The sequence below is a fragment of the Grus americana genome, chromosome 1 (genome assembly GCF_028858705.1).
Source record: "Grus americana isolate bGruAme1 chromosome 1, bGruAme1.mat, whole genome shotgun sequence".
NCBI lineage: Eukaryota > Metazoa > Chordata > Aves > Gruiformes > Gruidae > Grus > Grus americana.
In genome coordinates, this window is record NC_072852.1 from 73,944,127 (window position 1) to 75,089,318 (window position 1,145,192).

The 1,145,192-nt window shown below is 40.3% G+C and overlaps 4 protein-coding genes across 52 annotated transcripts; 2 read left to right on the forward strand and 2 right to left on the reverse strand.

Annotated features, from left to right (window-relative positions):
- Positions 1 to 82,996: 82,996 nt before the first annotated feature.
- LOC129197154 (translation initiation factor IF-2-like) lies at positions 82,997 to 85,369 on the reverse strand. The gene is made up of 4 exons (XM_054805245.1): positions 85,125 to 85,369; positions 84,641 to 85,004; positions 83,370 to 83,537; positions 82,997 to 83,282 (listed from the first exon to the last, which is right to left on the reverse strand). Exons 2-4 carry the CDS (start codon positions 84,874 to 84,876, stop codon positions 83,267 to 83,269), a joined length of 420 nt encoding a protein of 139 aa, XP_054661220.1. The 5' UTR covers positions 84,877 to 85,004; positions 85,125 to 85,369; the 3' UTR covers positions 82,997 to 83,266.
- On the forward strand, positions 83,720 to 739,113 carry SOX5 (SRY-box transcription factor 5). 19 transcript variants are annotated; one of them, XM_054804269.1, is made up of 20 exons: positions 83,720 to 83,984; positions 133,847 to 134,010; positions 249,502 to 249,588; positions 282,509 to 282,571; positions 397,849 to 398,006; positions 480,289 to 480,520; positions 514,835 to 515,045; positions 553,579 to 553,668; positions 575,402 to 575,488; positions 589,294 to 589,466; positions 591,963 to 592,031; positions 636,529 to 636,652; positions 649,664 to 649,749; positions 679,757 to 679,903; positions 703,137 to 703,314; positions 708,178 to 708,350; positions 723,751 to 723,859; positions 724,766 to 724,939; positions 731,414 to 731,630; positions 735,010 to 739,113. In XM_054804269.1, exons 6-20 carry the CDS (start codon positions 480,290 to 480,292, stop codon positions 735,311 to 735,313), a joined length of 2,373 nt encoding a protein of 790 aa, XP_054660244.1. In that variant the 5' UTR covers positions 83,720 to 83,984; positions 133,847 to 134,010; positions 249,502 to 249,588; positions 282,509 to 282,571; positions 397,849 to 398,006; position 480,289; the 3' UTR covers positions 735,314 to 739,113. The 19 variants fall into 19 exon arrangements, with proteins under 19 accessions (XP_054660244.1, XP_054660501.1, XP_054660583.1 ...); XM_054804526.1 differs by lacking the exon at positions 133,847 to 134,010 and adding an exon at positions 245,502 to 245,564; XM_054804608.1 differs by lacking the exon at positions 133,847 to 134,010 and adding an exon at positions 453,688 to 453,753.
- A 260,766-nt stretch (positions 739,114 to 999,879) lies between these two features.
- ETNK1 (ethanolamine kinase 1) lies at positions 999,880 to 1,033,951 on the reverse strand. Of its 3 annotated transcripts, XM_054826238.1 has the most exons (9): positions 1,033,800 to 1,033,951; positions 1,033,318 to 1,033,603; positions 1,021,397 to 1,021,656; positions 1,020,426 to 1,020,566; positions 1,018,665 to 1,018,807; positions 1,012,167 to 1,012,250; positions 1,010,252 to 1,010,412; positions 1,007,621 to 1,007,694; positions 999,880 to 1,006,449 (listed from the first exon to the last, which is right to left on the reverse strand). In XM_054826238.1, the coding sequence occupies exons 2-9, from the start codon at positions 1,033,471 to 1,033,473 to the stop codon at positions 1,006,377 to 1,006,379; spliced, it is 1,092 nt and encodes a 363-aa protein (XP_054682213.1). In that variant the 5' UTR covers positions 1,033,474 to 1,033,603; positions 1,033,800 to 1,033,951; the 3' UTR covers positions 999,880 to 1,006,376. The 3 variants fall into 3 exon arrangements, with proteins under 3 accessions (XP_054682213.1, XP_054682223.1, XP_054682206.1); XM_054826248.1 differs by lacking the exon at positions 1,033,800 to 1,033,951 and having other exon boundaries at positions 1,021,397 to 1,021,509; positions 1,033,318 to 1,033,675; XM_054826231.1 differs by lacking the exon at positions 1,033,800 to 1,033,951 and having other exon boundaries at positions 1,033,318 to 1,033,673.
- Positions 1,033,952 to 1,034,584: 633 nt separating this feature from the next.
- C2CD5 (C2 calcium dependent domain containing 5) lies at positions 1,034,585 to 1,123,852 on the forward strand. 29 transcript variants are annotated; one of them, XM_054826273.1, is made up of 30 exons: positions 1,048,589 to 1,057,301; positions 1,057,531 to 1,057,655; positions 1,061,724 to 1,061,810; positions 1,063,738 to 1,063,909; positions 1,066,129 to 1,066,224; positions 1,066,765 to 1,066,920; positions 1,069,309 to 1,069,507; positions 1,072,161 to 1,072,312; positions 1,075,152 to 1,075,346; positions 1,077,720 to 1,077,805; positions 1,084,390 to 1,084,498; positions 1,086,309 to 1,086,374; positions 1,098,140 to 1,098,254; positions 1,100,745 to 1,100,933; positions 1,102,636 to 1,102,827; positions 1,104,632 to 1,104,818; positions 1,105,810 to 1,105,974; positions 1,106,297 to 1,106,437; positions 1,109,404 to 1,109,467; positions 1,112,199 to 1,112,260; positions 1,113,573 to 1,113,671; positions 1,114,094 to 1,114,183; positions 1,114,939 to 1,115,026; positions 1,116,048 to 1,116,134; positions 1,117,625 to 1,117,675; positions 1,118,456 to 1,118,509; positions 1,118,697 to 1,118,798; positions 1,119,638 to 1,119,828; positions 1,121,429 to 1,121,575; positions 1,122,283 to 1,123,852. In XM_054826273.1, the coding sequence occupies exons 2-30, from the start codon at positions 1,057,566 to 1,057,568 to the stop codon at positions 1,122,412 to 1,122,414; spliced, it is 3,564 nt and encodes a 1,187-aa protein (XP_054682248.1). In that variant the 5' UTR covers positions 1,048,589 to 1,057,301; positions 1,057,531 to 1,057,565; the 3' UTR covers positions 1,122,415 to 1,123,852. The 29 variants fall into 29 exon arrangements, with proteins under 29 accessions (XP_054682300.1, XP_054682248.1, XP_054682378.1 ...); XM_054826325.1 differs by lacking the exons at positions 1,048,589 to 1,057,301; positions 1,057,531 to 1,057,655 and adding an exon at positions 1,034,585 to 1,034,605; XM_054826264.1 differs by lacking the exon at positions 1,048,589 to 1,057,301 and having other exon boundaries at positions 1,057,371 to 1,057,655.
- The last annotated feature ends 21,340 nt before the right edge of the window (positions 1,123,853 to 1,145,192 follow it).

Below are 1,145,192 nucleotides of genomic sequence, written 5' to 3' on the forward strand. Positions count from 1 at the left end.
CTAAAAGGAACGAGCCATTAACTTTTTCCGCCATTGAAAACTTCTTCACCTTTTCCCCTTGGAATAGTATTGGGTTTTTTGGATCCACCTGTAGCAAAGAAGGTAGATTGTCACTATACAGATCAAGAAACAAGATACTAGACTTTGGAAAGGGGCTTCTGTCAGCTTTGAAAGAGTGTATTAGCTTGCTATTATACTGTTTCAATTGTTGTCTCTGAAGTAGAGCTGGTTGAAATTTGGATGGTTTTCCCACATTTATTTCTTTGTCATTTTTTATCACTTTTTAAAACAAACAAACGAAACATATTTGTCAATTTTAACTGACAAATAAGCGTCCCCCAGCATCTCCCTACATTCTTCTTTTTCAGTACAAAAATGAAAAAAATAAAATGTGAAGAAAATAAAAAAGGGAGGAAATCAAACAGTCAACTGCTTTAAACTGAAAACCTGAAGAATCTTTAAAAAAGGAAAACAGTTATTTGAAAAATACTCATGTTTTTAAATGAAAAAAAAAAAAAAAGTGTTTTTTAAAAATACCAAAACAGCCTTCAGGAAAAATAACATTGCAACCAGCTTTACAACACTGCTATCTACGTTGGTGCTGGTTTCCCTGACCTGGCTCTGCATTACTTGCCATAATAAACTATAAAACTGTCTTTGGTGAATGCAGAGTCCTCTCACATGGCTGGCTGCATTCTTGACCTGACATTTGGTCTGATTAAAGATGAGGCAGCTGAAAATAATGACTGTCACAAATTGACAGTAACCCCTTTCTGATCTGATGCTGTCCCTCACCTCTCCTGGGCAGAAAAGTCCATCCTCAAAAACCAAGAGGCTGAGTATTTCAAAGGCCTCTTCTGGTCAATTGTGTCAACGGATCAGTCTTCAAAATAATCTCTGATCTACCTGTAGCAATGAAGAGGGCCCTCTTGAATAGCCCAGTAATAGAGCAATCCCTGATCTCCAGTTTGACCAGCCCAGGTCACTGTTGTCTATGTGCAGCCTCTGTCTGGTAAGGAAGCTTACTATGCCAACAGCTGTAGAAGCCAAAGGAAAACAATTGCATCACACAGGGGTTTTTTCCTCCTGTGAAGGAAAGGAGAGGCTATGTAGTAGTCATCAAGCAGCAATCTGTAAGGTTTTGGTTTGGTTTTCAGTGCTGGTCAGTCATCTGCACTTAGCAACTGAACTCGGTGTGTCCTGGTGCCAGCTGCTTGTGGCCTCTGTGTCTGTCTATTGATCACTCGTTTGAGACCATGTGCTTTATCACTCTCCAGAAAATCTAGATTTTTAACAAGTCTCCTTTGGGGCTCTTCCCCTGACAGTTTCAAACATCTCCCTCACAGGCTGGAGGTGTGAGCTCCTCCAGCCCTTACCCTACGCCCTTGTGGCACCTATAGCAGCGCAGAGACAGAAGCCATCTCCCGCTGTTGCTCTCCCTAGTACCAAAGAGCATCCTGGCAATGTGAGCCTTCCTTGTGGCAGGGAGGGAGGAAGGGAAAGCAGAAGGAAATCCATCTATGATTTCCAATAAACAGACAAATTTTGCTGGGGAAATGGCTCATACATGGCTTGCTGGCTGAACTCAGCAGCAGGGGAGCCCACAGTTAATCAGCTCTGTCTTCACCACTGGGTTGCACAGCAGCTGGAGCATGTCCCAGAGGAGGCACAGATGATTCAGCTGCTGGACAAACAAGGAATTAACACAATAATATTAAGCAAGAAATATCACCACAAGCTCCTATTTCTTTGCCCTCTCCCCTTCCTCCCCTTATGTAAGGCCGTATTGAAAAACCAGACCTTGGCTGGTGGTTTAGAGAGGAATGTTTGTCATGGTAAAATGGATAGTTGGGGCTAGCGTTGGGGCCACCTTTGGCCAGGGCACAGCTGGGAAGGAGGCAGTGGAGCCCCCTCAGCTGTGCTGGGTGCTCGTGCATGGCCAGAAGCTCTGCCCACCTCTGGCTTTTTGGCATGCCTGGCTGGGGAGAGCTTACTGTGTGTAGCCGTAGCAGGGTTTTGGGGCAGGCTGGGAGTAGCCTGAGGAGGAGTGTACATCTGCTCCTTGCCTGCTCTGAAAGATGAAGAGAACAGGTGGGGGCATGGGAGGCGGTTCAGGATGGTCACTTGTGCCACAGCATCTCCTCGTCCCGGGGTGAGAAAGCCTTCCTGAGCCTGGGGGAGAGCCCTGCAGGAAGTGGCTCCTTCCCTCTGCCGCCCCAGCCCTCGCCCCTTCGCAAGCAATGGCTGAAATCTGCTCCAGGCTGAAACAGCATTAGTGGGAAGCTGAAAAACATGCCAATACACTGTCCCCTTGCTGGCTTTCGCAATCTCAGTGCACCGGGGATCCATGCTGCTCTTTGAATTGAGCTGACCCTGAAAAACTTCTTTGGCTGGTAAATAAAGTGAAGAATATCTCAACCTGTCTACTTAGAAAAAAGGCACAAGAGGAACATCTGGCATTACTGCACTTTCCCGCTCAGTTCTCAGTCCTAACAAGTAAACGACTGATGAAGTACCTGAAGACCGTCTTCCTTTATGTGATTCAACAGGATCTGCTTTTCAACTGAATTATGAAACGGCCGCCCAAGGGAGAGATTTTATTGAGGGAGCAACCTAAGATGGGGATCCCACTGACACAGACTGGGGAGCACCCCCGGCATCAGTCCCGTTACATTCGGGTCAGATGCGAAGCACCTGCTCTGGGCTGAAGTCCTTCCCCATTCAGCTGATACTGACAATTTTTAAAATATGTATATACCACCCCAGATTGGAGAAATGTGCAGGATATTTGTACAAACATAAGCTACAGAAAAATGGATCTCCAAAACAATCAAGCTATTCCTTCTACCAACCAAGGTGGTAAAAAGAGAAGAGGATTGCTGTTGTCATTCAATTAAAAATGCCTAGGCAGCACTCTGACACAGTCCTATGCTGGATATAATTGATATTTACATAGATAAACCCATCATGTCACTCAAGAGTGAGACGTTGGGCACTTGAGGGGCATGCGTTGCCCTCATAGTTGGAAGGAAATTATATGTGATCGTAGTTGCCCTTCACTATTGCTTAGTATTATTTAATGCTCCTATTTCAATAAAGCCCTGAGGCTTTGATTAAGAACTGGCAATGAACTAGAGTGCGTTCAAACTGCTCTTGCTGTTACTGCATTTATACCCTGTCACTGGAGAAAACACCTTTCCCTTGAATACTCTCCTTCTGCAGGTCTTCCTCTGCTTTTGCTAGTCAGTGTGCAGGCGTGTCAGCAGCTTGCCCTCTGAGCAGTGAGATGTGCTTACTGGGCGTGTATCCATCGCCTCTTAGAGATCAGCCACAGTATTTAATTTTGATTTGCATGTGCTTTTGGAGATGCCAAATGCTGAGCGGTTGGTGGGGGCTATTGCTGTTATCGTTTGATTTCAGATTCAAGTTTGTGTCCCCAGCACCTAGTTGTGGTTCTGGAAGTTCCTTTGCAAGTCACTTTCCTATCTGCTTCTTCAGTCATGTGCTGACTGGTATGAGTGGCATAAAGCACATGGGGAAAATAATATTGTTCTTTATAGAGAATTTCACAAATATTAAAAACTTCAATATATTATTTACATTTTACTCTTGTTTGGTAATACCATTAACAACAGATATGTATGTTCTATATCTTGGGACTTAATACATTTCTTTGGTTTATTATCCTTGTCACATCCACTTTGTTTATTATGTTTTATAGTTGTCATGTCCATTGGTTCTGCCCAGACACTGATCTTGAGGTGAAATGTCCCAAACCTTGATGCTTACTGTTTACCCAGTAAAGGCCCTGGTAGAATGTGGGTAGCAACAGTCCAAGTGAACTCATGCAATTTCCATAAGAAAAAACGTTGCTTAATCCAGCTAGTAAAAAACCTAACAAAATCCATATAATTAATCAAATGGTATTTTAAAAGAAAAGCTTGACACAGCTTACCTGAGCTTGACCACCTGCATGAGAGAGGGGATCGCTGAGTATCAATCTTTTCCTCATGGAAAATTATCAAGCAATTGCTCCTCTTCAGATGCAAAGAAATTGAAAAACTATTTTTGTTCATTTGGTCATCTGGACTCCAGGACTGGCAAAATTGGCAGTATAACTTCCCTGAGCCAAGAAATCAAGATAGATTCAGTTCCACCCAGAGCACTCACTGGTTTTTCTCTGAAGCTGTCAACTTGTCCTTTGTCCTCCACAGCCAACTGTTAAACTAAAGCAGGCTGAAAGAAATACACCAATACCTGTATCCTATCAACTAGTGAACATTAGTCTAGTGCAACCCTCTGGTCTTCACACTTAAATATCCAAAGCGATTGATCTTTCTACTACTAAAGATAAATATGTGATATTCGGTGTCCCTAGGGAGGCACAGGTCATCTGTAACAAATGACATTAAAAATCTGAAGAAAGGAAAGCTGTTACAAAACTATCTGGTTTAAAGAAGTTATGAAATATGATGAGAAGTACAAGGTAAAGAGTTTGAACTGGAAAACAAATATGGAGACTGGGAGTATCAGTTGTAAAGTTTGCATTTATTCTAAGAAAGAATTAATGGGGGGGTATTATTGTTCACTCACTCCTATCAAAAGTAACTATTGTGCAGAAGCCCACTTGATGTGTAAAAATGGCTTAATTTACAAGGCATTTGTGAAGTATATGATCACTATGGAATTATAATGCTTACAAACACCACCTGTTGAGGAAACTAAGTTTTAATATTTCCTAATTTCACAGGGAGAAATGGAGAATGAGGATGTTAGACTGGAGATTGAAAACCAAGAATTTCTGCTTCCTGTTTCTTTTTCTGCAGGTGTTAGAATGAAGATGTCCTTTCCTCTACAGAAAATATAGGCTGCATAAAGAGTTCCAGAGAAGTCATTGATGACAGCTCAAGGAAAAAACATGCAGATGCTGTAAGCAGTAAGTAGTTACAAATCCAGTATTTTCTGTATTTTGCTTTGCTCATAAATATCGATCCAATCCCATGAGAGTATGTAATGTTTCAATACACTATGATGTCTATTTTTACTTTCTTGACTCAGGAGAAAAGTTTGGGATCTTGGTAACCCAGGTACTTGTCAACCCAAAACCTCTTTTTCTTTATTTTTCCTCTCATGTAATACACTAAGGCTAACTAAATTGTTGAAAACATTTTTGAAACTCGAAGTCAAATGGTTAATTGAATTATGCAGGTTAAGGGGTTTCCTTCTCCCTTACTTTGCATCTTAGTTAGCAACTTACAACTGCTATGAGTACATGAACAGCTCTGATCCAGTAACATTTAGATGCTGACTTTGTTCTAAGTGATTGTTCAGTGTGGTGAAAAATCTGGTCTTCTGTCTTCTCCTAGCATTGCTAGGATGGGTGCTGTATGGTCATCCTCCCCCATGGTAATAATATATTATTGTATATAGAGTGACCAGTTTAGCTGAGTACATTCTAATCAAAGCTAGCGTAAAAATAACTGTCTCAAGTTAGATGAGTTAGATGTTCATGAGATTTTTTTTCTTTTTTTTTTTTTGGCAAATGTTGGAACAAATAGTATCCCATATTGGTTCTGTAATTAAGATATGCATATGTTGGTTCCAAAGATCCCTAATTACATCTGCTTTAGGGATGCTGTTAGAGAGAAAATAATTGTATACAGTTGCTGCAGAGATGGTAGAGGAGTTTAATATGAAGTATAGGGAAAGCTTAGAATAGCAGCTTTGGACAACCATTTATCTTGTGAATTCTTATCCACAGATATTACTGCAAGTGTGCATTGTCCTACGTATTTTATTAAAAAATGATAGATATTTACATTTTGGATGTAGCTTTTCAAGTATGGGCTTCCTCTTCTTGATTACATCAGTGACAAAACTCCCAAGGATTTTAATGGTGCAGTCTTAAATCCCCGAATAATAGATGCTGCTCCTGCTGAAAATGGCTCTCATTATGTAGTTTCTTTCATCCAAAGATTCCTGAAATGTCCCAGACTTCATGAGCCAAGTTCAGCACCATAAGCAATTCTTAAGGTGAAGTGTACCACTTTGTCAAAAAAGATAGGTGGGTGTGTCCAATGCACGGTAGAAGTCTCCCATAGAAATTCTTCCTTTGTGTTGGTAAGTCAGAACAAAAGGACTGAGAAGCACATGGTATGAGGATAAAAAAGCACGATGCCATGGAGCTTCAAGTTGCAGCGTACTAGAGGCTTACGCAGAAGAAGAGCAGTGGTGAACTGGATTACAGGTACCAAGACAAAATGGCCACAGCCTGCCAGTGACTAAAAAGTAATTGTAAAATTATCTGTTGATGGATGCTGTCTGATGATGTAGGCAGAATTTGAAGTGATGCTTCCCATCTGGGCACTGGCAACCTTGCAAACACCAAGAGTTAAAAATTAACAATCTGAAGACAAGACAAAATACACTCCCTGTCTGTAAATCAAAAAGTACTGCTTCAAACTCTGCCAAATCTGGCTGGTCCCTTATCCCCCACAACCACCATCATAATTACAGCAGCTGATTTTCCTCACACCCACCTCAGAGATTTCTGGGGGTTTTGGCCAGGTTTGCATCCCCATATGATTCAGCCTACTTTTACTTATGTTTAGCACATTGTGTAATAAGTAAAGCTTACATAAGCTAGGGACTGTGGCTCCGGCTTCAAAAACCTTCATCAAAAATAGGAGATCAGAAGCAGGATGGCAACTCATGTAGGTTTATTTTTTTTTTTTTTTTCTTAAGCATGGATAGAGAATTAACTGTCTTTGGGCTAAATGCTCAGCTGTTTCAAATCTGTGTAGAATCATTAATTCCTACTCAACTAAGCTAATTTACACCTTGCTGAAGGTCTGGTTCTCATCAATAAGTATCCCAGTGTTGAAACCTTGACAGTAACTAGTCAAAAAGAACCAGGATGAAATTTTGACGCATTAAATTCAGGGAATTTTCTCATTACCACCAGATAAGCCTGTACCTTACCCCAGAACAACCAGCTATTCAAAGTAAAAAACAGACTCTGCTGTGTATCTCTGTTCCTGTCCTGAAACTGTTCCCACTAGAACAGCCAGCAGTCCCCGCTCCAACTCATTTTATCTGGAAAAGGTATATAGAAACTGCCAGTTCCTCACAAGAAGATGTTTGATTGTCTTATTGAACTGATACAAACTGGAATCAGTGAGCTACAGATGCATGGAACATTTTCACATGGTCCAGACCATAATAAAATTAACTGTATTACCCTAGCACCTTAACAGCTAAAGATGTGGGTTTCCTTGCAATAATATAGAGTAAGAAATCTTATGGAGAAGTGAATATTATCTACCTGGTATCTACTAGCCTGAATGATGTGATGGTTTCTAAAGGTTAAATTAATTCCACTGGCATCTGTTGGGGTGAAATTGCTTCTAAAGAAAATATACTTTCAGTTGTTGGGTACGTCTGTGATCACTGTTACATTGATGTAGATCCAGAATTGTGCTGCTGAAGTTAACAGAGCTATTGCAAAGTTTTGCTGTAGTGGAGATCAGTCTCTGATCTTGTATTTTAAAACATCTGAGTTCTTATAAATCTAGTGTTTCCCACTTTATGCAAAATAAATTGATAGAGGTATTGCTAGTAATGAAGGAATTAAAAATACTGCCCTACAAAGGGCTGAACTACAACCCAGGCAGTTTTGGTATTTAAGGATTTATTTTTTTTAGTGTCTCTGCACCTTCAAGTTTTTTGTTGGGTTTTGTGTTTTGTTTTTTTTTTTTTCTTTTACAATTTAATCTTTCACATAATGGGACAGACACAAAGCCTTGGTTAGAAATCTCCCCCTAGCCTGTTGCAATATTTATAAAGCTGTGCTTTTTAAACATGCTGCAAGATGGGTTTAGTAAAACAAAAGGCATTATAATTTATTGTTCCAAGATTATTGATTCAATAAATTAACAATAATTTCCATGGAGAGTAGGAGCCCTGGCACTATAAAAGTTTATTTATCTGCGCTTTAACTAGCATTGATTAGAGTATTCAAATTGTCCCAGTGCTATATAATTGCTCTTTATAGGTGGAATGCCCTCTGCTGTGCAGGAGACAGTAAAATAAACATTCAGCCAGAAGTGACAATGGCTCTTTTAAAAGCCAGGAGATTTTTTTTTTAATTTTTTTTTTTTTTTTTTAAGAGGGAAGAAAGTGTTTGTGTAATGCTTTAAAAACACAGCCAGCTTTGGCCAAACTACCCTGTAACTCTGCAAGGACAGACAAGCAAAAAGTTGCTATTGCTGCTATTCTGAGAGGCATAAGACATAAATATAATAGTTATATCTTTATATTTGACTATATCCAAATGAGAAAGCCTTTTTCTTTTGTTGTTTAAAGTGCCATTCTGTGTTGCACTGAAGTGCCAGGTGGAAATTTGTGTTGCACATGCTTTTACCTTTCTCCCTTTTGCTTCTGAAGCGCCTGCTGAACCTGTTCAAGGTAACTATGAAGCTGTTGTAGATATGTCAATAATTCAAGCAGAACAAGCCATACTTCCAGATTCACGTTCACCATGCAGGGTTGCTCAGAAAGGAACGCTTTGCCTCCATGGAGAACAATAGCAGATGTAGTTCACAAGCAATTGTATTCCTCTTACATAGAATACTTAGGACAGTTACATTTTTTTGACATAGAGTTATGATAGGTCTGTCTTCCGATACGTACGATAACACTGCTTTTATTTTACAACTCTGTTGATGTAAAAGATTAACAGTACCTTTTCCCTCTTTTGGTTTTAATAAAATATCCAACTGCTAGAAATGTCACTTAGAACCACGAGTTTGCAATAATTAAAACAAATTATGCACCTTAGTAACCCAAGGTGGATGATTAATGCAGGCTTTAAATGATTGTTTGTGTTAAATTGTTTCTCCAAATGCAATTCAGGAATTTGAAGTTGTCAGATTAACTGCTGTATTTACTGGTCTGTTTGATTAGGTGAGCATAGTTTTATATTCCCTCTTGGAGACCTAAATAGCAACCATTTCCTACCAAAACAGCACGCAAAACAAAGGCCCCATTCAGAGGACTATTCAGAGTGGGCAATTCTCTGTAGCCCTTTGTATCCTGAAACAACATGGTTACTGAAGTGCCTCTAAAAGGTACAACAAATTTTTAAAAGAAAATAATAATAACCATTATAATAATAGTTGGAATATTATATTTTTGTCTAAAGGTAAACACTTTCCATCATCAATTAATGGATTAATTTTCCTATTGAACTTGAAGACATCTCTCAGAGGCCTTTAGGATTAAAACTGCAAAATAGGGTTTAAAGAATGCTGTTACAAGGACAGCTAATATTCGTTTGAAACTGTAATCTGCACTGCCAGAGTTTGTCCACTCTGTACTCTTTTCATGAACATCCATGGAGTTGAATTTTAATAAGCATTCATAGGAAATGAATTCTAGGCTTGGATGTGTGAATTTTTAACCAAAGTGAATTTTCGTTTTTTATTCTTTGGGCCTTTTGCATCAGAAACTTGGTCATCAGAGCCAAACAGGGAATGGAAATAATGCCATGTGTCTTCCTTCTCTTTTTCCAGTCAAGAAGTGCGTAACAAGCATAGCTTGAACTTTGATCATCACAGTTCAAATATCAAGACAAATGAATTGTTTACAGTAGATTTTGATGAAAATTGTACAGTGCTTTTCTAAGTCCAGATTAGATACTAAGCATTTTTCTCTTAGTTTGATAAGTTTTTTTATATATGCACTTTTCAAGAGCAGCTAACTAGCAGCTTTGCTGGGACAGTGGAAAAACACTGAGGAATAATAAATATTATTAATAACTTCTTGGTATTTCTGGGCAAAGCTAACCTGATTGCCACATCATTCCTGAGAAGGGAGGGAAATTGGAGGACACAACATCCTTCACCTTCTCTTGATGCAGTTTCTTTCATTCCTTTTGAAGAATGACTTATGGTAGGAACAACTACAAACAGCAGTGGAGGTGGGAGGGCTCTGCCTTTCAGCGTCTCATGCTAATATTCGGTAGTGTGGCTGGAGGAAAGCCAGCTGTGTACGGAAAGACTTTGGTAGGGGCACGCTTACATGTAGTCCCACTTGATTGCTTTGAGAACTGGAAGGGCCAAACTGTTAGGCTGAGTGCTGGTTTTACACTGTGCAGAGAGGACAGACAGTTTGGGGTTTTTGGAAGAGGGGACATGGTTTCACTGGAGCAGGAAGTTTCGGAGTAAGAAATTGTTGGAAGCCGAGAGAGTATATTTGAGAAATATCCCTTTCTTGCTCTATTTTTATACACTTTCCCAGGCATCCACTTATGGCCACAGTTGGAGACAGGAGAGTAAGCCAGACATTCTGACCCACTACAGGTTTTGTGCTTGTACTTTCTTGGGATTATCCTTTCTAGAAAAATGCGTTCCCTTTGTCATTCATGTGGACATAGGTGGAGTAAAGCAACACGCCCAACATGGGATTTAGAGAGATCAGAAAATATCTACCTTCGCGATTTCTTCTTTTGCTGGTTTGAGGGAGTCAAACATCATATGGGATGAATGCCAATGAAATTCAAAGAGATTGTTATGGTTTTCCAGCTCAGGAAGCTATAGTCTTCAGCAGCACTGAATCCAAAGCATCCTGGGTGAGAAGACTTGGCTATTGTTTTTTTCTCATCCTCATGGAGAGATACATGATGATCTGCCTAGCTAGCAGGAAAAATGTACCTCTGGGAAGTATTTGTGGCTCCATGCTCTGGATTGCTAAAACCATACTAAAGCAGCAGACTACTGGAAAAATCTAATGAATGTGTTCTCAGCTATGAGGACGCATGCTCCTTCTCCATAGATATTTAAGTTATAGAGTTAGAGATCTTCAGGTGATGCCTCTGCAGTCTCCTGTCTAGGATGCCAGATGAACTACAATGGATGGCTGTCAAAAATGGGCATACTACTTCCCAACCTGCATCCCAGGTATTAGCAGTAAAGGGGACATAGCTGGGATGTTGGCTGCATCATCACCTCAGGGAGTGAGACAAGATGGTGTAACAAGGGGTAGCTGTAAGGGTTGGGAAACTGCTTTTTGGAGAACATCGACAGGGTTCTCAAAGATGTCCTGGACACTGGAGGAAATGGGGCACTCAAAGAGAAACTCTCATACTGAAAACAGAAATGTGATTTGACACAGTGCTGCTGTAACTGTCTTGAGGACTAGATGGCTAATTGCAAAAGTATAAGCAAAGGGAGGACTCTTCTTCATCAAGCAGGAATGTTAGAGCCCTGGGGAAAAAACAGGAAATCTATTCATTAAATTTGTTAAATTTCAATTAGGAATTTACAGCTCATAAGGGTTCATATTCCTAATGAAGAGATGAGTATATTTCAGCTAGTGGTGAATTATTCCTCCTCCTTTTCTGCAGCGCTCAGGGGAAGCCACTTATACCAGCCACATACAGAAAAGCAGCCTAGGAAGCTGGACTGTGATTTTAGTTTGAAGGAAATATAGATCATAGGAAACTGCTCTGGTGATGCCTTCTGCTTGTCTACATTTACATTTCAAGTACTTCAGCTCAGGTGTGTTGCTAGAAGTGCTTCCAGCTGAGCAGCTGGGCATCAGTTTTGAGGAAAGCCTGGTTTGGTCCCTTGGAGTTGGGTGCTCTGGGGGTCAGATGCTTACTATACACCCACTCACTCTCTGACTGGGCTTGCGAAGTCTGCCTGAACTTATCTTTAAAGATGACCCTTACCGACTTTTTTTTTTTTTTACTTAGCAGTTTATCAGTTAGTACATATGTTTCCCCTTCCTTCTGAGTGCCAGTGAAAATGTCCTTTTCCTTGACTGATTATTACATGTAAAATATGGTCCCTGAGCAGGGACCAGATCCTAACTCTCCTCTTTGTTAAGGAACTGCCTAGTTGCAAAGCTTCAACTTACTGAAAATGGTTTTCTCTACCAGAGCAAAACAAATCCAGTCACACTGAACGCACTCAAACAATTTCTGAATGCTGTTCCACAAGAGCAACCACCTCAGAATAAAGCACTCAAACATAGTGTTCGAAGACTAGTGGAATGACTCAGCAAATATGAAGCAGAAGTTGCACAGCCACTGTGTATTATGATATTTTGATTGTGTTAGGTGATTTTTATTTTATATTGAAGCATCCAAAGATGACATAAGGACTTTTGATTGAAAAAACCTAGAGAGATGTGTGTTATATACTGCAGTTTTTCCATTTTCCAGTGGACATTCATTTCTTTCGCGCTACCACCTATCTCTGACAGGACTAAATGCCACAAAAGATGTCAGTCTCTAGGTCACAGATGACACGTATCTTTTCAGTATTGGAGCTAGAGCCTGAGTGCTCAGTGAGACCTGAGAAGTTAGGCACACAGCTTCTGCTGCCGAGTGCCATCATATTCTGGAAGCTAATTTCCTTTGAAAATCCCAGCACAAAGGAACATCAAAGAGCAATGACTGAACATCATATTATTGTGAAATGAAAGAAGGAGGGAATATGTAGTGAAGAGTTTGGGGTTTTTTGCTGCAAAACTCCATTAGCAGTAGAAAACGTAGGGAAAAGTGGAGACTAGTAGAGGTAACCTCAAAATATTTGTGGCTAAAATACTCAAAACCTTTTTGTTTCAACAAAGTTCAGATTCTTTTTAAGGAAAGAGCATGCTATTAAAAATGATGGCTAGCAAAAAATCAGTCTTCTAACATAGAAGTATCAACAGAAATCTTTTGGCTAGCTAAAGATGTACAACTGTATTGAGGCAGGGACAGGGGACTGAGCTGATTCTAACATTAAAATAGAAGAGGTGATGTCTTTCTCTGAAGATGTTATTTGCGCTGTCAGCTAGAAGAGAAGATCCTACAACTGGATATTGTGCCCCTTGCAAAAGATCATAAGTTAAGGCAGTTTATTTGTCCCTTTCACTGTGCTGGTGACAGAGCCTCGAGGAGCCCTGCCCCGACTCCCTCCCCTCCACCCATGGCCCAGGACCCCATTTGCACTCCCCAGGGCCATCAGTTGCTGCCCCAGGGATGCTGCAGCAGGTTTGGTCTCCAGCTGCCCACAGCTCTGCCCTGCGTGGCCATGGGTCCACACCACACTGGAAAAGGCTGCTGCTGGTAGCCACATACAGCACAGAAATGACTCAGCTACCAGTACACGGCTGCCTTTTGCAGGGCTTATATTTTTTTTAAAAAAACTATTCTTGAGATTTATAAAAATCAATATTTCCATTGTCTTTAGTCTGCTTTCACTGCCTGCAGTGAGAAATTCTTTTCCCCCCTCAATTTTCATAGGATCAAAGGCAGGTCTGTATTGAGCATTCCGAGGTCTTGTCCAGTATTGTTGTGAGTTGAAAGCATTTGATACAGAAATCACTAAAGGTCTTTTTTCACTGAACAAGGGTATTGCCCCTAACATGAATCTTACTGACATAAAAACCACCTTAACTATTAATATGAGTTGTCTGGCTTGTTGTGGAAAAGAGGGGGAATTTGCTGTACTTCACACACCTCATCTGTTGCTAACCCCGCAGCAACTCAAGTACTATTTTTCAGCATGGCTATTCTTACTTAAGCTTCCCTAGCTCTAGAGGTGAGTAGGCAAGTTGAGCTGATTCTGTAGCAAATGTATAGCACGCGATGGTTACCTTTGCTGAATTATTTTACAGCGCATCGTGCTGAATTACAGCTCATGCTGTACGAACCTGGCTTTATATGCATTTACTTAAAAGTCTAGAGTAAGACGACACCTCTGCACAGAACTATGTTAGAGTTTGCAAGGGACATGGAATTCCCTAGAATAAAGAAATGGTATCTGTAATTGGTGACTTTATGGTAAGAGGGGCAGAGTTTGCATGACTACTGGAATTTTTGTAGATAACTATAAGCAATGACAGTTGACTGGATTAACATGCTGCCTTGCCTTCTGCTGATCTGTTCCTCATGACCAAAAATGGTTTGCAATTGTGGAGTGCTTGCACTATATACAGTCCTGGGGCTCAGAAGCATTAGATTCACTGGTAACGATTGAATCAGTTGGTTAATGAGTCTGTGAGATCTGGCATTGGCATCCCTTAGTTCACAGCAGTCAGTAATATATAGACTCTGTGTGTATACATGCCGAAGCCTAATTTGCAATCCTATTTAGAGTGGAAAAAAATGCTACACTTAAAAAAAAAAAAAAAGTGCAAACAGGGTTCTTTTCACAGTGGACAGAGAATACTGTTAAACAGAGGAAGCACAATATCCCTTTTCATAGCAAGAGATCAAATGTCTGCAGAAGAGTTTAATTTATACTTCTTCATGTGCCAGAGCTGTGTCTGAGACATTGCAGCATTTCAGTACTTTCAATCAGGTCATAGTTTCCAGCACAGATGACTTCATCCCTTTTAAAATAGAACAAATAGAATAAATGGAATTCCACATAATCATGGTAGGAGCTGGGATTATAGGAAATTAAAACACATATTTAAAAGCAGAGGTCTGTGTGGTAAATAATTGTGACACAGAGCTTGGAAAGTAGTGCTTGGTCTCTTCTCGGTAGTTAATGGGCAACGAGGGTCTTTGGCTCTGCAGCTTTCTGTAGCATGGGGATGTGGGTGTATCCTCGAGGAAGATGACGAGAGTGATGGTGAATAATACGCAGTGTCAAATTTAATGAAGTTGCTACCTTTCCAGAAGAAATATTAAAATAACACCATTTGACTCAAATGCAACCTAGACGACCGCTGGCTGATGCGAATCGCGCATGGGCTTTATAGTCTGCGCACCGCCACGCAGTTTTGATTGCTTTCCCCAGTTAGGTCTTCTGTTCCCTAGCTGCTACAGAATATTTCACATCTCCCAGCCACGGCTCTGCGTTGGCAGTCGGAGGAAAGGTGTTGATGAATTCTGTCTCAAATTTCTGCATGTCTGAAGAAAGCCCTTATAAAATACCAGCATATATTATACTGATATCCCCCAAACAGAAAAGTAGCTCACTGCAACCTGGAATGTTTTGAACTAGTACTGTAAGACAAGTGTTTGCAGTATTTATTACAACAGGAGAAAATGAAACTAGAAACGTGTTGCTGCTTAATATAGTATTTGCCCAACACTGCCCTTGTTGTGATCCATTTTTTGGCATTTAAAAAAAAGAACTATCAATAACTTACTTGTGACGTGACAAAATTCCAACTCACATCAGAGTTATTTCATTAGGCAATGCACAAGCATGCAGTGAAGACAGCCCTTGCCCCCAAAGGACTGTTTAGTCTCCATAAGTGAATGAGAGACTAAGATATTACATGTGTTACCTCAAGTCACAGAAGAATTCTGTAGCAAGGCTGGGAACTGAATTCTGTTTTCCTGTGTCATTAAAGATAAGCTCACTCAGATCATGTGTGGTTTATGTATGTATATATTTGCGTGAATACAATCACATTTGTCTAGTTTGACATGCAGGCTGGACTGTGGGGCTGTAACTTGCATATTTGTATCCTTTTTTTTTTTTTTTTTGCACCATGTCTAACTATGGTAAAGATTACACTGACAGACTAATTCTGTTTGGGAAGGTTTCTGTTTAAAAGCAAGTAAAACTCTGGAAGAGAAGGCAAATTCATCACTGGTGAGTTGGCTGAATCCAGTCACATGCTGTGTAATATAACTTATCCTTAGGAATTCATGCCTCCGTTGGGTCTGCCTACCAGATAAGCTACACCGAGATGAAAGTGAGTTGCATCAGATTCTGGTGCCCAGAGCACACAGTTGAGGCTCTGTTCCTCCTTTGTGCAACTGGATGCTACATAAGAAACAGCATTCTCTCTCTCAGAAAAAGAAGTTAATCGAGGGGGAGATATACAGGTAAAAGTTTTATGCATGGCACTCTGTTAATATTTCTGAACGTTTCGAAAGAGTACGTCAAAGTTACTTGCGCTGACTCGGCTTCTTTACAAGTTTAACCTGGATTGCTTTAATTGTAGAAAACAGAACTCTCGTGCTTGATTTTGGTAAATGCAGTCTCCTACTGACATCAAAGATTAGAGCAACTGCAAGGCACTAGTTTGCCTTTGTAGTTCCAAGTTGCTCAAAAAACTTCTAATGTATTCTTGTAGGTGTAACCATGTGTCATAAATATACCCGCCAACAAGAGATAAACCCTAACTTGAAAACAACTGTTAATCGATTACTGCAGAAAAACTGACAAGTTCGAAGTGAATAATGCTAAAAGGTGTGAATTTGTGGATTTCTGTAGGCTTTAAAAAGCAAAATTAAATCTATATGGGATTGTGGATGTGTAACATAAACTGTGGGCCATGTGCCCCACTTGTATAAATCAGCATCATTGCACTGAGAGCCAGGAGAGCTCTGCTGCGCTCCAGCTGAGAAAGTGGCCCATGACCCTGAATGCATGGTGATCAACATCAGTTTTTGCTTGGTTTCATTTATTTGCGGAGGGAGGGAAAAGAATCTGATGGGGATTTGTTAGACTGTTACTCAAGCCCATAAACTTTTTTCCTTTTCTGCATGAACATTGCTGCTACTGACTGGTGCAAACTGAGTATCAACAATATTTCATGCTTGCACCGAGCTCTAGACCCCCAAGCCTTGGGGATCCTGGCAATGATGCTAGGAGATTATATGATCCACGGCAAAACGATTACAGGCAGGCAGCAGACAGTAGCCAGCATTGGCAATCAAGAGGGGCAGCACTGGCAGCTCTAGGCATTGTCCTAGCTTGCTAAATGGCTCCTTTTTCCATGCAAAAATGCAGGCACACAAAAACACTTCTCTTCAGAGCTAGGCAGAGTTTTTGCAGTGAAATTTCTTACCAGCACTGTATATTTAGCTCCAGAAGAAACAAATTCACAAATCTGTCAAAAAAAAAAAAAAAAAAGAAATTTTGAATTTCAAAAAGAATTGTTTTGACATTTTCATTTGAAGTGAATTGCTTTGTTGTCTTAAATTTTACTTACATTCATAATTTTAAAAATAATTATCTCAACAAAATGAAGGAAGGGTTTATTCAGGTAGAATAAAATTAGAGGAAAAATGGAATGTCAAATTAGAGGGAAAAAAATGGTTTTGGTTTGGTCAGCAAAGATCACTTCAGTCAAAAACTTCACTGCTTGTTTTCCTTTGCTTCATCCTGCTCTGCATGATTTTGCAATGTGTACAGGAACATTTAATGAGGAACAAATTCAGACAAAAGGCCATTAGAATATTTGTTGAGACGGATGCCAGATGACATCTGACTCTAGTTTACTGGCAATCTCATGGTAACGTGGAAAGACAGGTGAACCATACCTTTGCCTTTGTGGTAGAATTGATGTAGGGAAAGGCAAAGGAGGGAATAAATAAGGGAAAGTGAGACCCAAGTTGTATGTACGTATGTACATGTATATTATTTTTTTTTTAGTACTTCAAGCTAGAATTGGGAAATCTCCTTCGGCTTCCTTTTGGATTATACTTGCAAAGCTTTACATAGCTTTTCACTTTGAGTTGATAGAGAAGAAGGGAATGTAGAGATATCATCATGGATCCCCATGATCAGCTGTTGCAGTTAATGCTGGATATGCAATTTAGCATGCTATAAATGTCAACTAACTGAAGCTCCCCCACTTGCTCTTGGTGCTGTGAAGGGATAATGCAACCAAAAAAGCTTAAATATCCTTAACCAACCTTTTGTCCTACAGCATCGTGAGTTAACCAGGCCTTGGCAGCTCAGGGATTGCAGAGCTCTCGTGGATGGTGGGATGAGGCTGATGGCAGGCTGTGCTGGAAAAGGGTGGCTTTGCTGGCACGCACCGCACTTGGTCCTATGGCTTAGGGACACTCAGCCTCACAGAAGGGCTGTAGGCAACCTAGCACTGCCGCTGCGCTTGGCTCACATTAAAGTGAGAGAGAGAGAAGCTACCTGTCATGGTTTAACCCCAGCCCACAGCTAAGCCCCACACAGCCGCTCGCTCACTCCGCCCCAGTTGGGATGGGGGAGAGAATCGGAAGAGTAAAAGTGAGAAAACTCGTGGGTTAAGATAAAGACAGTTTAATAAGTAAAGCAAAAGCCGCGCATGCAAGCAAAGCAAAATCAAGAATTCATTCACCACTTCCCATGGGCAGGCAGGTGTTCAGCCATCTCCAGGAAAGCAGGGCTCCGTCATGCGTAACAGTTACTTGGGAAGACAAACGCCATCACTCCCAACGTCGCCCCCTGCCTACTCCTCCTCCCCTCAGCTTTATATGCTGAGCATGGTGTCATATGGTATGGAACATCCCTTTGGTCACTTGGGGTCAGCTGTCTGGCTGTTCCCGTCTCAACTCCTTGTGCACCCCCAGCCCACCCGCTGGTGGGGCGGTGAGAGAAGCAGAAAAGGCCTTGGCTCTGTGTAAGCCCTGCTCAGCAACAACAGAAACATCTCTCTAACAAAAACATCCCTATGTTATCAACGTGGTTTCCAGCACAAATCCAAACCATAGCCCCATACTAGCTACTGTGAAGAAAATTGAGTCTATCCCAGCCAAAGCCAGCACAGTGCCCCAGGCGGGGAGGACCTCGCTGAGCCTTGCTGACTTCCCGCTGGCTCAGTTTTGTGCCGTGGAGTGGGACTTGGAGCTGGCAGAGAAACATTTTGCGAATTTGATGTATTTTGAAACTTGGTCAGGTTATCCTGGGTGCAAGTAGTTGTACTGCTTTAATTTTAGCCCTGGTAAGAGTTTAGGGTGGTTGGCATTTAGATTAGTAATATAAAGAAAAAGTGGAGGGTGGGCATGAAAAGCCCATGCCTCAAGCACTTCCAACACTATCTATGCTGCTTTAGCTTGCTCTGGGTAAATGGGGGCATCACCTGGAGCAACATAAAGCACCTCCACACCAAAGCACTTGTGCCTTCTGTAAGGGTTGCGGTCATTTCTGGAGTGGGAGAAAACTACTTAATTTTGCAGCTGAAATTACTCCACAGTTACACAAACTACTGAGGTAGCTATCCTGGTATGCAGGCAGTGCCTGACCCTTGTCTGATTAATTGGTTTTTCAAAACAACAACAAACAAAGCAGCCCAGCCCCACTCATCCTGCACTTTTCATTTCATTATTATTTGCCTAGTTTTCAGCCTCACTGGCCATGGGCATTTTCTTCCCAGCAGGGCCTGAAGTTGCCATACGAGGGAAAAAAGGCTCCTATTGCAACCGTTAGCTGATCTTGAGGTGCATTGCAAATTCAACCTTTGCAACCCAGGGCCTGTTTGGGCCCATTGTACCGAATCTCTCTTTGTCTATAGTGACATCAGTGAGACCTTTTTTCACCATCCTGCACGATCGGGACTCAGTGTTGCAAACAGTAAATTTACTTTCCGCAAATTGATGTAAAAGAAAAGGTATGCGCAATGTGACTGAGTTAATTGTGCAGGAGAAACATGGGGCCAGATGCACAGCGATTATCGATTGAACTGAAGCCAGAGACTCAGCCCCTTAACTTTTCAAATCTCTGACTCCCTGATGTTGCCTCTCCCTCTATCGCACTGCATTAACTCACAGCGTAGCTGGAACGTTCCACAGTTACTTACAAAAAAGGATCTGTGTGGGAAGGTGAAGGAGGATGGTGGGGGCGACAGGCAATTCATGGGGAGGAAAAAAAAGGAGCTGGAAAAATCAAGAAATAGAAAGAACATAAGGGGGAATTGCATCTTTCCCTATATTTGAGTGGGATACTCTTGGCATTTCTGCCACTATGAAGTGCTGTATGAAGTTATATATTGGCTCACCTCTTATTCAAACAATTTAAGATGGCATTTCAGAGCAGTCGAGCGTTTCGTTATCCTGTCCCTAATTATGCATTGCTCCATCAAAAAACAGTGGTGAAATAGGTCCATTAAACTCCCTTGCAATGTTGTCTGAGAGTCCTGAAATATTCTGGAATGTGGATGGCATAGTTTTTTTTATAATCGGCATCTGCAAATGTGGTCATTCAAAAACCCCTTGGCCAATTTGCCTCAGACTTTGTTTTTTCAACAGAGGCTATAAAACCTGAAGGAAACTGTGTTTGAAGTGTCTAATTTTGGCCATTTTTTTTTAAAAAAAGACATTTGAAACCTACAGCAAAAGTGTTTTCCATCCTACTCTCGTAACATAAAATGTCTAAGCAGACTTTCTCTCAAACTTTCTGTAATATGTTACCTTCCATTGAGACCACACATGGAAAATTTCAGTGCAGAATTTATTTCATAAAACTCATAGTAACGAGAGATTAGAGTGGGATCTCAGGATATTTAACTACAGTGCCTGCTCTTCTCCAAAGTTATGTCCCTCTGACACACACACGTGTGCACAGACGCACAAAGAACTGCTACAGCAATGCAAAAACCACAATTTGCCAACAGACAGGGCAAGTAATTGCATTTATTTCCTGTTCAAAGCAATTGAGAGGAACCAGTGGTCTATCAGACCCTACTGTGTGATAAATAATGGCTGGCGAATGGACATCTAATTTTTAAAATGATGAGTGTATGTGCATATACTCAGAGAGGTGGTGTGCAGTTGCATCGGCGGTATGAATGCGGAAGCTGTTGGTGTGCACAGACAATATACCCATAGATACAGCCGGGAAGGCGGGTACTTCCCAGAATGTGTGTGGTAGGGGGGGGAATGGCTTCAGAGAGAACTGCTTTGACATCCACTGTGGGTTTGCATAATAGGTGGCCACTGAGAGTAGAGGCGCAGCAAGAACTGAGAATTCCCAGATTTCTCTTTATGATCTCCCGAGCAGCACACAGCAAAGGATCTGCCTTAGCATGTATTCCTCTTCTGTAAAATGGCTGGTTTTCTTCCTCACCAGAAACCTGTGGGTCTTAACCAATGCCTGTAAAACATAGCATGCTGGGATGGCGTGTGCTGCGGAAATGCAAAAAATATAATTAGCGTTGCTGTCCAGTGGTAGAGTTTGAACCAAAGCCAGCTGACTTCCCTAGACCTTGGCTCAGGTCAAATAATTTGTAAGTACTACAGTTGTACTGCAATACTACCTTGCCTCGCTGGTGTTTTGATCCTCAGTTACACAAGGGAGATAAGGAGGAGAGGGGAGAAGAAATGCTTCAGGTTTGCTGCTGAACATCTCGTAGGAAAAATTGGTATTTGGACGGGGGCAGCCTGCTATGCAGATCTCCACTGAGACACTTCTGACTAGGATGAAAACCTAAGCTATATCGCAAGGAACCTGTGTACGAAAATAGATTTGAACATAACTGTTTTGAAAGAGAGTCTTGCAAGTGAGGGAGCCAGTGTAGCACAACACGCAGGACACGGTATTTTTTAAAGAAGCAATTCAAATAAGAGTATTTTCCTGAAGCAAAGAGACAGGGGGGCTACTGCTGCATCAAACCTGCGAAAGCACCGGTCAGCGGAGCACAGGCTCTCCACTTTCTTTTAACATTTCCCATCTCGTTCTCTACTTAACACGGGCTCTAATGCTCCGTGACAGCACCTGAGAACAAGGGCCAGCCACGAGCCGCTCTGCCGAGCTCCTCGGAGCCCCTCGCAGCCAAGGCAGCCGTGGCTCCAGCAGAGCTTGCCAACCGCAGGCAGCACCGGCTGGCTGCAGGGCGCCCGCGCCTGCCAGGGGCAACCTCTTTGAAGTGCAGCCACTCTTCCCGGCCCCGTTCCCTCCCTTCTGCTAGGTGTTAACGCAAACATCTCCCCGTCCAAAAGAGTTCCATTATTTATTGGAGGCTACTTTTCTGCCAGCTGAGTCCCAGACTTCAGTAGCTTTGCAGGAGCCAAACTGGATATGCGTCTCCAAAGATATCATAAAAACCTGGGTAAAATGGGTATTGAATGTGCATACGGAGCACCTTATGAAAGTAATCTCTTGTGAGTGTCAGAGCGCCGTGTGCCAAGAGAAACAGCGAGCGAGCCCTCTCTGGAAGAGGTGCTGACAGTGACAGGTATTAGTGCGCTGATTACAAAGGAAACATTTGTATATTAATTGCAAACCACTCAGACTTACCCCCCTCCCTGGTTTGCCTCTAAAAAAAAAAAGAAAAGAAAAGAAAAGAAAAAAGGTGGAGGAGGGAGGTTTTTATTATTGCTGATCAGGGAGTATTACTTGCATCTCTCTCATGGCATATGTTCATACGCCTGTGGGCTCACACACACAGCATTCTCCTTTCAAAGCTGAACAGCTCTCTTAGCTATTTTTCTTTTCCCTTCTTCAGGACTTCAAGGAGTGAGTAGGATGTAATCTCAGAGTGAGGAGGCTTGGTTCTGTGCCAGGCACTACTGACTTACCACGTTGTCCCTGAGTAAGTCACCTCACCTCTCTTCTCCTTCATCTTGCCACCTGTAAAAAAGGGAGTGTGATATTTTCCTTCCTTTGTTTAATTAACTAGCGGCGCTTTAAAAATTCATAGACTGAAAGCCTTCACGTCACTTTTTTTTTTTTTTTTAATTAAAACCTAATTGACTTCAGGGCATTGTAGAAACCTCCAGAAACATGCAGTTTGAGTCTTATCTTACACGATTACTGTAGCCTCGTTACTTTAAATAACTTCCATCATTTTAAATGCTAGTCTGCCTGTTGCAGGGGATGCAATAAGGCGGCAGTCCTCATCCAGCAGGACTCATCAGTGGGACGACGCTTATATAGGCCTCTGCTGAGCATTAGGGGGGAAATGTTGCTTCACTGAGGGCTATGGGAAAGAGATTTCGCCCTAAGTAGCAAGAAATTGGGTAGCAATAAGTAGCAGAGCAGGGATTGAATTTCTACCGTATTGTAAAAGAACCCAGGTTGCAGGGAATAGGTGAGGGGAAAACCATACTGCTGTCACCTGACCCAGTTTTTCTGCTTGTTGCCTGTCTTATGCTTTTTAATTTGTCTGTACTTATACCACTGAAGCTTAAAAATTAGAGATGGAAAAGGACACTGGGGTCGCCTAAATTGTTTTCGTGCGCTGCAAAGTTGCCTCCTACAACGTATCTCCTGCTTTATGTATCGGCACGTAGGGCAGAAGGGAGCAGATAGGTGATCAAAATAAGGGCAATTGCCCACCCCAGGGACCCCCATTCACACTTTTCCTGTGAAAAGCCCTTCTTTCAGGTGGCAGCTGGGATCTGATTCTGTGATTCCTGCTAATTTGAATATAAGCCATTTCTGTATGCAAAGGATTGCTGACACCAGCAAGTTTCACTGTAATGATTACTATGGAAACGTTTATCTATAAATATAAAATTCTTTAAAGCTTAGCCTTTTATCTTTATAGAAAAAGGCCTGTTTATGTCACTTCTAAGCTTCCAGCTTTAATGTAGACATGAGCTGTTCTCATGCCAAACAAGATAACCTCAGTGTTAGAGCTGTGTGAGCTTTGAAACATGGGAATTTGAGCTAAAACTATTATTTTTAATACAATATTAATAGCTGAATGGAAAATATTTTAAAATGCCTTTCTAAGCCCAAAGCTCTACTTCACTTGCAGTCGTCTTTTCTGTAGGTTTTATTGTAATGTTGCTTGTATGGAATAGCTGCTTTCAGCTGCCAGTCAGTCCTTAAACGTGTGTGTGTGTGCGTGCACGCACGTGTGCGCACGCATGTGTGTGCGCACTTGTGCGTATACACGGTGGTGAGGCTTGTGGAAGCAGAGCAAAAATGGAGAATTTACTTATTCATTAACCTTTTTCCTTCTGAATGTTTGTAGATGTTGCTTTTCTAAGCCTATGTAAAAATATGGTTTCTAAGTTTAAGCCCCCAAAAGACGTTTTGGGTTGGTTTTTTTTTTGCTAAATGTCAAAAAGGAGATGTGATTTTAAGTTAATAAGATTCAGGGTTTTGTTACTTAAAACCTATGGTGAAAAGGATGCATTAACAAAGAGGAGGACTAGTATTTTTTCTTTGCATTTCTATCTAAGAATTTTTTTAAAACATTTTTCCTTAACTTCAACATTTACACTTGAGAAATATCTGTATTAACATAGATTTTTTTCAAACATACACACTAATGCCACAAACACCCACATTTGCAGATTCTCTAAAGCTACTCCATTAAAGTTATTCTCAAATAAGATGGAATCATGGGGGTTAAGTAATATATTTTTAGGGTCAAAACTTAAAGTGTTCCAAAATGTTTGCAGGATCAGGTCCCTACTGACTTTGGGAACAGAATTCGTGACATACGCAGAGTAAAATCATAGCTGATGACGATCAGAAGGTTAATTCGTTATTCATTGCCAGGGAGCAATTGATAGCAGCAACCTTGTCTACAAGGGCACAATTCATATATATGTATTAAACTTCCTCTTTGTGTAGGTTTTGATTATTAATACTGATGAGTTTTTCCTTCCACTTTTGGGTGGAATGAGAAAATGGACAATTAAGTGTTTCATTTAAAATTCAGCACTAGCCTGATGAGCTAAAACTAAGAAGTTCAGTTCAAGGATAGAGGGGGCTTTAAGTCGCCTTTTGTTCTTCCAGTTTTATAGGAGGAGTAGAGGTCCTTGGCATCGTAATTTAGACACTGGGGAGAGTCAGTTTTTGCGTTAAAATGCCTTTCCTGGATTGTTCTAGGCACTACGGTCCCTTCCATAGTGCTTCCCGCGTGGGTGTTTGAGAGGGAATCCCGTGTTACAGGAGTGAAGAGGGTGCTGGCGGTGAGACGTGGTCTCATCTTCCTGTTTGATTCTCCCTCTGGTCATTTCCCTTCCTTGTTTTTTCTCACCAGTGGACTGGGTATTCAAGTTCTCTGAAATCTTAAATGGAAGTGCAGCTGAAGTATAGACAAACCATCCCAGACTTCACTGGGTGGTACATACCTCTGCCTGCCCTCTCTCTGCTCTTCCAAGTTCACTTACGGTTTCATGCTCCGAGAATAGCGGCAGTCAGAGGAGTCAATTGGACACTGTTAGTAATTGAACAGATTGCCTGGAAATAAAAGATCTAAGAGCCAGCATTAAACCCTTAAATAGGATGTGCAATAAAAGCACAACAATATACTGTGGCTCCCATAGGGCTGAGGGAAATTCAAATTGTAAAGATCTCATATTGGATTCAGAGAGATACTCCCAAATTTAGAAGCTTATTTGAATCCTATCCCAATAATTCAAACTTGTTAGATCTGTAAAATTAGTCTGTAAATCTCACAGGAAAGGCTGTGGGGTATTTCGGCACTTTCATTTGTGCTCCTGGCAGGAGCATGAGTATTAGTATCAAAACATAAAAATGACCATGAAAGTAACTTTTAAAGCAGTAGCAGCTTTTTATTCTCTTTCAAATCCTACAGAAAGGATTAGAGTTGTGGGAAAAGATTTAGCTTACTTTCTATTCAGTCCTAATTGGCTTGCCCAGCCTTGATATATTAAACCATTCGTTGTTAATGTCTTTATCACGTCTTTATTTCCTGTCCCATTTCAAGGTTCAGATCACAGTCATCAATCCTCACCAGAAAACAGTCTCGTTTCCTAGAGCGTTGCATTGTAAACGTGGCAGCGATTAAACCGGGAGGACTGAGGGTAGGGGGTTACCATCACAACTGGTACCTGGAAGGAGGGGTCCAGATGAAGTTCCCTGAAGTAAAGACAGGAATGTCACTGAGAGGGACTTGCATCTATGGCATTCTGCTCAGCCTAACACTGTGGGATATTCCTCTATTCTCCTTCTCACAAGCTGTGCTCACTGCAGTTCTCCGGGAGCTCCATAACCAGGACTAATCTGGTTGTGTCTTTGGGATGTGTTTTCTACTGGGCGCCTCTGTGGCATCTCACACGAGGGGGCAGAGCTCCAGCAGGCAGTGGGAAAACACGTGGGTATGAGCAGAACCGTAGCAGTACAGTCAGCATCTTCTTTCCTTTGGTAAACTGGAACCAGACTCTTCCCTGCTCTGCCCAGTGACAGAGCAAGAGTCATTGGGCACAAAATGCGACACAGGAAATTTCACTTAAACATAAGAAAGCCCTTTTTTACTGTGAGGGTGATTGAACACGAGAAGGGGGTGCCCAGAGAGGCTGTCAAGTCTCCACCCTTGGAGATATTCAAAATCTGGCTAGACATGGTCCTGTACAACGTGCTGTAGGTGACCCTGCTTGAGCAAGGGGGTTTGGCGAGGTGACGTTCAGAGGTGCCTTCCCACCTCAGCCCTTCTGTGAGCCCGTTACTGTGCTGTGGCTAACTGTGGAATGGACAAGTGAGACACTGCACAGGAGGGACAGTTGTGTGGGGACTACGCAGAGCAATTTGCATAGCTTTGCATGTGATAAAGCCTGCCAGACCTCCTTTGAGAGTGCAAGCATTCACTGTGACCCACAGAAATAGCCCTACTTTGTTTGGCCTGAGGACTGGCTAGCAGTTTGGGAGGATAAGTAAATGACAATAACTTCTACTACTCACAGATACACTGGTGCAAGTGGGATGCCTCCTCCCGGAGATGAAGACTGTGACAGCGCCTTCCCTGGCAGAAATATGTAATATTGCAAGGCAGTAGTAGTACTGCAAAAGGTAAAATTGCAAGGCAGGTCTGCCCTGTTTGGTCACACTGGGATATTCTGGTTTTGCATTCTAAGAAGGTTCGTGTGTTTTCTTTGCACGCTGGAGATGTTCACCCCATCTCTCCGGCACAACTGTAAATTTTATGCAGAACAAGGCATACATGTATTACATGAATATTTGGTCTGAGGGTTTGGTGGAGAAATAGGTCACAGCTCAGTCACTCAGTTTGGTCAACACCTTCTTTGCTGGGAGATATTGCTGTTACATGATAACAAGCATTAACCTTTCTGATGTGTACAAAGCTGGAGGCTTTTAGCCCCTTCACACCATAGAAGTGATGATTTATCTGAGGAACTAACCCATCAGGGCAGCCAGTTTTAATAACCAAGAGCTAGAAAGTGCTCTTTCCAAATTAAACACATTGTTTTGTTTCTTTGGGTTCTGTTCCCATATAGTTTGTGATGGAAGTACCTGTTTCCATTCACAAATGGATAAACACAAGTATACATTTGCTCTTCCGACTCTGGGAAAAAGCTTGCTAGCAGGCTGACATGGAGGGGGCCCAATGTACCTGGAATAATATGAAACACCTTTTTTGTATGTATTAGTTTACATACTGTGTTCAGGAAACAGGGTACAGAAACTTCCTTCAAACTCCAGGAACAATAGCTATTGTTGGTTGTTGATGTGGCATGAGCTCATATCCAGGATACTGAGAAAGGAACTCCTGACTACAATAAATAATATACTTCTTAACTCCTGGTGTGAAAGAATGTATTTATTGTTTTTGCAGAGAGAGATGGAGAAATAGGGCTTTAAAAAGAGAGGGTTTGCATGGCAGGACAAAGGCTCTGTTTTTCTTTTCTCCTTTTCTTCTCTTTTCTTCTCTTTTCTTCTCTTTTCTTCTCTTTTCTTCTCTTTTCTTCTCTTTTCTTCTCTTTTCTTCTCTTTTCTTCTCTTTTCTTCTCTTTTCTTCTCTTTTCTTCTCTTTTCTTCGCTTTTCTTCGCTTTTCTTCTCTTTTCTTCTCTTTTCTTCTCTTTTCTTCTCTTTTCTCTTTTCTCTTTTCTTTTCTTTTCTTTTCCTCTTAAAAATTCAATTAAGGAATTTCTTATGGAAGAAAAAAAGTTTTATAGTTGGGTTCCCAACAGTCTGTGTTGAAATCTATTTTGAATTTGACTGCATTGTATGAAAATGATAAGATTAGTGTGACAGGTCTATAAAGCTATTCTTTCTAACTGTTATTTTCTTGCCTACATCTGCAGTGGGGGTGGGAAACTATTCATCACACAGAGCTCAAAGCTCTTGGTCAAAGTTACGCAGGAATATGTTTCTCTGGATTTTTACAAAGTTGATTAGGTTAGAGGAGCTTCTTTAATGCTACAGTCTGTCAGTCCTTTAGGAGCGCAGCCTTAAGTTGTTTGAAAAAGAAATTTGCAGAACCCTGGCTGTTTTATCTCAAACTGACACTTACACTAGATTTAGTGGATACTCATGACCAAATTGTGCACTACAAAAGGAAAGGCCTTGAAGGGAGCCTAATCTTTAAATGGTATGCGCCAGTTAAAACACAGGAGTGGGAGTTAGGGGGGCTCTGCAGCATTTCTGATACTGTGGCACCAGTCACGTCACTTAGTAGAGGAACAGGGAAAAGGCTCCTATCTGTCCCGTGGATCCTCCACCTCCTAGGAGCATTACCTCTTTTCATCCCTTTAATGCTTCCCAAGAGAGCCATCTGGAGTACTTTTGTGAAGCAAAACTTTGTCACATACATCATTTTATTGAAATGTTAGCCTCTGCAAAGCTTTGCTCGGATGGCTTTCGGGTTCAGAGGGAGTGCTTGCTTGCCTTGCTGGAGGTCTGGACTGTGTAACACTGAAGCCGAATCCCCACTCCCTGCTCAGCCGCTTGGAGCGGATACTCATACCTCTGTACTCCCAGTCTTGCCATAAGCACCCAGCTAATGCCTGTGAGGTAGACTCCCCTGGCAAATGGAATTATCTTTCCATGTTCCTAAGATAAAAGCAATGGACACTCGGAACTATTATCATTTTTTTTAAAATGTCTCCTGCCCTGAAGTCTAATTTTTAACTACCCAAATGGCTATTTTAGATGTTCTGTGTGTTAATGTTGCTATGCAGGTGTCTTGTAAGGGCCAGTATTAAGCCTTGCAGTGACACTTCTTAAATGAAACGGTAATTTTTTTTTTTAAGATAAGCTCAATCAATATTAAAAACAGAATAAATTCTAAGCACCAATGCCCAGCAGTGTTTTGGGGTATTTTTATGCTATATGTGGTCTGAGGTACCAGTTTCCTGTAGAATTATGTATTATTGGCCACTACGCTATATAGGTGTCACAGAAATAAAAATACAGGGTGACAGGCTCCAATCTAGAGGTGAAAAATGGAGAGTGACATTTGATGGGTTATTTTTTCTTGATTTCTTTTAGTCATTTGCCCCTACTAAACTGAACAATTCTTGGAATATCAGTCTTTTGCTAACTTTTTCAGTAATAATTCTCAGTTAGAGACAACTCAGAATATTTTTTTAAATATGTGCACTTTACGTGTGCTTCGAAGAGAACATGGCATTCTTTTGGTTCCTTCGTTGCAAAGCTTTAAAAATAAACTCAGTGCAACATTGCAAATGAGATAAGATGCATACTTTGACATTTACTTTTGTTTCTCCAAATTTTAATGAGAAATTTAAATAACTTACTACGAAACATGCCTAGGAAGTGGTAAAGCTGTGCAGCATGTGGCTTCAAGGCAAAAAGGGTCCAGTTCAAGTTGGTCTCTACAAACAGGCCAGTATTTCCTCAGCCTGGAGTTGCTGGCACGCTTAGGTCTAGGTCTTGATTTTCCAGGTGAAAAGCAAGGAATCTTGAATAAGGTCTGTTCTGTGTTTTTTAGACTTTCTCATTTTAAGTGCGTATAGTAAAAGACTGAAAAGCAAACCTAAATCCTTGCAGGGTAAAGTTGTGAAACTGCTTCATAGCCCTTCGATCCCCAGGCTGCGATCCTGCAGGGATGCTGGGCAGATGCTCTGTACCTGTTCAAAGCCCTCTGCACGCACAGAGTGGCCAGCTTCCACTCTGTCAGTAGCAAGGTCAAATCCTTACAAGCCACATTAAAATTTGATCCCAAACGAACCCCAGCCAGCACTCACCCTGTAAAAATTTACCCATATAGGGTTAAAACCATTTACCAGAGGAGCAACATCCCCTTCAAACTTCCCCAAATGTGCTGGCAGAGATGCATAAAACCCATAAGCTGTCAGAAATGGGGCCATGTTCTGATATCTGAAAGACAGGCACTTTTAAAATTATCTTGGGTTTAATGTGAGTGCTACCATATTTAAAGAATAAGAATAGCTTTCTTCTATTGGCTAATCAATAGCCAATTCCCTATGGGATTTTCTTCTAGAAAATTAGGACCAGTTTGTCCTTAGGTGATTAAAAATCACGCCACTTAGTGCTGAAATGATGAAGACTTTGTATCTAGTTTTACAACATTCTTCAACATTAGTGTTGATTCCTTATACCAATGTTTGTAACTCATGTATGACGGTGAGAAAAGTTGTCTAGTTTGGGGAAAAAAAAGCATCTCACTTGACAGATAAAATGAAATTAAAGAATCTTCAAGTATGCAGAGACTTTGCTTATAATTGAGAACCCTTTTCTGAATGTTCGTATTCCAAGGCAGCCAACTGGACAGGTCAGCGAGTATAAATCTGAGCAAGGGGAGAAGCAGGTTTAGAACTAGTTTTGTAGGATGATTTTTGTTACCTTGGGAAACTACAGGGACGTTAGTTTAGGAAGTTGCAGCTTTGACTAGAAGGTTATATGCTCTACACTTTCCGCTGTATAATCCAGCTACAAAAGCTGCTATAAAGGCTGCCTTTTAAATGCCCAAGTGCAACCTTGCCAAATTAGAATGACAAAAAATTCCTTCCTAATGGGATAAGCCTTGTTCTCATACCTTCTGATGTGTCTGTATCTCCTCTGACTATTTTACAACAAAAACCAGAAGTTGCTGCATGAAAAGTACTGAAAATACTTAATCCTCCCATGCCAGCTTTTCCCTGTTGATCCTATTGCCAGTTCTGTATCGATGTTTATAGACGTTCTTCTTCTGCCCCCTCTCCTGCTTAGATTCCCATTAAAGAAGCACAGGGAGTGTCGTCGTTCAAGTACTGAAAAGCTGGCTGTTGTGGGATGACACTGAGACAAATAGCTTACAGATTTTATTTTCTTTGTTAAACAAATAGATTAAGCACCTGTGCTAGTGCAAATAGCATCACAGTAACCGGGACTGAGAGAAGGACTCCAGTCATTATGCTTCTCTGCAGGGAACTTGGACATCTGGGGCTGTGACTCAGTCTCTTCAGTATTAGGATGAAGGTGCTATGAAGTGCACCATGAGAAGCTTTTTTCTTCTTCTGATGTACCAAACAGGAACTTTTGTTACCAGCATGACACTAGTGATATATGGTACTTACCCATCCTGTGTTCGCAAGTCTGAAAATAATTGTTATCCTCATGATCTAGCAACTTTCAGACCAGAAGGAAAAAACATTTTCCTTATTTTTACCCTCACCCCTTATCTAATTTTGTAAGTTTAAATGAGGTGGTTGAAAATTATTTCACACTGATTCTGTAGTAGAAACAGCAGTCTAGACTCTGGTACAGTTTTGTAAAGTTCAGAGGAAAAAGAAAGATAGGAAAGATACGCATAAAAAGCTAAGTAATGTTTTGTTTTCCGGGTTCTGGTCCAAAGATAGGACTTAAGGAGTCCTCCCAAAAGAAATTAAGGCAGTCATGAAAGGTGCTGTGATATTAAAACACACGCATACAGGTTGCCCAGAGTTCCCAGTCCCCCTTCACCATGCCACCTAAATTAGGACTTGCAGAAAAATGGCCACATATAGCCCTTTATGTTTGTTCTAGTCTGTCTTGTACGATTAGGGGCCATATACCACAGTTGTCATGTGAAGAAGCTAGAACCGGCCCCTCTGATTCTAGTTAGAATAGCTGCCTTTTTAGGCACGTGTTTAGGATGTGTGTTGGAGAAATATATTTGTTTTTTCAGAGATCATTTTGAAAAGTGTTCTAAGTGTCCTGGAGTAGTGAAAACATCCCCCTCTACCCACAAAGGGACAGACCCTTTTTAATTCAGTTTCCCTTATGGTCATCTGGTGGCTTCATTCTTGTGACTACCAAGATTCTTTTAATAGACCTTGGATCTCTACTTGGATGAGCAATTTTTTTATGCCAGTGTAATTCAGCTTTTCAGACTATCTGAAGGCAAATTTATCTGTGCTACACTGCAGAATTCGGAGTCTGTTTTGGTTTACCTTTCTTTACTTTTTCAAAAAAAATACAATAATTCAGGTCAGGAAGAATCCCTCTGGTCAACCTGGTGTACTCCAGCATAATTCAGTTGCTATGGTTATGAGCTTCAGCCTATATAAAGACAGAAAACATATAGTAAGAAGATAAGCATCAACATAAGATATCTCTGTTATGTGGTTTACAAGAGCATCACCATTACGATGGCATAATCATGATGGAATTGCAGGACACTGCAGAAAGTATTTGGATAGCAGATAATAAGGCAACATATAATCCAAAACTTGTCACAGCCAATATAGATAAGGAAATGGAAAACTGATACTAGAGGGGAGGCCTCTTCCCTCTTGTTCTGTTTCTTTTTAGTGTCTAACATTCAGAGTCATCACCAAAAGTAATTCAGTGGCTTCGCTTTCATCCAAGCAGTGCCATTCCTCCACAAAGTTGATGTAGACAATCCCGCAAGGGGAGGTGGATCCACAGAGCTTCTTAGAGGCCACTGAAACCAGATCCATTTGTGGCGGTTGCCCTTCTCAAAGCCTCCCACAAAAAAAGGCATGATCTTGCGAGGACTGACCTATCCAGTTTCCTCCAGTACTCTTAGCTTTTAGCTTTATAGTTGCAAGAAACTTTGAAAATAATTGTATTTCTGACTTATAGAGAGGAGGCTTTATACTGCTGTGCCATGTGGCTTTTTCTTTCTTTTTTAATGCCAAGAATTTGGAAGCTCTCCAGTATTTCCAATATTTGCACTCTCTGCATCCCTCTCTACTGCTGCTATTTGGAGCGTTTCAATCCATTAAATTATAACCCCTTTTCTCAGAGAGTAACTGACTACATTTCAGCAATTGGGTGCACTTTGGACATGTGAGACTGAGTCTCCAGTGTTATGAATGACTTTTTAATTATAGGAAAAAATGTAACAATTGCAAATGGAAAACCAAGTATCCCTTTCCTCAACTTTGCTCCCACCTGTAGTTCTGCATCCATATGCCACAACAGATACGACCATGGTCTATTAGGAGCTAGCTTTTTAAAATACCCCTCTAGAATGGGAGAGATTCAAATTAAAATGCCTGGATTTAATTATACAGAGGAAGGAGGAACTCTTCAAATCCCAGTTGACCACTCAAATTGGGAAGCTCCTGGCCATTTCATCCAGCTGAGTTTATTTCTGGTTTTCAGAAGGAAGTCAAGGTTTGGAATTAGTTGAAAACTTTCAAGTTTGTCTTGGTGAAGAGGCAGAGTCTGTATTCTCTGTAACTTTACTGTGAGATTTAGTAAGGAATCTGCTTCAGCGTGATTCCACCGATAATCTCCAGCCTTCGTTTCCATTTTATACGGTAGACAACTCTTACAAAAAAAGGACTAGACAAGAACAGAACAGGCAATAAGATGTTAGTGAGGTGAGAGGGAGCTCCCTGATTTCTGGTGGTAGATTTGGGCATGCCCAGATGGAGGAGGGCAACTGCTCTTCTAACTATGGGTCATGGCTTAGCTTTATTGCTGGGCACCCAGGAGGAAGCTGTGGCCAGTGCTTTTTTCATTAGTGTTTGTCAAGGCCCTTCTTTTCTCAAATGCAGCTTACCCAAAGGAAGCAAAGACATTCAGTGGAGAAATAAAACACTAGCTCAAAGGCAGAAATCAATCCAAACTGTTTCCTTTGCAGTGCTTTGCACTAGGAGCATGTCAGAGCAACGATCTCAAGTGTGGTGAATGCTTGTGTCCATGTGAGTGGCTGTGTGTGTTGGGTGTGGGACACGGCCAGCTGTTACAGAGGCAGAAAGGTGTTCAAAAAGAGTATAGAATAAAGACTTAATGGGCAATATCTGGCTTTTTTGCATCCAGCTGGTGTTTTTACCCTTTAAGCTAAAAGTGTCTCAGGTGGGGCTGCTCCTTTTAGGGTGAACAGCTGAGCATGGGAGGGGGGAGAAGTTTTCAGCTGACAGTGGGCAGGTGGAAGTAAGGGGTGTGTGAGGAGCAGGAGCTTGAGACTGATGTTCACTGAGCAAAGAAGTTGCTGTAGAGAACAGGGTGTAAAACCCACTGCCAGGTCTCTGGTGATGGGAATGAGTGGTTCCTAGGCACCGGAGAGTACTCTAGTACCTGTGCAGTTTGCTGCAAAGCAGAGCCATTTGTTTGAATCCATGCTTTGGAAGCAGTGACCTACTTGCAAAAATGTAGCTAACAGGGGAAGACTTGGGTATAAACCTTTTTTATTTCTGCTCTGCTTTACCTACCCTCTTTTGAGTTTTCTTCATTTAGAGCCAGTTAATTAGTTTATAATCTAATTAAATTTGGATTTTTTTTTTTTTAGTTGGGTCATCTTTAGGGAGATCACTGTAAGAAAGAGCTATGCGAAGATGTAGTTCAAAGCTCTGACTGATGAGGAATCCCATCAGGCTTTCCCCTGTATCATGCAGGGGAGACCCAGCCTGTGTGTCTTGCTGCCAGTTAACATTTGGGCAACGGTGCAGTCCCCTCCCTACCCCAATTCAGAGAAAAGAAGGAGCTGATCGAGGCCAGAACCTCCAAGCCTGCTGAGTCCAGCCATGCTTCTGTTTCTACCCTGAGCACAAATGGTGGTCCCTGCAGTTAGGTCTGCAACTCACTTTGTTTGTTCTCATGGGTGGAATGTTTTTGTGGCAAAATTGAAGAATCATAGTCTTGCCTTTTCTGATATGTGATTGTTGCGTATAATGCCATTACTGAACTAACTATAACCTTCAGATTAATTGATAATTGTAAAAGAATAACCAAGCCATCTGCAATGCAGCTGGGCATAGGAGTGCCTGGCTGACATCTTAGAAAATGAAAAGGGGATTTTTGAGAAACTTTTCCTATTAATTCATGCTGTCAGTTGGTCCTGGAATTCCTGTGGATATTACTAGGAGTCAGTCATCTAATTATGAAAGGTCTTCAGTGGCCCATTTGATTCTCTTACACAATGATGGTTAGTCACAAGTTTTAAGAGCATTATTTTTTAGTATTACCTTCCTGAAAACTAACTGCTGTCCACCCACCTAAACAAAGACATTCATGCAGGTCTTATTGTTGGGCTTGCTGTTGTCTATTTATTTCTACAGTAAACTCAAGGTTAGTACTGACTGCAGGCATTAAAGTGGTGGTTTCTTACAATAACTGGTATCCATGCTAAAAATCTCATTTTCATCTGCTTTTGAAAAATCTTGGCCTTCAGATTTTATAGTGAAGTTCTTACTAGGTCATCCAATTAATAGATTGACCTATATTTATTTTATTTCTCTTGCTACAGGTTAATTTTGACCTCTGGAACTCAGCAGAGAAATAAAGCACGAAATAATGCTGCATCAGATAAAAGAAACTATTGCAACGTAAGTTGAAAAGCCAAAACTGAAGGGCAAAGGTTACAGGAAAGGAGGCACAGTACGTAATTTCTGATGGCGATATTCATGGCATCTCACAGTAAGTGCATTCAAAGCCTTTTCTAGCGACTAACAGTTGCTTCTTTTGGATTGGGAGGATTAGCAGTAAGAGGAGGTAGGACTTTAAATTGAAAACATATTAAAATAGTCTACTTACAAAAGACCATGGCTCCTATGATCTTCTTTTCAAGGCTTGCATCTTCATTGCTATGTACTGTGTTTGCATCAATACAGCAATTTGTCTTTGCAGCTTGTAGAAATTTAACTTGGCAACTGCTACCACCTTATTTAGAGGATTGTATGTTTTGTTGTCGTTTGCTTGTCTTTTTAAAAAACTAGGTGCAGCTCTTTAGCACATTTCCTGTCTAGTCTCCAGAAATGAAACTCTAGGTCTTAGGCTGATACCTTACAGAGAGGAATCACCTGCCTTTGCTTAGTCCACAAACAGGACTAGTTAGGTATGCGGGCTAGCTTGTGTTGGAGCTCGTTTGAGCACCACAGGATTTAGAACTGTAGCCATTCAGCGCACATTAGCATTTTGAAAGGTTTAACCAACAAAAGCACACTTGTGGCTTGGGGAATACAGATGCTGAGAAAATGTTTAAATTCATGTAATGATTTGGATCTTCAGGACCGCTTGATTCACCCTTACAACCTTGTCTCCAGACAGTGCCACAGGCTTAACTCACCTGCCAAGAAGTGTGAGCATTCCTTCGAGTCTCTGTAAAATGCATCTGTGTGCAACTTTGATAGCTTTTACAAGGCATAAAATTACTGTTCAGAGTAACTCCCTTCAGCTACTTTTAAGTCAAGTGAAGTAAGAGTAAATATTTCTCAGCAGGTTGGAATTCCAAATGCCACTTCTCTTTCTGTCTTTGGAGTCTCTTTATATTTTTGTATGCATATATTTCATGCAGGTTCAAGCTGAGACATTTAGGGGTCAAGGGAAAAGGAGTCTGTAAAAATTACAGAACATTCTTGATAAATATTCACCAGTATGGTAAATTTCATGCAAGTGTGGGGTTTTGTTAAAGAAATATGAATGCACGAAGTGCTAAATCCATATGTAGAACGTTGTGTGCAATGATAAAATGAGAAAAATTAACATTTACCTTGAGAATTTGTTGGTACTCTTAGTATATAAAATTTCAATTAAACATATCGATTACTATTTTCTATGTTGATGAATATGAGCTTTTCTGAAAAGGAAATTATATGCTGTTGTGACAGGCATTGCACCAACGTGGAGTCTTATTATTAACGTGATGAGGGCTGGGGAAACTATGTATGGTGAAATCAGCCTTGTAGGGAGTCATGTCTCTGGAGTGGAGCTCCTGTGTCATTGCTCAGTAGCAAGGGTTGGCTCATGAAAGCATGCCAACGGGTGGTGGAGAGGGCTCCCGCTGTGCTGTGCTGCTCCAAATGTTCAAAAGAGAACCCCACAGCGTACCGTGAATGAATTCTTGTCCTGACCAGGACTAGATGCAGCCTTGATCTAAATGGTGCATAGGTTTTGCCGTGTTGCACAGGACTCTGTGCTATGCTGACTAGTGCTGGAGCCCCAGTACCTCTGTGATGAGTACACACTTCAAGTACTCGGGTATGGCTATGTATGTCTGCTTTGGCAAAAACTTGAGTTTAAGCCTCCTCTAACTTCTGGGGCCAACCTCTTCAATGTGTAAAAATTTACACCTCCTTTTCTTGCTGCTTCTTCCTCATGTTAACAGGTTCGGTTCCATGCTTCTGATAAATAGTGGTTAGTTGCTGTTCGTTCACTTTTGTGGAACAGATTTTAATAGTGGCTAGTCCTGTTTACCTCAGTTCTGCATGTGTGCTGCTCTGGTCCGCTCCCACAATGAGTAAGCAAGACTTGCTCTTTTTCTGGTCCAGTGGTGTTCGTTCGCAGCCCTGAAAGACTATGATTAGCTCAAAGCATGTTTCTTACTTTTTCAGCCCAAATCTACCTTCCAGTAAGGCAGACAGGACATTCTGCTCTGAGTCCATTAGTTAGACCATGAAACCAGTGGTTTAATTTCCCATTTTCAGTCCCAGGGCTGAATCCTTCTTCCAAGCGACAGGATCAAAGGGTTGAGCCTGTGCCCTCCCGACTCTAAATAGGCTCTTTCACAGTGACTATGACCATGCTGCAGGTAAGATATCTGAAGTTGTCCTGAAAGTTGGCTTAGGTTTCTTGCGTGTCCCCAGAAAATGCCTTCTCATTTGGAATCGACGTGATCAAGGTCATGAAAGATGAATTTGTTGTTCTTTGTTCAGAAGGTGTACTGGCTTTGCCTCTTTACCCCTGTCTTAAAAGGAATCTTCATTATCTCATTATGCATGCTCTATTCTGGTTCACATTTCAGATTCTGCTTACTTCCTTGCAGTTCCTTAGGTTTTATTTTCATTTTTTCTAAAGTCATGTTATCACCTTGTGTTAGCTGATTAACGCAGAAAAGGGCTGGATGAATAATTCATTATGTATGATTTAATCAAAGAATTTACGTTTCCTTTTGTTTCATAAAATGTCTGCAAATATATCAAAGCTTTCTTTCAGCTATTTGTTTTTGCAAAGTTATTTCACCAAATAATTGCAATAAATATTCCTTTGTGCTGAAAGTGAAGCATTCTTTGTACAGGAATTTGACATGGGTATCTAACACCGTTACAATGCCAGTAGCGACAAAGGGAAAAGTTGTTATGAGTTCATTTGATTGGGTTTTTTGAGCTCCGCTCCCATAATTTTTGCCCACACCTCACAAGAAGAACCAGAGGAGGATAGGTCTGCTCTGGAAGTAGGTAGCGAGCCAGATTGCTTCCTCTCTATTCTGTGTCTGAAGATGTAGGCAGATGATCCTGTACTAATTACACTTCAATTGCTTCTTTAGAGCTAAAACGACTAGAAATGAGATATTGTACACATATCTTCAATATTTACCTTCCTAAATTCTGATGCTCGTCTGTCTGGGAGTCAGGTTATTAGGCATGCACCAATAACGTGTATGGAGCAGCACAGACAGCTTCTCCCCAGGAAGATAGTTCTGTTATCTGTTTTGTCCTGTCATGAATCCCTTGCATTTTGTCTAACAAAGTTAGAAAAGGAGATGGCATTTGTTATATGCAATGTTTTGATCACTCTTTGAAATCCACAGACAAGTACTTCAGCTAGAAGTAGATTTAAAATGGCAGAAGCTTGCTTGGTGGAGGAAAGATTTACTAGGTGTGCAGAAAAGGCCTGGAATCCAGGGGCAGTGGATGGGCTCCGAGACCTTCTTTCTCTGTAAATGGCTAAACTGATAAGAAAGTATTGGCATCTGGTGGTGCCTTTTTAGCTGGAGACCAAAGTGTCTTTACCAACAATTTCCCACTGCAGATTTTGGGTCTTACGGACAGTCTTTTTATATATATATATATATATGTATATAAAATCATTCATTTTTCTTTTTCGGGTTGTATGCACATATATATATGTGTGTTTTATTTTCATAACCATTCCTAAGGAGATGAGGGAAGATTTGCCCTCTTAAAATAATGGCAAAGATAGCAAATCAGATGGCAGTGGGGGGAGGAACAGCCTTGAGGAGACTGTTTATGAAGGCTTTCATTCCATCATGTACCTTGGACATAGCTCAAGTGAGGGAGAATCTGCTATGCCAAATCTAAACTTGGCCCTGGTAGAGGCAGATAAGGACCTGTGCCTAGTGCAAGCCATGGGAAGAATCCTATTTGGAGACAGGCACAGCTGATTGAATCAAAGATAGTGATAACCTGTGGATCAGACTATGCATCTTTTTGACAAGCATCAGCTGTTCGTTCCCAGCCTCTGGGTGACTCCTTTATACCAGATGCAGTATTTCAAAAAACAATTGCTAGTGATGTGGATTTGGGGGGAAAGGGAGGGGGGGGGAATGTAAATTGGAAGCGACCCAAGTTCCGACTATGCATGGGTGTCCCATGGGTCAGATGAGAGAGACTGTTTCCCAGGAATCACAGGCCAGATGACATTTGCAGAAAATGTGGAGGCAAAGGCTATTAGAAATGGAATTGTCTGAATAGGGGGAGGCCACATAAGAGGAATTAAAATTTGCTAATGCAGTAAGGTCACCATTAGCAACAATTAGTATCCTTAGTGTGGGCAGCTACCCCTAAACCAATGCTATTATGTGTCTGGAGACATCAACAGATAAAAGGTTACAGTGGACAAAGGATCCAAATTTGGTGATCCCCGGAAAATGACATGTGTGGAGGACAAGCACATTTTTGACTGCAGGAGTTAAATAGGTGGCTGCTGCTTGTCAGCTACTGCGTACAGCAGGAGAAATGCAGCTGTTTTTCTGATCAAGGCTGCTGCAAAGTTACATGCTGTTTCAAGCTGGATGAAGGAAAAGTAAAAGCAAATGCTATTACTTACTGTGAGGTGCAGTCAGTGGAAAAATCGCATGTCTAGGAAAGAGTTTCAAAGCCTCTCACAAGAGAAAGAAGATGTCAACAGCTTTGGGCAGGACTTGCCAGAAGCTTCTACTGATGGCAGCTAACAGAAATATACAAGTAGTTGCTTTTACATTTTTTTCCAGGAGCGAGGTCTTTGTAAGACTGTGCTCAAATAAGGGAGTGTTCAGAGAGACAGTTTTCATGTCCTGTTCCTCAAGAATGTCAGGTACCAGGGAGAGCCCAGGTGTCTACCCTGATTCTCAGGTGGGTTTTACAACCTCTGATGTGCTCTGTGCTTCTGCATCCATATTGCCAACAACATCTGTTCAACAAGTTCAGAGAAAGCCTGAGTATATTTCTGTGCTCCACAAAACATATTTACCAAAGTCCAGCAAGATTTATTCTTTCTCCTATTCGCTTCCTCCTGCTCAAATTGATATTTATCTACCCGTGACTTTCCCTACAAGATGACTTCTGAGAAGTGTCAGTTCCACAGGAGTTAGTGCAGGGGCAGTGGCAAGAGCCTCCTACAGCCAGCTATAAAGACATATGACAGAGCTGCACATCAGGTCTATGACCCAAGGACCCTTTTCTAGAAGGATGAGGGAAAAACTATGACATTAAAAGCAGGGAAAAGGTGGGGAATGATGTGTCATGCGAGAAGAAGAGAAAGCATAGCAATGATCTGGAGAAAAAGATTTAGAATACTTGTTCCTTTCTTGTGGGACATCATAACCAGTTACTTAGAAGCAAGACCTCTTCACATCGCGATGTTTCAGGAAGTGAGGAGAGCACACCCTGGCAATAGCTGAGAAGGGATCCCAGAGGTCTGCACGCAAGGAATTGAACAGCTCCAGCAGGTGCCTCCAGCTCACAGTGTGAGCTCAGCTGTAGAGAAGGAATTGCTGATGTGTCCTCAGGGCACGGTAGTCTTTCACAAATTTACCAGTGTTAAAGCACACAAATACCCTCCTACTAATCTAGAGCCAACTTTGAACGATGCCCTATGTACACGACTCACGCAGTCCAAGCAGCAGAGGAACCTGTGGTGGACTGTGATTACCTGGGTTTGGAGGGGGTGCAGCAGTATCTGAGCTGCTCATTGTAGCCATTTCACACTGGAAACTTGTGCTGTCCTGTCTTTTTTTTTTTTGTCCCTGAGAGGGAGAGAGGGGAAAGAAGAAAATTAAGCCCCTATGTGCCAGAACAGAACTGGTAAAACAGTTCAAATCAACTGGACTTTTTTTTCCCTGGGGAAAAAAAAAAAAAAAGAGGTTTATGCTTTAATCTGCCCAGAATTATGTATGGTTGGATTTCACTTTTGGCATTGTGCTGTTTATTATAAACCCTTATGGAGACCTTGACATTAATCAACCTCAACCTCAACCACAGCCAAGCACAACTCCTACTATAATAGCATAGGCACAAGATTGCTGTTGCCAGACCCACTGACAAGTCACAAATCCTTTCCCTTTGTATTCAGTTTGGAAGGACAATAAGCAAGTTGTAAGATGACAAAGATTCAAAATCATATGGGAACACTAACAGATTACTTTTTCTCCCTAATATTCTGAGCAAATCTACTACATCTTTTTAAGTATATTAAAAAGGAGAAGAGGAAAGGCTAGTTTTAACATAACACAGCCAACTGATGAGAGTCACTGCTCTGGAATAACTACGAGCCCTGAATTTTAATGGTTTTGAAAAAAGAGAAGTGGGCATATTTAAAGGGATGGGAAGATTAAAAGATTTAAAACAGAACCACGGAGAGTTGCACTCAGCATTGTGAAGATAAAATCTAAGCACAAATTGACAGAAACAGGCAGATGTTTCTTTTTTGGGTGAATCTTTCTGTAATTGTCCACAAGGGTTTGCTTGCCTTTTCGTCTGAAGCTTTAAAGTATGACTGCTGTCAAAGACAGCGGAAGTAGTACTGGTGTAAGCTCTGCTATGAAGCTAAAAACCCTGCAGAATGGCTTAATGCTTGAAAATAGCAGCTTGTAATGCAAGCATTAGAAAACAAAAGTTCCTGGCCATGAAGGGTAAGTAGTGGTAGATGTTTAAAGAGTAAAGTAAACCGGTTTTATCCAAAGGGCCTACTTAAGGCTTCCATTAGAAGGATTAGGTCTTTTTCTTCTCCATCAGGGCTTATTCTCAGCTTGTACATCAGTCTGCCAGCAACATAAGACTAAAATTGTTGGTCTGAGTCAACTGAATTCACTTTGGTGTGGGAGGCGAGGGCTTACTGTTTGGAGGAATGGTTTTCGAACTCTAGCACCTTGACCCAGAATACTTTAAGGTAACGAGAAGTGCACTACTCTTTAAGAGGAGGGATTAGCAAGAACCAAGTAAAGACACTTCCCAGAGTGCCAAGTGTTTCATGTCAGAACTATGACAAGGCAAATGAATAAAGTTGCAAACTTTGATCATGTGAGGGTGTGTGTATACACATATGTGTATATATACATCTATGTATAAGTGAACTGAAATGTAGACAAGTTCTGAAGATGCCAGGCTAAATAACTCCATGAAGTACCAGGTTCAAAGCCAAATAATACAGACTCTTTTCTTTCAATTTGTTTTCTTAGCATAGGAATAACTGGTTTGAAACCCGCAAGCAGTTTTATGTCCATAAGAGTATTAAGCGAGAAGTTTTGATATGAAATCATTATCTTTCCTCTTCTAAATCCAAATACTAATTGCAACCTTGCTGTGAGCCTACAATATTAAGGCTATCATAGCCATGGCAACCGAAAGCAACATTAAATGGAATACATATCCTCTGCACAAGATTGTTTTTTTGTTTTGTTTGGGCAGTAGGCACACATTTCTTTTCAGCAGCCATGATATACAGGTCAAAATAACTTCCAGTTCTTTAAACCTCTGAGCTATTTCGCTGCATATACTCTGCTATCACTTAATATTTTGTGTATCTGTATAATTAATTTCAGTGCAAGATGGTTTGTTAATCCACAGACACAAATAAAAACACAAATTAAAATTTCAGCATGGATTTTACAATGGCCCATTTACATTTCAGGATTAAATCGATAATAAAAACTTTTGTGTAGTTATAATTGGGCTGATTTTTCTTAAAACCAGGAGATAAACATCTATGTAAATAGCTTCAAAAAGATATTGTGTTTAAGAAAAGAGCACTTCAAATGAGCTACTTAAAGTCACCTTCTATGCTTTGCATGATAATTGTAATGCAAAATAGTAAACAGCACAGGGCACCAAGCACAGCACTTCAAGGATGATATTGTGCCATTTATATAAAGATAATTAGGCATTTAAAAACAACCAATATCACTTTAAAACCTTCCAATTAAAATTAAAAAAAAAAAGGAGGGGTGTCTATGCAAGGTAAGATTATTGAAATAAGTTTCCATTTGCTTGATTTTCCTGAGGGTATGTGTCCGTAATGATCTGTCTGACTCCAAAGCATCTGAGTACATAGTGAAATTAATTGCTGAGGACGTTGCAGTGCACCATAGTTCTGTAGGCCACAGGTGGTGTTTCAGACGTGGATATACCGTACCTCTTTGGGGGTATGTATGAAGGTTAGTTTTACCTGGCAAAGATGCTGTTGTATCTAGGTTGTTGTGTAGCATAGAGGAGAACTTATATTAGCTAAAGAACTTATTGTCTGGACCGCTTATTCCAGTTTTCAGGGAGAAAATGTGAGAGAGAAAGCTGTATCAACACAACTGTCTTTATGCAGGTATAATTGTATCCATGCTAACGAGATCTCTCTACCAGAAAAAGCTCTAAAACATTGCACCTTAATTCAACATTACTCTGTCAGCAAAAATTTGTATTCTGTAATGTAATATTTATGTATGTTTATAAATGGTTAAGAAAGGGCTAATATAGTCAGACATCATTAGCATGGGCAGAAACTACTGGGAGGTGCTAGAGATTGGCTCTTTATGCCTATGATTTACAGCAATTGTCCTGCTAGAACCGGTAATTATCTAGCAATTGATTATTAAAACATCCTTTAGCAAATTATTTATAAGGATGCTTTTCATGTAAATTACACCAAAAGTTGTTCAGAGGAGAGCTTTACATTGATAAATAAATATTTTAATACAGGCTATTGAAAAAGAATTTTCACCAAGTCTTGAAGCGTTATTTCTAATGGTAGAAATGTGTTCAGGTAGTTCATGTATGTAACAAGAAGAACAATGTGAGTCTGATCTGAAGGAATCTCTCGTGTCCCGCCGCTCTGTGGCTGTAGTCGCAGAGGGCAGTGGTGGAGGAAGAGCCAGTTGGTTGTGGCCGCTCAGCTCCGCACCGTGGGCGCAGTGCTGCCGGCTGAACCCAGCCGCCCCCGGGTGCGAGCAGGTCTCGCCTGAGGGACTCCTGCAGGGCACCTGAAATCGTAACCCTTTTCCCAGAATGGGATGAATCATGAATCGCTCTAGATTCTGTCACACAGGCAACTCGTGTGGTTCTTGGGTGTAAACCACAATGTCACTTCAAGCCTCCATTTCCTGCCTGTAGACAGAAGAAATAGTCCTCTGTCCCTCAGTGGACATTGTGGGGTTGAAGGCACTGAGGATGCTCCTGCAGTGACATGGCATAAATTCCAGTGGCAATTTTGGAAAAGACTATTTGCTCTGCTGGTGAGATAATCTAAAGTAGAAATCTTTGCAGTCCTCAGTGTACCCTTAGCCACTAGCAAAGAGCTTAGATGGAAGTTAAACAGTATCCCTGAGCTTTGCATGGGTTCTTGAGTCTACGATTCTTTGTATGGGAGGGAATAGTCAACTTTTCAGCTCTGCACAGACTTTTCTTTTTTTTTTTTTTGGTGCAAAAATCCAAAAAAGAATTCTCGCCGTGAGCCTGAACTGTGTTGTACGCTAAAGGCTTGTAGACTTGACAGTGCTATTAGTTGATCTAAAAAGACACGTTAGCTCATCCTGCAAACTGTGTCTGCTTGGGTGCCTGGACTGTCATGGTTACAACTGCATCATAGTTAATACTCGGAGATCAGCTTGTTTAGGGAGGGAGGTAGCATTTTAATTAACTCCTCAAGGGCTCAGTGTAGTGGTCAACTAAGTTGCCCAGGATAAACAAAATACCTGTGGTATGCTGAGAACCTTAACACAAGTTTTGTGTAGTTACTCATTGCTCTTCTCATGCCGTCTCGGTCATTTTTTCCCATGGTAATAGTGTGACACCTGACTTTGTGTCGTTGTAGGAGGAAGAGTAAAGGTAACCCTTATAAATTCAAATATGCTTAAACCATTTTGACACAACTTGTAAAAAGCTGATTGCACTTTTTATAGCAATCTTGTCAGTAATATTCAAAGTGATAAGTCTCTAGTATTCTGAAGGCACAGATTACCCTAAGTGACTGAAAGAGACTTCAAAGAATCTATAATTAAAATCAGTAATATGTACCGTACATTTTAAAATCCGGAACTCTATTTGAGAGATTATTTTCTTTATATAGTACCTAAGAACATATTCAGATATATTGATACCACTATTGTCTTATTTAATGACCATTCCTGCTGAAGACTAGCCTCTGAGTCTGTAGACCGCGTCCTGCATGTGGGACGATATGCCTTTGTACTGTCCCGGGAGGCATGCTGACAAAGAAACGTGTCTCAGTCACAATGCCATCCCATTCTCCTCTCTCGATCCAGAGAAAACATAAAAAAGGTGCAGTTTACTTCTCCCTGCCTGCCTATGGTTCCCCTGGCAAGCATGGTGTGAGCAAATTCCTCTTAGCCTCCATTCATGTGCAAAAGGCACAAAAGGAGAGAACAATATCCGCGTTTTCCACTGTAACCCATACAATATCTGGGTAGGCAGTGTGGCTAAACAGGGATTTGGGGAATTGTTCTCCTGCTTGGGACTGAATGACAAACTGTTCTTGCAAGAGCAGAGTCTGCTGGTGTCATTATACTGAACTATCACTGACACACCTGGAGCTGCTGTGAATGAAAGGCACTTATAACCAAAATTTGTGCCTTCAGCAGGATTTACCAACTGTTTGTACAACAGTGTAAATTTAACAGTGCTGCTAAAAAGCTTTTGGTGATTTCACTGTGAGATATATGCAGAAGAACTGAGGTTTAAGCTCTCCTTAAAGGTTTTGAGGTTTAGAAAATGGAAAGAGGCAAGGGGCTGGCCTTTTTCAACCACCTGGGACACCCTTTCTTCACATCCTCCACAATCTCTCTAAGGTAGACACTACCGTAGTAAGATCCTGAGGTGTGTCACAGCAAACTTCACCTGAAGAACTGGCTTAAATACCTCTAACTTAGTTAAATGTTCTTTAACTCTTTCTTCCCTAGCCTGATCTTTACCCTTATTATTAATGTTAATTTTGTGGGCGCATCTTGTCATAACTAATATTTTCTGTGAAGATGGGAGCAAGAAAAGACATAAGAATGTGTCAGCCTTTTGTCATCTACTGTTTGTTATCCTCCCTCATTAAATAATGGAATTATTCTTTTCTTTGCCTTCCCCTTGTATTGTTGCATACAGGAGTAGTAGGGAGAAATATATGACTTTCTTCTTTCCTGGGAAGTTAACTTGTTAAAAGTTGAATGATAGTGTTCATTGTGGAGACAGATTTTTTGATTTTAATTTTTTTTTAATCTGAATAAAACTAATTTTCAGACCTCATCATCATCGTCTGTTCTCAGTGAGCTTTTAGAAGCCCCCCTTTAGTATGGCTTTGAATATGAAAGGTCTGAAAGCAAAATGGGTTCTCTCTTAAACTGTTATCACTGGGTTGTTTGAAATACAGATTAGACTAGAGACAAAATAGTTTTGTTGGCCTGCTAGCCATTTATTTAAAGAATGAATTCTTCCTTTCTCCTGAGTATTAAAGTCCAGAGCTGGAACCAGCAGGTCTGTTAGAAATAAGGAGTAAAGGAGTAAAGCTGAATCCTCTCTTTTTTTCTTTTATTGTGAGCAATGGGAGGATAATTCCTTATTGCTAGAATTGTTAGCTGGAGGTAGAAGGAAAGACTATGTAAAGGGAGTGGTAAGAAAGAAGATTTGGATTTAAATATTCATGTTTTAGGGGCTATTCAATGATATTAGGAATAAATTACCAGCTAAGGACACACTTGATTGATTCTGTCTGAATTTGTTTTATAATATTTTCACATAATTTCATTTATTCTTTCCTTTAACATCCATTAGAGGAAAAGAGAAAAAATCTACAGCATATGAAAAGAACACGGGGAAGTTTTTAATATAATGTTAATAATAGTTGATATTTAATTGAGATTGTATCTTTAATCTTTTCTTCTTTTCCCCTGCCAGTGTTTCATCTCTATTCTTATTATCTTGTTTTCAGTACAGAATTATCACCCACTGGTTTTCAATTACAGCGATGCCCATATTGATTCTCCCCTTGATTTTAACTTGAAGCTGAAAAATTACTCACTTAAGCCAATAAAAGTAGATGATGTGGTTAATTTTGGATTCCTTTTTTAAAATAGTAAACGAATAAAGAAGAGGAATGATAAGCTTATGATGATTCTGAGTTACAACAAACTGGTATGGAAATGTATTTTAAATCATTAGAACTCAGAACAGTGTTATAAATTTATATTTATCTCTTCACATTGAGGTAAGTGGTCCCTAAGGACACAAAACCTATGTCTATAATTCTGAGTTGCATTTGTCTGCTAATACTTGGGCACTGGGACCACCTGGCAGATAATGGATGCTGTCTATGCTTCTCTTAGCTTCCAAAACCAGGGTGTCTGTATGCAAAGTACCTATTGGGAATGGTCCATGGTCCATGCTAGCTCCCAAACTGCGGCCAGGAATTGTCTGGGGGAGTGCCAGCTGGCATGGGCCGAAATCACTGCTCTTTGGGTTTAATAGCAGAGATGATCACATTCCTGGGCTTGGGAAAGTTCCCAGACACTGCTAAATTTACTAACACAGATGTAGCCAGAGAACATTGTCCCATCTAGAAGAGGTTACATCGCTTCTCCAAACACTTCTGTGCATACCTATCTTCTTAACACACAAATAGTCCCATGATGCAATGATAACAAATTACAAGTTTAAAACCAAGATTTGGTGCAAAGTTTGACCTTACACAGAGGCGAATGTCAAGAGTTGTCACGGTAGGGTTTTGGTGGCCATGTGCAATTCAGAATCAGTCTTTAATGATGCTTAGAAAGTATGATCCAAATTAATTCGGGAACAGAAGCTGAACAGAAGCTTTCCTGAATGGTCCGCAAAAGGATTTGATTCTGCACCCATTGAAGTTGATGGAAAACCTTCTTACTAGCTTCTCTTAGAGCAGAATGAGAGCTAGCTATAGGGAAAAATCACTTAAAGCCATCAATTTCACACACACAATCCAAAATATAGATAGCAAAGGGTCAAAGTTATCTAACGACAAAGATGAAGATCTTTCATAACCTTTATGATAAATATCACAAGTAAGTCAACTCAAAATCTGACAGAATGAGTGGTTTGTAAGGGAATCCACACAGATGCGCACATTAAAGTACTGGTAGGTATGTGTGTAGGTGGGATTTCTCCGCAGAGGAAAGAAGGAAAGGTATTTTGTCTCAACTTCAGGAAACTGCTGAATATCTATAGAAGAAAATTGCATTAACTAAATGCAACCATAGTGATTGGGGTTTGATATTCCAGCTGCATCCAACACCTCCTATGTTGACATAGTATAAAACCAAGACTTATTAGTCTGACCAGGAAACACTGAGAGGTCAAAACACCTATGCTTTTGTTCTGTTGCTTAGATTGCTATATGCAATCTCTCCTTTTCTTTGAGTGTGTTCAGTACTCTTGCCCACGGTTTATCGTGAATCTAACTCTTAAACCCAAGACTACTAATCCACAATGATACGTACAAATATTTGAGTTGAGATTTTCAGACGTGTTCTTGTAGTCCTGGAAACTCCAGAGGACCTCTTGCCCAAGAGGCCTTTTTTGAAGAGCAGAGCCATATGAAACGTTTGGTGCCATCCAGCTGCTAGACGTCTGTCCTGCCTTAGTCTCTGGTTGTCCTCTCCTTACTTCAGACAGACAGTCCTACTTTCTTAGGGGCCCAGGTGTATTTGCCCCATTTCAACATCCATCTTTCATGCTTAAAATCAAATATTTGCTTTGAAAAAGGCAAAGTTTTTCCTAGACTTAGCAATGCACAGGGTTCTTTTTCCATGTCTAATTTCTTCACTTTTTATGCATTGTAGCAGCCTTCCCCTCTTTGGAAATGTTCCAGAAAGCACCTGTACACACTTGCTCATTTGTGAAATGCCAGTATGGTAGTTGTAATTTGCCAGTCCATTTCTTCTCCAAGAGTAAATTAATCGAGTTGATAGCAGCAGAATTTATAGTTTTATACAGGCTACATATACATGCTATGGTAATATTTTAACATTAGGATGGGGTAAAGGAGTCATAACTGATTATGGAGCAATTCCTGTCTACGTAGCGATAGGAAACAGTCTTCTCTTTCCATTCTTTCTGGGACACCTGCCTTGTGAGTAAGGTACCTTAAACAGTTGCCTATCTCCCCTCCCTTTTCTTTTGCACTTAGTGTCACACAGTCTTAGGGCTGGGACCTTTAAAGGGTTTGTGAAACTGCAGAAGACAGAAATTTTTTGGGGTGGCTCACCATTACGTGGCATTCTTTTACTGCCTTTTGTATTTGGGGCAGGCATGTCGATGAGGGCTTCATCTTACTGGGTGCTCCTGTGCATCATACATATTCTAATCTTTATCCTTCATCCGCCAATTCTTTACATGGAATTTGTTTTTCTTTCTTTAGGGTTAGGCCAGCAGCTCTGTGGCTCTTTCTGAACCTGCACAGAGGTTCTTCTAGCACAGCCACTCCTCCCTCCCCTGCCCCCATCATACTAAAACATTTATGTAGAGTATAGTACCCTCTATACCATCAAAAACTTGTTGTCGTTTCCTGTGAAACACCTCAGGTGCCAAACACAACCCCAGTGCAGCCTGCGGAAATGGAGTCTCCCAAAGGGGATGCTGAGTGTGCATAAAAGTGGGCTCTGTTTTTCCAAGGCACCTGCCAGAACCTTGCTGACATTTTCAGCATAGGAAAATATTTGGCACTGGACAGCTGTTCAGAAACTTTCCCCCTTGTAGGTAGTAGAAAATGTTCCCTTTTTAAACATATTTATATAATTCCTTTTGGGGCTATACGTATGTGAAAGGCTTCATTTTTTCCCCACTGTGATCTTCAGGGAATTTACCTCCTCATTTCTTCCTATTTGCTCTATCATTCCTCACAGTGAACGCATCCAGCTCTTCTTTTTAGTCTCTGTCTTTCCCAACAACCTGACCTGCAGGATGGTCAATTGCTTTTACTCTGTCTTCTAACAAGTTACGTTAGAAGTCTGACTCCAGCATCTATTTATTAGTTTTAGGTTCCTCTAATAAGTGCACCTTGTTGAATGCTTAACGTGTTTATTTTTAACACCTCCTCCCCCAGTAGTATTGCAAATTGTTTCTCTTCCAGCTTATCCACTCATAAAATTCATGGGAATAAAATTGTACCTGCAAACACCAAGGTTTACCACTTTCTACTTTTCTGTCAGTCGCCTTTTCCAGATCATGATTTGCAATCAGCTTGTGTTCCTGTATTCAGTGTAAAATTACCGAGCATCCCATTTGCTTGTAGGTTGAAATTTTAGCTAAGAGTAAGTTGATGTTTTAACTATTCCTTATATAAAGAATTCGTAAGAGCTAGTGGCCCTGTGTTTGTCACCTTTGCATCCTGCACAGTTTGCTGCCTTTGGCAAAGAGACAGTCCAGTGCAGTTGCAAATGCCCGGCAGTGTCTTAACTTGTGGTGGTAGCTCTGAAGTGTTTAGCCGTATGCTGTGTTGTCCTTCCCCACTCCTCACCTTGCTTTCCTTTTCTTCTAAATCCCAGCTAAGTGCTTTGCGTGTTTTCCTACCCAGGTCTCTCTTCTTTCAGTATTTTGGATTTTCAATAAAGTCTACTGAATAGGTCATATAAATGTCTGCGAGACTATGTTGATGGCAGCTAGATCATTTTCTATAAACCTTGCCATTAACCTTGTTCCACATGCTGCAAAGTCTAATTGTTCTGTTATGGTTTTCTTTACTTAATCATTTCTCTGAAGTGAGTTGAAATTTTTATCTGTCTCACAGCTTAGACTTGGTCACAATAAGCCACCTTCTTCCCTTCTTGACATCACCCCATTGCAGTTGGGAAGGGAAAAAAAAAGCGCACACCGTAAACCTACTCTTCAGCCTTGGATCATTTACAGACTCATCTGTTACTTCTCCTGTTTTATACCTTGTTCCAAGACATTTCTAGGTAGAAGTAGAATGCAATATTCAAATGCCTCTAATGCACTGTTTTTCAGAATTAGAAATTGTCAGATGTAAGGTAGTCTTGGAAGTCAGTTCTTTTAGTTTTTTCTTGCAACGTGCTTGCTTGGTGAATACAATAGATACTGTGCAGGGAGAAACTGATATAGACCTTCATCACCCTTCATTTTTCTGGACAGTTTCAACATATATAAATAATTTAAGATAGTGTGTTTTTAAATGTGTGTGGGAACAGTGTTGAATAAATAAATGCACAAACCACACACCCCCCAAAACTCTAAAGATTTTGTTGTGCATTCTCAAATATTATGGACTGAAGGAACAACAAAAAAGTAAGCTTCAGTCATAACTGTTTCTTCTGCATTCACGTTCACTAATTCTGCAACTTACGCTTTCTGCAGTCAGGAAGTAACTGTGTCTCTAGTTTGATAAAACTGTACAAGATAATGTAAAATTGAACTGCACAGTTTCCCTACTATTTATCAAAACAGGACTCAAAACGTCTGCAAGTGGTGAGCAGTGCAATGCACGCCGCCAGGGCCAGTTTCAACCTGCTGTCCTTAGGAAAGGAACAAATAACTAGATGGTGATAGATGGTTTTTAAAGGGTTTAGGCATTTGTCTAGAAAACACAAATTGGAAATGAAATCTGAAGTAAAATTGATACAGTCATCAGGCAACATGAAATTTCCTTTTGAAGAGGGAGCTGGAAAATGGGCACACAAAGGGGTTATTTATAAAGTCCCTCCCCATAGACTAGATTAGTGATAGGCTGTGGTTTAAATATGTGAGAAGAACTGGCTGTAAATATCAATCCCTTGCTCCTCAAAGTTTTAAATTATTAGTCCTCTGTTTTACAAACTCGCCCTTTTTTTGGGGGGGGCGAGGGAGGGGGAAGGGGGCAGGGACAGGAGGGGAAGCTGTTCTGTTAAAATGGGGCAGGGCAGAGTGTGTGGGAGCAAGAATTACTGAATAAAGGTTTCTTTTAATTTATTCACTAAAGATTCCTGGCAGGTAACACTCGTTTAAAGGAAACACATTTTTTTCATGATCTTCTCAATTCCCATCTGTACTCAGACAGTTGTATTTACACTGTTACATTCTTCAGGAGCAAAAATTCTCTGATGTGAAACGCTGAAGGAGTTGTGCATGAATGTTGCTGAAAAATGTCTATGTGTGGAGTATTTCTTGAAAATGACAGTGGTGTTCACCATGACAGCCTCATGTAATCAAACTCCCAGGGTACCATATGTACCGATCTAGTAAGTTGTTGCAGCCCTAGCTAAGGAGACAGGGCTCTTTTCATTAAGTTGTAACAGCTCTTGGTTTTAATTCAGAAGGTCCTCAGCTTGTTCCCTGACTTGTCAAGCTCGTGGTAGCTCAGATAACTGTGCTAAAGATATTTTATGTCCGGGATACTTAAATACGAGTATACCAAAAAACAAAGCAAGCAAGGAGGGGAACTGACAGGAAGAGAGATGTTCAGTAAGTGCAATCAATAGAAATGATTTGAAATTGCTCAAGTCGCTTTAAAAAACCCAAAAAACAAACCCTAGCTCCCACTCTTCTATTTGCTGGCACTTTTATACTGAAGTGCCTCACAGATGTCTTGTCCAAATCCTGGGAAAGTGCAAACAATTTTGGATTTGCCACGTTTAAACTTGTATTTACTGTTCATCCATCTCGAACCTGACAAACCTTTTCTGTCCATGATCTCTGCCATGGCCTGGATTTTGCAGCGCATTAGGCATTGACTTCAATGCTGCAGTAAAGTTTCCCTCTTCGAAGTCTCCAATCGCCTTCACAGGCCAACAAATCTAGGTGGTATTTGATATCTGGAGTCCAAAGGAAGAAACTATTTTGAAATATCAATAAAAGAGCAGTAAACTTTCATGATGATGCAAACAGCAGTAGCATTACAGCAAAGGAATCTGCTTACAGCAGTTAATTTTGTGATATTTTCTACAAGACACTAAAATTGTGCGGGAATAGAAAAACTATATAACAGTTTTCCAGGCATGGATTTTGATTTCTTGAATGGTACCGAATGCAGGTTGTCAACATTTCAAAGTCTGTGTGTTGTCAGTATCTTTGTGTTGCAATTTCTGAAATACCAGAAAATAAGAAGTTGTAACTGTTCATAGTACCTGCAGAGTGTAAGGCGGTGACTTCGCCATCCCTTGCTTGAAATTGTCAGTGTATGCTGGGACATGTTCTTCTGGTAGATTAATAAATCCTAAGCATCCTTAGTAGATTAACAAATTAGGTTTTCTTCGTGGGAAATCTATAACAGTGTGGGGAATCCCTGGACTTCAAACACATAAAATAGGGTATCTACAAATGAATGAAGGGTTAAAATATGTGCACAACAATTTGGTAGTGGAGAGCGGATAGCATGATGGCACTCTGTAGGAAGCATCAAAATACTTTCAAAGCAAATGCAGGAACCATTCTGGTGATGGATGTTTAAGCAAAGCTTTCTGTTTAGACATACAGTAGCAATGTAGTATAAGGGTTCACAATCACAAGCCTAGGAAATTTCTGCCATAAATTCCCAGCCAGGCAACAAAGGACAGACATGCTACATAGGCTGCCTCGCTGTCCTTGAGTCAAGTTAGGTATTCGCTTGTTTACGAGCACTGACAAGAAACCGCGTGGTGTCTGAATCCTGTTTGGGTGACTGGGAAACAGATCCCTCACATGCAACAGCAGCCACTCTCATTGAGAGCTCATTTGCCTGGCATGGAATTCCAGAGACTGTAATTACAGATAATGTAACTCAATTTTCCTGTCAGGAATCTGCTATTTGTAGTACCAGCAGAACCAGAGTGTGTCACATCCCTGCCACACTCCAGCCAAAGCAGAAGCAGCTGTCGGGGTTGCCAAGCATACTGGGGTAAGAGGGATGCAGAGGAAGTATTTTTGTACGTTATTTGGTGATTAGCAAGCCTACAGGATCATCCTGTGCCCCGCCATGCATTGATACTGTCATGCACAAATGCTGCAACTCAGTTGAGGTAGAAAAGCACTTCATTTGCTGTGGTGTAATCTGTAAAATAAGACTGTAAAAACAAAAACAGGCCCCCTTGTGTGAGAAGCTCTGTTATGCTTAATATGGTATATCCCATACAGCAGCAGAATAAGAGGACTTATTTGAATAAGAATAGACATAATTTATAGTCAGGCTCTCTGAATCAAAGCTACACACAAACTCAAAACCAAGGCCGCTACATTTAAGGATGTTGTATTTGTTCTAATTCATGCATTTAGCAAACTAGGCCTCTGGTTTTTTCCTCTGTTTGCAGTAAAATATTGCCTTCTTACCATTAGGGCCCATAAGAAGAGACGCACAGTATGAAATTCTGGGGAGGTAATGAACTTTCATTGCCTCGGACTAAAGGCCGAAGCTTAGAAGTAAAATGTCATCATTAAAGCAAGTGGAAATGACAATAGGATTTCTGTTTTAAAAGCTAGCATCAAGACTCCTGCTGTTAGTGAATAACAGGTATTGGAGATTTTTTCACCAAACAAAGGTCATCCTTTCTCTTTAGCTGACTTTTTCTATTTGTAAAAGTAAAATCGACTTGACTCAATCAAGAGTGGCTTTTCTCCCTCTATGCATAAAGGAATTTAACTTACATGAGAAAATGAAGGACGTTTCCTCCAGTTCCGGAAATCCAATGGCTGTTTGTGACTCCCTTTTAGTTTGATTCAGGTTAGAATAACTAGTCACTGAATCTACCCCTCATGCTTATACATTTTGACTATCCATCCTACAGTTATTTAAAGCAGAGACATATTCACCTGCAGTCACCTGGAAAGAGAATCTCCACTCTCCTATTCTTGTCTTCCATCTCACCCAGTAATTTTATTCTGAATGAAGATTAAAATCAACTTAGAGGAACATGGGAGTTACGTTTCAACGCACGCAGATGCAGTGGCTCCGAAATAACACTAATAATGCTGTGACAAGTACCTTGTAATTTCTGGAGATGTCATTCATATGCCATGTACTGCTAAGTCAGAAAGAAGCAGTGCTTAGCGTGTAGAAACGGTTGCACGCTGGTGGGGTGGAAATTGGAACAGATTTTCTTGGGGCAGATCAAAGAATCTCACCAATTCAGGTCATAAGGACCTCTGGAGGTCATTTAGTCTAACCTCCTGCTCAACTCAGGGCCAGCTCGATCAGGATTTCAGGGCTGTCTTTAAGTTTTGAAAATCTCCAAAGATGAAGCTCCTTCAGCCCCTCTGCACTTTTTCCAGTTCTGTACCACCCTTGGAAGGGACATTTTTTTTTTCCCCCCATTTAATCCAGTCAGAGTTTCCTTTACTGCAACTTCTCATCCATTGTTTCTAGTTCCTTTTCTGTGCATCTCTGGGACAAGTCTGGCTCAATCATCTTTGTAACCTGCCTGTAGGACCGGGCAGGCTGCTATTAGGACCCCCAAAGCCATCTCTTCCCCAGGCCAAACCAGCCTGGCTCCCTCAGCCTCTCCTCACAGGGCAGGTGCTCCAGGCCCCAGCCCTCATGGTGTCCCTCTGCTGATTCTCTCCAGTTTGTTGCTATCCAAAACTAGATAAACCACACTCCAGCAGTCTCACAAATACGAAGCAGAAGGGAATAACCACTTCCTTCAACCTCCTGGCCGCAGTCTCGCTAATGCAGCTCATGATGCAGTTAACCTGTGTTGTCAGTTGGTTCATTTTGCCCTCTTACTGGGCCGTGAAGCATGTGAGAACAACGTGAATAGATACCGGGTTTATGGAGGCAAGAAGGCAAAAAGAATTGGTCTTATGGCAAACTATGAGTAGCATATCTCTTCCAGCAAGTTGACCATTATGCAGGACTTTGAGGATAAAAAAGGAAGAAAAGGGAAGTGATAGAAACAGAAAAAATGAGTGAGGACCGAAGAGAGCTCTTAGGGAAAACACACAAAAAGGCTTACAAACAACAGCCTCTTGTTCCCAAATATATCCAGACAGGGACCTGAATGTTTCTAGAGATGTTTAAGAGCTGTGTATTGCAGGTTTGCAAAAAATACCTGCGGATTCTGGTTGAGTTTGCTTGGGTTTTTTTGGTTTTGGTTTTTTTTTAACTTCCCACCTCAAACCCACATATGACTTGTCTATAATGATGGGTTTATATTCCTAATCCATGAGTACAATTCACTTTCACAAACTATGCATCAAGCGTACAGTAGGTCAGTCATGCTTTGGCCACTGGCCATGCACATTAATTGTCTAGGATAACTAATTGCCCAGCAATCCTAGCTTAGCGTGTAGAAAACTGGTACATCACCACTCAAAACTGTAGTCTCCTTAAATCAGGAGAACGGGGATTGCAGCTTTTACTAGCACGATAGATTAAAGCCAGTCCCCCAGCTAAGGGACCACTCCAAAATACGTACAAATGTGGTTTTAGATGCTGGTGTCTACCTCATTTGAAAAGTTTTCATTTTTCCAAGAAGATGCCGTAAGTAGAGTTATATAGAAAGGTTATATGGGAAAGGCAAGCTTATTCACAGTGATATCGTACTATAAAACATGAATATCACTGTATCTTTTTTTTTTCCTCTTTAGCAATGTCTGTCTCTATTTTGCAGTATTTATGCCACAGAATTAATGCCATAAGTAAAATAATTAGGTAAGATATTAGTAGACATACTTCACGCTTCAATTTATGACTATAAAAACCAGTCGGGCTTGTTAGGAAAATGTTCATATTTTTAGATTTGTGTCCCTTGGAAGTAAGTACTGGCATGGAGAATAAACACATTGAGAATATATAGCAGCATTGAGTTAAACGTGAGGACTTCTCAATGGAAGGAAGTAGGGAAAAATTTGTAATCTTTAGTCACACCAGTTAATTTTTAAAAATTGAAAATGCAAGGGCATTGCCATCACAATGTATTTATTTTTAAAGACAGTCTTCCTTACTTTGTATGGTGATGTTGCTTGGAGCCTTTGCCAGGGATAAAGGCTTATTCCTTTAGATGCTGTGCAAATGCAGTCGGAAGACAGCAGTTTTCCCAGCACACCACATCTGAATTTATTAACAGTTGTGCCTGGATGCACCTGCAAGATCTGACACTAGAAAATTAAAAGTGAGTGATCCTAGCTCTGCCTTTGAGTTTGGGTGAATGAAACAAGAAAGCTTGTTCACTGAAACAGCGAAGGCTGGTGTAAATACTGCTGGTGTGCAAGGGGAGCGAGGGCTCGACCAGAGGGATGCACGTGAGGGGAGGTTGGTGCCATGCAGAGCCCTGGTGCAGCAGCATCGACGTGGTGTTACGCCAGCCTCTCCCCCAGCGCCGCATGCCTCACTTGGGAATCTGTGTACCACAGTTGCTCGTCTCATGTGTGTCTGTCGTGTTTCAAACAATGACTGCATCCATTTTCCAACTTTTTAAAACAGGACTATCATTGCACGTGTAATGCACTGTTTGCGTCTGAGATTAACAGCCTGAATTAGCAGGGGAAGACAAGAAAAGACAGAAGGGTAGTTCTCTCTGTTTTGTCACAACTTCTATTTATGTGAGGAAAATGTTAGCGTTCTTTATGTCCTTGGCGTACCTGTCAGTGCCCCAGTTCCAGCATTTGCTATATTGCTCCTTCGGGAAACCCTTGAAACCACATGGTCCTGTACGTCTGTGTGCCTAAGGAGTTGTTGGTAGTAGTGGTCCCTATTCTTTCTGCTACTTTGCTCCATGTCTTATTTGCTTTTTATGCTTTTTCCAAATGAAAAAGTGGCTGTTGCACTCTCTGGCTTTCCTGTAGCTTGACACTAACAGCATATAAATATGCTTCTGCCAACGCATGTGTTCCTTTTCCCATATTAGAGCAGCCATAGAGATACAATTTTTCTGTTTAGTGTGAAGGTATTAGAAAAATCAAGATTATTCATCTTTTAGGTATAGTTGATCCTCTCTTAGGTAAGTTGATGGACTAGATTTTGCTTCCAGTACAGTCTCACATATCTCTCCAGGCCTTTTTCTCTGGGACTCTAACCCCACGGGGAGAGAAATCTGTTCTTGTGTTTTACAAAGGCCAAAACCAAAGAGTTTGCTTTAGGAGTGTGCACGCATGCATGTGTGCAGCATGACATAGCTGGCAAATAATTTCTGAAGAGACTGTTACAGGAAAGGCCTTCTGATGGTGTCTACAGTGAAAGAGACTACACTATGATATATGAAAACACCACGTAAGTGTTTTCACCAGGTAGGGATCCCCAGTGTGTTCGCAAGGGATGTGTTAGCCTCAAGTGACAAAGATTTGAAGGTTGCGTAACGGCCAATTTTATCCTGTTGTTAGAGCTTGCTGGGGCTCATGCTTAGATACAATGAATGAAGAAATTCCACTTACGTGTCTGTGGACTACCGCTATGCTTATTTTAAAATACATAAGATTAGGTGCAAAGGTTGCGTGACATTTAGTCTCCACGGGCATGATCAGTGAAAAAAATAACATGAAATGCACTATCAGCAACAATTTTCCATAGCTACCCGTAAAAGAATTACATACAAATGCCACAGTAAGCACTAGATGATGTGAAGGTTAGTGTTGCATGCTAGAACCGTGGTTCTGTCCTCCAGGATGCAGCAATTGCTTTTATTCAAAGCACTGCATGTTCAGCAGAAGCACGGGAACTCATGGGGTTATTGCAGGACAGAATATTGTCCAAAGTGTTTGTCAGCAGCTCTCAAAACCGGAGCTAGCAGAAAGAGCTGGCAGAGTACTCACGGGAGTCTGCTTCAGCCTGAACCAGTGAACCAGTTCACACCTTTTCCAAGCGATTCAGTCCATGACAAGAGCTTAAAAGAACCTTCCGAAGGCTAACAATTACACCGAACCTGAAGAATTAGCACTTTCAGAGGCATTAAAAAGAACAAAGTGATTCATGTACCCAGAGACTTGACCATGTCTCTCTCATGAGGAAAGTATTCATGACAGTGTGGTGTCTTTGCAGCCAAGAACAGAATGGTAATTGACACCCTGAAAAAAAAAAAAAAAGAGAGTGAGGTGCATTTGTCTTCTGTAATGCGTTATTTTGGACATGTACATCTGAAATCTGCTTTTCTATGAATATACCTTTCTCCAAGTTTAGACTCGTACTTTAAAATTTTACTACTTATTAACAGTAAAACAATTTAAATTTTTTTTTAATTTAATTTTACTTAAGTTATTTGGGAGAAAAAGATGCAGATGTAAACAGAGCAGTGCATCTGTTCTTGAACGTACTCATCAGTAATCCCTATCCTAGGAGAACTGATGGATACTAAGACACCATATCCAATATTTCAGGGACTTGGGCACGTTATACAGCATATCTGAAAAATGGCTGTGTCATTATTTGCATTGTACAGAACAAAGGAGTGTTTCAGAAAATGTCCTGGATGATTAAAGTGGGAAAAAATGGATTCTATTCTCCATACTGCCACTAATTTTCTCTGTGTCCTCATACAAGTTTCATCTTGCAAGCTGTTAAGCACATGCTTTCTGGATGACCCAACTCACTTCAGTGAGAGTAGTCTAACACATACAAATATTATATATTCCATACATGCAAGTGTTTTCAGAAGGAAAGGCAGCCTTCAATTTTGCATGCCTCATTTCCCATATCCTTAACATCAGGAGGATATATTTATTAATTTTGTGGGACTGTGAGGACATATTCTTGTTTGAGATGTCAAAGGGAAGGTTTTACCAAATAAGATAAAGATAGAGATAGCAAAAAATGCCAGTACACGTGGTACAAGTGCAGCTGAAATGAATATGTACCCTTTTCAGGGATGTAATATATCCACTACCCTAGAATTTTATCTAAATTTTTCACCATCAAATGATTTTAAGCTCTGAAACAAAAGAGTGCTTTAAATAAGACTGCCTGCTAGAAGAAAAAGGATATCAGAAGAGAAATAGTTATACAACTTGGAATTATCACGTTTTAAGCTATTTAGGTCAGCATTTACTTAAAAGGTAGCCCATCCTTAAGCGTATCTGTAGATAAAAATGAATTATTTAGTGTGACACTTTGGTATCATTCAGAATTCTTATTTGATTTGATTCTCAGTGTTAGGTGGATACACAACTATGATGGTTATAGGCTGGCTCTTACAGAGACATCCTTGGTCACATAAAATAGGTACAAGCTGAATGTAAAGCAAATAGCAGGTTCTCTCCACCCTGGTCCTTAAAAGGAAATTTAGTCTTTTGAATGTTATGGTGTTTGGGTTTTTTTCTTTTTTTGTGACTTATCTTTTCTGTGAGGTGTCAGCCTAACAATCCTCCAGATAGACATCATGGTATGGGTAACAGTACAGTACGATCGGAGCAAAGAGAGTAGAAATTTTACTGGGAGGCGGACACTACTGAAAACTGTGTTTTGATGGTTTAAAGGACTGGGATTTTGCTTGTTACTTTGCTTACCTTACCTCGTTGTTCTGTACATTACTGCTTCCACAAAAAAAACAACCCTCAAAACTCCCTCAAAACATTTTTAGATGCAATAACCTATGACATTACATTTGTTGTTTCTCTGCAAAAAGGAAAACAAAATTTTCAAGCAGTGGAGATAAAGTTTACACATATACTGAAAAGTAAAATACCTGTCTGTCCATAAATGTGAAAAATAATTTTCCTCCTATCTGTAGATTTCTTTTCGTTGTAGCATTTGTGATATGTCTTGAGACCCAGAATGAAATCCTTAAATTTACTTCATGTTGCCCAGAAGAGAACTGTTGGGCAGGTACAATTTGGTCACTTGGGCCCACTTCTAACTTTTCATTGAAATTGGTGGAAGTTAATGCCTAAATGCTTTTAAGGATGTGGGCCACATTTTCGAGTCCAGATGACTAACAGAAATGCAAGAAACTCTGTATCTTGCTACTGCTTTAACTGTGTTGCTCTCCAAAAATGTTCTATTTAGACCTATTTTACTGTGAAAAGTGATGTCCACCAATCACCTTGCAGTCAGATGCACAGTGGCACGCAGTAGGAACGTCCTGATGTCCCTCTCCGTTATTGAACTGCTGAAATATGCAGTGCCATCAGTATTTGGGGATTCCAAAAAGCTTCAAAATAATTTTGCCTCTGAGATATATGAGGATATTATTATCCATCTAGGCCTTAATTCCAAGGAAATATGAAGCAGATACTACTAGATACCTGCTGGAGGGCATTTTATTCATCACTAGGAGTCCTCTACTAGAAGCATCTCCTTTTCTGGCTGTCAGGTTGTATTCATTTTAGATCTAATTTCACCAAACAGAAGCAGGCGTGAGGTGAGAGGTTTACCAGCTTTGGTTAATAGGTCAGAGCCCTGTTGCATGAGGACCCCACACCTTTTATAAAGAAGAGGTGCCAGTCCATGGAAGCAAAACAAAGGCGTGAGCCACCTTCTTTCTGTCTTTCCTGAGGCACTAAAACTTCTCCCTTAAGCTGTGGTTTTCTTCTACGTGGTCCCTTTTATTTTTATAAGGAAGAAGAATGAGAAGAGTATAAAACCTTTCAATTTACGTACTACTTACCATACTGTGGCGAAATTATTCCCTGTGAATAGACCCTTTGAAGGTCTCTGAAATGAGTGTTGCACTAGGGTGAACTCAGTCCTCTACCTGAAGGCTTTGGGAAGTTTCTTCCTTCTTGGTGCCCCATGGCAGTTTTCAAAATAATATTGTTTGTATAACCTTTAGCTATACTGTTAAAATACACCTGAAAATCCCAGGCCTTTTGAAAATTTTAGCTTTGTTTATAGATTTCATTTTCTTTAACTTATCAACCCCAAATGGGTACCTCATACATGTTTATTGCTCCTGGCCATGCATAAAATCTACAAGAATAAATGGAAAAAGGCAGAATCCCTACCATTTTTATGTACACAGACTTGGAGTCTGGCACTTGCCCATTTGCACGGTTACCTGTCTGAAGGCAGGCAGGTTTTTGGACGGGATAAAATGAATAACCTGGCACTTGTACCACTGTGTCACGCAGCAGGCGCAGCAGCTCCAAATTCTGCTGTTTGCTGGCTAGGACCTCCTTCTAGATAAGCTAATCAGTCCTGAGTGCAGAACTACGGGTTAAGGGGTAAGTGGGTCAGTTCTGTGAAGGTAGACTCTGTTTTGGGGAAAAGAAGTAGAATTAGTCAGGGATACCTCTTCTTCAGTATACAGTTCCTAGAGATTAAATGCTCTGTGTTATAGCTATAGATAGGGTGGGATTTGAGGCATGTCACAGCACAGAGCCAGGAGCAGCTGCTGTCATTTTTAGTGGCAATTCCAGAGCAAACTGAATTCGAAACCCCTTATGTTAAGGGCATCTTTATGAATTTCATCCTTACGAAATTATGGGCTACATAGATAAGACAATGGGTGAGAGGAATGTATATGAAATGCATGAACTGAATAAAACACAACTCATAAATGTAATATATATAAATAATATAGGTGATATAGTTATATAAATATAATGGAACGCATGAACAAAAATTGTGCTTTGCCTAAAGCAGGTGGGAAATTGGTGGTAAAGCGAGAAATTGTATACCCCCTCATGTGTTAGGCAGAAGATCATTCTTCTGTAACTGCTGCAAAAAGCTGAAGGAAGGTTTATTCCTACATTAACTTTCATTTTTCAGGTAGCATTGCCCTTCTAAAGCTATCCCTTCAAAAGATGGACCTTTTAAGAATGTCTGCAGATCTGGACTCCCTCAGATTAACTGGGGGCACACATTTCAAAGGGAAGTGGTGTTCATGGGGAATTCTCTGCCAGCCGCCCAGATCTCAGCCACAGAAGTAAAGGATAAGTAGTAAAGGAGTTTAAATTTCCTCAAGCTGCCTTCTGTTGTGCTTCGGCTTTGATCTGCCAGGATTACCTCGAGAGGTGGGAAAAGTAGTTAATTTTCCACTTCTACTTGACACTTCCCCTTTCTCTAGGGGCTGCTGAGTTAGTGCCCACTACTAGGTGAGCTGAATGCAATACCAGAGCTTGCACTTTCCTGGCATTGACTGACTTCACAGGCTGTCATATCAGGGAGGCATTTGATGATTTTCACTCGTTTCAGTGTAGTTGCCAACAACCAGCAAGGTGGACTTTCTACTCTGGTTAGCCAATGATGCCACCGTCTTTACCTTGTCTTTTGCCATGTTCCCCTTTTGGTCCCACAGAGCCTTAGTCCCCAGGGAACATCTGCTAAATATTCTTGTAATTATTCCTTTATCTTTCTCCAGCTCCAGATTAAAACCATTCTTTGTGGTCATGCCTACAAATAGACTTGTCTGTGCTTAGGTGACTTCTGCTATGCTGTAAAGTTAAATATGTTGTCTTATTGTGTTAATTTACTCTCTCATCTTTTGTATTTGTAGTTATAGTTAGGCTTGTTGTTTTATTATTAATTAGACACCATCCTTTTGTTCTGCTCTTGTAGCACCTCAAACAATGGGTTCTCAGCCGTGGCCAAGGCTCCTGACTTCTTCAGTAATACAAATATTTGGCAACAGAGTACAGTGTGTGTTTGTTTTTAAACAACCGTCACATGGAAGCTCTCATGTCCTTGCACTGTTGTCAGCTGTTGCAAAGGACGGAACAGCAGATGGTAAAATGGACTAGAAAAAAATGACTAACCATGACTTGAGCTCTACTTCTGCACTAGAAGTAAGGAGGATCAGAAATAATGCTGTCCTCGCCTCCAGGAGGAGAGGTGGTGGTGGAACGTGGTGGCCAGGGTGCATGTCACCTGGTGGCACCTCACTCTCAGAGGTGCCTTGCTCTGAGGTATGTTCCTTAACTGCTGTGTGCTGTGACAGCCTTTCAGGTACCATGTGCATGTATCATGTACTGTGTATCTATAGCCCATCATATAGCTCAGATGTGTATTGCAGACTCTGCTCCACACAGCAAAAACAATAAAATCTGAGATATACTTTTTATTTGCTCTGTGGCAGGAAGCACAGGAGACCTCTGTCATGTAAACACTCTGAGCCAAGCCACTCGGATGATCGCAACTATCCTGGAACCGATATAGGTATTAGTGGTAACCTCCAGGACTTTCAATATGCCTTAGCTGTCACGGTAATATGTGTTCAGATCAAGGACAAATTTCAATCAGGTATGCAAAAAGCCAAATACAGCTTCACTGGAACTTCATTGTGTTATAAAGGACCAGCCAGGCCTGCCACCATGGTCTGTACTTGGGGTCAGCCTCTTCTGGCCTTAGCTCTGCTCCCAAGAGACAAAAGGCAGATAAAATAGTATCATGGCAATTTCTAACAAATGCAATGAGTCAGTTCCTGTTAATGATGAGACCCCTGTGAGTCAGATCATTAGCACTGATTTCCATTTCCATTGCTGGTTTGTTTTTTTTTTTCTTTTTTTTCTTTTAATAAAGGGAGATATTTTCATTTTACAACTGTGTTTCAAGCTGCTTTCCTAAGGAAATAGGTCTTACGTGGTGATGACCTCTGTTTGCCCATCCTTCTTTCCCCTCTCAGGAACTTTTGTGCCCATCAACAAGAATCGGTAGAAAGATAGCAGTTTCAAAGTTGCTAAGTCCCTGTAATCTTCATGAAAATAGCTGGATAGAAGAAAAAGACCCTGTTAGTGCTGTGGTGAGAGAGACGCCACAAAGGCAACTCACTCTGTTAGCCACCAGAGAATCCACACCTCTAGATGGCAGGAAAAGCTTCAGCGTTTGCATGTTATTACACCTCAAACAGAGCCACATCTTTTAGAAACTAAAAATAATCTTCGCTCCTACTCCCAGAAAAACTGATTTTTAATTGTATAAAATCCATCCTGTAAAAGAAGCATCTGTATTTTGCTCTGTAGATTCATATGCTTCCCTCTCTCCATTCGCATTAAGATTTAAGGTACTCATCAGTGGGAAATATGTATAATCTCCCACAGGACTGCAGTTTCTCCTTCACTACTAACATATTAAAACTAGACTTCTTAAACATTCATATTAATTAGTCTGTAAGGAACCATTATCAAAATACGGTGTGAATACATAATTATGAGGGTGTGTTGTCTGGCAGGAAAATGAGGGTCTGATCCTGCCTCCTCCAAAGTAAATGGCAGCCTCGCTGCTAATTTTTGTATAAGCAATAGTGAGCCCTAAGGCAGCAGGAACAGGAGACAATTTTCCCCTTCCTGCCTCACTGGAAGCACTGTCCCACCCTTGCTGAGAAAGCACTTCACCCCTCCTGGGAGGGGAGATAGAAAGAAGAGCGTTTGGCAGCTATTATCAATATTCATGTACAGCTGCAATTCACGGGCCTTATTCCCTGCTGAAATGTGCCATTAGCTTCGGCAGGGCTCGACCCGCAAAGAGTGGGACCCCTGTTAGAGGCCATCAGGCGTGCCCGGCCAGACCACAGCCGGTCATGCTCTAGGTGCATCTGCTGTCCTGCTGCAGGAGATGACAGCCTGATTCTTCTCCAGTGTCGGGGCTGCCTTTGTCACCTGGTCCTGGGGCTTGTGAGACGGGGCAGCAAATGGCTCTGCGTGTGATAATGCTTCAGCATAGACCGGAGGCTTCAGGCAGTTGCAGAAGTTCAAATTCTGCCATTTCACTGGGCTTAGAACCAGGCAAAACCTTTGTTTGCCCCAGATAAATGCAGTGCCGCAGCCTAAAAGATACAGTAAACTATGTGTTAATCAAACCTGCAGTTCATCTCAGAGTAGGATATCTGTTTGTTTGTTTGTTTTCCCTTAAATAAAAAATAGCATGGTCTAGGAAATGCAGAACAGGACTGGAAAACTAGAAAGAGATCTTAGATCTTATTTTTCTGTCACTGATTTGTTTGCAGGCTTGGGACAACAGGAGGATATTATTTCTCCAGCCCTAATTACTGTCTTGTTTATAATTTGGTGGAAGAGCTTTCCCTGCTGTTTCCCATCCCCAAGTTTCCCTTCCTGGCTTAGCCGTATGCAAGAGCAGCGTTTTCTCGCTAGCACTAGAACGTTTCCCCCTCTTAGCCAGCATTTCTCTCTCTCCTGCAGTTCCTGTCTCTCTCTCTCTCCGCAGTTAAGTTGCACAGCATTGGGAAGAGCAAGGGTGGAATATGCGCTTGTTCCCAGCTGCCATCTCGCTGTGCTCCCCACCTGAGTGCTGGGGGGGGCAGCTGTCCTGACAGAGTCCTCAACGTGTCCAAAGTCTGGGTGCTCCATCACCCAGCATAGCTGCACTGCTGTTTTAGGGAATGATGCTCTGGCAAGACGTCTGCAAAGGGATTCCATTTCACTTGCACCCTGTGCTGGTGTAACCGGACAGGCCTGCTTAAAAACACCATCATGAGGTTTTCAGTCTTGAGGTTTTACTGACTCTTATTGCAAGACAGGGAGCCTTAGAGATGGAAATCTAATTACGCACATAACCTTGACAGTGGCAGTACGGACCTCCCCTTAGTGTCTTACTGTAACAAGTTCCCAGCCGAGTCAACATCGCTGACCCTGGTGGTGGTTGGACACTAAAGGCTGGATTGAAATCCCTACTTTATGTTTACTAAGCAACCATTGCATATCAGTAATGGTGAAGGTCAGTTATTGTTTTGATGTATAACAGGGTTTTCAAAAGGGCAGGCATTCAGTGGGATTTTCTCTGTATGTGCAATGTAGAATTTCAGCAGTCCCTTCTAGGTGTGTAGCTGTTATCTTTTTTTCATCCTGTTACCTCTAAAAATCTGGCCTTTGGTCACCCATCGCTTGAACTGAACTGTTGTGAGCAAGTGGAGAGGAAGAGAGAACCTATATCAAGTTAGCAGCCTCTTAATACCTGAATATCACCAGGTTTTATTAGAATTTCCCCCATTTGAACATTCTGTTGGCTTGTAGGAGAATGAGAAGTTGAAATAGGTCAGGAGCTGAGACAAAAGCTTATTCTCACCCTCTGTCTAAACATTATATATCCTTGGGATTTCAGAAGTGCCCTGAGACTCCCAGTGCCAAAAGTTTGAGTTTGGTTGAGATATACTTAGCCAGAAACAAATTCCCAAGCCTTGGCTATTTTCACCAACTTTCACTTCTTTCTAAGCAATATTCTTTCTGTAAAATTAAACAGCTAACAATCCCTGCAAAATGAACATTTGCTAATTGGATTTAGTGAAGTCAGGACTGCATGTCGATGATGTACTCAATAAAGTGCTTAAACCTGGGACCTTTAGCACAGAATTTGACTAGAGCGGTGATTGTTTAACTAGAAAATGCCATCAAAACTGCACGTAAAGCAGGCTGCTATACTGACTGTACCTAGCCACTAGAGAGAGACATTATCCCATGTAGTAAACTGAAATGTTTCACTTGTGAATGTCCAGGGACCTCTCCTCAGAGCAAAGTATCCTGTTCATCTGGAGCAGAGGATACAGTCGCCTCACTGACTAAACCTTGGGGAGCTGTGGCCGTGAGCACGTCACGCGCTGGGTGTACAAGGTTGCCATTCCAAAACAACGACATGGGGAAGGTGTTAAATTTACATTTATATATTTTCAGTCAAATCAGTGCATCTGTGGTTAGACAAGGGAAGCAGCAAGTTACCTGTTGCTCTTCCACGGAGCAGGGCAGATGCTAATCCAGCCCGTGCAGCTAGTTTCTTGCAGCGTGACACTCAGGCGTACACAGACTTCTCGGGTTTTACAAACAGACCAAGAGCCAGACCTTATAAAACATGTGCTGAGCTGCACAAACCTATATATTTTTGTACATATTGTTGCAGAGCCTCAGCACCAGAGGTCCTCTATGGTGTTTGCTGAAAATAAGTAATGCTGGCCTTGTTTTGTCCGGATATGTTACAATCCCTGTTTGCTCTGAAGTGCTCCTCGCAGGTGTTACCTGCTCCCTTTCAGATGCAAGCGGGGCGGTTGGCGGCTGGCTGCACGCAGTGCCTTTTGCATTTGCCGACCTGTTTTTCCTCGGTTTTTCAGTGCTGATACAAGCCTTGTGTGACTACCGGATCTGTAACAGGAACACGAGAGTGGTAAGGTGCGCTGTGCTGTCCGTGGCGATCTCGGAGGCTGCGCTGGTGTGTGAATGGTTAATGTGGGCTGCCCAGTCCTGAGACTAACAGGTGCTCCTCTGAGCAGAAAGGAGAACTGGGCAGGCTAGAAACTTTCATGAATCGATAGCGGAAATGTCCATAAAACTAACACTACATCCAGGCTGATAAATTTGTGGTGCGGACTTGGATAATGCCCGGAGGTCAAAAGCTGCACTTCTATTTGTAAAGCCTGCCAAAACATTCAAGCTTCCAAGCACAGGAAAATCTAGTTAAAGTAACAGCGGTGGGAAACGTAGGAAGTCTGATCATGCTAAAAATGCATCCTGATACAAAACCGGCTTGTCCTGTGAATAAGCAGGATAGCGCCTGATGCGTAAGTGGGGCTGGGTATTTAACCTCGGTGATTTTCTGCAGTCAGGTGCCGGGTTTAAGTCCCAGAAGGAATTCCTTGAGAGGGGAGTAAGCACTGCCTTGCCATTTTGATCTTTGACAGAGTACTGAGCAGGGATCTGCTGTTAGGATCAAGTGGTCATTTCCTACATGATTAGTTTTCTTTTAATGCAGGCAACGAAAGACACTAGCATGGCATGAGTTCTTGTGTGTGCTGCTTAAGTTATTTAGGAAGTCATACAATTCTCCTTTTTGCTAACACGTAAATGCTAGATGACAAGCATTTGATTTATGACTTCTAATCAATTATTTCATATTCGTTCTTTAATTTCAAGTTAGAATTTATTGGTGTCTGTCTTTGCACCTGCACCTACTCTCAATTTCTCAAAATAGAGTAGAGACTTGCATGTGAAAATCCCACTAAATTTCACAGGCTGCTTTAAAAATCTCAGTAGTAGCACTGTAAGGCTCTGAAGGTACGGGTTCAGCTGTATGCAAACATGCAAAGAGACATCTCAGCCATGGGTTTCCACTAGGACTTAACTAGGTGCGCGTTGAAAGTGAGCATTCATTTTTTGTCTTGCAAATTAGCAAGCACTCAACTCAGGGGAGTCCTCAATCATTATGCAAATAACAAATGGGTAAAATCCCCTTTTCTCTTCTTTTTATATAACAGCACACCCTTTAGCGCATCCTCGGAATTAATCAGTTTTAAGGATCTATTACTGTAAGGCACCGCAATCTGCTGTGACATTAAAACATTAAAACGAAACCTCTTAAAACCCCCTTTTTGAAAAACTAACCAAACGTGGGTTGCAGGCAGGGGTATTTCCTGGCCAGCTGTGTTGATTCCGAGAAGCTTTTCTAGAATCTGGCACGACACTTTCTAGCATCTTACAACTGTTTCACACTTCTACTTTTACCACATTTTCTGAATACTGGAAAATTACCTGTAAACATGAACGTTTAAATGAAAAAAACGCATGTAGTACATACTCATGTATCACAGGATGGTGCAAACAGCACTTGAAAAGTCTGTAAGCCAATAAAGAGTTTTGAGGTTATACACTGAGTGAAGAATGTGGAATTATATATACACAACTACCATTCTGATGGCTGACATTAATCTTCTGAGATGAGAAAACCATTTAAAAAAATGTAAAAGAAAATGCTTCCTTCAGTTTCCATGAGAATAAAAACAAAAAAAAAGTGCAAGAGAGATTCACAGAAAGGAGAATCGTTTTCTGTTTCTCCTCAGCTTTCAAAAAATGAAGAAGGACAGGGCTTTCTGTTCCTCCCACCTACCCCAAGCCACCTCCAGTCCAGCTCCAGGCCCCCATGGCATACTGTCGTTTGCATTTGCAATATGGATCCATTACCTTAATCTAAAATTCAGTAAATCCACACTGCTGTGCAGAGGGAACAGGAAGGGGTTCAGGAACTTTCTGGAGACTTGAGCTCGGTTGGGAGGGGGCTTCACTTTTCTCCCTCTGAAAGAAACCTGCTGTGACAAGCTTGCGGCGTTCCCTGTGTACCAGAAAATCTACATCTACCGTACAAATCTAACTTCATTAGAGTTGTACGTAGGCACAACATGATATAACCTAACTTTGCAGAGAATGGTTTATTAAAGCTTTTCTTTCACAATTACCATGTTGCCTAATAAAAAAAAAAAAAAAAGTATTTTCATGCTCTCACAAATGACCTTTTCTTCAGGTTCAGAGACCCTTTTGTAGTGTGTCTGAAAAGTTATCGCCTGTTTTCATTTAGATATGGAGGTGACATAGTGTTGCAAGAGTGGCTATTTTTGCAATACGAGAATTCCTGACCAGGACAAGGAGCGCACAACTGAGATGCCGTTGCTTAGTGTACCCAGGCCATTGTACCGCAGGCAAAAGTGGGGGCTCTGGGAACCCAGGTGGCCAGCGCTGTGTGCATACACACTCGTGCTGTGTATATATACTTAATAACTTTCCTTTGCTGCTGAGTATACACTTCACCTTTGGGGAACTCCGAGGGTAAGTATTTTCACTAGTTTGAAGATGGAGAAACTGCGATGGGAGAAAGCCAATGGCTTGTATAAGGACGGAAGTCCTGGCTAGCTCAGGGCTGTGAGGCTTATAGTTCTGTGTTCACACCGTGCGGCCACAGCACTGTGCAATAACAACATGTTTCAGTTCATTCCCATTTGTGGAGGGAAATGAGACCATTCAAATAACTAAATAGGCCCCTTCCCTGGAATGGGAATGTGTCCCATTAAAACGTGTCATAAGAAATAAAGGTAGGCTAAGTTTGTACCTGTCGGGTTTGGTTGTTGGTTTTTTTTCTCCGTTAATTGCATTGTTCCAGCGTCCACGTTCTAAAGGACTTTGTAATTGAAGTGGCTGTTTATTAAAAGGAAACTTCTCGGGGTGGCTCAGCTTAATTGTGTTCTCGTTGGAGTGAAACAGGATGCTTGGCCCAAACCTTATTTCCTTCATTTCACTCTGTTCTCTTACAAGCACTTTTCTGCATCCTGCAGCAAAATATTGGCGACGTTGCATCTTTTCGAGTGCGGGGCATTTGAAGGGATGCACGACCACGGACATTTTCATTTATCAATGGCAGAGGCAGTGGGGATGCCCGCGTCTTACCGTGGGCAACTCTTTAGAGCCGCTTTTCCGCTTTTCCCTTTTTCCACTAGAGGGGGTTACATGTTCTAGTTCCGAGCGCTACAACGGCCCGAGAGAAGATGGAGCTGCCTCTTGTCCACCTGTATTTTTAACTGCTACACAGTTAACTCATAAGCACAATAATGAGCTGACGGTACTAGGACTCGAGGCCTTAATAACCATTACAAAAATCATTAATTACCAGGAAATTAGAGAGGTGTCTGTTAAGTGCTTAAATTTGCAACCTTCTGTCCACGAAAAAGAAATCCAAACGCTTGCCTGAATCACAGCTAACTTCCCACACGTTGGTTATAAGCTGTATCTTGTTTATTTCTGCATATATTACTCTCAGTAAATGATTAGATTTGTCACCCATGACCCAGTATGCTGTTTGCAATTATTTCTTATATTAAATTAATCACTACATATTTACTTTGAGAAATTATGTATGATATATCGATGCATGCATGTGTATAAGTGTATGTGAGCACACGAACTTTCCTGATTGCCTTTCCTCTTGTATGGCAAATTAGAAATAATGGCATTCAAGCCAGCGGACTTGTGCCGATGGGGACGCTAGCACAGAGGGGGAAAATTGCTATGCAAACTTACCTTTCTTTCATACTTTAAGTATTTCTACTTATTTACTGAATTCTAAGGATACGAACAGTCTAATCTCCATTAGCAGATACATGCAACACTTGCGGCTTTAAATTTGAGGGCTGCTGGTGTGGACGGCACTCGGCCTCGCTTTTTCCACCTCCCACGTCTTGTGGTTGCGCCTGGGTGGGGTGATCTGCATACATATGGACTCTCACCGTATCTTTGGCACTTTGTGTAGCAGTAATACTACCCAGATATAACTACCTTGCAGAATTGGATCCTTTGCGAATTACTTACTGGGTGAAAGTAATTCACATGGCTTGTGACTTTTTCCTGGGTAAAGACTCTCCTTTATACAATGATAATTAATTTGTAGTAGCTCATTTTCTAGGACAACTAAACTTTATGTTATGTACAGAAGCAGGACTTCCAGCAGTTTAGGTTCCTGTAATGTCATGTATTTTTTATTTTATTAAAAGCGTTCTCTCTCTTTTTAGTTTCCGTCTAATCTTTTAGATTTTTCAATCTCACAGAGTTCTATTCCGTATTGTGTTTTATTTTTCTTTGCAATGCTTTCTCTGTCTACTCTGAACGTAAATTCTTTTCAGCAGAATTCACCCCCAACAGCTTCCAAGTCTGAGCTAAATTTGCAGATCCATTGTGTTTGAGTGGGTTCAAAATGAGACAGAAATATTTACTTTTATTCTGTTATATTTCTGAGGTGCTGATTACTTTGCCATCTCTTATTTGCCACTCGGTTCAAACTGGCGACCCGAATGCTAGAAGAAAATCTTTTAATAATCTTTTAAGGAAATCATATGGAGCAATTTATTTCTGCAACAAGTAACTTGCTTCAGGAAGGGGGTTGCTGGGACCCAGACAGTTGTGATAACGTGGATTTCAAGTCATAAACACTTCAGCTTGAAAAGAAACCAGAATTATACCTATTAAGACCCAAGGTCTAAATAACCTTGTAGGTTTGACTACTTTTGTCTGTAAACATGCAGTGTTCTTTAGCCCCATGCAAAGGGTGGACTGGAGCCTCCAGTATGTATACATACAAAGTCCTTTCTTGACTTTTTGACTCTGTTCCTTGCTTAACTGACGCTATTAATGAATTCAGGGACACTGGGTTTTGCATCACCTCAGCGGATGATCTTCTCAGTTACACCTTGTTGCACAGCAGCTAGGCAGAGATGGGACGGAAGCGATATTGCTTTGAAAGAAATAGCCTCGTACCTTCGCAGAGTGAGTGTGTGCGTGAACCCTTATTGACACACAAATGAACTGTGTTTTTTGAAGTATTACATTGTTTTGTCTTCTGCGCTGCCTGGAGTTCTTCCAAGCGCAACTAACAAAGGCTTGAAGAAAAGATTCAAAACATCACCGAGGGGGGAAAAAATATCTTTGCTAAAGACAAAAATGGTTTTTTGGTCTGTTGCCAGGTACCCAGGGGAGGGTGCACCGAGCTCACATGGTGGCAGCGAGCCCCGGGCAGGTACCCAGCTGCCCACACAGATGCCAAGCAGCTGCCACTTCTCAAACTGTGGGGCTATGAGGGGAGGATGAGCAGGGTCGGGCAGAGCAACAGGTTTGGGGAGGAGGAAGGGGCATCCCTGCTGGGAAATGCTTTCGTACGTGCCAGCTGAGATTTTCTCTTAGGCTTTTTCTTGGTTGCCTGCTTGCCTCTCTCCCCTTTGCTCCCAACCAAAAATATGGTTCCTCACAAATGAAAGAAACATTGGTCCAGTTAGATATAAGCAAACCGTATGGATTATAGACAGACAGAAAGATGTACTGAGTAAAAATTATTTTTCTCTATATAACCAGAAGAACCTCTAGTAGGGAACTGGCTTGCCTTCAGAAACGAAACTAATGAATGGTAGTAAATGAAGAACAGTGCTAGCCATAGAGCCGTACCCAGGTTTGCTGTTCAACTCAAATATTCAGTTCAAATTCTGTAAGAGTTTTCTTTCCCTTTTGGACTTAATGGAGGCTGCTATGGGCAGTTCTGATAATAGGTTTCATTGTACAAATTGAAATACCCAGTGTCTGCTCACACAGAGAAACATACAGATTCAAGGAAAATTATTTTACCAGTACCTGAACATTAAAGCCCCTTAGCTGTTCGTATATAGACAATGTATATTTCAGCTGGTTTTGTCAAAAAGAGTGTGTTAATGGCAAAGCAAAATATCAAATGGCTATGTGTACACTTACTTACTTTGTAACCCTGAAACTTATGAACCTTTCATTAAAAAAGAAATCCCAAACCAAATAGCTGTACTTTGGCCCTCAGTCTGCAATACAAGGATTTGGCCTGTGGGTTCGGTTTATAGTGGGTACAATTTATCTGTGTCCTGTGTCACCAGAAGATGCTGTCCTAGCTGTCTAGAAGTCTCCCAGTTGCCCAAAGCACATGTAATAAGTTATTAGATGCAGAAGCGCGTGGAAACTCCAGCGGTCACCCTGCCAGGTAGCCCCAATGCTAGCTGTGGAAATGCAGCTCTTAAAAATGCCCACAGCACCTTCGCACTGGGGCATCTCTGGAGAACTCCTCCCCTTGTAGAATGAAAGCCACCAGTGGCTAGCAGTACACCTGAGGAAGGCCCAGTTAGTGCCTTTTAGCCGCTTTGCCTGTGCGAACGCACGTCCCGTTGAACACAGCTGCCAAGATGCTAATCACTTTCAGCCAGTGACAATTTTCATGAATGCTACAGTTTGAGAGGAGCATATTTTTTGATCTGCTATCCTTCCCTCCCCTATCTGTCAGAAGTTGGTTATAATCAATTGGCACTCGTACAACACGTCTTCTAACCAGCCAAGGATCTTTAAAATAGCTTCACCTACTTCTGTTCTCATTTTTCAGCGAAGGGATTTTGAAGCCAGAGGAGCTGACGTGCCTCACTCCAGGTCACGCAGGAATCAGCGACAGAGACGCACCCGGAACTGGGCATGAATCCTGTTACTTTCCTACGCTGGGTTTTCCTCTGTGCTTACCTTAAGCATTTTTTCTCCTCCCATTTCTGTCTGACATCCTTTACTAGAAATTTGCTAATCTCAGGATTATGCAAGGGAGCATATTTTCAGTCATAGGATGCTCACATGCTTCACGACCAGGGTGAACTCGAGCTCTCTATTGCACACTTGTTGCCTGATACGCACACGTGCATTCAGAAGCACGGGCTGGGCATTGATCATCAAGGAATTGATTAGGCCAAGAGGAGCGAAGAAGTGAGCTTGTGAATTACAGTAGCAAGCAGGATCACACTTACCACCTCTGTTGAGTAAATCTGTCCAAAAAATGTCTTTCCTCTTGCTACAAAAATAGCGTTCGTCTGTGTGCATTCTTCTCTGATGAGCTGTGTCACCGCACCGCTTATCACCAAGCTGGTTTTTAGGAAAACAGCGGGTGAGGAGGGTAAACAGGTTGTAGAGAAAGGTAACACGGAGAGTAGGATGGTGATTCATTTTCAATGTCATTCCAACTATTCAGCCACTAAATAGATTGTAACTCTGAACAAAGGAAGCTGAAATAGGAAAAGATAGCTTTTCCAGCTCCTGGGTGCTTCAAGAGATGCTAACCCTTCCTGAGTAAAACAGTGTTACCTGCTATAAACTAAATACTAATTATTTAATTATCCTGAAACTGGTGAGCCTTTCAAAGCCCCAAAAGGCCGGGAGCAGTGTAACTACCATAAGCTGTGTGAAAGCTCGCTGCTTCATGACTGATACTGTTTAGGGCTCCTGTGAGTCTTCCTTGGTGCCTCTTCCTCCTGTCCCAGGCCTGTTGTTAACCCTTTTTTCCTCCATTAAAATTCAGTCTCTGCTTCCTTATGGCTGCTAGTTATCTTGCAGTCACTTTTGTCTTTGCAAATCTCCTTACCTGAAAAGGGAAATTTAATTAATCAGCTGCATGAAGGCCTTTGCTATTAAAGAATCAGTAAGAATTGAAGACAGAGAAAATTCCAGATATAAACAGCTGGTGTCTGGGTGAGAAGAACTTCAGGAATATTATAGTTGAAGAGTCCTTGCTGTGAACTCTTGGATTTTTTCTTTGTCTGCAAGCCTGGCTTCTAATCCCTCCTCTGGGTTTACAAATACCAGCCCTGCTTCTGGCTTGGAGGATGAATACAATAGAGTTTTATTGTAGGGGTTTTTTTCTGAACAAAAGTCCATACTAGAGGCCTTCTGTTTTTCCCAAACTTTTTTATTTTGTTTTGAAATCAGCTAAAAGATAAAAAAACAAAACAAAAAAACCCAACCCAACCAACACAGAGCACCCTAATCAGTCTGACAAGAGTTCTGTATGAGTTTCTTTTATATGCCTAATACCTCCATTTCTGCAGCTTCTAGAAAGCCGCTGGATTTTTTTGTTTGTTTGTTTCTATCCTAATTTCATCCTTATGGCCTGCCTTCTTCCCTTCCGGCCTCCTTTCCTGCTTGGACTCTTCTGCACAATGACCTGAAGCGGGTGCCCGCGGGTGGCTGCCCCTTGGGTTTCCCTGCCCAGGAGCGCTGCCCAGGGACTCGCCTTTTACTCCAGCAAACGCTGGGACAGTCCCGTGCCCAGCCGCGCTGCAGGCCCTGGGCTTCTTCACCTACAGCAGATCATCACACACCATCAGGTGTTTCAATTACATGGTCAGAAGAGAAAATAAGCCCATTTAAACCAATCCGAAACAAAAGCTATGGGTTTTATTAGTGAAATCTTATCCATAACACTTCTTCCCATAAACATTTTCAGAAACCGATCATTTGTTTACTCATCTCTTTATTACATTTTGTCTGGAGAGAAGTAGTTCTGTGGGAATCAAAAAAAGGATTAAAAAAGACCTCCCTGAATGACCTTTATTTTTTTGGCAAAAGATTTGCAATCAAGTCTTACGTGTCATAATGACTAAAAGTGAGTGGATGGTGGGACACGGGTTCTCCTTGAAAGCTTTTCTGTGCTGTGATGTGAACTGGGGAAGCCGGATCACCAGTCATAGGGCGTATGTTTAAAAATATTGTTGAAATGAAACTCTTCTAAAAAATAGTATAAAACTCAGAGGGGGTTTTGTGACGGTATGCACGTACATTTTCTTTGTGTCTTTTTTTCTGGTGACTGAAACTGAGCTCCAGAGAAGCTATTTAGAGACACGTATAAGTGCCATTGACTTTCAGTCAGATAGGTATATAATTGCTTTTGAATAGTCGCATCAGTTATGTGACAATTAGGATCGATGTATTTAATGTGCACTGAAAGTTTTGCTCTTCTACAGAGAGAGGGCTTTGGATTTTTTGGATGCTGAAATCACCACACCGAAATGTTTTAGGAATACATATGCCTTTGACTTGATTAGCTGTGATCTGATTCTCACTGAGGTTCAGCATATGAAACCTCTGAAAGATTTAGACAGCTTTGTGTGTTTATGTATTTTTGCTACTTCATGTTGCTGCTATCTGGCATGTCCTATAGCTAGACGATATTTGCATATTGTATATAATTATTGTTTATGTAATATTAAGGTACATTTCTGACTTAAATGGATCATTATATAAAGCTGTAAAGTTCCACAAAATAGCTCTGCAGTGTAAAATACCGTGATGTAAATTATGCCATACTCATTATGTCTTTCTTATATTGTGGACTATTTTCTTGTACCACAGAAGCATGTGAAAATAGCGAGAAAGTAATGTGTTTGGGTTTGTTGGGGGGTTTTTTCCCCTCATGCTGTTATTTATATTCCCTCATGCTATTATTTATAATTTCTAGTGCCGTGTCTTTTACAACAAGAGCCGGATACTCTTGCTTAACCAGTAAGGAAGTCTGAACAATTTGATCACAAATGAGGACAGTTCTGATTAGAAACACTAAGAAAATAAGAGACAAACCCCAGTCTCCTCTCCTGGATGCAACCTGACTGCCAGAGTAGTTCCCACAGTACTGCACAGATAGCTAGGTTCATTTTGGAGCATCCAGCTGTGAGGTGACACACTTAATGCACCAGTGATCTGATCCAGTATAGAAAATCTTTGGGGCCTGATTCTCCAGTGCCTCTCACCTTGTGCAGTCATTTGTAGTGAACAGCCTGAATGCCTACACACTGTAAAAGCAGAATATAAAATATTGTGCACTGCTTATCCTTCGCTGCGTACCTGTAACCACACGAGCAGGTGTATGAGGTGAAACAGGCTTTACGTTCCTAAGAGAATTTTATTTGCATGGAATTGTAAGATTTTTTTTTCCCTTTAAACTTCAAATATAAAGATGTATAAACCTTCTAGACAGTGATCTTATGAACACTACTATAGGATACTCGCAGAGCAACAGAACGTGCACACATTTTAAAAATGCACAGGTGTAATAGTCAAAACACAGACTAGGACAAGTGCTAAACGTGAGCCTTTCTTCAGAAATTCAGATGTTGCTAGTTGGTTTAAAGTGTTGTTTTCCTAACCTAGCAATCATTTCAGAAAAGGAGCTCCAATGCCAATTTTAAATCAATGATTGCCGTTACAAATACAAACGACATCTCATTGCATTGCAACCTCCTCTCCTCTTTGTTTTTATGATAGTAATTTAGTGATAGTAGGAGCTGTGTTACTCCATGAAAGATAGTGCAAGAAAACAGCTTTACATGAAAAATGTTGCAGCAAAAACTGGACAGGCTCTATGATTTTTCAAACAAAGATCGCAAATTAACAGAACAAACTCTCTTCTAAGGAACAGTAACTTTGGCTGGGGATTTGGCCACTTCTTCACTTCATTTTTGTTTGGTTTTGTTATGTTTGTTTGCTTTTCTTGAGCGTACTATTTACTGTGTACATGCTGGATAATAAACCTACAGCAACTGTGCTAAATTTTAAATGGATTCACACCATATTTTTTTTTCAGATTTCTTTTAATATTAATTACTGCACCTAAATATATTAAAAAATACTCTATCTTGTGGCACAAAGGTTGATTATATTAAAAATCAGAGACTTTTTGGCAATGATGGGAAATTGAGTCATCGTTTCTGTCCTTTTACAGCATTTTTTTTGTTTTGTTTTCATTTAAGGAGCACTGTAGAGATACTAATCTTAATAAAACAGTATATACAAATCCCTGTTCCTGTGCTACTGATAAGACACTAAGTGCTCAGTCCTGCTAAAACTTACTCACAGGAACTGGCCTCTATTTTCAGAAGTCACAGATGATTTTGATTACTTACCTTTTTCAGTCAATCACCAATTTTAGAAAATGGGGCTAGATTTAAAAAAATGAAAGACACCCGCTTTTGGAAAATTCTGTGCCACCTGAGGCACCACAATTTCTTCAACTCGTAGAGCACCCAAAACTCCTAATCGTTTTGAAAACTTTACGTTGCAGCCTTTGCTTGAATTTAATGTGCACGCTGTGCACAATGCTGCGTCGTGCTGACGTACCTGGATCACTTGAGGGTCTGGAAGTACCACACTTACACTGTCCTAATGGTCTGTCCTGACTAATTAGTCCTAAGCGACCCCCACTGAGCCATGCAAGACACATTCCTAGTGGTCTCCGTACGTAAGTAAGCATCACCACATGGTTTCTCATCCCGCAAGTGCTTCCTCCACCTCCAGTGGAGGCTCTACGGAAAACACTATTAATTAACCTGGTGGTGGGGTAAACAGCCAAGAAAGAAAGGGGACAGCCAGAATATATGCATGAGACTGCCAGCTGTGATCCTTGACTGGTTCTCTAGCTTTTGGTAGGCACGTAAGTGAAGCTAGGGTTTGGGGGGGGGTGTCTCTGCCTTAGGCTACAGTATTTCTTCTCCCTCTGTGTTACGGCATAGAAGTTGTGGTCTTGAGATGACGTCACTTGATCGGGTATTCTGGTATCAAGAAAGGTATGCTCTCCTATTAGGGTAGAGTTGGGGGAGGCATGAAATGTCTTCACGGCCTTTGAGCACCATGGGCTCATGGATAGGCTGAAAAGTTGGATTTGGAAATGGAATATAGGAGAAGAGATTTATTTATTCATCTCTTGGAATATATGGAAAATCTAAGATGATGTCCAGTGTGGACTAAGGCTGAAATGTAAATGAGATCTGGAACTTTGCAATTGGATTTGTGCCTAGGAACATAAATGAAATGTTTTGGGGTTTAGGTCCTCCTTCCTTTTCTTAGGGAAGGATTGAGGGCTGGGCTTCAGACATGAGCTCATTGCAACAGAGAGATTAGGGAGGATCTGCCCTGAATTGTAGCTTTGTAATCCCTGCACTGGGCCCACTTAACTGCTTGACATGTGAAAATATTGTGTTAATGAAGTTCCAGCCTGCTCCTTAAATCCATCCTTGTGACTGTCTTTATTCATCTGTGTGTCCTGATAGATTATGCTTATTTTTATATATGTGAGTAATCTCATTGAAATCTAAGAGTTACTAATGGTAGCATGATAGATGAGTGTTGCTTGGGCCTTTAATCCATTATAGAAACTGAAAGCTGTTTATACATTCTTGTAATATTTAATATTTGCTCAGCATGGAAAACTAAAAGCAAGTATCTCAACTTTTCAGCTGGCTTCCTTTTTTTTTTAATCGTTCTGTGTGCCTGCAATAGTTTAAATTATAGAACACCTAATCAACATTTAATTTAATCAACATTTCCTGTTTCTTTCAGATTTTGTACCCACCTTCTACTAAAAATAAATACATTCCCTATTTAGTTAATAGGACCTAAATGTGGGATCCAAACTGCATTTAAGACCATCAGTTACTCTGCTGAAACACCACTGTAGCGTTTAGTTTGAGGAAAAAACTAGAAACCGGGCAAAGTGCCCGATTCAGGGACCCAACAGCACCACGCTTTATGTTCCCTAGGAAGTTATTTGGATATCTTTCTGAAATATCGTAGCTGCGATTCTCTATTGCCTCGGGGGGAAAGGAGACAGGACTTGCATAGGAGCAGATTGCTTCAATTTAAGTAACAGAGGCTTTTCCTGCTAACAGAAATCAGCGCAAGCATCACCCTGATTTTATTATGGAGAAGCAGATAAGCCATGCTGAATGTAAAAGACGAGAGCAATACTTTGACTGATTAGGACCACATAAGGGTGTTCTTGTGCTGATGCACTCTGATACGAAAACAGATGTTTGTAAGTTCCTAAGTGGTTTCTTCATTTTGATATGGCTCTAAGGTTATCACAGTAGCTCAATAATTGGATTACTTTGGCACAAAGATAATGTTGTTTTACAGGACTCGGGCTTTGTTCTTCAATGCCATCATTTATACCTCTGAAAGGTGGTAATAAACCATTTCCATATGAGAAAGGTATCATTTTACACCGGCTCCTGTGAAAATGAGTGCACTGAGACTCAATGTACTAGAAACATGGAGTTCTCTGCATTTTCCAGGAGGATGAAGCAAGAAGGTGCACGCAGTAGCTCGTGAAGAGTGTAGTGAAGGGACGAAGTCAGGGAGAAATGAAGACAGATCAGCTCTGCACAAGCAGAGAGATCTACCTGTATGTTTTTTCCATATGGACTCATGCCTAAAAACGTAGCTGTTGAACTTACAGGTACAGGGGTGGGGGCAATTTAGTGAAAGCAGCCCTATGTATAAACTACCTTCACCAAGTATGCACAAATTGATTTCTAGGTGCACGCTGCTCACTGTAAAGATGGGTGTTACCTTTCATTTACACACAGTCGCATTCCATGGCCTCAGCTAGAACAGTACCAGACTCAAGCCATGATTCCCTGATGTTGGGGGAACTGAAAATGAGCCAGAGTGTTGAAAATTTCAAATTTAAAATAGGTAGAAATCTTTGCACAGTAGCCTACCTTTCATTGGTTAAGTTACATTTTCTTTTGTGCTTTCTTTAGTTATTCAGGGTGGAAAAGTGGCTCGAAGCTGTGCTCCCAGCTGTGTCCAGCCCGTGTGTACTAACATTCAACATCCTGTGCTCTCAAATATGCGCAGCTAAATAAGGAGATGTCTTTAGGTTCTACTGAAAAGCATTTGGTTGACTGAAAATTTTGAAATGAGTCAATGCAGAAATGGTAACATTCTTCCTCTAAATAAATTAAAAAAAAAAAAAGCGCAGAATGAATCCTCGGCAATACATAGTAAAAATTAAATTATTATTGGCATTCACAATTATTGTTTTAAAAAGTGTTTAGAAATAGGCTGATAGAGTCCTTGAGGGACGAAATGTCCTCATTATTTAAGAAAACCTCAAATGCAGCTAGTACCAGTCCAATGGGGCTTTTTTTTTTTTTAATTCTCTTTTCCACTGAACACCTTAATCCTATTGTAGAAGTAGAAAAATACAGCTCCTGTGGAGAGCATAATACAATCTCACACCATTGTGCTTTTGATCTTAAATAAAATGTGCCCGCATTTGGCTTTTTCTCTTTGCTCCAGATTAGTTTTGGACCCAACCACCCTAATTCCTTTCTTGTGTTGAACTGCAAGGAACTTGTATGATTGTAAGGAGGAGTTGGCACAAAGCAAGAAGTGAGGGGGGGGTCAGTGCTTAACAAAAAAAAAAGGGGGGGGCGGGAATTGTATCAACATAATAGAGCTCTGAAAGATGTGGGGAGGACACGCATAGCCCTGCCAGCCTAACCCAAAGTCTGGCTGCAGGTCCCTAGGCTTGAGATTACCCGAGATAGAGCAGAGCTACATTCCCAACATATTTCATTATCCATGCCAGTTGGCGGGGGGGGTGCCAGCCAGCAGAAGTGGGGTTTGCATGAGTGGGTGGGGACTGAGGACTTGTGACTCTGATGACCAGTATGAGAACTTGTGCAGAATTTGGTGACTGGGGCAGGGTAGGGTAAAACTTTGCCATACAGTGTATGGGCAGCTTTCTCAAATGTCTGAATTGGATCCAGATGAACAAAGTTTAGGTGGTTTGGTTCAGGGTTTTTTTGATACAGCTGGGCCATAGGCCATTACCCATCCAGCCTGCTTGGCTCACTGCAGCCAGGCAGCAAAAGGGTCCTGAAAGCCACCCTGGCTCCCTGGCACCTCAAGCTCACGCCAGGTCAGAAACGCTGCTGCAGAGTTCAGGAGTCCCATCCTTCTCCCAGTCTGGGTTTTTCTCCGATAAGAGGGGTTACCTCTGGGGCTGGCGCTTGCATCTAGGCAGTGCCGGCCAGCCTCGTGCCAGGCAGTGGTGTGTTAGATCTGCGCTGCTCCCATCCCACCCACGGGACTCCTGTGGGAGTTCCTGCCGCAGAGGTAGGGAGAAAGCCAAGAAAGAAACATTCCTCCATCTCTTTTTTTTTTTTTTTTCCCTTCCTTTTCCCATCAGGGTTACCACCCTCTTTCCCCGCTCCTATGAAGAGGTCTGAAGTCTCACTGAATCAGCAGTTGGATTATCTGTGCTGTTAACGGCTTGCATCTTTTTGCATGAAAGGGTAAAATCACTTATGGACACACACACACTGAAAAGATCATATACAGTAATGCATCCAAGCAAGAAAAAAAAAAAAAAGTTGTAATGCTCATGAATTCCAGATGATGACTTTTTAAATCCCCGAGAAGGCAGTGAAATTGTTTGATTGTTCTTGTTAATTATTGGACTTGTCCCAGTATCAAATATTTGTAGAAGATAAGACTTCCCTCGTGGAGATGAATAATAACTGAACTTGCTCTTCTTTGAACAATTTGGCTCAGGGTGCGTAGTTCTGCGTTTCCCACTCGGGCTCAAACCCCGTCTAGCCGGCTTCACCGCTTCATAAAAGCACGTGTACAAAACGCTCAATTAAAAATAAAAGACCCCGTAAGTAAACAAGAGATGGAGAGCGAGAGACCTCTTACTTGCAGAGCGTGACTTTATTAGCAGCGGAGGCGGTCACCTCCCTCCTCCTCCCCCGGCCCCGGGCTGCGGCCGCGGGTCGCGCCGCTTCTTCCTCCCGCGTCCGGGCTCCGCGGGTGCGCACCGGGGCGCGTCGCACCCCGCCGGCATAAGGACTTGCTCCCAAACAGCTGTATTAAGTAGAGGCAGAACAAACGGCTGCTGAGAGGAAAACACAACCCCACACGCGTTACCCCCACCCACGCGCGAAGCCCCGGGAGCGGCCGGCCGGGTCCCCGCGGTCGGGCGCGGGTCCCCGCGGGGTGGCGGTGGCCGGGCCGCGGGGCCAGCCCGGGACACGGTTGCGCTCACCCGAGGAGCGGCGGGAGGGTGCTGGCGGAGAAGAGGAGGAGGAGGAGGTAACCGGGGGGTCCGGGGCAGAGGCGGGCTGCGGAGCCAGGCGCAACGCTCGCTCCTCGCCTGCCTGGGGGAGCGGTGACACGGAGGGGCTCCCCCGGCCCCTCCGCCCTGGGGACGGGTTTCAGGCCGCCGGGCGGAGAGCAGAGAGCCGCAGCCTTCCCGGCCCCGCGGCGGCCACCCCGGGCGGGCGGGGAGCCCGCAGGCCGCCCGCCGCTGAGGTAACCCCGCTGCTGCGCGCCCCACTCGCGGGACCCCGCTCGCGGCGCGGGCCGCGGGGATGACAGCGGTGATCTTCAAACCCGCCGCGGCTTTCTGAGGAACGCGGGGCGGCGTCTCGTCGCCGGCCCCTGGGGAGAGCGCGGAGGGGAAGGGCGCGGGGGGGCCCCAAAGTTCTGCTTCCCATTGGGGTTCCTGCGCACGCGTGGGGGCTGCTCCCGGACGGGGGTCCCGGAAATTAAGAGAGGGAGCTGAGGAGAGGGGCTGCTGAAGGGACTCTGGCGGGCGTCCCCACGGGCGGCTGTGCGTGTATGCGATCGCACCGGTGTGACAGGGGCTGCCGGTGCAGGAGGTACCAGCGGACACCCACACGCCCACGGACACGCAACTCTCGGGTGTTTACTCTTAGCAAAGAGCGGGGGGGGGGGGGACCTGCTCCTCCGGAAGGGACCCGCGACAGCCCCGCTCGGTGAAGAAGTTCCCGGGCGGGAGGGGGGCAAAAGGCGGGAAGGGCTCGGCGGCCCCCCGCCGCTTTGAACGGCTCGTTCAACCGGCGGACAGCCGCCCCCCCCCGCCCCGAGGGACGGTGATGATGATGATGGTGGCGGCGGCGATGGCCGTTAGCGAGCTCCGCGGGGGCGGCGGGCGCGTCACTTACCGTTGGCCGCCCCGCCGCCGCGCAGGGCCGCCCCGGTGCGCGGCGGGGCGGGCGGCGGCAGCCGGCGAGGAGGTCGGGGTTGGTCTGAGGGTGCCCCGGCGCGCCGGGGGGACTCCCCGCGCAGCCCCCTCCCCGCTGCCGCCACCTCGCCTTCCTCCTCCGCCTCCTCCTCCTGACTGCCGGGGTGCCGGCGGCGGCCAGGCGCGGCGCGGCAAGGCGAGCCTCTCCTCCCCCATTGTTCCCGGTCTCCCTCTCCTGTTGTGGTTTTTTTTTTTTTTTTTTTGTGCCTTTTGTTATTTGCACTCGCATTGTGTTGTTTGTCTCTGAAGCCGCCTCATGACCAGCAAAGGGATTTCACCTCGTCCTTGAGAGACAGAAGGGGGAAGGGGGGAAGGAGGGGGGAGAGAAAGGAAGAGATCACCAAACACCCATCTCCCGGTCCCTCCCCGCACCTCTGCCTCTCCCCACCCCGCCAGTGTCTCACTTAGCACCCCGCGCCCGGAGGAGACATTACAGACAGCGGGTAGGTGCGCGACCGCCACCGTTTTAACTTTCTTCCTCGCTGCGGCCGCCGGCGGCTGCTCCCCGGCGGGCGCTCAGCGCTCCGCGGAGCTCCCGGGGCGGCGGGAGCGGGCGGGCCCCGGCGAGGGGCTGCGCGGAGGGTGGGCGCCGCTGGCGGGGCGGGGGAGGCGGCGGGGCCGGCTGTCAGCGTGGCCGGCCGCCTCCCGGGCGCTCGCACACCTCCCGAAGTTTGGCACAACTTGTCACGCCCCCCCCCTTCCTCCTCCTCCTCCTCCTCCTGCTGCTGCTGGGGCTGGGGCTGGGGGCGGGCGGGGGCGGGCCGGCCGCGGTGCCCGCGCGCGTGTGTGGCGGGGGAGCCGCTGCTCCGCGCCCTGCCCGGGCATGGCTCAGCCCTCGGGATCCCGGCGGAGCTGGCGGACAGGAAGCTTTAAATTATTGTAATTGCCTCTCCGTGCGTGCGTGCGTGAGTGCAAAGCGGCGGCGGCCGCCGCGCCGCTGCCGGGGAGGCGCGCAGGGGCGAGCCGGGGCGCTGCGCTGCGGCCGCGGGGCGCGGGGGGCACCGGCGGGCACCGGCACCGGGGGAGGCGGGCAGCGGGACGAGGCTGTTTACATATTTCTGCGAGACATGTTCCTCGCTTGTGCCGGAGTAGGAGGGTGACTCCGTGGAAGGGGCTGAAGGCTCTCGGTTCACTCGTTTCGGCTGCTTTCCCCTCAGAAAGAGAACGGGTCACGGGGAAAAACGATCTCCCGGTCAGGGTGCGGAGAGCGACCGCGCTCGTCCCCGCCGCCCCCCGGTCGGGCTGGCCCGGGCACTGGCGATGGGAGCGAGTTCTGCCCTTCTCAGAAAAGTTAAGGGACTTTATTCCAGCCCGGCTGCGATCCCAGAATAACCGGAGCCGCTTGCCGGGAGGAACGTGATCGGCTTTTCCCTGGGGATGGCATGCTGCCTCGGCCCTGTACTTTGGTCAAGGGTAGAACCAATAGCGAGCTGTGGGATTTTGGGTAATAAGTGTGGGAATCTGCAAGAGAAGTAGGTCTAAGAGTGATGTGTTTTCTTACTGCTCGTGAATAATGGCCTCTAGCATTTTTATTTTTTTTTTAACCAGCAGGCCAACGAAATAGGCACGTGGGAGATTTGTAGGCGTTCAACATCGCGATCATCAACAACAACAGCAATACAGTAGGGGCGTCCAGGAGGACCGTGTCTGATGATAATTGTTTTCTTTGAGAGGCTAGTATCACATGCTGGTACAGGTAGCTTTTGTTATCTTTGCTACCGCTTAACTCTTGTAAAAAGGAAAGCTGTATCCTAAAATCGGAGAGGATTTTTTTTTGTGTTGTTTGTTTGGTTTTTTTTAATAGAGATGCCTTTTGCTCCATCTTTCTCAGAAAATGGAATATTAGCTTTAGTTCAAATGAGAAAAGCAAGTTTGATTCCCGCTGTAGAACTGTGAGATAATGTGTCCTGGCTTTCTTCCTCCCAGTTTAAATACAGCTAGCTGTCTGCAGCCTTGCTGAAGTGAGCCACTCAGATTAAAAAGCAACTTCTTATAAATGACGAGCTAATACAGAGTTCTTCATCAAAATATTTTATCACCTGAAACGTACCTGAATCTAGCTACTTGTACCTGCTGCTATTTTTATATCCTCTTAATCCTTCCCAGTGCTGGAAAATACATTATTGCCTCAGAAACAAATTCTTCATCCTGCAAAGTGCACTATTTACAACTACTAAACTGGCACTGCAAGGGGAGATTTTTTTAAAAATTTTTTATTTTTAATTTAGCTATAATATCTAGCCAGGTTATAGCCAGCTTTGTTTTAACGAGGTTTCTCCAGCTGAAGAGGGAGAGGCTGGCATCGATGTGTTGCATTTTGCGAATGGATAGCATGTCTATTCTGACATGATTTGAACACGAGAACCCAATAAACACATGGCCATTATGCATGGAAATCTCACAGCAGAGCTTTCTGGTTGAACTTCAGCTGTTTTGGTTGAGAGTTACACTATAAGGAGTACAAGACTTGAAAGCTGCAAGTGTCTTATGTAAACAGATGGACATTTGAGATGTATTGACTGTTTCAAGTTAATTCAGTTAACATGTGGGTGCACATGTATTTAATTTAGCCTAGTATAAGTTTTTGTAAGTGCTGGAAGCTAATACATGCTTTTTAGAAATAAAATAAAAGCCTGTGAATTTTGTCTGTACATGCTGGAGCTCCAGCTGTAGAGGTTCTTAGGGACTGTGATGGTCCTGGTGTCGTGATCTCGTAGTACCAGGGGAGAGTTAACAGAGAGCTTACCATTTTTCACTGAAGTATGCGGGTAGCTTGCTAATGAATTTTGAAATGGTAAGGTACCCTTCTGAGGTCTCTGTGCTGAGAAAAAATGAAAGTGCTTAAATGTACATCTTGCTGCACCTTTATCTTAGGTGCTGCTTGCCAAAACCAGTTAGGTTGAGCAATATCATTAAACCGTCAGATGTATTGTTTTCAACGGGATAGTTCCTCAGTGTTCAGGATGAAGAAACAGCAGTTTTCTGTTACTCATCGTAAAAACGTACCTCTGCGTTCCAAGAAGGTTTGTAAGTGGCGTAGCTAACTATCGCTGCATAAAGCATAGGAGAAGATTGAGGCTTGGCATCTCTGACAGTGCTGCTGTAATGCAACGTGTGTACAGGAGCTTTGTTTCTGCCTGCAGTTCGTACTTACCCTGATATAAAACACTGTGATGTTGGCATATGGATACACCAAAAAATAGAGCGTTTGTTGAAAAATAAGAATTCCGGCATTTAGGAGAAAGTAAATGAACAGTCCTTCTAAAAATACAACAGTATGCTAAAATATTGCCAAAGCACTGCTGTGACGCTGTTGTAAGCTGTCATATTTTTTGACCATTATAAATAGATTAGTATTATTATAAGGATTTTTTTCCTATTAGCAAAGAAGTTTTCTTTCCCGTTTTCTACTTAAGGATCCTCGCACGTCCCCTGAACAGGCAGAGCCGTGCTCCCGCTGAAGGCAAGGGGAGTGTTGCTGGTGAGGAAGTGGGCAACTGGGCCCTACACCTTGGCAATGGCCTTTGTAAAGCCTTAAACTCTCCTGTACTGTAAACTCATTTTTGTAATAATTTGTTTTGCTTATATTCTCCATTTCTTGAAGACATTAGAGGTGGTCCAGTTCATCACTCATGATACATTATTACGTAGTCAAGTTCAGATCCAAATTTGGTTTAGTCAGAGTATGAAGCCTGAAACAAGAATGAGCTCCTCTTTGGTGGCACTGAAGCATTAGGGGCTTTGGGGAGTTTTCTTCCCTTTTTCATGGTAGTGCTGAGACCCCATTTGGAAAATTTCCTTTCAGATTTGTGACCAACTGTAGGACTAGGGGAATTTGAAGCCAGATCTGTTTCCCTTGGTGAAATTTATTAACAGATAAGACGACTCAGGTCAAGACCAAAACATTAGATTCACATCCTACTGCCAGTTATGCTGCAGTTACACCTTCGTTGGACATTCAGTGGAGGGGGGAGGCTACAGGTAAAGAGGATTTCAGGTGACTTGTGTACAGTCTGTTAGAGCAGCTCGAGTCCACGTGCTGCTTGCTCCACTGATGGTCATCCTAGGAAAGTGTAAGATGATCATTCTTGCAGTACCTTTCCCCATGTCTCAAGCCTCTTCAAGCACATGGTGAACACGCAGAGGCACAGGCGCATACACTGTACATTCTGTATACGTAAAGTGCATTATCTGAACAAGTTTTTGTTGCTTACAGAGTGCACAGCCTTTCTAGTTGTGCACGTTTCTAGGTGAGGAGACTATATGCTTCATGACAGCTTGAGGAGGGTCTCTAATATTTCTGACAGCTTTATTTTCTGTCTTCTCCAGCCTCTCTCTTTTCCTTTATGCTGCAAGCGTAGATTGAAACTCAGGTAATACATAAGAGGATCCTTTAATATTGGCTATTTTCAGAGGCACAAAGGACAATTACTTTCTCTTCCTACTAACCTCCTGCTGGCTTACTAGCTGCTTGGGAGGCTGGTGATTTTAAGAATGCCACTTTTCCCGGTGCATCAAATACAGAGCAAATCTTTGCTCACCAAGATCCCAGTTCCTACACCCCGTGGTAACACCAAAAATTGAACTTGAGTGGCCCAGAGCGCCAGCTCCTACTGTGATGACTCATACAACCATCAGCACTTTTTAGAGTTAAATTTGATCCATTGGCCCTGAGCAGTGCTGACAATTGCCAGCTAAAAGACCCTTCAGTGAATTGTCCTTTAACAGAAGTCTTTTTTTTTTTTTTACCATTTCCTGTTGTTCTTTTAAATAAAAAGAAATCCTGGTGACAAAGCTTAAGTGTATTCTGTGATTATTGTTTAAAGAACGAGTATTTACCTATATTTCAAGGAAATGAATTGCCTGAAAATTGCAGGTCAAAGTAATTTTTCTAAGGATAGTATTCTTCCCTACTGCCAAATCTTCTCAAGGAAAAAATCTCACACTATTTAAATTATACATTTATGTACGAGTATTTAATCCTTTGAATGGTTACAGTTAAAATACATGGGAGAGTCTGTACTGTATTAATACTGCACTGGTCTGATAAGGGACACAGAACACTTAAACCCATCTTTTTTGTTTGTGAGCATGTCCTGAGAGAAACTGAGCAGGCTCAACTGGCCGGTGCGATTTGATGACATTTTGTACCTTCTGCAAGGAGCATAGTTTTACAGAACACGATCCAAATAAAAGCACATCCTGTAGAGGAATGATTTCCATTGTAGTTCCCTGGTCCCTGGCAGAGTGGTCCGGGTTTTACTTGAAATGAGTCTAAAAAGTCTTGGTAAAGCCAACATCTTGTTCAGTAGGCTTAGATTTGCTACATACAGTACTTGCCTTTGCTAGTCAAAGCCTAGGGAGATGCTTAAGGTATACTGGAGTATTAATAAAATTGTCTTTAAGGTCTTGCCCTTAGTGGCAGTGATTTGAATGTATTTAATTTAATTTCAACCCAAATTTTCAGCACTGGCTTTTGGTGTAGGCACAGTAGGTGGTTGGCTAGGACAGCAAAGAACTGGTGGGATAGGGTGAAGTTGCCCGCTCATAACAGGGCAATAATGGCTCCTCCTGCTCGGAGAAGTTGCTTTGCCCACGTTTTTGAGGAGAGGGGACAAAATTCAGTTAAGCTTGCTCTGCTCAGAAGCGTTGAGCTGGCTCTGAAGCAGATGTAAATATGGTTTGCAGTATCTTCAGTTTCTACAGGGGATATGTGAATACAGTAGGTTTAAATTCAACTGAGTGCCATGCTGTGTTTTGTAGCAGTCAGTCTAAAGATGTGTTTAATTAAACTGGTTCAATTCCTAAACTAGCATTATAGAGTCTACCTTATACACTGCTATGAAGTCCTTGCGTACGAGTAAGCTTTCAGTGTAATGAAAAGAGCTGGGGGACACAGTTGTAATCCTCAGCTAACCAATTAAGTATTTGCTTAATAAGGATCTAAAAGTTAATTTTACAGTCTGTTTTAAAAAAGAAAGCAAAATACTTGTTATATGGCTAAGTCAATGCTTTTGGTCAGTGAATGGAAGAGTTGCTTTTTTTAGCTGGGAACACCATTTTAATGTCACAGCTGACCTTCTAGCGGGAGATTAGTCCTAATGGACCAGGTTTATACTGAGAAAAATTCAGAAACCATTAGAGAAGAGAAGAAAATTAGAAAATGAATGGTTTTCAAGTGATTTCAGAGCAGACTGAATTAAGGGCAGATACTGACTTCTGTATTAAAGAATTCTTTACAAACACAGAGAAAATACCTATTCTATAACAGTGCTTCATCCACCAAATCACAGTATGTGGAGTCTCTCCTTCTCCACTGACTCTGGAAGGAGCCTGGGGACGTTGAGGTTCCCATGGAAAGGCAGCCGTGGTGGTTCTTCATTTGCTGTCCTTACGTGTGCATCCAGGAACACAACTGTGTTTTCACTGAAATGAGATTGCTCCTTATGCAATGGTATTAAAGATCACACTTCTCACGCCAGAATATAGGCAAATGCATAAATAATAACAAGAAATGCAATATATGTGTCAATTATACTTCCGTTTAATAATAAATTGAATGCATCTACTATGAAGCATATGCAAATTATATAAAGAAATGTATGTAGTCACAGAAAAATGAATGTGCTAATGTAATACTCTGCTTTACGAATTCAAATCTGGGAGGAGAGTGTGTTTAGTAGGAGATACTGTGCTCTTTGCTGTGCTTCAGCCTGTATGCTGAACACATAGCAGGACAGTCTGATTCCGAGAAAACACAATGATTTGTTCCAATTCCTGGGAATGCAAGTTTGTTTAGCGGCACCATGGTGTATTAAGCATGTTGTGGTTGAGATTAACAAATGTAGGACAATTAATTAGTTCAGGTTTTCAAGTCACGCATAGATACCCGATCAGTACGCGCACACGTAGGGTGAGCTTTTTAGTTCTCGCTGAAACTTGTTGCCGAGATCGGTTTTGTGCCTCCTGCCATTAGTCGGAAAAGACAGAGCTGGAGAAGGAATATTGAAGTACTTGTCACTTCAGTAAAACAGTTTCCATTTGAAACCTGAAATTATATATAATGAGGCATTCCTATAAACAGGGTTGCCGTAGGTGCGTAGCAGTTTGCATGGGATGATGGAAGTTTTGCGACTGTAGAGGAATAATATTAATTCTCATGAGAGATTACAAATGAGTAAATGCTGATGAATATGTACAAATATGTATGTGTGGATTTAGTGCTTCTGAAAGACAATTGACAGTTCTGGAAACTGCAGGCCTCTCTCTGCCAGAGTGCCGTAGAGGAATGCAGCACCGTAAAACTCTGCGCAGTGCATCCGCGGTGTGACCTGGGGTGTGTTCTGCGGGCAGCCCCTCCCCCGCTGAGCAGCGGAGTCGGGTCCGCGCGCGTTCGAGGCCCGCTCAGTAAAGCAGTTGCAGGTGTGATTCTGTAAGCACGCATGCAGTAGGTCACTAACACCTTTAAAATGCACGCTTGGGAACTTTACGTGGATGCTTACCTCCTTCTCCAGTCGCAAAATGCTGTTAGACCAATGTCTCGCTTTATATAAAGATGTTATCTTTGAATGATAGAGATATGTGTGGTTTTATGAGGAGTAATGGGGGGAGGGAAGTAAGGCAGAGTTTTGCACCTTCTGCTACATGTCCCGCTGTTCTTTTCATAACTAATGCATTGTGTTGGTACGGAAAGTGGTTCCTAGTGAGAAGTAACAAACTGAAATGGGGTAGAAAATGGAGAAACCAAGAGATTCTAATCCTTGAAAGTATATTGGAGGTGAAGGTGTGGGTGCGGCGGCATGGATAGCAGCAGCAGTTCTATATCCAAGCACCTCTGCAATGCGCACGAATACAGCATAAAGAAGTAGCAAGAACAGGCTAGAAGGAACAAAAATGTTGTTGCACAATAGTGTAAAGTTTTAAGAATGCGAGATTTTTCTTCTTGCTTTGCTTAGTTTTAAATTCTGTGTTTTTATATGTGAGAAAAAGGAAAATATTTACTTGTATAACTATACAGCTTTATATAATTATTTTTATCTCAGCAGTGTAAGTTTTGCTCCTTCTAAGCCTAAAGTGCTTAGAATTGTTTCTGTGTTTTTGCTATCCATGTGTAATTAACTCAGAACATGGCACGTGAGTTGTAGAGGTGTGGTTTATAGCCCCGGTTAAGAACAATGTTTCAGCGTAGGCTTAACATTAGGAATGTGGCTTAGTTCCTTGACATTCAGCAAAAAGCGAGTGTTTGCTTATGTGCAGTGTTCAGTTAGAAAAGTGAGATTTCAATGCAGCCCAAGTCCCATTTTTGAAGGTAGTGCAGACGGTGCCCTGTTGACCTTCAGGGTGATTTAGGTGCCTAAGTCATTCTAATGAAGGGAAAAAAGAAAAAAGAGGTTGGTTTCCTAAGTTACCTGTGTTGTTAAACATTATGTGTCTGTTCCAAAAGCCTTTGGGGACTGTGACAAATGAGCATGAGAGGTGTCTTCCAGGAGCTCCAGATACTGCAGGATTTATGTGGATTCCAGTTTTAAGGAATGATATTGAGGGCATTTTAAATGGTTAATAGTAGCAGAGGTTAGCTTCTCTAAGTCCTTGTACAGTTTTATTTTCTTTCATAGCACCAGGGATGTTGGTCAGGTTGGACCTCAGGTTGTCATCTGGTGAGGCCACCTGCATGGGGCAGGACCGGTGCTAGCAGCAGATCAGGTCAGCTCTGGTTTTGTCTAGTTGAGGCTTGAAAACCTTCATGGATGGAGGCGCCGAAACCTCTCCAGGCAGCCTTTGGTTTGTTTTGGTGTATTGTCTTTCTCTGATTATATTTCAGTTTGTGTTATGTTGCTGTTAAGTACATCTGTGTTCATTTTATGATATTTGCTGGTCCTTTTTTCCTGGTTGATACTAGGTCAATAATGTGGATGTATATAGGATCTTTGTTTATGGTTTACATCCAAAGGCTAGCTTTAACCTAGTGAAGCTGATCCCTCTTGGCTCCCTCTGTTGACACAGAGAGAGAGGTTTCTGTAGGAAGTATTGCAGAGCAAGAACTTCCGTATCACTGTTGACTCTAATAGGGATGACTCATCTCACTAGACCAAAGTTGCCCATGCCAGAGCGGAGCTTAAGACATGGGAGGTAAGCATTATGGGCCTGGTTTTGTACCCGCTACTGTCAGGGCAGACTGCTATTTCTTTTAGTCTGTTGATGCTAAAACCACTGAGGTGATGAGCTTTTGGAAGCTATAGCCACTTGAGTGGGCATCCACATGGGATTTCCAAAATTGCAGAAGTTCAGTAGTCCGTGTTCACTGGTGTTCAGTGGGCTTGGGAACACAGCTGTGTCCAAAAAAACCCAACACCCCACTTTCAAAAAAATTGAGTGAAACGTTGAGAGTTCTGCTATTAATTTCCTTTATTTAGTGAGACAAGATTTTGCCCTCTTTTTGCTGTTCAGAAAGTGTGGAGTCTTTTCAGTGTCTTAATAGGTTTTGGTTCAGCCCCTTGTACAGTTTCCCATGTAGAGCTTTTGTTTGTTTGTTTGTTACAGCTCCAGCTTTGGAGAGCAACGAGTGGGGTGTTTCTGTGGAGCTATGGACTTCTTTTTATTGCCTCAAACACACAGTTTAAAGAAAATGGGGATGTGTGTGTGGGGGCAAATGAAAGTATATTGGTTTTTATAAAGTATCACCTGCAAAGCATTTTTAAATAAACCCCTGTATAACCATGTATGTTTTCTTTCACTTGAAAGACACTATCTCCTTCTTCTAAACATTTGCACAGCAAAGTAATGCATTATTGCATTTTCATAAATAATTGAAAAGCAACTTAAAAGAAAGTAGGCCAACAGGAAAAAAAAAGAAGAAAGTGTCGGTTTCAAATTTGAGAGAAGAAAAATATGTTTCCTTCTTGATAGCGAGTCAGTTAAATGTTATTAAATCCCATTCTCCCACCCCGACATGACCAAAGACAAATCTAACAATTGACAGTTTCATTTAAAAGAGAGAAATGAAGAAAAAAGGTTTTGGAACGCCGAGTCTGGTTTGTTTTGCTTCTTTTTTTTCTTTTTCTAAAATTTTTTTCCCCTTGGTAAGAAAGGCAATTGTGACCCCTTATTGGTTTGCAAGTGACTGAGGAGCAAATCTCTGGAGGTCTGCGTGTTGGCTTTTCAGTGCCGTTCTCCGTGCTGGGTTGTAATAATGCAAGCTATTTTAGAACTGTGCATACGTTAGTGTTCTGGCGCGGCATGATACAATAATGTGTGAAAAAGCATAAGATCACACCTTGGTGAAACTTGCAGATTTCCTGCATAATCCGACAGTGAGCTCTTGTCAGGTTTTGACTATATGTAAAGTGAGAATAAAGTTTCCAGAAGCAAAGCGCAAGCCTTGGATGCATTTTGAATGGCTGTGCAGGGATTTTGGCCCTGACGCGGTTATGAATGTGCCTGACTTTTTAAGCACTTTACTCCCACCGTAGCCAGCGGGCCTCCTTCAGCGCTTAAAATTTGGCGCACACCATAAGCCCTTTGCCAAATCGGAGCTTTATTTTTGCTACTGCTGAGAAAGATCAAAGAGCGAGTGTAAATAATTTCCTAAAAAACAATCAGTAACATGAACAGTTTTCATAGGACACACTGCGTGACGTATCCGGTGACAGAACCCAGGTGTCATCGGTGGGAATGGTTTATGGCCATGGGTCTCTCCACCGGGCTGCTGGCACGTCGGTGCTGAGCTGGTGTGGCTGAGAGAGGACGGGCAGGCTGGAAGAGAAAACGTATTTGGTTACAAATGCTCTCAATCCAAGATGAGGACCAGGGCCTTTATTCCAGCAGGGGCTGCGTGTGAGCTCTGGCCATCATCCATTTGTGCTGTACCAGAAGTTACAGGGACGTTGTGGGAATTGCTGGGTGAGGTTCTTGTGCTGGGCAGGAGGCCTGACTGCCAGGTCCTAACAGTCCTTTCTGGCCTGGAGATCAAGACATTGGTGAATGCCGGTATTAATGTGTTACTAACGTGGTGGTTTAACATCAGAGCTACTCAAAGAGTGGACCCTGTTTAGGTGAGCTCCACCGGGTGGAAGCTTCATGCAACTGGTCTGTCCTCCAGAGGAAAAAATGTCAGCGTGTGCATTCTCCTCCACTTTCCTCCCAGATTTATTCCATCTCCTTTTTTTTTTTTTTTTTATAACCAGTGTGTGGCTATATTTTAAGTCACTGCCCACCATTTCCAAAATGTGTGATGCATTTGTTAAGGATTTGGAATTTGGGATACTTTGATATAGCTTCATGTAGGATTTATAGAAACACCTGACGTGTATGTTTAGTTCCTAAACACCTTCTGTGCTTGATTTATCCTCACAGGTTGTCAAGGTATTCAGATGACCTGAAACTGAGGAAGTGAGAGGGAGCTCAGCTGGCAAAAGTCTGACATCGAGTCTGACTGCGGCTCAAATTTGTTCTGCAGAGTTGAGCCCAGGCTGCGTAGGCGGTGAAGAAAGCCTTCTTCACCTGCACCATTGTATCCAAAAAGCTCTGAGCAGCATAATTTTTTTGCAGGTGATGAATAACCTAGTTAGCTCACATTGCTTCGATCCGGTGACAGTTCTCTGAGAAGGCCCGGTGGTAGTTTGTAATAGCGTACTGATGTTAAGGCTCAACGGTGGTGATGGTGGTTCTGTGGTAGGTTTTCTCAGCCGGAGAAACCACGCTGTCAGCCATCTACCGTGGACCACCATGCACTAGTTACTTCTTTATATTAGGCACTACTGTTTAATACGGCTCAGCAGGCTGGCTTCTAGTGAAGTAGGCTCACAACTTTTAACCTAGCTGGATATTTTCAAGGTCCTGTGGCAACTGTGATCCCCAGAGGCATGCAGATGTTGAGATTGAATAAGTGGAGGATGCTCATAAAGCGGTGTCATTTTCTGTTGTCACAGAAATTCCTTTTGGTGTCTCTTAGGGTGTGAGGCCAGGCCTGTCTGTATTGGGAGGTTTCTTGTATAGGTTGAAGGAGGGCTTTCTGGGCAGAAGACGGAATCATTTTGTTGACACAGAACAGTGTGCATCGTTATTTGTATTATTACTGTTTTACATTTTTTGTATTTGTAAGAACAGCATATTGATGACTGCGTGTTAAAACTCTGTCTTTTTGTGGCTCATTTTCTTTCCGAAAAAAGGAAGAAAGCTACATTCTTTGTAAGAAAACCCCAGAGTTATGTTGGAGCAAGTGCTAGTGCTTGTGTTCATACATGATCAAATTCAGGAAGATTAGGGCATTGTGTATAAATTGCCTTCGTGTTCATTGGGTTAGCAGCTGTCAAATAAGTGATTATAGACGTTGGCAAAGCTTTTCTTTCCATAATCGCTGTGAAACAGGGATGGAAATGTAACAGATGCCATTTAATATGGACCAGCACCTAGGTTCTGTTTCTGGGTCTGGCTCTTTATTGCCTCGTGGCCAAAGTTTCTTAGCATTTTTTTTGCTTTAATTCTTCACTACCTATAAATGGAGGTAATAGTACTCTCACTTTGCTCTCAGATTTCCGAGGCTGTTTTTTAAATTGAGATCCTTTGATGAAAGATATGAAATATATGCAATAGCATTAATGATAAGATTAACTAGAATAATACTGTTGAGATTGAGGAAAATTATTGCTCCTAGATGAGCTTTGCTTTGCTGGGCAGCGTTAACCTTCTGCAGAAAATAATTTGCAGAAAATAATTTGGTCCGAGGCCATGTTGGGGTTTCATTTCCTGGGATTTTTTAATTTGTTATCTGACAAGGCTTTTTGATACCAGGCACTACACTTGAAGTCCTGTTGAAGAGCAAATGAAGCGTTGTGATGCTATTTTTTGCAGCATAGGAGTCTATGGTGACTCATTTAGTGTTCATAATGCCTGTGACAGATTAAAAAAAATAAAATCAGTTACTCCCAGTGAGACGGATACACTCAGCCAGACCCTATTTGAGAATTATTTGCTGCACTGTTAAGACCAAAGTAGACATCTTCCCCCTCCCCCCCCCGAAAGAATCCAGCTTATCATGAAATGTTTATCAGAGCCATATAAACATTTCTTGACTGCTGAATTTTGAAGGGAAATTCTTTCGGTCTAACATATGTATTGCAAGCAAAACTCTTCACAGATTAAAAAAAAAATACATAATTAGCTTGGTTACAGCCCTACTTACTACCAAGCATGCCAGCATCTGGCAAGGGTACGGCGATCTGGGAATTCACTGCTTGAAGCCATGGAACAAAGTGTTCTGATCCGACCCCAGGCAGCGAGTCCAGGACTTGAACTGGAATCTTCAGGAGCAGAGAAGTCTTAAGTGTCTGGAAAATTGGCCTGTTGAGTCACCACGCAGGCACTAAAACAAAACTAATTTTAAGCAGGTCAGAGTTCAGTGATTCCCTCTGGAATCTAATTTTTTTTCCCTTAAAAAAAGAAGTCTCATGTTTTAAGTGAAAAGGGTCAAAGTTGATGCACTGCTACAATTTTTGAATGCTTTCCCTTAAGAACAGCCACCCAGGCTAGGATTAGCATGAAGGGCTGCTAGGCTGGCACTTCAGTGTCTGGGTTAAAAATATTTTAAAGCAGTAAATGCAGTCAGAACAGAGAGAGAGATCCCTGGGAGCCTTCCTATTCAAAAATGTGCGAGCTCAGGGCAGCAACTGCAATGTAATTTAGGGCAGTATATGCTTCATAGCTTTGGAGAATATTGCCTCTTGTTAATGTTACATTGGAGGACAGTGGGATAGTAGTAATTTTAGAAAGGTGGTATTCCTGTTTGTTTTACATTGGAAACTTCAGAATAAATAAAAAGAAGCATCAATTGAGGAAGAAATGTAACTGCCGAAAACCAGCAATGAATCCGCCTCTGAGCAGACTATAGAAACGACAGGGGAAAGCGGGTATAGAAACATTTTCGTGGGAATGCAGCTGCAAAAGGAACTTAGCAGACAAAGGCAAAATCAGGTACGTACTTTAAAAGGCATGTGGGCAAACTTTTGTCTGAGAGCCCAGTGAGGAGCCTGCTCACATTAAACTGCAAAATGTTTGGGGGGATCAAATGACAAAATGCTTGTATTGCTTTTCCACTGCTGAAGAAGTGGAGCTGTCTATAAGCAGGGATGATTCAAGTAGCTGTTTTGGGGGGGGAAGCAAAACGCGAGAGTAAGGGAGATTTTTCGTTCCCATTCCTTTATTAAGATGATTTCCTTCTTTTTCCCTTTGGATCTTGCAGAGTTCTCTTTAGATTTGCGAGTGAAAAGGATGGGGTCTAGGCTACCTAGGAAAGCTTGAATCTGAACTCTGTGTCAGGCATTGTGAGCTTGGTGAGCTCTGTTTATCTCTTAGGAAATAGGCTTGCACAACAGGGCAAATGCAATGCGCAGATGTCAAAACAGCTAAAACAAAGAGGGCTGTCTAGGAAAAGCCATGCCAAACCTAATGGCTAGAGTGGAGAAGTAGCAGCTAGGACTTCTGCCTTCTTTTCTCTCCCGTGCCTCTGCGTGCTGTAGGCAGATCTCTAGGCCAAACGGAAGGCTCCTTATTCTTGGTAGTGAGTTGTAGCTCACGCGAACTGTACTGTCGATAGGAGGATGTTTGCGGGAACGGTTGCTCACATACGGGTGCAAGGGTTTGTGCTCTGGTCATCAGTGCAATAGCCAGACTGGTCTGCGAAATAAAACTTATTCCACGGGACTTCCCCTTTGATGTGTAGTGATTGCTAAGTATGCGGCTTCTTGAGGGAAGGAGCTATAAAACTTAAAATTTATTAGGAGAACCTCAGTCTGCCTTGCTGGTACACAGAGTTGTTGGAATGCTTCTCCTTTAAATTCCCGCAGGTATACAATGCGCGAGCATTTGAATGGGGGGATGCCTGAGGCTCTGAGATCCAATTTGTCTTCCAGGTTATGGCAAGGCTCCATTTTCCTCAGGCTTAACAAGTAGCGACCATAGTTTACTAAAATATTTATTTAAATTTAGGAAAAACTTACTGCCATGCAGTTGCTTTTGCATTTAATATCACAGTTTATAGCCCTTTGAAGTCTACATGTTTGAAGGAAGAAGTGCTTAGGATAATCTGAACTTGAATTAAATCGTGTGGGCAGATAACAGATTGAATTTGCGGTATGGCTCGTTTTGCTAAGGAAGTCAGTCAAGCTATGAGTAATGCTGGGCCAACTTGTATCACAACAGGAGGTGGTGTAGCTTCAGTGCAAGGTAGTGTGGTTCACTGAATCTGAATTGTGGACCAGTTCTTCTGACTTCAGGGATGATGATGGTTCTGAAGAAAAAAGTTCATTTATGATACACATAACTTTATGATTCACATTGCAAAGCCGGATAAGTCACACAGATTTCCAGCCCTGATACTTTCATTTGCAGTGATTTGAAACTTGAAAACTACAAATTGTTTAAAGGCTTGGATTTTTTCTTTTCTTTTTGAACAATGTATTTCTTTTCACTAATATGTGACCTAGTGGAAACTTTGCATAAGGAATAATTTTAGGGAGCTAAGAGGCAGAATGTGTTTCGGGTAGTTCCCAAATATAGTACTTATTTTTCTGTTTGATTTCTGCATTAGTAATTCCACAGTTGTTCTTGTATCCAGCCCCTTTTAAATCTTCTTTTAGCGCAACAGGGTTGCAGCATGTGCTTGCTGTGCTGATCCTTTTTGTTTAACTGGCGATGCTTTGGCACTCAAACTAGCTATCAGAATATGATGGGTCAACAGGATCGTTCTCGTTATCATGAAGCGCACCTGAAATATCTGCTTAGGTAGCGCCTGTGATTTCTCAGCAAATATTCAACCCAGTGGGGAGCTGCAGGACTCACCTCCATCTCCCAAGGGTTAACAGTAACCTATAATAATAATCTTGTGGCACAAAAATGCTTCTTTTTATGCATTACCTATTTCCAGAGGCCTAATTTAGGTTTTGTATCAAAATGGATATCACAAACGCTTGAGCTTCCTGCTGAGAAGGAAAGTGCTACCGAGAGACTTCGTTCTCTGTTATTCTCATGGTGTCCGGGAGGGGTGAGGAGGCAAGGGAACAATTGCTGATGTCTGTAGCAGTAAGTATAAATAGTAGCAGAATGGGTTGCAAAAGTAAAATAGTTTGACAGTATTGTTCCTGTGAATACCTGGCCTTTGCTCTTGGTTAGAATATATATGTGTATGTGTGTGTAAATATATGTGTCTTTGTATACAGGGCAGATGTACACATCAACAAGAAAAAAAAGTTATATTTTGTAACTGCACAACAATTTCACCTGACATTAAAAGAAAAGATTATTGTCATGGAGTAAAATGAGATTGTGTATTGCCTAAATACACAGACAACTACGCTCAAAGATCGGCACGCGTGTGTCCCTGCTCTCTCTGTGTACGTTTCATGCCAGATTCTGCTGTAGATCCAGTTGAACTGTTTTCATCAGTTACTTTCCTCAAGGATCTGTTTGTTGAATGTTTTCACATATAAAAAATCATGTTTGGATTTTTTGTTGTTGTTGTTGTAAGAAGTAGAAACAAGGAAAACAGAAGCTGGATTTTAAAAAAGATTTGTTTTCTTAGATCAGAAATGCTTACTGAACACCCAGATAGTTTCTTCCTCCCTGATACTGATTTTCCATTGGAAGCACATGTGGGAGGAGAAGGAAGATTTTAACAAAACCTAAAAAATGCTTGCTTTTCTGAATTTGCAGTTGCTTCCCCCTCCCCAGCTCTTTTGTACAAAACTTGATTATACCAAATTCATCCGAAACCTGTCCTCCTCCTCCTGCCCGCGCAGATGCCCTCAGGGATGAAGGAGCTCTTGCCTTGCAGCCTGCCTCCTGCCCAGCTTGCGAGCACGTGCCCTCTTCTCCTGTACCAGGGGAAGCCGTTGTCTTTGCTCGGTCTCTGGAAATAAGGGGTTCCCGGGGTTCCCTGTTGCTCTAGTCTGGCAGGTTCAGGTGCTGAAATGTGGATGGGGTGAGAAGTGCTCATCTGGTCTGCCAGCTCCAGTGTGTGTAGGCACAATATTTCACACGTGAGGTCAAACGAGGCACAGTGGTGGGGTCGGGTGGGAGGAGGAGAAGAGTCCTGCCCAGTCCCTGATGCAGGTCTGCCTCGGCATGCTGGCCAGTCAGTAGGCCATCTACGTTGGAGGTATGGTGGTTGAGTTTGGGGCTGCGTGTGAGTACAGGCTTACGTGCTGTGGGAATCGAGAGGGCAGAGCCAGGCCAGGTCTGGTGGCATTCATTTGGTTGGTTTCAGCCCTGCACACTTAGGGTTGCCTTGGCTTTGGCCCGCAGTCATCTGGTTGAGCAGAAAAGTGGTCCTTAAACAGACTGGCATTCGCCATCCCAAGTGCAGTGAATGAGTGCATGGTGGAGAGCATGGAGAGCATGAGCTGTGGCCCCACTCTGCTGCTGAAGTGCTCTGGCATGCTGGGTTAGTCTCTTGACCTTTTGTTCCTCAGTTTTCTTGTGTTTAAGGACGTACAGACTTACCATCGCACATGGGGGTTGCAAGAATTAATTAATTACCATTGGTACGGTTTTGAAGACTTATAACCCTAAAAAACCAAGACCCCAATCGGTTATTTTTCTTCATATAGTATATAGGAAAAATCTACTAATTTATTTCCAAGCGCATGACATACAAAAAGTATCTTCACACTTCTAAGTGGAGCTGGGATTCGATGCCAAGACTTTTTTTTTCCTAGTGAATATGGTATACTTGTACACTCAGATAGAATGGTACAACCTTACGGTTTCACTCAGGAGGTGGAAATTTTGTTCTTACTGTGGTTTTGTACTTACAAGCTCTAAATACCAGGCACATCTCTTTGGTCAAGTTCTTGTCCTCATGACTGCACCCATTGCCAATGTCCTTTAGCATGTGAACTTACTCCTTTGGAGTAGCTTTGACTAACTAGTAAACTAAACGTGGTTTTTTCCCCATATGTTCTGCAGTGTCCTTATATATTAATTATTGCCCTTAAAGAATCTGGGAATTAGGGAAGGAGAAAGGAAACAGAATATAATAGGGATGCTTGTCACCTCTTATCCTCTTGCTTCTGTATGTGGAGAAGCCCCTTAGTATATTGCTTTGGGAAGGAGGAGTAACTCCTGTCCCACACCTGATGCAACACTACAGAGATGCCATACAGCGCCCTGGTTTAACGTAGAACGGCCAGGCACAGTGGGGTGAAGGAAGTTGGACTTTGTGACTGTCTCTGCATTTGCAGTCGTAAGGGAGTTAAATCAGAGCTAAGGGTTTTCTTCTTTTGTGTTTTAATTTCCTTTGTTTTAAGAAAGTATTTTTTTAAATGAAGTGGGGGAGGAGAGGTAATATACCACTGACATGCTTTGGGATCTGAGGCTCCTGTGGACCCCATAGGATGTCAATGGACTCATTAAGATTTAGCCAAGTTTTATGCATTATTCATAATATACATTCACAGCATGCACCCTAAAGACTGTCTCCTGTGAATGCTTAGTCAGAATCATTTGCATTCTGTATTATGGATCCATAATATAGAATACATTTAGCTACATTTTGTGTATTATCCTTTACACATATTTCTAGCCTTTACTGTTCTGGCATATGCAGCAAATGTGTTTAAACAATAGCAAGCAGTTGTGTTTTGTTGCTCCGTAAAAACTAATGCATAATAAGGACCCTGATGAAAATTAATTATTGCATAAGAGCAACGGACAAGCTTTTTCCTCTTTCTAGCTTCGGTGACACTTTAAATGTACTTTTCTAACATGTTTAAGAAGTGTTTTAAATTCTGGGCTGATATTTTGTAAATTTTTTGTTTCAAATACACACAAAAATCATTTTTGATGTGGAAGGTTGGCAGGTGATGAAACATCAAATTGAAGCTGAGATGCTTAATAATCACAAGAGTCATTTGCTGTGAGTTTACTCTAATCCTATGAACATTATTTCTGCTGTACATGACAAGACAAAAGAGTCAACAAAACACCACATCAGAAAATTAATTCTCTTCCTGTCATCTGAAGCGTTGAAGCTCCTCTGTTTTCTCTTTTCCTCGGCTGCCATTACATCATGGTGATTGGTCTGATCTCGGCTTTGCCACTGACCCACAGAGTGGCCCAGATGTGTTCCTTAGCACACCTCTGCCTTAGTTTCCCCATCTATTACACAGAAAGAGCAGAAATGGTGCTCCTTGAAATCCTCTGTGGTAGCTGTCTACTTAGTTTTACTGCTTCAGTACCCTGTCACTGCCGATAGAGTACATTCCTGTGCGAAATACTGCTCTCGCGAGAAAATGGGATTTTTTGGGGGGCCAAATTGGAGTAAAGTCAGGGAGGTATAAGGATTCCTTGTGCAGAATCTCCTAAGGGATCATTTTTATGAAGTATCTTCCAATTTGGGGACCATAAAAATATTTCTAGTTGCCAGTCCCTGCGCACGAAAACAGCAGACAGGCAAAATCCAGGATCTTGTGGCACCTTTTGCAGATCCAGTTCCTTTGGGGAGCAGCCCCCGTATATCTTCAGGAAGTCGTAGGGAATGTCAGCCTTTCATCCCTTCCCTTGTTCAGGGAAGCGCTACAAGGTTGTACAGGTTACCAAAAAGCTGTTAGTGTGGTGATGTCTGTGTCTCAGGAGCCTGGCTCACGGTGGGCAACAGTTGTTCCTTGAGCCTGAATATACGCAATATATACGAAGGATATCAAGTGACTTACTATGTCAAGTTTTTTTGCAAATGTTGTAACACTTGATGAAAAGCCAATGCTTATCAAAATACTTAAAAAAACCCTCTTGCTATCACATAAGATTAAAATGTTTTTTCCCATCATAGGCTTAACATAGCATAACGTTTTAGCAAGGTACAGTCAGGAGGCAAATAGTTGGTATAAAATGAGTTCAAAATCCTAAGGATTATTTATATTTACTTTTTTCCACAAGTTCTTCACGTTTATCTTAGACAGCATTCCTGCATTCATGCCCCGAAGATACAATAGAGAGTTAGGAAGGATTTTGCTGTGGCCTAAGCGAAGTGTAAACGTGCTATCTTTTGGTCCAAAACTGTTGAGCTCTCAGTAGAGTAACATCTAAAATATAAACAGTTTATTGTCTTTCTGTTCAAAAGAGATGACCAGTTTTTCATGAGAATTTTTCACAAGTGAATTGAGAATTGTGAATTTCCTTATAAATACATGTATTTTGCAGCACGCCATTGCTATTACTTCTTCCTTTTGCTTACATAGCAGTTGACAGTTCATGATGTTTAAGTCTGATGCATAGAAGCAAAATATTTCTTTTTGCTCTCATATAAGATATAGTGCAGTGGAGTTCTCAATGTACAGTGTAGTAATAGTCTATGTAGAGCGTGGTAAAGTAAGAGTATCATTGTAGAGGGAGTATTGGCTTTGAGAGCAAACATTATTGGATGTGCCGCGTGGTGGCTTCACGTCCAGTGAGTAAAGCTACCTTTCTGTCTTAGTTGCTTGGGTTACTGTTGCATACATGGGACAGGGGGCAGGAAAGAAAGACAGCAGGTAGGAGGCTGAGATCCAGGCTTCCCCTCAGCTTTGTGCTGAAGTTTTTTCTTATTATCTCCCTGGAATCTTGAGCTTGCCTTACTTGTTCTCTCCTGTTCCCTCTCCGCCCCAGCTCTTGCTGCAGCCCTGGCACTTCTCTGCTGTACCCTGAAAGCTCCAGCATAAAGCCCAAACTAATTTATGCATCAAAGATCAATAGCTGGGTCTCTGCTGCATGCTTATGGCATTTACGTTGTTGGTCCACCTCACTAGTTGACTTCAGCCTCTGAGACGTGTGAGAATGTTTTTTTTCCCATTGCAAATCAACGGAACAGGAGCATAATGCTCAAAAAACCCAAGACATCAAAATACCCCTTTCAGATTAACGAATATGCTAGATACAAGCCCAGCTTCTGAGATTTTCTTTTATTTTCGTGAATACCATATACATTTGCGCAAATGCAAATTAATTTCCACTTTTGATACTCTGGAAGCTGCTTTTGGAAAGTGAGTAGAAGGTGCCCTTTAGTCCATCCTAGTTCCGGCCCCAGCTCTGCGTATACACCGCCTGGTTCTCCAGAGCCTTCGGCAGTTCTGCTCCGTCTGTTTTTCTCTTCAGCAATCTAAATTCAAATTGTAAAATGTGCAGTAGTGCAATGAGCATGGTTTTTGTTAGTGCTATTAGGCTTATGATGTCGAAAATAAAGAACTTGCTTCCTACTGTTTAGCAAAATTTCTAGGAAATTCCTAGCAGTTTTATTTAATATTTGCAATAGGTAGCTTTATCTTTCTAAATGATTTTAAACAGTCTTTTTTCAATGAACAGCTGTTTAAATAGGAACTAGGGTACACAGAAAATGAGCATTGTACATTAGCTGGGCTCACAAGGCATGGTAAAAGAAGGAGAGTTTTCTTTTCCTGTACTAATCTCTGTGCCTCCATGATAGTATCTGGCCTAACAGAGTACCTCTACACCAAGCTTCAATTCAAGACTCCTCAGGTACTGTGTTACCATTTATTAATAATTATACTATAGAAGCAGTGGTTTGAATGGGTAGATTTTAAAGGATTTCACTGGGTTGCCTACTGTATTGTTATTCCATTTTACAGGTGGAAAGGTTGTGGTGTTTTACTTCTGACTCCGTTCATCAGAGGAAAGCCAGACTTTCCAGTTAGCTGATAGTGTTCCACACTTGGTTCTTTTGGTGTTCTCTCTGCCCTTTGTCCAAAATCATCTGCATAGTATTTCTGTCCATCCACGGTGTTTAAAAGTATACTGTCAGAACCCTCATGCATCATGGTGTTTTAAAAGTAATAGATTCTGATTTCCTTTTTATTAGTCTTGGTTCTCAGCCTTTATAGTTCAGGGTCTTTAATTTTACAACAGTAAAATTCAGCACTTTAAAAACAGAAGCTGAGATTTTCATATGATCACAAGCATTGAGGCTTTAAGGAAAGCACCAGGTATTCCAAGACAATAGAAAAAGTTCATGGGTCTGCAAGCCTGGAGCTTCCTGGAATACACGATTAAAGGGGGCCACAAAGACTCTCAGGTTGTGTTTTGCTCCCACACAGAAGGTCTTTCACCTTACACTGTTTCATGGGGAGTATAATATCCAAAGAAAAAAGGTGAGACTGTGGCTCTCATATCCCTGTTCTCCGTACAGTAGAGTTGGGAGAGGAGGAATACTGAGAATGATGAGGTGCATTTAAGGAAGATAACACCATCAGATTGTTGTTTCTGCTTAGGTACAATAATCAGAGGAATAATTTTCCCCAAAACTTAATTGAAAGAGAATTGCAAATTTGCACAAATTTCTGAACTGGGCATTGCTCAGCTTCTTTGACAGACTCTGAAGACCTGTGCCTTTGAAAGGAGTATTCCTCATGAGTGCTCTAAATCTGGCTTTTCCATTGGCCTTTGTTTTGTTGCTTGTGTCATGAGGAGGGCAGGGAGCAGAGACCCTTCTCTCCTGCTTCCCTGTCTCCTTCCTTTCGACAGCCCCAGAAATCAGCCGTGCTCAGCCAGCAGGACTCTTCACCTCCCAGTGTGGACAAGGCATTGTCTGTATTCTGGCTTTTGTTACCTAGCTAAAATACTCAGGTCTCTGATATGAGTCTGTTCAGAAATAGTATTCTCTGGTGTTGTTCTGTAACATTTTCTGTGTGCATACAAGTTTCTCCTAGGAATAGCACCAAAATGTCCTCCACCCTTTTTCTGGTGATTGTTGGTAAAGCTTGAAGTCATGTTGGGTCTCGCTGTCCTTGCGAGGCTGTTCCTTTACCTCTGTTGCGTCTCGTCCTCAGCCCAATTAACAAGATGTACAGTAGCCTGCCTTGTTATTTGTTCCCTAGTTTAAAAACCTAAACTTGCTTTTCACCGTTTTCTCACTTTTGCCAGTTTTGCAACAGTGGCACTGCTCTGATCTTACTAATTTGTCTTAGTGCTGAAACTGTTTTGTAGCGAGAGGAAAAAGCAAAGACAGGGGTTTAGAGCTACATTAATTCTTCGCTGTGTTATTTTAACGCTAAATCTCGATGATAAATATTAGTGTTACATTACTATTGATTAAAACATGCAAGAGAAAAAGTCCTGCTTTGAAGATCAGCCTGCTTTACTGAGTAGAAGGGATGAGAGCCCTGTTGAAAAGCGTAAAAACTGAGGAGCCTGGTAGGTATCTCCATTTTAAATGTCTGCCATGTGTGCTGAGGGTGACTTGGTTCACACAGAATATCTGCAGTCAAGTCAAAAATAGAACTCATAACTTGCATGCTTGTGCTTCCTCAGTCCAGTCCCTTCAGAAACAAATCTCAATATTACTTAAAAAGAACAGAACTGAAACATGACCACTGGAGTTTGCATCGATTGCCTGGTGAGCTAGAGTGAGAGTTGGGAGAAAAGCAAGGGACAAAAATGGGGACAACATATTGGGAGGCTTATTTAGATGTTATGCAGGGCTATACGTGCCCTCTTGTACTTTGGTCTTCATGGGTGTCAGCCCAGCATCTCCTTTAAATACTGGATTAATACAAATATTTCAAAACCAATGCTAGTACAGTGATGATGCATTACCGTAGTTCATCAGGACTAGGGATTATATGTAGTAAATAAACTGCAGACAATTGCAGTCTTGGTTGCAGCTGGCATGTTTCCTAAATATTAATACTAATACTACACTGAAAAAGTAAAACAATTTAAAAGAACTGGTTGGAAAATCTGTACAGGTGTAAAAGTTAAGCATATGGCAGAGTGGAGATTGCCAATGAAAATGACAGATGATTAACATTCATTAAAACTTTCAATTAACACCTTGAAAAAATCCATAAAATAATACTACATGTAAATAATGTGTGATCTCTCCAAGCATTCTTCTACCTATTTTTAAGGGAAGGGAAGAGAGAGAGAGAAGAGGGGAAATGTATTCCAAAAGTACTTACTACAAAGATTTTTTTAGCCCTTGGTTTGCTTTGGAGTTCAGTGGTCGAGTGATGAATAAATCAAGTCTGAGCTGTCAGTATGGGAAAAGATTTGGCCTGGATAAAAGTCAGTCCTTTATGTTCCCAAAAATGACCGAAGATTTTCTTATCCATATTTTTATTGTGAGCATGAGAGAGAACCTGTGAGAAACTGTAGGGCAATGTGAAAGATGCTTTGATCACTTAGCTAATTGCAGAGCTTCGTACATGACAGTCGTTGCAGTCCTGCTTGTGTCATTCCACATTGCTCTCAGCTTCAGCGGGATCTCTCCGTGTTATGGAGAATTCAAGGTCTGTGCCTTTTCTTGTCGGTGCATGAACACACAAACTAAGGAAGAAAGATTTGTCTCATCTAAGTAAGCTTTGTGACAGTTAATTAAAAAGTCAACATTAAGAGCTGACTTAAGATGTCAGTGCTTAATGTCAGCTGTTAATTACACTGAAAAAAGCTTCCAGAATCAGGCATGCCCTGGCTGCTTTGACCCAAAGAATTGTGTTTCTGGAGGGAAAGAAGCATCTCGGTCTTGTAAAAGCAGGTGTGTGGTTTAAACAATGCAAGTAAATGCATATGAATATTACGTATAGATTCTTCGACATGTGGGATTTGACTTGTTTATTTTGGAAAGTGTCCATTGACACTGGCACTTGCAATCTTTTTTCTCTTTTTCATTACTGAGCACTTCTGTGGTCCTCGCTAGACTCAAGTGTCACAGAACTCTGGGATTCAGGGGATCCAGACTTCACGCTTAATTTCCTCTACTCCACTCCTGTTTGAAGTTACTGCATTCATTCCTTTATCATCTTTATCTCCTCTTCATAACTGGGTCCAATCAAGGCACGAGTGTGGCATTTTAAAATATAAACCCCCTTTTACTTCCTTTTTAACATGCTATTTTGTAGGTTTAGACTGTGTGTCTATATGTCATCCTGTTTTCACACTGTGAGTGTCTTAGAGTGTCCTGGTTTTTGGCTGGGATAGAGTTAATTTTTACAAGAAGCTGGGAGGGGACAGCCAGGACAGCTGACTCTAACTAGCCAAAGGGATATTTATTCCATACCATGACATCATGCTCAGTATATAAGGAGAGGTGCTGGCTGGGGAGGAGGGATCGCTGCTCATGCATTGGGTTCCAGGTGGTGAGCAAATTGTATTGTGTATCACCTGTTTTTTATGTTCTTTTATAAGTATCATTGTTATTATTTTCCTCTGCTGTGGTAGTAAACTGTCCTTATCCCAACCTAAGAGTTTTACCTTTTTCCTCTGATTTTCCTCCCCATCGCACCTGGGGGAGGGAAGGAGCGAGCGAGCAGCCACGTGGTGCTCAGCTGCTGGCTGGGGCTAAATCAGGACAGTCCTTTTTGGCGCCCAACGTGGGGCACTAAGGGTTGAGAGAATGACAGATCTGACCAGAGCGTGTTAAAGTTGTTATACACATTTATTATACTAGTTTAACAGTTGCTGGTCACAACGGTGTTTTGTTTGTTCACACGGCTGTGTTACGTAAACCCGTAGTTGCTGTGTGTATTCCCTGCGGTGCTGTTTATCACCTCTGAGAGGGGTCAGGATTCTCATTTTGCTGTACTGTGTAAGATCGACATGCTATGATAACATCACTGGTCATGAGGTTAAGGCAGTGTTTGTATGTGGCATTGCTGTTGTGCCCATACTTCGGACAACATCTCTCTGAATTTATTAATAATTGCACCCAATCTATGGGGAAGATGGGGGGGTGGGGGTGGGGGAATTCTATATCCTCCTCTTTCACCTCCCCTTTTCCTTCAGGCTAGTTACAACAGCTTTTGAGAATTTTGAATACCCTTGGGATGTTCAAGCCAGCATGCTCCTATTGCTATGTCTCCTGAATGTGTTTCAGGTTTTGTTTAGGATTACAAAAAATTGTTTTAAGAATACCACCCAGAGATCTCCCCGAGGCTGGATAGTTATTGGTGGCATGGCATGTGGGAGAACACAGGCATGTATCTAGAGAACTTCTCACCTCCAGTGTTTTGGAACTTCAGTCCCAAACAAATTAATCAGTTCATGCAGTAGCCCTTGGGCCAGTCCAGGCAGGACCGGATGTAAGAAATGTGCTCTACACCACAGCCAAGGAGCATGGCCCTACCTGGAGTGTCTGGCAGAAAGCACGAGGGGAGACTCGAGGTCGACCCCTGGGGTTTTGGAGTCGGGGATACAGAGGATCCAAGGCCCGCTACACTCCAACTGAAAAAGAGATACTGGCAGCATATGAAGGGGTTCGATCTGCTTCAGAAGTGATTGGTACTGAAGCACAGCTCCTCCCGGCACCCCGACTGCCAGTGCTGGGCTGGGTGTTCAAAGGGAGGGTCCTCTCTACACATCATGCAACTGATGCTATGTGGAGTAAGTGGGTCGCACTGATCACACAGCGGGCTCAAGTAGGAAACCCCAATCGCCCAGGAATTCTGGAAGTGACCACGGACTGGCCAGAAGGCAAAGATTTTGGAATATCACCAGAGAAGGAGGTGACACATGCTGAAGAGGCTCCACTGTATAATAAACTGCCAGAAAATGAGAAGCCATTTGCCCTGTTCACTGATGGGTCCAGTCACATTGTGGAAAGCATCGGAGGTGGAAGGCTGCTGTATGGAGTCCTATATGAGGAGTCGCAGAAACTGCTGAAAGAGAAGGTGAATTGAGTCAGTTTGCAGAGGTGAAAGCCATCCAGCAGGCTTTAGACATTGCTGAGTGAGAAAAATAGCCAGTGCTCTACCTCTATACTGACTCATGGATGGTGACAAATGCCCTGTGGGGGTGGTTACAGCAATGGGACCAGAGCAACTGGCAGTGCAGAGGAAAACCCATCTGGGCTGTCCCATTGTGGCAAGATATTGCTGCCTGGCTAGAGAAGATGGTTGTAAAAGTAGATGCCCACATACCCAAGAATCAGGCCACTGAAGAACATCAGAACAACCGTCAGGTGGATCAGGCTGCTAAGATTCAAGTGGCTTAGGTGGATCTGGACTGGCAACATAAGGGTGAATTATTTATACCTCGGTGGGCCCATGACACCTCAGGCCATCAAGGAAGAGATGCAACATATAAATGGGCTTGTGATCGAGGGGTGGACTTGACCATGGACACTATTGCACAGGTTATCCATGAATGTGAAACATGCGCTGTGATCAAGCAAGCTGAGTGGTTAAAGCCTCTGTGGTATGGAGGATGATGGTTGAAATATAAATATCGGGAGGCCTGGCAGATTGATTATATCACACTCCTACAAACCCGCCAAGGCAAGTGCCATGCGCTTACAATGGTGGAAGCAACCACTGGATGGCTGGAAACATAGCCTGTGTCCCATGCCACCACCCAGATTATCCTGGGCCTTGAAAAGCAAGTCTTGTGGCGACATGGCATCCCAGAAAGAATTGAGTCAGACAACAGGACTCGTTTCCAGAACAACCTCTTAGACAGCTGGGCCAAAGAGCACAGCATGGAGTGGGTGTATCACATCCCCTACCATGCATCAGCCTCTGGGAAAATCTAATGATACAGTGGACTGCTAAAGGGAGCAATGGGTGGTGAGATCCTCAAACATTGGGATACCCGTTTAGCAAATGCCACCTGGTTAGTCAACACTATGGGGTCTACCAATCGAGCTGGCCCTGCCCAGTCAAAACTTCCACATACTGTAGAAGGGGATAAAGTCCCCGCAGTGCACATGAAGAATATGTTAGGGAAGCCAGTCTGGGTTAGCCCTGCTTCAGGCAAAGGCAAACCCATCCACGGGACCGCTTTTCAAGGACCTGGGTGCACTTGGTGGGTGATACGGCAGGATGGGGAAGTCCCGTATGTACCTCAAGGGGATTTGACTTTGGGTGAGAGTAGTCAATAAATTAAACTGTACGACGTTAATTGCTAAATAACCCTGCCATTGTATGTCATCACTGCTACAATTGCTATATGTTGTATCAATGGTATTACAGTAAGAATCACCCAAATTAACAAAGGATGAACTTTGATGAAACCAAGCAGCGATGATGGAACCAGAACTGACTTCAGCAGCTGGCACCCAACAACTTCCTTGAAATCAGCGTCTTCAACCTGCAGACTGTGAGCGTGGACTGCACCAGATACATCAGCTACAAGCTCCAGATGCAGCATGCAACAATCCCACATCACACACCATCTCTCCCACCCTAAGAGACTGTTAAGACAGATGGACCCCGAAGTCATGGACTAAATTAACTCAATGAACATTGTAGAGGGATGGCCCATAGACTAAGGGAATGATATCTGCCTGTGTGTGTATATATATATAAAAGGCAGGAAGAGTGGTGGTGAGTAATTGGAAAGTATAGGATCTGGGTATGATGTAGATGTTATAGAATAAAGGGTGTATAATGTCCTAGTTTTCAGCTGGGATAGAGCTAATTTTCACAAGTAGCTGGGAGGGAACACAGCCAGGACAGCTGACCCAAACTAGCCAAAGGGACAGTCCATACCATATGATGTCATGCTCAGTATATAAGGTGGGGGAGCTGGCTGGGGAGGAGGGGTTGCTACTTGGGGACGGGCTGGGCATCGGGTTCCAGGCAGTGAGCAAATTGCATTGTGTATCACCCACTTTGTATATTCTTTTGTAACTATTGTTGTTATTTTCCTCTTCCTTTGCTATCCCAGTAAACTGTCCTGAGCCCAATCCATGAGTTTTACCTTTTTCTTCTGATTGTCCTCCCCACCCCACCGGGGCAGGGAGGAGCGAGTCAGCAGCCACATGGTACTTGGTTGCCGTCTGGGGCTAAATCATGACATAGAGCTAACATTTGAGGTTGCTGAGGAGTCATGAAGAGGATGCGATGGCTAGTTAAAGATACTACGAAATAACTTCATATCTAAAGGTATCTGCCTTTGGGGTTGTGGGAGGGATGGAGGGGTAAATAAGAAGTCCTCTGTCTAAAATACCAATTTAAATGCTCAGTACGTGCTTGTACCACTATTTTATACATGTGGTTAAGAACTATTTTTTCCTGTTTTAAACTTGGCTCTCACTGTGTTCCTCTTACCACCAGCTGTGATTATTGACTAAACTTTGCCATATCAAGACTTGCTCCTTTCCCACCCCACTGCACCTGCACTCCAATGTGGGCTGTACCAGGCAGAGAGCCCAGCTTCGTGGGTTGGTGTCAGGTCCGTTATACTTAGGGCTAATGCTCTGTGCATTGAACTAGCCACCTAGTAATGCAAAGCTCTGGGTCTGTATTTTTTCTTGGTCTTTGTGGTATCCCTGGGATGGTTTTGTGGCACATTTTGAATTCTAGCAATTCAAAATGCCAGAAATACTGAGCAGATAGCATGGCAGAGTAGTGGCGGGGGGTGATTTTTCTATAACATACCACTGGGTTGTGTGTTTCACATTCTGGGTTGTTGTTTTGTGGGTGTTAGAGGATGAGGGGTCTGCCAGAAAGGTTGAAGGAGCCGAAATTGGCATTACACATTGGCATACTCTGTGTGTAGCATGCATGCTGGGATGAACTCTCCCATCAGACTGTTTCCCCTTGGAGGGTCCTCACAGTTTGTTCCAGAAGGGAACCAGGGAGAAAGTAGGGGTTTCTGCAGTGTGGATGATCAGGGCACCTCAGTACAGGAGTAAAATAGGAAGTGAACTAAATAAACCATGTGCACACACTCACCCTTCCAGTTGAACACTAAGTAAGAAAGGTAAGAAAGCTGGGTTGGAGAGACAGCATCAATTTAAGCATACTTGCAAAAGGCCTTGATTTCTCCATTCGGTCCTGGAGACCCCCTCCCTGAAATTGGATGCAGATGATGGGGTACAGTTAAATAAACCTATAATTAGAAGGAACAGGAAGGAAAAAAAAAATCTGTGAGTCTGCTGTCTTTTTGCATTTGACTGTTCTTGGACTGCTGTTTTCGAAAGTGATCTGCAGTGGCATCTCTTGGCTTCCAGGAAGGCAATGGGAATTTTGTAGCTGACGTCAATGGGAGCAGAATGAGACTGATGTTCAGTGCTTTTTTTATAACCCCATCCCTAGTGTACAGTCAGTTTCATTGTTTTCCCTGATATTTTAGTGGGTGTTACATATATCAAGAAGGAGAAAATAGTACTTAAGAAAGACAAGTTGTGATTGTGAAACCACAAAACTGGCAAGAGAGGCTCTGGGGGGCAGCTGTGGGGCTTGGGACTGCTGTTAATGAATGTTACAGATTTGACTAGATTTTAGTATGACACTATTACCTTGAGGACCTTTCCTTCCCAGAGGACATCATCAGTAAAGTTTGCCCTCTCCGATAGAAGAAATTCCAGAGCAGTTCTTCTGATGAGCTCATGATTTGCTGCAAATGAGAAGAGACTGGCCCTTTGGATTCTAGTTTGTGTTGTCCACCTGAAGCCTGACACCCCTCCTAAGTTCATGTGTTTGGCATGGGATGTAGAAAGAATACATATTTTCCTACAGCATTTTGACAGGCTGATCCATGGTGAGACCTTTACACTGTGATGTCTACTCTCCCTTGATCCGTGTCTGACATTCACTAACATGAATGGCCGATGCATGTGTATGTAGAAGGGCTATTTAAGACTTGCTTATCCTAGCACTGAAGCTAATCTCTTTCACTGTGCTAAGGTCAAGGTTGAAAGATGACTCCAAAGAGCAAAGAAAGGGAAGACAGGTTTGAAAATGGATACAGGGGAGAATGCACAAAATATGCCGCTGTAAATGCTGATTTGTAATCTCTCCTTTCCTCTCTGGCCATCCTTTTTTCTTTCCCTGTCGCAGGTTATTCATTAAGTATTTATTGAAATACATGGTAAAAAGAATTTGTCTAACAGTCGAAGTGCTGATTTTGGATTAGGCAATAGGTGGTGGATTTAAATTTGGACAATTCATATTTAGACAGATGCCTGAGAGTGGGATCGGAAGTTACCTCTGCAAAGTTTGTCTGCTTGACAGTACGTATTCTTACATACTGCAATAGAGTGGTGTTCTCGTGGTACATGGGGAAAAAATTGTGGTATGTGGGACAAAAAGATGATTAGGCCGTTCAGCCTTTGCCCCATCTCCAGGGGACTGCTTTTTAGGTCAATCAGGAGAAATCTGTGTGGAATGTAATGGCATTTGTTGAGCAATCAAAAACTTACCCTTGAGCCTACAAACTGCTCTTGTGGTATTTAACAGGGGGAAAAAAAAGGGAAAAAAAAAAAGATAACCTGTGTTGTTTTTTTCTCTCTCTTTAAGCAAGGAGTAATAGATGTTTGACACTGGCAGGAGTCTGTCGTATTGTAGTTACGTTACTGTTTTTAACTGAGTGGTTTTAAAAAAATCATGTGAGGGGTAGACTTAGTACAGATAAGTTAGAGGATGCAGTAAGCCTATGTTTTGGTAGTCATGTATCATCGTACATACTACAGTATTTTTTTGAAATTATAAATGCAGTGTAACCTACGGAAAGAAGCCAAGCCTTGCACTGAAAGCATTGATTTCATTGATCTATGTTCTGTGTATTTCTTTGGGTTTTATTCTTTTAACAATACTAGCCAAAACAGAATCTCTCTTTGCCTCAGTTTCTTCTTCTGGTAGAAAGAAATAATGTTTCCCTGTATAGGTTTATCACCTTTGTGTCTACTCTGAAAACCTTACATGAAAAGAGCACTAAAATTATGATTAAGTGCAGTAGATTTGTAAAAGTGGACTCTTTAAGATAGCATTTAAGTGCATAAGATGAGATAACTTCCTGCTCCAGAGCTCATTTAATCATACATACGAACTCCTGACATAAGAACAGTGCCAGAAGTCTGACTGCTGTACTGCGAAGATGGTAGTCATTTCAAACCTCTGCAGCCCCTCAGATGAGCGTTTCTGTCTGCCTGCAGTGGGGTTTTCTTCAAAGTGAAATATGTGTTCATTAAAGCCCCAGTCATACAAGTTGTTTTGCAAGAGGAGGACCTTTACCAATACTCTCGTAGCAGCGTGGAGGTTGATGAGGCTTTGCATGCAACGGCCTCCGCATATGTCTGGCAGGACTTTGGCCTAAGTTCTCTGGCTCATGATCTGAGAAGAAAGAGTTCACCCTTCAGTTGTGAAGAGGCTGGCTTTTTCTGCTGTTGTATATATAAAGCTTGAGATTGTCTTTGTTCAAAAATAATTTTGGTATTTCTTTTGTTTGGAGCACACCATGTCATAGCATCATCTGAGTTTAGCGCAGCATTTACTTCCAATGTTGGAAAGCCAAAGCTCTCGTAAAGATTGTAAATTGTCTGATAATATTTAATCAGTTCATAGAATGTGCGTGCTTGAATGGTAAGCACTCCTGAAGAGCTTGCACCTTTAAAAAAAAAAGTGAAGTACACTGATAATATTGCAGAGTGTAGAGAGGTTTAAAATTATTGGAGCACTTAATTTTTTCTATAATTGCTTCAATTTGAAGGGAACTAGGCAAAATACCAAGCTGAAAATGAGTTGCATTAATCGAAAAATTCATCAGTCAGAAAGTAGGATTTAAACCAAAATGCCCAATTAAAACAAAAAACACACTAAAAATGTTGATGCTAAAGCCTTAAAGTGATGGGGCTCATATTCCTCTGTGTTGGCTGTTGACTTTGGAGGATATTAGAATAGCTTCACATATTCATTTCGCTAAAAACAGCAGAGGAGCTAAGGTGGAGTCTGAGGCGTGTTGCTTAGAAAGGAAAGCAGCGCACAGGGAAACCCAGGCTCCTTGCTGTGGATAACAATCAAATGTGAGGATAGATCAGCTAAAGGTTAAAATCTTTTTATAGTAAGCTGACAATAAGATAAAATATTTAACACCACTGTGGATACCTTATGGTGGGTATGGAGCTTTTTGGTACTATGTAATTATATTTCATAATGATTTAATGAGCCTTATTTAAAAAAAGTTACATCCCTTGAAAGGTACCACACAAACCAAAGCAAAGTATGGCATGTTGCTGCAGTTCAAGGCTCTTTTTAAATTTTCAAGTCAATAAGTTTACCATTAAAAGTAAAAGTTGGCTAATAGTCTGTTTTTTTGTGGTCTGATTAAATTTAGCATAAGCACTGATTGTTACTAAACGAAGGAGAGCTAAAAAGAATTTATTTTCAAAAGAGGATGAAATAGTAAGTGTGCATACTATACATCACTGGAACTTAGTAGGTCCTAGTGAGTCTTGCCCACGTATAGCTCCATTACATCACATGGTAGATTTTCATATACCAGGCAGATTTCACTGGGTTGTCGGCACTGATACAATCAAGCAGAGATAGACACCCGATTTCCAGTATGTAAGTAGTCATCTTTGGGACAGTTAATGGACTGGAACTTTGTTATGGATTTGCATGTCTTTCTGAACCTCGTTCACCCTTTCTTTGTCATCATGCAGAAAATTTCATGATACTGTACTTTGGTAGAACGTGGACAACTGCTGTAATTTCCTATTTTACTTTGCACCATGTAGATGGTTGCGATATGCAGAGGCATAGCAAGTGAATAGAGGTGAATGTCCGGGGGAAGGCACTCGTCGCACACTCAGTTCTGTGTGGATCCTGAGAGCGTCTGGTGTGCAAACCAAACCCACCACTGGGTTGCTGTGAAAGTGACAGTGCTTGCATTTTGTCCGACATGTCAGTGGTGGCAGCTGGCTTCACAGTAACGCCGGCAACAACGATTTGCTTGTCTCAGATCACCACCTGTGTAGCTGCAGGTTTGCGTTCAGTTGTTCCTAAACCGCACGTCAAGAAAGGTCACGGGGAAGGTCTGATGATGATGATCTTTTCGTCAGCTCTCACACAAAAATGTGTTTGGGCCAGAATGCATCACCAATGGGCAAGTGGTCTTCAAATTCATTTTTTAGTAAATCATGAATGGAGAAAAACAACGCATTTCCTTTTTATTTAAAATCTAATAATTTAATGACTACTTTCAAAGGTTTGTACTCCTTTTTTTCATACAGGAAAATGGTGTGTTTTGTGTGTGGCCCCGTTGACAGGACTCGGCTGGACCCACAGCCCTGTCCAAAGTGGCAAAAAGGTTTGAGGCAAGGAAACCTGCATCCAAGTCTTGTGTTTCTTAGCTGGGAAACAATAATCTGACCTGAAGTAAAAGTTCCGTTACTTGGCTTGAAAGCAAAGTGATGTCTGCCTCAGCATTTAATATTGGGGAAAAAATATTTATAGCCATGGCCTCCACAGTTATCTCACTTGGAGGTGCCAGGGGATGCCCAGCGTTGGCTGTGGTGGTAGCAAGAGCTGTGGGGCTGGAAGCAAGTAGTGTGTGTGGGACTCATGTCAGAGCAGCAGGTGAAGGGAACTTCTCTTGGTTGGTAAAACCATGGGGCCTGGAAGAGCTGTAGCCTTCTCCTCACAGCTTCTTTGCTCCTCATCCTTGTAGTCATGGGAGGACTTGAGCTGTGTGGAGCTGGAGTAAGGCGAGTAGGTTGGAGGTGGGCAATGATGGAGCCTGTGGGGAAGACAAATGCTCAATTTTTTGGCCAGTTTTTACTTCTGCTCTTCCAAAAGCACGTGTTGCTTTACAGTTGATGCCGCTATGTTCAGATGAGGTCAATATGGGCTCTCAGACCAAAGGCGCAATTTGTGAGGCAAATTAAAGGAAAACACTTGTAGCTGTGAAAACAGTGTGTGGTCAGGCCTAGTATTATTTTTGAAATATCTGGCCTTTGATACTGAGAGATGATGACAGAAAATTCGGTTTGTAGCATTTCTGCAAAGAAGGGAATGAAGGATCAGATTTCTGAAGGAACTTGAGCGTTACTCTGGTCAGGGCTGGAAAAATGTCCCCGGACATTTCATGTGAGTTTCTATTGCACCCTTTGTGATGTATCAGCCTCCTCACCTAACCAGCCCACACCTCACTGTGTCTTCTTCTGTGGTGTCCCCTTCTTGTGCCACATATACCTCAAGTTTTCCTCATTCTGATTTTTCAGCTGAGATCCAGCCTGCTACAGATATTATGCAACTATTGATCTGAGCTAATACTCTGAGGAATTATTTTTACTATTTTTATGTGCTTTTTCCCCCAGAAATGTGCACAATAAATACTAGTAATTTCAAATTCTAAAGTACTTGATTACCACTTCAGATGACCCAATTGCATGCCAGATTTTTATTTCTGATACTCTGCTTTCATTCTTTTCTTGCCCCTTCTTTTTCATCCCCTCTCTTGCTGGTAGTAATAGAAATCATCCTCAGGAGCACAGATATTTTGCAAGTTGCTGTGCTGGAAGTTAATACTTTAAACAGTCACAGGTTTGGGGTTTTTTCCCCTTTCTCACCTGCACTTAATCCTATCTTCAGTGCAGAATGAAAAGAAGTGAGAGGAACAGCAGTGATGGTTAGCTATATTGCAATTCCACTGCATTTTGATTAGCCTTGGGCTCAGTTTGCTTGGGTTTGTAATCCACTCATCAAGGTGGATACAAACTCAGAGAAATGAAACCCCAACTGTGTTTTTTGAAGGGATTTTGCTCTTCTCTTTTTATACCAGAAACCAAATTCACACCATTAAGCAGTGGTGAGGGGAGAGGGGAGAAGAGAAGCTGCTCCCTTTTGAAACTGTGTGCATATTTTTAATTTAATTTTTATCCTTCCACTACTCTGTCTGGTGGTATTGAAAAGAACTGTTGTACAATATTCTTATTTAAACAATAAAGGTTTTTCTTATTTATTTCTCAGTGAACGTTACTTGCTTTTAAGAGCTACAAAGCTGGCTTGTGTGATCTCTTATCGTCCCTCCGGTATTATATCTGTGTAACATATCTGTGAATACCTGTGAACTTTCCCTAAGATTATACATCTTCTGGAAATAAGTATTTTGGAGCAAACACAATAGCAGGTCCCAAACATTTCAATCATTAATCCTCTATTACTGTGCATTAGCATGTACAGCTCATTCTGTTTCTTGGTTTTAATAATCCTTTTTTTGTTGGCTTCTTGATGCTCATAGAATCACAGAATATTTTAGGGACCTGTGAAGGGCTTGTGGCTCAACCCCACACTAAAAACAAGGCCAGCTTTGAAGTTAGATCCTATTTTAAAGTTAAATCAGGTTGCTTGGGTCACCAATCATGCCAAGCACCGCTGAGGATTAGGCACCAAACAGGTAACGGAATGGTTGTACAGATTTTCTCCACACAGCCTGGCTGTGTGAACTCCAGCACCCACAGCTCAGATGGGCACCCTGAAGGAGAGCTCCTCGGTCGCCGGAGACACGCTGGCACGCTCGCTCTCTGCTCCCTGCAAGGGCTCAAGGGCTTCCTGCATCTGGTCTCACCAGCGCGCTGCTGCGGCTGATGGCCAGCGGTACCAGCGACTCTGTGGCGTAGAGCCTCCACAGCTGAGATGTACGGTCTGGCTTACTTGTAGGAGGAGACTTTGTTTTGAACGCAAGTATGAATGTTTTCATCCACACACGCATTAATCTTTTCGAGTCCTGCCAAGCTCTTTTAGCTAGTTTCTCAAGTTAATTATATGTTACAGAGTGTCTGGATCTTTTTATATTTCTTGAAAAAGTGTTTTAATTTTAAATATATTGTATGCCATTTAACTGTGTGTCTCGTGTTACAGAAGGAAGTAAATATGAGCAAATGATCTCTGCACCATTTAGCCTTTTGCATTAACGCCCTCTGTGAACCGCACTGTATTTTTTCAGGATGTCATGTAAACGTATCTGACACTTCTGAGTATGGGAGTAAGAGGAAAGACATTCTTTCCATTTTAAGACAGAAGAATCAGAACTAGTACCACTGGCAAACATGTTTTTTAAAATAGGAGGCTCAGCGCACAGAATATTTGATGGCAAGTTCTACCGATTCTTTTATTTCAGCAAGGTACAATCTTGTTACAGGAGTCCTTTTTCCAGCTTTTTCAACAAATGCTGAATGATTGCGGACTACTTCAAAGTGCCTGTGAACGGTAGCTGGGAAAAGCAAGTCGTTCTCAATAGGCTTGAATTTGTTGTCCAGGGGCCTGAGTTTTTACTGGGAAGTTGTAAGGTTTCTACAGAGTAATGAAGGCCATAACATATTTTACTAACTGCTAATCTGTCTTAGAATCAATGGACTGAAAGCGAAAGACTCAAACAGTACCTGTATAACCATTTTAAAGTGGCACCAGAATGGGATGTCGCTGTATAGGGTGGTCATGCATCCTTTCTAGTGCTTGGCAGTTGTGTGGGGAGCCAGAGCAAGGGACTGATGGAGCCACAAGCTAATGTTTAGTTTGTTTCTAAATTACATACTCTCTCACATAAGCATCAGCAACTTCCCTAATGATGTAGCAGGAACATGGGGCTGAGGGGCAAGGGGAGAAAACTCTCTTTTAGCGGACACTGGCTTTTGCATTGGCTCCTGGCTGGCCCTGCTTTGATAACAGCTGACCTTGCTTTGAGCAGGTTAGACCAGAGAACTGCTGAGGTCCCTGTGAACCTGAATTTTTCTATGATCTTACGGAAGTGATGGTGGAACCGCAGCATCTCTTAAATACCTCCGTTGGGTGGGGATTTTTTTCAACTGCAACGTCAAAAGTAGCTGGAGGAGGGAATTTTCTGTTTGATAGTCAGTTGCATAAAAATGTGGATTTTGCTTGTAGAATTTGGAACTTGGAGAAGGCAGCTGTTCTGCGTACGTGAACTGGCTTCATGTGTGCTGCATCACTGCAACTTAGTGGTATATGGGGAATATACCCGAGACCGTAGCTACTGGTGGTGGTTGAAGCTGCCCAGCAGGAATCGTGAATGCCTGCTTTGCTTTGGCATACAAGGTAAAGACACTGGGCAAACCCCATTGTGGGGGTTTATTCTGTCTCAAATGGCACAGGTATAGTTGTATCTGCTTTGGGACCAAGCATGGACTGGTTTTTTTTATACAACTGTGAAACTCTGCCCCACAGGAGGTTATGGATAGTCTAAAGTATAACTGTGTTAGAAAGTCATCAGACAAGTGGATGGAAGAAAAGTCCATCAGGGCTGTTGAACACAAAGATGTAGATACAGCTGGAGGCTCTATCTTGGGGTACTTTTTGAAGTCTATGAGCTATAGGTTGCAAGGAGTTGGAAAGATATGCTGGAGGAAGAATCACTCTATATCTGACTCTCTCTGGGTATATTTTCCTGATAACTGCCAGAGAAGGAAATGGATGGACCTTTTTTCCTGACTGCGTGTGACTCTGTACAACCCCTTGAAGTCCTTTTGCAATCGTTTTTATATGGTTGTGTGAATTGGGGACTGGAGCTGAACTGCTGATGCTCTTCATGGTGAGAGTTTGCTACTTGGAGTTGAAATAGCTTTGAACTACTTGATCACTTGTACTGCCATTTAGAAAAAAACCCCAATATATTATTGGTATCTTTTATTATTAGACTTCTGCTTGCAGAACCAGCTGTCATTGTAAAGCAAATCGAGATCTTGACTGCTTAAGTTAAAGCCCATTAAAATGGGCTAAAGACTGAATATCCTACCTCAGGCTGCTTGCTGTTGTACCGAAGTATGCTTGGGTATGAGTACTTTTCCTCACAGACCTTAACAGAAATCTAGGTGAGACTTTATAAGACTCTCCTACTGTGTAAAATTAATCCACAAAACTGACTCTGCAGGATGGAAATACTGATAAGGGATTAATGACTGTGCATTTAGATGCTATTTGTAAACAACAGAGGAAAAAAAGCTAAACAATATTTTGATAAATTCTCCTTTATGATCCCCATTTTAAAATACTCTTACAGTATTTCTTAGGAAGTTAGGGTCCAAATCAGTTAGGTCTCTGTGCTTTTGTAGGACTAAATTCAGCAGGGCTCCACAGCAGCACGGGGGTTTGTCCACTAGGATCCAGCTGCAAGCCTGGAAGCCGACTTTGTTTGTGTGTTGGTCTTAGTTGCTCTGGACTGGAGCCAGAGTTTCGCCTCTGCTTAAGGCCAAAATTGTACTCTGACAGGCCTTCTGCTGGTGCAAAGAGCTGCTGGGCTGTATGCTGCTTAAATATATAGTGCAAATTAAATTAGTATCTGTAACTTACTGTCAGCGCTTTGACTTTTCCTCCCAAAGCCTGGTCATACTCATATATAAGTTCATACTCAGATTGAAGTTAGTGACAAAGCCCTTCTTCACTGCGAGCAAGACCTGGGTGTAAGAGGCATCATTAGGATTGTGTGTGCCTGTGTGCTTCTTTATGGGCTGTAGGATTTGCATAGCCTCGTTTGTTTAATCTTGTAGACTAGTTATGGGCTTACATTCTTTTTCAATGTCTGTCTGGTTTGACTTCTCAAAGTGATGGGCAGGCCTTTCCCAAACAACTCTGATCCTCTAATTGATCTGGTTTTGGAGCTCCCATTGAATTCAATAGATGTTCTGAGCATGGAACAATTACAGGATCAGGACAATGTCTATTTAAGTTCGGTTAAGTCATATAAAAGTGTCTTTTTTCCCTCCCTTCCAGCAGGAAATCGATTTCATGCTTTTCAATCTCCCAGCATATTTATTAAACCATTATTTATTCATTTAGTTACTTTATTATTTATTTTTATGCCAAAATGTGGGTTTAGCCTCTAGAAGGAAGACTGGGAAACATTTTGACTTTTTTTTTTTTTCCTCAAAAAGTACTTATGTTCTTGCCTCTTTTTTAAGGTACAACACTACTGTGCACCTTGGAACAACAGTGGCTAACAGCTCTTAACAAAAGGAGCAGGAATAACGGCAGGGGTAGCACAGACATGAAGAATTTTGAAAAGCAATATTCTTCAATGTTGGGAAAGTAATAAAAGGTCAGAACGAAGCTCAGTAGAAAAGCCATTATGAAGGCAATGGCCAGAATTCTGGTTTTATGTTGCTGTCAAGGCTTTGGATTTGTTTTCTTTCCATTCTGACAATTTTTATTTAGTTTAATTCAGATTATTATTATTATTTGCGTTAACTCATGCAGTTTTACTAGGTGTGATTTTAACGACACACAACTGTAAATGGCTATGTTTTAGAAAATTCTTTCTCTTTCCCTTTTTTATTTGGAACCTTCTATATAATGAATTCTTAACCAAGAATTACTGTTTAGTATTATTTACTTAGGGCCAGGCTGTGCTACCGAAATACAGACTGAGTAGCACCACGCTCTGCTGTTAGCTCTGCTGACTGCTGTAGGACTGCTTATGAAGGAGGGTGGGTGCTATCGAATGTATTTTCATGTACTGTCCTTGTCATTAATTGAATTCCGCTGTGTCTGCAGTCGGTGTTGAAATCTCCATTGACTTCCATGCCAGCAAAACTAAATCAGATGTGACTGCTTTTGATAACATCATCCTAGAATTTACTTGCTTACCCCTAATTAATTAAAAAAGACATTCTGCCCCCATTAGCTATGGCAAAAGTATGTTTTGAAAATAGGACTGATAAAATATGTATGGCTGAAAAAGATATATAGTGGGTATCGATGCTGGAATCTATCCTCATTCCCTTTTGGTTGTGACCTAAGAAAACAATTCTGTATGATGAGGTGCTCATGTAAAGCACTGTCCTCTTCTTCCCTTTGCCTTTCCCTATATGTAAGAGCAGCAAAGTTGGCCAATATGATTTAAAATCAGCATCCTTCAGATAAATCTTTCTTCTAGATATCTCATTGGTTGTTCAGCAGATGCTCCATCAATATGTCCAGATAGCCAATAATTTGGTCTATTTCAGACCTAAATAATATGTAGTGACTACGTGGGGAGAGCCCGCATAACTCACATTTATTTCCTCTCTATTGCATTTCATATTTTTTCATCATTTTCATTTCTCCCAGCAATATCTGATAATAAGATCCCACTGTAGATAGTGCTGGAAGTCTGGAATGTCTGAAGAAATGTCCTCACAGAGCTGTTAGAGACAGATTAGACATCCATTTCAGCAAAGAAATAGCCCGAACCCTGGCCCAGTCCCTCTGGGTAGTTTTATGCAGACATCTTTTTTCTGCAATTTTTTAGAGCAGTTATCAGAGGCTGTTTCTGGTCTTGTTTTGAAGTAGGCAGTGGTGATTTAAAAGCACTTAGGATTTCTCTCTGCTGCTATGGAATTAAATACTAAAGCTCTCATTTACCTTGGAGGCAGATGAACTGTGCCGCAGGCTGAATGCCTGGAAATCCCCAGCCTAGAAGTCTCATGATGAGCCCCATATGCAATCCACCACAGTAGAGGTTAGTCTGAAAGATAAGCAGTGAGTACAACAGCTGCCAGATTGCTGCTCAAAACATGCAGGTCCCCAAATAAACAACTTATTCCTTCACCACTTCCTCTTCCATTATGCACTGGGAGGAGTTTTCTGTTTTCTTTTACGTGTCTTCATTTGGTTTTGCCAAGTGCACTTAGCAGATGCGAGAGTAGCCTTCCTTGCCTTCGCTGGATATCAGCATTCTGAAAAATGAACACAAAATGCATTCGGACTCTCTTTCAGGTCCAGAGGTTAGATTTTCAAATAATTGTAACTGAAAATCTTGCTTACATTTTGAGTTGTTTACCTTTTTCCTCTTCCCATTTTTTAATTCAAAATTGTTAGACTAACATGTTTCTTGAAAATTGTTTTGTCACTGGGAAAAGGAAATGTTTTCAATATTTAAATCTAATTGAAGCCTTTCCTTTTTTAACCTCTCCAAACATGTACTTTTCAGATTCTTTCTTAGCTGTCTAAATTTCCCCTATGCCCTTTCTGGTGGACTTTGTTAGCGTGGTACATTCCTTTTATGGAGTTCTACATTTTTCATTTTTTTTCCTTCACTGGATTCTTCAGATGGGAGTCTCGGCCACCTACATCTGTCTCATGCTGCGTACCAGTGTGTATTATCATCTCTTTCATGGGAAATTGGGCTTGCATCCTTCTTCCCTTAGGGAGTCAGCATGGAGAATCAAGGGACAAAGTTGTCCCTTGCCTTAGCTGGGGCTGCTGATGAAAGCATGCCAGAGGAAACTTCTTCAGATGTTGTGGTACTTGATTGCACTGGGGATTTGTCCGAATTTCTCAGCTGAGTGGGTGATGTACTGAGTTCCTGGGATTCTACTTGTCGCGTTCTTCAGGCTCTCAAAAGTTCTGTCTGCAGTGGTTCTTCTGTATGCGTTTCTTACCTTTAAGGGAAGTGAAAGTATCCAAATTATCAGGTTGACCAACATTTGCTTTAAATTCTGGATGAGGTTTACAGGAAGAACACGTCCATTTAATCTACTGGAGCAATGAGTAATGTTCTTGATTACGAAACAGGAAACCAAGCTACTAGCCAAAAGGGTGGAACAATAAAGTACACCTCTAGAATGTATCCACAGCCTGCTCTTTTGTTGCAATAGTGCCCATTGCTGAGGTGAGGACTGACAGCCTAAACCCCACCTGTACTGCTAGCCCTGAAAAAATTCTCTTGTACCACATCTTTGCTCTGCCTTCACATCAGGTGGGACCGCCTTTCACCGGTCTTTCTGCAGAGGGCTCTGCATGGGTCCTGCTGCCGTTGAGCGCAGTCGAAGCGAGTGGGATCTCTGCTTTCCCCGTCCTGCAGGCTGCTTTGAGTTTACGGTCCCTCTGTGGTCTTTAACCAGCACGCTGATCCCAGCTGGAAGAGTTTACTTGCTGTTTACAGCATGTTCCAGAAGAAGGATTCTTTGCACATACATGTTAGGTCTTCACAGGGATCGTGTATTTCCTAATAAGATACAAATGATAGACTTGGTACCCATAGTGTTTTGCCCCTCTGTCTTTCTTCAACCCATCCTCCTTCTGCATGTCTTTTTTCCTTTCATTTCATTGCTTTCGTGTCAACTGCATACTGTAGCCACTGCTGTCTGTAGTGCATTATTTCAAAGCAATTAATTTGTTATGGAGAGTAGGATAAAAAACAATAAACAAATTCCAAGCATGTGGCCGCTTGCTTGGTCAGATCTGAATGCAGTCCTTCAATATCATGAAAGGGCAGGTCCCACAAAATAACACAACAGAAGAGCGTGCTTTGCCACAGGGAAACCCTTGCAAGCAAAACCAATCTACATGAAATATTTTTGATAGCTGTTTGTATGGTTTAGATTAAATAATTAGGCCAAGGTTGGAAACCTAATTCCATGTTGCAAACATTTTTCATTGCAACATTGATTGTGTATCGTGCTTTCTAATCCAGTCATGACCATTTTTCATGTATCAATACAATGATTCACTACAATTTACATAGAAGCCCAAAACATAGATGAAACCTTAGAGCCATCACTGAAAGCTAGGATTATTTCTTTAATTTGTGGGTTTGGGGTTTTTTCCCCTGAGCTTATTCTATTTTCTGTCTTTCTCTCTCTCTCTCTTACGGGTTTACTTTTACATTTCAGTAAATTATTATTCTGCTCTGCCTACTTCAGGCATTACAGGAAAACTTAGCTTGGGTTTTAATACATTGAAATGTCTGATTCTTAATCTAATTGCAATTTGTTTAACTTTATGTCCAGTTTAGAGCTTTGAACTTCTTGTAAAACACCATATAAAGTACTGGGTGTTCTTGTACTTCCTAATTCTGTCTGTCATTTACAACAATTCTTTCACTATCTGTGAGGGTATGGCTGCTGGCTCTGCCAAGACGGGCTTAGAGTCTGATCCACTCCGTCGCTATGAATAGGAGTCTGTCCGCAGACTTCAGGGGGAGTTGATTCAGACTCTTTATTGCTTCACCTTTACAAACTGAATTCCAGGCTATTCTCCATGGTAAAAATCTTGGCCGTATTGAAGCGAATGGGATATTTGCTGTGGTATTCAAAGGAACCAGGATTTCAGCTAGAATATTTAATATCTCACAATTTAAAATAACTTATTTTCAGCTCTTGGATTTGACTTGGACATTCTGCTTTGAAACAGACACGGAAGATTAAGGTGAAATAAAATTTCCATACTGAAGCTTGACTAAGGTCAGAGTTACTATTAGATACTTGGTGTTAACTACAGCTGTGTAGGACAGAATTTACTAAACTCTGTAATTTGCCCATTAAAGGAAATCCTGCAACATGTCTGAGTCAAGGGGATACCACCCAAGTGGTAACTCTGACTTTAAACCTTGTTGTGTGTCAATACTTGCTTTTGACTAACAAAAGTGCATAGACATATTGCAAAAAGGAAACAAACAGTGTGTGTGGGGGTAAATCTAATTGTAGGTTTGTTTATTTATATGTATTTTACGGGGCAATATTTCATACATTTGTGAGCTAGCCAGTGAACCCTGAAAAGTCTGATGATGACTGCTCTTGTAGATGCTTCATGGGGGCCCTGGGAGATTTTCCATCTGTGAGCTGAGTATTTCTCTTGTAACATTAATACTCACCACCAAATGCAAAATCAAAACAGGAATTCAGCTATATAGGACTCGATGCAGATATGGTATCCTGCTTAAATCTCCCAGCCCCAGCCATAACACCTTTTTTTTTTACCTTTTTTTTTTTTCCAGTGTATGGCTAATATTAAAGTTGAATTTCCCATGGCCTTCCAAGAGGACATATTAGATAGCCAGGTAACTAGTATGCTCTTTGATCTTTACATTAAGGAAAATAAATATTAAATTTCGTAGGAGCCATAATCAGGAACCGTAACCTTATCTGTATTGTTACTATATTTTTCTTTACAAATCTTTCCAATCAACTGAAAAAAAAAGAGGTATCCAGGAACTCTTTAGTGTAGTTCATGCATCTAATATGGAAACACACCCATAAGACCTGTGTATAAAAATAAATATTAAAATATATGCCTGTGCATATTTCTATTTATTATATTAGTCTACACCTATGAAAGTCTGCACTAAGAATTTTAGAAAGACCAAGGTTGCTCTATATTTTATAATGCTTTAATTTTTAATTTTAAAATCCTTTTAACAATTACCAAGTAACTAAACTCTTAAACTGTTTCTGTCTGCCCCAAGGGTTTTTTCTCTTCCTCTATGTGTTGAAGAGAAATCTGAGCCTAAGAACACTAAAGAGGAAAAACATGTCTCATCTACTTGTCACGGCATCTATACTTTGCCATTTTTTTGCCACCCAAATGTGACAGGGCAGCACATAAATGTGTGAAGTCTGTCACAAATGGCAGCCAGAGCTGGGAATTCAGGAAAATGAGCTTTGCCTTTTTGAGGCTTTTGCATTTAAATCCTGCAAAGTGCTGAGTGCCTTCTGAAAGGTTATGCTAAGCGTGCTCAGCGTTAGTTCACGGGAGGTGTTCACCTTGCAGGATTCAGCCTGGAAAAGACATGTCTTCTACATGGAGCCCTGTGGGGGATGCGTGGGGTAGGAGAACATGACATGTTCCCTGTACTCTCAAACGTCTCATGTATGTGATGTATCGTGCGTCAGAAATCACAGGTGTGGCTCAGAAGCGTGGGAATGACGGCTGTGGAGACACAAAGTCACTCTTCACCCACAGAAGAGAGCGGCACCAACGCAGGCAGCAGCGGTGCGGCCTCACCCAGCGCCGCAGGATTGTCTCCTTGGAAGTGAAAAGTTGTTTACAGTTCCACGATACGTGTGTCATAGTTCCTTCTTCTAAAGTGCTGTTTAGTGTCTTTTTTTCGTGTCCCACATCTGCAGGAGCTCACAATATGCTCAGGCTAAAAGAGGCTTGAGGATAATGTGACAACACCGAGCAGGAGGATGAGGCCACCATGTTGATCTTACACTAACAGTTAAGAGAGAGCATCTGTACACTAGGAAGGGCGGGCTGTGTTTTAAATTATCACATGAGGCTCCAGGTGTTTTGCCAGTCGGCAACCATTCAGAACCTTAAACTTCATATTCACATCCATCTATATATCTGTCTATCATATGTGTGAGTAGTTTTTGATTTCGTAGGCGGCACCTTAGCAACACCAATCCTCCCCCTGTTACGGCCAGGCCCTTCTGAGAGAAGCAGCTCAGTGTGACCCCAAGAAGCTCTGTTTAGGCAGGAAAACAGCATCGTTGTGGGTTTTTGAAGCAAGACCTGACCACGTCACCATGTCCTGCACGTGCTCCTTTTCTTCTGGGAGGCGAGGGTGCGTCTGATACCTTCCCCACCCTTTTCTCTCTCTCACAAATGCGTTGCCTTTCTCTTGGTTAGAGGGCGGTTTGGGAACCGGGCACACCAGCAAGCTGCTCGTCTTGGGCAGAGCGAGGGATGAGCTGTGCGAGGCATGGAGGGGGCACGCTAACTTTGCAGTCTGTGCTGTCTTCTGCGGTGAGGTATTTCATGTGAAAGGGGGAATGGGTAGAAAGAGAAGGGAGGGGGAGAGAGTGAAATGCAAACATCACCACTGTCCTCAGTAAGAGATTTAGATCTCTGTGTTGGCATAAAAAGGTCATTTTGGGCCTGAGGGTTTTGACATTGTTCCTTTAAGTTAGACCCACAACATAAACTATTTTCAACACTTGCCATGAAGAACAAATGACCTTTAGTAACTTGCCCAGAAGACAAATGGTACATTAACACAATAAATATACTTTGCTAGTATCGTGATTCTTGCTTTAATTTTCAATTAGAAATGTTACCTTTCCTTCTCCCTTTTACACAAAGGACTGCACTTTCATGCTTTGATTTTGTAACACAGATTTCTTTGCCCTCTGCGGGATCGGTAATATTCACTGATAATTACTGGCTATACAGTAAATTTCCTTCTGTTCAGGGACAGCATTTTATACTCGTCTGCTCTAAGTGGGCTGGATGGAGGGTATCTGTGAAGGAAGGAGGGGATAGTTAATGAGCACCACCAGACAGGTCTGCTGCAAGAGCAGAGCAAAGGGAGTCAAAGGGACAAACAGTTAAGAGCTGGTGCTGGGAAGTATGCCTTTTGTTTGACTGAGCATTGGCAGCATGTAAAGTAAGAAATGAGACTGGAAATTAAAGGTGAAATTATTTCAATTTACATCAGTAAAGGTAGGAGGTATGGACGTTGGGATGTTGCCTTCTGTTCAGGAAAATGAAAGGCCGGCGCTCTTCTCTCTGCTCATTTTCATTTCATTTAAGGTTTCCAGGCTGGGTTGTTACGAAGCTAACTGCCAAAGCACAAACTCGTTGAAGGACCTGAACGTGCATCACCAAGTTGTATGAGGGTGGGAACACCAGGGTTTCTGCTGGGGATGCTCAGGCCGTGGCTCGGCCAGCTGCCGATCTCAGCCCCGCGCTCAGGCAGCGCGGTGGAAGAAAGGGAAGCCTACAGTGTGCTGGTGTGGGAGGGGAGAACACCAGAGGGAGGAGAGGAGAAAAATGATGAGTAGGGATGCACCAGCTCTCCTCCACGCAGTGCTGTGGCATCCCTAAAAGGGTGGAGAAAGGAGGTGGGCATTAGGAGATGCTTCCAGAGAGCTGGATAAAGTTTTGTCAAGGGGATGACGGAAAAGATGTCACTGTCACAAAAGCAATGAACACCTGGAAGAAGGGAGAAGGTGGTGGTGGTGGTAAGATGGTAGATCAAGGGATGGCACAGTGGCAAGGAAATATTTAGAAAAAGGAGAGTGTTTTGTCATCCATTGGAGTCACAGATACAGTTCCCTTAACATTAATAGTGCTTGGAAGGTAGGAAGATCTAGTGCATAATGCAGAGGCTCATTTGGTGTTCCTTAAATATTGGTTAATTATTTCTAGGGCTTATACAAGGCTGTTCATCACAAAGGGATCCAGAAAACTTTACACAAAAGTCAATTTTTCAGTTTGCTGATTGGTTTGAGGATTACAGTTATTTCACATAAAATCAAAACATTTCGGAGAAGGTTTTTGTTTTGGTTTTTTTTTTTGGGCGGGGTGAAGATCTTTTGTTTCAGCTGAGCAGAAGTTATTTTACAGAACCAAAAATGCAAGCTTTCTTTTGTGCTTAGAATTGTAAATCCTTCGGAACCTTACTGAGGGTGTGTTTAAGTAAAGAATTTTTAAGCAAGGCCTCTGGAAATGAAAAATTGGAATATTTTAAGTTGAAATAGCCTTTTACATCTCCAGAAATGTTTGTTTCTTCTTGTGCATCAGACTGCCAACTAAGTCTGACCTTATTTTATACATAAATTAGTCACCCAATTTTATTTTTTTTTATCAGCTGCAATAGTATCAATTTTTTTTTCCCCAGCTATATGTCTGTGCCCTTTTATGATCATTGAAGTGGGACTTAAATAGAGCTGGAGAAGTGTGCTGCTCTGAGGCAGTTTTATTATGGAAAAGCTGAGCTGGGGAGAAGAAGCTTGAAGTGGAAGGAAGCAAGGGATGAATGAACTGAAAATGAGGGAAAACTGAAAAGAGTGGGACAATGTGAGTAATGGTGACACTTACTCCCCAGAGTAAAAATAGGAGCTAGGAAATGAGAATTCGGGATATGAAGATGAAAAGGGGAGTCAAGAGGGAAAAAAAAGCTGACTAAAAAGGCAAAAATAGGACACTTCACCTTCATTTTAGGGAATGCTTTAATTCTCCATTTTCCTGAGAAATGCCATATATTTCTAAATTTGGAAAGGAGGATAGGATGGCTATTTTTAGGAATTACTAATGTTTGTGGCTGCTTGCGATTCTGTAGTTAACCAGAGAAAAAAGAAAAATACAACAATGTAAAAGTTAGTGGAACTAAAGAAAGTACTTTTGAAAAACAGGACCTTAGTAATACCTAAACTTTCAGGTCATTGTACTTCTGAAGGGACAACACAAGGCCCATTACTTAAATGTCGTATGAACGTTACAGCTGTAATCCTGCAAACACTCACAGGTCACTGGCAATTTTTTTTTCTTTTTGTGGAAACTGATACTCCTATGCAATCAGGTGGCTCCAGAAACTAAGGACTTGAGAAAAGGACTCCATCTTGCTAGACTTGTGATAAGAAATCACAAAAGTGGGGTGTGCTTTTTTATGCTGGTTTGTAGACCCCGGAGGGAATTCACCCTTAAAAGGTTTTTTTAGTGATTTTTCTTCAGGGATTAGAACTGTGTGTGCCTAGTTCCCAGTTTAGGGAGCCCAGCTTGCGTTTATTTAGTGGACAAGACTACTGGAAACTGAAGCTCTCTTCTGGTGATTCCTCAATCTCACTTTTTCTTTTTTTCTTTTTATTCTTTTAAATTTTACTCAAAATTAATCAGTTAAAAAGGGAGTACTCATCTTACTGGCCCTCCCAGAACCCTTGAGACGGGTTTCGCTGATCTCTCTCTTTCGATTGTTCATCCTTTTATAGATCAACACTAGGAGCCTTGAGGATATGTTTGACTAGCAGCCACAGTCAAGCACTCACGATGTGAGAAGGGGGAAGGAGAAAAAAAAAAAAAAGACCTGGGTCAGCAGTACAAACGGGGAAATGACACCAGCATGGTGGTGAGACTGAGGATTTCTGCTTCGCTGGTAATTTCTAACTTTCTTTTTAAATGGGTTTTAGATGTGGATTTTCAAATGAGCTCTTTGAAGTAGAGACAAGGCTATGCAAATTTTTTTTTTTACAAGAAAAAAATATGAGGGAAAATTAAAATGGTCCTTACTCTCACTCCCCTCCGTTCTCCCTCTCTTTTTGCCCACCATGGTGTATACACAGAGGGACATGTCATTGATTAGTATGTCCATGGTCCAAGTACATCCAAGCTACAGGGAAGGTATACTGCAGTTACCCGGGCAGGGAACACCGTTTCAATGCTCTTACTGTCACCCCACTACCACATTAGGTCAGTGCTTCTATGTTGGTCTGTTGTTTTTTAATGACATACTGGGTCAGGATCCTTATCCCGTGTTGCTGATGTCAACGGGTATTTTGTTACTTACTGAAATTGGGATTGGTGTCAGATATTTCATGGGTTAGTCTATGTTTCTGTTCTTGCTTGGACAACACAAGGCACATAAATGGTCATGAGCCTGTTAGCGCTTTCTGAGTCATGAGTTCTTGTTCTTAGGAATTGGGTTTTATACAGCACACATTATTTTTGCATTTGAATGTCTTCATTAAATTCAGCTTTCCATCTCTATAATTTTACTTCAAAATCTGAAACTCCTGCTTTTCTTATAGGTCACTATTGAGTTATTTTAAGCCCTCAGTTTTAGATGGTAATGCTGGGTACCAATAACTTACGTAAAAACAATTTTAACTTTGTTCTATGAAAAGTTTATGGAAGTTTTAAACAGAGCTAGTGTCGCGTATTAAAATCAAATTTCCTTCATGAGTAAGAAATTAAGAAACCTTGGGTGCAAGCATAATAGAAACATTTAGAAATTTGATTTATAGATGAAAATTCAGAGGAAAAGATGTCCGCTTTTGCTCATCAGCTTGGGGAGCAGGTATCTCTTTAAAGTACTGCAGGCAGTGGAAGGTTGGCAGCTCCACCTCTGAACCGACCTAGAGGAGCAGGATCCACTGAAGTCAAAACTGAAGAAAGCTGACACAAGACAGAGCATTGCCAGTGGAAGAAGAAGTTTTTCTCAGACATATCTGAGTGACTGAGTGTGTAAAACCAAGTAGAGATATCAAGAAGACTAAGGAAAAAGAAAAACTATGTGAGTATGGGCAGTGCCCGTGAATCAGGCAAAAACCCAATGAAACAGCCTCAGCAGTGGAGTCTTAAGAGTTGTCTGAGCTCTAACGATGCAATGAGCATATGCGAAGCTGAAAGAGAGGGCAGGAGGGAGGCAGGTCTCCTTCGCTGGGGGAAACAGATCACCCACTTGTGTGGGTGAAACTTTATAAACAGGCTCCTGGGGAGACCTGATTCTCCACTGCTTCTGCACATTGCAGTCATTCAGAGCGATGCAAAATGTATATGCAAGAACAGCTTGTAAATTTACTGGAGTCCCAACACGCGTTGGCACGTGTGTGGGGGGGTTGATGTGCCCTTGCTCTTGGTTGTCTGGCAGCAGTCTCCCTCTTGTGCCTCCTACCACCAGAAGCCATGTAACTGCCTTGGCGCGGCACTGTGCCCTGCTCAGTGGCCGTGCTCACAGCCCGCGTTGCTGTGAATGGGAGACAGCATGCATGCCCTTATTTTCTTATTTAAAGAGACTGAATACTTCATGTAAGAAAAATATAAAGAGTATATTAATGCAAGTGACCTTTCTCTTCATTTATTCACCTAAGATGGCTACAAAAGAAGGGAACCAAAAGTGTACTGTATGTAAACCAGAAAGGGTAGTTGGACGCCATAATCTCCCATGACCTACAGAGATTTACCACCTCATTTGGCATACTGGGAGTTAAGCCAGTGTTTGGGGATAGCAGCAGCAAGAGGGTACGTTGGAAGCTTGTAGGTCAACAGGAGATTTAGATTAGTTGAGAGGTTTCAGGGCGTTTGTTGATGATGGGAAGAAGCTGAAAGCTGGTGATAGTTGTTTAGTAGAAATACTGGAAGTGTATTAAAATTTTGAGTTTCAGGAAAGGGAAGTTGGTGGCAGGAAAGCGTATCCAGTACAGACACTTGGGAGAAGTTGGAGCTCTGTTCTCTGGCATGAGTTGACCTTCCGAGGAAAATGGGGCAAATCCAGTCCCCACAGGTCCAGTTTGGTTGTGCCAGCAGAGAAGAAGAGAACAGAATAAGGGTAAAAAATGGGACTGCCACCTTGACTATAAAGGTTCAAAAGTGAGACTGCTTTTCTGAGAAGAGCTGAATCAAAATGTTAGTCGGCCTAATATGTTTCCCAAGTTCTGTATTTTGCATAAATTCGATAGAAAAGATTGGGTTTTTAGGGGCTAAATTGGAAATAAATAATGTGACAGTAATATTACTTAGTCTCATTACACTGAAGTGTAAGTGTGGTGTCAAATCATAAAAGTAGTCAACAACAGCATGGAGATAAGCATTAAGGACCCCAAAAAGACAGAAGTGTATGGCAGGAACTGCAAAGCCATCAAAGTCACCTTTCAGTGTAGCAGAGTGTTGTCTTAGGGAGTGTATATCAGTTTAAGTAGAGTCACAGTAGAAAATCTGTACTATCAAAATTAACTGTTGCTCTGCAGAAGCATTTTACTACATTTTGGTTTTAATTAGTCATTGCCCAAATGTCATTAAGATACCAGTTCAGTAAACATTTGAAATTCCTCTGAAATGGAAACAACTTCAATTATTTTTCAGATGTGTTTGAAAATTTGTTCTCCCATCCGTCTGATTCTCCTTAGTGTGTTAATAATTAAGTTGTGTGGTCTGGTGTTTGGGGTTTTTTTTTTGATGGCTTCTTTAGCTTTAATTCTTTCCTTTCGCTTGATTTTCTAAACGGAGGAGTTGGCTGGTGTGGTTCTTCAGCCCAGCTAGGCAAAAAGCTGTCATTGTCAATATTGCTGGAAGATTAAGCACACACAGAAACTGGGTTGCTCTCATCCAGGTAAAGAGGAGTCTTAAACGTGATCTGGTGCTGTGAGCTAACAGCTGCTTTGCCTGCAAAAACACCTTCCCCCACTAAAACTTTATTAACAGTTGTGTAGCTTCATCAGTGGGAGTAATGGTAGGAGGAGGCCTAATGTAAACAAAGCACAGGTGGCTGTGGCGGGGATTTTATCGCAAGGGCATCTGGACCTGTTCTGAACAAAGATAGATAGATAGATAGATGTATGTATGTATGTATGTGTGTGTATATATATATATATGTAAGCCACTGAGGGAACAGAACTGTTTTTAATAATAGTGAGAAATAATAGGGAAAAGGAGTTAGTGGCACATGAGGGAGCAGTGGCTTCTGGTCCTCTCCGTGTGTCTCTGTAGACCTCTCTTGGCCTCGGTTTTCCAGCTGGTGAGATCAGGATATTCCTTACAGGGGTACAGGATGAGGCTAACAGGTAGTTAATATTTTTGAACTTGAAACATGCAAAAATGATGAAAGTAGTAGGGATTGTCACTATTCCCCATTTAGCACAAAGTTGAAATACTGACAGGCTAAAGCCCTCTCAACCAGCCAGCCTCAAGCCCCAGTTTGACTGCAGAGGAAATCTATTACTCATTTCCTGCCTTTACTTAAAATAAAGAACACCCTGCTGCCCAGTACCGTGTCTAAGAAGACACATCATCACTAATTTTTTGCCAGAATAATAAAAGTGACAGAAGGGGATTCCCCCGAATGTTTGATGCTTTTCTGCTGCACAGCTCTGGCAGTCCCAGAATAGCCACGCAGAATCTGCCCCAAAACGGGAAGTCAAAGAGGCTCACACGTGCCTCTTCTCTGCTTTGGCCTTACTGGAAATGCATGCCCTTGTTTCAAGAAGTAACTGAAGGGGCATGGTGGGAGAAGACCGATGGACGTAAATCCGGAAAAAGGTGTCATTAAAGAATGGAAGAGAAACCACCTCTTTTCAAAGAAGAACTTGAGGGGAAGGCACTGAAATGGCCTGGGTACAAATTCACTCTGATTCCTTACCTGTAACACAATCTTACTCTCTGAGATGCTGAAGGCATATGTCCTTCTTGTATTGTATCACAGTTCTGGATATGGATTGGACATCTCACTGGTGGAGTTATGTAGCGCAAGTCCTAAGGAAAGCGTTGTCATCATGGACTCTGGGCATGTGTACCTGTGGTGCTATGGAGAGTTGCACATACAGAGCTTGCAGAAATGGTACACTGGTTTGAAGACAGTTGTGTGAGTAGAGCCATGTCTGTACTTGTAAAGAGGTGAGCAATAGATGAGTGGGCATACTGGAATGGATCTATGTGGGTTTAACTCTGTTGATGCAGATAAATTGGTACAATGTTTATGTGATGACAAGATAGGAACTTTGTTAGCGTGTGCTAACAGCATTATGAATTGAAGGTGTTCGGCTCTCCTTGGCTGATACTTGCAGTTCTTAGGTTTGGCCTCTTTGGAAAGAATCTGGCATCTGCAGTGAGGCTAGATTTGAAAACCAGATTTTCACGTGTGGAGATTTCAGGATCCCAGGTAGGTAGGCACATGTGCACTATGGAAGCTCTTAAGCACAGAGAGGACTTGAAAATCTGTGCCATAAGTACCTGTGCAGACCTCTCCAAGAACCTTGTTTAAAATATGGATGTTGAGCACCAAAAACTCTGGGCCCAATGTCAATTTTTGCAGCTTTCTAACCTTTGGGTTTGAGTTACTAGAACTTTCCAATGGGGATTACATGTCAGAGAAATGCAGTGCTGAGGCTGGCGATCAGGACCATGCCTCTAATAGGGGCCCTCCTAAGCAGCTGCTGACAGAGAAATAAATCTACTGATTACCTGGTGTAAGTGGAAAGCCTTTAAAATTCATTTAAAACTTTCAGTATGCTCCAAAAGGGTGTTAATTCTACATACTCATGCTAATTTACAGACAACAGGCCACCACTTAGTCAATTCTAAGTAGAGTATATTAGCATTACTGTTACCGTCATGCTGACAACTCGAACATCATTTTCTAATAATTGAAATTCAAAAAGCCAGACCCATAGCCAGCATAAATCATATTAATTCCAGAGACTTCAATGAAGCTCCAGTGCCATTCAGTAACTGCACATCATACACCCTGTGGTGATCTATGGTTTGTGTTTGAAGAGAAGTAACGTGGTGATCCTAGACTTACGCAGCATCTGCAAGCCACAGCAGTATTTAGTAGTACCTGTGAGCATCTGGTGCCGTACTCTCCGAATACCTTGATTTAACAATATCCGAAAGAATCCCAAAGCGTCCCCTTCAGCAGCACCGCTCCACACAGGAGAAAGGTGGCTTTGCAGGGGAGCAGTTGCCACATGAGGTCACTGGGCAGACACGTACCATACACCTCTTCCCGCATTCCCCAGCGCTGAGCCGAGGGGGTGCGCACAGAGGAAAGCCCCATCTGCAGAGTTTTGTGTCAGTGAAGATGGGGCTTTGCTAGGGCATCCCCTTTCTGGGTGCAGCGCAGTGCTGTGGCCTCCTGCCTGTTGCCTCTTCCAGGTTCACAGGCAGGAAGGGCTGCAGGTGGCTTCCCGGAGAGGGAGAGATCGGGTCTGTCCTGGTTTAACGCGGCAGGCAGCTAAACCAACCAGGGGGATGGGGGGGAGAATCAGAAAGAAAAAAAAAAAGTAAAGCTCGTGGGTTGAGATAAAGACAGTTTAATAGGACAGAAAAGGAAGAGAATAATAATAATAATAATGATAATAAAAGAATGTACAAAACACGTGATGTACTGCACAATTACTCACCACCCAAAATCAATGCTCAGCTAGTTCTCAAGCCAAAACACCTGCTGGCCCACCCCCCCAGTTATATACTGAGCATGACATCATATGGTATGGAATATCCCTTTGGCCAGTTTGGGTCAGCTGTCCTGGCCGTGTCCCCTCCCAGCTTCTGGGCACCCCCCGCCCTCTCGTTGGCAGGCCGGTATGAGAAGCTGAAGAATCTTTGGCTGCTTGGCAACAACTAAAACATCAGTGTGTTATCAATATTATTCTCATCCTAAATCCACAACACAGCACTCCACCAGCTGCTGGGAAGAAAATTATCTCAGCTGAAACCAGGACAGTGGCCCAGTGCTTCAAAGCTGCGAGATACGGGCTGGAGATGGGGGAGCATAAGGAGGGAGCCAGTTGCGCATCTTATCTCCACCAAATAAAACGTAACACTCCTGTCTCCTGTGGGCTAAAATACCCTCACATGAGGGTATTGCAACATCTGTTTTCTGTACCTGATTTGCCCTGCAGTTTTTGTTTAACTTTAGGTGAGTCATAAGAGGTTAGCATCCCATTTGGTTTAACTACAAAAGCAAAAAATAAACAAATACAATAAATAAATAAATACAGTGAGAAAGAGAAGCCAGAAGAAAGATCTTTAGCTCTTCACTAGTATTTTTAATGAGAAGAGGAAAAAAGCTGCTCTTCTTACAAACCACAAATTTTAATATTGCCTACAATAAATGGTGCTTGAAAGCGTAAAGGGTCTGAGGTAGCTGGTGACTGTCAGTAATTCCAGAGTTGAGACTTTGACTACATCTGCAATACAGCCTCTCCCACTCAGAAAAATACACCCATGCATACATATATATTTATGTATTCATATATAAAGGCGCAGCACTACATATGATACTTTGTGAGTATGAACTGCATGAGCGTAGCACCTTCCCTTTGATTTTTCTTTCTCGCAGAAGCACCACTAAAATGACTAAAACGTGAGTTTTGCACTTTTTGTTGGGGAGTCTCTCTCTTTCTGGGGAGGAACACTTTCTTGGGTGGTTTCAAGACTTGCTGAGTTTTCAAAAGAGCTGACTTCATCTCTGTGATAATGAGCAGTACATAAGGTTGAATTCTGCCCTCAGCTGTACAGACGCAGCTGCCATTGGCTTCAGTGGGAGCTGCATGTACACATTCAAGGGCAGAACGTGGCCCAGAATTGTTAGGTGCATGTAAATACCGTTGGAGGCTAAACAGAGGTCACGTAGAGTTGCTGGCGTAGAGCCACGTATGATAAAGTAAACTAGGCTTTATCTTCCTTAGGATGCTTACTTTTAAAGCCTCTTGTGTTTTTTAGCGATGAGGACATAGAGTCTCTTCAGTTAGTTGGTGAATTTTTTTTTTAATTATATCTAATGTGTTAATTTCTTGCTGTGGACTGTGCTGTAACAGTGTTGTGTGCTGTTGATCAGCTCCTGGATTCCTCTCTAGAAGTGGCTGCATTTTCAGTGATGAGACACCATGAAAATTCTGCAACCTGGAAGATGAATATATAAGTCTAATCAATATTTTTGTTAGGTTAAAATATTTAAGCTTTTTTAATACGAGGATGGGATGAGATCAGGAGAAGGAGGAGTATGTACAGTTTCACTGTTTAGTATTAGAAATGTTTCCATGTGACCAGAAGTACGTGAAGGAAACAATGCTTATGCTTATGTGGCATGCCACCAGAAGATATGCGTCTTTTCTATTGCTTCATATACGCTGAAAGTATGGAAACTAAATTAAGGTCCACACTGACTTCACATGCTGTGAAGTCCTCCTATGTTACATGCTCAGGTTCTTTTGAAAAAGAGAGTTTGAGACCCGTAGAAAGATCTCTCCTGAGACCTTTGAGATTGTGCTGAAGGGTTTAAGAATGAATTTCCAATCTGCTTATTTAAGTGCTGTTTAGGTGAGCTTTAGATCACTGCGATTAAAGCCTATTTTAAGAAATCTTTAAAATGCAAACCAGCTTCTGAAGTTTGTGAACATCTCATGGAAGAATGTGCAAGAAATCTGTGTATAGTACATACATGTATGTAGAGTGCCTATATATATATGTATCTACACATACTGATGGAGACATATATTATTTTGGTATTTGTAATATCACTGAAGTTATTCTCTGTGAGGCAGAGATCCTGCAAATCTGTGAAACCTAATTCTGTTGCATGATGGTGTGGTCTAAGGATACGAATCTTCTCACATGTTCCTGTTTAAGTTTTTTTAGTCCATATGAAGGATATCTGAAGTGCCAAAATGTTTAGGCAATCTAATCCAAATGATATGAGTAAGAAGGAGAAGTATTCTTCATTTGAGAAAAGATTATATAGTTGCAATGAACAAAAAAAACCAAAACCAAAACAAACCACCAAAGCTTAATCTGTTACTCTTTACAAAAAATTGTTTTGCTTCCAAAGTATCTCCTGAAGCCACCTGTGATGCTTGCCCAGCCACCTAGAAGAGGCCCCAAAGATGTATTCCTGACAAAAAGCACTTCCTTGATCACACTCCTTGATTTCTTTTTTCTGTGTGTGTGTCTGTTTTCCTTCAGAAAAGAATGGCTTACAGGGGAAATTATGTTTTCAGATTCTTTTTTTTTTTCTTCACTTGGTTGAGCGATGAGAGCAAAAATTCCATACTGGATTGGATTTACCAGGAGCTGTGTCTCCAGAAAAGCAGGAGGCCAATCAGGGTATATATTTCAGTAATTCAAACTGCTGGAGAGAACCACACAGTAGAAAGGACACTGTGAGCAAAAGTGGCTATAGTGATGCTTTATTTTTTTTGCAAGCTGAATGCAGAGGAACTACTGGAGGGCAATTCAGTTAGTGTCTTTACTAGAAATTCTGAACACTAAAGGCTAAAGAGGGATTGCTAGTGATTAAACTTATTTTAAAGTGTGGAGTTGGGGCTTGATTCAGCAATATACTTTCTGAATCCAGCTATCAGGAATGGCATGTGTTTTTCCTTTTCTTTACATACCGCGTGTGAGCTTATGAATGAGGTTTTGATAGGACACTGCTCCAAAGGGGTTCACTGAAGACTCGCTTTTGAATTGTTCCTTCCTAAAAAAAGCCTGCTCACTAAGCAATAGTTGTGAGCTGAAATACAACTCCAGTAGACGATTTACATTAAAATTCCCTCTTCCATAACTCGCTTATCTGAATGTCTTGGTTTGCAAACGAAACCTGCTGCTTCTGTTGCTGATCCTGCCACTGTTGTCATGAAGGAGTTTAGTATGTACACTTGAAGCTCGCTGCTTCTTTTCTTTTGTCCTATGCCAAAAGCTCATGTTCAGTAGAAAATACAGCCTGAATGGTGTATCTGAAGGAAACATGTTTATGATAGCAAATACCACTGGTACAATAATGTAAACCTCCACTAATGCAAGTGGCAATGCAGTCCTGCAGTATTTGTATTTGTAAGAAGATAATCAGAGCTATGGAAAAGTCCCCTTTGGCTGGACCTATGTGTGATACCACGGTGTAGTGCTTACACGGTCCAACAATGATGACTTGGCTTTTTTTTTTTTAATCTGGGCAGGGTTGTGTTCTGCTGTAAAGCTGTAACTAGCAACAGCTCATGGCTTGGCTTTATGCCATACTATTACTCAGGTATTTTCTCTTAATGAATTCAGAATACAAGATATGCAAGCTGGATAGATGAGGGTTATTCTTCCTTCACTTGTCTCTCTGCGCTAACAATTTACATGTTATAGATCATGGCTCAGTAAGTATCCAGCCGTAGTTCTGATATGAAAATAGATTTTCCTCATGACAGAAATCAGTGCACTAATTTAGTTTTATTCCACTTTTTGAAACTGTACTATGATTGGTGTGTCACCCAGATGGATTTATTCAAGCACAGTATGAAAATGGCCATTACAGAAATAGGTACAGTCTCACCAGTCACGATGTAAAACTTGACAGAGATAATACTGTGGTTTAATCTAACTTCATAAAATCACATTTACTGTTCTGCATTCAGTAAAGTCCTCTTATTTAGGTATTGGAATGAAAACATGATTTACTACTTTTGGATTTGGATAAAAACTAAACCCAGAGGTTATTCCAATGCAAAACATTAAATATGAAAGATTCAGTGATACTCCATAGGACTTCCAAATTTCAGCATACAAAATTTCTGCAGAGTTCCAAACATATGGTATATCTTCTTTTTTTTTTTCTCTCTTTTTTTTAATGTAACCATACAGTGTTCTATGGGAAGAATTCTTTGAAAATCTTTTGGATACAAAAACCCCACCACATTGTGGTATAAATTATTGTTTGTTGATTGCCTCTATTTTGCTTTACTCTTGTTCTACTTGTGATTATGTTCCTAGTTATTGCCATACTTTTTAGTAAGGTAAATTATTTAATTTTAACAAGAATTCCTAACGCAGAATTACAGTAAAGTGTACTACTTACTTACTTAAGACTTCAATTCTAAATTCTTCAAATGAAAATATATTTTTTCCCCCCAATTATTTTAATGCCTAGAATCGCCGTACTTTTTTTTCAGAACTTAATTTTGAGGAACTGTCTTGGTATGATGGGTTATTTATATGTTTCCTTTGGAAGAAGTATGATAGTTAACAAGGGTAGTCGGATCTTTGGAGGCAAATTGTTTATGTCATTTGTTGTGCTGTGTCAAATTGCTGCTGAAAGCCTTATTACCAATGCAGCCGATAGTAGTAGTAGGTAGTTAGAATTTAACACCTGATTTTAATGCAGAGGTGTCCCTTAAAACATCTCCTGGAAGACAGAAGAGTTGGGGGACACACACACATAGAGGAGAGAATGTGCAAGGTTGTGTGCTTAGTTTGTGTTTACTTTATGGACTTCGGTTATGTTTGCTAAAATTGCCCTTTTAGGTAAGATGAAATACTGTGTTGTTTTGCAGAGCTAACACTTGATGGATTTTTTTTTTTTTTTACTAATGTGACTTAGGCAGGAGGAACTAAAGTCAAACTGAAAAGTTAATAGGTTCTAGATTCAAAAGTCAAATAGCTACTTTGAGAATTAAGAGCTGTGGTTGTAATTTTAGCTGTTTGAAACAATTTTCATACAGACGAGAAGCAAGCCAAATTATTGTTTCCTTGTGTGGGTAATCTTTTGGTACAAAAATATGGACTGAATTTAAAAGTATCACTTTGGCCATGGTGAGCTGATGAACCAGCTGCACGTATATATCACTCATTGCTCTCCATTGCTGATGTGATGCTAGTGGTAGGATAACGCTAGTATCCAGCTTGTTTTTTGGCTTACTTTCCTTTTTATGTCTTATTTCCCACAGCGTAATTCTTGTAGGCCTATTTTGGCAACCTTGGTTTGTGCTTCTTGGAAAGCTGCTGCATCTTTCTGCCTGTCCTTTTTCAGGCAACACCGCCATTGCCGTTTTACAACTGTATGGGGTTTTAATGTTTGAAAAGCAACAACATGGCCTCCTCTAAATTGAATTAGCCCAGCTGCAGTCTGTTCTGGTTGCTGATCTGAAAGCTGAAATCATTCAGTCTGAGGTTCCCAGCCAGCGGTACAATACATCGTACTGTTTCAGTAGCAATGAAATTCCCCTACAGTATATACTGATGCTTGGTTTCGATAGGGAATATGTCTGATGTTCAGAGTTATATTAACAAAATATTTGAAGGCCAGGGAGATTGTTCTTGTGATGAAGTTCTTCTCTGATGTTGTTATCGTTAAAGCTGACTGAAAATGTGCCGTTTAAAACTGGTTTTGGAAAGCTGAGTTCTGAGAAATTTATGTAGGATAACTTTTACTTTGCAGTTTCTGCTGAAAACAGAAGAATCTTTGTATGTGAATGCTGCTGTGGTGCCTCATGGGAATTTTAGGTCAACTGCACCCTGCAGATCCGTGTGTGGCATCCCAGGGTGCCCAGAGTCTCTTACTCCTGTAGTCCCAGCAAGAAGAGGGACTGAGAACGTTTGAGGAGATGTAATCTGTGCTGTCAGCTCTGTGCCACTTTTCTCACTGTGGTATCTAAATTTCTTGCAGCAGCTCGCTCATTAATGTCCCTGACAACCTGTAACAGTCTTTTTTCTCTCTCTCTGTTTCATCCGAGGGAAAATTGCGTGTCCAGTGCAAGTCTTCAGATCCTTTTCGAGTGGGGCTTCTTTTGTTGTTTTAACGATACAAACTGTGGTGCGTAGCATTAGGCAAAAGCAAGTAGAAGTAGTTCGTCCATCAGGTGCAATGGGAAATGATGAGGTTTTTTCACAGACCTTTATTCCAATGAGAGCTGCTGCCACGTTTTTGACCAGTTCCTGCAAAAATTCTGCCTCCTGCTGTACCATTACCATGATGGCATAGAAGCCTGCAGTGCCTAAGTGGAGCAATTCACTGTGATTTTGGAACTTTAAATGGTGTTTTGAATATGCTGAAAACATGTGGTCCGTGCAGCGTCCTGAAAATAAAGACCTTGTTCTTATGTCTGAAGTACTGTGGAAGCCTGTGTGGATGAGTCAGAATGAATTTGTGATGCTGAGGAAGTATGCTGCAAGTTGCCGTACCAGGGTACTTCATACTGAGAGGAGTGCGGGGACGTCGCAAGCTTGAAGTGCAGGGAAGCATTTTTGAATGATGATAGCCTAAAACATATTAGGCTGTGTGGGCTGTTTTTTTTTTTTGGGGGGGTGGTGGTGGTGATATGAATTTCATTAGTGGGGAAAAAGGTAACTAGAACAATGGTTTTGCTTCGTTGCCTTTGTCTTCAATGTCACATGTTTTAATGCACTTAAAAGGTATGTTTGAAAAGTGATAAATGGAATTTATCTAACAGAAGTAACCAACATTGATGCAAAAAATGAAAACCTGAAACCTCTTGTCTTCACTGCAACTCCAGGCTGCATTTCAGACTCACTGAAGTTAGCCAGAAAACTGGATTATGTCCTAGCACTTGCCCTGCACGTTACTTACCAGGACCTTCCAGGGACCTGAATGGTCTTTCCGTAAATCCTAGAAGCTGGCAGACTGAGCAGCAGAGCGCTGTCCGGCCCCTCTTCTGGTGCCAGGGTTAAGTGCAAGCTCACAGAGATCAGAACGCCTTTTTCTTGGTTTTTTTGCCTTTTCTACGGCATTTTATTTTCTTGTCAGATTCTGTATCAAGATGCTAACCAGGCTTCTTGTGTCATCTGAAGATTTCACAAAACCGGATGCTGCTGATGCATACTTGGCCCTGCAGAGGATGGAACTCCTTGTGGGCAGGTGCTCAGAAGACAGGGAGACTAGAGCAAATAGAGATCTCAAGTACAACATTTTCCCCCTGGAAGGAACTGTGGCCGTGCCTTGCCACCTTTGGAAACCATTCGTCCTCTTGTTTTGCTGTCTCCCTGCTGTCAATCCAGAGTGTGTCTCAAACTTCATTTGTGCTCATTTCACACAGAGTTTGCTTATCAGTCTGAAAGGCGACTGTCTGATCTTTCCTTTTGCAGGCTTTCACTTTTAAGATCTTCCCTTTCTTATGTAAAAAAGGCAATTAGAGTCGTATCTGTTTATTTTAAACAAAATGGCTGTTAATTAGCGTGATCAAAAACCCTGCCATTGTAGACTATGGGTTTCACTTTGTAGTTGCACTAAATTGCGTACAGTTTGGTGCCAGCTGACATGATAGCAACACAAAGTCTAGCTTTTTTTAACTTAATGAACAAACAGATTTATGAGGCTTTGTTATCTTCTGGTTTAGATCTATAGGTTCTGAATGCATTATTTAGAGTTCTTGTTTCTTAATGACTAATGTCATGTTGTTACTTATTAAGAGTGCTTTAACTTGCTGAAAAAGTTTCCCTCTCTTTTGTATCCCCTTTTTTCCATTTTTCTTCTTTCTTTTTTTTTTTTTGATAGCTTAATTAAACAATACGTCTGTGCTACCCAAAACAGTTGAGATGCACTTGTCTAGTCGCATTCAGGTGTTTCAGCACTAACTCTCTAATGCTGTTGTCCTCATGAGGAGCCTGGATATTCTCTCATCCCTTAAGATGAGAATAAGGGCAGATCCTTAATTTTTTTCCTTGCCTCCATCACTGCCTGGTATTCATTTATAATGTCTGGGCAAAAGATGCCCACAACAATCCGTCAGTGGAGTCTTGCTTTGTTTTAGAAAGAAGATTAAGAATATTGGTGGTAAGCTGTGATAGCTTGACTCCCAACCATCTCAACTCACGCATGTAGACCTGCTGTCTTAATGTGAATGGCAGCTTCTCCTTGTAAATGAAAAAACATTTTTAAAATAAAGGCATTTTAACTAAGAAGTGAGATTTCTGGGTGCCTTCTTTTTTATTACTGTCACTATTACTTTTGGAGGGAAGGTGCTCATTTAAGACTTTTTAATGATAACTTCTAATTGCCATTGAAACAGCGATTAGAACTGGCGAAAATTTAGAGTTGAACATTGCTCAGAAGATCATCTACTCTTTTCACCACTGGAGAGCTGGGAACTGCAATGTAGTTTCCAGAATTTAGTTTCCCTTGAATGCACATATCCCCATCACTGAAATTTCCTCTGCGTCCCTAACTGGCCATTTTGATGTTAACTTCTTCTGTATGCTGATGCAAGGCTTAATTGACCCAATATTTCTAAAAGTAGCTGATTATTCAGGTATGTCATTTTTTCTCTGCCTTTTTATCTGTTGGTCATTATTGAAGGATTCAAGTGAAATCCTTATTTGCATAGAGAAAATCAAAATTGAAGTCAAGTCATAAGCAAAGTCAGTGAGCTGGCATAAATTTGATTAAAAGAAGGTATGATCAGACCATTTTATGGGTTGTGCTTTCATTTAAAACTTTGCATCGAGTGTGACTCTTGGTTATAATTCTCCAAGAACGTTTAATTTAAATACATAAGACAATTAGTACTTTTTCACATTGTTATATTGGAGTATTAAACCATACAGAACTTCATGTAAAAATATTGAAGAAAATGTACGTGCTATTATGGAAGACTAAGGTAATAATATTCTGTTTGTTCCACGGGACAAAGTCTTTGTGGACTCATGGTGAGGAAGGAAAAAAAAAAAAAAGAACCGGAGAAAGTGAATATGAGAAGAAATTGAAAGTACTACAAGTTTTAGTGATGCTCTGATAGATTCACATCTTTGTAACTGTTGCACTTGTAATTTCCAAATTAAAGAGAAATGACAGAAATTTGAAATTCCCCACAGAGAAGCATTTTTAGAAAATTTTTTGTTTTGATCTGTCACAACATTGTATTGAAATAAAATAAAGGTTCCTTTTCTGTTTTAACACCATAAAATGAAAAAAGAAGCATCAGGTAAAAGGAATTTTCAGATGATGATTTGTCTTTCCATATCAAATAGAGCTTGTTAGGGCTAAGAAAATGGAAAATTTTCAACCTTATCTAGAGGTCTTCTCTATGTTTTTCAAAATGAAATGTCATAAACACTGGTGTATTTGTTGAAAATGTTCAATACAGATGAAACAGCAATTTACAGTAGAAATATTATTTGCAAGTTTTTGGAGTAGATCTGCATTTTTAATAGAGAACAAAAGAATAAGAAACGGTATGCAGTTAAACAAAATCAGTAATTCTGGAGAGAATGGAAGTCAAGCACTGTGGTCCATTTAATCCTTAATTCAAGAACAAGGTATTGTCAATGAAAGTAGCAAGGAAGGAATTTTGATAAAATAAGCTTATTAGGCACTAACTGCAAGTAACTTCTGAATCTTATTAATAAAACTAAACTGATTTGAATAAAAATGAAAGTTAACAAACCAAGCTTTTACATGAATGATTGAAGTCTGAAGAGAAATAAGATGTGCTTTCTGTCTCTTTGTTTTCTCCTTTATGCCTTGGAACGTTAACTACTTAGTCAAGAGATGGTTTATGAAGGGAACTCTCTTATGGCAAGTTATTTCGTAATTGTTCAGTTCCAGGGATTTTTCACCTTTTGATGAAATGGCTGATATTAGCAGTTGTTCTTCATATTAGTTAACTGGAATATTCTATTATTACAAATTGTATAGGGGTATAAAAATTTATGCAAGTGCTATTTTTCATGTGCTAGTTAATTTACATATATTTTACGTTTAATTAACATATATAACATTTTTTATGTAGATGTAATAGAAATGGGGCTTTGATCCATCCGAGTCCTTCAGCAGATGCTTAACCTTAAGCACATAAATAATCCCATTGTTTTCAGTGTCTTTAATCTGTGCCCTTAAGTGCTTTGTTGGATTGTGGCCTAGTATAATTATATGTTTGCAATAATAGTTGCTTATTAAAAGCAGTTGTTAGATCTCAAAAATAATATAAAAGAAATAACATGAAAAAATATGTATCAAACAGTATTGCAAAAATACATAAAAATTGTTTCAGAATCCTTATTTGCTTGTCATTGCCCATCACATTGCAGATTCTGCCTTTTGAAATGTTCCTTTAATTTGTGAGGTCAAACCCAAGGTGTTTTAAGTAAGATCCTAGAGATATTTATGTAAAAATGCAGGAATTTTTTATAAAGTTTTATTTGCTATTAATAGTGAATTCTGTGACAAAGGTGAGATTTTATTAATTTTTTTTTCCACATATCATTCTGAAGCCCTTAGAAGGACAGTCATTAGCTGTTACTTCCTACAGAACTTTGGTTCTCTCTTTAATAAGAGCAACAGTAGAAGTAGTGTCCGTATGTTAGACATACTGGTCTCTGTTTCCAGTGTTTCATCTCTTTATGTAGTTGGTGCCTTTCACATTTCCTTCTTTTTGTTCCTGGGTCTGTTCTGTAATGTTCCATCCAGTGTCAAACCCACTTTATTTCATTTAACCCAAAGCAAAGATTAAAGACCTAAGGGTTAAATATTGTATTATACTGTAATAAAATATTACGGTGCGATGTGAGTGACGTTGTTCACCTGACTGCCACCCCAGCTGCATTTCACAGATCCTTGCTATGAGAGGGAGTAGATTTCTACATTATAAATCCTCTGAAACTTAGGGTTGATATTAACAGAGGCACATGAGGTTCCATTGACAAGTTTAAGAAACCTCCTGCGGGGGTAAAACACTCGTCTTACTGGCCCGTGCTTGTGCCTGCAGCTTTGTGCTGGTATCTCCCCTCACAGTAAATTAATTTACTGCCTCCCTGATCTACCTGGTCCTCTGAAATATTTTTTTAGCTTATTTTTCCATAGAAGTTCAAGAAAGACCACAATAGTGGTAATTTAAAGGCAATTTTCCTTGGCCTTTTGTGTTTCTGAGTCAGAGCTTAAGTGTATTTTACAATGAACTGGCCCTTCAACTCTTCCAGCACAACGTCTTGCCTGGACTGCCAGCCAAATTTTTTGAGTGCATTTTCAACTAATGGGAGCGTGAGTGAGCGAGCGCAAGCATACAGCGGCATTTGAAGGGTAAAAGAAATGTGAAATGATCTGTAAATATCACTGTTGTGTTTGATAAAAAGGAGGACATGGCTATCCTAAGTTAGAATATCCAGCAGTTTTTAGTGGATATAGTAGTTACCCAAATAAATTCAGACTAAATTTATTTCCTTATGTATAACAGAGGTTCTCCTATGGGTGCGATGGGGTATACGCATACTCTGAGTTGTTCCTTTGCAGAGGAACGTATAGCCCGGCGTGCTGCCCTGTGGTCTCATGTACATATGATGGGATGCATCACACAGAGCTCCCAACTAGATGGCCTTGTCTGAAGATGCCGTGTATGGCTATGGGAAGTAGTGCTGTTTGGAAAAGGTGAAAATGCAGCAAAAGATCGCAAGAAAACCAGAATCCCTTCTGGTTGAAGTGGCAGAGTTGTCTCCTCCCCCACCCACTTGGGAAGTAACAATTTCCCCCCCAGAATTTAGTTCATTAGTGTGTATTGCTATTCATGCAGGAAGGTGTGTGATGTCCTGCGGCTGTATGTATTTGAGTAGAAAATGTCACCTCATATCAGATTTGCAATACTCCCAGCCCGTGCTGGCCCAGGGCATATAATCTCTTGAGATCTGTAATGCACAGTGACTGCATCACTACAGCTGAATCAAAACTTCACCGTGTTCAAGGAGAGGATAATGGTTGCCACCTTATGCAGCTCAGATAAGTGACAAGTTTGGGGAAGGTCACAGCTCAGTATGTAAAGTCTTCCACAAGAAAAAGAAAAATCCCACATCCCGCTTGGTGCCTCCCCCCCATCTGTCTGCTTACACGGGTGGAAATGTTGAGATGAAATAGGCACTCGGCAGAGTGAGCGTGAGCGTGCGGCTGTTGTATTTTGATGTGGTTCTTAAATTGCCCTTCATTGTCAGAAGCTGTTAGGCTGAGGAGTGAAATGCGCTCCATGAGCGGCGGTAGGAATTGGTAATTATCTTTAATTCTCTACAGGGGCAGGCGGAGGTGGGGCGTTTGCCCAGGTGTTGGTCGGAGCTGATGCAGAGGGAATAGGGGCGAGGGCCGCCTGTGACACCGGAGCGTGTGGAGGGTGAAATGGGTCGATGCTGTCCCCTTTCTTGGCAGCCCCCGTGCGCAGGGAGTGCCGTGGGTAGGTCGCGGGGGGGGGCAGCTGGGTGGGGGCTTTTTGCCGGGGCTCCCACCCTGCTTCAGCCCCGTTGCAAAGGGAGCCTTGGGCGACATGCACAGAGGTGGGAGCATCCCTTATTTTTTTAGCAGGTCGGATCAGCCCTTCGCCATCCAAAGCCCTCTAAGAAAGCAGCCTTCTCACCCCAGGAGAAGGCAGAAGGGCGAGGGAGGTACGTGCTGCGGCTGGGTGGGATGATCGGAGCCGTGGGCAATCTGCACTACGAATTGCTCTCGGCCACGGTTAAATGCATTTGCGATGATACAAGGAAGTTTTTGCAGTCACCAGCCCTCCAGTTGAAGCAAGACTGAAAAATGTAACACACCATGCCCTAATCCACTTAATATAGTCTCTGTCCATAGCTACCCACTCGCTGTCTTACAGTAAAGCTGTTCGGTTTCTCCATGGCCAAGCAGAAGAGAGAGATTAAGTATGCTGCTGCGCCGCGTACTTTCTGGCAGAACTTCTCTTCTGCTACACGGACTGTAAGATACGTTTTGTTTTATTTTCTCCCTTTCTTTTGAAAGGTACAAAGTACAGTGACAGGAACTATCATATTCAATTGGACATGCTTTCTACGGATTTGTTAAGGATTTACTCTACACATTTGTAGCATTTAGTTGCCATGGCAATGACCTCGGTGCAAGAGGGAACAGCCTTTAGGTTGGACCTCAGATTTTCCTTTCATTTCCATTTAATTTGATTTGACTGCGAAATGTCACTTCCATTGCATTGATTAAGCTTCATTGCGGCCACCAGCTCTGTTAGAAAGGTTAAAGGGCACGCCAGTGGCTGTCATTTTTCTTTCCCCGCCCTTTTCTGATACCAATACAGATGGAGGTTTTTTTTCAGAGGAAGAATAAGGTTTTACCCCATGGTGTTCCACAGTAAAAGCAAAACTAATGCAGCAACAGTTTGAGGCTGCGCTAACCTGCAGCTTCCTCATACGATTTTTTGTTTCTCTGTTTTTTTCCTGATATATGCTCCCCCCCACCGCCCCAATAAATAAAAGTGAATGTACCCTCCAACAATAGCAACCATATTGAGAGGAGGACGGCCGTCTCTTTTTCAAAATCTCTGTTATCCCCAGGGTGTATAATAACTGCCTGCCGGCTTCCGCGAGGCTGGTAATTACAGCGAGCTGGGTGCAGAGAGTTCCCCTTTGGCCAGACTCTTTCTAGTTCATTTGGTATTTGCTGATTATGCAACAAGTGTAAAATACAGAATAGCAGCGGGTTGGGATGGGAGGCTCCAAAGAAGACCCGGGCAAAGGCGAGGATCGCTTAAGTAATTTTATTAATGGCAAACAAAAAAAACCCCACAATTGTGGTATTCTTCAGTAATAGTCAAAAGCGTTCTAACTTTGAAAGTGATACTGCCCATCTGCAGAACACAAAGGTACAAAAATTGTGGTGTATTTATAAAGACTTCCCCCTCTTGGTGCCCTAAGACCTCTGCTTTGTATTGTGTGGGCTGTCAAGGACTTAGATAAATTAGGTCTGTTCATTTAGGTATTGCAGAACCTAGGATACCTCTTCCATCTACATCTCTGTGAGAGCAGGCACACAAGCCTTACCGGCAAGCTGGCTTTTTGCTGTAAGCCAGGTTTTCTGCCACATGCTTCAACATCAGCTAAAATATCATCTTGAAATTTGCATATCGCAGGATAACTGAAGTTAAGATTTCTCCTGTGTAGTTTGGTCAAAACTCAAGGTAAGAGTCTTATAGTTACGATTTGTTTGTGGTTTTTTTTAAATAGATCAGATGTTCATTTTGAAAACACTGAGAAACTTTGTTTTTATCTTACTGGAACTGAAAATAGTTCTGTCATTGGATTTCTAAGTTTGTGTAGTTGGATTGAAATTAAAAAATGAATAAACCAGAAATATTAAACCAGCTTGGTATGAAGGGAAGAATATAACGAAGGCTCATTAAAGCAGGCATGAGAGTACGAGCAAGTGGGTTGGTGAGGCAGAGGCCCGCAAAGGTCAAGCGAGAGAAAATGGTTGTCCAGCCACAGGGTAAACGATGCAAGGAAAAACTGAAAACCCAAAGTACGACATATGGCTTGAAAGACTTTGCAGTTGAAGGACTCTCTTTCTTTCCTGACTGAACTGAGCTTCAAATTAAGCCTCTTTCTTTTTGGAAAGGAGGACTGAAGTAATGTGAAGCAAACTAGTTCTGGAGCCTGTATATTGGCTGGCGTAGTGGAATAACTCACACATATGTGAGAAAGGGGGAATGTATTTAATTTCTTTTTTCTTATTTCTGCTCTCTTCTCTCTGACATGCAGCATCTAATATCAGGGCCACCCTCTCACAGAGACACCTTCGCATGGGTGGTGGTCAGGGCCAGGCGTGGAAGGGTGCAAATGCCTGGGGATGCACATCTTCGCGTCCACAGCGCGGTTCGCAGGCAGAGAGGTCTTGAACTGGAGAAAGGGCTTCAGAGGGAGAATGCTTTCTCATGTGTCCCTGTGTGTCACGGAAGAGGGGTACGACTTGACCTGGCAGCCTTGAAGCTCAGAGCTTCCTTGGCAGTTCAGGCGAAGGACCAAGGCACCTGGCCATGATCAGTGACTCTGTTGCCCGAGTTTCATGCTGCTGGTGGGCTGACGCCGGAGGGGGGACACAGCCCACACCGTGGGTGCATCACCCGCTTGCCCTTCCTGCGAGCACCAGCTACGCTGGCTCCCTTTTCTGTTTGCCTCCAAAAGTTAGATGAGTAACTGAGGGGAGAAAGAAGGAAAGGAGGGAGAGGAGGAAGCAACTTCCTACGTCAAAGAGTAAGATGAAAAAAATAACTTAAAGCTGCAATAACTCGGAGCGGTCCAGCTGGTGGCCTGTGGGATGATGCTGTCTGACCTGCTTGCTTTTCTGTTGTGGCCTTGCCTTGGGACTGGGGGAGAAGTGGAAAAGTTGGATGTGAAATCCAGCAGCTGTTGAGTACTTTTGCTTAGCCGTGCCCATGGAGGGGGAGGAGGAGTTTGGCACTGCTTGAGCCTGGACACTGGCCCGTGGAGGTGCCCCAAAAATCAGGATCCTGCTCATGGCTTCAGAAGTACTGTATTGTCTTGGCCTGGGTTTGTAAGAGAAAATGTTAGTACTCAGTTGTGTGTGTGCTTGTTTCTGACAAGGTATTACTATAACTTTTTCGGCTTTCCATTGTTTGGAAAGGATACCAATTTTAGAGGAAGGTGATCAGTTTTCCTTTTGAACAGAACAATGTTAATATTCTCAGAGTATAAATGCAGATGCTGTGGACTTCCACAGAAGGTAAGTTCTTCTGCAGTAATGTTTCAAAAGCTCCAAAACTCAAAATTACTTAAACTCTGAGTCAGTATTTGGAGATAAAGAAAGTGTGGGACCGTGGATAAAAGAAAAGGTTAAGAGAAAAGACCTGGCTTCTCCTCTGTGCACTTTACGTTTTAGTTCTTTTAATACAGATCATGGTGTTTGATTTCCTGTGCAAAAAGAATTTAAGGCTTAGAGGTTTGTAGATTGTCGGTGTTGGTATTACTAGTTTTTGTTGTGATTTATGAAGTGGTTTTTGAGGAAAATAGTGTTTAAGACTAAATAGTGAATTTGGTGCTTGCTCCTCTTGGCAGTTTTGTCACGTGGTAGGAACACCAGGTTTCTGAACTCTCAGCCACACTCTCTGACTGAGACAGGAGAACAACAAATAGCTTCCTTCAGATGTCTCCAGTGTCATCCTCTCAGTTATACACAGTGTATAAAAAAACCTGAAGCAGGTGCAGAAAGTTAAAAGCCAAATTCTAAAAATCCCATTTTATACAGTATCCCAAATCTCTGCTCAAACATGAGACAAAAGGGATTTATTTAGGTTATTCCTTAGAGTGCTTTTTTTGTTGTTGGTTGTTTGGAGTTTTTTGTTGGGGGTTTTTTTGGGTGCAAAACCAGTTGCCCCTTTTGTCACCAAAAACTTGTCTGAGCAGTTGAGATGCTCCTCCATGGAGGAGCTGCTGCAGCCCCTTGCCCCCCTGAGGCAGGTGTGGAGGGGCTCACCACCTTGCACAGCGCAATTCCCATCTCCCTTGGATGCTTCCAGTGGCAGCAGTGGAGTTGAGTTGACGCATCCTTTTCTACCTCAAACCCACGTCATTTTATTTTGAGTATTTACGTTACACCATCAGTGAAATACACTATCCCGCCCAGGTAAACCAAATCCATCCCATTTAGTCAGTGAAGGGAGATGCTGTTTAATTCCATTGCACAAAGTGAGCAGGATTCAGCAGCTCCAGCTCCGACGCTTTTTTTTTTTTCTCTTCTCAGCAGGAGCTGAGTATTGGCGTTTCTCCCACAGCATCATTCCTTGTTGTTTTCTCTCAAGCAAAAACAACAAAAAAGGAAGATTAAAAGGAAAAAGTAGACAGATTTGAAAGAGGATCGTTAGCTCCAAGGTCTGATGGGACCCCCTTGAAAGTCTTCATAACCCTGTGTCACCCATGCCAAAGTCATACTGCAGTCTTCAGAACCTTTTATAGTCCCCAGCATATAAACACTGCCTTTGTCTTTTCCTTTTTCTGTTTGCTGTTTAACAGAAACCGTTCATAGTAGATTTTGTCTATTTACCTCTTCTTTTTAGAATGTAATAATTACTTTGTGATATTCATGTGTTCGTGTCATGGTACGCTATTAATATCTTTGTTTTGTATTAGCCTTCTCAAAGCATTTGTATGCAGGCATAAAAGGAGAGGAGTCTCCCCTGGTTTTAAGTTGAATTACCAATTTGAATGTCAGTCCAGGTTCACAAAAATTTCCAAAATAGGTGAGAGTTATAAATAAAACCGAATGTGTTACTGTTTGGGGGGAAAGCTGTGGAACTCAGGTTTTTTCTTCCAGCTCAGCCCCAGAATAGATACATGCTGTTAGTTTTTCACTTTGAGCTTTTAGATTCCAGCAGACCTAAAACTTAGCAAAAAGATTAGAAGAATTTTATGAACTGAAGAGTGAGTTTCATGCAGATATGAATCAGCACTGATATCTTGGCTACGGTCATCATGTGAGTATGCTGTCATTGCAGCATATATGATAAATTTGGGAATCTTAAACTGAGCGCACTTGTCCACTGTGCCTGTGAGGCAAAGCAGGGAAAATAATTTTTTTCAAATGCAGAAATAGTATTTTTAGAGAAAAAAATATTTTACCTGTAGTCTCTTAATTCAGTCTATAAGCTCCATTCAGATTTTAAGATGCAGGAGGACTTACTGGGGGTTTTGGGCACCAAGCCAATATAAATATTAAAAATAAGAGGAAATCATAGAGCTGTTTTCTTATTGTTAATAGCATAATGCATCTTTTGTTGGGTTTCCTCTCTGCAGGACTCTCCCTGCTGCAGTAGGGCTGTTTACCTCTGTCTCCTTTTATAAATATAGTTCCAAAGGCCCTGTTCTGCAGAGCTGCTTCCACAAACTGTACTAAAGGCTGCAAAATCTTGCAGAGAACTGCACAGATGTGAGTGACCAAGTAAACTTAATTCCCAGTGACAACAGAAAAATTAATTCAAGCATTTAGAGAGATGAGATTTGGGGGAGTTTATAGTGTTAGTCTATAATATGAGTCTTTATTGTCTGAAGGCTTTGAGTCCATGTTTATAAAAAACCCTTTTCACTTTGCCCCCATTTTGAAGAACTTATTTTCCTCTCTGCTTGCAAAGATCTTATAAAGATCTCAAGTCTTTGTCCCTGAGGTTGCTTTTGTTCGGAGTTGTCCAGTGTTTTCTCCCCTTTCCTGTTTTTTGCCCTGTTTTCTTTGCTGTGTGTGAATGTGCAGCCTGGGCTGTGTGCACATTGTGGGTTTTAATGTAAAATTCTGGTGGGTGAAATTGTGCATGTCTCCTCCCGGTTTGCCCTTTCCTTTTACTACGTGAAGAAACCAGCAAAAGGGAAAATGCTGTTACTAAACATATAAATAAATCATAGAGTGGTAGTTTCATAATCAGTTTATCAGGTTTTATTCTAGTTGATATATAATATTGCATGTTTGTATGTGAAAACGAAGAGAAAGTAAAAACAAAATTATATTTATCATCAATTTTGTTAATTACGAGAAACTAGTTCACAAATACACAGGAGTACTATCTTCAGCAAATCCTTTGTCTTCTTGTTTGTTTAATAAATTAGATGGATGTACCAAATAGCATGCTGCTGGGGCAACATTAATTTTATTATAGAATAAAAAGTAGAACTATTAGTCTCTGTTTCTGGCATGTTTGTAAGCTATCTGACCTATTTTCTTCTCCCGCCCCCTTCACAGTGCTTACCAAATTCCCCTCTCCTATGCCTAGTGTAAAACTGTCTTACAATTAAACCAGCTGATAGTCAGCCCTGGAGACATTACCCAGTATCCTGGCAAATAGATAAGATATATTGTTTTATATATTTGTGCAACAGGGAGAGACAGCTTCATCACTTTAAGCAAGGGAATAATCTGTTTACACTAGAGGAATAGGCTCACTTGCTTTTCTTCCCTTCAGTTGTGGGGATATTTTCAGGGGGGCAATACTTACCTCATTTTTACCAATAGAAATATCTGGATGGCTTGTCTTAAATTTATTTCATTGTAAGAGAAGAGTAAGCTAGGAGACTACAGTTCCCAGAATCCTCAAGAAATGCATAACGCCTAATATGATGGACTTTTAAAATTGAAGCACTCTGTACGCAATTAGTTTTTTCCTGCCACTTGTCTTCAGGAGTTGGAAATATCTGGACTGTTTGTAAATGACGTTCCTTGCAAAAAAACCAAACCAACCAGAAAAGATCTACCACTTAGTTTTGTGTTGTCACTGAAGATGAAAAACTGGCCTTTAAGATCAAAAAAATGTTTAATTAACAGCATAGTCATTCCAGGTCTTCAGAAATCATGACTCTGATGTAAAAAGTCTTTCTTGACTTAAAAATCGTAGACACGTTGAAAGTCACAAGTTGTCTTTCCTGCTCTTTGTTTTGGGTAGTTGGTGATGACTTTCAGGTTTTTGGTACATTGAAAGAGGTATACATTACTTCAGGTTTTATGTGTGGAAAATAAAAGTTACCAAATAATATAGCACTTAATACAACAAAACTTGGAATTTCTGGTATGACCTTGACCTGTTATTTTTTAGCAAGGGGCGCATCTCCAGGGAAGGGCATGGTCGGACTAGTTTGGAAGTCAAGAAACTGAGTCATGTATCCCAGCACTGCAGGTGGGCAGAGCATCATGCTAAGGTGGCCGTATGGGCCAGGATGGATTCCAGTCGGACAGATCAGAGTGCAGGTCGATGTCTCTGCCCGCACCTGGAACTGCACGAGCGTTTGTATAGTCGTCAGCTTGGCCCGACTGACTGCATGCTTCGCCCAAGGAAAAGAAGTGTCTCAATAGCGGAGCTAGTAATGCAGCCCCATGTGGCGTGATACCCAGTTCAATGCCTTAACCAGTAGACTGTGCTGTTTCCTCATTTCAGTCATCACCAACCCCTATTTCTCTATTTTGGCCAGAGTTTTGAGCCTTTTGTCATACATTAGCAAGGCCAGTGTGAAAGATTTGGATATTGAGGAACGCAAGCTCTCAGGGATGATTATGTTTTATTACTGGACACAATTGTAATAATATTTTTCCATGTCCTCTATAATTTTCCTGTTGAAAGCACATTGTAAACTTCATCTTATTAATAGTCAGTAATGCAAGTCTAGTGGGTTTTTAATGGTAGTGGAGGGAACCGCCATTTGAGAAACAACACAATGTGTTGAGATCCTAAAATACGACATTGTCTCCTTCTCCACCATCCCTTTGGTTCATGCGTTCTTTCAAGATGTGCCAAAGCAAGTCTTAATCTCTGTCTTCAAGATACTGTATTGTAGTGTGTGTTTCAGCCTAGCTAAGCTATCTGGGATGAATTTTATTACAGCGCAAGGTACTATTATTGCTCATGTACAATAATAGCAAAAATACTGATTTTTCGTTTGTATTCTTTGAGCTTTGTATATACCCCAGAGGTAGATAAAGAGTTTATGAAGAAAGGTTATATTTAAGAGAAATGGGTATCAGTGCTATGAGATTATACCCATGACAGATGGTTGTAACTAAAGCTTCATCTTGCTGCTGAAAAGCTGAATGAAACAGTATTCAGATTTTGAAGTAATGTTGGCTCCATTTCAATGGGACTTTTGCCTGAGTAAGAACAGACTAAAAACTCACTAATGACTCTAATTTTTTGTGTCAGCTTTGAGTAAATTTTAAAAACTGAATTTTCTTTTTTCTTATTTTGGATTGATAAAATTCCAACAGAAAACGTGGAGGGGTTGTTTGTTTGTTTGTTAAGGAAATGTGTGCAACATTATGCCTTTGTTCGCTGGTATGACAAGATATAAACCAACTTTGTTTTATTCACACCGCAAAGCAAAACATCTTACTTCGGAGTCATGAAAGAGTTATTAAAGTAATTTCTTTTGCTCTTAGTTTCAGAGTTGGTTGTGAACCTCAAAATTTCTTGAGGTTCAGTCTGAATACTTATGTAAAAGTTCAGATGTTAACCTTAAGCAAATCCAAATATCTTGAGGCTGGAAATCTCTACAAGAACATATTTCCCCTTGACTTGTCTAATACAATGAGTTCAGCGAGGCTACACCCTGGGGAGTTTTGGCCCACCATGCAGTGTGTATGCTTTAAGTGCTTACGCTCAGCCATGAGGGTATTTTTAATTTCATCTTGAGAAACTAAACTGAGGGACTTCACAAATGAAACCATCAGGAAGACAAGGTTAATTCTGGCCGCTGTTTGTGGGAGTATGGTGCCTTCAAATACCAACACATTTTTTTTTCAGTGGTGGCATTTGGAAGAATAAATGAAGTGTGACTCCCGGCATCTCTTTAGTTGCCCTGAAAATGGAATGTCAAACAGCATATAATCATCTTCCTTGTTTAAAGAAAGAGGAGCAAGTGAGAGACCTAGTTTTCTATTTGTGTCAGTTTTTGGATGTCTTAATATTCTATCTTGTCTAATTTTCCAGAGAGTGATAATAGAGTTCCTGTCAAATTAGAGGTTACAGACTTTTTAACCTATGTCACAAAAAAACCCCTACATTATTTGTTATTACCATGAATATAATCCAAATAAAAATTTAGTTTTTAATGCTGTTATGCTGAAGGTTGCATTCCAAGCATATAATTTTATTCATTATAAATATTAAAAATATTCAGCCTGACATTAGCCTGCTTGCTCCCCCCATCACTTCAAAAAAAGGCTGAATTTGATGTGGAGCAAACGTGTCGCCGCTTGGTCTGGGGAGCAGAAGTTCGGCCTCAGCTCCCTGCACCGTCCGGACTGAGCAGGTGATGCCGCTGTGCTGTGAAGTGCAGTTCTCGGGTTTAATTGATGTAGCAGAGATGCTATTTTCAGATGGGCCAGCCTGACATGACCATCTTCTAGGAGGGAGAGGGGATGAGGCAGGAGAGTGAATTAAATGAAGTGTACGTGCCCTGTGTTGGGGCTTTGCTATGAGAGAAGCCCGATGTGGCAACGCTAGATTTGTATCTAGCATTGCGCTAAGGCGGCTCTTCCCTTTTAGCGCTTAAGGGGCTGCCGTTGAAGCACACTGAATTGCAGAGAGTAGAGCAGAGGCTAAAGTGTCTTTAAAATTAAAAAGCCCCAGCCCTCTCCAGTGTAAGTAGAGCTGTGGCAAGTACGACCTACTGTTTGGTCAAGTTTTATTCTCTTTTACATGAATTCCAACAAATTTAGACCTGCCATAAAAAAGTCCTACTTTCAAGCTTATAACAAATTAGTAATGAATAAAAGTATCTCATTATTACCTATCTTTGGTTCAAAATACGAATTCCCCGGGACTTCTTCACTGAAGTCTGTGGTGCCCAGTGTTCACAAAGATGCAAATCCAAGACTGCGGTTTTTGGTTTTGTTTTAAATCAGGTGAGTGTCACATGCTTCGGTTTTGTAATGAGTGTTTTTGTACTGTCCTAATTAATACAGTGTGCCTGTCCTGGACCTTTGAAGTAAGTGGGAGTTCTGCCACCAGTTTAAATAGGAGAAGGATTTGAGCCAATTTGAACAGAAGTTTTCACTTATCTTAGTGCCTAATCTTCTTTTTAAAGGGATGTGGGAGTATCAGCACCTCCTACGTAACGCTCAGCAGCGTGCAGAAGTAGACTAGTCTGGTCACTTATGGAGGCCCATTTAAAACCAGTAGGATTACTCAGGTGAGTGACAAGGCTTTCAGAACAGATTTTAGGGAAGCTAATTCAGAGTGCAAAATGACATTTAACCCATCTGTGTGAATATTGCCAGTTGAAGCAGGCCACAAAATCATTTAGATTGTAAGATAAAAAAACCCCAAAGCCTCTCTATATTTTGCTTGCTTTTGAGTTGTCAGGGCTCACACTTTGAAGGGTGGGGTTTTTTAAGCATCAGAGCTAGTAGCTCTATTTCTTTGTTAAATTGGAGCTGATATTCTCCAATAAGTAGAGCAGATCTTTAAGAGAAATGAATCTCATGATAAAAATCACAATATTTGACACCACTAGGTCTGTGTAAATACACATGTATCTTTGCAGTGCTTTGTCCCTGGAGAAACATGGTTGTCTAGCCCTCTTCTACTGTCTCCCTGAATTGCAATGTATAGCTCCAGAGTGGCTGACCAAGTATGGCTGATTTATCGGGAAACTGGCAGGCTCTGACTGTTGTCTTAGGAGGGTATTGCAAAAACTAAGGCAAATTTGCTGTAAGGTTTCTGCACTTTGCTGGAATACTTCAAGTATCTGTAAATTGAAGAAGGTGGAAAACTGATGTTCCTTTCATACCCTCTTTTTCATCACTGAGTGCAGGAGGAGCCCATAAATACTGACCTCCTCTAGTCTGCCCCATGGTCTTTTTAGATTAACCCTGATTTTTCCCAAACCCCCAGTAAAATGATGTGTTGGAGTTTGTGTACTACAGGCATGTCTCTTCAATCTCTGTACAATATTCACCTAACTAAAGCCTTGCAGACAGCAGCATTAAAAACGGCATATTGTGTTAGCTTTATGGAAGGACTTTCTGTCCTCCATTCCAAATAGCCTGTTGCATCATATATTTGACAAAGTTTTATTTGGTTTTAATCTAAAGGGAATCTCTTTCCCTTAGATGTTCATTTTCAGACTAGTAAGAATAAGGTAGCCACAATTGTGCTATATGAGGACAGAACTGGGAAAAAACCCCATTTCCTCTGTTGCATCTCTGGCTGCCACTTACAATTGGTCTGCATTTTGGAAAGTGACGGTATAGCTTTATTTATAGGTTTTAAAATAAAATTTAAAAGATTATTTTATTCGTTCCTTGAAGCAAGTGCAGTAAGATTTTTTTTGCCTAAAGTTTTTGTTTTGCTCTGTTGCATAGAGGCCAGCTGGTTTGCTAGCTTGAGTGACCTCACATTCCTTAAATGTACTCATAAATCACGCCAAGGCCATGCATTAAAAGCTCAGCTCTGACATTAATTCAAAGGAGGGAAAGTTTGATACATTGTGGGAGAAGTACATAGCTGGACACCTAAGGCCAGATTTTTCAGTTCTTATGTTTAGCAAACCGATACCGTGCTGAGAGTCTCAGAGAAGACATGGAAGTCAACTGGACCCTGTATTACTGAAGGTGAATACAGGTTGAAAAAGCATCCCCTGAAGAGCCAATAACTATTTTAAGTAGTGCAAACAAGCTGATTAAAAAAAAAAAAAAGACGATAGTGGGATGATTATTTAAGATTTCATTTCTTGAAAGTGTCATTCTTGTGAATGTCTCTAATAAAGGAAGTTTGGCACCTTGTTCAATGAGATTGTCACAATGGAACATTTCAGTGTGATTTAGTGAAAAGGATGTAAAGCATCAGGTTTGCATTAATAGGTTAGCATGTCATTATATTTTTGGAAAGTAGTGATGTTTCTGGGTCACACAAGGATTTTGGTCTCTGCAAAGATTTTATTCTGAGAACCCAAGAAATGTTGAGCAAAACTGGTTTGATTTTAGAAGCAGAAAGACAATGATGATTAGAAACATGAAAGTTAAAGACTAGGTTTTTTAATTCCTCTGCTTTTTAAGACTTCTTGGGTCCCTAGGAGATTAATAGTGTTTAATTTAATATCCACTTTAAATATGATAATTTATTCTTATTTACAAAAGGAACTCAATATGAAAACTGAAACAAACTAAAAAATAATATTTCCAAGAATTGAAGGCATTGTATTACTGTCTGCTTGTCACTGTGCTTGCTGAGTGATCCCCATTAGCACAGAGCCACTCATCTTTTGACTTGGTATGAATGAAAGCAGACTCAGGCTTAGCACTGCCACAGCTGCAAAGACTCTGTAGTGGCTTGCATGTGACTTGTGTTAGGGAGCACAAGGTAAGAACATGCAGAGACAGCTCTGGACCAGAAGCATCTCTTCATCAATTAGGAGGACATAGACAGATTTGGTCTAACTTGGAAGAGGGAAGGACTACATGAATTCTTGATGCTCCTACTGGCCACAGTAGCTAGAATTCGGTGATAGGTGAATGTGTTTTGGTATGTGGCCTCATCAGTTTGTACACGACGCCGTACAGTCATCGCTGAATGCTCCTTGTGATGCTCCCTGCCCTATTTGCACCATGCAGTATCCATCTATATCTTGAATTTTTGCACAGTGCTCACACCATGAGTATCTCTAAGATTTTACTGTTGTTTATATCTGCCTTTAAGGTATAAGGTATTAGAACAGTATTTACCTAGGGCATTAGAACTTTTTTAAGGTATTAGATCATTAACCATAAACTTGTTATGTGGATGCCTATCCACAGGGGCTAACTACAAGGTAATAACAGCAAAGTAGCGCTGAAATCTGGTTGTAGTAACTTCAGGTCAATTCTGATTTACCTTAAGTATGTATGAGAACATGAACTGAATATCAGTAGCAAGAGTCCACAAGAATATCGATAAATCATATTATTCTGCAAGTGGATCCAAATTAATACCTCTCGAAGCTGAAATACTTCTACTTTGAAGAGTTACTGAAGCATTTTTAATGGTAAGTCCAGATGAAATGTTAAAATTTGGGACTATTTCAGTGGGATTTAGCTGGCAAAATCAAAGCACTTGCAGTTCAAAATAAAACTGTATTTTAAACACTGATTAAAGAGACAAAGTATACGGAAATGGTGTTCACAAACGGGTTATTCAGAAAGGCTAACTTAAGGCTAGCTTTCATCTGTTCCTCTCTCAGTGGGGAAGGATGTGGGGAGAAGGTGGTTGAGAGACAATGGTTAGCTTAGGTGCTCTGAATTATTCTTTGAATAAGCTTTTATCTCTTCACTAGTTATGAGTAACCAAAGAAGATTAGCTTCCTGGTGCTTGAAGTAACTTTTTTGAGTATACTTCTCATTATTGTTGATTCCTGACTGATTTCTCCAGAAGAGTAGGAGTCTCCACCTCTTGCAGTTAAAAACAAGCAACAACAAAATGGATATGTTGCTGTTTAAAATATTGTTTGGCCTATATCAAGATGTTATCCTTTTTCTGTACTTACTAAACACTCTCAACACTGTCCTTATCAAATGTCTTTTATAGTCACTCTCCAAGTAATTGTTTCATTTACAAAACAGATCATAGGTAAGTGTACTCTAAACAGTTATATATATTATCTGTTCCTTCAACAGATAGGATAAACCCTGCCACAGGGTTTGTATCGGTAGGTAAAATGTCCTTTCAGATGGATAATAAGTTGGAACATAAAACATGCCAGCAAAAAGAATAAGACAAATAATTACAGTAATATTTAAATACATTATTGTTGAGAAAATTAATTTTTTAGTACAGAAGCCGACCCAAATAATTATTCAACATAGTGTTACTGTATGACTAAAGATACTGTGATAGGAACCCTATCATGGAGTAAATCCTGACTGCATTAAGTACCGTCTTAGACCATTCCACACTACAGTGGGGAAAATGGTTTAAAATATCTAGCACCAGATGTTTCTTTCTGCCTTCACACCTCAATGCGAGTCCATGTAAACTGCAGCCAGGAGCAGTCTTCATAGAGTGGCTTCACCACCAAAATCTTACATGGTGTAAAACTTTAAAATGTCTTGAAGATTAAAAAAACCCCCAAACAACAGGATATGGATAAAGAGATAGAGGGAATGCATAAAGAAAAATTATACTATTCAGCATTGGTTACACCTGTCTTAGCATTTCAGTTTGGAGTACTGGTGTGGTTTTGAGGCAAATCTCCCTGGTCGTTTTTATTTAGCATATGTCAGCTTGAAGAATGGTTTTGGTTTATGTTGAACTAGATTCCTCTGGAGGAAAATAAAGCAGAAGCTCCTTTCCAGAAACACACCACAGGTACTCTGAGCACTGAGGAAAATACAAGGATCTAAACCAAGGGTTGGTCCCCTGAAACAAATGTGAACTACAAGCAGGATTCAGTGCAGAGGACAAGGCTGAATCTAGTCGCTAGTAAACCTGAGCCCCAGATAATATAGATGTAGGTGCCCCAGTATCAACTTCTACGATCTACTGCGCTGCCTCTATTGCACCAAATTGCTTGTTAATGTAGACGTACTTATAATAGCCAGATATCTTAATATACCAGCTGCCCAGCAGTCAAGATATCCTTTGTAGACATCGAGGCAAGGAAGGAGTCTTGACAGATTTGCAGGAGGACAGTGAGGTAGCCTTAATTATTATAATTTAGTTAATTCATCTTGATAGCACGCTCAAGAGGAAAATACTATCGCCCCATTAGACATGAAGGGAACTGGTCTAGGAGATGGTATGGCTTAACCAATTTGACATAGGCAGTCTGGAATTAGAGCCAGGAGTTCTGAGTGCCCAGCTCTCTACTTACTTTTCATTTTCTTACCACCTTTCCTAAATGCTGGGCAGAGACCTTCTCTATTTATTTGCAACTGAGTTCTTAAATGGATTTTAAAGTAACTGTAAATAGATTAGCCATGTCCGTGTAAGACATCACTTCTCTCACTTCTTTTAGCTGCCTTCTTCAGAGTTTTTGTTTCTGCCTGTGCCCAATTTTTCACACCTTGTTTAGGCTTGCGTTTACTGTAACTCTACTGTTTCAAGTTTCCTACCTCCTTAAGACCACAAAGCACTTCAAGAAAGGATTTCCATGTATTATATTTTTGTTCTGAAAGCCTTATCTCATACAGACATATTTGCCATTTTCTTTTTTTTCTATATATATAAAAAAATTATGTTTCAAAACCATTATATATGCAGCATTCTGCTTCCATAGCCTGGGTTAAGATCTCTTTCTGAAACTGTGGACAATAAAGCATTTTTCCTAAGAAAAGTTAACAATGTGATAAATACTGATGCAGTGTTTCAACACATTTAATTATTTCTTTTTTCATTGTTTATCATCATTTTGTCAACTTTCCATATCATTCCCCACAATGCTTTGTGCTAGATTGTCTTTGAAAATTCCTTTCCTCTGAACTTACCATGAACTTGTCTGTAAAATATGGCCATAAAATGCCACCAACAAAACAAAACAAAATCCTCTATTCACTAATAAAAGAACATGCCGTCTCCCTCTCATCCCTCAATAACAAAAAAAAAAAAGAAAAAGAAAAGACGGAATTTGTATAGAAAAGTAATTTTGCAGTTGGAGGTATGAAGCAGAACGTGAAGGCTGAGTAGAAAACAGAAACAGTTGCAAGGATGTGGTGTAAGCCATGTGTAGAGTTTGTGCTTCATTCCCTTTGTTCTCACTGTACTGATGGCTATTTAGCGGGTAATGTCAGAAGTGTTGGGATTAGGCTTGGTGTGATTGAGGGGGAGGAGGAGGATTGTGTTTCCTGAGATGCTCTGTGGGAGGAGAAGGATTATGCATGTGCCTTATGTAATGAGGAAGAGGCTGAAGAACTTGCATGTCTACGAGGAGGAGGTAGGAAGATTAGCTTTTGATGTAAAGGCAAGGGAACGGCCCTGGTCCTGATCTCTGGAGAAGGAAATCAGAAATACATTACCTTCCTGTACATCCCATTTTGTATATTAGAAGAAGGGGGTTTGGTTTTTTTTTTTCTGAGATGGAAAACAGCTGGATTCTGAGAGAGTTGGGAAGGCAGGGGGTGGTGTGGGCAGCCTAGGTGGTGCATTAGGTGAAGGTTTACAACAGAGACCTGGGAGAGGGCTGGACTTGTGACTTGAGCTACCTGGAATACTAATCTCTAAGGATTGGATGTCCTCATGGTCCTCCAGAGCACCAGAGAGGGGGTAGGGAAGTCCCAAACTCTTGGTTTATCTGAGGTTCGGCTCCTGTAGTGATGCCTTCTGATGAGGGGTGGCCTCAGCTGGTGGTGCCGGGAGAAGAGGTTTCTGCAGGAGCCCCTGCATGCCCTGCCGCGTCCCAGGCCCTGCACATAACTGCTTCTGGTCCGTGGGCTGCAGGGTTCTCTGCGGGGCTCAGAAAATGCAGTTCACTGCCCTTGGAGAGGAAGGCATGGGGGGGTGATGGGGATTGAGGAAAGAAGGGTCATAGGGGTGACCCCGCTGTGATCTGAGACACATTCCTGGGCCCCTGCATGCTGTTGTCCGTGCTTTCACCTTGTTGGAACAAGGCATGGTGGCCTGGTTTTGGCCCAGCCCAAACAGCCTTTACACCAACAGGGCTCAGAGACAGTTTAGGAGTTAGCTCACGCCAGTTTGGGTGTTTACTATGGGCGCGAGCAGTGCTGTGCCCAGGTTTTAGGGCCTGTTTGGTTAAATAATGCCGATGTAGCCCCAGTGGCTGGGCCTGTCCTAAGAAAGTGGGCAGGACAAGGGCAGGGAGTCGGCACTAACAGCCTGTGGTTTGTGGTGGGTGGTGGTGTGCACTCTGGCGTGGCTGTGGCCCGCGGCAGTGGCCACCCTCCCAGCCAGTCTCTGGGCCTCATTTGGAGGACAGCAGCAACGAGAGACATCCCGTGAGGCATCGTGGGCAAGTCTGTCCTGTGTAGGGGGAGGAAGGAGCATTGAGCCATAGGGCTGCAAGCCATTTTGTGTGGAAGAGCAGGCCCTGCTCATGTTTGCCAGTCCAGGTGTAGCCGGTGATGCTGGTACTCAGGCTGCAAATGTCTCCTCCAGCTTCCCTCGGAGAGCCTGTCCCTGGGGGGCTTTCATCCTCCCTCTTTGGGGCTCCTACTGGTTGGAAGAGCTGTTTGGGGGAGCACTGGGGCAAGGGGTCACTTGTACCACCTGCGGCCTTTGAGCAGACCTCAAATGCACTGTGCGGTGGTGTTGTGGTTTTACCCCAGCTGGCAGCTGAGCACCACGCAGCCGCTCACTCACTCCCCCTCATTGGGATGGGGGAGAGAACTGGAAAAGTTAAAGTGAGAAAACTCGTGGGTTGAGATAAAGACAGTTTCACAGGTAAAGCAAAAGCCGTATGCACAAGCAAAGCAAGGAATTCATTCCCCACTTCCCATGGGCAGGCAGGTGTTCAGCCTTCTCCAGGAAAGCAGGGCTCTGTCATGCGTAACGGTTACTTGGAAAGAAACGCCATCACTCCAAACGCCACCCCGCCACTCCCCACAGTCCCTCCTCTTCCCCAAACCTCTTATAAAGTGAGCATGACGTTAAATGGTATGGAATATCCCTTTGGTCAGTTTGGGTCACCTGTCCTGTCTGTGTTTCCTCCCAACTTCTTGTGCACCCCCCAGCCATCCCACTGGCAGGGCAGTGTGAGAAGCAGAAAAGGCCTTGGGTCTGTGTAAGCACTGCTCAAAAATAGATCCATATAACAAAAACATTTCTGTATTATCAACACTGCTTCCAGCACAAATCCAAAACATAGCCCCATACTAGCTACTGTGAAGAAAATTAACCCTCTCAGCTGAAACCAGGACAGGTGGCAGTGGCTGTCCTTCCCCCTGCTGATGGCTGCTGACTTTTCTGACCCTGGGAAATCCCGTCTCAAGCAAACATGAGAAGAGTCTTGGGAAGCAGCATGAGGAAACTGGGTAGGATTTTTGTTTTTAACTCTGCCCGTTTCACCAACCAACAATAAGTCTGTCATTTCAAAGTACAAGTAAGGGCTGAAGCACATCCATCCCAGCAGAACTATGAATTAAGACTGCACAGTCACTAAGGATGCTAGCTTTGAAAACTTGGGCAGCAGCTACTTTTTCGAAGTGGTTGAGTTATCACAGTTTAAAAGATTTTCAGAGGCAGTTGCAACAGCATAAGAGCATCAACACAGGAAGTTATGGCTCAGCTGACATGTGGTAACCCGTTACACAGTGGTAAGTGTGTCTCACCATTATGTCTGCAAATGCTTCATAGATGTATTTGTCCCGAATATGTTAACATGCATTCTCTGTAATGTAGAGTTTATGCTTCGTACAGCTGAGTGAAGAAGGCAAAGATAGTCTGAAAGACTACCCCCAGGAACTAAGTAACAGTAAATCAGAGCCTGGATGCTTTTATATTCTCTTTATTTTTGTCAAATGCTACTTAGGCTATAATAACACCTAATCATGAAATTCAGCTGTTTCATAGTGCTTTTTACTCAGAGATTTCAAAATACTTTATCAAAGAGGTAAGTTACTATTATTCCTATTATTCCTATTTTATGGGTGGAAAAATGACAACAGAAGTGGTTAAGATCACCCACCCAAACAAGAATCAAGCTGGAAATAATACATGTGTATGTTTTTACTCTGGGTCCAGTATGTTACCCATTGAATCCTGATATTGTTTTCATAAATGACAAATTTTGAAGAGTTCTGAGGAAAGGACTGGGTTCAGGATTTGCTGATTGTTTGGGGGATCAGAACTGAACCTAAAGATCTCCAAGAGTCAGTGCTGACTTGCAGAGGAGATGATTAATAGGCCTATCACCTTGTCAAGTCTGCCCTGTCCTCTCCCCTGCATCAGTAAACATGCCTGTGGAAGCACATGCAATGTGTGGTTGAACAATTTCTCCCTTTCTCTTACACTGGGCCCTGCTTTTGGTATGAGAAAAGGAGAAAAGGGATTTCAGGTTAGGCTCACTCCCACTTCCTGACTTGGTCTAGATTATTCAGAAAATCTCCGCAAGACTCTATATTGGTGTTTGTGGAAGCCAAACAAAGCCCTAAGAGATGTGTACATTACAAAAAGGAAGTGTTTTCAGTGCTTTCAAGTGTCTGATTTTTGTGTTTGGACCCAGGTTTGGAAGTATTTTTATTTTCTGCATAAAACCAGCAATAACTTATGGTTGACAAGTTGTGGAAGATACCTATTTAGAGACTGGGAGAATTTACCCCATCAACTTAGTGAAGCAGCAATGATATTTTCTTTAATGAAATGGAATTTTTTGTGGAGAACTATGAAAAATAAATCAGACTTTATTGCATCATTTATGTAACTCAGAGAAGGTGTCATAAGTAGTTGGGTCCAAGGTGAGGTCAGTGATGGAACAAAGAGATGACAAAGCCTGCCACACACCTTTTAATGCCTGTGGATTTACAGTAGCTTTTGTTTTCCCGTACCATTGTTTTTTTCCAGCATGATCATTTCTCTTTCTTCACGCACTATTGAAAAAAATGAACAAAAAAATTACAAAAGGTTTCAATATACAGTAGTTAATTACTATATTACAAGCTCTAATTAAATTCTTGGAGACTCTGCACAGTATGATGTCCATGCCAAGAGGGACATATCCCGTTCTTAAGTGAATACATGTTCTTGTCAAGTTAACTTATCCACATTTTACTCACATGAAATATTCCTCATCTCTTGCTTCTTGACACACGTGACTGATAAATGTTTTAAAGGCACATTTAACATTGATATTTTTGACATATGAAATGACAATGGCTTCAATAATTCCCAGATTTTATTTTATAGAAAGTGACACATTATGTGATGGCAGACTCCCCAGACCATAATGTAAGCCACACACTGGCAGGAATATATATTGCATCAAAGCTTGGTCTTTGTGTGATTCAAACCTAGACTTCTAATGTTTCAGCCACATGTGAGTAGTTAAATCTAAAGAGTTAATATTACAACATATCTTACAAATACCATGGACATTCAGAATAGTCAGAGCTCAGGTTCCTCTACCAGCTATTCTGTTTTCTTTGAGACATTTAATGAAGAGGGATTTTTTTTTTTTTACTCTTTTGCAATCAGCTCATCTGAGAGGGGAGATATAGTAGAAAGATAGCCAGATTTTTATCAACTAATTTGCAGATTTAAGTGTTATGTAGCATTTTATTAATTCTTTTACACTTTTTTTTCACACATCTGTCAGGGTCATAGGTAAATTTTTTGTTCAGATTTTTATATAAACACTTAAGTCGTTGTTGTATCTGTGGACAAGTCTGTCTCAAACAGCTTTACTTGAGAGAACTTTTGTATTCACAAACCAATAATTTTGTTTTCACATTGAAATAGATGGAAACAATCATTCTGCTTGACCTTAGAGTCCCATTAGTTCAGATGTCTCCAGGAATTATGTGTGTGTGTAGCTTAATGACAGTGAAATTCAGCTTTGTGTTGGCCTCATTATTAATTCGATATTAAGCCTTTATATTATACCATGTCAGCACTTATTCTGACTTTGGGCCTGATTCTGTTTAGTACTTAAACACTTGGCTAACTTTAAGGAGTTTAGTAAGCACTTATTCAAATGTTTAAAGCTAGGCACTTGCTGAATATGGGCCTGTTTATGCCACAATTAAATACTAATGCAATATTTAACAAGTATCTTATATTGGCAGCAAGCAGATGGACTCACATGTATGGAATTTACATCTATATCATAATATGCATCTTCATTTGGAAGCGCTACAAAGTACCGCAGAGCCGCCAAATATCGAGTCTTGATGATGGCCATGATAAGCAGGAAGAAATAGTTCATGTGGTTGGAATAGCGTATCCCAGGCTTGGTTAAAAATGTAGTAATGTGCTTTGATGCTTCAGTTTGACTTTTTACATGAATTGTAAGTAAGCTTTGGACTTAAATTGCTGTTCAAATCTGCCAGAAATTGCTTTGTGGAGTTTATGATGGAACATAGTGCTGACCAAAGCATCAGCGAGAACTGTGTACAATGGTTTGAGAGTTTGTTTATTTATTTTACTAAGTCTGTCTGTCTTTTCCTGTACTGTTAGCTGTGCATTTTATTTTTGTTTATTTTGTATTTTCCTATATGGGTCAGTTAGACAAGTTCTACCTCTGAAGTTAATATTGATGAGAATGTCAGTGTAAAATACATTGCCTTCCAAGCTGATGACATGAGGCCAAATAGGCTTACCTTACTGCTTTGAGTGAACTAGTGACAATTCTGTCATGAGCAAGTGAAGCAGTTTGGCCTGGTTTTACGTATGCAGTATTTATGCAGTGAAATGTCCTCGTAGTTGAGGAAAATCTATCACAGACATCTCTCAGGAGCCGGTGAGAATTTAGCTAAGGACATGGGACTTGGTTCTGTAGCTTTTCATGGACAAATTTTTTAAAGAATTGAATGTGGGGGATTTTTTGGTTTTTGCCTTTTTCTTATCTTAGGCAAGAATTTTGGAGAAATTAATTGCTGTCTTTTGCTGGTCAACTTCACTTCTTGTTTTTCGTTGAACATAAAAAGCCTACATCATTTCTGTTTCTGTTTGATCAAGCTGAAAGCTAGTTAAGTCAAGAGAGTTGCACTGATGTAAATGCCACTGTGTTGATTTGTGAAAGATGAAGTGCTGGCCTATTGTAGTTTTCAATAACCTTTCAAAAAAAATCAGTTCTTGTCTTTTTCTGAATCAGAATGAAAAAGAAAAATTCCAGGAATTTTCACTTTAAAAAAAAAAAACAAACCCACTCTCCCAGAAGTCAAATCTAACCTGGAGAGAAAGACACCGCTTCGGAGTGGTTCATAGCCCAGAGGTTAACATGCTTCTGCAAGACATGTGGAACCGTGGTTCAGAGCTCTCAAATGAAGCAGAGGTTTGAACTTGCAGCTTGGGTGATGTCTGTCCTGCTGGCCTGTGGGGTGGTTTTAGGGTGGGGTTTTTTTCTGTTTTCATCAGCTCAGTTATTCTGGGTTTGAGTGTTTTGCTATTGAAACTAGCCAGTTTCCATTAAAATCCATTTTAAATTAAAATGCATTTAATTGAAAAAGTCGAAGTAGTATTGTTGGGTAAATTCTGGTTAGTGTACCCAATGCAGTGCTGAGCTGGGAGATAAAAAAGTTGCAGAAACTGAACAAGTAAATCATTTTAGCCTGTGAGGAGAGGACTCCTACCCCTATTGGGAATCCCTTGGACTCCAGTAGAAGGGGAATGGATCTGCGCTAGCAAACTGCCTTGCAGGGCTGTTATCTGTAAATTGAATTTTTGCTGTAGGGAAGAATCACCACTAGAAACATATGTAACTGGTGACCTTTGATTTTATTATTTCTTGTTACACTTCCATAGATCTTTTTGTTACTGATTTTATTTGGAAGAAAGTACTTTCCCTGGTTTTCCACTTCAAATGATATGTAACTTCACTGCAAATGTTGTATTGTTTCCTAGTCATGTAATTAATAGTTTTTTCCTTCCTTAAAATTGAAGCTATTTGCCCTGGCAGAATGAAATGCCACAGTCTGCATTTTGTTGTACCAAAGCATGAAAAGAGATCAATTCTCTTTGCTCAGAGTCATCTGTGTTGAAGAACTGTCCCACAGAGCAAGGTGAGATGGTTCAGGGGTTTCAGTAGAAGAGAACTGCTTATTTTTTTCAGGAGCAATCTGTGGCTTTGCTTCTGCCATGAGTCGAAGCACACTGAAAGAAGGGAAAGATTTCCACTGACTTCTGTACTCCTTGTATCAAATTCTCGGTCCTGTGCTGCTGGCCTTTACAGGTGATGGTAATCCTGACTTACAGCTGTATGTTGTGAATTGTCTGGGGGTGGTAAAGGTGTTTCTTTACTGTTTGTGCAGAGTCTCACGTGGTCAGGCCCTGGTTTTGGTTGAGGAGTCTTAAGAAGTAATGAAATACAAATGATGTCCAGGAGTAGTGATTTACCCTCCTGTTATAATACCTGTGAAATTGCTGGACCAAACTGGGAGCTTTGGCATAGCTGCCTTAAGTTATGACTGAATCAGAAGCTTTTCCTTTCCTTTTTCATTTATCCTTCCTTTTTCCTTTCCCCGTTCACTTTCAATATTTCTCTGTTGAAATAAGTGATTGCCACACTCAACCTTTTTTAGTGTTGCTTTTCAAACCCATTGTTCCTTGTTTCAAGAGGAGCATTTCACATGAGGTCCCTATTCAAAGTGAATATATATGATAAGACAAATTGTTTCAACACTTGCTTGCAAGGCCAATAAAAAGAGATGCTGTAGTGCAAATTACCCTTGCTAATGCTCTCTAAAAAGCTAATAACATTTTTCCCCCCAAAGGATAGTTCCCAGTCATAAGGAGAGTTTCTCTTTCATGTTCATTTGCCACACAGATTTATAAAATGATCCCAAATCCTTGCATAGGCTGTGAGGGATTGTGGCTTTGAACTGCTGAATTGGAAAAGCTATTAATGGAAGAGGAAAAGTTTTCAATTTCAGTCAGATTGGGTCAGGATGGTATAAACTCAGCCCTCCAAGTTTTGGTGTAAGATGGAAGGCTGTTTCTTCTTTGTTGATAATTTTCAGAGTAAGATTCACAAGGTTTTCTGTTTAAAGGCATGAAATGAGATGATAAGAATGTAAGGAAAAATCATTAGCATATTCACTGCTTTATTTTATTTTTTTTTCAAGTAAAGCCCGTCATTTTAATTTGCTTTCTGTGGAACATGGTATAATTGGAAACTTTTCAAAACCAGAACTATTAGGCAAGAGGTCAAAATCTTCAGAGAAAAGGTCCAAATGTTCTGCACTGGAGCTTGTCCTCCATGCGGGCCTGCAGGCAGCACCAGGGATGGTTGTTTCCCTGTCAGCTCTGTGCGCTGGCACATGATATTTTCCTCTTCTGTAAAACCCAGGGCAGTGCAAAGAGGCAGCCCTGCAGTTCTCACTTGTGATTAGCCCCATAGTGATTGGCGGTGGGAGGTGGGCTGCCTGACCCCAAGATCAGCAGGCTGTGTTCCCAACCCTGCAGAAACCCTGGAATTCTTCCACCCAGGGACGGTTTCCAGCTACACACGCTTTTCCTTTTTAATCGGACCTGTGGTGGCTCAGTGACTGTAAAGGACTTTGAAAATCGGAACTTGGCCAAATTACTTCTTCTTCATGCCATTTTGACAGAAGGCTTTCACAAAAATTAAACAGTAAATAACTCCTGTGAAATTGCATTTTGTATTTACTGCTTTTAGCGATGGTGGGATAAGCGATCAACTGAAAGCCAAGCGAGCTGAATTTGTGTGTTTATGCGAAGAACAGCTTCCACCAACTTTTCCCGCAGCGCCACTCTACATGCCCTAGCTAGGTTGGGAGGGGGACTCTGTCCGTAAGTAGAGTCACTGTACGCAGTCCCTTTTCCTCCCAGCCTCTGTAAGTGACTGCGAAATGCAGTGGCCGCCAAGCACAGGTGACTGATTTTGTACGGGCTCCTGCCAGATACCCAGTGGTACCAACTCTTGGTTGTTTCCAGCCTCTCTTGGATTTGAAGGAGCGGTACAGAAGATTTGCCTGTAAAAGGCTCCCTAGCCTTACCGTGCATACACTGAGATAAATGGGACTGGTGAAGTAGCAGCTGCTGTTTCCACTCTTGTAACTGTTCATGACATCCTTTTGAAGCGTAACATGTGCGGTGCTGTGTTCTTCTGATGGAGCCAGCCCTGTCTCCTTCCCCCATTTCCTTTCTTCTTTTAATCTGGTAACTGACCACTTATCGCATTTATTATCTTTGTAATTGAAACTGAGAAAGCCTGTGGCAGGTAAACCCTGTGCCTCTGTGCGCGTGCTCAGATTTCTCCTCCCGCAGCCCTAAAACCACAACCCTTCCCCCTCTCCCTGTAACAGCGAGCCCTAAACACAAATAACTCTCAGAAGCCTGATGCTACTATATATTTGATTTTGTTTGCAAGCTTGTCTTATGACCAGCTCTCAGCGTGGGAAGAAGCAGGGAGTATGGAGATGGAGAGCGAGAGTTGTTGCAACATATTTTAACATATGTGCTTTAGGCCTCTTGGTGGACTCCCTCTTGGGAAGAGGGGAGGGAGCGTGCCCCTAAGCAGTTGGTTGGCTTTGCTTGTTTCTATAGCAGCCTGAACGAGGAGAATCATGTTTTAACACTAATATATTCAACCAAAAAACCCTAACAATTACAGGAAGAGTCTTTTTTATTATTATTAAAGAAATTGCATTAAAGATGAATGAGCATATATTGGAATAATTATGTTTTAAGGTGTGTAACATTAAAAGGTACTGAATGGAATATCGACTGTTTTGTAGGAACAGTAATAATGAGATTTCTGTCACCTAATCTTACAATAATTGGGTTATTACTATGCAAATTAAGGTATTACTTAAAAAAAAAGAGGAGGTAAGACAGATCCTTGAGGCAGCCATTTATCTATCCTATGCTGTCGATTCTCTTTAGGCTGAAGATCCTTTTTTAAACAATTTGGAGATGCTAATTTCATTATTTTTTCACCTATGTTTCCAACTAGAATGTTTTTTCTTCTCCCCAGGTAGCAAATCAGGGGTGGTGGGTTTTATATATTTTCTAGTCTCTTACGGATTCCTTTAGGAATAATTAGATCAAATAACTATGATTATTACCTTTTTGTCTCCTCTTTCTTCTAAATAAAATAATGATTTGTGTATTTTCCTTAAGATTTTTGTAGCAGGATCACAGAGAATATGCATAAATTATTTTTAACCTTCTTTCCCTTTAGCAAAGAATTATTGAGCAGCTTGTTATAGTTTTCTTGATTTCCATTTGTTATTAAAGTTTACTTACTGGCCAGTTACTGGCCTTGAAGAGGAATCGAGAAGAGCTCAGCATTTGCATTTTTGAGTTTTACTGGATCCACCAGAGGCCTGGTGGCATTTGCTCTGTCCCTGATAGGTAATATTTAAGATTGGGCTGCCAATGGGAGTTTCCTTGTTTCAGTGTCAGTCTTAGTTCCTTTGTAATGCATAATAGTTGTAGAAATTTTGTTTATGGGAGAAAAGGTGCTCATAAAAGCTTTCCGAAGCCTCGATCTCTGCGCTGTGAACACCGTTGTCATCTGAGGTAGTTCAATTCGAACTTGCGTGGTTATGCCCAGACATGCTGCGGTCACACTTCTGATTGCAGAATACACATCCCCTAGGAGGTGCCGAGCACTTGTAACTCCCACTGACTTCTGCATTCCCAGTTTTATGTTTGTATCCAGCGTACCGATGTGACACTGCACTGATCCAGAATTTGACTTCCTGTGTCAGCAATTTTCTCTGGAAAGCAAAGCAAGATTTAGCGGTTGGATTTCAAGTAATTATAGTGTGTTACTCCATCTCAAACCATCTTTTAGTGCCTCCCTTGGTTTTCTTTCTAGTGAGTTCACTGTGACTCTTGCTTTCTCCCTTTTTGGTTCACTGCTCTCCCACTCTGTATTGAAGACTAGTTTTGATTACACCTAGTTTTAACACTTTCAGATCTTTCTTTTTTTTTTTTAATGCCTGACTCCCAAGAGAAGTGGACGACTAGTCAGCCGAAATGGGCACAAATTACCTCTTGAGGTCTTATCCCATCACAGGCAGCAGCTTCCTCTGTGACCTTCTGCAAGCAGCTTAATCTCTCCTCATTTTCTGTCTTGTGGGATGTAAGTATATCTAAGTATATCTAAAATTCACCTACCCTATGGGTAGTTAAAGGAAGTGATATTACCTCACTATTTACCTACTTATTGGGTGAATAACAGCCTACTGAGAACACATTTATTGATTAAAACCCATACATGAATCAGAGCTTTTAAGGTGATTTGTTTCATGAATTAATAACAAGTTTAGTACTGACGCTGAGGAATTTTACAAAAATGTACTTTGATAACGCTCTAGATTTTGCAGCACTGAAGTATTTTGTAGTACTTGTGGCAGCAGTTGTGAGGTGCTGCCTGTGAAAAGGGGAGGGCATTTATGCGATATGAGTTACTACCACTCCATACCTCATGCCGCCATAACTCCCCCGTATGCTGCCGGTATCATTTGTAAAGGAGAAAGCATGGTGAAAGCTGTGAACTTCCACAGTGTCCTTGAACATAAAAACAACTAACTACACATTAACAGTGATGTGGGGTCACACTTACATGTTTCATGGTACCTGCCATCCATCCAAGAGAAAGCTGTTAAGCTATTAGAGATTCACAAAGAGATGAAGTCCTTTTATTGACTCTTAACTGACAATTTCTCCTATGCTCAGTGTATTAATTCTTCCTTGATTAACAGCTCTGGAACAAACTGAGCCATTGACCTCGTGGACCCCAGGTTGTTTGACTTAATAATCAGGAAGAGTCTGTCTGTTTAGCTGGGTGTGCCTGAAAAAATGAGTTGTGATCTTGGTTTAGATTTGAATCACAACAGCATAAGGTGAAAGAAAAGTCACCATAATAGAAATAACAAGATGTCCAGAAAAAAAAGACCTGTGCAGTTTCTTCCTAGAAGGGCCACATGAAACACCCACTCGGTAACCCCTAAGCTTTTGCTGCACCATTGTTCCTAAGGTGGGGGGCATGGTTGAACTAGCTGCAGTGAAATAAGATACTACTAAACTATTTTCCAGAATTCACAGTTAAAAAGAAGAAAAAAAGATGTTTGAAGCTCAAAAAGATGATTTTGTTTAAGATTTCAGTTTAACACATATGCATCCTGCCCTGGTGATTGCTGGTGGTTGCCAGGAAGTTCTCCAAGAAATCTGCAAAATGTCTAGTCTGTGTAACAGACGGGAAAGCTGGAAAAATTGTGTGAAAGTCCAGAGAGTTTTAGATTTCTTTCTCTTTTCTCCAGAAGGAGTTTTGGGCCATTTAGATAAGATGTGTGAAGCTTAAATTCTCTCTTCATACCCATTTGAACAAAACCTCTGAGCCTGTATTGAGTCTGTTCTTCCCTGGCAGTTACAGGTTGAGAACATGGTGAACATGCTGTGCATGGCAGAATTGATGAGCGAACAAAATAAGCATTCCTTAGGCAGGAACTGAAATTTGAGCAGCTACTTAGCACATTTTGGTTAGTACCACTACTATATTCCGCAATGTGGATGACCTATGGGGTAACTAGCTAGGCAGGAACATCTCCTGACTCTGCCATGTCATGTGTAACACATCCTCAAGTGCTGACACACCTAACAGAGTGATGGGGATCCCACAGTGGCACTAATTAATTGATGAAATAAAAACTACACCAAGGTTGCATTTCCTCTTTACTGAGTGACCATTACTCCTCTGGCTGGGGCCATGATTTCCCATGCTAGCAACAGATCAGTGAGAGAGAGAGGGGAAATGAGACCCAGGTCGATTTTACATCTGCCTTGGGTTCCTCCAGCTTTACATGCCTTAACAGCTGCTTGTACCTTCACCACTTTTAACTGCACCTCTTCCAAGCATCCTTTGGCAAAACACCAACCCTCCTCTACGTGGCCCTAGGCTACCTCTGCAAGTCTGGGGGAAATCAGAGCAGTGAGGACTGCAGTTACAAATAACTGATTTAGCTAAATGCCAACACCTGAGCTGAGGGGTCACTAAAAGCTGCCTCTGCCGCAGGTGAACTTTTTCCATGGCTGTATGCACTGGAAGCATGGAGGGGGCTGCTGATGGCAGCAGAGAAGGGGGCTGCAGGACCTATGCAGGTACTTAAGTTTATTGCTATTTTTCTTGGTTTAATTTATTGTTGGTCTTTTAAAGCTGTTATATGCTATTTGACAACCATTACTAGGTAGGAGGTGTAAATTTGGTGTTGGTCTATAATGAACTGAACTTGTTGGTAGGTAGTTTTACTGGCCAAATAGGAGTGGTGTTTCATTGAGGTTTTTTTTCTGTTAAAACCCATAATGACTTTTCTAAATCACTTGTTGAGGAGTTTACATACTGAGCACAGAAGCACTCTGTGATCTTTTTCTAATGCCTTTGACTTTAACTGTAGATATCAGCAATTTCATTATTTTATCTGATTTTTGTCTCTTTTTAAAGGCAAGTAAAAAAAAAAAGTGCTGTCCCATCAGCATGTTTGAAGTCACTGCTGTTGAGTCTTCAGTAACAGACGGAAAAAGGTTTTAACAGTTGTAAGATGAAGCAAAACTGGTTGAAATGTGTCTTTAGATAGAACAAGATTGGTTGGGAATGAGATGTGGGAGTCATCAGCACAGAGGTGATGAATTGAAGCCATCATTCCTCAATGATGTGAAAATACGGAACTATAATGCATATAATTGCTTGGATACTACAGGGACATTAAAAATATGCAGTGTTGTATGTAACATAGCAATTTATAAGAATATAGTAGCAGTTAGTGTGAGGGTAGTGGGGAAACCCTATAATTATTTGGGATATGATGTTAATAGATCCAATAGTAAGCTGAGATGCAGCTCTAGATAATTAATTTTTGTTCTACTCTGCTGGTATTGCAGGCTTTCCTTTTCTCTCTCCCTTTATATTTCTCATTTTAAACTCTGTCATCTCTTTCCTTTTCTCTCTTACTGGTAGGTGATTTCACCCTCCTATGTGATGGCAGGCAGATGGCTCTCTCTGCAAATAATATTTAATGCTGTTCTGTCACTTGGCCACTGAGGAGTGTTGTAGCAGTAGGGCAGTTGAACTCGCTGTGTGAAAAGTATTAACGCACTTGGCCTCTTCTGGTGTAAGCCCTGCGATTCCAGGCTTGCTCATGAACGTGCTTTTTCCCAGGAGACCGTGCAAAACACTTGCTGAGGCACCAGGTCAGCTGTTAAAAGCTAATTCTCAAATGGGTTCAGCTCTCAGTCCATATGTGGATAACCTATAAGTGGGAGTAATTTAGACATTTAACCAGACAAAAATCCATGCCGCAAACCAAATGAGGATGTTATTTTAGATTCATGATGCATTGTTTTTGTGTGTAGTCCAGGATGATGATGTTGGGTACATCTCAAAATGTATGTGAAGGTATAAGTGTCAATAGGTTTAAACCTGAATAAATAAAATGCTGTTATTTTAGTTTTAGCACCTGACTGACTATATTAATGGACGATATGGGGCAATGTCCTTCCAACTAAAAATCTGGAAGGCTTCATGAATGACAAGTAATTTCTCTTGACCTCAAATTTCTGAGTCTGGTGAAGTATGAGGAATGACTCTTCAGAGATAGCAATAGTGAAGATCAGAATTAGTATTATATGTATGAGGAATTTTAAGCCCCAGGTCAGTTCGTTGGTCGGGGCTTTTACCCTTTTCCCCACTTCATGAAACAGACTCCTTCTTTTCAGTGTTCATGCAAAACTTATTTCAGTTTTGTGTTGCATGGTTTCACGTCCCTTTAGTTTCCCTTAGAGTTCAGGCTTTGAATAAAACTCAAACCCCAGAACGAAACTCAGCTGAAACCAACACATTTTGCATAGTTTCCACCAAAAACCATAAATTGACCCAGGTTGACTCTGTATTTGAACTGGATACGCTAAAGTGTTATTGAACCCTTACTGAAATTTTCTGTGAAACTGGATTCCTTAGATTTCTTTATATCCTGATACACTGCTGTCAGGCTTGAGTGTAGTCACAAAATTTTGGAAATTCTCTTTGGGGTCTCTGATGAATTTGGGAGCATCGGCTTTTGGTTTTGACCTATGAAATGGCTTGAGCTGGGCTGAAGCATCTATCTGAAGTGCCTCTATCTTTCTTGCATGGTTTGCTAGAAATACAATAAGCAGAAAAACACACCCTGCTATGTTCCTGTGACAGGAAGGGTGCTAAGTGCAGGCTCTTCTCAAATGTCCCTCTGAATCATCCCAGATTTGGGCATGGGTATGCTAGTTTTTTGTAGGTTTTTCTCTTAACAGAGGGGGACTGTTGAGGGGGTTAATAGCATGAACAGTAGTATAATCTCCTGAGAGTTCATTTTTACATTAACAGAACTATAATCTTCTGGGAATTAATTTTTAAAATTTGATGTGAGGTTCACGTGTATGGTATTTGATTTTTGACACCTTCCCCCTCCCTTACTCCACCCCCTAAAGTCAGTTGTAACCAGACTGCTGGTATTTTTGGGTCACCATTCCATGAGAAGCATGAACAAAAATGCAGTCCCTGTTTGTATAACCAGTTACTGCTTTATTTCTTACAAGCTATGTGAAATGCTTTGAATCCATAAAGAGCCAAACCTTTACCTTTAAACAGCTTCCAGAGTTTTTCCCTATTGACCTTGCTTCTGGGCGCAGGAGTCACACTTCTGTTTGAGCTCAGCTCCTCTGATTTAATTTTGGTTAGGCTTGTGACCCCAATTGTCAAGGCCTCCACCTCTGAATTGGGAGCCGTTGGCTCAGGCAATTTGTGTTGTGTTCTGGCAAATTGCCATTTGGGTAATTACATACTGTTTACTTTTGATATCTTCTCTGACTTCAAATCTGGGAGCAATTCCACTTCATTTCTTGTTGTGAAGTGGTGCCATTGCTTGGTTGTTATGGTCTATTTTAGAAGAGGGCTGCCTCTTGAGTAGCTGGGGAGGGAAAGGGGAAGCGATGCCTGCTCATAATCTGTAAATGATTGCTGGGTATTTTGAATCGAAGGGAAGTTGGTGTCTGTGGATGCATATGTTCATGTATGTATGTTTATATAGAGTTTTTGAACTTGGCCGAGGAACAGTTGTAATGAAGCTAATAACATCAGGGTGTAACAGCTATGATCTTTGTTTGAGATCAGTGAATTCAGATAGTGAGCTTGTCCTTCTGTATCCCCATGTATGACAGTGGGATGCTCTGTAGGGACACAAGATCTCTGATTGGGTTATAATGAAAAAGTTCATTTGTGATGAGTGTTTCAGGTTGCTTTTATTCATTTGTTTTCTTTCAGAAAATGTTAGTTTAATTTATATCTCTACAGCATCTTTCTGAGCAATAGGGATACCGCACATTCCCAGGTGCCTTTTTCTCTTTGCTTTGGAAAAATTTGCTTTACAAATGTTGCTGGGGGATTTCTTTGGCAGTAATTCAGTAGATTACAATATTACAGTCCAAACTCAAATCTTTGAACCCAGACTGTACCTAATGTAAGGAATTAGTACCATTTTGCCATTCTGATTTGAAGTTTCTTAAAAGGGTTTGTTCCAAGATTTTCTTCAAACCAGAAAAACAACTTACAATTCTGATTGGATTTGCAGTTTTAAAAAAGATGAATATTATATTTATTCTTGCAAGAAATCGGTAGCCAAACCTGGGCCGATATTTAACTTTGGATAGAAACAACAGCCTAAATCAGTACTGAAATCTTCCTCCTGACCCATTTGCCACTATTATATTAATAACTGTCATTTATGTAACATCTTTCATCGTGCTGAATATCCAAGCAATTTACAAACATGTGCCTTGATTCCTCAGAGAAATCTGCAGTTAGTCAGGTTTAAATTTGTCTGGGGTCACGGAGGTTAATAACTCGATTCCTTCAAAAGGTGCCGCAGTTTTAATGACCACAGCCCTCAGGACCTCTGAGACTCTCATGCAGAACCCAACACCTCTGTCTGCAGGGTGCCCACAGCACCGTGCTGACATGGTGACTGACTCGTGCAGCCCAGTGGGGAAGAGTGCTAACTCTTGAATTAGCCGTGTTTTCTGCAGGACCTTTGGTTTTGGGGGCAGTGGCTTTATTTCCTCCCCTCTTCAGAGGCCGTCCATCTCCATACTTGCCCATCCTGAGATATGGGTCTTTAGGAGATGCAGGTGGGTGAGATATCAGGGTAATAGGATATGTTTATGAGTGTGTTTATTATTTGCTTAATTAAAAATTGGAGAGAGAGGAGAAAATATGGAACTGTAATGCTTCCAAAACTGATTTTTGGGGGGGTAGCTTACCTGTTGGGCTTTATCCTAATATTTCAAAGGAGTGATGATTTTAAATTACCAGAAAGCTGGGGGTGTTTGAGCCCTGGAGATTCTCAAAATAGATATTTATGCAGATGAGCGCAATGTGTGTGTGCTGCAATTCACCACTGTCTAACTCCAGATGTCAAGCACTTCACTGTTCCCAGTGCATAGGTCTAAAATACGTTTGTGCATAACATAAACTTGATTTTACAACCACTCGCACTTAGACTGATTATAGGAGCTGAGCTACATCTGTGTACTTCTTGTTCAGGAAAGTATCAAAAAAGATTACTAAAAGGAGTGTTTAGTTCATTGCTTCTGAGGTTTAAGAGGTTAGTCTTTAAAGAAATGGATCTCGTCATAACATGTAGGACTTCTTTGTTTCGTTATGACAGATGTATATTTTATATGGAGGTATTAAGACCCTTATGTATTTAAACAGCATTCAAGGATCTTCTTGAATTGGGCCTTAAATTTTAAGCAGACACATAGAATATTGGGGTCAGGTAAGTATATTCTCCAAGATACCAAATGGGGGAAAAAAAGTGCTAGTAATTAAACTGCGCGTACAATGATTACATCCAAGATACTATGTTTAATGTTGACATTCTCCTGTTAACTTACTATTATCTGCATTCACGAGCCATTCATAGATAGCTGCATATTTATCCAGAGAACTAGTAAGGCAAACATGCAATTGATGAGACTTTGACTCTGTTGAAATCATTACAATGAAGCTAGAATTTTATCTTATATACGCAAGTAGAGAGTATTAGTATAAGTGCTCTTACAGAATATTCTCATATGAACTATGCTGTAAAATGTCACAGTAAAATGTAGCTGCAAGGCTATTTGAAATTAGTCATTTAGGTAATATAAATATTATTTTAAAGGGTTTATCCATTTATCAGTACTTCCCAATTCTGTTGTATCCTAGAGAAGTGCCTTAGCAGTAGATAGACAAATATATATGTACAATTCAGTCTTTTGGTGGGGGGGAAGTTATGATTTCCACTGCTTCGGAGCAGAGTTACTTCGGTGCCTGTCTTTTGTCAGTATGACTGTAGTTTGTGTAACTACTGATATTTTTAATAGATTTACTTTTTCTTTTGGCAATTTAGTACAAAATACAGATCAAAGGGAGAAATTGGTACAGTACTTGTCACTGTGACTATAAGAACTTGTCATCTGTGCTTGAGCTGTTTTAAAATACCAAAGAATATCTCATTAAAAATAAAATGCTATTACCCTCAATATTGCAGTTTATAACAGTATTACTCTACGGCATTTGGGGCTGTTACTAACACTTTTGCTAGTATTTTCTGTGACTTGTTTCTAATTCTGTCTTGGGGTAAGGAACCCCAGCCCTGTGGTGGGAGCTGGTACTGCTGAGCTCTCTAAAGCATCAAGCCCTTCAGTGTAAGGCAGTACATGATACGGCGCTTGATGTTGGCACAAGTGGAGCTTGATTTGAAAGTGCATGTCATGAAACAGCCTTTCTGTAAATAGAAGCTTTGCAATATGTTAAGCCACAGGAAGACCAGTTCATGATGCCCTTCTCTAGTTTGGGGACATTGGGCATTGCATACTTGAGCATTCACTGGTTCTCATGCAACAACTGTTCACCTTAAAAAAAAAAAACAAAAACAAAAAAAAAACCCCAAAAAACAAACCTGCTTATTATTGGTCCCTGAGAGGAAAGACTGTGCTTGGTCCAGTGCAGTGGTAATGCTGCAGCCAAGGCATTTACAAAATAGGTTTTGGAATAGCTGTAGGTGACCAGCCCTGTGGCAGCAGTGGTTGAAGCCTTGGGCTGCAGTGCTCTAGACAGCCATAGACTGTCTACACACATCAGCGACAGCCAAACACTTAACAGTATTAGCTGTTGCTTTCTATTACCTAGGCTGTACCTTTATTTTGAGATATTATTTACTATCAGCAGTTTCTGGAAAAAAAAAAAAAAGTCTGTAATTGTCCATGAGCAGGAGTTCATAAAATGCTTGGGGTTAACTTAAGGTTAGCAGGACTTTCACAGGTGCGAGGAATCAGGTGCCAAACTATGGTTAATGGGAGCTGTGTTCTTGCCTGCATTAAGAATGGAGAATATGCTTGACCCTTGCTCAGTATTGTTTTGTTTCTCTTCTCTACGAAGTGATGGGAGCCTGAAGGGTTAATTTTCATTTGTCTTAAAGTTCACTAATTGGAAAAAAATTGGCATATCTCATCTTGCTGACCTTTGTAATCTGCCTGATGTTCGGGGCCTTGGTTTTGCACGGGAGCAGAGGGACAGAGTGAGCAGTTGTTGTGGCAGCACCAGCAAGGGTTAATCAGCCTTGCCAGCCTGAACAATGGGGAGGGGGGCAGCTTTAAACGAAATGAGCTGAATATTTCATTCGGCCACTCAGCTGCCTGCTCCAATTGCCTCCTTTGCTAAAACGAGAGCTTAATCTAAAGTGACAACAACATCAGTTTCTATGTGCTCCAGTCACACAGAACATGACTTCCTTAACATAAACACTATTTACATGGACCGTCTGGATATAGCAGGGAATCGGGAGCGTGCCCGGCTAAGACAGAGGCTACAATGAAGGACGAATAACAGGCAGCTGAGAATTAACATCGGCAAATGAAAGCCTGACCCTCAGAGGGCATGTCTCTGTTACATTTTAAAGCTAGAAAGCCTTGCACCGGTAACCTTACTTCCAGTAAAGACTATATAATTTAAAAGAAAATAGTACCTTTTCAGCTTAGATACTTAACCAAATGCATTATGTCTGACCCATTTTCCTACTCTGTATGACATGAGATGAAGGGCCCCCAGCTGCAGTTACCAGTCATTCAAACAGCTGTAACCGATAAGCCTCCCCCTTCCTTGTGCTCCCATCTTGAAGCAGCTCCTGCTTTTTGGCATGAAAGGGGGGATGCTGCTGCATGGAGGCAGAGGTCCCAGTGCCTACCCTGTGGCCCCAGCTCCCAACACCACTGGGGTGAAACCTCTGCACCACATGCCGTTGTCTGAAGAACCCGTTGCTGGACAGAGTTGCAGCTCTGGAAGAGCAGACTGTGCTCTGGCTTGCCTTGAAAAGAGACAAACAAGGGGTGTCTGCAGTCTGACTTCTTCCCCCAGCTCTGGGGGGACTGGCTCTCTGCAGGAGTTGATGCTTAAGCCCCCCCTGCTACACTGGGGTGCTCTGCCCAGAGGAGGGGTCTGCAGAGGACAGGACTGGCCTCTTCCTCCTCTCTCCCTGCTGTAACTATAAGGCTACTTTGCTTATTCCAGCTGTATCCCAGGCTTGCCATCTCTTGGTTTTTTGGTTTTGTTTGGTTTTTTTTTTGGGGGGGGGGAGTATGTATGTATTTATTTTTTTCCTAGGCTACAGGCTTCTAGGCCACTGGAAGATTTAGGCATTCATACTCCTGTGTGTTGTCAAATGTCTAAAAGGGGAAGGCCTCCTTATTGGGAAAATTCCGGATAATCACTGTGGGGGGGAAAGCAGAGTGGGAGGGAGTTTGAGGTAGTGTGCTGCCTACCACAGGTAAGCCCAGGAGAGGTTAATGCAATTTCTTTCAGCCCTGGTGTGGGCGCTGCAAGGGCCTGACCTCATTCCAAAACATAACTGTGCTTTTCTCATCTCCCTTGTTATGGATGCTGGGGCTGCCCAGGCAGCAGCATAGGCACAGCCATGAGCACCTCCTCTCCCAGCCACTTTGGCAGCCCTGTTATTTCTTCCCTCCTTCCTTTCCCCCTTCCCCTAGGCTTGCTGTTAGTGCAGAGTCACTTGTTCAGCTGAGCGGGCAGGGCACTGTGCAGCAGCAGGTCTGGGTATCAATTCCCCTTTGGGTAGTATTGGGAAATTCACTTTTGACAGCTGTGTTAAGCTGACAGCTGCTCAAGCAGGCATTACTCACTAGTTATTTTATAGGATTTTTTTTGCCAATTTTGCCAGCTTCGAATTAGAAGTTTAACTTAAAAAATAAGAAAGTAAGTGCGGGATAACTCAGCGGCGTGTTGAGCAGCATGACATAGTGTACCTAGATCTTAATCAGATCCTGCAGTTAGCCTTGAGAAACAGGGCAAGACTGTGTGTTTCTATGTAATTTTGTTCTCCATCATATAGAGAAATATGTCCTCCTTTTGCATTAAGGAAGGGCAATAGTTCTGTCTGACTGAAGAAGAAACAGTTTCTTTCCAGTCATTGGGCTAACAGCAGAATTTACAAAAAGATACTGATCCTGAAACGATTTTTTTAATCTTGTTGGAACATTTGCTATTCTGAAAATTCAGAACATGCTGGTAGTTATAGCATCATTTAATATTTACTGTCATTTACTACTGAATGTTAAACTATTAAAATTTAGGAGGTTTGTGAAGTGGAGAAAATGAATATTTGCATCAAAATATGAGAGGTCCAGTGATTATAATCCTGTAGCTGAAATCCTGAGCAGTTCTTTTTTCATATTAAAGAGTAATTACTGTTGCCAAGTTAAGTGGACTTTTGTGACACTTTTTTTTAAACATACTGCAGTTAACTTTGAGCTGCTGTAGCTTCGCTTTAAAGAAGGAACACAGATCACTTATGGTGTCAATACAAGACTTAAAATAGTAGCCAAAATCTGTGCTTTTTGATTCTGTCTGACTACCATCTTTCCTTTTTCCTCACTTTCAGTTCCAGAAGGGAGTGTAAGCAGTCACAGATTTACAGAATTACAGATGTATTCCTTACACCATCAGAAAACAAGGTCTACTGTTCTTGAGATGCAATGCACTGGCATTGGTTCAAGAACTAACACCTCTTCAAAGGGAGCAGTCACTAAAATCAGCTCATCATTGAAGTGCAAGGGAAAAAGACAAGACAGAAACGGGGCTATATGGTTTTTTAAGGGTCATCCAAAACACCTTCTTGCAAGTCACCTTTGTTAGGTAATGATCCTGACTACCAGCTGGGGGTGACAGATTTCCAGAGGTGCAGGACGTAAGTTTATATTCTTAGTGTTTCATGAAATAGCCCTTAGAGCTTCAACTGAGGGATTGGTGATCATTTTATTAAGCTTATTTCCTAAAAAGGCCACTCAGTGCTACTTATCCTATAAATAGCTCCCATAGTTCCAGTCCTAGAAACAGGCTTCATGCCTATCTGCCTCTGGCTCGTGCCTAACGGGAGTTAGGTACCAGATGAATAACAGGATATGCCTGTCTCCTGACAGCCTTTGGTTGGTTGGTTGGTTTTTTTGAAGGAGGTACCAAAAGAATTCATGAGAAATGAAATAGCAAGAAGTGCATATCTGTACAGCTGGATATGCATTTAGCCTTATTCCAAGGAACTGGGAGCTCCAGTGAGTTCTTTGTTTTTAGAGAGATTTATCTTGCTGGATCTGCTTATCCCTTCCAGACGAAGTCCTCTGTCTTGAAAACAAGACTGTGGTTTGGCCATATCACACAGCTGATGTTAGGAAAGGCTGGGCTCCTTTCTGGAGAGGTGTGATCTCAGATGCTTCAAGGGAATATAAAAGTTCTAGGTAGGTGAACTTCTTCAGGCTCCCCTGTCCTCATCCTGGGGCCCAAAAAGGGTGCAGATCAGGGAGCCTTAACCCTTTCTTGGCCTGCATTTCTGTAGGCATGGAAGATGTAACGTACTGGCCTTCATGTTGGAGAGTAGCTCTTGGATGCTAATACAAATGATTATTAAAAAAAAAAAAAAAATCTCCTTTTCTGAGGATTACTAATCTGTCTATTAGATGTATGCTTATTACATAGTTATTAAACGTAATGAATGTATTTTTAATATGCAATAATTATCTAATTAAATATAAAGCATTAGATTAAGTAGGCTAGCTCTCATGCTAAAATGCTGTCTATTACAAGTAGATTTATTGAGGATTAACAACTACATAATAGAACTGTATCTATTTCATGATTGTTAATCCTCAATGAATGTTTTTAATAATTAATTGGCACTTAACTAAAGGATTATGTTCATTGTGATGGAGTTTATGAAGCAATAGAACGTTTTTTGTGGACGATTAAGTGCCAAAGGGAATATTCCTATGAAATGGCTAAATAACTGGGATATACCCCCCCCCCCCCCAAAAAAAAAACAACAACAAAAAGCCACCATACAAAACCCAAGAAACCTGGGGGGGAATGAGCAAATCACATGTAGTAGCGAAATTTTTATTTCTGTTGTTACCTGATAAGAGTTTGAAAGTTTTCTTTGGTCTCTTACATATTATGTAGGAGAAGTAGTAACCGACTACTTAGCAAGATATTTAATGCTGGAAAATAGTTAAATGGGAGTCTTGTGGCTAAAGATGGTGAAGTATTTCAGTGTGGCTGATGAAGAACCTTCAGTATTTAAGTTTCATTTTTGAAATCTTTATTATGCATATGAATTAGTTAACTAGAACATAAATGCAACATACATTTTGACTAAATAAGTTCCAGGAACGTGCCCCTGTGCCAGCTGTTAGAGGATACAGAAGAAAGTTGCATGTTTTACTTGAGCACAAAGAAGCCCTGTGAATTTTTCATAGAGTCAATTATGGAAGCAAACAAGAAAAAACACATATTCTGTTGGTTTAGCTGACCCCAAGAGAAGACAGTGGTCCTGACATCCAGTTAAGATTTCAGCTGTTAACAACTAGAAAGCCTAAGTCAGTCATTACTCTGAACACCTTAAGATTTTTTTGTAGATGGAAAAATTCTAACGCAACCATGAAGCTTTCTAGTGAGTACTTGGTGAATTCCTTTAAGTAAGGTATGTATGCTAATCCATATACAGATATACACAGTGGGATGCTTCAGAAAGAAGTTGTTTCATACATTGCATATTTTCAAGTAGAAACTGATAAAATTAAATAAATGGCAAATATTTTATCTAATAACCAAGGATATTGATAAGTAAATATACTGTTGACATTAGCAAACTTAACCAGCTTTACTGTTTGAAGACCTTTAAGAAAAATTGTTAGACTTAATGAAAAAATACAACACCTTTTAAGGTGAATTGAGTGAGAGGAAAGGGAGAGCGAGTTTGTTTGTGCATGTGAACATATATGCATATATATTTTTCTATTTGCATAGCATAAATTAAATTTTCCTTCTTTTTAAGTGAAGTCATACTTATTAAAATTTGCTGTAGTTATTTGGGGAGGTTGCTTTGTAATCCAGTCTTACAACAAATGATTTGCTGTGATTTGTGTTGAGTGCTGTTGAAATTTGATCTTTCTGGATAGGCATGTGTTTGAATCAGGTCATTTCTGTGATGGCTTTTGGAAGTGAAGGTAATGATGCTCTCTCTTCTTGGCAGTGTTGGAAGTGCCAGACCTATATGGGACTCAGAACTGTTTGGGGATGGGGAGGAAGCAAGATGTGTTAGATATCAAAAAATCACTCTTTATTTTTGAAAATCGTGGTTTGTAGTCACTTTAAAAGAGAAACTTTAGGAGTAATGAGAAAAGTGGAGTGTAGAGCCAGGTGCCATTCCGAGGAAAAGTCCTGATGTCATCTTCAAGCTTAAGGTCTTTGAACTCAGACTTTAATTGGAGAGACCCTGACAGCTGGGAAGGCCCTGAAGGTGCCAGTTTTGCAGATTCCTAGGACTTCAGAGTGTGCCATGCAGGTGACCATTGCCTTCATACACAGCTCTGCAGGCTTTTTAAAATACAAGATTTTTGCTTGTTTGTTTTTAATTTTTATTGGGTTAATTGTATTTTCCAAAGGGTAGCAACCCTGACTGCCCACAGGATTTGGCAAACTGCAAGACAAAGCCAGGCTTTCCCCCTAAAGCTTAACAGCAGTCATGTTGCAGCAGCAGCTGCTGCAGAAGGTGAATGTAGTGACGATATTGATGAGATTACTAATTTGTTTAGTAGACAGGGAATGAGGATTCGTCTGTTGGCTGTCATCATCCATCAGCCGTATGTTGCCCTAGGCAGTGGGTATATGCTGTTAGCCTGTTACTAATTTTACTTTGTTTTTTCTCAGCTTAGTTCTCTTCTTTGGTTCATTTCATTCATTTGTTGTGACTGAAAACTAAACAAGAAGGAGGAAAAAAAGCCCGTTGCTACCTCTCTTTGTTTGTCAGAGCAGGTACCCTACAGCTCCTGCCTGCAGCCTCTTCCGTTTGATTTGGCTGAAAGCTGTCAGCGAGAGATGCGGTGGCCTATAAGGGAAATGCCTTTCAGGGCATAAGAAGTTTTCTCTAGAAACTGAGGTCTTAGCCATATTTACCCTTCAAAATCAGTAGGTGATAGCTACTTCATAATTACGTAGTATTGCACCAGCCTGCAAATGATTTGGTGATATCTTGACGTTGCTGTACCTGTGTTGATACACTGCGTTGTTGCATGTGCCATGACTGCTTTGTTTGTTTTTTAATTTCTGAGACATTTTAGATTGTGCTAATAAAACTTCAAGTTCTGCAAAGGGCAGGAAGTTTGTTCAAAGGAATTATAGGGGTCAGCAGTATTAATTGGAAGCTCATAGAGGGTTTTATCTCATACTGATTATAATTTCCCATTAGGCCAGTTCTAAAGGGGAGGTCTAATTTGTAGCTGCAGATTATTTGACTTGGATTAAGCTTTCCAAATTGAGCATCCCTGTCAGAAATGAAGTTTAATATTGTACATAAGGGGGTCAGTTCCCACTGTTGTCATTAAATCTGTACCATAATGTTGTCACACTCATTTAAAATGTGCTTGTATTGTGTTTATGAATGTTTTCAAGATCTTTTCCAGGTGGAGGTAAGAGGCATGCAGAGCTGTAAGGCAGTCTGAATTTCCAGGCTTCATTGCAATGTCTTATTTTTTTCATCCTTATACTTCTAGTGGTGATTTTTAGTGGCACTGACCATAGCTTTAGGTATTTGAGCTTTGCAGCAACTTTGAAAAGTACTAAGAAGCCATCCACAGGGAAGTAAAGTTGGTGGTACTATTGTTATGGAAGATATAATGTATGAATTTGGAAAAAATGTAGTTAAAAACAGGGGGTAGATGTTGGTAGGTAGTGGGGGAAAATGTATTGTTTTGTGGCTATGTTATTTTTTCCTCTGTCTTCTCTCCTATTTCCTCTCCTGGTAAAAAGTAATTTATGACCCTCCTCCTTCAGTCTTCACACACTCAGAGTGAGCACATTTTAATGATGACTATACTGTTAAATAGGATTAGTCTTGTGGTCAGCATGGAGTACTGTTGTGGTTTAGCCCCAGCCAGCAACTAAGCATCATGTGGCTGCTTGCTCACTCCTCCCTTCCTTCTCCCCCTCCCCCTCGGGATGAGGAGGAGAATTGGAAGGAAAAAGGTAAAAGTCATGGGTTGGGATAAGGACAGTTTAATAGGACAGCAAAGGAAGAGGAAAATAACAAAAACAATACTTAAAAAAGAATATACAAAGCAGGTGATACACAATGCGATTTGCTCACCGCCTGGAACCAGATGCCCAGCCTGTCCCCAGGCAGTGACCCCTCCTCCCTGGCCAGCCCTCCACTTTATATACGGAGCATGATGTCATATGGCATGGAATATTGCTTTGGCTAGTTTGGGTCAGCTGTCCTGACTGTGTCCCCTTCCAGATTCTTGTAAAAATTAACTCTATCCCAGGTGAAAACCAGGACAAGTACACAACTGCTTCCTACCTAAGTGGATGGTGGTGGTGGGAAGCCTGTAGAGCCTACTGTTGGGTGGCTTTGCTGGGCCCTGTTGAACTTCCAAGTCTGAGGTCTGATTCTTTTCTGCTTGCTTCCTCCAGTGCTGGCAGGACTTGCCAGCCCACTGCAGGGCCTTGAGCAATAGCTTCCCACCTGTTGCTGTGCCCCAGGAGAGGTGAGGTGTCCCTCAGACCAGGTCTTGGAAGAGTTCGCAAATGAGATGTTGGATGTGGGTGGCTTTCAGTAGTGCCTCCTGGGTACAGTGGCTAATGAGGAGTCTTAAGTATCAGTGCAGACATGTCTTTTCCTTACAACCCCTGCCCTCCTCCAGAAACATTTGAGGTTATTTACAGTACAGACATCACGCAGGGCAAGCTCTCAGTATGATTTTGTGCTTGTAACTTCTTTATGAAGTTATATGTTGCATAGGCAGAGTAGGATTGGACAAGCTCAAGGTTATTTCGGGGAATAGCCAAGCAGATCTCGATGAGGTAACACTTTTTAAAAAGATGTGATAATATGCCTGCAAAATGAAGGAATTTACACTTTTGTGAGAAGATTAGTCAGTTTTTGAACCAGATCTTTGTATCAGGCTGGTGGCTTGGTAAGCCATGAGTTGAGTAGAGGGGTGACTTTGGGCAGACTTGAGAATCCCGAGATCCCAACTTTGAAAGCTTGTTAGTTTTATCAGCTATCCAAGTGTAAACAATTTCAGCATGCTTTCTGGGTGGCTTTTAAAATTTATTTTTAATTTTTAAATAAAATTGTTGATGCATATCTAGCATAGTTTTATTTTGCTATTTTTAACCACTTTCTTTTCTTGCATGAGCATTGCTAGATGCTCTATTCTAGCTTATATTGAACCCCAGAAAGGGGGAAAATAGCTGCAGAAAATGTTTCTGGTAGCAGTGAAGTAGCAAATCCTCTCAGGGATCAGTGGGGTACAGAAGAGCATAGAGGGAGAGCAGAGGATGGCCAGAAGAACTAGGTTACAGCTCGTAGGTTAGCATTGGTAGTCACTGAAACTTCCCTCCCTGTTGAAGCTGTTAGTAGCAAGTTAGTGGGATGAGACATGCAATGTGGTCTTCCTTGAGCAAAGAGTTTCCTGGTATGTCCCTTGGCCCTACATTTGGAAAGCTGGATGCAGTTTTCAAGTTCACTGGAACCATTGCAATGCCTCGATATATATTTTTTTTTTAAATGTATAGCAGAAGTCTTACACACTTGCATGTTACATGTGCCTGTGTTTATAACATTGGAATTAGAGATGGAGAAGCACTTTGATAGAATCATTTAGGTTGGAAAAGACCTTTAAGATCATGGATTCCAACTGTAAAAGTTTTCAACATGCCACAAGGATAAACAGCATTCTTGGACTCTAGGGGTGAAATTGCTGGCTGTTGGGTTTGCCCTTATCTTTTTATAGTCATGAAAGTGTCCAGGTGCATTGTGATTTTCTTGTCTAAAGCTTCAAATGGGAGCTTTTTCAGCTGAATGTGTGGTGATGATTATGATGAGATCCTTTGTGGTATCTCATAATTTCCTGAGGTGAAAAGAGGTTTGCTGTCTAGGAACTCATCAGGATAGTTTGTTTTTAAGTAGGCAGGAGTAAAGTTGGTGTGTTTTCCTTCTTTCTTTTCAACTGACTTCTGTGGGGGGGAAAAAAAACTATGAAGAAGAAATGTAAGAGCCCTTCCTGTAAAATACCACTGTTAAAAGATGGCAATATTTTGAATACTTCCAGCTAGTTACAAGTCTTTTATCAAAGTGTTGGGTTTTTTCAAATTGTCTCTATGCTCTGCATGTGTGTCTGTGTACTTAAACAGAGCAAATTAAACCAGTGAGGGAAGAAGGGCATCCTTCAGTAGGTAGCAGCACAGGGCTGGCTGTGCATACACACTGGGGACTGCGGGGTCACATCCTGCGCCGCTTGGGGAGGCGAGGGGAAAGGACGGCAAGGGGGGAAATCAGTAGGAGGAAAAAAGTAAAAACAAAGGAAGGGAAGCTATGGGCGTGTGTGTGGGGGTTGCTTCTGTTAGTGATGCCTGGAACAGCAGTGCTTGTACCCAGAGGATCCTGTGTAGGGGCAGTGTCTCTTTAAAAGCAGTAGGGGGTTGGAGCTGGGGGAGTGCTCACAGCAGTAAGTATAACACAGCTGTGCTCTGTTTATGCTTAGGCTACAATAAAAAAGCTATAAAATGTGAGATGTCATAGCTCCACTTTGCTTTATTTATACTATTTCCTCTGAGCTCTGTCACACTGCACATTCATCTGCTAAGTTGCAGCAAGAATGGAGATTAAAATATCACAGCTCAAAATAGGAGTCAAGCGGAAGGAGATTCATCATAGCCCTATTAAAAAATATGTAAATATGGGAATGAAGTCATTTTAAAGCTGTATGGCTCTCCTCCTCAGTGGGCTGGGGAAAGCTGTGAGTGATGCGCTATGCAAGTGACAGATTTATGGGACTTGTTCTTCTTTCTATTTTTCACTCCATTCCACCAAAATACTTTTAAGATTAAAAATATCAATTTGAATTGCAAATTTTCTCTATGCTATATATATTTTTTTTAAAAAAAAAGGTTTTCTTCTTAACCATTGCCTAAACTAATAACAGAAAGAAATATCATTCCTGATTAAAAGGGGTTGGAAGCATGGTCTGATGTTGAACTTGCAGTAGATGAGATTTGTCCTTCTAAAGCGCTTTTCATCCAGGGTCCTCAGAGCACTCAGCAGACATTATGTCAAGCTTCTCATGCCCTCGGAGATACAGGCCTGCCTTACCTTCTGTACACAAAAGTACACTGAATGCTTGCAGCTGCAGTTCTCAGAAATGCCCTGTGGCACCCAAACCACAGCATTTCTAATGGAAGTTTGCTCCTTTTCTCCCCTGCAGCTATTTTGAAAATGGAGCTGGGATAAGAACTCTGAAGTCCCAATTTCTGATGGCTTTCCATAAATGCTGTGCAAAGACAGCTGCCTCCACTAGCAGGAGCAATGCTCTTTTGAACTTTGCAGTGATTCTGTGGTCTTTGATGTGGTCAAATTTGGGTACAAGTTTTCCCCTGGAAGAACAAAGCACAGATGTTACAAGATATTTGAGGAATGAGGGGTTTTAATTAATACCCTGAAGATATGAAAAAGCCACCAAGATATATCACCCATGTTCCGTTCTGAAGCCTAGTTTTGAATAAAGGAGGTGAAATGTGCTGCCACTAAATGGAGCTGTGTTTTGTAGGTCAGTGTAGGTAGAGTGCAAGGAGAGGAGAGCCAAGGGAGAGGGAGGGCTGCCCTGCCAATGCTGTTTCCTGAAATTGCAGTGTGAGCTGAGGGGCTGTAAGAAAAGCTGTGGAAAGCCCTTGATGCAAAGTGACCGAGGCGAAGCAGTGCTTGTGTCTGCACGACCTTTGCGGCCATTGAGTTGGCCTACCCTTGAAGAATTTTATACGTCCGTCCATCCAAGTAGGATCGCTGTTCAGCTTTTGATCAGCAACTAAACAGTGTAGAGAAATTTCATCCGCAGGAGGGATTAAAATTTATCATTAAAGGTGATTGAGAAATACTAGCTTTCTTGTTCCTCTTCCTTAAATGACGGTATAAAACCTCCAGAAGTTAATCAAACTTTGACTGACATCCTTAAAGTTGATGCTTTGTGGATAAACAAAGATTCAGCTGAGCAGGACCAGGTCACCTATCTGTCCAGTAACTGTGTCAAGTGCAACACTGAGAACTGAAGGAGTTGGACCGCGATTTAGTCTCCAATGATCTTATTCCTGGGACTGCCAACATGCTTCATAGCTTGTGTGAACTGAAGTGCTAGTGCAAGTGGAACATTGCCCACTAAGAATGGGGCTAAACCAACCTACTCCTCATGGCACTTGGTTTATTTCCTGGGATGGTGATTTTCCTGATTGTGACTTTCACCCTGTCTTCTGTATCAGTGTGTTGCCATTGGGTTTGGGTGTCTGGTTTTTGGTTTTCTTTTTCCTTTGATGCTATGAAATTCAGGAAAAGTCAGCAATTTTTATGACGTCAGTATGTGATTCTGCAGTAGTCCTGGGATATATTGATTTATTCATTAAGCTCTTACTGCCAGCAGAAAAGATAGACTTCCTAGATAAGTTACTTCTGTGCCATGCATGGTTGAGCATTGGTGCTTCTGGCCGAGGGCAGCGGCCTTGGTACTTCTGAGTTGTTTAACCTGAGAAGAGCTGTGGATACAGGTTGCTAATGCCCTTCAAGCAGAAGAATAATTGCTTGTCCTTTTAAGAAGGTGCTGTACTCAATCACAGCTTATGGTATGAGAATCCAGGAAATGTTTGGCATTTATGAACATGTAGTCTTCTCTCTCCTGGTTGCATTGGTACCCTGTTCTGTTCATCAGTGTGGTGTTTATCCCAGAGCAACTTGCTTTGTAGGGGATGAGAGTAGCATGGGCTTGTGCAGGGTATTTTTTGGTTTATGTGCTGTTTTGGCATGTCAGTATAAGCTTATTTGGCCTAATAACATTAACGTGTGTTTTCTTAATGCAGCTACAGTTCTGCAAGCTAAAGAAAGCTATAAAAATGTAATTGAGCTTGACATATTCACAGTTCTTTGAAGCACCTGTAGGTTGTAGTGTACTCACAAACAGTGATCCTCCTCCTCCCAGGTCACTTGTCTTTTTTTTTTTTTTTTTTTTTCTTCAGTTTTGCTTCAATCAAATGATGAATTGTTTGGCAGAGGAACTAAGAATGTCATTTTTTAAGACGCAGTATTATTTATAAGCCAAAATGCTGTTTTAAAAATGACTTGGGAATGATTTAGGAACCTAAGGCTTGTTGGAAAACAATGGATTTGGACAAAAAAGTGCTTTGTAATCTCTTTTTTGTAAAAAAAAATTGATTGCTTAAGCTGCAAATGTTCAAGATGTATGTGTTATTTCATTTAGCTAACGTTTTACTTGATCTGTGTTTCTTGAAAGAAAGGTATTGATATACCATGAGAAAAAGTAGTAATTTCAATATTATGACACCTTGTCAGCAATGGGTCTGCTGGTGGGGACCTAAGTCCTGTTGTATTTCAAGGTCCAGACAGGTTTAGAAAAACATTTGTCTTTTCATTAAGATGGTGGTGGGGAGAAAAATCATGAACTGAAGTTGCATTTCAGAGGGATTCTCAGCACTCTCTGAAAACCAGACTCAACTCATGCTTTCTCAAGTTAGTCAAATTCTTAGTTCCTTCCAAAATCTTATCCCTTTCCTTTCTAAAGTACATGTCTGACTAGGTATGTAACCTGAAGTATTGTCCTTGTTCTGTATGCAGTGCTGTAAAGTTTAATGTTTGAGGACTGTAACTTTTTTCTTGTAATAAATTAATTTCTTTTATATCTGTGACAAACTTTTAAGAATTAAATACTGGTGTTACATTACCATAGCTAATAATTTTATTGCAAAATTCGAAGAATAAAAGTCTTAATCTTAACAGATTGAGATTATGAATATACATTATAAATATCAGTGAGTTCTGACTTCTAGATTGTCATATACTTGTACATACATATATAGCTTCATAGGGCTGTCTTATTGATTGGATTTACATATGAAATCATCAAAGTATTATGCAAAGTTTAAGAAGTGCAGCTATGATACATTTGGTTAAAATTGGAAATTAACTTTGGAATTAGTTCCTAAATTTGAACATCTTAGCCCAGGCAAGAATGTGATTTAATTATTTAGGAGTCTTTTAAGAAAGTCTTAGAACTGTGAATTCAGTTGATTATGAGAACCTAATTTGAGACTAAGCTATATAGACAGTTTTTGATATAACTGAGTTCTTGGTTGCCCACAGTAATCTGTCCAGCTGATATGACCTGCAGCTGTTTTCTTCTTTGTTTGAATCCAAGCAAGGAAATATTAGGTAAGAAGTCAGCATTGCTACATGTCTCTTCCTTGCTAGCAATGTCAATTTTCAGCCAAATGCAGTACAGCTGGGCTATGCTGAATAATAAAATACAGGTAATCCAGTGAATCCACTAAAGGATTAATATTTACAAAACATAAGGCTCTCCCAGGCGTACTATATCACTTTGGCTAAATATGGAAGACTATTAAAGCTTGACAATACAACAGGGTAAGTCATTTGCTATCAGTTACATTTTAATGAGAGTGTTTCCTAATGCCAGTTGGTTGACACTGATGCTTCACAGCCTTTATAACATTTATTCAGTTTATTTAGTAACAGTCTTAATACTTGCTAGACTGAATATCAAAATTGCTACTAATGCTGCTCCAATTAATTTTTTAAAAAAGCAAACAAGAAGAATACTTTTTTTAGATATTTTTACAGTAAATTTTAAATTGTTTTCCAAAGCAGCACATTCATACAGTACTGTCGATCCCATGGATGTTTTTAAATGGACAAGTTACAATGTTTTTACCCATTTGAGTGCTTTTTCTCTTAAAAGGAATAAGCCTTTAAAACTATCTAAACTATCATGAAGATAATGATTCTCAAAATGGCTGTGCTGTTAAAATGTGTATACAAGTTAAAACCACAGAAATAAAATTATGAAACTTTCACTCTTTATAGACTTTTCTGAGACAATTGCTAAATATGATTTTTTCCCTGTAAATACAGTTGTATGAAAAGGTGTAGAAGAAATTAATGAAATGGGCTTTATGATCATTTTGCAACAGGTACATTATCAATTAAAAAGGTCAAAATTTGGGTTTGACTTTCCCAAATTAAGTGTCAATTATGCCTGCAATGTTGCTGTGTTTTGACAGCACCAGAAAATCTGATTCCCTCCTCTATTCTGTTTTGAAGGCTGTGAGATTTCTTATTACTGTCCTGTTAACCATGCATGACTTTTTCTCTGAATCAGTTGTATAAAGCATAAGGCTGTTCTGACTCTGGACATACATCTTGCTTGGAAGAACTAGAATACCCAGGTTAGCATTTTATTCTTGCTGCTGAATTAAGTGTAAAGTTGAAGTGATCTGTTTTCCTTTGGTTCACAAGCACTTGCTACTCCTTGGGGGGGGAAGGAGGGTTGTCTTTTGTCATTCTCTGTTGCAAGGAATACAAGTACTTTTGGTTTTGTGGATTGTGTATTTGGCTGGTCAAGAGGTGGAGACCATGCTCTGTCTTCAGTTAATCTCCATCTCTTGCATGGCAGGTTGCAGGTCAGCAAGTCTTTGTTCCTTCCTGAAGTCTGCTGTGGTATCAAAGGTGGCCTCCTCTACTTAGTCATTAGCTCAGTCTTTCACAGAATGACAGGTTCTTGCAACCTTTTCTCTTTGGTTCACCTCTGGTTGTATTAATTAGTAGCTTACATCTGTATTCATGTTTGCTTAGTTGCACTGGGATCTCTTCCCTCTTCTGTTCTGCTAACCTGCATAGAAATGAGCAGCACTTAATGCGCAACTTCTGCTTCCTCCCAGCTCTCTTTTGTGAGGCATAGATGTGGACGGGTCAGATGAGGGACTGTAAGTTCTTCCCAAGCCACTAGACATGATCCAGCCCTGTATGTTTCTGCATCTTGTGTTCTAATGCCATAATTACTTCCATATTATATGTTTTAATGTGGGTCTCTGCTGGCTACCCACAAAAATTAATTGAATAATAAGAGCAAGCAAAGAAGCTGAATTGGAAGCTTCAGGCTTAACGTAGAGTTGGGATCTGAGTCAATAAAAGGGTCAATTTTCTTTTTTTGATGTATTTGCAGCTCCCATAAGCAGGAAAGAACATGCCTCCCTTGTTAGCTTTTGAGGTAGGCTTGCTAGCCATAATTGAGGAACTGCAGGCAGTGGTGGAGCAACCGGTAATAAAAGTGCATGGAATAAATTCCCCTGGTGCCTGAAGCTGCCTGGCTGCTGTGCCACCACTGCCCAGGAGCACCCTCGTTTAAATTATGAGATCCTGTAGTGGCCACACACCATTTTGGGGACCACACAGATGTGGATTCCTTGAAAGCAGCAAGTGATCTTTCTGGCCAAACCAGAGGGGTGACAGAGCAGATCCAATCACTTAGCAGTTAGTGAGGATGATTTGGGGGGAGGAGAATCTTTTAAAAATACAATTCTACAAAATTCAGTAGAGAAAATGGAGTAAATGACATTACACGCTACTCACCTGCAACCCCTGCAGAGACAATGAGTTTACACTTAAATTTACAGCTTCCAAGGATAATGAGGAGCAGTAACTACATGACTGTGCCCTGGAGAAAGAAAGAAAACCAAAGATAATGTACTACTTACTAGCTAGCCTAATGATGGCCATGAGACAGTACACTATTAGTCCTACCATGTGCAACAGTTTATTGGGGGGGGGGGGCTCTTTGCCTCTCTTGCTCTCGCTGTCAATGGAGTCACATTTTCTCATTAACTAAAACAGGATAGATAAGAATATAGATCCTTCCTTTGGCTATGGTGGGGGGGTTTTTTTGTTGTCCAGCAAACATTATAGTTCTGTTTCAGGGAATAAATAGAGTGAGAGTAAATCTCAACTGAATTTATTTATCTGGAGAAGTTTTCACTAGCAACGTGGGAACACAATGTCAGACTGTAAAAATAAGCAAATAAATAAAAATAAAGCAGCTATTCTAGTTCAACAATCATATTTTTTAAAAAAAGTGGTGACTGTTTAAACTTTTAATATTTTATTGACTTTTTTCTACTGCAAATTTTCTGGTATAAAATGATGAATAGGAAAATATTATGTAAGTAACTGGGACAACTTTCTAGTGTTGCAGAAGATTATTGACAGAATATCATGATGCCAGACTACCATGTTACTGCATTTCTTAAAACCAAGTAACAAGTGTAATCTAATACCTCTATTCAAAGAATCCTTAATGCACTTAACCATATTATTATTATTAGTAACAACAATGATAAAATATTTTTTTGAATTGCAGTAATTACTTTAAGTCATTGTCTCTTATTAATAAAAGTCCAAAGACTTAACATCAATGGGAATCTTTTCATCTACTTCAAAGATTTGGACCCTGCCCTATGAGAATATTCAGATATATTCTTAATGCTGTTGGTTATGCTACTGTTCACTCTGATAATCATCATAATTTATAGATTCATCACACTTGCCTATAATTAAACTTTATTTTCAGAAGTATGATGATAATTGGATTTCTCAGTCAAGACAACTGCTGACATCAGTGCAAGAGTAACAGCACAGAGTAAGGATCCTTAAAGTCAGATAACACAGATAAGTTAGGAGCTAAATTCCAAAAAAGTTTGAAATGTGGCAAGTGCAGTGGTACCCAGAACCCCGTGTGAAGGGAGTAGATTACCTTGAAGAGGAGCTGCAAGAGACCTGCTGAGCAGGGAGCAGTCTGCAGAAAATTAACATTGAGGGTGTGGGGCATTACTGCCCCTCGGTTGGGTGCTGTTCTCTTTTATGGGGGGAAAAGCCATGATTCACTGTGACAGAAAAATACAAAGCAGTACTAGGGTTTAATGGAAATAGTGATATTTCAAGGGTGGTGTACTACATAGTATTTTTCTTCCCCAAATTACAGGTTAAACACCCAAAGGACAACAACTAAGCGCGTTGTGAAAGTACCTGGGTGCTGGGGGTCATTGCCTCTTGCAGAAGCCAGATGCAATTCATCAGCTGCTTAGTGGTGCTTTGCTTTTTGTGTGATGGTGGCTCACAGAGTCTTGGCTCTGTGGCTCCTGGCGGGAGGGTGCCCAGTGTCCCTTCTCAGTCTCCTGGCTCTGGACTGGGCCTCTGGACAGCTGTTCAAAGGGGGTTAGATAGGTTTGCTAAAGGATGCTGGTATTTTGCAAATATTTTGCAGTCACTTGAGAAAGTAGCTCAGGATTTGGATGTTTTATTGTGCTTGTTCTGGTTCTTTTTCATGAACTGTCCAGATTGCTTGCATGAGTGGGCTACAGGTGGAGTTATGGCCTCAATACTGATCACTGCTGCGTTTGTGAGGAAACAGGTGGCACCAAATCTTCCTTTTCTTACTGGAACCATCAAATGTAGGGGACAGTAAACTGCATTTGCTCAGAACTGCAGTAAACGTCTTCCTCAGCAAGGGGTGAAAAGCAGGGAAGAACTCAAAATATGTGAGTCAGGATACCCCCTTCTTGGGTTTGCTGGGGTGAGGCAACTTTGTGCACCCATAAAGACTAAAAATTCAGTGTAAAGGCATTGCTAAATGGGGAGGTACTCTCTGCTTAGTCCACTGGAAAGAGTGGAATGACTGAATGAAATTATTTTTTATTGATTAAAGGAAATATATTGAAACTAATGCTGTAGTAACTGCTTAACAAATACTATTTTAAATAGCAATTTCATTACTAAGGGGTAAAATACAGTTGTCACCTTTTCTGTACTACATATATATGAAAAAAATTGCGTGTCCTGTACCAGTTTTGTCATTGGCACAATAAGCACCTCAGGCAGTAGTATATTTATGATGTTGCCACATCATCCAAAGTCTAGTTGAGCATTTGGCACACTTCCTATTTTATAATAATAAGAAAGACATTTTCCCAGCCCTTCTTGATATATGTGTAGATATAAAACACTTTAATAAAATGAGGTTCATGTAGACAAATACTGTATTTTTAGGGGTAGATCAGATTAAGAGAGGATTAAACATTCACATATATCATGTTAGATACAGATTTATAAGGTGTGTGTTTCATGGTGTATGCCAGCCACTAGGTGCCTACGGTTGGGAAGAAGTTTCCTGTATGAAAGGCTGCGACATGACTGCGGTATACCTGGTACCTTACACTTCTGAGCCGTGGGGTTCTGGCTGCTGTTAGGATACTGAACTGGGAGCTACTTGGTCTCGTGAGCATAGCACTTCTTTACTTTTTCTTTCAATTTCCTCAATAACAACATTGTTTCATGAGTTCACATACAAATCTTTATTAGCATTAGTTACCAAAGATATAACAGCATTACTATCACTAGCAGGTTTTTTTTTATCCTGGTTTTTTGTTTGTCTCTGCATCCATTTGCTATCAATCTCATACTAAAATACAAACAATGATAGTGTCAAGTCCTTGCATGTATCGATGTGCCAAATAAGTACTGAGGATCAGTGCTTGTGCATGTGCTTTTCTTGTATTGTCTCATTAGGTAGTATCTGGGATGACATGAACTTTTCTTCAGTCTCCACATTCTAATCACTTCCTTGTTTCAAAAGAAGGATGAATATTACAGGCTGAGAAAGTAAAAGCTGTCCTGAGACAGTGGCATCTAAGCACGTTATGTCTGACTGTAAGCAACTAATCTGAGCTCCTAATTCTCTCTGGCTCTTTCTGAAAATCGTACCACTAACTCTTTATAAAATACAAAGCCTAAAAATGGTAGCTGTGTAATAGCAGTGGTTATTCAGCTTCCAGATAGTAGTCCACTACAGTTTACAGTAGTCCTCAGGATGTCCTTGTCTTCTGATTACGTCCACTGTTAAGTGTACAGAGGTACCAGCTAGGCTGCATTTTCGGCTACTCCCTGGGCAAGCTAAGTCAGCAGTGTGCATTAATGACAAATTATGTGATAGGGAGGGGAAGTGACAGAGAAATATCTTCGCTAAAAATGCTGAGGGGCCAGTTCTGCATGTCGGGGCTCAGTCACTGGAGAAGTGGTAGCCAGAGTCCAGCTTGTATTTCCCAGCCCCTGGTCCTTCTCAAAACTTGCCTCTTGTGCATTGCCATTTGCCCTATTCCTCAGCAGGAACATAAGCGTTATCTGATACATGTTTGGTCTTAGAGGATGCACATACTACCGTTGCAACACTTTGCCTTCACTGATGCAGTACATATTTCTCTGCTACAGAGAAGTACAGTGTAAAATCAGAAGTGGGTAAACTTGTTTGGTTGAAGCAGCATCTTGAATCTGGTCAAAATGTAGATGAGGTTAAGAACAAAACTCAGAACCCTTCACTTAAACATATATTGCTCCATTTTCAGGAACAGAAGAAAAGGTGCCAATGTTAAAACTGATTAATATGTTAACTAATACAACCTGGGGCAAGTGTATGTTGTAAGTCCCACCCTCTGTGCTGATCAGGGAAGATAGGAGCTGTTACAGCCTCCAAGCAAGGGAGTCTCTGTTCTTTGCTCTAAGCTGTAGCTGCTCATGCTTTAGGTTTGAGATCCCTGGTCCAGTCCCCAGCGTGTTGGCCAAGAGAGCAGCTGTCATACTAACATGAGGCAAGAACAGCCTCTCTTGCAATGTTTCTGGCCTGGAAACAGAGAGAGGATATTTAAAAATCTCATGAGAGAGAGCTTGTCCTGATAAGCTCTCCTCTGTTAAGATGATGTGATGGTCGAGCGAGCTGTGGGAATGGATGGGTGGTTTTCTTCAGGAAGTCTTGGAACAGAAAAACGTCCATGCTCCGCAGTGAATTTGAGTTTCTAAGCAAAGTGGTGCTTACATAAGACCTGAATTGCTCAGGAGAACAGAACCAGACCCTTAAAAAAGATGTACTAAGATTGTGTAATGAGAAAATACCAGGAAACAGCCATAGCGGAGACAAATATCTTTGTGACTACAGCCACTAGTAATCAGGAGGGATGCTGCCATTAAGACCCCAAAGCATTTTGTCCTGGCCGGTGTTGCTGCCAGACCATCGCTTCTCTGGGAACAATCTCCCAGGAGGACCAACTTTCCAAAATACTGACCTGGTACTGATTAGATCAGTGCCATTGCATGCTGAGTTCCAATAACTTGTATTTGGACCAAATGCTGAGATTACTTATTATTTTTAAAACATGCTTTACACTATAGCTGTGTATTTGCTAAAGTGGAGGTGAGTTGGTACTTCTGGATGCATTTCTGGGGAACAGAAGTGGAGGCAGCTGATTTGTACGAATTTGGTGAAAGCAGAAGCTGTTTGTGTGTAACAGTATCCACGTACTCCAGACAGCATGGAGACAAACTGCGTGTTTGGGTATGCAGTCATCTTGCTGTACTCATTTCCCAAGACTTTTTTTTTTTTCCCCAAACTATTTATCCAGGGTGACAGATAAGGACGAGTACATGTTCTTTACCACTTGACCTACCTTTTCTGTCAGTAGAGTGAAAGGCAGGCAAGAAGTTGTTTGCAGTGGGATTCCACCTAGCATGGGATACTTCCCCCCACTATTAGTTTTTCTCAAATTAATAAAGTGTAATCTTAAAAATGGTAACATTCCTGGATAGGTGCCATGCTTTCAGGTTAATTTAAGAATAACTTATTATGAGGAAAGAATAAATTTTGTAAAAATTTGCTGCAGTCACCAGTATCCAACATCAGTAAATAGCTAAATTCAGAGGAGCCTTCTCTTGGGACTGCTTTTCCTTTAAAAGCATGTTAAGCTCAGTATGCAAAATATTGTGGGAAAGTTGGTTTTCATCCATTGACACTGTTTAATGTTCAGGATTTATGATAGTTTCTTGTCTGTAAACACAACAGGCATTTTATAAATTAGATTTGTTCGTAGAGTAATATAAGACATAAATGATATTGTTCCTACTGGTTACATTAGATAAAATATATAACCAGCTGCTCAATTTGTAGCACAGAGGCCTGCCATACTATCTTTCTTTTGTATAGCGTAGGCTAGGTGCAGCCCTTATGTAACTTCATTTACTCCAACAGCTCACTTTTGGAAATATTATTGCATATAGTGGCTATGAAAAGGAGTGCCTACATTTTGCAGTACAAAAGGCTGTAATGGCAATTTTCCAGAAGCCTTGAGATCTGCATGTGATTTGCATAAATATAGCATGTTTACATGTGTTTTTATCTCAGATAAATGTATGCTAATAAGGTATGTATTAACTAGATGAATGTGTATTAATATTATTTGTTTCATCAATACTCATTCTGGGACTTGTGCTTACTGTCCAGTGGGCTAGTATTTGTAACTATCATACAATGTTTAATTCAGAATTATTTTTTTTGGGGGGGGAGAGGCTAGTGCTGTTGAGTTTTTCTCAGGTATTTTAAAAAGTGAGTAGCAAATAGGTATTTGACCAAGATAAATCTGATCTGCAGCATTCCACTGTGTGTGAGGAGCACATTAGTAAAAAGATGATGAGGTTGTAGCTGACACAAGTATATGTGAGAGAATCTCTTTCCTGTAGTACAAACCAGAAATGGCATTATCTGGCCTTTCTAAAGGGCATTTTAGCACTATCCCTGTGTTTCAAATCCTGGCTGAAGAGTGGATCAGCAAACAGTAATCAGCAGACGTGGATTCCAGGGAATGGGCAAAATGTCTAATGACTAAATGCAATGATTAGTGAAGGTAGGATCAAGACAGGACCGTAATCCCCAGAACAACCAATATAACTTTTTTATTTCCAAAGCTAGTTAATACCTTGCCCTTTTAATTATCCTAGCATCAGAGGAAAGTGCCATCTTCTACCTAGTTCTCATTACTCCATCAGACACATTAATTTAAATACTTCTGAACATATAAAACAGGCTTCTGAGCAAGAGGCTTCTTTATATTTTTTTATACACATTTTTATATCTCTCTGGGTCTTTATATTCAGTTCTAAAATGTGCAGCTTTCTTCAGCTGTGCAGCATGCAGAGGTGTGGTCTGCTCAGGATGTCCAGGGTGGATTTGGCAGCTCTTGTGACACTGGGGCTAACAGCCCTGCCCCAGGTAGCAGATCCGTAGAGGCACTGACCTGCAAGCAGATCCTCATTGCTGGCTTCTGTGGTCTCCAAGGTCTGGCAGAGAAAACTCGGTGGTTTCACCTCGGAGAAGGTTTGTGTCTTGCCTCTATCCAAAACTGTTACCGTGTGAAGGAAGTAGGAAGGAGCTGACTGGTTCTACCTTACTTTTCCAGTCCTAACCAGTAATTTGAGCAGCAGTGGGATAAAAAGAAGGGAAGGAAAAGAGGAGTAGAGAAGCAGCATGGGTAAACTGTGGAAAGAGGGAGTGAAAGTAGTTGAGACAAGTCCTAGGAAATCAGTGAAAGAAATGCATACACTTGTTAGGCTCCTGCAGTTTCAGAGACTTTGTCATATAAGACTTATCGTACCTTTGAGCACTGATTTTATTTTACTTTTTTTTTATTCCACACACCCCTCCCCCCAACCGTATGGGTTTTGTCCTCCCAGGTCTTTTGAGGATGGTGGTAGTTGTGATTAATACTGTGAATTGCTGGTGTTTGCTGCAAAAAGTAGTGTTGATTTCAATGTGGATTGTAAAGCCCTGTTTCATTTCACTTACCATTTTGATTTTGAAAATTAATTTGGCATTGATAATGTGAGCAGAGCATTTTTGCAGGAGTGAGAGAATACTGACCTTTTTTACATTACTGACTGTGAGGAATGGTTCTTTCTGAATTTAATATTTGATTTGTCAACATGACCTGTCACTAAAGTTTACTCATAGGTCTTGCTATTCAAATCTTAAATGGATAACTATCATGGTTTTAGTTATTTTTGATGTCCTGTCTTTTGTTTTTATTGATGTAAGAAGGTAAAACTGGAAAAGAAAATGAAATGGAGCTCTTCTAAAAACCATGAAAAATACAAACATAACAGTTAATTGAGGCTCAAGATGTCGATGCCTTATGGAAGGCCTAGCCTATCTAGGGATCCCAGCCCCTGAGGGAAATGGAAGGCGTGAGGCACACAAGTGACAGTTTTGCTGAGACACTATGTGGAAGTGTTTTCAGGTTTAAATTTGTTTGGTTTTCTGCTTCTTGGGGGATGGGAAAGGCAGTAACGTGTGTGTCTAAGGCTTTTTCTTTGTAAAGAACCCTTTGTTTCTAGCATACAGGGAAATACCTGACTAGTTTTTCTTGTAACATCTTTCCATAAATAGTAGGAACTTCCTTTGCAATGGGGGCTGGTACACTCGGAGGAGGCCCACCACTGCACGCTTATCTTGACTGATGGAAGATAGCTGTTAACCACATCATGTTTCAGGTTAAAACGCATTGGTATAAAGCTGACCTTTGTATGGAATGAGACTGTTGCTTTTTAATAAATGCCCTTTTTGATAAGGTTTCCTTTTTTCAGACAGTGGTTATATTTTAAATAGTTACTTATGTAGGGATTGAAATAAGCTAAGACAGCCAGTAAACAGTCTTACCTATTCTACGTGTGCATTTTTTGTGATCCTCTACATACTGATACAGATGCAGTGTGAAAATACTTCCTTGACCACAAGATCAAATGGGGAGAAGTCAGTTTTAGGCTTTTTCTGAGCGTGTGCTGTAAATGTGGTGTGCTTAAGGGAACAACTGTGCAAGAGCTTTTGATGTGCAGTGCCTGTCTGGTGGCACTGAATTATGGCGATAGGTGACCTTGTGCATGCAAGATCACTTATTATGGTCAGCTGTAATCCCTGTCCCATTTGTGACACCGCTCTGAGCCATAGTCTACCCTCCTGATGGGAAGAGCTCTCTGCTACTTTCCACCTTCTTGTGCTCACCTTTATTTTACATTTCTGCATTGCCTTTGAAACACAGGGACAGCAATTGTTCATCCTTGAGCTCAGGTTCATTAATTTGCAGGTGACTGAAGAGCTGCTGTACCTGATTTGTTTGCCTTTGAAGATACTTTCCTAAAATAGGAATGTGAAAAGCATGTGTATTTTTCCTTTGTGGTTTACACAATGTCTGGTGTTTTTCTCTGTTTATGTCTTAATATTTCCTTGCATTTCCACTTAAGATAATCATATGTTGATATATAGTATGTAAATTGAATTTGAACAATGGAGGACTTGATATCATTTTTAGAAGCCATGTGTGCACCTCACACTCTGACTCTCAAAGTTTTTATACCAGTAGGTATGACACTTGAGAAATCTTGGGAAAAAATGAATGTCAGGCTAAAAATCTAAGGTCACTAATTTTATGATGTCTTGCAGAAACATGTAAGAATTTCAGTTATTTTTTAAATCTTGCTACAAGGAGGTGGAAGAATCCTGGTAACCATAATCAGATGCAGTACCTACTACAAAGGTAGCAACTTGCAATTTCTTTTACATGCTGACAGCCAACTATATTTCTAAGAAAGCAACGTGCTTGCATGTGCAAACTCGCACACAGGAGTTCTCACACAAACTTTGGAGAGGAAATTCTGCCCTACTAATAAAAATGTTTTAATATCCATAGAAAGCAACAAAGTTGTGTAGAAGTCCCACAGAAGAGCCTCCTTGCAGTGTATGTACAGGCCTTGCTTTCTATATGGTGAAGGGTGTACTGTCCTGGAAGTCTGGATGGTGAAGTCTGAAGGTGGCAGCAAGGCACGTGACCTTCTGCAAAACAGTATGGCTAGCTTCAGGCCCAACCCGCATCCCCAGCAGGTAATGCTGCTGTTATTGCTTCACACCCCAAAACTTAGCAGTGGTTGCCATTTATTTTTGAAGCCTTACAGCACTGTTTCCAAACCTTCCTGGAGGACCTTTCTTGTTAGCAGAAAAGTCACGTTTGTTAATTGGAAAGGAGCACGAGGTACGTGCAGAGGAATAGCGGAGCTGCAGGACACCCCTATGAGTGCTGCCTCACCCACGATGTAAATGCACTGCTTGGATAAGGTAGATAATAGTTCTTTAAAAGTTCAGGATTTTCTGCTGTGGATGCTAGTTAGATGACTGTGATAACTACACATTTGTGGCTTCCAGCTTAGGCAAAAGTCCACAGTTTCAAACAAATGCTGTCCTATGGTATACAGATTTTAAAATAGAAGTGTTTTCCAGGTTCAGTGATAGTAGCAGGCTTTCTTTTTATAAGAAGGGTGCAAAGAGCAAACCTTAGGGGATGATGACAAGTTAGTTCAGGAAAATGAAATAATAATATTCTCCTACTATTCCCCAATACGAAAGAAAAAAAAATATGCTGAGGAAAATTAACAATAGTAGTTGTTCCTATAAAAACTGTGGAAGGAAATGAAATTCCTTTACTGACACTTCAATGTTGTTTTTTTCCACTTCCTATGTATTTTTTGGTTAATTTGATTTTAATGTAATAGATTTCATTTGTGGGTTAGCTTCATCTTTTCACTTTTTAAGTTTTCTTTACTGAGAGTAAGAAGAGACCATATAATGAAAAAGGAAGAGTAAAATGGCTAGTAAGAAAAATAAAAATTGAATACTATGTGAAAATTTGAAAAACTTAACCAAACATAGAAAAATTTCATACAATCTGAAAAACTACACTTACAAAAGCAACCTTGTTTTACCCTTTTCCACCCCTTACTCTCCTTGATTTTTTTTAAATCTAGCAGTAAACAGAAACATAGGAGCGTTGATAGAATAAGTGAGTCTGCACTAAGAACTGTGGGATGCTAATGAATACGTCTGTGAAAAGAAAGAGGAGATTTCATAGTAGCACCTAGGTGAACTGAGACTTCACCAATATACAATAATCAGTAGCTGATACACTTGAAAAAGCTCATGGGACTTGCATCAACCTCAAGTGGGTGGGATCTCTCTTCTCCAGCAGTATGAAATAATGATGGAGGAAATAGATTGTTGCTCTCTCACAGCATGCTGGGAGCTCTTTGTGATTTCCCATGATAAAAACAAAGTCAATCTTAGAAATTTTTAGGAAGTTCTGTGCATATTGTCAGTAAAGAGTTAACAGTAGTTTTTGGTTGACTGCCTCTTTTATATGCTTGTGTGGAGGAAGTAGTAAGGAACTTGTGTTTCCTCTTGCTTTATTGATGTTTTCTTTAGTTTTCATTCATGAAATTCAAAACTTCTCGATTAAATAACCGCACATAACAAGCTGCTGCTTTTATTAATATGTCTTTGGAGGATAACGAAAGGAATGGGTGTAACCAGTTGAAATACTGCTCTTGGACAGTCAATATTGGAAGGCAGTAGCAGAGCCCTTGCCATCTTTAGAGGAGCAAGTGGATTACTTTTCCACTCAGGCTCTGCTAGCTCTTTAGGGTGATTGAATTTGAATCTTTGCTCCTGCTTAATAGAAACCCTTACAAACAGGGGAAAAATATGTTTAGAGGGAGAATGAAATCTCAGCAACATCACTTAAATGGACTTTTCCTTGTGGATATTGATGTTGTTAGGTTTGGGGTTTTTTTATCCTACCTCCAATTAAATCTACATGTCAGTGGAATTACACAGTTAATTCAAACACTGTTTCTTTGGATGATGATTAGAGATCTGAAATAATGAGAAAGTGGGAGGCAAGAAGAGAGTAACTTCTGCAATGATATATAACATTGAAGTGTGAAGAGGGTTCTTTCTTCATTTGTTTCAAGGGTCCAAAGTGTGCCACCTACTTCTGCTGTGTCTCCACCTGCTAGTTGAAACCTGAGCAAACCTTCCCCATCAGCCAGGGAAAAAAGTGACAGTATATTCCAGGCTATTGATATGTTTTTGTTTGTTATACTCAAAACTTTTCAAGAGAGAATGTCATGAATCGGATTTCAATGCCCTGTTTGTCACAACTCCTCAGCTGTTTTGGTGAAGATGTAAGGTTGCTCTGCTCTGCGATGGATATTGGCTGTCAGGCATCCCTGAGAGGCTGCTGCTATGGTACTGTGCATAGACCTCAGGAGTTACTGACATTACAAAAAGACGACTTGGCTCCATTGCAGCCTTATGTCAGCACAGTGGACAAAGTACAAAATGCTTGTGTTTATCTAATTGGTGTGGAAGGCAGTTGTAAATGGCAAAGTACAACAATTATTTAGTTTCTGAGCAAGCTTTTATTTCTTTCTGGCCGTATGGATCAGGCAAACTTTCTGGACGTGGGGTGTGTTTATGAGCTTCTGTAATACTTTTTTCTTTTCTTTTTTCCTCTTTTCCCTGTATTTTTCCCATAGGCTTGTTCACAGCAACACCCACTGGAGGTAATGAGCAGTGACAGTATCACTGCAGCTTTCCCCCGGGGGAGCTGAACAACGTTGGCTCCTGTAAGCCAATGCTTTAAGCAGTGGGTTTTTATATAAAGGGTGGGATGCCTCTAGTCTCCAGCAGCATGTTTTCTGTCAACCAGAAGAAAATGCTTAAATAAAAAAGTCTAATAAACCTGGTCAAAGCAAAGCAGGGTTTTGGTTTACTCAGCTGCTGTAATGGGTTATGAGAATGACACAAAGCTTAATGCGATCTAGTTTATTTTATTCCTGAAGTAGTTTTGTCATAATCCAAGCAAGAAGTGAAGCTGTCATGATAATGTGAGCTTGTTCAGTAGAAGCAGCATGCGAGTCTGTTTTTAACAGTAATTCAACCCTAGGTGTATGAAAATGTGGTATTAAGAGTATAAATATAAGAAGCTCCTGCTAAAGACATGGAAATGGCCCTTGTGTGGCCTCCTGATAGGAAGACAGATCAAGTGAACATACAAGACCTGAGAGTTTCGTTGCTGTGAGAGCTGGGCTATAATTTAGCAAGCTGACAGGAGGAGTGAAGTATCTCCTCAATATCTGTGTTTGGCAGAGGAGATGAATGCATACATCAGGAAACAATGTTTAAGTGTTTTATTTCCTTATTTCAGCCTGTCAAACTGTCAGCGTAGTTAATGGCCACCAAGAGAGAGTGAGGGGAAGGGAGGGAGGGGAGGAGGAGAATAAATGGAAGGAAACAAAGGTGCTGTGGAGTCTGGAAGAAAGGAAAACTGGGAAGGATTAGCAGGGCGCTTGAAGCATAATGGTCCCCTGGACACAAATGTCCAAACTCCCTCCATTGGCTCGAACCTCCTCTTCTCTCCAGCCTTCCAAGGAAACATGTAGAGATAATGAATGTCCCAGCATGCCATGCACGGTAACTTTATTTTACTATATTAATTTTGCTACGGTAGTACTTAGGCCCACAGTCAGCAAGGCACTTCAGCAGGACCTTGCACCATATTTAAGTCAGGTGTTTTGCTGAAGTGGGAATCCAAACAGAACAAAACTCAATTGGCTTGTCTGGATTTTGAGATCTTGGGATTCAGGCAATTTCTTTGTGTTGTTTTACAAATTGTCTGTAGCTGGGCTTTTTCTTTTAAACAAACAAGATTTGAATTGTTACTTAATAAAGTTTACAGGGAAATATAAGTGTCTTGGGACTTAATCTTTCTTTCTGACCCGCCCCCACACCTTCCACTAAAGTCAGTACAAATGGAATGCTTTTCTAAGAGAAGTATTTTTAAGGCGAAGCCAATATTATGTATTATTTTCATTGCATGGAAACAGAATGAGAGTAAAAAAATTTTACATCAAAGACTGTTTGGTTCAGTAACCGCAGAGAGGAGGATAATGCAAACTATTCCTGTACTTTAGTCAAAGATGACACTGTTTTCACTGCCTTGTTAATTGTGAGGGTTGGCAGCAAAAGGGGTTATGGTTCTGCCATGGGAGGTGGAGTTCGCTTGCACACGGCCAGATGAAGCACCTTCCAAACTGTGTTTCAGAGGTGCGGAGCCCAGAGAGACACGTGTCTCGAACTGGATAAATAACAAAGCTGAAGCTTTCCAGGTCCGTGGGGAACATGTGGTTCAGTTTTGGCTTGACTCATGCAACAAAAAGCCCTCCCCTCACGCATCAAAGGCAGAGAGCAGGGCCTATATGGGGAAGGGGAGTGACCATGGGGATTAAACTTTAGGATGCGTAGTGTTTATTTGGAGGAAGGCTTTGGGCGTTGCCTGTTCATGTCAGTAGTGTTATGGGGCCACAACCCCCTTTCCACGTGAAGCCGCCATCATATCATGCAACATCATGAGGTACGAGTTTGAACTGGGCACAGTAAAAATGGGTTTTCCTTTGGCACAGCATTGTTAGTGTTGTGTGCATTCTATCCAAATACACAGCTCTTATAAATTATTCCAGTGAAAGCTACTTGAATCCTGTAGTTCTTGAGTTTGCCTGTTACTTCTTTAAGAATTTCCTTAAGTTGAACAAACAAATGGGTAAAATAAGGAAACACCGATACAATGGTATTCGGCATGGTTCAGTGCTTTTATTATGCTAATAGCCAAAAAGTTGTCAGTTTTTCTCAGTGGAGGAGAGTTTTAAGAGGAGTTTTGAAAGAGTAAATTACTAACTTTGTAAAGTCTTACAGGACTATTTTGGTTATGAGGAGAACTGTGAGGAATATCTGGTGTACCTTTTTGAAAATGTGATTAATGGGTGCTGGAGGGCGGTGCTGCCGGCTGCCTTGAGTGGGGATTCGGCCTAGCTGTCCAGAATTGAAGAGAATAAAGATGGCATTAGTCTGGGAGGAGCCTTGAAAGTCAGGACAACAACAGATAGCTGCTGTGGTGGCAAAGGGAAGCCAAAGGAAAATTGCAAAGGTGGGTATGAGGAAAGCAAGGGATGAGAAGGATGATTTTTGCTGTGGCAAGTGGTAAGAGGGGGACGGGACTGTTTTTGTGGACGCTGCAGCAGCCATGTCCTTAGAACAAGTTTTTAATGGCTTTATAGCAGGACTAAAGCTGAACACTTCATGGTATTAGAAGCCCTCTGGCTTGGCACCCTTAGAAAGAAGTGTTACTTTTTTGTCTCTGTTGCTGTATGGGTAACTGAAAGGATAAAGCTGGAACCCAATCCACAAACTTCAGAAACATTATGTCAGTAGACTACAGTAATGTTTTTTTTTAATGCAAATTTAATCAAACCCATGGACGCTACAATCATGTCCCCAGGCTCTGTGATCATGGGAGATGCAGCAGGTTAAGAGGACAGTATCTGCTCAAAACCCGACAGGGATTTCCAGTGACTCAGGGCAGGCTAAGCTGGTGACTGAGTGATATGTGAACTGAATGGGTCAGCCATTGCTGTGCTGGGGAGAACTGAGCTGCCAGCGAGCCTTTGTTTCCAGTAAGATGTGAAATCCATGGTTCATTGAGAAAGCACATGCTTCATTTCAGGCCTGTAGCAGCATTGCTAATGTCTATCTGAATATGGAGACAAGTAACTGTATCTGCATATTTAAATTTTTACCTATGATCCTGATGCAGATTTGAGTTACCTTACTATGCTAAGCTATCGTAGGAGCTCAGTATTAAATAACTGTGTTTCATCCCTGAATTGAGGCTCTTTGCTAGAGTGGACAAATGAGCCCAATGTGCAGGCTTGCATGGCTGGAAGGACTGAAGAACTGAAGCAGAACTCTAAAAGGAAGTGACTTTGTTAGCCAGTTTTTCAAAAGGAAAAAGAGTTTACGTGAATCACTGGAAACGACTTCATATTGTTCTCATTCAGGAATATACATAGGAGACACTTTTTGCCAATAAAAGCATTAATTCATGGGTAATGAGGAGTCCTTGCCATTCCCATGTGAAAGCTCTGCCAGATTGGGTCAGATGACTCCACCTACTAAAACTATGTATGCTTATGACATGCATTGCTTTAAGCCATAAATAAATCTGTGGCATTGTGCCTGTAATAATCTTTCTACATAGCTGTGCAGCCTACTACTCATTAGCTGATGCATTTATCATGCTTACTGTTCTTTTCCATTATTTCTGTACTATGAGTATGATGGTATCTGGTAAAGTAATTCTAAAAGTATTGTTAAAAGTACAAAATACAGATCATATGAAGTTCCCCTGAAGGTAATGGAGCTTTGTGTGGGCACAGAGTGATTACTGTGGATCAGCTTGTTGCTCATATAACTGAAGTTCTTCATACACACACACGCGCAGTGTGTGTGTATATATATGCGCACAAATACATTTATTTGTGATATATTTAAACTCTTGTGCTTGTGCATACTTGACTATTACAAAAGCAAAATGAATATAAATATATAAGATTCTACATGTGGAGATGTTCCTAGGGAGATGCTATTTTGGTATGTAGGAGGAGGTGATCTTGTAATTAAAAGACTCTGTTACAGTGTTCAGAAAGGGTCAGATGTAATCTTTATACCTACATAATGTTAGACATTCAGAAGTAAGGAAATACCAACTGTGCAAGATTGATGTTCCATTGTTCTTAATTTTTTGCTTTTTGTAGAAGTAAAAGAATAATTCTGCCATAAAAGCCTTTTGTAATTAAGATTTTCATAATAAAATATGATGTTTACCAGTTACTTGAAAAAGAGGGGGTTCCTTGTTAAACACAAGTGACTGCCATCAGTGCAAGACTGATATCACAAACCCCAATTTTCTTAACTGTGGCTGTTTACAGGGTTTTTTTCTGGCATTTCTACTGGTTCCTAGGATAAAAAAAGTTGTAACAACTAACTCTCCCTTCAAATTCAAAATTATGTTGAAGCCTTACAGTTTTACAAAACCTATTAATTCTGATTTTTAATTGGGAGCTGGAACCTTCTGTGTCACTTTCATGGTGTTATATCCTGCTAAGGCAGAATTTTCTTTTTCAGTTTTGAGTCGGAGATTTTTATGATGATATCACTCACTTCAAAAGCAAATATTCTGTAAATTGTGATTAAAATTGTTAAATTTATCAATAGACATTGTAAGTACATATCACCATGATTGGGCTGGGAAATGCAGGCTGAATATTTTGTTTCTCATTCAACTAAGTTAACTGAGGAGTTATTTGTATGAGTGTCGACATATTTAGAAAAAGACAATTTTTAGGAGTGTTCATGAAAAGGCAGCAAACAAAGAGCTGTGAGCTGAGGATGTATGTTAACCTGCACTGGATGTACATAACTGCTGAGATATCATTAACAGTTGGTGGGTTTCTGAACGGCTCCATAGTCTTCCTAGAAGTAAGCATTGGCCTGTGTCATAATACTCAATTATACGGTCTCAAAGCAGAAGAAACAAGAGCATTGCTGTATCTAAGTACTTAGAGTGTCCATGCAGAGTGTGGCATTTTGGTGTTTCCCTTCTGTCAGCAGTTGAATACCATTAATTCCAACATAAAGAAAGGTTTCAGAGCTCGCATGGGACTTCCCTGGAGGCAGAGCAGTTCATCAATATAGTAAGGAAACTCAGGAGGGCTTTGGAGAGGTCTGCTGTCAGCTGCCTAATACTGCTCTCCATAGTCGCAGTTCTTGACAAATATTGTGATGCTGTTTCTACATCCCACAGTTTCTAATGTAGAAGATTTACAAGTTTGCCAAGAAAATAACTTCTGTTGTTTGGAGACGTTCTTTTATGGATTTAAGAAAAAGGCACAGTTGATGGAAACCTTTTAGCGTTTCTGATACAGATACATCTGGGCATAACTTTGTGCAATAGGAAAATACTACAGTATCAATCTTCTGTGAAATGCTGTCTTTACATTTAGGCTAAATCCTCGGTCTTCTGTAAGTACTTTACGTTTATAAAAACATCGTACACTCACATGTTAAGAAGTCAGTGGTCATTTTAAAGTACTCACTTTCTCCTGAAATGCCAAGCAAGAGAACAACATACAGATTAGAGCAGGTTTTTGGCAGTGAGTTTCCATCCTGGAATTTATTTCTTCATGCTCCACACAGAAAGCCAATCTTCATCTTACTTGTTCTTTTTGTTGACTGTTGCAGTTGCTGGGGCATAAATTATCTCCTGACCCTGCTACTGCTAAGTATTTTGCCACTTGGCCTACAAATGTGTGTGCTGGGTTCTCGGGAAATCTCCAGCGCAAGAAGCGGGAGCTGGCAGGAGCCGGGACTTTCTGGGGGTGTCTCAGCAAACCCAGGGGTGCCATCAGCGACAAGTTTTCACATACGAGCCAGAGCTCCTCAGTCTCCATGCTGGACCCCACAACCAGACTAGAACAAAAATATTAAAAAGCGTATGTATGATATATATACACATGCACAAATGTCACCTATATGTAAGTTAGTAATTACAAGCATGTTTTGATCAGGTCTTTACTCCAACTTACTTCAGTTAGAGTGATTGGCTCAGTGTTTTTAGTGTTGAAAGGTGCAGAACAGAAGTGTCAGGGAATAGATCATGAAATTCATCACAAGGTGATGCTAACAAATTTTCAGGGTAATTTGGGAATTAAAGCTATATCTTTCATGTGTATTTTTATCTGTAAGATATTGGTTACATCAGGTGATAAATTCAGGAGACATGATACTTTCTGTGGGATCGCAAGTATGAAAGATAACATTCAAATTAAAGGCTAGTTTTTCTTCCACCAAAAGCAATGAACATATTCCACTGGACTTAAAGAAGGACTATATGCTTTATACTGTACTGTCTATCCTGCAGGTGTTTCAGAATCATAGAATTGTTTAGGTTGGAAAAGACCCTTAAGATCATTGAGTCCAACTGTAAACCTAACACTGCCAAGTCCACCACTAAAGCCACGTTCCTAAACGCCACGTCAGGATAAGAAATGGCTATCTGTAAGGCTTTTTTTAAAGAGGCGTAGGGGGTACCAATGCAAGAAATCCTAAAAGAATTTCAAACAAACTTAACCCTGATTTCATTTTATTTGGATTTTCAGTTTTTGTTTGTTGCCTTAAAAGTTAAGTTTGCCAGTTGTGCTTCAAACAGCGTTTTATATCCAAAAAGGGAAATATATCACATACAGGGAAACAAACACCCTCTTTTATTGTTGCACTGACTAAAACGTCTTATTTCTTGGGAACTTTTGTATTTGTTGTCTGTCATTCTGAGATCTTAACACCATTTTACTTTTGCAGTTTACCATATTACTTTATAGGTCAAAATTTGGGAGGGGGAGGGAAGTATCAGAGTATATTCAGAGAACAGTAATTCTTACAACTGCCATCCTTTCTGGAAAGACTGTGATGCTAGATTTCAACTGTGCCCATGGTTTTTTAGCCTATTCTGCACTCTCCCTCTTCTCTCATGGGTATTGCTGAACAAGTTAAGCAGCAGCTGCAAGAGCTCTTTCAGTCAAGCAGGAGTCCAGATTCCTGGTTTCTAGTGCTGATTCTGCTGTAGTATCACCATGTTAGTTATTTGCCCCTTGATTTACCTATCTGTAAAATGGTGATATTTTATCTTGAAATTTGCTGGAGACTTACAGCCTGATCCAAACTCTACTCAAGTCGATGGGAGCTTTCTACCTCTGTGTACATTTCTGAACCAGACCTTTAGTTCGCTGGTGTTTGAGTCCTATGAGATTCTTAGATGAAACTAGCGATGAGATGTGAAAAATTACTGCTATTTGCACAGTGTTAGGGTGATAAGATAAATGCAGATGAGGTGTCCTTGATGCTGTCTGTGAACAATCTAAATTAGATGTAACACAGCGAGAATGTGGGTTTATTTTTTCTAAGTGTGGGTGGGGAATCACAATATATGCATTGTTTCTTACGTCTTCTGAAAGTGCAGCAATAGGATGCTTCTCAGTCTCTACCTTGTTCATCATTTTACAACATTCTGGTCACTTCTGAGACTGAAAACCCCTCAAAGATCAGAAGATCTCTTAATAGCCCTGTCTGGTGCTCTGCTGTGTTGGGATGACTGTGAGCACTGATTGGACTTCTGCACCGGAGGCTAGGCACTGTGACCCTGCCGCTGGTATTTATCCAGTAAAAATTTATCAGTAGCACAGGGGTTCCCACTCACTAGCTTTGGATTTGGCCTCAAATACAGCATTTAAAAGAAAGGGGGGGGGGAAGGCAAGAAAAGAAAAAAGAACTACTAGGAGGAGCTTCCTTTTTGATCATTATGACAACAACAACAAATTATCCCTGTTTAGTATACATTTTGAGATTGCTTTGGTGCCAGGAGCTCTGCCACCTGTTCCCAGCAGGACAATGTGGAGATAAGAAGAAAAGTAGTAATCTTTGAGAAATATACATGTGCACTTACAAAGTGAACTTTGATAATCTTTTTAGTGAAGGAGATAAACCTTTACAGCATTACAAATCACTCAGAGGATGAGCTGCTTTAGTGCAGCCCAGACAGCCGGGGACTATGTGTTTTCATTTATTTAAAGGAACTTTACCAGCCAGTTTCGAACAAAGTCTGGAGCGATTTTTTTGTTTGTTGTTTGTTTTGTGGTTTTTTTTTTTTTTTAAAAAAAGGCAAACAAATAAAAAACCTACCATGGTAAAAGGCCTGTATAGTATTCTCTCCTTCTGCATTTTTTGTACTCTGCTTTTCCTAATGCTTGCAAATGAGAGAATAAAATTCATTCTAAACCAGAAGTGATGCTGCTTGGTGTAAAACAAGAAGTTAGAGTAGAAGTCATACAGGTTGGATGCTCGTGCAAATCAGCATAACTCCATGCACCTCAGTGGCCTGGAGGATCTGACCTCTGTTAGGTGGTGTGGAGGCATAGCCAAATATTTATAACCATTAATAAATTAGAACGTGCCCTAAGCAAAACTGAATGCAAGAAAAAAATACCTTTCTGGGCTGGGGTTGGGCTGGGTCCTCAGCAGGAAGGCCTACTTTCCCAAAGGCATATTCCCATCCTTGCTTCACCCAGCAGCTGTTCAGACAGACCCTCTCTCCAGCAAGAGAAGGGACAAGAGAAAGCAGGGAATTAACTCTTTGCTTATGAGAGACTAGGCTCCTTCTTGTATTTGGCAAATAACAATCAGAAGATACTATCAGTAAAAAAAATAAAAAATAATCAAAAAAAATCTGCATTTGCTGTATTTAGAGGGGTCAAAGGTAACAGATAAGAATATCCTGTTGTTGAAAAAAGATATTTTAAAATATCTCCCACTAGGTGGACACTGTTAAAATGGTGACAGTGGGATCTTGGATTGTGGTAGCAATGAAGGGGTTAAATAATTTTTGGCAGCCCGTTGATCATGTAAAACCATAAAGCAGTTCCAGTAGAAAGAGATGTGTAGAGGTAGAAAATATCGGACCGAGTGCATGCTCTCTGTGGATAATAAAAATTACCCACTTTCTCACAGATGTTGAATCTGGCAGTTTTCCACTAAAAATTTGGATTGCATATCAACTATCCAAATTATTTTAGTGTCTGTTGAAGAGTGTGTTTGGCAGGGTTTCCAGTAGGAAAATAGGAAGTCGATTTGAAAACATTAATACTATTTGAATACAACTGCTTAAGCTGATTGTTCCTTAGATGAACTCCAGTGGAAACACATTCTGCCCTGCAAGTCCCCAGCAAGTCTCCAGGTGGAGAAAGTGGAGATGTGAAATTGGTGCCTGAGAGGGCAGGGAGAGGTGTGTTACCTTCCTTCTCTTTTTCTTTTTTTTTTTTTCCTTCTCCTACTTTTCTCAATTATATATAGCCTGGTTAAATAAGAAGAGCATGTAATAGTTGGACAAGCATTTGAGAGGAACAAGAACCAAAAAGGAATGGGTACAGTCACTGAAGAGAGCAAATATGCAAAGTGCCTGTACAGCTTTTAGGGTTCTAAATGACCTTCATGATGTGGGAAAGGGAGGTGAAATCATTGAGGTCTCAGCTAAGATACATGTGCAATAGGCAGATGCCATCAAAAAATCAACGGAGGGATTAGATGCACGAAAACTGGGAAAAGAGGACAGCGTAGAAAGCAGTCAGATGCTTTATTGTCCTTATTTAAAATAGTGCATATGGCACTATTTTAGTGCATATGGCTCCTCCTAGAATAATATAGGACTTTGGGGTTACAACTGGACCTTCTAAGAGGATGGATGAACACTCGGGTGTTTAGCATAGGGCTTCTTGCATCTTTCTTTGAAGCAGTCAGGATAATAAATCAGAGGAGTGGCAGTACTGCTATTCTTAGGCTATAATTGAGACACAGTAGGATGAAGTCAAGAGAGGAAAGTATCAGAAGAATAAACTGAAAAATTCCTGATGCTGAGTTTGGCTAGAAATGAGCTTATAACTGTAGGTCATGGACACTATAAAATACTTCAAAACTAAATAACAGGACACTGATGCACTTCTGAAAGGAAGTGATGGAAGTGATGTTCTGGCAGGCACTTCCACTGGCTTTGACAAACTATTTTAATGCCAGTAGAAGTTAGTATTTCTAACTAGGGATATAATCAGAGTAATGTTTCACTGAGTTTTTCACAGAACAAAAATTAATAGGAAAAAAAATTCACTCTGATTGTCCTGGTGTTCTAGACACCTTCCGTCAGATCTTGAAAATACCTTGTTCCACTGAATGTCATGAAGGATGCGGGTTTCATGGCTTGGGCCAGGAGAAGTGCTAGAATAGGGCTGTTGCACTCATGTGACTTACTAAAGCTGCATCATTTTAAGGCCAGTGCAGTGTTAATAGGGTTGCAGACAGAGTAGCAGAGTATTTCTTTGTAAATCCTGTGGCTCTTCTGTTTTCCTTTCCTACCTTTGTCCCCTTACTAGACTCAAATATGCTTTTGCAGTAAATTTCAGTCCTGCCTCCCTATTTATTGTTGTTACTCCACTGCCAGGAAGATTGGCGTACTGCTGTAGTATGAAGTGTCCACATGAGAGAGGGAGTTTCTGCTCCAGAGAGCTTGTGCTCTGCAGAGGTCAGAGTCAAGTGCTTCTCCTGTCTCTGATCTGTCAGTATGCTGATGCACTTCTAAAAACATTCTTCATAAAAATTCTCAGCTTTACTACATTTAATCTGGTGCTTGGAGAATTATTGTCAAGCCCTACTGGGTATCTGAAAGATAACAATGGAAATCAGATAGGGTTTTTTGGTCTGGTGAAATTCTTTACGTAGTGAAATTGTTAGAAATTTATTACTTGGATTTCAGAGAGGAAATCAGAATTTCATTTTTCAGAGGACTTTCAGGACTCTTCCAATAGGTGGTCTGGTCCAGTGTTCTGTTTGCCTCATGTCAAATTAGATTCCCAGAGGTTGTGTCCAACCGATGTATTGTCTCCTGGGCAGCGTTGCGCACTGTGGGAGATGAAGTCTGCTGGCATTTACTCTGGGGGTGGAGAACACAACAGGGTCCTTCCACTGGAGTTGGAGCATAGGGTAAGTCGTAGAGGATAGTAAATACACTTGAACTATTAGTCTGGATTAGTCAAGAGGAGAAAAAAAGAGAGAAGATGTTTGAAAAAGTTATTTGGTTTTGTTCGAAGGGAAAAGTGTACCCATCAGGTCATGATTAGATTTTTTTTTTCCTAATATCTGTTGTTCATACTTCATCTTTTAAGTCAGGAAATGTGTTCCCAGATACTTAAATGGCTTACTGGAAGTGCTGAATTGATCTGTGGAGTATTTCAAAGATTTTGACATGTCTTGTAGAAAGATGATGACTGTACCTTTGTGAATAGGTACTTTCTTGCATATATGTGTTGGAGCATTGTCTATCTTCAGCCATTGTAGTGGCACACAAGATACTGATTGTAGGATCCTTCTGTGTGCAACTGTGTGAAGAAGTGTTCAGTTTTTACTGTGCTGTCCCTGGCAGGGAATGCCACCAACCAAAATGTTAAGTTCCAGTGGGGGAGTTTTCCCTTCTTCTTTTTGCCAGGGCATAATGCAGAGAGAATAGGTGAGATAATTCAGTATGTGTATGTGAGACCTGTCAACTTGCTGAAACACTCTCTTATCCGTTTTGATACTTTAGTAAGACTTAAGAGAAATTTAGGTCAAACTAAAAGCAAAGCTATGCTTGACCATCCAACCTTCGAACAGGAAAAGATTTATTTTTATTGTCAAGGAGGAAATCTGACAAAATAGCTTTTGGGTCTCCTAATCTGTGTCCACAGTCTCTAACGCTCACAAATCTCAGTTCTGCCTTATGTAATAAAGCTTGTTCATGCATAAACTCAGACTTGTATGTATCCTATGTTGTTTGTCCATCCTATTTGAATAAAACAAGTCTCTTTCTACTTCTTCTCAATCTTTAGTGTCAAACTAGGATGCCAACTCTGCAATAGGCCTTTCTATCTAGATGGTTTGCTTGGATCTGCCCATGTGATTGGGCTTATTATTAAAGGCCTATGTATTACTTTTTTTTGTTAGATCCAAGAGAAGGCATTCAATATTTCACTGCTTTCTAAGATGTCTACAACTGGGACTTGAAAAAGTAAGAAAGAGAGTCAAATCCTGATGCTGTGGTGAAGTCTAGGTCCAAATCTAATCTTTGTGGCTTCAGCCCAGCTCTCCCTCAAAGATTATATGGGAAGCTGTTTTTGTCATTCCTGTCACACAAAAAGCAGGAAGTTCTAGGAGTTTCATGAGAGAGTCATTTTTTTGTAATATTACTGTCCCAGTTACAGTAATTGTTTTTAATAGTTTACTTAAAATTATACTGAGACTTTGATTTTTTTATTTTATTTTACTTTCCCGGTGATTTAACAGATCCAGATTTAGCATTTTGCTCACACTGCCAACTCTCCAGTGCTCAAATTTATACAGTCCTTTAACTTTTGGGCATACTTCTATATGTAAAATAGGATGATTTGAGTACAGAGGCTTCCCCAAAGCCAGAGGCGCTTTCTCTTCCTGTTCTTTGGACATGTATATTTCTTCTGGTGTGATAGGTATAAATGTCCTTGATCTTCACAAACATATAGCTGGTGGGTGTTATAACAAGTCTCAGCTTGCTGGGAGAAGTCTGTAAAACTAAGAATGTTTTCCGATGTGGATAATAAAATACTTTCCTGCTCCTTTATATAGTTTTAACAGACATTCAGGGTTCCAGTTCCTCTTAACCTGCTTTCCAGATTTCTTTGGAAATCAAACTTAGTTGTGAGAGCACAACTGACTTACAGGAGTCCAGATTCCACAGGTTATAAGTGATCAAAGCTGGTCAGGACTTGTGGTTGTTCGCAAAGTTAAAGTATATAGAAGCCTATTATTTGAGATAGTTTTGCCATCAAAGCTTGGATTCATGTCTGTAGTCCTAGTAATAGAAATTTCATGAAATCTTCCCTTTTGATCTCTCTCTGTAAGATCTGTGGCTCGGCCAGAGATCCAGTTGTCAGGATTTTCAGTTTGTTTCATTTTTCATTTTAAAATGGGTTGGTGTATTTTTTTTTTTTTGTTTGTTTGTTAACCCCCAGTTGAAAACCTTAGCACTTGCTAGCAGATAAAGTTAACACTGGTCAATCCTAACGTAAGAAAATAACGACCTTAAGTGAAGCATTGACAAGTGCATAAACACAGTATGTAATTTTCTGGTTCTCCTCCTCTCACTCCCCATCCTTCATCCAGCTGTAGGTGGAGGTGATAATAAGACATGGACTTACCTGAAACTAAGGCTTTCTGTCTTGTTATGTCTTCCTGTAGTTGTTTAATTTTTCTGTGTTTGGATAGACTGTAGTCTCAGCTAGAATGTTTGTCTTGGTGGCTATCTGATATTTTAGCAGGAATTTCTGCTTTCTTTTGTCACTTAAGCATTATTTGGAATACTTCTGTGGGTCAGTGCTTTTTCAGGCTTTTCCTAGTTTTTGTAGCTTGGAGGATTTTAAAAATATCTTCCACGCAGTTCTACCTTTAATGATGACTTGTAGGACCACAAGGTACCAGTTTTGCATGTATCTTTAGTGACTAGGAGATGAAGCCCGCCTGTAATTCATTAGGAGTGGTTTTGGCCACCTCTTCATTTGCAACTTGGAATTTGAAAAGCTGACATCTCCAACCATTCTGCATTTGAAAATTAATTAGCAATTATAGCATTGGTGAATCAATCAATTTGGTAGCCTTAATGCAGGAAAAGGGCTTTGCAGGAGTCAAAAGAATAAAATACAGGGAAAGATTTGTGGTCACTGAGTCTGAAAACTGGCACTCGCAGGATCGCGCTGTACGCCAGAGGGGCAGTGTGGAGGGATGGGTGCAGGGGCAAGCATCGTTCAGATATAGGTAGGCTTGTAGCTTGGGCTCACTCAGGCAATAATCTGATGGAGATGTATGGGTGGATGGTTGCCTCTATATGAAGTAAAAGTGAAGACAAATCTGCTTCGACTCTCAGACCTGTTTATGCAGTTAGATGGTGAAACCAGATCTGTGTCAGTCTGGTGAGCAGCTGCCTAGATCTGTGGAGCTTTCTGGAGCCTGTTGGTTGACTTAGTGTATCATTTTTACATATGTACTCTTAAAAACTAAACTTTTTTTTAAAAAAAACAGTATCCCACTTAAGTGAAATCAACGTAAGGATGATCTCTACAACTCCCCAGCTACCTTTAAAACAAAGAGAAATGTTTGCCAGCTCCTTTTCGCTTGTTCCTTGTAACTGGAAAGTATAACTAAATTTTCATTTATGACTTCTCCCTTTTTTGCAGGTAATTTTTAGGAGTTTACTTAAAAACCTATTGGAAAAGGAGCTTTATCCTTTTAGTCCTTTCTTAGGCAGGGCGATTCCTACTAGCTTTTGAACAAGACTTGTCCAAGAATGTTAAGCAACTTAGCAAAAGCAAATAAATAAAGCAGCACATTTAAAATGAACTACATTCTAAACAAAAATGTTTTTTTACCCACACCACCCACATGTATGTTAACATACAGAATTAGTCCTAACCTGCCAAAAGAAGAAAATATACAACACCTTTCAAAGATGCAAATTGACAATTAACAAAACAATAGAGTTCTAGCCCTCCTTTGCTGAGGTGCAAATTGATAATCAGATTGCAATGAAAAGCTGGTGGCTTCTATTTAAAATTTAGTTTGAGATGAAGGCTCCCTACTGAAGAAGGGGAGGGAAAGGGACAAAGTAATGCAACCAGTTCTACACTGGGAAAAACCAGCATAAGGAGCACTGGGATACCAGGCTGATGTCAACTGTGTAGTTTGTATGTTGTTAATTGTGACAACAGTAATGAGAAGGAAATGGTAAAATGTGGTTATGTTACAGAGTTGCGGAGGGCAAAATCTGAAGGGTAACCTCTTTTTCTTCCTGTACATATCCTATGCCCTACAGCGATGTTGATGAGAGAAACTGCAAACCCTGTGTGATAATTTTTTTCACTTATCTTTGGCAGTTTCACCCTCACTCTACCCATTAAACTCCATCTCTTGTATTTATCCTAATGTTTCACATACCCCTGAGCTGCTGCAGGTAACTACCAGTTTATTTTATCCTGACTTGCCTCAGATATCTTTTATCCTTTTCAAATATGAAGTTTTACGTAATGATTTCTACTTGAGTTTAAGACCAATAAATAATGAGAACCACCATTGGCTCTTCTAATAGTAAGTTTTAGTGCCCAGTACTTGGAAGATGGCAAAAGAGGCTTTTGTACAGTGGGAAGTTTCCGTGTTATGAATTAGAGAGGATGTGAGGAATTGGAGATTTGTTTGGAAGTTGTAATTTGGATGCAAATTTTGAAGAAATGGTTGTAAACTTTGTTTTGTGTTTGCCTACCATCCGACTTGTGTTCTGTGCTTTTGGCCACACATATTTACGAGCGTTGCTGGATTTAATGAGATTTTCACTTATTTTGGTTTACCAATGAGCGGTTCCCAATACTATTTACTTTTTAACATTTAATCTCTCTTGAAAAATCTACATTGTAGCATATGCATTCACTTTATTTTTGTTCTTCTGAATTCTTTTGACTGGAAGTTTTGTTACTATGGGAGCTGAATTTTAAAAGTAGAAGAGTAATTTAAGGATAAGACCTTTTTAATAATCTGAATAATTTGTGGCATTTGACAAATATATAGATGTATAGTCTGGGATTTTTAAGACTGGTTGGAGTATTTGAGACTTTGTTAATTTGAATCCAAGCTGTATGATTAAATGTCCTAGATATCTTGGAAAGTTTCAGCCATAATTATACAATTTTAATGAATTTGTTGCTCTTGAAAATGTTGAGTTGACAGCTGCTTAAGATGAAGTCCTGGATAGTTGCAGCACATGATAGGTAGGGGTTTGCAGAGCTCCGAGTGTGCTGCGCATTACTCAGTGCTCTCTCAAAACGAAGTTGAAGATCGATCTGTGAGTGAGTGGCTGAGCTTTCCCTTCCCATCAACAGAGCAACTAAATTTTACTTTGTGGACAGCTGGCTGGTAGCAATTACTTGACATCTTCCTCTTATTTGTGGTCAGCGTGTGTCAGTGCACGTCAGTCCACCAGGATGAGTGGTCTGTGGTCAGACCTTGTCGTGTGAGTAGGTATGGAGAAATTTTGGATGGTCAGCAGTCACTGGCACTGACAGTATGCTTGAGCCTGTATTCAGGGAATGTATTAATCCCTCTTTCAGGTGTCAAGATTTAGCACCTCTTATATATTTTGATTAGCACTGAATAAGAGATTTTTATCCTTAGTGGTATAGTGGCTTGTTGCATTTAGATACCATTTATTATGAACTAGATCCTGACATTGAATATTATCCAACTTCTCTGAAAGCCAACCCCTCTTGAGTGAATGTGGTGTTTGACAAGTAAATAATAGTGTATGGTGCCCTATGAACGTGTGTTAACCTGCTCCGCATAAGTTTTCTTAGCCTTGACGCATGTATTTAAAGAGTGTAGTATGCAAGACGTGTAAGGATGGAAAAGTTTGTTTATGCATTCAATGATTTCTTCTTGGGCAAGATTCATGTTGATATCACTCAACGCAGCATTTTATTATCCTGCCTCTGGTACAAAGGGGTATGTAATCTGAAGTTTGGGAGGTGGACTTATTTTTCAAATAAAAGCCACTAAGGCCAGCACTTTTGTCCCCTTTCATGTCTTGTGAAGTCTGTGTGATTTCTAACCCTTTATTTCTTTTTTCCAGGCTATTCATGTTTGCTGTCGGGCAGGGCAAATCAATCTTTTCTAAGTACTCTTTAATCATAAATCTAGACGTATTAAGCTTGCTATTACCCAGCCAGTGGTAGTCAGAAACAGAAAAAGGCAGGGGGGAATATCTAGTCAGTATGGCTGAACTGTGATTGGGATCACGGGGCTTCTTGCTCTGTGCACCTTGAGTCTTGACTGCAGTGATGCTTTTGGTTTTGTTTGGTGAGCTGCCTTTTTTTTTGCTTTTTATTTTTTTTAATAAAGGCTACTTTAGTATTCTGTCTAATTAACGTTCTTTGCAATGTCTGTTTTGTGTATTCTGAATGTTCATTTCCCTTAGCTTACATTTCCCCTCTGGTTTTCAATAAATCTTGGTGCACCTTTGTATCCTGCCGTCTTCTCTGCTCTTTTTCCCTAGAGTGTTAATTCCCACCCCCTGAATATCTGTAAAATCAGCATTTTATTTTTTCCCTCCTGAGCAGCTATTGCCATCAGCTGTTATAAAATAATGGCTTTAGATGTGTCCCTTATAGTACATTGACCCCTCTGTCTGATTTATCATTAATTTCCAGAGATTTGTTCCAGGCTTGAACTAATTCCTTCCCCCCAGGGTCCTGAGTTAAAAACCATGCTGAAACCCACTTCCTTGTTCTTTTGTACCTCGGATGTTAATCATATTGCCACCAGCATCCCTGGCACGTGGAGGCATCCCACCATGGTTAAAGATATTCTGAATGTCCTCCATTGGCTTCTGTTACAACAACATTCAAGCTTCTTAAACTTATTTCTGAGTTTGTATCATATCTTGCTACTGTTTATATCTTGCATTTTCCCCCAAACTCCCACGCTCTTACTTAGTGAAAAAGTAGTATTTGTCTCCCCCAGTTTCCTGCTCGATCACTTCTTTCTACTGCTGCTTCGTGCACTTAAAAGGGAATGTGCTGACAGTCTGGGTAGAAAATATGGCCATATACAGTAGAACTTGGGCTCTACTGAACAGTGTAGGAATATCTATAGGTTAAGGTTTTAAGGCTTGTAAGAGTTTCTGTGTGTAATTAAGTACACCGAAAGACGATAATATGAGGAGTGCTGCAACATGATCAGCTAGCGGAAAGTATTGTATTTTGAGTTGTTAGTTTTCTTCATTTGAACGTACTGGTCTTTGTGGGATGTTTTTGGAACTAGCAGGGAGAAGACATGTTTTTGGAACTAGCAGGGAGAAGACATGTCCCCAGCAAGGCAGTGGACAATATCTGCTTGGCCCTGCTAAGCGTAGGTCACAAATATTGGTGTGCTCACCGCAGGATTGTTGGGAATGGAGGGAAAAGAATGTTGTGACCCATCAGTGACGACATCTCCCTAAGTTAATCTTTTCTAGGCACTGTGAAAGCTATGTTGCCTCTTGAAACTTAAAATCATAAAGATCAACTAGTCCTTTGGAGATAATTCCCATGCCAGGGTGCACTCATAATGTCCCGTTCCATCTTAAAATTGCAATTGGCTCTTTCTAGGAAAAGGACTGGAAAGGTTGCTGTGCAGGAACATGTTCCTTTGTAGCTAAGGCTCATCCATGCCCTCTATTTTAATATTTTCCTGTTGCTGCAGTGCAGCCTGGCAAGCAGTTACAAACTGCTGCTTAGGATACAATTGCCAATGTGGTGTATCCATCTATCTCCCTCTGAAGACAAAAGGAGCTGTTAGTGCTTGCTACTTCTGAAAATTAACACCTCAGAAAGCTAAATCCACCCTGACCTGTTATGAATTTTAGCCCTCCTGATATTAAAAAAGAAAAAAAAATATTTTGACAATGCGAATATCTTAATGCTGAATTGCTTGATTCAGAATTGCTTTGTACAGCTACTGGAGTGGTTTAGTAACCTTTGATCACATAAATAAAGCGTGTGAACATCTATGCATATGAAGCAAAGAATAATGAAATGTATGCTCTGTGTTGCTTCTTGCTTGCAAACCTGATGGTAACTAAATTCAGTTGTAATCTACGAGGATCCACAGGCACATTAGCCAGCAGAGCTAATATGTAACAACAATACAGACAAATAAACATTTTGAAAGGAAAACATCCAGTCCTTATTCATTGCAATGTTTATTGAATTAGAGACTTCAAACACTGGGGCTGTAGCAGAGCGTACAGCTTGTTCCCTGCCTCTGCCTGGTGTCAGAGGAACATGCTGCTTCTGATGTCTGGAGTAAATTTGTCCAAGACCAAAGTATGTCTTAAAAGTTTTGTTTCTTGCAGGAATCTGTGTATAAAGACTCCATTTATGAGGCAGAAGAAGCTACAAATAGTATGTTATAGTATGGTTAACAAATGATATCAAGAGCCGTGGAAAAGTTGTACTGCCACATTTTCAGGTCTGCTTGCCAGATTGGGGGCATATGTGGGGGTAAGACACTGCTAATCATCCCTTTGCATACCCATGCCTGGTGTCCTTGGGTGGTTATGCCTGAAATCTCAAATACCTGCAGACATTTTCTAGTAATATTAGGACAGATTTTTTTTTTAAAATGCCTAGCCTAAAATAATTCTAAGATTGATTTATGAATGTTAGGATGAAAACAAAATACATCCTCAAGTTTTTGTTTTACTTCAGGCCTTAAGTCAGAAGAAGCGCTTATACCACCTTTCCCTAGAAACATGAGGGATAGAGACCTAATAAAAATGTAATGCAACCTGAATTGTCTGTATTCACAGATGTCTAGGAGTTAGAGCTTTAAGGGAAGTGCAGATGCAGTGGCTTGTGTGTTTAATGACATCAGCAACAGTCTTGTGGTTACCAACAACTGGTGCGTGATAAAGTTGCCAAAGTGGCGGCAGCCGCTTAGCCGTATACTGGCTGCCCTGAAGTATCACTAATAGCTTGGCTGTTCCTACTTGGGCGAATTTACCCTCTGTTGCTGAGCTCCAAGTTGTGGAGCATCTTTTGGCTACAGGGCAGATGGACCTGTTTTGGTGTCTGTATGGCTTTTTGGTTTTTTTGTTTTTTAAACACATCTGGCAGGTTTTTGTGCCACTTACCAACTCCTGCCTTTGGCTTGTGGCTGATGATACCAAGTGATTGAGCAGAATCTTGCACTGTTGTCTCTGTGGGCCAGGAGGGTCACTGCTGGTGGTGAAGCGTGGTTGCTGTCGGTGATCTCAGGTTTGTTTCACCGATGACATCTTGACTTCAGCTCTCCAGTTGGGGATGACTGCATTGAAGCTATGACAAGGTGTGTGATGGTAGTATGGAAACCAGATGGTCTGGTGACAGTGTTTCTGACAAGGGGTCAGCTTTCAATTGCTGCTAGCGGGGGTGTGTGTGTGGTGTGATGGGCAGCAGCCATATAGCGATGGAAGAGCACACACAATATTTTTTTACTACAGGACAGTATCCCAAGATGCTCTATTAGTACCAAATCTTCTAGACAAAAGGATAACTTGATGGTTTGGAGGGCTGGCTAGCTGTTTCCTCTCTTCCTCTGTGTGTTAACTGCTTCCCATTTGATCTGAGCTTGTGGGAGCACCTGTGGTCAGGCATTGGAGCCTCTGAGTTCTCTCGTTCCTCATCATGGTTGCCCATTTTCTCTCCTGGAAACTTCACCCATCACATTTCTGCTTTGAAACGGTCATTTCCTGGGAAGACGAAGAAGCGCAGTGCTGCTGGCTTGCTTGTTGCCCCTCCTGCCCATCCGTGCTGTTGCAGACACCTCGCAGAGCGTGGGGAGAGGTGTGGGTGGCACAGTGCCAAGCTGGGCCAGCTCCGAGGCTGGGTGCCTGAAGCAGGACCGGGCTGTGTTGGGCAGAATGGCTCAGGGCTTGCTGTGGGAACGGTATTTTGGGTCCTGTGGTGGTACCTAATGATTTTGGCATTGTTTGGGACTGTGTACGTTTAGAATCAGTCTTACTGCAGGGTCTGTGCTGCAAAGAGGAATTTACAAATAACTTCAAGGAGGGGAAGACTACTGGAAAGCTGCAGTTTCTGCCTATTTTGGTTAACTGATTCAGCCTTTCGAGGTCATTTAGGGTGGATTGATATGTTCTCATTCTCCGTATGTGCGGCAGTGCAAGGATCCTGCAGATTGCAATAAACGGGGAAAGGGAAGGAGCAGATTGTCCTACCAGAAAGTAAAAGACTCTTTCAGGATTGTGTAGGTTGTGTAATTTGAAGATCAACATTGCTTATGGCGAACAGATGGAGAGGATGATTAGAAGCTACAAGTGCCCTCCTGTGCTATAGGCCCAATGTCAGATAAACTACCTCTACAGAAAATTATCACTTTCTGAAATTCTAGGACAACTGTAGGTTGCATTCTATGAAATTGAGAGAGAAAACTGGTGTGAGGAGGAGGAAAGGATCTAGACTGTTAACTGTGTGAGACTGCAAACTGCCTCTTGGGAAGCTTAGATTCAAGGTGGTTTTAGTGTCTACGAGTGCTCAGCATTGTTTTTATGAAACTGTGCAAGAGGAAATTCCCATTATTTCAGTCCCGGAGTTCACTGTGGCTATCATTAGTACAAACCAGGATGATTTTTTTTCCTCCTCAGTGAGGGCATGCTCACCTGCCTCTGAGGTCTAACAGTGCAGTATTTATTGTATGCCAGAGCGCACACGTTAAAATGTGACCAAATGATGCATCTTGCCACATAAGGCTGTAGTGAAAGCTGTAGACCAGTGCATGTATATTATAACAGAGTTAGCATTGCGTGGCGTTTTTTTCTTGAAATATGTATTTAAGGTATCTAGTGAATGACAATGTTGTAAAGCAATAGACAGTGATTGGGGCATAAATGGTGGATATGCACTGGGCTGACGCACCTTCTCCCAGCTGCGAGTGAAACATCTGACCAAACTACCTGTATGTCACAAGGATCCCAGTTACAATTGATACTCTGAGAACTAGGAGGGCATACAATGGCAAACTGGAAAATCCCATAACCAGGTAAGTACATGCTAGTGTCTGACCAGAGCTTTGCAGGCAAAACAGTCGGTGTCGGAGCAAGAAAGCACAGCAAAGTGTTTTAATGGAGCTTTTCTGCCAGTTCTTTAAGGGCTAGGATGAAAGTTCTGCTCAGAAAGTAGAAAAAACATTGAAATAAGAAGAGAGGGAGAAAAAAAGTGTATTTTCCCAAGGATAAACCAAACTGAACCACAACATGTAAACATGAAGAATTTGGTCATACTCCTGGTTAAGTCAATGGGAGTTATGCCGGTGAGTTAGAAGCGAAAATGGTCAATCTGTTCACCTCTCTAGCCCCAATGGAGAGCAGTCCTTTCTCCAGCCCTAGAAGTCAAAGTCTTCTCAGGTACCCACAGCAGGCTGAAGAGCTATGTGTAGCACGGGGCCAAAAGCAATGTCTGCCCTAATCCCACCTTCTTAAAACGCCAAGGAGTGGTCACCTCCGCAGGCTGTTCTTAACAGGAGAGTCTCTGTTCAGCGCCCAGGGCGAGAACTCCACATATTTGTGCACGTGTGCTCTGATCCACAAATGGCTCATACACAGTAGGTGCTATTTAAAATGTTTTTTAGCAGTGCGTAAGAAGCTGGAAGTGTTAACATACATTCCGTGTGCTTAAAAGTAAAAGGTAAAGGAACATTTTAACTGCTGACACCCCTGAGCAGCTTATTCTTGGTGGTGGTGGTAAACATAATGGCGAGAATATGCTATACAGGGGGGAAACGGCAATGGCCAGGATATGACTGTGTATTGTTCTGCTTTTGCAGTTTGGGTATGTGTGTTCATGTGTGTAAACATACCTTACAGAATCAGAATATGCAGCAATATGGAAGATGTTACTGACACGTGTATATAATGTATGGTATTACATACAGAAACTGTTTTTTAAATGAACGCTAAGATTGTGAAGTCAGGCACTCAAAGCATAGGAAATGCCAGAATTAGATTTGTCTGCACAACCTTAATTCAGTCCCTTTGTGCATATGCATTATGATACAGTCTTTAATTACATGATGATGACATATCAGACCACTGAAATGATGGTGCTGACAGAATGAGAAGATATTCAATATTATTTTTTAATCCTTATTGTTTGTGTGGCCCTGTGGCAAGCCTATTCTGCACACATTCAAACACTATCTTAAAAACAGCAATTCCATAATATTATTGGTGTATAATAAATACATGTGAAAATTAGTAACTTCCTATGGACTTTTCTGTGATGTTTATCATTAAATTATCTCTTTACTGTAAAGATGTTAATTGATTCTAACAACATCCATCTTGTTGGTATTGTATTCATTTTACAGATGGGCGAAAAGTTTTTTTTGAAGGTGAAGAAAACAGCCCAATTCACTCAAATCTTACCTGTGTAGCTATAGTTGACCTAAGTCCTGGAAGCAATCCAGTTTGTTTAAGTCTGCCTAATTCTATATATTTATTGTCTGGGGGTGGGGGCTGGTCCTAGACTACCCGAAGGTGTTTGAACCCACGTGCTCCAGAGAAGTGCCCTTGCCACCTGGCTTGGGGGGAATGGGAACCATGAGGAAAAGCATTTTCTACCCTTCTTCCAAAGTGAAGCTACTGTGCATCCAGGAGGCGAGCACCACGTGGCAAGCCAGGCACCAAGCTGGCCTGGCCATAGGCTAGTAGAGGGACTGAGCTTTCAGTGGAGTGGTTGATCCTAGGTAGATACAGGCACTTAAAGTTTTCTGTTAGTTTCCCATGATGATAACTGAAGAGAAGGTATCTAGCTTAAGCAGAAATGATCCTCTCTGAAGGCCTCTGTTCACTGAGTGGCGAGAGGGAAATGCAGAGTTCTGTTGGACTAGACTTCTCCCTGCAAGTCTTCAGAGGTACCCCTGTCTCCATTTGATGTGCAGGGAAGCTAAGTGCTGTGATAGGTTTCTAAATGCATCTGGGTCAGATCTGACTTTTCAAAGTGTTATCTTCACTTTATTATAACTGTTAGTATCTTTAAAATATAGCATCAGTTGACTGCAAAATATGGCATCAACAAGTATGTGTTCAGGTGTATTGGGTCAGAAAGTGGGGCATGTAGGACTAAGGGCTTCCTGCAAAGATTTTTTGATTCCTGAAAAACTGTCCCCCTTTTTGGCTTGCACATCTCTTCTGCCTTCAGTTCTCATGTTCCAGTACCTAAAACAAATGAGTTAATGATCCAGTAGGCAACTTTAAATATGCAACTCGTTCATTCCCAGAGCTGGCTGCTCTTGGGTGATATCCTTCTAGAAAAAATTGGAATGTGATCATCTAATTAGAGTATCACAATGCATATGCACAAAGACTGAATCTTAGCTTGTGCTTTCAATGGCTAAATTAGGAATGATTGTACAATCTTAAGTATAGTATTTTGTAATTAAGTATAGTATTTTGTTGAATGCTCACTCTTATTCAGACTTTTTTAACCAGATAATTTTTATAATGTAAAACTGAAAAATAAGAATATTCTGTGGAGCTCCACTGCCCTTTTCCTCTCACTTAAGTCATCAGAGAGCTGTTACTTACAGGTACTCAGTAGACAGCAGTGCCACCTGAGCTGGTGGAGTAATTGCTGGTGGTAGGCTATTACTGCTGCACACACTGGCAGCTAAAAGGTGTTTCTGCTAGTAGTTGTGGACAGCAGAAGATGGCTTGAGTTGTTCAGAAGCCTAGCAGTTACTCCAGGTTGTGGGGGTAGCGTCCTCTGATGCGTTCTGCTGGGTACTCTGACTTATTTTGGTCTCTTTCATCTTTACCCATGCTTCATGCTCCTCTGCTCCTGCCAGCCCCTGTTGCTTCTTTTTTCTCAGTACTGCTTTTCTGTGCTTTAAGTCTCTTTACTGAGTTAGGTTACTTCATCTGTCTTTCCAACTTGGAAGCAAGCAGAGGGGCATGAGGTTTCACTGTCTTGCTGGGGTTTTCCAGTGCTAACACCTGGAAACTTTCTGATGACTCAAAAGAGGTGCTGGAGGAGAGGCCTTTGGAGTGAAGCAGGTTGGCACGATAGGGGTGGCATGCAGAGCTGTGTAGGATGGGGCATGCCCAGCGTCCCAGGCCATTCAGTCTGTTATGCTTATTTTCAGCAGGTCTGTTCTGCGTATGTGCAAACTGAGAGCCCCCTCTTCCCCGGGCTTGGACTACGTTCAGGTGGATGGTAGCAAAGGGCAAGTCACAATGGTCGCATTCTCCCCGGCACATTTCAGGGTCATCCAAGCATGGTTTAAGCAGAGTCACTTGACAGCCAGGGTGACCTCAGAAAAGACCTGTGGCTCGAGTCATGAATGGTAACGCATTTAGCCACAGCAGTTCAGTTTTTCAATTTTTATACTCACTGTTTTGGTGGTATTGGCTGCTGCATTTATCTTCTTATAGATAATATATATATTATACTAGGCCAACCACTGTTAAGAGTGTGGTGTTTCTGATGAAATGGTGGTAAAGGTTTGACCAGCAGTGGTGAGCTTCCTGATAATACTTATAGCAGATATTTGGGGAGAAATGCAAACTACGTAACAGAGGTTTTACAGCATAGCTTGGCAAGAATTCTGTCCTTTGAAGAGGACTAGTGCAGAGACTCAGTGAATTACTCAAAATTTCTACTTTGCCTTTTACTGTGGGGTTGCTTGCGCTGACTGGTTGCATGTACTGCAGTTGCCAAAGAAAGAAATGCTGCTTTGCGTTCAAGGAAGCAAATTTTCATGGTTGCACCTGAAAAAATTGTCATAGCTGAAATAAGCAACATTATCAGCAATATCAATTTTGAAAAATAATCTGTATTAAATGATCACAATTCAGGTTTGGGGTATGTAAGATGCAGCCATATTTGGAGGTTCTAGTCAGCCTGTTGTATTGGTGATTATATACTGTGAGGAGGGATGGGAATTTGCTGCTTTGCCAGTTTTAATAGAGGCAAGGTAACTAATTTGATTCTGGATACTCTCATCATGAGTTGCTTGAAGGTGTTCAAATTTGCTTATGAAATAGTCCCTTCTGAGCTAAGGAGATGGAAATGAGACACTAAAAGGCTTTCTTGAAGTGCTTCCATGTTTCTCAGCTCAGAACATCGCATTTGATATTAAGATTAGGTACTGAGGCAAAGTCATCAGGTAGAAAAGGGAGGAAATGTAGAAATAGTCATTTTCTTGTGTGTTTCCTCAGGATGCTATTTTGAGGCTTTAAAAAAAATTCATGCTTTGCTGATGAGGCTGCTGTAAACCGGGGAAGTGGCAGATGTAATTTAAGTCCCAGGGCCCTGCCCTAGAAGAGGTCCAATACTGGCAGCATACATATTGCTTATATGAAAGCGAACAGATGGATACATTTGGTCAATTCTGCTGGGTTCATATGGAAACCTTCAGAATTTTTCTTACTATTTTGAGTGGAATACTTAAATCTGTTATCTGCTGAAAGGCTGTACTTGCCTGGGATGGGTGCTTTTGTAGCTTTGAGCAGGGAGCATTGCCTTACTGTGGATGTCTTCAGATCAGAAATGTTTATCTGACTGATGGAAGTCTTCCCCCATCCCCCTCATACTCCAGGACCAATTCAGCTACTGGAGGAGTAAGCTGGATTTTTTTTTTTTTTTCAGCTTCTGTGGCATGAGAACTGTCAGCTGAGTCTTAATCATGGAGTTATTACTGGTAGTGAAAATGCAGGAGAAAAGAAATCCAGCTCGCTTTTCAGATGGTAGATTGATTGCAGAGGCACGTTTTGGTTATTGTTGGGGTGGGGAGGGGAGAGGAAGGAGGAGATGGGGAGAACAAAAACATCATATTTTCTTTAATTAAGAAAAACACTAATTTCCTGATACTAATTCATGCTAAACTCTTGCTGACAGTTTTTGATGTTTCCCAATTCAAAACAACTGAAAGCAATCAAGCGAAGGGAGAAGAATAGAGAATCAAAGAGGAGGAGTGCAGCTGTATTAGAAGAAAATAGCTTGAAGTGTTAATATTTAGTCTGGGGGGGAAAGGTGGGATTAATCTGTAACATCTGAAATTAGTCTGTTTTGAGTGTCCTCTTAGGTTAGTGTGTGCATGTGTGTAATGATCTAATAAGGTATGTTACCTATCGTGTTAAGGAAAGAATTGACGTATGACTAAATAATTCTAAAAGCCTATCATATAGATGTGCCAGCATCTGTATTGTCATCTAGCTAACTTTTTCAAGAATATAGATAAAAATATATACATCATGTATTTAGACACTATCAATGACAGCTCTGTTCAGTATTAAAGTTCTTAAAGAAACTTGCTGTTGCATTTGGAATCACGTAAGAAATAGGATACTTTTATCAGAAAGTTTTAGCTTTAAAGCTTTCCAGGAAAGCTATAAACAAAGCAGAAAGAAAAATGAAAACTCTGATATAAAGAGCATGCTTCTATGAAGATTGCAGTTGTGTGAGTGCTCATTTCTTTTTCTTTTTTCAAGAAAAAAATTTCTTTGAACCATTAGCGACAATAACTTTCATTGAAAATGGGGTTTAGAAAAAAGTAGAAGCCAAGCTCATTGGAAGAGAAAGAGGGCTTGAATTTGACAAAATAATTTCTTCTCTATTCCTGTCTCATCCCCTTGAGCTGCATACCTCTCACAAAAACAACTGTACCTGCTGTTGTAGAAAATGGCCGTCTCTTGGTATCTTCTCTGGGAGTTTTGTTTTGATAGTGCTAGTGATAGTTTCGGGGATTAACATGAATAGCCTCATCAAAGTTTAAGATGTGGTACCAATACAGAAAGATCCATGTATACTATTTAAGATACACTTGTTAACAGAGATTTACCAGTCATTTCATTCTCCACTGTTCATCACATTCACACATGTGGGATGGGCATTAACAGATTGAGCTACATCTTTTCATTTCAATTCTGCAGCAGCATCTCTTTGCAGGAATATTTTATGTGGTAATAATTTTCTTCCTATTACAGATTTTCTAACTATGTTAATGGCAGTAGACCGGCAACAGAGACATTCGTGAGAACTACCTTTGCAGTGACATTTAAACAATTTATTTGATCTTGCTTTAGCATACCTGCTCATGCATTTTTTTTACTCTGCTGACCTTAGGAGAACTTTGTGTATAATCATGGGTCTTTCAATCACATTTAACTTAACAAAACGGTATGCAAATTTTGGTGATATGTCATTTCTGAACTCTTTGGGATTTGCAGTGTGTATGCTGCCAGGTAGATACCCCTTGACTGGATGGGCATGTTTGAGTGGCAGCTGCCCACAGCAGCTCTGAGGCCAGTTGCAGAAGGCAGCGTGTCTTAGCTGAGGATGCTCTCTTATGGGTGTGCAATTGTCGGATGTGCCTTGACTTACCCAAAGAAGGAGGTGCTATCAATATCCATTTTTTTGTGTATAATAATGGAAAAAGCAGAGCAGAGAAAGGCTGATGGCAAGGGGGGAGTTCTATGTATCTTACCACGTTGCATTGATTGTCGTCTTGTCATTTAGAGAAATTGAAAGTTGTGGATTTGTGGCTTGAAATGTGTTACTCGTGTGGGAGTGTTCTTGGCTAAAAGCCTAAAATAAGGATTTGTGCTTTGTGAGGGCATATCTTGTCCTATACTTGATGTAGCTTCTCCCATACTGGACTATGTGTAAGAGTGCTTTTAGGATGAGAATGATTAAAACCAGTTATCACTGGCACTATAGTTGTTAACACTTGTATCAGTTTCTATCTGAATCAAAAGTCCTAGTGTAAAGTGGTGTTATAAAACATCCAAGCCAAAACCAGGGAAATTGGAAGGCAAGAAATTAACTAAATTAATTGACATAAAATATATTTATCAGCTTGTTGATTTTTTTTTTTTTTTTTAGTATAATTCATGGAAATGAATTCTGTGAAATTTTCATTCTGTGACAGCTGATTGGGTGGGAAAAATGCAGGATCACTGCCGAATGTTTACATTGACAGGAACATTCCTATTCGTTAAAAATAACCTTGTACACTAACATTATAGAAAAGTGTGTATATGGGTTACCTGCTTTATTAAGTTCCCTATTTGGGAAACACTTGAAGCACATGATTAATCTCGTCAATTTCTGTTGAAATAATAATTATTTTTTTAAACCAAAAGATAAGCCCACATGTTTTAAGTTTGGCTTTTTCATAAACATTTGTAGAATGAGGTGCAGCTTACTCTGCTGGCTATATTTCATGCCTTTCCATTTCCTAATCCTGGTTATGAAAACAGAGTTACTGCCTCAAAGTTATGTGAAAAGAAAGCTGGTTGCTCGGATGGGTCGTACAGCTGGCCCGAGCATGTATTTGTGCACAATATGTTGTTACTGCGTTACTGAACTGGATTCTTTGTCCACACGTAATAGCCTGCCTACAAACGATAATAATCACGGTACGTGTCATGCTCGGTTCTCTATAGCACTGAAGCTCCTCTGTTGAAGGGGAAAATTCAAAGCAATCATCAGTTCTCCTAAAATTGTCAGTTTTGGTTTCCATGTTCATACCAATTTAGTGTCTGGGTCTGATTTTTCCATTATCCTGCATCTCGTGAACAACTAGGGTTTGCTGTCGGAAATGAATAGTCCAAGGATAAGACAAGGGAAAATCAAGCTTTCTGTCCCTGGGGTAAAGGAAATTATATGTAGTTCAAGTTTCTCAAGTGACAACATTCATTAGTCTGTTACTACAGACATCTGTATGTAGGCACAAATAAGTTGGTATTTTTTGGGCACTTCCAGTAATAAAATCCTAAATCAATGTTTACAGAAGATGTTTAAGCTTTTTTTCTGCAATTCATTCCTTCACATGTAGCTTTTCTTTAAAAATCTTTGATGGAAATGTGCAATCACAGAAAGCTAAACCAAAGGTCCACTGTGAATTTCCTCAGACATCCTTCTTTTGACACCTCTTTTGGACGTGGGTGTGGGTCCTGCTTAACGTGTACTCAACCCACGTGTACGTTCTGGGTGCTCCCGTCTGGGTCAGCATTAGTAGCAGCTCCATGCTGCCATGCGAAGAGCACCTTAGCTATCTCTCTACTGAAAAGAATAAAACCCCGAGTTGAAGATGTGAGTGTGGGGAAGGGATAGTCTCTTCCATTTATTTATTTATTTCCTGGCATGATTTTTGTTTTGCTTTTTTGGTTTAGTTTTATTTGTTTGGGCGAGTTGCTTGCCATTTACCTTTGCATTTGCATTTCCTATTGATTGGCAATTTTTAAACTGTTTATTGTGCTCTTTTGTTTAGCTGTTCAAGAGCTAAAACAAAAGCCACCAGGCCCTGTGAGGGACACATTTGCATGCGGCGAGCGTTGCCCGAGGAAAAAGTAATTGCTAATGCATATTTATGTGGCACAAATTTGCCATTTGTTTATGCATAAAATTATCAATAGTGCAGGGCGGCCCAGCCGTAGAAAATGGTGACCTTTTTAGCTTAATAAATAGAAATCAGCTGTTATTGTGAAGAGATCAGCCATTTATTCTGTGTTGAGGGACACTGTCAGGAAAATGTAGATTCGTGCTGGCAATATCATTAAATGGAAGGCCAGTGACCCTTTCGGTATAGTCTATTATACTTTATCTAATACGGGATAAATGATTCTGGTTGGCAAATGGATTAAGAAAAAAAAAAAAAACCCACCCAAAACCCACGAAACCAAAAACCCCCCCTCCACACGCCTGTTATTCCTCAGCCGTATGAACAGGTAGATACTGAGGAAGTAATCTTGCACAAGCTGGCTGGTATTTTTCTAGCAGAAATGTGACTTTAAAAACAAACAACAACAAAAAACCCAACCCCAAACCAACCCTGTTTGTGGGTTAGCCGCTCTGTTTAGACTAATTTTGACTGGTTTGGAGTGGGAAAAACAACCAGAGCCAGCCTGTGATTCTTTTTAGTTCATGCCATCAAAAGCAATGTTCTTTAAAGGCCTGTACATGGGTTGGATTTTGGCTTGTGAAATAAGAACTTAGTTTGAAAGTAGGAGGTAGGGTCTTTTCTGAAGACAACAGGTTTTCAGACAGTTATGTTTTTTCTTATATGCATTCAATTTTTTGAGTGGATAAAAATTTGTGAGTTTATACCCCAAAACACTGCAGACATCATTGAAAGATGTAGCAACACAGTTTTCTTTATGCTGCTTCACTAATTCACCTCTACCTTAATGGGCAGACTTAAGACTTGAAGAGTTAAAAACTAATAGCCGTAAGCTTCAGGAAGTTCTTGTGAAAATGAAAGTATGTGCAGAAAACCTCATGTTTCTGTGTTTCTCTCATTCTGTTCTCTACAGTGCACTGCACCGTGCATAACTGGAAGCAGCTTTAACCACCCCACAGGTGAAATGCGAAAAGATGTGAGTCACAGTGACTGTAAATGGTTGCGTTTTCTGTGCACGCTGTGTGGTGGGCTGGGCCTTTGATTTTTATCCCTGAGAAAGATCCAGCAGATGTTTGTGATGGCAGTATTTTACTTTGCAAAGGCTGTGTTAGATGATGAGATAGCCTTATCTGCATACCCAGCCTGGTGAGGTGAGATGAGATCCCACTCATGACCACTGTGGAACTGCTCACCTGCAGAAGATGGAGGCTGGCCCCTGCCCACACTTCTCCCTATGCCTTCAGAAAGTCCTGCTGTTATCCTGTGCTGGAAGAGGGCTGGTCAGTCATTTGGGGGCTTTGCTCTGTTTGCTTCCTAAAAACCCTATCACAAGCTAATGTCATCATCACAGAAAAGCCACCACAACATTTGTCATGGAGTGATATCTTCCTGGTGGCCTCAGCAAAGAGGCAAGGGGTTGAACAGGAAGAAGGAACTTGCAGACTGCATCAGTGGAAGCCTCTTTGAGGCAGGGTTGTCTGGGGATGATGGTGTGGAGGTTGTGGTCAGAGGCAGGATTTCTGTCTTGAAGGCTGTTGATCTGTTGTTTTTCCTACTATTCAGGGAAAGTTAAAAAAAAAAAAAAACATTTTAGTAAGATGTAAGACAGTACATAAAACATAGTATAGGATATAATATACAGTATATGATGTAGTACTCTCCATAATAATGTTGCAGAAGTTTTTGTTAAAATGTGTGCTATGGTTTGAGACTACTTCATACTTAAATTTTTCTCTCACGTTGGGACAGTTTTTTGGAATGAGTATCTTGAGTCTCCTGTTTGTGCTTTTCCATCCATTTAACTCCTGTGCACAGAGCTCTTGCCTTCTTCTGGAATGCTGCCCTTGTAGTCCTCCCAAATAATGGTCCCCAAACCATGTTGCTGTAGAAACAAAAACATTGTAGGACATGTTATGGAAATAGAAAGTCAAAGAAATAGCAAGCAGTGTAAATTTTCTATGATCCATCCTATGGAAACCACAGTTAAAGTGAAATTGCATTTAATTGCAGAGTAGGGTCTAGGCTTCTTCACATGGCAACAGATCCTTTTTTTTTTGTGGGTTCTGTCACTCCACTCATGACGGCAGCTAAGAACCACAATTTCTGAAGTCTTTATTAATACTTGGACATTGTCTCATCTTCTTGTTAAAAAACAATTGTAATTAGGTGGTATTTTACATTTATAAACACATTTTTATTGTTACTTCAACACATTAACTAAAGCTTTGCTTATTCCATGTAGATTTGATTTTTCCAAAGAGTCCTTTCCCAACAGACATCCCCAGCTCTGGTCCTGGGGAAAAAATCTCCCTCTACATGTCAAAGCTCACAGGCAGTCGTTAGTCTCAATTTTGCTTTTTCTAACTCATAAAACAACCCTTTTGACATATGCTGTTTGATAGCAACTAGAAAGTTTTATGTAGGTAAAATTAACACTTAAGAAATGATTAAGCCTTCTGTGTGGGAATAAACTGGGTGCCACGCAGTTGTAAACTAACCTGGATCCAGCTGAGATTCTAGCTCAAGATATTATTATTATTTTTATAGCTACTGTTGTTACTATGTTTTGTTGTTGCATCTGTACCTGTTTAGATTCCCAGGCCTGGTTGTGGAAGACATTGTGCTGAGAAATAGAAAATGAGAGTTCTTCAAAAAAAATCTAGAAATATCTAGATTTATAGAAAAATCACAAAAGTTTTCTGAAGAGAAGTTGGTAAAGGGAGGAGATAGGTCAGAAACAAAACAAGGGTAAGCAATTATTACTGGTCAAAGCTCGTAGCAGAAAACACAAGAATGAGTAAGAGAGTGTTACTTTTCCTTTGTATTCTGCTTATATGAAGAGGACAGGGGGTAGCACTCTGCCTTGGTTCCAGGTTGCTGGGAAAGCCAAAAACTTTGGAGGGGGGAGTATTTGTTTACTGTAAACAAGTGTTACAGGTCTGATTCATCCTCTGACCTGCCTTCATCTTCTGGGGATCTCATCCTAAACAGGAGTGAGTGGAATGGGGCTTGTTCTTGCCTCAGCTCCTAGTGTGTGTCTGCTGTATTAATAACGTGTTGGTTAGGGAAGGAAGATAAAGGACAAATTTTACATTGTGCTAATTAGTTGATGAATGTTTAATAAGATAACTGGTCTGACACAAGAGTTAAGCAATTTATATTTTCTGGTTCTTTGAGATGCTGTAACCAGGTAGACTGATAGGTCTTGCAGATCTTGACTTTTTTTTTTTTAAAAAGTTTTGATGACTTATCTTCACTGAAGACTGACCTTTTTTTTTTTTCCCCCCCTTCAACATAGTTTTACTTGAGAAGCCCACAGAGACATTAATCTTGCTAAGAGCAGAATCTCACATTTGAGGAAATGTCTAGAAACTTCTAGAAATTTCTCTAGAGAGAACACATTTCTGTTTGCTCATCTGATTGATCAATAATATAGGAAGAAGAGGTTTATATCTGCACAAAGTTTGCTGGCATGTAGAGCTCAGTATGAACCAAGGATGGTTGTCTCTTAACCTCATGCACTGACCTGCTCTTGGTGGTCGTGGAGCGCTCTCAGAGCTTGTAGGGCTGGCAAAGTTATTCCATCAAATTAAACCCGTAGAAAATTGCCTGGTTTTATATATTGAGGTTACTGATTTCAGAATTCGTGTGTGTGTGTTTTGCAGATTAAAAATCCTATTTATTTTTATTTGTACATATGTTTCATACTAAAAATGATTTTGGTTTGGTTGGACTAGATTGATAATTAAGAGATTGTAACAGGGGTTAGGGCTGCAACACCTGACTGAAAGGGCAGCCACTTCGCCTGAGATGGTGCGGACTTTGGCTTGTGTGAACTCAATGTGTCATGTCACAAGTATGGTCTCAGACTTGTTTATGCAACTGTGGTCATATGATCTAGCTAAACAACTGAGTATTTTATGTTTTCAAGCAACTGCTTTGATGTACTCTTGGGAGTTACATAAAACTTATTTTCCCAGTTTTGCAACCAGGTAAACCAAGGTACAAAGCTGGTAATGGGGAGCCTATGGCTAGGCAGGGCAACCTGGGTCAGACAGCTCAGTTGCGTTCTTCCATGTAACAGTATCATGGGCCTCTGCACAGGGGTCTCAGCTCCTACTTCATGTGTCCATCACATTCACACCTTGCGTCACAAAACACTTCTGCCCCCTCTGCCAGCAGGCTGAAGACTTTGGGATTAAACGCCAGCAGCCACAGCTCTTGAACTGTGCAGGATGAGGTGGGGATTGGGAGGTTTGAGGAGGGGATGCTGTTGGTCGCTGAACTTCTGGGCTTTGTCATACCTGGGGGAGATGCCACTCCATCACCTGTGCAGGAAGCTCAGGTGCAGCTTGGATAACCTTGAAGCAGGGATCTAAGTCATGGAGTAAGCGTGTGAGTAACTCTCCTACTCCCAGGGTGACGGCTGAGAGCAGAGGCAAATGCAGAGGACCTCTTGCTCCCAGTGTCACGCTTGCACTGCTAACCATGCTAAACGGGCTAATTGCGCAAGCATGTTGGGCTGGGGATATAAAACCAGAATTGGTGAGTGTAGGTTAGCTATTGAAATGTTCAAGAGAAACAGGAATATATAGTCATATCTTTCTCCTAGTTCAATCTTTGTATTGATTTATCATGATAAGAGGGGCCGCTTTAGTTCTAATAATGTCTACTTTTATTTTCTTTCCTTCCTTTTTTTATTACATATTTCTGTGGCAGCTTTTCCATGTGATATGTTTTGGGTCACACATTAATTTACACCAGCCTCTGTTCTGCAAAAAAGAGTTCATGAGCTAAATGAAAAGGAATGGGGAGGGGGATGTCTAGCAGAGCCCAGGCTTTTGTTTCATGTTTTGGATGTATTTTCTTCTTAAAATAAAATTGTTGATATGTGTTTGCTTTTATTTTTCTAGCGTTCCTCTTGCTGATGACCGTGTTCCTGTTTGATCCTGTTTACAAGCTTCCGAAGATTGAAAATAATCCCAACTCCTCTGCACTGGGTAGGAAAACAAAACTATATAAAGACATACGGCAATTACTCTGGAGGGCTAGCAATATGGAAGAGTGTGGTATGAAGGAAGAGCTGGTGGAGAGAAAGGAGAAGGTTACTAGGTGACCACAAAAGACATTAGTGAACACAATTTTTCTCACCCACTCTTTTGGACTGGGGAGGAGGGGGAGGAGTGGGCGTATCAGCAAGTAAATAAGGATTTTCTCCAGCATGTGTATTCCCAGTGTAAATGTTTTAAGTTTATCTATACTTTATTACTTATTCAAGTTACTCTGCAGTTCTGTTTCAATCTATTCAAAAGTCCCAAAAAGATAATTTTAAAAGATTTTTGGGTTTGGGTTTTTTCCTCTTTAAAACTTAATGCAAGATAAAGAATTTTCCCTGAATTACTACAAACTTGTGGATATACATGCAATATTTTAGCAGTATTGATGTGTAAGTGTGTACATCCCAAGGACTAAACTTGTCAAATAATAAAATAACATTTTTTTGCCGTTAGGGAGAGAGGATGGGGAGCATTCCAGTTAAATGTTGTTGTTGGCCTGATAGGAGATTCAGGTACAGGTAATCCCAGAGTTAACACATCTACTGGATCCTGTAATAGTCTTTGTGCTTGACTTGACTGCCATGAATAGTAAATGTTTGCAGAATTAAGGTTTCAAAGCCAAGCACCTCCTTTAGGTACTGTGGCTTTTTATCTTGTATTTATGGACTTCTAGGGTTAGTCTTCAGCTAGCTTGACCAGGTTGCTGTCATAGTCATGCATTCTGGTATAATTAGCACCTTTGCCAGGAGAGTGTCAGTTGCTACCACATCAGCATTAGAAATGCAGCCACAGTGAGAGATAACACTTAAGTCCAGTTTTCATGGGTGAAATGAGGAAACGGTGTGGAAGGCAGTAGAGAGCCAGAGCTGGTGTAACTGAAGATTTAGGGCCAAGTCTCAGCTGAAACCCTAGGACAGCCTTCTCACTTTCAGTATAATTTTGTCCACATGCAGAGGGCTATGCCACTGTTCTTGTTGGGACACAATGTCTAATTAACCTTGAATGCAGGATTATGTGATAATATTCTGGTGTAAATCAGTGCTTTTCTGCTTTGTAGTGAGGCCTTAAACACGCATATGAGATGACAGTATAAGTCGTGCTATTTTAAAATGATTGATTCAGATACAAAGAAGTTTTATGATTCACTTTTCTAACTGCAAGAAGTCAGTTGTGACATTCTTGTATTTTTTTCCTTTTCTAAGTAAGCTTATCAAAGAAGAAATCACTAATTTACCAACCAGTGCCTAATAATCAAGGAAGTGAAACTTCTACTTCAGAGAAAAAAAGAAATCCTTTGCTGAGTTGCTGAATGATCTTTAAATAATAAAAAGCTTACCATGTACTAGGCAACTGATTTTTTTAATTACTATTATTTTTAAGGCTTTCATTCTGAGAGGGGTCACTAGCCTTTGAGAATTGAGCCACTTTGTTGACAAATCCGTCCTCTAAATTGAACAGCATTAATTGGAACTTTATGCTGCAGATTCTTACTTTTTTAATGTGGGTGGTGGTATCAACAAAAATGTCTAATGAATTTGATTGAAGATGAATTTAAAAGGTCTGCCACCTGTAGATAAAAATGTGCATTACTACACATGGTAATTATCAAGACTGAAGGCTGTGACATGATCCATTGACCTTTTGAAATCAAAACACTTACTGTAAAGAAAAAAGGCACATATTTCTCCATCTATGTTAAACATAGGACATATCTGTACATTCAACTATTTCAATACACTGTAGTATTTAGGGGAAAAAGAGATTTTTGGATTATGTTAGACCCAAGTTTCACGTCATCTTCTCTACAAGCTTGTAAAGCTCTTGCTATTTTTGTATGTGTTGAGGGATCTTTTTATGATCTAATGAAATAGATTGCTAAAAATATTCAGGTGTCTGAGACAGCAGCAAACATCTCTGAGCAACCCTACAAAAATAAACTAGTTTTGTGCATGCAGGATGAAAAAGAAAGTGTACAGGAACAGATTTCAGCTTCAGGCTTTCTACAGGGGCATTTGCAATAAGGGAGGGGAGCAATAACCGAGCAACTATCATTGTAAAAATTATGAAAAGCACTTTGATGGTCCTTTTTAAAGTCGGTTCACTAAACAGGGGCCAAAGCAAAAGCCTGAAAGGCAACTCGTAGTTTGCCATTAACAACCTCAGCCCCTCGCTGCTATTTGCAGTTGAGAATGAGTGCTTCTGCATACGGTAATGGTGAGAAAAACTAAAAGGAAATAAAGGATGCGAATAAAAGACTTTCTGTTTTCATATGAGTACTTGGAACACCAAGCAAGCGAAGAAGCAGCAATTTTAGCTAAGCTAATATAATAGAAGACCATTGCACCCAAACTGTCTCAGCAGAACTTCCTGCATAATTAGATTGTAAATCTTCTCAACTGAGGAAGTTTTGCCCAGGGTCAGATTGTCTAAGTAATAATCCATTCTACATAAATTAGAAGATTTGAACTGCTGGGATACATTATTACATTAGTTTTGTTTTTTATTCCTAATATAACTAAGGAGAACAAATGCAACAATTCTTTTTCTTTTCTTCTTTTTAATTATGTTATGTCTCTTTAGCTTTCGATTACCTCAGAAGGCCTTTCCTGTAGGTTTTTGGATTTTTCCTGAGCAATGATGAAGAAGTTGCCATCTAAGCAAATTAATACATTTTTAATATACTTTAGAAAGTGATACCACAGAATCCTTTGGCCACCGGATTCTGTGATATCACTTCCTCAGTGAAGCATTTAGTCAGAGATGCTGCTGCTCTTTCTTTGTGCTGCAGTTTTTGTGATGCTGAAGTTTTACCTCCCACTGACCCCCTTGTTCTGCAAAGAACAGAATTGCCATCTTCAGGGTAAGAATTGATGGACAAAAATTTACTAATAACTAGTTTACAGCAAGTAGGCTTCTGAGTTTTTAATTTAGGTTGGGCTTTTTTGAGAAAAAGAAGATTGTGTGCATATACAGCTATATGTAAAAGTGATGGGGTAAATCCTGAGGTCATTATTTGGACAAAAATTGCCATTGAAATTTCAGTATTTGATCTGCTTGAAGGAAGTAAAGTTTGCAAAGTAGCACAGATTAGTTTATATGGATTTGTTGTCAGTGATTTCCCCCCCACACGCACACTTGACTTTCACTATGAAATGAGGAGTGGCCAACTTTTCAGGAGAACTGTTTGGACTTATGGCTTTTGGACTGGACTCTCAGGGTGTCTGTGTATACTCCACTGGTGCTAAAAACCAGAGAGGAGATGTGGAGGGGCTTGTAGAAGTGTTCACGTTGCTGCGGGCTCCCAGTTCCTGGGACTACTTGGGGCATGCGCCAACTCTGCGGTCTCTGTTAGATGCACCCATTAGAGATTGACTCACACAGTGGTAGTAACTGGTGGCAGGATTGCAAAACCAACATGATCTAGCTCTATGATGGGTTGTCTTGTTGTTGTTGTATGTGCAAGCATTGAGGAAAAAAATAACATGAGGAAAAAGTTGGCTTCTGTCATTAATGATGTTTTTAAAAATCTGTCTGTTCTTACTGAAAATTCATACGTTACGTAATGGTAATTTTTTTGGAAAGAGGAGGAGGAAACTATCTGGGGTGGGGGAGGTACTGAACTCCCTATTTCCCATATACTTTCTGTGATCAAGGGCAGAAAAATAAATTGAATAGATAATTCTGTATTTTCAAATACAGGAGTATTTTGATTACCTGACGCCGGTTCTATGAGCTCAGCTGACTGGTGAGTCAGTGGTCAGCCTACTCCGCAGAGCACTGGCAGCTGAAGGCAAAGCATAAGTTTTGGTGGAAACACAAGTGCTCTCAAAAGTCCTGGAAATGAGGATACTCCTAGACTCAAGGATGTGTGGTCACCCTTCTCTCAACTGCTACGTAAGGAGCAGACTTCAAGATCCTTTTTTATTTTTCTCTATTGCTGTGAGATGCCAGTGGATGTGGAAAAGAAATAACGCTTTAGAAGACATGAGGAGGGGAAAAAAAGATCTGTGAAAGCTCCCTGAAACTGCCTTTTTGGGGAAACACCAAAGTATTCGGGTGCCCTTGGAAACATTCAAGAACACTGGAAGTCAGGAGATAAAACATTATTTTTTACTTCCATTTAAAATTCAAACTTGCTGTCATTACTGCTATTATGATCCTTATAAAATTACTTTTACGTATTGAAATTTAGTATTTATTTATTTAACAGCAAGTAGCTGTGTCTTTTCTCAGGAACTCAGATATAAAGAAAATCAGAAATCAGACCTCAAGACTACTTTTGAGGCAGAAATAATCCAACCATTATTTCTGGTGTAAAAGGTTTGTGAATAGCATCATTTGCCTAGAAGCTGTTTTCCAACCTAATAACTCCCAGAATAATGACCTAAAACTGTTTCCAAGAGGATTAAGGCCCATATAACTATTAGGAAGTATAAGTTTTTGAAAAAAGTTCTTTCTGATTGGCAGAGAGGTGAGTTCTGATTCAGGTTAAAGCTGCTTGCTTAGGAGAATGAGTTTCAATCTCTCTGAAGTCAAAAGTGTTGAAGTAATCCTCTGGAGAAGGATTGTCTGAGGGTTTTTTCTTTCTTTATATATAAATATATAATATATATGTGTATATATAGATGTTACTTATTGCTGTAATGACCTCAAAGATGGTCATTTAACTGGGTTTTTAATCCATTTGGGAGGATTTTTTTTTTTAATCTTCTGCTTTAGTTTGCCTTGGGCAAAAACCCTTCCAAATGGGCTGAGATCGCAGCTGAACACTTAGCTTGTTGGTTAATCATCACTTGAACACTCTTCATTGGAGAGACTGCGGAACAGGGAATTTATTATCTCTAATGATATTGGTGTGTTTTTTAAGGTTGTGTACACGTTGTACGTGCTTAACTCTCGTTCATTGCTTTTTTAACTAGTGCAATCTGTAAGAGGGAGGGAGAAGAAAATGTGGGCTCAGGATGACTTGGGAATATCCATGTACAGGGGTCAGGCATTAAGGTTAGAGGAATACATGGATTTGCAGCTGAATCCATTTGATAAAGAGCTGCTCACTGAGTTGCACTTTTAAATTGGCAAAATTTCCCAACTGTGCATTAAAACATTGGTGACAGAAGTTCACTGCAGAAAGCATGTGAATTCACACTGAAATAGCTGTTAACCACCTATTGTTTTTTCACCTTCTTGAAATAACTGGAGCCAATGCTGTAGCTTCTGGCTGAATCCCAGAAATGTCTCAGCAGATCATACTGAAGACCTGAAATCATCAGTGATTTCAGCCAGCTTTATCCTAGGGTGCTTTCATTGACAGCAATCAGGATTGGTTTATATCTGTCCCAAGAGCATACTCATGTAAGAAGGTGAATTAAACATCTGGCATTAGCAAAGTAGAATAGAATTATTTTTTTATTTACCTGAGGAACTAGTATCACCAGCCATTCAAGAACTTGTAATAATATGCGTATACTGTATTAAAGCTGACCTTTAAATAAGTTTTGCCTTGTGTGCAATTTAAAGGTGGTTTAGCAGACCTTGTCACTAATAAGGTAACAGTAAGATCTGGCTGTCAACTGAATTGTTATAAAAGACAGGGCCAGTTTTGTGGGACACTGAAATCTATCTTTAAAAAAAAAAGCAGAAGGGATTTAATCAGTGATGCTACTTAACATGCAGCTGAGCTGGGCCCTGTTTTGAAAAAATCGCTCTAATTTTTGCAGTGGTTGACTAGAGCCACAATAGGGAAAGGCAAAGGGGGGTTTGCTGATCAGATCTATGGCCAAATTCTTATTTCTGATGCAGGGTGCACAGTGCCAAAAATCTGATGCATATGCTTATGAAAGATTTTTCTGGTTCTATATGCACTATAAATATCTTCCACATGCCTTTATACAAAGCTCTCTGGTATTTCAGTAAATCATAAGCTACTAAGCCAGATCCAAAGAAGGTGAAGCACTGAGTAAAATTCTTCAACATTTTATGACTTTGAAACCCTGTTTTAGAGTATATTTGCTTCATTAATTTGTGGCTTTGATGGTCTCAGTTGGGTAAGCGTTAAAGACAGGCAAAATTTAATGGGGGAAAAGAAGTCCTATCACAGTATTCCCTTGCAGTTAAACTAGCAGGCAGAAGAAAGTTCTTTTTTATTTTCAGTATTCTAGGTTTTGATTTTAAACAAGAATATATAGGTTTAAACAAAATTGTTTCAGGAATACTGTTGCTGAAGATGTTATTTGATGTGACCAGGTTTGGCAAAACCACTTGCCTAATGTGAATAACAGCGTTTTCTGAGATTTTAGAAGAAAAAGGGAAAAAAAAAAAAAAAATCTGTGCTCCCTCCACTCCCAGATGTGGGACAGACTGCGATTATGTAGTTTTGTCTTCCTCAGGCAGGTCTGGAACTTCTTGGAGTGTCCCCAAGCAGCAGTAAATTGAAGTCTGACTATTGCCTAGTTGGTTTCCCTTTTTTTTTATATAACAACTTTGAATTTCAGCATTATAATTAAAAAGATGAGAGAGTGGGTTAGCTGCAGAGGTAAACCTAAGCAGTAAACTAAGTAGAACTGCAGAGATTTTCCCTGTTGCAGCAACAAGTTGCTCTAGTTCCTCCCCATTTATTTTTTCTTTTTTGTTAAACCACCATTATGTAGTCAGGCACCAGAGTAAAATGAAGTTAAGAGTGAACACTTCTCTGTCCCTCCTCCCCAGCACCAGCTTAATGTTTCCAGTGGAAAGTGCAGTTTTGGTCTCAAGACCGGTGACACAAATACAGTATCGTCCCACTTAGTTGCTTTGTCCCTTGCACCTAGACTCATAATTATGCCTTCTTATTGTACCTATTCCACATACGTGAGCTTTTATGCTTTCTAGCGTTGCAAATTAAGCAGAGTCCTAGTCCTTGCCGTGCACCGTCTGTGCAGCCGCCAAGTAAACGCCAAGCGTTAGGCAGACTGGTTGTTGCTTATACCTGTGTAACAGTGGTGGAGGTGGCTGGGTTTGGGAGTTGAGAGTTTCAGTACAGCTGTAGTGCATGATATGGTCAGGGGAAGTGTGTGTGTGGGGGGGTCATCTCATGTGGAGGACTAGGATGGGTGCAGTGATAGCGAAGCTGGGCTTTGGAGTCTTGCACCAGCAGTCGCAGTCAGAATAAGGACTCTGCATCCCTTTCCTCAGGTAAGGGTGGGGAAGTGAACGTCAGAGAACACTGACATCCTGCAGCTGCTTTTTGGTGAACCTCTGTGAACTTAGATGAAAGAGGTAAAATGTGAAGATTATAATTTTATTGAAGATGATAAACAGTCCAGTCTTTTGTGCCTACCTCTTCAGAGTCGGGCACAAGATAATGTCTTGACTGACAGCTGGGGAGTGCTGAGTCCCCACCCTTGGAAAATTAGGCCTTCTTGCAGCATCTCAGATGGGGTGCCCCGGGCTGAAGCACCTGAAGCCTCCAGCTGTTCCTGAGTCATGGGATGAGAGCCCTCATAAGGAAAAGGGAAATGGGGCTCCAGCAACTGGAAATTGTGAGCTGTGAGAGCCGATGGCTTCTGATTTCTGCACCTTCGAAAGGGTTAATGCTGAGGTGCTCTATTGTATTAATGATGGTTGTCTCTTCTCAGAGCCCGTTGGGCTCTTTCAGGGGCCTCTCAAAACAATGAGTGCAGTGAGGCTGTTCTGTCTAATTACTCGAAGACAGGGATGCTAAAGAGGAATTAATGACAGTTGACAAGTGCAATTAATAATTATAGCAAAGCTGGGAGTCATGCAGCAGGCAGATGACAATAACAGGGTAACTGTACATGACAGCTTTCATCCGTTCCTCCCCCCCCCCCGCTTCTTCTTTCTTTTACCCTTTAATGTGAGCTGCTGCATGCAGCCGGGCCGCACCGTGTGTGGATGAGGAATGAGAAGGTGCTGAAATCCAGTTGCTTAGGTTTGGCCAATTTCTAACCTGCCCCCTGCTGTCTCACCCTCCCCTAAAAAATAAAATAAAATTTAAAAAAAAAAAAGCAACAGCACCAACTTAGCAGCACAGGCTTCTGTTAGCTTTCACGGTCAGGTGTTGACAAGGCTACTTAAAATTCATGTTGGGAGATTGGAAGGAGAAGGGGACAGGGAAAGGCAGCAGCAAGCTGGAGTTGAAGTGGGATTTCCATATCAAAGGCCAGGCCTTTGGCTCTGAATGGTAATTAAAGTACCCAGATTTCATCTCCTTGGTCAGCTCATGAAAAGGAAAAAAAAATTAGAGAGAGGATTTTTTCACTCCCTTTAGACTACAGTACAGCAAGCAGTAAATTAAATGAAAGTTGAGCTAAAAGGTGCCTAACGCTTCAATCTTTTGCATCTAATAGAATCTATGATGTTTTTAAAGCATTTATTCAGTTCACATCTTCATCTTGCTGTGATTATAAAGGATATCATGTCTGCTTACATTTATTGGGCACACATCTTGGCCTTCCCAGGGTTGTAAAAGGATTTCACTTTGCATTATGTTGCTGTTGTGTTACAGCCTTTTGGTTTGAAAAAAAAAAAGGGGGGGGGGGGAGAGAGAGTGTGAAAAGGAAGAAAAAAGGCACATTTCTGTGTAATTTCTAGCTGGTCATTGTAGGAACCACTAACAGTGAGAACCAAATAAATGCAAATTTAATGAGGCATGGGGAACTAGTAATGAGATACAACAGCCCCTCACCTTGAGGTTGCCGGTTCAAATGTAGACCATGGCACTATTGAAAGTGGCCACAAACCAGCAGTCACATGGCAGTAACATGCAATGTTTTGTCACCTTGGTCCAGTTCCTAGTGGATACGTAGTGATGAAACGAAAGCCCTGCTTGCATTTGCTGTTAGTCGCTCTTCAGGGACAAGGACTGCACGCTCTCTGGATTTCCTGCTCTTGGTGTGGGTCATGTTCAAGTCAGAGTTACACTGCAATGTGTGGTATCTTGCCCCAAGCTCCTCCTTGGCTGTCCTGGTTTCAGGTCTCCTGTAGATGTGCTGAGGTCTCCAGTCTCTAGACCTATTGGTCTGGCCTTTTGCTGACAGTGGGTGAACACCTAAAGTCTGAGATATTACCACCCTGTTGGTGTCCTGATGTACCTTTCAGTTTCTTTTTAGATCTGGGCTTGCCAAGCAGTTTCTTGACACCTTGGGCTCCGGCCTTTGGGTTTGCACCTCAGTAAATCCATGGTTGCACTCTCTTTGGCTGAATGCCCTGAGGGAAAAAGCAGTTTTGCTCTTTTCATTTCTGCTCCATAAATAGAGAAGACTGAGATGTTAAGTTTCAGGGCACATGTTTATAATTAAAGGTGACCAGGCTGGGTCTCGTTTACTTTGGGGCTGAGTCAGAACCTGCTACAGGTCACTGAAAATATGTCTCCTGACCCCACTGGATGCTGGATTAGTTCCCTGAGCTGAGGCCCTGAAGTCTAGATGTAACTATAGGAAAATGCAGCAAAACACCTCCATGTCTGTCTTTTGACATAACCGTTTTGGTGCAAGACATTATAGATGTGGGCAGCACTGGTGGTGTCCTGTTTGTGTGAGTATAGCTGCTGTGATGGAAAGGGTGAGAAGAGCTCCTCAGAAGAAAACATGGAATAGTTAGGATCCAAATTTAAAAAGGTGGGGGGGGGAGCAAATTATTGTTGCTGTAACAAATAGCAAGAACTTAGAAATGAGCCAAACTAAATGCTCACTGGACACAAAGCCACTCTGAACTTCAGACATTTTAAAATCTAAACTTGTGTTATAAATGCTGAGCTTGTTTTTCTTCTTCCCCTTCTCTTTCTTTCTCTTCCTTTCTTGCTCTTTTCCTTCACTCGTCTTGTCTAAGGCACTCTCTGGTTTTTCTCCCCTCAGCTCAAGTGCATCATTTTCTGCTATTGTGTTTAAAAAACTCTGCTGCAGGGGCTCTGAAATGAATAAAAATGTAATCCTCAATGTGCCCATTGTGCGCTCTCATTTGTTTTTGCTGTATCGATTTATCAGCGGAGGGAAATTACTCGCTGGAAGAGAGGATGCCAGTCAGAATGACATTTATTTCATAGTACAAGGAGGCTCTCCAGCGTGTTTCCATGTAACCCAGATATTGGAGCTGTAAAAGGGCTTGTAACAAGGTTTAGTGCTATGATTAGATCGTGTGGAGCACCTTGCTTTCATAACAACAGGCACTTGGCTGGAGCCAAGGCCTCAGGTTATGGTCAACTTTTTTTTAATTCCTTTTTCCTTAACCCAGAGTATTTGGCTTGCACCCCAGAATACTTCTCCGTTCAAAGCTCAGCCATGCAAGCTTGTGAAATCTCATTTGGTATTTATAAGGGTCTTGAGCTTTCATGTCACTGAGTTAAAAAGAGAAAAAAAGAGAAAATATTTACTTGTTAATCTTTTTAGCTTTGTGCTTCTTTGCGTTTCTGGTGAAATAACCCCATGATTTTAATTCACCAAAGCAAATCTTTTCCTCCAGGGACTGTAAGCTACGCTTGCTAAAGGCAAACAATTACCTGTAAAAATGAAGCGTTTTCTTTACCCAACACCTGTAATAGGGATACACATGTTGCAAATAAAGGTGGGATTCAGGAGGCTGAATCCTGGCCCTGGGGTTCACGTTTGGCTGCTGTTGCTGGGTAGTTTGTGCTGAGGGCTTTGCCCTACTGACTTGTGTCCGATGTCTGTCGAGCTCAGCAGCCCCTTTTCAACAGTGTCCAAGGTCAGGTGGTTCAAAGGAAGTTCCCCAAACCCCAGAATCAGTGTTACTCCATGGGACTCCTCTTTACCAGATGGATGTTGGCTTATTCTCCGCAGCATTTTAGGTACCTTTGTAAATGTCCTGTTAGGAGGTATTCTTAAAACTCTTGACATATTAATGGCTATTTAAGAACTTGTGTCTGGAAATAACCTTCTGGATTGTCAGGCTTTTCCTCCTAGCATGGATATTGATAGCATATAACCTTCATTAATTCCCTGTGATTTTATTTATTGTCATAGATGTGAAGTTGTTGCTAACTTCTGTACATCTATAGTTATCTCTTTGACTTACCTGGTCATGAGCTTCAGTGGCATCCTACAGGAGGGAGCTCTGGGGGTGAAGCCTGCCCCATAAGCTGGGGACTGCTCCTGCCCTGTGCAGGACCACAAGTGTTGGTGGGGAGTCCACTGCTCCTGACCATTGCAGGAACGTGAGGAAATAGGCAGTAGGAGGTATGGGAAGTTATGTCTGTGTTAAAAATTGCTTGATGCTTTCTGTCCTAAAACTCTTTTCAGCTGTTTATATCTTTGCCAAATGATTTCAGCTTTGGCTGATATTTTCCATTTTGGGTGTTTGCCTCAGACATTTAAAAAAAAATAAATTTAAAAGAATTTTTCAGCCAAAATGGCTCAGCTGTCCCCAAGCTGAGAGAAAAAAAAAGTTGTTTTGCTTTTATTAAAAATGTTCTTCCCGCTATCTCAATGCAAAGCTCAGCTCCCAAGTTACAAGCCTCTGAAATACTAAATTTCTTGTATCCAGTAGTAACTTTCTTGAGTGACAAAATTAACCAGGTTTAACTGACCTGTGGAGTTCTTTGCTAGACTGTGAACCCACTGGCTCATGTGTCTCTGCTGCCTTTCTCTTTGGGGTGGTGGCTAGGGAGTAATGGTTAGGGTGAGCTTAGCTAGAACTAGTTAGCACATCTGCCTACATCACTCTTCCTGTTTTAAACAGGATAATGCTGTTGCTGCGACTGTATCTAGCTGATCTATAGCTCAGGCTGCATTTGAACCACAGAGCTAGCTGAGAGTCTTGCTAGCTAAGCTTGACCTAAACTGAACTGTTCTTTTTTAGTCTAGATGAGATGTGTTATTTTCCTCCTAAAGTTCAGGTCAGAAATACAGAGAGCGCAAAAGAGAAAGAGTAGTACCGAACTGTGGAGGAGAAATAAAAATGAATAAGTGCCTGACAGAAGCAGCGGACAACGCTGTTGCTTTTGGTAAAGTTGGGAGTGTGCATACAAATTAGGTCTGATGGAACTTGTCGCGGCAGCAGGAGTGTGGCCCTTCCCTGCGGTGACAGGTGCCTATTATTTGCTCCAGACATCCTCTTCTGTGGGCAGGCATTGAACCTTTCAGGAGAGAATAAATTACAGATTTCCTCTATCTGCCTTACTGAGGTAGCAAATGGCTGGTGTGAGGAAATAGGAATACTCCTTTGGGGAGTAGGAAATGGCATCTGTGAATATGTGAACTTGAATAAAGCAGGTCTCGGCACAGTAAAGACTATGAGGAAGATGTGAGGTGGATTGGAGTAGCCAGAAAATCATCTAGGCAGTTATGATGGCCTGCATTCTTGAAGCCTTGTATGGTTTAGGAATTATCTGTTTTGCCAGTATGTTGGATGATGGGAAGATTGATTTTTTTTTCCCCCCCCCCTTCTTTGTTTTCTGCATACTCAACCAGCTATATTTGGAATGAAATATGGATTCTGATAACAAGAAGATAAATGGAAAAAACGAAGTTTAAACCACGTTGTTATCTTAAAATAAATGCTTCGGTAACATACAGTCTAAAGCTATTTAAGCATATGGAAATGTATGTAAAATCAATATACTACTATGTCATTTTTTGCGTCAGAATCAGCGTGTGTCTGTGCTGACAAAATGGCATGCATTACCTTTCCCCATCTGTTCAAAGCACATTTAGTAGTGCCTTGAAAAGCTTTTGCAAGTCATGACATAAATACACAACTGGATGGTGCAGTATAGATAGAGCGGCAACCTAGTGAAACCTCCTTTAAAGGGAAATTATTTTAATCCTTTTCAGGCAAGAAATTAATTTTCAACCCAAAAAAATTGGTTTTAGTATAAAAGTGTAGTAGCATTTACCAGTCATACCCATGTTAAACATTTCTCCCCACCACTATATCAGAAAATAGATTCCAACATGGATAAAATCCAAAATCAATTAGTTCAGTTTAAGTTATTTCAAATTTCATTGTTAAAGAACATCTTCCAGATTGTCTCTAAACTTTGCGTAAAAATTAATTTAGTTGGAAGTTTCTTCGTACTTGCATATTCCAGCCTAGAGGAGCTGAAGTTTTGCAGAGATCACCAGTAAAAATAGTATCATTAACTCCCACACAGCAGTACCTGAGTAGTTCTTCAAATGTCACTTTCTTTGTAATTATTGACTTTTTATTGGCTGTTTAGCAGAGCTTCTTGTACTGTGATGTACAAGATGTAGCAAAACCACACCACTCTCCCTTACCTGATGATTGTTAGGTGGTCATCTACATGACGTCATTGATGATTTTACATTTATGTAAACAAAATTTTTTTTTTTAAGGAGTTTCTTTTGCTCATAGCTAGGCAGAAGGCTGAGAGGTAGTTCACTGTCTGTATGTTATCCTAAAATATATGACTCTACGTGCCCTGGGTGATTGCCATTTCTAGGGCAGAGTAGCCTCGATCTTTTAGGCAACCTGGAGGACCACACGATTTTGAGCTTCTTATCTGTGTTTTTCTCCACATCTCTGTAACCTGGGTGTAATTCTATTCATCAACTCGTAGTTTTCCTCTAGCAAAACTCCTGGTAAATCTTGATGTACAAGAGCTGGTGGAATGTGATTGTCACATCCATCTATGTAATCAGAAGGAACTATAGATATGCAGACATGAATGCCTGAAGTGAGAGCTGGCCAGAGAGATTAAAATGACCATTCATTTCTGGATTGTTCGTTTGTTTTGATAGACTCCAAGGCTGTAGTAGTTCTGTGGAGCAAAAAGCTCAGGTACTAGATAGACAAATGCTTGTGGAATAATTGTTCCATTGTCTATGGCACCTGGTGAAGGACTAGGAAAAAATGATGGAAGCATGAACAAGTAAATTATTTTGGAAGGTGTCTTTTTAAAATCACAACGTAGTTTGAGAACCTCCAAAGTATCGATGGAGTTGGGGCCAAAGGGAATCAGAGGAGTGTGCATCTATCTGGTTCCTCCTACAGCCTTTGAATAGACCTCACTCTTTTTCTGTATCAAAACTAATGAAATGAAAAGTTTTATACAGGTGCAAATTGGTGGTAGCTATTATTGTGACTTTTATCTTATTTTTTTAATATTATAATGTTATATTTGGAAAGTATTTGGAACAAGAGCCAAAAGCAATGGAAATACCTTCCTTTAGAAGCAAAATTAGAACCATTAGTTGGAAAATCTCGCACTGTGATGTTTGTTCATCTCTTAGCCATCACTGAATTTTGCTTTCACTTGCAAGTGTGAACCAGCAGATTAGACACTTCCAAGGGCTCATTCACTGTGAGGTTTTGCCGGTGATTTCAGTTTAATGCAACCAGATAATTGTAGCCCTGGGGCTTGGCTAGGTTATAAAGCTGCTAATCCAGACAATATTATCCGATCACATGTTGTGCTTATATGAGAGACCTCTGCCTTTAATAGTCTCTCCCCGTGCTTGTAAGTGTTTCTTTGGTTGGTTGTTTTTTGGTTGGGTTTTTTTTTTAAGTTTCAGCAGCCCTATAAAAATGAGACACAGGCTAAGATCAAGCTCCTGAACAAGTCACTAGAGTTAGGCAGTACTCTGTTATATGTACCCCATACACATAATACCCATATAGCATATATTAGGTGGTTCATGATGCTAATATCTATGTTCAGCTCTGCATTTAAGAGAGGGCAAGGTGGTGGGCATTGACAACTCTGAAGACTGAAGTCTGTATTTAGCTCAAGGCCTGCGTATAGTGGAAGCAAATGTATGGCAATGCTTTATAAGCAGAATTGTCAATTAGTGTGGTCAGGAAAAAAATATTTTTGTTAAAAAGTATAGTTGTCAAAACAGAAACTTTTAATGGCAATACACTGGTTTGAAAGAAGCTTTTTGAGGGAGAGAAAGGAGCGTGAAATTGTGTGTCAGCCTGAAATCTGGACCATTTCTCTCATTTGGCGATGTTTGCTCACCTCCATTAAAATTTGCCTTATTTTGTTTCAAGAGGGACAGCTCTTCTAAGTTTCTCATCCAGCTTTTTGAAACCCAAGAGGTTGATATAGGTCATGTAAAAACTAAGATGAAAGCTCAGGCTTATCCGTCTATGCTACGGGAAAATGCAGCACACCGTCCTGATATTAGTACCTTTATAGCATGACTTTGGCTCAAGGTGTAAAGTGGAAGGAGGGGCTGTCTTCTGAGCCAGCCAGCAAAACATGCTCCGTGGGTTTGAGTGAAATAATTGAGTAAGAAATAACTTGGAAACAGCAGCATTGGTAAGACTTGCATTTCAGTCATTTGGCCTGTTACAGATGAAAAGAGATCTCTATACTGTCAATTTTATAAAGTGCAGTTGCTTCCAATTACTCTTTTGCATGCTGCTCATTTCTCTGTACGTTGCTCAAGCAAACACATAGCCTGGCTGTGCAGGTCCATACACTGAGGAACAAGGCAGAGTCCTAAGCTTCATAGAGGATGTCATCTGGCTGAAGTGCATGCCAATAAAAATAGGAGTGCTGGGCTTTTCCCTGGAAAAGTTGGTTGTATCAGTTTTCTCTTCTGTCTTGTATTACTAGGCATTACATGATTATATAACTAATTTCAACTCTTTATCAACAAGTATTTGTAAGAGGCAAACTATCAGAGTAAAGGGAATTGATCAGCATTAATCCATTTATACTTGTTCTGCTTGAGGAAAAAAGTAACTGTCAGCTAGAGCTGTGCCTCTCGATTGAACTTGCTTTGGTGCCTCTTTGACCGTACTCTGAGCACGCTCAAGTTGCTGAACTTCAGCCCTTGACGTAATGTTGAGTGTTCTCCCTGCTCCTGCTTCCAGAATAAACTGGAGCAGAGAGTGCCTGTTTTAAAATGTGCTGTATCGGGATGCTGTTGTCTCAAGAAATCATGATGGCAGTAGAGAGGTACTGGGGTCTGGAAGTCAAGTCACTCCACTTTTTTTTTTGGAGTACTTGTGGGCTTGAATTAACTTCAAGGAAGGAGGAGATATGTAAACCTGGATGGGTTGTGCTGTACTACAGTCTTTAGATATCTGTTTGGATTATCTTATAGAGAAGATAAGAGTGTCAATGATTTCCCCATAAAATTTCTGTTAAATGTATTTCTGTAAAAATTAATTTAATTTTAGGCAGTTGTGACAAGTTCTGTAGTGTTCACTGTGATACAGTGTGCGGCTCTGATTTTGCAAAGTTCACAAGTTAGTTTATGCATCTGAATAGTCCGTCTAACTTCAGCAAGGCTATCGATGTGTACAGAGTTACAGGCTCGCTGAAGTCTCTCTAAGATGCAAGCCTAACAACGCCAATTTTACACTGGGGAACACTAATGTCACATATGTAATTAAAAATCTTCAGGACAGGCAAATTTCTGAGCATGTGCCGTATCCTTTTTGTGAACCTCGGGATCTCAGCTGGTTTTGGTGAAAAACACAGAAAGCAATTAGCTTGCATCTTAGAGGCTAATAATAACTGAACCTTTTGGCAGATTTTGTGATGGGATGATTTCCTCTCAGTGATATAAGCCAAATGAATTAATAAAACAGATTTTTAAAAATCACTTATTCTAACGCAGTCATTTTGCTGTCAGAGGTGCATAAAAGCAAAGAATTTGAAACCTGGGCTCTGCTACGTTGCACTTCAGACCTTTTTGTAAGGCTCAATCTCATATATTTCCTCCATGTTAAAGCAGTTTTCCCTCTGGAGCTACAATCTTGTGTGTTCTGTTTGAGTTTTGAACAAATTTTGTAAACTGAGCTCCCTTTATTCTCTTTCTCTTTATAAAATTTGAAGATATTTCTTCCATTTCAAAAGTAAAGGTCCACACAGATCTGCCTGGATAAACAAGATGAGCGAGATTAGGTTCTAAGTCGGGCAGCAGGGGTGGTGGTGCTTGCTCTTGAAATCAATGATGTCTGTTTTCCCCAAAAACACAACAGTTGTAAGCAGGTTTACCGCTAACTGCGTTCTTAATGTGCTTCAGCTCTGACCCAAAGCGACCTCCTTGCTGCTGCGCCAGCTCGTTCAATCCCTGTGATTGCTTGGTTTTTGTGGTCTCTGAGCATCACCGGAGATTCAGCAGTGCAATGAGAATGGAGAAAATGGTGCCTGCATGCACGCAAATGTTACAGTCACCTGCATGGACAAGTCCAGTGGCTTTAAAAAAGGGAAACACGAGTTGCTAAAATATAGGCACGGGAACTCTGTTTGTGAAGAGGAATACAGATGCTCCAGTAAGACTAAACTGGAGCTGAGGCTTGGTTCCCAGCTTTGCCACAAGCTTTTCCAGCTGACCAAAGGCAAGGCGGATCGTGTGTGTTCTAACTGCTAAATGTAAATAGCAGCATTACTTAAAAGGAGAGCAGTGAGGATGGGTGCGCTAGGTGGCAATGCGCCACTGGAGTGCTGCAGTGATGTGGGACGCATCGAGGCCTGACACACAAATAATACAGTCATCCCTGGGGTGCCAGGTGGGTATCTGGGCCTCATTGGTAGAGGACAATGTAATCACAGAAGTCATGACAGCAGTGCTTTGCAAATAGTGAGAAGCATTCCTGGGAGAAGAAGCAAGAGCTGCTGGAAGAGAGGAGAGTGGAAGAGCAAAGAGATGTACTCCTAGTATTTTAGTTGAATTTAGTTAGGATTGAGCGATACGTAGGCAACACTAGAGAATGGTGTCAGTTACATGAAAACTCAACTATCAGGTACTGGAATCAGATGTTTCTGGAAAAGGCGACATCACTTTCATCTTTGAAAGTGTAGCTGGCTTTGTTATGCATCCAAACTGGATATCAAGTCCTCCAACCTTCTGTTCACCGTATGTCTATTTTCCCATCTCTGGAGTTAGCTAATGTAGGACAGTGCTGAGACACTAGTAATGGTATCAAAGGATGTTTCCTCACTATCCCTGACCATCATCCTGTGGTGAGTCAAGCTTGGTGCCCTGGACCGAATGTCAGGGAAGTTTTCTGTGCTTCTCTCCGGTGTAGCCAAGCATGCCTGATGTGCAGTGGGCTTTTTAACTGTTGTTTTGGTCTTGTTAACTGTAAGCCTAGAAGGTTTTGTCTCTTGCTGATCTGTGAAACACATGCTGACTCTTCTGAACAGGTAGCCTAGAAACTGAATGTTTATGCCTCTTAGTTTTAAAACGTATAAATGGTATCGTTTGATCTTACCTTTGGAAAAGACTGACGCCCCCGCCACCATTCTTCTGAGCAACTAGAAAATACTGTAAATACTTCATCCTCACCTGGGGCTCCTGTCCAGCCTTAAGACTTCTTAGCCTCTGTTCCTGTTCCCACTCCCTATCAAAAGCAGTGATGTGCAAAATACGGACTGAAACTGTTGCTGCCTAAGGTCACTGTCTTAGGCTGATCAGCTGCAGACTTGTATTTTTCAGCAGAGCCTCTGTTTATTCTGTTCCTTTTCCAAGGGAGACAAAAGCCCAAGCAAACACGCAGAGTGCCCACCAGGAGAATTACTCTGTTCCCTTCAGCTCCTCATGCTGCACCCATCGCTGTGCTCTCTGCGGTGTGGTGATTTTGTAGGTGGAGCTGTGAAGTCTTAATGCAGAGCTCTTCTCAAATGGTGTGACTTCTCTCTGCCTTTTCCTCTAGGCTTGCAATGAAAATGCAATATGCTGCTTTGCATCCTGGGGTTTAGGCGGCATGAAAATAACTATCTGACAAAGCTTTTTTTGGATGAAAGGTAAAATGAAGCAAATTATCATTTGGTGCTCAAGTCAGTCTCTCAAACATAGGCTTACAGTGCCAGCTTAGGTGTTTTAGGGTATCCTCTCTTGCATCCAGTTGCCTTTCCAGTAAGGTCCCAGTCTGGTGCCATGCCCTTGTGTCTGAGGGGTTGGCACAGTTTAGTCATAGCTGGATTTTCAGCTCAGTGAAGTTGAGGGCAGCGTTTATCTATGGAACCGCTGAAGAAGCGAGCTACTAGTGCCGTTGTTGCCATGCAGTGCTCTGCCTGGCCCAGTTAGCCTTGCTGCGAGGCCAGCCCTATTAGCGCAGAACGAGTGCTTTGGAAACACAGCGAATTGCGGCTGGGTGTCTCCACAGAGCGCTGTGTTGGCTGCGGGTCTCCACCCTGAGATCTCCTCCCTTGATCTGAGGGCACTGAAGGAGCCTTGTTAAACCTGGCCCTTTGTTGTTTGTTGAGCTGTTGGTGTAGCGCTGGCTGTCACCTCACCTGGGTGTCCCTGTCCTAGTGCCGTCCTTCTTCATTTCAGTACCCAGTGCAAGTCTTGCCCACAGTGATCTACCCTACCTGAAGCTCTTTTAAAGAATAATAGTAGCCCGTGTGGAAGCAGGTTCATGTTAGAGACCAGCGTAAACTTTTGCTCCTCTCTGCCCATCTCTTTCAAGCAGCTGGGAAGAGGGAAGATCTCCTCTCCTCCTTCCCTACTGCCCCTCTGCCCCAGCTCCTTCTCCTTCCTGCCTGGGAGTAAACAGTAGATGTTACATGTATTAACACCATGCTCTAACACAATGCTCCTGGGCGTGCTCTGTGTGCAAGTCCCTGGCAGCCGTAAATTAATTAAAAGTAGACAGAAACCCTAGAAAAAAAGCAAGTTCCCCTCCCCCTTTCCCCCGCCTCCCTTTTCCTTTCTCTCTCTGTGGGTAAATAGCTAATTCCTTTGTTCCTTGCTGCACTATTTCATTTCTGCCATCATTGTCCTCATTGTTCTCCGAAACAGGAGGGGTCTGGGCCAGGAGCAGCCAAGGTCTTGGCTAATGACGGGAAGTCTTTAAAGTTTGCGCTGCATTTCATCTTCTCTGTGGGAGTTTTAGGACGCATCCAGTGTTTGATCCCCACCGTGCAACTTTGCTTCTAGTTAATTAACAGATCCCCATTACACTCTCTCATCTGCAAGCACATGGGAGGCCTATCAGGAGGTAATTCAAGGCCAATCTGAGTGATGGCAGAAATTAGAGAAAATGGTTGTTTTAGGGTTCTAACGTTCAGGAATAAAGCTCTTCCTTTGCAGAGGTGCCCTGTAAATTTGGGCTTGTTTCGTTGTATCATTTTAAGGTTTTAATTGATCTCCTTTGCAATCAGGTCTCTTTTGGGGGTTCAGGTTTTTAGGAAGGGTAGACGGAAAGGCAGTTGATTTGTTTTGCTGCTGCTTTGCTGTGCTGGCAGCCTGCATGGTGTACGGTTTTGAGGGCCAGTTGAAATGAAACCGCAGTGTTATTAGCAAGATGTTTTCACCTTCCTTTCATTCTCAGCTTCCCTGTTCCCACCAAGCCTATTATACAGGTTACAAGTGTCTTATGGCAACTTTTTTAGTGTCGAGTAAAACCACCACAGGCCTCCCAGCTGCAGAGCTTTGTCAGGCTTTCAGCTAAATACTGCATCTCTCAGGAGTGCAACCTTCTGTCGACTTTTGAATGTTTAGAGTTGTCTGATATTCCCCCCCCCTTCTTTCCTCTTCCCCTCCCTCTTCCCCACCCTATGAGCAATGACCCCCTTTAACTAATGAATTAGGAACTGCTCCTGCAGTTGCAATTCTCAGTTCAGCACTTGGCAATGAGAATCAAACCAGGGCTATTTAGTGCAGCGTTAAATGGCCCACCACATTAGCCCCCTGGCATGCTAAGCTATTAGGTTGTTTTACTGTTGTTAAAGTTACATTTGTTAGGTGGAGTTGCTGCTCCAACAGAAACTTGTAATGTGGGAAGAGGCAGACAGCCCGGTGTCTTGTGGATGTATTGTGCGGCTACCAGAGACTGAAGTTTCCCCCTCTCTCCATGAGGCAATTAACAGAGGAAAGTTTTTAGCTTTGTTGTGCTAGAGCAGTCTCAATTGACCATTATGCTGTGGCAGGGAGTAATCAAATCATTAGTTGTTGCTTACCTGTTCCTCGGTCAGCTCTCAGCTGGGCCGTGGCAAGGTGGTGTACCCTGGCAGGGAGCCGCCAGCACCTTGGGAGCTCCAGGTAGTGTCAAACTTTGCAGGCTGTCTCCTCAGCATGACGGGCTACTGCTGGTACGCTCACCTGGCCCTCTGGGCTCCTCGCAGTGTCTCGGGGAAGAGCAGTGTGTGGGCTCGTTCTCTGTTCACGGGTGTTGGGCTGCTGTGAGAACCTCTGAATGACTGTGGCCGCACAGCATCCTCCCAGAGTCTCCTCTAGCCTGTACATTGCAACGCAATGCAGCCCAAGAAATGGCTCTTTCTCAGAAATGCTCCAAAACTCCCTTGAAAGAGGCTGTCACAGAAAAGGGATTCACCATTTTCTGCTATGAGTGAAAAAGGGGTATTATTTTGATCTTGCGCTCAAGGTTGTCTTGAAGATCCTGAATGCAGTTTCTGTAGCTGCAGAGGATGCATATCACACTGGGAGGCAGGATTCACCCCTGGCCATGAACTTAATGTACAAGAGTAGAAAAGGGATATGCACCTTTGGTTTGGTACAGCTTGCTTGACTTTCCAATGCTCATTCTGGGTCTTTGTCTAAAAAGAGTATTACTTGTCTGCTTATTTAAGAAGCCTGCTGTCTTATACTCTGAATATCTAACTAAAATATTCAAAAATTGCACCATGGGTTAGTGACATGCATAGGGAAAAAAAAACCCCACAACAACAAAACAGAAGGACAACAAAGGAAATTATTTAGAATTTGAGCCTCAAATACCAGTTTGAATCCTGACAGGGTCAGCAAGGCTTTCCATGTTCCTGATTTCTCTCCAGCTCACTGAAGGTTTTATGGACAAGAGGTGAAGGAGTGATGTCCTTTTGTTCCACTTCGGCATCTGTGTTCTGTGGAGCCAACTGTAGGTGCAGGAGTTTGCTCAGCTCACCTGAGTGATGTCTTTTGTTTTGTTCTTACTCATGTTGCAGCGATTTGCATCCTCTCTTTCCACAGCAGCAATATTTCTCCATTACTGGATACAAAGATACTACAAGGCACTGACCGATTCTTTGGGGCAGGAGAGGGAATCAATGCGCTGATGTGAAGTGTCATCGTTTTACTTGATTTAAGCATAACGAAATGGGCAGTGCATTCACAATCAAGGCACCCTGTTGCTGACGTGACTGGGATAGACAGGGTCCTCAGCTGCTAAGCAGGCATGCTTGGATGTGCCACAGGGTTTCAGAGAGAATCCCCCTGCAAAAGGAAGCATGTGCCAGTATTGTAGAGTGCTTGTGCCAGCCAGCTTGCAGGGTTGATTTGGCATTTGGCATATTGGTAGCGGCTGCCAGTGTGTGTGGTGGAAGAGAAGGGAATAGACAAGAAAAACACATAGAGGTTTAAAATAAAAATGTAAAATTATTTGCTTTGTGCCATATGGACTCCAATATTTTGACAAAACTAAGGCCAAAATTAATCATGCCAGGTTAGAGTTTTAGTTCAAAAACATATGTATAACTGTCCCCCTGAGTGTGTATTTGAGTTACCGTTTTCACGCAGAAAAACTTTAACCTTTTCAGTTTCTTGTTCTCTGCTCCATTACCAATTGCTCCACCCAGATGAACTTTTCCTATTGTGTGAAAGTTCAAAATAGCTTTTGCTTTTTTTGGGTAGTTTCTTTGTTAAATGTCAAAGATATTGTTGATGTGCTTTTTAAAAAAATTGTTTGGAGGAGCTTATTTTACTTTTCATGGCACTAAATGGATTTTAACAAAAGTTGTCTTGTGTCCAGGCTGGACTGTTTGCTCAAAAAGAAAGGGGGAAGGGATGAGAGGATGAGGGAGAAAGAGTAACCAGGACCACTAGTGATGGTTGGAGGGCTGTTATACGAAAAATGGAAATCCATCAGGCCAATTCCTGCTGCATAGGGATTTTCAAATCTGGGATTTAACTTTAGAAATACCCAGTGTGGCCAACCTGTGGATTTTAATTTATAAAGGAACTATTCTGAATATTTACGGTAACATGACCTTCTGCACAATGTAAACCATCAAAGTTTTAACTACAATTTTTTCATCTAGCAGCCAGCATCATGTTATACCCGAGCATATTATTCAGACTTACCCTGTATTAGGTCATTATTGAACAAACTTGGCTAGGTATTGAAGCATAATACTGTTCTGCACTAGTTCCTGTTGTGGGCACTTTGCTTCACCACTAAAAATGCCATATGGAGTCTAGCTTAATCCACTTCAAAAGCAAAGCTGAACCATACAAAGGCACTCCTGAAAAGGAAATAAGAATGAGTGTAAAGTGGAGCTGTTCTGTGTTCATTTTTTTCAGGGCCAGTTTGTTATGTACACAAGCCCACAGGATGACATCAAATCTTGAAAGATCCAGTTTTTATAGAGTTCAGCTGTGATTGAATTGGGTATTTTTGTTCAACCCGGTATAGAGATATGAGATGGATATGAAATTCAAATATAGATCTCTATCTTTTTAAAGTTTGGAAATGTTCAGAGGACAGGATTTAGGCAATCTTTAATTCATGTGAATGTAAGCAATACTATGACTATCTGAAGGCAGTAAATATATCTTTATCTGTGATTGATCTGAAGATCAGCCTATCTATTATCATAAAGCCCCTCCTTTGAGAGCAAGAGCAAGTGGGTGGAAATTTGAAAGAACAAATTTAAGCAACTAGTTTCCTTTCACTTTTTAAACCAAGTAGTGAGAGAGGCATAAAAGAGCCCCAGTTTGGATGATAACGAAACATTGCTTTGAAGTTCTAACTAAATTGCAATTCTTGTTCTCTGCTGTTGCCTGTAAGACTCGAGAAAAATAAAATTGGACAAGCAATGATTAGTATATAATAACGTATGTTCAAATAGCTTATGGTATTATGAAAACAAAAATTCAAAAGGCCAGTATACTGACAGTTAAAATCGAAGGGGCAATAGGGGGGAACCTTCACAAAAACAATATGCTGATTGCATGCAGCAACCCTGCTGAGTCAAATCTTAAATAAATTATACATACATAGCTGTACTGGAGTTGAGAAATGAAGCAGTTTAAAATGTTGCTGGTTCTGTGCTTTAGGCAAAGCCTATATCCACTCTGTGTCCTTAATGCATCAGACATTTGGTCTGTTGGTTTGAGTACCCTGCCACAGTAACTGGGCAGTACCTGGTACTTTAGAGGCCAGCGGAAAAATCCAGCTTTGTGCCAGATCAGACATAGGGAGAAGTCTGGGTGATAAACAATCTTGATTCTTTGATAAGGAATCCCTTTCTCTCAACTGCACCTCACCCCCCCCAATCTCCTCCACCCACTTGTAAGAAATCCTGATGAGGTACTGAAATGTCACATTTTTGGGTAGAGTTTTTTTTCCACAGAAACAAATTTATGCATCAAAAAATTCAGTTTCTAAGCAGCTGAAGTTCTTCAGAAATTTGGGTCAAATCTGATAAGTAACTTCAGCCAAAATAGAGACGAAAATAAAATTCTGAACATCAAAATGATTCATTTCAGTACATATGAAACAAAATGTTTTGATTTCTTGGGATTTCCAAGAAGACTCAGTAACTATACAGCCTAGTGATGAGGACTGCTCACAAGCACATAGGAGATCCATGTTCTTAGCCTCCTTCTTCCTAAATTGAACAAAGGTCTTGAATATAGTTTTTCCTCATCTCACATTCCACTCGTCTATATATACCTACACTTACACCTACATGTTCACGGAGGGAAAAATAGAATAATTCTGTAGGTTTGTGAGCAGGCTGATCCCTGTGAAAACAGGTAACCGGAGTCTGCTCCCTATGCCAAGGAATATTTAAGTGCTCATGCAGAGCTTCAACTAGAAAGACTGGTAAGTAGATCTTGATGTACCACTGGTTAGGGCAGATATTAGGATATGGTGTGCACACAGATCCTTGTTCCAGATCATGTTTAATTTAAATTCAGGTCCTCCTGATATTGGCAAATACTTTAATCCCTAAGACACAGTGGTCTGGCAGCAGCATCTTGTTCACAGGATCTACTTTGAAACTGCTGGCAGCACCTTCTTTTGCCCAGCAGAACTATCTTTAAGCCACAGTTACTGGTACAACTCCACTTTCAACAGTGGAAACTAAGGTTTGGACCTAAGCTAGCAGAAATAACTCAGAAACATTTAGTTGAACATTAACAGACTTTGCTTAGGTTTTGTGAGTTTCTTGGGATCAAATCATACTTCCTAAATGTGAACCATCCAAAACCCCCATTAAACAAGTAAACAAAAAAATTTTATATACTACTCGGGAGCTAATGCAGGCTTGGTCTTTGGCTAACAGAATCAATCAAATCACTAATTGTAAACCTAGCACAAGAGGACATAAGCAAAGAGCACTGCTGCTCTAAGTGTACTGTCATGAAGCGCTTGCTGTTCTACTGAAATCCCCTTCCAAAGTTTCAGAGTTAAATCACAGCTAATAAGAGCAAAATTTGACCCTCACTTTTGGCATAGTATTGGTTGCCTGCTGTCTTTTTATCGTTTTTATTTGCTAGAATTGATACTGTTTGAACTTATTTTTAAAAGTATATTTCAGTATTACTTAGACACAAACAGAGGCTAATGTGTCTAGCTTTCAGATAGCTTATTACCATTCAAATACTCTGTAGATAAATTATATTAAAAGAAAAAAAAAAAACCTGTTTCAGCTTCTGACTCATTCTAAATGGAGACTTAGCTCTAAGTAATCAAAATTGCTTTGGTTGTGCATAGCAGCATTAAAAGCCTTGTCCACTAATTGAGTGAAGCGGCTCCAGTGAAGCAGCCTTGCCCCCTCATTATGTGATCTTCCAAGTGCTGTTTGTCATCGTCGCTTGCCGGTCTCAATCTAACTGTACTGCTGGTGCAAATTAACGGTAATTCGTTATGACATGCTGTGTCCTTCCAGTGAAAAAACAATATGGATCTCATACCACCCCCGCCCTTATCTCCTTTCCTCCCCACACCTCCCAGATCCTTTTCCCACCTCAATATATCACCCCTGACTTAGCCTTCCAATTCCTTTCGACTAACTGGTGTGTCAGGATGTATTGTGGCTTGACTGATGGATAGCACCCCATGCTCTTCTGCTCACACGTTATGGAGCGACATGTGTCAAACAAAAGGCAGCACTTACTGGCGGCTCAGGCAGTCTCAGTGCTGATGGAGGACTTGTGCTTCAGGGAAAAGCTGTGCATGCGCATTGGTATGATCATCCACCACCTTCTGCAGCTGAAGAACCCTACTGCCAGCATGCTCCAGCAAGCAGAAGGGATCAGTGGGTAACACTTTAAAATCAAAATTAGCTAACATATGTGGAGTTTTGATGCATGACTGCTGTACTTAAACACTACTCGTTATTATTAATTTATTAAATTTTTACTTCCAAGCTGACTGCAAGAAATGGCCTTAAGAAAGGAAGCATTAGTTGGGAGCTTAGAACTCAAGAAATCATTGTCTTGCTTTTTCCCAGATTTCTTTGTCACTTTGCAACAGGTGCTTCTACTCCCTTAATAATAATCTCTACTTCTCATCTTTTGGTTACGCTTTTTAAATTACAAACTGTATTGTGAAGGCTGTCTCTTGTTTTGTTTGTATAGAGACATTCCTACAAGGAAGCCCTGATTTCAGCTGGGGCTTCTGTCCCAGATTCTCAGCTGGTGGAAGTTGGCTGAGCGCCACTGAAGTCCTTAAGTGTATGTGAAAGGTCTGTGGCGTATCGTTGTTGTCATTTGCATTGCTGGAGAGAGGGATCTTCACCTAGTGTGATCTTAGCCCACATCTTAGAGAGCTGATGTCCAGTTCTCAAAGATATGCAGTCTTTTCTCAATTCAGTTATTTTCATTTAAAATGAAAGTGAACAATTTTTACATGAAAACTGAACATGTTTGTTTTGAAGTATCATATTTGAAACAAAACATACTTCTGGTGGGGAAATGTTGAAGTTATTTTCTGAAAGTAATGTTTTTAGTAGATTTTTCATATAAAAATCAACCCACCGTAACTTCTTAATTTTAAAAAAAATTTTGGGGAAGAAGCAAGAAAAGGAGGGAAGTTCAGATTAAAACTTTTTTTTCTCCCCCCCCCCCCCCCCACCCCGAAAATTTCAGAAGAATCCAGAACTGATTAAAATCAAGGTTGTGGCTCCAGGTTCATCCTAACTAACATTAGGCACTTATCTGAGGTCACTAGGTTTTGAACATTGTCTTCTGAGCCTGTCTTTGTAGTCAGCACAGAGAGATGCTTTTCAGCAAAAACGTTTCAGCCCCCATTAGGCTTTTATGACCTGTGGGGCAGTCTGTCCATCTCTGCTGGAGGGATCCTGGGCTGTGTTCTTAACCCGTGCAGTTGAATTTAAGTTGGGTTAGTCATCGCTTGCCAACAGGTCATTGACTCTGGAATGAATTTTTTTTTTATTGATACTAAAAGGTCCACAAGATGATCTATTATCACTGAAATATAATGTAGACCCATCTACAGCGCTATTCATCAGTAACGAGGTTAATGTCATTACCCCCATTCCACAGATGAGAAACCTGAAGCAAGGGAAATGACTTGGCAGAGGTCAGCTAGAAAAGACGTGTTTCCACCCACCCCCCACCCCCCAGTCTCATGGTATTTATTAGGAGAGAGCAAAAGCAAGGTTTTCTCTAACCTTAAGTCCTGGAGTCATGTTTTTATATGTTAGGCTTCCAGCTAAATTAGTTCTTTCTCCAGCCGATTCAAAGCTTGAAGATGTGATTTTTAACAGTTTAAAGACAAGTAAATAATCTCCTACAAGAGTCTGTGTATAAAATGTCACTGTACCTTATTGCTGATTGCATGATTTTGAGCTTTTGAAGTATGCCTGACAACAGCACTTCCGGAGTCTACTGCATCCTAAAATATCTCTCATGGTTGCAAGGAATATTTCATGTGCAAGACTGAGGGTAAATATTTTGGACTCTGTGTCCCTGTGGATATATCATAGAAGAGGAGGAGGTTGGGACTTCTGACTACAGAGAGGAACTTGCCTTCTTCATGTTCCACACTGAGCCCAACTGACAGCACCAACACCAAGTTAACTGGTTTAGTGTAAGCTCGGGGATCTCTATGCTCTGTTGAAATAATTTCTCAGACATACAGCGTGTATATACAACTGGTGATAGAGCCAAAATGACTGTTACAGATGCTTCAGGATCAATACTAGAGGTAAGGATGAATAATCTATGAAATGCTTTTGGGAAACAAATCTTAATTTTGCTGCTTCATAAGGGTAGAATTGTCAAGATATTTAACCTTTTGCTGAGCATCTTATCACTTCTCCGTTGAAAGCAACAGCAGAAGTCCTAACTGATTTCATTACTGCAGGATCAAGCTCCAGGTGTTGCAGGGCACTTGCATACTCAATGCAAAGAACTTTGGGTTCTTTGAACAGGGGAAAAATATCTTTAATTTATATTATATATAATCATTTTTTATTAGAGCTTTAACTTGGTTAAGTATAATCAGGTAGCTATTGTGTAATTTAAATGGCCGGTGATTGTTATTTGATAATAACAACTTACATTTATATAGTACTGTATATCCCAAAGGGATCCCAGAGGACTTTAAAGACTCGACGATAAAATACACGACAAAGTAAACATTAATTACAATTACACTATTACTAGAAAATATGAGGATATTAAAAATCTGGCAGTCTGTGGCTTGCTTCTGCTCTCATTTGAATTCATTAGCCAAGCTCACCCAGAGTGCAAATGGATTATTAGTGGTTCTGCCATATCTGATTTAAGAAATTTTCTGTACAAGTATTGCAGTGAGAGCAGAGGAGGGTGGGAAAAGGGTGTAAATACCCTTCTGAGGTTGCCTACAAATTCAGCTCCACTCATGCAGTTGCTTAAGTGGGATTTCTGAACTCTGTTGAGCCACTTAAATTCATCTCTCTTGTTTAGGTCATTGTTGTACTGTGTTAGGCTCTGTGAGGCTGGTTCCTTGCTAGATGGGAGGAGGCTAAGCAGGTTCTCTCTCAAATGCCACATGCCCACAACATCAGAGTGGGAAGTCATGTAGTACTTTGTACAACCTGTTCTTTTTTTTCATATAGAAGCCTTGAAATAGTTTAAACTTCAACCATGTCATTGTCGTTCTTGGATTATCAGTGTTAACACCTCACTGAGATGAACAGAGCAATTTATTCCTCTCAAGCTGCTCTCGCAGTGTTTTGTAGGTTCAAGTTCAAGTTTTTTCACTGAAAGGAACAGGCTGTCCAGGGAAGTGGTTGAGTCACCATCCCTGGAGCTGTTTAAAAGACTTATAGACAGGGTGCTTAGGTACATGGTTTAGTGGTGGACTTGGTAGTGTTAGATCATTGAGTCCAACCATTAACCTTAAGGGACTTTTCCAACCTAAATGGTTCCATGATTCTAAGTGTCTAGCTTTGTACTTTCTTTCCTTAAATGTGTATTGTCAATGTTGAAGAAAAAGATGAAAGCTTGAGGGATGTTAACGTGTTCTACTGTAGCATCTCAGATAACAGTACCCTAAAACTGCAGGTGGGAACCAGAAACACCGCTGCAGCAGGCACTTCATGGACAAGTTGGATGAAGACAGTCCCTGCCTTTGAGAGGTCACTACCTAGGACTCAAAAAACATAAAACCGACAATCTCAGAACTCTTTGAGAGGGGTATTGTTGAAGTGATGAGACTACTTTCAGAGTAAATTCACAAAAATAGAGCCAGGAAGCCAGATGCTGTTTTAGTGGATGGTTAATATAGGTGGTTTGCTTTGTGTCGTTTCTTTTCTAATGTATAACAAATTCTAGCCTAATTCTGAAAGATTTCCAGAACCCCCTGAAATCATCTTGAATTATAAAGTTTTTTCAACCGTTGAAAGAAGTTGTTTGCAACTGAAGATAAAGATACACTGCTAGTAAACATAAATTTGGGGATGTCAGGGTATGTAAATTACTTTTTTTTTTTTTAGTCTTTGCAAGAGTTCTGCCCATAAAGATGGTTTTCAGTTTCTGAAAGTAATGATTTTCTTTGGCTTTTGGCCACACCATATGAAAACACTCTATTTCAAATAATTTCTTCTTAAAATCATAATACATTCTCAATCTCAGAGCTTTTCTTTTTTTTAACACTCTTAATCATTGTGTGAAAGTTGTTTGCCGATACTGTCTTGTTTTTCAGATTTGTAATGAAGCATGAGGCATTTTTACATTTTGTGGTGAAAGTTTTGCATGGGTCTTACTGTAAACCTTTCACAATGTCTTTAATTTGTTTATTTTTGGGAGATGGAAGAAAGGGAAATGGTGACTTACAGACAAATTTTCTGCTCAGTTTCCTCTATGCAGCAGCTGATAACTCTCAAGTACAATACTGTTATGCCCAAGATGCTCAGCTCTAATTTTTGATTGTAGGTACATGCACTAGTGGCCTATTTACTAACCTGTAACCTATAATAAATTTGTTATAATACTGTTAAGAGCCTAATCTCTTAGTAAAGTTGAGCAAACATGTTCAAATAAATATCCAGGTGGAACCTTCTGAAGTTCCCTCTGTGTTTTGGATCATCTCTTTCTGATCCTGCTGCAGCCAGCCGAGTGTTGGGAATCAAAATGCATGTGACTCCCAGGGAAGTGCTGTAAAAATGTTGTTTCTCTCTGAAACTGTATTTAAGAATAGGTTGACATATAATAATAATAATGGCACTTGTCATCATTAGACCTTGGAATAGGACCCAGTGATCTGCTCATCAGTGATATACAAACTAATAGAAGAATGTTAAGTTAGTCAGTGTTTTGTGTGTCATGCTATGTTCTACACAACCCTGTTATAAACGCACATATATGAAACACAAATTCATCTTCCGTATGGGAAGGTGTAGCTTTCCGCTTACTGCTCCACAGCATTGTAGGAAATGTTCCCTCCTGTTCTGGTTAAAGTTGCCTTATGGTTTTGAAAAGTCTGGGTGAATCCTATGAGAAAATAATCTAGCCAAGGACATCATGTTCTCTGAAGGGAAATCAGTATTCTCCATTAAAAGACATTTGTAATTTTTTTTATAAACTTACTTAAAAATTAAACCTGTCTTTTTCTTTAAATAGTCTGATTGCAAGTTGGAATACAGGGACTGAACTTGTAATTATTAATTAAAGTCTACCTGTGGGAGCAGGAACTAGATAGAACCTCGTGTTTCACTTATTTAAACATAAAACTCTACAATTTGAGATTAAATAGATTTCCCTGTGTTACTAGTAGTAGCCTTCTCTGTGCCTGTAGGCCAGCTACTAAAAAGTGAAAAAATGCATGCATGTGTATGTGACAGAGATGTCTCAAAAAGTAACTAGCTTTGTTGCAGATATCCATTAGAAATGGGTGGATTTTGTGAACTAAACATGGAAATGAAAGGGAGACTAGATGGAATAAATTTTACTTGTAATAAAACCAGATGATGTTCAAGTCATTTGAAATCCCAGTAGTAAGGACTTAAGTACAATGTGATAATTGCAGTGATTTTAGAAGGAAATAAGAAGTAAATAAAAGATAAGAAAGATTAGCTCAAACCAGGGCTTTACTTTTTATTAGGGTTTTTGTTTTTAGAACAGAAGCAGTGTGTACATGACATAAGGAATGGCAATGCATTAGTGAAAGTAGGTGTCTGAAAGAAACTAGTCTGTGTTTGTGGGAGCATGAAACCGTTGAAAAGAAACTGCTACTTTCACACTGTCATATACAAAACTCACGATGTGCCTAGCAATGAAGTGCACAGAAAATCTCAGTCGTTCATCCAAGAAAAATAGTGTGTGTCTCCTAGTACCAATGGCTCTGGGTTTAGTTTTTGTAGTTTTTGGTATCAGTCTGTAAGACTCAAAGAAGGAGATGATCTAAATAAGAATGTGAAAGTCTTGGGATTTTGTTATGAAAGCTTTTTTCAAAATACTTTTACAAAACACCTTTAAAATATGTTAGAACTAATCTCAAGAGTGGGAAATAATTGGAAATTATTATTACTGCAAATTCTATAAAGCATCTCCTTTGTATGTTTATAGTGTGCAGAAAATATAAATGATAGCTGATTAGTAGTCTTGACTTAAAGCTCTGTTTCTTCCCCATATTGGATAAATCTCCTACTGATGGATCAATCATTTAATCAATCTACTAACGTGGCCTTCAGCACTATAGTATCTGAGTGCCTCCCAGTGTTGGAACGCTCAATAATGCTTGTTTTTTCTCCACTTACTCTGTACTCCTTAATTTGATTTTGTTCTTAGTTACACTGATGTAAATCTAAAACTGCTCCATTGATTTTGATGGAGAAAGCCAGGGTTTATGAGTCTAAAGAGCAGAATCTAACCCTCTTCTTGCAATTCCCCAGCTATTCTTAAGTTGTACTAATAATATTTCTTGGAGTTATTAATCTGCTTTCTCATTTATTCTCCCTGTTCCTGCTGCATCTTTTTTTTTTTTTTTTTCTTCTGCCGCTTTGGGTATGATCCAAAGTCCATTGAAATTGCTGTCAATCTTTCTATCGATTTCAGCTGAGTGCGGCTCAGTTTCCCACTTGCCCCTCGCTCTCCTTCCTCCCCCCCCTCCCCGACCCTGAAGGTTCCTGTGTGAGTTTGTGTCCATCTGAGTAGAGACTTGTAATTAATTAAAGTTACATGTATTCCTACAGTTCTGTGAATAAGCACCTCGCTGTACTGGGATCCTAATGACCATCTCTTCCTTAATATCCGTTGCTTCCCTCAATGTAGTTTTCCTTTAACGAGATCCCCCTCTCCTGATGCTGCAGGTCTTGCTTTCAGGTTCAGCACCTCATATTTTAGGGAGAGCTTTGCTAAAGGCCTGACCTGAGGTCTGTGGAAAATGAATGGAGAAACCCCACTTTATTTCCCTGAGATTTTTGCTCAAGATAAAACATTATAGTGAATATGAAAAAGGTTTTGAATGAGAGTTGTGGCTCTTTCTTTGATATAGTTTTTTTTCTTTTCTTTCCCCTGCCTGCCTTCAGTGTTGGAAGCAGAAGAAAATAAAAAGAAGAGGAGTTGAAAATTTAAGCTGGGAGACTTGGCAGGTAAGAGGTGTGTTTTCTTACTTGCTGGCGAGGCATTTCTGGAAGTGCTGATGTGAATTGGCAGCAGGTTGGCTCAGCTGTAGGAGACAAGGCTGGCCCAGGACCTGCACAGTCAGGTTGAGTTCCCTGTTCCTTTGCAGCCTTTCTGCGTAACCACGGGCAAATGCTTCACTTTGCTGGTTCCTCACCTGCGATAGGGCAGAACCGCTCCCCTGCCGCGGGAGGGCGGCTTGAAGAGAAATGCAATAAAGGCTGGGAAATAATGAGCCGGTATAATAGCTGGCAGTGCCTGTGAGCTACTTGAACAAAGTTGCCCGGTTCAAGGGTGACAGCTGTGTTGTGTGGACAGCTGGGCTGGTGTTTGCATTATTTCAAGAAATGTTTTACTAAGGTACTTGTGTGATATCTGTAAGTTCACAGTGTTCTCTTCTTTGAAGACTCATTTGATTACTTTAGTCTCATTTCCTGTTCTACATGGTTTTTAAATGGGGTGGAGGTGAAATACAGTATAATCAAGATGCAACACTTGCTTTCATATAAAAACTGTGCTGAAAGCACAATAACAACTTTGGAAAACCAAGCATTTGTCATTAAGAACTGTCTTTGTGAACTGCAATTCTCTGAGGGCTTACTTGGGGCGCATCTGAGGACAAAAGGCTTTTCTCGGGGACAAAAGCCACAGCCAGGCTGCCAGATTTCAAACCTTCCTCCCAAGCTTGAAGCGCTGGATTTCTTTTCAGAGGAAGAGCTCAAGGAATTTTAAGCGTAATATTACTTAACCTTGTTCTTGGAAAAAGTTGTACCGTTTCCAAAATGCTCAGCCTGAGGCAGTCATGCATCATAGATAAATCAGCTGAAATGGCAAAATATTGGTGGGGTATGAACAACTGCAGGTAGTTGTTTAATCGCTTGTGTCAAGTAATCTTAATAACAGGTGTAGCTACTGATCCAATCAATTATATTAAATTGTCCTGCAGTCTTTCCTGGGCTCTTACTGAGGCAAAGCTATTGATACATAAGATGTGCCTGAGTGAGAGGGCAGTACTTGGCCCTAGGATTCTGTCTTAGAGCTTACCCAAACCAGGAGTGACTGACTGATGCATTTCTGCTTCTCTGCCTTTTCTTCATAACACGCTGTAGCAAGAATCCTTGATTTTTCCTTCCCCTCTTACAAATTTGTGAGAATACATTTAAATTTTAATATTCGGAGCTCCAGAAGATGTAAATAACACCAAAATGAGTATTGCTCTGTTTGAAATTCCCTGCTGGATCCACCTGTCGTGCTTTGTCTGACGTAGGGATAATTAGCTCTGTGGGGCAGCGAGTGCCTCCCTTGCTCCTCCGCACAGCCATCAGTGTAGTGGCTTTTTGGAGGGGACTTCTAGCAACACATAACATGAGAAATACCTAACTCCTGTGACTGAGAGTTTGCAAGCACATAGAGTAAGCTTGGCTCAAACTCAGAGGTCAAAAGAAGTTCATGGCTGATAAAAGAATAAATCATTTTCTAATCTGTAATAATTTGGTCCCTGGCACTTAGGAGAACTCATCAATACAAACTAAATGGCAGCACTGTAAAAACAGGTTTTTAGTTGCAAAATGTTTCTGAGAATGAAGGGTTTGCGTCTTCACTGGGTATGTCACTAATAGACCTCTAACAAGCTGTACATAGAGATGATTAGGGATGTGCTGTTTTGGTTTGGAAGAATTTATCTTTTGAGTTTCTTTGGGTTTTTTTTAATTTGCAAGTGCTTTCTTGAAATTTTCAAAACCGTATATTGGCATCTGTTTTTTGCTGTGAAGTTACATCCAAGCAAACCAGTGTAATGCATCAGGCTGTCTCCCTATGTGTGCTGGGTCATATGTTTAGTATTAAAGCTCAGTTTCTGTGCTTTTTCATAACATTTTAGTTGACTGCTAGGAACTGGTAGTTAAAGTATGGCAGACTTAAGATAATTCTTCAGGCTCAACCTCCGTTTCCACTGCCTTTGATCAGGATACGTTCAACTCTTAAATATTTATAAATTATCTTTTCACATGCTCCTTTTGATTTTCATAGATGTGCTCTTCCACACAATAGGAATAGTGAGTGGTTTCTTATTATAGTTCCTTAGCGTATAAACATTATGTTACTATAAACTCTAATCAAATTTGGACTGTGAGTAAGACTAGAAAGACATGGATTCTGCTACAAAGACTTTGCAGTTAAAGTGGAAACAAGTGAAATGGAAAGGGTGGAGAAGACGACTGTCAAATACATCATGTTCATGTATATAAAGTGTATCTATAGACATACATACCTTTGTTTATCCCTACAGTTTAAATTTAATATCCTTTTTTTAAAAAAAAGACAGTAGAAAGATTAATCTATAAAAAATTTGAACCATGTGGCAGAACTTGTCTTACTGATGAAAATGAAAAGCAGCCAGAGGCTGAAAGCGGGTGGTGGTGGTGGGTGTTGGTATTTTTTTTATAGGTTGTCTAAAAGTCATTAAAAACAAATTATTCAACCTTTTCCCAAATAAAGTATAAATTTTTATGACTTTTCCCTCTATGATTTTTGATGAGAAAGAGTGGGTATTGGTACAGTTGCAGAAACTTCCTCCATGCAGTTGTGGTAAAGCACGTTAAATCTGCAGTCTGCAATTTGGACACCTATTGTAGGCTGGAGAGCGTAGCTCTATGAAACAATGAAAAGGAGTTTGAGGTTGTATGCTTGCCTCAGATTTTGCTTCTAGTTTGGTAAATAACGTGAATGTTCTCAGGCAAATTCTCATTATAATCGCATTTTCTGTTGCAGATATGGTTTTGGTCAACCTGAGAATTTGAGTCTGTGTGGCGACAGTGGGAAGTGGGGTGGGAGGAATTGCTGTTACTGTATTACTTCCCCTCCAAAAAGGTCTCAAAGTGAAACCAACTGCTAAATTGGTAATCTGAAAGCTCACAGTATTTGCATGCATTTCTGAGGGTGGCTGTGAGAGGGAGGAAGCCCCTGTTCTTGCACACCATTTGTTTTCTCTGTCATCCTGAACTTTAAGATCTAAATCTTTTATTTGCATGGATGGGTTTAGTTTTGGTGTGTTTTGTGCTAGTTTTTGTAAAAACTGATGACTGAGGCTTGCTTGCAAGAGTGGCTTGTGAGTGGGTACCTCTGATCAGTTAACCCATCAGGTCTAAAGAGTATCACAGTTATGTGAAAGGATCAAGTCCAAATCATATTGTGATGTTTTATTGGAGTCTTCATATGCAAGAGTTCTTACTGCTATGTCTTTGTGGATTTCAACTGCAAGAACTGTTGCTTAAGAAGGAATTAGGGTGACTTTATGGCACTGAATAAACTTTATCCTGAGTTTGTTCTTGTCCCTTTATTTTGCACCCAGCAGTTGCTCAGGTAACTGAGAATCAGTGGATGACTATTCCTAGATGACACAAATTAAATTTATGCACATCTTCCACTGATATGTCTATGAGAATGGGACCAAACGGGAAATAACTAAAGAAGCTGAGTGTACCAGCAAACACAAGTGAAATGTCCTTTCACCTGTCCTGTTCTTACAAACAGAAGCTATTGATTTGTGTCTTTTTTAAAAAAGTTTCAATACAACCAAGAGCAGATTTTTTTTAAAGCAATCTTGATGGGTTTGGGTATTACATTAGTGCTGTGGTTTAACCCCAGCCAGCAGCTAAGCCCCACGCAGCTGCTTGCTCACTCCCCCCGCCCCTACAGGATGGAGGAGAGAATCAGAAGAGTGAAAGTGAGAAAACTTGTGGGTTGCGATGAAGACAGGTTAATAGGTAAAGCAAAAGCTGTGCATGCAAGTGAAGCAAAGCAAGGAATTCATTCACCATTTCCCATGGGCAGGCAAGTGGGAAAGCAGGGCTCCATCATGTGTAACAGTTACTTGGGAAGACAAATGCCATCACTCCAAACGGCCCCCCCTTTTTTCTTCCCCCAGCTTTATATGCTGAGCATGACGTCATATGGTATGGAATATCCCTTTGGTCAGTTGGGGTCAGCTGTCCCGGCTGTGTCCCCTCCCAGCTCCTTGTACACCCCCAGCCTCCTCGCTGGTGGGGTGGTGTGAGAGGCAGCAAAGGCCTCGGCTCTGCGTAAGCACTGCTCAGTGGTAATGAAAACATCCCTGTGTTACCAACACTGTTTCCAGCACAAATCCAAACCACAGCCCCATACTAGCTACTGTGAAGAAAATTCACTCTATCCCAGTCAGAACCAGCACAATTAGGTAGGATGGGTGGTGATCTCTTGCCTACATATTATAAGCAGTGAATATCACGTGGTTCTAAGAAACAGCAGAGTAGATGACAGATCAAATGTGACCTCTTCTAAAAGCAATGTTGCTAAGGCAGCTGAGATGAGATTGGGAGTGAGAAGGTGGCACTAGAGTTTTGGAGAAATGTCATCAATGTAGAAACGCTTTGGATCAATCTGCTCGGGATCTGAAATTGTGATCTGGTGTCTTACAGGCTTGTTTTTGATTTCTTCTTACTAGTGAGCTAATTTTATATATGCATAGCTGGATTCTTTTTACCTCTTTAGTTTAGGTCAGAGTGCTCCTGGTAACTTTTTGGCTAATGATTTTGCTTGCTTTTTAGAAACACTTTTAAATGTAAAACAAAAAATTCCCATAATTATAAGGCATTGGTAATTTGCCCCGAAGATAAGTGATTCCTCTGCCTTCCTCCTCTGAACAAGTTGGTTTTATGTGTCCTGCACATGGGTACACTTTGTGGTAAGTGTCTGATTTTCTTTCTGAAAACCGGATAACGGGAATAAGTGAATCAGTAGTTAAAAGTCCGAGTATTTCATTCAAGCTTACCTGTGGGAAGTCCTGTTGCTGTTTCCAGTCTGTGGGATCTAACCAGCCCTGGTGTAGCTGGGCAAGCTGAGGGGCAGGGTTTCTGAAAAGGTTTGCCTTTCTTTGTCTTTGAGGTTTATGGGTGGGTGTTAACTTCTTGTTCATTTTTTTCTGAAAAGGGAAATGCTCTTTATTTAGGGGGAAAAAAAAAAAGTCAAGAGCTTTATCTGGCTTTCCTGCTTTCTGTGTGTGTTTAGTAATGTTGCTTTCTACTGGAAGGTGTTGGTCCGGCTTACCTGGAAGCAGTGTGCATCTGGGCTGTTTTTCAGAGGTGATGAGTAGGTCTCCTTCTGAAGCTGACATGGTGTGTGGGCACCTCAGAACCTGTGAAAATCAGCTAGTGAACATTTTTCATGGTTTTCCTTAAATGTCACTTAAAAGTTAGTTAAAATTTCAGCAAATGTTAGCTCTATGGAGCTGTTAAGCTTCACCAAAATACAGGGTCACTGCAGTGGACAAATCCTGCTTTCTCTCTTAGGCCAATATCATGATCATTTACAAAACTTCAGGAAGCTTTTGTTGTCTTTTCTGCTTATAGTCAGATATCTCTTCAATGAAGGAAAGAAACCACCTTATTTACCAATTTCAGTTCTGAAGTGTAAGTAGCAGTGTGGTGTTTGCTCATGTGAAAAATCATAAGTTTTGATTTCTAGAGTTTTAATCACTTTAAAGAAAAAGATGCTAAACGGATTAATTTAACCGTAAGAATAAGTAATCGCATATAAATGTATAATGATTTAATCAAGCAAATCAACTTGCTCAATGTAAGGATGTGAGAATGTAGATGCGCACACTTTTCACGTGAAAGGCTTGGTGATGATGGAAAGGAGTGACCAAACTGAGGAGCTGGACCCCCCCGTTCCTGTGGGGCAGTCAAGACCCGTGCCCAGGGTTTGTAGCTGCAGCCACAGGCGCAGGTGTGTGTTTGCTCCATGGCTCCTCCGGAAGGAGGACTTCAGGTTTCAGTGCCCGTGCTTCATGGATCAAAGCGCTTTTTGACTGTGGCTTCCTCTGAGAGGAAACAAGATCTACCAGAAAGTTATCTGCCACATAAACTCACCACAGAGCAGCTCACAGTTGTTAATGCCATTTCCTGATGTGACACAGGGAACATCCAAAGTTGAGCATGAGAGAAAGAGAATGGAGAAATATTGGGCAAGAGCTTACAAAATAATTTCCAGTCAGGAGACTTGATACCAAGTGAAACGTCGGTAAAAGGGATTTCAGAATTGGTTTTTGTTGTTGCTGTAAGCACAATTATAAGCTTTCCAGTTTGTCTGACCCATCATCCCGAAATGCTGTTGCCAGTATCATTAGCAAGCCAAGTGTTGCTAACTTACTCAAATGCACAGCAGAGTTCTGGCTCTTCACTGTCTGGACTGACTCCCAATATTAAGAACAGAAGTCAAACGGCCATCCTTTCTCCTTGTGCTAACACACACCCTGCCATTAGTAATCTGAAGGCAATTTTAATAAAATACATAGCCCTGCTGAGCTGGTCTCAGAAGATAAATAACTGATGTAGAAAAGAAGCTTTTGTTTAAAAGTAATTATTTAAACTATGCATTACAGGTAATTTTCCTTTACCAGTAAAGCAAATGCTATCAGAATTTCAATAATAGCTTTGTGTTACTTATCTAGATAACATGATACTGTCATTTCCAGGAGCTTAAAATGCTGTTTTATTTTCATTTGTGTCAAATATAAGGGTAAATGAGACCTGAAGATAGATAGATACATATATATAAAAAACCCATGGGTTTTCTATAATTTTCTGAGAGCGGTATTTTGTTTTCCAACCTCTTATAGTAATATAAAACTCTAATAATAGTTTCATAAAGTGTGGACTTAAAACAGTAGGGTGAGGAACATCATGTTATTTTCTGTCTTGTGTAAACATGCTGCATTTCACAGTTGACAGAAAACACTGTTCTTTGAAGAGGTTTGTCAATGATAACCATAACAGCATGATAACTTCATAATGTATGTGCAGACGTGGCCAAACGCTAAGTACTTCTACTGACATGTAGCTCAGAAAAAGCAGAGGTGTCATTTTTACCCAAGAGATTTTTCACTTTCAAAAATTAAATTAAGAACTTAGCCTCTATGTTTCTTTCGGCATTATTTCTACAGTGTGAACCTCTCTAATGATCGCAAAATAGTTTATTACAAGGAAGACGAAGCAACTAAGGGAAGAAAGCAACTTTTTTTTTCTTTTTTTCTTGAAGGAGTAACTTCTCTGTTATCAGGTCTTTAACTGAGAAGGCGGGCATTTTGTTTTAATGAAAACTTTGTTGTGCAATATCCATAATAATAATATTTTTCTATTTCAGTTTTGGGCGAAGGAAGGGCTGCTGCTTTGAGAGCTGGCAGCCTGAAGCCCTGATTGCGCAGCTGAGTCCCTGTGGGCTTGTGCCCCGTGATGCTCGGCTGCAGCCTCGGCTTCTAGCTGCCAGCCCTGTGGTGTGCTTTGGCTGCAAGGAGGTACGGCAGGAAAGATACCTGAGTGCATTAAGGGCAGTTTTCAACCCAAATTTAGGCCTAAATTCTGCCTAATCCCTAACCTAGTGGTTTTTTTTACTGGATGTCTCTAGGCCTATAGAAATGCCTAGCCAGTCGAAAGTGGAGGCCCAGGGATTAGGTGGATTTTTAGATCGTTTACATCTGGCCATAGTCTGTCTGCACTGGAGTTTCCAATTACCCAAAATGGAGAAAATAGTATTTCCCTACTTCAGAGAAGATTTGTGAGGATCAATGTGTTTGAGATTGTGACAGTAGGATATATCTGTAACTTACATAGGTAATAGATCAACTTAAATACTTTTAATAAAAGTGGGCACAATAATTCATTGCTCTGTCACAGGAATATTGTGACGCTTAGTGTTTGTGATCTATGTGAAAGAGGTTGAGATCTTTTGATTAAAATGTGATATTGATATAACCCTGTGAATTATGAGCACGCCTGCTTCCACACTGAATTTACTTTTTGAGCTAGCCAGGCTGGAGTTTTAATCTGTCGTGAGTGAAAATTGTTGTCCCCCCTCCGGAAAGTTTTTTGTCCGTTTTGAGTCGTGCTGACCCTTGCTCGGCTTTCTCGCACTTCTGCTGTTTGGCGAGAAGGATGGTGCCAAGGTGGAGGGCAGAGCAGGCGGCCGATGCCAGACGGGGGTCTGGCTGCTGAAGAGCCCGGCCGATAGCAAGGTAGTGCTGCGACTTGGAGCTGGCAGGCAGAAATCAAAATGCCACCCCTTGGCTGCGGAGAGAGCTAAAGATTTGTCTCCAGCAAATGACAGGCGCCAAGGTACTGTCGCCCGTTTTCTAATTTTAGCGGGAAGGCTGGCAGGAATCTTACCTAGACAGACAAGCGTTGTTTCTGCCCGGGCCGATCTGCTGCTGCAGGTCCTGTTCCAAGTTGCTCGGCTCGGTGCCTCCCCGGCTTTTGGGAGGTGGTGTGCTGGCGGGAGGGAGAGGGGAAACCCCTACCCTTTTCTCAGAAGGCTTGTGAAACTTCTGAGCCTGTTTCAAGACAGTAAAGCTCATTCCTTATACTAGCTGTCTGAAAAGAAGTGTTTGTAGGAATGTTGTTGGTAACGCAGCGATTGCTTTACGTAGCCTGTTTGAAGTGCCTGTGATGGTACATGTGGTTGCACGCATATGAGAAGCTCCTGCATGTCCTCTCGCCTGGTGACTTGGGTGCGGTTCCAGCACAGAAGCAGAAGTGGTTAGAGGAGCCCACTGAAGGGGAAAGAGAGTGGGTCTTCCCCCCTCCAAAGTGACTGGGGCTTGTGTGATCATTACACAGCATTTTCTGTCAAATTGCTCTGGTTTTTACTTTTGATTTTTGGAAATAAGTGTGTAGGGAGATGTATAAAGGAGTCTGATAGTGTGGGGTTTTTTTTTTTATCTCCTCCTTTCCTTGATTCACAAGTCATCTTTGCTGCTTAGAGGCTGTGCTCTGTGATGCATCCACCCAGGCATGCATCCACCTCTCTGAGTGGCCTGATATTCAAGGTGTTGCTAGAAATGTCTACAGTAGGGACCTGCTCAGCCAGTTCCAGGATGGGCTTTATTGGTACTTTAACTAGTTGTTTCAACGGTCTCAGAGTACTTTAGAAAGGTACGTGTGGTTCAATATACCTATTTTGCCCTTGGAGAAATCAAGGCGTGAGGGAGAGACTGCAGAAGGTTTCAGCAGCGGAGCCAGAGGCGACTCAAAGTCCCTTTCTGGGATGTGGTTTGGTCACACACTTGGCCACCCCTACTGCTGGCAGAAAGGGGCAGCCCTGCCCCGCCGGCCTTCTGCCCCAGCCACGCACTCCTGCAGCTCCCCTTTGCCCGGAACTGGGCTTTGCTGCCCCACCACGAGCCCAGCCAGAAAGTTAAGCTGGCAGATAAGTGACTTTGGGAAAGAGCAAAGCATTTTCCGCTGGTTTAGCTCACCGAACTGGTTCGTTGTGAGCTCAGACAAATGCCAACGAGGCACTGGTTTTGTACAGTCATAAACAGCAAACGTGAAGTGATCTGTTACGTTTTCAAAATATCTGTAAGGACGCTGCATCTAGTAGTGTAGCTGTACTTTTCTTCAAATAGCCCGTATTCAGATATAATCTTAAATTGAGGTGAGCCTATTGGCAGATATTATTACCGTACTATTAACAGTAGCTTTTATTAATGTGTCTGTCATTCTTGTAATAATGACATGGCCAGTATTTAGCTATTCTGGGCATTACGTAAATAATAATTGGGAGTATCCTTTTGTCAAATGTGGCTAGAGATAGACAATACAGAAGAGTTGATATTTATCCTATATTTCAAAGGTCATTTTCACCATCCTCCACTAAAAGCTATGCTCTGAGCACATCTTGCTTGATAGAGGATAAGTTCTGCCATTTTGAGAGGGGTAGTTTTTATTTATAATTGTGAATGTGTTTAGCCACATGAGGCTGTCAATCAGTGAGACGAAAGCCCAGTAGGATTATTTCTGTAAGTGGCCAATTTCCCCCACCCTTTCCCTCCAAATCAAGGACAGATGAAAGGTCATGATTAAAACAGTGATTTTTTCCTAAATTCTAAGTAACAGTTTGCAACTGTTTTTTACCAAGATGTCAAAACTGTATTTTATCTTGGGGAAAGGGGGGAGGAAGAAAATTATAAGTTCTTGAAAATGTTGGCAATTTTCCAAATGGTTGTGTTGAGATTTATTTTAATTATTGTACTTGTGTCAGTTCCTAGCGGCGTAAAGTGGGGGGAGGGGGGAGGGATAATTCAGTACAGTATTATGCAGCTATGGATTAAACAATTAATGGTGAACCTCTGTATCCTATTAGTATATTTGAATTCATTATTTCAACAAATTGTTTTATGAGCCAGTGACTAGTGGATTTAACCATTTATTTTGTAGTCAAAACAGAACAGAAGAATAATTGTCTTGCTGGAGCACATCTTCATGTGTGTGAATCTATCCAAGGAATTAACCTGAGACAGTCAAATAATACAGAATGTCATTAGGAAGTTATTTTGTCCCGAGAGTTTGGTTTTCTTATGTATGGTCAAGGAACTTGCTGTCTGGGAGGGTTTTGGCAGCAGTCTGGTGATCATTGCAACAGCTACCATCCCTAAAAGTGAGGACTTTGGCACAATCAGCATTTTCCTGGAAAACGTCTCGGTTGGCATCGTATGTGGTGTTCTCTTGAATATTTGCTAACTACTCATGAGTCAGAAATAACATTTCTTGACTGATCGTGGTCTGTAGATAATCGCCAAATCACCATCTTCCATGAGTAATCTGTGGGCTCAATTTTGTATGTAAGATCTATTAACAATGACCAAATAAAAAGACATTCTCAAGACGTACCACAGGGCAAATTATCCAGGCATGTGAGGACGTCGCTGGTGTTTCTCTTTGCAGTTCACATCAGAAGTATGCTAAGACCCTTATGGAATTTGGGCCAGATGGATCTTCAGAAATACTATTTATATTAAATGTTTTCTTCTCAAATTAGACATGAAACCAAGATGCTGTCTTTTCTGTGTTGTTAGGTAACATATTTATCTTCACAAAGAAGGTAAAATGGGTAATATTCTAATCTCGGTTGCTTCTGGTTTTCCATTTAGTGTTTTTTCTGCGATGGTATGATTCCCTTTTTGCCTTGAAGAATCCTGTGCCTTTGAAATGTGTGAAAAAATGTGTGTCATCTTCCATCACCATAAGGGATGTGAAATCAGATACTTTATCACTGATGATGTGAGTGGTACAAGTAATACTGGGCGTCTTCAGTCATCTTTGCACTACTACACAGTTAATCCACAAATTTGGTAATGCACAGGACCCATGAATCAGGTAGAGTTGACTACTTAAAGGACAGACAGTGAAGTGAGTAATTTCTGGGTGTATTTTATAACTGCCAAAGTTCTCTCAAAGAAGGGTCCTGTGTTTGATATGTATGTGGTTTTTATGACCAGGTTTTGCCTTTTTCTTTTTTTTTTCTTCTATGCTGAGCTATTGTGAGCTTTAAATTTAAGGGAAGAGCTTAATTCTTTTTTTCTTTTTTTTTTCTCCATGTGAGCAGATGAGCAGAAGATGATGGTGCTATCCTCCTTACAAACATTTAGATTGGCTACGAAAATTGACTATTGTTTTTGGTTGTGGTTTGGCTTTTTTGTTAGTTTGTTGGGCTTTTTTTAAGTATGCAAATGCTTCTTTGGTAGTCAGTTTAAATTATAGGCAGGATGCTGAAGCAACCTCCTAAGTGTCAGTAGTGGTCGGTGGAACTGACAGTGTATTCTGCTGCGCTTCTGCTGTATACTGTTCTCTTGCTTTCCACTTCTGGGTGAGTCACATAAATATCTAGTGCCAAGCTGTAGGACTAAGAGCGTAGCGTGAGATAACTATTCTGAGGATTTCTCCAAAACATCAAGGGTGTTGATGTTGCATAGATGTGTTGCTGTGAGCTCTTTATCACTGGGTGCATTGCTGGGGAGGAGGGGTAGAAGCAGAGGTGTTGCCCAGGCTGGTTATGAAGAAGGGTGCTCTGTCATTTTCTTCTCCTACTTTGGTAGCCTGGATTCACTAAAAACAAGGCATTTCTTGGCTTAGCTCTCTTAAACTTGTTCTATTTGTCGACCTTTTTTCAAATGGCAGAATGAAATTAAGGGGATGCGGAAAGGGAGAAGGTTTGGGTGCCAGCTGAGAAGAATATTTCAGGGGTCCTAGTTTCCCATTGTACGCAGATAGTGCAAGCTAAAGGTCAGCAAGACAATCGTTATGAAGAAAAACATACAAATATGGTGTTGGGAATGCTTGCAGTGCGTGCCTATATAAAAATATAAACAGTAGGCCATTTAAAGGGATGAAAAGAAGTGGAAAAAAGTAAATTTTTACATGCACAACCCTTTCCTTCCCTTTTGCTACAGGAAAGAAAAAAAGATGATTTGTTTCAGAACCCTTTTTGGTTCATTTTGTGAAATGATTTATAGGTGAGGTGTGCTGTATACAAGAGCTTTTACTGGCTGCCTTGCCAATGAATTAGGGCCCTATTCTATAAAAAAAAAAAAAAAAAAAAGTTAGCACTTTCTTTGCAGCCATCCTAGGCTTCCGTGGTGCGGAAGTCAAATGTAAATTCTAACTGAATTGGACCCTTATGGAGGTGGTGTTCAAACAGCCTGTGAGGAGAAGAGAAACCATTCAAGTCGTGGGCCTCTGCATGCTTCAGAGTCCTTCGATCACTGCTATAATTCTCTGAAAGCAAACTAATAAAACTTCCTATTGACTTGCACTTGTGTGTGCTTTGAGCAGTTATTTACAGTCTACCATCAGCAGATTAAAAATCAATTAAAATCCATAGAAACAGCCAAAGTTACATACTCCTCTTTGCTGGTAAAGATTTTTTAAAAGATTTTACATTAATACTTGCTGCTTGGTATTACTGAAGATAATGAATCAGATTTTGGCAAAGTTTATGAGTCTTTAGCTCTACAGATCTGTGTGTCTTTAACTTTACAGAAGCCCTGCTAAGAACCCCTCATCCTCTGTGCCTCTCGTCCTCTGTAGAAATAGGAGAATTTATGCAATTCATTTAACTGAAATGGAGATGTTGAAAGCTCTCCAGTACTATCATGATGGATGCTATTGCAAATGTGCAGGGAAAACAATAATCTTAATGATAAAATGATAAGTTTAATACCAGTACATTAGAATAGAAAGTGAATTTCAGTACCGCTAATACATTAAAATAAAGGAGACTTTGATTTGTATTCCTGATTTTCCACAGAAGCCCCGCAGATTAATTTGGTTCCATCCTGCGATTCGGGGGGAGGCTGTGTGGTCTCAGGGAGGCGGCGCTGGGCTGGGACTGCAGAGACCCTGTTCTGCCAGTGACCTGCTCTGGGGGATTTTGGAGTGTGTGGGGGGGGGGTTTGAGTTTCCTTTCCATCTGGTAGCCTCCCATTCTTTGCGAGTCTGATCTGTTTATACCATTAAACTCTCAAACACAGTGCTTCTTTTTCATTTCTTTATAGGTATGTGCTCCAAAGACTATTATGCCATTGAATAGTCGTGATACTTGTTCTAATATGTTATTCATGTGTAGATTGGAAGGATATAATCTACATTTCTAATTACTGTTTTTATTCATCCTTTCTGTTTCATATCCTCATGCAACTTTTATTTTAAACTAAATTTACAGTAACTAAAGAAGCCATGACTTCAGTGCATTGCAGTGATACTAAAGGTATCAACCACAAAAGCTAATGCTGATTACACTAGTAAGACAGAAAGCCCAAGCACTGAGAAAATGGGGGAGTGAGGGGGGGAGAAAGGGCAGGCATAATTAAGGTAACTTCTGCGACCTTAATTTAGTTCTCTTGTGGGTATGCACGTTGGTAGACTGCTGCATTTGATACAGCATAAAGAGTCTGTTGGTGGGAAACTGCAGAAAAGCCAAAAAGGAGTTGCTTTATCAGAGAGGAATCTGAATAACACAGAGTAAATAAGGCCAGGCTTTTACAACAAATGCTGAAAATAAACAAAATATGAAATGACTGTTTGTTAAGCAAGCATAATCTATCCCGTGGGTGACATTTTACGTAAAAAAGACTGGCATGATATATTTATAGACTACCATGATACATATGCACAAGACAACTGAATTAAGATTACACAGTGAACTTAAATCCTGCAGTTCTCTCTTTTAATTCTTTACTTTGTAGCCCGAACAGCGTTTATGTACGTGTATGGGGGAAAAAACCCCAGAAATGTCACCCATCCATCATACTGACTCCTTGTTGTCCTTGTGAGAGTCCCGCCTCTGTAAGGAACATAGCTATAGGTTGTTGTTCTCTTATCACCCTGGAGAGAGGGAGAATTGTCAGGGTGCTGGGGAGGGAGGGCGGGCATTTTTTTTCCTAAGCTGTTTTCCCTATTTACCCATCTCCACTGGTCTGGCTTGTCTGTAGTGTTAATGGTCATCTTGCCTTAGTGCCATTTCTACCACTAAATTTGGTTCTTGTCTCCACTTTTCAGTGGATGCTGGCACTCTCTGCTTATCTTCATCGTGCTCTTCCAGACTATCAGTTCAAGTTTTTCATAATCTCTGCTTGTCCTATAACAGCCCCCAGTTACCTTCTCACATTACTCATTCTCCCCTAGCTCCAGATGTTAGAAATCCTCCTCTCCTGGTTCCGCGGTCGTCTTGCTTTCCTGATGGTATCCCCCAGCACGTCGTTCCACTGTTGTTTTTAGTAATCTAGTGGTGGGTGAGAGAAACAAGAGAGTTACGTGTAGCGGCTCAGAAAGCCACGTTCCCGCTCTGCCTCAGCGTGGGCACTGACTGCAAAGGGGAGCCCACCTCCCCTTGGGTGCCTGTGATGCTCAGGGCTCTGTGCAAGCACAGCCTGGTCGGCCCTGGGCATCAGGAACCGCAGGCGTCTGCCCACTGAAGGTGGGATCTTAAAATTAAGTAATTTTTTTCAACTGAGAATATTTTTTGAGTCTTGTCTGACTCTATAAAGATTCAGACATTTTCTGATATGCTTGCCTAACTCCATCTCCAGGTTTGTATTGTTAGCACTAACAAATTAATTTGCTAAAGTTATTATATTAAGATACTGAAGTTCTTCTGCTTTCCTCTTTGTTACTATGTATACCTCCTAAAATCTGTCAAAAAATATGTCTTTTTGAAGTGTACAAAAATACCATTGCTTTCAATAGTGCTACCATTTCATTCTTGGAACATCATATTGCTTTACTGCTTTCAGGATTGATTCGGCTACCTTTTTCGATGCTGAGCCCTGACTCATAACAATTAGCATTACATATGTGCTAACTTGATTTCTCAAATGGAGATGCTTTTCTGAGAGGGATTTTACTTCCCAAGCATTCTCACCAACTGAGACTGCTTATGTGCTGGGGTATTAGATAACAGAGGGGCAGAGTCTATCCTCCAATCCCATTCAAAAAGAAACAAAACCAAACTGATGAGGTTTTTCAGTATTTTACTTGAATCCAAAGAGTTGTATTTCCAGATAAAGTTAAGGTTCCTACATTTCTGAGTTATTGTAACATAAAATATTAACTGCCCTCCTAGAGCTATACAGTCTTTAAGTTCTTTCTCAGCATATCATTTCTCTTTTTAGATATCTGACCTTTCTGTAATTCTCCTAATCTATGGAATAGTGCAATTTATCTTTTCTTTACATATCATCTTACTTAGGGTGGCTGAGTGGAGGGATGGAGGGGATGCATATATCTTCTTGCTACTTTTTTCTGACTCAGTGTTTAGTCATTATTTTCAGTATCATTTAATCTGTGGAAAGTTTCCCCATATGTCAGGCGTATTTTAAACATGCAGCTGAGATCTATACTACAGTAAGCCCTTTTCAGATACAATGCTTAGCAAAGGGCAGAGTTCAATCTATGGCATTTATGGAAGTGAAGCTTTTTCAAATGCTGTTATTTAAACAAATACCAAAATTGTGCATTCTTATTTTGTTAAATATGTAAATCAGGTTTCCCTATGTACCTGGTTTCCCTTAGACAACACAGAAAATGGACTTCTACAGAACCACGTAGAAGTATTAGGTGAACATACCTAAACTGTGGTACCCTTTGTTACAAGATATTGTAAGTATTAAAAGTTCTTGCAAGAATCTTTTACGTACCATTAAGCATAGAGATGCAACCTGTGGCTGAGGAAGTTCGCATGTCAGTTATCTCTCCATGCTTGTCGATGGTATATTATTACTGTATGTTTGTCCTCTCCGACCATCCCCTATCCAACACTGTTTGAGGCAGGCCTTTGAGCTCACCCAGTAGGCTTGTAATGAGCCCAGTAGGCTCATTACAGTTGGATATGTCTACAATTATCAGATGGTTGTAAATCGATAATGTTGTTTTGTACCCACCTCTTGTTCTTCTGATGTATTTGTAATAAATACTTTGGGTCTGTTGTCCTGATTCCATGTTTGTACGTGTATGCGTACATATAAGAATGTGTTTCTATGAATGACTAATACATTACAAGCCTATGAGGTCCAGCACAGTTCATAGCAGTCTTCCCCTCGATTTCAGTGCATGTTGAATCTCAAACTTAGCAATAATTGTTTTAAAGATGTGATCTCAATGTCAAAGAGTTTACAGGAGGAGCATAAAAAAAAATACACAAGCGACTGTAAGAATAATCTTGAAATGATACTACAGAAACTCTGATAAAGTTTTTTTCCTGCAGAAATCTTCTATTAGTTTGTTGAGAATGTTGGACCTAAGAGTATTTAGTTTTCTTTAGCAAATATGTTTGGATGCTTAATTGAATGTAGCGGGGTTTGTATGCTAATAGGATAGAGATGATGGGAAAATAGGTATTCCTTAACTTCTTCTTTCCTGTAATTACTGAATAATGCTATTTATGGTAGGGTTGTGTATGTGTGCCTGTCTTGGGAGAAGGATATGGGATTACTCTTTAACAAAGAAATGGAATTCCTTTTCACAGGGAATTAGAATTGTGACTCTAGCCTTGCTAATTTAAATAACTTGTGACTAAACAGACTTTTATAAAGCATTAAATGCTATTACGTTTTGTGAACATTAAACGCATTTTCTGAAAACGTTAATTTCCCATTGGTTTTCTTGCCACCTCCTTGTTTTTATTTGAGACTGGGTGATAATCCATCCTCCGCACCCCAGAGGTCAGGAATTTCTGAGATTGTGTTCTGGTGCCTGGTTTTAGCAGTGATGTTCCCCTCTCCTATGGCTTTTACCTCTGTTCTCGTGAACAGTAGATGTTCACCATGTGGACTGATTCAGGGTGAGGGAGCCAACAGGTAATGACTTTGCAGCAACCTGATATCCTTGGTGATAATGTAAACCCTGAGCATGGTACCCTAGCAGCTGTGAGCCTAGGTCTTCCTGAATTTCAAAAAAAAAAAAAAAACAAACCCTGATAGCTAGCTCTTTCTAAACCCTGAAGACCAGTACAGAAAGATGATGAGAGAACAACATATAATCTTGGATTTTTAAGGAAAAATTAGTAACATGTTCAGCTCTGGAGACTGATACGCATCAGTCTGACTTGTATTTTCTAGACTAGTTGCCCACACAAGGTGTTGATCTTTTTTTATAAGCATTTTTTGAGGAGGAGATGGAAGGGGCTGGAATAAGTTGAAATTCTCTTTTTATAACTACATCTCCAACACCTACAAGCTTGAAAAGTTTGATTCTGACCTTAACTGTTAGTGTGTGTGGAGGTTTTATGACTGCCATTTTTCACAGAATCACAGAACAGCCCAAGTTGGAACGGACCTTGAAAAATCATCTGGTCCAGCCTTTCTCATTAGAGAGTTTTAAGCTGAGACATTTCTTGGGCAGTCCACTATGGCAAGCAGTTTTGCATATGAAGAAAAATACGCTTCAAAATTGGACGCTACAACTAGTGCTTATCTTTAAGTCAAACAGTACTATAGGCCATGCTCCATCCTGACAGGTTGTAGGAAGTTTGAATGAAATATGAGTGTAATCTTGGACATTGGTTATATAGCTCCTATTAGCTCGTATTGGCTACTGATTATGCAATTTCTGTGCTGGTCACTTCGATTAGCCTTGATCATTTGGGAAAAAAAAAATCAATTCACTCTCCTAGTTTTAATTTTGATAATTCAAATTCACGGTGTTCTTCATCTGCTTTGTTTGATGTTATATATAAATCAAAGTTATAGACAAAACCAATTCGTGAATGAAAAGTTTCAATTTTCTTTTCTTTTTGGCTACAACTGCGCAAAGAAATCATCATTTGGGCAACTAATATGCCTAAGTATCCTTCAAAAGGAACTGTGATATATTAGAGCTGTTCAAACGTCCTCACAAATCATTTTGCCTTAGAGCTTTGATCCTGAAATATGTGAAATGATGTCTGATTTATGCCACTGATCCTTCTTTTAGATAGTTAAGTGTTCTTGCTTAATGTTATTAAATAAGTTCAAAGCAGCAAATAGGCCATCCTGGGCTGAGGACATTTGAAAAATAGCATTCTCAGCAGGCTGCATATACAATATATGTTCTTTAGTTATTTCCTTTGCTTTTTTGTGTACAGAAAGCTACTGGAACTTTCTTCTGCTGACATCTTTGGTTACAGTGGCTTTGGTTTTGCCTTTGGGTTTGTGGTGGTTTTTTGGTGATGCGCTGGGTTTTGGGTTTTTCTTTTTCGTCCCCACTTGATATCTTTCTCCTGGGTTTTGTTTTCATTGGAGTATTTTTGGGGCAGGGATTGGGCAGAAACAATCTTGGGACAATATGGAAAAATAGGAGATATGTCACAGTCTCCCCTGAGAGACTGGTAAGGTGCTAGCAATGGTATAAAACAAGCTGTGTGACCCAACTGAAGCAGTATGGAGAAAAAAGAAAAAAGAAAAAAAAAAACCCACCAAAAAAAAAAAACCCAAAACCCAAAAAACCCACCTCCAAAGTTGTAAATAAGTCGGTCAAATTCACACTATAAAGAGCAGAGTAAGTTTGACTACTTTTAATGCAAACCTATCAATATGTTGTGATTTCTGTTTTAACAGGCAAAAGCAAAGAGAAAGATGAGAAAACTCTTGATTCTAAAATATCTATCAGTAGAAATATTCCAAACTTGCATCAAAATACTAAAGTGCAAATCTCTCCAGGCATAAGGGTTTCATTGGAATCACATCAGCTCTAAATGTAATAAACCTTTTAATGGAAATGTCACACAGTTCAGACACAAGATTTAGGGATTTCAATATGTTATATGAGCTTTATAACCAATATTATTCTTGTGAAATTTCAGTAGGAAATATTAAATCAGCATTTCCAGTCTGGTATGATCCTTGTTGAAGCAATGAGAGCCATCTCAGTCACCTGCTGCTGAAGAGCTATTACCCAGAGAGATCTTCTTCCAACACTAAGTCTTCAGCAATACCAGCCCCTAAACATCAGCCTTTTAGATGTAAGACTGAAAACAAAGATTAAGTTTGAACAGGAAACATCATCCCAGTACCTCTCTAGTTGTGTTGACTTTCATGTCTAGACTTGGGAGTTAAAAGTTGACAACATGATCTTGTCCTCACTTGCATGCCTCCCTGGCTTCTGAACTGGTTTTATGTCTATCTCTCCTCACTTATATACTCCTGGAGTATAAATGTAAATGTATACTGTGGCTTTTCTGGACTCAACCCTCTTTGATAGATGATGGTGGGGTTTGTTGTTTACAACTCACTGTACATGGATGGCATTAAATGATGTAAGTGGCTGTTTCTGGAGCTGGCTCCATTGGACACATCATGGTTATTTCCACCGAGACCGTAGCAGACTCGCTGACTGTTCCAATCCTAAATTGCTTTCTAGAGGTTCCTGACAGGTTTTTGTAAAGTATTATTCTGGACGTTGGTTAGACACACATTTATTTAAGCTTCTGGTTCCCATTATCCTACAAGCTTTTCAGTGACCACTGATGGCCAGCCAGTAATACAAATCAGACTGTTTCAGACCTCGTGAAAATTGCCATCAGATTTAGATAACAGCTGCTGCTGGTGGCATAGATAAAAAAACACATATGCTTCTTGGTAAGGAGGTTAGCCACTGCTGAGTTCTGGTACTTCAGTTAGTCCATCTACACCTAGTTTGGCCATCTCAGCATAATGCTACTATGCTCCTCAGTAAAATGTAACTTGAACGATCCTGTGTTGCTTGGTATTAGCTGTTAGGTCCATCTCCTTTTTCTTAGGAAATTGGGACCTTCCAAAAGTTGATGTCAATATAGGTTTTGAGGCTTTGCTTTGTTTTATAAGGTTACACTGCTAGCCCTTTTCCTTGTCAAGACAGGTGTGAAAAACAGTGACAGAAATCTCTAGGAACGGGTTTTTTTCTGTGCTTTTCTGAGGTCCAGTCCTCAAAAATACGGCCATTGGATTGCTTTGGAAAGAAGGCCAGATGGGTTGCTGCTAGGTGTGGTGTTAAACCCCCTGTTTCTTAATGCTGACCTAATACCAGGATCAAGTGCCCAGATGCGGTAACATTGTGCTCGTGAATAAGGTTTTCTGTCGTGAGCACTGCTTATAAAGTTCTCAGTCTTCAAATTATTTGTGTAGTAAGCTTGCATAAAAAAAAAAAAAGTGGGACAATGGAAACAAAAGTAATAATACAAATACTTAAATGAGTACAAAAATATTTTTAATGAATATGTATATTTCTATTTGCTCTTGCTATATTTTAGTATAGCATCCTGAAGAAATCTGCATGAGCAGGATAGCAGGCAGAGGCTCACCTGTTGGTTGTTTTGGTGGCTGTATCTGCTCTTCTTCATGCCAACCACTTCATTTTCCTTTCACTTGTTTCAGAGAAGTTACTACCCTGGGATTTAGGATGTCTGGATTGATAGGCATTCTCTGCTCTGAAAAAGCATAATCATTGTTAACTCATTTGATGTCTTCGTTAGTTGGGATCATGGGGTATGTGTATGCTGAAATCAGTTCAAACTTTTGTGCTTGTACCCCCGTTAAAGGGTAGGAGCAGTTCAGGTACTACTGTGGCTTTAAAGAGCAGTGGAAGGTAGAGGTGCTTCAGAGGGATTAAAACAAATGCTCCTATCTCTGCCTTAGTGCAAAATACTACAGTATTCTAGTTATGTTCCCAAAGGGTGCAATTTGCAATCATGTTTTCACAAGGTTTTAGACCATTACGTTCATGGGGAGATGGGTTGTATTGTTTTTCATGTTTGCTTATTATATTTCTTTTAAGGGAAGAAATTCTTAAATAATAAATGAGAACACAAAAGACAGAGAAGTGGTTTTTGTGGTGAGGGTTGGGGGTTTTTTTGATGTTGTTGGGAAGCTGCATTTCTGACACCCAAATGACTCTGAGCATTGGACTTTTGCCGTATATGGACAGACAGATCTAATCATTAGTGAACACCAGAAAGCAGGAGAGCTGGGAGAGAGAGTGTGCGAGAGGGAGCTTAGTTTATTTCTGCGGTGTCACATCAATCTGCCCGGTTAAGTGATTGAAGGGGAGAAACGCAGGCTGCAAAAGAAACTGGGCCCTGATTTGTTCAGGGTCACCAGCAGTGGTTTGAAACCATCTTGTTTGCAGATACCTCTTTCATGTTATTAGGCTGTCAGTTGAGTGACTTTGTAAGATTTATGGCTCGAAGCTGGAGCCGCGTGCGTGTGTGTGGCGATGGCAGTGATGGGCAGCGGGCGGGGGGGAACAGAGATGTTATTGAGAAGACAGTGATCCATGCGTGCCTTGATTGAGCTTTGCAGCCTTTTGTCTAGTCCTAGTTAACCTCCTCACGTATTTTTTTCACATGCCGCGTAAGTAGCTCAAGCAGAAGGTGGAGCGACAAGTGGTAAAAGGTTGCTCGTAACAACGTAGAACCGCAGTGGACTTGGTGTGGACTTATTGACTGTGTAATGATGGAATAAAGCCGTTTATTGGGCAGGTCCTAGGTTTAACTTATTAACGTCTTTCAAATAGTTTTATTTACAGTAATGTCAAAGCCACTAGCTGAGTGTTCCCTTGTCACTGGTAACCTCATTAGGGAAATGTTATCTTTGAGAGAGAATTTAGAGACAACAGTGGCTTATACTGAGAGTGAAAATTTTTGTTTAAAACAAATAAACAACGAAAACCTCCAAAACAAAATTTAAAAAACCCAACCCCCCAAAAAACAAATTAAAAAAAGGAGGGGAGATGACTTGATCGAAACAACATATAATTTAAATTAATTCTATCTTTGTGTTTAGTAATAGGAGATTTTAGTTTACATAAGTTTGAAACTTAAAATACTGGATTTTGAGAAACTTGAATTAATTTTTTGGTTATAATTCAGAAAAAAATGCTTCCTACTCTTCTGTTTATACAGTTCTTAGTTGTGCCAAGATCAAGGCATGTATTATTTTAAAATATGAGTGTGAAAACTTTCAGTGTCAACTAGATTTGGTTTCAATTGTGGTGATTTAAAGACAACAGAGTCCAACAGTATAGGAGCTCGAGAACTTTTTTGAAACAAATTGTCATAGCGTTCTGCCCTTTGAGGTTTATAACAGAAGGAATTTATTTCTAATTAGTTATCCATAGCTTAAAGTAAATAGAAATTGCTGTTCTGTTATCATTCACTTAAAAAGCAAGCTATATTACCGATCTGGTGTAATTTGTATGCTGGCTGTTTTCAGCCTAGTCAAGTTAATTAACTTAGAAAAATAGACTCGGTCATAAATGCTTCGTAAGGATCTGCCAACGCCTTTCGTATCATTGGTAGGTTTCACGTACTTGACTGTGAAATGCGAGTGCTCCTTTATGAAGGCGTTCTACCACACTATTGTTTGCTAATTTGATATAGTGTGAAAATAGTTCTGCAGAATTAAAAAGGGAGCTAATATTCATCTATGAGATTTGTTTCTTTCCTTCCAAGTTTGAAAATGAGCCCCTTAGTGGCGCAGCCTTCCTGGGCAATAGTTGTTCCCATATTGAAATGTCCATCAGGAAGGATGCAGCGTGAGTCTTGCAGGGAAAAAAGTACAGCTGCCTGCTTTCCCCTCTCCATATTGCAGTAAGAATTGCTTACTGCATTGCTTTTACAGACTTTCAAAATTTTGTATTAGAGTGTCTAATTTTCACTTTATATTTTAAAATTTCTCAGAAATTAAGTTCTGTTTTTTTAAAAAACCAAACCCTAAATTCCTTACCTAGTTCCCTTTCTTAAAAGTCACCAAGAAAACACCTGTTCTTTCACCTGTGATAACTGTGCACATTTTGACCCTGTAGTAATCCGATACATTTTAGTATAAATGGGATCTTGGTTGTACAGACACAAAGATGCCATTCTTTATTTATGGAAGGATATTGATGAGAATCTGAGGTTATTAAGCTGAATAAAATACTGCTTTCAGTAGAAAATTCTATAACAAAATCCTGCCATAATCCCTGGAAAAAAAGATGAGACTGTCTTTAAGTCACAGACCTGGGTCTTGGCAGACCGTCACCTTGCCCCGTGCCTGGCATGGCTGCAGCCATGCTGTGTGACCTTGCGCCAGACCCACGCTCCCATCTGCTCTCTGTACTCCTGCTGCAAAATGCATGATGCGTTGGTTGGAAAACGCCCGAGACCCTTGAATAGAAAACATTCTGTAGTATAACTGCACTATGAATTACACCACAAAGTTAGTAGCTAAATTGATTGATAGAATATCTAGCTAATAGCTCAGATTCTACCTCCTCCTTCATTTTTTAATCAAAAGGCAGATGAGATTTTGGGGAGTTTTTGACCAAAATGTTATTTACCATGAAGATAGTTTCATTACATCCTGAATTCCACCAAAAAGATTACTTTAGGTACTTTTAAAAGAATGAAGTAATTCTGATCAACCACAGTTAAAGACAATTTCGGGAATTACAAAGGAGGAGCTTAAGAGACATTGCCTGGACGCACAAGGGATGGTGTCAGGAACACCAAAGCTCAGCTAGAGCTTGTCTTGGAAGGAGCGTCAAGAGGTGCAAGGGCAGCCTGGTGGGCACCAAACTGGGCGTGAGCCATCAGGGCCAGCAGCCTCCTGGACTGTATCAACAGGGACCCAGCCAGTAGCTTGCAGCAAGCGAGGGATCATCTTCTCTACTCAGCATGCGTTAGATCATACCCAGAATGCCATGTCCAGTTTTGGCCCCCCAATACAAGAAAGTCATTGACAAACTGCACGAGTTCAGCGGAGGGCCACGGTGATGGTTGCGTGCTACAGTACCTGCCCTGTGAGGAGAGGCTGGGGGAACTGCGCGGGTTCAGCCTGGAGATGAGATGGCTTTGGGGGTCCTAACAGCAGCCTGCCTGGTCCTGTGGGGAGGGGATTGAGAAGACAGAGCCAGGGTCTTCAGGGTGGTGCATGGGGGGGGGGGGGGGGGGGGGGGGGGGGGAAAGGCAGTGGACAGAGATGGAAACCAGAGGGGTTCAGACTGGCCATGAGGGAAAATGTCTTCATACAGGACAGTGAGGTGGTGGGGCAGGTTACCCAGAGAGGCTGTGCAGTCTCTGTCCTCGGGGGCTTTCAGGGCCCGACAGAATAAAGCTCTGAGCAGCATGGTCTGAGCTGACCCTGCTTTGTGCAGGAAGCTAGACTAGAGACCACCTGAGGTGCCTTCCAGCCCAAATTATTCAGAGGGGGATTCTGTGATCTATTCACAGGAATTGGTACAGATTTGTTATTCTGTATCTCACATCTGTAACATTAAGAAATTCTTCAGAGAAACTTATTGATGTAGTTGGTGGTTGTGCTGACTAGCAAGTGTGATTCCTGGAATAAATAATATTCTGCCTGTTAAGAAACATTAAATGTAGAGTTTGCTAGCATTTGGGAATATTCACTATGTTTCTTAAACAGTGAAAACCATTTTAAAGGCAAAGTGTTTGGAAAAGGAAAAGGAACTGTATACCACGTGATTATTTTGGGCATTCTTGTTTTGCTTTTTCACTTGATTCAGTCAACTCTTGAAAGCTGTCCTGTCTTCTTTAAATCCACGGTGGCAGCTATGGTATTGCTTCGCTCCTAATTTTAAATGCTTTTCTGCCTCTACTTTTCAGTGGCTCACACTTAGGTGAAATTAAGAAATCTAACTGTTGGGTATTACCTTTTAGACCTGCTGAAATAGCTCTTCCTGCTTGCATCCTTATGGTCTCATTAAGACGATGCTCACAGCATGCCTGACTCTAGTGAATATTTGCAAACCTCATTTGCCTACATTAGAGACAAAAAGCTTTAAAAAAATCCTTCTTGAGCAATAAACGGTTGAGTTTGTCAGAATCCGTGATCACAGAGCTGGTGTCACCCAAGGCAAGGGCTGAATGCTGTCCTTGTAGTTGAGTAACTGCTGAAACGCTTCAGCCAAGCCCTTTCCGCTGCTGTGATAATACACTTGGTCCACGGCTTTGAGTAGTGGTTTTAAAGTGTGAGGACTGCTAAAATCAGTGAGTAGGGAAGGTTATGTGCCACTGTTACAGCAAGCCCTGTATGTCAAGGACTTATGTAGACAATATTATCATTCCCACTCCTACTTTTTTATACCAGTTACAGAGTTTAGGAAATTTTTTATTATTATGTAAATGAATTCCATTTTGTTGAGTCAAGTTATGGTAGCTCATCATAAAGCAAGATCTAAGGTCTTTGGAACAAAACCCAGATTCCAACAAGTGTGAGTCATCTTTGTAGTTTACCTTTACAATTGTGACTCAACTGTTTTGTTTTCTCTGTGCTTAGACTTTCAGGCTGAGACTTCAGTTCTCTGGGGATTTAAAAAATCCTTGACCTATTCTCTAAGATAGAAGTCATGCTTTAATGCCAGCCAAAATTTCCATTATCTCTCCACTTCATTTATGCATTGTGTTGTGCTTCAGCTGTTCACCTGCCCACCACAGGTGGCTCATTTCATTGTTGAGTTGATAACGATATATAATGGATATATTTTTTTAAAGCATGTTAGAATCACTTTGCAATGAAAGATGTCATATAAATCTAAAGTAATACTGATGTTACATTTTTATTCAACAAAATGAAACTAGAATTAATTGCAAAAGTATTAATCACAGGTGATGTAACTGTCATGTTAATGAGAAGTGCTTAAAGATTTCTGAGTTCTACTATAGATAAATAGTAATCTCATGGATTTCCAACCCTTATTTACTCTGTTTATATCTCGTGGTCCTGAAGAACTGGGCCAGAAAACTGAAGATGGGAATGTTTCCCTTGGAGATATTGAATTTTCCTGACAAAACAGTTTTTGGAGAACTTTCACAATTTACCATCAAAATAACCTTTTTCATTAAATATGAACAACTTTGCTACTCTTGTTGCTCTTGTGAATATAGAAATGAGAAGCCATTAAAAATGGCAGTCTTCATCAGAGGGATAGTTTTCTTGTTGAAATGTCAAAATAGAATCATCAAATTTTTAGAGAAAATTTGAATTTTCTGATGGAATCACTAATGGAAGTGAAGAAAGGAAGGTAAATAGGATTTTCTTCACCTAAAGATGGGTAAAGTGCCTTTTTTGTTTGTTTTTAGCTGTTCGTATTATAAAGCTCTGAATGGTAGGAATCAAAATAATTTATAAATTTGTGCAAAACTGTTACTTCTCTACCTCAATTTTGGTTTGATGGGGTTTTTAACTTGTGAAAAGTCCATCCTAGACATTGTGCAGAGGGAGGGCTACAGAAAAATAATTTGATTGTCTACGTCCAATTTTGGAAAGTTTTTGTTTCTTTGGATAATTGTCATCCTTACCTTTTGAAGCAGTAATGTGAAATGTTATAGTTGTGAGTCTTTGGATATGTGGCTTCTATATCAGCAATGTTCCTTCTTCTGTTCCTACAACCATGTAATTAATTTTTAACTCATATTTAATCAGCCTATAACAATCAATTTGCAAATGTTCATTAGAGTTTTCCCAATTTTTGCAGATCAACCTCCAGCGCATCCACTCTTACAAAGCTTGCTAAAGTCTTGCACAGGGCACAGCCGTGATACTCTTATCTCCTCAGTCTCCCAGGGCAATAGGTCATAAGCCATTTCACTCTTAGTTTGAGTAGGTAACCAAACGTCGGACATGTCATTCCCAGCTGGTGGTAGTTAAAAATACTCATATTATTTAGTTTCCACTTTGTCCTGGACAATACACCATCCATACAGTAGGAAATGCAGTTGCACAGAGAACAGTATTTCCTAGTTTTTGAGAGGTTAACTTTGCAATTCTCATTGTTAACTTTTCTGTTGCTCTCTTCAGCTTTAGCCTTTAGTTTTTATGTGTAACCAATGCTGCCGATGTCCTTTTTTGTTTATTGCCATTAGCTGGAAATGTTACTGAAGATAACCGGATGATGATGCGCTTCTCAAGTTATCCTTTTAGTAGATATTGGACTAATTACAAGGTTTGCGTAACAAACCTCTTCCACTTTTGACCAGGGTGCCTTGTTCAAAGAACACGTGTCTGGTACTGCCAGAGGGGACCAAATGAGAGAGCACTGGCCAATATTTTTTGTGGTTTGTTGCTTGAATTACCAGTAATGCCATAAGCATTGGCACCATTCAGATTAGAATGGGAGCAATGCATGTTCATGCTATGCACAGGTGTTGCAAAAGAAATTAGAGAAAGTTTTACCTAGAATGTCCCCCTAATAGTGTGTATGGGCATTTCCCAAACTATTCACATGATAGAAGAGCTGTTACTACATGCATTGTTCCTGAAGACATCAGTGAGCATTGTAAAACGTGGTTTTCCTCTGTCTGTAGCAGAGTTAACCAGTCTTACAGTCTGTGGGGCACGTGCAGCCTGCCAGGGCAATTTATCTGACCCATGGTCCTCTGTTGTGTCCGCTGAGCCCATTTCAGGGGTGGGCTGAAGGCTGGGTGACTTTACGGTGGTGGTGGTGGTAGGTGTCACGCAGCAGAAGACACGTGTTTGTTAGAAAAGGCTCAGTTGCTTACACAGCTGCAAGATTGGACTGTGCTGTTTTAAAATATAGCAGAAGACTTTCTAGCTGGCCATTGTCATGAGAATCCCTTTTCGTACATGATCTTCTGTCTCCTATCAGGTGATTTTTTTTCTTTTTTTTTCTTTTTTTACATGAACTGAGGCATTTAACCAAAGAGAGTACTTCACCTTAGGTTTCCTGTTTCTAGTCCATAATCATGAATTTGAATAATACTTCTGGAATTTGCTCACTGAAAATGCCAATTCATCTCTTCCCCACCTTCATTTCAGCTAGCTAATAGCAAGTTATGAAAGACTGCTTGCATACTCTCTTAACAATTTTCACTTCCACTTCATTCTGTGTATCAGTGCAGATATAATCACTGCAGTGTCCATATCTACCACAGTTTAAGGTTAAAGTTTAGAGCCAGTCACAATTTTTTTTCATCTATAAAACTTATTTTCCTCTGGAATTTTTCTAATGAAACCATACGTTTTTGTTAGAATATGTCAAATTCAATGAAACTTTTGTGGAGAAAGGTTTCTTATCTCCAGGTTCTATTTTCTCATCAAAACCAGATGAGAAAATCTATAAGTTATTAGAATAATTTATAGATATGGGGAACTCACTTGTGACTTTACTGATCTGGTTAAATTCTTACCCTACCTGATTCAAACTTTAGACTTGCTTCTCAGTTTCCTTTATAACAGATGAAAGCCTTTGCCTCTCACTTGTTTGGCTGTCTGGCTGTAACAGGAGGGACCGAGAGACCCAGCACACGCTCCCAGTAGCCTGTTGGGAAGCACGCTTACACAGTGTGTGAGAGGCTGTGATAAAGTCCTTCATCTGAACCGATTACGGTAGGAATTTGAAGGTTGTGTCGTATGTTCAAAGTGAATGCTCTAACCATTGGTGTCAATGCAATTGATTTATCTGTTTGCTCAGGTATGTCATACTTTTAATGGTGCTGGCATTGTCCCATTTTGGAACTAGAAAATAGTTTGAAATCGCACAATTTTTCTCAAGAATGGGAAAACTATTCACTGCTTGGGTAAACTTGAGAATTTTGAGAAAAATTGTGTGCAGGTCTCGTGCTGTAATAATACATGTACTTACTAAACAAGAGAAATAATTTTTTTCATTTGTTGCCAGCATAAACAGGTGTTTTGTCTATGGAGGATTGTGATAAGAGAGCTGGCTGCTCTAAAGCTTTCAGGTTGTGCTATTTTATGTGGAATCAGTAGTGGTCTTGTCTTTTCTGTTAGGATTTTTGGTAACAGTAGTAGTGAGCAAGTCATCTAAAGGTCTCTTGCTGTCCCCCAAGAGTTGAGAGTTTAGAAATGTTGCAAATCTTAAAGTATTTCTTTTGGATGTGTTAGTGTTTTTATAATAATACCAAGCCTTTATATATGGCACCTTTCATTCCATAGCACCCCAAAGCACTGTATAGAATTATTGGAGAGAAAAAGCCTTGCCCCTCATCCCTTCCTGCACAGCCCCTCAAAAGAGAGGCAAACCCCAAACCTATGAGCAGTGATTGTTTCCTTCAGTGAATTTATTCTGTTTGTTTCAATTCCCTTCTGTCGTGTTCCCCTCTGTCAGACTGCCTGGAAGGTGGCAAGGAGGAGGAAGGGCTCAAAGTCCCAGAAAGGAAGCAGAAATTAATGTGGTGAACTCCCATGTGCTCTCAGTTTCCAGACACCTTCCTATCCCATTTGCATAAAGCTTTGTGGATTTGCAGGGACCATGAAGGGAAAAGCCAGAAGCACTCACTCCAGCAAATATTCTTCTCAAAACCATCCATATATCTAAACAGGATTTAATGCTTGTAAAAAGCAAAAATCTCTCCTATGATGTTTAAGGGCTTTCAGAAAAGGAAGCATGTTGGGAGGGGGGAGGGAGGGAGGAGTGAAGCTTTGGTGAGCTGCCAATTTTTAGGCACAGACTCCTAAAGAAAGATTTTTGGTATATAACCTGCATGGCCAACACATGGAGGAAAAGCAAGCAACAGTAAATTAGTTTGAAGTGCTGGGATGGTATACAGGTTTATGTTAGCCCATTTTGAACAAGGTGTTTGGTGTACAGCACGAGTACAAGGCATGTAGCATATGAGTAAATAATCAGATGGTCTACCCTTTATTAGAAATAGAAGTAAAAATACACCAAGTAAATCACTCAATGTTGGAGCTATTAGGAACTGTGCAAAGAACCCAAACCAACTCAATTAAGTATGGAATATTTCCGTGTTCTCTTTAAGTGGCAGGAGACCAATCTGATTCACATTTCATGTGACTGTAAAAATTACAGAATAATTTAGGTTGCAAGGGACCTCTGGAGATGTTGTTCAGGGCTGTGTCCAGTTGGGGTTTGAATGTTTGCAAGGATGCCACTCTTCAACCTCTCTGGTCAGATGCTGGCATAGGTGACCATCCTCCTGGTAAAAAAATCTTTTTCTTATACCTGACTGGCATTCCCATTGCCTCCTGTCCTATTGCTTTGTGGTTCTGAGAAAACTCTGGCTTTGCCTTCTCTCCCCTCCTCACGCTGGCAGCAACTCTGCCTCCAGGCTTCCCTTTGCTTTCTCTTCTTAGTGCTGAACAGACCCCGGTTTCCAGAGCCTCTCCCCTCACGCTGTGTGCTCCAGGGCCCGACCATCTTGGCAGCCCTTCACTGGACTCCCTCCAGCATATCAATGTTTTGTGCTGGGAAACCTGAAGCTGGACACTGTGCTCCAGGTGGGGTCCCACAAGCGCCTGCTGGTGACACTCCTGTTTGCACAGCCCAGGAGGCTGGTGGCTGGCTTTGCTGCCAGGGCTGTGCTGGCTCATGCTGAACTTGCCATCTACCTCCCCCAGTTGCCCTGACCCTTCAGAGATGATACAGTGGGACTTTGCTGTAATATCAACCAGCTCCCTCAGATGGAGCTTGTCTGGTCCTACTATACATGTCCCATTGGCTTAAGTGATCCTGAGCGTGGCTTTTGTCTGCTGTGGGCACTGCTTTACGCTCACAGACTGCAAGTAGGCTTGGAGGCCTGGCAGGTCTGAGGGCAAACCTTACCAGTGAAAATAAGGCAAAAAATGGGGTGAGTACCTCTGTCTCTTCTATGTCCTGTGTCACTCGCTCCTCTACCCCTCTGAGCAGTGGGACCATACTTTCCTTACTCTTCCTTTTGCTGCTAAGGTACTTAGAGAAGCTCTTCTTACTGCTTTTTGCATCCTTTGCTAGTTCCACCTCCAGCCGAGCTCTTACATTTCTAACTCCCTCCCTGTATCCTCAGGCAGTGTCTCTATTTGTCCTGTGTATCTTCTTCCATTATCTATGGATGACTACTTCTGTTTGAGCTAGCCGAGGAGTTCTCTGTTCACCCATGTTGGCCTTCTGCCACCCTTGACCTTCTGCACATAGGAATAGTGTTTTGAGGAGGTTGTGGTTTGGAAACCAAGCAGCTCTTCTTGAGCCCCTTTGCCTTCCAGGGCAGTCTCCCCGGGATCCTGACAAGCAAATCCCAGAACAAGCTGAAATCTGCTCCTCTGAGGTCCAAGGCAGTGGTTCTACTATGTCATCCTTATTCCTCTGTGAAGCTTAAAATCCTGAATGTCATGGTCACTGTGGCCAAGGTTCCCCTTGACTTTCACATCCCTGCCCATTTCTTGCTGCTTCTTGAGTAACAGGCTCAGCAGAGCATCTTCCTTAGTTGGCTTGTCCATTTCTTAATTAGTTCTTTGGATGTTTGGCAGAAAATTTCACAATGTGTCTCTAACGGTATATACATTCCTGAGAGAATCAAGGACTTCAGTTCTGTTTAAATGATTTAATATTTATATTGCGTTAGTTGTAAAGTGAATCAATAAAATAATGCACAACCTCCATGCATGGCAGTGTTAGAATGACCTACAGATTAATTAAGTTTAGGAGAACAGTGTGAAAGGTTTTGGTTGTTGGAATGGGATGGAGAGTTTTGCTTGTTTTGTTTACTCTTACAGGGGAAAAAGTGACCTTGGTAGGCAGACCCTTTTTGTCTTTCTTTGACAAGTGTTCTCACTTGAGTTTTCAAACCTCTCTCTTTAAGCATATAAAAGTAAAATAATACCAAATATATATTATGTACACATAGAAATAAATGCAAAAAGCGTCCTTTGTCATGTGGGAGTCAGCACCTTGGTGCTACAAAAGCTGGTACACAATAGCCACACGTTTAGGCCCTCTACTAGTAATTCTGCTATTGCAGATTATCTTCTCTAGAGCATAGCTGCTTCTCATGGAGTGTCTTTGATGCGCTTGTGCTCTGTTGGTCAACCACCTTATCTGTATGGCGTGTGGGAGCTGTAACATTATTGAATACGCCAAGGTTTGAGATCACTGCTATTGTAGTACTGTTTGCTTCGGTTTTTTCTGCATAATCTTTTTTTTTTGCATCCATTGCCCACTGATCTGATTAACACCTGTGTGCTAATAGAATTACAGAGTTAGTGATTAGCAAAGGTGTCTTTGTTTTACACCCTCTTCTCTCTTTATGCTTTATTAAAGAGGATTTTAGTACAGATGCTGTGACTTTTTTCCTCTGCTTCCTCCCACGCCATAACAGAATTTCAGCCTGTGAAGTCTTGCTTTGTTATTACATGAATATGGACAAGGGCATTCCTCCTCTAGATATTAAATGAAAAAATAATCGTGTAAGGAATCATCTTTCTCCCAGAGGTTTAGCTGAGAGTATGCACTTTCAAGGATACTAACTCAAGCTGTGCAAATAGTTAAAGGTTCTAAATGCAGGTATAGTTCAAGGAAGCAATCAGGATTTTTATCCAGCTCCCTAGAGTTTGAAGTATGCTGATAGAAATCTTATGCCAACATTTTCTGTCACGTGAAACTTCTTGTTCTAGTTTCTGGAAACTGAGACCAAAAAATAATTTAACAAAACATTTCAGGGTTTAAAAACTAACACTGACTGTAAAAAGTTATTAACTTATTTTGCTAATCTGAACCAATTAATGCATCTTCACTGTCAGTGTTCCTGAGCAAAAGTAATATTTAACTCAGTCCTTATGCAGCCAAAATTCCAAATTACGCTAGTAACTTTTACTTGTTTCTAGCTTGCTGGACAATGCTCATTCTAGTTATGCATTTCTAGTCATTTTGACCCAGTGTGTTAATGAGGGGTTAAACTAGCAGCAAATTTCCCATCATCTGGTCATCCCTGTTTTTAAAGGGATGTAAACTGTATTGTGAAGTAAACCTGTCTACAGTTGGCACGCAGCAAGAGAATAACACTGCTTGTAAGGCAAAGTGTTGGTGCACCACAACATTTGAACAGGAACTCAGAAGAAATAGGGAAGTTTTAGATATTTTAACATTTTGACCTTTTTCAGAAAATGAACATATTCTCCAAAGCACAGAATATGTTGAATCAGCAGCAGGCGATGTGAAACCAGATTGTGATGTAATCTTCAAGAAAACCATATTTGTAATAAGGTTAATTAAATTTGCTGCAAGCTTGTGACAAGCATGCTGTAAGTTTGCCAGTAAATCTGGTCTTGCTTTATCAAACTGAAGGGCAAGAATTAAAAAAAAAAAAAAAAAGATAGAAAGACGGGGGGGGAAGAAAAAGCTTCCCTCCTCCAGAACAAGTAGTGTGTTGCCAGAGGACATGCAGACTGGCAACAATAACTAATACGTTATGAGAGGTTGAACAAGTTTAAATGGGATTTGTCTCTGAACTGAAAGGCATATTGTAAGAAATTTCTTTGTCTCCTTGTGATGCTGTTAAATTGAAAGCGCGATGGGAGGCTTCAGTAGAGGCAACAAAGGTTGAAATGATAGCCTGCTGTTTGCAGCAAGCATCATGGTTCCACTGATGGTCCAGACATCTGGTAACAACAGCCACTCCTTGTCAGGTTTTGCCCCACACTGGGCGCCTGAGCACTTTGCACTGTTTAACTCATCAGACTCTTCTAGCTCAGTATGCTCTGCATCAAGAATGTTTATGTAATAAAACAGAGCTAATTAAACATTTCAAAGGGAAACATTATTTTAACTCTAATTAGATATGATTACGGTTTCCTTACGCCTGCACTGGATTGGTACTGAAGCTTTCTCGTTTCACCTCCTTACTGAATTCTGCAGCATTGTTGTTTCAAAATAATTTTTGCATCTGCTTAAATAGGCTTTGTATTCCCCTTGCCCGGAAACAAACTCAAAATTTTTGTTCCAAGATGCGTGTATTTTGCAGTAACAGCATATGATCCTGAGGCACATGGGGTAAGCTGATACCCCAGGCAGACAGGGAAACAGGAGAAGTCCCCTCCCTCACTTGAGGGTATTCCAGCCACCCACGAGTGCTGGCAGGTGGGGGCAAGCAATGTACGCAACATCTACTTTCCAGCTAGTTGTGCTGTGATTCAAACTTTTAATGATTAGTAAATCTAGCATGAGTGGAGACGGTCAGGTACCACAGAGCTGTTACTGTATGCACAGATGGAGGCAGGTTCTGTGACCTTCTTGGAAGTCCACCGTTAAACAAGGCACTTGTCACGGGCAAATATAAAGCGTATCCTTCTGTATGTATTTAATCTAGAAAGATAGCATCTGACAAAGCTTTGGAGACACATCATGTCAGGATACTAAACATCCAAATACTGAGAAACAAATACATAGGGAAATCAAAAAGAACAGGCTAATGGCAGTAATAATCAGTGAATATTTTGTCAGTTAAGCAAATGCTGTATAACTTGTTTAGTGTTTTCTAGCTTTCATGACAGAGCCAGTCTGCAGATCATATGGGAGAAGCAGACTGAATATAAGAACCCATCCTTTCTTTGTCATCCCTAAATCCAAGTTCTTATGGGGAATTTCTTCAGCTAAAGGACCTTCAAATGCAAGTTTACTTCAGCTTTTCACTTGGTTTTCACCCCTACCCAAGAATTTTTTACACTCTAGCTTGGGTTTCAAAAAGAAAAAAAAAAGGGGGGGGGGGGGGTTAAGGCAGGCTTTCATTCAAACTGGTTCTCTGCAGTCCTAATTAAAATAGGCTTCAATGAGAAGTTTTCTTTTCCTCTTCCAACTGAAGCTTAAGGGCATAGTTCTAGCTGGAGAGTATATTGTGTTCATTTTACTGTTTGAGTGGTTTGGTAGAGAAGCTGTCTTTCAAACGCAGAGCGACTACTACGATGCCTCAGGACTCAGCTGTCACATCAAGGCTGTTTTCCACATATATGTATTATATAATGTGCATATATCATCACCATCAGGTAGCTGAAGTTTGTACATCTTACATGGAAGCAACTTTTTCTCACCTTTAAGAAGTTCTCTCTACAGTGGGATTAGAGGTAAACGTATCGTATATTTTAAAGGGAATAATGGCATGGGTTGTCCCTTTAAAGAGAAAAGAATGATGCAAATTGAAAGACATGTATAAATCTCTTTTTCTACATAAATTGAGCTGCAGTACTGGGGCAGTATTCTTTCCTTTGTGCTAGGAAAACCGAACGGGGAATTATTTCCTTTAAATGTTACAGTCAACTTAAGTGACTGCAAGAGCTAGTAGACTGAGAGCAGCACTGGAAAAAGAAACCTCCCATTTAGCCACAGAGGAAATCTTCCATTTAGCCGTTTAATTAAATAGGAAATGGCAGTGCATAGCCCAGTCATTGTCTCAGCCCTCGTGGAGAGGATCAGAAGAAGGTCAGGAGCTTGTTCATTTTCTGTGCCCACGGCCTCTGTCCTGAGACCACCAGCAAGGATGGCCAATTAATACCAAGTGCTTCAGGGGGTTTTTGGGTTGTGTAGTGTGGGTTTTTTTTGTCTACTAGGATCTAGACTGAGGTTGCAAATTCATTTCAGAGAAGCTGCTACACAGTCGGTGACAAGGATTTCAATCACTGCATCTCTGAGTAAGAATGAGATTAGTCAATGAAAAGTGAAAAATCTGTGCCTCATGGTTTTTTTTTTGGTTTTTTGGTTTTTTTGTAACTAGCACTGCCACACCACCAAAAGACACTTTCTTGAAAGCTCCTGCAAAGTTTTGGTTTCAGAATTCAATCTCCTGCCCAATGCACTGAAAAGACAAACAATGTCAAAATGCAACACAGAAAAAACCCAAATATTCTCAGCTTCAAAGAGCTATTTTTAAATTTTATCGTCATACTCATTTTCTGAATTACCTCTACCTCTGAGGAGTCTGTATAAAGCTATCACTGCTTACTGGTGAACTTCTTAAACCTTACTGAAACAGAATTACTGCTGCTGGGCTCTCCTTTGCTCTATCCCATTATCTCTAATTATTAAAGATTCAACTTGGCGCAGTGAAATTCTGACAAATTTGAGCACTGGGAGCATCCGCAAGCCAGGCAGTGCAACGTCATTGACAGTGTGAGCATCACCTGCAGCAGTCTGCTTGGGATAGTATTTATGGTGATATGTCGTAGAAATTAGACTAACTCCAATTTGTGTTGCCTGCTGTAAGTCACCCACCAGATTTCAAAATGCAATATTATTTTTTTTTTTTTGCTTATAGTTGACCTCAGCTGGATTCACTCTGTCTGAGAAGTGAAAGTCTGAGTGACATTACTGGGGAAGGATGCCTGCATTTTGCTGGCTGCTGGTTTCTTCTTGCCCGATCCAGGCGTGAGTGCTGGTGCTCACGTTGCCTCCCCGCTGTGGTCGTGGCAGCCAGGTTTGATGCTGCGATCCAGGGCTGGCTCATCCCTGAGTGAGTTGCACAGACTTGAATGCTCTGGGCTGGAGGTTTGAAAATCATTGAAGTATCGGGCAGATAACTGAGAATTTAGGAAGCCATCCAACTCCTACAACAGCCACTGACAGTCTTCTGTTTCTTCTGGTGACTTCAGCAGTAGATGGGTTTTCAGTGCTGTTTTCAAAATGTTGTATGGTTTCAGTTGGTAAGTGCTTAGCTATCCGTGGCACTCTCTTTTGCTGTGTGTAAAGATCTGGGTACTACATACTTCATATACTCATTTGTAAAAAATACGTGATTGTAAAGATAATACTGACTTTGGCATGTATTGTCTGTCCTGGTGGGAAAGAAAATACTGTGAAGACTTGTAATGCACTCGGGTTTGGGGTTTGGGGTTTGTTTTGGGTTTTTTTGAGGAGCCGGATTGCCTTCCACCCTGCAGTCTGATTCATTGGTGGTGTGCGGCTGTGCACATATACGTACTGCACACACACACAATGCATACATATGTTCCCAGTTTTGGTGGTGGTGAGCAGAGGTTTGGAGATAGCTGGGTGTTGTCTTTTTAAAAAAAGTAATTAAGATTTCAAAGAACCATCTGACTGTACGTGTAAGAAAGGCAGAGACAGTGTGTGGTAGTTTAATCTGAGCAGAGCATAAGGTTAGCTGTTATCTTTCATTGCCCATATTTAAAAACCAGTTCCAGGAGCCCATCTTTGCAGCTAACCTTTATATTGCATTTAAATTCCCTGTTGGGAAACTCAGATTCACTTATGAATGTATCTAAATGATAAATCAATAGAAATATAGAAAGGAGGGAGCACTGGCGAGACAGCCTGCTTGCTTGCGCTTGTGTAACTCAAAGGCAGTCTTGGCTGAGGGAGCGAGTACGTAGGGTGGTTTTGTACAGGTCTAGCCTGCAGTGGGGTCTGGGGTCAGTCGATGGGCTTACACTGAGATTGTCTTGGTGAGATGAAAGGAGATGGTGGGCCGTGGCTTGCTGCCGGGCTCTGCCCAGCATCCTGAAGGGTGTGCGACTGACTGCCATCTACCCTACCCACATGTTTTATTTCAACATCTGCTGGCATTGGCCAAAAGCAGTTTGTGGCCCTGCAGTTCAGCCCTGGGGAGCAGTGTGGCCATGTCCAGGCCCTTTGCATCCCCCCACGGCAGGGTCCGGGGTGCTGTGCCACTGGCCAGTGGGAGCTGGGGGAGAGGACACTAGGACAAGCTTTCTCCTGTCTGTGTGCTTGCAGAATGGAAATGCAGCCTGAGAAGTCTAAAGTTGTATATAGAAAGAGATAGATAAACTCTGTTAACCACAGAAGCAGGTTTTAAATACATTAAAATATTTTATCCCATTATTTGTTTTGACCAATTGACCACAATATTAAAAATTCAATCATGGAGCAGCTGACAAGTGCAGTTGCCTAATTTTATTTAAGGGTTCTTCCCCCCCCTTCCATTTTTCCATCCTGTTAACGCTGCTGCCTGTGCCCAGACAGTAATGGGCTTCTTGTATGCCCACGACTGTTATGATCATGTAAATTTATTGGTGCTTAGAAGAAGCGAGCTATTAAAACATTACAACAACCATTACAGCCAGGCTCGTGTTGGCTTTCGCTCCCAATGAACATATGCTTCCGAGTGAATGCCTAAACTCTTATTTATGGATTTAATTTAATATGCGGAAAGAATTCAAAATTAAATTTTGTGTCTGCCTCCAGAGAGTGTCAGTGTATAATAACATGGTAATTTTTACACATCTTTATGAGAAATGGGAAAATTAATTCTTTCTGACAAGTTGTAATTATTCGACTTGGAACAGTTGCAGCTGAGCAGTTTGCATGCCTGTTGTCTGTTGTTGCACAGTGTAAGGGGAAAACGTGGGGATGGAGATATATTGTGTGTCTGAGAGTTTCTAATAGCTTCTGACATTTTAGCCCTGCATATTATCAGGGTGCTCTTTAAAGGAGTGGGGAGTGTAATCTGCTGCCTAGCTGGGGGCCCACATGCAGCAGTGGACCCAGTGTCAGGAGATGCGCTGGGAATTCTTTTGGTCTGTCTGAGGATGAGGAAGGGGGGCTCTCTCCATTTCTTTGCAAATGGTTAAAGCCGAAAGTGAGGTAACATTATTTGTACTCTTTGGCCTCACTTATATTTACCCTTTAATGAAGATACAGGTGGAGGAAAAGTGTTGATTTTAGCTGCACACAAGCAGAGCTATCCTGTTTAAGTGTGTTTTCTTTCTCACCAAAATGAATGACAGTTGAAGGCACTTAGCACCTCAACCTGCAGGGACTGGCTCCCCAGAAAGTTAGTGGTCTCTTACAATGAGAATATTTTAAAATAAAACGCACCTCTTGTTGAAACGTGAGCTTTCATGACAAATATTTTCATGAGGGTGACTTTGTTCTTAGCTAACTTAACTTCTGTTTTGGAGTTTCTGCTGAAAGGTAGGACATGTTCATCAAGCACAAGCCTGAAGCATCACTGGATGTATTAGATAAGAAGAAAATTTATTCAAGTGAATGAAGTGTGTATTCATGGCTTTGAAGGCAAACCTGGCAGTAGTGGGTGCTGCATTTTTTGTCCTCCTGGAATGGTCCCTTTGGGATAAACACATACTAAAGGCAATGCTTAGAAAACATTTTATCAGACACACATTAAAGGAAATAGGACTGCCACAAATAAAACAGCACTGTGCTTACTTTTATTCCCAGTGTCTTATCATAGTTCCACTAGCTTGAAGGGTGCTAATGGTTTAGAAGGTGCTACACTTTCCAGTAAGACACTGAAGAGGTTTTGTTGATGCGGGTACTTGGCATATGAAGATACTGTGGTTTAGGAATATTTATTTCTCCAGAATGTAGTGTGCTAGCTCTGATATATGACCTGGTTACAATCTGGATTATTGCTGAAGTTAAGTGGTGCAAAACCTGTGAGTTCACGACTGCTTGGTTTTTGTAGGTGTTTACCTTGAACCAAAGAATAACTCAACTTCCAAGGTCTCAGGATTCCCTTTGTCTGGTGGACACCTTGGTCTGGTAAGACCCCAGCAGCTCTGTGGGAGGATGTGAACAGCCACTGTAGGTCAGTGGGGCTCAGCTGGGACCTGGAACCTGCTGGGAGAGGGTGGAAAATGCTGCTGGTTTCATCTCAGCAAATGTCTTTAAGAAATCTAGGGCTTTGAAGTACTGTGTGGATGAGTGAGTCCAGGGAGTTCTTGTACCAGGTAATACGCTCATAAGAGGACTGGTGTAACTCAGATTTCATTGGGAACAATTCATGTCCAGAGATGCCAAACACTTTGGATATCATTTATTTCATTTAGACCTGCACAGTGAACTCATCCACAAAGCTTAAAGTTAGGGATGGTAATGAAGCAAATGCTTCCCAGCTGGCACAGCGAGAGCACAGGGTGCTTGCCCAGCAAGCTGCCCCACTCCCTGCTGGGCTCACCCGTGAGCCTGGGAGAACAACCTTGGCAGCACACCCTGGCCTCACCTGCCCTGGACTCCTGGTGCCTTTCTTCCAAACTCAACAGCGTGAACCTCTACTCTGAGATGGTTGTCGGGACTCCCTGTTAATCAATGGGGAGAGCAGGCAGTTTGCAAGTTCCTGTTATCAATGCTGGATGCTGAAAGACCCCAGGTGAATCATACCCAAAATGGCTTATTTCTCTACCTTTTAGCTCCCCAGGGTGTTAGAAATGTACAAATCAGATGGATCCTCTCTTGAGGGACCAGAAAGAACAGAAAAACTTGAATCCTTCCCATGAAGATGTCCCCTCTTTTCTCTTTTTCTTTTCTTTTTTTTTTTTTTTTCAAACCAGTGAAGGTTTTATTTCCAGTAGCAGTGAGTTGAGTATTGCAGGGAGAGTGTCTCTTTCACCAGCGTAATAAATAACCTCCAAAAAATCTAAGTTGTTATGAGAATTACTCCTTGGCAAGAACACATGCAACTCTTGGGTTATGCCTTCAGGTCTTCATTTTTCTTTCCTTCTAGGAAAGGCTGCGTTTTATTTCTGCTCTGGAGAAACCTCTTCTAATGTCTGTCACCTGGCACTCTGAGCCCTTTTATTCACCCTTTGCTGCTTTTAAGGAAACACTGCTCAGACCTTTTTCTTCCTGAGAACGTATTCTTCTTATGCCACACTGAGCTGCTGCGTTCAGGAATACAAGACTACAGAGAGATTGTCAGTTTTCTTTCAGTTCATTTTGAACCACAACAGGAGACAAATTTAATAGTAAGGCAAAGTCTGGGCTTATTTAGCAGACTTGTAATTACAAATTGGAAACAGAAAATCATTTAAAAAAAAGGCAAATAAATGTTGCAATTCTATCATAACAGCTGGATATATTTATATATTGGCTAGGTAGAATATATACAGCATATATATGCATACATTTCTGTAGCTGGTTAACTTCTTACCTTACCTAGAGTCGCCTAGAGAGGTTCCAAGTTGGTGAGAACTCAAGCTTCAGTAATATCCCATGACCTGTCAATGTTTCCTTCGGTTTTCACTTCCTTAATCTTTCATTTTCTCCTTTCCCTCTTACTCCTCTTTGGAATGAAATGTTTGCTACCACTTGTGGGGCTTGTGTTTAACAGTTTGAAGTACTTGACACAGATTTCCCCTGGTTCACATGGACTAGCCAAGGATATCTGTGATTGCAAAAACACTGTGACCACATTTAGCTTGGAGCTGACAGCTGCTTTCCGCCTGCTCCTACCTGTTCCCCTTATAGGTTTATAAATGCATTCATGTTAAGGATGAGCCTAACAAAACATGCTGGTGGTCAAATTTTACAGTTTTTGTATGAGATGAAACTGCTGGCTAGTGAGCCCTCTAGCTGGTCATGTCTGAAAACGAGTGTGCAGTCTCACTGCGCTGCTGTGGCAGCTCAGCCCTGTTTCTAGTAGTCCTTCCACATTTTTGCTGTGAATGAGGGGGCTGAGGTTGAGGTCTGTGAATTCCCTTTGGCTGATGGTTATGTTAAAGGTGCCTGAGGAGGATGGTTGGGCTGTGCCCTTGTTTTCTGGGAGGTGTTGGGAGCCCAGGGAGTGTTTGCTGTGCCATCCTGTTGACTAGCATTCGTAGGTGATGCTAGTCATGTCCTAGGCATGGTGGAGTGGGAATGATTTTTGGGAAGAACTGGTGAAAGAGGGGTCTGTCTCATGGGCATTGAATTCAGGAGGATACACTTTGTACTGGTTTTGGTCTTGCAGTGCACTGAGTTGTATCTAGAAGCATATGGAGAAATCTACCTCAAAGCATTGTGAGTTTTATCAAATGGCTTCACCTAATAAAAACTTGGTCAGCATAGATTTCAACTTAGTACCACTACTCTCATTGGGCTTGTGCTGGACGATATTTTCAACCCCTTTACCCCAACCCCCAATCTCTCAACTAAAAAGCTTGCCAAAAAAAAAAAAAAACCCACCACCAACCAACCCAACCAGAAAAAAAAAACAACCCCGTCTTTCATCACTGAACTCCTGTTAAGTAGCAGCTTGAATGATGGCCTTGTTTCATTAAGACAAATGCAGCTTCTGGAGAGGTCAGTGCTCACTAGTAACATACATTTTTCTTAAAGTAGGGGAGCTTGCCCTTCCCATCTGAGCATGGGTGAAGAGGAACACTTTGAGAGGTCGTCAGGCTGTTCTGCAAAGCTCATTCTAGAAAATACTCTCACATTTGTAATCTCCAGCCTGAGTATAAATGATAGAGAAGTAAGCAAAGGCAAATCACCAAATGTGCTTAGTTTTATTTATCTCTTTACTTAATTTGCAATTATCACCAAACCCATTTTGAAATGTATTTTCATGCATAATGTCAAATATACCTATTTTCTACTTATGAAAAAGAAACAACTATTTTGTGATGCTTCTTAAGGAAAAGAGGGGAGAAGAGGAGGGACTATTTTTCTTTTATTCTCGTAGCTTACCAAACTATCGGCCACACAGGGCAATTATGCTGTTCCTGATATTAACATGGTGCTGTTTGGTGCGTAATGTCCGGGGAGTTTTCAAATGTTATTTGTTTTCTTATCCAGAACCATATCTCACAAGAGCAAGTTTTGCAAAATGGTCCTGGTTGCAGTATTTCTTCTTTTAATTTGTTTAAATTATTTAGGGAACAGACGGAGGTTTAGAACGAGATGTGGGGGTTTCATAACTTCCCATAGTTCATGAAACATAGAAATTGCTATTTAACCATAAGTGAGCTTTTATCTGTAATAATGCCTCCCTTCTGTGGGGCATTTTCCACAAACCCAGTTTCTCTGCACCACTTCTCTCTTTTACAGATGGCAAAATGAGACTCAGAGAGCTTAATTACTCCAGGACTCACAGAAAGATAGCAGCAGATTAAGGAATAAATCATGTTTCTTGAATTGCAGTCCAGTGTTTGAAAATAACAGCATCTTTCTTTACTGTGCTAGATCAAGCTTAGTGATGAGTGAATACAATAATCACCAATACAATAAATGGATCTGGTTCCAATATACATTCAGAAATTTGGATAAATTTTGCTAAGCTTATGCTTATCTGAGATTCTTATACCTCCAAAGCCAGGCTTGCACTTTTCTGGCGTTATCCCCTTCGGAGACTTCCCTATACTAACGAGATCCAAGAAAATATTATTCATATTGCAAGATCTGACTGTCTTCTAGTGGTTTTTGCTGACTGAACAGCAAACTTGCTGAAGAAGTTGGGTACACGGCCAATCATTGCTACTGATTCTTCTGTGGCTTATGGCTGCTAAATTGATCTCTCTATTGGTTTTCCTTCTGTAAAACAGAAATAACACCTACTTCTTTGGTGTGTGAGGTTTAATGAGTTGTATTGTGTTTGATGAGGTAAAGCACTGTAAAAGTTTTATCACGGTGCATCTGCTTCCAGTTTCAGCACAATTCAGGCATGCTACAGAGGAGCTTCGCTGTGCGATAGCAGTTACGGGAAGGCATTGAGAAACTTTTGAGCACGCTGCTAATATTTGGTCCAGGTTTGGAGGAGCAGATCTGTATATCCTCATCGATTCATACATGGGACCAAGCACCATCCTGGCTCCTTCCTAATCTGAAACTCATAACTTGACCTGAATTTTTATCCAGTCACAAACCTTGAAATTCAGGCCTGCTTAGGATTTCGGTGCACCAAACCCACCCCGCTCTTCCTTGGCGATAGGTAGCGTTTCCACCAGCCTCCCAGCGCTGCCCCGATCGCGTTTCCCTTCTCTATCTTTTTTTGGTTCTGCATACCAGAACGTGATTAAAATCATTATATCCCTATCTATATCTTGCTGTCTGTTTTCCTTTTAATTAGGTTGTAAAACAATTAGTTACCACCGTGTCTCTCTCTCCCCCTCTCTGTCTCTTTTTTTTGCGACTCCCCCAGTGCGCCCAGAGCTGTTTGTTCTCCCCGGGCAGGGAGGAGGGGGCCCTACCGTCTTGCTTTATTTACAGCAGGGTGAAGGTCAGATATAAACAGTTTTTGTTCTTGTGCTGTTGCTTTCTTTTGTGACCTATCCTGCATTGTTTGGCTTTTTTCCTCCCCTATGCTTTGAAGTGCCGCACACCAGGTGTTCCTGTTCTGAATTACACATGAAAGGACCACATCCCTGGACTAATTAACTAGTAAACTGCACCCGCCTCCCCTGGGTTTAATTGATGCTGCTCTTAAAAGGGGAAGCCAGTTTCTTATTCCTCCTGATTTCACACTGTAGTCATCTCCTCTTTATCTCCCTAAATACAGGAGATACTCTTGAATTTCTCACTCCCGGCCACGCGGTGCTTAATATGTCTTCTCATTTCACAATTAATAAAACAATTATCCGGTACGAAATTTTTGAAAGAAATCCTCCACCTTGTGTGTTGTGTGGGTTTTTTTTTTTTTTTCTTGGCTCCTAATTTCTTTGTGCCTGACGGTTGCAGCCTCTCTGGGGAGCACAACGTGCAGAACCGCACTGCTTCCCGAGAGCTGGAAGATCCAGTATCTTGCTGCTAATTATTTTACTTGATTGTCTTGACCCAACAAAAGCATTGGTGTATACCGACATCTTCCATGGCTCACGGTTTCTTTCCTGGGGCAGCATTTCTTGCAGTGTAATGAGCAGGAGCTTTCCTGATTTCTTTGTTAGGCCCGGTGGTAGCACACCGATACGCATCTAGCGGTGCTTTGTGGCGGGGTGGGCCTTGTTGATGGCAGAAAACTGCGTGATCAAAATCGGTTCAAAATCGGGAAGGTTGAATCAAATACAGCTTCTTTCTGTGGGCTCTCCAAAACTGCTCAGTGCAGATTTATTTTAAGTTGATAAAGCCCTGTCTTTGGCTAAACTGGGGGAAAAGCACCTGGGGAAATGGCGAAGATTGTCATGTGGTGGTCACTGTGCTGTTTATATGCATTGGTGTATGTATATTTATATTACACTTCTTGCACTCCAGCTGTCTCCTGCACCAGCTAAAGGACATTTTGTGCTGCGGCACAGCAGACGCCCCTCGTGAGTCCAGGGGGTGCTCTCTGCATGCCCAGACTTCTGGTCGGCTTCCCCGTGCTGGGCAGACACGCAGGGGGAGCTGTGGTGGTCCCTGGGGCAGCAGCCCTGCCAGCAACTCGGCACCTTGCCAATGAGATGTGGTATTGCAGAGCTGCGCAAAACCAAGTGTTGTGTTCAGGCTGGAGGACCTGGCGTGCCGTTGGGGCTGCCCTGGTGCTGGGGTGTGGGGAGTCGGGGAACCGCCACACACAAACATTTGTATAATGGTTTATTAATGTTAGACTTTCTTGTCCTTGAATGCGGTGTTTGTGTCTTGCCAGTGCTCTGAAGTTTTGAGGTGCTGGGGATGATTTCATTCCCAGATTTTCTTTACCCAGATAGGTAATTTCATCAAAGGGTACTGGTTTGGGTTTACGGTCAGGTTATGCTTGTCTGTCTGTCTTGCGTACTTATTCACTCCCCATGAGCATCCTGTATCCTCTTTTAATTGAAGTCCATGTTAAGTCCAGTGAAGTCTTTACACTAACTTCAGTGGGGTCGGTCCCTATTCATTTGATTAAAATTGTTTTCGACTTGAAATGGAATTTCAAACTTAACAGTCTTATGAAATAGAGGGGAAGGATTCAGGATATTACCAGAAAGTGAGTGGGATGCAGCAACATTTCTACTTCCTTAAAAGACATTTTTCTCTCTGGGTAGATGCCACAGTGTAGGTATTAGTGTATCACATACCTGCTTCTTTCTTGGATACCTGGCAGAGGGAAAACTGGAACACTTTGCTGTATGTGAGCATTTGGTTTCAGAGGTGGGACCTGAATATTAATCAGATGTGTATTTCTTCAAGGCAAAAGATACTTCTTGAAGACGATGTTTACTTAGTAACAGCTTGGGGCCAGATTCAGGGTGGCCAAGAGTAATGGGAGCTTTGCTGTTAATGCCACAGAGTTTTGGATTAGGGATTTGGTGGTGTTGACATAAAATGTGGAAAGGAGAACAAGCTGCTTTCCTTCGAAGTCACGGCTGTTCAGTGCTGATGTGAATTAGGACTGCAGTGGGGCTGCCATTGGGTTTTGTTGTTGAAGATCTGTCAAGATTCCCTGCTCTTCCTCCCCACCATGCAGAAGTTCCCTACTCTTGGTGGGGAAGAAAAAAAAATTATCTTTTTTTTTTTTCTTTTCTGGCAACAGCCAGCAAAATCATCACTCTGTTCTCCCTGAGGAGGGTAAATTTTGTACTTCTATAGGGTACAAAGTGACTTTTGGGGATCATGCCATTTTACAGAGCACGATGGGACCTTAGGCTTTGGAGTAAGCCAGCTAGCTGACACTGGAGAACAGACCTCAGAGCAGTTAATTGTAAAGTGGCTGAAGCTTATATGTCAAAGACAGACTGAATGCTAATTAACGTGCAGCTTAAGACAGGCATTTTTATACTCTAAAGCAGCTATTTTAAAACACACAAAAAAAACAGTGAACTCACTGAATTTTAGCAGAAGGTAAAGGTAGAACTTTGGCCTTTATAAGCTTCATAGCTCAATTGAAATCTATGCCTTGCTGTCTTGATTTAAATAGCTTAAAATCTGGACCTCTTTTGCATTATATTTGATTGTTTAGATTTAGTATTTCCTGAAGTCTTAAATTTATTTTAATCATTTTTTGCTAACATTTGCAATAAATTCCTTTTTAGGGAAATTTTGCTTTAAAAATACCTTCAACCTGGTTTTGCTTATTTCCTATCTTATTTTCTAGCAAAGATGTTTTCAGCTTAGGGCAGATACAAATGAAAACTCGAAAAAAGACATTTTATTGCCAAAAAGCACTGGTATAATTCAAAAGCACCTCTTGCTAAATCATTTGTGAGTGTCTCATCAAAAGCATAGGATATGGTTTTGTTAGCGCACATCAGGTCTTTGAGAATGGTTGTCATGCACTTTCTTAATCTTAGTCATTTTAACCCTTTTACAATTCTTTCTACCTTTCCCTCTAAGCTCTGATGTTTTGTAATTTTTTTGCTGCCTTCCCCTTCAAAGGGAAGTTTGCCAGTGTTTTTGTGATTAACTTTTATATGTCTGAGTTTTTCAAAACACTATCAGGTTATAACATACTGTTTAAAAGCCCATACTCATCTTTTTTTATTAATCCTACCTTTCTCTATCAAAACTGAAAGTCTTGTCATATTCTGTTTACATTTCAGCTTTTATTTTATTTCATCCTTCAGAAAAAGGAGAAAGATACTGGGTCAGAATCAGAAGTTTAAGAGAAAATTTGCAGTGGCCCCTGTTGTTCTTGCAGCCTGGCAACTAGCTGGGTTACCCCATTTCCTTCCAAAGAAATAGCAGTCACGGCTAACTTATGTTTCGAACTGTTTTACATTTCCTTATCTCTTAATTATAATATCTAGAGATACAACATGATAGCATTAAAAACTTAAAGGAAAAGGATATATGGATTGTTCTCTTGTTTAAAGAAGAGTCTGGCAATGTTTCTGCTCATAAAGCATATATAAGATTTTATTTTAAAAGCTTCCCTTGGTCCATAGGTTTAGATGTTGGGCTTAAAAATGTTTGGCATTACCATTTTTATGATTGTTGCAGAACAGGAAAAGGCTAGTATAACTTACTGTGTAGAAAAGCAAGGCATAGTTATTGTTGTGCTGGTAGATTTAAATGAATAAGAGTTAATATTTTATATGTTATTGTATTTCAGCACTTTACTCTTTCCAGCTGGTCTTTCTCCCTGAATGTGTCCTATCTCCTCCTCACCTTTGCTCTCTGCCAGCGCCTGCCCTCCGAATATCCAGGCTGTGGGATATCATGGGGAGAATGCACTGAGCTCTCACTTGCACTTGAGCGAAAGAACTAATTTATTAATTTGATCTCTCTTTAAAAATAAGACCTAAATTAAGTATTATCTTAATCAGCAATAAAATACATTCTTTCAATTACTTGTTTCTCTGACTTATTAAGAGAACTCTAAATAGTTTCAGCGAGTATTGTTGTAATTGTTTCCTCCTTTGATTTTCATTTCCTTAGTTGTCATCATCTCCTGGCAGCGGCAGCAGCTGTAAAGCAGATCTTTCAACAGCCTTGTTAATTGTGTAGAAATTAATCTGATTTTAAAAACCTTATTGATATACGGATTCGTGTGCCTTAATGTGCATGTGCATATGCTTATGCTTGCTCACCTCTTTTACCCAGTGTATTCTTCTGCATCTCACCTCGTCCTCATGCGCAGGTTGGGTGATTATGTCTGCTTGCCCGTGAGGACTTGCATGTTCCTGTGGGGTCAGATTTCTTTTCGGTGTTCCTATCGAGTGCACTGGAATCCTCCGTGGAAATACAGAAGCTTACCTGAAATACACTCATGGCTTTTATGTCTGTAAGAAATGTTCCTTTTCAGCCAATCTATCTTCCTTTTGTTTACTTCCCTTCTGTGCATGCAAGGGGAGATAATGTAAGTTATATATGTACAACTTCATCGAAGTGTGTTATGGTCTTGTCCAGTCACCTATTGCCAGAAATCAGGAGATATACTTGGAAGGCACTAGAAGCCCCAGACCCACATCCTCGGAAATACTGACCAGCTAGTGGCCAAAGGATGTTACCAAATAGATATGAGATTTCTCGAGAGGCGTTCGGATGAGCTGAAAGTACGCAATGCCCAAAATTTATGTTGTGCAGGCAACCATCTGTGTTTTCCTGAGAGGAAAGATAAGGTTCCTTTATGGAATAAAAAATTATAAAAAAAAATTAACATATTAAACAATCTTTTTTAATAAGGAAAAAAAATATAGTTTTCCATAACTCTGCAAGGAATACTGAAAAAACTTTTCCTGTAGTTTTTACTTAACAGCATATGTCACTAAGCAAATGAGAAGGTTCTTGTTAAATAATGTGTTAATATAAGTTGTATACAATTGAACAGTAGATTCTCTTCATGATCCTATTTGTGGTCATTACAGCTTTTGTGGTACTGATTATTAATTTTAGCATTCTATCTTAATTTCCGGACTGTAATCTGTATACCTTAATTGTGCTGCCTACAGTAAAAGGTTACCTCTTTCTTCCTGTCTTATATATCAGTGCTCTGGTAAAGAGCAGCATCCTCTCAGCACGCTGGTGAAATGATAACTTATACATCATTATGTAAAGTGCCGCAAAGTGCTTTGCGTTTCTTTTGGATAAGCAGTGGCATAGAAGGATAAAATTTTATCATTTTAAAGATGGTAAAACAACAGGTTCTCTATGCCAATACAAGTGGCAGAGGCAGGCGTAGAGCTTTTTCAACTTCAGTGAGATTTGGGTCAAGTTCTTAAAAGAAATTCAAATTGAAGCTGTCCTTTCTACACATGTATCTGTCAGTGAAATGAGCAGCAATTCTGTTGTGTAGAGGAACTTTAGGTGTGGAGCCCCTGCACTCACTGCCTGATGACTAGAGCTAGATCAGTGTTTTTGTTCTTTAAAGCTGCTATTCAGTGGCTGTTAGCCCAATGGGAGATGAAGGCTGAGTGTGTTCTTCCTCTCGTGCTGTCACCTAAAGTCAGGAATCTGGGGAAGAAACTTCACGTGCATTTCAGGCTTGTGAATACCTAAAAAGAAGTTATAACAATGGTTTTGTTTGTAGAGTTGTTCTTTATCTCATTGCTTGCAATGCCAAACAACAACATAAGAAAAAATTACAAAAAATGTAGTGAAAATGCTATTCGGGAGTCATAAATAAACTCTCCATGAAAATCCTTGGCTCAAATCCCAGCAGAATAGGCTTAGCCTTTCATCCCTACGAGACAGATAAATTGAGTATCATGCAGCTTACAACTAGTGTTTCTTCTGGATGACAGTTATAAAATCAGTGTCCTATCTTTCACGTATTGACATCAGACTGCTTGATATTTTATTTTAACAATGATGATTTTTATTTGGGAGACTAACAGTTCTCCTTCCTTATACTAGCTGAGAGTTTTATTTCAGTGGTTATATATGTGCTGTATATATTTGCAAAAGACTTTGCATTTGTTCAGATGAAAAGATATGCCATAGTATTAAATTACATATATAAAACATGAGACCAATTGAAAATTCATTCTTATTGTGAAGTGCAGTCTTTTGCCAGTGACTAGTCATTTAAGCTCTGCACATCTGACTTGAACAGAAACACAGAAATGGAGAACAACCCTGCGCTAAGACACATCTTCAGTCACTGTGCTGAAGCGGCGTATGCATTTGAGCAAGCCTTGAATTCATTAGTTCAGCGCTGGTAGCGAGGTAGGTGTGGCAGCAGTCCGATGCGTACAGAGGCAACTTTCTTTTAGAAGTGATAAAGGAATAAAGGACAATTCTGGAGTACTAAACTTGCAGCCATGAGTGAGACTACATTATGTACATGTGTATGTACACATTGGCTTAAGGTTGCTTTCTAAGAGTAGATGCCTTGGGCTGTAGGAATTTTTTTCCGTAAAGTGTTTGGGGTAGATGAAAACGCTACAAGGCAGTCTTACTGAGAATGATAAACCTCTCTTCCTCAGCTTCCAGCGACTGGAATGTCCTGTATGAACAGAAAATATTATTGGTCACGCGTTTATGGTGTTGTAAGGTGATAGAAATGCGGAGATGTTCCAGGGTGTCACCTATGTGTTGGTGATCGCTCGTCAAGTGGGATTCATCTCTCATCGATCCAGCAACTTCTCTTTTAGGTGCTTGAGCTAAAGCTAATCATTTAAACGTGGCTTATTGTGAATAGATACAGATACGTACATGAAGTGAACAGTTTTTCCCGCCTTAGATGCCCATCTTCTTGGTGGCACACTCTCTCCATTCATCAAAGGGATAATTGAAACTGGGCACTAACCTTCAGATTATCAGTTAGGTAGAACCAGAAAAGTCCTTCAAATTCTTCATCTTGAGTCTTATATATATAAGATAATACAGATATCTGTATTTATACTAACTCATAGCTGCCACTTATGTATTACATGGCAAAGAGTCTAAAACTGGTTTAAAATTGTTTTGTTTTTCAGATAGGAAAATGGGTATTTTATTTTGGCCACTCTTTTTATAAAACATATCTCAAAACTGGAGTTGGACAACCACACACAGCAAGTCCACTCAGGCAACATCCTTGTGGAAAGACAAGGTGCTATTCTGAGACTAACCCACCCTCTGTAGGGTTTGGGAAAAAGTAAGAGTCAAAATCCTCAGATAATTTGAAGCTCCTTCAAGATATGAATAGTTTGAAAGTCTCTTATAAGATGGGTTTATCCACGATGGCCTGTGTTAATACATTGCCTCTTCCTCGCAAATGTCTGCTTAGTGTCTCTGTGGAACACTTGGAAAATACAAAATATCTTTGAAGGGATCATGAGGGCTGCCAGATGATATCAGATGAGTCAGAGGTCTGTTACTTAAAAGGAATCCTGCAGGACTCTTGTTTCACTGGTTTCCATTCTCCTCTGGTCTCCACTGGAGACTAATGGACTAATTGGGCTAAAATATTACTCAAATGAAGCTGCTGCCCTTTCCTAAACTAAAAGGGGTTACTGAGCCACTGTTGTAATTTAGTTATTCAACACAGAAGAAATGAAGAATAAATTAGTTATAAATATGCGTGGGATGGCTTTTTAATATACAGTCTGCTCAGTGTTATTTTGCAGTAGGTGCTCTGTTGAAAAAGGAGGAACTTTGTGAAATAGAGCTAGTACAAAGTACCGAGCTGGGATCTGCATGACAAAACCTGCAGGGTTTTAAGCTTTTCCAGCCAGTGTCGGTATCTTTTGCACAAGTCAGGCATGCCGTATGCAAGATGAGTAATTTTCAGATTTGAATTTTATGTCTAGTCTTAGATTTTTGAGCACCCAGATTTGGTTTTGTCTGTATTGGGGAGGGTCTTGTATGTTTATCTAAGTGTGTGTGGGATGCACCAGATGAGTCTATACAGAATGATCATATGAACACAAATCTGCTTGTACTGCTGACAGAAAATACTCTGGATGTTGCATGCCAGAACCATTCTTTACTGGGAAAATGACGGATGAAGGAATGTGTCACAGGATCTGACTTAACATCCAGTGTTAGTAGGAACAGACAGAATAAAACAACAAAATGTGGCGTATCAAATTGCCAGGACCAGACAGTATTCACCTACAAGCTCTAAAGGATTTCAGATGGGAAAGACTCTGTAACAGACCATTTGGAAGAAACAGCAGCAAAGAATAGGGTTTAGGAAACACAAAGATAAATACGTTATATTGCAGAAGAGTTAATGTGGTTTCTGTTAACAGAAGTTGTGTTTCACAGATTACTGCAGTTCTGTAGAGGAGTCGGGGAGAGATCCTGGTGTTATCATCTACTTTGATTTGAAAAGGCATTCAACAGGTCCCTTGCTGAAGGCTCCTGGAAAAACTTAGCTGTCATGAGATAAGGAGTAGGAGTCTCTATGGATAAGTAATTGGCTAAAGGGTAGGAAACAAAGGGCAGGAATAAACAGACAGTTTTGACAGTGTAAGGAAGCCGGTGGTGTAGTCTCATAGGATGTCTGTGCTGCTGGGATATCTGTTGCTCAACATATCGTAAATGATCTGGGAAAGGAAAATTGAAAAAAAGAGGTTGCAGCTGCTAATAGGTTATTCAAAGAGTTGAAACCAAAAAAAGATTGCAGAGAAGGATCTCATGTTAATGAGCAAGTGGTTAGTAAAATTAATGGCAGGTAAAAATCCATGTATATAAATTATGAAGTAGTGCATATGGCAGAAATATTTCTAATTTTGCATACAAAGTGGTGAACTATAAACTAGCTTACCACTCCAGAGTGCCAGCTATTGGTTAGTACAAACGAATCAAACAAGTAGTATGCTAAGAGTTATTAGGAAAGGAACAGAGAACAGTATTATGCCACTGTATTTATATTATTATTATGTTATTAGTGTTGTATCCATGGTTCAACAGCATATGGAAAACACTGTTCCTTTCTGGTTGTTCTCTGTCCTCCCCTCCATCTCCAAAGTAGAAAAGATGTAAAAAAGCATGGCAACTAAAATCAACAAAGTGACTTCCACATGAGGAAAAGAGGTGGGTGTTGATCTCTTTTCCCAAGTTACAAGCAATAGGAAGTGGCCTCAAGTTGCACTAGGGGAGGTTTAGATTGGATATTAGGAAAAATTTCTTCACCAAAAGGGTTGTCAAGCATTGGAACAGGCTGCCCAGGGAAGTGGTTGAGTCACCATCCCTGGAGGTATTTAAAAGACATGTAAATGTGGTGCTTGGGGATGTGGCTTAGTGGTGGACTTGGCAGTGCTAGGTGAACGGTTGGAGTCAGTCTTAAAGGTCTTTTCCAATGCAAACGATTCTATGATTCTATGAAGAATAGATTGAGATCCTTAAGCCTGCAGGAGAGAAATGATAGCAGTCTGTAAAATTGTTAGTGGCTCCAGGGAAAGTGAATAGGAAATGCTTATTCACGCTTTCTTCCAGTACAGAACTAGAGGACAGCAAAAGGATCCAGCACATCACGGACTCAGAACTGCTTTTATTTGCAACGTGTAGTTAAACTGTCGATCTGATTGCAATGAGGTGTCATGGGCACCAAGCACTAGCAAGGGTCAAAAAAAAGTTAGACAAATTCATGGAAGAAAAATCCATCGAGGACACCACCAGCATACCACCAGCAAGTTGCTGGAGGGGTAGGAGAAAGTACTGAGGAAATGCTGCCCTGTGATGGCCCTATTTTTGTATTCTCCCCCACCATCATCTTGTGGCACTGTGTAAGGCAGAAGACAGAGCTGAACTGAGCAAATCTGTGGTCTGGTCTGGTACAGTCATTCCTCTGTTATAATTTTATGTAAGGTGTCAGTGGTTTAGGGTGCATGTGTGTATTCAAAGTCTTTTTAATTACCAGTTTGTAGATGGGAAAGTATTAATGATTTGTAATTTGGGGGGCTTGACAGGAAAGGAACTGTAAAAACATTGGTATGTGTGAAAAGGTATGAGAGTTCATTGGTGACCTCCTGATAACAGAACTCTTTCGCGATCATCCTGTACTTGCCCGCTCAGTCATTTCAAGCAGTATTTGTGAGGAGATAAAACTGCCGAAATTTGTGGTACAAACTTGTCTTTTTTCCATCAACTTCATAGATCATAGAGCCCCAGCAGCTGGATGGCCACAGGGGCAGAGCACTATGTTATAAAGAGGGTCAACCCTACCGATATGTAATGCCAGAGCTACTGACAGGGTCACTGGATTTCCATTTACCATGCTCTAGATAATTTCTCAGTAGAAATACTAGACTCCTAGTCTTGCTGAAAACCATGACCTTTTTCCAGTTGATGTCAATGGAGCTAGATTCTCTCTTTTTTTTCTTTCTTTTAGCTTGAGTGTCATCTGATTTGTTCAAACAGATGTTATGTTGTATATTTTCCCCTACATTTTCTCCTATTTCCCTAAGCAATGGCCGGGACTCTTGAAGGACCTGAAATGTAAGAGTGATCTGTTTCAGCAGGACTGTGTATTTAGCTCCATCGAGATCCTTTGCTAAGTCCTTGCCAATGGATTACAATTATCAGATTGCTTAGCTTAGTGTTATTAATGTACCTGCATGTGCATAGTCAGAAAAGTACCTATAGTTTATAGCTAGCACAGCTCTTTAGATAAAAATAATTTTATTAGACTAAATTATGTTTCAGCTTTTGATGCACCTTTATTTGTTTGGAAGGTTAGATGTTTCAAGTGTAATGTGACACATGCAGACTAAAAGTTAAATGATATATTTTGGTGACTGGATGTGTTATAATAGCTACAGCCAAGAAATGTGAACTAATCAAGGATTAGATCCAAGAGGTTGTTAGAGCACTAGCAATAAATGACCACGAGATCTAAAAGAGATCTAAGCTGAGGGAGGCCAGGTACAAGTTAAAATAGCTTATTAAAAACATCTATGTTAATAGGACATTTCATTGCCTAACTGAAAATCTCTTATATTTTACATAGTCATTAACTCAATTGTTCATGATTCTGCTCCTTGTGTAATGGGGGCTTTTAATGGGTCTTTTTTTTTTGAAGGGAATATAATTTGTACTTTGTTCACATAATAATATAGGATAATATACATCCCCATAATCTTGTTAATATATTGTCATGCTTAAAAGACAAGATGTTGAAACTGTGTATGAAAATACAAGAATGGAAGGATCTTTGCTGGGTTGGCATACAGTGAATCTTATTTCCTATTCCATGAGTACCTAGACTCTAAATAGCGAGGGCTCCAAAGACTTTTGGATACATACGTGTGGCGTAGCTGATTCTGGTACAGACAGATCTCAAGCTGAGAGAAGAAATGATGTTCAGAAAGAGTTTTCAAGGAATAAAATACCTAGACATTTTTAATTCTAAGGTAAAATATATGATGGGGTCTCAACTGCAGGACCGTATGTTAATTTGCAAAATTTATTAGACATTTTTTACTCTAATTGCACTGATATTATATTATTTTTGTCTGCTATCATTTGTGTGTTGTTATTTTAGCACTGCAGTTTGAAGAAGATGCAAGTAATCACACAAATAATTACTGAAACCACTGAAAAAAAAGACCTGCATATCTGTGAACAAAACTCTTGTCAGTGCTGATAATGCAAGAAGTACTTCAAGAGGAAGCAGAAAAAGCAGGGAGTGCAGCTGTCTGTAATTAATTGAAGGAATAATATAATAACTATTATTAGAACAAACCAAACAATAGTTTTGGCAAATATTTTTGTAATGACTTAAATGAGCAACAAAGATAAGCAACTGTCGTGGGGGCAGCATTAATGTACTAACGATGATCAAAGGCAGCAGTCGGCAGAGGGTGACTGGCACGCAACCACAGCGGAAATCTGCCGAAATCCCTCCTCACGCTTGCCTCCCCTCATCCTCATCCTCCCCTCTCCCGACGTGACATTTCTGGTCTTTCATCCTGGGAAGGCTCCCCTTGCTATCTGCCAGCCAAAGCGATGCGGGGTACATAACATGTGCCCGTACACATGTGCTCAACACTTTGCGCTGGCTGAGGAGTTCTCTGGAGTCTTGGAGCAGCCGCCAAAGGGCTTTGCCCGCCCTTTGGTGGACCCGTACCTGTTCTGCTCTCCGCTGATCCAGCTCCGCAGCGAGCGGGCAGCCAGTTCCAGCTGTGTGGCATTTAAGTGTTACCATAGCGATGAGCAGTGGACACTGCCACCTTTCTCTTTTTAATTAAAGAAGAGATGCAGGGAAAGCTGATCTCTTGGCGACCCTCTTTAAGCTGACATCAACACGCTAATTGTTTTCAATTCTTTTCTTCCCTCAGCAGTCGCAGTTCTGTCCTTCATTCCTATCAAGGTCTTGCCACCGTTTAGGTTAAAGAAGCAGTAGCTGTTCTCAGAGGCTCCCTTTGGGGACTGGTTCAAGCGGTGGCTACTTCAGAGCAACTAAACTCTCTCCTCTGCTCTCCATTAGTGAGGCAGGTACAGAAGAACAAATGCCTCCTGCCTGTGATGGGAAACTTCTGACTTTTCCTCTGCTAAAAGCAATCCTAGCAACAGTGCTAAGCAGAGATTCACTCCGGGTATCCAGAAAACTTTATGATTATGAAACGTAGACGCGCATCCTTTCAAACCCCCCCCTCACCTTGCACCATTTCAGTACGATGCAATTGTTGCCAAACAAACGCAGTTGTGACATTGTTGAATTTGACTCAGGAAGAAGTCTCCTGTCTTTTAACCTCACTTCAGCCCTTGACTCGCAAAGCAGCCTCAGCTTTCTGCCTTAGTTTCCTCTTTTAGAAAATAGCAGTAGAATTGCCATTCACCTGTTGTAGAAAATACACCTCTGTCCAGGTGTTTTAATGCATGAAATATTTTATAAAGAAGAACTGCTGCTAGACTAATCAGTCTTCATCAGCAATTGCTGTATGCCAATGTCAGAGATTGTTATGGCTTTTCTTTAGGGATTGAAATTGCACATGGTATTCATGTTAATGATAGGCAAAAAATACATTATTTAATGGCTTCTGCTGTATTATCTGCCCTTTTTGCTTAGCTTCAGGCTAGAGTCAATAGGCAATTTAGCTCAAGAAAAACAGTCACCAAACAAGAAAAGGGATATTATTCATCCCATGCAGGTGTAAGTAAAACAAAAATAGTCTCAGATATCAAATCCAGACTTGCAGAAAGAGCTCGTATCACGTAAGTTAACTGGTGATTGCCACTGGATGTCCTCATTGCTGAAGTGTAGAGTTCAGCTACAAGATCCTAAAGATCATCAGTGACAAGAACCCTTGAAATGCAGGAGGCTATTCAAACTGTTTATACAGCGAGATGGAAGGGCTGATACTCTTTGTTGTTGTTGTCTCCTTTATCTCTGGGCTTGCTTGAGTTGGAGCAAGATCTCATTTTTGTGATAACCTTACAAGGCAGGAGGTAATTTATACATATGAAATACATCATTCTAACACATTCACAACACTCAAAAAAAAATAATTGCTTTAACTGTAGAGCCAAGCTATCTGATGAAGCAAGATTTACATTTGGGGTCATGAATTGCTTTGTATATAGCGCACATGGCTTCTTTCCTTAGCATTTTGTCTATTGAAATGTAAAACAGAAACACAGAATTTGTCAGTTGGTCTGTGAAGTTCAGATCACTTTGTCCATCATGTAAATACTCCTTTTCTGGCAGTTCTTGGTGTTTGTTGTCTAAGAGGAAGACAAAACCATCTAAAATACTGCTAAATATTTTGTTGTTCCTGGAAGGAAAGACAGGAAATTTTCTTTCTGCTATGATCAAGCTCAACTGAGAATTGAGAGTTGAAGAATAAAAGACCGACCAACCCTATCATAATCCACCAGCCACTGTTCTATTACAGTCATGGTCCTTTTCAAAATACACCAGCAGTATGGCCTCAATAAGCGTTTAAAACAAATGCTTCTCTACACACAGATTTCCTTCATATCAAACAGGCAGAAATTACATAGCAGTGTTGAGGTGCACAGTACAAGCCCTAGTGAGCTTCCCCGGAGTTTGCTGAGTTTTAGGACGTAGGACTGTATTTTGCTGCGTCGTGAGGATAAAGTGAAGGTGTGAAGTTCATATCTTGAATGTCAACATCCCACAAGTAATCTTTTAATGCATTATGCTCCCACTTTAATTTGTCTGTAGGCATTTGAATTTTCTGTATCAAGTCAGGGAAAACTGACAGGCGCAGCCAAAAATGCGTGTTGGCCTTCTATTCAAGTGAGACAGTGTGGGGTTTCCTTTCCCAGCAGAATTTGGAGTCTCATTTATTTGAGTGTAGCTGAAAAATGGCAGACTATTCATTTAAACCAAAATGTGCTAATAATAATACTGATGTAGAAAGACCTTTAATAATTTTAAACAATGGTGATTTGTGACTTCACGTATGCCAAGAACACAACCACAGAGAGAAGTGCTGTGTGCTGTAATAAAGTGCAGAACGTAAGACCCAGTTTAAGCTGGGACTAAATGCTCAGTAAGTTGGTACATTCTGTCTTAATTTGAGCTCATCCACAGTAGGCCTTTTTTGCAGGATATGTAGCTGAAAGGGCAAGGCTTCTTACCCCTCTTCTAGGGAGAGCATCTGTGTGCTTCTGGGGTTTTATTGGAAGCTATATGATGCTAGATGTTTGCTCCATTATGACAATGATTTTAACAATGTTTTGGAATGAAAATGATTTGAGCAAATTAGTAATTGGACCACCCATTTTCTCAAGATCAGGAGGCCAATTTCCCTTGGAGAACTGTCAACTGTGAAGCCACAATGCTTGAAAACTTAGGATAAGTTACATATTTGGTTGTATTTATTTCCTTTGCCTCCAAATACTGTTTTGATATTCCCTCTTTTGTTGACAAGTTGTTGAGAACATGCCAAGGAAATAGGGCTGCAGCTTATATGAGGGCCCCAGGTTTTTTTACGTGTTCTTTAAGATCATTCCTGTTAAGCATCTGATTTTTGTCACAAAGGTCCTGAAGTCAGATTCTTTAATATAATACACTCCAATATTCAAAGACCACAAAGAATCTGTTTGGCACCTTAGCAATGATGCAAGGGGTCTTACTGGTGGATTTCGGAGGCTGTTTGCCACTCTGTAGTTAATCTAGAAGTGACTCTGTATTTAAGCAGAAAGTTCTTGTGAACACAATGCATGCTTTAAACACTTGAATTTGGGTTTATATAATTCTTGCCCCATATAATATGAATTTCTAACGAAAGCACATAGAGCTTAAACTGTACATCCAGTTTTTGTAATGTATTGAGCATCGGGTCTGTAATCAGCTCCTGCCTCCTGCTCACCTCCAGCTGCAGTTCTGTTTTGACCTGATTTGCTGTGTATCAGTATGGCCAGTAGACCATACAGGGTCAACAGACCAGCTGCATCCAGTGTTTTGACTCCTGGGGTCCATAGTCCTGCCCCATTTTACCACCAACATAGTCAGCTTTGTTTCCTGGCACACCTTCAATGCACACGATGCGCATCCATCGTGGTACCCTGATGCTCTAAAGGCCCTCCATGTTGTGTGCAGGGTCTTGTTCACAGAGAGGAAGGAAACTTGGGAGATGCGCTGTTGCTTTTTCCAACTGAAAATATTTTTTTTTTTTAATTGCTGGACAAATAGGTCCTCAAATCCATACACAGCTGTTCAAATTGGTGCTATGACTTCCTGGGAAGTTGTTGGACACTTTGGAGTCTTGAGAATTACACTGGAGCATGGGACTGGGAACCCAACTTTGCGTCATGCCTTTGAAAATACCGTGCCTATGTGCAGTCAGTCTAGCTCCCTTTTGTGGTCTAAAAGGGAGTCTACAAAGTGGAGCAGGAGGAACATACTCTCCTTGTCTATCATAAAGTATTATCCTGTTCCTTGTCAGTATGGAAGCAGTACAGTACAGATCCCCTGCCAAAAATAGGATAAGTTGGCATGACGGAAGGACGCTGTTCAGAATAACTGCTGGAGATTGTCTGCGTAAGGTTGATGTGCTGTGGGATGTATAGAGGGATTTACTGTCATCCACAGCTATCTGGAATAGGAATCCCGGTTAGGAAGCAGACATTACACAAGTATGTGGTGAAAAGACAGAAACTCATAAAGCTGCAAGGGTCCTTTTGTAAAATGTGTGTGAGTAGCCAAGTGGGACAATAGTAACACTGCTAATTCATTTAATTAATATGTAATTTACTTGGAGTAGTGTTCATTCTAGTCTGTCTGTCTTCAGAAAGATGTTTTCTGCTGTGGTGAAGCTGTGATTCATTTCCATTTCACTATTTTCATTTTCATGGTCTCTCTGTTAATTGTCACAGGCCTGTTTGATGATTACAGTGGCTAGTAAATGCATTGCTAAATTATGGTCATAAACAACATGGAAAAAAAGACCCATTCATTTAGTTTTGTGTTGTTGGTTTTTTTTTCTTTTTATTGTCCCAAGCAAAAGACTGTGTTCTGGACTCTAGCAAAAACATACAGTGTAGTATTTCTCCTATCCCGTTCACTTTGCAGATTCTTTGTTGTTTTTTTGCTTTCACATGCTTTTCCATGGGGTTACGTATATTTGCTGCATGACAACCTAGAATGTATGAGATGCAGTAGAGCAGGAGTCTGAGTACATTGAGAGCCCAAGGATGCAAGGGGCATACAGGTATCTTGGCACCCCTTGGAGAGAACTGCAAATCCCTGAAGAATCCCATCACTCCTGGTGCGTGCTCCTCAAAGGAGGTGCCCCTGAGGAGGGCTTCCAGCTAGGCTTCAAAGATGCTAGCAGATTAGCAGAAAGGAAGGACATCGCTCACTGGGCCAGAAGTTAGGGCACAAAAATTTGGGGGGAATGTAAGCACCGTCCTTGTTGGGTTTGTTCTCTGTGTGCATGTGTGGTTGTACAAAGTTAAACTGTGCAAAAGGAAATACAGCTTGAGACTTTTGCCAAGTTGGTGTCAAACTAGGCATTACCACAGGCACTTTAGTAAAAACTCTCCACAGAGGATGATATTTGTATGCAAGCCTTTAAATTTTTTCCTTGGTTTTGCTTTTGATGTTTTGCTCCTGCTCAACAACAGCAAGTATGAAAATAACTCACTTCAGCCTGGCTCTAATTTCAGTCCTCCTCCTTTTTCTGCAGAATTGTGGCATTTTGAGCTTAAAACCATCTTCAGAATATATGAAAACTTTTTGCTCAGCCAAAGATGAAAGATGATTATTTTTTTGGCACACAGTCAATATATGGCTTGATCTCTAACCCATGAGACTAGTTTGATCAGTTTAACTGTTACGTAGGTAGCTTTCCCAACACCATAACTTTTCTTCTTATAGATAGAATCTGAATTGGTTTCAGTGTAATGGAATATTTATTTTGCCTGTTTTGGAAATGTTGTCATTTGAGAATACATGTCTTTGTAGCAGGGCTTATATAATTTATAAGCAGCCCAGTATTGGATAAATTTTAGATGTTACAGTTAAGGAGTTGCGTTTGTAAATGAAATCTTTTGTGCTTTCTATTAAACGCAGTTCTGATTGACTCAACCAAAGTGATTAGTGCCCAACCTGTGTTATCCAGACGTTTGTCAGATATTTTATTTCATTTCATTTCATACATCTCGAACTACCAAGGCAACCTTGTCATTGCAATTTTCACACCCTTTCTTTTTCTTTGTTCTATATGTCAGTGAAATCTTATCTCTGCAGTCTTCTGTCATAGGTTAATAGCCTGGAACAAACTTCATTTAAAACTCTTACATACGAAAAACAGGGAGAGATTATAGAGAAGAAAGTTGGTGGCCACAACCACTGTTAGATAGATGGTATCTCACAGACTCTGATAGTTTTGAAATACCAACCAAAAGTCTGGGAGAGGCAGAGAAGAGCCGACCTCAAAAGATTGACTCACTCGGTTCAGGTGTCTGACTGAACCCCTGGGACCTCCTTTAATGTCACAAAGTTCAATTTTTGTATTTGCAAAACTGGAAGTTGTTCATGTCTTGCGTAGCTTTGCTTTTAAGGATGGGACAAAACCACAAAGGTCAGGCCTGGATTTGTATTTCTTCAGTGTTGTTGTACATATAAATCTGCAGAAGTATGCAGAGGCTCCTGGAAAATCTGTGAGAGAAAGTTTTCTTATTTCACAGTCTTACAAAAAGAGCTGCACTTGTTTTTCTTCAGTACATCCTTCATTGACAGGTCCAGGTACCTCTTTTAAACAAGGAACTGTCTTGTTTACATGTTCCTCTATTTCTCCCATTTCCAACTGCAGTTTCTGTTTAAAGTGGCTCAGAACAGCTTTTTAAAAGCAAAGCATTATTTTTGCACAGAAAGGTAAACCGCAAGCAGGCAAAAATGTTAAAACAAAAAGGGAAGGCCTGGGATAAAACCCCTGTTGACCCCTGCTTTTTGTCTGAGAGAAGCAGAGAGCCCCTGAGTAGCGTTTTCATCTGTCCCCTTCCAATATCTGCTCAACTGCCCTCTCTGTTAAGGCTGTGGACTTCTACTATCCCCTTTTGATCCTGGGTTCAGCCCTGGAAAGAATAAACGTTACCAGCCTAGATTCAGACAGTGAGGAAGCATTCTCCAATTAATAACTCTTCTACTGTTTCCTCCAGGACATTGTTATTGTTTTTGACGAATAATATTTACTCTCGCTTCATTTCATGTTTGTCTCCCTGTCCCTTCCCTTTGGTTTAATTGTTTGCGGTTAGCCAGCATAATAATAATGACATTGTGATTGACATCAGGTTCATAAAATGCAACATGAACTTTTTTTCCTTTTTCATGAGATGCATTGCAGACCACAGCCTCAAAACTAGAGTCTCTAGAGACCTTCATTCAGATTCTGGTAGAAGAGCCTTACATTTTGCCTGCTCTAAAAAAAATGCAACACAAGTTGCTATTGAGACTTTGCTTGGGTAAGACCTTATAAAACGGGGCCGCTCAGCTGCTCACATGGGTGGATGTTTACAGATACAACTTGATAAGGAAGTCAGTGGTGTTATGCTGGCGACTGGATTGGTTTCCTGAAATGAGGGCCGACATTTCCCATTGCACAGAGAACAACTCAGGAACCTCTGGTAGCTACAAAGCTCAGATTTTTGAGCTGACCCTCACTTGCTAATACTTGTAATTGTCCTTAATCTGTACCCACAGCAGTCCTTGGCTGGGCAGCCAGCTCTGGTGTGACGGGGGAAGAACTGCGGCTGCTCCCTGAGGGCCCGAACCCTGTGGAAAGCAAAACCCCAGGACTTTATACCAGCAGGCCCCTGGGTGAGACCCTGGGGGGGGAAGCATAAATCTGCTTTTCCATGGGACGTTTCTCACCTTTTCTTTATAAGGCTGGCCACAGTCTTCATAAAGCACCGAGTCTACAGTGAAAGAGATGCTGGGAGACTTACTCGTCTTTCACACGTCTGCTCCTTGCCCTGCTTACCCTCTCCTCCTCTCTCTCCAAGTATTTCCAACCCGTCTCTCCTTTGAAGGCGCAGAACAGCGTGGTGCTGCTGGCCAGCACGGTATCAAACGCCAGCGTGCTGCCGCTGTGACACATCTCGCAAAGGTCAGGCGCTTTACGTGAGTGGCTGCGGAGGAGCAGCCGCCGGGGAGCAAGTCCACAGCGCTGCTGAGACTTCAGGTGCTTTGTTTTTCTTCTGACCACTCTGGGTTTATTTACATATATATATATATATGTATATATGTATAGTTTCTCCCCCCTCCTTTTTGCTGTGTTTCCTCCCCAGTTCTTGCATCTCTACCTTTGATTTATTTTAAAAAAGATGCAGTAGTTCATAGGGTTTGCTGGGCGGGCCAGGGTGAGTCAGAAATCACTCTAGGTTTAACCAAGAACCTGGGGCCTTTGGGAACTACCTAATAGCGATTGTAGCTCAGCTTTGCAATCACAACGCTTTACGCAGGTGTGTGAGTTTGCATAAGTTTCAACATAAGAACACATACTACAAAACCACAAGAAGGCCTCTTTCTCGGGCAAATAGGCCTTTTTCTTTAAAATCAGGTCTGCATGAATTGTACGGGAATAGAAAGATGAGGTGGAAGATTGTGTATCTTGGGGAGGGAGAATATAAGTTTTGATAAAAGTAAACTTTTTGCCAGCGTCTTTTACACAAGCAGAAAAAATGACAGTCTGGAAGGGTAGGTGATGTACCAGAAGTGTTATTGCTCATATTCCTTGAGGAACTGTCTGTTTTCTCCTATTATATGTTATTATCTGGTCTCAGCAATTACGGTCTCCAGTGGAATTTTGTGAATGTAACTAAGATTTATAGGGTGCTACAGAAGAAAAATATTTTTGAAGTTGTCAAACGCTTCCTGTTATAAGACTGTAAAGTGTTGAATATCTGCCTCAGGCAGATTTATTGATTTATTTAAATTTGCTGTTCCCTAGACATCTGCTTTGGTCACTCTCATAGAGAAGATGCTGGGCAAGATGGACCTTTGGTCTGACTTCATGCTCTCATTCTTGTTTGTTTACTGTTCTTATATTGAATGATATGAGAGTAAATACTTGGTTTACCCATTAAAAAAAAAAAAAGAGAGAAACTAGTAGGCTTTTATTCAAATAGTCTTAATATTCCACAGCAATGAAGCAAAGACAGAATTTCCGAAGTGGTTGTCTCTGAGTCAGGGATGTGCCTTTGCCATGCCCTTGAGTATGTGCCCATACATGTTTACTTTATGTGCATTTGAGATATGCTGAGCTAGAGAGGTGGAAGTAAAGGGAAAGATTTGGTCTTGGATAGTGAACATTCTGAGTTTATACTGATAGACTTCTTGACTAGGACCAAACTGAAAGAGGAGTGGGGAAAAGATCAAGTTAGATAAATTAGGGAGGCTTTAGAGAAGAGGGCAGAACAAGTACCCTTTATCAGGAACCTGAGATGGATCCTCTTCTTTTGCTAACCTCAAGTGTCTCTGACTCTTCCACTGAAGTTTCACTGTGTAAGAGCTACACAGGTATGAGTTTATTTTTACTCTGGGTTACTGCCATTAGCAGAAGAGCAGAGGTGCAAGAGGTGGACTGGAGGTCCTGAGCCAGATGAATATGTCACTGGCAGCGTGATAAATACGGTGAAACCGCTGTTTTCTCTGTTTGTCTTTTTTACAGAACATAGGAAATTATGCGCACAAAAGCTGTGTTAAAATAACATTGCTTGCAAAGTCAAGCACTCATAATTATATTGCTCAACACTGTGTTGTCTGTGTAATTTCATTTCAGGATTCTTCTATCTGTATATATGATACAGTCTACAATTATATGATCATGTACAATTTTTCTTCTACACAGAGCCTCATTGACCACATAGAATGAAGATGGTCAATTAATGAGCAACTGTTCAACCTTGCATTATTCCTTATTGTACAGCGTGTAGTGCTATCCCTACCATTCAATTATATATCATTCTTGCTCTGAAGACAGAATTATTTATTTTTTTCACACTCTTCTGTATGGCACTGTTCAAGAGTATCTAAGTACATCAGAAACTTTTAATTTATCTTCACAATAGGTGTGTTGGAAACCTGAGGAAGGGGGGGTATCTCTATTTTACAGATGAGGAAACTAGGGAGTGGAAATTTTGCTAATGTGGTGCATTCAAGACAATTTAAGAAACTAAAAATCATCTGGTTTTGTGTGTTCCTTTTCAACAGTAAACCTTATTTAGTACTTCTTATGTTCAGAGTAGTGCATCAAATGACTCGGGTTGCAGCTGTGAGTGCTCACTAGTTCAGTATCAGTTTCAAGTCCCACACCCCGAAAATGAGGAAGCCAGAGTTAGGGATAGCTGGGAAAGTTCAGTTACACAGGTGACCTCACACAGGCCGTGGCGGGAAGGGGATCCAGCCCTCCCGAGCAGGATCCACCTGTCTGTCTGCTAACGTGAGCTTTTGTTTCCTTCCTTCCATCCCTCGCCTCAGTCACAACACACCTTCACAACCTGCAACGAATGAATCAAACCCCCCAAACCCTATCCTTACTGACAAGCCATGCTTGACTTGTTCTGCAAGAAGATTCGTCCTGTGCAAATGGTACAGGGATCTTGCAGAAAAATAATCTGTGATTGTGCAATTATCGTATTGCAAATCATCTACATGATGGGACCAAACAAAGGTTGTATAGGCAGTTGTAATTCTGCATGTCCTAACTTTTGAGCACCAGATTTTGAAGCCTTTGTAGCATTTTGCATGAATATTATTTTGTCTTTTCAGACTAGGTATGTTGTGTAAGATGAAACTTCTCCCTTTCATCTCCCTCTTCCCTTCTCTTGTCTCCTCCACCATATCAGGTGATTTTTTTTTACTTTGTTTTTTTGCTACTTTTTACAGCTCTAGTACAGATATTTCAATGTCCTGTAATTTATTCTCTCTCTAAATGTCAATTTCCGTGCTGCTGCTGATTTGCTTTCAGATATAATGCCTAAAGCAGGCTGTCAGCCATTCTGAAAGTATATGATTCTTCTCTCTCAATATCACACAAGCCAAGTCTGGCTGGAAGGATAGGGGAAAACTAAATTGTTCTCATAAAAAAGAAAACATAGCACTAATATATCTTTATACTTACATTCAGGTATCCCCTTTGTGTTATTAAGGGGACTCATGATCTTGTGTGTTTTCTCTACAGGGGATCACATTAATTTATATTTATAAGATCTCCAGTAATAGATGCTTTCCAGAAACATAAAAGTGAGTCCAAAAGTTCTTTGGATGTTATCAAATCAGAAATGAGCACTGCATTGTATTATCCAGCAGCAAAACAAGAGCTCCTCAGGATTAAAAAAAAAAAAAAAAAGGATAAAGTTGTATATATTAACTAAAGGCTGATCCTGCCGCCCTTCTGGAGCGCCAGTGATTTCAGTGCAAGGGAGCATTGAAATCAAGCATCTTTGTGAAAGCTTGGTTTTCCCTGAGACAGAGAGGCTTGAAGACATCAGGTGTGTGGATATATTTGTGTATACACAAATATTTAAGTCCTCGTATACAAATGATTTGTTGCATCTCAAGAGGCTGCCAGGCTGAGCCAATGCCTAGTGAAGGTGGTTGTTGGTCCCTGTCTGGGTGTGGCAGCCTGTTCCAACTGCAAGGTAATGAAATTTAGTGGAGTAAAACCAGTTTAAACTAAGTTTCGTTACCTTCTGATTGTGGAGGGTTGCAAGTCATGTTGTTGTAGCTTACATAGCCAGAAGCCCTTCTAAGTTTGCACTTTAGCACTCATAATTTCACTTCAGAAAACATGTTTTTTTTTTTTTAATTTAAAGTATACCTGTCTTCATTTATCACTCTGTATTGTGCATGTGTGATTTTAAAGGTGTCTCAGTGTTCCATGCTATACTAAAGTCGTGGGTATAGACAGTTTGAAAAAAATCCATCAGTCATTTTGTCTGCCTATCTATCTTTCTTGGTGGTGCTTGACATCCTTTTAGATTTTGCTGACTGTGTTTTAAGCAAAACAGTGGGTTATTTTGCTTTGGTTTTTGTTGGATTTTTTTCACTCCATAAAGGGCATGTCAGAAAGATAGGTGCCTGGATCCCATAATAATAAAGGCGTAACTCTTGGGTCTAATCCAAGTTTAAAAGGGCAATAAAAATTGACTCCATTTCAATGGTTTCCAAGGTGTCGCTAAGTACATTATTATGAACAACTTAAAGGAAAATATAGTTCAGTCACTGTTATCCTCCCCTACATGTTCATACTTCTGGAACAGGCAACGTTTTTCAAGCATTATTGGCTGTTCTCCTATTGAGGCTGCTCTTCTTGCCGATGGGCATCGTGCTTTTGCCCTCCTAGGAGAGATCCCTACTGCAAACCCAACAACTGGCCTACAGTAGTTTCATCAAGCAATGCTGAAATACTAAATAGCACTCACTCCAACGCTATTATAGATCAACCAGGTGCCTATATGTTTTACCTGGTAGAAGAGCATCAGAGTTCACTTCTGTTTGTGGCCACTGGCAAGTCTGTAACGCTCCCACATTGGCCCTGTCTGCTGGGACACAAGTTGCTGCTGTGGGCAGGGAGCAACCATGTTATCACACAGCCCTCTCATTGCAGCGCCCAGCCTTGCCTGGCATCCATCCTCTCATGGGACTGTGACTCAGCTAGAGCTTGGGGGAGGACTTGACTTTAGTGAGCTTTCCAGAGGGATAGAAAAGGTTTTTAAATTCTGCATCCAGGTTTTTCTTAAAGAAACAAAGACTTTCTTTTTTGTGTGTGTGTGTGTATTTAAGAAAAAAAAATAGAAAATACTCAGAAGAATTAGGTTAAGTGGTACAGAAAACCAGATTTATGAATATCTGTCTCCTGTCTAATGGTTCCTTGTAGTTTAGGCTCTCCCCTTCAGTCTTGCTTTAAGCCTTAATGCTGTGACTCCTCTTGTAGCAAACTGTCCACAGTCCAGTCTGAGACCCCCAGAAAAGTCTCTCCATCACCCAAGGGACTTGGCTGAGCATCATCTCCTTGCTCAATCAGGGTGCTGCTTCTGATGAAGACTCCCCAGGAGCTGCACAGGCAATACTCAGTCCGGGCTCTTCTCTCTTGCCCCCTCTGCCTGCCCCCCTGCAGTGTGCCCTTAGAAAGAGGGTGCTATTTCCCTCCAGGACAGGGCAAGAAGGACAGAGAAGCAACTTTCCTTGCTGCCACCTGGCCCCAGCCTTTTCAAAGCAACATAACCACACAAGCACCCAGCCTGCAGTCCTTCAGATACCTGTAGGATATGAGCTGTAAAGGATGGAGGAATTTTTCCAGCAATGCTCTAATTAGCCTGCATATGTGTAGCTACAGAAAGGCATGATAAATTTTGGCCTAAAATCATCAGTGCCCTGTGTCCTCACATCAGACGTTCGTTCAAGCAGCCGGTTGTGTTGCTGAGTTAATGATGTGCGCTTCAGGTGGTGAAAAAAATTGAGGATAAAGGGAGACCTCCTACCAGAAGCAAAGCTGGACTTTTCCCTCCTGCCTCCTCCCCCTTCTTAAGTGCTGTCATATAATGGAAAGAAGAGTAGGGCCTGAAACAAGAGAATTTAAATCTGAGATCTAAAAACAGTTACAGTCTTGATGAGGGGCTGTATACTTTATTTAGTTCACTCATAATTAATTTTAATTTGTTGCATCTTTTTTAAAAAACACATGTGATTTGAATATGAATGTGGTTCATATTAGCTTTTGATTATAAAAATAAATAATAACAGATTCAGTAGATTCAGCAGTTTCTTTGAGAGTGGTACTTCCTCAGCCCACCCAACAGTGGCTTCTTCCAGAATGAAGCATTTCAGCTTATCAAGCTGTAACTAGGAGGCCGTCACTTGGAGGGCTGCAGTCATCTTCAGGACTGAGCATGCACAGCACCAGCAGTGGCTAAGAAAATAAGCACCTCTTCTCTGGGGTGCCAGCTTATCTTCCACTTGATCATTGCTACTAACAAGGAGGGATAGCTTGCGCTGTGAGCCAGGGCTCAGTATAAAAGGATTGGTTGCGTACTTTTAGTAAGTACTTTCAGATTCTTCCTGTGATATTTTAGATCAGTGTCCGAAAAACAAATACGCATTTATAGGCGGCTCAGAGTTGTGCTTCATCTATTGCTGCGTTTTCCTTCCTTTGTGCCTGTGTTTTTTGATTGCTAGATGAACTGTTAGCTGCAAAAGTTTCTCCTAGGACACAGATTAACTGACTGGAGTTGAACAGATCTTTTTCTATAAGTATGTCAGATTTATTAAAAGCACAGATCACAAAGAGTAGGGCTAAGTAATTATGGTTTTGCCACGTGTTTTGGGCATTCAGTAGAGATTTCAAAGTCAACTTATCCGCTAGGTAGCAAACAAAAGCCCTTAGTGTGGCTTAAAAGACCTAATATAGAAGCTCCAGAACTGAAGCTTCCAAAGAGTATATGGTCCATCTCTTGAAGGTATTGTCTTATTTTTTTATTATGAAAAGTGAGCAATCAGAAGTAAAACATGTTGAGAAAACACCTAAGCATATATTTACCTAGCTGAGCAATTTTCAAGGCAGGTTCGATACAGTACTTGCATGATAAATGCTGTGTTATCACATGTTTTCGAAGTAGATTTTTGATTCTTGTATTCTTTCATTGGAGAGGCTTTCTTTTTAAATGCACTTCCTTAAGTATTTTTTTTAATTTATTTTCTTTAGAACACACAAACAAATGCTATGGACAGCAAACTTTCAAGAAGTCTTTTTCCTGGCCTCTTAATTTCTTTCTGCAGCTTGACATAGGTTGCCAGTTGTAGGCAGAAACCCTTGGCTATCAGCCTATAGATGATGCTCACATGTACGATCAGAGAGTTAAGTTTTACTCTGTCAAATAAGAATGCGCTAGTGGTACTGACTCACTCATTTCTGGGTCTGCGTACAATCAAAATGTGGGGAGCAAATTTGGAAGTAACTTACTGGTATTAAAAAATTGGCTGTCTTTTCCATGTCTGGAACCCATGAGTCAGTACTCCAACACATACATTTTGCTGTTTAAATAGAATATGCTATAGTTATTTTTTTTATATTAACAATATGGTTTATCATTCTATAGAACTTTCCATCCATAGATTTCATGTAGGTTTACCAGTTAAGTGAGTAAGTCATTCCTGATGGATCCCAAGATTCTCCTAGACATTAATACACCATTGGTTTCAGTGTGAATTAGATGTTTAGCCTCTGATTCAGATGAACATTCATACAGGGCAAGATTCTCAAAATTAAGCCCATACGGGATTTCCTAAAGTGGTTTGGGATTAAGTACTTGTTTGTTTTCCTTGTGAGTGAAAGCAGAATTTGGTCCCTAGCATCACGCTAGTTCCTTGAGATAACTGTTTCAGGGAGACTTAGTATCGTAATTCAGTTAAAGTATATTTGATCCTGGTGGAAAAAAAACTATACAGCCATCTAGTTGAAGCCCTTGTTCTGTAATTCTTTGCTGTTCCGAGTGATCATACGTTGTAGGTATGGCTGACCGTGCCCTTTGCATGCTGGACCTTTTGAGACCGGGTAGATGCAGCTTTCAGGTTTGCTTGCCATGGCTGTCTCCCAGCGGCGTGAGAGGTGGAGAGGGGAAAGCAAAGCGCTTTCTGGGGCAGGAGCAGCTCCTAGCACTAGCAGGATTTGTGTCGTGAGGCTGGGGGTCATTTTTGGGGGAAGGAGCGTGCAGCAGTTTAATGTCACGAAAACAGCACGGTGCAAAATGGAGGGAAAAATTTGCCATAAGGGTCAGAAATAGAAATGAAGAAAACCCGTCATCTCGTCATAGGGTGAATAGTCTGAAATTATTCTCTAACGATGAGTTTAATGGCATTTGACTGTCTGCAGGTTAGGTTGCTGTGCTCCCTGTTGTCAGGCGGGAGGAGGGGGGGGTTCAAGATTTCTGATTAACTAAAAAAAGATGTGTGTGTTTTGGAGGTGCGTGGGTGAGGCAGTGCAAATGTCAAGTTAAGTACTGGTTATAAACAGTCTTTTTAAACAGCAGCACATTTTCATTCAGATCTTTTTAGGTTGTGAAGAATACTGTATCTCTAGCGCATATTTAAAATAAAAATCTTTTTGGCAGCAAGCTCGCCGTATCTAGTGCAACGTTCTCACTCTGTCTCTCTCTCATCCTCATCTGTTGAAGGAGGAAAACTTCTGAGGTACATCTTCAGAAATAGCAGCAGTAGCCAGCGCAAATGTGCAGTAATTGATTTGCTGCTGTTGTTATTTGCAATTGAAGCAGTTAAACCTTTCCAAGCAAAACCAAATCGTGCATGCAAGCTTCTGCATTGTTATTCAAACAGTGAGTTTTCTAATGCGGCTAATGGCAAACGATACGATGAAAAATAATATCTTCTGGTTTATCCCTCGTTTCCATTTTGCACTAAACTGTATACTCAGCCACGCATATGCAGTCTATAATGCAGCATATTTAATCTTCCACTTCATCTCTGCAGCTTCTCCCTATATACCAAAATAGCAAGGACTGGAGTAGCTACTCTCTCATACAGCACTTACTGTTCTTAGACGGGCTTTTTGTTGTTCTTGGAGTTTTCTTTTTTTAATCTGAGCTAAGTTTGAACAACTGTAATGGTGGGAAAATCTATCCAGGGTTCATTCTTTTTTACCGCAGAATTGGCAAACCAGGAAGAATAGACTTTGTCATGTGCAAATATGGTGACCATAAATGGTGCTGGAGGCTTTCTCCATTGTCCTGTGACTTTGCCACGAGAGAAAGCGCGCACGAGAAAGAAAGACACGTTTGATAGAGTTGTGAAGAACGCCTGAATGGCTATTGGGTGTTGGGCATTGTCTGGCGGTGACCTCAATTCGGTACAGTAGAGACCCTTGAAAGCACTGTCTGAAGTCACAATACCACTATTCTCCTCCGCTCCCCAAAAGGGATTAGTTAAAAGGGTGACGTTCCGTGCAGAGAGTTCCAAGTATTCCCTGAAACAAAGGGCCCTGAAATGTTTTTGAAGTTATTTTTAATTGAGTTGAACTAATTTAATAAAGGTCCTAAGAAGGGGGGGGGGGGGGGGGGGCGAGGGGAAAAAAAATATAAAGGAATGTGATTGTTTTATGATTCCTCGCAGATGGAATGGACATTTATAGCATACTTCTTCTTTAGTCTTCCAGAGAACAGTAGCCCCATTTACAGCTACTGTTAGCAATTTAAAACTGCTCCAAAATGAAGTCTTTCAAGAAGTTGACAGCTTATAAATAAATCTGTCTGATAAAATTGAACATAAACTGCATCTGTGGTTAGTTTGCCAAAATTAATTCTACATTTAATTAGAGATAGCAGTCAAACATATTTAATAAAAAACAGTCTTGGAGAGTAAATCAAATGAAGTCAGATTTTAGCAGACGCTTTGCTTTTTTTCCCCCTTTTTTCTTTTCTTTTTTTTTTTCTTTTCCCTTTCCTCCCAAGGAGTGATGAAATGACCTCACCTCTATGATCTTCAGATATTTAGAAGAGGAGGCAGAGGGGAGGCCTGGGCAACCCAACGAGATTGTGGAGGACAAGCCATGAATGACTTGGCTCAGACGGGGGGGGGCAATTGTTGTGCTGCAATTTTTATTGATTCTGTAATTAAGATTTTCAGCAATGCTGCTGTGTTTGCTGTAAATGTTAAAATGAATTAATAGGCTAATTATTAACCAAACGGCAAAATTTGGGTTCGGTCTGGACTTAAACCCTCTGCAGCACCAAAGCTGAGGCGCGTTGGCACAGATAGACTGGAAGTTAGCTGCGCTGTAATTATTAATTATGGGCATTGTGAGTAAAGTTTTATTGTTGCATCTTCAAATCAAGGAACCAGGCCCCCGCACGCAAAATTCACATTCACTACTTCACATTCTTTTTCATGTGCAGCTCATTCATGTCTCTTCAAAAATATTATTAGATAAACTCCTCAGCTGGTGTAAATAGGTACAGCTCCCACTGTGTAAAGGGAGCCTGGCTCTTGGCAACAACTTAAAAAGTACGAGATAATAAAATAATTCCGTGTCCCAGTTCACCAAATGAAGGCAGACAAGCTATATAAAAAACACTTGATCCATTACATCTTAAAATTAAGCAGAACGTTTTTCTTTTATAATCCTCCCTCTCAATGCAGCTAGATCACTACCACCAAAACCAACCCAAACTTTATTTAAAGCTCAGACCTCGTATAGGAGATTTAAGCCCACGCTGTAAAGACATTCAAAACTTGTTAAGGTTACTAGAGAAATCCTGTCTGCTTGGCTTGTTTTTTATGACGTAGAAAACAACATGATTTTGGGGCATAAGGTTGAGTGCATGAGCTGATAATAGACTATTCTTTCTTCAGGAGTTTAGATTGCTTTTGTATATTTTGCATCCCAAAATAAATATTGTAGCAACTGACTGTTTCCCATGTGGAAGGTATTGATTAACCATAACTACAGCAGTCTTCCTTCTCCTCCTCCACCTTTTTTTTTCTTTTTTTTTCTTTTAATCTAGTCATTATTTCAGAACAGTTTTAAGTTTGTGGAAATAAAAAAAAAGAACACATACAGGAAACCCTGATAGGTAGCGTGGCTTAGACATCCCTGGAGATCACAATTAAAACCTTATTTAGTTAACCCTGTTAAAGTTCTACCGTTACCAAAACCCCAAATGACCCAACTATACATAGGACCCCCTAACTGAGAAATGTGGAACCTTTTTTGTTACACTTTTTTGTCACATGCTTTTGTGGCAGCACAGTAGCTTGTGGACTGAAATAAATATTTGTTTCTGCTTTGAACTGCAACAGAAAGGGATCTCTCTGCTTTCCTTTTCACCCTTAAATTATGAATGGTAACGTTGTTCAGCAGGGACTGTTTTTTAATCCAGTTTATGAGGATATCATGCATGTACATCTCATTTTATGGAGGCTGCAACTTGCAAGTCTAACAAATTACAGTGCACCCAGTGCCTTAAAATAAACCATAGCAGTGTTGACTTCAACTTTCTAGCAATTGTGGCTGAAATTTCCGGTCACCTAAGGAATTTTAAGTCACTGTCCTTTTTTAAATTACATAGAAATTTTGATATAAAAATCTACAGGCAGCTCTGAAATACTCAGCTCTTCATATTCAAGCAGTGAAGAACTATTTTCTCATGTCCAAAACGCTTTGTATTAGCCAGGTCCTCAATCTTTAGAGCTAACATGTTAAAACTTATATTGATTAAAAAAAAATGGATTTGACCCCACTGACATCTGTTTATGGCATATGTGTAGTTATTTTCGAGAGCACTCCTTGAGTGAGACAGTTGACTTAAGCAGGACTTGATATGGTTAATTATGCCGAAACAAAAGCGCTTTGCTGAATCAGAGGCTTTAACATTACTGTTTTGTGAATATTATGCTTATAGGAGTTTTAGGAATGATATATATGCATATGCTCGTTACCTGCAGCACACGTTCATACAAATACGGGTCTTTTTAAGAACAACTGATTCTCCAAGATCTAATGTATTTCTCTGAATATGGTCTAGTGATGATATATATAATTCTTCTTTTTAACCTTCATAATTATTCATTCAAATATTTCCTACTTACCCACATTTTAAAGTTTTCAAAGGCTTATCTTTTTAATGTGATGTTCAAAAGTAGTATGTGAAGGTCATTAAGACTTAAAATTGCGATTTTGAAGCCAAGCAGAGATTTTACTCTTCACTTAACACACAGTTACAGTTTGAATGTGGGGGAAAAAAAATCACATAAAGATTTCTTTAAAAGTAGAGCACCTCCTTACAGAAATTAGCTCTTTCTTTTAATTGCATATCAGTGCTTGAATCTAGTGTGGATTTCTGAAGTAATAGGAGGCTTTGATGTTTTATTAAATATTTTTTAAAAGGTGGGATTTTCTGAGTATTGAGCATGCGTATTGTATTTTGTGTACCAGGAATGTGATAATTTCTTTCCTGTTACCAGTACTCAAGGAGTCTAATTTGTGGCTTTTTTTCCAATTTTTATGATTTAAACACCTGATGTGTAATTGCTTTTTCTCAAGGGGATTAACTTAATGTAAGTAAAAGGTAAGTAGATTGTTTCTGTAAAAGAAAGCAAGGATACGCTTTCCTTTCTTTCCCCGCAAAATGAGAAAGTCCATCCTACAGTGAAGAACGCTTTCTGCACAGGTTACAATTTTAGGCAGAATGGAAAAATCTCTCAAATTTTCAGTCATTCCTCTGCAAAGAAGTACACAGCAGAATCTGTCAACATGTCAACATCTTCTGATCTTCTGCCATTGGATTATGACAGAAAAATTCAGGAGGGCTTTGTTTGCTGTGACTGGTGGTTTTTTTGTTGTTGAGTGGCGTTTTGGTTTTGTTTGGTTTGCTTTTTTATAATTTGCTACTTGTTAATCATATCCAGTATAAAAATAATGTAGATCACTTAGGCTTTCCATTGCAAGAAGAGGGCTGAGGATTATGAACGGCCACTTTCCCACCTTGTAGTTGTCTTGCGACACCTTTGGAGGATGTGCTCCATTACTCCTTCATCTGCCTCATTCTCGCTTTTTATACAGTGGGAATAACTGTTGGTTATCTGCAAGTAGAGAGATACTTGCTGTTTTCCTTTTATGGCTGTGGTTGAAAAGAAAGGAAGAGGTTCTTCATTATGCTGTTCATGGTGGGTACAGCTTGGAGTAGCAATAAGAATCCATCCAAAGACTGGGATTCAAATTTTGGATGAATCTTTGGGTTAAGTGCATCTGCATCTCTCCAATACATGGGTGGAGGAGACTATTACATTGAGAAATTAAATGGAATTGGAAGTGTGTGAGGCTGCCCATAAAATTTTTCTCCATGTAGAGTTTACTGTGATGAAGGCAAAGTAGGATAATGGCTTGTTCTGCAAGAAGCAAACAAATTGTGAATAAAAGCAGGAGGTGTTATCGCTGTACCTAGAGCCCGGTTTGGATAGTTTGATAACAGTCTGAGTGGAGTTGGTGAAATTATTTTAGGGGCAGATGATGCTGAACTTGAAAACAAGGGTCTCTAATCTGCCAAGCTTTTCAGTCAGCTGCACTTCAAGAACATGTGCCTGCAGGTGCAACAGAACTTGAACCTGATTACTGTGTTATTCTTTCCAGAAAACTGCTTTGAGTATTTTTACTGTCTTACTAGCTTTCCTTAATTATTGGCGTAATCTAAGAAAGTAGCCAGAAGGGTAAAAGGAGTTTTGGGGGGGGCAGGGTGGGAAGGAAAACATGCTCTCATGCCGTTTTAGCCACCCCACCAATCTTTATCACACTGTAAGTACTTGTAACTTAAAACAAACACCATTGCACCACCCTCCCAAAAAAAAACCCCAAACAAAAAAAACCCACCAACAAAAAACCCCCAACCAAACAAAAAGCAAGCAAACAAACAAAAAGCAAGGGTTGAGTGGTTTGGGTGAAGATGCTCAAGGAGCATCAGCAAATGGATTGACTCAGATGAGTTTGTTCCTCCTACCAGAAGATAAGGGTTGTCATGAACAGAGAGGAATTACAGGAGGAGGCAGAGTAATATATTAAAGATCTGTGCGTGTGCTGCTTATGCTGCGTTTTTTTTGTCATTTACCCTGTAGTTTGCAGAAAAATAAATGCTTCGAGCGGAGGATGGTATTCTTTTACTCTTTCTAACTTACTGGCTGGTCAGAGTTTCTCAGGCTGAGAAACCCTGCAGGCATCAAAATGAAGTGGTCCTGCCATATAAACACAGCCAGGGAACCGCAGAGTAATGCCCAGATGCTCGATATGATATTCAGCGAGACGTGATTTGCACCACTCGGAGGACTGGGAAGGCCAGTCTGTGCCCCATGGGGTCTGCGCAGGTGTAATTAGAGAGGCAGAAAGCACAGTTTGTTACTGAGGAGCTGGAGGCCACCTCTAACTGAGATTTGGTTGGGTTTTTTTCCTCTCCATGGCATGTCCGAGACTATAAAAGATGATTCAAAATTGGAAGGGAAAAAAAGTCTTGAAAGCTTTACAGATTTTTGTACAAAATTTTGGTCGCACTTAGAATTTCTGGAACATTTCAGTTCCTGTATGTGGGACACAAAAAACCAAGGAAAAACATTCCTCTGTTTGAGGGAATACGATGTTTACCACCTCTGGTGATTGTTGCCTACCTTGGATGAAAGGGAAGGCAAAAAAAGCAGTGGCTGCGGAGTTCAGCATGCTCTATCTTCTTGTCATTATAGACAGGTCACTAGTGGCAAGTATTTGCAGGATATTATTGCCTAACGTCTCTAAGTCAAACAAGGCTGTGTCACAGAAATGAGCTAAAAGGACAATTTCAAATCCGAGTAAAGCTGAAAGTTTGGATTAGATAAGAGGCTGATACCGCCACAAACACAGAACTGGTTTGGAGCTGAAAAATGCAGAATTTTTGACTCTGACTGAAGGTTTTCAGGACTGCAGGACTAACAATTTTAATTAAATTTCTACTGTTTCAGGAAGAGATTTAACGAGAGGAACTTTTTTTTTTTCTTCATCTGTACCAGTGGTGGAAAATGAACGCATTCTGGTCTCAGATATAGTCTGCATTCAGTAGGCTAATAAGGAGTTCATATCATGGGACCTCAGTGTAAACCCACAATTTAATTCTGTGCAGTCTGGACTGTGGAAGAGAGAAGTTTTCAGCAGTTTCGTTTCAAAAACCTGCCAGGCACCATTTCATGTAAAGTGTCTTATGTACCACTGGGCTTGATTTGTCCATTGGAGCCATCAGAGGTGCCTCCGAGAATGAAACCAACCAGCAGCCACTTTTCATCAAGTCGCTGCAGGTTTCTGGTGTATTGCAGCTTAGCTTACCTTGCGTTTAGCTGAGGAGAGCTTAAGCCTTAAGGCAGAGCAAGTACCAGCCCCAGTGCAAATGTCCACAGCCAAAATGAACATCCGTTCAGCCACTGAATCCCTTTTTGGGCTTGTACCCCAAGGAAAAAAAAAAAGTTTTGGTTATTGTGACAAACTTAACTGTGGTATTGCCGATTTGCCCACGATGGAAAATACCGAAGAAGAATTTTGTGGTTTTTTTTTTTTTTTAAAAAAAAAGCACTGTATCCCTGAAGAAAAGCTTGTTTCTGAGCGATCCCCAGGTCTGAATCTTTTTGAAGATTCAAAAGGTTTATACGATTTGACTAAAGTTCACCTAAGAACCCACATTTTGAGCTTCATTCTTTGAACTGACAAGAGCCTTCTGAGGATTGCTCATCGCACCTGGAAACCAGACAAATTTCCCTCCTCTGCGCTGGAAACTCCTATACTTTTGGCTTCCCTCCCATTCTGCATTTAATTATTTTGAATTCCAGCATGCCAAGCCAAGTTTAACTGCTACTTTCCTGCAAGTACGCTTTATTCTCCGGCTCTCGTGCTGCCTAGCCTGTCGTGGTCTGCAAGTGAGCAGCAGCAGTGTGACAGGGAAGAAGGTTTGTTAAATTAAGACCCTCTTAGTCCCAAAGGAAAAGGGTTACTCGCTCTTCCATAGATGAAAAATGACCTCTTCCTCTCCCCTTGCCCCCGAGGGATATTTTCCTGATATAACAACATGAAAACTTGGCAGGCTCCATGTGTTAGATGACACTGTATGTTGATGAAGAACATTTCTGCGATATCTCAGCAGGGGCAGACAAGATGGTATTTGGAGAGCAAGAAGAAAAGAAATCGGATGGGGGTAGAATTGGGTTTGCGTGGGTCACGCAGGCTGCTGGTTATAACTTGTAACCTGCCAAGACCTGCATGTGTGACACAGGCCTTTCAAAAATGTGTGACAAATACCTCAGATGAGGGACAGGACACCCTCAAAGCACAGGGGAGGCAAAAAGCTTAGAATGAACGTGGAATTTGCACCCTCAGTGTATATATATATGAATTGTAACCTCGGCCTGCAAAATTTGTTCTTTCCGATGTCCTTAAGTTTACAGGATTAAAAAGTGAGAGTGCCAGCGTGAGGGGGACGGATGTAAATTGTTATTCTGAATTATTTGTTAAGAAATGATGCTTGGGTACAATCAAGGATCAAATCCATTTGCGCAGAGCAATATACATTCACAGGCAAAGGAGAAAAAAATGCAGCAGTTGCCGCTGCAGAGACATGGTAATCAAAACACAGCTAAACAGAATTGGATGTAAAGTTAGGGGTATACTTCATAGTGAAGGAGTAGAGAGCTGTGTGGCTCTCCTACTAGTAGAGAATAGTGCTGCTGACAGCAAATACTATTGAGATAATGGAATTTCTTTCTTCCTTTTTTGTGGAGGGATGAATGAGAGATTGAAAGAGATACTCAGATTTTAATATGTATTTAACCAGCTAGATTCGTTCCTGGCACAAGCCCATTTACGTCAGATTTCACCCAGCAATTTTTTCCTTCTTTTTTTCCCCCAGGTTTGTATCTCTACACATCTTTTTGTCAGTCAGATCTGATATACTGCATCAGTCTGATCGCTGATAAAATGTGTGATTATGTATGTGGGGAGAAAACATTAATCCCCCATGATCTGGAGCACAGGTGTCACCTGTTAGTTAGTCACCTAACTGCAACTTTGGGTTACGCATCCCTTTTAAGTCTCTTCCATTGTATTTTTAAAGGAAATTGTCAGAGCAAGCGGCAACGAAATAAGCTGGTGGCTCTGCTTTCAATGTGGCACCGTCAGCATTGGTTTGCTGTGCAGCATGCTGATGCAGGCTGGGCTGGGGAAGTGCTGCCCTCCAACCCGCGGTGCCGGCGGGGAGCTCCGCTCGTCCCCTGGCGCGGGCGGAGCGGCAGCTGGAGGTGGCACAGCTGGAAGGTGGGCTTGTGTCAGTGCTCATTTTATTTATGAAAATACCCCTCTCCGGTTGTTATAAAGCAATCGCCACAAAACGCTGCCAATGCAGCTCCAGCACCCATCTCGCTTGTGGTTGCGCAGGGGTACGTCCCTGGCCAGAGCAGCTTGTGGTGGCGGGTTGAGGAGTCTCATCACTGAAGGAAAGGAGGGGGAATCACAGATGGAGTTCATGTGAATTTCACAAGTTGAGGAAACCGCTTTTTGCTAATAGTTGCTTTAACAGATGTTGATAAAGGATTTTGTCCTGTGAGGCCCTTCTAACCTGGGTAAGCAATTGGAAGTTGAGGTTTAGATACTAGGATTTCCCCAAAATTCCTGACATTTATCAAGTGCTTTTGACATGATAATGGCAAATTGAGTTTTATTTCAAGTGTGGTTGAAAACCAGATGAACTCTTGCTATCCAACTACATCTGTTGTTTGCTCCTTCCAGAATAAATATTGCAGTTCCTGATGCTGAAACAGCTGGAAATCTTGCATTCATTTGTTTTCCTTGAGATGAAGTGTGTCCTGTGGGTTTACCTGGTGACACTGCTTATGTACTATTTATTTAAGATGGCTAGCTATGAAAAAGACATAGTGCAAGTCTTCTAATGCTAGTATTTGCTAGCCTGGAGATCTAGAGTAATGTGCCTTGATCACTTTTATCTAAATGTCTCCAGGCGGATTCAATTTTTGGAGGTGGTGAATATTCCTAATGCCAGTGGCTTTCTACAGGAGACAAATGAGAGCGCTCTAACCAAACCAGCTCATCCTGACACGAAGTAGCGCAATGGGAGCTTGATCTAGGTGCCACTTCAGAGTAAGTAACTGAAATAATTTGCAGCTGAGGAAGAATAAAATCTGCAGTGCCTTTCTACCCCAAACCTACAAAGTTTTTGTGTGATAAGGTTGTTTTAGGTGATTTGTTTGTTGTTTTTTTTTTTCTCCCTCTAACATGACAAACACTGGTATAACTTGCTGTTGCAAATAATATAATGTGTTCATTCCAGTTGTGCGGTGGGGGAACAGAGGTGGAGTGGCATAAACATTTAACCAGTACACAGCAGTGAAGAAAGGCATCTTTTGTCTGCCTGGTTCCAGCAGAAGTTCTTGCTTGTGCTGCTGAAGATAGCCTGAGAAGATTAGAAGAGGCTCAGCTGGGGCAAGACAAAGGGAGACTGTGTAAAGCAGGATCAAGCCTGTTTGCTTAGCGGAGCTCTCCGTCTTCTTGTTGACAGATGTAGCTGGTGCAGTATCAGACCTTGCAGGCTCCTCCTCTGGATTGTCAAGTGACAATCGTTGCAGTAGTAAATGACAGGGTAAAGTACTCCGTGAATCCTTTATTTGTTTGGCAGTTGTAGCCTGGGATGGGGGATTTAATATTCAATGGACTCCAGATTGTCTAAATTGCAGTCGCAGTGTTTGTTTAAGCAGTCTGTGGGGACTGCTAAAGCATGTTAACTTTTGCTTCCATCCTTTTCATGTTGCAAAGTATTGAGGTAGGAAAAAAGGATGAAGGGGATAGGAAAGGAAAAGTTGGCACTGTAAAAACACGAGGATGCTAGCAGTTCTCCTTAGCTGCTAAGGAATCATCAAGAGTTTCAGGTCACTGAATTAACATGTAATATGATGGACAAAAGCCTGCTGTGTTACCTAAATAAGAGCTTTTCCTTTTGCCAGTGCACTAATCTGTCACGGAGTACATGCCACTATCTCAGCTCAGTTAAGTTGCTTTCAATGCCAGATCGCAGCCTGTAATGTCAGCAAATAGCATGTACAGCAATTTGTACTTTGATAGCATTGTGGCACCTAAAAAAACCCAGACCGAGTCCACAAAGCAAAGCAAGGGTCTGTGTACTGAAGTCATCAAAAATTGCCAAAAATAGTCTGCTTTCATTGATTCCTATTTCAAAATATAAAGGAAAACTTGATCCCCTTTAGGAGTCAAAAGTACCCTGTATGTAGCCTTGCAACTAAGCGAGCCAGAAAGGTTAGGAAAAAACCAGCCAGATGTAATGAATCCTAACTATAGAAAAAAGTGTTATTACAAATTCTGGGACAGAGAAGGGTTTTCTTTAGCAGAAAGGGCCCTTTATTTCATATCGTGGCTCAAGACACACGATCACATTGGAAGTGCTAACAAACACGTTCAGTAACAGGTCGCCGCTTGTTCAGTCAATAAAGACCCTTTCTTGCTCCGTGTTTTGCAGGATCCTAAGCCTCAGGTATCTTTGACAGAGTTGTAAACAATTATATGTATCTATGTGTTTGCACAATCTGATAAAGAGGACTTTAATAACCTTGATGCCACATCTGGAGCACAATCCATCTTTACTGCATCAGGATCCTCTGCAGCTCCTCTCTAATCTAACTATCCAATTCAGCTGCTTTTCCCCAACTACACGCAGATCTGCAGCTTCTGTCTCCTCAAAACCCTTCCAATTCACTACACTGAGCATAGTTCCTTATCTGACCCATCTGGGGGCAGGACAAAGGTGTGAAAATAACTTCCCCCCCCACACCCCAAATACGTGGTTGTTGAGACATAAGTCCTGGCCAAGAGAGCATGCGTGCAGCTTGTCTGAAGGCAGTTGTCTGAGCCCTCCCCAGTGAGCTGGGGGTTTTGCAGGAGCATCCTCTTGCTTGCAGAGGTGCGGGCATACAACACTGGTCTGTTTTCACCGCCAGCAAGGAGAGAATGCTCTCGTTTTCAGGAGGGTTTCTTTCTCTGAGCACTCTGTTTTCCCTTAAAGCAATCATCCTTTTCAAAGCTAATGGAGTTTTTCAGTGGGGGAAGAGGTTAGTAGTAATGACTTGATGTCTCAAGTGGGATAAGGACCTTAATGTTTTCCAAGGAAATCTTGGCTATATGAGTTTTGCTGATCCTGTGCACTTTGTGTGGAAAACACAAAAGCACCCGGAGATGATTTTGTGTAAAGTTCTCTCTTTTATTTAAAACCAAGGAATGTTTTGACTCTTAGTTGTTTCAGAATTCTTTTTCATTTATTACGCACAAATTTAAAGCGTCTGTTACTGTACTTCTCTGTGTACTTAAATATATAATAAAAACTGGTCAGGTGACAATTTTTTTAAAGGTTTGGTATTCATAAATCACTATTCACATCATCCAGGCTTGTACTGGAAGCCCAGTTTTTAGTAGGCTACGGTAGCATCAGTTCCAAGAAACCGAGACCCCAGTTCAGAGAAATACCCCTTTGTGTGAGTACACATTTAAGTACTTTCCTAGATACAGATACATTTAAGCATGTCCTGAAGTGCCCTCTCCATTCAGGGACTAAGAGGAGGTAATCAGTCTTAGTAGGTGGATGTAAAATCTTGAAATATAACATAGGCTCCACCTGAAGTTTGGTGGCTGATGTTACCGCAACAACGTTGGTACCCTTAATTCCCGAGTTGCCATCTTTTAAAATTCTGAAATAGCTCAATTTAATGACAGACCACAGCTTTTATTTATAATCACATTGTACATGCTTTCAGAGTCATGTGTCTCCAGTACTTAAGCAAGGATTAAGTTAACTCTAATGTCTGATTATTTGTTTTTATAATTACTATTTCCATTGTATATATGGAAAGCTGACAACCGGTATGAAGTATTTTTGAGGTCTGCACCCTCCCTGCTCTGACATCCAAATTAGTCCTCCTTTTTTCCTTTTTCCCTTTCTTTTTTTTCTTTTTCTCCCCTGTGATGTCGTTTTCTCAAATGAATGGGAAGAACAAATCCTCATGTCCTCCAGCATAGATCTTCTTTATCCTCAGACACATGGTGTTCAAGGATAGAAACAGCAAGCCCCTGTCATTCATTCCTTCAATCCCACAGCAATTCTTGTGAGCAGGAAAAAAAATTTCCCTACCAACCCAGCAATAATTTTTCATCCTCAAAAATAACTGATGTAAATGTGTTTTTAAGAGGTCACTTGGACATGATGGGAAAAGGTTGCTTCTCTGTGGGGTTGTCACTGCATGCAGCGTTTGCACTCAGATAGTAGCTCTCTGCTTCCAACTCTTCCCTGATTGCTGCAGGGCCTCGAGCCGTCCCTCACCCAGCAGCTGGGCAGCAGCGACAGCAAAGCCATCAAAGAAAGCAGCGGTGTATGGGACAGCAGCTCTGCTTCATCCTCTCCCCCAGCCCACCCAAGGGCAATGCGGGTGCTGGGACTTAGGGTAGCTGTCAGACCTGGCAGTCCAGCTGCAGTCTGAATTTTGGTAATTGCTTGATGGACACCTCAGTTCTGCTCAAGAGTCCAGTTGTGCGCATTGTGGTCACATTGGCTGGACAGGCTGCCCTTCGGTATCTGCTCATCTACGTTTTGCTACCAACTGTTTGCACAAATGTGAGGAACAAACTGCTTTTAGGGTGTGTATGTAACAAATTACATGGGGTTCTCTCCGAAAAAGGTATGCTGTTGCAATATATGAAAGTGCATCTTGCTCAGTATGTGGGGATGATATTACTCCATTATTGCCAATAGTGGGATACGTGGTATCATATCAATTTCAGATTAAGAATGTACCTAGTGCATTCAGCAGCGGAGCAATTTTAGGTAATGTTCGGTGCTAAGATCCTGACTCAGCAAAAGACGTAAGCCCCGTCTTCACTTGTGCTGGAGTCAAGCTAAGCGTATATTTATGCGCTTTGTTGGTCACAAGTAACTAAATTACTCTGACTTTTGTGTGGCTTTGGTGTGTTCCTTTTATTTTTCCTTTTTAACTGATATTTTTTAAGTGTTGTGCCAAAGAGATAGTAGTGCCAGCTATGACTCTTTAATGTACAGATGATTGACTCGGTAGACCACAAACGCTTCTTTGGAGCTGTTACAATCCAGTGCATTAAAGCCTGCTCAGGGATGGAGGGATGCTATATTTCCCACATTTCTGATACAGTGGCTCTGTTGTGTTGGAGTGGCTGGTGCGCATGTGTATCATTTCCATCTGTCTGCTGAAACTCCTTAGGAAACTTGTGATGAGAACTAGTTACTGGGCTTGTGCAGCAGCCGGATCTGAAATACTTGCTTCAGAAGACCGTGGAAGAGCATCAATCACGAGACTGTGAAAAAGACCATCTCTAATACACAAGTCAGCCCCATCCCTTCCCTTCCCTTCCCATCCCATCCCTACGCACACACACTTTTATTGAAATATTAGTAAAAAAATATCTGATCCATTTTTAAACTATCCCAATGTTCAGAACATTTTTAATAATGGTAGTAGTGTTTCAAATATTGTTTAATCTGTTTTGGATAATGCATTTGTCTTTGTTATAATCAGTGAATGTGAGGAGCTGTAGAGATCAGTGCAGAGCCAGAAAGAACCATCATCTGGGCTGTACATTCTTCCTGCCCGATCTCCTCCTTACAACAGGCCATAAAATTTCAGATTATAATTCTATCATCAAACCTAGAACCATTCTGTCAGTTCCAGTATATATTTGAGGAGTCCATTACGTAGAAAAGAGTATGTTTTATAGCACTACAAAAAGCATCAGCATAGTAGAACATGAATAGTATCTTGCATGTTATTTAGAGACAAAATAACATATGTTTTAATACTGTGAACTCTAGTACAGAGCTGACCTTTGGCAAAGCCTATTGCCTGATTGGGAACTGCAATTTTCAGTTTTTCGGGGATGGGGGGGGTGGGGGTTTTGGTTTTTTTTTCTTTTTTTTTCCCCTCCCTTGCAATGTTAGCTTTGAAAATGTTCAATCAATATAAACCTATCACAGGGAGGTGAAAAGGAATAAACAACCTACCAGTCTTTCAGCAGCGAGAGGGTTGGGTCATGACAGTTATAGAATTAATGACTCAAAACTTCATATGGTTGGCTTCTGTTTAAAAAAAAAAATATCGTGATTTACACCATTATTTTCATAGTTCATATGTCTAAATAAAAGGGAAAAAGATGACCAATAAAGAACTTTAATTGCTCTTACAGTTGTGTTTTAAACAGAAACCAACCATAGAAATTTGAGGTACTGTCATTTTAGGGGAGGATCAGAATGCCATAATGAAAAATTAGACGATTTTGAGGAACAGGGGATTAATAGTCAGATAAAACTTTACAGCATAAACAGCAAGGTCATTTGGTTAAGGACTAACGACAAGAATGTTTGCTATACCTTGTCATCTCCTTCCTTCCTCAGAGTGAGGGGAAAAGACCTGGGCATTTAGGTGATCATAGGATTGCTCTGAAACATTAAACGTGACAATGCGGAAAAGGCAACGTGAGTGTAGGATGTATCAGGTTTGGTATTTCTATCAAAAGAGGGAAGAAAGCCTTTGTACAAAGCATGTAGAATGTTGTATACAGCTGCATTTACGTCTGTTTAAAGAGATTAATTTGAAACGGAACCCGTTGAAGAATAGCTACAAAAATTATCTGGGCAAGAGAGTCTGTTTAATGAAAAAGAATAAAGGGTTTGATTTGTTTAACCTGGCAAGATCAAGTAGTTACATGATTTATCTGGTGTTAATACACCAAGAAAGAGAAGAACAATTTAAGTTAAGGGGTAAGAAAAAACATGTTCATACATACAGTGGTCATTAAATTTAGGGTGGAAATTAGAAAGCATCTACAGGTAGATCACTTCTCTTTTCAAGAAGAGAAGTGATCTACCTGTAGGTGCTTTCTAATTTCAAGAGAAGTGCCCGGAAATAATTCCCTACAGAGGTCTTACCAGTGATGAACAGAGTGAAAGATTTTCTTCATGTACCTTCATGTATCATATGATGATATGTATCCCAGTGTGATGCTGGCCTTTTTCACAATATCATCATGTTGTTGGCTTGCAATTGACTGTAACATCCAGATCCTTTCCCAAAGAAGTGCTCCCTAGTCAGTTGCTCCCAATCCTGCTTTTATGCAGTTAACTGTTCTACCTAATTATAGTTACATCTTCTTGTCTCGATTGCATCCTTTTCAGGCTGCTCCTCCGATTTTCAAGATAATTTTGAATTCCGATTCTGTCTTCTTTCTTGCCGTCTCTGCCAGTTTGATGCTATCTGCGGATTTCGTAAGAACACTCTTTAATCCATCGTCCAAGTTGTTAGTGAAAATATTGAGTAGCACCAGATTTAGGGCAGATCCTTGCAGAATACCGCTCTATGCATTCTTCCGTTTTAGTAATGAACCATTAATAATGTTTTCTTTGTAATAGTGTATTATTTTCCTATCCACCCTATGATAGTTCCAGCAAGACCATCTCTCTTGAAGATCATAGGATATCCTGAGTTGGAAAGAACCCATAAGGATCATTGAGTCCAACTCCTGGCTCCACACAGGACTAGCCGAATCAGAGCACGTGACTGAGAGCGTTATCCAGATGCTTCTTGAACTCAGTCAAGCTCGGTGCTGTGACCACTTCCCTGGGGAGCCTGTTCCAGTGCCTGACCACCCTCTCAGTGAAGAACCTTTTCCTAATAGCGAATCTAAACCTCCCCCATCGCAGCTTCATTCCATTCCCATGGGTTCTATCACTGGTCACCAGAGGGAGGAGATCAGCGCCTGCCCCCTCACTCCCCCTTGTGAGGAAGCTGTAGGCTGTGATGAGGTCTCCCCTCAGTCTCCTCTAGGCTGAACAAACCAAGTGACTTCAGCCTCTCCTGATACGTCTTCCCCTCTAGACCCTTCACCATCTTTGTTGCCCTCCTTTGGACACTCTCCAATAGTTTTATATCCTTTCTGTACTGTGGTGCCCAAAACTGCATGCAGTACTCGAGGTGAGGCTGCACCAGCGCAGAGTGGGACAATCACTTCCCTAGACCAGCTAGCAATGCTGTGCTTGATGCACTCCAGATCATATAGTTTACTTATGTGAAGGGTGTGTCAGACAGTTTCAAAAACTGAATCGCAATCCAAGTACGGCAACTGCTACTTCTTCACAGAACTATAACTAACAGAAAGAAATGGGATTCATGTAACAAGATATTTGCTTTACAGATCAATACTGATGTGTATTATTTATCTCCTTGTTACTACTCGTGTGCTTAAAAAAGTTTGTTTATTTTTTCAGATTTTCTGGGAATTGAAGGTAAACTGAAGGTTGTAATTTCCCTAATTTTAATATCTTTTAAACCAGGTACTATTTTGTTCTATTCTACCCATACTTTCCCTGCGCTTCGTAAGTTTTATGCGAACTGCTCTGAAATTGCTTCAGTTGCTTGCACAAATGCCTTAGGATAAATGCCGTCAGGTAAAGCTGTTTGCAGGTAGCTTAAAGATACAGAAATGATTCAAATTGCATTGATCTTGCCCCAAAATATTGAATTGCATTAGAGTATTTTGGCACAATCAAAACTTTCTTATAGAAAAGTTCGATTTAGTGAAGACTCTTTCTGTCAATAAAGCATAACAGGCAGTTCCTGAACATCCCTAAGAAACATGGAGCCTATGGTAATTTCAGCTTCTGAGCAACTAATATTTTAGCTCTATAAAAATTATTTCTGATATTAATGCAAGTATTAAACTCTCCTAGTAAAACATATTTAGTAGACATGTGCTGGAATATTGAACAATATACTGTTCAGCATCGGGATCTTTTCATGTTCTTCCTAACAGTGCTGTCTAATTAGTGCTGCCACAAACCTTATCTGGTGAAACACCTTCTAGGAGTAAGTCCATTTCCTGTATTTGGTCTCTGAGCTGAGACTTTCAGAGTTAGGATCAACTAATATTAATCATAAAGGTGACTTTTGCAGTGCTAGTTCAGTTCCTAGTGGATTTGTGTTACAAACATCAGCTCCTGTCCCATTATTTGGTCTGTTTTGACCTTCAGTATGTTCAAACAGTTGGTCAAAGTAATGCACATTCTATAATCAATCCTCGTAGATGCTCATCCTCAATCTTTTTGTTTCAAAAATAAAGTCAGAGTTGGGATTTAAAAATAGGTAGATAAAAGAATGGCTTCCTGTAGAATGGTTTTGAGGCCTTTTTACTGTTGCTGCCATTCTTACCAGACCATAAACTCCCAGCAAAGGAGACTATAACTGGTCCTTGAAAGTTTAGAGCCAAGATGATCGACGTTTTGGATTGCAGAGCTCAGGGAGGCTGAATATCATTCTGGCTGGCAGTTGTGAGGTGATAGTATTGATTTCTGTTCAAAGTACACATGGATGCCTACAGACGTATTCTGCGTCCATTAGGTTCTGAATGTGAAGCTTTTAATTCGTGGTAAGTAGCAGCACGGTGCGTAGGCAGGCTTTGCCCTGGTTTGTTTGTTTTAAGCGTAAGTAGAAATAATACTGTGTGCGTCCATTTCAAATGAATTGACCTTTTGTTAGAGCGAGGGTTGTGCGCTACTTGTTATGGAGTGACTCCATTTGTCCATGCAAATAGGTGCAAAACGAGGATTATATCAGACTACTGCAACACTGAGAGGTAGGTCAGATTTAATGGAAACATCAGTCGTTAACCCTTTTAAAGCAGCTGCCTAGGGAAATCCTTGCGGATGAAAGTTGCATTATGTTATCTTACCTAGTTCTGCTGAGCCACGAAAAAAACGGTGAGCCTAATGCACGTACTCTGTCTAGCAGAGTTTACTTAGGAGCTCTGCGAGGAGACAAACATAGACCTTTTCTTTTTCTTTTCACAGAATATGAATCAATTAAGGCTGTTAAGTTCCAGGCTTTTACCATTACTCATGGTCCTGCTGCTTTTCCACTGCTGTGCCAAGACAGTGGGGATTAGGTACTGGGTGGGCAAAGGCACAGAACAGGAATCACTATGTTAAAGTACATTCCCTTTTCTGAATATAAAAATGAACAGTTTCTTGAACTTGCAGTTATAACAGAAAAGGGACTACATATTTTGCAAACTGTTGGGATTTCCATGCTTCCATGTGATTTGCACACCAGTGATAGTAAGTCTGGGTGGTTACGAGGACATGAATAAGATTAATTTAAAAAGCAAAACGATTGTTCATTTCAAAATGACAGTAGCTCTTAAAAACAGATAGTTGCAAATAAATAATAGCTAAAGTGAATACTATCTGCGTGATGATTTTTCTACAGCACAGAGGCAGGCATGATCTCCGTCCCAAAAAGCCTGCATATTTTACACAATGGAATGAAACCGTTTCTTAGGGTTAGGTCAGAGCTGAGGGCTTGACCGAGGAAGATTTTAAGATGCTAAAATTAGAAGCCTGAACTATATCCTTTCTTGAGTGGGAAAGCATGTCCTGTTCAATCCCTAAATTTTGGTGCAAAGTTGGTTTCACGTTTCTTTGTTCTGCTGTGCTTGTCGTGTTAAGTGGCAACGTTACGATACGTGGAAACTAAAAGCATTGATTGTAAGTTGTAGGAAAATAGAGGGGTTTTGTAAGCACTCCCACCCATCTGGAACTTGCTGCTCCCTTATAATCAGTCACAGATTGTTAAATAAAGTAGACTTTACTTCACCCTGAACTCTTGCTTTATTCTTCTGTGAGTAGTCCAAAATAAGTATTGGATCCCTTAATTAGAACTGAATAACCAATTGGCTTGCATTACCTGCTGGCCTTCAGAGGTCTGTAGCCACTTTTCTATTTCCTTCTGATCATATTGTATCTAATGAAGGGGTTTGCTGGCCAGCTTCCACATAGGGTGCTTGCATTCTTGGTGACTGCAGTTAGTGTTTTTATTTATAATTTGTGCAGTGCTGCTTTAAATATTTTATTATCCAAAATGCAAATGATCTCCTTTAGCTTCCCTTTGTGGACGAACCTGTTTGCTTGACTTTCTGTATGTGTGTCATCTTTCCAACTGACATGTAGCAGTGTGGGATCTCACATTTGGATACTTCTCACTTGGCGCCGTGCTCATCCTTCCACTTGCATTTTGAAGAGTAATTTCATATTTTCTTCTCTATCATTTTGTTTGCCAGCATGGATGAGAGCCATTCCTGGAAGGGGGTGTGCATCGGAGCTGGCACCGAGCGAACCACTGGCATAGGGAAGAGAAGCTGTTCCTGTGTCAAGAAGGCTTGGGCATGTCTAGGTTGTGCCGCCTATTCCACTTTCAGCTCGTTGCCAAAATTCTGTGTGCTCCCTTATGCCAAGACCTATTGAGAGAGAGACTGTCTGAGAGTGTGTGAATTTATAGATATTTAATAATCGAGCAGATAATTTCCATAGTAATTGCCTTACCTAGGGTGAGGGAAGAAAGGGAAGGTACGCGTACGTGTTGCATACTTTACACTCGACTATAACCATGAGTTGACTTCCAACCTGAGCGTGACAGGTGAGGGATTTTTTGGTTTGTTTGTTTGTGCTCTGGTTTTTGTTTGGGGGAAAATTTGTGAGGAGTGGTTTGTTTGGCTTAATTGATGCAACACAGGGTTCTTCCAAACCAGCCTCCTCATCAGAAATCTTTGTGATGAGAAGCTTACTGTAATAAGGGTTTATTGCGCACAGCTCTGTTAATGTAGCATGTTGGTGAGAGTGTGCCACAGACACTCCTCTACGTTTGAGCTGAACATGAATCTTTCAGTCCTAGCTGGTGAGCCATGACTGTTTAGTTTGAGCTAAAGCAGTTTGTGTTTTTAGCTGTAGCTCTTGGTTAGTCATTACAGTGGCTAAAACTAGACTCTCTTTTTTTGGCCCTGCTACGAGAAGGTGAGTTGGGGTAAGACGTTAGGTATAGGTACGTGGGCTGTGACAAGGATAAATATTTACTGCAAAGTTACTGAAATAGTTTATAGTGGCATTTGTTAGATGAATTTGCTGAAGCTGCTGATTTTTTCCGAAATGTCAACAGGAGATGATGCTGGCTCCAGCCTTGGTGAGCTGGGCAGGTACCGCACAGCCTCCTCCCAGCTGCGACCTGCGGCAATGAGCTGTGGTCCCTCCGAAGAAGACCCAGAGACGTGGGATCTAGGAGGGGAGCTTAAGAGGCATCGCGTAGCTGACACCTGAGCGCGTTTCCAGATGAAGTTAACGTACCATCTGGATCGCTGGAGGAGCAGTGATCTACTGGCTGCTTTGTCCACTGTCCTCAGTTGTCCTTTCGCCATTCAGAAGTTGCTGTTCTTTCCTGGGGGATTTTTAGGTAAACTTCAAAATAGTTTTATAGTTTTGATGTCATCATTATCCTTTTGGTTATTTAGGCACTTCTCCTCTGGAAGACTCAATCTCCATCTTGTCACAACAATTTTTGCCATTTTGGCAGCCCTGAAGTCTAGGGAAACAAGGAGAGACTCTTCTGTCATTCTTGGTACAAAGCTGCTGTAACTCTGATTTCTGTGCAAGACTTAGCTGCTGTGCTAACACCATGTCAGCTGCCTGTAATTACTGGTGAGGCAGCATATGACTATCGTTCCATCACCCTAGAGCTCACCAGAGCTACATGGACAAGGCAGAGAGGCAAGCATGGCCATTTTACCCAGTACTGTGTGCATGTTTAGCAGTGCGTTCACCTGTCAGCTGGGAGCACTGGGCAAAGCACTGGAAAGGAGGACTCCCAAAAACCCCATCCAGACCTCAAGGCCAAGTGAACAAACAGCAGATAAGAGGTGGACTGTGAAACAACTGCGTTTTGCAGAACTTCAAAATGATTTTGAACAGTTGTAGTCTAGTCACTGACTCATCCCTTCCTCCCCCTTTTCACTTTTCCTGCCACTCCATGAACAGCATGTGAAAGCACTGAAAGAAAATAAGAATCTTAAACTCATAAACATACCTGCCTCCCATCTGGCACTCATCCCAGCAGCCTGGTGATCTCCTTAGTTGTCCAGCAGATAGTTGAAAAACAAGAGTCCTGTGAAGATTCGCATGTCACCATATCCCTGCCAGATGGCGGTTAGTAAAACATGGGCAAATTGCATTGGCTCTGCTTCCATCATGACAATCACAACAGAAACACTACAGTATTGCAACATCGCTATTTTTTAAGCTAGGAAAATGAAGGGACTGTAAAGTAGGGCAATTGTGGAATGCTAAACACCACTTAAACCTAATTGCAATGAAGTAAGTAGACTCTGAAGGGTACAAAGCACTGCTGAAGGCGACCCACAGGTTTTAGCCTCTCGCTCTAGGAGTACGGGGGTGAGCTTCAGGAAGACGGCAGTGGGCATATTTGCCTCACCACTCTGTTGAAAAGCTCTTGCCAACTTTAATTCCATTTTTAATCCCATTTTTACTGAATGGCCATTCTTAATTTGATAAGCTTTTCAGTCTTCAGACTCCATCAAAAAGGGAACAGAACTGGACCATAAGGCTTGAGCAAGTGTTTCTAAACCAGGACACCAAGAGACTCCCTATTTCATAAGCATAAGCGATTTGTGGTAATAATGGCGTAGAAAAGAGAGAAACTTCAGGATGCAGTAGGAAGTCAGGCTGCTGCTAGTATCATGTGCTACAGTAAAATGCCTTGACAACTCAGCTAGAGATTTGTACCCCATTTAATTAACTATACCCAAAATGCAAAGGACAATCTGCTTGCAGCCACTTGGTCCCATGCTCTTTCTGACATTTTTCAGACCTACCTTTGAACCGTGACTTAGTAAATAAGATACTTGAATCAGTGTGTGCACGATCCTCGTGTTTCAGGGATAGGGAGCAACAACCATCTCCCCAGACACCTACTTCCAGCCGGTACAGAAAACCATTTTCCCTTAGGTGGGAGGAAGCTGGCCACTGCATGTGGGAGCCTGATGTGATGCTCTGGGCTGTTGCTCAGGATCTCGTCTGTGCAGATCAGAACATCGTGGGGCAGAGCACTGGCTTTCTGCACCACAGGGAGCCAGCCAGTGCTTGGTGCAGGGATGCGGTACTGACCCAGTAATGTGCCTTAGTGTTTGAGGTAGCAAAAGGCTACCGTGAGGGAGCATGGACAGCTTTTGCTATTGACTTGCAGTCCTGTTAATGCCCATTCTGACTGAAGAGCCATCCTTCCTTTCTCCTCCCAGGCCCCCGGCTCCATCCTGAACAATTTGTCTTGGCTGGTATCGGTAAAAAGTCACAAAACTGTCAGAACTTGTGGAGTTATCCAAAGACCTTTGAGCCTCCATAGTCTTGCTGGTTAGTAGCTAATTTGTGACTGCAGGCTTTCAGCAGGCATTTGAGTTCCTTCTGAACCATCCACAGGTAAAAACACTGTGGGGAATGACTTTGGCAGAAGTGTTGTACAACCCAAAATTCGAGATCAGCCTAAGATAAAGAATTCAATCTGACAAAGGTACTTATTCTAGTGTTTGGGTCTGTTTTAGGAAAAAGTTCCCATTACCCTTGTGCTTATTTGAAGCTGTGAACAACTCCCTTCAGTCCAATTTCAAGGATAAAAGCAAGTAAGCGGGTAGGCTGAAGTGCATTCCCTGCTCAGAGTAAATGCATGGCAGACGGGGAAGCTGGCAAGGTGTGTGCCTCTGCTGGCTGGAGAATTGGCTTTGTTGCTTTGGATTCATTTTAGGTCAGGTATATGGGGAGAGGGTTGGGTTTTTTAGCCCTTTGATGAGTCAGAAAGAAGTCAGGCAGCTGCAAGGCTGTTCTGCTCTCAGGTAGCTTGAGTGCCATGGGTTTCAGGAGAGCTGCAATGCCCAGCGCAGACCCTGCCCCAACTTTTACAAGTTTATTTACTATATACTTGGTGACACCAGCCAAAGATTTACAAAGCCTTCTACAAGCACCACAGGAACTCAAATGTAATTAATTTAAAACCTGATGTTTGGTTTACAGCATTTATATGTTTGCTTGCATTCAACTTGCTGTCCTCTTAACCACAGATGCATTTCACATTTCTGCACTGCTTGTTCTGCTGAGCGACCAGAGAAAGACCAAAAATCTTTAGCAACATTTTTTAAATTATTGTACCAATTTTTGGTAACTGTTTTTCTCCTTGAATTTATGATCTAAGTTACCTGGCACTGTCCCGCTTCAGTTGGTAATGTTGGGGTTAGTAGCTGGGCTTCAATCAGTATCCAAGAGTTATTCTGTAGCAGCAGTTCAGCTTATTGCTGGCTGGAGGAAAATGGGGGATCTCCTCCAAACCAAAACTTTTTACATCACGTCTTAATTTCTTTCCATTTCTTCCCCTCTGCCTTTTATTCTTTTTTCTTGCCCTCAAGCCTTATCCCCTTCTCTCACCGTTGCTCTTAAATACGCCTGTTCCCCTCAGGTTTTGACCTCGCGCAGGCAGTAAGCGCAAAGCCGTGTTATTTGGAGTGAAGTAACACCAGTAGTCAGGAAGGAACAATGTAGTTCAGGCCAGATAAAATAAATCTTGCATTTCCTGTCAAGAAACTGGGCCAAAAGCAATGATGAGAGACAGAGGGGGCAAACCACGCGGCTCAAAACTAGAGACATATGGGTTAGAAACAACCGCAACCCTCGCTTAAAAACAGAAAACAAAAAGCAAAGGCATTGGATGAAAGAGAAACAATACCAGCTCCTCAGCAATAAAAACCGCACGACGTGGGGTCTAGCCAGCTTCCAAACCCATCACATGTGCGGCACAAGTGGGGTCTGAATTTCCTGCTACTGTACAAGATATTAATTGTCCTTTGATTAATTTATTTAATTGATGCTTCATGTTGTAAATTAGAGAGCTGATCTTACTCCGACCGACTTGTTTCTTTACCAAACTCTCTTCCAGACCCAAGGAGACGTGCTGATTAGAAGTTGTTGCTACTTTTGTTGTGTTTTAGTAACTCTCCAGCTGGTTTGCATAGTAGTGAAAATTACAAAATCATGTAGGTTTTGTAACTGCGACTCCCTTATCCCAACAGTCAGCTGGTCCTCCAGCACTGCTGGTGCAAGTGGATATCAATGAGTGTATGGGTAAAGGGTTCAGGATCGGTCCCCAAACCAGTGAGAGTTTTGAGCGTGTCTGTATAGAAAAAGGTCTGTAGTACACCACCAAACTACAGAGTTAAGATTTGGAGGATTTTTTTTTATTTTCTTCCTGGAAAGGATATTGATGTGTGTGTGGAGAGTGATGTCATCTGAGGAGCATCCCAACAAGGCAGAAAGTGAGGCTGGCGGCTGGGGCTTTTTTGGATGGTTCCCATGGGGGGCCAGTGTTGGATCCTGATCACTTTGGGAGACTGAACCGCAAGCAACACACCAGGTGGTGTAAGAATGTTTAAATAGACATAGCACTTTTCATCTTTAAAGTACTGTGCAAAGATTAACTAATTAGATTGTTTTTCCTCCTCCTTAGGAAGAGTTGGCAAAATAGTGGTCAAGGAACAACTGGGGATATGATTTATTTAAGTGCTGAAATGCTTTGTAGAAAGTCCCTCACAGGAGGCCATTAGGAAAATGCGGTTACTTTAGGATGTGATGAAAAGTCCTTTGTGGTGAAGAGGCGGGAAGCAAAGAACAATCAGTTTTATTGTGGACAAAGGTAATATCTGAGCACCTCAGTTATGAGAGTTCAAAATAGGTCTTGACAACTTCTTGGAGATGCAGAATTTTCTATTGTGAAATGTGTTTGGATGAATTAAGTACAAAGGGGGGAGATTTGTGAAGTGCTCTGGGAGAATTTGTCTGTTTTCAGAAGTCAAGTTGAGTGGGGGCAGAGGAGACTGGAAGGATGGAGCTCCTTCTTCTGTCCTCCTAGAAGAAGGTTAGGTATTGACTTGAGGAGGGCATATTATGCACCTGTCTTCTGACTTAAAAAAAAAAAAAAATTAAAAATTAAAGCCCTCAGAAGGTGGCATGAAAGGACACAAAAGGAGGGGGGGCTGTTTGGAGCAGGAGTAACTTAAGCTAGAAATAAGCAGCAGCAGCATGTGAATGTGTAGCGGACAAGTCTCTGTGCCCCGTTCTCCTCTGCAGAGGCAGTGAGAGTGCCCCACGGGGTGCAGAGTGCTCCCAGGGGTGCCGAGGGAGCTGCCCCTTGCCCAGGTAGCCCAGGAAGGGGGATCGCAGCAGGGCTTGTGCGCAGTACAGTCCCACCGCGGCCTGCCGTGTGGGCTTGCCTGCGCAGACAAGCCCAGGGTTTGATCATCGCCAAAGTGAACATCCTGACGGAAAGCTTAACTGATCTGACACACAACTCCAGCCACAGAGTTGTCTAGCAGGATATCAAATAGCAATATATTCAACCAGTGAACCACTGTGTTAGAACAACACATCTTCAAAACAAACTGAGCACGCCCTGCAGGTATCCTTGTTTCTAGGTATTTCTGAAAGCTCTCCTCACTTTCTTAACCCTTTAAGGTGCCATACATCCAGCACAGATGGAGAACTTGCACGGAGGCATGCCCTTTGCCTGGTTCAACGTGATAACTGCATTGTGCTGGTGGGATTTTCTTTGCAGTTTTAACAGGACATAGTTGCCCGCTCGTTTCCCACCGCTGTGTGTTGTGAGCTGGTGGGGGTAAAAGGAAGGGAGGTAACACTTTAATGGGGAGTGATATGCAAATGCCAGGCGTGGTATTTATACTTCTGTAAAGTTCTCTGCCACTTATGAAGTATAACATAAAAATGGTTCAGTAATGATAACTGAATGCTCAAAAATTGGGATGTTAACATTACTGTATCATTGGAATAAAATAAATAAGGCACCTTTGGACAATGGGTTTATAGCTTCTTTTCAGAAAAGAATAACGCCAGATTTCTAGCTGAAGCTCTAGGTAGGTCAGAGAAATTTGCATCTAGAATAGGATCTTTGATTCTTAGAGCTTGAGGGCATCTAGATCTGCAGTTACTTAGGCCCATTTTTAGCTAAAACCTGAATTTAACTCAGACTCATTTCGGATTGAGTTAGCTTGTAGCTGACTAGCATGTGTATATGTGTGCTACAGCAGGGCTTGAGGATTAAATTATCACACCACGTGACCTCATCTGTATTAGGTGCCTAAATCAGGAGCCAAAGCCACCTGTACAGTATAGAGACGGGCAGGCTCACCCAAAGGGGCTTCAGAGCAGCTATGCTAGGAACCTCTGTTGACTCTGAACAGTTAGATGCCTGAAGTTAGGTGGTGTGATGACCCTTTTGGGTGCCTGGTGAGTGACCTTTGTCTTTCGAGTTCAGTTTTCAAAGGACCAAAACAACATGAGAAACTCTAGGCTTGCACTGGAACCAGGAATTGAAGAACCTGAAGCACAAGATTTCCTCTGATTTAAAGAACAAGAAGGATCTTGGATAATGATTTTGAATTTCAGTGTTGCCTATAGCAGAGTTCAACATGCATTCCTGATCAAATTCAGGATTAAATTCTCATTTTGAATGTGCACATCTGTTAAAATATTAACTCGTTATATATTAGAATTTTCCAGGTTTCCTGGCAAGTCATGCTCAGGATGAAGTCTTTCCAACTGTATGTATTCAAGGACATGTTTATATATATATGGGTTTATACAAACACACACACTCTAGACTGTGTGTAGGTGAGAATGTTTTTACAAAGAAAGATTCTTCCAAATTATTTATTGCAAGTGACAGTAGCAGTCCCCTGCATTTAGATTGCCTCAGTGAATTTTTAAAAGATCCTGTTGGACCAAAAAGCGTTAATGTTTGCTCTGTCTTTGGCATTCTTTAAAATTTACTAGTGAAAAAAGTTCCAGGTTCCAGAAGTAAAATTTCATCATGCCATGAGGCTCGGTTCAAACCTGGTGGTGATACAAGCCTATGAAAGTCACCATTTCACTTCCATTGCCGTTGTCTAGGAAGCATGTCACAGCGTCACAACGTCAACCAAACAGGGGCGTTACAAGGAGCTGAGCCCAGCAGGTAACCAAACCACCTCCGCTCCTGCAGCGCATACCAAACTAGGACTTGCCAGAGCAGCTCTAACAGGATGGGGGAGCATGTGCTCTCTCACCCTCCTCCCTGAACATCCCATTTCACCTTCCTGTCCCTGCCTAGGCTGGCATTGGCCGAAGTTTCCCCAGCAATGTAGCTGGGAAATGGGAAAAAGTGGTGAGGTCTCCTGGCTACAGACCAGACCGTACCTTATTTTCTGCAGACTCCAGCTCGTACTCTGAAGCTCAAATGGTAGACTTCTGTGCGGAGGGGCAGAGGCTAAACCTTGCCAGGGAGGTGTGATTTGGAAAGCTTCAGCAGTTGTATGTAATATATTTAGCTTTTATCTTCTTTTTTTTTTCCCTTTAGAAAAGGAGGAAAGTTCATGCAAAAACAATGTTTAAAGCAAATTGCAAAGCCAAACATTGACAATTAAGGCCAAATTCAGGTTGCCCCTCCAATCACACTTCTGCCCTTTTGTGTGAATGCCCTGTGATACACTTTGGAACTGCAAGAACCTGGGCTAGTTTTCCCTCTTCAGTGCAGAAGATCGGCACACAACAGGACAGAATTAATGGGCGAGTTGAATAGCAGTATTTCCTAACTTCGAAATGCTTGACTTTAACCTTTTCTTTCCAACGTTTTTTGAATGTATGCTCTGTTGTTATTGATTTCAGAATAAACACTTCACTAGATCCAAAGAGAGATATTTGTCTCGTACAGCTTCTCTGAAGTTACTGGTTTCATCAGGGCTGAATTTGGCCCATTACATCTAATGAATTGTATATTCCAAAATCAATATTAATAAAGCCGGGTGCTCTTTTTAAATAGATTGTAGACATTCATATAGTCTGTGTAAAGTTCATATGAAATGATACTTGCCTATTCTTTATTCATCCTTTTGGTTAATAAATAATCCTTTAGCTTTTCAGTAGTTGGTTTCTGGGATCCTGTTGGACGTCTGTATTTATCATTTAGGAAGCCATCACCAGTAAATCTTTCTCTCGTCAGTTTTTTGACAGAAAGCCCAGGGTTTTCAGGATTATTGGCTACTTCTCATTGTGTTTGGGGTTTGTTGTTTTTTAAAAAATATATTTATAACCTATTCTATTGGTGAGTTGCAGTTTGTCAGTTGCGAAGTTGTTTAGCAAAACATACGGCATCAGTGAGGCACTGAAAAGGAAAATCAACCATCCACTTGCTGAATCTCTGCATTTGCTGTGAGGCACCGTTTCATCTGGGGGATATGAGTGACTCACAGAGGTTGGAGGGACTCATAATTTCCATACTACAGCACAATTTGCTAGGATTTTCTGACTTTTGTATTTATCATTAGAGGCAACATTACACAATGTCAAAGAAAAAAACCTAGCCTTCATAATGTGCTTTCCTGATTGTAAATGGGGCTGGATATCCTGTACTGAAATGTCAGGTTAGATCCTTTGTAAACTCTGAAGCCTGCTCTCAGAATAGAACACTTCTGGAGTGTATTAAATTGGTGTTAATTGAGAAACACATATGCCAATGACATTTTAAGCTACGCTAAATAAAACCAAACCTTTAGCAGGTCCCTATCACAGAGAGATCCTGAGATTTCACTGAACCTGCTGCTGCCGTCATCTTTTTTCCATCTATGCATATGTTGCTTGCAATGATATATGGTAACTCCTGATGCAAATACCACTCATGCTGTTACAGCTTAAAAGGCCCAGAAATAGAACGCAAACACAATGTCTCGTTTTTTCTGCTCCACGTTATAAAAACCTATGACCAACAGCCTAAAGTTTGATTCCTTTTCCCTGCAGTTTTCACACCAGCTGACTTCAAAACATACGTTTAGCACTGCAAGTCATAAAAAATTCATCGTCTCTTTCTTTTTTTAGGGGGACTAATTCTGCAAGTGTCTCAGGGTTCTCTGGCTCCTGTTGCAGCTGAGCCACAGGTCAGCACTTCAGGAGGGGCCCCCGTCCTCAGGCGACTCAGTGCCCAGTATATTCACTGACTCCACTTCCCCGACATGGCTGGCCCCTGGATCAGGCCCTAAGCATATTGGTAAAGTACATGCGCTTTATCTTAAGATAAATAAAGCCATTTGAAAAATGCAAAGCAAAATTGGGGTTGAAGTCCCAATTGTGTCAATATACTCATGGGATGTGGCAATATTTTGTTGCACGTTTGATTTGTTACAGAAAAGAAAGGGCAGCCTGGAAGTTACCTAGGGCTGGGTCTTGGCAGTGCTGGCCACACGGCAGCTGAGCAGAGTGGTGGCGAAACCCTGCTCTAGTGCAACCACACAAACTCTCCCAAGCTGGCTTTGCAGGGCTGCTCTTGTTAGAGCATCTGCCTTCTGCTGTGCGTTAGGGCAAGAGGTCAAGAGCCGTTCATGAAGAGTCTGGTACCATTAAGCTGGTGTGATACAGCTATGAGTAAAACTCTCACTGGCAGCTCATTGATTTCCAAGTGATAAAGCCCACTACTGCTATGTCACTCTGTAACTTTTTGCCTTTGAACCAAAAAAAAAAAAACCCAGATTTTTTCCTCTAATAGCTCATGCTTTTTTTTTTTTTTTTTTTTTGACAAGTAGAAGTACTTTTGAAGGTGCCTTGTATCACTACTGTGCAGTGCACTGTAGGACCTCTCTGGGTGAGGAGATGACTTGCGGCTATCTCCTGACTATGTCCTGAAGGTGCTTAGGTTTATTTCTGACTCACTGCCTTTATGACCATAACGTAATAGGCAATAAACCCTTGAAAAGAATTTGGTGTCTATAAAACCCAGACTTGTAGGTGCCTGGCTCCTAAGTGGAGGGGAACAGGGGTCTCTTTCCAATTGCTGCCCCCAGGCGTAGTCATGGGGAGTACCCGGCACCTGCCTGATGCACAGCTTGAAGGAGCAGCGAGGGGGATGCTCCACTCGGGATGGGTGCTAAGCTGTTGCGATGTCCCTCTTATCTTCCTGTGGCCCCCAATAAAACTTGATTTCTTTACTGTTCAGTTTCAGAAGTTCGTCATGCATGCTAGCAATCTTCTTCCCAACTTACCCTTATTTCTGGTGTTTCAGATGGGGCCTTTGGTTGTGGGAAATCTGGTGGAATTGCATCAGTGGGAGTGTGTCATCACCTGGGACATGGTGAACCGGTAGCTGTGCTCCAGGTCCCAGTAAGCTGGATGTTGGCCTGTGGTGTCTGTCAGGAACAAGGACTGGGGTTTATATTTCTAGTTATCTGATAAATGCAAACAAATGAAGCCATTTATTTTTTGAAGAAATACCTTCCTTCCAAGCCTTCTCTTCTATGAGAAGTATTAGAGTGAGTGTTCGGTAGTTTCTAATTCAGGACTTGTATTTTTCAGGTCAGTCAGGTTTTCCTGTTCTTATTTGTTACGTACAGTACAACACCTGGGATTCAAGTGATCCTGCAAAGACAGTAACATCTTTATTTGCATCTCACAGATGAGAAAACAGAGAGTGATCGAGTGCTTTGCTAAGGCCAGATAGGACAACGGTGGTAGGAGGAGGGAGGACTCTCCTACTGCCCATTTTGGGCATTGCCTGTCCAACCTGTCTGTCTGTCCATCCTTCCTCCTCATGGCGCAGTGTGCCACCACTGTCCGTTGGAGCAGCTCAGGAGCGCAGGAGACTGGCACACTGTAGTAACTAGCCAACTGTTTGCCGCACGGTCTTTCATAGGGTAGCTGCATGCAGAATTTGATTATAACTCACTGAATGTCCACTTCCTTGTAATTGTTCTTGCTGCCAAGTCTCCCGTTAATGGTGCCATCATGTTGGCAGGACCAGGAGGGCTATGCTGTGCTATCCCAGAGGATCCCTCTTTCCTCCTTTTGCAGGCGGCATCTCTCAGATGCCTTGCAGCCAGAGGGCGACTATGGCGTTACACGCTCAAAGGTGCTCTTATTAACCCCAGACTGGAGACTCCCTTGGGGATGACACTGTAGATGCAGTACTTGGGCTGGTGCAGATTTTAACACAAAATATTATGATCTCTCTGTCTGCTTGCCCATCTGTGTCTCTCTGTCCATCTATCTAATGGACCTATGCGCGTGCTGGAATAGCTTGGGGAGAGTTGAGGGAGTTCAAGATGACAGAAAAAAAGGTCAATTTTTGTGTGCGTGCACGCATTACTCCAGCTGACTGATGAGGTGTCTTGGCAGGGTGTTTCAACTTAGAGACACCCCCATCCGTGCAGAGGACATGACCGCTCTTCTTGTGAAACGTGCGTGAGAGTTATTCACCAGAGGTGACTTTTTTACGACTTTCCCGATGATTTGCCTCGCAAATATCTCTAGTTATTCCGCTGGACTTGTTGGAGATAAGTGTGGTATGCGTGACGGGGCCGAGATTTGGTTTGTGTTTAATTGGGACATCTGTACATTCGCACACGTTGTAAAATAGAGAAGCTAACTGTGTGCAGTGGGAGGCTAAGGGGGCTTGAGCATCTTGGGGTGGGTGCACACGTGTAGTGGGGTTGGTTAGATGTACAGTGTGATGAAACAGCTTGGAGATGTTCCGCCTAGCGACTTTTTCGGTGCCAAGTACTCTTTTTTGATTTCAAGCAAGTTTTCATAGGTGAGCTGGAGATTAATTCCCCACCACCACCCCTGGCCACTAAGTTGAGGATTTGATGGCCAGAATGGCGCTGGGGTCTGGAGCTGCTGGTGGGAAGGGAGCAGCCTGGCTTCCAGCAGCAGCCCTGGCTCACAGAGCGACTATTAGGTGGGTGGAAGCCCCTGGTAGGGTTACGGGCCAGACAGGCTATACCAGGGCAGGTCAAGGGGTGAGCTTACTGTTTACTGAATCGGTAAATAGCTAATTATTCAGCCCAGCATCAGGGTGAAACCCCATATGGGATGTAAATCCTCAGCAATTCAATGTTATCTAGCGGGGAACATATTTGAGATCTGTGGATCCCTTGCGGTAGCGAAGGGGAGCTCTCTGCACTTTAAAACCTTTTAGGGTCATTGTACGATACCGCGGAGCCATTAAGGAGCCCTCACGTGCCAGAAGCATTTTAACAGGCCCAGTGTTGGGCACTTAATTGTGTCAATAATTATTCACGCATTAACACCAGCTCCTCCTTAAAGTGTGTACTGCAGTGACTCATTAAGTTATTACTGGTATTCATTACCAGTAAAATTAGCCTTTTTTTTCAAAGTGTAAAACTTATGTTTTATAGAAAAATATTGCTAGGAGTGCAACAGCTTTGCGCTACTCCCCACTTGGTGCGCAGGAAGATGAAGCAATAATTTTTTTGTTCAAAAAGAGGCCCTCAAATTAGAAAGAATCTTGTGTGCTTTTTTCCTCTCCCCCCCCCCCCTTCTCTCTTTGGTGGGTTTTACGTACTTAAAACTGGGGTAAGGGAGAAACTACATTCCTGCCTGGCTTTGACTGTCAGTCCTGTGTGTGTCCATGCTCTTTTCTGGTATCACAAGTGAGAAAGATACCCGATGTCTTTTGATTAATAAAGTGTTAATGTATATGCAGCTGTCTTTATGTTAAATGCTTCATGGTGCACTTTGTTTCTTAAAATGCTGATCATTTACAGTGAGCGTGTACAGTATATATGCCTGGAGGGAGAGCAATTGTTATACAACTCTTTAATCCAAACCATGATTAAAACCCCTTTTGTTCCTCCCTCCCTGCATTACTCCAGCCTATCATCTTCTCTGAGAAATCATTTGGCAAGTAGATACGTGTGTATTTTAAGAGAATAACTCCTTTTAAAGAATCCGTTTTGCTTTTGTTCTGCTTTTAGAACTTAGTTTTTTGCATTTCAATATACAGCGCTGTTCAAAAGGCGTAGGAGGGTCATACCCATTTTTTGCGTGAATAAGGTATAATTGAAATACGATGTATGCAGATATCATGACTTCTACAGCAATTATCCAGATTGTTTGTTTAGTGGGAACATACTTTCAAGTAGGGGTTGGTCAGTGGCAATCATGTTGCATGACACAGCTGAGGGAAATGACAAAGAACATGTAAAGTCTCGCACTGTGAGATTTTACGTTGCGCCGAGAGCGTCTACTAGGGAGAATCATTAGGAATTTCGAAGGTGAGGGCCGCGGCGGTTTCAGAGAGAAATGTAAAGGAGGAGGGGGAGGCTGGTGCTTAGATCTTGGGGAGAGGCTGGGGTTTGGCATTCAGTTTCATGTGGAGACCAGCAGTTAATGTGGCCCTTGTTGAAACTTGAAACAGCTCTATTAGTAGCTTGATTGGGGAGAGGAGAAGAGACCAAGAGTAAACAAAATTGTGCGGTCTGGAGATGGGCTTAATTGTGCACAATACATCTTGCCTCTGTGCGGCTTATTCTAATCACTCCAAATGGCAACACACACGCTCGCGCGCGCGCACACACACACACACACACACACACAAATTTGATCTGCTCAAGCAGATAAAACTGCTATGTGTATAATATTGCCAGGCTAGAAGGAAAAAAAAAATGGACATCTGTTTAACAATTCTCTATTGTAGACAGGATCATAGAAACACTGTTGCCTGCCTGTCGTGTTCAATCAAAATGAATAAAATGCTGATATATTAAAAAAAAAAATCAGGCAGAAGAGAGCCTTAAAGTATTTGCTTACACTTTTTTTGTTTTCATTTCAGCAGCATGATGAGGAGAGGGAATCCCAGGGGCAGGAAGAGGTTACAGGAACAGTGAAGGGAAGGTTTTGTTTTGTTTTGTGTTGGTTTTTATTCTCCGTACAGCCGAGAGAGGAGAACAGCAGTCGGAACTAATTGTAGCTCGCTCAGGAAAGTCTTCATTAGCACTTGCCACACATGGTTACCAGATGTGCCGAAGAAGGGGTGGGAGGAGGGGGGAAAGGGTATGTGGAGAATGGGCTACATACTTAAACCTAATAATCTGTCTTTTGTTTTCAGGTCTATTGTGTTGGGGAGGGGAAGAAAGGGGAGAGGGAGAAATCCCGGCTGCTTTTGGATGCAGCCAGTCCCTATTAGCTGAATGGCATTCCTTGTCTTGCAGCCTCCTCAAAGGAGGGAAAAACCCCTCAATCATGGCCAAGTAAAGAGGGATTTATTTATTTTTGTAGTTGTTCGGTTTGGGGTTTTTTTTTAAGGCTATCAGTGCAGTGAACATTGAACCCAACTGAAAGTATTTGGATAATCAAACTGGTAAACCACTGGCTGGCCAGCTCATGAATTTAAGCTGGGGTTTTTTGTGAGCTTGTGGGTTCCCAGAGTATCAGTGGGGCTGTCAGTTCAATAGCAGCAGCATCTCCTTAGTTTGCGTGTACTTGGCCAGTGAGTGTGAGATGCAGTCAGTGAAGCTAAGTCCAGCAGGAAGGTGAGAAGAGCTCTGTGGTCCTGTCACTCAGCCCTGAGGTTGTCATCTTGGTCAGATGTTTAACCTTCTGCCTGGTGCTGTTTAAAAAAAAACATAAACAGATCTTCCGTACATAGTGGCCGTCACTGCTGTAGACCAAATCGTGGTCTCACTGCCCACATAGATGATTCTCACAGGAACCAGCATTAATTTTACTGCAGACGTTACCACAAACATCGCTAGTTGCTCCTTAGGAAAAAAGAGCCCCCCCTTCCTCTTCCTTTGAACTGGTCATCTCCAGGGGGATCCTGCATGGCCATCCCCACCGCCTCACCCTGCTTCAGCTTCTTTCCCCTTTCCATCTCTGAAGTCTTCCCACAAAGTGTGTGTTTTTCGTACTGACTTCACCTGTGCTGGGACATCCTCTTTCTTCCCGGAATCCCCTCTTCCAGTGGTAAGAGAACATCACCATGTCCAGATGACAAGGCTTAGATGGCTCTGCGAGCTCTGAATAATCAGCGATGAAGGTTTAATTATGGCACTGCACATGATATCCACAAGATTTGGCACTCTGGTCATGTGAGAGAACAGCACCAGATTAACTTTTTACTAATTAAGCACTCTGTTTCTCTTCCTTCTGGAAACTGCAAGGAGGTATAAACTTGGGAAATCACTTATGTTAAAGCGAAATAAAGACAATCTTAAATAATCTGAGTTGAAGCTAAATCTTGTGGCTCCAGCTTTGTTTTATCCAGCTCAGTTTGCCAGTCTGTAATCTCATTCTGCTTTGGAGCCTGGAAATGTTCTTGCTCACAATCTCAAAGCAGAGCAGATGTTGCATAAATAGAAAATAGGTTGTGTGCACAGCCTAATCTAAGCACAGAAGAAGGTTTGGATGAATGTAAGCTAATCAGGGCACAGATCTGCTGTATGTTGGGACTTAGGACCAAATTTTTTTTTCGGATATATCCTGCCTACCAGATCCCAAATTTGCTGTTTGCTTTTTCCCACTGCATGGCAACTCCCACTTGGAGCTTTTTTAATTTTTTGAGAATAGGATAATGTCTGTCAGCTCAAGCTCACCAAAGCAAATGGCTGATAAGAATTAGTGTATTCCATTCTTTCTTCCATGTTTCACTGACTTCTCCATCCAATGATCTTGTTTTTCCAGGTCCAAATTAAGCAAAGTCTAGGAATTCTCCTTTCAGATTCCCTCAAAGGAAATCATAAAGCCAAATCACTTAGCTGACTTAGTAGTATCCGCCTTTCCTACTGCAGGATTGTAGAGTCTCTTTCGACCCTGTTGAAATTGGTTGGATCAACATAACTAGCATAGGCAGAGTCACTGAGTGTATGGCTTCCATAAAGTATCTTTATTAACTGTCAGAAAGACCCAAGGAAAAGTTTGATAAAAATTAACCTATTTACCATCCCAATTTTGCTGTAGCTGCTATTGCATCAGTTGTTTTCTTTAATAAAATGAAGTGCCATATTTGTAATTTGTATAATGCTATCCCAAATTATTTACACAAGAATGAACTGTGATTGTGCCAACATGCAGTATGCAGAGATAATATCTCCACTTACAATAATTCATGTTTAGAAAAAACTAACACTGCAAACTTGATGTTTCTGTCAAGTTTTCTTACTTCTGGAGATGCATATACGTTTGTTTATTTTTCCAAGTGTTACACACAGAATGAGTTTCACGTGTAAGTGCTATTGCCTTCATGGTGAAATCACAGCCGTGCACAACATGTATCATCATAGCTGATTTTTCTTGTCCTGTATTCCACAGAGATATTAAGTAAAATTTGAAATGGCTATTGATGGCTCAGCTACCTGTGCTCTCCACTCAACAGGTGTTCAGTTACTTGGGGCTTCAGCAGCATTTAGAAGTGCTTTCAGAAATTTGACACACTGAACGTAATTTTAAGACATTCTTCATATTATTAACTTCATTTTTAATTAAGTTAATTATTTGAACATTTTATTAAATTGGAGATGGAAAGCAGAATGATCAGATTTATTTCCTGCTTTTTGTGCATTTCCGCATTGAAGTCAAGGTTTCAGGCAACAAGGCAAATATTTTTATGCAGATGCAAAACTAATCAACCAAACATGAAAATACTCCTGTGGGGTTTCCTGGAGGCCTTGCTGGGGATACTGCAATGCAAATAATATATAATGCAAATAATAAATAATACAGCATAAGTATTATAAGACAGTAGGATTCAGTCAGGGACCGAACGTAATGGGTGATCCACGTGAGCTGGTACTACCATCCTTTTTATGATGCTCAAATTCACATGGTTTTTGCTGCTTGGATCTCCTATCATGCTTTTTTTTACCCTCACAATGTTCTTCTATAATGTACTCCATCAAAATGCATGTTTCCTCACAGATGATGTCATTTAAGCGGAAAAGAATTGTAAATCCTTCTTTGGCCTCCCGTAGTTTTTCCTGGGTAGCTGGCTGAGCTCAAACTACTTCTCTTTCCAGTATCATATATAAGTAATACGATTTTTTTTTTATGTGCATGTCAGTAGTACTCTATGTAATTAGAGAATATCCAGCGCTATTCTAATGCTATGCAGTAATTATGTATGGCAGCATTTTTCTCCCCGTGATTTGCAATTTTTCCAATACAAAACAAGCGCCCGACACGACAGGCAGGAAAGTTTCATTGTAATGTTAGGAAAATCGAGAAAAGCAAGTTTACTGGGGAGAGTACAAATAGCTTTTCTCTTTACCAGGGTAATGACTTGAAGATAGATACGCAGTGCAGCAACATGAGGTCTATCTTTTTGTCACCTCAAAATGACGTTCCCGTGGTGTGCCGTCCGGGAGGAACCTGCGGGCTGCTCAGGGACAGACGCTGGCGCGGGAGATTGCAGCCTGGTTGGTTTGCAGGACCGCGCCATGGGAACAGAGCAGCCTGTTGCTCCCAGCCTGCGCTGACTTCCAATAAGTTTCTGATACTTACAGTGGATTTGCAAGTGGTGGCTCTAACCTGTAGTTTCCAGAAAGGTTTGGGACCCAGTTACCTTCTCTTGTTGGTAATATTGCTACAGCTGAGAGCAGAGCAAGGCTAGATGGAAAGTTAGGTGCAAAGGAAGATGCTGATAAGGTATAAAGTATCTTGGCATAAATACTTGCCCTGATGTAAATACTCCCGCCCCCCCCCCTTTTTTTTTCTTTCTCCATCCCTAAATCTGCTGAGAAAGATATGGGGTCAGATTGATATATTTACGGGTGATCCTTATCTTTTTAATTTTTAATGATTGGGCATTTACAGTTTCATCATACGCACTGGAAGAAACATAACGATGAAATGAGAAGCTTTCCTGACTGAATAAGTTTATTTTTATTTTGTGTTACTTGATTCTGTTTCAGTGACAAAACAGATTAGTTTCCCAACACCATGCCTGCAATTTTATCATCAAGCTTACAATATGTAATGTGTCTTGTAAAGCCCTGTTCTGAGATTGTATGAATGTGTGAGAATCTCTATCTCCACTTATGTAAAAAATTAAATTTTTACTCCAATGAATTGCAATGAAAAACTTGAAAGCATGACATGGGGCCACCCTAAAGAAGTAAGAGAAAGATAAACCAAAAGGATCTCAAATGCACTGGAAGGCATTTGTGTATGTGTTAGAGTCTTTTTTTGTTTCTAAGCATCACTATTTATGGCAAATCTTACGACTTTAAATCGTGGTATGATGACTTTTGGGTTGCTGGGAGGGGCAATACCTAAAATATCCTTCAGACTGTCGGTCCTCTCCAAATGGTTTGGTTTCTCCTATCCCTGAGCTCTGTGCTTCATCCCGCTTGGCCTTTCCCCTTCCCCATGCTCAGGTCCTGGGTCCTGGTAGCGCTCCCTTACCGTGGCTGCAGAGGTCTTGGCTTCTCTCTGGTCCCAGTGAAGCCAAGGTGGCTGGGAGAGTGCAGCACTTCTAGTCCTGCCTTCCCTTCTCCCCTGGGCTCAGCCTCCGTCGTTTCCCTGTGTGTGGAGCATCTTCACTTAGATTTGGCCCTGGGATCAGTGAGTTGTGCTGCAGAGCCAGCCGTCTTTTGCATTAAATTTTAAGGAGAACAAAAAGCAAATGACATAGAGTATAAAATAAGTACTTAAGTAAACAGTTTAATCTCACTTGGGGAAGTTTGACAAAATAATGAAAACATACCACGTGCATATATGTCTGCACATAATCATTGTCGTTGTCGTCGTTTGCTTTTGTTGTCAGCAAAATTAAGCAGCAGAGCGTTTTAGGGAAGCCTCGGCTCGTGGCAGGGACACCTGGCCTTTGCTAAGGCAACCTGCAGCGTATGAGCTGAGCCATGTTGCTCTGCAGAGCGCATTAGTTTTAAGAACAGCCTCTGCATGCGAGCAAGTACCTGTTTTTACGCAACATGAGGATCAAAGTCTCAAATATTCGTTCTTCGGTTTCACCTGAAGGTGTATGGCTTGCCAAATTTCTGCCTGTTTCTGGTCCATGATGGAGCAATGAGAGCACTAGTGCTTTCTAGAGGTAAGGTCATACTGTCATCTGAATAAGAAAAAGAAATTGCGTCCCAACTTGGCTTGTATTAATTTCAAATTCTGTGCAGATGTTTTAGTAGGTTTTTTTCACCAAACAGTGCAACTATGATCTCTTTTCATCAAAAGAAAAGAAGCAGCAGCAACAAAACTTCACATCGGTGCATTATCAATCCTTTGTACCATTAGTGAATTTGAAACAAAATTAAAATTGCTAAAAAAAAGATAACTATTTGACTGTAGGGACAGCTGTTTGTGGGTAATTTCTTGACTTCGGTGAGCAAATTTCTTCCAGTTTAGGAAATTCAGGATTATTTTCATTTTGATAAAAATGGAACATCCATTCAACAGGCAATAAAAGCTGTTTTAAACCTGTTAAATACTATGAAATAGATGTGTACAGCTAATTAAGGTATGTGTTGAATAGTAATTATGTCATCCTGAGGGATTTACAAATAGAGTCTAGTTAAAATTTGATTCAATCTTCTATCATTCACAGAAGGTGCAAATTATTATTCATTTAGCATGCTCTGATTTCAGTTCTAAAGGTAATCCAGAAAAAAGGGAGAGGGATTTCTGTTTTATCAGCATTGTTTAAGAACTAAGATCCCTTAATTATCGCACTGTACCAATAGTCTGCTACCAACTTACTGAAGCAGTCATTCAGCTTTGAAACTAACAATTTACCCTCCAAGCAAAGAAAGATATAAGAAAAAGTGTTTAGTCAGCAAGCAAATGTACCAAATTGTATGTTTTGGCTTTTGTTGGTGCTTATGTTTCTGAGCTGCGCAAATGTGAGTCACTTACACAATACCTTTCAATCAAAGGCATCAAAGCAAAGGAGACAGATTTCACAAGAAAAAGAAGGGGAAAAAAAAAAAGGCAAGAGTGAAATAAGGCTCCATGGGATCCAGTTCTGTCAAGCTTCTGGAACCTCCTTCCAGACTCTTTCTTTTTAGGTAATATGGGTAGACTCTTGGCCTTACTCCTTTGTGTAATTTCTCATCATAGAAACGAAGAATTAGGTAAGATTCCTGATCACCTTGTGAAAGTATTATAGATTCTTTTACAAGGAAGTTACTTTTAATGACTTTAAAACAAAAACTTTACTGTGTTTCTGGATTTATAACAGTAATTGGCAATCCCCATAGTTACCATTAAAGCTGACTAAAATGGAAAAAAAAAATTATAATTGTTTCATGAAATATTTTTATGTCCTGGAATGAAAACTGTATTTTTCAAAGAAATTGTGAAAATTCCTAAGAAGCCAGAAGACCCCAGAAGCTACAGTGGTTGTGGTGGCGTGGTAGAAACAGGTTAAGTTTCTATTCTGCCTGACTCAGAGGTCCAGCCTCTCTAGCTGCTGGGACTTCTCTTCTGCACGTCTGAGCTCTCATGGAAATTTTATTCAAGACTGAGATATTTTCTTGATTTTTTTTTTTTTGTTTGTTTCATTTTAATTATTTAAGTAGGAAAAACCTTTCCCACAAATTATTTTCACTAAACCTATTTCTTCCATTAAAAGAAAAAATCAGACAATAGTCATATTACCAAAGATACAAGACATTACTCCATTTTTTCCATAAACTAAGAACACGTAATCCACGTGGTTACGTTGGCAGTTATTGTTTGGGCTTCTTGGAAAGTAACTTCTAGTGTGCTTAGACTGGATGTATTTGTTGTGTGCTTTTATTGCAGAGAAGTAAATGTTCTCCTGCACTACTTTTCTTTAAAAGTACATGTTTTCCTATTGATATCAGTGGGACTAATTATGTATATTGAACAGCTTTATGGGAATAAGGATCATGTATCCTGCCCTACCTAATGCCAGCCAGTATTGAAGAGGAGCCACCGCTGTGACAGAGCACAGCAGCTGCCCAGCAGCTCTCAGAAATGATGTGCAATTCTTTAAGTCAAGCTTAAGCAAAGGTGCTGGACTTCTTTGGAAGAATTATCCAGAAGTAAAACCTCATTTGCTGTGTTCTGATTTTATCTTTCTAACTGAAGTGGCATTTTGGGTACGGTGAATAGAAGAACCCACGTTATCTTTGGTTGGTTGGGTTGGTTTTTTTTAGAGAGAGACAAATGCGCTTGACATAACTGGTTTTCTCTGCGTGTCCCGTCATATTTAATCTTTTGACACAGCTGCTCACTTACAGTGTGGTTTGGAGTACTACCCACTGAAAAAATGTAGTCCTAATTGTCACTAGGAATTTGGCAGAAAACTATCATATTTATGCTTTTTTTTTTTCCTCTTAGACTGCTTTATAGAAGTGGGTAATATTGTAATAGAAGTGCAAAGTGTTCCCAGTTCTTAGCAAGATAAGAAAATGTTGTTTCTTATCTGTGATTTGAAAAGAGATGAAGGGTCGGTGAGGTAGAGATACATGAAAGCTATTGTGCACTTGGTTGGAGATGCAGAGGAGGAATATCTCTCACCGGCGGCTTGTTTGAGTGGAAGGGAAGAGAAAGGGGCAGCTTCTAAGTGAAGAGAGAGGATTGGAAAAAATGTCAAGTAAAATCAGAGAAAATTGTTGGTTTATTTGTTTAAAGAAATAGGTGCGCAGCTTTGAGGTGGTTACTGAAAAGAAGAGAGCATGTCAAGTTGAGAGTAGCTTAAATGCTTGCCTGCTGTTGATGCTTTGGGATTTATAAAAATTCATAGGCCCCTTCGATCTTTGGAGGTAGCTGAGCGAAGCAAGGAGAATGGGACGGGCTCTAAGCCACCTGCAATTTGGAGGGATTGCATGGAGATACAGGGCAGTCTGCTGGTCCCCAGGTGTAGCTTAGCTGCGTCTTGCCTTGTCTTCCCACCTGCCCCAGCGTAGATGCATCGGAGAGGGAGGCAGTTGTGCTGGCAGTGGTGTGGGGAAGGTTTTAGGCTATGCCTGTCCTCAGCCAAGAGTTAGCTGCTTGGAGGTTGTTTATCTCAGCAGCATATGCAGGAGCTGTGAAGATGGACAAAGTTTGATTTCAGGATGCAGAACGCATGTGCCAGACTTGGTGGTAAGAGCTGATTGGGTGTGCAGCCTGGCCATCCTCAGCAGATTTGTTAGCTGATTTTCATCTGACGTAAGCTACAGGAGCTGCTGGCTACCTGGCCTGTGCTGGCATTTAGGTTGGGAGTGGAGCATTCTCTTGGGTGCCTTGTTTGTATTACAATAGCAGTGGATGATACTGAGCTATTTTTTCTTGACATAACAGTTTTCATCTTGCGTTTATTTGTACACCATTCTCCGATCAGCAAGAGGTGCATGTGTCCTCTGTTGAGAGGAGTAATGACGTCTCATGGGCTTGGAGACAAATGCTATGAAATTAGACCCTAAAATTCACACGTGTGCTAACTGTTGGAGAAAATCTTGTATTTGTTCCTGAATAATTAGAATATGTTGGAAATGTGTGTCAGTCTTTCCTCTCTTAAACTGAAGGCTACAAGCTTAACTAGCTTTAAACATGAAAGTTGAAATTCTTCTATATTCAACTGACACAAGAAATTGAAGCTTTATGTAAAACGGTATTGCAGGATTCTGGTGTGCAGCCGGAGAGGAAAGTCCATTTGGATTTTATGGAAGTGAGCCCTTTGCTTGCCATAAAGAAATAACGTGAATGAACACCAACACCGGGCAGTCGCTTTCCCAAAAGGTGTTGCAGAGTGTTTTCCAGCGAAGATTTTTACAATGGAGTCAAGCATTATAAAGTCTTTGACTCTATTCAAAGGCTACTGTCATTTATCTATATGTGATCAATTATTGTTTCATATCACAGAATAGTAATAATAACTTCAGATTCAGAATTCATTATAAAGCAGGAGGATTTTTCCAAGAGGGTGGTGTCTCTTTGGGACAAGGAGATGAAGAACCGCTCCATAGAACTTGTAATAGGAATAATGGAAAAGGACAAACTTGTCTTCCCATTTCTTTTTACTGGGATGTGCACACAGGTTGCCTTCTTTTACAGGCTAGTAAGTGGTTTAAAGTTTCGGAGCTGCACATTTAAAGTTTAGATCTTACTTTTGCACTGAAGAGTGGAAGTAGCTACAATAACTGGTAGTGGACATAAAGTCATTTGTTTCTGAGCTTCTAATAGTAACAGATTTCAAAAATTACACTTACATTTTGGAGCTGGTGGAACATTTGAGGGATTTATGTCTAACGGAATTTGCATTCCATGTAATTTGGATTTAATGACTCGGTGTAACACAGGCAAAAGGGTTTCTGAGTATGTGACTCTCCTTTTCCATGGCACAGTAGGTATTTCATCTTAATTTTTGGTTGCATGCTAAGAAATCAGTATATAAAGCAAAAGTGAACAGATACTTAAAAGGAAAGTATCAGAGAAGTTGAATAGTCATTTACTGGGTTAGTATTTAAAGCTGGCATATATTTTTGAGTGGGAAAGGGCTTCAGAATGGGGCAATTCACAAACCACTTCTTCCCCTTCAACAGCTAATTCAGAGACAGCAGGTGCATAAGCAGCCCCTTGGAAAGAGGACCAAGTGTAGTTTGTGACAGAATTGAGTGGAGATGATCCCAAGCTGAAAGTCAAAAGAGGATCTTCTAAGTTCACCGAGTTACCTGTCATTTTGTTCCAGCGCCTAACACAGGTAAGAGGCTTCTACAGAATCTGCATTTCCCAAGCTGTTTTAATATGTGAATCCTAACCCTTATTCGTCGATGCCTTCAGGTTTTCAAACCAGTGATGCAGTGCCAGGTACCAGTATCAAGGTCGTGGTATTTTTAATGGGCTTTAAAGTATCTCTTTTGGCAAAATCAAGTCAGAGAGCCATTGCATTTGTCAGCAATCTTACAGTAATGAATGCATATGCAGAATATGTTTGGGACCAGAATTTGAGAGTAAGAGAGGACTGTTTCTTAAATCTTTGTATCTCATTTCCATGTAAATCAGGAGAAATTTGAGTTAAGCAAGAGGTCTACATCAAGGTGGGAAGTGGTGTTGGCTATTGGCCCCTTGCTGAAGCTAATTCCTGAAGAAAGTACATTTGGTCCTGAACTGTGTTGCTGCTACAGAATATATACACAAAAAAACCCCCAAACAACACAAAAAACCCAAAACCAAACAAAAAAAACCCCTGAGAAATTCCAGCGTGCCTTTTGAAGTGTTGTGTATAAACACTAGGGATCAGGCTAGAGAGACTACCTGCACCATGCAGACTGGGCCAGCTGCAGGCAGCTGTGCGGCAAACTGCTGTCACTGGGCTGATGCGCAGAACCCTTCAAGAAGGCGACGAGGGTGGGAATGAACTCCGTGATGCAGATCCCCACCCTGAAGTTTCTTCCTTGCTCCTTTTCAGTTTCACAAGGTGCCAGGTTCCTAGGCAGACCCGGGCTTTCCTTTTTTCTTTATATAGGGTGAACCGTGCAGTCCATATAAAATGCCCTGCCATGCGACTTGAGAAGTCATGTTTGGTGGGACTGGGGGATACGCCCTGTGTCTGCTCACTGGATGGACAATGCATTTTACATCATGAAAACTGAGGCTTGCTTTGCTCCATCATCATTTCGTGGGGGTTGAACAGCAAGAAAATATGCGATTCTATTCTCTGTGGCTTAATTTCAGTCAGAGATAGGTCTTTAGGGCAGTAATATCCTTCTTCCTCAGCTAACATACCCACAAGAGCTCTATATTAAGATGTAGGCAGCACACTGAATGTGTGCAATGCGTCCTATTCCGACCCCCCCACCCCACCGAGTGCTGCTTCCTGTGAGTGACTGCATGATGCCGAAGCACAGCAGTACGTGGCTTTTGCTGTCGGAGAAGACCCCCCTCAAAATGAGGAGCTGTCTCTGCAGCTGCATGGGCAGAGAGAGACGGGGTGCTTCCACGGGGCAGCAGCCACAAAAGCCGCTTTCTGACAGTGTCCTTATTCCTTTATCATTAGCCCTAATGAAGGGGTTTTGTCATATTTTTTTAAAAAAAAAAAAAAAAGGAAAAAGAAAAAAGAAACTGAGAAAGAAAAGAAAAAGAGAAAAGAAACAGCCAAGAAGGAGAAAAGATGGGGAATAGTTGGGATTATCTCTGTGCTGTCTCTCAGGTCCAGTGACAACACGACTACAATGGGTAGCTTTCAGGACTGCATATGGTCTTCCTTCCGAGGGAGTTGATTAAGCGACTCCGGATGAAATTGAAATCCTGTGATTTGACCTTTGTCTGGCCTGGGAGGGCTGCAATTCGCATAACAATTTCCTTTTGTTCTTTGTTTGGAGTTATTAATCCAACATGAGCCTCGAATTAATCAGGGGTAGTGCGTTGTTACATTTCTAATTCACAGCTCCACTGCTTGTGTCTTTTTTAATTAAGGCCGAATGATAGCAGGCCTTAGCCCCTGATTGCAACACTTACTAACCACACATTGAGGGATGAAGAGGCTAAATAGGCAGAATGAGATTACTTCAAGGTTTCACTTAATTGTTTTCTTCCTTTAAGTAAAGAGCACTGAATGAACATTGTTAATGCCAGGCTGGGAGTATTTCTTTTATATGTGTGTTATGCGCACGCGTGTATGTGTGCGTGCAGGGGTGGGGGAGGTTATGACGGGTGCACCGAGGACTCGGAGCTCTAATGGCTCAAGGGTTTGTAAAATTGAAGCCTTTGGTTATTGATTTAAACCATTCCTCCCACCTCCCCTGGGGGGCAGGGGCAAGGGTAGAGGAAGGAGGAAAAGAGTTGAAGAACATTCAACTTAAGTTAGCTGCATGGATTTTCTTGTATCCTGTGTGAACCCACGTGTTTATGTAGTTTTTCTTGCTGTTTGCTAGTCGTTCCAAGGTAGAAAATGCAGGAAGATGCTGAAGAGACGTATTGGAGAGACACAGCTAGCCAAATCCTGAGAGTGGTAATAATGATAAAATAAAGACGAGGCAGTTGTGTTACACACCAGATTTTGCTCATACTGAAGGATGTTTGAGTCATGTTTCAAAAGCTGTTTGTAAATTTGTAATGTCGGAGCGGTTCAGGGCCACAAAGGCGCAGGTGCTATTCCAGGGGAACAGTGCAGATGATCTCAGTTAGATTCATGCTGGATAACTCAGCCTGTGCCAGCCACTCAGAATGCTAGAAAAGAAAATGCACTGAGCGCCCAGCCTTGCAACATTTAGTTGCACAAATAATTCTGTTAGTTTAAAAAAAAAAAAAAAAAAAAAAAAAAGATGATGGGATTCATATTGCAGGATCAGGCCCAGTGTTTTGGCCTCCTATGGTGTAGTACTTTGGATATGAATGTTATGGAAAAAGGTTAATGTTTAAGGTCTCAAACCTTCAGTTGCTGAATATACAGAAATCCCATTGAATTCAATTTGTGTTGTGCGCCTGAGATATCAGACAGAGCTCTGTAATTGCGGGAAACTAACTCTTCCTGAGTTTTTTCATCCATCCAAGGAGCTGGATGGATGGGGGAAGTGCTTGCTTGGAAGAGTTACTGTTTCTGTGTAAAATGGCAAGTCGGTGTTAATCATACCAGGCTGCACAGATACAGAGCTGCCGTTCTGACTCTGGCACGGGATATACAGGGCAGCAATACCCTTCCTGCTTTTCTGAATTCTCAGTGCGCGGTGGCTGTTCCACGCAGGATTGTCTAAGAATGCAATGATAAAACCTCTAGATAGATTAAGCAAAAGTAGCGTATAAGCTCCAAAGGAACAGGCTGTATATTCAGTCTTCCACAGAAATGTATATTGTATCTGGAAACGAAAACAAACTAACACACAAATCATTAGGTCTGGCCTTTAGTTGCTGCAGAGAAGCATCAGTGACTCCATTTCTTTCCATGCTCAGTCATGTCAACACAGGATTTACACTGAATTGGGTTCACAGGTTCAAAGCCGTTTTGGTTACTTTCCTGTTCTGTTCTTAGGTGCTGCCTGATCCTGTGTGTCAGGAGACTTCTGGTAGATCACCAGCTCCCGTGCAGGGAGAGGTCAGTGGGATAAGATGATGCTCGGCATCTGTTGGAATAGGGCTGCATTAACTGGTAGTTCAAGTACCTTACACATAATTTTGTTTTTCAGAACCAGTTTTGATGCTCTTGCACTGAGTAACACCTTATTCTGCAAGTGCTCCTATTGAATCAGACTTTGCATGGAGAGAATAGTATTAGGTATGAGTAAGCACATTAGAATCTGACCATCAATCACTTACCATTGTTTATTTCCATTTAAAGACTGAATGTTTCACATTCGTCCACCTTGTTCTCTTTTTTCTTTGGAATCTCTGCAGACCAGGGCATGTTTGTTTGTAGTAGACACATTTCCAGAATCGAAGCCTACTTTCAGTGTCATTCTGTGTCTTAAATTTGCGTGCTGCTTTTTTTAATTATTGTTTGAAGGTTCACTGTCATTGATTTAAAGGTGTCACATTACACTTCCAAAGGGGCTTGGGATGAATGGGTACCCCCGTGTGTTTTTTGTGTGAGTGTTTTGAATAACATCTTAAAACCCAAAGTCCGGTCTGTTCTGTCTCCTGTTTAAAATCTCATGGCAGCACTCATTAGAATGGGCATATTTGGAGTACTTCGGAAATCTGCTTCTTTTCCTTATCCTTGAATAGCATAATGTTCATCATTAACGTATTCAGTAGCTCTCCTCAGCAAACTTATAATAGCATTTAAGTGCTTTGAGATCCTTAAAGATGAAAGAAGTTGTATAAACAGATGGCAGCAGTGTTACAATGCAGCTTTGGATGGTTAACCCTCATTGTAAACGGTCTTGCAGGACCTTGCTGTACAGCTAGAACCAGGTACCCTGTCAGTGGTTTTCAGCAGTTGGTTTGCTCTCTCTGTAATACGACATTTCTAATTCAATTAGTCTGTGAAGGAAGTTAGGCTTCTTGTCATACTCGGGAACCAAAGGACCGGGTCAGGGTGTGTGATAATGCGTTCCTGTCCTTGCCCAAAGAGGCTGTAGTTGCACTTATTTAAGGGACGATCCATTGATCAGTAGTCTTGAACATTTGCAGCTGCAAGTCAACAGTGACAAGTCCACAAATAAATAAGGAATGACTTTTGTTGCGGCTGCTGCTGTTATTCCTGACAATTTTAGACAATCTGTTGCTACTTATGAAACATTTCTGTTGAGATCAAAACTGCCCTGAACTCCTCTCCTCTCTGCTCCGCTCCTCTCAGCTCCAGCGGGGATGTGCTCACCCTCACAAGGGTGACTTGTGATCGCAGACGTGAGGAGCACATCCCACGCTGGAGCTGGATGGAGAGGAGAGTCTGCGTGACAAGTCACCCTTGTGCAGCAAGATGCCGAGTTTCGGCGGCAGCACACCGGCCGTGCGGCTTCTCCACCGCGCGTGGAGGTGCTGACACTCCTCCTCCTTGAAATCAGTGGCAGGTCGGCCCCGGCCCGTTAGACTTCTCTGCTCTCCCCTTTCGGACATAAGGTAGAGATTACGATTAATGGTCCTTTGAGTTGCTCGGCGCTCCTCCCTCTGCGCTGTCTCCCCGTGATCCCCCTTCCCGCGCCCTCCCTCTCCCCCCATCAATGGGAGCCTTTGATGTCGCACAAGAGAAGACTGTTGGCTAACAGTCTGGAGGCTGCTTCGTTTGAGCTAACCACCACATGAAAACAAATGCGATCCATCATATTTCATTAACTAGCTGCCCCCTGTTCGGGTGCCCTTTTTTGATGTCAGAGCGCATCCTGACAGAAATCAGAAAGATATGTGTGATTAAGACCAGTAATAATAGTTAGTGCATTGTATTGTAAATTACCTTTCTGGGCCCCGGTACTTTATCAGCCCCACTGGCCTTGGCTTGGGTACATTTTTGACTACTCTGTATATACAGTGTATTAGCGCAATGGAGATCATTATGTGGCCTGTATTTGAGTCATTTTTATTTAAGATGCCAAACAATAAGCTGTTGATTGGGGGAACAAGAGGCGAACAATAATGTTCTGTGTCACATAATACACCACCATTTTCCAGCTTTGCTTTAGAAGGGCCCTCTTTATTGTTTTTGTATAAAAATGGTTCTTAGGAGGAGGAATATTTTGCTGAGGTATGTCATTATTTTGCAAATTTCTATTATCTCATCATGTTGTCTTCATTGTAAATTGCAGCTAATTAGGAACCTAGTTAGAGCCCCAGCTTTGAGGCTGGCTTTTTTGTGAAAAGAGCCCACCGATTACCGCACTACAAGAGAGGAAGGGAGAGAAAAAGGAGATTAATCTGGTTACCTAGGCGACACTCGCTTCCATCTGGGAGGAACAATACATTTTTGTTTCCTTGGCTCAGTTCAGATCTGTTTTGTTTAGGGGGAAAAAAAGAGAGCGAGAGGGAGAGGGAGGGAGAGAGAGAGAAGGGGAGAGAGGGAGAGGGAGAGGAGGCAGCCCCACAACAATGCCGGACTCTGTCTGGCCCCGGCTTACCCGCTTCCATCCCTCCGCAAGTTCGGGGTCTCGGGGGAGTGGGAAGATGAAAGAGATAAGCTCCAAAGTTGTCAAAGGTCATAACCTTGCCACACAAAGCCAGCAGTTTTACTTCTAAATCCCCTTCTCCCGAAAAGCACTTAATGAAATAATATACTGTGCTTCTCAACACCCCATAGTCTTTATTAAGCAGCAAGGCCCCCGAGATGGTGAATTTAAGGAGTCGGTTGAAACTTCTGACTAAACAGTCGCTGACTCGGAGCGTCTACAGTAGATGTGCTGGGGTTTTTCTGAGCGAGAGAGACAACTTTTCTTCCACTGTCTCTCCTTAGCAGCATTGTGGCTTCCCTGACACGTGTTTTATAGCTGCCTTCATACAAAAGGCAGAGGTCTGTGAAGGCAGGGCAGTCTGATTTTTATTTTATTTTTTTAAAATTTCTTTTCAGTTACCTTCACAAGGTCACGGTTGAACAGGCGACAGCAACCTGTATCCTTCCTGTTGTGCATCAAACTATTAAACCCTTGTACGGCTTTTGCATAGGGTAGACAATGCACCACGTTATTTGCTGCTTATTTTGGAGCAGCTCGCCAGAAAAAGGACAGAGGTAATAACCAGAGCTGATAGAGCCTGGCTAAAAACTCAGAAATGCTCACAAGCTCTTGAACTGAATTGGCTAAACCCATAGCCTTTTGATAAGCATAATGCTTTCTCCAGGTGTTATGTCATCATGTATAATGTTTTGCTATCTGGTAGCATTATGGATGATGACATAAAGTCACAAAAATATCGAAGTTACCAATTTTAGCTTATCTGAGCTTTCCAAACCAAGACTGTGCTGATAAAATCAGAACAAGTATGAGGTTAACAACCCTAAACCTCCTGTTCTGCATTGCTCTGAAGTACTTGTTCTTATATTTTTTTCCTCTAAAGAAGCTTCTAAGAGCTGCTTCAGTGATGGTGTGTTGCTCCCTCCGACTGGAAATGACAGTCATCATGTTAAAAAAATTGCAAATATTCAGGAGGAAAGAATGAATGAAGATACGACAGCTTTTTCACGTGGGTAGCGTGAGGAGTCTTGTAATCGAAGTAATTTCAATTTCCAGTTCTGCCACGTGCTTTCTGTGGGATCTTGGCCAATTCATTTGGCCTATTTCTGCCTCAGACCTTGACCTATAGAGTAGGCAAAGCTATATTTCTCTACCACAGAGGATAACTTGAGTCTTAATTAATTAAGGACTTACAAAGCGTTTGAGATGCTTGGATGCAGGGCTCTGTGTAAATGCAGAATATTTAATCCTTACCTATTCTGTTTCAATAAATGCCTTGTTGGGTACACCTGAACCAGTTCTTCTGAGAAGAACTCTCAAGTGAAAATTAAATCAATCATACTTGACTCTGTTAATTGAAGAGACTTGCTGAGATGTTTTGCAGACATTTGGATGGAGCAGTTGTCACCTCACAGACAATTAGCCCAGTGTTAGCTGTCATTTTATAAGCTCTGAGGAGAGTGTCCTCAGTTGTTCCGCAACACGTTAAGATGAGGCGGGGGAGGAAAGATGGGTATACATTATCTGTGTGCAAAAAAGAGAAGGGACAGTACTCCTCAGTACACAATTGGTACTGTTTGAAGGAGAGATTTGAGTAGAGACTGTTAGCAGTATAAAAAAAGGAAGAGAAATATTTTAAAAGTTTGTTTAAATAGCATTTTTGTATTTTAGTAGCAATGTTCATTCTGATGGAATCATTAGAACCCTCCAAAATTGTGTGTGCGGGAATCTTCACCCGTTGTTAGAGAGAACCAGCATGACTCCACATGACAAGTTAGAGAAGGATGTTGCTTTGAACTATTCTAATTTGGAGAGACTGTAGGGTTACCCTTCCTATTCTTTGAGATGGGTGAGGAGGGGGCATTTAATCACTTTTGTTGACCGACACTGTTCTTACATCTTGTGGAAAAGGTTGACAGTGATGGAGTGTGGACAGAGCCCATTACTTGTTAAACAGACATCATAATTTGAAAAAACAAAGTCATATTACTCGTACTGGGATGTGCTGCATATACATTTAGTCACCAAAGAGCATTTTCTCCAGCTAGGAATTATCAAGGAAAGAGAAATATAAAGAAAATGCAATGTCACTTTAAGTGACAGCTAGGGAGAAACAAGAGTACGTTTCAGTCTGATAAGGTTTCACTTGAGCTGAGAAGATCAGGAATCAAGAATCAAAAAAGAAGTTTTTCAGAAAAAATTTCCAGGGTGGCCCTGGCATGAGGAGTTTTTCAGAGTCCTGAAGCTACAGAGATGGAAGGATCCTCCTGGAGAATTGTTAAAGTTTCCAGAAAGATCAATGTCTGCTTCAGCCCCCATATAAAAGCTGAGCATTTATTGGCAAGCCTGTACCACTGTCATCCTAACAAAGAATTCTGTTTCTATGCATGCAGTTCTAAGTAATGCTTAGATCCGTTTCATTGTCTTCAAATGGAGGAGATCTGTTATTCCAAGGGAGGGAACTGCAAAAGACCCCGTTTCCTCTCATGTCCTGGCACTGTTGCTAAGGCCTGCAGTACTATATATTTGTCTAGATAGATCCAGTTTACAGTTGAGACAGTTCTTACTGCCCCAACTAGCTAGTGTTTTTGGGATGGTCAAGGTGAGACACTCCTCACTGCAGGCTGCAGTCTCACAAGCTGTGGTAGCAGTGGCCTGCTGCCCACCCGACACCAGCCTGGAGCATGGGATGGGGACAGATTTCCAAGAGGAGGGCCAGGACCTTCTCCTGGAGACTCTGATGCTTCCCTGGAAGATCTTTCTGTCTTTATTGCTAATTGGTGTAAAGTCTGCTTGGCTCCATCGAATCTGACAAAATAAAACCCAGAGGGGAATATTGCTACAGCCGCACATTACAACTTTCATGTTGCATTTTGGAGCAACACAGAGTGTCATCTTGAGCTGTTAGTCTGAAAGTTCCTCAAAGGGTTTCTGTTCAGGCCAGTCCCTTATCAAAGCCAGTTTAAGAAATTTAGCTCTTAAATTTCATGTCTTTTGAAACTCTTTTTCTGTGTTGTGTAATGGTTTCCCTGCATTTCCGGTCCATTACTTGTCAGTTCTTTTTGGGAATGTCAGATTGCATAAAAGTTGCTATAAACATTCAGCAGAGCTTGAAGCAGCCCCTGAATGAATTCTGTCTTGGCAAACCTACTCCTTTACCAATACAATCTCTGAATAATCATTGCAAGGACCAAGATCTGTGTTATTTCTATGTTATTCTGTAGTAAAGAATTGGTAATTATTTTGCATATAGAAGTTTGAGGAGATCTGAAGAACTCAGAGGGACAAGATATAATAGCTTATGTTTCTTGGTCTAGCACTTTTTTAGACAATTTTACCTTCTCTTTCAACTTAATGAGAAATTTCCCCGGGAGAATAGGATGTGTTGCAAGCATGCGACCGGTCTGCCACACAAGCAACCCCTCAGCTAGCCACTAGCAGTGGACAGTTCGGCTGTTTAAATTGTAGTTAGAGTCAGAATTAGGTTGGAAAGAACCTCTGAAAGCCATCTGGTCCAACTCTTTAGTCAGAGGGCCAACTTGGGAAATTAGTTCATGTTGTTCAAGGTCTGTCTTAGTTTCTGGGCACCTGGTCCAATGCTATACCACCCTCACTGTCAATGGTTTTTTTTTTTTCTATATATCTAATTGTTATTTTCCTTGTTATTATTGTTCTACTTAACAATATAGGCTGGATCTAAAAACATTTTAGTCAAGTTTCAGGGTAATGTTAAATCTTCTATCTGTTTGGTAGAGGGAATTTACATGGTACGGGATTGAGTGTTAGTGCAATTATTGGCAAACATGGAAGATGCACACTGTGGCTGGGTCCCCTGAGGTGACAAAATTATTGGTGCATGTTGGCTATCAGAGAATGTGGTGCTAATGAGTAACCACCTCTCTGCCTCTGTCTCACTAATACAGCTATCTCTATCCTGACAAAAGAGAACAAAGGAGGGGAGGAAAAGAGAGCAAGAAAATCCTTCTTCTGTTATTAGGTAGCAAACAGAGTATAAGAGACCAGTGTGCTACATGCACGTGACCAGTAGATAGTCATGTGGTTTATCCCTTTCTAGGCCACACCACATCAGTGGCTTGACTGGGGGCAATTGAAAAGGAGTTAAAGGAAACAGTCACTGATCACTTGTACTTCTTCCTTACTTTATTTTTATCCGTGCTTACCCAGTGCTAAAATTAGAGGACTTCCTTTGTGTGTAATTTTTATTTTCTCTGTGAACAGGGAGCCTAGATTCTCGTGACTGAATAAATTTCCTACAGATAAGAGCTTTCTTTAAGACAGGCCCTATCATGTGGGCACTCTGTGAGACTGTTTCTCTGTTCTGCTTCAACCCCTTTCTGCTCCTTCAAAAGTGAAAAAGACCAGTAGAAACAGATTTTGAGGAAATACTCTTGGTATAAAGGGTTTCCCAGGTTAATATGGAACCAGCAGAATAACTCTGCTTTCCTCTGCAAATGAAATTGTTCTCTATTAGCTCTTGAGAGAAGCTCACAGATACACCCTCTATTTCTTCACAAAACATATGTTAGAGATCTTTGAAGAGGACTTCAATACAGTGCACAGAGATTTTATTGGCTTCTTCGTTAATATGCTTTGGTTCAACTGTCCGTAGAATAAAATAGAAGTGTTGCCAGCAAAGACAATTCAAAAATCGTAAGTCCCAAAATGCAAACTTGGGATAATAGTCCTGGTATTATAAACCAATACATCATGCTTCCCTTTGCCTTTGTGTTTCTGAACTTAAGTGCATTCAGCTGATGCATTCTGGGCATTAAAACTAAATCTCAAATTTTAAAAAGTGAAGCCCAGTGTGATCTAATGTGATCACTTCATTAGAGGAGTTGCAACTTTGAGAAAAGCACAGGCACTGGAAGGTTTGTGAATAATGGTCAATCTCAGAAGACTCAAAAGTCAGTTGAGTTTGGATCAACTCCTGAAATCTTGAGCAGCTGCCTGTACAATTCAGGCAATTAAATGGATTTTCCAATGAACTTGCTAGGATTTTGTCTCCTGCTTATTGTTTACCAACGTGCACATACTTCCTGTGATAGATGATGACAAGAGAAGGGGTACATTTTCATGGAAGTACTATGAACTTAACAAAAAAAAAGAGAAAGAAAAAATATTGGTAACAGAAAAGTAGCAGTCAATTGAGGGTTTTTACAGTAGATATTTCATGGTGCTCTGTCAAGTCCCCTCCCACAGTGGTTCTCCTTCAGCAAGTTTATTAGAGCCATCATCTAGTTGCAAGTCTTTTTTTTTTTTTTTTTCCCCTGTCTCAGAATGTTGTACCTGCTATAATTCATGTACAATGAATGACTGAGCAGGGAAAAAATAATAGTTTTTCTGTTCATTCCTATCTCTGTTGCATACACTTTTGAGAGATTTTATTCTCCTCCTGATCCTGCTAATATTTTGTTGTGTGCTTGACTGTATGTAGGTCAATAGTTTGCAGGTCTGGGGTACTAGTTAATGTCATTCTTGCTGAAAAGACCCTTCTAGACAACAAAAGGGGAGTGCAAAAGTAACAAAAAAGAATGTAAAACATAGGCATTTAAAGTATATACAACATTTACCAGGCACTCAATTTGAAACATTTTATATATGTATTTATTTTTAATTGAGCCATTTAAAAACGTCAAGTTGATTGGCTTCCTTTCAGAAGATTGTTCGGTAGCATTTTCTTTACTAGTGCCCCCTGTGGACCTGCATACATTGATTACTCTTTCTTCAAGCTTTCAGTCTGGAACTTTTCATCACATTGATGAACAGTAATTAAAAAAAAACAAACAAAGGGAAATGGAAGGATTGATGGTCTTCCACACTTTGAGGAGTGAAATTGTAAGCGAGATTTAAACAGAAAAAGACAAGGAAATTAAGATTTCTCAAGACTTTTTCTTTCTTAACTGTGCCTGTATTTGGTGTTACAAAATTCCCCAAACTAGGCTGATTGCATACATTGGATTGACTGAAGGCTTTGATAATTTAGTGTAAAAATCAAGTACGCAGTGCAGTATTCTCCATACTTTCTGCCGTCTCATGTATATTCTGGCCTTTAAGGACAGTCTTTCTATAGACAGTGCTTTGTAGTATGTAAATGTTTCAGCAGCTCAATGATGTCTTTGGCCAGCAAGTCAATAAAACTTGCTGCGAATCTGCACATTTTCTATTGCATTCAACTTTTATGCTTCCAGAGTGAAGATGATTAAGTTTTAAAAAGTTTGGAGAACTTGACTTTAAACGTTGTTGACAGTTTCAGGAATCATTGGGCAGCCTGACATAATGTTATTCATGATGAGAGAGCTGTCAGCACAGATCAGGAGTGGTACCAGAGAGAAACGTAAGGCGATATTTTCACTATAGTATGTGGGGATTTAGCTGTGCAACTTCTATTAATAATGGGAGTTTTGCAGTTAAATCCCCAAGCATCATCCTGGAAAAAAGTGCTGAAAACATGCCCTGTAGTGTAGCTTGAATGAATTTTTTTGTTGGCTGTTGTTTGGACATTGAAGATCATCATGTCTGAGCAGTGGCTCTGGTTCCAGTTTCCTTCAGGTGCTGCTGAAGAGTAGGGGACTGCAATAGTGGATGGATAGAGACAAACTGCATGACCAATTTGTGATCTCTGTCTCTTTTTGTGCATTTAAGCATCAGCAGATACATCTGTCTTCCAACAAATATGCCATCTTTGGGCAGATCTGATCTATCAGTATTTATATGCGTTATGACCGGTCCATCAGGATTCTGTTCAGCGCATCATAGTTGCACGGTAATGCCTATAGTCACGTTTGTCAGAATTTCTGAGTGAGTTTCTGTTTGGACCTTTCCTTTCCTGGGCTATATTCTTGCTGAGTTTCCAGCATACTGCATAGTACCTTGCTCCAGATGATGCAAATGAAATTAGTAACTGGCCTGGAAAAGTCAACATGAGCAAAGGGATGAGATCTTCTCTGTAATCATTTTCTCTCTCTCTCTTCCCCTCTCAACTGACCAAGATTACGCAAGGCTTGGGACATCAAACAAGGGGAGGGCAGTCCGTATGAGGAGTACCTCAGCTTGCGAAGGCAGCTTGTTCTGTTATTTATGGTTCTGCCCTTGCGTTCAGGGTGGGAGTGGAAGGCTGCTGGGAATGACCAGCAAGCCTCAGTAATGAAGGCAATCCATAGACTAAAATGTCTGAATTTGCTTTTAAATTAGTTTATTTCTATTAAAGAAGAAACATGGAAAGCAAACCAGTTCAAAAATATTTTGTAACTGGCACTGCATATATATTTCCATGGCAGAAACAACCATGCCATAAAACTGTGGCTGCATACCATTAGAAAGCTCACTTGTTTGGCAGGACAACTGACCAGTGAATTCAAGCCATAGGTGTTGACTGGAAACCCAGCCCAACAAGATGCATCTTGCAAGGAGGTACGGGTCCTCATTCTCATTGTCTTTTTTTTTTTTTTTAGGACAGAGACTATATCTCTATGTGTATAAAGCGTGCATTATATTTTGAGTGCTATTGTAATGTAAATAGTAATAGTGACAATTTCAGGAGTTTTTTATGGCCACTAAAGCTTTGTTGTCTAAATGATTCCATAGCTATTTTTCCTTTTCCTTACATTTTCTTGCTCGTTAAATTCTGATGCAACTCTATGGGGTGAAAAAAAAAAAAAAAAGAGGAGGAAACATAATGTATTAATCCATCAAAAGCTGAAAATGTTTGCATGCTTCTACTGAAAGGTCTCCCACCTCAATTTTGAGCCATAGCCTCAACCCACTCTTGTTTCTGTTTACCTTTAAATTATTTTCAGTCATTGTATACTTATAAAATAATTAGCATACTTCAAAAACCACTATTTTTGTAAAGCCAAGGTTTCTATGGTATGAATTCTTCCCAGCTGTGATAAAACACTCTTGAAATTAACAGTAGCTTGATGAGATCTATATAGGACTTGGTAAACAGGAGCAACCTTTGTGTCGCTGCCGCTGAAGTTACCTCAGCACTTCCAACTGCAACCTGAGTTTTCATGTGATTGTTTCAGCTGTCCACGCATCCTCTGCAATGATGTTTATTGTAGAAAATTTCAGGTTTTGAGTACATATTGTCTATCAGATTTAAATATAAAACATTTGGCTGTTTCTTTTCTAATTATCCCCCCTTAGAAGCTCATTTTTCTCTTTATATCATTACAAAGATTTCCTTTCTTTTAAAGTAGTTGGTTAGACTCCCTGGTTATTCCTGATGTCAGTTACCTTTGTTTTTGTATGCATGTCTCTTAAATATTTCATTGAGGCTTGATCTTGCAAGGTCCAGAGTACTTACATGATTAAATATGAGTAAGTGCTTTGTAGGATCTTCAGCAAGAGTGCTGGGGCAGAAGCAAGCCCTATAGCGAAGCCAGGGTGAGCTTTTGGCTGAGGACCGGCACTCATTACTCCTCACAGTCTGGGACCCAGAGATTCACTCGTTGTCGGGGTTTTACTTCACTTTACTCCACTACAGAGTGGATATGGGAACATTCGTGTCCATTTCCGTGATTTTCTTTGGTTAATCAACCAATGCTTGAAAAATTCTCTGAGTTCTTACAGACAAGTACGCAGTGTGCATATTTGTACTTTGTGTATGTGTGTTACAAGCATGCAAAATATGTATTTATTCCAATTTGGTGTAGTGATAGTCCCAGCTTGAAAGTAGTCTCCTGCAGATGCGCTGCGAAAGGAGTAAAAAAAACCCCAACCTTATTAATGCATCAGACACTGTAATGTGCCACCTCCCATCCTCTAAGCTGTTACGATGCTGAAACTTGGAACGACTGCAGAAATGCCAGGTAAAAATCATCTTTGTCCCATGTGTAAGGGTTTAAGGCAGTTATACATGTTTATGTTGTTTATGAACAGTTCTAGTCTCTATGGCAAATGTTTTAATTTAAAAACCTTTTGTGACGGACTTGGAGTGTTTTAGAAATGTAAATATAAAGGAACTTAGTGTACCCCAAATGCTATGCTGCTCTACAGAATAAGGCTGGGTAACCACTGATTCTTGAAAAATTGAAGCGTGGCTTCCATGCCTGAACCGTGTCGTGAGATCAGCCACAAATGCACGCTATCACAAGGCCTGAAAGCAATCTAAATCTGGCATTACCAGGTGTCTTCGGGATTATAACACATGCTCAACCCTGTACTGACATAGGGTAGAGTGCTGGGATTCCTGGGGGAACTTTGCCATCTCCTGCCTGTGAGTTTCTCCTCTCTTTGGCTCTCAAGCTATGTGATATAAGCACTGAGAATCCTGGCCAGAGAAAGATTTTGTTGTATGATTCTTGGGGGGCAAGGTACCAGCCACCCCAGCAATAATGCATCTCACAAGCAGAGTAACTCACTTTGAATTTCCCTTTTATTTTCAAGGAGAGCTGGGATTCTGACTCTTTAAAGACTAGAGGAGCAGATGTATTTCTCTTGAGTACTTAGTTGCGGACTGTTTAGCTGATCTGTTTTCTGGGGTATATGAGAAAAAAACCAGGATGATAGAGATATTCTGATTGCACGGAGGCCCTGGGCTACGGTGTTCAGCTTGTTACACAGCTTCTCATATCACGGTTTCACTCCTGTGTGATGAACAGACTGCCAAGACAGCCTCAAGTGTCGGGAGACGTTCAGATTTCATGTACCTGGTTTTAATCCTATTAGTCAGCAGCGTACGAAAATTCCTGACTTTATTTTGGTTAGTGTCCAGGGGAACAAGGAGGGTGATTCTTCCATCTACATCATGCTGGGCTACATGACAAAATTTGCGTTCTGTACGTTTTTCTTCCCTCCAGCAGAACTCTGCTTTTGAACATCTTTGGCTTGGAGGGGTTATATGGGTCTGGGTGGCGATGTGACGTTTGAAGGCATTTCTGCATGCTTAGTACACTTGCAATTTTTTCACTTGGACTAGATGCATCTTCCTTTGTCGAAGGAGATACAATAACTCTCTTCTGTTTTCCCCAGAGACCAAACGACTGTCTGAAAAAAGTGATGATATTAATTCCAGATGAACATAAGGATCTTTCTAGTAATTTGAAGTTACAATGCATTAAGCAACGAGGGTTTTCTGTTGTCTATTATCCCCTTTCTGCTGCCATCCTGATTACCAAATTTATTCAGATATTGACTGGAGTTTGTCCAGGTAGACCAAGCACTGGGGTGAGAAGGCTTGTATTGTGGAGTGACTTGCTTAGCATCTCAGTCACTGAGGACTTGGTGATATAGATTCTTTGTACCTTATATGTTCATTTCCTTCATGCCCTGCTTGTAGCCCAACTTGTATCCAGCTAATAATTCAATAGACATTAATTGTTATAATCTAGCTAAGAAAAGCACACACACAAGGCGAGTTTTTAGTATTCAGTTCATATTGGTGTACATGAAAGATAACCCCCACAGGGGTTCTGTTTACAAGCACTAGGGACTTCTCAGAGGAAAACGTACTGACAGATCTCAGGTCAATACCATAATCATCCCTCACAGAGATTGATTCTGGACATACTGTAGGTAATGGATATATTTTTGTTCTGTTGGGATTTATGTCACTTTGTGGTCCAATTGTTCTAGACATTTTGTCCATCAAAGTAGGAGCATCTACACAGAGCAATAAAATAACAGCTTGTCTCCTTGGATCTAACAAACAAAAAACCAAAAATGCTTTCTGATCACTCAGGCTTTTCCATATCTGTAGCACTTAAAAAAATTTATCGCAGTAGCTTTTATTGGCAAGAGTTGGCTGCTAGGGGCTTTCTTGACTAGGAATGCATGCAGTTACCTAGTGTTGTATCTCTAAATGTGCATCTGGAAAAAGGTAGCAGATTTACCTGACTCCGTTCTGGCATAGTCCCCCTGCCGTACCACGTACAGCCTGTAGCAGCCGGCGTGTTACTCCAGAGCTGCTGCAGGAATCTAATAGCGTGACAAAAAAGGCAAACCCTGCCAGGCCCAGTATGAAAGGAAACTGCTCAAAGAGGGTTACGTCTGCAGCAAAAGATCATGGGTGACCTCAGTGCCTCTGGAAGCAGTGTAGGGGATCTCTTGGGGAAGAGTCAGTCCTGCCAGGCAGCAGAATGGCAGAGCGAGCTGCATGTATTTACGAGTCTGAATAAAAGAGGAGACATTGAAAATTTGAGGGGTTTAGGTATAAACGCAGTCACTCGCAGCTCAAATACTTGTCCTGTCCTCCCTTGCTATCTACACATCCTGTCGTTTTCTTTAACCTCTTTTTTTCTGCATCTCCTTTTTTCTTCTTTCCAGCATCCCCCTCGGCATGTCCATTCTTCTTCCTCTTTCACTGGTTCTTTCAGTCTTCCTTATTTTCTCTAAGAAATGGCTTGCTTTTTTTTTGTTGCTATTCTTATCTAGCCATCAGGAAGAGCTGCTTCTCGTGCTGAAAGTTATTGTGGCTCTGGGGTCATTGAATCTGGCCCATCGAGGTATCTAGGAGAAACACTTGGTATGTTGACATACTAAGATGAAGTTGTCATTATGGCTGTTTGGAACACTGTCTGATTCGACAGTATTTACTTTCTCTGCAGTTTTGATTGAGAAGAAAAACAATGCATCTAGGGACTAAAGCTGCAACTTGTAGCCTGGATCTGGCGCTCTTAAGAACAGCCTTATTTTATAAACAGATAGTGAAATGGTTAGCCGTCGTAGAAGATAAGATATTATTGATCTGTAATAATTTTCCGAGGCTATTAAACTTCCAGGCATTGTGAAAACAGTCTTCACTTGTGAAGCCAGAACTTTTTTAGGTGATGATAATGTATTTTTAATCATAAATGTTGCCTGTCAATAGCCAGATATCTCCAACTAAAATATATGCATGTAGTGTGTTCTATTATATTGTACATGTATATGGAGCCAATAATACTTGTGAAATAGTCCAATTCTTCCTCTGTTTCAAAGAAATAATATTAAGGCTTGTGCAGGCTAATGAATTGAGCTCTAGGGACTGAAATTCTCTGTTCATTCACAGAGCTGCTGTACCACAGTCAGCAGCAAAGTTCAGCCACATTGTATTACAGAAATGCCCTGGGTTTACGACGGATCGCTACTATAGTCAAATAGGTAGTTCTCCATATGATTCATTCCTTGACCCATTTAGTTCCTTGGAGAAAATCAGGATTATCAGTCCCAATCCTGAATATAATTTGCCTAATGTTGCAAACAAGCAAAAGTCCTATTGAAATCACTACTCAGAATTAGTAACCAGAGTGTGATATATTGCTTTGGTACATTTCCCTGGTCTAGGAGTATTCTTAGCTGGGCTTTCTCCCAGTCCTGTCATTTGTGCTAGGTAGTGTCAAGAAAAGAGCAAAAGCTGCAGCTGAAGGCTGGGTCAGATCCTAATTTCCAGTACAAGTCGTGTTTCTTTTCTCTGTCCTGAAAAATATTTGAATCAATTGAACAGGAGGAATATCTGTTTAATGTAATATCAATAGATAATACTAATCCTTAAATGGTGCCAACTACAAATTCCTACCTCTTTTGATGTGTTCCTTAGGCGTAATTTCATTTGAGCTGGAAAAAAGAAAGGAAAGGGTCAAATTGTGCCCTTACAGGCCAATCCAAAGAAAACATTTACATCTAAATATACATTTAGGTCATAACAAATCACTTGATCAGGCAGTGAGCTGTCTGATCTTTTCTGCCTGGCAACCAAAGGGCAGATTCTGGTACACTTTTGGGAAGTAGCCAAATTGGTTCCATTTACATAAACAGATTTGCAAGAACTTTAATTTGAAGAAACTTCTTAACTCACATTTCGTACCTGCATGAAAGCCTGTGGCTCCCTCGTAATGTGAGTTCTCAGATCTGAGTATTGAAATGGTGCTCAAGTCCTGGCAGCCCACAGAGTTTCATGTGGACATGAAAAGTAACCGGGACTGTAGCCCTGAGCAGTAACACCTTACATCATAAAAAAAAGATGTAAAAAATTTCTCCCCCAAATTCCCACAGTTAGCTTGAACAGCTCTGAGCGATCCTGATTCCAGCTGCACTTCCAGAGGTTTTCCAGAGCTCTGTTGATTCTTCTGTCAGTTGCTAACTCTCCAGCTGTTGACAGCGACTTTCTCCTCTAGTACTTATTCAAACCAGAGCCCAATAATACATTTTAAAAACATTATAATTGTTCTTTCGTGCTACTCTGACATTGAAATCCACAGAGAGCAATCAGAAAACTGGTGACTTCTTGTCCTCATAAACCTCCAGGAGTGCCTGCTACTAGTTTGCTATGTGTTGTTCTAAACTTTATTACATTTTATCATCTGTTCAGCTGCATGGTCTCTTGTGATCTGCAAACATGAAATATTTACGTTAAAAATCTAATGCATATCACAGGAATAGGAAAGAAAGGCATTTTAAAACTTCTCAGAACTAATTACGTGAAGCGGTTAGGAAACCTCAGAGAGTGTAATAACCACGGAGACTTTCTTCCTACCTTTTCACTAAGACCAAGTGGATCGGCCAGATTAGTAAAGCGCTGTGCATGTCTAGTAGGTACAAAATATTAGCTATGTAAAAAGTACACCTGCTGTGTACATGGGCTTATCCTGTGCTATTAGGATGTACATGAATTTAGCTTGAAAGCTGGATGGTTTGCCTGTACTCTTTGAGGTCATTGGGACTGCTTTTCGTGAGTAATGCTGTCTTTTTTTTTTTTAATTGAAAGGGTCAACTTCTAGAGCGCCGTATTTATTCAAATAAGCAAATATTGCTTTAAAGCAAGTGCTCTAAAGAATAGCAGAAGTATACCCCATCCTCAATTTCCTACCTTTTCTTTCCCAGTGCAATCCATGGTATAATATTGCACACTTCAACTGGGTGAGCACACTGGCTAGTATTTCCACCTTTTAATAGTATTAACCATCTCTCTGGTTGAGATCAGCTTCATATAATGCTTTTGGAATGTGATGCTCTTAATTTGCTACATTTTATATCTAAACTATTGTGCATTGGCCACTGACCTGCCATCAATCAACTCAAATGCCTCAGTGCCCTTTCCATCCATTTGTGTTTTCTCTGTGTGTGCTGAGAATTAGATTTAAAGCAACGTGCCAGTGATTAAACAATTACTCTGTCCTCTCTCTTACATATCAATAATTTGAAAGAGAAAAAAGCCAGCTATTCTTTTGTGTGTTAGACTGTGGCCTCTAGCTTTGAATCTAGTATATGATGACAAAGTGGTGTCTGCTTAAAAAAAAAATAATAATTGTAACACATGTGGCCTTTTCAATTCCATTTGGGGACCTCTAACCATCATAAAACAAAGAGAGCAATTTAATGCAGGCTTTGATAATGTCATTTTCGGTCACCTTTTAATTAATAAACATGAAAAGCCTGAAATTGGATAGATCTTCTGAACTAACAATGGCAGCAATGTGAACTCATTTTCAAAGACAATTTTAAGGGTATTTGAAGGTGGGCATTACTATTTAGAAGGGCTGAGATGACAAGCTACCAATTAACAGCCACTAAGATGTATTTGGGCTGAAACTGCAGGACACTGATATTATACTGCTCTTCATGTGAGCAACTATTTTATGCTGTGTAAGAACTAAACAGTAGGAGAAGGTTATTACTGTGAACTGAAGGAAAGCACAGGGCAGCTGACTTCCCTACCAAGTTGGAGGAGGGATTGGATGTGAGCCTGAGACATGTCTGACGCACGTCTTCTCTTTGTCTCCACAGACCTTACTGAAGCGTACCGCTTCTCCATGTGCTTGCTGTGGAGGCAAAGGCATAATCCCTGCTACTGTAGCCCATAACGTAGTATATACGTTAACCTTTTGGATGCTGTTAAAATAATCATTCTAAGTGGATAAAAGTCCACGGAGACTGCATGTTGTTTATTAGACCTCAGGGCTTCTGTTTTGTTTCCCAGTATTTCTGGACTCCATAGCAGCACTGCTTCTTGAGGAGGCCTGTTCCCAGATTTCCCCTTTCCAGGAGCTCATAAAATAGGGAAGGAAGACATGAGGAGAGGCAGAATGGCTCTGACACTGGAAGTGGCTCTGCTTCCTGACTTCCCATTGCTTTTCCACTTCTCTCGCACGCACACGTGTGATTACGCGTGCAATGTGTAACCTGCAGCCAGAGCTTAACTCCTGGTATTTTGACAAATAGAAGTTCAGTCCAGATTCCTGCTTTGAGCTAAAATACACAAATGAGCAGTAAAGCGATTAGGAAAAGTAAAAGTACAGTTTCAATTTACATACTCCTGAAGAAATGTTCAGTAGTGTTAATTGGAACATCAAGTGCTGATTATGATTATCAGGGGAACTTGTCTCTCAACAATGGCACGATTGGAACAAGAAGACTTGTTCTTTTCCTGAAGGATCAATCTATTACTGGTAATCGGTGTTTTGTCATGTGGCAAAATGATGGCATTTTAAGTTGTGCGTATCATACAAAAATGGGCAAAAGAGTATTTTTAGGTATTTTTAAATGCTTCAAAATTCTATACATTCATAAAATTGAATTCCTCAAATTACACAACAGAAAATCCATCATAGTCCATCTAATTGGCCAGATAGTAACCTAAAGGGTGATCTCTGTATCACAATGCTCCTTTTGATCTCAAATGGGAAGAACTGGTGCCCTTTGTTATCGTGACCCAAAGGGATATAATTCCATGCACTGACATAAGCTATTAGGGAAGCAGATAAAGGGCTCCTGAATACACATACAACTGTGAGGTTTGCACGTGGGGAAGGTGTCTGCCTGCCGTGTGTCGAGCCGTTCACTGTAAGTGTATAGATGATGTTGCTAAGCCATTGGTGATTCACCAACCCTAGATAAAATGTAGAATATGTGAGGCCCTGTTTGTAAAGCAAGCAGGAATATTCTCTGGTGACTGTATTTGCCAGTATAATACCTTTAGAATTTGTTATATTAGACTAAATCCCCAATCCTTAAAGAGATTTAAATTCCTGAATTCCGTTGATTTTGGTGGAAGTTAACACCTAACACAGTAGGAGCGTAGGTTTCTAAGTGACTACAGTTGTTGATATTTATAGTACAGGTTTCATTTGAAATGGAAGGTTGTACTCTGCCTGGGAAGAATGAAAAATAAATACCACTGAGGAAACCCAAAGGATGTGCTTCTGTAAGCGCATCATCAGTTCCCACTAAAAGAAGGATGCTCCATATCCCACAGCCTTGAGTTGAAAATGCTTCAGAGATATTCAGGAGTGGGATTTGGCTCAGTCACTAATGAAATACAGAAGTGAAGACATCCTTGAACTGAATGGAAAGGCCATTGAACTGAAGGAAAGGCACAACGAACTGAAGGGAAAGGCCGTATCAGTTTGAAGTAGCGGGGACAATTTAAAACCTACAGCTATCTAGATTTTTCCCAGCAGTGTTCCATCCTGATACTACCTGCACTCACACTCGTGAATTTGCAGGAACACATCCAGAGTAATCCATTTGCAAGCATCTTTTCTGAACTAAAAAAAAAGAGCAGTTAATACATATGCAGAAAGGAAAATATTCTTATCTCATTAACAGACTTTCTTTAAGCTTGCTAAGATTAGAATACTTAGTTATTTCAAATTGGTAAAACATGCATTCATTATAAACATGATTATAATGATAACTTTGTAGATAATAATCAATTATTTAAATATGAATTATTTCCCTACATTAGAGTCATGTTTTCAGCTATAATCACCTCGGGTGCTCAATTCCTCCCTCCTTTACAGCACCTCTGGCTGTGTGTGGAGCATTAACCATTTGCTTCCAGATGCAGATTGGGAGAGTGCCAAGTCCAGAAACAAATTTTTCTGTGTTGTCCTGGCTAACAACTTAAACATGTGTCTCCTTTGGACTTTCTTAGGTGGGAAAAGGGGGGGGGGGGGAATTCCATGCAAACGGCCATCTCAACCCTCAGTTATTTCCCCTTTCATTTTTATAAGAAGTTTGCAAAAAATGCACTGGGAGCAATGCTCGTGGGCTTAGTAAATAAAAAACTGATGCCCTGGCTGTTTAGAAGTACATGCAATCATCCATTTTTAATAAGAATTCTGAGAAGATTAGCACCCTGCAACAAGAGCTTCATTTACGCCATTGCAAGGCTTAGCAGCCCAATAAACTCTCCTAGCTTGCCTGTGCTCCGTAACTCTAGATGACAATTTAACCAAGTTCTTTGCTTCTCCTCATGGTGTGGAGAAAATCCACCTTGAAATATTAGATCTCTTGAGCATGTGCAACATGCTAAACACTTGCAAGATAGACTATTCACAACGTTTATATGCAGCGAGTGGAATTTAATCTCTTTTATTCCTTGCTCCAAGTCTTGTCAGTTGTTTTCCCAGTTCTTTAGTAGTCTCTTTAATATGGTTTGCACATATTTAATATATTCCCTCTGAGGTTCTCAACACGCTTTCAAGAGCTAGTTTTGCCTTGCTATGACTCCGCAGCATATCTAGAATGTAATGGCACTATAATATACCTTTTTTTATAGATACGTAAACTGAAACATTGCGAAGTTAAATGATTTGCTGGTGGTTATGTTTGGAGTCAATGACAGAAAGGAAGGAATTCATAAAACTGGACTATCAACATCCTGGTTTAACCTCCAGACACAGTGATGCAATTCATCTCACCTAACTTCAGATGTCTTCAAGGCACATACTATGCTGAAGTTAGTTATCTGTTCTTCCTTTCTGGTCACAGCAGAGAGAGGGGCACTTCTGAGATGCAACTCACCAAATTCTTTAGTAGTTATTTAGAATGGGTCACATGAATTTTGTCCTATGAGACCCTATTTCTCTCTGCTAACTGCAAATGGAGCCTAGCTCAGATATTAACAGCTATGCTGAAGACGTGTAATGTTAGGTGAGACAAATCTCATTCGAGTTTTCTTTCCCATAAATTTTAATTCTGAGTGCTAAGTGGCTCTTTATCAAGGTTTCAAGAAGAATACTTCGGCAATAAGATTAATTAAATACTTAAAGGGAAAACTTGGCTGCTGCCAGATTTAACCCAGGAAGAAAGGGTTTATTATTGTCTCAGAGCACTGAGCTGTGTATGGGAAGAGGAGGAAGCTTTAAGCTAATGTAATTTTTTAGCATGATGGGTCAGTGCCTGAGATATTTAGGCACTGGAAAGTTAATCAAAGTGTCAGCTGGGATTTTAAAAGGTGCTTTAGCACTATTTCTGTAAGCAGTTTCGAACACTACAGAGGGGTCTTATAGTTACATTTTAAGGCACTTTTGAGAATCTAGCCCTAGGTACTTAAGAAAAAAATCTACCGATATCATAAGGGAGGTTGAGCAAGAGAAATTCGTATTTCGGAGAGGGAGTAAAATATACTAGAGAAACTGTACCACATTTGGGCATGGTGATTTATATGCTTGTAGGGATTAATAACTTCTGTACTTCATAACTGCTTCATAGCACAGCTGTGTCTTTCAGTCTGTACTCTCAGCTTTCAAAGTAGCAGTGAGAGCCCTGGATGGGAGTCCATTACTGCAGAAGCTGAAATGGGACAGTTGAGCCATTCCATAGCAGTAAACCACAAAACAATGGTGGATGGTCTGCAAAGCTTGAGAATGAGCTGTATGAAGTTGTTGAAACTGTGGCTGGACTGATCGTTTGTCTTAATATCTAAAAAAGCTTGATAGGTTTCTGTGAGACCAGTACATAATAATCTTGAGCAAATGTATTTCATTGCTTCCATACCACTCCAGTCTAACTGCGGCCTCTTGTTTCATAACTTGCAAAATGCCTGGGGCAGGAACTACGATTTTCTCTGTGTTTATGTAGCAACTACCATCCACTGGTGGCTGAGGTTCCTAGGCGCTTGCTCAAAATTTCATATGTTGTTAGATGGCTCACTGAATTAGGGGAACATAGAGTAAAAGAGAAGAGGAAAAAACAAACAAAACAAAAAAGTGAAGAGTGTTCTTGTCTGTGTCATTTTTTAAACAAAATTAATTCCTAAAAATATACACTAATGTTTAGAAGTTTTTAGACTTGTGTAGAGCATGGAAAGATCTTATGCTGAAGTCTGAAAATATTTCTAATGGAATTTGGCTTGCTTCAACAGAATACAATGATAGGTGTGTTTTATGTTGGACTGGGAAAAGAAGGTAAGAATTTCATTATGAATATCTTTGTAAATAGACCATTAATCATTATGATGGATATAAAGTCTAAAACATGGCATAGCTGGCAAGTGCATTCCTTAAGTGAATCTAACCTGAACTTAATAAAGAAATGCCAAACTAACTGCAAAACACTGTTCTGCCAAGATTCAGACTCTAGTCAATCATCCTGCCAGGTGACAGTGTGTTTAATGGTAGGACAATATATCACTAACAATCTCAGCTGCTACAAACTCAGCAGAATTAGACTATTTACTGAACAAAGCCAGTGAAGTACTGCCAGTGGCAGAGAAGTTAGAGCCACTGCTATTCTTAGAGGAAGATTGTGAACTATGGGGAAGAGGAAGATGGGAAGTAGCCAGCACTGCTCTTAAATGCCCCAAAGAGGAGACAATGGCAGCTCTATCAATTGCATCGCTACTCAGCGTGGCTGGAAAGTGTAGAGTCGAGGGGAGCATGATTCCGTGCTTGTATCCCGTCACTGTGGCAATGCCGCTGGTTACACACACAATTTGTATGCCTTCAAAACAGGATAGCAACTCACTCAAAAGCTGAAACAGGTGGGAAAACTCTTGTCCCCTTTTACAGTTTTTGAAAGAAAAAGTAGAGATGATAGTCTTCGTGTCTCAGTTAAGCTCAGATGACTGTCTTGCCAAAAAACTCAGAAAAATACTGTTTGTTTTCTCAAGTGTGCAGAGTTGCTGGCAGATATCTATTCTACCCTAACCGGTTTGTTGCATTTATATGTATTTACTCTCTGACTAATTGAAAATGTCTGTCAAGTCTTGAAAGTGAGAGAGGTATGTGAATTTGAAGCAAGTGCAAGGGCACATGTAATTATTTTAAGTGAATTTTTCTTGAAGTGTGTGTTTGGGCACTGGAATCACCCACATGTCCCTGAACAGAAACTCCGAGGTTTAAACTTGCACGACTGAGGAAGTCTGTATTATTTCCCATGACTTTGCAAGCTTCAGAGAGTGTTAAATGCTATTTTCTTTCAGTCCTTGCTAGAATCGGTGCCCAAGCTGGGATATGGCTTTGAATTCTGGACAGATTTTTAGGGTAGATGCTAGGAGCTGGCCACTTGCAGCATCAATGCCATAGGGCAGATTTAGAGTGGCACATAGGAAGGCCATTGCAGGAGGTATCTCTGAGAGGCACTGGCTCCTACCGAGAGCCTCGCTCCCTGGGAGCCCAGAGCCCCTGCCTCACACAGAGGCAAGATACTGCCAATCAGCTGATTGGCAGCATGTTGCCTCTTTGAGAGGCAGCGTCTGTTGGCTCCTGCAAAGTTCCTGCCAGCATTCTTAAACTCTAATTTGGGAAAGAAAATTACAATCTGGCACATCACCGTTGGAAGGTTGCCGACCCCTGCTCCACACTGTACGAGCGGCAGCTTCAGAGAACAGTGGTATGAAACTTCCTTTGTTCCGTGCATCAGGAGCAGGCGTCTGAATGTGGCTCCTCCGCAAGGCTGCCTAAGCTGCACAGCCCCACTGAAGGCAATGAAGGCAATGGAGTTGTCCACGTGTTGACAGTGAACAAATTGTCTATTCCTATTGTTGCTGGATGAGCCACTAGGTAACCAGATTGATTTTATGATCCCTTACTGAGTGTTCAGGACTGGTGCTTGAAAAAGACATCTTTTATCTGTCAGCCAGTAAATCTCACATTGAGTTGCAAACATACTGGAGAGCTAGAATTCAGCAAGACCGTTTTTATGAATAGAAACATTTTCAGAATAGACACTCTCCTGAACACACAGTTGTTTTACAGGAATTAAAGAAGTCCTTATGGTGGATGGATAAGCCAACTCAGGATAAAATAAGAACCAGACTATACTTTGAACTGCTGTTTGAACAGAACCTTTTTGAAGAACTTAAAAAGTTACTAGTTTTGTTGGTCTTTCTTGCCTTCTTCCCCGCTTTTCTCTTTTCAGGCTTAATTGGAAGCAAATAGTATACAACGTGAGATAAGAGGCTTGTTTGCAGCATTATTGACATGGAATATATCAGATTTGCAAGAAAGGTTTCTCTGGTTTATCAACGTTACAAAATCCTCTGTTGACCAAAATGCAAATACCACACCAAACGGCATATCAGCTACAAAGGCCACCACTGTTAGCTTCATCTCCTCAGAACAGCCATAAATCCAAAAGAATGCAAACTAAGTATGAGAAAACATTGAGTTTTCCTCAAATGAACAATCATGACACTTCCAGGTCATCCAGTAAGTAGTATTCCATCCCTTGCACCATCTCTGCCTTCTTAGTAACAGATGATTGATGAGAAGACTCCAGAGGAAGCTGCAGAATATAGCCCCACTGAGATCCACCTCTGTTCTGAACTTTTGTCTTGGTTTCCACAAATCCTTGCCAATTACAGAAGTTAGTAACATACTAGCAGTGATTCAAAGAAAATAGAGTCTCTCGATGAGAGAAATCACGGCTGTTGAGACAACCATTTCACCAAAGGAAAATTCCAGATCCATTGTCAGTTCTTTCAGCAATTCTGTGCACTTATGCAGTACTCTATATTTGAAAGCACTGTCAAAAAACCCATGAACTAGCTAATTCTCTCGGAAGCCCCACAAAATAGATAGTAACTTTTTTTAGAGTTGGGATACTTAGTGCTAGAGTTGACAAGACCTTAAAGATTTGAAAGAAGCTGGACCAGTACTGGCATTATAAATTGGGGAATTCCTACCCTACAGTCACCTGTTCAAACTTTTAGGCAGCTCATCTATACCTTAGTTACGTTTTCTGTACCTAGAGATTGCATGATACGTATTTTTTGGTGATGCATGTTGAAATCAAAAAAGGGTTAATTTTACAGTCAAAATTGCTCAGAAATTACTAAGTGTCTTTAGAGCGTTCATTTGAGAGAGTGTCCTGATGATATAATAGTACTTAGCTCATACCGTAGCGCTGCTATCTTATGTTGTCTTGGCTGAGTGTGTTGTTTAACTGTACTGAAAGAACCATGTGATGAGTTCTGTCAAACTGCACTAGGATATATGCAGTAATACTTCACAAAAATTAACTGTTGCCACTCCTTGAACATTTGAATGGCTTTGAGCTGATATTAAAGTTGTAGCAAACATGTATTTTTTAGGAAACAAAGATACTAATTCCAAGGGATTGCTAAATACTGGGTTCAAATTCTTGAGTTTACATGTATTTCCAGCCTGTTTCCTGTCTGAGAGCTTTATTCCAACCACATCCATTTTCTTTACGTCGGGAATATCTTGTTCTCTTTAATTGGTGCTGCACTTAGGTTCAGATCTGCAAGTGTTTAAAGTGCACAGTGACAGAGCCTAAGTGCCTAAATGAGATCTTGTGATCCCAAGAACCTCTTCTTAGCTTCTGTCTACTCTGATTGTGCTGAAACTTCCCAATTGCATGAGATCCTTAACTTAAAGTGGACTCAGAAGTGCCACTGTCTCGGTAGAAATGAATGGTGTAGCACCTATCTTCCTCAGAGATCTGTCCGGATCCACAAATTAAATGCTGCTCCATGGGGGTTTGTGTCTCCTCTTCCCGAAGGGGGTGGTCAGATGTGTGTTTTCCGCTTTTGAGGAGTGTTGCCCAACCACCAGAATTGGAGAATCTGGGATTGGCCGAGATCTGCAATATTCTTAATGAAATTGTTCAAACTGGCCAGAAGGAATAAAAGACTAATTTGGCTGCAGAAAGAGATTTCTCTCCTAGCTTAATGAGTTGGGTAATAAAACAATTTTAATACTTCATCCACGGCCATTTAATGTAAAATGAAGAGGCCATAGAAGAGAGTCTGGAAGCTGGAAGGACATCTTCTCAGTTGCATACCTTACCTGCTGTGTTAGCAGGTCTTCATCGTGCTGCTTTCCCATCAAAGTGAGTTTTCTGCATCTTGTAGCAGCTTCTAGAGAGACTTACTGCATTTGTCTGGTTAGGAGTTGCAGTTTTAATGCCTGGTGGTTGGAGCAAGTTTTTAGGAATAGCAGGGCGTGAGTTTGTAGCCTTCAGGCAGAGGAGGGCTGGCCCCAGCTTCTCCATTTCCCCGGTGAAGTCAGTCATTCTTAATCATTGAACTGTTAGGTGTGTGGGGCATGGAGAGCCATAGGCACTGCGCTCCCTCCTTCCTCCTCCAGCAGTGTTCAGAAGAGCTAGGTGGTCCCTTCTCTCCTCCTGAGAGCAACGGCCTGGGAAGATCCACAGGTAGAAGATACTGCTGAATTGTGGGTCCCAAGGGGAAGGAGCGGCTCCTCGATAGTGGTGAATTCAAACACCACTGGGGGATGTTATTTAAATACTGTCTCTGCTACTTTCTTATTGACTGCCACGGATCAGTCTCTGCCTAGTGCTTAAGGCATCTAATTCTATGCACTATGTAGACAGCTTATGTGTGTAACTGAGAGGAGTGCGTTCATGTATGAGCGGTGTGTTCCCACTCTTGTCTCCGTGGGGAAGATGCTTGTGATGTTCATTTTTATTTGGTTTAGGTGTCAGAGGTTATCATATAGGTTTTGTTACTGGCATTCAGTTGTTGGTTGTGTTATGGGTGGGTTATGTTGTAGGCCCTATTGTCAGGGTGCCAACAGGGGCCGGTGGCTCCCTGGGGGCTGGGAGCTATGAGGGTCCCCCCAGGCTGGCCGGGCAGCGCCTGGGAAGCCAGGGCCTGGTCCCACCGCCCCAGCCAGGGGCACGGCAGCTGGTGACACGGGCAGCTCCAGCCCCAGGCATGGGGCACCTCCATGGCGTCAGGCTAAGGCCAGGCCCAGATGTGGGCCCATGGGTGGGCCTGGCTCAGAAGGCTGATGGCCAGGCAGGGCTGTGGGGAGCTGGAGACAGGCCCTGCTGCAGCCTCACTGGGGCAGGGGATGGCGGCCTGGGGGGAGCTGACATGGGGCCGTGGGCAGGGTGGGGGGAGTCCTGGGCAGGGCTGTCAGTGCCCCCTGGGCCCTGGCACCCGTCACTAGTCAGTAAGATAGACCTGCTGTGTAGCAGCTCTGCCAGATGAAAATGGTTCATTTCTTCTTGCTTTACATTTTCAGAATAGTCTAACGATAGGTTTACTTTCACATCCTTTGAGATTAGTCTTTATTTCAGACAATACTTTCAACACTAAAAGGGTCATAAAAATAAACAGTTCCTCAGAGCTTAGAAAGAAAAACTGCTCGTCTTCCATCCTTTTCCCTCCCCCAAATTATTTGATAACAGAATGGGAAGCTTTCCCATAATCTTTTGCTTGATTTTTGCTAATATGAACCTGTCAAAGATCATGGCATTCCCTTACTGTGTGATGCGGAGCCAGCTGGAACCAAATAATCCACCCACATTTTCCATCATCCTTGTGTTCTGATAGGAGCTTCTCCTTAGCATACATGACAAAATACCTGTTATTTCTTCCTTGCTGTCATGGTGGCCCTGCCGAGGCAGTTTCCTACTTGGCTGAAGTCTGGCTAGATCTGAATAAATGTGACCAGACCAACAATAATGGGTTTTCTGCCTGGAACCCACACCCTACTCTTATGGCAGTTCAAGAGGAAAGTAATTTAAGAAATGACACTTTCCTTTCCACTTACTGCCCCAAAGAAATACTTTCAAGGATGAAGTAGGAACATTCTTCCTTTGGCTTAAAGATGCAGAGATTTGGGTCTGTAAAAATACCTTCTTTCATCCTCAACCTTATTCCTACAGAAAGGAGAAATACCACTTTCATGTGAGCACATGGACCTGCTTACCAGAGAACACAAGTAACTTCTGTTATAATTTGAATTGTACTCTTCCTTCCAGTGCAAAATACAGCCCCTCAACCCTTTGGTTTTGAGGCCTGATGACTCTGCAGCTGTGGGAAAGAATCTGTCCCACTTAGCTTTCCTATTTCCAGACTCTCTTTTGGTCTGTATTGCATCTGTTTTAAGCATTAGTGTTTAGCATGTAACGTCTCTCAAAGTCTAATCCATTGCTATGGACCCACCTAGTGACGACTTTATAGATTCTTTATATTCATAAAGGCACTACATGCTTATCTTTTCATGATTTTTATGAAGTTTGGGTTGGTTTTTTTTTTTTGATGTTTGAAATGGATCACAGTACCCAAACTGAATGCTTTCTGTGAATATTTTCTTCATTCAGCTCTGTGTATTTAAATACCAAGAAAATAATGATACTTACATGGTTACCTGTGAATAAAGGCATAAGGACAGGGGGTGTGGTCACACTGTTAGGGAGATGATCTCAAATATTATAGATGTATTTTAGATCACCAGAAGTAAGAGTTGTCTGTAGTCTAAATGCGAGGAAACTTACTTACTGGTATGGGAATGGAAATGGTCAGTGTCAGCTTCTAGTTTAGAGTGATGCCACGAGACCTGCACATGCTGCTTACAGGGATCCTCGTCTGTATCATAACTGACTCAGTGAACGTCGTAAGTCGGAAAGCTGCTACAGACATGCAAACTGTAAAGAACTGGGCAATATGCTATGGCTTTCAGCAATAATCTACTGCCTTGTTGCTTTGTGCAGTGATCTATGAGATTTTTGGATGGCCAGAAGCAGCGCAGCAACATCTGACTCTTCAGCAACAGATGCTGAGTATCTGAAAATCCTAGACAGGTGCTCCTGGTTTATGCAGAAAGACTATGTGCAGTCAGGCTAATGCAACAAAGTTGCATGGGATTCACTGCCCCCATGAAGTGGAATCCAGTTCAGCACAAGTAATGGGTCTGCTGCCTTTGTACTGCCCATGTAGGTGGGGGTGAGCCTCCTTTCTGTTATTCCTGGTGTTTGTTAACCTGCGGATCTGGATAGTCCAACAGGCTATTTCTAAGAGGTTTGCTTGCTCTAGTCCTCCCCATGTAGTGTACTCACAGTGTTATATGAATAACTGAATATTCACATGTGAACAACCATTGTGGTACACAGATTTTGTGTGTAGCAACCTTTAAAAAATACAATACCTAGAATTTTTCATTGACTATCCTGTATGTTAGGAATAGGTCCCATTACAGGTCCTGCATAGGTATTGGAAAGAGTGGTAGGGAGACTACGTATACTTAGCAATAATGAAAGCAGTGTTCACAGCTAAAATTCTAATGCAAGCAAATACTTGGTAAATTTTATAAGAAGTATGTAGTTTTTTAGAAGAAAAAAAGACCTGTCAGGTTGGTTAACGTTGAAAGTTTTCCATCCTGGTTTCACGTGCTTTCTCTCCCGCCTACGAAAATAGTGCAAGCTTTGCAGTGTAGTCAGACGAAACTCTGCAATCCAATTTGTAAATGCAGGTTACTGGATCATTACTAAAAAATACTGTATTTCTCCTTTTATGGGCTAGTCCAACCATGTGCAGACGCTACCAAAACTCTTACATGGTGGCTTAATCTCACAAAATCGCTGGCCCAGCTGCCTGACACAGGAAGCTATAGTTCCCTCTCAGCTTTAGAGAACTGATGCCATTTCACACCTCCCTTGACAAAGAGAAACTCTGATTTTGTAGGTTTTCTTAGTAAATCAACATATAGTGAAAGCTTATCAAGCCCTGAGGGCTTACCAAGTCTAGGGGATGGTCTTGGTTCCAACTTGTTTGGTTTGCATCACCCAGCATACAGTATTAGAGAAGGAAGTGTCCTATTCAAGTAGGTGTGGCTTAACATTGGAGAATGTAATGATTATTGCTAGCTAAAAATGCAAGAGAACCCCATCCAAAACAACTGTAGTGTCTTGAGGATGTGTTGGTCTGCTGAACTTACAAGGAGCAAATTCAGATATTGTCTAAAAGGCTGTCCGCATCAAGTTTGTAAATAATTTTTCCCTCTGTACCATAACACCAAATAATAGTTAATGATTTCTTACGTTAGTATTGTAACACAGAATAATAGGTAATGAGGATAATGGGTTTGCTGAGAAATTAAATTATTTCCTTGTCATATTCTATCGAAGAATATTTAAGAGGGAAATCTAACCTGTAGCCATTCTTTTGCAATATTAAGGATTAGATACTGTCAAAGAAAAAAAGTGAAGAAAAACTACCTGCTAAAACCTATCAAATGAAGAGCAACAGAGTACCAGGTAAAGTTAGACATATCCAGATGTGCTACTGGAAATTGATGGTGAGCTCAAATAGGGCTGCTAACTTAATAGGTAGTCTTTCCTTTAATATTGGCTTCTAACCTGTGAGGCTGGAGAAAGCAATTTTTCTGCTTCTCTTTAATTGAACAGTAGAATTGATGCTGAGAATTAGTCTAATGAATTTTCTTTCCTTAATTGATAAATTGGTTGAAATAGTAATAAAAAAAATAGGAGACATATAGATGAGTATTGTGATACTATAGCTATCCATCAGCATAGCTTTTGTAAAGAAAAATTATTTCTAATGGTAGTTCCTTGAGCTTGACAACAAATAGTAAAAGACAATCATTAGATTTTATTTTTTTTTCCTTTAAAGAAAGGTTTTGAAAAAGAACTTCACAAATGGCTATTAGAAAAGCAATAGGAGTACTTTCAAGAATTAGATAGTCCTCTGGGACAGCAGACAAAACCAAAAGTATATTATCAATGTTTGGTGTAAGAAAACTACAACAGGGGTATCCAAAGTCTGAGTGTCGTAGGTGGTGTTTCACACATATATATGTGTGTGTATAAATGAATTGAAAATGTCCATGACCAGTGGTACAGAAACATGTGTGTCTGAGGCAGAATCATTCAAGTCAGGGTAGGAGAAGGTAGTAGAGGACTCCGGGCAGGATGGCTACACAGGCATGGTGTTGACAAACACGGAGTATTGTATGTTGGGCAGAAAAGTCGATGTGACAACGCTAGCTAACATAACTCTGATCACTTGGGAGTGGAAAGGAAGATAACCTATGTTTCTTTATGAAACACTTAAAGGAGATAGTCATCCAAAGACAAGATTCATTTGTTCAAAATGGAATAAGAAATAATGCTGAAAATAGTAGTGTGGCATGTGTCAATAGTAAGCCCTTTCCTGCAATGCTGAGTTCTTTATGGGTTAGGCTACCTGAAGTATGTATATAACAGAAACAGATGAAATTGAAAGAGAAGCAGTGCAAATTTTAATCCTGAGTTCTGTATGAGGAAAAAACTAAGAAATTGTTTAGAAAAAAGATTAATAATAAAACCAGAAGTTTATGACATAAAAGAAAGGAAGATTGGTTACTTCTTTTTACTTTTTCAGTTATTACAAGAACAAGAAGTCATGCAGTCAAATGCAAAGTAACAAATACAAAATAAGAAACAGTCTTTTAAGCAACTTGTATTTCACTTTTGGTCCAGATTCCCAGAGTACTTTCATATCAAAGAAATAAAAGACACATGTTTATCTCTGCATAATGTGTCCAAACACAAGATTTCGGAGTTAGCCATGAAAAAAGTTGCTCTCCCCCCATCTTTGCAGACCACCCCTCTAACAGGTGAGGTTCTGTAACACACGCCAGGCTCTGTCCATCCAGTGTGGCATGTGTAGCCGTGAGCTCCAACTGGGAGTGCCTGGGCACCAGTCAGCTGTGGTCCTCAGAGGGATGTTGTGGGGTCAAGGTTGGTGCTTCATGGTATCAAACTTGGTAGTGTGCTTGCTGGTTTCTTCTTCATGAGTTGATTCTTTTTCTGTCTTATAAAATTTGGTTTATTTTATATTTGAAACCACTTTACACTTGAGCCAATGTGGTAGGAAGTAATGTGTATGCCAGAGTTACAGCAACCAATAGGAGATGAGGGACTGTAATAAACTTCGCTCTCTTGTTACAGAACACTTGTCTGATCTGAGTCCACCTTGCCTTGAAACATCTAGGACATCATACAGTCTCTTGTTTTGAAGCAAGCTGTAGTTTCTGTGGTTCTGGAGGTAGAGTTCTTGCTTAAATTCTGTGGTGACTTTTCAAACTATCATAAGAAAATTTGCTTTTATTAAATGATGTACATCTTTTTCATGCAATTAAACACAAATCCCTGGTAGTGTTGGGCATTCTTCAGTGGCCCTACGTGTCATGGCTCACAAATCACTCAAAAAACTGTGAGCTTTTTAGAGATTGTAGTCACAAAGCTCTGTGTATTTGCTTTTGTGCCAAAGGCCTGTCCTGACTGCATACAGCAGGTTTTAACTTTGGCTAAAGTATTGGGACCCCTCGGAGAAATTTATGGCAAGTTGGAAGAAAAAGAAAAGAAAGGAAAGGAAAGGCCAGTTTTAAAAAAAAAAAAAAGTAGGGGTGTCTGTCTCCTTTTATTTCCCACTCAATTTGCACTTCTGGAGACACCTGCTGCCATTCTATTGCTAGCTCAGAATTCATTAGAAAGCAAGTTTCACCTGTGACATTCTCACATGTGAAATCTTTGCCCAGATTTTGAACCACATTGCTCTCAAGAAAGGGCAGTGGCTACATGCAAATACCAGGAGAGATGGTTGACAGGATTGATCATGTGGGGTCAAATGCTAAAAAGGTATGTAAAAATGTGATTGTGTTTCTTGGAAAAAGTGTCAAAAGAGTATTCCTGATATCAGATGTGGTGACATTCACTGTTTCCGCGTTTTGACATTTTTCTGCATATGCCTCAGGCTGTTAACATGCCGAAGTTATCTAATTTATTTTATTTTATTTATTGGACAGGGGTCAGGCACTTTGTAAATTATGGACTGCATTCTCAGGGAATCAAAATATTTAGGTTGCTTGTGAGGTTTAGTCCTTGGCATTGTGTCACTAATTACTTTTACACAACTCTGAAATAATGACAAAAGGAAAATGCATCAACAAAGAAAGAGAAATTAAACTTTGTAAAGCAAAACAAAAGCCACATCAGAAATAGAAAGTGTTATTTAAGGGGAAAAGCGGGTGACCAAATGTGCAGTCTGGATTCAGTACAATGTTACATGGCAAGAGAAGAGACACTCAGCTTTGGATCTTCTCCAGGCAGAGGAAAATTTATGACATAAATTTTCTTTGATAAACATTCCTGAGAAACTTCTTTGTGTTTTAATCTTGATGACTGTCTCAATCCAGTGGTGTCTCTTTTTTTTTTTTTTTTTGTTCTTGTTGTTGGCTGTGGGTTTGGTTTTTTTTTAATCTCCTAATTTTTTTAATATTCTGAATATACCTGAGCGGCAACTGTTGAAGGTCTGTCTTGCTTACAGACTAATTTGTAGTAGAAGGTAGTCAACCCTGTACCTGGATTGCATTAGGACCTTTGAAGAGTGTCCCCAGATATTCTGATTTTCCCAAACTTATGCTTCAGAATACTGTAGCAGTATTTTCTCAGTTTGTTTCCCTGTACAAGGTGCAGAAGCATTCCCAGAGGCCTTCAGCATGCTACCCCAGCAATGTTTCTAGCCTCTAGTTGTCCCATGTAATAAGCCATAAGAAGCAAGAGTTAAGCCTCCATAGAAACAGCAATAACCAGAAGCCATTGGTCTGTTTTATACCGTACTTACGTATTTATTTCTCTATAATAGTGGCTGAATTGGAGTCTGTGTGTTTGGAAGTAGGAGTTCAGCTTTTTGCTTTGACAGAAGCAAATGGCATTAGCTTTGCTTTTACTCAGAAGTGGAAAATCACTCATAAAACTGCATCAGAGCACCATGAAAATAAATGCAGGGGTATGGTTATGCTTTTGTAACTTTATAAATGAAACAAAACTCTACATACTCATTGATTGCTGTTTCAGTGTGCAAGGTACAAGATAGCAGCATGTTTTATAACTCCTTCCCTTGCAGAGATGCATTTAACGTCATTAGAATCATTGCTTAATTTACAGTTTGATCTTCCTAGTGACATGTATAACAAGTTAAATATCAGTAGAGTGCATTTAATAAACACTAATTTGTATTAATCTTATCATAGACTGTATATGTCATGCAGGGAACTTGTGTGGTACAGTAGAGAGGGAATATATTTACAAATTTGTTCTGATTTTACAAACCATACATTTCAGGATCTGTATTTTTTTACTAGGTAGCAGTTACATGAATTCTTATGATTATACAGACTAAAAAGGAATAAAATACATACGTGATTTACAGAATGTAAGAATATTACCTCTTTGCGTTCTTTGTCTAATTACAATTGCAGTCTCTAAACTGATTTAGATAGAGGATGTTTCTTACAAAAGACCTAATTCTTCACTGCTCTTCCAGTAAAAAGTGACTAGAAAATGGTAATATTATTTGGAAGTATTTTATATTCTCACTTTTCCTCTAATCCAATGGAGTATATAAAATGGAGGACAACCATGAATTGAGCTTCACATGTTTGTCTCATGCCCACTGCAAAAGAGCTTAAGCTGTTGAGCTGAAGGTGGCTGCTAGCCCTATGCTAAAAAGCATAATAAATGATCGTAAAGGCACTAAAAGACGACCGCTTCCCGTGATGAGACGCAGACAGTAGCTGTACCTGTGGGCGTGGAGAATTTTGATTGCAAACACCAGAGCAAACCTCATGACCACAAGGGGAAGGCTGGAACGCTTCCATAGGACTAGGTGGTGTGGATTATTCCAAAACACTCTTACGCTTTTAATTGCATGATGCTTGTTTTACATCAGACAGTCAATGGAAGGCAATCTGTTTTGTTTTAAACCCAGCATCCTTGGTGCGCAGGTTAGAAAGACCAGAGCAGAGAGGAAAAAGCAGTCGGATTAGAAATACAGAGACAAAATGTGATCACTCATCCTTTTCAGTGGACGAGTTTGAAAAAGAGACAGTTGTTATTGGGGAAGTGACAAGAATAGAGTGACAAAACCTGCAAGAATTATATTGAGAGCCACACAGAAAGACCCACTGGGTTAAGCAGAAAGATCTCAATTTCAGAGCACTTGGAATCACACTCAGCGATTATTATCTGCTTTTACAAATAGCTCAAAGTTGCGTTATTAGGATACTTAAGCTCAAAAGCTTATGTTTGGCTATAAAACTTAGGTTGCCTGTTCAAAAGAGACTCGATTTCTCCCAACCACTCCTCTGCACGCGCACTAGGGGAAAAGGGAGTAATTTCCATTTGATGGGAGTTGGTTGTCTGTATGAAATGAGTTTGGTTCATTGTTGGATATATTGTGGCAGGCATTTACATGTTTGTAACAGTCATTGGAAATGACATGGAGGAGGAACGTTCCTGCTGGCATTGTCATCCAAGAGGCTGGATGGGCACTGACAGGAAACAGGCCTGTCACTCAGTAATCATCCCGATCGGGATGGAGGCAGACGAGGGTAAGGTGAGGCTGTGGGCTTCAGTCGGGACGGTATGTTCTGTGCAAAATGACTGTGCTGAAAAAAGAACATAGGAAAAAGAAAAAAAAAAAAGACTTAGAGCAACAGGTTCCTATTTTAGTAACGTTTATGTTCAGAACCTTAACGAGAAACTGTGAATTTGAAATCCAGTTAGCTGCTTAAATGCTTAAATCGTTTCAAGCACAGTTCCTATCCATGGATATGCTCTCTATTTTTGTGATTTTTTTTTTTTTTTAAACTGTCTTGTTTTTATTTAGGTTTTTTTTTCAAGCTGCTTCTCTGCAGACCAAGGCTACTAAGACAAACAGTAAAGAGACCCTGTAGCTAACTGACAGTATAGAGAAATAATAAAACAAACTGTACCCAAAATAAAGGTACTGGGGCCTGGGAGGGGCATGAGACAAAATCAGAAATGTGTCCTCTTTCTAATTTTTCTTGTTTTCACAGTTAGAAGTTACTTTTTGCCACAACATATATGTAATTTAATTTTAAATGTGTTTACGTATACTGTTTTTATTTCTTAAAAGAAAAATTATATTATAGTTTACATCTATATTAATTTTGAGGTTCCTGTACCCTGGCTGATGCAGAGTGGACAGGATCAAAGAATGCTGCCTGGCCTCTTTTAAAAAAAATGATTAGGAACTTTATTGTCCTATTTAGTGACCCTGAGGGAAGTTTGAATCCAAATTTTACATAAAGGTTCAGATTTCTTCTTTGGGGTAGTGTCAGCTGTCTTTTACAGGAAGGGTCGCATGCAGATGGTAGGCCCCTGCTGAAATTGCAAGTAAATAGCTGATAAATGAGGGCTTCCCACTTGCAAATGAGATGGTTTTACTTTTTTCCTTGAAGAAATTCAGTAAATTGAAAAAACTCTAAATAGCACAGAAATTTCAGTCCTCCAGACCGCCTTCTCCTTCTCAGATTTTGCTATACTATATTCAGCACTCAGTTTTGCCAACACCGAACATGCCTGATGTGGCATTTACATTCTTTAAAAAAAGCATAGATTAGTTATATTTCTAAGAGTTAACTTCTCCTCTTGACACATGTACTTAATTCCCATTAATGGAAATGGCAGCTAGGCATGCACACTGAAAGGAAAAATCTGTTCCTAAGCATATGATCCAAACTGCATTGTAGCTAAACATTTCCATACTCTGAAGTAAGCACTCATTATTTGCAAGATATTCTTCATAGTAAATGCATCAACCCTGCTGTATTCTCCCTCCACTCTCTCATAACCTGTTCCAAAACACCCTTTCTTAGAAATCTTACAGATTCGTTCTTAATGCTGCAGTTGTTTTGGATGTGTGCCTAAAATAGAAAATCCATTTAGGATCTTCAGAGTTTTGCATATTTTCTGTGAGAATTTTCCAGTAAATCATTCTGTGGAACATCTTACATTTCCTTGGACTTTGTAGGTCTCTATTATTAAAACCTACAGTGGAAACAACAAAACCCAAAAAGCTCTTTTTTTTTTTCCAGCACTTCCTTTACTTACTGTATTGCAGTATCTGCCAGAGGCACTGAGCTGAAGTGCTATCATTTGGTGATTTAAAAAAATAAATTAATGTTTTGTTCTAAGTTTTCCTTCTGCCAGTATGCTTATGTAAAGACCTGTGGATTCTGTCTATGCAATATTCCAGAGTTACGGTATTTCTAACTTGAGCTGGGTGGATAATTGATTTTTTGGTTCACCTCTTGAACTGGAGAACCACAATAGTGACAAAAAAATGAGTTAAGCACAAAAATTCAGATAGGAGTTTATGATGTGAGTTGTTTCCCTTCACCCAAATGAAAATCAGAGCTTTTTTTCCTTTAGTTCAACCCAAATTGTCCTCTTTTACCTGGACTTGTTTGCTTTGAGCACCCCTTAAAGGAAGCAAAGCAGGAGAAATGCAGGTTCATTGAACTGCTGGGGGGAGGTTTCATTTTTCTCATTGCATGAAGATACTTGAACTTATGTTCTGAATTCTCAGTTTGAGAAGAGAATTGAGAGAACTGAACATGGATCTCTCAGGTTGCAATGGGGTTTTGTAACTATGACCCTCTTGGTAAAAAGGGGCATCAGGGCTTGTTATTACTAGTCAAAAGTTTCAGGACAAGATAAAACTTCATATGTTAAAAACTGGACAGTTGCATATTAGGTACATTTTTTTCTTTCTTGGTCAGAGAAAGCCAAATTTAGCCAAATTCCTTGGTTTTTCCCCTTTCTGATATGATGGAGCCTTTGTGATATGTCCTGGCAATTTCTAAAAAGCAAGCCTTAAAGTTAATAGGATACGATTTGTAGAAAGGTTTCGGAGATTCCCTGAAACCATTTGTTTAACTTGCTTTTTCTCCCTCTTGCAATAGCAGTAGAACTTTCTTTGAAGAACACAATTTTATTGATGAGCCTATATAATGGATTGTTAAGAATCCAATAATAACAATACAATGATACAGTAACACAATACAATATAAATACTACAATACAATATTAATACAATAGTAACAGTAACTTTTTTTTTTCCCTTTTTTTGGACCCAACTCTGTTTCCCCCCCATTCAGCTGGGAGGGGGAGCTCAGTAGTTGCAGAAAATATAAGATGAAGGAAACCAGGAGGAAGGGGTAGGTACCTGAGCACAAAATGCATTGGGGCAAGAGTAACTGTAAACTAGGGTAAGGAAAAAGAAGGGTTCATGACAGAAGCATTCAGGGAAATGATCTCTGCTTCCTTCCTTTATTTCATTTCCTTTCCCCTTCTCAGCTCACTCTCCTTCTTGCTCAGTTATCTTTGTTTTCTCGCCTGAACATTTCGTTGCTTCCCCCCCCCCCTTTATTATGGTTCTTTGTACTTCTTCCTAATCTAGCCAACGTCCTCTTCCATAATTCCTGATGGTGATTGCTCTGGTTCCTAATCATATTAGCTGAAAGCCAGCAACCAAGGAGCCCCATTGTGCTAGGCATAATACCAGCTTGGAAGAGTATGTGATCATTGCCCTGAAAAAGCTCAAATAAGAAATTATATAGGAAGGGGTAAATATATGTGAACAGGCAAGGGAAGGACGTGGTAGAAGGGCAGTTGTGGAGTAGACCTGAGTTGAAAAAAGGATATGAGGATAGAGAGCTGAGCGGAGCTAATGTGCAGTCAAAATATGGTAGTCCTGTCAAAACTGTTGACTTTTTTTTTTAAATAAAAGGTGGTCTTAATTTTCCTGCAGATGGGCCTTCTGAGTGGCTTCTCTGCAAAATTCTCCCAGGGTCAAGTGTGAGGAAATAGGGGAAGCAAAGCAAGAAGTGGCAGAGAAGGAACCATTTATGGATGGGCAATGGTGCATCAAAGGAAAATGAAACCAAGAAAAGGAGACTCACAAACGTGAATACAGCAATGATGTATGTGTTAACCAAATAGTAGATGTAACAGTAATGCCTCTGTGGGGAAAAAAGCTAAAATCTACGACATGTTTCAGCAGCATAGGGACTGTTGTCAACTGTGAGGCACACGGGATCTTTGTTTCTCATCTTTTTGCTGGAGTTGGCTAACTGTGTCAACTTGGGCAAGCTACTAAGCCTGCCTGCATCTCAGTTTCCTTATTTGAGGCCAAATTCTCCTACTAAGTAGCCTCCTACTCCACACAGAGATTTGCTGATTTGAATGGAGCCCCTGCAGAGTGAGATACTTTTCAATACAAATAAAGTTTTGGAATCAGCCCTAATTATATTTATTACCTGCAGAGGAGTAATGTGAGACTTAACATGGTTTGAGACCCTCAGATGAAAGAGAAAGTATGTGGAATTGTTCTTTTTAATCATCTGCTGCCTTTTCAATGTCTACTTCATAGCTGTCCTAAAAGGGCTAGCTACTAAATAACAAATGAAAAATCCTTGTACATATTAACTAGGTTTGTCAGACTCCTCTGAATGGACCTCTGTGGAAAATATTATTTGCTAGGGGCTACTGAAGGAAGTCAGTTTACCCTGCCCCACAGTGAGGAGCCATTAGATCTACCTCATGCCAGAAGTTGACAGATTGTACGCGACTCCGCTCCGAGCGCTGTGGTGGTGTAAGGCAGACTGGAGACAGCCTTTGCAGATCCTCTCTTACGAACTGCAATGAAGGCGCCTTTGCAAACTTAGCTCGGCGTTTTGTTTCCTGAATGGTGTAATGCTCTTTGGGGATGATGTGCGTAAGTTACAAGTGGGTTCGCTACTCGTGGTTTAAATGATCATCCCAGACTTCTAGCTGATGATGCGTTTATGCCAACACCGGACTGACTGGCCCCTGTGTGAGCCTGCTGGTTTATAACATACGTATTGAGAGGGAAAAGGAGCGAATTAAACAGTGTAGCTGTTGGATATTAATAAAAATAATAAGCTTTTCTATTTGGAATTTTTTTAAGCCAGTGGGCATGAAAATGTTGAACATTTTATGGCCGCTTTGTGCGAATATGTTTATGTATTTCAAAAAGTAAACTTGCTTTCTCCGTGTCACTGGGAGGTAGGGATAAGAGGGGAAGGGGGGGGCAGTGGACCTAATCAAACTGTTGTGGGGTCAAAACCTCATGGTTTTTGAAGGCCCTTAATGTTGTCCAGCTGCAAATTAAAGGAGGGGAAAAAAAAAAAGAGAGAGAAAGGAATTAGGGCTGGGGAACTGGAAAGAATGGAGTATAGATATGTGGTTGTGTGTGGGGGTGTGTGCATGTGTGTGCTAAAGAACAGGGAGACCAGTTTTTTTTTTCTCTTTTTTTTTTCTATCCCCCCTTACTGCGAGCTCAGTGCCAGGCTGGACACGGGCCGCGCAGACTATTGAGGCATTGTGCGCTCCGCTTCCAGAGTAGCCCCCGGCTAATCCCCGGGGCTTGGACGGGAATTTCCCCGCGGCGTTCTCCCGGCCGCTGCCCCCCTCTCCCCGCCGGGGCGGGCTCGGGCGGTGCAGCCCTCCCTGCCGGAGCGGGTGGCGGGCGGCGGGTGTCCCCGGGCCGGGATGCGGGGCGCGGGATGCGGGGCTGGCCCCGCGTGTCAGAGGTCCGTTACCTGATTGCCTTCCTCGCCTGCCAGATTTTTATCTAGATAATTGGAAGTGCCGCGGAGGCTGCGCTCGGCCAGCCGAGGGGCTCTGCAGCCGCGCTTCGTCCACCTTGTTATCTGGGGAAATTAGAGATCCACAGCGGAGGGACTCCCCTTGCTCGCCCGGGTCGGGGGGGGGGGGAAGAGGGAGGGGTAAAAAAAAAAACAAAACAAGAAAAGCCCCAGGGGAGGAACGGAAAGTTTATTTTTTGTTGTTGTTTGTGAGTGTGTGTGCGCGTGTGTGTGCGCGCCCGCTGTTTTGGCATGTGGCTACCTTTTCCCTTGCACACAACAGGGCTGTTTGATGGAGTTTGGAGCTGAGGAAACTTTGGGTTTGTTGCCAGGACGGTTCGCAGCACTTTGTGGAAAGCAGGAGCTAACAGTGAGACCGACAGAGTGAGTGACAAGTTGTTTACAGGTTTCCTTGAAGGGGCCTCTGCTATATTTCAATCTGTCAAAGTTGCTTTTCTTCCCTCAGAACAATGCCTGATTGTTGTGCGGTTTTTTTTTTTTTCTTTCCCCTCCCCAAAGAGAGAGAAAGAGGGAGAGAGAAAGCGAGAGAGCGGAGAGGGAGGGGGGAGAGAAAGGAATGAAAATTCTTCGGAGCACAAATGCCTTTGGTAACATTTTTATGTGTCTAATCTTTTCTCCCCTATTTCAACTCCGAGAGAGTTGATAACTGTTTCAATTTAATCAGTCTGCTCTTGTTTTATCTTCTTTCTCCACTGATCTTCCTCAGCGCAGGGGATTTGTTCCCGGTTTGCCGGTTTAGGTGGATTGTCGGGCTTTTTTTTTTTTTTTTTCTTCCCCCCCCCCCCCCCCCCCCCCCCCCCCCCCCCCCCCCCCCCCCCCGCCGATTTTTAGGACATGGAACGACTTGACTTTTCCCGTTTCGCGGCGGCGGGCGAGCAGAATTAAAAGGAAAGGACAGGCACCCTGAGGTTGCCCAGTGCCTCGCAGCCGCGGCGCGCCGCGCCGCTGTGGGGGGAGCTGTGCGAGCAGCCTGCTGCGAGGCGCGCTGCCCCTTTAAGAGACTGGTCAAGGAGTCCTAGCTCAGAGCGAGCGAGCGAGCCGGGAGGGAGAGGGAGGGAGGGAGGGAGGGAGAGAGAGAGAGAGAAAATCAATCGGTTTAGAAGGTTTGGACTCACTTGACAGGTTCAGTTGGAGGCGACCATAGGTGGCTGCTGTGACAAAGGGAAATTGTGCTTTTCCAGCATGCTAACTGACCCTGATTTACCTCAGGAGTTTGAAAGGTGAGTCGAGTTGTTGGGGCGGGGGGGGCGCTGCCTTTTGCGTTGGGGGGGGGGCTGTCTTCTCCCCCCTCCCTTTTTTTTTTGTTCTGTTTTGTGGTTTGTTTGTTGTTGTATTTCTATTTTTTTTTTCAAATTTATACGAGCACGCGTGTTTGCGCGCGTGTGCGCGGATCGGCTGCCCGCGGTGCAGGCTCACACACAGACACACGGGGACGGGCGCGCAACTCCGGCGCTTGGCGGCAGGCCGGGGAGATGCTCCCCCCTCCGCCCACCCCCCCCAGCCCCGAGCGTTACCTTGGCTATTCAAACGGCGTGTCAGATAGCCGGGCGGCGGGTGGGGGCGGGGCGGGGAGCCCCGAGCCCGCGGCGGCCGCCGCCGAGCCCCGGAGCCCGGCCGCCCCGGCGGTGCACCCGCGGCGCGCAGCTTTGTTCCGCTGGCTCGGAGGCTGCCCTCCCCAGCCCGCCCTCCCCTGCCCCAGCCGGCCCGCCGAGGCGCACCGGGAGAGGTGCCTTCCTCGGCAGCACCTCCCCGCCCCTGCCCGGGGACACAGAGGATGCCCGGTACCGGGCGAGGCGGGGGCTTCAACTTCCAACCTCACCCTCCCGTCAAACTTGGGAAGGCGCTGCGCGGAGCACATGACCTTTTGTTGATCTAGCAGGAGCGATTATTTTTAGGCAAGTTAACATCCCGGCCCTCTGTCAGGAGAACATCCTTCTGCCTGAGGGGGGGGGGAGAGAAAAAGAAGAAAAGTGAAACTCTTGCCTCCAAGTTTTGGCCATCGCCTCTCTCGCAGAGCATGAAGAGCGGGGTTTGGGTATGACGAGCGGGGTTTGGGTATGACGTAGATGCACCCGTCTCCCCCTGCCCGAAGCAGGAGCCTTCCCTGCCTGGAATTAAGTTTTTGCTGTCACTGGCGACGGCTTGTGACCTCTGAGAGTTTAGTCCTTATTTCATATGTTCCGGCGCTCCTAAGAGGTTTTGAAGCGTTTTCTCAGGCGCTTGTACACACGTCCATTGATGATCCGGCATCCCTTCCCTCCGGCTTCATTTTTAAAGATTATTAATAGTCCCTTGTGCGGCTGCAGTAAACAAGCCAAACTTTCATTTCTAAGCAGTAAATAAAAGAACTCCAGGATGCGCGTTACTTAGGTTTTTCTCATCTTTGTGAAAGCTACCTCCTGTATAAACATTTGGTTGTATCTGACTATGCAATACAAGCTAGGTGCTAGACCAGCTGGTTAAAAATATGCTAAGTCAAGCTGTTCATCGTTCAAACCTACTGAATTTGATAGTAAAGGCATAGAAAAGAAGGCAAGATAAAAACATTTTAAGTGGGCTGAGGAACATGCATGCAGAGAAAGGACAGGAAAGAATGCTTGAATTAAAAGATAGGAGAAAAATGAAATTGGGAAATGCAGAAAAGAAGTATTGTAACGCTTTCAATCCTCGTTCTGCAACTAGAACGCTTCCTTACTAGAAAGTGGAATTGGCATGGTTGCACTGCTCCAAGGTCATCTTTAAGACAATTAATTTTCCAGACTAACTTGGAATACTTGGCGTTTGTCTTTGGTTTGTTATCATTATAATCATAGAACAAAATTGGGTTTGTTCACGTGCATTGTATTAACTTAGTTCAACTACCTGAGGAAACCGTTACTGTTTCGGGTGTTGAATCTGATCTGGCATCACGATCATGCATTTGCCTTGTTCGTACCATTAGTAGATTCAAGTATTTAAGTATTTCATATGCTTCACTAAGATTATACATAGAAATTTATACGCAAGTGATTTCGATTATTCTTTGAACTTCGTGATCAACAGAATACTTGTAAACTCTGTGAAGCAGAATGAAGTCCTTTCATTTTCCTGTTGGGGGACCTTTTTTTTTTTTTTTTTTTTAAGCTGAAGTGTCTCTGCATTCTAGATATGTATTTATATAAATTTTATATATAAACAAATAATTTGGGACAAAACATATTCCTTAGAAATAGAATGAGCTTCTCTACTCTTCCCCCCCCCCCCCCCGCCCTCCCTTGGCGTATGTTTCATTTTCAGAGATCCCAGCTTTGCTCTTGTAAACATTCTAGTTAAATAATCAATACGCTGCTCTCCTTTTGCTATGCAGATAATAGCAAGCAGTAGAAATGGGAAGCAATAAAAATGAACCTCGGGACATATAATTTTTTTTGTTTTTTATTTTTTTTACCATTTTCCCTCTGCAGTTGAAATTGGCAATACAAACCAATATCTCTGTTAATCATTACCATTTGTTTACATTGTGTGTGTTTGACTATAGTTACACACACAGAGTAGATACTGTCCATGTAATATATGTGTGTTTATCAGAAAACAGCCATGAGGACACACTTTCTCTCACATGGAGATGCACAGACCCTCAGACACACATGCTCACTGAGTTCACGTGTGTATATATGCACGACACGCAGTTGATTGTTTTTTAGACATTTATGGCAGGTTATTTTCTCAGATTCTCAGTAAACACGGTTCTTGGAGCACATTTCTGCAGTCGCTGGGGTCCAGCATGTCGTATGTGCATGATCGACTTCAGGTTTGTTATTACTATCCGTCTCCCACTATTCCCTTTTAAACTTGAATAGCAAATTACAAGGAGGTAAAGATTTATCAAGCGAATCTGTTTGCAGTTCAGATCTCTGAGTGTCTGTATATATCTCAGGAGGTTATTATTCTCTCCCTGTCATCTTTCCCGTGATGTTTCAGTGTATCCCAGTAAATTGCAAACAGTTCAGAAACTTTCAGTCACTGCAACTGAAGGGATCTGAATCAAGGGGACTTCTCTTGTGTATCCGTGGCCGTTATCGGGGGGGCACTTGCGATACGCACTTGGAATGAAAATGATCCTCAGTGTCAGACAAATAAACATTCATTAATTCATTCAGCATCACCAGTAAATTGCAGTAGGTTTTGTGAATTAGCATGTATAATTAATTACCATACAAAAAATGTGAGGGTTTTCGTCCTTTCCTGAGAAGTTACTTGCAGGTCTTTATTTCTGTTTGTGGCGGTTCAGCTGCTTGATTGAGAAGAGCATCAGAATGCGTACGCTGAGGGGGATGATGTTTGTGGAAACATTGTCGTAGGAAGAAATTATAACTGGAATCTGCTCCATTTGTTACACAGGGAAAGGAGAACTTCTGGGATGTACTTTGCGATGTACCTGTGGCACTCTGAATTGGCTTTCAAGGTCTCAAAAAGAATAACTCTTTTGTTGTTTGGGTTTTCTTTTTTTTTTTTTTTTTTTTAAAAGACAGGTCATGATACTGAAATATGACAAGTATGGCCACAATAGAAAGAAAGTTTACTTCAGTGAGGGAAAGGTAGAGATAATGTGGCCAGAACCGTCGTGGACAGCTGTGAAATTTACAGAATTATAAAATCTCAGAAAAGCCGAACATAAAGTTTTAATGTCTTAATAAAAATCTGATAAATGAAAAATAGATAAAGTGACTGCTTAACAATGTCCCTAGTGTATGGAATGTTCTTAAACCCAAATTAATTACTGCATATTTACATTTCTCTGTAGACTGAGAGAGAGGCTACGCCGGGCATCCAGACAGAGTGAAATCCTTTCTCTTTCCCTTTTTCATTCTTTTCTTTTTCCTTTTTTTTTTTCTTATTTTTAACATGTCAGTTTAAGGTACAGAGGTATGCTGTGTTTGTGGAAGAAAGGATAGGTTAGTGCATCCATAGGAAAAAAGGAAGAGCTAGAAAAGACAAAAGGCGTGGATGGGAGCATGGGGATGGGGACAGTAGAACAAGTTTAACATTTACAGTCACTAGTTCTATGCACTCGAAACGTTCCCTGTGCTAGTGACTGGCTTGTAGAAAGGAAAGGCTCAAGGATGTAAAGCAAGCCTCTGCTGGGAGGAAAAAAATATACGTAGCTGCTTCACTGCTGCACTGCACGAGTCATTTCAGACTCCCACTGAATTTATTTTGGGGTTGTACCAACACTGTCAAATGGAGAAATCATTTTCCTAAAAGGAAACTTTGCGTATTCCTAAGTGCTTTTCTTAGCTAAAGTTACCCTAAAAGCTTTCTTCTTCTTCTTCTTCTGTGTTTGCCGAGAATTTTGGAGAAAGAATAATACCTTTCTATTAACCGGCTTGCTCAGAATGACGGTCCCACTCTCCTAAAATCTACCTGTAGAAGTAAGAGTGATTATTCCTTCATTTAAAAGAAAACAATGAGATTTCTTTAATATCGGGCTGAATAGCTTTTACCTTCCACTGAGATCTTTTGAGAAAAGGACTTTATTGCTTACATTTGTGGGTCTAGGGGTCTGGGATCTGAAGAATAAATACAGTGCCAGTTAAAAGTTTGAGATAGTGATTTTTCACAGTGACGAAAATTAACATGATTTTATTTCTCTGAGATAAGGCTGAAGGAATTAATGCGTTTGCAGACTACTCATTAATGTCCTGTGTGCGCTAATTTCATTTGTTGTGCTTATGCTTAGTGAAGAAGAAGTTGACTGTTACAGATTACGGATTTTAATGAACATCTCAATAATTTACCAGTTGCTGAAATTGTGAACTAGACTTGGAAGGCAAATGCCCAAACGAGAGAGCTGATGAGTGACACACCAGCCCGCACAATTCGACTGTTGTATTCCTTGCATTTGAATCAAATCGGGAGTTTGGCATTACTAATTCTGGGTGGCTGGCTCATCATATGCATTCAAGGAGTTAATTAAAACACACACAAACACATACACACACTCTCCCACCAAGCATCTTGCGATGTTTATGTGCATAGTGTGTTTGATTGGTACCTTTAGATAGGAGAGGAATTGTTTTTCCTTCTCTTGCTGTCCAGAGATCTTAAATATATAACTAGTTTACAAAATATTTACTACTTCTCAGGGAGCTCTTAACGAGCATTTATGGCTTTATCATTTAGGAGGCATATAGTATCTGGTTGAGTTACTTAAATGTGAAGCTCCCTGATAGGGTAGGCATACGTGTCTGTGTAATGTGATATATCTGTAGCTGTATGAAATACACTTTTACAATATTTATACAGGAAAAAGAGTATCTCCTCCCAAGGTAGATTTATAGGAGTTTTTGCATGCTTTTCATACTACACTTTAAAAAAAAATCTCTTAACGTTGAATAGGATACCTGCATGTTTGCGTGTCAGATACCTCTGCTTTCACAACTCTTGCAGAAGTCAGTTTGACATCCTCTTGGCTTTCTATTTTTTTTTAATTAATTTCTAGCTCAGGCCTGGTTATAGCATAATTAACTCATAAGTGGAGGGGGAAAAACATGTTGTCATGTTGTACCTATACACACTGGAAATATTCAATGCCTGTAAATTCTGCTACTGTGGTCAAGAGAAGAGCTAGCTCACAGCAATTAATCAATAGGTGTAGTACGTCTCTGCTGATGGCAAGGAGTTTGTTTAACAAGTAGCATCCTTAGAAGCAAAGCGCTTTTCCTTTTTAAAACTATCTGTGGATTTTTATCTAACTTGGAAAATGTGTGAAGTCTCCCGTGCTTCCTACAAAAGATAAAATGATGTTGTATTTGAGTATGTTAAAAACTCTGCTGCATATTAAGCAAATCCTCGTCACTTTATTGTATTACCTGGACCAGAACTTACTTCTCGAACTTTTGAAATGGGCTGCATTTTTCTCTTGAGTTTTCAGCTTTGGGCAGCGGGCGAGGGCGAGCAATTGCACGCGCTGTACCTGACGAGGATTTACGGCATTTGTACCTTTCACATCTCCTCCCGGAGACCCCCTGGCGAAAACCTCGCCGCCGTCAGCGGCCGTAAAGTTTTCACCCACGCCTTTGCTGAGGGTTATGATGCTAGCCTGCGGTCTGCCACACGTCCCACCTCTCCCACACCCTACAGAGGGGCTGACTTGGTCCAAGTGACTTGTGCCTCGCCTGGGGCCGGGGCCAGGCTCAGCCTTTGGCCAGCGGCTGCCAGGGGGGCAGTCGGGAGCCCTACGTGCTGCAGCCTCCGCTCGAGAGACGCCGCTTGTCACCTCCGTGCCGAGCCCAGTCTTTGCCAGTCTGAGAAGCCAGGAGTCTCTAAAAGTTGTTCCTGAGCCCACATGTCCTTCTGACAGTGTGAAGTTCTGTGCGCGGTAGTTGTGGGGAGAGAGCAAATTTAGACAAGATTTTGGAAGAATTTTGGTGAGCGCTGCTTGCAGGGGCCATGGTACTTGAAAAGAATGTAAGGAGTGAATGGAAATTGTGAGTTGTGCAGTGGTAATTCAGAGAAGCTGTCTTTTTTTTTTTTAGAATAGATGCAATCTTTTATTTTTTTAAACAGAAAAAGAAAGAAGGAAAACAGTAAGACACAGGTTGCTGGGATTATCAGATTAACATGAAGTTCAGGGGTGTTAGAGGTGCTGCCCATGGTATTGGGGGGGGTGGTGTTTGTTTATTTTGAAAGACATTTGAAAACATTTTCCTACCTCTTATTTTTGATCTGGCGTGGCACTTCAACTTGTCCTTTTGTCACTTTGTTTAAGAAAAAAAAAATTCAGCATGATGATATTATTTTTGACTTGTAGAATTCTGAGAGTTGAAGTGAAAATGAGGAAAAGCTTGGGACTCATTTTGAAAGTTTGAAATGGATTTGACCTTGTTTCCTCTAAAAGTATTGTGGGATTAATCAGGTAACGTTTCTCAATTCTCAAACTGTAATTATAGAAAATACAATAGAAAATATTTTTTAATTTATGTTTGGTATTCCAGATTTCCTTTTTATACTTTTTTCTGAAAGATCAAGTATGGAAATTCATATCAGTAACTGCTCTTTGAGATCTATAATAATTTTATTTTGTTTTGTTTTACCATGTACTTCTGCTTTTGTGTTTTCTCAAGTTCATACAGACTGTCTTCATTGTGTTTTGTTTTAGGTTTTTTTCCTAGGATGTGGGTGTCTGCATGCTATTTGATCTAAATATACCATAAAATGTTACCTTAGTGCTAATTTTTCTGTGTGACTGTATTATAGTCTTATTACTATGTATTTGTTTCTGTCTTACTAATCTTAACATAATTCTATTACTTTTGGAGGTAAAAGTATAAGCAGAGTGAATACGAATTTAATTTTCTTGTCTGAATAATCAGGTTCTTTTTAGTGCGGAGGAACTCTGTGGGTATGGGGCACTTGTTATTCTTGCGTAGTTAAGACCATTGTCTACATCTGATGTTCTTCATGAACCTTTGTAGCTCTAGAGAAAAAAGGCCTAGGAATGTAGTTTATGTAAAGAGAAGCCCATGCAGTTTGTCATCCTCTTGGTTTCTTTGGTGCTGAGCTTGTAATTTTTGTGATTTTTTTTTTTTATTTTTTAAGAATGTGAGAGTGAAAAAATGCCCCATGTTTCATTCATTCTTCTCACAGGTTGTGGGTATGGGCAAAGATAATGTATCTGACAGTGAGCTGGAGTTACTTGCCATTGCCAACTCAATAGATAGCATAAGACCAAGAGTAAGGAAAACGTTAGTGGTTAGGAACAATTTTTAATTTTGTTATTCCTTTTTTACCATAGTTACATGAAAATATTTCACCAGACTTTTTTTTGTCAATTTAAACAGCCTAAAAAAATATCAAGAGTATGTGTACCCATACATACAGACGCATTCATGTTTGTTCTCTATAGTTTGGTATGTCCGTTTACTGGGTAGCATTGAGTTGCGTTATCGTCAGTTTGTTGGGAATCCTAAAGAGACTGTACTTTATTAGAGGGTGATGTGACTAAAATTCATCACCGTCAGAAAGACCAAAGTGTGTCTCTGCATACAGTTTTTATAATTCTGAGGTATTCCTTGTGTCAAGAGAGAGAACGTTTAATGAAGGACGGGAAAGTGTGCAGTGTCCTCTCCCCTTTTGGGGTGGATTGCCTGAGTCAGGGTTGAGGCACTTCAGCAGACCTTTGTGCTGGGAGGGAGTTTGAGCTTGCTGTAGTGTTGCCCAGGCTGTGTTTGACTGTAGAGAAGTCTTCTGTTTTCAGAGAAATTCCCTTAGCGGCCTCATTACATTCACTTTGTAAAACAGGACTGAAAACATTTTCTCCAAAGGTTTAGTCAAGTTTCTATTCATAGGGTTTTCTCCCTAAATTTCGATGCTGTGGCCTCACTGGGGCAGAGACTTTTTTGGATAGAAATGAGATGTGTGGGAAGGTGATGGTTGGTAAGGGCGGAGGGAAGGATGTTCTTACCCGTTTGGCATGTCTATTAACAAACTGGGTCATTTTGTTGTGTTGTATTTACATGACTTGTTCCTGTGCTGGTGTGAAATGTGAATCACCAAAACATGATGATTATTTAAAAAAAAGAAAATAGGCTAAATGAAACAAAACTGAAATAGAACTGAAAGGCTAAATGAAATCAAATGAAAACAGAACATGCAACATTATTCTTTTGGTACAGTTTCCTTCTGCAGTTGCCGAGTAAAGCCAAATAGGTTTCTTTTCCATATCTGTTAAAAATATTCAGGCTTTTGAGTTTGAAAATCACGAGGACGCAGAAAATAGATCTCTCTCTTCAGGTTCATCCTTTGGTTTGGCATTTGCTCATGGGTTTTGGAGATTTAAGTAGCTATTTATGATCAGTGTGTTGTAAAGAAGGCTATTGATTCTCATCTTTGTTGAAACCATCGAGTTGATTCTGGTTTTCCAGCTGAGATTAGAATTTGGTGGAATTTCTCAGTGGAAGGCTCTCATCCTTTGCTTATGTTTTCTAAGCTCTGCTCACTTTTGCTGTTCTTGCCTAAACTCTGAAATTAATTGTGTGACTCGGGAAACCGTATTAGGCTATGCCGTTTTGCATGAAATACCATGCAAAGTATGGGAAAAATACTGCACCACTCAAGTGTGCCATGCATCTCTTTCATAGATAATCTGCATGTGTATTAGTGTCATTGATTTAGTGTGTTTTTGTAGAGTGCAAGCATCCTGAATCAGGACCCCATTATGCTCGTCACTGTACAAACACAAAAAAGAAGGTTTCTTTCCATTCCACAGAGCAGCCTTTGTGCTTACAGCTTAGAGTAATATCAATGTGTCTTTGTATGGGGAAAATTCAGAAACAGAGAGTAGGTAAGAGATCCCTAGCATGGTTTGTGAGTGAGATTTCAGTCCTGAAGCCATGCTTTAGAACTTATAAATTGAGCAATATATGTGCATGTGTATTCTCTCTCTGTATATTTTCTATGTGTGTGTACGTAGAAGTTGCTTTACTGCTAGAAGTACTGGTAATATTAATAATAGATTCATACTTCCTATAAAGTCTTTTGATTAGGAATGCAGAGCATTTGGAAAGCATTAATATACAAATCATGAAGATTTCTGTGCTCTTTAGATTGAGAAGCAAGATTAGCCTCAACCTATAGATGAAAAAACTGAGAGACGGTGTCACAAAATCATTTGCATTGGGTGGGTATAAAAAATAGAAATACTGACTGCTAGTCCTGTTTTTTAACCTCAAGACCCTCCTTTTCCTTCTTGAGATCCTAAGAACTGCAAATTACAGACTTCTGTCTGTCCAATTATAATTTCTGAAGGACTCATTCTAGCAAGATGAACTATAATATTCAAATTACTTAAATATGTAAAATAGGGACTTCAGAGTATAATTAATAATATAAAATAAAGAAATATTTACAGCCCCAGCCACATTGGTTAGGGCTGGGAGGGAATACTGTCTGTAGCCCCACCAATTTTCGGAGTGTGCTTCTGAACTAACTCCCTACCTGGAGGCAAGTTTGGAGAAGTGGAGTTAGGTAGCAGCACCCGCAGTGTTTAAGCAGTAAATTGAGAGACAGTGTGTACTACTAACGGTCAGGTACAGGTTTCATCCTGGAGAACAATTAACATCATCAGCTGTACGTACAAGAGCTGTCATATGTTTTATAACCTAAGGACCAGGCACTAGGGGAGTCCAGGAAAAAATTCTTCACATGGAGAGTATTAATGTGAGGAACAGACTCCACTGAAAGCAGCAATGTAGGCAGCCACAGTGAGCAAACCAACCAGCTTAAAAGCAAAAACCACGTTGCAGAACACAAAATGCATTGTGATTCTTACCCGCATATTTGACATCTGGTTTTTAAATGTGTGACATAGATCCAAAATGAAGGAACTGATACACACTTATTAAAAGCGAGGAATTATTTTCTTATTTGTGCTAAAAGTTCTTCTAATCTTAGTTTCTGGGTTTTGGGTTGTTGTGGGTTTTTTTTTTTTTTTTCTCATTTCCAACTGCATGCTCAGTAAAAGTAGAGCTGAATCGTTGGGGTCTGCAGGTAGATGTATATGTAGTTGCATCTTTTACTACACTGTTGAGAAAATGGGTGTAAACTCAGGAGTCCTGGCTGGATTTGATCTCTGTAGCCTATGAATATTATGACTGAGCTATTAAGTTATTTTCTTTGATAAGCTTTTTAAGAGGGAGGCTACTTTCAAGGTAATGGATTATAATCAGGCACATTCCATAGTATTTCAGTAGTAGTTATTTAGCAGTATGTTCATAAAGACCTGGTTTGTGATAGGGCCATCCTTTAAAAAAGTGCCCATTCATTCTGTTTGGACTCAGTGGCACTGAAGTTCAGTGTCAGGTCCTAAAAATGCAGGCCTCATTAATTCATGTTCTGCTCAACTCTATGAAGAAGGCTGATGTTTTTCACCCAGGTAAACCAGGATGGCCTGAAATGGTGACTCACAAGGAGATCACTGAGCAGAAGCCTGACTTTCCTTAATCTGCAGCAAACTCCCATCAGTTGCAATGCCACCAGAATTTCTAAAGCATCAGGAGAGATTTCTGCAGGCTTCTGCAAATCTGTAGATTTCAGAAGTTCTGTGTCGGCATGCTTTAAAGACACGTTAACTATCTGTTCCTCCGAAACAACTTGTATCCCTGGCAGGTTAGAATGATCAGAACAGCAGCGATGGAAACGTACCTGAAATCTGCCAGGGCTAACATCTGGGCCTTAGTGGACTTGGCACTGTACACAACATCAGTCTTTGTTTTGAAACTGTGTATTTCCTAGGGTAGCAATTCCCAGTTGTGGCCACCAAGGTCTTAAGCAAGACCACTGCACAAAAATGCATTCTTCCAAATATACATTTGTTTGATAACCTCAGTTGTCAAAAGTGTGACCTCTGTTAATTTGTCACCAGGCAAATTATTGTCACCAGTTCCCAGATTCCATGAGAACCCCAGGCAGACAGCAGAGCCCCATGCTGGTAAGCATTTCTGGTTTTGCTGTTTGTGGTAATAAACAGCCTACTTACAAATGAGTTGACTGAGGTACCTGCAACTGAGGTGACTTGCCATGGGTTGTCCGGTGTAGCAGCAGCAGATTCATCAGCGGATTCTTGGAGGGCTCACTGCCCTCGTCTGGAGCCGATTCCTCCAGAGCAGCATAGCCAACCTTATATTTTCATATTAAATAAACTAAGTGGTTATCAGGTAAGAGACAGAGCCTTATTATTAACATGATTTACAGAATTTCCTTCCTGATGTTTATTAGAAAGATGAAAACAAGATGAATGAAGTTGCTGCTGTTGTAGTTGGGTGGAGTCTGACATGGAAGCCTGTATTTTTAAAAGCAGCTATAAAAAATTAGAACATAATAGAAGTTAGAACGTTATTTAAAAAAGAAGATAAATAAAATAGCTTTTTACATACATGTGCAGTCTATTGAAAGGCCATCCAAAGCACTGATACCAATTTAAGAAGATGATCTTTTGCCTTAATTATACATCTGGGAGATATTAGCTGAACATTTTGTGGAGAACTGCGAATACCTTAGTTGCCAGTTGTCTAAAATGCTGCTAATGATTGCTTCAGTGCCAGTGTTTTGATGGCTAGAACCTAGGCCTGAATATGAATACAAAGAACTCAATCTAAAAAAACCGCATGTGCGCACACACTTTTTATACAAAACAGATTTCAACCATCTGCTTGGCACTTAGCTTTGCAACTAGAGGCTCTGATATGAAAGGGAGCACTGTCCAGGTTATGAATGGTATCACTTTTATTGGTACCTTAGAAAAATCATAGTGTTTTTAGAAAGCTTGTGTATCCAGTGGTTTTCTTCAGTGGAATAATGAAAACAACTGCCTTAGCCAAAATTTTGTGCCTTCTGTCGTTCCTCCAATGGCAGCATCTCCTTACCCTTGCAAAAAGGATTTTGTAGTGAAAAAAAGTTTCTGTTCTGCACCTCAGCATTTCCAAGTGTATCAGAGGAGTTTAGATGAGTGGCCCTTAGAACTGACACCCCAGATGGTTTATGACACAAAGCACTGTTTGCTTAGGAATACGTCGTATAGCAGAGTCTGTTGCCCAAGCACTGCAGAGCGTGTCAAATCAGCATGGAAGTTAATGGACCAAAAGCCCTTCTGAATTTAACACTTTCCCATTTGATCTGAATTTACAGCTTTAAATCAGGACTGCAGTTTTCCTTTAGTGGTGCAGTGGTGAAAAGTAAAGTTGATAGCATAAATTACAGGCATATAATACAATCATTTTGACCAATTCATCTGTTTAAAGGTTTAGAATGAATGAGACTGACTAAAATGTTTGGTAAAAGCCTATTCATGAAATATATAAAAAAAAATTGAAAGTTAGGAGAAGGTTTGAGTATGTATTAATTTGATACTCTGACTAGTCCATGTTTTACTCTTAATAGGTTAAGCAGAAGAAAATACACTGTACAAAAAAATCAAAAATCTTTGGAGCTTTCACTCTTTGTTAGCAATTTAGGTACTATTTCTTTGCCTTTGCTAGATTTATCCTAAAAATACGTAGGACAAAATATATTTCTTCTTTGCTTTTCTTCTTTGAAAGGGTATGATAGTATTTTCCCTTAGGTACACATTTGGAAAAAGATGACGAAAATGCAACCTCCTGCATGTAACAAAGCCTCTGTGTTTGGCCGTCCATTTAGTGCCATGTCACATTAGTACTGCATTGTTAACACCTTTGGACAGGGCTAAAGGTTCCTTGCTGCTGTTTCTAGAGAGCTGCTTATGTCAGATCGTAATGTTGCTGGGTGCTTTTCTCAATAAATGTAATTTTCATTTGAAAGTAGGACTGGATTTTTGCTTCTGAGATGTCAGGAGGGTGAATAAAAGGACTAATTGTTATTTACACTTTCATTTCATAAAGATTTCCTTTTCTCTATGCTATGTGGTCTTGAGAAAGTGCTGCTTTTATCTATAACATTTTATTTGCCTGAGTCTGTCTTTTTGCGGAGAACATCCGAGATGATGAAAGAAAGATAAAGTTGGATCTCTATGGATAAAATGATGATAATGCTGGAAACTTAAAAGCTTCTGCATAGTTTTAGATGAATCATAATATACGGACAGCAAAAATCCAACTTTTTAAAAAAATGCGTGCAAAATAAGCCTTAATGGTATGAAGGTTATAGCCCTAACAAGCCAATAGACCTGCAGCCCTCTGTTATTATTCCTGTCCTGTGTCTTCCTTCCTCGGCTCTGCTCCTTGCACCTTCCCCCCACAAGCAGTCGGGCATGCTTTCTACGTTTTTATGGGGAGCGCTGTTATTCTCACAGGTAGAGATTAAAACAATAAACTCGTTAAACTTAAGAAGATGCTGATGCCCTTTAATTGTTGATCCTAACGGAAAGCAAGAAAGCCAGTTCTCCAGCCGCAGTGTCACCATGCCTTCCCGTAGCAACTCTGCTGAAGTTACTTAACCATCATCTTATTAGCGAAGCAGTTCTTCGTGTTGCATGCCATAAAATGGGTTTCTTCAGGAGTGGGAAATTGCAGCCTATCTGCTGTTCAGCGTTAATGATTGCACAAGAATAAGCTCCTGTATTCAGGGATGAGTGAGAAGAAAGTCTGTAAGAAACACTATGAGCGGATTCATAATGAAACCTTTGCTATTTGGCCCTCATGTTCTTGGAAATTTTAGAGGGGAAAGTCTCCTTGACCAATGTCAACAATTTGGTCGTTTTCTCCGCTTCCCCTCCTCCTCCCTTTAGGTAATATAGTCATATTTATTGTCAATTTATTTTCTGTAGATTCCTCCAATCCGTGGTGGTTGGAAGGGAATTCCAGAGTGAGTGCATGGCGAGGTAAATTTGAGATGGCAGTTGGTGGAGTGCGAGGGAGGGTTGGGAGAAGGAGGAGGCAAAGGGTACGAGACTGCAGCTACAGTTTTAAACAACCTGCCAATTGTCCTCTTTTTTATTAAGATGGCAGCTTTCAAGCCAGGTCTCTGAACTGTTTAATTTGATTTACACTGTTAAGCCCAAGTTCCCTCACGCTGTTAAGAAGGACCGAACAAATACCTTGCTCTCTCTTTTTTTTTTTTTTTTCCCCTTTTCACCACTAAAAACCTAGTTGTGTCTTGTCCTCTTAGTTTTAAACAAACTTCTGCGTTGTGTCCCCCTTCTTATTAAGTTCAGACATCCAATTTATGAAAAGCTTGAGATGGAGAGAGGATGGTTCGCAGAGGAGGATGCCCTTGGTAGATGTGGTGTGGCCCCTTTTCCTGAATTTCAGCCAGTTCAGTGTTGCCATCAGGTTACAGTTGCATTTGCATTAAAGCTGGGTGTGAATGACTGGATTCAGAGGTTGGGCTTCAGCTCTCTTTGTGACCTGTCATTGTCATAATCCGAAATAAAATGAGGTTCACAATATGCAGGTGCCTAATAGCTACAGAATATCAGCCTGCCAGTTTGACTATGTAGCTCCAGTCTATGAGGCAAAGTGAGGTCAGGCACATGTCGGTACCAGACGTCGGAAATCCCTTGAAGCATTATGTGCCACTTGTGCCTTCCAGGAAGCCCTCGGTAAAGATTTGAAAGTCTCCAGAATGAAGATGGCTTCTACATTTCAAAGGCTCTATAACATCTGTATTTTCAAAGACTCTGATGTTATATTTAACACTGAAAGCAGGAGGAATGGATGAATGTGTGTGTAGGAAGAGTGCATGATTTTCATAAAGAAATAAAAAATTATGTGTGAAAGAATTGCATGCGAGTCAGCCAGTACAAAAAGGTTGTATGTCCTTTTAGAATTTGGGGGCAATTAAATGTTTTTAATAGTTTGGCGCATGCATCTAATTTGGAAATATACCACTTCCTGGGGTGTTTGGGGAGAAAATCAGAGCTTGTTTTTCTCCATCCTCATTTTTATCTGTATGAAACATCAAAGTGAGTGCCTGAAATAAATTGATCTATGTTCTTAGACCCATTTATCAGGTAGAGTTCAATAAAGCAATACACGTGCATTGTAATTGTGAACTATTGTACAGATGACTTGTTTTTTCTTTGAGATGAAAATAACCCTGTTGAATAGGAGGGTATATGTAGCACCAAGAGTGGGTCTTGTGTTTTTACATTTTTAAAAACATTTCAGGAGAGTGATATCTAGAAGTTGCTTTTCACCAGACACTGAGTGCCTTGTGTTGGTCCGATTTTCAGTGAATGAGTTCGATGCCCTTACTGGTAGTCTTAGAAAAGAGGAAAGGATCAGGTAAGTCCAGAGAGCAGTGTTTGCCCTCACCTCCATAGCTTTTATTACTGGCTCCTCTGCAGCTCTGGGTAGTAGGAACATCACGGGGAAGTTTGTTCATCCTCTGTCTTTGCAGCATCGTTGTGTGAATAAACAGAGGCTATGCTTGTCATTGGGCCTCCTTGCACAAGCCCCACATTCATGTACAATCATAAGGCTCTGTCCAGCTCCTACTGCAAACAATTGTAAGACTCTCATTGACTTAACTTGGGTGTTGGATTGGGCCCATTAAATGGGAAGAAAATGAAGTGGAAGCGTTGTTAATGATTGCTGTTGATGCTTTTCCTGGCACAAAGTACTACAGATAATTGTTTTTAGATGAAATACAGTTGCATCTAAGTATTACATTTATTAGCTTTTTAAAGGAGGAATAACCAAACTGGACATATGGGGTGTTTGAAGTGTGATTGTGTGAGACTAAGATAATTTCAGGAGAATAGCTTAAGTCGCAGGATATGTGTGATGCCCTTTGTATATGAGATGTGGGATTGTGGAATTTATTTTGCATGCACTGGTTTTCACTGAGAAAGAATCCAGAATGCAAATACATAGTCATATTTAGAATATGTAAGGAGTGCAGCCTTGCTGCTGTAGACTTCAAGACCCATTAATCAGGCCTGATGGTGATGTGATCTCTGGAAATACTTCAGTTAAGTAGGTTTAATCCTTAATAACAGTAAGTTGCTTGAAACCATTTTGAGTAAAGTCTGAGAAGGAATATGGTAGATTGAACACACAAGTTAAAGGCCAGCCCTGTTAGGCTCTGAGTGGCTTTGATTCCTTTGCAGTTCTGTAGGTTTTGGACTTGCTACAAGATCAGGACACTAACAAAAGAATTTTCGCCTTATCGTCATATTTTTCTGCTGTAATTGACAATTCCACATTAAAATGGAGTACTAACAATGTTTTTGATAGAATTTAGATGTTGCCCTGGCCCTCCTCATGACTTGGTTAGAACGTGTTACAGGCAGATATTAATCAGCTAGTTTTTCTTAAGCCTTTTTCTGGATCGCTCAGGTTAAATGTCATCTGTAATTTCTCCACGTTTTGGAATGTTTCCTGTTGACTTCAGTGTGATTTAGCTGTGGATGACTGTGATCCAGAGCCTTTTAAGAACAAGGGAGATAGGAGAGGACACTGCTTGTTTCACTGCTTTCTTCTCATTCATCAAGAGGGTGGAGGGAAGGAATGAAGTGACAGAGCTTTTGTTGCTACTGTTTTTTTGGGAAATGTGTTCAAAGAACTATTTTGGAAGATGACGGTGAAGTTGTTCCTACTATTTGCACTGCATTGCCAAAACATTGTGCTCTTGTATGAGGTAATAGCTGCGGTTTGTGGCGACATTATGAAAACATTGGTTTGTTATGATGATTGCAGAAAAAATCCCAGATACATGGTAACGTATTTGTAATATTTTATTGAAGTGAAACATGGAAAATACAGCATAGTTTGGAGTCCCCTTGGACTGATTTCATGTGTTGGGAATGAAGAAGCAATTGTGCAAAACTGAAATGGGTGTATGACATTGATTTGGGGCTATTCTGGTATAGTTTAATTTCTGTCTCTTTTTTTTTTTTTAGTATCACTATTGTGTGTTATATTTGGTTGGTAGTAGGATGTATTTTATATTGCTAATAATCCAAATTAGACTGTATATTTTCTTTTTGTCCTGTGAAACAGAGGCAATATTAACTAAAAGATAGCATTGCTGCTGGATGCTGTTGTAGAACAAGGAGTTGGGACATAGGTAATACCTTACAGGGTATATAATAGAGTCTTTGAAGCCTGTCTGAGTATCTAGGTAGGCAAGAAGACCACAGACTCTTTTCTCTCAACATCTAATCTTGAAGTAACGCAACAGAAAGAGATTCATACTGTCCCTTTAGACACTTCAACTGGACAGGCTAAACTGGGTTTCCCAACTATGCCAGTTGAGAGATTTGAAATTAATTTTTGAACTTTTGATTGCCTTTTCATTTGCACAAGTTGTGTTTGTTTCTTCTTTAATTTCTTTTTAGTTAATGAGCATTACGAAGTCTGAAAGCTTGGATCATGGCTTTTAAATTTTTTTGAGTTTATCAAGGGAATAGAATTAAAGCAACACATTATGGCCATGACGCTCCAAAGCTCTAAGTGTATAAAACTGCTTGTTATCCTATTTTGACAATTTTGTATGCCTGCCAGGTATGTGGGTCCTTCAGTTCAAAAACTCTGCTTCATTTGCATTTGGTGTTTTCCTTTGTGTTCAGATAATCAAGCTAGAACCTCTACGTGTTTAGTAGGAGTCAGTTGTAAGACAGCACTAGTGATAGATGTTATCAGATTGTATGTGAAACAAGTCCCCAAAGAGGTGTACTAGAACGGCATGTCACTATACCAACAAACCAGCACTGTTGGTTGCTTCATCCTCTTTTTTCCTGTGACTGTTTTCATCTCCTTTTTATCACCCATTGCAAAAGACTGCTCCAGCACATTTATCTTCTAGGGAGTTGAAACTTCTGCGGTATTTTCATAGTGTCTGTTGTTATGACGTCTCCAATAAAGCAGAGCAGGATCTACAACGGAGATGTAATGAATGACCACAGTCAATTACTGCGATGAACAATTGATTTCTGGTTTTTGAAAGTACACCCTTAATAATTATTCATTTGACTGAACTATCCTATTCTTCTTTATGTGAGTTGTGTACAGAAAGATAGAGGCATGATACATGTTATTACTCATATAGCTGTGTCAATAATGATATAAGCTATATAGATGCAACAAATGGACTAGAATAAATAATGGCAAAGAACTGAACTAAAATATTTTGCTTTAGGTAAATACTGGCTCTTCTTGATGTGTTAAAAAAGCTAGACTATAAGAAAAATACAATCTCACAACAATTATATCAGAAACATCTTTAAAGATGTTTTAGTCAAGTAAGTGGGGCACTTTTTCTGGGTGCCTCTTTTTCTGCTTTATATGGTGATTCATCCAAATATGCAGCATTACATTTATTCTATGCAAGAAAGAGATATTTAGGGTCATATTCTATTTGTACAGGAATGTCCTTTTATAATGTGATAGGTAGTACCAGTTTAACAAAGCAGAAGTTAGACTTACGAGGTATGGGTTTATAGAAAATCACTATTGATTCATTAAAAGAGAGAGAGTAGTAATTTATTATCCTGATACTGTAAATCTCAAAATGGAGTGCCTAGAGTTTCTGTTGGAATTGGTGGCAGCTGGAAATGCTGAGAACTTTTCAGGGTTAGGCATCCTCCTCACACGATTCAGAAGGTGCTAAAGTCAAAAGGAGCTTTTAACTCTTTGAGGTGATACGGCCTCACTATGGAACGCTTGTCTGCAGAACATCCACCGTCTTGTGGTGGGCTGAAAAAGGGAAAGGGAGAAGGAAAGGCAAAGGAGGGAAGGGGGGGAAATACATAAGTAAATTTGCATGAGAGATACACCTAGCTGCCTTCTGTCCTACTTTTTGCATTGTGAATGGGTGGTGGTATGATATTGGGCACTCGGTTCTTGTTCTTGGATTCTTTTTTATTCTTTTGTTTTAAATAGTGGCGGAGGGTCATTTGGAATTGCTTCATTTTGTTTGTAACCAGGCTGAACAGGAGGGTTTGGTTGGCAATTTAAAGGTTGGGGAGGGTGCGGCTGGAAATGTACAGGAGTGGCAAAAAGTAAGGAAAAAAAAAGGAAACAAAGATTGTTTTAGTCTTTTCTAAGGTGCATGGCTATACGGGTTTTGGGATTCATCATACAGTGGAAAAAAGTGAGAGACGGACCAAGGGAAGTTACCCTGTTTATTTGACTAGGCCTTTCCTTGACTCAGTATGCTATAATCATCTTTATGCTGGTTGTCTTTCAAAGTATAATTAGCCTGGAAATGAATGTTGGTGGTGGGTGGTATGGCAAAGTATTTCTTCAGAAAAAAATAAATAAGAAAGAAATGGTCTGCTGAAGAAAAAAAGTCTTGTGTAGCTTTCCAGTTTTTTGGTTTGGACAGTGTGTGTATGTAACTCCAGAAGCCAAAGACATCCTGAGTCGAAGTCCAGAGAGAGTTCACTAGAAACAGTCTAATTGGAACATGCCCCAATGTATTACAATGATGATAACACTTTGTACTTCTGTTGTGCCCTCCGTGCTAACATCTCAAGGTGCTTCACAAATATTAAGGGATTAACTTGCACAATGCCGCTGACAGATAGGTGTTACTACTGTCCCCTTTTACATGCCTGGGGAATTGAAGTACCAAGGAGTACAACAGCTCAGTTGTGCAACGCTTTTGACCGGAGAGAAACCACTGCAGCCAGAGATTTGAATATAGCAAGTTTTGAATATAGCCATATAGTACCTGCATCCTCCTGAATGTTTGCAGCTCACCACTTAGCTACATTCAGATTGGTTTTGGTAGACAAACGTGTAACCTTAGAGGGATGGGAGGCAAAGTTGTAATAAATTTCTCCTTAATTGGCATAGCAGTAAGTAATTCTGCTTAATCCATTCCTTGCTGTGAGGATGAAGTAAGGCTAAACATTCGAATTGTGGAGAGAACAAGGGGAAGAGAGGGAGTAGGCAATGAAAGATGGACAGAAACAGGCATTTCTTATGCTGTGGTAGGCACACGTTTAGAAATACCTACATAAATAAGGCACCTTTCTTATTTTTCCTTCAGATTGCCTCTTGACTTAATTAAGTGAAATGCAAAGAAATAGATGATTCAGTTTGGAAAAATTCACTAAATTTTCCCTTCCCCTTCTTGTCTTTCATTCAGTCCATAAGAGTCTCTGGAGTGTGAAATGTGAAGACACCAAATTGGAATTAATTTTGCTTTTTCATTTGACAGATTGTGTTACATTAACACCACACTATTGCCAAGCAGCAAACCTTTCCTTTCCTCAGATGTTAGCTCCTAATACAGACTAAAGACTGCTGAAAGAATGGTTATACTGAAATGCTTTATTTAAGTTTATCCTCCCTTGTGGCTTGAGCAGGCCCTGATTCTGCTAAGATGTATTCACATGAGCAGTCTCACTGAGTTCACTTTTATTGCTTCCTGGCAAGTGAGCTGGATTCTATTTCATAGAACATCGCCCAAGTTAGAATTTCAAAGCTCACTGGATCCTCAGAGAGACCTTTGCAAGACTCTCTTCTCCTGTATCTACACAGGCACTAAACACACTGAGGACACAATTGAATTAATCAGGACTACTCATGTACAGAAAATCAACCAAGATTCTGTTTAAGAGATGACAACTTTGATATCCTATTGTTCATTACCAGCCAAGGAATTGTTACTGCTTATGTAACCGGATTATTAAATTGTTTACTGATGATAAGTCTCGTTTCCAATATTAAGCATGCATTGAGATTCTTAGTGTACTTCTACTGAAAAGAACTGGCTATAAATGACATCACAGGATTTATTTTCTCTCCCTAAATTGTGTTTTGTTTGCACTTTTGAGTGCGGTTTTTTTAATTTTCAGTCCTACAAGTTTAGCCCAGGATCTGGCAGTCAGGCTGAGTTCTCTAATGCTCTTGGATGGTAACCAACATTCAAATTCTGCAGATTAAATTCTTATCCTGAAGATATCTGCCTTTCTGCAAAATGTCTCATTTTGCACCTCTCACCATCAGGATAGATCCTGGAAGTAAGTTATGTGGATCCCAGAGGGGCTAAATCTGATTCTGCAATTAGTACGTTGTTCTGTGGTATGTGATGAGAATGAAATGCTGTTCAGTGGCCTGTGGAGTAATTGGTTCTGCAGGACTTAGTAAACTAGAAGTAGTAGTAGAGAGGCCTCAAATTAGAAAATGAAAGAAACAAAGATGTACATGACTCTGAGTGCTTCCAGTGCTCAGGACTGTTTAGTGAGGAGGTGTCTGATTGCACCTTAATGGTTTTGATCCCTTTGTTTTCTCTGCTGAAGGTGGCGGTATTTAAAGCTCAAGCTTCCTCAAGAGCAGTGGTCACTTCATTGGCACCATCTCACTGAAGAAAATGCAAGTCTAATTCCCTTCAGTTTTAGCGGAATTGTGTTTCATCGCTCTGTAAGAGACTATTCCATTACAGGCTTCCTGCCCTTTGAACTAGAATTTTCATATACATTATTTGTAAGCCTATATCGTATGAATTTGAGAGAATCTGAGCAAAACTGTCTTTAAGGAATGGTTCTTCTTTCAGCTGTGGTACTGTTGCCTTTTTCCATCTTTGCATCTGTAATCCTGTTGCATTTGGAATCATCAGCACTCAGTGTGGAGTCACTGCCGATGGACCTGGGTCATGAGCCCACTGAGCAGTCAGTCCTCTTTAATGTGAACAAAACGCTTTTACTCTGTGTGTGTGTACGTTAAAGATGATGTGGTTGCCCATATGTAGAATTATCCTGCATTTCATCTGTTAGAAAAATAGAGAAATCTATTACAATGCTGCTGGGACTGCCTTTCTCAAACGTAAAAGGCTTCAACTGCTGCTGCTTTGTATCTACAACCCATGGTGGTGGGCACTTTGCCTCTTTAGTGTTTTGGTTTTGGTTGGTTTTTTTTTATATTTAGATCATTTTTAAAGAAAAAAATCATTCATGTGCTTCATAATCATGTAGCCTTTTCCAAGAATACTACATTTCTAGAAAGTTTCATTATCTATGTCTTCCTCCTAATGTTAATTCTTTGTTTCCTTAAACTACGGCATGGGTGACAATATACAATTAAATAGTTGCCAGGTTTGCAGTTTATTGATGTCATTGTTGGGTTTCCTGGTTGGTGAAGTTGTTTTTTAAAATATGACTTGTCAGGTGTGTATCATCTCACTGAAGATGCAAGGCGCATGACTGACTGCTGTAATAAAGTTAACTGGCGACTATCCATTAAGTTCAATGGACTTGAAGTAGGAACTGTGAGAGTGTGAGATGTCATGCATTGGTTATAGCATTGCCCAAAATTCCGAAAATGGTGTGTAGTGTATCATGCCCAGCAATTCTGGAAAACATGGGTCAATATTTTTGTATCAAGGCTCAACCACATTTTGATAAGCAGTCTCTTGTACAAAAAGCTCCCTCTCTGTTTCTGTGCGACGTGGACCTGAGGGTAGCTAATGCTAATCTGCTTTACTTGCAGCCATATCTTCCTGAGTTCTTTTTCATGAACAAAACACAGAAAGGTCTTTTTAGATTTTTACAGTTAGATGGTAAGCATTCACTTCTAGTAGAAGAAAATCAGAAAACCGTAAAAGGGAAAATGAAGTTTCTGTACCTCAGCTCGAGTTTGGCAGTACAGAACAATATGCGCTTTGTTAAGTGCAGTTGAATGGCTCTAAATTAATTTTAACTGCTACTATAGGTGGGAAGGTATAGAATGTAAAATATAACATTAATAATGAATGCTTTCCTGTTTGTGGATAACTAATTTTTAAACTGCCTGGAAAATGGAGTTGCTGGACAGGATTCACTTAGCGAGGCTGCTGCCTGCCATGGAAGTTTGCTGGTTTTCGTAATGGCTGATTACACAGGTGGCAATAACAACAATGGTGGATTTTCTGAGAAATGCATTATTTTCACAGTGCCACTGATGGAAGAAACGCTTACTAGCAGCTGATAATTAATGATCAGTTTGGAGATTATCACAAACAATTTACAAAGGTTGACTTTTCCTTTAGAAGTCCCTTTGGATAAACTGGATGGTAAATTACCTGCCTAAGGCTTTTACTTTCCGCGTGCTAATAAGATGAAAATGAATGTGTTTGAAGAGCTCTGAACTGAACTTTTCAGACTGTCTGATAATCCATACAACTCTTCTTTAAACATCTTAAGTGAGTGAGCAAATAGAGACTATAATAAAATTGAAAACCATCATAGGGGCGCATGTTACCACCCGGTCTAAGTAATGGGGCATGACAAATAAGAGGCACTGCTGTAGAGTTCATATTATGACATACATTAAATATTTGATCATCAGCCAGCAGATAGAAACAATTGGGCTAAGAGTATCATTTGCAAATAGAAGGATAAGATTTAGACTGCCATAGTCTGAGCACGGGATGGAGAACTTCTATATCTTAATCCATGCTTCGACATCATCTCTTTACGTTCTGGTGTGCAGACCACTTAAAATCCTCTTCTGTATTTCCTCAGTCTGAAAAAAGGAGTTAGTAATCCGTATTTACTTCAGAGGGGATAATAATCCTTATTTACTTCACAGAAGGGATATGTGAAGAGTAATTAGTATTTGTAAGTGCTTTTAAGGATGAAAAGAGGAGTGCAAGCGTAGAAAGCTCTCTAGTAAATTCTGTAAAGGAAAAAAGAGGAGAAAAGTAGGATGAGGTTTGTAGAGGTATGCAGGTGTTTAGAGACATAGATGGGCTCCTAGTCAGATTTTCAGAAGTGCATAGGTGTCTTAATATTGGAAGCATACTTGAAGATCTCTTACAGCAAGACAAACTCCATGTTTTTGCACTTTAACATCTTTATAAATCTGAGTCATAATTTATATCTGTGACGTGTTGGGGGGAAGTAGAGGCAAAGGGGGATAGGGCTGTAAAGGCCTGGTGAGAGCTGCACTTTCTGATCTTCCCCCCTCCAAAGCAAGGATGGAGGTGGGAATGAGAAGAGAGTACGAGAGAAAGGAAAAAACCTTTGTGCGTCAGATGAGCTCTTTTACAAGGGGGGTTTTGCAGACTCTTAAAAATGCCAGCTGGGAATATCAGCGTACAGCTGTATGCTTGGTCCGTGTTGTGAGGAGATCAGTGGAACCAGAGGTATGCTGTCGGTCAAAAATGTTCCCCTAGCATTAGTTTTAAATTTTTGAGACTTTATTTTATGGTTGAAGTTTTTACAGCTTAAAAGCTGGTACACCTGTGTGATCTGCTTAAGAGAGAGAGAAAAACTAAACAGAAGGATCTTTGCTTTCAGTTTGTGCATGAAGGGGTGATGGATGGATATAAGTTATAGCAATACAGAAACTACCCTTTCTAGGGAGTTGTATCTTTTTAGTATGCCTTTATAATGTTATCCAGGGCAGAGGTTGGAAAGGGGGTCGTTTTTAGCTTCTCATCATTGTTTTGGTAGTGCATTTGAAGAATGCAGTATTCCTCATTTTCATTGTGCTAAGGAATCATCATCAGAGCTGCCACATAATAGAGGAAACTGGAAATCAGAGTTTGCGACTCACTGTCTAAATTTGTCCCTGCTGGCTATGAGAAGGTGGGTTAGAGCTCTGACTTTCACTTGGGTGCCAGTACTGGGCAGTTCTGTGGGTAAACAAGAACCAGACTGGCGTCTGTAACGGTTCATCTGTGAAATGGGTGTTGCCATTAGTATTTCACGATGAAGGTATGTGAAATTCCTTTAGAATATTTTTTTCTGAGTAAAAAATGCTCAGTAATTGTGAATTACCTTGGCATTACCTGGCAAAGGGTGAGTTTTCTTCTTGTGCGAAGGACAGAGAAGAGGATTGCCTGAAACTGGACAGTGTAGTGAAAAGGATTCAGTGACATTCCCCTGCTAAATGCTATTTTTTGGTTGGGTTTTAGTTTTGGGTTTTTTTGGGTGGGGGGGTTTCATTATCAATGCCCAGAAAAGAAAAATGACTGGATTTTTACATAAATATAGTCAATAGGTTAAAAAAAAAAAAAAATCTTGGGATCTGTTGGCAGGACTGTATGAAGAAACTTAGTTTTGCAGTTTCAAAATACAGTAGCTGAATAAAGTACTTGATTTTTGCCCTTGCTTATGTGGCAGCATGCACAAAACCATCAGGTACATTAACAATACAAGCAAGTAATACAAACAGCAATCAACAATAAAATGTTTTCTTTAAAAAAAAAAAAACAGAAAATGAGAGCTTGCAGAGCTTTTTATAAAGACAGTTAAACATTCTTATCTCTTATGTAGAAATAGAAAAACTGGGAGCCAGAAAGATTCGATAAATTATGTGGGGTCACATGGGAAGTTGCTGTCTTCTGAATTCTTAATGTTGTGTCCTGGTTTCGTAGCCCATACTGAGGGAGAGAGGGTGTTCAGCAGTAAACTACCTGGTCATAATTTCAATGTTTGTGCTTCTTTGGCAATGATCAATGCCAAAGGATGTTGCTGTACTGCAGAATTAAATTTCTGTGATATATTTCAATCAGTCAACCAATGCTGTCTCCTAGGTGTCATTCAAACAACTGTAGAGCTTACCAGGTGACTACTTACCCAAATCAAAAGCTATTTATTACCTTTTTGAAATTAAAAATGGGACAGTGGGCCTTTCTTGTTGCATTTTGTATATTTGTATGAAAACATAGCTGATCATCAGCCTGTGATATGAAGGTGTTTGTTAATGTCTGATACAAATGAATCCATTATTTTCTCAATGTCCTAGTTCAATGTGACTATAATTATTCCTCATCAATTACTTTGGTTGCAGTAGATAGCCCATGGAGTGACTGGGCGTCTTCTTCCAACTCAGAAGTGTTCTTTCCAGTATCCTCTTCAGATACATCAAAAGGCTTTCTGGGAGATCTACCTCCTGTTGCCCATGCGCTATCTTTTTATAGGGATTCGTGCTTGAATTGTTCCAAGTGCCAAATCTGTGTAGTTAGAAAAACAAAAGAGCGGTGTATGTGTGGGGAGTGTAGAATAAAAAAAAAAAGTAGTGGGAAATAAGGAAGTTTGGTCGTTCATTTTTGTTTAACAGATAAGTTAATTTTCTAAGATGCTAAGCACCTACACTTCTCATGCCTGAAGGAATCTGAAGGTCTTCACTTCCTTCAGAGCTCAGGCCAGCGGTGCCCTTCAGATGCCTCGTTCTCCATGCAGTGGTCATTTTCCTCGTAATACTCGTGACATACGTTTTAGATCTGAACATCTGGATTCAGATTCACTTATAATATAATTAGGTGTATCCCCAGCGGGGAGAAGGTTTTTGATGGAAGAAGTCTTTTCAAGAAAGCTTTTATACCACTTGTTATGGCAATAGCAGCCAGGTTTACTTTACTGTAATGTATATTTATTTTTTTCAGAAGACTATAGCTCTCATCTGAAGTTGGACCTCCATGGCAATATGTGCCTTAGACTGCTAAATTGTTTTAATACATCTCAGTAAAAACAGTTCTAGGCAAGCGCATTTTAATGGTGATTTTTTTTTTTTTTAAGTGTGTTTGAAGGCAGTGCGTGGACAGTGTGATGTAGAGGAAGAACCAAATGTTTATTTTAAGATGTGTTTGAATGAATCTGCCTACATAAACTTGCCAGTGTTAAGAAAGGGGCTCTGCCCCTTTTAGATCACAAAGGCCTCTCAGTGGGGGATGGTTTTGGTAATGGAAAAAACAAAAAAGGTTCCAGTATGTGGTGGAGGAGGTAAAATAAACAAACAGCAATGGATGATTACTTCTCTCCATCAAGGCTTCTTTATCCTTGCAAGCTCAGTCAGTGGTCAGCATGTTAGACACCCCTCCCTGTTTTATCCATCCCTTAACTGTGTTCTTTGACAGCATTGGTTTATACAGCTGGGGCTTTGTGGAGCTGGATGGGAATCGCTGTTGAACAACAGACGTGAAGGTAGACAAAATACCTATGGAAGGGTTGAATGGAAGACGTCCTCTGAGTTTCCCTGGAGGGGAAGATACTGGCTTCAGGGTTTTTCTCCTTCTTTCCACTCCACCCCCCCAACTCCCAAAGATTTTTCAAGTGGACATCTTTATGCGATGGTGTTTCAGTGCCTGAAATTACTGCAGCCTTTCTAAAGTAAACTTTGAGAATCCTTATGGTCCTAAAGGTATGTTGTCTGTTTAGAATGTCCTCTCATTTTCATACTTGTGGATTTATTTTTACTTCACATACTAATATGCACGCGTTTGTGTGAGGGTATATGTGTGTTATGTGATTAATAGCTGTATTTTTCTTAGCTAACAGCTCTGGCAATATCGGGGGTTAACGTTTGTAAAGGTGGGTAATTATCAGCTGTTCATAATTGTTCTTTCTCTTGGAATTTGATAGGCATTTCTTGAATCAGATGTAGCAAAAAATCATCTTTTAGACAGTGGTGAGTCAATCCACTTACCTACGTGCACCATTAGAGTGGTGAGGAAGCCTGTTACTATGTACAAGCAACAGTTTTAAGAAGTGTTCAGTAGCGCTTTAAACTGAACACGGATGTTCAGAAATCTGAAAATTATAGAATCCAAAGTGGCTTGAACAATAAATACTACTGCAAGTGAATGGATGTGTACCATGATGGGTAATCACACCACACATTTGTTAATGTAGATTTTTAATTCTTATGGTTTTATGAATGAAAACTGGGAAAACAATACAACAACTGTCTACCTTCCACAAGAGACTGAAGAAGACTTCACAGTACAGTATGCACAGTGAGTGAAGCAGAAGCCCTCACATCATACCGTAAACTTTTTCTGTTTTATCCCTCATGCGATCATCTATTGGAACAGAGATGGCATGACTCTGCAGATAATCTGAAGTAGGAGATATGAGTGCTAAACCACTTGAACACTTGAAAAAAGTTAATCTCTTTTTGAATATCAGAATGTCTGAGTTAAAATTATTTTTATTTAAAAAAATTTTGGTTTACTCTATTTGTATTTCAGAGTAATTTTCAGAGGCAGCAATTTTTACTAGTTTCTGAAAGGCAACATCTGGGCTTCAGAACAATTTCTTTTCAGCTTTCTACCTCAAATTGCTTAGACATTATAGATGTTCAAAATTTTTGTGTTTTTCTTTTTTTAACATAATAGAAAGGCGATAATGTATTTATTCCCTATCATTTTATCTTCAAGTTCAGTTTGATTTTTCTTTCTTGGGCTTTCCAGGATTATTTGTTCCTGGGCCAAGAATGCACCTGTCATATATAAACCCTCCAAAAAGCGGGGAGCACACACATGCATACAAACAAAAAAATAATAAAAATTCTAGGCAGCTGAAATTAACCTGTTGGAAAGAAAATGTTTACATCCATTAGAGACATTGCTCTGCCTAACTATATTTTTTTCATATGCACACACAGAGACACAAAAAACCATTTGACTGTGCCTGTAATTCTTAAAGGTACACACGGGTTCTCTGAGGCCCCAATTCTGCTCCCACTAAAGTTATTTAGAGGCTCAATATTTCAGCGATGCAAGTTCAAGCTATGAATGGTTATGCATACATAATGATACATGATCAGTTTTAACATACAGTGTACCTATGGATGTATGTGCTTATGTGTTCCTGTGTTTATTTGCATTTTTTTATAAAGTGATAAACATGATACAAATGTGTATGAGAGTGATGGTTGGAGCAAGAGTTTATATAATAATGGTAGAATGATATTGTGAGTTAAGATGCATAAATATCAGTGGGTATATTGAAAATATTTCCTAAGTGCAATTATATGTACATTTATTAGAAGCAAACGTACATGCAATATAAACTGATTATTCTGAACTTACTAGTAGGGGAATTCAGAGTAAAGTGGGAAAAAAGATACTTTTTTTTTCCCCTTGTTTCTGGTTTGTTTCTGATTATACACAAACTCTGGTGAGGGAATGTTGTTGTTTAAAAAAAATCCTTTTGTTGAGTTTGAAGTACAAGTAAGGAAGGAGAGGGGAAAGGAGAGGGAGGCTTGAAGCTGGAGAGCTGTTTCTTTGGCGCTCCCATTACTGAGCAGTGGCCTGATGGAAGAGTGGGAAAAGCTGTGTCATAATTTACCAAGATCTCAATCAAAAGAACGGCTTCTTGTATTGAAATCTGGGCGTCTTTTGGGAGAGAATTCTTATTATTAATGTTGATTCTACTGAAAGTAATTCATCATTTAATAATGCTTGAAGAAAATTTTATGTCAGCTTGATTAGACAAAGACTACGAATGGCCAAGAATAAGCTCCCTAAATTGCAAAAGTTTTAATATTAGCTAACTTTTCAGAATGAGCCCGTGCTTCCTCAGATTTCTTTGTAATAAGTAAGTCATTCATAATTGTCATAATTTTAAAGCTTTTTCAACTCCTTGCCTTCATTTCACTCAATGTCAATGGAAATTAGGTATGCACGTCTGTGTGATGTATGGATTCCTTGTAGCATGCAGCACAGCTCTCCCACTCAGCGTCTGGAGACTGACTGACTTCTTTTCTGTCATTTTCAAGTATTAGTTTGTGCAGTGAAATTTCAAGGCCTGAAATCTCTAATTATTTGACTTGATTCCTCTTTGTAGTTCAGCAGGCAGAAGAGTGATGATTACCTAATGTCATAGTGACTGCGATAGTACTTGCAGCAGTGAGCAGTTCCTAAAACTTTACATGAAAATAAAAACAAACCGCTGCTATTTCTAGTGTGACACGAGGACAAATGTAAAATAATAATAATAAAAAGTAAAAAAGCAAGATGTATGAGAAGCTGAGGGGTGGGGGGGAGGTAAATTTCTAAAACACTGGGGGTGAGGGGGAGAAGGAAGCCAGAGTTAATTTGAGGATGCACTGGAAAATAAATGAGCTTGTGGATTTAATTCAAAATCATCCAAGCAGAGTCTTTTGCATGAAAGAAGCCAGTGATCAGGCTCAGTTTACTTGAAACATCAACAATGACTGCATCCTGCTGTTTCAGAGTTTGTGCTGATAGATGCTCATTGTCTTTGACACCGCACCATTACGGCTGTATGTGGCCTGTGCCGTAACCACGTTTTCACTACATGCCTCTTCTGGTTCTGAGAAGTTCTTAAAAAATACAGATTTTGATCTTTGAGAGAAGTACTTTTCAGCAGATGTAAAATCTGATCCTGTAGTTTCAGGTTTATAAACACACTATTAGATTTTTGGCTCTTTTAGTTGATGTACAGACCAGCGAAAAACAAAAGGCTAAAGAAGTTGACAGGTACCAAACAAAAGCAGGATACAGGTTCTCATGCTAAAGCAGAATTTGGATGTATGTGTCTGGGTAAATCACTAAACGTTCCTACTTAACACATACTAGTTACTGTACAAAACAGGGACAACAATGCAAAGACCTGTGCGACATCTAGAAAAGAATTGCGTGATATTCTTTGCAGTAATAGAATATAGTATTTTGATAGGAGTTCCTTCATCACCTTACAAATTCAGTTTTGGTTGGAGGTCGGTTTGTCTCAGGCTGGAGTATTTCACTAACAACTTAGTCACGCACAAAGAATCTTTCCCAGTTACCTGCTTCAAAAGGTCAGTGAAAATCTTTGCATAACACACGTTGGGAACATTCAACGTGAACTTTTCTTCACAACGTATTTTTCCAAGACTTGATGTTTACAGTGGTTTTTCATGCATAAATTCCTTGCAAATGCAAGAAAACGGAGATGATAAATTTTTAGTTGAGAGCATGGAGTTTATAGAAAGATGGGGGGGGTTTCAGGTGGGTTTTTTTTTACAATTTTACAAGATTTTTCTTAACATTTTATTGAAAGACGCTTGTAACAACTTTCTTATTTAAGGATTTCAGAACTTGTCAAAATGAAACCATTTACCACTGGAATTTTGAACAGTGCCTTTTCTCAAAAAACAGTTTCCACAATATGGAGTATCAGGTTTATCAGCCAAGCTGCTGATACTTTACTATACTATACTTTAAAAAGCAAACTTTAAAATAGATAGGGGATAGCATATTCCCTGCCCATTTTATATTAAGAATCTTCTAAACTGATGGACTAAAAAAAAATTGCTAAAGTTACCCTGTGCAGGAAGGAAGTCTGGAAAGCAAAAGGGAGGAAGTGAGTTGGGTGAAATGGAAATTATTGGGTGGCCTTAACCATAAGATGACTTGTGGCAGTTATAATAATACACAACTGCAGAGAAATATTACACAGGTTATGCCATAGCAATCTTGGTTTGTGTTAACAAATGTGACTTGTTCACCAAAACCCTCTTCAAATAATGCAACTTACTTGTAGCATATGTGCATTTTAGAAGATGGCTGATTGATATGATGTTAGAAAGTAATAATTAACAGATTATTCCATCTCAATGTGAGTGACAGATGAGAGTGTGTTTCATGCACATTTTTTATTGATTAGCAGATTAGAGATGTTTGCTTCTTTTTTTCTGTTTTTTTTTTTTTTATTTTAATTGTAAAATTACTTCAGTAAAGAATTCCAAACCAGGCTGTAAATGACTCAGAGATATTGCCAAGTGAAGTCTGTTTTTAGTGGTATGTGTAGAAACAAGTTGGGCTTGCAGTTCCCAGTGGGACAGAGTGTGGGAGTCTGCCACCCTTACTCATGTTGAGTAATACCTTATTACACAAGTAATCCTGTCAAAATGAACAGAGTTGGTTTTTTTTAAAGGTACTAGTTATTCAGTGTACGTAAATAATGAATTAATTTGGGGCCAAAATGAAACGGAGACAGTCATTAGTATTGACTAGCAGCTTTTGCTTGGACTGTCTGTAGAGAGATCATAATCTTCAATAAACCTGGGAATACGAACCAGTTTTTTAGTACTAAACATGATCAGAGATGAGGCAGATGTGTTGCTGACATTTTGGATAAACTTGTGATTGTGCATCTTATGTGTGTGTGTATGCTTACGCATTAGATACACGTCCATGTAAGATTGCTGCTGTCTGTAATTGTAAGTATTTTCCATGGAAAAGCAGAGTCTGCTGATTTCCAGCATGTACTTCAGAGGGAAATATCTCTGCGGATCGGGAAGAGAGTCAGACTGAATCCTGTTGAAGTTCCTGGGACTAGTTTAGTGCGCAGCGTTTGGTTTGGAATCAGGCCGTGTTAGTGAGCACATTCCCGATGGCGTTGGTAGCTGGGATGACCCTCCACACTGCTGCTGGAGGATCAGATCTGCTTGTCTTGTCCTCGTGCATCTCTTCAGAATGCAGCTCCGTGCCCGTCTCTGATGCGCGGGGCCGAGTGATTTAAACTCTACCCATGAGAAAGACTTAGTTTATAGCTGCCTGAGAAACTCAAGAGGTGAACATTTTCATGCCGATTCAGAAACTGGCTATGTGACTCCAGTCAGGCGCTGTCACGCCTAGTTATGGTGAGAAAACAACAATGCCTCTCTTGATAAGGGGAAAAAAAGAAAGTCTTGCACAGTCAAAATTTTGACATACAATTTAAATCATCTCTCTACATCCTGTGGACTTGGAGCTGTCAAAAAGGCAAAGCCTGTGTTTGAATGGAAAAGCTTTTTATTTCTTTAAAAAGTGTACCAACTATAATTATCCATAACTATGCAGGCCTGTTTTAATGCTGTTTTATAATTACAGGTCTTAATGCTAGATTATACAAAGTCATTTATAAATAGTCAGAACAGAGGGACTTTGGGAGTTTTTAACCTGTAGATTGCTGTAGGTTGTGGCAGCTGATGGGATTTTGCCTGCATGTGTATGGGGTGAGCTGTGTAATGATTGATGAATCCCTTAATTAACTCCCAACAAGTTAAGATTTATGGCCTCATATCTTTTTCTCCTGACACATCTGTGTTTGTCACTTTTGAAGACATGGATAAGCCATTTCTCCAAAAGCTTTTGTGTGTATCTGAAATGTTTCTGAGGTATTTTCCTTAATGTAACAAGATTAGAGTTTTATGACATAAAATTTATGAAATTTTATGGCATGAGCAATCAAATTGGGATGGATGCTGGTTGTGTGCTAGAGGGCACTATCTCCTTGAATACTGGATGCCATTGCAGATTTATTTTGGGTATACAATCATGTATGAAATGAACCAAAACCAATGAACAAATGGAAATGTAGTGGGGACACTTAAATGAGGTTCTGTTAAAAATAATAATAATAAAAAATAGAGCTGTGGAAAGATCGCTTTTGTGAGGCACTGAACTCAAGGGGCGGGGGGGGGGACCAAACCAAAATAAAATAATGTTATTTGGTAGCCTGAAATTGTTTGGGTGGAACCAACGCTTGTAGATGGCATGAGAAAACAATTCGTGTGGACGCAGTGTAGCTCTTACTCTCTCCAGTGGGAAAATCCAGCCATGCTGAAGTCAGTCCAAAACCACTGAAATCAACAGACACAGGGTATCAGTTTAAGCCTACAAAGAGTCTGTTGTAAATTGAAGGGGAGTAAAGAAATACATGGAGAAGCTATTGTAAGATGAATCACATCAAATATTTGTGGGATAAGAGTGAGTTACAAGAGTGAGATTTTACTTCCCTGAAAAAACCATTCTTGCTACCAGGAAAAGCATTTATTTAATGACAATTTAACAAAAGGCATGGTTTTTACTGCAATTTCTGCATACTAAGAAGCCTTTCCAAAAGCAGAAAAGAGTCCCTTTACAAGAAATAGGGTCATATTTGAATTCATCACCAGAACTAAATCTTCAGTTCCATCCTAACCACTGATAAAAATCAAGTATGGGGTATGTTTCATAACTCCGATGTGTCTCTACAGTGGGCTGAGTACTGCCTGTGTCCCACTGTGTCTGAACTTTGCAGATTTAGGTTGTCTAAAAAATTACTATTTAGCTATTTATATTCAGTAGAAATGATTAATGACAGTTCAAAATGCAGCTCTTCTTGCAAGTCTTAAGTTGCAGCAGATTTAATCTGCACAGACACCCTTCGAGATTTAGAATCTGATCCACTGTATTGCTATTCTTCTGGGAGTTATATCTTGGGTTTTTGTTGTTTGTTTGTTTGTTTGTTTTTTAAATCCTATCCATACGTTGGTGTTTGAGGAAATTGGTGTCTCCCCTGTCATTGTAAACCACCTTTCAGAGGGGTGTAATTGAAAACCCTTCCAAGTTTAAACTAGTTTGAAGATCTTCAAGTCATGTAAGTTGTAAACTGTCGTGTTATCATTGAGGGTAGATCCACGATGTTTGCAGTCTTTTGTTAAGATGGGATAATTCCAGTCTTTCATTAGACCTAGATCTGTTTAAAAAAGCTCAGGTTCAGATAACATCATTACTCAGAATTTAGCTGTTTCCCTTTGCTTATTGTTTATAACGGGAACTCCACTTGCATCTCAGGTATGGAATCTGTTAAGACCTAGTATTAGCTCAGTAGGAAAATGAAGACGTATGAAAAGAAGAGAACTCGAAGATACGCAGTGTGGGAGCATTTCAAATTCAGAAAAGAGGCCAATAAAGCTGTAGAAATAATGAAAGACCACCTGTGAATGAATTTATCTTGTATCGTGTTGTTTGATGCTCATGAAGCTATCAGTGATTTGATCCTTTGCTGCGATAGGCTTTGATAGTTACTGTCCTTTTGGAAGACATTTCCAAAAGTAGATATGGATTTATGTATTTATTTATTTTAATCTTCCATTTTCGTGTGCAAATTTCCTAGATGTTCATAAGGAGAAGTAATTTCTGTGAAACTGTGATGGTTGTTGTTCGATGTTAAAGGGGATGATGGGATTTCTGAAAGGCCAGGTTATGCCTAACTCCTGTCGGCTATGGACAGAGCTACCTGAAAATAAATTGCAATTGTTGATGGAGCTGTGTGACCCTTACCTAGGGTTGTGCAACTGTTTCTTTGAGTGTCCTAGTCACTTGGAAGACTAATGCAGATTGGATCCATAACTTCACCACCTTAGCGTTTTTATCAATTTCTTAGCCTCCTAGCATTATCATGAGCACATGGCTTGTAATTTAAACTGGGTAAGAGCTGCACAGGGAAGGAAAAAGCTGCTTCTTCCCTCTCTAGTATCACTGTAGGTTGGCCTACAGTCCAATCCATAGGCTTTCACTTTAGATCAAAACCATAATAATCTCTGTTATTGCTAGTGCATAGAGGTGGTCACCTCTGTTGCCTTCTTTGGCTGTTTTCATAAATTCCCTGCAGAAAATGATATCATGCCTGTTGGGAACAGTGACAAGCAGAAGGCGACGATGATCTGCAGCACGCTAACTGAACACAGTAGAGGAAACCATATATTCACTGATAATAAAGTTAGCAGAAGAGCTTTACTTCAACATGATAGTCAAACTCTCCTTGTGAAGCAATGTGACAGAATCAGGGTTATTCTGGGTTAGCAGCAGTAGGAGTTTTTAACACAACTTAGGTATAGAGTTTATAATAGTAATCAACAATACAAATGAAGGCATCCTCTCTCTATATTTTATTGTCAAAGTGAATTGTAGTGGAGAGTTTTGTAGACCGTTTACAATATTTTCAGTGCTCTTATTGATGAATATAAATGTCCTAAAGTATAGAACATTACTGTGGAATAATTGACTAATGATTTTTGTGTCCCTGCCTTTTTGTTTGCCAAAATTGAGACAACTGCTTAGTGCTGATTTTCAGAAACAGAGATTTTGTAAAAACCCAAGCTTTTATTAAGGCAGTGCTGAAATGAGTAACCAAAACGTTACACTCGGAATCAATAGCAAATGTGTATCTTGGTGCGGTGCAATGCAGAATATGAATAATTCACATTAACTTCAGGAGGGAGTTGCATGGTTTCTGCAGAAGAAAAGCTTGGGATCTGTCACGTCAAACATAGCTGTAAAATGCTGAATTCAGTGGGCTAGTAGAAAACTGCCAGTAAGAGTCTGTCTGGTGATCTCTGTCTTTATACATATGCTTCACTGCAGACACGTAGGTGGGAAAGCCTAGAAGACAGAATTCAGGTAGGATGTATGAAGTGTTAGTCTGTTGGACTAAGTCAAACATTAATAGAAAATACAGATTGCTTCTCTATGTACAAGCAATAGGTGACTGGGTTTTTTTTTTTTGTTTTGGTTTTGTTTTTTTTAAAATATAATCTAGCTTGGCTTAGGAGGCAAAGCTCAAAATGAGATCATTAGAAACAAAATAAGTCCTAACAAAGGGCTGTTTAAAGTCACTGTTTGTTTTCAGACCCAGTTGACTGCTGCTAAGAACCATTTCGTGCTCAATATGCCAAATCGTATGGACATGCTCCACCTCACAGCAGCCCCACACATGGTTCAAGAGGCTGCTGGGCTTTTGAAATGCAGTCCTTTAACTGTGAAGTGGAAAATCAAAATGGGGTAATTAGAATCATAAATACTAGATTTTTGAGGAGGAGCAGTATTACTTTAGCCTGTCTTTTCTACTTTTACATACAATAGTCTTCAGTTTCCTTGCTCATACCTTCCTATTTTCCATGAAATATTTATCTTTCTTTTCTTCTTTTGACTGCCTATAGGATTTCTTACTTCTCATTCCACTCCTTATTACAGATGCTTAGCACAGTGGCCCATTATGCCATCCATGCACATACCCTGATTTTCGTGAACAATGTTGCTGTAATTAATCCCAGAAGTCGTCTGCATTTTAATACTTCACTAGACCCCTCTATTTGGAAGACCAAGCTGGAAATGTTCTGGGTTCAGATTGTTCTGTAAGATTTTCAGTAGTGCCTGGTTTGGATGAAAACTGGATTTTTCAGTGACGTAAGGATTCTTTCAGTCTTTTGAAAAGTGGAAGATACACACGTGCTATCAGAACAGGATTATCGGACAGTCTCAAAAAATTCGGAATGTCGGCCTGAAATTTTAAGTCAACATTTATGTGTGATTTTTACAGCATGTGCTCTATGTATCTTCCTTGTGTATCCTTTTTTATACAGATATAGATGTAAATTACATTTACGCGTGCTTTTTCCTGATCTGACTATAGGTAGGAAGTATGGGGTATCTTGATAGCAAATTTTCCTTCCTTTAGTACAACCCTGAATTTGTCTTCTCAGAAAGCTTAGATAATTAATGTCCAAATGTTTAATTGCTTAACTATCCCAGATCTGCGAACCTGAAAAGATTCTTGCACCATGACTGTGTTGCTCACATGGGTGAAGTTTTATAATCACAGACATTTTTGTTTGCTAGCAAGTTATTTTATTTTATTTTACTTTAATTTTTATCAGTTATGGTTAAATACATGCGGGTGATTATTCCTTAAAAGCTAAGTTGACAATAGCTTGTACTGGAAGACGTTCTATCTTCTTACAGTCTCTTGCAAATGCAAAACCAGATGGGTATTTTTTTAAAGGAATTGCATTTCATTATACAGTCTTCTTAGGTGAATTTTCATGTTTAAGAAGCCAGAATACAAGAGAGTGCTATATTAGTGTATTATTCTCACAACAAACAAGCCACTGTTCTGTTGCTACCTGCTTGGCCATTGTTCCCAATTGTGTATGCTTTGCAGTGGTATTTGGATGGTTTCCTGCTCTCTGCCAGCACAAAAAAGGCATTTCTGTTACAATGGCCCCTAACCACACAATGACGGCATTAAGGATTTATTTGGAGGTTTCATTATTTTCTCCTCTTTTGTTCCTTCCAGGATGTCTTCCAAGCGACCAGCCTCTCCGTATGGGGAAGCAGATGGAGAGGTAGCCATGGTGACAAGCAGACAGAAAGTGGGAGAAGAGGAGAGTGACGGGCTCCCAGCCTTTCACCTTCCCTTGCATGTGAGTTTTCCCAACAAGCCTCACTCTGAGGAATTTCAGCCAGTTTCTCTGCTGACGCAAGAGAACTGTGGCCATAGGACTCCCACTTCTCAGCACAACACAATGGTAGGTTTGCTAATGGTCTATTGTCCTTACATCCATTCTTTGAATTCTGCCTCTACAGTAGTTTGGCATCCAGATCTGTACTTTATGGAGTGTACAATGCACAGTTACACGCACAGAACACGCTACAATAATGTGAAAACTCTGACCTAGCTGGACTGCCTTTACCCTCCACTACAAATGCTAAATCACTTGCAGTGCAAACTCCACTTTTCCTCACCTTTGCCTGCTGGCATTTAGGGTGCTAAAATTTTTTAGCTACAGTGATGTGAATTTGAAGTGTATGTGTTCAGCAAACAGTAAATGGTTTTGGAACACTGTAAGTGAGAGTCATGTTTGGCATGGTGTCTGAAATATCACCCCAATGCCAAGTTTATGCAATAGTAAGACACGGAAGTCTGTATAAAGGGTAAGAAAAGCAACTTTGGATTTTGCTGGGTTGAAAAATTCACGTCTAATGTGTATTTCACATGCCACAGATACCTACAAGAAAATTTGCTGTGCTTATGGAATTAAATCAGCCTATTGCTTTTTCACTTGGGAATTCCCACCTTTTTGTGCACTTTACAAATGACACTATGCACTTAATTCATTACACGTAGCAGCCCACTGGAAGTCCAGAACTGGCTTTATCTAAAAGCAGACAAACAGAAAGAACAAAAAGCAGTGCCATGTTCCTCACTAGTATCGTAGTATCGCTATTGTAACGTGACATGTTTGGGCCCTTCACGCAGAATTCCGTGATACATTTTTATAAAGGTTGAAAGGTGCAGGGGAAGGCATTGAAACCCCAGGACTCCGGCACCTCAACAAAGCTGTCTATTGTGAACACACTTACTCAGCTCTTGCCTGTTTACAAATTGATTGCAACTTTTCTGTTAGTCCCTCACTTTGACAAGGGCACTGACAATTTCACTTTAAGTGAAGATAATGAATAGACCTGCATATTTGAAGGCTTTTAAAAAGGCGTTGAAGAATAGGTGATAGTGTATTCTCATAAAAGTCTGCAACAGCTCCATAGTGGTATTTAAGCCCTTACAGCTCATTACGCATATGTAACAAGCCCTAAGTAAAAAGCCTTAGGGATTATTATTTCTCATAGGACCAAGTCACTGGAAATTCAGTGAAGCTGCTCTCCTAGACAAAGTAACTCACTGATACCAATCCGTTTTTCTTCCTTTTTGGTCTAATGTCTAAGTTCAAACAGTGGTTTGGAATATTTCATTTTACTTTGTGTTATTGCAACTTTAAATGAGGAAAGAACATCATTGGAAAAATTACTCATGAGCAGACATGTTACTATCTTTTTCTAGCTTGTTTACTTCTTATCCTTTATCATACGTTTTACGGAGATGTAATTCATTAATATACAGTTCTAGCCAATGGGATGTTAGGGTATGTAACTGGTGTATGAGCTTTGCTGTATTTTGGCCTATTTTAAGAAAATGTATTGAAGATAAGGGGTTGTTCCTGACAACATCTAAGTCAATAGATAAACTTGTGATGACACTAGCAGTGTAGAATCAGAACCTAATGAAACAAAAACTCATTGTCTTCTAAGGAGCCCAGTAGGAGTATTTTAACTACAGCTCACTGAAATACTTAACTGTTCTTTAACTGATTTTAACTAACTTCTTTATTCATTTATAGTTTTTAAGACCAAGAAGTTTAGCTGATCATCTAGTGTGACTTCCTGTTATGAAGGCTATATTTAACATGATGTCAAAACAGTGCATTCTGTCTCTTTATAATACAAGATACTGAATTACTGAATGTTTTAGACAGTTTTTCTGTAGAAGTGAGATGCCGTAGGCTTATCTGAAGCATGTTTGGGGGGTTGTAGGGACTGGTTTTGTCCTCATACATGTTTGAGAAAATTACCAGTTTGTATGAATGTGACATTTTGGTAATAACTTTTTTTTAGTGAGGAGTGTCTTGCAAAAATCATCATCCAGGTAGGTCAGAAAGGATGTAGCCCATGTGTCTCCAGAAAGAAGGAAGTGATCAGTGTAAATGAGTAAAGTAAACGTAATCAGTCCCCTCTGCTGTTGTGGTATGTAGTTGTAAGAAGGAAGTAACTGAACCTAGTGCTTGGATAACTTTTTAGATGACTTCAGTTTGGGTGATTAGCAGTTACGAAAGTCATTCCCAAAGGTTATTCACTTTGGTACCATTACAGAGGTCATTTTTATACTGTTTGAATTGACATTCTGTGCTATTTTATAGTCTCTGGGAAGCAAATCCAGGTGCGTGCACGTGTGCACACACCACCACACAGTGCAGTCCAATACAGTTTTATTGATAAAACTCCAACGGTGTGCTTCACACTTCTTAATAGCTTGTCAGCTGTACCACTGCACCTACTGACTGAGTCTGCAAGTGACTATGGAGTTCTCGTTTTGCAGCCACATGCTGTCCTTAGCAGGGTAGACCTTTACAGATCTCTCACCAGTGTCCAATAAGACAGCAGCAGATACACAGCCAGTCTGAAATCATGTAGTGCATCACTCTGATGCACCCCTCTAAACCATACTGCTTAGTGTGTGATTATTGGCTAAGACTTCTCCGAAGGGATTCTTAGATAGACATGGTATAGAGCCAGAGAGATCAGTCTGTGTTAGCTACGTGTACAACACCCGTTTGGCTGAGAGAACAATCTCAGCAGAAGAAAGCCACAACCAAGGGATCTGGAAAAGGTATGAAATTACACGGCTTTGTCTCATCAGTAGGCTGCGTAGCTGAATTCCTCTTCTCACTATGGCCATCCCTGCCTCCTCATATTCTGCCTCTCAGCACTGGGTCATGAAGGGACGGTTAGGAAAACGATTTCAACCTTGAGAATCAATTTCTTGGCCTCACTTTTCTAGCTGCTAATTGACCCTCTGTTTCATAGGTTACATCCAGCTGTGCTTCCTTTTACAAGTCCTGCCAGCTGGGAGAACCTAGGATCCTTAAGGTAAATGGCTGATTGCACCAGAGCGATAACTCAACAGTTTACCCAACTTCGACTTTTGAAAATTTACCCTCTTCCACTTTACCGAGTTGTAACAACTGCCAACTTAGGGACACAGCTCAGAATGCCAGGTAATTTTTTTATTAAAAGAGGGCAAAGTCCCTAGAAAGAAATCTTCAAACCTAACCAAAATTGCCAAAAATCTGCAAAACACATCTTCCCATCAAAATGAACAGGGTATTTCTGAGGATGCTGGAACTACAGCCAGAGAAAGGTTAGTGCCATGAGCACAAACTGGGACGCAGGAGGCTCCATCTGAACATCAGGAAACGTTTTTTACTGGGAGAGTGACTGAGCACTGGCACAGGTTGCCCAGGGGGGTTGTGGAGTCTCCCTCCTTGGAGATATTCAAAAGCCATCTGGGCACAGTCTTGGGCAACTAACTCTAGGTGGCCCTGCTTGAGCAGAGGGTTGGACCAGATGACCTCCAGAGGTCCCTTCCAACCTCAGCCATTCTGTGGTTCTGTGAAAGGCAGGGGCAACTCTACACCAAACTCTCTTCCTCTTGATAGAAGAAACAGGATACTTACTGTAAGTAGGAAAGCTTTTCCACTGATCAGAAGAGAAACAATAATTTGTCAGATGTAAACCAAAGGCTCAGCAGAAAATACAAGACAAATCATTTGACCCAGAATATATCTAAGAGTCCCCTTAGGATGTTCATAGCAGGCCATAAGCTTAGTGGGGAAACACTTGAGGATTACAGTATCAGTCAGTACCTCTTTTGAAGAAACCTATTAAGGCTACAGTATTTGGGTAGCACAGGTAGTTGTTGGCTCATCTAAGTTACAAAGGTTTATTTTATTTGTTTCTATTTGTCTGCCTTACCGTGTTACTTTTGCCACCCCTCAAGACTACTGATCTCACCAGCGGTCTCTGTGTGCTAATTTCTGAAAATAAGAGATGTCAAGGCTAAAAGCACTGATTAGAGTATACCACAGGCATGGTATACTGTAGTCAAATTCGACCATTCTTCTTAACAGTAGAATATAAATCAAATGCTGAATGAGATTAAAAAAAAAAGGGGGGGGGGGGGGAGGAAGTTCTGACCAAAAGATCAAACTGGTAAAATGTAATTTTGCCACTGTCCAGTTGTTCCAAACTGCGTGACTGCACTGCTATCCCACCTTTGTTCTGCACTTTCAGTGGGATTTAGAATACATTTTTAGCAGTGCTTTAAATTGATAGAAAATATTACAGTGCACTGTTAAATAGCTTTATTGCTTCACACTAAAAAATGTTGCATTTGTGTGGTGAATGAAGTTATTCCTCTGAAACTTGGGCATAATATTAAGAAATTTTGGTCATATTAAGAATAGCAGTACTACTTGTCAAAGAGCTTACCAACACATTGCTTCATGCTTTTCCTCCACTTATCCAAAATAAAAGGTTGTTTAATGCTGGATTTAAATTCTCTTAACACATACATCGTGGCCTGCACTTCACCTGTTGGTCTGGGGTCGTCAGCATATGAATAGTATTGGATCAGAACAACATGCGGCTAGAGCACTTAGCTACTATTCAGAAGTTGCGAAGAGAATGGAAATCTGAATGCATATAGCTTTTTAAAAAGTCAAATAGGACTCTAATTATACTGAGCTAAAGAATGCCTATTAAAAAAAACCCACAGTGGTTTTAGAGAAATTTTAATTTCCAGTGTACCTTTGTGCATCAAGCTTAGGATAAGTTATTGTGATGGTACAATGCGCAGTGTTGTGAACACCAGTGCCGTTATTGTGCCAGCTCTAATAATGAGAATTTCATTGTTTGGGGAGAGCAGTCTCCTACACTCTAGACAAAAGTGTAATTACTTTTGAACGATGTGGAATGTGCTCAGTTTAATAGCACGGAGAATAGATTCACAAAGATTCAGATAAAGCTAGCTTGGAAGCCATATGTGCAGTGTGGCAGTATGAAATTGTTAGCAGGCACCATAATTACAACACACACACACACACAATTTCACAGTTTAAACTATAAACTGTTGTTTTTGTAAGAGATAGACAGGCTTATCTGAACAAGACTAGTTCAATTAAAACAAAGCAGAAACGGTGGTAAGTTTGCATTTCTCTTTTTTTGATGTTCTTTCCTTCCTCTCTTAATGGTAAATTGATATTTATAAGATGATGAAATTGCATTGTTACAAACATTGCATTATAAATGTCATCACAAAAGTAGCACATGAAAGCAGTTTCCACTGATATAATTTCAGGCTTGTATCAGAGTTTGATCTTTTCAATCTTTACACTTGCACCGTTTCAGAGAATGACTCTGTGGGCTATTAGGAAAGGGAAAAAATAAAGAAGAATCAGCCAGGACCCATCAAACAGCTATAGAAGTTGCCTACTGCATCATTTAGTCCAGACCCTAGAAAACTCTCTGCAGTCCTTGGGGACCAGTTGTGATTGAGCCAGAAAAAGCTTTGATGCCTCTTGTATCTGCGTGACAAAATAGCTTCTGTTTAAGTTATTATAACCTGCCTGTCCTCCCTGTCATGATCTGTGTTCTCCCAGCTCTCCAATCCTGTCCCATCTATGTATGTAAGTAATGCTTATAGTATTTAGCAATTTCTTGCAAACTACTTGTTGTGCAGGTCCTATATAGGGCAAGTAAACAAAACAAAACAAAAAAATGTTTTCATTCTTTAGGTGAGGCAGGGATCAAAGCCACAGTGCAATTCAGGAGCAGGATGCTAGTTTATGGAAGTTCCCTTGGTTTGTTCTACCACTCTCTGAATACAGTGAGTTTTGCTTACTTGTGGCCATGGAGAACGGGAGTGGATGTATCATTCCAGCCAAAGTCGATGGGCAGAAAGACAGGCTGAAGTTTGAGATGACCCGCTGGTGTTTGGATCAGACTCTGCAAGGTCCAAAGGTTGGTTAGGGGACAATAAATAAGTAATGAAGTAGGAAAACATTTTTTTTTTTCCCAAGCAGGAGGGTTAGAACTACATTTAGAACAATAAATTAAAAAGTCAAGACCAGGCTTACCACGTATAAATTGCCTGAAATACAGGGTGCAGATGACTGTAGTTTTTAAAGGCCATGAAGAAAAGTGGAAACAGCAGTTGTTTGTTTTTGCTGAAGATCATCTTACTGTGAAGCAGTCACGTTTTTAATGGATTCATTTGAATGCAGTTAAGCAGAAAATAATCAACAGAAAAGTAAACACCTTTGTTTTATAGAAGTGCTGGGAACTGTATGTATCCATTGTTTGCAAGTGATTATATGCCTAGGAATCAATTCATTGACTTCATACTGGAAAATATGTTCATTTAAGCTTCTTGCATAAATACTAGTAAAAACTAATTGAAGTGAATAGCTGAAAAATTTCACAGGCAAAAAGATAGGTAAAACCATAAAACCCACAGTCAGTAGGAATATTTGAACCAGATGGTCTCTCTTACGATGAAAAGAGAAAAAAATATGTAAGCCTTAAAAGAAAAAAACTTGGTCTTCTTTCTAAGTAATCTTCCCTAGGATTTCCACTGTGGGCACAGTGGTTTCATTCCAAATTAATATCTCAATCCAGACTGCCTTTAGTAAGTAGCTCAGTTTGAGGTTACACACGTTTACTGAGATCTGCTAGGTAATTTCATGGAGGATTGTACATTCTTACTGGAAATGGTGCATTGGTGTCAGCTCTGCCAGGTCAGCCTAGTGGTCTGTGCAGCTTTCATGGCTTGGAAGTGCAGCAGCATGCTGGCAGCAGTACACCGCAGCCAGTACCCAGAAGACAGTGACATCTTCCAGAGGGAGGTAGGAGATAATACAGATTTGTAACAAAATTTTGAAGCTACCAAGTTGAGAAGCACTCATGAAGATGAAGACAAGGTTATGGAGAAAGCCCCAGCTGGACTGCAAGATTAGTTTATAACAACAATGTAAAAAGACTGCATTACTTCTTGATACAGCTTTTGCTTTCAGCAGTCAATCCCTAGGTGTGACATAACATAGCTAGGATCTATGGTATTTCCATCTTTCTGGAACTCAGACAGTAGCTGTGGACTTTGTATAGTTTCTCCAGTCCAGGTCCATCACCTGTGGCACTCTGCCCAAATTTATTTACCATGAATCTTTACGGTATTGTAGTGAGGTGGAAACTCTGTTACCAATTAAACATCCAGTTTTCCATGGTTCTGGAAAGAGAAGGCAACAGAAGTATAGTTAAGTTTTCATGCTTTTCCTTTCAAACAAGGAGGTTATCTCCTTTGGCCAAGCTTCCACACTCTCAACAAGTTTGTGGCCTTGGGCTGGCAGTGTAACTACTATCAGAATAGAGAGCAACATACCAGACTTTCATACTCTTATCTGACACATGCCTTAAGGCAAGGCATGTGGGAATCTACATTGATTATATCTTACCACCTATGTAGCGCAAACTTCTACTTTTGTACACTGCCTGGACTCATTTTTTGTTCAGTAGTTGCCCATTCATTTTAGAATTTCCAGTACAATTTCCCTGTGTGCTTTCTGCTCTATAGGCGTTTCATATCCACCTTACTTCTTTGGAGTAGCTGGTGTGGTTTTCTCTTTTTTTTTTCCACCGCAGGTGAGAAAGCCTTTTTCTCTATTTCCAGCTTTATAAGAACAATATTACTCTATCACTTTCTGTCTGCTTGCGGTTGTCCTCTGAAAACCTTTTTCTGCCTTGCCCATTTTCTTCCTCTGCTTGTAGTCATATTTAACTTAGTCATTTTTATTATTTAGTCCATTCCAAAGCCTTTTAGTAAATAGCTCATATGAAGACATTGCACAGTAAAAGAAAGTATTGTGCTATTTGCTTCAACAGAATGTCAATAAACTAGAGGGTGGTGGGTTTTTGATATGCAGCTCTACTTTCAGTAGAGATAGACCAAAATTGAAAGGCATTGTGAAGTATTGGTCATGGTTTCTTGAATTTCAGGGTTGCAAGGAATCTCTGTGATTATCAGCTCTGGCTCCTAGAAGTGCCAGAACCTTCTGCTACACTCAATACTCACAGTCATGTTTTACGGTCTTTTCTCTCACTGTCAAATATTTGTGTCTGTAGTTAGGATGTTACCCATTGCCGCGACAATTTGAAGCGTTTCTTTCTTTTCTGTCCTTTTAATGGTTGAGTGAAATGCTCTGTCATATTTTTTGCCTTGTCTCTTTAAGTACATTTTCTCAGGTTATAGAAATCTAAGTTGGATCAGGCTGTGCCAAGGCCAGCTTGCTTTCTCTAATTTCTCTTGCTGCAACTAATGCTTTTGCAGATTCACCAAAAGTAATGATGGTTGGAGTGGTAATGAAAATGTGGCTTCAGGCAGTTGCTAGCGTTTAAAGTGTCATGTCATCCAGTCATGTTTGTTTTTTCTTTCATGGAGCTAACTACTTCCTCTTGTCTTGAGTATATCAGTGAAATATCACCACCTTCTCCACTGTAATAAAGGGGTTTATTAATTTGCTCTGGAGATTCATGGCTGGAGAAGGACCCGTGGTAAAACAGAGTACAGATTTCAATATGCGTTTGCTTAAGTATGGACATGTAACATAGGTAGGTTAACTCCTAAGGCATGTGCAGAAACCTCCCTAAGGGAGAAAATTAACATGCTGCAATGCTTCTGAACCAACCAATGTTCCAAAGTGATTCCAGACAATTAAACGGAGGAAACAAACTTTCTTAAGAGAGTCTTTTATGTCTGGGGTAGCAAGCTTGCCTGAATAGTTTGGCCAGCCTCATTTCCAAATTCTCTTTAATACTGTTCAGTTCTTTGTTCTTTTTTCCAGTTTAGATGCAGTTGTGTCACCAGATAAGGCATTTTTGCTCTTTGCAAAGGAGAAGTAGGCTCAATGAATCCTGTGAATTTAGCATCACTAGGTGAACCAGTGGACATACCTGAGTGGAGTTTGTGCCCAGTTTAACTAAAGATAATTTTTGCTAGAGCAGTGTAAACAAGACTGTCATTATGCATGGAAGTAGTCTGCTTCTGCATCCTTTTTTTTATGCTTTTAAAACTGAATCCACCCCAAGGAAAAAAAGGACTGTAAAGATTCACTTTTTGTAGTTTGTACAGGCAACAGGCAAATTACATAGGTTGTCCGAAACATAGACCAATAAAATCTAACATCAGACTGTTATTATCTTTATTTATATTGTACCCAGAGCATGATTTATTTTTATAGAGACAGAAAAAAAGAAACATTCCTGCCCCAGAATGCTTAGCTTATGACCCTGTTCCTGCAAAATAATCTGGTTGATTGGAACCTAATGCTGATGGTAGCAAGAGGGAGGGAAGGAGAAGTCATTGACTATAACTCCTTCGGCACATAGCTTTTTGTAGGATTGGAGTTTGATGACACAAAATAAGAAATATTATAGCAAAAGGTAAAATCCTTCTGACATCTCAAGTCTAAATTACTGTGGTAGATTGTATGTGTATCTATACAATAAGTCGTGTCAGAAGCGGAAGCTTGCATTGCTTATTAATATTGCTAGCCAGAAATATCACAAAATATCTGTGCTTCAAACCCTCCTCTATGTTGATTTTCAAATTGAATTTAAAGTGTGTGTTTCATCTCTGAAACTGCAAGTGAAACTTCCCTCTGTCTCATTCCTTTCATTTTAAACTGCTGCGGTTGAAATCAGGAGAGTTGCTCGTGTTTGGATCCATCCGTGTTCAAAGACAATAGCATTCACTGAGGTTTGCATCTAGGTGCCTAGGATCTGTGGGTCTCCCGAAAACAGCCATATAGAAATGCAGAGCTTAGTGGATTTAGGACTCTGTAGGAGAAAGTTAGTTTCTTGTATAATTTTCAGTTAAATCTATGGGGGTTTTTATGGTGTATGACAGCAGTCTGAATAGTAAATTTCTGTTTCTGTTGGTTATAGGTCTGTTGGAACAGTAAGACAACATTTTGGCTTTCTCTTATACAGGAGGGAAGTTAGCATAAACATGGTCACTAGCACATAATGCAATGCCATGTCAATCACAACGTCCCTTTTGGGGTGAGGATTCAAGGGTGAGGACTTGTCAGACTAAATGTTTACAGAGTGTATGTCCAGAGGTAAGCTAGTAACTTTAAGTTTAATTTTATGGTTAATGGAAGTAAATAAGGAATAGCAGAGCGTGATTCATTTTGTCCTAACATAGCTTCTAAGTAGGTCAGAGAAATCACACCCTAGAAGTGCCTATTTTTCTTCGTAGGTTACAACTGGAGCTTAGGGTGATAAGCTCAGCTGTTGATCCCTATAGTTTAGAAATCTATAGTTAGATAACTTCCACAAAAAAAACCTTGAGTGAGAGGTAATTGCCTGGCCAGAGAATTTGCTTTTTTGTAAATAAATATTTGCTCTATAGTGCTTATGTCTGTTGGGAATGTAAAGCATTCTGCATCTCGGAGCTCAAAACACTCAACTCACTTGAGTTTGTGTCCTGCATCTGGCTGATGTTAGTGTGAGCCCATGATATATTCTTTACTTTTTATAAATATAAAAATCTGCAAATACCTTTTTTCCCCAGTTATTCTTAATTTGGTATTGTCTTGACACAGGCAGTAATGCACATAGCGTGTGAGGGAGACCAGATTGATCATTCACAATAAGACTTGTTTAAATTCTTTAAACCAATTTGATAAATTCTATTGGAAAACAGTTTTCAGGATTTTATATATCAACAAGCAGAATTGAAAATAAAGAGATTCAATTCTGCAAAGAATGCATGCTCGTCCTTCATCCATGATGGTCTGTTAGTGTTTCCAAACTTATGGAGATCCTTGAATGCCATTCAGTGAGATTGGGGTTCAATTCGCCAAAATGTAGTCATATAAAAGTTAGGTGTTTGGGCTTTCTTCGCAGTTTATTGAAAAAGATAACCACCCTCCTAGAACAACCTGTCCAATCTTAAAATAAGCATCTAAGACAAGAAAGATGAATTACCCTCTGAAAGTGCTTGTCTATTGACTATAGAGGGAGCCTTGATGACTAGTTTAGACTAGATGTCTAATTTGGGGCTAAAATTAGGTGAGAGTAATCCCATTCACAGTATATGGTGGAGTTAAAGAAATAACACACATTCCTATATAAATATTCTCTCATATTTTTGTAGAAGTAACCACGTTCAAGCTCTTTTTTTTTTTTTTTTTTTTTTTTTTTGGTGTGTGTGAATGTTCTAGCAGACGACTTTTTTAACCAGCAATGATGGTATTTACTTGGATTTTAAGAATCGGATATTCCCTAAAAGCAAACCTTTTGTTGTATATCCAGCCAGCAATGTTAAGTTCAAGTAATAAATTTTACAGTCACGTGTACAGTTTGAAATGTGTTGGTTAGCAACATAAATCAGAGAACAGAAGCAATCCGACATGCCTTTAAAAGGCTGTTTTGAGAAGATTCTCTCGATATTGAAAAATGGCATTGATTCCAGTGGTTTTCCCCATTTTAAGTCTAGGGCATTACATCTCAGTTACTATTAGAAACTTAGGTGGTTAATGAAGCATTCACCATTCTTACTGTCAGCTGCAATGAATATCAAATTTTATCATTAAGTTTAATTCATTAAAGAAAACACAGTACATGTAACCTGTTGTATCTGAAAGATTTGATTTAGCCTTGCTCGGTCATTTTTATAGCAGTACTGGCAAGTCCAAATGCCACGCATAGGCTTAGTAGATAGACCTAGCAATATTTTAGTTAAGAAACTGTAGTCAAGTTCCTGTCTTATTCTGTAGAAACCTGTCTGCTGTGCTTGTTTTAATTCTATTTATGTCCTCATCTATGTTTAATCCAGAAAGTGGGTATATATACATGTGTGCAGTTTCACATTTTGGCACCGTATTTGGTATATTGTGTGCTGTGACTTGTATCATGCCTGCAGGCCATAGGAAAACGACACAAATTAAATGTGAAATAGAGAGGAGACATAATTTAAAACTTGCATGTTCTAGAGATGCAGTATGGCATATGAGAGTTGCAACATATTGCAAAAAAATCACCCTATTTCCCCAACAAGAAGGCCGTGTTTTCAGCTGTGCAAGTTGCTGGAGACATAGGCAGCTTGCTTCGTTGTTTGCTCGAAATAGCTGTCAGTGCATTTTATTTGAGGCAGTATCATGACCACTGCTACACGTGCTCTGTCTTCTTTTCGTTCCTGTCTAACTATACAGGTCAGTGTTCTCCTCTGCCCTCTTCTGTGATTCTGTAATTATATTTATTTTACATAGACATGTGAGTTCCCTTTTCCCTTTTACATATGTTGTTTTGCTTCATGCTGAGAAAACTCCACAGCCTGACAGGGCGCTTTTTTTTTCCTTTGCTTTTTTTTTTTTTTAAGCACTCCAAATTCTATCCAGCTTTAAACTCTTATGTTTATAACCCTGAATATCTCTAAAATGTCTTTACCTAAAACACTTTATGGTTTTATTACCAGGTTTATGCCAGTAATAATATTCACATCAGCTTTCTTAGGGATAATCTTTAAGCAGAACCTAGCAAGAAAGGCTTTGAAAACTATCATTCCCAGGAACGCAAATCTCGGAACATGAAACATCGGTTTAATCGCCCTCTCTGACAACTTAACACGACAGATTGAAAAATACAAGCCGATATGGAAGTGGGATCAATGGATTATCAAAGTCCTAAACATCTTCTCTTGGGGAGGGGGGGCTTTGGGGTCCATTGGCATGCGTAAGACATGAAGTTTGCATAGCTTACCGCAGATCCGATGCTGTCTGACTGGCAGGGAAGTTGAGACGGAGAGAGAGAGATTTACATGAGGGAACTCAGGGGGCTTTGTCACGGCAATTGTATAAAGTGATATACAGTGCAAATCGACTCGAGCATGTCCCTGGATAGCAGGCGGTTTACAGCCTCTTCGAGCAGAGATTACTGCTTTATCTTGTCATACTAAATTAACGTGGCAGCACACTGTTAAACAGTGGTGACCTCTTCATCTGTGGAAATTGCTGCCTAGAGGAGAGATGGTATTTAAGACTCTCTCTCTCTCCCTCTTTCTCCCCTCCCCACTTTCTTTCCCTCTCCCCCTCCCTCTCTCTATCTTGTCTTTTTTTTTTCTCCTGTAGGGCCCTGAGGCATTTTTGGGTTAGGTTGTAACATTAAAGACAAAAAAGAAAGAAAGAAGGGGGAAGGGAGAGGCTTTTAACATCAAGGTGACAACAGCTATGTGTTAATTGGGCCTTTGTTGTTTGATTAATAGCCACTTTGGTGTAGAATATTAAGACAGTTGTTTGGACAACTTTCTAAAAATGACATGTCCTTTCAGTAAACTGGGATTAAGCAGTGTTCTCTGGTCTGCACATTTTAACTCCTTATTGTTATTGCATTTAGTCCTAAGCTTACTGTTACTTAGGAGCAAGCCTGCCGTCCCTCAGCTGGCATACGTTGACATAGCTCACTCCAGTGAGCTGCTGTCATGCTGGTATTGCTGAGGGTCGAGGTGATGAAGATACCACTGAAATGTAGTTGGGTTCTTGTGCTAGACTGTATCAGAGGATTTTTAGAATTAAATAATGATCCTAGAAATACAGCTAAGCGGGAAAAGGACCATAGCCCTTTCATTGGGCTGGCAGAAGAATGGGAAAAATAGATCTCGCGTTCCCATCTTTTTCAGTAAACTGAGGTGTAGAGGGAGAGAATGACATCTCTTCCTTCGACCAGGTTTTCTGTTCCTGATTTTTCTGTTTACTATGCAGCGATTCATTGTGGGTCCAGTCCAAAGCTCTTTGAAGTCAATATAAAGACTGCTTTGTCTTTAATAGGCTTTGGATCAAGGCCCACATAACCTTAGGCAAATTATTGCAAATCAGTGCTGTGAAGTGCTTTGAAATTTGCAAGCATACATGTCCAAAGGACTAATTTTTTTGCTATAATTTTTTATAAACAGTTGGGAGACCAGGTGAAGTCAGGTTGGCCAGCCTAGCATTGGAGACAGCCATATGTGCTGAAAACGGTAACTTTATGGCTGCACGTTTGGGTGAAGGAGTCCTTCCCTACCTCTTCTTTTGCTGAAACTTTTAGTCTTTAGCAAGTTCTGTTCCTACATTGTTGAGGTTATCAGTTGACAAGAGAAAATGCTTTTATGTCAAAAACACAGCACCGATTCTGGGATGCCATAGGACTTTCACTACTTCAGTCACATGAAGAAGGTTATGGAAAATTAATTATCTGAGGTGGAAAAGGACTTTAAGATCATCTAGTTTGGATTTTTCCTTGCTGTAGACAATTGTTCCTTACTGTGAATTTCTTGAGCTGCCACCTACACAGATTCATGCAAAATTCTGTGCATTTTGTATTGTACATTTTGTATGTAACATTTTCAGAGGCAAGCTTTTATTTGCTTCTCTGAGATGCCAGCAAAGCTTATTTTTGCAGTAGAATATTTGCCATTTGAGATGCAATGTATCTGTGAACACTGATGTTATCATTGTTTTCTTTGGATGAATTTTGAAGGCCATTAGGCTAAGCACTTACACTAGAGATATGGAAAGGACTGACTTCCTGATTTATTATTTTTAGAAATCAATGCATTTGATAATTTATGTACAGCTTACAGAGGCCACGTAAGTGTCTCATGAATCGATCAGCAGCCAGCAAAAATGAAAGCTAATGAGCTCATTTCAATAGCAAGTTGCTCATTAGCAGGTAGGCTCACTGATCTTTCAGGTTTTCCAGTTCAAAGTCACATGGTCTTTCCATGTTCTTGGAAGAGGTAGTTTCCTTGAAAAGAACAAAACAGGAAAAGAAAGCATGGCAAGGTTTTGAACGTTTTTCTCATTGCTTTGACATATACCTTTACAGTAAATGCTTGATAGTGGGCTAGAGGAGCGGCCACCTAATGGTCTGCAGGGCTGAGTCTGTGCCCATCACTATAGTGCCAACAACTTTCAGCAGCTGAAATTGAATTTACTAGTGAATTTACAAGATGGATGGGAAGAGGAGTATGGAGGCCTCCTTCTCTGCTTCTGCATAGAAATTGATACATTCCCAGCACAGCATTTTCAGCCCAGGTTTTCTCCGGTCCAACAGTCAGATGTGGGATGCTAGAAACTGCATTACTGTGCAGGGCCAGGCACTCTGTGCTTCCCCTCGTTCACAGTCGATGCCGTGGCCCGTCCTGGTTAGGTAACACCAGGCCTATGTCCTCCTCTCTCCTAGTAATAATTATTTGATGCCTTGTTTGAAATGCTTTGGTGATTCCAGTAGAATTTTTGTAGGGTGTACACAAAAACTGGCTCGTTTGGCCCAGGTGTTATCCTTCTTGGTAGAGATACCAAGAGCTGAAGAAACATGGGAATTAACCTCCCCCTAGTAAGTACTCAGTACTAAGAAGTAGTGTGGATTTTATGTGCTAGGGCTCATAAACCTGCCTGAGAGCAGGTTTTTAGCTTTGTGCATTAATAGAGTACATTGGAGTCCAGTGGTACCATTGATTTTTTTTTTCTTTTAGTAAAAAAGCAAATTCATTATTAATCTTTTTGAAAAGCAAACCCACTGCTTTAATTACCAAACCTTTGATAGAAAATTCTTGAATCCTTATGTTATTTATATATGTAAGTATATATGTAAAAATATGTAGGTGTGTATATATATATATATATATACAAACACACATACTTTAACTATCTCCTATAGACATGAGAAATATACTGCTCCTAATCAGACTGGGAAAAAAAACAGATTCTTGACAGAGTTGCCTGAGGCCCCTGCAAAAGAGGGACTCTTGAAACATATTTTTAAAATATTTTAAAAAAAGACAGATTTTCCAAATCTCAGGAATAGATTTTCAACTGCCTGATTTGGCTTGAAATGAGTTGGCTGAATCAGTTTCTTTTTCTTTTAAGTAAGTCTATAAAGCTTTGATGAATCTGGCTCATTGTTTAGCACTTATCTCATGAGTAAAGCTTGAAAGGTTTGGCTTGAAACTTACCAAATCACATCTTTGGAAAATGGCCCAAGCCTATTGATTTATTTGGGGGAAAAAAAAAAAAATTAAAAATCCAAAGCAAAAAACACAACCAAAAAACCCTGATCCAGCTTAGTGCGTAAGTCACTTACAGATCTATAGAGCCCCTATTGAACGAGCCCATCTATTTCTCAATGTTTGTGAGCCCTGCACTTCATGGAATTGTAGGGCTGAGAGGGCTTGCGAGAGTCCCAGTCCCAGCTTCAATCCGGGGATCAGCTGTACCAATGTCATTTCTATCCGATACTAGTCTAACTTCCTAAAGTTACTCAGTGCAGGAGACTTAGAGACCAGTCTGTCTGTCCCAGGGTATTGCTGTCTTTACCATTAGAAAGTTATTCCTAACGTGTAGCTCAAATATTTTCTGCTTCAGTTTTAGCTCATTAATTCTTGTCCTAGGCACTGCAGCAAGAGGAGTGTAGTAGTTGTTCTCAGCAAATGTTTTTGTATTTGAAGACTGATATCACACCCCCTTTTTCTCAAACGTGTCTTTCAGTATGTGGAGTTCTTGTCTCCACCATATTTTTCAAAAAATTTGTTACTTTATTTTGGTTCCTGGAAACTAGTAGTAGTGGAAACATTTACATTTTAACAGCTATGTCTCCTGCTTAAAAACAGATGATTTTCCATTAATGACAGTGATGTCTGCAGCAGGTGCATCTGAGATGCTACTGAAAAACTCTAATTCCAAGTGAAAACAGACTCAGAGTGGCTCAGTCATGGTTTCATAAATGGTGCTGAGTAGTTTGTTCAATTAACTTGCAGGTAAATTATCTCTGATACTAGTCTGTCTAGTTAGCTGTAGTTAAGTTTTGTAATGGAAGGAAGGCTTTGTGTGCCACTGTGTGTTGCTTAGTTCACTGGCAGAAGACAGGTTTTGGGGCTGCTCAGCTTTGCAGACCTCTGACTGCATAGCTGTGGAATAGCAAAATGGATTATAGTGCCTCTTGCATATCAAAAGAATTGCTGGTGAAGTCTGACCACAGGATCTTTTCGTATACGAAGAAGAAACATGGAGTCTGAGGTCCTAGAGCGAGTTTCTAAGGCAAGGGGTTGGCAGGGAGGAAATATTTTAAATTTAAGACATTTGATCTGGAAGTCAATGGGGAAAAAATAAACATCAGACCTCATGATATCAATTATCTGAGTCACGTTCTAAAAGTACTCAGTCCTCTGAACATAATTATTTTCATATGTACAAGATAAAGTGTCAACAGATTTAAAAATCAAAATCCATTTCCTTTTATGATCTTTAAGGAATCCACTGTTTGCACAAGCTGAAATAAGGTAACTGATATAATGAGGGTTGTGCTTTTCTGTATTTTATGGATTTAATAAATCCTCTATTAAAAGGAGTTATCAAGTCAATCTTCTCACTTTATTAGAAGACACTTAGTAGAAATTGACCTTGATATCAGTCAGCAATTCTTTTTACTCTGTTTTGGGCTGCTTGATGAGAGAAAAGCGACATTCCCCTTAAAGCAATTCTTTCTCCATTGTGTCTCTGTTTTTACATTTTGAAATTTTGTCTTGTGACCACCAGAAAGAAGGTAGACGTATGAGCCATGTGGAATTCATAGCTGTCTGTGCTCATGGAACTTGATGCATTTTTACAAAGCAGGGAAAATAAGTACTGATCTTAAATGGAGAGCGAGGACTAGGAAGATAGTTAATTTGCTGCACACCACTGCTTTTTTTGGAGCTCTGCTGTGCTAACTACAATTCCGGTGGTGAATACTTAGTGATTTCTTCCCATCTGTGCATCTAAGAGAGGCTGGAGATCAGTCTAGGGTACAGTGGAATAAAGGGGTGTGCTTTACTGCCAAAGGAAAACCAGTATGCAAGACAAGATGGCAGCGATGGGTGAAATTTCCAGTTGATCATGAGTGGATCTTCATGTGGTGAAGCCCTTTTTCTTTCCACTCTCCCTCCTGACGCTTTTTTGGTGGAAGATTTTGAGGAAACTCCCCCTTTGGAAGTGCAGAGTGCTACTGCAGTCAAAAAGTCAAAGTAATTGATGGCGGATGACACCTGCTGCTGAACAGCTCAACCTCATGCTTCAGTGAGGAATTTGGGTGGAATTTCACAACCTAAAGATATTCGAGAAATCTTACAGAATTAACAAAATTTGAAGGCCACATGGTTGTAAACCGCTATAGGTCCTGTAATAAAACAAATACAATTTGTATGGTGGTGGGAAGATGACGGTCAGCTCACCAAATAGGAATATTCTCAACAGGCATGGTCCTTGTGCTGGAACCTAAAAGCACGAAATAGTAGATGTGACCATACGTTTCAGAACTCTTCTGAATTTTCTGCGTGTGTTTCTGAGGCAAGTGTTTGAAGATGCCTATAAATACAGGCTATTAGCATATATTATTTCCAAGAAAGAAGATGGAAAGAAAAAAGAACAAAAAAAGCTCTGAGATTTTGTCAAAACCAATGTGAATTAAGGGACGGTCCTTTAAAATGGATGGCTGTGTTAGAAAACTGACTGGAGGACTTGCCCCAGGAACTGTGGTAGGAAATAGCTCTTCATCACTGGCAAAGGATCAGTTTGTTCTGTTACAGTTTCGTTTTTTTGCTTCCCGATTTATCAGTTCTCTGTCGGGTACTCTTTTGAACTGTTTTGATAAATAATTGTACTTGTGAAGGTTAATGGAGTGTCAGTCCCTTATTTACTCTCAAGTCAAATGTGGTGCGTGCTAGTCAGAAGTGTAGCTCATGCTTCATGACCAGCTGACCTTAACGCTTTAAAGTGTGGTTATAGTCAGATAAATGACTGTAAAAATGACATTAAAGGGTCCCATGTTTTCTGTCTTGCTGTGGCTTTGGAGGTCAAATTTAGTTGCATAAAAAGATGATATTTTTATTAATTGCCTATAATGCTAACTTAACCTGGGGTTTGAAAATAAAGCTGTGTCCTTTTTTGCCACACATCATCCCTAGTAATAAACATTTTGCAAATGGTACGTAACTGACTATTTTGTTGATGATAAGTCTGCAAAGCAGAGTCCAGTTCCTTCCTTCATAGCTGTATTGACTCTTTAGTGCTAATGGCTGTTAAAAAAAAAATAGTCAATAAAGCAAGCAGATAGCCATGAGTCAGAAAATACACAGGGAGCAAATATGTTGGATAAAGATGACATTTTAAAGGCACTGTTCTGCTTATCCCCATACATTGTTGGAGGTTCACCTGTTGCAGAAGCAGAACACCAGTGCTTCCATGTAAACTTCTACTGATCTGTGCCGATCTAAAATTGATGCATCCCTTGCAGTCACCAGGATGGCTAGCAATTTCCAAAGATGTTTGTTGCTGTCTATTTTCCAGTTTATTTTCATTAGTATCTTCACTAAGTATTGTAGGATAGTGGCTTTTTTCATCAGTGCTTAAGGAAAAGAGTAAAACCTAAGACAGACTAGTAGTTCTTCTGAGAAATTTTCACAGCTAATTCTCATCATATTTTATTAAGTGTACACTGTGCAGAAGCTGACTTCTCTGGTACTAAGACTCATTCTGTTACTTCCAAGGAAGAAAGTTCTACTTTTTATTTAAGTGAATAATAGCTGTGATGAAAATTAATAAACTTGTACACCGAGACGTAAAACAAAACATGTTCTGGAAGTGAGATTTCTAGAACAGTTTAGTCTTCTGAACAAGTGATCCCAGTTTCACTGAAAATAACCTATGGAGGTAAATGCAATTTGTTGATGGAGATCATTCAATTTTCTGGCCAGCTTCTTTAGAGAATAAATGTATGCTGAAATCAGGAGGATCAGGCTTATAATTAATAATGGAAAAATGTTTACAAAAGGATGTTGTTTAGATAGTCCTCAGAAATTCTCCATTTAGTCACTGAAAATAGAGCTGTGCATCCCTGGTTTGTTCTATGGGCTTTCCTAATTCCAGGTTTTCTCCTTTGAAGATGATGTTTTGGCTGACTTGAGTACCTGTGATTTATATATCGTCTAATCTTTTCATATTACCAACTCCTTGTGTGATAACAGTATCTTGATTTGTATAGGCTTGAGGTGAATTTAAACCTACAATGTAAAGACTTCCTTATTTTATGAATCTGATTCCTAAATAATCAAGAAAAACTGATGTCATGGTAAAGTTGTGTAAAAATAGATTGAAAGATGGCAGCTGGCAGAGTATGTGCTCCTTCCAAATTTTTTAATTTTTCTTTAACATAAGGCATGGATGGAAGGAAGAAAGTACGTTACATTTGTATGAATGGCACCAACACGCTTCCCAGTTAATACGTGATACCGATTAAAGAAACAAAATGGTCATATTATAACTATTGCTAATATTAATAGCCATGAACGTGACTGTGATGTACTACATTACTAGAAGGCAGTCAGTGGTGAGGCATACGGGACGTTGCAGCATAGTGTCATTGTAACATGTTCTTTCAGCTCTTTTTTAAAAGTTTCTTTGAACCCGAAGTTATGAGACACTATGTAATGATTGAATAACAGAAATGTAATACCAAAATGTATTGTCAAGAGCTTTATATAAGTAAGTGCAGCTTCCAGTACTGTCAAAGATACTGTAAGGAAGATCAGATGCCTTTCAGATGGACCGGTCTTACATGACAGAAACTAGCTTTTGCCTGCTTATACCTTGTACAGAACAAATAAGCTCTCAGTGTAGTTCCTATTTATAATATAATTTGCATGTGATTTTCACTCTTACTTCACGTAATTAAATTTATTCAGGCAATTTATTTTTCAACTACGTAGTCTCCACACACGTGTAAAACTGAAGATTAAAAAACTTAAATCAAGAAATTTTATGTAACTCTTCTGAGTATGTTTAAATACGTATGCTGTAACACTCATAGACCAGAACAGAAGGGAGAAAGAAAAATAAGAAAACCCTCCAAAACATACCGTAATTTTTTTTTAGTGTGTGTGTGTGTATATATATATATAAAAAAAAAAAAGATGAAGTGGGACTCTTATAACCAAATACCCTTTGTCTTCACCCCCTGTCTGTGCTCAAGGTCTCTAGGTGCTCAATAGGAGCTTTTTAATTATTTTTCCCTGTTTGATGTTGCTAAGTATAATGAATGGATTGCAGAGAACTTTTTGTTAGAAACCTTCTGTACATCAGCTCAGTGCTGGTAGACACAGTGATACCTGGCTGGATCACATCCTGAGACTCATTCTTGATAAATTTAAGGTCAGAAAAAGAGATTTTGTAAAACCATGCTCTATTAGTCAACCAATGCTTCCTCGTCACAAAGTAGGCTCACATTCTTTCCAGTCAAAGTGGAGAAAATTGTGTCTGTCTTATTTGGGTTGGGCAATTCTGTGGGTTTTTCAGCATCACTTCATGATGACTGAAAACTACAGGGAATACTCAGAAATCAGTGATTCAAAGAGGAGCTTGGAGAAGAAAGGCTAATTCCAGCAAAAGTTATTCATCCTCTGCTGATGATGGGTAGTTGCCTATGACTGTAGAAGAATTGATGTTCTTGGGGTTTTTTTGTTTGTTTGTGAACATGACATACAACAGTGCACAAAATTAATTGTTAAGAAAAATATATAGTGGACTTAATCAGCTACAGGAATATTATTTCTTTTTAAAAATGGCATAAGAGAATGAGGAGGAACTGCCTTAAAGCTAATAAAGATCATTTGTATTACTCAGAATAATTTAGGTAAGTGATGAGAAAGGGGAGGAAAATTAGCATTTCTGTACAGTTTGCTTACTGTGTAATTCTTAATCAGGAGTGTCACAACATCCCTTGATATCATCTTATCACAAAGGTCTCTTCCTAGTAAGCAATGTATGCTACTGACTGCAGTTTAAAGGAACAGAAGAAAGAATAACTGATCTGCAGAGTGAGAACAACTATGAATCTGTCATAAATTAGAATTTATTGGGGTTTTTGCATCACTCAACCACAGTCTAAACTGGCTTCTGTGTGTGGGGGTCTATGGGCATTTTAAATCTTGTTTAAACTCTGCTTGAATGAGCTTTAGAATTGGACTTAAATGATAAAATGACATCATGCTGCTCCCCCGAGCAGAACATAATATTACAATTTGAGGTATACTAAGACCTGTAAGAACGAACAGAGAATTGGTTCTCGGGAACCCTTGGATGCTGAATGTGCTCTGCTATTGCCTTGCTTTGGAACCTGGCAAGTCGGTTCATGTCATTTCCTAATTTGCCTATATGCAGTATCACAAAGGGATTTTGAGGGGATTAATTAAGAAGTGGTGTTCCTCAGGGGTTGATACTGGGACTGGCGCTGTTTAACGTCTTTGTTGGTGACACGGACAGTGGGATTGACTGCCGATGACACCAAGCTGTGTGGTGGGGTCGACACGCTGGGGGGAAGGGGCACCACCCAGAGGGACCTTGAGAGGTGGGCCCTTGAGAGGTGGGCCCCTGTGAACCTCATGAAGTTCAGCAAGGCCAAGTGCAAGGTCCTGCACATGGATTGGGGCAATCCCAAGCACAAATACGGACTGGGCAGAGAATGGATTGAGAGCAGCTCTGAGGAGAAGGACTTGGGGGTGTTGGTGGACGAGAAGCCCAACATGAGCTGGCAGTGTGCACCTGCAGCCCAGAAAGCCAACTGTATCCTGGGCTGCATCAAAAGCAGTGTGACCGGCAGGTCAAGGGAGATAATTCTCCCCCTCTGCTCTTGTCAGACCCCACCTGGAGTACTGTGTCCAGCTCTGGGGTTCCCAGTACAAGAAAGATGAACTTGTTGGAGCAAGCCCAGAGGAGGCCATGAAGATGATCAGGGGGCTGGAGCACCTCTCTTGTGAAGACAGGCTGAGAGAGTTGGGGTTGTTCAGCCTGGAGAAGAGAAGGCTGCGGGGAGACCTTATAGCAGCCTTCCAGTACCTGAAGGGGCCTACAGGAAAGCTGGAGAGGAACTGTTTACAAGGGCACGGAGTGATAGGACAAGAAGGTAACGGCTTTAAGCTGAAGGAGGGTCGATTTAGATTAGATGTTAGAAAGAAATTCTTTACTGTGAGGGTGGTGAGGCCCTGGAACAGGTTGCCCAGAGAAGTTGTGGATGCCCCATCCCTGGAAGTGTTCAAGGCCAGGCTGGATGGGGCTTTGGGCAGTGTGGTCTAGTGGAGGGTGTCCCTGCCCATGGCAAGGGAGTTGGAACTAGATGATCTTTGAGGTGCCTTCCAACCCAGGCCATTTTGTGATTCTGTGAAATTTTTTAGTAGCTCTAACACATACTACATTTATGTATCAGTGTTATGTGGATTGACTTGTCATACTAATCTTTATTTTATTTATTTTTAAATTATATTTAAATTTGATTAATTATTCTGCTATATTTGGCATTTTCTGATCAAACACCATCCTCTATTTGAAGTACATAAGATCCAAATAAGATTGATTCCTATTCTGTAAACATCTGTGGAACTGACTTTCTGGGAATGTATTTATTCTGTGTTGATATACACAGAATTTATATGTTTCTTTTTTATTATTATTTCCTGTGCAATCTTTCCTCCAAAGGTGAGAAGACTACATTCGTTTATACCAGAATTCCAAATTCTATTTCACTAAAATTGTGGAGTAGTTGTTGACAGAAGGAAAATCAAGTTATAAAAGACATAAAAGAGCAGATTAAATAAATTTTGGACAGAAAATAGGTCTGTTAATAATTGTTAAAGAGGATGAAAACAGTTACTACTTGGAAAAAGTCCTATAAATTATTGTTTGTGTAGCCATCAGTTGAGTAAGAGAGTAAGTAGTAAACAGAAAGTAATTGGTGAAGTCTATAAAAAGCAGGTAAAAGAACAGAGAACTTAGATAAAAGCAGATCCATGAATCCCATGTGCATTTCAAAAATAAATGAATGAGACAAACATATTTCTGAACCAATAGAATTCATTTTGAAAAATTCGTGTTCTAAATGTGGTATCTTATGCTACAGTTAACTCCAGGGGAGACAATGGGGCTATTTGTCAAGTAGCTATTCCATTTTAATAAAGTAATGTTTTCTAGAAAATGAGAACTTCCAGAAGATTGCTTTTAGAAAAAGAAATAAAAGTGATACTAATCTCTATGGAGGCAAAGATGATTTTGACAGTTATCATCCTGTAAGTCTAGTTGTAATCTTTTGAAAAGCAAGAGAACAAATACACAGTAAAAGTAAACAAATAGATGTGAAATGAGAAGGCTCATGAACAATATACAAGATCTATAAACCAGAACATGATTATTTCAAAAGTGTAGTGGATTTAGCTACACACCTACCCTTCATGTAGGATATGTGCAAGATTCCTGATACTAAATGTGTGGGCTAGGATCTTCGAAAGTATAAAGAACAAATAATTCCAAAAGAGTTGATTATTGGAAGTTGCACGGGATTAAGCCCATAAGTATGGATGCATTGCAAGGTGCTTCCTTCATACAGTGTTTCATGCATCTCATTTGAATGTTCCAGGTAAGGTAACTATAAAAAAAGAAAAAGACTAATACGTTAAATTGTTGAGAGGAAGATAGAATGTTGTTGTACAACATGATTTTATTGAACCAATGGAAAGAGGCAGATATACTGAATGTCAGAAAAAGACAGGTGCCGCCTTTGAAAAGCCAGAATGGCAGAGATCGTCAGAGGAATCCCTTCAGTAGAAATGAGGAAAAAATTTTGGAACAGTATGCTCTGTCCTTCATTGTAGTACCTTTTTGCTTACCCTGGCCTGTCAGAGCCTCCTAGTTATGTTGCAACACCTGTCTCTTGTGCTATTCTGAGGTGGCTGGAAAAAATGTGGACTGAAAGGAGTGTGGCTATGGTAGTCCGTTGCCTGCCGGAAGCTGTCTAGTTCTCGGTACGGGATTCATGGGACAGTGAGCACCTGCAGCAACATCTTGGAAATATGGAGAAATAAATACATCGCCATAAAAGTTTGAACAAGTGAATTACAATACGCTCATTAAAGTTGGCAGTGGTGCACCAGGGAGAATAGAACTGTAGTATCAAAGGAATCAAAGGGGGAGACTGCATGGCAGGAAATAATCAAATGTAAAATTACAGACTGATACAGCTGGATAAAGTAATCCAAAACACAGATAATCAATGGGAGTAAGGCACTTGGGAAACAGTAATGCTGAAAAAGATTCAGGTGTGTTAAAACAAATTAGATACGAGCTTGTCAGGCAGCAAGGCAGCAAAAAGGCAGTAACAAGGAGGTAATTGTCCCTCTCCTCATAACTCTGCTAAGATTACATGTGAAATAATGTGTTCAATTCTGGCCACGTTAGAGAAGTCAGCAAATTGGAGGGATTTCAGATGCAAGCAACAAATGATTAAAGAGTTGTAGGAGCTGATTTGTGAGGGAAGACTGAAAGAGGAAAGGCTAAATATGGGCCAGTAATAACAAAGTAAATACGCGCTGACTTTCCAAGAAGGTGTGTTTGGTACAAGCTCCAACGTGGAAAAGGAAAAGTCCAGAGCGCTGGAAGAAGCAGCTGTATAAGAAGAGTTTTGGGCTGAAAGGAAGCAAATATGAGGCAATGTTTCAGAACAATGAGCGGGTTTTACTGTGTAGAATATTCATAGGAGGAATGGGAAACCTGACTGTCTGAGACATTTTACTAGCCCAAGTGAAGCAACAAGGGACCGCAGCGGAGGGCCAAGGGTGCCATTTGGTTACATACCTGCTTTAGGTACTTGGCAGAATCGCGCTGCCTTAGTATGAACATGACACAGGCCCTTATGGGTGCAGGATATTGTCTTTTCTTTTGTTCCCCAGTTTGGAGTGGTGTTCTCTCCAGACAAGATATCCTCCAAGTTGTTCTCAACACAGAGGACGCGGTTTTGACCAAATCATACGTGGTTTGTCTTGACTCTCCTCTCAGCCACCCAGACATAGCAATGAGGTGAAGTATGTCTGGTATGATTTTTTGTAGGCTACCAGAGAACAGATGAGGTGATCTTACGTCCCTTTCCCATCTGAAAACTGTGGTGAATCGTAATGGGAAATCTAGGTAGCTGGGAACAGCCCTGGAACCATTGCTAGCTGATGGCATTCCTTTAATGTATGACGAAATTCTGTTCAGATGGTCCTCTCCTATTCTTTCAAGGAGTTAGCCCAGACAATAGGTTTATTTCACAGCAAGAAATCTGGTGATTAAACTGGTTTTGACACTCAATGTAGGTTTTATTACTTACAAAACCAGTGTTGCTGTATGTGGTTAGTAAGCTTGTATTTTTACACAGATAATCGTTTTATACCGTACGATTTCCAAACTATTAGAAGGATTTAATATATGCTGAAGAGTCTACCAAGCTGTTTTGATAAGTAGTCTTATTTTTTGTTTAGCAAAGTCTTAAGGGTGATCTTTAGTCCCCCAGGGAAGAGATCATAAAAGTCTTAAAAGTGCTTTTGCAGAGTTTTATTTATTATTTTTAGGCATGAAGATTACTAGCATGAAGATAACAAGGCTGTTATAGTACAACATGTTCTTTGTTTTTGCAGGTTATAGCTAACATATTAGGAGTTCTCAAAATGCCAGGTTTGTTTGTTAAGTATTTTGAGAGCAAATAGATGTAATCCTGTGTTACATTCTTAAAATAAGTTTGGCTGGAGAAAGAAGCAGTAGGAGAGATCTGGTCTGAGGATGGGTGTCAGGGATTATGTCACTAACCACATGTACACAATCCAAAGTAGTCGTTACTATTTTACTATATTTAATATCTGTATTCTGTAGGAAGATTTGCAATTTACTCTTATATATGGGGGAACACTTCATTGCAAGAAGTGGGACAAAGAGGTGGGCTAAAAATAAAACCAAAATCTGCAGCACGAAAAGCAAATAATTTTTAAAGAAAGCAGTTAGATACCCAATATAAAAAGGTTCTAAAATTTCACTCACAACATTTTCTCATATATTTTTTTACTACAAACAGATTCACAGTTTGCATGTAATTCTTTGATTTGTAATAAATCAAGTGAAATGGTGGGATAAGCAGTAAGAAATACTGAAGTTGTGCTGTATGTTTGGGGATGGGCTGGAATGCAGAACAGCCAGAGGAGAAGAAATATTTGTCTTAAAGCATCGGTTATCAGATCGTGCTCTGTACTGTAGATAGTCTGATAGTGGTCTGTTGAAGAAGCGCAGGGAGTTGGCCTGTTGCACTGTGCTGGTTCCAAGTCTTTATTTTCAGGGACCTATAATGAAATCAGTAGGAATTAAATGAATATATATTATTGTCATTTTCAAAAAATCCCCCTAGACACCTCCTTATATCTTTAAATCCTTGAAAAATCTGCTCCTCTGTTCTGTAAGTCAAAGAGGATAAAGTTAGAAATCAATGCAAAACGGATTATAAGTTCTTCCTTTTGTGTGAACGCAACTGAACAGTTTCTTACAACTTGTTTCCAAACCATGGAAACGCCTGAAATTTTCTCTTGCTTGTGCAGTTATGGCAGCAGTCTGAGTATCATGGTATTTGGAAAAAATCAAAGTACATTTCAGAGTTACTGTCAGATATTGTGGGGTGGCGCTTGATATATGAGAGAGTTCCCAATTTCCGGTTTCACATGATTGGGCTGTAGTGCACCACAGAGTAATGTAAGAGCTGAGTATTTATTGCATCAATAAAAATGAAAATACAACCGCTATGAGGCTTTTGTCCAATAATCTCTAGGCTTTTTACATCAATTATATAAAATGCCCTAAGCTGCAGGAAATATTTATTATTGTCTCAGTTTTACATATGGAGGAAAAAGGAGAAGAAAGTGTCTGATGTAGCAGAGTTTGTAGAGCAGATGGTCTTCTTTTTGAGCTTCAAATCATTTTCAACCAGATTCACAGAAGTCAAACACTGGAAATACCTGTTCGTCTTCTCATTGAAACCTCTGCCAGTATATCTTCAGCTTCATCAAAAAGAGCTTATTAATTGAATACACCACTTGATGTCAAATAAGTACAACCTGAAGGACAAGAGATAGTAATGATTGCCAAAAAAAAAGAAAAATTAAAAGAAAATTAAAATTCCAGTACCAAGCAAAGTATTAACATTGGGGGGGAGGGGGCTAGATGTGATCAGGATTCTGTAAGTCTGATAATTGGTAATACTTCCAAAATATGGGTCATGGAGTCCCAAATACATCATCTCAGCAAAGCCAAAACAAAATTTGACTTGAATGTATTTTGCTTGACTGTAGCATGATCATAGTAAAAAGAAAAAAATGCACATTTCTATTTACTGTCTTCAGTTCATCTAATTCAGGTAAATATCTTCTCTGCCTCTTCATCTGACTCTACAGATGCATTCATCAACTTCTTCACTCTCCATTACATTTCAGTTCCTTGTCATCATTAAAACCACAGTCCTAGGAAAAAAAAAATCCATATAAGCATAGCTGTCGGTTTGCATGGATCTAACTGCAGAACTGTAGATGTGTGTCTTTCTAAGTTTGTTTATGTGACACCCTTTGACGTCTCTTATCCCTGCTTGGATTATGTGTTCTTGTCAGTTCTTACTTCCTAATGGTGTATTTATCCCCTTCCACTTTTTCTCCTCTCTGTGCCCTTTTACATAGTCTCCCTTTTTCTCGCTGTATCCTCCACTGTTTGTTTTAAATCTCCTTGGGATCGTTCCTTTCCACCACTGATGAACAACTTTGCTCCATGAAGGAAACCTATAGACAACAGACCTATTTAAATGTAAGATAGAAGCAAAGAAATTCTAACGTGTAAAAAGAACAGTGTCCACTAGAAAGCCTTGTGGAATATGTATTTCATCTCCCTGAAGGTGCCAGGTTGACAGCCACCATAAACCATACAGTTTTATGGTAATATTTGCCCTACAGCCCCTATGATATAGAACGTAGGAGGAGAGAATTCTCCAAATCACTTAAGTGATTTGAAGATATGATTCCCATTGAAAGCTGATGGCACTTATGCTCCTAAAGTAAGTTAATTACATTAATTAAGGCAAAGATTGTAAATGGAATGTTAAGGGGAAAAAAAAAAAGATCATTCTTGCTTTGTGAATATTGTGTGTGTGTTTTGTTACTTTTAAACCTTAAAAATACTGGAAATGTCAAGTTTGCTTTTTCTTATAATTGCTGGTGGACCTCCTGTGGGCATTGGGAGTGTTTTTATAGCTTTCAGATTTTCATTTGAAGTAGCTATGGCGTTGAATCTTAAACATAGATACTAATTTCCTAAAAGTTTATTAGGTAAAATAAAAATAAATAGCAAACAGTATTAAACTGCTTAAGAATCATTTGTCTTCAGAAGTGTGAAGTATTCTGGTTTTTGATTATGTCTTATGTCATACTGTTACCAGCTTCCTGGTCACTATGGAGACTATAAAATAGATAGGTCTACATGCGTAATGTAGAAAGCAGAGCAAAAATTTGCTTTCGTGTCGTCTTTACACATTCTAAAAGAGCAAAGTATGGGCAAAATTCCAGCTTTGAAAAAAAGAACCTGTTAGGTTGCTTTTAGGATCACAGGCTTCTTAAAATCAGACAGAATCAGTGCATGTTTTAAAGACACAAGTATTTTATTCCAGGTGTTTTTGGCTGCAAAGCCAGAAGCTTGATTCTCATAATATTTTTTTTTTTTTTTTTTTGCTGCAGATGCAGCCTCCTTGCATACCATATGGTGGTAATTAACAGTTTCAGACTTAGTTCTGAGTTTTCTCCTGCTTCGATTATTGGTTGGTTTGGGACAAAGTTTTAATGTCACAGAAGCGGAGTTTTCTGTCTGAGTTTAATTGCAGATAGGAATAACGTGTATCTCTAGATGAGGAAGGAGAAGAGGAGATCTATTTAGAGCACTAAGAGGTATTTTGGAAATCCCACCAAGTACAACCTGTTTCTTTTCATTAAGCGTTTCACTGTCCCTCTGTAGAACTGAAATAGGCCTGGGCCGGACCCCGGAAAACGGAGAGAGACAATTTGAAAGATACAGTTGGAATGAATAGTTTCTTTTAACAGCAAAATGTTTGCGCTTTTTATGAGAGCAAGGGTAACATTGTGTAATCTTTAAAAAAGATATTGCTCAGTGAGGATAAGTCCATTGTCCAGTGACATGACTTTTCCTGTCAATCACAAAGGTGACAAGGGGGCTAGATTAAGGAAAGCTTGCCCAAGATTAACAAAGGAAGATTATTGACCTCATCCTGAAAGGGCAGAAGCCTGTTTTATCATTAAACCTTGGAAGAGGTATTTCCTCCATAGGTGGAAAGCTGTTTGGCGATATTGAGGCAACTTTCTTGCAAATGAGCGAGTTTTCCTGTGGATTCTAGCTTGGAACAGAAGCAGAAGACGTGAAACGTGGGCCAGTTGTTTTTGTTGTTGTTGCTGTTGGGGGTCGGGGGAAGAAGGGCCTGGGGTGTTTGATTCAGCAGGATCTGTGTGGGTCCTTGTCTGCCTTTGCAAAGGGGGGAAAAGCAAGAAGCAGCAGCATCAGGTGTCGGTGAGTACAATCCCAGCTCAGAGTTGGATGAAATGTTGTGCCAGCACACATTAGCAGAGCAATTCGCAATGCAAATGAACAATAGAGCCCCATCCACGAAGCAGCTGCTAACTGCGTAAAACTGTTACCAGGATTAACGGTGCCAGAGGCTGGAATGTAATCAAACTTGAACAGGTGAAATGGTTATGCAGCTGAGAGAGACCGTTCTCCGGTAAAAGAGTGTCTGTTTTTCCACTGTTTTGGGGACTAAGATAGAGAATTTGTGTGTGGCTTGATGGACTTCGTTTTAAAACGTCAGTAGTAGATATTTAGGTTTGTTACTACCACTCTTCACAGTCTTGTTGCTTTTCTCTCAGTTAACTGAAAAAAAGAATCATGTGAATTTGTCCTTTCAAAAAAGGAACCTGCTAAATCTCACTTGTTGGGAAGGAACTTCCTTCCCAAGGGATTAATTTTAAACGGTGGCTGACATATCTTTCTTGCCATTGAGGATTTCTCTGAGTGTTTTCAGGGGGATAGTTAAACTCTCATACATAATATCAGAGGTGTTTCCTTGCTAGAAGTTTTTTAGCTTTATACAGCCATTGACATGAGTAGGTTTTATGTATCCTATTCTTTCTTTTTACGCGGTAAAAGTAAAAATCCAGAACCATCAAAAGTTCTTCTTCGCTTTCCCCAGTAATGGCATAAGAAAGAGCTATATAAACCAGAGGGACGTAAAGCAAAAGCCAAGATAACAGCTGAGCATTTCAGGTGGTTGTTCCGAGTGACAGAACGAAAAGATCATGGACAAGTGGGGAAGGCAGATTCTCGAGCTGGTGTGCTGGAAGATAGATACATGTAGAACTCTCATCAACAGCAGTAGCTGTTGCGTGCGCTCATCCGCTGGTACGGAAAGGAGAGGATTCCTCTTGGATTGCAAATCACGCAATGAATGTGTGATTGCTACAGATCTTTTTGAATGAATAATTCACTGGTGTACTGTAATTTAGCCCACTGAGATGTGATTGCAGCTGTTCCCCTACTGTATATGTGTTTTGATTAAGTGGAGTGTATCTTAAACCCCACAAGTGTATAAATAGCCCATGTATGTGATATGCAAACACTGCATACGTGCACACATAATAAGAGCAGTCTAAGGAAACATTTTGTTTTGGGAATGATTACTTAGATGAATAGTTTGATATATAGTTTATCTTTTAGAAAAAAATCTGTGTGGAACCCTTCCCCTTCCTTTTTTTGTCCAGCTGAGAAGTCTTCCTTAACTGTCGTATTATATAAATGCTTTTAGCCAACACTGTAGTATCAGGGTGTCTCTGTGTTACCAATGAGTTTATCATTCCAAGACCTTTACAGTATGAGAAATTACTTCTTTTGTGCCTGTTTTACAGGTAGGAAGCTGAAATGCAGAAACAAAAGTGATTTTTTCCATGGTTAAAGAGAACATTTAAAAGCACCAGGAATTGAGTTTCCAGAGTCCTTTCACGATCCTTTACCTACAAACTACTCTCTCGTCCTCTCCCCCTCACGCTTCCTTTTCCCTAGAGAGGCAGGGAAATTTTAGTAGTTTTGAAAGTATTTGTGAGTTCCATTTGAATGCCAAGCAATTTGTGATTTTGAAAATCACCTTATATTACCTTACATATCATTCAATCCTTGTGTTTTATGCTTCTTCACTTACAACAAACTTGTTCTATACTCAGAATGTATTTGGACGTATGAAAACACTTGCACGTAACCAAAATGTCTGTGGAAACAGCAATGATGATTCCTGAGGTTTAGGCAGCTGTTGCAAGTACTTTGTTTCTGTGACCAATGTGTGACATACACAGAAACACAAGCGAGTGTCTTTGGGGCCCGCTTTGGAATAAACCCAAGAAACTAGTTCCCGGTAAAATTAGGAATGATGCTGTTCCTATACATAATTGATGGCATAGGTGGATTTAAGAACTGTAACTAAGGATGGTATTTGGCTTATCTGTCTTCAGAGTGTGAATAAGAAAGCAGCTTTCAAGATATTTCCTCTTTTGGCCTTGTCTGTAGGAAAAAAATTGTTGCTTGGTGATAATGGGTTTGAACTTTAGATAAAATCTGAACTGATGCTGAAGTTAACTATTTTGCTCATCTAGATCAGTATTAAAAAGTAGTTTATTCAGGTCTACATATGTGAAAAAATTGCATTTAGCTCCAAGTAATTTTTTAAATCCACTGTTAGCAACTAGTAATTTTCCAAGTGCAGAACAAAAATGGAAGGAGTTGCAAGAAAAAGAAAGGAGCGTTTCTGTTGACTAGAGTCGGAAAATTTTTTTAGGACTTGGTCAAAAGCTCATTGACGTCAGTAGAAAGTCTCTCATTAACATCACTGGGTTTGGCTTTTGGGGCATATGATGGCCCAGATTGTAATCTCAGTTAAATCCGATTCTGTTAGGGAATTTATTCACTAGTATAACACATTCAAGCTGTTCAAAACTGTTTGCACTAAAAGTTTTCTTAACCAAAGGTAATCTTTTTGCCAAAACGAAGTAGTCTGTGAAAACAAATACATTCTTTACTTCATAACTTCCATTATTCAAATTTTATTGAGATAATTTTCAGCAATTTATATTCTATTTATGAAAAGACACTTTTTTCCTGAAATATTGGGGTTTATTAAACCACAGACACCAAAAATTACTCAGAAAAAAAAAATGATAAAATTATAACACAAATCACTAGAAAAATGTATGTGTCGCTTTCATACTCTATAAAATGAAAACAATTTAAAATCACTAAGACTTTTTCAACCAAGTCTGTAACTCGGATCACAAGATGGTTCAGTGACATTTTAGGAATAATATTCATTAAACACCTGGAATAAAAAATGTAAGGAAATAGGATAATGAAAAAGAAAAAAAAATCTCTGGAGAATCTGATCAAAATAAAAACTGTTCGTGTTTGCAGCATTATATTATGCAGTGTGTGTACTCTGCAGCAAGCTTTGTTTGGAGACATTGACCTAAGTTTTGCAAGGTATAGATGGCATATGTTAGCAGAGAAAATGAAGGATTTCAGAGATGTGTACAGAAGGGTAGGGTATAAAAAAGACATAAAAGGAGAAAGGAATATATGCAGAGAACATTGCTTTGTGTTGGAGGCGGCGTGGAGGAGAAGGCTCTCACATTAATGAAGGCAAGTTTGAAGATGCTGGAACCAGTTTTGGTTTCCATTAAAATTAATGAGTAGACCTCTATGGACTCTCATGTGAGGGGGATTGTGTGTGTACGTTCCAGTAAGTCACAGAGTTTTGCCATTGTGCTGCCAGTTAAAGTCATTAGGACCACCTTTGTGAAAAATATTCTCTCTACAAGAAATGAACGTATGAGATGGAAGAGGAGAATAGAATGAGAATTAGAAAACAGAAAACAATTGCTTCATCCTTTATAGATGGGAGAACTACTTGAACTGTGACTTAAAATAAGTCATATGGTGAAGGGCATTTAATATTTGGTTGCTATTTCATTTCTTACAACAACTAGCCATCAAGGCATTAAGTACTTTATAAAGAGGTGGGGAAATTAATGGTCCTTGTAAAAACTTAAGATTTTTTTTCGAAAGAAAGCTGTAAAAGAATAAACAATTAAAGGTAATCAATACCATTGTTATTAGGAAACCTATGAGTACAACACTTCTCAATTAGGGAAAAACTGTACTTTATGTTTCTGTCTTGCAAGCTGATCTTTGTTCACTTCAGCCTCTAATCTTGGTTTATGCTTTATGGATAGGCTTTGTTCTAGGTGCTTTTGAAGCATTGCATGCCTTTTAAAAAGTTTCAACAGAAGAACAAACAGCAATGAACTCAAAGAACAAAGCATTGTTCGTTCTTCCCATCTTTATTTTTTTTCTTAAGAAAAGAAGGACATGTTTCATCTTGTTTTTCTCCCCTTTCAGGAAGTTGATGGCAATAAAGTGATGTCTTCATTTGCCCCGCACAACTCATCTACCTCACCCTTGAAGGCAGAAGAAGGTGGGCGTCAGAGTGGAGAATCATTGTCCAGCACAGCCCTGGGAACCCCTGAAAGGCGCAAAGGGAGCCTAGCGGATGTTGTAGACACCCTTAAGCAAAGAAAAATGGAAGAGCTCATCAAAAATGAGCCAGAAGGTAAGGCCTGGGAAACTGGCCAAAATTTTCTGTTTTGTTTTCTTTTCTCCAGATTCTTTGGATACGTAGAGTTTTCAAAATCTTCCCATTTTCTGCTTCGTTTGCTTTTTCTTGCTAGCAAAATAGAAGTAAAGAACTGATAGTTCTTGTCTACATTAGAGATAAATTTCAGCAATATCCCATTACAGCTGATATTTTTAGCTTTTCTCAAATGAGAGCTTTTGTCTGACATAACGGTCTTTTTGTCACAGTTGCAATAGACACAGCAACCTCCTCAGTATGGGTACAATGAACACTAATTTTAACAGCCTGAGGGTCATTTACACCATTGCTCCCTCCTCCCCCATTTCTAGAGCAAAAAGCAGTGATATCAGCAATGTCAATTTTTTTGTGAAATTATCTAATAGGCATGTCATTTTTTGAAAGGTAAGTTAAGTTTGGAATTCATGAAAGCTTATGTCTGGAGCATGTCTTATCATGTCATCCTCTATTTATCTTAGTGCAGGTACTATACAAACTGACACAGTACAGGATTTCTCTGCATTATGTCTGGCCAGCAAGTTTCAACCTTAGCGTATAGGTATCATCTCTGGAGAATCAGTTTCTTTTTGAGACCGTGTGTCTAGTTGGTGACTATGCCACTTGAGTTCTGGGGGCTGAGGCTAAGAGTGAACATCTTGCCTCTGAGAAGCCACACACAGCTTTCCTAATTCCTGCCTATTTGGGGCATAATCAGACCCCCCTGACTGGAAGGTGAAGTTTTCACTATATTCTCCATAGGTATCCAGCATGCATATATACAGCTAGATTTTCTACAGGACTGTGAGCCAGCTGATGTTGTGTGAACATACTGGACCTTATTCCCTATTGCACAGTAATAAGACTTCATTTTCATTTACACACGCCTATCCTATTGTAGAAATCTATTTCAAATGTTTAAAAGCATGGCCCTCAGAGCCCACCTCAGTGTTGAAGCATGAATTGACAGCACCTACAAGAAGATTTTAGGACAACCTGCATACTGGAATGAAAATATGGATGCAAACGTGGCCACACTGTCACATACATGAGCATGACAGGATTGTAAGTTAGTCTTCTCTTGTTGACGGGAGCGCACAGTAAGGGTCTGCTGGGAAACAAATTCTTTGTCAAAGTGTTTTTTGGAATATTACGTAGCATTTTATTTTGCATTTATGTTGACTTAATGGTCGTGACATACCTTATGCCTTTGAATGGAAAAGATCTTTCCTGTATATGGTATGGGGTGGGGGAGAAGGAGACCAGACTTTTATATGAGAGGGAAAAGAACAGGGGCTTCTGAGCAATGTATAAATACTCTCTTGACTATGAGGTTGTACCAGCTGCACAGACTCCATTCAGGAAAGGCCAGAGATAGACATGACAATGGTTACAGAGCCTGTGCATTATCTCGGCTCTACTAAAATGAAAATATACAGTACAAACAAAAGATCTACAGCTTTGTGAAGAGATTGGGAGAGAGAGGAGGGAGAGGAACTGAATGTTGGGCTTTGCAAATGCTTGCAACAGAAAATCTTTTCTTCCCTCTAGCCATTGTTCTATTGTCTTTCAAAGGCCATTAAAATGAACAGCAGGTTGTAATGAAAATTTCATTAAGCCCTAGTTAAATCATTATGAGGGTGCCATATTCATATGTCTGCTTACTCCCCATCCAGGAAAAAATGAATAGGACAGTTGTTGTTTTTCTTCCCCTTTCTCCTTAAAAGCAAACTAACAAAAGTTGAGAAGTTAGAAAAGAATGGGAAATAGGACATGAAACAAAAGGAGGCCAGAGAGGTGAGCAGGCTAGGAAGAAAATTAGACTTGCATAAGAGCATTGAAAGGTGGTGAGGGACAAATACATCATTTTGACAAGTCTCCCTCCCCCTTCCCTTCAGCCAACATGATTGTTTTTAGAGTGGCTAATTAAAAAATAGATATTTCTGGGTACAGATGGCAAGACTGTTCTTAGAGATCCTACACAAATACGAATCTCTTTACCTAAAAGAAGTACGTACTACTGCAAGCAAAATGTCTTCCCTGTTTGAACTCCAGCAGAAAATCTACTTACTGTCATGTCGTCTTCATGTAGTGCTATAGTAAAGTTGTGAGTCATCACTGGTTGCTAGTCAGGTAATTAGCATATTAATCATAGAATAGCAGGTTGGAGGGGACCTCAAGGATCATCTGGTCCAACCTTTCTTAGCAAAACCATGGTCTAGACAAGATGGCCCAGCATCCCATCCAGCTGAGTCTTAAAAGTGTCCAATATTGGGGAATCCACCACTTCCCTGGGGAGATTATTCCAATGGCCAATTGTTCTCATTGTGAAAAAATGTCCTCTTGTGTCAAATCTGAGTCTCCCCCGGGGTAGCTTGTACCCATTACCCCTTGTCTTTTCCATGTGACTCCTTGTGGAAAGGGAGTCTCCATCTTCTTTGTAGCCACTCTTTAAATACTACTGATAAGGTCTCCCCTAAACCTTCTTTTCTCAAAGCTGAACAAACCCAATTCTTTCAGCCTTTCCTCATATGGCAGGCTTCCCAGTCCTTTGATCATCTTTGTGGCCCTTCTCAGGACTCTCTCCAGCCTGTCCACATCTTTTTTGCATAGCGGGGACCAAAACTGAACACAGTGTTCCAGGTGTGGCCTGACAAGCGCTGAGTAGAGTGGGATAATGACTTATTTATCTCTGCTGGTGATGCCTTTGTTGATGTAACCCAGCACCTTGTTGGCTTGCTTTGCCACTGCAGCACACTGTTCACTCATATTGAGCTTGTTGTCCACCAGGACCCCCAGGTGCTTTTCCACAGAGCTGCTCCCCATCCAGGTAGATCCCAGCCTGTGCTGCACTCCCGGATTGTGTTTTCTCAGGTGCAAGACCATACACTTGTCCTTCTTGAACTTCAGAAGGTTCTTGTTAGCCCACTGTTCCAGCCTATCCAGCTCAAATGAATTTTCCCATGAATAAGATAAGTTACAAGTGGGACTCTTTAGTAGTACATGTAGGTGGCAGTTCAACAATGCGTGATCACTGTGTATTTCAGTAATAATTTTTAGTCTTACTAGTTTGTGGAGCTTTGTAGGAGAAGACCAAGAATCTTTGTTAAGCTTTGCTGCATTATGTCAACAACAATAATATAATACTTTATTTCTCTTTGGGAAAAAAGGGAAACGTTTGCACCACTAGCTGAGGTTTAATTAAATAAATTTCCTGTGATTCTTTCGAAGACCAGATATGAGCCAGATTCCCATTTCTCTATGTACTCAAAAGTTTATATATTATTTAACTTGTACAATGGGCTCTGTTTGCTCTGTTTTTATTGTTTGAAATTGTCTTCTGAATTACTGTGGGAAATGTGCTTTTGAAGCATTCTTTCAAATGTCCTGTTTCTTCAAAACTGGAAAAAAGAGAAGGGCTGGGTAGACAACTTTAGCTCTCGATCCAAACCTCGTATCAGTCAGGGAAAGGACTTCTCTTAAATGCGTTTTGAGGACAAGTGAGATATTCCAAAATATTTTAACAAGTCTGACTGTTTTTAAGAAACTTTACTGATATAAGGTAACTGGTTTTCTTAAATTACGTTTATTAGAAAGTAAGAGTTAATACTTAGTAAATTTTGTCAGTAAAGGACAAGGATTTTTACAGTGTTATGAAACATACTGCTCAGAGTGCATGAATGCACACACGTATGTATGCATATATGTAAGCACAGACATGTACCCACACGTGCACTGACAAGGGAAGCATCACCGTTCATATAAATGGTTTCCGTGTTGATTTGTTGTATATATGCCCTTGGTTAATGTCCCCTGTAGGAAGCCATGCTACCTACTCATTTCTGAGAACTTTCCAAAAGCTTATCCCTTTCTTTTTCTCCTTGCATATGTATGGGTTTGGTTTTCATAGGGGTTTATACCTGGCTTTAAAGCTCCACACTCTTTTTTTTTTTTCCTCGTTAAACTTGCCATTTTACTCTTGCTGTATGAAAGTATGTGATTGACAATGAGTCATGCTGACACAGAGACATAGTGTGTTTCAGTGAATCTAAGACTTGTGGAATTTTAGTCATTGCTAATACAGTGCTCATTTTTCTTCTCTCAAATTCTGCAGAAAATCCTTATATGCAGCTTTAGTATTAGGCCCCCAAAGGCATAAACCTATTACTGAAGTCACACAATGTTATTTTACATGAAACATTCTGTCCTTTCTGACTTGAACTTCAGAAGGGGAGTCAGTCCCCTTTTATTCCTGGTATACAATAATGAAGATAATGGAGTGGGTTTGGGGAAGCCTTATATACTGTGACAGACCTCAAGCCCTTGCCCTGAGGGTCGTCTGCCGACCATGGGATTCCTTTTGCAGCTAAAATCATTAGGGGAATGAGATACAGGCATGTTTTTCTTCTGTTTTCTTAAGGCATCAGAGGATGGCAGAGACTCTCTGTCTGTCTGTTCTCTTCATTTGTAGAAATGAAATGGAAATCTCTTTGAAGTCACTGAGCTTGACACAAGTTCATGAAAGCAAAGACCAAAGCAGCCACTTAGCTTTTTCTTGCACTATTAATGGGATTGGATTGCTGTCTTTTAATTTATGGCCTGTGCTTGTGGAAAATTAAATCTCTGAAATGTGTGTAGCCTTTCCTCTAAACGTATGGCTTGGCTTCTGGAAAAAAATAGGCAAACAAATAAATTCTCTCCTATTTTTAGAATAAGCCAGAGTACTCACCGGCTCTTTACATCTCCTAACTTTTAATTAAGACTCAGTCGTCTTTTTCCATTTTGGCAGTATATGTTTGTAACAGGTTATGTATCTGTTTATCTTCAAAACTTACATACTGTATCTTCTGAGGCCATATCTATGTTACTGTACAGGATTTGTAGGAATTCTGGATAAAAGGGATCATATGGGCATCTACCTGACCACAGATGAGCGTGTGCACATGTGGGTACACTGATTCATCTGCATGGCTAGTTCTTCTATAGTAAGGACCTCTGAAACTCAATTTGGTTTGGCCGTTTAAATGAATACTTTGAATTTTATATAAATACATGTACACAGATATACATACATATAAAGTGCATGTATTATATCTATTTAGATATAAACATATATAAACACACAAGCACAAAAAATATGTATATAGTTTACTATTGTTCCTAGTCCAAAATTTCAATCTACTAGTCTTTAGGTCTTCTGAGCAGGAACAATTAATCTCAAGTATTTAGTGAGCAGGTAATATATATGTTTGCAGGGGGCTTTAACAGGCAATGTGAGTACTAGAGCCTCACATATTATAGTATGCTGCAATACTATAAGTAATTACTTTGTCGGAAAGAAAGGGATGAGAAAGGCCTCTCAGGCATCATTTTTGTCTTCTGAACATCCCCCAGAGGCTATTTGTGTTTGATGTTTAAGTTTACATTTTAAATCACAACACCTGTTCTTGTGGTAATTTAAATGGCTGTTGTTTAAGCAGTTCTGTAGTCTATAAAAGTAAACCACACTGAATTCAGGTTCTGTAGTTAAAATAAGATCCCAGAATATCTCCTAATATTATCAAAGTTTTAATCAACGTATCTTGTAAAGAAACCAAGAGGTCTCCCTCTTCTTAAGCCATAAATTCCAAAGCAGACCATTAATGGGCACAAGAAGGGAGGCCTTTGAAATGCAGACTCTTGTTTTTAAATCGCATCTGATGAGATGGGAAGAAATAAGGTGAACAGATTCGGGAAAAAGCCTAAGGATACTCTAATTGGTTGAGGTTTGAATTTCTTTTATTTGGTTCTTCACTGTCCCTTTGACAAAGTACATGTTGAAGAGGCTTTGTAATGCTGTTCTACTGAAGGACAAATAAGGATACTTTGCAGCTGAGTACTTTTAAGTTTTGTTCGTACACTCCTGCTGCCGTGGAAGGATGCTTCAAGTGCGTTGTGGTTCCATGTTCACCTATGCAGTCTGTCACCAGAAAATGTGTCTTTTCTTGTAGAGCAAACCGGCATCAAACTTCCACGCGCTTCTTTCAAAGACCCTGCCATATGGAATTGTGCATTCATATACTGCTGATAAAAATAAAAAATAATTAAAAAAAATTTAAAAGATGAAGTTTATGAAATAGGCCTATGTGGAGAGAAGGCATTGTTAAATGCTGCGGTGGCTTAAACCTTTATTAACAAGTGCTTTAACTCGAGAACAGAGGTAGCCTAGTTTGAAGCCCTGCCAGCTTTTACTTGCTCAAAGTGAAGTTTATGAATTTGTCACCTTCAGTTTTTAAGTGTTTTCCTTCCTAATAGTTTAGCCCGATAGTCACGGTTTATTTCAATGGATGTTTTCAAAATTTGCTTAGATTCCCTTCCAAGTCTGTCTTGCTTACATCCTCAAAGGTTTGTAGCTTTTGGATTTTTCTTTTCCCTTTTGATAAAGGCATCTGAGGTGCTGATACAGCATCTTAAATATAGAAGAAAGCATTATGGTCAAGTGAGATTCAGGAAACTTGTGCTTTTGGAGACAAGATGCAGTCTCTCTCCCCCTCCCTGTTTTAGAATGAAAGTCTTCTCTGATGGATCTCCATAATTAAAATTTCCTTCCAGGGTATATTCACTCCACAATATTGGACAAGCAGCAGCCAAAGCAAAATGCTTGATCTCTCATTTCCCATCTTTTACAGTGCAGCATATAAGTGGTTCACCAAGACCAAAATAATTATTTGGACTCCTGTCTGCCCCTTAATTCCCCACATAACCAGACTCTTCAATAGCCGTGATTAATTTCAATAGGGGTTTTCAAAACTTTCTGCCACTCTTACCCTCAGGTCGTTTTGATGTGCCTGTTGCCCCCAATGTATTCCAGCTAGATGAGTTTGCAGTCTGCCTTCATTTTTTGCGCTTTTTTTTTTTTTTAATTTTTTTTATTTCCCCCTCCCCTGGAAAAGCCGTTAGCTTTCTGAGCTTCGTTTCAGTCCTTGGATTGCTGCTGGAGAAACCTCTGACCCAGACTGGTAATATACATATATACATGAGGGAGTGTGCCAGCTCTTTCTGCATGCTTATGTGCCACAGCTTTTGGGGATGTCATTTATTCAAGAGTGAAGAGCGAGCCACCTGTTTCTCGGGCCTCTTGTCCCTCACACTAAAGGTTCAAGCCCTTGCTGAATAGTAACATCTTAATCTGGGCAACATACACAACATTTAGCTGAAACCTATTTGTCGAGCTAGCGGGGTTTGTGGGATTTTTTTTCCCCTCTCTCTTACCCCCGAGGCGCTTGTCACGACCGTGCATATTAAAATTAATCAGACCTCCCAGGCTTGTGTGACTGTGTGGTTTAACATGAAGAAGTGGATATCAAGCATTTGCCCTAATTAAATAGGCCTGCTTGGTTTTGTTCTAGTGGATACTTGGTCTTTTTTTTAATAAGAGCTGCTTATGGAGGAGGCACGGCCAGCTCTAGAGTTAGTGGAGAGCTCACTTCAAAGTTTTCCCCACCACCTGCGCCCAGGATGCTGAGACCTGAAGGGCTCCCCGCGTTCTTTCTTAACAGCACAATTTGCGGGAAGTAAGTGGAGGGGGAAGGGGAAAATACGGCCAAACGAGCGAGAGCGCGATCAGGGAAGGAGAGGCGAGGAGCTGGGACGAGCATGTGGATTGGCTTTTTGAAGTTGATTAAGATGACCTATCATCCTGTCTGATTAGCTTTAGATCTCAGTCTGTGCCATGAGCTATTCACAAGGCTGTCTTGTGTCTTCTGTTTACCAGAAGCAAGGGAAAGCCTCTAGTATGGCAAGGAGCAACATTTGCAGCAACTCCCACTTGCTTGTTTAGCTAATCAAGTAGCCTTGTAAAAACACTCTTAAGTTTGAAGCTGTTGGTTACTTTTATTAGTTAGTGTCTGTTTAATGTCGATATTTTTAAGGTGGTTTGAACCTTGCCTGTTTTACACAAATACATACATCTCCTGCATTGTAAATAAGCTGCACTGGGAAGATAGAACCCCTTTCATCATCTTTTCTTCTCATATGGTTTAATTGTTTTGTGGTTTGTGCATTGTCTCAGGAGAAAACATGCTATATGTGTGTGACTTCTATACTGGAATGTATAAATTCGAAAAGCACTCAAAACAGACTAAAGGAGGGTTGGGGAGGAGGAACCCTAAAACCTGTTAAATAGTAATCAAGAACTGATAGCATTTAGCAGTTCAGCAAGTTAATTTTAGCCAAAAATAGTAGAAGATTTGGAACGGTCAACATTTTTAGACAAAATGTTTCATTGGAAATGATATTTTTTGTTTTTAGATGTTTAAGATGATTAATCTGAAAGAGAAATGAAAACATTTCAATTAGGATTAAATAAAACATTTTGGGTCAGGTGGAAACAGCTTTTCCCCTGACTTGGTTTGGCAGCTGAAATGAAAAAATTCAAAGTAGTCAAATGAAAATGAGTTTCAAAACCTGGAAGGGTTTTGGGGTGTTTTTCTATCAAATGACCTGAGGAGGACAAATGAGCAGTTGTTAGAAAGACACTGAAATGTATCTGAATGTCATGCGCTGTGGTTTTGAGGGTAAACTGTAATATTTTAGTCAGAAAAGCTTTCAAAATTTGACTTCCACCAAATGTGCAAATTTCTGTATCTTCTGAAGCCTCAGTCAGAAAGGTTTTGTAGCACCTGGGGCATTTTATTTTGAAACAGATTTTGGAAGTTTATCATACTTCTTATGTTAGACATATTGGCATGTCTTTGCAGCAGAAACCTATGAGTCTATTCTAGAGGGCCTAAAAATCTGCAATCATTACACCCCCAGAATTTGATCTTGCTTTCTATTAAAATTCTTGCAATCCAGCACGCAGGCAAAAAAAGCAAAGCTTTATTTATCTGTTTCCATAACACTTCAAATCGTTGAAGTAAAACCCAGCAGGTAGGATGATACTCCATTGATTTAAAAATTTATTGCACGTCCGTGCGCTAACTCATTGCCATCTTTCTCTCTCTCTCTCTCTCAAAGTATTCTTATTATTCCTATTTTATTTTTCATTTCAAACCTTGGCACAACCCAAATGTAAAGAACCATACTGACACTGCCAAGCATCTGGCTGGTGCTTGACAGCATCATAGAAACCCTTCCAGTGTTTCATCTGGGTTGCTATTGGTTATTTAACAACACAATGCAAACGGTGCAGTGTGGGTGTGTATGAAATGGAAAGAAAGGTTGAGGTGGGGGGAAGGAGCCCTGTACAAGTAAATACGTCTTTCATCATATCTTTTGTTTGGTCTGTTTGCTGTGCGCTATTCAGTAGTCAATAGAAGTTGTTTGACGGTTCTGCAAAAGGGTAGGAAACCTTTTCTTAAACTTTTCTTCTCCTGCGTTTGTTTCAGTCCAGAAAGTTTTCTGCTTTTGTTTTTCTTGCCTGCCTTTGTTGTCACCTGTCTGTTGTTGAAGGGTTTCGGTGGTTGCTGTTTAGCTGATGTGATGTAAGCTGGTACTTACGAAACACTCCTTATTGAGCAGCGATCTTGTACAGGTGAAGTGGACATTTGAAGAGCTTATGAAAGGTTTTCTGTGGCGGTCTTTGGGGCAACAGACTTCTTTCAGGCTTGCATTTTAATATATTTATTTAGCCAGGGGATGAAAGTGGAAAGTGAACGAAGAGAAAAATCAGTCTGTGCTTTCTGAAGAATGCCCTGTTAGCACTTGTGCGACTCGGTAAGGCTTTCTGAGATGTTTAGCCTTGATTTAATTCGTATTTAAGATCTCTCCTCCCAGCACATTAATATAATGTCAATGTAGAATGCATTGCATGGTGTAATTACTGAAGAGAGCAGTAGTTGGGAAAACAGACGGTAATTGAACACATGGCTGTTTATTACAACAGGACAGTGCTCCTACGCTGGTATTTAGGGCATTAATAGGGAAGAATTGATTTGTTGTTTTAAGATGAATTCAATCACTGTTGCTTAGGCCTTTGTTTGTTCAGGCCGAGTTATGCTTTGTTTGTGTTATGTGCCCAAGAGGTTTACACACCACAGCGTGGCATTAGTCATGCAGAGGGCTTGGGAGCAGAGAGCCATTTAAATGAACAAAGGACATTTTTCTTTTTGGCTCTGTTTATCTTCCTCTCTAGTTTTGTTACCCTCTAATCTATCTCCATCTCTCTCTCCCCCTCTTTCTCTCCCCTCTCCTTTCCGCCCCAAACATTTTTGATCAATGCAGAGGTCCACCCGCTTTCTTCCTTCCCCCTCCTCTTTATTCACCCTCCCAAAGACAAATGGAGCTCTGATTGACAGGTGGCAACACGGCGTTGCGGCAGGGTGTAAACAGGAGTGCTTGCTCCCAAGTTTCTGCAAGGAAGAATTGGGGTTGGGGGCTGGGGAGGGGGGAGGAACATCCAACTTGGAGGAAAATTATTAGTTTCAAAATGAACTGAACGGGGATGCGATGTACCGCTGCACGCCTCGAGTCAGGTGTTTTTGAAAGAGGGAACACGCACACCTTTTGTGGCTTGGGCCCCATGCTGGCCACAGCCTGGGGTTCAGTGAGCCTCCTGCCCTCTTCTCCTTTTTATCCATGTGAGTTGGAGGGAGGAAGAGCGAACCCTATGACCGAAGTTGAATCCCAGCTCTCCCTGTTGTGAGCGGCATGGTTTATATTTTAGGCTCATTGTGCTCGAGAGGAATCTCGTCTTGATTTATTTCTGAGTGTGGGAGAGTTAATAGACACTTCAGAACGATGTGGGCCAAATCCTGCTCTCAGATGTAACTCACAACTCCCGCTGGATGCGGCAAGGGCTTTAAGAAGGCAACATTTGACCCAATACAGGGTTTGTAAAGAACCCAACATGAAGTGGGCTTATTTTTTTTTATCTCTGTACAGACAGGGATTATGACTGTTCGTAGAAAGAGCATTATTAAGAGAACTGAAAGGTGGCAACAACAACAAAGTCTGTAGAGTCATTAATTGCTAGAAACTTAGATTTCCTAGATGGTGAGATACTTGTGTCTCAGTAATACAGTGCACGATGAATTAGCACCCAGACTTACCTTTTGGAGGTATAGAAAGTGCTAGCTTATACAGCACAAGGAAGGAGAGACACAGATGTGTGATGTGGAGAGCCAGATTCTTCCTGTCAGGAGAAATAGCAATTTAGGACACGTGTTCACACACTGCAACGTGCAAGGAGGAATATGAACCTCAGTTGTTCATGTGAGCCTTTTAGCCATAATTAATTAAATTATTGAATCTCTGAATAACTAGTAGAAGCACAGGGGATGACAGCTAGAAGAGGATCTGAAGTCCAACAGTGTTTTTATCCATGCCTGCAATTGGTTGTGTGTGGGACATGCTACTTGGCCGTTACTCCTAAATCTGTTCTAAATATCTAGGAAGTGTAATTGCAAAGGGCCAGCCCATATGCCCAAGGGGAAGTTTCCTTCCCACCTCAAAAAAACCCCAAAATTAGTTACTGTATTGCTCTGCCAAGGAGCAAGAATGGGCACAGCTGAAGATTTATATAGCCCTGAAGTTGCAACTGGTATCCAAGTACTTTATCAGAAAGGAAAATGTCTCTCCTGACTTGGAAGTGGTTATCCAAGTGTCCTGTTTTTCCAGTACAGTTTGGAATGTTGCATTAGTTTTGTACTGTAGATTAGCCCACACAATCTCAAGGTAAATAGTCTAGAGACAAAGATCACATGGAAGAAGGAAAAAACCTCTCAGTTTTGTATGCATCCTTGATCTTTTTTTGCTAAACCTTTTTTTTTTCTTTGCTGTTTTGCCCACAAAACATATCCCATTTCAGTAACTGAACGCCTTATCTCCCACAGAGTCAGGCACCAGGGGAAGGAAAAAGAAGAGGCCAAAAAAGTCAACAACTAAGCAGAAAAATGGTTTCAACTGTAGGCATTACTCTGTATTCACTCAAATCCTGCAAGATCCCTGTCTTGTTGCAAGGCGTAAAGCACATTAATGTATTTTTCCTGGGATGTCTATACACTAGACTTAAATAAAGCAATGTCTTTCCAAATAGTTCCTTTTCCTTGTATGTGAAATTAGTATATGAAGATGAAACTAGAGGACAGCAGGCTTTTGCTAATGATTTTCAGCTGCAACAATTCTGGATTCCACACTGAGCTCATGTACAGCCTTAATCAGCAATGCTGTTTAACTAAATATGGAGACATTTCACTGAAGATTATTTTATTTTAAGTCTTTTTTATGCATTTCCTCTTGCTGTGTCATCTAATTGATTCACAGCTCCTGCGAAGCTTTGGGGTATGGGATGCACACCCAGGCAAAATGCATTCTTCCTTTACAAGTTTGGCCAAGCCAATCCTATCTGAGTTCAGAGGAATTAAGAAGCCATCATTGGGAATCATTCTGTAACTAACCATAAAATTATTAGATGAATGGTACACATGATGTAGGGGTTTAGGCTATAACCTGTTCTTTCTGCTAAAAAAAAAAAATGCAATCCTTTTGAGATGATCATGTTACATTACCATTTTTACCAGTATTTTGTTGCTAGACTAGTTACGGAAAGGGGGACACTGTACTCGGTAGATGTTACATGGTGTGCGTGACCCAATATTTTAAAGTAACAGGGCCCACAGAAGATAAAAAGACAACAAAATTAGAGGTGCTTTCTTACATTACCAGACTGCAAAATTTTCCCAGTTTTCTAATATAAACTCTTTTTGTTCGTTGTTGGTTTTGTCCTGGCCTTATGCCCTAAATATAGCATGGAGCAAACTGCTGTTGAAGTGCTAGCAAGAGAGAGTTCAGCTGCCAGTTCAGTCTCATCCTTGGATTCTCACATGTCTTTGGTAATGATTGATCTGCTTATATTGGACATTATAAATGTTCACCGGAAATCAGACTAAATCTACCCACCACCACCACACTCCTACATATTTTCAGGAGCAAACAAGATGCAGCGTATGGCTATTTTTTAACTCATCTGCTTCAGCTCTTTTAGTAGACAGGTCCCTGTAGAGAGACAGGTGAAAAGGCATCAAGAGGAGAAGAATGAAGATGCCTTTTGCATTTGCATAAACAGGCGCCATTGGGGGAAAATGAAATGGGGAGACAATTTTTGTAACCTTTTCAATATAGCTCTTTAAGAGAAGGTTAAAAGATGTGCTGTAGTATTCTTCAGACCTTCTCTTCTTCCTTAGGATGCACCCTTGCAATCTGATTAATATTGGGATAGTGAAAATACTAGTGGAGATTTGTTTGATCTATTTTTTTTTTTCCCCCCAAAGTCTGGTTCCTACTAGAAGAGGATATTGGGATTGTTTAGGCAATCCCAGGTAGCTTTTCTCGCAGGCTGAATGCCTTCCACAAAGCTGTCAGTTCTTTAGCTTAATACTGGGTCTTAGTGTATTAATTCAAGGCTTTTGGTGATCTAGGACACAACATGTGCCAGGAGTAGGAACTAAAATTAGAGGCAGACTTTTGGCTGTGAGAGCTGCTTGAGGCTACTTGGGGTGAAAGAGGAGGGAAGAGGCCTGACGTCAGTCACAGCCCAAGGACTGCAAGATGTCCAAATCATCCTCTCAGATACAGGGTTTTCTGCAACGCACACTGTAGTGACTGACCCTTCCTTTTTTGTCTCATCCCACTCACTGATACAGCACTCACATACCAACTCCTTGTCAAAAGCTCTCATGGTTCACTTGTTGCAGCAAAGTCCAGTTCTTGATATACTGGGATTGTGATTTTTTTCCCCCCTCCACTCTAAAAGAGGAATTAAAACTTAAATAGTAGCTAATCTTTGATAACATGCACCTAAAAAAAGTGAAAACATTGTGAAACAAAGTGAAATCCTTATGAAGGATTCTAAGTTTCCATTCATAGAAAACAGCTCTTGATGATGTAACCTAATGGTAAAAAAAAGATTAGGTGAAACAGGGCTGAGTGACAGGAAAATTGCTGCTTCTTCCTTCACTTCAGTGAATGTATTGTATTATGTAAAAATTTATGCTCTTGGTTGTATGCAAGAATCATTTCCCTGTAGGGTTTGGGGTTTTTTTTATATATCATAATTCTGTTAAGGACTACGAATGAGAAATAATTAGACATTATTGTTTGGTTATGTAGATTCGCTTGTGATCCCTTCTTGTTTACTTCATTTAAACTGTCGATACTGTTCTTGCCATGTAGAAGTAATGACTGTGTTACTTCATGAATATGAGATTACAGGGACCTTGTTTTAAATTGCTGGAACACTTGTTCCTCCTCTGTGATCATTTCAGGCCATCTGAAACATACTTTTTCTTCGCGAAAAGATAAATACTCAGAAACACAAGTTCATAGACCTTTAGTCTTTACTAAAAGATCTTCAGTGTACGTTATCCTGGCTTGTCTCTTTCTAACAAAGTCATAAGGCTGCGCTTTAGCACTGGTGTGGGATTCACATAAACATGGGGGGGCCTGATCTAAATAAGATACGTAGAAGCTGTTCTGCAATACGAGAATTATGCCTTATATTCAAACATAGAAAGATTTCTAAGTTTGTATTGTTAGGGAAGAAACCTTCTCCTCTGAAATCTGTACTGTGAATCTAAACTCTGATATTTTGCTCCTATTCATGTACAGCACTTTCTTTGATGACTGTTGGAGTTCTGATCTCACAGGGAGAGGAGAATATTGGAGTTGAGATTTCTTGAACAGAGCTTAGGGGATAATATTGTGTTTAGTTTGTTTCACTAGATGCAAGCTAATCAGAGAATAATTAACAGTCAAAATGCCAAGGTCCTTACTCATGTGAAGGATCTGGTATTGAAGTCCTCACTAAAGTAACACTCACATTGAATTCAGTGAGACTTTAAACTGAACAAATGCTTCAGGATTTGTCCCCAGCTATTTTCTCCCTGTCAGTTTTTAATGAGCAGCCCATAAAAGTGTTTAACCATTGTACTGACTTTGATTTTTCAAGGTTTTGGAGAAAATTGCTTTCTCAGGTTGTGAAAAAAATGCTGAAACAAAAACACATTTTTCCATCGTGGTGTCTAACATACTGGAAGCAAATTCAAAGACTGTCTCACCTCATGCTTGCTGATAGGCAAGGACATTATAAAGAGTATTGTATAGAAATTGCCAGGCGGAGGAATCACAGCTGATAGATAAAGATATTTTAGATCTCATCTTAAGTTCTTGTGATCGAGATAAAATTTAGATAGAGAAGTAGCTATAGATGCCAGTACTTTGTTTGTTTGTTTTATAAATGAAAGGGAAAAAAAAAAAACCCAGCCACTGCTAAGATCACCATACAGAGCCTGGTGTTTAAATGCCATGATTTTGTGTCAGAAGAAGCAGCTAATGTATCTGGATTCATCCCTTGCCTTGCTTTCCTCGGTTGTCACTGAGAGCTCCCAGGCTGAGACAGATGGCTGCTGGTTTAGTTGTGTGCGTGGGAGACAGGAACTTCCACATGTGATTTTTTACCATTTGGTAGTAATTAGTTTGTTGTATAAATTAACATTAACTGAACCATTCTTCAGGCATTGTTTGTAATTATCTTCTTTGAGCCTCTGAGTTGTGTAAAGAAATAAAAAGCAGGGAAGAAACTGCTTCTTATTTTTTACAGGGAAAGGACTCTATCATTAAGCAGAACAGAGCAGCAATTATCATCGCATGCCCAGTAGACTGAAAACTTCAAAAAACCCCTTAAAAAAGCCAGATTTTTTTTTCTGTAAATATTAATGGCAATTAATGATTTAGAAGCGCAGATAGATTTTATAAAATTTGCAAGAATGAAATCAGAATAAAATCAATGGTGATCATGCCTTCCTGACATCATCATCATTATTATTGCTACTACAAATACCACTGCTACTACTTCATTTGGTGTGTGTTTGTGAAGAGTAGAGAGTTACTTTATTTTTTAAAATATATGTTCTCTCAATTTTATTCCTTCCTCCCCCCCATCTTTGAGATATTTCCTTATTTTTTGTGGTAGAGAGTAAGGATCTTGTGTCTGCATATCCGGCAGTGAACTATCGTTAGTGCTGGTTTTCTCCAGGGATTTCTGTCACTTCCAGCGACCAGCCAAATTGGAATTGTCAGGAGAACAGCCTCTCGCATGTTCCTTGGCACTTCTGTTTCCAGACTTGGCCAGAATCCAGACATGCAGAGGTTCGTGGACGTGAAAAATAACAGGGAAAATGCCCTCTGGTATTAGCCCAATATTTTAGTAATGTATTGGGAATCTCTAGGTTCATTCGCTGGAAAATTTCAGTGCTTCAGCGAGTAAGAAAGTTTTATATTTCATTAGACTGAAGTTCTTTCCTACCCAGGAGTAGGTGAGAACTGGTGTCAGTGTCCGTCTTTTAGTACAGCTCTCCTGCCCAGGATACAAAGCTGGCAAGATGGGCAACATGGCACCGTGCAGTAAATCCTCTCGCACATAGCCTAGGTTGCAGTAGTAAAACTCAGGTGCAGACCATCACAAGGCACTCCACAGCTTCATTAAAATTAATTTAGTATCCTAAGTGTACCCTCTAGAGAAAAGTTCATGTGCCTTGAGTTTGCAAGTGTCTTGGCATTTCCTTGTGAAACAAATCAAAGGCAATTTTAGACCCAATCGTGAACTTGTCTAGGTAAATCAATGCTGCTTGTGGTTTTACCTAAATTCGTTGCATACAGGGCCCACACCTGAGAGATGCTTTTGGGTCTTCTTTCTGCTGACAGAATTGCCATTAATACTTACATTTGTCCAGATAAATAGGTTTACCTGGACAATAAATGCTAAAAGAAAACTTGAAATTCTGAAATGAGTAAATATAGATGCAGCTTAGTTAAGAATTGTTCTGTTTTTCTTGGCACGGTAAATTAGCCTATATGAAGCTCCGTGCTGTTTGGGGAAGAGGAAGGTGGGAGGGAGCGTGTGGGAGCTTTAGTGGCTGGAAATGCAAAGAGAATAGGAGCTGAGTACGCTGAAACCTGCAGCAAAGAGAAAAGTACCGTGGATGGTTTTCTTTCTCTTTTTCTTTCTGGCAAGGGTTAATGCAGTAACTGAGAATATCTGTGATTCTCCTGCTTTTGATATCAATGAATCAAACATTTTCTGAACCCTTCCTACTGAACACTTTTTTTTTCCTTTTTTTTCAACTACAAAAACTGAAGGTGCCAACCATGCTTTGATATCGATGTGACAGTCCGGTGGATAGGCTCGCAGTTAGCTGAAGTGAGCACGTGAGCTTTTCGGTTCACCTTCGTCCTGCTGAAGGGTTGCGGAACAAGAAGGCAGAGCTGAATACAGCCTTTTGTTGTGTGAAGTATACAGCTGCAGCAGCATCGTACCAACTGTAGGGCTATTTTTTTCATCCCTGGAGGAATACAAGGAGGAAAGATTGGTCCTGTGGCTAAAAGCACAGAGCAGAGTCAGAAAATACAATTTCTTCTGTTTTTTGTTTTGTGGTTTGTTTTGGTTTTTTCACAGATTTTTCCATGTGACCTTCATTCTCTGTGTCCAAGTTCTGTGTTTTTAAAGCATGGTTGATAATAGTAACTGTGTACTTCTTCACAGTGGTGAAAATTTAATTACTGCTTGGGAGATGCAGTGTGACAACAGTGGTCCTGCTTACAAGAAAGGACGAGACATAGGTCTGAGGAAACAAGCTGGCTGGAAATATTTGTTTGTTACAACTCAGCCCCATTTGTCTGCCTAACCAGAAATGAGATTGCAGGTTGAGTTTGGAAGCCTTTGGCCTGAATTCAGTAGCTTTCTCCTAGGCAGAGCTCACTTTTGTCTCGATGAGATTTCTGTGAGTGGAGCAGCTGCAGAATTGGGCCCGTAGGGTGGTCGTGCGACATGAAGTTGGCTCTGTGGCTTTGTGCGGTAGTTACGCTACTAGGAAAAGATTGGGTTTCCATACCTCCTCCTAGATTCTCCTTTTCTGGACCAGACAGTTCTCCTTGTTGCATCTTCTGATGTTCTTACCTGGAACAAGGGCTGTGCCAGGACATCAGGCTGTGGTCCTCCGGGCTTGCAGTCCCCATGGCACAGGACACCGTGCACACGCGGCGGCGTAGACGATCATAACCATAGAGGCAGACACAAAATCATCCCCTCTTTGCCTGCCACTTAAAAATTTTCTTGCTGCTTCACACACTTTTCCCCACATGCCTTGTGGAATTTATTTATTTATTTAATGAACACGCGAGTTACAAGCTTTGGCATGGCAAGAAGGTAAGGAATTTTTTGGTTTGTTTTTAGTTTGGGGAAGAGGCGGGAGGGAGGGAGCGTGTGGGAGCTTTGGTGACTCGGAGCTCAAAGAGAATGCATTAATTAACCCAGGAGGATCGCTGGGATGCGGGAGTGAGAAACTGCAGCTTTAAAATCCGATGATCTTTAGCCATTGTTGGGTTTGGGTCAGAGACCTCGGATAAGAGAAGGGTAAGAGAAGGGGGAAGAAGGGTGAGCAGGAGGGTGGGCACAATGGGAACCAGATGTTTCAAGCTGATGGGGGCTGGCCTCTCTGTTATTGTGTGACAAGCAAGCCACCGATCTCCCCCGCACACCCAGCCTTCAAAAGTATGTCATTCTTTCCCGAAGTCCTTCTGTCCTCCACAGAGGGAGGGAGGGAGGGAGGGAAGAAGGGAAGGGGAGGCGCACACATGCGTGCACACGTACATACACACACACATACATACATACATGCACGCACACACACTCAGACAGCCCTGGCTCTGCTTTTTTTCCTTTGGCCTACCTTGTCGAATGGCCCTGGAAGACTAAACAGGTGTTATCTACTTTTGATTTCAGTGCATTTAAATTAATCCTGTCAGCTCAGCTGTTAAAACAACTGTCATCTCCAGCTGTTAGTAATTTTCGACTGGGCACTTTTACAGGTTGCCAAGTTCTGAGCCTGCATTGTGAATCTCTCGCTCCCTTTCTCTCAAAGCGCTATAGTAACAATTTGTATTTTTTTTTAAAGGGGACTTGCATTGCACTGTTTTTATATCAAACCCTGTTTATTATATATTGAAATAATAATATCACAAAACCCAACATCATCATGCCAGACTTTGGAATAAAGAGCTAAACCATGTGTGGAGTGCAGTGCATATCAATCTTCTGTGGGTTTGTTGCAGCCTCTCTGTGCATTTTAAATTTGAATGAGAGATGAATCAACCTGAGGGTTTGGGAGGGAGGGAGGAAGAGGGGGGCTCTAAAATTTTATTGCCAAAAATAAAGCCTCCTTTTTAGAAGCACCGGTCTCTTTTTTTTTTTTTTTTTTGCCTCAATCTACATTTAATTTTCATAACTAGTTTTAAAAGGAGGTACCTTGTAATGAAAATATTTAAAATACCTTTCAATTGTTAGATAAATGACATACACATGGTAGCCTTAAGAATTGGCGGGGGGGGAATCATAAATTGGATACATGTTATTGATTTCAGTAGACACTCTCTAATGTGACTTATTCCTACGTGGTCAGGATCTATAGTCCATTACCAGTGCTTCAGAGTCAGATAGCACTTGTGGATTACACAGATCTGAACCTAGACAAGGAAGGCTTTCTGTGCCTTTAAGGTTTCCACTCCTTACAGTTGCCTGGCCAGATTTTCAACTAGTGGAGAACTGACGCTGCTCCCTTGACTTATATTGCAAGCCATCCTTAAAACACTGGAGAGGATTATTCGGGCGTTCTTTTGCACGATCCTGGGAAAAGGATGTACTTCAAAAGTGGCTATAGGTAATCTTTTTCTCAGCAGAGCACAGGTGATTTCAAGTGTCAGGTAGCCAAATAAAAAGGATCCTTTAAAAAAATTATGCTTTGTATTGTTTGCCTCCTACATAAATAAGGGCACTCATTCTATATCTTGTAGTAAAATAAAGGCTTCAAATTTGAAACCTCATTGCTTAAGATTTTCATTCTCTTTTAGTTTCACATTTCTTCAAGAAAATTCTGTATAAATAGGAAATACTCCCCCAATAATACCAGTATAATTCTTTTCCTTTCACTCTTCATTCTTATGCTTGGATGAAGAATTTTATTATTTAAGAAAAGAAAAGAAGCCAAAACCTTTAGTAATTATATGAAAGATAAAAAGGAAATGTCGGATGCTGAAGTACCATCTAATTCAGCAGGGCAGGTGCTGATCCCATTTCCACCTTTAAAATGTATCTCTGCTTTTTGGCATGTTCAGCCTGTAATACAGAAATGCAGCTATCTGAGCAGCGTCCTAAATTCCAGTACAGTTGTGGCCATTTTTCAAGGGCCCTACATTAATATCTTCCTAGAGGAGTTTTGAATTCTTTATGAAATAACTGTATTCATATGCATCAGTCTTTGGGTGAGCCATCATTATTATCTTTCTTCTCAAACAGTGCTACCATTTAACTAGGAGATGAAGCAACTTCCTCAAATTTCCCATCCCTTACTAAACAATTGTAGTATTTTTCAGTTAAATATGAAATGATTACCGAAAGCCCCATTTAGTGTTAAAAACTGGAATACTAGTTATGAAGATGCATCTGTGCCCAGGAGGCCATGGATACGTAGCACTAAATTATATACATACATACACACAACTACTATTGCTACTAGCATTAGCAGGAGCTGTGGTTGCTTATCTTGAATTCTGTTCCATCTCTGCATGGATAAATACTGGAACTACAATGGTTTACCAGACACGTTTTAGTAGAGAGTTTTAACATAATTTCCTTAATGGAAGAATTTAATCAAAATATATTAATCTAAAATTCTGATTTTACAGAAGCTGCTACTGGACAGGAATGTTGTTAGATGAAAGCACGTACTTTTATAAAACCCTGCTTTTTTGAAAAACAAACTGAAGTGATTGAAAATTCAAATAAAGAAAAGACACACTATTATGGAAACCTTTTTCTACCCCAAATCCAAGCATTTTCTTTTAGGGAGATTAAAGAGTTCAAACTCTGATGCAATTTCATTTGGTGATTTATAGTGTATGTGATATGTCATTGTTTAAACCTTCATCAAGCCCTGCTGGAAGATGCATTGTCAAATGTTCCTGCTTACAAGGATTTATCAGTATAGGGTTAGTTTCTGCTTTGCAAGATGTCCCTGGTTGTTTGAAAAACAACTGAACTTCGAAGCCAGATTCACCTGCAGTTCCTGAGGTGGACTGCTGCTTCTTTGCTCCTTCCATCTCCACATCTTGTCCCCACCAGAACTGACATTTGACTGACAGCTTCTGCAATGAGCTGTTACCATCTCCTTGGTGCCAAATACTGTTAAAAGTACAGCATTTCTTAAAATTAGACAGTGGTTAACTTAATGCTGCAAAGGCTAATTTACACATACAGTTCTTGTTGTCTTTTCTTTTTTGCAAGTTCCTTTCCTTGCAGACACATAGCTTGAATCTCATTTGGCATGGCACCATTTTAAAAGACAGATAATTCCAGTGACATCAATGAAATTATCTGTGTGTAAAATGGAAGTGAGACTGAATCAGAGCTGAGTGCCTTCAGCGTACAAATGTGTGTCTACTTTGCTTGCTCAAATTAAAAGGTACTTCCAAACCTTTGAGGGTTTTGTGCAACTTGAAAGGTTCCATTAATCTTATCTATATGTAGTAAAACCTAGTCAATTCACACTAATGATTCTGGGACTTAACAGGTAAGCACATTTTTCAGCTGGCTTCTACTTGGGTGAGGGACTGAACCTAAACTCTTGACCCTGCACATCTAAATTTAGGGGTATTCAAAATCTGAATTTTGCAACTCGAGTCAATATTTAAATTTATTTGACTTTGTGTTTGGTAGTTTTGGCCAACTGATTTATGTTTGACAATCCAAAGGTGTAAGAGATATCTACATACGCTATTATCTCTCAGAAGATAGACAGAGCACACATTCTAAGGGTGGGGGCTGTGGAATGCTCTGAGGAGGAGTCTGCAGGCACACAGATATTCATGCTGCTGAATTCATAAAATCTGCGCTTGTCCTCAGGGACCAAGGAGGCCCTTTAGTGGCCCAGAACTCAGGGGACCTGTGATACTTATAAGAGTGTTTGCCCATCTGACTCTTTCTCTCTCGTGTGGCTGGAGTAAGTAGAGGAAGATTTACCTGAAGCCTGGTTTTTGAGAGGAGAGGAAAGATTGCTCCATTGCTTTTTTCCTACCATTGTCAAAAAGAAGATGTATAACATGAGGAAAACCAGAGATTGGTTATTTATTACTCTTTTCTTTCGATTTTCCTCTTTCAGTACCATATCTTATTTTCCCTTTCTTCTTACCTTCTTTTCCAATCTTTCCATTTGTATTCTTGAAAGAGCTCATTAATGTCCATTAACTAGATTTGACGAGCATGAACAAGCATCTCCAAGGCAAGCAAGAAAAGCGACAGTGATAGCAAAAATAATAGCGAAAATTTGATATCAACAGGACATGACTATGTAAACTGCACTGCAGTGTCAATACAGTGTACAATACTGCTAGGCTCTTAATTAAGCAGTGATTTCTGTTAGGTGGGATATTAAACACAATTCTTGACTGTTCTTATGGATCTCTAACCCCAATATATAGTAAGCTATGCTTCTGAAGTTCCTATATTCATAAAACCAAAAGTGCAAATTTAAAATTGTCAGTATATTGCCGTAACCCACCGTGTGGTTGTTCTTATTTTGGTGGAAGAGGGACATTTTCGGTTTAGTTTGTTGTCTAGGAAGGACTATAAGCTAAGCTGAAAAAATACCCATTTGCATTTAAAGCTGTAATTGCTTAAATTGATAAAACTTCCCCAAGTAAACAAGCAAAAAATTCTGTGTCCTGCTAACTTTTGCCAACTATCGCTGATAGATATACCTCAAAGTAAGCTCATTCAAATAGCTGCACCTGTTTTCAATGGTACCAATGTGATTTCCTTCCAACACGAGAAAAGAGGTGGTTTTTTGCTTTCCATAATAAAGTGGTTGTTTTGGTACTTTTGAACAAAACTTTCTTTATCCACTGTTGATGGGTGTCCTGGATGATACAGTTCAGTATTTCTCTCCTCTCCAGGTGGACTGCTTGTTTCTAGATTTTTCTGATTCCGTCTAGCTCATGGAAGATGACATTTTTCAGCGCTTTCAGGAAAACACAGGAGAGAAGCACATTTATGTGGCATTGGTGGGCTGTCATGAACAAAGTCAACAGAGCTAAGATTAGGACTGTATATTTCTCCGTGTGTGTACACATGTGCATGCGTTTATGTTCCTGTGAGAAGCTAATGTAAACTGATGCCTATTTCTGCTTTTCTGTGGAGGACAGAAAAGACAAAGCCCAACATTCACACTACTGTAAAAAACTTGATATGTTATAAATTCATTGAGGCAGAGACCATGCTTACTTTGTCTTTTCTTTACCAGTAACTATAATGTTCGTATTATAAAAAATAGCTCACCTCACATAATGAGCACTTGTAATATTTCTTTGTGATTGCCTTCAGAATTTTGCTTTAGAATTTCCAAAAATCTTAATATTTTCTGACCACCTGATGTGACAAAGAAGAAATAGATTTCTACCTTGGATATTGGCTTTTTAAGTGGATTTTATTTTCAAATTGTGAAGAAGCCACAAAATACATAATTGTAAATAACTTTTCTCCCACCACATTTCTGTCCACTTTTTTCCATAGTCAAAAACTCTGGACTTACCCATAGGATATTTTTCAGTAAGAGAAATGCCTGTAAGTACTTCACCTCAACTTAAAACAATTAGAGCACTTTTATGCTAAGAGTAAGTGCAGCTTTTTCCCTGTTGAGCAAACCCACTTTTAAACAAGTTTAATGTATGATTATTGCATTTTCCTGCAGTTTCAGAGTATGATCATGAGTAAATTATTGTGAGGTAAACTAAAGATAAGAATTTGCAACTTGTCAACTACTTCTGCTTATTCCCTGCATGATTTGTCTTTGCCTATTGTAAACTGATGTAGCGTTGTCGTCTTTCATCGATCATAAGTTAACATGTGTGCTGTGGAATAAGAGCGGGCGTACAAGCAGTTACCAATGAGTGGCCAGTGTTCTGTAAGGTCATATTGCAGCCTGTCTTACAAGAAGATGTTCAGATGTTTTTAATTTGGACAAGGTCCATGGCTGCTTTAGGGGTATTTCCTTTTGAGGTTGCTGTCATACTAATACGAGCTGTTATCCTAGCAAGTCGACCATATGAATCTTTTAGAACTAATGCTACTCTTCTTTAATACATAGTATTCAGTTCATTTTTTCCTCTTAGAGAACCAGTTTAGTTCCCTTGTATAAATTATTTCCTTTCATTGGTACTTTTTGTCACATCTTTGTTTCTAAATGTGTATGTTGAACATTATGAGAACATTTTGATGTTCTTAAAACTATAGGGAGTGTAACTAAAACTGTAGGGCTAGAACATAGTTTTAGGAGGCTTGGTTACCTGCCCTGGTTAGAGACCTCCGCCAGTGCTCTTGAGGAGTGTCAGTGGAAGGAAAACTCAGGCGAACAAGGAGGTTGATGTGCAACTGCAAAATACAGGAAATGTAAACAGTAAAATGTAGGAGTTTTACTTTGATCGTATTCCCAGAACTGTGTAACAGTTTGCAAACTATCTAGTCAGAATCCCCTCCCCGCTTTTTTGGACTTGGCTGAAAGTAATTTAATGGTTAAAAGAGTTAATTGCAAGCCTTTTTCTAGTTCTAAGTTAATTCCTGTAGATCTGCCCCTGCCCTGTACCTTCTCTCTTTTGTTCCACTTCCATTATATTGAATCAAAGTGTTGGTAACAGCTTCTGTGTTTCAGGAGAAGCCATTCAACCCCTTCACTGAAGCATAAAAGTCTGTATTTACAAGATGAAGATACTTCATGGAAAAATTCTGACTTACTATTTCTCTTCCATATTTTAAGAAGGATGTTTATACTGCTAGGCATGTAACTTAGGTGAGCTAATTCAAGCTCTGACCACACCTGCCCTACTTCATCAACTCCGTGGGAAACTTAAACCTTAACCACCCAGCCTGAAATACCTTGAAAGCAGCTCAGATGTATGGAGTCTGAAATAAATAGCCTAAACACACTTCTGCCCATCCTGCCAACCATTATGTGTCATAACTGTAATTCTAAACTTTAAATTTGCCCTACACGTGCATGGCAAATGCAGATTGCATCAGGCAGACTAGATAATCTTGGCCAAGAGAAAATGAAAGATCTTGAAGCATTGTCAGAGTCAGTGTAATGCACTGTGCCATGACATTTCATTGTGATATGATGAGACAGTATTATGACGCAGGCAGTTTGACTTTTTAAGTTTTGCCTGCAGGGCAAACTCAACATGGTACAACTTCCCCTCCCACATATCTAATGGTAGTTGCAGGACACAAGTCACCCAGACTCCTTAAAGCCAAAGGCTACACTGGCAGTGCTCCAGAAATGAGAGCGTTGCAGCTAATGCTCACGTCTGCAGCCTGCATGGTGAGAGCTAGAGAATCTGCCTTCTGGGTTGGATTCCTAGGCTTTCTTCTTTCCTAACTAAGCTTCTTTCTTTTCTAACCCTACTTTTCCATGGAGATTGTGATGTGAAGTTAATATTTGAGGTACATGTTGAGACTGCTTGATATAAAATAATAGCTGAGAATCCAAAATTTTCTTTCTTTTCAGTATGTGTGTGAACGTAAACAATATTGTCTTCTATCTTCTGTGATAGATGACTTCAGCTAATGCGTTAACTATTCATAGAGTTAAAAGAACCATGGAAGATTAAATAGACCTGTCCTTGAGTTTACCAGAGGGCATAGGAAGTTGGTTGCGTTGACTTTCTGTGGATCCTTTCTTTTTTTTAAGAGAACAATGGGTACTTTTGGAGTGGGGTTTTTTGTTGTTCCGGTTTGGGGTTTTTTGGGTTTTTTGTAGAGTCATTGGTGACAAAGAAACAGATAAGCGATAGACTGACTGTATCACACTGAATGATGGCATCATGCTGGCTCATGGCACTAAAAGAAGTAACCACATTAAATCTTAACAGTCAAGCCTATTTTGCACACTTGTTGGCAAACTCGGCAGAAAAGAGGAAGAAGAAAATGAGCTAGGGATACTGTGTTGTGTCCTCTCCTCAGTTGTTCTTCAAAAATGCTCGCTGCCTGAATTTACACTGGTGTTGGGTTGGTTCTTCTGGGTGAATAAAACGGAGAATGTAATTCTTTAACGCTTTCAAGAATTCAGCAAAACCATATTTATTAACTGGGATCTTACCTAGTGATTGTCTAAGCCTACTGTAGTCTATGGAAGTTAGCGAACTTTGGATTAGAAGCCCAGAATATCTCCTGCTGAAACTGTCTGGTATTGCATGAAGGGCTCCAATATCATTTAAAGCGTTTAAGCTTTTTCCCCTCTTTGAAAATGTCTTCTCTGTGTCGGGTAGAGCCTTCAGCCAGTGAGTAGCTCATGGAGTAATTGTATTATACCTGTGTAAAGCCTGCTCTGGGGAAGTTCTTGTTTGGTGAGGTGGACTGAGCTGAGGGGTGATGCTAAGACATAATACGCAATAGTAAAAATAATACTCTGCCTAAATTTTCAAACCTGACCAGTTCCAGCCAGTAGAGTTCTGAGGCAATTTCTGGACAACTGCACTTTGGAAAAATACGTAAATGCAAATAATGTGCTAGGCAAGACCTTGAGCAAGAAAGCTTTGAATGGAACGGTAGTGTGTAATTTTAGTTGTAAACACCATGGGCTAATTTTGTCTTGACAGGATTCAGCCAAAATGAGTTGTATTTAAAAGGATTTGGTGTGCTGTTTGGTACAGATAGCTAACAGTTTGGTGGTTTGCAAGGTTTCCTTTAATGTGGTTATGCTCAGATTGTATATCGGACAGCTTCAGACTATTAAATTACATTCTTCTTGCTAGCATTCACTTCTCAGCTTCTAGAATATTTTTCTTTCTGTTTGTGCATTAGTTAACCACTGTCTCAGCAATTCAGATGCCAAAGTGAACCTTTTTCCAGAGTAATTTCAGGAGAAGGAAACTTTAATCCAGTGGTATATCGCAAGCAGTTCAATGTTTCATTTTGATTTTTGTTCTGTTTGGTCTCTGTCTATTTGTGCAGTGCAGAAGGTCCCAATGGCGTATATGTTGAGGCTCATATATTCTTTGCTCAGTATCTGCCAGTAGCGAAACTTCCAGGTCTGATCCACTTTGTCCTGCCCATACTGGAAGCAAATAGAGGCCAGGGGTTGAATGGCCACCTTCTCCTTTCAAACAGTTCTGGGAAAGAAAGTTGGGCAGTGCTGGTTTCCTGTAAGACTGTTCCCTTGTTTGAACACTAAATCATCAGGACAGCTTATGAAGCCCAACGTTCTCCCGGCGCTGTCGTGCAGACGCACGCAGGTTGTGGGACTGTGTTGACACAGTGCTGCTGCATACAGGATCAGAAAGACTCATCATCCGTTTGCAGCGGAGTAACGTTTCCACCTGAAAGCACAAGGAATATAATGCAAATAGCTTGTTTTCAACCTCAAAGAAATGAAAAAAAAAGAAAGAAAAAACATCCACAAAAAACACCTAGAAAAGGAAAAAAAATCTAAGGTGATGTTGATTAAGATTTTTGAAAGGGATTAATGATTTAAGAGGCTGTGTCCGATTTTCAGACAAGGGTGATGGGCATAATGAAGCCATCAACTTTTAGTGCAACTCAGAACCAGGAGTATCTACTTTACCTTAAAATTGGAGTTGGTCTTCCATGTGATTGAAATGTTCAAATGTTACAGTCTAATAGTTCTTTAGTATTTATTTCAAGCGAAGTGCAACCCTGCGTGTCTTTCACTTAGAAAAATAAACAAAACCAGTATTGTTAAATGTCTATTTCAAAAAACATTTTAAAATCAACACTATTCTAGAAAAGTGGTTCTCTCACTTTACTAGTTAGCCAGTAATAGCATACATTCTGGACTACTGCAGTGTTTCAGGTCTACAGTATTCCTTTGTGAGGAAGAGACAACTGTCACCTAAGTCCAGTATTGTCAGTATTTTCATTTAATGCCAGGTGCAGTAACCTTGTGAGGTGCAAACTCAGGCTGGGATCCTGTGGGCTAGGTTTTGTATCGGCAAACTGTAAAAGCATTTCTTGCCTCAGAGACCACAGACTAAAAGTAGTCTGGACAGCAAATGTGAGCCAGGGGACAGAAGAGAGTGGGGACCTGAATTTGGATCACCTCAACCTCACCGCCGTGTTCTAGCCAACACGGTGCATTTCCAGATACAGATTTGAACCTCGCAGCTTGGCCCCACACCTAATTAAGTTTGAATGTGGCAGAGTGAATTAGCGTGTGGGTGTATATTGTCACGTGTGTACCAGGGGCATCCGTCCGTGCTACGCTAATTAACCAAGTTTTTGTGCAAGGTGACAAAAAACAACTCTGGTATTTGTGTCTTTGGTGCAGTTGGAATCTAAGTGAGAAGAGTAAGATGGTAACGCACATTGAATAATTTAATACCGGACTTACTTTTAGTTGTGGATCATATACTTCTGATAAAATCCCTTTGTCTGTGGTATTTGGTTAATGAAACAAGAGTTGAACTGTGGCGTTACGAATATAAATAGCACATATCAATTCTGCTTTTGTTTACTCCAGTAGACCATTTGGAGTCAACAGAAGGGAGTATTTAACAAAAAAAATAAAAGCAGAATTTGCCCCACTTCCTAATATGATGGACTGGAAAACTTGTTCATATAATTTATCTTTTTTTTCTTTTTTTTTTTCTTTTTTAATTTTTATTTTTGTATTTCTGTAAAATAAGATTTAGCTTTGGGAAGAGAGTTTATTTAAATACCCCAAATCCTTCTTCACAAATACAACACATTTAGAAGAGGCGCTGCTTAAAATACTAGAATGGTGCTTTTCACACCACTCTTGTAATAACCAGATTTGATCGATGGTTTTGGTTTTTTAAAAAAAAAAACAACACTTTTTATGACAGTATTAGCTTAGCATAAAATTCACTTAAACCGGAGGCACTTAGGCAATGCTTCACAAAGGTGGATTTAAGCAAATATTTTAAATTAATTACGTACTAAATGACTTTCTGAATTAGGGCTACATATACTCAGCAATAAGAAGAGTGGTGGTAGCTATTTTCATATGGTGTAGATAATGCTGAAGAATTAAAAACTGAGCTGTTTAACTTTGAAATATGTAATAACTCTATTTCAGCTGCTACATTAAAAGAAGGACTTTGTGGGATTTATTTTCATTTTGAAAACAATAGATTTGCCATATTCAAATTGTTTATCTTTTACATGTTGTCTTTTGCCTCTGGTAATAGCTGATAACTGGAGATGGGCAGGGAGATCTTCCAAAGAAGAATAATGGAGGGGAAAAGAAGCTAATCAAAGTCAAGCTTAATGCACCTACATAGACATACATGCACTGTTTCGTGTTAGCGGGAGTAAATCGAACCCGTTCTTTGAAAGGAATCGCGTTATGTCTAAAACATGTGACTTGATCACTTTTAGCTTAGCGCACATACCCCCAAATATTATTCTTAGCCATAAAAGTTCCTAGATCCTTTGGGTAGCCTCACAGCCACAGTGTTTAACTTTGTAGTATCTCGTTAGTAGAAACAAGGTTTGTAGTGCCCAACAACCTGGGCAGGGAAGCGGAATGCTGAAGTTGAAATCTATGCACAAAATTAGAAGCTGCACCCAAGATGTATGCACTCTGTACAAATTTTGCTGCTTGTGTTTATAAAGCAGATTATGGCTTATGTGTGGAGTTTAAATTTGCAAACTTCCGGTGATTTGTCTGTAAACACCAAAGTAACATTAGCATTGCTTTAAACATGGTTTTGTTTGCTTTAATATCCTATAAACTTTACTGTGACATTAAATGTGTCTTTGAGTGTGATGAAGCTGGAGAGTAATATCTCACTCAAGTGCAATTTTTGTCATTGTTCAAAACTATGGTAATGCATTTGATGATTCCTATCTGTTCTTCAATGTATGTGGTTATCTTTCTTATTTTCATTCTCATACATATCTATAGCACTGTCTAGATCTGGAAGATTTGATTTGCCGTATATGTTGAAAGAAAAGAAAACCCGATCCTCTGTTTTTATTATATTTTTCTGCAATCTTGTAGACCTTGAAATTGAAGCTGGCACATTTGTGAATACGATTTTCTTTCCTGGATCTTTTGAAAGTTGATTTTCTCCATAGGTAAATTAACCTGTGATTCTACCAGTGACTTTGGCAAAATCCACACAGTGCGGTATGGATACAAGAATTCTTCAGAGTTCTGCATTAATAATGCCACTCTGCTCCTGTACACGAACCTATCGGTCAGCTAATTGTATGTAATGGAACTGACAAAGAGCAAGCTTTGCTTGCTAGGAGAAATTCTGGCAGAAGATTCAATGTTTGGGTGGGAACTGAATGAATACTCAACCCATTCCTGATGTGTGAATTTAATTCATCACCTGCCTGCCTATCTCTTTGAGTTCTTAACTCCATTACAAAGTCAGGTAGAATAATTTGACAAAGCCACAAAAGGATATTTTCAGTCATAATTTTTTTTTTTCTTAAAATGCTTCCTTTTTCAAAGCAATATGCTCTATTTGCCCTGCTTGAATTTTGAAGTCATTGTAAGAGTAGAAAGTTTTCCCATATACATACACATAGGGATGCCCTTTAAAGTCTCAGTGTATGAAAAAAACTGTAAAAGAAAATGCTTCTTTTAGCAAAACCCCCACATTTTTCCCTCTTGTGCACATGGGATGATTATTACTGCACTGCAAGGGTTGGGTGTGTCATGTTTATTAAACTCTTCAAGTTGGAATAGAAGTACAGGTTAGCGTTATTTATCATACTTACACTTCCCTTATTCTTGGTAGTAAATATTAATAATCTGTTGGAAATGTGAAAGCAGATTTTGGACAGAAGAACAGCATGAACCCTTTTGAAAATTTATAGACTTAGGAGTGCATAGTAAAAAGCTTCTGCATTAGACTACGCATTGATTTTGTTGCTGCTTGTATCCTAACAGCATAGCCACATGTTAGAATAAAGCCAGCGGTAGTAGCATTTTCTGTGTGAAAATTTATTTCTGTCCTTCCAGTATTTTCGCATGCGTGTCATTGGAGTTGAGCCATGCTATTCAATCGCAGGATGGTCATCAGGCATTTGGTCTAATGAAATTAAAAAATCAAGATACATATATCCTGTTAGGGTAGTTCAAGGCTTAAGATGACACTTGAGCCAAACTCCTTAGTTCTTTGTATTAACTAATTGCTGTTTCTCCCTTTCATTCTACTATGGAGCAGGCCAACTTCCTATCCAAATGTGTCAAGGATAGGACAGGCTCGTGCTGAAATAATGTTTGTGTTGACAGTTCACATACAACTGGGTCTAAGTCTGTGAGACCTGAGCCCAGATTTGAGCACTAACAAAAAGAAAGAAGCCTCAGATACCGTAATATTTACCGGGCACATTTCTGCTTGGTTGAAGTGGAATTAGGTGAAAATGCTACAGAAATAGGAACTTTTCATAAAAATCTAGTGACCACCTTTCTTTCATCCTCAATTCACTGCACCTTACTTTTCCTTGTCCTTCATCCTTGTATTCAGTAGCCAAATGGCAGTGGAGGGGTTTTTTTTCTGAAATATTTTATTACCTAGCTGAGTCTTCCCTTTATTAATAACTTTCAATTGCTGTGTTCTCTTTTTTCCAAGGGATAACAATGTGTCTGGTGAGTTTAGTTTCAGGAAGCAGTGTTTGTCAGCTACAGGAGGTGTTCTCCGGGGCAAATATAGGACAAATTGTGCCTGTGGACTCAACTGTTGGTCATCTAGTAAGCCAAATTCGTCATTGGAGTAACTTAGAGGTTAAGAAATGCTATCCCAAATCCTGCCTGTTTTCAGGACACATGGGCAAGCATCAATTTTTATTGGACATGGCAGCGGCCCTAAACCAACAAAAACTGGCTATGAATAAAAGTGATCTGGAAATTAAAAGGGGTTTAATCATTAGAACAGCGGGGTTCTGGAGCAGCATGTTGGAGCAAAAAGAAACCCCAAACTATTTTTACAGAAAAGCTCTGTAAGTTAATGAAAAGTATCACATGACATGCTGACTGCAGCATCAGAAGGACAAACCTGATGATCTAGAAGATCCGTTGCAGTGCTGTAGCGCTACATAATATTTGTTTGCAATTTGTTATGAAAAGAAAAAAATCAAGGCATAAGATGCATTGTGTGTGCTTCCAAAGGGCTGTTACAAGTCCCGGGGATTAATAAGAATGTAGAATATTAAAATATGTATTACAGATATTAAAGTGTGTCACAGCTGTCTGCATTCTTCTAACTTGCTCTGCAGACAATCCTGAAAGAGGTCTGTACTCATTTAATCTTCACTTGACAAAATTGTGCATTCTCGTGCAGTATAGCTGTCTTTTACAAAACAGTTGAAGGAAGTTACACACTAAAATCCAATGCAAATTTTGCTTAGAAATGGCAGCTTAAACTGTCAGATAGTAAGAAAGTAATATTGCCCTTGTTACTCCTGTGTTTTCATTTTTTCCCTAGCTCGGAGGCTAAGCATTTTAGTGTGGACAGTCGAAGTTTGCGAAGTTAAAAGCAATCGAAAACAGAAGGACAGAAGGGGAATTTTAGGCAGTCCAATTAGTATGAATTATTTTCAGCATCTTGTGTGGCATAAATTATGTTTTTCTTTTGTTGGCACTTGTGAAAATATAACAGCTATTGATTAGGCCTGTCAAGCCCTTGTGGCCTGACAAGATATCTTTACTGTAGTCATGTGGGCACAAGCTAGAAATGATGCTGAGAGAGTGAGATCCTCTACAATCATCTCCTCTCATTGTTATTTTTAGTGGGCTTTTTTTTAGATGTACTGTATACAGTAGAACCTTATTAAAGCTTCACTTAAGATCCTCAGATAATCACCCTCACCAGGCTGCTTCTGAGAAGTTTTCAGCAAACCATTTTTAAACGCAGCAATATATTGATTTCTGGGGAGGGGGCAAGTGGGAGGTTGCTAATCTGGGCACTTGGGTCAAAGCTAGTGTTCGTGTCCCCGATTCCTTATTTTAGTGGGAGTGGGCAGCAAGTGTAGGCGCATCTCTGTCACTGATTAGAACTTGGTTGTTAGTTTTTGGTGCTGGCAGTCTGAAAAACTGTGAATGTTGTCTCTTAAATGTAGAACAGATGTAGATTTTTACTCTGATGAAATGAAATGGGGGACCAACACTGACAGTGGTATGAAGAAGAATTTCAAAGGTGGCAGTGAGAGGATATATAGTGTTTTGTTTTCATTTTCAGGTCAGAGCTGAAGAATAAATATTGTAATGCTTGCAAAGATCCTGTATTTTGGGGCTAAGTAGAAGCATATTAGGGTGAGATGGGCAAGTCTTCATGTTGTCAGGTGAAACAGGTGGGAGAGACAGGGTTTTGAACAATTTCTTTTCTTGAAATTTTCTTTTCCTTCATAGTTTAGTATCAAGATGTGGAATGAGAGGGAATGCTCCTTGCCTTGCTTCCTGAGGATCTTTTCTACCAGCATAGTCCATGTTTAGATCTAGCAGCAGCCTTTTATACTTGAGCAGCAAACATTATTAAATCATCTGTGATCCCTTCCTGAAGTGGATGGCATTGCTTTTGGGTGCTCCTCTATTTTCTTTTCTAAGTAATCCCAGACAGTTGTGGTCATTTGGCAAGAGAGGCCATGAATGTCCTCATTGTTATCTATTCAAAACTCCTGAGAAACCATTTGGAGATAGGTAGTGTGTGATAAAAACCACAATATGCAGACAGAGGTCATCAACATATTGGTGAATGGGAGAATTCATTATATTTTTCCTGCCCTTCTTCACTGGAGTTCAAAATATTGACAGGAACGATGACTTGAGTCAGGGTGAGTTTGAGTTCCAGTGAACAGCTAGCTCTGGCTGCTGGGACATCTTTGTCTTTGGTCAAGTAGCATATGGAGTTAACCCCCGCCCCCCAACCCAGTCCAGATGAGAGAGTAGTGTCAGACATTAGAAAAGGATTTAGGTGTGATGAAGGGTGATTCCAGTCCGCCTCTCTCATTCATGATGGTCTTTTTCTCTCCTTTGCCAAGAAGTTTATGCTTGGGACTGTCTCTGATCTGTCATCTATTCCTGGAGTTTCAGCTGGCTTTAGTAGCTAAAAATTCCCTTTGCTTGTTTGTGCTTGGCTGGAAGCTTCAGCCTTGCCTTTCATATCTGGACCCTACCACTGTAATCCTTGTCACTGTGATTTGTAACTGAGATTATTACAACACATTGTGCAGAGGGCTGATGTGTAGACACTACAAAGAAGATAATCACTCCTGCAGAATGCCTTTCTGATTTCTTATGGATGACATTAGCCACAGGGAACACACTGGACCTGCTTTTTGACACCTTCATTGGCTTCTCATTCACTTCCAGGTGCAGCTCAACCAGGTGCTAGAGAGTGACAGAAAGCCCTGATTATTTTGGCACTTGCTCAGCTTTAGAATAGAAGACCTTGGCTCTGGCACTGGGCCTTCTTGGGTGACCTTGGGCAAGCCGTTTCTTTCTCTGCCTTATTTTCCCTACTTGGGAATAATGATGTCTTTCCAGCTAAAGCTGGAAAATTACACAATGGTTAGGACATACAAAGTCATCATCAGATTTGACACGGGCAAGCAAACATTATCACTATCAGCTGACCTAATGAAGTTCTCTGCTTTTCCCCACAATCCTTATTTCAGCCATATACCCGTAGACTAGGCAGCTACAACGCTGCTACTGTAATGATAATGACCTCTTTTGTAAAGCAGTGAGATCTAATGCTGAAAAGCACTATACTGAACTGCCTGATCAGTTCTGATTGGGACCCTCAGAGTAACAGCCCTCAAAGTAATTGTCTTGGACTTGCCAGGAGGAAATTTTGATATTTGCTGGTTTACATCTCTCAGCTTCCCTAAGTCTGAGTTTGCTGATTATTCAAAGTACGGTGCGTGGCCTGATTCTTAAGTTTTCGTATTGGGAGAGAGATGGGAGTATATCAGTTTTCTATATAGGTTTTTAGAGGTATAGTAGGATACTAAGATGGAAACCTAGGAGTTATATAGTGTAACAGTTGAAATACTTTTATCACTAACACGGTTTAATTGCTGTTGCTATTCCATATAAGACTTGTATCCTTTCTGTCCTTACAACCACTTCCTTAAAATACCGTATCCATAACTCTCCTGCTGAGATTTTTTGGTATGCCTCCTTTATTCCTCTCCCCTGTTGATTTTCAGCCTCTTTCAAGGACTAGATTTAAATCAAAGGGCCTGTCTTTGACTTTAATAAGCTTTTAATAAAATCTGGAAAAAAAAAAAAAAAATGCCACCAACACCCCTCCAAGAGCAGTTTTTATGAGGGTTTGCCTCCCTGCTCTAACCCCACAAGACCCCATATTCTGAGAGTACTGCTTCTCTACACACCTGGCCATAATTAAGTAGTCGTTTTTCTTTCAGTCTTAGCCTTGTTTTACCAAACATGGTGTAATGTAGTATTGGGGGACCTTATAAAAGAATTAACTTGAAGTAAAGTAAAGCCTGACTGCCTGGTAAACATGCCACCCAGTAAGACACTTATTTATTTCAAGGGAAGTTTTAAAATGTTGACTGTTTTGAAGCCTTGGGTATCTCCCTTTGCAGTAGGATCATTAATTTTCTCTCCCTTTTTAATTTTCTGTCGTGTTCCCCATCCTGATTTTTTTTGTTTGTTTAACGGAAAGTTACAAGTAGGTGAGGATTTTCTCAGAGTCTTAGAAACCTGGCCGTGTCAAGCTGAACAGCAGATAAACTGGTTAATAAGAACAGATCCCCCAAATTAAAGCACTTCAGTGGGATTTGGATCGAAAAGGAAAACATGAAAGAGAAAACGAAGGGAATGCAATATGGACATCATGCGTGATCTTGCTCTCCTTTCAGGTAGGAGCTAGCACAGCAGTTTTTTTACAATCAGCCCTTGTGTGTTTGTGTGTTTTCCTTCCCTCCATGTTGTTTCACAGTTATCTGTTAGTAACAGCAGTATTATTACACACAGATTAAAAGACAGGCAGCTTTTAGGCTCCCTGACAGTTGGCCAGAGCAGAGATTAGAGATAAAAGTTAATCCCGTGAGGTAATAGCAAAAAAAGAGTACAAAGACACGAGATGAGCCGATAATGGTTTGTTTAGGTAAGAAGGCTTCCTTTGCCTTGGTGATTGGCTCTTGCTCAGTGGTGCTCTGAGTGATAGCTTCCCAAATCCTTGCTAAGGTTTATAACAGTTAGCAGCGGGCCTGGGAGAGAGCGAGGGAAAAAATATGGCAGCCAGCAGTGGTAAAACATAATGAAATCATTCTAACCATAAATGGAAGGTGCCGGACCGTGGGGGAGATGAGAGATGTTTTCTTCCACAGCTGCAGAGCTATTAGTCAGTTAACACTTGGACGGAGAGAGGTTAAAACAGTCTCTAAGTCGGGGTTTAAAATATCAAAGAAACTTATGTTTATGTTTCTTGTAAAGGGAAAATAACTTGAAAATGTAACAACACAAATATGACTGAGGGTGGTTAAAATGTCAACAGTCTGATAGATTTTAAGGTCCGTTTCTCTTAAGTTTCACTGTTCCTGGCTGTTTCATTATACCTGTTGCAAGTTCAGAGAGAAAAGTTTTCAAAGATTTTCTTGTACTTCATGTATGTAGGAATGCTCTTAAATCTGCATGACATCACAAACGAAATTCAAATAAATCCATCCCTTTATAGTCAAGTTAGGAAGGGATATTCAGCAGCAGATTAGGAACATGAAACAAGTGAATCTTTCCTTCTGTACAGCCCTATTATTTTGCAGCTAACACAGATAAATATGTGTTTGAAATAGAAGCTATCTACCAACCACTGGCAATTCAGCTCTTTGCTGCAGTCTCAAAATTGAAGAGGTGGAAATTCATATCTTTGGTTTTTTAAACAAAGATTGATGAAAGCAGTAGAATTCTGATTCTTCAGTATAATAATAATAATAATATGATTCTGAAATAACCAATTAGCAAGCTAGAATTAGTGGACCTGCCTTAAAACTGGCTATTGCTAGGCTAACACTAGGCCAAGAAGTGAACCGTAATAGAAGTAAAAGCGTGCTGTATTAGGGCGTCTAGCCATCAGAATTGATGGAAGAAAAATTTGCCCTCACATTTGCTTCCTTGTGCTTCTCTTTTGATGAGGGCAGGGAAGTAGCATGAATACCAAAAGGCACAATTATAAATAGAACCACTCCAGAGTGACCACAAGCATGAGTTCCGTAAGATACAATTTGTTCTAATCTCTGAATTTCTTTAGTTCCCCTAAGAATCTATTTCAAGGAGTCAGTAAATCAAACTCTGATTTATTCTTCTATCAAGGACTGAATAGCTAGATATTAATTAATATCTCACTTGGAATATTAATGAAAATTATTTGTGTGATCACAGTGAGGAGGTCTTAGAAGGAAAAGTGATGAGAAGGCTGGAAACTAGCCAGTCAAATTTTCTCCCTAAACTGAGAAGGAAGTAAAACTATTATTTTTAAGATTATTTTTTTAATATCATAACAAAGTACTTTGATCACTCACGAGAGTGTTTGCCACTCTTTCAGGGTCTGTGAACTGTGGGACAGACTGGGCTAATAACATTTGTAGATTAGTGTTCAAATTAATGAAATCTGAATCAGTTACATTCATCGTTCGAGAGAGCTCCTTTGAGGTTCGAGACAAAAATATTAGTTAGCAATCAGTAAGTATTGTACTACGTCCTCTTTCTGCAGTTATACGTAACTGAAGTGTTTGCAAGAAGCCATCTAACAGTGGAATGAAAACACCGCTTCGCAAATCAATAATATGGTTTTACTAGACAGGCCCACCATCTTACAGGAAATACCAGTTTCCTCCAAATACACAAGCACAGGCTGCTGTAGGTACATTACAGAGCTGTAGACTATCATCTTCTGATGCGTGAGATCCTAACGTTGCTAAAGTAACACTAAGATGTCACAGAGGTAGTAGTATATCCTCCTACGGAACAGTGCGTCTGGGAGTGTCTTGTGTGGTGACCAGAACTGCAGGCACTTGCAAGATGCTAATTTGTGAATAAAAGGGGGTGATAGGTGGGAATTTTCATTTTCAGAATTTCCTGACAGAAAAAAAGAACATTTTTATAACAATATTTTCAAGTCAGGCCTTTCTTTGTTGCAAGTGTTTGTCCAAATACGATGCAGTTTTGCATCCTTCTCTGTCTGAAAGCCTGTAAACTTGCCAAGGTGTGTCATGTCCTGTTTTGTTGGTTTGGTTTTGGCCATAGGAATTCCAGCTCCATTTTCTCCTTTTTGTGCTTGAATGAGCAGGAAGAAGAAGTCAGGGTTCAGAGCATGTCCTTTTCCAAAGGGGCTCAGCTGAGTTTCTCTTCCTTAAATAATTCTGAAGCTCCTTGCTTCAGGCTTAGTTAGATTAGTACAAAGTCAGGTTATGAAGTTGTAAGAAGTTCTAAGAAACTGGTAACAAAATTTAGCCTCAATTTTTTTTCTTTAGAACAATTAGACAAGAGAAGGAAACAGAAGGAAAAATGCCAGCCTCTCCACTTGCCAAAAGAATTGTCCCATTCCTCTCTTCTGTTCAGAGGTAATTCACATTTTTGGATAACAGCTTGCCATAGCTTTCATAAACAGTGCTAATATAATTTGTTTCTAATAGAATTTCATGGTGCACATAGCTTGCAGATAATTGGTTTAGGAGTAAATTGAGGGGAGGGGTTTTCTCCAGTCTCTCTTTTTGTCATTTGCTGCCTCTGTGTGTCATTCAGAGTCCAACTCAATCAAGAGTCTATTACTGATAGCTGAACAATGTGGTGCCTACAGATCTTTTATGATGCAAAAGTGGGCAGTTGCATTGTGCATGTTTCAAAAGGCGTGACATAAAAAAAGAATCAAAGAAAGAACTTTACATACAGGCTTTTAGATAGGAAAGTGATTCATTGGAAATAGGGTTTGGCTTTAATTTTCTTGTTTAGAATCCTAAATTGAGTAACAGAGCTTCTTGAAGATTCTTAGTTTTTTTATTGAGAGTCAAAGAAATGATGTGAAGTTGGGGTGTCCATTTAGTATGTCAGGGCTGCTGCGCTTCTCTAACAGTGCATCTCAATGCTTCACGTATTCCTAACTTTTCCCAAACTAAGGAATGGGGAAATAAGATCATTTAAGCTCCCGGCACCAGGGTTTGGTACCACCACATGCATTGGTCTGTGTAGGTATCAGGGGTTGGTGTTAGAAGCTTTAGCACTCATCAGAAGGGAAATGCAGATTATCCAAAACCTGTGTGAAGTTTTTTTAAAAAAGCAAACCAAACCATTTTTTGTAAGTCTTACCCTGATGGATGACTTTCTCTTGACTGAATGGGTTTGTTCCCTTTAGGACTAGTGCACAATTTACGTGAATAGTGTATTTCATGTTCTTTTTGAAGTGGGGCATATTGGGAAAAATCTTCAATTTTCCATTGCTGCAGTCAGACTTCACATAATGATGATGAGTTATACAACCCTCAATTTAGATGATATTCAAGTATTTGTGCACTTTTTCTTGACTGTGATAATCTATAAATAAACAAGTAGATTCCACAAAAATAGTCCTTTTAAAAACATTTTGTCTGTGTCCATTGATTCGCATGGTCAGACATGTCAGAGAAATACATGTGGGTTTGTTGTGCTCTAGTACATTGGTCTGCACCAAAAAGATGAAGTCTCAAGCCCCGGGAAGGCGAGGGAGAATGAAAAATATCCTCAAGTTTTTTCCTTGTCAGGATTAAAGTCTTTTACCTGAACTCCCCTATTCCTAACTGTAAAACGCCACAAAGTTAAATGCAAATCAGCTTTTGTGATCAGGAATCAAATTGTAATTTGTAAAATAAATGTAGCTTCACTGCGGTGCCATTAGAGATCCCCTGCCGTACTGCTCAACTCAAAAGTTGCACCTTTCTCCCAGTGATGTTGTATGAGGCAAACAGCTGCGATTCATGTTGCTATTGTACAGCCTGGAAGTACGGTCTGACCACTGATAAAATAGCTTCACTCTGAACCAAACAGCTTTCGTATGCTGTATAGTATGAAATCAAAAGGTAAAATTTTATCTTCGGTTTCTCATACCATTTTGTGTTAATAGGGCAGTAGGAAACAGAAATCAAAAAAAGTAACAGGAATCCCTTTCTCTCAAAAAGTGAACCTGTAGAAGATTTTGAGTAATTTTATTTTCTTGCTGGTTTTGGAAACAAACTTCTATACAGAGATGATCAATTTGATTAGAGAAAATAGTCTTTTGCAAAACAAACCAAAAAACAGCCAACTTTAAGCAAGATCTCCATCCATTCCCTCCACAGGAAGATGTAGGGGATTTTGGTTCTATTTTTTCCCAATCTTTTCCAGCCTCCTACATGTCTGGGTTATAGGTGGGGTCAAGTTGGGAAGCATTAAAAATCAGAGAAGAACAATTTTTGGTATGCTTAATGTTTATCTGAAAGTAAGAAAAGCCATTCAAAAGACTTTTTTTTAGTGAGTGAGCTTTCCTGGTAGTTTAAGAGACCCAGGTGATTCAGGGAGTCTCAACAATGTCTACAATTTTAAGTAATTATCTGAACTTTCAGAGTTTTAAAGGTTATTCCCGTCACTAGCGGTACAATACGTTCACCGTGACTGGCAACTTCAGTGAGCGTGCAGTTTTTACTCTATCGACGCTTGGCTAGCATTTTGTTCATGCGCTGCTCTGTATTCTTGACAGCAAATTGATTTAACTTGCAGCAGGGAAGAGCGCGCGCGTGCACACGCGTGCGTGTGTCTGTGAGCGCGCGAGCAAGCAAGCGAGCACGTGGGAGAGGGGGGAGAGAAAGAAATGCGCCTATATGAAAAGTACTGGGAGGGGGGAGCAAGGCGAGGATACTGAATGGCAACATTTAGGCATTGACTGTGACATTGTATTAACCTTTTTAATGGATGTATGTAATAAAGTGACATGTAAATGGAGCACAAGGGGAGATATGACACTATATCTGGAAAAGGATAAAACAGTCAGTGAATACTGGGCTATTATAGCAGTTTGCAAACCTTGGATAAACTCAGTCAGCGGTTGTATAATTGGTTATTCAATCCCGACCCTTGTTCACAGCTCAAAGCCAGGAACACTGAGACCTGTTGCCAATTTGAGTGAATGCAGTGACTGTACTCGGCCGGGGCCTAACACTGGAGCCAGGCCTTTTCCTGTGGGCTGGTTTCCACCATGTCTGGGACTGGCGCGGTGACAGTAGCCCTTTTGTTGTGAAAGGCTGGCTGGTACTCCCCTCCTTTGCAAAATGTCTAACAGCTACACAAATATAAGAAAATAGGAAAAGGGACTTACTGTAGCTTTTCTCTTACCGAGTTAAACGTAGGGGCTTTGAAAAGGAGGCAAAGTCCAAGCAATAAGGAAAACTGAAGCATGTTGTGAAACGTTATGGCCAGATAAGGAAAGCGCCGTGTTCTTCCAATGTATGATATGATCCGTGAGGAAAGCTGGATTCTCTGAAATCACGTGAGACACAAACTGTACATCCAGAGTGATGTTCTCCTGCTCCGTTTGGAAACGCTCACCCCTGCACGTGCAGTTGTCTCCCAACCCATGCCGGGCAGCCTGGGAAGCACGTTCTGGAGCAATGACTCTTGTGGGCCCGCTGCGGTGGCCGCTTGCGTGAGCACAGGAGCTCCTGCGTGGACCCACTCCATAAAAAGTTCAAAACTGTTGACGTTGTCGTCATGGGTTAGTTTGAGAACCAGCGGTTATGGAGGTTGTCTCTTGCATTATGGAGGCAGCATTGTATAAGCCAGCTGGAGATGAACAGAGAGAGTGTTACAAGTACCCCGGTTCTCTCCACCCTCATCCCTACACACACAACTTTCCAGTAAAAGCAGGGAGATATTTATGGAATGTCCTGACTCAGAGGCCAGCTGTTTCTCTTCTAGTAAAATGGTAGTTAGAAATAAATCAGAAGAAGGTTTGATTTTGGTTGATGAAATAATGAATATTCAGTAATATATATAGAAGATGAGCCTAGATGAGCTAATGGTCCCTTCTGGTTTCCAACTTTTTGTGAATGAATCTGCAGCGCTATGAATCTACCGTTTCTCTTTTCCCTTTTCCCTCCCTTTCCGCCCCACTTTTCCCTAGCTTTCAGTAGTGGCATCTTGCTCCTTCACAAACATTATAGTTTCTACATTTACCTAGGTTACACAGTGTTATTCTTGTCATGTCACCAAACTATGTCACCTCAGAGAGAAGAGAATTATTGACACAGTAGATTATGCACAATCTTTTTAAGTTACAAAATAAAATCGAGGTAATGGTTAAAAATTATATGCCTGTAGATCACAAAGAGATGGGCTTGGGGGCTAATCTCTTTGCCATTCTGATTTACTCTAGTTCAGAGAAAATAATACAGAGTGCCCGATTTAATGAAAGGCAGCAATTCAATCAAGAGGTTCTGCTGAGGTCATATAATATAAATGGTTACAGCACCTCTTGACTGAGTTACAGCCTTGATAATTCAGTACTTTGTTGTTATTTATGAGGGTAACTTTTCAAAGCAATCTGCATATCTCCCGCTAAAACCTGCTTTGAAAATTTTATACCATGATGTCATTGAAGAAGAATTTTTTTCTTTTAGTAAGAAAAGAAAAAAACCCACACCAGCAAAATGAGAGGGGAAAGGAATGCATTGTTTTAGAATAGAAAATTAATCACTTGGAAATGGACTGGTTATTGTGAAGCAAATGCAGAAAGAGTATTGAACTTGCAATACATGAGAAAAACTACAGAAACTCCTGCCGAGGCTTTTAATGGAAAATACACCACACCATCTCATTATAAACACAGCTTTGGGAGTGAAGAGTTGTAACAGTGGAGAAAAAGCGGCATTATGGAAATATTTTTTTTTTTATAATCATAGTTAATGTAGCTCAGCCTTAATTGAAGTATTGTGTGGAGTAGCAGGAACATATTGTAGTAGGGACTCTTGGAATTTGGGTGTTTGGGGTGCTTATATGAAGAAGGACATAGTGTTGCATGCTGGTGAAACTAGAATGGTTTAGTGGTCAGGAGAAAACTGCACTGAGTCCATTGAAGCCTATCCCTATTGACGTTGAAAAATCCATTCAACATACACCTCATCTTCTTAATCCCCCAAATATTATCTGTGTTTTACATCACAATGCGATATTGTCTGCAAGGATAATGCTCTGATGTCTCCCTTAGGTCAGTGTTTCCAATTTAGTGAATTGTAGGTGTCCGACTGGAGAGTCCACACTCTTCTGTAGAGGAGTGAACGCTTGAGATGCCTCGTTAATTTAATGTAGCTAAGAGACTAGTGGGCTTAAAGGATTTTGTAGTAGCCCCACAGAGAACTACCCAAATGTAATTTAAATAAGATGGAGGAAACTTTTTATTCCTTTATTTTCTCCAAGTTAGAAATGTTCAAAGTGGTAATAGCTGCTTTTATATGTTTTAAACTTACAAAAAGTATCCGAAATATATATGGAAACAAGTGTTTCAATTAAACTCAGATCAAGGCTTTGCAGAAGCCTAGCTTTTGTGCAGAGCGCTCTAGCACAGTGCACACCTGTGGTGCTCCTTTTTTTTCTCTGGCTAAAGGTAAATGGGAGAGGGAAGAAGGATGAAAAGTACAACACACTGCCCACCAAGTAAACCACAAATCACAGCTGAGCTACGCTTCAACTCTGAATGCTTGGAAAGCAAAATAATTTTTGATCAGTTGTTTTAGAATTGAGTCTCATTCACAAGATTATCTGAGAACTGAAGAATTTCTGTTGCCAAATTTAGAACCCACCAATAGGTTCCATCTAGATGTAGCAGGAATTTGCAAATTTAGAGGCCAAGTTTCATAAAGATCTGGAAGAAGTTTGACTTGTGGAATTGCTGCATTACATTTCTCCATTTTACTTCTCTGCCTGAGTTAGAATTAGATCAAGATACCTTTTTTTTCAAATACAAATGTATTATTTCCATGAAGAACTACTGTATTTGATTGATAAATGCATATTTCTACCTTTTCTATGAAACCCAGTCATTTTATATGTTCCTTAATCCCCTGGCCATACAATAAACAATATCCTGGCTCTTCTGTTAACATGTAAAGCAAAAGCTGATGGTGCCATTTTCTACTACCTACCCTGCCATCCTTGCAAGGATGGGCATAACGTATTCTATATTATGCCCTAGAGTGTGACCTTCACTTTTTTACTTAGGCTGCCTTTTCTGTAATCTTGATTCAGCTTTTGTTGAAATAACTGGAAAGATGCTCTCTCTGATGTACCAGGAATTAGGTGGGACCCTCCAGCTCCATCATCTCCTATAATAGGGCTCAAGAAATACATAAGCAAATGGGAAAGTTTTCCAAAGACCTATGATGATCTGTGAGAGACTTGGAAAGTTAGCCTCCATTTTACACCAAGTGTCTATTCAGGCACTTCCATTTCTTTAGCAAGGGAGCGGGAAGCTGTGTAAAAATTGGTGGTGTAGTGCTTAATGGCTGTGTTCATATAACCAGGAGGCTCCAAGTTCAGTTCAGTGGTTAGAACATAGGAGAGAAGGGAAACCGGCACAGAATAATTCTTTCTTTCTCTTCTGTTCCTCCCTGTAACCATTGTGTTTTACATGGCATTTGACCATGTCTGTTTGTCATTCGTGTGGCTTATTCCCCCCTCCGCCCCTGGAGTACGTTGGAAAATGCCGTTGAAGAGGGAAAGGGGACATGGGAGGGCACGATTGTGTGGGTTTTGCCAATTGCAACTCTTAAGACTTTGCTGAAAGCTGCAGTCGTCAGTGTGGTTATGTGATACAGAAATTTATTCCATCGGCTTTCAAGGTATAGACTGCTTTCATTTATGCCATAGCATCCCCCCAGGATTAAGTCATTTGTTGCTCTGGCATTCTCTTAAAGCCCGGTCACAAAAGAGAACTTTCTGAACAATGGGCCTGTTATCCTATTCAGCCTTTTCTGATCTATTAAATTCCCTGTTACACCATTCTGCAATTACTCCACACCCCACCTTCCCAGACCCCCTGTTCTCAAGCAATCTGGGAATTTGCCCTTGTCATTTGCCTCACTCCACAGGAGCCCCACAATCCTCTCTTTCCTCACACCATTTTTGATACCGACTCTGGCTCCTTTTCCTGGGTCCTTTTCCGTGCTTGGCATACTCACACGTATTTGGTGCAACTCTCCTTCATACCTGCATACCAGAGAAACATTTAATACGTGTTTATTTAAATACTTCTCTATTTTATTCAGAGAGAGGTAGGTTTAAAAGAAAATATTTCAGTCTCAGCCCCAGTTTTATCTCAGGGTTGAAAAAGAAAAGCTGAATAGTGTGTGGTTCTTTTTCCAAACATGTCTTACTAGATACGAAAAAAATCTGTGTGTAAACTGCATATTTTTGAGCACTGTGTCTGCAAAAAGAGATAGGTACCATACATGAGAGGTCAATGTTAGTCACAAAATTAAATTGCAAGAGATATGATTCCATATAACAGTTTGATAATGGTATTACTCAGAGTTCATTAATATATTTTAGATGTGTCAATGTTAAAATTGAGGTACAGTTAAGAATTGACTTGCATTGATTCCTTTTTTCACAGCAGCACCAACAGTTCTCTAACTGAAGTGATTTCAGTGCAAACATTAAAATTTAGCTGAGTTTCTTAGAGACTTGGAGATAGTTTGAATCAAAGTTCAGAGTTACCCCTCAAAGATAAAGGCACAAGAAGACAGAGCCAGGAATCCCAGCGGTAAAGCTGCACGGATCTGTGCACAGATCTGTTCTTTGGGTTCATGCGCAGATCTGTTCTTTGGTCCAATATGCTCTTCATTTACAGATTTGATCTTTATTTGAAGGAGCTATCACTCCCAAAAAGCACCCAGTTTTACTGTCAGGAGGATTGTTTTTAGGTCTTGGAAGACTGCATTCCTGAGTATAGGTCCAGCTCCTCATAAGGATTTGTCTCGCTAATTCTCAGATTAAGCATTATGATCCGTGTGTCCCCTTCCTTTACTCAGTTACAACCTAGTCAGTGCTTGAGATCATAGTCAAAGAGGGAAGTTTGGGTTTGGTTTTTCTTTTGATAGGTAGATGTGGTCCCATTGAGGGTTTTGAATATGAGGCCAAAGTCTTAGGAAAGACAAGGCAGTGATTAAAGCTTCAGATTCATAAAGACCCGTGTTGTTGACCTAGGTGATTTGCTGTTTTCTGTACCAGTCAGAGCTGTTCAGAAGATGCCTTGTTCCTTTTGTAATCATGGAAGGTAGAAATAATCCAGACAAGAGAACACAGCTATGAAGATCACTGGTACCAGATTTCTGTGTGATCAAACATAGTGCAGCTTTTCTGCTCGTTTACAGCACAAGTCAGGTGTCTCTTATCACCACACCTAAGAAGCAAAGGATGATTAGGATCCTGAACTGCAGATGTTGCAGAGAAGGTGGACCCTTCCAAGTGGTTCTTTCTTCATCTGAAAAAACTTCTTCATCCTGTTAAGTTCAGTTTAAGCCTTGTCGTCACTGATCTTGTGGGACTATACAGGCGAATGCTTTGGAATTGCAAAAAAATAATTGGTTTTGTTTATGAGAAAGACCTCGTTTCAGTCATCCCCAGGCATTGGGGGCAGGCATCCTCAAACGGATAGTTGGAGAAATCTAGAAGGATGAGTACACCTACTCCTCCCTTGTTTTTTGATGGAGCAAATTACCTTCCAGAACAAGAAGGACAAGTTTGTTGGACAAAGTGGGAGAAGGCAAACTCTAGGTGGCAGTTGATGAGATTGGTAGTGCAGAGGTGAGGGGGCTGTTTCTTGTTTTAAAGTAACTTCCCTTCATCAGAGGAAATGTTGACATTCTCCATATTTCTGAGGTCTGTGTTCTTTTTACCAGGGAGAATGTAGTGCCTCTTGATTTGTCGTCATTGTGTAAAGAGCTGCTCAGTGAACGACCTTAATTCTTGGGAAGGTATTCTGTTCCTGCCATGCATTCACCTTACTGGTCCTTGGTGATTCATGAAGCCATCCTGAATGCAGATGATCTTTCTTGTGGAACTGGACAACTATTTGCAGAGGAAGTTGTGTCATCCTGAGGTGAATGGATGAAGCCTAAGTTTTCTGAAATAGTCTGAACAAGTTCTGCTGCAGGGTATGAGTAAAATTCCTCTCTGATAAAAAAGAATAAGATTTTGTCCGTTTAGAGTGCTGGCAGTGATTTGAAGGCATGGTTTATGCTTGACTCTAAATCCTATTGTCTTTTCTGATAGCAGAGGTTCATGTTACAGCTCTTTACCTCCTTTCTTTCATGTTTGCCCGGGCTGCTGCAGTTATCTATTGGATGGCTGGGGAATGGGGGAGCTGGGTGGTTGTGACCATTTTCAATAGTCAGGGAGTGGCTGCAGAGTTGCCCTGACTCTCCTACTCCTTCAGTGCATTGTGTAATATAAGTACATTTTGGATTTTGACAAATGAGTCCTCTTTCTTGGTCTTGTTCTTTCCTTGTTCTCAGTATTGTTTTCTTTGTCTGTCTTTTCCCCTCCTTGACTTTTCTGCTTTTACTTTTGGACTTTCCTTTCCCCTTGCCTAGAACTATTATGTTAAAGAGCTAGCTATGCATAATAGACTTTCTCTGATTTCTCTTTACTTATTTGGGGATTACCTGTCACAACTGCTACATGGCTGAACCACCCATGTATTGCGATGTTATTCCCTAACTCAGGAAGAAAAATGCTCGATCAAAAGGAAACCCAATGTATTTCCTCTCCCTATTTATGCCGAAAATAACAGAGTCCAAAAAATCCATGAATGGAGACAAGTGAGAACAAACAGAACAAGTTGTCAAGGCAGATGGAATGCTGTACTTCGGTGGAGAAGCCTGTGTGCAAATCTTGGAAGATTATTTTAAGCAAGTCCAAAGATGACATTAGCTTTAATAATTTCTACTTAATTTGACATAATAATTCCATGCAAATATCATTTACATCACAACTAGCAGTCTGATTTACTGTGAAACTACCTGCACTTCAGAAGCTTTGATTTATAGTGTACATCTTTTTTTTATTATTATTATTGTTCATGTCTTTCTGGCATCTGGCAATCAATGATTGAGATTTTGTTTTCACATATGTTGTGCAAGAGGAGTTCAGGATGTGTAGTTGTTTAGCATCAGGCGTATGTGCTTTAATTCTCACTTCCAGTGGTAAAACAGTCTGTCGTATTTTTAAAGAGAATAGAAATCTGAGCCTACTATGTGTTTTCTTGGTTGTTTCAGGGGGATATCCTTTTCAGTTTTCTATTTTCATTTTTTTTAAATCCTTCTAATGGTTTTATTAACATCCCAAATGAGTATTTTATGGTTCTTTCAATGTTATCATTAGGTTCAAATTATAATAGTATACAATTACTCTAGGAAGTACACAGACAATCTGATGACTGTAGCCCTTTCACTGCACAATTATGTCAACTTATAATTTAAATAAATAGGTCCAGATGATCAAAAGATGTACATGCTCTTACCTCAACTTGATTGATAACATCTGACTCTAAACCAGCCAGTTCCATAGTATGTCAGTATTTTGATGGGTTTTAGCATTATACTTTCAACTTGCAAGTGTGTTTGTGCTTCCAGATGACTTACGTGCTGGTGTACTGATTTTGTTTGGACCTGGAATTGCCTGATGTGCCTTCATATTTACCTGGTTTGCCAGGACAGGGGCAATACAGGGTTTGCATTTGATGGAGCTTATCTGTTATATGCAATTTATTAATTGAATAACCTCAACTAGTAAATATATGTGTACGAATGCATGTATTCATTATTAGGATCAGAAAACATTTTGGCACATTTTTTTTCTTCCTAGCAGTAACAGGTCTGAGTGCGTTGTTTCAATGGGTGCAGTCATTTTCATTTGAGGGAAAATGAGTTTTTCTTCCATCTGCCATTGTTCTGTGAAGAGGATTGTAATGCGGTCGGTGAAATGCTAAGAAGGGTAAAGAAAAATTACGTTAACCTCAAAAGAGGGAATGTCTCACTTATTGCCTCACCTTGTAATTATCCTGCAAAAACAAATACTGGGGGACTGGGGGGGGACCTCTTCTTTCTGTCCAGCTTCCACTTCCCCTTACTCTCGCTGTCACTCCTGGCAGTGTAACTAATGGTCATATCTGGATCCAGCCCTCCCCACCTCCGCTCTGCTGACATCATAAATTATCCAGATCTAAATGGACAACATTCATTAGCTGTGCACTTTACAGAAAGAGCCAGCTCAGGAGCTAAGCGCTCGCCCATTTTTATTAAAAGTTAAAAAGCTCCTTGCTGTCACGGAAAGGGGAGATTGGAGGAGGTACAATGGAGGACAGTGCCGCAGAGCTAATAAATAAAAATAATAACTATTACCATTGGTTGAGTGACCCGGGGAGAAGAGCACTACCGAGCCATTTGTTGTTCCCTTTCACTTGTCAACAGCAGTGGCTTAAAAGCCTTTGCCATTGTTCAGGGCCTAATAGCACCTGTTGGGAAGATAGGAAGACAGCTGTCAAAAAAAAAAAAAAAAAAAAAAAAGAAAAAAAGGGGGGAAAAAAAAGAGGGTGGGGGAGGAGGGTGGAAACTGATGATTAGTTCAGTACCATGCACTTTGGTGCAGCTGCAGCAGGACGTTTCGTGGCTTCCATTCGGATGCGAGGTTCTTCCCTCCGCAGCCCCGGCCGGCCAGCTCTGGTCCCCGGCACTCACCGGGACAGGCACTGGCGGAGCCCAGAGCGCGCGGGGTGCCGGGCCAGGGGAACGGAGCCCAGCATGCACCTTCCCGAGAGCAGTGAGAGTTAACAAAAAACCCAAAACCCCGGCCTCAACAGCAGAAGTTGTGGCTTTGTGAGAAGAGTGCTTGTTTCGCTTTCTTTTTCCTTTTTTCTTGCTCTCTTGTGTTGGCAAATAAGGCTCCTCGTCCCTCTTTGTCAAGGTAAAGGCGACACGTAAGGAAGGCGGAGAGGTAAGGAGCCCCAGGTATCCACGGCTCCCTTTGCAGCTGATCGTCTGGAGGCCAGCGGCGCAGACTTTTTGGCGGTGGGAAATAACAGCTATGGCAAGGGCTGCAAGATAGGCTATTTAGAAAATTGTCTCCTTGGCTTCATCACATGTAGTCCTTGCTTTTGGCATTTTGGGGAAAATTATGAGCACTTCAGGACTCTTTTTTTTTCCATTTTTAAAAAGTTGCTTTGAGATTTTCAGATAAAAATGCTATAGTAACTGTATGTGAAGGGTTACATTGTTGCTGTTGAATTTAGGATTTGAGAAGTGGAGAGGTTGAGCTTCAGAAGGATTTCCTTGAAATTCTAGCCAAACACCGTAGTTCTCAATTTATGTTTTATGGTTATTTAGATTATATACTTTTTGGCTCTCTTGGGGTTTTGTTTTAAGGGTTTTTTTCAAGAAAGGGTTTAATTACTTAAAAAGAGACAGGTCAGCACAAAAGATCTTTTCTGTCAAAGGATAAAGTCTGGAATCTCCCTAGAACATCTTTAATGAAGTGTCAATACCCATAAAAAGTTAGCGTATAGTCATCGCGGTGAATGGTTTTTTTAAGCCCTCTCGCTTATTAAGGATGTGCTGAAGACGTAAAAAATTAGCAGACCAAAACCATTGCCCTCTGTTAATATTAACAAGATATTATGGCCCTTTAATTAGAAACTGGCTGTGTTGGTAGCACTAATACAAAAATGTATTTCAGGGGAATATGTATTTCAGTGGAGTATCTCCGTCCAACTGAGACAGAAAAATAAAACTGAAGTGAAATTTAATGGTATTTAATTCCAGATGTCTCTGTTTTTATGTTGTTACTCTTGAAATAGTCTCTGGAAATATTAAAACATCTTTGTGGTTTCAGAGTTTCAGTGAAGCTCAGGCTTGGTATAGTGCCTCCTTCTGTCAACTGACACAGGGATTTTTGCTGGGTGGACCACTCCTGAGAAAATCAATTCCTTCTTTCATTTAGAGATGCCTGGAATTAAAGAGGCATTACAAAGTTGAAGAACACAGATTAAGACAAAATTCTCTTTTTCCATGCATAGATTTTTTTATTATTATTATTTTACTGTTGCCCTCCTTTTAATAAGGATTCCTACTGGGGTAATTGTAACGTCAGTGAAAAAGGAAAAGGTTGCTGCTCAGGTGTTTGAAAGTGAGTTACTCAGTTTCATTTCTTAATTTTTTTTTTTTTGTATGTCAGGAAAGTATGGGGAACATCTTTAAAATTTATTTTTTTAAGTTTGGTTAGGTTAAATAACTTGCTTTGCTCTTGTCTGTTAATTTAATTAGGGGTGAAGAAGACAGTGGTAGCGGGAACTTGAGATCATTCTAAAGATTGTGTATGCTGAAAAAGATGTTCCAGCAACAGTTGTGCCAGTGAAATTCCACATTTGGCAGAACGCGTTCACGACCAGCTCTTTCGGCCAACTCACTGGCCTGGATCTCCAAAGGCAGTCGGGAGCCTACTGCCTTTCCAGGATGAGATTTATGCTCCTGAATGCCTTTGGGAATCCAAAGCACCGAGTCCCAACAAATTTCAGTGACAAAAGATACATTGTGCTGTGCGTGGCATCCAGTGCCATTCATTCACTGTGCCTCAGCGTGCCCTTCTCTGGGGGACACAGTTGCTCCGCTGCAGAAATGGGAAAAGCAGAGATTGAATCAATTCTCGGACTGGCCATATCCTACTACATATTTGTAAGGACAGGGATTTAGATGGAGGGTAACTGAACAGTGACTTCAAACTACGCTGTTCCAGTAGTTTCTTCAGAATAATTAAGCTGTAGTGGTGTCGGGGGTATCCTGCAAGTAACGCAGTCCCGTCTCCATACAAATCTGAGGCAACCAGCAGCGGCTCCAGGCTTGATGTGGAAGTCCAGATTCACAGAGGTGTGAGGGAAGCACGCCACTGCCCAGCTGCCCTGGCACACAAATATGAACGCCACCCCACAACAGTGGAACAGGTGGCAATTATCGTACAGCAGCTTGCAACCCTAGGTTACTATTGTTCCGAGGGTAATCAATGTACATTTAGTAGCCTCGATAGGCCCTGTTGTCACTAAGGTACATAAGGCAATGAAGTACGTGCTCTACAAGTTAGCGCGCTGGAAATAACAGAGATTGAGCTGGAGTTTCCTGTTGTTCCGAGGTGAGAGCGGGGATGCAGGCTTGTTCCCTGATGAAAGAGGTGGTTTCGTTGGGTATGCGGGCCTCAGGAGGGCCTTGTTGACATTTTATTGACGTAGACATTGTCAGTCCAGAAGAGTGTATGACAGACAGGCTTTTAGAAATACCTGAATTTCTCACATGCTGAAAGCAGGCTGTCCCGAAGCTGTGTACCAATAAAGGGGATGGAAGCTGAGAAGATCTTGACTGTTGCCTGTGTAACCCCAAAATGAAGAGAGACTCTGCTGCTGGGAGATTGAAATACTGGCAGAAGGCATTACATGACAGGCTTGATGTCTTCGCTTCGTACATGTCATATCTGGAGTGTGACACTGCTCCTGGAGTAGGTGACCATTTGTTAAAACAAGACAGCCTGAAAAGTACACAACTAATGGTACAACTGCCAGTGCATTCAAGTGATGGAAACTATAAAAATTTCAGACAATAGCCTGACTGTTCCTGAGGGTGTAGTTGAATGAGACGCTGGTTTTGGCCACAAACTTAGGTTAAGAAGTCCCCATGCCCTCCCTCTGTCCTGCTTAGCCATGTGTTCCTGCCTTGTGCTGTGGTTTGCTGGCTCCTCACTTACATCCTAAGGGATAATTAGTTCAACAACTGGTAGTATAGTGTATCTGAAGACTACTCTAACCTTTTCTTCCTAATAAACGTCCTTGTGTTTTTAGGTAACTTTCTTGTAAGGCAGGCAGCGTGCATTGGTGAGCAGTTGTGAAAATAACTGCTTGTATATGTGTAGATAGAATAAAACCATGTTTTTAGTGGCATTGATAGATTACTAATTTTGATTTTAAAATCTTGAATAATTTATTTATTGTGCTATGGAACCTTTTCTGGCTACGTGAATTATTTTTTTTAGCACAAGAAGCAGTATTCTTGTGCCAGAAATCACAATAAAAATGTCTTATCATTCATATAGTGTATACTTCATTAATGCAGCATGACGGTATTGCGAAAGAGAGCCAGCAACTTGAAAACAACTGTCGTATTATTAAGCGTACAAAAAATTATGCCAGTATGTGCAAGAAGACTACTATGGTAACCTGATGTCATTGTGCACCACAGGTAACTACGGTCATCTGTGGATACAGAAGTTGATTTTGTCCTCTGAAATAAAATGCTATGGGAGCTAACATGTGGCTGGGGTGCGACTAGAGATTCCAAGAGCAGGAAGGCTGGTTATCCCTGCCAGAGGAGGGATGGGTTTTAGTAGGTTTGGAAGCCACCCATGGACATATGTAGCCCAGCTGTTTTCTGCACAGTGGTTGTGATGGAGTGGTGTAGTAAGAGTCATACTATGATGTGCTGGCCAGAGCACCATAGCTTCCTAATATCTCATTGAAACTTGAATATTTTGTTCTTCTCCGTGAGTTTGTGCCCAAAGACCAAAAAACATATTGTGTATATAAAAAAATATATAATATTTTCTGTCCAGTCAGAGAAGCCCCAGGTAGTATTGTCCCACATTTTTGCTTATCACACCTGAGCAACTATGTCATACATTTGAACAATATTTACATGTATAGAGGTGTTTCCTAGTGTCTTCTCCAAAAGTTTATAATGCTTTTAGACTGGTGAAAAATTGCAGTACTTCCTGGAAGGCAAGAGAAAAATGTATGTTGTGTGGTCTTTGATTTCCAAATTTAAATACATTCTGTGTTGTGCCTGCTCATGATTCATAGTGTCTTGCCTAGCTGCAAGTAGTTCCCTAAAAGCATGATTCTGTTGATGGAGAACCATATGTGTATGCAGATGCTGTATGTCTATGTAACCTGCTGATACCAACCATTTCTTCATAATAGTTGCTTTATTTTCTTTGCTATGAAAATTGTTTCTGATTTTCTATAGGTCAGACCTTTGTAATAAAACACGGGTGCAGAAAAAGAGAAATTTCTTGTGTCTGTGTATGTGCTTGTCTGCTCTTGTAAAGGAAGAGTGGAAATCTGCCCTTAATCTTGTTTCCTGATTCAAGCCAGAAAGGGTTTGTTGTGGTGCACGAATGCAGAACAGAGTGCCAGTGGGGTGGCCCGTCGATAGGTGAGGGTTGTAGAAATGGTGAGTGGAACTGTAGCCAACAGGTGTAACGTATTTATGACCATAGCAGAAGAAAAGGGTGAATAATGGATGGAGGGTATTTGCCAGCTCTTTCATAATATAAAGGAAGGTGCTTGCCAGAAGTGGAAGGTATATCAGCCAACGCTAAAGTTTATTCATGATCATTTGTGCCGACCAAATACTCCTTCCTCTAGGAATGACATGTGTTGGCAGGAAATGTCTGGTGGTCTGGCTGGGTACGGAGCAGCTCCTGGCTTCTCTCCACTCTGCTACACTTCATGTCATCATCCTTGCTGAGGCCAAACATCTTTCTTTTACTTTGTTCTAAGGAGTCTTTCTCTTTCATGCCGGGACAAGAACTGTTCACAGTAGTTAGGGAGGAGGGAGCACTTTGGGCATCTCCTTGGGAGAGCACCCACGCTCCGACACCCAGACACCGTGCAAGTGGGAGGCTCCAGGACTCATATTGTTCCTCTAACTTGTGGTTGACTTGCATCAGCCTCCTTCCCTTTTGTCATAGTTGTCTCTTCTTTATAACGTCAGAGCTTTGCTCTTCCCTTTCCTCTTCAAATATGGCTGTTCTGGAAGTGCCTCATGGAGAGTGCTCATCCCACACCTTGTTACAGCATGATGGAATTACGTTCCTTTCTCTGAAAGCAGGCAGCTGGATGAGACTGAAGTTTGCTTTTAGTAAATAATCAGCAAGAGCAGAAAGAGGTACTAGGAAGAGATTTGGCTGTGAAGACCATTCTAAGCTTTTATAAGTGGATTTCCAGGACTGTGACCCTGCAGCATGGACTGAAAAGAGCTACCAGAGAGGTTGGGCCTGAAGGGAACGCTGCGCTGTGGGCCTGCATTTTTGGAAGGCTGCCGAGGCAGGTTCAGGTACACGTGCATCTGCACTGCTGCTGAATTGAGAGTAGGATTAGGTCACTCCCAAAGGGGAGTTACAATGCCTGCAAAAAATAACGCAACTTCTGGAAGTAGCCTAAATTAAATAGAAGTCTACCAGACAGTGCTAAAAATGGTGCCTCTTACTACAGCTTTGTAGCCTCCATCAGTTCCTGGAAACAAACCGCTCTTTCCTCAGTATGAAAACTTTAAGTCTTTTAAGCAAATAAGTCAATGAAACTATATTTAAATATCAAATACAGAAGTAGAGGGGGGACAGTGGCGTGCTTGTTAGCGTACCAGAAGTTAGATTAAAAAGTGATTTTATGTTAATTTACTTAGACACTTTGGTTTCCAGTACTGTCAGAGCATATGTATATGCGTGCCCAACATGTACTGATGCACACGTGCGTACGTACGTGCAGATCAGAGCAGTTAACGCGGGACTGTTACACCACGAAGAAGGTGGTTTAATTCCTTGCACCGAAGGCCTGTGTGAGAATTACTGGGTGCTGGCATCAGTCTCCAGGTCTCGTCGTAGATGAGGGAGTCAGCCTCGATGGTGCTTGGCACGGGAGGGATAGGTGGAGGGAGGGGAGGAGGGAGGGCGGTGGGGCCGGGGCGCACGGAGGAGCCAGTGTGCTGCTGCCACAATGGCTGGCACAGTCGGAGGGCCATTCACCGGTGGGTATTGCCATACGTGGTGATGCGAAGAAGCACATGCAAGCAACAGGCAAGGGTGAAACAAGAAAAACAAAATGCGCCATAAATATCTCTAGAAAGAGCTAATGACTGATAAATGTGCTGAATAGAGACAGCAGAAATCATTTTTGTGGATTAATTTGTATCTCAATTCAGTCAGTCTCCTCTTCACCAACATTTACTTAACGATTCCCGTTACTCTTTCCGTCTTCCTCTTTGGTGCCCTACCTGTAATCCTCTTCTATAACACCACTTAACACTTTTTTGCAGTGTTTCTGGAACAAAAATGTTTCCCAAACATTAATGAATTACTGTTCACAAACAACTTGTGAACAACTCTTTTGTAGATGTATTCATACTGTGCTGGGACAGACTTGGAATTGTTTTACTGTGTGCCTAGGACTTACACTGCAAACAGGTAATGGGGGGGTCTTCTCAGCTCAAGTGGGGCCCAAAAGAAGTGGGGCTAATCCCGGGTTCCTCTCAAAAATGGAATTATGAGATGTTTTAAATAGTCATGATACTGTGAGCGCACTGTGTATAGCTTTTTGGAAACACAAATGTAGATTATCATAATACATAGTTGTCCTGATGCAGATCCAAAACCTGTCACAATATAGCTCAGATTTTGGATGTAGGAACATTGTTCTGGTGAATCCGAGAGGAGACTAAGTGTTGGAGTAGGGATTAGGAATAGCGGTTCCTGTGTGCAGGCCACCTTTCCCAATTTCAAGCTGCGCATTGTATGTGCAAGTATTAAAAGTTTTACTGACTTTCTAATAAATCCAAAGAATGAGTGCTTGGCAAACAAGATACAGTGTTTATTTCTTTTCTTAATTGGAAAGCATCATCTTCCCAATGAAGCCTAAAAAAAAGCTGAACAAAAGATGACTTTGTTTCTGTATAATTCATGAAAGCTCTACAGTTGTAACCTTTTAAACAGCTATTTTTATTTAAGATGTGTAAATTTCAAATCTTTTTTTAATGGGGTACATAAATGACATAATAAATGTTTGTTTCCAAGATATGGTGCATAATGTATTTCACAAGCAGTTAGTGAAATGTGATAGGTTGAGTATATGAATAGCATATTTTATGTAAGTACAATATGTTAACACGGTATATAATAGAATTAAACAAGCTGTAATTTAATATAGCTCTTTAGCTCTATAAAACTATAGGAGTGGGGAAGCTATTGTCTTTCAGAATTGAAGTTCTTTTTAAGTATTAGCAGAAGGACAATTATTTGCTGATTCTGTATCAAAATTCTCTTGAAGTGCTTTACGTAAAAATTGCAGTTCAAGTCGAGGGAGGTTTGAAACGAAGTTAGTATATCAATTAAATACGATTACATGGGGGGTTTTAAAGGAAAAAAACCCTATATAATATTATTTTAAATAGTTAACATACAGTATTTCAACAGGGGAAGCGCTGATTAGATCACCACAATCTATTTTATGCCATCAGGATTGCTGAGGGGCTTATAATTGTGTTAAATTTTCATATTACTCATATTCACGCATTAATGAACAGATGCATTGTTACTATTGGGATTTTGCCATTTGGCCTTTCACATCTCTAATCATGATTTCCTACTGAGATCTTTACCATTCTCGCAGAAATTCAGTCATTGATACATGGCCATCCATCGCCTTCATTATTCTCCGCTCGTTTGCTGTGAGCTCTCCCGGAGTCACCACCGGCGGAGTCAGGTTGCAGGGACACTCGTTTGAAACGCGAGTCCTTCGCTGGGGACTCCGCCGCTAAGGCAATACGGCTTTTTTATTGACAAAGCCGAACGCACACACACACCACCACCCCCCGCCTCTCAACACACACACACACACGTAAAGTAACACCGGGCCCCGGCCCGGCGCCGCTCCCCGAGCGGCTGCAGCGGTGGCTCGGCGCGGTCCCCGCGGCTCAGCAGCCCCGTCCGCGGCGAGGCGGGGCGGAGGGGGGGGGGGGCAGCCCGGCGGGCGGGCGGCGGCGGCGGCTCTGCCGCGGCCCGGGGAGCAGGGCCCGCCGCCAGCCCCGGCGAGCGGCTACTGTTGCTTTAACGCGGCAAGTTAGACAGAAGACTTCTGTTTCTTTACGAGCGCACCAGGGCGAATATTTTGTCTAGCTGCAGGGGAAAAGCTTTGTCGTGGACTTTGCTGACAATAGACTTAAAAGTAAGACGGGCTGCTTTTGGTGCCTGGAGGCTCTGGAGCCTATTGTCAGCTCACAATGGATTTCTATTGCCGCATTCCTGCTTTGCAAAGGTTTGTTAGCTTTTAATGACTGACAGCCCTCTACTGCAAATACCGCATTTGCTCTGGCCTGTTTACGCGCTGCTCGAGAATTTTTTAAAAAGCGCAGGAGAAAACCCAAAACAACCCCACAAGCGACGGCGATATTTGACCTATTCAGATATGTTTGGAAAAATGGTTTCCTTCGTGGGTGCTTACAGGGCACCTACAAACTTCAGAAGTAGCCGTGCAAGTGCCTAGATCGTGGTGGCATCTCCGTATCGTCAGCCCCCGCACGGAAGTGTTCGTGGCAGTGCGGCTTCTCCGGTGTATTTCGTTAGGATTAATTGCAGATTTAGGGTTTCTAATAGAAAAAACTTGCGTTCAGGCGATCCCGGGTGACCGAGTCCGTGGTTAGCGCACGGAGCGACCCTCCTTGCGCAAAGCCTACCGCTCAAGGAGCGGGAAGCGCACGGTTATACAGGAGAAAATCGGAGCGTTGCAACGTGTATAAAATGTTGGGGGGGGGGGGGGAATCTCTTCTGCTGTACGTGGGATCCGGGTCGTTGCTGCGCTCGCAGCGCCCAGCGAGCCGCTGGCGTGGGGATGTCTCTTAGCGAGCGCGGGTGTCTGCCTGCGCCTGCCCATGTGCGAGGCGGCGGGGGGGAGGTGTGTGTGTAGAGCAAGAGGGCATCAGTGTGCCCGTGTCAGTGTAGTTATTTAGCCGTTAATTTTACACCGCGTGTGGTTGGTTTAACGGGAGTTTGGGCTCGCTCGGCTCCCCGGGTGTGAGAAACGCTCTGTAGAGAGGGAAAAAGGCCGCGCCAGCCGCGCCCGGAGCCCGGCCGGGGGAGCGGGGGGGGGGGGGCCCGGCGAGCCAGCTCTGCCGAGAGCCTCGCCAAGGTGGTGCGGCGCTGCTTCCTCCGAGCTGTGAGTTGGGGCTTCAAGAAAGGAGGCAGAATTAGCCAAACAAGATAATGAAGGTTGCTCATAATGGTTTTTACTGTGGGGAAAATTAACCAGTTGCTAATAATTGTATGGTCTCTAGGCCAGACGGTCCCTTTGATAAGTTAACATGTACTCCCTTTATGCTCCTGGTAGGGGGTAAACAAATGCCTGAACAAATACAAATACACATAAACACAAATGTGGAGAATAGCAGTATATGTCTTAGATCCAGATAATAAGTGTGGGTATTGTTATTTAGATGGCGCATACTGGGACACTTATCTTTTAGTACACTCCATTTTCTAACTGAATGCAGTGCTAATCGTGGGATTGAAAGCTATTGTAATTGTGTACCCATCTAAATGCTGACAAGAATATACAATTACATTGTTTGGAATTGAGTTTAATGTTCTCTGAATTTTATTAGCATTTATATTTACTTATGCATTAAAATTCTACACAAAAAGAGGTCAGAATACAAGAGTTACAGACATAAATATCAGACCCATCCACACCCTCGCTGCATTTTTCCTGAAAATACCGAACAAATATATTTTATTTTATTTTATTTTTAAAGGAAGTGATAGAATCTGAAATGAGCAAATAATGGGTTTCCATTCTAAGCAATGCCTTTTCTCCCTCTGGATTTTGCAATCTTTTAAAGCTTTTTTTCATACCCAACTTTTTATTATTATTTATTATGTGCGCGTTACGGAAAATCTTTCCACAGTATGCTTACCACCACACGATGTTTAAACACACATTATAAAGTGGATGTAATTGTAAACACTCAGAGGGATATAATTACATGTAGCAGATTTAGGAGCTAATTCTTCGCTTCTCTCTCTCTCTCCCTTTCTCTCTCTCTCTTTACTCTGCATTTTATCAACATAATTATTTTTTGACTGCAGACTAACACCCAGAAATTGACAGGCATCCATTATAGGCAGCAACTTGTTCACCAAATTGAAAAACAATGAACTGCAGGTTTATGTGTGCCCATTGTCATACAGAATTACCGGGGCTTTGTTCCACAAGAGGAAAAAGCTAATGGTTTTGAAACAGCAGGTGACAAAACACATTCTTTCCCCCCCCCCCTTTTTTTTTCCTCCCCTCTTATCAGTTTGTTGATGAAGTCATTACGAACTGGGGCCCAGAATAGGGTTGGCCTTATTTTTAGCAGATAGACTTTTAATGAGTTCTATTGTGGAGACAGTCATGTTGATTTGCTTACATTTTTTTTCCCCCCCTTCACTCAGAAACTCCCAGTATTGAAAAGCTACTATCAAAGGACTGGAAAGACAAGCTTCTTGCCATGGGATCAGGGAACTTTGGAGAAATAAAAGGTAACGCTGTTTCTGTGCTAAAGCAAATTGAGAATGAATATACAGATATCACTGGCTTTATGGAACTTTGTTCGTTTGCTCCTCTTCCCCTCCCCTTGAAACATGGTAATTTGGGGCTTAAATGAAATGTATGCTCTGTCTGTGATTAATATAAATAAATGAAATGGTATATCCCCCTAAGTGAATGAACTTACGTAAAGCTTTTTGTTGCATAAACCATTTTGTGTTATAAGGGGACACATCCTATAGCTGCATTGGGGAAAAAAAAAGTTCACATATCAAACACAGGCTTATGTGGTATCAGAGTACAGCAGAGCTCAGCTTCTGAAATCTGAGAGTGATCAGAAGTCCTTGTTAATTTTTGGACAGATTTTGATGATGTAGATTTTTTTTTTTTTTTACTTTTCTGTGTGCGAGGGGAAAAAAAGAGCGAAGTTTGTGTAATGGTACCTCTAGGTACCAAAATTAGCCAGTGCAGATTTTAAAAGACAGCGTACAACATCTGTGCACTAAAGCATGTTCTTTTAAAGCCGTACTCCAGAAGGAAAATGACAAAATTTGACCACTCTCCAGCAGCAGTAGCTTCTAGTTTGCCAAGATATTTCCCCATTTTATATATGTGAGGTCATTTTAGGGAACCTGTAGTTGTTTGTTTTCATGTAATTTAATATTTTTGTAATTCTTCCTCCGTGCTTGCGATCAGGAACTGACTCAAAATATACGTGTGTTAAAAATTTTAGGTTTTAGAACAGCTATTATCGCTCTGAAAAGAAACAGTAACTCCGATTCTTCTCCCATTTATATCAGTGTACATCTGGAGTAGCAAAATCCAAGCCAATGTTGTTTTGGGAAATGTGAAAGTAGAATGAGATTAAAATGAAACCCTTCTTTCATGTTTATAAACTAGATTTCATTTTGCTCCGTTATTTTTGGTTTGTTCGCTTACTAATACTGTCTCTGATACCGAGATCCTCATTCAGGCAGGCTCCCAAACCTCCTGCCTGACAGGTGAAGGACCTCCTGCGCAAGAGGTGGCCAGTATTCAGTAAAGAATACAACACGACATGCTCTCAGAGGTTAACGTATCGGACATGCGCAAAGATAGCGTTATTTTAATTATATGTGCCTTCCAGCTTGTCACCGATAAGCCATCAGCATTAGTTTGCAGTAGTCCACTGACTTACACAAGTAGGAAAGTATGCCACTTGCTTCCCCTAGCTTCTCCCTGAGAGGCTGTAATTCAAAAATATATATTCATTACATATGTAGAATAGCTTTAAAACTGAATATAGTGCTCTGGCCCCAAATAGGCTGAGATGATATTATTATCATTATTATTATAACAGAGGGCCAGACCCTGGGTTCTTTATTCCCACTGAGCACGTTTTCTCCATGTGTAAAGCAACAGGTCCTAAAGAGGTAGGGTAGCCACTGGGCTTATCTGCGAGTTCTGGTTTGTAAAAGCATAGTGTTTTAAAATAGCATCATCGTCTGCCACGAACTGATGAATCTTTACGATGTTTCAGGCCCAAAGTACACGGGCGGCTTTCATACCCACTTTTGGGTGTGTATTTCAGCAGTTCTTGCATGTTGTCTGGAGCCTCTTTAACTCTTGATGTGCTGGGGCCTTTAGAAGGACTCCCAGCGACTCTCCTCTGCCTTCGGACTCGGTAAAGCTGCTCAGAAAAGTGCAGCACACTGAGAAGGCGGTCTGTTCCCAGTCCCTATGATCTTGTTCTGTTGGAGGGCAACCTTTTTTTTTTTTTCTGCCTTCCTCTCTTTCCCTTTCACCAGTTAAACTTGAAAGCGGCAGCAGCAGCTATATATGCTAGCACGAAAGAAATTCAACAGTCCTTTCAGTCTTGCCCGGGGGAGGGAGGATGGGGAGCAACAGCACAGCCTCAAAGAAGAGTTTTCTTTGCTTTAATTTTTGTTTTTTAGCTTCATATTTTGAACACAAGTCGAGTTATTGTTCTGTAGCTCTGTTCAAAAGCCTCACATCTGAGGCTTTTTAGTGCAACTGTGGTTCTATGGTTGGGGGCATGGTTATTAGGTGTTTGGATCAGGTTTGGCAGTAAGCTGTGAAAACAGGCACTGGTTTATTTTTCCTACTGACTGCCGTGACAGTTGCAATTATTGTCCATTGTTCCTAGGTGGCTAGAAAGGAGGGAGGATACAATAGAGCATTGCCCTCTGGGGGTAAATGAATTTGACTTACAGGTTCTTGGGGGGTCAGGCAGGCTGATTATTTAGTGCCCAGGAATGCGGTTTTCATGGCACCGCCAGCCATGAGCGGCCAACAAACAATGGCTCAGCTGTATTGCAGCTGTATTTAGTGAGGCAACATGAAAGGTGTGCAAGTTGAGCTGTTTTATGCTCACGTATGCGTGTACAAACACACGCGTGTTATGCTAGAAAACGGTTTTGTCCTTCTGTAGGAATGTAGAATTATTAAGTTTTCCAGTTGTGATTTTTTAATTAACTTCTTTCTATATTTGGCTTGGCAGCTGTGTTTCTTTTCCCCTCATTTCTCTATTAGCGATATTTGGAAACCCCGCACAAGTAGTGTCTTATTATTAATACAGCCTGGAATGTGGACAGCACTAGAAGCTGTACTGCCCAACTGTCTTATGCACTGAATAGTTTTTTCCACTTAACTGTTCAAAATTTCATTGTGTTTTTCATTAGATCTGGGGGAGTTTTAGTACGTCATGTGCTAAAGTCTCAGCGCTAGGCTACATATTGTTAATGCCCAAGTCTGTGTTATTACCATTGAGTTTTATTCTCTGGGAGAGATTAAAAGAAAGGGAGATGAAGCGAAAGACCTTATTTTCTACCAGTGTTATTTCTTTTAAGTTAGAAAGCAGTAATATTTTTTTTAAAGATAGGGGAGTTGGTGAATGGCTGGAAGTCACCAGACTCCCACGTTCTGTATTCAGTTATTCCTCTTAGTTGTTACTTTCGGCAGCTACTTTAAGTCCCTCTTTCTTCATCTGGACGGCTGTAAAATGGGAGGGTATCTGCAGAGGTCTAGCTGTGAACTTCGAGATCACAGTTAGAAGGGTCTATGTATGTCCAGTTACTAATGGAAAAGCAAACCTAAGATTTCATTCCAAGGCTTGACTGAAAGGTAGTGCAAGGGAATACTCTTTAAAATGGGTCAAAATCTAGAACCTTTCATATCTGTAGAAATTTTAACTCAAATGCCTCTGTTTATTTAGCGAGGCAGCCTGGGGGTAAATAAATAATACAAGTTTGGCACTGGAGATTTCTTAAGAAATTTTGTTTTGAAATCCCTGGAATTTTTACTCTGTTGAAAACAAGTCAGTCTATAGTAAACCTCGCAAAACATGCCGTTAAATTGAAATATTTTAAAATAAAGCTGTAAAAGTGTATATTGAATTGGTTAAAGCCTGTTCAAACTTACTTATATCCATCATATTCAAGAACAGGGCTCAGAAGGCCCCTGGATTATTCATGGATAATGCAGTTTATTGGATTCAGTAGAGCAGAGAGAACTTCAGGTCTCAAACCGATCATCTACAGGAAGGAAAATTATGCCTCCTTTCTGCTTTCCACGAGGCTGCCTGATCCTTGTGCATTGCAGGGTGAAAGTGGTTGCTTTCCTCCAAAGCAACATTACCAACACGCAGATGCAGCACGTAGGGCGGGCCGTTGATCAGAAAAGGTTTAAGAAGTTTGTTTCCATGCTCTTCAGTGTCAGTGGCCATCTCCAGACTTAGAAAACAAACGTGAAACTTCTGTTTCACTGGTGTTGGGCCCCGTCTGAGAAGACTTCAGGGAATGTTGCCAGCCCCCCAGGTGGCCGGGTGCATCATGGGGTGCACAGTCTTGCTAACGCTGATGTGCATGAGGCAGCTCTAACCAGGATGAGAACTCTTTTTCAAACTTCCCCGGTGTACACAAAGCCTTTCTGCTAATCTTGTCCATCTCTCGCTTATCGAGAGTTGTCAAGAAATAATAATACATATTTTATATGTTCCCCATTTAGCTAATTTTGAATGGGTGTGTGGAACAAAAGGCTAAACTGACTTTTGTTTCTAATCTTTCTGAGTTGGTTTTCTGTTGAAGCGAAGGCATTGTTAACAGTGATTGCGCCCGAATCTCTCAAGAAAGACCAGGCAAGCCTGAACCTGATATTTTTTTTCTTGTTTGAAAATCCTTCTCTATTGTACAGGTTAGTTCCTAAACAACTCAGGTGAAGTGTTTCCTGCACTCACTGTGAAAGGGATCATCATTAGGGTAAAATCAACTCTTCGTTGTAGCCACTTCAATCTAGGTGACTCCAAACACAGTGCTGGAGTAACCACAGATTTGAGAGTGTAATTGAAAGCAAGATTAGCCTACCAATCCTCATCTTTAATGCATAATAACACAGCTGTTTGTTTTGTGTGAGAAACTGGGTTCCAAGTTAACGTGAAGTATCAGCGCAGGTATTATATCAAGCAGTGTTTGATGTGTGATAGAGCTGTGTTTGCCGAAGACTCTAATCTTGCTTATATGCTCAGAAGATGGGGCAGGAGAGAGTATGCAGTGAACGGTCTTACGACTGCCAATAATGGATAAAGAGAAATAATCCATTCAGTGATACTATAGCTCATCAGAGCCCATGAATTAAAGACATATGTTACGTAGATTCAATGTATGGATTAAAACGGATAATCTGGTAGGTGACACACAGAATCTTGAGATAAGTGGGCTATGCAGATTCGGTATATGGATTGTGACGGATAATTCCATTTAAGTAATGCTGGACAAGTTGAAGACAAGTAAGCTTCGGGTAGCGCTCAGGTTATGTGCAGTAATCCAGTGAGTGACACTTTGGATCGCATAATCTGTAAACTGAAGACAAGGAAGCTGGGGATTCTGCATTGAGATGCGGACAGGAGGAAGGAGGGGGAAGGCAGAGAGATTATTCATGGGGAATACACTGGGTTTAAACCTTTGACTAATAAAGCACAGATCCCCAGGAGATGTATGAAAGCTGCACACTTTGTTAGGAGCTGTGTGAATTTTGCATTTGCAAATTAATGGTTGAAAAATGTTGACAAACTTGTGTCAGATGTGGACGTTTTGCATTATTCTTTGTGGATAGTATTGTATTTGGAGTGGGGAGAGAAGGAGGGTGAGAGTCATAAGTGAAGGAGGTAAGAGATATCTGGTTGTCGGCTTTTAACTGTGATAAATTCAATATTTATTGCAACCTACTTTGTATCTTCTCTGTGTTTATTTTTTGGGGGTGTTTAATAGTAGCAAATTGCTGACAGTGAGCTTTAGTCCCTTGTTAATATGTCAAAAGTGCTGGGGGGGGCGAGGGGGTGAACCTGCCCAGTGGCACACAGGGGAACCTAAGTTTTGAGAGGAAATTTGGCAGCTGCCTAAATAGTGGAGGTTGATGAGAGTGCAATGTGATACTCTCAGGCTGCAGAGAAGCAGACAGTGCCAATTGAGCCACACCAACGCAGAACTTCTTTCAGGCCAAATGAAAGCCTGAAATGGAGATTGTGACTGGATGGAGCTGCTCCTGTTTGACCCTAGAGCGGGAGGTTAGTTGAGGGTAGTATCTGCGGAAGGAGGGTTGGAGGAATCTTTTTTAAAGCACCTAAAATGCAAAAAATGTGGATTTGTGACACAGCCGCAAATTTGGGCTGTTCCAGATTTTTTTTTTTTATGTAAAGGTGCTGAATTTGATCAGAGAAAATCAGGTTCTGTTTAAATCAAACACAACTTTTATTTTCAAGAAGTGATTATTAATAGAGAAAATAGAATAAAATTGAACCGATTAAAGTGGCAAATGCCAATGGCTTTATTTTGTTTGAACATATGGAGGCCAAACCACTATATTTAAAAATCGTCCGGAGGGTTGGATGACAAAAGGGACCTAAACCAGTTCTTCTTTATACTAAAATTACCTGAAAGCTGTGCTGATAGAGATGAATGTTGCTGAGCTACAATTAATTACCAGTTTGTCAAAACAAAGCAAATATACATTCACATACATATTTTTTACTGTTTTCCCTGCTGCTGCATAAAATTCCAGCAGCAAATGCTGTTTCTCTAGCCTAGTTCTAGCTTGTTGTCTAGACAGTGAAACAATGAATAACCTCTGAGAAATAGTCTCAATACAAATGTTGTCTATTCCTTTTGTAACCTTGACAATAAGTTACTAACCTGGTTGAATACCAAGCTTTGTTTGCAGTCTACTGTACCAAAACTTTTCCTGACGGCAAATAAAGAATACTCACTGACAACTTCTTTCCAGCATTGCAAAATAGTCATGTGCTGGTCTGTTGTAGAGCAGACGGCTAAGTTTTTGTCCCCACAGAATATTAATTCTTGAGGGTAGTAATGGCAAAAGATGGTAAATGCTCATCATTTGTTTTTATTCATTCTGCAAAGTGTTCCACTGAAACCTAAAAGATTAAGACTGTCCGTATGCTGAAATAACTAACTTCCTTCTAGCTTGCTGTTCTGAAAAGGACTTCTGTTTCTCAGAGAAGATTCATTACAGAAATCTGTAGGTACAGACAAATCAGTTTGAATACTGGGCTTTTTCTTTCCTTGTTTCTTTTTCTGGTGACTGTGGCTTGCTGAATAAAAAGCAGTCAGAAAGTTTTCTTTTATTATGCTGACTTCCCATATCAATCAGATGAAGTCATTTAATTTAGCAAGGTAGGTAGTTGTAAGTGATGGCAGTCATTGTGTAGTAAAGTTGGCTTAAATGCTTAATGAAAAATGCCAGTTTTCAGATGTTTATGTCGTGGCAGCTCCACGATTTACTGGCCTGAAAAGCTGTGTGCGAGTCCATAATAAAATACTCTCTGAAGTATTGATTAGGGAAGCATCAAGGGAGTTTGCACACGTGCATGAGCACATACCCACATCCACCCACAAATACATACCGGCAAGTACATAATTTAAAGTATATACTCATTGCTCAGTCATAAACATTTGACATTTCTGTTCAAAGACAGAGGAAAGAAGAGTGTAAATTCTGAACTTACCTCAGCCAGTTAGATCTGTTTATCAGGCTACGTTTCCCGAAGGCACGTAACATCAGCTCCCCATTGCCTCACATATACAACTTCGGGTGACGTCAGCAGCGTGGCTGTCTGTGCAGCAAGGGGAGAATACTCCTCTTTAAAATTATTATCAGGCTTTAAATAGATTTTTTTTTTTTTTTTAGGGGGAGCATGACAAAGATTAGTTGGGTTTTAAGTAGAAGACGACTAGGTGGCCTCTTTATTTTACTATCCTGATTTCCTTACTGAGCAGAGTAATATTGGGTTTGGATTTCTAATGTGACAGAGCAAAATTAAAACTGGGGTGGAGGAAGAAAAATATTTGAGAATGGGAAGGGAATGAAACTCTCAAGAAAAGATACTGGGATAACTCTCCAGAAAAGATACTTATTTTATGGACTTCTGAAACGTTGTTTATTCTTTGGATATAATAAAGTTATTGCTAGTAGGAGTTTAATTCTTCTGAGAACAGCTTAGTTAATATGCTGTTCAGTTTGAAAAACCTCTTTCTTGGCTCTTTTTCATTTTTACACGGCAAATGTTATGCCCCTAGCTTAAAAACAGTGCTGAAAAAACACATCACAGGAGATGACTCAGTTTTTAGCTGGTGTATGGGTTGTAGTTACGTCCTCACCCCACTGTTGTTACATCAGAGTTACACAGAAACAGTTTCGTGGCATGGTTCTGGTGCTTCGTTAGTTGGATGGCTTCAATTGCTGCTTCATTCATAGGGTGCCTTTAGCTAGAACCCTACCTGGTATCAAACCAGGTCAAGCAAATATTTAATTATTTATATAACATGTATCCATCCTAAAGTCAGCGGGTAAATTGTTGGCCTTACTGATACAGTTCTGCTGGCGACTTCAGCAAGGCCAGCAATAAAAGGGCTTACAGCACATAAAGTTGAGAATGACTTTAGGCAAATTTCTCAAAATTTTACGCCTCAGTTTTCTCATATATAAGTAAGTAAGTAATGCATACCACTGCTTCTCTACCTGCTCACAGTCTATAAGAAGATCAATTAGCTAATGCTTTGAAATTAAAAAATGCTCTAGGCTGTATGCTCCAATTATTATTATGTGTCTTAACATTATTTGAACACAGAGTACTTCAAAATATTCTTATTTCCATTTAATGTTGTTGGGGTTTTTTTCCTACAGAGCTTTGTAGATATAGGAGGATTTTTTTTCTTCTGTAACCATAGATAATGATGTGAACGTAATACAATATTATTGTGTCTTCCAGGCTTTGTACTTGCACATTGTTTTCTTTGATTTTTCTTTGAAAGACAGATGCTGACAGTTCAAAAGCTATTTACGTAATTACTTTGATAGTAAACCGACTCGGGGGATAAATTTCACTGTCTGTATGGGTGTGCGTGAGCGTGCACGCGAGCACCCCTGATTGATAACGTTCCTAGCAGTTTAATTGAGACACGTCAGAGGGATTGAGGAGAGCCTTGCCACGGCTCTGCCCCTTGCAGAATGCGCCGGGTGCTGCGCGGCTGCGAGCAGATCCGTAGGCTGGCTGCAAGCAAACGTTCTCGTCGCTTGAGCATTCGCAGCAAAAGCTTCAAATGCCTGTTAAAGAAAATATTGGCTTTCCTAACTTCTCATTTACATTCTCATTCTGTCTAATAAATTATAATAAAGTATTTACTGTTTTGATTGCAAAAGCAGTTTCTCTGCCTTTTTTTTTGCTTTGGTTCTGTTTTGGGTGGATATGCCAAGGTTTCTCCTGTTCGTTTTCTCACTTTAAGTGTGTCATTTGGTCATATTGGTGTCTTCATTCTAATGTTTATTAAAATGTTACTGTCACTGCCAGTCTGGGACTGTGAATCAGAACTACGAATGTGTAATAGTTTATTTCACATTTGAGTAAATTTCTTTTACTACTTAAACACTATTATGGATAGTGTTGATCTGAGATGAAGTTTAGGTTTGGCGATACAGAATGCCACTAATTTGAGTCTTCTTTTATTGCCATCTGCTGTGGGTGTTGCATCCACAACATGGTTTGTTTTGTTTTTTTTTCCTTTCCGAATCTCTTTTTGTGGTGATAGAGAATAAGCTGACGCATCTGGAAGGCATCCTTTCTTGGGCTGTTCGCTGTATCAACCTGTAGTGTATACTTTGATGCTCTCTTGCCTGAGTTGATTTGATAAGTTGTGAAAAATCCACATTTTGCCACTGCAGTGATAGAGTAGAGAGAGAACAGTATGAGCACCTACAGCAATCTCCTGAAAGGCAGGTGGTCTGGTGGTTAAAAGCTTTGTTAAACATAAAATGTGCAGTATCTATTTGTTGTGGATCTGATGGTAATTAAAAGTAATTTTTGAGGCAGTCATTGATGTAAGCTACTCTCCTTTTACTCCTCACTCAATACCTGTGTGAAGTGGGTCTAGCTTGCTGTCAAGTTGCACACTGCAATAATAGGCGCTTGTTTTATCTCCCAGCCACGCCGCATGGCCAGAATGAAAGCACTGCATCCGTACAGATACTGTGTGTAGAGCACAGGCCAGCTCCAGAACCATTCCCAACTCTATACTACTTGGAGCAGCTCTAAGTGAGTTTAAAAGCGAAGCAGCTGAAGGTAGCTGCTGGGGCTGGTGGCTTATCCTCGCTGAGGTTTGCACTGCCTCCCAAGTTCTAGCAGTGTGGGATACTTCATTAGTTCCCAAGTAGCATGATTTAAGCAACTATCTTTATGCAGTTGGTGTTGCGGTTACTTAAAATACTAACACGTTTTGCCCTGTAAGCTACAGAATTCTTAAAATGGAAATCCCGTAGCTGCCAAGACGCTTCACGCAATGATAGAGGTTTAGATCTCATGCGGGTTAACAGAGAGACAACAGCAGTGATAGGACAGAAGGCCACCACCCTTGCCTACCCACCATCTCCAGCATCTAGAAGCGGGCACAAACATGGCAACTGGTGCTCTAACTCTGTAGTGCGTTTTAATACACCTGAAAAAATTCCTATCAGAGAATAGGAATTTTTCTTCACCCCAGTTTTAATTTTGCTCTGTGACATTAGAAATCCAAACTCAATATTACTCTGCTCAGTAAGGAAATCAGAGAATGGTCACTTATGTAGTAACTATTACATAAATAACCCCAAGTATTGTTTGGCCTTCATTTCTTGTACAAGCTAAGTAATTTATGAATGACAACTGGAAATGGCAGTTTCGTTGGCCATTTCTACAAAGAAATTATAGAAAAAGTGTTCTAAGTAGTAAAGGTAACATAAAAAATTACCAAACTTAAACTAAATTCAAATGCTTTATATTATGGTCAAGACAGTCTGATTCAAGTGCTTTTCTTCTTTTTAATTTTCACACTTTTATAAGCCACCACTTGTCTGCAAGAAACCTCAAAACTATCTGTGATTCATCGTCAGTGGGGCTTATATAGATGTGTGGGTGAGGCGAGGGGAAATATACCCCAAAACTCACCATCTCCCAGTAGATCCACGCGTCTGATCTCTCTTGCCTCTGGTTTTGTACAGGTCACCTCAGAGTGTGGCTGTCCGAGTACTTATTTTGCAAGGAATGATACCTTAAAGAATTGAAATTATAATTAAGTATTATTGAAGTGGTTGGAAGGACGGGCTAATCACGGGAGAATAAAGTAGCTGCTGAGCCTTGTTATCCAGAAAGTATTCTCCAACAAAATACTTTTTTTTAAAAGTTGACAGTGATAAATTCTCCTTTTCGGTTTATTACCAAACTAAACTTGCTCAAGAAATATAATGCAAGAAGGCTGCCTTTTGTCAGACTGCTTCCACTCCACTTTTATAAGCCACAGGAATTATGCATTGTACTTACTTATATTGCACTTACTGAGTTAGTGCATAAAGCACCCCCTTTGGTCATCTCAAAGTTTCTTTAAAAACTGAGTAATAACGAAGAGTCTGAGTTTGGTGGATTTGTCCCCAGCTGCATGGCTGCGGTGTGCCTGCAGCTCCAGCATCGCCCCAACCGCTTGCTCGTAGTTCATCCAGACTTTCCTCTCATTCCTGCAATTTGAATAAACCCGCTGTTTTCTCGGGAAAGAAGTTTTCTAGGTAAATCAGGTTAAAGAAGCAGCCGCAGTAGGCGGATGGCCCCGCGGTCGTGCCGTTGTTTGGTGTCGTGGTCAGGGCGGTGGCACGTGGAGCGTTCTGCTCTCTCAGGAAGCACAGCCCGAGCTTTGCAGCACAGCGCTGGATATCAGCATTTCTGCTGCTGCTGCTGTCGGTACCTAACTCTGTGACCCTTCTGTCCGACAGTTTACACATATGGAAACATTTTTCCACCTTTCAAAGGTGTGGTGGGGATTAATTTAACTTTACAAAGTGCTTTTTGATTCCCAACTGAAAGCTACTGTAGGAGCTCAAAATGCACTGATGAACCAGTACTGGCTGAAAATCTTTGATGTGTGTCAGCGTATTTGTCGAATAGTTTATTTGACAGTGATTTCTCTTTGCTTCCCCTAGCTTTAGGACTACGCCAATCCTGTGTATTCCTTCTCTTCTCTAGGTCCTTCTCCCTCCCTCTCTTGTGCACCCCCACCCCGCAGTAAAAGTTTGGAGTAAGATATCTGCTGAATAAATAAATAAAATATTTAATTTTCAGATGTTTCAGTGTGCCCAGCGTGTTATATTGCCAGTATCAGTATACAGTTAGCCTTCATCAGACAAGCATTCCGGTAAAGCGACATGCTAGCCGTGGACAGGACAAGGAAGGGGCTACTTTCCAGAGTAATTCTTCTATGCCACTTGGAAACACTGCGCCCTTTTTCCTAGGGAAAAACAAATGAAGGATGGAAGAGTGACAATAGAAATTTCTGATTAATTGTATGGCCAGGTGGCAAATGCATTACTTGTAGCAGTTCTCTGTCTCCAATGTTTGAAATAAAAATCCTAAGTCACAAGTGTTTTCTTCAGCAGTGTTAGTATTTTAACACTGGCTTCCACTCTTTCTCACAGTTTTTAACAGAACAGGTTCAAACTCCTATGGTTTCTGTTTCAGTGTGTTTCTGTAGTTTCCAGCTTGTACCATAGGTTTTTTTGAGACTATATCTGAAAATATTCTGAGGTAGTTCTTTGTTATATGATAAGAAAATTTTCACATAAATCTTGAGCATCTTAATAAAAAGTTAATCAAGTGACATTTCCATTATATGAAAATGTTGATTCTTTGTGTTTTCCCACTTGCACGTGGCTGTCTACAAACGCATTTAGGGGCCTGGACTTGGCTGACGTAGCAAATGGGATGCTGCTTGCGAGCGCAAGGTTGAAATTAAGTGAATGTAAATCGAATTAACTATGGAGCAAAGAGCCCTACCAATGACACCTCTAAGGCAGTGGTACAGTCTTCCAAAGAAAGCAGTAGATGATTCACCATTTCAGACATTTCAATCCAATCTAGAAAGCTGTAGTAAATATATTGTAGGGAACATTCCCGCACTGGCAGGGGGGTAGACTAAATGAGCTATTACCAGTAGCTCTTTTCCATGTCTGACTGATAGTTGGCTAGGAACACATTTAGTATAGTCGCCAATTTTTCTTCCTTTTTTTTTTTTCCACTTGGAGAGCACTGGTGACATTGGCAGAAGAATGCTTCCTGTGTTTGAGAAAGGTTTGTGTGGCAGGGTTGTCCCAAAAGCAGGCTATTTTCAGAGGAGGCAGAGACACTGATAGCCTTAATCCTTTCCTAAAGCTTTTTTGAGAAAGGGTTTCATAGGATCTGATTCATGTGAGAGGGTGTGGTGGTATTGGAGATATCTGCGGATTAGCTGCTACACATATTTTCTGGTCTTTTAAATTCAACGTCAGATGATACTGGATATTCTAATAGTGCCATTTTTTGTTTTAGCGTATGATTCATAGCTTTTGATTTTTCCTGGAATGTTTTCTTCCCTTCCCTTATAACCGCTGTCCTTCTGGGTAGAAGGAGAATTTTTACAGAATGATTATGAGAGCGAGGTAGTCAGTTCCTCTGTCTGTGTCTGCTGAACTCTCCCGTAAAAAACATCTCATGACAGTACAAATGAGAGAGACGGTGAGTTGTGTTTCACTCAGTTTTTCTGATGCGTGTATGCAAGACTTTTTCCTTTAAAAATACTCATCAGTGGCAGCAACAGCGATAGTAGTTATTGACAATTTAAAGACTATATAATTTCATCCTAATCGGGGCAGCTGTAGATGCTGTAACAGGTAGCAGCGTCCTGCCAGCTGGTGTGTGCTGCGCTAGCGACAGTGAGAAAGCGGGGTGCGGGGTACCCAGCGCCCAGGAGACTTCTCTGCTTCCCTTTGATTGTAGAGGGCTTTGAATACACGCCTTACAGTTTCTGTAAACGTCGAAGCATTGATGTGTCTTTATCGTAACTTTCTGACAAAAATGTAATTGTCTTTTTCGAAACTGGAAGTGTTGATTTTGATCCCCATGAAATGCGAGCAAAGTTTACAATTTGAAGCTCTTCCAAAATAGGCAAATATTTTTCGCCCTATTAAACTGATAAAAAGGCAATGGAAAATAGATGAAAGGGCAAGGAAACATTGAAGGGGGACACCAGATCAAAGCCTGTGTACAGAATTATCCTCCGTGGCTCATTTTCCTGTAGAGGGACAGGTCTTAATGTGCAGTGTATTGCAATATGCTGCTACTCTTTGGTCCTACTAAAACTTTGCTTACAGTGAAGCTGCAAGATAAAAACCTGGCTAGCTCTAAATTTCCTCTCTTCTTTTTACCTTTCCCCCCCCCCCACCATATGATGCCCAGGGACTCCAGAAAGCCTCGCTGAGAAGGAAAGGCAGCTCATGGGTATGATCAATCAGCTGACCAGTTTGCGAGAACAGCTGCTCGCAGCTCATGATGAACAGAAGAAACTGGCTGCATCGCAGATCGAGAAACAACGCCAACAAATGGAGCTGGCTAAGCAGCAACAAGAACAGGTGAGTGATTATTATAGTGGCTTTCAGCTTAAATAATTTTCTAGGAGGACTTTCCAGTAGCTGAAAGGTTTGATACTTCGTAAGTTTGCTTGAGAATTTTTTTTTATGTTTGTTTCCTTAGGTGAAGAAGTTTAAACAAAAACATATTGGCAGAATGCCTTAATTTGCAATATATAAAATAGCGCTCTTTATCTTTTAAAGATACACCTTCCAGTATTCTCTTCCAAAACTGTTTTTTTTTTTTCCCTAAAAATAAGTGTAAATAAGCGTACAAATTCAGCCCTCCTCAATACTCTTCCAGTGCTCCTTGAGCTGAGTGATACTGTACAGGTATAAAGGGAACAAAATGCAGCATTTGGATTGTACTATGACAAATGAAAGAGTTGGTTTTGCCAACTGTGCAAAAAAGTGGCGGAGAAGAATATAATGTCAGTGAACAAGTGTGACTTTTTCTCTTCTACACTTGAGAGGCTTGATTTTCTGCTCTTGCAGATATGTCCTCCACTGAAAATGCAAGCATGTTTAGACACATGAACAGTTCCAACGTGCACACATGGACACATGATATTTTATGCAAGAACACAATGTTGCTAACATATTTGCACTGTGCAAGTTTTAACTGAAATGAATGTCCATTTTTGTACCTGAATGTGAGCAGAGAATACTTAGACATCTGGTTTACAATTGTCAGGAGTCCATCCTGATACCTGTTATTTGAAAGCGTTTTGATCTGCTTGACCATTTATTTCAGCTTGTAATGAAATTTGAGTTTATATCATAGAATTGCAGCTATGTGAATTTTATGAAACTCACAAAATTCTTTGAAATCTGTCACAGTTCTCATACTTCAACGTTTATGTTGTACCAAGCAAGTCTTAAGGTTCTAAACCACTGCTGACATCTTCAGACATTTTAGCCTTGGTTTTCCCTATTTTTGACTATTTAAAAACCTTATCTTAAATACTGTGTATTTTGGCCTCACACCTGAAATCCCACATAGGGAGAACAGAAGTGACTTCTCTATTAAACTAGAGAATTTGTATCACATTGTTGTTTACACAGAGAAGGTAGATGAAGGGGTGACGGTGGAATTGGCAAGATTCTTCCACGAGGAGACATCCTTCAGTAACTCTTTCCTTTGCCCTGCCTTTTAAAGTCGCTATTGCGACAGGATGGCTAAACGATCTGAAAGTGAAAAAGAAAATGGAGCGAATGGAAAAAGGCAGTAAGAAATCCTGCAGGATTTTTATTAGGATAACAAGGATTCCTTTTAATTCAAGAAATTGTGTATAATTCTGTGTTAGAAAGAAATTAAAATAACCAAACTTTCAAAAAAAAGTATTGATAAAAATTATTTTGGTTGCTCAAAAAGAGGCTCTAGAAGGAAAACATTTAATCTTTTAGATGTTGAGTTAAGTAAGCATGAGTGTTTCTTATGCTAATAGTTTAATAATAGAAAGAAAATACCTGAGGGGAAGAATGCACAAAATTCCTCCCAGTGAGTATGTGTAAGTTCCCATCTGACCCTGCGATGTGTACACATACCACAGGGGAAGAGCAATACTCCTTCTCATGTTTCTACTGCTGTGCTAGCTATTCATGAGAGCAGAGATTTTGTGATGACTCAAATGAAAATTTTTCAAGTTTGCTTTGTAAGTTTGAGGTATATAATGGTTTATCTGAGAACTCTAATTTGGTTCTGTTACTGTCTGCTGTTTTCTTCACTGTATGTAAAATCTGTCTACAGTAAGATTCCCAGTCATTTAGTCAGTGGAAAGGGGGGATGGAAGTCCTTATGGAAAACACACGTGACTTTGAGAGGAGACTTAGTACAACTCCATCAACTTCTGTAAATCATTTTCAATGTTGAGCTGTGTAGCCTAGCGCTGCCCCCTTAGCTGCTTTCAGCTGATATACACATTGAAGAGTCAGTGATTTTCCCAAACCCGGTTCTAGTCTCTTTGTGTCTGTTTTGGCATCAAGGAAGTACGCACACCAACACCTTCCTCCTGGGTGTCAGATTTCCTTTCTTGGTTTTTTTTGTTTTTGAATATTTGAGTAGGTGGTGCCAAACATAAAAAGAATATTACTGTCCATCCTACTTTTTTGCCTTTCCTGCCTTCTCCTATTATTTTCCAGTCTCTCTGCCAGTATTGTTCTTCCTCCAGCAAGTTGGAGCAAATGAGTGCTCACTTTTTGGGGATTTTAGCAGCGCCATTTCAGATAGCGAGAGAGAGACTTTTGCATCAGTCCTTCTCTTAATATCCAGCACAATATTTTCCATAAGATTTGCTTTCACACTAGTATTAGCTTTGAATTGCTCCTGAGCATGAGCCCCTTGCTTCAGCAGCAGTCCAGGCTGCTGCCCCCTGCACTTGAAGGTTTCTTAACTTAATAGAGCAGTTTAAAGAACCAAGTAGGGTGGAAGTTTCCTATATACTGACGCCAGGAATGGTGATACATATCTCACGTTTCTTCTGTGCAATTTCTCCACAGATTGCAAGACAACAGCAGCAGCTCCTGCAGCAGCAACACAAAATTAACCTTCTTCAGCAACAGATCCAGGTCAGAGACTCCGTCTCCACCCATGCCCCTCTTATCTCTCTTCTCTCCTTTCCATTTCCCCGTGCTTTCCCTCAGCCATTATTGTCATAGTTTCTTTAAGAATCTCTGCAGATGGCTTACATCGTACTTATGGAAACACATGAGGATGTTACCTGTTGTTAAGCAAAAAAGGTCAGTTTCTGGAATGCCTTGTATGATTCACACAGCTCCTATAGGATCAGGAAGCAGATGGCAGAGGAGCTGGTCATGTGAGCAAGGGTTTTCAGGTCCAAATCCCCTTTCAGCTGTAGATCAGGAGTGGCAAAACTGTTGCTGGAAAGAGTTGGATTGGAATGGGTCTCCTACAACTCTGTTTTTAAGGTTTTGTGGAAGCAGTTTTCTTCAGTGATTGGTAATCAAGTGTCCCTCCTTCCCTCTGCCCCAGGTGTTGAAAGTCCAGAAATTTTCAGCACTTCAGGTGAGGTGTTGTCTGAACGAGAAACTGGTCAAAAGGTTGGTTGGATTCAGGAGAGCAACCGTGTAGGTCCTAGGTATCTACAGGTTTACGCCTAGTAGTAGAAAAAAGTTGTTAACCCAGCATACCCAGTAAACTTTATTTAACTTCTTTTTTCCTTAAAGTATTCAGAAGTTTCTTTTCATGCCATTGACTGTATTTCATTACTTTTTTCTCCATTTGTATATATGCATGCCCCTGTTTTGGGAATTATGCAAATCATTTTGCCCATGAAGGTTTTCACAGAATAACAAAGGAGGGGTTTGACATTTTATAGATCTCTAGAATCATGGTGAAATCTCTGGCTGTTTAATATGCAATTATGTATAGAGCATTGCAAGTCGCTGTGGAAAATGGATGCTATGTTGTTTGTTCAGTAACAACAGGATTTTCCTTCCAAAGCTTCTCAATTTTTCAGAATTAGTTGCCTAAAATTATGAGTCATATCCGTTACTCGTATAAGAAAAACTTAATTCCAGCAAAATCAGAGGAGTCGTATGGCTTCAGACTAGAATAAAAACTGGCTTTATTGTTTCAGAGGATATTCTGTCAGTACCTGGACTTGCATAACTATGAAAAACTTCTGGGGAAGGTCCACCCCTCAGTTATAAGGCAACTTAAATACAAGATTTGCTTTGCTGAAAGTAATTTTGAGATTGGTGAGGCCTGGCTTGGCCTTGACCTCTGTATTTTTTTTCCTTCTTTAAATTTGTGTGTGGGAGGGATTTTTCTTTATTGCTGTATCTTTAATAAGACTTTAAAAGAAAAACAATAATAGAACCTCTACAATAGCAAGGAAAGTATTTACATTTTTAGCATTTAGCTATGACAGTGAGAGAGGAAGTTGTTTTATAAGCAGTGAATAAAAATAAATTGAAGTAACATAATTTGACCCCAACCCTTTTAAGTTTTAAAGCCTTGTAGATAAGAATGAAGTATGTCGTTTTTAGGGTAGTGGAGAACACTGATTATCGATAATGAGATATAGAGCCTTTCATCTCTTGATCCCTGGTCCAAGTTTGACCTAAGTCAGTAGTAAATGAAAGTCAGCTAGCTACCATCTGATACAAGCTGCAAGCCTAAGAACTGATTTGGAGGTCTGTCTCAAGGGATTTTGGATGAAATATTGATCCTGCCGAGGTCAGAATTTCACCTCCAGGGTCCACTTCACACAAAACCCATCAGATTTGGGGCGCTTTCCTTTTGGATGGTCACATGATAAAGGTCAAGAATTGAACAGGCCGAGAGAGACAATACTGTCCTCTCATTCCCACAGAGGTGATCTGTTTGTAGTGAAATTTGATTATACTGTCTGCCTCTTGACAGTTCCACAGTCTGTATGGTCTTGTAGTCTCGTGAACCCTGGTTCCAGTCCAATTATGATGAAGTCACTGATAGGGAGAAACATTTAAAAATTTAAAAAAACCCTTATTGACAGTGAATACAAAGCAAAACATTTCTTCTCAGTTACATGGTTAGGTGACTGTTGTCAGAGAGAAGAAGCAATTCCTGAAGTAATCTTGCCTTTGTATATAAACGGCGACAATGAAGTCACCCTAACATGCCCATGTTTAAAACGGTCTGTGAGTTTACAATCAGGTTATGGTAGGTGGAACAAAACTGTGACATGAATGTAGCTGTGAGTTCAGCTTTTCTGACCTTGCCCTAATTAATCTAACAGGCTTCTGTCACATTGGCCCGGAGTTTTCAAATAGCATTAGATTTATTGACAGGGAAATATTCCTACAAAGTCTGGATAACTATTTGACTTATGTGCAATTGAATGATTAGGCTGCAGTTACGGACACAACCTATGTATGACAAAGGATTCATTTTACTTGAGCCAATTTTTTCTAAGCTTGTAAGAGTTGCCATAATTCCAGATAAATTATTACACAGAAAAAAGCTATTGAAATATTGTATTGAAAACATAATACCCTAAGGTTAAAAAAAAGCACAATCTGACTGACCCCATGATTTATGACTCCTTTCTCTAAGTGTGCTAACTTGGAAAGAGTTCCCTCTCTTCTTACCCCAGCATACAATCACCGATACACACACAAAATACATAAGCAGGGAGAGATTGCAACGTGTCTCTCCTCCTTAGAGGACTGCAAATGCTGAGTATAACTACAGCTCAATTAAACTAGCCACTTCTGTGATGCTGAAGAAAGATGTGATAGCTACTTGAGCTTAGAAAAATGTACCTGGCACGTGAGTCTCTAATTGACATTATGTCTTTTTCAAGTCCATCTCTTCTGAATTAACTGGAAAGAGATGTCGCTACTGCAGAAGACAGCTTGTCTTCATACGGAGAGTGGAGTAAAGAGATAATGCTAAACTGGAGAAAAGTTGTAGATTAGGTTATATTTAAGAATCTGTATGACCCCAAAATACTAAAATGTGATCTAGACAGGATTTTGTGTTGTTGCAAATGTTTATAATATTTTTTTTCTGCTTTTCAGGATGTTCTAGACCTAATTTGTGAAGAGGTTTGAGTTTCTCTGAATAATTAACTAAACCTCCCCCTTCTTATTTTATGCCACTTTGCAATGCATCCTCCCATGCACACTGCTTTCTGTTCTATTTAATCTTTGTGTGTATGTGTATTGAAAAGGTTTTCGCTTTACCAGTTTCTGCCTGCTGAGTATTTTAGGTCTTCTCCCCTGCACACCTCAGTCTTGCTATTTTACCAGAAAGGAGACTGGAATGCGTGTTCTGTCCTGTAACTCCTGTGCATCAACAGCCCCCAAGATCTCAGGTTGTGTTTCAGAACAGCTCTGTAGTGGTCTGCAGCTGTAGAACAGGCTGAAGGAAGGAGCATGCAGACACTAAGTATGGCTTAGCAAGTTCTTGGACTAAATCTAGTTTTGTCCTTCAAGGCCTCAGGAACTCTCACTGTCACCTCGCCATCTTCTTTTGTGAGGCCACAATCCGCTTCCTGGTGTCCTTGCTCTAGAACATGGTGGAGTCTGGAGCTCTGTAGCTGTCTCATCAGATAGGCAGGAAGTGACAAGAACTTGGAAGGCTAGGTGCTCCTTTTCCATGATGCTGAGCTAGTCCCCAGGACAGGCAATGAGCGTGTGTGGTGTTCTGCCTCGAGGGGTGTCTCTGAGGTGCAAAGTTTTGTGGAGTGGTGCAGTTTTATGCTGTGCACTTGCTCAGAGAAAAAGTCTAGCCCAGGTTGACAAATGAATAGTTTGCTTTGAAGCTCAGTGACGAATGTCACTTTAATTGAACTACATTTAAAATGAAATATGGTTGTTAAAATTCATAAAGCAATTCATATTCAGTAGGGCACTGTTGATAAAATAGGTCAACCTTGCAGCCTAAATTGTGATAAAACTGATGCTGCTAATCTCACAATTTTGTAGAAAGCCTGACAGTGTTTTATGTTTTTTTCCTCAAGCCCCAGCTCTTGGAGTCATGTGATGACAAAAGTGCCAGCTTTCATTTCTTCAAAATGTAAACTTCCATCTCTCGGATTTCCAGGCAAAATCTGAAACCACGAGCACTACAAGTTCCAAAATTAGAAGGCAAACAAAACGGAGGCCAAATGTTGTTTTTTAAACTGTTCTGATTTTTAGTCAAAATTTTTTTGGAGAGCCCAGCTCGATATCTTGGAGCACTTCAGGTTGCCAATAATGTAAAACTAAAATCTCAAAGCAGCAAGAGGCAACAGCGCAGCTTTACGACGTCTCTAACATTTAGGCCACAGTTTTGTTTGACTTTTTAGTTTAATACTGCCAGTACTTGGTTACTAATTTACATTCATTTCTGAGTGACGTACTTAGCCTAAGAACTTGAGTGCTATCTGAAACTTGAGAGCAATTCCTGCTAGACAGCAACCATTCGATGACTTCGTGTGTTTTAATAGAGGGTTTTCTTTTTACTTCAGAGCTAGAGACTTGTCAGCAGATGTTCTAACAGGACACCTTTTCTGATAGAAAGTTCGAACCTCTGAAGAATGAGAGGATCCTGACTAAACTCTGATGCAAAGCTAGAAAGGTGTGCCTCTAGCCCGCTCTGCCTGCCAGGCGGGTTGTGACTTCTGCCTGATGCCTGGCCGGATGGCGCAGGCAGTTCCAGAAGGCCCTGCTCCCAGGTTGGACTTGATGATCTTCAAGGTCTTTTCCAACCAAAACAGTTCTGTATGATTCTGTGAAAAGTTTACCGTGGTCTCAAGCTTTGCAGACCCTTAGCAGCTGGTCTGGCAGGGAGTGTGGGCACCATGGCCCTCCAGACTCCATGTCCCTTTGGGTTGCAGGCTTCTTGGCTTTTCTGAATCCCTCAGCTGCCCTAGGTGTCCTCCTGGGTCCAATAAGGCTTTCCTTTGTGAGTCCGGGTCCAGATTTCCGTCCTCCCCACCTGCTGTCAGCTGGCTGTGTCCCTTTCCCTGTGAGTTGTGTTGGTAGATGGAGAGGGGCTGGCTGCATTAATATGTTCCCAAATCAGAATATTCCCATTCTCATTAAGTTCTGAGGTTTAAGGTGGTGTTCCAATTTGGAATGTAATAAAATCTTGGAACACTTGGAATTTCCTGCAGGATGGTTAGTCCATTTTGTAGCCAGATCTGTTTTTCAAAATACAGCTATATTTTGGGGGAGGAAAGAAGGATTTGGTTTCTGAGTTACACAAAAGTTCAGAAAAATATTTCTGAAGCTTAACGTGCAAAGTTTTGAAATGACACAGTTGTTATTGTCAAAACTTTCCAGGCACCAAGAAGCTCTGGGTTGATTCCAGCCTTCCAAAACACTGGTAAAGAGACCTGCTTCCAGAGTGCTTTAGATATCATAATTTACCCACACAGTTATCTATGGTGATAATTTTTGTTGTTGTTGTTGTTTAGATTTGTTGTTGCTTTTGAACTCCTCAGGTGAGCAATCATCTGTTATCCAGAACTGGCTAAATGATGTTCAAGCCTGTCGGCGTTCTCTTTGTTTGAGAAAACAGTGAGGTTTTGATTGACCTATTTCAGGTGAAGTTTAGTTGTAAAAAGTACCAGTTCCTCTTTCTTGTCATGAGAAGACACTGTTTTGACCGTACACAGAGAAAAGTGAAGATTTGTTCCCTGCTCCAACAAGTTTTCACTCTAAATTATACTTCCAACACAGCTCATCCCTTCATTTTCTGTCTCCTGCGGGAAAGCAAACTCCAGCAGGCCACTATGCGAGCTCAATACTTGGAATACTTTGTGCCTATAACAAGGAGAGTAGAGATCCTTACCCTTAATCCTTGCCCCGGTGGTATATCCTCAGTGCAACCGTAAGGACTTGTGAAATTTCTTTCCTGGTCCCCAGCTTCTTGTATGCCTGTAACCCAGAGTTCTCTAGGAGGCTTTAAAGGGCTGTAGATGATGCATCCTTCACTCAAGATTCAAAAATGAGCAACCACTACACAAGTGCTTGGTTACAGATTTAGTAATGTCTGTTGCTTCTGTATTACCATTTTCCCTGGGAATTCTGATTTTCTAAGAAGTCAGTGACAGCAGAGCAGTGCTTCATGGTGCTACGACCCCTTTGCAAGCCGTTGCACAGCAGAACAGTATTAGTTCTTCTGTAATTAGAGTCCTCTTTGCATATCAGAGAGAGGTGAGGACAAAAGGTTTCCTTGGTAGACAATAAAGCTGTTGAAGTGAGGGCCTGATCCAACTCCCACTGAACATAGTGAAAAGGCTCTTATTCATATTAGTGGGAGTTTAATGAGACCTTTCTTCAGTAGGAAACTGTGAGAAAGTATCTTCCTTCTCACTCTGCAAAATGTTTTCAGAACAGGCTCCGTCCACTGAGACGGTTTGTTTTTTATTTTGGGTTTTGTTTTTTTTTTTTTTTTTTTTTGCCAGTGTGGATATGACAAGCTGTGACTGCACAGTCAAACCGAACAGGCTCCTTGATTGGGGACATTTTGTCCAAATTCATCATGTGTCAGGAGCAGCTGTTTTCCTGCAACTTATAAACATGGGCATACTGGATTCAGTGAGACAGGCCCAAGAAGGAATCACACTGCAGCCTTTCCCATGACTTTGCAACCTCTTCCCAAACAACTGAGGTTGCCGGCAAAGAGGCTAAACAATTGTTTCTCACAAAAGCTTTGCAGCTGATGTCCTATCGGTTATCAGAACAACTCGCCTGTCCCTTGAGCAGGAAACAGCCCCTGGGAAATTAATTATTTAAAAAAAACAACCCCCCAAAAAAAGAAAAAAAAAAAGACAAGGTTGAGGGAGGAAATAGGGAAAGGGAAGAGTGAAAAGAAAAATCTAGGCTAAGAGTCAGAATGAGCTAATTGCTTGCTGGCCTCTCAAGTTCAGCGAGTAATGTGTGTGTTTGGCTGAAGGATACGACGCGTGTCCTTTAGAGTAACCTATGGGCCTTCACTTCCTTCCGTTACCGTAAAAGTTAAGTTACATAAAAGATTGCAGAGTTGTTTATCTACCCGTATTTCTGTGCAGAGCAACGTTTTGCACCAATGTACCATGTTTTTACTTCCAAAGTTGACCTGTAAAGCAAGCATCTACAGGTAATTTGGTCTCAGGCCTTTCCTACAGTCTCATACAATCCAAATTTACTGACTGGTGTAGTTGCACCAATGCAGACAAGCAGGATCTGCTTGGAATTTGTACAATTTGAATTTATCGAAATTGCAAGGGCATGTTTTCATCAGATAAATCAGCTTTTTTGCCTATGCTGAGCTACATGATTGCAACAGCACTTGCTGAGAAGGAAGCTTTCTCCAATGTTACCAGTCCAAATGCTCTTAAAATTACGAGATTGTTTGTAACTTTGTGACTTCTTTCTTGCAATTTTAGCATCTTTTCTTAATTTCCTTTTTGCTACTGATCTTTCAGTGTTCCTATTTTCCATTTCTCTCTCATGATCACAAGGGAGGGCCAGAAACTTATTTTTATTAAAAAACCAGAACACTAAAACACCCAAAATAATCCGGCAGCTAGGACTGTAAGAGAAATGCCAGCGGTTGACTGGAGTCCTCGCAGCTGGCAGCATCATGCTCCAAGGCCTCCTCTTGGTCTCTCTCCTCTCAGCAAGCATTCTCTCGGAGACCTCTCTTCCCAGGGCCCTGTCTTTCTGCTTGTTTTCAGATCCCCTCTCCAATTCCAGCATCTCTCTGAGGCATCCCACAACTTTTCCCACTTCCTTCTGCTTCCGGCTCCCTAACGCTGTGGTACTGAGCAATCTTCCTTAGGCGGCTGCCCGCCCTTTCCCGCATCAACTCCTCCTTTCTGCCAGCCCTCCCTTTTACTTTTCCCTCCTTGTCATTATTTTCACAGTCTTTTTAATGGTTTTGGTCGGCATTTTATTGGCTATAGAGCGTGCATCTGTCGTTTTGTGAATGTTTGTGTTCAGAACGCGTGGGGCAGTGTGCCTGTGTGCATGTGAGCTGCGTTCACGTTTGTGTACCCATGCAGGTATTTTGCACAGCAGGCAGCAGAGGTACAGGAGCAGAAAGTACCACGGTAGTTTGTATAAGTGGCTTGGGAAGATGAACATGAACTCTTTACGGCTGTGATCTTGTCCGTATGGAGTGTGTGTAGTCATGAGCACTTTAGTTGTGCAGCCAAAAAAAGGCTGCTGCTGCTGCTGCCTCTGCAGTAAGGTAAAGCAGGAGATAACAATAAATTTTTTACTGCTGGCTGGCGGAGGTGTTTAGGATGTGCTTTCTTTATATCTTCATCCGCCCCTAATTGAAGATGCTTTAAAATTGAATGACTAGCAGTCAAAACGTGTTTGCTTCAAGCTGAGAAGAAAAATGCTGGTGTCTCTGCTTCCAAACTGATTGCGCTTTGTACACAACTGACAGCCACAGTCACTTTGAGTGACTGATAAGTGGGAAGCTTTGCCACTTATCAAGGAATGCACGCTGAAAAGAAAGGACTGGAGCCGTTCAGATGCTTTGGCATGTTCAAAATAACGTCTCACATCAGTCAGACTCAGAGGCACTAGGAGACATTTCAAAATAAACTTTATATCTATCTATCTATCTAGAGGCAAAGATTCAATTTAACAGACAAATCACTGTGTGGCATCACATTGGCTCTGAAAACGAGAACATCATTATAAGGGTCACCAGTTGCAAAATGACTCAGATAGCTGCATAATTCGAGATCATTTATCGTAGGGTCTCACCCCCTAGAACAAAACTAAATTTGAAAATTCACAACTGCGTATCATTCTGGTGATTCTCTAAATTGGGGGCTTTCACCCCTGTTGGCCAAGCAGTATTTGGTTTACATAGCATGTGACATCCTGAAGGAACCCGAAGAGAATGAAACTCTAAGCCATATTCTGTTCTCATTTATTTCCTCTTTAATATTATGCAATATGTTTGGGATTGCCTGGCTTTAACTAAAGTCAATGCACTATTAGGGTTATTTAGGAGTTACTGAGGTTTTTAGTGATACATAGCATGAATTAAAGATGGAACTTTTCTTGGTACATGTTTGTTGGTGATAGTATTTAGTGATACTTATATTAGGAGATTCTGACCTGCAGGAGCTGAGGTGTGAGGGTACATTTTCTTGTGCTGACTCTGTAATGACAGCAGTTTCAGCCCATGTAGGGTTGGGTTGGTCCATTGGAGGTGGTAATGTTTCAACCTGCCTTAGCAAGTGCCATAGTAGTTCACCCGATAGAGCCATCCCTGCAAACATTGGGCAGAAGTACAAGCACACGTAATACTCAGAGCCGAGCTGGGATGTGGGTCTTCATGTAAAATGGGAGAACAAGTTGATACAAGCAAGTAGTGTGTAATTTCCCAAATTGGAATTTGAATAGGAGATAAATAGTGCTGTGTCCACCAGTAGTACTTAAACAAAAATGTTCTCATGACTGCTGCTAGGTTTCTCATGACTGCTGCTAGGTTTCTTATCCTAGCAACATTGGGAGTGTTGATTTATAAGGACCGTTATCTTCTGTTGTGATTCTAAGCACTGCGTCTGGACATCTAATTTTGCCCAGCTTGGTCTATCTAAAATGGTTGCTTTTCTAACCACAGTGGCTATATTTGAGATGCAGGTTGTGTTTGACATTCCAAAATTGCTACCAGCACCCATGCCTATATCAAGAGGGAAAAATTTGAGGATCACTTAGTTCCTGCTGACAATGACTCACTTTTCTGATTCATCTCTTGCCACGTTAAGTGGTCACAACTTCATTTTGATGGGTCATTCAAAATAGATCACTTCAAACTCTCTGCTGGAATAATGGCTAAAAGTGATTCAGAGGGCAAAGTATGGTTCCACCTACTGAATCAACACCACTGTCTTCACCACCTTGGATTTTCCTGAGACATCTGGCATCCAGAAACTGATGATGCCTTACCCTGCATAGTTCAGGAGACAAGATGAGCTCACCATTGGTGGTAATAGCACGCAAGAGGCCAGAGGAAATGGTTTTATTTTTGTTATCCACTTTCTATCAGTTATCTGCTACTGAATTGTACGGTATAATTTAAAGTGGAGGGCAAATACTTATGTTTGGTATTTGTAAGAAGAGTAAATGAAACAGTTTAATCACTTGAAGGATGGTGATTGAAGGGGCAGTGTGAGTGAAGCCTGAGTGAGAAGTTTAAAGAAAGAGAGGGAAAGGTACATTTGTCTCCTGGAAGTCTCTGTTGAGCAAAGATGAACTAGAGAGTTCCAGATCTCATGCCAGCTGTCTGTATTTTGCATATTGTACTTAATATCTATTTAAGTTCAACTTCCACAGATGAATAAAATATGTAATGGGTAAATAATTGTAAGGAACCAGTTCAGATTTTCTTTCAAATTGGTGTGAAATATACTTTGGAGAGGCTAAGAAGTAGATGTCAGAGTTTCATGTATTTGGAAGTTAAATAAGAGAACTGAAGTTCCAAGATAAGCGTAATAAAAACTAAAATGAAGACTTCTATGAAAGATAATAATAATTAAATAGGAAAAAATTAATTCACAGTAGTTGGAGTTTATAAATATTTGACACAGCGAGGAAACTAATTTAAAATTGTATGCATTACAAAATAGTTTTTATCAGGTTTGACTTTTTTTGAAAGACAATAGTGGTAGTGTTCAGCAAATTATTCTAAAGTTGAAACTTGGATAGTTATGACAAAATTGTTCATAGATAGAAATTTAAAATGGATTTGGACAGAAATGATGAAGAGATTTCTATACTTTTGTATGCTGTGAAAATTGTATGCAAAGTAATACATTACTTAAGTAATGAAGTAAGGCATTTGAAAGTTAGAAGTGCCAGAATTAGGTTAAATAGGTATCTTTATTCCCATCTATCTCTGTCATACATTTTGAATAAAAAATGGTATCCTGAATGAGTAGAATTACGTGATAATATAATTGCAGACTGTACTCACAAGAGGGAAAATTAAGATTATGTTGACAGCCTTAATTCTGGCATTCCCTAATGTTTGAGTCCCTGACTTTTCATCCAAAGTAGCGTTACTTTAACTGTGTTTCTGTGTGATTTTAATGGCCGTAAAAGCACGTAATACTGATATGCCAACCACCTATAATGTATTGTCAACACAGCTTGAACCCTGAAATGTCAGCATGGGAGAAGTGCCAAACGTCACTTGAGTTACAGGAGAAATGCTGTGTTCTCCTGGGCTAGCAGGAGAAAACAGTTCTTTGGCTGTGGTGGATAGGGCCCCTCTCTTTCTGTATCTTGTTGCTTTTCTTCCTCCTTTTTTTTTATTTTGGTCTCCATCAAAACAGAGAAGACGTTTTTTTCTATTGCTGCCCTCCTGGGAAAGGGAGATAGATTGCTTGAGTGCCTTTCTTGAATTTGGGCAGGCTACGTTGAAAATGGAGTTTGACTTTCTTTTCAGTGCCCTCCATTTGCTCCCCCTTTTCTCCCTCAGCGGGGTTGGGACCAGGTTGGTTGTAATCACAAGTTGCCACTAATCAATTCTTTCCTCCTAATGTACCACACTCTTTATGCTTTAGCAAGAAAACCGAGGCTGAAGGTACAGAACTCAAAGCCACAGATCTTTTAGCTAAGGAGTCTCTTGCTTTGAGTCTGGGATGGAAGCCCGTTGAAGCATTTGGCCCTTTAAAGCTCTGTGCGGTGAGAATATGTTTTTTTATCTTGCACACTACATGTAGGATCTTGTCTGCGGTTTAAGCGTTACTGAGCTGCGGTGTGTCAGCGAGAGGGGCTTTTTTATATACTGTGTGTAATGAGTTTTAAGTTCTTAGCATCCTTTAGAATCTTGTATGTCTAAATTAAGCATCATTTCCAGTTTCTCTAACTCTGGAGTCTGAATTTGTAGCCCAGGAACAAGTAAGTATATATTAAACAGCTGATTGATTACGTTCTCACCTTATACACAGAAGTAAACTGCCTTATACACACATAGGCACACATTTTCATGCATGCATTTGGAATGCCCTGATTCAGATATCAATTACAAACATGATTACCTGGAGGAAGGAATAGGGATGTTTTCCATGTGGGGGCCACAGGTTATTAATACTTACCAAATTATAGCTGATCTCAGATGTGATTTGTTCAACGCTTTATGACTTATTCAGCCCTGTTCCTGTTCAGCTAAAATCATGGCGAATAGAGAGAACCCTTAGTTTGGATCAAGACTGATGATTGCAGTATTTCCCAGTGATGCAGACTGATGCATGCACTGGGAGATACAAAGTAAGTAGAAATGGATTCAAATTATTTGAAATTAGAAAACTTGAAGGGAATAAAATTTTCAAGCTCCCCTCTTTTCCCCTGCTATGATTCTTTGAATGGCTCTATAGCTATAGACACCCCTGTAAAGGTTGCCTTTGTTCTGCCACAGAACCTGGTTTAGCAGCAGGTTTCCCTGCGTGGGATAACTCCCCAGATCCATGATGGATCCAGGAGTTTCTTTCCCATTGTGTTAGGAAGCAAAGGTTTGGTGAGCTGATATATTCTAGTGAGTGGAGTTAGAATTATGCTCTATTTCTTGTATTTCTTCGTTACTTGAGATGAAAGGCAGATTTGAAATGTTATTTTTTCAAGAATTTTAGCTTTCTCTGTCTTGAGTTTCAGGGTGTTACTTAAGTCTGCTTCCCTTGTATTATTTCTTATTGCACAGTTAAGAATTCCTGTCTTTTTTGGTACAATCAGAATAAAGAAATTCAAATTGTGATCAGTTTATTAACATAGAATTCTGTATTCTATGTTAATAATATTCACGCTTCTTATTTAAAAAGGAACGCATCCCTTTTAGGTGTTCTTTACATCCCCTCTGTGTATTGAGGTGGATTTCTTGAAATCACAAGTTTGCTTTCTGCGTCTTTTGTGAGGGTTGTTTGAGCTCAGTATCCTCTTAGCAGAAACTCTTGCAAAGGCCCCGTGGGAGGAAAATTGTCCATTGTGTTCTTTTGAAAGCCGGCTATCTTTTTTCCTGGAGCTGGGCTCAAGCAAGTTTATTCTTCCACTCAGGGATATCTTAGGAGGTTCCTGTCCTTTCTGGTGCCTAGGAAGCAGAGCTCAGATACGTATATTGTATTTGTTGCCATCATATAATCTGTGCAACTTCCCTGCAACTATAAAGAATTATGCTTTCCCCAGCTGTTCATTTGATAGGATTCTAGCCCTTCATTTAGAGAAAACTGTGCTTCTCTGATTCACATTGTTCGAACCATGGCCTCCCTTCTATACCTATTGTTTGTTTTGTCTTTTTTTGTTGTGCGTAACAGGTGTTTCTTTCAGACAGCCAAGGCAGCAAGGCAAGGGCTTCCTTTATGGCAGATCTCTTGAGACTTTGATTAAACTCTTCTTTGTGATAAAAATGCCACTGCCTTCAAATGAATTGCACATGTAATCTGTATTTGCACAAATGCCCTCCATCCCTCCGCCCTCATTGCTGAAGTCTGTCTCTCTTTTGGTACGTGTGTTTGCCTTTTCTCCTGTCTTTCGCCACAGAACTGATTCCTTTTTACCTTCCTGATGCTGCGCTCCCCTCAGAGCCTGGACGCAGCCATGGGAATGGTTTAAAAAAGAGCAAAGTGTTTCTGCAAAGAGAGCTCCCTTTTTCCCAGTGTTCCCTGTTGCTGCCTCTGCAAATACCGTCGTCAGACAGCCGGGAGAACCTTCCTCAGGGCTTCTCAAGGGGCAGCCAAGGGTTAGACGCTAGGCACTTCTTCTGCATTTACTGGAGCAGGTCTCAGTCCAGTGGATTATAGGCAGCAAAGACATTTTTCCTGCTCGTCTTTCTTTATTCTTTCACACAATCTCACCTGCTGTTGAGGAGGGCCCGCTGCTAACCAGCTGGGTTTCCTGGCCTGGGCGTGGGAGTACTTAGGGAGGGCTGGTCAGCTGTGGCAAGAGCTTAGGTGTCCTGTAGGCAGAAGGTATGTGCAAATCAGTACCCCATGCTACCAACTTGTGTAACGTACATCTAATATTCTTTCTAGTTTTTTATTTAGAATGGGATTTCCATACTCTCCAGTATGATCCTCTTGACTCTCTAGACGTTAGGCCAGCCAGAGAAGCAATGCAAACCAAAGAGGAGCGAGAGGCTGGTACCGTGTGTTTTGGTGGCTCAGTTGGCCCACACTGCTCAGGGATCCTGATGGAATATTACTCACCTATAATGCGTTATTTTCATGCCCTTCTCTTTACGCCAGGACATTTATTCGTTAGAAGCCCCGGGGGTGAACAGATACAAATATGCGTTAGTCAGAAGAGATTTAATGGATGTCCTGGGAGCTGTGCCAAACAATTAAGAATACAGGCATAATGATTTACAGGGTAAGCAAAACCTCCAGAGAACGCTACATCTGTACAGGCTGCCCTGTGAATCTGCAAAAGTCGAATAACTTGCATCATTTCAATCTACCAGAGAGAATGCATATCTAGGGAACGAATGTGAATGGACTCTTGCTTTCAGTCTGAGACATACCTTCTGCTGATGACTTTCTGTTGCTTTGATCAGTTGTTAGAGCTTCCCAAATGGCATCTACAGTGCCTCTGAGATCCTCTCTATATAAAGTGTGTTTGTCCTCCTGGTGCAGACCGACCGGCAGTTGCAGTGGCGGGGGTATCAGCCCAGCCTAGACATGACACTAGCGTTGTATCTATTTTAGTGCCTAACTTTGTGGCAGTGGCAGCATCTGTGGAAAATATGAAGATAACTGTCAGAAAGAGTGTTTGAAGGGCGTTTAATTTAGAACCATTAACCACCCCCCCCCCCCCCCGCTGACATTTGCTTTAGCATGCAGTAGTTAACGGTGGAAGATGGGACTTTAATAATGCTATATAATATGGTTTCCTAAATTGCTTCTTTCACTTAAAATGTGTTGTCTGGTTTTCTTAGTGTTTAGCTACGCAGTGCAATAAACATAGTTCATTACATTATTTGACTCAAAACCAATGAATTTTTATTGTATTTTTTCTTAACACATAGATGGCAGGGGCCTGAAACTCCCTCTTCCTGTACTAGTGTAAGACATCATAAACTCAGAACATGAGCATTTAGAGAGTCACTTTGTGCTGAAATAAATGACCAAGATGCAGAAGAGACTAACATGACGTAACACTTTTATCAAGTTCCACGTAGCTCCTTCTTGGTATTAATTTTCTTTGCGTTCAAGGAACCGCAGCCACTGTTTTAATACACAAATTTAAAAAAATAGACTCTTAAAAACCCAAACTGTTCTGAAAGCAACCATTTCTTATGTTCAGGCATGCAAACTTCGCTCACAGGCAGCTCTCGTTAGAGCACGGGGGCATTTTCTAAGAGCCTCGCACCCGTTTTACTTTCAGACATCATCTCCCCATTCCTTCAGGAGATGCCCTTTTGTAGGAGGTTAAGCCTTCTTTCCACCAACAGGGGACTTGAGGAGGCTCCCTTGGAAGCCTGTCATTGCTCTTCTTGGATTTCGCAAGACAGCAATGCTTCCTGAGACATGTGTGAAGCTCACCTGCCCAGAAAGATTGCTACTCAACAGTCTGCTTTAAGACGGCTTTGCATGCGAAAGACTGATTTTCTTCATTTTGGGACTGTCGCTCAATGGAAATGTCAGAAATATGGAAGGATAAATACCGAGTTACATTAAATAGAGAAAAAAAAGCTCTCTGAAATTATCTCCTGGCTCCATGTTTTCCGAGGTTTTGCATTAGCGGGAACGAAGTCACGGTGTGTTGACACAGTCTAATGTGCAATGACATAATACCTGGAATATGGAGACAGCGAGAGGCGCAAAATCAAACTTATCTGAGTTTTCACAGGAAAAGAAGGGATTAAACTTTGCTGGTTAAAATATGGATTTTTTTATTTTTTTTTTAAATAAAAACTATCCTAGTTCGATTGAGATAAACCTGCTCAGATCTAATTCTATCCAGTCCCTGGGAAAAGTGGGCCTTAAGATGTTGAGCCTATTTGCCCAATCCCTTTTTTTAGAAATAAAGATTAGGGTAGGAAGTTTGGGCCTTATCTGTAAGGTTCTTACTGCTTCAGAAGGAAACTGAAATACTTACATGAAGGACACTTTCTTGAACTCGTGATTTGTCTTCACTCAGATTATTTCAGAAAGCTTTGGCAATGTATATTTCCCACAATGCTTGGCTATTTTTGTTTTACATATCTTAGAGGAACTATGATAAATTGTTGTTACTGCCTATTAAATAGTAGAAAGAGATGTCAAAATACTCTAGTGACTTAAAATTCAAATGTTATTGCATGTTCATGGAAACTTTGATCTGGAAGCATCATCCCCCATTTCATAACTGCCAGGTGTGATTCTTCTTTGCCTTTTCATCCCTTGTGGTTACTTATAGCTCTACAAAATAACATCCAATTGCTAAGTTTTACTTGCGTTTCACAGCCTATTTGCACGGATGTTAGTATTAGTGTATGAGCCAGATCTTACGTAGCACCGTCATCACTGGGTCTTGGAATGTGGTTCGTTCTTTCTTTCTTCCTTTCTTTCTTTCTTTTTTTTTTTTTTAAACATCCTATTTTTCAGACCAGGGGAATTGAGGACAGAGGGGAAGCAGCTTGCACATTGTTAGGCTGTAGCTCATTGCCAGAACCAGGAACAGAACCCAGATTGTCAGTCGTCTCCCATTGGGCCACAATACAAAATGTGAACTGAAGTGCAGAGCTACCAGAGATTCAGGCCTTCTAGGTTTTTATCTTCTGTCTCCATTTTTACTGTTTTTCTAGCGGATTTCCCATCTCGGTGGTAGAAATCGAATACAGACGGCAGGGGCTGTGGAGTGAGCGTGAGGCAGGGAAGGATGCAGAAACCTATCTCTGTTAGTTTCAGAGTCAGGTTTGAGTCAGTGCCATTCCACTGAGTAACATCAGTAGAGTTTAAGGCAGAAAATCTGATCCGATCCATCAGTAAAACGTGAGTGAATAAATGGTAAAAAGTTTGTGAGGGTCAATTTCTGTCCTCTTCAAGGTGAGAAAACAATTTTCCTTGCTTATTTAACATTCTCGGTGTTTAAATTTTTCTAGATCCATTCATTGTAACAAAGGCGAGAGTTTGTCAGCACATACATTTCTTTTTCAAGCATCCCTTGATTCCATGAAAACTGCCTAAACAAATCGGAGTGTAAGGCACTTACCAGTCATTACGCATGAACCCTCTCCTCACCTTGACCACTGCTAGGTTTTTTGTTCCATTCTGGCTGTGCTAAGCTGTGCTAAATGTGAGTGGGATGCCTGCCCGTATTTTTTCTCCTGGATTGTTCTGCTCCAACTCAGAGCGGTTCATTCACTGACTCGCTTTCTTTTCAGTTTCTGGTTACTTAACCTGCTTTCATGCAAGTCTTAGGGCTCTGGTTACCTAAGGCCGGCTTGTTGTATTTTAACAGGCACAAATGGCTGTGCCTCAGGCCTGCTTTTCCCTTCTCTCTCCCCCTTCTTCTTCTGTTTTTCATTTAATGGCTTGCTAATAATGAAACCACAAAGGCAACAGTAGGGGCGGCATAAACACATGCTCACCTACGGGAGAGTTGCTGATGTTTTAGAATTAAAAAACAAAACAGGATTATTATGATAATAAAAGCCAAGACAGGTGCTGGGCACTTTGTTTATTCTCTGATTAAAACAGTCACAGTGTGACATCTTTTCATATAATAAACTAAAGAGGGAGGTGGATTATTGCATTGCCAAAGCTTTGAGTGTACCTTAACAGAAAATACTTGAGAAGGACCATCTGATTTTAAGGGTTGCTGTGTGTCATTGCATGCCGGGAATATACCTGTTTTGTAGGGTGGTGGGCGGGCAGTAAAATATTCAAAATAATTAGTCAGCTGCCAAAGCATTCGTTTCCTTCTAATTTGGCATAGTCCCTTGTTAAGTCCCCAAGAAACAAGAGGGGGGACCGTCTAAATCCATGCCTCTGCCGTTGAATAGGATGTCAAGTAGTGGAGGCAAGACATATGTTGCCCTCCTTGTTTCTCCCATCTTCATAGTAAGATGCCGAGCTTCTGTTAGGCGATTGTGATTTGGATTGAGTTTTTAAAATCCTTAATCCTCTGAACATATTGTGCTTGTATTTTTATAGAAATGCTTTCCTAGATTTGTCTTTCCTATTTTTTTAGTAAGTCAGCTACCTCATATCCGGTAGAATTTTATTTTGTGGAAACAGGTTTTTTTAGCCATAAGTCCCCTCATTTTCTGTCCTTTAGGCTCTTTGCGCTTGCATAAAGTTCTTGGCATAGCAGAAACTTTGCTATGTTGGGAGTTCCATCTTTACACTTTTGTGTGCGTGTGTCAGAAGAATTCTCTGCATTGTGCAATTAACAGTTTCTTCTCATGCCTGATGCTCTAAGTCTGCAAATGCAGTACGTAGATACTTTTTTTCTTTGTCAGGCTGCTTCAGGCTAAACGTTTAGACTGCCACTCTGAGTTAATTAAACACCTATTTGAAGTTAAGCTGTTGAATGGCAAATAAAATAAAATACTTGTTCCAGCCCTGTGGAATGGTTATTGAGGTTGACACAATACTTTCTGCTTTGTCCCTTTCTACTTTTCAATCTCTCTACCTGCTCCATATGCTGCTTTTCTAGATAGGGACGCAATATTTGACAGACAAGAAATTACCTTTAGCAAAGGGCACTAGCTGATGTTTCAGAACATATACAGAAATAATGCCAATAGTCTTTGTCAAAGTTCTAAATTTTGCAAGTGAAAGAAACATATCCTTCTTTCTGAGAACTGAGTAATTTCATCTCTACCAACTACAGCTGAAAAGATTGGTCAGAAAAGGCAGCCATAGATCCAGATAAAACTGTTAACTGTAACTGTTAACCATCCGAAATGAAAGAACATAGTGGGATCTGCCTCTTTTCCCCGTTTGTTTCCAGTTTCCACAGTTTTTCTAATCTCCTGCTGCCATGGGAAATAGGTGTTCATAGGGCAGAGAGCTCTCTTTTCACAAGACAGTTATGCCTGTCTCGCTACTTGTCGAAGTATCGGGCTTTCTTAGGTAAAAATGCATTTCACTGACTTTGTGCAAGAAACTGAGGGATTCAATCCTTGTTTTGAAATGAAGTGATAAACAGGCTAAGGCATAAAAACTTGTACTGATAAAATTTTTCATTTAAACTTTTTTTTTTTTTTCAGTGAAAGACTAAGATTTTTACCCATAAGCATCTTAAGCATGAAGTCTTAGAAAGCAGGGAGTTGTTCCGGCACCCATTAAAAGCCGAAATAAAATCCTTTGTCTTTAGCAGGCGTTGTTTTGGGAGAATAAATTTCAGTAAGACAAGTGGTCAAGACAGAAGCCTCTGGGTGTTTGTTAAAGGTTATTAGTTTCGTTAACATCCTTTGCATGCTCTTTGCTTTCTCCTCAATATGCACATACTCACAAACATACCTCTCTGCATTTCTGGAGTTCACTTATGTTACTTTACGACATACACTGATTTTACTTAGCAGCCTCATATACTATGAGAGGGATGAAAGTGCTCTTGGGCTTCAGAGGAAAAGCAGGATGAGAATTAATTTCTTGTTCAGTCGGTGTCAGAAGCAGCTAGACATATGAAAGAAATTGGGATCTTCTTAGGCTGCCTGTTTGATTTTAGAGGAGGCTTAGATGTTTACTGAAATTTCCAGCCTTTCGAGATTCACTCGTGAGTGCTTTATTCATAGCTGCCACTGAAAAAAAGTATATATCACCAGCATAATGCAGGTTTTTTCAGCTGGGCTAACATCTCTATACTAAACATTTTGTGCGTGTGCATGTGGAAGTCGGCATTGACAATTCATTGAACCACTAAGACAGAAATGGGTTTAACTGTAATAATTTTCAGAGTGTAGCAAGTGCCGTGTGCTTAGTTTTTCCTTAGATTGTAGTGAAATAAAACTATAGTTGGTTTTGTTCTCATCATTCTTAGACATTATAGTGCTGTGAATGCCTTCTTGCAGTGTTTATTTCCGTCACAGAGGACTGGAAGAGGTGTGAAAGGATCTGAAGAAGGCAAAATCAGTGGAGGGGCCAATGTTTGTAACTTCTTCATCCGCTGAATCCTGCAGGAAAAGTGTCTTCTTTTTGTCCTACTGCTACTATATGATCCAGTTTGGCTGATTATTTGTACTTCTGCAGACAAGGTTTCAGCCATCTCTCCAAAACAGTTCTCCTTAGAATGCAGGTGAGCAGGCTTTAAGTATGACAAGTACAAACTTGGATGTGAGCTTTGGATAAGTGCTTGCAGATACACCTCCAAAGCCAGTAAACCGCCAGAGAATTAATTTCATAAGGTACTGGGCAAGGGAACTCTGTTGTCTTAAAGTGCATGTGTGTACACACATGCAAACAACTCTGCAAAGGCAAAACTATTTTTAACTTCCCAGGACATCATTGAGCATTATTCTCATTATACATATGGGAAGGTGAAGTTTGGAGAAGTTATTCATCTTGTTTGAGTTAAAATATAGAAACCTGATTCTTACAGCTAAGCAAGACAAGACCATGTCTTTCCCCAGACGTGACCAACTGGAAGATTTAAATGATCTCTGAAGGAGCTATTTTATTTAAACAAAGACTGTCATTCTTTTTTGTCAAGCAATATGATCATACCATGATGAGGTGGGGTAAGTGTTAGAAAGCGGATGGCAGCAAAATATAAGAGAAATCATTCTCTTTTATTAGTTACATCATTGCTCCCTAATGACATTGTAAAGAATGGATATATCTTCCCTTTCTTCCTTGAAATACATAGGATGGTTCAAATGTTCTTTAATATTATTGTAATCCTGTCCCATGCCCCAGATACTGATTACAACACATTATATCTTTTATAGAATCTTAGTTCTTTAATATTATTGTAATCTTTAATATTATTGTAATCCTGTCCTATGCCCAAGAGACTGTTTACAACACATTATATCTTTTATAGAATCTTAGACCTTCTGAACTCTTAATTACTCAATGAGATTTAGATTTCAACCAATAGGATTGTGTACTGGATAAGATACCGGTTTAGTCTTGTCCTCACTCTATAATCAAAGTTTATATGGTACAGAGTTTATCTGGATGTTGACCTGTGTCCTTTATCAAATTTAGATGGACTCTATAGGCAGTTAACTGTCAGGCTTCAATATAGGGCACCAGTCTGGAATACCAGGTGTTTCTCCATGGCCAGCAAGTAAGAAAGGTGATAAATTAGTTGTGATTCAAGTGCCTTAATCTCTAGCTAGAGGGAACATCAATCTCGGACAGAGACACTAACCTCAGATGAACTCATTAGCTGTCTTCCCAAAGCCTTTCTGCTTCCTGTATTCTTTATCATCGGTAGCAACATCGTCTCCCTCCTTATCAGGAAGATTCATATTCCAAGAAACCATTTTGACTCCTTCCACTGCCTCCTGTCCCAAATCTTCTTGATTATTTTGATATGGCATTTCTAAAATCCAGCTTTTTCTTTCATTCCACCTAAAACTTTCAACCACACCTTTGCCAACTTTACGACTTGATTGCGAGTCTTCTGTTGTTATTACACTTCCATTTGTCTCCCTGCTTCCCTGGCACAACATTGCCCCAACACTGACCATCATCCCTTCACTTCTGTTGGTACTATTGGACCCAACTCCTTCCTTCAGCCTGGGCACTAGCTCCTTGTTTTCCATAACTTGAAATTAAAGTTCGGTATTGTTTCACCAACATTCACAGATCTGTTGCTCATTTTTCTTCTCTTATTATTCATTCTGATCCTGATCTGTTCTGGTGGTGATGCTCACCCCATTGTTTTGTTTGTTCACTTTTCCTATCCTGTCTTACACTTGATTCCAAAGTGCCCCAAATGTGTAGAGTAACCTTTGCAGAACGGTCCAAGCCTCGGTATTGCCCAAATTATTCTTCAGATTTTAATGCTGCTGTTACCTGCAGGCAATTAGCAAATCCATGAAATCTGGACTGGTGACAACCACAGCACCCTAAATAATCTTGGTAGACATTTACTCCTTTCTACCTTATCATATTTCACACTTGTGGTATCTTGTCTTAAAAAAAAAAAAAGATATAAGAATGTGCAGGACTCTCTTTGATCACGCACAGTCAGATGTTGGACCTCTGGAGTCCTTCGAACTTTCTCACAATATAACTAACAAATGATGACAGTAATAGAAAGATTCACTTAATTTCACTTACTTGCCTCTCTGAATTCACCTGGATTCTGAGGGTTAGTGTTTTTGTGTGACACAGCCTTGTGTTAAAGAGCCTTGGCTGATTTGAGGCACCAATGTGATCATGATAGTCACCTCCCACCAATTACTTGCTACTTTATTGCACAAATCCCTACAGTTCTTTCTTCTGGTTAGATAATTATCCACATGAATGCTGTCTGCCTACTCATGGATCCATCTGTCCATGTATGTTCAAGACTTTTGACATTATTTAGGTTGAGGATTGCTATGAAATACGTACCCAAATTTGGTTTCGCAGCATCAGTTTCTCTCTGTTTCCTGCTGTCCACTCACTAGACTTTTCAGTTGCTACTAATGCCTGGACTCAGGGATGCTGAGGAGTGAAGGAAGCTTCCTTTATCAGAAAAGATGTGAGTAAATGTAAACTTATTTGTCCCGTTCCCGTTCAGCATGGGCCTCATCGAAAGTGCACTTTGAATTGTAGTCTATATCACACGCAGCATTCGTTCCCCTTATGCCACAGAAAGCAAATAGTGGCAAAAGGCAGGCTGTAATAAAACCAAAAAACACCTGATGTTATCTGTTCCCTCTTGGGAACTCCTGCAGTTTTCAGTACGTTTGTGTGCAGCTGAGTAAAAGAAAGGTAGCGGTGGGATTATTAGTGAAGAGAGCAGCTTAGGAGAGACATGAAAAGGGGACCAGTTCTTATTCCGATTCCCTTTTTTCCCATGCAGTTAAAAAGAGGGAATCATTTCAACATGCTTCTGTCAAACTCCTTTCATTGGTCTCTTTTTCTCAGCAAAGTTACCAGTGGTTTCATTCATAAGATGATCTTGAAGGTTGTTTCACTGTCACTGGGATATAGTTAAAGTATTTTGTAAAGGGTACCACTCAAGTGTAAAGATGCCTGGTAGGAAAAATAAGGCCCTTGCAGAAAAAGAGCAGCAGCCCATCAGATCTTGCTTTTTCAAACCAGGCAGGTTCCCCCATGGAAAGATTAATTACAGTCAGGTTTGGAAGACAGCCTCGCTGTGTTTTTTTTTCTCCTAACATTAGAAAAGATAAAGGGGGTGATTAGTGTGCACAAAGCCTCTGATCAAACCAGCACTGAGGTTTGTGACAGGAGGTTCAAACACTTTATGGATCACTGGTGCTGACAGGTAGATCACACAAGCCTTAAACAGATGTTTAGTGAGAAGATGAATGTGTGAGATCTCAAACACGCAGGGCTCCTTTGCCTGGCCATAATAGCCTGTGAAGCATTAAAAACCTTCCTTTTTTTTTTAAGCTGCCCTACTAAAAAGGGAAAAAGGAAAGTACTAACAAGCTTGCATTAAATTTTGGATTTTTTTTTTTAATTCAAATTAAATATGGCCAGGTTCTTAAAGTTGTTAAACTTTTTCTTTAGGAAATGAAGGCTATTCTTTTGGGATGTATGACCATAATTTGCCATCTCTATAAAACTGTTGCTGTGAGCCAATGACCGTGCATGCTCTAACGAGGTGCATACGAGATGCTCAATTGGAATAGAGATACGTTCAAATTAAATTACAAAGGTCTTTGTAGCAGAGAGCTTCAGAGACAGGGTGCTTTTTATGGGATATGCGTACTCTGTAGGATATACTACATCAGCACAATGACTTGAAAATACAGTAATTACGTAAGGCTTGTTGAACAAACTGTATTTACTAGACCTCTTTGAAACATTTTGAGTTGTTGATAGGAAAGGAGGAAAATATTGCATCAGTGCCATTTATTATGAAAATTCAGAAGTTCTGGGCATGATTTCATTACCTTCTCGAGAGAAATTATCTTTAGCCTTGCACTTTGTACTCACAGAATCCTTTCATTTGGAGGTGAAAATGTCCTGTGTGGGGGACAAGTGGAGACCCTCCCTATCTAGCAATATATTAAGACCTTGGCAGAATGTCTGATGAATGTCAGACACCTGGAGGGATCTATTCAATTTAGAAATGGGCTCAAGCCAAAAAATTCAGAACCCAGTCTCAGATTTGAACACTCCGGAGTTCAAGGATTTTTTGGATAAAGGGTTTAAGCCACTCCATATAAATAATCAAATTACAGAATTTGGTCTGGGCATGGATTACAAGCACCCCTAAAATGCAAGAGTATTTATTTTTTAGGGTTTGATTTGGTTGGTCTGGAAAGCCCTGATTCAGGGTTTGAAATCTTTGCCATCAACCTTGAAAGCAGTTGGTTCATAAATTATTTTTTTTTCCCCCATTTACTGGTCCGTGTTCCCCCCCCCATTTACTGGTTTTCAGTTCTTTTTAAAGAAATGCAGAAGAAAAGGTGTTTGTAAGCAACTTCCCAAATTATTTTTTGCCATCCACGAGCATAGGGCTGCCTGTTTGAATGTTTCCAAGAAAGTATTGTTCTTATGTGACAACAGGTCAGAAAGACTCTGCATTAATTACACTAACATATGGTTATTAACAGATTCTAGCTCAGGGAGCAATACTTTACAATGTTATCTTCCACATAGTCAGATGTTAGCCATATTGTCAGTGCTGGCAGCTATTGTTTCACTCATTTACTTCACAGAGCTAATTACTCCCTAATAATAACTTTACCTTGGAGTTTTTCACTTGCTTGTGCCAGCAAACCTGTTCACACTACATATGCTAATTATTGGCACTTATTCATTATGTTAAGATAGCTTTAAGTTCAAGCTGTGCAGCCTGGCTTTCGGTATGGAGCCAGCTGGCTGCAAAGTTCCACCTTTTTTTTTTCCTTTTTCTTTTTTTTTTTTTTTTAAACTAAAGTCATTAAAAGTTTTAATATGGGCCTATCTTGTTCTCTTTACAAGATTCTGTCTTTCAGGAGTTCGGGCACGTAGTTGGTTACTCGTGGACAATTGCAAGTTTATAAGGAGTTCCTGGTTTTCTTAAAATATTTCTCAGCGCTTGCAGTGAGGTCTTTTCTGTTAAGAGGATTGTAAATTCATTTGTAATTTGAACCGTGAGGCCATTTACCAAAATGGGTATTAATTTTCTTCCTTTCCCCACCCAGTTCTAGCTCCTTGCCTCTTTCATCAGCCCTTACGCTTTTCCACTGGGAGTCCCAAGGCCTTTTCAGCGCCTGGTGAGGACGCTTGCTCTTGATTTTGTTTCTTTACGCTTTCAGTGTCCAAGGGCCTAAATCTTCAATGAGCTTTGTAAGGATGGATTCACTGATTTGTCCTGGGCTCAACATAAGTACAGCAAATCAGATCATTCAGATTTGCAGCCTAAACCAGGCAAATTTCATGGGATTTGGTCTATTACATCTTTCCAGAATTCTCAGTGATCCTTTTTCACACTCTAGAATAGTGCATATTCCCATAAAATGCAGAGAAATGTGGTGTCTTCTGAAGATAAAATACTGTCCTTGATTTGCATGAAGAATTTTATGAATACCAACTGAACATCTACATAGGAATCAAAGACAATTGATGGCTTATCCTGGTTAATGTTGTATATACAGTATGGGATGTTACAGAACTGACTGTTTCAGCTGTGACTCTTAAGAGTCCCGTGTCAGATCATCGTCTAGTGTAAATCAGCATAAGTGCTTTTCCACTATCATCTGGTGAACTGGTCTGACATTTTGTGATGTTCTTAAGAAATTATTTTTATCCAAGATAAGGTGAACCTATGTGAAATCCCATTCATTTTTATCAGTAGAGAGAGGAGAATGAAATCTTCCATATGTAAGAATTCAGTTCATATTGAAAAAAAAAAAATCTATTTCTGCCTCCCCACGAGGGATGAATTCTATAGACTTTTGAGCTACCCTGACATTACAAATAAAAGGTTTATTTTGTGGTCTAGCTAACTTTATTAGAAAAAATGCATGCCGAAGACTGTCATTTGGCCATCTTATCTTCTTATTGTGCACATTACATACATTAGGATTTCTCTCTGTTGTAGTATCAAAGAAAATATGAATGAATGAAGTAAGATTATTTCATAATCAGGAAAGACTAAATCTCTCCTCTCCTGTACACATGTATACTTCGTTCCAGTGTCAACATCAACTGGTTTGTAGACCTCAGTGCAGAATTTGGCCATAAAATAGGGGAGAAAAAGCAGGACACCTGAAACTGAAAAAAAAAAAATATTTACTTGAAATAAAATATTCTTTCCTGCAACATCCCTTTTTACAGCCTCAGAGCATTAGATTGGATTCCCTCCTGTGTTACTGCAGGTCTGCTTCATTACAATTCCAGTGATAACAATAAACAGTTTTAATACAATTCTTAATAAAACTGAAGTAAACAGACTTTCAGTTGAGCCATAATAGATGATCTTTACAGAATTTTTTACTTCTGGCATTTCTTGGGCTAAAAAAATCTGAGTATTGTTTAGTAAAAATACTGTAATTGTGACTGTATAGTATAATGTCCTGTCCACATTAGACAACGGTCAGGGCCTGTGGTGGCAGTGATGGAGTTTATCTTGTCCTTAAGTGACGTGGAGCTATGGAGACAAGTGATAGAGAGAAGGTGGGAGAGGAAAAACTCCAAATTCTGCTCTTAGAACACAGCTCATGCAGTCAGTGCTGCATTATATGAGTAAAGCATGTGGAGTAAATGTAGCAGTGGTTCACTAGATCAGAAGTTGGTTTTCAAGTGGGAAGAAACTACATATGATTTCTAAAAGCTTGTTCTCAAGCAGCAGCCTTGGAGCTGACTGGTGTACCATCCATGAAATTCCAGCTCTCTTGAAACGAGGGGAGAATGGGGTGTTGTATCTGCTAAACAGATCACATTGAAATGAAAGAAACTGTCATTATGTTTAGAGAAGGTTTGAACCAAAACCTTCAAACCGTGGTACAGCTTTCTTGGGAGTTGACCTTCGCCTGTTTTTATGAAAGGCTCAGCCTCAATGCCAGATCTGAATTAATGGAGATTTGGATTGAGACTTGAACTTTGTGGTTTAGACCTGTATTAAGAGATCCTGGTATCACTGCTCAGACACCACTCAGTTTCTACCTCAGTGGCCTTTTGCTTTCTTGATAGACTTTAGAGCATTAGATAGAACATTACCAAAATAGGCGTACCACCTAGCAACAAAATATTAATATTTTAAGCAAGGAACTGAAGTGGGGCATGGCTGAAGAACCTCTACTGTGAAGCTCCCGTAGCGTTGCGGGGCTGTGGCTGGGAACCCTGGTTTTAAGAACTATGGAAAGGGGAACCCAGAGCGCCTATGTAGGCAGTTAGATTGATCTTCAAGTTAGGTTTCCAGGATTAGACATGGTATTTCAGACCAGGTAAATGAAGGTAAAGCCAATCGTTCTGGCTTTCGCTTCCTAACTGCTCCTTGTGTATGCCTAAATTGAAATTTATGTTTCCACACCCTTCCCGTAACTAGAAGTTTGACAACTAGTTATTGAATCCACTGGAGGTGAGAGTAAATGGGAATATCTGGAGGTAATGTTAGTATCGGTGTCCATCTGACCTGTGAGTGTGAGAAAAAAGAGGAAGGTTGCAGGTTATTTTATCAGGTGCTTTTATGTCTGATGACATGGGGACTGTCTGCCAGAGGTGATGAGGACAGAAAAAAACCAACTTAATAGCAATTAAGAAAAGACATCCAGCAGAAATGCTGTGACAAAACTCTTAGGAACCTGTTTATATTTTTAAGGCTGTTTCCTCAAGGAAAAAAGTGAGAGAACAGTTTTGGTTTTTTGTTTTTTTTTTTTAAATAAAAGCTTAGTTCCTCCTCAGATATTTGGCACTCCTTAAGATCTGCTGGAGCCTGACGGACTATTCTGACGTTCTTAATGCACCTGAGAGTTACTTCCCAAACATGCCTTTCCTCATGCTAGATCTTGCCAAGATCTTTTGGATAAACCTCATTTGAAGTTTCTAGGACACAGCAATGTGGCATGAAGGAGCCCTAGAAGAATTTTCAAAATACAATTAGCACCTATTTCTAAATCCCATATCACAAAAAGATCTCACTCAAATCACTTGTAATTCAGCTGAAAGTATGTTCTTTGACAGCCGACCACCTGTAAAGACTTTGGAGGATAAATGACCTCTCATGAGATGGGGGGAACTAGTCAAAAAGTATCTAATCTAGGTATTTATCTGTGCTTTGAACCACGTACTTTGAATTCTTGGGTTTACAACAAAAAGCCAATCTTGGTCTTAACTATGGACAGCCTATCTGTATTCTCGTACATAACGCCTGTGGAGAGAAGTAAATACACACTGGACTGATGCAGAGGGGAGGGTCTATTGACTTGTTTAGGAGAGACGTGCTACTTGCCACTTCTACGTTATGCTTGATATCTTCAACTAATAGCAATGAAACCTGTATGCTGCCTTATGCTGTAACGTACTGCATGAAAGCAGCATAATTTAAAATATCCATTTAAATATGTTTTGGAGCGATTTAGAAGAATTATTGGTATACATTTTTGAGTCCCTCTACCTGTTAAACGGCTTCATAACATAGGTCAAATAAACTTAGAAAACTCACCTGAAATAGCTTTTCCATAAATAACGTTATGATTGGAGTCTCGAGTTGTTTCAAGGCTACATGCAGGTGTTGTGGGCCACATTAGGAAACTGTCAATCTTCCACTTGTGTCAATAAAAAAACTTTCATTTTAGCCCTCATGGGTTACAAAATAGAGAAGCTCTGAAGTCCCTCTGGCATAGGACAGAGTATGGGTAATATGGCAGCTCGGTAATACTATGTGAAAAGTTGGGAAGGAAAAGGCACGTGTCTGTCAACGAGAGATTCGGGGTTATACGATTCTGTCCCTGTTCAGACAGGAGAGTGTACGCTGTGCAAGTGAAACTGTCAGAGGTGTGTGAGAAATACTGTTTGCATTCTGTTTGAAATTTTCCCTTGGGTATCACCATCTCTTGTATGGTGCATGCCTATATGCTTGCATATGTGTGTGGACTCCTGTGTGTGGGGCATCTGTTTCGTGGGTACTGTGTGTATATATATATATGTGTAAATATCAGTACATGTGCACATACACACACATTTACATTTTAAAATAAATACCAGAAATGAGATTTATAGATAGCTTTCCTCATTTGCTTGTGTGGTGTGTGAGACGTGTGCACACACATCTACTGGAAAAATGTGTGTGTTTATAGTTCTGTATGGGCACAGATGATGCATGTGTGTATACAGACACAGACAAACATACACTCACACTGTGATACATTAGATGCACTTAGATCTGTAGGACTCACTATTGACTTTAATTAGAATATCAGCATAGACTTCTTGTAAAAATCATTAACTTAGAGTTATTCTTGCATTGTTCTGAATACATATTTAGTGTATTTCTTGTCTGAAGTGAGTCGCAATGGAGACTTATTCCACTGGTTGAGTCTGAGGAAAGTTAAGTCCCTGGAAAAATCAAGGTACGCAGCCAGACCAGCCTGTGAGTGTGCTCTCCTGGTTCTTCCCTAGCACTCGGTCATTTCAAGCCATGACAGACCTGTCTGCTGTTCCAGGAGAGAGCCAAACCACCGCAGCTCTTCAAAAAGGCTTCTAAGCAAAACGTAGGCATTGCAGTGCTTCTGACATTAAAATAAAGGTATCAAAACCATTTGATTAACTGAAGATGCTTCTTCATGATTACTTAATGACATGGTGGGAGTTTGAAGCTCGTCATTAATATTGTCATTTGTCTAAAAAGTATCTTCTAAGTGCTGCTTGGCACTGAGGTGACTAAGCACCATATTATCGCCTGAGCCTGGGTCTGTCTCCACCAGGCATTGTTAAATTCGTTGCGTCAGGACATTCTGCCGTGCAGCCCTAGGGGACCCTACGAAAGGCATTTGCAGGCAGGAACTTGAAATAAGCACAGCCTCAGCGTAATTGTAGCCAAACGGTTCCACAGAAGGAGTGTCTGTGTGTGGAGTCTGAGTGTCCAGCTGTTCGGAGGAGGATTACGAGGGCTTTAATGGAGAGCACAGATGGAATCAGTACTATTGTCCGGAGTATTCTGGGGCAGAGGCTAAAGTGTGAAGGATGATCAGTGGAGAGCTGATTGGAAAGGGGGGAAAAAAAAAAAAAAGAAAGAAGGAAAAAAAAAAACCAAACTCTTGTTCTCTAAAAAGCAAAGGGATTGATGCTGTCCAATGGTGAGGGTGCGGAGGAAATAGTTCCCAAAGCTTGCTTTCATGGTTAGCAGGCATTGTAAAGATGGCACAGGTCATGTGTTGTGTGCAGCTGTTTAGAGGTTCTTACAGAACTGTTAGAGACTTAGCAAGGCCCATTATTCAAGGCACTAAGGCAGTTTTACTGGATATGGACTACTGCAATTGTATAAGCTCTCCATTGTGTGAGTACTAATTTAGAGTGCTACCATAAGCCAGCCATACAATCCATGCTTCCCATGAATGAATGAGTCATCTTGATGAAAAGGCTCAGAGCACACAGCTCTGACTTTTAGTCTTAAAGGGACCTGATGTGTTCAGGCTGGATCACATTTTAATGAACAAACTCGCTGGCAAAATATTTTGGGTTTGAACTGCTGAAATAATCCTTTTCTTTTTGGAGAAAGGTATTATACCCAAAGATTTCAGATAGGTTTTCATTTGCCTTAGCATGTTAGGTGTATTTGTAGATAAGGATTTGTTATGGGATATTAAAGTGTTACTAATGTGCTTGTATAAACATAACAGGTTTCAAGGCCACTCGGTAAGCCAGCAATTTATGTCCTAAATCATTCCTTTAGGTGCCAAGGAGCCCCATGCTTGTTTTATTCAAAACCATTTGGCTGCAGGAATGCAGCTGTTTTTCATTAATGATGTCCACACACATACACAAGCAACGTGGTGGTGTATAGCACTGCTGTCTCTTTATTTCCTTGCCTGCAAAGAATAAGAGAACAGTATTAGGACCTCTAATGGAGTTGCAACATTGTTCGGTAAAGTAATTTTCTGTAGCATTCTTACCTGGATTGCTTAGGGTCACATCAAAAAAGAGGATTCTTTCTCTGATAACAGGACTTAGATAGCCTTTGGGAACGTCCAAATTGAGGGACTCAGGAGCGCTTCCCGAGTTCATATGCACATCCTGTCCAGCCGTCATTGAGACAGACCCTTGAAGAGCCTTAATTCAAATGTGGGCTCTGAAGCTTTGGGGGCATCTAGACATACCTAGCACCTGCTGATGGGATCCAAGAGTTTTCTGTATTTCTCCTTCTGTGCATGCCCTGAACACCTAACCGCTTAGCTCCTGCCCAAGGGGCACAGCAATCCAGAGACAAGGCAGGGCAGCATTGGCTCAACCAACAGGCACGGTGCCTGAAGCACCGTGACAGCATTGTAAAATGTCGCTGCTTCCTTTCCAACACACAGCAGTTAAGGGCTAGTCCTTCCTTTTTTGTGTGTGCAGTGGCCTGGTGAAAGCTTAGCAGTTGCCTAAGAAATGGAAAGAACTGGGTTGGGGCTTCTGTTTCCTTAATGCAATTCACATTGTGTCTCCCACATCTCGGGAGAGACGAGGCCTTTCTCCACATCTGCTGAAACTGGGCTTCAAGCAAAAAGAGACATAATGTTCATGTCTTAAATGGAGCAAAAAAAGAAATGTCATAGCTCAGTATCCCACTGATGATGACATTTGAGCCTGTGTTCTGCTCCACAGATGCCTTGTGGTGTTTTTTTTTTTTTAATTAAAGTTATTTTTTTTAAATTAAGTTGTTTCTACCAAGTACCATTGGGGGCAATTTGTATTGACTTCAACAGAGCAAGGACTCAACACAAAGTTCCTATAGGTCAAATTTTGCCCTTAAGAAAATAATGATTATTACAAAAGTCCCTTTTCTGAGCTGAATACTACTTAAAATGTAAAGGCATTTAAAAAAAATCAAATATTACTTTATGTTTTGATCACATTTACTGCTAGTTTCCTTTTTGATCTCTCTTACTATCAAACTAAGTTTATTGAGTCAGCTTTGTTTAATTAGTTTAATTTTACTTGTTCAGCAGCATTGCCAGAGTTGTACTTGTCAGATTCACAGCTCTGAATGAAAATATTCCCTGTGACTGACAAGACAAAACAAAAACAAAAGTGGAAAAGGAATTATTAAAATGTTTATATTTGCTTAGGTAAAATGCTTCCAGAACTGAAATTTGGAGCAGAAAATATGTAAGGATCCTGATACTTAGTTAACTAACTTAAATGTATTCTTAGCGAAGTGTCAGAACTTTCGTTCGCTTTATTGTAAATCAGGTCTACCACACAAAAGCATGATAGGTGTTAGTGCCTAAATTAAAAAAAAAAAAAGTGCCCACTTCCAGCGAACATTTGCAAAATTGTTTATCTAGCAAAAATATTTGGGGTTTCAAATAAATCTACATATCCTCAGTCACACCAGTGAGCGAGTGAAGACTACTCAAGGGCTTTTCCCACTCTCCCTTCAACCAAACTCAGTGGCTTCAAGTGCTGTCATACCGTGTGACATGATGAGAGCCATGAGGTTCATCAGTTCCCACCGTTACACTGGGGCTGCGTCTGTCCCGTCGCTGATTTGCATTAGTGAACCTTAGTAATAGGCCTCTGATTTTCAGTTGCACCAAGCATCCAGCCCCAGAGACTGTGTTCTAGATTAAAACTTTGTTCTCTGTCTCCAATGGTGCTTAAAGAGATCTCAGGAGTACTTTATAGCCAGCAGTGTTTCAGTACGAACAGTACTAGGAATAAATCAATTGATCAGAAAAATTCCTTTTATTGCTAAAGAGAAACGGATGGCTGAAGAGCCATGGTGTATGCTTAGAATAGAGTAGATAGATCACATCACTGTTGTATTTTCAGAGCTTTTTACAGTGCTCGGTTATATTCCTCTCTCCCAGATGCATCACATCTACCTTTCTCTTTAGTATGCAAATGCACAATTAAAAGCATTCAACAGATAGAGATGAATAAGCTACTACAGTGTGCTGCTAGTAATTTATTTTCATTAACTGGGAGTATGTGGAAGTACCCCAAAGAGCAAAGAGATGCTGGAAAGTTGTAATAGATAAGAATCTACTGACTGCCTTTATGTAAGACAATAGATCTTGTGAATATTCTGCTTCCTCTCCAGGCAGTGAGCTAGTATGGTTAACCAAAATTGTTGAGTAATTGTTCTGTGGTTGAGAACAAAATGCTGAATTAAACTGTTCCCAGCACAATAATTGTGTGATTACAGCATTTATGTTGCTGGCCAAAAGAACAGTCATTAGGTTTGGAAGACTTACCAAAACCACAGGCACAGAAAAAAAAAAATGCAAATCACATGTAAATTGTCCTCTAATACCTATAGTGGCTTAAAAATTGAACTAGGAGTATGGTATGTGTATATTTAAAGGCAGTCAAGCCAGAAAAAATGATTGTACATTCAAGAACTACTTCAGACTAGGAAGAAAATACCCCAAAATTATTCATTTTCATTATGTTGTACTTTTCTCCCTCTTGTGAGATCCTGCACTTCATACATTACGCGTGTATTCTGCTTTGTGATTGCTATTACATTTTTCCCCACTGCATACCAATCAGATATTGTCTGGGAGTTGTAAGGTAGGTAGGACTCCCACACCTAACTAAATCTTGGGCCAAGTTGATTCAAAGAACAATGTACAGGGGAGGCAGGCAGCAAATGTTTATCTGATTGCTGTAATCCACCAGTAAAATTAAAAACTGATTTATGATGCTAGGTGCTCTCGTAAGGTAGACAATTTTCTTCTCCATTCTGTGGTCCATATCTACAAGAGCCAGAGAAACAATTAGATTTAGTCTCTCCTTTTTGTTTTTCTTTTGTTGTTTTTCCTCATATTTCTAATAATAATAAAGGAGGAGGAGGAAGACAAGGAAGACCTGAAGGAGACAGCAGAGAAGAAAAAGACAGAATGTTTAGGACAATCAAAATTTTTGTGCCTGCAATTCAGTGCAGTAACAAGCTGCAGGATTTGGATAGCTGGCTACCTGGCTGTACAGAAATCAGATGATGAGATGTCTAAACTTTATCATTGTATCTACAGTTAATTGCGTTTTAACTGTATTGCTGTCACTAAATCGTAGGCACAAAATGAGAGACTGTCTTCAGTCCTATTCAGAAAATGTTCCCAAATAAAACTTGTGAAAAGCATTTTCGTATGAGGATTTTTGGTAACAAGGGAAAAAAAGCATCAGGACATGAATGGAAGAGTGGCTACGTATCTATTTAAATAGTCTTTCTTCTGCAACTTGAATCCTCTTCACTTTTAAAATTGAACTTTTGATGGTAGAAGTGAACTCTATTGAGGAGCCATTCCACTGGCAAAAGGGACAGTCAGAAACAAGTCTGAACAGCTGAAAGATTGAAGAGAGATCTTTATTGTGCATTTTCCTGGGCAGTAATTAGAGGCTATCCAATACTAGAAATGTGTTTTCCACAGAGGTTTCTACTAACATTTGGTCTTAGTTTTCCTGGCCATTTGTCCATCACAGTTAAGTGCAGGGGTTTTTAAGATCATGTAGAAAGCAATAAAACTCAATATAAAATAATAATAATATTGTCTTCGGGAAGGAATGACATTGAGTTGTTGTAGCAACTAGTGCTCTGAAACTGATGTCACTGGAGACCAGACATACACTGAAACGTGTATCTGATTTAATAATAATGAAATTGGGAAAAAGAGGGAGCATTCAAAGCGTTTAATCAGTGGATTTAAGTCTAAGATTTTTCTGAGCAGACCCAATTCTGCCAAAGTCTACACTGATCACACCATGAAGAATGTTTCTTTCCCTGTACTGTATTAGATTGTGTATGGTTTTATTAACTATGTCCCTCAACCTTTCAATTTAAAAAAAGCAAGAGAAGGTACAGACTTCTAGTGCGGAATTTGTTTTCTGAGTCCTTTATGTCTATTTTTTCTCTCTTTTTCTAGATAGTATGATTTTAAGTGGATGACTTTGATAGGACTTTCATGTTTGTTTATACCATTGCACTATTCAGCAGCCGAATGGGTTTTGAATTTCTGCCCACTACATGATACTAAATAACCCCTGTTTCTTGCCCACCGCCTACACATTAAAATTGTTGTGTTTGTTTTAATTAATGATACTCCACTTGTCAAAGAGATACTGAGTGAAAAACACATCTTGAAACCTTAGGGTTTTGTTTGAAAGAATATGCCTTCTTCTCTATATAGTAATATTACCTTAAATCATATGAAGGAAATTGGCACAAAAAAAAGCCCAAACCAAAACAAGAAATAGTTATTATAAGGCAGAATTCCAATGATCTCCTTGTCTTCTGTGTCAACTAATTGGAGTAAGCAAGATTTCTGTGTTAAGGGTTATGAAAGTAGAATTGTTTCACATTAGTTGATGAGACTTAAATATTTTACTGTAATTATGTATAGAATCATTACAAGCAATGTGTCATGGGTGACTCATAATGAGTGGCAGCAGAAGAGTTGAAATAGAAGGCCAGACTGTGGTGATACTGCAGTGCAAGAGCGTTGGAGAGGGATCTGTCACTTCAGGAACAGAGGAAAGCTTTAGGGAACTATCACCTCCCATTACTGGTACCTACCATGCGTACCGTGGTGGGGATGAAGGAAGACCAGGATGTGAGATGGGCCTACCTTGCAAACCCTTTACTTTCCACTGAAATACCACAGCATACCTATTGTCTTCATCTTACTTTATGGTCCCCCATTTCATCAAGCAGTGTTTGAACAATGGGGTGAGTACTACTTTTGATTCACAGCTTTTCTCCAGGAGTGCCTCAGGATCATTAATAAAATAACGAGTTTCTTAAAAGAAGGCAGTCCATTATTTGTGGTTTAGGCCCTAGATATTGATCTATTCATGAATTTGGACTTTACTATTGTGTCAAAAATGAGGTCGTGGCACTTGCTGCCTTCTATACACCATCTTAAATACAGTGGTTTCCATATTAGAACTGTTTTCCCTGTTTCAGAGGTGGAAAAATTATTTTTTTTGCATCAGTAGGCAGGAGAAGTATTACTGCAATTTATACATCAGAATGATTAGTTACTGGTGTTTGAATATGTAATGGAAAAATCAACAGTGGGTAAAGGGGGAGGTGTAGCAGCTGGCCTTAACACAGTTGCTTCTGAATAACTTTATATGACAAAAATACCAGTCAGCCTTGCTTAGGTATAATGGCATCAGCCTTGCTCTTGTGACCCCTTTCGTGATCTTTTGGGGAAAATGCACTAAAGAAATCTTTAGTGTGTACTTTCATATCCCAAAAACCGCATCACTTATGTCTACATAGGAGTAAGAACCACAATCAGAATAAATATGTTTCTTTACCTAAACTGCATTCTCAACCTGAAAACCATCTTGGACAGGTTTATAGCCAAGCATTTTATGGTCCTGTTTGCATCCTTTGCATGAAAACATGCACAGCAATACTTTGGTGTCCGGATGAGCCCAAAGGCACCTCGAAAGGGCCGAAGAGATAGCAAGGAGGGGCATTTCTCCTAGCTCACGTAATTTATCTGTCAAAAAGAGCTGACACAAGCTGTCCTATTTGCTGTTCCCTGCTTCCTCTGCAGCAGTAGTTAATACCGGACTTTCTTTCCAAACCTCTTTTGACAGCAGTCCATAATACCATTGCACAAAGACTTTCGATCTGGTAAAATGTGAGCATCGGGTATACCCAAGAAGTGACTTTGAAAAGAAAGAGAGCTGGGTTAGCACACACACGCAAAACCCAGCCACTTCAGCCTCTTTAAACAGAATGCAGAAAATCAGGAAAAAGTGTGCAGGTGACTTCTGGAAGGCTGATATGAACAATGACAAGGGAAGTATACTTATTTTTGTCTCTGATTCTTTATGGTATGTACAAAAATCCCCATAGTTCGTTATAATCTGAATAACTGAACCAATATATAGCTAACTGTAGAAAACAGTACACATGTGCAGCTCAAGAAATTATCCTACATGCTGCCTTTTAAAACACATCAGGAAATCTCACACCTGTTTTCTTTTCACTGACAAATGTTTCGCTGAATAGCTTACTGCTAGAGCAATCAGCGCTGGTCCAGACCTCACTGGGAAAAGCATTAACCAAGCATCTGGGAACTGTATGCTCCATCATACGCTGTGAGGTAGCATCAGTCATTAATGTAAGTTCATAGATTTTCCAGTTTGAAGGGAGTGACTTTGCAGATTAACTCTTGCTACATGACAGTTCTATTTAGGAGCAAGTTGCTATTAGCCAGCAAAAACACAAATAGAGGACAATATACAATGTAAATCAGCAGTTTTGACAGCCTCAGGTTTGTGGTGGGTTTCAATTATAGTCCTGGCTTATTCTTCTAGGAAGGGTGCTAACATTTAAACAAGGCGCCTAGGTGCTTGGAAGCTATGGCACAAGAAACAGTATTTGTGTGAATGTTAAGTAAGGTGAAATAAGTCAGTTTGACCCAAACACTGGTCGTCATACCTCAAAAGCCAATTTTGTGTCCTCTGCTAACTTTAACCTCTTCATGAAAGAAATGGCTCAATCAGCCGAACGATGGATCTTTTTCTTCTCTAAAAAGGAAAGAGAAATTATTTTGAGCTTGGATTAGAAAGGGCTCTTTTGAGAGTGCACTTCAGTCTTCCCATGTAGCTGTTACCTGAATTACAGTAGCTCTGAAAGTTCTGGTTTTGCCAGAGGACCCCACACACTGGGGTGTTACATAGTCTGGTGCAGCCATTCCTGCGTGAACTTTTAGGCTTTTGACTTAAACCAGCTGCATTTTGGAATGAATTCCAGTTTATGTTCTTTTTATTTCGGGTAGCCTCTTCCTTTTCAGTTAGGCTATTTGTTCAAATGCCTTTGTGGCAGAATTGCCCTGTAGATAACTTATACGCTGAGTGACACAAGCATGAGTGCTTCTTGCTGCATGTCATCCCAAATGGGAAAAAGTCATCTTACTGCTTTTCCCTCCTCTGTATATTTTTCTATACCAAATCAAATATAAAAGAAGTGTTCTAAAGTTCTTTATTTTAGTTACATAAATGAATAAGTAATACTGCTTTTACTTTAGAACTATCCAAGAGATGGTCCTTTATGCAAAAGGTCCTTTTGGCTTATGTCCTTCAAAGTGCTGGTGGAGGTGTTTGTCTCTCACCAGCACATTTTGTTCTGCAGTGTGAAATGGAGGAGGGAAGCCTTTGAAAGCAAGTTATCGATGTGGAAACAGCTACTGTCTGTACTATGTGGCAGTTTAAGACACTTCTCTGCACTTCAGTTAAAAAGGCTAAGCATATGTTCATTTAGTAGTACTTACAGATTTTAGGATGAGATGAATTTGAGATGGATGGTGACGCCTGGATTCTCTTGCAGGACTGAGCAAAGACAGAAAGTTTTCCAGCCTGAAAAGCCTTCCTTTTTTAAAATGAAAAATGTTCATGTAATTCTCTGAGATGCATTTCAGTTTTCCTGAAAGTTTGTTCCTTGTGTTTTCCGTGAGCCAAATTGCATACATACCAACTATTACCTGTTAAGGATTGTCTCCATATTCCATTAAACTAATAATTTTTTCCACACTACCACTCCACATAGAGCTCTCCTATGCTAGTGGAGTTGTAATGGGGGGTGGGGGGGCCTCCCTAAATAGCCTTTTTTATTCTTCTTAAAAGATTGCCACTCTGAGAGCATGTTTTTCTATGATCAGTGTCACTGTTTGCAAACAGTTGTGAACAGTGAGGTGCCACTATTGAGTGAACGGAGGTGTTCAGACAGGATGAATTTTGCTAAGTACTGGTATGAATTGTGTAAGCCTCCTATGCAGCAAAGGGAAGAATAATACTAGGGCTCAAATCATCCACTGCAGAAGAATTTTCAGGTAGAGATTCACAAAATCCTTTGTCGGGATCCCTTATACCAGTCTGTCTGGCAGAGGAGCGAGCTGCCCATCAGCAGTAAAAGCAAAGCATTAGGTCAGAGCATGGGGTAGAATGGGTGTGCTGTCTGTCTCCTCGGTGTCTTTCTCTCTGCATCTCTGCTGCTCGACATCCGCCTTCTGTTTTGCATCTTAAGCACTCACTAAGCACCCCATAAAAAGCCAGCTCAAACTCAGTAGGAGAGTGATCATTGCATTACCTGGATAGGCAAGGCTTCCTTTAGGACACGCTTATGTCGTTTTAGGGAACTGATGTAGGGAGGAGAATGAGGACAACAACATTTTCTTTTCTTATTTTAAGCGTCACTGTAAGGGAAAATAGCAGATTGTAGTTATATGAGGATATATATTTTTATTTCCCTTAAGATAGATGTGGGGTGTGTGAGGGAGAGAGAAAGAGATGGCCAACACATATGCTAATTAAAGAATCCAGTCCTTCAGCATAGTGTGTGCCACCATGAGCCAAGTGTTTCTGGAGGAAGGGGGACCGATGCAATTAAACATGTCATTTTTGAAGGACAGATTTATGTTATCGCATGTTAAATGTGCATTGAATTCTTTCATATACAGTAGAAGAGATGCTTAACTTATAAACAAGTCTCAGGCAAGAAGATACTCATACAACAGTTTATAGTTAAAAGAATCATTCATGCACATCCACTGTTCTAGGAATGTAAAATCTGAACTTCTTTGAGGCAGCTGAGAAAAACTCAAATGAAAATAAAAATTAGTCACACTTCGACATGAAGAAGCCATGTAAGACATCATTTCAGCAAAGATGCTCATACAGCTCTTGAAGGGCATCTTCTGAAGAGCTCGAGAGAACAGTACTGCTCAGAGTTTTGTCAGTTTGTAGAGAAGGGAGTGTTGCTTTTAGCAGCCGTTCTTATTCACACTAAGTAATTTGTTACTCCATCACCGGTCTCACCGAAATGGATAGAATTGCTTCTGAAGGACTAGAGGTGGGTGGAAGATCAGTATTCGCCCCTCAGTGGAAAGTGTTACATATAGATGCCAGGAAATGTATTGAAATATTTATCTTGGAGAGAGGAAAACTTACATAAAAGTTTATGCTAATAAACATGTAATGAGCAACTGCGGAAATGAAATTGCTGGAAGTGTATAAAGATAAAATAAATAAAACTAATAGCAGCTGCTATGTTAAGGGCTTAGATTTGTTGAAAGTACAGGTTTGTGTTACTTGAGAAATATTATAAGCCTACTAGATTAAGCAACAGTCACGTGAAGGGGGTAAATTGTGAACTTTTTAATTAAGGACTGTGTCGGGATGCATTGGTATAACGGACTAAAATAAGGTCAGGCATGCTATCCCGATTCTGACATTTCCTAAGCCTTCAAGGCCTAACTTTGCAACCTTAACATTTCCTTAAACTATTTTGTCTCTAGCTATTTATATAGTGACCCAAAGCACACGTGACGTTTTACAGAAAATAGAGTAGAACTGTAGTTGTCAAGTGTTTGCAGCCTAAATTTATGTAAGTCACAGCAGGAGCTAGTAACAAACAGTAGGGGTGACTGTTAAAAACATACTGCTTACTGCTTAGGTAGCTGTGGTAACCATAGTATGTTCCTAAAAGTAGGTAGGAGACCAAAATTTAGGCGGAAATGCTACAATTATAATGAAGCTGGGAATGCTGGGAATCTAGCTGTGGCTACACTGAACACACATCTTTGTGCGGTTGGCTTTGGTATGGTCAAGTCATAAAGCACGTGCACAGATTTATGAAGATGCTGGCCCAGGCTTTGATAACTCGAATCAGTTCCAAGTTTACTAACCAATTTCTTTCGATAAGTCATTTAAGGGCAGATCTTTCAAAGGCACTGAAACAAAGAAAGATACAGTGAGGCACTTCCCCAAATTGCAAATCTCTACAGGCAACTCTGGATGCCTCAGTTTCCCACTGGCACAGTAGATAGACTATTATTTGCTTGTCATGTGCTCATGCTGGTTTTTTTCATTGATAAGTTCTTTAGAGCTCATCCCCTTTTTGGATTTTCAGTGACAAGTATGAAGGGTCCCTGATTTTGGTTTGGGCTCTAGTTGAAACTTGGTCGTAGTTTCTTCCGCTCCTAAAATAGTTTGCTATTACAGAAGATGGCTTGCTGCCCTCATTATGAATTAGAGAACCTTTACTTTCTTGGCCTGTTTGAACTTTTGTGTGTCTGCTTCCTTAAGGAAGTGTGTCTCATAAACTAAATGTCAAGTGGTATGGTTTTACTTCCTTCATTTCATCACCATCTTTCCTCTTGCCCCAAATTATTTGTCAGAGATGTGTGAAAGTATGAATGCATTGACTAGTGAATCGATTGTATAGAATATTATGGCTTTCATGACATTCAATTCATATATCTGTTATATGCCTTTTCTGTGCATACCATGCCTCTACAGTTTGCCATGCAGTACAAGAGTATTTCTGGTTCATCTGATATGTGATATCTGATTAAAAGAAAGATCAGGGAACTGTGTGATCGGCTGACATCATGGCAATAGTATGTGTAGTGAAAAAACAGGCCCTTAGAAGATTGTATCGGTACCATCCAGACTAATATCCTAACATAGATAAGAAGTTACAAGGTGAAATTGTAGCCCATTAAATCCATTGGGAATTTTGTGAGGATTTAAACTACAATCTTTACCTCTAGGTACTTACAGCTAAGAAGAAGTAATCACATAGAGAGATTGGCAAGTGGAGAATCCTGACAGCTATATGCATTTTTAGATTGTTAAAGATGTATTTCTTTTTATGGACTTATTTATATGTCCATTAGCAGAACAAATTGAAAGGCCCGAAAAACAGCTCTGATTTGCAATCCATTACGTTCAAAATAGAAATGCAGTATCAAGAAGTTAACATCAAGAAAACATTGGACAGTGTGTAAACTTTATAACAAAAAACATTTGAGAGAGATGTAGCTGACGTAGTAATAGCCTTTAAAAAAAAGAAAAAAAAGGAGAGAGGAAAACACACTTTGTGTAAAACCCAGGAGGAGGGCCTGTATTCTGTGCCACTTGAAACAGTTGTATCCTAGCAATTCTAGGTAATAATAATAAGCATAACAAAAGTTAAGATGTAGTAGTTAAATCAGCCATAAAAATGAAGAGTCCGTAATTTGTATTGTATTGTGTCAGGTCACCGGATTAAAATAAACTAATGTTTGCACTTATTTGTATTTGGGAGAAAATGAAGTGTAGCTGTTTGAGTGGAGCTACATACATTCCATCCTGGAATGAAAATCACATTGTTTTGACTGCGTTATTTCTGTATCCATGCAAACCATCCTCATCACTCTATAGCTCTTACCTCCTTAATGCAACCAGGGTTGTGTCATTTGAAATTAGTGGGTATAAGGCCCCTTGGAGAGATAAAGAGGACCAGCGATTTGAAAAACTGAAATGCAGCAGTCAGATTTAAGAAGAAAGGGCATTTTCCTGGTAAATGTTTTCCTAAATGGGAATTTTTCAGTGTGGTGTTTTGCTCGTGTATTTGGCAGTCACTTGGAATCAAGTGCAGACTTGTGCTACATTGTGGGCTTGGCAATGACAATTTGTGTGTGTGTGGTGCTTTAGTTATATTAGCCCTGGAGGCAGAGTTAACACTTGCAGTGGGACAAGAGTATTTGCAGTCATCAGAGAACTTTGCAGTCAGCTTCAATAACATCACTCCATTTTTTTCACTTTTTTTTAACATTTTTTTTGGCAGCAAAGCTCTTAGTAGAACCATCTGTCTTTCTATTAGTGTTTTTGAGTCCTGTTTTGAAGCTTCTTTGCTTGGCAAAGTCACTTTCATCCTTGGAAACCATTTAAAAAAAAAGTTCTGTGGCTTTTTGCCGAAGAAGAGTACTATGCAAAAATTCCACACGGCTGTTCATTTTTGTTCTAAAAGAATGCAGTTACTTTGTCTTTGTCTTTAAAAAACCCTCCAAACCCCCAAACAAAACAAACAAAAAATAAACGCATGAAGAAAAGGCAGACATTGGGCAGTTCTAGGGTGACTGAGTGGGGATAGAGAATAAATTACATTTTATATGCTTTTTTCTCCAGCAGTCCAGTTAAAAGTATATGTCTTCTAGTTAACAGGATCAGAATAGAAAGGAGAATACTGAAGTAACAAAAAATGGATCGAGTTAGTTCAGTGAGCAGAGCTACATCTACTCTAGCTTCAGTCCCAACCTTAATCTCCTAGTGCAAGAATTCCCATCAACAGCGCTCCTGCGCTCCATCCTTACAAATTGTTTCGGACTATAAAGATGCAGTCAGCACACACACACAGGTGTCGACAGGTCCTGGCGTAAATGAAGAGGTTACCTTCCCAAATTTCGTATCACTCTTCTGCCTTGTAGCAGTGTTGGGTGAACCGGGACATCTCCTGGATCTGCAGGAGATTAAATTAAATAAAATTAAGTCAAGGTGCTGTAGTCTGAACTGTGGCAACCAAGGAGCTGGCACAGGTTCTCTTTCACCAGTTCTGCTGCGCAGGCAATAACAAAGGGAGTAACACCTTCTTACGCCTCTCGCCAGAAAAGATTGTCTATCAACACGCTAATTCTCCTTGTTTCTTAAGGTCTTTGATAATGTATCCGTACCTCACATGCCTTAGCTTTACAGTGCCATTAAAAATCTGGATGACCTCTCTTAAAAAATGAGTCAGTCTGCCTTTACTGACTGATCTGGTCAGTACAGTGGTTTTTTTTAATTAAAACCAGCCATTTAACATTTTAATCTAGCAAACTTTTTGTTTCTCATCTGGGTGAAATACAAAGACAATGTCCATTTCTAGCAATTAAAAACTGACAGAACTGGGTAAAAGCAATAGTATTAGATGTTGTGCCATGGCCAACTTCCAGTTTTGATGACTAATTTCTGCATGTCTTAAGTCCCCTGCAGTATCCACTTACAATATAATATTTTCCATTTCCTGACTTGCATGGTTGTGTACAGTTGCTGTGCAAAGTTGAACAGCTAATGCTTCAGACATAGCTAGCTGTGTTTTATTTGTGAATAAAGTCTCTGAGCCTTTTTTCTTACCATCTCAGAGACTTTATCTTTTCACATGTACCCATAAGTGCACGTATATGGGCAGAAAAATAGTACTGACCGTGCTGTACGCTACTTATGCACATATTTGTACTTCTGTGTGTGTGTATCTTTGTGTTTGGGCTCAGTCAGGGTGAAAGCTACTGTCTGAGACAGAGATATTGTTACCCGGTGCAATAAAAGAGCCACCCTGCAGTCAAAGAGAAGTGAAGCATTATGGACTGTGGGGGAAATAATTAATGGGGATATAGGTATGCGTTAGCGGAGTCTTTCGATTTATTTTGGATTAATGTAATTCACATGAAGTACTTTGGTAATTAAGGTGAGGCTGACTAGTCGATGCTACTGGAACACCCCATTATGGAGGAGCATATTCAAACCTGACCTCTCAGATCAGAAGTGCGAGAAAGCATGTAAGCAGACGTTTTCCCCCACAAAATTCCACGTTTGATTTTCCCTCTCCTGTTCAGCAGGTCCAGGGTCAGCTGCCTCCATTAATGATTCCCGTATTCCCTCCAGACCAACGAACCCTAGCAGCAGCTGCACAGCAAGGATTCCTTCTTCCTCCTGGTTTCAGCTACAAAGCGGGATGCAGTAAGTCCTGTAGATTTTTTTAGCTGGAAGTGGGTATAGGGCACAATTTCATGCCAATCTATATAAAAGTATCACCTCTCTCGCCAGATGGACAAGGCCATTAACTTCCACAGATGAGTGTAAAATAGAGAATTAGCCGGTATCGTATGAGAAAAGGTTGTCAGAGATGAAGTGTGCGTTTCAATGCAACAGCAAAACATTTCACACGACAAGTAGATTTGTGCACCTTCTTTCTGACAGATCTTTTTGACAAGTGAACATGCTCATGACCACACATACGTACATACATCTGAAGAGAAGCTATTTGAAACTTCCCAATAAATTTCAACACTGTTGCAAGAAAATATGGTTTTTTCCTGAAGCAGCCTGCTTACTATTTGTGAACTGAGGGCCTATTCTAGTCTCTTTCTTCACACAGAACTCACATTAATCTCAACGGGGGTTCTGCACAGAGATCAAAGATAGCATATGTCTTTCAGTTTGATGGACTAACACAAACTATGAGTATATTTATGAGAGCCTAACACTAAAAAATATAGCATCTACATTTTTAATCTTTGAAAGATTTGTATTGTTCTCTATACTCCCCAGATTTTTTTGGAATTTTTATTTAAACCTTCTATAGGATTTCATGTTCCTGTCAGCAGGATGATAATAAATAGAAGTTAAAGAATAATTGAGGAACTCCATTTCCATGAATAGACTGAGCTAGAGCATGAATTTCATAGACTTGTTTTCATGCATTTGTGCTTGTATAACTCTTCTGACATCAGGTTCCTACTGAGTTACCTAGGACTTGCTTATTCTATTGTTCTCTAGCATGGGTGTTTAGCTTTATTGTATCCATGTCAGTGCATCCATCTGTGTCATTGACTAACTCACTAATTCATGAGTTGTTTTGAATTACTCAGGACTTGCTACTGCTGCAGTTTCATAAAATCAGAACATTAAAAGTTTCCTTTAGTTAAGCTGGCTTAGCCCACAATTTCTGATTTCTTTCAGTTTCTGTAACATTGCAGATGCAGTACTTGAATGCAAACTTGCGTTTCTTTGGCCACTAATTCCTTTTCCTAATGTTGTACAGACTGGGACCACTACTGAAAATTAACTGTCCAAAACACTCCATGTCCCTCAGCAGCTGCAGTACCAAAGCACAGGCTCATTCAGTTCTTCCAGTGATTTCACACTCAGCCTCTCTCAAATGGGAGAAGTAGTGATTCACATTACAGAATGTTTAACTGAAAGCCACACTGAATATGAATGCTACCATAACTGTAGGCCTGGAAAAGGTCAGGAAAGCACCCCATTAGATATATCTGACAGATTAAATTAGTTCCATGTTAATGAAGTCTGGTTTGGATAGAAAGAGTTGAGACTGGGGTTTTTTCCTTCCTTTTACTGCATGTACATTAACTGTAAGACAGTCCTATAGTTCTTCACATCCATGAAGTACATATGACATCGCATGTTTGTGTAACCTTGAAAATTAAAAAGAAAAAAGAGCAAAGTTGCTGCTACTCCTGGCAGTAAGGCTTGGAATTAACAGCATGCCAAGGTCTAGGGCTGAGCAGAAGCCAGTGGAAAAAGACAGCTCTGTGTTTGGTGATTCCCTGGCATGTTTGACTGAATTTGACTGAGAAGCTGAGGAAAAGTGATAAGTAGTCCAAAGGATTTTCTTCTTTTTACTCACAGTTTAGTGTAAATAAAAAAGCATATACGGATTTAGCTACACCTAAAAGGCTTGTAGCAATGAAAAACGTAGCTGCCTTAAAACTATAACATGTTCACATCGAGTAATGTTTTTGACAGGCCATTAAAACATATTTCTCCCACTTTCCTGCTTGCCCTTCTGTGTATCAGTCCTCTTGGCAAAGATGTGGTAGATTGTAAACCAAAGAGCTTTGGATAAAATTTTCTAAAGCACCTGAGTGATGTAGGAGACTCAGTCTTCATTTGAAGAGTGACAAAGGCACTAGGATCTTAGTCTCAGAAATAGTTAGCAAATGTTTGTATTGTAAACTTTGGTACGGTCACCTATGCTAGCTTGAACTGAGCTAAAGTGGGTACCAGTATAGCACTGCAACGGAGAACGTACAGCAGATTACTTGCTCAACTTCTCAGCATGTTAAATGCTTAACTTTCACTGAGTTTGTTTTTGGATGCAAGGCCTTCCTGTGAACTTCTGAAGATCCCACTACCAGCATCTTTACCTGACTGCCATTGTATGTCTTAAATTTGACTTAGGTACGTTGTGAAAATGGAGCATCACTTCTACATCTCCCTGGTCCTTTTAGAAAACCAACCCTTTTTTCTGGACTGAAAGATTTTCATAATTATTTTGTATGGCTGATTGACAGGAATTCTCCAGTGATGATTCTGTTATTTACTAGCATTAACCTGCACATAGGAACAATAAAAATCTCCATGGGACAATTCAGTTCCAGTCACAAATAACAAAGAACAATTAAAATTTTCATATACTGTTCCTCAATAAAAGGGAGATTTGAAAATCTGAGGGAGCAGGAAGAGGGAATTGTTGTGACAATAATTATTTTCATAACTAGCTAATGGTGTGGAGTACCTTGACTATGGATGTCCAGTTGGGGACCCCTTTAAAGGGACATTTATACTGTTATGTGCCCTGCCCCTTTGGAAAGTCAGATCTCCAAAAGAGTGTCTCAAATTCAGCAGCATGTCATCTAAGGCACTGCAGATCTCTAGTCACTTGTGCTGTTGGTCACCCCTCATGGCCGCCTTCTGTCTGCAGGCCAAGTAGCAGAAGAGACAACTGCCTCCAGTTGCTCATCACTGTGCCTCTGACTTCTGACATACTGGCCAAGATTCTTGGTTAAGCACTCCTTAACTTGCTTCTGTCCAGGCTGGGATAGCAAGGATTTTCTGTTAAAATTGCTTCAACTGAGCTGGCTCATTTTAATGGCAGCGTGTTGGGAACTGATTAAGCGAGCAGCCTGGTCACGGTGGTAACCTTTGGCAGGGGGCTGTGATTGGAGATAGTGGCCTCTTCAGCCAGCACAGCTGCAGCTGGAAGAGAATGTGTGAGCAAGCCTTGAGGTCAATGAAAGAGAAAAAATTAGGAATACCTAGTTATACTGCTATTTTTCTTTCATTCAGCTTAGATAATGAAACCAAACTAACTTATTCAATGCTTTTTGATTCACCTGTCCATGTTAGAGCAACAGAGGGTCAAATATATGTCTCCCAGTGGTTTCAAAGAGCATATGTGGTGGGATTCCTCAACCAGTGCTTCCTGATGGACTAATGACTTATCCAGAGAGAGACTGTGGAAAGGAAGAGTACTGATTCCTCTACACAAATTTCCTTTTCTGAGGATTTGACTGAAGATAACACAAAAATAGTCGTAACAGTTCATAGCAGGTGCCCATTTAGATTCCTCTCATGGCAGATACTTAGAGAAGAGTGTAAGAACAGGGCAAGAGTATACCGATACTTTGTCCCCCTATGCTTTGCCAGGTTCCAGTGGTTGGGGACTCAGGGACCTTCTGACCCAGCGGTGGCATCACTGTGCGAGAGCTGTTCTGTCTGTTATTGAAAACAAGGAGCTTTCTCTGCTTGGGTTCCTACCTGCTTGCAAACAATATCAATCTCTAATATGAGCAGAGCAAATTATTCACTTATACTTCTCCAAATATTTTGCAAAATAGAGTAAATACAGGGAGGAGAGGGGTAAATATTTTCTCCATGGTTACATGGCAGGTCATGGTCTTTGGCTTCCAATTCAATGTAGTAAATTTCCTTTTCTTTCTTTTTCTCCGTAGCACATCATGCTTGGGAGTGGCTTGGTTTTTCATTTTGTTTTGTTTTTTTAAACAGATGGTTTGCATTACATAAGGGACAATTTACACAAGTTGACACTTCCCCTTTTTTCTCTATGGCATATTGTGTGGTGGTAAAATTGGCAGAGAAAAAGGGAGGAACTTCTATTAGGATTACATTTCTATTTGAGAAAAAGATTCATAATCTATGCTTCCAGTTGATTTTTAACCTCCATACCTAGATATAATTGCATGGTGTGTAAAATACTTAATATTATTATTTAGATCCAAAGCATTTTTTCATATGAGAAAAATAAGTTGGCAGTATGCGATAGACTATATTGTCCATGATTAGCAAGAAAAATACTGGTTACTTACTTATTTGCTACATCCCTGCTTATCCAGTCACTGTGTGCAATTTGGAATTTAAGTATTTTGATTTTTATGCAAACCTCTTGATATGTATTTTATTATATACATAATGTGTAATATTTATGTAGATGTATAATACAAATCTCTTTGAAAAGAGTTGATGTTTCAAAGTGGGGTGTTAACTAAGTTAGTGACCTGTGGCATGAGCAGATGTTAGGAGTTAACCCCAGTACCCTAAGTATATCAATTGGGTTTAGCAGCAGGTGAGCTCCTTTCATTCCCGCTGATGTTGAAACCAAACAAGAGCCCGATTATGGTATTTCCCAGACTGTGGCAAAGCTTCTCCCACATCTAGGCTATGCAGATTGGCTCGGGGCAATTAACCCTTCTCTTTTCATTGTCAGCCAGCATTCCTTAGCTCTATCATTTGTTGCTGCTGCTATTACTGGTTCACTTTCACTCGTGATACTTGCTAGATAATATACATGACTCCCAGCATTTTAGCAATGGCGAGTGAAATGTCAGCTCTGCTGAGGTCTGAGGAGCTGTTGCTGTTGACTTCACTGAAGTAAGATTTCACACCAGATGATAGAGATCTGCTAGGGCCACTCTTAGAAATAATTAGAATTTATTTAGAGCTAATTAATATTTGTGAAGTGTTTTAAAAGTATTAAAACAGTGTAAGTGATAGAAGATAAGTTTTGTATTGTGCCCTTTGAAAACTGCATAGTTCCACCTCAGAGGAGGCTGCTCTTCAGTCGTAGGTAGTGTGATCATTTTATTAATGCACATATGTATAGATTTGTATGTGGAATACTAAGGCATGATTGTCTCTCCTGTGTAAGAGATAAGAAAGGGAATGAAATAAAGATTTGGGAAAGCAAAAGGGGCTGCTTCTGGGTAGCGATTTACAGAAAAGGCAGGAGGAGTTAGGTTGAGAACAGTGGTAGATTGGGTGTTCTTCAACAAAGATTGGGTATTCTTCAACAACTGTAAGGAGCAGAATGCCCCAGGACAGATTGCTTCCCCATGCTTTCTCTGTGGTTCTGCATTAGTAGCACTGTTTACAATTAGCTTTCCACTAAAAGATACAGAATAGCCCAAACTTTGTAAAGAAGATGAGTCCTCCCCAATTAATGGTGCTCAGTAAGATTCATTTTGGAAACTGCACTCCATTGCTTCTTTCAGCATTTGATGATCCCGATAAAAAGGAAGTGAAATGTTGACTAGCTGCTTACGACAGTGTGATATGTTGTATCGGTCCCGAGGTTTTTCAGTGTGATTGAAGCTGTTGAATTCCAGATAGTTTCTTCTCTGGAGAGATGAAAAACAACATACTTTGTTTTCTAAACTGAGGTGTGCAAGAAATTGAAATACATGGAGATTTTTAGTATTTGTTTTCTCAGGAAAAAATAGTTACTAAGTCTGTATTTCTGGAAGTGGGGTTTGCCCCAAATATATTTTCCAGGTTATTCACAAATTCTCAGGAAAGCTTCTAAGTAGCCTTTTATTTGCTGATACCTATGTGCTTTTTATGGAAATATGCCAAATTTTGGAAACAAGAATTATTTTTCTTTGCCCACTTCTCCTCTCCCCTGTGGATAATTTGTTGTAACAAATCATATTGTGTTCCCAGTCAGATGTCATCAACATGAGTTTTTCTGAAAGCGCTTTAATCACTATTTCAACCATATCCAATTAGTGGGGGAAAATCTGAATATACAATGGGTACATTGTATGTGTCTTACATATCGGCTCATTGCTGCTGGAAGTGTTCTAAATAAAATAATGCACACAAAGTTATTGATGAAATATCCAATTACCTTTTAAAATCGGCAAAAATGTGTGAGATGAACAAGCCAAGCCTAATAAAATTAAAATATGCTGAATTTACTGTTCATCTGTATTCTGAACAATAATTCCAATGTCCGATAAAAATGAAACTCAGTTAATTGGTTCCTCATACAGTACAGTAAAATTAATGTTTAGGAGTTAAATACCATAAACTTCCTCAGGGAAATTTGCTGATGTATCTCTGTTTTTTAGTCAGTCATGTTTCATTGTTTAATGGAGTATCATGTGGATTGTCTTATAATTTTTCTTGTGCTCAGTGTCCATGTGTCTGACTTCTAAAGAGACTGAGCACTAATTTCTGATGTAACTGTGTCAGCTGTATCAGCTGACATACGGGTCATTGACAATCACCAAATCACAAGAAAAAAATATTGACATCGCTATGCTTTTATCAGAATGACAAAAATAGGAACCATGTGTTGTGAAGACCAGATACTGTAGCTTCTTTATAAAGATGCTAGTCATCTTTCAAGGCTACTGTTTATGCCTTGGAAAAGAATGAGCATATGACTAAACCCTCACGTTCCCCCCAGCATAAGAAAAGAGTAATAGCATTGTGGATAGAAACAGCAAGAAGGAGGAATTTTTGGTAACAACTTTGTCTTTTAGCATACATGAGAATGTGTCACTTCTGTAATGCTGAAAATGCAACGGAAGGCATCAAGGCTGCAAAAAATAACAGCACAACTAAAGACTATTTCTAACTGAAAAAATCCTATAGCCCCTGATCTATGTGTGGCTTCTCACAGTAATGCTAACAAAAACAAAATAGATAAGCAAAATAATGGGGTCCTGTGAAAACAGGCTGATAGTTCCAGTTCAGTTTGTAGGCCATAAAAGATGTCTGGCATTATGGCACTATTATCCATAGTTGGGCAACCAAATAAAAGTCTTGATTTTGAAATTCACAAGCATGTAAAAAACTCTGTGGAAATACATTGGCTTTCCTTGGTACTCAGGGCTTTTGAATAACTGTCATTCAACAAGTATATTATAAAAAAAAAAAATAGACACACCCTGGAAATCATAAGATTAGTCTGGTTGGAAGGCATCTCAGAAGGTCTGTAGTCCAACCTCTTCCTCCAAGCCAGATCATCTAGGAGATAAGACCAGGTTACTCGGGGATTTATTCAGTCAGGGCTTGAAAACCTCCAAGGACAGAGACTGCACAACCCGGTTTTGACAGCCTGTTTCAACGTGTGGCTGTCCTCATGGGGAAAAACTGATCCTCTCTTGATTCACTTTTTGTCCATTGGCTCTCATCCTCCAACCAAGCACTGCTGTGAGGAGCCTGGTCCTCTCTTGTTGATCCCCTCCTCATAGGAATTGGAAGGCTGCTTTTAGGTCCCTCCAAAGCCATCACTTCTGAAGACTGAATTGTTTCTCTAAAATACAAAATAGGCCAATCTCATGTAGGCAGTGCTTAGTCAGTGCTGTCCAGACCAATCCTCGAAGACAATCAGGAAACCAGTTTGGATTTCTTTTTGGAAGCCATTGGTGGTATCATCTTCTTCATACTCTTTTTCTTATTTATCTAAATTCCTAATGCCTGGAGGCAGAAGTCAGGGAATGCTGCTCATGCCTTTCACAGCCTTCCGTTACTACATGTCCACCATCACACCAAAGAAATGAAAGGGAAATGGTGATGAGGATGAGAATGAATGAGTGGTGGAAAGAGATGCATTGGCTTACCTGTCAGATAGCCATCAGCTGTGATTATTCATTATAAATATACTTAAGTGATAAATCGAGTGTAAAATTATTATGGCTTTTTCTAGAGCTTGTCAAAAATGGGGGAAGATAATGTAGAATTCCTTTTCATTCAACCGAATCTACTATAAGGAAATGTTTATCCCAGTATTTTTCATGGAATTTAGTTTAGCATTCTGGTTTTGGAAATTATAATTTAAGAATTTGTTTTTGTTTCCTACTCTTTATATTCTTTACACTGTTTTCTTTTTTTCTTCTCCTTCCATGACCTCCAACTTTTTTCACTTGCTCTCCCTGAAAGACAGGTAGGAGGAAAACAATAAGTTTTTAAAAAAATCATAGGAAATAAAACCCCTACTTCTCCTCTTCTGGTATCTTTTTTTGTTAAACAAGAAAATTTCAGGAAAAAAATCAGAGAGTTCTATTGTTTCATATAATCAGGTTCAACTTAAAAATCCTGTCAAAACATTATAATTTAACATTAGCATGTAAGTTGATTTATATAGCAAGAAAGACAATTGTGCCTGCTCTGAAGAGCTTGCAGCCTGTCAGGAGACAAGACAAGACACTAGGGGGGATTACACCATGAAGGAGAATAAATGAGATGAGTGACAGAAAATGGAATACAAAAAACATCTTAGGAGTTTAGGTGAATGGTGCAACACACATAATGTTAGCTGCTAGGCTTTCTTTTCTCTTAAAAAAAAATCGTAATGTTTTTTAACTTACTAAACTCCTTTGATAAAATTTTGTAAAACATATCAATGGTTTAAGAGCCACTGTTGTATTTCCGCCAGTATACAATCATTTAATATCCGTGAGCTTCTAGCTAGGCAGTTGAAAATCAAGTTCCTAACCATACAGGGTTGTTATTTTGCGTTTTGGGACAGGATGTCCACTTGGCTCTGTACCACAACTTACTTTTGCAGAAGAGTGTTTTCAGTGGAGGATGATAGGGAGAGTTCATAGAAAGAGTGGTTTAAAAGTGAATGTACTTCATGAAAAATCCTCTTGTAAGCAAGATCTTGGAAGATTATTTTGGGCAAGGATGAAGGTGTGATTTGAAATTGAAAGAAGTTGCAGTGCATAAATTATCAGGAAAGAGGTTCTGGGTATGTTTGTGGAAAACGGACCAAAAGAAGGATAAAGAAATAAAGAATTGGCACAGAATTGAGGGTTCAGCCTTGCCTTCTTTCTTCCCTGAGCCACTGGTGTTCTCCTTTGCGCACAGTGTGCACCAACACGTCTGATATACCCCATCAGCTCCCCCAGGCTGACATATCCCCTTCACTTCTTTAGGTGCACCAGCACATACGTTCTTCTGTGCTCTGTGTTCATGTAGTCAATCTTGAATAATTCTGTTCTTCAAATGTCACAAGGTAGCTGGGAAATAACTATATATTAGAGAGGAATATATCAGCTAATTAAATATTTTTTACCTTGTTCTTAAATTAAAAATTCCAGCCTTTAACCTGCTCCAGATTTTACCATATAGCATACTAAAGTAAAGCAACAACAACAGAACTTCTCTAATAATGCTTTGTTTACAAGAAAAGTCCACTCATAACAAGAGAAAGTTTGGAACATGAAAGGCATGCACAAAATGTTTCTTTTGGTAGCTGAAAGATGTAGGGAGGTACGCTCCTGCCTGCATGCATTAGTAGATTAATAGTGAATTTTGTGAATTGTAATATAATGTAGTTGTTCGAGAATTTATTGTGAATGGCTTGGGAAATATCTATTTCTAATAACTGTGTATCTTGCCTCACATTCCTGAAATGTTCCCAGAGCTTGGGAGAAAAATGTAGCGACTTTCTTACTTCTAAAAATAAGATATTTACTGAAGAAGTAATGAAATAGTTAGGCCATGCATTTCCCAGACTTCAGAATTAACTAGAACTGTTGAGGCAAAACCTTCAGTCTGATATGGGAATAAATTTAAGGGCAGTAGAAAGAGGTACCATGTTCTGGAGTATCAGCAAAGAGCGAGCAGGTACATATTTATCAGAGGAGACTTGAAACCTTTGTTAGTATTTTGGGGGGTGGTAGCTGCTCCTGCACTATGTGATGTGAGTATGTATACAAGTGCTTGGCCTCCTCGTTGATACGGGGCCTGGATCTTTCCCTGGGAAAGGCACTGCCTGAAGAGCTGTCTGTGGATTTTAATCTTAGCTCTTCCACCAGCCTGTTGTGTGACCGAGGGCATGGCACCGTGTTTGAGCACGTTCCTCGCTCTTTTGTGTTTCATCTCCTGTGGGCGGTAAGCTCCTCCAGACACCAGCTATCTTTTGTTAGACGTTTGTACCAGGATGAACACAGTGGATGGCTAACCCGGATGGTGTCTCTACTCATTAGCGTACCTTTCTCCAACTTCTTTGCTGCTACCGTGTCTGTACCGTGGGAGCAGTAACGTGGATGTACTGTATATGCGTAGCACTTGTGAAAGAGTCGCCACAGGCAGGGTGTACTTTTCTTCATAAAAAGAATTGTTAAACCCCTACAATAAGCACAAGACAGCAGAGGGTATTACCAAAGCCTAACGAGACAAAGATTCATAATAGGTTACAGAAGCCTTCCAGTTTTCTTTGTTGTTTTTCTTTGTTAAAAATATATTTGGGGCACTGGAAAAATGTAAAACCCTTTAAAGAGCGAACTAACAAAAAACCAACCTGGTAGACAGGAGAGCCTAGCTCTGCACAGCTATAATCTGTTTTTAGGATGAATTTGAGTTTTTTCCTTAGAATTATGAAAAACCTACGCTAGCATGTATTGGTGTAGTAGTTGCTTTCTAGCATGGCCTCCTAAAGAGTCCCAGAGGCATTACCTACGCCACCAAAACCAGTAGTTGTGACCATGCACATGGCCATGGGGTATGCACATGGCCAGAGGGACTTCAGCATGTTCTTCTCTCACAGGCATCAACTTAATATATCTACCAAATGAACTGTAAAGAATAGGAATTACCACAACAGATGAGGGTATGAGAATCTGCCTGGCTGTTGAGGGAGGTGAGAATAGTGGAATTTATGAATTAGCATGAGGTTGTGGGAAGATGGGCTGAGGCTTATACATGTGCGTGGAGAGAAGAAGAATGTGGGACAGTGCGTAGAAGTTAATCTTTTAATATGTATGTTTTAATACAAGTCATTTGTAACTGAAAATTTTAATGGGCTGTAAAATCAACATTCCAGTGAGCAGCTTTTCCCTTGTTCTTCTCTTTGTAGTTGAGAAATTAATCATATTATATACTCCTCATGGCTGGTTCTTGAACAAAATGTCCTTTTCTAGAGAGGAGTCTTTCAGAATGATACTGGGATTAGCCTTTGAGCTACTAGTACTTTGGAAGCAGCTAAACACCATTGACCCTGAGTCTTTGACCACCGTCTCTTTCTTCTCCATGTGTTCACATCTTTAAGGCCCACTGCTTGGGTCACAGGGTAACTCTCCAGAAAATTTCAAGTCAGAGAAATGTTTCATTCAGTCCATGATATGAAACAGAAAGTGGATGCCTCAGTTAAAGGAGAATTGGAAAACGCAAAACAATGGCATCCACGGGGCGGGGGGGGGGGGATCCAAGCAAGCCAGGAAATGTGTTGCCCATTGACAATAAATCAATAAATAGAGAAGTTGTGGCCTGGTGCTGGTGCAAAGACATTTGTGAATGAGGATGCCGGGGTGGACTTTTGGATTCCCATTGCTTTGCTGTCTGGCCTTGAAAGACTCTAAGGCTTCAGTCAACAAAGCATTATTTAAGATGTTCTTAAATATAAGAAGGCCTGCTTATTGAAGTTAAGTATCTGTTAAGATGTTTTGCCAGCCCAATTTTCTTCTGGCCCTCCATTTCTAGAAGTTACGGTATTTAATTCTTAACAGGAGATCAAAATCCTTGAATGAAAAGACCTTTGTAAATGAGGTTGCCTTATAAAAGGGAAAAATGAAAATTAGCAGTATTGCTGACATGTATACGCCGATACAACTTATTTCTAACATTTCAAAAGGGTGAGATAAATTTCTTTGCCTTTCTTTCCTGTAACTTAGGCTTGATACCATTATAAACTTCAGATCAATAATAAATAATGATGATTGTACAGAACAGCCCGCATTGCCTTCTTAATTTGTCTTTTTTTCCCCAGTTCACTTAAAAAAATCACAGTAAAGGAGGAAAACTTTTAATCTACCTCTGATAAAATGTACAGGAACATTTAGGTACATAGTCTTTTCCATAGTCTCATTTCAAGTGACTGTTTTAATGCTACAGAAATCGTGCATGCCACCAGAACACAGGGACACACAGAAATGCTCTGGTGGTCGTTATTTGAGTGGAAAGTGCTTAAACATTTTATCATTTGTAGAAGTGATATAATGCATGTAACATTTTTTATTATTTTTTACCAGTTTTCTTAATAGTTTTGTTGGTAGGCTAGTATGAAGTTATTTTTAACAAATCAGATCTGTAAGAAGTGACCAAAAGTGAGTGCTCGGTTACATGCCCATCTCCATCTTGTTTTTTGCCATCTCAGGGCATTTTCCTTTATAAATGCCTGCAAAAACTTCTTAAACCTTTACTGGGTCCCTTTATCTCATTCAGCACGATGCAGTTCTTACTAAAACTGAAGTAGTTTTGCCTCAGCAGCAAAACTGAATCACAAGTCATGAAGTGGAGCTGGCGCAGGGATTTTGGAGGCCTGTATCTGATTTACTTAACTTCACATGCTTTTTCTGTTGTAGGATCAAACCCTGAAACTAAAGCTAGATTATTTTTTTTTCTCACCTAAAAGAAAACACAGTAGTCAAGGGAGTGCCATTTCTGATCTGTGTGAGGCTCAGTTTACTAACAGTGATCAGAGTTTGGTTAACTCCATATTCTGGACAAGCTTGTAAATTTGTCCCCTTCTAATGCTGTGATCTTATCAAGGTTGTACTGTTTTCCTTTGCTTCTCCTCCACCCCCACCTTCTTTCTTTCCTTTTTTTTTTTCTTCTTTTTTTTTTTCCTGAAGTGCAGCCTTCTGATCAATGTGTACTTTTTTTTTTTCCATTTCCCTAAATACATCATGAAAAAGGATGAGGTTTCCGCCTTAATTGCTTGTGCCTTTTATTCACATTCCTCTCTCAGCCAGAATTGTGAAAAGAGTGTTAGTAAAAGGCTGCACAATAGAGCTTTTCATTAGGCCTCAACAAGGCACACAAAAGAAGGCTTTTGGAAAGAGTGAATGCAGGACTTTAATTTGCAGGTGGAGAGTAGATAAAAGGTGCTGACGCCTCTATTATTCTCTTACTTAGGTGACCCTTACCCTGTTCAGCTGATCCCAACTACCATGGCAGCTGCTGCCGCAGCAACACCAGGCTTAGGCCCACTCCAACTGCAGGTAAGTCCGAAAACAATGCGGAAGAGGCAGAGGTTAAGTAAATATGAAAAACAGTTTTCTCTTCCATTTGAACACAATGCAATTAACAGGGGTTTTGGTCTGCTGTCTTCACATAGAATTTGCATCTGAAGCAAAGGAATCGTCAAATCATACACATTTTCCTTTTACCTTGGGGGAACTTTTTGTTACCGTTTTGTGCCTTTATCATCAATTCAACTACTTTTAGGTTTGTACTTCAAATTTGCGCAGAGCAGTACGTTTGCTTGTCTTTCCCGTTGGCTAGCTCGGATGCAGGCTGTAAAGTCTGGCTAGGTGTAAACACATTGTCGGGCAGAAAAAGCTCTGTCCTGACAAGCACTTTTAAACTGCTTAAAAGTCACTTAACGTGATTATGTCCTTTTAGGCTGTAAGCTCTTCAGAGCAATGACTGGCCCCTCCTACAGTGTTTTATGGTACCCAGCACATTTTAGGCACTGCTGTAGTGCAGATAATTAGCGATTATACTAATTTAACATAAGCAATTAGAAAACAGGTGGAAAGAGACTAAAGAATTTTTTTTGAGCTACATTAAAAAGTTGGCCTGGTAGCTGGATATATGTGATTCAAAACTCCCAATATCATTCCAAATTTTGGAGGTATTAGGGTGTCCATGGCTCTTAATGACAGCGGTGCAGATGTGCCTCAGGTATTCCTGATCAGCCCCACAACCCTTGTCAAGTCATTGGAATTACGAAAATGTGATGTCCGTCTCCACAGTTTGAATTTTGTTACCTGCCATGTATGCTTTGGTGGTAGGATGAAGCTGGGTAAAATTTGGGACTCAATGGAAATCAAGATCCAAATCATCTCTAGTTCTGCAAAATCCAGATTGACACTCTTTTGTAGAAACAAAAAAATTCCCATACTCTCCATTGCTAATTTGTCTCCCTGCTCATTATTATTTGCCAAGTCACATGGAACGGCAGAGCTTTATACCTGCTTGGAAAAGCTCAGCATTTATAAACAGTATGTGTAAAATGCATTCTCAAACTCAGTTTGGCCAGCATCAGTATGAAGCAGACTCTCTACAACATCAGATATTTCAGTTGTTTGGCCAGCACATGAGAGCGTGGGACATAGTTCTGGGGAAGATTTTTTTTTTATTTTAACACAGCCAGCGGAAGTTAGCTGAGTTTCACAGAAATAGCTGCCAGTGTGTAAGCTGACACATTCCATGCACCGCAGAGGTTAATACATTCATTCCTATTGTGCCTTTGTATGAAAAGCTACACTGTCTGTGTGTTAGTTTCTGATTCTGTGAGTTACAAATAACGTAGGCGGCTTAAGAATCATGGGAGCCATAAAAGTCATCCTTCTGAAATGAATTTTGAGGAGCAACGTCAGTATTGATAAAGTGCTTATAATAGCCAAACACACATGAACACACATATGGAAGAAAGAGGGGGAAAAAAAAAAAAAGAAAAAATGGAGCTATCTAGCAATGAGAAAATAGAGGTCTGAGTCTAAGTCTCCTTATTTTTGCGGTCATTTGAGCTAGTCCTAAAATAATGCATCAGTGCTCCAGTAAGTTGGGAGGATGGTTTACTTTCATTTCAGGACCAGCTTTGGGCTGTATCTCTGCATGTGGTGGGCTGAAGAATTCTGATTAAAATAGGCTTTGTCACAATGACAGTTTCCTTATAGAAGGGTGGGCTTTGTGCAAATGTGACTGACTTCATAAATACCTTAGATGAGTTTAAGTTGTGGAAAACTTGAAAACCTCAAAGGCCTCTTGCTTGTGTGCAAAGGAGAACATTAAAATCAAAGTATTGACCAAATTCACCTATATTGTTTTGCTACATTTTATTTAGTCTGGAATTAAAGGGAAAATTTGGCAGCCAGTCAGGGGGAGGTTCAAATTACTAACTCTGTAGACTCCAAATCTTTCAGACTTGTTCTCTAAGGGTATGTATATGCTGGAAAAAAAGTGAAGTTGTCTTTCTTCATGTCTTAACAGTGATTTTTAGCTATTGGTGCAACCTGTCTAATAGAAATTGGACATGCCTTTTAATTTCTGGTACCATTTGAAAAAGATAGACTGGACATGCTTTGAAAAAGGTTTTATGATACAGTACTCGGAACAGACTTTCACCCATGCTAACATGAGTGGAGCTGAACCTAGTGTAGCCGCTAGCCTAGAAGGATTGTGCCTCCCAAACTCTGTTCCAGTTTAGCTCAGTGATGACTGCTGCTTCAGTCAGGAAACATACATGGTGTTTGTTGTGAAAAACTGCTCCAAAACCACCTTTAAGTGGCACAAGTGAATGTGCAGCCATGACAGTCTCTTTCAAGGAGGAACTCTTCTTACTTCAGACATTCCCTTACATTGCATGTAACCGTAGTGTTCCCTACAAACCCTCTGTCCTCTAGTCCTCAGAGAGTAGAAGGTCAGAAAAGTACAATGTTCCTACTTTTCTTCTTTTTCTATCCTCCCTATCATTCATCTTTCAGGCTTTGTATACTAAAAGCAGTAGTTTTCAGGAGAGATCAAAGAACCTGACACAATGCTCAGTTTGTTGCTCCCAGCAGAATTTGGTAAACAACGTTGTCTTAGTGAAGACAAAGCCAAGGAATTTTTCTTGTTTGTTTGTATAGCGATAAACATGTCTTTGTTATTTCATTAGAGAATTTTAAGTCGGGACATGTCTGTAGTAGCATACTATGAGATCAACAGGAAGTACTTTTTTTATCCCTGGTTCTCAAAATTGAATTTTCTTTTTGTAAATGAAATGCACGCTGTATTTATGGAAAAACAGCTAACACCTGATTGTTTTCCTGTGGCAAAGATACTCTTTGTCAGTGAAAACTTAATCTCTCATTTCAAAATGCCCTGTTGATTCCCACTGACAGGTTTGTAATCTGAAGCCCTCCATTGCTCTCCCTACCTTTGAGTCCTCACTGGAATATACAGATTCTGTCATCTGATATCCACCACAATTAGCTGTACGTGATTGCCTTTATTTCCAGTATCCACAGACAGACTAATGACTCAATACGAACAGAAACTAAAACTTCCATTGTTAGATGGCGGGAAAGGAGTAGATGGATGGGGCCATGTTGGAGAAGCTGGAACTAAGGCCATGCATGCTTGAACATGTCCTCTGATAAAGAGCTATCAGCCCTGCATATTCACTCATACCCCCATTTAATGGCCTAACTGCCATTTGAAAAAAAGTTTTTAGCTTTCCTCTGCTTATGAGAAGATTCAGTCCCAAACATTGTGTGAAGTATCATTTTAAAATACGCCCTCATTGCAGTAAAATCCCTTTTGGTTAGCATGTGAGTTTCTTATGTTGGTTTTTCCTCTGTAAATTTCCTATGGTCTTGTTCTTCAAGAGTGATGCAGCACAGTGATTCTGTTTCAAATGAATGAGAACAAAACTGAACTTAGCCTTGCCACTGTGTTTTGCTGAGTAAGGCTAATGAATTGAAAGTACTGCTGTACGCCTTATACGAACGTGATGTTTTCCTATATGATTCAGCAGATGAGGGAATTACATTCCTTCATCTTGAAGATCAACATTCAAAGCTGTACACATAGATATCATGTAACAAGTTTTATCCTGTAAGCATAGGTATTCATTTAACAAGTGATTATTCTAATACTGGTCATCTTGGCCATACCAGGTATGAAACAGACGCTTCCAGAAGTCTGAGCAAATTCAGTATAAAATCATAGAATCATAGAATGGTTTGGGTTGGAAGGGACCTTCAAGATCATCTAGTTCCAAGCCCCCTGCCATGGGCAGGGACACCCTCCACTAGACCACATTGCCCAAAGCCCCATCCAACCTGGCCTTGAACACTTCCAGGGATGGGGCATCCACAACTTCTCTGGACAACCTATTCCAGTGCCTCACCACCCTCACAGTGAAGAATTTCTTCTTTATATCTAATCTAAATCGACCCTCCTTCAGCTTAAACCCATTACCCCTTGTCCTGTCACTACACTCCCTGATAAACAGTCCCTGACCATCTTTCCTGTAGGCCCCTTCAGGTACTGGTAAGCCACAGTAAGGTCTCCCTGCAGCCTTCTCTTCTCCAGGCTGAACAACCCCAACTCTCTCAGCCTGTCTTCACAAGAGAGGTGCTCCAGCCCTCTGATCATCTTCATGGCCTCCTCTGGGCTTGTTCCAACAGCTCCATGTCTTTCTTGTACTGGGGCCCCCAGAGCTGGACGCAGTACTCCAGGTGGGGTCTCACAAGAGCAGAGTAGAGGGACAGGATCACCTCCCTCGGCCTGCTGGTCACGCCTCTTTTGATGCAGCCCAGGACACAGTTGACTTTCTGGGCTGCAAGCGCACATTGCCGGGTCATGTTGACTTTTTCATCATCCAGCCTCTCCCAAGTCCTTCTCCTCGGGGCTGCTCTCAATCCATTCTCTGCCCAGTCTGTATTTGTGCTTGGGACTGCCCCAACCCATGTGCAGGACCTGGGTCAGATATATATAAAAGTAGTTGAAATGCAAATTCAGAAGTCTTGGTGTGAAATCTCCTGTGATCTACATTTGAAAGTGTAGATCTTACCCAATGATATCTGGTGGGTTTTTTTCTGAGAAAAAATAATTCCTGCGTGCTTTCTAAGCATTAGGAAACAAAGGACCTGATCGCCTGATCTGAAAATTGTGAGGAATCTGCACCATTGGGAGTGTGTATGGTTCAGATTTCCCAGATTATTTGATAACCAAATAGTGACAATGACTGATTAATTGGCAGTAATACAAATGCTGTGTATACCCATAACTATATTGAATGATAATGCTGGATGTATAATGACAGCTGCCTATGTAATGTTACTATATGGACATTTTGTGTCCTGTCAAAACAGTATAGCAGTCTGATGTAATACAGACTTTCTGCAAACATCTGTTCTTGGAAAAACACCCCAAAAAGTTTTGAGTGCCCACGTTCAAACTTTCTTCCTTCTTCATCTTAGCATGAAACAGGACATCGTGGTTATTGGTGGTCGTATTCAACATTATGACCAAACCTGTCACTATATGGATGAAGAGAACCTGATGTCAGCATATGAGTGTTGAAAGCATTTTAGCTGAGTCTCAGTTCTGAAGACCAGCCATTTGAAGAATCTGATTCTCTTTGGCTGTTTGTATAAAGATAATGAGCAGATTTGGACCTCAAACATATCTGAAAAAACAATTGGGCCAAGTTTTTTAGTCTGCACTTTCTCTGTTAAGTACCAGGGCCAATTTTCTTTTTTTTTTCTTACTACAATTTTTTTTTCTTGCTACTTACACCATTCTTTTCAGTGCTGTGGGAAGATGCATACCAATGGAACTTAGCATACATAGTCTGGACCATGTTCTTAGAAGAATTAGGGCCACATGTAGGTACTGACATAAATGGCTAGATTTTGAGAAAAGTTAAACTCATTCGGAGTTTGAGTGCTTCTCAGAGTTGTTCATCTTGCTGTTATTTAGGTGTCTGACTCATTACAAATTTTCCTTTGGAAAACCTTGCTTCTAGGTATCTTAAGGGTCACAGTCTTCTGTGGTCTCCGTGTTTGTTTTACCTGAAGGGAACAGAACAGATAGAGCTATTTAACAAGTATACAGGGACTGATCAGAAGATAGACTGTTCCAATGGTTATATGAGTATTACGTAAAACTTCTGTTCCCTATGAAACAAAAATAAAGCATGAGGACTGCCTGCTCAGTCTGATACCATTTTTTTTTCTTACATGCTAGCTTCCTTTTGGCTTCTGCACCATTGCAGGGATGAGCTACATCTCTCCACTTGCCAGTTCAGGTACTTCTCTGAAGTATCTCCTTAAATTTCATTTGAAATGTTGCTGATGATAGAACTTTCCCTCTCTCTTAAAGAGATGGCACTATATTTTCGTGCATTAATTGTCAAGCACATTTAATATTTTTTTTTGCATATCTCTTTCTGATTTCTTACTATAATCTGTAGACATAACCAGTTTTGACCAAAATAAGCAGTTGGCCTTCCCATGTTACTACACTTCAAATCTGTGAAAGACGACCCTGAAAAAACTGTATGAACACTGTAGTGATACATCTGAATACTGAAAGCTTGATTTTTTCTTTGTATTGGGGAGCCAACTTGCCAGAGCTGCAAAGACGTACGAGTTATTTCTGATTGAGAAGAAAAGTCCGAAGCCCTGTTATTGTCTCTACGGAATGTAGCCAAGAGATGGCAATACTTTATCCATTATTCATTTACTCCGCAATCTACATTCATGACCTCTTTGGGATATTACTATAACCAATTCTTTTCCTACAAGACGGTAAACCATTTCTTAGCAGTGCAAGGTTATTCCTTCTATTTGCTGGGCAGTGTCTACCTTTAAATACCATCTAAGCTGGCTTTTCAACAGAGAGTCACTATCCTTTCACTGTTTGCTTTTCTACTTTACCTGTTCTCATTAATAGGACTATGACTTAATTTGTAGGGAATGAATCATTAGTGCACAGTTTAATTACAATATTATAATACTCATGCAATCCACTTAAGCATAAAAAAGTAGAATTAGTTTTTCACTGTGAGCACACACATCTGGGGAAAAAAACAGCTAAGTACATGAAAAGCGACATTTCTCATTAGCATAACGAAAAGATGGCAGTTGTCCATCTGCCATTAGCTCAGTGTATTGCGATGCTGTTTCTGATGGCCGTCACAAATAATGATAATAATAGGAGTAATAAAACAACATAATATGTATACTTTTTTTGTTGGACGCCCTTTTATATATTTTTTAAAATCATGCAGATTCTATATTCCCTACGTCTGTCCACCACTTGTTTCTGGCTTTGTAAGTGAGTGTGTTGGCCACTAGATATTCACCACCTGTTCTGCAAATTAGTAGCCAAGATAGCCATTTTAAAAGAGGTCATTGAAGACCAAGGTCCAGTTCTTCAGCTAGAAAAATGGGGCACAGTACTCCTCATGTAAGTGAAGCTACAACCATCGAAACAGGGTGAAGATCTCTATGTGGGTGTGGGGTAAGTTGTCTTCAAAAATTTGAACTTGCCAAGATATCTTATGAAGTCTTAGTGACAATTATAAAATATTTGTTAAACTGTAAGTAAGGTGTGGGGTGAGGGGCTATTGATTGCCATGAGCATTGTTGAGCAGTCCCTATGTTTTTAAATGAAAAAAGTACCTCCCAATTAACTCAAAAGCAATCTTCACAACACCAGGATGCAACTAGTCCTCACTTTCCGGATACCTGCTGAGAGCTAGAGATTGTGATAGATTGTGTAAAAGCATGAACCACAGAACATATCAGCTCAAATAAATCTTGTTCATGGTGGGTAAATGTGCTTTGCAGTTGGCATCTAAACAGCCCATACTTGCCTTTGATATAATCTTACACAACGTTATGGGTAAACTCAATATATTCTATCAAAATAGATTTGAATGAAAAGCTTGATCGCATCATTTTACCGGAATCCAATCAATTTACAAAAGACAGTCATTATGACGGACTATATCTAATGCTTTATATTTTACTCACCACTGTGAGTGTCTGAACATAGGCACAGTGGACATTTACTGGCAGTAAATATACATGGTAAAACAATATCATGGCTACTCTGTGGGTTGTCAGATGATAACTCCCTCCCCAGCCCTCCAGGGGAAAGAATTAGCAGTGGTAGCATATTCATTTTATCTAGATTAACAGTCCTTTCTGCATAACTTTCAGATTCCATCCATATCTATGAAAAATGAAGAAGACTGAAAAATGACCAGCCTATCTTCCTTCCAGTTGTAACTCAGGCCTGCTGTTTGCTAGCAGACCTCTGTCTGCATGAGTGAGTTTTCTTGTAGGTTAAAGAGACTGAATTCCCTCTTCCCCCTCCCTCCGACCCTGAGCCTGCAGGGCAGACAGACAGAAGCACACATATGATTAATACAGCACAGCTGCAGTAGTGACTCATTTGCATATGTATTAATAGAGGCAAAAACAACAATTCAATTACATACAGAGACATTCTGCATACTAAAGAACATATGCAAATAGCCTGGAAAAAGTGCAGCCAGCGTTTTCTCCGACTTTCCTGAGCCCATATGGGCTAGCATCAGAGCCTAGCAGTTTTCAAGAAATCCCCTTTAGGAAGAACCTGTTACAAGATGCTTATACAGCTATTACTCCTCCTCCCCCCACCCTCCCCGTGTTCCCAGAAGGCGTTTGACATTTGGACAATGGAAATAGCACAAGCAGTGTCTTTTCCATGTTATTTCATATTTGCCAGCCTTCAGCTTCGTATCGTCGTCTCTTCACATATAAGACCTAGCGTGAAGAAACCCAGTCCTTCACCCTGTTTTCCATATGCCCACATTTATTCTATTTTTCTTTCTCCACATCTTCTGCACTGTTTCCATTTTCCTTTGTCTTTCTCTCTCTCAAGCTTTCTGTTATCTTCTTGTCTTCTGCAAATTAGCAAAAGATGACCATGTCTGTGCCTTTTTCTTGTAGTGACCTTAAATGTCTCATAATAGTATAATGCAGTGATTTTCTGCTAGGGGGCCATGAATACTTTTAATGGGTCTGAAAGGTGTCTCAGAAAAGTTAACCGATTGTAGATAGGATTTTCTGTCATGATACATTGGTCTTTGTCTCTATGAAGAAAGTTGTGGAGTTCTCAAACCAAAAAGGTTGAAAATCACAACTACTAAATAGTTCATACTACAGGTGATATGGATCTTTGGTGCAGAATCTGATTCTAGTAGTAGAAACAGATGTCCTCTAAATCTCATGGGAATTTAATAGGCAATGGTTTTGAGCATATTTAAAAAGCTGATTGAAAGTATTACAGCATTGGAACTTAGGCTATAGGAAGGTTTACTTAAGCTATAGGAAGGCTTACTTAAGCTACAAATAGTTTCTTTAGCTAGGAGTTATTCCTTATGTCAGTTTGTGTAATAACTAAAACATCCATTATACTAGATGTATGTACTCAGTATACTTCTTCACACGGGCCATTCGCACACTGCGATACACAACAAAATATTAGGCCGTGATCCATACCCAGTACACTAATTTCTGGAAAAGCGTGACATTTGACATTGTCCTTTATGGACTACATAAACAGAGTTGTATTTCAACTTGAAAAGAGATAACAAGTCACTAAAAAATCTTGGAAACCTGACAAAGCCATTAAGATGCCCAACTGCCTTGTTTGGGTGGCAAGCCCTGTGTTTTAAGCAGTCTAAATTACTGGCCATTTGTTTGAAACGTCTCTGCGGTGTGAGCGGGGAAAATAGGTCATGCAAGAAAGAGTGTGTAACTGTCTGGCAAGCATACTTGCGAGGTCAGGTCATCCTTAATTTCTTTTCTCTCGCAAAAATGTTACACTTCTTTCTTTTTGGGGTTAGCCTGACAGACAGAAGCAGATTACTCCTTGATTATTTATAAGGCATTAATTTTAGATGAATATTGCTGAAGTAACTGACATCATAAGTAGTTTTAGCAGCCAGCAGAAGAGCCTGTTTGCAGATTGGAATATGACAGTCTTCACTTACACAACATCCTGTCTAGGACAAAGCCTGAAGTGTAAGAAAGAAGAGCAGACTGGAGGAGTGGAGACATAAATATCAGCTAAGACTTTCTTGATTCTTCCGTGCAGTATAACTGGGGCTTCGGATGGTTGGAATGGTGGTGTCAATGTTATGAGTTCAGCCAGCTGCAGGACAAAACCTGTGTCAAAATAGCAGCAATGGCAACACCTATCTGCCAGAGTCTTAAACCAGGGAGGGCAGGAATCATCTCAGAATTGTCTTACACTGCCCCGAAGTAGCTTCTGTTGAGAAAGAAGTAAATAGCCACCTATGTACATACACCTTGAGATAACCAAAACAATGCCTCCCTCCCTACATTGGCAACAGAACAAACCTGTGAAGTGCTTGTGTTTCACAGAACGTGGTGTTTTGTGGCTTACATTCGTTTGGAATTAATTCTCCCTGGAAAAGTCTGTATGAAAAAGTCTGGTAACAAAACCAAAAAAACATTTTATTTTTTTTTCCAACTTTGTGCCCTTTGCGCATTCCAGACACTGGGTTTTGAAATAGTTGGCTTACGCTACTGGTTTTCCTATTATGTTGTTTGCTCTTTCGGAGGGATGTTGCTGAAAAGAAGATTATATAATCATGCAAATAAGATTGTATAATCCTGAGCAAATGGTCCCGGGGGGGGGGGGGGGGGAGGGGCGAGACGGGGGACGGGACACAGGAAAGCACACCGAGTTGGGCTTGGTTGGCTGCGGGGGCACCGCTCTGAAACCATAAACTGGGGGGTTATGGGCGTCCTATAAAACATGAAAGCTGCCGTCAGACTAGTGAATTTTTCTGGATATTTTTGGAATTCATTGTCTTCATGCTGAGCTCTGCCAATAGTGTATATTTACAGTGCCTCAGCAGAACGTCGTGACAGACAAACACACAGGAAAACTGCAAATCAGTAACATGCACACTCTTCAGAGCTTGGGGAACAATGCTACAAATAACAAATAACTACAGTGAGAAAAGCTGACTTATGCAAAACTAACTGCTTACTGACACTTATTTGCTCCTTTAGGTCCACAAATCAAAGTACTACCTTTTAGGCATCCCAAAAGTTAACCCAAGAAAATCTCCCTTGAAATCTTGCTAGCTTTGTTGTACCTAGGTCATTTGACATGATTTGCTGTTAGATGCAGATCGATATTACATATGAGCAAGTAAGAATTTTGATTTATGTCTTATTTCTTACTACAGTCTTGTTTATGATGGTTCTTTTTTCTCTGAAGTTTTAGGTCATTTCCAGTTGACAAGGCAGAATGGGATAGAAACAAACAGCATAGTAAATGTGTGCACGGGGAGAGTATCACTGGCCAGTGATACAACTTGCATACAACTAGAACAGTGCAAGCCATTAAAAGTTCTTGTGCTCTTATTCTCATCCTGTCTTTCTTACGTCTGATTCCTTGCCAGGGTTAACTGTTACCAGCCAGGATATTTCAGCATCTTTTATGAATGGAGGCTAATATTAGGCACAGTTTGAAATTGTGAAATACGTAGTTACTGTAGACTATAGATCTAAATATTAGACAACAAACCACTGAGGTCAGGATGCTTGTTCTGTTTGTTTTCTTTACAAAGTCATCAGTTGAATTGAGCTCAGTAGAAGATACCATGGTATCTGGAGATGTAACTTCCAGAGTGTTAAACAGTTATTCTGTTGTGCCTGGATAGCATAAGCCTGTTCCCGAGGTTAAGTCAGAGTGCAATTATTTCCCCAATACCAAGGCTCAGTTTCCTCAAATTCCCTTTCTCCTTTCAGAGGTTCTTAACGTTTTCCACTCCAGTGGATTTTGTAAGATCAGTCTGAACAAGAAAATTTGGAGGCAACAGTACCTGTAGCTCCTGGTGATCCTCAAGAGTAGCTTTTATGTTTGTAACCCACATGAGCTCCACTGATCTCTTGAGTTTGAGTCTAATGCCTAGACTGGCTTCTAAGCATCCCTTTCACTTTGCAGAACTGAATTATTTGTTTACCGTTTTTACCCATGATCTGTTTCTGTTCCTGTCCGTTCATTAGCTATCTAAGGAGAAAAGTATTGCAGACTACTGGATTTACATTCCTTAACCCCTTAGCCGTCGAGACCAGTCACATCACAGATAACTTACCTGACCACAAACATACAGCAGGTTTGTTAAGTCATCTATCTCTGAGACTGACAAACTCTGGAATGACAGAGAGCAGGGCAGTCAGCAAGCTACCGCTTGAGTTATCATTTCCTAATGGACAAACAGATAAATCAAAATAAAAAGCATGTATACAAGAAAGAAAAATGTTTTTAAAAGTCAGTGTTTTTAAGATGGGAGAAGCTTTGAAAACCATATCCAATGATTATTAATACAACAGGAAAGCAATAACTTTCAAATGCTCTCACATTAGTAGAAACAGATTTTTAAAAGCATTTTCCAGCTATATCTGCACCTCTGTGTCTTGCCGTTTAGAGTGATTGCTCTCTCTATTTAAAATCTGCACTACAGCAGAATCCTCTAGCTGTACTGCAAGCTGTAGTTTGGTTTAGTAACCACAGCTGTGCCACATACTGCACCAGCGGCGGCTGACAGGGGCGGTCTGTTTGTGGCATATTGAGGGAGTCAGATTGTCTTTGGGGACTGCTGCAGAGTGGCTTTTCTCAGCTCTGGCCTTTAGGTACAGTATTGTTTTCTTCCAAAGAGGCTTGGGACTGCCAGCGTGTGTGCAAGGGAATGAGGTTAAGCTGTCAGAGATGTGGGGTGCCACGAGAGGTGGTACCCGTCCCTCCACCCGATGCACTCAGGGGCCCAAAAAGCAGCGTCCCCATGTTCCTCCATGTGGGTGCTGTGCCGGGGAAGGCAAGCTGCCCCCCCGGCACGCCTGGGCAGCAAGGCCAGTGACTCGCTGCCCTTCTGAAGGTGACGTGTCCGCTCTGCAGGATACACTTCTCTCCACACTGGAGTGTGAAAATAGCATCTGGCAGCAAAGCCTTTTCTTTGCCTTTTCCTCATTTTTCTTTTCCCTTTCATAGCTCAAAACAGTCTTTACAAATTATAACAGTGTGTTCTCCGTTAATGCACCAAAACATTACAGCTTGTGATAGTGTTATTAAAGTGTTTTGGGCCATTACCATAGAATACAGCAGCATATTTATTTCATTAAGGGAACCAAATGGATCTAGCTGAATTTGGCAAAAGAACATGGCTGAAGTCCTATTTTATCTCTGATGTTGATTTTACCATTACATTCTGAACTTCTGAAAATTAGAAAATTCACGGTAGAAACACTAATAGGTGTGCTACATTTCGTAGTAGGTTAAACTGTCCTTAAATATATCTTACTTTCTTCACAGTAGTTTTGCATTGGTATTTGTTCAATATTCTGATATTTACTTTAAAAACTTGGGTGTTGTTGATGTTTAGGGTAAGCAATGTGTCATGTTTGTATAGCTTACATTTAATTCACTGTCCTGCTGTGTCACCAATAACTGCCTTGGAATATAGTTCCTTTTAGACCAATCAACCCTACTCACACCATTCCCACTATCACAGCAGCCTTGCTTCTTGCTATACGCTGGTCTGATATACTGGTGGCAAAAGTAATTTGGATGGTCTATATCAATGTATGTTTGGGTAAAGAGGCCTGAAGGGATTTGGGAGCCCAGCAATAATTAATTTCTTATGGTGGCTTTGAAAATAGGATATACAACATTCACACTTAATCCTTCCTCCTTTCCACAGCTGTTTTATTTTTACTGTGATTAGTTTTGTGGAAAGGAAACAGTCATCAAAATTGTATCAGAATGTTTGATGGTGAGGTGGCGTTCATTCAGTAACTCAGTTTTCATTGGATACAGGGAAAGACGTGAGTATTCAGCATTTCCTACCTCTAGTCCAAGCTGGCCAAGCTCACATTAGTGTGGTAGCTTGTGTTTCAGTGCATAGTGCTTGCTTTCACTTTAAGTGGGAAAAAGAGAGAATGAGCATAATGTCCCAGCGTTTCACGTTGTGTACTAGGATGTCATATCCCATATACTCATGCATTAGAATTTCATTATGGCACAGGTATGGGACTTTAACCAAATTGAATGCTGCCCCAAAAGCAGTGTTGGGTACCCTGTTTTTTATCATACTGGGTGAACATGGGTAGATCATGACCTGAGGTCAGATAGAAAAAGTTAGAGAAGCAGAGATTCTAAAATGAGCCATGGCCAACCCTGTTAAAACTCCAAAGTGTTATGCTTAAATTTAAACATTTTCTTAAGTCTGATTTTTTTTTTTTATTGGTTCATTCAGATAACTTCATTTCACTTCACATTAATTGCTGCTCTGAATCAGGTCCTTAATGGATGTAGGATAGGTAGGTGCTTGCACGTCAAATGTTTCTTTCATATCACACTGGGTGGCATTACAGGTTTGATTTCACTAAAAGGTATTGTTCACAATCAAGTGTAGAAAGGAATGAATACTAAAAAAACCGAGGAAATGTTAGATTAAAAAAAAGCTGATTTGTCACTTTGCTCATTGACTATGAACTGAATAGACTTCTAACCCTTAAAATACTTTCTCCCCCCTTTTCCTTTTTATTGCCTGGAATCTTAAGAGCTTTATCATTTGCAGTCATAAAATGAAAATATACACCAAACCCTCAAAGGGCAAGTATGAAATTAAATTATATTTGGGCAGCTGTAACCTTTTAAAACGATCAGATTCCAGTTAATGTATTTCTTCCTGTTCCGAGTGCTGCCATGGTGTTTGATGGTGGGAAGCAGTCCAAAGGGCATTGGGAGATAATAAATTCACTGGAAATTTCACCCTGAGGCGAGCCTCGATACACCAAGGCTTCCATTTAGTGGGACTGACCTAAAAATCTTGTCACATCCAAAGGTCACTTAGGTTGGAGTTGGTGTGTCCCATCTATCTTTCCCTGGTGCAAAGAATGACAGCTGAGCTCATAAACAGCCATCGGAATATGGAAGACAAGCAGGGGGGAGAGGGAGGAGAGGGAGGAAGGATAATACCGCTGACAACTGCTTAGATTTCCTCTAGGCCAATGAGAATAGATACCATCTTTGGGGTTGCTTGTTTCTGCCACTGCAGAAACGGCAATTCAATTTAAAGAGGTTACAGTTAACCGTGGAAGTCTAAAACAAGTGATTCCCCCCATGTCTGCAAATGCCATGTAATCCTGCTAGTACACATTGTACTGTCCCTGAACATTTCATACTTGTTACCAGTCTTGTTAGTCAAAACAATTTACAGTTTATACAATGCTTTACTTTCAAGGAGGGGAAAAAGTCTAAAAAGCTGTCAGTGGTGACACTGATAGGTGTCATCTGTAAGCACAAGTATTCTAAAGGCAACAATTTGGACAATGGCACTAATTGGAAACAATACTGGAAGGTAAGATATTTTCAATCTTATGAGACAATCTGTGATGTATGTCCTCTAGGATGTTAGTTATTCTAAGCTCATTAAAGTCGGTATAATCCTCCTACACAGTAAACTGAAGCAAAAGGCCTTTCAGGATGACTGTTGTCTTCCAGTCATAGTTCTTTCTTCTGCCCTGGGAAGCTCCAGTGGATCCTTCCTGTGCTTGCAGTATATTAAATATTGGGGGCAGGGCTTAGAGTTGCATAACAGAAGTATATTTGAAGGACAAAGATCTATCTTATCATAATTGGTCTTACTTAATTGGGGATGAGCCGTGCAGCATATGTCCGTTGTATCCTAATGGTGTGAATCTCCTTCTCAAAATTCCCTAAGAGGAGGATGAGAGAGGCTGTCTGTCCATCACTGCTGAGATGCAGGCAGCAAAGATTCCATCTTCTACATCCTGTCTTGGTTGGAAAAAGAAATTGTAGTCCTTCTGAAATGTGGTGACACCCCACTGTTGGAAGAAACATACCATTTATTGTATAAGCATTTGTCTTGATACTTTTTGGAACAGTAAATTGAAGATAAAATTTTAAAAGAAATCATTATGTAAAATCAGTGTAACCTTGGACATATGAGAAAAAAATCAGAATGAAACACCTGTGTTCCAAAATTTGCAAGATACTGAGTAAGTTAGGTATCTAACTCCTCCTGGGAATTTGCTGACATCTCTCCATGAATTTTAGTTAATCAGATCTCTCTGAAGAGAATTGTAAATTGTATGTTCCTTTGCTTGTTAAAACTAAATGGAGTATAACTGTTATTGTCAGAAGTATTTCACACATTTTTACAAACATACTATATTTGAGGCAAACACAGTAAAGAAGGGCAAGATTGGCCAGCTGTCAGTGTTTGTCTTCATTTTCCTTGGGTTCACACTCTATGTTAACATATATGTTCTCTACACAAATTCAAAGTAATTTGCAGGCAACTTTGGGGGAGTTACATACCCTTTCCCACATGTTCTGTGCTGAAAATGTAGCTGTATGCCTTATCAGTTGTACAGCTTTGAGGAAGACAAAGTCACTTTGCATCTTACTTGTGTAACAAGAAAAAGGGAGATGTGTGTTTTTCCTGACCTTCAGAGAGGACAGATATATTTCACTTTAAAAAATTTCAGCAGCTAACCCAGAATTTTAAAAAATGACATAGACACGCTGAGTACAGACTAGCTAGTTTTTTTCCTGGTTTGTACTCAGGATGGTGGGATGAGAATCATCTTTAGCCATGGATGCCTAACCTGTAAAGTTGCAGGTTTCATTATAGTTTTTTAAAGGGAGTTGAGAGTGATTAGCTCAGACCTAGTCAGGTGGATTCCCCACTTACCCCCACTTCGTGTCACTTTGCTACTGTGGTTCAGTTTCCTTTTTCATTTGCCCAGGCAATTCCAGTTAGTGAGCAAGTAACAAGGGACAATAAAGTCAGAATATTTCTGTGATGGCCAGTGGGACATGGAGCCTCAAGGCCAACTGATTTCATATTTCTCTAGTAGTTGGAATTTGTGAAAGACACTGAGTTGGAGTCAGTGCAGACAACTTTTTAACCGCCAAATATGTGTAGCTTCCCTGTGTCAGCTGAGTTTTCTGTCCTTGGGAAGAGGAGATACCCCATTGCGCTGGGCAGTGCATTACTTCCCTATATTTTCATAGCCATATTCATTCCATTTCATGTCAAATGACTTTGGACAATCGACAGTGGTCCTGAAGTATGTTAATGTTGTTAAATACATGATGGAAAGATAAATGGTGAGAATAAGGATTGTATTTAATGGTAATGATGATCTTAAAGGTCTTTTCCAACTTAAATGATTCTATGATTCTGTGATTTGATGCCTGCGGTATTGGGAAATGCTTTTATGTTACCTTAGATGCTCCTTTTATTATAGCGAATATGATCACTTTGACCAAAAAGCCTGTATTATGCCATGATATTAACTGGAGAAGTTGAGAGAGATTTTACAGTTGCTGACTTTGGCAAAAACAAGATGTATCCCTGCGTAATGGAGGACTGTACTGTTTCTTGCATTATTCATGCTTCCCACGCTGGAGTCACAAACATTGGGTAATGTTAATACTTGTCATGGAAAAAATTAATTGGCAGAAATATTTAATATATTAGCGATAGATGGGAGGGCCCACAAGAGACCTTCCCTGTTCCGGATTGAAATGTGACGCGTAATTAGCGATAAAGGAAGGCACTGTATGGAGTGGATCGTTGCTATATGGAGAAGTGAGGAGGATCCCTGCTTGACATTCCCAGTCTCTCCCAAAATGGAGATATATTTACCAGTTGCTAACTGAAGAAGCAATGAGTACTGTTCACCCTCCCACTGTAATGAACAGCCAGTCTTGGAGCAGCATAAAAAGGGTCAATCAAATAGATCGTACATCATATGAGGAGGCAGATGTTAGAACATATTGTAATGGATTGCTGTGCGGTATGTGAAGATGGCTTGTGGAGTACAGGGATGGGGGGGAGAGAAGCTATCAGCGATGTTTTCTGTCATGGTCACTGTAAATATCCAAATTTTTGAGGAAAACTTCTGAACGCAGGAAATCAAAGCATTCGCATTCCTGCTATGTTAGACTTGTGGGTAGAATGATGGAGAGAGAGAAGGAGTAGAAGCACGAGTGCCTCTGTAATACTCTGTGTAATACGAATATGTCTAGGTATTATCTGTGCTCTGCCAAAGTCAGTGTTAGCCTTGGAACGTGTGAGTATTTTACCTGAAAAAAAAATTACAGAGCTTCAGACTATATTAAACACAGAACTGTTAAAATAGCTTCTATTTTAGCAGTGCCCCTAATTCACACCCACTCAAACACCTCCTCGCTCGTTAACCCCATCATCAGACCCAAGTAACTCAAGTGAAATGAGATGGCATTAGGAATGAGGTAATGAACAAAGATTTCTGGATAATGTTATTACTTCATGATAGCAGCTCTTGTTGGTGTGACTACAGTTAAGAGCTGCTCGGTATTTCCATTGCAAACTCTTCGGTACTCCCACCCCTTCTGCTTTACAGACAACTACTCAGCCAGAAGCAATTTAAAATTTGATTTTACATTAATTTGGGCTGTTGTTTTGAATTGAAAAGAGTTTAGTGTTTTGGTACTGCTTTCTAAAACATAAAAATTCTGGGTTTTCCCTCCTAATCCAAATTTTCAGGTGAACAATTTAAAATACGGCTTAGCACTTTTTATAACCCAGCCACATTATTAGCAAGTGAAATATGTCTCCTAAGCATGCACAGTAATTTCAGTATTTAATGTTTTTGGACAAGCAGGTCCGCCTTTATGTTATAAAAAATTCCATACTAAAAAATTGTGTGAAGGGGACAATTTTCAAAAAGCACCATTTTCACTCAGTAGTCTACAGTTTTTATGTCTTTTAAAAAAAAATTACTCAGTGCCTCAAATTGTGTAAATCAACTTTAATAAATAGTCATGGATGGATCAGATGTACTAACTGATTATAGAGCTTGTTACTAGTAGTGTTAATAGAGCGCACGTCACTGGTTGGTAGGATATGTGACTACGTAGGATCCTTTAAGAGATGAGTTAGAGGCTACAGCCTTGTTGTCAATGAATGGCATCCTTTTTGCCTGAAAAACAGGGGTTTTGAGATAGGTATTTCTGCATTCACCCCCTCTAGATTTAAGAGCAAAGTGCTGTAAAGTTAAGGAGAGAGAACACGCTTCCACAGGGTAATCCAGGTAAGCTGGAAGAGTCTGGGACTTAGCAGCTTTCATCAGGATGGCAGTGGAGAAATACAGAGAGGCTTGCATTTCCCATGGTCAGTTTGATACTAAGAAGTAGAAAGGTGACACTTGATATGAGAACACGAGGCTCCAGCAGCTCCTTGTTACCCATATGGATTGGTAAAACTAGAAGCAGCCATCGTATTCCTCTTAGCTGAATGCAGAGTTCCGAAGTTCATCATATAAGCTCTTCTCGTGCTTGGGTGATGCATAGCATGTGAGGAACATAAAAGTTAAAGATGTAATTCCCTTTGACCTTCAATCATGTTATTGTGCCTACAGCTTCTTAAACCTTGAGTACAGCATGTGCCAAAAGAGGCATATTGGCGTGAGTTTAGAGGCTAGATTTAAGGCTTTACGTGCGTGGGCTGAAGTCTGACCATGCCATGTCATTGGACCTTCGTGTTTGCGGTTTCATTGTAGTGAGAGTCAGAAACGGAATCCTGAGGGATTTCAGATGTTTTCAGAGACCACTTTGGGGGGAACAAAGTCTCTAAGAATTAAGAATTAAACTTCTGTACATGTCCTAATGCAATATGCAAAGTGTCACTCTTCCCATTACATCAGTGTAAGCATGGAAATAATGAGATGAACCAGAAAACAGCTTCTTATGTTATTTCCTGAGAAGTGTGCCAAAGCTTCACAGAGGTTTCAGGCTCTCTGGAGTTTTATGGGCTCCATTGGAGGGGGAGTTTTACAGACCACACCTATTTTTATCGTAAAATCAAAGAGTAAAAGATTGAACATCTATTGAGTTATTTCTACTACTTCATTTTGTTCAAGGGGGACTTCTGTATAAATGTAGCAAACTCCAAAATAATGAAATCGAGTGCTTTTCTCCTCAGCAACTTTGTTAACAAATAATGGCGCTCTCCTCCACACACTCTTTGTACCCTGTCATCTCCTAACCTCAAGCATCCCAGTTCAAGAAACAGGGATGTTGTTTTTCTAAGCATCTAAGTTACCCAGCTTATAGCAGTGGGGCCGGTTTGAAGTTGGGCACTTCTGTGAGTTTAAAGTGGATAGGACTCACTGTTGAGAATATTAGGAGGAATCTGACCAGAGCAAAACTCAGCTGGTTTCTGGTTTGAAACAAATCAGATTTGCTCTGATTCAGTGAGGCTCAAAATGTTCTTGATCAAAGTTAGGTTGATTTCTATGTGCTTGGTTGGAATTAGTTTCCCTGCAGGTCTAGTAAGTTTGATTGACCTTTTCTGGAAGCTTTGTCTTCAGTAATACCTAGAACACAAATACTCTGTTTTAGAAGAAGAGGGGAGTCCGTGTGGATTAAAGCCAAGGGAGAAGTACATGCAAGTTGGAGCTTTCCACAGTTCCTGTCGTGTATTCTGCTCTTGTGGAAAGGGATCACAGTGTGCTGCTGGGAATGTGAACTGGTGCCCTGTATTGATACCATGACTTCACAATGGGATCCCATAGGATGAGGTGGGACTTGCCAGCTTTCTGGAGGACTTTGATAATGAGCATGTAAGGCAATGAAAATGAACAAAAATTACAGTCAAGGTAAACAGATTCCTGTTGAAATCTAATAGGACTTATTTGAAAGTTTTCTGCAGTAAAGAAACCCTTAAACTGGACAGCTAGCACTGCAGGTCTGACCTTCTTCTTCCCCAGAATAAGAACCTTACTCTACTTTCTCCACCTCCAGAAATAAAATAAAATAAAATAAAATAAAATAAAATAAAATAAAATAAAATAAAATAAAATAAAATAAAATAAAATAACTGCTGCAGCTGAATAAAGAGGCCATGTTACATCCTATTGGTGTTCCCTGCTAAGGAAAAAGGGAAGAGGAAAAATGTCTTCAGAACTATTCTAGGAATCAATTTGTTGTAGTTTAGCTCTTGGAATAAGTACGTTTTCTTCTGCAGATCAGATGGTCTATCCATCACCAGTCCCTCCCTTTCAATACTCTTTTTCTACCTGTACTTCCTCCTTTACATTTTCTTTTCAGGGAGGCTTGGCACAAGGGCAGCAGCTCAAATGCAGTCCTTAGTTCCCCTTTAAGGCACAAACGTCACATTCTTTCGTCTCTACCCAAACTGGAAGAGAGTAGCTGTGGCTCTCTGAGCCTGTGAAAGTGAGCTCTGTTGAAAATTACTTACGATAGACTAAGAGTTCGTTGCTCTCTGTCTCCTGTGTCTTTATCCAGACCCTTTGACCACATAATACAACTCAGTTCAAAGAGCAAATTAAGCTTTTGAATGAGCTGAGTAGATGTCACTGAGCTCCTGTACACGTCAGATAACCAAGGAACAATGTTAATTTATACTTCCAAGGACAACAGATACAATTGCATGGCACTCCAGGTTCAGAAATATTCTTAATGTCAAGAGGGAAACAGAGTAGAAAGAATATGTTTTTCATTTCACTGTTTAATATCATAATTAACAAATTAAGATACAACCATGGGGGAACTTTAGGAAATAAACTGGGAAAAATATCCAGGTGAAATTTTTTCAACTTATTTGTTACTGAATTTATTTCTAGTCCCCTCCAACACACTATCATTTGGTCATAGGACACTGTTGCTTCCAGTAGGTGATTATCATCCTTCTGCTACCTGCATGGGGGGACTTCAGTATTTTAGGACTCTGTTCTTATTACAGCTTGTCACAAAAGTGTTTCTAGAGCAGGCTGAGTACTGTGGTCCACATGTACTGCAAAATACCTATTTCATTACTTTATTCCTCAAGAAGAGGAGGGACAAGTCAGGAATCTTACAATCATCAAGATATAAGAACCTGATACCATATCAGCATTCAAGTGCGTAAATCCACATTCTCAAAATAAGAAATGCAGTTGACCTTAATCTTTCTACCATGAGCTCTGCACTTAACTTCACGAGAAACAGACTATTCAGATTTGAAGTAATTAATTCAGTATCAGTCCTAAAGCAGCCACAGAGTTTTCCTGACTTAATTCCCTGTTGAATACAACAACTTAAAATGCAAACAGAAAATCTATAAATAAAAACTGGAGAAAGAGTCGCTTAAGGAGATGTGTATAAAATAGTGAAATGCCTTAATTATAGTTCAGCAATCTGAAATATATAGAACCTTATTTACAGTAATTCTACTGGCAGTGTTTGCTTATTAAATACTGTAGTCACTTAATGGATAACAATGAATGATTATATACAGTACCAGTCAAGTAAAGCAATGTAATATGAAATAAGTATTTTGTCAAATGGCCACCATAGAATTTTGTTCTCTCAAATGGGAAATTACAATTACTGGAGTCAGGTGCTCTAAGCTAGTTGCCAAAAATTTGGATATATCAAAAAATAAGCTCTTGGGAAACATACTTGTGGTAAACAAATAGGCAGTAGTGAGATTTTTCCTGCAAGAGTATAATGTCTGGGCCACTTTACTGACTTCAAGCTTCTAATTTGGAAAAGCTGTACTGGGACAGAAGTCTCCATGTGGAACCTTCATACAAACACTTAATCTTCATTACAGAATAGTCAGGTCTACTCTTCGTTACAGAATAGTCAGTGATAAAGAGAATGCAGTTTACAAAACAAATGTCCCTTCTTCTTAAGTTACACATCCCTGTTGTTTATTGGTATTCTACATTACCACTGCCCATCTTACTGTATGCTCCTTAAGGAGTATGCTGTCAAAAGTATGTCCTTCCTGTAAAGAAATTCTTTCATCTTTTTTTCTAACAAAAGAAGTTCTGTGGGCATAAAAATAAATAATAGAAATGGCAGCAAGAATACATTCTATTTTGGTGCTGCATAACAAACTATAGGAATAAATTGTTGCCAGAGTATATATTTTTTTAAATATGTACAATATTAATTACTTTCCTTGAAGGGGACACTGTTCATCTGCAACATTTCATCCAACAAGCTTTTTCCAGAAGACATTATCAAGTTTCCTCTCCAATATGCATTCCATATAGTCATTCTATTTCAATTACTGTCATATGGTGTGAACATGGTATGTATGAATATGTAGGCCACTTGGGCAGTTTTCCAGTTAAAAACTCTTCATTTGTAAAGAGCAGGCAATCTTAAACACACAGTTTACAATGATATTTTATCACAGAAACTAACAGATCTTATTAGCCTCTGATAGGAAGTGTCTATTGATAAGTTCCTACAGTTACATCCTGTAGAAGGATTGTCTTCTTGTTAAGGCATGGGACAAAGGAGCCATGAGGTCTAGGCTCTAATCAGGACTTTGCTACAGTCTTCCTGTGTCACCAGGAACAGTCAGTTGATGTCATGGGTGCTGATTCTCACCTTACTAATATTCGAATAGCATTTAGCCATTGAAAGAATTAAAGACTGTTTTTCAGGGAGAACTGGATTTCTTAACATTTGTAGAGTGTTATGGTTAGTGTCTCTCCCATAGAAGCTACTATAAATACAAATATAGCTGTCTTCGGCTAAAATGATTGTCCTATCCATCAAAATTACGTTAATTTCTAACAAAACTCAGAGCTACCATAAATTGTACCTACATTCTTTCCTTTACCCACTGTTTTACAAGCAAAGCAAGCATTGTTTTGAATGTACTGCAGTGATGATAGAAGTCTTTGTTACTTGAAATGCAGACTTAAAGCTCATTCAGTTTTTCAGTGACCTGGACTCCAGCCTTATTTCTGGATGCCAAGGATCCCCAGTTGGTCATACCATGGAAGTTCCAAATGAGAAAAGAACTAGTGCATTCAGCCCGGCACGGGCAAAGCGGTCCTGTTGACTACAGTGAGATTATTCTCAGGAATAAGGGCTGCGGCCCTGGAACCCTAGAGATCAGCTACCAGAATCATATTTTATGGAGACCTGTGGTTACTGATTCTAAAAGTGATGTTTTTCTAATATGAGAGAGATGGTGGTTACAAGGCTGTGCTTGTAACTTGCATGCAAGAAGTGTATAAATGAAGCCTTGTTCTGTTTGTGAATGCTTTACAGTTTTTCTAATGAGAACTTGTTTTTCTTCATGTTTCTTTCTAAGTCTTAGGTTTTTTAAGGCTAGAGAGACTATTAGATTGTCTAGTCTGACAAAACAAGATGTAAAATATTATTTGGCATAATAAGCTCTTTGTTTACAGTTCATCTTTCAGAAACACATCTGATCTTGACTGGAACATCAAGAGTCAAAATCCACCATTTCTCTAGGCAGTTCCTCGAAGTGTTATCAATGATCTCTGATTAAAAGCAGCATATTAACTTCTCTATTAATTTGCCCAGTCTTAACTTTCAAATACTTATTATTGTTCCTTGATTGATGATTTACTTACGTGTCTTCCTCCCTTAGGCTAAATGCAGAGCAAAGCTAAGATGGGAGTTGTCAAAGGAAGTTGCCTGGTTTCCGTGGCCACAGGAAAGAACAGTGTAGCTTTTCAACATTTAGTGTGTCTTCTCTAGTCTCTGTGTGGTCCACAATTCGGGGGCAAATTAATCCAGCTTGCTTTTGCTTGGTGAATAAAAAAACCGCTAGTTCAGGCAAGGTCCCCTGCCTGAAAGAAGGACACATGCACACCTCAGCACTGGGAGCCAGGGCAATCCCTTTTAGGAGATGGCTGTGATAAAGACATACGGCGGGTAGAACAGTAATGATTAATCCAACTCTATTCAGAATTCTAAAGAGCAAAATAAAATAAAACCAAAATAAACCAAAACACTCTAAGCGAATCTCAGGATCTTGAGCTGTATTATTCTTATCCGAAATTAGCTCAAAGTGAAAGCTAGCAAGCTCAAGCACTGAAGGTGAGTAAAATTCAACTTGCAATGGGTTCTTTGGGCAGGATTTTAAAGGAGCTTATGGAATTTGTGTTCATATATTATCTTTGCTGGTGCATTATTATCTCCCAGTTGGTGCAAACAAATGGCATTTTAAAGCCTTTGCTAAAGTTTTGAATGTACAAATTAGAGTGTCCCTTTGAAATGTTTGACTAACAATCTGAAGGAAACTCAGACACAGAAAAGATGAAAATCTGGCATTTGTACCTTTCAGATATGTAATGAAGAGCTAAATGAAGAACTTTTTTTCACAGAAGATCTAGAAAGCATTGCTACCAATCACTGATGAGGGCAGCTTTAATTCTGATTTCTATAGTTATCTTTTTTCCTATGTTTCCACCACTTTTAAAAACCTACTGTAGTAGGATCTATGTCAAATGTTTAAGTGAATTCTTTTTTCTTTCTAATTCCTTGTGACCTTTTTTTAAAGAAAAAAACCCCACCTGAACAGATCCAAAATTAATTCTTTCTGCCATAATTAAGCACTTTGCATGCCTTACACAGGCATAAAATTTGAGGTAAAGAAAATGAAATTCATGTGTTCTGAATGAGAGAATCTCAATTTATACCATTTTTTTCCCCCAGATTATGCAAAAATCGAAGAACAGGGCCATTCATGTGTATATTTTTAATGATGGGTCTCAGAATGACAAAGAAATTGAAGTGTTGGATCAGTCAAGAGTTCAAACATTTAAGCACAGTGGTTTGTAAATTCATCGCTGTGGTAACTCCACTGAAAAACTGGTTCATATCAGAAACAAATTTATTGCAGTAACTGATTCGTTTTCCAGTACCACCTGTCTCTCTTTTTTTTTTCTTTTTTTCTTTTTTCTTTTTTCTTCTTTCTTTTTTCTTTTTTTTTAATAACAGCTCTTCATCTCTACTGTTCACTAATAAAAATATTGTAATAAGAGATAATACTGTAATCCAAATGCCTATAGGTGCTTGAATCAACTATCTCTGCCTATGTAATTGCTAACACTTTGTTCAACCCTTTTTAAAATTGCTATTAAATCTCATTCTCATTTTCTGTATTAATAGAACAAGAATTCATTTTTAGTGTACCCTCCAAGCAGTAATGAGCATTGTTAACATGTAACAACAATGCCCAAGGGGAAAGTTTTCAAAGCCGATCTAACCTTAAGGCTTTGCTATTGATGTACTACAGAGTCATCAAGCCAAGAGCTGTTAGAGCCAGTCCATTTGGAGAGTTCAGCTGAATATTTCTGCTTAATATATTGGAAGAATTATAAATGGTTTAGGTGGTGACCTAGGGAGAAGGGGGAATTTTTGCTTAATAGCTTAAGAACAGAGGAGCAACATTAAAAAAATAACTATACCTCCTGCTCATTTTAAAGTGTATCACATTGTGCTTTTGTTCTGATTATTTTGCTTCCATACAGATTTTCACAAGAGGTTAATGAGAAAACATTAACAAGGCATGCAATATTGCACATGGGCAAGGGAGCTGAAACATAGTTATTTAGTTATAAACAAACAATAGATGTTACTTTTTTAATTGCTTTTTCAGAAGCCCAGTTCTACTTTCTTGAAGAAGTATTATCTATCTTATTAAATGCAGAATATTATCCTTATTTTATTTATTATGTATAGCAAAAATAAACTTTTCTAAAGCAGTAGCGCTTCACTGATTTCAACTGAATACCTTGGTCACAATTAACTAGTCAAGACCCTATAGATTGAAAGTCCTGTATGAGTTGCAGAGCACCAAAATGACCTCCTTGAGTGCTAGAATTCGAGATTGAGCCTTTAAGTTAGCTGAAGGCAGCAGAAGTGGCTTCAAGGAGTCTCTGTTTGAGGTACAAATTAAGAGGCTCAAAACTAGTGTATTACAGCAGTGATACAGAATAACATCATTTTCATTGCAGTTTTTGAGGTCTTGGTTTCATTACTGTGAAAAGTATAAGGGTGCATTTTAGACGGTGGTTGAATGAAACAGAGACTCATTCATACACTGTTCCAAAATCTGAAACTCTACTGGGGAAGCAGGGGTAGAAATGTTCTTTTGTCGGAGTTCAGTTTTGTCTATGAAATGAATGCATAAATTGTTGTCATTTAGCTGTCTTGATTCACAGCACTTGGTCACACCTTTGCCCTTTCCTTGAGTATAAGCTAAAGGTCATCATGTCCTAAAACAACTAAATATGAACAGACAAGTTCAATAACGCCAAAGCTCAAAAATACTGAGAGTCTAAGAAATGTGTTGCGTGTTGTATATTTCTGTCCATTTTTGGAAATGAGAGGGGGATACAGGAGCAATCTTACTGGTTAAATAGGATTCAGACCTTTGCAATTTCATGAGCTACATGTTTTTCACTTTAGAGCTGGGCCTGATGTTGCTTTTCAGTAGAATAGTTGGTTTGTGTTGCAGGAAGGAACTTCTTAAGAGGGTACTCTAACAAGGGACCTCTTATAAGACTTTATTTAATGTTTGTTTTTAATTCTCAAAATTAATTAAATAGAGGTGAGATGTTGAATCTGATAGCAGGAGGACAGAAGTTTGTACAAAGCATGAATGAAGGCTTTATAGGTTTTCTTCCATCCCTCCTTCCAGATTACTCTGCACTATACTGGGTGCTTCACGCTCTTGAGGTTATCTGTCCCTAAACTGGGAATAAGGCATGCATTTGAAATTCCATATATTCCATTTATCACATTAAAAAATGGCTTTTTCCTGGGCTGTTGCATTGGGAAATTCATTCCCCATACTTATATAGTCATCTTCTGCTTTGCATGCATTGTCAAAAAGGTGATTGATGACAATACTGTAAGGAGGAACCATTTCTCAGTGACCTCTCAACAGGTGTAGGATGGTACAGGTTCTTGAACAGCATGTTGTGCATGTATTTCATGTAGTTTAGTTCTTGTGATTCACTCTTCGGACCTCAACAGAAGGTTGAGAGCTATGTTTGAGGTAGAGGCTTCCCACTCTTTTCAGGTTAAGGATTCTGTTTGAAGTGTCTTCCCCAAAGGCTCACAGAACTTTCCGGGAGGCTCAGTCGTCAACAGGCAGGTCTCTGTGTGACCTGTCAATGATCTCCACTTGGTTCATGACTGCTAAGTGTCCAAACTGACAATGTTGGTTTTACTCTTACTTGTGGACTAGACATACTCTCTGATATCTAATCTATAGATTAGCAGCAAGCTTGCACCTTTCCTGCTCAGTGGCCATTTGACTTTCTTTTGTCTTTTTCCCATAGTTGTCTCAATTTGTTTTGTCATTTTTTTAACAGGGAGCAGAAGAAAAGGAAAAGCTTTCCCTAGATCTGCTCTGTCATCACCAGAGTCCGATTATGTTTGAGCTGTTCCCTAGCCATGTATCCTATTTCTTAAACAACTGTTGCCCTTCTGATATATTAATTCATACATAAAGCGGGCTTGGTTTTCCTTGAACTGCCTGCTACAGTTCTTCTCTGGTTCACACAGAGCCTTGTTCCTTTCTCCCTGCTGGATTTAGTCATCTTTTGAAAGAATGAATGGATATGAACCTCAACTGATAAATACATGCATTTGAATCTGCGACTGATTTGTGGCTGGATTGTTTTTGATGACTTTTATCTGCAGTTGATTTGCATCTATTTGGCTCAGACTCGCTGGGGGTAACACGTAGAATAAATGAATAAATAAATTTGAGGAAGAGGCAAGGAGAGAACGGATGAATGAATGGATGATAGGGAAAGAGAGGGAGACTAAACAGAAAGGAATGGATAAATGGTGATTAAGAAGTACAGAAAAATAAGGAACAAGCAGTGATCAAAGTAGAGAAAAGAAATAAAAAGGATTCAAAACTGAAAAGAATCAAAAGTCTGAAAAGAATAGAGTGAAAAAGAAATAAGTAAGAACTTGGTGCTTGATTACATCTAAAAGAGCAGAAATGGGTTACTTTTAATTATGTGAAAAGTCTCGGATTATGCACCAGTGAAGGGAAGAGTTTGTACAGGGAACCAGGGGACAGTGTCCAGGGTTGTCCAAGACTCAGAGCAGTAAATCTTGCCTATTTGATTAAGTTCAGTGTTTGCTACAGGGCTTATGTACTCTGAACTCACATGAGTAGTGTCTCTCTACCTTTCGCACAGCTCCACGTGGAATACTCCTGTAATGCATCCTCATTTTCCTCTTTCAGACTTGCTGGTTTGGGTTAGTATTTCTCTGTGCCCTCCAATCTGACCTTTGTTCTTTTTATCAGCATATACAATTAACTAAAAAACAACAGCAAAACAACTAAGCACCACTAACAAGACTTTCTTGGGCTGGTCATATTGAAGCCCCCTTGTTTTTTCACATCCGCTCCCGTGTTCCTGCATGTTATCCCTTGTCACGTTGCATCTCAGAAGCTCTGTTAGCATCTGCAGGCAGAGCACACCATCGTTCGGTGTTACACATGACACATGTACTACACAGCACGAATAATACATAGCACGAGTCTTTGAAACTGGTAACTGTGACCGAGGAGGGAAAGCCTTTGTTACTACATTACCTGCTCTCTCAGGCATCTGACTTCTATTCAGCTTCACCTGAATTCCTCTCTATTCACAAAGCAGCAACAATTGCTGCTTCTCCTGCCCATAATGTTTATTTTCTCCACTTTTTATTTGGAGGTCAGAGGAGCTTCCAGGCACTGCCAGTTTGCCTGTTTTCTCTCTGCTTTTGACCTCTGTCGATTAAACTCTTACTGTAGGGCTTAACTTTCAACAGATGACTGTGATTATAAGTATTCACATGCTAATAATCAAATATGTGTTTAAAGTGCCTTGCTGGCTTAGTTTTGATGAGAAAAACCTTCCCATTGTGTATCTACTTTGCATCTATGACGGAAAGGGTTCTTAGTCTTGATTGGAGCTTCTAGGTGTAATGGACAGTACATTCCCATCGATATGTATGTATTTATATTGACTGTAGCAGTTGCCCAGGGTCCAACTGAGAGTGGACTCTCACAATAAGTGCTAAACAAAGTTTTGATATTCCCTGTCCTAAACACCTTACAGCCTGCGCAAACGAGACAAACACAGCATGTAAGATAAAGAAATGTAAAATGGTATCACAGAGACCATCGTGTCAAACATCATGTGAATTTCACAGGGGTCGATGCACGTTATTGTTGGAGATGCTGTTATGGCTAAGTCATCTCAAGAAAGGAAAGATTGCCCAGTGGCTCAGGCAATCATGAAGATTAGCTTTTGTTCCTTGTTTTGAATCCCTGGACACACAGGGAAGCTGGGACATTTCTCATGGTGACGTCTGTCATTCGTCCCCTTGAGGAATGAGTCGCAGAAGTTGAGATGACAATTCTTGTCTTGAAATATACCAGTGTGCTAAATAAAAATACCCATCAGAAGGAAAATACATCATCTTCAGTAGGAGAAGTTTTGGGAAAATTATTTATTGATGATGTCTCTTTTCTCTCTCTCTCCCCACCCCCCACCCCCATTTTCCTTGCATGTGTGTGAGGTTTTTTGTTTGTTTTTACAGCAGTTGTATGCTGCCCAACTTGCTGCGATGCAAGTGTCTCCGGGAGGCAAGATACCTGGCATACCCCAGGGTAACCTTGGTGCTGCTGTATCCCCTACCAGCATCCACACAGACAAGAGCACAAACAGCCCTCCACCCAAAAGCAAGGTACTGTACCAGGCCCTACAGCGTTGCGTTTCTGACAATGTGGGTACTTGCATGTATTTTTTTTTTTTCTGAAGGGTATCTGTGCGCCACTCAGTTGCAGGCAGCTTTGTTCTCAGGATGGCTTCCTAAAATAGAATATTCGTAGTACCATTTTTCCAGTGGGAGGACCCCAGCACAGTAACACCGAACAACCATTGGTACACGACGTCAGTAACAGACACCACCTCAGCTGAGATCCCATGGTTTCCCTTGCAGTGCCTTAGCTGTCATACTGCTGTTTCTTCCATCTTCAGTAACAGGTAGCAGGCTGCAGTGACCAGTTCCTATTCCAGAAACTGTCGTTTCTCTTCAGAATGCTAAACCGGAGTCAGGTTAGCAGCGTGTTAACGAGAGATGGGGCATCTCATCCGTGGCCAGATCCTGTCCCAGGGTTCAGTGGGAGTTTGTGGAGGAACAAGTCTCCAAAGCAATGTCTGTTTTTTCATAGAACAGGGCTGGAATCTGTCCATCAAGCAATGGACCCTGATGAATAATCTTGGTCATAGGCTGGTCAATTAGATGACCTCAGCATATGCCACAGCTGGGCAGAAGTAACGGGTGAAAATTAAATGGCACATCTTTGGAGCTGCAAAACAACTAGGAAGAATGTAGCTAAGGAATGCAGGGAAAAACCAGTCCCGTTTAGGTGACAGCAAGAGCTGTATAAAAATGTGTCCTTTTTTTTAGTGTCCTCTAGCATGCTGTCCATGTCCTTTATCATGTCAGAAAAGATTCCTTGAATTGACAGTAGTGTCTTGTTCGTACCCTAACAGTAAAGCAGCACAGGTTAAAAATAACCAGACAAATAAATAATACCATTGTCAACTCAGTGAGATACATGTTCAAAGAACAAAATAGATGGTGTGGAACCAGTGGCTGTTGTGTTAATGAATCAAACTCTGGGTGTATGTTTTCTTTCTTCTCTCCTCAGTGCAGACTTTCTGACTTCCCGAAGTTTATCCTTGGCTTGGTCTCTTCTTTTATATATTATAGAGTAAGGAATCACAAAGCCATGCAGTGCTCGATGATAGGGTGTTTTTCTTTCCAAAAAGTCATGTCTATGGTTAACAAGAGATTTTTGTGCATTTTACAAGGGGTTTTTGTGTGTGGCTAGCAGCTTGCTAGATCCACTACACTTAAAATCCCAGTGTTGTTTTTGGATCTCTTGTGCACAAGCAGAATGTCTGATGAGATCTAAGGGGACACAGTATTTATTTTGTGGCAATTGTGGAATTAGAAGGCCTGCCATATCTACCGGTAACATCAAGCATAACCGTCTTACTGGCAGCTGTCAAGATCAGCTCTGTTCTCGCTTGTGTTTTATTGCTTTTTCATATTTGTAGGTGTTCCAGTGCCTTTGGCTTGCAGTTCTGTAGGACACAAACAAAACTTATTTGCAAATTGCAAAAAAAAAAAAAAAAAAAGAAAAAGTGGGCCACAAGGAAAGGAAGGGGGCTCCAAAAGGCTGTAAAATTGTGCAGCATGAGCCCTGTGATGCATGCTGTTTTCAATCTGCTGTGTGCCAGTTGGAGGCTCAGAGAGAGAGCGAGAGAAAGAGAAAGGATAATGCTGAGAAATGATAGAGTGGCTGTGACCTCCAAGCTCAGCCTGGAAATCCAAGACATTGATTTCACTTAGCATTCCTGCTGAGAAATCCGGCGGAGTTCAGTTGTAATAAAAGAACAAGATTCTGTTCTAATGGTAATGGCGTATGACAGACATATCACTTTGTCTGTCCTCAGCACCAGAGAGAGGGGAATTGGAGAAAGGTCACCTGACCTGCCTGTGGTGTTGTGCGAATGCTATACTGAGCTTTGAACTCCAGCCTGGAAGCACAATTATTTATAATACTAAATGATAAAGAAACCTTTATAGAGCCTACAGTAATTAGAATAAAGCTTGTACAATAGTGCAGTGGCCTGGCTCAGAAAACACGCTGGCAAATCCGTCACAGTGGCAGAAACTGAAGCTTATGTGTTGAAACTAAACACCTTCGTTTGTGTCTGTGTGGACCTTCCTTTGCTTTTCAAAGCTTGTTTGTGTTCAACAGCTCCAAAAGTTCATTGTGTTTGTTGATTTTTTTTTTTTATTATTTTTTTTTAAATTTAATTTTTTTAGCTGTTAGGGAGTACCTGAGTTTCACAGCCATTTTTCAGTATTTTTTTTAATCCCCAGCAGCAACTTGGATCTTGAAGGTAGTTCATGGTGGTCTTTCTCACTGTTTCTGCACGTCAAACCTCCACAGATCAACGGTTAATGCCTTAGACAAGCTTTCAGTAGATGCTGTTTGCTGAATCTCTATTTTCAGTCCACAGTTTACACTGGCGCAGCTTTAGTAATACGCTCAAGTGTTTGGAGACAAGGAGACAGCCTTACCTGAGAGTGTGTCAAGCTACTGGCAAACATCTAGGTCACTTCTGAAAAGCTGTGTTTTTTTCCCTCTTGTGTAGTGTTAAAGTTAGTGTGCTGCTCTTTGCAAGGATTCTTCAAAGTCGGCCTCAGCAGCAGATGGAACAACTGTTGGCTCTAGAAATGCTGAGAAGCATCAGAGGGAGTTTGCCAAGGATCATCCTTTAAATCTAGTAAGACTTGAACACATCCCTGAAACTCCTCTAAGACCTTGGCAACTCTCGTTTTGGCAAACCTTTTATCAGCGGCCCTCACCAGTGTTTGAACATTGTGCTGGGCAGGCTATCCTGGCATCTTCTGTTGTCTTGCTCGCCTTTCAACAGATGTGACCTGGAATAGTCAAATTCACTTCCTAGGTTTCTGTACTGTAACTTTTAGGAAGCCATGAAGTAGAGATGCCATTATGCTGTGCTGCACACATTCTGTCAAGTTTTGGTTAGGAAACTGAGCTGGTGTCGTACATTCTTCCAAGAAGAAATCTGTGCCAGAAAAATTGATTTAAGAAACAGAGCTAGTGGAGCCTGTCCAAAAGAAAACGCGTGTGTCTTGCGGAAATGGATTTTAACACAGCTTCTTCTTGAGCAGTTTTAAAAACAGCCGGTATGCTAATCATACCATTCAAATTTACCAAGGCCTCCTCCACAACCCATTTGAAAGGCAACTTTGAAGTTTGCCAAATTGTGCTGGATTTCCAAAGTCTGTCTTAAGCACATTTTGCCTTTGATCGTGTAAATGCTTGCATGCTGCTCTGTTGGGTGTTCAAGGTGGTTACACGCTCCCGAGTAAGTAGGAGAGAACAGGCGCAGGTGCAGATAAGGACTAGGCAGAATAACCTACCAGTCCATCTTGAGATTAACTTCAAGCCTCTTGCTTGTACAGGGCCATGCAGGAGATAAAAAAAAAGCAGTGTTATAGAGAATATGTTTATCTGAACAGTGACCTTTACCATGGTACCAGGATTCTCACCTGATAGCTACAGTCTTCACTGACTTCAGATGAGGTGTATTATACTCTTGAATAAGGACAGCAACATCACCCTCACTTGTAAACAGCCAGGGCCCTGTTCATTCCTGCCTTTGTTCCTTCCTTTTCATGTTGCACGTATAAATATAGCATCTAGTGCCTGTGTGATGCAATATCCTAGCCCCTTCCATGTAACCTTTCAAGTACAGTAATTCTGGAGTGAATTTTCAATGTAGCTTGTAAATGTAGCTAAATGATTCCCCATATTTAATGGAGCACAGTGCATTGTCTGTAGCATCTGCTGAAAAACAGGAGCAATTCAGTGTGAAATGTGACAGGAGAGAATTCCTGGGCACTTTTCTTTTAACCTTGTTACGACCTCAGCCCTAACCCTACTCACAGTTGTGTCTCCATCAATGGCAACAGCACACAGATTGTCCAAATCAATTTTTTTGTTCTTTTCAAATACTTCTGGCAACGATGTTACTATTTGCTCAGAAGTAGCACCTGGGAGTTGTGACAAGGAAAGGAAATGTGTTTCAGACAAGCCAGAAACAGCAGTAAGCAGTTAGATATACGCAATCAGATTCTCCTCAGCTGCAATATCCAGACAAATATAAGTGTGAATCCTTAACCGAAGATGGTACTTTATTTTCACATTATCTGATCCTCTGATCACCAGAGTAAACATTGGATTGAAAATTTTTCATGTCGCTTATAGTCAGCAATAGAATCACCTTTGAAAGATTTAGAGCTTGCCTCTCTGCCACAGCACAGATTGACCTTAAAATGGCCAGAGACTCTCCAGGGGGACTTCTTCCATTTTGGAGGAATATCTGCTGATGATGCTGCAGTTGCTGCCACATGCACCAGCTGTGTCTTGCATCCTGCTTAATAGTACACGAAGGACAGAAAGGGACCGACAGTGTGCCTGCTCCATTCTCACCCAGGCAAGGTAAGCCTGGATACGAAACTACAACTGAGTCACTGTTGACTTCCTTAGCAAGTATGTCTGATAACAGGAACAAAATAAAGAATAAGAGTCTTTGGAAATGGGCATTTTGGTTCAGACACACCACAGGCTATGTTATTAGGAAAAATAAGTAAACTATTTACTGTGGGGAGCTGGTTGGGGATTTTCCTGTCCCAGTCAAAACTTACACTTCCCAGTTTCAGTGGGAAAGCTTTCTTGACTGAGGATGAAAATATGATGAAAAAAAAAGAAAAACATCTGAAGGGAAGGACAAAGAAAAAGGCCCTAAAATGGCCTGGTAATAAGAACGGTCATCTAGATGATATTGCTGGTTCTACTTTGGGCAAATTGATGACTTGAACTTCATTTTAGGTGACTACCATAAGCATCCCTGTTAACTTGGGTACAGTTGTCTCACTTTCCCTCATTTCTCTCTTTTGTATGATAGCACAGAATGTGAAAATTTTTCCTGTGGAGATCTCGGGGATAACATGAAGCCCCATTATGTACATAGCTGCACCAGCTTGCTTGCCACATCAAGCTATGACTATCACAGAAGCCTAGCTGATAAGTAGATGTACAGATTCCTTGTACCCTCAGAGCTGCCATTTTTGATCACATTAAAGGAAAATATTTAATTTCAGCTCTACAGATGATAAATGAATTGCTATTCAAATGCAGAAGGATATTGGTGTTTCCTCTTCTTTTTGGAAACATGAGCTAATTGTTCTCCACAGCACTGTGAAGTACTTCAGCTATAAAGAGGACAGCTGTGTGATAAAGAAGACTGATCATGGCTGTGTACAGGTGATCAAAGGGCGTGACTGCTTATGTTAGATGGGGCCAAATTCTTTTCCCTGAAGAGTAGAAAAGAGGAGCCTGTCTAAACCTAAGCCATTGCACATGTTAGGCCTCATATACTAATGGCAATTACTGTCCTCTTTATTGGTTGAAGAGCTCAGCAGCTGCTGAATGCCTATCCAAGCAGCAGGAAATTAAGGCATCCTTATTTTCATTAGAGAGAGTACTGAGGTATTTTAGAGTGAAGAACAAGAGTTCTCATTAAAGTGATGTAAGATGCACCATCCCTGCTAGAATGTCAAGGCTATGTTTACAGAAGGTTTATCTCCAAGATTTGCAAGGCTTTTTTATTTTTCAGAATTTCTGGGCTGGACATAATTCTTTATATGCCACTGATTAAAAAAAAATCCTTGTAATTTAATCTATTAAGCTTTTCAGCACCAGAATAACAGTTAGCACTAGAATATTATAAATCAGTAAATTCAAAATATTTTTCAGTGCTTGCATTTCCCAATCCCCTAGTTAGTGCATCAAACAGGTTAGAAATAGCTGTAAGATAATTAAGGAAAAGTTTTTCATATGGATGCAGTGATGTATAGGGAGCTGTAAACTGAGACCTCATCTGCCTTATCTGTGCTATGCTACTTGGTGCTATGCAACTTCTTTAGTATCCCTGTCCATTCTTAATGAAGACCCTGTAGCTAATTATCTCTTTCTCTGGAAGCCTTTTCACTTTGCTGCCCGTGCTTTTAATCCCAAATAGTAAAATGCAGAGTTGGTGACAGAATCTTTGAAACTATTTTCTTCTTCCTTGCTTTTCTTCCTATACAGACATCCAGGTATATAAACAATGACTTTTTAAAGCATTTGCTGGAGCACAATGAAGTGATGTGTATTAATGGAACTTCTTAAGATGCTTTTCTAAAATAGAGAATGTGTTGCGAACAATAAAAACAACGTTAATAGCAGTACCTAAAAAGCAGCAGCAGTAGGGACCTGCACAGCATTCTGCCTGTCTCCCACCCCTCTCTACTTTCCTACAAATAAATCAGATGCATGGAGGGGCTCCTAGGATGCTTTTTCAGATTAACTCTCCTCAGCTCTTACCTGATACCACATCTCTCTGGTAGGAGCCTGTCTCTCGAGCAGAGTTGCCAGCCAATCAGCCCTTGTCAGGCTCAGTCGGCACTTCTTATAATGAAAAACTCAGAAGAAAACAAAAAAGAAAAAGGGGGGAGAAACCCTCTGAAATCTATAATCACAAAACAGAAGTGAGAGATATGAATTAAGCAAGACTGCTGCATTTCTGGGAGAGGTCTTCAGAAATCAGACAGGGAACAACAGAGATGTAAAGCAAGGTGGTAATGGCAAACATGCAGTGTGTGCATACCAGTTCATTATTGTTCCTTGCTGCTAGTGCCTTCCTTACCTGGTATGAATAAATAAAACACCCACTTTCTGCTAAGTGGCAAAGTTGGTGGGGTAGGCAGCAGGTAGTAGTTTCCATTCTTTTCGGTTAAATGACCCACAGCATTGTCTTCATACTGAAGACCAAGATACTATGCCAAGCACTGTTACTTTCAGGAGGCAGCTACTAAAGCCACGTTCAGTTACAGGATCCTTCAGTGTTCAGGAGTGCTGGGACCTGACACTCTGTTTCTGCTCTGCACGTCTTACTCTGTTACTTAGAAATATCTAAGCATCAACTTCTGCAGAAGCTTTTTGACAGAACTGCCCATGTAGTGTCACTTGGAACAAAGAGCTTTAATGAGAAAGAGCAGCATTTTGCAAGAAGAGACTGGTTTTACCCCAGCCGACAGCTGAGCACCACGCAGCCGCTCGCTCACTCCCCCCATCGGGATGGGGGAGAGAACTGGAAAAGTTAAAGTGAGAAAACTCGTGGGCTGAGATAAAGACAGTTTAATAGGTAAAGCAAAAGCCATGTGCACAAGCAAAGCAAAGCAAGGAATTCATTCCCTGCTTCCCATGGGCAGGCAGGTGTTCAGCCATCTCCAGGACAGCAGGGCTCTGTCATGCGTAACGGTTACTTGGGAAGACAAACGCCATCACTCCAAATGCTGCCGCCCCCCCCTTCCTCTTCCCCCAAGCTCCTTATAAACTGAGCATGATGTCATATGGTATGGAATATCCCTTTGGTCAGTTTGGGTCACCTGTCCTGTCTGTGTCTCCTCCCAACTTCTTGTGCGCCCCCCAGCCATCCCGCTGGCAGGGCAGTGTGAGAGGCAGAAAAGGCCTTGGCTCTGTGTAAGCACTGCTCAACAATAGGTCCATAGAACAAAAACGTCTCTATATTTATTATCAATGCTGTTTCCAGCACAAATCCAAAACATAGCCCCGTACTAGCTACTGTGAAGAAAATTAACCCTCTCAGCTGAAACTAGGACAAGTCCCAAACAAGAAAACAGGGTCACAAAGTCAAGGGGTTTCAACGCTACTAAGATAGCTATTGAGCTGATGTTGCCAGCTGGCCGTGCAGTCCTAAGAACAGCAGTAAAAGGGCTCTAGGAGAGCATGGAATCTGGAGCTGCATAATGAAACAGAGAAAAATCATTTTTTTCTGGTTGCAGTGGGTTTTGTTGATCATCTTTATGTTTGGGTGGGCTTAATCTGTGGGGAGAGTTGGAAAATATTTAGGAGAGGGTCTTCCTGCTGGGGAAGGGGAATCAACCGTGAGGAGAAATATGTGAAGTTAAGCCTGAGACAGCATTCTTCACTGGGGGCTGCTGAGTATCCCAGCACTGCAAAGATGAAGGACCAGTATTAGCTCTAAGTTAAATATAGATAACAAACCAGCCAGTTATGCCAATATCAGATGAATTTCTAGTTTCCTTCTTAATATGAAATCCCTATAAAGGTCGTCCTTTATTCCAGAGATTTATTTTTTAGACTCTGAGCTGTTAGACCCTCTAAATCAAGGAATGTGTTTATTCCAGGAGCACAGGTTTGTGCAAAATAATAGTACTGTAGCAATGTACCTATTTCATGGATTATGAGACAGCTTGAAATGGAGCGGAGGACCCTTATCTCTACCAGATCCTTCTAGAAGGAAGCCAGGTACTTCACTTCAGGAGTTAGGTCTTCCCTTTTCCAGCTTCAGCTTAAGTGTTTGGTTATTTTGTGGCATGCATTAATAATCAAAAGTAAAGTGCAGAGGCTGCATTGGCAGGGCTGTCTACTGGACCGCAATGTAGCCATCTTTTACCAAATGTAGAACTTCAACACCAAAGTTAAATCTCTGAGGTGATTGAATCAAATTCTAATGCTAGCAGTCTAGCAGCTTCCAGAAACTGCTTGCTTTGTCTGCAGAAGTGTGGTTTGCTTTCACGTTACATGCTAGATTTGAAATTAGCTCCTCTTGACACATTCAGGCAGAATGCAATTCAAACTAAGCATCAAAGAAATATATTTTACAGTAAGCGTTCCTGTACCCGCAGCTGAATGATTATCATTTAACAAGGGAGCTCTACAGTTTTATAATCTGAAACATTTTAATCTGTAATCCCTGGTAGCTGTGGATAGCTGAAGAGAAGCAACACTTAGCAGCAGACTGGAGAAGAAATCCATTTTATTTTCAAATTCAAAGAGACAGTTTCTTATAGGTTAGTATTAATTCTAGAGTTATATGAAGTGCTTGACAAATATTTCACTGACGTTTCTCAGAACTACACATTTGTTGTACAGAATGCAGTTTCACTTGTTTAGTGTAAAATGAACTGGTGCAAAACAGGATTTCAGAGAAATTATGTGGAAATCATCACTTTTGATGACTGTACACACATTTTTCAAAGCAGTGTGGCTATATCTTGTGATTTTATAATGGATAGCTCCCCTAAAGTCCCAGCTCCTGGAGTCATATGAATATAGGAGAATCTCATTTAAACAAAACGCTTCAGGCTGTCATGGCTGAAACTTACAGATTGGTATAAATGTATCTCAAAGACTTGGAAGGCAGCTAACAAAATGAATCTATGAGTTACTATTTTAATCCAGTGGGATTAATTTTCAGTCTCAAATCATAGAAGACTTCATATTGGCAATTCTGCTAAGGCATAAATATTTCTCAGCAGAATTAGACTTTTTACTGTAGTATCTCCCAGTAAAAGTGCTTCAGTAGTATCCAGAGAGAACATTCAAGAGCATCCAAAGAGCATCAGAGGCAGGCAAGCTGACACAACAAACCATTTGGGTTTTGATGTAATTTGACAGGATTTAATATATTAAACTAGTTTAAAATTTTGATCTTGATTGTGTGCTGTGATCACTAATGCTGCTAGACTATGCTTTCAAATGTGTACTTTTAGTACTAATGAATGAGTTTAGTTTCTGTTTGTTTCATTTCAGTTGCTACATTTTTCCCTTCTGCTTTTAAAGGAAATATAAGCTGATGCCATGACTGGTATCTCTGGGGGAAAAAAAAAAAAAGAAGAAAAAAGTCTTTGATGGACGATTGCTCAGTATCTTGACATGCGGGGTGCATGGGAGGGGAAGCATGAGCATGCTGGAGAGGAGGCTTTTTCAATTTCCAAATGTTACAGAAAGAATGTAACTTTGAGTATTTCATAAGTTATTAGTGTTTCTTAAACTTTTTTGAGAGGACATGCCAGCACCTGCTGGTAGATTTAAAATAAGGGGCCATTTCAAAGAGCTATGTGTGTATGGAGATGTAGCACATGGGTTCGTACAGGCTTTCAGCTGACATGCCAGGCAGTGACATGTCACGTCATGAATCAGCCACATCGTGTTACGTGATTTCAAGCTAACAGAACACAACAGGAGTTACATAGTGACAAACACAACCCAACATGACATATCCATGGGAAAATTGGCACAAAAAGCTTCTTAAAGTTGAGTTTCAGGGGTACGTTTATTTGTCTCCAAAATGCTGCAGAGAAAACTATGAAGCAGTGTACTGGAAAAGGGAGTAACGCAGTGACAGAATTACTAAAGCTGTTAATTCACTGTACAGTTAGGAAGAAAACATATGTGTATAACAATTGTGGAGAGTATTTTTGTTGTATTGGGTTCTTACAAACTTCTTTGTTTCCAAAGGTAGCTCTCTCAGGGCTGCAGTCATTCCAGGTCAGTGATTATTTTTATCTTTAGCCATGCTAAGAGCTGTATAGACTTCAGGTTACAGCTGTAAGTTAATATATTTTGAATTTAGCTGTTGGCTGCCTCAGTATATCTTGAGTCCTTCTAGTATAAACTCTGTTGTTTTTTCTGCTTTGCTTGTGGATCAGAATGACCCCCTTTTGCACCTGTTTCCAATATTCCTAGTCTACTCTGAAATTATCTTCTTTCCCTTTCTGGGTACTCCTATCCTAGTTTCTGATGTCCACTGAAAATAGAGTCCACAATTAAAACTCTGGGATGAATTAATTCATCTCTGTTTGCTTATTATTCATCATAAATGTGCGGATAGCCTGTACTTTCAACTTTCTGTATAAAAGGCACAGACCTAATTTGGGGCCAGGGAAATTCAACACTTACATTTGGCTAGAAAATGCATGTCAAGTAGCATTTTGTTCGTGGTATCAAAAGTTAAAATGATGTCACATTACTGTTTGGCCACTACGTTTCATGTCTGAATTTACAGTTCTTAATTTCACAGCCTTAGAAATACCAATGTCTCTACAGAAAATGAGTCCTCCTAGTGAACTGCAGCTCATAGGCAGAATGATGTGGTGGTGCAATACCTGGGAGATTCACTATTTTACCGAACAACTAAAGTTCATTGGGGCTGGTGAGTGAGGAAGACAACAGCCACATCATTTTGGCCAGCCTAAGTGAGAAAATAGCACAGATACTGAGAGGCCTGTAGAGCAGAATAAACTGAATAGATCTTTCCTCTTCTGCCTTCGTTTTAAAATGAGCAAGATGCTCCCAGAGTGTCAGGAGTGGTGATGCCTAGTTTCATTTGTGAAGTCTCACAGTATTTGGACTCTGGCTGGAGGTGCAGAATACCTGTCTCTAGGGGATCCCCTGGTGCCTCTTAAAGTGTGGGTAAACATTGGAGTCTTCTCTGGAGAGGAAAGGCTTAGAGCATCCCCCTACTCTACCCTACTGTCCCTCTACACAAATCATGTGGGACCTTTGAGGACTTCATCAAACCTTCATCAACGATTGGCCAGTGTGCTCAAAATGTGTATAGAGATGAAAATTGCCAAACGTGCATACATGCACACAGACCTCACATGCCCAACTCACACACATGTACACACAGAGACTAATTACGAGGCTAAAAATCATTTCACATTTGGGCAACTCTCATGGGTTTTAATGGCATGAGATCTTAAATTTCAAATGCACACAATATTTCTTGCTACTGCTTTTCTTGCACTGTTGTTCTTCACCCCCAAATGATTGCAGTTCAGTGATGGGTGGAAGGATTCCCATGATAGTATCATTTGGGACTCACTTTGTAAATTGCTCTGGGCTCAAACAGAGGAAAATAATGCTATATAAATACATGTTATTACTGGTGAAGTGATAAAATTATCTTATGCTTACCAAGTATCCTAGTGTCTTGTCTTGATCGTAATTAAATGGTGACATACACGTTGAGTCAGTGCTCTAGGATTTGTGCCCAGAATAAGTCACAAAAACATAGCAGCTTGAGCATGGGAGAAAAGGATGGAGGGCTTTTTTTCCCCTCCCTTTTTTTCTTCTGGGTAAGATATAAAAACTCCCCAGAGCTGGCCCTGTTCAGAAATAGCGAATCAGCCTCTTGGAATTTTTTTTAAGATGTCAGCTTCCCTCTTGTGTACTTCTGTGAAGACAAAGAATGTCTTAACGTCTGTATTGAAGTCATCATTAAAATAAAAGGAGATCTGTAGACATCAGCTATAAATCATCAAGAAATAGCTTGTGGGTAACCTTCGACACAATTGAACCTACTTGAAATGAGCTAGGGCTGGATTCATTGCCTTTAGTGAAGCCAGTAGGTGGACCAAAGGTCTCCTCTCTCTCTCCCCCTCTCTCTTTCCATCTCTTACAGTGTTAGCTTCTGGGAGGTGAATGTGTTCTGGCTGAGTGATGGAAATGCATTTGGATGTGTTCTTAAATAGACATTTGTTTTACGTCTGAAAAGAATAGGCCAATCTTAACAGTGTGATGCTGGGGCTATTTGAAAGGTATTTTTAAAGGCAGTTGTCTTCTTTCAGCTTTACAAAAACTATTTTAACCAATTGTTTAGGCTTGAGGAACAGCATGGAATATCTATTGTGTATGGATGCATGCATGTTCTCCAGAATTAACAGGAAAATGGTAGATAAAAATCTGCCTAATTTTACATAATAGATTTTTGGCATTCTTGTGATCTGACTTCAAATTCATGCTGAGTTTCTACAGTATAACAGAAATACTAGTTTGCAGTTGTTAATTTTAATTTCTAAGATGGTAGGTTTCAAAAGGAGCTGAAAGTGTTCAGCATCTCATGGGGACAAACTATGAGTCTTACTAATGAATCCAGCAATTAGTGGTTCATTGTGCCTGCCAGCAATTTGGCCCTGATACCGGTCCTGATGGTGATTTCATTTTTGCTGGTGTGAATCAGGAATAGGATCTGAAGTCTATTCACCAAGGGGGGCTGAATACTTCTTCAACACTGTTCTGCTTGTAATCTGCATTCAGTACTGACAGCAGCAAATGAAAAAAAGGAACTACAATATATTTCTATTTTAATTATGATTATTATGGTTGATTAATATGTTCATTAGGATAATTATATAATATCAATAGTACTTATTAAACTTAAAGGGTTGTAAATGGAGGTGTCCCCATGCAGTTAGATAAACGTATATATGATGTATGCCCACTTTGCATAGAAGCAACCCTTTTCATAGATTGAAGTTTGTATTTTCTCCAATTTTGTAAGTAGAGAATTGAGACAAAAGAGGTGGCCCTTTACTTTCTGTAGCCATTTGCACTTGTGCAAAATACTAAAATCACATTTGGTAATATTTTATCATAACTTCAGAAGGATGTCAATGACCGTGTGCAGAAGAAGGTTAGATAATGAGTCACTCATTCAAGTTCACAGAGACAGTTTGTTGGAAGGTCAGGAACTGAACCCGAGTCTCTTTGGCATGACTCAAGGAATCAGCAATAAATAAAGGCATGACTGTGGCACGGGAGAAGGAACAGCCCTTCCCAACAGGTATACTCTCAAGTAGTTAACTCCCCGTATGTAATTATGAGTGGGGTATAAATATTAAACAAATGCTTTTTTCTATGCATGCAGCACTCGATGGAGCATGTGTTTGCTTTGAATGTTCCCTACAGTACATTAAAATCCCTCCAGATTCTGGAGCTGCTGATTAGATTTCATCTTCTCGCTAAAAGGAGGTGAAATGAAAAAATACCTAGAAAGACAGAGTTGTAAAAGCATTTTGATTTTAGTGATCTGGGATGTTGTTAATAGCACACAGGCATTAAAGACGGATGAGTTTTGTGTTGATAGCTTCCCTTTGAAAAGCTATTAGTTGGAAAAACAAATTGTCAAGCAAGTCCTATCTACAGTTGCAAAACATATTTTGACATTTTTCTTACAGTTGTATGTATCTATAAATAAAAACAGTGCATGTTATCTTTGCACTACTTATTTGTAGTGCTGCATACGTTGCTGCCTCGCTTCGTGAAAAATCTACCTAGACTACATAGAGACACCCAAAGTCAGAGAAAGCACAGGTGGTTTTTGAAAAGGAATTTCTTAGCCCGCTGCCAGTTGTCCAAGTTGTTTGAAATCTCTTTTCTTTCAAGCTGTTTTGACTTGTTTCTTCTAAAGTTTTCAACAGCTGGGGGTTTTTTGGTTTTGTTTTGTCTTTTCCCCCCCCAAATCTTAGAATTCGTGCAGCATCTTTGCTTCTCCTGCCTGACCACAGCAGGAGGAGGGGTCTGTTGCTAATTTGTTTTGATACGGTACGCTTTGGTCTGTATTCTTTTTGAAATTAATTCCTTTTGCAGGTGTGAGGTTAGAGGTGGTGGTGTGCTCCCAGCGAAGGTGTCATCCACCACAGAGAGGAGGTGGGAGGCTTTGATCAGTGTGGCTTCTGTTTTCTTGTTGTTCATTTAAAATGTACCAGTTTGTAATGCTGTTTGGCTTTGCAGGTCCTTGTTTTATTTCCTTCCAAGTCCTTCCCCGTCCTTTCAGGTTTTGTTGTTTTCATTGCTGTTCATTCTGCTTAACATTTACTGGGGATTATCCGTTGGAGGGTGGTGACTCCAAGTTCAATTTAGGCAGCAAACAAAATCCAGTCTAATGTCTATTTCCATTTTTTAGACAGCCTTGTTATGGGTGGGAGAGTGTGTTAAGGACATGACACCACATGTTTAGACTTCTGGGGTTTATTGGGACAGAATTATGTAGCAAGGATTTAAAAAAATTATCTAACCAAGACCCAAGCTACAAGGCATCATGCTTTGGGGCATGTGCCACTCCAGTTTATACCCACCACAAGTTCAGGAATACATACTACAAATCAAACTGTTTGACAACTGTCGACTTTTTCTTGCAACTTCTTTTGAAGCAGTTGGACATATTGGGAGGCTCAGCACAGTATCAAAAAACCCCAAAACATTGGTCTGAGTAAGAGGAGCAATTGCTCTGCTCTTCCTTATGATTCAGCTGTTTACTCACTGTGTGAGAGTAAGCAAATCAATTAGCCACTTTGTGCCTTATACTTCCTGTTGGTAAAATAAGGCAAAAGCTGTCAGAGTAATTATGAGCTGTAATGAATTAATATACTTGGGGTACGCTGGATAGGTGATTTTCTTTCCCTCTTGCACTTTACTACTTGCCATGTAGTTCAGTGGGGGCAGTTTGGAAGAAGAATTCTTTCCCTTACTGTCCCCCATAATTTTGTGATCCTCTCTAATGATTTCTAGCTCTTGTAAAGAGATTTGCATGGTTAAAAGCAAGAAAAATCAGTTGTTGTCTTACCCTGAAGATTTGTGGTATCTGCGTCAATCCCTGCTGACCTGTGCCTAAGTCACTCTTCCTGCTTAGTAGCTGACTTGAGCCTTCTCAGAGAAGCGCTTCGTTAATAGCATTATACCAAATGAATAGGTACAGCAGTGATGTGAGAAATACAGCTGAACGATAATTATTAGAAGCAAAAAGCTAACAACAGGACCCAAGTTTGGCATGAAGTATGGACCAGGAGAATCCCAAGTGGCCAATCTCTCTGCACTGGCTCATGTTGTATCTTTACTCAACATAGACCCTTCTAATTTCAGGCCAAACCTGGCAGCATTTGCTCGGAACAAGCTTCGCTGAAGGGGGTTTTTTTTGTAAATGAGGCTACTGGGTTAAATTTTCAGTCACTCAGAGATGTAGAATGAGAAGGAGCTTTTTCATTATGAGGTGCAAGCAAATGCTAAAAGCTCTTTGTTCCTGCAATTTTGCTTCACGCTGTACTGAAAATCCACATACTGGGTCCTAAGCATTGTGGTGAGCAACTCTCACTTCTGCTTATTTCAGTCTAACAGAAGAGCAAATGCCCAAACGGCAGAATAACGGCAATAGGAGTAAGTCATTTACTTTTGTACGGATGAAAATGAATGTTTGAAGTTTGGATCTGAGTTGGGATAAGCATCCGTAAGTCGTCAGGGTTCCCTAGAGGTTGATGTGACTGAAAACTCATGATCAAGCAAAAATAGCCTAGAAATCTCTTACCAGCCACTTTTGTCAAACACATCGTGCTGTTTGTCTGTGGAGACTATCAGGAGACTTCACAAGGATGGTGGGTGTTTTGGCAGTCCAAAGCCAGCCAGAAACTGCAAGTATGGTTTGGAGGATGCTTCTCTGAGGATTTTAGAAACTAAATGAATGAATTTTGAGTAAACACATACCAGTCTGCTCATTTTGCTAAGCTGCGTGCCCTGGTGTGTTCTGTTGGCCAAACAGCCTGCCCTGAGCTCCGCGAGACCCCAAAGGGCTAGATCCCAGTGCAGCACTTGTCTTTCCTGAAGACTTTTAAAGAGTTGGTTTTAGGGTTCTGTGTGCCAAGTTCTAACCAGTTGCTAAACAAAATTAAGGCCTTTGCCCCAGGTCATCGTCATCGTTGGATGTAGACTTTGAGGAGCAGTTACATAGCTCTCTCCACAGACACCACTTTTAGGCTGCCCTGCAGGTGAAACAGCCCACACTCTTCCATGTCTGAGCTAGCTGGAGGACTAAAATGATCCTAGAATTGGTTGGTATTTGGTCCTCCGTTATTTCAGCATCTGTATTCTGTGGCTTGTAGAACAGAGCGATACTGCACAGTAAGCACCGTGCATCGGATAAAAAGGTTGTAGGGAGAAGGGGAAAGCATCCAGTTCCTAGGGCCTTCCATGTTTATAGACAGGTCATTTTGCATGCCTCTTTTTTGTTCCTCCTGTATCTGTTTGTGAATCCTGTGTACAATTTTGGGAAACAACAGTGCTAAATACAAAGGGAAAACCGCCCAGCAGCTCTCTTATTTTACTGTGACAATATGTGGACTAGACAAAATCAAAGCTTGGGGTTTCCAGGGCAGCAAATTAGTCTTTGTAACTGCAGACTTCTTTCCTGGCAGCTAGGCTTCCTGTAAAGAAAAATGAAAGGGGAAGATGTTAGGGATCTTTCTGAGAGGACAAAGTCCCCAGAGAATATCCTCACCGAGAGTCCCTAGCGTTGTAAAAGGACTGGGAAAAAACCCTGTCTGTCCCTGGTGCTACAAAATAGATTAAGTTGGTGTGTTCCTGCAACCACTTTTACCCATGAACAGGAATGGAGACCGTGTAAGAATACTCCCAGTGTATAAATCAGCATTTGGGAGTAATTTATTCTTTGAGTAGTTCCCTAAAAGAAGCAGATGAGAGAACAAAAAGAATATTTGTCACAAATATAAGGCAGCACAGTTCTCCCCTTTGTTTTTGGAGTCCCGTGAATAAGAGTATTTGGGCACTATCAAGTAAAGACTGAAGTGCTGACTTTGGTTGGGTAACATGCGCCAAGTCCAGAAAGTGTCTACCTTCTGAGAGCAATGCATTCAGAAAAAGATGCTCAGCAAAGCAACACCATAAAAAAATCTGCTCTAGTATAGATAGAAATCCAGGCTGAGATGTCTCTGCAGCTATCACAGAAGAAAAAGTCTGTGCACTTCGCAGGATCAGAAATAAAGAACAGTTCTTAGTATTTGCCCTCTGTCTTGTCTTTGGTGCCTTTTCCTTTCTGACAAGAGTCTAGTTGTACCTTGTGCTTTCGGTGCTGAAACTGATGGGCAGGAGTAGGAGAAAGTGACTTCTCTGAACGTGAAGAATAATTTTATTGTGTTTATTATCATATCATAACCAAGATGCCTGTTTATATATAGTCTCCATCTCTTTTTCTATGTAGTTAAAGACATTTCCACCTTTGCAGGAAGGGACACATTATTCTTAATCAAAGCTTCAGAATGTGGCAGGAGGAGGTACAGCTGCAGATGAGCATTATCTAATTCGCCCATCCTGTCATGTGAACATCCCTGCTTAATTTAATACAATTATTTCATCAGCGAGGATAATATCAGCAGCATGATTCATTTATACAACATGTTTCACAACTGCCTTTACCTCTCGGCTTCTTATTATCACTACTGATAATTTCACCGTGAGTGGCTTCAGAGGAGGGGTAGAGGATGCGAATGAAGCTGCCAGTATCTCTGTGTGAGTGTGTGGACAACTGTAGTTTCGAGGGACAGTGATGCCGAAGGATTTTCTTTGCATATATGCTGTTGCACCTCGGTTTCTGATATATATTGGTTAGGCATTTCTGGGTGAGCGCAAGACTGAATGGCTAAGCCACTGACTGGCTGCATTGTTCAGTGGGCAACAATAGCATCATTGTCTTCTGCCCCAGACATGCCAGTAAGTGCTCCATATTTTGCATTTCTCTTGAAATGAAGATCTCCATGAAACAGAAACAGGGTGGGGGAATGAGGCTTTGTTTCTGGTGAGGTGGCAGAAGCATTCTTTCAGAAACCCCCTCTCCGGCTTCTTATTTCTAACTCATTTGGCTGTAATTTGTACTGTCAAGGTCATTTAAATAGGCAGCAAGATGTGGCGAATGTGTTCCCAGAGGTCATGAAAAGCCTCTTTAGTAGAGCATGCTAGGCTGTGCTTATGCCAGGTCATTTAAGCACATTTGTATTGCCAGTCAGATGATGCACAGAGTAGTTCATGATTTTGTAATAAACCGTGCAACCTGGACCTTCAGTGTGTGCCACAGTGGGATACAGCACTTGGATTTAACTGACAGGACAATAATTCAGTAACTGTAGTCTAATAGTATACTAATCTTTAAAATATGTGAAAAGAAGTGAGATTATTAAATTTAAATGAATTGTCTGGGTTCTTCCCCATGACCACCCTTTTTTTCTTTCTCTGAGACTCGTTCGTTCATCTGGGCTATCAGTCTTTTATTCAGCACTTGGTGTTGAAATAGTGCCATTTTTAACAAACGGTTTAGAGAGATTCTCAAAATCAGATTTTATTACCTTCTTTTTCCATATCCATTCTCCATAGAGATAAATTAACCGGTTATCTTAGGAGGAAGTAAATAGAGACAGCATGATTGAAAGATTTAGAAAAGACACCATTTCAGCCAAGTGTTTGCAACATGGGTGACTGCGACTCAGAATTCCCGGCTCTGTCTGAAACTCTGCTACTATGTTACTGTATGACTGTGACCAAATGCTTTCTCTTTCTCTCTCTTGCATTTTTTCTTCACATATTAACAAGGACTTTGTGTTTACCTAGCATTTTACCTTTTCAAAGGACTGTACAAACCTTATAAAAGCAGTGTGATGCACACTCAACTTACCAGCAATATTTCTGCTTAAATGTTGCTTGTCAGGAACTTATATTTGGAGATTTCCAAAGTCTGATGCTTAAGTATGAAATCTCAAAGTTATACAAATCCAGCTTGAGTGAAGCTACAAAATACAGCTCTTGAATATTTCGTTTACCCTTCAAATTCTGGTGTAGGCGAAGGCTTCCTGCTTCTTCCCTTGTATGTCTAGAGATCAGCTGGGGAAAAAATCTAGAGCAAATCAACGATTTAAAGGTCCCCAAGCTCCAAAGTTTTGGTTAATGACAGTCTTCCAATCCAGGGGAGTAAACCACCAGCTCTCCCTAAAATAGCGACTCTTCTGACACTGCTGTGATACAGGGGATGGGAATCTCTTTACCAATGCTTTGCTCTTGCTGTGGGTACTTCATTTTATTAGCCCTCCGTCGTGTGTTTTCGCTTATGCTTTATTCTCTACATTTATTTTTTTTGTGTGTGTTTTGTTTTGTTAGACAAATGCACTACTTTAAAGGAAACATTTCATAACCTTTAATCAAGATCATATTTTACTTTCATCACATCTGTGTTTATATTATTACAAGCCTTTTGGGTCTTAACGTCCTCTGGTCTAAGCATTAATCGTTTTGGCTGATATATAAATAAATGTTTGACTTTGTTTAACTCTTTAAAAATACTGGCTTGGAAAAAAAACCCTTATCAATGGCATCTTAGAATAACTGCATGTCAAAAAAAGTCAGGGCCCAATCAATACTGAACTTCCTCTAATAAAAAATAAGTACAGGGAGTAGTTCTAGATTCTGTGATCCCACTGTATAAAATCGCATCTCCTGGCTGTTGAAAGATACCATCTACCTGGAGTGAACATGCTACATCTATTTTTTTTTCTTTTTACTACTCTTATTTGCCCTAGCTGTCACGTTGCACTTACTTACACACAGCCTTGATATAACTGAGAGTGAAGCCTGCTAATCTATAACGTGGGAAAATGTTAGCTAGGAGATTTCATAGTTAAAAATAAAGGTAGGCCAACACCTAATTCTTCTCATGGTTATGCAGGTGCAAATCAATAATGAAGACAGTACAGCTCATGATTTAAACTGGAAGAGCAGAGAATTTTGAATTGATGTCTACAGATAGGAAAAAGAGTGAAATGGCTCGCTGAGTGTAGGAGTGAAGATCCTAACAGTCATCTTCACACTTAACACAATTGTATATTATTACGTGTCTCCCAGATATTTTTTAGACTCCCGTGGAATAAATCAGTGTAGTTCCACTGTGGTAAAGGAAATGACTTAAATTATTATCAACTCATGATCCAGCATAGGATTTCTAAACTCTCTGACTCAATTTTTAATGTATTTGACTTCCAGCGAGGATTTGAGAATGCTCTCTGAAATAACACAAGTAAAAATGTTATGAAGACCAAACAGTGAAGTAATATCATTTTGTAAATACATATAATAGCTGAAAATTGTTTACTTATCCTCCTTTATGAGAACCAAGCTTCTGTGACCTCTGATTAATTTACCATTAGCCTGAGCACACAATGAAAGTGAATGAAGGGGCAATTTGGAATGACATTTATCAGCTCTGGAACTGTCGACTTCTATTATTTCCACAAGGCCTTATACTCTTGGCTCCAGAGAAGGCTGTGCTGACTTGAATGAAGAAGAGCATTCTTACTACCAAGAATAGTTACAGCACAGACAGCTTCATTGCTGGATGCCTGCGATGGAAAAAAAAAACCAAACCACCACCTCCCCCATTTCAAAATTGCATTAAATGAGAGCAAACCCACTGTTCTATAGTAGACTTGCACAAGACCTTGCCTTCACACCAGGCTAAAAAAAGGGAACAGAAGAACTGAGGAAAGGAAGAAGGAGCGAGAGAAGGGAAGGAAATACACTTTAGAGGGACAGGATAGCCGAGGGATTGAGTCGAAAGGATGAGACTGAAAAAAGCCTTTCAGCACAAGGGTGTGGGTTGGAGTCCAAGCTGAGTTTGCAGCGCGTGAGCACCCTTCCCACCAGAGACTGGTTGCTGCTCCGTATGGACTGAAGTGCTGCTCACGCTCAGATTTCCAGTGGCCGGAGAACACGCTGCAGCTTTCACTACCGTATCTGAAACTAATCAGCCCCTTTTGTTGAGACTTACAACAGAGGTCAAGAATTGAATATACATGGAAACTAACCCCTCTTGGATTAAACTGAAACAAGTCTGTGGGCCCCTTTGCTTTGCTTCTGATGCTGCCTTCCAAATGATGACTTTGCTCTTCAGGGATCCTTGTCTGACATAGCGTCGTTGTGTTTGGTCGGTTTGTTGGCTAGTTTGTACTTACACATTTATGCAACTATCTCAGTACTGATTTTACAACATTATAGTTACACTGCTGTGGGATTTTTTTTTTAATTATTTAATTGAAATTGGTGGAACAGCAGAGCAAGTTCCCTTCCATTTGGCTAGTAGGTTAATCTATTTTATTCTCATACAGATGGATTTGTATTTCTGTAAAGTAACGAATACCTTCTTAAAATGTCAAATGCGGGTTGAACTGGGTGACGTTTTTAACCCTGAGGCTTAAGTCTCCTAGAAGATCAACAGAACTCTGCCTTCTAGGTGCCTAAGTCACTTCTGAGAATATAGAATATAGGCTCCTACGGCAATTTCATGCATTGATTTTTTTCCCCTTTATTTTATGCACGAGTTGCATCTAGGACGGCTTAAATACCACTTTAAAGATGACAACTTCGTCCATGATGTCCCTGATATGTTGGTCTGCTAAGCTTTAATTTATTTTTAACTATGACTATTACAAAAGTATAGAAATAATCAAATATAACAAAAGTGCTTTGCTCAGAGCTTGCTTCTTTAAAGTAGTGGAAAAGTTCTATGACAGTGCTTTGCAGAATTGTCCTGTGTTTGGAGACGTACATCTACATCATACTTCCACAAGCGAAAGGCAACTATAAAGTTCCTTCTTTACTGCAGCACACCACCCTCTGTGGAAAAGAATCACTATTATATTATAGTAGTTACAGATGCCTTAGTGGTAACAGTAAAACATTCAAACATTATGAGTCTAATTCCAGTCAGCTTTGCATTGCTCTAAGTCAGGAATAATTCTATAAAACCGAAGGTACTTACAACTTAGGGAGATCAGAATCAGCTGCTTCAGTGCCTAGAGCCAAAACACAATGGTGTGATGTAACAATTCCTGTAGCTAAAGGATGGCTAAGCTAGTATGTGATGGTTGGATCTAATACCATATCCATTAGTTCTGGTTATTTAAAAGTCCGTTAAAATCACTTCTAAAATATCCCCCTTGTTGAAAAGCTTTTTCTCCCTTCCCTCTTTTTTTTTTATTTTTCCTCTTACTGTATTTTATTTTGGTCAAACAAAAATACATGACTTAGAATTTTCATGTGTTTTATAGCACTGTCTCTTACTCTGTGTAATCAAGCCAGGTTTAGGAATAATTCCAGTTACCCTGCAAAAAATGTCACCCAATTTTTCTGTTTTCGCGTAATAATAATTACTGAAATCTTGACGTTCACCTCTGCAGAAGATGAAAAAATCTAAGGGCTTGTGCAGAATTATCCAGGTTATTGTTTCAAGTTTTGTGGAATGAAAGGGCAGGTTCTTCCTGCTATCTTGTTGTGGTGGGAGAGAAGTATTTATTTCCTATGATATTTTTGTGCTTGGAATTCTAAGCTTGGGAAGTTCAGAGGAAAGCACAAATACTAAAAAAAACCCAACAAAAAACCCCAACTGGAAACCCATTCACTGGCACACGTTTGCCCAATTTGAGTGGTGACGGTTGAATTTTAAGTGAAAATGCTCTTCAGTTTTTAATTAATTCATCCATATCGAGTTTAAAATAAAATAAGAGTAAAATATAACTGTAAAAATGCTCTTCATTTCCATCATAGAAGCATATATCTTGTTGATGGGAGTAATTTCTTTAGAGACAATTCCTACATACAAAGTGCAAATGGAGAATGTTCCCTGATCACGTCATGTTAATTTTCCAGTTTATCAGTCATCTCAGTTCCACACTGAAATGACAAGATGGTATCACATTTGATCTTAATATATACCATACAACCTTTCTGGTTTAGAAGTTCGTATGAGCTGAAAACAACTGTCTTTGCTTGGACGGTGTTGTGCCAACAGCAGTTTTTTAATAACATTCTTTTCTCTTCTGCTCATCGTAGGATGAAGTGGCCCAGCCTCTGAACCTTTCAGCCAAACCCAAGACATCTGATGGCAAGTCTCCCACATCACCCACCTCCCCTCACATGCCAGCTCTGAGAATAAATAGCGGGGCCAGTTCACTAAAATCCTCCGTGCCAGCAACATTAGCTAGTCCTTCGGCCAGAGCTAACACAATAGGTAAGCTCAGTTTAATTTATCCCTCCTTATATGATTAGTAGATGTTACTGGAGAGTGGGCATTTATCAGCAAGTGCCAGACAGTGGGTCTATGAGCTGTCAGGGGCTGACCGTAGTACTACATTTGTTGATGTCAGTAGAGAAACTCCCACAGACTTACCATTTCAGGAGGAGTATCTTAACTTTTACAGACTCGGGAAACAAAGACCTGTGTTATTTCAGAGACTGCTTTATCAATAAAAGTTAATAAATGCTGTTAGTTTAATGGCATACATTAAAGATGGCGACCTGTCTAATGGTGAGCATTAAAGACCCATGATATTGTACTGTGTCATCGAAAAGTGATGGATAAACTTTAAAAAAATTCCCTTTAAGTTAAAAGTCTACATAGGCAAATACATCCTTGCAAAATTCCAAGTTTAATCCTTAGTCTGCTAAAAAGCTGCATGGAGCATTATTTTACCTAGTAAGCAAAACAGTCACCAGGTTCGTTCAAAAAAACAAGTTTGACGTTGTATCTAGCAAAAAGTCTTGACTGGCTGTTTTTAACACTGTTCCAGAAAATAGCTTTAATTCTTCCTCTTGCCAAAACTACCTATTTGCCTAAAGACCATCTAAATAATAACGGTCCTAGTGGTGATTTTACAAGTCTGATGTGTTAAAGGGAACGCTCTTTGTGTGTATAAACAAAATGTGTACGTGCCCCATTCATCGTCTTTGTTACTGAAACATGTTATTCCATGAAGTGATCAAAAATAACCTGAATTAAGATTTCAGCATGTAAATCAAGCTCTGTTTAGGGAATTAAGTGAGGTAGATAGTTGTACCTTTGCTACTGTGTGTCTTACTGCTCCTAAAGCATCTCCTGCTGGCTGCTTTCAGGGATGGCACAAAACCCAAAAGAAGCCATAGGTCAAACCTATCAGAAGCTGTTTCTGTGGTATCTGATACTACATACCACTATGTAGTAATATCTTTTTGTATCTCTATGGGCCTCTCCCAAGCTCTCTGTAGTCCATATTTTACCTACAGAGACACCAGGAAGATCCGTACTTATGTCCAGATCTAGCTCCCACTGTATTACCCTCCCACTGTGCTTACACAATTATTGCTAATGTTGATGAGAGTTACATATATCAGACAAATAATATGCTTCTATGCCTTTTAGAAATGAAAATAACTTTATTTCGTATGATGTGTTACAACTATATAAATATTTTGTAAATACCACATTGTTAATTGCTAATGCATGTATTATTAACCCTACACTGTTTAACTGTGGTAGGTAATAATGTATTTCATCTTTAATTTGCTTGGCCCTACTGCTCTCCATGTACAATGCACCAAGTTTCAATTTTTTCCTATGAAATTTTTTGTCCTTAATAGAGTGAGCATCACATTTAGATGTGGAGTTAAGCATCTGACCTGCATCTCAGTGACAGGACATCTCTTGTTCTCTCCTCTCCAATCTTCTTTCCCTACACACCTGATATTTTTCATAGGTTTGAGGCCCCTGCAATTTACTTCTTTTAACAAAACGCAGATTTTGAAATGCTGTACCTGTAATGAGTGATAATGTAATTGGATAAAAGCTGTGAGGATGAATGGAGCTTTAAAGGTCACTCTTGTAAGAAGAATTAATGTGTTATACCATTAATAAACCATGGAAAACTGTGGAGCAAAAGATAACATACTTAAGTTATTGTTAATGACATAGAGTTCACTGCTGTATATCTCTCAGCTACAAATATAGAAAGTGACTTTTTGAGGTTGCTGAGCAGTATCACTGTGCATACTGTATATATAAGATAAGCAGTCTTTAACTGGTGCAGGAGTTGGACAGACATAGCCTACTTCTAACAAAGGTTTATCCTTTAATGGAGAAGAACGAAAGGCTTGTGAACACTCTACAGAGTCTTTTCCTGCTCACTGCTAGGTCAGATCCAACCAAAGTTACAGCAAGCAAAACTCATTACCACATTGAAATAATTTGGTGATCTTAAAAAAGTAAGCATGAAATTTCAAGTCACCCTCCAGCAGGAGCTACGCCACAAAAACATTTGATAGCATTTTTAGCTAAGGTCTCTAAAAATGATAAACTGGATTACTTTTTTATCTTGAGAGATGAATCCCTCTGCAAAAGGTCACTGGGAAACATGCAGGCATTTGCCAGACAGGTACTTCCACCATTTGAATGATTGGAGCTGTTGATGCAAGGCCCACGTTGTCCGTCCAAGGCGTGTACACCCCACCTTGCTGGGGTGTGGCTGAGCTGTCACTTTTCGCTGCCACTAACTTCAAATTAAAACCGTTCTCTGAAAGCAGTTCTTTAGGCTGCTCGGCACCCATGGCATGGAGAGATGCTCGTGTATTGTTCAGTTGTCTTCGGAGGACGTAAACTTACAGCCTCCTATGATTAAGAGTATAGCTGCATTTGGGCATACAGCTACGTAGTCCTTTTCTAGAGCTATCCTTATAGTGTATAAATTATGCCACAGACTGAGCAGTCACAAATGTCGTGGCTTCATGTATGACTTTAAATCCAAGCATTTCTTTTTGGGAACAGGCATATGTCCGTGTACTAAAAACAGAAACAACTTCTCTCTGCCCTTTGCCATTATCTTCAACATCTCTTTGCTAGTTTGGCAATCCTTGTAACTAAGTGCATTTTATGTAATGCAGTTCCCCTCTCTGTCAATAATTCACCACCTACCCTAAACAACAATAATTTACATTCAACTCACTTCTATATTAATCATTTCCCTGCACACCAGCATCTTGGCAGCTACTGAAAAACATAAGGAGTGCTTGCTTTTATTCACTGTCATGTGCCAAACTGTCTCAAAGATAGCAGTATTCAGGAAAAGCCAAATAGTCTGGAGAAGGGCATGAATTCCAGTTCCTAGGCAAATTCGGCTGTATTACAGATTGAAAGTATTATACCTAGCCTAATCAAGAGCACAACCAGCAGTAATACTGCTGTCTGTTTGTTTGTTTGTTTGCTTCCTTTTTAATTTATTCTGACTACATGCAAGCTTGATCAGTAACAGATGCAAAGTGGGGAAGAAACCCAGCAAGTTGATAAAATGGAGGTGAAAAAAAAAATCAGCTGGTAGCATTGTGCTGGTGCAGGTTATATCCTTCCTTATGCTGGGAAAGCTGGAATTGCTGGAATTAGATTGGCTGGGAATTACTGAACTGGGTCATTTGATAAAAGCAACGTGGATCGAGTTATTTTGTACAAAACTTTCAGGGTTCCTGGGTATTTAGCCAAAAGCTAACTGTTAGTACAATTAACAACAGTCAAACCGCACAGAAACTTTTCTTCTTAGTTTTTGCACACCAGGGAAGATGGGTATACCAGTCTCATTCTGCCTGCAGTCTGAAAAAACCAACAATAAAACCCCAAACCAAACTAAAATCCTGATAGCAACGCAGCGCTGAACTAATCTGACATCAGCTTCTTCCCCTGAAATGTTTTAAGCAGCAAGACAATGTCCTACGTTTTTTGGCAATCAGCGGATCAGATAGAAGAGTCTAGCAATACAACAAGGATGTGTAATCTGACATGATTAGACAAGGCTCTTTAGGAACAGAACATTCATAATTGAGACAAAGAAAGAGTATTAATAACACTTTCCTAACACGGCAGTTAGCCATTTTATATTTCCTTTCTTTAATCTTAGTGTTTTTCAACAAATCATGGGATTTAATAGCGTGTTTTGGCAGATTAGAGGATTTATGGCCCAGATGTTTTTTGTTCTAAAAATGGATTAGGGTGTAAAGTTTGCTGGAATCCATGGAACATGTTGAGGCAAGCCGGTCATTTTGTGTGTGATTAGTGCCTGCCTTCTGTCTCACAGTCCCTCCATCTGTCACAATTCACCAATGGATCTGGTTAGATTTAGCCTCATGTCACAAACAGAAGTCCCTTTTCTGGGCAATTTCATATTACAGATTCATTTTATGCCGTTTTTATGCCCTAGTTAAAAGACAGAAAGAAGTGTGTGCGTGCGCGCGCGTGTGGGGATGTGGAGAGGGGGAGGGAGATTGATAGATATTAGCCTCTCCTTTAATGTTTGAAAAATAGACTGGGGCTTGGAGTCTCCCATCAGTATTCTATCCTACAAATCACATGCAGATCGTAATAAGTATAATCTACAGTACGCTAAAAGAAAAAAATGACGAAGTGTCACATTTAAAATTAAATAGTATTAGCTGTGCCGGTGATGCTTGTAACATTTTAAAAGGAAATAATTCAGTGACTACTAAGGCTAAGCCCTAGGCTGTGAATTTGCAGCAAAACAGTGGACATTTGACCTACTATTAGCAGCATGAATAGGAGTGGGAACGTAGGTCCATGTAGCTGTGGTTTCTTATACATTTCTGAATGACAGGTGGTGGTGGGGAGCATTCAGTGGATGAGGTTTCTCTTCCCAGCCATTATGCATTTCATATCTATAGCAAACCACCGCCACCTGTGGTTTATTTTAATGTATTCACAAGTTTTAAGAAGGGGAAGAATGAAATGGTCTATTTTTAAGAGTTTGGGATTGCTGGCATGATCAAAGCTTCCCCTAAGTCTTATCCGGTTACATCCTGCTGCATACAAACCACAGGGCTAACCTCTGCAGCGTCAGGGAAATATTGAGACTAATGGGATCAAATATCAGGCCGATGATTTTGGCGCTGGGGTCTCTCATGCTTTCTATCCAGGTGGCTCTATCATAACAGTAAGAGAATTACAAAGTACGGATGGGTTTCTGGGCATTACCTTTTAACGCTCGTTAATAATAATTAATAACTGTTGGTGCATTTCATCGATGCAAGCTAAAGTGTTTTCTTGTAACTTTCTTTTTTTAAGATATCCTTTCTTCTATCACGTCGTCAGGTTATTTAAATGACCACGATGCTGTTACCAAGGCAATCCAGGAGGCCCGACAGATGAAGGAGCAACTTCGGAGGGAACAACAGGTGCTGGATGGGAAGGTGGCCGTTGTGAATAGCCTGGGTCTCAATAACTGCAGGACAGAAAAGGTGAGTTTCTGAGGGTCCCTTTGCAAAGCGTGAGAGATTGCATTTGGCTTTCCCTACAGATACATAGGTTCTTCCTTTCCTCCTTTTTTTTCCGCCTTTTTCTTGCTCTATTTTCTTCTTCCCCATTTTTAAACAGAATAGTTGCTTCTTTCAAAAAAAGTTACAAGTAAAATGAAAACCACAACCAAAAGATGACATGAGAGAGAGACCTGGAGGCCCTTGGGGGAGAGAGGGGAAGAGGCAGAGATAGTTATAGCCCTCAGAGAACTTTGGAGGCCACTAATTCCAAGTTCCAGCCTGTCAACCTGTATTATGAGGAGGTGATCTTTGAAATCTCAGGGTCTAAGTGGAAATCTTGCTTTATGGAAATGCTTACATGTGTTTGTGAGATGAGCTGGATTTGAAAATATTCAAGCTTCTTTAGGAACATAAGCTTTGCTGATACTCAGGCTCAGCTTCTGGGTATTTAGCCTTGTGAGGTTGTCATATATGATATTTTGTGACCATTGCAATGTAGCACTGTCATGTCATGTTAGATGACTGAATAAAATAGAAAAAATGGAGAATTGACAACACAAACTGCACCAGATATTTGCAGTGAAACTTAGAGGCAGCGGAACGTATGGGCCTTACCACCTTCTGCTTTTGAACTGGCCTGTGAAGCTATGCTATAATGAAATATCGACAAAGTGAATATTCTCTAGTAAAATTTGTGTATGTCAAAGAGGTCGTGATTTGCTGCTTTTCTCTGGAAATACCTGATGTCTTCCCGTGCACTGCCCTGGCTTACGGAGGATAAATAGACCTGCCAGTCTTTGCTGCCACATTTACAGCGAGCTGTCCTTACAGTACTGCCACCTAAGATCTACATCCAAACTCTTGCGTGCGTCTCAACATCATATGCTTAGCCAGACTTTTTCCTCAATTCCTCTCTTCCCCTGCAATATTTTCTGAGGTGATACAGCCTTGTCGTGCAGCACAACAAAGATGACCATAGTTGCATTTGGTGTGAACTGAATTTTATTGAAACCGCTTCTAGTGGCTTTTAACTGTAAGGCCTTGTGTGAATCACTGAGATAGGCAGATAAATAGAATGAATAAAAATGATCAGCTATTGAGCAGAAACTTGAAAGTCAGTCATCCTAGGAAGCTTGTGAGTCAAACAATATTGTCCAGAATGAGCAGATTGCTAATTTGGATAGCTTTCCATTTTCCCTGTTTTTAGATGGAGTTTGATCAATAAGCTGCGAGAAGCCAGCAGTCTGGGTAATGAATGTTAAATGTACATGTGAGTCTCTCACTACTGTACTTTTTTCATCAGCCTATCCTGGGTGTAAGTGTTGTAGAAATTACTCCAATTTCATGCACTTTCTTGAGAGGAAGGGGAAGGAAAAAAGAGGTCGGTGTAATAGGTATCTGGCAGTACATACAATCTCTCTTAGAAGAATAAGAGCACCGGTAAGGGAAGAGAGAAAAGAAAGAGAGGGATGGAGCCTGTTTACAGCATTTCACATAGAAGAGTAGCAGAAGGGAAAAGGGAAAAGCAGAGTGTCAGATATAAGAAGAAGTGATCACAAGCACAAAGGAATTTATATTCAAATATTTAAGCATTCTTGAAAGGATGCTCGGAGCAGAAATTTCTTTTCTCTGCTCCCCATGTAGAAATGACTTTAACACTCAGCCAGATGCTAATGCAAAGTGACTCAAGCTATTCCTCGCAAGCATAGCTAAATTGCCGTTATTTGTTAAGCGCATTGAATTCAGCTGTGGATACAGCAGTTGGTTGCATTCAGAAAGCATCTGTACCCTTTTTTTTTCTTTTTTTTTTAATCCTCCAAAGCAGAGACAACTCTACCTATCTCCCCCCTCTCCTCCCTTGTGCTGGCTGGGAATTGTCAAGTGACAACCGACCAAATCCTTTTGGACAGGAAGCCTTCATCCTGAGTTCTATATACTTGCAAAGCAGGCCTTGTGGTTGGATCAGGAAGCCCATTAAAAGCACTTTGATGGTATGGAAATTCATCTTCATGAAGCACCCAGGCCCCTAAGCAGCATGCTGTTTAGCTGTGGTTACAGATCAGTCATTCACATCGGAGGGCAGTAATTGTGCTGACGGCTTGTTCGGCAATGGAAGTACATAAAATAATCCCAGGCCCTCCACCATGGCATTGCGAGTTAATCTTCTTTAATACAGATCAGCTGTTGTTCTAACACATGACTTTATGCTGGCTCTAGTGACTCTGCACAGCCTTTTGATTAAGTAACAGGAGTGGAACCATCTGCATTCACTTTATTCTGTTACTTTCCTATTGTTGGGATTCTCCCTACCCCTTCTGTTTTCACTTCTCACCCTCAACCCCAGTTGAAGTTTATTTTCCTCTCTAATTCATGCCTCCTGGTGGGCTTGTGGAGGGCAGAGAGGAGTTCTTTTACAAGGTAGCAGGAAGAAAAAATTGTTTGCTCAATTGAAAATTTTTATAAAGCAATGGTAGGGGTTGGGGTTTTTGAGACAATAAATGCCAAATCCTTATTGGGGTGCACTGATTTTTTTTTTATTATTTTATTTTATTTTAGAGACAGGAAAGGACAGAACCAAGTCTGAGCTCTCCTAGACTATAGTGGCATTTGAGGTGCTGGGGTGACCACTTAAGCCACCAAGCACTAGTTAAGAAGTTGCACTTTTTATCTTGTAGGGTCTCCTGAGCTGTCTCTTACATTTGACCCAGGAGAGGAAAAGATGTAGGCTGTGAAGTTTAGGTACTTGTTCTCCTTTCCTATATGTGCTCTAGGCTCTCCACTGACCAGCCAGCTGTGAAGTTCAGATCCAAACACCCCAACTTCTCTAAAGTTTATGTCTGTTTGATCTAGGACTTTTAAAGTTTTCTCTCTTATTAAGAGCAAGATTTGAGAGGAAGGAAAGTATTGCCATTTTCAATTAAATTTTATTCTGTTTTTCCCTGTTTTCAAGGGAAAGAAAAAGAGTTGGGACGGTGGGTAGTGAGAAATAAAGTGCTGCAATGTTACCGCTGAGGGTTTCCCTTCAGAAGCTCAGGGTCCTGCCGGGGGACTTAGAGGCAGCCCCCTGAACTTTCGGGATGTTACATTTGCTCACTGGTTGCTTCCCGACAGGGAGATTTTGAGGTGGGGAATGGAATTAAAAGAGGGTTAGCATAATGTAGCTATGTGTCCGTGGGCATATTTGTACTTAGAAATGTACATTATGTTTATAGTTATGTACAGAAGAAAGACTCTCCTTCCTGTAGAGTGATCTCAGTCTTCATAGGCAACAAACACTCATCTGGGGCTATCCCAAATTTTCCTCCCTTCTTTGCTGCAGTGGCTAGTGTAGTGATGCAGACCTACGATTCTGTGAGACCTGTTGAGTTTTTTTGTTGCATGAATTGCTGCTGCGCCTAGCAGTGAAGGTAAGCTCTGTGCAGTTCTGAACGCGTATGTTAGGTTCTTGGTAGGGATTTATCTGCCGGGGTAGCTGGGAAGGCTCAGGGCTGGAAATCACCTCTGTGAGTCTCTGGCTCTTGGGGCTTTTCTCCACACATGGGCATGACCTGTTATCTGTCTCATGTTCCCAGATGGGTTGATCCCTGTGGACAGCCAGACCTGCCAGCTGTAAGGCAGTAGTCAGACAGGAATTTTGTGGAATTGGAGAGAAACTGTATAAAAGGAGTCATAAATGAGAAAAGATGTTAAAAAACGGCTAGGATGATTTGCGTGAGTCACTTTATGGGCATCCAACTTGGACCATCTTGAGGGATTTGATTTTCAGAGGATTACAGTAAAAACTATGAGCATCATGGTGAACATGGATTTTACTAAAACCTATTTTAATTGCAAATGCAATAAAACATATTTTTACATTACTTTTCTTGGAAACATTTCCGTGTATAAATGAGAAGTGTGTGTATATGTTTTTCTGGTTTCTTGGAAACCCAGGAGCATAGTTTTATTTGTAATTGTCATCTACAGTTAATTATAGCTTGATATGTACTATACATAAACAATGTTACCTTTTATACACGTAGCTCAGAGCGCAGATTGTCATCTAATGCAAACACCACAACGGGCAACATCAGCAAGTGGACTCTGGTCTATTTGTTCAGTCCCAAAACTGCCTGTTCCTCTGCAAAGGAGATGTACACAAACACAAAGAGCCAGCATGTGTGTGCATGCATACAAGCCTACGGTGCACTCTTTCAGAGATACACAGCACAAACACGCACTGAGCTAGCCAGTAAGTTTTTGAATATAGTCAGACTCTCAAACGTTTGTGTATGTACCCTGGGAACTGTAAAAAAGGAGGAAGGGGGCACGCAAGCAGGTATTTGAGCGTGTGCCTGTGTACACTGGTACAAACACAGGTGCTGTTTTTCGAATGCTGGTGCCCGCTGCTAAAGGCGGCTGGGACAGTTGTCTGAGCGTACACAGCCGCACAAGCATTTCAGGTGTGTACAGACGCGGTCACACTCATAGCACGCTCTGCGATGAGTGCATCCGAATACGTATACCTCCTGTGCTGAAGTGTTTCTTAACCTGTGATACCAGTTCTCCCTGTTAGCCCTTGGAGTGTGTCCTTTTAAAAGGCTCTGACATGTACTTGTCTGCTGGGCTGTAACTAAAGAGCTATTTGTAACAGTATTTATTCCAGCATTGTAAGCAGGAGCCTATTTATTACTCATGGTTGTGGAACACCGGGTTCAGGATGCCTTTCCTTCCCATTCCCACACACCCCACCTCCCACCCTCCTCCCCACTCCCACCTCTCCCTCTTCCCCTTAAGAGAGTGCCAAACATGAAATGACAGTGACCAATGTTGACTTAATGTGGATGTTTAATAATGAAAAAAGTGTGTCAGTTCCAGCGTTAGTTACAAATGGCAGTAAGTATATCGGGTGGCAGCCCTGTAATAATTTTACATCCATCATTCCTTCCTGATGCCTCGCTGGCTGCCTGATGGATGGGGATAGCAGAGTTAACTCTTGAGAAACTGCTGTGATCTGCTGAACTGAAATGAATTCTGTCCCTGCTCTCCCCTCGGGGAGGAGGGGAATATTAAGAATCTCAAACCCGCAGATCCTGCTGTCTTTGAGAAATAAAACACTGGAGCTCACTTTACTAAAGGCATAAGGAGGAGCTGGTTTGACACATGGGATTTAAATTTCTCTTGCAGTAGAGAAATTTACTTCAATAATATTTTTTCTCTTCCCCTAATGGTTAAATTTGAACCAGAAAGTCAAGAAAAAAACAGAGGAGAGAAGAGCAGGGAAGAGAAGAAAAGAGTAGAGTTGGTAAAACAGAGCCTGACCCCATGCTTGCTGCAGATGCTGAGAGTCTGTGGGTCAGACGAGAGTGAATAAGTTGTAATGACTGAAACTGGGAAGAACAGGACCTGGCGCAAACCAGGCTTCCCAACCAGGACAAACCCACTGGAAATAATTCTGGAGGTGCAGTACTAATATCATAAACCAAATCACTTTGTGAGAGTCAAAACCTGCCCATTTTCATAATCTCCATAGTATTTTACTGGAAAAATACTTTTGCATTCCCAGTGTCTAGCAGGGCTATATTACCCACAGACATTACATACACGCACGCTTATCCCTGCAAGTTCAGCAGACTGCTAATATATACGTCCTGTAATTTGTAGCCCACTCTATTCCTCGCTGGCCTGTAAAACACTAGGAAAGATGATCAGTGTAATATTTTTGTTCTCTTCTCACAGTGTGAGCTGAGATCCTTCTGTTTGGAATAATTATTATACAATGTGGGGACCAGGGAGTATCTTACAGACAATGGACTGTTACAGTCCCACAACACAAAAGTTAACGTGTTATCCTAACAACTGTATGTCCCTTCTTATTTCCTTTTTCCCTACCCCCTTCCTAATTTTGTCTTACTGAGGTTCTTTGCCAGCAGAAATTCTTGTATGTGGGCTGCGGTCCTCTTTGTTAATGCCATCAACACAGAGCAGACAGTTTTCAAAAAGCATGACAAGAAGGCGAGCAGGTATTATGTCATCACCTATCCATCACCCTGTATGTCAGCCTTTCAGTAAGTTCAATCAGCAGACTCAACAGGATCATTCATGTTCAAGGAGTCCTCTGTTCAACAGGGCTACTGTATCCATTGTCATTTCTCCTGAAACTTTTCTCAAATTTAATTAAAAACACATGTCAAGTTTACACACTACAAAGATCAAAATCGGGTTTGCCCAGCACTGGTAACTAAGCATTAAACGTTTTGATTTGCTTCAGCTGAAAGTTTATTCCTTTTTCCTTCCCCCCTCCCTCCCCCCCCCCTTTTTTTTTTTTTGCCATTTGCTTTGTGGAGCTTGTGTATATTTATATTTACAGCCTCTGCATTTAATGGCCACATGCCTTATTTTCACAGATGGCCAGTGGAAGACTTCCCCTCCCCCCTTTCTTTTAGTAAAGCCTGCCTTTGGTTTTGCTACTTTTGTCACGGTGCCACTACTCTCAGTTAGCAAGTGCCTACGCATGGGAGGGAGAGATTCTGCAATGAGGATTTTTTTTATTCCCCTGAGAACTTTAGCTCTTTATTTTAAAATGCCTTTTCTTTTTTCCTGATTGACCATCATCTATTAAATGCCCAGATACATTTTTCAGAGGAAAATTAAGTGTGTATGTGCATGTGTCTTTAGTACATCGTTATGGCAGGGATGCATGGGCAGGGTTAGCTAATAAAAAATGAAACATACAGAGGGAGGGACAAATTCTGCCCACGGTTGTGTGCAGGAAGCTCCCATTGAAAGCAAGGAGAAGAGCAGGCAAAGAGACAAGGGAGGAACCCTGGATCCTTGCAGGTGCTGAAGTCTGAATGGGAATTTAAGCCTTCCTTCACTCCAAAGGGCAGAGACTGGAAACATTCACAGGCTAGTGTGGATCAGGGAGGACTGCAGCTGTTTATACCTTAGTGGAAATTTTATTAAGCCCAATAAAGATGGATCAACTTCCTCCTGAAAAAAACCCCATAGAATTGATTTGGAGTTCTTGTTATGTCTTTTGAGCTTTTTGAGTCTTTGGGTTTAAGTTCTAAGCTGTGCCCTACAGCCACGAGAGCTAATTACTTCCTGATATTTTATTATTTTTACATAATCACGTGCCTCCAATAGCTCAGGCTGTCAGCACATTCGTGGGCACCAGCATCAGTGCAATACCTCTCTTCAGCGCAGTAGAGGCTAAGCCTGATTCTTCTGTGAATTGTGTCCACTTCTGTCTTCTGGGGGCTGATAGCCTGTTCTGTTCTGCCGGTCCTAGTATGCAGGTGTACACTTAGCTTTGTGGCAAACAGCCACTAGTATGTTTTGGGGGTGTAGAACTTTACTTTTAATTGTATTGATGCCAACGCTGGAGAGTAGACAAGCTAAGCCTTACTGCATGACTGGGAAAATGTGGTTTCTTTCTTAGGAGATAGCCTAGATAGCACGTCGACTTCTTCATTAGGGCTGGAAGAAATGTAAGCCAAGGTACAGCAGCCTTCATAATTTTAATACCTTCTAGGGAAAACCGGAAAAGAAAAGTCAATATATCTGTAATGCTGCTGCGTGGTTGAGTCACCCATTGTTTAATAAACAATTGCCAGGAAAGCAGAGACTGTGTTCTTGCTTTCTCTTTACGTGCATGTAGACCCTCTTTCCCAGGATATCCTGCATGGGTTGCGATTTTCATCTTGTTTCATTTTTGGTGTGCCCCCTCTCTTCCTCAATTAACCCTTCCTTGCCTTGCTGATCAGTTTTAGCAGCTCTTTCTGACTTGCTGTGAAATCCTTCATTATAATTTACATGGCAGATTTCAGCCAGAGATCTCAAAACTCTTCACACTGGTGGGAAAACGTCACGATCTCCATCCTGCTTAGTTGGGGAAACTAAGGTGCAGCGACTGAACAGTTCATGCAAAGTAGCAGACCATGTGAGCCCAGAAGGCAGTCTGGATGAGAAACTGGGTCATGTAACTCTTAACCTATTTGCAATCAGCACATTACAGCTGGATCTGGTTGAGGTCAATGCCTATGTAAAACTTTTGTGGGAAGGAAGCAGTGTCTCATCATTCTGCTTTGCTTTTGCTTTCCATTTTATTTCTTCTTTAAACTAATGGCCTGGGCCAGCCCTACCTGCATTTTCTTTTAAAAATCCTGACTTACAGTATCTCTCAGAGCTCATAATCAAAGAAGAGGAGGACCTCAGTGTCGTTATTTCCTGTAGAATTGCTACTTCCCATCTGACTTTGTTTCCAAGTCAAATAATATATTTTACTGAGGAAGTCATTCTTTCTCAAATAAAGAATTAAAAAAAAAAAAAGGTCTTAGGGACCTGACCCCTGCCAAGTTATTGAGGATTTTCCTCTATTTATTTCAGTGGACCCTGTCTTATCTTCAGTGCTTTGAAAAGTGCTGACTTGAGAGCCCTTAGAAGCCAAAGACCTATGTCCACAACATATGGCAAAGAAAATGGCTATACAAATTTCACCTAATTCCCCCTGTGACTGGGTGTCTGTTCCTGAGAGGAGAGTAGTTAAATGTCTGGGCCTACTTGATGCCTCTGATCTACTGAGTCCATATAGTACTTAATATAAATTACAAGTCAGGTGCAATGATTTCCAGGCAGTATTGAACGAATCTGGATTTGAATATATACCGTAAACCAAAAGATGTGGTTCCTTTACCAAGTGATGTAGCCCTGACTAAGACTGACTGTAATAATTCTGAAAGAAGTACCATAAAATCAGGAAGAGCCACAAATAAAGAAGATTTTTTTTTTCTTGCTTGTAATGCTGCTTTTAAGGTTCTGTGGGTGGATTATTCCATGAAAAAGAGAGATCTCAGATAAGCAAGACTGAAAGAACTGAGGGGGTGGTGAATGCATTGTTTCTTCATACTCAACTTTGATGCAACAACAACAACAAAAATATCTCCCAAATGATAAATTGCTGTGACATTATAAATAATCTTTCATCTTCTTTGGTGGTCCACAGAGTTTATATAATTGGAAGGCTAAAACCCTTCTTTGTTGTTTCTTCCCTTTTCATTAGTACAGTAGAAGACTATAAAACTGTGCAGCCAGAAGGGTTTTAACAATTACTGAGTCAACATTTGAAAGTCTCACTCTATTTTATCATTTCATGCATGTGCTTTTTATGAGTTTTACAGCCCTGCAAGCGTTACTTAAGCAAGGTCCATTGTAATGGTGGATCTGTAACTGCTCTTATTTTTATTTTATTTTGCTTTCCCTAGTAACATGTGCCATCAGCAAGAGTCACAGTTCCACACTCACAAAGAAATTATAAGCTTGAGGTTATCATTTTTAGACAAGATTCAGGGGTGCTAGTTTCAGTTCCTAAAACTACCAGTCTTACTAAGGAGCCTTTGGCAAGTCACTTAACATGTGACTCAGTTTCCCATCTGGTAAACAGAGTTAATAATACTGCCTTTGTTTGTGAAATTTTGTGGCCAAATTCACTGATGAGTGCAGAACACTTGGGCAATGTGATCTGTTACACAGAAAAACCTAAATCTAAATACAAGATCCCTCAAAAATTCTCTTACAGCAGTTGTAGGTCTAACATGGTTTGGACTGAGACATGGACAGTGTGCACAGTACCTATTTTGAAGTACCATGGCATTAATATGCAGGAGTAGAGCCCGGACTGCAAATAATTCATCATGTGCAAACCTCTGGGCACACTTCTCAGTGCTGCCAGTGGTTCCTCTAAGTTCTTCCAGTTCTCTCTCATCCGTAATGCCTACCTACCTCATGTTTTCCACAGTTTGAAAGACTGCGGATGAAGATTTTATAACACAAGCTATTCTGATGTTTATTATTGCAAGAGGCAGTGGAATTGCACAGAAAGATTACTTTTACAAAAATCTTCACTCATATCAGATGTAGGATAAGACTCTTCACCTTTTTGGAGGGCTGAGGAAAATATCATGATGTTGAATGGATAACACCTGGCACCACCAGTGTGTCTGATAATTAAAGATGTTTTTCTGTCATAAACAGAAGTGAACTTTCATTGCGGGATCACAGTCTAGCAGCTAATCTGCCTAGTACTTCAAGATTTAGCGCATATTGACCAAGGTATGTGTCTGAACAGTTGATATTTACTGGGGCTCACTGAGCAAAGACTTCAGCCTCAGCACCACAAACCCCATTAAATGGTGTCACATGCCCTGCTCAATAATCTAAGATAAAAATGAGCTTATCAAAACTCAGTCTGTTTGAAAATACCACTTTTAGAGTTTAGATGTGGGAATTTTTCCCACAGAGCAGGATAGTAAATAGCTGGACAAACAGCACTTGGAGAGGGAAGGGGGAAATGGGACACTAAAAAGGACAGTATCAGGCAACCATCTGTTTCTTTGCATGTATTGACACTGAAGGGAACACAGGTAGCAGGCACTCTGTCCATCAGTGTATTTGTAATTCTTAGGTGCAAGAACCGACGAGCGAGTTTCTCCTTGCAGTCCATATGTAACTGTGTTTGGCTCTCTCCAGCCACTCTACAAATGCATGGGTTTTTTGCCTGGCCTTTCAGTTCACTTGGAATAAGAAAAGCAGGAATGTGAAGCGATGTGCCTCAGCACTCCTCCTCTGGTATTCTACGCTGGCTGTATCTCTGCAGGCATCAAACTGAGAAAAAAATATTCGTATCAGGAGAAACGGGGGTAGGGTTAGGGGAGTAGAAAAGTGAAGAGTGGACCGCTTCAGTAAAACTGCTAACCTTGAATTATGCAATCGGAAAAACAGCTCTTGCCAAAACACAATTCTAACGGAGTTCAGAGTACTGTCAGCGTTTGCCAAATACCCCAGCCAAAAGGATGTCTCAAAGAGGGGGAGGAGGGATCCGTTGCCATATGCCCAGCATTCACAGTATTCTGGAAGAACTGTGGAGTCCTTCAGGAGTGGAGGCGTTCGCGTGGTCTCCAGCGCACCCCGAGTGTTGGTACCACGATCCAGCACAAGGCAGGAGCAGCGAGGTCAGAGGGGGGTAGGCAAATATACCAGAATGTCTTTATTTCTCAAACCTTCCAAGGTTTTGCTTCACGTTTGTATAGTAGTGGGAGGAGTTCTGGCAAACATTATCAGGCTGTTCTACATATGTTTTGACTCTTCTTGTTTTATGTTTCTTCTATGAAAGAGACTGCAACCAAGTTCTTGTCATTTTTAGATCAATGTTTTGTTAAACTATGACAGCTATCCATGACAGAGAGCCAAGTAACTTTTGCAGCTGACCACAAAACTGAGTCTGACTTGCAGTGCTTAGTCATTTTTTATATATTTTTTTTCTACATGACACATTCCATGTGTGTATGTGTTTTTCATTGTTCTTTTAAATATAATTAGAACATTGCTAGGAGCTATGGTACAAGTCAATCTTCTCCAGCAGATTACTTTCTTTGATTAATAAAGTTTTAGAAACTTCTCATCACATTCTGGCTATTGATGAAACCTCTCTGGTTATACTTTGAACAACTGGGCTATTGTGGGATTGATTGCTCTCTACACTATTATCTTCTCTGGTTTGCCCATTACAATTTGAAATGATCCAGATAACAGAGCTCTTGCTGCCCCTACGGAGAGTATCTCCTACTATCCCATAGCAATGACCATCAGGATAGTTTTGCCCAACCTCTGCCGAAGTTTTCATAGAGGAAAAAGATGTTTCCAAGATGTCTTTTAGCCTTCTGGGGCCTGATCAGAAATTCAGAAATTTAGAAGAAGAGGAATCACTTCATCTTTAGCAGGAGATCCCTATGTTTCTCCTCCTGCAAGAGCAGAAGCATTTTTCGCCATTTGGTTCTCTGCTTTATGCAGTCTGATTTTTAGCAGGTCTCACAGGCAAGGCTTTGCAGCGCTTCCCTGGGTCTGGACCAGCCTTGCGTGTTCTTCCTGGCAGTATTGGTTCTAGGCTGCAGTTGATGCCACTCCTGCATTGCTCATAGGATGAATGACATTTTATAGCTTTGGGGTATGGGGCAAATCTGAAACGAAGGGATTACCACTCTGGTTATTTTCTTGTAGCTTTAAAAACCTGAAAGCATGTATGATTTCATCAGCTGAGATCTCTTCCCCATTTCTCTCTCTGCCCAGCAAGACAATTGGATGTGGAGTCTTGGTATAATGATAAAATAAGCTTAAGGCATAGTCCAGCGTAGTGTGCAGGAATGTGCCACTGCCTCCTGAATTGTGCTTTAATAAAAGTGTGCTGCTGAACCCAGCAGGCATGTACTCCACCTGCTATCACTGGATGGTACCACAGCTTGCTACTGTTTACACAGCTAATCCAACACAGCGGAGTGGTGGCAGTTTTAAGAATGTGTAATTTGCTATTGAATTAAGATAATGATGATAAATAGATCCTCCTTTTGTATAAACTTGAAACCATTGTGAATCCCGTGTCTGAAGTTCTTAAATAGGTTCTATGAGAGGAGGCTGGGCCAGCAATGTCAGCAGGTTGCCAGTTTATTTGGGGTCAGGGAAGAAAAGATTTTTTTTTTCCTTTGTTTCTTTGGAGCTTCCATAAATATTTTCTCCATCAACTGAAAGATTCTGTAGGAAAGGTAAGGAGATGCTTCCATCAAATGAAAGTCATCAGCTGGATGCTTTCAAGCAAATACACGTGGGTATGCTGCTTAGCCCCTTTCAAATATTTTGTAATTGTAAAAGCATTTCTGTATGTCAGGACTGGGGAAAATTAGCTGCCGTGTGTTTAATGGGAAAAGCATAGGACAGGAAATCGGAACGCTACTTAAGTGTAGTCAGGCTTTTGCATCCTGCCAGGGTGTCGCTGGTGCTGTTGCAGAGGCTTAGGAAAGAGCAGGCCTTAGCCTTACTCTTGCCTGAGTGCTTTTTAAACTTAAACATTTCTAAACATTAACACAGAAAAGTACTGCTGGCTGTTTTGACATCCTCTGTTTCAAGAGCAACGTCGTGCAGAAGTTCTTTGTAGCTGCCACCTTATCGTTGCTGATTGAATTAAACCGTCATTCTCTGCGTTTAAGTAGCAGGGAGGAAGTTGTCACCATGTTGAAAGGGTGGTCTCCACGCTGACCCAGGTTTTGGCTGACCGGAGAGCCACCTGCAAGCGCTGGGGCTGAGGATTCATCTGGCATTCCTTTGCAGCCCCTCTTCAATCATGCCTGTGCTCTCGCACGTCATCTAATGTGACTGTACCTCAAAATTCAAAACTTTGCCCAAGATGAATAGCGGCAGAGCATCTGCGGTCTTGTAAAGTCAAATGCTGGTAAACGAGCCGTACCCCGCGCGTACCTTGCAGACAGCATGCCAGAGTATTCGCTGACCTTAAGACTCAATCAGATCATGTCGGCAGAGCGTGGTTCTGAATGTAACTGCCTCCGACTTCAGCGGCGGCGTTTACTGCATAAAGAAAAAGCTGTTAAGCCTGTGCCCTTTGTGCTCTCAGCTCTGTTTCTCTAAGAGGTTTATACCTGATTCAAGAAAAGTCTGCAACAGAATAACTCCCCTCCCCCATAATACACCCAACAAGAGGAGATGTTCTTTTATATTTTATGTTTGTGGCAGCATTTTAAAATTATTTCTGACATAAAAATTTTTGAACTTTTATCATTCTGAAGTTGACGGTAAATAGATTTTTTTGAGGAAAAACTGTTGACTTACATTATATAGCCGAGATCCAGTTGGAAGAAATACAAAGTCAACTTATTCCTGACTTTCTGTCTGCTGACAGGCTGCTTTGGAAATGAGAGCTGAGTTAAAACCGGTAGATCAAAGAGTTTGGTAAAGCTAAATGCCTGAATAGTTCAGGTGCTTACTGGAAGCTTCTCCGGGCTTTCTGCATCCGCTGTGCCTGGAAGTGTTACAGAAACCCTTTTGCTTGTGATAGGCTGACTCTGCTGCATGAGCTTTTCCTGCAAAAACCAAGAGGATAACTCACCTTGCGCGGTTTCGGCAGTGAGGTGTCTGCTTATAGACAGAGCACCGGGAGTGCGAAAGGGATCCACAATGAAAATGAATGTGAGGAGAAGGAAAAAGAAAGTTATCCTCATGTTCCCTAAACTGTGCGACTGTATGAAATTGACAGATTAGTCTTCTTTCTAACTCTCTCACAAAATTCTTTGTGAAATTACTTACATGAATTTGAACTGTTCTTTGAATTGCAGATGCAGGGACATCACATTGCGGGAAGCGTTTCTGTATTCGTATTGTTCTCTTTTCTGTTTTCTTCTATAATACAACCCACTGACATTATTAGGCTACGTCGAATAGTTGTAAAGTCTCTGGTTGCCATGTGAAATCTGAAAGTTTTTTCAGTTTGTTGATCTTTTACAGTCATCAGGAGTGGAACAGAGCAACAAAACAGCAATCTTTCTTTCAGGAAGAAGCTCAAAAGAATTTTTTCAACTGGAGCCACTTTATTATCATTCCGTATCATGTCATTTTCTTAGCTTTGCAAAAGGCACAGTGCCTAACATTTTGAAATGTTAGTATTGCTTTCCTGAAAGATTTATTTTTAAACATATGATTGTCAGGAAGATAGAACATTTATGAGTAAAATTCATTGGGAAAACAAAAACAGTTGGAAAATGGAACACCTTTGTATTTGTAAAGTCATACGATTCAGGGGGAAGCGAGGTGTTTTGAAGAGAACATTGGAATTGATGGCCCTGGCATGTTGTTCTGGCAGTGTCTTTAGACACCGCTGCAGCCTGACAGATTAATTGGCAGCACGCACTAGCCTGTTGCAATCCAGGGTTCACAGATAGTTCTGACTAGATGAATGACGGACAGGGTGTTAGTAGGGTTGGGCAAACAGTCTGGACAAGAACACAAACTGCTGCCCAAGTATCATGCTTCATTCAGGCTGACCCTTTCCCAAGGCCTGCATAAGTTTGAACTACAGTTTTCTTGTCCCCTGTGGGCTGCTTCCTAAAATATTGCCTTTTAAAAAACAAAAAGGGCAAAGTCACCCATGTCTCCGCACTTTGATTGCAGGCTGGAAATAGAGTAAAACAATAAATACATTGCAAAAGAGCATGTATCATCTAAACTTCCAGTCCAGCTTTGCAGTCCCAGGGACATAGAGAGTTGAAGTATTCTTCAGATGTGCAGCCAATTTTATCATGCCTAACTAAACCAATCTTTTCAACACTACGAAGTTTGCTCATCACTAGCTAATAAGCATGTTTTAAAAAGGACTTGGTAGAGTCTGCAAGCATATCCCTTCCAGAAAAAATATTATTATGTATTCTTAAATACCTGGCTCAGTAAACTGTTGTGAATGAATTGTTATCCAGCTTCCTATCAACCTTCTAAATTACCTATGAACTTTGCAGTTATAATATTTAATGATTTTTCTGATCCAAATCCCGTCATCTTGCCCATATAGGACAAAACAACACTGGAGACCCTGACTCAGCAACTGGCAGTAAAACAGGGCGAAGACGGGAAGTTTAGCCACGCAATGATGGATTTCAACATGAGTGGAGATTCTGACGGTCAGTACAAATGGCTTATCCTTATTTCCAGGTTTGTGTGTACATGTCAGGGGGATCTGGAGGAGAATCCAAGTGCTTTGGAGGCCTGTGAGGAGTAAGAGCGGTTAGCAGTAAGTTAGGAAAAAATGATTCATTGTGCGGTATTTTAAGTCTGGAGGTGATTTTTGGCCTTCTCTTCTGTACACTGCACTTCTCAAGACTGAACAGAGTGTGTTTCTGAGGGTTACAGGGAATAAAGGAGGCAAATAGATGTGGGATAAATGAGATCACGCAGTGAATCCATGAATTACAGACCTGATCTCATCCGTATGTGATGCACGCTCTGCATCTGTAGGAACTTTCTTGATTTGATGAGGCAAGCGTAACATTTGTTTCTTTCTCTGCTATTGCTTATGTTGTTATGGAGAGGTAAGCACAAAAACAGGCAGATGTGTAAATGTTCATTTGCTAGTTAGAGAATTGCTTAAGAAGAAACACCTGATGTTGCCATATATCACAACCTTCCCATCACAAATGAGGTGGAAGATAGGTAACATAGTATGACTAGCATTCAGTAAGCAAGAAAAGAAGAAAGTAAAAAGAAACTCTACATTGATAAGTGTTGGGTTTACATTATTAAGTAGTAAAAAGATGGTTTAGAAAAGCTGTTTAATGCTTCGTGTTGAAAAAAACAATTGAAACTCTTTGTCAAGTCTATACTATGTGATACTGAATCAATAGAATAACTAAAAACTAGACGATATATAATACAGGGTGTTTCCTACTGCTTCAAATAAAAAGAAGAAACACCATTAACCTCTTGTGAACGCTGACTCATTGAACGTGCAGCACTGACGTAGGTCACTGATGGCAGAGGAAGGTGCATAATGAAACACAAGCTGGGAATGTTTCTCTCTTTCTTTTTAGGAAGTGCGGGAGTTTCAGAGTCTAGAATTTATCGGGAATCCAGAGGGCGTGGTAGCAATGAGCCCCATATCAAGCGCCCGATGAATGCATTCATGGTGTGGGCTAAAGATGAACGGAGGAAGATCCTTCAAGCCTTCCCTGACATGCACAACTCCAATATCAGCAAGATACTAGGTAAGAATGATAGAGCACTGTTCTTTCAGTAGCAAAACTCGAAAAAATCTTTGACTGAATAGAGCTGAGCACCTGACAGAACAGAATTACTGTCTCTAGAACATCTACTTTGCTACTTCATGACTCCACCAAGGACAACAGTGATAGGAGCTTTCACCATGCTGCCCAGTGGTACACATTAACCATAACCTGAAATCTTCTTGTATCTTTTTAATTACTGAGATGGTGGTGGTGGTTTTGGTGCAAATACGTAAACTGAATAGACAGAAGCAGTTCATTTCATTAGGCTGTTGAATAAGTACAAAATGACTGCTATCATTTATTTGCCCACATATTTCATCTAACTAGATTCTATGGGGTAGCACACCACAGTATTTGATTTGCACCATAGTACTTTTTGTTCAAATCAATGGCCATAGGGAAAAGATCCTAAAATGCATCCTTTTATTTTATACAGATGCTTTTAAATTATTTTTATTATGTTCCTGTTATATTAAATTTCCCTTCAGTACATGATCTCTGTCACAAGGTGCTTTTATTCTAAATATTCTGAAAAGAATCCTGAAATCAAAAAAAGAAACATCAGAACTAATTTTCATATCCTCTACTCTTCACATTCCAAGCAATATTTGTCATGAACATCATCTACTGCATTTCATGCCACAGTCTTCCACCTTTTCACTACTTGCTCCAATTCCCAGGACCACATTATCCCAACCCTCGAGGCTTTGCCGTTGTTCTTCCATTCTCCTCCCCAGCCCGCCGGGGGAGGGGTGAGTGAGTGGTGCGTGGCACCCAGCTACCGGCTGGGGCTAAACCACGTCACTGTCCTAAGTTACTCCTCTGTGACACGCTGAATGATACAGAAGGTGAATAATGATGATCTCTGAGGCCAATAATTACTGTTTTGCAAAAACCCCGTCTGTGACCAAATTGGAGATGTTGCATTTTTACTGATAGACTGTGTCACAGGACCTAAGTGTCCCTCAGGCCAGTGGGTAAAAGCTGAAGCAGGGAACATGTTTACCTGGGCTGCAGGTCTCATCTGTTTTGCAAACACCTTGAGAGATGTAGCACAATTGTAATGGCAGCATTAACCAGCTGCAGGGCTGGTAAATATGCTGAGTTTAGACTGGTCAGAGGTTTGAAGTTTAGATTGATTAGAGTGGTATTATGAAAAGTTAGCAGGGGGCAAGTGGAAATGAGATAAATTGGTCGGAGAGGCAGAAAGTATTGGCCTTGGATGGCAGATGTGACGACATTAACCCATGATTAAAAGGGTGGTACGAGATGATTAGATTAGTTATGGGAACAGGATTAGAAGGCTAAATTGGTTATGTTGATGGTAAAATAACCTTATACTGGTTAAAAAGGATTATACTGGTCAGAGGTGTATGATGTGATTAGACTGAGGACAGGGCAGTAATAGTTTTGGTCTGTTTCTAAATTGAGAGTAGACCTGGCTAAACCCGTTTTTAAATAATCAGCTTCAGAAATCTACAAGATCATTCTGAATGGCCCTTTTCATATAGAAAGTACAAAGAGAGCTTGATGTTTTCCCTCTTAACTGATTGTTTTGGATAACAACCTCCGACAGCACGCTGCTAATTCATTCTGCTTAAAACAGGCGCTTGAGCTGGGCTGACATTTTACGCGGTCTCTGGGGATCCTGGTTGACATTTTAAAGGGCTTCTAAGCATTTTATAATACCCTAAAATCTGGTTTTAATAAGCCATTCTGCTGAAATTGTTAACATAAGGAATCACCTTTTACTATTTGGCGCTAGATCAGGGAGATATGGGGACATCTTTTTCTGATTAGATATACAGTAGTTGGAGTAAAATGTGCAAATTCATTACAGATCCTGTTGAGGTGACAGACAGTATAGCTGACTCCAAACTCTTTCTGTTTTGCTGCCAGATATGGGGAAAAGCAAGGTCTGAAGCAGGAAGAGATGATGTTTCTATTTCTTTCCAGCATCACATTTAATTTTTTTATTCCACCTATGCAATGGATAGGGATGTCCTGACGTCTTTTTTCTTGACAGAAACGTTACAAAGGTCTTCCCTCAATTGCAAAAGGCCAGGCTTTTGAAGTCAGCAGGGAGCTAGCTCTCTGTTAACTGGCATAGGGTGAGCAACTAGAAGCTTACAGTTCAGCCAGGTATTAGGGTCTCTTTATTAGAAAGGCACAATTTTTACTTACCATTTTTTTTAGCAACGCTGCTACACATTGAGGTCAGAGAGCTTATTGTCGCGGGGAGTAGCTTAGATGGAGTTGTCACCGATCGAGGGTCATTTTTATAGTAAAATGAGAGGAGGTGCTCTTCCCAGCACTAGAATTCTTTAGGGATTATGTTTGACACTGTGGTATTATGTTTGGAGCATAAAAATTAGATACATGGATTTGTCACTAAATTCATCTGTGCATACGTTTGTCATCCATCTGTTCATTGCAACTTAAACTTGCAGATAATGATTTTTTTTTAGTAAATTGTTAAAAAAGTGCTAAAATGGGTCTGCTGGACCCTATCAATTTAATAATGCATTGTTTAGATATTTTTGTAAATATTTTAATTAATTTCACTGAGAAATCTGCATAAAGAGATTAGGAAAAGACGAAGTTAGATACTACCTTCAGAAATTCTCTCGTGCATATGTATGTGTGTGAACAGATACCTGTACACATACCTGTAGATTATACAAGTGTTGCTCTGTGTGTGTGCATTTTTTAAACATAAAATTACCCTGATTCGGATACTCAGATTAAAAATGTCAGACTAATGGACTAAAAGTTAGGCAATATTACAAACAGCTGAAAACTCTTGCTGGAGAAACTTGGCTTAAAATCAGCAGTAAGGAGAGCTCCTAACCCCACCTAGGGCACGCGCACGTTTGCCCAAGCACAGGTGCCAGGGCGCACGTGGGGCGTCTCTTGTCTGCCCTGGACTCACAAAACTGTCCCTCTATAGCTTTCCCCCCAGTCATCATTGCCCTAGCTCACTTTGGGGCAGGAGCCATGTTTGGTGCTGCAAAGTCGTATAATTTTCTCATTTGTTTTCTAAATACTTCAGCCACCAGATCAGGGAGAATCGTGCGAGAACTCTGCTTTGTCATTATGTATGCATCCAGGGAGGGGAGTGGGTTCTTGTTTTCATAGTCAAGGAGAAAGCCTTGCATACTTGACCCACTCAAAGCTTTCTAATGCAGATGGTGAGCAGAAAGCTCACCCAAGAGTGTAAATCTTCCCTTAAAAAGAAAGTTTTGTCAAGGTTCTTCGATCACACCTTGTTTGGGCTTGGACTTGGCACTACGCATAGGTACCCATGCCTGCCTGTGTGTGTTTATAGAGAACTAAAGCGGTGGCAGATAAAGCTATTACAAATGTATTTTGTCTAAACATGAAGTATTTTTAACCAGGTTTAGTATGCTGATTGACTCATTCATAGCTTAGCTTGCCTGTGGGTGCAAATTCAAGGATCAGAGTTACATATTCTTCAAAATTTCAAAATTTCAGATTAGGATCAATTAGAAAGCTGGTTGGATTTTGTATATGACTAAGAAAATAAGTGAAAATGATAAAATGTAAAAACCAAGGGTTTATCATCAGAAAATGTGCCCTTTTTCAAAATTTATTTTGACAGCGTTGTTTGTTTAATTATTTATGGTACTTCAAAACATACTAGTAAATTATATTTAGTTTATTTTGTAAAAACGGTGAAGTCATAGTAAGAGGAGATATCACTGCAGAAGCAGCTATTAAAAATTTGCTAGGAAGAGAGGTGAGACTGCCAGGATTTTTGTTGTATTGAGTTTGCAGCTTAGGAAGGAAAAACATAACGAATGACATTTATGTATAAATATTGTATGTGTAACTGTATGTACAAATATTATGCATCAAAATTTCAGTTTTTATGGCCCTGATCCTGCAAAGACTTATCTGTTTGCCTAACTTCACCCACTATTTACAGAAATTTCACATGAGGTGGTAGGAATCTGCCTGCCCAGATCTGACTGTAGGATTGCAGCAAAATGAGCTAGCACAGTGAAAGAGGAATTGTGCTGGGACAGAACATTTTCAGGGCAATTTTGCCACAACTGATTTTAATTTCTACCTTTCTGTTTGTCTCAAAATATATCTGAGTTCCTATATTGCAGGTCCTTTCACAGCATGTAAAGCAAATGTCAAGACTTGTTTAAAGTCTGTGTGGTGTTCAGCTTTATTATTCATAAATGAAAATTGATTGATCAGCAGGAAATGAGGCTGAGGCTGTTTTTCTAAGCCACAGGGACTACAGCAGTTCTATGATTAGAGGACTCTAGATTTGGACCAACTTTTATGATTTTCTTCTTACACTAAAACACCAGTGCACCAGTGTCTACGAGGTAGAATTTGAAAGTAGAGCTACATCTGGGCGTCTTCCTGTACAGCTCGTATGCTTTACCCTGAATTCTTAACATTGTTCAACACAGACCCTATCTTTGTTTCCGTCTTACGCAGCATTAGTAGGTGTTCAGTGTTTTGGCAATCTCCACACGTTTATGACTGTGTCATTTAGCCCAAAATCTAGGAGGTACTACGTGTGGAAAGTCAGTGTCACTTTCTCAAGCCACTCTCTTTGCCAGAAAAAGCTTGGAATAATTTCTCTGCAGGAGGCAAAGCTGCTGACCAGGATTCTGGCCACAGAGGTTTGTTGCCCCATGTAACGCAGAGCCCTGCCACAGATCCCCCTGCGCAGCTACTACCTCGGTATGATGTACAAAGTGCTGTGCGGGAGTTTTAGTCCAAATCCTAGAAACCACCTTATCAAGCTAATATGGTGCTGCACCTAAGCTAATAACAATGTAATTAAACTGATTCCTATTCCAGAACTAGCTGGAGGATCTCTGCATGTTATGTGTTAGAAACATCAATAAAAATGATGCTTTCGACTCCAAAGTAATGTTTGCTAAGAAAGGGATGTTTATTGCTGCTCTTCAGAACAAAGACGTCATTACTGAGGAACCAGTTATCTCTAGGTGTGCGGTCAGGCTGTACCAGTCCGTTAGCCCATCACTCCAGAAGCCCAAACTGCAGCTTGGAATAAAGATTCAACGAGCACTGGGGAAAATGGCGTCAATAATCAGAAGGGGCCTTTCTGGAGGGAACCAAACTGTTTTCTTTCCTGGGAAGGGATAACTGTGCTCTCTATATTGCGAGTCTTAGGGGCACAGTGAGCTAAGACCAGCCTGAGTAATAGCATGAGCTAAGTACAGCGTGAGTAACCATAAAAACTGAAGAACGAGAGGAAGTCAAGTATGACATATGACATTATGAACCCATTAAATTGAGAAACTTTTTTTCCAATGGGAAAATAGACTACTTTCCAATAAAGATTTCCTTCTAGGCCACATGTTTCACAGCTTGGGCCATTCCTGTTATTTGAAATGTATCTTACCCTGAAGCACTTCTATAGTTCATGGAAAAATAAAATAGGATAACTGATTCAAGAAATTTTACTTTCTGCTTCCATATTATGTCCTTTAAGAAATATTAGCTTATAAATTTCAGGAGGCATTTGAAAACAATTGTAAAATCTTCATTATTTCCCTAGCTCAAATACCCACGCTAACACAAGCAGAGTGTCAGAAACAAAGCTGCCAGCAATCAAGCCATAGTGCAGCTCCGTGGAGAGGTGTGCCAGTATCCCAGTGCTCTTCCCTTCATGACACATACTAAATTCTTTGTGAAGTTGGAGCTGGCAGTGTTCACCAGGACTTGGTCTTGGAGTTAAAACCCCACTGAGACATACGGGATAGTTTATAGCTTTTAGAGGCATTGCTTCAGGGTCTTTGCAGGCTCCTGTACCCAGCAGCATAGCATTTACGATCAGTTCATATTCTGCTTCTCACAAACCTCGCAGCTAGAAAGATACATCATTTGTCATGAAAAGACTAAGCTGTAGACACATGCGTATCCAGAGTTTATTCCTTGATCCAGCCATGGTGGAGCACAGCGACGAGATCGCAGCCCATGGGAGTGGTGCCTCTTCCAGAACAGGAGGTGAAAACAGGGCCACGGCCAAAAGAAAGTGGGGGGTAGTTAGCCGAGCAGACTCTGTGTGTCTAAGGGGTCTTTGGCCCTTCCACTAAAATACACTGCCTTGTTTTCTAAAACAAAGTGTCAGGGATTGCTTATTATCAGGGTGATGGGTTTACTTCTCACCTGAAAGACATTATGATGTGAGATAACTTTCAGTAAAATATTGAGTCAGAACTTCCAGTATCCCTTCTCTCTGCCTCTTGGCCATACCCAAGAGGTTTACCAGTCAAATACAAACAAGACCTGACCCCTGTCTAGAAGCTCTGACAGATTCCCAGCCCAAAGCGATATGACCGTAGGTATCTTGTTCTGGGTGACCTACTTGTTTCTCTGCCTTTCAGCATTTGTGGATGAGTAGAATCTCATTTCTCTCTTTTTTTTCTTTTGTGACAGGATCTCGCTGGAAAGCTATGACAAACTTAGAGAAGCAGCCATACTATGAGGAACAGGCGCGACTCAGCAAGCAGCACCTGGAGAAATACCCAGACTACAAATACAAGCCAAGGCCGAAGCGTACCTGCCTTGTAGATGGCAAAAAATTACGCATCGGCGAGTACAAGGCTATCATGCGCAACAGACGCCAGGAGATGAGGCAGTATTTTAATGTTGGGTATGGGACCTTTAAAATCTACCGCTTATTTCAGCAAAAAAAAATTTCAGGGAGAATTCTTAATTCAGTGTGGTAAATGTTATATTTTATTGGCAAGAACATTATATATTGCTAACAGAATATGAAGCTTATACTTTTAAACAATGTGTTCCAGGAGGAAGTTAGGCAGTTAGGATTTTTTTGTTGGCTCTGCTATATACTCATCTTACAGCTTCGGCCAACTGTCTCATTTCCGCTCTGATCATGCAAAAGGAAAAAAAAAAAAAAAGCTCAAGATTTTCCAATGAAACGTAAGTCTTCTAATAAAGCTTTCTAAGTATTACTTTATTACGTGGCCTCAGAGAGTATATCTGAATGAATCTATGGTAGTGCCTCTTGATCTAAAAGCCAAAAATACAAGTTTGCTTTCAGTATGATCTGTGGCAAGTGGTCTGCAAAAGGACTGCTGAACATATTGAACTTGAGCTGGAATATGAACTTGGCTCAGTTTAATTCCTATCAGACATGGAAGTTGTCTGCGTTGTTGATCGTGATGGCATTTGTCATACTAGGGAGTGTCTTTCAGTACAGTAAGCTAAATGCTTTGTGTTGAGCCTAAATTTCAAGAAGACTGGTTCTCATAAACACCTAATAGATCAGCTTGATATGATTGGAATAAAATCTAGAATGCCTAGAAAACTAGCATGTATTTTCCTTCTGCAAAGACTCCTTGGTTTTGGTTACAGCAGATCAAAAGAATCAGAAGTAATCAAATATTCTGCAATATTTCTGTATTCACTGCAGAAAATTAAAACGGTGGTCTTAAAAAAGCAAAGCCAGCAGCAAGAACGACCCTCAGAAATAATGGAATTTGTGTTCTGTTTCATCCGAATTTGGAATCATTTTAATATTAACTGAGGTGCACATCTCTACTTAATGGCTAGAAGTAGCAATAAAGGAGAGAATATCTGTCCAGCAACTGCTAAGTGTCATCAGACTGTGTTTTAAACAGCTACAGCGCGCATTGTTATAATAAGCCGCTCAGCAGAGAAATTTGAGCTGCTTAACCCTGTGGCGCTGGCAGGTCCAGTGATCCCAATGGTAAGCACTGAAACAAACACAGGGAAGTCAGCCAACATTTGGCATCAAGAGATTAAAAAAAGAGGAGGGGGGCCTTCTGGAAAAAGAATAGGTAGCAACAGAGCCCCCAAACCACTGCTTATCTGGTTAACATGCACGCTTCATCATGGGGAAAAAAATTCACCTTGTAACATTCTGCATATTATTTAGCTTTCCAAACAAGGCTGACATTGAAATCAAGACATTTCAGGAGATAATTTGCTCTGGGGCATTAGAGCACAGAACCTGGGGTGAGATTTCCATAGACGTTACTGACAAAGGGGCTGACGACTGCAGCAGGGTCAGCGTTCGATGCTGGCGGTCCCAGCACTCCACTTCCATTCCTGGTTTTAGTTCCCCATCTGCTGCTGACCCGGTAGAGGTCATTTAGGGCTAAACTTCTACACACCAGTCCAGCTCCTGCCTGGACACCAAAGCAAGTGACTGGGTTGACAAGAGCTGTGGCTATGCCAGCGGCTGGGACACGCTGAAAGCCTGTCTGGAGGCATCACAATGGAAGGACTGGGCATTTTTTGCAACTCTCGTACTTAATTCTTCCGTGTCTCGGTGTCCTCATCTATCATGGTGGTAGGGTAGGCTCACCTCCCTGGGCTGCTGAGAGCCCTGATAGATTAGTATCTGAGGGCTGCTTTGAGATCCTCTGGAATGGACATCCTATAGAAGTGGAAAAATACTATTCTTAAATTATTTAATATTTGAAAAGCACTCTGAAAAGCACCATTTAAGTGCAAAGTGTTCCTATTGTTAAATATTAAAAGCAATTTAAGTGTGCTGAATCTTGTTACAGAATTGCTGACTCCAGAAAACAAAGCCTTCCTATTGAATTAAGACTAAAATGCAAATTAGATCCGCTCCCTACTTTAAGAGCTATATCTTCAGCTGACCCAACTTCTACTTGTTTCAGAGACGCGGAAATAAGGACTGTGCAGAGGGAGGCCGTGCTTGAATGGCAGGCAGGAAGTATCTGAAAATGCAGCAAGCAATTCCAAACAAATGTAAAGCTGTTTGGCAGAGGAAAGTCTTTCAGGATCACTGTACTGTGCAAGGCTTACTGTACAGCCAGGGCACAGGCAGGCAGGGGAACAGGGGAGGGTTTCATTCTTAATTAAGAATGTTCATCTCAAGAGACTCTGCCCTGTCTCCTGTGGCAAGGCTTTTCAGTGCAGATGGACACACCGCTGATGACATTACAATGTGCAGCATGTACCGAAGAGTATTACTGCAATGGAATTACTTCATGCAGCAAGGAAACAAAAGGAGCATGAATTTTAAACCTCTAGGCTTGTTGGGACCCCGAAGCTTCTCAGGGAAACAAACACTGGTATAACACAGCTAGTGTTCTTGATGCAAAGGGAATTTCTATGGCCTGGAATAATTCTTCTTTCATTACTGCAGACAGGTTTCCAAGGCTTAGACGCTGTATAAAGGCATCCTGTAGAGGATTTTCTCAAATGCTCATGTTGCTTGCTTGCTTTTTTATTTATTTTTAAATAATACATGCTTCCGTTTTAAGTCTGCCTTTTCCCAATTTTATCCACCTTCCTTCAAAGGTTCTGCTTTTCACAAGTGCCGCTCACTGTGGAAACTATCACCTTCCAGTGGGAGGCCCTTAGTGATCATCCTGGTAACCCATGCTGCCCCCAGAAAGCCCCCTGTTCCTCTCCCCAGTAATGGCCAGGTTTCTGAGGGAACGTGGAGTGAACGTTCGCTCTTTGGAGAGACCTGCCTTGCTTTCTCCTGATCCACTGGTACTTTCCTACAGCACCTCCCCATTCCTGTGCAAACTACCCAGCCCTCGCCGCATCTCTCCTGTTGGCAATGCGTTACTTTTATGTCTAGGCCTGCCAGCAGCTCGGATTATTTAAAAGGAAGATTTTCAAAATATATGGGTTTTAAGTTGGACCAGAATTGAAAGGATGTTTATGTTTGGCTGGCCGCTCATGGGACGCCCAGTTTACCCAGTAAAGAAGTTTGCATCACAAGCAGGCAAGCTGAAGCTGCGTAGTTCAGGTACAGCTACAGATGTTCACAGAGATGGGCTTTTCTTATCAGTAAAGTTGGTTTGGGCTTCATGTTCGTTTCAAGAGCGCCAGCTGGTGAGTCTGGAATATTGATATAAGGGTTGTCTTGCATGGGCAATCCAGGACCTTCCTCTGCATGCCCAAGAGCATATGCGATGGGCTTGCAAAGTGCTGTTGTACTCGCCCTTCCTTTACCTCTTCCAGTATTCAAACATCCTTTTACTTTTTCTCCACGGCAGGCAACAAGCACAGATACCCATTGCCACCGCGGGCGTAGTTTACCCAGGAGCCATTGCCATGGCAGGAATGCCTTCCCCACATCTGCCCTCCGAGCACTCGAGCGTGTCCAGCAGCCCGGAGCCTGGGATGCCCGTCATCCAGAGCACTTACGGCATCAAAGGCGAGGAGCCTCATATCAAGGAAGAGATGCAGACCGATGACGTCAATGGAGAAATCTACGATGAATACGATGAGGAAGAAGATGACCCCGATGCGGACTATGGCAGTGACAGTGAAAATCACATTGCGGGGCAAGCCAACTGATCAGGGTCCAAATATCTTGTGACCTACAGGACTTCAAGGAGGAAAGAAAAAATAAATAAAGCCCCATCTGGTTTATCCTTGCCAGTGGCCAAGCACATTAACTTTCTCATACACTGACTGTTACTTTAACTGTTAGTCTTAACTAGTTGGGACATCAGCTGACTAATAGACATCAGCCTGCATCAGAAGAAAAAAAGGCTCAGAAGAAAGGAAACAAAGACAACGACGACAACAACAACAGAATGATATAAGCTATGGGTAAAATAATGCCAGTAATTCAGCTGCTATACCCAAGCACTGAAGTCTTACCCGTCGACCTTTTATTATTATTATTTTTTTTTCAAATAAACTTTATGGCTGTTTGTTCTACAATGTTCTAGAAATTCTCACTCAGGTACACAGTGCCAACAAGTGGCTTGTGAATGTGTTTTGTTGTTTTGTGCTACAGTTTAAAGAGAAATAATTTTTTTTTTTTTGGTAATGCACCTGACAGGAAAGAAAAAAGATAAAATTCCTTTGACCCCCTCTGTCTCCTCCTCCTCCTCCTCCTCCTCCCTGGCAAATCTGGGTCAGAAGTGTGTGTGTGTGTGCGTGCGTGCCTGTGCGCGTGGCTGGCAAGGAAGGAAGTGGGGAGTCTCTTTCTGTTAACCCCAACAAGCAATTATTTCCTTTAAAGAGAGGACTTCTCTTCATCAGTTGCACACCATACCGAGTCTTTGAGCAAGTGCCAAATTTGTACTAAAGCGCTGAAGTAGTCCAATTTGCTTTTGTTTTGGTTGGTCTCTTCTTGTTTTGTTTTTCTTCTGCTTTTCTTTTGCTTCCTGCTCTGTCTGAAGTTAGGACAGTGTTGTATCTTAGACAATCCCTTGAAGAACCTGATATACCAGCAGCTGGTGAGATTAGACGTATATTTTTGGGTTTGGTTTTGCTTTTTAAAGGAAACTGTAGGTGCCGTTCTCAGGTGAAAAAAGAGAGAGAGAGAGAGAGACATAAGAAATTTAGAGAAAAAATATTTTATGATCTTGGATTTTCATGTGTGCGTGTTTATGGTACTAATAAGAATAATAGTGGACTATTGCGAGCAAAAAGCATGTTCCAGAACGAAGTCCCGCACCCTCCAAATGACTTGGTCTGTAAGGAGCCTTTGCTTTTAATTTACACTTCAAGTGGCATCATATACAACATAAAAAAGGCTTGTCCAAAATGTGATTTCTTCAGGACAGGGCAACTGGAAGTGTTACCTCCTCGCTGAGCGTAATTAGGTTACCATGATGTCCAGTTTTAATGAACTTGTACCTTCAGGGTGGCTGAGTACCAATCTCTGATTCAAAAGGCGATTTTTTTTTTTAACTGACTTTTTTTCTCCTTTGCACTTGCAGAAATCCTTTTTTATCAGTGGGATGTTTGTGTAGGAAGGAAGACTAATAGGTATGAAGAGATTTCCACATTCAAAGTGGGCACGTAAGAACCCGAACCTTTGCAGTGCCGAGTTTCCCTAGCTGCTGCCTCTCACAAGTGAAAAATTGTTCTCCTGGGCTAAAATATTTTCAGCGTTGTTCTAGGGCCCTTAGATATGTTGCTTGGGCACTTTTGTCTCCTTTGGGCGACAGCAACCAGGTGTGGAAGGTGGATTTCCACAAGCGTAGTCCTGAGCAGAAGTTAGCTTCTCGTATTTCCAATAAGGTAACTGAATGTTACACTTTATTTCAGAAAAAAGAATGCAAATACAAGTGAATCAAAGAGTCTCTTTTCATCTCCTCACTCTGACCTTCCTGTAGAAGAAGAGGACCCAGGTTTGTGTAGCAAGACAGAAGCATTAGATCTAAACCTACCACCAACCAAAAAGGCTGCCTCTAACTTCAAACAGCAGCTATCCAGGAGCTCCTCTCTGCCCTGGGAAGGAAACTCTTGGGATCGTACTGAGGCAAAAGCCTTTCTCTGAATCAGTCTTCTGACTGAGGATGCCACCTTTATATTCATGTTGCTCCCCGGTAAATTCCTACTCCTAGAGAGAGACTCCTTGCTGTCGTTCGTTGTCACTTCTACCTTGTAACAGTAGCCCTGTGCATCTCACTGTGCCAGTGGGATCCCAGCCCAAGCATTCACCAGAGCCGTGGTCTTCCGTACTTGGCAACGCTGATTTTGCAAATGGTCCTTTGATCAGGCAAATGTAGCCCTTGGTGCAATCAGCCACTTAAGTCCAGGTGCGGGATGAAAGGGGCAGGTAGGAGGAGAGACTGGGAAGGAGGATGTGGAGGCTCGCTCTTTGCCTCTTGAAATCCCACTTGAAGTGTAACTTGACCTCTGCAGACCTTGTGCAAAGCAAACGAGCAAATGCCATTGAAGACTTAGGACAATACTCCGACGAGCGGTTTGGATGTGTGATAGTTTTACCCTGCAACATCCGTTTTATTTTTCTCCTGTTTTCCCTTTTTTGATTTCCACCTCTGCCTCAAAAAATTCTTTTCTATTTTCTCTCTCTCAGAAGATTTGCTCTGAAGTTATCCTTGGAGTAGCTGATCATATCCTCCATGTCAGAGAGGGTTCTTTTTGTTTGTATTTTATGACTGTGTTGGGTTTTTTTTTTTTTCAGTTGAACTGCCTCTTCTTGCTAGTGTTGTAATGGTAATTATAATAATAATAATAATGGTCAGCTGTTCCCAGATTAGTAAATTATGTATAATTTATTTTATCCCCCCCCTTTTTAACTTTATTTTATTCTGTTCTAATTTGGCAGTGCAGCAAATGAAGCTGTTAGGCTATTTAAAATGGATACCCCTCCCCACCTTGCCTTTTTATATATATATAAATATATATATATACATATGAAAACAAAATCGCTTCTTCTTCTCACACCATTCCTCTTTCTTTTATTTTAATTTTGGCCCCAGCCATGTCAACTTCTGATGTTTATTATGATGGAGTGAATTAATGGGAGTGTTGTTTTCAATCTTAATTAACTTCTGCTCTCTCATCACTCATTTTAGTTATTTAATTACACCAGTCATCTAGAGCCAATTTTTTTGAAGCACTCTGTTTGGATAAGAAGGAAAAAAAAAATAGACAATTGTTTTTATATCATTATTATGTACAATGTGAAAACAGATATTTGCTCCTTTTTTTTTTTTAACTTTTAAATTTGTTCCCTGTCTTTGTGAACAAATTACTTCTGACTTTTGTGGGTTCACCTCACATTTGCTGGATGCTTGATTTCCACCACGTTATAGAGACTCTCTGGTTTAATCGTGTCACTTTGGGCTACCAGAATACTTTGTTTTAGCTCCAGGTAGGTGCCACTGCGGCAGGCGTGATTGGAGCAAGTCTTGGACGCGTGGGCTGGAAAGCTGGCCTTGGGGAAGTCAATGGGAGAAGGTCCCTTTGACTTCGGCGGGACCCAGTTTCACCCCCGAACTGTGGGATGCGCTGCAGGAGACGCTCCTGGAGGTAGCCCCCATCTCTGCGGGCAGGGTCGGTCCCGCGCTGGAGGAGCGCCGGGGCTGCGGGACCGAGCTCCGCTCTCGGCAGTGGATGGTGCGACAGAGCCCTTCTGCGGGAGCGCTCTGCTTGGCTCGCTGCCTTGGCCTGGACTGGGGCTCAGATGAACGCTAATTTTGTTACCGTACACACTTCCGTCTGAGAGACTACGCTAGAGCCTGGGGTTCGGTCAGGCTTTTCGAATGGGTAGCTTTAGCAGACTATACACATCCTGCATTTGGATGTTAAAAACGATGCAGCAATGTTAAAAAAGGCAAAAAAAAAAAAAAAAAAAAAAAAGGCTCTGGGGTCCCAAACCAGCAAAATACTTCATGCCTGTGCTAATGTTTTGTTGGGTCCAAGGATGAGCGCCCATATATCCTTCGGCAGTAGAGGACCAGATTTGAAAATGAGGCCCTGTTTGTCCCTCTTTAATTTCTTAGGAAAAACAAAACAAAGCAAAACATACATTTATAAAAAGATCTTCTTGTCTTGTTTCTTTTTTTTTTCCTGGGTTCTGTGCCCTGGAGCATGCAGAAAAACCAGGTTAGAAGAGATTAGGATCGTATTAACCTAAAAGCGCATCGAGGCCGTAACGCCGAGGCGGGCTTCGTTCCCCTCTTCCCTGGGAACCTGGCGAGCGAGGATGGTCGGGGGGAGCTGCCGGGGAAGGCGCGCGGGCCACTTCCCCCCAAATCGGGGCAGCCGCTTACGCCCCGCGTCTCGCGGGCTTACAAAAGAACACCACCAGCAGTGGGGGAAAGGGGAAAGGAAGGGAGGAAAAAAAACTGAGGCACTTGCTTCTAAGCTCAATTAAATAACACAGAGTATATCCTTTTTCAATTTATTCATGCCTTATATTAGTAAAATAGGATTTTTAAGTGCATTTAACATCTTTATTTAACCGTTCCGCTATATTAATCAGGCCCCCAGAAAAGAACACTAGCTATTATTATAGCATTTAATTAGTTTTGTAACCAAATCCTCTTATTACGAATGCATATGGAAGAAATTCTTTCTTCGAAGACATTATTTCAAAGATTTGGTTACTGCAGTAGACTCTGTCTTTAATTAAATCATTTTTTAGAAAGTAAATTGTCTTTAACCTTTTTACAGCACATTTTCAGAGCTTTTTCTTTTTAATCCAAAGAGATGAGCTGTTATTGTCCCCGAAGAAGCCTCTGACATCACGTTCGTAACATCAAAAATAATTATACTCCGTGGAAACACAGACCTTACTTAGCAAGAATTCATCTGCTAGAATGAATGGCAACTATACGCTATCTCGTACGTTTAAGGGCACGATGTATCGGATAGGAAGTATTTTTGTCTGCCCACTTCTCGATAGAATCATACCTTCAATTTTGCAAAGAACTGTGTGTAATTCACTAGATGTGGATTCAAGTGTATCCTCAATTCACAGGGCATGGGCTGGCTGTTTAGCTTGGTTTATATTTACATTTTTTCAACTTTATCTTAACTTGTCAGTTTCCCAGATTGAAGAACATGTCAAGTTCGTTTTTTCTACTGACTGATTTCTCTACTCCCCAGTGTTTTTGTCACTGGTTTGCTGAAACAGTATTTATATAGCTCCATTGGCTCTAAAGCTCTTACTCCTTCTAACGTTTTGGATTTTACAAGTGAAATGAAAATAGAAAAGAAATAGAGACAATCAAATGCCTGGAGCTTAAAACAAAGTATGTGCAACCTACCATCTCACTTGAAATTTAATAAAAGAAATAATTATGTAAATATAACATAGAGTTATAGATTTATATTTTGTTCATAACACATAGTGTAATATAAGTTGTATATTTTCATGTTTTGGTTTTATGTTATCATTCATGCCACAATAAATAAAAAAAACCAGGAGTTGATGTACTCTTTAAAAAAAAATACAATGTGGGTTGCCACCATCCTGGGTTTTTGGTTTTGGTTTTTGGTTTTTTGTTTCTTTTGCATTCCCCTTTTTCAGTATTATTGCCCTGCAAGGCACCAATAAAACAGCAAATGTGTTCTTTACCTATACTGTGGTCTGTTTCCCACTTCTTGTAGCGAAGGGTGTGCTAGTTCATTTTCTTGTCAGGAGAACAAAACACCTGGGCTCAAGGAGCAAAAAATCAGATAGATGCGGCTTACCGGTCTGCTCCAAAATTCAAGGTTGCCACCAAATCGTGGGAAAAAATTTCACCCCGTCTTTAAAATATCAGTATTAAACCAGAAGAAGGAGTTGGTTCCTGAGCGATGTAGGACAGTGCAATTTCCAGTTCAGAGTCAGGGCGCTTCATAAACGGGGATGGTTGAATCCAGAGGTTTGGCCCATGCCCACCTTCCCAAGTTACGTTCACTTTCTACGTTCTTCCATTCAGAGACCGAAGCAAATTCAGGGAAACACCCGGTTATAAACGCTGATGACACAAAGCTATGAAAAAGATAGCTCTGCTCATAGTTAGTCAGACTGTCCCAACATGCTGCCTAAACAGTTCATGAAGTTTTGACAGCAGCATATGGCACAAAGTGGGATGAAACGAATTTGTACCTGGTTTTGACAGTAAGTTATTCTGATGGGTGCTTACTCTCAAGTGCCTACAGCTTGACAGATGCCATTCTATGGTTCCAGATTTCCTAAAGGGAAAAGGCAATATTTGGGAAAGCGGGATGTAGCTGGTGGAGGTCCTGTGAACCTGCCCGCGCTTCTCTTGCTTGCCAGGTTGTCCTCTGCTCTTCCTGGGGGCAGGGTGCCACCTGAAGCAGCGCGGCAGCAAACCAGAGGTCTGTTTTGGCCGCCTGGTGATACAGCCTGCGCCGTGTAGCACCTGTCCCGCGGCAGTGGGAACGAGCCTGAGCAGAGCCGTGCAATGCGAGGCTCAGGCCAGTAAATGTCAGCATCCTTTAACCCCTTGAAGTCCCTTTATCCATTACCGTCATCGACGCGATGAAGGGAGCACCCGTCTACCTGAAAGGCCAGAGGAACAGACACGGCCGCGCTGGGCAGCGGGGCTGTCAAATTATGGCATAGTTTGTATTCGGCGTGCCTGAAACCTTCTTACCTGCAGCTTGAGCCAAGGCAAAGATTTTGCTTCTTTGCCCTTTTAACAAACACAACCCTCTAACAAGGAATACTGCTGCCGAGTATGGCAGCACACCACCCACCTGAAGCATCGCTGAACATCTACACCATCTCACCACCCTACACGGAGATGGAGGGACATAACGATTTCTTCTTTCTTTTTATTTTATGACTGGGCTGGTACCTAACAGGGGCAACAGTGTTCTGTAAACCAGTGGGGAAAAATGGCTAGGTGAACATGAGAAAAGCGAAGTTGAAGCTATATCTAAATTGTAATACGAGTGGACGAGGCTGAGCTTTGCAAAAACGGGAATGAAGATAGGTTAAACCCTAAAGGTGTAGCTGAAGTGAAAAAGGTTTCTAGAGTGCTTAAGTGATGTTATGGCCTGGACTTGGGAGTGGTAGCAATTCTTTCCCCAGACAAGTTGTGGGGGCTTTTTTTTTCCTTCTTTTTTTTTTTTTCTTTCTTTCTTTTTTTTTTTTTTTTTCAAAAAAAATGCTAAAGCATTCCAGCAATTGCCTGTAGCAGGAAGGAAGAAAATGAGGATAATTATGACATTAATCTATTTAAAAAAGAAAGACGTGTGACAATTAGCGCATTCCTACCAAGAAAGTAACATACAGAGCTATATGTGTGTAGGAAAGTGAAAAGACCCCCCACAGAAGCCATGAAAGGTTATGGAAAGCGTATGTGCCTCACGAGGAAGCACAGCGCTGTGACTTCGGCATCAGCGAGAAAGGGTACACGGGAGCTTGTCAATAAGCTTTCAGTTAATAAATATTCAGCAATACTGTAGAAAAGCGATATGGGAGCAGAACAGGCAGTGGCTGTCGGGCCAACCAGTGGAAAGCGCATACTGAAAAGGTACAGAAAGTCTTGCGAATATATTTATCAAAATAATCTAGTGCCTGAGGCTGGTGGGCTCGAGGTAGAGTAGCTAACTTCAGTGCCCGGGATGCTTACGCTCCTGTCTGCTGGTGTTACGGCAGCACTGAAAGCAGAGGTTGCTTGCAAGCCAGCAACGGGGACAGGAGAAAGAAAGTCGCGCCGCAGCACTGTTGGCCTAATTCGGAAAGGCTGACAGTGTCGGCAGCGCTGTGAGCATCAGCTACACCCCAGCTGCAAAACCTTCCCCCTAACAAGGCTACGCTGGGCCAAGGGGCGGCAGCCTCCCTTCCTGGCTGGATTTGCAAGGCTGGCAATTAGCAAACGCTGTGGGGTTTTGGTGAGGGGTTTTCTCCCGTACGTAAATTTGATCTGAAAGCTAATGCAAAAGAGATCCTACAGATTCCGCAGTATCGTTTGTAACAGTTGCTCTCAAGCCTCTAGTCGCGTGAACTTTGCCGACACGATGATGCTCTTGGTGTTACAGAGTGGTTCAGCCAGGTCACAGGTTCCCGCTCCCTGACACCGCATGCCGAGGACGCGCACGCACCCCGGCTCGCTCTGCACCATGCCTGGCGTGCCTTGTCAAAAATCATGTCATTAGAAACTTGCCATCTATATCTACCACTCTGAGGGATTAGCCAGTGCTTAGGGTTTTGGGGGTTTTGGGGGGGGAATTTGGGTTTTTTTCCTGCTGGCGGAGCAGCCTTGTCGGGGCACAGTGGGTGCCTGGGGCTGGGGGGGGGTGGGGAGAGCACCCAGCGCTCAGCCGGAGTCCTCCTCCATCTCAGACCAGATTCGGCTCAGAGCACCGTACGTCCAGTGAACTCAGCTGTCACCACCACGCCAGCGCCGTACATCTGAAGGGCATGTGACAGCACTACCGAGGAACGGTCTTTCCTGACCCGTTAACCTAATCAAAGCAAAATACTTGGCACGAGAGTATGAATTTATTGAGTATGGGTTTGGTTCTTTGCAGGCTTACACCGATTTACCTTTCTGGATGCTTCTAAACTTGCTGCCAGAGGCAGCACGGAAAGTTATTTTGGCCAAAATTGGGCTTGCCCCTGCCCCTGTGGAGGCCAAGTCAGTTAGGAAGAGGTTAAATATACACGCCAAGATACACCCCTCCACAAAATCCAAAATATTACAAGCAAGGAGGCTTTCTGTGCAGCTGGGTCTTAATGGCACTAGAATGGTACATACATAATTGAAAACGTAATTAAAATCACAAATTTAAGTTTCAGTTAAAACTCCGCCAGCCCTGTGTGGCAATTCAAGCTGCAGTTTGAGTTGCTTTTTGAGCTAAGTTAGACTTAGTCCTAACTGTACATTTAGTCTTAGTTAACAGCATCAGGAAGGAGGAAGGAGGGCTGGCCCATCCCAAACAATTTAAACTGCTCGCACAGGTACAGTTTTAGCTGTATAAAGGACGATTTACAGTACAGATCATCGCCCGTAGAAAATAGCTTTGGTGATTTCAGGCAGCTGCGCCGGTGCACCGGCGACTGGGGTGGGTGTCAGCCGCACTGATGTAACTGTACAGGACTGAGCCTGTGTGCGTGAAGACAGGGGCTCAAACTAAGCCCCCAAAAGCCCCTCCCATCCCCCCGCAAGAGCATCCCCACACAGGGATTTGTGTCGGTTTAACTTCACGTTATCAGCGCAACTTTCACAGGCAGTGAATGCCAAACCCACCAAGGATAAATCAATGCCTCCCCTTGTATTTAACAGAGATGTGACTTAAATACAGTAAGTAAATCAAAGTAATTATTTAAAATTAAAATGATTTAAGGGACTTAGTCTGGGAGAATGGCGTGGCGGTTAGAGAAGCGGCTGAGACACGGGACTTCGGCAGGCTATTCCTGACTCTGTCAGAGACTTGCTCTACAACTTCAGGAAAATTACTCAGCCCATCTCTAAGACTGCTATAATAATACCTACTTCAAAGGGGTGTTATGAGGCTTAATTCATTAATGCCTGCAAAGCACTTTGAGATCTTTGGATTAAAGGCACTACAGCAGTGCAAAGTATTATTAGCTACAGGAAAAAGCTCTCAGGCAAGCATGGCATTAAATGTCTGCGGTTTAAAAAAAATAGGAAGGGGGGGAAAAAAAACCCACAAAGATGGGCAAATTGTGGGTGGTTTGGGTTGGGTTTTTTGTTTTGTTTTGTGGTGTTTTTTTTTTTCCTGTGGCCAGGTTTCCACTAGTCAGATCTGTGCTTTGCTAAACCAAGGCCAGGGGTGGTATAGCTCAAGGCCCAGTTCTCCTCTCACTCCTAGGGCTCCCAGATTGCATATATAACTGTTTCAATTTTGGGCTTCTTTTTATCAAAAATCCTGATTTTGTGGCTCAAAAGCATGTGCGACTTCCCTTTAAGGACATACTTACCCACTGAATTAAACAAGAAGAAGGAGACAATAATTTTACCTTGTATCGACTACCTACATTTTTTAAAATTCGGTTTAAGTATTTACTCTCCCGATGAAAAGTCTATTCCGTTCGATTTAAAAGGGATAAGATTTTCATCATCGGTGATTATTTTGAATCCAGAGGGATTCCAAACACACAAAACAGGGCCTTCTTTATTACCCCCAGCAGAGCCGCTCCACCTACTGTGAGCAGAGTTCCAAACAGAAAAATTGCAATGGACACTCACAAATGGACTAAACGGAGGGAATTTTTTAATGAATGCCTTGGACCCGAGTATTGATTTCTTTCTGATGGTAAGTTTTAAAAGCAAGCAACTAAACGTAACGGGTTTTTCCGTTGTTCCGAATTTAAATCTTGTCTGATCTTATCAGTCCTTTGGTGCCTGTGGCAGCACCCGTGCACCAGCCCGGGGCACATCGGAGCCCCACAGGGTGGGGGTGAGCGGCATTTCTCCCATCAACACCAGGCAGCAAAGGTGAGGACACCAGCAAGGTTCCCAAAATAATCACTCAAAGAGCAATCTTAAAGCTGTCACATTTACCTTGTTAACCAAATTAATCCAGATTTTAAGTTTTTTGTATTCTTTAAATCTTTGAAACTTTTCAAGTACAATTTACTGACTTAAAAATAAACATAGCCAAGAACCTCCCTCACACACCTTTAATGAAAAGAACGTAACGTAACAGCCTAGAATTTTTTTTTTTTTTTTTATTTTAAAGCGTTTCTGACTTTGGTGAGGAAAACCTTTTAACTTCACTTTGTTTCCAGGTCCTATTGAAAGAGAACACAGGGGAAGTGAAGTATAAGTGATTCTGGCTCCCAGAGACGCTTTGTTTCTCTTCTGATAGAATCTGAAACTTCATGTAGGTGGTGGGTAGAGCCATCGTAACCTGCTTTCTTCTGACTGAATGAGGGAGGTCAATATATTATCGTATCAAGGAAGAAGAAATTACATAGGCGATTCCCCCACAGACAATAAAGACAATTCTGACAGCATGATCAAAACAACTGTATAACTTTTCTTTTCTTTTCTTACAGACACACCAGTGTTTAAATGACAGCTGAAAAAAGATGATGGACTAAACACATTATTCTCTGTTCCATCCACTTTTTTATAATAGAAATATATCTTGAAGACTATATTCAAGTTGATCAAATAATAAGTCAATTTGTCAATAAAACAGATTAGGCAACCTGTCTGCTGAGATGATATCTGTCAAACAACATATTTTGTTAATACAGTCTGGAAGCAAATGCCTTCATGAAAGACAATTAAAAAAAAAAAAAAAAAACCAACCCTGCAATGCCACTTTTAAGTTTATTGAAACAGAGCGCTGACTTATTCCAGTTATAGATGTTTAGACTTTTTTAGTTTAAGTCCTAGTTGCTAGTTAACAAACCGCAATTTGGAAAAGACTAGAAACAAGTGTTAATGGCCCGGTGGGCGCTGTCTGCTGCTAAGATGCGGACATTTATTTCCAAGCCGCTTGGCAGTGCCCACACTCTGGGCACAAGTCATCGTTAGTAGGGGTGGTGGAGGGGTATCTCCATTTCTCCGTGCACTTTTTTTTCTCCACACCCCCCCCACACACACACACACGCGCGCGCGTTTGTTACCCCTGTTACCCACTGCCGGCAAGACATCTACAGCATCGACTGATCTGCCTTGTCACCTCGCGAGCCCTGTCGCTACGCTCACCGGATTAAGGCATGATGCTTTGACACAGCGTGTACACCGATGCAAATAATCCCTCGGCGATGTCGGGCCGTGGCCTGATCTCGGCCGCACGGGGGGATCTCTCGCTTCACCCCACGCGACAAAAAAATAGAGGAAGCACTACCACGCACAAATGGACAGAGTGATCAAATGCGAGTAACGTGGAACTAAACGGCATAAAGCTGAAGAGCCATTGATGAAAATACAGAGTCATAACTCAGATAGAGCTTGAGTTGTCCAATATAAGATAAAATTGGTGGCTGGAAAGGCTAGAAAATTTCCATTCTCAACACTGGAAACTCAGATTAACCAATATCTCAGCTATTAGCGGGTTTGCCAGGTGCAGTTTGAGCCCGCCGGTTCAGTTTGTGTGGTTTTCCCCCACTGCCTCCCTGCGCCGATGCCATGCACTCCTCAGGAAAGTGGCCGGTTCAGAAACTCAGATTCTTCTTTCTCCATTGGGAAGAAACGTGCGCTAATAGGCTGGAAATTCAGGTAGAATCATCTTGGGTTTATGGGGTTTTTCAAACACAACTTGGGAAGCATTTTGTTGCTGACCTATCTAATGCAAAACATACAGGCTGAGGAAAACTGAAGCTACTCGAAAGCGTGAACAGGCGCTCTAACAGGAGGACCAACCATGGTGGCTGAAAACCAAGCAAACAAACAAACAAAAAAAAAGCTTAAATGCTGACAGAGATTTAAGGACTTTCCCACCCAAGCTTGCCTCTGCAGGCTCGGACTGCTGTTAAGAATTAATGAGCTAATTTGCTAGTGCTCTCAATAATGCATCAACACCTTGTGGGACAGAAGAGCTTTCATTCAGAAAAGTCTTTCCAAAAACTACAAATATGGAAATTATATTCTGAAAGCTATAGATTGTTAACAAATAATAAATCTCTGTGGCAAAGTTGGTGAATAGATTTAAAGGCTGCACTGAAAAAAGGTGGGTATTAAAAAAAAAAAAATCCAAAAAGCCTTGTCAAAAAATCATGTCAAAACATTAATTTTTGTGGTGAAATTTCAATAATAGTCAAAGATATTCCTATAAAGTCTACTGTGGAGTTCATTCAACTTCTTGTAGTGGAAATCCCCATTTACAGAACTGGACGGCACACCCGGTAGGAGTCTGAGCTTCCACATTCATTTCGCCAACCCTCTGACTTTATGTGACCACACGGCGATGTCAGGAATGCTTAATTATCCACCCAGCCCTACAAACCTTGAAGCATGAGATAGCCAGCAATCCACTCTCATTCAAAATAGTTTGGCATGTCTCCACGTTGTAACTAACCAGTGTTACCCCTAGCAATTGCTCTTTAAAGCAAAAACATGTGCAAAATGTCTTCATTCAGCCTAGTAGTATCATATGTCAATCAGATTCAGGATGCAGAACTGGCCAGCAATATCCTAAAAAAAAAAAAAAAAAAAATCATCTTTCTTGTTTGAATCACTTTGAATTAACTTGACTCTGTCATGTTACTGGCAAGAATATTCTCTCTTGAGCATCTGATTTCTAATTTTTTTTCTTTTCTTTTCTTTTTTTTTTTTTGGTCTTTGGATTTGTCTGCAAGTTCCAGGGATCTGGTTTAAGCTTTGCAAGACCAGCTTAGCCTGGGGCTTTGGCAAGCAATTTAACTTTGTCTACAGCACACTGAAGTTTATTAACACCTTTCAAAACCTCTGCAAGTTTGTAAATCAAGCAGTGGTTCGTTCTCCAGAAATAATAAGGATCTGGCTTTGTTAATGTATAAAACCACAAATGACATATATTTATGATAACATATGTACGTATGACATACATGTATTTAAGTGACATTAGGTGTGTGCTGCATGTCATAAGGATGGCATTGAGACTTATCAAGCTAAATTCACAGAAAGACAGCATGTATCAGACTCTAAAAGTCTATCAGATCCTCAGACTTTTTTTTTTTTTTTTTAAAAAGTGAACACTTTTTTGGTTTTGACCTCAGCATCCAGGTCCTGTGCTGCTCTGCTCTGCAAGGGAATGACACTGCTGACACCTGATGCTAACACATGGCAAATACCAAATATCTACAGCACAGCATTGGCGTTATTTTCATCTGATTCCCTGAAGAATGATTCTGCTCTCACAACCTCTTTTTTTTTTTTCCTTTTTTTCTTTCCCTAGGTGACTTTATTATGATTCACAGATGCACAAAGGATAACGCCAGTTTTATGGTGTTTCTTCCAGATCTGGAGGAAAAGCTATTGCTTTACAGTAAGGTCCCACTCTTAAAGACACTCTGTAACCCACAGAGGCAAAAGAATGCTGCTGTAGTTTACGATAAATCAGTAAATGGTTCTTTTATCGGTATGCCTTCAGCCTCCATGATACTTTCATAATCCTCAGCATAGAACGGTTGTGTGGACTACTCCCAGGCCCTGGACCAAGGCACAAGCGGGCTGTCACACAGGGTGGCTTATATGTCATTGTACTAACTTGTGTCGGGACGTCATCCATCTCCCGTGCAACCGCCACGTAAATGGGAGACAAAGTACAACTGCAGCACGTGCGGAGCAATCCTGCACACGCGTAGAACGAGCCATTGTAAAATAAAGTATCACCGTGCTGTATGCACGTTGGGTGCGTAGAGAGTCCCCAGCCATGCTGCCGAGAGGACAGTGCTACACCGACAGAAGCAAAGCTTCAAAAATTGGACTACCTGTGCAAATGTAGGTGTCCTCAGGCATACGCATCATGCTCTAGTCTCCAGCTACGTGATTATTTGCTTTTTTTCCTTCCTGGGGCCTTGGCTTAGCGCAGAGCCCCAGATATACTGTCTTCAACGTAGACCCAAAGCCAGTGTTTCCCTTGAGGCTCACGGCTCCGACCGTGTCTCCCGGCCTCTGCCACGGCCCGTTGTGCAAGCCCTGCTGCGAAGGCAGATGTATTAACTCCCTTTGGCACACACCGCGACATTATTTGCATTTTCTCGACTGTTTGCTGTCTTCATCAGGTCTCTGGAAGGTCAGAGGGTAGGATAAGCATCGCTTTGTTGATGAACAGTGAAGGCATAGTGAATTTAAGGTCAAATAGCTTCACTAATTTTAAGCATGCAAGTGGATAAGCCCCGAACCTGCCTGTCGGTTAGAGCAGTTTGGGTGTGCCACACCGGTTTCTTTAGCCTTTGGTTGCTACCCCGAGCACCAAACCTTTCCACCAGGCAGCCTAAGCCCCACATTCAGAAAACGGGGACTGTACAGCCAGTGGCAAATCATGACGCTTTTGTCAAGAATAGCCCAGGTAGGTAGAGAATTCAGCCATCTGTTTCTTTATTCTTTCGCCCGTTGAAAGTCTTTGCTTCTCGCACCCCACCGCAGCCACGCTCTGCAGCACGGGAGGCAGAGGTCTCACCAAATGGCGACTCCTTTTCTGCGTGTGGCTCCCGCTGAGCCGGAGCAGCCCCTGAGCGAGGCAGGGCTGCTGCAGTGCTACGAGACGTCGCCCTGCCCGCGCTCGACGGAGTGCGTGGATGAAATCTTACGTTGACCCTTTGCTGATAAAACTTGGCATTTCCTAACTGCAGAAGGCTTGGCCTTGCAAGCGTCACAGCGCTTCTTAACATCACTACGTATCCGTCATCTCATACACGCCCACAAGTATCTATACAGACTCCTCACGCTGGCTGAACATTTTCTAAACTGTATTTCATGCTAGTTTTCTTCTTTTCTCTCAAAATGTCTCCCTTATACCTGGAGTTGCTGAAAGTGGCAGGCGGTTGCTCTCCCCCAGAAAAAAATCTCCGGGCCCAGCACAGTGCCATCTGATGTCAGCGTCGGCATAAATCCTTCCTTTGACCTCAGCTGGCAATAGATCAACCCATCGGCTTTTTGTGGCATTTCTGGGAGTGAGGGAAGATTATTTATTTTTAAAAGGCGAGAGTTATTGAATTAGCTGTACCTGGATGCTGCACAACTCTTTGTAACCGTTACCAACAGATGATGTCACTGAAACTTATTTTTATGTCATTATCCTCACCCAAGGTAAATATGGAATGCTGTCATGCCATTACATGATGTAAATATGTCATCATAATTTGTCTTTACACATCATAAATATTTTATTATATGACATTATTACACCTCCAGATATCTTTTTCCATATGAATAGTAATTACTCAAAGTATTTACTGTAATTATGTCACTTGATGAAATTACAGTAATTACATCGAAAAATGATAGCCCATGACTAATGAATTAAAATAGCATGGAAATTCGCATAAAAATGACATTAAAAATGTTAAGGATCTGAGGCAAACTCACAAAAGCAAGGAAATTCATAATTAAGAATTTAATCTCTAATAGCATTGCAGGGTGCCACATTTGTAGATTATATCACAGAAGAAGGGGGGAAAAAAAAAAAAAAAGTAAAGCGGTATTACCTGAGCAGGAATGAAGTGCAGAAGTGAACTGCTGCAAAGCGTAACCTGGCATTTTGTATACGTGTGTACAGCAATATAGGCAAGTGCTGTATAGCAGCATTCAACAATGTTTCATCGGGAACAAAGGGCAATAGACCAAAGTCAGAGCTGGGGTAAGGAGTTGTCACTTGGGCGGAAGTTTCTATCTAAGAGCCATCAGGGAACATAATTTTGTGATAGGCGAGGATAAAAAAATCACTGAAGCACCAAAGTTAGGAGCGAGATGGCTGGCAGGTCCCAGGAACGTGTGTGGGTCTCACGGCAGGCGTGAGGGTTTGATACCTAACCTGCGCTCACAGATTTTTGCAACACCACTTACTTCACATCTGCAAGAAAACAAGTATTTTTGTAAACCAAGCTACCCCCAAGCAGCCACACAAGGTCCTGCTCTGGCAAGCGCACGGTCTTCTTGCTGCCACTTGCATCCCAGGGAGGCACAAGGTCCTCTGTTGGTGGGAAAAATTCGCCAACAAATCTTTTGTGTTTGGGCCTTCATGACAACAAGATGGTTTATTTTTATATGAGCATTTTTAATGAGGCATTTTTTTTAATACTTATTTCATAAGTTTTTTTAATCCCGTACTCATTGTCTGCATGAAAAGAAATTATTCTGTGGCCACTGTAAAAAAAAAAAAAAAACCAAACAAAAAACCCAACTGAACACTGGTGGTGCCTGAGAAGCAAAGAGGAACCACTGGTATCATATTTGCTGATTTGCTGCCTGGCTCAGGAGCGTGTCATGAGCCCATACCTGTGACACACCCAAGGTTGTTCATCTCCTGCCTCCACAGCTGGCTCTCTTGTTGGTCCCAGCGAGGTATGGTACCTCCATGGACTTCACGCCTTCTTGAAGTTGCGCCCAAGCTGCTTTCACGCTGAGCTGCCCAAATTATATCATACACGAGAACAGGAAACCCTACTGAGCTGAAACAGCTCCCCACCAAGCATAAGGAAAAAGCTGGGGGTTTAGCTGAATTAAGAGACAGAGAGACAGACGGACAGAGTGGGAGCAAGGGGTGCGGGGGGGGATGGAGAGAGAGAGAAGGGAAGGAAAGAAGGAAAGAAAGAAGGAAAGCAAGAAGGAGAAATTCTGTTTCCAGTTAGAATATCCAGTAATAATTTAATATATGGTGCCATTTTAGAAAATGTGCTATTCATATTTATGAAAGGCTTAATAGATGCAGCTGCATCCTTTAACAAATTATTATAAGGCATGGTATGAAATGCATTAGTAAGAAATGCTTAACAGATGATGCTGTGACAAGCTGTTACAACGCGTGTTATAAGACGTCAATATTATTAAATCTATGGGCTTGGTTAGCACATGAATATAAATAATTTTTATGCATGCTACAAATTGCCGTGCTTTATTAATAATGAAGTGTTTATAAATGGAACCTTACTGTAAAGCATTATTAAATGCAGCTACTCAGAAGACCTTAGAGTAATACTGTAGTAGCATTATCAAGCTGAAAAGCAGACTAGAAAGGCTGCTTTATTTTACTGAGTCGACACGGGTTCAAACACACTGAGCTTTGATTCCCGAAAACCCATGTGGTAGGGGCCACCAGTAGGCACCGGTTGAAAGCTGCTGTTGTCACATTCTTTGTTACTCTGAAATCACTCTGGCCTCACTTACATGGGATTTACACCAACGTAAGTACTAGTGTCAGTGGAGTAACTCCTGGTTAACCCTGCTGTAAGTGACACACGCTGCAGGCCACATTATTTTCCTCCCCAAGTGAAAGCTGGCTGAAAGGTAACCGTGCATTGCAAGGCATTCTTCTGGAAAAGAAAAAAGAAAAGAGAAGAGAAGAGAAGAGAAGAGAAAAGAGAAAAATCTAGAAATATGTAGATTTGAAATGGAGAATTCCCTGAGTCTCAGATTCTGCCCTTCCAACAGATATCTTCCAAAAGGTTACTTCTGTGTTAAAAAGAAACATCCTTCTACAGAGTTTTTCAATGCAAAAAAAAAAAATCACGTTGCTCCAGAAGTTACCATGACTGGGTAACACGCAGGAGTGGCTCAGTTTGTCTGGCCTGAGCGTCGTGTGGGAAAGCATCGTTTGCTCTTATTCTTTTAACCATGTCATGCCTTCATGTTCGATGTTGTCCAAGTTTCCAGTACCCCATTGAATTGGAGCGGTACACCTACAGGCAGAGAGCTTCCGCAGACCACATGTCTTGACCTGCAGAGATTGAATGTAATTAATTAAGAGACATACTAAGTCTAGGACTGTGCAGGCAAAAAATACTTACCATGTGATGGTAAACAAAGTCTTTTAAATTCTCAGTTACATTTTTTTCCCCAAATTCTTAGTGTTTACTTAATGTTTAAATGGGACGCTCTGTTTTCAACCATCTGCCTATTCTACCTTTTAATGCTAACTTTTTTTTTTTAATACTTTTTCAAACTCCCAGGTTATTTGGATGATCACCTCATCCAAGCTGTAGCTTACTATTTTTACTAAGGATTTGTTAAAAAAAAAAGAGCAGAGTTCATGTTGCTGAACGGGGACGATGGCACAGGAGGCTCTCCCTTTCCCATACCCAGGCAGCACAGCCTCTGCCCCGGTCCAGCCTGTGACCTTGGGTTAGCAGCCAGCACGCACAGGTTTCAGCTCAAGGTTGTGCAGCGCTTTACAGGGGAAAACTTGCGGTCATTGGAAGCTGCCACCACAGGCAACTGCAGGAGCAGGTGAAAAAATGCTGATCTTTTGGACGAGCTTACACGGCGTTACCAGTATCGTCAGCTGAATGCACTTTGAGAGGGAGACGTCATTCTGGTATCGCAAAGGGATTTGCATGCCTCTGTGTGTGCATCCATGAGTTCGTGGGCACACCCACTTCTCTCTGCCCACATAAAGTATTTTCATGTCCTCTGGTCCTGCGTTATCTCAGCACTTCAGCATAGGACAGAAGAGCTTTAACTCAGTTTTCCAGGGGGACCTGAAACGTAGCGAGAGGGACACCAATGACCAGATGTGGAGAGGTGTCTACGTGTCCAGAGGTGGGGGTTCCAGTGGAGGCAAAACCACTCACCTGACCAGGTACCGCATGCCGTCTGGGGAAAAAAGGATGTGAGCCCACGTCGCTCCAGCCCTGTCGCAGCGGCTGGGCAATCCCTCTTCTCTTCCAGCTCTGCTCCGTTCAATGCCAGCAGCCAGAGCAACCCTCTTTACAAGTGGTGTAGACCACTTAATTTATCACCTCTATTATCGCCTAGGAATTGAAAAAAAAACCAAAAATATTACCTAACTACATGAAGCTCATAAATGTTGCAGATGGGTTCATTCTAAGTTCTGGGCAAATGTTCAAATAGATTTTTTTTTAAAGAGATACATACTTATACTGACCAAAGCCTTAGTCTTGACTGTTCCATTTCTTTTTTTTTTCTTTTTTTTCCTCCAGTATTTCATGGCACACCCAGACTAATGTCAAACAAGCATGCTGAAGGATTCATATTATATTTATCTATTAGCCTTGATGTGATTGCAATCTTCTGTATCATCAGGCATTAGTTTCTGGTCTAGTTTACAGTTCCTCATGTTATAATTCATCTCATATCACTTCTTTTCTTTGTTTTCCCATCCTTCATCATTAATTTCTGAGCCAACTTTTTACTTATTCTGTGACTCCTGCACCCGAAACATTATTATTAACCTTGGATGTGGAACTTGGTCAAAAATCCTCTCTGAAGTGTAGACAGCTCTGGCATTTCATTACAAAATTCACCATTGTGTTCCAAAACACTCCTTATTATAAACTTCAAGGTCACTCGCGTCTTCCCCCTGTAACCGTTTCGGCTCCAGGTGGAGCATCCTCCGTCACGCCGGAGCTGGGGAAGGGAGATGTCGAAACCGCAGGAGTCAGCACTTCAGAAATCACACCCAGTGTTACAGTTTGGCAACGGGGCTTCGTTCGAGGAAATCTGGAGCGGGATTTCCACATCGCGCTGCTGAATAAGAACAAAAAAAGGGCAAACGCCGCTTTTGGGTCAGATGGCCCTCCCTCGTCCTCCAAGGCTTTACAAGAGCCGTACGGGGAGTCCCGTGTGAGTGTGAGGGACAGGCAGAGACAGAAAGGAGGCACAAGTCCCAGTAAATGCCTGGGCTGGAGCCGACCTGGTCCAAACCCCAGGTCCAAGGCCGAGGACAGGACACCACGTGGTGGGGCGAAGCCTTCCCGCGACCGGCCGCGCACCCTGCGAGCTTCGCACGCTGCTTGCTCGCGGCACGATGGGAAGCTGGCTCTTACCTGCCCTCTCTCCCCACGCATCAGGTTAAGTCGCAGCGAAAGCAAAACAGACTTTGGTACTTTTTGAAGCACCCCTTGAGCTTTTCCATGCATCAGTTGATTGATAGCCTTATTACTTAGCACGTCTTTGTATCTGCAGTAACTGTAGCAATCAGCGAAACAGCAGACAACTGTATTAACTACAACTGGGGAAAAGTGAAAATAACACCTGGCATTTAGCACAGTTCGTCAAAGGATCTCAAAATGCTCAGCAAACTTTAATAAAGACACATGACGCCCAGTGAGTCTGGAAATATTGTGACAGCCGGATTAAACCCAGCCAAACTGATAAATCAAGGCACGCTGGAGTGGCACCAGCGCAGCAGCGAGGCTGTCGCAGCGCGGTAGCGCGCTGCCAGGGTGTCGCCTCTGCACCCCCTGCCACAGCCCCCCTCCGCCCAGCGCTGCCCCCCCAAAACGTCCGGGTGCTGGGCTGGGTCCGGCGCTCGGCTGCTTGCCCTCCATTGCGCATCCTGCAGGCGTTCACCCGGGAGCATCGGGATCCCCACGCGTCTCGATGTTGCTGGCTCCCCGGCCTTTCTGCGGCGTGACGGAGAGACCAGCAGGAAAGCAGGACTGCCGACCGTCCTGTTTAGCCTTTATTTACATGCTCGGTTCATTCCGCATTTCTATTTTATATGTTTCTCTATTTAGATGATGTGTGAATTCCATGTACACTTTTTTTTTTTCCTCAGAGTCATGCAGCGAGTGTTTGTTTGTGCATCTGTATTGTGCTCTACTTTTCCTCATGTTCACAGATTTTTATTAAAATATTTCCATAAAACAGGTTGTTACCAAAAATAAATGAACGCATACAAATTAATACATAAAAACAGATGAGTTATATAGAATATTTACAAACAATGGGATGGAATTCAAAACTTCTTGTAAACACAGCATATAAATAAGCATATACATACCCCATGTTTACTGCCATTTATTTTAAGAGTTACTTAGTAGATCTGAGGTAGGCTAAGGCTGACAGACAAGCTTTTTCTTCCCATTGCAGCTTGTGGGTGCATCAAAAAGATCTCATTTAAGAGCCAAATGAAAAAGATCTTATTTTACGCCCAGCTTGTGTTTCCTCAGCCTGCAGAAATAAACACACGCGGTGTATAAATTGGGTTCGAGCGCAGTACTGACATGACCAAGCCTCAGGCTTCATGTGGGGTAAACGAAGCACAGAGGTTTTAAGTGACCTGGCCGAGGGTAGGCAGCAGGTAAGCGGCGGCAGCAAGGGTCTGGTCTGCGACTGCTGGGCTTTCAGCTCATCTGTTTCCTGTCTAAAACATTCGGAAGAGAGAAATATCGTTGTGAGTAAGAAATACCCGCAGCAGTAGCGGGCCGAGCATTCAGACAGAGAGCGGGTATGCCATCAAGCTACGCAAAGGGAGCAAAATCCAAAAAGTTAATGACTGTCCCAACCTTCCACCCAAAATAAAAATTTAAAAAAAAAAAAAAAATGAGGGCTCTACAGTGCAAATCTGCTTTTATTAAATCAGATCTACCAGAGGCAGTGGGACGAACTGACCGATTCAAGTTCACAGACGATTTACGCGAGCCCGCGCTTTGCCCTGAGCTCGGTGCGAGGTGCAGCTGCGGTGCTGAGGGCTGGGAGGCGGCGAGGGGCTGCAGCCCGGCCGGAGGCGGGCGAGCTCAGGTGAAGCAGCGCTGGCAGCAGCATGGCTCCGGGCAACGCTCCGCGGTTGCCCCGGGGCAGACCTCAGCCTGGCAGGAGCTGGCAGAGGCACCGTGTCCCAAAGCCAAGGGCTGGACCTCCATATCTGGCAATGGGTGCAGCAGCCAGGGCCCTGCGGCGGTAGGATTCAGTGCAGAGGTTGGGTAGTCCCGTGCACCAGCACCTCACCGGAGGGCAGAAAACTGGGATGGGACCTACGTTCGTCCTTGTTGGAAAGAGGTGTTTCACGACGGGCAAAGTCCAAGTTGCGTGCTCAGCCACTGCTTCAGTGTTGCCGGGCTTCTCAGGCGTAAGGTGTGCGGCGTGGTACTGGCGTACAAGCTAACACGACCTTCTGCACAAACTGGTACGAGCAAATATTTGCACTTTATATCCTCAAGTCGCAGAAGCAAAACTGCGTAGATCTTAATGATGGTCTCCCGTCTCTGCAGTGGAAGATCACTTTCTGCACCCTTTGACAAACAGGAGGCTTATTAAAAGCTAGGAGAGGCAGGGCTGACTTCTTCTCCGTTTCCGAGAGGAGGTTGTTTTGTCAACGTTTTGCCAGAGTCTAGGAGTGTGAAATTGGCTGTTCATGTGCAGCCTGCACAAGTACTGTAGTTTGAAAGTGAAGGCAATTAATTTTAGTTGTTGACTTAAACTGCTGTTGAGAGGTACTTCATTTCCTGATTCTTCCTCCTATAAATAGATTAAGGGTTACATGAAAGTCAAGTTGTGCTCGTTTGTCCTCCCTCTAGATAGATTTCCCATGACTGCTTATCTATCAGCTCCCCCCCTTAACACAATTTGTTTCTCAAATTAATTTAGCTCACTCGATGTCATTGGTCCACAGCCAAAAACATTGTCTCCTGTTCCTTTTTTTTTTTTCCCCCATAAAAAAAGAAACAAAATAAAACACTTTGGAATTAATATTTTCTGGAAGGGAGATTGAGCAATGTGTGTCTTGAACTGATGATTGAGAGAGCTAAAGAAAATGTATCTTTTGGCGGGATAAACATTTGTGTTAGTGGTCTGGAAGGACTACCAGCACTGGAAAGTTCTGCACACAACACTGCAACGGCTCCATGCGTGCGTTTCTCATCGATACTCATGGAAGCTGCATGTGTCCAGCAGCTGCAGAATAAATCCCTCTGCTTATTAATAGGCTGTTATTTGGCAATTTTTCTCCTTATTATTTATTCATGTATTGGCTGCAATTTTTACCTTGCTTTCTGGTATGACCCGTGAAGACAACCATGATATCTGCAAAAGTAAAGGACAATTTTGTTTCCTACATAAGTTTGTTTGCAAGAAGAAACATTACCGATGCTGAGGATATTTAAAGCGTCCAACTTGAACACACACACAAACACACACATTCACTCTAGAGAAACAAAGCTGATTGATGCACACTGATGTGCCTAGAGAAGTTCAGGCTCCATCGTGTTGTTTAATGCAAATTAATCGGAGTGCTTGCCCACGGGCTACCTCATCTCTCCACTCCACAACAGATCCAGTCCCAGGACCCAGGCCATAAACCTCACACAATAAATAGCTAGTGCGAGGGTTTGAAGGACAGTCATGTTTTCTGATGTAGATAAGGACATCTGGATAAGTATGAATCACCATTCTGAGGGCAGCGTTTGTATTTTTCATAGAGCACATATTTAAAGAAAAAAGAATTCCTTGATCTAAAGATTCAGTGGTTGTCTTACTGCCGCTCATCTGATCTCTGATCTGGAGCTGCAAAATTAATTTACTCTTCACCCTATAGTACAGAGCTGAACAGAATTAGAAAAGGTCTGTGTTTTACCATTTGAGATGCCAAATCCTTATCTGCTAACATTGCGCTTCAGAGTTCTTCCCAAAAGGGGAGGAGAAACTGAAGTAATTTAAAAATAATAGTGCATATTTGGAGATATTTAGAGATACTTATTTTTCTAATAATGGTTTTCTGAGGTGTAGGAATTTGTGCTTATTCAAGGTGCCTAATGTGTTTTGATAGCCCAAACTATGGACCATGGCTTTTAATTTGTGAAAGGACCGTGCCATACAGTTCAGAGCTATCACACAGACGGGCTTCCTGGTCACAGTTCTGTAGTTCAGTCAGAGGGCTTCATATGGCTGTCCATCAGCTGGGCCAGAAGAGTGGTGCCCACTGCATCGCTGGCTATTCAGAGGTCCCAAGAGTGTGAAGCCACCCTGCTACACCTCGCCAGCAAGCTGGGCACTTCTGAGAAGTATCAGACTTAGTGCTCGTGAGCAGTAAGCCCGACATCTCTCAGAAATATTGCGCTCATTGACCACAGGGACATCCATCCATCCATCCATCCATCCATCCATCCGTCCAACGCCACAAAAATACATTTGTCCAATTTCATGTAGGGTCACCTTCTGCAGATGTCTGGAGTCAGGCAGCTTCTACATATTGCATGATGATGTTCTGGCACCGTAGAAAGAGGTAATAAAAAAATAGTGAAGTTTTCATGTGAGCTGACATAAAATACAAATGTTGATTAAATACTCTTGAAGATTATATAGAAGCTGTAGAAAGCGGCATGACTTTGTGCTATTCCTTTTCTTGAAATATTTGGATAGAATAATAGGAGAATACCAATCAATGAAATATATTGGTAATCTTGTGTTCCAGATGTAAGATTAAATATTTGGTGGGAAGCTGCCCAGTAAAACTATCTGTGAACTAAATTGGTGTCATTACAGCAAAGTGTTACCATTAGAATAACAGGGTAAAACCAATGCCCATTTTAAGTACTGAGATATGTCAAACATGTCAGGCAGCCACTACACAGCTACAGATCCAGGTCAGAGCATGGATCCAAGTGGATGGTGAGTGTCACAACTGCTCTACGCAGAAAGAAAGTGGAAAGCCTGTTTTTTCAATAAAGACTCTTCAAGATAATAAACAAACAAAACTACCATTTAGCTGTCACATTGCATCATTTTATATCTCACCCTATGCTCCTGTAATTGTTGCTAGTGATTCCACACATGAAGTGCATAGTGGGGCACATAAAATTATTAAGGCAATAGGTCAGGTTACATCATTGCCACCATAGGTTTTCAGGAGCTCTCAAACCCTGTTCGGCAGAAGTATGCATTTAAATTGGCCTCACGCTGAATTTCAGAAAAACCTACTTAATTATTGCTTGCTTGAAATCCACAATACAGAAACAGAACTAGTGTAAAAATTCAACAGGGGTTATAAAATAGATTTAGGTCACCTCCATATTCTTTGGGGTTTTGGTATGCAAAGTTTCCCTCTACCCATTGCTACTGTGAGTTGGACATTGATCTATTCTGAGGTAACAATAATTATTTTGCTGCATCTGATTTTAGGATTTTTTTTTTCAATTTTTATTTCAGAAAGATGAGAAAACACAAGAGGCTTGTTCCTTCTTTCTTTTTAAATTATCCTTGCAGTGATAAATTTAGATTCCCTGGAGGGGTGACATTTTGGAGATCACCTCCAGCCCGCGCGAGCTTCTTTGCTCTGCACGCAAGCACGCAGTGGCACCCAACTTTCACCTCTTCCTCCTGGCCCATGGCTGCTTCTCCATCACTTTTGGCTTTAAAACAATGATGTTACCAGCTTACTGCCTTCCTGTTAAGCCTGGTCTGAACTCATTTCTTGCCCTAGGTTCAACCTGTCCTAGCTGAGCTTCAATGCGAAGATAATTGTTGCAGTGCTAAAGTTTTATCTGATGGGTTGAAGACGATGTTAATGACTCTTTGAGATAATTTTACACCAGGCCTAGCTCTTTATTCCTTCAATTTGCTTCTTTCTGACTGCAGCACTGTAAGTGCAGCTGCGGCTTGCAGTTAAATTTTTGACATATGTATCTCCCGAGAAATTTTCAAACTGAACCTGGTTGTCCTGCTCTCCTTTTCATCAAAGGAAGAATAAATCCTCTTACTGGATGATAGGGAGTCATCACAAACTCTCAGTATCTCTCTGTTCTTGCCCCAAATCTGAGGACAAGCTGGATAGAACCACGGGACATTCCTATGCTCAAAGCACCGCAGCTCACAGAAGTAGATTGCACCTCAATTTAAACAAGTTCTTTTGGGGAATAATAACATAGAACTTGCAAAAGCACCAAGTCCAGAATGGGGAAGATGTCGCCACATTTACCCAGCCTTTCTAGAGAGTTTTACGGCCTGTGCTGAGCACTTGGCTCCTGGCAGTTTTGCTGCTAGCAGTACCCGAACTGGGAAGATTAAATGATACTTGGGCATAGACTCACAGTGTGTGTGTGTCTGTGTGTGTATATATATATATATATATATAGTTATATATGTGTGTATACAAACATATACACAGATATGATATATACGTACAGGATATTGTACATCTATATATACTTCTACGTACACATTATATACGTATGTATGTATCTATATGTATGTGTTTGTATAACTGAAAAGGACGAAAGCCAGCTTTGCTCCGACCTTTTCACTGTTGTGCCAGGTGCAGCTCAGGTTGAGGGGTAGGTTTTGCTCCCAGGAGCTACATGAAGGTGTATCTGGAATCTCCCAAACAGGTAGCAAACACCTCTCTTACATGGTGTGCTGAATCCAAATTAATGTAATGCAATAACAAGCAAAGTAAATGAACCTCTTCAATATGTGTTTCATATTTTTTTGGGTCTCCAAAGGTTTTTACGGCTTTGGTAAGTCTACTGTATTAGCAAAGTCAAGACCTCTGGGTTGCACAGCAAGTGCTGTAGTGATGTATAGCATCAATTAATATAGCATTCATATAGCATAATGCAATACCCCTTAGCACAATACAAAGTATTATTATGTGATTTTATTAGCTCCTATTAGTAAACACAGATTGCATTAAAAGCTGTTTCAATTTTATTTTTTAACTGTTTATATATGAAAGAATAGCCCAAACTACAGAAGTGGATGATTTTCTGACACTACAAAAATTAGCTGCCTGCAGATCAGCTTAATTTAAAGGCTTTCTGTCTTCTTTGAAAAGGTTAATAAAACTGTGACTAAAGAAGACCCCATGAACCTACTTATTAGGATTTCAAAAGATTTTTGACAAGTTCTCATAAGTTGAGAGTATGAAATAAAATAATTACGAATCAGATGATAGACAAAGCTTATAAAGAAATTAAACCCCACTTTAAAGTCTGACAGTTTTACTTTGTTTTAATCATTTTCTGCCACAGTCACATGTGGCTGCATTAAAAAAAAAAAACCAAAACAAAACTACTGCACAATGTTTCTTCATCTGAGCTTCATGCTACTGTATTTAAAAGTCCACTTAAAAACTTTCTAGTCCATGTTAGAAAAAGAAATAAAAGGGCACCATCTTACTAATGGTAATGCTTTTAGGGGAAAAAAAAACCAAACCACCACAAAATGAAAACAAACCAAACAATTTTAATTTTATCTGTAAATTTGACCTAGTAATTTAAATTTTGTGTCATGCAAGACACAAATACCAGGCACCGCCGTTAAACACTGTCAGATGGCTGCGTTCGCCAACTCCGCAGAGCAACGGCACTTGGTGCCGGCTCAGGATTTGGACCGATAGGTGAAATAATGCCCCATACATATGCTGAGATATCTAAAGGCACAGAGAGAACTGGGAAGAGAGCCTCAGTAAAAGATGTTACGTGTTTGTTGTCAATGTGTTGAATGAACATTTGCCCTCTGGACTATATATATTTCAATAGATAATCGTCTTTTCCAAGCATTTCCATTTTGCCGTCAGTATTGTACATGACAAGTTTTTATTTTGCTACTGATGATGATAATGCCTCAGACTGTGCTGCATTTTATGGGAGCAAACTGTCTGCAGCATAATGAAGAGCATTCTGGCTCAGCAAACGATGGACAGGTACAGCTTTTACATAGCACAGTAATTATTAAAATATGAAGTAGATACTAATGTTGCTCTTAAAGGCAGGCAAAGCACATTTCGTTGTATTCACTGTGGGCTTTTTCATTAATTTTATCTGGAAACAATGTAAAGGTATACAAACATGCACACACACAATTACTCTCCACATAATCACAGTTTCACTGCAGGGACAATGGCCTTGGTATGGAAATCACCTTGACAAAAGCAGATAAATGGTTTCTATACCTTGGAAAGGCTTCCTTGCTTAGAGAAAATAAAAAGAAGTAACACCAGCTTTCTGTTTAGCAGATAGAGTGAATTATAAAACCTTAGAAGTCCTTTCAAAATAAAATTATTTGAGCTTTTCTTTAACCCATGAATGCAGACATCTCTAAACCATGATAATACTTCACATGTATTATAAAAAAAACAAAAATGGGACAATGCAGCATCACATCCAATACATTCACATTCTCCACATTGCTTCATTTACAATTGGTATGTCAGAAGGGATTCCAGCGATGTCAGAAATATCAGGACATAGCGATACGCCACTGCATTATTTTTAATCCCCTTCTTTCTTACACAAAGTGTTTCGCACACCTATTGTAGAGTGAAAGTAGGTCTACATTGCATACGTTTGCACAGACAGGTACACCTAGACAGCTGGGAGAAGAGATGCCATCCCACAGTGTACGTGCTAGCAGAGACCACAGTTTCACTCGTCTGCCTGTGCTGATAATTTGTAGTTTTGTTTAGATATACCAATAAAAGTTGAAATTCATTAAATAAGAAAAAGCACAGTTATACATGTATTAACTCCATCTAAACTAGCAAAATTTCAATGGTCACACTAACTATACTGTTAAAGTGCTCCAAAACTAGAAAAATACTTTAGTTCAAGCACCTGGAAAATTATATATTTAAAAATAGGAATTTAATTAGTATTGATGTAGCTGGATAGAGAGGGGCCCTGTTGATCTGAGCGGTCTGTGCCGTACAGCGTTGGCTTTGCCCAGGTGGGGAGAGGAGAGGAGAGGAGAGGAGAGGAGAGGAGAGGAGAGGAGAGGAGAGGAGAGGAGAGGAGAGAAGAAGAGAAGAGAAGAGAAGAGAAGAGAAGAGAAGAGAAGAGAAGAGAAGAGAAGAGAAGAGAAGAGAAGAGGAGAAGAGGAGAAGAGGAGAAGAGGAGAAGAGGAGAAGAGGAGAAGAGGAGAAGAGGAGAAGAGGAGGAGAAGCACACTGGAGTCTGCAGCCCCTGCCCCAGCTCACCTCGCTCCCCCAGGGAAGCACACAGGAACCAGTAAGACCGTCCACCTGCAAACCCCTTTCTAAACCAGTTTTTCTTTGGCTACTAATTTCCTGTTCCCATCTGGGGACACAAGAGCAGTGTTACAGCAGATGCCCTGGCCGGCACCTGTGTTTTGGTAATTCAGGCAGTGGAGGAATTACGGCAGCAAGCGCTTGAAGCAATACTCGGAAGAGCACTCTGGCAGCCAGTGAGGTCACACTCTTCATCCAGAGGATGAGGAGTTCCACCTCCTCATCTAGGACCTACTTCTTTGGCTGACCAAATATTAAGAAACCTACATGTACCTGAGAAAGCACCATTCTGTGATCCTTCAATAAGAAGCGGAAGCCAGTTGTGTTATTAGAGCACTCCAGAGCCTGACTACAACTTTCAATAATTGGTGTAAAGTCAGAATCCTGCTGAGATGTAGCATAATGAAATGCCAGACAATGTCACTGTGACTCTATAGTGGAAAATATAGGCAAAACAATGTCAGTGGATGTCTGTGTAGACAATGTTATGATTTGAGGAAAGGCAAAATGCTGTCAATGGGAGTCTATATGCTGTAGATAGCATTACCACAGTATGCGAATAAAGGCAAAATGATGTCAGGGCAATGCACAATATGCTCAAGACAGAATATATTTAGTCTGAATAGAAAATCTGTCATGTAAAATAGCTGCATTGATTCTCATCTTCCACAGTGATGTGTTGTCATTTTTAACACTGACTGTCTTTTTTATTTAGATTTACCCTATAGTCTAATCTGGGGTTTTTTTTCCACATTAACACTTCCTTTACTTGCCATAAGTGAACCCACTACCATTGACTTTTTTACCTTTGTCTTATTTTATCTAAAAGAAAAACAAATTTGAACCAAAATCCCCACTAAAAAAACCACCAGCTATATCCGCACTAGAATTAGCAGGTCCAAGATTTGGATGTCTATCCTCTCACTGAATTTCACAGACAGAAATAAAATTAAGTTGCCTATAAAATCCATGGATATATATATACACACATATGTGCCCAGGCAGAATTCTAATCACCTCTGATCAGGGGAAGTAGTGTTATAGAGGGGCAAGTAGATGAACAATTTTTTTCATAAGTGTATGGCATTTCTGCCTAAAAAAGCTTCAGTTGTGACCTCACATGATTTACACTTCTGTAAAATGTGGCCTCATGTCCAAATTAATTTAATTTGTATACATTTCATTATTTTTCTTAAGTATAAGGTTATTAGACTCTGGGTCCAACTAATTTCTAGTTTTCTTTACAGTCCTCCTAATGCCAATCAAGCCTTCATGTTTGTCAGGTAATTTCTGTTAGGGCAGTGATGTTTCAGCTGCGAGGGGAAATGAAATGTTTCCTGTGTATTTTGGGCCCTCTTCACTAAATCACAGCTCACTTCAACTTCCAGCAGCCCCAGCGCTGTAAAGGTTAAATTTCCCCACAAACCCTACTTTGCAAAGCAAAGTATCTGTACTTATTGATGAAAGACTCTAAAATATAACATGTAATTATCTAAATTATAATCAATCAAGGAGAGCACTGAAGCTCTCGGCCTTCTTCAGCCCAGTGATAGCTGACATTATCGCATTCGGTGTTCTCTTCTGAAGAGTGTTTTGACTCTGGCCACCAGCAAGTCTACCTATATCTACATGAGCAGGTAATTTGGCATAACTGGGGCAGATCAGTGGACTGAAGCAGCTGATGGCGAGGTCCATGCAGCTATGCTATGTGTGGTGGGTGTTTTTCCTTTGGATGAGATTTAGTCTGCTCCCCTTGGACAAATGACCCTCCCATGTATGTGGTTCATAGCCTTTCCACTGCCCACTTGTGTGGATCTGTGGGATTTTGACTTCTTAGAAGTCACAATTTTGGCACTGACATTTATCACATACACCTGAGAAGGGTCATCTAGGTTAACCGCCTCTCCGTGGGATCCCACGTGGACATTTGGCAGCACTGTGAACCAAACCAACGTGCAGCACATAAGGGAAAACGGGGAATTTGCCTTGAGTGCTAGTGCTGCTGCTCTGACTCAACACACAGAAGGAGGTGCAGCCTCCATTTCAAAGACTTTATTTTCTTAAAAAGCTAGGCTCATGCTGACTCCGAACTAAGATTTTGAAATCATGGAGAAAGACAGTCACAAAGTTCAAACTTACCTGGTGTGCTCAGGTTGGACACCTAGACTTTGAAATGTGGGGACATCTTTGTAGAGGCACCTCTGCAGCACAAGCTCTCCAAAGCAGCAGAAGGGCAAATTTCTGGGGAGCTGCAAACTGGCTCCTTCTCCTCCCCGCCGATATGCTGAAGAATTAGAGTTTTGAAAGCTTGGTTGGTATGGGAGCTGAGGTCTACTGAGTCATTAAGATGCAAAATTGACAGCATCTCAGAAATAACTGGCAGGAGGGGTTGATATGATCTTGGGAACTAGGCCATTCAAGTGGGCTGCTTAAGCCGTGGGTAGACAAATTATTAAGGAAGAAGGCCAATTTTAGACAGAGCCTTGACTGTATTCCATCTTTCCTGCAAAACATTTTTATTTTGATAATCAGCATTCTTTGGAAAAGATAAATTCTGTAGGAATACTTCTGGTGCTCCACCTATATCCTTGCAAGAGTGCTCCAGTATGTTAAAAAAAAAAAACCAACCCCAAATTCAGATCCAGGCACAATAGTCCTTAAGTTGTTGTGTAGAGAGTCTTAGCCCAAATTTTTCTTTCTTTTTCTGCTTTGCATTTCAACCTTTACGTTACGTTTGCATAGTGTTCCCATGCTTAATTTGCCTCTCATCTGGATAATGATAATGAGCTGTTATTGACTAGCATTTCCAGTTCAGTGCAGTGAACATTGGGTAGTATTCATAAAATGTTCTTCTTATGCCAGCTGAAATTGGTAGTGGTTTTGAGGCAAAAGGCCAGATTCATCAAAAGGATAATGGGCAGATATATTTTTTGTTTGCTTTTTTTTTTTTAATTTTAATGACCGAATTGCATTGCTATTCTTTGTTTGTCTATTTTTGAATTCTATCAGATAGCTTTAGAGATAACTACCCAATTTCTGTATTTATAGGAAACTGGCACAAATCAAGAAAACAGAACAATTCCATGTTTATGAAGCATGAATTCTCACAGTAAATGTCAATATATTGTGCATTAATACACAAGAATTCTACAGTAAAGCACATATATATTAAATATGTGTTTCTTCTGCACAGACCTTCCAGCTTGGCTAATTTGTATGGCAGTGGTTCATGCCAGAGTCCTCCTGGGGAGTATAAGACCCAGCTGTACCCACTGCTGCTGATCTCTGAGAGGACCCCCCACCCCGCCCCATCCTGCTGCACTTACCCCCTCCTCAAACCCCGCTGACGGAGGGTCCAGGGCAGGGGCTAACCCTACACTCCCTAGACGCTGCCATGGGGAGTTGGGCCCTGCAGGACCCTGCTAGGGCAGCAGGGTGGTGCAAGGAGAAGAGGGCTGGTGACAAGTGAGGTGTCCACCTCTCACAGAGTTCCGGGAGTATCCAGAAAGGAGGATGCTCCATCCATTTGAGGAGGTAGGAAGGAGATTTGTCTGAGTTGGCATTACAGGGAAGGCTGATGGGATTTAAAATACATCATGCACATGTATATTTTTAAGGTAACTGTATGGTCCATATGTGGTGTGTTTGCTAGACCATTACAGAAAATAAGAAATTGATGTCATTCTGGCAGTTTGAAAACTACGCTTGTGGTATGTAAGTAAGTCTTCTGCCAGTGCCCACTTGTATCTCATGCTTAAATTTAGCATGGAATCTCCTCTCCTGGTGAATGTTTTGGAAATATGAGAAAACATGGGGGTTTTTTCCACACTAAAATTGGTTGGAAAACAGACTGCAGAGCATCCTGGATTAGGCAGCAAGAGGACTGTGTCTGCTCAGGTGCAGCACCAATGGGGAGAGATGTTTGTTTAACCATGGCCCTGTACAGGACCAGCCTGTCCTCTGGAGGCTGTAGAGACATAAAACAGGTCCTGGTTAAAAAAAAAAAAAAAAGAAAAAAAAAAGAAAAAAACCAAAAACCAAACAACCATCAAACACTCAAAAAATCCCACAGAAATCATCTTTCTACCAGCATTCTAGCAGGAATGGGCCCATCATTATGTGTGGCTGTATTTTGGTACACACCTAGTCAGGCTTTGCTGAAGAGAAGACACTGGTTTGTGTTCATGGAGTGTGGCTTGGAGGAGCGTGGTGATACCAAGCAGCACAGTAGGACACAAAATCACAAATATGAGAGGGTGTCTTATTGGCAAAGCTTCGGGAAAATATGGCAGCTCACAGGTGGATGGGGCTTGAGGAGAACATGTGCAAAAAGGAAAATGTACAGACAACCCATGGCTGGGACCCTTGTCTCACGGATTGGAGAATGCCATCTTCAGCAGCACAGCATCTCCCACTACTATTTTGTGATATCTTTTATCATCATCTTACTGATAATAGTCACTCTATTAAGGAAATCAACAATTTTTAGAGCATTTGCATTTTATCCCTGAAGCATGGCAGTCCAATCAACCTTTCAATGGGCAAGTAAGAAAAATCTTCACAGATGAGGATGGCAGGCACTCATGTTTAAAGCTGTCTAGGGTCAGTGCATAGGTCCTGCAGAAACTTCACATCCTTTGATCTATGGTCGTGTGAGAGAGGTCAACATGAAAATCCAGAGGCTTGCAAAGGTGGGTTTTAAGATGGTTGTTCAACTCTATATAATAGTGTACTGGTTCAGGACTTGGGCTTCTGCAAGCTGAAACACAAGTATTGGAGAGTAGGTCATCCAGTGACTTAGACCTTCAGTTATTCATATTTTTGCCTTGATTCCTTAAAGTCAAAATCCTCACAGCTTATGTGAGGCAAGCTCTTAATGACCTATTTCTTCTGCTTCATGGAAATGTGGCCTCTCCAGACTCTTCTGCGTTCCAGATAAGGAGACAGAAACGATGCCTGTATCGTGGAAATCTCCCAGAGAACGTCTACCCAGGCAAAAGCCTGGCACTTTTAGCTCACAGCACAAATGTGGCTTCTACTTTCTTGAAATCTGTTGAAATGTAGACTGTGTCAGGCAGAAAAAATATTCCACCCCTTAGGTAAAGCAATGGCTGTGCATAAGCCACCTCAGATGAAGAGACACGAGCTGTGTCACGTTCTCTTCTCCCTGATACGCATGCAATGCTCCACAAAGCACATCAGCCTCCACCGCTGTCCCCTAGATGCTAACCTACTGGTGACAACAAACACGATGTGACAGACAGAAAGGTCCAGAGGAAGAGTTAGGTGGACTTTGGCCAATGTGTGATATGGAGTATTTTTTTGAAAACATCACCTGAGATAATCCACTGTGAAACAATCTTTTTGATTAACTGCCATGACCTTGGGTCCTCCCGCACAGACAGTTGTCACAGCAGGAATTAGGATACTGCACAACTCTGGGGAGGAAGAGCACAGGAACAAAATCTGCGCTTGCCAAGGGCACCAGTTTACCTTGATCAAAGAACAGATACAAGTTGCAGTATGTAATCATATAGCAGCCAGAGTCTGGTCCTGAAAGCCAGAAATCTTGGAGATCATGGCAAAAATTATTCACTGCATGACTCTGCACAAGCCTTTTAATTGGCTTGTACCTCAATCTTGTCACCTGTAAAGCACGGTTTATATATATATATATATATATAAAAATTTTGTTTTTTTTTTTTACTTCCCATCCTCTGTTTATGGGGATAATGAGCAAAAATTCCAGAAATTTCAACACAGTTGATCAAAAATTCTCAATAACTGCAAAATGCTGTGTGGGTAAATGATTTGGTTGTTGGTGAGGAATTAGCTGAACATAAGAGCTGGGAGTCTTTATGAAATGCCTCCTCACAGCTAAATCCATCAAAGCTCACTGAAGTTGCAGGCATATGGCAATTCAGAACAAGGGTGGGTGAACATGTTTAACCTAGTTAGAAACTCAGTGGAAGACTGCAGAGTCTAAGGCATTGCTCAGCCTATACTGAGCTCTCAGACTGCTTAGGAGAGATTCGGGAAAACAAGCATAAGAGATGAGAAAAGAGGCTGGTCAAGAAAAGGTCATATTAAGCACAGCAAGAATAATTTCTTTACAAAGACCCACCTCTCTCAAAATGTCTAGCATTTATAAGGGATCTTTGTTCCACAGCAGAGATGTGCAGCTCTGAGTTAATTTGATGATGGAGTTTCAGGAGATTCTTTTAGACTGTTTTTGTAATTAATCCTTGAAAAGAAATATGGGGAAAATATTTATTAGATAAATTCAAAGGTTCATAAAAGTCTGCCTTCGTGAATGAGGATTACCTTTTCTTAATTCAAAGTGAGATTTTCTGCCTTCCTCTGTACAGAAATGTGAATGCAAGGGGTATATCAATCCATGCATCTTCCTGAAACGAGAAGCTGACTTCAGTGCAATGAGAATCTGACCCATATAGAAGCTTTTTTTGTGCTACTTTTCTATAAAAGAAAAGAAATTACTTCAAGATAAAAGGCTTTGACTGTTCTTTAAGAAACATAAATCCTTTATTAAGGATTTGAATAATAATTGTGGGAAACAGTTTAGTTGTTTGGTTAATTATCCTTTTTGCTCTCAGCTCTTAATGTGATGATGTCGGGTTCACTTCTAGGGAAGTGCTAACTGGATATGACTAATAAATTATGTTATAAAGAGAACAGCTTCAGAAATAAAACCTTCTGAGCTATTTTAACCTCTGTCATGTATACACAGTAGTTTTTGGCAACTAATTGGTATCTACTGAGATATAGTTCTTGCTCTGACCAAACATTACTAGCTGTTGTTTTCTTTTACTGTATATGCAGCACGACCAGGGCCTCATGGAAAACTTTGAAAAACTTTGTAGTTTGATAAAACTCTGCCACAGTGCCAAGCGTCTTCCTTATTTGTTTTCATTATTGAAATGAACATTTTTGTGTCCATGGCGCAGTTTCCCATTTACACGAAAAGGTTCCATTCCACCATCCTTGCAACACCATTTGCACCCCACCTCGGCATCCCTTTCCACTGCCAGAGCTGGATTTGCACAGATCACAGAATCATAAAATCATAGCATGGCCTGGGCTGGAAGGGACCTCAAAGATCATCTAGGTCCAACCCCCCTGCCATGGGCAGGGACACCCTCCACTAGACCACATTGCCCAAAGCCCCATCCAACCTGGCCTTGAACACTTCCAGGGAGGGGGCATCCACAACTTCTCTGAAAAACCTGTTCCAGTACCTCACCACCCTCATATAGAGATGTATTTCTTCTTCATATCTAATCTAAATCGACCCTCCTTCAGCATAAAGCCATTAACCCTTGTCCTGTCACTCCATGCCCTTGTAAACAGTCCCTCCCCATCTTTCCTGTAGGCCCCTTCAGGTACTGGAAGGCTGCTATAAGGTCTCCCCGGAGCCTTCTCTTCTCCAGGCTGAACAACCCCAAGTCTCTCAGTCTGTCCTTGTAGGAGAGGTGCTCCAGCCCTCTGACCATCTTCATGGCCCTCCTCTGGACCTGTTCCAACAGGTCACAGAATCACAGAATCACAGAACGGCAGGGGTTGGAAGTGACCTCAAGAGATCATCTAGTCCAATCCCTCTGCTAAAACAGGATCACCTGGAGCAGGTTGCACAAGATTGTGTCCAGGCAGGTTTTGAACATCTCCAGAGAAGGAGACTCCACAACCTCTCTGGGCAGCCTGTTCCAGTGCTCAGTCACCCTCAGAGTATAGAAGCTTTTCGTCATATTGAGATGGAACTTCCTGTGTTCCAGTTTGTGCCTGTTGCCCCTTGTCCTGTCACTGGCCACCATTGAGAAGAGTCTGGCCCCATCCTCTAGACATCCACCCTTTAGATATTTATAAGTGTTAATAAGAAGGTCCATGTACTTCTTGTACTGGGAACCCCAGAGCCGGATGCAGTGCTCCAGGTGGGATCTCACCAGAGTGGAGGAGAGGGGGAGAACCACCTCCCTCAATCTGCTCATCACACCTCTTTTGATGCAGCCCAGGATACAGTTGACTTTCTGGGCTGCAAGCGCACATTGTTGAGCTTATCATAGAATCATAGAACGGTTTGGGTCGGAAGGGACCTTAAAGATCACCTAGTTCCAACCCCCCTGCTGCAGGCAGGGACACCCTCCACTAGACCAGGTTGCCCAAAGCCTCATCCAACCTGGCCTTGAACACTTCCAGGGATGGGGCATCCACAACCTCTCTGGGCAACCTGTTCCAGTGCCTCACCACTCTAACAGTAAAGAATTTCTTTCTAACATCTAATCTAAATCAACCCTCCTTCAGCTTAAACCCATTACCCCTTGTCCTGTCACTACACTCCCTCATAAACAGTCCCTCCCCATCTTTCCTGTAGGCCCCCTTTAGATACCAGTAAGCCACAACTAGATCTCCCCGGAGCCTTCTTTTCTCCAGGCTGAACAACCCCAACTCTCTCAGCCTGTCCTCACAAGAGAGGTGCTCCAGCCCTCTGATCAGCTTTGTGGCCCTCCCCTGGACTCGCTCCAACAGCTCCATGTCTTTCTTGTACTGGGGCCCCCAGAGCTGGACACAGTACTCCAGGTGGGGTCTCACAAGAGTGGAGTAGAGGGGCAGGATCACCTCCCTCGACCTGCTGGTCACACCTCTTTTGATGCAGCCCAGGACACAGTTGGCTTTCTGGGCTGCAAGCGCACACTGCCGGGTCATGTTGAGCTTCTCATCAATCAATACCCCCAAGTCCTTCTCCTCAGGGCTGCTCTCAGTCCAATGACGAGAATGAGACCTTCATTTCAATCTTTGTGACATCCTGCTATCTCCCCACCCTTAATTCTGTGTGAATACACTGAAGTTATCTGCTGTTTGTGCTGATCTGCTTTCCAAACACCAGCTGTGGCAGTTTGTCTTAACCAAGGTAATTATTTTTGTGCATATATTGGAGGTGTGAGCTGCCCCACTAGTGAAACTGTCATTCAAAAATGCAATTTTTTACCTGATTGTAAATCAGGTTGACAGGGATTAGAGAGATGGGGTCCCGATCTAACTTGCTGTGGAGGCTTAACAGTGTAATACACATTTTTTTGTAGTTGAAAAGAAAGCTAAATGCTATAGAACACAACATGCAAAACCCAGATACTAAGTCTCTGCAGTTTTAATTCAGACCTCTTTCAAGTGTACACTTTCATATTGCCCATACATATAATATGATCAGATTCCAATTTTTCTAAAATCCCTAGTTCATTCACTAAACAGTAGGTACTGAATATTTTCCATGGAGCTACCCAGCTAAATACCTCTTAAAATCTTCCCTCTTTTGGCAGGGACAGAGGCAACGTCGAAATCTCCAGGAAGCGTTCAACTGCGCAAAGTACGAGTAATTTTTCCTCTTTCTTAATTGCCATGCCTACTCCTCTTGAGTGGTTGCCTTTCAGATTTGGCAAACAAATGAGCCCTTCTTCACCCCAGGCTGCACAGGCCTGTCCTGTGCCCTGCGTGAGGCTGGGTCCAGCGGGGGGGGGAAAAAAATATGTATGTGATTGTGTAATTAAATATAGTATGCTAAGACTTACATGCAAGGTGAAGGTCTAATTAAGGCTACCAAAGCAACCTTAATTCTGGAATTTCCTAACTTTTTCCACTCTAGCCCCTACTGCGTTAGAGAACTTTTAGCTGCCAAAGTCTCACAATTCTCCATTAAGCAGGAGTTTAAGTGAGCTTTTGGGGGAGGACCGCAGGCTGATGGTTTTCTGGGGGTGCAGACAGAGGCAGACCCCAGGCAAAAGGCAAGGGATTCACCGAATCCTTGAAATCTCTACACCAAATCATGGAGCTGCTAGCGCTCTTGAAGAAAGTGCCTGTAAGAATTCTTTCAAATGGCTAAACCATGGCATTTTTCCTTAATTGCATTTTCAGAACTGTCTAAACCAGTCTAGCTGAAACTTTCCAGAAAAATTTTGCTTGAGACACCTGGCATGGAAAAATTCAGTCCAAGTAATTTAAGGCTGCAAAATTATAAGCAACTGAAAACAAAATCTTGTAATGGGAAATGTCAGGCAATTTTAGCTACTGATGATACTACCAGCTCTGTCTGTTACAACATGAAAAATAAAGAGAGACAAGAAGAAAAAAAAAGACAGACAGAATTATAAATGATAAAAGGAGAAAGCTTGCTTACTGGAAGAGGTGGGTTTTCAGAAATTTTTGGATGTGAATAAAAGGACGTTTGACAGATGAGGTCATGGAGACTGTTTAATGTGCTAGGAAGCAGCATGAGTGAAGGCATAAAGCTGAGAGTGAGTAAGGGGAGGAAAAGAGCAAGGTAAGGCTGTTGGAGGGTGTTCTGAGAAGGCAGATGGAAAAAGAAATGCACAATAGCACAGAAAAAGATGGTATCAGAGTTCCACTGTTATGGTCATTGAGTTAAAATAATATGTAGAACATCATCTGGCTTCATTTGGGATGCTCAGGTACTTTGTTGACAGGTAGGTGGATGAGAGTATGCCTCCTTAAGAGACATCCTATTTAAACATAAGCGCTCATAAAATATCAAGGGGAGGGACAGCCTAAACCCACTTCTCATAAGTCATAGCTGCAGCTCATTTCTAAATAAAATTTTTCCCAAGGTCCTTATTCCTATTAGTACTGCTGACTTCAGTGGAATTCAGCAAGCAGCAGAAAACATCTCAAAGGCAGAATGTGACTTCCAGATAATTTTTTAGATCAGAGTGCCCAATCCTGAATTCCTTGACTTCTTTGGGGACTTTTGAAGATCTATGTACCGCAGCGTCAGTGCCAGCTATCATTCTAAATCTTTCTTCACTTGGCTCCTTCAACTCTGGAGAAGTAGTCTTTAATCATTTGAGAAGTCCTTTTGACTGAGGTCAGTCATGTTTTGTTTTGTGACAAAAGGTCTCAAGAACTAGCCTTTATTCTCCTTTGTTTTGCAAATGTCTAGGCTTTAGTCTTAATTGAATATTGAATTTCCCACTGCTTTTCATGGTGCAGTATTGGCTCTTAACTCTTCTACCTCCACCCTATCTCAGGGCCCAGGTGCTTAGAACTACATGTCACTCACAAGAAGCATTCTTCTCCATTTACATGTTAGGATCGTTTTTATTTGGGAACTGCTTGGAAATCTGTCATTATGGTGTTTGTGACAGCTTGACAAGGCCTGTTGCCATGGAAAAGCTTTGTGATGTTGTATAAATATATTCCTAGGTCAGAAGTTCTATGTATTTTTTGGACATGGATGCTAAAGGGAAAAAAGAATGACTAAACATTAAAAAAGCAGAATAATAAAAAAATAACAACAATAACTAACATTTGATACTATATTTCTGCCCGGTAACCAAACAAACTATTTCTCAAAGCGTTTAATTTATACTGTGACAATCCTGCTAGCAATGAAAGTTCATTCATTTCCAAGGTTCACCCCCACCCCTAAAATATTCTTATTACCAGTCATTTTGCAATATTGATGGTTCCTCTATTAATAGACTAGCAGACAAGGGAGCTATTATTCTTGCCCTCTATCTGTTATTCCATTAGGTAAGGCTGACAGTCTCCGACTGCTCGCAGTTCTATTACCTACCATGTGCTCAAGCCACTAACTAAAACTCATCCTCGCATGTTGTTTTTGGTGAAAATTATGACTAGACAGGAAAAGAGACAACAAAAACATGTAGAAAAGTATGAAAGAAAGCTCAATATAGGTTTGCATCCAAAATAGCAATATTTTTTTGACTCAGACAGAAATGAGGAAGTGTCGGCACGACGATGTGGAAAGTCATCTGAGACTGTCTCTGCAGTTTGTCCCTGCTGACGACTGATGCCCTGTGTTTTAGTTCCAACTGTACCCTCACGCCGACACAGAAACTGTCTTTCCAGCCCTTTTTGCTGTCTGTAACACAACATCATTTATGCATTTTGTAAAAGGATTCTTAAACATGGGCAAGCTCAGGCTGTCCTGAGCTGATGCGACCCGTGGGCATGAGCTTGCTTTCTTGGGTGCCAGCAGTAGACTCCAGAAAAGCCAGCTCTCAGTTTCCTTTCTCCCTCTCTCTCCTATATGTTTGGATACAGATGTTTTGCAAAAACGATGAAACGCTTCTCTGAAAGAGCATTTGAAGTGAAGGAGTGAGAACAGGTTATAACCCTGCCTTTGGAAATGATTGAAGTACCAGTGACGACCCTGACGGGGCATCCTGGCTCCTGCTGAGATCGGCATCCGTGAAGATCTACAGGCCAGGGGTGCTGTCTCTCAGGGAGGTAAGACACCACCGAAAAGCAGACTGGTTTGGTTTTACCCTTGTGAAAGACGGTGTCTCCCACGCCAACCAGCTTGACAGGGCTTGCAGGAAACCAGCGCAAGCAGCTGACTGCGTGTACCTGGCCTCCGTGCGCGGCAGGGACTCCTGCCGAGTTTCTCCCGTTACCCTAGACACAGCCATTTCCAAAAGAAACAAGGTACATGCCGAAGTTCAAGATAAAAATGTGGCGGTGTGGCACGACACCGAGTACCACTGTACTTCACGCCGGACTCGGGCATGTAGTAAACTAGAAAATATTTTGACCAGGTTTCCTCACCCGCTGCTCTTGGCTGCTGCCTTCCCCCTGACTGCCCAACCACGAAAGCAGCCAGGGGAAGGTGCTGTCCTTTGGAGCGTTAGCCAAAAACAGATGTCCCATAACTCACTGGGCTTCCTTAGTCATCTCTCTGGACATAAATGGTTTTCAAAAATAGAATTAAAATCCTAAAAAAATCACGAAGAATCACGAATCCTCCAAATTTGCTCCTATCCCTAGACTTTGTTGATTAGCCAGCTCTTTTTCCACCGTAGGATCTCTCTCTGCTCTATTTTTTCCATAAGGGTTTTGGCTTCTGTTTTTCTATTTGCTTAATTATCTCCCATCAAACTATGATGTACTGTATTTGAGGTCCTTAAACATCAAAATACCATGTATTTTAATTTAAAGTTCCCTGCCATTTGATCCTTATTTTTAAGTGCTAACTTAAAAGAAAGGGGAAATGTCTGGAAGTAGAGAAATGAGAATTGATCTATAGTTTGAATGCAAGCCACAAATATGCCATGAGAATATAGACACATGCACACAGTGCCATCAAGAAAAATATCCCAACCCTCCCACACTTTTTACACATTACAACATATTAAAAAATATTTCTCGTCATAGTGAAATATGTTAAAATTAAAAAAAAAACTATAAAGTTGTCAGTACCTCCAGAATTTTCTACAGACAGAGGCGCAGTTCTTGCTCAGAAAAACTTTTATGACAGTTCGTTAACCTAATCTTGATTTTTGGAAGTTGCATTCTACCAAAAAGAATGCAAATAAAAGAGAAGGAATTAATTTGTTACCAGTCTAGCTGCTACCTGCTCTGGTGGGAAGAAGAGCGCTTCTATCATAAGAATTAGGATACCGTTGGGCAAACCAAGTTCACCTCAGGTGCCTGTATGCTGTGGAGCACTAAAAGATCATCATTTGACTGCACATTTCGCATGCCCGGTGTAGCGCCAGCTGTGCCGGTCGCCAGTTCATCCTTAAGTGCTGTTTTTAGACAAGGATGAATGGGAGCCTTGGCGGAATGGCATCAATTACCATGAAAATGGGATGTTCCATGCACGCGTACGCACACATGTATCGAAAGCTTGAAACAGAAGTGTTATTAAATCTGTCTAAATACTCTAGGAAACTGAGGCACGGGATGACGTGCTCCAGCCAACGCAGGACATCACTAGCGGAGCTGTGACTGCGAGGACATCACTCATGGTCCTGCGGCCCATGGAGCAAGGCAAGGTTTTTGGTCCTCTTTGGAGAAGTGTTGTTATATACAACACTGCTCAGCGAAGAGACGGGAAACCTCCCCCAGTAATTTATCTTTCAGCTTGGTATCCATGAAAGCTTTTAAGGAGAAGATTCTAAATAAGGAACCAAAAAAATGTACATGTTTCTCACCATAATTGTAAACTGAAAATAAGCACTTATACAACCTAGCCCAAATATTTAGTTAAAGAACAGGTTTATAACTAAGGATATCTTAAAACGTGTTTGAATTATTATATACACTACTTAAACAGTTAAACTGTCAGCTTAGAGTTTTGTATATCTACCTCATTAGCCTGCCTCCAGGGCCTGTGGTAGGTGAATCTGCATTTTAAAATTTTGTATTTTTCCATGCTTTATGCATCCTGTAAAATGCCTTGAGAACTTTATGAGGGATGTTGCGTTAAAATGTGTGATTATAAATATGATTTAAATATCTGAAACATTACAGAGTGATTATTGTTCAATAAGGCAGCGTGCATAAAAGGGTTATCTGCATGCTGTGCTTAGGTTTCGACAATATAATGTAATGAATTGTTCAATATAGTTTGTATGCTATTTGTCTCTGTTTCTTCTCATACTCCAGAGATGCCTGATATGCAGTGCTCTAACAAGGCTATCATAAATTGCTGAACAATAAACAGCCCTTGAGATTTTTAGATAGTATGTGGTTAGTATGTAATCCATCTTGAGGAACTTGATTTAGTGCCACAAAGGAACATCCTTGACAATGCTCAACATTGTTTTAAACTGCTGCTAAATCAATTACTGCAGTTGGGAAATGGCACGCTTCTTCCGCTCGCTGCTCCATGCCGGTGGCCTGGCTGCTCAAGGAGAGATTTAGGGAGCCACACTACGGAGGCAGATGGGTTCCCTGGAAATCGCTGAAGTAACCCAGCTTGAAGCAGTGATAAGTAAGGCCTCCTAAAATCTGCACTAAACTGCACAACTCAAATACCGCTTGGCTGGATTGTCTTAGCTGTGTCTAGCAATAGACGAATTATGAAACAAACAAAAATGCTTCCTTTCGGATCGGCGCTGTGGCGTGGAACAACAATATCCACACACACTGATAATCTTTGGTGCCCTCACCAAGACTTTTGTGTTTGGAGTATGCTATGTACATTGATCAATTTTCCCTTGCCACATCCCAGCGAGTTGGAGGAGTGTTACTACCCCCTTTTCACAGATGAGATGCACCAATTACTCAGGCAGTGCGAGGCTGCGGGGGGGCCGGTGGACCAAAGATGAATGCTCTCTTGAATATAATGATGTTACAAAGAGTTAAACAAGACCAAAACCATTTGTATTTCTTTAATGTTTTCTTCTGCTCTTCTGTTGAGGCAATTGCTGGGGACGCTGAAGGCAAAAGGAGAAGGGCACTTCATGTATCTAAGCTGTAACCTTGCCCTCCTGCATTAGAAACATAAATAAGGATTCCCAGGCAGTATTTTCTATATCCCTGGAGACTGCACAGCAGGAATATTGAGATGCAGTTATTACAACAATAATGTTCTGACATGTTTCAGGGGCTGTGACAGTCTTAGAAATACCACTCCTTTATTGTGAGAAAATAAGACTAGAGGGAGGGAGAAAGGATCCTGAGATCAAGGTAGAAGGAGGCAAATTGCGCAGGCTTCGTTACTGAGAGCCACATGATCTAGTTTCCGAAGGATTAATATACCTTCACGATCGATACATTACAGATATCACGTCATCTGCCGGGGGCGCCCTGCAAGCTTGCCTTCAAATTCAGCACCCCCTCCAGGTTTCGCAGTTTTGCGCATCTCTCTCTAACTTCTGTCCTTAGAGGGCAGCGGAGCGGCAGCCGCCTCTTTTTCTCATAAACAGCCTCATGTCCCGCTGATGCCGCACCTCTCGCAAAGTGAAGCTGATCAGGTATTGATCTTTAATCTACAGCATTGCTGGAAATGGCAGCCAGCTGTAGCTGTGAAGAACAACAACTGGCAGACGCTCTGGTTAGTGTTGGCACTGGCCCTCTCTTACGAGATCCAAATTCCTGGGAACCAAATGTTCCTGTGATTCTGGCTTTCTGCTGCCAATAAAGCTTATGATACAAAGCTAATTGGCTTGTAACTTTTCTTGGAAATCTGGAAGGGAAATGGATAGGTTGCCTTTATTTATACACCGATATGCCGAGAATCTGCATTAAGATAAGGGGGGAAATATATAAAGCAGTAGCCATAAAAAAGTCAGTGTTTACCCATCTTCACTATGAAGTGGTTTCAGAGACATATAAGTAGCTTTTATTTCATATAAGCTTAACAAGACTGTAAGAGTTCTTTTGGCCTTTGGTTATCGCTGTGAAGAATAACGGCAGGCAGAGTTCATTGCAGAAGGGTGTTTGTATAGGCTCCTTCAAGGAGGGACTTCATTTGGGATTTGTGTCCGTTGTGCATCAAAACTGTGGCCAGTCATCGCCCAGAAAATGAGAGCTAAAACCTGCTGTGAGAAGTACGTTTGTGGGAGCTTCCCTTTGCTCAGCGACGGATGATTTCTATCTCCACTGACATGTATGTAAAGGATGAGTTTATGACTGAAGAATACCTTATTCATCTTTGCCTGCTTCCTCCTAGCCAGGCTACTCTTATCAGTTGACAGCTGACAGTAACAGCAGTAAAATTCACATCTTCCAGGGATTAGAGGAGAGAAATTCTCCCAGCCATAGAAAAGTTGCTTTAGATTTGGCTATCATGTTAGGATTGGCTTTTGCTTTAAAAAAAAAAATTAAAAAAAATCATGAGGACCATTTAATTTTGAATGCTTTTTAAAGCATTTCAAGAAGTGTAGTCATGGAAATATAGCTCCCAGTCAAGTGATTAAAAAAAAAAAATCCCTGTGGGATAGAAGGAATTAAGATTAAAATTGGCTTGGAACATTTGTGCCAAAATCCAAACAAGCTACTACTGAAAGTTTGTGGGTGAAAAAGCACTTTTCTCCTGTAAAATGGTTCCTCCTGTTATGGGCCAGATTCTGTTTTCACCCTTGTAACCGAGAGCGGCGATTGGGTCCCATTCAGCAGACATTTTGTTTTATCGGGCTTCCTGGAATGAGAAGAAAAGTACTTGAATTGTGGAAGAAGGGATATTTTTATTTAATCTGTCCAGTTTCACAAAGCCTGTTGACCAGATTGAGAGGAGCAGAGGAGTTACAGCTGGAGCAGACCTGGGAGGACATGCTTCGGTGTAAAGCACAGAGGGGCGCAAAAGGAGGTAGGCTCCAACCTCAAATGTTTCCAGCTCCTCCCTCTGTTCGCGACGTACTACTGTTCTCATGCTATTACTAATTTGCCTCTTTCAAAAGAAACGGAGAAACAGAAGCAGCTCGTCTACACAATGTGGGACTGAAGGGGTTAAAGTCACACAATTCTATCATTCTTGATGGGTCTTTTTATTTTCTTCTAGTTCATCTTTCCCTCAAAAGAATACACACATTATTTTTACCCTAGGTGTATCTGCTTCACTTGTTTTACTTTTCAGACAGTTACCTGGCTGGAAGCCAGCACTGCAAAATCAAATCCTGCCATTTATTTTAGGATTTGCTTTTATTATTTTTGCCTGAATTTCATATTTTTTCATTTCTTATTACTTTATGTCATGCCTTCTTTTTCTTTTTTTTTTTTTTTTCTTTTCTTTGTTAGCTTTGTTTGCTTCCTGTCACTCACTGTTTGGTAGCTCAACTATCAGAGCAGAATGAAAAAGCTCCACGCTAACTCAGGTTATATATATTACTGCTACTTTCCTACCACTGAAAAATGCAAGCAGCAACCAGAAAGCAAGTGGATCTGAGGTAGGTCAGCAGCTTAGCCTGCAGTTCTTTGAGCTACGCCAAGTCACAAGGAATCCTGAATTACAGCTACAAGAGGCGTTGGGCTTTTAAAAAAATCATTCTGTTTATCGAAGATGAAAGCAATACAATAACAATGAGAATAAGCATGAACATGATGAAAAGCAAACAAGAAGCAGCCCAAGTCTCAGCCCGAGTGTAATATACACATAGATTCTTTTTATTCCTAAAAAAAGGAAAAAAGTATTTGTAACAGCTGGTCTCAACCCAAAAGTTTGTTTGGATCACTGAATCATGCCCTCATACTGTTTAGGACTATACATAGTTGTCACTGAAATGATCCTGGAAAAACCCCCATCTACTGCTAAGAATTTTTTTTCTTCTTGCTGCTAAACATATTTTGTTGTTAAAGATGTACAGGGAAATGAAAAACTGGTAGAGAAACAAAGGCCAAATTTCTAAAAATGGCCACTTAAAATTAGTTTCTTACACTTTTAAGAAGCAGCCTGATTTTTCACAAGAGCTGGGCATCTGCCAGCTTCCAGCGTGCTCTGGGGGAAAAAGCAGGGAGACGTAGACCCTCTGAAAACCTGCCGGGTGCCTACGTGCCGCCTCGGAGAGCCGTATTCTCGCTGCCTCTCGCTGCCCGTGCTGGTCTGAGGATTAATGATAATTCCAACTTAAAGCTTCCACTTTGAAATTTTTTGAGCCAGCGTTTCCTGTGGTCCAGCAGCCTACGGATCTGTCCCCCCTTTGTAACACCGGCTGTGCTGGACGGATGAGACAGAGACTCTCAGCTTGAGCACCAGCCTAGGATGAGTGTAGGGGGTTGCATGCAGTTTCCCTCAGAAAATAGGGCACACTTTTTGGGAGTGTTTTAATTGCAGGAGTATTTCTGATATCCCCATATTTTCCCTTAATTTTCACTGATTTCCCATTATACCTCCTGTCATTCTAAGGTGCTTTCTTCTCTCTGGTTGTTGGAAATGTCTTTGCAATTGTATAGCAGATACAGCGTCTGCCTTTCAGACCCTCTTCCTAACCATATAATATCCCACTTACATGGAGGTAATGAAACCTATGAGTGCTATGACTTTGTTGTTTGGGCGTTTCAAGACCTAATTCCTCTCTCTGGAATAATTTGCCCTTCCTCTGAATGCAAAGAAATCCACTAACCTCAACTGCACGCACTGCAGCTATCTCTACGTCTTGAGAGAAACAAAAAGGTTTTGGGCGGTTGGAACAAAAGGGTGGGAGGTAAAGAGTAAGGGTATTTTAGCCATGGAGTAGCTTTGCAGTCAGCCTGGTGGAAATTTGCTGAGGCCCAGGAAGAGAGGAGCGCCCTTCGCCGAAGCAGTGCAGCCAGAGGGATGCTACAGCCACTCCTCTGCCAGGCACGGGAGATGGCCCCTCCGGCATTCCGTGCGGCGTTTGCTAGCCTGAGCATACTGCCGCGAGGGAAGGCCCTCACAAACAGGTTACTTATTCCCAAGCATCCCCCGCAACGATGGCACACCGCGCTGTCGTGGCATCCCGGCTGGTCGTCTGGCAATGAGTCGCTGCCTCCTATCCACCCTGGCAAAGAGGCGCTTGTAAAATTTACCAACCAGTGTGTATATATATATGTGTGTGTGTGTGTGCGCGCGCGCGCCATTCCACTCTCTGGCTTTCTTTGGGTTGTTAACTCGTAACTCTTAATAACTCTTAATGAGGGAAATCTGCCTCTGGACAGTTTTGTAAACAGACAAGGACGGTGCTTTCTGTCCTGCACTTCCTGACCTTATGTGCCAGTGTAATATGCAGAAGTATGTCAAATGCCATTTAATCTTCATAATCCAAGCAGATTATGTTCATAACTTCACCTCTATCTGCTCATAGCATTATCTCCTTTCAAAAATGCCACAGTGGGTTTTTTTTAGACAAGATTCACCCTTTACAAGATGGATTTATTTTTAACGGCCAGGTCTCCTGTCCTACCTGCACCAGGGCAGGTCAACGCACCATATGGGGCTCCACGTTCCTGGCGCACTCTTCTCAAAGTGCAATATGGCTATAATATTTGCAATTCTGAACTTGCATTTCTGAAATCTGTGGTAGCTGAAAGTAGCAGTGTGAAACAGTAATTAGTCTACTGATTGTTGTTTCTACAAAGTAGACTATTTGCGTTATTATTTACAGAGGTTGCAGCCTAGCTCCAGGCCCTGGCTGCTCATTCCTACTGCGGCAAGACGAGGCCACCACAATAGGCTGCAGCTACACAAACGGATGATTTGCATTTGGCATAACTGAGCGTGTGAAAACCTTGTCAGGGAAGGAGAGGTCACGAAACGAGTGGCTGATGGGGAGGGAGGATGCGTGCTGTCTGCTGACGCGGGAGGAGCTCCTTGCTTGGCAGAACTGCTGCTCTTGCAGGTCCCCACCTCCGGCCACATCCCCCTGCGTTTCCTCCACAGCTTCTGCCTCCTCCGTGGGCCCCATGTCAAGTCAGCTGCCTGTGTCGCTTGTTTTAGTTGAGGAATTGAGGAGGCAAATAACTCCAGCAGAGGGGACAGGAAAGCAGCAGGAGGAGGAAGGGTAACAGGCTGGGGGGGGGAGGAAGGGGACGTGTCACCCCGTCAATGTCATTGGGTTTTTTCCAAATGATTGCTAGCCATGCTTCCACAACAAAATTAAGTCCCGTTTAAGAATGTTTCTGGGGTGAAATCTTGAAATGTTTTGTCATTGAGTTCAACTGAAGCAGGTCCCAGTTCTGAAAGCTCTCCAATCCTATTCCTTTTGGTTTTCTCATGTACTTAATCCTTGCTGTGAACTGAATGAGGCAATGATCCTACAGAAAATAATGTATTATCACATAATTGCAGATTGCATTAGATGGTATATTCATTATGGGGGCCAAACTGAGGTTACACAGCCAGCCTTAATTCTGGCATCTCCTATCTTTTTAATGTTTGACTTTACATCCTTTATGATGGCCTTTGAATGAAGTTTGCAGTTGTAACTAATGATTAATTTTGATGTCATTATTACAACTTTAGTTTCCATTGGTATCTTATGGAGAATTTCACAGCTGTGTCCTTCATAAACAATGAGGCTAGGAATTTGCTTGTCCACATTTTTAAGTTGCTGACTTTTCTTCAACATTTTTTAAAGACCTTTGATGACTTTGGACACCCCTGTCACTGCAATTCTCTCGCTGTGATTCAGTAACAAGCTGCAAGCTGCACCATTCAAAATAGGAGCTGGGTAACTGGTTTTAGTGGACCAAAGTTGGAATATGCCCTTCATAAACTCTCTCTCTATATATATATATGTATGTTTTTTTACAAATACTTGTATCTGCCTACTACACGCTTTTATCTCTTTTTACTGTCACTGTTATTTGGTGGCTTCTTGCACCAAATCTAGCGCTGAGAGCTGAATCAGTTTAAAACCTGCTCTGTTCTTATGAATAATTATAATTTTAACAAAAAGGTCATGTCCCATTTTCAAAGCACAAAAAATGCCAGGGATTTTAAGTTAGGTGTGTTCAGAAGTTCTTAGGGTTTGGATCTATATGTAACTGTGGGCATAAAGGTCATCCTACTGACTTTGAGGTTTCTGCAGAGAAGTTACTCTAGATGTAGTATTTGTAGGATTGGAACCTTAATTTGAAATCGCATCAAGGGACCCTAATTTGAGATCATACCATATCCCATTCTTGACCCTGTAGTAAAAAAGTATAACATACACTGTTAATACGGTACTATGTAGGATAATGAGGTGCATACGTATGACGCAATAAGCAAAGTATCTCAGCTATGTAGCTGTAAAATTAAACTTTGTGCTCCTGTCTCTATTGTCCCCTACTCTCATAATTATTAAAAGAAAAAAAAAATTGGAACATCAGGAAAGAGCGTTAATGTTCATGTCATACTAAGTTACAGCTGTGCTGTTTCTAGTTTATAGTAGATAATGTAACAGAAGACAATAATCTCACCACCTGCTGGAGAAAGTAATTAGAGGAGAGTAGTATTCAATAGCTGTTTTTATTTACAACACATTTTTCATTGATGATACATTAGACTGTAAGACAGTCTACTTTGAAAGAAATACAAAATAAAACCCAGAAAGTTCAAATTTAAGCAGGGCAAAATTTGAAGAAATTACAAGTAAATATACTTTACAGTAGTTCAAAGAATTGTCTAGCAGAAACACAAAAAATCTTGAATTAGACTAAATATGACTTAAAAATCTCAGTTTCTATATTTGACTAGTTCTACTAGTATTAAACTGCCTTTGGGATAATTTTGCCTGCAGACCATCCCTGGTGACAAAACTTTGGTTGTGTCAGTGTTTCCATTATTACTTTTGAGCCAAATTTCCAGTGGTCTTAAAATTCATTCATAGCAGTGTTACTACAGGCTAGAAATGAGTGTAGAATGTCCCTTTCCTGCACTCCTTCCTCAGACATTGAAATTGCTGGTATTGCCATTGAATTGTTCTGGTCAGACCTCCGTATTACTTGGGATTTGAGTCATAATATGGCAGAAATCTCTTATTTCTATCTTAATGTTTATAAGCAATCATAGTCGCTGCTCAAGATAAGTCAGGAATGTACTAAAAGGAGCAAACAATCGTTTTATCACTGGGTTGGTTGTTCAAATCTAGGAAACTTTGCAGTGACTAGAAGTAAATTGCAAATCTATGGAAAAATTAAAAATAAGGATTTGGATTCCACTCTAAAATGTGAAAGTGAATTTTCACTGTCCTGTTCAATGTCAGCAAATGTTTTCATTGTTTCACCCAGGAGGGATCACATGGAATAGGCTTAGGGGTCTGTGCTATGGACATTGAGGAACTGTGGCGTGCGGGGTGATGTTAGTGAAGGTACTGCCGGCCTTTGAACGAAAACCACAGCCAGGCCCTTCTCGAGCTGGAAGTGCCACACCAGACTTTGGGGGCATGGCACAGCCACCTGGCTCTGGGCGCTGCCCAAGTCTCCGGTCACCCAAAACTGGCAAGAGGGATATGAGTCACGGAAGAATTTTATTATGAGGGAGTATGTGTTGAAACCAAACCACTCAAGTTTTGACAAAAAGTCCAAGGATAAGTTTTCTTTGGTCCAAGATACAGGAAAAGGAGAAGGGGACAGGCAGATGGAAGGGAAAAAAAAACCCCTAAGCCCTTCTTGACAGCAGCTGCCGTGCTAGCTATCGGAGTATTATCCAGGGATATAGGACACCAAAGTTCAGGCTCTGAATCTAACCCTCGGATGTGTTACTAGTAGGAGATAGAGCAGCCTCTTGCAAATACAGATATATTTTAAATTCAAAGTATTGTCATTTTATTTTGATGCAGGTTGAACACATATTTTGAAACCACTTCATGTTTCAAGAAATTAAATTATTTTTAATTTAAACTCTTCTGAGACTATTGCTTAGGCATTGTACTCCTCTCCCCTTAGTATTGCTCGGTCTTCAAAAAAGCAACATTGTTTTTTCCTGAAATAGGAATATCAATGTCTTTTAATTACTCTGTATACGCAATTGTCTTTAAGAAATCTCTGCAAATTAAGCCTATGAACAAAGCTGGGAGTCCTGTTGTTGCCATGTTGCTGTTGCCATGTAAGGTGGCAAATTCTAATAATACTTTTTGAAGGCATCTATATCCGTTTACTTTTATTTAAATATGATAATCTTCTGTGACTGGTAGCTTAGTAGTTGCAATTTTGTTCTTAATGACTGTCCAGCAATTATATATGTATTTGTAATTCATTTTGCACGGTGAGACTTCACCTATTTATCATTTGGAAACATTTTTAATAAAAATGTGGAAAAAATGTCATGAAGAAAGAGAAGAGTCTTTACCGTTGATTAAGAATATTAGCTGTACTGTAAGGAGCACACAAGACACTAGATGTGTACTCCTAAAGGCACTGACCTCTTCCTCAGATCTTCATTAAAACAACTTTGTACAGCTTTTCTTCAACCTCCTTCAGTATAGCCTTGCTAAGTACTTCATAGCTTTGCCCAAGCACTTGGGGTTGTTCTCATGATTTATGCATGCTTTGGTGCAACACGGACAGGGTGGACTTCCATTCCCTAGACTTCAGGACAGCTTTGGATGGTTCAGATTCCCTTTGGCATCAGCTGTCTGGCCAATGCTGCAGAGCTCAACGCAAGGCGGTTAACAGAGAAGAGATTATCTTCAAATTCCTGCTGGAGAGCATGCACACAGTGCCTTTTGGAAGTATGGGAAGCTGGCTGGAAACCACTTAACCCCAGCTGGCACTGAAATGCTGGTAACAACATTCACTGATATTGCTTGTTGCACTTTGAGGGACAGACAGATAGCACGTGAATTTTCTAACTGCAGAAGGAAATCTGTTTCTCCTGTGCTTGTCCAAGCTTAGAGAAGATTCGTTAATAACTATACTCTCTTTACAGCCAATTTAAGTCTCCCAGCTTTCCCCTGTTGCTAAAACTAGTAAAAGCACGGAAAAGGCGTGCAGACTTTCTGCACAGTTTTTTGCGTACTTGTTTCAACGTTGTACTGTGTTTTACTGAGTGAAGAGGAACTAATTTACACCCGTGGCCCCACCTGCTTATATATTGGATGAGATAGAGCTGTCTGTGGCTGTGGGAGTACAAAGAAATTTGTCTTCAGAAATGATTATGTCTTATTTGTCCTCACCGGTTGAAACACGGAGTACATATGGAGTACAGATCTCATGGGAAACGGAGAACATTTGCTGCGCAGCTTATCTCGGCAATCCTTTTTCCGCCATTCCTTAGCAAAGAACTCAATAGGGCTTGACTACTGATGCCCTACCCAAATGTTTTCTCCTGTTGGATGCTGTACCCAGCTTTATATCCTCAAAATTAATTCTTGCGCTGGATCCTCTGCTGTTTGTCTCAGACCTTTTGTGGTATCTCCCAAGATATAATGAAACGTGCATCCGTTCTGTAGCTTTCTGCACTGCCAGGGAGGGCTAATCACGGGACACGCTCTGCAAATGTCGTATTAACCATTCATTTCACAGAAATGCAGACAGATGGCCTGAGGATCGTTTCAGCAGGGTCCACATTTTGTTTTTTTCTCTGTACCTAAAGTTGCCGTGCTTGTTTTTTCATAGTTTTTCCATATTGCCAGCTCTCGGGGAACAGGATCTACGTGGGCATGACAGTACTTCTCTGATCTCTAATTCTCTGCTTTGAGCAACAGTCAAGTTTCAAGATTAATTCCTGTCTGCTCAGAAGATGCGTGCCTCTCCTGAGATCTTAGCAATACCTTTCTTATCACTGATGTCTGAAACATTCAAAATTTCTGTTTGGACAACTGGTCGTAACATTTCTATGAAGACAAGTCACTATTAATACAGTCTCTTCTTGAAATCTGTGTATTCTTCGCTTCTCTGTGTGCTTTCAGTAGCTATCTATAGGCTATCTACACAGTTTTGCAAGCTAGCTGACCAGCTGACAAATAGACCAAACCTGTCCAATTAACACTATCTGTGCGTATCCAACTAGCCTCAAGAACAGCAAGTACACATTCAACATCTGCTCAGTCTCAGTGAATCCTAGGTATCTAAAAATATGCTTGAGTTGAATTGCAATTATAAAGTTGTAGTGTGTTTCTCTGTTGCGGTACTTACTGACTGCCCTTCATTTGACAGCAAATCCATTTGCATCTTTGAATCTGAATATTTTTATTGTCTCCTCAATGATCTAATATACTGGGATTTATTCCCCAAGGACCATTAGGGAGCCAGTCTAAACTAAGAATTTTCCACATTTGTGATAAAGATGGATAAATGAATAGCAAATAATCGGAAGATTCATTTGTACACGGTAGATTGGCAATCGTATGTAAAAGTCCGTGCGTGCAAACAACATTTCAAGGTAGTGTCAAAGTGTTCAAAGGTTGGTTTAGTGTGTGAGCAAGAAAGCATCCAAACCAGGCTTTTCAAGCACTGCAGTCCTTTGTCCTTCACCTGACATTACTGTCTCTCGGAGCAGTGGTAATTGTTCTCTGTTGCTCTTCAAAGCATTACCCAGGGGCTTTTCTTGCTGTTACCTAGTGTGTAGAGGCTGAGAAGCAGCGATGTATCTTCTCTGCGTACTGCCTCCTCAAGTCTGTCAGCACGATCACAAGCCAGTACACCACACACATGGCAGACAATGTATGGTGACTGTACCGGCTCCTCTTCTGAGGTTGATCCTAGCTTATAGATAAAAAGGGCTGTATCAGCCTATTTAGTTTGAAATTTGCCATATCAGAGTCAAATAAGCTCCACATTGCCTCTTAAAGACTGAACAATAAATAGCAGCAAAATGTGCTTTGGTGGATGGATTTCTTTCAGCAGGTGACTGCATAAACTAAATCTTGGCAGTAGAACTTCGAGTGAAGTATTATGGTTGATGGGCTTAAATCTTTCATCTGCTAATGCTGTACCGGAAAGACTGTGACTGAAATAGGTATAATTAGTGAACCATGATTGAATTCTCAGCATCAAGAAGACAACAACTCTTTCACAGTTTCTACTTTGATGTCATCTCTCATCTGTAAAACTGTTCTACTCAGAACCACTTGAAGGTATTTTTCTTTTGAATTGGCTGCTTTAGACTGTCTTTAGTGCTAGATTATCTGTGTCAGGTTTATCACAAGCTGTCTGGATACAGGATGATTTTTCTTTTCAGGGTAAAACATAGCACTCTTCTAAACTCTGCTTCCAGTTTATGATGAAGGTGCTTCTCGGTTGAATCTTCTGTAGCTGGTTTCCAAATACCCAGAATCTGGATCAACAATCTTACAATCTTCTGTGTCGCTATTTTTGTTTTATTTACACTTCACAGTAACAACTTGGGTGATAATGACTTGCTACAGTCACTGTCTCTCTGCTGACAAGAGCAAAGATCTGTCATCATCTTCTATCTAGTAGCATTTTGCACTTTTGAATCTGCATGTAGCGTATTACCAGCACTTCACAAGTCCTTGGTCTCAAGCACTTGTTATATTTTGGTTTGGGGGTTTTTTTGTGTGTGGGTTTTTTTTTTTCCCCCTGAAAAAGATACTGTTTACCTTATATGTTGTTCCTCCATTTGGAGATTTTCTTGGTGACTTCCTAGGAGTGTCTTCTGAATTAGGGATCTGCTGGTTTGTTCTTTTGATGTAATAATACGCAAAAGATTTTCCTTATAACTGTGCTACAGAATTGCTGATAACATGTGGCATTTCACCAGCGTGTAAGTTTCTGCCCTAACCACACCTTGAATATTGAGGAAAACTATTCCTTGATTTATGCCTTAAAATGATATTAGATTGGCCCTTGGGTCTTAGTAAGGTTTTGAATTACACACTGGGCATGTGCATGCTTGGAAAGGTGCTGACTGGTACCTTCTTATTTTCCAGTTGTCTCTCCCTTTGCCTCAGAACCATAATGAAAACTGCACGAATTTGTGCATTACAAACAAAAATTCAGCAGCATTATGGAAGCAGAAGCACTAGTAGCAGACATAAAGAATAATTGGTATTGTGCTATCCAATTTTCATTTCAGCAATCATCCTGGAAAAGCTACTCATGCAGAAAAGTTACCACATATTTAGAAAGGTATAGCAAACCATACAAATACACATCCTGTCTCAGACTTTAATCCCCTCTTAATGCAACCCAGCCTGGCTCATGGATGACATTACTAGATTCCAAGTGGATATATGGATTGGAAGTACATAATTAATAGGATACACTTCCTGTTTGTATCTGTGAAAAATCATTCACTAGTTTTCCACTGAGCCTTTTTTTAAATAAAGCTTTGACAACTAATTAGTTATTTTCTTTTTATATATCATCTTTTGTCTTTGGAGTATTCCATTGTCCCTGTGAAATGCAAGAAGTCTTGCGGATCTAGGAGCTGTGTGAATGAGGAAAATAATTAAATGAGGTCGCCATGTTGATGTTTTGTAGCATGACATGGAACTAACACCCACTTCTTGTTTTTTAAGTACTAAAAAATCCTTAATCTAATTAGTTTCTTTAATCTGGCAAGCAAAGATACCTCCTCTTGACTCTATCGCTTTCTTGCAGATGCGACACCTTGAAGATCAGAAATGTTCAGTGAGGGATTGTATTAGGCTAACTAATTGAAATAAGTTGAGAGAACGTGGAATCAGTCTGTCTCTCCGCTGCAAGCAGTGGTTTGCACTTCAGCCTTCTCGTACTGGTGGAAGAGCAGCCCAGGTGAAAATTGCCAGGGACCTCCGTAACATTTGCTTACGTGTTAAAGAAAATTTAGCTGTGCGCTGGAATCATTTGACAGTGAGTTTGGATAAACTAATTCTTCGTCTGTGTCGTATAGTAAAATGTAAGTAGCTAAGCATTGAAATGGGGAGGAAAGAGCTGCCTGTGTGAGGCCACAGAAAAGCCTGAAGGCAAATTTGCGTGGAGTTTACGCATAATTCTGTAAAACCAGCATTAGACATTGCACACCCGCATGAAATTCTGTGAAATGAAGTCTCTGTTTTAATTTCAAGTCTCCGCACTTCAGGAGGGATTGCCACCAGGCGCGAGATAAAATGCCTTTTTCTGCCAGGTGCTGCTCCCTTCACCTCCTCGCTGAGCTCAGGCTGCTCCTATAACCTCTGCCCTTCCCCTACCTTTTTTACTCCAGTTTTTGTCCTTTTCCTTCTGCTACTCCTTTTCATGGGCTAATTTTGAGGCAGAGGACTGGGGGGAGGCAAAGTGATGGCTTTCCCTGTCTGCCCGGGGATCTAGGTGTCCTCTCCTCCATGGTGGACCAGCAGCAGGAGAGCAAAGGGATCCATCAAACCAAGGAGATGAGAGGAGTAGGCAAGGTGGGAGAGTTAACCCTGGTGTCCCAGGGAGCTCTGCTCTGAGGTTGGGGATTAGGTAAATCAAATGAAAAAAATGGTAAGAGCTTCTTCCCCTGCACTGTACGCGCTTGTGCGACTGGCATAGTCAGTACCTTGGAACGATTCTGTACGGTTGTGATAAGCATTTACCAACTCTAGATTTTAGCCATGACTAGAATCTGGATGGCTGAGAATGTTATATTGCCCAAGGGGGGGGGGGGGGGGGGGGAAGACAATCTAAAATTCCACTGCAAGCATCCAAATTTAATACAAGTTTCCATTATTAATAACTATAACTTTTAGTTTTTCCTCTCTTACAGGATGAAATTCACCTCTCCACCAAAAAACCTACCAAATCCCAAATTTGTTCACACGTTTGGTGCCAAGAAAATACAGATTGCGGTTAAGATGCTAGAATGAAGCTTGCAATGGCATCAAAGCACAGAGCTGAGCGCAGCAGTGTTACAGCTTGAGACGATGCTCATGATTCAAACAGATTATTAACACAAGCACTTCAAATATACGTATCTGCAAAATTCAACATCTGTAGATGGCCTTTGCTCACACCAAGCCCATCCTTCGAATTGATCTGTACAGGTCATGGATCAGGCACAGGGACAAAGCCAGTCCCTTAGACCTCCAAAGTCAAAAGGTAGGGGAAGTAGCAACACTGAGTAAAAAAAAAAAAAAAAAAAAAAAAAAAGAAAGGAAATGTTTCCTACCTCCAAGCACCCACCCTCCACCTGTCCCGTGCCTTCCCCACGCTGCCGCGGTAGCTGGGGCAGAAAACCCTCTGCGGAGCCATGGAAGAAGCGGCGCTGAGATGTGGCTGCAGACAGACAGAAGCTCCCTGGGAACCGCTGCTGTGCGGGCGCCTACCCCAGCGCGCGGGGAGCTGTAAAACTACCGCAACGTGGAAGGATGGGTATGAAATAACAGATTCCTCCTGCTGCTCTGGTGGCTGTCACATTTCACACCATACCTCTCTCCTTTTCACAGGCACTCTGGCTGGATTAAATGGATTAAGAACTGGTTGATAAATATGAATGGAGTTGCAAGTTGATGTGGAAAAAGGTTTTCACTGTTTCTTTCTCTATGAATGAATCATGAACAGAAATATCTTCAAGTGCATTAGAAATTAATTCCTAGAGACTCCTTTTTTCTCCTCAGGCTAAAAAAATTGAAGAGCCAAATTTTGCAAAAAAAAAAGCGGCATTTAAATTTATCTGAGAATCTCTTGCTTCAAACCCTAACTAAGTGCAACACTCACTATGTAGATTATTCCCATAGAACAACATAACATTACGATCCATTTAAACCAAAAGGATCTACTTACAGTGAAAAATTTGAGATTTGATAGCATGTCTTTGCTGTATCAAATGACTACATCTCATCAAGTGTCCCCAGCATTGTGCTGCACGCTTTAGGTGGTCTAAATCTGAGATGAATTGATCCTGAGGAATTTGGCTGCAGATTTTTTGGGTTTTCTTAATTTTTTGGTTTGTTTTGTTTTTGCAACAACAGGCTGCTGTCCCAAAGTTTGGAAATGCTGGTTGATGTTATCCATAAATTGACAGTAGATCTTACCTATATAGATATGTATACACACACACACACATATATATACACACATGTATAACATTCAGATCTAATTTTAGATTTAAAGCACTTTGCAAATTCATACATGTTTGGGTCTAACTGTGTGTTTAGGATGGCCGCTCACTGTAAATACATTTTTATGTGGAATTTCTCAGTTTTCTTTACATGGCTAGTATATGTCAATAGAAATAAAAATACCATGGATGTAAGCACAGACTTCTGAAAGTCCCTAGCACATACAAAGGAACTCATATGGAATGAACAAAATCTTGGGAACTTTTGGTCTGATTTTCTAAGAAAATGGGGCTTATCACATTGTCCCATATGTGAATCTGTTCAGCTGTTTGTCTATCACTACCCCCACATCTTTCCCCAATAAGTTTTGAACATGTTACCTACTGTCAGCCTAATCTGTCAAAAGCCTTAAAGATCATGAGATCATGAAAATCAGTGGTGGAGTAAAGGGGCCATTGCTGACTGCCGGATACAGCGAATGCTTCTCTTTCCCATGCCGTGAATGGCACGGCGTGGCTAGCGGGACAAAGGGTGGCAAACACACAGGCAAAGAGAGCTTCAAACGTGACCCAACGCTGACTGTCCTTGGAGTGGCAGGGAAAAACAGAGAGGGAGGAGACCTGGAGGTAACCATGGACGTGACACGTGCGCAGGCACACAAAAGGAAAATGCGCACAGAGTACGGGAGAGCAATGAGATCCTCATAGCACAGAGCAGAGGCTTGCAGGAGTTCTGGAGATGTTTGGATAATAAGGGCCAGTTCCTGAAGATGAGGGAAGACTCCAGGTTTTGGGGGGAGGAATGCAGGGGAGTGCACGCAGATCTTCAGAAAACTGGGTTTTTCTGTTCCTTGGCTCACAATATTTGTTCCAAAGGTGGCAAGGGGAGAGACTTCCTCCTTTTTAATACCTCCAAACTCTCTGGTCGTAGCAGCTCCAAGCTTCAGTGGCAATGAAGCCTGCTCCAGGATAGTTTAGTCCCAGCTGGAAACCAGCACTGGTGGAAGCCTCACAAGAAATCCTCCTGTGAGATTTCCAATTGATACAGCAGACATGAAAAGCTAAAACAATTCAGCAATAACCGCAAATCGCCTGACCTGTACAGATGAGCTGGATTCACCTGTGGGATGGCCTTCTACTCCCTCCTCCTCAGAGTGGTGGAGTTTCTTTACATGGCTAGTATATGTCAATAGAAATAAAAATACCATGGATGTAAGCACAGACTTCTGAAAGTCCCTAGCACATACAAAGGAACTCATATGGAATGAACAAAAAAGAGTAAGGTGGTTTCAGCAGCACAGACCACTCACAGAGTCAAACACCAGCTGCTGGAGGAAAAGGAGTGCCAGTTTATAATCTGGCACTGGGAGACTGAGCTTCTACAGCTGTGCTTGCAGTGGAGAAAGTCCTGAGCTTGATGGGTAGGGTACGTGTCTCCTACCAAACCTGCTGGTAATTACCACCTCCCTGCATCAACACAGCTGGAAATGGGGGCAGCTGTGAAGTCTGGAGTAAGGTCAGTTAATATATGGTATCCAGGCTGAATCACCTAACCAGTTCTCTTCCGAGGTTTGCTCAAAACAGGTTTGGCATTAATGTTATACCCAGGATCAAACCACAGTAAGGACTAAAGGTATTAGTGGTGAACACGGCCCTCATGCGGTACATGCTGATAAAATGAAAATACTGGGCAGTGAGCGCATACAGAATTGGATCTTGACGAGGGATGCTGTAGAGATGCCTCTCTTCCATATGCTGCCACACAGGAGGGAATTCAAAGTGCGCAGAGCAAGTAAGCTATTTGGAGTGTGATGCATCATACAGATCAGCACTTCAGTGAAGAGGCCAGCGAAGGAAGAGCGAGTCAGGACGTGGATTTGTAGTGTATCGGACAGTCTGCAATAAGTCCAGCTTGGACACTCAGTGCTCTCTCACGTTACTGCAAGAAAGGAGAGCTCACCGAGGCAATTCAAGCGTAGCAGCTAATGCCATAGGAGAGTAGTAAACCCTTATCCGCGCTTTCTTCCCAGTAACAAGTCTGTGTAGTTATATCCTTAATGTGCTTTAGATAGAGTAAGCCACAATGCAATTAGGATGTCCATATGGAGAGTCAGTGCAGCATAGCTAGTACACTGTAAATTCATATCCTCGCTTACTGAGAATTAATTATCTTGTAGACAAGCCATGTGTCAGTGAAATCCATTTATTACTTTATAGGATATGTGGTCTTCTAGGAAGGCTGGCCCAAAAGAAATGGGGGACTGAAACTATGATTGGCAAAGTAAATATATTGGTAGGAAATGAAGTTTTATGCCAAGTCAGTTGATTTAAAACAATCTGGCTTGGTTTTCAAACACCCCCCCCCAATACTCTAATTTGGGTCAAACAAAGCCAAACTGAAATGCTTTGTTATGGTTTTCTGTAGGAAAAAATAGACTTCTAAACGTGAATTGAAATTTTCATGTGGAAATTTTTCAGCGTATGTTTCTTTTGTAGAAATTGCTTCTTCTGTCAAGACAACATTTCTAAAGAAATTTTTCATTTTAAAAAACTTACTTGTCCAAACTTGTATCTGCTATACATTCACGGAAGTCAACAAAGTTGAACCAGAATGAATAATCCTCTTACATGACATGCTTTGCAGGAATGACATCCTTTTTTCCTCCCTGTAACCAAAATATCACTGGAAGTGAATCTGTGTTGCCATTGCACCTATATAACAAAGACTGTCTTAAGAATTCTTGTGATTTGAAAACTAGGTCAGTTAATTGTCCAAAAAATAATGATAAAAAAGGAACCAGGAATAACTGTTGGAAACAAATCCATATTTTAAATTTCAGTGAGACTGCTCTTGATGTAGTCAGGCTTGGTTATAGCTAATAAACCTTTGAGATGAAGATTGGGTTGTGTGTCTCATATCTTCATTCCGTGTGATTTTAGAAAAAAATATGCATGTGTCAGGGCACCTCGTTGTTCCTCTGATGATTTATCATATCTTTGCGGGATGGTTTTGTTTCCCACTATGAAATGCAAATTTAGCTTGCAGTGCTCCTGCTGTCGGTATAAAGGTTAAAAAGATATATAGATATACATTTAATGCTATTCTTGCTACTTTTAGGACTGGCTTTGAATGATGATTCTAGCACAATAAAGATTTTTCACTGTCTACATTTTCTGATTTTAGTTCGTTTTTTCTTAATTACCTTTTCTGAAACTTTGCAGTTTGGATTATATAAGCACAGCCCAGCTGCTGACAGACCAACTCACAGCATACGATCGGTGCCAAGAAACTGAGGTTTACTGTCACGAACATTTGGGCGTTGCTTTAAGGTGTCTTGAAGAGAAGACTGCAAATACACTACCCTCAGGAATAATAATATTCCTGTATGTATTCATGGTTGCGGGCTCTGTTGACTTCAAAGGGTTTATAATCCTTGTGTGAGTAATCAGCTGAACTGTTGAAAGTACCTCAAGCGTTTGGTGCCTCAGCAAGACTCCCATATAATGGGAAAGGTGGCTTTGTTCCCCTTTGAGCCTCTCCCACTACTCAAGCTTCACCCATGCAGGTCACTGAAGCGAAACACCGTCCCCAGAGTCCGTGTAAAGATATGACTGCACATCTACTTAAGGTTCATCTCAGCTCTTAAGCAGCTGGACATTAAATACACATATGACTTTAACTAAGCTTGTAGGCTTAGCCTTCTTCACTGATGGTGTTTCTCAAATGCTAACCCTTTGCTTTGCTGAAGTGAAGCCCAACCCATAATAAAATGTGCAGCTCTCCCTGGTGTTCATCATATTTTCTCATGCAAGGGATGGAATAGGTAGTAGTGCTGACATTTCTATCATCAATGCTAAGAGATCACTGAGATCAGAGGGACACAACATGATTGTTACCAAAAGTGGAAGTGAAATTCTGAGTATTGAGAATCTAGATAAAAAAGAGGTTTCTATATTTTATACAACCATCCTGTGGACCAACCTGAGCGCAGATTCTTTGTGTATCTGCTGGTCATATATGTTCAATTTGTTTCCATTCTTTTCCTTATAGGCTCTGTGCCAATGAGCAGGGATTTCTTTTTTTGGTTGCTTTCCATTACTCCAGAGTGGGTTTCACACCAGTCTTGCTCTTTGCCTTCTCAACAGATAAAGGCAAAAACTGCTTACCACTTTCTTTCTCTTACAAGATGTCTACTGGTAGCTAGCATTAATTATGAATCTGTTCTTTTAGGTCTTTTTTTCTCTCTGAGTCATTTTAACACTTAACAACTTCAAGTGCTGGTTCTCCCAAAAATCTTGAGAATGCGGATAAAATTTCTGTTCTCCTAAACCTCAGTCTTTTGCTTTGTAACTTGTTATTAAAATAGTATACACCACAACATAAGCTAGGAGGGAAAGTATGTTTTCTGAGAGTGGCTTGACTCGCTACTATCTGGGTCTGGCATTAAAAGTGCTGAACATGAATACAAAATCTTGTCCTAGCTTGCTATGATGCCTACGACAGTCACTTTAGCTAGCATTTTCAAATTCAGAGGCCTAAAATTATGCATCTACTGGCATAATTAATATCAAAGGAAATCCAGCCCCAAGCCTTATTTTCAGCAGTTCTTAAGACCTGCACGTACCAACTGCATGTTTGGCCCAGCCCTAAGTGAGGGTCTCAGCCCACCTGCACTAGGATGCAACTAGGATGCAATTAGCGTTGCATTCAGATGCAATCAAGCAAACTTCACATCTGAAAAGAAGTAGATAGGATGGAACATAACTTTAAAGCTACCTACCGGCTGATCCCAGTAGCTGGAGCCATGTTCTTCTGGCAAGAGTTTAGGCTATGGTCTTTGACTTTGGGCTGGAGCAGAGGGAAGGAGGGAAAATACTCACACAGTCAGGTATTAATCTCAGCTGGGGAGCAGAAAGAGGCAGCCAAGTGCAATATATTGGCCACAAGAATTTCCCCGTGATGCTGCTGGTGCTCTTCTGGGAAGGCCAGGCCACCTCTCTGGGGGTTTCCAAGCAGAGAGCGCCCTTTGGGAGGCAATCAGAGCAGTTTGGGTGGTCAGAAAATTCAGGTTCTCATTTGGACAGAAGCCTGGTCCTAATTAACAGTGCGAATATAGCCTGAATTACTTTTCAGCATCGTTCTGTTTGATGCAGGGCTTCAGTCCTTGACTTCTTCCTAGACTTGCCATATTGCTTGAAATCAGGGTTTCCTGAGTGAAAATGTTGTGTACTGAGCCTGTTTTTTAGCTCGTGTGGCAAAGACATGCTGCAGAATGAAATCTAGATTCCACAAGAACTGCAAAAAACCACTCGTCTTTTAAAATGATCATTTAGCCATCATTTCTTAAAGTTTAAGCTCAGATAAGACAAATATATCCATTTAATTTGCATGCCGGCAGAATTTTGCCTCCAGTGAAACCAGGTCAGCGGGAACAGCTTAAATGGAGGGGAGTTTGCACGTCTAATGCAAAGAACCACGTTTGTTGCTTTTTCTCATGGCATTGTAAATATTTTTTCAGGGAATAAACTTGTGTATTCATTAGCACCACGGCCCCTTCCACACGGGGTGCTCCTTGGAAAAGTACCACGCAAGCACGACTATTAATTCAGATCAATATGTGACTCTGACGGAGAACGTGAAGCATACCTAACCCAGCTAACTATGCCCCTGATAAATGTCGTGAGAGCAGTGTGTCACCCGTGCCTTGCCTTTCTTTATTTCCATTATCCATCAGGACAGGCCATGAGGGAATGCCTGGGAACTGTGTCGTTCCCTGCAATAAGCCACAATGCTAATGAGGCATAACAAATTGAGGAAGTATCATGTATAATCCTGATCCCTCATTGACACTATTACCAGTATAGATTTCAATTCACCATTTGTTACATGCTTAATACAGACAAAGTGGGAGGGTGTAGAAGAATTACTCCTTCAGTCATTGCATTTTTTAAACAGTTGTCATCCTCCAAGACAAAACTCTCTGGTAATACCCTCTGTTTTTGCTACTGCTGTTTCTCAGCAGGATTTGCTGCTTGTTCTTGTAGGGGGTCAGCCAGACTTTGTCTTTCTCACAGTTTCAGTTTCCTACTGGGATTAAGGGTCTAGCATATTTCTGCAACAAATCAACCGAACCCAAGATAAACAAACCTACTGAACAACATGGCTCTGGTACGCGCCTGCATTTTTGGAGTCAGCTGCAAAGTTTGTTTTTTGTAAGGTGTTCCAGAGGGAAACCGAGGCAAATGTATGTTTTTAGTGACTTCCCATCAAAATGATGGCATATTTTGTAGTTTGTTGGGGGTTTTTTTTAGGATGTGACCTGTTTCTTCATATGTGTTGTTTTTAGTCAAGTGCTCTGTGATTCTTCCCAGAAATGGTATTTCACGTTACTTCAAAGAATCCCAGGGTGCCCTGCAGACAATGAATAATGCTTCACTGCATACTTATGACAGAAAACAGTAAGGATTTATCTGCAGATTGAAAAAAACCCAGATATTGGGCCACGCTGTTGGTTTTCATGCCTCCCTCTTTTTACCCTAGCAGCTCAGCGACGGGTCCTTCTGCCCTACGGAGAGACTCCCCACAGGCTGCTCTTCCCTTACAACCTTGCTTGCAGGTCCTACTGACAGCAGACCTCAGGAAGGTGCTCCACCCCCGCACCGTGGCCAAAGGCACGGGGACAAGAACCAGGTTTTCTTACAGGTGGTAAGCAGATGCTCAGCCTGCCCGCCGCGAGGGAGCTGCCCTCCCTGGTCAGCGTGTCCCCGGGTGGCCCTGTCTTCTCCACACCATTGTCGCCCTGGGCTCTCGCCATCCCTCACTTTTCCCCACGGGCTCTTGTTTCCTCCTTTTTGGGGACTCTTCTGCCTCTTATCACCCGGGCAGAGGGAACTAGGGGGGCAGGCTGACAGCTCACCCGAGCAAACGATACCCCTTGATCAGCGTTACTCAAGTCTGAGGGACCCTGGCTGCCAGAAAACCTACTTTTGCCCCACAAATACCATATAGTAACCAAACCCAAGTGCAACAATGTACGCTGCTCTCAAAGCGGTACTTCATTGACAGTAGAACAACCCGCAAACCGATGCCCCCCAACCAAAAGATTAATCTCTGGTTTAGACTTTATTAAAAAAGGCATTCACACCAGTGCAACACTGATACTCATCTGGATCAGAGTTTGGCACCTATACACATTTTAAGCGACACATTTTCACTGCTTCTTAATCAATAAATAAAGAACTTTTGGAAGTGGAGTAGAAATTCTTCCATAGTAGTGAATGCATTTTAAATGGGGAAGAAGGTGAGACTTTCACAGAGATATGACAAAATAGAAGGCTGATAACAGAAATAAGGTATTTGACAATGAGTTATAAAGTTATTATTACCACTTGATTAGGAAGATTTTTATTAGTCACCTCTGATTGCTCCTCATACATAGCGAGACCATCTAATACCTCTATAACGACGGCCACTACACATGAGTATTGTGATGGTCATAGTAAATGTGCTATGTCAGAGAAAGAGCACTTGAATCTCTTTATAAAACCAGACCTGATTAGGAATTGTACTCCAGATGTGCTTGTGTTAAACTGTGTGTAACTTTCAGGCCATATATTCATTGTGCTGAGTGCTTGCAGCTTTGGGGTGAAGAATTAGTTCCTGTTCCATTCAGTATTTTATTTTCTGGACAAATGCACAGGTTTGAGAGAAAAGGTATTAACTTTGGCTCTGATATGACTATTTCCATAGAAATGTACTGCATTTGAAAGATCTTTGATTTAAGTTCTTGACATGCTTTCAAATGATCAAGTGTCACAAAAAGTGGTAACTTTTGATCTCATTAATGAGCTAACTAAACGATAGTTTAAATGTAGCATAGCATTTTCATGATTTAAATTTTTATCAGGCTGTTTTAAATTGAAAGGCTGATTAATTTTAATAGGATTTCTATCATAAATGGGGAAACTGTCCAAATTTTGTAACCAATACATTTTTCACTTGAAACACTCTAAAGTAAAAAGCTGCTTAATCAGGTGACTCAAGCCAACATAGGGCAGGGCTACACTATTAGCTGCTGTCTCATCCATAGGTCTCCCTCAAATTAATTTCCAAGCGTTTCTGGACAACCAGAGATGTTCAGCATAAAATGGCAGTTCTTTGGGTAAATTCACACCACTTTATTAGTCATAGTAGCTATAAATTACAGCTAATTTGAAGTCCTGTTTGAAAAATTCTGTTATAAAATCTGTCAGACATTAAAAAAAAAAAAAAAGGAGAAAAGGCCCTGGTAATACTGAATACTGATAATACTGAATTTAATCAAACATGTCTACTGCTGCAGCGGTAGGAAGACAACTACTCATTTGACCCAAATTTATGACTCGGCTGAGAGCTTTGGGCAGCTGGCTGTAGAGACCTGAATAATCTGCAGAGATTTTACACTTACAAAAAGATGGGTTTCTAGCCTCCTGACTGTGTAAGGGTGTCCTCAGGTAAATATTATTTTGACTCAAGAAATTTAAAGGATCGAAGTAAAAATGCAAATCTAGCTGCTGGATTTGTAGCACAAATGATTCTTTGGAAGACAATTAAATACTGCATATCACATTGTTTTCCACTAAACGACTGGAATTTATTTACTTATTGGTGATTCTTGCTTCTTTTCTTGCTTCTCCCCCTCCCCACTCCTACCCCCTTATTTCAGTGGGGTTTTTTTATCCTGAAAAATAACTGAAAATTCACTCTGTTTAGTATGATTCAATAATCATCTACCTACCTGAAGTACAAGGACATTTTCTAAACAGAAAAGAATGGTTTGTGTGTTATGTTGTGTCCTGCATTCAGATAACGATAGAAAATTAATAACAAAACATGAAAGGAAGGTAATAGATAGCTAATATGCTTTGTTTTGTAAGATATGAAGTTGATTAGCTTTTTAAAATTATTTTTATTACTGACATCCTGTAGCAATAAATGATCAAATCTATTACACATAATTAACTATCATTTATTATTGTATCCACTGTTTGTAATTCAACAGATAATTTCCTATTCATTACATACTATGTTAGACATTCAGCAAGCCCTAAATCCGCATAGCAGTGTCAGTATGTTAATACATTTACACCATGAAGGTAAGCTAAGTAGACTGGAAACCAAAAAACCCTAAGTTTCTTCCATTTGTGGTTGAGTTTACGTTACACTCAAGATCAAGCCACCTAAATCGTGTGCCTCGGTTTCCTCATCTGTGTTCTGGTAGTAACAAAGCCTGCCTTTCTGAAGTGTTTTGATAGTCTTGGATGAAAGGCTCTAAGTACAAAGTATTATCTGTTATAGCTGTGGCTTTGCTAAATCTTTGCTAGTTAATAATGCAGTGTGAGTTGCTGAAAATTGAGAAAATTTGCTTGCAAATAACAAAGGATGTCTGCTTCAGCAGCCTTACCTCTCCTCATCTCCTTTTTTTGTCATTGTAATGGTAGCTATGAATATGCATCTTTGTTGCATGAGAGCAAGAGGCAATTATTTACCCCTTCTGAAAAAGCAACAGATTATACTTCAAAGTTAACTGAAGATGGCATGTTTTTTTCCTTTATGTTTTTCTTTTTTGAAATTAGTTTGGGAAAACCGTGAGATTGAACATAAACTCACAAGGTCTGTGGACATGAAATTCAATGGGGGAGCAATACAAATAAAACCAGAGAAGCCAGAAGTTCTCTCCCAGAAACTGGAGCTTCACATTGATGTTCCAACATTTTAGCTATTTTAAACATGGATTTCTACAGCAAAGTCAAAGCAAAAGATAATCGAAATGGTAAAGAGAAGAGCAAATCACTAAAGCCTACTCTAAGTACAGAGATATGCTAGTTGAAAGCTAGTGCAATGTCAAAAATAATTTCTAAGCAGCGCTGTGGCACATACAGAATCACATCGGGGGGCTGGAATGGACCTCCCGAGGTCATCTGGTCCAACCCCCCCCCGCTCAAGCAGGACCACCAAAAGCCAGTTGCCCAGGACCGTGTCCATATGGTTTTTGAATATGTCTAAGGATGGAGGCCCCATGACCTCTCTGGACAAACTGTTCCTGTGCTCAGTTACCCACACAGTAAAAAGGAGTTTCCTGATCTTCAGACAGAACCTCTTGTGTATCTCAAAATTCACAGGTTTGTTAAATCCAAACAGTTTCCAACTGAGTGTTAACACCTCATTACTGGATTTTCCCTCTCTCTTAATTTTATTTAAATGTAAAGATCCTCTGTGACAACAGGTATTTAATTTCTTTGCAGCTACTAGCAACTTGAGTACTAATTTGATTACATAATGGGGAAATAGATCGCCCATTATTTAACCAGAAAGAGTTTCCATATTGCAGCATCCTCATTCAGGTAAAGCTTCCAGTAGTGATGCAGCTGTAAGCGTTCACTTACCCCTCAGACTGTACCCAGCTGAAATCTTTTTCCTGGTTTGCAAGAGAAAGGGGGGTCCTGCCTACGGATATCTGATTTCTTGGCTGGGAGAAGACCGATGACATATTCTTTACAAAGATTTTTGCAGGTTCGTAGAGGGGCAGGGAATTAAGCTGGCACACGACCCTCATACGTAAATGAGGCAGGTGCTGGGTGACTCAGGACAGCTGGTCCTAGCCAGGCGAAGGACTTTTTGGGTTATTTCTCCGTGCAAACCAAGAAAAAAACAGCTTTCAAATATTCAGAAGATGTGGCTTCCCCCTTGGTCTGTCCACTCACCATTGTGGTTTTCATGGTGCCCAACGCTCAAGTACTTAGCACTTCGGAGAAAGAAACCCATGACGTCGCAGCGCAAATGTGCAATACCTGCGGGGAACAAGTATCGCATCCAGGCCGTGAGACAATTTTCTTCTACTCTGAAACATGAAGCGTGATTACCCTTGCTCTGCTTCAGTGCTCTAAATTTGGCAGGACTCCTGTAAAAGTGAGGCATCCTTTATCTTTTCTGGAGTCTTAAAAGCAGATTTATGCCATGTGAAGAGTTAGCTGCACAACTGGCATTAACATTAATGAGAGGTTTGGGTGTAACTCCTGTGCAGCAGGTAGAAAATGTTTCTCTTGTTTCAACTTTGTACTTAAAGTATGTTTCTCTATTATTTGGCTAAGGGAAGTATGTAGTATGAGTCTATCACAAATATCTGAAGGCAGCACAACATATGTAACTAAGTTAAGGTTGAAAAATAAATATTTTTGACCTGTTTTTAATCCATACTGGGACCAATTCACACCAATACATCAAGGAAAAGGGGTTGAAAGTGCGTGCAGAGACCTTTACAGTTTATGCTTACATTGACAATTCTTCTGCTCTTCTCATATTCTCAGAATTATGTATATCAAAACACTTTGAAATCTTTTTTAAATAGCTGGCCAGCTTCAGCCCAGGCTTTCCTTTAAGTCTTAAAAAAAAAAAAAAAAAAAAAAGAGGCTGGCACAAGAATGTGAATGATTTAAAAATGAGATGCTTTCATCTCTTGGAACATTTCAAATGTGCTGAAAAATAGATTGCAATACTAAAAAAATCAAGATTTCAAAATATTTAAAATAAGTTCATTTTCTTTGTGCTTGAATCACTCTGCAAAACTTGTTGAGACCTACAGCTTCTTCAAGTATTTCATTGTAATTTCTTGCTTATATAATTTCAAGATAAATCCCATTTTAACTTCAAGTGTGTTGACTAAACCTTTGTTTATATCTTTTAACAGAAAAAAACTAGAGCAGGTAGCAAGTAGAATAAAAATATCTGCAAACATTTCAGTCTGCTTTTCTTCTTATTTAGTTATGAAATTTTCACCAAGAGCATGTCAAGATGTCCCATTCAACATGACTGTCCAGTTCCGCCTGTATTTTAAAGAATAAGCCTAACGATGCAATACTGAGATTTGGAACTTTCCTTCTCTTCTTTTAATCTCCATTTCCTGAGTTTTCCTGTTCTCACATAAAGATTGCAGCATCAGTCATTCTCTTCATGGTACTGCTTTTTCCTTGGAAGCTACATCTTTTATTTTTAATTATTTTTTTGCATATATATCTCTATATATGGAAAGCTACCACTTTGGGATGGTACCTGCCTTTTCCCGAGCCTTCAAAAGTAAAATGAATTAGTGAAGAGGGTTCCTGCAAGGGGATGGTTGATCACCACAGCAGACGGGAATTCAGAAAATCGAGATTTTTGGTGGCTTCAGTTCAGACTTTGATCTTACTATTGGAGCGGGTTTGGCATGTTTTGATTTTTCTTTGTGTCCTTAAAGGTGAGGCGGGGACGGGCTCCTGAGGTACGGTACAACAAACGGTAGGCACTCAGGAGATCAGAGACATGATAGCTTGAGTAAAGGACTGATGACATTTTGCCAGATTGATTTTAATACCTGGCACATCTGTGGCATCACCAAACAGCCTATGATTTAGCTAAAACATCATAAAGATATTCAGTGTCATAAAAGTAACATTTTATTTAACCTTCCTGTAACAACTTTAAGAACAGTAATCTGTTAGAGTAGGCTGTGTGTCTGGCACATGATAGTGGATGAGAATGAGTAATCAAATCTTAAATATGTATTTGTAGCAATATTGCCTCAAAGTTTTTGCAAATATTGCTAAAAAGTGTGTGATAGGAAGAAATATAAAGAGCTAGAGCAAGCAAAATAAAATTTCCTTGTCCTTAACTGGGAGATGAAAGACTAGATTTTCCCAGCACATCAACAGGATTTTATTTGTTGCTTCACGTCCCTGTACGCTGATCCCACGGTGGCTTTGCCCCCCTCCCCTGCCACAAGCAATGGAGATAAATGATATATCTCCACAAAGAAAAACATTCTAAGCTGATTCCTGAACTCTCAATATTCTTCCTTCACGACTCCAATTATGGACCTCGGTCCAGCGTCCGGCATACTTTGTGCCTGAGAGCAGCGGCCGGGCGAAGGCGCATGGCACATCTTGATGCTTTAAAAGGGCAGGCTGTGGCATCGGGGCTTGGGAGTCTCGCCGCCAGCCGTTCCCACCCGAGCTGCCCCCGAAAGGGAAGAGGCATTTCGCAAGCCTTGCCAGGCCTCGCTGGGATATGTGCCATGTCCCGCTCGCTCGGCTTTAGACCCAGCTCATCTGGAGAGGTTCGTGCTAATGGCGTGGGGGCGAACGCAAGCAAAACCCAAAGCCCCAGCACCTCAAATCTAAGGAAAATCTGATTCCACAGTAATTAGCATGTAGAAGGTTTAAATAGGCATCTTACTGTATTTTAATTTATTTTTATTTATTTTTCCCGATTGTTTGTGGTTTTCTATGTCTTTCATCTGTATTTGAGATCTTTTTCTGCAAAGTAAGGACGAGCAAATGCTATCTATGCCTCACTTCTGTAAGTACAGAAGCCCTGAGAAACCTCAGGAGAGGACTTTTTATCCCGCTGAAATCCACACTGCTCTGTGGGATCTCTGCGTTAACTTGCAGCTTTCCTAAACTTCCTCCTGGGCTCTGTATTGCCCAGATATTTCTCAGTGCTGTTTACTGCAGTTAACTCAGACGTGTTCTCCTCGGCTTCATCCCTACATGTCTCTCAAAGCAGGGTATACCTTTCATGGGTGAAAGTCTCTGTGCTGGGCACGCGCTGGCCAGCCAGTCCTCAGATACGCCGGTGGCTAGGATGGCTGCTGAAGTTGCATTCACCAATTTGCATTCCCTTTATATATTAGAAGAAGGAAGCACAAGCCAAAAAATAGCAAAATATGCGTATAAAGTAGCGGTATGCTTTGGTGGAACTCATGATGAGAACTGTGTGACTTCTGACATTTTTATTTTTGTTGCCTTAACCACAGTGTTCCTGTTCTCGTTTTTATTTATTTCCAAATAGAAGGAGACGAAGTCCTCAGTTTGTTACTGACAGACGTGCCGGTCACACAGACCTTTAATTCTTGCAGCCACTGGGCACACTACACAGGGAGCTATGCAGTGAATGCCAAGTAGATGTACACATAGATATATGTAAGAAATACCTCTATGTGTTTTAAACATCTTTCTGAAAGTGCCGTATCTTTGCTCACGTAGAGCAGAAATGAGCGGAGGCACTACGCCTCCATCAGTCCAGTTCCACGCTAATACCACACAACAGACACTGCTGCTTAGCACAGCCTGCTCCTCCCTGAAGCAGCCATCCGTACCCATCTGTGCTTACAATAATAATCAGTGTGTCATTCAGGCAAGGACTGACAGTTCAGGAGAGAAGATAACCATCTTTTTCCATACCTCTCGGTTTCTCTCACAAGTAACATTTGTTAACCCGGTCGTAGCACAGGCATCCACTGCGCTCCTTCTTCCTTCTCTTGTGCTCACCTTTCCAAGCATATTTTAGTGTGTCTTGTCTTAAAGAAATATAAAATGATCATATGAAATACTGCCAGAGTCTGTTACCGTGCTGAACCTTGGCAATTATGTAAAAGAGTATGTTGGTGTTTACTGTCCTCCTAACAAAGCAGTTGGTCTCACCACATAATCCCATCCCAACTTGCAAGAAAATCGGCAGGTTGGGACTGACAACGTGTGCAAGGTGACGGACAGTGAACGTAATCACTGCATGTGTCAGGGGAGGGGTTCCAGGAGAGACAGTGAATTATCACCAAGGCATTGGTGAGGCTCCATCAGGAACACAGAACCCATCTTTTGGCCATCAAAGTCTGCAAAGATGAACTAAAGTACAAGCAAAGAAAGACTGCCAGGAAGACGTGGGAAATGAAGAGCATATCATATGAACAGAGTCTAAGATCTTAATTCTTTTTGCATTGCAAAATAATTCTGTAAGGGTGATGACTCCTTTCTGCCTACATCTGAGGATAAACACTAGGAGGGAGAAGAGCTCATTAAGTAAATGATAAAACTGATACAGTAAAAAGTTACTATAGTCTGGCCTGAATAATTTTGGGCTGAAAATGAGAAAAGATTATTAACTCTCAGAGCAGTGAGACTCTGGGTGCGTTTTTGAAGCAGTTCATGGAAAGCGATTGCCTGCTCTTCCAGAGAAGCCAGTTCATTGAGTCTGAAGATCCTCAGCCTCTGTCCCTCTGCTACTTACATGCTTTATAATAATGGTGAGACAACTAAGATGAAAAAAAAATTAAGTAAAGGTAAAAACACTGCTTTTTTTAATGTGTAAATACACCTCATTCTCCATTCTCAGATTCATAAAGCAAAGGCAAAATCACTTCATGATTTTGAAGGGAGAAAGGAGCAATTATATCACCTGTCTGTACCATGTTTTCATCTGGTTACTCTTGTATGGTGCTCAATAACATGTGTTTGGCTAAAGCAGGTTATCTGCTTGTTACCTGGGGTGAAGACAGGGGACCAGCTCTTGCACCAATCTCACACCGATTGGCTCGCATGAGGTTGTTCTTATCTTGTCCAGCCTTTTTCAGCACTTTGGATTAGGTCTCCAGAGGTCTAAGAATCACTGATTGAACTGCCATACAAATGTAACCCATTCTTCAAGGCGATGACTGGATTTCTCAATGACATAAAACCATACATAACGTGAAACATGATGTTTTGCATGTGCTTGAAATAAGAGCCAAATTGTTTATGGCTGTACAAGGCTGGCCTATGTGACTATCTCTGCTGAGGAGCTAACGAAGGTCGGTGATGAAGAAAATGTGCTGGTGGTTACAGCAAAGGCTGGTATTCCTGTTTCTCTCCCAGGTTCTGCACGGACTCAGTATGGTGCCCTCTAGCATGCAAAGTTACTGTCCAGGTACATTCCTCTTCACGTCTGTAAAATGGATTTGTATTTATCAGCCTTACATTCTGTTTCAATACAAAGCCATTAATACCTGTGAAGGAATTTGCACTACAGCAGTGCAATGCAATGCTGTGCTTACACAAAAAGTGATACATGCACTTGTGATAACAAGGAAGAAACCCTATAATGGGCTAGGATTTATTTTAATTAGAAGAAATCCAAAAGAACAATAGTGAATCAAGCCACTTTTAAAATTTACTATTAACTTACTAATTTAACTAAGACTAGAATTTGCCCCAGTGTCAGAATCTAGAATATTAATAAATAATGACATAAATAGCAACCACAGAATTAAGCAATTAATGAGTTCTTTTTACCACATGAAAGGCCCTGATACAGACCCTTTAGCTCTTGCTAATGAGAAAACCAGACAGTTTCTCCCACAGGCAGTCTGTCAGCTTTCTTCAGGCATTTCATGAATTTTGGTCAGAGCACCCATGATACACGGTAGGTGTGCAGGATGGCAGATACTCTCCTCAGTGCAGAAGGACGCCTAGAGCCAGGCTGAGGTTAGCCACCAGTCCAAAACTTTGCTTCATCGTTTATCAAACTTAGGTAAAAAAGGCAGTCTCGCTGTGTGTTTAGAAACATAATTATTTGGTCCTTTAAGTTCTTTTATATGATCTTTTCTTTCGTTTCCACATTAATCCACTTTATGAGAACAGACGTGAGCAGAAGAAAGCCAATTATTTGACAATTTAAAAGGTGGGGGGAAGTTAAAACAGTCGCTAAACAATAATGAAACTAATGTTGAATGGCAGGCAATTAATATTTATAACGTGCAGCAATATTAACAGCAGAATTAACTTATTTTTGTACGTCTGACAGCTCTCTGGTTGATTAAGAATTGCATGATGATATTTTGCATATTTCCCATGCAAATACAGTATTATTTGCAGAATTATTTTTATCCTTAATTGAGGTTTTGTTTTGAAATCACTGTCTTCTGCTGTACTAAAGCTCTGTAAGTGATCTTATTATGGATTTGATTTCTTTCTGTCACCTTATCGTGCAAATCTGCATTTTATATGCTATATATTGGTAGGGTCCTGTGAGGCATAGCGTAGACCTCAAAAGTATAGGAACTCCTGCTCAGAGATTGGTGGGAAAACTTCCTGTAACTGTAGCCACAAATAGCAGGAACAGTAGTAACATGACAGCGCTCCTTAGCTCCATCAAGAGTGGAAATCTTGTTTGTATTATGACACCAGAAATACAAAAGGAAGGTGGTTTTTACCTCATACAAGCACAGTACGGCCCCTTCCACTTTTACAATGCTAATTTAGGGAATAGTTTTGGTGAAACCAGCCAGGACCCCTTGACTGTGTGCAGGGAATTATTCAGTTATTACTATTTTGTAACAATACTTTGGTCTTTCGCAATGCACCCTCTTGTCTATTTTTATCTGACAGTAGCTAGCATTTTCAAAAGCATCTGCCTGATTCCCATTGCTGTTAAAGTTCCCAAGTTACTTGGATGAAAATTTACTTATCATGTATGCCTCAAAATGCAAATAACTTTGTCCTGGTTTCGGCAGGGATAGAGTTAATTTTCTTCCTAGTAGCAGGTATAGTGCTGTGTTTTGGATTTAGGATGAGAATAATGTCGATAACACACTGATATTTTGGTTGTTGCTAGGCCATGTCTACACCAAGTGAAGGACATTTCAGCTTCTCATACCGGCCTGCCAACGAGCAGGCGGGGGGTGCACAAGAAGCTGGGAGGGGACACAGCCAGGACAGCTGACCCCAACTGGCTGAAGGGATATTCCATACCATATGATGTCGTGCTTGGTATGTAACTGGGGGGAAGCTGGCTGGGGATTTGGATCGCAGTTCAGGAACTAGATGGGCATGGAGGTGGTGAGCAATTGTGCTGTGCATCACTTGGTTTGTGTATTCTTTTATCAGTAGTAGTAGTAGTAGTATCTTCTTTCCCTGTCATATTAAACTGTCTTCATCTCAACTGACAAGTTTTACCTTTTTTTTTCCTTTTCGATTCTCTCCCCCGTCCCACTGAGGGAGGCAAGTGAGCGAACGGCTGTGAGGTGGTTTTAGCTGCTGGACGGGTGAAACCACGACAGACTGTCTAGTCAGATTTATGGAAAGGAGCAGTCCAGGAGATGCCAAACTTCCACTGAAAATCATGGGAACTGGTGTTCAGCCTAGTTTCCATTAGACATCTATTGCATCTTTACACAGCTAAAAACTCTTCTAAACCTGGGTTTAAGCAGCTTTGTAAAAAGATGAAGGAAAGGAAAATGCAGTAAGGGCTTGGAGCACTCACCTTAGCTCCTCATAATTTATGTGGTGTGTTGTGGGCGTCCCACAACACAATAGGGTACCCAGTAAAATGCATGCAAAACCAGTAGCTTGCCACACACAATGTGATGAATGTTTGGCAATACAGCTTGATGCTGTAAGGGTGGGGTGGCCAAGTACAAACAGCCTTTCTGCACCACTGTCTATCAGTAAAATTTTGCACATTTCACTTCCTACAGGGAATAATTTTCATCACTTTTTGGTCAGACTTACTTGACCTACTTCTGGTTTCAGTTTTAAAACCATGTAGGGATTTGACTGAGTTAGGACAATGGTGGCCAAAGCCTAACTGAAATGTGGCTGTAACGGCAAGACCAACTAAGGAAAAATAGCTTTGTCTATCCAAAATATAATTTCAGAGGAGGGGTGGAAGCCTCCATGACAAATTTCCCTGGCAAAGGCACTAGGCAATAGACAGGTTCAATCCTGTACTGATTCGGTATGATAATACAATAAAGTTTTCTTTCTCCCACGCTAGCAATTCTGTGCTAAAGGTCTGCACTGGGACATGTTTCTCTGCACTGCTCTAAGAGAGAAGAAAGGATAAAAGTGGAGGGAGACAGAGTGAACAGAGAGGGAAGGGTTTTGCTGGTGTTTTTAACTCTTTTCCACTCTCATTATGATTTTTCCACTTGCAGTCCTGCCCTGTTTTCAACAAGAAGGAAACAAAGGATGAATGTGGCAGTAGGAATTTATCTCCTTCTCTAATTCCTTCCTTTCCTCCTTGGATGACATTCAGATGCCAGGGTGTGAAGGAAAAAAAAAAAAAAAAAGCATATTCCAGTTGCCAGTTTTTCATGCACTCCAGAGACAGCCAGGATGACAAGTTTTGGATCTACATCTGTATCTTCATGCTCTTTGCCATTTCTTTTCTTCTGAGTCATTTACATTATGTTAGATACTGTAGAAACGTTACCTATCAAGTTATTCAGAACACTCTATTAAAGAATATTGATCAGATTTTTCTATAAATCACAGAAAAAGAGCTCTAAGAGGGAAAAAAGAAAATGGCTCAGCTTACCCCAGCAGACAAGTGTAAACTCCAAAGAGCTGAATTCACGCCCTGCTCTGTCAGAAACTTTGTTTATGACATTGGACAGATCATAGCCTCTTTCCATCTCTGCTCCCAGACTGCAGGATAGGAATATTATGGACATTTTCCTTCTTGACTGCAGTGGGCTGGGTTAAGGGAAACCTTATGAGCCTTATGAGATGTCATAAACGCTTTCTGCAGAACAAAAAGAACAACATGAGTAAAAAACGTACTCAAAATTGTGAGGCAATCGGAGACTACTGTAATGGCAATATATAAGTACCAAATTAAATAACCAGTCCAGGCTGTAGCAGTCTTGGCCGTAAAGTCTATTAAAACACATCTGAAAATACAATACACACATTCTTTGCTTGGACTAAGTGTAATGCTACCTTATACTAACAATATGGATGAGGTGGCTTGCTTGTATGTATATCCACATGTAATTGAACGGCTTAAGTGAACAGCTCCCCTGTACCTAATAGCTTAAATTTTCTCAATATATAAATACATTTAAAAAATTATTTTATTCTGACAGTTGTGCAGACTCCTTTTCCCTACAGACAAAAAAGTTAAGCTGAACAATAGTAAAAAATCTGGAGGTCAAATTCGGCTTTCAGCAATACCTGGGACACTTTAGACAGTATTTTCAAAGGAGATGAGAGACCGGGCTGTCCACAAACACAGCAGGAGGACGCAGCTGGTTACAAGACTCACCTTTCTTCTTTTTTTCCCAGAATCAACAGACCAGCTACAGCCAGAGTTGTTTTGGGGCTACTGTGCAGGCCAGGCAGCAGGCAGGAGCACACCTTCCCTGCCCACAACCCGGACCCCCACGCAGGAGTAAGGCATGCACGCTGGGCCAGGGGAGACCGTCTTAACACGGTGAAGGAGGAGGAAGAGTTATCTCTCTTCAGCGGTTAGACTGGGTAAGGGGGAGAAGCCGGGGCAGCTGCCTGCAGCCCCTTGCCTGTAGGTTTGAGGGACTCGCATCTCAACAGGCAGAGAGTGAGCTCTGACTACCAGGCTAAAGAATATTTGGGAATGAGAAAGACTCAGCAGCTTCATCTTGCTGGAGCTGTCATACTGTTCCCTGTAATTGAAATCCATTGGGTCACATAGTAAGAGAGGGAAGGAAGGATTTCAAATCTCTAGACAATCAGACAGGAGCTTCTGGATTGCAGTCCCTACTCCAATGACTGTATAAGCATTTTTCCAATAATATTTTATCTAATATTCAATAAAGTAAAGAACTATTCCTGGCAGCAGAACTTGTTCCTTCCAGTCAAGCATCTTAACCTTTAGGTTATATTCTCATATATACTCTTATTCTCTTTGATAGATATATAAAAATATATGTATAGTACAACACTTATTGAGAGGCATTCTCTGTTTCCCAGTTATTTTTATTTTTATTATTCCCTCACTAGCTTTAAACTGCCCACAAATGTGCCCCTGATAACAAGGCAGGACCTCTCCTCAGAAGCGGGAGCCATGGGCTCAAATCCCTTAAGAGTAAGAACAAAAATGAAAATAAGTTTCCCACACCATGACTAAGTGCTCTAGCTCCTGACCCGGGGAGTGGAAGTAGGAAAGGGGAAGGCATCTCCTTCACTGGCATTTGACAAGAGAGCCACCTCCACGGCCATGCCCTGCACCCAGCTCGCCTCTCCGGCCGCTTGCTGGGAACACCTGCCTGCGCACGCCTCCGGCAGGTGCTTGGATCTCAATTTGGGAATGAAAGAGATAATAAGCAGGTCAGCCCAGTCCAATCTCAGGATCCTCCGGGCCTGAGCAGAAGCTGAATTTGAAGATACAAAGGTCAATGGTGAAAAGGGAGGTGCCTCCAGGGCTGCATCTGGTGTTAGCAGTGGCCAAGTCAGGGCTTACTAAACATTGAAATCTTACTGAGGGGATGTAAGTCCCCGGGCAGTTCCTGTGAATAGATGTGCCAGCGAGATGCGCCTGTATCCCACGCTGTAACCAGGCTTGCCGGCTCCTGGAGAGGGAATCAGGTGGTGCTTGCCCCTTTCCCCTGTCCCTCACCCAGGTGGCACCTGGCTGCAGGGTTTTGGTGCCAGCTCCCTAGCACAACCCCCTCCTCCAGGGCCTTGGGTACTGGTGACAGGCAGGATTTTACACTGGTGCTGATGGGGCTGCACCCTGTCCTCCTGGCTGGAGGCTTGCAGGTCCCTCTTGCCTGAACAGCCCTTTCCCCTGCATGAGGGCTGACAGCATGAGGCTGCCGTCAAAGGTCAGTGCAGTTCTGAGCAATATCTGCCAGCTGCATCCCCAAAATCTCTTTTTTGGTTTCCTCTACCAGGGAGGAGGCAGGCTGGGCAGATGTCTGTGGAGGTGGCAGGTGATGGGGCCTGTGACTTCCCAACCCGCCTGCAGGTCAATGCCACCCTGGCACTGCGGTCGTGATAGCCCTAAGCGTACACCCACATTAAGTGGTTGGCCTACCACTTAGGCAATCCTATTGATTTAGATCCTAAATTTATTCAGGCTGAATACAGTTGCGGTATCTACAATAGGTGGGAATGACTTGCATGAGGCATTAACAGCCATAACACTGAGGTTACAGAAGGTAACCACAGAAGGTTACAGAGCAAAAAATCCCACTGGTTTGTTAGTTTTCCTTTCTCCCACAGGGAGAGGCTCGTTGCTGGGTGAGAGCGGGGGCTCTGGGGACAGCCGCCCCTCGGGCCGTAACAGAAAGTCCTGGAAACATGAAGAGGTTCCCAGCACCCTCCCTAGATACCTGCTGCCCAGCCCCCAGGACTGCATCTCACTAGAGCATCCAGGCTGCCGGCTGATCCTCTGAACCGACCTGAATTCCAACTTTCAAGGTTCCCTCACCCCACTGCAGCCTGAGGGCAGCGTGGGCTTTTTCCTTCTTCTGAGAGGAGACGTAGGATGGGATGTGGTGGCCAGGGAGCAATAACAAGTACGAGAGAAATGTTAGCTTCAAGTAATTGAAGAAAGCAGTTAGATCCCTTTTTGGTCATGTTTTGAAAGCAAAATGAAAGGGGCAACATTCTGATTTAAATTGTTTAAGAAAAAAGAAAAATAATAAGAAAAGTGCACTGTGTATACAAAAAAAAAATCTCTAAAATTTGCCTGAGCGTAAGTATGCTAACGAGTGCAGAGTTCTCCAAATATGGACTCGATGCGAGTCGGAGGGGCATGAGCCAGGTCTCATGAGTAAACAAAATAAAAATACCAGAGGGAATGTTTTAATAGCTTCTTTTAATTCCCAGTTCAAATAGATTCCTTGCTTAATTTGTTCAAGTGAAGCCGTGTCGATTTGGTAGCTGTTATCGGTTTGTTTTACTGAATGTGCCGGGGCCTGATCCCAGGCTGTGTTACGGGGAGCGTACACCAGCGAAACTCCCCTGGCGCCAGAAGGGTTACAGCTAACCCACACACTGACAGCAGCAAGCCGAAGAACTAGAACCATTATTTCCAACACGCTGTTTTGCAAATAAACCTTTTAACCACTGGAAAATCACTGCTTCTCTGACTACTGCGAAAGCACGAGATTTAAAGCTTTGCTGAGACCGTGCAAATCTCGTACGCTGAACTTTCCCAGAAAAGCATATTAATCTGTCAGCTAAAGGAGTTTCGAAAAGAAATGCTGACAGGGTATTGAGCTGAGATTTGGGAAGCCCACATTTAGCTCCTGGCCTGGTTCTATTGCTGGACCACAGAGATTTTAGACCCGCCTTTTCCCTGGACGGTGCCTCAGTTTCTGCACTTGGACACTGGAGATGATGAAACTGCGTAAAGTAATTAGAGATATAGTAATAGTAGCAAACTTCACCAGCAGTCATGAAGCCTAGGAATTGCTGCCTTCTAGAAATATCTCTGCTGTTGGATCACCAGATGCCTGCGTGCAAGTCACTGAACTTCGCTGTTCCTCAGTGCAATTGCATGTCAGTTGGGAACAATGAGTTTTACCCACTGTGCAGAGGACTAGTAATAACAAATTATGTTTGCAAAGTCCCTTGGAAGCATTAATTACTAAACGTGATCATTTGAATGAGCATAAAGTGTCAGAAAGTTGGCCAGGTGCAGCTAAAATTCAAGATATAGATTCTCATTCAAATTACTGCCCTTTTTCGTAACTTTAATGAATTTCAATGACCAAAGCCTGACTGGAAAACTATTACATGTGAATGGTAACACCACCTATGGTTTCTAAACCTGATACCTTTCTTTTATCCTCAGACTGGTTGAACTAACTTTCATTTTCAGTTAAATGACTCCAGACAACTATTACTTCTATCTGGCTCTATGCCTACTGTCCAGTTGTACAGAGGGACATTTCGTTAGTAAACTCAGTGCCATTTCTTTGAGATTTCTGAAGAAGGATATGTAGAAAAGAAGAAAATTGGCCCAATGCCATGAACTACTGCTCAAAACTCATAAATAATATTTTCTGTTGGACCTATAATTTAAGGAGGGAGATTAGCTATAGCCATATGAATTATATTTTTGTCTCCACCCCACTCTCATATCCTTTGCTCCTCAGACACTTTTTTACCAGGTAGACAGGCAGGTTTTTAATGCAAGCAGGACTCTGGCTGAGATCTGGGTTTTACCTCCACAGCTATATGAATGTGATCAATTTATCCCTTTCCTGCACTGATTTGTCTGCTGGCAAATCACCAAGCAATTCCCAGCTAAGAAAATGTCACTGTAAGATGATATATTGGGTGAAATGGAGAACAGTTCCTTCCTCAATATAGCTGCAGATGATGTAGTCAATGATAGCCATTTTAGGTGGAGAATAAAATTCAGCCATCTAGAAGGCAGGCTTCCATCTTGTTTATATGTTCTGAAAAAGCTGTTACACTGGAAACATTTTATTTGCATGGCCAACGAAAGCTATTTTAGATGTAGAGTAAAGTTCAGTCTTGTGGAAGGCAGAACTTCATTTTTTAATGCATCCTGAAAGAGCTCTTACACTGAAAATATTTTACTTGTGTATTCATAGTGAAGGGGTTCCTGTGTTATAAAGACAAGGGAAGAGACAGCGCGCGAGTAAGCTGAGGGTACCTGGGCTTGCTTCACAAATGGCATTTAGGCTCGGCCTTAATCCCTCCAACTTGTGAGTGCCCTGACCCCGGGGGGGGATTCAGCACCTTGATGGCGGTGGTGGGGAGAGCCAGGAGCCTGTCAATGACATTTTCTGAGCAAGCAGCAAATCTAAATCAGCCAGTAGAAAATGTGGGCCTTAAGCCTCTCCCATCTGTGTGCATGACTCCAGGTGCTGGGGGAAAAGTATTGGTGTAGACTCCAGTATTAAATAGGGATTTTGAGGGTCTCACATTGTAGATGGGCATCCAGGCTCCCAGTTGGTCTAAATCTCTTGTTGTTAATGTCCTCTTGGCTGAAGTCCTTTGAGTATAACTCCCAAGTTTGCTTTGCATACAGATGAATAACTAAATCTGACTTTCTGGGAAGTTTGTTCAGATTAGGACTGCTGAACTCTGCCACAAGGTTATTTTAAGAATGGGCGCAAAGTGGGTAAAGTCAGGCAGATAACACTTTCTGTCTGTCCTTGGGGGAGCTCAGAAGCCAATCCTTTCCTTGGTAGGGACTGCTCTTTAATTTTCAAGTGGCTTTGCACATTTCTTTATTATAGGACAAATCTAATCTAGCGAGAACCACTGGATCTGGAGAGGAGACTGGAAGAAAGGTGAGGGAATGATTTGACCTCAGACCAGGAAAAGAAAGAGTACTCCAGACATTTCTGGCAGCAATGGCAAGGAAAAGCAGATCCCAACAATCTGAAACTGCTTTTTGCATGGATCACAGTTTATGTTTTCTATGTGCGTTTTCTTTCCCCAGTGTCTGGACAAGTGGGCTTCCCCCCGCAGCCTGCCTGAAGATATGATCATAGCAAACCCATGGAAGTAGCATGCCTTTCCAGATGTCAGAAGCTGCTGAATAAACACAAAAGAAAGCTAGGATGGAAGAGTCATGAGGACATGAGTCACAAATTTCTTTCAATCCTCGTTTCAATTACTTCCTGCCCCTTAACAGGAAAATAGTTACCACAGAGTAAGTGCAGGAACATCCCTAGACACAGAGAAAGTTTGGAACACAACGGATATTATTTAAGAAGTAGCTGCTGATTTAAAGAAATTACATATTATTTCTTGTATATTTGCTTATAAAACATCATAAAGGAAAACCTCTATGTCAGCTTCCTAATTCAACTCAACGCAATTGGTTCAATTACCTAGATTTGCGCGGTGTCCCAGTAAATCCTGTACCACGTTCCTTTTTCCAGACCCACCCCACTGGTGCTGACAGGGGAAGAACTGGTTCTTTGCTGTCCGTACTGTGAGGAATTCCTCACAGAGCTGAGGATTAAATGTGGCTGTTTTAAACAGATTGCCTTTTCTTTAAAGTGATGTTAGTTAAACAAAGCTATCATTTCCTATCACAATATTTATGCTTGCTACTAGCTCTTCTGTCTCCAAGTTACTTGCTAGTGCAAGGTGGTGATCGGAAAGGAGGAAAGTCTATGTTTTGGGCCTTTTTTATTTATGAAACACTGGAAGAAAGATTAAGTAGCATTAATTCATCTTACAATGTTTTCACAGCAGAAAAAAAGTTGGCAAAAAGTATATTATACAAGCTCAGTCAGCCAGCTCCAAGGGTTGTACTGCTATTTGCCCTGGGCCAATTACATTTTACATGATCAACACACCCAATAATTAAATAATGAATTGGTTTCTTTTGGAAACTCTATAAAATGTCATGGACCAGAGAATATTTATCTTGCCTCTGTGATTCCTGCTGAAGAAACATCTGGTTCTTTTTTCTTCAATCAACGTGAAGCCTGAAGGGGCCCAAATTCAAAAGCAATTATATTTTATGTCATTTATGTGCATTACAGGCTGACAAATTTAACTTGTTGGAATATGTGATCCCACCCTCCCTATCCAATTTATGTTGATCGCATTTTCAGACAGCCATGGAAAGAGCTGTTGCAGCTTGATAAAAGCTGTTGATCTATCAACTCCTATAACTTCATTGCCAGAGTTTACAATAACAAGGCCCTTGCTCTAACATAAAAGCTGCCGCTAGACTGTGCTTCCCTTCTACAGGGATTATTGTCAGGGAAAACCCCAGAACACGTCTCTTTGTATACACCTTGTAGCAGGTCCTTCAAGCGCTTTCAGCCTTCGTCTGATTTTGAAAGAGAAGCACAATTTTTTTTCCATTAAAAACAACTTCTACTTTGAAAACAATAGAAGACTTCAGTGAAAAAAGACCATAGATGCAAATTCTGGATGGTATAACTTTCCACTTCTTGTGGAAGGCCTTTTTTGACACTGAAGCTTTGCCGTTTCAGACATTGTGTTACACAGCAATAGTACCTATAATGTTTCCTCATAAGCAGCAAGGCAGGTGCAGCTGAGCACGTTACCCACCCCACCGCCCCCGTACGCTGCTATCCCAGCAGAGCTCAAAAGCTAAGCTGGTGAGAAGACCCTGTGGTACCCCTGGTGTCACAGCGAGGGGTGTTGGTTATTTAGTAAATGGTAGCATTCCTTGTGAGTTTTATGTGAATCAAAATCCCTTGGACTGTGCTGGGAAGCTTAAATAGCACCGTGACAATACTCTCAGTAACGTCTGATGTGGGTGGATTAAATGCCAGGCTGCTAGAAGTACCGCCTTTGAGAAGAATAGAAAAACAAATGCACTTACATCTTCTGTAAGTATTGTCACGTATTCAAAAAAGACAAGATTAGCCTCCTCCAATTTAGGCAGTTGATCTCAAAACTCATGAGATTTACCAAAAAACAAAAAACATAAAAACATGTTGGGTAAGCTATTGGGATTGCTCCATCATCACTTTGAGCTTTTCTCCCAACTCATCAGAAACTAACTTAAAAATTTTAACTGCCTTCGACAATGTGCTGGGATGTAAAACAATGCAGCTGGAGCTTGCCACCTTGTAAAAGGGATGTCACAGCTGCTCTGGTGAGAATTGGAAAAACCACCTTATGAGTCACTTTATGAGTCAGTTCCAGCATGGGTAATTACATTTGCCAGTGTAATTTGCTGGATCTCTTTTTTCCCTTCTAGTATCTTCTACTGTTTTACTGTAGAGGGGATGAAGTGGAAGACATGGGGGTGAATAGTTGCATTCAGATAAATGCATGTCAGTTTCTTAGGTTTGGAAAGTATTCTAGGATTTCTGGTCTACACTTCTTTTCCATGTATATATTCAGATCACTTATGTTTACTGAGAAATCCCTGTGATTTTGCTACAGGTAACCTTCTGCAATGCAAATTACATGCAGACGAGTGATCTGTAGCTAGGCCTCACTTGGAGATGGCTCGCATGGCTTGCTTGCTCCAGCCCTCTGCTCTTCCTCATGTGCTCTGAAGATGCCACTGCTGCTGCCTCTCCCCTCCTCCCCGGGATGCTCGCCACCTCCTTTCCACTCCTGCCAGAGCTGTGGTCTGCTCTGACAGCTCCAGAGCTGAGCCAGACCGAACGTGCCCACCCGGACCATGGTGACACCCTCCGGAGCTGCCTGGGTGAGCCGGCACCCTGGTCCCACTCTGGGAGCTGTGGGCGAGACCCAGGCTCATCCCAGCAGCGGGGTCCTGCCCTGCGCCCCCGCAGCAGTGTGCTCACGCTTCCCTGGTGAGCTGCCTCACCACTTGGAAACTGCTTTGCTAGTGAATAACTGGAGATGAGACTTGCCCAAGGATCTTGGCCATCTCCGCCTACTTGCAGCTGCATGGCTATACATCAGCTCACAGCATCATATAGCTAGACCACAGTGCTCCTTGTTTCCAGCTTCTAAACTGTATTAAAAGGCAGCTAAAAATACCTTAAATACTTTCCTAATGTTCCTTTTCCATGTAAACAACTGCTGTGGGAGGAAGTGGCTTGTACATTTTTGTCTGGTAGGGGTGGTTCACACTAAGAAAATGTTTAAGAACGCCTATACGAGACCATACTATCTGATGAACAAATCAATTGCCAAATTTGTGTTAAAAAGAAAGAAAGAAAAAAAAATAGGCCTTGTATAGCTGCTGAAGTTCAGAAAGCTTCTTGAACTGCTTAAGTAACTTTTAGGCCATCCTATAACTGGAAAGCTGCTGAAGTGTTGTTTTCATAAATATTCCCTCACAGACATACAGAAACAGGCTATGTTGACAAGAGGGAACTGCTGCTTGAGCCAAAACTTTGGCAAAAGTTTTCTTCTGGAACCCAGGGCAGCAACACTTCTCCAGCCCTGACAGAAGAGCCAAAACATTCACCAGTCCAGTCTACCACTCCTGACATATTTCTAATGTCACGAAAGCATCATAAGTGCAGTGTCAGACGGTCACCAAGGGAGGTAAATGTCCTACAGCTGCTATTGCCAGCTGCAGCATCTGCCCTGGCACCTCTGCCCAACAAAGCTGGTACTCCACATCTTGTGGTTAAGCTGCACTCCCAATGGGTGTTGCACTACTTGTGATTTTCTGCAAAAACTTTTCAAGCAGAGTAACGCATATTTCTTGTTGACAGTTTGAAGCAAGAAAGAACTGTCTGCCAGGCTGGCATATAGAGCCTCAAGCGCTGACTGATGCCATAATGCCTGAGTCAGGACTGAGCCACTGCCCTAGCATAATGCTAAAAGGGCTGGATATGCCTTGATTTGGAACAGGGACAAGATTATGAGTACTTCATCCCATCACCCTCCTCCCAACAATGGTAATTATAAGTCCTGTGGTATTTTTTCACAAGAAAAGGGCTGTTAGCTGAAGCTGTCCTGGCCAAAATTCCACTTCAGGTCATTTCCTTTGCCTTCCCACACTCATTGGCTCTGTAATTTAAATCTTATATTCATTCTCTTAAGCTATGTAGTGTTAGTTTTCTCTGATCTACTTAATTGGTGACTCCATTGAAATGGATAATTAAGAAATCTGTTTTCAGAACTAGGACCAAAGTAGTTTCATCTTCCTTGTGTATTCAGAACTTTGGAGAGTAAAGCAATATAGAAATTGGGCCTGATTTTATTAAGCAATTCTTTAATTTGTCAGTTTGTTGCAAAATTCTCAGAAGTTACAATGGATTTGCAATATTGTGATTTCAGGAGAGGTATGTGCAAAGCTAAGAGCTCAAGCAACAATTACCTCTTGAGGGTCTCAGCACCCACGGCTCATACAAGATAGCGGGAACTGATGGGGTCACAGCACCTTTCAAAATCAGGCCTAAGGTGTCTCAGGTTGGTCCTTCAAAGGCAGAAATAATTTCTGAATTGTTTTTTCTTTAAAAAATACAAGTTTCCCCAGAAAGCTCCTGTGAGCACAACATGAATGAGGCAGTCCTTTGTACAGAGAAGTTGCAGCAACAGAAACAAAGGCAGGTTTTCTAGGCAGCTCATGAAGCCAGCATTCACATCACCTTTGGAGATTTTCTTATCTCACCCTTGTGCCATAAGCTTCAGCTGGTCCCAGTTAAGATTGCAAGACTATAAAACAATCATAGCAAATGCTTAAAATAATGTGGGACTTTCTTTTAGAGTCAGTAACATCTCCTGTAACCATTTTCTGTCAGCCAGATTTTTTGCAGATACTAATTCATAATATAGGCAAAACACCAGATCCTTCATTGAAATCAATGTCCACATGCTTCTTGATTTTAATGAGATGATATGTCTATTCAAAGTAAATTCAGAGAGGGAAAGGGGCTTTTTTCATTTACGACCTTGACTTTACAGGGTTGTTGAGACTACCCATCTATTCTGCTATATTTAGCTCTTCAGGGAGAATCATTATTCTGGAAGAAAGTCAGGCCTGTTTCAGTATAACATGTTTGCAGGGGAAGCTCTTCCAGAACAGCTCTGCCAGGCAACTTCTCCACATTCGCTGGTAGTAGTTCAAAGTGACTGGAAATCTCAGTCACTTGGTGGTTCTTGGGAGTCCATCAGAAACAAGCAGCTCCCTTGTTCCTGGTCTCACTAGGTACTTGTCTGCAGTTCAGCTGGCAGTAAGCAGGCACTGTGGTAGATGCAGCAATATACTGAATTATTTTTAGCATCTCAGGAGGGATTCCTAGACTAAACCTTTGAACCACAGTGGCATTTAGGTGGGGAAAGCTCGTCCTACTAATGCCCGTGTTGTACCTGTCCTACATGGAGGACATAAGCCTCCACAAAATACAAAGCTATTCCAAATAAAAAAATGTCTCCTTCCACACCAGCTTGAACTATATTATCCATTTTTGTCCCCCAAATTTGGCTCCATTATTGCCGTAAGATTCTCAGTGTATTTATTGACACCTATCAAAAGTAAAAGAAATTAAAAAGATCAATTTTCCTATTCTGCAAATAAAGATCTTAGAGACATAGTAAGGCTCTAGACAGACAGTTTCTTCCTGATTCAGACGTGTATTAACACCGTACCTCAGGTGCTCTCAAACACACCAAACCCATAAGCTACTACTGGCTGACTGGTTGTTCACACCTCCTATGGCATTTAATCCCAGTCACACTATCTGAAACCACTTAAAGCTCTATAAGCTGAATTTTGCCTATTCCAGGTTAAAAATGCTCACAGAAACTAATGAGGGTAGTAATACTGGCAAAGGGGAAAAGTAAACAGGTGAACAATGGCAATTTGTTAAAGCACACAGTTGTTTGCTAAATTAATGTCTGTCCATGGCATAATGGCAGACTTTCAACAGGATTTAGCTGCTTAAATCTTGCCTCATTGCTTCTGTGAATGATGAAGTCTCTATCCACAAAATCTCCTACTGGCTACTAGTCCTTACACAGTTTAAAGGCACACAGAGCGCCTACATTTTTCCCAGCAAATCTGCTAGGTATTTGAAAGTCTGCTTTAGACTTGCCCAGGACTCCAAGTTTTCACAGCAGTAAGTAGCAAGGCCCACTTACGGGATCAAGGGCTGAAGAAGACCTCCTTGTCCTGTCCATCGAGACCTGAATCGGGATGGCATTTTGGAGCACTCCTCTTGGATTGAGCCTTCCCACACAACCCCCAAAACACATCCAGAAGAAAACCCTGTCCGACTTTTCCCCAAATACCCCATAACTCAGCAGTTAGGGGTATCTACCAAGGGTTTAGTAGGTTCAGATTTAATTCTACTCTCTGTTTGGGAAGATTTGAAGCCACATCTCCCACTGTGAATTCTCTAACCATGGGACCACATTGTATATGCAAGGAGGGCTCTTGCAAACCTCTTCTGAAGCGGTTCCAGTGTGCTCAGACTAATGAAGTATTCATTGGGCCAGAGAGAGTACAAGTGAGAGAATAAGCATGACTCCATTGCCTTGCGATTAGAGCATTCCCCAAGGGGGGAGACCTAAGTTTTGTCCCTGCTCTAATGGCTATTTAATGTTATATCATTAGATTATACCATGTTATATCAATACACTTTATATTACATATACACACATGTACATAAAGAAAATCTAAATAGTCATTAAAGCAGGACTGGGACCAAGATTTCTTCCTCTAACCTCCTCTTCAGGGGGTGCCATAATTACTGGGCTATGAAGTCATACTTATTCTCTCACTTTCCTGGCCAATTAACATTTAATTATTCTAGGCCAAGTGAAACATTTTCGATAGGAGGATTTCAGGCCACGCAGTCTGCTGTAACCTGGTGGTAAGAGCTCTGCAGGTTGAGTGCCTCCAGGTCAAGGAGGGATGGTGTTCTCACCCCTATGGCTCCTCCTCAGCAGTACCTGCTAGTCAGCCTTGCTCCAGGAGCTGACATTTGTGGTTCCCATCCTCAAACACCCAACTCTTCCCCCACAATGTATGGGCAGTGCTGCATGGGCTGCCTAGGAACCTAATGTAGAACTGTAGATGCCATTACATTGAATAAGCGTTGGATGCTATGTTGCCTGAGCTCTTTCCTGCATCCAACTCAAAGCTATCTGCTAAAGGCCAGTCCATTAAGCCAAGCAGAGTCCTAAATTCTGAACTATACTTTCTTCTTTTTCTTTGATTTCTCAAGTTAGGCAGATCTGTGTCTAGCTAATAAGCAGATGGGCGAGTTCAGAGGAAAATTGAAGTGATAACGTTGCTAGGAGTTTCAAAATTATTTCATAGTGGTTGCAATGTTTTAGGGAGGGTTATCTGTAATCATGCAGCTTATGAATCATGGTTAATATTATGAAGTTGTCAGTCTGAAAACCATCCAGTCTTTGACCTAGCACAGACATACATGGGTAAGCCAGGACCAACTGAATGTCATAAGGATGAGCTCTTTGGACCGTGGACTAGTTACTATGCAGTTGTGATAGTTACTAAGAGCAGAACAAAGATACCAAGTGGTGACTGTGGCTTCGAAATAAATGCTTCACAGGACAAAGGCCATGCAAGATGGACATAAAAGTTAGCAGAATAAAAGCAGATCGTCAAGTCAAGTGTGCAGAACTAAAGGCAAGGTCCCTCAATCAGCAAATAACGCATTGCCAAGGAAAATGAAGGCACCCCAGCAGCACTAGCTTCAACTTAAAGAATACCATGTCATGCTGCAGGACCAGAGGTAGTGAAGCATAAGCATGGATACATTTCTTGTGTTACCAAAAACAGAGTAAGTGATGCACATGGCTGTTCTGTAAAATCTGCAGATTTTGTTTCCTTGTACCTACTTCATTCTGATTAAGGGGGCCTGTATCGGAAGGTTCCCGCCTTTTGTTGGTTCTGGGACATCTAGTGTGTAAGTGATTGGGATGGTGGCATAGGGCACCACCAGGCCAGATGGTATGGTAGCCAGATTGTAAATGCCCATTCTCAGAAGGAAAGCAGTAGAGGATGCTCCTGCCAGAGCACCTATGCTAGAGAACCAAAGCCAGAAGCAGGGACTGAATGTTAGTCACTCTCTGAAAACCTAACTTTTGAAGAGACCTGGTGGTCAGACCCCAAAGCAGGCAGTGTAACTTCTTTTAAAAAACCCTGTGAAAATGAGGTCTTGAACAAACTGCAGGTAGGGCAATTGCTACCTGTATTTCCCTTAGTTTTGATAGCACACACTTTTCTATTTCATTTCTAAGCCGCATGAGAGCTATGAATCAGCCCTGCTATGGATACAATCTAACAAAGAGGTGTCTGTGTTTTATTAGCAGGGAAAACATATGTCTTCCTACATCCTCCATGGTTAATGTTAACAACACTGCCTAATGCCAGTAAAGATCTATAGATAGATGGACAGATAGATACAGAGACATCTTTTGTAATTAAACATGATTACATAAAACTTCAACAACTCCATTGCAAAAAGATCTCCATCCATTGCTTAATATGGACTACTGCACCTTGCTTATTTTTCAAAATGTAGAAAAGATCTTAAAATATCAAACAGTATCTCTGTGCTTAGAGGATAATACTCTTTTTTCACTTGAGCGAATGTTGATCTCTAGGACATTTTTCAATACACATCACCTGAGTTAGACTTGGTGATTCTGCCCCTAACACCTGTAAATCAAAGGAAAGATGTGCAGGGCTACGCTGCTCTGACACCTCATCTCTTCCCTGACCGTCACATTTTCGCCTGCTCATTGTGTGAACACCGGTGGCGTGCTGGCAACGCAGCTGGTCGCAAGCTCGGTGCTAATCTGAGCCGGGCACAGATTCTGTGTCCTTTCAGCACTGGTTTGTCTCCTGGCTCCGGGTCACTTCTCCGGACCTGATCCTGCACTTGGGCCATGCTCCAAGGATTTCAGTTCTGGACTAAGCCTGGATTGTCCTTGGATCTACGTCCCTTTATACAGCTTATTAGTAAAAGTATGTGAAACATACATTTTAGTAAGTATATTATAAACTAACATTTAATAAAAACTCTCCTCTCCTTCGGAAATTGCTTTAAAATATCATATATCAAGAACTTACTTTCATCTAATAAAATTATTCATAAACTAAAAATTCTGGAATGTAGCATCTGTATAAAACAGCCTTTTTAACCAGGGAAAACCAGCTGTCTGACCTAACCTGAACTCATCATTGTCAGGAGCCTTTCTTTCTTGTGAACAAGGCCTGGATGAATCTTGAGAAAAATTTTACAATTACCTTCCCTCCGTACCTCTCCGGCACACATGCATGCACAGGTATATACGTACGCATATACCCCCCACTTCATGTTTTACAATGCAAATTTCATGCCGATTCGGGCTACGGAACTCATAACCCTAAAACCATATGAAATGGGAGTTTGACAATCTGCCCCCTGTACAGCCAATGGATTATTTTTTATTGCAGCATAAACTTACCAGACCCTTGGACAAAATAATTTTATGTACATTTTGTTTAAAGATTTGTTGTGTTTATCTCATGAGGCTATGCTACAGGCTGATAAACCCTGCTTTCAAGAGCCTTCCTATATTTGTCTTTCACCTCACTCATCTTTAAGTCAGGGCAGATACAGCGTAACATCTCACAATCCCTTCTCCTACACTATGGCCATGCATTGTAACACGTGCTTGTAGGGGCAAACAGCTTATTCCCTCCCTGTATATGTGAACAGTCTTTAATGTCTTCATGCAGAAAGGAAAAAAAAAAAATTGTCTCAAGTACGGTGGGAGTCTTTAAAGCAGAAACATCTGTCTACCAGAATTTAAATCAAGAACAAAGCTCATTTATCATAAGTTCTACCAACACCAGCAGCAAGCATATACCATGCTTCCTGTCAGGATGACCTTTATCATCAAGCAAGAAAGCAGCAAAACAAGAAAAGGACAAATACAAAGTTCCTAGAGGACAGCACAGCATGTCCTGCCTCTGCAACACATTACAGGAAAAACCAGAATAAAAAGCCTGCAAGAAAGACATCACAAAGGCAGATACCAGGGCAAGAGCAGACAAAGCTAAAGGAAGAAAATAGAAATATTTAACCTACCACACCCTCTGAAACACCAATTTTTCTATTTCAACAGCAGTTTAGGGACTTCCAGGAAGTTTTACGCCATTGTTTGTGGTAAACATCAACCTGGACAAGGCTCAATATCAGTAGACTATTTGTTGTTCTGGCGATTGTTGCTATTGTTTAGGAAAACAAACGGGGAACTGATGAAATCAGGTCCTGGTCCGTGCTGTCACTGAAACAGAAGACCAGTGTTGAAGAGAGGGGAGCGAAGGAAAAGGTAGAGACACAAAAAAGCCACAAAAGTGTAACAAAAATTCCAAACACACAGGCAAGAAACGGGGTAGAGAAAGGCCTACTCATAAGTTAATCTCCAATTCAGAGTTTTCCTTTTTTACCCATTTTTGGTGGTAGTGGTTTGTGGTTTTTTACTGGCAGTTTTCTTTCTAGCAGAAAGTGCTCCATGTTCAGCCTGACGTTCAGAGTATCCTTTGAATATTGTTCTTTAAAACAGGGAGATGTACTTCAATAACAAAAAGCTATGTCATTAACTCAATTAGGAGGCAACATATTACACCCCTTTTGACAAAAGGCAAGAAGCTGAAACAACAACAAAAGAAAGCCTAGCAAGACATGCCCTACTGTGGTTAATGCTTCTTTATTTGCCAACATATACAAGCCTTTGTGTACGATGATGTACATAAGTATCTGACGTACAGAAGCTCTGCTTGCCAAGGCCACATAATCCTACATCTGGCTCCCCATTTTCAACATTAGAGTTCAAGATTCAATACTCTCTCATGGAAGCTCCCTCCATCCTGATTTTGGATGGTGATTTTGGAAGAAGTCATACTGAAGTTGTCACCAAACACTCCCCTCGTGCCTGTGTAAACTCATTGGGATTTACCCTGTTTACAGCAGACTCCGATTTCATATACCTCCTGAAGCAATTAAAACAAAGCTTCTACCCTAGAGCTGGGGGTGGGGCTGGTGGAGAACAAGGCTCCCAAGTAACCTGATTTCCAGAAGTCCCAGCACCTGGAAACTGCTCTTTGCCACAATCTGTTTGGCACTTCTGGAAAAAGAAGCTACATATTTTAGGTATCAAATTATGAATTTAGGACACTAACTTCAGAATGTTCTTCTTCTGGGTCTTGAGCCAGTGACAGGATAAATTCTACCTTCAATTATCACACTGCAGCCCCTTGGTCTTGGAGGGCACGTAACTGAACATTACATTAAATGTACACAATTGGGGTATTTCAAATTTCCCCCCATTTTGCAGATATAGCACCAGACACAGCCGGTCTCAAAGTGCAGTCAGGACAGATTCCTATAGAAAACTTGAAAGCAATAGCTTTACATTCAGCTGTAGGGGAGGGGCGGGGAAAGAAAAAAAAAGCCCCTATACTGTGATAGTTTTCACTTTTCACACCTACTCAGTGTCAACACCTGTTTAGCTGTAGATTTTTTAAAAAGCAATGACTTGCTTTGCTGCAAAAGTACTCTATTTCTACATAAATTATTTATTTTAATTTTATTTCATATTATTCAACATAAGCTACTTCTAGTATATATCTATAATGTATTGTGGGTAGAAGGAGAATCTCTGATGAACATATACTAGTGAGTTCTAGAAGGGCAGATAATTTCCTTCACTTAATAATAGTTTTCTTTCCTCTTGGCTGCAGACTCTCATAACTAGCACCATGCCAAACATTCGAAGATTGGATTATGGCCTGTCGTACTTGATTATTTTTGTCAGCATGCTGACCCAGGGTGCCCTTTTCTTGTGTTGTTCCTTCTGTTTCCATTTTTCATGTCATCCAGCTTTTCATCTTGTCAATCAGCTTTTGACTTCCTGATTAAAGTGTCTGTCACAGGAGCAGCCTGGTCTCCAGTCAGTTGTTTAATTTGTTCCTCATGGCATCCAATTGAGTTATTCATCTGGCCCAGCTGTTCCCAAGTGCTTCCAGCATCACTTTTTCATGTGTTTGGGTTTAACCTCTATATCTATGTACAACAGTGTGAATTGTTCCATTCATTCTGTTGACTGTGGATTGCTTTGCCTCCGTCTAATGCCTTGACATTGCTAGGGCGGCTGCTACTGTATTCTGCGGCTTAACCAGCTGAGAGAAAAGCAGTATTTCACCCTGGTGTTATGGTAACAAGTACAACTAAACAGACTAGTTCTCAAGTATTATAGCAGGCCCAATTTTTAACAATTAGGAACGTGTAATGGAAAACTCTGCTCTCAGAGATTTGAATCCACCCAAAAAAGTAATGTTGATGACGCTTGGCAGGAGGAGAGAAACATTATTTTGCCAGGAATTTTTAGCATTCACTTGTAATCAGTTCGCTTCATTATCATGAGGGATGTTTTCTCAGTGCCAAGTCTAGGCCTGGTATAACCCAGCCATAACTCCCAGTGACTTATGTGGGAGTTGCACAAGCTCACAGCAGGGCTAAATTTGGTGATCTGACTGAAGTCGTACAGGCATCCAGTTGGAACAATGGAATTTAAATCAATTCAGTGTCATCGCAGTAAAATGCTCAAATCTTGTTGTGTTGCTTTAATCGCTGCTTTTCAGAAAGAATTAGTGGAGAGGGATTTGCATTAAATTCTGACTCTACTCCATGATATATTTTCCCTCTGGAATAACAACTGATGTGCCTCAGTTTCCCTACTGAATATAACAATACGCACATCACATCAGGACACAGGAATGATTTTTTATTAAATAAGTTGCAGCTGAAAAATGTTGACTATTATTATTTATGATTACTAGAAGCTAATCTAATTGAGTAGAATGCTGGAATAGTTTTGACTTGTGTACCACAGGGGAGGAAGGCATTTTCTGAGAACCAACTTTCATTTTTGATGGAAGTCAAGCAAAGTCCATGCTGTAGGGCACATATTGATTGTCTTAGGGTTTGGGAAGAAACTTTTTTTCTTCCCATTTGCTCTATTGTTTCTTTTATGGGTTTTTTCCCTGTCTTCTACTGCATCACAAACTATTGTCATTTGCTAATGGCAGGATGACTTAATGACCTTTCTCATATAAGAAATTCTCTGCTTCAGTGTAAAAGCATATTGCATTTATATAAGTTTTATCTGATGAAGATATAGAGAAAAAAATTTCATCCCAGACTGGGTAGATTTTCAGCAGACTGCAGGTTTTCTCCTATTGTGCTAACATTCGTTTCTCTACAGACACATCAAGACTCGAAGTGCTGATTCCGTAGCACTGTGAGTTTTTAGTAGAGTTTTATATACCAGAAGAATTTTATTAAAACAATATTAACTCAGTCAAGTCCCTGCAGGATGCCTGTCCACATCATAAAAACCGCTAGCTTGACTGGCACTCACTGGCACCCATATAGGAACTCTCAGTGGGGAAGCCAAGGACTGAATGGACCTGGGTCCTGAAGTGCCCTTTCATCCCTACAGGTGGTCCTTCCAGCTCAAAAGTGAGGTACGTTCTTGGAGCAGTACCATACCTGTTCTGGGGCTAAACAAATGACTTCAGCTTTCATCACCTTCATGCCAAAACTTTTCAAGAGTCTTACTTTTTCTTTTCTTTCTTTCTTTTTTTTTTTTTTCAAATAAAGAATCCAAGGTTTTATTTGCTTATTAAGAAGACTGCATTCTTTCCAGTTGTAGTTTTTGTATTTATTTAGAAAACAGAGATATACATAACAGAGGATCAGGAAAATATCTCCAGCAGTATTTGGGGTTTGGAGCCATGATACATCTAAGAGATTCCTGCTTTCCTCTTACTTTTTCACTGACTTTGTAGAAGCAGCCACAGGACCCTTGTACAGAATGCAATCTGGCTTTAATCACCACTAAATGGCTTCCATCCTACTGGAGGTTTGTTCCTGAAAAACACTGCTGTGAAATGCATGCTATTTGGAATGAGTTTGTGTTCAAAATGGATTCTGTTTGGAATGAATTTGTATTTTCTAACCTCAAAATATTTTAGGATGGGTTAAAAAATATGGCAGAACAGTGAATATGAGCATTGGGCCTAATAATTATGCACTTTCTATTAGTATCTGAGTCTCTCCTGGCTGCAAAAATGGAAAAAGGAAGAATTAGTTCTGAAAAATAAACTGTATCCCAAGGCCACATGCAATGCACCCATTCAAAATAGGCTGTGCAGTTAGTTGTCACTCGGAAACTTTGCCCTGAGTACTCGGAATTTGGTTCCCTCTTACATTTTCCATGAGCTTGACTCCTTCTTGGTTAGTCAAGAAAATAATTGCATGATGTCTCAAATCTGCCCTTCCCCCAGCTTCTTGTATCATAAAATAACTCCAGGCGCAATATGTTATGCAAGTCTGTGATCATCCCTCTAATTTCTTATAAAAGATATGACCTTGTTATCAATGAAGATATTTTTAAAGTACTGATCATCTGAGCTAAAACCTCACAGATAGAAATGCAAAATACGTTCTAATCACTCTTAAAGCTCAACTCCACATTGGTTACACTCAATTCAAATTCTGCATGGTTTTCTTTGCAACCAAAACCAGCTACTCTACTTTCAAGATACATGAAATACGAGCTGAAATTTTGGGGTGCAGCCATAATCTCGAGAGGTTATGCTACAATGTTTGCGGTGTTCTGACTTTACTAACACCTGAGAATGAAATTTGGCTGCCAGGCACACATTTATTAGGATCATTCTAAAAATTTGTACAGTATAAAGCCCAGTTGCATTTCTGGATCATAACCTGATCTGATTCTCTTTATGCATAGAGAAAGGAGTATGTAGTTTTCAGATTGGGACACCTTGTGTTTGAGTATTAAGTGCTATACTTCTAATCAGTTGGGAAGCCATTGTATTCTCAAAGCTCAACATGGATTGCAAAAGGAGATGTATACGCAATACTCTTCCACAAAGGTAGGTCTTTCTTTCTTTCTTTCTTTCTTTCTTTCTTTCTTTCTTTCTTTCTTTCTTTCTTTCTTTCTCTCTTTCTTTCTTTCTTTCTTTCTTTCTTTCTTCTCAACCTAAAAAAAAGGTCACTTCAAGTGATTCTATATATAGGCTTTTTATGTGCCTAACAGTAGCGTCTGTGCTCTAAGACAGAAGATCTGCAGCCCCTCGTTCCTTTTACCTTTGATGTCTTCAAGAAGTGACTGAAATATCAATATGTTTACTGAAAATAGAGGAAAAACTACTTCCCCCAGGGTGAAGTAACTAGGTTTAGGATGGATTACAAGACACCTCCCCTATGGAAGAGGACGAGCTTCAGGGCACATATAAATATGCATTGTATACACATAGTCATCCTCCCAGCCAGAAGAAATACACATGTTTAACAAGCACATTTCGAATGCAACCTGGTTTAGCTTCTGCTGCACTAATAACTCCTGTAATTAAGCAATGTTGGTAGCCAATTAGCTCACTTTTTTTTTTTTTTCATATTGAAGGAGCAAATATAGGCAGGTATTTAACCCCTTTTGTGCCCTTGGGCCATCAGAATGCCTCACATTGGAGAAACTGTAATTGTAATCCTCTCAGATACAGCTTTTCTTCTGTTATATTAGGAGGTGATAAAACGAAACAGCATGATTGAATATTGAAAAGGCTGGATAACTTTATGAGTATTGCTACTACTAATAGCCACCTTATGTTTAAGTGAAATCTTTTGCATGGGAGGATCTAAAAACTTCCCAATACGCATATAAGGATAATTTCACTTATTGAACTTTTCTGAGGCAACCCTGGTGCATAAAAGGAAGACTCCATTAGATGCACAGCTAGCCTGGCACTTAGTGGAAATGCTAGTGCTACTCTATAACCTGTACAGGAGGACCTACTTTGTGATGGGGAGCTAACAGTGTGTGATCTTCCCCAGACAGTAAGCCACTGTGGTGGTTCTAGAAGTTGTCACCAAAAGGTACTTTGTTCTCCTTGGTACTCTCTTAGTACAGGGAGAGACTTGAGGCCACAGTCTTCTCCTCATGTTTCATGTTCTCAATTTTTCTACAGCTATATAGAAATGTTACAATATTTTCTATACAATATTCATTTACTTCCATCTTCTGTGCAATCAGTTTCAACACATCATCCCATAGCTACCTATTGCAATGCTGGAGTAGGTGATATTTTAATGCACTCTCATTCCCATTTAAAATTCTACTGGAAAAGTGTGAAATATCCTTTTTTGTATGTGTGTGAATAGAGCCTTTAACACTAAGTTTAAATGAATGGTGTATTTTTTGGCTAGGTGTCAAAGACTTAACAGAACTTGTACTATAGTCTTCTCACAGGAAAAAACAAATAGTTTCACACTGAGGTATTTGGAAACAGGTGTGCCGAACAATTACAGAATGTTACAGCTCTTGGAGGCAACTATCCAAGAAATTAAGGTCTAAAAATGTATGGTAACACTATCACATTGATAAAATATCTAGTATGGAATCCCACTGGACAGGAGAAGAACTGACTGGAGCGCAAGGAGAAGATGTGATCACTATTATGTCAGGGCATGAAGCAGCTAGAGTTGTTGCCAACAGGTCTGGAAGGAAAACAATAGAAAAACTTCACTTGGGCTGTGGTTTGGAACAAGAGATCAACACTGTCTGGTCCCACTCTCATGGCCACCACCCTGCCTCAAGAGGCAAAATGCTCTCCTGGCCATACTCAGCAAAGTGCCTGATGGAGTCACCGCTGCTTATTTAGCACGCAGACACACGGCTCTAGAAAACTGAGCAGCAACCTTTTTTGCTGATGCCCTTCTTTCCTAAAGCACCAGTTCCACATTTCTGTTTCACCATATATCCATCTCATTTAAATTCACTGCTGAAAAAACAATCTCTCCATGCTTCTCTTCCTTGGTTATGATGTAAGTCAGTCAAATTCTTTCATAAGAGTTGTAAAGCCAAGATTTCACTTCCACCTCCTGATTTCTAACAAACATCCAGGAACAATAGTAAGCATTTCAAAATTGTTATAAATCCACAAAAAGGATTCCAACTTTCAGTCCATCCCCCTGAAATGTTCCCTTACTCTTACAAAAATGATTTGTGTCCCCAGGAACATCTGCATAGCAAATCTTTAGCAGGACCTCTTAACTTACTTTGCACTTCCCCGCTTTGATACAAACGTTTTCAGAAATTAGAAGTGGTCTTGTCCATCAAGTCTGATTTTTCTGGTACCCCAAGACAAGGTGATCCCGCCTCTTCACCCCCAAAATCCACCAGCTTACGTATGCAGTGATTCCATGTGGCACAGAGGGGAATTCCTCCCTGACACTCTTTGCATTCAGGTTGTGGCCCTATCATTATTTCAGCACATGTAGCTACACATTTTATTACTGGCCACAAAATTATTCCTCTCCATTTTCAAATCCAGCCGTACTGTTTGACTCTGTGACCTCCTGTGGCAGCGGATCCCAGAGACAATTCTCCGCCTTTGCCAGGACTGTAACAGAATGTTTAATGTCGAAGGATGAAAACACATTATCCCATCTTTGATGTTTAAAGAGAGGGGAGAGACCTCAAGACCTTTCTGCATATTATACAGTGTAACACATTTGTATGCTCTCTGCAGAGCTGGCATGTCTTATTCAAGGTCAGCTCTGGTCCAGCGACCTTCCTCCCTAAGTTTTCATATTTCAGTTACAAACCAAGTTGCTAAATTGTGAAGTCAAGGCTAAAGCAATTGAGCAGACAAATGGCAAATAGAAAAAAATCCTGACGCTTTGTACAGCTGTTGTGTTTCTCTGAAAAGATCAACTCAGTAGCACCCTGCATTCACGGACCTCAAAGAGCGTCTGTAGAAGTGGGCCAATGCCTTCGGCCCCAGTACCAACAGAGCTCTGAAACGCGTACTCTCACAGAAGATGGGGTAAGAAGTCATTTTACTGGTATTACTGCAGAGGCAATGGTGCAAGTTTGCTATATATGTCAGGAGAATCAGGCTTACAGAACTTGAGGGGTGGAAAAGAACTCATCTGACCCACAGTTACAGAGCTATTTAGCAGCACAGTAAAGAAAACAGTGTACGTCTCCTGCCTTTCAGTCCTCTCCTCTCTAGTTGCTGGGCAGTACCATTACTGTTCCCATAATAATTATACTATGTGCTTAACAAATTGCGTGAAAGCTAGTGAATGGCAATTTAGCCTAAGGATGCTCTTCAGGCCCCGGATAGCCCTTCTTCTTCTGTAAGGCTTAATCCTCAACAAGCTAAGATCGGAACATCGGCCACTTGAAATGCCTAAGAGGCAGAAAAAATAAACACCAAGTCAGACTCCAGGCCTCTTTATGATCCTCTTTGGGCTTGTCAAGGGACAGATGTTCCCACCCAAGTTTGGTGAGACTTCCTGATCTTATCATGGCTTCCAATGGGGCGAGACTCTTCCTAATTATTACTTTATATTGTAAATTCTGACCAGATGTTGTCCAAAGAAAATAATATTTTTCTTGAGAAAAATGTCCTTTATTTATAAAAGAAACCGAAAATTAAGACCACTGTCATTCCATTTTGTCCTAACCAAACTGCTGTACACATTATTGCCAAATAAATAAATAAATAAAGGTCAGTCTCCATCAAATGATATCTACTGTGTCTAACGCTTCCCCTGTTTATATTTATTTCATGGTTTGCTTTTCAAAAATCTTTTGATTTCAAAAATCAGAGTGTACTGAAATAGGTTTGTACCTCAAAACTCAGTTAATGAACTTCAGTGACGGTGACCTCTGCCCTCTACAGAGCAGACTGTTCCCCCCACCTTGATCCTCTTTGCTACTTTTTCCTCTTTCTCAGGTGGTTGATAGTGCAAAAATGGCCACCAGACTTCTGGTTTTGCCCAGGGAAAGCTTGTGTTAGGAGGCAATGTGACTTCCCTGGAGGGTACGAATGCCAGGCTCGGACTCAAGTTCTGTTCTACTTCTGCTGTTGCAGTTTCCCCTTTGGTACAATACTAATGACCTGCCTTGCAAAGTGGTTTGAGGTTGGTGTTGAAAAGCCAACTTCACAGAGGTATTATCTCATGGAATATGACAATTTAGTATCTGCCATTCTGTCTGACCTCATGTTCAGCTGGAAAAGTGCATGCTGGGCTTAGCTTGCCTACTGATTTTGTTCCTAGTATTGGAGGGGTGGGTAGAGATAGTGGAAACTCAGTACCAATTGAAATGATAAAACATACACTACCACATTATAATATTGCATTACATATATATACACTCACACACACAAACTCTGTTGCATCAGTTCTTTAGCATTCCTTGTTGTATGTAAATGTAAGTCATTATAATCCCCATACAAAATTAATTACAGCCAGAAATTCCCACATTCGTATTTTCAGAGGGTTACCAGATATTCTTTTAATTTGGCTCTACCATCTTGTCAAAATAAAAGCTCTTTGCCTAACATTTATGAGGCCTCTAAGCTTAATTGCATTCATCTTTATCATGTCTTGAAACTGGCTGATATATTTAAATGAGCTAAAATAAAAAGGTTTGAGGCAACTGAAGTCTCTTCAATAAATGGAAGAAAAATTTCTGAAAGACTATGGAAGCAGTAGTGACCAAAGCTGTAAAGAAGAAAGATTTTAAAACTAATAAGTTGCCAAGTGGATCCTTTTCTTAATTAGTCTTCCTTTCAAAGAATTAGTAAGTAAAAGGCTTAAAGAAGATGAAGTGAAATTTGAATGTTACCCACAGTCTATAAATAAGACTTAAATTAGTCTTTCATTTGGCCCATGATAATTCCATTATATGTCCTGCCATATTCCAATTTCTTTGTCTCACCTCCCTACATTTCTTCACCACCAGGAGATGCGACTTTGACTACTGGAGGAGACTTTGAATATTTTTCAGCCTGTAAAAACAGCTGAGGTACATTGCTACTCTTCTCCACTTGGGTTTTTTTTTTTTTGCTTTCATTGTAAAGTGTTGTAAATATTTGGGGGTTTACACTTGGAAATGGTAGTCGGAGGTGGTGGGTTCAGCTCTTAGCTCTGCTGCAGACATCCTCAGCAGCCTTAGGAGGTAGAGGCAAGGCACCGCACTCAGTGGAGGTAGTTGTTCTCCTTAGCATCCAGTCCCTCCGAAGGAGGCACCATCAAGCAGTGGTTTGTGGACCCCTGAGGGTCAGAGGGTCTATGATAGTTAATGAAGAAGGACAAACATACTGTCAAGTTGTACCAAAAGCAGCACCATCACTGGAAAATTGCTGGAGGGCTCTGAAGAGAGCCATGTTGCCTATAGATTAGTGAAAAAACACTTGCCCAGGGAGAAAATGTCCTCTTGTTGAACAGCCTTCTATACCTGAAGATAGTTTTAATTTTTCTGTGACTGAATTCCCAGCCAGTAATGTGATGGAGTAGTGGGAATACTGGGAATGTTTCCCACCCTGTTTTCCCTGTTTATTTTATAAAACTATAAGCTCAAAGATTCTGTTTCTACAGAGTTACTTCTGTCTCCACAGGCAATGTTGCTCTTGATCTCTAGCGAGGTCCCTCTCCATCCAGGGATCAGCTCTCTGAAGCCTGATCCCTGGGTTTGAGCACCGAGAGCAGCTCTGGCTCACACCGCATGTGGGAACTCTGGTCTCGGGATGTGACAATATGTGATGATTTAGAATAAATGCAAAACTTCGAGAACCTCAGAGCCCCTTACTTTATTGTCCCAGACTTTTGTCTCAGATGAATCCTGGACGGGAACAGAGCTGTACCTAGAGGGTCGAGATTCGTGGGTCTTTATTAATCCATTCTTTGGAGGCCAGGAACTAACATCTTCTGCTTTATCTCAGAGCTTCATATTGCTGTTGTCAACCACACGATGTGGTCGATAGCTATGCCTGTGAAATTTATTCAGTGCCATAGAAATAGGTGATGTGAAAAATAGCTTTCATTTAGATCTGTGACAAATGCACAGAAGAGCTGAGTTTCTCTAATGGCTGGAATGAGAAGATGCAAACTATGGCAGCTCTAGGCAGATTCTTATTTTGACAGAAGCAATGACTCACTGTGTGACCATGGACAAGTCGTTCAATTTTCTTGTGCTTTAGTCAACAAAACTATAAAATTATTAAAAGACAAAAAACAAAAAGTCCCCAGATTTTACTGAAAAACAAATCCTTCCTCTGAGCTCAGTTGGTGAATAAATGACAAAAACAACAAGATGAAACATGGGTGTAACCCACAGCTTTGCCAAATATACCGCAAAAATATGGAGAGGGTACAGAGGAAGAGAAGGCAGGGGGAAAAAAAAGATCAGCAAGAACACTGAAATGCCCCAAAGCACATGAAATCATATGAACAGAAACAACTTCAACAAAAGAGAGTATAGATGCCCACAGGGTGGTGAGTAGGAGGGTGTATTCCAAAGAAAAATAGCAATCAAATGATCTAATGCTCTTTTCATCACAAGCAGCCTTTAAAACTAGATAGTGATTGTCTCACCCTTTCATGGGGTACAGTATGACAACTATTTAGATGAGCCTGGAAACATCACCAATAAGACTTTAGCACAGTTAATGAAAGATGATAACTGTAGAGACAAACATGGATGCCTAAAAGGCACCATTAGCTACCAGTGATGGTCTCCTGTTTTGGTCTCTCAGTGACACTGGCTTTGCCAGGGGCACATGCAGAAACCAGGGGGGCTTAGACATTGCACACACTGAGCGAGTCCTGAAGGAACTGCATCACCTAGCAGGGGGACCAGGACTGCCTTACGTGCTGCTTGGAGTCCCCTGTGCATGCAGGAGATACACTGTACTGCAGTAGGTCTGATGCACCCTACAAAAAACCCACTGCATGCTGGCCTCTGGCTTTCTCAGCTGTCCTTACAGCTAGGGTCTCAGGTCCTTTGGCCCTGGCTGCTGCACTTTATCCTCGGTTCTTGTCTGGGATAAGAGAATGTGAAAACGGAGTGACACCTCCTGAGACATCAGCATTATTTCTAGGACTTACTCCATGCTGCCTGCCCATGGCTGGTTTAGTTTTCCACACAGAGCGGGGTTGCAGCAGAAGGTGCTGTTGTGTTAGAGTGCTCCTCAGACATACAGCAGGAAGATGTTGCTTTAGCCCTGGCTGCAGCAGCCAAGTGACTGTAATGGGGCGAGAACATGAAACAGAGGAAAACAATGAACAGCGGAAAAGTCAAAGTGAGGCCTGCAGCACAAGAGAGGCTACAAAGGTATCTTCAAAGGGGTTTCTGGAGGAAAAAAAAAAAAAAAAGGAGCAGACACCATACATATTAATGAACCAGAAACAATATTGAAAAACAACCTATTATCTTTACTCAGATCAAAAGAACATGAAGATTAACACCTCAGACATCAGACCTCTGCAACAAGACAGTAGGCTTAGCAACAAGTCTGTTTCCCCCTATCTTCCTTTGTTTTTGTGACTAGGACCAGGCAAAGAGGGGGCAGGTTCATTGCCAGGAACTGTAGAAGTGGGCCTACAAGCCCAGCCGCTGCACAGTGAAAGCGTAAAGGAAAAAAAAAAAAAAGCGCATTAAAACTGAGCAAAGACTCAGTAAAATCTGTATGAGCGTGGGAAGAAAGTGAAGATGAAAATTAGATGGCCTACAATGTAAGGACATGATTTACTGTCTTGCCTTGCTTGAGGGTATGCTGGAGCACTGAGGAAAAGATGCAGCGTTATTTGCACACTCCTCACTGAACTGCCAAAAGACTTCCCAGTGGCCGTCAAACTCCTCTCCCCTCCTCCCACCCCAGAGCCCTCTTCTTCTACAAGCCCGTGAGGCTCCCCGGCTTTCCAAGAGAAAGACAATCCTACAGTGCTCATCCCTGCAAAGGAATTTTCATCTGAAAATCAGAGACATTCTCTGCTGGTGATTGTATCCACTTCCAATGGGAATGGCTCAATGATCTGACAAGTCTTTTTCATATTTGGCAAAATAGCAATCTGATCAAATTAGATTTTCTCGTAATAACTTTCCACAGCACAAACTGTTATTTAAGGACTCCTGCCTGGTGCGTGAAACCACATCTGCATGGTAAGGGCATTTATGATAACTAAATGAAAGCTACCCCAGAAGTGGTAACAGTGAAGGAAAGGTACCTCTAATGATGACAATGGGGAGAGACACATTCATTCTCTGTCAGAGACCTCATAAAAAAATTCCTCTTTCTACACACCTGTCTTCTACTAGAGGCTCACATTTGCTAGGGTCATTGAGTTTCAGACCAGCTTCTTTCTGAGTTTTTGCACTCATGTTCATACCTGTACTGATGATGAAAAAGGGTCAAAATACAAAGTTAGAATCCATCACATTTTTCATAGCTACTTTGATGCTTCAGAAATTATACAGTCCAAAAAGAAAAAAATACTGTTTTGCATAGTGAAAATGCCGTTGCTAAAAGGCTGATTATTTAATCAGTCCCTTGTGTTTTACTGAAAGTTTGCACAGGTGGTTTGAAACCCACCCCAATCTTTTCTTTCTACATAACAGTAAGATCATAGAAAGCTTTGGTTTACCATCAAGAAAGTGGGCCAAGTTCTGGGTTGAGTTATACCTTCTGCAACTTCAGTAGCAATGAAATTTCACAAAAAGTGAGGTAGGACAGGACCTCTTCTAGTGCTCTTCAAACTTGTAAAGCTTATTCCTCTTCAGACTGAGTGGGAATTTTTGCATGAACAGACTGATGCCTGACATTTCTAACACTTCTTGGTTAGGCCAGATTTGAAATACCAAAAACATTTTTCATGGTATTTTTGTATTCCTAATTCCAATTTTCCCCCCTCTCCAAATTTTCTTACATACTCTTTCCATATATTCTCCCTCTGCCTCACTCCTAAGAAAAAGAAGGTAAGAAAGAAAGATGTAGAAACTTGCATTTCTATGTAGGTAGGAGGAATTAGCAAACCAGTTTTCAAGTTTCCATTCCTGCTGCTATCAGGATTGTTCCAGTTTTATGCACATAATCTGCAGATCCTGTTTTCCTGTCTTTCCTGTAGCAGTAAGTAGGTTTCAGAGGCGTACTGAAAGCCACTCAAACCACTGAAGTTTTTATGGGTTAACCCATCATAAATTACTATTTATTCAATTGTGATTAATGCCAAGCAAAAATATATAGCAACTGGTTAACTGTATGATGGAAAATAATGAATAAAAGGTTTAAGCAGATGAGTCACAACAGATCATTGTTTCCTAAAGTTTGAGACATATCCCCTTGTGGGTTATGAAGAGCTAACAATGGGTCACAGAAGATGAATACATTAAAATGGGTGTGTATTTAACAACATGTGGCAATTTAGCAGGAGAAGCAAAATTATTTTTCTCTTAATGCAGCAGGGCTTATGTTTCAAAAGTTTGGAAAACAGTCATGGTCCGAGGCAGCATATTCCTACCAGCCCATGGTACAGGGAGGCTGTTTTTATAATAGTTTCAAGCTATTTTTGTATGTAATGGAGGCTCCCATGATCACTGAATAATAGGACTAAAACATGACCACACTCCTCTGACCCAATATGCAGTTATTTCCCGAGCTACCTGTGAACTGCTCCCCCTCCCTCAAAAAAAAAAAAAAAAAAAAAGTCTTAAAAGATAGATGGTAGGGAGGAATTCTTAACATACTAAATTGAATGGAAATTCTTCCTGGACTTCAGTACATCCATCAGTCAAGTAGTGCAGCTCACTAAAAAAGTCCAACTGCAATTCCTCTGTCTCTTCTTTGGCTGTGGTTTCACAATGGGCCCAGAGGTTAAATGAGCCAGCCGTTACTGCTCGTGCGTGAAACTCAACAGCTCTGAAATTTCTCCTTAAAGGCTGCATTCAAACAGGAGCTTAGACCCACTAGGGAAAGACTGTTGCTATCTTGTTCTTCTGGAAAGCAGCATTACTCTCCAATGCAAGTTATATTTCTGTATACAATATGTTGCATCCTCCTGACATCAGTCAAGAGTCAAAGTTTTCAGCTGTCTCCTTAGGATGGATTTTCAAGAGCACCCATCCACAAATCAACAAAAAAAAGTTGTCAGCTTTTCAACAGAGCCAAGAAAACACGGCAAAGCTTTCTCACAAATAAGGCCACAAATCTCACAAGAAAACTGTTGGGGCAAAAGAGTTCTGAAATTGTGGCTCTACTTGTGTGCATCAAGACTAGACAGTCCAGTACTCTAGTGCATTAATAATATTGCCTCTTTTGTGTCTCCAATCTGTTGGCCTCCTGCCTTCACTAGCAAAGAGATCATGGTCTTGAACTTTAAGGAATTAAAGTTAAAATTTGCTTACACTTATCAATTTCTGTGTCAGAAGGCAGTTACATATGACACACACTTCATTCCTCCTCCTACCACCAAAAGAGATCCCTCTATTCTTTATTGTTATCCTAACCTGAATGTAATTTTCAAAGTTCTTAAGCCATTTGTGGTCTAGGAAATGTCAAGGCCAAATTGTGTTGGCCATTTATTTCTAAAGAGAAATGCTCTTCAATTCATAGCTGAGTTTTGTCTACATAACAGTTCTCAAAATATGTTCTATTGACTGTTAGCCATCTCTGGGGATCTGCCACGTGGTCCATGTTATGGTTTTTTTCCTTCCAGTTATAAAATACTTTACTAAGATTTAACTTTCAATTAAAAAATAGAGACATATAATTTAGGTCAGGGACTAGACCAAGATTAGGAAGACTTGAGTTTTATTCTTGGTTGCACAGCTGACCTCCTGTGTGGTCTAGGACAAGCCAACTCCTCTTTGTCTAACATTTTTCTCTGCTGACCTTGCTACATTTTGCCTAGTTGAATAAAGAAACTTCAGTCAGCATAGATTTACCAAGAGTGAATGATACCTGACCAACCCGATTTCTTTCTATGATAAAATACCTGGATCTGTGGAAAAGAAGAGAGGAGTTGATGTCATTTACCTTGACTTTAGCAAGGCTTTAAGCACTGGTTCCTACAATACACTTGTATCCAAGTCTGGATGGATGGACAACTAGTTAAGCAAAAAAACTGGGTGGATATTCAGGCTCAATAGGTTATGGTTAACGGGTCCTACTCTATCTGGGTGCCTGTGGCAAGCGCAGTAGCACAGGGACCTGCAGTGGAACCTGGACTGCATTTAGTATCTCTATGAATGACTTGGAGGAGGTGATGGGATGCATTGCTGTAAGTTTGCAGATGGCACCAATTTTGGAGGACCACTCAGTACACTTGAGGGCAGGGGCTGCCATCCAAGGGGACCTAGACAGGCCAGAGGAAGGGAACAACAGAATCTGCATGAAATTTGGCAGGACCAAGTGCAGACCCCTGCCCCTGGGAAGGAAGGGCCCCTCAATGACACTGACAAACTGTCAAGACTTAAGCAAAGAGCCACTATGATGGCCGGTGTTGGAGCACCTGCCCTGTGGGGAGAGGCTGGTTCAGCCTGGAGATGAGATGGCTTCAGGGGTCCTAACAGCAGCCTGCCTGGTCCTCTGGGGAGGTGATTAAGAAGGCAGAGCCAGGGTCTTCAAGGTGGTGCATGGTGGGAGACTTAAGTTGAAGAAACAGAGATTAAGACTGGATATAAGGAAAAATGTCTTCCCTGTGAGGTCAACACCCACTGGGGCTGCCTGAGAGACTGTGCAGTCTCCATCCTCAGGGGTTTTCAAAACCCAACTGGATAAAGTTCTGAGCAGCCTGTCTAAGCTCAGAGCTGACCCTGGTTTGAGCAGGAGGTTGGACTAGAGACCTCGAGAGGTCACATCCAAACCGAATTGCTCTGTGACTGCACAAGGTCCAGTGAGCACCAAATCAGACCATTAGTCAAGGATCAGCACCATCTGTGCGCTCTTGCCCTCCCCAGAGCTCCCATATTCCTGCCTCTGACTCCAGGAAGGAAACCTTGGTTTATGTCCCAGGTTATGTTGGACTGACAGTGCAGATGCCATGTACCTGCAAACCAAGTCTCATTCAGCTTCTTTCATTGCATATATGTTGAACATGTGAGCAGGTCACAAACAGTAGGTACAAAACACCTCAGAACTCACCCTCCCCTGGACAGACTCGATCTGCCACTCGTGTCTGCGCCCTTGTCATCTGTCTACAGGATATTCAGGGAAGTGGCTCTAAATCCTTCTCAAGAGACCTGCTCCATGTTATTATGAAGTGGAAGTATTACAAGGTGCTTAAATAATCACTGCAGCACAGAGCAAGAGAGCACTACAGAGAAACAGGCTGCTTAGCCTGGTGGCTGAGGCAGCTGCGTTCAACATCCTGCTCCATGCAGTCCCGGAGATGAAGGGGAAGAGCCACATACAGAGCACACGGGGCACACCTGTTTTCACAAGAGCTGGCAGCCAGGTGAGGCTGGAGCGCTCACAGGATGCAGGGGTGCACATCAGGTGTGGAAGGAAACTTACCTTCTCCGTACCGTGTTGTGGGCACAAAGGGACCTGGGGAAGAGCCTTCTGCCCCTGCGAAAGCCTCTGCTTTCTGTCCCTGTGCTGAGGTCACATAATGAGCCGGGGGGGGGTCACTTTTCAAATAATAGTCATGTATATATATAACATCTCCCATACCAGCTGCTAGGTAAAAAGCACTGCCACCTCTGAAAACCTGGCAAATCTCAGCCCTTTATTTCCTTCACTTTTCCTCCTCATGCTTCAAAATGAACATTTTTGTTTTGGATGAAATGGAATGTATGTTTGCATTTTACACTAAATAAATGTTTTCAGATTTCCATTTTGGCAAGAAAAACAAAAAATGAAGTTCCATTTGGTTTGACTCTAACTTATTTTTTCTCCCTCTTTTTTAGGTTCGGCACTCTAGCTGAAAAAAAACAATTATTCTCACAGCCTTAGTCACACGTCTTCCAGGCAGTGCCTGAAATGTTTCCTTTCAACTCTTTGCAAGCGTTTTATAGGTTGTCATTTCGCTGCTGCTTCAAGAACAAGAGACTGCAATTCTTCCAAGTGAACAGCTTCGATGACTTTCCTGACTGATGCAAATGTGTTACACTGTTGACAAATACTAACCATGAGAGTTGACTTGGCTATTGCTGTTTGCTGTAGCTGGTATTTCCCCTTAAAATTCTCCTCCCACCCATCAAATGGAGCATTCTGTTTTATCAAGTTAGGTTTTAATAATCTTTTTGTATGCCTTATCTTTTATCTAGAGAAATAAGAACAAATCTGTTTTCAAGAACCGTAATTTGCCACATAAATGGCTGTAAACGATTCCCTGACAGGAGGGCAGGCACTGAATGCATATGGAGGCCAGAATATCTCCTACCATTAAAAGTGATCCTTTTAATCCACACTGAAACACATGGACAGGGTAAGATGGACATTTCAGCTATATCTCTACATATCTTAATTTCAGCTATTTGCAGCTTGGTTTGAGAAGAAACAGGGAATGCAGCAATTTTATTTCTGTTAAGTGTTGCCAATACCTATAGCAAACAAATACTGATGTGGTTCCTACCCCAAGGAACTTGCAATCTAAATTAACACACAACAAAACGTGTGGAGAGATGCAGAGGATTGCAGAGGCCAAAGGCTCAAGGTGTACAAAATTAAATCCTGCCCCTGGTCAAAATCCCGTTGAGGAAAATGTAGGCAAGCATCTATACTTATGGACCCAAGTCCTGAACCAGCTCCTTAAAATATATGAAAATATACACACACATTAATAGGAAGATAACAATAACAATTTTGTCACTGTAAGGTAGCTGCTACAGTTGGTGCAAACAGGCTTCGGGAGGGAGCAAATCTAGTGTATCCTAACTCTGACACTGTCTTCAAAAGTGGTTCTCAACCTCATCAAAATCACTACAAGGAAAAAAATAAAACAACAAGTAAATTACTTTTTAGAACTACTAATCCACATGGATTAACAGCCATAACTCAATTTCAGAGAGATGACTGGATTTAGACACCAGGATATTGGGGCTCAGTTAAATATTTAAACAAGATCAAAATAAAATTAAAATAGTTTTTGTATTTCACATTTGTATTTTTAATTGACTGGAAAATGGAAAGAAGACATTGAAATACTGTGTTAATATCTATGCTATCTCCACCGGCTACGCAAAGATTTGCTTCTGATTTTAAAGTTTCTCAGCTCAAGAAGATGTAGATTTTCTTGGCAACAGCTGCTGTGTAAAATATTCTGAGATAGAATTTTTTATCATAATTAATAATAGATGAAAATTTCTGCGTTTTTGATGTTCTAAACTCTATGCTGTTTGATTTACGATGTCTTTATAGTTGTTTTTCTAGTAATTCTATGCCTCTTTCTGTTGGTATAAGGCTGGTCGTCTCTTTTATTTCCCTAGTGGAGTTGGTACAGTACTCTTTTCTTCCTTTTCTCGCCTTCTTTTTCTGTAAATATATTTCATAAAGTTCCCCTTTCTTCCTTAATGAGACTGATCCCTATGTTCTGTAAGTTTGTTGCTGTGGAATTTTTTTTCTTTTTCTTTTTCTTTTTTTTTTTTTAACTCCGCACAGGGCAGTAATAAAACCTTGGTGGAGGCTATTGCAGCGAGGTGTTCTGTGTGCACTCTTGTAGAGCTGGCTGTATTCTCTGTAATGAATGTTTTAAACTGGATGGTGACTGAAGAGGTATAGTCTAGTTTGGGGGGTTGAGGCTTTTTGCTTGCATTGTGATTTTTTCATTTGGTATTGGAGTTTTAGGGAAATGTGCCTTGCAAAACTTACTGGATAATGCTCCGTGATTGGTATGTTATGAGAAGTTGGATACAGGTGCTTACAGGCTACTATTACTGCATCAGCAGTCCCAGCTCTTGTGACAGTAGAGGACCATACGTCATAGCTGGGATGCTAGTGACAGCTGTAGTTAAAGCTGTCAAAGAGTTTCCAGTAGAACCCCTTGTGTTCCATCATTCATAACTTTTCAGCATTACACCTACAGAGTGCAAATTTTGCAGGAAATGTTTATACCTCAAAGGGAAGTTTTTTGGATAAGCCTGGCCAGTTGTTGATACATGAGAATTAAAAAAAACCAACAAAACCCCCCAAAAAACAACCAAAAAAACCCCCAAACCAACCAAAAAAAACCCCAAACCAACCAAAAATCAAGCCACCTTCTATCATGAAATCAAAAACATTCTTTTTTGAACCAGCCTGAAGTATGTTAGGGACACCCCGTGTGGAAGAAATCAGCTCCAGGAAAAACTGTCGGATACTTGGGGGCATTGGGAGGCTCTGACTTACTACAAACCCTAAAGGACAAGAACTAGCACCAAAACCAGGCACAGGCGAGCTGTTCCTCAGCCTCCTGAGGACAGGCTGGGCAGAGTGGGCATTTATAAATATATAGAATTCTTATTTATAAGTAAACAAACAAAAAAACCTCCAAATCAGCTCCAAACCAAAATAATAAATACTCTCTCTGGCTCTGTCAGCATTATTGCAGCACAAAAGCTTGTAAAACTTCACCAGAGAAGCCACTGCTGCAAGTAAATGGCAGCAGTAAGAAATCCTGTCTGTTCCCCTGCGCTGTCTGCTTCCCTGCTTCACTGACGTGCAAGTTTAAAAGGCCACTTTCAACTTTACTCTGTAATACCCTTTAAGCAGCATTTGTGCATCATGACTGTCAACTACCTCATAAACATCATTGTTTGGATGGCTAGTTCTCAGTATATATCCTTACTGAAGGATAAGCTTTGCCTCTTACATCATTCAGCTTCTGTGGTGTGGTTGGTTGGTTGGGTTTTTTTCAATAAGATCTATATATTTGCCTATACTGCAACATGCCATATGGGTGTACTCACGGTAGCGTGGCTTTTTCTACTGACTGCACTTTTATTTGTAACGCTGCACTTTCCATAAAAGATTTTGGCAAACGCAATGGAGAATCATAGTTTAAATGTAATAATATTAATTTACCATCTTTTCCCCTTTCCTTTTTTTTTTGGAGTCATAACTTAAGAAACAGCCTCTAGTGCACAGACACTTAATTTCTTCCTCGATAACCCCAGGAGATAACGTTCTGGCATTCCTTAGTAAATTTGGCCTTGTAAAAACTATGCCTGGGTGGTCCATGATTATCTTTCTCAGTCAGCATTGTTTTTTCTTTAATAAAAAAATTGCTTACTGAGAAATATGCGTCCTTCAAATCAATGCAATGATTAGGAAATAAGAGGTAGACTTACTATATAGTACTGCACTTTCATTTTGTAAACTATGATCATTATTGTCTTAGAAGCACAAATTTGACAAATCTTGGTACAGCATTAATACCTCGCATTTATGAAACATCCCTCATCTTAAGGGATCCCTTCACGTTTCTCGGAGCCTGAGCAGGCACAGGCTCAGCTCCATGTCCAAATAAGCACTTCCTGAGTGGGTTCCTGTACATATATTAACATTTTGCAACAAGATCTGTGCTAAATAAGAAGGGCAGAAAGGTGACGAAATCTATTAAATGCATGTGGCAGTCTGAAACATCAGTGACTACGTAGTGGCACACGCTGCTTAATAACAGGGTTAACTGTATCACAAGCGCTATGGTCTGCAGCTACAACTAAATGGGACTGACACTGGTATGTGACCACAACTTCGTAGCGAGGACCACACAAAACCTACCTAATCGCGGCAATTAAATACGCCAGACGAGGATTTGGCCTCACCCTTTGTGGCAGGGAAAATACATGCATGCATCATACAAAATTACTTTGTCTGAATGTGGTGAGAGAAAATTAATTTTACATCTTACCACAGCCTCTGGTATTACAATAGCCTAATATTTCTAACAGTGATGCGTTTGGCAAAGCCTGATTCAAGTAGGCAGGAAAAGATGATTTAAAAATAGGTGCTAAGCGTTCTCTGCTCTCACAGACCTGGTTCACTAATGCCAGAAACTTTCCCTACTCTTTCTTTTTTAGCTCATCAAAGGTCTGAGGACAAAACTGTGCCTTATTCTTCTTTATGCAGTCATGCTCAGCCTGCTGGAGAACACAAACAGTATGAGGCTTAAAAATGGCCCTGCCTACCAAGGTAGGAAAGACCACAGAAGCAGCAGACCGGATTGCGAGCAATCCCAAAGATGCCCCTTAATTGCATGGTGTGATTATAACAGCAGCAACAACAACAATAATAATAATAATGAAAGACGACATTTATAAAAAGAAGAGAATAAGCAACAAAAACTATATGTATCTTTATACCAAAAAATAGCAAAATTGCTTGTATAAAATCATTGACTACTGCAGTTGATCACAAATTATAGCCACCTTGTGAAAGAAAGTAATTGTTTCTTAATAGTTCCAGAAATGCAACACAATAGCTTTCTAGCACTGAATCTTAAGGTCTGAATAAGTGGTGCACAAGCAGCACACAGACCCACAGCTGCCCTGGTGGTGTTTTAAAACTGAAAAGTGTGTTTAATACAGGTAAGTGCTTGAGGTATTACAAAGGCAGAGAAGTGGCTCACCAGTCCAAAAACCTTGACAGCCACTGGCTTAGGAGAAGAACAAGGAGAAATACCTTACAGTTGAAACTACAGGAACATACGCAGAATAATATTTCCTATGACGGATTCTGGTCAGGTTGCTAGGATGTCCAAGCACTCCACGATTTTTAATAACCATAAAAAAACAGAAGTCCATTTTATGTTTTACTTGGAAATGTACCTTCCTGGCAGCTGCAGATCCATTGATATCATTTGTTCAGCAAAACATTTGCTTATTATTGATTCAGAAGGCAGGCCAAAGATTCACTTGGCAATTCTCTATGTCCATTATCCAACTTCAAGCTTCACTCAAAATTGCTCCGTTCACGAGCTCAGATGAGATAACCACCTACAACAGCATGATGGATGCCAGAAGTCCAGAGGTGTTCTTAGTCATAAATGTTTTGGACATAATTTTTAATCAGAGTTAATAATATTCAGAGCATAATTCTAACAGTCCAACAGTTTACGGATAAAAATTGCAGAATTTATCAGTAAATGTGAAAGTCCCATTTGTTCTATTACTCCAATTGGGTCCATTTTTCTATGAAATAGATTTCTTTTATGTGTCCATTAACGTAAGATTGGAAGGGACCTCTTGAGTCATCAAGGCCAGACAACCATCCAACTATCATAAGCAATCACATCACATCATCTCTTTACAGAGATTGACTGAACTGTGTTTTACAAGCAGTTCCATTTTTATTCCCACTACATCTCTGGACATGCTGTTCAAAACCTCAATAATTTAATGTTTGAGGACTTTCTTTTGTCTTCTAACTTCCTGAAGTTTTTGTGACTGGTTAAATGTATTTAATATTTTGTTTTGATACTGAGTTTAACTATCTCTTCTCCCTCCCTAGCATATGCCCTCCTGGTATGTTCATAGATATTCCTTTGCTAGGTTAAAAAAGCCAGGTTTTTTTTATTATCCTCTCAAACTATAGGTTCGCTACCTCTCTCCTGGTGGCCCTTTTCTGAACCTGCCTTTGCTTTGAGTTCTGCTTTCTTGAATGTTGTTGACCTCATTTGTACATGGTTTTTCAGGTGAGGTCTCATACATTGCAGTGACATTAATACGTCCTTATCTCCTTTGGGTTACTTGGCAAGAGCCCGCTTGCTTATTCTCCTTGCTGCCCGTACTGCATTGGGAATACGGCCCTGCTCAGCCTCTTGTGGTTGGTTTGCTGGAGTCTGAACGTACAAGTAAACACCGTTTCCTCCATGAAGCTCCACTTCATGGAGCGTTGGGAGCTATGGGAAGACCTGATTGACTGCCATTCATCTTTGCACTCTCCTGTCAGATTATAGCGACCCACTACAAAGGCGTCCCAAGAAAGACTCATTAAGAATACTCCCTCTACCTTTGTGGTGGTTTCTCCAGTTTAAAAACAAGCTGTAGAATAACAGATAGACGATGTTTCATGGTGACTCCATTGGTTAAATATTTTGATGCTGCAAGCACAGAAATGGTACAAAGACCACACAACAAAAATATGCAGTCCAAACAGAATCTACAAAGCTCTCCATCCCTCTTCCTTTTAAATACCGATGAAGAGGAGAACATAGCAGGGAGGAGTACATTCATTCAATCAGTTCAATCATTCTTGTGTTACTTCTGTGGTGCCCTTCATGCAGAATGATCACAAGGAACTTCACTTAAACTAAACTCAAACACTTACCAAACTACAACAGAAGGAAAGCAGAATAAAACAAATTAGTCTAGTCAAGACTAAGGCTTAAAAATGCCGAGGGCCCTCTTAACTATAAAAAGCTTACAGTGTCTGTGTGTGCATGCACTCGCAAGCATGAGAGAGAAACGATATACGTACATGAAAAAAAAGGAATTAGCAATCCATGCTGCTTCAGAGAGATTGTGCACTTCATTCTTGATTCACAAAGAAAACTTGCCTTAAAAGTGACCTATATTCAAGAATTTGAGACCTTCTTAGGCTACCATCCAGATTAACATAGGTAACAAGCCTGGCTGGGAACAGCTAAAACCTCTCTCAGCAATTCAATTACGATACAGCACATGGACATGTGTTTCAGCATGGATTTAGCGCGGGGCCTTATCCATTGGGATAGAAAGGCATGGCACAGCATTCCTCATGCTCATAAATACTGGAAACATGCAAAGTGCAAATTAGCTGGAATTGGCAGGACCAATATCTGTTACAACATCAGATTAAAAGCCGGCAACTACTGGCAATTTTATGGATCGTGCTGCGTTAACATTTTGTTAATGTTTTGCGAGGGAAGTAGGGAAAATAATTGTAAAACTGCCTTGTATAAATGTATACTTGTATCTTAACAGAAAGCTAGGGGAGAAAAGCAAGGAAGGAAGCAGCACAATCAGCTGTAGAGAAGCAACCTCCTAAAAAACATCGAGGGCACAATCACACATAACCATTTCTCCCCTTGTCTATCCCAGCCATTGTGGGCTGTTCTCCCCATGCTGGAAACTAACAGATAAAGAGGTTTAAAAGGCTTTTGTGGGAAAAGAGAGGTGCTCAGGGAAGGGTGGGCTCTGGGGAACGCGGAGTGGGAGGTGAGGTGACTGTCTCGGCTGCGGGAAGGGAGGGCAGGGGACGGAGGCAGCTGGGGGCCAAGGAGCTCACGCTTGAAGAGATCTGGAGATGTCAGAGGTGAACACACTTGGGTGCAGTAAGGTGGGGAAAATATGATACAGTGATATTTCTGTTATGATACAGTATTTAAGATAGCTGAACTAGTTAAGGCAGAAGACCAACAAGTCGCGGGACAACAGCTTTATGGAGCTGCAGAAAATACACGTACAATTTGCTAGTAAAACTTAGAGATGGCTGAGAAGGCTTTTACATAAATGGCACTTTTCCTACTCACACAAAAAGATCCCACCCAAAAACGGAGGAAGAAATCATAAGCAATGACAAAACAAAATGGAAGCTTCCCTCAGCAGGAACATCTAATTGTTAGCTAATGTAAATCAGGCAGTGTTTTAATGAGAGCTCAGGCGGCTTCCAAGTCACGGTAATCCCGGAGCGCGTCCCCACGAATGTACAGCCCAAATGAGCGGTGCTTGGCTGTTCCTGTGAAACAGCGACCCTGCACCACCAGCCCGTGTGGATGCAGCTACTGTGTCCACCAGGAACAAAGCTGATTAAAGTACATTGAAGTGAATTAAGTGTTTCTCCCACGGGTACTTTCATTATGAAATAAGAGCGTGCATCTCACCCAAACCAAAAACCTTCTACAGAACAGCTTTTTAGCTTTAAAATTGTACCACTGCTTTTTCTCAGCAGGTTGACCACATAGAACAGTCCTTACTGAGGTAAGATAGCCGGAGAAAAAAAAAGTCCCATTTGAAATTAATTTTAAATGGCATTAGAAGGAATTTTGAAAAAGTTCTCCACATTGCACGGTAGCTGTGGGGAAGTCGTGTCTCTAAATAACTTTCTGCCTGGACAAAAGAAGTATTTTTCCAGACTTTTTAAAAAACTTTCCCTATAATATTTCTTGATTTTGCTTGCTCAAAGCAATTTTAGAATTCAAAGATTTAAAGAACAGGACAAATTTCAACTATTTTTTTTTAAATATGGTTCATTTTTTCAGCTATTGAAAGAATGTATCCAGGGTTGCTGTTAGCTTAAAATGCTGAGCACTCTCTATGGTAATTTTCAGTGTTTCTTGCCACTGAAAAAAATCATATTTTGAACAGAAAAGTCAAAACCAAAATATGCAGGGAACAACATTAACCAGATTACATTCTCACAACTAATTAACAGCACGAGTAGTAAATACTTAATAGAGGCAAGCCGGTTACACTAAAATGTAAAATGGCTTAACATTAATTGGTACATTTTAGGATTATTGCTGAAAACTACACTGACTGCCTGTGTATTATAGGCCACATCATTTTATCCAGTGATTCTTGAATCAAAATATAGAAGGTACAAATTAAGTCAAACATACATCTATGTAAATGTACAGATATATTCATAAAGATGCCCATCTGGATTTAAAGCCTCTAATTAACAGAAAAGTTACAACATCTCTTGAATCATTGTTTCAGTGTTTATGAAATAGAATTTACACCTCGTAAAGAGCAGGCATAGAAGAGACACAGTTCTTCTTTTGGAAGAACAAAAATTTACATGAAATCATATTTTAATTAGTTAAAAACCCGGATCATAAATCTAGAGGGGAAATTATTGTGGTAGTTCACAAAATTTCAAGGCAATGTCTTATTCTTACATGTATTTGTCAATGAGAAGAGATACTCTGCACCAACTGCAAATGATAAAAAATCATTGCTAAAACATCTTGGCTACATGAGATTCTCATAATAGAAGGATGAAACATTTTTTGAACACTAGGGTCCTGCTTCCTTTGCACCAAATCAAAATTTTCTAAAAACATATTGCTTCATAGTTATTAAAAATAAATCATAAAATGCACTACTTTCTCATATTACAGATATACACATGATAATAGTTTGTGCTCTGATGCATCCAAATCTTCAGGCTCAGTGACATAATCTTTTAGCAGGGTGTCTACTAGTTCTTAAATGGAAGACACAGTGTACTTTTTTCAGCTGTAGTTACATTTCACAAGAAGAGCCCAACTATTTTGAACGAAGACATTGTTTGGAAACATATTCCATCCTTTTATAGAAACATGATAGGCAGCTAAAGCCATGGGTAGAACTATTATACAAGATGAAAAAAAAGCACATCTTCACAAAGATTTTCCAAATGCAAGTGTCCCCCTCCCCATACTTATAACCGGTTGGAAATCAGCAACTCTAAGTTTTCCCAAACTTCATTTATTTAAAAATAAAGGTTACACCCAGGACCAAGTCCAACAGTGAAATCAGCCATGTAAACAGGATGGAAAAATCAGTTATTCTCACATATGGAGTGTTATAAAAGGTATGTGACATATGGAATCTGTATTTCAGTTAGGTCACAGTTTTGCTCTAACACTTTCTTTTACTCTTTTAACCTACTAGGAAAATGGTTTTCAGTCAAGGAGATGGAGATGAAAAAGAAAGCCTATTGACTGTTGAATCTGAAGCCCTCTCAGGGCAGGATGTTTGTACCCAAGAAAGATGTGTTAAATAACAAATATGTAATGTGCGTGGAGGATAAGTTAGATAAGCGTGTAATGTGCTTGGATTAAAAAGCAAGCAAATAAAAACTTAGAAAAATTATTCCTTGTTTACCCTATTATGAGAAACTCCAGGTTCTTTAATACTCTGTATATTCATCAGAGTAGGAAAATATGAAAACTAAAATTCTTGTGGGATGGGAAAACTGTTTCCTGCCCATCTCTGACCTCTCAGTGTAAAACTGCTAAGCGCTTTGGTTTACAGTACAAATATTTCTGGATATGGTATCCATCTGTTATGTATTAGTGAAACGTTTCTGATATTCAGCATTCTTTTAAACAGCACTATTACAATTTCATCGAGAAAGGTTAATAGCTAAGTAATAGTCTGACAGGTTTACAGTGGATGGTATTTCTGGAAAGAGTATTTGCTATTTAGCATTTCTTAAGCAGAGCTGTTAAAATTTCAACCAAAGACTTTTCGAAACTTCAGGATGATGTATCATATGTGGGGTGATTACACAGAGTATTACTCTTAAACTGTTTTTTCAAGGAAATTTGACTATTTTTAACACATAACTAAAGGCTTTAAATGGTATGCTTGAGTTCATCATAGTTATCCATAAAGATAACTCGGTATCAGTTTTTGAAACGTTCCTTGTCTTGGCTACATCTTGATTGCAGGTTTTTATTTGCTCAGTAAATTTTATAGGTATAACCTCCTTACAGTAATGGAAGAGATGCTGTAATCCTAAGAAGTCAAAGAACACACAGAGTAAGAAAGGAAAGGAAAGGAAAGGAAAAATCCCAAACTGAAGACCTCCAGAAAATGTCTACTAAAAACAGTGAATGGGTCCCATTTCCATTCCAATTGCTTTCTAGCTGCATGCCATTACTGTGCTCAATGTTTGCTTGCCAGGCTTTCCAATCTTGTGTGCATGAATGATTGGAAAGCTGTTTCCCTGGACATGTATATACCTGGAGGAAAATGGTACTAAGGTGTGGAAAGCTATCCAGACGCTCCTGGACCAGCTCCGCACCAGCTCCTGGCTCAGGGCTGAGTCAGAAACTCAGATGCTTCAGTCTGTCAGGATAAGGGTCCCAGGGGCTTGCCTCTAGCTTAATGTTTTCTCTGAGGTCCTTATAAAGTCTTTAGATCCTCGTCTCCTTGTCATCATCATCAGATTTCGGGTCAGCAGACTTTTTCCCAAGCAGCCTCTCCCAATACCCCTGGTGATGACATGGCATTTTGAGTCCCCAGGGGCATGGGAAAGGAGAGATGGTCCCAGATTCCTTTTTAACTTGCTTACTGTGAGGGTGACTGAGCACTGGCATGGGTTGCCCAGGGAGGTTGTGGCATCTCCATCCTTGGAGATATTCAAAACCTGACTGGACATAGACCTGGGCAATCAGCCCTAGGTGACCCTGCTTGAGCAGGGGGGTTGGACAAGATGATCTCCAGAGGTCCCTTCCAACCTCAGCCTTTCTGTGATTCCACATAATTCCGTGATTCCTTCATGCTGCCCTACAACTCGCCCCCATTTCTCCTTCTCCTTAGCAGGTGTGGGAGTTTCTAGTTTTTGACTGATACTGATGGTGGTCTCTGGTGACTTTTCTTCATCTCATTAATGGTAATGGCAAATAAACTGAGCATACATGATGTGAAGCCAACATGCAGCACATTAGCTGCAAAACTACAATAGCTATAAAAATATTCCTGTGTGCTGCTCTGTCTCCTCCTCTCTCCTGCAGTTCTTCCTGAGAATTGGGAGAGTGCTACCTGCTCAGCTTTTCTGCTCCAAGAAAGAGGAGGACGAGCTGAGGGAGAGACTTCCCATTCCCCCTCTCAAGCCAACAGCATTGCTCCTTCTCTTCCTGAACATGCTGCAGCAGAGCAGAACAGCTGCTTGCATCCACCACAGGGCAGCTCTAGGTGCAAGGAAGCAAGCTGGATAGCATTTGTGCTAGTACATGGACATCTCAAACCCACTGGGGAGGGCACAGCAGAAGAAGGTCCTAGACATCTCACTGCCACTTCTGCTCTAGGGTCAGGGTAAGGACTGCCAGGCAGAGGCCATAAATGGAGCCTCAGGGAGGACCAGGGAGAGAAGAAGATCCCCAGCACCAGCACTGGTCTGTCAAAATATCTCCATGCCCTTGCTTACAGTGCTTAGTAGTATCATAGAAATTGGTGATGTTGAGATGCCTTTTCTGCATCAGCACTATAAGAGTCCAGCAGAGCTGCCCATCGCTACCTCACCAGGTTTCTTCCTGAAGAAGTACCTTTTCTTCCAGTTTCAGGTTGAGCTGAAACTGAAGCTACTGTTAAAAGGTTTCAGGAGCAGCTTTGGTTAAGGAGTCACCCCCCGCAAGCGGGCCTGTCTTTATGCAAAACAGCACTCACTTACTTTTCACAAGTTCTTCAGTAAAATGTTGGCAAGGCTGACTAACAAATGGGAAATCTCACATGCAGGATTTATAATTTTAAACTAAAGAGAAACTTTGGTTTAAATGTACATATTTTTAACCTGGAAAGAAAATAAGCAGCTATGGCAAAAAGAAGAGTTCGCAGATAAACTGCGGTAAATAAACCTTATGTACAGAGAAGTCTACTGGGATAGAAAGCACTCTGAGTTTCACCACTAGATCCGGGACCGACACAGCACCACACAGCTGCAGAAAGGAGGCAAAACGAACCTCGCGCTGTTCAGCAATCAAGGCAACAGACCTATTTCACACAAAACCCCAGTTAATCAACCTAGACTGCAACGCTAACGTGACAGACCCACGTATCAACCGTTGTGAAAAGCTGTCCATGTGCTTCACTGATTAGGTTGGCTGAATACATATGGAACTAATTGGGAAAGAAAATTCCAGCTGCAAATAAAATGTATTGTCTGCCCCACCGCGTATGGCTGAATGTAAGCCACTTCACAAAGCTTAAGAAGCCTTGAAAAAAACTGAAAAAAATCTGAGAAATATTACAGCTGCCCCTATACACCCATGTGCCTGACAAAAGCCAGCAAAGAACAACTACCTTCATCACTACAGGAAAGAGTTTGTGCTTCTGTCAGAAGCACTCTTTGAAAGAGAATTACACCCACCAGACTCTTTTTCATTACAGCCCCATTTCTAGTTTCCCCTTTCTGCCCAATACACATATGAAAGGAGTCATCGGTAAGTTCCTGCCATCCTTAGGGCCCGACAACAAAGTTTGGATGGTGGCACAAAACAGAGCTGGATCTACACAAGACTGGAGCCACTCTGCTCAGAAAGGAAAGTGCTGTAAAAAGCTACAAAAAAAAGTCTTTACTGAAAGCATTTTTTCCACCACTCACTGGGGGGGTCTGAAGCCACAGGGCATATTTGACTCTCTACTAAGCCCAGAGGCCAGGTATCCAGGAATACCGTCAATCAGGTTGAAGAGTGTGAAGGCTTGAGACCAACCCTGGGACACTCTTGCGTCTCATCTCTCTAGGCTGGGTTACTGTCAGTAACTTCAGTGTTGTAACTGAAGCTGACAATGAAAATAGCACCATACTTTCTCCAGGAAGGAGAAGGAGCTACCTACTTTATCCACATGACAAGCTATGCCAAGTCAGTTCTCCTGTCACCTTCAGCTGACTCCTGTCACCCTTGGTTGGATTCTAATGCCTGTTTAATGCTTTGGTCTTAGTCTTCAAAAGCATGACTCGCATATGAATGAAATCTGACCTCTGAACCAAAGTGGTAGATGCATCCCTCTGCAGCAATGCAGATCACAAAGCACAGAACAACGCAAAACCTGTGGACAAAATATATTCTGATAAAGCCCACTTATGAAGCCATTTTCCAGAGAAATCTCAGCGTTATCTAGCATCTGACTATCTTAAGGAACAGTGCAAAACTTTCCTCTGAAAAAGTCTTTCCCCTCTAAAAGATGCTTATTTTATATAAACTGTACTGGGTAACATCATGAGAAAACTGAATTTTTTTAGGAAAACACCTTTTGGGGAGGTACAACAGGCAAGCTTCATAGTCACACTTGTTTTCCTACTCCTAAAAATTACTTTCTTCTATCAACTGCCATATTTGAATCTCAGTACTTCCTTCTCCTTCCACATCCCTGTTAGCCCTTACTCAGACCTCCCAGAGTCCTCTCCCATCATAAATAGCTTTGTATCCTTATTCCAGACAACATTTCAATGCTAAGAATTGAAACAGAGTCTATTTTTATTGATTTTGTCTACTAAGCCTACTAAGATTGGTGTCTGCCAAGATTATCATTAGGATGGCCAACAACAAAAACATAACATAGTGTCCTTGGAAGGCCTCCCCAGGTTACTGTAATACTTCCAAAACAGGAACTACAGATAGGAGGAAGAGATTAAGTCACTGAAGGTATTGTACTCATAAAATTTCAGTAATTTTCAAATCAAAGCATAATCCTGTCCAGATACATAAGAGTTTGCAGTAAAGGAAATACTAATATTCACCAAGAATCAGCTGTGAAATGGTTTGTGAGATCCTGGCAACAGGAAAAGCATAGAGGAAAATGTGCAATCCACTCTGGGGTGTCTTTTGCAAGTGTCAGTGAAAAGCACCGTGTCTCTCCCTTGTTATGACCTGCAGCAATTATAATTGGACTTGACCTTGCCTGTTGTATTTGGTAAATGAACGTGAGACCTTCAGACAGAAGGAAGAAGGCAGTTGTTTGAATACCAGTGTTTTGCAGACCTCCACCATGAGTATTTCTACCTATTGTATTCCTTAGAGCACTTCTCAGTAGGAAATGGTAATGTAAAATTTACATAAAACCAGTAAAAACCCCAGATAATTCCAGGAATTCAGGGAAAAGAAACTTCATACAAATTTTTAAAGCTCAGGAAGCACCATGTATAATGACACTCATACACATAGCTGACAAGGTCTAGGTTAATGAAAATATTATTTTAACGGATAATCGCCTGAAATACCAGGAAAACCTTCATTCAACCAAAGCAGTCTCACCTACAACACAGAATAGGAAGCAAAGGCATTTTAGCAGACAAAGAGTTGAGAAACAACAAAAGAAAGAATGAGAACTGGCAGCAAGTACTGTTCATATTAGGTATGGCTGAAATGTCTCAGTCAAAAATCAGAGGTTTTAGCATCTTTGGAATTTTTAGAATTCTTCCTTTTTTTAATGAAAAATATAATTCAGTCCTTTTTGTTTTCAAATTACATAAATAATAGAAAAATTACACATTTTCAATTCTTTTTCTGTAAAACAAGGAAGCAGATGGTATAAATGCAGATTTTCAAGCATAAAAACCATTCTTCCCAAATTTGTGCTACCTTCTATTTTTAAGATGAGCTTCTATCTTAAAACTCAGATTCCACTTAATAATTTGCCTTCCTGGTCTCAGAGTAATTCACGAGAAATGCCGTTGTACAGTGACACTATCTGATTGTGAATGTTCAGTATTTATTTCATTTACAACTCATTTGGCCATACAGACCTCCTCAGAGTATAGACAGCAGAGTTGCATCGATAACTGCTGGAGGAAGGCAGAAGTGGAAATGAAGGAGATGATAGTAATAATAATCTAAAGGTCTGTTTGTTAGTTCATGTAATCAGTCAGATCTGTGACAGAACAGACAGCTCTTCACTAATACATATGTTGCCTACACTTGAGTATACAATGACACACCACCACCAACTCCCCCTTAATTTTCTTTTCATAAACTTTTTGTAGTCCCTGAGAGCTACTTTATAGGACAGAGCTAGAAAAAAATAACCTTCCTACTTGCACTAGTTACTTCCTACTTTTACCAGTTACAATTTTGATAATTAAATATTAGATTATTTAGGCTGTATGTGGGGATAACAGGCATTGGAAGGGGTGGGGGTTTTTTTCCACAAATGGCTCTGTGCAGAAGAAGGCCCAGTAGGCGTAGGCGCTGGCGTTGCCATTGCATTTCAGTCTTCCAAGCTGCAAAAGATCTGTTCTTCTTCCAGCCTAAAGCTGTCAATCAGGAGGGACTGTGAGAAGTGATGCAGTGGTTAGTGATGCGGACTAAAGTTCACAAGAGACCAACTGGTTTGCTCTTGTGACCTAACACAAATTTGAAAATTCTGTCTCCAGAGGTAAAAGGTTAATGGAATAACCTATTTTTTCATCTAGCTCCCTAACACAGAACACTCTTTTAATTATTGGTATTATTTATTGATTTATAAAGTAAAATGTAACATAAGGTACTCAGCAAGGAAATTACAAAGCATATAAAACACAGTTAAAATGATCAAAAAGATGTCTGATCTGAAGAGATCTGTGATGACAAATACGGAAAAGCACTTCTCCATCTTGGAGAGAAACATCAACTTCGCTGTGTCTGGTTATACAGACGTAGAAAACACACACACACACAAATCCATCTGCAAGTTAAGAAAGAAGAGGGATTTTAAAAACCCACACTTGGTTTAAAAATGTGAAGACCGTCATATTAAGAGGCCAAATACTAAGGAATAAACATTTTAATTCTTACCATAAGTCAAATAACCGATCAGTGACCCAAGCTTCTTTTAGTGACCAAAGAAATCACTTTGATCACTTTAACACAACAATAGTTGAAACAGGATTTCAAGCCATATTGCTCTGAAGTAATAAAGGGAGAACCAAACCCAAATTTTCCCCGTGTCTGACTGGAGTCAGATGCGATGTTCCAACGCTATGACCCATAGCAGGGCTCCTAATGGGTGCAAGGGTGTCATGAGAAGCTGTAAGAACTGGGAAACATCAAGGATGTTGATGTGTTCTCAATGCATTGCCAGTAGGAAATGGGAATAGGGGCTGCAAAAGAAAAGAGTATGTTGTGATGGAGACCTGCTGTTGTGTTCCCCTGTATTCATTCGGCTGCCACGAGCACGTTGGGTGCCCCCAAGTCTGGTGTGCAAACACTACACGCTACCAGCTTCCACACGCAGTGCTAAGGCTGTATTTGATGCTTTCCTAATGCAGCCTCGAGCCAGCAACTTCAAAGGAGCACATCAAAGCTGTTATTCACAGCGGAGAAGAGAGTGTGAAGCCGGGTGGCATTTTTTTTCTCCCCAGCGAATATGAAACTTTAGGGGGCTTCCCAAAGGACATACGAGTGATTAAAAAAAAGGAAAACTCTCCTTCGTATCCTAGGGAAAGGAGGGTAGAGGCCCCATAGAGGCAGATGGAGGAAGAAATGAAAAATTCTCTCTATTAATACATCTCCCAGATAGCCTGCTATGCTGCGAAGGGAGGGGGGAGGGCAGGAGAAAAAAGAACTAAGTTTCATCTTTGTTTCATTGGTCTTTTTTTTTTTTAATCCGAGTCACAAAAGCTTAAAATGATGAAATGAGCATGTGCAGTCTGACTGAGATAGGAGACAGGCAATTACTGAAACTCTGGGCCACAATATCAGCTGCCTGCTGACTTCTGCGATTGAATTAAAACTATCATAAGAATAATGCAAGGACTTGCCCTTGTCCTGCTTGTCTATGTGTTTATTTAATTTTCTGTCCAACTGACTCTCAAATAAATTGGAAACAGCTGCCATTTTTTTGATTCAGTAGCTCCATTACCCCCCAATGACATCATTCTGGGCACGCTCACCAACAATAGGTCATTATGCAGCAATTACTTTATTGATTTATGGAAGTTTTTAAGCTCCACCAGGAATATGCACATTCAAGGAAAAAAAAAGGACTTTTCCTTCTGCACTCTTGTAAGTAGTGAGTTGCTGCACTAGGCAAGGATAGTATTACGGACACAAAATTGGAATTTAGATTACAAAGAGAAAAGGAGGAAACCTTTTTGCTATTGGTTACATCGCCAAAGAAAAAAGAAGGTAAGATTTCAGAGAAGCATCCTGCTGTGAACTGATGTTTAGAAACCATGATTTAATATTGTAATTAAACATATGACGCAAGTAAAACTGCTACGTAATAAGCTGGCAATAAAAGCATGCAACATTTGCTATAATCCACCCTAATGAGAACTCTGATGCATGGGCTCTTTGAGGTACTGCAAAACACATTTAAGAATTATTATCACATGGAAACATTTGCTTTCTTCTGTTCCTATCAATATATTAGATCAGCCATCATTTATACATTATACACAATTCTAAGGGAGGAATGCAAAAATCATATAGTGCAGATCTGATTCATTATGGTCTTTCAGCCTTTAATCATCTGCTTGGTTTGAAAGTGTGGAATTTTGAAGAAGACTGACACTGCAAATTAAGACAATTTGTCATTTTCTGTATTAAAAAAAACCCTGTTGGAATACTCAGGAAAAAGTATCACCGTGGTTAATAAAATAGTGGTATGCAATGCAAGAATTTTATAATTTGTTTAAACAGAATGGACATTAAGTTGTATGGAACATAGATATAGATATCCCTTTTATGAAAAGTTTAGAAGTGGGTAAATACCTGCAAAAACTGTGTCTGAACATGTATTTGAATATTTGAAGGAGGCTTATATGTATACCTCTTAACATTTACTTCTAAAACTTCTGTTATTTGCTTTTCTTTGCACTAATGTTTGGAGTCTAAAAATTGCCTACAGCAATAATCAGGAGTATAACTATGATTTTCAAAAATCTAGAGGAATTGGGTACCTGAGCATCACGGCATTTAGCAAGAGCAGAGTGCCTTACTTGGATATTCAGACTTCACTCTTTTTTTTTCTTCCTGTTCCTGACTTTGATGCTTAAAATATTTCAGTCATCCACTGAGGGTTAAGGAGCCAAATCATGTGTTTTACCTGAATCATCAGAATTGTCAACAACAGAGGCTCTGACCTTCAAGGGCAAAGAGGTGATAGCAGCAAGTTCCTAATTCAAAGGATGATATATACAAACCAGCAACATTTCTGCAATGATTCCAGTTCCTTTTGAAGACTTGGCCATACTGGATAACTGAAATATACAACTTATGAATATCACATAGTCAGATATTCCTTCACATTAACTTTTCTATACTGGTTGCACATAGCAAACAGTCACGAAAACTACCCTCAGCTTGTGAATGATTCATAAAAAGAAAAAAAATGGTTGGATAATTTAATTATAATGAAAAAAAATGATTTCTAGAAAACACCTCAGGGAAATGTCTTCAGGTCTGCAATCGGCACATGTGGGTATATTACTGAGCCTAGCAGACTGTCGTATTATGACTTGCAGAATTGGGGCTTAGCTGTAGATTGCCATCACAAGTGCTTTGAGACAGTATCAGAACAATATTTGTGAATTTTTCTTCATTTTATGGATGCATTTTGCAATCAAGTAATTTCATTTGTTGTGATATGTCCAATGTCCCTTTCCACATCAAATATATGTTAATATTTGAAAAGTTGGGTGTTTTTCAGCAGAATGATCCCGGATGAAAGAAATATCCTAATTTTTAGGAGGTCATGCTTTGAAATGCAAAAAACCCTAAACAGCTCATTAGATCTGCTGGTATCACATTACAAGGAACTACATAAAATGCAGTAAGATATTATGATTAAAATAATAACATATCTGTATTTGATCATATTTTTGCATTTCACACTTTAAAATAAACGTGACTGAATGATCAGGACGTTCCAATGGCATAAGCTTAACTCTTTTTGTTCTACTTGTGACACACCACCAATTGCGCTTTGATTCAAAAACATAGAATGACGTGAGACACCTTCTCCACAGTCTGATTATATTTTTAAATTTCTCCAATACAGCTGTTGTATCTCACTTGTATCATCATGAAGAATATGTAACAAAGTCAGAGAAAATAGCCTTTTAGTAATGTGCCTGTAAAGTACCTGAAATACAAGCTTGGACTCTGTGATATCCACGCAGTGGCCATATGTACAATTATATGACCTGGTTGTGTGCTTATGCTGGTTTTACCATGTGAGATCTCTGTGTGGCTCAGGTGGTGTGCTCATAAAGCCACACCAGCAAATTGCATTGCTTTCACCTTTCCAGTTTTGTTAACTTTGCCAGGCTCCTCCCATTTATAAGAGCAACCTATGAGGAAAAATCTATCAAAATCGACCAGTCAATTATTACAATAATTAACATTTAATTCATTTAAGTAGCACTTTCAGTAACACAGCAATGCAGAGGAGTTAAAAAGCCAAAACAGCTGCAGAGAGTGAGCCTTTCACGCAGACAGCGAGGGACCCCAATCTCATTTCTTCCTCCCGTGCCTCTCCCATGGGCAGCATGGGAGGTTTTCCTGCGTGTGGAAGCTGTGGTTAGACCACAGGTATTGAAATTTAAATTTCTCATTCTGGTCACAAGGTTGGTAAGGAGTACAGAAAAACAGTACAGCAGGCATTCGCTTTTGCGGCGGCAAATGAAACAAGAATGAGGATAGGTACAAATGGAATGTCTCTAAGAATCCTACCCCACAGTTCTCCTCTGAAGTGCAGCTCTTGGTGTCTGCATTAGGTGAGACTCCGCAGCCTCACGTGCTCCGGGTGTGCAGGGTCACGGCGCCGTGCCGAACCGCAGCGGAGCTGACAACAGATCAATGCAGCTGCGAGGGAAACGGGACAAATCCGCTGCGGACCTGCAGAAATGGAGCGCGGGGGTAGGGCAACGCTGGGTGCTAAAATTCCCCTTTGGCTACTGGAAATCCTTCAAAGCCAGCAAACTGGCGTACTACCAAAACCAATTGCTAGTGCCAGAACACATTTCTATGGTAAATCAAGTGACAGATTTTGCAGTCATACGGTAAATAAGGGACCTTCTCTTCAAGTGGGGTGAAATGTAGTTCTATTGAAATTAACGGTGCTACCTCAATTTATAGTGGCTGAGAATCTGGCTCAGTGTGTTAATATCTCCACTGACGTCTTCTGGTTTTAAGTTATGACTCCTCAGTTTAAAAATTCCACCTGGAGTTGTTAGTAATAAAAAGGAAATTCCTCTCTCTTCCACCATCCTGCTGGTATTGAGAAGGCTGCTGAGGTTACAAAACTATACATTTTGTGCCTTCACGATAAACAGGTTTTCTCATGAAACAGACATTCTTCTTGATAGGAGTGACCAAAATGAAACCCTACATTTCAGCCAACCGATGTAATTACACTCTAGTCAGTGGTACAGTGTTAAGCCTCTGTTATACCACCGTGGCATTTTTCTAACTTGAAACCTTAGGTAACTAGTCATCTATATCATTATTTATCCCCCAAAGGCACCGTAGGTAAGAGAGGCAACAGTTAAATGAAGTTCCTGCTGCTACAAAAGATCAGTGCCAGAGGAAGGATCTAAAGTCATGAATTTCTGGATCTGCTAACAAAATTTCTGTGTAATTATATTGACCATTTACAGATATTAAAGATATGTAGATATTGAAAAATGTCAGAAAAAAATACCTGCCTTCTGTAACGGTGTCCATGTCTGTCCCATTGTTTGTATAGACTTTCCAGGAAAATACATGAAGATACAAAGGCGAACAGCCAGTTAGCTAGATAGTTGTAGAGACAGCCAAGGGATGCATTAGCAAAAATAATCACTGGTTTTCCTCAACAAACGAAGAATTAAATGTTGCTCTTTGGCCTAGGCAGCCTGGCTTTCAGTTCTATGTTTTTTCTTTCTCTGTACAATTTCCATTTGCTCTGGATACTTTCATCACCTTTATGAATGGAGGTTTAGCTTCACAGTAGCCTGTGAGGCAAGCCTACTTTCAGAATTAGGAAAGTAAGGCATGGCACATTTTCAAGCATAAATCACAGAAGCTGAGTTGCAAGAGAGACTCAGTTTTCTCACCTGCCAAAGCAGCACTCTCTGCACAAGACAATCTCTTGCAGCTCAAGAGCATCACAGGTTATCACGTATGAGAGGAATAAACTATGCAGCGCCCATTTGAGCCCCCATGGGTATACCAGCAGCATCTTGCCTTTGCGCTCCCCACTGCCTTGTGTATGCACAAGGCCATGTACAGGAAGACAGGACCAAGAGGTGTTCCAGTGACCACAAAAGTGAGGCTGAGATCCAAACTGTGGACAGGGAATTCGGTCTGTCCTGCGCTGAACTGCAGCGCCATTTGGAAAGACCGTGGTACCCTCTCGCACAAGGGCAGCGTTGGCTGATGCAGCCGCCTCTCCCTGGGCCTGGGGTGGGACACCGATCCAAGCAGAGCTGCGCTTTTTCCTGTGAACCGCCGAGACCGTCACTGGTTCTGCAGCCATCCCTCTGGCTGATATAGCTCAGATGTCACAATAAAAACTGATATATGCAAATTGGCAAAGAGTGTTTGCTTTTTACCTTAAACATAGTTTTTCAGCTGAACTTTGCATTCTATGGAGGTGCATTTTTGAAAACCAGAACTGAGCATAAAATTCCATTATTTAAGTGGCATATACTAGGTAGGTATGGTCTAAGAAACCTGGCAATAACTTACTCTGTTTGTGGTTTCTACTTTGTTAGACTCTGTGGAGCCATGAATCTATCTTGTCCTTAAAAAACTGAAAGAGGGGGCCTTTAAAATGAATATAATGCTAAATTTATGTGCCACAGGAGCAGCATATCAAGGCCTCTGTGCTGATTAGACCCAGATGTTGGTAACAATGTTAGTGTTATGGACCAACTGCAGGTGTGGGAATAAATCTCTTTCCCTGGGACCCTCAGCAATCAGACCAGTGGTTTCTTCTGGCTCTCAGCTCACAGTTTTCAATTAGCACTACAATGGTATTGTTGTTCTCCAGCATTAGATCATATGTCATGTAAATGAAGTTGAATATACACTTTAACTCGACAAGGTGATTAAGGCCAAGGATACATATGTTCACTATTATAACACGATCAAGGTTAAAAAATAATAATAAAAAAATAGCCCTGACATGCCATAAAGTTTTTATTATTTTGGCTTATCAGTAGATTTTCACATTTTACTTTCATAAAACAGAACATAGTGTAAAGCAGGGCTAGACCAGAATTATAATAAAAGGCAGACAAAAATATTGTATGTGTAAAATTATATATACATGTGTGTGTGTGAGTATAATGCTTAATTTTGGACTTTTATGTATTTATGTGACAGTCTGACAACTGACAACTTGGACCGCTCTGTATTTCCTGTCCCTATTTTCTGTCCACTCTCCTTACCTTTTCCTCTTTCACGTCAATGAATAGTGCATGCAGAACTATTTCCAGAGGAGGAGGAACTGGGATATTCCTGAAAAGCCATCCACCTCAGAGCAATGAATCCAGCTCATCAGTGCCAGAGGCTGTTTTCTCTGTCTCCTTTGGGTTTCATGATATTTAGAACACCACCATGGCTCACTAAAACATATTAAGGGCTCTATTAAGTAAAGGGGCCATACTCCTCTTCCACACATGCATAATTCCCATTAATGTCAATGGCCATTACCTCTGCAATGAAGAGTGCAGCCCCTAATATTTTTCTTATATGTTCACTTTCATCAGGTTCTCTGTGCCAGAGCTGTGGGGCTGCATATTATTCAGTGGTAGCAAAACAAAAATAAAAAGGAAAGCTATGGAAAAGTAAAGTAAAAGAATGACACAAACCACCATAGAGACAGGTTCTGATTTATCATTTGCAGGGGAACAAGATGACTTGTCTTTTCTGGCAGTAGAAGGGAACTGCAGACACAAACCCATTAGGAATACAGGAACTGTAGGAAGTCCCCGGGGTTATCAAGTCTTAGCAAAGTTATTAAGCACCAATCTCTTGCCACCATAGGCCATCACAGAATAGATATGGGACCTATTCTGAACTCAGAACAAACCACAGAATGACGGGACCCTACTGTCCCAACAGATGTGATGAACCCCAACACTGACAAATACATTTCCTCCCTTAGAGAGTGGAGCTCAAGAGCTCATCAATTTATTACTGATGATCACAAGAAGGACTAAGTTTTGCTGTTGCCTACTTACACTCTGGCAGTCAGCAGCGTAGGTGCCTTTGAGTGTTCCCGGCCAACTGAACATGAACACACAAAGCAAATGTCCCTTAAGGAGGTGCGTCTTGGTGGGAGAGCAAGAAACTGCAAGTCTTGGATGCTATATTCTGTTCTAATTCTTTGTTATGCTGCATATGCCATAACCTCTCACCTTCCAATAAAATGGGTACAATAGCCGATGAACAGGAATTATCTAGATGTACATTCACCGCTTATGTACATTTTAATCCAGAAGCCAGAGAAAACTGCATAGCACAGGCCATATAAATATTCAATGAATAAAAATGATTCTGTGAACTTCTAGCAGTTACAAATATGTTCTATACATTTTTACTCTGCAGCAATTCTATAACATCTATTGTGTTTACCTGACTTAGGTATGTCCCCTACTCTTGCCTTAAACTTTTCCTGCAAGCTCATTGGAACAGAGACTTCTGTTGTGCATCCAGAGCCTGTGACATGATAAGAAATGAAGTACCGAGTCTCCAGGTGTTACCATTATATAGCTACATACTACTGCTACTATTCATAGAGCCATGTTTTTGCATCCCAACTTTTGTTGCAACAGCATTGAGAAACATGTGTTCTACCTATGAAGAGTAATAATTCAAGATGACCAGAGAAAAATAAGTCTAGTTCATGTAGGATTTGAGAACTCAACATTTCTTTTCTGCACAGATTTGAAACAAAAACTGAGAAAACTCATATATTTCTCTATGAGGAGGAGTTGCAGCTCCTAGGAAGTCTGGGATTCCCAACTCGGAGGCAGACTGGTGAGGAACACAGCACAGAAGTGGCAAAATTAAAAGAAGAACAAAAATCCCAGAAAGACATCCAAGCCAGGATCTTATCTGGGCTTCATTAGAATTTACAGTTCACCCCTGGGAAGCCTTTGAATTTCCATGAGCTTAGGTGTACTCCAATGACAAAAATGTTGTCTGACCTGTTTCAACTATTTCTGGCTACAAAAATAGTTAGTACTACTCTGTAGTGATGAAGCAATCTGGAAACCTGCCTCGTACAGTTTTATCCACATTGTATTAACTCAGGACAGTGGAAAGTCCCAGAATCGTTGATGTAGAAAAAAAGAAAAACTCCAGCATTAATGACGAATAAATGAGGATAGCCCAGTGACCACTGGCACGCTCACTCACATGTGACAGGTCTTAAACACACACTCACACAAACAATGTCCTGTTTGTGGCTTGTACGCAGGACATGCTGTGCAAAAAATAATTTGCTCCTGTTAAGAAATACTGCCTTTGTAACAATGTCAGTGTACATTAACTTTGGCAGAAATGTAAGCAACATAAGTTAAAATGATATGTAAGAGTTAACTTAGAAAAGGGCTTCAGAAGTTTGTAGATTTTGAGGCAGGAAACCATAAACTTATTTTAGGGACAAGGTTCTCCCTCCTGGCTTTATCTTCTGAATGTTCCCTCAAATGGTGTGCTCTATATGGCTAACAATTCTCCCAAAAAAACAATTAATCCATGCTGACAAATTTGTCAGATGTATTGGAGTTATTAGCCAAGGTTTCAACAGGTTATTCCCAAGTTACCTGAACAGGAGCCTTTGTGTACAGTTGTAACAGTAAATCATAAGAATAAAAGTGCTCATACTGGTATATAAATATAGTGTTAATAATATCTAACTCCTATATGGAAATTTTAAGGTTATTCAAAAGTTTCAGGGAAGAAAATAAAATTATAGGGGGTGAAGGGAAGAAACTATAATAAAGTTACAAATATGTTCATTTAATAGGAGCAACATAAAGAAGAGCTCACAAATAGTCTGTCTAGGAAACAAACTTATCAATCAAGGAATAGTCAAGCTTACCAAAATCTATGAAATATTGAGGAATACAAAACACTAAACAATATTTTCAACCTATGACACCCCTTCTATCCAGTGATTATAGATCCTGGTTTAAAGATTGACAGAACAATGTAATGTGCAAGATAAAATTTTCCTCTCATCAATGCTCTGAAAATACCTCCTGCTCAATGACCCCAAATCCTGCATGCACATGAACAGTGGGAGGGCACATGTGTAGAGGAGAGAAGAGGGGACAGAGACCTGGTCTCAATCCAAGATGGAGAAGTCAGCTCTCTGCTGTAAGTTCCCGGAACTGTATCTCAGAGGATGCAAGGATGGTCTCACCTCTCATGTAGCTGGATATAGTCCTTGAACTGGGGAATGATACAGGAATTTCTACAGAAACTTTGTCTCTACAAAGATTTCCCAAGCAAGAGGACTCCTCCACGATTTCATTCTGCCAGCCTTAAAATCAGACTCAGGGTCAGAACAGGTGGTACAGAAGGTATGTATATCAAGTTCAAATCTATCTCCAGTAGCATGGCCACAGTGAAAGACTGAGAAACTGAACTAGAACTCTTAATACATAATTTCTAGGTTTTTGTCTTTAACCATTCCACCTTCCTTTAATTCGTTATTTTACTCACTATCCTAAACACCAATCCCCCTTTTAAACTTATAAAAATAGTGACTGCAAAGGCAAAGTTAAAGGTGTAGTAAAGTAGCCGCATTAAACTAGTAAAGGCCAAGCTAACAGGAGTTTATTGTAGCAGACATTGATTCATAGTTGTTAACCACTGTGAATTAAATATGGACAAGTGTGCCACTTAAAACTGACTGGGTATGCCATTTACCCATTGATTGGAGGGAATGAAATCAATGGTGCAGGCTCTGCTCCACAGCAATCATGTCACAGACAGAGGAGTATATTTCAACAAGGCACCATTTAAATGGATTCTTCTGTTGTTATAGCCACATCGTGATCTGGGAGTTTTGGTTCTGAGTAAAAGCAATGGGCCCATGTAATCACAACCCATTAAAAAAATGGCAATCTATAATTTAGATCATTTCAGTGCAGGTGTCAAAGCACAAAAGTTAATATGAACTTAGGATATGTAATAAACTTAGGCCATGATAGTCCTGTGTAGTTATCTTTCTGAGCTCTGCCTCCTATTAGCAAGGCAAGCACTGAGGAGCAAGGCCAACCCTTGCATCCTGGGGAGGACAAAAGGCTGGAGAAATTGAGAAGAGACTATTATCCTACTGTTTGCTTTCTCTTGACAGGAGGTTAGTGAGTTCAAAGGAAAGTCTATAGAGACAAAAGGTCATTTCGCTTGTTATAAGAAACTCCCAGCTCCTTCCCACTCCTCTGCCAATGGTTTAGAATGAAAAATGTAAGAGTGGTTTAGGCACTTAAAGACTTCTTCTAAGTGTAGGCAAAATACCTTTCAAATTAAATACAAGTACTCATATGCAAGCCACCAGCACAGCAAGCCCTGTAAACAATACTTACATAGAGTGGGTTTAATGAGTCATATATCAAAGAACTAGAAATACCCACCTCAAACAGACCCCTCATAGTAATCACTAAGCTCAGCGGCTGAGCTGTTTACACTAAAGGCCATTTGTTATGCATGTCCTAGCAGTGAACAATAGGAATAGTATGCTAGAAAGTTGAGCAAATCTATCCCACCTTTCACCAATACCTTCATGAACCAATGAATCCATGGGGATGGATGGCATTATTCCACAAAGTATTGTGAAAACAGGCGCCTCTGTTAGACCCACAATAAATTACTGATAACCAAGTAGAGGCAGAGCGTAAAGGAACATACCATTATTGCAGGTGAAGAAAAGTGTTCTGCAAACACATGTAGAGGAAAAAATATGCTTTTTGTGCTTCTCACTCGTGGTTAAAGTATAACTGATTTTCACATTTAAGCAACAGCTTCCTAAATATAGCCTTGACAAACATCTGCCTTTCCTTCACTTTCCTGTCTCGTTTTGGAACGAATTCTGACCAATGCTAAGATGAGGAATTTAAAATTAAACGTAGGATGCTTGAAAAATTGGATCTTTTTTGAAGCTCTGTCTTACTTGTACTGGGAGGTCTAGCCTGAAGGCCAACAGTGGCTGAGGTTGGAAGGGGAGAGGCGGGAGGTGAAGGAGACAGGTGGTGAAGAAGGGAGAGGATGAGACTAAAGTCCCTGCACGAATGTCTTGTTAGTGCAAGAGCATCCCTCAATGGCCAAGAGGAGGCAATGACCTAGAATAGGTTTTGCCTCTCTTCTGGATGAAATACTAGTCCTTAAGCCACCAATAGCAGAAACATCTTGAGGTGTAAGAAAATTTGTTATAAAAGCACAGATGATGTCTGAGCGATTACAGACAATGAAGGATTTCTCTGCCTCATATTCATGCCTCACACATTGCATGTGTTTATGCCTGTATTAAATGCAGAGAAACACATTAATAGAGTATTTCCATACTGATAACACACATATTTCTAGAGTGAGTGAGCATATAGTTATTTCTATTTAATCTGAATTATGGAAATTTATTTTTAAATGTTACATTTAACTTAAATCAATTAATCAGGTAAGGATATAGGATAGTCTAGATTTTAGCAGTTGCCATGGAATGAACATTAAAGCAGTGAACGCAGTTATAACAGCAGTTCTTATGTCTTAATGTAACTGCTCTGGAAACGAGCTGTATATGCACCCCACACTGTCTATTGCTAGTCCAGAGGAGGCAGAGAAGTAGGAAATGTAGATAAAAAGGGTCTCACTGTCCAGTCATGCTAGGCCTCTTACAAACACATGAAAAAGCAAAGTCCCTGGCTAACAGAGTTTATAACCTCATTTAGGACTAGATGTAACTTACAGTAGACCTCTCGACTGCGGTATCCCCCTCTGTCTTTTATATCTATTGGACATATGTGCTGAAAGTGAACATAAAGTAACCACATCTTACTCAAATGTCATACACCCCTTAAGTGAAAATTAACTAGGTCCTGTGTTTATTACAGTGGAGCTCGCTAGACCTCCTTGGGTTCAGGGTCAGTTGGTGTTTCTTTATGAACCCCTTTATGAAAGTTTTCAGTGCTTTATAGCTCAGCCATTAAATTTTGCTCCAGGCTGAAGCTTCTCACAAAAGGTTTAATTCTAGGAACACTTTTTTTTTTTTTTTTTTTTTTTGGTAATATATTTTCAAAGAGATCTCTCTGGTCATTTTTAAAACATAAAAAGACTAAAAAAAAAAAAAGTTAATTGGTTTTAGGCCATCTTTAGGGTTCGCCATAATTCAGAAACAGCTTAGAGCTGGCCATTTTTGATGTTTGAAGTCTGTCTACTGAGTTTGTACTGGGACTTGTTACTGCGTTTCTAATATGCATGTCTATAAATGAGCAGTCCTATACCTTTTTATGGTTATTACAGTTTGCTTTTCACCCCCATGGGCTGAAATCCTGCTTGTCTGACTCATGCAAAGTAATTCATATTGGGTATGATAAGCAGTTCTAGGCCTCTGTTTTCAGCAATGACATTCTAGAGAACTAAATCTTTGCTTCATTTAATTGTGTAATTTTAGGGTGTTCTTTACATTTCACGTTTTCATGGAATTTCAGTTGTGTTGAATGTTGCACGGAACTTCCATGTTTGTGCTGAAATTAAGTCCTGGCCTGGACACACTGGTGCTTTCATTCCAGTTATAGGAAGATGAGCTTGTCAGCAGTGCTACCTAAAAGCAATCCTGCTCAAACAGCCCTGCTATGAATGATTTCTGCATGTTCCTGGCTCCTGGACTCAGGGAAGATTAAGGCTTGAATGTTTAATAACATCCCCCTCATATGTGACTAGCACAACAAACCAAGAGGCTCGGCTTGTCCTTGTGAGTATTGGTGAGCTTCACAGGAAGGGGACTGGGACTGACGTTTAGTCTCTGCATGCTGTGTGAGCCTCCCCACACAATTTCTTCCAAAGAGCTATAAATGAAATCAAGACACATTTGCAAAAGCATTTATGTGAATACCCATGCTGAAGAACTTGAGAGCAAAAAGTGCTGAGAGCTGTATCAAAAATCTCTGCGTGGCTGACTTTTGGCTATGGATCTCAAGAGCTGTGAAACCCCAACAGCACGCTCTGCTGTCCCAGTCCTGGCGCAGCTTGTATATCCCTCCCTCACCAGTTCCATCAGGGCCTTAAGCTAGTTTTAGTGTGGAGATTTGATTCTTTAAAAATGCTTTAGTTCCCTTTTTCTCTCATCTGGCAGCCAACCAAGGCCCATCTTCGACCTGGCTTCCCCACCAGGGCCCATCTCCTCTAACTACAAACTGGTGCCCCACTCAAACCCTTATGTCTCCCCACCCCTCCTCACTCTTCCTGCCACCTCCAGAGCTCCCCCCCACGATCTCCACTTCCCTTTCTCCCTGTCTCATGCCTCTTCCTCCCAAAATCTCCCCACCCCAGCCCCACACTCTCATCTGAAAGAATCCGTATACCACTATTTTAAATGCTGATACACGCAATAACAAGCTGGGGGCAACCAATAAGTGGTAACTGCAGCACGCAGGCTGCATGTGCCTGTAGTTGTCATGATCTGACTGCATTTATCATGCAGCAAACGGTGTGTGGCACGCAGAGGGTGCGCCCTGTGCATCCTGCCAGACCTGCCACACGGCAGCCTGATGGGAGGAGATGCCCTGTAAGCGCGAGTCCAAAGCTCTTGTACGTGTTACGTCCACCTAAGGGCGACCCTGAACACACCCAAGCGAGGACGGTTACACTTAAGGTAGTTAGCATTGCTATGCACATCACATGATTCACACAATACGACTGATATCAAATTAAAGGAGCAACAACAAAGAAAAGTTCTTTATCATTTATGATAGAAGGAGAAACATGTTTATAAAAAGACAAAGGAAGCAAGCAAAAAATAAAGAAATAAACTTTCACATGCTCTATTTTTAGTAAACCTCAGGGGCAAAACTCAGGTTTGAGCAGGAAAAAATATCTGTTGCATATTAAACTAAGATTTATTAGTATTGTTAGGACAGCCAGCATAAATACAAACCTATACTTTACCTGTGAACTTAAATTTTTATTAGATGGTTTCATCCTAGAGCTGAATCTCTCTCTACAACCGCCCCTTCGGGCTATGTCTCTATCTAGTAGATTCTTTCTGCATAACAGCTCTAATATATAGCTCTTCCCATCCACTAATCACGGCACATCTTGATTACTGCAACATTCTTTCCTCTGGCCTTGACAAAAGCAATCATCCTCATGTCCATTAAGAATATGCCTGGCAAAAATTATGTTCTAGCCTGTTTCTTTTAACCATTTCACTCCCTCTTTTCATTTTCTTCTGTTGGCATCCTTTCCCTGTTACATCAAATACAAAACTACTTGTTGTTATTTTAAAGGAACCTCATAGCTGATCTCACTCACACTTCCTATCAGCTTTTCTTCATTAATGAGTTGTTTACTCCTGTCTGGCCCATTAAAATTTCAAACAAATGCTTTCATGGTTTGTCCCACAGGTTCTCCTCGCAGTCTTCAAAACAAAAGGTTTTCATGGTCATAAATAAGTATCATTTCAGTCGTCATCTTCAAACTTCTCCTTAAAACATTCCTTCTCCATGAAATCTGGAAAAACTTGTCAATGGTTAAACTCACAGTGTGCTGAGACCACCGTCTACCATGCTGACCTATATTGTCCCTTGGTTTCCTTGAAATACCCTCAGTTATGTCTGCAGCCATATGTTGTCTCTTGTCTTGGACTCAGATGCATAATCAAATTGCCACAGCTTAATGAGTACCACGTGTTAGCTGAGCCAAAGTAGTTATTTGCATAGTTTTAAGCCACAGCACAAGCAAGTTAAAATGCACTAACTTGAACCTCAGTGAAATGGGTTTAAGAACATAAATTTACATTACAACAGCTAAGAGTATGTATACAGCAAGTTATCATGGCAACTTGTTAGACCATTACAACTTAATCATGTGTCTGGAGCTTTACACATTGAACTGCGTTTGGAGTAAAACCTGTTTTTTTCATACATCCATGTAGTGTTTAGAGGTTTTGTCCAGAACAGAGCTTCTAGGATTTACCACCACGGAGTAACTACAAGAAATGGCACTACATAAAGACAATGTTGTTACGTGAACAGCCAGATGCACTGTTCCTGAAGTGGACTGAAGAGCTGATAACACATTATCACATTGTTCAGAGGTAGAATGTTTTTCTTTCTACTCAAAGTCATTTTGACCATGTATTTGACTTCCCCATTTACATCTTGCTCTCTCCTCTCCTACAGGTTTTTTCCTTCCCTCTTCTTCAGTACCTAAAGCAATTCCTCAACTTACTTTTTCCTCTTCTTCCTCCCCCTCCATCTTTTTTTTTTTTCCTTCTTGTTTGTAGCAGCAACTCTGGGAAAGAGAAACTGAAGAAATGTTTTTCACCCTCTAAAGCTCTTGAGAGTTGGTACTGCCAATGTGACAAGGTAACAGTTTCCTGGAATAAACACAACTTTTAAAAACTTTTTTTGCATTGGAGTTCCCAAAGGGGACTGTGTTGCCGTCCCAAAAGCACGCAAGATTGTGTGGCCAAGATCATGTCAAGAAATAAAAGTACATTCTTTCACTTGTGATGCTGGAGAGAACACAGGCAGAAGTTGAGGACATGTCTCAACAAGAGCTACTGAATAATTTGAAAATATTAGAGCATGAGCTCCTTTGTCAATGGGAAGGAGATAACTGGTAGGCTTCCATTCTCTCATTCCACAAGTGCTACCTTCCAGCACTTCTGCCTGGTCTCTCTCTCTCTTCTCTGTCTATTTAAGCCTCAAAACTGCCTGCAGTGGGAATCCTGGGCTGCAGTGGTATAAAGCAGTATATCTTTATACATAATCCAAGTGGCCAGGGAGAGATGAGAAAGTTAATGATTCATCCCTTGATGAGCTGGAGAAGATATGAACAGGCATATTGGTTTTTAAATAAAGAATTCCCTCCACCAGCAATACAGGTTTGTACAAGCAGCTATCAAATACAATTCTCAGAATTGCTAAAGTGTCTTTGGAATACAAGTCCAACTGAAAAGTATTATTAAAACACGTACTCTCCTAATTTTTTTAGCCAGAAAATGCAACCAAAGGTTCTGAATGCCTAAGGAAAAACAAATGCACATGTTCAATTTCAAACATTCTCAGAGACAAAATAATTAATTCTCTCTGCAATCTAGTGAAGCAAGCATTTAACCCTCTGAAAAAATAGAGTAGCAGGGAAAAGGAAAACACGGAGAAAGAGAGAAAGAGAGAAAGAGAGAAAGAGAGAAAGAGAGAAAGAGAGAAAGAGAGAGAGAGAGAGAGAGAAAGAAAGAAAGAAAGAAAGAAAGAAAGAAAGAAAGAAAGGGAGGGAGGGAGGGAGGGGAAAGGAATCATGGTTAAGTGATATGCTCATGAACAAGATCATCAGCAGATTTAAAGAATGATCCAGCTTTCAATGAGTTTCACAAAACTTAGAAGCTCCAAGCATCATTCACAAACAGAGGGATCAAAGAGTATGTGATCCTTATGTACCTATGTAATTGGTTGTAGTTCTTTGTATAGTATGCATCGTTTATGCCAAGAATGAAAGACTATGGGTTTTGTCATTGCAGATCTTTTTCCAAATTTATTGTCTAAATAATGAAGCAAACATTGCAAGAAGACAAGCTAAATCATTGGTATTTCTGCAAACAGAATAGCAAATATTGATAATGCTACCACTATGGATTTCTATATTTAAAAAACCTCAGAAACCCAAACAACTTTGCAAGCATGTGCTTGGCTCTTTTCTAGATTGTGGTCACAATTGTTGCTACAATTGCAAACAGAGACAGGCCAAACTCGGGGCTGATTCATAGCTGACCTTTGGCTAATATAATTTATGTAACAAGAAAAAGAGGAGTTACAACTGAGAAAGCATTGATCAGGAAGAATACAAGGTATACTATTACTATTCCCTGTTACTCACTTCAATATGCACTTTCACTTCTTGGTCCTCTTAACATTTCTCATAACAGATTGTTGTTGGGCTAACCCACTGTCACTGTCACCACAGCTGTTCGAGATGTGCTGGCTTATTGAAGACATCATAGGAAAATATATGACACAGGAGACTCATCTGCCTCTGCAATGGATAACCAATTCCTGCCCCAAGTAGCAACTGGACACAAAATGAAACGATTCAAACATTTTGAAACCTGAGAAATAAATAACCCTGGGCCCCACACTCCTGAATTTTAATAAATTTTGCATTTAGATATTTATTCTGTAGTAACTACTATCCATGTAGTAGGCTGAGAGACATTCCTAGATCTCAAGGACCCCAGTCTTTAGAAATGTTGAGATCTGGATCCTTCCAGCTTTCTCAATATTTCCTTTGAGGAGGGGGAAAAGGTAGCTTTGGCTTTTTCAGTGGTTGATTTATTTTCTGAGGTGAGGGAAATCTTATTATTTTCCACACCAGTTCACCTAGGTCTGTTTGTAGCATAAGAGACAACCCCTCTAATTACATGTTTTATATTTTTCTAAGATTCTAAGCCAATTTATTTCTGCAGAAAACTGTATCTTTAAATTGTGAAAATCACTCCATAAATTCTGAGTTAGAACAGTCAAGGTCTGATACCTTATCTGTGCTCTTACTGTGTACAAGGTCACATCATCAGCATGTAGATGTACAGAATATTTCATGAACTATACAGCGTCGACAGGTCATTAATAAAAACTGCAAAAGTAAAAGCCCTCTAATTAGCTCCTGAGGTAACTTCGCATGTAACATTTTCACCTCAGATTCAACACCATTAAACAAAATGACTGGTGTTTGCTCTCTAATGTAGCCAGAGAACCATTCTACTGTAGTTAAACTCAGCCAAATTGAGGGAAACTTAGATAGCAATATGTTGTGATTTATTGGATCAAAGGCCACAGTCAAATCAATATAGATAGTTCCAGCATAAAAAATTATAATGTATGTCTATAACAATATCAAGGTTACCTTGAAAAGAGCAATGTAGCAGGCCAAAAACATGACTAAAATAGGGTCAATACATTATCTTTGAAAGGAATGCTCATTAATTTTTGAGCAATTGGGAGAAAACAGAGAAAACACAAATAGGTTATAATTATGGCAGTACAACAGGGTTACTATAGCATCATTTCAAATGGTCGGTTATCTCAAATTAGAAAGTAGATATTATAATAAAGATCCAGCAACAGGTTTGAGAAGAGCTTACAGAAGGTATTTAAAGAAACACAGGGTAATGTTCCCAATGGCTAGCACACTGACTAGAAGATGGGCTGAGAGCAATGAGGCCACATTTTCTGTGGACTTAGTTTCTCCACTGCAGTTTAGATGACTGAAATGACATTTTCATGAGCATTTTGTAAGGCAAGGTTAAGCTAAGTATACAGGTGTTATCAGATCCATCAGGAATCTAGAAGGCAAAATAGGAGATTAAATTATCAACTCGTTCTTCTTATTCAAAAAATTGCTTTTCATATGGGAAGGGAGGAAAGCAAGATTAACTGGGTGACACTGGCATGGTTGAAAAGGAGTAAGTTCCTCTTCCTGCATTAACTGCTTGCAATTAGGAAAAGGTTGCTAATCAGAAACGAACTGCTCTGAGGTCTTCAAGGCTGCACCTCTGCTAGGAGATAAAACAGGGCAAAGGCATATTCAGAACACCAGCAGGCAACATGCTCTGCTGTTAGCACACTCCCTGCCACAGCTTTGGCCCACTAGCATCTCCCAGTTGATATCTATGTACACCTCATGGGGTAGCGCGTGGAAAGACTATTTCCTTCGGGCATCGTGACCTGTTTTATTTAACAGTTTAGATCTGGCCCTTGATGGGGGGAATGATGTCCCACAGAATGGACAGAGCAATTGTTCCCTGTGTGGAGCAGGAATAATTCTCTATTGCAAATAATATGCTTTGTAAATGTCACCCTTTCTTCTGTTTGCAAATTGCCACTGACGGGGTTTTCATTAATGTGTTTGTTATTCGATCCTGTCTGCTGTGAAAAAAGATATTTCAGTCTATGTTCTGGGGGCTTTTTGGTGAGCATGTTACTTTTTACTGTTTGCTATTTGATATTTATAGTGGTTGGTCACCCAAAATACAGTTGCATTGCTTCTGCTTTCTGGATTACTTGAGAGAGAAAGAGATTAATGAGAATTTGAGATGGCCAGACAAACTAATCCAAGTGTGAAGAGATTAGCATGGATATCCATGAATTACATTCTATAACCATCTTGTTACCTTAAAGCCCTTAGGGTAAAAGGTATACAAGGCCTTTTACATCAGTAGCTAAACTTGAATGACATACTGACGATTTAAAACAACTGGAATTTATTTTAAAGCGAATTAAAAACCTGATAACCTACTTCACTCTAATATAATGGAGACATTAAAACTGATATTAATTTGTGCCAGTTTATAACAACAGTAAATTTTTACATATTTCCATCAGTTTACCTGAACAATGTGAGGTTTTATTTTTTTTAAATCTTATAATCCTTCTAAAATGTAACCTAAAAGTAGCTCAAGCCCCATGTTTTGACATTCCCCTCAGAGGAGCAAGTTACCAGTCTTTAAATGAGTCTTCCTCTAAAATCACACCCCAACTGCTCCTTCTGTCACCCCTCATATTCAAGGTAGATTATTTCCACAGAGGGATGGTGGTTTTGAATGTGGAGCAAACAAATAGGCAGAGCTGAAGGTATGGGAATCTGAGGTCTCATCCAGGGTCTTATACTGATGCTCACCCACCATGAGGCAAAAAAGATGAAGAAACATAAAGGACTTTTCTTTTATGTCAGTGACTTTTGATGACAGTAAGGCAAATTTATTAGACACCTGAAGAGGTTTTCAAAGGGCATAGAGTCATTGCTTGGTCCTAGACAAAGTACAGTAATGGAGAGTGTATTCCTGGGAATCATTCTGCAGTGGCCCATAGACAGTTCACTGCAAGACCTAATGGCTCTTTAGCCAACTGTCCTGTGATTTCTTTCTACTCAGGCTTAATAACTTTTTTAACAAGTTTCTTTGTACAACTATATATGAAGCTGGTTTGGGGTTTTTTTTTCCCCTAAGTGGTAATTGCCCCAAAATATACTGGAATAGAGCTATTATCACTACCAGTGCAGTTGTTACCGTAGTTCCTAAGCAGAAGATTGCAATAATATCCCAAGAGAGCACTGGTCCTGAGCACTCAGGCTGTGTCTAGAAGTCAATAGAACTTCTTCCTACTCTACCATGGATCTGTCAAGTGGTGGTCTTTGTCTTATATTCCCCAGTTTGTAAATCGATGGCAAAAATATAACCCATTTATTTAGAATGCTTTCAAGTCTACTGATAAGAACAGCTATATTTCACCTATATTTCACCCTTGCATCCATATGATTGGACAAAAAGAAAATAAAATTGCTATCTATTGCTAATTGTTTAGCCTAAGTAGGAAACATGGAATAATAGTACTATAAGAGAAACGCCTTACCGTGTTAGTGGAAACAGTTGAACATTGTCCAGATATCATTGAAAGGTTACCTTCCCATATCTGAATATGAGAGATTTATAGAAATAAATACAATTTATTAGAACATATGCTAGGTGTTATATTAGATGAGGAAAATGCTAAAAACACAGGCAATAAAAAGTAAAATAATGTGTTAGTTGGCAAGAAATTATTTCTGCATTATTACAGTATCAAATTGTTAATCATATCAACAATTTCTATTATATTTAATGTCACATAAGTCCTATGCTGACTGAATTGTCATTGTTGTCTGCGGCAGTCATAAGAAACACTAACATCAGGGAATAACAGTAGAAAGTCAGTGGATAACTTTAAGTTGAGAGATGATATGATTGAAGTTACTACTTGATATGCTGACGTCTTTTCTTACTAAATTTAATGTAGATAGTGACTAAGATAGAGATAATGGCACAAATTTTTGCACTAGCAAATGAGTAAGGGTTATACCCTGCAGGCAGCTCCCATTCGTGTGCTTATCCAAACTGAGGCCCATGCTTCCATGTCTCCATGACTATGGCTACCCTTCCAGACCCAGCATAGCTGTATTTGTCTACACAAAGACAAGCTCTGAGTATCACCCAATGACCATGATATAAGTCATGACCTAATCAGATGGTCAGCCATGTTTTCTGTCTCTGGATACTGTTAATCTGTACTAAATTTAACTGAGGGAGAAAGGCTTAAAAGTTTCAGCCTATCAGCTGTATTTTACTTCATGTTTTGCAGATACGTTTTGATTTCAGTGGTTGACTAATGAATATGCACCTGTATTTACTCCAGAATTCATAGCTGAATGTTATTTGATAGGCACTTACAATACTTTCTATTAAAATTAACATCCTCTTCTATAAAAATAACCTAAATGTTAACCCAAAATCTGATGGAAAAGGATGTTAAAACAAATTAAAGCACTAGAGACATGCACTAGGACTATAATCTCTTCCACTGAACAGCTTTTTCTTCCTTCTTGGGCTACTGAGATCCAGGGAATCTCAATCTGACTGTTTTACTTATGAGAAGAGACATTCTTGCATGCTGTGTTTTCACTTGTCCAAACTGGACATCTGATTGATTGCCAGGGCCTTCATTTTTGCTTTAATTGCTAACAGAAGAATAGTCCTTAATATGGATAAAATTCTGAGCAAAATTTCAAGACAATCAAAACACACCTGAGAGTGGTCTACTCAACAGCTTGCATTGCTCTTCCCAGCAGAAGATACATTTGACAATGAATAGAAGATCTCATATGTGGAGAGGATTACAGAAAGTGTCTATGGATTTGAAAGAATTTGAGCAAGAAAAATATGTGTGGAGCGGATGCAGATACATTGCCACAATGAGATTTAGCCACCGGAGGCAGCAAACCAAATGGTAAAGAGGTTGGGTGGAAAAGGAGCTAAACTAGTTTCACCTCAGCTTGCATTTGTTTACTGCTGGAGGCAAAGTATTGCAGTTATTGAATACCAGGGCCCAGTTCTCTTTGTCTGGAGGAGCTGAGCCCAAGTAAAAAACAAGGCATTTGCTCCAACAGAAATATGCAAATAAAGAACTACACTATAATATATAGAAGAAAATATTGTGTTGCTTTCTTCACCTAAATCTAAGCCTTCACAGAAATCTGATGATCTTATTTAGTCCACAGATTAAGATCTCAGCAGAAATGTAATAAAATTACAATAAAGGTTATGTATCAATAAGGTGTCAGTTGTGCATAGGGATGAAGTATTCTAGTCATAATTAAATTTCAAATCTAATTATAATTTGAGGAGTCCTTTTAATTACATTGCAATATTTTGCTTTTGTAGGAAGATGATTGCTATAGCATCTTTTATCTGTAATTTTCTTTTAATTAAAAAATGTAAATAAATCAAAACCACCTACTTAAAATATTTACATCTTAAATGAAAATAAACAAAAAGTGCAGGAATTTCTCCATCCAGGTCTTATCTACTAAATCACACCTAGGTCTACCATTATTTTCTTTCCCTAATGATGTGGTGAATTTTACATTATCGCTTATTTCTTTCACATAACCAGAAATGGCCAAATGACTTTGGCTAAAGGAGAAAAAAGAGTTTCCTCAAAGCAAAAACTGTCAGACAGGAAAGATATCAAACCTTTTTTTCCAAAAGATGTTGGGACTGTAGGGCATCCTTTGACAAGCTGCTGGATGCTTCCCTACACTGCCCTTCTCCAGCCAGTTCAACAGCACAGCAATTTCAGGTACCTCTGCTTAATAATACTTACAAGCCTCCTTGTCCTTATATTTCTTTGTCCTCCTTTTGTTTCTCTGAAGCACTTAGTCATAGTCAGTTTGTATCACCTGCTAACATTGTTAACAGTTCCTTCTTCCCCCTGCCATTAGACTTCCTGATGTGATGGTTTGATGAGAAAAATCTTTCTTCTTGGTTTTCATTTCTCTAAGCGAAACAGGCAAGTGCCTTTTAGTCTTTTAAGACAGAGTTTCAGTTTGCCTGAGCACTTTGTCCAGTTTGACTTAGTCTTTCCTGAACAGAGGAGACCAGAATTTTACGAGGAGAGAGCAAGGTATGCCAGGCAGATTCCCCAGGGCTTCTGCAGTGTCATAAATCCTTTGCTGTTCCTATGGCAAATACCTCTTGTGCTAAGTACTAAGGTCAGTTTTGCATTTTCCATAAATTCCTCATATGGGTGGCTTGTCATCCACAGTCATTTCCAAGTGACGGCTAGGACACTCTGTATGATCATACATTTTCTAGTGTTCAGCTTTATTCCATCCCCCCTACATAAGACCTCAAGATCAAGTTCTGGCTGTAAGATATTCCTACCATTGGTTTTGGGGTTTTTTGCCATTAACGAGTTTCGTTGCAACATTTTATACCAAAATTACTTAAATCAACCCAACACTTGTAGAGGAACTCCATTAATAATTTCTCTCAACCTCTACCCCTTCTTTCTATCTCTGCTGTAGTAAATTCCTTGCTCAACTGTTTTAATCTAATGTAGTAGATTCCTTACTCAGCTGTGTTAATCTATTGTTCTTTTGCTTATAGAATCATAGAATCATAGAATGCTTTGGGTTGGAAGGGACCTTAAAGATCCTCTAGTTCCAACACCCCTGCCATGGGCAGGGACACCCTCCACTAGACCACGTTGCCCAAAGCCCCATCCAACCTGGTCTTAAACACTTCCAGGGATGGGGCATCCACAGCCTCTCTGGGCAACCTGTTCCAGTGTCTCACCACCCTCACAGTAAAGAATTTCTTTCTAACATCTAATCTAAATCGACCCTCCTTCAGCTTAAACCCATTACCCCTTGTCCTGTCACCACACTCCCTGATAAACAGTCCCTCACCATCTTTCCTGTAGGCCCCTAAGCTGCAATTAGATCTCCCCAGAGCCTTCTCTTCTCCAGGCTGAAGAATCCCAACTCTCTCAGCCTGTCCTCATAGAAGAGGTGCTCCAGCCCTCTGATCAGCTTCGTGGCCCTCCTCTGGACTCTTCCTTTCTCCAGTTGAAAAAAGTATCAAAAATTTTTAATGAAGCATTAACTACTTACTGCAGGACTACATATCAGTTCAGATAGATTGGAAATACCAATTTTCTTTTGCTTGGAAGACCAGCTATTTTGTGAAAGCAAGCTATCAGTTTAGTCTGGCATAATCTATTTTTGTAAACCTAACTTGCATTTTATCTCATTTTCTTTTTATCCCATATCCTTACTGTATTCTACAAACTTTGCTTTAAAGCCTCACTCATAACTGATGTCAGACAACTACTCTTAGAATTGTCCAGATACTCTTTTTTCTACTCTTAAATATATACATATATAACTGGTATCCCAAGACTTGAGCAGATTAAATTCTTTGAGCCTTGTTGTTACCTTCCAAGTGATAATCTCCACTTTCATTTCCATACCTTTGTCCTGTTAGCTGACCTACCCTTGCCTTCCATATTAAATATTATGATGTTAATTGCAAAAGACAAAATTTTTATCCCTCTTTTGGGGCCTTACACTATTTTTCATCTCTATCCCATCCTACTGTAGAGTAATACTGCTTTGTCTTTTCTTAGTCTCTTCCTATTTGTATGCCTGGGGAAAAAAACCCCACTAACAATTTCATTTTATATTTTTTGCAAAGCATAGTATAGCCTTACTACTGGCAATTCCTGCTTTATCAATACAACTCCTGACCTTTAAGACACGATTTCTTTGCTGTTCACTCCTTCCTTTTGTTCCTCTTAGGCTTTGTGCTTATTTCTACTATACAGGTAGTTTGGGCCCATTTTTTAATCAGATAATGTTTCCTCTTTTGCTGAGATAAAAATTCTTAACCAATTTTGAGGTGTGGATTAAAGAAATTCTACATTTTTTAGAGTTTGTCTTTTTGAACTGAACCTTTGTACTTTCACTTATCCTGCCATTTAATTTAAATTCAATCAACTCATGGTCACTATTTGCACAGGTTACTTTTTACCACCCTGCTCCCCTCAAGTCTAAATTATTATTGATTCTCCATTGTTCAGTGAATTATGTTGAAAGAAACAATCTTTCTCCCATTGTATTCTGTTGTAACTAAACTTTGTTGTTATTCCTAGGGTTTGATTTCCAGACTGCAGTTTATCTGTTAGTCCATAATTGCTAGCATGAAAACAAATATAAGCACCACTCTGGAAAGGATTGGGCACAGAAATTAAATATTCCCTTTAAATTCAAGTTGACTATTTACATGTATACATTTAGTCATATGTGTGAGTTATTCCTGGATTGTGGCAGTCTTATGGACTGGACCAAATTGATTAAAGTCTCCTTGAATCTGCAAAACTATGTGATAAAAAAGTGTGAGCATTTGCTAGTACATTCAGACAGGTCCTTGGATCATTCAAAATTAATAAAATGCGATCTGATCCTTATCCATAAATTCTCTTCATCGGTAATAGTAATGGAGATTGCTTGTTCACATCCATGATCTGGAACCTCTGTGCAAGCGAAGAAGAGTGGCTGGTGAAAAACACTTATTTATATTACTTAATCTATACATTTGTCAGCAGGAGAGCATGGAGGAAGCCCTTGATCCATTCCTGACCCCGACAACTCTCCTGATATATGGGCCAGGAGGGTTGCAAAAGGGCAGGCAGAGGAGGCAGACGGCATAATCCACATTAAACTGTGTATACTCAGAGTCCTGAGAGTCACTTTTACGTACAGGCTGTCGTACAGACGTTTCTTGGGCTGTGGGTACACACCTAGTTTATCAATGTCAATGACACTTTAGAGGTTAATGCTCCCTAGCTGCTTGCTGCCATTATTCTTCCGGTGGTGACCAACCCCACAGGAGAGCCGGTGGTAGGGAATCTATGAGCAGTTCTCATTTGTTTCAGCACAGAATTAGACAGATTAGTTTAATCTGCTGATGAGGACAGTTTGAGCTGACCTTGCTGAGTCTGCACTGGGGCTGACTGGAGTGCATTCGCACATTGGCTTCTCCAGGCAGGACTGCGAAAGTGAGAGCTCACAGCTGGTAGGCAGCCCCCCAAGCAGCTGGGAAGCCCATAACGTATTCGCCACACAGATGTTTTCAAAATAAGCATCTATCTACAGCTTTATTTTCCAGAGGAATCACCCACAAGCTGCAGAGGCTCTGAGGTGGGTATCATCCAGGCCATTACCCTTCTCTGGATTTTCGACCCTCAGATGCGGGACACCTCGCACACATAATAAGAGAGAGCGCAAAAGTACCTGCACGTATTGATGCCTCACCTAATCCCTGGACTTCCACAGATATATGCTCCAGACTCCAGGGAAATGCAAAACATCTGTAAGTAGCTGGCTTAGCAGCCAGTAGTCGCTGGGGTACAGCAGCACTCCAGGCTTGGATTTTTCCTTCAGACTATTATTTGAAGTTACAAGAGTGTAACTTATATTGGATAATTTATCTGCTTAGGTAAATGAAGTTATTGGCTCAATACCTATTAGCATTACCTAACAAAATCTTAATTAGGCTAAAATCGCAAATACTGTTAAAGTTCATGTTAGCACATCAAGTGACTATCGCAGACAATTTTTTTTTAAATCAATGTCCCAACTTTCCTGTTAACAGTTCTGGGGTTTTGGCTTTTACCTTTAACTTTAGCACTAACATTTTCTAATCTTAAGTTATACTTTATGTGTCTAATGCAACTTTATAATGTCATTGTGCATCGATGGTCTATCTAGAACCTGAAGGTTATTTTAATACAATTCTTAACCAGGATTCATTTTTGAGGGCAACTTTTTATAACAATACGTGCAAATGATGTTTTTACATCAGCAGAAAGATATTTTAGATTGGCATTCATATGCAGTATGTGCTTTGAAGCCATTTCTGAAGCACTTATAAACCGCTGGATCACACAAGGACTTTAACAACTCTTCTTTTCTTGAATCATCCATAAATTAACACTTTTATATTTACAAAGTCATACACAACCAGCAAAAACTTTAGTAACTGTAACAGACGTGTAGCAGAATTAAAAGAGCCAAACTAGTCAAATATTTGACTTCTACATTTTGTAGACGTTGATAGCATTTGGCCTTGGAGGGATAAAAGAATAAGCCAAACCTGTAGTTTCTAGGTCAGATTACTAAGTTTTTCAAAAAGTTCAAATATCTGACTCTGCATTGCTCCCTCTTCTAGAAGCAGCGTGCTGATGGTGGTCAGACCTGAACAGCAACAGCACTAAGTTCTTCCTCAGCACAGTGCCGGAGGAAAAAAATGATGACAATTATTTTTGGACTGGATGCAGCTGAAGCAGTTGCCATCACTGTCAGACGTACCCCCCGCCAAAGGTCACCAGCCACCAAGGAGCCTGCAGGGTACGTGCTTCTCACCCATGGCAGCTCCTGGTCTGGTGTGTTAACAGAAAATGCCATCATGTTCCTTTTACTTCTGCGCGTGGAGAAGGGGCAAAGACCCTTTCTCCCAGTGCAACCACAGTGGATGCAACCTCCTGCAGAGGTAGGGGACACAACTGGGGAGGGAAGGTGTTTTGCTGCCACAACCACATCCAGCCAAGCTGCTCAGAGTCCTGGAGCAAACGCAGCTAGACGGGTATTTAACAGTACCACAGTCACTGTTGCACTTAGCTGAGTGAATACTGCTGCCATAAATGTTTTAATGGATGGTTTATGGTCCAAATGGTTCTGAGTGGGATTCTTTAAAAACTTGCTGTGTTGGTGTAACTTAAAAAAAAATCCTCCTAAGACTTCACATCACTTCACTAGGAGTAGAATTAGGGCAAAGCCAAACACCTCTGACAACATGCACCTCACACATGCTGAGCAGGGCAGGGGTGGGAAAGGAGCAATGTTTTACGTTCGGCATGACTGTTTCAGTGCAGTTTGCTAACACAGTTTTCTAAAGGTACCATCTTTACATAGCTGAACTTGCTTTCTCTGGTGTTTTTCTTTCTTTTTTTTTTTTTCTGGTTTACTTTGGGGTTTTTTTAATGTGACTTTTTTGGACCAAAGAAATAGTTACTGTAGTGCTCTTTTGCAACTTGGCTCTAGCCAGTGTCTCTGGATGATCACAAAAGCTTACGTTATTTTGCAATAACTCCCATCCCGATGCACAGTACAAGCGCAGCCCTCTTATAGAGGAGCTCAGGAGTTTCCTACACTAATTGTACCCCAGCCAGTTGTCGATTTCCCCGCAGCAGCACAAGCCAGACTTTCTTACAGGCTGTTAATATTTTCCACTCCAATGCCTGGTGCCAAATTCTCCCACGTCTTGTTACAAATTTCCTGACAAGATACGCTTTTAGCACAACATACAGGGGATTCACACAGGCAGCCAAGGCCAAGATCCCCCCACCCCACTGGCTGGCACCAGAGGAGGGCCCAGGCAACAAGATGGGGCCCAGCCTCCTTGGTCTTCACAGCGAACCCCCTGGCCACGCCTGGCTTGCACTAGTGTGAATGAAATCGGAGGGCTGCCCGCTGGGGCCCACGGTCCTGCCGCTGCCCTCCCTGAGGTGTGAGGACACGAGGTTTCCTGGGGAAAGCAGACATGGGTGCCGCCAGCAGCCAGGGGGGAGCCGGGGCACGGCTCCAGGCGAGCAGCGGTGACTAAGCCGTGCCAGGCCCGGAGGAGCCCAGGGGACGTGATGACTCAGAGGCACACCTCCGGCTCCCCGTCCTTCCCCCGCGTCCTCCGGCACAGAGAGGGGCCAGCCACAAACCGCGACGCGCCCCCACAGCTCCCTGGAGGGGACACACACCACTGCAGGGTGTCTGCGCCCAGAAATCCCTCCCTGGCCTTCTCTGCCCGGAGCTGCTGTGGGGCTGGGCGGTGGTGGGACATGGGCCCTGCCCTCCGGGGCTGCGGAGAGCTCGGAGCTACCCCAGCCAAGGGAGCCCCTCCATTAAAATCTGACCTGGCAGGAGCAAGGATACAGAGAAAGTGTGTCTGCTGTCCAGGAGACAGAGAAAGGGACAAGTTTTTGCTGGTGCTTGAGCGAAAAATAGGCCTGATGTTGCACCCATTTGGGGGGGCCCAGAATGATACCCTGCAAGAACTGGGGACCGGCAGTATGAGTCACTTGAGTCCACTCATTCTTACTGTAATACAGAGGAAAAAAAAAAAAAAAAAAAAAGCCCAAAAGCTGATTTTGGAAGTTGCGTTACTATTTTCCCGAGGAGGCTGAGCAAAGTAGTGATCTGCCTGGTTCTCAGCGTGGGGGAGAAAGAGGCCTGGTGCAGGCACAGGACCTGGGGGGCCGGTGGAGGGCTGCCCGCCGCCTCTGCCCTGCCCACAAGCATTGCCCCATGAGACACGGCCACGACTGCGCCCCTCCACACGACAGAGCTCAACCTGCCACCGCCAGCCTCTGTCAGCCCTGAGCCCCGGGCAAGGGTGGTAGAGGCCGGCAGGAACGTCCCTGGGAAGGGCATAAGCTTTGCTGACAATATTTTTGATATTGCAAAACTTCAAGCTCCAAGTCCTGGAGTTGGGGGATGATACGAGGACCTATGCTTTTGGTTTCTTATACGCTAGATTTTTAGCCCTAAAAAGACAAAAAGGCTACCAGTGTGATCTAGAAGCACATTGAAAGGTACGCACAAAAAAGACGAGTACACAAAAATCCTGAGCTGTCCAATGCTGTAAACACTCATGACTTCAATTGGCCTTGAAATCTTTAGGTGAGTCAGTTTCTAGTTCTGACTTGCAGCTCTTAAATTGCTGGAGTTAGTGATACCACATACCAAAACACCACCTCAGAAGAAGCTGTAGCATATATTGCCCTTGTTCTTCTGCTAGTAAAGAGTGCGTTCATTTTTAATAAAAGAGGTAAGAAAGATGATGATGAAAGCAGTAGGTTTACAACACTGCACATGTATTTTCCTAAGACACTCCCATCTTCCTCTGTCACCTGGCCCCAGGGGTGCTGGTGCACACACACGTGCACACACACCTATCACGCCCCTGAAGCAGGAGGTCTTGCCTGTTCCCTTACAGATCCAAGCCAGGACTGTGGGGGTCCACTAGATCAGCATTCAAGTGGGGAAAAACAAGCTCTCAGAACCGTGGTACACCTCACCTGTCTTATACGGAAGTAGCCAAGAACAAGTACTCAGTAGGTAATGCATGCAGTTTGTTGCATATTTCCAAAAAAATATACATTTCTTTCTGTATCCTGGATGCAGCCTAATCAACATAGAGCTGTTTCCCCGTCTGCTGTAGCCTGCTTGGTTCAGTAGTTCCCACAATACCCTAAGTGTCGGTTTATCTTTGCTGGCTACAACTCTCTCAGTCTCCTGCCCTTTACTCTCCGCTCACAGATCTCTTTCCCAGACAGCTACTACTTTCCATGCAGCAGAAGCAGCCGCAGTCTCTCAAACATATTATGATTTTTCCCAGTACCATTGTCTCTGTGTTTGCTGCTGCTTTGGAAGGGCACAGCTTCTCCCCACTTGCTGATTTGCCTCCGGTCTTCCAGACATCATCTCACATAATTTTGCCATGGCTTTACTGCCCGATCACTTGCCAAACCACTTGTAGCTTTTTTTCTGAGCTGCTCTGCAGAGATTCTGCGCTTTGGTTCTGTACATGCCTCTCAGCATCAACTTTTTTTTCCCTTGTACTCTACCAGCCAAAGATTATCCATATAAAGCAATGTAAAACACACCATTAAAAGGCCTCCTTGCCATAGTGTTCCCAGTTATTTTAGCTTTAGGCTTCTGTCCTGGGTTACTATAATATTTTTTTAAGTTCATTTTTCCAAGATCAAGTCCAAAAATATCTGATCTGACAGAGTCTAGTAGAACACTGCAGAAATACCTCCGCAAAGTTCAGGAGTGTCTGCATGATTTACAGCTTTTGTTCCCTGTTTAGTTCGAAGTTTGGAAATGCTAGGATCTGAGCATTTGACCCCAGTTGTTTTTTCTAATTTGATTGACAGCCCTTTTTGGCAGAGACCTGCCATCTTCTCAGTGCAAAGAACTAGATTACTTCTTTAAAGAATTGACAGGTAGTGACATCCCCAGAAATCAGGGTACTCAGCACATAGAAATACTTAAGGAGTAGAACATGGCACCAATGTCTGGGTCTGGGCAATAGCTGATTCAAGCCCTTAAAGAAAGAAGATGTGCTAGCATGAAGATGGACCAATGGCTGGATTTGGGAAGTAGTAAGGTTACCTAGACTGTGCAATAGAAAGTTTTACAAGACCCTGAGCCAAACTTAGCTCTAGAAGTGATGCTGATGCATTGGAGTGGTGTGGTGTAAAGCTAATTAACACTGCTGCTGGTAACGTTGCTTTCCAAAATGCTCTGCGCTGAGCCGTGTGGGTGCACCACTTCTCGTTCTGCTACTCTGAAACTGTGCACCATGTCCCCAAGCTCTCTAGCTGCTGAGGTCCTCAGGTCAAGTTTAGAACTATAAAGTTAATTAAGGACAGTAAATTGTCACTGCTCATGAAGCAGAACTGGAGAAACGGTTGGGGGAATAGGGGATGGTAAAGGGAATAAATTCAGATGACCCATGGATTTTATTTTCTCAGAAATAAAGCTTGTTTGAGGAAGGTGGAGACATAATGTCATTTCATGAAGGGAATGAAATGGAAGATGGGGCTCTGGGCAAGTGACAACGTCATCATCTCTGAGCTATTAGGGCACTGGTCTTAGAAGGGATGGAAGCATCCAACAAGACCTATAATGTATTTCAGTATCATGTAACAAAAACTATTAAGCTCCATTAAAGAGCAATCTCTAGAGTGAAAAGGACCTGGTGTCAGCTTATGGCCAAGGATTTTATTGGACTGTAGGATCATTGAGGAACATATTTAAAAACTTGATTAATTTTTTTAACTCTAAGTGTGGACTCTATTTCTTTTGACGTATGTAGTTTGCATCTTTGAATAAGCAATATGACATATTTATGTATGAGATTATCAATTACTGTGTGATGAGTGATTAAATTTATATGTTTAAAACCTGATTGACTTTCACTGACTGTTTTCTGTTTAAAGAAACCCATGCTTATATGGAAAGCATAAATCATCAGCCCATTCTTAAAAGGCAATGATTGCAGAATAATAATTTATAATAGCAACATTAATATCAATTATTCTGCCTGTAAGAACAGTTCCCACATACACTAAAATATGAATGTGAGAGAAGTAATAACTAACTAAGATTATATGTTCTTTTACTTGTGACTGCATTTGCAGAGACTTATGCGCTAGCATATATGAAAGGGGCAAAAAGCTTTCTATAGTCCCATCTAGCTACACTTCTGGCAATGCAAATATTACTCACTTTGAAATTTTATCACTAGCTACACTAAATTGAACATTGTGCTGGTTCACTACCAGTAACTGAGCTAGAATTGGAGCAAGACTGCAGAAGGAGAGAATCCACAAAGAGCTTTGGATGGGTAAAATAATGCAACAGTCACAAAGAACAAACTAAATCCCTTGTTTTCAGAGCAATAGGTAAACCAGATGTGTGTATAGATAATTCACTAGGATATTTTTTGTTCTTGTTAAGATTAAAAAATACTTTGGGTTGACCAGACACTTAGCACGGAGATTTCCAAATGTTGAGAGTGCTGTGTGGTTTTCCCCAAGGACAGGTGATGCAAAAGACCTAACACACAAACCAAGACACCTGCTGAGGGTTTCTGCTTAAGGCTAGGGGCCAAAGGCACTGTCATTTCAGTAGGTTTAGTCATTTCACTGTCTCGTGTGTCATTTTCCTCAATCTCAATCCTTATGATTTTGAAGGACAGCTTGAAAACAAGAGCTACTCATATAGGATTTCGCCACATCCCCATATATAGAGAGCCCTAAACAATTATGCAAATGTCCTTGTGAACCGTACGTGGATCTCAGATACAACACTTACATGATCTCCACCAACTTTTTCACAGCAGAAGACCTTGGCAGGGAAGAAGATAAAAGCGGAGCAGGCCTCTCTTTTAGCCTCTGAAACCTCAAAAGAGAGGTTTCTCTTTGTGACAGATGATTGCAATGCAGAGATAAGAGCACAGAGAGGAGCAACACCTCACCTCTGTGTAGTAGAAACCCTAGGTATCTTGTTGGCCATGTCTCTCTTTTACTACCCAACCGCTTACCCCAGTGCTGTCACAAGAGAAAAAAAGGTGGGTGAATGATCCCAGGCTGCTGGGAACCTGGTTTAGATCAAAACCTTCTCAGGTAACATAAATGGCCACAGCAGCAGAGGGGGGTGGGCTACACAGCATGGTGTGCTTAAGTACATCCTCTACCTCAAACAGCCTCAATGACAAAGCCTGTGGTCATTATTTAGTCCCTCTTGAAGTAAAGCTTCCCTTGACTTGAAGGAGGAAAGTGCTCTGATGTTAATGGAAGGTATCTGAGAGGAGAATATAACCCTTGGCTTGTTATGATCATATCGGACACTAACTTGGCAAATATGTTCCCAAACTTAAACAGCTAGCTTTAGCAATTGAAAAGTACAGCCAAAACCGTGTTGGCTTAAGAAATGAGTATGTTCACATAAAGTAAGAACTGACCTAAACTAGATCATGATATTCTCTGAGATTTGTAGAAAGAAAAAAAAAATTGTTTTTGTATGTCTCTGCACTTCAACACTCACTGTAGAGACTGCAGTTATAGGTTCTTTGGAAATGCAAATTAGACAACAGTGCCTGATTTTGCCTGGCACAAGGAAGGGAAGCGCTAAAATATTTTGTGATGGGTTTGAGCCAGAAGTCTAGAAGACTTGATTTAAAGCTAGAGGTTTAGATCGATCTTTGAAAGAAAAGCTATTGTCACAGATTTTCTATTTCCACTGAATTCAGGACATACTGAAATCTCCTGACAACTGATATTCTCTTGAGATTTTCTACCTCCCAGTTTCCATCTAGTCTGTACAAAAGCAGTACCTCATTTCATGGCTAGTTTTGAAAACTTGCATGAGAAATGTGAGACCAAACCACAAAGTTTGGATAGTGATCTGTACTTTTTGCAAGTTTGTGGGGGGTATTAGGATCACAACTGCTCTACTTTGAATAACTCCCACTAGGTCTGAACTGAAAAATAAAAGTAGGCTTGTCTGCAAATACTGGAACAAACTCTGATCCAAGTTATGTCCAACAAAATAATGGGGGGGTGTAATTGGCCTGTTTTCCTCTTCCTCCTGGGACTACTTAATAGATGTACATCTATTCCATCACTGAACGTTTGCAAATTAACGTCCATCCATTTTGTAATGCTTTTCTAGCACTGCCCTGTACTTTTACATCAACATGCATATTTCTATTCAGGAGATCATTACTATTATTTTAAAACAGATGGTTTGAACATAATCCACATAAATAGTAGATTGGCACTGCCAGTCATGATGGCATGTGTAGAAAAGAGCTGGCTGGTGCGACAATATTTAAAGATTAGCAGTCTGGGACACTACAAATGACAGTGTCTCTTGCCACTGAACCTAATGCTTGTGCTACAGCATTCAAATAAAGGCACAGCAGTCATCATGCCAAGAGATCTGATAAACTCACAGATTAAAAAAAAAAAGTTAAGTTGTACTGTAGGTATCTACTGAAAACAGTGGGGGGTGGCATAGACCCCTCTGTAGAAAGGAGTTATGAAACTCACACTCCTTCCTGTCCTTGCGTTGGCATCAACAGATGGAGGGCTTATGAAAATCTGTGCCCTGACCACTTCTGTGAACATGCCAGGCATGGCTTTGGATTTTTCTCTGGGACACTAGGAAATTACCATTAATACAAAATATATAATTGTTTACAATTACCTATAATCGGTACCCACTAGAACCTGCGAAAACACTGCATATTTTAGAAGCTCTCTCGGTGTGCCCCACAGCTGACCCTACTGCAGCTGTAACTATCTCAAGTTGCAGCTGATCAGGAGGAATGCGACATCACTCCAAGCTATCATTTGTGTCCATGACACTTCATCAAAATATCCACTTACTAGCCCACATCTCTGCTGCCAGGCCAGTTTATTCCCTCTGCTTGAGTTGACACACTGACTCATCTCCCACTCCTAATCTTGTGCGTATTAAGGCTGGCATATTAATTCAGGCAGTTCTCTTGGGTCTGGCTTGCTTGCAGGCACGTTAGGTCTTCTTGACCAACCTAGGACCAAACTTCTCCTAGCTACAGGAGCATTTAGGACCTGGTTGCTTTTGTCATTAGGTAGCAGATGCATGGCCTGCTTACTGTTTTGACACACGAGTCCTTATTTTGGCTCCAAGGGCAGCATTCTCACTGAGGTCAGAGAGGAGAACTGAGACCCATGCAACACCCCATAAATACTAAGAAACAGTAAAAACAGCAAAGCTGTCAGTGCAGCTTCCATCACCGGTTAAAGGGAAGGAATAATGTGCTAGTTCAAACAACAGAGATAATAAAGGACACATTTGGAATTTCAGTAGCTAGTCGAAAGACTGAAAAGCTTCAAGGGCATGACAAACCCTTTGAGGGTTTACATGTGATGCACCTTCACAAGTCATGAAGTCTGCCCACAATGCTCGTTTAACCACATCACACTTCAGTAGAACTGCCAGCCACATGTTCAAAGTGCCACTGCTGTCTTCCTGGCCATGCACTGACATGCCTCAAGGGTACTGAGGGGGGTTATCCAAGACCCAGGGGAAAAAAAGAAAAAAGAAAAAAAAAAAGATAAATTGGTTGAAGACTTAGTTTGCACACTCCTAAGACCATTACAGCATACGTGGAAATGTAAAACAACTTATTGCGTAAGCTGTAACACACCAACAGAAAAACCACTTAAAACATCTTCAAACTGTCAAAGTCAGAGATGATTTGATAGAACCTCACAAATCCCATAATCTACTGTAAGTAGTAGCTAAGACTTTGGCTTCACCCATGTGTCTGCAACTGGGGAAGAAGCAGGAGGATAATTTATCCAAGTCTGGGGTAATGAAGTGTTAACAAAAACCATATGAAGTTATTACTACAACCACAGGCCGCAGAATGTGAAGGAAGGAGGATCTCAGGAGACCTACCTATTTTCAGTCATCTCCTGCTTCATAGTTCATCAAAAGGTGTTCACCAAAACAGGGGGCAGGCAACAGAAATTAAGTGATTCATTAGGCCAATGAACAATGCTGATCATATCGTCTTTAAAATACAGTCAGTCGACATTGATATATACATACTTTAACTCATTCTTCCCAACTTTATTAGGTACATATGTCTACAGCAGACACAAATGAAACATTCTACAACTAGGCTCCAAGCCAAAAACTAATTTATTCTTTAATGTGGTAGTGATTACTTGGTGGTTCCTTGAGCAGAGATGACAGGTCTGAGCTAATGGAGTTGTACTGTAAGTTAATATAAATCATGACAGAGCAATTAATTACAGAAACCACTGCAAATCCCTTTGTTAGTTTTCCCCATCACCAGAAGGATTTAATAATGTTCATTTTGCTAAGTTCCAGTGACATTTACAAGTCTTAAACCATTTTTAATCAAATCAATATCTCTGGCTGCTAAATTTAGTTGTGCTTTGCTAGCAAGTCCTGGAATGCATCGATACTAATGTTTCCTACCTTCTGTTCAAGTAAATTGTACTGAAGCCCCACACTTCCTCTTCATTTGTTTACATTGAGTAATTGGGATTTTTTTTTTTTTTAATGAGCAACATAAGAAATAAGTGCATCCAAAGGAGTTAGGAGACAGTGAGCTAGACAGATATACAAATACTAGTCCTTATGATGCATATCACATAGTTGAAAAATTTAAGGAAATTTCCCTTAATTGGCTGAAAGCACTCCAAACCAAAGAACTGCGGCTTGTTTGGGAACCGGGGCGCTCAAACAGAGCTATGGGTAAGCCCGCATGGCTGATACAAGATACAGGGCACAGTGATCTCCTTCTGTCCCTGTGTTTTCTTGGATGTTACCTAAGTGTCCAAAACACTTGAATGACACCTAATTTCCATTTATCTCAGTGTGAACTGAACACATACCTAAATACCACTGAGGACTGTGGGTGGTGATCTCACACATTGTTTTGCATGGGAGAGTCTCTCTTTCTTTGTATCTCACATTTATAGCTATAATCTAGGGATAATCATACTCCCTGCTTGTCATATCCACTTAGATTTTAAGTCCTTTGAGGCACGTGTTGTCTATAATTTTATGTGCATACTATGCCTAACAGAAAGGGAGTTGTGAGGCCAATTGCACCACAACAAAATTAGCAGAAATACCAGTAACAGCCCTGTATGATTATATCTAGGGACCTTTTCTAGATAAGTTACTGTACAACATCAAATATTTGCAAAGCAGTTTGAAAAGTGTCATTACAAACATCAAGAACAATTAGGTCCAGTCTGTGTTTTCCTAAGATGGTTTTAGTTTCGAAATAGACTTCTCTAAGAGCAGGATTAGAACCCTTCTCTATGGGTTTCTTCATTTACATGCTTTTAATATTATTGCCATCAACCCCCCAAAAATACAGCTGGTTTCTGAATTTTTCAGCAAAACAATTCAGCAAAGATATTTAATTTTACTCTGCAAAAACAAAGCACAGAAATTTACCAGCTCTGGATTGTTATTTTGCTCCGTCCTTCACAGCAACAACAACAAAATCTGGAGAGGTTTGACATTCTGTTGCATTTAGATCAGTATCTTTTTCTTCATACCTTATGAACACATTCACAACAATGGCTCTCAGATCTCTGACATCCTCAAGGGACTGCACATAGGTCATGGACTCCGAACACCAGCACATCAGCATGGAATAATAATAATAATGATAATAATAAAGGTAAAACTTCAAAGTCACTGCTAGCTGCAACATTTCTTCTTTAGAAACCTTGTAGCAAGTTCTACCTTATTTATTTCATTTCAAGTACTTATTTAATTAATTTTGGTGGGATCTGGCAATAAAGTAGTAATATAGTTCCTTGGTCTATGACCTGTGTGCTATTCCCTGTAGATGGGAAAGAATTGTTGTAGCTTTTGTATTTTTCATTTTTCTGCAAGCATAAAAACAAATCAACGAGATCTAAAGAAAGAATGGGAAAGAAAAAAGGAAAATCTGGACTTTAAAAATAGAATTACTCCCACTGAGGTTCAAAGGCTGAGCTGAGCCAGAGTTCCTCATCTGCACTTTCCATTAATGTTGGGTCTTTGTGTAAATAGTATAGATTGGTAACTAGAGTTTCATTTCTTTTGTTCTTCCTGTGGACAATTGCTTTCCATTTTACCTCAGATGACACCAAGTCATTGTGACAGAGGCCCCCAAGACCTTGCTGTGATTCTCTAATGACTTAAATTCTCCACTTTCCCAGAGTGCACTAAGACATCAGGCTTTTATGTCTTGAGCTGCTGCATTAAGTCCTAATGGAAAATTTCTCTCCTAACTTAAGAACTACCTTACCCCCCATGAATAAACAATGACAGCATATGGATCAAGAATGACCTCTGATACATCTGTCTTTAATGGAGGAATCACTGTAAAAATTGATTTCCTTTCACCCTCAAGCAACAAGGTCTTCCCTGTGCAGAATTAAACACATACAAAGCATAAGATATATTCAAATGCAGTACTGCAAGTAAAGGCATTTCATTTAATATGCAGCTATGCTGGAGGCTCAGACCAATCTGAGATTTAATTTGCATTATAATTCTAAAAATAATAATTCTCTAATGAGAATATTTGAGCGTATGTAAGTGTGCAGACATAAAATTCACTTGAGGAGAAAAAAAGACCAAACACAATTGATTTTCTGTGGGGGAGCTTAAAGGAAACTTAAAAAAATAATGAAACAACAACAACAGCAAAAAAAAAAAAAAAAGAGCAAAACAGAACCACACCACCAAAACTTAAAGGAAATCAAAAGGTGACCTTTTTTGAAATTTGCTTAGTTGACTGTATGTTTTCTGAAGTAAACACTGAAAGACATCTGAGCAGGGAATGTATTCCCTTTTGTATAAGGACAATATACATGGCATGAGCGTGACTTTGCTATTATAGGTAGGGAAAAATCATGTTCGGCACGTTGTTGGCTAAATACAATCTAACTTCAGCTAATTACAATCCATGTTACCATGCCTATTTTACTCATGAACAGTACTTCTCCAAATCCATACTAAAAGCAGTATGAATCCTGGACCGGATCTGATAACATTACATCCCTCACAGTTTTGTAAAGATGCTAGAATTTCTCTGCAGCGTACAGGAGCACCTATTGTCCAAGTTAGTATTGCACTTACAAAGGAATAGTTATTAATAGAATCAATATTTGGTTATTGGGTATTGCAAAACAAATAATGGCTTTTAGTTTTTTAGTACTAAAAATTGTTATTATTATTATTGCTGCTGCTGTTGTTTACCCTTCAGTCAGGAAAATCGTAATTTCTTAGAGAAAAAAACACAAAAATAAAACCTCTAAATACTAGAAACTGTTCATACCCCATCTCTCTTTTCTGGATGGAAAATGGACCAAGAAGCAAAAATTATTGCATCTTCTGGATGTAATCAGTAAACAAAATTGAGCTGAAATATCATGTCCTGCTAAGAAGCTACTTTTTCCTATTAATATGATACTATGTCCCTTCCTTCTGCTATCACAGCCTATCACTACATTTTAAAAAACAAAACAAAACAATAAAATATTTACTACTGAATTATTAGAATATTAACTAGGACTAATATGTTTTTTTCTTCACACTTTTCTAGTGTCTGGCCCTGAAAATATTGTGGAGTAAAGTGTCAGCCTATACTACAGATTATTTATATCATATACTGTTTGTCTAATAATGGCTTCAATTTTAATTCAAAGTTTATATGCACATGCAAAGAAAGCAGATGTCTAAGCTGAAGGAAGAAAATGAAAGGTGTACTATTTTAAGAAGACTTAGGAACATATCCAGGTTTTAAATGTGGCCACTCCTCATAGCAGTATACTCAGTTCAGCACTGAATTTTTAAGCTAAATATTTACCTTGACAGAATTAAAGGGTATGTATGTATGTGTTTGTATAGAAGGTAGAGATACTCTTGTTTTATCCTCTAAATGCAGTTTGGTTTTAATTTGAAAAGCATTAATTCGCTTTCAAGATGCTCTAAGGACAGAACATGAGGTTTTGGGCTGCTTTGGGGCTTTTTTTGCCTCCTGTGAGAATTCTCAAAATCTTATTCTGGGAAGATGCATGGCCAAAGCCTTTCCCCCTCTTCTCACCCTATGCAAAAGCTCCAATAGAGCAGATGGTTTCACAAAGACATCCTGCCATTTCCACTGTTGTTTTTCTTTCTAAATGGAAGGAATAATCTGTGTAGCTCTTCTTCCAATGGCAAAAGGATTAAATTAAAATTCACTGTCACACTGCCACACAGGTATAAGATCAAAGACAACTGGGCTTCCTGGTCCTTGCTGTCACTAACCTCCACAGTTACCCACCCTCCCCTCCTTCCTTAGGCTCCTGCCCTGGTCACGAGGAACTCTGTGCTCCCGACCAGAGCCATGGCTCATCTTCTGCTCCCTCCAGCAGCACCACTTGCAGAGAAATGGAAAAAAGGAATTTGTGGTTACTCAACGACCCTGAATAAGCCACTTTTTCTTGACTGTCTGAGCATGCAGAGCAGAGCACAGCCTTGGGTGCCATTGACAACTCTGGGCCATTTTGTATTGCTATAAATATTGCAAAGTATATGTGTAAGACCTTATCAGTGTAAAAAAACAGAGAGATAAAAGCATTAACATATAGATCAGATATCAGCCCAAATAAACCCAGACTATATTCATGAAGGACTCATATGGTCACATCTGGGGTGAAAACAGCAACCGACACAGCGTGTAGCTGTAAAGAAAAAACAATATTGCCTGACTTCTTCCTTCCTTTCTTAATTCTTGCATTGTATTTACTGCTTCTTTGGACAGACTGATAGCTGACTTTGGTAGCAACACACTGGGAAGTATTTTGAAGGTATTGATCTTTGTTATAGGCTTCATTATTTGATACTTAATTTGCTTGTATAATTTAAAAAAAAAAAAAGCAAGCTCTCCATTGTCTGTATTTCCAGTAACAGCACACTCTGTATTTGGACTTAACTTCTGAATCAGCACTTTCTAGATATCAGGTCTCCCTACTCTTCTAAGGGAAGCTGAGGATTAGATTTATCAGCTTGATAGCCTTATTTTCTAAATGATGCTTGGACACCATAGAGATGGGAGCAACATGACTATTTAAATGCTTTTAAGTTCTCTGTGGCTATATCTGTCATATACCATGTGCAGCACAGAGCACAGTGGGCTGCCAGTGTAACTGAGACCCCAGGCCTTAGATGAGAAAAAGTTTTTAACTGGCCACCAGTATATGTCTATCAGCAAACTCCTGAAGTGGCATCTCACTGTGAAGTCAAAAGGGGTCAGAGGTGGCACGCAGCTCCAGCTGGCTTCCGTGTAAATAGTAAAGCTGAGTACCACTGCTCCAGAAGCAAAGGGCGTTTGCAAAGACACATCCAGAGGCTCACCGTGCAACACCGAACACGTACGGACCCTACTGACGACACGGTCTTGCACTTCCCTTACAGGAGAAAAGGCACGGTGCTCCATGCTACTAGCCCAAAGAGAACAGCACCAGCATTTAAGGAAGTTTCCGTAAAAGGACTCAGCAAAGGATAGGATTACATGTTAAACCGATACAGACCTGATTGAAAGCCCATTTGAGTAATGGGCAAGGCACCCATTCATTTCAGCACTTTTTGGCTCAGTTTTTGGAGGTAGCTTACAGTAAAGCCAATGGCGAAGAACTGTCACAAAGACAATAAACACTCAAAGGAGGAAGGAAGTATTTTGTGTGGCCAGATCAATCAGATTCGCTGCTTCATGGCTGCATTTCTTTCTTTGCATTGCAAATTGCCGTCTCTAAATTACACTACACCTGATGGATAAGTTTTCCTCCAAATAATAATATTGCATACCTGAGTAAGTTGCTTGTAATGAGGTTTACATTTTAACCTTACGATGCCTATTTTAATTCAAATAGTGCTGACCATTGGAGGGAGTTGAAGAATCCACATATCCTAGAAGATGGTTTGATTAGAAGTGGTTGTTAAATTTTAAGATCAGAGTGATTCCTTCTGCTCCTTGCTCATTCTCCTGCATTCTTGCTTTACAGGAAGCTCATTAATAGATCAGTTTGCCCAGTTTGTCATCTGTTTCATTATGCAAAATACATACGTTTCATTTACCTTTCCTGTGGAAAAATCAGTTATCTTCAGCTAGATAAAATGACTTCTTTGGGTTTCTTTTCAACCCCTGAACAGCTCAAAAATCTCTAAAATCTCAACTGGTGGTAGAATATCAGGGAACCCTGATGTGTGCCAATTGCAATGTAATGATCTTTATGTTCACATTTAAATGGAAAGTGCAATAGCTTAGAAAGCTGACCACTAGGCAAACCTTACATTGACCTGAAAGGAAAATAAAGTAGTTTAAAAGCTCTCTGAACATTATCAAAAGATCTATTTGACACAGAAATTAAAGAAGGAATTCCTAAAATGGAGCTTTAGTTCCCAACTCTTTGGTTTTACAATATCTATGGGAATTAAGTGCAAAAAGTGGTTTTGGTTGCTTGTTTTATTTCTTGACTTTTCTTAGTAAATGTCCGGCTTTCTTTTCACTATGGAAAGTCCTAGACCTATGGATCTGCTTCAATATCTTTCTAAAATAACAGAGATCATATCTGACCAGTCTCTAACAAACATACCAACACCCTACAGAGATAATATATTCTATTTACCGCTATTTCTTGGAGATGTACTGCAGACTCATACAGATGCATGAAACACTATAAATTTGAATAATGACAAATTCATTTCCCTAACTGATCATAATTTAAGTTCAACAAAGCATTTAAACACATGGTTAATTTTATGCAAACATCTTTGTCCCCCTGACTAGGAACTAGAAGGGACCACCAGTGTGATGAAGTTCAGTCCTTGCATGTAAGCCTAGCAGCCTGGTGGCTTTGATGATTTTATTAGCTGGTAAAACATGGGCAGGTATTTAAGAGTTTTGTTGTTTAAAGTCTCGGTGATGTTAATAAGCATGCGTGAGACAAATCCTTTGTGCAAACACCCCTGTGAATTCAGCATGAATTGCTTGCCTACTTGCAAGATTCAAATGGATATAATAACTGAAAGCCAGGAGAAGACTGAAGTGGGGAAGGACAGCAAAGTGAGTATGTTTACATGTTCACTTAATACATCTGTAAGATAATGGGGCTTTGCCATCAGAGAATTGTGTGAGTTGTTATCATATGAAAACCCCTATTAACTGCAAATGTATGCATTGATGAGGTTGGTGGAAACAGGGACTGCAGGAGAATCCCTGCTGGCAGTTGCACACCATATCACTTCCACGGAAATTCATAGGAGAATGTAGGATATGCACTGCCCAAACACATAATGATAAAATCCTATCTTGTGTAAGAAAAGTAAACTCTTAAAGTATACTGCTGCAGAAATACTATGTAGAATGAGAAAATATTAAATTAATTAAAAGAATAGAATTTACTACTCTTATCACCAAGCCATTAGATTTCTCTCACTTGACTCTGATTTCACTCTCAGTCCTGAAAAATGTGTGTTTTATAGGATAATGTATTGCAAAAAACAGGATGTTGAAGCCTCACAGATCTGCACCAGAACAAGTTTTCAATAATCTCCCTTGGGTAGCAAACAGATCAGCTATTACTGCAAAGTTCGGTGCAGAAGTATGTGCCCCATTTCTGTACAGGATAACTAGCCATTAACACGTATCAGCAGGTTTCTTCATCCAAACTTCTGGTACCTCAGGAGTTCACCTTAACTGCCTCTACACTTGGCCACAAAGACATACTCCATAGCTACATACAAGAGCAACCCATATGTGATGTTTTACATACCTCTCTTACACAGTCATAATGCTGGAGCACCTTCTGGTTAGATGGAGAGAAGGCAAACAAATCATTGTCTTGCTTTTGTTTCTCTCTCCTATCCACAGAAAAGCTTCAAAAGGAAATTTTGTCTGACAGCTTCCTCACTTTGGTGGGCTGAAGTTCTAAGCTGGAAGTCATGATTGTCACTGGAGTTATAAAAGAGGTATGTACTAAAGGAACAAGAGAAAGAACTCCATTTAATTCCATATGAGAATATGCATTGTTTTCCTGAGGTTTGTATGATCCATGAAACTAGTGCAAAGTTCATGTTAGGATTAGACTTCCAAAAGGTTTTGGAACAAAGCCAAACTTTTCAATATGCAATCTCTTTATTTTTTAATGGAGAGAAGATATTATCGTGACCTCTGGGACTATGCAGATCACAGAAACTTGTTCAGTAACTTTAAATGTAACGTATAAGTATAAAGACATCTTTGACTGAAAAGCTTCAGGTGATGAACAACTGTTACATCCTTACATAACTTGTTGCAACAACTGACCCTCCACCATGAAAATCTCCCCATTATCTGGTCTGAATTTTCTAGCTACTGGATCTTGCAGTACCTTTTGTTGGGTTATTTTGTTTTGTTTTACTAGATTAAACAGCTCTCTCCCAGCAGTCTTTTCCTTATGCAGATGCTTAGAGCCAACAATCAACCCTAGCCTTGTCTCAAATAACCTGGTAGTTTATGCTTCTGAAGCTTCTAAGTGGCATGCTTTCCCAACCACTTTTTGAATTTTTTCCAATTTCAATGTTCTAGCTCACACAGTTTTCTTTAAATAGTCTCACTGATTCTGAATACAATGGCAATTTCACGTTCCTACTCCTACATAACAGTTTGGGCACATGCAGCCAAAGACCATGTTGTCCTCTTTACTCAAGTTTCATACTAGGAGCTAATTTTCAATTATTAATTCTAAAGACTTCTTATTGCTGTTCTATCCTGCATACAAACCCTTAAGCTGTAAACATGGCTTACATTCGTTTTGGACAAATGAACATATATTTAACAGTGTTAAAAGGTACGTTTGTTTAAATTTGCCCATTATGTCAAGCAATCCAGATCTCAGCATAACAGGTGACCTGCTTCCATTACAGCCTTTCCCTTCACAAACACTTCTATTATTAACAATGTCAGCCAAGAGCTGTTTTATGTTTTCCAGACAAAAGATACTGACTAACCAGATACGACCTTATGAATGTCTTCTTTAGGTGATGATTCCTATTTATAATTCCTTTTGAGATGATTTTAGAAGATTATAATTAATTTAATATGGATGCAATTAATGTAACACAATATGACTTATTTTAAGTTTTTGCTACATTCTTCTGCAGGACTATGTCAAATACAATAATTTTTGTTATATCAACACAGCTACATTGCATTAATATGCAATGAAATTAAGAGAACATCAAGTATGCTTGAGAAAATATTTTGTTGCATACAATCCTTCCAATGGGCAGTAATAAGGTACCCATCATTCGACTCTTTAATGGCAATGTCCACTTCAACTTTTCCACATTTTTTCCAGGATCCCTATCTTAATTAGCCTGCTCAGGTATTCCTTTTTTTCTTTTTTTTTTTTTCTTTTTTTTTTTAAATATTGGGATTACATTACCTTTTTTCTAGTACTCTGGCATTTTGCCTGTCTTTAAAGATTAATTCAGTGTCCACAATCTTACTTTAAGACACCCATTGGCCAATTCTTTTAATAGAATTGACATTAACTTATTCAATTCAGGAGATTTTGAAACATCTCATTTAAGCCATTGTTGTTTAATCTCCTAAATATTAGCTGAAGGTATTTCAGTATCATGCTAAAATATAATCCTGCCTATTTCCAATTATAAAACATCATATCTATTGATTACACCTTTAGGCATATTGCTAGAAAATTTTGTCATCTTTATCCAATATTGTGCATATATAATTACTAAGATTTTATTTGTTCTTTGTGTGTTTTAGAAATGCTTTCCTGGTTTTGGTACCCTCTTGGGCACCAAAGGTTTTTTTACTGATGTATTTAGTTTTCTCTACTGGTTGATTTTATTTCCTAAATGTTGGTTTATGCTCACTATCATGAGCTTCTCCTTTTTTCATTTGCTACATACTGTTGTTTTGTAGCATTTTTGATTTTCAGAGGGGGGGTTGTAACTGTTTTCACCTCCCTTTTTAGTGGGAGTTTTTTCAGCCAAGGAAACCTTTCTTGACTGCAGAGCTGGTTTGGGTTGGGGTTTTTTTGTTTTGGGGTTTGGTTTTTTTTTTTTGGCATCTAATAAAGCGTTCTTAAACAATTCCTAATTATCATGCACATTCTTGTGTTTAAATTTTTCCTCCCACTCAATTCTGCTCATGATTGTTTTCCGCTTTGGGAAATTGGCCTTTTTAAAGCACCAAGAATATAATACTGTTTGCACAAAACAAATAAAATTAGATCATGATTGCTTGCACCTAGGCAACCATCTAGTTCAGTGATCAATTCGTCTTTATCTGTCAGAATATGTAATTAGAACGTCCCAACTTGGCTGCAGTGCCAACACTACTAGTTTTAGAAACTTATTTTTTGGAAGTAGCAGCATGAAACTTCCAGCACACATGCCACAAACTGATACAACAATTCTTTGTAGGACAGAGAAGCCTTTAAAAAGTTGCTTGAAATGCTTCTTTTTCTTCATCTCGTGGTCTGTAATATAGTTCCCTTTACACAATCATCAGCAAGACCTTCATTTCTTAGATGTTCGCTGTCTCGTGCCAAAAGCTAGCAATCACTAACAAGACATACTGAAGTTATACCTAAATTGAAACTGTAATCAGAAAATATGCCTTCTCTGGTTTTGATTCAGGACATGAGCTAAATCTTTTGAGGACAGATCCTCGCACAGGGATACAGTCCAGCCCGTCTAAATACAGGGTTCAATATTCCAGCTTTTATACATCATTTATTTTGCCTCCAAATATGGGAAGCACTATAGTAAGTTTTCTTTGTCATCTTGAAACACAGACTATCTGAAACACAGACTATTTACGGGACTTCTTAATCCCTTAGAAAGACAGATTTCTGCATTGAGAGACTGTCATTATGTGGTTAATATTCAGTATGTTTTAATGGAATCAAGGCAGAATACAAAACTCCCATTTTCCACAGAAATTTAAAAATATGTACATCCCTAGATTTCAGCTTTTGGGTTTTTCAGAGAAACTTTAAAAATACATTAGAGAGATTATCTTCTGCAGCATTACCTATTTTACAAAATAGCTCATTTGTATTTTTGTGAGAAAAATCAAAGAACACCAGGCGAAGAAATTTGACTCTTCTTGTAGTTTTAATTCTTGATCTTTTCCTAAGTTTGTCTTGCCAAGGCATTAATAATTAAACCACAGAGATGGCGTAAAAACGGAACTCCCAACTCATGAAAAATGCTGAAAAGCCAAAACTTTTTTTTTTTTTTTTAATCCCAAAGAGAGCCTCAGTTTGGAAATTCCAAAATGTTCCCAAGGTAGGAACAATCTGAACAGAAATATGCTTCTCAGATTTTTTGGCTCCTGCTTGCCCAGCTGGCAGGCTGCTCAGCTCCCTAAATTTGGGGAAAAGTAGAACCCAGGTAACAACACTCCTGGGGAAACTGGCAGACCAGAGGAAGGAAAACAGGCAGCTCCCTCAGCTAGATGGCAGCCACCAGTCGATAGGAGGCTGGGGGGGGAGCTGCAAGCAAGGCAGCCCACCTGGTAAGCTGTAGGGTCCGTTGCAGAATTTGTTATCTGAAAATCTGGAGATAAGCTATTGACTGGGCTGTAAGGTTGCTGGAAATCTTGCTATCAAAAATTGTGGCAGCGAGAAGTGAATAATATATGCACAAATGTAAACAGCTTGACTGTTGAGGCAGCTCTTGTTTTAAAGTACTGGTATGCAGAGAAGATACTCTCCCAATGACCTCACAAAATGCTGCAACATTTCACATTTGCCTGAGATGTGTTTATTATTTATACATAGGTGTGCACAGAGATTGAGCATACCATGGTCTGTCTTACGTCTGCCACCTTCTCAAATTAATTTTTATCATAGAAATCATTCAGAGTTCACCACTGGTGGGGAGCCTGTTCATTGAAACTCATTATTGTTCTAATGAATTACATGCGAGAGCTGTAAGTGATTACATTATAATAGTCAGACTCAGCCATTCAATGAAAATTTAATTACAGAGTACAGGGACATGACAAAAAAATCCATGCTTGTGTTCTGGAATGTGGCCTCCCCAGCCACAGCTGGCTATTGAAAGTCTTCGTGCAATTACACTTTTTCTTAATCACACCCATTTTTTAAGAAATGAAACAGGAACTGAAGTACACAGCAGTTGTAGCAGCTCCCCTGTCTGCCTTTCTGTCAGCAATTCTGAAGATCTTTTGTTCACTCTTTGGGTGATCCACATACCTAAAATCTCAGAATATCCTATTCCTGATAAGTAGAAAGGATGGGATCCTGCAAGCCTGATGTAAAGTAATTGACATCAGCAGAGTTACACCAACTTACTGCAAATGAGGATATCCTCTTTATAGTCACAGAAAAGGATTCAAAGCCACCCTACTGGATATATTTTAAGGCACTGGTACAGAGGCTTTACCTTTAGTGTCCTTTCTTCTTCTGTAAAACACCACGTCAATCAATGGATTACTATAAGCAATTAGTAGGTTGCTCTTTCAGTAGGGTCCATAGTAGGATCCATGCTAACATATATGTCTTGGTGCTAACAACATTGACCCTGATAGGGACGACTTCCAGACATGACACTGGGCCTCTCTGAAGGAGCCCGAAGGCCTCCTGAAATGGCTTCTCCTTCTTTTCTGCCAGCTCCATTTTACAACGAATGAAGAATCTCCCAGCTCTACTGCAATAATTTGATGATAAACCAACACTACCTGAGCATCAACCAAAACATCCTCTTAGCAGGCAGTCCTGTGCTGAAGAAGTCAACCACCACCATCACATTATCCTTGACTAGTAACATGAAAAGGTTGATGAAGGAGATCTATCATGATGAAAATAATCCCTGAACTGAGGGTGTTGCACCAATATCCAGGAAACACCCATTTGTTGCTTATACAATAACAATAATATTCTCTCAACCTCAAAACAATTTTTGCTCACAATTGTGAAAATAACCCTCACCATGTATATATAATGCTCTAAAGTTATTTCCTAAATCACAGTCACTCTTTTCCTTTTTGTGTCTCTTTAGAATGCCACTGAGAAGGAATTAAAGTTTCTAAGAAGAATTTCTGTATTTTTCCAACAGTTTTTGACATCCCTTTGGGAAATCTATGGAAAATCTTGCTGGAGAAGTTTAAAAACAATTATTGAATATGTCTGCTGAATATCCACATCATCCTTTTAGCAGTCTTTATAAGATGAGAAACAACTTCACCCTACACTTGAGGTGCTTAAGAGAAAGTCCTTTTTGTCCAAGAGGCAGGGAAAATGGGAGAAAAGGCATTAGTAACCATGACAGACAGAGCCCGCTGTTCCCTTCAGTGAATCATCTAGGAGTCAGAATTTCTTCACTTCCCTTAAAAAAAATTACTCTTCCACCTAAACTGGAATTGTTGCTAAAGTTATATTGCGGTCTAATGAGATAATATAATTGCTAACACATGCTTCCAAATTACATACTGTGATTAAAGCTGTGTATGTTGCATGAGCGCTATGGAGTGTACATGTGATATTAGCTGGTCAGTGTTATTAAAATGAGAGGTTATAACCTGCCAACGTATCATCCTTGCTGTGTTTTCAGTTTATTCTCTTTTATATATGCTCACAATGCTCTCCCACACAGAAAGTTCACATTAGCTAAGTCTGTGGGCACTTTAATGGTTAGAGTATTTGACAACACATATTCACATTAGGAACATTTCCCAGTGGCATATCAATGATGTTCGAAATTAAATCACATCTGTTTAACGTTGCACTTGTCATAGCCTGCAAACTGCAAAGACAAATTTACTGAATTCAAGTCACTATGGCCTTACCTAAAGAAATGGGCACACCAGAAAACATCTGTAGCCATGAGTGACAACATAGCATCTGGAAATTGGGAAGGTGTTACTGACGCACCTCATCATCGAATCCCCTTGGAAAGGGCTTCTATGTTTTGCATGAAAGTGGCTGAAAGCCTGTGCCTGATTCTTGTTTCCACCTGATGTGCAATTATAAATAGTGTGCTATTTTAAATACCAGAGTTTTAAAAAGAACCTATTTTTACAAATTAGTTTCCGGTACTTACTGGATGTCAGGGGTATATTGCAAAAGTCAAGACCAGCATCATCCAACTCAGCTAAGAGCTGCTTTAAAACAGGCTGGAGGTTTCTAAGGTGGCTGGGCTTCAGCTGCAGCTCTGCTGCAATCGCTTACAGATGTGCACTAATTTAGGAGGAGGAGAAGGAAATTATTTTTTTTTCATTTCCAAGTAAAAGTGGAAGTATTCATGGGGGAAAAAAAAAAATCATAAAAGCCAGCATAATACTTTTGCCTTCAGAGAATGGTGGCCAGGTCTGGGATACTCCTAAACAAAGGGTTAGAGCCTAGGGGATGGCTCATCCCAAACGAATTTTTCACAATACCAACACCTTAGGAAACATTACAGATAAGCAAGGAAGATGAGACATCAGGACTGTTATTGGGAGTTCCCCTTGCACAGAAGATCATGAGACCTTACTAGGGGGAAGACTAGCTCTTCTAGGGTTTCTTCCTATGGTGGCTCTTAGGATTCTCATTTCTCTGGTGCCCAGGTCCTGCCATCTCCAACCAGCCAGCTTTCTCATCCACTGCCTGGGGCCAAGGGATGTCCCCCCTCCCCTCCCCCAGCCCTTCTCAGCTCTAAATCTGTTGCTGAAAAGCAGGAGGAGGGATGCTGGCTGGGGTAGTGAAAGAGTATAGGCAGTGAAAGGGAAGGGAAGAGGGAAGGTAGACAGGACTCCATGAATGAGAGACAGTTTGGCCAAAGGCAGAGCAGAGCACGAAACCAGCATGACTATTCTGATTCTAGCAGTACCTGATAGCTTTGGCATTATACTCACGAAGCACTGCGATACTGCCATGGCACTGCTTTAATTCCCATCATGCTTACTTCATGAGAAACCTCAGAGGATGGTGGGAAGAAATTAAACAGCAGTGCTGGACACACCATGTGCAGATGTAACAAAAAGCCCTGGAGAGAGGCTCCTCAGCGAGGGCATGATTTGGTAGGTGTGCTGCACTCTGCCAGAAGTGACACTGATACATCAGTCCAGGAGAAAATGAGGCTGGACCCAAAAGCCAGGACCCTATAGCAGGATTTACCACAAGCCACAAGACTTGTTCAACACCGCGTGCTTTCTAGTTTCCTCTGCTTATGCTAGCACTCCCATACTCATCAAGTACAGCTTTCCAGGTGTCCTGATCTCCAGCTTTACAATTAAATCACAATTAAAAGACAGGATGTCTGGCTGCCAGTTCTCTCCTCTAGCCCCAGAGGATGGCAGAGACCACATATTCAGCTCTGTAGCTGAGACAGAATTGATAGTTTGCTTCGTGACTGCTGTCCATAACACCTGCCAAAATTGGTTATATTTTGGTTATCAGTCAGTTGTGTTAGATATGTATATGTCAGGCAGCCCTCATAAAAGGCATGTAAAATAAGGAGCAAATCTGTGGGATACAGAGTAAGATGAAATCATAAAACTGTGGTCTATATGAGTGGTATACAAGCAGAAGCATAAGTACAGTTACATGAATTTGATCAGGTGATACCACACAGTATAAAAAAATATAAAAAAGATCTTTCAAACTATAAAAGAAACTTTTTGTATCAGTACAATTAAAAAAGTATCCCAACCCTGCCCACACTCTGTCAGTGTTTATCTAACTTGAGAGAAAGCAAAGGTATGTGGACTGTTAGCATAATATTTTCCGCTATCATAAAGGAATCTTAAGTTTGGACAATTTTCATATAAATAGGATTTTATAAGTTGGTTATGATCCAAAACAGAGTATTTTAGTAAGTGAACCACTTCACTTTATATACTAGAGCAATTAATTATCCTTTTAACAAAATTGATTGTAGCAAGTGCACACTTTTCCCCCCAAGGAAAAAAAAACCTACAGAATTTTAACCAATTAAAATCAAGGAACTAATAAAATCCAGCAGCAATTAACATGCAAAATGTTTTGCTCTTTTAAGATGTTTTGCTCTAACTCTATTTGAAAAAGCAATACAGAGGAAATAAGCTCTTTGCTATATCTGGCAAGGAAAGAAAAATAAAAGAAATAAAGGAAGGGATGAATGAAAAAAGTTGGGTTTTTTTAAATGTAGATTTTATACAGTAGTGATAATTTAACTTGGTTCTAAGTACACTGGGCAATAAATAGCCTCATAAATGTGCTGGATAAACTCTGAGGATACAGCAAGGAGCCATTTATTGCCTTGTAACCTCAACGGCAAACTAAAATTATCTCCTAAATAACAGATTTTCTAGTTGCACTGAATTATTGTGTAACAGAGGGGCAATAACTTCCCTGTATCTCTCCCCTGGTTACCAGTAAAATGAACAGCATGAATTAGTTCCAGGTAATGTTAGGTGTCACTATTTTTAGCAAATTCAACCTTGAAAACTTTTCCAAGTTAACAAAAGTGAAAACCAGGCTGGATTTGGTGTTCGTTCAGGTGTTTTCCAGGAAAAACATAAACCAATTGCTACCTTCTGATGAGACTCCATATAGAAATTCATTTATGTATCTATCTTCTGGGAAAGCTGGCACTTAAGTTATGGGGCACCATGACACCACAGGGTAACAAGTGATGCTGACTGGAGACACCCAAGCTTCACCATCTTCTGGGGGATTCACTGCTGGTGCAAGTTCAGTCTGACAAAAAGCAATCTGAAAACTTCATGAGATTTTTACCAATTCATGCTCTGACCTGTCTTTATGTCAGATCTCCGTGGAGCACTTGAGAGCTGCACTGAGGGATGAGCTGCCCCTTGGAGGTGCACAAGTTGCCCCCCACAGACCAAACACCTCCACAGCTTCCCCAGTAGGTTGCACTCAGTTGTAGTGAATGAGGTGATTAGCTAAAGAGTACTAAGAGATAGACAGATGTGAGGGGGTTCTTTTTTTTATTTTTATTTTTATTTATTTTTTTCTTTTTTGGGGGGAAGAACTGAAAAAAGCCAGAAATAACTGATAATTACATACATGGGTGTATTAAGTTCAGATGGTCTAAATGTCTCTAATCAAGGTCCTCTTGCCCTCCAAACATTGTGCAACGATACTGAAGTATGCACTAATGAAAACAGTGTTCTCATGCACGTTTCTGAGCTTCAAGCAAAACCTAGTTCAAGTTTTGGAAGAAGATTTATTTTACCTAAGCTGTCTCACCCTAAGTTATCTGTATCTGCTAGCAGTCTTACAACTCACTAATGTTGGCGTTATAACTAGGAGTTAACTGGTCTTACAAAATTCTATATATGGAAAATACCAACAGATAGCATAAAAGGGTAGAACAAAACGTTCTTTGTCAAATGCAAGTTCAAGTTTTCACTCAGAAATACACAAAGATCTATAATAATAATATTTATCTATCACTTATCTAGTATCTTAGACATTTTACAATGAAACAAACAGATAAATTAATTCCCAAGTTACAAGAGTAAAACAGTCCAAGTTAGTATAAAACCATAAATAAAATCAAGATACAATGCCAAGAGCTTTCTGGAATGGAGATGGTTTTTATTTCAAAACAACTAATGCTGTGTTGGTTCGCAGGTCAAAAAGTCATATAGGCAAAAATACTGGCAACACGTCAAGCGCTCTTGAATATGCCAACCGTCCCATTTCTTTCTTAAAGGGGTGAATATTCATATAAGAGAATTTTTGTACTTTGAGGTCTTTTTGGCAGCAGAGGGAATTGTAGACCTGTCTGAACAAGGAGGTAAATCAATAAGCAGGTAAATTCTTGATGCTGGGAATAAGCACATGGATGGGAGGGAATGGAAATCTAATTGGGTTTCCCAAGCTTCAAACACTGCTATGTGAACAATCACCAAATACGCTCTTTTTTTCACATGGCCTGCATGGATTCTGGAGAGAAAGCAAGGCAAGATAGGCAGCACAGGTCTGGTAGGATAAGGAAAAGATGCCTAGCCCGAGGCTTTGGCAAGAAGAAAACCATCTGTGAGCTGAATGTGCTGCTTCTGTTCAGAGGATCAGACTCTTCCCTATATTTTAAATATATGGCAATTATGCTAAGAAAATACACTGACTCCATGTCACCAGGGGTTTTTTTAGCCAAATAGAAACTAACTTCCAAAGCTCCAAATTATCCTTATTAATTAGTTTAGGAAGCAAAAGTATAATGTAGTCAGAGGTTACACAAAATGTCTAGAAACAAGTTCTTTAAAAGCCTGAAAGTCAAAAACTACCGATCATAAAATTGAATACCAGCTTTGCTGGAATGTCATGGCACTCTCTTGGCATATCACAGTTCCTTGCACAGCTGAGTGTGAGAGATGCCCTTCAGACCTTTTCTGAAAAAGTAAGCAGTTCTGTGGGTAAGTAGTGACATACAGTCGTCATCTTGGCAGTAAGATCTGCCAAGTAAAGCCACTGGATAGACATGAGACCCTCCAAAAGATGAAATGCATAATCAAAGTAAAAGTTTAGGCATGACACAAACAATATTATTAATTATGTTGGACGTGCTCTGCCAAAAAAACAGTTGAGCAGGGGAGAAAGGCACAGAATGTGAAAGAGAAAAAGAGACAGAAATAATACCATCCTGGAGATACCCCACCAGCATCTGCCAGAGAGACTCGAGCAATAGCCAGTTTGGCTAGTGGCCAGTACCATCTGTGTAATATCTTACGCTATATGAAAAAGCAAGCCAAACTGAGGCACTTCATTTAATACCAGGAGCTCTCCACTCCACCTCTGATTTTGTGGAACATCCCCCTTCCAAACTTCCTCTGAAAGTCCCAATGCAACAAAATAACACAAAAAAATAGAAAGTTTTCTTACCAATAGAACAACTTTGGAATCAATGAATTGGACAATCATTTGATGATGCATTTCAAATTCTGAAGCTATAAAGATAAAAAAGCCTAAATCTGAAACACAGCTGTTTCTGTCTCTTATAAAGAGTCTAAAATTATGGATATCCTCTTACTTAACAAGTACATCCATAAATGGGTGCTACCAATATGGTCAAATCGGATAACAGAAAAAACTACTGACATATTAGGGGAAAGTGCGTCTTTTCCATAATTCTGTTGACCTCAATGTCTGTTTTTGACTCCTTAACTTAAATATAGCAAGTTCTTCTTTTCAGTCAATGGAAAATGTGAAAGGACAAAGAAATTTTGCAGAAGACAGAAAGACCCTTTTGAAAGGAGGATTAATAAATAAGAAAAAATAATGCATTTACTTTTTGCTAGTGAGAGGGTGAAAAATTGAATGGAATCTAGTCCAGTGTGTATTAGCAGTGCATTTCATTCTGAAATACTTGATGAAGCACATACGTTGCCTTATCATAGCTATTACATTTTGTCCGGTGTTCAGCATACTTCTTAACTTCAGGAATTTGACATGCACGTCAACCTTCTGGAGATGTACTGAAAATTTCAGAAATATCCCAAAAGAACCAAGACTTTGACTTCATACTTACATCCATTAAAATAATAAATGTTTGCCCAAGAACTTCTTGTTGGAAAGTGTAGCTATTTGTATGCCTCATTTGAAAGTTCTTGTAGGACTAAATCCAACAAGGCAGTCAGAAAATAGTACAATAAAAGGACAAACAGTATGAGCGCTTATCAAGTCATTTGCTCATTCAGTGGAATCACCTCTGATGGCTTATTTTGCCACAATGAACAGACCTAATAGAGCAACCTTGGCAGAAAATAAAAGCTGTGAAGCTCTGTGAGGAGACTATACTGTCCTCTTCTCCAAGTTCAGCCCTCCATTTCTTCTGCAACCACTCAAGTCTGCTAGGGATATTGTTCCTTCCTAAGAGATTTTAAATTCTTCTCTTTCTCCATTTTGGCCTCTTCAGACATGCCTGACTCCTTCCTGCATCAGAGGTTTTTTGACACATTTAAAGTGCTCGGTGCTGGTCATATACTTAGCATGCTGGTGAGTTCTTTCTTCACTGGTATTTACAAAATAAGACTAGCGTGGTAGCTCACTGTGAAATCCTTTGAGCAGTTCATGTTAATGAATCACTAGTCAAATCTGTTGTGAAGTAAATTATTTCAATTGAAAATAGAGACAATTGAATGAAGTTTTGCTTGGACAACAAGGTGCCATGAACACTTTCAATGTCCATCTTGTAATTTTTATCCAGGGAATTTTAATTAACATTTCCTGAATGCAAGCATCTATGCTAGCTAGAGCCTTTGACTTCCTCTAAAGCCAAGAATTTAAAGTGCATTTCTTCTGCATTGGCTGGAGATGCACATAGATCATTGCCACTAGAGTCTGCCAATTTTTCAATTTATATTGAGCAATTCTGCATTCTCAGTTCAGTAAGTGACTTGAATAATCCTGCTCATGAAAAAATGCTTCTCTGGGGAAGTCAAATAAGGGAATCTGTACAACATCCTCCAGGTAGCAAGGCACTATTACCCCTAAAAACCATATACATATATGTGTGTGTGTGCTTATATACTAATTTATATATATTTCCATAGCCCTCATTAGCACTCCAAAAATGATGCAAAGTCTACTGAAGTCCATGGAATAATTCCTCTGTGTGTCAAATGCAGACTTCAGGTAAGCTAGTGGAATTATTCCAAAGATTTGAAATGCATCCACTTGCAAATGATATGTGGAAATCTGAATCACAGTCTCATAAGAATTAATAATTGCACACACTGACAAAAGTCCAAGGACTATGAATATTATCACAGATCCTGCAGTAAGAAGATCATACCTAGATACTCTTACAGAACAAGAATACTTGGTAAGTTCACACATAAGTAACTTTGCGCTTTTGTCATAATGCAGTTCAGCATATAAGGAGGAAGAAGCTACGTATTTGTAAAGAAAAGCAATGCGGTCACTGCCATGTTCTAGTTACCAGTTCAAATGAAAAACCTGAACAAGTTAATAGATGAACTTCTCCTGCCAACCAATATAAAATCAATTATACCGTGCCAATTCCGAAATGCAGATTAGACACTCTTACTGCTGTTCTTTGCCTGTGACATTTTATCCATTTTTTTAATCTCCTCTTACAACTTTATCTCAAGATTCAAATCTTGTGCCATTTCCTGCCTTTCTTACAATCTTTTCCCCTAGAATAAGGTTTTTAAATCCTTCTTTCTTTCTGTGAAAAATAGCACTTTACCTGACTCACTCTGACCTTTCAGTGTTCCTAATTTACTTGGATGGACAATTTCCTTCCCTACTCTTCTATCTTTTTTAGCAGGCTGTGAGAAAGTACTAGAAACAGCAAGCCCTTAAGGGTTGCCAGCACTTAAAAAGTTAATGCATTGTTTTGAGCACTTAAAAAGTTAATGCATTGTTTTCTTCCTAGGGTCTAGGTAGGATGGCTGAGATCACTGTCATCACCACAACACCAAAACTGTGCAGTCCTGATTCCCTGTTAACCAAGGTTCCAGGAAAAAAATCCCAAAAATGCTGGATCCAAAAACAAACAAAAAAAATCCCATTAAGAAAAAGACATTCTGATAACTGTATTGATCTAGACAGAAGGAAAAACTCAATATGAATCCAAAGGCATCTATCATGGCATTTCTGTGATATCATTAAAGGCACAGATGATGTAGATTGTCAGAAAACCAAGTGAAATTAAAGATTTGCAACATTTCAATATGTAATAAGTGAATTAAAACTTTATAGGCCACTTCTTAAGCACTTTTAATGGACTGTTAGAAATAACCTAAGAAAAACATAATATTTTGCTTTCTCTGCATTGAAAAATGATCTCCCCCAACATGATTTTCAACATGAGGCATTAAATATACAGAACTGGTCCTGTTCTGGGTTACTAGAAGACTATGGCAGGTAAATAGTGCAGTAATTAAGAGCCAAACTTCACCTCTAGATAACGAAATGCAACTCCCAGTGAAGCACATGAGAAGCTTTGTGAATATTAGATCACTATACCAGAGAAAAATAAAATGTATGTTAAAGGAAGACGGATGAACAATTTTTCTAAGGAGTTTACTGTGGGCAAGACAAATGCTTAGCAAAGCCCACGGTAGTCCTGTTGATTTCAGGGAACATTAGATGGTCCCTGAACTCAGAAATGTATTCAGTCAAAAACCCTGTGGAAAGGAAAATACTAAGAGGTTTTGTAAATTGTATATTTGTGTTAGTTAGGTTATATATATACACTATGAAATAAAGACCTTTGCCTGTCTTAAATAACAAAGCTTATCAGTACTGTCTTCTCTAAATCTCTTTTCTGTTATATTTTCAGGTTCTTCCTTCTGGGATGCTCTGTAGTTGTTTGCAAGCTGTCAAGGCTGATGCATAGAGGATTTATCAGCAAGGCATATACAGCAGCATAATGCACACCCCACAGCCATCACCTGCCTCCCTGAAGCTGATTATCCAGGAAAGAGCTTGCAGCTCTTTTTTGTGCAAAAAAATAGACACCTTTGACACGATTCTTCTGTAACCGCCTTTCCAGAAGAAAAAAAGATTTTTCATAAACAAGTTTGCAATTAAAATCCTTCCACATTTTTAGATATTGAAATTATGGCATGAATATTTCACTGACATCATCTTTAAAAGGCAAAATAACCCCCCCAAAAACATGCTGAAAGTTTAACCACCATAATTATATTCCTTAAGGCATTTATAAATACATATAATATCTAAATATTTATCATGAAATTCTACATTTTAAAAACTTGTTTCATTTCTCTTAAACATATACTTCATAGTTTCCTATTAAGTGGATCAATAATACAGTCCAAGATTTTTCAAGTATGTGTATCTTTGCTCTACGTGGCTGTTGAAACGAAAGCAAAAAAATAAATCTGCACTCAAGTTTTTCTAGTTGCTAACAATATTTTTTAGCTTTGGTCAGGCCCAATCTAAGGCTTCTAAAAGAAGTCTGACTCTCACTAAATGGATGTTAAGCATTTTCTGACATTCAGCCATATTTTAAGTGTTTCTAACCAGGAAACAAATGCAGGGATACTGAATCTGTAGTCACTTTAGCTCTTGGCAAATGGGGGCTAGTGAATGTGGCCACCTCCCTGTCGTACAGTCCACTAAGGAGTTCAGCGTCCTACACTGTAGCGTAGGCAGCGTACTCCTTGTTACCATCAAGTTTTGCTGATCATTGCACTGCAGAAAAGGATCCTATTAAGCCAATAATATACCTTCTTTCAGACATCCTCATTTGCCTTTGAAAAGAAATTAAGAGTTCATCTGGCATCATTAATTTTCTATCCTGTGCTGCTGAAAATAAATGTGGCTTAGTGTAAAATTACCCTTCTGAGTCTACTGAAACTCTTGTTAAGAGAAGTAGGGGACTTTATCTCAGTTCATCTCACCTGACTCTGAAATTAATGACAGTTGGCAGTATGAACATCTCACAGATATCACCCCTTATCATGTCAGCTTTTGGACTTCAGGTGAAGACTGTTAAATAACAAGTCTCCATCTAATGAGCCCGATTATCAATGGATCTGAGATGCAGGAGGAATATAAAAAAAATGAATACAGGCACTGTAGTGTCAGCAGACGGACTTTACAGGGTGCTAAACCTCTATGTGGAGCTAAAAACCTCTCAAGAAATTAAAAGACATGCTTGCTTAGTTCTGAAGCCAAGTCACCATACATGATGCAACGACAGTGAATAGTACCACACAAGAAGAAGTGGAGAGCTTCATGCTCCAACCCTGCCTGCTCAGAGAGAGCCTGCTCTGACGGACATGGTAAGTTTAGCCATGATGCTAAGTCTCCCGTGTGAGTGGGAGACAGCAAAGTGGGGATGGTACTGTATATTCAGACTTGAACAGGATTTCCAGGGCATTTGGCATGTGCAGGGAATAGTTTAATTTCAACTTCCTGTTTACCAGACTCCTCTTCACTCAGAGCCCAACCAAAAGCTGTTAATAATACATTTCTGTAGTCTGTAGCGAAAGGTCTGAGAGCACACCATGGTGCTGAGCCTGCGACTGAACGGGAAAGGGACAAGAGGGAGGAAAGGACACCAACAAATAATTTCTCGGAGCATTTATTCAGGATACAAAATATCTACTTATGCCTCAAACAACTGGGACCCGTGTTTTGTGCTTCCGAAAGCTATGCCTGCACAACAGAGGAAGAACACCACCACCTCCGACAGACCCCGGCCCATCTGACCTGGCGCAAGACCCCTTGGGTCTGCGATGAGTTACGGTTTCATCCCAGCCCCCTGGTCAGGGATCAGTATCCCTCCTTTCCTACGCCCCTCCTGATGGACTGACTATGGTGATCAAGGGACAAGGATTTCAGCGCTCGCTGCCAGGGTGAGGACTGTCCGTGCAGGCTGCTCCTATGGGAGGCAGGGAGCGGCCACGTCTGAGGAGCTCAGCGGTACCCTGCAGTGAGTCCCGTACCCCGAGATGGCCCCTGTTGCTGCCGAGGCTGGATTTTACTGATCTAATGCCTCATATGTGCCAGGCATTGCACAGGGAGTCCAAGAATTTAAATTCTGCTAGAAGATCGGGAGAACAGAGAGAGGCTTAAACACAGATCCTCTTCCAAATGTAACCCGACAGGCTCACCTATAACAAAGGAAGTAAAAACACAGAAACAGCAGTGGAGGAATATTGATGGCAATAGAAACCATATAGCAGGGGGTATAAGGATGCAATTAAAAAGAAGAATCTTTCATCATGTATTTTCTGATATCTTCAAAATACAAGTTGATCTGTAAGGGTGGTAATTAGAGTTCTGACACTGGGAAGATGAGAGATCTGAAAACATGCACGGGACAGACTCCTGAGACTCAAACACTCATCCTAATTAAAATCTATTATTACAAATCAGTATTGCCTTTTTCCTTTCTTCAAAGTTACATTAATTTGATAAAACAAGCACAGCAGAATTTCGAATGTTAATCAAAGAGATAACAGTTTCACAGGACAGATCTTTAAAATTCTCCCTCTTGTACTTTCACAGAGAAGACTAGAGCTGAAAAAAACCCTGAAGAAATGTTTTCCTATTATTGCTTAACAAGAAATAGACAGCTAATCAAAAGAAGATGCAGTAAAAACAAAAATACACAAACCCCCATGTCTGCTATCTCAATAAAGTATCAGAAGAATCCTCTTCATTTCTGTGTAATGAGACAGCGTAGTTTAAAACACGACAGGGTAAATTTTCAAAGCAGCAAGCTGATCTAACTGTACAGATCCTATTGACTCTACACTGGCCACACAGCTAAATCCCCGAGTGAATCTTTGACGACACATCCCTAAAGAAGATTAAAGGTTCCAGCTGATCTTGGTGTTAAAGATGTGGACTGCCTTGTAGAAAACCATATGGCAAAAAAATTTCATTTTCATAAAATCATAAAAGTAAAGTAACATCCATCTTCCTTTCACAGAGGATCATTCCTTTCTGAGCACCAGGAGAGAATTTCTCTGGGAAGAGGAAATTACATTTTTCGTTACAGGCCACAGACCAAAACCTGACTTTGCCACTCTGACCAACTTTCTATGCAAGATCTGAAACTAGGTTTTGTACCTAATAATTTTGCAGCTATGGTTAAATACCATATACAAGATAATTGATGTGCACTGATCTAGCCTATTATCAGGTATTACAATCCTGCCAGACCATGCTACTGTGCTTACTTTTGCTCATTTGTTCATACAAAGTAGATGCAGCTTATAACAATGCTTGAACATAAGGAAGATATGCTCTTTGAGAGAAGGCAGAAATGGCCCATAGGTGAGCTGTTATAAAGCACTGAAATCAAAGAAAAGTGATAACACAGTAATCATGTCCACAGAAAAATGTATGTCAAGAGGAAAAAAAGAAACAAATAATGAAAGAGATGGTCTTCTGGGTTTTTCACTACCTGTAGGAAAATATATCTGGTAGCCTTTAAAGATCCTATCATTACCTTTTCACAAACACAGTTCTGCATAATTCTGCTTTCTGATCATTCCAGCGAACTGTGTAAATATTTTCTTCAGCATGAGTTTTTTTAGTGAGCTTCACGCTTCTGAATTTTACTTTGAATTTTTATTTTAAAAAATCATGAAGAAAACTATTTTTCCACTTCTGAAGGTTACCTGGTCTCACTTGGAACCATGTAACCAAAATCAAAACTATGCCAAGCTCTATAGCTCGTAAATACTTTCAACCATTTGGGTTGAGATCCAGGATTGTATTGATGCATGGATTCATGTTTTGTTGTCAAAGTATTACGTGGTTCTGTGTAAATAATGATCAAGGTTGAGACAAGGAAGAGGAGCTCTCAAATGCAAAGAAATTACGTTAGGACAAAACTCTTGGAGGAACCACGCCACATGGCTCAGATAAATATAACATATCAAACTTTCACTCATTTACCAATCTGAAACAATCAGATCCAAAAGTATCCTGGCATTTTAAAAAGTTTATCTACTTTGTATATATACTTAAAGTGCAAATGTAAAAGTTGTTCTTCAAATACATTTTGGCTAGAAGTAAGAAAATACTGATTGATCACCTCTATAGAAGGTAACACGCTCCAGTTATCTCCAGCCCAGTTTTTTCACCCGCATTTCAGGTACATTCGTCCCTGCTCTCAAAGAAAATTCAACTCTCATCCCCAGATTCTAAATAGCAAGCACTAATACGCTTGCACAGATTAAAAATAGGCAAATAAAGGGAAGGTGTCAAAATGACAGCAAACAGAACGTATAAATGTCGTCCTGCTACAAAATTGAAATGGTAAACAAATATTAAAAGTGGCGCAGAAGCTGCAGCCTTCTCTCCTTCACATAAGGGCTGCTAAATTACTACACTGCCCAATCTCGAAAACTGTTAAATAGAACTTCAAACTAAAAATAAGTGCTGCCAGAAACACTGAATTTTGGAAATGAAAATGAGTCCAACGTGTAAAGACATTTTCAAACCCTCCCACAGCTCCAAGCAGCTCTGCAGGCCGAGTCCCCAATTCCCCTCCCTGGCTGCGCCTGCACCCCATGGTCTCTCCCTCCTCCTGCCCTCCGGGAGGACATGTCCCCTTGTCTGCCCAGCCACCGCCCTCCTCTTGTCTGATGCAAACCTGGCACAGGGAGCCTTGAAGAGGGGAGGCGGGGGAAGGAGGAGGACATTGAGACTCGCAGACAAGCGAGGGGTGGGAAGCAGAGGGATGGAGACCAGCCTCAGGCGTGCAGACGGGGAGCCGGAGCTCGGGGGATGTGGTGGGGAGCAGGGGACGCCCGCAGGGGAAGGACCTGCCCCGTATGGGCACCGAGCGGGACAGCCAGGCCCGTGACTGCAATTCTGTGACTTTTGGGAGAAGAAAGGGTAGGAGGCTTCCACCCACATACTTTTATTTGTTTCTACTCACAGACCTGCTTGCTTCTTCCCCTTCCACATTTGTCACCCTTCTAGGGACAGGTGGGAGCGGGAAAGGGTGGTGGGCTGACCATTTTGTTCACTCAGCTGCATGCCAGGGTATGATGGCTTTCAAACTCAAATGGTGTCATTTGTCAGATATTACTTGTTTTAAAAAAAAAATGGGAAGCTCCTCTACAAGTAAAATTGTGATATCAACACCATGGATTAATTTTTAAACTTAAAAATTGTATTGGGTTTATGTGGTAATGTTTTGGTAGTGCTATATGTTGCCCGGTTTTTAGAAGGGAAAAGTATGCTTGGAGGTAAGTCTTTTCCCTTACAGTTAAGCACTGTACTGCATACAGCCTTCGCTGTCTGTACTCCACAGATCATACGTTGCCTGATGCCGGCGTCTCTGTGATGAACATGAAGGTTTCACATTAAACTAGAGCTGGTATTAGCTATCAAGGAATTATTTTTAAGGTCATGATTTCATCAGTGGAGGAACTGACAGGCAGCAGACCTGAGGCTAAGGCAACGCAGGAAACAGCTCGCTAGACTAAAACATCCAGAAAGAGGGATTCAAGCCCAGAAGAACTGCCTGAACTCTGGCATCACCTCATGAGGGCAATGAGAAAGAACAACAGCTATTTCTGCATGCACAGATGAGGACAGGCAGCTTTTTTGGGCCTCTCTATTAGTAAATCCTTGGCCCTTTGAATGCAGCCTTCTCTTTTGTTAAGCAGTTACCAGCAAGAGAAACCAGCTTGCGTCTTGCCACTGCTGGTCTGTGTTTCATCAAAGCCACCGGGGTTACAGTAGGCGCAGCCTTGCCATGACTGATTCGCAGCACCCTGTGCTGCTCCTTGGCTCTTCCTAGAGAGACCTTCCCACCTCCCTGTGGCTTTTGGTCCCATGGCAGACCTGCATATGAATCAGTAACTTGTCCTCTTCAGCACAGACTTTTGGAGATCCTTAGTTTGCCTCAACCATGAGTGCCAACAGTTCCCATTAACATACGTGTGCACGAAAAGCATTCAAAGCATGGCTGCCAGGGTCACCTTCTCTGGCCAGAATTCAAACCATGTTATTTCCATCTTTAGACCTCCAAAACAGGAAATCACTTAAACATATGATTAACCTTAAGTGTGTACCTAAGCCCAGCACTTTTGAAATTCATTTCCATTGAAGTCCATGGTAGTTCAGTTTGTGCCGGATGGCTTTGCAGAGGCAAGGTCTGAAACTTTCCACAAACAACTTCTGTTCCATAGCATTGAGTCCAAGCCCCATTTGGGTAAAGGATGAAGTCCTCACCATATTAAATACATTTTTTAAATTGCCAATTATTTCAACAGAATGAATATTTGGGGTTTTGTTTTTAAGTTGCATGCTTCCGAGAGAAATGTTTTTTCTTCCTCTTCCTAACTAAAAGTTAGGAGGCAAACTAAAGCTTCTGAAAAGTTGAGTAAAATTTTCTTGTCACTTGTAGTCCACAGCCAGTACGTCAGAACATGACAGAAGTGAACTATATGATATTGATGTGAACAACAGGGCTCAGCCAAAAAACTAAGCTTTTCCACACAGTAAGTTGGCAGAGTTTGTTTGCCACTACCGTATTTTGGAGACTAATAGGAATAGAATTAGTCTGTATATTTTGTACTGGTCATTAACTCCCTGGTAGCAGTGGGGTGCAGAGTTCATTTGCTGTTTCACAAACAAAGCCTCGTCTAAGACCTACTAATCCAATATTCCAGGCCTCAGTTCATAAAAGGAGTAGATTCTCAAAGTTAACTCTTCTTCTTCTTCTTAAAATATTTCCATCTGTGAATCTCTGCTCATGGAGAATGCCAGTTACTAATACTGTACTCTGGCAACTACAGCTCTAATTTCTGCAATTCCAGCTTTTCAACATTTTAAAGATTAATTTGAAGCATTAACAGAAAAGAGTTTACAATTAATATGTGGCAGGGGCAAAAAAAGAAGCGAAGCACATCCCTAAAAAGAAAACATTTATAAAATGGTGTATACACCATCACTTGGGCATGCTGAGTCTCAAAAGTAATGCAAAGAGACAGAGTTTGTTTTCCTTTTCTTCTGCAAAACTACAATGAAGTGATAATGACCTCAGGAGTGTATGTGTGTGTTTATTCCATCTTTGGCCCATTTGATGTGGTTTTGGCCTAAGGAAAAGCTAAAGGCTAAATGTATTTTAAGTGGGCTAAAACCAAGATAAACACATGTCCCTTAGGTCATTATTTCCATTAGATGACAGCTTGCATAAAATATCAAAAGCATTGTAAAAACAGTGTAAACTTTAAAAAATATATTCTTTCGTAGGTCAGCACATCTTTTAGAAAGTGTATACTGTTTCTAAGCAATTGTTTCTTCTATTGTCAAAGTTCCTTCTTCAGGAACAGAGAAACCAAAGTTTATTTGGACTTTGGCTACCCATGACATAGTCTGGGCTTTGTAAATCCTACACATAGCACTGTAAAATGCAAACAGTGTATCCAAGCAGTAATCATGCTCATCGTGCACATAATAACTGTGTACATAGAAATATCTATCAGTTACACTACGACTTCAAAGATTTGATCTACATGAGAAAGATTGTCAGTGCTTTAGAAACCATGCTAGGACTTGATTATGGGTACGCAGACAAGTTAATAAGGTTTGTGCCTGGTGTGGCCAAGATCCATGCTTGTAACTGAGAAAATGGCATCAGTGCAGTTTTGTCTTGCTTTTTGGTACATATTTTGTGGGGAGTGACAATCAGTAAGACAAGAAAGCTGTTTGAAAACCAAACTTCTTCCTCCACAGGTGAATCAGAGGAGCAGGGAGCTCTTCCCTGCTGTTGGTGCTCCGGCTTCCCCCCGCAGCCTCAGACTGCGCTAGCAAGATTTGTCAAAAAGAGGGTTTGTCAACTCAATCCCCCGCCCCCACCACCACCACTTTTTATTTTCAACTCCTCCAGATACAAAAATGGCATGCTTTTTATTGCTTGCTCTTGAGCTACTCTATCCTGCTGATGCTCTTAGAGTGTTTTTGTGGATCACAGTTTGAAAACTATTTTCCACACAGAAGGTTAGTGATGGAAAGATTCACTTTTGGGGGAAAATGACACAAAAAAACCCTGAATAATAATTTTTCTCCCCTTCTTTTTAAAGCTCTAATTCTGCATACCCTGTACTTACGCAGACCTTTTTTTTTCTCATTTTCTGCATTCTGAAAATCAAAAAGGAACCCAAAATTTTACATTTGTTTTCTCAAAATTATTTTGCTGAATCCAGGGTTGAAATAAATGCTGCAAGTATTTCACAGTTCCCAGCAACCAAACCGATTTGGGAGGCATTGTGCCTTCAAGATGTCAATTGTGCTGCAGTTAATTTACAACTTCTCTTTCCCAGCCACTCAGAATAGAAAAAGTGAAAAGCTGAGGCTTTTATCAATGGACATGTCACAAGACAAAAGTATGGCTGACCCTAAATCCACACCTGGGTTTAATCTATTTTCTGTCTGCTCCCTTCTCCTTAGTCCTCTTAGACTTTAATGTTGTCCACAGTGTTTCTTTTCTGTAATATTATCACTTCACTGTTGTTTTAGGCAAAATGCAGTAATTTTTTTAACCTTCCCTGAGTGACATATGGAAGACCTTTCTGCACAGGGGGCAGGAAAGCAAGGAGAACAGGCGGCTTCTAACAATACCATCGCTTTATTCTCAAATGCAACTTTCCTGAATTTAACTTTTGGTAAATGTTTGGTGAATTTGTTTGCAATAGACAGGAGAGAAGTAGACCATTTCCGCTAGACTATGCTTCCTTTTCTTTGAATTGGTCATCCATTCAAAGATATTCTAATACTGCTACACCATATTCCTAATAACTTAGCTCTTTTTTACCTGACATTAGATAAGTAACTTGCATTAAATGAGTGGATTAATTTTTACAATGACTGAAGTGCTGTGCTTTTTGCACTTCTGTGCAATTAGAGAATATAAAAGCATTGTTATGAGTGAAATACAGGGTTGGGTTCTAGGAGGAATTTTAGGATTCTGATTGGAAGATTATGTGAGTGGTTTAGCAATACGAGAAACATTGCTTACGTGACCTTAAAAGGCTTAGAGCAGATTTCAATTTTGTCATTCCAGGAGAAATTTCTTCCATTATTGTTTGCTACAATCTGCTGAACTCTTATTAGCCTCAGTAAATCAACATTCACACTGAACTGGAATGATTTGCATGTAAATCTGCTCTCATTGCTTCATTTATATGAGTACAGTTGGAGCCCTGTTCAAAGTAAGCAACAATTACAGTGTCCATTTTCACTGTATGTACAGCTCAGCTGCTTCTTCTATGGAGTTACAAACAACGATATGTTATTGCTCCATTATTAAAATACCGGCCCTGGTAAAATATTTTAGGGGCCAGATGTGTCAATTTGCAATGAAGTTGTTAGCTATGGCTCAGGATTTTCCTTCCAAGTCCACCACTTTGGATAACTGGCACTCTCACTGGTGCTTATGGTGGCCATGATTTCATTTGTGGGCTTGCTGTTTGGCTGGGTTTTGGTTCTGCCATAAAATGTTCCTCCTGGCGGCAAACGGAAGGAACCAACAGCTGCCTGCCAGTTGTATTGGCAGTAATGAGCAGAGATACTAACTGGAAAGTCCTCAGAGGAAAAAAAGAAAAAAAGGAGAAAATGAAAAAAGAGGAGGAAGAAGTAAATCAGTAGGGAATGTCATGTGGGGGGTAGACAGCAAAAAATGGGGCAAACTGAACAAGGACAATGAAAAGCAAAGGACATTTGATCTCTTACACCAGAGAAAGTCCATTGACTTCAGTGGAGTTACTGTGACTTCTGTCCAGACTTCTGTTTTCAAAGAAAACAATAAGGAGAGGTTCACAGACAAAAGGGAAGTGGAAGAAAGTACACAGAATTTAGAAAGGAAAAGGAAATCCCGAGATACTATAAAAAAGAACTCAAATGCTAACGACTAGTACAAAACGCTCTTCCCCTGTCTCATGCTCTGCTCTAGCTGTTTCTTCAAAGTAACTACATCCAAGCAATATCCCCTTGTTAATTTTGCTTTGTTGAGTTTTGAGGTTTGGTTGGTTGGTTGGTTTTGTTTGTTTTTGTAATTCCTCAACATCGCATAGGCACCTATGTATATCAAAATACTGCAGACATGAAAACAATAACTTTTCACTTTAGGAAGTGGAAGAAACGAGACTCGCAATGCTGTAGTGAGCACACGCTGCTCTACTTAGCACAGGAATGGAAGCAGTGAACCTACCCGCTTAAACTTTTGCTGGCAGTTGCACATTTCTGAGGTGTTTGCATCTGTAGTATTTTGGTTGCTAGGATTCCTGGCCCCCTTCCCCTCACTTCTCCCTCTCCCCCCCGCCACTACTTACGAAATGACACTGAAAAGAAGAAGGGAGGAGAGATGGCTTTAGAGCTTTGCTCTCTTTTTCCATTCTCTTCTTTCCGTGTCTAGTTCTCCTAGAACGGCAACAGCAAGGCACACTTTTTTTCTTCCTGAAACAGTCCCATTCTGTGCATTTCCAGTGATATCCATATTTTTGTTTTTATTAGCGTTTCTCTAATTCCTCAATTTCTTTTTACAGTCTGCTCTTTATAGCATCTTCCTCTGACTTTTTTTTGGAAGAAATATACGATTCTTCCTTTTCTCTCATTTTTTTCTTTTTTTTTTTTTTCAAGAAAGGACTAAAATATGCAGGGAGGAATAAAAACGCCTTTGAATAAAAGGCCAATTACACTTATATAACGTTACATTTCCTGCATTGAATTTGCATACTGCATCAATAGTTTTCAGAAGACTTCCAAGAAATAACAAAGAAAAGAACAAGAACGGTCTATGCCAAGAACATCCCTAAAGAAAAAAAACAGCCATTCTTTTTGAATACTAAGAAAACAGTGTTTTACTGCTCAGAGCTCACGATATCCTCCCTCATTAGAGAAATATCTGCAAGCTGTAAAGTATCTGCCCTGGCAAAGGATTCACAAATCACAACAATTACCTGCTTCTTTTGGATATTGAATCAGCTAATTACCCACCAAAGTTTGGATTGGACATCTGCTACCTGACTTATTTTAGTATCCACCACAGAGTGCTTCTTGGCAAAGGTTTTCAGCTTTTCCCCTCACCCACCTCTCAATAGGAAAATGGGAAATGATTTGGATGCCATCACTAACCATTAAGTAAAACCAGGATACTCTGGCCTAAGGTACCTGATCCCTGGATGACCGATAGGATTTCTCCGTGCTTCAGGCCAAAATGAGTATTAACGCAGGTGGAAGAAAAATAAATGAGAGGAAGAAAGAGTGGGGGGAGAGGGGGAAAAAAAGGTGGAGGAATAGTCAGTTAGACTTCTAGTGGGCTGAAAAATAAATAACCAGTAGCCCCTAATGTAATATGAATTACAGTTTGGCAAGCACTAGGGATGAATCACAACATCTGGCATCCTAGGTGTTACTGTTTATCTAAACTACCAATAGCATCTGTGTAAGCAAGTACTGCCAGTACCATTGTCTAGTATCATCCTTTATGTTAGGAAATGAGTGTAAAAATGTTATACAAGGCTCCGTTAAAAACCTGCTTTTGAAACTCTCTGCCAGAACTTCCTCCCCAAGGAGAAAAAGCACCCGTGTGTAGGCAAGGGGCACTCCCACTGAAATCATAGGAAGTTCCACCCACTGAGACGAAGGATGAATTTGCCCCCGGTAATAAAGATTTCTGCCTCACACAAACGAGAGACAGCTGCTTAAACTAACGGACTATATGTACAGAGCCAGTGACTCATAGCAACACCAGGGTAGGACCCCAGGCATTCTGACTGTCATACATATACCCCCATATAGACACCCTGATATAGACACCTCTGACATATACACCAAACAATATTCCCTTCCTGCTTTCTGTTTGAGCGTACAAAGTTTAACACTCCATCTGTATTCATTCTCTAAATTTAAATCTAATGATTAAAGATAAATTTAAAATGGCAATATAGAAAAGAGGCTGATTTCTTTACATGAGTAACATGTCCACCATAAAAACTACTATTCACATTAAGAAGGATGAACGATGGGACCTGACCTGACTTCTACATCTCTAGCTTCCAAGATACTAGAAAACATAGAACAATGAAACCTAAATGGGTAATTTGCCCTGGCATGAGAATTGGGACCAGAATGACATTGGTCTAATGTTATAAAAGATAAAGGCAAAGCACTGACTATATTGCTGGGACTGACATATTCTGCTTTTGCGTTTCATTGAAACTCATGCTTGCATTAGAGGAGGACTCAAAATCATGCTTTCAGCTCCAGAGGTCTCCAGCTGAATTTTTGTAAGTTCAGCCATTTTCTTATTAACCAGAAAGAAAATGATAGACCCCCATTAAGAAGTCCTGGAAAGATTTCTTTAATTACGTGGCCACCCACTAGGCTCAGTAGAAATTAAGTATCTGTTCCACTAGGAAATACACAGAGATGCTTTGATAACTTTTAAGCATATTCCTATATATTTTGCAATTTACATTGCAAAACGTTCTAGAATTATCCCTGACAAAGTAATTGTGAAAGACATCACCTGTTCTTAAAAAGAAAGGAGGTGGGTGGGGAGGAGCAACCATCCAAGAGAGGATGTGTCACTCTACTGCATATTGAAAACCTCTGAAACCGCTAGCTCTGCATAGTCAACTCTGCCACTGCATAGTCGTGGAGAACTCACTGTATTTCTCATTGCTTCTCTTTTCCACACAAACTTTCTATTGGAAGTGAGTTTATGCATGGGTCACTCCTGGGATCAAGGTCTACCCTGACTTGGGGTCTGTATGGTATCACACATAATACAGTGTTATACTGCATAGCACTGCATCAACAGTCTCAGAAAATTGCAAAATACAGATAATGTTAGCTCTAGAAGGGAACTATGGCTATTTATATGTCAGCATTAACTGTTTTCACCTTCAGGAACAATTAGAAAACTGTTGATTCAAGACACAGTATTGAACATTGCAGCTGGAACATTTGGGTTTTATCAATTCACGCAAGCCCAGACAAGTGGCTTTTGGCCTAAAGCAAATGAAAGAGGGTGAGAGGACATGTGCCAGGTGTTCAAAACCCAAATTATCTCACAAACTAGATGTAATGAATCTAAAGCGTATCCTGCTCAGAGCCTTGATTTTTTCTGCTGAAAACTTTTACAGTGCAGACATACATTATCATAACAAAGTTTTGTGGCATGTTGAAAATGTAGGGAACACATAAAAAAATTGCATTTGATAATGTAAACTACAAGGATTACTGTACCAATTGTATTATTCATGTACATATTTAATTCAGTAAAAGGGAACTGAACCTGAATTTATTTGTAGCTGCCACTGAATTCCCATTTTATCACAGGATTCCCCAGGGTGCCACAGGAACAAGAGGGCCTTGATGCAGAATTTAGATCTAGGCTCCACACAGCACGAGGTACGTGAAGTGCAAAGCAAGAGCAGGCAACGAAGTGGATTCTTTCTCCATTTACACTACGTTATTGAAGTTAACAACACTGCACACAGTCATACTTGCCTGAATCAAAAAAAAAGGCCAATGAACATAATTTAAGACCCTTTAATTTTGAAATGTAGCAACCAGTGATATGAGGCTATAAGATAAGTCTATAGGGGCCAATGATGGCTTTAGGCTTGGGACATAAACTAGAAGTGAAGTTATTTATCTGAAGCCCATTCACTTTATTTGAGCCTCCTCCAGTTCTTGATTAATTTTGCATTTAGCTGAAGTTACTGTTGTTGAGAGTTGTGAAACACTCTTCCTAAGTTAATGAGCAAAGCCCTATATTTGTCATAAGAGTTTCTCAAGATCTGTGGGAAGGTACCTGCATTAAGATAGAGATTTAAATTCCTGAAGAATCAGTAGCTTTCCTTTCACTAAGTAAACTGTAAGCATTCGACTCTAGCCCTCACCTCTTGCTGTAAATGCACACTTTTCCAGACCATTTCCAAGGTACAGTTAGAGGACATAAAGCAAAAATGGTCTTAATTCCATGCACAAGTAAAACACATAATTCCATACCTTTTCCCACTCTTTCTCATCCTCAGTCTCAAAGCAGAATTTCCTTCTCTAGCTGCTCAGAAAAGGCACAAGTTCCTCGAGCCCAGCTCCCCCACATCCCTCCTGTGGAACCATCTCCCACTGAGGGGTCGAGCAGCGGCTCCCCGCAGCCCCCCGCCACGCTCTCGCCCCAGGGTGAGGATCTGCCATGGGACTTCAGAGCCCCCCACAACAGCAACGCAGCACCACTGCCAGTGCAAGTGTCGGGCTTTACACCAATGCTCTGGCCTTATGGCCCATGAGGGCATTTGGGACCTTCCCTAGAAATGTCCTAACTGCCCATCGTTATTAGGAGTAAAAGTTAGAGAAAAAGAAAAAAACACTACAGAGTTCCATTTTTTCTTACTATATAGTAATTTTCCCCTTAACTTTAGAGGAGTATTGCATACTTAAAAGACACAAAAACTAGCACACAATACATATGGGCATTTACCCAGTCTTAATATTTTAAGGACAATATAAAATCTGTTATACAGCACCAGAAGATTCTTGCTCACTCAGAAAGACAGAAGGATGGACAAAGACAGACAGACAAAGAAAGCAGGACAGAACAAAACTCCTTGTTACCACGAGAAAAGATGGAAAAAACTCCTATTACTCCTGGATTTTTTTTTTTTAAAGTCAGCTAAGTACTAATCTTCTCTGGAATCTGAGGAACAAGAAATATGACTCACAAACATTTATCCTTCATTAACAAAAACATAAAAGAGAAGATTAATAAACATTAGCCCTAACCTGCTGTTCAGCTTTAACCATTACCTCAGGGGCCGATCCCAGTCTCTTTTAATCTCTGTGACGAGTGGTTCAGGATTCCAGCTCTGAATCTGCAGGTTGGTTGCATTTTAAACAATTAATAGTAAAGAATTAAAGGTGTGTGTTACCAGCTGGAGATGAGGTGGAGCAGGAAAGCTTGGTAAAGCCTTCGGGAGTGAAACAGCCAGTTCCTGCATAACACAATGTTCTGGAGAAAGAGATGGCCAGCACAGAGACCTATGCATGGTGCTGCTGCGCTGTGCATGCTAACATAGCCACACTGGGTTGCAAAGAGAGGTTGCCTTTCAGTCATGGAAGCAGGTTTATTATCTCTGTCTGTTGCACAATTTAGACAGTTTAGGATTAATCTGGCACCGAATCCCGCTCTTCATCTTTGATGGTGTCAGACAAATAAGCTTCAAAGTACTTCTGGGTGTCCAGACTGAGACAACTGATTCAAGTTCAGCATGCAATCAGCCATTTAATATTTGTAAACACTGGCAGAGATCCCTACACAATTATTTTTTCAACTCTAAATGAGTATCAAATGCTTAATTATTTCATAAGAACATTTGAAATCCTCCACAACTGATTTATGTTTTAAATGGCTTGAGTTTTTTCAGTGGAAGGAGCCATAGAGATGTCTATCATGTTCCTCACCTCAGCTGTACAGTTTGAGTCACCAACCCTACTTCCTCCATAAAACTCTAAAACGCCTATTCTTCCTCTCATATTTCTAACAACAATGCATCAAGGTCCTTAAGCATATGACCAACAGTGAGTGGAACAGAGCCTGCGTTCAGCAGTGATGAGAGAGCAAGAAATGCCAGCGTCAGTCAAAATGGCATCTCACCACAAACCACATCAGTTTGTCTATGCAGGGCATTGATGAGACTGCTCCTACAATAACCATTTCAGTCTGGGGTCCCAGAAGAGGAGGGTCTGTATTACGAGATGACATGAAAGGAAAGAAATGTAGGTGGAAATATGGGCATATAATAAACAAGGATGGGAAAGTTTATTTATGGACTGGAGAATGAAAAGAGTAAACACATGAGAGGAATGGGAAGTTTAGCAACAGCAAGGGGTGAACTAGCAGTAATATGACAAAAATAAGCAAAGGAAAAGTTTAGTCTGAATAGTAGGAAATATTTCTTAATGGCAAGGTACGTTAGGCTATGGAATAGCCTCTCCAGAGACACCTCAATTGCTTGAGTAATTTAAAACTAAATGAGACAAAGTACTTGAGAATTCATTGGTGGAACAGTCATGCCCCACCATTATCTAATAGGTGTTTTCCATCTCTAACTTGTATGATTCAACTGACATTAATTGGCATTAGGGTGTGAATCAAAATAAAATACAACACTTAAATGTTACCAGACGTCACAGTGATCAGTTTTCCTGTTACTGCTTTTCAGCAAAATGGAAGAAAGTAACAATAACTTCAGAGACCTGAGTGTCATGAACAGTTACAGCAAATTTACATCATGCTAAGAAATATTTTTAGAGTAATTCCATTCTGGTATGTTACACTGACAGCTAAAATCCGTAGCACCTACGAAAATGCCTTTCAGTTGAGATGCTCTTGGTGCTCCACAAAAAGTGACTGAATCATAGACTGAAGAATTTGGGGTAGAAATAAAGAAACCATTTTCCTTAGAGAACTATGTCCTGAAGACAGGGAATAAAGGTTAAGGTTTTCAAGTACAAGAAGAACAAAATCAGCTCTGGAAAGGGCTACTTACATCAAGGATATTTCTCCCATAATCTAACTACTGATATGTTTAATCTCCACCTCTCCAGTAGACATGTAAATTTACATGCTGCACTGAACTCCTATCATGGTTTTTAGTCACTTTGCTTACATTTTTTTTTCTGTACCTTCCACTATAGCTATATTCCAAGAACTCTTTTTCCTTAGTGTAATCAGTTCTTTATGTTAGCTTAGTTCTGCTCCTTCAAAAGTCAGAAGAATAAAACATTAAACCAACACTAAAGGCATTTAAAAAATTTATCCTCTACACATGAGATTGATACTGAATATTTTAAAATATTTAATATTTTAAAAACAGTGGCTATCCAGGCTAGTTGGTAATTTTTATTAAAATATTGAAGGTAATAATAGTTTTAATTTCTATAATACAGGGATAGCAGAACATCTTGAAAATCCTAGCAAAGCACTGAGAAGTACTATGAAGAGAAAACTTTTCCTCCATTTTAGAAATGCAGAAACAAGAGAGAAGCTAAGTAACCTGCCAAAGATCACTATACAAGGAAAATTAACAAAAAAGTCATCCATCCAGATACTCGTCCTAGGAAAGCTGGACGTCCATATGTCCCTAGCATCCAACCGCAAAACGTTTACAGCGGGGGGAGGCAGCCAAGCCCCAGTACAACCACAAAGCCCAGGAAGAAACTCCGGAGCAAAGGTTCCCAAAATCAGAGGATCCATGTGCTGCCAGCTCATAGAGTGATGGAGAAATAGTGGAAAGGACCAGAGAGGCGTTTCTGTTAAAGGGGGACTTATGGCACAAAGTGAAAAAAAACTGCTAACTGTAAAAATGCAATGAGCTTTAGGTCAAGTAATTTTGTGTGAATGTGCCTGGGGAGTGGTCACCCAAATGGATGGCAATAGCTTCCAGCATTGGGCTACAAAGGTTTTACGGAGTTCCCTTTTCTCCCTTCCAAATAATACCATTTTTTAAGCAATGACTCATGTTCATGAGTTGGGAAAGTTAACTCAATGAGCACCAGAAGTTTGATTTTTGCTTGTTTCAGTATAGGGCTTGAGGTAATATATTAATAAAAATCTCCTTAAATTTAAGCTTGAGTCTTCTAATGTCAATCAAGTCCTGGCAAATGTTTATATATACTCTCAGGACATGCCTGTTTATGCTATTACCTTAATTTTGCAGGAGATGCATCATCTTAAAGAGATTAAGCAACTTGTCCAAAGTTGTGCAGAAATCTGTGGCAGAACAGGGATCTAAAGCTTAGTTTTCCACAGCCTGCCAAGTACTCCAGTCCTTGGATCATCATTTCTCTCCTAACAGTGCAAAGGAGGAATGTATCTACTGGCTTTCTGAAAACCTTACCCAATTTGGAGACGCCTTACATCTCAGGCCCAGGAACAGAATAAAGAGTTTGTATAGGAATTCACCCATAATGGCAGATGGGAGGATGTAAATGAAAGAAACAAACTCCAGTAGTTACAGTTCAGTTTTAATTTCTTTTTTCTGCAGTCTTATCTGTAGAAAAAATCTCTATATATTTTTCCATTTTCAGTGGGACCAACAGTTATCAAACAGTTGCAAAGAGAGTGACCTTTTTTGTCATAATCCTGTCCAGGACACAAGATGGAACCATGTAAATCCTTCAAAAATTATTTTAACAATGATCTCATCTCTATTTTTTAAATAAAGTAAATCATGATGGCTCAACTTAGCACACGGTTGTTTTGGACTCCAACAGGCAAATTGTTACCCATTTTTTGCAGTCAGGTTATGCTTACCTCTCTTCCCAGTGAGAAGGATTACCAGAGACAATTTAAACTGCTCCGTAACTTAGAATCAGATTTGGCCCGATTTTAAAAAAGATTTCCCAGAATGTTATTATGTATCTGTTGTTTCAGACTTTTTGTGTCAACTAGGACCTGAACGATGCCAGCCCAACGGCTGGGAGAGGTGAGCAGAACCCACCACCTGAGAAGAGGTGTCTGACATAAAGACCAATGCTCTGAACCACCACCACCAAGACCAAGATTACAAGAGGATCCAGAGGAGGACAGTAAGCATGGCTTTATGTCATTAGAGAACAGAGAGCAATTTGTATTCAAATACGAAGTAGTGTGCATTTCTCTATACTGTCACCCTGACAGCCCTCATCTCACATGGCCCATGTTCTCCAGGAGATTGGAGTGCTCCATTTCTGTGATCTAGTCTGCTCAGAACTTTTTTAATTTTCATTGACTGAGCTTGTCTATCTACAATGGAAGTGCACAATGTGGTCAAGAGTCTTCTATGGGAAAATGAACTCCCATTTAGCCAACTAAATTAATTTCATGCCTGCTAGTGAACCCTACTCAGACAGATTTAATGTTCTATGTCTTTTCTGACTTGGAGCAGATCTAACCTAGCACAAGAAAAAGGCTCGTGCAGTTAATAATGAACCACCTGAGCCACTCAGTTCTCCATCTTGATGCAAATTTACATTTTTAGGAGCCATTCCTAATTTATAGTTATTTAAATAACCTTTGTTGTATAAGGGCTCTGTCTGAGCCATCCATGCCATACAAGGCACCCCACATTGAAAGTCGACTCTTTGACCTTTTATTCTCAGGCCGGGGAATGAGGCATGCCATGCACTCATACGCTCTCCCCCTGGGCACTACTCTGGGTAAGTTACTTGGACAGCACCTCTTGCCAGCTGATTCACAGAGTGGAATCTGCATAAGCTCTTGAAAAGAAATGCTCATTAATATTCCTAGCCAGAGGCAAGTGTGCTACAACTCAGTGAGAGGAAGGGTCAGGGAAAGGGAAAAAAAAAAAAAAAAAGTAAAAAGAAGGGAAAAGAATTGAAGGCTTCATAGAACAAGTCAATACCCCAAGACAAGTGGTCCCTTTGTTGACGGAAGAAGAACAGACCATTCTGCTCTAGGAAGAACTATGCAAACCGACTGAAAACAAGGAGATATTCTCTATTCTATTTTTATCAATAACCCGAGACTATCAGACAGACTACGACAGCCCCTTCCCCTAGGATACTTGAACAATTTAATGGAACCAAACAAAAGGATTGGGGACTTTCACTGAGCATCAGTCCTCCTTTAGTCGACAAAGCAATTGCAAAAGCTCCCCATTCGGCTGAAAACATTCTAGGGGTATGTTCCCTTTCCCCAGTATGCTCTCTTCCTCTATTTGCCCCCTCCTTTTCCCCTCCCCATGCTCCATCCCTGGATCTATGCTTCCCTTCAGCTATGGGAATTTCCATCTCTCCACACTAAAATGCAGTGATTTTGCTAGTACAGGGAATCATAAGAAGATTGCGATGGTACGTATGTTTTTATCTGAAAATAGGAATTGCCTGCCATTCCCCTCCCCCACTTCTAGAAAAAGGGGAAAAAAGGTAGAGAAGAGGCGGTTATGTTATAGTTACTCATTTTCTTTTGATCTAAGTGATATATCACTTTTCCTATTAGGATTTAATTTGCTTTAGCATGAAGAGATCAGCAAGTGAGTTCTGTTTTAATTAGACAGGTACTAAACAGTTTGATAGTAATTTGAATACTGACAAGCTGGAGTGCTCACTGGTCCATGAACAGAAATGATATTACGGTGTTCAACCTGCTTGAAGAGAAAAAGTCCCTTAAATATTTTACATGCAAAGGAAAAATGGAAGAGAAAGATATGCCAAATGGTGAGATGAAACATGGGCAATATGATACCAAGGCTGACCTGTAACCCACCTGCAAAACTTTTTAGCTACCTGGCTGTAGTTTCTGCTCCTTAGCAGGAAGCCTGATTTAGCAACCTTTACTGCAGGTAGGGGTGTAAAGTTAGAACACAGAGCCTGGAAAACCGTCTCTTATAAAAAGGTTTTGGAGCAATCAGTGTAGATGCTGGCGCCCAAGAAGAATGAGTCATAAATGTGTCATAGAAGACAGCTGCATGCACAGAAAATGAGAAGCACATAAATGTTGAACTTGTGCAGGTAGGCTTGCTGCTCCTTACCACAGCGCAGCCTTTGTGTGCTCCTTCAGAGTGTCCATAGTTATTGCCTCCTCCTGCTCCACACAGTTTTTCCACTGGAGCTTTCTACCAGTAACCCATTTATGACAGCAGGTTCTCTCACCAACTCTTTTGCCTCACACAGCATGTGTACCAGCTTGCCAGCAATTAATTCCTTAAAAAGAAGGCTATCTAGGAGCCTTTTCTGGATTGCAAGAGACTCATCTCTTCACTTATCTCTCTTTTATTGCTCCTACAGGAGCTACTTCTTTCCTTCTCTGCCCTTCTTCAGGCAAATCATGCTTACAAAAGTGCTGTTGCTAGCCCAGCAAGCAAAGGCTGTGTCTTACTTAAGGTTTCTCTGCTGTCCAAAAACTAGAACGAAAGCAGTGCACTGATATTCTTACTGAGCCAAATAGAAATATACATACATATATACACATATACAGACCCACCTTTCATCTATGGAAAAGCTGGGATGTCCAGCTTCTGAATACATCAACGTGAGCCATTGTAAATACTATTAAGTCAGATATGCTAGTCTGCATTGCACCCACCAATAAGGCACTAACCTGATCTGGGAGACTCTCTGAATCATTAAAAATGTCCCTTGCAGTACATGCTATTATCTTTCCTGCTATCATTTTCATCAGAAGAGAGATTTCCCATGTCACTCAAGCAATGAGATGGATAATATTAAAGATCCAATATCGGGGGGGGGGTGTGGAAACAAAGCAAAGCACCAGTGAAAGTACTAATGCAATATAAAAAGTACTGGGCTAATGAAAGGTCTCCTCAAAAGACATCTAATAGCCCTGATCCTCCTTTAGTGGGCAGAAATGGAGACAAACAAGTGGTTCTAATAGTCTAACAGCCTGGTGTGTTACCCAGATTCACAAATTCCCCTTTAGCATTTTAAAAGGATGACAAAACTGCTATCTTTAGGAGTGAGATCTTGAGTTTCAAAACCACCAGTCTTTTAATTTCTTTTGGTTAGGAATGCTTAACTCCTGCATATTTCTTCAAAAGTCCCATTATAATATTCAAAACTAGGATTTGCTTGAAGATACTACGTAGGACTTGTGCGAGGCAGAGCTGTCCAGTGACTGGTAGAGGACCATAGAGCAGTCATCATTATTGATTTCCATTCAGGACTCTTGTCTGGATCACTGTGCGACCATAGGCAATATAAACTCATTTCCTCAGTTCATACACACATAAAATAAATAACATTTTTTCTATTCCCTCAGAATTATGCTGTAAAGCTTATTTAATTAGAATACGTAAGGTTGTGTGTTTCTCACATAGTCACCTGGAGTTAAGCCAATCACTCAGATGGAGACCTGCATCATTTAATACTGTTCTAAACTGCTCAGCCTGTGTAATAATGATTTCCCACTAATTAAGGACACAGCTTCTAAAAACTTCAGTTTCCCACACTTTGGATTTACCTACTGAAAAACACTAGAAATAAAGTATTGTTTACTCTAGTTACTTTTCTCTGTCTCTCTCTTATTCCATGACCTTAGTTAACTCTTCACGCCCTTCCTCTTCATTTTCTTTTTTTATTGAAATGCATTTTACTTTGAAGTTAATTTTTCTTCGCTATTTAGCACTGACGGTCAGCCCACTAAAACTTCTCCAACTGACCCAGCTTTTTGTCCAAAGGACAAATATATTGTATTCAATGAAACCAGAAAAAAAGTAAAGCCACAGAGAAAAGCAGACAAATGCTTTGCTCAGGCTGGTAGCTTCACGCAAACGCAAGTTACAGGGGTACGTGCTGTTGCTTCTGTGTCATGCCCAGAGTTGCTGCAGATCTGTACCACAAACACATCTCCTAAAAAGCAGCAGGGTTTCATGCTGGTTGCTGTAATAACAGTCTGACAAGCTGGTATGTTTTTAAGTGAGACAGATATTTATTTTCTGGCTTCAGTAATCTGGTGTTGGTCAAATTTTGGAAAACTCATAGCAGTTCAGTTCATCAAATGAAGAGACAACAGTGATAGAATACAGGAAGGGCACTTACAAACACGTGTAATGACATATCTAAATCCCAGTGAAGGTAGACAAGGATTGAATGTTTCACTAAGTTATATGTCAATCATTTTAACTTACATGTTTCCAATACTAATTTTTCAGCCCTGAGTTCCTCTCCTCTTGACTTTCCCACAAACACCCCTTCTTTTTCCAAGTTCTCTCATCCTTTTTAATTTTCTGGAATTCTTGTTACATCTCAGGACAATCAGCTCTAGGTAAAATCTCATCTTCCCACTTTCTTCCTGTTCTCGTCCCTGGAAAAATCTGGCACTGCCTTTCTGATTCTGCCACTATGCCCATTCTCACAGCCATTTTATTTCCCATTCTCTTATTTTCCTGCCCTTTACAGTGTGGAAAAGCTATTGTGATGGACACCCAGAGCTAAAAAAAACCTGATCCTTCAACTCTCAGCATTTTCATGTTTTGCTTACCTCACAGTCTGTTTAGTTTACCACTTCTGCTAGTTTTTGCTTAGCTTTCTCTCCAGGCTCACCTTTCCCTATGAAATACCCTTGGGGATCTAGAAATCTCTTCCAGCCTTTCCCATTGCCTTTCCCTGTGAGGGCCACTTGTCTTATAGTGGCTGGAACAAAACTGTCAAACAGTAAAGCACAGGTAGATGGACAGTAATCACTACTCCTACTTTTTGTTTTACATCACTGATTTTGGTGATTTAGAGCCCTCAGTTACACTCATCTGCTGTCTAACACTCTCTCATTTTATTCTCCTGCGAGTGTCAGTCTGGAACTGGATGGCAAATAAAAACTTCCAGACAACTAAACACTTTCTTTTCAAGGGAGCTCATTCCCACCGTTTGCAATATATTCAAAGATGATAACCCATCTCCATTCTGCTTTCAAAAGGGAGCTGAAATTCAATGGAGTGTAGATTCCCAAATGCCTGAATCACTTTTGAAAACAGAATTTAGGAGGTTTTTTAAATATTACCTTCTTTGGATTAGGGATCCTCTTTTTTCTGTCCTTGCTCATAATTGAAGTGTAGGTCAGACCTGTGAGCACTATTGCAGAGCAAATATCAACACTGCTCAACATTATTTTCCACTTTGCAATATTTAAATGCATAAAACCAAAACACACAGAAACTTCCAAACTGTGCTTTTAGCTACAGATCTGTCAGACCTACAAGTTTTTTCTAGAAATCAAGATTATTGTTAGTCTCCTGTATATGTGTATCTGACATGTCACTGCTCCTCTGATTTATCAGTGCTACATGGTGACACCCATTGCTTTACCCATGTGAACTAGGAGGTCCAACTGGGTCATCCTCAAATGAGTCAATCCAAAATTTTCCTAAAAATTTAAATTCCCAACAATTAGGTAATTCATTGAGCTGTTGGAGTGAGTGCAGAGGAGGACCACAAAGCTGATCAGAGGGCTGGAGCACCTCTCCTATGAGGACAGGCTGAGAGAGTTGGGGCTGTTCAGCCTGGAGAAAAGAAGGCTCCGGGGACATCTAATTGTGGCCTTCCAGTACCTGAAGGGGCCTACAGGAAAGATGGTCAGGGACTGTTTATCAGGGAGTGTAGTGACAGGACAAGGGGTAATGGGTTTAAGCTGAAGGAGGGTCGATTTAGATTAGATGTTAGAAAGAAATTCTTCTCTGTTAGAGTGGTGAGGCCCTGGAACAGGTTGCCCAGAGAGGCTGTGGATGCCCCATCCCTGGAAGTGTTTAAGACCAGGTTGGATGGGGCTTTGGGCAACATGGTCTAGTGGAGGGTGTCCCTGCCTATGGCAGGGGTGTTGGAACTAGATGATCTTTGAGGTCCCTTCCAACCCAAACCATTCTATGATTCTATGACTGAAAGCCTATCTCTGGGAAGCTTTCACCTAATGCTGTAGTCCCCAGCCTTTGCCAGGGAGCATGCCTATTTCATGTGGAGGTCCCATGCTTGTCGCTGTCCTCAGAGCATAATCACCAAATCAAGCCACCTAGGACAATTGGGATAAACTGATTCAGGAGGTTTTAGGACCTAGTAAAATTTGAATGCTTGCACATGTACATATATATTTTCATTTAATAGTCCCATAGCTATTGAATTTTTAGGTACAGAGTTATTTAACAGCTGCGCAGCTCTGCTGCTGGGCTGTAGGAAACCCACCTTCGTGTCTTCACTATTTGGAGTTAATGTAGATACTGAGAGTCAGATCAACTCATGCTCTATCCATTCTGCAGCTTGTACACTGGGGAAATGTGGGAGAGGAAGGAGGGTCTCCCTTGGCAAGGACAGTGAGACATGACAGCCTAAGAAATGCTTTGCTGGGACCCCCTGTGGTCCATGCAGCCCAGGATTCAATCTGTGACAGCAGCAAGAGTAGATATTGTTTAGGAAGAGCATGCCAGCCAGGCACTTCTGCCACCCACACTCCTTGCACTCTCCCAGCACCCCTAACTGCTGTATTAACAATGTTAGAGGGAACTTCCCAGACCATTGCTTTCTGCATATGTTCACAGACCTGCTGCCTGCACATTTGTCTAATCCCTTTTTGAATCTGCTAAAACAAAAGGCTGGTGCAGTTCCAGCAAGCAGCAGGAGAGGGTTCCTAACAAAGAGCCCTAGATAGGGCAAAACACCTCATTCTGCTCTGAAGCTAAGTACCAAAGTAATCTGAGGGAAAAGGCATAGGCTTGCCATTCCTATATCTTTTCCTCTTAGCTATGTCAGGTATTCCACAATCCTCTTGCTTTTTGGGATGAGACAGTGATTAAAAGCTAGCACCTATGTGATCTATGAAGATTTACAGACTAAGAATAAAAACAGATGAAAGACTGGTGGTACAACACAGCTTTTAGATATAGCTGAAACATGAATGTTAAAAAAAAAAAGTAATGATAATTATTTGTGGGAGAACATTAAGAAAAAGCAAAATGAGTCATGCTTCATCCTACACATAACACTAACGTTTTGAAGTCAGGCAAGTATCTTCTACCTAGCAAAAAGAAGAGTATGAACCTGTATGTATCTGAAGAATGGATGCACCCAGGAGAGAAAAAGTTACTTACATTTCAAACAGCATTAACAGAAAAAGAATTCAGCAGTGGTAGCATGATGAGAGACCTGTGTAATTCTTTAAAAAAAAAAAAAAGCTCTAATATCACTTTGTCTCCTGAGTTACAGAAATAATTGACACAGGGCAAAATCTTGTCTGACCTTGGAAAAATCCAACTGTTAGAGCCACGATGGCACCCATCAAACTGCCCTTTCCTTTTCTGCCATTCTCCCAGCACCTTCAGTCATCACAATTTTGCTTAGAGCATATTTTTCTTTCTCTATATCTTTGTTTCCTTTTTTATTTAACCCTGATTCTTAATTTCCTGAATATGTCATGCTCATTTTAAAAGAATCTTGGATGAACAGAGCTGGAAGGGGCCTTGCAGGGTCACCTTGCTCCTTTTTCTGTATCATTCCTGATGTTTGTCTAATGTTTCTGTAAGACACCAAATGATGGAGTTCCCACCACCTCTCCCACACACTCCCTCCACTTTTATGTAGTTGCATACAGTTGTCATGTACCCCCCAGTCCTTGCTTCTTTATCTTAGAAGAAAATTCATTTACTCTTCCTTCATAGGTCGTGTTTCCTGGACTTCTGATCGCTATCACTGTTCTCCTCTGGATTTTCTCCACTCAGTCCACATCTTTCTTGAACTGCACTACCCAAAAGCAGATACAGCCTTAAAGCTGAGGTCTTACCGATGCTAAATAAAGCAAGAAAATTTCATGGGTCATGTAGGCTATACTCCTGTCTATACATCCCAGTATGACGTTTGCCTTTTTCACAACAGCATGACAGTGTTGACTTAGGTTTGGCTTACAGTCTACTGTATATCTCAGACCCTGTTCTACAAAACTTCTATCAAAGACTTTTTTCCCCATCCTGTACCTCTGCAGCTGGTTATATGAGCCTGAGTGTGACACTTGTAGCTCTTTCTATCAAATTGCATTTAATTTCTTTCAAATTATGAATCCATTTTGGTGAGGGTCATTGTTTATTCTAATCCAGTTCTCCAATGTACTCTGACTCTCTCCTAGCATCGTGTTGTCTGGGGAATTTAATAAGCATGCTCTCTCTTTCGTCACTCAAATTGCAACTGAAATATTGAATAGTCCTGAACCCAGGACAGAGTTCTGCAGAACACCTTCAATCCACCCTTGTATTTTGACAGCAAACCCCTGATAATTCTCCGCATTCAGTTTTCTAATTGATTTTGTGCCCAATCTAGCGTAATTTCACCAATATTAGGTTTCCCTAGCTTACTTATCAAAATATCACAAGAGACAGCGTCAAAAGCCTAACTAAAGTGAAAATATGTCATCTGCTTCTTTTCCTCTATCCACAGGATCTGATACCCTCTCACAAAAGGAAATTAGATTGGTTTGACATGATTTGTTCTTGAAAAATCCATTTGGTCACTGTTGATCTCGTTAACTTCTCTGTGCTTACACAGCATTTCATTGGTTACTTGTTCCAGAATTTTTCTGGGAGTTGAAGGAAAGACAACGGGACCAAAATACCCTAGCTCCATTTCTCCTCCCATGCAAACGCTGACACAACACTTGCCTTTCCCAGGACTTCGGTGCCTTATCCAGTTCTCAAAGACAAGCCAGTGACAGCTCTGAGACTACTGCATACATCCCAGGAAGAAGTTCATCGAGCTCAGCTGACTTTAAAACATTTAGGTATTTTCTCTTGTGTTTTAGAAATAAAGGAAACATAGTGAGAGTGTTCTTTACTTAGAATTATTGATCATCAAATTGCAGTTTTTGCATGGAAGTATTTATAAGTCTGACCCAATGTGCGATCTTGAATCAGGCTGCAAGCCTGAACCCAAAGGGTGGCAAATGCTCACAAGTTCCATCGTAATTAAGCCTGTTTAATTGACCCTGTTATGGCTCGCTTTCTCAGCTCTCTTGTGACTTGAGAGATGATATTTTCCTATTTAATGTCTCTGAAAAACATGTGAGTGGTATTTGTGGTGGTAGGTCAGCTCTCTCTTGACTGTGTGAAGAATCACAGACAACAGCCTAGTGTACTTGCACTGAGTTAATATTTCACTGCCTCCAAGAAAAAGAAATTAAAAACAAATAAACAAACAACAACTCCTTTTGTTGCTGTCCTTCTTTTCAAGTATCAGATATATCACAAGACACTTGAAGTTAATAAAAACAGGGACAATAAAACCAGACTAATACCAGCAAACCAGTCATATGCTTCTTGCTTTTACATAGCCTGATCATGTGTTGTCTCCTGCAGCTAGATAGGATATGGTTTTATAGGTACTTCAGATCTTTCTGAGATACTCTGACTGTGGTTATCAAAGCTTTTTTGCCCCAAGATTTGTGACCATTACCAGGACATACATGCTGGCAGTTGTTGCTAGCTCTGCTCACATGGGAAAACCCCAGAGGCATTTTTCTACAGTTATTTTACTTTCCAGTTCTACTTTCATTTGGATGAAGGTCAATCAATGGATTAACTTCTGTTCCCTTAAACCCACTGACTTCAGCCAAGCAACAAGATCCTTCTTGGATTAGTCTTTTCTTTTTGCCAACTACCATCAGTTAACTAAACCTTTTGGAAACTTGCTTCAAAACTTGCATGAAGTCAGTACTGCATGCTGTGATCTTGTCCAGCAAACCTGGCTTGCCACCTGTGAGCAGGATGGGCACACTTCCTACCTGAGGCAGTCCTGCACCTTTCCAAAGCCAAGTACGTGATCCTGCACGGGGTTACTGTCACATGAAATGGTCACTGGCCTCTGTCCCTTCAGTGAAATTAGTGAGATTATTCGAGGTCCTAGTAATCCCTCAAACCAAAAGTAACTGCTAGCCTCGGTAAACCTCGAAAGAAGAAATGCCTACAGACAGCAAATGTGATCCTGCACTACTGAATGGCCTGGGCTGCTTTTCTCTGCATATAAAATACTATTAAAACCAGCTGTACATAGTTATGCCTTGAATTAACATAGTGGAAGTATCCCTCTCAGATTCCTAACCAGATCTTGCTGAATCTTCCCGATTAGCAAGCTGAAGACGCCTCCAATAAACGTGTCTGCTTTTCTTCTTCTTTTTCAGATGGAGGACAAAATTAAAAGCAGTCTCTGCTTGGTAAAATATCCTCACGAATGTTGGGAAGAGAAAGTCGTTTTGGAATAACAGCACCAGGGAAGCTGGAAGTCAAACTCCTCATTACTCTAATCCCCAAAGCTTTCTCGGAAATATGATTCTTGATTTTCCTTCTTCCTCTGTCTTTGATTCTTTCAAATATTTGGATGAAGCACTCATTTTGCAGTCAGAAATGACACCCCATTTGCTTTCTGCCTTCCCCTGGATCAGCATAATTTTTTTTTTTCTCTGAAAAAAACCCAAAGCAATCTCAAGTTGCAGCTCTTGATGGGCAGCAATGCCGCATCTTTCTATCCCTGCATGTACACACAGCAAGAGCAGCAGCAGCTGCCACTGGTGCACAGACCTCCTCCCCTCGGACTGACAACCTGTCTTAATGTTGAAAAACAGTTCAAGGTAGCACTTGAGACCAAACGTGCCATTTTCCTTGTCAAAATGAAAGCTGTAAATTTTAAGCCTAATGCTTAATGTATCCAGATATTGAACAGAGGGACTTTTATCCTCAGCTTAATGGTCTGTCTAAAATCATCAAAAAAGATTACTTAAAAATTCAAGGTCCTCAGAGGTCCCATAAAAATTGTGTGGAATATTTTTTCAGTTTTTTTTGGGGGGTTAGAGGGTCCTTTCATTTCTTTTTTTCTTCCTTTTTTCCACATGCAATGGAAAAACACGTATAGAAAGATTTTAATCTCTCTCTCCCCCCCCCCCACCCCCACCCCAAACTTGAAAGACTTACAGACAAATCTGACTATATTCAGTGGAACCAGAGCTTTGGCTGGAGTAAATCATCCTAGCTCCACTAGTTTGTAAGAAACAAAGATGATTTACACCACCAGCCAATCTTGCCCTAGCCATTTGCTTTAAAAGCTGCACAGTGAAGTGAGATCTAATACTTCCAAGTACTCCTCAGAGACGCAAATTCTAGAAATCATGTCTCACTCAACCTGTCTGCTTTGCGGGTTTTGTTTATATTGCTAACGTTGGTTAGATGTCTAAGGATTTGAAGGTTCCGTTTATTTAGTTTTCAGATGTTAAATTGGGAGAATCAGCTGTATTTTCTTGCAGGGATTTTAGACAGGGTTTGCACAAACCTACCCTCTGTTGCAATCCCGAGTGCAGAGGAATTACTGGCAAAGCATTTGGTGTTAGTGCAAACTTCCTCCCTTTCCCCAAAAGAAAGAAGCATCTCCCTTTCCCCGGCATTGCAGCACCTTCCAGTGCCCAGAGGTACCCGCCGTGTGCTAGAACTAGGATTCACACCGGGACAAGGCAAGCAGCATTTGGTAACAGTGCATTCAAAAAAACTTCAGTTTTAATACATATTTACCGAAGCCTCCCATACACTAAAAATTTGCATAAATGTATACTGACAAATCTTTCTCCCTCACTGCTGTAGTTTGGCAGAACTGAAATCCAAATGTATTTTGAATCTATACAACTAAAAGCTTTTGAAGTGGGTCGGCATCTGTCCATACCTACGAGCCACATTGTGTGTAGCCTGTATTCAAAGGTTTGTCTGTTTGTCTGTAGCTTGCAATGAAAAGCATTATTAAAATAACCAGTGTACACGGATTATAGGCTGCATTTTGAAATGTTGGTAAACACAGTGTTTATATGTCAGACCACGATGCTTCCAGAGAAGCTGTCGGTAGGAGTCAGCTCTACAAAAACTTTCTAATTGTTTCTTTATTTCTATTTCCACCTTTTCATTATATTTTCTTTAAAAAAAAAAAAATAGGTACACATTACTCATATAGTGGCAGCCTCTCAGACAAAATACTTTCAAATTTAAGGCTGATGTTGTGCATCTGTAAATGGAAGTTCTGTGAATAAGAACCCAGAAAATTCCTTGTTTGGTTATGCTTTTACAAAAAGCAAAAATATCAGGCAAGAACTTTGCTTCATCTTGTTTTCCGCATATGAACTGAAACCTCACCATGATTTTAGAAAACAGGGACATGTAAATCTCAAAGTTTAAGGTTATAATTCCTTTAATCAAGTATAGCAGCATGTGTACATGCAGCTTCAGTGAACTGATAAAACATACTTAGCTCCCTGTGTTCAGCTGCTGTAAACCATTTTTTTTCCCCAAGTCTGAGCTATATCGATTTATATAATCTGGGGATCTGTCCCTGTCTCTACAAAACGGTGCTGCAAACTTTACCAGGCTTATTCACAAGATTTCTAGCACCTCCACTTTCTATTTTTGGTTAGCAGTATCAGATAAGCAACCTGATTTTTGTGTTTAAAACAGTCTTTCAGTCCTTCCATGTCCAAACTGCTTGCACACATTGCTAGCTGTTTAAATTGCTAAGAGGAATTTGGTCTCACGTCAGATCTACATAAGGACAAAGGTCTGGAAATGTGTTTGTTAGTGATTTGCTGGGGGTTTTCTCGCCAAAGGTAATTTTGTGGGGATGTTGGGTTTAATGATGGACATTACATAAGAAGTAGTACGTTTTCCACAGCTTTGGCTCTACAGCTAATGCTATCCAAAATATACAAATTTGAGTTTAAAATTTATTGCAAATATTATACCCATTTTGTAAGCTTTTCAAGAAAATATAAGAGTTTGTAGTTAATGTTTAGAAAGGAAAATAAGCTTGTCTTTACAATAACTATCTGTCTCCAGAGGGTGTGAAATATACCTTTATAGTGCCAGATCTCCTGCGCTGGAAAATAAGACAATTCCAGGGAGGAGGCAGATGTGCCGCTCAGAAATCCTGCAGCAGCCCCAGCCATGTGTCACTCAAGATGAAGTGTCAGGCAAAGAACGGTGTGGAATTGCTACTGTCTATTACCTGCGCCTGTTCCTCTCAGTTCAGTTGAGTATTTAAAAAAAAAAACCTATAATAAATGTATTCAATAATTGTTTGAATTGCTGCTGTGCATTCTGTCATAAATGGTTTATGGATAACCATCAATTCGTTCTGCTCATCACTCTAACAAGTTCAATGTACTATTCGGAGCAAAGGATGACTATTTATTTAACAGCTTTTGGCAGGAAAATTTGTTGCGTGCCACAACTTTACAAAGAACATTAAAATCAATGACAATTTATAAACCAAAGACTTGGAATTATGCTTTGGATTCCCATAATTCATCAGAATAAAGCTGTCAGATACCTTTTATTATAAATTAATAGCATGTTGTCAAAAAGCTTGGCAGCAGCAGCTGTTTTGCCAGGTTAGTAGTGACATCTAGTGGGTTTTTTACCCATTGCCACTGGTTTGCTGCTCTTTCCCATAAATGCTCACTACTGTATTATCTCCTGGTAGTGCAGAAAGCATGCAAAGAAAAAATGTATTACATCGTGCAGACATCAACATCACTTAACATTAATTACCAGTAAAGAATTGTGATCTTGACTAGTATGCTCTTACTAATGTAATCTGGAAATTTGGATTATAAGAGAGCATTTTTATATACTCCTCTTGCCAGTCATGTTCAATATTTATTGCTCTTACATTACATTAATAGTGAACTTACTAATTTCCTAACTGACACTTTTGGTATCTTTATAATCCACAATTATTTAGTGTGAAGATGGGCGTTTCTCTCGCATGACAATGGTTTTGGAAATCCACCTTTAAATGGTCTGAGTTCCAGCCTTTTTAGAATTTTTAAAGTATTTATTATATTTAAATATTATTTAAGCTTTTGTAAGTACTCCCCAAAAAACCACATCTCTTGAATTTCTCCTTTCAGGATCCACTTAAATTATGTGTAGAGAAGTAAAAGGCATTATTGGATATTTCAGGATGGTAGATTTCTGGGGTTTTTTTCATGTTCTGCAGGGCAGTTACTCTTGCTTTAATGTTAATAAAAATGAAGGAGCAGTCTTTAATACATTCTTGGTTTTCACTTCCCCCCCCCCCCATTTCCTGTGACTACAGAATAATACATAGAAGTTGTAAAGAAACTGTATCTGTTTCTAGCAGCTTCATTGGCTTACAGAGGTCCTGATGATAAAAAGAATACATGAAAAGATAATGTGTGAAAATTTTCTTTCTACTGCATAATGTCATGGGATATAGAGCTGATAATCTTCCAACCATAAGAGTGAATGGGAGAAGATGCATTTACAGGAGTAATCTTTACATACACACGCACTTATTTTTCTATGTATTCTGATCTTATTATATTCTTAAGAAGAAAAGTCTGTGTTTATCTCTCCACTGAGAAAAGTAATCACTTGTGCAGCAATTCTCAGGTTAACATGCTCACCCGTGGCACGCATAGTGCTAACCGGGCACTGGATCAGCAGAGGCATTGGGGGGTGATAGCCAAGGGGGTACATGCCCAGGTGCCTATGGAGATTGGATGTAAAGTGCCACATGCAACCTGCTGTCAACAGTGGCTGCCTCCCATCACAGGCATCTTTGAAATTCATGTTTCCTTAATTTCCCCCTAAGCAATCTCTAGCTGTCATAGGACTGTGCTATAAATGGGTGGTGGGGGGGTTCTCATTTCTATAAGGATGTGATCCCTGCTATTAAAAAGCATCTGAAAGTCTGGGCTAGCGACATGTAGCTCCTGCCCACTCATAGTACTCCTACTTCTGCCTCTCCAGCTACTTATGTTCTTCCCAGTTTTGTGGGCTCTCAGCACCTCAGAGTCTTAACTCTTACACACTCCTTCCAGAGAGGGAAAATATTATTGCCTGCCTGGGCAATGATGTGGGGGTCAGAGAGATGAGCCCCAGCTCAGTCTGGAACTACATGGTGGAGCTGAACACGCATTTCCCTAAACCAGTGCCGCAGTAATGGTATCATCTTCCCTTTCCTCCTGTATGCTGTTGTTCATAGCTAGACTCCCAGTCTGCTTCGCAGCCCAGGTGGCCTTTGCATAAACACCTGAAGCTTCACTCAGGGTCAACGGCGTGCCACAATATTGGGTTAGAGGAACTGCTTCCCTTGCTGTCAGTCCCTGGCTAGAAAGTCTGATTCAAAACCACCTGGGATAAGTAGTAAACATCCTGCCTAACTTCAGCCATCTAAAGATAGGCATCTAGTCTGAACTACCTCTCTAAGATTCCTCTGTTGTCAATGGGAAGGGATATGCATCTCCAAAAGCTGATTTATCTCACCTTTCTGAGATAAAACACTGTCTGAAGGTGCTTATCTCTTTCTATTAACTACAGAGGGAATCCAGATGACTAGCTTTGACTGCATGCTAGAAAGCTGAAATTAAGTCAAGTAAATCCCACCCATAGATAGGGAGTTGCATGAAAAATAAAGGTAGAAAGAGTGGGGTTTCCAAGTGGGTGGAAATCAGGCAGCTGCCTGACGGTCACTTTGCTGCCAGCCCCTAAGTTTTCCTTTAACTCCAACCTAGCATTTCTACAGCAGACTACAATGACCTTATAAAAATATCAGCGTCTTAATAACCAAAATACACTGTCAAAAACTAAAGCATAATACATATTCCAGTAGAGAAGCCTCTTAGGAGGAATCCACACAAAAATAAGAAATTTTGAAGTTTTTATCTTGAAAGACTTTGAAATGTTGCCTGTTCCTGCAATTTTATAAACAAATCTTACACATAGGTGTTCATCCTAAAGCCCTAGCTCTTTTAGCGTGCAACACTAAGATTTTTGGGAGGGAATAAGGGGTGCTACTGGGGGGGAACACAAAAAACCAACACACACACAAAAAATCCCACTCCTCCCTCGTACTCCACTGTCACAAAGTTACAATGGGAAGATGCTAATCTGTGATGAGTATTAGTATCTCAGGTTCAAAAGGCAAATAAGAAAAACTCCACGCTCATTATTTTAAAGAATCTTGTAACACAATCTTCCTGCACCAACACAGCTAATTTATGATTTTTCTCATGCAACATTCAGAAAGCAACTTTATGGGTCCCAGAGGCCCCTTACCAGGCAGGTACATGGATTATAATTTCTAATGTATCACTCACAGTTATATTACTCTAAACTGAGTCTATCTGCTCTGCCCTTCAAGGTTTGTTTACAGCTACTCACACACTGCTGAAAATGATCCCCAAGAACAGCAGCCCACCTCCTTTGCAGTGTTTTCATGACTGATTTGTGAAATTATGCCAAGATTTTAGCCCATACCCATCCTAAGAACTTTTGGGAAATCTCTCTGCTCACTTCATTGATTCTTCATAATTCATCATGTCTGTCATTTAAGCACTAACTTTTAACAACCGCATTTAGCCTGATGCCCAATCCTTCAGGACATCTCCTGGGCCTTCCTGAGGACCCCCACCGCTAGCCTGGCAGGGCTGATGGGGGCCATTTGTGTTCAGACAGCTTGCGACCCTGTTCTCTGCCAACGCCAGCCTTTCCGAGTGAAAGTGCAGGCTGGTGTGGGTGCTCTCATTTTTATGAGAGTCCTAGCCCTAATAATATGCAATTAAAATCATAAACAGAGATACTAATAAAGATTAAAATGGGACAGTGATGATAACCTGCCATAAAGAGCAAAGCGACTCACGGGATTAGCCTGCATCCTCAGTGTCCACGTACGTCTGAGAAGGGCTGTCACAGCATGTTTTAGCAACAGATTCAGCAGATTTGGTGAAAGACATTCCCCACCTGTACCCGTTTTTGCCACCACAAGGCATAGAGCTCCGTTGCGCAGCATGCCACGCGGGGGGGCGGTTTCCGCAGGAGGAGAGATGGCCTCTTTGCAGCAGCCATCCTTACAAATCAAAGCTCTTTAGAAGGATTGAAGGGGCCAAATTCAGAAGTGATGGGTAAAGTGGAATATGCCAGATGTCTTTTGAACTATTTATACCCTCTGCCTGATATGCAAATTAACGTCAGGGTCTCTGCAGTGGCAGAATTGTCACAGGAGGGAGCTGGAAGAAAGACTACACTGCAACAGCAACACTGACACCTTCAGTGTCAGCTTGCCCCTGCACACCCCCACCCGCTCCTCTCTTCTGGCCCATTACAATAAAACTACTGTGTAGACTCTTTTTCTTTTTTTAAACCACTTTCAGGATCCATGCATCAACTCTAACTGGTCACTCAGGCTCAGTAGGTCAGCTGTGTAATAAAGTTAGGAAATTACACAAAAGGAATAACCTGCAATCAGCTAGAGCACAGCTGCAGAAATCTGCACTGTATCCCTCGCTGTGGCTCGTGCTATCTTTGCCTTCTTCATTTTCAACTTGAAATGATCTGCATTGTTTCCCAATCTTAGTTTCAGCCTGGGATTCATACTTATCCTAGAAAGCTTTTAATAGCTTATTTTCTCTGGCCTTTTGAACGACGTGGGTAGCCTCACAACTCACCTCTGGTTCACCGCAGCTAAAGGCATCTCAGTGAGTCACATCTGCAAGTCTTACATGGGGCTGAACCGCATGTTTGGTTTGGTGTGGCGAAGCACTCAGACAGTAAAGCAAGCAAAAGAAAAATACTTCATTATTCTGCAGAGTGCATTGCCATGAGTTTTACTGAGGCACAGATGTTAAAACCAGTATGAGTAAGTAAAGTCCTGTGGTTTATGCCATCCATCATTCACAAGCAAGGAAGAGATGTAGTCTGTTATGGGCAGGACTATGCAACAATTGTCTCTTTGGGAGTTTCTGGAATTGCCGCTGAAATACCTGGGTCTTGCCCTGCCACAGCAGCACCCTGTAATAAGTGGACTGCTGGTCAGACCCAAGCACAAAGGTTCCTACTTTCCTGAACATGCATCTAAAAACCCAACAGGGCATGTTCCAAACATCTACTCTCTTTTAGAAATCAACACAGAAATACTGCAAACCTTCATTTCTTAGGAGACTGAGATTTTCTGTATGTCTAGTTCAAGTAGGGCTAGAACTACTGTATCACAAAAAAATCGCTTTACAGTGATAGAGCACAAGCTAGTAAACTCTTTAAGGGTGCACATATATACACATAGCATAGCCACAACTCATTCAGTGGTTAGATGTCTTATTTTCAAAATGGGGGGGGGGGGGGTTGAGGGTGGGATATGTCCCTTTTTTTTTTTTTTGAGAGCTGGACTAGAAGTATCTGAAAACAGCTGTTAGAAATTCGGAGTGTGCTACCACCAAGAGCAGTCAATGCAAGACATAAGCAGTGACAAATTCTGGAAAGCACATCAATTGTTGAAATTCAGGCAAACTAAACACAAAAAAATTATGTAAAAACACGTTCCTTAAAACCTGGTTTACATCCACTTTTGCTTCCAAGTTCTGTGTATTAAGGAGGTCATAAAAGCATGCTGGGAAGCTGTTTGAATTCTTCACATGAGAACTGCCAAAAGCTTTCTCCAAGCTCAGAACCAGGGCTAGTCAAAAAACAGGAAGTGTTTTGCATAATGTTTTTGCAAGCCAGGGAGCTGAACGTTATCCATTATTAAGACAGACATGAAACAAGTTTTCTTACCTATAAGACAAGCAAATGTTATGTACAGGACCATACCTTTAGGCTCAGGCCAAGAATGAAAAGCTAAGTACTGACTACAATTAGTTTCAGCTAAATTTTTTTATTCTGCTCTAGTCCTATTCCTTGGTAATGCATTTTCTCCTGGGTGCCCAAGCAGTCAGAAAGCATGAGCTTCTTTCTCTACTGTCACCTAAAGAAAGCTGAAAGGGCACAAAGCCAGGCCTGGCAAAGCTTCACCCACAGGGCTTTGCTCGTCACTTCTGTGCAGCACCTCTTCAGTCCTTCTGATTTGCTAACACAATTTTACATGATAAATATGTTACAGAAGGAATAATGACATCACTAACACACCAAGAACTTTGTTAATCTAAATACAGCATATGATGCCTGTTCTCTTCAGCTAGTCACACTAAGGACAGGGAGAACTTCCAGTCCCAAAGGCTGTCTTGGTAGCAAGGACAACAACAAGGGAATACTATAAATACCTCCCTGGAAACAACTGTCTTAATTCACAGCAGCATTATACCTTTTAGTTACTCTGCCAACCACATGGAAGAAAAGGCTTGGTTGTGTAAGTACAAGTAAAAACAGTGTTCGAGGTGAAGGCAAAAATGAACCAACTCTAGCAAATAAAGCCGGGAATAGTAAATGAGATGTCTGGAGTTAGCTTTTTATCCTCATAATTTACATCCTTCATTGCAGAACTGGCACGAAAGTGTTCCAAAATGCATCCTGAGTTATTTGAAAATATAGAAAAACAAATCCAAAATGCCTGCTCCCAGGAGCCTCTATGCAGAGAAATATTAGCAAGCCAACCTTAAAAATGGCTTTTGTTTTTGTATTGGAACCCTTCAGCTGAAGTCTGAAGGTGCAGCAACATGCAAAACTGAAAAGTTATTTGGAAAACAAAGCTAACAGCTAAAACACATATTAACCACCCCATGGGTTAGGTTTAAGTGTACAAGAAAAGGTCTGAGTTCTGATTATGTAAATAAGTGTTGAATAAATTAAAAAAAACAGGTCTTCCAAAAAGAATCTATGTTTAAAATTACTTTAAAAAGCATAAAAAAAAAGTTTCAATCCTCTAACAATGGAGCTCAGCAACAATATACAGTGGTTTTAAATTTAAGGGAAGTACATCAGAAGGTAAAACTCCATGACTGGTACACACTGTCTCTACACATTGAGCTGTTTGTATAAATATGTATAAAAATCAGTGTTTATAGAACCCTGGGTGGCTTATGAGTCTGAAGCCTTTTCTACAAAATGTGAAATCAAGACACAGACCCTAAAACTGTCCAAGATGCAACAGTCTGTCAGCATCAAAACTGGGAAAAACGTAGGTATTCATATGTTCAGAACCTGTGCTTGTTCTCTACATTGTGTTGTTTCTAATAAATGTAACACATTTTAAAAAAAAAAAATTCACACTTGAGCACAGAAGGTGCTTTGAGCATAGTTTGCAAAAAGATGGGGGGAGTGGCCTTACCTTGTAGAGTAAAATAGGGTGACGGGAAAAGCGATAGCTAGCACATCTACATTACCGTATGGGCTCGAGAAATATTAGTTACAAGACAAGAATTCAACCCCATAAACAGAGAAAAATAATTGTAACAAAAGGAGCTGAACAACTGCAATCAGAAACAAAAAAGCAATGTTGATGCTGAGAATGAGAATCATAAAGTTAGCAGCAAGGTATTATTTACCCAACAGCAAAATCTTTTCACCAGATCAAGGATGCAAATACCAAAATCAGAAGTGATGGAACAGCTTCAGATATAGAAAGATGTCTTTCTTCATTGTCCCTAGATGCGAGATCTGTGTTGCACTCTCACTGGGACAAGTGCACTGAACAGCTAGAAGATGGCTTAACTGGTAAATGGGTTTGGGGTGTTTTTGACCTGCTACATCAAATGCCCGCTACTACTCTTAATCATAACTGTCAAGTAGATAAAAATGCAGTCTATTTAGGGTGCAGTAAATGAGGAAGAGTATCTTCAGCAGAGAAGTTCAAATTTCCAAATTCTAGGCAGTACTTTAATGACTACAAAGTGAGAAAATTTAAAGTGTTTAGCAATGTATGAGCTACATATACAGACTTGTAACTGTGCATATATATGTCTCAAAGAAACTATTGTCAGACAAGTACACAGAAAGGACAAAAACTGCTTCTAAAGAAGCCAATGGCAAAACTCCCGCTGACTTCACAGAATCATTTTGTTTGGAAAAGACCTTGAAGACCAAGTCCAGCCGTTAACCTAACACTGCCAAGGTCAACCACTAAGCCATGTCCCTAAGCACCACATCTACGAATCTTTTAAATACTTCCAGGGGTGGTGACTCAGCCACTTCCCTGGGCAGCCTGTTCGATGATTGATAACCCTTTCAGTGAAGAAATTTTTCCTAATGTCCAATCTAATAATAACATCTAATCTTCACCAGAGTCAAGATTAGCACTATAGTATGTTTTGCAGCTCTGTTTCAGGAAGATAAAAAAAAGGACTTGTTCAATCCTACTGTTCTTTAGGCTTCTCTGCCTCTATTTCATTGCCAGTGTTAAGTGTAGATACCTTCCCTGGCCATTGGAGGGCATGCCCATGAAGACAGGGTTTACACTACCAGCAGTCCCCCACCCTCTCTCTTCCACCTCTGATCATGTCCTGCTCACCTCCCTTCTGCTCAGCCAGTACTGCCCAATCCTTCCAGAGCCGCTGCAGCTAACATATATGAAACTAGGACACATGGTAGGCATGCAATTTATATGTGGGATCCTCCATGCAGCAGAACTGCAATAGTTAGCAGGTCTAACTAGGGTGGAGAGATGTCCCATATAAAACTCCTGCCTGTAGTCAGAAAATACCACCATTCCCAAAGGGGATATTTGCTCAAAGCTAGACCTGCTTCACTTACTATATGAAAAGTTAAAAAATCGCTACATATGAAGCTCTCCAATTCCACTCAATAAAAAGATAGCATTTTTTTCAAGAATTAACACATGACTCGTCCCTTCTGTCAGTTACACTTAAAATACCATTCACTGAAGAGCACAAGCAAGAACCACTGACTTTATTATGACTAAACAGTACAACATGTCATATAAAATGTACATACACTACTTAAGGCTAACTCTCCTAAGCTTACCCATGATACATATAAAAACATGACAATAGCTTTTCAAGATATAAAGTATTCAGATGTTACTGAAAGAGGCAATCACATTCTGATCTCTCTAAAAAAAAAAAAGGGTGGAGAAGATGTTTAATTATCTGCATAAATCTGGCATGTTTTTTGTGAGCTATGAAAGGATAAAACTTTCCCTCTTCCTCTGAAGTCTTTTTTTTTTTTAAATAGCATCTTAAAGATTTTTGCATGTCCTTTCCTCCCCCTGCTTTGTAAAAGAACATAAGTATCCTAGGATTGCTGAGTTTAGAACATGTGAATTATAGAGGATCTTTAAGTCTTCACAGCAGCTGTTTTTCAAGCGTTCTTCTTAAATCATAAAAGATAGAATAAAATGGAAAAAAAACAGAGCTCCAGGAAGAAAGTGTATTTGATCCTGCAGGACGCATTTCAGGAAAACACTTAAGAATCTTCTTAATTAATTGGGATTATTCACTTCTGTAAAAGGAGGCATCTGCCTAAACACTTAGCTGGACTAGGTTGGAGTCCTGGAGCTCTGTAATCCTGACATCTTCCATTCCTGATGGTTCTCATCTTCTAGGAAATGCTGCTGCCACACTATCAGCAACATAGGAGGGAAAGATTTTTTATTATTATTGTTATAAAAACTGAAATGAAACAGTTTTCGCTCACTCAGAAACACCAGAGTGTGGTCAGAAGCCCATCCAGCTGTTGGGTACAGCAATGTTTGTGTCCAGCTATTAGGTCCAAGATCCATTGTGATGCCAGGGAGGACAAGGGCCGCCAAGCCCTCCTTATGCCTCCAAGTTCCTCCTTTGGTGGGCAACTATGTGAGTGCAGGGCTTGTGCCTTTTTGTACTCTTCTGGGGCCAACAGTGATCAGTGTCTCCATCCTGTCCCACCTCTGTAAGTCACCGGGATTTGTTCGCAGTTCTTTGCCCACACAGCTGGGTGTCCTGTGAAACTGGAGGTAGATGTGGTGGGGCCCTCGATGGGCTTCTGGCCTGCAAACTACCAACACATGTGCTTGCAGACCCTTTCCCTGCTGTGCTTCCCTTCTGGGGCTCCCACACCCAGACATGCCAACCCAACCTTAGTCCTTCCCTTACATTTTTCTGTACTACCTCAGACTTGGATTTCTGATGCAATGAAGAACAAATACCATCCCTCTCAATTATTTTTCACCTGGCTGATCCCACAACACAGCACTGCAAAGCAAGGGGAGAGTGAAGGAGTGGAGGCAGGGACAGAGAGAGAAAGAAAATCCAGACTAACCAACCTCTATCTCAGATGGCAAAGCCGAGACAGACCTGAGCGCCAATACCTGGAGGCTGGTGGGTGGAAGATGCTGCAACCTGGCAGAAGATACCTGCTGCGTTGCCAGTGGGGGACTGGAGACATACAGCCACCATACCATAGCTACAGCAACAGGGAGCCCACTCTAAACTGGATAAGCCTTATTTACATCAATTGTATTTCTTTACCTGACAGTTCTGCTGTTGGAATAAGCCACTGTTTTTCTTATCAAATTGAAAGAAGGAGCTTCTCTCCCATAAGGAAGTGTTGATAAGCTTGAATGCCCTGAATTTGCAGAACAGAAAACTACCCAAAACATACAAATGGATATACATGACCAAAAGCAATACCAGGGATAGTCTTTTAACAAAGATGTGTATCTCGCTGTGTTGGATCTCAGCCTTCCTCTTTCCTGTTTTGCTAAGTCGCAAGATTTTAGCTTTAGCACTTCATTTCTAGCTTGCGAGGGGGGATATGTGGGGCTCCTCTCCCCATACAGCAAATATAGAGGAAAAGGAGGGTTTTTTACTGCCTGCTTTTCCTTTGTCCTATAAATGCAGCATGACATTTGTTGGCCTGTTATCATCAACAGCCAAAATCCCAGGGGTCTTGAAAGCAACTTGGGGAACGTTAGCATTGAGAATAGGTCAGGGGGGCTTTCTGGAGCACAGACTCAGAGAGTGCCGGCTGTTCTGTATGCATCTACATTTAGCCTTTTTGCTTGACTTGTGATCTCAAATTCTGGGAGCCGATACATAATAAACCAAAGCAGCTGGAGAAAGCTCTTCCTGGATTATGCCCAAGTGGAGCAGTTGCATGAAGGATTTCAGCAGCTTCCAAGGAAGAAGTTCAAAGACATCAAGGCGTGTGACAACTCTGGCAAGCTGCTGCAGTCTCCTTAGTGGAAAATTATGTTGAATATGAACTGTCGGAAAAAGTGTCTCTCTCTCTTACATACAGAAGACAATACAATTTATACTAGTGAGTTTAATTATACATTTCCCTCAAAGAAGCCAGGGCTCCCTCTTAAAAGATCTTAATTTATCCCATTTCTAGTTTAAAAACCTAATAATTTAATGTTTATAAAATAATATCAAGAATCTTTACATAAATTTGGTGCAAATACGTGTAAACAGGCATAGCTCCACTGTAGTTAGGGTTACTAAACTGATGTGCAAATGCTTACTGATTACAAAGCAAAAATATTTGCAGAAGCCCACGCTGGAAACTCTACAGACAAACAGGATCAAGCACTCTTTTCAGCCACACAGCTGGATGGCAGATAAAATTTACTGACAGTAATACAGTGACTGTGATTCACAGAGAGGTAACAAAAAGGCAGAATTTGGCCCATATATTTTTGTGTATTCCATTAAGAAAACAAATTCTTTGGCTATAAATACAAGAGAAAGTCTTTAAGTAGGAATCATACAAAGGAAGCTTGTAGCATCGTTGAATCAAGGAAGCCAGATCTTCTGCAGATGCAGATCAAAAATAGCTTCACTGGAAAGCATGTAGCTGTGCTAGTTTATAGCAGTTGAAGATCTATCTCTTAAACTGAATAGCAATCTCAGCAGCGTTCTTGGTGAGAATAACAATGGAGGTAGGATTTACAAAGGAACTTTCATCTTCAGACTGTTTTATGAACTAATTACTTCTCCCAATACCCCTAAGGTAACCAAATCCCTGGTTACATTTCCAATGGTATCTCAGCTTTGAATATAAAAGGAAGATGCTACCAGGCCTGACAAAAATAAAATGTGTTTGCATGTGTATGTGCATACAAATTCCTCCCTGTTAATCAAGAACAGTATTTCCTGAATTAAAAAAAAAAAATTCACACCTCCAGCACCTGGCCTCCACCCAAACTACCCACTCCTTCCTAGAGTCTCATCTTCTCCAGCAAGAGGTGGCATTCATCGGGAGAGCACCCTTCACTCCTTCATTACAAATACTTTATCTGGACTGCCAGTAAGAGCAGCTCTTATCTCTTAACGCAGATTGTGCTTCTAAGACATGGATCCTAAAATCACGTGGAAGAAAAAAAAAATTTACTTTCCTCTGCCTGCCTTTCAAGGACTGCTAATGGTCCATGGCAGTATTCCTCCTCTGACAAGGCTCCTCCTCAGAGCCTCTGAGCCAGCTCAGCTCTGACCCTGTTTTCCTCTCTCTCCCACTCTGCAAGCGATCCTTGCACATGCAGCGAAGGCCAACGATGTGCCTGTTCTCCTGGTCAAAACTCCACCCTCTACAAGTCTCCTTGTTATGGTTAAATGTCAAAAACATTTTCTTTTTTTTTTTTTTTTTTTTTTTTTGCCTGGTGTACTTTTTCTTCCCCACCTATTTCTAAGCTAAACCGTAACCACTGGAATTGAAAAAGATCAGGTTTCTCTAAATGAAACATCAGGTGCCTGCAAGACATTGTATTCTTACAGAAAATGTTATGTGGAACAGAAAGAACACCAGACTGAAAATTTATGAACGAGCTCTTAAAATGCAAATCCAAAAGCTACTTTTGTATTACCTGCAGAGTAAATAAAGTATAATTCTAACTTCAACTGGTCATAACCAAAACAGACATATGTAGGATATTACTGCACAATGTTGGATTAATAGCTCAGCCATATAATAATATCCTACGTGTTTCTTAAAAAACTCCCAATGATGCAACTGTATAAACCCATAAAAAGGTGGTTATGGGATTCTTATTTAACAGAAAGAATTAACCTTACTTTTCCAATTTTTGTTCATTTAAGAAAATGTTTTACTAACTCAATATTAAGACCATAAATATTCAGCCTGCCTGGTCATGCCACCATCCTAAGACAATAACCATAAGCAACAGTGCTAAGTTCTTTTCTTAGAGGTGTTCACCTACTATCACATTTTAGGTGTCTCAAGTAGTTACTGAATAAAAACAAAAACTCATCTGAATTGTACCACTAAAACTACAGTATGAAATAAAACCAGACCATGTCCTGCTTTTGATCTCTAAAACATTAAAAATATTATTAATAATACTTAGGGTTTAAATAGCACTTCTTAACACACACATCTCAAAGGATTTTATAAAAGCAGGAATCATCATTATCAGAAACAGAGGCAGTGTGAAGGGGCATGGGCCAAGGTGACCCAGCACATTGGTAGCAAAATCATGACTTGAAAACAAACAGGCAAGAGAAAAACTCCAGTCCTTATTGTTGGACAGAGTATTGCAACAACACCGCAGTATTTCAGGTGCATGCACAGTAGTGTCACTGAATCCATGCACGGCATATTTCCTACTTTACCATCTCTGCCACATAAATCTTGTGGTAAAGACCTGATTCTGGAAGATGACCTTTCAGACTTCATCACAGGCACAGCAGCTGCACATTCTGGCTTACAGACTGTTACGGAGTATTGCATACCCAAAAGCGCCACCCAAACAATTGAGACCTTGACTGCATCAGCCCAGCTCTCACTGACTAGGCTAACCTGGTATAAGCTGAAAAAGCAAGCAGTAGATGAACTTTGTCACATAAGCGCTGTTAACTTCATGCTTTTTGGACCACGTCTGGGCCAAAGACCGATAGAAACCACAGAGGAACCTTCTATGTCCCTAGGCATGGAGAAAATCAAAGACTCTGAGCTGGGGCTACAAAATTGGCAAGGCTATTGGTATCTTATGCCAACAATCTATTACAGAAAGCAATAGGTACCTAAGAGAGTAGCCACGGAGCAAGGAGGACAATATCCACACATCTTAGGCAGAAGGCTGAGCCTGAAGTGGACTTACTACATGTAGGAATCAGGGCAGTAGCTGGAACCAAACACGTCGAACTATTGGAGCAAGGGTCCTTCTCCCCCACATCTGCGATGTTGGTCTAAGCTGGTAGGGACTCTGATCCATTCAAGCATGTGGAGTGTGCAAGCCTGGGAACCAGCCTTGCAGGTTAAAAATCTTCACATTTTAGATCATCACCAAGCTGGCTCCAATTTAGGCATGGAGGCTGGACTAGAAAAGTCTTTGAGGTCCCTTCCAACCTCAACCATTCTGTGATTTATGGTATTCCTAAATTCCACAGACATTTGATATTGTTTTCCTGCTGTTGCTTCTGCAAAGTGGCAATAAGTTATTTGTTATACTTGCACACAACCAGCTCCCTTCACTAGCAAGCTTCATCTTGAGTTTTAAAGAAAACCAGAGGTCGACAGAACCTTATTACTCTCTTGTGGGGTTTTTTCCAGTTTCAGAATAAACCCTCTAAATAGCAAATGTTGCAACAATGTTTCTTGCTTTGTTCTCTAAAAGAAGGTAAATGACTAAAGAGCTCAAATAGCTCTCCTTTGTGGTTGACAGTACATTGTGCTGGTTGTGAAGGCTGGTTTCAGGAAGTGCCATCGAGACAATGAGGGTTAATTACCAGGTTTCTGCATGGATTGTGATGACAAGTGGCCTCCACTCCCTTTTGAGCGACTCTGCTTCTTAAACATACCAGTCACATGAAATATGGCAACGTCCCAGTATTTACAATGTCAATCCAGAATTTACAAATGAGTAATTAGCAGTGAACTTGCTATTTTGAAGGCAGAACCCCCCCCACACACACACATAGTTCTCCACTCACAGAAATAATGGTCATAAGTTCCCAAGAGCTTAAAATAAAATGGAGAAGACTCAGAAATAAAGAAAACTTTTTTTTTCCTCCTCTGCTATTGGGAGAAAGTAACTCACAGAACCTTCTCACAGGGTGCAGGTCCTTCCTGGTGTTTCTAGCTAGAGTATGGGGAAGTCCCTATTTCTCTCCTGTTCAACATCAGTTCCCACCTCCCAAGGGGGCAGGAGACCTGAGCTCTTCTCCCTTTCCTTATGCCATCAGACAATGGGAACTAAGGCAACCAGAGCAGCAAGGCCTGTGGCAAGGAGAACAAAATAGTGTACCCTGTTTCTATCTCCAATTACTTTAGCCTGCCCACAACAAATGCATCCAATAAGGATATATGGGGTTTGTCTCATTGACTAACCCCTGCCACATAACCCAAGTCATACATTGTCTAAGTAGAGAAATAAAAAGCCATTTTGGTAGCAACACAGCTCGATGCTTTGCAGAGATACCAGCATTAACTAGCTCACCTTCAAGATCAGTGTGCTCACATCAGCATGGTGTGCTTCCAGGTCCACAGATCCATGCTAATGAGCATATTTTTTTTTCAGGGCCTCAGCAAGTATCTCTGGCCAGTATGATCTAGACTTCTGCAGCTACCTCAATGTATTTAAATCTTCTCCCTAGAGTCATAACATTATCAGCGAGATTCCTACAAATTACGTTCATTTTGTCTCGCTTAAAGAGAGGAGACCAAGAGGTAGAACCCTGTTTTTATCCACTTCCAAGAATGATTTTAAAACTTGAGTTTCAGTTTAGTCCTCTGTGGAATGGGTCTAAAGAAATGGGCCAGATCCTTAGCTCAAAATAGCTCCATAACCATCAGTACTTACCCTCAATGACAAGATAAAAAGCAATGTTTCCATAGAAAAGGAAGAATATAAGATCACTGACAGTAACTGCATCATTTTAATATCTTGTGCTGGATTAAAGTTTATGCGTATGTCCATCATCTGAAGGCACAATTTTGTGTGGCCATGAAGAACAGTTTATTTGGAAGAGAAATTTAATAGAAAATGTCTTTTCTTCTTGACAAATTATGTGCTACAAGCATTTTTTTGTAATGGCTTATCCACTAAAGAAAGAATTTATGGCAGTTAAAGGGGAGAAAAATGTAAATGATGCTGCAAAGGTAACTGGGCTACCAAGAAGCAGATGGCTTTAATTACCTATTTACAGAATTGTTTATACTGGGAATTTGAAAGAGACACACAGCTTAGAAACAATACTCTTTGTGGGAACACTCTGTACATTTTAATTAAGCCGGATTTTAAATGGGAATAAGAAGAGATTATTGAATGTTACCCGAAGTCAAATTGACACTTCAAAATCGCATGTGCCTTGCACACAAAGATTTAGTTATGCCAGATGTGTACAAAGATACACAAATCTGTACATGCTGAGCCTCATCCTCATTTTTGCTCCTCTTGTTTCCTACTGCTCCAGTCCTGCAAAGAGGCCACGGCTACATGAGGCAGCACTACTGCACACAAGAGTCAGGGTCACCAGGTCGAGCTGGTTTCTGGAACTCAGCAGGATTCTCTGAGGTGAATTTAACTCCTGGTGCTGGACTACAGCAGTCTGAGCCTGATCCTCCTTCCTCTGAGGATCCTTTCACAGTGCCAGAATTCGAAACATCAAAGTACCACCAGCCTCAGCCAGGTGCTGAGCACCTGCTGGCCTGGCCCAGCACTAACTTGGGATGAAGTTATGGTGGTAACACATTGAGCTGATCTAGCAGCTCACTGCTGCCAACGTGGGAGGATGAACTCCCACCCAAAAGTGTTACTGGCCTGTCTTCCCCACTCCCAGATGTTGTTGCCCATCTCCCATTACTTTTGTACGTCCTCAGACCCCTTCCAGGAGCCAAGGTACATCACTAACCAGACAGGAAACTAACTCAGCCAAAAGAAAAAAAGAAAATGCTTTTTGCAGGGTAGCAAGCTCTCACGAGTCACAGACGCAGCAGGAGGAGAGGGCAGGACCACGCGCTCGCGGGGAGCAGCTACAGGGCAAAGGCAGAGCAGCAGCTGCGAGCACCGAGACCTCCCTCTAGCAGATGCAAGCAAAGGTGCTGCACATGAAACCATGGCCTCAGACCAATTTTTGCAAAAGAGTTTAAACAAGTGCAAAGCCCTGTAGGGCTGCCTGGTGTATTGATTAAAGTATGGTTTCCTTCAGATCTTCTGTCCCACTCATTCCTTACCAAATGCTTTTATAGTCCAAACTCAGGCACACAGTCAACAGCAACCAAGTTTGCAGTAGCCAACCGAACAGCATGACAGTACTGGTCTTGTGCATGTTCTCGAGCATGCTAAATCCCAAGGAAAAGGTGTTCATTTAGAGCACTTCAGCCTACACCACCTCTTCTACCTATTCACTAGATCAATCTAAAATTACACTTTAAATTAAGCTGGTTAATAGATGCCAGGCATTATCTACAACTGAGGGCAACAATGAGCACTTTTTTATAATCAAGATCAAACATAAGTTGCATAAACACACTAATAAATCAAGTGAGCAAATTGTATCTGCAAAGAAAATATGCATAAGGAAGGGCTATTCAGCTTCAGTGACTCAGTACAAACAAACTCCTGGGGCAAAGAATAATTACAGTATACTGTCTACAAATGAATAGAATAACCAAATCAAGCCAAAATTCAAATGTATGACAGAGGCTCTGAGGTGCTTCTAAGTCAGAAAGAGAAAAGACGTATAGAAACATTTTGCATATGAGACAAATCAAGAGCAGCAGAAGCACTACCTCTTCTCCTGGAAAAACTGAAAATATACGTAACTTCACAGAGAAAAAGCTTGAGCCAAGATATATTATTACTAAGAGAAACAGTCACCAGGAATTGCCCTGGCAGTTTGTGGCATGACAACATGCCCTCTGCAAATGGTGCCTGACATGAAACGATTATATCTGTCCTCAGAACAGTGGTGCAACACCAGAAATGAGCGGTAATAGCTCTTCAGGATTTCACAAGTCTGGACCAAAAAATGTCTTTTCTCAAACTGTTGTATATCCTCAAAAGGTGTTATATAAAAAACCAGTTACTTCTGACTGTGGTCTCAGCTGAATAAATCTAAGCACATAGATACTGAGTTTTTCTGCCTTTGCAAACTCTTTGGACATGTCTGTGTCTCTTCTCTTGGGCTGCAACTGTAAAGTCTTTAGGACTGAGACCACATTTGTTTCTTAAGTGTGTACACTGGGAAGGTCTACTCACTGATGAGGCAATTACAACAACATGGATGTTCCTGTGTGGCAACATTTTCAGTTTAGATACTATTAGTGGTTAACAAGACATCAGAGATCCCCTGCAAATTCTTCACAAATTAGTTTTTTTAATCCCATACATAAAAGCAAACAAACAGAAAATTAAGAGGAAAAATAAAAGTAACAATCATTCAAAGTTTAGCCTAGTATTTTTTTCAGTTGCCAGTGAAAGCCATTACAGCAACAAGGGGAATCTCACTTTTTCTTTCTCCTATAAAATTTTCAGTGATCCAACTTCCTTACATTGATATGAAGGACTGCAGAAGGTGCAAAGCCTCAAACACAATCCATTCTACATTGTTAAAAACATGTCATAATTCCATGGAAAACCATCAAACTGCAACAACATGTGCCAGCTGGGGGCCTATTCTGGCCAAAAAGATGAAAGTGGCAGAATTCCCACTGCATTCAACAGGACTGGATGCTGTCCTTGAGAGTCTCTTCTATTTTTCATCTGTGACAAGTTTCCAAGGTTTATCTTTATCTTACTTCTAGATTCCAGGTACAGGTTTACTGTCTCATTTTATTTATAGACACTGGCTTTCTATTAATTTTTAATACTTTTTTTTATCGCCCCTGCTGTTATGATTTTTTGGCGTACTGACTGCAGCCTTCTGGACTATGCTAATCTCTGACAAGACTGAGACACAGACCTAACTAAAATTGTCTAGTTCAGCCAACACTGTGCTTAAAATAGTTTCACATTTTTTTAGTCTATTTTTACTGGCTAGGGCAGGATTTAATCTTTCAATCATAAGGTTGTGCCTTAGATTTTATTTTAAAATGTGTTAGAAACTTTCAAAATATCTGTTTTACTATGCATATTTTCTGATGTGGGTTAGATAACTTCAAACCAACATAAAATTAGGAGACAAGTTAGTCTTCGGCAAGCAGAAATATCACATAACTTGCCTTTTCCAGAAGAGTGTCTTATACTGGAAGTCCAATTATCATCATGCTAATGCATGGTTATACCTGGAGGACATCCACATTTTTAATGCACAGTCACCCTGCCTCTACACTGTGATTTTTTTATTTCCCCCCACACACACAAACCAATTGCTCACAGTACCATATTTTGTCCACCTCATGCTGCTAGAAAAAATAGAAGAACAACAGTTATAAAAAAAAAAAAAAAAGAATTAACTTGCTCAAAAGTTTGCTCTAGTTTCTGTTGACTTTTTGTTCAGCTATGGGAACGGGCAAGAGGAAAGACCTGCAGGAATCCCTCAATGGACATGTAGTCAATTTTAGCCTGAAGGACAGAGCTATTGGAGGGTATATAGAGACAGTGATAGAAATTATGTTACTCAAGTCCCTTACCCTTGTTTATAAATCCAGACTCATTCCTTCTCTCTTGCCATCTAGAAACTCTGCATTTATTTTTGTCTTTTGGTTCCCAAGCAGTAGCAATTTTGAATATTTTTATAGAGTTTGTCATTGAATTTTAATTGTTAAAGGTTTTCCCCCAGACATTCTAAAAAGCTTTTCAAGCCAAACACAGGCTGAGACCCTGGCAGAGCCTATGGGAGACTGCAGTACCTGAGCCTGGGACCACATGTTTTAAATGAGGCGCTATAAATGAAGTAACAATGGGACTGAATAGACACAAAACTTATCATGTCCCACATAACATACCAAAAAAAAAATGGCACTTGTATCCTGTGACTGGCAGATTACTAGGATGGAGGGAGTGGTTTGTACTGCAGGCCTCCCAGAAGGGAATTAAGACACAAATTACAAGGAACTGAAATAAGAAATTTTGAGATCAGCTTAAGTGCTACTTTCAGCTCTGCAGCAGCAGGCAAGGGGGAGCAGGACCAGAGCCCCCAGAGCAGCTACTTCGTCCGTCCCACTCTTCCTGTGGCTGCTTGGCCCCTTCCCTATAGCCCCCACCAATGCACTGGTAGCTAGTTTTGCATGCTCAAACCAACAAAAAGGCTTCCCCCCCCCATGTCTCAGACCAGACCACCTGAGTCACAAGGGCTGGGAAGCCAAACAGCTGGCCGTTGTTCCCCACTTCTCTACAGCACTCGTCAATGAAACAATACAACTGAGGCTCAGTTCCCTTTGTCATGGATTTCAGGGTAAGAAATAGTGTTATAGCAGGATACCACATCAGCTTGGCCCTTTGACTAGAGTCTCTAATTAAATTTCTTCTGGAAGTGGAGAGGGCTATAGCAAGAGGAAAGTTTGAGTTGGTATCTCATGGTTGGTAAAAAGAGCTGATAACAAGGACTTTGGTATTCTCTACTCTCAGCTCTGCACTTGACTCACTTGGTAAGTCACAAAGTTCATATTTAAGATACACAGTTTTTAATCTGTAGCTACAGACAAGGTTGGTTATTCTGAGCCCTACATACCTTAACCTCCTTTTGAGAAAGTTGTCCTTAACCAACTTATGCTTCAGTTCCTCCTCTAAGCTGGGCATGGTAATGCCAGCCTCTATCAGAAGAAGAGCAAAAGTGGCTTAATTAATTGTTTATAAATTCTTTTGAGATGTCAGAAAAGTACTACTTAAATATTAGTAAAACTTAGTATGAATTCCTTCCAACCTATTAGAAGTTGGAAAGTAATTTTCTCTAGATATGCAGAATCATCTAGAAGCAATCTATGACTGAAGTTATAAGACATTAGTGATATCTACACAAGTCATATGCAGGCAAACAAGTCTACTATTTTCATTAGAGATTTACTAAGGTTGCATTAATTTATAAGTATATACTCATTAGCAAAACTCTTACATTGCTAACATCTGACAAGTACTGCCGCTAGCATAACATTGTAACTGGGACCTACGATCAAAGATATCAGCCTAGAGCATAATGGATCCTAATAACAAAGTTAATGATTAGACACAATACCAGTTATTGAAACAGACCTTTAAATTAATAATTTGAATATCAAAAAGTCACTTACATGTAGTATGTACATGCATCAAATACACCTCTCTCCTGCAGATATTTCACATCTATAAAAAAAAAAAAAAGCATGGGTTCTTCTACCAGAGAAGTTAAGAAGCTTTTTGCTATATCAGACCTGTGTGGACCTGATTGTAATTTGACATCTTTTTAGAATGAAAGTTGTGTCTTACATAAAATTATTTTTCTGGAAGGAAAAAACATGCATTGAATATGTTTTTACAAATATTTTTTCAGGGTTTTGGGTGGGTTGTTTGTTTAATTTTAGGAACAAAGGATTTTTTCCTCTAATGTTTTCCATTTTCTTTTTGCAGTTGAAAGATGAGGAAATAGGACCCAAAGAAAACTTTGTTTAAACACATTTGCATAAATGGTCAGGGACTGTTTATCAGGGAGTGTAGTGACAGGACAAGGGGTAATGGCCTTAAGCTGAAGGAGGGTCGATTTAGATTAGATGTTAGAAAGAAATTCTTTACTGTTAGAGTGGTGAGGCACTGGAACAGGCTGCCCAGAGAGGCTGTGGATGCCCCATCCCTGGAAGTGTTTAAGACCAGGCTGGATAGGGCTTTGGGCAACGTGGTCTAGTGGAGGGTGTCCCTGCCCGCAGCAGGGGGGTTGGAACTAGATGGTCTTGAAGGTCCCTTCCAACCCAAACCATTCTATGATTCTGTGATTTATTTTACTACCTCTGAAAATCTGATGTTCCCAGACTAACGCACTCATAATCATGCTCCCTAGAAAAAGAGAACCTCTTAGTTTTATTAGAAAACTGAACCTGGAATTGCAGCTTCCAGGCTCTTCCTCATTTATCTGAACTGTAAGAACTGGAAAAAAGGCAATCGTGCTTTGTAAAATTAAGAAGCATCTCTGATCGTTGCTTAAAGCAACTTTTCAAAAAACAACCTCCTCCAAAAAAAATCCAGTACGCACTTCCTCATTGGTTTTAATAAATGCATAATAAATGCAAAACTTTAAGTTTTTAAAATACATATTTTGAAACCATATAATAGTCAACACTGTCAGAAGTGACTGGCACTGACTTCTAAGTGCCTAAATGGAGACACCTCCAAGAACTTGTCTTTAAGAGCAAGGATGTGTTTAATCATCAGTCCCCATTGCAAATCTTGGTCCAGGCTTCTGTTAAGAGTAACCAGCATCAGCTTTTGTGCAATAGTAGCTGTGCAGCGGTTTCTGCCTGAGAAAAGATCCCTTTAGTCTCCCGTGCAGGCAGGGATTCCACCATTTCCCTGCTGTTGGAACACACCTTCAGTTACTTCTATCCGTAATTAAAGCTGACATATCTTACATGGGCCATTCACCTTTTATTCAACATGAACAGCCTGCAAAAATGGCTGAGAGGGTCACAGGAAGGAAGCAGTTAAATGATAAAAATGTGAAATGTTATGCAGCAAGCTGTGTACAATTAACTAGAATTCAAATATACACCTTGTTCCAATCCAAGCCATTTATCAGATAAAAATAGTCTGCTAGAAGAATGTCATGATTAATGAGGTGAGACTCCAGCTAATTACTGTTTCCTCCAGAAGTAATTAGGTTGGCATTGCTAATCAAGATGAATGAACACTCTGACCCGCTTTTTTAAATGTAAAACTATGAGCTGCAGCAGCAATAACATCATTTAGTTCAGGCAATGTAGTCTTTATTAGGCTTGTAGTTTGATTAAATTCTTTTGTTACACCAGGCTTTCCACACATGAACAGATGAATGCTGTGATGTTCAAAGAGTTTGTCACCCTTAATTAAAGACTGAAAAGGCTTGTTCAATTCACAGGGCAATACACAGGACAGCTCTAAATTGATAGCTTTTAAGTGGGGGATAACCGAGGGAGTCATAGGGTTTGCCCATCTGCAAGAGGATCCCTCCTCCTTCCACAATTTTCCGTCATAGTAGCTGGAAAATTAATATCAGATATTTTTGTATTGATTCCATTAGGCAACACTCATTTCATCAGAGCACCTTTTCACACACAACTATACAACTTTACTTGTATAGAGTGAATCCATTATAAATTAAAAGAAAGTCGTAAGAAGTATGTTCAAAATATAAGCTATTTTATCATGCTGCTTCTGACTGTGACCCTTTTGCACAACTAGCAAGTCCCATAACAGCCTTGTCCCTCACCATTTCAGCAGTTCACATCATGACAATGTATGTTGTTTCATACTGAGGGGGAGGTGGGGAAAGTGACAGTGAAGCACCTGAATGATGTAGAGATACAACATGTTATAATGCAGTTAACATGTAGTAATTTCCCTTTTTCACCTCCTCCTATTACATAAAGTATTTCCTTATTTCAAGGATTTATTTTAGGTAAATGCTAGGTCCAAATTTTCACTTGAGAATTTTAAATTAAAGCACAAGTTAGACTGGATGAGAAAATTACTCTTATGCCCACAACAGCTTTTTGGACCTACTCACTGTCTGCTTAATGAGAAGTGCTGCAGCAGAGAAGGTGAGCCCTCATGGCCAGGAGCGGCGGTGGGGGCAGAGGGAAGGTGGTGGGCACAGGAAGAGGAGACATCCTCGTGATGATCATCCCAGCGAGAGGAGACATCCTTATGAGACTGCCACAACCAGGTAGCACCACCAGTAACAGCAGATGACCCTTTGCCATCTGATAAGTCGCTATCAACTTGGCAACAACAAAGACCAACATGAGCTTTCATGCACGTTCAGTTGGTCGCAGGCTCGTCTTGCCGGCAGGATGAGACCTGGCACTGGAGCTCCCCAGCCAAGCCTTTCTCCATGACGTACTGGTACACAAAATGAGGGACTCCTGACCTGAGCAACCTCAGACCTAGCAGTATTTTGCTAAGAAGCTACCCACGCACCTCAGGTGAAAGCCAAAGTTTCACACCCGCATACAGCGCCCACGGACACCAAGCAAGCAGAAGAACGCCATTTGCCTCCAAGTGCAACTCCACTTGGCCACCGCCCATGGCAGACACAACACCTCAACCCAGCAGGTAGGAGCTGCTTGCTGCGTCTCTATCACAACATTTAGTAGGACCACAGTAGCCCCCATGAGCCACGCCACAGGCAGATGGACATCGACCCCCTGAGAGGCCTCAGCCTCAGAGACCTTGCTGTCCCCTGCGCGCTGCTAGCGCAGGGCTGTACAGCACCTTCTTCCTCTCCAGCTTTCTGATACTTAATGATTTAACAAAAATTCTTACCTAGAGGGTGGGAATATCATCTCTTTCCTTCCTCTGCCATCTGGTTGATATTTCCACTCGCTAGATTGCAAAATCCTATTTTTAACCTCTTCTGCCTAATGATACTGCAATGCCAGCTGCTGATTGACACGCGCCTGCCTCCTGCTGCTGCTCCCCACAGCCTCACCCGGGCCAGGCCAGGCCAGGCCGGCCTCGCACACCTCCATCTCTGGGAGCAGAGCAACAGCCAAGCCCTCACGTGTGCCAAGGATCACCCCAAGCAGCCATGCACAGCCTGTTCTGATGGAGGCTCCAGGTGAAAACCCTGAGAGAGCTGATTTGGGGGGGGTGGTGCCTGGGAAACCAGGCTATAACCTATATAAAACCTCTCCTTCCTCCCTGCCATGGCCTCTAACTGCTCTCACCTGCTTTACCTCACACCCACAGTCCCTCCCAGCAGGTACAGTCCCCTGTCCTGCTGCCTACGTGTCAGGCTCTGAGCCCTGCCAACGTGTATCTGTGGTGTGGGGGCATTTAACTTCTAATTTATGTGTTACTTCTTTTTTTTATTCTCTTTTCTGGGAAGTGAGGGTTTGGGGTTTTTTTTTTTTTTTTTTTAGAGTCAAGGCTTCCTCGAGTTGCAGCCAAGATGGTGGTGTTGCCATATCCAACAGCTTTGACTCATTTTTGTTTTGCTTACTGAATCAACTTGCTGGTTGCAGATTACCGCAATGATGAATTCTCTGGGAAATGATTCCTCACGCCCACCATTCCTAAACGCTCTGCTTCTCATCCCCGCAGTACCCCTTCAGGGCTGTAGGCAGGGTATTGCAGGTATGCGCAGGCTCGCCCGCTGCCTTACAACTGCACGGGACACAAAACTTACCTCACCTTCAGGCTAAATCTGCCCTGCCTCCCTTTCAGCGCTTAAACAAGAAAGTGTACAGTGTAAGAAGTTATTAAAAAATTGTAAAACCAGAAAAAACCAGAAGTTTCATATGACTGCACACCTAGTTTCTCAGACAGGCACACTGGTCTCGCAAATGCAGAACTCTGGTTTCCTCACAACGCAGGGAGAGGTGTGAAAGGACAGACCTCAGGTACCCTGCTCTGATCTGCGCTGACTTGACCAAGTATGCGAAGTATTTCTTTATTAATGCAGTTGGTTCACGCATCCCTGGGTTGTCAATGGCTCCCTTAACTGTGTAGCTCTTAAAAGCGAAGCATGTCATTTCTGAGCTGCTACATGATGCTGAAGCAGCTCTAGTGATTTATTTATGAAAAGTTTATTGACCTACTCAAGTTGTAGATGCTCATTCACTTTTATTGACATGTACCCTTAATTTCTCTTGTGAGGACATTGGTTAACTGAGCCAAATTAAACCAGAGTACCTTATAGGAGCAATCAATTTCTAAAATCCTTTTCTCTGGTCACAGCTGTGCCCCAAAGGTTGTTCCCTTTCTTTCCATGCATTATTTCCATGCATTCCTGTTGGCTGGGTGTGCTCTATGGTTGTCCAAAAGGTCCTACTCCACAGAGCACGAGCAGCAGTTCTAGTGCTGTTTGAACATATTCGTTTCCATCTCTCAGCCTGCTGCTGCTAACAGTGTAGGCGTTGCATCAGTGTTGTTCCTTGGACTCCTTCGGACGCATCGCTCCAGCTGCTGCCCTGAGGAACAGTCTAGTATATAGGGACTGCTGGATTTTTTTTGGCTCTTCCTGTCCATACATGAGGTCTATGACCAGTCTCACAGTGAGCTGGGATGTCGCCTCAAAGGTCTGCCAGGAAACAGACCTATTTAGACAGGGAGTGTTGCTGATGAACTCTCATTTTATTTAGGACATATGAGATCTAATTGATTGCTTTTTCCTTTTTTTTTTCAGTAATTTTTGTATTAGTAGAACTGCAAACATCTTTGTTGCCAAAGACTGACCGCTACCCTAGCAGTGTAAGCAAAATTATTCTTAGTTCCCTTTTTTTTTGCTGATAATAGGACCCAAGGGTAGCTTAAGAAATACTGAGAGAATTAAAATATTGGATGGGTAAATGAAATACGCAAGTGAAAAAATGCAAGTGAAGTAAGAAGCAATAATAAGCCCATGAGGTCACTGATCATGTCCAGACCACTTCGGGATGCAAGGAACTTGCAGTCATTCACACGGCAGCTATCACCCCCCCATGGAGAAAGGAGGGCGGAGTCCAGATCTCATCAGTGAGGTCATCTCCTTTCTAATCCTATACTCTTCATACTTTTGGAGCACAACTGCTGTGGTTTTAGCAGGAACTGAGCTCAGCCCTGCCAGCCAAGGGGCGCGGAGTGTCAGGAATTTCCAGACCACTCATCGGTCCAGCCCACCCCCCCCAGCTGATGTTGTTTATAAGTCCCTGGACCCTCTCCGCTTGAAGAGAAATCCACCTACTCTCTGCACATTTTGTGCTGTTGATACATCACAGGGCTGAACTTGGCCAGCTCGGGGAACCTGACCCACAAACACCAGTGAATGCACCGGTAGCACCTGTTCAGCATGATTTAGGTGTCTCTGTGTGACTAAACCACAGGGCAAGTAAATCGGTCACACTTTTCAGACCCAAAGTGTATTAACGTGAAGTGCAGAAATACTTGTGCAGTGTTCTGGGAGGTCCTCAGTTCACTGCCCTACTATTAGACAAAGTAGCAGGTATTATGCTTATTATGCATCATGCATTGCATTCAGTCTGGTTTGGACAGCAGAGATCAGAGAGCGCTATTTTTCCTGCCTGCTCTGCATAAGCAGCTTAGAAGAGTTTGTCCCCATCCATAGATGAGGAAGACTGGCTTTTTACTATAGGCACCAGAGCTGGGCGTACAAAGGTGGGCAGAAGGAATGCCGTCCACTTCCCATGCAGGTTTTTTGTTGGTTTTTTTTCCCTCCAGCAGTTTTCCAGCCAGCTCCAGAGCTTGTCAGTTTTGTGAAAAGCACAACCTGGATGTCCTCAAAACTGCTCTTCAGCTTTTCAGAGACCCTCGCCTATTGTGCTGCTGCAGCTATGGGTGAGAGAGCGTGGGCACACAACCAGGCTTGTCTGCTGTGTGTTTCCTTTAGCTAATTTTTTTTTAACAAATCTAATTCAGGTTTTGCAATTCTTGATGTGGGTTTTTCTTCCTGAAAGAATAAAATAGAAAAGTCACTGATGATTTGTTCTTTCACTATATTTCAGTGCCAATGCATCATTTAGCGCTGCAGCAGCCATCAATACCCACTCAGCCACTATCGTGCAGCTTTTCCCTGTCATTCACTGTGTCATTTAGAAAGTGATAAAAATCCCAGCTTAGAGCAGTATACTCGCTTTTGTGGTCCCCTACTTCCAGCAACCTTTTAAAGCACTGAACAAAATTAGCAACAAATTATTTTATGAATACCAAGCCCTTTTGTTACAGTGTTCTGAGAGTTTGCAATACTGTCAGATTTCAATTAAATTTAAGAAAAATTAAGCTGCTCTGTGTGGCTGCTTGCTTAGACAGTGAGGTAATTATATATAATAAGGAGATCTGTTTAACAATTGCTCCTAGTCATGGCAACGTTGCACCGTTATTGTGCCTAACATGAAGACAGACTGTTACATTGTTTTTGGAATACGGGACACCAGCAATAGTGGAGGCACATCATGAGCTTAACACATAGAGTAGGATTTTTAACATTACCAGCTGCAGTGAATTAATTGTTATGACTTTTTTGTTCTTTCAGGGAGTCTGGTTTTGCACATAGATTAAAAAAAAATGTAAGTAAGTACTACTTCAGCAGTAGGCATGCAGCAAAAGTACCAGTAAGTCTAATTTTTTGTTGGTCAAAACAAAAACAACACTGTGGGGGCTGCCTTCTTCTTTTTTTAAGAGAAAAGGAGGCCACAGCATAAAATAGTCATTGTCCTATCCGCAAGTCCCAATGAGATGTGATGGCAGGTAGTAACAGCAAACATCCTGGAAGAGACATCTTCCTCAGGCACAGCAGTGCCCCAGTGCCTTCCTTTCAACTATCGTGCCATGGGGTAAGATAACTAGAGTATATTCTACCGTAATTTTACAGTGCAAGTGATTCTGTGTATTTGGGAAGACTAATGGATATGGAGAGTTCAGACATCATCTTTCACACACAGGCACAACGACTTTTGCTCCCTCTGCCCCAGCACCCTAAGGGTGCACACACTGTTTGCCTGGAAGCGTAGCCCTCTGCTGAGCATTTTACCCTGGAGGAAAGAAAGAAGAATTTTACAAATACTGAATTTTTTTCCCGTGTCGGCAAAGTGTCTTGTCCAGGATTAGAAGATAGCAGCTCTATTCTGGGACTCTTCTTCATGGTAGTGTGGCGTTTTGAACTCAGAGAAGCAGCCAGAAAAAGAAATGTCAAAGTTCAGTTCTGTTCAAGACTGAGTTTTAAAGCTTGGCTAAGCTTAACTAGCCGATCAAGGAATGTAAGTCAGCTTGCTGATTCGTGCCATGAAAAGGAAACAGCTCAGGCCTAAGCAAATAGAAAACAAACAGCCATGCTTTTTTGAAGGTGACAGTACAGACATGTGTGAAAAAAGAGTCTTCTCACCGGGGCAGGAGGAGGGCTGGGAGGGAGGAAGCAGCAGGGAGGCACACACAAGAACTCACTTGGTACCGAGGGGGTTTAAGAAACATTTGAGAATAATTTCAAAACTAGGAGTGAAAACAGAGTGGAAACTTCTTGTAGGGCAGTGGTAGCCAAGTTGAGCTCCCAAACATCTCAAGTGCAGCTCCCACGCTGGGACTGTGACACAAGCCAGCAGCACAACTATTTGGCACAGTCAGCATCTCGGAAATCCAAAGGTCCATCTGTGGGAGAAAGTTACTGGGTGAGTAGGTGATAAGGTAGCCAGGAAAAGCACATAAACACCAAGAAAAGCAAAGAACTGCGCTCGGGCATGGAGTCACTAATTATCACTCAGGAAAGAGCTTGGCGTCACTGTGGATAGTGCCACAGGAAAGTCAAGCCCGTGCTTTGCAATGATCAAAAAGGCAAATAGGACACTGGTAACCATGAGGGAAGGAAGAGCGAACAGAACAGAAAGGAGAATCGCACACTGTGCCCCCTGCTTCAAGTCTACGTTGTTCCTTTCAAAAATGACACGTAGGATATAGAAACAACAGGGCAACGGCCATGATCACAGTTACAGAGCAGCATCTGTGTGGAGAACGGAGAGGTACCCTGGGACTCTCCAGCCTGGAGAAGAGAGAACTTGGTCTTCAAAGTGCTGGTGGCTGCAGTGAAGGGCAGGAGGGGAAGATTTGTGGCTGCTTCTCAGCATCTAAACCTAAGGACATGAAATGAATTATCTTGCAACAGAACTAGGAATCACTTTTCCATGTGGCACATAATTAAGCTCAAGTACAGATAACTCTGGAAGCCAAAAGTATAAATTCATGGAGGAAAATCTACGAAGGGCTGTTGAACACAAAGCCACAAGTCTCCAGCTCAGAAAGTCCCTGAGTGTCAGGGGAAGGGAAAGTTTCACGATGTATTAGCCCCCTTCTCACACTCCTTTTTTAAACTTCCACAGGAGGCAGAAAGCGTCGCCTGGTCTGTCATCAAATTGCTATCCCAGTGTTCCTAAATTAGGCTGCCTAGGCTGCCATTGCTGGACTGCCCTAAGACCCAGCGGTATGGCTGGCTGATACTCTGTGGGACCTGTTGGGGAAAGCTTGGCATCTTCTGTTTGTAATTCACTCCCAGAACTACCTCTCCCTAGTGCTCTTTAGGGTGTGCTGTGTGTCTTTTATATCTCAGCTATACAAAGATTTGGGTAAGTATTTCATGAGGAAGGTTGCTCACACTGTTACAGGGAATAGCGAACAAGAAATTACTGTGAGAAAAAGAGATGCTTTGCAATGAAAACAAATTAAAATCCCTATTGTAAACTCTGACTCATGGTCTGAAGTAACACAAGGGAAAACACAGGAAAACTCATGACTATCAAGCCCATGAAAGTAGTTTTGTGAAGTTCAAGAATAAAGGCTACCAGGAATGTGTCTGTCAGAACAAAGGAATTGGGGAGATTGATTGACCAACACTGAGTGAATTGCACTTCTTAGGACCTGAGTCCAAAGAAAAGGCATCAGAGCAGAGCTGATGGTTACACAGAGCGAATACACCCAAGACAATTCCAGTGTTTTTATATGTCTTCAGAAACACATCATAGTTGTTCTGACATTCTCCAAATCAATTGTTTCATTCTGGTGCGTTAAGCTGATCTGTAACATGTCATTCTGAGACAGATCGGGGTATTCGGTACTTGTCTTTTTTGGCACAGTGTCTCCATGAGAGTGGTTCAGGAGCCCAGTGCCTCCATTTGCCTCATGGGATTTACATTCTTGTCGTGCACCAGCTGGTTTGGTCATAGGAAAGTATTGACTATGTTGTGGGAGCCTTGCTCATAAAATAGAAGAGAGGCCAAATGTCTCAAAAAAACAATGTGCTGAAAGAGAAATGTAGTTCAGTGTTTTATTGCAGGATGAAAAATTAAATGTTCTTTGTAAGTCTAGGAAAGTGTTATGCATTAACTATTTCTGCTTAGATCAAATCAGCTAAAAACTATATTTTGATTTTTTTCAATCTCTTTTGCAATACTAACATTTTCCTAATTTTTTAAAGTTGTATTTTGCATCAGAAAATAATTTTGCAGAAAATTTGCAATAAATTTTAATAATCAGACTTAGGCAGTGTATTTTTAATTTGACAATCTGAATAAATAGATTTTTTTGCCTTAGATATCTAAAAGACTTTTTAAAAAGTAATAATAACTGGTCCCACTCGGAAGCAATCTAGCATAGAGCTTGATAGCTCAGAGGAAGAATAAAATCTATTAAAAAGCATAGTAACTGAAGAGGAGGGGCTACACATTTGATGCTGTGTCATGAACAAATCTACCATCAAGATTGTGACACTGGTCAAAAAGCCACTGAGGTGGCTGCAGTCAAACTCACAAAGGAAATGGACTTAGGAAAAAAAAGCATGTGAGACAACAGCAATTAGTTAACACACAGCACAAGCTACTATGGAAAGACAACAAACCATTATATTTCTGATTGTGTTTGTATATAACTTTCAACCACAACAGCTAAGATGCAAAGGAATAGTTGGGAAGGGACCTTGCCGTGCAGCTTGCTATACGTACATAAGCTCAGCCCGCTCTGGAGGCTTCCAGCTAAAAGACATGTGGATGGCAGGTTAGAAATGTGAATAAGCCACATGAGCAAATGAATATAGTGGAGTATTAGCCCAGCACAGTCCTCCTACATGCTGTTCAAGCCACTGCAGGACACAAACCATTATTAGATTATATGTGGAGTAGAATAAAAGATTAGTTTGAAAAGCATGTTCAGAGTTGCATCTTAAATTAGGTAGAAAGAAAGATTCCTGTTTAAATGCTGCAGAAGTTTGGGGGGTGGCAGCCAGTCCTCCTCAGGTTTTAGTCCTGTTTTCTCCTAGGGCACATTGAACTCACCATCTCATTGAACAAGCTTTAGCAGTGAGAAACTATGAAAAACCTAACTCTAGAAAAGTCTGCATGGAGGAGGAAAAACACAGTGACAGCAGAGCTATCCACTCAAAAAGTAAAAGTAATCTTGTCTATCTTAAAAAAAAAAAACCACAAACCAACCAACCAAACAAAAAACCCAGAAAAACCTTGTCCTTTCTTTGATCGTAACAGTCTTTAAAAATATATAATAACCTTTGGATGGAGACCTGGCATGGCAAATTCCAGTCCAAATGGTGAAAATTTGAGAAAGTTAGAGACATTTGAAACAAGGGAGTTATAGGTGAAACCAGCTTTTCAACCCTACCTCAGGCAGATGCAGCCAGTCTTCTCATCCAAGGGTGTCAAACACGTTTTCTTAGGTGGACAAGCCATATTCCGTGGAGGCCAACAAGAAAGGTGGACATACTGTACAGTAAATTAATATTTCCTTTGTTGAGATTGCTGCTCACCGATCTCTCTTACACCTGGTGAGTATTGCTGGAACCAGGTGAGGTCGGCACAACGTTCGTAATGCAGCGCATGACACAGCGTGCCCAAGCCAGAGCCCCAGTTCTTGGGTGCAGCCCTCGGCGTATGGAAGCGCACTCTTTCTGAAACAAGCTGCTATGCCCGCCCAGCTCTCCATATATATTCATGTCTCCCACAATCACAGGGTCTCGTATACAGGCATAGTCAGCATTTCAGACTGACTAAACTGAAAACGTCCTCTGATTTGTAACTCGTCTCTTCTATGTCCATTCAAAAATACCAATCTTGCTCTTAAACTGCCCAGAGACCTTAGGGAGCATCTGGCAGAGTTTCTGTTTAGAATTAATTTTATATTACTGTTTCACATGTTTTTACTCTCCTAGGACATGCTCAAAAGGCTTGAAGGCAGAAGAAGCACTGTTTCTAAAAACAGAACTGATAGGTAACAGTGATCACCACAGGCTGCCTGTTGAGTCTTCTCTGATGGAGTAGTGAACTGAATGGTATCGCGGCCAGCTGTGAAGACCCCACTAGAGAGCAACATCCTCTTTAGATGCTTTTCCTGAGTAAAAGAAGAAAATGGTATCTACATGCTCATATTATAGTGAGGTTGAAGCACAAACTGGGTAACGTACATGAGTTTCATATGTGTAATGCTGACAGATTTTGATGTCGTCTTGCTGCTTGCACTTTGTTTCTTATGTATTTCTTCAGTATCTATTGTTACCCAAGTGGCTTGTTTTGTTTAGGTTGGATTTTTTTAAAATTATCTTTCACTTTTTTTTCTTTAAAGCATTGCTCTGTGGGACACAAATTAAGCAGGAAATACCATGAGGTATCTTTTTATCTGTTTCTGTAAAATGGAGCTTGAAAAGCAGAGCTTGTGTCCTCTTCAGATATAGGAGTCACTTGTTAGAAGACTCAAAAATCTGGAGAATTCTGTGTACAAACTTCATTTGATCAAAGGAATCATAGAATGGCTTGGGTTGGAAGGGACCTTCAAGATCATCTAGTTCCAACCCCCCTGCCATGGGCAGGGACACCCTCCACTAGACCACGTTGCCCAAAGCCTCATCCAACCTGGCCTTAAACACTTCCAGGGATGGGGCATCCACAACCTCTCTGGGCAACCTGTTCCAGTGTCTCACCACCCTCACAATAAAGAATTTCTTCCTAACATCTAATCTAAATCTACCATCTTTTAGTTTAAACCCATTATCCCTTATCCTATCACTACACTCCCTCATAAACAGTCCCTCCCTATCTTTCCTGTAGGCCCCTTCAGGTACTGGAAGGCTGCTATAAGGTCTCCCCGGAGCCTTCTCTTCTGCAGGCTGAACCCCAACTCTCTCAGCCTGTCCTCATAGGAGAGGTGCTCCAGCCCTCTGATCAGCTTCGTGGTCCTCCTCTGGACTCACTCCAACAGCTCCATGTCTCTCCTGTACTGGGGCCCCCAGAGCTGGACGCAGTACTCCAGGTGGGGTCTCACAAGAGCAGAGTGGAGGGGCAGAATCACCTCCCTCGACCTGCTGGTCACGCCTCTTTTGATGCAGCCCAAGACACGGTTGGCTTTCTGGGCTGCAAGCGCACGCTGCCGGCTCATGTTGAGCTTTTCATCAATCAATACCCCCAATGAAAAACTCTCAGTCAACATTTTATTGAACTTGAATACAAGCCAAAAAATACTTCCAGATCTTCCAGACGAGGCATAAAGTATCTACCAGAAAAATAAAAAATAACTAAAGATAAGTTGTGAAGATTTTATAGAGACTAATCATCTTATTTGCATAACATCCATACTATACATACTATAGTATACATACATAAAAGTATATGCATACTACTGTTTCCATACATCCGTACTATGTCTTTTTCCACATACATACCCCACAGGAACATTTTAGCAAAATATTTTTCACCTTTGTCTTTTTTATAATTTGTCCTAAAAGTATATTTCTCTTCCGTAAAGCAATTAAAGAAAGAAATAGTATTGTGTATTTATAAACCATGCTGAGTTTGTCAGAAAGCTCACGCGTACTGCTACCAGCCCTAAAGATGTTATCTTAAACACCAAGGATCAAGAATTTAGGCACCTATCTCAAGGCAAATCAAAATCTAACCACTTTTCTTGTCCTATCAGTGTTCTTTATTGTCTGAGTGCTGTAAGCAAAGCATCTTCCTTATGCATCACTAGCATTAAAGGTTCTTCAAAATTAGGTTGTCTATTAAAAATCTGCTTTATTGAATTTGCATGGGAGAAATAGAATAAAGTTTAGTAAAATTCTCTTCCTGGTGCACAAGAGCATCTAGGTCAGTCATTGCTACTATTTCTCTGCAGTGTTAATGAGAAAAAAAAGCAATACATTTTTGTCACTTGGAATATGACTCAGAATAAGAGACAGACAATCTACTCATTAGGAAAGGGGGTTTTGTTCATTTAATTAAGTAGTTAATGAAGGAAAATGGCTTAAGTATCTAAGCCTGCAAAGAGTTTAGGAACACTAAGTGTTTGCATGTCAAAAGTAGCCTGGGTTAAGATTATTTCTCCTTAAGAGGTGACATCTCGATTTTACAGATGGAGAAAGGACTTTGAGTTCTAGCGAGATTAGTCATTGCCAGTAACACCACCACTGTACAGTAAGGAAAGTATATTTTTGGGTATAATGTTACTTCCTGCTATACAGGGACTGCAGTTGCATAGATGCAGTAAAAGATTTGGGTTTTTTATGAAAAATGTTGACAGGGAAGACAATCTTGCTTCAACATTTTTTCTTAAATTTTCTTTTGTCCAAAATCTCAAACCGTAAAGGTTTGGACACCTACAAGCTGAAACATGGAAGCTGAAAATAGTATGTGTGATTTTTTTTTAGCCAAATATTTCACCAGCTTGGACACTGAATGGCTATTATTAAAAAGTTTGAAAGTTTAGCTGTAGTTTGGAAAGAAATCGCTTTTTTTTTTAAAAAAGCACTTTCTTAAGATATTATTTTTTCTTGAGAAAACCAAAACAGTATCAGATTTAAGTCTTTGTGTGTGATACAGAATTGAAAACAGACGTTTCCCCTAGGAACATCCATTTCATCCATTTTTCCATTTTGAGAAAGCAGTTGTTTTTCTACACACAAGGTGGGGGAGGAGTTTTATAACCATTTCTCTATTAGCTCTGTTATCATTTTGAAGTCTTTATATTATGCCCACCTTGGGCTGGGGTTACAGCGCTCCTAGCTGCCCCCACCCCATTGGGTTTAGGCACCTGCCTGCTAGTTGCTGGGAACAAAAAGGCTTCACTTAAAGTTCATTTATGACTCACTGGTTTTAAAGCGAGCTCTCTTCCACCACAGCTCGATAAAAGCGATTGCTTCCTTCACACATTTATTAATGAGCAGATGCCTTCAGCTCCTCTGTATGAGCGAAATCTTCACTCAATTCCTAACGCCGGTCGGTCATTTGAAGTGCCATGTACTCCAGAAAGGCAGGTACAGGACTGCCTCGCCTCTCCTCGCCGTGCTTCTCCCCACCAACGGGGCCTTATGCGGAAAGTCAGCTATTCCACAAGAGGCTTAACTTGATTTTTTTTCCAGCCATCCCTTGCAATGTCATGTAGTGGTAGGAAAAGAGGTGCGGGGTGGCTATCTGCCAGCACCAGCTGCACGTGGACCGGTTCAGATTTGGATAACGCCATGCTATGTGGACTGAACAATGGGATTATTCGCTTGCACACGGGCAGATATCCATCCACGCTGCAGCAGGGACAGGAGGAGGGGAGCAAGAGAGAAAAGATAGGGGAAAGAAAGGTTGAAATAAAGAACCTATACGTAAGCCAAAAACTGCAGGGAAAAGCAGGATTGTGCCTGGGAGTCTATTTTTAAATTGGCTGACAAAAATCTGATGTGTTGTTTGGGTAAGGATACTGTACCAGCTTATAAGCAGAGACAGCTGTGGGATGGGGAGAACAGTGCAAATCCTCATTTTTTGCTTCTGCTCATCTATTCTGCTCAGACTCCCAACCAGCAGCACTGGGCATGAAATGACAGGTATTGGAGCTTCAGCTGGTACAAAGCCTGCCAATCTCCAGCGATTGCACAGCAGCTTGGTGGCTGAACACAAGATGAAGACCTGTGCCTTGGTTATAAAAATTACTGCGCTTTGTTAGTTCTAAGGGGAGGGAAGATATCCAAAGAGGAGGGAGGGCTGCAAGGGGACGTCAGGCTGCCTAACATCATCTGGAGTCTGGCCATGGGCTCCCCATTGTGCCAGAATTTGTCTTTTAATTTGTACTCGTTTGTGGAAAGAGCTTTGGCAAACCACCCACCTTTTGTGCCTCACTTTACCTGTATACAAACCACAGAATGACAAACGCTATCTAACCTCCAGGTCAAGGGAAGCCCGTAACTTTTAGCATCCCTATTGACTTGGAAGACTTTCATTTATTCCTTTGACACACACACAAATATTTAACTAGATGAGGCACTCAGAAATTATCATCTGGTTTTGAAGCCTGTAAAAATGAAATATCTTCAACATTTTTGGATCATTTCTCCTAGTTTCATCCAGACCAGCTTAATGTCGCTATGCCCAAAATGGAGATGTGCTGTGGAAGAGCTGACAGATGGACAGGAGCAAAATACACAAATTCATCGTGACCCTGGCCACACAAGCACCTTCCCAGAAGCCCAAGGGCTGCACCTTTACTTACATAAACATACCTGATGGTGGGGTTCACTACAGATCTTTCCCCTGCTTTCATGGTAAGTCTCAAATTAATTATTTAGCTGCAAAGGAAAATACTAGCACTTTGTTATATTTTTCTTCATATTTGACTTTTTTCTGTCAATTTTTTCTTCTTTTTCTTGGTGCCTTCATTTCTCATTTCTTTACTGTTATTCCTTCCACTCACAACCCTATTTCAAACTCTGTTCCCCAGCCTTTCAATTTATTGTCTCTTCTTTCTTCTTCTCTTCCACTCCAGCCACGGGCAACTTGGAAAAGTCATTCTTGGACAAATCATTCTCTTATTACCCAGCTACCCATCAGGGCAAGGGTCTGCAACAGGCCAGGCTCCATCTTCTTGCCGCACTCAGCTGGGTACCAGCATGGATATCTGCCCTTGCCACTCCGCAGCAGTTTGTATTTTGGTGGCCAGAAAGTTGCTACAGCGCAGCAGCCACTACCAAGACTTACAAGCCAACCTAGGTAAGGCTGCTGCCCAAAACTGTAGCCCTGGTCCAGTCCCCCACACCGTGCCCTTCCTGCATGTTGGCTCCCCATGGCCACACCATAAGCTGGGTCAAGAAAATGCCCTGGCTGAAAATTAAATGCTCCCAGAAGTTGACTCTGGGGCTTTTGGAGGTCAGGTTGCTCCAACGCTGCCTCCTCCTTCAGGCACCCGGCTGCATGCTTGGGGTGCACTGAGGCTGGGGGGCTCCCCCCTTTCCTCTGCCAACAGCTTTGTGCTGATGGACTGCTGTTGGTGGGGAGATTGTGAGCAGCGCAGCTCTAGCCTTTGCTGCGTGTTGTCCATACCTTTGCCAGGAGATTTGGAAGAGAAGTCCCCAGTCTTATTGCTGTGCTTTATTGAAATGGCTCCGGTTTTGCAACGCTTGGTCTGTGGTACTAATGTGTGAGGGCCCAGCTCCAACATCTTAAACCATGACCCTCCCAGACCAAGAATTGTAAGACAACAGCTTGCATAGCTAAAACTCAAAAAAAAAAAACCAACCCAAAACCTTTAAAATACATATTTTTTCCTTTTAAAAAGTGACCAGATGAGTGGACTTTAACAGGTGGAGCAATGATACTACCATTACAATTAAAACAGTTACTGCTTATCATTCATACAGTGGACATTAAGTGGATCCAGAATGCAAACTTACCTTGCAGAAAATTCAGAGCTACGGAGAGGGGCTGAAACGTTTTCCAAATCAGAGCAAAATTTTGTGACTACAAAATCAACAATGGATTGAAAAATTGCTTCCAAGTTGATTTAGAACAACCAACATATTTCCAATAAATCATTTGGATAATGTTTATCCATCTCATTTGAGCTTCTCTTATGTTAAATATGATGTGTTAGCTGGTATATTTAATATGAAGCATGTTAAAGATATTTTAATATAGAAAGAAAATGAAATGAAAACATGATAAAGTCAAAACAATTGTATCTTATATCAAAACAAAATGTTTTGATATTATTAAAATAAATCAAGAAAGTAAAAATGAAATGTTTTGACTTTTCTCGTTAAAAATATTTGTCAGAATTGACATGTTCTTGCAAAACATTTGGATTTTGACAAACAGAATTCTTTTTTACAGAAGAATTGTTTCAGTGAGCTCTAATTAAAAACTGGCTAACTCACAGATCTCAAAAAACAGTCATCAGTGGTGAATTATTACTGTGTGTCAGATATATGGTGAAAGGGATCAGTTCATGGCCCAGTGCAATTTAATATTACCATCTGTGATCCTGAAATGAATATAAAAACACTTTTGACAAATTTCTAGGTAATAAGGAGTTTGGCAGAGCAGCCAGGGCCATCATAGTCTGATGGGGATCACCTTGGGAGACTGGCAACTCAAACGTCAAGCGTTTCGAATCAGGCAAATCTAGATGTTGCCCCCACGAACAAAGATGCTTGACGGCAACTCTAGCTTGGCAGGAAGGGATCCATGAGTTTTAATTGATAAATAACTAAGCAGTAAATGAAAGCAGGGGAGAAACAAGTAGGATACTGAGAGGGGACCAATAGTGGAACACAGTGTCCTGCTCTGGTATCAGCAGCGTAAAACTAGAAGCATGGAAAAGCACGATGAGGAAAGTATTTATAAGCTGAGTTAGCATGCTTCGTTGTTTTGCCTGTTAGAAAGACGACTGAAAGGTGACAGGGGGGAAAAAATGATGTTAAAAGGTCAATTTTCTTTTAAGCAGAGAATTCTAAAAAGGAAGTTAAGGAAGACAAAATCAGAGGAAAAATGTAGCAACTGTTTTTACTAGCGAGTCTGACTGACCATAGGAACATGGTACCTGTCAAAGCGGTGAACTCCCCGTTTCAGGCTCTGTAAATCGAGATTGGCTGGTTTACTGAAGGCACAAGTTATTTTGGTTCAGCCTAGCAGTAGGGGGGGAAAATGTATATGACCTGGGTTACAGAAAAGATCAGAGTAAGTGTTGTATTAATATTCACTACATTGACAATCCATGTGAATCTACACATTAATTATTCACATGTGGTAGATAATCTGAAGATAGCCAGGACATTGTCAGTGAATTTAAATTATGCTGAAAATCACAAATTTATCATCAACATTGTCAACAGTTGTTGACGGTAGATGTTTGGATTTAAAATGCTGTCCTGGACATCATTTCACAAAAAGCATTTCCAGCTTTCAAAATTTTGGTACTAACTCTAACGAGACTGAGTTTTTAACCTTCATTTTAGGGGGAGGAAGAAGAGAGCCGATCTAGAATCACTGCCCTGATGGCAGGGAGACTCAGGCAGACGTAAGGGAGATACCTGCTTTCCTTCCCCACTCATGCTTCATTGGTGCCTCATATATTGCTCAAGATCTCAGGAAATTTTCATCAAACAGAACATAACTGTAGAAACATTTTAGTCTCAGTGAGCACTGTTTTCTCAGGAAGAGAGAGATGTATTTGAAAAGCTTGATCAATTCAATATCTGTGTTTAATTTCTGTCCGTGCTACAAAACTCATTGTGTGAAGCTAGGTTTGTAATTTATATTTCTATTATGTTCTTCTCTACTTGTAAAATGGGAATATGACCTCCTCCTATCTTCATTTCTACTGTAAAGTCCTTGGGCAGAAGACTGTCTCTTTCCCTGTGCACGTTTATTTACACACAAAGTAAAAAGCAACACAGCTTTGGGTGTCTAAGCTCATTTGCAGCACAGATAGCATTTGTTCTTCTACTGCTCTATTTAAAAAATATAGTCAACAGTTAGGAAGTGCAACTCAGAGATATTATCTGCCATCCATGACTCGAATATTATATATTTAAATAAAATATTGAATTATTTGAAGGAATTAAATTATTTTATGCCATGTGTTTCTTTGCAGAACAATATGACAGTAAGATAACATTTTGCAATTTCAGATCATTTCCCATGGCAAGGAAATTATATTTGCCAGCCAGCTGGGTTTTTTTGCTCCATTTAATATACACATGATAGATACTGGTTAGGACTGATGTTTTTAGAACATTCTTCTCAACTAAGTCTAATAACTGATACGATGATAGAAAATTGTGTATCAGCTTCTGGTATTTTCAGCTCTCAAAATCTAATCACACTTTTCAGTTTTAGAAGTCTGATTGTTTTGCTTTTAGAGTAGGATGGCTTTTAATAAATTTAATTACATGTTATTATAATACATAACATTATACAATACATAATGCATACTGATAGTGTATCATACAGAATATATATTCTATGCTGTACATTAATGTTTAGTACTTAATATATTTATAGGTATAGTACATTAACATTGTTTGTATTAGTTTTTTGTGTTATATTTGTTATACAGAATTATATACAAAGGGATTTGTTTGTTTTAGTTGTGACAGTAGTAGCTGTTTGTATCTCTGACACGGGACTCCAGCCATTGCTTATCAGTATGTAGGACAAACCTAGGGCTGTGGCAATCTAAATACACAGAATACAGCAGGAGAAGAGAAATGGAGAAATCAAGATTGGCCCAAATCAGGTTAGTTAAGAGGTTAGTAGCAGAGCAAGGTATTAAACCAAATCAGTTGCTCAGATACACATTCCTGCTAGTGAACCCAGCTGTCAATATGTATATATGTTCACAGCCCAAAGGAAGACTTGACGCAGCAGTAACACCCTATTTGGTCCGGCATTATGGAACATAATATAGCAACGATAATATTATTCAGTGGCAAAGTTTAAAATATCACTTATTTTTGCCACTCAAAGTAATTGTCCACCCGCAATATCCTAACACAAGCATGCACTTCTCAAGCGAAGCAGCCATAAATCAGGATATTGAATGACACAACTTACAAAAACTTGGCACGAAGAAGTGATCTCAGTAGCCTCCATCTCACTAATTCATTGATAAAATCTATGCATTATTTTTTGTAAATTGAATCTCTCAGCCATCTCCCCTTGCCGGTTTTCTCTGGCCTCCCTTGCTGAGGCCAGGTTATACAAAGTAAGAGGCAGCATTTATGGCACTCTCACTGCACACCCACCAGAATGGGCATTAACCAACAACTTTGACAAATCTCAGTCTGATTCACAGCCTGTTCAGTCAACTGCAGCAGGTTTTGCTAATCTTAGCCACAGAAAATAGGCTAGGTGGAATTCCGCACTGCTACTCTGCACCTCAAGCCAAAACCAGTTAAACATTGAGAGAAACTCTTTTATCCCAAATATCCCTGTTTTGTTCAAGGTAGCCCGTGAGGTCACTTTTTGCCTTTCCTCCTCAAAATTCTGCATAAACAGCTGGACTAGGTAAAGGTTGGGTACAGATCTTCAGATTCACGTCAGCACAATATAAATAGCAGCAACTGAGTTTTATTCAATGAGTAGTTCTGGTAATAAATGTGCACCCACACTGGAGAATTATCTACTGCATGCATTTCTTTTTTTTTTTCCTCAGTTTTTTGGCCTAGAGAATCATAAGCAGTTGAAATGAACCCTACATCTAATGAATAAATACACTTCCCAAACATGAAACGGAACTTGCAAGTAGACCTGGTTTTGGGATACCGAAGCAAGCTGCCCAGAACACTGCTGGGTCTCCAGTTAGACATTCAAACAAAAATATCTAAAATCACTACTGCTTTTGATAATATGTGCCAGAGAAACAACAAAGTAAATTAACTGTGACACCTTCATAAGGAGGTCTCCATTTTTTTGTCTGCTGCAAACTGATTATTTGCAGCATGCTTCTGTTTATTCTTGCCACTCTATTAAATATCTTCTCCTCCTCATCTTGGGTGCTCCCTTTATTTCATGACCGCATTTTTCAGCCCTCCAGTCCCCCACATTTTCACTAATCACTTTTTTCCATTCTCTTTTCCCATCTGTATTCCATTCTTTCCCCATAATCCTTTCTTCATCTTTTTCCTCCATACCGCTAGCTCCTCCTCCTTCCCTCATCAGAGAAGCCCACTCTTCTTTCTCATCCCTACAAAGGAAGATCCCTTCTTTCACTCTTCCCCCTGTATACTACCACTACCTTAGACAACTCCTCCGTTTTAACCACGAACATTAGCATTAACATAGGTTAAGATTAGGGTAAAACATTTTCTTGGTCTAGTGCATAAGATACACAAAGTACTTTTTCATTGTTGTGCAGAACTATTATGCACAATTTGATTAGTTTTGTATGCTTTAACCTGCTTCTGAAATCCTGGTACTAATCAGCATCTGCAGTGAGAGACTGCACTATTTGGGCCAGAGTTACAATTAGTTGTACATCTCTAGTACACACAAGAGGGAAAAGCCTTTGTTTCTTGTCCAGCTCTAACAGTCTGACATCTGCACGACAACTTAATTCACCCACCTCTACAAACTAGTCAGCTCCAATTGATTATAGAGGAAATACGAACGAGCTGCAAGACAGTTTGATGCAGGTGAAAAGTCACCACTCACTCATTGCTGGAATTGCTAAGTCTGGACGAGGACAGCCAGGAACCCAACGCTCCTTCTCTAGCTTTTAGACACATCCAGTTGCACTAATCCAAAGGAGTAAAGACTAGCTGGTAGACCACTAGTCATCATTTTTCCAAGTCTGAAAATAAGTTTTACCTTAAAAGCTTAACTGAATTTTGTAACAAGGGCCAGAGGAAGCCCAGTGAGTCCAACTTAAGAGGCCAGATGAACACTGTAGGTTAAAGCAGCCCAAGTTTGCTAGGCAAGATCCATTTTAGTCCCCACCAGCTCTCACTGCCCAGAGAAAAGTGGGGCAGCAGCTGCTCACAAGCTGAAGCCTCAGACCAACTTTCAGAGGGCATTGTAAGTATATAAAAGGTCAAATAAATGATTAATTTTTTTTTTTGTCTTGTTCCCTCCATTGTCTTTTCTTGTTGTTATTTTACTGATAAAAATCTGGGGAAAATATGCTGCTGTTTTTATAGCGCAACACGATTGGCAAACCCCCACTTTAGAGAACTGTAGGTTGTAGCACGCATGACTAACGATTAATGATGCTCATTAAAAAATGAAGTTCTGATGAAATTCATTAATGCTTGGCTTGAGTCTTGCTAACAGTTACGCAACATTAAGAGCAAGGCAATTACAGATCTTGGCTGCAACTCGTTGAGAGATAAAAGAATACCCTTTTCCTGTTTAACTCAATGTATGACATGCTGTACTACAAAAATAAGCTGTCTTGAAAAGCTTCTTCAACAAGACACAGTCTGCAGCTCCATTGCCACCTGCGGGTAAGTGCTGGAGTCTGTCATCCTGCTCTGTTTCACAACGCACAGAGAAATAAAGGTATCAACAGAAAATAACAACAGTAAAGAGCCATGCTTCTGACTTGCCCCAGCCAAAGTCATTTGAAGTAGACACCACCGTTGGCCTCTCAGGTGACTGCCACCATACGAACAAGCCTATGTTTTGCTCCTTTCACACTCCTAAAAATGTAAAAACCAGACAAGCAGCTTTATTCTAAATCGCATGGCAAGAGACCGGGATGAGGATGAACTGCAGATTAATTGTAGTAAAGATTAACAAGGCACGGGAAGGAAACAAGTCACAGTTAGAAGCTTAAGTCTGGAGTCTCAAGGAAGGCTTCCAAAAAAAGCACGCAACAAGAGGTTCGTACGCCTGTCTCAAAGCCAAGTCTGATGAAAGAAATGTTTTTGTCCCTACATAACAGCAATAAAAGCACTGTGGGGTTTAAGAAAGCCTCCTCTACCTGTTCAGTAGCAAGTGTAGATTCTGAAAGCGGACTGTGGGCAGCACGCACCCGTGGATGTGCATAAAACAAGACTCCAGTGCGCTCTCACACAGCTTGACTCTGCAGTGCTAACAGGAGTAAAGCCTTCTATTTAATACATCTATTAACCTATATACATTCTACGTAACACAAATCAGCTTTCTATTGTTATTAAGGATAAATGTGCTATTTTTAATTCACTCAGGGAAACTCCTAGAAATAAACATTTTACATAGTTGGCATTTGAATACATTACATATTGAAGTACACTACACATGCCATTGTTTTCCCTCCTATTATATGTCTGTAGTTTGTTCTTATCTTGAGGTAAGTACCCTATTCAAGGCCACATTTTCTCAAAAAAAAAAAAAAAAAAAAAACAAGCCACAAAACCAAACCCTTAAACCACCCCTCCTCTATTACTTTCCACTGACAATTTCTAGCTCAGTAAGAGCTTGCTTTGCATTTTCTGCAATAACAAGGCCAAGTTGTGGATGAAGAAGGGTTTTTACCTGGGGAGGAAGAGAAAGATTCCATGTTACGATGGATTAGTCCATCTGCACAGCAGATCTGCTTTTCGCTGCAGTTACGACAGCGAACAGAGGCTAGCCGCAACTTAACCCTGTGGAAAGCTTTGAGGATTTGGGCAGTGGAGGCTGGGGAAACACTGCCTCTTGGCTCCAACCAGCAATGCAGTAGGGAATAACCCCAGATATCCAGTCATAGCCTGAGTATTTTCTATTAAATTGAAAAATAATTCTTTGACTCACCTATTCTGTAGTAGTATTACCACAGGAGCAAAAAGCCCTATGGAAATAGGCCACACGTTTAGGTTGAGAGACAGCGATGCTTGGACCGTTTGAGAATCCTGGGCCTCAGAAGTTGTGCGTGTGTAGAGTACTACTATGTGGTCATCACACTTCTGGAAAACAGAGTTAAAAGGTGGAGGCCTTACAAGTTAAGAAGAAATTATTATATACAAAAGCCTACTTAGGCACAGGGGGTTCAAGTCCCCAGTCTCCTACAATGTTGGGTCACTGTTTTTTCTTAGCCCAAAGGTTAGCCTACTTTGCACCCAGCAGAACTTTTTTTTTTTGAGCTTTTGCTTTATTTGCTTCTTCTATCTGTCCCTTACTACATACACACAAACTCTGGTAATTCCTTAGTGGAGCCCACTACAGAGACCAAAATTTTGTATTTAATGTATGCAGGAAAGGCCTGTTTTCTGTGACAAAGATGGCAGGTAGGTAATGGAGCACAGACTTTGGCCCAAGGAATGTTTTTCTCAGATTCACTGCAGGCAACTGCACAGGGCAACTCAAGCCCAAGTAAAATCTGTATCTTGGTGAAATCATTCTCTCTAGGGTGCAGAAAGATGGAGGAAGCAGTTTTGTTGCTGTACATCCTAACACTCCAGTTAGCCCGCAAGTATGTTAACATTGTGCCACTAGCGCTGGATGCAGAGCCTTTCTTCAGCATCATGGATCAGCTGTAGATGGGTCCCACGCAGTTAACACAGCCCTTGTTGTGCAGAAATTAAACTTCGGAGCAGCCCAAACTTTCTGCAAACTTTCTTTCAATTCCTCAATGGTAACAATCCCCAACCAACAGCCACGCTCGAATTCCTGCCTCCAGATGCGACATCTGCATGGTCAATGACTGAGACTATTTAATATGCAAAAACATTAAAAGAGTTAGCTTTGTACAAGCCAAATACCAGCTCAAAGTATTTCTTTTTAGCTAGGTTGTTAATCCCAGAAAGAGGTACGCATTTGAACACAAGTCAAAAGCCTTTAAGAACTCTTAAGTATTCCACATCAAACATGGAATGCTTTCAAACATGGGGAAAGCAAAATCATCACAATTATGTGATAACAGTGCAGTTAGAAACAAACTTTATTGTTGCAGTTTGAAATTATTTACAATATAAATCTCTTTGAAAGGTACATTACTTCATTTAATCAGTGGTAGAAGGCCTTATAATAGCTTCAATAACATTTAGTTCAAAAGAAATACAATTCACTCCAATGGATAAATGATGCATCTAAACTCCACAACATACAAGAAGGGTCGTGGGGACTTTTGGGGGGATGACAGTGCTGGAAGATGACAAAGGCTATTTGTAAATTGAGCTTCTTTTACTCACGGGACATAAATGGACTCACATTTAAAATAACACTGAAAAATTCGCAGTAACAAAATAAAAAATGTATAACAATATATCCCTACTATGCTATGGCCCTGTTTCTGCAAGTATTTAAAGGGGTTTAGATAGATGGATCAAGAGGCTTGAGACAGAACCAATGACTAACTTTGTCATATTTAAGAAAGACTGGATACATTCTTGGTGCTGAGACTATTCAAAGCACTTGTGTACAAAGCAGCATTATTAACTACCACAGACTGCATCCAAGATACAAAATGTTAAAAGAAGTATATCTAGCAAAATAATTTTCACACACTGAGGACTTAACACCTACCAATTTTTGGTAACACTTAAGAATTACTACTACCAAAAGCTTAGAAACATATACTTTTTTCCCAGTTCATGCTGCATTTTATGGCATTGTATACAAGGTTTTTCGTATTTCTCTTCCATGGTCTCTTTTATCTTGTGATTTGCATGGATCTCTACGTAGGGAAAAAAACAACTTAGAAAAAACACAGTTGCAATATCACAAAAAATAGGGTGGTGCAGTACCTGAAGTTATTTCAGCATTATTTCAGGGATGGGGTTTTTTTAATAATCTCTTGGAACACTTCTTCCCTCTCTCCCCCCCCAGATTGACTGGTTTCCTGATCACAAAAAATCTCTGCAGATCAGACCAATTGGAAAAGTTACTTTGGAAAAAGCATTGCTAATTTTTTTTTAGTCTCTCCTTACTTAGATGGAGCACCTCCATACAACTGGCACATGCAAACCTTTCACACATTTTCCCTTTCCACTCCAGAGGTCTAAGCAACAGAAAGTTCGGTTTCTTCTGACACGTCCCACCTGGATTTATGTGGTTTCTCACCACTAAGTGCCCCTTAAAAGTTGTGTGGTTGGCTAACAGCACACCTACTCTGCACAAGACCAGAGGTCATGGCTTTTCCCATCTTTCATGACTAATGAAAACAATCAGCTTGCAGCCCACAGTAATAAAAGGGAGAAGAATCAGCTGCAAGACTGCTCAACATCAGCCTCGCATTACCTCAATGTTTGACCCAATGCTTTCTGTTCTAATATAACTGCAACCTGCCTGGTGTGAGAGAGATGATAGGAGACAGTAGCTCATTCCAGTACTTTAGTAATCTAGCATACCTTAGAAGGCATCCAAGAACACAGTGAACAATACACAAACATTAAATCAAGAATAGACAGCCACCTCAAACGCAGACAGTTAAGATGTGCTCAGCCTCCTCTGCTAACTATAGGAAGGCCTACCCCAAGCAAGAGATTATATTTTGGTGGGTTACAGAACAAAAGTGTTGTTTAATCAGAAAGTTACCCAAATTTGTTTTAAGATTTCTTTCTGTGGAAGTAACAATATTTTGTAAGCTTTTGTTACCTACCAAAGGCTTTAAAAAAACCTTAACTTCATTTAGAAGCAAACTTTGCCTTTACAATTCGCTCTTGTTCTTAAACCATGCAAGTAAATAAGCATATCCAATACCTTGCTATATCAAAAGCTTTATCTTGAGTTTCCACATGAATGGTTTCCTTTTACTTGTATTTACTGAGCCCATCCCTCCTCTTGACTAATACTTCTCCGATAAACTCACTTCCCAGGACCCTAGTAACAAAGTGTCACCACTGATAAGCATGCATACCTTTCCGCTGCTGCAGGTAAAGCTGACAGGATATACAAGCTGTATCGTCACCAATTTGTCAGGTAGGCAAGGAGATTTGCACACTGGTACTTTCCAGCAGAATTAAAGACAGCAGTGACAAATAAACTTAACAGCTTGAAGGACACTATGGAGTCCAAAAACAGACAGTGAAAGGCAACAGTAATGCAATACAGTTGGGCATTTGGGGAAAACTATCCTTCGTTACATCTACGCTTCAAAGATTAAAGGCCTCTTCAAAAAGGAACTTCCTACACAAAGAATTCTGTTGAGAAGTCACATATTGACAAGAGAGAACACAATTTTAGTTGAAAAGGAAACAGTGATGATTACATATGGAAAGGAAGCTTTTATACTCATGTAATAAGGTTGTGAGTAGAGGGAGGAGGGGGAGGGAACGGCACACAGGGAAAATACCTCAGGTAAGTTTCAAATAGTCTATAAAGGGGCTACCAATAGTTCTAGTGTTGAGGAAAGTGATTTGGGCATTTATTATAAGCATTTACAAGTTAGCAACTAATCCTATTATAAGGCTATATCCACCAAAAACATTTAAGTGGGGGACTTCCATCACAACTACTCAATTGCTGTCACCATGGGAGTGCACACTTTAAGAGTACTTGAATTCAACATGCTTATGTTTAGAAGTCTCCAGCATTCTAGAATGTATAGGAAATTTTTGAAAGTTTGAGTAGACAATTTTAACAGCTTTCCTATACCACAGGTACTACATGTACTTCTGACACAGTTTGCCCTATTATTAGAATAGATTTTCTCATCTTAGTACTGTATAAATTCCTTTATTCCCAGAATCATTCCCAAGAGCAAGATGTCAAAAAAGCTAATGGGGGAAAAAGACACTGGATGCCCAAGGCTATGAATGGATATACCGTGACATAAACCTATTATGCTCTGGATATACCTTGACATAAACCTATTATGCTCTGTTACAGGTCAATTTAACAAAAAAGTCCACACACAGAGTTAGATTTCTTCTTTACATCAAAATTTCTACAAAATAGGAGAGAATACAATGCAATACACAAGTCCATAAATGCAAGATACAGTACAATTCACACTAATTTACAAATGGTTATTTACACTGTTGTATATACATATACAGTCAGACCTGGTTAATGCAAATTTGGTAAGTCCTTTTAAAATGCAAATCAAGAAGTATAATGAAGGAATTTAAAATGATGTGACAAGAGACTAGTTATCATTAAGAAATCTTTAATGCTTAGGTGACCCAAGAAATTAGGCGTGGATTAGCCAGATCTGACTGCAGAAATGAGAAGAAAAAAATTCACACTATTCTGCTTTACAAAAGCAACCAGGCCACTATGGTCTATTGACTTGATGCTATTTATGCAAGAATGCCGTCACTAATAATCCTCTTTATATTTACAATATAGGTTTAACTACAGTAAGAATTATTAATTTGGGCATTCATGCCCTTAGCTTAACATAAAGGCAACAGAGTATCTTCTTGGCAAGTCACAGTCAAAACTACTACAGGATGTTTCTAGAGCTCAGTCATGTTTTGTCCTCCTTCAAACATCTTAACATTGCTATTAAAGAGACTGAGATAAATTAATTGAAACAAGTACACATTCTCTAGTTTGGTGCTCTAGTACCTAACTTACATTCAGAATGTCCTGTATTCACAGTTTCAAGCTACCTTATAATCTGCAACGCTACTGCAAACTACTGCTTCAAACTTAACACATCTGTAGATACTCCCTAGCAAGTGAGAATATCCGAGTGCTACTGGCTCAAACAGATGTTGAACAAGGCTCAAGGTAACTGGCATTTCATTTTGGAAAATGTTTTACAGTATTTCCTCAGAACTTGTCAGGAATTGTTTTAATCTGCACTTGTCTTTAAAGAAGGCTGATGCAAAGCAGCATTTAAGTGTGTAAAATGAATTTCAACATGCAAAATGAAAGCCTCTACCAGTACTGCAAAGTCAACCGCTGTAACCTGCAACAATCCTTGTGCTTCTTCCAAGTGGCTCAGGAAAAGCTTGCAGTATTTACTATCTGCTTCAAAGTGCTTTTACGGGATATTCGGTGGAACTTTACTCCACAAGAATGAGATTGAGCTACACTCATGAAGAGCTTTGGTTCTGCAGAAGCAAGCTTCCACTCCTACAGTTATTGCTACTCGAGCTGTACAAACAAAAATACTACTGAGAAAAAATTTACACTAACTCCAAACCTAAATAGTACTGGTACCTGAACAGGGAATGTGTTTTGCCAACTGGTGGGAAAGCTAGGAGTTGTCAAGTGTTGATTTCCCAAGACCACATGAACTTCACAGCCTTTTTCAAATATTTCACAAATACAAAGCAACACTGCCAAAAATAAAGCCATCACTGAAAAATAGTAATAAGAGTTCAAAAGTCTTTATCAATCTTGCTTCCAAGCAGATCTTGCTGAACTTAAAGGGACTACCAAGACAGCGGGGTGTTATTCAACATATGTCAATAATGTCAACAGGGAGAAAGTACAGAAAATTAAAGTCTTCAGTGCTTTCATGAGCTCTAGCAACATCCTTGATAACTGCTACAAAGGAAAATATAAATGTCTATTTTAGCTATGTCTTTCTATTTAATTACCAAGAAAGTCTGTCCAGTATAGTAGCCTCCAGCTAACATGCTAACAAAAATGGTTAACTAATTTCAAGTTACAAAAAAAATCCCAGTTCTCCTATTTGTATTAGGATTTAAGGTTTTGACTGAAGGAAATTAAAAAAAAGACATTGGAAATGCCCAGTGATGAATATAAAAAAATTAAGAGGAAAAAATCCCAAACCTTGCTTTTGTAAAATAACAGAATGCCATTCAAAATGGTCTTTCAAGGTGAAAATTTTTCATTCGCATCAATTTCCTTTGTCCTGAATCAATCCAAGCCTTTGTAAAGCACATATGTGTATATACGTGTGCATATATATACACGCATACACACACACAGAGCAGTGTGCCATAAAGCAATTTTGAATAAATATCTTTGCTGCAGTCTGTACAACAGACTCCCCATAATATTTACTCTTCGGGTAAGTTTGTGTTTGCACATGTATATGCACACAGACTTTGTACATGTGGGCACTTATGTGACCAAAGTGCAAAGTTTTTCAGAGTATAGTCAGAGTTGAGTACGTGCATGCCCAACTCCACACTGCATTGTTGGGTTTTACTTTTCTGGTGTGGGTTTCTTCCCCTCCCACCGCCTCCCCCCTTCCACCCCCCCTTTCCAGATTTAAAGCCTCTTTTCCACGCAAACTTTTTTTAAGTAAACATTTTCTTTTCAATTCACATTTTGTAATCCAGACCATTCTTGGTATAATAGCTTCAAGAAATAAGAAAATGTGTGTGATGATCAAAGCCCCATTGTTCAAGTCATATACTTTTCAATATTATCCTTCAAACTGGAGGCTTTTCAAAGTAATTTGCTGCCACAGAATAAAAAAAACCCAGACATACCAGAATCTGCAACTATAGGACCAAGCATTTAAGACTAGAATCTAAGGTTAGAAGATGACAAAGCAGAAAGATGTCAACAATACACAAACTGTAAACCTAAGTGTCTTGCTCCCCAGTGCAACAGGATCTCTGTTCACTAATCTGCAGTTCAATAGTCCATTCCACTAGATACTGCTGAAGCACATCAAATACAGACACCTAAATAGTGTTCAAATTTAGAATCAAGTTTCCAAAAGGAATACAGATTTGGAATAGTGGTCTTTTGCTTTAAAAGTACACTTAATAAACAAGCAGCTTTCCCTCAGAAGTTAGAGATGGTACATTGTCCATCTAACACTATGATGGTACATATTGTCAAAGAATCTGATGGACATAGAACTTTCACATTTCTACAGCTTAATGAATCAAGAAAGAAAAATCAACATTTTATTTATCATTTCAGCAAGCTGGTTGATTCTCATACAAGAGAAAAGTACCATCATATGGAAAGCTACGTTTTTCTTTTTTTTAAAAAGAGGGGAAAAATATGGATCATCCTAACCTTTTTTCCCTAGTTACAGCACACTGGTGATCTCACAAGTCTATTATCACTCATTTTGTTTGTATACCTCTAAAAGGTTAGTATTCTCTGACTATGTTGTCTTTAATATAAGTTAACGCAACTTCAATAAAATAAGCTGTTAAACAAATCCTTTGGAACAACTTCACTGTCTGCACCCAACTTTTACAAAAACTGATGAAAGCAGCAATGGAATCATGTTAAACTTATAATAAATAATTCACATACAACATATGTTAAATTACAGAGAAGGATTAAATTGCCATTTCTACAACTTTTTATAGATTTAGCAAGTTTCTAATCCGTTTTATATCAACAGCAGTAGGTATGCTCTTCATATTAAATTTAACATTGAAGGACTGTTTAGAGGCATTATTTATAAAGCAAGAACCACCAAGTGAGCATTACAGAACTTCAACAAATGTTTAGCTTTTTTCCAGTATCTGTTCTCAGAAAAGATTCAAGGGTTGTCTATCCACTTGGTAAATTTCTTCCTCTTCATTACTCAGGAAGAGTTAATGTCATGACCTCCAGCTTCATTTTGAAATACTGGTTAAACCGAACAATTGCATACCTATTCAAAGGGAGAGAGAGAGACACTTGAAGTTAAGACCAGATAGCGCCTGATATGAAAACAGCCATGCTAGATAGGACTAGTCAAAAGTCCATCTACCCCAGTACCCTGTTTCCAACACTGACCCTTAGCAGCTGCCAAAGGAAGAAATTAAGAACAGAGCAACCATACTATGGTACTTCCTCACCATCCCCGACTCCTAGCTTTCTACAGTCTGCAAACCAGATGCTGTTCTGGGATTATCAAAGGTGGTGGTTTTGTGTTTAACAGTTCTTAGTAGTCTGTCCAACAACTGACAACTACAATTCCAGAGAAATCTCATCTTGATCATTTCAAGAATGACATTTGTTTCAAAACTGACAACGTTTTTGGTTCTACCACCTGGGTTTTTACTTGGGTTTTTGTGCCATCTAGTGGTTACTAACAAGTACTTCTACTTGAGAATAATTAGTCACAAGAAGAAATTCACATTTGTCTCATTTACAAAATGACACAACTAAGCCTCGTAAACTGGCTTAGTCTGTGCAAGGAATTCTAACATGGGATCTTTTACCAAGCAAAATGATTAATTTTATCACCTCACCCAGTCCCCAGTGGAGAGATGAATTCCTCTGCTTGTTGCCATGAAAGACTATTTTAAAAAAAAGCCAAAGACATCTACCTGAAACAAGAACACCATTGGCCAGTGTCTCCGGAAACAGAACTTAAAATTCTTTGGCATTACAAAGACTCTTTAAGATTAAGAATTTCCAAGACCAAAACTCCATGCGGTAAGAAGCAAGCTCTTTTGTACGAGCCCCATCTCTTGACTCTTGCAGCTGGAAATGCAGCTCCTGCATCTGACGGATAGTACACCACACTGGTCAACCTAGCCTTTTATGCCTCAAACGCCCAAAACCATTTACTCCTCTAGTTATGTTCATTGCCTTGTTATACCATGTGTTTTAGCCCAGGGGCACATACTAATTTAGAGAACTGTCAGCAACAAAAAGCACAGACAGCTTTTGCTGCCTTGTTTTCTCTTAAAAATTAAGAGTCATAGTATGATCACAGATCAGGTCTGTTGCTCAGACCTTACAGTTTCTGATAGCTGGGGTGTTGCGACTAGATGGCCCCACAGGTCCCTTCCAGCCTCCAGTATTCTATGATTATACGTAGCAAGCACACTTACCCTAGAAAATCAAAGTCAATGGTGGAATATTTGGCTTGAATTAGAGCCCACAACCCCCAAAAGAAGTGGGAAGCCTGAAAGAAAAAAAATTAGTAAAAGATTAACATTATATAAAATCCAACATGTAAACATTCTCACATTGAGACAAAAAAGTTATCTGCAAGACAACTCTCAAAATCCAATCTTTTTATAAAGTTATTTGATATTTTTACCGAAGAGATTGGTAAACAAGTACTGTAGAATTAACTACTGGCAACTGAACTGGAGGAGTACATCTATTGGCCTCCTGACCCCTCCCTGTGTTGTTTTCAAGAAAAATAATGTTGCATTTATGAAATAGGGCACCTATTAAGTAAACTGCTGTACAACTCTATACACCACGTTAAAAAATGCACATAAATACAACTAACTCATTTCTACTGCTGCTACTCAAATATTTATAATTCTACCTGTATTCAACTCCAGTGCAAATATGAAATTCCTTTAGAATCTTTGATTATAACTAGAACTCACTTTCACTACTGACTTGGACAAAGCTATCATCTGTAGCTATAGAAGAGAACCTCTAACTCATCAGCATTTACACGAATTTCGCATCTGTTCCAAACTTACTTCCATTACAAGTCCAGATAAGTAGCCTGGAGGCCTATGTTCAGTTTTGGATTGAAACTATGGATCACATTAATGATACGATTGTTAGTATACTTAAAACAAACAAATACATGTAATGGCCATGAGCTTGATAGTCTCCTTGTGGAAGACATTTCTGGACCACCCATGTTACAAGTGATATACTTCAGACTTCTGTTCAGTAAATAACTGCTTAAGGTAATTACCGAAATTGCTTCCTCAAGCTTGCATGTAACACTTTACCAGAAGTCTAGAAGACACATGCATGCATATATGCCTGAAAACACCTTAAAATGGCAACTACTGTATGTACATGTGAATTAATCTTGTACCTCGAGTTTAGATAACTTCTGATAGTTAGCAGTTTGGCATTTTACATCAGCAACCACTAACTTTAGTTCATGTTTTCTCTGACAAAGCTTCCCACATTAACTGACACAAGAGTGTTTGGCAGTATTCGTGCATCATGTGTGGTCCACAGGCAGGTCTTGAGCTCTTCTCTAAACAGAACTCTATCCTCTTAACCATTAGTACGACCATAGTTTAAAACTGACAAAACAAGGCTATATATTTTAAATCAGACCACCAGCCTAATTAATTGCAGATATAACTTTCCTAAATGAATAGGACAGCTGAATTTAACAGTAACAGTTGGTAATAGATTTTAAAAAGGTAACAGCAAACAAACTGGTATTTTTAAGGGCTTGTATAATAATCATCTCCCTAGAATGCAAACTATTTCCTCACTGCAACCACTAGCTTTAATGAGAAAACTGAAAGTATTACAGTAACAGAGGTGTGTTTGGATTAGTCTGAGGACTGAAATAAGGCCAAACTGACTGCTTAGCCTTAGTCCTCCTATGAATAGCTTGGCATGTTATTCTTCATGAGAAAGCAAAATAAAGTTATCAAGCTGTTGGGTAAAAGGCACTTTTGCTACAACATTTCCTTCCCATCACATCCTCTAGGCAAAGCAAGATCAGGGCTAGTTGGAAAACATAATAAAAATAGCGTGAACCTGTAAAGTATCTTCAGAAATCACAACAGAGATAAAGCTTGGGGAAAAAAAAAAAAGAAAAAGATATCTTCAAATGCCTTCTAACAGTATAAATAATTGGGACATTTAAAGACTTAATGCCACACCTGTTTGACTTCTTATTCTACCTTCGTGAATTACATTGATGGGGTTTTTTTCTCCTGAAGGAGAAGGCACCAAAGCCAGATCAAAACTGACCACCCTCCATCCTTTCAAAGGGAAAGAACAATGGAGTAAAGCATGTACATCCAAAGTCCACGAAAGACAGACTGACAGATAGGAGATGGCTTATAACATGCAAGATATGGAGAAGCAGACTCACACAGCCAGCTCCCACACTCTACAGAAAGGCAGAACCACCAGCGAACCAGAGGAGATTACATGTGCACTTTACTACAATTTAAACCACTAAGGTGACCAAAACCAAATCTGAAAGCAACTCCCTGCTTGCCAAGATGCTGCAGGCAAGAAAAGAGTTAAGGTAGTACTGAAAGACTCAAGTGACCTAATTATCTGTTTAAAAAAGATTTTTTAAAAAATTAAAGTATCCTAGTTTTACTCCAACAAATTTTATCATCTTATTTTAAAAAGGCTTTTAAAGTCAGAAGATTTATACATCTCTATGAAGCGCTACCCTTCTCTTCTGTCATCTTACCGTTACAAGAAAGAGTTCAACACAGACCCACCACAAGCTCTTGCCAACTCAGCAACTTGTCAGAGCAATAAATGGCCAATAGAAACACTCGCTAAAAGCTCCTCTCCTTGTTTTCTGAATGCTCACTGACGCTTTCACTAGGAATATCCTACAGAGAATTTTTAACATGCAGTTTAACAGAAAGTTAGGCTAAGGAAGTTTTTCTTTACATGCCACAGCACTCAGTAAGAAAATTGCAACTACATTGGCCATAGAGTAGCAGACTTCTCTATAGAATTTAATATACTCTAATCAACAGTTTGTTATTTACCAGTGCAAACTGATTGACTTGGACATATAGAATTTCAACTTCTTTTTCACTGACTTCTGTGCCAAATCCTTTATATTCTTTGTAGGCTTCGAGGTAAGACCTCAGCCATTGTTCCTGTAATTTTCTGTTAGGATAAAGGCTGTAATCTACCTCATTTACTCCTAGAAAAAGAAAAAAATACTTATTAGAACATTACGGTGTCTAAGACGACCCACATTACTGGACTACTTCCCACCCACAACACACATGTACAACTTGATGTGGACAAACATCACTGGTTTTACTTTGACCTGACTTAATCAGTTACATGTTGGCAAGAATTTCTCACACACATGAATCAGTATTCAACATAGAAATATTTGTACTGTATATGTTTTCAGCCACATGCATATTCTACTACATTTTGAGATTCAACAAGTTTGGCTTTGAGAGAAGCCTCAAGAAAAAAATATCTGCATTATCAAACAAAAGCCCTCCCAAACATATCAAACATTACATTTCATAGGAAAAGGGACTTGTACACAACAATAGCCAAAGCTGAATCCAGATGTATATACATTCTCACCAGCTAAGCCCGTATTTGAGAAATCTATTAAAAGTCTACCTCTCTCTTCCACAAGTTACTGTGGAATTATAAGTCTTATCTCCATAACCATTCTTTTTGTCTTATTTTTCTTCCTATACTGGCAATGCTGAGTCACAGGCCATATGGAGTCTGCCAGGAGTGGGAGTTCACTCCCACTAGCTATCATTCCCAGAGGATCTGGGAATTCTCAAGACTTATTTTATGAACAGTGCAATCCACTAGCACCTAAAGTCATTCCTGTGTCAGATCCACTAAAATTTAGCTAAAAAAAAACCCAGAATAGCAGTAGTGAAGCACAGCTGCTCTTTATAGGGGAAAAAAGCACATTTTTCTTTTTATTCTTCTTATTGTACTTAACTCCTGAAAAATGTAGTCAGACTCTGAGAAGAAGTCCCAGATGAAAAATCAAAAGGTTTCAAATATATTTTGTAAAGAATTTTACCTGCTTTCTAAATATTTAAATTACTAAGTATATACTCTGTTGGTGTTTCGTTTTGGTGGTGTTTTTTGGTTTGTGTTTTGGGTTGGGGGGGGCACGCAGTGTTTGTCTGTTTGTTGTAGGGTTTTGGGGTTTTGGTTTTTTTGTTTTGTGTTTGCTTTTTTTTTTTTTTAAGTTTTCTAGACTTAAGATTCAGTTTGTGAAACAACAACTGGCAGATTACGGCTCCTAATTTTACCATACTGTGCTTTCCATCTGTATTAAACATTATGTAGATTTTTCCTGTTGCCCCATCTTTTGAAATAACACAGCATACACTCAAGGTTATTTCTCTCTTCTGGAGTAAACTGTATGGGCATTCACTGAAAAAAATTGAACTCAATGTAGGTAGAACACCAATGAACCAGTCTACCGACATCTTGTTCTAAAATCACACCTTTTTCCCACCAGACTTAGCCTTTCCTTCTCATTTTAGGACATGACTCAAGGGCAAGTACTTAGAACACACATTCAAAGTCACCAAAAAACCCACATAAGCCTGCCATTTGGAACTGTGGAACCACACAGTGTATTATCAATATATACCTATGCTGTAAAAGATACACTCGCAGTATTTCATTACTGCAGGCTGTCTCTGCTGTGTTATTTCACAAAAGGATACTGTGAAAGCTGAGAGTTCTGTATTTATCTAACTCTACCAAGACTTAGGACATGATGTTCCCACTTCTGGGTTAGCAGATCTGCAAAGGAAGGGCATAACTGGCCTGTCAAAATGAGCCATCAAGACATTTTGATACATGTATATAGGTGTTCATCTGACAGCATCTAGGTACGTGCAAAATAAGGGGTCTTTATAAAAAACTAGTTTACCTCAGAAATCCAGTTCTTACCTGCAAATTCATTGAAGTGATTTCCAATGTCATAAGCTAGGTAGTTGTATCCAGAGTACTCATAGTCTATGAACTGCACGTCACCTATGTGAGACACAAAAGCAGCAACATCAGAGTCCACATCAAATGAAGTCACAGCCCTAATCCTTTGGTGTCCTTTGAAGCTTTTTGGGAAAAACACAACAAAACCACACACCCATCTTTGTGCCCAGTTCTGTGCACTCAGACATTCCAGGGTAAGGCTGTGATTTTTATGATACAAGATTCCCTTGAATATTCAAGAAAGCTCTTAATTACTTAGAACTTACAATTCTCTATTTTTAAACTCTGAAGAGCAGAATTTCAATTTTAACTTCTACCACATGAGGGCATCCCTTACCTTCAAAACAAAAAAATACAGTAGAGGATCCTTTATTTAAACTTTATGCAGAAATAGCAGATCAATTTTTCCCTGACTTTAAAAAAGAACAGTCCTGTTTATTCTCACACAAGTGTGCAACCACAGTGGACTAACACATTGCAACATGTTGATATTTCCTTTAACATGGTGATATTTCCTGCTTCCTCCAACCACACTTAGAAAGCAAGACTATTAATTATTGCTTTTTTTAGCTGGCTTAAACTAGTCTCAAGAAACTATCAGACAATACTCAGAACTATGACACTATGCAGTATTATGTAAACAAGGACTGATAAAGCAGCAAACAGCCCCAAGTGTTTCCAAATTACATTTACTTATAGTGAAGCTGGGGAAAAAGCTTCACTGAAGTTAATACAGCATTGAAGCTGCTCAAGAATCTCTACGCCACATCAAACAGTCAAAAACATTAACAAGATGGTTTAGGTAAAACTAGAGCTCTTGTATTTTAAGAGAAACCAGCAAAATTACTAAAAACATCAGAAAAGGAAGTAATGAGTTAACTTAAGAGCTGTCTGCACTAGATCCTTAAGATGTAAAACCTTCATTTCCCACTGCTATGCTGAAATGGGTAATTTTCAGTTGCACCCTTCTCCATACCCATTCTTTTGATGACTAGCTGCATGTTTACACAATAAAAACATATTACTTCTATTACAATGAACAATCATCTTAGCATGACTTAAAACATCATACAGATACTAATGCTAACTATCAGAATTCCAGGTAAAAATAAAAAAGTAAATAGATAATAATGTTGAAGTGTGTTATGTATTTCCTAGACTAAGCATTTTAAGTGTCTAATATACTGCCTCCTTTAGAGTTATGGATATCGCACATATCAAATACAATAATTTCACCAGATAAATGTCCTGACCAACTGAACTGTCAAGAACAGCTTTGTTAGAAGTGTTCCTTTCTATGCAGTTCATCTTTACTGTATTTGAAATACTAACACATTAATATTTTCCAGACAGATAAATCTTCTTGTCTTCTAATGGAAATTAAACCCCACAACACAAACAAAATCACTTAGTCACAATCCTCCAAATCAAAGCTTACCCTTACTTTCACAGAAAGAGCACTGTTTACCAAGGTTATGAGGTTAAACCTTTCAGGCTCTAACAAACCAACATGAAAATGGCAAGCTCCTCCTAGGAAAATCTTGTTGGCAATGGAAAACTGAGGTTCTCTAGACCTCTGAGGGGATAAGAAATTTTACAGCAGCTGCAGCCAAGGTCTTATAATATTGTCACAGATTAACTTCTGTCAGTGCTTGACTGGCAGATATTCATACACTTGCGCTCCCCACTGGTTCTCTAGTACTACTTTTAAGGAGAAACGCCTGCAAGTTACAAGCCAGTCAAAATGCACAGCCCGACCCTGGTTAGTATTCTGCTACATAACTGATCTCCTGAACCTCCCTGCCCCCCAAACATTAAATATTGCTTGTATTTAGAGATAGGTTTTTTCTTCCTCCCTCACATAAGATACAAACATAGCAGGTAAAAGTCTGCTTGCAAAATATCAATGTAAGAAATAATTCTAAATCTTTCATATACATATTTCATCTTAAACATACCTACATGCTATTATGCATTTTTAAGCAAAGCTAACATCTAAAACTTACTTCTGAATATAGTTCATACAATATGAAATTGAACCTAATGAGATACAGGTGAGGCTGTTACTAGGCATTGTCCTATGGGGAAACACATGTGAGCAAGCGATGTGGTAAACCTTCAGTCGGTGCACAAGTAGCACGGTGCATGACACCACAAGGAAGCAACAATGGCATACCTAATCCGTAGCAGATGAAGAAAATTTGGCAATCTCACATTTGATTAAAGTTCAAAGTGAAAGAGTCCTGCATTTTTACTGATCTTTTGGACTCATGCTACTGTGGAACTCAACCTTAAATTTAATTTTTGCATGAAGGCTCAAAATAAACACCCAATTCTTTCTCTGAAACTGGAAGAGAGCAAAAACTTTTAAGTTTGCCACTTCATAAATGCCTAACACATACATGTCCCAGCTACCTTGTTTTAAAAACAGAAGAGGCTTTGCATTAATTGTTTAAATATCCATAGTATTAGAAGTTACTTTTAAGATTTACTGCAGTTCATATGAGAAAGCCACTTCTGAAAGATATGGCTTACATTAGTAGTTAAGCAGCTAACTTTTGTTTTGAGGCTTCTCAGAAGTGCAAAGAATTTGTACATCCCACTGATATCAATGGTAGCAGGCAGACCAGAGAGACTAGTCTAAGTGCATTTGTATCTTATTGAAGTGAGACATGATTTAAAACTAAGCTCTGTCATCTCTCTGGAGAAGCTACTGTTATCAACAGGAATGGAAAATATTCAATACTCTTGATGTCTCAAGTTGAAACACATTCCTTTCTTCCAGGGGTCTCCTAGCATAGACAATATGCAGTGTAATCTACAAAAAACACATGAAGACACAAAATGGAATACATGTTGTGTTCCACACACCAGAAATTAATTTCTTAAATAGATCAAATAATAGTCAATAGAGCATCTGCTAGATCTCCTCAGGGAACCGAAAGGTAGGAAGGTGATGACACCTCTCTTTCTAGCTGCTCTTCACTTTTAATGGTTTAATAAAGGCAAACACTTTGGACGTGCAAGTCCTAGCTGGAGTTACCACAGCAGAATGATGTATCCTGAGTTCCATCCCATCCTGCTCATCAGGTGAGCCACTGAGGCCCTAGAAGACAGCTTTAGTAAAGACAATGATGTATGCTATAAACACACTTGAAAATTCACAAACGGGTCACATACCCAAAGAGTAATTTTAGCTATAAATACCCAGGATAGCTTTGCAAAAACAAAATAGGTTTTTAGATCAAAACCAGAAGCCTTAAACATACCTCAGTCTTCAGAAGCACTGAGCACCCACAGACTCCTACCAAAGATCATAGAAAACATTGGGTAGGCAGAGGGAATAAACAGAACAAAACCTGCTATCTACCTACATATTTAACTTCCTGGCAGGTGATTTAATACATTCAAAAAGAGCATACACAGATACAGGTAAAAGAATACTGATACTTGGTCTTACTAAATAGCAAGTATTTGAATACTCTTAAAACATCAGGTATTTTTGGCAACTCACAGGTCACATTGGGGAAAAAAACACCCCAAACTTCAGGAGCATCAGAACACAAGGTCTATAAATAAGCAGTACCAAGCATCAAGCATATTTTGACTACCTTGATGTCCAAAATGTAATTAAAAGCAACACGAAGCTCTGAGTTATGTCCTTCAAAGAGTAGATGACACTTATAATTATAAGTTACGTAAAATAACACTTGCAAATTTTTATATCCTGAGTGATTGAAAACGGACATTAACAAAACAGCAAGAGGCAGAGTTCTCTCAGCCACAGCATGAGCAAATTCAAATCAGATGAGTGAAACTCCACTAAATGAAGCTAGCACTCAACATGCTATTCCAGTCTCATAAATAAAATTTAAAGACATGAGACTGATTCTCCTTAAGAACAGTACGTGGCACAACTACGATTTTTCTTTCAAGTCTGAAAACTTAATATGAATTTATTGCAGAGGACAAGCCTAAAGCAAAGCACTGGGACAAGCCATAATCACTCTAACCGCATCGGACAGGAGTCCCAGTATATCTGTTGATAGTCTGTAGCTTAAACACATACCCACCCAGTGCCTCGTAAATGCGCAAACTAAGCATTCACAAACATGATAAATAGTGTGGCTAAAACCAATAAATGAGTTATTTTATTTGTGCCACCTTCTGAAAAGCTAGATAAACACTAACAGCTCTGCGCAAACTTTACTGAGAAGAAAAAAGGCAGTTAAGCCAGAAGACCAATTCTCTCTATTAATTTCAGTTTAGGGTCACCAAGGTCTTTTTGATACACGGAAGCCTTTCTAGATGGAAGAGTAAATTTAGTAAGAGCACAGCATCAAAGCTGTTAACTATCTTCATACAGTTTGACACCATTCCTAACAAAGTGCATCTTTAAAGATTCTATTTTGTGCTCTTGCAAAATTATTTGCATACCAATAAAAGCTTTTGCTCTGCTAAACAGAATTCCAGCAATACATGTTCATTTACAGTTAAATTTGAGCTTCCACTTCTAAAATCATGCTCCTCATCTTAAGATTGTACTAACAGATTGATATTTTGTGCTCTGTAAGAAGTACACTGTAACAAACAGCTTTTGAATGACAACTATTCTTTCCACAGATGGCATTGAGGTTTGGTTACTATGAAAATGGTACCTGCAGTACCCAGATTGCAGAAGTTTTACAACACATGTGCAACATTCAAACACAAGTTTAATATATTTAATAAGTTTCATATTTCCAAGTCTTTTTACCCCCCCAGCTGTTGACAGCTAGTTTGAAGTCAAAGTACTTTACATTCCTCCCTCCTCCCAACCCTGTCCCCAAACACTAAGCACTCACACACTTGTTATTGTAGGATTGCTCATAAGTGATGCACTGCTGACATTGTTTTTTCCTCCATTCTGTTTACAAAAAGAAAAGCATATAGCATTTGTTTTAAATGTAGGAACTTCAAGCCTATTGACTGTGATAGTGAACCTTTTAAAGGAATTCCTCTGATTTATTTTTTTTTGCAGCATAGTTCTACTATGAAAAGCAACTATAAAAATTACTTTTACCTCAATGGGTCTGTTCTGGAATGCAAAAACTCAAGGTGGTTTCAGCACTGAAAAAACCCACACAGCAAATATGGATTTATTTTTGGTACCACAATATCACAACTCCGATGTGTTTAAGACCACAAGCTGATTCTTTTGCATATCTTCCATGTTTTTTTTTTTTTCCTATATAACTAGAAGTACTAGTAATTCCTTTCAAAAGTGGTATTACTCAGAGGGAAACTTGTATACAAACCACCGAAACACTTTATTTTCTCAATTCACATGCATTCAGTGCGTATCTGACACAGAAAGAGCCAGTTTCCATACGAGAACCAATTCCGGCATGTTTTTGTTAGTTTTTAGTAGTTTTTATTTAGAACTTAAGGCACAAAAGCCTAAGAGGTCAAAGACCAAATGATGACTGATGGAGAAGACTTCAGTTCCATTCACAGTTATTTACTTCACACATTTGTGGCTTACATACCAACAACCTTATCAAACTGTCACAGACAAATATGAAGCTACTAGAAGAAATGTCATTCTCACTTCAAAAGAAATTCTTGATCTAATCTAATTAATTTGTTGCACTCAGCTGACCTCAGATATTTGAAATATGAGGAAAGCTGTGCATTTTTACTGCATGATAGCCATTTTAGTGTTGCAAGTTTGCCTTTTTTGTTTAATACCTTGTTTAGTTCATTCATTTAGTAACCGAACCTCAAACCACTAAAATCAAGAGTAAGAGAAACTGTGGGTTTACACAGAAACTTTATATATTTTAATAAAGGCATTCTTTAATAACATGAATTATGAGATAAACATATTACAATAAAACCAAAAAATTAATTCATCTTTGCCAAGACGTATGCTGCCTACAACTGTTTAAATAAAGGTTGTATTTACAAAAGAAATCTTTAGGATGCCTATGTACCTCATGCAGAAGATAGAGTCACTGAATATAGTATTAAGTATCACTAAGATACTTCATCATGAAAGCATCCTCCTGCAATCACGAGCCAGAACAATACACATATAGGAGATAATGTCTTCAAGGTTATTTTCTATACTTGTATGGGTTTTTTTCTCTTTCGAAAAGCTTTATACAACTGCAATAGAACTAACATGAACAATTACATACTTTGAAGCCTAGTCATACAGGCAGGCTAGGGATTAACAAATTCATTAATTCATTAAAGAAAAGCAAGAAACACCAACATTCTTCTATGTACAGTAACATAGAGATGATACTTAAGCAACTTGGTATCTGCACAGATTATCACTACCATTACATTGGGTCTTAAAAGCTCAAACTCAGTTCACTTGAAGTCAGTAAAATGACACCACTGATGTAGCAAATGCAATTACAGCATAAACAAAGGCACTCACTACTTACTGTTTAGTTCAATACCTACCTCGTTTCTTGTTGTAAATAATATTCTTACACAACAGGTCATTGTGACAGAGTACCACTGGTGATCCTAAATTTGACAGTCTTTCCTTCATCCAGGCCATCTCTTCCTGAAGAACTTGAGGACTTGGAATGTCACTTAAAAACCTTTTCAAGTACAAGAAGTTTGAGGGTTAATATTTAGTACTGTGTGTTCCATACCACATGTTTGTAATGAAAAAGCTTACTTGCAATAGGAAGGTAGAAGAAAGTAATTCAACAGACCCTCTCCCTAACCAGGGCACTCTTTCCCCTGGCACAACAGCACTCAAATTACAACAATTATTTCCCTCTGTCCTCCCCCAAAACCAGTTCATTTTCTGTGCTGTAAACATGACAGTAGTCCAAAAATCAGGGGTAGACCTTGAACACAATCCTGTGCATTTTTAAAGGAGTAAAAATTAAGAGGGTTATAGCATGAATTTCATTCACTTTTTGCTCACGTTACTTCTTTTAAGAAGGATACACAACAGTAAGTACTAAGGGCCATATGTATCTGTACAGAGTAAACAAAACACTTTTCACTGTAGTCACAGTAAATATGCTTAAGTAGTCATTTTATCTTCTAGATTTTCTATTAACTACTCAAGTCTTATCAGTTTTCTTAGGAATTTTATGTTGTAGAAGAAAAAAATTCAAACAAACTTGCTAGAGCATTCTTTAATTACAATGCAGCAAGAAGAGCAGTTAGCCTCAGTGATTTCCAAGAAGTTCCATGAAGAATGGCAGGGGTTATAACTAGATGATCTTTGAGGTCCCTTCCAATCCAAACCATTCTATGATTTTATGAATGTTTTTAAGCTGGAATCTGCTTCCTGAGTGATATAAGGGTGATGATATTGTACAAACACTTAAGTTTAAAACTGTAATTTAGAAAAGTTTGATCTCCACTCCCCGAGAAACATTGTCTTTAAATGAAGCTTTAGACTACAGCATAGAAAATTTAGGTTAAACATTGCTCCTAGTTTTGCAGTTCCTCTCATCCCAATCTTCCAGCGACTGTTGCTAGAACCCTTTGGAAATATCTTATTTTGTTAAGCTCCTAAGAAAAAACACCACGATTTGCTTTACAACTCAAGAGCTAGATTGGGATGCTAAAAACAAAGTGTAATTAAACCCTTAAACCCAGGTGACACCATTATTCATACTCTATGATAGCACAGGTCTAGAATGACTGTGTGAATACCCTTTCCTCCTCTGAAAAACACTGTAGAAATTCTTCCCAATACCCAAAAGAGCCTTTCATTAACTTTACTTTTACATCACCCAATTTTGGAGAAGTTTATAAACTGAACAAATATAAGACAGCTAAGAGGTGCAAGTTAGGATGAAAAACAAACAGTACTCCTGCAGCCCCAGGAAATACGTTTTTAGTATTCACCCCAGAATACAGGTCTCAGTTTGAGACTGATGGTTCTCTTTAAAACTGTTGAGACGACTACCTGAAGTAGTATGTGGCTTGATCTTGATTCTTTAAAAAGAGTAAAGACGACTACCATCATTTAAGTGTCCAAAGAGCTATGTTTATATACACAATATACCAAATGAATTGAAAGACTCATATTTGACATATACATAGCTACTTCAGTATACAAGAGTATGACAAAACTCAGAATTCTACAAACATAACATTATGTGGTAACACAAACTTATTTTTTTTAAATATTCTTCTACCCCTCAACCAGAAAGAAGGGGAAGTCAGGAAAGCACATAATAAAATAGCTACCTTTTATTTACTTCCTCATCTGCAAATTCCGTGGGTATGAGAGAGAAGTATTTCCCCATCTTCAGCCACAGATTAGATTTAGGGATCCATCCATTGTGTGCATGAATAGTATGGATTTTAGCAAGCTGTCTGGCAATGAGTCTAAAAAAAGTTTAAGTTAACGTTACATTTAATGTATATCTGATAGTATCATATTTTTCCTAGCAAAGAGGAAAGAAAACTACAATATATTTAACAGAATAATTGTAAAAAATGCAGCAAGGGAATCTGAAGAGGGTTTAAACAAGAGCAGCACACCTATAGGGTAGCATCTTTCAAGATTCAAAAGGTCATTAGCAGTGCTACTTGAGGTAGGGGAGGCAGGAGGGACTGGAGTTCAGTTACAGCATGCATACTTCACCTGTATTTACAGTCTACTCTTCAACTTGCTTATCTTTAGGAGGAGTTGACTCAAATTAACTGCCATTGTTAGGCAAATACATTTCAGTGTATACATGAAAAGTTAAGATCTTAAGACATCAGCACTTTCTATTCACTACTAATAGTTATAAAAACCCCTATGTCTCAGTGGAAGACTCTTAAAGCTATTCACAAAAGGAATGTACTAGAAACAGAGCTAGGAGTACTTGCTTTAATCAGGTCCAGCCTCCTGCAGCTCCATCATGTTACATGATCTCCCTAACGGTAACATGCTGAGTGTTAAATACAATAAGCAGACCTTTAATGAGGACTATATAGTCTTCTGGTGAGGCAGCAAGGATCATTTGTTCAACACTGAAATACCATAACTAAGATAGAGGACAGTGAGCTGTCAAGAGTGTGAGCATCAACTTAATGCAGGCTTATAGAAATACTTCTTTTCTGCCTGCTCCTAAACTAAGCTTGAGATCGTTTGGGCCTCACAGAACACCATAAATGCATCATAGAACTTGAGTAACGAAGTAAAAATAATAAAAAAATAAGATGCTTACCTGAAAATATCTGGATTGCATACATGCTCTGGATCCAGTGCTTCTCCCTGCATGAACTCGTAGCACAGACCATTATTGAAAGTACAGTATAGTTGAGGTGCACAGCCGTGGGCCTGCAATACACGGAAACTCTTCACTTCCTCATCTCGATCTACTAAGAGCTCGGTCTTATTTCCGTAGATCCTAACTAGAACGACATCATCTGTTATGTCACCCACATAGCAGCCAATTAATTTATTGGTGATTCCATCGGTGAACAGCTGAAAAGTAAGAGTAATGCATAAGCAACTCAGATCTGCGTTTTCAACATGCAGGTAAAGAACACAGGGTTATTCTTTAGTTCACAAAACACAAATGTTTACTAGATCGAGAATTAACAGAAGAAATCTTTAAGATACAGAAAAGTTTTAAAGAAAATTGCAAGAAGTTTTACCAGTAACACATGAAGAGGGAAATATGAGAACATGCTACAGTGAACTACAGAAATACTACCTGTAAAAGGCCGTAACTGAAAACTCAATATTGTAAAATGAGTTTCCACATAACCAAACTGATGGATTAAAATTGCTGAAACCAAAGCCCCAACAAGGCAGTAATCCTAAATCAGTATGAAAACAGTCATGAATACAGGCAGCATGAAAACAAAAATTATTCTGATGCACTTCAGAATTTCAGTATTTGCTGATCAGTGCACAACTAGTAAAAGATACTCCTGGAGTTCTAAACTACACTTTTTAAAAAGCAAAATTCAGGTCAGAAACAGTTTCAAGTTCGGTGGTTATCTTCCCACTAGCCTTGATGTTTTACTGATTGGGAATAATTCCTAAAGTCACTTTGGCTCCTCTACAATTTTGAGACAGTACTTAAAATTCAAGACCCTAGACTTCAGTCTTAGTACCATTCCAAATTTAAAAGTTCCTGACAAGACCCACTATCCTCCTTTACTTCATAACTGGTACACGTAATCTAAAATATTAAAAAAGTATTTTAAGTCCTTATCATGAAGATGCATATAAATGCAATTTTTAAAGCCCTGCAATTTACTAGACTTTGACCAGTCTAGTCACTGATGCCTGAACATACTGAAGATGAAGCAAGTAACTTTCTATAAAAATAAGCAAGAGCATTATTTGAGCATTATGTTTACATCTAATGCCAACCTACTCACTGCCTTTCAAATAATGATGGAGGTATGGATACTACAAGTTCCCAGCTATGGAAGGGGGAGGGGGATAGGGGGCAGGCCGCAGACCAAAAAACCCCCACTCCTTAACTGGTGCTTCTCCTTTCACATTTGATGACGAGGCCTAAAATAGTGATTATACAGGCTGAACTCTTGCATATGCTACCTGACAAGCAGACTAGATCCTGAGTTACTGCGTGTACCCAGTTGCATGTAGTTAAGCATTTGAAATCCCACTCAATGCCTGCAAAAGTAACACAGCAGTTCTTAATCTCCTCCTACAATCTGGGACAGTTTTACAGCTCAGAAAATGGGTGTTTGGCACTTTCAAACTCTTTGAACTGTCAACTCAGACTGAATGCTTAAGAACTGCCAGATGAGTACTACTCATTAACTCTGTTAGGTAAGTGACTGAAGGACAAGCCATTGACATTCTCAGGTGACAAGCAACATCACAGGCAAGAACACCAATGTTTTTCATAACTAGCAAACAGTCTCCTGCAGTCTTAAGCATAAGTAAACAATTCAAAGTCAAAGCCACAGCGACTGTAATTTATATTCGAGTATAATTTTTTAGTCTTTACAGTCATGCCTCTTTTCCCACTCTGTTGCCCCCAAAATCCTGTTTAAAACTTAATTTAAAAAATATAAACCCTCCCACAAAGCACAAAATCTCCTTTCAGGACCTTGCACTAAAACAAGCAAGCAGCAAGAAGTAGCTTCTAGTTGGTTAACATACAGTTAGACATACACAATTTTCCCTTGGGTGGACATCTTTCAAGTTTAACTTCACACCTTTCTTAAAGAAGTGCTTTCATCTTTAAAATTCTCATTTAGTCAACTCCTTTGTGCATATGCACAAGAGACAAATGGAGATATGGTCTGATCACCTTTATTAGAACTTTTTCAAACTATGTAGGTCCTTGAAGCTACAAGCAGCTTTCAAAGGCAGCCTGAAGACTCTGGATAGAGTTTAATTCATAATTGTAATAGAAGTCAGAAAATCAGGTGAGAATTGAAACCTATTTATCAGAATTAGAATACTAAGTGTTCAATGGCAACAGTTTGAATTCCTTATTCACATACCCTCCTGCATTTCTTCTCCCTCAAACCGCAAGTCAGACCCAGAACAAAAACACTGACAAATGAAGAGGGCCATTGCATTTCAGACCTTATATTAAACATTAAGGTTTAAAGAAAACATACTTTTTTTTCTTTTATTAAAATATTTGTCAACAACAGGCAACTTCTCTACAGGCATCATTCCTTAGAATCTTGGACACCTTGGGTGGGTTTTTTGGTTGGTGTGTGTGGTGGTGGTGGTTTTTTTTTAAAGCCAAACAATTCAGAAACTTTGACTTCCCCCACCCTCCTCCAAGAGGTAGCCTTTATTTTGAAAGGTAAAGTAGTATCAAACACAAGTGACAGCTTATTTCCAAATCTGAGGAATTTGGAGAAATCAAACATCAGGAACCTTTTTTAATTCCTAAATTAAAAGAAAAATCTGAAGTTGGGTCAAGTCTCCTTCTTTAGGAAAAGAAAAGACTTCCACAGTGGAAGATGCTGTAATTTTAGCTATTATGCCTTGCTTTCCTCAGCACCCCTACATTTCAAGATGAACAAACTCAAGCAATAGCTCATGGTTCCTGAGGAGAGATGCAGAATAGCAGAGGATATGAAGGCACTCCATTTTCTTAGACATTTGATATTGCCGAAGTAGGTTCAGCAAATCATATACCTTTCATCTACAAGGGGCAACCATAAATTCAAATAAACCTGCTTGCAAAGCCTCCTTGATTGACTCAAAATTGAGGCTTTACAATTTATGGACACATTTTATTACTAGCTATTATTTTAATAACCCAGAATTAATGACCCAGACAAGTAATGAAGAATATCTTAGTCTTCACAGCAACTAAATGTTACAATGTTAATCAGTGCAACTAAGAAAACTATACCATTTAGCACCACAGATACTGGTTTTCACATTAAAATTAATACATCTGTACACCAACACTACGCTATTCTTTTGCTTGACACTTACACAGATGTCTTAAGTGTCCTCTGTGTACATAAGCACATTGTTGCAACAACATACATGCTGTATCAAGAGAAGGATTATGTACTTGAACAGTGTTACCTAATTTCAACAGGGAGTACTTAACTATTTCAAGTATGGCTTGTAAATCACAAATTACACCTTTCAATATAATGTATTCATTCATAATCTTCCCCCTTGCACGTGTATTGTCATAGAACTATTTAGATCAGAAGGGACCTTCTGTGATCATCTAGTTCAACCTCCCTGCTCAAGCAGGGCCAACTAGAGCCAGTTGCCCAGGACTGTGTCCAGTGAAATCTCCAGGAATTCTGGAGACTAAAACCTGTTTGGGCAACCTTCTCCAGTGTTTGACCACCCTCACAGTAAAAAATGTTTTCTTGTGTTGAGATGGAATTTCACATGCGTTTTATTTTCTGCCCATTGTCTTGCCTGTCACTGTGCACTGAGAAGAGTCTAGATCCCTCTTCTTCACACACACACACACTCCCCCTAGGTATTTACACATATTGGTAAGATCCTTGCAAGCCCTCTTTTTTCCAGTCCAAACAGCCCCAGCCTTCCCAGCCTCCTCCTCATATGAAAGATGCTCCAGTCCCCTCGTCATCTTCGTGGCCCTTTGCTGGGCTTGCTCCAGTGAGCCTGTGTGTCTCTCATACTGGGGAGCCAAGCACAGAACACAGCACTCTAATATGGCAAATCAATGTAGAAGTACTGATTCTCATACATTTTTGCATAAAACCAGAACTAATTCATTAAAGAGCACTTTGCAGAAACTGTGTTGAGCTGTCAATCAGGTTAAAGTATCTTGCCTGCCATAGGTAAATGAAAACTTCTGAAATGTAACGTTAGAAAAAGCTCTTATCCTGGCATTGCAGGGCCAAAAGTGAAAGTTCTATTGAATTAAGCATCAAAACCAGTAAGTATAAAATCCACTATCGCCTCTGAAGGAAGTCTATTGTCTTTATTGAATGGCAAAGGCAGCAAAATAGGTACTAATTCCCAACATATAATGGCACCATTTCAAATCACTGGAATTTGTGCTACTGTTTTCTACTACTTATAAAACAACCCTCCAATGAAGCTTGCTTTTTTCTCCATACAAAAAATTGTACTATATAGAAGACAAGACTCTTAAGGTCATCAGAAATAGTGATACTGCCAAAAACCAGGACGTTAAGTAGTACTGATACAAAGATCAGTAAGAATTTGATTTGCTGATGCTGTTAAACAGAAACTTCTGGCCATTGTACAAGCTTTTGTCATACTGCACACTCATTAGTGTTAATAAGAAATCAACAACAAGGAAATTGGACTCCCTCAACTGATAATTTAGGAACTCTAGTTATTAGCATCTATTTGTAACATGCTGCTATAAGTAATTATTTACACCCAGGAGCATTTTAGTTATTGCTTCTTAAAAAGGCAGAAGAGTGTGCTTACTTTTCTAGTAACAATATGCAGAGTAACAATTTCCATATTCCAACATAAGAAAACATCTGATGTTTTCTCCCAGTGAAAGAACATAAGTTACTGTATTCTTTTATTCAGAACACCTTTACTGTAGCATTAAAAGAATCAGCTTAGAATGCCTTGCCTGAAACATAACCTGAGATGCAGCAGAGCAAAATAGGTATTCTATGACAAAAGCATCAGTTGACCAGCATAAACAGAGAATGGACCCTGATGACATGGACCAGATAATCAGTAAACTCTCAAGGCCACATGGAACACAATTGAAAAATCTACAAAATGTTGTCAATAGCAGGTAGAAAATTCTGGAAGTCAAGAAATACAGAGCGCCAACAGAAGTCAAGAACAGTGCAACACAAAAAATCCAACAGCAAGATTCCAGTACTCTAAATATTATAATTAAATTAAAATTATCATGATACATATGTATCACATTGTAGTAAGTACTTTCAGGTCAAGTGACACAAAACTAAAAACATTTCTGGAAATGGTATTTATACTGTCCCACAATCCAGTCAGAGATCTAGCTTGAAGTCAAGGCTTTCCAAACTCTTTGGAACAAATATAAACTGTTTACTGAAATGCAGAGTGAAGGCAAGAATGCTACAAATAAGCTTGAGTCACTCAAATGCAGTCTCGGAAAGCAGCACATGGTAGAAACAATACAGGCCAAATGAGTCCATGAAGAGCAGAGAAAACTCAACCAAGACATGAAGTATCTTTGAGAAAGAGTTTACCCTAAAAAGCACTCTTATCAGCATTCCTGAAAAGGGCATGTGATGGATGTGTTCCCATCTCATAAGTAGGTGGTTCAAGAAAAGCTTCTATCTGATCCTATTGTTCCAGGTGTTCAAAAGAATGAGAAGAACAAGAAAAAAATTACTCACACGTAATAAGCACGAACAGGCAGAAATAGTGTCACAGCGGCAAAGTAGAAAGCACTTATCACTCAGATATAAAACAAAGCAGATTTTTCCTTTTAGACTGTTACTACATCCATAGGAGGAGAAATATAGAAAGCAGTATTGTACTGCTGTAGAAACAGTGATGTATAGTTTCAGCATACACAAGTAGGAATTCCCCCAATTCTGCTGCTGAGCCCCATATTGCACACTAAGGAAGTAACAGACTTTTAATACATTCTTTTTTAATGCTTACAAAACTTCAAGTTTGTATTGTCAGACATTACTTTGTTTCTTCTGGAAAAGTATATGTGTTTCATTTCTTGAAACAACGCTAGTTATTTCTCCATCTCTTTCTGTAGCTACTCCTAAAAGGAGGACAAAGTACAACTAACAGAAAATGCAAGCCTTAGGTAAATTCTTATATATTCAACAGGGCTTACAAGAAACATCATTCAAAGGTCTCCAGGCTCTGAAGCCATATCCTCTAGATCACTGCACTCAGCAGGTGAAAGCCATTGCCTACATGGTTTTGGTGGTCAGATGATCACAAACAAGACCATTTGGTGTTAAAAGCAACCCAGGCTAGCAGAGAGCCAGTAAGTTAATGGCACTGTTCTACACTAAGCTTGGCCACAGGCTAAATTAGCAGTTTTCCACTGAACTCTTGGGGTGCTCCTCCATGACAGCAGCATGGAGAAAGCAACACCACCACCACCACCTATATAGTATTAAACCTTTTCTTTTGCTACTAAACTATCAACATTGCCACTTCAAGGAAGAACTCAGGGGGAAGTTTAATAGGGTGGGGTTTTTTTGTTGCTGGGTTGTGGTTTTTTTTTTTTTTTAAGGTTTTAACATAAGTTTCACATCCTCCATATTCTCAATATAAAGGCCATTTAAAGTGACATTCAGTAGTCTATTATAAAATTCTGTATGTCACCCCTTGCAAGAGTTGTTTCTGATCTAAATGTGTGACAAAATGAGAAAGCTTTTTAAGTCAGAAGAAACCCTTGAAGAGAAATTATATATTTATCTTGTTTCTGAAGAATATTCTCCTAGCTGAAAACAGTCAATATCACGTAACTAGTTAAGACTTCTGAAGTAGTGAATTGTTTTAGATCTTTCTACAGATTTTGTGATACTGATTAAAAGTTACAGATAAATCAAAAAAAGCTAATAGAATCAAAACCTATGTTTCTTTTCTAACTCGAGTTCCCCCCATCTTCCCCCCGGAAGATATTGACATAGAATGGCCATGTAACAGTAAGGGGAAAAAAAAAAACAGGAACTAAAACATCTTAGATAGCCATATTCCTTTCCAGTGTTATGAATCTATAGCATAAGTTATATGCCATTACAGAGCCAGATCCAAGCTGTGTCTAAGCAAATATCCATTCTCTGTAATTAGAACCAGTCATCAATACAAACACACCTATAGCACGCACAACTGGATTACATCATGCACTACTAATACATCAATTACATAAAATGTCACCACAGGCACAATTGCTGCCCCACCCACTGATAACACAAAAAACCCTTTACAACAAGGGATTGAGATTATCAAGTTTCATCAGAAGCTTAATAAAAATGGAAAAACCAACTGCCTACATTTCCCACTTACTGTGACGTTGTGTTCCAAGGCACATTGCAAATTACAGTTTACACATCAGCAATGCAGCCCATTCTGCAACTCTGACTTTTCCTATTCTTTCCTTTGCTCATCATTTCCATTTAGAGATATTAGCACTTCAGGACATTAATCTGTGAACTCAGTCCTTCCTGTTCATATGACAACTCCTTTCACAACTGCTGAAAAGCATGATGTTATAAAACACACCTAGCAGTAAAAATCTCTCTTGACAAATATAATGACACAGACACAAAATAAAAAGTTAGTTTGTTTCCCAGAGATTAACATTTTCTGTTTCCATTCAATTATTTCAATGCTTTAAATCCCACAGTCTGTTTAAATGAACTATGAAATATTTTAACTAGTTCAGAAATCTGAATCTAATTATAGCTTGTTTTAAAAAAAAAAATACCAAAACTGACACAAGCAAAGAAATTAGAACAACCACCAGAAAATACTGCCTGAAAAGCTACTGAGCGCAAGTCAGAAAGATAAAGCAAAGAGACAGGGAGAAAAGCTAACCTGGTACATTAAAAAAGACTGGAGGGGGCGTGCTTTGCTGATAAATGTACAGTTCTTTATAAGCATGGCTGTGTCTTGTGTGTTCACATTTCATAGCTACAGGAATAAGTTTTTGCAAAGAATTATAAAATGCTGCAGTAGTAAAGTCATGCAAAGTCTTGATAAATGCAAAAATACATGTATCTTGCCAACAAAGACACAGTACCAGTAAACAAGCAAGGTCTAATTATTTGAGAGAATTAAAAAGCCACCCAAAAACTTCATTACACTTATTTGGAGATGATCTGGAACAAAGTTTCTGATAGGAGCTTGCATGATGGGGGCCAGGAGGAATGGGAAGTAAAATCCTATTGAAGAATTTGATTCCCTTTGCAAAACTGATCTTTTTTTCCCCTCTCTGCTCAGGTTTGGGGCCAGGACAAAAGCACTGCTTGCCAGCATATCATTTTAGATCCCTGGATAATTTTGCAGTTGATTTTCTTTGCACATATCATGTTGGTCTACCCAAATAATGGTGTAAGTTAACACTATTAATATTAAGCCTTTTCACCAATAAGAGCAAGAGCTTTTATTCTCAATCTTAAACATTACTTCAGAATGGGAAGAAAGATTGCTTTTCCTGCACCATAACACTACAGTGCAGACAGGAAACTATGTATTAACCCACTGAATCCTTCATTATGACCAAACCTACAAGGTATAGAATAGGTCATGGAATAAAAGAATCCTGAATCTGCACTTACTGAAGTGGTAACTAACCTTCCCATACTGTAATCAAACACTGATCCTTCTCCTGCAAATACTAACACAAATTAATCTCCATGAAAGAGGAAAAATAAAAAAATTAAGATGGGCAACAGACTCCGAACTGTGATTGTATTTTTACATTAGGAAGGGTGACACAACCTCTTTAAGACAATAAAGGGTGAAAGCAATTACGTTTTTATCTTTCTATTAACAAAGAACTGTAGTGAATATAAAAATTGGAACATCCACAGTCACCATTCCAGCTGTTTACCAACTCAAAACAGGGTTGATTGAGTTTTTAAGAGCATTTTTGCTTATGAAATCCAAAAAAACCTGTTTCTCATGTCCAACACAACTAATTTCTGAATTTAGTAAGCAGTGAGCTTTTCAGCTGCAGGTTGGGAGGCCTCCAGAGATCCCTTCCAACCTGAACTACTCTATGATTCTGTTAATAAAATCAGCTGTTACAGAATCAAAGGTGACTACTGCAAAAAGCACAGATTTGTTTTAATGACATTGCTTTGTATTACTGTAAACCAGAGAAAGAAAACCTCGATAATTTAAGACTTAGAAAATGACACTCAATTCTACCCAGCTCCTATTACACCCTTAGATGACAACTGCACGAAGTATCTACATGAAGAACAGTGTATAGACAGGAAAAATGTTTCTCCTTACCAATGCAAAAACATGAATATTTGTACTTTTTTGGTAGTAATAATATTCACATGTAACTTGAAATAGAGGAGATGCATCACAGTAGAGCTGCTTGTGATTCAGCAAATAATTGGCAACACTTAGGGATTCTGTAGGCTTTCTGATAGTCTAATAAAAGAATTATTTAAGCACTGAAGGTGTAAGTTATTTTCATCCTCCGTTCCACACATGTTCTACGCTCTGATGCAAAAAAATTCAGAATGTGAAAATATATTCATCATTTTAGAAAATTATAAATCTTACAGAAAGTAAGGATTAAGCAGTAAAGTTTTCTAACTACACTGTTTAAAAATTGTTTAGCTGACTAAACAACTTGACACAAACCAGTAAATTTTTGCAAGAGAAGTTAAATTAACTTTTTAAAGCTAAACCTTGGCCTCTTCAACTTCTTACTAGTTGTTTTGACCCAAGAAGTACTAAGAGCAAAAGTAACTAACAGCAGAGTTCAACAGAGGAATAGTAGTTTGTTCCATCTATCAATGTTATTTGTCTACTTTGTTATGATGCTGCTGTGTCAGATTAGTCAAGCATCTTTTCCATGCAATACTGATTCTCATTTTCATCTCTCTCCTAAATATATGCCCCTCTAATGAGGGAACTCCAAGGCAGACCTGTTCACTCCATCCCCTTCACAGTCATCTCTCATTTCAGCATCTTACTGTATGAGGCACGTGTAACTAACAGATTGCATGACCAATGGTGGTAATACAACTAGTTTCAAAGTACATGCAATTCTTGCATGTTACATACACACGGCAATTAAAACAGAGACTAAAGAAGAGCTTCATGAATAGGATGTTCTTCTGCTGTTCCAAAGGAAAAAAAAAAAATTAGTTGAAAAGTTTTGGTCTTAAAGTAACTTGGTTGAAACAAAATTCAGACAATTTTTAGTCAGAAACCTCTAACCACAGACAGTAGTCTATTATTTTACTATTGCATGAGCAGTCAAATGAGTCCTTGTTCCACACCAATGGTACAGGTGGGTTTTATTCTATCAGTAGCTTCTTCTAAAGAGGGTGTCAGAGGAAGGAAGCAGTATTTTTTTTCCTTAAAACTACTAGAACTTTCCCAAAAGGTTAGTCATCCTTCCTCAATAAAAAAGTTTATTTTTCATTTATTAGCATTCCTATATGAAAGAAAAATATTCTGTTGAGAAGTACCCTTATCAGAGAGCTAAAAGAACAAAACCAACCATGATAATTTTATGTAGAACTGCAAGGAGCTGGGAGTTGGACTGGATGATCTTCATGCATCCCTTCCAACTCAAGATATTCTATGATTCTATGAACTCTTGACAACCCTGTTTAGCATTACATGTTGCAAAGCTTTTCTCATTGCACCTCAAGATGTTGGGACCGTGCTTAACTTATGGCTACAGCCCTCAAAGAAATTACTTAGAAACAGAAACTTGAAATATGCCAGTCCAGTTAGTACGAAAATAAAGCTAATGAGGTCTTTCTATCAAGAATCTTCAGAAAAAAAATCAGTGAATTCATGTGCTCAGTTTTTCTATACAAATTAGTTCCAGCAGCTTCAGAGGAACTTCACTAAATGAGTCACTTCCACATATGAATAGCTGCTGAATAACAGTTTAAAAGCACATACTAAAATGCTCAACTAAGCACAGGCTGCAACTGAACTGCTATTTTAGCCAGGTAAATTGACCGAAGACTTGTACGGGGCCAGGTTAAGTATATTCTAGAAGCACAAAAGCAGCCAATCCTCAAGCAGATGACTCGTCATAAATATGAATGAACGCTCACCTACAGAATAGCACAGACGAAGCAGCGATACTTGTGCATACGGTCAAGGCTAACAGATGCAAGCAAGGACGTTAAGGGGCTGATACTTATCGAGACAGCGTCAGTCTAAAACCAAACCCTGATGCAAGGCATGTATTTATATTTATTGACTACACGTACGGCGTGGGGAGAGCCTGCCAAGGGTTCCGCCGCCGATGGCGCCCAGGGGAGCGCCCCAGCCTCGCGCGGCGGCCCGACGGCCGTTACCTCAGTAGCCGTTACCTCAGCGGCCGCTCCCCTCCGCGCAACGGCAGCGCTGGCAGCGGCAGCCAGCCGCCCCCTCTTCCTCCTCCGGCTGCCTTTCCCCTCCTCTGCTCCGGGGACGGGGAAAGTCCCCCAACGCTTTATGAACACATACTGCTCGGCACGGATCCGCCGAGGATGAACCTCACGGGGCCCTCTCCTTCCCCTCCCTCACCGGCATCGCAGCCCTCGGTCCCGGGGCTGGCAGCGGGCGTTGTGCGTGCGGCAGGGCGAAGGGGCCGCCAGCCGAGAGCGGGTGGAAGAGCTCTCCCCTCCGCTAGCGGGGGGAGCCAAGTTTCAGCGGGGAGGGCACGAAAGGAGGAAAACGAGCGATGGGGAAGGAGGAGGGCCGGGAGGGGGCAGGGGATGCTGCCGCGCCGACACGCCCCGCCGCCAGGCTGCCTGGCAAATGGGGCTCAGCGCAGGGGGCTGCGTTTGGAGAGCGAGGAAGGAGGGGGAGGGGGAAGGAAGCGAGGCGGCAGCTCCCCCGCACAATGGCCGCCCGCCCTCCCCCCCCCCCCCTCCTTCCTTCCTCTCTCTCACCCTCCCTCCCTTCCCTCCCCAAGTTCGGGCTGCCGCATCCCCCGCCGGGGACCCGGGGCACAAGGCCCCGCGACGCGCCCGGCCTCCCCCGTACCTGCAGCGTCACCTCCTCGGGTCTCCAATGGGGCCGCAGGCGACGCAGGAGCTGCAGGGCGCCCTGACGGTAGCCGGGCCCCTCCCGCTCGCTGACAGTGATGTCCAGCTTGGGCACCTCCGGGGAGCCGGGCGGGACGTGGATATAGTTGGACATGGCGGCAGTCAGTCAGTCGGTCGGTCGGTCGGTCGGTCGGTCAGTCAGTCAGTCAGTCAGACGGGACGCGGCACGAGGCGACAAGAGCGAGCAGCTCTCGATAGCGTCTCCTCCGCGGTAAAGCCGGCAACTGAGGGGGAAATTTCCACTTCGGCTCTCGATAAAGCGGCTCCACCTACCCACGGCTGCAGCGCGGTGCAGCCTGGGAAAGCGGGCGGGGCCGAGCGCCTCCCTGCCCTCCGCCTCCCTGCCTTCCGCCTCCCCCGCGGGCAGGTGACTGCCTGTCCGCTGCCGCCTTTCTCTCAGCACCCTCCCGCGCCTCCCACCTGCTCTCCGCCGGAGCCCACGACCGTGAGGCCGCCGGGGAGGTGATTAATAAAAGCTCCTGGCGGCTGTGGAGAGGGAGCCTTGAAGGCAGTCGGTGCCAGAGGGAGGCCCCCGGCCGCCACCCGCTCCCCGGGCGAGCGGGGCGTGAAGGAATGCGGCCGGCAGCTGCCGCGGCGCCGCCCAGTCAATCACCGGGCAAATGACTGATTTTAATCAGGCTTTGAGTTATCTGCTGCGGTTAATTTTTGTCTTTAATTTCTGTGCCAGCCATCGCAACACACACCCACACCCCACACCCCCCCCGCTTTTGTTTCCCCCATTCCCCTGCAGGGTCTATGCTTTGCTCCACTTTCCAGTTTGAGCCAGTTGCAGTTCGATACCGTTTGTGGTCCCTCAAGGCACCCGGAAAGTATCACGCTGCGCGCCCGCCCTGATGCAAACATCTTCGTAAAGATCATCCTTTTCATAAGCAGTACAGAACAGTTACGCTCTTTTTTTTTGCCTGGCTGAAAACCTTGCTGCCTTGAAGTTATTTTCGGGGGCGGGGGGGGGGGAAGGAGGGGGAGAAGGCCAGATTACACTAGGGCATTTTACCAATCAAAGGAAAAAAAGAAAAAAAGGAACAAATGATCCTGCCTTTTTTAGAAATATTTTGAGGCTAGCCCTAGTATTCCTACAGGTACCTACTTCCTGTCACATTCTGTGATCTTCCCACACAGGAAACACTGAAGACTCTAGAAGTTCCTCTGTTATGAAGCAAGTTTAAGTCAACTAAAGACACAAGAACTACGCAAACGGAATAATGGTCAGTGTCTTCCCTGAAGAGTTGTTACTCTAAATAGACCTGGGTCAGGGGAAAGGGGCATAATTTACTCTCAAAACGAACAATACTAGGAGGGAAAGAGCTAGTTCTACAGGTTTAGTTCTCATTAATTTCATACATGTTCCTCTCCAAAAGTGTAGTGCATTAGTAACCTTTCCATCGTGTCATCCACGACCATCTACTTGTGAGTCTCTTTTACCAAGAATTGCTGCCCTCTTGTCACCAAAGGGTTGTGCATGACTTCACTGTGTAAGTGCATCATCATTTCTATTCCTATTATTTCTGTTGAACACCTCACCTTATCCCAGTATTTCTTCTTTGTTAACTCACCTTTCCTCTCAGACACAATTAAACATTTCGAATAGTCTGCAACAATTTTCAAGTAATTTCCTTTTTAAATCTTTTTTCTCTCATTCCTCATGATCCTTAATCTTAGTATTCTCTTCCATCTAAAATCTGGTTCAGACCAAGTGTTTAAAATCTTTAGAGCCAGGAATCTATCTTTGTGAGAGTTCAATACACAAAATTTCCTTCTGTTGTATTTTAAATGAAAATGTAATGATTATGGGTTGGTGTTATTAGTGTAAATGTATTTATTATGTATATTAATAGCTTTTTTCTATCAAGGATTAAAATGGTAAGAATATAGGGGTCTGAATCAAATTTCAAATGTCATAAAATTTCCGGATCTAAATATTATAGCTTGAGTACATTTATAGTGGTAATATGGGTTTTTGTTTGACTTTGTTTAAATCTGTTACCTAAAAAAACCCCAAAACTGTTTCAAGCTTTATAACCCTCTTTCCTGTGATTTTGCGTCTGTCTTTTATATACAGTGACTTACCACTTAAAATCTTTCTCCATCTCACCTGATTGGACCTACCCATTTCTTCCATTAGCCCATTCCCCTTTTTCTTCTTTAAAAGTAAGGACATTTCACAAGTTAAACTTTTATTTCTTTAAACACACTCACCTTTATACATTGTTCAGTCCCGTAAGTTGGTATCACCATAGCAGCATGGTATCACTCTATCTGATGAAGCATGTCATACGTGGTGCCCTCTGCTTCTGCTCAGGCTCTTTGGTAGATGATAAACTAAGACTTATTTATGGATTAAGGGCAAAGTGACATTTTGGTTGAAATGAAATATCAAAGGTTGAATGTTCCAGCTTCCGTATGTTAATTTCAACAAGAACTGGTCTAAACAGAGATTCAATCTTGCCAATGCTGAACATAACACTCCTACCAGAAGCTTTCAGTTGTTAACTCTGAGAAGCCTGGCTAACTTACCCAAATCTGACTAAATTTCCAGAAGTTTGCTGTGAATATATTTTAAATATAAAGGGGGGGAAGTTGGAGCAGTTATGGTGCTTAGATTGTTTGGGAATTAAGGGAACTGAACTTCTGCCTGCTAAATATTTATCAAATAGATGAAAGGACCAAGAACAGTTAGGCAATAGCACCTTCATCTTTCTGGTCACGGTATAAAGGCACGCCCTTTTTGCTTATCCTCATGGTGTATTGGGAATTCTTAGTTCTTGTTTTAAAACAGTTCAATAAAAGTTATAGCTAGCTACTCACTCAGTTTCCTTTCCTTTTTACCTTTTGTTTCCTGCAAATATTTACTATGTCCAAATGAAACCCCAGAAAATGTCTTCTGAAGACTGGGACTCTTTCTCAAGTTTCCAAGAACAGTATTTTTTTCCTTTTTGAAAAATTTATTTTCCTTTTTCTTTTCTCTGCACCTGACACCTGTACCCTACAAACTGTGAAATTCATTAATAAGAACTCTAGTGGGTTCCTCACAGGCTACAAAGCATTCAGGTCAGCTATAGATTTGTTCTTAGGAAGACCTGGTGTTACATGAAGTAAAGGCTCAGGAATAAAGGGAATGTGTTTTCTTTTAATGCCTGATAGTTTTGTAGGTACATCATACTAAATTAAATTAATTCTAAAGGCTATCCATATATGTACACAACAAGGAACTGACAAAACCAGGGCGCTTTAGTTCTCTCCCAGGCCTGTGTGCTATCAGGCGGTCTGGGTACTGAGTACATATAGCCCGTCTGACCTGCTTATCCTCACTGTTCTGCCATTCTCTTTTCCTTCTTCTGCTAATCAGAAACCAGGTTGTGCCGTTTCATTTATTCCTACATTTTTCACCTTGCCTTTAGGTCAGTGCTGGATGCTTTATAAGCTCTTTAAAAAAAAAAAAAAAGTGCAAAGGAAAGAGCAACATCAGGCTCAGAACCAGTTTTAACTTCCCAGGTGCAGTTCTCCTGGCTGCTTTCCAAACCCAGTAATTCAGTAATTGCTTCAGAATAACTCAGTGCATAAATGTTACTGTAAATGGGAAATGTACCCCTTCTAGCCATAATTAATTTTAATAACATTTTGCATAGCAGAGAGTCTCAAAATACTTTCTATTGTCCAAATCTTACAAATACAAAACTTGAGTCACCAGAAGGTTAAACCTGCCATTAGACCAGTCAGTCAGGAGGCCTGGAAATAATTTTTACTTCCAGTCCAGTCCTTCGATCACAGGCTTTCTTCAGTGCTTTAAAGAATGTCATCTCTGTTGATTATCCACCATGTATTATTTGTGTCAAGATGAATCACATCTCTGTGCACACAGTGTTAAACTGTAATTCAACTCTTATATTTATTTATTTATTATATCGATTTTTAAAGTGCCTGGTGCCCTAGCATCCATATCGATTTACCAGCAACAACTCCCAACACACAAAGTTGATAGTTCTGTCATATGTTTATTGTACTCTATAAACAGATTTCATTTTAATCTTGGTGAAGACTAGCTTGAAATAGATTATTTTGTAAAAATCTTGACAGTTTACAAATTTGTCTAAGATGGATACTGCTTGGTATGTTGTTGAAATGGTAAAAACCCTTCTCTTGTGCAAGTTGTTTAACAGAATAATAGGTTATAGCTTTTTCAAAGCTACATATGGTAGCAGAGTAAAAGCCTCAATACTCACTGCAGTTTTATGGCTTAATTTTCTAGTAGCCTGCCAATTAGTGACTCTCATTTGACACATTCCATGTGATAACATAGTTCCTGCCTAGCTAACCCCTATTTTTTTCCCAACATAGGAGTGGTGCGGTACATAATGTAATGTGATAACCGATGTGATTAGATGTGAAATAGCTTAGTGGTTTCCAGCTCTTTCAGCTTTTCAGGATTTCACCTGGAAACCTCAGAAGTTTCTAGTGGAAGTCCGGACATCTGTGCCAATAGGCTTGGTTACCTCGGTTCAGAGGAAGGCGCAGGTCTCTTCCCTCTGTGCTGTCCCTGGCTCGGTCCATGAACTGCAGGCTGAACTGCCCTGAGTCGTTACCTGGTCACGCGTCCTGCAGGAAATCTGAGCAAACTAAGCAAAACACTTAAACATGCATGTTAATTAATCTCAGTTCAGTGAAGAGAGAAAACCTGCTTAAGTCCGGCTTACCATTAAGCAGGTGCTAAATGAAAATGAGCAGCTTAGCAAGGAATTCTGCTATGTCTCCATGCTGGTGGAGCTAAACTGTACATTTGTTTAGGGCTATTTATAAAACATTATTGCCACTGGGTATAAAGAAAGAAGAGAAAATCTTTGTACTAATTACACTACTCAAAAATACAGGTTAAATAAAGCAGTACAAAATCATAATTATGGCCAGCGTCTACATTTATTTTCACAGACACATCTGTATTTTAAAATGTGAAGAGTAATTATGAGTTGACTGATCCTTGACTAAACTTGAACTGTACATGTGTCCAATGATTTACCATAACCTGGTGTTTTTCTCAAGGGCAACAAATACACATACTGTGTAAGTGCCCAGAAAGAGTCTACTTAGGCAGATTTAGGATGGCTTGCATGCAAGAATAAATTCACCTGCAGCAATATAAGAGAAGTTGAATGGCTTTTTATATCTTCTAGAAATTTAAGCTTTCTAACATTTTATTGACTAATCAAACATCCTCCTATGAAGAAAAGTTATAAACCTCAACAACTTGAAACATTCTCTGTGAAAAAAGACAGTATCAAATATGCATTTAAATGTTATGTAAGCTTGTAAAAAAAGCCTAGAATACTACTTCCTATTTTTAAGGTACTATCAGAATGCCATTCTGTATTCTCCACTGAAATCTCTAATCAATTTCACAGCATAAAAAGTGTGGAGGGAGTTAGCTGAGCTAAATTAAAACAATTAAAAACTGTGTGCAGAATTATCTTGAGAGACTGAGAGTATGGTTATCACACATAAAAGACTGCCAATTCACATTCAACCTGAATCAATAATAAAGAAGGAGAGAAGGCAAAGAAGGGTGGCAAAGAAGGGAAATGAGAGACACGGGGAAGGAAAGAGCAAGGAGTTGTGATGTTGTGTCAATGAGAGAAGAAACTACTAAACTGGCTTAAGCGTCTTCCTCACAAAACCACCGTTCCCAGCAACTTTCTTGGCAGTTTCAAGAAGTCAAGGACTGAAAAACCCCCATAGAAATTACGCAGAAATTATGCTGCTCTCTCGTGCTTGTATCCAGTTCTTTTACATCAAGTTGACAGATAAGCAGGAGGGCTGTGCGGCAGCACCAACTGCATCCTTTTCGTAAGTATTGGAGCTTGCGTGCTGAGGCCCACGTGCCCCATAGACTCCAAGCTGGATACTCTTTTGGTGTCCCCATGAGCATCTTTTCATTAAGCCTTACTTCCATTCTTGTTTGTAGCCTTAATTCTGTAAGAATTAGGGTTAATGTGACCGGAGTTTGTGTTGGTCCTCCCTTAATAACTTGAGGAGGAGAGACTTTAGAATTTCACCGGGACTTTAAATCTCAAAGATAGTTTTAAATCCTGTAACTGGGAATTACTGAACAGGTGGAAAGAATCACTATTATTTCTCACTGAAAGAAAGGATAGTCAAGCTAAGGTTTATCCATTCACTTGCTGCCAATGAAGTAGCTTGTTTGGTCTTTGTATTTGCCACTTCTCAGCTGGATAGGAGGGAGGGGTCCCTTCTCTTTTGAAAGGTGCGTAGTCCCAGTTTCTCTGGATTAAAATTGACTAGCATAACCTAGTTTAGTATCCCCTGCTCAGACTTTGCCTCTGCTTTCTTTCGATCTCCTTGCCTTGTTTCTCATGTAGGGTTTTCATGCTTTAGTCCTTTCCTGCTGGTAGAGTGGAAGTACGTAACTCCTTAATGAACGACTTGCACTGCATCCAAGAAACAAGCAACAGCACCTCAAATTAGTCCATGGAAGGTAATTTTCCTTTCCAGAGCTCTTCTTTTTGTTCTAAAATAGACACGCTTCTTTTTTGCTTGTTTCTTCTTTTTTTTTTTCAGTGCCTTTTTTTTTTTTTTCTTGGTTGGTTGGGGTTTTTTAAGCCGATTCCTGTTTCCTTGTGGTCTTCTCCTTCTTTTGTTGTATATCAACCTGGTTAAAATCACTTATGCCAGAGGAGCAGACCTTTGAGCAGCTTGTTCAGCTTCCATTGCCGTCACCAGGAAAACCAGCACCGTTACTTCATTAGGAACCAAATGAAGTGAAACAGGCTATGAACGTCTCTACGGTCACATGAGCTTGGATTAAAGTTCAGAGCGGAGCGCTGCTCCCTTGCTGCCGTCACTCCTCACCCAGTGACGGTGCACATTCCACCCACGTCTCCGGGTGCAGCATGGACAGGGGGCGGGGAGGGGGTATCTCCCTGGGGTGTCAGGGCAGGGCTGAAATGGGCTCCTGGGGAGGCTGGACAGGGCCACCAAAGCCCATGAGTGCCTCAGAACCTGGCAGCAGCCCCCTGGTTCCACCCCGGAGCAAAACAACCTGCTCTCGAGGGGGTAGGGGAAAAGGAAATCTGACTTTCAGAGGGGCAGGCTCATGTTTCCATTCTCAACCTACAAGCTGTACGTCACCATCTCAGGCTGCTTTTGAAAGTCCTACAGATTTTTTGTTTCATTACTGTTTATTTCGTTATTTGTCATACAGATTTTATTTACTCCCGAGACTGGGAATCTTAGGGGGCTTGCCAAAGAAGTACAGTGGGCATAAGAATGGCTCAGAACAGCCTGATATTTAATCATAGGCTGTAAATATCTTTTACAGACTTCTCTGTTTGCAACTGTTGCTAAGCATGGGAAATTACTGAATTAGTCAGCTTCATTTGTATTTTTGCTAAAGAGAGCTTGACACATTAATTAAATTATACTTCAAGTTTAGGGATAATGAAGTTATGTATTCCCATTGGAAAAGTCAAACGATACTACAATAAAAAAAAAATAGAATACAATAAAACGATAGCAAATATACCAAAGGTATAGGGCCAAACTTTGCCAAAGTCTCTGTCTTCCCCTCCATAGGGTTGTAGGGCTCAACAACCACCGAAGCACAGAGGACTGCAGGGGAGTAGAATTGCTTCCCTGTCTCCTGCCAGCTTGGAGGACAAGCAGTAAGCAAGCAGGAGGGTAATCAAGGAGAAAGGTAGCAAGAGTTACTACTACAAGAACATTGTGTCTTTCTTAGGAGCTCCCAGTGCAAGTGGAATTCAGAGTTTAAGTTTTATCAAAACATGTTGAAAGAGAACTGGAAGCCTCACTGCAGTGTAAGCAAACACATATTCTTAATCATTACCAGCTTTCCTAAATTCTGTTGCTTTCTCATCTTGCCTTGAAATATTTTGGTTTGTGCAGTGGATTCAACTCTGCAGTCTTTACACTTGAAAATGTGGCAACACTTCTGGTTTGTTGGAATCCGCAAAGCTTTTAACATGTGAAAAGGAAAGAATATTCATTCGGGCTTCACCCCCTCTCTCCAAAGCACCAGAGGTGCGTAATGCCTCTGTTTCTTTTTCACACACTGGAATTTTGCATTTCTATGTCAGCTGGGCCTCCCTGCCCACAATCCCTAAAGGCTGAGGTTCACCCAGAGTACAGCAGAAAATCTTTTGCAAGCAGGTCGCAACTGCAGCATTTTGTTTCACTTCCGCGATCCATGTATCTTCTGCCTCAATGTTATTCTGAGATTGACATTTTTATCTTGACTTTAAGTTTCTAAGTGAACAGTATTTTTGTTTAGAAGATACTGTTTTCCCTGGTATTCGTTACAATTGGCTGTGCTTCGGGTATGTCAGGAGCTTAGTCAGCTGTTACTGCAACTGAGACTTGTTTTTCTTCTTTTTACCCCTTTCATCCAGTGGAAAAAGTTTCCTGCTGCTCTCCCTACTGATATTTGATATCCTGTCTCCAACTGATGTACATCTTTAACTTTTAAAGAACACCATGTCAACTAGCTCTGTTAATTATCACTCATTGTGTGGTTTTTGGTTTTTTTTGCATTGCAAGATTATTTTGGAGGTGTTACTTCTCAGGGGAATGACTTTCTAATCCAACTCCCTCTTCTGTAATAATAAAACCCCCTCACTTTCTCATGATTTGCAGCAATGTATTTATTTTATCTACAGAATTAAAGGAATGCTTAGACTAAGCGAAGCAGCCAGTCAGTAGCTTTTCCGAATGACTGTTACAATATTGTAACGCAAAAAAGTAGGGAACAGTGAGGGATTTTTTTGAGTTTCTCTCAGAGTGGTTTATATGCTAATAGGTTTTCCTGATAATCATCTTTCCTTTTTGGTTTTTTTTTTGTTGTTGTTGTTGTTGTTTTGGTTTTGTTTGTTTGGTTGGTTTTGTTTTTTTTTTTTTTACCAGCAATAATCTTTCTGGCACCAACAGCAACTACCTACATTGGAAAGAAACAGTGGGAAGTCATTAGTATGCAGTTATTGATCATGTAATCAACTGTATCACTAAGAGCCATGCCAAAAGCTGTCCCCTGGTCTTTTTACAATGAGTGAACAACAAAAACATTTCCAAACCCTTACGCCACCACAAACATTGAACTCCCTGCTTATCTTTACAAATATTTGTTTCCCACTGTCTTTGGGAACAGGAAGCTTTAAGCAGTAGAAAAAAACAAGTATACAAAAGCAGAAATACTGAAGGAATGTTTGAAAGGTAGATCAACTGATCCTACATTTGCATGGACTAATTGCCCAGAATTATGTATTTATAAAACCACCTGCAGTACCATTCATAGATCCTTAGCGGTGGACAAGTGGAACTCATGGGATCACTCTTCTCTGATGGTCGCTTCTAGTTTAATAAATCATTGTCTTGCTTTGCTTTGTTAAGTCGCATAAAGTCATTGGCGCAAGGTCAACTTCTATGTGATCCCTAAAGCGTCCCCAAACCAACTCTGCCACAGCCTCAACCAGCGCCTATCTTATAAGCCAGTACCACACATAGACATGTCATGAAGAAAGTAGAATAAACCCAGATGTTTGAACCTTCAGAACCCTTAAAAAAAAAAAAATCACCTTTAAAACCCTCTGATGAATTTAAGGTCACAGCTTATTTGTAGTTCACTTTCTGCCAGTCAGGGATTTATTTTTCCTCTACCAAGGAGAAAAACTTTTCCACCAAGAAAAGTGTTCATGTTTGTATATGAAAGTTGATGCCAGAAACCAAACCTCTGGCAGAAAATATTTTCTCTTACAATAACGTCTCCCTTGCTTACTGTTTTATAAACCAAACTCTTTAATTGCTTCCAGAAATATTCTGGGTTTCTGCTCTTCTCTGGTGTATTTCAACTTTCCCTTTTTTATCTTTGTGGTGTTTTTCAGCATTCTTTCCTCAGCTAGCTGTTCAAATCCGATCCTCATAATTCATTAGATGTTTCCATAAAAAGAGTGAGGCTTCTCTTAGAAAGAAAAGCTCACAAATAAGAGTTTTTACCTGGCCAAAAGAGTCTGGCAAAATCTGAGTTTCATATGGGAAGGATCACAGAGCAGAACACAAATACAAGAACAAAGCACACTCTTGATGCAGTTGCTGAAAGCATAAACAAGATCAGAAAATGTTAGAAAATGAAATGTACAGGGTTTGGGTTTTTTGAATACTGTATCAAGAAACACAATCTTAATTTTAGGAAAGAAAAAAAAAAGAAATAATACAAAAACTGCATGATAGAGAAGCTTAGGCTCAAAGTTCAAGAAGCAGCTGAAACAGGCCCAGAAGTAGCTGTGGAGATGGACTTCTTACGTCTTTGACCCCATTTTACAAAACCCTGAAGTTAATTCCAGTTTTATGTGAGCAAAAGATGTTTCTGTGTGGATACAAGGTGAGTGAAAGCAGCACAGGCATTTCAAAAATAAGATAAGCTGTTTCCACAGACATAGCCTATGGAAACCTTTTTCAAAAACTAATCACTACTTTTATGTCCCTTATCAGAAAAACATGGAATTCACTCCAATAAAACTTATGTCCAATGAATTTGGAATAAATTAAAGAAAACCATTTTTAACTGAGATAGGCATATGGAAAATAGTCCTTTGGGCAGTTTAGGTAAATTTTGTGGCTGAATAATTTTATGGCTGATAATAATACCTGCAGTTACTGCACGTACCAAGTTAAGGATAATTAAGATAAGGGCAATTAAATCTTATTCTTGTAGAGTATAAACTAAATTGGCAAAAGTCAGGAGGCAATTTTTTTCTTCCAAACTTTATTATTGCACTGTGTATATTTTTAGGGAATATTAGAATATGTTCACCTATTTTTGGAAGCCTCTGGTTCTTCGATACCACTGATAAGAGAAGAGTGGATCACTGATATCATCTGGCATCGGATTATTTTTGTTGTCCTTGGTGGAAACCCACAAGGCCTGCAAACACAGAAGTAGAAATTCTTAGCGAGAACAATGTATTGCACTGCATATATATTCAAAAGTGTGTTAAAACATTAACATAGCCATCTTTAATTTCTTAGCTTGGTGCTCCATAAAGAATTAGACCCTATTTCTACATTAAGTATTCCCAACACGTGCTGCTGCACATCGACGTAGTGGTCTGAGAGAAGGAGGGAGTTCTGCCACCATCAAGCCTTTCCGCTCCCTCAGTGAGCTCCCCAGCCCTTCAGGGACCCAGGACCTGGATTTCCTCAGCAGAGGGCTCTGCATAATTCCCAGTGGTTTTTTCGTACGCAAGCCCAGCTGCGTACCTACTGGTGCTGCATGTGTAGATCACACATAGATTAGCTTTTAGTTTCTACACCTCTATTTTTATAATTGCACCCTGATAGGGCATTTTTCTGCTTTTTATAAACTTTGTCGTATGAATACAGCATGCTTGTCAAAAAGGCAAAAGGAATCCTAGGATGTATCAGGCAAGATAGTCCCTGCTGGGACTACCTACAAATACAGAGGGATACAGAAGGAGGGGAATTACAGTACAAAGCACTGTTGAGGCCTCATCTGAAATACCACGTACAATTCTGGTCCCGTATATTAAAAACCAAACCAGGTATGGATAAAGGATAATGACATGACTAGGTAGATAGAGACCCCCATTCTCTTGGAAGAGAAGTCTGGAGCTTGGCTAGTTCCATCCAGCACAAGAAAAGCTGTGTGCGGACAGAACCACCCATCACAAAAGTTTCAGCACAGATGCATCCTGAAGGGAAAAGATCCATTAAGGCTAAAAAATAATACTGGTGTGCACAAACTAGGCATAAACTGCTACTGGAATTCTCGTTGGAATTTTCTAATCATGCATGAAGGTTCTGAAACAGCCTTCAAACGTGAGTTAACAAGAAATGTCTTTTATTTAAAAAACAAAACAAAACAACAAACTAACAAGCATAGTTAAATCACAAGAAACTTGTTAATTCTGTCCACTTTGATACTGAATCAAAATGGGCTTCTTAATATAGGGTAGTATATTTTCTGTAAGAAATACCAGACATTCCTGTGTGTTTATTCTCGTCAGAGAGGGAAGTGGGGAACAAGAGCCAGTTAGCTAATCAGCCTCCTACTGTTTTCAGTTGTGGCCATTTGGCATGAGAAGGGCTAGGCATAGAAGCATAACCCAGTCTACATCCAGCCCACCCCTAGTTAAGGGTTTTCATACTTCTCTGTATCTGACCATGTGGTTATCTGATATGGCTAAAACAGAATTATTCTTTTTCCAGATCACTTTTCAGCTGCATCAACTTCAACTACCTGGTTTTGTTCATCACAGTTTAGGTAGTGCCAGTTAACAAAGCTGTGAGTGAGATTGCATTTTACCTACCACATACCAAAATACTTTTCAGTGTTAAAAAAAATGTATACAGCCACCAAGAACAGAAAATGACACATACCTGGTTTATGAGCTGAAGGTTCCCTTTCCTCTGGGAGCCATTCAATATCACAGCCAGATTTGAAATATAACTTCTATAACAGCGTGCTCTGATAACGAAGCTTCGGTTTGAGAATGGAAAAGATCATAGCTGCAAAGGTTGCATCTGAAAGACCGAACTGTTACTTCTTTGATGCAGGCAGACAACAAAAAGTGTCCACGGACACAATTTTGTACGCTTATCTAACAATCACCGATGAGCAAAAGAACTTGCAAGGCGTGAATTGCAAAGGACAGACAAATATCTAAAATTAAACAGGGAGTCCGTGTCCTCTCCACCCTTTTCTATCAGTTCCCCTAGCTTGGCAGCATCACTCCCAAAGAGATTTTGCCTCAGCCTTTTAGTTCTCACCCATGCTCTTTTCCAAGGCACCAAGCTAAGAATTCCTGGCTCAGAGGAATCAGAGTACACGACGATCAAACAGATAGTACGTGTGCACCTCAAACACTTATTAACACTTGCATTAGAATTACTGCCCCTGGAGAATAAGCAGTGCATTTCCAGCAGTTTCCCCCTAGGCCACCAACTCTGCTACGAGTAGTCTGACCACACCAACTACCAACCCCGTATCAGTGGCTATACGTTAGTTTGAATAGGTGATCTGCAGTATAACTCGTCTATTGTGATAGTTCACACCCTGTCTTATGTCAGTGATACCTAAAAACCAAACCCAAGCACTACGTGAGTGTTTTTATAACGCAAGATCTTACACGGTAGATATTGCAAGAAAAATGTTTCAAATGTTATCCGAGACAGTTTGTGCTTTTTTAAACTTGAAGATTCATGCTATCAAGCTGTTTCTCCACACATGCAAACAATAACAAGGTTAAAATAATATTAGGTCTGTCTTAATTTCAAAACAATCCTCCAAAATGAAGTGAAGGCTGATGAAGTGATTCATCTGTTGACTTAAAGCCCTGAAACGTACACAGTGCAGTGAGATAATCTCCAGCACAAATGGAAAATCACTAGAAAGGAAGGCCACGGATAAAATATGATCCTACACGTGACAGCAGTTAACTCTTTGGATTCCAAAGCTGTGTGAGAATCAGACCTTCAAAAATTCAAGGCCTTGTCTTCACGCGGATCACAGCTACGCTTTGCAACAAATTCTTGAATTGGTTGACCTTTGCAAAAATAACACGGGGGCTTGCCTTTGCAAACTGATTGTATCGATCTTGCTTGCCTTTGTTCAGTGGAGGGTTCAGGAGTCACAGCAATAAAATCAGGAAAACCAGTAGGTTTTCGGAGTATTGAAAGTAATTTGTGAGACATTGCAAAACTAGTAGTGTGAAATTAAGACACAAAATTAGTGAATGTGTCTAAAAATGAGGACAGATGTAGCAGAATATTCTTATTAGCCAAGGCAGGTCTGTTCTTAGTCCTCACATTTGGTAATGGCAAGATAGCAGAAATCTTTCTTAATCCCAGAGCCTAAACTGTGGGATACAGCTCTTATGGGATGGCAATCACATACTTGCATACACAAAAACTCTACTGTAGAGAGGAATTTTTTGTTAGTCCTTAAAAAACAGTAGTGTGACTCCTTATTTTGTGTTAAACATGAATTTATTTTTAAGTTCAGCAGGATTTTCCCAGCTGCTAGATACTTTGGTGCTACATAACAGTCTTCTTACCTTAGCTCCCAACCTTAACAGCACGCTGTCCTCAGGGCACTGAACACACCAACACAGTTGGACCAGGTCCAATTGCTCTCACCAGCCTGCATCCACCTTTCTCCATAATTCTCCTTTGCAATCCCTTCCACTTCTCTCCTCAGTCTTTAGCTGCCAGTATCCAAGACAAGCACTAATATGCCACAGCTGTATAGATTTTGTGAAAACAGGTAAGCGGTGAGAAAATTCTCTGCACCTTCTGCCCCCCCCGCCCCAGACAAGGAGCTGGACATGGGCTCAGGTCCCTGCCCTTGCCGAGCGCTCTGGTAGGTTGGCTGCATCCAGCCTTGCAGATCACGGCCTGGCCTGGCTGCCTTGCCTTGACTTTCAACCTGCCTCATTACTATAGACCTGACTGCTAATTACTAGGCCATTAACTGAACTCTGTTACCATCACTGGACCTGCTCAGCGCTTCTTGTTTGGGTGCTGTGGGACGGCACCCTGATGGGTGATGTCATTGCCCCTGCCAGATGTCACCTTTAGCTCCTGGTTTGCTTAATTAAGGTCTGTATTTAACTTTCATGCACTGGAAGATGCTCAGTCATTTTACAGAATTATTATGTATAATTAAGCAATGTATTTAGCATATATTTCTCAAGTTGTGCTGCTCGTAATAATCTTTGGTAATAAAATCAAAGCAGTACCTCCCTCAACTGCTATCAAGACAGTCCAAGGTGATGATCGTAATTCTCCTGTACATAAAAGCAGAGAAAGGCAGAACAAGCCTGATGAATGAGAATTTTCATACTTTGAAGGCAGTTTGAAGACACTGTTTGAAGACACTGTCCTCGTATTTCAAAAGCTCTATAACTTGCCATTAACAGGGTCAAACGCAGCATTGAACATAACTCTGCCAGGAATGAATTAAGATAGTACTCAAAGAACAAGCACAGATGACAGGATTCTACTTTAGTTAGCCAAGTACTTTTAGTTAGCAAAACCAAGAGTTTTTACTTAAGTAAGGCAGTAAGTAGTGAATATAAAGAGTTTGTTTCAATGGCTAGTAATCAAGAGAGTGAACTGGATTAATTCCAGTTGCATTAGAAAGAATAAGCTGGTACCGGGACCATCGATCTTCTCTCCTTTCCACCGTACATAATTCAGTTATGTGAATCCATGGCTATGTGTAAATTAGGATTTATTTTTGTTTAAAGAGTGCTTTGTGGGGCTTCAGTTATCCTGCAGGTCTTGGAACTTTCATGCTTTCCCTGTGAATGGATACTTCCTTCTGACCTCAGGTGGGACTCAGGAATGTGTTCAAGAACCGTGACAGGACTAAAAAAAAAGATTTGCTTTGTTACAAGTAGTCATCTTGATTGCTCCAATAACCCATAAGCCACAGATAAGATGACTCTTTTCTACTTTAGACCTCTGTGTGGCTTCTTACACAGTGTAAGATGTTATCACTAAGACTCCCCAGTGCAGCCTCACACCCTGGAGCAGCAGCACTGTTCTCTCACCACACCACACCCATTCTCAGCAGAAAGCACAAAATCAACTTGGGACATCTATCTGGGGCTCCCTGCCCACCCCCGTTCCCCGAGAGCTCTGGGTAAGAGTAGAACAGTTTCTTCTGGTTGTTCACCTTTTTCCCCATCACTGTGCACCCGGAAGGCAAGTTTTTCTAATCTAGTTCGTGAAGAAGTGCTTCATCTGATAGCAATCACAGTTCAGTTCCCCCTACTGTATTCACGTGATGTGCCATGACCACTTTGCTTGACTGACATTTTCTGCAGCAGCAGCACATGCTTTCCACAACAAATTGAATGGTGATGGAAAGTGAATTATAAGGATATTACTTTTGGTTTGTAGTTTAAGCTTCTAACTTTACCAGCTCCTGAGTTAGGAGCCTGATTTTTCTGCTTCCTGCGTACTGAGAAAGGAGACAGAATTCAGATGATGAGCCTCTTCTGTCTCCTTTGGCTTGGCGTGAGAGTTGAACTCCTAAATAAACAACGTGAAACGCTCCGTATCAGATATTTTGACAGCAAATGAGTAACACTGTGTAGACACAAGCCTGTATTCCACTTTTGTAAGAAGCTGAACATAAGGCATTACATGCTGCTGGAAACCAAAACTCAGTGGTTTGCTTCATTAATGTGTTTTTATTGTTTATACGTTAAAAACTTTGTAACTCACATAATCATGTCTATTCCAAATGGAACACAAGAAGCAAAAGCATCACATGGTTATTAAGAACTGCATTCACTCCATGTTTTAGAATACAAAAGTTTTATTGTTTTGATTGTAATCCAACTTAATCTTTTTACTGCACCAGGAAATAACTTGCATATCTTGTGAAAGATCTTTAAGACTACTCTATAGATAGTTTATGCAGAGTTACTACACCTAAAATAGTCTCCTCTGAGACACAGACTGACTTGCTGAGCAGTATATACGTAATGTTGCTGCCTGTGCCATAGCTGTTGACGAGACAAACTACAAAGACCATAGCTTTAATAAGCATTAACCTACTTCAAAATTTCAGGAACATCATCTTTGATCCTGACAGCAATTTCAACATATAAATATACACATTCATTAATATTTCCACATGTTTGGGGATAGGACCTGAATAAATATACAGGAAAAATGAAGAGAAAATACCAACAATGTTAAGCAGAATAAAAAACCCCAGCAAATATAACTGTTTTAATAACTGTGTAACTCTAATACATATTACAATCACAGTTAAATATTTCCTTTCTTTGACTCAATCCTTAAAAGGAGGAAGGGCAGAAATGTTCAAAGTGTCACTGAAGGACTAATTATCTTCTAATGATACTGCTGCTGACAATTACATTTAATTAAATTATTAACTAGGTGTTGACTAATTAACTAGGGCTTTGTAAGCATGAAGCACTCTGAATAGCTGTTATTATTGTACTGCTTGTAACTAAATACCTTTGCTAGAGCATGTGTACACAGAATTCTGCTGCAATCTCTGTGAGCTGATAGCCCAATTATGCCATTGCCACTCATTGCTCATAAAACGCACAAAGTCATATGCAACATTATTTCCCTCACAGAACTGTAAGAAAGATAAATTATATCCAATTACTAGCTGAGAACATGACATCAGATCCAGTTGTTTGATTCCCCCAGTAGGCAATTGCGTACATTTCTGTGTTATCGAACATTTATTTTATCCAATTTCTTTTAAGCCTATATGGAAATTGAGACCTTCAATACAGCAGTAATAGCATGAAATGGAGTATTTTGAAGGTGCTCTGTTCTTACAAACTGTTTGATGTGGACCAAATCCTAAACTGCTGAAGTCAACAGAAGATTGAGTAGACCGTTGGAAAGAGGTCACATTCAAAAGAATATAAAGTGCTGAGATCTCATTTCCAAAGGAAATACTTTCATTTGATATCCAGGGAACACGTACATATAAACAATTCAGAAATATAATTTAAGGAGTAAGACATATTTGGCCTTATTTTTACCCCCTTAATGTAAGCCTTGAGAATAATTCTTGGCTTCTGTTTTTCCTCAAAGGACAACAAGGTTTTATTCAATTCACTAGATCTGCATGGAAATAATATTTTAGAGTATCATTAAAGAGTTTTCATTGGATATGCTTTTCTTCATACATATTATAGGATATTAGCACATTTATCTGGATCCGACTATCTGTTGAATCACCAGTACAGTATTTGAATTGCCTGATAATGTTTAACTTCAAAAATTAATTCCAATATACTGTCTCCAAATAAGTTCTGTATTCAGTTCCTGTATAATATAAAAGAACAGACTATATTATCATCTATCACCAATGTAAGCTCAACTTAGTTCTGTTGGCATTTGAATAGATTGAGGACAAAAGTCAACCATCCATGTATACTCATTACTCATATCATGCCCTTTAATTCCATCAGGAAAATCACTTACTACGATCATCTGATTTTTACCCAACAGTTACAGCATCAAGAGTAAAAAGCATTATTGAAAGATGCAGCTTTAGGCAAAGTAGGATAAAGTCAGCAAAACCGAACCCATAACATCCTCCCCAAGTAACCGAGAGTCAAAATGAAGTTTTTGGCTCTAGGTAGCCACCATTTACTGAGTGCCTTCACAGCTTCTTTCTGCAGCTGTCTCTAGGCTCACTCTCCACCTGCTCTGCATGCATGACCAGGGAGGGAGGGAGGTGACACTAATGGAAGATTAGAGCCTGCCCACAGTCACCTTCCTGCTGCATGTAGTGCTCATCTTCTCAGGGCCATGGGTGGTTTGTTTTTGTTCTCTCATAGGTCAGCAAAAAATGCAGTCTTGGTGACAGAACTACGGATTCTAAGTGCTCCCGATGACTTACATTACAGACAGTTAAAAAATGCCTATCTTTGATAACTTGCTTGATAACAACTCCCATCATTGCCATTAGTCATGTCTACATACTTCCAGGTTTAATTTGTCCTGCTCAGACTTCCATCCTTTCCTTATCACGCCTGCTATATTAGAAACCCCTTATGGTAGAAGGAATTTGTTCACGTACATAGTAATAGACATTAGTACTGCTCTTAATCTTCTGTTTAAACAGACTAACTACGGTGAGCTCCTCCAGTGGAAATCAGAAGCCTCAGTAATGAAGCCTTGTTCCCCCCAGGAGTTCATAATAAACCTCATCATTTCAGTGAGAGAGTTTCACCTTACTGATTTTATTGAGACAGGATTTCACTCCATATCTTTTAATCTAATGAGAGGGATTAGGAGTTGCAATGCCACATCAAATACTCACAGGCAATAATAAATAGTAGTGATCAAGATTTTGCCCATCTAAATCCTTGTAGTAGGCATGCAACATAGCGCACAGAGTGGAAATAAGAGTTGTGGTTGGTTGTTTCTGGTTCCGGTGTGGGGTTTGTTTTTTTTTTTTTCCTTCCTCTGGGATGCAGGGTTCCTTTACTAAGGAGACAAATAGACAGACAGACAGATAGCTCACTCTGGATATAGGACCCCTCCGAGCAGTATTAAAAATATTTTTGGATTGGTGCCCTGTAGATTTCAGCCAGATTGCTTTGAAACGTGTAGTTTTACAAAGAAATATTAGGATTTTTCCAGAAACCAGAAACTGGCACTGCAGTGTTTTCTTTGTTGCTAACAGTTGACAAAGACTCCTGTTTCAAAGACTACTTATGACAGTAACAGCAGTAGAAGTGGAGCAAGTATCTTCTGTGACTGCTAATACGCAAAAGCAGATATAAAGTCTCTTTGGTGTGTTTCAACAAACTAAAAGACAAAAAACCCTTTTTCATTCATTGTTCTTCAAATCAGCTCAATGCAATATAATCAAAAAGCACTTTTCCCCGTGGTTAAGACACAGCCCACCACATCTCAGGTCGTGCTGTAACCTGAGGAAAGCCTGGGCCACCACCTTGTAATCTGTATCTTGAAGAAGGCTGTAAGCTAATATAATTGAAACCTACCTTAAAGTGATGGGTCAGCAGATGATTGAAATTTTTGGGAAAACCTTTTCTTCGGAGTATCAATTTCTAAACTAATTTAGTTTACCACTAATTTAGTATACCACAAAGGAAATCTCTCTCTGTTGGAAATCCAAGCATACACTGAGGTAGCAATTAAGCAGAAAATAAAACACAAAACAATATCCTATCATACTTAGAACAATTGGAAAGAAGGGATACATGGATCTTGACATTTATATGGTAAAAACTCCCAGCTTCCCCACATAAAACTCTCCTATTTTTATGACACTCATTGTTCCACACAAGCTATCTTTAATATTCTAATTAGAAATGTTCTTGGTTTGTACAGTTGGTTTAAAATGCTATTCAATACATGACAATACCTGGTCAAATAAGATAACACTATTCTTTAAGCATATCACACTTGTTATCTTGCTGAAACATGACTTCTATTGTTACAACCTGCTAAAACATCACTTTTAAGCAGAAGGAAAAAAACTCAGCAAAGAAATAAAGTGGATACTGAAGTCCAAAGTCAGATGTCACATCTTTTTTTTTTTCCTTATGATGAAAATATAACTCTTAATATTTTCTGTGGACTTCTGGCATGCACATTACTGAGAAAGTGCATACTATAGCTTTAGTTTCAAGTATATCCTTCATATTGCACATAATTTGCCTAAAATAGAGGGAAATCTAATGCTATTTTAGATGCCTCAAATAGTTTAGATATTCTAGGGCTTCGACTAAACTTTCAGCTGAGTCCCTTCTACTTTTCCCTTTCTGTAAGTCCCTGCTGGCCCTATAGAACTAGAATACTATTGGCATGAAATGTGTAAGGTCACATGCTAATTTATGGAAGGACAGGTTTCATTCTGCCAGTATAGAAAGTCCTCAGCCCTAAGACAGGTATAATACACCAAGCAGGTGTTTTAACACATTAAATCACATCTGATTGATCCTTCCAAGTATCTAAAATAGATTTGAACTGGTTCTCCAAAACAGGTGTTTTTCCCATTTCTAGTCCTTTGACTACTGAAATCTTCTATTGAAAAGCTGGATCCTTAGACAGAATTTTTTTGAGAAAGAAATAAGCATTGCATTAATCCCTATATTTCATAATCCCAGAGAGGGGGAGATGTTCATTAGGCAACGCTGGTAAAGCTTCCCTGGAACTTTATTTCCTGTTGGAGATACTTCACTTTAAGAAAAAAAACATGGCCTGTTCAGAGTCTTCAGGGGAAACTAAAAAGAATGTTCAAAGGCATGAAAAAAGACCTATGAAAAAGAATGGAAAAACTAGTTATTTAAAACAAGTGAATTTAAACAATAGTTAGATGGTAAGTCCATTTAAAAAAAAATCCATAAAAAGCTTTGCATTAATAAAGGGAACAATTCTTCCTTTTCTCTCATGATGTAAGAGAGAGGAGCCCACAAGTGAAATAAGTTTGTAAGTTCAAAATAAAGAGCAGATAAATTTTCCCTAAGCAGATAGTTAACCTGTGGATCCTATTGGCCCAGATGCTATAAACAGCAAAAAAGACTACCTAAAATCTGTACTAGTTATTAGCAGTCTAATCCAGTAAGAGTCCTCTATATACTTCTAAAGGGGTAATCTGTTCTCTAAGTTCAGTGGGTAAGACAAGAACAGATTTGTATTGCATTACAAAAAACCCCCACAGTTTTAACTTTAGAAAAATCTTTTAAAAAAGTTTGAGAAAAAGAAGCATTGGGAAGATTAGAGGTCTTTAAAGAGTCAGGAGTGCTGCAGGTTTACAAGAATTTGCCCGGAAGAGTTTACCTCGTTAGATGTTCTCTTAAATGTTTCCCTTTCAGGAAGCATCTGCTACAATAATGCTTGAATTGTTTAACGATTGTCCCAAATTGTAGCTTCTGCATGTAACAAGGCGGTATATTTAGCCAGGTATTCACTGTGTTAACTGGCCATTAGTCAGGCAAATTGTCCAATCTTCGGTGAAAAATAAAGAGCTCCAGAGTTTTGTTTGGTGTGTTCAGTGACAAAAGAGGGCTTTAGGAAGACCCTGTCATCACACATTTGTTAGAGCCACCTACCCATCTCTAAAGAGACAGAGGTAAACTACGTTTGCGCCCTTTTGCTTACAACGTACAAGGCTGTTTAAATCTTTTGTTCAATGGGCTAGAAAATGCTCTTCCAAATTAAAGACTTTTTTTTCGAGGATTTATGTCCTTATAAGCTGAAAAAATTTTTCTACAAGACATGCTGTAAAACTGCAGTAACCAGTGTTTCCTAATAATTGTTGCATTGTTATTTAGCTAGCAAAGGAAACAAAGAAATAGGTGTTTTGTCAGAAAAAAGAACATAAGAGCATATGACAAAGTTTACTTTTCATTGGTTTTACTTGTTTGCAGTCAAGAACCTATTGCACATTCCCTAAATCTTGGGCTATAAAGCAATAAACCACCAATTAATGAAGGCCAAACGATGCTGTATCTAACACGGGCAACAGAGAAGGGGTTTTTGTAGTTCGATCTTCTGCTGGTAGTTTTCTACTCTAATAGGGAATTAAAGACACAGAAATGGCTATGTTAATGAGTAATGGTAGTGGCTATCAAGGGCCCACCTTTAGAGTGAAACGGTGCTGAGGACCTAGCCCCCCCGCACCATATGCCATTCAGGGGGTTTAATTTCATACTAGCTTTAATTTGCTGCCACAGCTCAAACGCTAGAACGTATTTGGTGCTTTGCTAGCTTATGCTTTTCAGCTCAGTCTTATTCAAATGAAATATTCAGTTCATATGCTCTGTAACTGCTTGATTATATGAACCAAAACAACATTTAAACAGGTGAGATAAGGAGCTTCCATTCAAAAAGCATGTTTCTGGTCTCAACTAAAACCCTAACATTAGCAGCTTATTTTCTGGTCTTGATTCCCCTCCTGGGGGTTTGCTATTCACTACTATCCTGCCTTGGGAAGAGTCTCATTCCAGTACTCCACTCAAACAAGGATGGATGAAGAAGAAACATGGCATCTAGCCTGTTTATAATTTACTCGGCTATGATGAATGCTAACAACAGTACCAATTGCTCCAAAGATAACTTCAAAACAAGCTAAAGAGAGGAAGTGCTATATTAGTGAGACTAAATGCAGCTGGCTGGAGGACAGATAGCCAAAGATGATCTACACATGAATTTTGTATGCCACACACTACATTTCATTCCCATGTTTTTTGTTTGCAGTATCACATTACAGCCCATAACATTATTTAGTCTTTCTGTAAGATTAGAAATAAAGGAAAATAATCCAACCAGATCTACTATTTGGCTCAACATCTGGGGACTACTTAATCAAAGCACAAGAGTTCTTTCATGTTCTTGTTCAGGACCCCGCCAGAGGTACAACCCATGACCCAACCTGGTTTTGTACTCCCAGCCACAGGAACACACCTGATTGTACCTCCTGGCCAGCCTTGCTCCTTAGGTTTGCCCCAAGCTTCCACAGCACTGTTTCCTAAACAAAGAGCTTTTCAGGCATCAAAAAGTTAAAACCTGGCTACAAGAAACGTATCAAATCCTATTTCTGATAACTAAATTCCATTTAATCTATTCATAATCCCTCAAATACTACAAATATTTGTCTTTGATTAAGAAAAAAACCTCAAACCCATGGGGTTTGGTTTAAATCCTTGAAAGGACTGTCCCACCGAGTGCCTGGAGATGCACACATGCTCCACACCTCCCCTTTAACTGGCCCTCAAGCCCGAGACCGCATCAACTCTTTCCTCAGGGAAAGGTGGAGGCAGAACAGGCCCGAGCCATCGGAGCCGCTGACTGGGCTCTCCCCACGGGCCGCGCCGGCCGGCAGCCCCCGGGACACGGCCTCCGCGGCGGCCAGGGACGCCGAGCAGCCCAGCCTGAGGGCTAGGCGCGGCTAGCGCGACACCCGACTCCGGGCCCGGTAGACACAAGGCCAGATAGAGGAAGAGGCGCGGCGCGGTGGCGGCCCGGCTGCGAGGGGGGCTGAGGGCGGTCCCAGCCCGGCCCACCGCGGCCTCGGGCCGCCCGCGGCCGGCACTGCAGTCCCGGACATCGATGACTCGGCGCTCAAAGCATCCTGAGTGTCCTTGGAAGCGCCGCCGCAGCGCTAGCGCGGAACCCATCGAGGAATCGGCGTTCGATTTTCAGCGGGGGTCTCTATACCCGCGGCGCCATCTTGGCGTAGGGGTGGGGCGATACCGGTAGTAGCGAGCTGCGCGGCGGGGCGCCCCGGGGCCTTGGCGCCGCCGGCGGGAGCGGGCGGAGGGCTGCCTATTCCCGTGCCCGCTCCCTACGTCCGCTTTGTCGGCCGCTTGCAGTGGTGACCTAGTAAGTAGCGCATGCGCCCAACTGCCGTTCCCTCCCCGCCGGGTTGCGTCACGGCGCGCGTGCCGCAAAGCCGTTAGGGCGCTAGGTTCGGGCAGCGGCGCCGGGCGCTGGCAGACAGCCGCAGACCGTTGCTCGTCCGCGGCGCATGCGCGTCAGTTCCCCCGTCACCCCCCCTCCGTCCCTGTGCTTGCCGCTCCATGGGACACGCGCTGTTGTTTTCTCCCTGCAGCGGGGGGAAGGCGGCGGCGGAGGAGGAGGAAGAAGATGCCGGGGAAGCTGAAGGTCAAAATCGTGGCAGGGCGCCATTTGCCGGTGATGGACCGCGCCAGTGACCTGACCGACGCCTTTGTGGAGGTTGGCGGGAGGAGCGCTGTGCCCCGGAGAGGGAGGGAAGGGGGGAGAAAGGGCGGCCCTGCCGGCTCATAGCTTGGGCCCTTGCACCTGCCACCGGGCTCGCGTGGCTGAGGCACCTGCGCGGGCGGGCAGGGGAGGGGAGGGGGGCACACCTACCGCGGCCGCGCGGGACGCCCCCCGCTGGCCGGCCGCCCTGCCGCGACAGGTGCCGCCGCGGTCACGTACGCTGCCGCTGAGGGCTGCGTGGGACGCTGCTGGTCCCCTCAGCAGCCCCGCCCTGGGACGCGTTTCGTGCCTCCGCGCTCGGCCGGAGAGCTGTTGTGTTGGCTGCTGCCTTCTGCGCCGGGAGGGTGGGCCGGCCCCGGCTAGGTGGGCCAGCGTGCCCCGCAGAGGCGCCGCAGAAATGGCAAGGAGCACCCTGAGCCTGTGTCCGCGGGGATGTTTTTAAAGCAGTTGGTGGTTTACCCTTGGGTGTGATTTTTAGCTGACAGCCGTGTAGAATTTGAATGGCGTTTTAGGAATATTCCGCTCTTTTTCAGCCTCTCTTGGCTGAAGGTTGTCCGTGAATGGCTCTTGTTGATATGGCAGCCAAATGGAGTCCATTTCAGGATTCAATAAACCAGCTGTAAGAAGGATGGAGAAGTAGTAAAAGCGTGTTTAAGTCATTTGTGTCTCTGAATATATGAAGTGCAAAGTGGTTGTACAGGTTTTACTTTTAAGGCCAATATTCATATTTCTATTTAAAGTATTTAAAATACTAAAATATTTTTGAAGATCATTTTTATTGGACAAATATTAAATATTGTTTACATGTTTAAATCATTGTAATGCACCAGAAGTATCTAAGCTCAACCTTCTTTATAATCATATAGCTAACAGGTAATATATAGGGCATTTCTCAGGAAGGGATTGTAAAATAAGTTGATGTGATCCTTCAATTTTATGATTCATTATTTCCAATATGAATAACTTAGAACATGTCAGTAATATTCCATAGATTCAGAAGTCATACTCTCAGAAAAAGCAAAGAGGTATTTAAAAATGGAATGCTAAGTAAATGCATGCTTGTACCACAAATAATAATTGAGGTTGGCGCAATACTGGAGTTAAGGTAGGAAGACAGGATGTCTTTCTAGAACTGTGTAAATTGAGAAGTCTGATAATATAAAAATAGATTTTGAGTATATAAATCTTGATTTGGTTTGGTGCTTAAAAATTTGATTGTCATTAGACACTAAACGCATTGCTTAATGGGACAGTAAATTGGTACTAAAGTGAAAATGTATTTCTCGTGCTTTTCAATGGAGCTGAAAAAATACACGCTGCTGTTTTATTACATGAATGGCGATCATTTAACTTAATATTTCAGTGTTTGGTTTCAGATGTTTCATCAGTCAGTTTTTAATTTATAAACATTTATCTTGCAATTTTACATTTGATTAATAGGCAGCCTACAGCGACTTGATGTGTGCTACTAGGGGACAGGGAAAACAGCAATAAGAAATAACAATTCTCTGATGAGTTTCATTTGGCCTGGTTTTATGCTGCATTGAGGAGAAACAGCTTTCCTCTACTGTTGGTCACTTGTTCCCAATCCTACTCTATCTGTGCTAGCCCCACTGTCCGAGTAGCAATGTAGCAAAATAGATCTGGAAATTCATCTGGTTAAAGACTAGCTTAGCAAAAAAGGAAAATAAAATTTTTCAGAAAGATCAGTTTGCTTAGCTGGGTTAACATGCAGTTTCATGAATGTCTTTGCACAAATAAGGCTAAAGAAATACGTAGATGAGGCCTTGGTTTAGGACTGTTACTTAGAAAGACTGTGGAAACTATCTTTTCCACATGTGGAGTAGGCAAGGCAGCAGGTGAGATTTATGTTGAAATAAATTGAGCTTGAAAATACGGTTTCATTTTTTAGTGTAAGGTTGCTGAAAACCTTTACAAAATATTTTCACTTAATATTACTTCAGCTTTCCATTTTTATTTAAGGTACTAGTTCGTTATTAGCCTTTATTTTCCTTGTTAAATTTTCTAATATAAATCTAGAATTAGAAAAGAAAATGAGAAAAGCCTTTAGAGCTCTTACTTGGCTTAGGTTATGCATAACTTGGACTTTGCCAGCATGTGTGATCTGGAGCAAATTAGCACAATTTCTTCTGTAATTGTGCTTCTAAATTTGTACAGTGGACAGCAGTGCAGTGCTTGATTATCCCTACTAGCTTTAATGAACTAACTTGTCTACTGGAGAAGTTCAGTTATAGCTGCCTGGGGCTCCAAGGGAACTAATTTACTCCCTAGATATCATATAAAAATAGGTTGGGTGGAGCTCTGGGCTGTTGTGTCTTGACAGCTTCTGGTATATAAGATAGCTCAGTTAAAACTAGTGTCCATATCACTTTATTATACTTTGTGTGATAAATACACTTTCTAAGTGGCAGTGCTGTTAGTTTTCTAGTGCACGTAGGCTGCATCCATGTTCCGATAGCTCGATGTTTTTACACTGTTACTTAGTCCTGAGTTTTCATATCATGCTGGCTTTTAACTTTAAAGCTTATGTTGAACTAACTTCTTTTCAAAAAGCACTACTGTTCATTGAATCAAATAGGGGTGCATACAATTTATTTGTTAATTTGGTCACAAATGGTGTACAGAGTTCTGTTGACCGAGGTATGTACAGTTAATATATACAGAGCTCAGTGTGAACTCCTACTCCAGTTCTGCAGTGCTTTAGGGTTTTTAAATGAACTGGGAGTACTTAAGCAAGTGCACAATCTCTTTAGTGTTGGGGTATGCACCTATGCAAAATAATCACCTTATTACTGAAATGTTTAAAGTGCTTATTTAATACTTTCTTGAGCAAAAGTGTTTAAAAAAATTGCTATACAGATTTCAAAAGCTAAGCCTAAATTTAGTCTCCAAAATCCATTTAGAATTTTAAAAAGAAAACAGCATTCAAAATCCACAACTATCTTTAACTGTAGCATTTCTTTTATATCAGCACACTCATTATTTTCTTAAGAATCCTGAATGAATTCAAAAAACATAACTTTCAGTATTTGTAGGTACCATCAGATACTTGGTGTGAGTTGAAGTACTAATTGTTTTTATAGGCAACACTCAGGAGAACTGCTAGTGTTTGTAAATGGTTTGGAATGAAAGCTGCAGTGAAATAAAGGCTCTTGCATTGTGCAGCATAGTTTCTTGATGTATGAAGCATCAAAGAAATTCAGTTTCAAATAAAACAACCAAATGGGGTGGTATCCTGAAATAGACTCCTGTGGAGACCAGATGGAGATTATTGAAATAGGCTATGAGGTGGTTGCAGGTACATTCATTGGTAGAAGTGTGGAGAATATTTAATCTTTGCTAACTGGAGATTACAGGGGTATATAGAAAGAGATATGTATATAGATATTTAGTCCCTATAACCTTTCTGCCTATATGCTTTCTGGAATTTTCTATATTTTAAGAAAGGAATAGAAACTGATAAGGTGCTTCCCCCTTGCTGCTCTGAATTTACTGATAATGTGTCCAGCATATCAAGATTGCAGTAAATGGAGATGGTTTCAGTTATTTTTTGGTGTGTATCTGGGGAGATTTCTTAAATTTATGAAATAAATCTACTGATGTTACCACTTTATTTCTATGTTTCTTTATAAATTGCCAACAAAGTTGATTTAGAAACCCCAGAGAGAATGTTAGTAAGACATAAACTATCAATATTTAGATAGAATACTTTTGCTTACAGTATTTCTAAACAGAAGGCAAAGAGAGTATACCAAGTGACCGAATAGCCTATATAAGTGATATTTTTACTTCTCAAGTGATTGAGGAGGAAAAGAAACAGTTTTAACAGTCGAAGAGAGAGATTTGTTGGAAATGTTGTTGATACATGGAAAGTTACTTACTGATATATGTGAATCAATTAAAAAAGCCACTATCACTGAAAATAAAAGGATTTTTTGATATTATTGAAACATGTATTTGAAATTATTTGCATGTGTACATTTAATGAGTTTCTAAATTTATTAATAATTATTAATAATAATTGAATGCTTGTATTTTTAGGTAAAATTTGGAAATACAACATTTAAGACAGATGTGTATCCTAAATCACTTAATCCACAGTGGAATTCTGAGTGGTTCAAATTTGAAGTAAGTATTTTTTTAAGAGTTTGTATCTACATAGACTCTTTGATTTAGATGCCCTTAATGAAGTAATTTCATTTCAGGCAGAAAATGAGTTTTGAGGAGTGAAGTGTATCTCTGTTTAAATACACATGAAGCCTTTTCAGCAAACCTATCTACAGTTAGACCTTGTTTGCTAAAGGTGTCTCATTGGCTTTTTAGCACTGTTTGTAAAGATAAAAGCTTGCCAGATTGGATCCAACTCAAATGTTATTCTGGGTAATACTAAAAAAGACAAGACAGAGGTGAAAGTTGGCAAAAAATAGCATTATGGATTAGGTTTTCAGATATCAGTACAAGTATGCTTGTAATTTTTTTAAAGGTGTAATTTTGAGTAAGGAAATCTAATTGGTATTAGAAATGTTACTTTGAGTTGCAAAAATAATGCACTTGACAAAGAAGAAAATAGAGAATTCCTATGAGAAAATTACAAAATAAAGAGCTTGGAAAATAATTGTCAGACAGTTTCTTTTCCTATTTCCTTATGTAATAATGAGGACACTCAGCATTTTCCTGTAATTGCTTGTTGCTTTCCAGGATCTAATTCATTTGTGTCCTTTGTCATTATGACCTGAAGAAGTGTTTACGTACTCTGTTGTTGTTGTTACTGCATTTTTTAATGACTTCTAAAAAAATAATTATGTAATGGTATTTAGAATAAATGAATTGTTAAAACATTTGAATATATAGTACTGGTTCATTTATAGTGTTCTGAGATAATATCATAGTATAAACATGGTTGTAAATATATGTACATGTAAAGAATGATGTAATAACTGGTAATGTTAGAAATATTTTAGAGCAAATATAAAATAGTAAGGTTAGGCAAATTATTCATCAACATGGAATGCTTAAATAAGAGCGTCTCTTAGTCACCAATCCTGTTGATTAAGAAGGTAGTACTGTGGTGTTGAAATTAAATCAGTTTTTTTTTGTTTCATTTCCTGGGGTCTTTTTTTGGGGGAAGGGGGAAGAGCTGATCTGTGTGGAGGGTTGACTCTGTTCATACAGAAAGAGGTTTTTTGACAATAACAGAAGTCTCAAAATTCTATCTTTTTGCATGGAAAAATGGATTTGGGAAAGAAAAGAGCCAAACAGCAACATTGAAAAAAAATAATAATAATTCCACATTTAAAAGAGTGGAAAAACACTGACTGCTTAAGACGTTGTAAGTGTGTGTGTGTAGTTTGATCTTTTTGCAAGACTACATGTTATAATTCTGCAAACGCTTACATGAGTCATCCCATTGCATTTAGCAAGCCTGATTCTTGGTTTGTGACGTTCAGCGGAAAAAGTTGTAGAACGTCTATCTTTGTATGTCCTAAGAAATAGTTGAGGTATCTGCCGATGGATTATTGCATTTATTTAGAAAAGTGCACATCTGAAATTACTGAACAGCAGGTTGTATAAAATGTCTTGTCGTCTTTTAAGCCACTGACCAGTTTGGAAGGGTGAGAGCACCAATAATCATAACCTCAGAGTATAATAGTCCCCTGAGATGCTTTATCTTAAATTTTCTTCCTCCTTTTTTTTTTTTTTTTTTTTTTAAATGAAGATACACTTGTGGAAATATATTGTGGAAATGGGTAGACAATCTAGGGAATGTGACTTAAAAAAATCATGTGAAATTTTAAAATGTGTAATCACGGTAATCTTGCTTTTCTGTTCTTCTCCCAGTGATAACTCTGGTTCCAGGAGGTCACCAGGCTGTGAAGGGTAAAATCAAAATAAGTGAACACATTGTTTAGATACAGGAACTCAAAATTACAGATTTATCTGTGTCAGGTCATTGTACATAACTAACTCTCCTCCTTTTTGCATTTATTTTTCAGCAGTGTTTCCCTGCATTATTATTTTTTTAAGTACTCAGATTCATGTTAATATTTGTTTCTAGGTAGATGATGAAGAGCTGCAAGATGAGCCTCTCCAGATCACAGTTCTTGATCATGATACCTACAGTGCTAATGATGCCATTGGCAAAGTGTACATAGATATTGATCCTTTGCTCTATAGTGAAGCGGCTACAGTTATTTCAGGATGGTTTCCAATTTATGATACCATTCATGGTAAGATTTGCTAATTTAGAAGTAAAACAATGTTGTTTGAGATGTAATCTGCTTCTTAGAATCTTCGTTTCTGTAAGCTGTCTTCAGAAATTTGTAGTAATTTTAGCCTTAGGAGCTGGAAAGCTACTTTTCTGGTGTTTTTTTCCGTATTTCTGGCATAGTAGTTCAGACTAGTGCTTGGCAGAACGCCTTCCACAGAACTTGTGACAAGCGGAAAAATTCTTCACATGGTATTTAAAATAGTTACTACAAAATTCACATTAAAAAAAAAGACCCAAACATACTTTTCCAATTACCATATGCTTACTAAAAGAATATACTTTTGCTGAAGTCACTTGGGGTGTGCCTTCCAGCGATGTTGGATAAACTTCACTTGAGATGGAGGGGCAGAATGTGACATATCATCAACGTAAACGACAGGATGAAATTCCTTTTCCCTGCGGAAAGTACTCTCAATGCTAGGTAGATTTCATCAGAATATCTTGAATGTATGAGAAAATGAAGTTAATGATATTTTTGCCTTTGATTTTAATGAAACACAACTTTTGTCCCAGAAAGTCAAGGTCGGTTTACAGCAATTAGCTCGTTGCTTGAATACCTGATAGCAGAACGTTTGTGTGGTTGTCATTCCCACCCTTGTTCATTATCCAGTGTGAATTAGATGACCTAACTGTGTTAAAAGCTAATTATAAATCATTGTTGGGAAATAATGCTATTTACTAGATCATCATCATAACTGATGCAGAGTATTTTTTGCATGTAAAACAGTTACATTGAAGAGAGGGTTTTTTGAGAAATACTGTGTGTATTTTTCTTACTTACCCTTTTATTCTTTTCACATTTTCCTGTTGTACACTTTCTTTTGAAGTTAAATTTGGTGAGCACTTGTCTTGGGATATGTACAACTTCTGTGTCAGAGAGAATTAGATTTTTCTAGATCTGTTAGTATTTCACAGCTTTTTTCCTATTTGTAAAATTAGAATTCTTACATTTTCATACTCGTAGCAGTAGCTTCTAATTATCTTGATTCTTGGCAAACAGTAATTGATGCTTCCTTAAAAAATAATCAGTATAATGTTTACAAATTTTTATTAAAAAAAATTGGGTTTGCTCCTCAACATGATTACTTGTGAAAATATATGAATCTGAGGCACTTCCTCTTACGGTAGCTGAAGGCTTCTTTTTATTAAGTTTTTGGAATATAGATCTAGGTGACTTTATTGCAATAATGTCAATCTACAAATTAATGCTTTTGTTTGAGTGTCATATACTTGTGTGATAAAGGCTTCTGAAGACACTAGAGATCAGACTTATCAAGAAGTTTAGTCCCTGGTATGTCAGAACCTATAGTGGGTGATTTTGTTACTGGATGGGGAAAAGGAAAAAGCTCAGAATGAGAACGTAGAAGAATCAAAAAGGAATGGCTGTGTGAGGAAATAGTCTATGAGTAGTAAAGTTTAATTGTGGCCAAAAATTAAGCTTTATCTAAAAAGTCTGTAATAACTTATTTTTTATATATTTCTTCTCATAGTCAAAGTATTTTACAAACATTTACTGTGTCACTCTGTGGTTCTAGAAAGAACCATAAATTTTCTCATTGGATTGAGCTTTGGAGAGTAGCTTTACTAGAATCTTGAAACTATTTCAGGGCGAAAATGTAAAAGCTTTTTGATGTGGTCAGGACTCCAGTTTCAAGGTATCTATACTCAAAGTTAGTACTTCCGACCTTTTGTGCTAAAAATATCTTGGGATTTTATACCTTTCCTACATCGATGGTACAGGGCAAAGAGCAGAGAGAGCACTTGCACACTGCAGCAGAGGCCACTGCAGTATCAGAAGGCTGATGGCTTCTCTTTTCCTAATCCCATCTTTTTTCTGAAGTCTTGGTGCAGGAGATGTTTGAGGACTATTGTTTGCATAGCTTCAGCCTGAAAGGCTGGGCAGAACTAGAAACTTCCTTGGAGACGGCATCTCTGCAGCAGGCCTGAGAGGCAAGGAAATGTCTTCCTGCTCCTCTGGCCCAAGCTAGAATTGACACCGTGAACCGCCAGTTGAACCAAGCGGTTCTAGCAGGGTTGTAGTATGTTCTTTGCAGGAAAAAAATAACTCAGTGGTGGTAGAAAGTGCATTAATTACTAATAATAGGGAATAATTAATAGGGCTAGTTTTGTATTTGTTTCTGATACAGCTTCTCATTTTTCACATTTTTTTATTGATAGGTATACGTGGGGAGATCAGCGTGGTGGTGAAAGTAGATCTCTTCAATGATTTAAACAGATTTAGGCAGTCATCCTGTGGAGTCAAGTTTTTTTGCAGTAAGTAGAGGAAAAAAGTTAATTTGAATAGAATTCCCCCCCCCTTCTTTTCTTTACCTGTTGTGTCAGTTTCCCTTCTTTCACCAGCTAATTGCATAAGCCCAGTGGAGATTACATTGAAGCCAGTAGAAACTGCAGAAAACTGTTTAGTTTGCTTTTCTTTTTAATAGATTTTTACTATTCATGTTTCAAAACAATGAAAATAACGGTTTTTTCCCCCTTTATCTTTTTAAGTTGCGTTTCAGTGCAAGTGCATACGCACATTGTGTTATTTTGGGTGCATATCCTGTTAAAGAGGCACAAAGTGAAAAAGTTTCGTAATGGTACATGTTGTAACTGATACACTGGACAATTATCTTATCATGTTCCAGGGTCTTCAGAACAAAACTGCTGGGGTATGTCCACATTTTAACAGAAAATCGTGTGAATTACTTTCTAGAATCGTTCACATCACTTTTTATGTGTAATTTTATGTTTTTCTTGGAATTCTTGGCTCATAGACTCATGCCTTATATCTTTTTATATATATTTTTTTAACAGCTACATCTATTCCTAAGTGTTACAGAGCAGTAATAATTCATGGATTTGTGGAAGAACTTGTAGTTAATGAAGACCCAGAATACCAGTGGATAGACCGAATTCGTACACCAAGGGCATCAAATGAGGCTAGACAAAGACTTATTTCACTCATGTCAGGTATTAAACATGTAGGCCATAATGGTTATTGCTGCTTTTAAAAATATTCATCATTTAAATAAGTGACTTGCTTAAGACAAGATTGTATATGATTTGTGGTATTAATTCTGCTTATTTTTTCAGTTCAGTGTCTTGTGTTTCTGAAGGTCCTGTTGTCCTAGCTGATGGCCAGTATGGCTGACTTTTTTTTTTTTTTTTTTTTTTTTCTCCCCTCCCCTTCTCGGTGAGGTTATGCTGCCATCTAATTTGTTGGTTGTTTTTAGCAAGGTCAAAGAAACTCGTGGAACTTTCATGAAGATGTTCTTAACCCATATGAGGAGTATTACTAGAATTTTGACTCAATTAAAATAACGAACTGCTCCACCCTCTTTGATCTACTTTGAAATATGCACCATCTCAGATACAGTTTGTATTAATACTTATCTTTTTGAAGTCAGGATTGGCTCATTGTTTCTCAAGCATACTTCTGTATTGCCTTGCATCGATTCTGCAGGACGTACCTGCAATTCCTGGGGAGACCAGTGATTAGAGTCAGTTGATGTCTCCACAGTATCAAGTGTCTTCACAGATTATCTTTTATTTTGTATTACTGATGCTTATGAACAGCAGTTTTGAACTGAGATCGTCCTGTTTTAGTGCCAATAGAACAGAACAAAACACCCCTACTCTAGAGCACTTGCGTACTGAGACAATCAATAGAGGTGGACAACATTGAATGTGTAAGGAATACAAAGAAATGACGAAAAATAACCACCAGAATGATAGGCAGTGGTTTCAGTTCTCTAATGGGCTCTTAATGTTGTCAAGTTTCTTGTAGATACAGCTGTGTGATAAGGAAGATACTGAAAAAGTGAGTTGGGTTTTGCAAGCATGTATGGAGATCTTTAGTAAGTGGGGCAACATAAAAGAGATTATGGAGATGTTACTCAGTATCTTCATTAGGAAGGCCATCGCGTTTTGAGGAAAAATGTGAAAAACTAACGTTGTCATAACTGACATGAATTCACTTTTTATGAGGTTTTTAATATCGCTCCCCTGGTATGTCAATTTACAGGATTAACATATACATATCTCTTGGTTTGCATAAATAGTGAAAGTAGATAAAGTAGCATATGTGGAAGTATTCTGCTAGATTCTATTAATATTTTTATTCATGGCAGTAGTTAAGAGGGAAAAACACAAAAGACCTTATAGCAATACTGTTTCATGTCATATAATGCTTCACATTGCAATCATTGTTACTGGTGGCCACGCCTAAAGAATCCTGATGAAATCTGTAATGTCTGAGAATGACCCAGACTGATTCGTAGATCTCTGTCATACTTTGTATTGTATATGTAAAAAAGAATCCAGTCTCAACCTTGGCTTGAGTGGAATCCATAGCAATTTTCACTCAGCTAGAAACTTTGATACTCTACCTCAATCTTAGAGATTTTTCAAGACCAGTACAGGCACAATTTCAGCCTCTATTGAGAAGTTTACAATAGGAACCTGTTCTGGTAATTTTAACACCAAGCTTCTAGAAAGCAATAGTGATCGTTTCATTCCACTTGATTTCTTAACATCGTTGACATTGGGACTGTTAGACTGTCCTTGGTGACAGTGAGGCTTTTTCAGTTTGTTAACAGAGGATTTTGGAAATGTTTCATTTTCATCAGAAGAGAGATGATATTTTCCACCTAGTATTACCAAGGCTATCTAGCTACGTAGATCAGTGAACTTTTTTTAAACATCCTGCTAAGTAAGCACCTATGGCAGACCCTTCTCTGATAGTTACAGTCTTTCAGTCTTTGTGTGCAGCTAATAGAGAAGTGAGAGAATGGCATATCTGGTATCGTGTTTTCTTTATTTGGCGTTACATTTTGTAGATGTCTGCCATATTAAGCACTATTAATTTAAAAAGAGCAAAAGTTATGAATTAGGTTGAAATATGCTTAAATAAGTTTGCATATAAAAAAATTATAGATGCCTAGTCACATGGATTTCAACGACGTTGCATTATTCTGAACTGTATGAAGGAGTGTTTAGAAAATTACGTGTGTTCCAGCACACATCTGGACCATCTCTTTCTTTCTCTTGCTAAATAAGTAAAAAAAAAAGAAAAACTAATGAAAATAAAACCAGAGAAAACCCTTTCTGAAATAACATGTTGTTTTGGCAATCAGAATAGATTTGGAGGAAAAAGGAAAAAAGCTGTGCAAATCACGAATATCACACTGTTATAGGAGGCAGAGATTGTGACCAGCTGCTTGTTACAACTATGTAAGATTGGATCTATTGCCTGTTTTACTGACTTGGCTGGGAGTTCCAAAAGCAGGGGCCAAAGACCGCAAAAGAGAATAGGGAAAGTTCACTGCAATTATGAGCTCTTTACCTTTTGTTTTGTAGGTGAATTGCAAAGGAAGATTGGCTTGAAGGTGCTTGAAATGAGAGGAAATGCTGTTGTTGGTTATTTGCAGTGTTTTGATTTGGAGGGAGAGTCTGGACTAGTTGTGCGAGCCATAGGAACAGCCTGCACGTTGGATAAATTAAGTAACACATCAGCATTTTTACCTGCATGTAACTCCCCATCCAAAGAAATGAAGGAGTAAGTATGAATTAGTAGTTTGTAGGGAAACAAGTTTCATCTCTCTCCTTTTCACACTCATTCAGTTTTACATAACCAGTGTGACTTCTTTTTTTCCCCAAAATTTGTTTTTCTTTTGTAGTTTTATTTGTCTGCAATTCAGTTTATATTCCCGAATTTGGATATGTTTTTAGGTTGGTTTACTTATGTTATTTCTTTAGAAACTGGAGTGGTAATCCTTATTTAATATGACTTTTCTGAATTTATGTAGCAATGGTATTATGAATCCTTGGGTTGCGATCCACCAATTTCCTAATAATTAGTTCTGCCTTGATTCTGTGTTTGTACAATGAACACTTTTTTGAGGGCTTCTTATGATATACCTTCTGTTCAATATTTTCCAAGTTCAGTACAATCAGGTTTGAGCATTTATGCTGAGCATATAAGAAAAGATAAATTTTAAATTCAGACAGTTCTGTCAGTGATTTAGAGAATGACCCTGAAGTAGTCTCGTGGTTTTTTGAGTGCTTTGCTTTTTACTGTTGCAAAACAAGTAGGACTATTGCAAAACAGGTAGAACTAAACAATGTACTTGCAGAGAAAACTTTTTATGATGAGAGGTAGAATTTCTTGATCTTCGTTATATCTACTGCAGCACCGAACACAGTTTGAATGTTTTTTTTTTTTTTGATGTGCATACAAATCAATAGAAAAATTCTTGTGGTTGGCTTTGAATAGTTACTACTTTGTTGCTTGAATAAATTATAGTTATTTTCTGTTTGGTAGAGCAATCGAATTTCTGGAAGGAAAAAACAGTACCAGAAAGTATACTACTTATGCTATGTTTCCAGAGGTATTAATTAAATTAGCTATTTTCATTAACTTGAACTGTTGTGTCATTACAATAGTAATTAGGCATTTTTGTCAGGTAGGCATCAGTATGCTCTGACTTCTCAAAAATAACTATTTTCTATTTCAAATAGTTTCTATTTCAAATCACAGCTTGTTTAAGTTGTCTTAATTTTAAAAATCTGCCATCAAAAGAGCTTTTGGATACAATGCAGCATAAAATAACAGTGATGATTTAACAAAAAAAAAAGGTAAACAGGTGGACCTGGTAACTACCAACTTAAAAAAGCATTCGTAAATAAATCAGTAGCTTTTACTCTGCAGCAAAATGTGGAAAATCCACCCCCTAAATAATCCATGCACAGCTTGGTGGTGGATATTGTCAGAATTATTGTCCCTTGGTCCAAAAAATGGGAATGTTTCTGAAAGCCAGCAAGATCAACTAATACTTCTTATTCTTGGCTTTATACTAACTTGATGCCCTGTTGCCAAAGAATCAATTATGCATTCACAAGCTAGTGCTTCAGCTATTCCTTTCTGTCTTTTTATTTCCTCTGGACTCTTGCATGCTAGGAAATTAAATTCTTAGAGTCTGCTTAAAGTAAGAGATCTCCTCTAGCTAAACTTCCCTGAAATCAAATAACGTAACTTTGCAACCTGTTTGTATGTATTGTTTTCTTTTCTTCCGCCTTGGCTGCAAATTCTCTCAGGTCTCCGCTGGTTCATCCGCCAAGCCATGGATGCCGCTCGACTCACAACAGCCCAATTCACACTGCTACTGGCTCACGACTTACTCAGAACTTCTCTGTGTCTGTTCCCACTCTCATCTACACTGGTACGAGACTGCTCAGACTCAAGAGCTGGGGAGAGGCAGGCCACAGGCACAGTGGTCGCAAAGTGCAGGCAGGCAGGCAGTGTAGGCAGGTACCACCCATCTTTTCTCCCTCATTTTCTCATGGAGAAACCTTCTGTTGTCAGTGAGGAACTACTCTGTGTGCAGCTGCTGAAACAAAGGCAATAGTTTCTTGAAAATGCATTGGAGTCTCTTCCACAAAGCCACACTCTTCATTTCTTTTTAACCTATTCACTTACTAAGAAATTAAGTAAAATAAGTTGGTGTATCTGGGGAACACTCGCTATTTTACAGTCATTAGAGGAAATCATGTTTTGATTGGAGTTCATAATTGCTTTGAAGCATAATTCAGCTATGGTACTTAGGTTTCAAAATGGTTATAGGAAGGGTATGTGCCATTTGTGGAAGAGATGGTTTTAGAGAGCAGGTAAGTCAATCTGTGCATAAGTGAACTGTTTGTCAATATAGTTTACCCATAAAGATTCTCCTCTCTGCTCTGTTTTTAGCTGTGGCATGCTGCCGATGCTATAGGATAAGGAAACATATTTTTTTTTCCTTAAAATGCATATGTGTGTATATACATAAGTGTATGAATATGTATAAACACAAATATAATTTGAAATCATTTTTTCTTTATTGAACTAACTCAAAGCATTGTGTATTTGACCAGATTTTAAAGCCATAAACTGTTTTCAATTTTTTTCTTTTGCATATATATATATATATTTTTTTTAATCACATCTCATGCCTTTCATTTGGCTTAATCGTTTCATTGTAGATTATCAGCATCTATCTGTAGAATGCTGAATGGGTAAACCAGCATTTCCTTGCCTCTGGCCTCATCCCCAGTCTCGCACCTAAGGAATAGCTGCTGGCCCTGCCCCAATCCCATCCTGGTGTTTGGATCATGCTGCTGTCAGCCAGGTCCTTTGGCACAGGATTACTGAATATGTTTCCACCTTCTTCTGGCAGGATTCCCTTCAATGAAGATCCCAATCCCAATACTCATTCATCAGGACCCTCCACCCCTCTGAAAAACCAAACCTATTCCTTTTCACCTTCCAAGTCCTACAGTCGACAGTCCTCTTCTTCTGACACAGATTTGAGTTTGACACCCAAAACTGGTAAGGCGCTTCCACCCACTTTTTGTTTAATTTGTGTTTCTCTTTTTGTATTTTCATTCAACCCCTTTTTGCTTTTTGGCATTTAAGTTATCAAAATGATGTGGAAGTTGGAGACTTCAGGTAGCACCTCAAGCTTGAAAGGGTTTCTGTAGGGTGAAAATTTAAATCCTGCCTATATTTCCACTATCCTGGATGACATTAAAATGGCATTTGTAACACAATTGTATTCAAGTCAAAATAAAACATCTCAGAGCATTAAGGGAGTCCTAAGTAATTGCCTTTTTCTTATTTCCTCCATTTCATATTACAAATCATGGAAGTTCATTTCTCACCACGATATGTTATGGACTGTGTTACTAAAACTATGTAGTCTTCAAGCCTAATGTGTTGTGCTATAAGTATATTGTATATGTTTCTCTGTGATTTTTAACTCCTTTTTGCAAATGTGATACTAGAAATGTAGCAGCTGCTGTCTTTTTATTCTTCTTGGTATATAGAAATGGCTTTACATACACAGTATACATTTTGAAAGTAAATTATACTCCAGCCATCTTCAAAAAACATTTTTCTTTCTCCATTGTTCTATCATTTCTTCCACTTGTTGTTTTGTCCCTCCTTATTTTTCTGTCTGTGGTTAGAATCATGTCAGTAATAATGTCAGCACAACTCAAAGAATTACTGTCTGTTTATTCTCCATTATGTGACCAATGCCCTGAGTTTTGCTACTGTAGGGCAAAATATTTTGCAGAATTGTTTATAAAAGTTTGGTTGTTTTTTAAATGTTGCTTTAAATTGTGGTATTTGATGCTCGGAACACTCTTGTCTCCATCTAATCTAGACAATTTTAAGCATATTGAAGTAGTTGATTCAGCTTTACTTGATAGAATCCCTTTCAAGAATTTTTCCAAGCAGATAAGTTAAATGTTGCATTCGAATGCAGTTATATTAAGTATTTTACCCAGTTTATTCCCTATATGTCTGTTAAAAAATGTTCCCAGTTAGGAAGCAGTCTTAGTGCTATCTTATCTGTCCTGTTTTTAAACAAACAAACAAAACACACTGGTTTTTGTCCTTTTGTGTAAATGATGACTGCTTTGTGGATAACCCATGATGGTCACTTGTTTAAAGGACCTACTAATGTAACTGGATCCTTATTATGTAGGAGAACCACAGGTTCATATGTTTGGTATACTGAATATTTGAAAACCTCTTTCTTTTGATCAGATTTTCCATGGTAAGGATCATGTCACGTAAAGGATTTAAATGTAACATAGATGGTCATCTTTATAGATGTAAATGTTCCAAATTTTTCAAGGTACAACTCACTGCGAATTTGTCAACTTTTTAAAGCAGGAAACTTGTATTGTTCCTGGCAATGTTATGTAGGTGGATGGGCCTTCTTATCTTCAGTCAGTTCATTCAGAACTGAAACAGATTATATAATTGATACCTCTTATTTTTAGGGATTTTTCAAGTACATAAAGACATTTTTAGCTATCTTTTTAGTATTAAAGCTAACAGTGGGCATCCTTTTGCCTACTAGCACTGTCTTTTTAACAGCTTTTAACGCTGCTACTGAAATTTGTCTTAAGAGGATTTGCTGGTTGCATTTAGAAATTCTGTATCTTGGTTTTACATACGAGATTTTGAATCTTAATAGCTTAAAAGTGCAGTATCTCTTGAGTCATTTGTTTTACCTTTTACCAAAAGTTTGATGATGTGCAGAAGATATTTCCATAACATACTAAATTCAGTATGTTGTTTTTAACAATTCACTGTATATGTTTAGACCTCTGTTTTCATTTCTCAAGACTGTTAAGTTGGAATATTTCAGTGTGAAAATTGGTGGTTAGTGTTTTAAAAAAAAGTCTCATGTGACACATCATATTTGAGATACCCATTACTCAGATTGGCTGATGTGAAAAATGAAGAAGTATTTTCTGAGGTTTCTGCAGTACTTTATATTCTTCTTTATTTCTCAGTCAAGTAGCTAGTGTGTTCATGTGTTTGAGATGGAGACTAACCTGGAAAAAGAGTGCAGATACCACAATTTCACAATATGAATAACTAAACAGAGGAGATGAAAACTAGATGCTTAAGCAGATCCAAGTTTCAAGTAGCTCCAAATCAGGAGAATATTACCTTAATGTCTTTTATAAAATATGATTGTGATTAAGTTACCCATTCTGGTTTGTATAAAAGGGGAAATTATTCTGTGCTGAGAAAGCTTGTTTTGGTTTTTGGAGTTAGACTTCTGTGAGTGGTGATACATTTTATGGTACTGCAAACTCGGAGAATATCAGGCTGACAAAAAGCATGACACATTTTAATCAGGTAATACATTTTGCTGTGACATAGTATATGTTTGGAGGAAATTGAGAAAGTGGGAACTCCTTTTCTTTGTGGGAACTTGGAATTGTACAAGATTTATGCCTCTCAAAATCAGAAAACAAATCCGTGACTTCTCTGGACAATAACTTTTAATGCTTAAATAATTAAAGTAATCAGATTAAGTGTGTGAGAAGACCGTGTTATTTAGCTTTTACTCCATAGTACTTATCAAATTTTGTATAAAAATTTAAAATAAATGTTAGATTAGCATGGATTTTGAAAAATTAATTTCAAAATAATCAGGTCATGATTTTTGAGAACATGCTTCTCATTCACATTGTGGAGCTGTATTGTCATTCCATTTCTTTGTATGTTGAGAACTAATTTAGCAGTAAGTGCTGTTTCATTTGGAGAAAAAAAAAAAAAGCTTCATTTTGATTTCTTCCGTCTGTTTCTTTAGTCATTTTCTGAATCTACATCTCTTTGTCTCTATTACTTTCCTCCACAGCACCTTCCCCCCAGGGACCTAGGATTTTCCTGTTTCCCAGCTCCCCTACACTCTGTTGTGATTCCCCACATCTTAAAAAGTCCTGTCACCTCTTCTCGGGGTCTAGCCTTAACCCTCTACACCCTAGCCATGTCAGCCCAGTTGTTCTGAGGAAAAGTGTTTCTTTCACTGAAGAGCTGCTTCTGGCTGCTTCTGGTAGGATCAATCTATTATGGCCTTTTAAACAAACCTTTAAGGAAATGTTGTTGTTATTTGATATGGGGGCATTTAACACACAGCCTTCTATAACCCTATGTTTTTGTTTAGTTAGCCTCTGAAAACTGCTGGCTACATGACTACTCCTACCATCTCTCACTTCTGCCCCAGAAGCTTGAAACAGCTTCAGAACTTCTTAAAGGATTTGAAATGTAGTTTATGCTACAGAATTTCCTCCTCTTCCCTTGCAAAATTTCCTTTGGTAATTGGACTAAGATAACTTACTTTTTTTTAATCCCCCTCATTCCCTTCACTTTGTTGTTCCTATATTTTGTATGGAACAAGCACTTGCTCATTAATTCATTCATAATTTATTGAAATACTGGCTATCAGATGGCTAGCAACTCTGCTCTTTAATCTTATAAACAAAGCCCATACAAACTTTTTATTTGTACTGCCTCCTTTTCCATTTCACTGACATGCATTATTTTCATAGATTTAAACAGTTGATATTACTGTTTTTTTCTGTAGAAACTATTTTGATTAGTTTGTATTTTTTGAGTTTGTTTCATGTCCGGTATTTACGCTATGTTTGTCTGTATTTAATATTGTATAGTCCCTGACAATGACGTTTAGAATCAATGCCAAATAATAAAAGCAATTTAATCTTGTTTAATGGGACTATGCAGATACTAATATTTTTGTTTCCTTATCCAAGAACAGCTAAAAATGTTGGTTAAAAGTTGTAGTATTTTAATGTATAATTATATGGTAATGTAGCCTAGTAAATGTTGACAATGTTGGGAGTGAATTAACAGCCATTATTAAGTCCAGTATTATTTCCAGATATCCCAGTCTTTGGTTAAAACAAATAACTGCACTTCAGATATGTACAATCTCCTTCATGTTTATTAGATGCTTGATCAGAAGAAAAAGGAAACTAGCAAGGAATTGTTGTGTTAAATTAGTTAAAAATTCTGTAAAAGAAAACCTTGACTTCATTCATAACTGTTTGCACTGTGGTGTTTGTATTTCATCCTGCTTCTGACACTTTTTTTTGTTCTTTATCCTGTGCTTTTCTATACAACTTAGATGTTTATTTTTGCTTTGTCAAGTTAGCACTGATGGTTTTAGATACAAGAAATACCAATGATAGTATGTTTTTAGGCATGAAATATTACCAAGAAAATCTGATTCACCAGCATTGTGTTTACTTAAGGAAAAACACAATCTTGGTATATGCTTGTTTTTTACTTTTGTGATTTCTAACCATAGAGCAACATGTACTGTCGTACATATAACCTGCATCTTGACACGCTCAGTTAAGAGTACAGTTCCTTGCTAACAGATAATTCAACCTCAAAGGTACTTGTGTATCTGATAAACTTTCCGTCTGTTCAGAAAAGCTTCTGTATTGAGGGGTAGGGATGGGAGTAAAACATATGAAAGAAGGAAAGAATCACCCATATTTTGCAAAATTGGAGTTTATTTGTTATTGTAATTTACAGATAATCTGCAGGTTATCTGTATGCAAATACAGTAATCAAGTAACTGTGGCGGTTTTAAATGCTGAGCAGTAGTCCTTAGCTTATTTGAATGAATCAGATGAGTGACTATTTCATTGCATAGATATTAAAGAAAATAAAAATAATTTCTAATTTTTTTCAGAGTTTATATTTCAAATCAAAGGATGTGCTTTGCTGTCGCAATTTTCTTTTTGGTCCCAGTCATGCATTATATAGCTACTGCTGTAATTATGTGTACGGTCTCCTCCCAGTGGTTAGGAAAGGTGATTTAGTTACTCTGGAACTCTCAGAAAGCAAGATTTTTATTTTTTTTTTTTTAAACTGATTTTTGACTGTAATCTGGCAGAGAGGCATCGTTCAACAGGGTGGAATTAATTGTGACTTTGCAGCCCTTTTTGATAAGGGCTGAAAATGTGATTATGTAGACACTTCCTGTGAAAAGCAGAGAAGGTAGAACTATATTGAAATCATAGGCAAAACTCCCAATAGTAACAAGGAAAAAAAAAAAGTTTTAAGTTATAGGAAAGAATTGCAAGGCCAGATCTTTAAGTGTTTGTATTTTGAAGGGGTTTTTTTAATTCAGGTTGACAGCAGAAAAAGATCTTGGATCGGGGGTTTTTGTCCAAGTGCTAAAAACCCCTGCTAGGCATGTGAAAACTTAAACCCCAAAACACTCCCCCAACTCCAAATTAAACTGTGATGCTCAGCAATTTTTTTCCTGAAAATTAAAATTACGGGGATAATTTGACTGTTTTCAATGACTGTTTTTTATATTTTTAAATCAAAGTTTGATTACAAATTATAATATATGGGTTTTTTTAATGTCGTTTGTACTGATACTCTTCAGGAATGGGCAGTGGGAGTGCTGGAAAAGAAGGGGGGCCATTTAAAACTCTCTTAAGACAACAGACTCAGTCAGCTCTGGAACAAAGGGTAAGGCATTTTATACTTACATTTCTGATCTACTAAAGTGAAAAGTTAGCTTGTAGTAAGTTAAATGTTTCTTGTTACTTTCTGTTTAAAAAATACGTATAATGTTTAGGTCTGAAAACTTTTTACAAATGTTGAATGTTTAATAGCCCTTTTATACACAAATTATTTAAATTGTAATATGTTACTGAAGTATTAAGAAGAGTGTAATGTGCACAGCACTCAAGTGATTACAGTTGGTGTTACAAGAAACAGTTACAGCAAAAAATTGCTCTTACTTAGTCTTTGTGTTACTGATGCATGTGTTAGCTAAATACATGATGTTAAAGTATTAAACTTAAGTTTTCACAGAAGCCAAATTCAGAAATATTCCAATAGGTTTAAGCAAGGTGAAAATCCCATTTATAATTGTGAAAACTTTCAGTTTTGAAAAATAGAGTTGGTGCATAATTTAGCCTTCATTCTACTATGTGAAATGGTGTGCATGTAGCCTTTAAAAAAATGGTAACTTAAACAAACCTAAACCACTTCCCAAGCAATAAAAGGGCTTTATAGATTTACAGCTTTTTGAAGAACCTCTATAGGGCCAAAAATGCCATCTGTTGTTATGCTGAATAGACTGTTTAATAAAAATAGTGGTTTTAATTCTTTGTTTAAATTTTGAAATTAGTCTTTGCAAATTTTTTATAGATTATATACTGCTTTTGTCAAAATGTTATTAGTGAGGTGTCTTGAAGGAAGAAATGTGAATGTTTTCCTATTCAGAAATAAATTCTAGTTTAATTACAATTTTTGACTAGCTGAACTACTTACATATATAGTTCTATGATTGTTGAAAACAAAATCAGCTACATCTGTGAAATACAAGCGAATAGCTACTATTTTGAGTAAGTGGTTGATTGTCTTCTCATTTTTTGTGTTATCCGTTGCTAAGGGAGGATCGCCTCATAGGTTCTGTAGAAGGCGGGTATGTTCCAAAACATTGTGTGACACTTTTTGTAGTCCTTTTTTCTTGCATTGAGGATTTCTACACAATTATTTGAAATATTTTTATTTTCTTTTTCATGAAGGTTTGCAGATTTCTTTGTAATCTTGTTTATGCCGGATTTTTTTATATTCTGTTATTTTTAAGATCATTTATCAGATTGGCATATTTTTGCTTAGTATTTTACATGTTGATACATTTCAGTTAAAATTTTAATTTCTCTTTAAATACAGATCTATGGGTTTTTGGTTTGAATGTTTTCGTTTGAAAAAATGCTTTAAAAAGAGCCTTTTCTCTGTTTTACTTTTGGTTTCGCAGGTGTTTCAGACATTTCATGGCTGATCTGTTATTTCCTTAGGAAGCTTTTTAAAAACAATAAAGTAAATTAAGAGCACTTAATGTATTTTTAGACCTTGAATTATTTGTACATTGTTTTGATAAGGCCTGTATATTGTCTAGTGGAAAAAAATTGCTGTAAAATAGGATGGAAACGTGTTGAGTCTGTTACTGATGATGTAGCAAAGCATACAGACTTAATTGATACAAAAATATGTTCATACTATCTTTCTGAAAATTTCATATTGCATGTGTTTTTGCTGTCATTGCCTCTTATGATTATCTTAAGGTTGAGTTACTTAACTATAATGAATAACATTAATGTTATTTTGTCTGTTAATATTACACACGTAAATAGTGCACTCTAGTTACTTGCCTGGAGTAGCTAGAGTAGCACTTATTTGGGAAAACAAAGAATAAATTCAATACTTACATTTCCACACGTATTAGATATATAGCAAGTTCTTTTGCGTCTTAGTTCAGTTTATTTGGGTATATGGTAATGCTAAGGCATATTAAAACCAGTTCATTTAATCAAACGTGGTTTTAATCTGTTCCTTAAATAACCCTAATTGCAAACCAGAACAGATTTTGTTGGAAGGGTAATATTGCTCAATTTATTCCAGGAAAATACACCAGCTGCGGAAAACTCACATATGTACATTAATGTATTTTTAGCAATTCACAGGGTGCCTGTTGGTAGCAAGCATAACTATAGCACAAGCTATCTTTGTGTATATTTTTATCTATAAATGTATATGCTACATTTCCATCAGTGGGAAAATTTGAGCTTACTTTACTCATCAAAAATTAGCCTATGTTTTTGTAGAAATGGCCAAATGCTGCTCTTGATGGTATTTTGTCTCTCTGTTGACCTCAGCTTGGACAGATGCTGTTTTATTCCTCTATGTTTGCATTCTGCAAGTGCTTGAGAGATCTTTGCTGCTGCCTTTTCAAAATGGAGATCTGTTGATCTTCATCTCTGAAGAGCACTGCTAGATAACTGTTGTGTTAGAGTGCAGTTCTCTGTGTGATTCTTATGGCTGAAATGCTGACTTAAGCAACTTTTCTTTCCAGCGACTTCTTGTTACTATCCAGCCCATCCCATTAGTTCAGTTGAAGAAAAATTCTAAGATTCTTTGGCCACCTTGTGAGATGGCACAGTAAATGTGCTTAGAATAGCAATAATTCAACCAGGAAATTAACAGTATTTTAATGTGGACCAGTTCCCTGCTCTGGTTCACCCCAAAAAGCCCTATGAACATACCTGAGAATTACGAGCATTGTCTGAGGGAGTGGTGCAGTGATGGGAATGAGTGAATGGCTGGAAGGGAATCTGAGAACTGCTTCAGCTGGCACTAACACCAAATGATATGCGTGTGTAGCCTTGCTCATGTGCTTTTTTCATTCTTTTGTGTGTCTTTGTATGAAATGTAGTTAAAAAAGAATACTAGCAATACATGTATGCGTGCACACAAACATTTTTAAAAATTGTATTAAACAAATATTTTGGATGATTTTATTGTAACCTTATCAAACTTTCCCCAAATGCCAACTATAAAATTCTCTACGTAGTTGCCAGTGACAGTTCTTTTAGGGTCTGTGTGGTCAATGACTGTGAAATGGTGTAGTGAATTGGTACTGGTAAAATGATTGACCATCTTCAGCTGTAGCTTGTAAACTTTAAGATCGTCATGTCTTCTCACACACAGGAATACTCTGTGCTTGCATCACCTTGATATAAAGGTAGTCCTTTACAAATCGTAGTAATAGAGGAGATTTGTAATATGGATATACCACATGTGGTTCTTATGGAATATCTGTTTTCCATGCATTAAGTATAGCTATATAATTTTGAAGTATTAGAGATTACCACATGTAGTTGAGGCTGGAACTTGTATTTGAGTAATATAATAATAAAAAACCCAAACCCTCTAAATGAGCGTAAAAAAGAAAAAAAAAAAAGCCGTCATACAAAGTAGTGGAATTCCACCTGCATCAGAATGGACGAGACATTGTTAATACAATAAGAACGTGCAAGAATGGTTCAGCGAGCCAGTTACCCAGATTTGTCTGTGGCTGAAATTAACTGATAGGACATTAGGTCCAATTTGAGTGTGTATCATAATACAGACTTGCAAATATTGATATCATAGAATCATAAAATCATAGAATGGCCTGGGTTGGAAGGGATGTTCAAGATCATCTAGTTCCAACTCCCTTGCCATGGGCAGGGACACCCTCCTCTAGACCAGGTTGCCCAAAGCCCCATCCAACCTGGCCTTGAACACTTCCAGGGAGGGGGCATCCACAGCCTTTCTGGGCAGCCTGTTTCAGTGCCTCACCACTCGCACAGAGAAGAATTTCTTCCTAATATCTAATCTAAATCTACCCTCCTTCAGCTTAAGGCCGTTGCCACTTGTCCTGTCGCTCCATGCCCTTGTAAACAGTCCCTCTCCAGCTTTCTTGTAGGCCCCCTTTAGGTACTGGGAGGCTGCTATGAGGTCTCCCCAGAGCCTTCTCTTCTCCAGGTTGAACAACCCCAACTCTTTCAGCCTGTCTTCATAGGAGAGGTGCTCCAGCACTCTGACCATCTTCATGGCCCTCCTCTGGACTCGCTCCAACTGCTCCATGTCCTTCTTGTACTGGGGACCCCAGAGCTGGACACAGAACTCCAGATGGGGCTCACCAGAGTGGAGTAGAAGGGCAGAATCACCTCCCTCGACCTGCTGGTCACACTGCTTTTGATGCAGCCCAGGACATGGTTGGCTTTCTGGGCTGCAAGCGCGTGCTGCCGGCTCACGTTGAGCTTTTCATAAATCAACACCCCTGAGTCCTTCTCCTCAGGGCTGCTCTCAATCCATTCTCTGTTGAACCTGCATTTGTGCTTGGAATTGCCTGACCCACGTGCAGGACCTTGCACTTGGCCTTGTTGAACTTCATGAGGTTCACATGAGCCCACTTGTCAATCCTGTCAAGGTCCCTCTGGATGGCATCCCTTCCCTCCAGTGTGTTGACCACACCACACAGCTTGGTGTCGTCAGCAAACTTGCTGAGGGTGCACTCGATCCTGCTGTCCATATTACTTGAGATAAAAACATGTTTTTACTTTAAAGTTTCATTCCTGGCTTGTAGTATAAAGAATCGGGCAAACTGGAAATCTGAACGTGTTAAAATTACTTGCAGTACACATCCTTATGAAAATTAACAAAAAATGAAAGCAATTTCTGAATCTCCATATAGATTAAAAAGCATCGTATTTGCTTATGCTTTAGAGCATGGAGTATTGTTCAGTTTGTTTGCTACTTACTGCTTTAGCACAATGTAAGTGTGAGTGTATATATATGTGTGTCTAATATATAAATGTAGTGTAGGTTTAATGGAATTTTGTATAGGTGGCATATGCAGTAGACTTCACCTATTTTGGAAAAGCTAATTATTTTTAATGGCATTAATGTGGGATAACTATATTCAACGGACAGCAAATGTGTATTTTTATATGTATATATAAAGTTATGCAGAATTAGTGTCATGGAATTATACAGGGACAAATATTATGAGCATACTTGTGAATCACTGAACAGTTGTTATTACAGAGCCACAGTGAAAGAGGGTTCTAATAAAGTGTTGATGTACTGCCTTTTTCCCATTTTTTGGCATGAGAGAGGTACAGAAAAGGAGTTCAGAGTGTGGTGTAGTCAGAGCTTTCTGACTGATCTGATAACGTGCAAAGCATTTTGTGATTTGTTAGAACCTTCCGGGGGAATCTTTATGTAGCTCTCTCTAGAGATCCATCAGTGCTCCTGAAGACAGATTAGTCAGGCAGGTTGGTGGAGTCCAATGGTGAAATCTTCCTGCTTTTTAATTGTATCATAAGGCATGACTGCGGGTTTTGGTGTTTTGTTGTGGTGGAGTGGTTTGTTTTGTTTTGTTTTGTTTTTTTTCTCCCCCTGATTATTGATACTGTGGTTGCTGATTTCAAAGTTTGCCTCTTAATTTTGAAAGTCTAAGCCAAATGAAAATCCAGAAAACTTGAAGTTTGTAGGACCTTTTAAAGGTTGTAAGAGTTCTAATAACAAGGCTGGTGAGAATTCTGAAGTGTTAATTTTTAAATCTCCATTGTGCTTTAGTTTAAGAGGACTTTTCATGCCATGTATTGCTGGAAGTACTGTGATCCTAATTTAATCTGCAGCATGTACACTGTTTAGGTAAAAGCTCAGTTGAGCTGTACTGTTGCAAGTGCTTCAAGTATGTGAGAAAGGAATCTATATTGTACTTTCTCTCATATAATATTATGGTGTTTATTTTTTTTCCATTAAACCAATCATCATGACTATACAAACCACGATTGCATGATTTTTATTTTTCTTCTTTTGCCTCTCTGCATTTAGAATTGCTGAACATAAATCTATTGCCTTTCCCCCATAAGTGTGCTATCATGTCTATATTAGACATTCCATAGAATGTCTCTATAGAAAATAAGCCCAAAACTAGAAAAATCTTACCTCCTGTGAATATGATATCACGTGTGTAATTAAAAATTACTGTTATCACTTACTTTGCCTCCTGTATGAACTAGATCTTTGAGTAGCTACTGAAACTTATTAATTACTCATTTTAATTATGAATTGATAAAAACTAGTTTATGCGAATGAATTGGAAGTTAATTTCCTTAGTTTAAGTCTTATTTCAAAGACTTGCATTTTATTCTAGAAGATGGATATTTACTTGTTACATGTAGAGTTTACGACACTAGCAGAGCAGTCTGTTAGTATTTTTTAGGTATGCTTCCTGTAATAAAACATTTAACATTCTTGCAAGACTGCAGTTTGTGTTTTACCCTGTGCTTCAGGAACAAACTGCAGTCAGTTGTAACAATAAGACCTAAAAAGTGGAGAAAAATGTTCCTTTATTGTGTATCAGCTAATGAAAGTAGAATTATGTTGTTTAGTTGCCATCCTAAAAGTGGACCAATAGAGGCTTTGTTAACACAAATGTATAAAGTTTTGAATATTTATTAATATTGTGCTGAGATAAAACTCTATGGGGGAAAAGTATTCTTACATTGTATAATACCTCTGCTTTTATTATACTATGGGTATATGAAGATGTATGGTTACATGGCGCTTAGTAAGCCTGAAGGACGTGTGGCCTAATGTAACTGCTTTGCTTGTATTTCAGGGAAGTTATCAATTCACTGCATGTTTATTGGCAATCGGCAGTGGTTGGTAAGCAGTCATTTGATGTTTGTTTTTAATCATAACAGGAATTTCCATTTTTTACCTTGACGACCTTTCCACCAGGCTTTCTTGTCCATGTTGGTGGTGTTGTCAGTGCACGGTCTGTGAAGCTCCTGGATCGCATCCACAATCCTGGTATGTTAACACAAGAACAATTTCCTTGCCCAAGTCCAGGCATAATGATCGCGTACTTGTAATCTTGATAACTTTATATCAGTATTTGAATAGATACAAATCTATTCTAACAATGTATATTAAAAGCAATATTTTTCAGACAATCATTTAAGCTTGAAAAATAAGTCATTCAGAGGGTGTCTTTTTAGTGAGAAACTTTTCAGCAAGTTAATGAAATCATAAAGTACTTAGAATCCAGTAACTTTGCACTAAAAACTGTCTTTGAATTATTGAGGGTTTAATTTTTTTTTTTACAATTTTTTAATATTAAAACTTAATGCAAGTTTCCCATTCAAACAAAAATAAATACTTGATCTTAACTACGAATGTTTTCTAATTTTCAGCTCCTTCAAATCCATAAGGACTAATGACTACAATTTAGCTCAATACATGTTTTTAACTTCTTTTGATAAAACCTTAACAGCTTTGTTTCTGTTCTTAAAAACATATACCGAACAGTACTTTTAAGATTTTTATTTAATATTTACCTGGGAACCCCAGTACTGGAACATGTGTATTTAGCATGTCCTAGTTCTGACATCAGAATTAAGTGACTTTTGACTCTGAAGACTTTGTTGTTGTAGTCGCTGAGACAAGCTGAGGAATACTCTGTGAAATGTTGGAGTTACAGCACACTTAAAAATGCAGACAGCAGAGTAAGAAATAGCACCTGTAGTGGTTTTGCATGCACTAGTCAGGAGTAATAAAGTTTGTGCAAATGCATCTTTAAAAGCAATTAAAAAAATAATATTTTTTCCTTTTCTTTCTTCTTCCTGTGGCCCAAGGCAAGTAATTCTGCAAGCAGGTAGACTGTTGTTCATCTAAAGCTTCAGTAAACTGACAACATGAAATAAAATCTGAGACTTAGTTTGAATGAAAACCCCCTAAAGAGATTTTTTTAAAAGCATATAAGTGCACAATATTGGGTTTTTTTCCTATTTTTAAGATTTATTTACACAGTGAAGATTAAGAAAAATGTCAAAGTATAATTTATATGCAATTCCTTTTCTTAGCCACAACGTTTTCTTAGGTTTCTGTATTTTCAACAGATTTCTGATACACATCACTTGTGTGCAAAATTTACTGTGTGATCAATTTATTTAAGACAAAATGAAAAAAAATAACCAATTTTGCTTAGAAATTTTAAAAAACTAATTTCTTGCATTATGCACTTTAATTTTACCAAGTGACTGAAAGCAGGATAAGAAATAAGAGAAGATAAAGATGCATATTTGCAGAACTAAGTGGCTCTCTGCAGTGTTTTGTGGGACTTGTAGATTGCTCCTGACAAGTGAATGTAAGATGCATGGTACTTTGAACTCAGTATATTGCAAAACAATGAAAGCAAAAGGGAGAATGAAGGCACATGGCTATGGGAAGGAAGGTGAAGAAGTAGGAAAAAAATTTCTGATATAGTGATGATCATACTAAGCATTCAAGTCTAATAAGTCTGTAAAATATTAAAGGAAACAAATAAACTGGCAAATAAATAAAGAGGAAAATGCAGAAGAGGAAAGAACATTTGAAGGTAGATTGAGAACTTATCAATAAGACTATAATTGCTATATACTGTACACTTTGATCACGCCTAGTGCTAGATTGCTATAGCATGCTCCTTTTTTCCCTTTCTATTTCAGCCTCTTATTAACTCTGCTGTCTGTGTCTTTCCAGTTCCTGTGGAGTGGTGTTGTCAATTGTGTTCTTGTTGGTAGTTTTTTTTTCACTATTCTGCTCCTATAACTGATCTACTAATTTGCTGTTTTGAACTCAGCCTTTGTCGGAATTATGGGTAACACAAGATCATACAAACTGCTAGACTGGAATAGTTTCAATTCAGGTATTTTACTAGTCATTCAGTACTACATATGCTGACAGAAATTATGGCAGCTCAGTGAAGTTCTTAGAAATGCTGTAGGATATTTAGCTTAATGCTTCAAATTTAAATCTGTTTAATCAAATGCCTAAATGTATTGTTTTAATGTTGTTAAAGGCTTTCTTTAAAATTGCAAAACATTGTTTTAGTATAAAATAGTATTGCTAAGAATAATTTAATATCAATCTGGAAAGCTGAATGTTCAGATGATTACTTTGTAGTAGCTTTCAGCTCAGTGTCCACGAAGCAAGTAATTTAGGGAAGGAGAATAGATTCTTATTTATACAGTTGGGATCATGTCAGGTGTGAATTAATTTTTATTTTTTTAGTAATTATTTTTGGTTGGTTGGTTTGATTGGGGGGGGCTGTTGGTTAGTTTTGTTTTGCATGAGCTTGTACTTTCTTCAAGGATGGCTGTACTTCTGTTAATTTCAGGAAGTTGATAAATGTGTTCTAAATAATAGATATAAAAATTGAGAGAATGGAAAATAGATGAAGAGGACTATTGAGCTTTTTAACCACTTTAACACCTAACTTGAAAAAAACCCCAGATACTCTTATTTTTTTATGCAGTTTTAGATATCAAAATGTGCAACAGCTGCAGAGAGAATGGCTAAGTTGATGATGCAGTCTACATAAAAGCTACATAGAGTACTGGCCTGTTAGGGGGAGAAATAGAGACTTTCTCCCTGGCTCCCCCCCCCCCCCCCCCCCCCAAAATGTACCATGTTTTGGAAGAAAGGCAAGCATAACTTCGCTGAGTATAATATCCAAATCAGCAGACCTTGCCAAACTTTGATGGTTTTAAAGCTGGCACAGTAAAAAGGTATTAAGCTGACCTCTGGGGGTTTGTTTCCCCCAGAAACAAACTTTCCTTCTGGGTATTTCAGTATTGCAGTGCAGCTCTGTGTCATGCTCTAAACTTCCTTTTAAATTGTCTATATACATTTTTCATTTTACAAATAGTTCAATAATAGGTAATGACTAAAAATATTGGCTCATTTTTGTATCCTTATTCCTTGCTACAGTAGACATCCTGTAATAGTATAATTATGAGGATATCCGGTTTTGTTGGGTTTATTTGCTTGTTCTAAAGTGATAATCTTTTAAATGAATTTTACTTTCTGTATGAAAATAATATGAAATGCTCACATCTATTACTAATATAGCATAGTCTGATCCGAAGCGTTAAAAATGTGCTGAAACTTTTCATCTCGTATGCTACCTTGACAAGTTTGAATTAATTGTTTGTTCTTTGAGATAGTGTTTAGTAGGGTATTACCATGGAAGAATTTTATTAGTATAATGGACTAAATGAGTTATGTACAGACATTAAACATATGTTGAGCTAGGCTGGAAAATGATCCAGAAATGTAAGCCTAGGAAGCAAAGGGAAAGTAATGAATTAATTTCTTGACAGAACATCCAGAACTGTTCCTGGAAATAGTTTCTTTTGCAGTGCTATGTGTGTTGCTGAATGAAGAAGAAAGGAGGAAGAGAGTAGATCAGTTGTTACGTGTGATGTGTGATGGATAGCAGAGTTGCAGATTACATACAAGTTAACGCTGTCTTAGACTGGGATAACGAATATGCTGTGCAGATCTGTTGCCATTGAGAAACCAAAGGAGAAGATGGCTATTCATCTCCACCCTTCTAGAGCTTTATTGCCAACTCTGTCATTGCTGGCTAATACTTGGCCTGAAGGAGAGCAGGGATTTATACAGCTTAAGGAAAACAATGCTCCATCTTTATATTACATTCACTCTAGCAAGAATGTAATCGCAACCATAAGTATGCTAAAATTATTTTCCTTTTTGAAGATGTTCAGGCTTCATTTAAGCTTGCTAGTAACCTGTGTGGCATAGGAAGATACTTTTTTTTTTTTTTTTGCCAACGGCAGGGAGGCTTCTTTAAGTGTGTAAGATAAAACAGGACTGTCTGGTGGTGGTGAAAAGTCAGAGATTTGAAGATGCTTGAAAATCAAACATAGAAGTAGAGATTGGTTTTATTTGATGAATGGAAAAGAAGCTACTTAAACGTCTGGGAATTGCATACAGTTCAATGACAGAATTGTTTCAATGTTTGTAAAATTACAAAAAGGTGATGATCAAGATGAATCTGCAAAATAAAAGTGGAGAGACAAGCACAAATTCATGGAAAAGATAGCACATAATGCAGTGGAAGAAATACTCTGGTGCTGTCTCTGAAAAAAGGATATTAAAGATGTACTATAAATATAAAAACATGAAAGGAATCCTGGATCCAGAAGACTGGATCTTTGTTAAAGTTTCTCCCTGAGGTTACATACAGAGAAAGATTCCTTAGGAAGTGCAAGTAACTTGTTGAATAGAGACTGCTTTTGCATACGGCTGTTTCCTAGCACTAACACATACAGTGTTCTCACATAATTACATTTTTAAACTTCTTATTCAGGGAGCTGCTTGGCAGCGATTCTTCAGCTCCAGTAGTCAGAAACATGGAAGGAGAAAATACTGTAAAATGCCTAAGGATCTCCTGAGCTCCTTGTGTGATATCCAGAGTTGCTGTTGGAGTATGAAATTCTCCAGAACTCTAGTTTTGTATATGAGGAAATGCAAGAGGAAAACTTGAATATGTAACTGTAACTGAATGCTTTTGTTTCACAGAAATACAAACATATAGTGAATGGGCAAATTATATTTCATACTGCTGTCCGGGGTGTCAATGTGGCATACTTGTAAGAACACAGTAGAAAATGTTAGAGTGTTTCTGTTAGTGTCTGATGTGGCTATCATTTTTAGAACTAGTAGAAAAACAACATTTTAAGCTTGACCTCTCGCCTTTTCTTGGAGAATTTCCAGGTTGACTTCTATGCATCAGTGTGTGTTGATATGGTAACGGGAGATTAAGGCAGTTGTCAGAGGCTTTTCTGAACATTGTGAGGGGTGCAATGTTTTTCAGTAATGTTTTACCCTACTTTTCTGCAGCCTTTCCAGAGGAGTGAATATTACTAAATCGTTTTTATGGTTAATGTGAATGGTGCTTGAATATTCTTTTTTGAAGCAGATGCGCCCTTATATTAACGAAATAATTTTCTTGGGGACTGTGCATTATTTTTCTTTGTAGATACTTATGTTACTGAACAAAAGGTATCACTGTCAGTCAGTATGGAACAGTATTCCTGTGTTCTATTAGAGATTCGTAAATTAATAAACTTGGCATTTACAATCTTTGTTTTAGAATTCTTTGCCTAATAGTAATACTATTTAATCTCTTCTTATTGATTTAAAAGTCTCCCTGAAACGTGGCTAATGGTGTGAAAGCCATCATAGACCTTTCACTGCACAAATGCTCCAATAAAGCTGTTGCTTATTGCACCACTACAGTTTGGTTTTGAATTGATAGTACACAAGGGAGAGAACCTTGTCTTGTGGAAAATTGTTATTCTTGCACATAACTCTTCCTAATTTCAAAATATGGGGCTTGACTAAAGCTATTATCTTGTTATAATTTCCTTCATGGATTGCAGTGAGTTTTTTTTAGCCTTATGATGTGTCACTCTGTGGTTGCAAAGATGTAGTCGTAGAACTTCTTGCCTGGATCAAAATATATTATTATTAGAAGAAATCTAGAATGATCCTGGTTGAAAGGACACCTTCCTAACTACTACGTAATTACAGGTAAACACGTCCTTGTAAAATGTCTGCGGGGACAGTATTGTAGGAAAATGGCAGATAACACAAGTTCTAACTGACTGTAACAGGATTATAGAAATAACTCGGGTTAAATGTTAATGGCTAAGATCGTTATCTGAATTAGGCACAAGAGATGTTCCTTCTAAGAGCCAAGACTGAAGGTCCTCAATATGCCATGTTTCTTATAAAGAAATACCAGTGATTTTGTTTTGTTCTTTTCTGGTTCAGTTTGTACTTTCGATTCTGTTAGAGAGTGTACTTTGTCTTTAAACTTTTCCACTAACATTTGCAGTGTTTCTTTTAAGTTTTGAATTTTTGGTCTCCCTTAATGCAGTCTCATTGAGGTCCTGAACTCACTCCAAAAGACACTGTAGGAAAGGCTCCCTGGATCCACAAGTTGAGAGAGGCTTCTCTGACTGGTTTGTCTTAAAACAAAATAAACAGTTGTGAGTTTATAGAAATAATGAATGCAGAGGTTCTCTGACTGTAACAAGTAAAAGCCTGAAGAGTGTAAACCCCAAATAGGAAATACAGAGGCAGTATAATTTCCTGCCCAATAATGCCATCCCATTTCTGAAGTTGTGCAGTGAGGTGGTCTGCGTGGCATTCAGCAAGAAAGCAGCAATCTTGTCTGTGAACATCTGGCTATGCTTGTTGAGAGATTAATTTTTTTGTGTTTAAAATTCTGTATGTTTCCTTCAAGGACTGTGTTAGATAAATTAGTATTTTTGTTGCTTGTTTTAAGGTTCCAGCTAGTTTGGCATGTTTAAAGCTTTAAACCGTACTTGTTAATTTTGTGATACTAGTTATAAAATAGATAAAATGTGGTTTAAGAAGACCTGTCTTTTAACGGCATAGTATCTCCAGCTTTGGATAATAGCCCCTTTGTTGCTGTCATTTGAAGATTGCTGATGTTTTAAAATAGGTTGTATTTATTGTGCCAAGGTGACAAAGCAACAGAGACACACAATGGAGAGATGGAATAAGTAATTTATTACCTAGCAGCTCTTCAAAGTGGCAGGCCTTGCCCTTGTTACTGTAATAGGATCAATTAAAACAGATTCCTAGATCTGCTTTAGTGTCCCACTCCTCTTATGATTAAAGGAAAATTATGCACAGCTGTGAGGACTTCACTGTTACAGGGTGAATGGCTGATCAAAATAATACCTGAAACCTGGAGTGACAAAGTTACAGATTTAGGTCTGGCACACTGATTTTCCAGAGGCATACTAATTTCTGATACTTCACACTTTATTATGTCTGGGCAACACTTTTGAATTTTTACAATTCTCAGGGAGTATGGTGAAGTTTAAACCTTTATTTTTAAGTGTTAATAGTTTAATTTTAGGTTTAAGTTTTAATATGTACATATATAAATAATCTGAACATCTTTTTCTTTCTGCAAATGTCTTTTGATTTTAGTTTAGTTTTTTTAAAATTTTATTTAAGTTGTATCACATGGTGGTTTTCTTTAGCTATAAATTAAATTATTACTGTAGTTTTGTATTCTGGCAAGATTTTTTAGTTTTATTTTTAAAGATGATACTTTCTTGCAGCTTGTGCTGTTCCTGTGAGACCTCCATTTACAATTAAAAGCAAAAGTTATAGGATATATTACCGTTATGGCTGTGTAGTTAATGCTTAATGGTCTTTGCAGCAGATTTTGTTGAACCAGTTCATGGAAAACTATTGCCTCAAAGATTACTTTTAATATTTAAAAAAGGTTAAATTATGCTGTAGTGTGTTCAAGTGACACTTTCATGTTTATTCCTGTTGTCAGTCATAAGCCTTACAAGATGCTAATCTTTAGGTATCTGAGCATTTAACCTGTTCCAAGGAATATTTACATGAGATGAGGAACAAATGCAGGAAGACATCTCAAGGCTTGCTGTCGGGGATGTTGAGAATATAAAGGTGTTCAGGAATGTAAGGCTGAGAGAGTTAGCTGATTGGAAGTTAAGGTAGGATTCCAAAAGCCAAGCTTTGAATTAGGATTTTTGTAATTCCCTTCTAGGGGTAAGATGGGTAAAAACATCTCCTGATCCATTTTAAAATTCCTCAGTGGAATTATAATTCCATGTTTCTGTCTAAATTACAAATACATTCACAGGTATCAGAGATGCAGAAGCTATGGAGATTCTGTGAACTCTGTTTCATACTTACTTTTTTTTTACTTTTGCAAGAGAAAACAGAGTATTCTCTAGCCCTCCTAGCACTGATGTAGGTTTTTAATGGAATTTGGAATATAAGAGAAGAATTCAGTTTTGATGGGAATGTTACTAAGAGAAGCTCTTTGCTGCTTCTCCATCTTGGGGTGTATCTTGGTATTAAAGCTAATACTCCTCAGTAGTGAGCTGCCACTAAAAGGAATGATGCTGCTTTTCAGTACCATATGCTCTTGCAGTCTTCTGGTGGTCATGTAGTGATTTGACCTGACTAACCCAATAGAAAACTAGCTCTGCAAATGAGTGGGTTTGTGTTCAGTCAGTCCGCTGAAATATCTCATCCTGTAAATGCATGAAAGCTAGATACAGTTTTAATCCTAAGTGTTCTTAAAATCCTTTCTTCAGTAATTGCAGAATTTCTTCAGCATCCAAACTTAAAGTTGCTTTTTTGCTCATTCAGCAGTTTGGACTTGAGAAGTAAGATTCGTGCTCTCTGACCTCATCTAGCAGAAAAGCACTGATTCCGTGCTATTCTCCAGGCTGGATGTTTTGTCTGTAGTTTAAGCTTTGTAGGAGTAAGTGTACCTGTTCTCTTTGGTGGTGTGGTTGCACTGTTTTCTGCTGGTTTAGTGTATCTCAGTTTTCATTTGATAAATCCCAATAGCCTACTTCCTTCAGTTTCCGTATCATAACCAAAGTTTTCACTTTCACATCTTTTAGTCTTAAAGTTGAATATAGGGAGTAATTTTTAAAAAAGGATGGAGAGGCTTTAAGTTTTTTGAAAGTTTTAGGTTAGACTGTTGTAGGTTTAGTTATTTGCTACCCAAGTTTTGTGTTTTAAACTTTACAGACAAGAAGATTTTGCTTTCTGTACACTTATTTATTTGTTAAATATTTTAGAAGGATGATAGGAAATTTCAGTATTTATGGGATAACCAAAGAGTATTAAATTAACCCTCAAGGTTGAGGGAAGGGTGCTTGTAAACCTAACAAAGGTGTTTCTAAAAAAAACCGAAACAAACCTACCAAACCCCCACACACTTTTCTGTATAAGCTGATTAATAGGTTTTAATGAAGAAGATATAAGAATAAGGGGATAAGGAAGGTGTGGATAATGGCTTTGCTTAGTGAAAGACTCAAAGATTGAATTTGAAAGAATGTTATTGGTGTCTCCATTGCCATTTTTGATAAACAGAAAAATGAGTCATTTGTAGATTGTGAAAACTTTCATAGTATGATTGTCCTAATTTCAGAATGTTTCATGATAAATGTAAATATTTACTAAATTACACCATATTAAAATAGGTTGAAATTAATCATATAGTTTCTACTTCAGAGTAATTGTCTCAGGATGACTAGGGATTTAGCTTTAATACAATAACTCTTTGAGCATGATCTGTGTAATCAAGAGACCATTCTTAATTTTTCTTCAGTTTTTAAAAATCTGTATGGACCTAGTGTAATGCAGATTCTGGCAAAATCTTGAAAGGCCCTGTACAAGTGAACCTCTAGCAAATAACTTTGGAAAGGTGTTGCTTTTTGTGAATCAGAAGGTATTGATAGTGTCTAGGGTTATCTCCAGGTGAAAGATTTGGACAGGATGTTGTCCTATCTAAAATACAGCCTCACAGAAGTCAACCTCATATATTTTGAAGGAAAGAGATAAGTGAGTTGGTGGTTGATGGAACTGATTCAAGGAACTTTTAGGGCACAAAATAAATACAAAGCTGTTTGTATCTTCTAAAGCTGTTTAATAAAAGAAGTTTGGAAAGTTTCAGTTGGAGGAGGTTTGAGTTGGCACGATTTTTATAGAATACTGTACTGTTGACAACATTGTTCCTCAAGTCTTCAACTCTAGAAACAGCGTGCTTTTCTTTCACTTTGTTATAAATATCATGCCAATTTTGAAACATTAATAGAAGTAGGTTTACTATTCAGCCTTTGATTTCCGATAAAGGGCACATAATAGCAGTGTAATTTTTGCAAACTTTTTTGCTTAAAGTTGTAGATAAACCTTGCTATAAACTACTCAGTAGATTTGCTAGACAAGCTTGTGATGGAGTGCTATGTATGCTTGCCTTTTTGCTTCCACGTAGAATCCAGGGCCATTACTTTCTGTAACCATTTCAGTGAGCTGCCATAGTTTTCGGTCTGTACTGTCACCTGATCCAAGCATGCGCCAAAATACCCACCGTTTCTGGCTACTGTCTGCTGAATCTGCTTTGCAAACCCTTAGTTCTTAAGCTTTTGCCTTAGCAAAAAACAACAACAGACACTCTTACGGAGTGTACTGGACACATGCCATCCTGCTTCCCTAACTCCTCTAATTGTTTATGTAAATCCTTAGCTTACTAAACTTGTAAATGCTACAATGGCATCCCCATGTGAAATTGTGTGGCTCATGTGTCAAAAAAGGCTGCTTGTGAAAATATTTGTCAGAAGAATATGAATGCTACACATTGCACTGCATTCAGTGTTTTGTATCAATTTATTATTGCAATGTCATGGTGTTTGATTTTAATTGTAGACAATCATTTTGTGTTTTAATATGCAAAGGTAAGTTCATGTTAACTATGAATGTACAGTATTTATATATCAACATACTGATTCGTATTTTTGGCCTCTTTCTGGAAGAAAAAAATAGTGAATGAAATGTCTTAAGCAGAGGACCCAGTCTTCTTTATGAACACTTGTTTATGCATGATTTGTATAGAAATTTTTGAACTTGTGCAATGAGAATTTGTTGGATTTTTTGAAAGATATTGGGCCTGATCCTGTTAATGCTGAAGTCAGTGGCTGGACAATGGTTCTTACCAGTAATAAGAATGAAAATCATCCATTATATTACTGTAGTTAATAGGTTTTTTAATTCTGAAGTTGAGCAGTTTCTCAGAGTAAAGGGCTAAATGTTGCTTTAGCAAGACATAGTGTTGAGCAACCTCACAACAGTATGTGCTTTCCATTATGATAAGGTGTTCCTTTAGATCAGTTAGGTGAGAAAAAACTCTTTTAGGAACTTTGTTCCTAAACTTTAATTTAAACTACAAATTTTTATGAAGGAAAGTTAAATGTCTGCATATAGTTTGGGACCCGTCACTACTATTTCTACCTTTTTTGTTCCTCTTAAGCATATCTGTTCCCTTTCAACATTTCATTCTCTTTCAGTTTTTACTATGCCTACATACCTTTTCAGTGTTATGTTCTTGTTTGTAACCTTACTGTTTATTCCACAGCACTTCCCCTGTTCATCCCCGATCGCTTCACCTGTTGTTCACTTTCAACTCCTTCATCATGACTTCACATTTTCTTACACTTTTTGTCATAGAAAGGTCATTGGCGACAAGTAGGAGCAGTTTTTGCCAAATGATACGTAAAGGTGTGAAGAGAGAAGTGATGATTTAGTAAAATTGGCTTTTTCATCTTTGTTTCTGTCTGGAAAAGTTTACTTCTTTGCAAGTGTCTTTCTGCGAAGTGTAAAAATTAGTGTGGCTCTTCAGTCAATGCTTATAGCCAGCTGCCTGAGATCAAGTCTAATTCAGCAAGAATTGTTCTGTATAGTCAGCGAACCACTTTTCCTACTACTCTACACTTTTCTGTTAGAGAGAGAAACACACATTGATAGGCAATCTTCCCATCTGTGATTGGATGGAGAAGGAGGAATTGCTCCCAAGATCCATGTCCATTCTACCATAAAGAGTTAGTGATAACACTTACAGAATGTGCTTGTGGTCTCTCATCTCACATACAACTCTCCATTTTGTCAGATGTTGTAACCTTTGCCTTAAAATGGATTTCCAAAGTTGCTCCATTCACCCGCCACTGCTGCCATTAACCTGGTGGCAGCAATCACAGCTTGTGTTCAGAGAGAGATGCATACGCAAAGGAGAAGACATTTTGCCTCCTGCTTTCCTTTGTGTAGCACAAATGGTTCTCACAGAGTTGGAGTTATCAAGCTCAGCTATGATGTGATGGGTTATTTCTGCATGATTCTCAGCTTTTGAAAGCTGAAAAGTGAGAGACATTGATAGAAGGTACTCCAACCATCTGAGTCAGAATTACTGTATATCATCTCGAGCATTTGATTTTCCCAAAGTGTTTAACCAGTGTTTTCGTGTTGAGAAGCAGCAAAATGCAGTGCCTTGAGATTCTACTAGTAATGCATTGAAACCTGCTGAAGGTGAACTTGGATATAACGGAACATGATGGATACAGTTCGTGAAAATCCATAGTCTGTTTTGTGTCTTAATGTGTATGTTTTTGTCTTGATTGCGGAGAACCTTCCAAAGAACTACCACTTTAGGGTTTGGGTTTTTTTTTTTCTGTTCAGTGATCATTTCTTAAAGCAAAGGTTGGATAAACTTCAATCTGCACACCCAAGGCTGCTGCTAGTCAGTACAATGCTATGAGTTACACAAGCATTAACTTCTCAAGTTAGGTAGAGTTGAATATGCATACCTGTGTGCTCCTTTCTTTTAGTTAGAAAGTGATCATTAGTTTGTTTTAGAAAGCTGAAAGCCTAGTTTTAAATAAAAAGTTGAGGTGAATTCGTGAATGAATACATCTTGCTGTACAATATTTTTGTTTCAGTAAATTTCAAAATATGTGTATATCTGCATCTTTCACTTTTGTTTGTCATGTTGTCAGAGAACCTAGTGTATGATATAGGGTTATCATACACTATATTTGTAAATATTCCTGATAGTACAAAATTGGTTCCCAATGAATGTCAGGTTTTGACATTGATATTTTAAATTATGATTCAGCAGGGAGATCTTAAGGGCTAGAAGTTTGTACCTGTGCGAAGTTCAGTTGATTTCAGGGAAATTGTTTAAGAATCTATCTACTCGGAACCCTTCGTAGCATCTGAGTGCCTATTGTTATTGTTTCCCCCTTATTTTATGTATTAACAATTAACATCATTTTCCACTAAGTTCATTTGTACAGGTAAACCATTTTGAAAGAAGAAACAGTTGACAAACTAATTGTAAATGACAATACTTGTTGACTTCACATGTAAAAAAAACCTTGCGAGACAAGCTCTAGTTCTGGGAAAATAATTACGGAACAGTTAAAGGGATTGCACAAACTTATTCTAGTAGTGCTCTTTTTTGCATTTTTAATGTATTCAAGAAAGTCAGGTAGGATACATTTTAACATATAATCTCAAAGACAATAAAGGTAATTAGATAATTAAAAGGTACAATTGCCAGGATACTGAAGTAAGGAAGCATTGACAAATAGGTAGTCAGCATACATCTTGTACTTCTTAATGCTACTGTAGAAGTAGTTTCAAATATCTATGGCTTCTCAAAGTTAGAATTGCTGAAATAAGGATGACAGAGCTATGTGTTTGATTAGTGATAGTCTTGAACAAATACTTTTAAAATCTGATCAACAAAGAGAACTGCTTGCAGTAGGAAAATGTATTCAGATTATTTCAAAGATGTCAGATTTATACCAAAGTAAAATATTACTTTATTACTACAAATACTGTTTCATTACTACCAGTAGTAGTTTTTCAATATTACAGACTATCTGTGATGCTTTGTTGCAAGTTACATGCTGCTCTCATGTTGTTGGAAACTGACAGTATGGTCTTCAAGTGGGTAGAGATTGGAACAGTATCTACAGTATTTTGGTGTTATCTGTCATATGGACAACAACAAGAATGCAGTAATTTGTCAGAACCTGTTTCCGTGGGTGATAAACAAGAAAATTTACTGAAACCGCCCTTTTAGTGTTTGCTTGAAGTGCAATAGCTAGGAAATAAAAAATGTCCAGATACAACAAAACACTCGAATATGAAAAATTCAACTTTTCAGATTAATTGCATGAAGCTTTATGTTGATACAGTGCAGAATAGTGAACTCATTTATACTTTGTCTTTCAGATGAACCAGAGACACGAGATGCATGGTGGGCAGAAATCAGACAAGAAATAAAATCCCATGCCAAGGCATTGGGTTGTCATGCTGTAGTGGGCTACAGTGAATCAACTAGCATTTGGTAAATCATGATGATAATTTGATTTTCAAAATGCCACAGAAAATTTATTTCATCAGTGAATTAAAAATGACCTATTTCAACGCAGTTGTTGGTACTGTCTAGTGTAGCTACTTGGGAGAGTTTGTTAAAGTAACTTTCTGAGATTTCAGTATTGTCTTTTTTTTAAATATGTTTAAGTTTGGGGTTTTATTAGGTTTTATGTTTTTTTTTCTAATGAACATTAAATTTTTTTTAAAATTTTCAAATGTACATGTTTGCTTTTGTAGTAACAGTATTAATTTGTCAATGAAGCTTTCTAAACCTAATCTACCTAAATACTTAAGACTGTTCCTAAAAGTGTGTGTATTGCGGTTTCATTACGGGGTAACAACTGGCAGACCAGTACTTAAATGGTTAACTTCAAACTTGAGGCACAAATTCTTTACTAGGAATGTATTAATTGTAAGTTAAAGGAGAATATGCTGCCTGATAGATCTAGAATACTTTAGGTGTAAATGTTCTGTATTTCTTTCTGGAAAATGAGTGTCATTATTTTTATCTTGCAGTACTACAGTACTGTTTAACATATTAAACTGCAGCTCTGCAGTAGTCTTTCTGGGGTTGAATTCCCCAGCCCTGCATCCTATTCAGGCCAAAACTCCAGTGTCTTACAGTGTATACCTTTTGGCTAAGTGAGTTCCAATCTTGTGTATTTTGGTGACTAAATAACAAACTTTGTGAGAGACTTGGAGATTGGGAGAAATAATTTGGGATTCATCTAATTACTCATTCTTCTGTCTGGCCCAGGAAAGGTTGTGTCTCTTTTTAGCTCCGGAAAGTAATCTATGAAGAGCTCCTCCTGGGGCCAAGTGTGTCTGATTGGTATCAAGCTCTGCCTCACTAGTTTTTTTAATTGCTTTAGGAAAGTAACTGAAGCAAACTCAGACATCTGAATTTCTTTTCTATCAAGTTGATTTTGCCTAAATACTTCAAAGAAAAAGCACTAAGGATTTGCTTTTTTAAAGAGAGAAGTTGGAAAAAGAAGTTTCATTTTACTTTGCAATTGATAAGTTGAAGAAAGAAATAGAGAGTTATACAGTGCTTTCATGAGTGCATGCTGTCTGTTGGTAAAGTGGTAAGATAATCAGAAATAATCAGTCTGAAAGCCACAGCATTGATTGCTTCACATTTATTGCTTCACTGCAGGTAAAAAACAAACAAACCCACCAAATACGCAGATCTTTCACAAAACTCGAAAACGTTTTTTGGAAGTCAATTGCTTGTGCTAATAGAGTAGGAAAAACAGGAGAACTTACTTTACTGGCAAGGCATGGTTCGTATTCCTTAGGCTGTCTTGTCTGGTTGTGTCCTGTCTTGCTTGGTGTATTTAACTCAGAATTGCAGTGTGCAAGTTTACATTGCTGAGGGATGAACTTGCACTAAAATTAGAAGATTTATTCCTTTGGCTGTCAGTCTCCTGGTAAAAAGCATGAATATTCTGTGACTTCCCCCCCCATCTTAACTATGGGGAAGGAATATACAGAGTATAGATAGTCAGTTACTGGGTTATTTCACGTTTTTGTTTTTCTTAAGGAATTTAATGTGGTAGTATTTGATCATTGATAAAATAGTTTTAGAGTTCCCATGCTTACTGGCCAGTTCAGCTTTATTCCACACTTAGAAGAGCAAGGCTCTGTCTGTAAGTACTGGTCTGCCAGACATGTTATATATGAAAAATTATTCTGGAAAGAGAAACAACAGATTAAAAAGGCACATGTATCTTTCCAGAAAATGTGGGATAGCTTTCCTCTGTATTCTTTCTAATACAGTACTTTAAATACTGAATGTTAGAGATTTTTTTTATTTAACAATTTCAGAAATACTAAAAGCTTTGTGATCGTGCTTTGCACTTCTGAGAGCTTTAACTGTACTAAATCAGGAATATGGTCAGTTACTTTACATGTTATATGTACCATTATTGTAGTTGTTCCTAGTTAAATTTTAATGTTTTGCTACTTTTTGTTCTCCAAGAAGCACCCTTGTCAGTGTTGTGTTGTAACTTCATTTTGAGAGTGAATGTTGTAAGATGATGAAGCTCTCAACTTCCATTTTACTGTGGTAAAGAGTTATGCCTTGGGTTTTTTTTAATGGTGGGGGTTTTTTTGCTTTTATTGGTTGCTGGATTTCTTTGCATTATTAACCATAGTATTGAAACCTATACTTAAACCTCGTTAGCCTTTATGATGTTATACCATATTATTTATAACATAGAGCAAAGCTCTTTAGTCTTGCTGTTCAATCTTTCTGCAACTCTTTAATTATGCAATGGTTTAAATACCGGAAGAGAACTTTTTTGTGATATTTAATGGATAAAATTGCACAAATACACCAAATTAGTAGTTACATTGAATTCATTGAGACTTTTGTACTAGCCTTTCAATCTAGTAGTTTTAAATAAAAGTAGCACTAAGTAGTAGGAATTCACTTTGTTGTCATTCTTTTCTCTTATAGTGAAGAGGTCTGTATTTTGTCCGCGTCTGGCACAGCAGCTGTACTGAACCCTAGGTTTCTTCAGGATGGCACCATGGAAGGCTGTTTGGAACAAAGGTTGTCATGGCAGCCTGGCTTCTTTTCCATAGGGTCAGAGAAGGGAGAGGTTGATTTTTTTCCTCAGAGCCAAGATAGTTCTTCTCTATTAGGGTAGGTTACAGTGTTACAGTGCAGGATGCGGGACCAACCACTTTACTGCTTTTCACTAACATCAACAACAACAGAAGTAATGGAACTCTGCACCAAATTAGATATTCTGTTTTTATTTCTAACAGTCTGAATAAGGTAACACGTTTGACTACTAACCACAGATAACAACTCAGTTTTTTTTCTTTGCTGCTCTTCAGGTATCTTTCTCAACTTTACATCACACTATAAAAAAAAAATGACAGATGTATGATAAATTGCATAAGCCAAATGCTGGTATGGCTGTAATATGTGTATATATGCTCTCTATATACTATTTAAGAGCCGTATGGGAGATAAAATAGCTTGGTTGTAAAACAAAGATGGTGCCAGATTCTTGCAAAAGATATATGTTTTAGTTAAAGTTTATGAACAAAATCATGAAACTGAAGGAAAAAAATGACGTTTCCCTTTGTTTCTGCTCTTGCAAATAAAATTTGAAGAATGAGTATTGACAAACAGGATTTTTTTTAAAAAAATTAGATTAATTAATGCATATCGGTAATTTATTATTTGTTCATCAGGATAGTCATCAAATATTTCAAGGGTTTATTGTAGTCGTAAGTAAGGCTATTTATTACACCTTAGCACTTGCATTACTTCCTCCATAATAACCATGCCAACATAGTATTATTTATTATTTTAAATTTATTATTCAAAATTTGTTCTTTTACTTTGTTACCAGGAGGCCATTATCTTTTTGTGTAGATGGACTTTTGAGAACTGTAGCCAGAACAAAAATGTTCGTTTCAGTATATGATGGAGAGAAAGAAATGTCATGTTCATAATAGGAAGCAAATTGCATTTTTATCAAAATACGTATTACAGTGGTACTAAGAGTCTTGGCATAGTTGATTAGAAATGCCAAAGGAAGGTAAAACAACTAAACTGACAAAGCCCATGTTTGAGGCCAAATACATTTGCCAAAGTCTGTGATAACTAATGTTCCACATCTGTCAGAATTTGCTTAAGCATTTCTTCAGAATTCACTGAGAGGAATTGTTCATGTGAAACAGAATAAATTTGCAGTGATGCAGTTGGCCTATGCTTTCCTTATTCTTATAGTCCTCATTCCTGGATATTTCTTATGGGGGAGAGGAACTAAGTGTTCTATGTGAATAACAAGTCTTACGTAATACTTATCTTAGGAAATAATTCACTATTCTTTTTACAATCTTAATATATATTTGTGCTGCTTCTCAGTAGGATGGTTGGTTTGTTGTTCATGTTCTGCTCATGAGGTTTGTGTAGCTTTTTTGGACACAGTCCTTGTAAAAGAGACTATTCATTGTATTTGGTACAGCAAATTCTCTGTACAACTGTTGTACCATGGACTACATTTAGAAATCATAGTGCCTAAAGCCAGCTCAGTAATGTTTTAGGTTTATATAAGTTGTTCATCATTGTGTGTACTTTTTTTTGATACCTCTGTAACCAGTTTCAATGCAAGTTTTATTTATAGCATTTTACCTAGTAGTGTGCAGCCTAATTTTATTCTTCAAATTCATAAAATGCAATACTTGTCACATTGGTATAATGGAGCAGAGCATAGCTGCAGTGTATGATTTAAGTAGGTATCTGTAGGTGTTTATACACATGTGCACATATTGATCATTGTTAATAAGATGCAGATATTTTAAGTATGTTCTCCGTAATGTGTTTTTAGGATTGAAGAAGCTTCACCACCAGGTTGTGGATTTTGCCACATACCGTATGATGAATTGAACATGCCATTCCCTGCTCACCTCACTTACTGTTACAACTGCAGGAAGCAAAAAGTTCCTGATGTCCTTTTTACCACAATTGATCTTCCTGTAGAGGCAATAGTTATTGGGAAGGGATGTCTTATTCAAGCCAGGTATCTATCAAAATGTTTTCTTAGTAAAGTTTTGAAGACTTTTGAAAGAATTCCTGTTGCTAAAATCCACTATGTCATGAAAACTAAATTTTTATGTTGAATTGCTAGGAGTTAATGACAGTGTATTAGGGTACAGGAGGAGAAGGACAGCCTTCTCTTCCCCCTGCATTACGAGTCATGTCTATTGATGAACATCTGGTAACTTGTCCATGTCGATGGGCATTTAGTAAATGTTCTGAATGTTCTGCGCCCCCCCCCCCCTTTTTTTTTTTTAAATGCCTATGGGAATTGCTGTATTTTATCTGCCTGGATGTAAGAGTTTTTATGGTTTAACTTGCTGTTTGGGACTGCTAACATGGTCAGATACAGCTATTGCACTGGTAACTCAATGAACTGTTTATGTCAGTTGCATTGATTCTGTGCTGATGATCATAACTGATCATCATCTCTGTAGAATTGTTGGCTATGTCCAGTTTATACTGTGGTCTTTGAATTTGGAAAAGGGAATAAGGTGGTTTACAGTTGGAAAGAAGGAAGGGTTAGCTATGTACAGTCTGTATGGGTGGCCAACTACACGAATAAATAACTAGTTGGATGGTTGGGCTGAGAGGGTAGCGGTTTATGGTTCCTAACCTACCTGGATGGCCATGACAAGTATAGTAGAGTCTGCAGTGGGATCTGTCCTGTTGAACATCTTAATGATGTGGAGGGGCTGATGGACTACATTCTCTTCAAGTTTGCCAGTTCCCCCGCAATGAGTGGGACCTGTCCAGTTTTGTCCTCCTCTGAGAGCAAGACAGGCATCAGAAAACTAGAGCAAGTTCAGTGGAGGGCCATTAAGGGAGTAAGGGCCAGCTCCATATGAAGAGAAGCTGCAGGTGCTGGACTTGTTTCAGTCTGAAGAGAGGAAGGATTCAAGGGGACCTAACAGCAGCCTGCTGGTACCTGTAAGGACATTATGTAGCATATGTTGCCAGGGTATTCACACTGCTGCACAGTAGGAGAGTGAGAGACAACGGGCAGAAGTTGAAGCGAGAGAGATTCACAGTGGATACAAGGAAAAACTACTTACCCATGAGGACAATCAGGCAATGGAGCAGGTTGCCTGGGAGGTTGTATGGTCTCCATCTTTGGGGAGTTTTCAAGACCTGACTGGATAAAGCTCTGAGCATCCTGGTCTGAGCTCAGAGTTGACTGTGCTTTGTCTGTACTGGAGGTTGGACTAGAGATTTCCTGAAGTCCCTTCTCACCCGTGGGTTTTTTTTTATGATCCTATGAGTATCATTCTCTGGAGCTGCTGTAGAGATGTGTTGCTGTGTTCCTCCTTTGGTATTTTCCATATTATTAAACTCTTGTGTTCAGCACCATTGTGGAAATTGACCTTTAGTGTCACACAGTGGTCCCCAATCTATCTCTGGAGCACTTGCAGATGTTCCATTTTCTCTAGAATGATTCCTCAAACATTCCCATCCCCCCAGAAAAGTGGGGGGGGAAAAAAAAAAGAACCTGAAGCTATAGTTAGAAAGATTTTGAGGTGAACTTGTTATAATTAATATAAATATACAGTTTCCTATTAAAAATTAAACTCAAATCTTACTTACTGAGACTCAGTGCCTCAGTACGCCTTGATCTTCCTGACGAGAATTTTTTGTGGGATTTTAAAATACGTTAAGAAGAAACTGATTATATTAAGTTATACAGTGAGGGGAAAAAATAATCAAAATGCCCTGTGATCACTTTCAGACTTCAGCAGTCCATTAAAACCATTTATCCGCTCACGTCATGTACTGTTTTGTATTGTCAGGTTATGCCGTCTAAAGAAGAAAGCTCAAGCTGAAGCAAACGCGACATCTATCAGTAATCTCTTGCCATTTATGGAATATGAAGTGCACACCCAACTGATGAATAAACTTAAGCTGAGAGGAATGAATGCTTTATTTGGGCTGAGAATTCAGATCACTGTGGGTGAAAATATGCTAATGGGGTTGGCAGTAAGTACAGTTTTAATCTTGAGATTCTTTTGCTTTCTTACGCTATATTTTCAGGACATAAAGGCATACAAGTGTTGTGGAATTCAGAGTAACTAGAGATGGTAAATGAAGTGATGGAAAGGAATGAGGTGTCTAATTGTTGACAAATGAGGACAGTCTGTCTTTCAGCACCAGAAAAAGAAGATTCGAATCTCTTGAAACTCTGTTAGAGGACAAGATGATTAGAAAGGGGATGAGAGGAAAAGAAACGTTAAGTGGTTTAATGGCATAAATTACGGAAAAATGATTGTGTTCTTTAAAGGTCTTGTCAAAGAGATTACATTACAGTTCCATGACAAGTAAAGTCCATTAACAGAAAGATTTATTGAGAGACTTAGTTGCCAACAAAAGGTCTGTTGCCTCTTCTTTGATGGCACTGAAGAAATAAATGATACATTGGAAGTATCTTAAGGATAACCAAGAAATGTTCATTAACAATATTTTCTAGCCTCATTCTGTCATGTGGGGTGAGAATAGTGAAGTATGCTACTTCTTCCTGCGTCAATGTAAGAGGATGCTTAGGTAATATTGACTGACTTGCATATTCTTTTGTCTGAACTGATGATCTGTTTTCTGTAAATAGAAATGGGATTGTCACAACTTCAGTGATGCTGTAGATGGTTTGGCCAAGTTTTAAATCCTTGAAACCATCACTTGCCTATGCAAAATATACTAGGGCAGAGGTTTTAATTCCTACTTTGTTTGGAACTTTTAGGTAAGTTAAGAGCTCCACCATGGAAAAGACCCATGAGAAGGAGAGAGTTTATTAAAAGAATAGTGGTTTTTTCATAAGTGAACAGGAGATACGTATCCGTTTATTATGGGAAGAAATCATGCTGTAACGTACGTGTCACAATGCTGTCCATTATAGCATAAGCATTATGGAAAACTTTATATGAAAATATTAGAAGTACATGCTTATGTAATTTTTTTCTTAATGACTTTTTAAAAGTCTGCAACAGGGGTGTATCTAGCCGCTTTGCCAACACCTGGTGGTATTCAGATTGCTGGAAAGACTCCAAATGATGGCACCTATGAGCAGCATATATCTCACATGCAAAAGAAAATAAATGATACGATAGCAAAAAACAAGGAACTTTATGAAATTAATCCTCCAGTAAGTAAAGGTCTTATATTCTTAAAAATAAAGCATTCTGAGTCAAACACGTATACGCCATGTATATCCATGAATTCTTATTGACTGAGTCATTCAGCACTTAAGTTGTTTTTTAATAGAGATTCTTTTCACTATTGTTTGGGAACCTACTGGAATTTTCAGATCTCTTAATCAACATATCTAAATCAGTTTGTACTTAGATTTATTTTTCAGTAAATTAGTTTCAGGATGTTCTTATTCTTAGAACTGTTAACAAAATGCTTGTAATTGAAATTATTTCTAAGCTACGTACAACAACTGTTAATTTTTATATCCTTTTTAGGAGCTACCTGAAGAAATCATTGGGTCTCCCATTCCAGAGCCAAGACAACGTTCCAGGTTATTAAGATCTCAATCAGAAAGCTCTGATGAAGTTACAGAGCTAGACCTTTCACATGGGAAAAAGGATGCTTTTGTCTTGGAGGTGATAAATCTTTTCAGAACTCATTTTCCTAATTTACTTTTCCTGAAATATGTATTAAAAAAAAAGAGGAGAAAAGCTTTTCTTACTCATCTCCAAAGATAGTTCTTAAATTTTATATAATTTTTTCCATTTTGTATAAGTAGAAAATTTTAAGTATTGGATTTTGCATTGTCTCTCTTTTTCTTACTCTGTTTGCTTATAACATAGCTGTATTATGCCAGGGAACAATATTTGAAAAGAGGTTGCCCTGCTGTTCATGAATGTGTACCAATATATAGATTAATAACTAAGAGCTGGTAAGAAATGCCCTTCACCTGCTTCATGTAGCAGTTGTGACTAATCCAAAACTTAGATGTATTTTTATAAACATTGAGGTTCTGTATTGTCACACTTTAGATTTAGCAAAGAAAAATCTTGTATATTCCTCCTGTTTCAAAGCTCTTATTGTTACGGTTGGCTATACAGTATTATTAGTTTCCAGAACTGGTAGTATTCAAAGCATTCAAAAAAACCACATGTATCAAGACAGCACATAAAAGAAGACTTGCTTTTCTGAATTTCAGCTAATGCTTTTCAGAGTTCAAGAATTTAAAACTTCAGAGAATACCTTCCAGTTTTTTCTGCAACTAGAAACAAGAGCAACACCTATAGATAAAGAACATAGATTTCTTTTACCTCTCTATTCACTAAAATTCAAAGATTTTATTTTAACATTGTATGGAAGAAAAGGAGCCAAGTACTGAAGAAGGCTAGAATTTTGATCATCTTCTTGTAGACACAGGTTTTACAAATACCTATTCTAGACTAACAATAAGAAAACAATTGAATTAAATTACAGCCTGTAATTGCAGCCTAAGGTGCATTCAATAATTTCCTTTATGTTTATCTTCACAAATCACTGTCTTCATAGAAGGTAATCTGGAAGAAGGGTTGTAGATAGGGAGAATGAGAGAGCGCTGTAACAGCAGTTCATTTGAAAACAGAGGTAAGAAAGGAGAGTGGAAAAAATAACAAGTTGGGAGAGGTTGGTATAATAAAATGAGATTGGTTGGTGCTTCTGCTCTTGGAGGAAATTTTGTTCTCCAGTGCACTATGGGTATACTAGGATCAAAGTAAGTAAATTGAGAAGTCCCTAAAAGTAACTTTGATGCTAGTTTATTCTCACATTAAAAAGAAGTGAGGACAGTTTTCATCAAGTATTTTTTGCTGCTGGTCTTAACAGGTTTTTGTTTTAATATCATGTCTGTGTAGACTGCCAGGAGTGGAATTGTATCCTCAAAACAAAAGTTAGGACAGATGCTGTCTGAGGCACTGTAGTGAAATGGGTGAAACAATCAGAAAATACTTTGATAAGTGCAAAAAAAATTGAATGTCTTTGTAAAAGAGGATTATGTGAGGCATAACCCCCCCCCCGCCCCTTCCCCTGCAAAACACAAAGACTTTTACTGCAAGAGACCCTTTGGACAAGTTATGAAGAGTACTGTAAAAACGTAAGCCCACCTTCCATTTCACTTCTAAAGGGTGTCAAATACAAGAGAGAGCAATAATAAAAGGTTGGCATACTTCGTCTGTCCCTTTGCCTCATAAAGAAGCATGATACATTATAAGCAAAGATCAGCTGGTTAAGGACTGCATTATATACTGCAAGCAGAGTTCAACTCTCTTTTTACAATTTTGGAGAATTCTTCTTTCTACCTTATTTATTAACTGTATTATATGCACTTAGGGGGATAGGAAGAGATCTCCATGCAGAAGGGAAAAATGTAAATACACTGTAGTGTAATATAGAGTACATTATAGATGGTGCTAAAGCTAGCAAGTAAAATAAGATCTGATGTTTAAGGACCATTGTTTACTGGTTTACATTATATGAATGTGTTGGTCCTAGAATATGCGTCCTTGTGTTTTGGTAGTTCAATCCTTATTTATAGAAAAAAGGACTTTTCTTTTATGAAACCACTTACTATTGTCTTCGTTAAGAAATTGGATATTAAAAACAATATTCCCGGAGTGGTAGTGAAGCTCCTGACTCTGACCTTTCAAGAGTAAAATCATTGTTCACTGGAAATACGTGAGAAAAAGTGGTTAAAAAGTTCACTGTGATGAGGAAATGCTATGAGATTCTGGGAAGGCAATTATGACAGGTAAGGCTGTCTCTATTTTTTTGGAGGAAAAAAAAGAAAGATGACGACTCTTGAGAGTGAGTAGGAGAAGGAGAAAATACCTGGCTGAGGACCCTTTAATGGATTTAAAACAGAAATATTTTCCAACAAATTTGATAAGAAAATGTTGGAAGTTATAGGTAAACTTGGATCTCTTGCAGATCAATAGGGCAGAATGAACCTAAAGACGTGTGACAGAAGTATTTACAGAAGGTAGCAGGGCAGATATGCTCTCAGTCTGATATAACAGAAGTCTTTAAAGATTGGATGGAGTAGAAGTTGTTTGGATAGGGAAAAACTAATGATCCCCAAGTTTACCTTTTCCTATTTGATTTTTCTGCTGTTCATACTAAGCAAGGTTTTTTCCAAGTCCTGGAAAGATTTCTGTGTATCATTGGAATAGGCAGAGAATGATTGCATCAGTATAATACAGACACCTTATGAGAGCTCTAGTAGCCAAAGGTCCTTAGCTGGAAAAAGCTGTAAGCTGTTGTGTGGAACTTTGTTCAGCATTTTAAATTGTTTTAAAAATTGTTTTCTTACCATTTTTCTCTTATCCACTGCAGTTTCTATGTGTTCAGTGCACATTGCTTTATTTTTAACACAATTTTAATAAGGGAACTATTTTTCAGGTGTTGAGCGTATAGGCTGCTAGTTAAGATTCAGAGATCTGTTTGATGGAATCCTTTTTTAAAATCTCAACTTAGCTGCCAGATATGGATCTCTTGATGACGAAGTTTTTACATCTTTCTGAGACTTCTGACTGGAACAGCAACATGATTTTTATCAATTTTTCCTTTCCAGATTGATGATACAGATGCAATGGAAGACGTACATTCTTTACTGACAGATGTTCCGCCACCTTCTGGTATAGTAAAAACCATATTTTCCTAATTTATACTATAGGCTGCAAAATGACAAAATAGAACTGTTTTTATTTAAAAAGTTCCAAGAGTAACAGTTTCTGAAGATTTTCAGACTCTGAATGGCTGATTTCTGAGTTTCAGGGTCGACGAAAGTAGAAGTATGGAGCATAGAATATTCTTTAAGTATTTGTAGCCCTGTAATGTGACACATTGGTGTTGTGTTCCAAGAATGTTACTTAAAGTGAGTTGCCCTTCCAGCACTCTAGTTCAGCAAGTGCATTTGTATTTTCCTTGCTTTGTGATTGTGCCATACTGTCAATTGAAGTCTTTGTGTTCATCACATTTGTAGTCTTTGCTGTTAAAAAAGCAAAGTCCAAAATGATACGGAGTTCTTAAATCACCCACAGCATTTTTATCCAAATCAGTATTGGTTATTTGCTGTAAAAGACTATAAAGTCAAATAATAGAAATAGAGCGGTTTCTGATTTCTTCAGTGTTTTTTATAGGTGTATTTTTAAAACGTGTTGCAACTTGAGAACATAAAATTGATTAAAGTGAATAATTTTCAAAATTCAATCATGAGACTTGAAATCAATGTCTTTTTTCTTTACAGTATTAGGAATGCAGCCCAAGTATTCATATTGGCAATAGAACTTTGTGAGGTGTTCATTTAGTTGTCTCCATTTAAAAATTGTTGAAGAACCCAACATAATAGTGGGAAGTGTACTGAAATCACTCAATGTCTGCTTGCTGATAGGAATCGGGCAAGAATGTATATTGCATTAATGTAAGAGGGAAGGAGAAAAAAAAAAAATCCCACAGAATAGCATGCTAATGGTTAATAGTTCAAGAGCATCCTGAAAGAAAGTTACTGTCTTTGTAAACCATAGCCTTGGTCAGACTTTTCTGTGCACTTGGCTGTTTGCATTTTGAGCCCACGTGCATCTTCAGTGTTTGCAGAATTTTTCATCAGGATCTGTACCTATGTAAGAGCCAGCTTCTTATGCTTGGTTTGTATCAGCCACTTTTTTTTTTTGTTTGTTTTGGGAAGAACAGTGAATCATTGCTCTATATCAGTCTTATTTATGCTATTTGTGGTTGTATACGTATATCTGTAATAGTCTCCTTGATGGAATTCCATGATCTAGATAAGAGTCACCTCATTTTGTCCTCTTTTGCAGATAAGTTATAAATATGTTTGAAGCATACAACCCTGAGTTACAGATATTTCCACTGTGAAAACTGAGCATTTATTTTGACCGTCTCTTTCCAGTCTTACAATAATTGTATTTCCTTCAATGGTACTTGGTTCTACCCTTCAGCATATTAGTTTCTTAGAGTCCTTGGTGAAGGATCTTATCAAATGCTTTTTGATGTTTGAAGTAGACTGTATCAGTCAGATGGCTTTTGTCTTCGTGCTTGTTGACAGCTTGTGAGCAATGACTGTTACGTAGAAAAGTGGTATCAGCTCCTCTGCAGTGTCTTGTTTTTTTCCATCTGCTCATGAACTCTAATAGCTTCTACAGGCTTGTAATACAGATATCTGTACTAGGCAAATTAGTAGGTCCCAGTCACTAAAAGCACCTCACTACCTGAAGATTAATGATCCCCTCCTCTGGTAGTGGGATAATTTTAAGTTAGCTGACTAATTGGCATTGAACTCTATTTCATCTTTTGCCTTTCCTGTTGTTTATGTGAATCCTTATTTGTTCAATATCTCCTTCAGTCACTTCTTTAAGACAGGTTCTCTGATGGACAATAAACAAGAGATTGGTTTTCCACTATTATGAAAAGTTCTTCTACCATGGCGAACATTGATATAGAAAAAATGCATGTTTTCCGCTATTGTGTTATTGTCTCTGCATATTCTTGCTATATCTTACTTGACTTTTCAACAAGATTTCTGCTTTTGAAGTTCTGAAAGAAAATCTATTAGTATTTATACCTCCTGCAAGCTGCTACACAATTTCTTTTCTTATTTTGTGCATTTATGTAGACCCTACCAGATTTTTTCTCTTTTGTGCTCATTTAACTATATCTTGAGTTTTTTGAGATTGCCTATTTGCTGTTTATAACTTTTCTTACCCTGCTGTTTAGTTGTCATATTTTTTCCTTTTTTTTGTCTTTTCAAGTCTCTGTTAGTAAGTGCTATGTATTTGCACTCAGTCTCTAGGTAGTATCTTTAAAGCATCTACCTGAACGCTTCTCCGTGCTTGGGACCCACTAGTTGGGGTTTTCTTGTTTGTGGGTTCCACAAGGAGGGGTTCCATGAAGCAGGCAGGGAGTGTGTCTCACCAATTAGTTTTAGCATCAGATGACGCAAGTTACCCAGCCTCCATGGGGAGCAACTGTCACTGTTGCGTTTCATGCCGTTGCAGCCTCTCTCATGTTCCTCAACATGATATTTCTGGCCTTGCTTTTTGGCAGTTGGAAGCAATACTCAGAATTGTGTAGCAAGTTAGTGTTTTAGAAGTGGTGAGTTCCATCTTTCCTATCCATTTTTTAACTACAGTATGAATGACAGAAAGCATGTGTTTCCTTTGTATGTTATATTGTATTCTTCAGATGCTATGTACATTTTTTGAATGTTGGTCTTATATTTCTGGTATATTACTCAATATTTGAAAACATGAGGGAGAATACTTGCAAAACATCAAGTTCACATATGTTTCTTTAAAATTATTCTTATATTTCAGTGTGCAACATAGATTTCCCCAAATATTTTCTTTACAGGTTTTTACAGTTGCAACACAGAAATTATGCCTGGTATAAATAACTGGACACCGGAAATTCAAGTAAGGTTATTCAAAGAAAATTATAACTTTTTTCCAAATTGTGTTGAAATATACTGTAGTAACTTAAATATATATTAGAGATCACTAATCTTGAAAGATAAACTAAAAGGATACTCTCGTGTTAGAAATAAAAGTAGTATTTTAGTAAGAAAAATAGGGTATGAGAAGCTGTTTCTTTTGTGTTTTTTCCAATGCTGTTAATGTAACAGAGAACCTGGTACAACACTACAAAAATTAGAAAGTAACTACAGTAAATATGAACTTTAAGCTTTTGGGCATTTTTAAGAGCTTGGCTAGATTTTGAAGCCTCATAGAAGCAGCAAATTGTTGACTGTGTTACTTAGAATCATAGGAGGGTTTGAATTGAAAGGCATGTTCAAGATCATCTAGTTTCAAACCCCCTGCCATGGGCAGGGACACCCTCCACTAGACCAGGTTGCCCAAAGCACCATCCAGCCTGGCCTTGAACAGTTCCAGGGAGGGGGCATCCACGACTTCTCTGGGCAACCTGTTCCAGTGCCTCACCACCCTCATAGTGAAGATTTTTTTCATATCTAATCTAAATCTACCCTCTTCTAGTTTAAAACCATTACCACTTGTCCCATCACTTCATGCCCTTGTAAACCGTCCCTCTCCAGCTCAGTGTGAGATACTGAATATGATAACATTAATAGGTTAGGATAATTAATAATTAGATAAAGCCAATACAGTGAGTAGAGAAAAATTCCATTTATAATTAAGTTTAAACATTTTGTTCATCTTTGTACAACACAATTCAGTCTCATAGGTAGATCAGTTTTAACTCTGTAAGTGAGCTTTTACACCTAATTGGCACAATGCAAGACTCTGCTTTACAGAGGCACAGCTCAACCCCAAAACCAGTATGTATGCACCAGCAGCATACTCTCAGGTTGATGAGACTGCCTGTGTATCTGTATATGACATTCCATTATTGTCTACATGATTGTACACAATTAACATAAAATTTTCAACAGCAGTTAACAAAATATGTAGCAGGTAGAGTGACTCCTTTATGAAGCAAGTAAAAAGAACATAGAGTATTTAATATCTTGCTTAATCAGTTTCATATATTCATGTACATTAGTTCACAGAAAATTTACCTTTTGTTTGTAAAATTTCACGAGCAATAAGCATGTTACTTGATTTACTGTTGCTACAGTTTTTCCTTTTCTTTCCACCCCCCTGCCCCCCCAATGTTATGCATTATTTGCTGTCTTTATGAATTTGTTTTGTTTTTAATATAACATACGAGCATATATTGGGGAAAAAAATAAGTCTGTTTCTAATTCAGATGTTCACAGCAGTAAGAGTATCCAGATTAAGCAACGTTAACCTAACGAATCAAACACTTAATAAGAATTTTAATGATCTCTGTGAGAATCTGTTGAAGGTAAGATTCTTAATTTCAAACACTTTTTGAATTGTTCAAATGGAACCAAAGTAAAATCAGGCTATACTGAAAATAACATTTTCTTCATAATTACTTTTTGGAATTAGACTACAAAGTGTCTGTAATTAGTTTCTAAGATGCTCTAAAGATAGATTCAGCCTTCTTAGTGTATTAAGGATTTGCAAAGCTTTTTGAATCTGAATGAGTCCTTTCATTGGAAGTCTACTCTAGAAACAGAAATATAAAGACTGCTGCACAGTAGATTGCATTCTATCCTGACTTTCCACATCCGTAATTCTTCTTCAAGAAAAAATTTATGTGATTAGATGATTTCTACTATGAAAAGAGTTTTGGTCTTTAATTTCTCTGAGATAAACCATACCGTTTTTAGAGTAACACAAATAATGTCTTGTCTTCAACAGAGCTTGTATTTTAAACTACGATCTATGGTTCCCTGCTGCCTTTGTCATGTAAATTTTACAGTTGCTTTACCAGAGGATGAATTAGTTCAGGCAAGTAAACAGCTTTTGACTTTCAGCATGTAGGCGTGCCAGTTTTGGCCTTTAATTAACATTTGCTGCTCAGAGTAAACTAGGCTACAATTTGATTTACTAGTATGTCTGATGAATTCTGAAGTAAAACTTAAGGCCATAATATTTGGTGAAGAAAAGGGATGACCTATTGAGTTTGCCAGTTTTGAAAATCATGAGTCTACGTGGCATTTCATGAGCACAGTGCATATTAATAACGTGTATCTTTTTAGTTAGACAGGAAACAAACTTTAGATAGGAAATGAAAAGCCCTTACCACATACACTACAAGAATATGGCACACTAGTTTTCTAAGTATACTGTCATTATAATAGTCTACTTTTTTCTTGGCATTTCAAGGTGATGCAATATACTTCATTATTTTTAAAGAAAATGTTTTCTTCAGAAGTACAGCATCATTCTTGTGATCAATTAAATATCTCCTTTCTCTCTTACAAATACAATGATAATGAATTTTTATGGTTCTTTATATCAGTTCACCAAGAAGGAAGGAAAGAACTGATGAATAAAATCATACAGACACTGTCAGGTGTATGTTCTAACAATGGACCTTAGCATTACCTTTTATGCTCTGATGTGAAGGGGTTTTAATACATCTACCTTGATGATTCCTCCCCATTATTTTTCTATGGAAAAAGCTGGCTTGTTTGCACAATTATTTTTGCTGATTGCACAAGAGATTGTTACCTAATATGCCATATATTTCTGATTCACAGATTGCAGTTACAGCTGTTGCAATTACATTTGATAAAAACCAAGCGTTACAAGCCAACAAAGCCCCTACAGAAAAATCACAACAAAGAGGTAAATGTGTGGCATGTAACGATAAGTGATAATATTTTTCTTTCCCTTTTTTCCACAGTACCTAATGAGTCTACATTGTAGTTTCAGTTTACATATGCACATTTTTATGGGGAAGTTCTATAAAATTATAAAGTCGTAACATAGAAGTTTTTTTAGAGTTCGTATATGTGACCTCCATCAGGATGACTTACCAAGTATTAGGTATTTGATTGTATACAATCAACAAACTTACAGTAACATGAAAAAATTGCTTGTATTTCCTTATTCCCTGTACCATCTTTCTTTTTAGTGTAACAGATGACAACATTTCCATTGTATTTTGAAACATGTGGTGCAAGTCATTAGAGAATACTTGTTCTTCTAAGTAGCAAACTTTGTCCTTACTTCAAGAAGGCAGAAAATAAATTATTCAGAATACAAAAATCCCAAACCCCTTTAAGTAGGTCAGTAATATTTTTGGAGATCAGTGAAGCATATAGCATTATGGAGACTACTGCAATCTGCCTGTGTCATCTTGCTAATAAAGCACTATCTTATGCTAGAAATGTATGTATGCAGTCTGGATATGGGAATTTAGACAGAAAGTTGAAAATACTCTGTTCTGAAGAATGGAATTGGGTAGTAGAACAGAGCCATATGTTTCTAAAACATTAGTTATACTTCTTATATAGTAACAGTAATGTTTTGTTAATGTGAAATAAAGCACATTACTTTTTACTGTAATGTATAGCTAACTCATATAACTGCAGAATCAAATCTAAAATACATAAATTGACACAATATTTTTTCCTGAAAATACTAAATCAAATCCTGTTCAATGGAACATGGGTTCTGTTCATTTTTGCAGCTGGATTTATTGTCAGACATCTAACTGTTCATATAGAACTGCATCACTGTATGCATATGCTGAAAAAATCTGTTCCAGTCAGACCTGATTAAGAGGAAACTGTAGTGCTTATTATTGCTGACAAATCTTGGTTTGGGGGTTAATTACCAATTGGGTATGTTTTCTTTGTTAAAGCGTCTACAGACAATGAAGAACAGCTACAGTTTCCATTGGAACTTTGCTCTGATCCACTTGCTTCTCAACCATTCTCACCAGCTAAAGGTCAGTTAAATGGAAAATGCTGAACTAATGTTTTTCACTGATTTTGAGTCCTGTTCTTTCATTGTTGCACTAGCTTTAAAATACCTGTACTTTCATATGGTTTAAATATTGTTTGCTACCTAAACATAATGGTTATGTTCACTCCTAAAGTAAAATTTTTTGGGTCAGATAAGATGGGTTTGCTAATCATTCTGTTTATATTCTGTTGTAGAGTTCCTGTAGTTCTTCTATCTTTGCATTTAGAGTATTGAAGATGCTGCAAACCACTGGGTGTTTGGTGTTATTTGACTTAAAGAATTATAAATTACTTGATAATTAGGCTTGCCTCATAGTGCTTTGCTTCTGTAAATGACCCATATAAAATAACTCCATGTATTGTCAGCCTCAGATAATTAATCTTCTAGTTTTCATGGTGGGAAATACTTTATCAAGCAAATATGGTTGTTTAGCTGAGAAAAATTGCATGTATTTTTTTTAAGCGAAAGGAGCCTAAATTTGCATAATAAACAATTTGTACAGTGCAGCACTTTTTTAGCTGTTAAACAGCTGCTTTATTTTGCCTGAGATAGAGCTGCATTTCAAGAATGGTTGTCACAGTTCTTCTATGACTATATTAAAAATTAAGCCATCATTCATTGAAATCAGCTGTCTTTACTTCCTTCTTCATTGTTGGATTATCTACCCACCGAAATTGCTAGTGATAGGAAATACAGTATCTGTGAATTATTGTGTTCTTTTACTGAAATGTTAGGGCTCCCCTTTTTTGCCTGTTACCTAAGTTGTATAAAGGGGAGTGCCTACCACATTTACTTGTATTTTCAGAGGTCAGTATTCTTATTGCTTTGTGGTTTGTTTTTTTATTATTATTTTTATGTATTTGTGTGTGCTTAACTTTTAAGTGGTCACATTATGGTGTACTGTTAACCTTTTGTTTTCAAAAAGAGGAGCTATCCAGAAATTTCTGACTGGCATCTCTTTCACTGTTACTAGACTGTGCTACTTGTATAACGGGCACTGACCAGTAGAGGGTAGCCTGCTCACGTATATTGCTTTTTCTGATGTTCTTTACATTCCTTATTGTACTGTACATCACTTCAGAGGCTTTCAACTAGATAATTCTTTCATCTGCCATTTCTTCACAAGTAGACTCGAGGTTTCATTCTAGTTACATTTACTTAGCTGCTTATTTAATTTATTTAGACCTTTTTTTTTACATACTTTTAAGTAAGATTGTTATTTTAAAAATATTTGTATACAGCCTTATATACTAATGACCTTTAGTAAATGATCATATTATAATTTACAAGACAGATTTAGTAAAGTTATTTATACCAATTTATTATGTGCTGTCAAAGTATCTAGTATATATAGAAGACTTTTTTTCCTCATATTTTACTCTAAAACCGTTTTTTATAAGAAGAAAGCTGTTGTCCTGTACTACATAACTCTGCTCATATATTTTCTGAATGGAATTAATTTTGTCTTATTAGAAGCCCTGGAGGGTGCAAGTTCCCACACAGGTATTCCTGCTGCTCAGAGAGGTGAGTTTACTTAATTTAGCCATATGCCAGAACAGAATGAGCATTCTTGGGATATTGGTATACTCTTTTTGGATGTGTCTTAATCCAGGAAGTGTTTACTAGTTAACTGAGAATGCATGCTCTGATGTGGCTTAATGATATCATAATATTTTAATGTGGTTTTTAATTACAAAAGTCCGATTTGTTAATAGTAACGGTGTCTTTCTGTCAGATATATTGATACCACTTTATCTGACAGAAAATTAGTTCCCTGAGAGAGAGCTTTTTTGCTTGTCTTAATTTGAAGTTAGCATGTATTCCTTCTGTTTCTTCAGGATAATGAAGAAATGGAGTTTGCAAAACTTTTTTTTTTAATAAAGATACACAAACACCCCTGCAACTAATATCAAAAGTCATAGCAGAAACAACTCTACTTCTCATTGTAATGGTGGTAATGAGGGAGGGGGGTGTTTGGGGGGGGGGGGGGATGTTGGGGGAAGAAGGACAGCATTTTGTAAGGAAAATTCATTTGTATTTAAAACTGAGGTGTTTCAGCTTGTGACTCTTACCCTCATCCCCAAAGCTTTTTTTCAGTTTATAGGTTCGGTATTGCTAAAGATAGCTAGGAAGTTTAAATCATGATCAGCAGCTCTTCATAAGGAAAAGTATAGCAATGAAAATTAAAATTAAACAAGGCTTAAATAAACTTAAAGAAGCCAGCACTTAATACCTAAAATGAGATTTAAAAAAAAAAATAATCTAGCATAAGTCGTTAATGACTGTATTTGCATGTTTTTTCAGTGATGAAGTCCCAGTCAGGCAGTTGGTTCACAGCTGGGACATCACCAGAAATCGGTACACTGGTTTGGACAAGTCCAGACCTATACTGTAACTTTTCCTCTAAACAGACCTGGAAAGGGATGTTTGTTCTCTCTCAGACACAGATAATTGCTTCCTCAAAAGGAGCATTGAGATGAGCAAGAGACATCATCCATATTTTTTTTCTTTGTTTTTTCTTTTGTTTTTCTGTCTGTGTTTTCAGCAACGTCAATTGATTACAGTTCCTTTGCAGACAGATGCAACAGCTGGATAGAGCTCATTAAACTGAAAGCTCAGACCATAAGGCGCGGATCAATTAAGACAAGTAGGCGGCTGTTTCTACCACGTTATGATAATCTGAGACATATCTCTGATTTCCCAGTGGTGAATAGTGGAGTTTCCTGCCCAGCAGTAGTATTGCAGATCACATGTAGAATGAATACCTGAGTGTGAAAACTGCCGACATTGTTAATGTCTTTGTAAGCTAATATAGGGTTTATGAACCAGTATCATAAAAAGCAAAATACAGTATTTCTGTTCACTTAGTAAAAATTAGTTATCGATAAATGTGTACGCCTACTAATTATATAACATACACTGCATGGATGTAGGTGTATGTATGATCTTGGAAAATTTTTGGTGAGAAACAGGAAGCAATCACCAAGGTGACAGTCAAGGCAATGGTCACTAAATTAGCAAGTGGTGAGTGATTTTTCAGTAGTTCTTTGGCCACAGGTCTGACTATCTTGCTTTAATTAGCAGAGATTAATATCTGTTTTAATGGAAAATGCTGCACTGGGGAAACACAACAACTTTCACACTTCCTATAATTTGTTCCTCCAGCAGAATACGTATTTCAAAATGTTGGCACTTTTTTCTTTACCTTCACTTTATAACTGATTGTTGTATGTGCAGCTACTCGCCTCAATGTTTTCCTTTGCAGGAATGCCACTCTTCCAAATAAATTCCATTTCAGCTTTTTGTCTCCTTTTGCATGCGTTGCATGATAATTTCCTTTCTCACATGATATGGCTGAGCATCACAGGCAGCTGAATGTTGTCAGCAAGCTATTTGGAAACCATAAAGAAGAGTTTTTGTGTTTTGAGAAACAGTAATCGAGCTGACTTGATAGTTACTTTTTCTTCTTTTTTCCCATCTTTCTAGCTGCTTCACTTGATAAAACAAGTCCATTGGCTGAGGGATATTTACGGCACCGTTCGGTTCCATCGTGCACCAATTCTACCGTCTCGGTTGTTAAGATGACACCTCTTTCTTTTCTACCTGGGGCAAAAATAACCAAATATCTCGGGATAATCAACATGTTTTTTATACGAGAAACCACTTCTTTGCGTGAGGTGAGCTGTATATCAGGCATTAGCATTTTTTGTTAATTATAATAATCAGAGGTAAATATCTGAAGAGGTTTGAGATGACATATGGCACAGGAAGGGAACAGAGTTTTTGTCACTTGAGGGTAGGTGCTGAATGGGGAGTAAGTTGCATTGCACTGCTCTTGTCATAGAGCATATAGCTTTGTGTTCAGCAACATTAGGAAGGGGTTAACTTAACCATTGTCATTGTTGATGAATTTGGATATAACACTAAACCAGTGAGTTCTTAAACAGAACTATTTGGAAAAAAATAGGTCTTTGACCAACAATGGTAGGTGGAATCATTTGAACCCAAAACTGCGATTAATTTAAATGCAAAAAAAGATACTCCATTCTTCTCTCATTTAGCAAGCTCAATGATGAACTTTCACAGTGTATGTGGATCGTAGATTTCTTTGGTTAGTACAAAGTTTCCCATATCATATATAACTTTTGCTGATTTTTAATATTACATTCTTTGCATTCTCAGTAACATTACATTTTTTTTTTTTAGACTCTTTTCTAAGAGTCTATTCAGGGTAGATTATACTTTTTCCAGTAGATAGGAGGGCAGTCCGTGTTTGTTGGAAGTTCAGCTTAGCTAGCCTCTTCTTCTGCCTGCCTCTTTCATTTTCTCCAGTGGCACACATACATGTGGGAAGTCTAGTGGTCTTACCTTTCAGTTTGAAATTTTATAAATATTTTGAACCAATAGTGAGCTCTGTTTCATTAGTTTCTTTCCTCAGTTTTTTTCTATGGATTTTTATGGTTTTGGTTGGTTGCCTGGTTTTTGTGCGTTGGGTTTTTACCCCCAGTGTAGCTGCTCACATTTTTTCATAAGGATTGTCTAGAAAAAAAACAACGTATGACATTGTTTTCTTTCTCCTTTCACAGCAATTTAAATTATACAGCTTGGCACTAGAGAAGTAAAAATTCCCCACAAGCACCATCAAGTCAAAAAACATAACGAAACTGGATGGCTAGAATTTCCTTTGAGCTTCAAGGGAAAAACTTGAATAGCTTGCTTCTCAAGTGTCTGTTCTGTCCTTTGCTTGCTTTGTATTTTGAGGAATCATTTCTCTAGTGAATGTTGACAACTAATGACAGTCATTAGCATACATGAAGTTGCAGTGACCAAAGGTAATGGCCACTCCTTACCAGTAATTTCAAAGAAGTCTAAATCTCTTTTAATCCTCAGTAGAAATTATTCTTTATCTGCTCCCTAGTTTAAAAAAAAAGGGGTAGTATCCTTCCTTATGAAAGAAAAACTCATTATTCAACTGTCAGTGGAATATTACATGTTCCTGCAGATGTAAGAATGTCTGAAAAGTATGAGTGCATGTAATATACTGACTGCAAAGAATACCAGTCACAAATTAATAACCTGCTTGTGATTCTTTTACTCAAACAGTTCCATTGGTCTGATTTTTAACTGTGACCCATGAAACAGTGAATAGCTTTTAAGTTCTGTGCAATATACCATTTAGAATTCACTGAAATACTCAGCTGATAAAAATGTAAGAAAAGTATTCAGCATCTTGTAGGAATACCTAACATAATTTTTTTTCTCCCCTCCCCATTTTAGGAGGGTGGTGTCAGTGGTTTTCTCCATGCATTTATTGCTGAAGTGTTTGCAATGGTGAGAGCTCATGTTGCAGCTTTAGGGGGGAATGCCGTTGTCTCATACATAATGAAGCAGTGCGTTTTTATGGAGAATCCAAACAAAAATCAGGTAAATTATTATATGAAATAACAATGCTATTATGACCAGTATGACACAAATAGACGTTTTAGGTATTTAAAAAACAAGAGCCATGTCTGTGTAACACTTCTGGATCTCTCATCGTAATGCCTGCTTAAAGAAGCCAAGAGCATTCTTGGAACACTTGAGTTAGCACAAAATTACAAATATGCTTCATAAATACCCAAACAGGTGAAAGTACTAAGTTCAGCAGAATGGAGTAAATTGCAGGAAACAGTAGAATAGTAGTGCTGAACATACTTGGCTTTTCTGATGTTGCAATGTTAGGATTTTCATCCTTTTTATGTGGAGTTGCAGTTATAAAATGCTCCATTTTGGACATAAAGGGGTAAAACTTTATTAGTAAAGGCGACAACTGAATATGGTTGTTCTGGTACATGAAATATGTTCAAAATAGTCGTGAAAGGAAGTACAGCTACCCAGATTCTTGTAAGACCACCAGAAATGAAGTATCTATCTACATGTTTGATAGCATACAAGTGAGTAGATACAAAAGGAAATATGGCAGGGATTGCCTCACTAATAAATTCTAATGATCTGTTCTTCTCTGAGCTCTGTTGAATTTTCTATTATCCACGTAGTTACATCTAGCAGATAATAGTAACCATAAAATATGTAATTCTTTAATGTTTGGTAACTGTGTATTGTCCTTTTTTCTTCTCCCCCCCCGCCTTCAGGCCCAGTGTTTAATAAATGTAAGTGGCGATGCAGTCATCTTTGTACGTGAATCTGAGTTAGAAATGTTACCAGTACAACCTTCTACGGTTGTTTCTCAACCCACAAGTTCTGGAGGAGATGTCACAACGTGAAGACAGAAAAAGTGAAATAGTCTCTGCCAAATATAAAGATTGTTTAAAATGTGGGAATTTTTTTGGTTTGCATCTTCAAAATCTGTATCTCCCCATAACATTAATAGCCAAAAGCCAAGACAATCACTATTCTTTGTCCTTTATGTAATAGTCAGGGCAGCATATTGGCAGGTACGCTTTAATTCTGTTACAATTACAGGCCCCTCTGAAACCTAGGCAGAAAATGAAGCACTGATATGAAAGTATGGATTAAAATAGTAAGCATCACATGGAACTGTAAAAGTAAACAAAAATTCTCTCACACTTTTCAGCTGTTTACAGGACCATGACAAGTTATAATTCAGAACTGTCTCTGATTTTGCATATTGTATTAGCTGATTCTCAGCTCAGTTTCAAAAACAAGAGGGGTCAGGGTGAGTGGGAGATAACTGAGAAAAGCCTGTATTAGCAACCTTTGCTGAAGGAGCAAGAGATTTGTGCCCAGGCTAATAAAATGTGAGGTGAAGTCTGAACTTGTCTTAGTGCATAGAGCTTGAAGAGGAGGAAGCAGCACCAAAAAGTCACAGTTTGAATTTCTGCACAGAAAAAATATTTTTCAACTGTTTGTGAACTGCTGGTCTATTTTTTTTTAAATTACTACTACACAGCAAATGTTTTGGGGGTGCTTTTGTTCATCTTTGTTTTTTAAAAGTTGCCAGACCACGATACTGTGTTCCTAGTCATCCCTATGGTTTAAAAAAAAAAAACAAACCAAACCCCCAAAACCCAAGAAGTTCCAAAGTGTGTTAGGTGCTATGAGAAGCTGTCCACTTCAATATTGACATAACAGATCTTTTTTTTATATAAAATTCTGTGAAAGGATTGTCCTGAGGCTTATTTTCTTAAGACATGATCTCTTGCTAGGATGACATAAACAGCCCTCCAAAAACCAGTTATACAGAGGCGAGCTGCAGCCTCACTTGCTGTGTAACAAGTGGGAAGTGACTGGCTAATTGGAGATGTATGGATGTCTGTGGTGCTGATTTCTGCAAGTTCCATTTTGGTGGTTTGTTTTTTCTTTTTTTTCTTTTCCAGTACAGTAGCTGGGAAATGAGGGTACTGCAAAGAAAGGAAATTTGTCATTTCCAGTAAATGTCTGAAAGGCAGTGATATTTTAATATAAAAAATGCAAACTTTGATCTGAAGATGCATTCTTACTTAATTCTGACAATATCGTACATGAAACTTGAATAAACGTGTAAACTTGAATGTAAATATTCTGCTTAGTGTTGAAATTAAGCAATGGCATGATTATTTGTTAAAACTAATTATTTCATTGTAAATGAGCATGAAAATCATTCTTGCACAATAAATTTCTGTATAAAAGTTACTGCCTTTTTATATGTGTAATAGTTAAATGTGTATGCTGGATACATATTAAAGATGTCCCACCCCCATTCTCCTCAGAGGAACATTTTTTGTATAGACTGTTATGACCTCATTATTTAAAATCTGGAGAGTTAATTATCTTTATATTTAAAGTGTTTGAATTAGTTGCTTCCCAGATTACTCATACAGTTAATTGTCTTTAAATTCTATAGCTGTTGCAACCAAAGCTACCATAAAATAAGTTGCCTGTAAATAGTTGCAGCTCTCTTAATTATTTTGCAAGGCAAATCTGGTTCCCTTTGAAGCTGATGGCAGAATATGTATTAATAACTTCAGAAGGTCTTGGATCTGGCACAAGGAGTTGTTGTCAGCATAAGTATTCAGCATGGAAATACCCTCTGAAGTAGCACATTAAAGTAGTGGTTCTTGATTTTTTTGTTCTGGGGGGTTTTTGGTAGCTTCTGTGGAAGTATTAATGCCATCTTTTCATTTCTAGCTGTTTAAAAGGTCACAGTTTCTTCTAGTGTGTTTCATTAGACATAGAAGAAGAGCTTTCTCATCTAGAAATTTTAATTCTTCTTTAATCACTATTCCAGAAATGACAAACATGGTTTTTAACTGTTACTAATTGAGATTTAGCTTTTCTTAATTGGTCCAGCTGGATAAATTTAACCCGTAGGAAGGTGCACACTTAAATTGCTTTGATTGTTATTTTCTTCTTTGCAGTGTAAAAAAAAAAAAAGGGGGGGGGGGATAAGCGTGTGCAAATCCATCGTCATTTGGAACATCATACCTCATACATTGCTCAGAGGCAAAAAAAGAATCATATGAACATAAACTTCAGGGAATTATTAGAGCATGTAAGGAAAGGAAAACTAAAGTATGAGGTAAAAATATAAATCATTAGCGCACAAAACACCTTCAAGGAGCCGTGTGCTTACAACTTAAGTTGATTTATGTTCTGTGCCGAGTTCAGAATAACTGAAAATCATACAAAGGTATCTCACTAGTTAATGACTTTTACCCCTTCAGTCATGACATAAATACACAGCTTTGATTGTGGGAGAATTATCAAAGCTTCTGCTGAAATGGGAGCGGTTCATGTAAGACACCCTGCTCTTTGCTGGAATGGAACTTTGAGTGCAGGGAGGCAGGCAGCACCATTTGTGATACTTGTGGCTCTGAGAAACATTGCTTGGTCAGGAATTTACTCTGAGTATTGCTGTTCGTGGGTAGGAGCCAAGGCAGCTTGCTTGTGCAAGGACAGACTTAACTTTCCTCCGGTATGGTGCAGTGTTCTGGATCTGCGACCGCGACAAGGTGCTTAATGCAGGGATGTTGGAGTTGCTGCTGCGCGGGTCGAGGCTTTATGTTTATTGGTACGCCGGGGCTGGGAGGGCAGGCGGGACCCCCGCTGACCAGAGGGATAGCCCGTACCTATCCCATACCACACAGTGCCGCGCTCAGCACTAAACCTGGGGGGTTGTTTGCTGGGGGCTCCTGTGGCTCAGGGACTGGCATTGGTCGGCCAGTGGTGAGCAACTGCTTTTCACATCCTTGTGTTGAGTGAGTTTGTTGTGTCTTTTTTTCTCTTACTGAAGTGTCTGTCTCAACCCATGAGTTTTCTCACTTTTGCCCTTCTGATTCTCTTCCCCGCCCTGCTGGGAAGGGAGGGTGTGAGGCAGCCGCTGCGTGGGGTCTGGCTGCTGGCTAGGGTTAACCCATGGCATCTGGGGTTAACCCACGGCATTGCTGCTCTCTCCTGACTGGAAGAATCCAAATGAGAGGGGGGGGAGTGAAAGCGGCCCGCTCCCGTCTGCAGCCCTCAGAAGAGACACTAAGCTGGGGTTTAAACCTGCACATGGGTACTGTGAACAGATGGGATGGCACCACCTTTCATTAGGAAGGAGTGGTAGCATCTGCTGTGAAAGACCACTTCTCCTGGCACTGCTTTACTTGCAGCAGCAAAGCTAGGTCTGTGTCAGGCCTTCAGGTGACAGGGCAGGGCGCAGGGCCCGAACAACCGTCCCCTCCTCCGGAGAACAGCAGCAGACAAGGAAGAGCATCTGCAGGTGCTGCTGCTGCTTGCTGATTCCTCAGCTTCCTCTAACCATTGCTATTCGAAGAGATGCCCAGCGCTTGTTAAGTCAGCCAACTCAAGCTTCAAGGTGGGCAGGAATTAACTTGGAGGGAGATGTTAGCTGAGTCCCAACTAGCTTGGTGCTTTAGGAATGGATCTGCTGGAATAACATCCCACTTTTTTTTTTTTTCAACTAGGAGCTTGTTTTCAGAGCTGGTTGAAAAGTTCTTAGCTTGGTTTGTTTGGGTTTTTTTTTTCTTCCCTTGTGAACCTTCTAGTTTGTGAACTCTGATACACGAGTGTGAAAGGTGCTAAGGGAGAGCAAATGTCCCCTAGGGAATGGTGTGAAGTTAGTTGTTGCTCTCCCCCTCCCTCAAGCGGAATCAAATGAGTTTTTTCTTGGTGTTTAGTTGAAATTAGAATTTTCTAGGAAATGAAACCTGAGGGTCTGGTTCACTTCTGTCAGACCGAAAGATGGCTCTGCACATACCTCACTAACAACTTACTGAGAGGCGGATGCGTGAAAATAGAAGCAAGACAGATGCAGGGAATTACAAACAGTTGTGACGAGTGAAATGTCAGTGACTGCTAAGTTTTTTGGAGAGCTTTCAGTTCCCTTTTGGTGTTCAGATAAGGATAGAGGGACGTTTTGATGACTGATCTGAGTGAGTAACAGAGTTTTCTTGGCGAGCACGTTATGAACAACTGTGCTGCCACAGCATCTGCGGATCTTCTGTGGAGCCTTGGGCTGCGTGGCAAGAAAAGTTTTCTTGCTGTGCAGTACTTGTAGGTTTGGTAGATGGGAGAAAGCTGAGTTTTGACTGCTTTACAAGCAAAAAAGGATGAAGTGGCTTGCCCTGTCTGCAGAACAGTGCCAGGTTCTGGGAGCACCGACAGGCCTTAGAGCCCTGCCTGGCCTCATCCCACCCTGCCCACCGCCCCATTTCAGGCCCCGGGGCCGCCATCCCCTGCCCCAGCAATGCTGCAGCAGGGCTCGTCTCCAGCTCCCCACAGCCCTGCAGGGCCATGGGCCTGCTGAGCCGGGGCTGCCCCAGTGCCCCCAGCTGCCCCGCGCCCTGCCCTGCTGCCCCGGGCAGCCCCCAGCAGCGGCCTGGGCAGCAGCATCACCCGGGGGGGAGAGCGGGGTTTCAACGTTGTAGGCTGACACAGTAGCTTAAATATTTTATCACTTGTTTTTAAACCTGCAGAACTTACATTAGTCATGATGAGCCTGACATGCTAAAGGTTTTTGGAGCAGGAAAGGGCTCCGTCTTTCTGGGGTTCGCTCTTCCATGCACAGGTTAGCTTTCTTCCCAGTCTTTGGAGAATTCGGCTGTATAAACCCTGCCTGGTATGAGAGCAAGCTGGGCTGCTGCTCTTCCTCGTTACAAACCACCCCATCAGTTACCACTTATCACTGGTATACCTTGAGTGTTTCTCAAAATCAGTTGGTACCACTTCTCCACTTTACAGCCAAAGTAACTGAGGTGGAGAGGTGTGAAGCAATGTGCCAAGGTCGTGCTGGGGGCCGGTGGGAGAAGCAGATCTTGTTCTAGGCATCAAAACGCCGTGCTTGTGAGTATGGTGCAATGAAAGAGAACAGGCTGAAGGCAGATTTGTGTGGTGCTGGGTCTGTTGTTGAAGCTATGTGATGAATGCATTGCCAGAAAAATGGGCCTTTGTCTGCACCAATATAGCTGGAGTTAATGATTTTAGATAATAATTTACTGTGTATATCAGTCAATGGGCAAATTGCTGAGTAGAAGCTGGAGTCTGAAATTGTTGATTTCATTTTTGGAAATGGGAGTCACATTTCAATTGACTTGCAGATTTTTTAGCATAAACATGTACACTCACATTAAATGATGCACATTTATTTTTGTTGCAAAAGCATTTCCATTACTGTGTACAGAAATATTTCCTTAAATTGTAGGAAGGAGAGGAGCTAGGGTGATTTCAATTTTGGTTTTATTTTCTTAAAATCAGGTGTCTATAACACTTCAATCAAGGAGAATCTTTGTCTGGAAACCTTGTGAGATTTTTGAAACATCAGAGTAATTACAACCTTGTGAGTGGAATATTCACCCCTGAAGAGCTCTTAAATTTTGAGGGAGTGCAATCGAGCCTGCTAAGCTTTGAGGAGATGATGTTATCTCCTGGCATGCACTCTAAAAGCCAGAGGAGTAAGTGAAAACACTTGGAGACAGCAACCCTTCCCCTTCTTGCCTCCCTTCTCTACCCAGGCTGTCTGTATTGGGTTTGCATGGCAAGGTCTGGTAGCAGGGGAGCTACGGGGGTGGCTTCTGTGAGAAGCTGCCAGAAGCTTCCCCTGTGTCTGACAGAGCCAATGCCAGCCGGCTACAAGACGGACCCACCGCTGGCCAAGGCCAAGCCCATGAGCCACAGTGGTAGTGGCTCTAGGATAACATTGTTAAGAAGGAAAAACCCCTGTGCAACACCAGGAGCAATTGCAGCCAGAGAGAGGAGTGAGAAGATGTGAGAGGAACAGCTCTGCAGACACCAAGGTCAGTGAAGAAGGAGGGGCAGGAGGTGCTCCAGGCGCCGGAGCAGAGATTCCCCTGCAGCCCCTGGAGAAGACCATGGTGAGGCAGGCTGTCCCCCTGCAGACCATGGAGGTCCATGGTGGAGCAGATACCCACCTGCGACCTGTGGAGAACCCCACGCCGGAGCAGGTGGAGGCCCAAAGGAGGCTGTGACCACACTGGAGCAGGCTCCTGGCAGGATGTGTGGCCCCATGGAGAGAGGAGCCCATGCCAGGGCAGGTTTGCTGGCAGGACTTGTGACCCTGTGGGGGACCCACGCTGGAGCAGTTTGCTCCTGAAGGTCTGCACCCCGTGGAAGGGACCCACGCTGGAGCAGGTCATGAAGAACTGCAGCCCGTGGGAAGGACCCATGTTGGAGAAATTGGTGGAGGACTGTCTCCCGTGGGAAGGACCCCACACTGGAGTAGGGGCAGAGTGTGAGGAGTCCTCCCCCTGAGGAGGAAGGAGCGGCAGAGACAATGTGTGATGAACTGACCACAACCCCCATTCCTGTCCCCATGTGCCGCTGTGGGGGAGGAGGGAGAGAAATTGGGAGTGAAGTTAAGCCCAGGGGGAAGGTGTTCTTAAAATTTGGTTTTATTTCTCATTACTCTGATTTGATTGGTAATATATTAAACTGATTTTCCCCAAGTCGAGTCTGTTTTGCCCATGACAGTAACTGGTGAGTGATCTCTGCCTGTCCTTATCTCAACTCATGAGCCTTTCGTTGTATTTCCTCTCCCTTGCCCAGCTGAGGAGGGCAGTGATAGAGTGGCTGTGGTGGGCACCGGGTGTCTGGCCAGAGTCAACCCACCACAGCCCTCTCGGTAGCCATGTGGCACCTTCCCTTCCTGGGATCCTGCCCTTGTTGGCACTTCCCTCTTCCTTCTCTCCCTGCCCCGTCTCTGGAGGGTTTGGTTAACCACAGGTCGGCAACAGCCCAGGCGCTCCTCTGCACAGAGGAGAGGATGCCGCCACGTTTAAGTTTGCAAATTGCAGATTCTGTTCACACTTCTTGCAGGACAGCAGAGCTATCTGCATTGCAGAGCTGTAATTCAGTTTTCAAGGTTTTACTGAAATTGATGATCTATTTATACTTTGGCCTCAGTCCAAGGGTTGGTGCTGTTTGCGTGAGTGGAAATGGCTGAGAGTGAGTGAAACGGAAGAGTCGCTTGTTATTAAATTGTTATAATCTCCCACCTCTGTCTTCCCCAGTGCTCGGATCCTGCTCTTGCGCTGCATACCACGTGCTTTATTACTGATTTACTGTCAACTGAAGTTCTGCATGCAGGTTGATCAGATCACTGGTCTGGAGGGATCTCTTGTTCATGCCAGAAACCTGTGACCAGAAACCTGTGATCAGGCTTTTAAATGGTCACTTTAATTTTACATATATCAACTGTTAAACTTATGCAGAGGCCACATGAAGAGAACGAAACTTAGCAATAATGTGTTCACACCGCTGTTTCTTTGACAGTGTCAGAGCACTATTTGTTGAAGGTGAAATGCTCTTTTTTTTCCTAACGCCATTGCTGGTTTTGACTGTCTCCACCTCTAGCAGCGGAGCACATCTGTGGGCTGGCTAACAGCCCAGGAGGAGTTTGGTGTCTCCAGATTATTTCCTTGCTGACACTGCAGAAGAAGAGGGACTGAGATAAAGAAGGGAAAGGCAAGAGATGAGGCAGATAAAAGAAGGTAATGTAGGCAGGAGAAACAAGCAAAGAGCAGAAAATGAAGTTGAGTGCCTACCAACAAAAAATTACAGGAAGGTAAAAAACTGATTGGAGAGACAGATGAATAATGATTCCCCAACCAAGATAAACAAGAAATACTGGAAATAAAGTATGATAATGTGTTGTTTCAGCAATCGCTAGAGTAATGTCTTGCTCTCATGCGAAACTTCTCATCAGTAGGACTTGAATCACTCTGCAAAGACTGAGATCCTTGTCTGGATTCATGGCGAGGGGCAGCAAGCCTACCTCGCGAGACTTGCGCTCCTGAATCCTCCCTTGTGAGTAACTCTGGTTTACTAAACTGAAAGACATGGCTGATGGTCTGAGGTGTCCCCATTGTACTTCTGCGCCTGGGATTCACAGTCTCGCTGAGTTAACCATCACGGAGCACTGTCTAGTTCTTTGCCTTTTTGTCTTCGAGGAGGTCACTGTCAAATGTAATTGCACTTTTACTTTTTTTACTTGAAGGAGAATAGCCTTATTTTTGCATCCAGCTGAACAGCTGTGTCTGAAGAAAACCCCTTATACGATATAAATCTAGGCATTGTTTCTAGACTTTGTTTCTGGTAGTCAATGAACAAATCTTTCAGTGTGTGTCTGACATGCATATACTCTGTGTGCATACACACGCATATGTTTCCACCTTAAAGGCAGAAGATCATTTGTGCAGCTTTTCGTGCCTCCGTACGCACTGTGTGTGGGGTCCACCTGCCATGACAGTTCCAGCCTCTGCCTGCAAAAGGTGCAGTGTGATTAGGCAACTGTTCTTCATGTACACCTGTATTTAACAAGGTCCTAGGACTTTATGCTCTGCAGATTTACATGGATTAAGTTCTGAAATGAGAAAAGGACTCTTCTTCCCAAGTACTCAGAGTTGCTGCTCCTACCCTGGGTTCTGGTAATGTTCTGGCAGGAAGTAATGGCTTTAATTATATATGGGGAGAAACAGACATGGCTTTTTACAGTCTCCTTGCCTACAAATAAACTGACATTATTTTAATAATGTAATTAGATTGATGGCAAACCCAATGTAATTGTTCTTCCCTACCTAGGAAGAAAGGTTTATTATAATTTGTCTGAACTCATTAGAGAGTTTAGACTTAAAAAACCCAACTGACGCCCTCTGAAATAAAAGGAGTTTGTACTACAGCAATTAAATGAGTGTCCAAATCACTTATGTTAAATTGGAATGTGGAAATAGCCTGGACAAAAGTTTGCTCGGATCTCAGCGATAACTTTATTTCAAATAAACGTGCATAATTACAACCTGATATTCTGCAGTAAAACAATTACATTATCTCACTTAATTTAATGAACCACAAAGTCGTTGCTTTTTGCAATTAAGAAGGTGTATGGGACAAGCAGCTGATCTCTCAAGCACCCTGGCCATACTTAAGAGAGAAATTTCTTTGATGGGAAACGATTTGAGACTTTCCAAAGCAGTTGCCGAAGCTATTAGGAAGTCTGACATTAGAAGCTTCTAGTGATTAATGACTTTAGTGGGTTAAGATTTATTTGATACCAAACAGCCAGTCTGTAAAAAATACTAACAGCATGTCATTAATTTCTCTGCAGCTCATCTTATTAAAAACTTACATGGCCAACCGTTCCAAAACACCGGCTCTAAAGTGACTCTAATGCAGAATATGCGTTTCTTTTTAAGGGATAACAAACAGTTGCTATTGCGATCAGTTTGAAGCCTTCAGGTGGGTGTTTTTTGACAGCGTGTAGTAGCAAAATGAAGCCCAGTCAATGAAGCATCAGTATAAAAGCTATGGCACAGTGCGGACATTTTAAGGAAATACGGGAGACCTTCACACGGTGGTGGAACGCAAGACCATTGTGGTTTGTGCAAAATGGATATCACAACTGGACAAATACAAAAGTAGTTGTACATAGTATTTCTAGCGTAGCCATGCATGAGGAAGTAACAGGTTCCTGCTTCCCTTCCTTCCAGTACAAGTCACCGTGTTTCACCGTGGTGTTTCCTTAGCCCCGTGCTAGCTGGTGGGGCTTGTCTGTTGCGGGTGTCTCGGCAGTTCAGAGCGGGTTTGTTCGGTTCGGAAGTTTGTTCAAAATGAGCTGTGTGACATGCTTCTGTAGGACCTTCAAGGAAATCAAAGTAAATATTTCACCAGAAATAACGTAATGGGAAAGTTAAAAGATGGTATTTAAAAAGGAGAACAGTTTGAGTGCTGCTCTTCCTTTGCAGTGTAATTGTCCATGGAAAATAACCACACGGGCAATTTTTTCATCTGTCTTGTGATGCTACTTGAGGAGGAAATAAACTGTACACTCCAATGACAACCATAGATATTTTTGGCTGGCTAGACACAGATTTAATTCATGTGATTTGCTTGAATGGTATAATTATGAAATTAATTTTCATCATGTTGCCTAAATACAAATGCAAGTGCCGGAAGCAGAAGACTGAATTGGCAGCCAATGAAATACAGTTAAAGCACAGGAAATATCTCAGACTAAAGTAATTCACAGATTATGAGAATGAGTGGGAGTGAAGCAGCAATAGAAAAGGAAAATATAATCTATGAAGATGACAGGAAATCAAATTAAATACAAATTTAAATTCTACTGCATTTTATAAGCTGTACTTACTTCCCCCCCAGAAAATCTCATATTATATTAGCCCTGACTCCCTTAATGACAGGGAATACAAATTTTCTGACCATTCTCTGGTATAATGTCCAAAAAAAATTCCTTAGTTGCTAAAAAATCCTGCTGTTGGAGGTAAGTGGGGGCTGAAGACACTTGAAGGCTCAGAATGGTCTGAAAACCAATAAATTAGTGAAAAGAATGTAGAGTCACCCAGAGGATGGATAAAGGTGTATGGCTGGAATAAAGAGGGGGATATACCCAGGTGCTGATACAGCTTCTAAGAGTAGTGAAATCTTAGCTGTAAGTTTTCAAACATCCAAGGGTACAGAAGGAGAATTAGCATTTGTGGGATTGAAGAAACTTTTGAAAATTTCCTTCTTAGTCTTAGATGGATGAGGCAGTGAAAGATTCATAAAATCAGTTTTCTTCCTTAGCTTTCCAGTTTATCAATGGATATCAAGTCTGTATGTGTTATTTCTGGATGCATATAACTAACACGTACAAGCATAACTGAGCATGTGCATACATAGTGTTGCTGTGGGAACTCTTACCTGAAGATGCAAATGCATCCATCTGACTTCATGGTTTTTAAACTGGTAAAAAAATCCAGCTAACATTTGCAGATAAGGCAGCAATTGTGTCAAAAGGCACGACTGCATGGCTTGCAGAGCAATTGGGACAAAACATGCTGCTTGTTAAAACCAGATTACAAAATTTAAGGAAGACATTACAAATTAAATGCTGGTCTGCTACAGAGATAACACAGAAGTCAATGAAATAGTGAGTCACTGGTATCATGGTAGTTACTTTATTTTTAAAATGTTTGAACTTATGCTGAGGCTAATTCCAATCATATTAGAAAATTGAGATAAGTGAATAGGTAAGTATACAATTTTACAGTACCTGAGTGTTCCTAAAGGAGCAGGAGGAATGTTCCTAAATTAATGGCTAGAACTGGCTGAACCTTGTTACTGGACAGGCTGTAAACATACAAAAAGCTGAATTTCTCACTGTATTCTTCAAAGTTAGCAGTCAGGAGAAAGAAAATCTTCAGAGAACCTAACAGACACGTTGAAAATCAATTTAAACTCTACAAGCTCATCAATTTCCCCCCCCACACACGCTGTAAGATATGTTTCATCTCCTTATGAAATTATGTAATACGCTTGGTACAATTTGGTCTACCAGATCCTTGTTTCAATAGAGGCGTTGATGAGTAGTCAGTTCAGAAACGCCTTGCTGAGTCTTCCTAGGTTTAATGTACTCTTTCTATGGTTTTATAATGATATTGTAGAGCTACTATGAATGATTTCAGATTCCCTCTGGAGATCTGACTTCTAAGGATGTCTCAGGTTGAATAATTGTGAAATGAATCACTGAAATTAAACACGTTGGGAATATTTTTAGTTGATCACCCAAAAATGCGGAGTCACTGTTTGAGCAGATAATGACTCAAAACCCAAGCGTATCTGCTTGTCTGATCTGTGTCATACAGGAAAACAAACAACATTTGAATTAATCTAGATGAGCATGGCAGCCAAAGCAGAATAGCAAAGGCTATAGTTAACTCCCAGGGCTGAAATTTTGCCAGACTTGTAGCCCTTACTTGTGCTCCACCCTTAGCAATGATACTCTAACCCCAATGAATAGAGCACCCTTCGTTACATCAGTTCTGTGCTGATGTAAAGCGTTACTTGAAGATGTAGTTAGTTGTTCTTACGCATTCATTTCCTCTTCAGCCTCTGAAAAAAACTACAACCATATCCAAACAAAACACCCAACTTTCCACCTGAAGAATCTTCTGCTTATTCAGCATTTACAGATTTTGAAAATCTGCAGAAATAAAAAAAATGCAGACTTTGCAAGATGTTTGATGTTTATAATTATTGTAACTGCAAACACAGCACATTATTTGTTCCAATAATAGGTCTCAGCAGCGATAAAGTATATGCCTCTCCTCCAGGTTTCAGCTGTGGGAAGTATTTTGACAGTCGGATCCACAGCATGTAACTACACGTGGGCACAGTTGTGTTTTCTTTCTGCTGCTGAAGAGAGGCTTTCAAGTTTGCCACAAATCTCAGGTGTATGAGCACGTTTTCCTACTAAAAATCCTTTCTTATGCTCTCTTTCCCTTCAGAGGGAAAGAAGTGGTCGATATCCAGATTTGTACTTAGTGGTATCGCCCTCTGGAAACGCTTCCTCTGCTATTAGAGGGACACCGCAATGTCAAATACGACTTACTGTCGTGGGGCTGCGACAGCTGGGACCGTAGGATAAAACCCCCCTCTAAGCCAGGAGCCGGCGCCCAGCCCGCACACCACTTCAGTTGCACGGGCCCCTTTGGAGGCGAGCAGCTTAGGCACTGGGCTCGGCTCAGGCCTTTCCGAGGACGAGTTTCATCCGTCTCATGACCACTGGAATGGGGAGAGTGCCCCAGCAACCAATAGCGCTGTAATCCAACCTCTTGGACGTAACTTTCCGCTCTTCTTTGGGAATAGAAAGTAGGTGATGATTGCACTGACGTCCAGAACAGGCACCATCAAAACCACCACCAAATAACCACTGTAGGAATTGTGAGAGCTCCTGTTTATACTCGTGACCTAGAAATAGAAGTCAAATCTAAACCCAGTTCAAGCCTAGAAGTTGAAGGCAAGCATCCAGAGAATTCAGCATTGGCTTAGAGAAATCCACCCTCTGTCTCGCAAACCACCAAAGTTTCTTTGTTTTGACTCTCTGTTTACTTAGAGTCACAGACTCCTTCTCTTCCATACTCTTCAGAGTGCAGGCAGCTACTGTTGAAGGATTCATAGATAATGTTTTAATTTCCATTTCCTTCTCTGAAAAGGCACAATTCTAGAAAGGGAGATCCATCTTATTTTTTTTCTTCTCAGTTTGTGGTTATGGTAACTATAAATAATAGCTTTCATTGCAATTTAGAGCTTCCTGGTGTCTTGACATCAAAAAGCTTGGTGGTTTCGTGCAGTGTAGTTAAGTGGTCTACATATCAAAGCTTCTCCAAACACTGCTGGGCTGGGAATCTCATGAGCACAGACTTCCTCGTGGTGGCTGAGCAATTGCGTCTGCCCGGCTGTAACGGAGGAATGTGAAGAGCTCAGTTAACTTTGTCAGTCAACTTTATCTCTCTGTTGTATTTTTCTGAGCTACTTACGACAGCTCTTAATGTGCAGGCCTTTCGGGGGGCAGTCACTTCCATTCCTTTTTGTACCTCCGGGGAAAGGGCCACTCTGTATTCATTTGTAGAACAGATTGTATGTGGCATTTTGCAATGCATTGTTTTTGGGGTTTTTTTTTCCCAAATGCTTTTCAAGGATGTCAGCTCTGATTGAATCTTCAAGTCCATGAAAGACTTTGTACTATGCAGGTGAGGACTTTGTTTATTTTAATAATTGTTTTTTGAATGACCAATGCGTCATCGAATGGGTTATCTGAATCATTTAGCATTCAGGCTTTTTTTTTTTTTTTTACATATTTACGTACATTTTGGAGATCACATTAATGGAGATCATGTTAATGATGGTACAACTGCACTCATCATCTTGGTGTAAGGGGACACATTAACAGATGACTGCTTAATTGCATGTCAAAGATTTTGTTCTTTGTTTCATTTCTGGTTTATCAGCAATTGTCTGTTATCTTCTCCGAGCGCCCCAAAAATTATTCTTTTTGCAACAATGTTAAAATAGAAGTTAAACAGTTTGATGTCACAGAAAAAAAAAAAAAAAGCTTTGTTGATATTTATGTTCCCAGGCAGCTTATGTTATCTATTAGACTCTACACCACCATCTGGTTGAATTAATGACTTGTGAAACTTGCCTTCTAGATGACAGACATCACAGTGTGACGTTTGGTAAGACAAAGTAATCCATCTCCTCTGTTTCTTCTCAAGAGGGAAAACTGTCATTTCCTTGACTTTCAAATGTCAGGACTAACCTTGAAAGAGAGCGTAAGCGTGACCCTTCAAATGTTTTTAAAGGGAATCACATTTGAATAAACACCTTGAGAAAAATAAGCTGCAGAACTCAAGATGTCTGTGTGTCCAGAGTCCGTGTAACCTGGGTAGCGCTGGCGGGATCACATTATTAATTGACAGCTGTGAAAGAGCTGCTGGCCTCTGGGATGCAAAGTACAGCTGAAGTTCCGCAGAGGGGCGTGCAGATTGCAATAGCGATGGTTCCCAAGTCCTTGATCACTTGAGCTTTTAGTGATGATGTTGATGTCCTCTTTGGCGATACTGCAGACCTCTGCGTGAGGCTGCCTTCCCTCAGATATCTTGTGAAGTCACAGGATACTTCTGTCTTCTTTCACCAACACTTTGCATTGTCACCCAGCACGAAAAAATAACACTCTAGTTTTTTTCAAGTTTCATCTCTGTCCTTTGGTGGACAATCTCTGTGCCGAGCGCCTTGCTCTTATCTTCATTATATTTGTGAAGAAACAGCATAAATTTTCATTATTGTTTGCCCATTAACCAAACTTTAAATTGTCTGCCTGGGTCCCGATGAAGTGATGCTGCATAACTTGAGAGGCCTTAAAAAAAAAAAAATCCATAATAATCTTGAAGCACTTTTCTAATATTAGCTGTCGGCGCATCCAAGGGTTTGAATTACAGCTGAATTTCTCTGTAACGTGTGTGTCCTACAGCACTACACTAGGCTTGAAGAAGCCTCTGTTACAAATCCAGCTCAGTCGTCAGTTAAATCTTTTCAGGTCTCGGTTTCCCCTGTTAAATGGGGATGGGGGTAATGATAACTTTCTTCTGGAAAAAATCCCACTTCTGAGACCTACTTAAAAATGCTAGAGGGGTTCTGGTTCCCGTGAGTAAATGTTACTGTATGCGTATTGCTACTGTAGGCAAGTAGGTTTCAATTAATAGATTTGGAAAAACTCTTGTGAGGCCAACGCGTAAATTTTGCCCTAAATGAATGGGCTGATGGAAGACCTGGCTAATGGAAACCTGACACACAACCCAAACTCTGCACAGAACTCAGCAATTTCTGCACTGGTTCTGCACCTCAAGTCTCATCTAGGCAGGCTGTTTCGTTTCCCATCGTTGAAGCCGTGCCTTTTGCTCCGTTTCAAGTCAGGTTTCCATTTCTACTGTGGATGCTGGATCTGGTTTTACCCATGATCCTGCACCCTTCAGAGCCACAGGTCACGCTCAGGGTCCAAGCACTTGCCAGAGGTGGCCACGGACAGCAAGAGTGTTTGTGAGGCTCCCTCTTGGATGCTCATCTGTCTAGGCTTTGAGGGTTGCAGCCATCCTTGCTGAAACTTCTCTTTAAACACATTTCTGCATCACCTTTTTTGCGTCATTCATTTCTCCATCATCTTTTTCAGGGTGGACAACTGAATAAATCACAACATCTAGATCCACTGTTAATTCTCAGCTAGTCTCGGAAGCAGAGGGGGACTTCTGATGCCTCGCACAAATTCATGTTTCTCCCTAATAAGAGCTAAGGATCATTCGTTATAGGAAGAAACAATACAGTAACAACATCAACAAGCTTTTTCCTCCTCTCCATTTTTCTTCCATACACTTCATCCTGGTCTAGAGGGATTACTTCTTGCAAGACCAAATTTATTATGTCCCCCTCTATATCAGACATGACCTTCTCATGAACAGGCATTCTTAAACAATGCTAAATAATGAATGATGGCTTCCTGGCAGCAACAGTTCAGATCGAAATTTCAGCAAATGTCAGACACGAGGTCAGAATCTGTTTGAGTCCCCAAGGAAAAGGAACTCCGCTAACAAGGGAAGTGCCTGCTTGCTGAAGAGATGTGCTTGGAGTCTGTGCGCGTGTGTCTGTGCATGTTCCATTGTTACTTCCCTCCACATTTTATTTCCTTTTTAAAGGATGGATGATAAAATAGGATACCTCCAGCTACAATATTTTTGGCATGACAATTCTAATAATTGATACCAATCCAGCAAGTCCCTTACTTCTCTGAGTAGCCCTTCTTTTTGTGAGTAAACCCCTTAACTTCAGTGCAGCTTGCTCCCGTTAGTAAGGACAGCTCACAGAGCCGCACAGGGGTTCAGGTTCACTGCAGCATGTTCACAGGCGGTTTTTCCCTATGGGAGAATTCAGAGACGGTGCCGAACCCATCTGTCTCCAGTAACGTATGTTCATGTGTGCGTTGTAAATTTTTTTTCTCTACAGCTTTACAGCTAGTCTTTGTAATCGATTTCTCCGTCTGGAGGAAGTGTGCTTTATAATCAGAGCTTCTTCTGGGCACTGATGCTTTTCAGTAATAACTTTGGCAGTGGTTGGGCTGGAAACAGATGTCTTTCCCTTTGTTACAACAGGCCAGACCCATTGAACGCAATTGTGTTGAAGGTCAAGCCCTTTAAGGACTGTAATAAACTTATTGTGATTTGTGGATGTATCTACTTCTATTGAATAAAACTATGCCAATTGTCTGAGTATCTCTATTACGGGTATGAGAGGAAGATTTGGATGCGCACTGTGAATAGCTGTGTGTTGATTTTGAAAGCGTGCTTCTTGTAGGGCATGAATTTCACCCAGAATGTCACTGTACTTCCTTATCTTTACCTCGCTGGTGTTCCTGACCATCCATGTCTTTCATAGGTACTTTTACATATATTAAAACATGCTGAAGATGTATCCTAAAGCCAGTGCTGTAGAACAGAAGTCTGGTCTTTGTGTCTTTCCTAGAGATACTGTAATGACGTACAGCAGTGATGGCAAAGTTGTCAAAAATTGCCTGTGCTCCTCTGTTTGATGAGAAAAATTTCTTCCCATGCAAAACCAAGAAGCAAAGTGCCTGTGGCTAATGGCTTGATACGTTCCACGTTACTTACTCCTGCACATTTTCACTCGTTCCACCTTGTTACCAGCTAACGTCACTGGTTGCATAAAAAGATGTTTTGAAAGTCCTTTCAACGCTGCTCATAAAAGAGGTTCTCTGTTTTAGAGAATGAATTCTGTCTTTCATCAGTAAGATCCTTTTTGTCCCATTCTACGCTTCTTTCTTGTGCCTTCTGACTCCTCTCTGCAGCTGGAAGGATGACTGTAGATGTTGTCGCAGTAATGATATTATTACAGCATGACAGCCGACGGGAAAAAATGTGGCAAAATTTGTAATATTTTTTTGAAGGCTAACCGAGACAGGCAGGTAAAAACAGATTAGCTTTTGGACACCATGCCTTTACAGGAATATTAATTTGATATTGTAGTTATAATTCTCCCCTCCAATAGGATTATATAAAACTGTCATATCAGGGGCTTAAAATGCTTTATCAGTGAGAATACACATTTGTTGGTGGTTTTAACAGAGCCGCAGAGTAAATCCGGAGAGGGAAAAGCATTACAGGAATTTGCCAACAGGTCTCTGTATGGGCAGCTGCGCGTCCATTCATAAAGGCATTCACACTGTTTGTGTTATTCTTACGGAGCGAGATTCAGATGCCAGTTTTTCAAACTGTATCAATAGGAGGAATGCAGAGAAAACAGCCTGCCCAAAGGCGGCACCACACAAAAGCTGACCTACAATAACATCTCAGGCAGGCGACCATTTCTGAACATTTTGCTGTTGTACGTTTGGTCAAAATACATACCAAAGGAGTACTGAGGATTTATAGCAGTGGGGAATTAAGGGCTGCTCTTCGACACTGATTACCTGTTGGGTTGGGGTTTTTTCAGCTCCCTTCTCCCTTAGAAAACAAATCCACCCTTCACATAGACTCTACTAACGATGCATGAAATAGTTGCAGAACTGAGGACACAGCGTAAAGCAAGCTATTTTAGTCAGGTGGTAGCTGAGTGCATTCGGAAGATAACAGATTTACCTTGCAGGTATACGGCATGGTAACATTTTCATCAGCTGAAAGGATGCCGCAGCCTGAAAACTAATTCCAATGCAACTCCTCTGCTAAATTCTGCAGAGTGGAAAGTGAGTGGGATGCTGAAGTGGCGGGGGAAAGCCCTGTTATTTTGGAAGTGAGAGGGCTTGAAAGGGAGCAAAGACAAGGTACCCGAGGATGCGTGTAGGAGTACAGGATTCTCTAAATGAAAGCAGGCAAAAAACCGGATTTTTGGAAACATGCAGCTCAGGTCTTCGCGCGCGTTTTGGGTCGGGGGTAAGGGCAAGAGGAGGTGCTACGTTTTAACGCTTGGGAAAGGTCTTTTCTCCCTGCGGCCCTGAGCAGGGCTTTCCCAGCTGCAGCGCCGGGCGAAGGCTCCGAGCAGAGCGGCAGCTCCCTCTCGGGGGCCGAGCGGGAAACGCGGAGCTGGCGGCGGGCACGGCTGGAGCAGGGATGCGGCCCCGGGAAGGACACGGCTGTGCGCTTTGCCTGCCTGGGGAGGAGAAACAGGCCACAGAAAACGGGAGAAGAGTTTCTGCTGATGCGCTTTAGAGCGAAACCGGGAAAACCACAGCACGGTGTTTTCTTTCTGATCGGTGGATGGTCACGCTGTTTCTTCTGAGCGCTTAAAACGCTGCTTACTCCGTGTTCTCACTCACCGCTTTTCTCTGTGGTGCTTTTTAAAGGCACCTCTCAATAACATTTTTTTCTTTTTTCTGTAGTAGAGCTGCCTATGAACCATGCCCAGAATAGCTAACCTTTCTGTCTGGGGATCTTCCTTGGGACCAAAATAAAGGAGGTGAGGTTAAATCTCACCGCTCAATTCTCACTGAAATGGAGTAGAACGGAGAAGGCTCATGCCTGAATTTCAATTTTCTGCTTCAATTTAAAGACATGGATAGTTGATCGCTACATCTCTACCTCTTCTCAATGACTGCAAACTGTCACTGAAGTACTTAAGACTATTTGCTTGTAAGCGAGATTCATGTTTGGCAGTTTATTCTTACCTTCCATTTATTTTCCACCTGACACCGTTATCCTCAACGGAAAGCGTCGGTGTGCTTCTCTTCAGGGCTCACTGACGGAGGGAAAGGACAGAGACTGATAATGCTGCCTAGAAACAGATTTGACTGGAGAATAAAAGAGCTTGTCCTGGTGTATCTGCGATTTCTACCTGCACAAGAGCAGGAGGAGGCCAGGCGTTCTGGGTTCCCCATGACAAGTCAGTAGCAACATAACAAGCTCTGCCTCATCTCTGTCTTGATCCACCTGGCTTCTTGCAGGACACGGTGATGGAGTTACCGCCGTGGCACCAGGCAGACCGTGGACTGTAATAAATTCAGTGAACAGCCTGGGGGCTTCATGCCGAAAAAGATTCAGAAAAAGAAGAGGGAAGGCTTAGGACTATCTCACAGGTTCACAAGTAAAAGATATCCCAAAATCTTGTGTATCGTTGTCCAAGCGTAAAAGCCCTTTATTAAAGAAAAGATCCCTCCCTATGCTACTTTGGGAGGGATTACATTACTGAAGAAATTAACAAATAATTGTATCAGTTTTATTTCCGCTCCCTTCACTGCAAGCAGTTTGGACAGTGAAAGAATAACAGTCATTCCTACCTTCTCTTGTTCTTTTCCACTTTCTGGTTTTCCAAGCAACACTGAGTCTCTGTTTGTCTCTCTCCTCAGCTAAAGGTGAGCAAAGAGGCAGAGTTTAATTTGGGATACAGTTTTGCACATTTCAATTTTTTTTTTTTAAACTTTTTTAGAGTTTAGCTAACTATGTTTTGAATTAGGCTCCAGAAAGTGAATAGTTCTATTTGTTTTTAATAGAGGTGACTGAATAGGTTTTGTTTTGTTTTACTGTTGGTAAATAGCTTGCCCACCAAAATGAAAATATTTATTCTGCTCAAAATATTTATTTTTGTCAGAGGTTGGCCAAAATGCTTTGCTCAATTTCTTTTCCCATTTTGTCCAGAGAAAACAGCTCTAGTGCTCTAGACAGCTCTAGTATATCAGATAAGAATGAAAACAGTATTTCTTATGCAATTACAAGTTTCTGACATTTTTGTGTTCATTGGACATCATCATGCTAATATTCATTTTATCAGTGTATATTTCTACACAGCCACACACTATGAAAGAGGGAATGTTTTCCTCCTCTCAAGCACTGAAAGCGCATTGACATTTCCAAGTTTATTTTTTACTGAGAACTAAGTAGTATCTGTTTGGGATCTCTAGCTGGAAAAGCTGTATAAACAGCCAGCTAGTATTTATGATTATTTTATTGCTACCTTATGGTCAGAACATACTAAAATAACTGTGTCAAATGTTCTTCTCGCTTTCCTTTCTTCCCTCAAATTTTTTTCAAAGCTTCCTTCAATCATTAGTCCAGGGAAGTTCTGGACACTTGCAGAAAGAGCTGTGGAATTTGGGGTTGTCTGTTTTCAAACTCAGAAGTTGTTTGACTGAATCTCTAATTGCTATGGTGAGAATCTTAACCCACAGATTGTCCTTTTGCTGCCCTTTGGTAGGTGATAACAGTGGCCTTTCATCACTGTGGTTTTAGCAGATCAGCTCGGTACCATCACCCACCGTGGTCGACACCTCTCTGTAAGATGTGCTGTGCTGACGTGCCTTGAGTCAGGCAGAGGCTGGTTGTTGTCTCGCAAGGCTGTCAGCGTCTCCTTGCTACCTTGAGTCTCCCAAGTGTCCCGTCCCACTCGGGGCGTGAGGGCGAGGTTAACTTTTTAATTCTCTGCGTGGTAATCAAAAGTAACGACAATTACTCCAGAGGTTCAAACCAATCATAAATTTACTTAAAACTCAGTGGAACTGCAAAAGATAGAGGCTTGGCAAAAGCCATAACAATGCTCAAAATCTAGCAGAACTATGAAAGGTAAGCGTTTAGCAAAACGTGTGACAATATTACCCTAATGTGCCAAAAATTAAGTTACAGACAGAGTGATAGAGAGGAAAAGAAAGAGAGAAAGAAAAGAGAGAGAGAGAGAAAGAGAGAGAGAGAAAAGACATCACCACCCTTGGATCCAGCGATGTTCTCTGCTCGTAGTTGTAGTCTTCAGGTGGTGGGTGCGCGCCGAAAACTTGTGTTTCCACTTTTTATAACTCGATGTGCCCGCCCCATAGGCGGGGGTCTGTCATCACTGAGCAGGCACAGTATGTGCTCAGGAATGTTCAGAAATGTTCTAGAAATGAGTCGGTGGGTTGTGGGGCTCCTGGGGACTCGCTGCCCCCCCCCACTTCAGGGCTGACCAAGTGCGTGGTGATCTGTCACAGGCACATGGTGCACAGGGCACCGATGGTCATTGTTTACGTGTTTCAGGAATAGAGGAGTGGTCTCACAAGACGATATCCTGCCTCCACAGGCTCCATTCTTGTTCAACGCTCCCTGGTCATCATCAGCCCATCCCTGCCCATGTCAAGACGGGTGTTTGCGACATTCACTTGTTATCAGAGCCTCACAGCAAGTTCAAAGTGCTCGAAGCCATCCCTTCATTATCGCTCAACCCCAAAAGCGCCCGAAGTAGCCAAGCCTCTGTGTGCTCCTGAAAGTCTGGAAAGCGGCTGGCTACTAACTCATACAAAACTCTTCTCAGGGTTACATGGGATTCCGCAGTGTTTCTCAGTGGGTCTGATAGCTGTGTCCGGAAACACTGAACAAAACCTGATGGTACCAGCCAAGGCTGAATTTGCCTTTTACGCAATAGCCAGGGGCTAGAGACTGGGCTCTGAAATTGGGGGCTGCCTCGGAGATCCTCACTGAGAGAAGTTGAACGTGTCTTTCATGTTTCAGCCGACCCGGTTACCGCAGAGAGGTGCTTTCTACTGCTGGAGTCACTCTGTTGGCATGAAATGATCACACGCTCTCTGCTGATTTAGGAGGGCTGAGGGCCATGCACGTGGCACCCACATCCTGAGGGGCAGGCTGTGGGTTCCCGGTGGGAACCCTGAGCTAGGCATTGCCACAGGTGTGCAAGGCTCACGCTGCTCCTTCTTGACTTGTGGGCGGCCTCTCTGCCCACTTTCCCACGCAGCGGGCACTTCAGTGACAACCCCAGCCAGACTGGGATGCCCCATCAGCTGCCCAGGTCCCACCCAAGGGTATAATCCCCAGTGTGTTTTCGTCAAAGGCCCAACCACACCAGTGGGTACACAGTGACATAGAGCTTCTGCTTTGGTAATGGTGCTGCTGGCTGGAGCACACTGTTCTTTTAGGTTTGTCGTACCCCCCAGTTTGCTAAATTATCCAACCAGTACCGTTATAGGATGTACTTTGTCCGGGTGGGCACGGTGATGCCAGCTCCCAGGCTCCCGACTTGAGCCGGGGCTGACCGCGGGGGACCCGTCCGGCGCGAAGCGCTGCCGCACGCCCCGCAGGAAGACGAAGACGCGGAGTGGGGACGGTGCGGGGAGGGAGGGAGGGCCGGGGTCGCCGCCGCCGCCGCCGCCGCCGCCCCCGGGTCGGGGGACGATGGCCGCCAGGGCGCGCTGGAGAGCGGCGCGGCCGCCGCCGGGGCTCACGGCTGCCGGGGGAGAAAGCGGGGCGCCGGGAGGGTGGGGGGTGCCGGCGGC

Excerpts from the sequence above, each read along its gene's own strand:
- LOC129197154 (XM_054805245.1), bottom strand. The coding sequence starts at position 84,876 with ATGGGGGAGGAGAGGCTCGCCTTGCCGCGCCGCGCCTGGCCGCCGCCG. Across the intron at positions 83,538-84,640 it reads CGGCGGCGGGGCGGCCAACG|CTGTTTGGGAGCAAGTCCTT; the intron begins GTAAGTGACGCG and ends TACTTAATACAG.
- SOX5 (XM_054803640.1), top strand. The coding sequence starts at position 441,556 with ATGGAGTTTGGAGCTGAGGAAACTTTGGGTTTGTTGCCAGGACGGTTC. Across the intron at positions 636,653-649,663 it reads CAGCTACAAAGCGGGATGCA|GTGACCCTTACCCTGTTCAG; the intron begins GTAAGTCCTGTA and ends TCTCTTACTTAG. Across the intron at positions 723,860-724,765 it reads CATGAGTGGAGATTCTGACG|GAAGTGCGGGAGTTTCAGAG; the intron begins GTCAGTACAAAT and ends CTTTCTTTTTAG.
- ETNK1 (XM_054826238.1), bottom strand. The coding sequence starts at position 1,033,473 with ATGTCCAACTATATCCACGTCCCGCCCGGCTCCCCGGAGGTGCCCAAG. Across the intron at positions 1,020,567-1,021,396 it reads TGCAATCCAGATATTTTCAG|ACTCATTGCCAGACAGCTTG; the intron begins GTAAGCATCTTA and ends AACTTTTTTTAG. Across the intron at positions 1,006,450-1,007,620 it reads ATTGACTTTGATTTTCTAGG|GTATGCAATTGTTCGGTTTA; the intron begins GTAAGTGTGCTT and ends CCCTTTGAATAG.
- C2CD5 (XM_054826273.1), top strand. The coding sequence starts at position 1,057,566 with ATGCCGGGGAAGCTGAAGGTCAAAATCGTGGCAGGGCGCCATTTGCCG. Across the intron at positions 1,066,225-1,066,764 it reads TGGAGTCAAGTTTTTTTGCA|CTACATCTATTCCTAAGTGT; the intron begins GTAAGTAGAGGA and ends TTTTTTTAACAG. Across the intron at positions 1,114,184-1,114,938 it reads CAGAGGATGAATTAGTTCAG|ATTGCAGTTACAGCTGTTGC; the intron begins GCAAGTAAACAG and ends TCTGATTCACAG.